Source organism: Schistocerca cancellata, chromosome 9, assembly GCF_023864275.1.
Source record: "Schistocerca cancellata isolate TAMUIC-IGC-003103 chromosome 9, iqSchCanc2.1, whole genome shotgun sequence".
Lineage (NCBI taxonomy): Eukaryota > Metazoa > Arthropoda > Insecta > Orthoptera > Acrididae > Schistocerca > Schistocerca cancellata.
In genome coordinates, this window is record NC_064634.1 from 324,419,616 (window position 1) to 325,321,376 (window position 901,761).

The window sequence follows — 901,761 nt, forward strand, 5'->3', positions numbered from 1 at the left end:
TACCTCAAACGGACTAAAGGTGAGCTCACCGTTCGTAAACGGCAAGGAAACGCCCACGGTACTTACGCAACCAGCGAACTTTCCTTCCCGCTAATACGTAAATGCCTCATTTAGGCCCCAGATACGCCTAGTGGTTATCTCATTGTTTGCTGAACAGAAAAGCTTGTTATCGCCGTCTCCCATTATCTCTGGGACTTTCAGTCTGTTCTGGATACGGTTTTTGTATATATAATGTCGCTGTAGTGCGTCATAACATAGTCGTCAAACTGCCTGCGTTGTAAGTGCTTCAGCGACAGATCTACCGTCAAGATGGTGAAGCAGTTCTCAGGCAAGAAGTACGAACTGGATGTCGCCAGCCAGGAGAACATGGACGCCTTCCTGCAAGCCGCCGGTGAGTTCTCTCCATACTTGCAAGGCGACGGCACCTGCTCATCACCATCAATTTCCTGCAGATTTAAGGCCAGAAATGAAAGAGACAAAAATCGCATCTCCAGATAGCCAAGTGTTTAGAGAAAATAGCATATTTTGGCGAGGGTTAGGCGAGACGTGAGCCATTTATGTCCGAGTAGTTTCCAGACACCGCTTGGCGCAACGGGTAATCTAATGGTCATAGGTTCGAGTCACCATGCGTAGTTTCTTTTATTTTCAATTTTTGCGCTACGTAACACTGCAAATAAACCAAATAATGCTCAGTACAAGGTGACTCAGCTGCTCCTATCGCTGTCTTTTTATGCAGCACGCGAAGACTATTATTTCTGCATAAAAATGATAACTTAGTTAAATTTTGCACCCGTTTTCGCTGGAGGTCACGGTTTTCGAGTTATTCAATAAAAACATATAAAAGTGATCTACAAACGCATCTCCACTGCCACACTTTCCCTCACCAGTCAGGATTTTTAGTATTTGTTCGTGGCACTCCCTCCTACTACTGTGAAAATAAATTTCATACTATATGAACTATTCCCGACATTCAACCTTTTTTGGTCTCCATTGAGTGGGCTACTACACCATCAGCATAGTCGGCTACTTCGTTAAAATTATTTATTTAAACATGCCAGTGAGGATAACGAACGAATAACAATTTTTGTAAACATTACGCAAAAACTAATTAAGTTGATAATTCGATCCAAACTTAGTCCTAACAGGCTCAGTAGTTTCTTACTCAGAACACCTGACGAATACAACGATATAACTGTTCATTTAATGCTGTTAAAGTTCACAAAATTCTTACGTAAAATTTACACAAACGTCAAGTCTGGAATTTGTAACTGTTCGACTATGCCGGCACATAATAAGGCCAGTCAACGAAGACGAAAAAAGGTCGAATGTGGGAAATAATTCTTTCAGCAGCAAATTTTCGTACAACGGCAGGAGGGAGTGCTATGAACTACATACCAGAAATCCTGACCTGCGGGGACTGAGTGGGAGTGCGTTTGGCGGTGACTTTCGTCCGTTTCTCTCTTGAATAGCTCGAAAACTACGGCGTCCAGCGAAAAAAGTATATATTAGGACTAATAGTTAGCGTGTAGCGAGCGAGACAATGTGGAAATTTAGCGCGTGTTTTATGGAGGCCAAATATAACATTGTGAGTTGCATAAACCAACAGCGGTAGTGGCAGCTGAATCACCCTGCATACTGTATTTGTTAATGTTTTCATAAAGTCGTGGAGAAGGAAACCGAAGGAATATTTGGTATTGCAAAAAAAATTTTCGGAAAAGGATTGTACTTACAGCGTCCACAAAGGTTACGCAAGTAACTGTCCAAGAAAGGACTGTAATTTAAGCGTGCAGGCCTTAGACCTTCGAGCAGACTTCATCACACATCACCAGCAATCCTCGCCAATATTTGGCGAAACCATGCGTTACGGATGGTTTGCGGTCAAACTGTGCGTTGAGAGACAAGCTTTTATGAATCTAAACCAACTTTAGAACAACCACATAATTGTAAAAATGTGACGCGTGCTAGATACCGAGAAAATTACTCCTTCTCTGTTTTTGCAGTGAATATCAACCCAGAACGTGTGTTTCATCAAGTGTAAAATAATTAAAGTATCCTATCTAATTTTATGTAGGAAGAGCACATGTACATTTTGAATTCCGTTCCTCGAAATTTATTTGCAATCCCAAATGTTTCTTTCCCTTCCCTTTTGATGAGTTTTGTAAAATTAATAATAAATACAATGTACTGAGCATTATTTCGGTTAATTGTGGTGTAAGTAAGTAAAAACTGAAAACAAAAACTAGCACCCATGACCTTGAGATTGCCATTCTGTATACCTCCCGCTGCGTCAACAACTGCCAGGAACGGCTAAGATCTCGCGCGACCAGCACCAAAAACGCTGTTTTTTTTTTTAACGCTTATTAAGCTGGGGCTCCCACTTCTGTCACTCTGATTTCTGATCAAGCTCTCCACATACTACACTCCTGGAAATGGAAAAAAGAACACATTGACACCGGTGTGTCAGACCCACCATACTTGCTCCGGACACTGCGAGAGGGCTGTACAAGCAATGATCACACGCACGGCACAGCGGACACACCAGGAACCGCGGTGTTGGCCGTCGAATGGCGCTAGCTGCGCAGCATTTGTGCACCGCCGCCGTCAGTGTCAGCCAGTTTGCCGTGGCATACGGAGCTCCATCGCAGTCTTTAACACTGGTAGCATGCCGCGACAGCGTGGACGTGAACCGTATGAGCAGTTGACGGACTTTGAGCGAGGGCGTATAGTGGGCATGCGGGAGGCCGGGTGGACGTACCGCCGAATTGCTCAACACGTGGGGCGTGAGGTCTCCACAGTACATCGATGTTGTCGCCAGTGGTCGGCGGAAGGTGCACGTGCCCGTCGACCTGGGACCGGACCGCAGCGACGCACGGATGCACGCCAAGACCGTAGGATCCTACGCAGTGCCGTAGGGGACCGCACCGCCACTTCCCAGCAAATTAGGGACACTGTTGCTCCTGGGGTATCGGCGAGGACCATTCGCAACCGTCTCCATGAAGCTGGGCTACGGTCCCGCACACCGTTAGGCCGTCTTCCGCTCACGCCCCAACATCGTGCAGCCCGCCTCCAGTGGTGTCGCGACAGGCGTGAATGGAGGGACGAATGGAGACGTGTCGTCTTCAGCGATGAGAGTCGCTTCTGCCTTGGTGCCAATGATGGTCGTATGCGTGTTTGGCGCCGTGCAGGTGAGCGCCACAATCAGGACTGCATACGAGCGAGGCACACAGGGCCAACACCCGGCATCATGGTGTGGGGAGCGATCTCCTACACTGGCCGTACACCACTGGTGATCGTCGAGGGGACACTGAATAGTGCACAGTACATCCACACCGTCATCGAATCCATCGTTCTACCATTCCTAGACCGGCAAGGGAACTTGCTGTTCCAACAGGACAATGCACGTCCGCATGTATCCCGTGCCACCCAACGTGCTCTAGAAGGTGTAAGTCAACTACCCTGGCCAGCAAGATCTCCGGATCTGTCCCCCATTGAGCATGTTTGGGACTAGATGAAGCGTCGTGTCACGCGGTCTGCACGTCCAGCACGAACGCTGGTCCAACGGAGGCGCCAGGTGGAAATGGCATGGCAAGCCGTTCCACAGGACTACATCCAGCATCTCTACGATCGTCTCCATGGGAGAATAGCAGCCTGCATTGCTGCGAAAGGTGGATATACACTGTACTAGTGCCGACATTGTGCATGCTCTGTTGCCTGTGTCTATGTGCCTGTGGTTCTGTCAGTGTGATCATGTGATGTATCTGACCCCAGGAATGTGTCAATAAAGTTTCCCCTTCCTGGGACAATGAATTCACGGTGTTCTTATTTCAATTTCCAGGAGTGTAAATAATAAATGAAAAGCACCAGTTTGCTTTTGTTCTACATATACCATAAATTTGGGCGAAATCTGTGGTTACTAGTATGCGCAGTCCCCTCGTAAAATCTGCTCGTGCACGGTATACACAGACATACTTGTAAGTACCTCCGGGGTTTCAGAAGCCGATTGCTTGAAACTGCAACGCAAGCAGACACATATCAGAGGACAGAGCGTCTGTTCAAGTTTGTGACTCATATAATAGGTTGCATAACATTGCTCTACATTTTCCATCTCTTCACTGTGGAATCACCGATTGCATTGATCATCTTTCCTTACAACTCTTCCAAATTAAGTGGCAGTGGATGCGGAAACACATGATCTTTTACATCTCATAAGAGGAAGTCGCATAGAAATAAATCGGCTGAGACAATCATAAGCATCTGAAGGAAAGTGCAATAATCTTCTTGTTCCAAACTAGAGTCTCCACTGTCTTTCTGTAAATGTAGCATAAGCCTTTGCTGCAGCAAGTTCGCATACGCAAAACGGGACACAGCTATCCTCGCAAACGAAAACGGTCCATACATGCCTAAAGAGTAGAGGGCATAAAAGACGTTAACTCTAGGTGAATCGCGAATTTGTTCCACATTCTCGTGTGGTAGTTCTGCGCCTCAGGCACGCATGTTACGGCCGTTCGCCAGTTCAGACACATGAAACGTGATTTCGTCACTGAAAGCAACTTCTTTGAAAAACCGTCTTTGTTCAGTAGGCGACAAAAGTCATTTCGAAAGTCGGAACGAAGGTCGTTGATCCGCGTAGTCATCGCATGTAGCAGACGTTTGCGTAGACTGCTGCTGAATCCGCGGTCGTCTACACGCATGGCTCGTTAATTACTTCAGGCTCTTCCACCAGACCTCTTTCCTTCTGTTGCCTTCTGCAACCAGTCTCACAGAGTTTAACCAGTTTCACAGAGTTGTTCTACCACACATAAATCGTTTGATCTGTTGGAGCTTTTATCCGATATTTCGTACGACATTGTTGCTGGACCTTCGCAACCATCCGCTTCGGTATCTGCTGAACCAACTCGGCAGCTTGCACAGCGAAGGAGCCTGGGATCGATTCCCGACCGGATCGGAGATTTTCTCCGTTCGGGGGCTGCGTGATGCCAACACATGACAAAGCCTCAGCCTGTGTAGCCTCATATCAGGGTACATCTTGACCCAAATTAATACTGTCAGTTGTCAAAATACACTGTCGTATCGCCTTTCCACTTTTGAGGTGGCTGTATATGCACATAGCAAAAATCACTAAATTAATAAAATAGATTTCAAAGACACAAAAAGCAAGTATCGCTTTATTATACGGCGTGTTCTGACACTCCTCCTCCTAGTGGCGCGTTCGCCAAATACGACACGGCGCGTATTACGAATCGAAACTTGTAGGCCTGCTACATCCACTGATATGTGTCACTTTTCTGTCTGTCTTGCAGTTTTCGCGCAGTTGTGCTCTGTCACCTCAGAGGCACTTATGAATAACCCCTGTAAATGCTAGAACATTTGTAAAAACTTGATATCGCAATGCCAAGATAGGCATCAGATGTGGGGTGAGGCAGTATGTATTTCATTGAGAAAATTACCGATACATTAGCGACCGACCCAGTTTCAAACGGGTAGCATTAATAGCTACAAACAGACAACATGACTGGAACCATAACGTAGATTCATGAATAAATTTCAGAATTTTAGAGAACAACCTGAACTTGCTCAATATCATCACTTTCACTTAAGGAGTGTATGGCAGGGTTGTTTGGAAGCGTGAGTGTTTTATGGTACATATTGAATTGGCGTTTTGAGTGACTTCTCTTGGCAGTGGCGCTAGCACATCATGATGTACGTAATATGTTCACTACAAACGTAAATATTGTATTTGAACCATGGGAATATGTATCTCTGATTGGTTCAATATGTATCAGAAGCTGGCTGAGGTGGCACAAATAAAAAAAAAAACAGATAAGAAAAACCGCATAATATACGTGTTTAACTCGTGTTACAGCTCTCCTCTTGTGACACTATTTACGCACTGTGAGGTACTGTTGAGACTCATTGTCGCATTTCTTTGTCATGGATTCTTCATGGCAGAGCTCTTCGCCGTAGCACACATGGAATCGTGTCCACATATATATTTGATTCAAGGAAGGCAGTAAGCTGAATGGTGGTCATCTAATGTGGAGCTGAAAGAACGTACTGTATGTAGACGAATCAAAATTGCTGAAATTACCGAAGTAGTTATTCGGAAAACGTATTACTGGTAGCATAAAAAATTAAACTGTACATGTTTAGGATTTGCATGATTTTCGCTGTGCAATTGTTCTCATACGATTGCAGGGAAACTATTGGCTAATTAATTTAAATTATAAGTCTCACATCACAGCTGCTGACAAGGTGGTCATCTTTCTGTTATTAGTCATATTTATTGTGGTGTCCTGCCCTCTCGTCCGTTCTAGGGTGCCTAAAGGATGCTCTTTCCTCGGATAGCTAAACAGCAATTCCATCAAATCACGTTAATAGTTTTTATTACAATGAAGTAGATCGACAATGCTTTGGGTCGCAAGCAAGTGCTGACGTGATATAATCATTTCCGTCGCTATATACAGTGTCCATACAAGCAATTATTATAAGGCACAAGTCTCAGTATAACAGTTAGCCCTGCTCTTCTAGTGCCGGGTCTACCAGTACGGGTCTGATAGTGTCGGTATCTAGCCTTGATGATCAGAAAAGTCGTGTCTGGAGGCGACCTGGACAGTGGTGGGATACCAACCTGACGGTCACCCGTCATACAGTTCGACAACCAGGAGCGATGGTCTGTAGTGCCATTTCTTTTCATAGCAGGACGCCTTTGGTTCTCACTTTTTTCGCATGGTCCAACGTTGCTGTTGCAGATGATGCTGAAAGGCCCATATGTCCGGAGCGGATTTAAGTATCATGGTGTGCGTCACAACTTTACAGAAGCTCTCCTGCATACATTGCGAGATTAGCACTCCTGGAGGAAATGACTGATCCAGAGCTTACGGGACACTTTCTAGAATAAATCTTTCACTCAATATAGGCAGGGTTCTGGGTTCTAACCCTTGTCTTACACAAAATTTCAAGCCTCCAGGAAGTTATGAGGTTACATACTCCGTTGAAGAGTGATTGGTCAGTTTTGATGCCTTGACCCTGAAAAGGCATTAAAGATAGTGTTGTGTCTAGACAAGACAGTCTAGACACAAGGCGAGGAAGCCGAAAGGGCACGCGTCAACTCACGCCGGCTTGCGTTAAGTCTGAAACAGGATACGTAATGAATGCTATAAAGAAAAGTACGTAGCTGCTGGAATACTTAACTTTAATCCATCATTTGTATACAGCATTCTTGATGATACAAGTGAGACTCTCTCTAGAAATGGTTAATGGCGCCTTGCTAGGTCGTAGCCATGGACTTAGCTGAAGGCTATTCTAACTATCTCTCGGCAAATGAGAGAAAGACTTCGTCAGTGTAGTCGCTAGCAAAGTCGTCGTACAACAGGGACGAGTCCTAGTAAATCTCTCTAGACCTGCCGTGTGGTGGCGCTCGGTCTGCAATTACTGACAGTGGCGACACGCGGGTCCGACATGTACTAATGGACCGCGGCCGATTTAAAGCTACCACCTAGCAAGTGTGGTGTCTGGCGGTGACACCACAGATAGAAGCAACTCCGAATTGGAATGTGTATCTCAATGAGGTGGGTGCGTTCTTTACTTTCTTTTTCACAGGTATCGCCGAGGCGGACAGACGGAAGGAAATACTGGGCCACAATATGACTATCGGTGTGACGGTGAACGGCGACGAGTACACATTCAGCTTGGAAGCAGCTGGCCGCAAGTTTGACACCAAGTGCAAGCTGGACGAGGAATTCGACGAGACGTTATGGGACACCACGACGCGCAGCAAGTACTCCATCAAGGGAGGCGACACCGTGGTGCACTGGTCGCGCTACCCAGACGGCAAGGTCATCACTTCCGAGACCAAGTACTCTGCCGACAAGGCTCTGCAGGTGAGAGAGACACACAGGTTGTAAGCGCGCGCGCATGTGTGTGTGTCTGTGTTGGTGTAGGTGTGTGGGTGTGTACCGCAGAACTTAGACACGCAAACGACGGCTCGTCTTAAATTAACCTCCTATTCGGTATTAAAAAAGGATTATTTTTTTCATGTGAAGTCTGTGCTTTCTTATTGACGATACTTTTACACATAGTGGCCAAATATCTGTCACACCAGGATACAAGATTCCTCCTTCTCCCCATCGAAGAATGGTTCAGCTCGGTGATTCAGTCAGTTGTTAACACCATCCTGGAGCTCCATGTCCGCCATGAAATGCTGAGAAGCCAACCAGACCTTCATCTCAGATAAGAAATTCGGAGTATACGGGGAATTCTCCCAGTTTTTCTTTGGTTCGGTTCAAAGTCGCATTGCCCTGAAGGAGATCGACTCCTTCGCTACTCATCCCGCGCCGCTTAGAATCTCACAATAAATCTACTTCACCCAAGCATTCTCATACGCCACTCTCAGGAAATCTGTTGTCAAAACTCCTTCGCGATCCGAAAAAATTGTAACCATTATTCTGTGGTTGGACAGCACCTGCTTGAATTTTTGACATTATTGGACGAGTGTGTGGGCGTCCTCTGTTCAGATCATTCCTTAGTTTCAGAGTTCAGGTACTCCAGTCTTCTCTCTTAACCATCTGCGATTCTGTTCAGCTGTTGCTCCCTCTTTTCATGTTATAGCTGAAACAATTGCGAAGCCGAAGCCATTCTTTCGATTTTATGAGAGAGTAAGCGGAGAAGTAATGTCAGCATGGCTGTTCTTGAAATCTAAGACACATCTTCAGAAAGTTTGGAAATAGCCAACCTACATGTTGCACAAGTACCTCAGTCACATCTTCTTACTTCCCTTGACCACTTTCATCATGCTGATCAGTGCGACCAGCCTCTAATTTTCTGGGCCATTCTCTCACAAGACGGTTATCCCATCCCCAAACACATCACACAGTCGACGGTGCATCTTTGTGTCATTGATTCCTTCTGCTTGCAGGTAAGGAATGGCAGGAACGAACTTCAAAACTGGCGACAGACGAAGTAACACCGTACGTTCTAGTCGCTTGCTGCTTACACACTGGCGAGTAAAACAGAGGTGTCTGATGCAGTGCGACCCATTACCTTCTTTTCCTATCACACAGGCACCATGAAGCTACGAGTATTCGTTTATTTTTAATAGATAATCGGATGATACGAGGGGCACTCAATCAGTAAAGCAATTTTTTTTCTCAAAGCTGGTTGTTTTATTCAGGATTCAAATACACCACAATAGTGCCACTCTTTTGCTACAAAACCCTATTTTTCAGCATAATCTCCCTTCAATGCGACTGTCTTACGCTACCTTACCAATGTCTTCCTGTAACAGTAACCTCCATTCCCCGACACGAATCCGCCCGGCGCATTAGTTTCGAGGTCCGATGTGCCGGCCAGCCTGTGGATAGTTTTTAAGGCAGTTTTCCATCTACCTCGCCGAATGCGGGATGGTTCCCCTTATTCCACATCAGTTACACTATGTCGGCGATTACTGCACAAACACTGTCTACATGTACGCGTACACGATAATTACTCTAACCCTCAAGCAATGTGGTTACACTCGTCTGGTATGAGACGTTCCCAGGGAAAGGGGAGGGGGGCAGTGGGGGCCGAACCGCACTAGAACCCTGGATTCGGTGTGGGGCGGAGTTGAGGTGGATGGACTGCTGTGGCCTGTTGTTGAGTTGTGAAACACTAAGGGCTACGGCGGGACGAAGCCTCTCCGTCGTTTCTAGGTCCCCAGTACAATATACGTACACAATACACACAACACAACTGGTGCACAAGTGCATCAGCACTACCAACAGAGATGTCCAGTCGAGCAGCAAGGTGTTTCATTGTGATCTGTCGATCAACTGGAATGAGAGTATCCGCACATCTCAATATTGCAGGAACCACAGCTATGTGCGGCCAGCCGGCACGCGGGAGATGGAACAGGTTTGCGCGACCTCGCTGCGGCAGTGACAGACGCCTCGGCCAACGACTCGCCGCGCACTTGTAAGTGCCAAGTCTCCGTACACATTCTACAAGCGTCTATGAATATCTTAGTGTTCTGGTTTTCCCCAAATGAACCTCAGTGACAGATCTGTGATGGGAACGTACCTCCGTCGCAGTCGGCATTTTGAAGGCTACATATAGCGTATCCACCTATCGGAACTTTATGAAGCTATAGGCGTTGAAGCGGGACTGTTCCACAAAGTCCCACAACAAATCCCACTTCTTTGTCAACCGAAAATGGCTGAGAAAACAAAAATATACAGCGTTCCGTATTGAACGCTCCCCGTAAATTATGAATAGCACGACTTTACATCGAGCTGCACCAGTATTATGAAGAGACGCAATCATCAACACAATGTTGCTCTGAGCACAACGGATTTTTCGTAAGGTGTTTACGAGCCAGGCGGCCCGGAGGTAGGACACTGTAATTGCATTGGAAAGGCTGGCAGTTCGAATTCCCGTCCAGCCGTCCAGATTTGGGTTTTCCATTATTTTCCTAAATCATCTAATGCTGGAACAGTTCCTTTGATTGCGCACGGCCGATTCCCATCCGCATTTTCCCTAATCAGTGCCTGTGTTCTCTCACTAGTGACCGTGTAGTCGACGAGAAGTCAAAACCTAAGCATGTCTGCTCTCGAGGTAGTATGTTTCTGACGTCGCCGTTGTCCGACCCACCACAAATAGCCTACACAACACATCATGAAGCAAAGGGACTATAAAAGGAGTTCTGGGAGGGGGGAGGAGGGGGGGGAGAATGGAGGAGACACAGTACAGAGTGCGAAATCTATACATTGAAGCATTTTGACATTTTTCTGATCTACAGGTCACTATCGATTGTGAAATGTATCATTTAAAATTTAAGTTGAGGGCTCTGTCTGCAGAACCATACATCTCTCAGGTAAGTAACGGTCTACGAAGTAACGCTATCCTACAAGACGGTTTTGTTGTCGGTAAAAAGCAGGATATTTCATTTTTAGAACTCTGTACCTCAGTCAGTAAAAACGGAATCCTTATAGTGATACATCCCCTTAAAAATTTTTTATAAATGACAGTGCTGGAAAACCTCTACGTTATTTGATTTTCAAACAGCTGAGCAAAACTGAACGTACTCAGACATTTCTCTCTTTTGTTATTCTGATCATCACTAAACTGACACACAATATTTTTTTAGCGCAACGCAATCTGACTTTCAATAATCCCTACAAAAGAATTTCCCTGACTAACAATAACCTATACATTTCATGAATCACTCACCTCACAAAAATCTTCGTTACTCAATCTACTGCAACACAGCGTGCGCCAACACTGCCAGCTGAATAAAAAATTTTAACTACTGAAGGCACTAACTACGCTCTGTTCCCATCCAATTGCCCAACATTACAATAGCAAATATTCCAACAATGCAAACCAGCCACAGACTGCACACAGCACAGTCAGTGATTTTCATACAGAACGCTACGTGGCGTTACTAACATAAAAACCTAAACAGCTTACTTACAATAAGATCACACTGTCGTTCGTCTGTCGATCTATCCGTCTATTAAGATCTCTTTTTCGCAGAAACAGGCAGAGGTATCAAGTTGAAATGTTTTTCAAATACTAGGGTCTACGGTCTCTTGAAAGTATAAAAATGTTAAGCTCCTACATCAATGCAATAAAGAGAAACGGCCATCTGTGAAGACCGCTTCTTCCCACGAATGGGCAGAGGCATAAAATTGAAATTTATGCCAAATTCTAAGGACTGCGGTCCATTGGTGGTGTATATACACTGAAGAGCTAAAGAAACACCTACATCAGCGTAATATCGTGTAGGGCCCCCCGAGCACGAAAAAGTGCCGCAACACGACGAGGCATCGACTTATATTTGAAATAGTACTGAAGGGAGCTGATACCATGAATCGTACAGGGCTGTCTATAAATCTGTAAGAGTGCGACAGGGTGGATATGTCTTCTGAATACCACGTTGAAAGACATCCCAGACAGCCTCATTAATGTTCATATCTGGGGAGTTTGGTGGCCAGCGGAAGTGTTTAAACTCAGAAGTGTGTTCCTGGAACCACTCTGTAGCAATTCTGGAAGTGTGGAATGTCGCATAGTCCAGTTGGAATGATCCAAGTCCGTCGAAATGCACAATGGACGCGAATTGATGAAGGTGATCAGACAGGATGCTTACATACGTGTCACCAATCAAAGTCTTATCTAAACGTATCAGGGGTCCCATATCACTCCAATTGCACACGCACCACACCATTACAGAGCCTCCACTGCTTTAACAGTCCTCTGCTGACATTCCGGGTCCATGGATTCATAAGGTTGTCTCCGTACCTGATCTCGTCTATCTGCATGCAATTTGAAACGAGACTCGTCTGACCAGGCAACATGTTTCCATCCATCAGTTGTCCAGTGTTGGGGTTAATGGGCCCCTGCAAGGCAAGTGTTCAAATGTGTGTGAAATCCTATCGGACCAAACTGCTGAGGTCATCGGTCCCTAGGCTTACACACTACTTAAAATAACTTATACTACGAACAACACACACACTCATGCCCGAGGGAGAACTAGAACCTCCAGCGGAAGGGGCCGCGCAATCCCTGATATGGCTCTCCATGCAAGGTGTAAAGCTTTGTGTCGTGCAGTCATCAACGGTACACAAATGGGCCTTCGGCTCCGAAAACGAAAACCCATATCGATAGTATTTCGTTGAATGGTTTGCACGCTGACACTTCCTGATGGCCACATTGATATCTACAGCAATTTGCTTCTGTCAGGTTGAACAATTCTGTTAAGTCGTCATTTGTCCCGTTCTTGCAGGATCTTTTTCCAGCCGCACCGATGTCTCAGATTTGATGTTCTGCAGGATTCCTGATATTCGAGTTACACTCGTGAAATCGTCTTACGGGAAAATCTCCACTTCGTCACTATCTCGGAGATGATGTGTCTCATCGCTCGATCGTCGACTATAACACCACGTTCAAACTCACTTAAGGATACAGAGAACTTATAAATGGAGGACAAATTGAAATTTCTTATGTCTTTACTAAATTCTATAGTGTTTCCTGCTGATTGCATTTATATATACATTATAAGGTTTCAAATGAAGAATGACCTACATAAACCAAATTTTAAAGTTGCGGTCATGTAGGCCTCCAGGCACTCTTTATTTCTGTTACAGAAACCAGTATTATTTCGAAAAGAACTGTGAGCGTTTCTGTTTCCAGCGATTTACGTATGATATATTTTATTTGTTGGTAACAGTGGAGGTTTTTAGTGTCTGTAAATAATTATCTTTGTTGGTATTTACTGTTGTTTCGTTGAAGCAGTTTGTTCACGTGTTAACGAATGTTTGTTGCCCAAGTGCTACATATATTTGTAGAAGTACATATCCTTTAGTGTGCAATAAATACGAATTATGCCACGCATAAAGAAATTCAGTAAAGGAAATTCCGTGGTAACCAGTTCACAAACAAAGCAAGCCACACTGTTGAAAGTAAACTATGTATCAGTCTTCAGGGAAGAACTCCCACATGGCACTTCTCCCATGATTCAATTTTTTTTGGTTAACAATGATGCTGTTTGTAGTGGATTTGTTGTTGGTGATGATGTGGGAATCTTATCTTCTTTGATAAAGGAAGTGGCGAAATGTAAAGAATGTGATTGTGTAGGCTGTCTGGAAATAACTGAACAACAAAGTAGCAGGAAGGGTTTAGCGTCAAAATCATTTGTTTTGTGCAGATCCTGCAATAAATCTACGTCTAAAATGACTTAGAATATTGTGCATAATTCATATGATGTGAATTTGAAGTTAGTGTCTGCAATGCGTGCAATAGGAAAAGGAAAAATAGCTGCTCAAACGTTTTGTGGTCTGGTGGACTTTCCTCCTGCTCCCAGTAGGTTCACCAAGTACATACAAATACTTTTAGGTGCCTTGACTTTTGCGTCTAAGGTATCTATGAAACGTGCAGTAGAAGAAACTGTAAATACTAGTGGAACCAGGGACATTGCTGTTGCACTTCATGGGACATGGCAACGTCGGGGACATCGTTTCCTGAATGGTGTTGTAAGTGCTACTTCTCTGGAGAATGGAAAAGTTGTTGGTGTTGAGTACTTATCTAAGTACTGCCACACTAGCCATGGCACCCGGAAGGTGATACTGAAGAACATATTGAAAATCAGTGTTCTAAGAATTATGATGGTTACAGTGGAGGTATGGAGTGTGTTGGAACACTAAAAATATTTCAGAGGTCGGTGCCCGTTTATAACGTTAGATACACGAAGTACCCAGGCGATGGGGAATCTGAAGCTTTCATAAAATTAATGAGTTCAATGTTGATGGTAATACCTTGGTAACAGAACTGGGGTGTTGTGGACATATGCAAAACAGGATGGGTGCTAGGTTGAGGAAGCTACGAAGAGAAATGAAAGGGAAGTTGCTATCTGATGGAAAATCTGTTTGGCCGAGGCAGATTGACAGAAACTAAATAGACCTTCTTCAGAGTTATTATGGATGGACTGGTCATTAGACTAACTGCACCTCTGAATGATGTTACAGCAATGAGAAAAGCAGTATGGGCCACTTACTTTCATAAGTTGTCCACAGATGACCACCCTGTTCACAGACTTTGCCGTAAAGGAGCAGTTTCTTGGTGTGGTTACCAAAAAGCAAAAGGGTCAAATATAACATCATAAGAATTGCCTTTCTGAACCTGTTATGAATGAAATAAAACCAATTTTTAGAGACCTGAGTGAACCTGTTTTGCTTAGTAAATGTCTTCATGGGGGCACTCAGAATACAAATGAAAGTTTTAACCATTGCATATGGGAAAGATTACCCAAGAATGTTTTTGTAGGACTAAATATATTAAATGTTAGTGTACTAGATGCAGTGATATGTTTCAATGATGGAGTGACAGAAAGGTTGGAAGTCCTGAGAAATTTAGGCATATAATGTGGCTCTAATATGGAAGATAAATGCTGCAGGATAAAGACTATGCTTCAGAAATGTTCTGAGGCACAGTTCAGTTGGACTCATATATTTAATTCATAATTTGCCGCAAGTTGTATTTTTCAGAATTCAGGTACAAATATTTCCTAAGGTTTATAAAATATTGCTCTTATTTTTTTCTCTGACTTGCAATAGTCCATACTTATGTAGTAGACCTAAACTTTACTCCAGAAACAACTAAATCATAGGAAAAATAACATTTTTACTAGGAAAAAATTATAAAAATTAAAATGTAACATGTGATAAATTTTTATCCTTGTAATATACATAATAGGTGGAATTAAATAGGTCTAGTACCTCAGCCATCATGTCATGCATATCTGGTAAAAATTGGGTCTCCTTCAAATGTATAACATTGGATTAAATGGTACCTCTATTTGAGGAAGCATTTTCTTTGTAATTTTTTTAATAACCCTAAGCAGGTTCCAAAATATTCAAATTATTTCTGATTTGCTTAGAAAGTGTGCTGCATTATCAGATATCAACCAAAAATCTGTAAACATTTACTTTATAAACAGTGCCTGAAAGAAACAGGTGTTGAGTTTTACGTAATATTGGGCTGGAAAAGTACCTTGCATCCTTAAAACTTCATAAACTGCGATTTTAGCAGCACTAACCGATCTAACTGTGCCAGACACTTGTAGTATTATATAGGCGTTGCCTATCGCAGTGCCGTGTTCGGCCTGTTCACATGTCTATGTATTTGAATAGGCATGCCTACACCAGTTTCTTTGGCGCTTCAGTATAATTTAAGCTTCTGTGTCAATGCAGAATACCGCCATATATACTACATATTCTCATTCTCACAAACACACTCACAAAAACCTACGTGCATATCAGGCATGGTGGTTTAGCGGGAAAACGCATGCACCGATCGAAACAGAGATACTTTGGGATCGAATGTCAGTCGGACCACAGATCTTTCAGTCTTCGTTTTAACCTAGCCTTCACCTCTGAGTCACCAGAAGCAACACGTGGTTCGGACTCCACTATAAACTGTATGTTTATCGTATGTGTGTGTGTGTGTGTATTCATTTATATTCATTTATTCATTGATATTCCTTTATTTATATAATAAATGAATAAAAATAGTAATAAAAATAAAATAAATAATTTTTATTTTATTGAAAAAAATAAAAAATCTTCATTTCTCCCTCACACACACACACAGATTCACAAAACAGCTGAATGCAGAAAACTCAGAATGTTGGCAACACTTAGAAAAACAAATGAAACTCTGTATCAAAAAGATTGCAGTTACAATGATGTGTAACGTAAACAGTGAACTGAAAGAGAACTGTAAGATGTCCACCTGGCTGCCAGATGTGAAAAAGCAGTTTGCTTGGATGCAGTGAATTAGAAGTTACCTGTAAGTAACTTTCCATTTCATAAAAAAGCGTTCAGGAACTGTTTTTAAACCTATAACCCAGATGTGAAACCATAACCTATGAGTAAAAATGGACAAATCATGTAATATTTCAGGATACCTAGATGCCTTGTAAAAAAAGGCGAAACGCGTCTGGGTGCATAAACAAAAATAAAAATTTCTATGTGCAGCATCCAAAAAAGGCATTTTCTTTGAAATAACTGCAATTTATATACACCTACTGCGAAAATAGTCACTACAAGAAACGTGAACATATGTTGTTTTTATGTTACCTGCTATGGGTGTGTCCTTGAAATGACATTGACCACGTTTCCGTGCAAACTCACTAGATGGCAGGGCTGTGGTCAGTAGCACACTGTTTGGGTTCTTGTCGCATTAGTTACGCTGGCACAAAGGATGCTGATTGTGAGCAAAGAGTGAACAGTACGTTCTGCGTTAAGCACGGGGAAATATGGTCAATGATTAAGCAAGTATATGCAGCCGAGGCACTTTGAGGATGTAGTGTTTTCGAGTGGCAGAAACGGTTTCGTGAAGGAAGAGATTCAGTGCAGGGCGATCAAAGAACTGGTGGCCCGTCTACAGCACATACCGATGGAAACGTGGAGCGTGTAGGCAGTCACTGAAACAAGACCGTCATGAAAATGTGCGTGCGATATCTGAAGAACTCAATTTGAATCGTGATGTGTGTCATAAGATTTTACGCGAAGATTCAGGGTAACGGAAACTTAATGCAAAACTCATCCCTCACTCATTAATAGATGCACAGAATGAGGAAAGACGAAGAATTTCTGCTCACCTATTGAATAGAGCCAAACGTGAGCCCACATTCCTGTCAAAGATTATTGTTGGGGATGAAAGTTGGTACTACTTGTATGACCTCCATACGAAGCGTCAAAGTGCTGAATGGTGGAGTCCAGGATGAACAGCCTCGAAAAAAAGGTCAAACGACAGCCTTTGAGAGCAAAGACAATTTTGATCGACTTTTTTGATAGTAAATGATTAGTTCACCATGCGTATGTTCCTCTAGGGCAAACAGTAAACCAAACTTTAAACACCGAAGTCTTGAAACGTTTGCGACAAGCAATTCTACGTCATCGTCTCGATTTGTGGCATTTTCAGGAATGTTTCCCACTATATGGCAATGCAACACCCCATGCCGCTTTATCTGTTACCGAGTATTCAGACATTGTGTTACTGCCATTCACCATATTCGCACGACCTCTCGCCTTGCGATTTTTTCTTGTTTCCGCGAGTGAAAAGGCGAATGAAAGAAAAGCTTCCTCAAGGTATCATAGGCATCCAACCGGTTGTGACAAATGACCGTACAAGAGTAGTTGTTGAAAATTTCCCTGGTTGCTGCTAAGACCTCCAGAAACATAGGCAACTGTTTGTAGAAAGCCAGTGGGACTAGTTCGATAGGAGCTAGGATCATTACTTGGTAAGCGTCCTGGAACTATTCTGACAAAGGCAGTATTTATTCATTCTGAATATATTTTGAGATAGTCTGTCTTAGTTGCCGCGCCCGTAAATGGTTTCACTCAATCTCTGGGTTTGAGCGATTTCAGTTACATACGTATTCAGCCATTTTTGCTACACACGAACCATGAATACGTTTTTCAAGTTTCTTAGAGACTAATGACTTGTCTTATCTTAAGAAAAGGTGAATAAAAAGTGTTATTAAAAGAATGAAGAATTTTTCCAAATTTGTGTATTTACCTATATAAAACGTTTTTCGTACTTGTGCAATTAAATATGTATTTTTGGATTGTTTCAAAATGCTAATTAACCATGCTACATTATTAATTTTTGTTTAAACACACGAACAATTACTTTTTTTTATAATTTATTGTAGCTCTGTGTATTCATCTCACTGGTTTGCAGCCATCACCTACAATTCTCTTTGAGTAAATACTGAGGTGACGTGAACAGAAAGCGTATAAGAAAATTATTTAACTTATTTGTTGACTTATTCACTTTCTGCATAAGCGTGTACTGCCACTTGCTGGAAGTATTTCTTCACAAGAAATATTTGTCATCTGTTATTAATTTATATAATTAGTAATATAGTTTTAAAATATGAATCATCCCTGCAGATACTGTACATCGCATTAAGTTTTTCTTGTGCATCACTCTTTATCCAGTCATATGATTTCTTCCTTTCCCACGTAACTGAGTGTTTCGGCTTTTTTTATCTAGACACAAAGTTCGGTATTAAGTAAAAGCCTATTCATAAACAAGGATGAAAACCTGAACTAAATGCTACTTATTGGCACTCAATAAAAAGTAAACATCGGGGCGACAGTTACAGTAACGTCAGGCGCTAGCACACTGCAATCAACAATAATGATTTAGCAATGCCGAAACGACTGAATGCTTCCGCTTAAAATTGAATGCGCCAAGGACGAGATCACTCCAATAATTGGAGCTCCCAGGGGTCCACAGGGATGCGAACGTGGGTATAGACTGTTAATAATCATGGGCAGAGAAAGGCTTAACTGTAAAACTGAAGTACCAAATGGTGAATGTGGATAGCAGTAATTCATACCGTGAAATATTATACCCACTACTTTTCACAAGCCGTGAAATGTAAATATGTGTGTCGAACATGGTTGTAATTTGTATCTACTTAGATGGACAAGTAATTTTCTGGACAATACATTACCTTTCACACAAATAAATAGATGAATGAGTAAGAGCTAGATTCAAATTAACGGAGGTCATCACACCTTTTCAGTAAAACAGGATTCAGAATGTCGTTAAAATTTACAAATATTCTTTTCTTCTTCACATAACCCTTAAGGAACTTTCATGCTCAAGTTCGTACACCCAACGATACACGTGCAAGGACACAATCCACAGCAAAATAGGTTTTGATAAGTTTTAAATGATGGAAAGGAGAACTTGTCTATTCAGTACGTAATCAAATGAACGAAATAAGCCCTTGGATGTTATTAAGATGCGTTTATTTGCAACACCGTTTAATAGTAACAGTTCAATATCATAAAACGATTCCTCTCAAAAAGTTAATAAAATGCTAGAGCATGGCAAAGCTGACTATCACATCTTTCACACGTGAACAGGCTACGATTACATCTAATCTATGGATGGCGAGATTGCTACACAGCCAAAATTTCTTGCTTACATCGCAAATTTTTAGCCCTCGCATGTCTTTGGTAAGCTGAATTTACTGGTTTACTGCACAGCGTTATTACTGTACTGAAGCTGTAATGACCCATAGGCTTCTCCTAGTTGTGCCAAAGACTGACTTTAGTCATTAATAATGTAAATCGGCATTTCGCACTAAAACAGTAGCGATTCCTCTTCTTATTTACTGCCGAGTAACAACTGTTCTTGAGACACGCGTTCCTCTCCCCACTCTCGCGATTCACCACCGTGCTACATGGTCCAGTCGCTACCTCTGCCTCCGTGAGAATCATCATCCTACTTGCTGCCGTCTTGTTCTGCAGCATTGCTTAATGCAGCGAACTTTTGCTATCTGCAGGGTTCCAGTAAACGTAAAACCATGAAAAATAAATACCCTTCAAAACGGGAGAATCCTCGCAATATGTAGTTGATTTGTGATGTTGCCTCAGTTGCATATAGCAATCATGCTCAACACGAAAGTGGTAATCGGTCTCTCAGACGTACACTGTCGCATCCAGATTGAAGTTCATAAATGTCTACAGTGTGAAGAGCACGTACAGACTCTTTCGTGGGCTTCCACAGCTTGTACTATGTTCTTCTTGCTATATCTATTTGCACGGAATGTAGTTCAGAGCTCTTTTGATTCATGTTGGAGGCTGTCAGCGTCGCTAATCATTTTGAGCTCGAGATGTCAGTGTTGATAATGTAAACCTGTGGTCACAAGAGACCTGCTATGCCGCATCGACGTCTGTGTGCAGGAAAACGCTGCCTCTTGGTAATACCTGCCATTTTCAATAAGCAATCATTCACTTACAAGAGTAGCACAGACAAAAGCCTACCGCACAGACACCCACTCCCCCCCCCCCGCCCCCCCCCCCACACACACACCCAAATACACTACTGACCACTAAATTGCTACACCAAGAAGAAATGCAGATGATAAACGGGTATTCATTGGACAAATATATCATACTAGACCCGACATGTGATTATTGGGTGCATAGATCCTCAGAAATCGGTACCCAGAACAACCACCTATGGCCATAATAACGGCCTTGATACGCCTGGGCATTGAGTCAGAGCTTCGATGGCGTGTACAGGTACAGCTGCCAATGCAGCTTCAACACGATACCACAGTTCAGTAAGAGTAGCGACGGGCGTATTGTGACGAGCCAGTTGCTCAGCCACAATTGACCACACGTTTTCAATTGGTGAGAAATCTGGGGAATGTGCTGGCCAGGGCAGCAGCTGAATATTTTTCTGTATCCAGAAAGGCCCGTACAGGAACTGCAGCATACGGTCGTGCATTATCCTGCTGAAATGTAGGGTTTCGCAGGGATCGAATGAAGGGTAAAGCCACGGGTTGTAACACATCTGAAATGTAACGTCCACTGCTCAAAGTACCGTCAATGCGAACAAGAGGTGACAGAGACGTGTAAAACCAATGGCACCCCATACCATCACGCCAGCTGATACGCCAGTATGGCGATGACGAATATACGCTTCCAATGTGCGTTCCCCACGATGTCACCAAACATGGATGCGTCCACCATGATGCTGTAAACAGAATCATGATTCATCCGAAAAAATGACGTTTTGCCATTCGTGCTCCCAGGTTCGTCGTTGAGTACACCATCGCAGGCGCTCCTGTCTGTGATGCAGCGTCAAGGGTAACCGCAGCGATAGTCTCCGAGCTGATAGTCCATGCTACTGCAAACGTCGTCGAACTTTTCGTGCAGATGGTTTTTGTCTTGCAAACGTCCCCATCTGTTGACTCAGGGATCGAGACGTGGCTCCACGATCCGTTACAGCCAAGCGGATAAGATGACTGTCACCTCGACTGTTAGTCATACGAGGCCGTTGGGATCCAGCACGGCGTTCCGTATTACCCTCCTGAACCCACCGATTCCATATTCTGCTAACAGTCATTGGATCTCGACCTACGCGAGCAGCAATGTCGCGATACGATAAACCGCAATCGCGATAGGCTACAATCCGACCTTTAAAGTCGGAAACGTGATGGTACGCATTTCTCCTCCTTACACGAGGCATCACAACAACGTTTCACCAGGCAACGCGGGTCAACTGCTGTTTGTGTATGGAAACTTTCCTCATGTCATTACGTTGTAGGTGTCGCCACCGGCGCCAACCTTGTGTGAATGCTCTGAAAAGCTAATCATTTGCATATCACAGCATCTTCTTACTGTTGGTTAAATTTCGCGTCTGTAGCACGTCATCTTCTGGTGTAGCAATTTTAATGACGCGGGTAGTTATCTGATACCGAAATAAAAAGGAGTATAGGAAAGGCCATCGTCAGAATCTAGTATTTATTTGCCCAGGAGACGGTCTCTGAATGATCAAACGTCGGTGATCTAAATGGTTTAGTATATTACAATTAAGAGCCTAATACCAAAAATGATTCTATTCAGATTGACATTGGGCATGGAATACTACCAGTTGATAATCCGTTTGTAGCTGCAGTTGTTTATAACAAATCACAGGGACCAGAAATGGGTATCTGTAAGCATAAAAACTTGCAACGTAGCTGAAATACGTGAAAGCTTCACCCATGGAAAGATTGTCCACTTCTCTCGCGTGTCTTTCCGTTTACTTTTTCCATACATTTGTTGAAAATTGTGACACTAGCTGTTCCGTTTTGCTTACTAAATTCATCAGCTGGTGAGAATTTTTTCTTATTAACATACCGTCGGTGTTGAATTATGTGTCTGAAACCTCTGGGGAATGAATAGACTACTGCTAATTTTAAAAAAAAAAGAGGTTTGTATGTACATATGGTCAATTCTTTACTTTCGTCAGTTAGAGACACTTTTTTATTGTCACATGTTTGCTTCGTTTCTGTCTTTCTGTTTTCACATTTGCAGCTTGATCCTACAGCTAATTTTTCTTTCCAAACTTTCTCTTCTGGTGGCTAAATGAAATGCTCAAAATGTCTGCCATTAAGTCTAGCACAAGTTTCTAAGCGCCGCATCATGGACTGTCTTACTCTTCCCCGTATTCCAGTTGTCTGATGTATCTGTTGAAATGGCACGCTGGCCAAGAATATCAATACTCGGAATATATCTTTAATGCACTATGTCCTTTAAATGCCCCAAAAAATAAAAATCCAATGGATTGAGATCAAGAGATCGAGCAAATCAGATGTTGCTGCCTCACTACATATCCATTTATTTAGTGAAAGCTTATTTGAAGCGGTCATCGCTTGCAGAGCAAAATGAGCTACTGCCCTGTAGTGCATCAAACACATAAGAGTAGTGGAACGTCTTCCAGAAAAATAGTAAATGCTCCATATAAATTTCATTGTATGATGTTCTAATACATATTCCACAGAAAATCAAAGGTCTAATTAATCTGTTTCCAAGTATGCCAGCCTATTCATTAATACTAAACTGTTGCTGATGTCTTGTTTCCAGACCTGCAAAAGGTTTCTCGTGTGATCATACACTCCTGGAAATTGAAATAAGAACACCGTGAATTCATTGTCCCAGGAAGGGGAAACTTTATTGACACATTCCTGGGGTCAGATACATCACATGATCACACTGACAGAACCACAGGCACATAGACACAGGCAACAGAGCATGCACAATGTCGGCACTAGTACAGTGTATATCCACCTTTCGCAGCAATGCAGGCTGCTATTCTCCCATGGAGACGATCGTACAGATGCTGGATGTAGTCCTGTGGAACGGCTTGCCATGCCATTTCCACCTGGCGCCTCAGTTGGACCAGCATTCGTGCTGGACGTGCAGACCGCGTGAGACGACGCTTCATCCAGTCCCAAACATGCTCAATGGGGGACAGATCCGGAGATCTTGCTGGCCAGGGTAGTTGACTTACACCTTCTAGAGCACGTTGGGTGGCACGGGATACATGCGGACGTGCATTGTCCTGTTGGAACAGCAAGTTCCCTTGCCGGTCTAGGAATGGTAGAACGATGGGTTCGATGACGGTTTGGATGTACCGTGCACTATTCAGTGTCCCCTCGACGATCACCAGTGGTGTACGGCCAGTGTAGGAGATCGCTCCCCACACCATGATGCCGGGTGTTGGCCCTGTGTGCCTCGCTCGTATGCAGTCCTGATTGTGGCGCTCACCTGCACGGCGCCAAACACGCATACGACCATCATTGGCACCAAGGCAGAAGCGACTCTCATCGCTGAAGACGACACGTCTCCATTCGTCCCTCCATTCACGCCTGTCGCGACACCACTGGAGGCGGGCTGCACGATGTTGGGGCGTGAGCGGAAGACGGCCTAACGGTGTGCGGGATCGTAGCCCAGCTTCATGGAGACGGTTGCGAATGGTCCTCGCCGATACCCCAGGAGCAACAGTGTCCCTAACTTGCTGGGAAGTGGCGGTGCGGTCCCCTACGGCACTGCGTAGGATCCTACGGTCTTGGCGTGCATCCGTGCGTCGCTGCGGTCCGGTCCCAGGTCGACGGGCACGTGCACCTTCCGCCGACCACTGGCGACAACATCGATGTACTGTGGAGACCTCACGCCCCACGTGTTGAGCAATTCGGCGGTACGTCCACCCGGCCTCCCGCATGCCCACTATACGCCCTCGCTCAAAGTCCGTCAACTGCACATACGGTTCACGTCCACGCTGTCGCGGCATGCTACCAGTGTTAAAGACTGCGATGGAGCTCCGTATGCCACGGCAAACTGGCTGACACTGACGGCGGCGGTGCACAAATGCTGCGCAGCTAGCGCCATTCGACGGCCAACACCGCGGTTCCTGGTGTGTCCGCTGTGCCGTGCGTGTGATCATTGCTTGTACAGGCCTCTCGCAGTGTCCGGAGCAAGTATGGTTGGTCTGACACACCGGTGTCAATGTGTTCTTTTTTCCATTTCCAGGAGTGTATATAAATTTTGTGAAATTATTCTGCTCCCTTCCTGCTAAACATTGCTTCACCTGTGAATAGTGTCATAGATAGAAATTGTTGGTCCTCGACATACATCCCTAATAAAATAGTAGAAGAAGCTTTTATAGACGGAAAATGCGTTTCAGTAAAACGTTGCACTCTCTGGATGTGGTATGGATAGAGGAGTTGCTCTCCTAATATTTTACACACTGCCAAACGACTCACATTTTCAGTTTCTGCTATTTTCCTGCCACTGCTGCCATTATTGTCCTCAATATGTCGAAGAACTCGATCCTCAAAACCAGGTGTTCTAACGTTGTTTGGTCTTCCACAATGAAATGATTCCTTCTCAGGAGAGACTGTCTGCACAAGACGTTCATGTACTCTTTGAAATATCTTATTGTTCGGTTAATGTTTTCATGAAATCTTTCAGAATACAAACGTCAGGCTGCACACGCATTGTACTTTGTAAGTCCATACGTTAGGTGCATGTCTGCACGCTCTGATTGGAAATTGGAAATTCGTGGTAGGTTCCTATGGGACCAAACTGCTGAGGTCATCAGTCCATAGGCTTACACACTACTTAAACTAACTTAAACTAACTTACACTAAGGACAACACACACACCTATACCCGAGGTTCGACTCCGACCTCCGACGGCGGGAGCCACGCGAACCGTGGCAAGGCGCCTAAAAACGCACAGCTACCCTGCGCTGCACGTGCAGTGCACTCTAGTCCCATAAGAATACGGTCGAGCAGAAATCTCGCCCGTGACTGAAACTCCGGCAAACCGTGTCGCTCTCCAGCTGTTTGTTCGGTGGCGGCCCTCTCGGAAACTGGATGCCTATTGGGGGAAGTATATTCAGAACACACTATAGTTCCAGAAGAACTGTAGGGTATGCAGCCACTACTGACAACGTTCTCAATACTGAAAGGATGTGTTTATTTACTAGTACAATGACAACTAAGATAAAGATAAGAGGACTTTGACTTAACTACTGCGAAAACAATCATAATCTAGAAAGATTATGCACCTTTAGAACAAAGACGGTAACTTTAAAACAAAAAGACAGAAACGAAGCAAACATCTAATGACAAAAAAGGGTCTGTACCTAAGAAAGTAAAAAAAATTACCATATGTATATCATGAAATCCTCTAACCATTCTCCAGAGGTCTCCCACGTATTAGTTCACACCGTTTATATGGAAACACAAAATTACAAAATGAAGAAAATGTGAAAGTGATTTTGATGGTAGAACAGTGAAATCTATTGAATATTCTCTGTAAAATTTGACATTTCACTCATTCCTTATGATTACTCTGTATTTAATTTTACACTTAACTTGTGGCACTTTTCTTCTGAACTGCAGTCTGTTGATTCTTACGTAAAGTGTATGGTGGCAATAATCCATTGATCACATTTTTACAGCCTGAGAATGATAACTTTTTTTGATTACAGACGATTACTCTTGGTGATGTCGTGGCAAAGAAGACGTTCAAGGCCAAATGAGTTGGTAATCAGAAGATCCATTGTGGTGATACTTCACCTCCACATTCAGTGCAATCGTTGATGCAGCTATTCAGCACAGTTCAAAATGACAGTTTTAGAAGTTACCTACCGTAACTTATTGTAAAACAATTTTAATAAGATGCCAGCCAACTGAATTATTGTGTTTCATTACTTTGCAGTCTTGTCAGATTCAAGACATAGAGGCACTTGTTCCTAATTAATTGTAATATTTATCTCTTATAATGTACTTTACATATAACTGAAACACATAGTACACATTCCTAAAAATCTGAGAAGTGATGAATCCTGAGAAAAAGTTAAGTACCTTGTATATGTAGTTGATCAATATACCCAGATTAATGAATTACTAAACAAATTATCAGATATACCAAGAAAGATGAAGTTTTTGCCGAACACATATTTCCAGTAGCTTAAATAGTTTTAGTGATAAGAAGGAATATATGTGATATAAACAATATTTAAAACAAAAGCAATCTCTTCCTCATCATCCATGCACAGATGAATATATCTTTTCCATGTTTATCGTTAGATATATTTGAAAGGTATCACTATTTACCTGTATGTCGTATTTCGAAAATCAGATCCATTCTTCAAATCTTATAAACCTTATTCTGCACATTATTTTGCTGTGGTGTCGAAATTATATCCGCAATGTTTTAAGAAATTACTAAATGGCCCCCTAATTTTATATACCATTATATTACTGAGATTTGACCACCGTTTTAAAATGGCACAAGCTTATAAAATTTAGTCAATTATAAATCACAATAGCAGCACTGAATTAAATTATTTAATACACATCAATGTAAATAATTAATATAATTATGTATGTAACCACGTATGTATCATACATACGCTGCTTTCACTGTAGGTTTGTTAAGTTTTTTTTGTGCATGTAAGAAGTCTCATAAATAAATTTGTTTCATAAGGTCACTAGGCACACACACACACGCACACACACAAACACACACAGGATTTACTAACTATGACAGTTTTCCATTTTACAGTTTAACTCTGACAGATAGTTGAAAATAAATTATTGCCACATTATAAAGCACAGAAGTAAGTAAATCAAATGGGATACAGGTAGTTATACCTTGCCAAAATATTTATTGGGAAGTTTGGAAAATTCTCTAAAACTCCGAGTGTTATAATACATGGTCAAATTATTTAGTAGAGAACCCACAGTTTCATAGCTAGGATTGTTCCATAAAGTTGTTGATAGCCATTCCGTTGATCCTCATACGTGACCCACTGCATACACTGTCCGCCCTAGAATTTCTGAGGAGAATCTATTTATAGCGCATAAGCGACATCGGCGAATAAGTACGGTGGGAGCTTGAACTAGCAACTCTAAACAGCAGATGCACATTCTAGCAGTGCATTGCGAACAGGCAGTGTTCATTAGTGTCCACCTTATCGTAGTGTGTCAACGTGGTCGTGTCACAAATCGCAGTGGAGTGACGTCTCTAAGTCAAGTGTACAAGACATTCTCCAGGATGTTTCGAAGAAGAGAAGAGTGTGCGTAACATTTGTGCCGCACAGACTGACTTGCGATCAGAAACAATGGCAACAGGATCCTTCCGCAAAGTTCACAACGTCGGTATATCTTTCCTGGATAAAATCTTAACGGGCGAGGAGTCTTGGTGTTACCAAAACGACGAAGTGCAGAAATCCACATGAAGGGTCAACGCTTTGTCGGCGTAAAAGACATTCAATGTGGCGCGCGAGTGCGCGGGTTTGAACAACATCTCAAAGGGCTTTTTTGATAATTTCACACGGTTGTGTAAACGTTCTGTGCGTTCTACTCAAGTCGGGGGGACGTTATATAAAACAGCTGAACCATTTTTGATCAGCTTAACTTTTATATGTGTTGGCAAGCCTAGGCAACAGTCTAAAGTTCTTACCTGTGAAGGGGGTCGAGTGGATGCTACGATATATAATGATCAAGATAAGTTTCAGTAAAACTCTTAAATGCAGGATACATACCTCTGGAAGAAATTTCCGTCCGTATGAGAAACGATATGCATTTGCTACTCTCTTAGAACAGAATAACTGTTTTTTTTTTTTTTTAAAAAAAAAAAGAAACTTTATTCAACCAATAATATTCATACATGATAACCCACCACCTTATACATTATTGGGTCTTGAATGTCTACAATACATTTATTTTTCTTAGCAGCATTATTACTATTTCAGATTTCCTACTTTCTACTTTCTACAGGGTACGAAGATGTTTGTTATGCTATGGGTAAGTGCTACTGTCTACTTTATTCTGACTATCCTAACAAGCTAACTCCTGCAACGTTTCAGAAGTGCCAGTAGATCTATAAACCTACAATATTTTGGCCGTGCCCACCGAGCTAACCCCAGTGGGCGTGCCCCTGGCGCTGGGCTGGCCTTAACTGGAAATCGGTGCAGGCACTGTTAGTGAATATTCAAAACTACATTCTACTGAAAACTACCAACCTACTATAAGTCATCACTGATGCGCGATATGTCAAATCCGGGATATTTTCGCACCTTCTCCCTGTTCCAAGACGTAGGGGATTCCGACCGTCACGGCGATCGGGCAGTCCACGCCCCAGCGGAATGGGATACGTATGGGGTATGTCACATTGTGATCAACGATTTATAGATTTTCCCTACGATATTCTTGCAGAACTTTTGCCGCACCTCACTGGCAAGACTTTCGATGATCTTAAATGTAGATGGATTCCTAATCAGATGATATGTGTCTCTATTAGATAACTGGCGTCTTAGATCGGTGGCTACATCATCGAAAATTGGATACTCGTAAATCACGTTGAGTGCTAATTTCAGTACCAGAGTCACACGAGGGGGCAGCCCTCTTTCCGAAGCGGCAAAGATATGCCGGACACGGCCCATGACGAGTAAGGAAGCGCAACAATCCCTTACTTGGTTTAAAGTGCGAAAGTTGTAGCCGTTCCTTGATGTTCGGCAGCAGCTGGTAAATCCTTCTTCCCGTCTCCTCTTTATCCCAGAGTTTCTGCCATAGTTCTCCTCTTCTTCTAATTTCCAATTTATCCCCTACCGGCACCCCCAGATTGTGTTCAGTTTTTTCAGTTTCCCCTCTTTTAATCCCGTACCAAGCTGCTTGTTACCAGATTTTTATATCTAAAGGACATAACACTACGAGAATCAATAGTGACCTCCCAGGAGATGTTCAGTAAGCTCCAATCGAACGTAGAAACATGTTCCACTGCATCCTCCTCACAGCCATGGCAGGCACGACCCTCATGAGCCTGTGTGCCCAGACTCTGGACCTGTAACCTACGATGGACGCGAGAATGGTGTTAGGGTATAGTTTAATCAGTTCTGGGGGAAGGTGAAATCTCCTGTGCCCATTCATACTAAGGTTATTCAAAGCCTCTAACGACCTTTGAGTCACCGCTTCGATGCGTTGGGCAACGCTCCATCTTTCATCTATAATAACGCCCAAATACAGTTCCTCCCGATGCCGAATAACTGGTAAACTCTCAACCCTCACCGTCGAATTTCTGGCCAATTCGCTTTTTAGTATTAAGTACGTTGATTTGTTGGGCGTTATTTTCATTTTTGTCATTTGGCACCATTGTGTCAGTATAGTTATTGCCCTTTCGATCTTTGGTTCAAGTTCTTCGCAGCTATGGGCACCCACGTCTGCACTACCCTCCAGGCTCTCCAGAAGAGACTCCATGTTTATGTCCCAAAAGAGTGGCCCCAGGACAGAACCCCGTGGACAGCCCTTCGTAATATTTTTGCCAACTCTCCCGCTAGGGGACAGTAGCCAGACCTCGCTTTCCATACAATAGCTCCTGAGACAGCTATATAGCGACCCTGGACACTCCTTCCCTTGCAAACAGGAGAAGAGCGCAGGCCACCACAGAGTATCAAAGGCGCCACTGATGCCTACCATAATGTCAACTATTGGCTTGTGAGGAGACGACCCACAAACCTCGGCCATTAGGGCAATTGCGTCAGATGCAGATCGCCCTGGCCAAATACCGAATTGCCCGCCGCTCATCCCACACAACACTCGGTGTGCTATCAGTCTGTCAGTTAGCCGCTGCTCTAGCAATTTGCCCAACAGGTCCAGCAGACAATTTGGTCTGTAGGGCTTAACTTACTTTGGGTCTTTGTCCTGGCCTTTCTTGATAATCACCACATTGGCCTGTTTCCAGATGGAAGGAAATGTCCTGAGGCGCAATGCCTCATTGTGTATTCTTGTTAGAGGTGTTACCTAGTTGAGAAGCGAGGTATTGCACTGCTTCCGCTACAATTCCGTCTGGTCCTGGGGCCTTGCCTCTCTTTAATGATCTCATATGTGCCACCACTTCCGCTTTGGAGAATGGATAGACCACCATGTTATTCATATTCTTCCTTAAATGCCTGCCTAATTAGGAGTTGCTCCTCTGTGTCCTCTTCCAGTTTATCATCAGGGAGCAGGGACTGGAGGAGGACATCAGCAGTTTCCTGCTAAGATCCCATCATCCGGTTCCCGTCCCTGACTGTGGACAGCACCATTGGCAACCGGATTTTTCTCTCTTGCATTCTTGTAGGGAATGCCCCAGGGGTCAATAGCCAATTGGCTCTGCACCTATTTTTCCCAACTCTGGAGCCTGACTGTCCTTAGCTCCTTCTGGAATTGCTTCTTAGCGTCTCTATGGATTTGCAACCAGCGTTGTTTCTCTTCCTAGACGACACTTCGCTGGTAATAGCTCCTCGCCCTCCTGACGAACCGACGCATCTGCCCTAGTCCTGCAGACCATGGTGATGGAGAGGCCGCTACGGCTCTCCACCTGGTTCGTACAGCAGCCTTCACCGACCAAGTGAGTGCACTCACGAACTCTTCGGCGTGTCTGTTGACGTCTTCGTCATCTTCTGGCCATATTGGGACGTCAAACTCTCTTGCAAGGCGCTACCAGTCAGTTTTATTATAGTTAAGCTGCACTTCCCACCCTATGTCCCAGTGTGAGAAAGCGTAAAAGTAATTAGGTTATGGTCACTAGTGGTGACCCTGTATCTGACCGTTCAGTTTTGTATGTTGGCAGCAATATTTGCTGACATTAACGTAACATCGATGTTCGTGCCCTCACCCCACCGCCAATATAGGTGGAAGGAGGGTGGGGAGGGTTTCCTGGTCTATTAGCTATAAGAAGAAGTAAAGACATGTTGGTCTCTTCCATTTTTCCCCCTCTTCCATCCCGAGTGCCACTGTACCATAGGGGGGATTTGGCATTCCCGTCTGCGACCACTACAATCTCTGCACCACAGAGTTGGTCAAAATATACTTGTATGTTGGTTTCGTACTGATAGTACATATTCACCAAGTACAGGGCTATTACAAATGATTGAAGCGATTTCATAAATTCACTGAAGCTCCATTCATTGACATATGGTCACGACACACTACAGATATGTAGAAAAACTCATAAAGTTTTGTTCGGCTGAAGCCGCACTTCAAGTTTCTGCCGCCAGGCCAGGAAGTGGGAGAATACAAGGTCTACATCTACATCTACATCTACATCTACATCCATACTCCGCAAGCCACCTGACGGTGTGTGGCGGAGGGTACCTTCAGTACCTCTATCGGTTCTCCCTTCTATTCCAGTCTCGTATTGTTCGTGGAAAGAAGGATTGTCGGTATGCCTCTGTGTGGGCTCTAATCTCTCTGATTTTATCCTCATGGTCTCTTCGCGAGATATACGTAGGAGGGAGCAATATACTGCTTGACTCTTCGGTGAAGGTAGTTCTCGAAACTTCAATAAAAGCCCGTACCGAGCTACTGAGCGTCTCTCCTGCAGAGTCTTCCACTCGAGTTTATCTATCATCTCCGTAACGCTTTCGCGATTACTAAATGATCCTGTAACGAAGCGCGCTGCTCTCCGTTGGATCTTCTCTATCTCTTCTATCAACCCTATCTGGTACGGATCCCACACTGCTGAGCAGTATTCAAGCAGTGGGCGAACAAGCGTACTGTAACCTACTTCCTTTGTTTTCGGATTGCATTTCCTTAGGATTCTTCCAATGAATCTCAGTCTGGCATCTGCTTTACCGACGATCAGCTTTATATGATCATTCCATTTTAAATCACTCCTAATGCGTACTCCCAGATAATTTATGGAATTAACTGCTTCCAGTTGCTGACCTGCTATTTTGTAGCTAAATGATAAAGGATCTATCTTACTGTATATTCGCAGCACATTACACTTGTCTACATTGAGATTCAATTGCCATTCCCTGCACCATGCGTCAATTCGCTGCAGATCCTCCTGCATTTCAGTACAATTTTCCATTGTTACAACCTCTCGGTACACCACAGCATCATCTGCAAAAAGCCTCAGTGAACTTCCGATGTCATCCACCAGGTCATTTATGTATATTGTGAATAGCAACGGTCCTATGACACTCCCCTGCGGCACACCTGAAATCACTCTTACTTCGGAAGACTTCTCTCCATTGAGAATAACATGCTGCGTCCTGTTATCTAGGAACTCCTCAATCCAATCACACAATTGGTCTGATAGTCCATATGCTCTTACTTTGTTCATTAAACGACTGTGGGGAACTGTATCGAACGCTTTGCGGAAGTCAAGAAACACGGCATCTACCTGTGAACCCGTGTCTATGGCCCTCTGAGTCTCGTGGACGAATAGCGCGAGCTGGGTTTCACATGACCGTCTTTTTCGAAACCCATGCTGATTCCTACAGAGTAGATTTCTAGTCTCCAGAAAAGTCATTATACTCGAACACAATACGTGTTCCAAAATTCTGCAACTGATCGACGTTAGAGATATAGGTCTATAGTTCTGCACATCTGTTCGACGTCCCTTCTTGAAAACGGGGATGACCTGTGCCCTTTTCCAATCCTTTGGAACGCTACGCTCTTCTAGAGACCTACGGTACACCGCTGCAAGAAGGGGGGCAAGTTCCTTCGCGTACTCTGTGTAAAATTGAACTGGTATCCCATCAGGTCCAGAGGCCTTTCCTCTTTTGAGCGATTTTAATTGTTTCTCTATCCCTCTGTCGTCTATTTCGATATCTACCATTTTGTCATCTGTGCGACAATCTAGAGAAGGAACTACAGTGCAATCTTCCTCTGTGGAACAACTTTGGAAAAAGACATTTAGTATTTCGGCCTTCATTCTGTCATCCTCTGTTTCAGTACCATTTTGGTCACAGAGTGTCTGGACATTTTGTTTTGATCCACCTACCGCTTTGACATAAGACCAAAATTTCTTAGGATTTTCTGCCAAGTCAGTACATAGAACTTTACTTTCGAATTCATTGAACGCCTCTCGCATAGCCCTCCTCATACTACATTTCGCTTCGCGTAATTTTTGTTTGTCTGCAAGGCTTTGGCTATGTTTATGTTTGCTGTGAAGTTCCCTTTGCTTCCGCAGTAGTTTTCTAATTCGGTTGTTGTACCACTGTGGCTCTTTTCCATCTCTTACGATCTTGCTTGGCACATACTCATCTAACGCATAATGTACGACGGTTTTAAACTTTGTCCACTGATCCTCAACACTATCTGTACTTGAGACAAAACTTTTGTGTTGAGCCAACAGGTACTCTGAAATCTGCTTTTTGTCACTTTTTCTAAACAGAAAAATCTTCCTACCCTTTTTAATATTCCTATTTACGGCTGAAATCATCGATGCCGTAACCGCTTTATGATCGCTGATTCCCTGTTCTGCGTTAACTTTTTCAAATAGTTCGGGTCTGTTTGTCACCAGAAGGTCTAATATGTTATCCCCACGAGTCGGTTCTCTGTTTAACTGCTCAAGGCAGTTTTCAGATAAAGCACTTAAAAAAATTTCACAGGATTCTTTGTCCCTGCCACCCGTTATGAACGTTTGAGTCTCCCAGTCTATATCTGGCAAATTAAAATCTCCACCCAGAACTATAACATGGTGGGGAAATCTACTCGAAATATTTTCCAAATTATCCTTCAGGTGCTCAGCCACAACAGCTGTTGAGCCAGGTGACCTATAGAGACATCCAATTACCATGTCTGAGCCTGCTTTAACCGTGACCTTCACCCAAATCATTTCACATTTCGGATCTCCGTCAATTTCCTTCGATACTATTGCACTTCTTATCGCTATAAACACGCCTCCCCCTTCACTGTTCAGCCTGTCTCTATGGTATACATTCCAATCTGAGTTTAGGATTTCATTACTGTTTACGTCTGGTTTCAGCCAACTTTCTGTCCCTAGTACTATATGGGCATTGTGACCGTTTATTAATGAGAGCAGTTCTGGGACCTTTCTATAGACGCTCCTGCAGTTTACTATTAGCACATTAATATTGTTATTCCCTGTTGCATTTTGCCTACTCCTACCTTGCCGCGTCTCAGGAGGCGTCTTGTCGGTCCTAGGGAGGGGATTCTCTAACCTAAAAAAACCCCCATGTGCACTCCACACGTACTCCGCTACCCTTGTAGGCGCTTCCGGCGTGTAGTGCACGCCTGACCTATTCAGGGGGACCCTACATTTCTCCACCCGATAGCGGAGGTCGAGAAATTTGCACCCCAGATCTCCACAGAATCGTCTGAGCCTCTGGTATAAGCCTTCCACTCGGCTCCAAACCAGAGGACCGCGATCAGTTCTGGGAACGATACTACAAATTGTTAGCTCTGATTCCACCCCGCGAGCGAGGCTTTCCGCCTTCACCAATTCCGCCAACCGCCTGTACGAACTGAGGATGACCTCTGAACCCAGACGGCAGGAGTCATTGGTGCCGACATGAGCAACAATTTGCAGTCGAGTGCACCCAGTGCTCTCTATCGCCGCCGGTAGGGCCTCCTCCACATCTCGGATGAGGCCCCCCGGCAAGCAGACAGAGTGAACACTGGCCTTCTTCCCCGACCTTCCCGCTATTTCCCTAAGGGGCTCCATCACCCGCCTAACGTTGGAGCTCCCAATAACTAATAAACCACTCCCCCCGTGTGCCTGCTCGGACCTTGCTGAAGGAGCAGCCACATGTCCACTCACAGGCAGAGCGGGCGATGCCACACGGCCAGCCTCCACATTGACCCTCCGCCTCGTGCGCCGCGAACGCCGCTGAACCCGCCACACCCTTTGGGGAGAGGGTGGCCCAACCGCGCGCGGTACCCGCGAAGATGTCTCGACAGCAGGGACAGTGTGTGAAGCATGTAACACCTGGGGTGTACCCTGCGACGCACCAGACTCCCCACTGCCGCTACACTCCGAGGCAGCAGCCTGAAGACGGCTGACCGCGGCCATCAACACGCTCAGCTGTTCGCGAACAGTGGCCAGCTCCTCCTGCGTCCGTACACAGCAGTCACACATCCTATCCATCCTAAGGAATCAATTTACTGAAGAGAGTTGTTCAACCTTTAACTAGACTGCTAATCCACTAAAGGCGGCTGTTTATTCACTAAACTGGGGTTGCTAGCCACTTCTTGTAGAAAACAATGAAAATTGCACTACCTGTCTCTGGACTGTATTGAAAACAAACACTAGCACTACTGGCACTATGGTTGACTAAAGGGACTCTCTCTGACTGTATTCAAAACAAACACGAAATCTATGGAACACTATTAATGGCATCAGACAATTAAAGCTTCCTAAAAGCAAATACACACGGAAGAAGAAGTGACAAGTAAGAAAAATACAGTTAATACTTAAATTAAGGTAGCTCGCTGCACAGCAGACGTGAAGCAGACGGCAGTTACGACGACACTGACCTGTCAGGAGTCAAAGCAGGAATAGCACAACGGGGTGTGGGGCTTTACATGGCCTCCACGCTCTCCCGACTTAACCCCATGCGATTTCTTTCTGTGGGGTTATGTGAAAGATTCACTGTTTAAACCTCCTCTACCAAGAAACGTGCCAGAACTGCGAGCTCGCATCAACGATGCTTTCGAACTCATTGATGGGGACATGCTGCGCCGAGTGTGGGAGGAACTTGATTATCGGCTTGATGTCTGCCGAATCACTAAAGGGGCACATATCGAACATTTGTGAATGCCTAAAAAAACTTTTTGAGTTTTTGTATGTGTGTGCAAAGCATTGTGAAAATATCTCAAATAATAAAGTTATTGTAGCGCTGTGAAATCGCTTCAATAATTTGTAATAACCCTGTATATGATGCCCGCTGGTGACTGGAGGTCTATGACATTACAGTGATCACTGGAATGATGTGAGAGCACTGATCCACAATGCTTTGTTGACTACTATAATGGTGGCCTTCAAGTCACCCCCAAAACTTACAGCCTACTAATTCACGGCAGCAAATGTTATGTTCCCTGCAAGAGAGTATGGCTCCTCTAGGCAGAGTACGCAAGGCAACATCCGTGAAGGCCCGAGAAACACCGAGCTTGATGTCTGGCACCACGGGAAGGCGGAAAGAGCTACTTGGGTAGAAGAGGCTGTGTATGACGCATCACTTCCCGTGTGAGGCCCCCCGTCGTCGGCACGCCCGACCAGAAGCGATACGCCCTGGCGCGAGATTCCGTGCCTTACGGCGTACTGGCGGTGGGTTGCAAACGCACTCAACTCATTCGACCTCACACCAGACAATGATAACTGTTTAGTTGTTGTACTGAACGACAGTCGAACACCAGTTTACATTTAACTACGAACTTTAGTACACTGTTCTGACCAATGAGACTAGCTCGCTACTGAATCTGAACCACGATGAGACTGCTATTTGAGTGGTTGTCACAGAGGGTTATCAAAGAGTGGGAAGAGCGGCGGTGCTTTCTACATAAGTGTGTAGACTTTCAGGAGCGGTGGCGTCTATCGGCTGACTGTCTTTAGTTAGTAGTTCAGTCGTGAGACACAAACTTCATCATGGGACCTCACTCTTCGGACGACAACATCTTAACACCCCCCAGTTTTTTTTATGAATCCAGTCTCCAAGCTTTTTGGGCTGATGGCGTTAAGTAACAACAGTAGGATGCAGAGGATTAATACTCAGGCATGAGAGCTCAAACAGTGATTAAGTTCCACTGCAAGTATTTATTTCGAGACGTTTAGCAGTCGTAAAATGCGGCATCAGGAGGATTTGGTCTAAATTCTACTAAATTTTTACGTTGCACAAGTGATCAGTCTCCGCAGAAGGCTGATGACTTCAGCGATCGAAAAACAACAGTTTGCCAAAGACAGCAAACATGAATATTAGGACGAGGGCGAACACTAATTTTCATGTACTTGCAGTTATTATTTGCATGTAGGAACACAGAACCTGACAATGAAAAACAGGGCCCACATTACGAACCAAAACAGTCAACACTCATATGCAAACACGGTGACATTCATTGATCGACTGGACATTTCGTCCATTATTATTTCTTGTATTTTATTTCACAGGCATCGACTGAAGCGAAAATTGCAACGGGAAAGGGATGTTTCGCGAAACACTGTTTTCACAGCTTCAGTTTTAGCTTTTTTAGAAGTCTAGGCACTGCAGTTTTCGATTATAAGAAAAATTATTTCATACGCATTTTCACTTTTGTGTGGGATCGAAGCAAATAAAATAGGAAATACGTTGGTCTCTTCTTCTGTGCTTTCGATTTCGACATGCGTGGTACACAGCTGTCTGGACTGTTTCGAACAATTGTCAAATGTCTCGTCCATGAGAATTGTTGCATTCTCTCATATGATTTTCTCCTCTTTTTCTCAACCGAAAATCATGAGTTTCTGTGAGGAATAGACTCAGCGTCAGTTTTCGAAAAACTGTTATTGTCAATTAACTTCAAAATGTCTTTGCAGAGTTGAATCTCGTAAGTAGTGCATGGTTCTAGGTCGTTCCAAAAACTTTTCTTCTTTCTTTAGAGAATGCAGTGTTGGAGTTCCATAATCTGGCATATTTGCGATGAAATCTAAACCTTCGCACTTCAGATCTTGAAATTCGTCTTTAAGAATTTGGAAAACAGGTATTGTCTTTTCTTCGTGGACTCCTTTCCCGCAGTTACGTTTTCGTTTTTTAATCTGCACATCTTCTTCATCAGGCGGATAAGAATGTTGCTGTTTAGCAGAGATTTTGCCATTTTCAACTTTAAACGACCTCGACATTTACTGCGTTTGGAAGCAATGTACAACCAGTTCACATTTACTGTGTATCATGTAGCGATGACCGTCCTTGAGAAATAAATGTTTACGCTACCCACAGTGTACAGAACTCAAGTAGCTTAGGCCTACTAAACTGTACGGACACGAAGTCGGTGAGCCATTGCCAGACTGACGGCGACAACACACCCGCTGCTGGTGAACGGCCGGCGCAAATCGTTCTGAAAATCGGTTGGTTCGGAAGTCCCACGGTATGTGCTGCACCTTCAAAATGGTCGGAAATACCACGTTTGCAAATTCCATGTAGCCCACGACAGTGATCATCTAATGGGTGAGATGCTGCTACACGTTGCTAGTTTACTGAACAGATGGCCAGCGTCCTCACCAGAGAAAAATCACTCGTCTGGTGTATTCCTCACTGATGCGGTATATTTGTGCCAGTGCATAACCTAGAATCTGAAAGTTGGATCTTTCAACGAGTAATACAGTTTGGCCGGAAAATTTGTTCACGATTTTGCTAAATCCATTTCTTGCATTTAATTAGGTACTGTACTAGAGGACGAATGCTACCAAGAGGTCAAATAAGCACACACGCTCTTTCCCCATATTGCGTGCTTTGAGAAAGTATGCAAATAATCTTGACGATACCAGAATATTAGGTTGTACCTAAATACACATATTCATTTATCTGATATTTGGACCAAACGAAAGACGCACTATCATATCCTCATTAGTTTGACAGGTGTAAAACTTAGCACAGAAAACTGTAACTGAATCTACCACAACAACAAAATAGTTTTCTGGAAATAATTGAAAAAAACTCGCCCTTACTCCGTAGAAAGCTTTATAAAAATTATAAATACAGCTTTAGCTCAGAAACCCCCTTCAAGGACTATAATCAAAATTATTACCTAAGGAACTCCACATTCATCGTCGTCTATCAGTGATAACTTGTGCCAATTAAAATGTTCTCAAGCTGAGTTAAAATATTTATCTTTAGTGGGCAATATCTGATAAGACATTATTATTCAGGAAGCAGAAATGATTCTTTTACACAAACGACTGTTGACAATGAAGTAAATTACCTGTTTTTCACTCTAGTAATATCAGTACTGCATTGTATAAGTTCGTGAGGTAAGAGGTCGATGCACGTTGTACTTGTAAATAGCTGTAACAGTATTGCTAACTTTATCAAGGCTATTGCATGATATTTTGTAACTCTGCAATGTTTCATCATAAACGTATGTGTAAATGGTAATTGCGAACAAAACTGAATTTCATGTCGTTTATCAGAGCGACCATTCCTTCCCAGTCGTAACTATTAAGCTTTTGATTAGTTGTAGAGCACACACGGACGAAACAGAGGCTCAAAAATGTACAGAGAAGTAGAATTTATATGTCAGTGCAGAGAAAATAGTCGTTGAAAGTATCTACTACCAAAGGGTAAATATCAGTACAAAAGCAAGTACAAGACTGTATATCATTTACATCTCTTCTTGATTCGGCACAGACATCCAACCATACCATTTGTCACAATTCGTAATAAGTACTTCATGTATATTTTATAACTGAGTTGTGGAACCAGGACAGAACCCTTTTCACCAAACAAAAATTACAAGGGTGATTCAAATGAATATTATGTTTACTTATAATTATGGAAACGAGGGAACACAGAAAATTACAGATATATGATTTTTGACGTAGTCCCAATGATATGTAATGCACTTTTTCCACCGTTTCCAAAGAACATGGATACCATGGGAAAAGAATAGAGGCGTTGAGAACCATGATTACCTAAAGCACAGACGCAAAGTTTTGAGAAAAGTAGGTGTTTGTGAACAGCAAATCTGTAGGCGAACTATCAGTCTCAGAGATTTGACTATATTTTACCCAAGTCTCAGTATTCTGTATTTGCTACGAAAAAATTATGAAGGCTTTTCGTTAGGAAATTTTAAGTAACAGGGCTGTTGTTATTAATGTCAGTTCACAACTTTTTCTTATATAGGCTAGTGACAATAGTGTCTATATTTTATTATGAAACTATAACCAGAACGTCAAGAACACATACTAAATGTACCAGACATTCAGCTACGAGCCATTCCAAGCCTTCACAGTCCTTATTATCATCATTTTCATGCAACAAATTTTCTGACTTGAAGTAAAACTGTCTGTCCACTTTCAGCATTAAATACAGTAGTTTTCCTAAGTCTTTGTGTTCCAAAGTTGGTATTTCAGTACTAGATTTTTCAAGTCTTCTATAAACTGCAGGGAAATGCCGACTTGGGCTCCCTCGACGTGACTTGCTGAAAATCGTGGCCTCCCAGATTCCAACGAAGAATATATTGGTTTAAAGGACCGTTCCCTGTAATTCGTTGAAATCATCATTTTTGTACATTGTTACCATGTATATCAACTTTTAGTTTGATAGCGAGGTTAATAACACTCTTATAGGCTTTGAAATATTCATCTAGCGTTTTACAGACTATTAAAGGTATAGTTAGCCTCGCTTTCCGTATAACTTGACACCAAATATCTAGTTCGAAACTGAACCAGTTTTTCTCTTTGCTTTATCGGTTTCACCAAAGTCAGCATCACACAGCAGAAGAGTGTGGCCGGGAACTAAAGATTTGTTGTCTCCTCAAATTGTCCAGACTGAACTAATCCAAAGAATAACGAAGCAATACCGATGTTTTTATTTTGTGCAGGACATTAGTCTGAATACATCATCAACTTCTTTTTTCCATCTACAAGGTTTGCAAGAAATCTATTCTGTGAATTATAATTCACGAGTTCGTAAGATTCAAAAGTTGGTTGTATAACGTTCTTCCGATTGTTTCCAATATTAACTGGGTAATTTGACTTAGAATTTACTCCGTTGGCTGCATATCAATCCAGTTCCCAGTTCTTTTCATGGGATTACCCTGTTCACGGTATTCACTTTTTCGTACTCTTCACCACTCTTACTTTTCCGCTTTCTGTGATTTTTCGAATAATTTTCATCCTCTACACATTTTTCCCCTTTATTTTGCACCATTTCACTATTACAACGAGTAACCTGTATATTCAACAGCAGCATCAATCTGATTCCGATTAAGAATTACTACTACAAGCGTCACGTAGATACTAAATTATGTCGGCAATCGTAGACAGCAAATGACCAGAGCACCAAATTATGTTTCGTGCTTTAGGCGCTTTTGGAAGTGAAAATCAGAGGTACCAGTGAGACAGATTTTCGCAGATGTGAAACAAATACAGTGAGGGTGTACAGCAGAGGCAAAGCATGTTCACCATCAAGATCAACGAACTTCAGGAGCGATCGCTAAATGATACAATCTCAAAACGCTTTAGGTCCTTATGGTTATCAGGAGCTCAGTTATGTTGTTTATGAATGTAACTATTCGCGCACTACGGTTTTCACTTCATCGCTTCAAAAGGACTTGCCTTCCACTACTACTGTAAGCAGTGAACACATAAGTGTAGCTTGGAACAAGGTCTGGGGTATAAGATGGGTGTTGGAGGTAATCAAGTTTTACATTTTGCATGGCGTGCAATGCTTGATGATTTACTACATAGCCAACACAGATCCAATATCTTAGAGGTATATATATATATATATATATATATATATATATATATATATATATATATGTCGGTTGTGCAATCACATCCAAAACCGAGATGGAAACTCAGGCAATGGGACTGAATTTGCAAAAGGTACAGACTCGACAATTAGATAGATGAAACCAATTCACAGCAAGCACAGTACATTGCTTTTTTTTTTTTTCAGGTAAGTTTCAGCAGTCGATACATCGCTCAAAAAACACATGGCACTGAACTGCATTAACTCGATTTTATTAGTACTATTGGTTTCGGATTTAAGCCATCATCTGGGAAGTAACAACATAACTTTCCAATTTATAGAACTACAGTAAGACAACATGAATTGCGTCAAGCAATCACATGATAATATCTAACAGAAACCATTTAAAACGTTTCATTTGTCATGAATATTGAAACGAAAAACATTGAATTATTAAATCCACATGAAACACGTAATAAAGAACTCATTCTTAGCATTTACAAGTGCAGCAATCGTCGTATTCACATGAGATGAAAACAACAAATACAAAGTGACTTGGTATCACAGCCCAAAGATGTCATTATGCTGAACATATACTTATGAAGATACATCGATATGTACATTATTCAGTTATAAATTGTGACAAATAACGTAAGGAAAGCTAAATCTTAACTCCACTATCGTCATGTATATTAGCAACTCTTTCTTTTAATACCACAATCATGTCATCCTAACACACAGAAAAAGACATAGTGAAAAACATATATCAGTGTCTCAGTTGACCAGGCAGTTATGTAAAGATTGAGAATGTAACATTGTATGAATTACAGTGTTACAGTACTGTACAAATTCATAGTACATATTAAAACAAAAACGAGACCTAACATAAAAATCAGTCAACAACAAACATATACTTAAAGTTAGTGAGAGGATAAGGTGAGGTCTTGTAATTGTGTGGCTCATCCAAGTTACTGCATATCCTGTCCATAAGCATTTCCAGCTGTGTATAACTTGCTGACAATGTCTATGACATACATTAGGCTCATTATTTTCTTACCATACGGTAAAAGTACGAAGAGTGAAGAAGTGGGGCACTGGAATTGCTGCGTCCATGGCAGTTTGATAAAGTAACCACAGTTATCTCCAAAGTATGTAGAAAAAGTAAAAATCTGTCTTCATACTAGGCATTTGAGTCACATTAGTAGGTTACTTATTAAACAATCTGTATTCAAAAACAGAAATTCCAAGAATAAAATTCCGCCTATATTAAAAATTGACAGCAAATATATTCATATACTGAGCATAATTTACCATATGTCAAACCAACTTTACTCATACTTAGAAATTTAATACAAATGAACTGTTACAACTCCCTATAAAAATCAAAATCTGCCAAGTGGATTACCCTCAAAATGTGTTGACAATGTAAAAATCTGCCTTGCTAACTAACCATTTGAGTTGCACCAATAAGTTCTGTATAGAACAATCTTCACACAAATATAGAAATTTCACAAATGAAATTGTATCTACATTAAAAATTGACAGCGGACACACTCACATAAAAAGTGTAACTTCATCAATGTCATTCCAATTTTATACATACTCTGGATAGTGATACAAGTGGACTATTTCAATGCACTACAAAAATAACAATCTGTCAGGTAGATCATCTGACAGTGTTATAGTGTTAAAATATAACAGAGGAACAACATCTTAACATACATGTAATATGATACATTAGGTAAAGGTAAGGTGGGAGAAAATCCAACAAAATTGAAAGTGCAAAAATCTTACCACAAATCGAAGTGTCACACAGCTATCAATTTACCAATGACTATAAGGTTAATCCTAGAAGGAAATTGACCTCACAGTTGTTACAGTATGTAATTTTACTGAAAATATTGTCCTATCTTTTTCAGGAAATTCGTTCCATGTTTTTACTAATCATATGCACCACTAAAAATTTACTGGATGACTACACATATAATTCCACTCATTGAGTTATGTATCATGTGTCTCATTTCAGACAAGAAAGAAACTTTTTTTGGTGCATTAACTGATAATTAGTTCATTCATGAAACACACCATCTTAATAGGTACCTAAAAATTTACGTTGATGAAGTGTGAGTAGGAATACTTTCATACCACTCGAAATGCCACTTAAACTATCTAACAATGGGTACATTACTGTAAGAACCTCAACCTCCATGGGCATGACTATACTTACACAAATATCTAAACAATAGCAAGAATTAAATTCTGTGACCTAGTAGCATTTTTGTTTACTATACATGCCCTGTGATACATTAGATATAGGTAATATTAGAGAGAAACCAACATAGTTGAAAGTAAAAAAACCTTATCGCAAAACCTAGAACCAAACCTATCCATTACTTAATTATTGTTTATAAGGGTCTTATCAGAAAGAAAATGACCTCATAGTAGTTTTATAAGTTCAGTGAAAATACCTAAGAAATTCTTATTCTTCAAATCAGTTTGTTCATTGAGAATTTTTTCTGATTTTGTTATCATATTGAAAACATATTTCGGGTTCCTCCAAAACATTCATTTCAGTGCCTTTATTGGCCCTACGTAACAAAACCATTGGATCATTTACATTAAATAACAGATGTTTGTGTGTTTAAAGTGTGCCAATAGAGCTGAAGTGTTGCTTAGATAAACATGTTGTCTGAACCTGGTTTTAAGTTTTCCCCCTGTCTGACCAAGGTCAAATGTGTCACATTGCTCACAGTTAAACTTATATACTCCATATTGGTCATATATGAATTATTTATTAATATTATGCTGCATTTTCATACCAATTTTATCTGTAGTGTGAAAAGCAATTATGACAGTGATTTTCTTGAAAATTTGTTGGATTTTCTCCCACACCTTCCCATAATAGTGGAGAACTGCTTATCTTGTTTTCTCTCTACTAATTATTTTGATTAAAGTAATTTCTTATTTAACTGTTTTATCTCTAGTTTTAATTTTCTTTCTGTATAATTAATTAACTATCTCTGGATCAAATCGATTCTATACTGCAATGTACCTCAGGGTATTTAGTTCAGTTTCTACATTGTGATGAGCCAAAGGTAATCTCACAAACCTATTCAGCATTGAATGAACGAATGCATGCTTCTGACTCATTGGGTAAAAGGAATCTTTATTTACAATAATGCCAGTTGTAGTTGGTTTTATAAAAATGTTAAACAGATGTATCCCATTTTTTCTAGAAATTTCAATAACAAAGAAGTTAATACTGCCATTATCCTCCACTTCTGCTACGAATTTTATACATGGATGAAAATTGTTGAACATATTATGTAAATACTGTACATCATTTACGTCTCCTTACAGTATAATTAAAGTGTCACCTACACATCTTTTTTAATGTACTGTTTTTGACAATATCAGGACCATTATTTAAAATTTTATGTTCTATGTTATCCAAGAATTTGTTTGCAAGAGAACCAGCACAACACCATCCCATGGCTAATCCTTGTGTTTGTCTGTAGTAGTTTCTATTAAAAGAAAAGTAATTTTTGGATAATTCTAATGTGAGCATTTCCACTAGTTCCATTATCTCAGGGACAGTCATTTTCTTGTGTAGAATAAAATTTTTCCTAATGAGTCCAATGGACGCTTTTAAAGGGACATTTGTGTAATGATATACTGCATTGAGAGAACACAATATCTGAGATCTGAATGTTATTTTTAAATGTGAAAAACTCAATTGTGATTTTCATCATACAAGAACCATGAAAGGCATAGTTCTTTTTAATTATCTGATGTAATTTCTGGCAAAGCAAGTAAGCTGTGCTGTCTATATAGTTCACAATCGACCTGAACCATATGCTACATTTATGGGTCTTAGTTGACATCTAAGTCTAGGAGCTTCTGTATTCATGATTATACAGTCTTTCTTTTGGAAATCATTAAGCAAGAACTGTGAGTTATAAATGCAGATCTTCACATCATTTTAAACACATTCCGTTGGTTTCATTCCTTAATTTGAAAATATTATTTGCCTAAAAAATTGTGTGGTTTTGTCAATGTATTCCTGATAATAAATGACAATCACAGAGAAGTCTTTTTTAAAAAAACAATGGTTTATTTCTGAACAAGCTTTTCATTAATTCTATTAATGGTGGAATGTTCACATTTACCATATGTATACCTTACTTTATCTGACCTAACATGCTGTTCTATTATTTTAGATACTTAATATAACACAAAATTCTATTGTGCAGTGGACACCTTCATTTGGTCCACAGCCACCTTAGCAATAGAATATAACTGTTTTAATTTTTTACTATCAATGTTTGGGCACAAATTGTATTTCAGACCTTTTTCTAAAACTTTCTTTCCCTTACCACTAAAGCTAACATTCGTTAAATCCACACCTTTTTCACAGAGTTGAAAGTCAGATGACATGTTACAAATGCTAGGACACTGTTGTACAATTGAAACTCCTAGCTTTCTGGCATGTCTCACAGAAATGGTCAGTTTCCCTTTCTGAGTAAACAATTCTACTGCTTCGAAAATTAAGTTAAGGGTTATGTAACCTAGAACTTTCCCTAGTAACATATGGGCAATGTACACTTGTTTCTTCAGAGCTGCTTTCCTACTTTGTTTTGTTTTTGAATCTTCTTGTAACCACTTTTTTCACTGTATTGTTTAATCCTTTTTGAAACTTCACTTTTTACATTGATATTAATTTGTGCAGAAAGCGGAATGACGTTCATAGCAGTGCACTTTTTAATGAAGTTGATTGCTTCCAAACACTTGAGGAATTCCTTTTTGTTGCACTTAGAAAACATTCTTGTCCAAATAACATTTCAGCTCTAGGAGCGCACTTAAAAACACACAAACATGAGTTAGGTAATATAAATGATCAGATGGATTTGTTAAATAAGGCCTGTACATGCACTGAAATGAGTTTGTTGGAGGAGACTGAAACATTTTTTCAGTATGGTAACAAACTCAGCAAAAACTTTCAATGATCAAACTGATTTGAACAATAAGAGTTTCTTAAGTATTTTCATCGAACTTTTAAAACTACTATGAGGTTATTTTCCTTCTGGTAAGACACTTAGAGACAATACTTAAGTAATGGATGGGTTTGTTTCTAGGATTTGTGATAAGGTTTTTCCACTTTCAAATCCTGTGGATTCTCTCCCTCCTTACTTATATCTAATGTGGCACAGGTCATGAATAGTAAAAAAGAAATGCTGCTAGATTACAAAATTTTATTCTTGCTATTGTTTTTGTGTTTGTATAAGTATAGTGATGGCCATGGAGGTTGAGGTTCTTACATTAATGTACCGATTGTCGGATAAGTTAATATGCCATTTCTAATGTTATTCTGAACCTAAGTATTCAACTCTCACTTATATCCAGAATAACAACATAAATTTTAGGTATCTATTAAGATGGTGTTTTTACATGAATAAACTTAATGCACCACGAAAGGTTTATCCTTGTAAATTCTCTGTCCAAAATAAGATCAATGATATGTAACTCAGTGAGAGGAATTAAATGGGTAGCCACCTAGTACGTTTTTATTCGTGCATCTATAGAACGAATTTCTTGAAAAAGGGAGGACAATATTTTCAGTAAGATAACAAACTGTGAACAACTGTGGGGTCATTTTCTTTCTAGGATGACCCTTATAGTTACTGGTAAATTGATAGCTGTGTAATAATTGGATTTTCACCAACCTTACCCTTATCTAATGTATCATATTATATGTATAGTAAGATGTTTTTCCGGTATAATATTTTAATGGTACACCACTGGTCAGATAATCATCATGACAGAATGTTATTCTTACAGTCAAATCACTTGTATTAACATCCAGACAACGCATAATATTAGATTGACGTCGGTAAAGCTATCTTTATTTTACATTAGTGTTTCTGTTGTCAGTATAGGTAAAATTTCAACTGTGAAATTTCTGTATTTGTGTGAATATTGTTCTAAACAGAACTTACTGATGTGACTCAAATGGTTAGTCATCAAGATAGATTTTTACTTTGTCATCGCATTTTGAGTATAATCCATCTGGCAGATTTTGGTTTTTACAGTGAGTTGTAATAATTCACTTGTATTAAATTTCTAAGTATGAATAAAATTAATTTGACATGTGGTAAATTATGCAGTCAGTTTTTAATATAGGTAGCGTCTTATTCTTAGAATTTCTGTATTTGAGTGCAGATTGTTTGGTATGTAAGCTACTCATGCGAGTCAAATACTTAGTATGAAGACAGATTTTTACTATTTCTAAATACTTTTGAGATAACCGTGGTTACTTTATCTAACTGCCAAGGACTCAGTAATTCCAGTACCCTACTTCTTCACTCTTTGTACTATATGGTAACAGATAGCGAATCTTTTATATGTCATTTACATTGATACACCTGGTTACATTCGCAAGACAGAACAGGTAGTTGGAATTGTGGAAACGGGCCAAAAATGAGCGGCTATCAGTTACCATCGAACACATATAACTTTATTTAGTTACCCAAACATTACAGCGCAAATTTCCGAGCTTAACTATCGACTGAATATGTCTCACAGTCTTATGGCTTAAGGGCACAGCCTCTTTAATTTTTAAAACGGCTGAAGGCCCATGATTTAAGACACAACTACAATAAATTTTCAAAAGGCAGAAAGCGCAAAGTTTTATCCCTAAATAATATTTGAAATGAGGCTGAAGGTTCAAACAATGCAAAACTTGACAAGTAAGGAATTTTAAAGCTCTTGAAGGCCCATTAATTAAAACCCAGCTAAAAGCAAACAAATTCAAACCATCGGCTATGAGCCATTACAATACTCAATCAAACACCAATAAGAAAAGACAGTACAGCCAGCGGCGCTTAGAAGTTTCGCTGGGTCAGTCTGCACTTGAAATATTAACGTTCGGTTAGGGGAGACAGGCAGTCGGCCAAGCTATATCCGATCCGCCGGCAACCCAGCCAAGAGACAGCCAACGAACCCACCGACAAGACGACTTGCTTTCCATCCGACCAATACACAAGGAACTCCAAAGCCAAAACGTAAAAGGCGTACCCATCCACAACCTAGTATGCATAAGCTGTCAAAACTACCCACACGTGTTGGACAGCGACAACACTGTGAGGAAAGGAAACTTTCGTCAAGTCCGCAGCCAGGGCAGGTAACCGGAACGCTAACGGCCACAAGGCAGAAAATTCCGCTGGTGCACTTGGACTTCAAATAACCAAAATAAACTCCACCGGATGGTGGCCAAACTTTCTCGAACTCTACCACCGTACTCTGACATACACCAGCACACCTCTGCGCATGCGGGCTGCTGCCAGCGCCACTGTGCGACGACCGCAGGTCAAATGCACCGCATGGTCATACCCCGAGGTGATTTAAACCCGCAAACAGCCCACCAGAGCGTTGTTTCACCATGTTATCAGCATTATCCTTAATTTATGAGCGTGAGTGTACGATGTCTTCCTCTTCTAGGAGGCACACCAAACTCACCCGTGTTTTCGATTTTCATTGTCATCTTCTTTAAACCATTTAATGACATCGGGCTTCTCCTCAGACCTTCTAGTTGGCCGTACTTTCTTACTCTAGTACTGTAATTACTGCCGTTCACATAAAACAGTTCCACTAAAAGGGCGCGGTCTCGTCTCAATAGCTGTACCGTTCACTCAAGTTATGGCTTTCCAAACGACACATGGATGTCATACCATTACACAGATAGCACACAGCTCCATATTTGCACCTCGAGGCCACAGTTAGATTTGATTTCCAGCGTGAATAGGTTCCGCATTAATGCATTAACGTACCTACCGAGTTTCGCTGTCATTATGATGCTTACAGCCCAGACTGGACATCCGTGAGAACCTGCATTTTAACTGTGATCACCCAGTAGTTAAAGTACAATATAACATTCCTCACAATGGAATATAGTGCTTCAAAACTGTGAATAGTCTCACGTTAAGGCGATGGTCTCTACTCTCGCTTTCTCTGTACATGCAGTAACAACATAAAACTGCGTGAAGCTGAAACGAAAGTATAACATATCATAAACAGCCAATACGTCACAGAATAAAACTGTATGACAAAGCAAGATATTTTAAACGTTGTAAGGTCATTTCACACTGCCCGTCATATCACGTGACGTCCCATCCCGTCAAAACATTCAGCAGTGCATTTCATATGGCGGCGTCCACACTTGCTCTCCCATCCCATCACCTCACGTCATAGCACCGCCAAGGTTTCTCTGCAAGGAAGTTGGTTGGTTGGTTGATTTGGGGGAAGCGGCCAAACAGGGAGTTCTTCGGATGAGGAAACGCTGGGGAAGGAAATCGGTCGTGCCCTGGAAAGGACCTTGCCGAATGCGAGTACAGTGTCCTAACGACTGCGCCACTTCACTCGGTGGCAAGAAGGTTTTGACAGCTGACATCATCCTTCCGTTTCGATCACGTGACCCCAAGCTCATTTCCTCCCGATATAGGGCCGTGAGCAGATCATATTTCGTTTAGTTCTGGCTTTAGCGTTTAATATCAGTAGTTTTTTGTTCTTTATTTGTTATAAAATTGTTTCGTCTCGTTATTTCTTCTGTAAAAATTTATTATAAATGACGGAAGATTAACTGAAACAGTTTGCCAACTTTTTAGTGCAGTGTTCCAGTGACTATTCAGTGTTGTTTGTCTTTCTCGTGTTGCGAACAGAAATCATGCTGTCGCTAGGTGCGAATTTTATGTCTTGTCAGAATCCAGACTGTCGCCGTGTTTCTTAATTGTCTGTCTATTGTTTTCCCTGTCTGCTTCATATGTATTTTATTAGCATCATCATCCCTCTGTTGTTTGTTTTAAGTTCCACGATTTCTTTTCGCCGTGTTACTCTTAAAGTCTCCGATTTTATCGCCTGTTTTTTATTATTTATTCTCTTGATCTTTCTCACAAAATCTGTAGGCTGAAGAGCGGCATACTAAGCTGCTGCCAGCCCGCCCCCTTCGGGGGGAATTGAAATTCAATAAAGAAAAAAAAAACTGAAACAGTGAGGCAGCAGTCTGAATTGTATGACATAAGCGTACTAAATTACTTGTCCTCTGCTACATTTATAAAGTGGTTTTATATAGATATCGGTACGGTATTTACTATTTTACAGTGAAATCCATGCAATATGGCTCCAACTTGTTGGCGCTTCTTAATGTATGCTGTGAACCTACGTAAGTGTGTGCAGTCCCGGACAATTTCAGTCTTGTCACTAACAGCAGCAAACCGTCTGGCCATAAGAAATTGCGATCGATATTGCGGATATTTTGTAAAAATTTCCACATTTTCTTTGGATTTTCCTGAGAATGAAGGAATAAATTGAACTACTGTGGAGCTGCTTGAAATAGCAGACAGTGAGACAGCCGCATTAGCTGTATCTCCTCCAACGTCATTGAGAGCAGCACGAACATTAAAGTCTGCTCTCGATGTAGTTGCCTGCCCTGGCAATCGACTATTCTCGTCTTCCAAATCCACATTTTCGCCATACGTTTGTGCCCTTGTTCTTCCAACTCCAAGCTTTTGGTCAGTAATCTACGCAACTGTTCGTGGGATGCTTCAAAGGGTTCTGTATTTTGGATGCGAGCGCGTCTATTGAGCCATTATTACAACAAAGGGAGCTTAGCAGTTAACAGTTAAACAATAATAGATCAAAGAAAGAGAGAAAGATAAATTCTGCAAGTAAAATTTACCTAATTGCCATGTAAGTGTGTACGAGTGTGGGAGAAAAGTAAAAGACTATTTTTTATCAACTAATTCCTTTATTTTTCACACAACTAAACAGTCCCTTCAAAGAAGTTCTGTTCAGCAGCTGTAAACCAGTGGAGTCGCTGTTCCCAGTCCTGGTAGCAGCACTGAATGGCTTCAACTGCTACGGACTTTAAAATGTTGGTCACATCCTTTTGAATATTCTCGAGAGTCCCAAAACGATGTCCTTCAAAGATATTTTTCAATTCCGGGAAAAGAAAAAATTCACAAGAATTCAGATTAGGTGAATAGGAGGGCTATGGAACAATACGATTAAATTTTGAGCTAAAAAATTCCGTAATGGAAGAGGCCGTGTGACATGGGTCATTGCCATGATGCACTGCCAACTTGTCTGCAATGTCCGGTCTTACTGTATTCACCCTTTTCCTGATTGTTTCAAGGATATCTTTGTAAAACATTTGGTTCACAGTTGACCATGAAGGAAGAAATACTGTTGCACCCCTACCGTAAAAAAAGCAAATGAGCATTGTTTTGATCTTTGATTTGCTCTTTCGAGCTTTTTTCAGTCAAGGAGATGTCTCAGTGTGCCACTCCTCACTTTGCCGCTTTGTCTCAGATTCGTCTTCAAAAATGCAGGATTCATCATCTTTGATAACACAACAACCAATACTCTGAAGGAGATCAACGCACGTGTTTCTTCAGTTGTCCTTCTGCTCAGTTGTGAGGTTTTTCAGTACCATTTTGGCACAAACCTTTCGCATGGGCAAGCTTTCGTCCAGATTTTGATGTACAGTGAAAGTGTTTAACACGTCACCTGCAATCCTTATTGTTAAACGTCCGTGTGATGTCACAAGCGCACGCACACTCTCAACGTTTTCGTAGGTTTTTGTAACTGAAGATCTCCCTGAGCAAGGTTCTTCTTTAACGTATTTTCGGCATTCTAAAAAATATTTGTGTCAGCGAAAAACTTGCGCTATTGATAAGGAATTTTCATAATAGTCCTGTTTCAACTTTTCAAAGATCACACTCGTGGATTCCCCAATTTCAACACAAAATTTGATAGCGTAATGTTGCTGTAAATTCCGCTGTTCCATTTTCGCAACACACAACAAAAACACACCTTCAGTTATGGCGCTCTCAAGAATCACGTGATGGCACTACGGAGTTGAAGCTCGGACTGAGATTCTGGAAAGGATGAACACCCCGGTCTACACAAGTAGAAAAACAGCGTCGCCAGATCGTTAGCAGTGTTGTCAATGGCATTATTTTTGTCGCAAACCTCTCACATTCGTCAGCAGTTAGTCGACACGATGTAAAAGTCATTTATATAGAGATGGGGCCCCTCCACGCCCGCACCAACGTGGTGACCAAACCAAAAGTTCTACTGTCACCTCCGTAAACATGTTAGTTATCTAGTGGATGGATCACAGGATGCTGGGCTGTGATGTTGTCCGTGCGTCTGGGTAAGGCTACGCATTAACACGGTCCATCAGGTGATAGATAGTGGACGAAACGCGAGTGAGGGTAGCGATTTGAAGAGCAGAGGGAAAAAAGTGCCATGGCTCGTGCCGTGGGAAAAAAAACCTCTGCGACAGTGGGATGGGTAGTAAGAGCAGTAGTGGCTTACTAGCTGCGATAGTTCATGCAAGGTTGGATTTGTTAGTATAGGTATCATGCATCATTACCGTGACAGGCGATGGCGATGTGTCCCAGTTGCTGCGGCTGCTACTTTCCTGGAACAATCAATATCGTTATACAGTAGTGGGAGATCGGCCATAGATCATCTCACTGTGTGGGGGATGTGTGGAGCTTGTTTGCGTGCAGTGTACGGTACGGCTTCCCTGTATGGTGCCAGTTATTCGGCAGTGTATTTCAGCTGGATATCCAGTAAATGCGTCTGATTAACAGGGGCTCGCCTGTGCCGTTATGTTTGCGTAAGCTTGGCCATAGATGTTATGTCCTTGCAAGTATGTCTTTTGGTCTTTTATGTTTCCATCTATGGTTGTGGTCGTAGTTCCCCAGATTCAGAATAAACGGGTTCTGCGAATGTCTGGAGTTTCTGTATAGTCTTGTGGTGAGTTTGTGGATTACCTCCGTGAGAGTCTCAAGTCGGTATTCCCGGTGAAGGTCCGCGATGCGTGTGTATCGTGGAGCATTGCTTATGATTTTGAGTACCTTGTTTTGTATGAGCTGCAGACGGCGCAGGCGTGTGGCTAGCGGAACACATTGGCAGCATCATGTGGAGGCGGTGGCGGTGAAGGTGCTTCGCGTCAGTGGGCAGCGCCAGTGGCCCTCTGTTAGGCATCAGAGGAACTGCAAAGGCAACGTGGTGACGACCGTTACAACTCCCGAACTCGCACGGTTGCCACAGGAGGCAGCAGCGACGAGGACAATCTGACATACACTACTGGCCATTAAAATTGCTACACCTAGAAAAAATGGAGATGATAAACGGGTATTCATTGGACAAATATATTATACTAGAACTGACATGTGATTACATTTTCACGCAATTTGGGTGCATAGATTCTGATAAATCAATAACCACAACAACCACTTCTGGCCGTAATAACGGCCTTGATACGCCTGGGCATTGAGTCAAACAGAGCTTGGATGGCGTGTACAGGTACAGCTGCCCATGCAGCTTCAACACGATTCCACAGTTCATCAAGAGTAGTAACTGGCGTATTGCGGCAAGCCAGTTGCTCGGCCACCATTCACCAGACGTTTTCAGTTGGTAAGAGATCTGGAGAGTGTGCTGGCCAGGGCAGCAGTCGAACATTTTCTGTATCCAGAAAGGCCTGCAACATGCGGTCGTGCATTATCCTGCTGAAATGTAGGGTTTTGAATGAAGGGTACAGCCACAGGTCGGAACACATCTGAAATGTAACGTCAAAATGCCGTCAATGCGAATAAGAGGTGACCAAGACGTGTGACCAACCAATGGCACCCCATACCATCACGCCGGCTTCAATGTGATGTCGCCAAACACGGATGCGACCATCATGATACTGTAAACAAAACCTGGATTCATCTGAAAAAATGACGTTTTGCCATTCGTCCACCAGGTACGTGGTTGAGTACACCATCGGAGGCGCTCCTATCTGTGATGCAGCGTCAAGGGTAACCGCAGCCACGGTCTCCGAGGTGATAGTCCATGCTGCTGCAAACGTCGTCGAACTGTGCGTGCAGATGGTTGTTGCCTTGCAAACGTCCCCATCTGTTGACTCAGGGATCGAGACGGGGTTCCACGATCCGTTACGGCCATGCGGATAAGATGCCTGTCATCTCGACTACTTGTGATACGAGGCCGTTGGGATCCAGCACGGCATTCCGTATTACCCTCCCGAACCCATATTCTGCTTACAGTCATTGGATCTCGACCAACGCGAGCAGCAATGTCGCGATACGATAAACCGCAATCGCGATAGGCTACAATCCGACTTTTATGAAAGTTGGAAAGGTGATGGTACGCATTTCTCCTCCTTACACGAGGCATCACAAGAACGTTTCACCAGGCAACGCTAGTCAACTGCTGTTTGTGTATGAGAAATCGTTTGGAAACTTTCCTCATGTCATCATGTTGTAGGTGTCGCCACCGGCGCCAACCGCCACCGGCGCCAATTTGCATATCACAGCATCTTCTTCCTGTCGGTTAAATTTCGCTTCTGTAGCACGTCATCTTTGTGCTGTAGCAATTTTAATGGCCAGTAGTGTAGTACGGTGAGATGGTAGCAAAAGGCGACGACCTGGGAAAAGGCTGCTGAGTGGTAGCACAGCAGCCTGCTGCTGTCAGGAACTCGACCAGTATGGGTACACCCACACACAACACGAGTGCTGGTGTCTGGTGAACGACATCAGCAGGTGGTATCGGCCAGTATGTACAATGCATGCGCACGGGTGCATCGCTGAGTAGCCAGGGAGGACTGCAATCCGCATAAAGTGCTGTGGCTTCCATCTCATAGTACTAAAACTGGGTTGTGACGATAACCAGTTGCAAAAGGTCAATTGTTTCTTGGTCACAATGTGGCAATCATCTCACTTTTGACACTAGCTTGTACAGAACGGCAGGAGTGGGTTAAGAAGTGATCATATGGAACAGTTGGATTTATTGAGGTTGCTCTTATTTTACACTGTGTTCTATTTTCTAAATTTTACATTTTATTGGGATTTTGTAACTATCAGAAGAAGTTCACTTTAAGCAGCACTGCAAAATACAACAGCAAAAACTGAGACGCCATATCCCACACAGGTTTCCATAATGGATGGACCATATGCCACAGTAGCGACTCACTGGAGCGAGGAGATGTACTCGAGCCATGTGAACGAATCTTGTACCTTCCTGACAGGTTATAACCGTGTGCCAGACCGAGACTCGAACTCGGGACCCATTCCTTTCGAGGGTTAGTGCTCTATTGACAGAGCTACCCAAGCACGACTAACGATCCGTCCTCACAGCTTTGCTTCCGCCATTGTCTCCTGCTTTCCAAATGAGGCGAGGTAGGTGGACGTAAATCTGTAAGGAGAGGTCGTAAGTCGAGCTTGGGTAGCTCAGTTGTTAGAGCACTACCAGCTAACGACTAGGGTTCCGAGCTCGAGTCTCGGTCCGTCACACAAATATAACCTGCCAGTAAGTTTTATATCAGCGCACACCCCGTTGCAGAGTGAAAATTTCATTCTGAGAGTGAATCTTTCTTGGCAGTCGATACATAGGGGAACCACATGTCTCGAATGCAGAATTTTCTTTAATAATCATTAGTTATCTAGGTCCATTGTTAGCACAGAAAATACTAGGAGGAGAGCTTTAAAACAACAATATTTCTCTGTAGTTAATCAATTGAATCACTATAATAATGAATACTGTTAAGCTACTACCGATGATGTACGAATAGTTACGAAGTTTTACATAGAATGCAAGAGATATCAGCTGTGCACCAGTCTCACTAGTCGGTGATTGGAGGTACTCAGATCTTGTCCTTCTGTGATAGTCGATATCACCTGACTCAAGAATTTTATTAACTTCTTGAAATGAATCGTTGCAGGCTATTTAATTGTAAGTGTCTTTTCTGATAAACGCATCATAAGGTAATCCCAGCAGCTATTTCTAGTAAATTAGGTGCCCACACACTAACGCACAATCACAGGTAGCCTGCAAGCATCTCTTGAAGAATACAGTGCGCTACGAGAACTGTTGCGTAGGACGACATCAACAGAAAACAAGCTGGAGGAAATCCTAAGCGCCAGTTCATTAAGATAGTCCAGGAAATGTTAAGCTTAACTAGTGCAGTCTTGACCAATTATATGTGCATTACCTACACAACTTCTGTGGACTCGTCGCTAACCTGAGAAACTTTTATGAAGGTTGGATACTGTGAGACGATCCTGACATTTTTAGAAATGATACCCAGAATAGTCAGGTGAAAAACCCATAGGGCTTTTATTCATAATAAAAATATGCAACGTAAGCGATTATCTGTGTGGAAGGTGGCCGCTATGGCCAAAGTCCCCAGGGAAACAAGAGAGGTCCTGGAAACAGGACGGAAACCAGTGAGCAAAGTATCTGTGCCTTGTTCCTCAGGTGCCCATGTCTTGCGCATCACATGGCCCCACTCTGCACCCTAATTGACCGGGGATTCTGAACAGAGTCCCTGGCTCAGCAACGCTGAACGTGTGAAGAGCAACAGGTCAGCGTTACGTGCTGGTACTGCGAACGGATTTGACAGCTCCGAAATAAGGACTCAGAAATGAAAATTTTCAATAAAAATTTTTAAAATATTCCGTCCCTGCCCGTCCAAGCAAGTGGCACCTGCACCTTATCACAGCACAGTAAAGCTATGCAAATCGATGAATACGTGGCCATCTTTGCGCAGACACAGGTTCCTTTTCTATGATTCAACAACAAGCTTACAACTGTTGGTAATTTCCCAAAATACAAGGGTAGCTATTTGAAACTGCAAATCTTAAGAATTTTATTGTACTGATAAGGTTTTCATTTGAATCATCCTCGTAGGTAGTAAGCAAATTTTATCTTCAACCCGAAGATTAGATTAAAGGACACAGTCCATTTGGAGGTGACGCTCTTGCCTTCCTACAATCTTTGAGCTGTTTTACAGAGTATGTCATAACGTGGACTGGAATTTTTCACTTTAGTAAATTAGAGTCAAAGGTGAAAGAAACAGTGGGAGAAAAGTCATCAGATCGCCTGTGGATTGAACTGTGGACATTCGAAATTGTTGGCCACTAACACTCACATACAAATGAAACGTAACTGTAATTTTATGTTATTTTGTTTCTGCCATGGTGGCATATTTATGTTGCTTGTACAATCACAGAAGAATTTCATAAGTTCTTCGTACATTGTTTCTTTCCTATTTGTTAGTTGCTGTTTTTGATCCTCTGTTCCTTTGCCTCATATCTGGTTTGACGTGAAAACTGATCTCTCATTCTTTGAATCCGATTCTTAAAACAAATATACACAGTATCTGCACGGTGGACTTTCTTTTCCAAAAACAAATGATTCTTTGACGTTTCCGAATTCGATATTTAATCTCTAAAAGGGCAGTAACGTTATGATGAGTCATGCTGTTTCACGTGATCCGACAGCCTGCCCCTTTTCGTGGAGGCAGCGTGCAGTGCTTATATCTAAAGACGATAGCTTAACGTCTAGCGTTTTTCTGTCAAGCCATGTCACATGCACAATACCTCAGACTCTGTAAAGTGAGCTCATCGTACTAAAAGAGCAAGGGAACGCCTACAGCAGTTACGCAACTAGGTGAACTTCCCTCCCTGCTAATACGTAAATGCCTCACTTAGGCCCGCGACTCTTTCATTTGTTATCTCATTGTTTGCTGGACAGCCTACGCGCCTTGTTACCACTGTCTCCCATTATCTCTGGGACTTTCAGCCTGCTCGGTGTAGGGGTTTTGCATAAATACTGCCTCTGTAGTACACCAGGATACCACTGTATAATTTCCAGCAGTATAGTGCTCCGGTGACACACATCTAGTCAAAATGGTGAAGCAGTTCTCAGGGAAGAAGTACGAACTGGATGTCGCCAGCCAGGAGAACATGGACGCCTTCCTGCAAGCCGTCGGTGAGTTCTCTTCAGGCTTAATGTACGATACGTACGCTAGTGAGCCATAAGATCACTATCCATCTTCGGTCGGAATGTGGAGTTGGCGGGGTTGCGGCGGCGAGGCACGGTTACGAAGGAAGGAAAGTACCGGATGATCAAAAAGTCAGTACAAATACACATGCTTGGAATGACATGGGGTGTTACCAGAACCAAAAAAAATACAGAAGCACGTTGTAGGCGTAGTCATCGGCGCCAACCTTGTGTGAATGCTCTGAAAAACTAATAATTTGCATATCACTGCATCTTCTTTCTGTCGGTTAAATTTCGCTTCTGTAGCACGTCATCTTCGTCGTGTAGCAATTTTAATGGCCAGTAGTGTATAACATATGAAGGCATGCAGATCGAAGAGGCCGACAAAGTTAAATTTCTGGGATTAGAACTCGATAATAAATTTAGTTGGGATGGATATACCACAGAATTGCTTAAGCGCCTAATCAAGTCTGTATTTGCAGTGAGAATGATGTCAGATGTACGAGATATACACATAAAAAAACTTACATACTTTGCTTACTTTCATTCTGTTATATCAGACGGGATTATATTCTGGGGTAACTCATTAAAACGAACAAAATTTCTTAGCGTGCAAAAGCACGCCGTAAGACTCATTGGTGGTGTAAATTCAAGAATATCGTGTAGAAACCTGTCCAAGGAACTTTGAATTCTAACCACTGCTTCTCTGTATATTTGTTCCTTAACGAAAATTGTTGCAAGTAATATATCTCTATTTCCAACCAATAGCTCAATACAAAGTATCAATACTAGAATAAGAACAATCTACATAATGACTTACTTGGTCCTAAAACGGGTCCAATATTCAGGAAAACACATTTTAAATAAACTGACAGAGACCATTAAAAACTTGTTTTCAGATAAACCATAATTTAAATACAGTCTGATGAATATCTTAACAGGTACTGTTAAACCAGATTAAGTAAAAATGTCTGTTACACTTCAGTTTTGACAACACTTGGTCACAACAGGCAAGATTAGGTATTTTGTGTACGATAAATTTATTAAAAGCGCAGAACTACGTTTCATTCTGACAGGTATTAGTTCTGTATATATTAGCAGTTCCAGTTCACTGTGATGTATTCTCCTATTTTTGACAGTCTCCTGTCGAATGACCAGGGTACTGAGCATTATATTCAAACGTTTTATATTTTTTAAGTTATACTTTCTGACTTGTTCCACACGCATCTCATTTTTGGGTCTGTGCAATGAAAACTGAATCTAACCAAATTTAATCCCTTCATGGTTAATGTCTCCCTGACGGCGACGCGGGGTAGCCGTGGCCTTGTCACCGTCCGCGCGGCTCACCCCGCCGGAGGTTCGAGTCCTCTCTCGGGCATGGGTGTGTGTGTTGTCCTTAGCGTAAGTTAGTTTAAATTAAATTAAAAAAGGTACTGGAATGAGATTTTCACTCTGCAGCGGAGTGTGCGCTGATATGAAACTTCCTGGCAGATTAAAACTGTGTGCCCGACCGAGGCTCGAACTCGGGACCTTTGCCTTTCGCGGGAAAGTGCTCTACCAACTGAGATACCGAAGCACGACTCACGTCCGGTACTCACAGCTTCACTTCTGCCAGTACCTCGTCTCCTACCTTCCAAACTTTACAGAAGCTCTCCTGCGAAACTTGCAGAACTAGCACTCCTGAAAGAGAGGATATTGTGGAGACATGGCTTAGCCACAGCCTGGGGGATGTTTCCAGAATGAGATTTTCACTCTGCAGCGGAGTGTGCGCTGATATGAAACTTCCTGGCAGATTAAAACTGTGTGCCCGACCGAGACTCGAACTCGGGACCTTTGCCTTTCGCGGGCAAGTGCTCTTCCAACTGAGCTACCGAAGCACGACTCACGTCCGGTACTCACAGCTTCACTTCTGCCAGTACCTCGTCTCCTACCTTCCAAACTTTACAGAAGCTCTCCTGCGAAACTTGCAGAACTAGCACTCCTGAAAGAAAGGATATTGCGGAGACATGGCTTAGCCACAGCCTGGGGGATGTTTCCAGAATGAGTTTTTCACTCTGCAGCGGAGTGTGCGCTGATATGAAACTTCCTGGCAGATTAAAACTGTGTGCCCGACCGAGACTCGAACTCGGGACGTTTGCCTTTCGCGGGCACACAGTTTTAATCTGCCAGGAAGTTTCATATCAGCGCACACTCCGCTGCAGAGTGAAAATCTCATTCTGGAAACATCCCCCAGGCTGTGGCTAAGCCATGTCTCCGCAATATCCTTTCTTTCAGGAGTGCTAGTTCTGCAAGTTTCGCAGGAGAGCTTCTGTAAAGTTTGGAAGGTAGGAGACGAGGTACTGGCAGAAGTGAAGCTGTGAGTACCGGACGTGAGTCGTGCTTCGGTAGCTCAGTTGGTAGAGCACTTGCCCGCGAAAGGCAAAGGTCCCGAGTTCGAGTCTCGGTCGGGCACACAGTTTTAATCTGCCAGGAAGTTTCAAAAATAGTACTGATGACCTCATCAGTTTGGTCCCATAAGACCTTACCTTACTTGACGGCGATTTCATCTTGCAGTTTCGTAACATCCCGTGTCAGAAGACCAGTGCCATCCTAGTGTGGTCTGCGGAGCGTGAAGTGAACTCACGTTGATGTGTTGGCCACCAAATTTGCCTGATCTGAATTCGATGGACGTATCCGGATCCCTAATGAGCTTCAGCATTGCACCCTCAAGCCATGTTCCTGTTGTTGTGGTCTTCAGTCCTGAGACCGGTTTGATGCAGCTCTGCCGGCCGAAGTAGCCGAGCGGTTCTAGGCGCTACAGTCTGGAACGGCGGGACCGCTACGGTCGCAGGTTCAAATCCTGCCTCGGGCGTGGATGTGTGTGATGTCCTTAGGTTAGTGAGGTTTAAGTAGTTCTAAGTTCTAGGGGACTGATGACCTCAGAAGTTAAGTCCCATAGTGCTCCGAGCCATATGAACCATTTGATGCAGCTCTCCATGCTACCCTATCCTGTGCAAGCTTCTTCATCTCCCAGTACCTACTGCAGAATCTGCTTAGTGTATTCATCTCTTGGTCTCCCTCTACGATTTTTACCCTCCACGATGCCCTCCAACACTAACCTGCTGATCCCTCGATGTCTCAGAACATGTCCTACCAACCGATCCCTTCTTTTTGTCAAGTTGTGCCACATACTCCTCTTCTCCCCAATTCTATCCAATACCTCCTCATTAGTTATGTGATCTACCCATCTAATCTTCAGCATTATTCTGTAGCATCACATTTCGAAAGCTTCTATTCTCTTCTTGCCCAAGCTATTTATCGTCCATGTTTCACTTCCATACATGGCTACACTCCATACAAATACTTTCAGAAACGTCTTCCTGACACTTAAATCTATACTCGATGTTAACAAATTTCTCTTCTTCAGAAACGCTTTCCATGCCATTGCCAGTCTACATTTTATATCTTCTCTACTTCGACCATCATCAGTTATTTTGCTCCCCAAATAGCAGAACTCCTTTACTACTTTAAGTGTCAAATTTCCTAATTTAATTCCCTCAGCATCACCTGACTTAATTCGACCACATTCCATTATCCTCATTTTGCTTTTGTTGATGTTCATCTTATATCCTCTTTCAAGACACTGTCCATTCCGTTCAACTGCTCTTCCAAGTCTTTTGCTGCCTTAGATAGAAATACAATGTCATCGGCGAACCTCAAAGTTTTTATTTCTTCTCCGAATTTTTCTTTTGTTTCCTTTACTGCTTATTCAATATACAGATTGAATAACATCGGGGAGAGGCTACAACCCTGTATCACTCCCTTCCCAACCACTGCTTCCCCTTCATGCCCCTCGACTCTTATAACTGCCATCTGGTTTCTGTACAAATTGTAAATAGCCTTTCGCTCCCTGTATTTTACCCCTGCTACCTTTAGAATTTGAAAGAGTATTCCAGTCAACATTGTTAAAAGCTTTCTCTGAGTCTACAAATGCTAGAAACGTAGGTTTGCCTTTCCTTAATCTTTCTTCTAAGATATGCCGTAAGGTCAGTATTGCCACACGTGTTCCAACATTTCTACGGAATCCAAACTGATCTTCCCCGAGGTCAGCTTCTACCAGTTTTTCCATTCGTCTGTAAATAACTGGCTTTAGTATTTTGCAGCTGTGACTTATTAAACTGATAGTTCGGTAATTTTCACATCTTTCAACACCTGCTTTCTTTGGGATTGGAATTATTATATTCTTCTTGAAGTCTGAGGGTATTTCGCCTGTCTCATACATCTTGCTCACCAAATGGTAGAGTTTTGTCACGACTGGCTCATACAGCAAAGCTGCATGTCCTCGGGAAAAATTACGGCCGTAGATTCCCCTTGCTTTCAGTCGTTCGCAGTACCAGCACAGCAAGGCCGTTTGGTTAACGTTGCAAGGCCAGGTCAGTCAATCATCCAGACTGTTGCCCCTGCAACTACTGAAAAGGCTGCTGCCCCTCTTCAGGAACCACACGTTTGTCTGGCCTCTCAACAGATACCCCTCCATTGTGGTTGCACCTACGGTACGGCCATCTCTATCCCTGAGGCACGCAAGCCTCCCCACCAACGGCAAGGTCCATGGTTCATCGAGATGCCTCAAGCCATAGCCCTGAGAATTACGGGGGTAGACACCTAATGCCACATACCTCCAGAAACGTATCATGCACCTGTGGAATCCATGCTGCTTAGATTAGTTGCTGTACTGCATTGCAAAGTTGGGCCAAAACTATATTAGGAGCGTGAAAGTCTCTTCGGGTTTGCTGCCGGATCCTAAAATCAACTTCACTCGATATTTCGGCAATACAACTGTTCGCCATCTTCAGGAAATGCTGCTTCTGCTGATGAGTCCCGCTGAGAACTGACGCAAGATTGCAATTCGACGTCCTATATAGGCCACCGTTCAGTAGAGATGGGGAATCCGCTCTTGAACTAATTCATAGAGTTCAATCTTTCAAAGGAGTGAACAATCAGTGATTCAGAAAAAAAGAACGGTAGCTCCAAACGTTTCCCATGGCAGAGAGAGAGAGAGAGAGAGAGAGAGAGAGAGAGAGAGAGACGGAGCATATCAGCAGCGCCTCTGCTGGTCACAGCACAGTGCACGCCACACAACACAGCCAGCACCGGCCTCTGCCCTGCTTCTACCTTGGCTGCCTGCATTGTGCAGTGCCCCATTGGATTTTGTGTTTCACATATGCCGTGGCATCTCTGTGCGTCATCTGCCGCGCAGTGTCTGGCGCAGCGTAACTTCGCATCGCACTCTGTCGGCGATCGTTTCAGTCGCACGTCCTGCCCTCTGGGCAGTTGATGCGAGCAACAGGACAGAGAGCCACCTAGCGGATAACATAGGAACTACTTGCAAAAACCCGCTCGCAAGGGAACAAACTATTTGTCTCGGAGCGGGTGAGTTCACCGCTACCCCCTCCCTCGGAACTCGCCCGCTCAACGCTCGCCCCACCGTCTCGACTCTAGCCAGAGCGTCGAGCAAAGCGACTCAGGTGTCACTGTGGTCTCTGCGGTCTCAGCTCACGCAGTAATACAGCTCGCGGCTCGACCTGCTCGACTCAGCGCCTCTGCATTGGAGTTCGTCCCCACTGGATATTGTTCTTCGTAGTAATGCCGCTATGTATATTACATTATTATGTTATGTATACATCAATTGTTTTTATTTTATTTTTATTTGTTTAAACTGATTAGATTAGGTTCCTGATGACTCCTCTTACTATAGGATTTTTATTATAGACACTCGAATTTACGCTTTAATTACGAGCGAACCGATAAACGTATCGCAAAATGTGATACACCAATATTTTCCTTGTTTTATTCTGCGTAAGGCTATATGCAGCACTTTCGTTTTACAGTCAAATTTATATTTTTTTTTCTTATTCTGGTACGGATTTTGCGATTTTAGGCGTCTTCGAAAGGAAACGTTCACTTTATAAATATATGGCTTGCGATGTATTTGTATGAGGTTAATGAAATTTTAATACGTTATAGCCAAATATATTGTTAATGTAAATCTCAAGTTACAACATTTTCCGATCACCCAAAAAACCACGATAGTGCAAAATAAATCAATAATCAAAAACTTTGTCATATCGTGGAAATTTCAATAAACAATACAAAATTCTTACTCATTATCTGTGTTACTTCAAAATAGGATCAAATAAGATCAAAATACAGGTATAGTACTGGAATAAACCAAGTTTAAAGGGCAATGTGCCTTCCATTTATTTTATATTGTAAATGAGTGGTGAGTCATGAAAAAGAGCTAATTCATTTCAGGGAGTGAACAGTTCTGATCCAATCTCTGAAAAGAACAATTTTGCCCATCTCTACCGTTCAGTACACGGCGCATGCACCGCCCATCACGGTTTCTGCCTTCCAAAACAGGGAGGTGGCGCCGCCCTTAGTGAAACACTGCTGGCAACGATATATCGCAACCAAGGACGAACCGAAGAACGTTCAGTTTTGATGCGACATAATACAGGATTCCACGTTTTGCTAAGAGGAAACCCATTGTCTCTGTTGATTAAATTATCAGCCAACCTAATTTCAATCGCCTCTTTATAGACACTATTCCAAAAACCGGAAATGTTGGCAATCACAACAGTTTCCTCAAATTTCATTTTGTGTCCCTCATTTAGGCAGTGTTCTGCTACGGCCGATTTTTCCGGCTGTTGTAGCTTCGTGTGACGGTGATGTTCCACACACCTGCAATTCACTGTGTGAATAGAACGGCCAACGTAAGCTTTCCCACATTGACACGGGATTTTGTACACCCTGGGTTTCATAAGTCCCAAATCATCCTTCACAGAGCCGAGCAGAGCCCTAATCTTAGAAGGTGGACGGAACACACACTTAATGTTAAAATTCCTTAAAATTCGTCCAATCTTAAACGCTAAGCCTCCAGCATAAGGAAGAAAGGCCACAGATCTATGTTCCTCTTCGTACACTCCGGAGATGGTCCAAATTCCATAGCCCGACGAATCTGTTTCTCGGTGTATCCATTTTCCATAAAAACAGTCATCAAATGCTCAAGTTCTTGGGTTAAGCTGTCTGCGTCGGAAATTGCATATGCTCTCCGTACCGTACGGCTGAAAGCAAGGGGAAACTACGGCCGTAATTTTTCCCGAGGGCATGCAGCTTTACTGTATGATTAAATGATGATGGCGTCCTCTTGGGTAAAATATTCCGGAGGTAAAATAGTCCCCCATTCGGATCTCCGGGCGGGGACTACTCAAGAGGATGTCGTTATCAGGAGAAAGAAAACTGGCGTTCTACGGATCGGAGCGTGGAATGTCAGATCCCTTAATCGGGCAGGTAGGTTAGAAAATTTAAAAAGGGAAATGGATAGATTAAAGTTAGATATAGTGGGAATTAGTGAAGTTCGGTGGCAGGAGGAACAAGACATCTGGTCAGGTGACTACAGGGTTATAAACAAAAGTCAAATAGGGGTAATGCAGGAGTAGGTTTAATAATGAATAGGAAAATAGGAATGCGGGTAAGCTACTACAAACAGCATAGTGAACGCATTATTGTGGCCAAGATAGATACGAAGCCCACACCTACTACAGTAGTACAAGTTTATATGCCAACTAGCTCTGCAGATGACGAAGAAATTGAAGAAATGTATGATTAAATAAAAGAAATTATTCAGATTGTGAAGGGAGACGAAAATTTAATACTCATGGGTGACTGGAATGCGAGTGTAGGAAAAGGGAGAGAAGGAAACGTAGTAGGTGAATATGGATTGGGGCTAAGAAATGAAAGAGGAAGCCGCCTGGTAGAATTCTGCACAGAGCACAACTTAATCATAGCTAACACTTGGTTTAAGAATCATGATAGAAGGTTGTATACATGGAAGAACCCTGGAGATACTAAAAGGTATCAGATAGATTATATAATGGTAAGACAGAGATTTAGGAACCAGGTTTTAAATTGTAAGACATTTCCAGGGGCAGATGTGGACTCTGACCACAATCTATTCGTTATGACCTGTAGATTAAAACTGAAGAAACTGCAAAAAGGTGGGAATATAAGGAGATGGGACCTGGATAAACTGAAAGAACCAGAGGTTGTACAGAGTTTCAGGGAGAGCATAAGGGAACAATTGACAGGAATGGGGGAAAGAAATACAGTAGAAGAGGAATGGGTAGTTTTGAGGGATGAAGTAGTGAAGACAGCAGAGGATCAAGTAGGTAAAAAGACGAGGGCTAGTAGAAATCCTTGCGTAACAGAAGAAATATTGAATTTAATTGATGAAAGGAGAAAATATAAAAATGCAGTAAATGAAGCAGGCAAAAAGGAATACAAACGTCTCAAAAATGAGATCGACAGGAAGTGCAAAATGGCTAAGCAGGGATGGCTAGAGGACAAATGTAAGGATGTAGAGGCTTATCTCACTAGGGGTAAGATAGATACTGCCTACAGGAAAATTAAAGAGACCTTTGGAGATAAGAGAACCACTTGTATGAACATCAAGAGCTCAGATGGAAACCCAGTTCTAAGCAAAGAAGGGAGAGCAGAAAGGTGGAAGGAGTATATAGAGGGTCTATACAAGGGCGATGTACTTGAGGACAATATTATGGAAATGGAAGAGGATGTAGATGAAGATGAAATGGGAGATACGATACTGCGTGAAGAGTTTGACAGAGCACTGAAAGACCTGAGACGAAACAAGGCCCCCGGAGTAGACAACATTCCATTGGAACTACTGACGGCCTTGGGAGAGCCAGTCCTGACAAAACTCTACCATCTGGTCAGCAAGATGTATGAGACAGGTGAAATACCCTCAGACTTCAAGAAGAATATAATAATTCCAATCCCAAAGAAAGCAGGTGTTGACAGATGTGAAAATTACCGAACTATCAGTTTAATAAGCCACAGCTGCAAAATACTAACACGAATTCTTTACAGACGAATGGAAAAACTAGTAGAAGCCGACCTCGGGGAAGATCAGTTTGGATTCCGTAGAAATACTGGAACACGTGAGGCAATACTGACCTTACGACTTATCTTAGAAGAAAGATTAAGGAAAGGCAAACCTACGTTTCTAGCATTTGTAGACTTAGAGAAAGCTTTTGACAATGTTGACTGGAATACTCTCTTTCAAATTCTAAAGGTGGCAGGGGTAAAACACAGGGAGCGAAAGGCTATTTACAATTTGTACAGAAACCAGATGGCTGTTATAAGAGTCGTGGGACATGAAAGGGAAGCAGCGGTGGGGAAGGGAGTAAGACAGGATTGTAGCCTCTCCCCGATGTTATTCAATCTGTATATTGAGCAAGCAGCAAAGGAAACAAAAGAAAATTTTGGAGTAGGTATTAAAATCCATGGAGAAGAAATAAAAACTTTGAGGTTTGCCGATGACATTGTAATTCTGTCAGAGACAGCAAAGGACTTGGAAGAGCAGTTGAATGGAATGGATGGTATCTTGAAGGGAGGATATAAGATGAACATCAACAAGAGCAAAACGAGGATAATGGAATGTAGTAGAATTAAGTCGGGTGATGCTGAGGGAATTAGATTAGGAAATGAGACACTTAAAGTAGTAAAGGAGTTTTGCTATTTGGGGAGCAAAATAACTGATGATGGTCGAAGTAGAGAGGATATAAAATGTAGACTGGCAATGGCAAGGAAAGCGTTTCTGAAGAAGAGAAATTTGTTAACATCGAGTATAGATTTAAGTGTCAGGAAGTCATTTCTGAAAGTATTTGTATGGAGTGTAGCCATGTATGGAAGTGAAACATGGACGGTAAATAGTTTGGACAAGAAGAGAATAGAAGCTTTCTAAATGTGGTGCTACAGAAGAATGCCGAAGATTAGATGGGTAGATCACATAACTAATGAGGAAGTATTGAATAGGATTGGGGAGAAGAGATGTTTGTGGCACAACTTGACCAGAAGAAGGGATCGGTTGGTAGGACATATTCTGAGGCATCAAGGGATCACCAATTTAGTATTGGAGGGCAGCGTGGAGGGTAAAAATCGTAGGGGGAGACCAAGAGATGAATACACTAAGCAGATTCTGAAGGATGTAGGTTGCAGTAGGTACTGGGAGATGAAGAAGCTTGCACAGGATAGAGTAGCATGGAGAGCTGCATCAAACCAGTCTCAGGACTGAAGACCACAACAACAACAACTCCGTACTAAAGTCCTAAGGACGCCACTACGTTGGTGTGGTGGCTGACAGCTCTTAGGGTGCAGATACCAATCTGTGTGTGTCGGCTTTCGGTGAACACTGTGTCCCAAAGTTCCATCTGGTTTTTTTATAAATTATTACATCTAAAAATGGAAGCATCCCATCATTTTCAACCTCCATAGTAAATTTGATACGGGGATGAAGACAGTTGAAGTGGTCCAAAAATCTTTTAAGAGCATCACGTCCACGCGGCCAGACGAAGAAGGTATCGTCCACGTATCTCCAGAAGCATGTTGGTTGCAAAGCTGAAGTCCTCAGTGCCATGGCCTCGAAGTCCTACAAAATTAAATTGACGACTATGGGTGACAAAGGACTACCCATAGCCACTCCGTCATTCTGTTCAAAAATTTTACCGTTAATTAAAAAATACGTAGACGTCAGCACATGACGACAAAGCTCCACCAGCTCTTCACTGATCAAACTAAGGGACTCTTCCAGAGGAACTCGTGTTAATAGGGATACCACATCGAAACTCAGTAACAGATCTGAAGGACTCAACTTCAAAGATCCCTATCGTCGAATAAAAATCACCGAATTGGATATATGGTGTTCACACTTGCCAACAAATGGACTGAGAGCAGATGATAAATACTTTGCGAGGTTATAAGTCGCTGCACCCAAATTACTAGCAATAGGGCGTAAAGGAACCCCTTCCTTACGCAACTTAGGCAGACCATACAACCTAGGCGGAACGGCAGCAACAGGATGAAGTTTCTTACGTAAGTCATCTGACAACAAACTCATTTCCAACAATCAAAGTGTCTTACGTTTGATCCTTTCTGTGGTGTCATTAGATAGTCTTCTGTACGCCGGGTCGTTGAGAAGTAAATCCATTTTTAGGACATAATCATCCCGCGTCATTACAAGTGTGAACACCATACATCCAATTCGGTGGATTTTATTCGACGATAGGGATCTTTGAAGTTGAGTCCTTCAGTGAGTTTCGATGTGGTATCCCTATTTACACGAGTTCCTCTGGAAGAGTCCCTTAGTTTGATCAGTGAAACACTGGATGAAGAGCTGGTGAAGCTTTGTCGTCATGGTCTGACCTCCACGTATTTTTTATTTAACGGTAACATTCTTGAACAGAATGACAGAGTGGCTATGGGTAGTCCTTTGTCACCCATAGTCGCCAATTTATTTATGGAGGACTTCGAGGCCATGGCACTGAGGACTTCAGCTCTGCAACCAACGTGCTTCTGGAGATATGTGGACGATACCCTCTTCGTCTGGCCGCGTGGACGTGATGCTCTTAAAAGATTTTTGGACCACTTCAACTGTCTTCATCCCCGTATCAAATTTACTATGGAGGTTGAAAATGATGGGATGCTTCCATTTTTAGATGTAATGAGTTGTAAAAAACCAGATGGAACTTTGGGACACAGTGTTCACCGAAAGCCGACACACATAGATTGGTATCTGCACCCTAAGAGCTGTCAGCCACCACACCAACGTTGTGGCGTCCTTAGGACATTGGTACGGAGAGCATATGCCATTTCCGCTGCAGACAGGTTAACCCAAGAACTTGAGCATTTGATGACTGTTTTTAAGGAAAATGGATACACCGAGAAACAGATTCGTCGGGCTATGGAATTTGGACCATCTCCGGAGTGTACGAAGAGGAACATAGATCTGTGGCCTTTCTTCCTTATGCTGGAGGCTTAGCGTTTAAGATTGGACGAATTTTAAGGAATTTATCATTAAGTGTGTGTCCCGTCCACCTTCTAAGACTAGGGCTCTGCTCGGCTCTGTGAAAGATGATTTGGGACTTATGAAACCCGGGGTGTACAAAATCCCGTGTCAATGTGGGAAAGCTTACGTTGGCCGTTCTATTCGCACAGTGAATGACAGGTGTGTGGAACATCACCGTCACACGAAGCTACAACAGCCGGAAAAATCGGCCGTAGCAGAACACTGCCTAAATGAGGGACACAAAATGAAGTTTGAGGAAACTGTTGTGATTGCCAACATTTCCGGTTTTTGGAATAGTGTCTATAAAGAGACGATTGAAATTAGGTTGGCTGATAATTTAATCAACAGAGACAATGGGTTTCCTCTTAGCAAAACGTGGAATCCTGTATTATGTCGCATCAAAACTGAACGTTCTTCGGTGCGGCCTTGATTGCGATATATCGTTGCCAGCAGTGTTTCACTAAGGGTGGCGCCACCTCCCTGTTTTGGAAGGCAGAAACCTTGATGGGCGGTGCATGCGCCGTGTACTGAACGGTGGCCTATATAGGACGTCGAATTGCAATCTTGCGTCAGTTCTCAGCGGGACTCATCAGCAGAAGCAGCATTTCCTGAAGATGGCGAACAGTTGGATCGCCGAAATATCGTGTGAAGTTGATTTTAGTATCCGGCAGCAAACCCGAAGAGACTTTCAAGACTGATTACGCCGGGAAAGCCTAAGTAATCATATATTAAGAGCGACGTCAAACAGCGTATCTTGCTCTAGTGTACGCAGCGGGTACAGTAAGTTTCAGGGCTAGCTCAAAATGAAGTACATAATGATGTTGAAAACATTTGTGGGAAGAGTTTTTAACATGCACCCTTTCCATCACCACACACTCACACCACTGATCGTAGAGGCTCTCGAACACCATTTCTAAGCCTTCGAGCAGAAAGCTGTTCAGAATCGTCGCATGTTGTGTTGAGTCGATGCCCGTTGAGAAAGGTTTGAGTTTGAGGAAAGGGCACGAATCAGTCGAGCATGGGGTGTTTTCGAGAACTGTTGTCCCTCTAGTGACCAGAATCTGATGCACTAGAACGCTACTGTGGGGCCGAAAAACAATGTTAAAAAATAAACAGACCCCTTCGCAGATGTCTTGGACTCGAACCAGATGCTTGCTTATCTCCACAAACAGACAGAAATATTCTTAGCACAGGAAACGTCAATCTTCGCAGTTCTATGTTTATTCGAGTATCAGCAGTATAGCTTCTCGTGCAAGAAGTCCGATCCCGTAATTATGAAACCGACTGTATACGTAAAACACGTGATCACCATCTGAACTTTGAGCACTCACGCCTGGAGGGCTGTTGTGAACCTACCATCAGATTACTGAAGTCCTCCTGCTCCTGAAAAGGAATCAAGCAAATTCCAAACAGAAATTTGTATCTTAATTAGGTGTGTGCGTCCTTAATGTTCTTTTTATTGACAGGTGTCGACGATGCAGATAGGCGGAAGGAAATACTGGGAACCAAAATGACCATCGGTTTGGCGGTGAATGGCGACGAGTACACTTTCAGTTTGGAAGGGGCCGGCCGCAAGTTTGACACCAAGTGCAAGCTGGACGAGGAATTCGACGAGACGATGTGGGACCGCACAACACGCAGCAAGTACTCCGTCAAGGGTGGCGACACGGTGGTGCACTGGGCGAAGTACCCGGACGGCAAGGTCATCACATCGGAGACAAAGTACTCGGCTGACAAGGCTCTGCAGGTGAGACGTGGAGCAGAGAGAACGTGTGTCACTCAGAAGCTAGCCCACTGCAGAAATATCTGTACTGGGGTAGCGACCTGACCCATCGCTAAGTATCTTTGCCCAGACAACTAGTAAGTTATACACATAAACCTCCCTCGTAAATCAATTTATCTGTTAGAAAAATCCGTATGAGGAAAACCTACAGCAGTTCCTCAGAGTAATATTTACGTAGGAACAGAAAAACACGATATGTTACTTTACAATATGTGTAGTAGAAGAAGAAGATATGCATAGATCTGCACAGATCCTGTTGAAAAGGATGTATAGGATAGTAGTTAATTTGAGATGTGGTGACAGCGAAAACATAGAACTTCCAGAGCAAACGTACACTTTAGTAAAGGTCGCGTACCTTCACACCGATTCTTAGCTGATGACTGAGTCGTTATTTCTAGATAATCTAATCTAAATATCTGCACGTATTACTAAATTAAAACGCCCCAACATCACTACATTACTAAATTAGCTGTTTCTTCATATGTCTGGATGTGTCCTATAAAACCCTCCGTTATTTTATGAGGTGTGTACATAAAGCAAGGAGATTGGATTTTTTTCGTCTGTTTTACTCCAATAGCGTTACAGTTCAGCATTTTTCCCGTCATTGTCATTGCCTTGGGAAGCCACATAGCGCTGGAGATGGTTTTCTACATGTCATAGCATTGCTGGAACTTCGATACTGGAATAACCTTTACCTGGTCGGTTAAAGCCGTTTGAATGTTGTTCGAGACCCAAAAATGATGTCTCAGAGGTTTTTTACCGTTCTTGGAAATGGAAAAAAAGGCATAAGAACTGAAGTCGAGAGATTGAGGAGGCTGGGCTGCGGAGCCAGGAATGTTCTTGCTGGTCAAAAAATGGCTTACTGACATTGCTGTGGGACGAGGTACGTTGTTGTGATCCAACACCCAGATTTTTTTTATGTCTGGTCTCAACTAGATGACCCTTTTGCATTGTCGTGATGCAACACCAACTTGTTTCTCATGTTTGGTCTCACATGTATGGCCCTTTTGCATACAACTGTTAGCAAAAGTCATCTCGAACGATAAACTCCTTATCAAAAACAAAAAAGATTTTCAAATTGTTCACTCTTCCTTTTTCTGACATTGGTGGTCTTTGTGTGTGCCATTCCTTATTCTGGCGCTTGGTTTCTATGTCATAACCCAACACCCAAGCCTCGTCAGTGGTAATAACACATTCTAGAAAAGGGGCCCATTTCCAATCGACTCAAAGAAGACAACATACCTGTCCATCCTCATGTTCTGTTGGTCCCGAGTGAAGCTTCTCGGAGCCAGGTTTAAGTAGATTTTCATCCCCAGTTCATTGGTCGATGTCTGATAGACGGTGATGTGACTCAAATTGCACTGTGCCCCTACCATTCTGACCGCAAATCCCGGACCCTGTCGACATTTCCATCAGTTCTTGAGACCGAAGGCTTTCTACTGGGAGGTTCATCTTCAATTTACTGTCTTCCTTCTGAGAACACTTGGGCCCTTAGAAAATACTGTCTTTGTATGTATGCCGAAATTTTGCAAACTTTTTCTGTAGCACTGTGTCCAAGTCAGAAGCAACATAGGACCGCATACGATTGTTCGAAATTCATGTTACTCATTGTCATAACCTACAGGCAAAACCTTGTTCGCTATAAGAAACCGCTACGAACAGCCCAAGTGGCACTAGCGGGGTCCAATTCGCTCTGATGACGTATCACATATTCCCCTGTCTCCCTGCCAAGACCAGCGTTGCCAGATCGAACACTACTTTTTTTACACATCTCATAGTCAAGTTGTTCTATAAACCTTTGTTTTCTACATCTGATTAAGTGATTCATCGTTGGTTGTCATATGTACCCAGTCAGTCCCTCCACATTTCAAAACCTTACATATTCTTCATGTCTTCACATTTCATCTTCTTCATAACACTCCAAAAAAGATTTTAAGTAAGACTTACTAACACTTACGTTTATATTACGTGATAATTTTCTGTCTGGAAAGCTTTTCATGTATCGCCAGTCTGGATTATTGTCCTCTTTACTACTGCCCTCGTCAGGTATTTTCCTGCCAGAATAGCAAAACTCGTTTACTCCTTTCACTGTCTTATTGTCAAATCTAGTTTCCTCACCATCACCAGTTTTAATATGACTACGCTCTATTAACATTGTTTTATTTTTGTTGTATTCACCTTATAACCCATTCTCAAGATACCTTCTATTCAGTTAAACTGATCTTCCAGGTTCTTTGCCGTCTGATAAAATCACTAAGCCATTAACACAGCTTAAAGCTTTCATTTCTTTTCCTCGAATTTTAATCCCGGTTCCCAATTTTTCCATGGTTTAATTTACTGCTTGCTCAATGGAAAAATGGAAAAATTGAGGGACTACTGTAGCCCTGTCTCAATCCCTTCTGAAATACTGCCAAGCTTTCATATCGTTTAACTCTTACAGTTACAATGTAGTCTCTGTGCAGGTTGTAGATAACCTTTTCCTCGTTGTATTTTATCCCTGATAGCTTCAGAGTTCCACAAAAAGTATTTCGATCAACACTGCCGAAACGTATTGTTTCTAAATCTATGAATGTAACAAATGTGAATCTGTCTTTCTACAATCTTCCTTTTAAGATTATTCGTAGGGCCAGTACTGCTTTGGGTGTTCTTACATTTCTCTGACACTCAGACTGATCTTCTACCAGCCTTTCCATATTTCTGTAGACATCTGGTGTTAGTATTTAACAATTATGGGTTACTGAACTGTTGATCCTGTAATGTTCACGTCTGTAGGCACCTGCTTTCTCTGGTTATGGGATTATTACATTCTTCTTTAAATCTGAGGATATAATTAGAATCTGGATCTTGAGTGAACCAGTTTCGTCATGAATGGTTTTCTCAAACATCTCAATAACTCTGAACAAAAATCATGTACTTCAGAAACCGGATTTCTACTTATATCTCTTAACGCACTGTCAAATTCTTCTCACAGTATCACACACTCCCTTCTCTCTTTCCGTAATAATGTTGTCAAATTTCATCCATTCCCTCATCCAAACATCGAAAGAAACTTGCAGATATTCGAATTCTCTGTTAATCTGAGGGTCTCTCATAATACTACGAATATCGTCCTAACGTTAGTACGAAATTTTCCAGACGTTATCGTTGGCTGATAAGAAATTCAGAGATCTTACATTTGAAGTCCCACTGGTATCGACGGCATTTTGGACATTAGCGTCAACCAGTTGCTCGGATCGGTCAATGTTGGAGGAACGAATCGTCCGCTGCGTTGTTGAGGGGATCATACTGGCGTTCCCCATAATTGATTTAGGAGAATTACGAACAAGCTAAATCAGGATTTCAACCATACTTCACTTGAACCCGTGTCCATTGCGGCATTTCCCACGCATCACAAGTGTCATGATACGGGAAGCAAGTGGAATAACTTTTAAAATTCGGACATTCACCTTTCATTCCTTGAACCTTAGCGGCCCCGGATCTCAGTGCTTCGTTCTGACGTAGTGGAAGTTGGGGGCTCTAAAGAGAGATGAGCCCCATACAAATAAGAGCAACAGTTCTTGTTCTGGTGTATCGATTAGCCTTGGTCTCGTTTTTAGTCAGTTTTCCACAGCTGTGTGTTACACACTAGTCTTCATCTGTGCTTCATAAACCGCAAACTATTTAGAGTATGCTGATAACAGATTCTTTTTTCTTCTTTTATTATACTTAACGACACCCATTGCTTTTATCTTTGAAGCAACCGTATTCAGTTGTGATCTAAAGCTATCTTCAATTCAGTGTTACGAGGCTCCTCATGCAGCAACACCGATCTGTAGATGTCTGTAGGTGACAATCGAAACCCATCATCGCAAAAGTAAGATTAGTGACTGTCATTGGTGACAATAAGATAAGCAAAAAACCGGATCTTTTTCAGTGGCAGCCACTACGGATCGACAGCTATGTCATAGATCAAAAGATACAACGATGAGCCAAAATGTTGTGACCACCGGCATAACCAGCTTTGGAAAGAAATGCAGCAGCGATTCACCTGTGCGCGTACTCGACATATCATTAGCAGGTTTTCGGAGACATGACGGAATAGATGCCTACGTACATGCCAGTCATTTCTATAAATTAACGGTCTTTGCTTTGCGGGTGGCGCGCTGGTGTCCGATAGCGTCCCAAATGAGTTCTATTCTCTTCAGATCAGGCGAATGAGGGGACCAAGACGTTCACGGGAGTTCACCTCCATACTCCTCAAACCAATATAGCATGATTGTGGCCTTCTGACACGGACAATTATCTTGCTGAAAGGTACCATCGCTATCAGGTAAGCAGCATGAAAGGATGGTGGTGGTTCACTACTCGTTCACGTAATTCACAGCTGTCACAGTACTATGATAACCAGTGGCCACATCGATGGCCAGATGAGGGTTCCCTCCAGCGTAATACTGTGCCCATCGGCCCGCGTTCGTGGCGAGCGCTATGTTTCCAGCAGCCATTCGCCTGAATGACGAGCTATCCAGTCGCGACCACAGACGAGAGTAACAAGAAACATTTTTCATTCACCTCAGGCGAGACGTTTCCCTCGCCCCACAATCCAATGTCGATGATCCCACGCCCACTGGAATCGTAATTCTCGACGTCGTCAGGTCAACACGGCAACACACTGGTGGTCGCCGGCCATGGAGCCCCACTTTCTGATCGGTATATTCACAAATAATAGTGCCTGAGCCAGCTTTGTAGTCTGTCATCAGACCTGCCACTGACCACCGCCAATTCTACAGCAGTAATCTCTATGTTCCCTCATGAGATGTGAACCGATTTCCATTTTTGCTCCCTACAATACCATGCGAACTTCCCATCTCGTTCACTGTTTCCGCTACGCTTTTTCCCAGATGCCGGTCTAAAACAATCTGCCATTTATCGAAGTTGTTTAAGGCAGAGGCGCTTCCGCATTTAGGGACTGTATCGTCGCTAGAATGGTTCTCTATCCATCTCCACTCCGCTTATATACAATGACGGAAAACAAAATGGCAACATCAAAAAATAATTAATGTAGAGTAATGAAATTTCGATAACACATTTGTCTAGATAACATATTTAAGTGGTTAACATTGCAAGAACACTGACTAATGCGAGCGCTTAATAAGCCATTCGGTGATACCCACAGGATGCTGAAGTCAAGAATGCAAACGGGCATGCATTGTGTTTTTTAGGTGACGGATGTCGGTTTTGTGGAATGGAGTTACACGCCTGTTGCACTTGGTGGTTCAGCACAAGAATGGTTAACGTTGTTTGTGGATGATGCTGGAGTTGTCATCCGATGATGTCTAATACGTGCTCAACTGGAAACAGTTCTGGTGATAGAGCAGGCCAAGGCAACATGCAGACACTCTGTAGAGCATGCTGGGTTACAACAGCGGTATGTGGGCTAGCGTTGTTGGCAAATATCCCCTGGAACACTGCTTATGAATGGCAGAGCAGCTGGGGAATCACCGGACTGACGTACAGTTTTGCAGTGAAGATGCATAGGATGATTACGATGGAGCTCCTGCCGTCATACGAAATCGCACCTCAGACCATAATTCAAGGTGTAGGTCCAGCGTATGTAGCACGCAGACAGATTGGTTGCAGGCACTCATCTGGTCTCCTTATAACAAACAGGGCTGTCACTGGCACCGAGATAGAACCAGCTTTCACAAGAAACCACAACAGACCCTCACCACGCCCTCAGTGAGCTCTCGCTTGACACCACTGAAGTCGCAAGTGGTGGTGGATTGGGGTCAGTAGAATGCACGGTGCAGGACGTGTGACTCGGAAGTCCACATTTGTAACAATTCGTCGTCTCACTATGGTGCCAACTGCTGCCCAAACTGCTGCTGCAAATGCAGTTACGATGCGACAGAGTCATATGTCGGACACAATGGTTCTTTCCTCTCGGTAGCGCCACGTGGCAGCCCCAGCCCAGTCTCCTTGCGACCGTACATTCCCCAGACCACAGCTGCCGCCAGTCATGTACAGTGGCTACATTCCTGAAAAGTCTTTCTGCCGTGTAGCAGAAGAAACATCCAGTTTCTCGTCACGCTATAACATGACCCCGTTCAAACTCAATAGGGTGTTGACAGTGGCACCCTTGAGCCTTAAAGGCATTCTAGACTAATATGAACTATCCATGTTCAAAGCTAACTGACGCTCGCCACCGTTACAGTGTACATTTAAAACAAACCTGATTTGCATTCGCACAGTGGCGCTACTAGCTCTACTCTTATGCGACTGGGGCGAAATTTCAATACACATAATCATTCAGATGTAGAAACACGCCTACCAACTGTCCCTTGTCACGCACAACTCCTCCATGGCACTGCGATTTCTTTCCCGTCAGTTTATTTTCCTCACCGCGTTACTTCCTTTTGATGCCTCCAGGCAGAATTCAGTGTCGTGGTGAGCAGTGTCTATAATGTTTTGTCTCTTAAGTGCATTTGCAAAAGAGTTGCCTCACTTTGCATACAGGTGATGTGCACGACGTTCTTTCAATTCATGACGTCAGAGTGGACATCAGCCCACGGAAAAAAATGAGAAAGGCATGAGAGTAACGGCTCAATAGGAAGCGACTGTACTGTTCAAGAAAGAAGAGAAAATCAAGGTTTACTGAAGACTCTCGATGACGATAGAAACGATAGGATCACTAGTAAAGACGTGAAGCAGCCGCTGTTAGGACATTAATGCGCCTGATAATACCTGTAATACACAGAAATAATATTTTTATGTTTTGAAACAAGAAGTCATTCTTTTCCCATACCTAAAAGAAGACGTCTCCTAAGTAACAGTAGTTACATGGCTTATTACAAGTAGTTCAAGGATAAACACGAGTACACAAAGCTCATTCCAAGGTTTCTGGCCAAGTTTATTGTCAAGAGATGGAAACAATGAGAAGGGGATTTTTTAAATTTTCTTTCATTATAACTACATGTTTCGTTACCGCGCCATCATCACGAAATAAAAGATCAAATATCAATCACATGTCATATAGCTCAATAAGGCAATCTGCCTAATTACTGTCCAATCTGAACTGATAAATATATATAAAACACAACTGGTATTCGTGCAGAGAAGTCTGATTTGAGTTAACGTATGCTATGACATGTGCTTAATATTTGATCTTATATACTGCGCTAATGACACAAAATTGAAACAGGTAGTTAGAGTAAAAGTCCGTTAAACAACTTCGTGTTATACATTTAAAAAATACGTAAGTGCTGTTGGAAATCGTCTACAAAGAATGAAGTCATTTTCCTTTTCCATATTGTACGTTCTTCACAAGAAAGGAAGGATGGAATATTAGGGTTCAATATTCCTGCAGGCATCCAGGTGACGAGAGACGAAGAACTAACACAGTTGGGCCGAGTTGTTACAAGTCTATTTAAAGGTACCAACGTGTCATTTGCCCTAAGTAATTTACGGAAACCAGGGATGCAGAAGAGGCACACTGATCATCAAGACCGCAAGTCCCAAATACTGTGCTGCACATTTCAAGAACTTGGCACCGTGCTGAAACGCCATCGCCAGAGAAACACCTAATACAATCTTCCACACTGTAGCAGCACAAGAAGTGAGACTCATGGCTAATGACGAAATGCTTCATAATAGGGGACAGTTGGTGTTCTTTCTATTATTCCATTATTAAATATATTATGACTTTATAAAATTATAAACGTCTTTATAATCATGCAGTTATTTAGATGCCTCTGGAGTAGAAATATACCAGTTCTGCTCAAATATTAGCCCAACTTTACCTTATTTGAGGGGCTGGAGGCAGGCAGGCAGGCATAGTGACAGCATAGTGGTTACAGATTTCTATCCGTTATTTAGCCTGTCATCATCAATTCGTCATCTTGCCTTCTTCAATGAGTTTCTCGTACACATTCGATGATCCTTTCCTAAACCAACAACAAATTTTGTTGCAACTCAATGTGTGTTCAGTTTTTCAGCAATAATCTAATGTCTGAATGGTACTTAACATTGCAACCACTATTGTAAATTCTATGACAGACGATGATTGACGGATAAAAACCTCATAATTTTTTGACTATGAGCTCCACGAGACGAGGTTACACGCCTTTTTGGTCGAGGGCTATATGCAATTACTTGTCCACCACTTCTGAATTGGGGAAAGTATTTGCAACACTGTGTTCAGCGTAAACCTAGGTAAGCCTGCTTCAAATCTTCAGACGTTGCCGTAAATGATTCCTTGATTTCCACGGCAAATTTCACAATGAACCGTTATTCCTATAAATCACCACGAATGTTGTCCCTTACATCGGAAACTAAACGAGATACACTACTGGCCATTAAAATTGCTACACTACGAAGATGACGTACTACAGACGCGAAATTTAACCGACAGGAAGAAGATGCTGTGATATGCAAATGATTAGCGTTTCAGAGCATTCACACAACGTTGGCGACGGTGGCGACACCTACAACGTGCTGACGTGAGGAAAGTTTCCAACCGATTTCTCATATACAAACAGCAGTTGACCGGCGTTGCCTGGTGAAACGTTGTGGTGATGCTTCGTGTAAGGAGGAGAAATGCGTACCATCACGTTTCCGACTTTGATATTGGTCGGATTGTAGCCTACCGCGATTGCGGTTTATCGTATAGCGACACTGCTGCTCGCGTTGGTCGAGATCCAATGACTCTTAGCAGAATATGAAATCGGTGGGTTCAGGAGGGTAATACGGAACGCCGTGCTGGATCCCAAAGGCCTCGTATCACTAGCAGTCGAGATGACAGGCATCTTATCCGCATGGCTCTAACGGATCGTGCAGCCACGTCTCGATCCCTGAGTCAACAGATGGGGACGTTTGCAAGACAACAACCATCTGCACGAACAGTTCGATGACGTTTGCAGCAGCATAGACCATCAGCTCGGAGCCCATGGCTGCGGTTACCCTAGACGCTACATCACAGAGAGGAGCGCCTGCGATGGTGTACTCAACGACGAACCTGGGTGCACGAATGGCAAAACGTCATTTTTTCAGATGAATCCAGGTTTTGTTTACTGCATCATGATGGTCGCATCCGTGTTTGGCGACATCGCGGTGAACGCACATTGGAAGCGTGTATTCGTCGTTGCCACACTGGCGTACCACCCGGCGTGAAGGTATGGGGTGCCATTGGTTACACGTCTCGGTCACCTCTTGTTCGCATTGACGGCACTTTGAACAGTGCCCTGACCAGCACATTCTCCAGATCTCTCACTAATTGAAAACGTCTGGTCAGTGGTGGCCGAGCAACTGGCTCGTCACTATACGTCAGTCACTACTCTTGATGAACTGTGGAATCGTGTTGAAGCTGCATGGGCAGCTGTACCTGTACACGCCATCCAAACTCTGTTTGACTCAATGCCCAGGCGTATCAAGGCCGTTATTACGTCGAGAGGTGGTTATTCTGGATACTGATTTCTCAGGATCTACGCACCCAAATTGCGTGAAAATATCATCTCATGTCAGTTCTAGTATAATAAATTTGTCCAATGAATACCCGTTTATCATCTGCATTTCTTCTTGGTGTAGCAATTTTAATGGCCAGTACTGTATTAACAACGTGCAACAACGAATGTTTGCCACCTTAGTCCACAGATGATACTGATTTCAAAAAATTGTGTAAAAAATTTCAACGCAATTGCAGCAAAGACCGACCGCTTGCTGCGTTAAAATCTTACTTACGCTTGTTGTGACGAAGTTTAGCAATAAATACAGAGAACTAAATGCTTAGGACATAGACCTCCAGATCTCTCTCTATCCTTGCATAAGTAATTATCTTGTTTTTTCAGTAATGTCTTACCGATGACAAAACGAAAATTACAACAATTTCTGATGATGCGAGAATATTAATTAAGGATCCAACTAAGTAATGTAAGTTATAACCGAAAAAAACTTGATAAGTATACAAATTGTTCTCGGCAAACAGTTAAATTCCAAATTTCCAAAAACTAAATTGATGTAGTTTGAAATTGCACGTAATAAATTGCAGCCTCAGATATTAGTGCGCAGAAAATCTGCAGTGTTGCAAAAGTACATAAGGGTATCACCAGTCAAAAAATATTCCATTTCATTCCGTTTCCTTTGTGCTTCTTGTTGCCATTCGTTGCTGACACTTGTGGCAAATAAAGTCGTTCAGAACCTTTCTATTTTAGCCAGTGTAACGCACTTATGAATCTACAATTGTAATGTATAATGTGTAATATCTGTAATATCAACCACTCTTTATAGCCACTTGATAACTACTTTTATGCTGTAGCATATACCTCATATAAATATCTTATGAGCTTTATCTTCACAGCTGCTGTAACTGATGACTATAGAAAAGATTTTAGTAACAATAATGTATTTAGCACAATTGTAGATGGCACAATGGTAACTTCCTGTTTTGGTTTTTAATTGCAGACAGTTGCTCTTGGTAATGTTGTTGCAAAGAAGACATTCAAGGCCATCTGAGCTGATACCAGAAGATCTACTTAAAAGACGTCTCCACATTCAGTGAAGTGTTTGTTGATAATACTGTACAGTCCAATACCACACAACTGTTTTCGATGTCACCACCAAATACTGCAAATTAATTTTAATAAAATTATAACTTTTTTGAATATCTTTTATTTCACTTTCCATATGAAAGACATGCGATTAAAAACCTTACATGCTAGTTTACTGTAACGTTTACCTGATTACCACTGATATTTTACGTAACTGTATCCTCATAGTTCAAAATTTAAGAGAAGAAATTAAGCTTCAGCGAATTCACAGCTAGTCTACAGATTTACTTCATCAGCACACTCAGATTCATAAATTACTAAACATATTACCAGACATACCAAACAAGATAATAATTTACGTCAAACACAGAGTCCCAGTAACCAAAATAGATTAAGTGATCACAAACAAGAACACTAGTGACAGAAATAAAAACACTACCTCAATAAAGTCTCCTTACCAAAGAATCAGCATATTCTTTCCTAAGCGGATTTTCCTGCAAACTGGGTCTCCCTTGATCATCTCCTTTGCTGGGCTCTCCCTACTATTAAGGAACAGTCGTTAAGTTGAAGCTGATATTCGATCTTTATGGCTTCATCTTTTAGCCTTTCAGCACAGTATCTGACAGCCCTCTGTAGTTTATCTCTGCCCCTTCTTATGCATTGCACTTGTAAGAAGACTCTGACTAGAAAATGGTCACTTCCAAACTCCACACCGCGCACCATGTTAACGCCTGACACCCATCTTTTGCCTGTTATATGTATGGCGATGTGGTCTATCTGGCTTATTGTTGTTCCTTCTGATGACGAGAAACCAAGAACAAGTGGCTGAGGGAGACAGAGCTATTGCAAGGTAAGGTACGATTTGAGGAGGTTCAAAGAGTTACCCAAGCATCTCAGAAGAGGAAAGAGGAAATATGTTAAGGATAACATCGTTGAGTCGGAAGCAGAGGAAACAAGACCAGGGAAATGTCCAAAAGGGTGAAGTGTTTTAGCGAAGAATATCAAGCGAGATAGAAGTTTGTCAAAATTCGGATGATGAAATCAAAACCAACGATAGTGAAATCGCCGAAGAATGGAAGGAGTACTTCGACCAGATTCTCAACTGTGACGAACGCGAAGAACGGTTCGGTTTCCAGTCTCTAACAGCAGCAGACCCAGATAAGCCCGCACCCACAATGGATGAGATCAACACACAAAGCAGATCGCTTAATAAAAGTGAGAGCCCAGGTGAAGACGGAATACAGACGAAGTGTAGGCAGCAGGCGAGAAACTTGCATAAAGACTACACTAGCTGCTACCAAAAATTTGGGCCAACGAGAAACTACCAGCAGAATGGGAAACGGCTGTGATCTGTCCAATACACAAAAAGGGTGACAAACTGATATATGACAACTATCGAGGAATCGGCCTATTTAATGTTCGCTAAAAGAGCGTGACTGCCCCATACATAAAATTCAACCCTTGGCAGAAGCAGCAAGTGGTGAATACCGGGTAGTTTCAGCCAAGGCAGTCAACTGTAGATCACATCTTCGTTGTCCGCCGGCTCACTGAAAAACTGAGAGAATATGGTAAAGAACTGCACACTTTGTTTGTAGATTTCAAGAAGGTCTAAGACGGCATACACCAAAAGAGGCTATTCGATTGTTGCCGCAGAAACTCGTCAGCCTGGTAAAGATCAGCCCGAGTGGAAGAAACGGTAAGGTGAAGACGGAAAACCCATTTAGACGTGACTTTGAAATTGTGACGTATCTCAAATAAGGAGATGCTTTATCCCCAACCCTGATGAATTTTCCCTTTGAGAAGATCATATTTGATATTCGAAGGGTCCCAAGTGGAAGGGCACATCCAGACAAAGCAAATGATAACTTCCTACTTAGTAGGTCTGAAGAGGAATTGAAATGAATGACCAGGACACTGGAGATAGTCGCCAGCAAATTTGGGCTGCTCATAAACGCTGCCAAGACATTGCCTCTTTGTGACACGTCAACAAGGTCAAGATACTGAACAGCTGTGGTCACAGCAGGTGGTAGACAGGTCCTACAAGTGAGGCCACGAATTTAAATACCTGGGAGCGTTCTTCACGGATAACTCGTCATGCAATGTAGAAATTAGAGCCAGGATCGAGGCAGAAAACCGATGCTTCTACACCCTAACATAGCTGCTTCGATCCAACTGTTTCTTGGGGCGATCTAAGATTCGGCTATTTAAAATTTTTTTCCAGCCCGTGGTACTATATGGCTGTGAAATGGGTAGTATCCCAAAGCAAGACTAGATAAGCCTCTCGTATTTCAGAGAAAAGTGCTGCGGAAGATCTTTATTCCATGTTAGACCCAAACACGGTTAGTGGAGTATCAGACACAACCAAGAACTAGATGAACCGCGCCAAGACGTAAATATAGAGGGAATTATCAGAAACAAGTGATTACAGTGGGTTGCGCACGTGGCTCGAATGGAGGACGACAGATGGCCACAGATACTCCTGGATTTCATCGCCATAAGTAGAAAACTCTCGGGAAGGACAAGTAAGAGGTGGAGGGATATCCTACAACGGTCAGCGGTAGATGTGAATGGATGGAATATGGCAACGATGGATGGAGGACGATGGAGAAAAGAAACTTGTATCAGCGAACAATCCGTAGGGCCTGATCGCGTAAAAGTAAATTAAATAAAAAAAATATATATTTCGTCTGTCTCATTTACACACACTTTTTGACATCTTATTCGTGTTTATTATTATTGTTATCAAGTTCGTATAGTTATTTACATGCAGAGTGAATTTGAAATGTTGTTTTGTTTTTCAAATGTTGTGAATTCAGCACACTCTTTTGACATGAGATGATAGTTATAGCCAACGATGTTTTAAAATTTTATAATTCAGTAACACGATCTCGATCGCAACACATGTTTAGCCAATCAAAATAAACATCTGTTGCGATCGAGACTGTTTTATTGAATCTTAACTTTTTATACCGATCGCCGTTTAGACTTCATTGATACAATTCATTTAAATATTTTAAATGTTTTAAGAAATAGCTAATTGGCCTTCTAATTTTCTATGGCAAAATTTGGTTTCCAAACGAGTGTGAACAGCTTTGTCAAAGGGTAAAAGATTATAAAATCTTGATAATAAGTATTTACAATAATAGGCCTACTCGAATTATTTTCATGAAATTAATTAATACAATTGTAGTTATCATTTATAGGCTAATTTCACTGTTTGGTGTTTATTTGGGGTACATAAAGAGCCTTAGATTGCGAGAATGGTCCCCCATTTTCACCAAAACGAAAGAGGGCCTTGCACAAAGAGCCTATGTAATAGATTGAAGACCACAAATAGTTAAATTAGTGTTATCCTAGTGAACCATTTCGTTTGAAAAACGGTTGCCAAAGTATATTTGTCGTTCTCTCTTTAAAAAGACATAGTGTAAGTACATAATTGAGTGGGATATTTCAAATCGGAAGAATGAGTGGATGGCATATAACGAATACTTCCATAGGAAATAATGAATCAAAACTGTCTCATCCTTGGAGTATCCATCTTTAATCGGGTAATAAAATGTGTAAATTCTAAATTGTAAGGACTTCTACTGACTTGACTGTCCTCACTTCTACTTTCGTCTCATCAAGTGCCACAACGATGGCACATTTATTTAAATTAACAGTCATAGTGCAAACAAGTGCACGAAGGCTTCTACGAAGTCTTGGTGTGAGAGACAAAGGGCGCCAATTTTGGCCGCTAGGTGGAGGGATGCCAGGATTCCCGACAGCCCAGCACACAGAAGGTGCGTCCGCTGATTTCGGCATTGTGTGGCCGAGCCGTGCCAACTTGTGTGAGTTGTTTGCCCTTGGCTTGAGCAAGACAGCTGCCGGGAGTGGTTCCCTCAAACCACCGACGCTTAGTTTTGCACTCGGATGCAGGTGGTGCCAGATCTGCTCAACGGAAGAATTTTGACCAGCGAAATTATAAGCCCGCCAGCGTTTCGTTCTTAACAAATCAGTTATGCAGTCCTCGGTTCGTCTCCATCGACAGTGCCATGGCAGCGTGCGAGCACTACTACGACATGAACCCGTCTTCTCACTAATTTCGCTTGCTCACACTCCGGTTAGGACTTTGAGAAAGTACTCTTTGGGATGACTAGCTTCAGCTGAGAAATGAGATGTTCTGTAAAATGTGTGCATGCGCTCTAGTGTACTGTACCATTTTATTTCACTGCACCCTTTGCCAGTACCTGGGTGCCAATTTCACTGCACCCTTTGCCAATAAATGGGCACAAATTTCACTATAATAAACATGGTTCTGGGAGGCCAATATCAACTATGTTGTCACAGTTAAAGGTATTAATAAACTATTTTTTCTTGTTTTTCTTTGCTAAATGTAGCTTTTTGCTATGTTGAGCAACGACATCAGAAAGATGATACTTCACGAGATGTGGTATGTAGGATATTCGCTGTGAGCAAAATATCAGTACACGAACGTCTCCTGAAAACTCCAGAGCATACTCATTTTGAAAAACAACCTAATTTCTACGGGTCACAAGGGGGGAACGTTAGATCCTTTACTTCTACAGGTACGTTACAGATTTTGAAAAGAATAGTGCATTGATTGAAGCTAGACATCGTGGCAATTAGTGAAGTGCAATGGCTGTGAGAACAACAGTTCTTGTCTGGTGAGAACAAAACATTATTTTTTTAGCGTCCTCAGTCTCCCGACTGGTTTGATACACCACACCACGACTTTTGCTCTTGTGCACGTCTCTTCGTCTCGGAGAAGTACTCGCATTCAGTGCCTCAATTATTTGTTGAACGTATTACAGTCTCCGTCTTCCTTTATAGTTTTTACCCTCTACACCTCCTTCTAGTAACATGTAAGTTATTCATCGATGTCTTATCACGTCTCCTGCCATCCAGTCCCTTTTTCTAACCGTGATTCTCTTATATTTCTTTCATCACCAATCTGCAGAGAATTTCTTCAGCTTCTCAGTGTAAGATCCTGAGTCCTTTATGTGTGTGTCAGTCCTCCCCCCATGCGGTTGGAGTGGAGAGACCAAGTGTTTTGCCAGTTTATACGTCGGCGAGCCAGGAGCGTTAACAATCGGTTTTAGTGGAAGATTACTCTTACGGCCCTTTGGTAATCCATAAGAATAATGTTCCACTAAGACAGATTGTTTGCGCTTCTGGATGCCTGTGCTGCGGCGAACGACTATTGCAGGTAGCAAGAGAGAACCATACCGGAAGTGACCGCTGAGAATCTCTTCTACTTCGGCGCGCCAGGTACATACAGTATGCGGCGGCAAGCTCGGCTCCAGTCCACCACCATCAACGGAGGGTGGAACTTTGACAGTACCAGCCATTAGTACTGGTGAAAAGTCAGAAAAATCATCAGACAAATGTCGATCGAAGAATCCCAGACGGAAGCGGACAGGCAGATCCTCAGCAAAAACCACGAAGTGTGGATCTTTGATAACTCAAGCCATTTAGATTTCTTCTTCAGTTACAGTAGTCAACATAAGTTACCTTTCGATTTGTATCTCCACTTCAAACAGAAAATCATAACCAGAACCATATTTTCTGACGTTTTACGTTATTTCGACTATTGTTCGAAATTACTCTTTAGAGTGTGTGAATGTATTTAGCTTCTGTTCACTCCTGAAGGAAAATCACTGGAGATGCAATCGCTTTTCTTCTTCTTATAATAACGCAGAAATAACACGCTACTATTGCTCACACACTCGACGGTTACAGTGCATACCTTTGTAGAGAAGAATCTCGTATGGCCATGTAAGAAGTGTACCTTAAGGGCGTGTTACAGCCGATTTTATCATACCACTAATTAAGTTTGTCCTCTAGATCCTTTACGTTTTCTGCCTTCCTACCTCCTAGCAAGTTAGTGAAAACTTGAACCAATAATCTCATACTAACTTCCCATCACAAGCACAAATTACTAACATTTTGGTTTGTGTCGTATAATGTATTGCATCATATTATTTAAGGTGTAAGTAGTTTGCGTACTCATGCACCAACGGAACTTTTCTCCTTGGATTTCACTGCGACATGAAAACTTTTACTTGTCCAACACAAAACTTTTCATAAGTACCAGTAGCATTAAATAAAAATAACTAATTATCCTGCTACTAAAGAGGGAAGTGGAACCAGTGCAAACTACCTGCCTAGGTGTGCTTCTTTTCTTTCGTAAGTGATATAACGATAGAGAAGAATATGTTCTGAAAATATTTTGTAGCCCAAATCTCACATCGCTGCAGTTTTTTGTGATGAAGATTATCGTTGAAAACACTTGTGCAAATGAACAATGCGATCTTGTGCTATAATAATAGTGAACTTAATGCAGCAAAGAATAATAAAAATAGTATATAAGCAGTTTTATCCACACCACATTATAAATGGAATTTGTACCAATACTTACTAACAAAGGTGTGAAAACATATTTCACTTGCAGTCCGGCTTTGTATCTATGGCCAAACGAACTGTTTGTGGCTCTGAGCACTATGGGACTTAACTACTGAGGTCATCAGTCCCCTGAACTGTTTGTAGTGTGTAGTGATATACTGAACCTCCTTCGCGAATCGGTTGTTCTATTAATGAAACTAAATCACAATTCCTACAATAGTTCGTGAGATTCCCCTCCACATACAGACAGAAAATGCATTGGGGTCCTTAATTTACAATATCTACAGGTTCCTGTCAAGATACGTTCCTCACTGGAGTGCCATCGACTATTTACTAGGATACATTTTCGCTGGAGGGAATTGTTTTCGAATTATCCAAAAAACGTACGAAAGTGACTTTCAGAAGAGTTTCTCTTGAATAACTCGAAAATGGTGGCCTCCGACGAAAAATTATCTCAGCATGCAATATAAATACTTTAAATTTTCTAAAAAAAAGACTGTTCACGTCTTTTGTAGAGCTACACTACTGGCCATTAAACTTGCTACACCAAGAAGAATTGCAGATGATAAACGCGTATTCATTGGACAAATATACTAGAACTGACATGTGTTTACATTTTCACGCAATTTGGGTGCATAGATCCCGAGAAATCAGTACCTCTGGCAGTAATAACGGCCTTGATACGCCTGGGCATTGAGTCAAACAGAGTTTGGATGGCATGTACATGTACAGCTGCCCACGGAGCTTCAACACGATACCACAGTTCATCAATAGTAGTGACTGGCGTATTGTGACGAGCCAGTTGCTCGATCACCATTGCCCAGACGTTTTCAGTTGGTGAGAGATCTGGAGAATGTGCTGTCCAGGGCAGCAGTCGAACATTTTCTGTATCCAGAAAGGCCCGTAGAGGACCTGCTGAGATTTAGGGTTTCACAGGGATCGAATGAAGGGTAGAGCCACGGGTTGTAACACACCTGAAATGTAATGTCCACTGTTCAACGTGCCGTCATTGCGAACAAGAGGGCACCGAGATGTGTAACCAATGGTACCCCATACCATCACGTCGGGTGATACGCCAGTATGCCGATGACGAATACACGCTTCCAATGTGCGTTCACTGCGATGTCGCCAAACACTGATGCGACCATCATGATGCTGCAAACATAATCTGGATTCATCCGAAAAAATGACGTTTTGCCATTCGTGCACTCAGATGATAGTCCATGGTGCTGTAAACGTCGTCGAACTGTTCGTGCAGCTGGTTGTTGTCTTGCAAACGTCCCCATTTGTTGACTCAGGGATCGAGACGTGGCCGCACGATCCGTTACAGCCATGCTGATGAGATGCTTGTCATCTCGACTGCTAGTGATACGAGGCCGTTGGGATCTAGCACGGCGTTCCGTATTACCCTCCTGAACTCACCGATTCCAGTCATTGGATCTCGACCAACGCGGGCAGCAATGTCGCGATGCGATAAATCGCAATCGCGATAGGCTACAATCCGACCTTTATCAAAGTCGTAATCGTGAGATACGCATTTCTCCTCCTTACAGGAGGCATCACAACAACGTTTCACCAGGCAACGCTGGTCAACTGCTGTTTGTGTATGAGAAATCGGTTGGAAACCTTCTTCATGTCAGCACGTTGTAGGTGTTGCCACCGGCGTCAACCTTGTGTGAATGCTCTGAAAAGCTAATCGTTTGCATATCACAGCACCTTCTTCCTGTCGGTTAAATTTCGCGTCTGTAGCACGTCATCTTCGTGGTGTAGCAATTTTAATGGCCAGTAGTGTAATTGATTGCGTCTGGCGAGCCAGAGAGTTTGAAAATTTCACACGTGACTTTTAAGGTTTTGCGGATTGCATACAATCCATATGTTTGGTCAGCTGAGTTCCCCTTTATACTACGCTAGCCACTTTACAGTGCGTGTCGAAAGGTATATCGTAAAAATATTGTCGAATTTATTTCCTTTTCCGTTCATTCACTGAGAGATTGAAAGTGACAGTATTCTTCTGTACGCTCCTCAATCCCTCTCATCTTTTCCTCATAATACCAATTAGATTCTACACAGAGTACGCGAAACAACTTGCCCCCCTTCTACCAGCCGTGTACCGCAAGTCTCTAGAGGAACGGAAGGTTCCAAATGATTGGAAAAGAGCACAGGTAGTCCCAGTCTTCAAGAAGGGTCGTCGAGCAGATGCGCAAAACTATAGACCTATATCTCTGACGTCGATCTGTTGTAGAATTTTAGAACATGTTTTTTGCTCGAGTATCATGTCGTTTTTGGAAACCCAGAATCTACTACGTAGGAATCAACATGGATTCCGGAAACAGCGATCGTGTGAGACCCAACTCGCTTTATTTGTTCATGAGACCCAGAAAATATTACACTCCTAGAAATGGAAAAAAGAACACATTGACACCGGTGTGTCAGACCCACCATACTTGCTCCGGACACTGCGAGAGGGCTGTACAAGCAATGTTCACACGCTCGGCACAGCGGACACACCAGGAACCGCGGTGTTGGCCGTCGAATGGCGCTAGCTGCGAAGCAATTGTGCACCGCCGCCGTCAGTGTCAGCCAGTTTGCCGTGGCATACGGAGCTCCATCGCAGTCTTTAACACTGGTAGCATGCCGCGACAGCGTGGACGTGAACCGTATGTGCAGTTGACGGACTTTGAGCGAGGGCGTATAGTGGGCATGCGGGAGGCCGGGTGGACGTACCGCCGAATTGCTCAACACGTGGGGCGTGAGGTCTCCACAGTACATCGATGTTGTCGCCAGTGGTCGGCGGAAGGTGCACGTGCCCGTCGACCTGGGACCGGACCGCAGCGACGCACGGATTCACGCCAAGACCGTAGGATCCTACGCAGTGCCGTAGGGGACCGCACCGCCACTTCCCAGCAAATTAGGGACACTGTTGCTCCTGGGGTATCGGCGAGGACCATTCGCAACCGTCTCCATGAAGCTGGGCTACGGTCCCGCACACCGTTAGGCCGTCTTCCGCTCACGCCCCAACGTCGTGCAGCCCGCCTCCAGTGGTGTCGCGACAGGCGTGAATGGAGGGACGAATGGAGACGTGTCGTCTTCAGCGATGAGAGTCGCTTCTGCCTTGGTGCCAATGATGGTCGTATGCGTGTTTGGCGCCGTGCAGGTGAGCGCCACAATCAGGACTGCATACGACTGAGGCACACAGGGCCAACACCCGGCATCATGGTGTGGGGAGCGATCTCCTACACTGGCTGTACACCACTGGTGATCGTCGAGGGGACACTGAATAGTGCACGGTACATCCAAACCGTCATCGAACCCATCGTTCTACCATTCCTAGACCGGCAAGGGAACTTGCTGTTCCAACAGGACAATGCACGTCCGCATGTATCCCGTGCCACCCAACGTGCTCTAGAAGGCGTAAGTCAACTACCCTGGCCAGCAAGATCTCCGGATCTGTCCCCCATTGAGCATGTTTGGGACTGGATGAAGCGTCGTCTCACGCGGTCTGCACGTCCAGCACGAACGCTGGTCCAACTGAGGCGCCAGGTGGAAATGGCATGGCAAGCCGTTCCACAGGACTACATCCAGCATCTCTACGATCGTCTCCATGGGAGAATAGCAGCCTGCATTGCTGCGAAAGGTGGATATACACTGTACTAGTGCCGACATTGTGCATGCTCTGTTGCCTGTGTCTATGTGCCTGTGGTTCTGTCAGTGTGATCATGTGATGTATCTGACCCCAGGAATGTGTCAATAAAGTTTCCCCTTCCTGGGACAATGAATTCACGGTGTTCTTATTTCAATTTCCAGGAGTGTAGATACAGGCTTTCAGGTAGATGTTATTTTTCTTGACTTCCGGAAGGCGTTCGATACAGTTCCGCACTGTCGCCTGATAAACGAAGTAAGAGCCTACGGAATATCAGACCAGCCGTGTGGCTGGATTGAAGAGTTTTTAGCAAACAGAACACAGCATATTGTTATCAATGGAGAGACGTCCACAGACGTTAAAGTAACTTCTGGCGTGCCACAGGGGAGTGTTATGGAACCATTGCTTTTCATAATATATATAAATGACCTAGTAGATAGTGTCGGACGTTCCATGCTCTAGTATACAGAGAAGTTGCAGCATTAGAAAATTGTAGCGAAATGCAGGAAGATCTGCAGCGGATAGGCACTTGGTGCAGGGAGTGGCAACTGACCCTTAAATAGACAAATGTAATGTATTGCGAATACATAGAAAGAAGGATCCTTTATTGTATGATTATATGATAGCGGAACAAACACTGGTAGCAGTTACTTCTGTAAAATATCTGGGAGTATGCGTGCGGAACGATTTGAAGTGGAATGATCATATAAAATTAATTGTTGGTAAGGCGGGTACCAGGTTGAGATTCATTGGGAGAGTCCTTAGAAAATGTAGTCCATCAACAAAGGAGGTGGCTTACAAAACACTCGTTCGACCTATACTTGAGTATTGCTCATCAGTGTGGGATCCATACCAGATCGGGTTGACGGAGGAGATAGAGAAGATCCAAAGAAGAGCGGCGCGTTTCGTCACAGGGTTATTTGGTAACCGTGATAGCGTTACGGAGATGTTTAACAAACTCAAGTGGCAGACTCTGCAAGAGAGGCGCTCTGCACCGCGGTGTAGCTTGCTCGCCAGGTTTCGAGAGGGTGCGTTTCTGGATGAGGTATCGAATATATTTCTTCCCCCTACTTATACCTCCCGAGGAGATCACGAATGTAAAATTAGAGAGATTAGAGCGCGCACAGAGGCTTTCAGACAGTCGTTCTTCCCGCGAACCATACGCGACTGGAACAGGAAAGGGAGGTAATGACAGTGGCACGTAAAGTGTCCTCCGCCACACACCGTTGGGTGGCTTGCGGAGTATAAATGTAGATGTAGATGTAGAAGCCCTACACGAAATCTGCGTTGTTGGCATCACAGTGGGCGAACAGTCTCCTTCGAATATTGTTTCTCTAAATTTACCCAGCAAGATTTCGTGAGAACGACGTCGTCTTCGTTCCAAGGATTAGCATTTAAGTTGTCCGAGCATTTCAATTAAAATGTCGTACGTGCTATACAGACCTATTATGTTCCTAGCTTTCCAGCGATATCTTTTGCCACACGCACTCGATAAGATTTTCAAGCAGTGGAACAGTATTCTAGAATCGTTAGCACTAACGCCTTGTGTACGATTTCCTTTGCAGGTGTGTTGTATTTTTCCAGAAACCTTCCAACAAATGCAAGTTTTCTATTGGGTTTCTCTAATACTGATTTTAAGTTTGATATCGCTTCTTAGTACTACCGTTAAATTCTTATAACGTAAGATATTCAAGATTCTCCGTGCTTATCTTGTAATCACATATTACACGTAGAGTTGTAAAACTATCTTATGCTACTATATATTGTCATAATTAAGCGTAGACTACTGTAGTTTTCCTAGTAGGTCGTACTCACATTACCTGTAAATTAGATGTGCTGTATACCAATCGTGCGTTCCTCATACCTATCGTTTTCTTAAGTATGCGATCAGTGCCTTAATATATTCCTATAGAAACCGGAAGCGGTGAACCGTCTGGAAACTGAGTGAGAATATAAAAACAGCCGCGTAACCTAATGAACATTTCAGTTCTACGTAGTTATCCTCCTGACTGTTGCATAAAAATAAAGAGCATTTATAGCATAACTGCAATGCTCAATATAGAATCATGGTTTTATTTGAAAATTGTTCATTTGTAACGTGAAACAGAGGTCCATTGTAGCAAAAATGAAAAAGTACGGATTTATCATGTAGCGCTAGAAAATGTAATTTTCTCAATAAAACGTCGAATAAAAAACGTGCGAAACAAAAATACATCAAACATCGCTTCAGTACTTGGTCTAACTTATATACGTATAATCTGTTATTCATGAACAACTTTCACATTTATCAATAATAACGGGAAAGTCTTGCCTTTCATCATGATGAAGAACGTACTATTGGGTACAAAATAACAACAATAATTACAAAGAGCTTTTTTTTATATTCATGCATATAAGCTGTGCTTCCTTCAAAAGTAATTGTTTTGCTTGCATAAAAGAGCAGATGTTACGTGATCAACTAATTTTTATTATTCATAAAATGCATTTTATATTCTGCAAGAATATAAAATACACAATGGATTAACAATGAATTACATGCAGTTCTAATTGTTTTCAAATTAAGTAGGTAAACAAACAAAGAGAAATCGTCGAGAAACTGGGAAGTTTCTTTCTTATACATTAATTTATGTTTGTTTCCCTATCAATGCTGCCAATACTACAGATAATCCTACCACTTAGTGCGTCATTTATTTACTGTACGAAAAGTACCGAACAATAGTTTTGGTAGAGCGCTACACTAATTGTACGGTTATTGCTCGTTGGTGTAGCCTTATCTGAGATCCGTCCACACATAAGCAGAGCTGTCATTCAGTACACCAAGTGAAAGTTTTGTCGGAGACTATCTGCAATTTTTTGTGATTTTCCAACTAGGATACTATGCTGTAAAAGACAGCATCAGTAGGAGACATTCCTACAGCGCTGCTGAACCTGTCTGATAAATCGTTTAAGTATGTTTACGCTAAAAGCACTGTTACACATCTTTGGGACGCACCCGATGATACTGCCGTCTCTCTGCAAAATTTTCCTCCTGGCAGTTCTAGGTTCTATTAGTCAAATGTTGTCTTATTCACTCACGTGGCCGGCCAGGGTGGCCGAGCGCTTCTAGGTTCTACAGTCTGGAACCGCGCGACCGCTCCGGTCGCAGGTTCGAATCCTGTCTCTGGCATGGATGTGTGTGATGTCCTTAGGTTTGTTAGGTTTAAGTAGTTCTAAGTTCTAGGGGACTAATGACCTCAGAAGTTAAGTCCCATAGTACTCAGAGCCATTTGAACCATTTTGAACCACTCACATGTTTGCGAATATAGGTCGTATCTTGGTCAGTGATAGAGAGCGCAGTACAGTACACATTACGGAAATCTAGCAAGACGGAATCCATCTGTTCACTGTAATCTTCCGTTTGCAAGATCTCGTGTGTGAATAAAGCATGTTATGTTTACGGAAGTGGTGATTTCCTATAAGAAACTCGGTACCCTCCGGAAACGACATAATATTTGGGCTCAGAATGTGCTCTAGAATACTGCAACAGACTGCAGTTACCAGAGATTCTTTACGCTCACAGGGTACTATTCACTGTGCAAGAGAGTCTAGACAAAATTTAGCAACCTTTTCACTAGTTACCCGACGTACCATCTAATCTTTAGCACTATTCTGTAGCGTCTGCTCCCAGAAGCTTCTATTACCAGCATAGCTTGTCTTCCACTTTTCGCTTCCGAATAAACGTGAAAACTCATCCACTACTTTTATTGTCTCAGTTTCTAAACTATTTCCCGATCCAACAAATGCGTCACTTCGACCATACCCCCTTACCCTTACGTTTTTGTAATTAACGTTCTTCTTATAACATCCTTTCAAGACACAATCCATTTCCGCTGCTCTTCCAAGTCCTTTGCTGTCTCTGACAGAACTGCAGTGTCATCAGTAAAGCTCATAGTTTATTTCATCTCCATGAACTTCAGTCCCCTTCCACAATTTCTGCTTGGTTTCCTTTACTGGTTGTTGATTGTACAGATTGAGTAACATCGAGAACAGGCTACAATGTTGTCTCACTCCCTTGTTAACCACTGTTTCCCTTTCATGCGCCTCGACTCTTATAATTGCAATCTGGTTTCTCTATAAGTTGTGAGTAACCTTTCACTCCCTGTATTTTCTTCCTGGTAACGTCATAATATCAAATAGTGTATTCACTTCGACATTCTCAAGATAATTTTCTCTACATAAAGATGTCACAAATGTGGGTTTATTTTTCTTCGGTTTATCTTCTAATATCAGCCTTAGGCTCAGTATTGCTTCCTGTGTTCCTAAATTTCTCCGGAATACGGACTGATCTCCTCAGAGGACGACTTCTACCAGTTTTTCGATTCTTCCGTAAATAACTCGTGTTTGTATATCGCAACTATGGCTTATTAAATTGATGATTTGTTAATATTGACAGTTGTCTGCACTCACCTTGCACGGAATAGGATTACTTAATTCTTCTTGCCTGGAGTATATTTCGCCGACCTCACATCTTACATACCAGATGACCTTGTCTTTCTGTCAATTTGTGCTTTCAGTATTTCATCTCTCAAATCCACCCGTCACCTTCCGTTATATTTTTTCCACCTATTCCCGTCGTTGCACAACGTCGCCTTTGAAACTCTTACCTTCAGTTTGTCCAGCTTTCATCTCCTTAAGTTCCTACCGCTCTGCGGTTTCTTGATCTTTAGTCTCTATTTCTTGAACTAATAAACTATCATCAGAGTGCACAATCCCTCCTGAAAATGCTTCATAGTTTAAAATCTGATCTCTAAATCTCGGTATTATTATATAATCTACTCGAGGTCTTACAGTTGTTACTGCTCTATTGTAAGTATAAACCTTGTTTCGTGACTCTTCGTCCAAGTGTTAGCAATGATTGTACCTCGTCCAAAATTCTACCATTTGGTTTCCCCTTTCAATATTTTCGCCTAATCTGTATTGTTAATTTCCCATCAAAATTACGTTTTTGTCTCCTTTGACTTACTGAATAATGTCTTTTATCTCAGAAATCATTTTTAAATATCTCATTGCGAATTTCTTTAAGTTACCTTCCGTAATATACTGTAGCAACTCTTTCTATGTATAGTACAAGTTTCATATGTGGGTTTAAACATCCGTAGTTTGTAACTGCCACTTATATCTGTTCGAATTTTTATCTATTGCTATTATTTTCGGGCAAATATCGAATCTGAGAACTAGCACACAGACATGGAGTCAGAAGCTATTCACTACTACAGATGAGCACAAGCTTTGTCCAGACCTCGCAACCGATAGATATCTGCAAAATGATGACGGTAACGTTTCGATATTCTGTCTCTCCTATTGGCACAATTGACATTTGGTTTACTGAACACTGACACTTTAATTTTCCTGACAGATATTTAATTGGACTCGTAGCCTAGTTTCCAAACCTCATATCATTCGTCAGAACTGATCTGAGGTCTTAATTGATTGCACCACCGCTGTATTTTGCAAAAATTTCAAGGTTAAGGTTGGAAACTGCAAAAGCTGTTGTTAATTCGCTAGTATAGCTTTCGCATTCGCACTTAAGTATGCTTGTTTATTAATTCGCAGTTCCATTCTACTTAACTTGAACATCAGATGGAAGTATTAGTTGGTGTTTATAGTACTTAAAGGTCTTTTTCATTTCAAGGAGTAGGACCCTCACCTGTTCCAATCGCAGTCCGTAATCTTCCGAGCTCTCAGTCCATGATATTCGGATCTTATACTGTTTGTGGCATTAGTTCAATATTTGTTTATACTTGCTTTGTGTTTCTTCTTTTTGGCGTTCTATCGATATGTTCTAGCCATTTTACTCCTTTTGTTTTATGTAATAGCTAACTCCATAAACTCAAGTCCCAGCCCTGATATATTCACACTCGAATTGCCACATTCTGTGCGTTTTATAAATTTCATTTCAATGAGCAGTATAAGCATTTGTCTTGCCTTCGTATTGTCCATGTAGCGTATATTGCGTTTTGTGTCAAAACAGGTGCAGGCACTACTACGTAAAATTTTATTTTTGTTTATTTCCTTCCTTTTTTACCTTATGTTCTTGATATTGTCGCACACATTATCCGGAGTTTATTTAATTTATTGTGTATGCGATTTTCGAGCTGATAGCTTACGTCACAACCAAATTTTATAGTCTATGTTCTACATCTAAATGTACATGATAACTCCCCAGTTCACACTTAAGTGTTTGGAAGCGGGTTCATATGACCAGTTTCAGACTATTTATCGATGATATCGCTCTTGAAATCCATGTGGGAAAATGTTAACGTCTCACTCTTTCACGCGAGTTCTGATTTCTCTCATTTTGGTGAAATGGGTCATTTCTCATTACGTAGGCGGGTGTCAACGAAATATTTTGTCATTCAGAGGAGACGGTCGGTGATTAAAATTTCTTGGAAAATCTCGTTTTCGTTTTAATGATTGCCATTCCGATTCTCTCACCATATTTGTGACACTCTCTCTCCTATTTGACGATAATACAAAACGAGCTGCCCTTCTTCTTTTTCTATGACTTCTGTCAATCCTATCTCGTAAGGGTCACATAGCGTACAGCAATACTCTAGTAGAGGTGGCACGAACGTAGTGTAGGCGGTCTCCTAAGTGGATTTGTTGCATCTCACGAATATTCCGCCAATAAAAATCAATCTTTAGTTTACCTTTCTCAGAACATTTTCTATGTGATGGTTCCAATTTAAGTTGTTTGTAATGGCAATTCCCATGTATTTACTTGAACTGACAATTTTTACAGTTGTGTGATGCACCGTGTAACCAAAATTTAATGGGATTCTTTTAGTACTCATGTGGAGGAGGATCTCATACTTTTTGTTGTTCAATTGCCACTTCTTGCACTATGTAGGTGTGTTGTCTAAATCATTTAGTAATTCCTTTTGTTATTCCGGCTAGACGATAAATAAAATCATTATGGGCCAAATCTAACCGAGCTGCTCAGATTCTCTCCTGAAACGTTTGTGTAGATTAAGAACAGTAGAAGACTTATAGCTGCTCCTTGGAGAATCCTAGATGTCACTATCGTTTCACTGGATGATTTTTCGTCAGTTATTCTGAACGTTTCTGTCAGGAAATCACGACTTCAATCACATAACCATAAGCACGTAATTTCATTGGAAATCGCTTGTGAAGAACTGTGTCAAAAGCCTTTTGAAAGTTAGAAATATGGAATTAACTTGATATCACCTATTGATAGCATTCCTTACTTATTGCATATGAAGAGCCACTTGTTTTCATGTGAAACATACTTTCTGAATCCTTGCTGGTTTGGTGTCAACAGGGTCTGTTCTTCGAGGTATTTCGCAATGCTGGAGCACAGTATACATTCCGTAATTCCACTATAAATCGATATATATGTTATGGATCTGTAATTCAGTGGAATACTTTTGTTTCCTGTCTCGTATATGGGTCAGATCTGCGCAGCTTTCTAGTCTTTAAGGACATATCTTTCGTCGAGCGAGACGTTGTATACGATTATTAAAAGCAGAGCTGTTTTATCAGCATAATGACAAAGGAACCTAACTGGTATTTTGCTATTTGGATTTGCCTTTAACAAGTGACTTAAGTTTCATCGCTACACCGAAGGTATCCATTTCAAAATCACTTTCAATACCAGATGATTCGAATTCTGGAATATTTACTGCACATTCTATGGTGAAGAAATTTGGAAACCATGTTTAGTAAATCCGCTTTAGTGGAGCTGTTCACTGTAACATTACCATTGCTATGATGAAGTACAGGTGTTCGATTAAAATTAAATATTAAAGATATTTTATGTAAGTGTAGAACTTCTCTCCATTCATAGCAAGATCACTGTAAATATGAAAGCAGAAGACAATGGCTGAACATTTGGTGTTGATATTGGAGACTTCCTGTCACATACGCGGTATTTGGCGAGGATTACCAAATGAGCTCACTATGTAAAAGCGGCAGCTACCTGCTTACGCAACAGCGGCAGTCTCCAACCGGTACTACAGAAAGCCGTCTCAGACACAATGCACCATTATCTGGTTCTTGGCGAGACATTCTGATTCAAGGTCATAAATGTTTCGTATATACACCGTCTGACCATAAAAGTGAAGAAGCCAGAGAACACTGTTGGACGTCAGTGGATGTCTACACGACGTGAACAGCGTCAGATGCTGAGTGATCACTGAAGGACATGGAGATGGCACGTAATCTCATGAGACAGCGTTATCCGCACCTGGTAATGTTTCTCAAAGGGGTCTCCTTGTAGGTCTCCATTTGGCCGGCCGGGCGAAGCATGCAATATTTGCAAATATTTGTGGGGCATTTGGATGACGTTGGCCCGATATTGGACTGAATTCTGTGTCATCGCGCACCATCCGTCTAACAGCAGCCGGACCAGGTAACTTCCGTCCCATGTTCACGCTGCCGTTAAGACCACAACACAAATGGCTGCATTCATAGTGGTGCCATGACCGACAAGCTTGGGATGCTGAAGAATGGCGTCGCATGGTGTTCTTCGGTAAATCACGGTTCTGCATTACCCCAGATAATCATCGTCGGCGAATATGGCAGTGACATTGGGAGAGTTCCATTGTTTTGGGGAGACTCGTAGGTGCTATTCCTGGGGCCATGGTGTGATGAGGAACATGGTGGGAATTTCTGACGGCTAGATAGTACGTCACGGACATTCTGCGACCTCATACGCTAACTCTCATGCAACAGTGTCGTGGTATCAACAAGATAATGGTAATCCAGACACGAGTCCCTATGAACTGTCTGCGTGGTGTTGAGGTACATTAATGGCCAGCAAGGTCTCCAGATATGAAACTTTCTGGCAGATTAAAACTGAGTGCTGGACAGAGTTGGAGTTCGAGTCTCTGTCCGGCACACAGTTTTAATCTGCCAGGAAGTTTCATATCAGCGCTCACTCCGCTGCAGAGTGAAAACCTCATTCTGGAATCTCCAGATCTGCCCCTATTAGAACATGTGTGTGACCACCTAGGACGTCATCTCCCGCCAGTGCCCAGTATACCACAGATCAATTATAACAGTTAAGCGCCACCTTGCCTCTAAAGAGGATAGAACCCCGGCCTTACGACACCCTTCCTAACCGAAACAGTGCGTGCACCCAGGCCAGAAGTGGAGGAGCTTGGTATTGATAAGTGGGCCCATACTGCCAAGTTCTTCGTAAATTTTACTCTGTTTAACAAATATTGAAGTAACAGTGCATTCCCTCACAATCACTGAAGTTTTATTTCATTTTCCTCCACTTTTTGGCAGGCAGTGTATTTTTGAGTCTACACTCCTGGAAATTGAAATAAGAACACCGTGAATTCATTGTCCCAGGAAGGGGAAACTTTATTGACACATTCCTGGGGTCAGATACATCACATGATCACACTGACAGAACCACAGGCACATAGACACAGGCAACAGAGCATGCACAATGTCGGCACTAGTACAGTGTATATCCACCTTTCGCAGCAATGCAGGCTGCTATTCTCCCATGGAGACGATCGTAGAGATGCTGGATGTAGTCCTGTGGAACGGCTTGCCATGCCATTTCCACCTGGCGCCTCAGTTGGACCAGCGTTCGTGCTGGACGTGCAGACCGCGTGAGACGACGCTTCATCCAGTCCCAAACATGCTCAATGGGGGACAGATCCGTAGATCTTGCTGGCCAGGGTAGTTGACTTACACCTTCTAGAGCACGTTGGGTGGCACGGGATACATGCGGACGTGCATTGTCCTGTTGGAACAGCAAGTTCCCTTGCGGGTCTAGGAATGGATGACGGTTTGGATGTACCGTGCACTATTCAGTGTCCCCTCGACGATCACCAGTGGTGTACGGCCAGTGTAGGAGATCGCTCCCCACACCATGATGCCGGGTGTTGGCCCTGTGTGCCTCGGTCGTATGCAGTCCTGATTGTGGCGCTCACCTTCACGGCGCCAAACACGCATACGACCATCATTGGCACAAGGCAGAAGCGACTCTCATCGCTGAAGACGACACGTCTCCATTCGTCCCTCCATTCACGCCTGTCGCGACACTACTGGAGGCGGGCTGCACGATGTTGGGGCGTGAGCGGAAGACGGCCTAACGGTGTGCGGGACCGTAGCCCAGCTTCATGGAGACGGTTGCGAATGGTCCTCGCCGATACCCCAGGAGCAACAGTGTCCCTAATTTGCTGGGAAGTGGCGGTGCGGTCCCCTACGGCACTGCGTAGGATCCTACGGTCTTGGCGTGCATCCGTGCGTCGCTGCGGTCCGGTCCCAGGTCGACGGGTACGTGCACCTTCCGCCGACCACTGGCGACAACATCGATGTACTGTGGAGACCTCACGCTCCACGTGTTGAGCAATTCGGCGGTACGTCCACCCGGCCTCCCGCATGCCCACTATACGCCCTCGCTCAAAGTCCGTCAACTGCACATACGGTTCACGTCCACGCTGTCGCGGCATGCTACCAGTGTTAAAGACTGCGATGGAGCTCCGTATGCCACGGCAAACTGGCTGACACTGACGGCGGCGGTGCACAAATGCTGCGCAGCTAGCGCCATTCGACGGCCAACACCGCGGTTCCTGGTGTGTCCGCTGTGCCGTGCGTGTGATCATTGCTTCTACAGCCCTCTCGCAGTGTCCGGAGCAAGTATGGTGGGTCTGACACACCGGTGTCAATGTGTTCTTTTTTCCATTTCCAGGAGTGTATGTCCCTACTCAACAGGTGTTGTAACAAGACAGGTTAGAAAGAGGATGAAGGAGTTCCCGGGGAAGAGGTTATATGAGTATACAGCACGTGTCTAAAAAGTTACATACTTTACTAACTACACCTACATTAACACTAAACTTTAAAAATTTTTGTTTGGGACTTACTGTCCCAGAATTAAATTAAGAAGTTTCCATACCAATGTCTGATCAGGGTTTCCGGTTAGTTTCCCTCGGTCGTAAGGCAAATGCTGGCACTGGAAATACTAATACTACCAATCGGGATTCCCTTTTGCCCGCTAACAGCTTGCATTGCGTCACTGTCTAACAAAATAATGTCTCTGTGTTTTTTTTACTGCCTGATCCAAATACAATTACTTTGTGGTTGCGAAAAACGAATATGACCAAAAAAAATTTATTAGTTCTATTTTCTGTGAAGTATTCTATTTTAACGGATTAATAGAAAACAATACATTTTAGTAATATGCCACCAACATTGGAAGTCCATTGAATTTTTTTTTTAATTGTAAGAATTGTAAGCTGTTGGAAGATATCTGGCAGTTTGTTGTTTCTGAAGAGATTCGTGTGGGTATCGTTATCTGTTGGCTTGCTTTTGTGAGTTTGATAACATCTTTACTCACAGACTAGCAGTAATCCGCGACCACTGCTTTGTTCCAATGGCTCTGATATCTTTGTTCCATTACATGAATATGTTCATCACTATCATCTCCAAAACTACGAGCGAAAAATTTTGGTTGTGAGTGGAGGAAATGGATTGTAATTACCATGTTTTATCCGAGTTGATGATATTTTTACAGAAATACTGTCACCAACAAACTATAAGTTTCATCTCTTTCGTTGCCTAAAAGTTAATTAATGATCCCTTTTAAGGCTTCTCAAGTTTCGTTTTCTTCTGCCTTGAAACGCAGGATTCTTTAGAAGTTGTCGCTCTTTGGGCCCGCAAAAATACTTCCTTAACTTTTACATTACGTAATGTAGCATCTTGCAGACATGAAGGACACGTACCGATAACGGGAGTGGACACATTATTGTTTTGGCCGACCAGGACTGGAGGCGGGTGGTCGGTCGTCGTCATCCTGGCGGCTCCAGGCTTCCCTACCGTCTGTCACCACACGGCGGCTTTGGAGGCTCGGTGAGCCACTTTTCGTTCATTGCTTCAGCGTCGGGACCATGCGGCACTCTTAAAATTTATCTTGCTCCCCGCTGTGAGCGTGATAATTGTGATCGGTTAGGCTCCTGCGTCTGTCTGCGCCCTGCTCTTTCCATATTGGATTCGGTTCAGCATACACTTGTTGTTGTCCTCTGCTCATTTGTCTGGCAAGGCGATTTGAGGAGCGTGTCACTTCTATGAAAACATAATAGTTTCGGTTTGGCAATTCTCATAGAGTTGTGGTTTGATTATTTTAAATCACTGAGGTTTTTGATTGCTTGGGGTTAAGTAAATTTTTTTTGTGTTCAATGTGTCATTATTTGTGACGTTAAAAATATATTTTTTGCCTGGTACGTTGTGCACTAAATCGCCATTTGCTTTCTTTCGTTATTTGGAGCCCGTAACCTTATGCGTCTTACCGGGACAAATCTTATTGCATGTACTTTGGCGGGCTATACTTTTAAGGAAAGCTTGTGTTTTAACGTAGGTGACATTCATCAGCCAACTGTTCGCGCTTTCTTCTAACCCGATGGTTAATTATTTACCGTTTCAGCCTCGTGACATGATTTGAAGCTGAGTCTCGGTTGCTAGTAACGTCTTTACAATCAGGTGTAAGTGTGGATAATCGCCATGCTCTGTTACCTTTTTATTGTTTAGAGACTTATCACAACAGTTTAGTCATCTGATGACTTACGTTTTTACTTACTTCACTTAAAATTTAACTTCTCTGCTCAGCAGTCTATCATTGTATGTTTGTGCCTTGAGATATTAGTCTTAGAAAAGGAGGACTTCTGTGAGAAGCGTATCGGGACTGTCCTAAGTAACTTCCGGAAAGTTTGCCCGCACCACATTTTTCGATGCGTGGTGGTTTCATATCAAGAAGCTTTAATTGTTTTTCTTTCCATTTAATGTACTACTTTTACGTAGACACGAATTATTTGTTGTATCTTAGTCAAACATGTTTCATGCCTGCCTGTTTTGAGGCCTATTTTCCTATCGTGTTATACTTGTTTTAAAACACTGTTTTTTGGGGCGTTCTTAGTTTTGTACTTCATCGTTTATCCTTTTAACAAAAGAAAAGAACCTTTGAAGAGATTGTTTTATTGATTATCGATATATGTTCTTAAAATGTTTTATGTAATCGAATACTTTTGTCTTAATACGTCAAGGTCCTGTTGACCTAGTCGGTAAAGTTACTTTACTGAGTGTTAATAAAAATTTTGATACGAATGATGATCAATATCCTTGTTTTTCCCGGTCCGTCCACTCCCAGGCAACCTTCTGGCAGAAGTGCATACCACCACTGAATGTGGTTTGGGGTCAGTGGAATACACGCTACAGGGCGTCAAGCTGGGAGCTGTCCTTGAGGAAACCAATTTTTAACAGTTTGGTATTTCACTGTGATGCCAACTGCTGCTCAAATTCCTGCATCTGACGCAGTACAATGCGCTAGAGCCACACGGCGAACACAATGGCCTTCCCTCTCGGTAGTGCTACGGTGCCGGCCGAAGCCCGCTCCTCTTACCACCGTATATCCACGTGGCAACTGCAGCCAGAAATCGTGTACAGTGGTTTTACATTCCTGCGAGTTCTTTCTGCCGTATCGCAGAAGGAACATCCAGCTTCTCGTGGCCCTATTGCAGACCTCGTTCAGGCTCATTCAGGTGTTGGTAATGGCGTCCTTGTCGCCTTAAAGGAGTTCTTGGCTAGCACAACTCACTACGTCCAATCTGAAAGAGAGCTAACGCTAACGACCCTTACAGCGTGTATTTAAAGCAAACCTGATTCTCATCGTCATAGTGGCACTGCTAGCGCCAATCTAATGCGACTGGCGGGAAATTTCAATAGACGTCATCTTTCAGATGTAGAAACACGCGTACTAACTTTCGTTTATCTCGCCCAATTCCTTCTTGGTGCTGCGACTTCTTTTTCCGTCGATGTATACGCGGAGCGCACGACTTACCTGGTTTTCCTGTTTTGTATCAAAATAATGTTGATAGACATACTTCACAAGAATCGCCAGGTTGCGTTTCTGTTACGAAAATGTTATTTCATCACAAATGTAGCAAACGTTATTCAGAGATTTTATAGATTTTCGTGGCATTTTGATGTAACAAGTCTTACACTTACAAAAGCACTCGAACTAGAAATCCTGATCTGAATAATACACGAGAAATATGAAACATACAGTCATAGTTATAGCAATAATGCTTAAAAATTACAGAAAACTGGAGAACGTTATGCTTTGTCATTTGTGAACAGGTGTGACAACTCCGAAAAAAAAATTAACCCCAAGCCGGAAATGTAGGTAGAGAAAAAATTACATGTCTTTTTGTCCAAAGCAAGGTGAAATCTGAAGTATCTGCGCTAGCAGAATAGAAATGAGGGAAACACAAGTCCGACAATAATTTATTGGACTCGTCAAAATGAAACAATAATACAATCTCCAAAAGAACAATAGACTCGATCCCAACTGCGGATCGTTACCAAATAAAATAACAAATAATAATAGAAAAATCCCGTCTCTTCACGGGAAGAGATCACAATAAAACAATTCTACAAGGTCAAGATATTTATCGACTATATCAAGCCCAGCTTCAAGAGATCGGCGAGCTAGAAGAGCCGTCTGGCCGTGGCTGCCGGAGTGGCAGCTCTGTAGACTTCCAAGCGGTGCGTCGAACCGCCCATCGCCGGTTTTTTTTTCTTTATTGTGATTTTAATACCCGTAGAACAGGTAGGCTGGCAGCAGCACAATACGCCGCTCTTCAGCCAAAGCTAGTATAGTGATAAAACAGAGAAGACACATGAGTTGGAACAAAACGGCGGGGAAAAAACAGTAGACACATGAACATAAAAAACATGAAGTCATTCACACTCGATGACAATGCACACTACAAACTGTTGACACGAAGCACAAACACTGAAGATATTGATGGCACTGGTGAACGATGGAGTGTGACGGTGAACACTGCACACTAAACATGACGGCACACACGAGACACTGATGGCGATGATCTCCGGCGCGCGAATGTTCACTTAGCGTGTGCGAGTCCGGGGACCTGCCAAGAGGGGAAGAAGGGTGAGGTGGGGGAGAGGGGAGAACACCCATCGCCGGCAGAGCGCCGCCCTATAAGGCCCGTTTGGCGGACGTATCTGTCGGATCTATTTACGATCACGTGTCTGGTGTATCAATATAGTTCCTGGGCTAGCTGCGACCTCTGTTCTGCAGGCTCCGCGAACTGGCAGCGGTCCCAGGCGGCCGTTGGTGGAGACCTGGTGTTGTTTTGTGTTGGGGCCACCGGTAAATATTTGTGTTGACAACATAGACGACGTCCTGGTGAATATATGACCTGTTATGCAGGCACCCCGTATTGGTTGGACGTGAGGTGGGATGCCGATACAGTAGGCGCTATGATGTATGAAGTGGGCGGCCACAGCAAAATCCGCTATTTGTATGTTGATATTTGAGTTAAGCATGTGGAAGTACATATGAATAAGCTACTTTTGGGGCAAAATATTTTCATTGTTGGTCAATGTAATCAGCAAGCTCACGACACCTAGTAAAAATTAACAGCACACTAAATTCCTTCTGAAGAAAGCAGGAAGAAACGAAACAACAAAAAGAATAACGCCCTAAAACAAAAAACATTCAAGAGAAGAAAAATGAAGACACTAGACAGAGGATCAAGAACAGGGCATCTACAGAGCAATTTAAGAAAGCTGCTGGAAATTTACGAACTTCCACCATGCAAAAATAGCTGTGGGTCAGCAACTTCTGTTAATCAGGACAATTATTCATTCTATGACTAGTTATGGGCCGAGACCCATTTTCATATCACCGTAACATAGTCAAAAATGGTATTTCCGAAGTGTGAAAACGTCAAAAATGTGCAATGAACATTTACAGCGTATAGAGAGTTATCTGTATGCGCTGTAACTGTTCGTTGCACATTTCTGTCATGGTTTTCACATCTTCGAAAATACCATTTTTATGTTGTGGTGATTTGAAAATGGGTCTCGACCCGCAACTAGTCATCTTATGAATGAGAAAGTAAAAATTGCAACTTTGGTCTTCTTTTTAGTTGTACTATTGTGATGGAAATTTATTCTGGTTGTGACGTTCTCGAAGTATAGGTTCCAATTTTTGTCCAGAAATCTAAAAACACTACTTTTTTAATACTGAAGTGTAGGAGAAGAAGTATCTGTGATTATTATATCTTAGTCGCATTAGCAAATATTTCAGTGTTGCGAAATTATATCCATACTAAGGTAGTTGAACTAAAGTGTTGATTTCATACTGATCGTACCCGTTGCATACGGGGAATATAATTGGCGCTTATTAACTGTTATATGTGGTCATAGATGGAAATGTAGTAATTTTGTAAGTGCAATTTATTACATGTAAGTGCAATTTATTCCCGATTTCTACTCCTGTTTGATTCATATTATAGATAAATTACCTAAAGATGATGAAACTGGTGAACGATTTTGACAATAAGTTTGTCTTTTTTTAACCATTTCTTTAAATACCTGCAGTTCCTTCATTCTCCCTTATATTTTTTTTTTCACGTTCCGGGAGAAGAAATGGTTCAAATGGCTCTGAGCACTACGGGACTTAACTACTGAGGTCATCAGTCCCCTAGAACTTAGAACTACTTAAACCTAACTAACCTAAGGACATCACACACATCCATGCCCGAGGCAGGATTCGAACCTGCGACCGTAGCGGTCACGCGGTTCCAAACTGACGCGCTTAGAACCGCACGGCCACACCGGCCGGCCCGGGAGAAGAGATGGACATCTAACGCATAGCATAATTCTGTTGTCCACTGTCGGACTAAACGTTTTGTTGTTTCGGCTTTTATATGGTGCAATAAAAGAGCTAATATGGGTACTAACATTTGAACGGTTTCGTCTCAAGTGAAGTCTCATGCTATGAGCTGCTGCCATCTGTACGTCAAAGCGTTACTCGATCTTCAGCGGGGGCGTTGCCGATGCTGCCCCACAGCGAACGTAGTGTTAACTAGTTCTGCAACGTATCTATTTACACTCCCGTAACACAAATCGCAAGCTTCGCGCTCCACAAAAAAATTTAAAAAATTGAGAAAGAAATTGAAAGCAAACCTGTTAGAGATGTGGTGAATTGAGCTTCTGACTTTTACATGAACCTAACCTAGATTCCCGTTTCTTTCACGTAACTTGATACTGATATTCGACCACAACGTATACGTTGCAAATCACTTAACAGAAACTTTGAAACACAATGTAGAGAACCAATAACACTCTGAATATTTGCTATTAAAAGCTTCGCGTGTACCGAAGACTTTCGCGACTATAAGCACACACAAGAAAATCGCGAAACGCTTATATCCATCAACAGAATAAACATCCATGAGAAAGCCGGCCGGAGTGGCCGTGCGGTTCTAGGCGCTACAGTGTGGAGCGCAGCGCCCGATACCGCGGTCACAGGTTCGAATCCTGCCTCGGGCATGGATGTGTGTGATGTCCTTAGGTTAGTTAGGTTTAACTAGTTCTAAGTTCTAGGCGACTGATGACCTCAGAAGTTAAGTCGCATGGTGTCCAGAGCCATGTGAACCATCCATGAGAAAATAACCACACAACAGGAAACCTTCTACATATACGAGACCTAGCGGCCAAGTGTAGCTCAGCGGAAATATATACCGGTATTCAAGTCTCAGTGAGAATTCCTTCTGTATTTTGTTTAACACAAGACCGACGAGACGACTCACATTCCAAAAACGAAGCGAGCAGTAGCCGAAAAACCAATTCATCTAAAAGAACATACTATGAAAATTCGTAAGATGGAATCATGAAAGAATCTGAAACAAACGCAAATCTCTGACATGGAACTGCAAAAGAAGTGTCTGTCGGTTTGAAATGAACAACAACAAAAAAATTATTATTGCGCGGAAGTCTTTAAATAGCCTAATATCAGCGCACGAGCTGCTTACAGTATTTTTCTTCTCGGCCTTCAGTCTTTCGGCTGGCTTGATGCAGCTCGCCATGAATTCCTCTCCTGTGCGTAGTTTTTATGTGTGTAGCATTTGAGACCTACATCCTCAATTATATGCTGTATGTATCCCAGTCTGTGTCTTCCTCTACATTTTTTACCCTCTACATCTCCCTCCAGTACCTGTCAGTGTTTTCCACATATTCTTTTCTTCAGCGATTCTGCGGAGATCCTCCTCATTCCTTAACTTATTAGTCCAACTAATTTTCTTCATTGTAGTGTAGAACCACATCTCACATTATTCTATTCTCTTCAGTTACGGTTTTTCCTCAGTTCGCGTCTCACTATCATACAATGCTGTGCTTCAAGTGTATATTCTCATAAATTTCTTCCTAAATTTAATACCTATGTTTGATACGTAGACTTCTCTTGACCAGGAATGCCATTTTTGCCAGTGCTAGTCTGCTTTTTACATCCTCCTTCCTCCGCCCTTCATGGGTTATTTTACAGGCCAGGTATTAGACTTCTTTAACTTCTACTTCTGAATCCTTGCTGGTTTGGTGTCAACAGGGTCTGTTCTTCGATGTATTTCGTAATGCTGGAGCACAGTATACATTCCGAAATTCCACTATAAATCGATGTATATGGTATGGATCTGTAATTCAGTGGAATACTTTTGTTTCCTGTCTTGTATATGGGTCAGCTCTGTGCAGCTTTCTAGTCTTTAAGGACATATCTTTCGTCGAGCGACAGGTTGTATACGATTATTAAAAGCAGAGCTGTTTCATCAGCATAATGGCAAAGGAACCTAACTGGTATGTTTATGATGTTAAATTTCTCGCTCTTCCCATTTCTGTTACTCCTCGTTACCTCTCTTTGTTCGATTTACTCTCAACGCATATTCTATACTCATTAGATATAAGACAATTCATTCGCTTCAACATATCCTGTAATTCCTCTTCACTTTCACTGAAGATAACAATGTCATCAGCGAATCTTAACAATGATATCCTTTTATCCTGAATTTTAAACCCGGTCTTGGACCTTTCTTTTATTTCCATTATTGCTTCTTGGACGTATAGACTGAATAGCAGAGGCGAAAGACTACATCCCAATCTTTTTAGTCCGTGCATGAATTGTTAAGCTGATTGTGCAATAATTCACGCACTTGTCGGCTAGTAATCTAGTAGTTTATAATTTCGAAACTCATGTATAGTTCCTAAAAAAAATTGCAGAATAAAACCAGGAAAGAAAATAATTTGAAATTTTACAAAACCGTAACAGTAACCACCCTCACTTATGGAAGAGAAACGTGGGTGACAACAGAGCACCAAGAAATGATGTTTCAAAGAGTGGAAGAAAATATCGTAAAAGAAATCTATACATATGAATGTGGGCGTATGTATTTATGCTCCACACCTCTTTCCAGGGCACTGGATCGATTTCAACAATCCCGGTATACACATTACTCACTGTTTGGAAAAGATCACTCTAAGGGTAAAAGCAGGAGGGGGGGAGGTGAAAAAGAAGTGTAGCTCATGATGCGCAAATGACCAATCGACATTCATCAAGTATTTGAGACTGAGAGCATTTAATGACTTTCAACAAACTTCACATATAATTTCAAGCCTTTACGAGACTTTCGCTCGCTCACTACTCCCGAAAAATAATGAAAGGAGAAAAGTTTACCTCTTACTACGTTTTCTATATTCATGCTGTGGTATCGTCGATGGATCATGGTGCTACACAAAAGTTGGAAAAACGAGCAACGTCTCACTACAATCCGCAACGAGAAAGAGGAGCTCTTCAAGACACACCATCCCTCTCAGCACCGCCGTGCCATTGCTTGGAGGCTGTTTACAAAGCAGAGCATGGACTCCCTCAGCCCAGTTCGTGACCTCCGAGGAAACAGACAGTATCATCCAGTCAGGCGATCAGTGCTATTCAAGTCTCAGTTGGAACAGTAATTCTGTAAATGTTGAACTTGTGCTTCAGCATAAGATTTTGTAATTGTGTGCATCAAGTTATGCTTTACTTTTCAATTTTCGAGACACTCCTGTTGTAATTCACTGTATAAAATGAAATACATCTTTCTATCACTCTTCTCACAAAGTGAACTAACGTTTTACTTCCGATCAGCCATCTTCCAAATCAATCAAAGAACCACCGGCTAAGACCGGACTCGTAGTTTCGTACTCAGGACATAACACATGCAGTAAAACTGCCATATCAGGCACGACCTTTTAATTTATTACTTCTTTACTAACAACTAAACTGGTAAACACGTTTATCAGTCAGTATTCACACGTAATATTGGATGTATCTGCAGCAATATATCATCGCACGACTACGTAGTTCAAGCGATATGACGTCATAAACAGTGAGATGCGTGAAAAAATGTCGCATCATGAATAACATTTTCATTTATTACTTCTTTATTACTAACTCTTAACACATTTCGCAGACAATATCCACATGTGCCACTGGATGTACCTGAGAAATTATATCATTGTACGACACATAGCTCAAGAAATATGACGTCACAAACATTGCGCTGCATGGAAACGAAACTGCAGGTTGACAGTCGCTATACACGTGAAATATGTGTCTAAACATGCATGAAATATGTTATATATGTGTGAAATATATGTGACATGTGCATATGTGGGCTAAGCCACGGGTAAATAGCTGCTCCTAAACCTCTGGATAAATTTAAACAAAATATGTTACACAAAGTACTTACTGTCTGACTAGAAATACTATGGGGTTAAGAACTAGCAACATTATATTGAGATGATGGCCATAATGTGGAGTGGGAAAGAGAGAGTAGGAGATGGACAGAGAGAGGGGGAATAGGGGGATGGACAGAGAGAAGGGGCAGGAGGCAATGGACAGAGAGAGGGACAGAGGGAGACTGAGAAAGGGGGAAAGAATTGAGAGAGAGAGAGGGGAGGAGGAGGAGATGGACAGAGACTGAATAAAGAGAAGCTGGACAGGGAGTGGGAGAAGATGGAGGTGGACAGAAAGACAGAAAGCGGGAGGTGAGAAGGACATGGACAGAGAGGGGAAAAGAGATAGACAGGGAGACGGGGAAGAAGGAGATAGATTAATTCAATTAGAATAAATACACACCCAGGCATTATCAGGTACTCAAATCGTGATGATATGAGGAAAGATTTAGAAATGTGTAACTTAAAAGAAGAAATAAAAGAACACATGAGATTCACATGTAGACTGTACTGGTAGAGAAACACTCCCGATGTAGGTTTTCGCTTATAAATGCGCTGAAAGAAGACATGTAAGAAGGCCATACAATAGGTTGAGTACTACCACAGGTAATTTTCCTAATACGTGAAGAAGAAGAATTTGTTGTGCCAGTTTTATGGGGTGCAGTACAATTCTCGCACTCGGACCCCACAGCGCTATTCCTTGTGTACCAACAGTACAAAAATGTTTCTAACAAAATTCATTTTGTGCATATTTTCTGTAGAGAATAGACATAGTAGAAAGGCAAATTCGCAGCATTGTAATCACATGTGCGACAAGTCTCTCTGCCAACGACGTGTGTGTGTGCTGACCAGTAAGGGCTCTAGGTACAGATACACAGAATACTCGAGTTCGAGAGTTCGATGACAGGTCTAGTTCTGGCTTAACTAGCGTTGGACGCCGCCATCAGGAAGCCAACGAGGAGCCGCGTGTCATGGGAGCCATCGCTTGGGGTGCTTTGTGGTAACGCACTGTCGCCAGCGTCCTTGGACACTGCCGCCTACATGACCAGGGAAGGAGCTTGAAAAGTCTCTGTGAAGTTTCATAAGACGCTTGTCGAATTCGGTAGAACTTATTCACTTTACTACCTGATTTTAGCTCAATTCATGAACTCTTCCAGAAAGACTGAGAACTCAAATAAGGCCTATTGAATATTATATGTGTGTTTTAATGTGGGGTTCCGGTTCTGTTTTGTGGGAAACGCTGAGTTGGTCATCGTCTGCTGGGAGCAGGCGATGTTGCTTCTCGTTCGAAGGAGAGCACAGGATGACCAACTTAGGTTTCCAGTACCTGAACATAGAGGTTTACCCATCTTAGTCGAAAGCTGTTTTTGTGTGTGAGGTTGGTGACGGAAGGCTACCCCTCTGGCAGCTTCCGCGTTGAGCTAGGTAATCTCGAAAGAGAAAGCGGAATTCTTCGGCGAACGCTTGGTGAGTGCGGATCGCAGCTCTTAAGGCGGGTTTCAGGTGATAGGAAGCAGACTGAGTTAGGACTTCATTATGTTTAACTGTTGAAATACTTAAGAACTTCAGCTTAACTGAAGCGTGTGAAGCAAGTTATTTTTCCGGATGTACCATAAATGTATTGCTTTAAATAGGCGATTTTTGGGTGTTTGAGTTAAAAGTATGCTAGTTACTTTGTTCATTTTGAAGTAGAATTTCAAAAAGTAAATCTGATTAGGAAAAGGTGGTTAGGATCACTTCAACCGTACGTGAGAGTAAAACTGTGCCGAAGCGAGTATGATTTTTAATTATTTTAATCTTACATTTTGTGGAAGTTGCTTTTGTCTTTGTGTGTCGATTTTGTGCCACGTGTTTGGTAATCAATGACCCTTCTGGTCCACCACGGCACCGCAATAGGCTTTGCTTTAACAGTTTGCTTGTTTAATGAGCTATAATTTCTGCCAGAATATCTGTTCTTTCGTCCGCTTTCTACAAAGCAGCACAACAGTTTGATTCGGAATGCACCACGTGCTCTAGTTCGGCCGTTTACAAGCAGCATTGGTTAAACCTCTGTCCAGAATAGTGCATGTGTAGAATCGTAATACGAATCCTACTGAGATATTTTTATGGTATGAATGCAAAGGAGACGATAGGATCATTGTCTCCCATCCCCGTTTTCCGTGTTTCTTCTTGCTGTAGTTAAATTGTGCTCTGTTACATTCTCACGTAATTCTTACTTAAATATTTCTTGTCAGGCACCAGTTATGTGTAGTTAGGATGTGCAACCAAGTACTTAGATACAATAAATAACCTACGTGAAAAATAAATTCTGTGGTGTTATTCTTACCCACTTACTCCGATTTCCAATCCTGAATTACTCAAGTTGCTTCATGCACGACATGGAGTGCTATTTGTCTGGCTACTTAAAGAAATTTGCGTACTTATAAGTAAATTATTAAAGGAATTAAACTAATAATTTTCCAGCTCCGTTTTTTCTAAACTGTTAGGAAGGGCTTGGACTCGTGGCGACCCTGAATTTCTGAACTTTTATCATTATTTGTGTGAGAGAAGCAGCTAGAAATGCGAGATAACGTATATGGCTCGATGAGAAACGTCGTAAAGGTAGTAATACGTTACAAGCTGTGAACCGTGGGCCGCCGCGGGTGATGTCAGGTGACACTGGGCACTGACCTGTCCTGCCGCCAGGCCCCCCAGTTGCCAGCACAACAGTGGCCCGTGGCGCGTGGTTCCAGCTGCCGCATTAAGTCGGTGCAAGGCTGGAGCGCCGCTGTCGAGGCAGCGGATTGGAGTTAACGCCAGCGCAGCTTCAGACGCAGCAGCTAGCGCAAGTATGAACATCCGCCGGTCATTTCCTTCAAGGCCAAGAATATTACAAATGGAAGGAAACGTCGCCCAGAGGGCCTGCGGCGGCGCGGTTCTTTCCGTCCCTTTACGACGAACCTGCACCTACCTGTGAACATTGTCTCAGCAGATCATCAGTAGGAAAGCCGAGTGAAACCTACTGTACTTCGACGTGAACCAGGCTGCAGTTAAAATCACTAATCTACGTTTCGGGAGAAACACGAAATGAAAGGTTGGAAATTTTGTCCTCAGTTAATATATTCTGAAACTTTGGTGAACAAGTATCACTGCCAAGCCCGTGCTAGTCTTAACACTGTCGCTCACAATCCCTTTCACTCACGTTAGCAAGTTTATGGTGTTGCATTTCCCGAAAACGTAATAGCTACAAAAATACTGATTGTTTTAGATCGATAATGCTCGCCAAATATTAAGCCTGTCGGTACCAAATGCAGTCACAGTTTTTAACCACCGACCTGCTCAACACGCCACGCGGAATATATGTTTTATCTCGTCACAAAATTAACTTAAAAATTCCGAAATTACTACATGCCAATCGGAGTAATTATGCCGTCACTTTTGATGTATGAAACACTGCTGGATCCGGCAACTTATCATTTCCATCGGAACTACTCCTGCAGACGTCCGATCTCCTTCATGGCTAGGCTTCGACTCCTCTCTAGAGCACTAAGTCTTCTTTTCCAGCAGAGAGAGGCGCGCGAAGAATATTGCTTTACCATTGGTCAGTTTACTCAACAGCCAATAGCAAAACAACACTTTCCCGCGTCAGTCCGCGCTTTTCATTAATAACCAATCTCAAAATAGTAAACCTAACGACTGCACTTTTTACCGACGTAATTATCTAATATGTTGAAGTTTTGCTTATGCATAAAGTTATTTACTATTGTTATTTATACCTGAATTAACTTTCCCTTTACCATAAACTTACTTTACATATCTATTCTACAAAAATCCCCTTTGTCCATATCCATACTTCTTCGAAATGTTCCCAGACTAAATCCTACTACATAACTCGTTAAACAATTATCTTCATATTAACCTTAAATCACACTAACGCATCATTCATACTGCTAAAACACATCTATAACGTTTTACATACACAAAAGACATAACAACACTTTATGAAAAGACTAGAACAGTTTATGAAAAACATTCTGTTACTTTAGTGCACTCTAGTGGGCACAATCGAAACTAAAATCACAGCCCCCCTATCCAATATTGTCCTCTATCGGCTGATACATAAACTACGTGCGCGTCCAGTCTCGCGTCACCATCTGTCACTATCCAGCTCTGAGACACATCTCCCACTTAACCGCCTCCAAGGCAGGATCGTTATACCGCGCTACGCCTCAGGCCCACCACCAATTTATTGCTGTTCACTAATAAATATTGTTATCAGGGTTCATCCGTGGACACACCCTTATCGTTCTTTCCTCACGCCCAGCAGAGAACCCACGTTCGAACCTGGCGAAGGGCAGTGGAGACCCGTGCCTGTTAACACAGCCCGTTTACACTGGTATCAGATGCAGCCGTTTACAGTACGTCTGCTCGTCTGTTAAGACTGCTTCTTCTCAGGAATAGGTAGAGGTATCAAGTTGAAATTTATGTCAAATACTAAGGTCTAAGGTTCCTTAGCGGTGTTAAACATTTAATCTTCTAAGTCAATGCAGCCAAAAGATACGGCCATTTATGTCGCATATTCTGATACTCCGAAACTCGCTCATCAAAACCTATAGATGAACTTCCTGTATAAGCAATTATATCTGTACAGAACCTCATAGCGCAACTCCTCCTCGCACTTGCCCGTTTTCTCCATATCCGCTTATAAATTATTCATTCGCTCTATTTCTTTGACTTCTGCGGTTAGCTACTTTACTTTAATGTTTCTTTGTCTTTACAATGTAAAACTTGAAAATAAATGTCTTCTTCCGTGAAATAAAAGATTTCCTTATTAAAACAAAGACATAATTCCTGCTCGTGAAAAGGATATTTTTCTTGAAATTAAGCACTCATTTTGTATGAACTAATAAATCCTGCCTTCACTGTCATTGTGAAACTTTTTTAGAACGAAAAACAGAAAAATGAAATTCTATCTCAAGAAACCAAAATTTATAAGAAGAGTTTTCAAAAAGTTGTGGTTTTAAAGTCCCTAAAATAAAATATGCTTTTTGAAAATTATAAAGTTCCTTTGGAAACGGAAAGAAGTTCTGCTCAAGTACTGTAAGATCGTGTTATTATTTTTGCCTGGGTGATTCATCTTGCAATGTATTTCGTGTGTATTACTCGACAGATCGTCTTGTTACACGTTTACTTCATGTTACGTGCTTTATACACTATCATCAGACATGAAGAACATAATTACTATAAGTATTACAAGCACATTTCCGAACATCTTCGTGTGCTTTGCATCCTCTGCTATTTTACAAACTTCTTACAGAATATAAGCGAAGTAGTCAGTGATGTCCGTCTGTGTTTTCCAGTACATACTGTACTTTGCTGTACGACCAATCATTCATATGACAGTGTTGCTTCTCGCTGAGTGATAATGAAGTTTGTGTGGCCGAAGCAGTTCTGGAGTTGCTGTATTTCTGCTTTGTTGTACGATCAAGGAGAGCTAGTTACAGTGAGAGATACGCCAACTTCTCCATCGCTCTACCGCTGGGGTGTCTCGTGCAGGGAAGTTAATTTTTCGAAAAAAAAAAACACTCTCGCTGCAGTAGTACTTAGGCGATTCTTATGAACCAGGACCAATTTTTTTTAAGGTCTGATCGGTTGTGAAATTAAAATCTTAGTGGGAATACGATGAAGCTTTGCGCATGCGAGTTGCGCAGTGTCTCTAATATGCCGAACGCTCGCGTCCCTGAATCTCTTTTAAGTTAAGAGTACACACTGAGCACTTAAAGATAGCAGAACAATAGTCTCCCTCCAATTGTGAAGTCTTCATGTTGAGGAGATCCACCTGATTTCCATGCAGCCCACGTAACTTGTCTGTCATGAGTGACAGCGAAGTGAGTCAGTCGTGCAGGAGCTTGAAAGCGGGAGTATTCTGTTCAGCGAGGGGATCAGGCGATCAGAGAAAATCGTATACGAAGACGATTCAGAAGAAGAGAAGAGGAATGTTATCATCAAGCACTGTCGTTGTTCACGACAATGCTCGGCTGCACACTACAGCTGCAACATAGACGCACCTGCAGCGTTTTTGAAGAGACGTGTTTGGTCCCCCACCGTACAGACCGGACCTGGCTCCCTGAGATTTTCATCTATTTGCTCAAATGAAACGCTGACTATGATGACAGCATTTTCGAACAGACAACGAGTAGAGATCATCATAGAGAATTGGCGGAAAGCACAGGCTGTTGCTTTCTATGGTGAGGGTAATGAAAAGTTGGTACCACATTATGACAAATGGCTAAGTCGGAGTGACGACTATATAGAGAAGTAGCTGGAAGGTGCAATTAAATGCTGCAAAGAAAACATTTTTTTTAATTTTTGGTGCAATTTCCATTTCCCGATTGATCAGACCTTAAAAAGAAATAGCTCTCGTAATTTGTCATTTGGCGAGAACTCATCACTGACGAGATGACCAGAGGGAGCGTATGCAAATTGGTGAAAACGGTCGAGGGATATTGCGTCACAGTGTGTTTCATTCACCTTGCGGGTCCATGCTCTCAGTGGAATTACATACAGATATCGCCATCATGGGTGCATAAATCATTTTTTACCTCACAGTATATTCGGTCGCGTGAGCCCAAGAGGTATTAGCGGATATGTCTGTATGCCAGTGGGGTCCCGAAAAGTTGATCGGAGCAATCCTGCTTCGCAGTTGCAAGGTTTAAAGATGTTCAAATGGTTCAAATGGCTCTGAGCACTATGGGACTTAACATCTGAGGCCATCAGTACCCTAGAACTTAGAACTACTTAAACCTAACTAACCTAAGGACAGCGCACACATCCATGCCCGAGGCAGGATTCGAACCGGCAACCGTAGCGGGCGCGCGGTTCCAGACTGAAGTGCCTAGAACCGCTCTGCCACACTGGCCGGCATTTAAATAAGTCCTGTCTACGGGATTCCTTACGCATAAGTGACGCCGCACATTGGTTTTTCACACTAGGAAGGCCGAGCCCGTGAGGAGGGTGGTAGGGTGAGCGTTTTAATCGGATCGTTGAAGATGTGTCTGAGAAGAAAGAATAAGCTGAGTGTGCTTTGAATGCTAGGGTTTCAGGTATTGGTAGTATTTGAGCCAGGTATTGAATCATACTAGTAATTTAAGTTCACATAACTTTTTGTAGTACGTAGTTTCAGATCTCTAGCTTTGCAATGTGGCTCGAATACAGCACTCTAAGGCTACCAGTTCCTTAGCGATCAGTCGAACTGTCCACTTTGGTACCAATTGATGCATGATGCGACTCTTACGCTTCGTGCAGTGTGTTTCTCCTTGTTGATTTAAGCACTGGTAGCATATTCCCTTAGTTCGTTCCCCAACTTCCTGGGATCCTGCGTGTCCGAAAGAGCAACGCACAGATCATCGGCATACGCTGTGCAACAGAGACCGAGTCTTGCTATCGACACATATCTGTCATCGACTATTCAGTTTTAACCAGGAGTGGTTCATCGACAATTACGTATAAGGCCACTGATAATGGCCAACCCTGTCGCACTGATCCACCAGGGGCAAGTGCTTTTGTAAGATGGCCATTTAACAATATCCTGGATGGTTCTCATGTTATAAGGTTGAGCAGGATGTTGATAAACGCCATCTGCTGCAGGATTTGCAGTAGGTATTCATGATATATCCTACTGAAAATTCAGTGAGTACATGAGCTCTGGCTGCCCACTGGCTGTAGAAGCGGAGGTAATGTCCGTAGGTTGCATGCGGCAGGTGTCACGCTGGGACGAGGAGTGGTGCAGTTTAGATAGGTCCCTAGTAACCTCTACCAGACAGGCTCTATGCTGATATTAAGCGCCCTCCTTACTGCCTTGATATCTGCATTAATGATTGTGATAAGCCTTTCAGCCCTCTAGCGCCTTCCTTTTTGCCACTCTGTATTCGACTGTCACAGCAATTCCGTTCCTTATTTCATTCGTTATCTCCGGCAAAGTGTTTTCCGCAATGGGCCAATTAATTTGATCAAACTCGGCGCTTACTGCACAAGGCTTGGAGATGTCCCTTTTGCTGCCTTCAAAGTAACAATTCTTCTTCAGTGAATGACGTTTCGAAACAGCGCTTTGTTCCTCCTAAAGGCTGTTAAGCAAGCCTGTAAAATTCGGGCTGTAGATGAGTGCGGCATGTGAAGTTCACTGAAGTAATCGTGAATGCGTCTGAGTATCGTTTGCTGTGACTGGACTGGCCTGCCCATTGCATTCGTAAGCATCATCGGCTTACACCGGCGCGCAAGACGCAAAAAATGGAGGATCATCGTACATCTGCATCTACGTCAACATGGATAATCTGCAATCCACCGTACTGCGCGTGGCGGAGGGTACCCCCTATCACCACTAGTCATTTCTTTTCCTGTTCCACTCGCAGACAGAGTGAGGGAAAAACGACAGCCTATATGCCTCCGTATGAGCCCTAATTTCTCTTATCTTGTCTGCGTGGTCCTTACGCGCAGCATATGTTGGCGGTAGCAGACTCGCTCAGCAGTCAACTTCAAATACCGGTTCTCTAAATTTTCTCAACAGTGTTTCTCGACAAGAATGTCGCCTTCATCTACATCTACATCCTTACTCCGCAAGTCACCTGACGGTGTGTGGCGGAGGGAACCTTGAGTACCTCTATCGGTTCTCCCTTCTATTCCAGTCTCGTATTGTTCGAGGAAACAAAGATTGTCGGTATGCCTCTGTGTGGGCTCTAATCTCTCTGATTTTATCCTCATGGTCTCTTCACGCAATGTGCTGCTTGACTCCTCGGTGAAGGTGTGTTCTCGAAACTTCAACGAAAGTCCGTACCGAACTACTGAGCGTCTCTCCTGCAGAGTCTTCCACTGGAGTTTATCTATCATCTCCGTAACGCTTTCGCGATTAGTAAAGGATCCTGTAACGAAGCGCGCTGCTCTCCGTTGGATCTTCTCTATCGCTTCTATCAACCCTATCAACCCTATCTGGTACGGATCCCACACCGGTGAGCAGTATTCAAGCAGTGGGCGAACAAGTGTACTGAAACCTACTTCATTTGTTTTCGGATTGCATTTCCTTAGCATTCTTCCAATGAATCTCAATTTGGCATCAGCTTTCCCGACGATCAACTTTATATGATCATTCCATTTTAAATCACTCCTAATGCGTACTCCCAGATAATTTATAGAATTAACTTCTTCCAGTTGCTGACCTGCTATATTGTAGCTAAATTATGAAGTCCTCCGAAGTAAGAGTGATTTCAGGTGTGCCGCAGGTAAATGTCGTAGGACCGTTTCTTTCTATGTATTCGCAGCACATTACACATGTCTACATTGAGATTCAATTGCCATTCCCTGCGCCATGCGTAATTCGTTGCACATCCTCCTGCATTTCAGTACAATTTTCCATTGTTACAACCTCTCGATATACTACAGCATCATCCGCAGAAAGCCTCAGTGAACTTCTGACGTTATCCGCAAGGTCATTTATATATATTATGAATAGCAACGGTACTACGACACTCCCCTGCGGCACACCTGAAATCACTCTTACTTCGGAGGACTTCTCTCCATTGAGAATGACATGCTACGTTCTGTTATTTAGGAACTCTTCAATCCAATCACACAATTGGTCTGATAGTTCATATGCTCTTACTTTGTTCATTAAACGTTTGTAGGGTACTGTATCGAACGCCTTACGGAAGTTAAGAAACACATCATCTTCCTGGGAACCCGTGTCTATGGCCCTCTGAGTCTCGTGGACGACAGAGTGATAGAGAAACAATTAAAATCGCTCAAAAGAGGAAAGGCCGCTGGACCTTGTGGGATACCAGTTCGATTTTACACAGAGTACGCGAAGGAACTTGCCCCCTTCTTGCAGCAGTGTACCGTAGGTCTCTAGAAGAGCGTAGCGTTCCAAAGGATTGGAAAAGGGCACAAGTCATCTCCGTTTTCATGAAGGGACGTCGAAATGATGTGCAGAACTATAGACCTATATCTCTAACGTCGATCAGTTGTAGAATTTTGGAACACGTATTATGTGCGAGTATAATAACTTTTCTGGAGACTAGAAATCTACTCTGTACAAATCAGCATGGGTTTCGAAAAAGATGATCGTGTGATTCCCAGCTCGTGCTATACGTCCACGAGACTCAGAGGGCTATAGTCACGGGTTCCCAGGTAGATGACGTGTTTCTTGACTTCCGCAAGGCGTTTGACACAGTTCCCTACAGTCGTTTAACGAACAAAGTAAGAGCATATGGACTATCAGTCCAATTGTGTGATTGGATTGAAGAGTTCGTAGATAACAGAACGCAGCATGTCATTCTCAATGGAGAGAAGTCCTCCGAAGTAAGAGTGATTTCAGGTGTGCCGCAGGGAAATGTCGTAGGACCGTTGCTGCTCACAATATACATAAATGACCTTGTGGATAACATCGGAATTTCACTGAGGCTTTTTGCGGATGATGCTGTGGTATATCGAGAGGTTGCAACAATGGAAAATTGTACTGAAATGCAGGAGGATCTGCAACGAATTGACGCATGGTGCAGGGAATGGCAATTGAATCTCAATGTAGACAAGTGTAATGTGATGAGAATACATAGAAAGAAAGATCCTTTATCATTTAGCTACAATATAGCAGGTCAGAAACTGGAAGCAGTTAATTCCATAAATTATCTGGGAGTTGGCATTAGGAGTGATTTAAAATGGAATGATCATATACAGTTGATAGTCAGTAAAGCTGATGCCAGACTGAGATTCATTGGAAGAATGCTATGGAAATGCAATCCGAAAACAAAGAAAGTAGGTTACAGTACACTTGTTCGCCCACTGCTTGAATTTTGCTCACCGGTGTGGGATCCGTACCAGATACGGCTGATAGAAGAGATAGAGAAGATCCAACGGAGAGCTGCGCGCTTCGTTACAGGATCATTTAGTAATCGCGAAAGCGTCACGGAGATGATAGATAAACTCCAGTGAAAGACTTTGCAGGAGAGACGCTCAGTAGCTCGGTACTGGCTTTTTTATTGAAGTTTCGAGAACATACCTTCATCGAGGAGTCAAGCAGTATATTTCTCCCTCCTACGTATATCTCGCGAAGAGACCATGAGGATAAAATCAGAGAGACTAGAGCCCACACAGAGGCATACCGACAATCTTTCTTTCAACGAACAACACACTGGAATAGAAGGGAGAACCGACAGAGGTACTCAAAGTACCTCCGCCACGCACTGTCAGGTGGCTTGCGGAGTATGGATGTAGATGTAGATGTAGATGTAGGGACAATGTCCACGTGACCACTGTTACCAGCATTATTGCACAACTGACACAGCACGTCCAACTGTGGCAGCTCTCCGAAATGACCATCCCGTCACTAGAAGACCACAATCTGACCACTTTCAAACTCGCTCATTTGGTTGCAGGATGCGCGAGTGCGCCTCTGGGACCTGGTTGGCTGATTGCTTCGCACATCTACACTACACTGACCCTTCTGGCTGTCAGCATTCCCTATTAAAGGACAGACGCAGATGGCACTCTGGTAGCTGCGCCACTACACTACTCTGTCGACGGACGACGTTGAAACCATTATTGATACATCTACCATCCCCCAGGTGGCATAGTCCAACAGATAAAAGTCGACGTCGCCTTTCCATGTGTGCTAATGTTTTCCGGCAGCGTAGTAGCGGAAACTACTAGGTCTACAACTTTGCTTACGCCGTTTTTTTTCTCAAAGATCGGGGCTTTATTGTGAACAACTTACAAAAAAATTATAATTCATAGTATTGCCAATCGCTGGCCACTACATTCTCCCATCTTTCGGATAGCATGCGAATCCAGTGGCGGAAGAACTGGGCGTATTTGGGGATGGGGGTTCCATGAATCGATTCAATTTTGCACTTGTTCGTATGATCGTAAGTACAGACAGACTGTATCCCACTGATTGAAAAAGGTAATAGTCAGAGAGAGCAACGTATGGAGAATACAGCTGGAAGGATAGGGCTTTTCATTTCAACGTTTCCATGTATATTTTGACGGGTTTTGCAACATGGGGTCGAGCACTGACCTACCTCAAAATTACCTTCACGAGTCTATCGCTGTATTGTGGCCGTTTGTTTTTCAGTGCTGGGCTCGAACGCATCAGTTGCTTTCGATAATGATGTCCTGTGACTGTCTTCGTCTGTTTCAGTAGCTACGAAAACGTTCTGTCTTCTCCCGCCATGCCGGTCTTCAACGTCAAAATCACCGTTTTTAAGACAATGAAAACATTCTCTGCATCTTTTTCCACTAACAGTTCACTCACCATTGGTCTTACCCAGCATTTTAAGAGCCAAAGCCGCAGATTTCTTCATGTAAAAGCAGAAAACTAAAACTTACCGCAAATGGGGACAAATGGGTACGTAAGTTGATGTACTTAATCGAGAATAACCTTATGACGCAGTCACAAATCGACTAATATTTTTATGGCATTATGTTTACAGATGCCTAAGCTTATTTTATTACACCTATGGCCAACCACCTGTACCCCACTTGCCTCTACTGCCATCTATTTCTAAACGGCGGAAGCAAAGTTGTAGACCTAATATATATTCTATGTATAATCCTTTGCACTATGGATGCAGTTAAAGTCGCCATGAATATTCATAGTGTCAGTTTTGTTTCCAATGATGGTGAGGATTTTGTTCTTAAGTGAGATACACCGTTCTAGCCTCTTGGTGGAACCAGGGGTAGTATATAGTTTTATTATGTGAACATTATTGACTGCTCAAGAGATGGCTTTCCCGCTGATCGTGCACTGGAATTTAGAGAACGGTATACTATCTTGGAACATTATGGCTGTGCCTTTGAAAGTATCTCTGTCAACGTTTCAAAGAGTCGCAGTGGCAGCGAGCTCATGAATGAGGACGTCTTGCAGAAGAGTGATGTAAGCGTGACTACCACACAAATAGCTAAGGTATGAATCTTCAGCACGGTTCTCATACGACTAAGGTACAAAATCCTGATTTTATAACGTTGATGGAGTGACATTCTTTTTCGTACTTATGGTGTGATTCAATCAGTATATAACATGTACAAAACTAACAGATCCGCGTCTCGTTCGTGTCAGCCTGTCTTGTGGGGCTATTCTATATTTAGTTACCTCACCTCCCATTTGCTCTATCTTCTCTATACGTACCTCTTGATCCATGATGTTGACTTACATTTCTTCCACACAGCTTTGTTGAGATCTTAACTCAGCACGTCTCTTTGTTGCTCGTCTGTGTCGTTCAGATCTTGTGTTTTCATTAATTCCAGCGCATTTCTTCGAGTTGGACGCAACTAAATCTGGTGGGCTCGGGTCTGACTTCTGCAGGCTTGCTGGCAGCGTAGTGTCTGTGATTTCCATGATATCTTCTGCATTCTGCTGACACTTTTCTCCTGGCCTTGGTGGGGACTATTTGGTACGCTTATGAGCAGCTACATTGCGTGTCTTCTTTCCCTTTGGGAGGACCTTCCACGGGAACGCTGGCGGCTGCCTGTTGCGGTAACTGGCCACTTGAGTGAGGTGCTGCTCAGTAACCTCTGGAACCTCCAATTCCTCATTATTTGGAACTTCGGAGGTAGCGTCGTCATTCGGGTGTTCGGATGTCATTTCCTCAGTTGTATTGCCAACACTCACTTGTGTAACCTTATCAGTTACGTTGGAAGTTGGGCAAAGTTCCTATTTCGACATCGCGGTTTTATACCCACACACAGTTGCAACATACATCAATGGAAGAGCTGTCATTTCCGACGGTCGTTCAGCTTCGCCCGCACGTAAATACGTCAATAGCAAGCATTGGGTGCGGACATGTCCATTTCAGTTTGCACGGAGCGGAGGTTACGTGACTGCCCATCATAGATAAGCATAACCCGAAACCGCAAATATTTACATAATATGAAATATGTTTTTGGAGACCAGCTTTCAACTGTCATACTCCATTCAACATTTACTGTCTGCAGTCGAACTTCTTTCACCGAAACTATGCTTCAATTTTCCATAAGGTGTAGTCACTACATATGTCAGTTCAGGCTTTACTTTGAAGGTGAGTTCAAATATTCTGATAGGACGAATAACACAACCTGCATATGTTACAACTGTCATTGACTATTCAAGAATCACTTCACGCACTAACAAACTATTGTCTGAAGTACGTTGTTCAACATTTACAAAAGTAAATTTCCATATGAGAATCGAACAACTCTTTAGTCCTATTCGATGACGTTGGCTGCTTCAGCTGAGATCACTAACTGCGGAAAGTGCTTCCATATTTATCTCTATATTGGCCTCTGTGCGAGAGCCCTGCTGTGCTGAGAGAGAGGGAATGTCGTCTTCAGCCTCTCCCATTCGTCATTGCGGGATGTGGTGACACATCGCTAATGTCTGTGGTATCGATTAGCATTACCGATTTTGGTATGGCACTGCAATCTCCGGATGATACCACGCCTGATATCTTCAAATAGCGTTTTCGCAGTATCCCACAGTCACGCTACAGTTTCGAATAATTTCGGTCGAGAAAAATCTGGATCGAAGGAAGATATACAGCTATTCTTTCCATTCAGTTGAGTCAGTATTAGAGCGTCATTCTATAGCAGGTACAGCCAAGAACTGTGACATCGCACTGGTGTGTGGAACTCACTCGCCTGGCTACACACTTCTTCTGTGAATGCAGCCACATTTATGTGGCAATGTAGTTACGCAAAGAATATTTAACGGCTTCCATACAGCTTGGTTTCATATTTCCGAACATCACAGATCACAAAGAAAACAAATTTTCAGTTTATGTAATAATTTTTGGCCCTCGCTCTGAGGACGTAATAAATCTTTTATCTGATACAAACTATCGACAAAGGGAGAGATGTAGACAATTTCGCAGGTTCTCGTCACTGAGGTTGCCACGTAATTGTGATTCGTTTAGTTTCATAATCAAAGAAAGCCTTTCACGGACGTATGTTCATCGAAATATTCTATCACGTTTGCAACTTCGTTATGAAGACGTGAGAACTCTTCTCTATGTAAGCAACGTAGAACTTCTGGATAGTTTTAGCGTAAAATAATTTATCCTTTATAGGCGATCGATCAGTTCTAATTGCACGTACACGGGGGCGTTTTCAAGTGAAAAATCAAATGGTCTCGAAACAGATACAAGATTGACAGTGTCTTGAAAACATTTAGAAAACTATTTACATAAGTCCTTCAACAGGCCACAATGAATTCCCCAAAATTCGTGGTTTCTTTAACGGTAGTGAGCTTAGGGAAACGGATCATGTTTGGCGTCAGAATTTTTCACTTACACAATACGATTTTCTTTCTTAATGCATCCCGGTCAAATCAGAAATAAGTTCTTTCTCACCTTGCAACATCTTAGTGTGGACAGCGTACGGTCAAGTCCACTTAATACGATTTTGATAAACATTTTTGGATACAGTGATCAATAGATGATTATATTTTAACTAAAGTTCAGTCTTGATCACAACACTCATGTCTCGATAACATAGGTGACTGGTTTCGGTTATATTTATATAACCATCTTCAGACCTGTGAATTAATTTTAGAAAATACTAGAAACCAATGTTAAAATAAAATAAAAAGTGTTTAACGACGACAAAATTTTAACAAGATAAATTAAAACTTATTATACCCATGGCTTCCTTGGAGGATGGTAGGCGGAGCTCTCCTCAGCTGCTACGAAGTCAACTGATGGTTATGAGAGCTGAGCACGAGCTTAAATATGCGGAGGTTCCGCCTACTTCCCCTCACACTACTTCACAACTGCCAATCAGCGTTCATAATATGAGCTATCGTCAAAGTATAAAAATACGAAATACACTAATAAAATAAAGTTGATTCATTTAAAATTTCTTATTAACAGATAGTTAGAATGTATAAAACTTATTTATATTTTAGATAAAAACGGTAAACTAAAATGTGTAATAGCTGTGCCCTCTATGGGCAACCTTAATACTATTACAGTGTCAGTTAAATCAAAGATGTAAAAGTCCTTGGAGTTGTGGTATATATCGATTATACCAAGTTACCTACATCACAATTGCATCTTTGATGGATGTTGCAGAATCGTCTTACTTTAACTGTAGTTTTCATAGTAACATTCTTTATAACAGTAGGGTAGCTGCCAAGAGTACGTTCCGCATTACGTATGTCTGAATAACTGATGAGACCTCTGATTAAATATTTAGAACTTATCGATGTAATACTTTTTATAACAATCAATTACAATTTAATAAAAATTTTATATGTTGTATAGCATATTTTTCATACATAGCTTATGCCATGGGTATAACTAATCTTATATTTTAAAACAAAAGAGTAGGTGCATCTTCATTATAAAATTTCGTCAAAAAGGTCGTAAAAATATTTTTCGCGAAAATCTAATTGTTCGTTGAGCAGCATTGATGATTTGCTTTTCAAATGAGCACATATATCTCGAATTCTTCTAAGATATTCATAAGTAAGCCTTTATTTTCATAATGAAGAACTTGTAGATTCTGCTCTACTGTTCCCTCAGCATGATTATTAAATATGTGATAGCCGAATACAGATTTTGTTCGTGAGGTACCCGATGTATGTTCTTTGTACCTTACTGCAAAATTTCGACCTGTTTGGCCGATATATATTTTCTCACAATCTCTACATTGGATCTTATACACTCCTGATCTGGTAAATTTTTCATTATCTTTACTTTTGGTATGTCTTGATTTTTATTGTAAAGTATTGTCCGTTGTGAATGCTATTGTTATTCCAGAATTTTTGAATAAATTGGTAATTCTATCTAATATGTTTCCCATATATGTCATCTTCATATATTTTGGATTACCTATTAGTGGAGCACTTTGTGATTCTTGCACTTTATTAAAAATGATATCTACCTGTCGTGTATCGAAAGAGTTGGTTTTTGCAATTTGTTTTAAGATGGTTATTTCCTTTTTGATCTCATTAGCTTCCAGCGGTAATTTTAGTATTCTTATATTTGTCAGGATGACATGATGTGGCATTAGTAATAACATCAGTGGTTGTAGGTTTTCTGTATATGGTGAAGCAATGTTTCCCGTTGTTATTAGTTATAGTGGGATTTAGATAGTTAATAAATAATAATTTTATTTCGTATTTTTATACTTTGACGATAGCTCATATTATGAACGCTGATTGGCAGTTGTGAGGTAGTGTGAGAGGAAGTAGGCGGAGCCTCCGCATATTTAAGCTCATGTTCAGCACTCATAACCATCAGTTGACTTCGTGGCAGCTTAGGAGAGCTCCGCCTACCATCCTCCAAGGAAGCCATGGGTATAATAAGTTTTAGTTTATCTTGTTAAAATTTTGTCGTCATTAAGCACTTTTCATTTTATTTTAAGATTGGTTTCTAGTATTTTCTAAAATTAATTCACAGGTCTGAAGATGGTTATATAAATATAACCGAAACCAGTCACCTATGTTATTGAGACATAAGTGTTGTGATCAAGACTGAACTTTAGTTAAAATATAAGTCCACTTAAAATGCGAGGTCTGCATTCCGATGTTCAAAATTCCTTTTTTCCTTCAAAAATTCAATAATAATGGGTTTTAAATCGAAAAATCGTTCCAGGCATTACTTCGCAGCAATATACAAAGTCTCTATACTCTTCGTTCAGTGGGATCGAAGGTATTGCAACTGACAGTGAAGCAATGCATATGTCTCCAGAAAATGTCCTGTTCGTATCATCAACTTCGTCATGTGCTCTGTGCTTGTAAATTTAGTACAAACTGCCTCTTGGTCTACAGAGCAATATATCCCTTCTGTCGATCATTGTAATTTTTTGCTCTTTCATCGCCAACTAAGTCTTTAAATTTTACTGCATAATGTTGTATCTTTCCATAGAAAATCTGCGGTACCCATCGATTATGCGTCTTTGTAATAGATATTGAGAATAGTCATGCTTCTCTTCCGTTATTCCCATTCGTTTTTTAAGGCTTGTGACGACAGATCGCTAGACTGGCTCTTTCTCTCCAAAGAGTCGCTGGACCTGTGAACTTCCTTAATAGCACGTATAAATAGAGAAAGTAAAATAGTGCTGTCAACGCGATTCTACTGAAATGAAAAATATCGTGCCGGCCGAAAAATGCTGCACCGCAGTCCTAAATGGAATGACTGTGGTGTACCACGTCCTTGCGAGTGAGACTGACCAAAGCCGAGACAGGCTGAGCCTCGCGTGCTCTCGTGCAGTTTTCCATGCTGTGGCCGGCCCTCTTCTAAACTCTCAAACAAAAAGACAGCCAGCACCGCTAAGCGGCACCAAGAGCGCTATCACTCACCTCGCAGCTGCGATACTGTCCGGCCACAATGTAGACAACAAGTTCGCTCGCGACCGCCGCTGAAGGCAGGCTGTGCCTCTGCAGAATACTGACAGGGTATTAAATGTGGAAAGTTGCACATGTGATTGATGTGTTGACTAATTCACTTTCTTTAACATCTATTTTACACCGAAAATATTTCTGGGCCGAATTTGACTGGAGACTTATCTGTCCGCTGCAGGCGGTACACAAGTAAACACCACAGATATATCAGACGAACATTGAAATACAGAGAAACACAGTTCGAATTATGAAAGACATGTCTTAACGATTAGGAACAAAATAAGCTCGGTTGGTTAAATTAAAACAATCCTTCAACCTTTTGAAGGGGAAAATAATGTTTAAGTTCTGAGCAATCTCAGCTGAAGGAAGTCCAAATAAACGCTTCTGAGTACATCACAAAAACAGCCTGTCTGGTAATTAGGAAATAAAGAACTATGCTAAGTCTTGGCACTAAAGAAAGAAATATCTCTTATCATAAGTTCTTAGCACAGTTCAGACAGAAAACTGTTGACTCACTTAACAAAATAGCTATACCTGTTCGAAGTTAACAACACATACAGGCTAAAGAAAAAGTCGCATATAAAACCAAAGTCCGTTAGGAAACAGGTAGAGTCTAGATTCAAAAGAAGAATTTTCTAAGTCTTTCGAGGCCGAACTACAGCCAATGACAGAAATATAATGCATCCTATAATCAATCTTCCACTCGGAGCCGAGCCTTCTTCAGGGAGGCCACCTTGCAGCAGTTGGCTGGTTCGAACAAAGGTCGCAGCGTAGCAACGATCGCGAAATGATCCTCTGATTGTGCAAATGCACAAGCATTCGGTGACTCGCCCGGGAAGCTTACTCGAAGTGTACTGCCTCGCCAGTGTCCGTGCGCTGATCCAAGTACAGCACCGGGCGCCAGAATACATTGGGTCTTGCTTCCTGTCACGTGGCTGGCGATAGAAAGAGGTCCGTGGCGCCAGCGAACTCTGCTGGCACTTTGGTCGCCGTCTGGTGGTCCAATGTGCCATGGCAGACTTCTAATATCTTCTGTAAGATAGCAGGCTGCCCGCATAACGTCAATGTAGTTTGGATTGCTGATTAGGTAGGTGCGAGGCCTATCGCCAGCAGAGACATTTGTAAGGAACAGCAGCGTGGCGTATGTTGTCGTGCATCAGTGACTGGCTCGTGTTACGTTTCAGACGACAATAGTACGCTGTCTTTCACACTACACGAGCTTTGCTTCTCGTAAGCATTCAAATCAATTGCTATTTCCGCAAGCTTCGGACTCAAATGCTGCATCACGCACCACAACTCTACTGTGATCTGTTTTCAAATAATGCACATGAAACAAAATCTACTCTATAATGTCTTACATATCCCCATAAACAGATTTTCTCCACATAAGCTTGCATACCGCTGTTAACAACGCAACATCGGACAATATGTGACACAGAAGTGACAGACAAGACAGAATGAAATATAAAATAGATGACACAGACAATACATACACGGAAATAAAATGACTACAATATACTACAGACTACTGAGATACAACGCATAGCGCCACAACCGAGTCCAAATGTTTTCAGGACACCATAGTCTCACTCTGAAATGAATAAAAAGTACCTTGAATCGAGATGCTTGCCAAGGGTCGCCAACTGCAAGAGATCGCTTGCTTTATCACAGATATATGTCCAACTGATGCTAAATGTTATCATCTTTACATATAGAAAAGATTTACCTTCTCAACAGTTTTCAAATCGTCAGCTACACGTCAGTTTTTATAAATGAAAGTAGTGAATTTACTTCTGACATTTTCGTTGTCTTTGTCTGCGGTCAGTTTCATAAGACAAATTAATCATCAAATTAACTAATTTAGCGCGATTGCATTCTGAATTGCTGGTGTGTCCACGTATCACCACAATAAAATAAAAACAGAGAATCTCTGGGAGAGTACGAATGAGAACGGTGGCGTATTTAAGTTTACAAAAATCATGACAAGTTTTTATTCATCCTTTTATAACTACAATAGAGCTGACAAATATTACAAAAAAAATAACAAACATAAATCAGGAAAGGAATGGTGCTTGATTGACAAAGCATTCATTGGGGTTGAAACTACATAAGTTCCCCCCTGAATTAATCCCTTGCACAACGCAGTCAGACTTCGTTTACATGAATCCACTGTGAGGACAAATTCTTTTCAAACTGACCTAGCTACGACCTGGTTCACGGATAACAGGGAGCTGTGAATATCATTTAGCAACCCTACGCCGGTACAGCAATACTTTACCCTTTCACCTTGATTCAGGCACCAGCAGAAAGCTGCACGCTGGGGGCGAGGGGCGGAGCGCAGTGGCAGCTGCAGTGTTTTGACGCATCCATGAAAACTTACAAACCACGCGGACTGGCGTTCTGATTATTAGAACGGGAAACTTCCCTATCAGAGCCCTGAAATCCCGGCGTATTTCAGTGTCAGATTCACCCTTTCGCTGGTCTGGCTAATCAATTTGAGTCACAGGCACGACGGCGCGTGCTGGAATTGTCAAACGTCAGACGGCCGACTCAGGACGAATAAGTTCACCCTCATGACACACGGTATGTCCGAGATGATATGCAGTTCCGCTGTCGGTACAGCTGCAAACTGCCACTCACCCTTCGTCCACCACTAGTTGCATACCGCAAGTTTCAACCACCAGGGAAAGACGTGAAGTTCCCCACCAGGGGAGGACCAGAACTCGAAGAAAGCAAAGAATCACAATCACTTCCCACCAAGCCTCGTACAAGAGCCGAGTTAGCAGAAAAAAGCCGCTTCCACGTTGTACAAACCAACTATCCTACACTCTTTGAATCTCCCCTGTTGACTGTTCTGCTGGCCTAGAAACCAATCCAGACACACAGCACCGGAGTTTTCACACTGGGGGAGAAAGCCTCTGCTTTGCATATCCTGGGGGCAGCCAATCAGTGATCCAAAATCTAGTGTGAAGAAAGGACTAGGGAGGCAACGTTCTCACGATAAGCATGGCCATGTTTCGGCGAAAAACGTCTGCCTAGACGAGACAATAGTGCCTCATTAACGAAGATATTTAATCTTTCCAGGCCGACCATTTCCAATTCCTGAAAGAAGGCTTAAGCTTCCCATACAGTCGTGCCTGTCAAATATTTTTCCCGCTCACAAAAAGAATCTGGCGACTTCCTGGGTTCAGTGGAGTTACAGTCTTGCCTCCACTAAACATGTTCACCAGCCGCTCTGATTGTATCATCCCAGCTTCTAACATGAGAATGCTTATAGTTTTATGAACGTTCTGTCATTTGCACAAAAGCTCAGATTAGAGCAGCCTCTCTTAAATGGCTTCCTCCACCGACTTTCCCATCACCTGGCCACATCCACGATGGACTGTCGCCTGGACCAGTAAAATGTTTTGCGAGCCAGTGCTCTGCTGCTCTGACCCTAAGTGCGAAGAGTGGAGAGCCACAGCCAGAGGTCCCTCTGCAGGTCAATTCACAAGTCACTGCTACCCCAAAACACTCGCACTGCCACATCGCTGGACACAACATTTACGGCCCACAATTCATCTTTCTCCCCCTTCTCTGTCGGCTCCACTATGGCCCCTCGGATACAAGTTCTCTACAGGCCACACACGCAGTTATAGGAAATTTCTTCTCACAATTTCCTCATGTGAAAAAGTCTTAAGTCCCTCATACTAAATGTAGTACCATAGAACACGGAAATCATGAGGTAAATTCTGAATATTATTCTGACCGATAGAGTAGTTTAAGTGAGAGAGTGAGAGAGTGGCTTGCCACCTTTCATCCTTGAGCATAACCATTATCTCATTGAATTTCATCGCTAACACGATACTTATATAGCGAGGCAAACAGTTCTTGTATCAAAAGAAATATTCTACTGTCGGCCGGGTTGGCCGAGTGATTTTAGACGGTACAGTCTGGAACCGCGCGACCGCTACGGTCGCAGGTTCGAATCCTGCCTCGGGCATGGATGTGTGTGATGTCCTTAGGTTAGTTAGGTTTAAGTAGTTCTAAGTTCTAGGGGACTGATGACCTCAGCTATTAAGTCCCATAGTGCTCAGAGCCATTTGAACCATTTTTTGAAATATTCTACTAGTAAAAAAAGTAGTAGGACGTAACAGAAACAGATCCACTAACTATACATCATTTCGTTTTTTCAGTGACTTTTAAAGAAGATGTGAATTAAAAGTATATTTACTAACAAAAAATATCCTGAGGTTTCAAATTGAGTATCAGGACACGCCAAGATGCCTTGGAGTATAGATGATTAACTAGTATAATGTCTCGTTGACATCTGAGTCGTTGGAGATGGCCCATATTTAACACTGTGAAAATGTGCATAATCTGACTTGGCAGTAAAAATTAATTGAGTGTAAGCTGGTTCTTACCTTTACAATTGCATATTGCTTTCGACAATGACAATAAGTAACATTCCGCTGGTAACATCAACTTAAAAAAAAAAAGTTTTGTGAGATTGCTAATGGTGCTGTTTTCTACATTGCAGACTATTGCTATTGGTAAAGCAGTGGCGAAGAGGATCTTCACTGTCCTCTGAGGCATTACCAGAACATACTATCATACTGCTGCTCCTCTTGATTCAGCAAAGATATTTGTCGATATCTGTTGGACAAAATAAGCAAAACAGCGTGTTCGTTTCCAAATAGTAGTACGAAATTTTTCAATAAACATTCTAAAACAGATAGAATCAATCAGTTTCATATAGAAGTTATCACATAATCTTCCTTTAGTCTGCTGGATACCTGTTTTATCTGCTACGTAAAATAATAAAATAACATCTACAGATTCGTCAGCTCCACTTAAGTGTTACAATCTCTTTTGTATACAGTATCTACTACGAGTGCTTCTGCTAGAGTGGATTGCGATGTTTGCATAGACGCCTTATTCGCTATCGCTTCCATCACTTGATATGCTAGAGCAGAATTCCAGATGGTTTTCGTCGCAGAAGCAACCGAAACATAAATTCGTAGACCACTACGCACACTTAATGAAACTCCTGCATTGCAGGTACACAGATGTCTCAGAAGCGATACCTGAAGACGCATTTCATTTAAATTCAAAAAGATAGTTATTTCTTATATCAAATTCGAAGTGAACCAGGCGTATTTCATCATTCCTGTGAAAGCAGATTTACTAAATTGATGCAGAATGAAAGAATGTATTTGTATCTTTCCTCGAAATGATTTCTCTATTAGTTTCAGAAATGATTTCTCTATTAGTTTTTAGCAAGTCATGAGCAATTTGTATTTTTTTCGGGAAATTTTTATCCTGTCTGTAAATAAAACACCAAGGGCGAAGTGAAGTTTATTTAGATGGGATAATTTTTACCGTGTAATGGCATACTTGTCTTTCGTCTACAAATATTTGATCGTAAAGTATCTGATGAGTTTGCCCTCCCCATGAGTCGATAACGTCAAGATATTTTTCGTTCCCCACTTACGGAAGAATGACAGATTTCAAAAACTCTTCGTCCAGAACGTTCATGAACTTCCCTTAGTTCGTGCAGGTCAACTCATCAACTCTTTTTTGAACGTTCCGACCTTATTTCCCGAACGGTTCTTGCATACATTAGAAATATCTTTCCAGACACAGTTACAGTATACCGGGGCGCAAGGAATAGCTGATCTTGTTCATATCGTTTTCGCAGCTTGTTACTCAATGGACGTATCGTACGTCTATTGGAACAGGGAACCGGTTTGATCGGCATTAATTGCATAATCGAAGTCAAAATTAGGAATACTTACTTTCGTCTGTACTTCAAATCCATCCGCAGCTGCTAATACTTCATCCGCCAATGAGAACTCTTGGAATCTGCCCAACGATTTGGAGTTTAACTACAAACTACAAATGTAATATACGTTTGAAGAAAGGGCGCTGTAATGACGAGTTTATTAATGAAAGCACTATGGCGAAAAATACTATTTGTGAATAATTTTCCATATCATAACATATTTAATGGTATTCCGTTTGTTCGTTTATGTGTATATATAAATATGATACGGCATGGAACATTATTCAAAAGTAATTATCTCCGCCATGGTACTCCATTAACACATATCTTCCCCCCCCCCCCTCAAAAAAAAGAAAGGGAAAGAGAAATACACCGACATGCTTTAGAGCAGGTTCCTTACGCCGAAACTGGAAAAAATATCTAGTAATCATGGGCTCTATCACCCCTACATTAAGAGCTATGACCACTTATTCATGTTCTATACTATGAAAGAGATCTCTTCTTCTGAAATGAGCTTTCTTTCCATAGTTTAGGACGAGGCAGTATGGACCAAACCAAGAAAAAAAGTCCAGCAAGAACGGGGTCTAACATACATGCCTTAAGAACTATGAGCACTTGTTCATCTTCGCCAGTGTGAAACACATCTCTTCTGCTCCACAACTGCTCATTGCTCCGAAGGTATGCGCTTTAGAGCACACGTTTATTAGACATTCTTTTCGTGTTTTCGTCCATAGTACCTCAGCCCAGAATATGGGAGACAATGAGTTTGTATCCGATCAGTGTTTTAACTCATACCACCAGCATGGTAGCCGTCAACCTCAGTCGTTGCTCTACACTCACGCTTTCACAGCGTAATTAGCGTTATCTAGTATAGGAGGTATGCATAAAATTTGAGCATCGATTTTTTCCGAAACAAGGGACGTCGCATGAAAAGCCCTTATCCGGCTACTCAGGACGAGTCCCACTACAATACGCCAAAAACTCATCAAAGTCTGTGGTTAACAGGTCTGATGTGAAATTTAGTAGACAATGTTGCTGCCTCCGGCAGAAATAATGGCTCTACATCCACTGTGCATCGTGTCGGAATTGAGCTTGGATGACAGAATTGAGTATATCGTTCCATGTCGCTTCAACCGTTCGCCAGCGTTCATCAATGTCAACCGCTCGTGGTGGCGTTCCAGTCTCTCGACGACCCACGACCACATGTTTCCAGGGGTGAGGGATGGGGCCGGGCTAATAGTAAAACACCATCTCTATCAAGGCAGGTCAAGATAACACAGACGACATGCGGTCTTGCGTTATCTTGTTGAAAACTAACATCACTGAAACTTCGAAGACAGGCCATTGCCACGGGCCTTAATGTCTGCTATCCACATTAGGGTCTACGTGAACAAGAGATAATCGGTTTGGGTACACTATATATGATGACGATTGCAATCTGTGGTGTTTTTTCTCCTTGGAGTATCCATACGTGGGTATGTCTATCGCGATGCATCACTCAGAACTGGAATTCGTCTGAAAAAAGTTCAGCCAGACTGATTCTGAAAATCACAAAATCATGGGCGTAATAGTCATAGACCTCTCCGCAACTGGTGCATCTCAGACTCTTTGTGCAAAATATGTATCGCGCAACAAAAGACTTTGGATATCAGATGTCTTCTACAAGGCTGTAAGTTGTTAATAAAGTTTCAGCACGGAAAATCAGGCGGCAGAGACAGAAAAATATGCTTCCACTGGGCAAAGTACAGATCCAAACGCTTTATTTAACAATTGTACCAACGACACCATAAACGTCATATACGCCAACGACCGAGTTTGGGCCGTCCCGGGCAGTGAATTTGATGAGATTGAAGCAAAGATCACTAAAGTCGTTGAAAGGATAGAACAATACAATTCCATAACCAATTCAAATCCAACCCCACAAAGTCCATGTTTTCGCCATTCGCAGTAGTCATGCATCCAGAGGACTCCAGGTTACACGAAGAGCGCTACTCGTGGATTGTACCTGGCCCAAGTGTATGGTTGTCACCCCTGTTGTGTTGGCAGAAGCGCCAACACCGTGTTACGAGAGGAGGCCGAAATGCACGCGTTTTAGCTCACGCAGGCTGGCGTGAGGAGGGAAGGAACATGACAAGGTCTGGAACATGACAAGGAATTAGAATTCAGAAAGCGGACATAGCTAGTTTGATACTTAACTTTAATCCATTAATGATGAACGTCGCTCTTGACGGTACATGATTCACAATATTATCCGTTCAGAAGACATATAGTAACTGAATATGGCGCCTTGCTAGGTCGTAGCAAATGACGTAGCTGAAGGCTATGTTGAAGTGTCGTCTCGGCAAATGAGAGCGTATGTAGTCAGTGAACCACCGCTAGCAACGTCGGCTGAACAACTGGGGTGAGTGCTAGGGAGTCTCTGTAGACTAGACCTTCCCTGTGGCGGCGCTCGGACTGCAATCACTGATAGTGGCGACACGCGGGTCCGACGTATACTAACGGACCGCGGCCGATTTAAAGGCTACCACCTAGCAAGTGTAGTGTCTGGCGGTGACACCACAACCCCAAACAAAGCGCAGACAAATAAGCAGTGGTTCCCCAACACCAGAATCAAGGTGAGTGGCAGGAATAATACCCTCTGCAAAATTCATCATCATCATCATCATCTTTTAAGACTGATTATGCCTTTCAGCGTTCAGTCTGGAGCATAGCCCCCTTATAAAATTCCTCCATGATCCCCTATTCAGTGCTAACATTGGTGCCTCTTCTGATGTTAAACCTATTACTTCAAAATCATTCTTAACCGAATCCAGGTACCTTCTCCTTGGTGTGCCCCGACTCCTCCTACCCTCTACTGCTGAACCCATGAGTCTCTTGGGTAACCTTGCTTCTTCCATGCGTGTAACATGACCCCACCATCTAAGCCTGTGGGAGAATACAAGGTCTACCTGTCAGGAGTCAAAGCAGAAATAGCACAATGGGGTGTACGGCTTTACATCAGGAAAGAAATGGAACCCAGCGTAGTTGCAATAAGGTATGTAAACGAACGACTGATGTGGATAGATTTGACTGTGTCTAGCAAGAAAATTAGGATTGTGTCAGTATATTCGCATTGTGAAGGGACAGATCAAGATAAGATAGATAGTTTTTATGAGGCACTCAGTGATGTAGTTGTTAGAGTAAAGGACAAGGACAGTGTTCTGCTCATGGGTGATTTTAATGCGAGGATTGGAAATCGAACAGAAGGGTATGAAAAGGTTATGGGTAAATTTGGAGAGGATATGGAGGCCAACAGGAACGGGAAACAACTCTGCAAAATTTTAGGCTCAAATTGTTACGCTAATAAAAACGTTTTAAAAACTACAGCGCTGGTATATTTTTTCCAACGGTGAACATGCCCCTTCCGTCTGTATAAATCGGGTTCCGCAAATCCGGCTAATGTCAAATCCAACGAATCATGGACACTCGTCATTGACTGTCTGAAGCCTGCTCCCATAGAGAAGATACAACATCTGGCTTGAATTGCTCTACCGACACTTCAGTGAGAGGTAATTGCCCACAAAAGGAGAATGAACGTCTCCATGTCCACAAAAACACACAATTATTCAACTGCGCCGGACGATGTGGCCGAACGGTTCTAGCCGCTTCAGTCTGGAACCGAGCGATCGCTACGGTCGCAGGTTCGAATCCTGCCTCGGGTATGGATGTGTGTGACGTCCTTAGGTTAGTTAGGTTTAAGTAGTTCTAGGGGACTGATGACCTCAGATATTAAGTTCCATAGTGCTCAGAGCCATTTGAACCATTTTGATTCAACAAGTCTGAAATCAAGAAACTGCATCCTCAGGGAAACTGAGGACTAAAACCACCAATCTCTGCATAAAGTGGAGATGTTGTCAACTTCAAAAGACCATTACTGGATAAAACTATCAGAAGAACTAGCCCTTCACCATCTCGAAATTTGGGAGCTCTGGAAATCCTTTGAGAGACTGAACAAGATCGTAAAATGGGGATACCGAGAATTGTCTGACGTGTGCAGTCGTGGTGAAGTCCAGATAGCCCAATACATGGACTGCCGGCTGATTATTCCACCCAGTGTAGCCTCAAGGACTCCGCTTCAGCAGCTCGTAATGGATTTCGCGTTGTCCACTTCTGGCCTAAACTAGTGTAACTAATCATTTAGGTGTTGTATGTGTTTACTTGCCTTTCTTTATGTAGATTTCTGTAAGTTTCTGAGGTTAGGTGGATGCGACCGAATAGGCAACTTGATCTTCACACGCTCTGATTTCTTCATCACATTCTTAGTCACCTCTACTCACGTATCAGTTACCTGTTATAATTCTGTAACTGCAGATTCTTAGCTATAGTTTCGCATAACATTAAATCTTTCTCCATCTCCTTCTCCATTTCAGCCATTTGCGACTGTGGGAAACACTACCCTGTAACCAGCATTCGTGAGAGCATTACTGCTTTATCTGTTATCATTAGCGTTTCTTCCCACTCGACTTATCACAGCTTTTTTCTTTCAGTCCAAGAGTGAGCCAGTATCTCTGTAAAACTGTAAACTATGTGTGTTTTTATAATTGTTTTGTATTTCTGTTTTCTTCCTTCCATATCATCTGCTAACCTTACTCTATTATGTGTCACTCTTCCTCTGACCAATCCTTCTCCACTTTTGATTCCTTCTATATCGCTGCCATATATTTCAGTTAGATGTCACAGCTCACATTCTACAGGAACATAATGACAAAAATTGCCAATGTTAATAGAACTGACATTTCTTAAATTCCATTAGTTTCTTACTCTATATGTTATCATCATTATTGGTATTTACTCATTTATGTTTACGTTGTATTGATATATTGATACCTTTTTTAAAAAACTAGATATCACTAAAGAACTATTCCACAAGTGTTCAGTGCTAATGACTTCTGAAGTTGTCAATAGAGCAGGGAAGAATTTTAGGTCCTGTAGGGCTGCTCAAATCATATCTTGGGAAATCGGAGGTGTTCTATTTTACACAAGGATGATATGCACGGACTCCTGTTTCTATCTGGATTTCGCATCATTTGCCTAGTTGCTGCACTTGACCATCTTCTCATTGCAGGTGATTTGCAAATAATGAGCGTTGGGTACAGAAATGTCTATAACGAAAATGTCTTGCTCATGTTTACTGATGTTGTCACATCTATTGCGACAGTTTTGGAAATTTGTGGTAAGGTCTTATGGGACCAAAAACTGCTGAGGTCATGGTCCCTAAGCCTACACAGTACTTAAACTAACATACGCTATGGACATCACACCACACGTGCCAGAGGGAGGACTCGAACCTTCGAAGGAGAGGGTGAGGGGGTGGGAGGGGGGAAGCTCATGGACCGTGACAAGGTGTCTTGGACCGAGCGGCTATCACGCGCGGCGACAGACAGTTTTGTCAGTTATAATAAAGTAGAGTTTGAAATTTGCGTTTTCTACAACAATGAGAGTATCGTAGAAGTGAATGGGAGGAAGTTTTTTCATCAAATGATACTGCAGTCGCAACCTCTGGAGCATTACTTGGCGAGCTCTTCATGTCTTTCCAAATATTCCGTGGGTACCGAAGCCTTGTATCCAGATGTAATGTGCGATGTCGTCTCCTTTTGATCCCCACACATCCACCATCCGTTCTTCGCTTTTTCAGGGTATACTGTAGGTAGTTCGTCGTTACGTTGACCTGATCTTGTGCCTCTGTCAAAAATCTCTCAGTTTCTCCACTAAAATTGTGTGCCTCTACCAGCTGCTTGACGCTTGCCAATTGACTTTGTCCTGGCTCAAGATATTCGCATATTTCTCGTGTAGTTCTTTGCCACAAAATCCAATATTATTATGTAATAGTAGAGAAATGTACTCATTGAATAGAATTTGAGTTTCGACTTTCAGATTGCCTACATGCAGGCACAAACTCATGATGTCATTATGGCCCTGCAGTCTCATAACCCACGCCGCTTCCTAATCCAAGCCCCTCCACACTCCTCTCCCCTCCCCTCACCCTACCCCTCCCAGATACGTAAACCATAGCCTTTCCCCGCCTACCCTTCACTCTCTTCCCTAATCCACGCCTCTTTCTTGGAAATACGCCAATCAGAGAGGTTCTGAGCCAGTTGTGTTACACATATTATCTCTCTAATTACATCTCAGTAGCTTACTGGCGTGTCAGCCCTTCCAATGACATTACTCAACTCCTTAAACTGTGACTCTCCATCCGTTTTCTGTATTATCTCCTAGAAACAAGAACAAATGTTATCCATACCAGTGGAACATATCCTAAATTATGCCTAAAATCGAACCAAAAAGCTATATTAACCAACCAATAACGTAAATTACATTTTTCTAGTGTATAACATTATACACAAGCATCTTCTTCCCCAAAATGGTGTTTGGTGAACTCAGCCGTTATTGAAAAGCTTCTACTGAAGTCGGGTGATGTTAGTTCGTTTTATGTACACACTGATCGTTGAACATAATTTGCAGCACCAGATTATGACTCGACATTGCAGGCAATACTACACAGCAAGTAAACAAATAGTTGGACATTTTACATACAAATATCTAATATTCACTTTCAAAAATAGCAAAACAAAAGTAAGTTATTCATTTCGCTGAGGAAGTATTTTATCGTTTTTCTGCCAATACTGTTTGCGATAGCCACAAGGTTAACACAGATATATTTAGCTATAACCTGTTCACTTTACAGTGCCGTTTTAGCTGAGCTCGCTGACAACTGTAGACGTGTTCTGTTTTTGTTTGTTTCGAATGACGCACGAGCTGTATAACTGCGCTCAATCAAAATGTAACACTGTTCCAGAACTGTAATTGGTATACGTGCAGCAGATAAAACATTCACTCTGTTACCACATTTTTGTACAGAAAAACAACCAAAATGAACAATAGGAAAATAAAACTATTCTTTTACCCTCTAGCAATGTAGCTGTGCGTGTAGGAGACAACGGCAAATTCCAGAATGAGATTTTCACTCTGCCAGGAAGTTTCAACGGTAAATTCGTTTTTAATATATTCTTATAAGGGAAAGTGAAGAAAATCGAAGAATAATTATGGACAACTGTTGTGTTATAATTTAATAACTAAAGCGAAGGTGTAATTCATATGCTATTGAAACATTCTTCTGCAGAGAAGCATACGAAATTGAAATAAAATTGTTGTTTTACGATCAAGTAACTTGAGTTGAGCGAGTAGCAGACATACACTCGCTATTAATACGTTGTTCCACAGGAAGGTGTAAGAAATGAAAATAAAATAGGAATTTTTGTGTACGATCTAGTAACCAAGATAGACGAACAAACATAGAACTTCACTTGCTGTTAATACATTATTTCACAATTTTGTGTGGGAAAATAAAATTTCTTTTATAATCAAATAATTAGTACGTAAAGCGTTATGTGGCGATATGCTGCATAACAAGCGTACAAATACGTTTGATCCATGTGATAAGGGCTGAATAGCTAGTTCTTCTGTTCAGCCGCATCCGACCATTCTGATTTAGGTTTTCCGTGATTTCCCTAAATCGCTCCAGGCAAATGTCGGGATGGTTCCTTTGAAAGGGCACGGCCGACTACCTTCCATATCCTTCCGTAATCCGATGAGACCACACTGTCTGGTCTCCTCCCTCAAAACAACCCAACCCACAGTTAAGCCTTATCTGCTGACTCGGTAGAGCAGTTGCTGATGTCCGAAGCAGCTATCTCTGTCGAGTCTGAATCTGTCTCATCAGATACATGCTCAGAGCGACGAAAATTCGTGGTCACTGTCCAGTGCAAGTTGACTAGTTACGATATATTCTCAATAGCTTCGTCCACCAGTGCATCTCCATGCATAGTTTTCTCTTTATCACACACCTACTTCTAATCATCTTTCGTAACGCTCTGTATAGAAGGCGTAGTCATTTGTTTAACTCGAGGAAAGGTAACGCTGCTGACATTGTTGGATGAAATTTTCCGTACCGTTTTCTTCCAGGTACGTTCGATGGAGTTCAGACGACGGTTGTATGGTGGAAGGGGTAAAACTGTCAAGTCATTTCCCGGATTCTTTCAGTACTCTATCTACTGAATTTTCCGGCTTCGATTTGTGTCGCTTCAAACCTTCCAAGAACTCGTTCCGTGATAAATCCGAATCGATTGGAATTTTATACTTAGGGAGCCATGACTGTAAATCTGTTTTTAGAGTAGACTTTGTTTTCGTATACATACTAGAAGGTTGCGTTGTCTAGGACCGCAATACTTCCAGCTGGAGTGTTTGGTATTAGTCGCTCCCGCAACAATTTTATGTAATTTTCTCTGTTCATTTCGCTGTGACAATCTTTCGATGCAGGTCTCCAATCATAGATGCGCTCCGTAGCTTCAGTGAACCCCATTTCTCCTCCTGCGTGAACTTTGCCCAGACATTCATTTTTGCACACACCTGGTACGTACCATGCTGCCAACTTTTACTAACAGTATAACGTTTGTGCACTCACGTTTCATCAGTATAGACGACGAGATTTTTCACACCTTTCCCATTTTCCCCCATTGTTCAAAAAAGCGTGCACGCCATGCTACAATGTCGTGTCTCTGAACTATAAATGTCTTTCTGTTTTTACATTTTTTTTAAACGAAACCCGATATAATTCATAATTTTCCAAAATGTGATCGGTTTCCCTGTGAAATTAATGTCTGTATCTTCCTTCACTCATCTGTAAAGCTTCCGAAGGGTCGGTCACCCCCTTTTATCGTCGCAATATTCTAAGAATTTTCTCTTCACTAAACACTTATCAAAGTTATCATGACATTTTGTTTTCTTCCTCAAACTCTTCTTCCTTGGTGTCACAGTTTTATGACCACTCTATCTGGCTTTCTTAACTTCGTTCGTAACATTACACACTGTCCTTACGCTCTTCCCTACTGTAGCTTCCGTTCTCTCCGAAGCTCTTTCTAACGGTATTTGTAAATCTGTCCGTTTTTCTTCTCAACAGAACTGAACTACGTTATTTACCAACAGTTTTCCATCTGAGCGCATTCTTCGATAACGAACGTATATTTTCGAGAAAACTATACCGTCACTGTACAATGCCGAGCCACTTGCCTCAATCGCGTACTGTCGATTATTGTCGGACACCTTCAGTCCCGCCTGTAGTAAGCGAAGCTTAGTTCCGTGTAATGTCGACGGAAATTATAAAATGAATAGGTTATACATATTGCTTACAATAGCTGTATTGAAAACAGAAATTCTAGCAAAATAAGCCAACAACCGCCTGTAAAATTGCTCATAACACATTTTTTTCCATTTTAGGCCACAGAGTACAGAAAACAGAATAACTTTGGGAATTATGGGAATATTTTCAACGCCATGCAGCCGTTATGCAGGTGTTAAGACTACTTGATGAGAATGCTATTGTGCCTCGTCCATCTGCGCCATAGGAAACTAACTGACTTATTTTCAAGAAATAATAAAGAAATTGGGGGAGGGTCGTGGCCTATAAATGAACTGAGAAATTTATGGTACAAGCTGATGGAGCACGCCTTAGGAACGGGGGAGGGGGTGGGGAGAGGAATGAGAGGGGGACGGGAGTGAAGGAGGCATAGCAGTGGGGAGGAGAGTGGCTTAGGAAAGGGGCGTGGTCTTGTAAATGATTGGGGGGAGTGGGGGCGTGATGACATCACGTGTTTGCTTCCGCTTGTAGGCGACCGAAAGGTCAAAAATCGAATTCTATCGAAAGAGTACTTTGCTATGGAAATGGAAATGCCGTGTGGCTAGGGCCTCCCGTCGGGTAGACCGTTCGCCTGGTGTAAATCTTTCGAGTTGACGCCACTTCGGCGACTTGCGTGTCGAAGGACTTTGCTTTTCTCCTACCATTATCGTGATTTTATATAAACACTATACACTGATCACGTGTTATGTATATTTTAATGTCTAATTATATATAAAAGATGCCTTGAAAGGTTTAATTTTACCAGGTGAAATAAATAAATACCGAGTGTTTATAATATTACTTGAAAATACAGCTCTTCGGTTGCGCAGGTAAAAAATTTTCAACTTTACCTAGGTTTCAACTCCTCTAAGGCAGCCTTCATCAGAAGTAAAAAATCTTTACATTACATAGAGTAAATAGTTATGAAATGGTTTGGAGCAACAGTGCTCACGTTAAAGATAGAAATATATTTCGACATTATAAAATTTTCCTAGGAATGCACAACTTGATTAAGACGCGCCGCTAAGGGTCGCGTCTTAATCAAGGTGTGCATTCCTAGGAACATTTTATAATGTACAAATATATCTTTATCTTTAACGTGAGCACTGTTGCTCTAAACCATTTACATAACTATTTACTCTATGTAATGCAAAAATTTTTTACTTCTGATGAAGGCGGCCTTAGAGCAGTTGAAACCTAGGTAAAGTTAAAAATTTTTTACCTGTGCAACCGAAGAGCTATATTTTCAAGTAATATTATAAATTTCGTCTACGGTTGCTGCATTATCGGCCATGTTCAAAATTGAAATACCGAGTGGTTGATACGGTATTTAACAGCTTCAGATGGCAACAGAAACACGTTGACAGCAAGTATTAATTTAATACAGCTATGAAATAGTTGCCGATTACTCAATATGTAACAATATCGGCAGACTTTAGTACACTTAGAAAATAACTTTCTTCAGATGTCCCCTCGTTTTCATTGATGGACTATTGAAACAGCCACGAAATTTCCATAATAGCCTACGCTTTAACAGATCCTGCTGAATGAAACTTTTCTGACAGCGTAGACAGTCTTTAACTTCATCAATTGCTTGCAAACGATGATCAGAGCTCCTTTTCTCCATAGCGGAGCTGTTAAATATGGTGTGTAAGATAGTCACGTCACTTCGCTACTTAAAATATCTCACGGCCTTGGGAAGTTACTCGGAGAACAGCTATATTATGTCGTGTTCTGTGAGCTGTTATACCATACTGCCGAAATCACATTTAGCAATTCTCTTTCGTGCAAGTCCGGAATGAGGAAATTCTGCGACATTTTACTATAGTGATTGGTATTCATATCCGGTGTTAGCCTCGAAGAAGTAGGGGCCGATGCCCCACACATGCCAGCTGCACACCATACAACAACTTTTGTACTTGCTTGGGGCTTTTCGTGTAAACTTCTTCGTTTTTTATAAGACCAAGACAAAACTTTTCCTTGCTGACATTCCCAGTGATTAAAATATCTGCTTCATTGGAGATCAGCAGTTGTTGGAGAAACGATGGTCCTCAGTTAATCACTACAAAAATGTCAATCGAGAGGCGACTCTACTTTTCCTACCAGTGCCTATCGACTCCGATCCACAAGCAGTTTATGAGGATGAAACTTCAAACCATCCAGAAAGGGGCTCAGTGAACGTCGCGACAGTTGTAATGTCTAAGTATGTCGCCGTCCTGAACATCTGGGACTTCGTTCAAGTGATAGACGCACTCGTTCAAACATTTTATTCCCGTCCTGAACACTTCTTCCCTCTTCTGGTAACTGGTGGTTGCAAACACAACCAGTAGCCCTCGATTGCCTCGCCCACCTGAGAATACTATTCCCCTCCGGTACAGCCAAATGGCGATCATTAGTGTTCCGACGCAATGTCCACCAAGCCTCCGCGACAGAACCAGTCCGAATTCTGTGTTCCACCGCCGCAGTTCGCGTCAGTACAGGCTACGATCTCATGTCTTCCTAACTGCCTCATGTCTTCCTATTCTGCGATGTACACACACGCAGCACGCAATGCATATTTTGCCATAGTTGCCAACTACAATAGGTAGATACAATACGTGCCATTTGTATTACAAATGCTACAATGTGAAACCTCCGTGCCTTTACTCGTATTTGCATGGTTTCTTATTTGTAACTGAATGAAATTTCCCTACTTTTAGCAAATTTATTGACAACTGAATCTACGTCTACTAAGAGCTGAGGCACGTAGAAGTACATAGAAATTTTTCTAATAGTGTGGAAGATTCAAAACCCGCATTTTTATGTATTTGGTTCAGTGAGTTTGAAAAGGTGTCGTGTCGAAAGAAGAAAATTTGGCAAGAAGTAGAAAAAATTTATTGTATCTCTAAAGATTGATAGTTACCTACTTATTGTTTTTTAAAGTAGGTTACTTTAGTGTCTAAATGGTAAGGTAGAAAATATTCATCAAAGTAATTTATTGATACTTCTACAACGCTAAGTAGAAAAAGAAAATTAGAAAGGTGAAATCGGAAGAAGAGTGAGAATGCTTGAAAAAACTCTGCTCAGTATCAGCAAAAACATTGCTTCGAACTGGAGAAACAGGGAATAAGCATAAAACGGCTTTTCCAGCTTTGATGTCCTCCAAAACAATTTGTTCGCTAATAAACTTCGTACCTCTTCACGTTAATGAATTGACTGTATTACTTTTACAATCTCTATTTTTCAATGTAGACTGACATAAAAGAAGTTGAACAAGATGTTTTTCGAAAGCAGTTGTTTTAATTTTTTACTTTAAAACAGTTGGATAGGTATAGTGAAGCCCAGGGTCTACACGCGGATACCCGGAATGTGGGGAACCCTCAAGACCATCCTCAAACCGGTCGGTAGAATCAATTTTGACAGTCTAGGACCGCACCAAGGTAATCATTGTATCTCCAGATTTGCCACGTTATTCTGCACGTGCAGCATTTCTTTGCAGAAATAGTAGCTCTGCGACATCAGGTGGCGCTATGTTGAGCCCATAGACTCTGAGAAAGTACCATTTCTATAGAGTACATGTTTTCGACCTTTAAATTTAATACTTCTTTCCCTACCTTCTAGCAGAGAAAGGTCATTTTCTTGTTTCGGCTGATGTGTCTACACACCTACAATATAGATGTGATTGTGTTCTACCGAGTGAGCGACAATGTCTCTGTCGTGTAGAGATACACACAGAATCAGCGAGGTACTACGAGTTTATTTTTTGACAGGTAAACTATTGTTATGATTCCGTTGTGCATCGTGGATAGGAGCGTCCTCATGGGGCCTGAGGCCCGATGACCGGCACATACCCTACTGCGATGTTTATGTATTGGGAATCTGCGACGGAATCCTTGCGCCAGCGTGCTGGATCGTCTCCTTCGTTCGGATCCGTAAGAGCTGAACGAGAAAGCGCCAGAAAAAGTGAAGACATTATTTAGACGTGGTTCTCTAAAGCCTGGACTCCATTTTTACTGCAGTTCAGGGCTGAAACCACAGCCGCACCAATGAGTCTGCATAATTTTCCTGAACAAACTGACAACTGAGAAAGCCATATTGTGATTACTAACTATTTCCCGCCGCGGTCGCCATTGGTAAAAACTGCACTTTCGTGGAGTCGCAGACAACGTCTGCTACAAATTGAGAACAATTCTGAAGTGAATAAATAGGCTGTATCCCGATTCCAGGAAGGGGCAACTGAACCTCTGCCTTGCGACTTTTGCGGATGCCTACGGTGAGGCCGACAATTTACATCCATTAGGAAACCTTCTTACAGTCCTGAAGCAATAACCTTGAAATGAACCAACAGTTAATAACAATTAGCGCTATGAAATCCTTCTGTGCAGCAGTCCCTCATCTCGTAAACTCGTGCAGTGACAAATATATCGCATAAGAATGAACATTGAGGTACCGGTTGTGTGTTAGGTAGCTCAATCAATTATTACAAGGCAAAATTACGACCGTAGCAAAGATAGGCTGTGTATTACGGAATTATTATTCAGTGGGTGCCTGAAATCAGCGACAACGATTTTGAATGAACCGTTATTGAAACAAAAACATCAATCGCAATTCGGATTTCAGTCACAATGTAAGCTTACAAATCGACGAATACCAATCGGACGCCGGCCGTTGTGGCCGAGTGGTTCTAGGCGCTTCAGTTCGGATCCGCGCTGCTGCTACAGTCGCAGGTTTGAATCCTGCCTCGGGCATGGATATGTGTGATGTCCTTAGGTTAGTTAGGTTTAAGTAGTTCTAAGTCTAGGGGACTGATGACCTCAGATGTTAAGTCCCATAATGCTTAGAGCAATTTGAACCATTTGAACAGTATGTGTTTCCACGTGCTACCGAAAATAAAAGTTACCATGATTCTAATTACAAAAATCCTTCGATAAATACATTGACAACACACGTAAGGAAATATAAAGAGCGAGTAAGGGAAGCAATACCGTCCATGCGAGCAGGAAAACTTGTAGTAACAAGATTCGCGAAACCCAATTAATTGGAATTCTGCACTATAATAGGCCCGAAATATGTCGTCAGTATTAATGGATAACATAAGTAATAGGAATGACCAAATAGCATTCGCATAGCACGTACGAAGGTGATTTCATAAGTCATGGTAAGTACGGAACATTTCGCGATAATGCGATAAAATTATTTCATCCTCTAACTTAAGTCTTCCAGACCTGGCTTTTTTCTAGAGGAAGGAAAGTTTTTCTTTATATGGTAATGATGTTAGGTGATTTTTTTTTATACAAAAATATGTGCCCGTTTCGAAAACATACTTTACACTCTTAGGTTCACTTTTTGGAGTAAAATAACTAATTACGAAAAATTCTCTATTCTAACAAACAGTAAAATGATCGCTCAATAATTATCGTGCAAAATAACAATAGAATATTTAATTATACAGTAGAATATAGCGAACCAACCACACCAGTGTATTCCGGTGGTCACTAACTGCTGCGCACCGCTGCACTGACTTGCTGATATTTTCATAATAATGACCAACAGTTGGCAGCACTTGTGGGTGATGAAAAGGTTGAACATTCAGAAATGTGTACTTCAGATTTCCGTTGGGAAAAAAACGTTTTATTTCAGCGAAAACACAGTAAAAATTAATGTACACATAGTAGCCAGAGGTTTCGAAAGGGTTAAGAAAGACGCACGTGTTGCTTGGGCCTGAGCCGTGCCGGCTCGTATCGATTGATCGATCACGTCGGCACGGTGTGATCTTTGGGCTCGGTCGTTTGACGTGGCTTTGGGCCGCGACGGGCGTGTGGCGCTAGAGAGGGACAGCGGAAGAGCAGCGCGGCGCGTGAGAATCGGAGGCGAGCGTGGTTGAGTAGGCCGGGGCACGACGAAGAGGTTGTGGTGTGTTTGACACGTCTGCAAAACCGAACCTGGCTTGTAGTGTGGGTACTGGACTCGGCCACATTACCCCTTATTTGGATCTGTAAAGGATTTCATAAAAGATTTGTGTGTTATAGTGTACTGTGTGAGGCACCCTGTCCAGCTCGCCCGCTTGCTGTGGGTTCTGGGTGTAGCTGCCTCTGGTCTGGGTCCAGTGGGCCCCCCTTCTGCTACTTGAATTAGCCCGTGCCTATGTGACGCCACCTGTTTTGAAAATTTGTCACGAAGGGGCGTATCTGTTTGTATTTTATTTTGTGTGAAAAAATTGTAATATCCATTATTGATTAAAGTTTACCTCATTATTGTAGTCTCCCTTTGGGAGCTTTACTGTGTACAGAATTTAATTAACTTTCGAGTCACTTAATGCTTGTTTAAAGATTAATGTTGTTTGAATACGGCGGTTGCCCGTGCTTGTAAGGATTTTTTGCTAACTTACCTTATAACAAATATTTTAAAGATAAAATTTTATTTTGCCAAAGAAAAGTTTTAATAAAAGTGTTGTTGTTATAAACTGTGAGTGTGGCTTATGTGGCCCGGCCCTCCCGCTCAGCAGTAATTGCCTGATTAGGGTGGACTGACCACCATAGGGCCCAAAGAATTTCCTGCTTCGGCTTTATCGCTGTTAAAGATGTATCTTTGCTTCAGCCGATATTTCATCTGTTGAAGGTGGTCGATGCACTTGAAGCGTGATGCAAGTTACCGAGGTGAATGGTTATTGTTGTACATACAGGCAACAAAACCATCTTTAATATGTTATCTTATGTTCCATTCCCATAATTTTTATAACATTTTTTCTTTTCATTTGTAATCTGATGCTTCTGACGTAATATCAAGAAAATATAACGACCCTCGTACACTCTCCTGTTTTTATAGTGTCAGCATCAGAACACTGATTATTTCTGTGATGCATCAATAAGATAAGGAAGTAAAGACGAAACTACTGCGCAAAACAGGCGAGCCAGAGCAGTCAAACGACGGGGCAAAGTGCTCGGCTGGCTCAGAAAGAAGAGTCTTGCCGGAAAAGGGGGGGGAGGGTTTGCTGCCGGTTGCCTGGCGGTGTCCGATACGCGGCCCCCCGTCTACCTGCGTGCCTGTGATGGCATCGCGAGGATCAAACGTGCCGCACGTGGGGGCTCTTCTCTTCTTAACTGGGGCACTGTTGTCTGGCTGCCTCGTACGTCTGGTGCGCAGCGAGAAATCAGCGACGACACCGTCTACACTCAATATTTATTCAGTCTATTTGCATTCACACCAGTACTGAGTGCTCTAGGTGCGTACACATATGAGGACTATCCCGAAAGTAATATCCGACTGGATGCAAAATGGAAGGCACAGTGAAAATCCAATGCAGCTTCGCACAGATGTGTTGGGCAGTGTCTCTAGTACGCGCGTCGACTGCGTCACGTCGCCCTTTTCAATTCTGAGCGCACAGTGAGCACGTAAGGATGCCTAGAAAATACACTCCTGGAAACTGAAATAAGAACACCGTGAATTCATTGTCCCAGGAAGGGGAAACTTTATTGACACATTCCTGGGGTCAGATACATCACATGATCACACTGACAGAACCACAGGCACATAGACACAGGCAACAGAGCATGCACAATGTCGGCACTAGTACAGTGTATATCCACCTTTCGCAGCAATGCAGGCTGCTATTCTCCCATGGAGACGATCGTAGAGATGCTGGATGTAGTCCTGTGGAACGGCTTGCCATGCCATTTCCACCTGGCGCCTCAGTTGGACCAGCGTTCGTGCTGGACGTGCAGACCGCGTGAGACGACGCTTCATCCAGTCCCAAACATGCTCAGTGGGGGACAGATCCGGAGATCTTGCTGGCCAGGGTAGTTGACTTACACCTTCTACAGCACGTTGGGTGGCACGGGATACATGCGGACGTGCATTGTCCTGTTGGAACAGCAAGTTCCCTTGCCGGTCTAGGAATGGTAGAACGATGGGTTCGATGACGGTTTGGATGTACCGTGCACTATTCAGTGTCCCCTCGACGATCACCAGTGGTGTACGGCCAGTGTAGGAGATCGCTCCCCACACCATGATGCCGGGTGTTGGCCCTGTGTGCCTCGGTCGTATGCAGTCCTGATTGTGGCGCTCACCTGCACGGCGCCAAACACGCATACGACCATCATTGGCACCAAGGCAGAAGCGACTCTCATCGCTGAAGACGACACGTCTCCATTCGTCCCTCCATTCACGCCTGTCGCGACACCACTGGAGGCGGGCTGCACGATGTTGGGGCGTGAGCGGAAGACGGCCTAACGGTGTGCGGGACCGTAGCCCAGCTTCATGGAGACGGTTGCGAATGGTCCTCGCCGATACCCCAGGAGCAACAGTGTCCCTAATTTGCTGGGAAGTGGCGGTGCGGTCCCCTACGGCACTGCGTAGGATTCTACGGTCTTGGCGTGCATCCGTGCGTCGCTGCGGTCCGGTCCCAGGTCGACGGGCACGTGCACCTTCCGCCGACCACTGGCGACAACATCGATGTACTGTGGAGACCTCACGCCCCACGTGTTGAGCAATTCGGCGGTACGTCCACCCGGCCTCCCGCATGCCCACTATACGCCCTCGCTCAAAGTCCGTCAACTGCACATACGGTTCACGTCCACGCTGTCGCGGCATGCTACCAGTGTTAAAGACTGCGATGGAGCTCCGTATGCCACGGCAAACTGGCTGACACTGACGGCGGCGGTGCACAAATGCTGCGCAGCTAGCGCCATTCGACGGCCAACACCGCGGTTCCTGGTGTGTCCGCTGTGCCGTGCGTGTGATCATTGCTTGTACAGCCCTCTCGCAGTGTCCGGAGCAAGTATGGTGGGTCTGACACACCGGTGTCAATGTGTTCTTTTTTCCATTTCCAGGAGTGTAGTTTCTCCCGCCAAGTGTGAGAGCCTGGTGAGAGATTTCACCTGATATCATGCAGCCCACATAACGCAACTGTCATGAAAATTCTCGGCCGCACTCTGCAGGGGCAATGAAAATGCTCCTGCTGTGTTTTCGATGGGAAGTGTTCGATCACCCACAATACAGTTCATAAATGGCTCCCTTGGAGTTTCATCTCTCCTTACATGAACCGCTGCCACAGACGACGAGCTGTAAACCAGCGTAGAGAATTGGCGTACAGCACAGGCGGCTGTCTTTCATTCCGAGGGTACTGGAAAGTTGGTACAACGCTACGACAAATTTCTAAGTCGGAGCGGCGACTATATAGAGAAGTAGCTGTAAGATCACTGCCGCAAATAAAATAATTTTGATTTTCACAGTGGTTTCCATTTGTTGATCGATCGGAACTTACTTTCCGAGCAGCTCTGTAACCCAACATGTCGTACACACGATACACATGTGATGTAATTGTTCTGATCTTTTACAACGTTAAGACAATAAAATACATTATTGTTTCACAAATGTATAATACTGCAAGTACATGACGAATCTTTTAACGAAGGTTATAACTGAGAGTTAGTAGATAATAAATAAAATCGTAATGAGCGTAATTTTGGTTTGCCAGTTCATGTTCATGGCAAAATAGGTTTGAACCAACCACAGGATGATTCAAAAAAATTAATTATCTATGCTAACTGAAGTATGGAAAATTGCATAATTTCTACTTCGTAAAAGAAAACCTGATTTGTTATATTTATTGTGAAACTTAATGTAGAAATACGTGCGTTGGAAGGAAGATAGGCAGGTTTTTGTGGGCGAAATAAGCCATATAGGCTTGTCTGTAGAAATTAAAAGAGGAAGTTGTTAAACGAGTGACGGATTTGTTACGACACTGATCCTCAAAAATTTATGAAAATTAGGAATACTAGGAGAAAGTGTCGACGACCTTAGTGTTTCTAAATAAACAGAATTCTTTCGCAGAGTTTACAAGATAAAATTGTAAACTGTAGTAATCCGATAATGAACCGAAATGAGCTGATAAGGCAGAAAATAATGACCACCCACTTTACACATGGACAGCAAGCTAGCTGGTATTACATGCACTGTGCGTGTGACTGACTGGCAGTCATTCCTCGCCAGGTGACGTTGCTATCGCCTGGGAGGGTTTATATCGATATTAGGTCGATCGTCATACTATTCTAGGTGATCAGTGTAAATCGTAAAGAAAAAAATTGTCTGTAACAGTAGTACTAGTCGAAAACAATCTTATAAAAGTCATGATATGTAAGTTTTAGATCCAGTGTTAAAATATTAATCAAATACAAAACCAACTGTTATCGTGCGAGAGTGATATTATGTAAACTCAGGTGAATTATTAAAAACTGTAATTTATAGATCGCTGATTTGTAGCAGTCAGCGTTTAGCCGCCATCAATCCCGAAGTGCAGTCATTGGAAGTCAATCAGACAAGTTGATAATTATAGTTTTGTAAGTGCTAATCCTGTCAAGACGTCTTGCGAAACAATTATAAATGCTTTCTCTGACGTAAGACAGTTATTTATAAAGCCAATTCTTGAGGAAAAGATTTTAGAGCTGATGGAAACAAATACAACTGATCTATTTGCGATGTCCACATTGCAACATGTATCAAAGATGTGTTTGTAGCAACAACTATTACCAAAGTACCAAGCATAAACAAGTAGAAATATTTATATTTTCAGTAAACTGGATCAGGAGGTCGTGATATCGTATCACAATGAGGAACTTGAAATTTTTAACATTAATATAGCAGCAAGTAGTAAAATGGGGCAAAAGTCGAGAAGAATAATTTACCGAGCATTCGACTGATTGTGATGGGGAAGAAGCTCTGTGGTAAATAGTCACAGGAAAGGAACTCCAAAAGGAACAACGACTATTACATAACAGGGTGAAATCAAAGTATAAAGTTATAGATCGAGAGATGGTAATAGAAAGGTGTTTGGCCTTTAAAAGAGCCACGTCAACTAATTTAATGACTACTGTAGTAGAATCTTATCTTACTGGAAGCTTCCTCACAGCAGTCAAACAGATTCTGGTCTGTGAAGGCTGAATGTGGAACCAAAGTTAGTGTCCAAACGCTCATGTATGACAGAAGGACTGAATCTAAGGCAGCAAAGGAAAAGTAGAAATGCTGATCTCCGTTCTAATACGTGACGTCGAGTAACAACTAAAATCACTAACATCGCTCAAAGCTCCAGGAGCAAATTGTATCCCTTCTAGATTCTATAAATATGACTGATTTAGGTCTTCTTTTAACCATGAAACATAAAACTTAGCCTAGTAGCTGGAAGAAATCACAGGTCATAGCCGTCTACAAGAAAAGTAAGATGTTGTTGTTGTTATGGTCTTCAGTCCTGAGACTGGTTTGATGCAGCTCTCCATGCTACTCTATCCTGTGCAAGCTTCTTCATCTCCCAGTACCTACTGCAACCTACATCCTTCTGAATCTGCTTAGTGTATTCATCTCTTGGTCTCCCCCTACGATTTTTACCCTCCACGCTGCCCTCCAATACTAAATTGGTGATCCCTTGATGCCTCAGAATATGTCCTACCAACCGATCCCTTCTTCTGGTCAAGTTGTGCCACAAACTTCTCTTCTCCCCAATCCTATTCAATACTTCCTCATTAGTTATGTGATCTAAAAGTAAGATATGATTCACAAAACTAACGTCCAATACCTTTGACATCCAACTGTAGTAGAATTTTACAATATGAACTGAGTTCAAGGATAATCAAGTATCTCTAACACAACGACATCCACAGTGGCAAACAGCACAGATTCTGAAAACATCTGACTTACGAAACACAACTTCTGCATTTATCATATGTCCTGAAAGCCGTGGATCACGGCAGTCAAGTAGATGCAGTTTTCCTGGACTTCTGAAAATGATCTGACCGACTCAGTGCTTACTGTCGAAACTGTGGTCGTACGGGGTATCAAGTCAAACTTGATTCTGGATTGAGGATTTCTTGATAGCATGGATGCAGCATAGTGTGTCATAGTCAGATGTAGAAGTTACGTCAGGAGTGCTCCAGGGTAGTTCGTTGGGACTCTTGTTGCTCATATAACATAATAATTACTTTTTAGATACTATTAATACACTATGTGATCAAAAGTATCCGAACACCCCAAAAAACATATGTTTTTCATATTATGTGCATTAGGATGCCAGCTACTGCCAGGTGCTCCATATCAGCGACGTCAGCAGTAATTGGACATCGTGAGGGAGCGGAATGGGGCGCTCCGCGGTGCTCACGGACATCGAACGCGGTCAAGTGATTGGGTGTCACTTGTGTCATACGTCTGTACGCGAGATTTCCACATTCCTAAACATCCCTAGGTCAACTGTTTCCGATGTGATAGTGAAGTGGAAACGTGAAATGACACGTACAGCACAAAAGCGTCCAGGCCGACCTTGTCTGTTGAGTGACAGAGACCACCGGCAGTTGAAGAGGGTCGTAATATGTAGTAGGCAGACATTTATCCAGACCATCGTACAGGAATTCCAAACTGCATCAGGATCCACTGCAAGTACCATGACAGGTTAGGCGGGAGGTGAGAAAACGTGGTTTTCATGGTCCAGCGGCTACTCATAAGCCACACATCATGCCGTCAAATGCCCAACGACACCTCACTTGGTGTAAGTAGCCTAAACATTGGACGATCGAACAGTGTAAAAACGTTGTGAGGAGTGACAAATCACGGTACACAATGAGGCGATCCGATGGCAGGGAGTGGGTATGGCGAATGCCAGCGAGTGTAGTGCCAACAGTAAAATTCGGATGCTGTGGTGTTATGGTGTGGTCGTGTTTTCCATGGAGGGGTTTGCACCCCTTATTGTTTTGCGTGGTACTATCATAGTACAGGCCTGCATTGAAGTTTTAAGCACCTTCTTGCTTCCCACTGTTGAAGAGCAATTCGGCAATGGTGACAGCGTCTTTCTACACGATCGACACCATAATGCACGGCCTGTGTCGGAGTGGTTACACGACAATAACATCCCTGTAATGGACTGGCCTGCACAGAATCCTGACCTGAATGCTACAGAAAACTTTTGCGATATTTTGGAACGCCGGCTTCGTGCCGGGCCTCATCGACGGACATCGATACCTCTCCTCAGTGCAGCACTCCGTAAAGAATGAGCTGCCATTCCCCAAGAAACCTTCCACCACCTGATTGAACGTATGCGAGAGTGGAAGCTATCATCAAGGCTAAGGGTGGGCCAACACCATATTGAATTCCAGCATTACCGATGGAGGACGGAACGAACTCGTAAGTCATTTTAAGCCAGGTGTCCGAATACTTTTGATCACATAGTGTACACTGACGGAAAAAAATCACACCACCAAGAAGGAGTTCCGCAACGGAAAAGAAAGCTGATACGCGTCTTTCTATATCCGAAAGATGATGTCTATTCAAATTTCGCACCAGTCGCGTAAGAATGGTGCTAGTAGCTCTACCATGAGGATATAAATCAGGTTTGCTCTAAATGCGTGCTGTAACGCTCGTGAGCGTTAATTATATTTGGGATGAATGTGGTGAGTTGATGTTAGTCATGAATGCCTTTAGGACGGCAAAGATGCCATTATGAAGGCGACACTGAGTTTGAACGGGGTTGTGTAACAGGGCTGCAAGAAGCTTGATGCTCCTTCTACGATACTGCAGAAAGACTTGGCAGGAATATAGCCACTGCAAATAATTGCTGGCAGCGGCGGCCACAGGAAAGTACGGTCGCAAGAAGAACGGACTCCGGACGGCCAAGTGACACTACCTGAGACAGCAGACTATCGAATTCGGCGTACGGCTCTGGCGTATCGTACTGCATCTGCAGCAGCAGTCTGAGCAGCAGTTGGCACCACAGTGATACAACGAACTCCGAGCCATGTGCCCTGTAGCATGCATTCCAATGACTGCAAACCACGGCCTTTTGCGACTTCAGTGGTGTCAAGCGAGAGCTCACTGGAGAGCAGGGTAGAGGTCTGTTGTGTTTTACAATGAAAATTTGTTCTGCCTCGGAGGCAGTGAGGGCCGTGTGTTGGTTATAAGGAGGCCAGTTGAGGCCCTGCAACCAACCTGTCTGCGTGCTGGACCTGGAGATGTGGTCTGGAGTGCGATTTCGTATGACAACAGGAGCACTCTCGTCGTTATTTGGTTATTCCTTGCATCCTGACTGCAGATTTGTATGTCTGCCTAGTGACTCGACTTGTTAGGCTGCCATTCATGAACAACATCCCAGACGATATTTTCCACACGATAACACTGCACCACATACCGCTGTTGTAACCCAACATGCCTTACAGAGTGTCGACATATTCTTTGGCCTGCTCGATCACTGTCTCCAAACGAGCATATTTGGGACATCATAGGACCACAACTCCAGCGGCATCCACAGACAGCATTAACGATCTCTGTAGTGACTGATAAAGTGCAAGAGGCATTGAATTCCATCCCATAAACTGTCATCCGACATCTGAACTACGCGGGGCATGCACGCCTGGGTGCCTGCATTCAACATTCAGGCGGTTACGCCGGTTATTAATGCACCAGCATTTCACATCTGAAATGGCTTATCTACATCTACATCTACATCTACATCTACATCCATACTCCTGACGGTGTGTGGCGGAGGGTGCCTTGAGTACCTCTATCGGTTCTCCCTTCTATTCCGGTCTCGTATTGTTCGTGGAAAGAAGGATTGTCGGTATGCCTCTGTGTGGGCTCTAATCTCTCTGATTTTATCCTCATTGTCTCTTCGCGAGATATACGTAGGAGCGAGCAATATACTGCTTGACTCCTCAGTGAAGGTATGTTCTCGAAACTTCAACAAAAACCCGTAACAAGATACTGAGCGCCTCTCCTGCAGAGTCTTCCACTGGAATTTATCTATCATCTCCGTAACGCTTTCGCGATTACTAAATGATCCTGTAACGGAGCGCGCTGCTCATCATTGGATCTTCTCAATCTCTTCTATCAACCCTATCTGGTACCGATCCCACACCGGTGAGCAGCGTTCAAGCAGTGGGCGAACAAGTGTACTGTAACCTACTTTCTTTGTTATCGGACTGCATTTCCTTAGGATTCTTCCAATGAATCTCAGTCTGGCATCTTCTTTACCGACGATTAATTTTATATGGTCATTCCATTTCAAATCACTCCTAATACCTACTCCCAGATAATTTATGGAATTAACTGCTTCCAGTTGCTGACCTGCTATATTGTAGCTAAATGATAAAGGATCTTTCTTCCTATGTATTCGTAGCACATTACACTTGTCTACATTGAGGCTCAATTCCCATTCCCTGCACCATGCGTCAATTCGTTGCAGATCCTCCTGCATTTCAGTACAATTTTGCTTTGTTACAACCTCTCGATATATTACAGCATCATCCGCACGAAGCCTCAGTGAACTTCCGATGTCATCCACAAGGTCATTTATGTATATTGTGAATAGCAACGGTCCTACGACATCCCTGCGGCACACCTGAAATCACTCTTACTTCGGAAGACTTCTCTCCATTGAGAATGAGATGCTGCGTTCTGTTATCTAGGAACTCTTCAATCCAATCACACAATTGGTCTAATAGGTCATATGCTCTTACTTTGTTCATTAAACAACATCTACATCTACATCCATACTCCGCAAGCCACCTGACGGTGTGTGGCGGTGGGTACCTTCAGTACCTCTATCGGTTCTCCCTTCTATCCCAGTCTCGTATTGTTCGTGGAAAGAAGGATTGTCGGTATGCCTCTGTGTGGGCTCTAATCTCTCTGATTTTATCCTCATGGTCTCTTCGCGAGATATACGTAGGAGGGAGCAATATACTGCTTGACACCTCGGTGAAAGTATGTTCTCGAAACTTCAACAAAAGCCCGTAACAAGATACTGAGCGCCTCCCCTGCAGAGTCTTCCACTGGAATTTATCTATCATCTCCGTAACGCTTTCGAGATTACTAAATGATCCGGTAACGAAGCGCGCTGCTCTCCGTTGGATCTTCTCTATATCTTCTATCAACCCTATCCGGTACCGATCCCACACCGGTGAGCAGTATTCAAGCAGTGGTCGAACAAGTGTACTGTAACCTACTTTCTTTGTTATCGGACTGCATTTCCTTAGGATTCTTCCAATGAATCTCAGTCTGGCATCTGCTTTACCGACGATTAATTTTATATGGTCATTCCATTTCAAATCACTCCTAATACCTACTCCCAGATAGTTTAAGGAATTAACTGCTTCCAGTTGCTGACCTGCTATATTGTACCTAAATGATAAAGGATCTTTCTTTCTATGTATTCGTAGCACATTACACTTGTCTACATTGAGGCACAATTGCCATTCCCTGCACCATGCGTCCATTCGTTGCAGATCCTCCTGCATTTCAATACAATTTTGCTTTGTTACAACCTCTCGATATATTACAGCATCATCCGCACAAAGCCTCAGTGAATTTCCGATGTCATCCACAATGTCATTTGTGTATACTGTGAATAGCAACGGTCCTATGACACTCCCCTGCGGCACACCTGAAATCACTCTTACTTTGGAAGACTTCTCTCCATTGAGAATGACATGCTGCGTTCTGTTATCTAGGAACTCTTCAATCCAATCACACAATTGGTCTGATAGTCCATATGCTCTTACTTTGTTCATTAAATGACTGTGGGGAACTGTATCTAACGCCTTGCGGGAGTCAAGAAACACGGAATCTACCTGGTAACCCCTGTCTGTGGCCCTCTGAGTCTCGTGGACGAATAGCGCGGGCTGGGTTTCACACGATCGTCTTTTTCGAAACCCATGCTGATTCCTACAGAGTAGATTTCATGTCTCCAGAAAAGTCATTATATTCGAACATAGTACGTGTTCCAAAATTCTGCAACTGATAGACGTTAGAGATATAGGTCTATAGTTCTGCACATCTGTTCGGCGTCCCGTCTTGAAAACGGGGATGACCTGTGACCTTTTCTAATCCTTTGGAACGCTACGCTCTTCTAGAGAATTACGGTACACCGCTGAAAGAAGGGGGGCAAGTTCCTTCGCGTACTCTATGTAAAATCGAACTGGTATCCCATCAGGTCCAGCTGCCTTTTCTCTTTTGAGCGCTTTTAATTGTTTCTCTATCCCTCTGTCGTCTATTTCGATATCTACCATTTTGTCATCTGTGCGACAATCTAGAGAAGGAACTACAGTGAAGTCTTCCTCTGTGAAACAGCTTTGGAAAAAGACATTTAGTATTTCGGCCTTTCGTCTGTCATCCTCTGTTTCAGTACCATTTTGGTCACAAAGTATCTGGACATTTTGTTTTGATCCACCTACCGCTTTGACATAAGACCAAAATTTCTTAGGATTTTCTGGCAAGTCGGTACATAGAACTTTACTTTCGAATTCATTGAACGCCTCTCACATAGCCCTCCTCACACTACATTTCGCTTCGCGTAATTTTTGTTTTTCTGCAAGGCTTTGGCTATGTTTATGTTTGCTGTGAAGTTCCCTTTGCTTCCGCAGCAGTTTTCTAACTCGGTTGTTGTACCACGGTGGCTCTTTTCCATCTCTTATGATCTTGCTTGGCACATACTCATCTAACACATATTGTACTATGGTTTTGAACTTTGTCCACTGATCCTCAACACCATCTGTACTTGAGATAAAACGTTTGTGTTGAGCCATCAGGTACTCTGAAATCTGCTTTTTGTCACTTTTACTAAACAGAAAAACCTTCCTACCTTTTTTAATATTTCTATTTACGGCTGAAATCATTGATGCAGTAACCGCTTTATGATCGCTGATTCCCTGTTCTGCGACAACTGTTTCATATAGTTCGGGTCTGTTTGTCACCAGAAGGTCTAATATGTTATCCCCACGAGTCGGTTCTCTGTTTAACTGCTCAAGGTAGTTTTCAGATAAAGCACTTAAAAAAATTTCACTGGATTCTTTGTCCCTGCCACCCGTTATGAACGTTTCAGTCTCCCAGTCTATATCCGGCAAATTAAAATCTCCACCCAGAACTATAACATGGTGGGGAAATCTACTCGAAATATTTTCCAAATTATCCTTCAGTTGCTCAGCCACAACAGCTGCTGAGGCAGGGGGCCTGTAGAGACATCCAACTGCCATGTCTGAGCCTGCTTTAACCGTGACCTTCACCCCAATTATTTCACGTTTCGGATCTCCGTCAATTTCCTTCGATACTATTGCACTTCTTATCGCTATAAACACGCCTCCTCCTTCACTGTCCAGCCTGTCTCTGCGGTATACATTACATCTGGTTTCAGACAACTTTCTGTCCCTAGTACTATGTGGGCATTGTGATCGTTTATTAATGAGAACAGTTCTGGGACCTTTCTATAGACGCCCCTGCAGTTCACTACTAGCAAATTAATATTGTTATTCCCTGTTGCATTTTGCTTACTCCTGCCTTGCCGTGTCTCAGGAGGCGTCTTGTCGGGCCTAGGGAGGGAATTCTCTAACCTAAAAAACCCACATGTGCACTCCACACGTACTCCGCTACCCTTGTAGCCGCTTCCTGCGTGTAGTGCACGCCTGACCTATTCAGGGGGACCCTACATTTCTCCACCCGATAGCGTAGGTCGAGAAATTTGCACCCCAGATCTCCGCAGAATCGTCTGAGCCTCTGGTTTAAGCCTTCCACTCGGCTCCAAACCAGAGGACCGTGATCGGTTCTGGGAACGATCTCGCGCTTACATTAACCTGCCGTCTTACAATGTTAATCACTTAAATATGTTAGCTTCACAAACGTGTTCCTGAAATTTCGTTACTCTACAGTGATTATTTTTTGTTGAAGGGATTTTTCCCATCACTGTAGATTCCGGAAATATCGGCCTTGCGAAACACAACCTCTGCTTGTATAACACATCCTGAAAGCTGTGGATGATGGCAGTCAAGTAGATGCAGTTTTTCTCGACTTCTGAAAAGCATTTAACTCAGTATCACAGAATGCGTATTGTCAAAAGAAATTTAGTACTAAATTGCGAATTTATTCATAGTAAGGGCGCAGCATGTTATCTTGCATAGAGATTCATCAACAGATGTAAAAGCAACTACAGCAGTGCCCGAGGATGGTTTGTTGGGCCTCTTGCTACTCATATAGTATAGTAATTGTCTTGCAGTTACTATTAATATTAACCGTAGACTTTTCGCAGATCAGACAGTTGAAGTCGATAATATCAAACCGTCCGCTGACAACAAAGCAGAATAGCAGGTAAGGCACGTTCTTTGGTGGGATACTGGGAAGCGGGGTTCCTGGGGAAACGGAGCCGACCTACAAAGAAGATCGCTTACAATCACTCGTTCGACGCATCCTAGAATCCTGCTCAAATGTGTTTGACCTATACCATATATATCTAACAGGCAATATAGGATGTACATAAAGAAAGGCAGCACGAATTGTCACAGGTTTGTTTCTCCCACGGGAGAGAGTGAGAAGCCAAACGTACTATGAGAGAGTATTCATATAAGTTCAGGAAACAAGAGGTGCAAATCATCATTGACTACTAACCCACCCGTGAGTGAACTTTCACCCAGACTACACTGATGTGAAAAGGTCATGGGATACGTTCTGGCCGGCCGCTGTGGCCGAGCGGTTCTAGGCGCTTCAGTCTTGAACCGCATTGCTGCTACGGTCACAGGTTCGAATCCTGCCACGGGCATGGATGTGTGTGATTTCTTTAGCTTACTTAGGTTTAAGTAGTTCTAAGTGTAGGGAACTGATGACCTCGGATGTTAAGTCCCACAGTGGTTAGAGCCATTTGAACCATTTTTGATACGTTCTAATATCGTTTTACCCGATATAGAGCAGCAACTGGGTGTGTCATGGACTCAATAAGTTGTTGGAAGACCCCTGAAGAAATATTAAGCCATGCTGCCTCTACAGCCGTCCTGACCTCTCTATTATTTCCAAAACACTGTTTGACAGGATTCATATTGCGCGATCTGTGTGGCCAAATCATTCGTTCAAATTGTCTAGAATATTCTTCAAACCAATCGGAGACAATAGTGGCCCGGTACATGAAGCATACGTGCATCTCTGCTTGCCCATCGTTAATTGGCTCGTGAACAACACCGACCATTCCTATACGGTATCGTTACTGGTGACGATAAATGGTGTCTTTATGCTATATAAGGAAACGAAAGAAATGGTTGAGCCCAAGCAAAGCAGCAGGACCCGTACGAAGACCTACACGCATCCTAAAAATATAATGTTATGCTTCTGGTGGAACAGTGACAGTGTGGTACACTGCGAATTCCTTCCCAGAGGTGTACATTTATTGTCAACAACTGAGACTTCTTGCAGACGCAGTCCGACAGTAACATTCAGGAAGACTGCTAAATGTGATTCTACTGGACGATGACGCCCGACCACAGTCTGCTAGACTAACAAAAATCTCTATACAGGGGTTGTGTTGGAAAGTCATTCCACACCCATCTTTTTCACCTGATCTTGCGCCCTCAAATTTTCACCTTTTCCGCTCTCTATCAAACAATCTTCAAAGACCTTCCTTTCCGGACTAAAATACGCTCCGAACATGGCTCAACTTGTTCTTCGCCTCAAAACCATCAAAACCACAGTTTCTACAGTCACGGTATCGAAAAGTTACTCCAGTGTTCGCGGACTGTTGTAACAGTGAAGAAGAATATATTATTGATGACTAAAGTCTCTATTATGTGTATCCGTTATGTTTATTAAATTTATGGAAAAACGGTGCGAACTGGTACACTAACCTAATATATAGAGAAACCAAGAGCGGTCTTCTCACACTTCCCTGGGGCACCCCTGACGATACCTTTGTCTCTGAGTTCTATTTCTTAAGAAGTCTTCGAGCCACTCACATATTTGGGAATCTATTCCGTATGTTCTGACTTTCGTTGACAGTCTGCAGTGGGTCACTGCGTCAAATCCTTTCTGGAAATCAAACAACATGGAAGTCTGCTTGTTGCTCTTCATCCATTGTTTACAGGATAGCGTCTGAGAAAAGGACGAGCTGAGTTTCGCTCTATTGATGGTTTCTAAATCCGTGCTGGTTTTTGGCCATAATCTTCTTTGCCTCAAGGACGTTTATTATATTCCTACTGAATGTATATTCAAGATTTCTGCAGCAACCAATGTTAAAGCTTTCTCTTTCTCTTTCTCTCTCTCTCTCTCTCTCTCTCTCTCTCTCTCTCTGTCTCTCTCTCTCTCTCTCTATTCTGTTAGTCGGCTCCGACAATCCGTGACCCAGTGAACAAAAGCTCGCCAATTTCCTCTGTCCTGCATTTCTCCCCTAGGCTTTCCAGGTTAAAACTCGTTATTTCTGTGATGCCATCGAGTCATCTCATCCTCTGAAGTCCTCTTCTTCTAGTGCCTTCGACCTTCCCCAGCATTAGTGCTTTTTCCAGTAAAACGTATCTTCTCGTGATGTGTCCAAAGGAGGTCAGCTTTTGTTTTAGTATCACACGTTCCAGGGTGCACTCTGGACTCTGGTTTTATTTGCTCTAATATTGACCGATTCGTTTTCTTTACAGTCCATGGGACTCTAAGAAGTTTCCTGCAACACCACAATTCGAGTAAGCCTATTCTTCGCCGCTCTGCCTTTCTAATGGTCCACGTCTCACATCCATCCAACTGGAAAGAACATAGCCTTGTCTTCTACCACGCAGCAAAGCTCTCCTGACCTCGCGGCACCACTCACCATCAGCAGATATCTGGGAACCGAAATATTTGACATTACCTACATTGATTCTCCTCCTATACGTCATGAAATGATAGCAGTAAAAAAGCACTCCGTCTCAGGCCACAATTGGCCCATCGGGACCATCCGACCGCCGTGTCATCCTCAGGTGAGAATGCGGATAGGAGGGGCGTGTGGTCAGCACACCGCTCTGCCGGTCGTTATGATGTTTTTCTTTGACCGGACCCGCTACTATTCGGTCGAGTAGCTCCTCAATTGGCATCACGAGGCTGAGTGCACCCCGAAAAATGGCAACAGCGCATGGTGGCTGGATGGTCACCCATCCAAGCGCCGGCCACGCCCGACAGTGCTTAACTTCGGTGTCTCACGGGAACCGGTGCATCCACTGCGGCAAGGCCGTTGCCACAAATGATAGCTATGGTTGCTATCATTTTTGTTATTTTTGTTTTCTTAACATTCATCCTAAGACCAGCTTTTTCGATTTCTTCTTTCACCTTCAGCAAGAAAGTCTTCTTCACTTTCTGACAACAGCATAGTATCATCTGCATATCAAGGATTATTTATATTTATCGCAGTTGCTTTAATTCCGGTTTCTTCTTCATCTAGCCTGGCATTCCTCATAACATGCTCTGCATGCAGTTGGAATAACTAAGCAGAAAATATGCAGCCTTGCCCTAGTCCTTTCTGAATCTTGATCCACGTAGTTGTTTTATACATCGTTCTCACGTTGGCTTCTTGGTCAGAGTATAAACTCCGTATGAGATGAATGACGTGATCTGGTACTTCCATATTTTTATAATTTATTGAGATCGACACAGTCAAAGGATTTAGCATAATCATTAAAGCAGAGATACACGTCTTACTGGAATTTTCTTGCCTTTCCCATGACCCTCACAAATGTTGGCAATTTCATCTCTGGGTCCTGTTCCTTTACGAAATCCAGATTGTTCTTCCGGTAGTTCTCACTTTTGATAATGGGAAGTCTATTCGTAAGATTTTCAGCATTTTAAGGGCATTGGTCTGTATTTTTGCGGATCCATTCTTTAACCCTTCTAACATAAAGACATCATCCGGGCTTTTCCCCAGTCGCTTGGGATTTTGTGCAGGGCGAGTGATTCGCTACATATACAGGTTAATTAAGTGACCAATGCTGAAGAGTAATGTGTAAAATCGAATCTCGACATGGCAACTTATTTCTTTTTAACTGTTTCAGATGCTTCTCGACGACACGAATGCAAGTATTTACACAGATCAAAAAAAGTTTTGCATCACAACGGTTCCCAGAACTCCTGAAGATAGACGTTGACTGTGGATATTGTATCACAGACACAGTGCCTTTGACTGTTCAGAGATGTCACTAAACCCGCCCAAAGATGTAAACAGCCATGCATGAGCACCGCCTATTAGGCAGAGTGCGTCCGATAGCTGATCAGTTCCAGTCATTCCACCAGGAAGGAGGTATACAGTTAGTGTTGTCTGTAATTCAACCATGCCTAGCCTGTCAATACCGCGATTCGATCTCGTCCGCATTGTTACTTTGTGCCACGAGGGCTCTCAACAAGGGAAGTGTTCAGGCGTCTCGGAGTGAACCAAAGCGATGTTGTTCGGACATGGAGGAGTTACAGAGAGACAGGAACTGTGCATGACACGCCTCGCTCAGGCCGCCCAAGGGCTACTACTGCAGTGGATGACTGCTATCTACGGTTTACGGCTCGGGGGAACCCTGACATCAACGCCACCATGTTGAATAACGCTTTTCATGCAGCCACAGGACGTCGTGTTATGACTCAAACTGTGCGCAGCAGGCTGCATGATGCGCAACTTCAATCCCGACGTCCATGTCAATTAGTCAGGCTGAACGCCTTAGACACGCTGTCCAGCGAGTGCACCAAAGTGGAGGTTCCCTGCTGTTTTGGGGTTTCATTATGTGTGTAGGACGTACGCCGCGGGTGGTCGTGGAAGGTTCCGTAACGGCTGTACGATACGTGCATGCCATCCTCCGACCGATAGTGCAACCATATCGGCAACATATTGGCGAAGCATTCGTCTTCAAGGATGACAATTCGCGACTCCATCGTGCACATCTTGTGAATGGCTTGCTTCAAGGTATCGACGTCGTTCGACTAGAGTGGCCAGCATGTTCTCCAGATATAAACTCTATTGAACATGCCTGGAATAGATTGAAAAGGGCTGTTTATGGACGACGTGACCCACCAACCACTCTGAGGGATCTACGCCGAATCGCCGCTGAGGAGAGAGATAACCTGGACCGACTGTGCCTTGATGGAGTTGTGGATAGTATGCCACGACGAATCGATGATGCGTCAATGCAAGAGGACGTGCTACTGGGTATTAGACATACCGACGTGTATAGGAATCTGGACCACCACCTTTGAAGGTCTCGCTATATTGTGATACAACATGAAATGTGTGGTTTTCATGATCAATAACAAGGGCGGAAATGATATTTATGTTGATGTCTATCCCAATTTTCTGTACAGGTTCAAAATGGCTCTGAGCTCTATGGGACTTAACTTCTGAGGTCACCAGTCCCCTAGAACTTAGAACTACTTCAACCTAGCTAACATAAGGACATCACACACATCCATGTCCAAGGCCGGGTTCGAACCTGCGACCTTAGCGGTCGCTCGGTTCCAGACTGTAGCGCCTAGAACGGCTCGGCCACCCTGGCCGACCTTTCCGTACAGGTTTCAGAACTATTGGATCCGAGGTGATGCATTTTTTTGTTATGTGTGTATGTCTCTCATGCAGTACTCTGTGCAAGGTCTAACGATGGTATGTCTGTTCGATCCTTCTGCGTCAATACATACAGAAATCATGAGTCGGTGTTGTAATGCAGTTTCCAAAAGAAAGCATCAGACGATACAAGTGAAAAATACAGCACAAGCAACATAATACCACAGCGAAAGTTGCTAAATATGATAGCTCGTTAATGCGGACCCGATTTACGCTGAAAAACAAATTAGTTCCAATTGTGCCTACCAGGTGCAAATCCAGCATTACACCGAATGACGGTATCACATCCACGATGTCATTTGACATGCTATAACGTGAGTAAACAGTACCACTATCGAGAAGGGAGATCGTGTGCTGTAAGGCAAACTGTTCTGTGTGCACAGGTGAAATCACAGTGGTGCGTTGAGAGAGTATCGCCGTCTGAAGGGTCTAAGCAGAGACTCAGTGACATTAAATTGTGTAAAAAAGATGTCACTGAAATTCGGAAATGTGGGTGAGCTTGGCGTGGCACGTGGAAGAGCAAGCCGTCCTGTGCCAGTGGAAGTTATTGAGGAGGCTGCTGCTGTTAGAACTGAGCATGAAGCACTCGCCCCGGACAGTGTTAGTGCTCGTAGAGAGCCACGAGAATCGCCATCCCATGGTCAACAGTAAGGAAAGTTTTCTGCTCTATGTTACACTGGTACCCGTACAATATTAAGACGGTGCAGTAACTGAAACCTCATGATCCCCAGCATCGTTCTGAATTTGATCTTCGGTTTCTGGCACGAATGGAAGTTGATGACACGTGGTCGGACAATATCCTATGGAATGACGAGGCACGTTTTGCACTACACGATGCAGTAGATACACAAAACTGCCGAATCTGCGGTACTGTTAAAACGCACGCTGTGCAGAAGAGTCATTGCACTCGCTATATGTGACTGTGTTGTAAAAGAGTAGTGGATTGGGGATGGGGAGAGAAACTTCTGACACCAAAGTTAAAGTATAAAATGGCAGGGAAGCGGGAAGAAAGTTGTTAAATATGCCTCGTGGCAGCAGAGTGCAGGAGGTGGACCGGTCAGGATTTGATAGTTGGCATCCAGGGCTGCCGTTAAATGACAAAACAGAGAAAAATAAAGAGGATGTATACCGATATACGAAGTACAGAAGGCGCGCCTAGGGTCGGATGTTAGCAGGTTTAGAACAGTCTAGGAGGTCGAACAATTGAATGAAATGGGTAACGGAAGGGGAAGCGGTTCATGTTAGCTTACGTTGGTGGCCGGTCGCGAAAGCAGAGCCAGAGTCTCAGCCTTCCTAAAAGACGTCTGTTCTGCTCGAGGCCTGGATTACAAGAGAGAGAGGGGCAACTGTGTTCGGCACCGCAGGACGCTCCGCTGTCCACACAAGTGATCGGTATCCTGCGCACGCTATTGGCTAAAACCAATGGCGTGGTTAGCAGTTTCAGCAGAAGTCTCAAGGGCGTCTCCTGTCAGCAGCTTTAACTGGACAGAACCGCCTCGGTTTTGAAAGAGAAGCGACTTGTGTCACGTAGACACGGCGTGAATTACTCTGGGAGAAAACGTAAATAAATTTCTTAAACCAATTCCCTAAAATATTCCTTGACTGGCTGCCATCCTGTACAGTGTGGTGTGGATTCAAAAGCATCTTTACCCTAGGCGCGATCTCTTCCGTGACGCCTACACGTTATCGATACATCCTTGTACAGCATGTGATTCCCGCCTTGGAAGAGCGTGACCTGTGTTGAAACCACTGTTTTCATGAAAGGTGGGGCAACATCGCACGCCGCTCATCAAGTGCAAGATCTTCTAGATACAGGGTCTTCCACGAACGTGCTATCTCCAGAAGTTTTCTAGGTGCATGGCCTGCACGATCACTTGATCTGAATCTACATGGCTTTTGGCTCTGCGAATATCTAAAAATACGCCTTTACCAGGGATGCGTTCGGTCTCTACCTGATCTGAAGGCCAATATACAGGAATACATTGCTCTGATTCCACCGGAACTGCTGCGGGCAACTGTCGATCACGTAGTTTTACGGCGCAACATCTCGTCTCTTGTGCTCGTATTAGAGAAACTGTATACGAAGCGGTTAATAATAAAGTCAAAGTTATGCCTCTCTCACTTATTTAACCTTTTTGCCCAAGTCCCGTTCCTAATCCGTAGCATATGGAAACATTTATATACGTCTTTGTTGCGTTCACAGCGCCATATTTGCTCCTGGTGACCACAAATGGATCTATCTTTTTTCCATCGTTAATCGACCACAATTGGAACTATCTTTTTTCCATCGTTTATCGATTCCGTATGAATACATTAGCATATCTACTAAGTATTGCTGCCATACGATAATTACAGCCCACACTAGACCTCCGTGAGTAATTTCACCTAAATTATAACCACTCGGTATTACTTTCTGTCTCCCGCGGATAAACACAGCGAGCTGGGTTTCACTCGAGCACTAATTACAATCCCTAATTATTTGCGGTTATTGAATAGGATTATTGATTATTATTGAATATTATTGAATTGAATTTAATCGATTATTATTGAATAGGATTGGGGAGAAGTTTGTGGCACAACTTGACCACAAGAAGGGATCGGTTGGTAGGACATGTTCTGAGGCATCAAGGGATCACCAATTTACACTCCTGGAAATTGAAATAAGAACACCGTAAATTCATTGTCCCAGGAAGGGGAACTTTATTGACACATTCCTGGGGTCAGATACATCACATGATCACACTGACAGAACCACAGGCACATAGACACAGGCAACAGAGCATGCACAATGTCGGCACTAGTACAGTGTATATCCACCTTTCGCAGCAATGCAGGCTGCTATTCTCCCATGGAGACGATCGTAGAGATGCTGGGTGTAGTCCTGTGGAACGGCTTGCCACGCCATTTCCACCTGGCGCCTCAGTTGGACCAGCGTTCGTGCTGGACGTGCAGACCGCGTGAGACGACGCTTCATCCAGTCCCAAACATGCTCAATGGGGGACAGATCCAGAGATCTTGCTGGCCAGGGTAGTTGACTTACACCTTCTAGAGCACGTTGGGTGGCACGGGATACATGCGGACGTGCATTGTCCTGTTGGAACAGCAAGTTCCCTTGCCGGTCTAGGAATGGTAGAACGATGGGTTCGATGACGGTTTGGATGTACCGTGCACTATTCAGTGTCCCCTCGACGATCACCAGTGGTGTACGGCCAGTGTAGGAGATCGCTCCCCACACCATGATGTCGGGTGTTGGCCCTGTGTGCCTCGGTCGTATGCAGTCCTGATTGTGGCGCTCACCTGCACGGCGCCAAACACGCATACGACCATCATTGGCACCAAGGCAGAAGTGACTCTCATCGCTGAAGACGACACGTCTCCATTCGTCCCTCCATTCACGCCTGTCGCGACACCACTGGAGGCGGGCTGCACGATGTTGGGGCGTGAGCGGAAGACGGCCTAACGGTGTGCGGGACCGTAGCCCAGCTTCATGGAGACGGTTGCGAATGGTCCTCGCCGATACCCCAGGAGCAACAGTGTCCCTAATTTGCTGGTAAGTGGCAGTGCGGTCCCCTACGGCACTGCGTAGGATCCTACGGTCTTGGCGTGCATCCGTGCGTCGCTGCGGTCCGGTCCCAGGTCGACGGGCACGTGCACCTTCCGCCGACCACTGGCGACAACATCGATGTACTGTGGAGACCTCACGCCCCACGTGTTGAGCAATTCGGCGGTACGTCCACCCGGCCTCCCGCATGCCCACTATACGCCCTCGCTCAAAGTCCGTCAACTGCACATGCGGTTCACGTCCACGCTGTCGCGGCATGCTACCAGTGTTAAAGACTGCGATGGAGCTCCGTATGCCACGGCAAACTGGCTGACACTGACTGCGGCGGTGCACAAATGCTGCGCAGCTAGCGCCATTCGACGGCCAACACCGCGGTTCCTGGTGTGTCCGCTGTGCCGTGCGTGTGACCATTGCTTGTACAGCCCTCTCGCAGTGTCCGGAGCAAGTATGGTGGGTCTGACACACCGGTGTCAATGTGTCCTTTTTTTTATTTCCAGGAGTGTAGTATTGGAGGGCAGCGTGGAGGGTAAAAATCGTAGGGGGAGACCAAGAGATGAATACACTAAGCTGATTCAGAAGGATGTAGGTTGCAGTAGGTACTGGGAGATGAAGAAGCTTGCACAGAATAGAGCAGCATGGAGAGTTGCATCAAACCAGTCTCAGGACTGAAGACCACAACAACAACAACAATTATTTGCGTAACTGTTGTGCGAGTTGTGAACTTGATGGAATATACTTTATTTTTCGTTACTGTTGAAAGTTTACTTTTTTGTAACAGTATCGAATTCTTATGCAATAGCGCAACACGTGTTTACAAGTTTAATATCTCTCTTCCTTCTGTTACTTACGGTAATACAAGTAAGTACTGTGTAGTTGATCTTTGCTTTCTAAATGCATTCTGTCGTTCATTAGTGTAATTTTATAAAATTACTTTGAGGCAGTTATTTGTCATTCTTGCACATACCTCATACACAGAGATGACAAATGTCGTCGGGTATCTCCTAATATCATGTCTGACTTCCTTTTGCCCGGCGTAGTGCAGCAACCCGACGTGGCATGGACTCAACAAGTCGTTGGAAGTCCCCTGCAGGAGTACTGAGCCATGCCGCCTCTAAAGGCGTCCATAACTGCGAAAGTGTTGCCGGGCGGAGAACGTTGTGCGCTAACTGACCTCTCGGTTATGTGCCATAAATATTCGCTGGGATTCATGTTGTGCGATCTGGGTGGCCAAATCATTCGTTCAAATTATCCAGAATGTTCGTCAAACGGTGACATGGCACATAGTCATCCATGAAAATTCCATCGTCGGAGGGTTGCAAATGGTCTCCAAGTAGCCGAACATAACCTTTTCCAGTCGATAATCGGTACCGTTGGACCAGAGGAACCAGTCCATTTCATCTAAACACAGACCACACCAATATGGAGCGAGCATCAGCTTGCATAGTGCCTTGTTGACAACCTCTGTCCATGCGCCACATTCGAATACCACCATCTGCTCTTACCAAGTGAAATCGGGATTCATCTGACCAGCCCACGGTTTTCCGCTCGTCTAGGGTCCAGCCGGTAAGATCACGAACGCAGGGGAGGCGCTGAAGGTGATCTCGTCCTTTTAGCAAAGGCACTCGCGTTGGTCGTCTGCTCCCATAGCTGAACTGTCCTAATGGATACATTCGTCTTACGCCTCACATTGATTTTTGCGGTTATTTCACTCACTGTTGCTTGTCTGATAGCACTGACAACTCTATGCAAACGCCGCTGCTCTAGGTCGTTAATCGAAGGCCGTCTGTCACTGCTTTGTGCGGGGTGAGAGGTAATGCCTGAAAATTGGTGTTCTCGGCACACTCTTGACACTATGGATCTTGGAATATTGAATTCCCTAACGATTTCCGTAATGGAGTGTCCCTTGCATCTCGCTGCAACTACCATTCCGTGTACAAACTCTGTAATTCCCATCGTGCGGCCATAATCACGGTGGAAACCTTTCCACATGAATCAAAAAAATGGTTCAAATGGCTCCGAGCACTATGGCACTTAACATCTGAGGTTACAAGTCCCCTAGAACTTAGAACTGCTTAAACCTAACTAACCTAAGGACATCACACACATCCATGCCCGAGGCAGGATTCGAACCTGCGACCGTACAGTCGAGCGGCCACATGAATCTCCTGAGTACAGATGACAGCTCTACCAATGCACTGCCCCTTTATGCCTTCGCACACAACATTATCATCTGTACAATGTGGATATATCTGTTTCATGACTTTCGTTACCTCAACTATACTGAGTTACACCTCTGTCATTTTATCAATCTTGCGATTATCTTACATTTATATTCCCTTGCTCGCCAAACACTGGCGATGAAAATTCGACCATCACGAGTAGTCGAAACGACAACGTTCAGGCGAGAGCCTTTTCGCTATTATTACTGAACTCCGTTACGGAGGCAGCTTCATGATAGCCTTATATAACGCATAATGATAACTTATCGTGGTGAATGAGAACAAGTGAGGGCCGTGCAACCGATAAGAAATAATTAGGTGTGGAGACAGTGAAGGTAAGACTTTCAGCGGGAATGAATTAAGACGCGTGAAAGCTAGTGAGGAAGCAGGAAAAGTGATGTACTTGCTCTAAAAATGAAACGACCGGAGTTGCCGGGAAAATACGATGACTTCATTTATGACTCACCGCGGCAACACACAATACAGCTGGCTGCTTGAGGTCGCAAGTGTATTCCTTTGTCGGATACAAGGAACCAGGAAAACGAACGGATACCTTTCTTTCTGGGAAAGCACTACATTGTAGGTATTCTCTAGGACTTGCTCGCTAATTTGCTTGGAAGACTAACATCATTAATAACTGAGCACAGGAAGTTACGTGTAGGCGCTGTGTATGCGGCCGTCGTGTAGTGCTCAATGGTCAGTGTAGAATAGTCCTCGCAGTATTTTCTCATTCGGAAGAGAAAACTGGTGATTAAAAATTCGTAAATAGATCTCGCCCCAAACAAAACAGACTTTGTTTCAGTGACTGCCACCCCAACTCGCGTACCATATCAGTGACGCTCTCATCCGTATTGCGCGATAACACGAAACAAGCTGCCCTTCTTTGCACTCTTTCGATGTCCTCCGTCAATCCTACCTGGTAAGGATGCCACACCGTGCAGCAATATCACAGCAGACGACGGAAAAGTGTAATGTAGGCTCTCTCTTTAGTGGGTTTGTCGCATCTTCTATGTGTTCTACCAACAAAGCGCAGTCTTTGTTTCGCCTTCCCCACAATATTATCTATGTGGTCTTTCCAGTTTAATTTGCTCGTAATTGTAATTCCTAGGTATTTAGTCGATTTGACAGCCCTTAGATTTGCGCGATTTATCGTATACCCAAAAATTTATCGGATTTATTTTAGTACCCATGTGGATGACATCGCACTTTTCTTTGTTTAGTGCCAATTGCCACTTTTCGCACCACATGGAAATTTTCTCTAGATCATTTTGTATGGTTCAAATGGCTCTGAGCACTATGGAACTTAACATCTGAGGTCATCAGTCCCCTAGAACTTAGAACAACTTAAACCTAACTAACCTAAGGACATCACACACATCCATGCCCGAGACAGGATTCGACCCTGCGACCGTAGCAGTCCCGTGGTTCCAGACTGAAGCGCCTAGAACCGCTCAGCCACCGCGGCCGGCGATCATTTTGTAAGTGAAATTGATCGTCTGAAAATTTTACTAGGCGGTAAATTACAGCGTCATCCTAAACAATCTTAGGGGGCTGCTCAGACTATCACCTTGATCATTTATGTAAATCAGGAACAGCAGAGGGCCGAACGCCAGATATTACTTCTGTTCTACTCGATGATTTACCGTCTCTCACTACGAACTGTGACCTCTCTCAGAAGTAGGGAAAAATGATCATCATAATAAAATAAGAGAAATCAGAGCTCGAACGGAAAGATTTAGGTGTTCCTTTTTCCCACGCGCCATTCGAGAGTGGAATGGTAGAAAAGTAGTATGAAAATGGTTCGCTGAACCCTCTAGCAGGCACTTAAGTGTGAATTGCAGAGTAACCATGTAGATGTAGATGTAGATGTAGGGGCGACAATGTGTTCTGGACTTCAGATCAGTGCAGGAGTGCCGTCTCCTTAGATGAGTCCAGAATTACATCGCAAAGTGTCAACATATATCTTTCCATTTAAAGATAAATTGTAACCTGTCAAAAATCTACATAGCTACTCCGCAAGCCACCGTACGGTGCGTGGCGGAGGGTACTCTGTAACACTATTTGTCATTTCCTTTCCTGTTCCTCTCGCAAATAGAGTGAGGGAGAAACGAATGCCTCCGTATGAGCCATAATTTCTCGTATCTTATTTTCGAGGTCCTTGTGCGGAATCTATGTTGGCGGAAGTAGAATCGTTCAACAGTCAGCATCAAATGCCGCTTCTCTAAATTTTCTGAATAGTGTTTCTAGAAAATAACGTCGCCTTCCCTCCAGAGATTCCCTTTTGAGTTCCCGAAGCATCTCCGTAACACTTACGTGTTGTTCGAACCAACCGGTAACAAATCTAGCAGCCCGGCTCTGAATTGCTTCTCCCTTCAATCAGACCTGGTACAGATCCCAAACACTCGAGCAGCACTCAAGAATAGGTCGCGCCAGCGTCCTATTCGCGGTCTCCTTTACAGGTGAAACACTCTTTCCTAAAATTCTCCCAACAAACAAAAGTAGGGCAATACTTCAGTCCTTACATGCTCGTCCCACCTCATATCACTTTGCATCGTTGCGGCCAGATATTTAAATGACTTGGCACTATGAAGCAGGACACGAGTAACACTGTATCCAAACATTGCAGGATTGGTCTTCCTACTCACCCGCATTAATCTACATTTTTCAGCATGTAGAGCTAGCTGCCGCTCATCACACCAACTCGAAATTTTGTCTAAGTCGTCTTGAACTTCGACACCTTACCGCACACCACGGCATCATCATCCAGCAACCGCAGACTGCTGTCCACCTTGTCCTCCCAATCATCTATATATATAGGTAACCACAGCGGCCCTATCTCACTTCCCTGAAGCACTCGTGACAAAACCCTCGTCTCTAATGAACACTCACCGTCAAGGGCAACATACTGCGTTCCATCACTTAAGAAGTCTTCAAGCCACTCACGTATCTGTGAACTTATTCCATATGCTCGTACCTGCAATGGGGCACCGCGTCAAATTCTTTCCTGAAATCTAGAAATATGGAGTCAGCCTGTTGCCACTCATCCATAGTTCTCAGTATATCATGTGAGAAAAGGGCAAATTGAGTTTCGCACGAAAGATACTTTCTAAAACCATGTTGATTCGTAGACATAAGATTCTCAGTCTCAATAAAGTTTATCATATTCGAAGTGAGAATATGTTCAAGAATTCTACAGCAAACCGAAATTAGAGATATTGATCTGTAATTTTGCGGGTCCGTTCATCTACCCTTCTTATATACTGGAGCCACCTGCGCCTTTTTCCAGTCGCTAGGGACTTTGTGCTGGGCGGCAGATTCACGATAAACACAAGCTAGGTAAGGGACCAGTGCCGTAGAGTACTCTTTGTAAAATCGAATTGAGATTTGACCCGGATCCGGTGATTTATTTGTTTTCAAATATTTCAGTTGTTTCTCCATGCCAGATATGCTTATGACTATGTCGACGATACGGTAGTCTGTCCGGTGGTCAAATGACGGTATGTTTGTACGACGCCCCTATGTGAACGATTTCTTAAACGTGAAATTTAAAACTTCTGCTTTCGTTTTGCTGTCTTCATCTGCCACACCAAAGTGGCAACAAGGGACTGAATGGAAGCCTTAGACACACTTAGCAATTTTCTCGGGTTCTCTGCCAGATCTTTTGCTTAGGTGTGACGGTGGTAGGAAACATCACCAACTTGACCTTGCACTTTCGGAGAAGAAAAACACACTTGCGAAATGTCAGCCCAAACAGTCGAGCCTGCGCAAAAATTTCGGTCATAATTCTGATAGACTGCACGACAACCGGGAACAGTCTGCTGGCAGCTGGTCTAAGATCACGCGTTCCTCTGGGCAGGCTGCCACTGGCACCACGACACCGCCAAACGTGGATGATCTGGTGTCTTGAAACAGTCGACTGGAGAGTGCAGAACTCTGTTGTCTTCAGTGATGAGGGTAGGTTCTGCCTGTGTGTAAGTGGAGTATACACACGGGTGGGGCATAGACCTAGTGAGCTGCCTATACCAACGTGCACTCTCCCACGTCACGCAAATCCTAACCATGGGGTGGGAAGTCATCAGTTACAACTGACGACGGCATTTACATTTTTTCTATACAGGGTAAAGTAAACAGTGCCCGCAACAATCCACAGACTATTAGCCCCGTGCTCCTGCCACTTCCATTTAAGGATGCTGTGTATATAACAATTGCCTCTGCCAGAAAGATCACCAGTTCTCTAGGTGATTGAACAGGTATCGGACATCGTGAAACGGGAACGCATTCGATCTCCAGATCCTGCAACAACCATTGCCGAATTGCAACAAAAGGTGCAAGGTGCTGAAGACAATATGTTCCTTACAGAACGTGGCTGTATTCATCATGAACTCGAGGAATAGTCGAGGCGAGAGTTCTGCAACCGTGGTCTAGGGGTAGCGTCTTTGATTCATAATCAAAACTCTTCGGTTCCGAGTTTGAATCCCACCCCTGCTTAAAGTTTGATTAATAATCAGCATTGGCGGCGGAAGACTTCCGGAATAAGAAGTCACCCTAATTCTGCCAACGGCCGTGTCAAAGAGGGCGGAGGAGCGGACGGACTCTTGCCTAGGGGTGGGAAACTACCCCTAAAGGCGGAAGAATCAGCAATGATCAACGGCATGAGAATGGAGAAGGGAACAGAAACCACTGCATTAAAGACGTGTAACGTATATCCACAGGACATGTGGCCTGCAATTGAAGAAGTGCCATGATGATATCTCCATTGGCAAAAGATTCCGGAATAGTCCCCCATTCAATCTCCTGGAGGCGACTGCCAAGGAGGAGGTTGTAACATCACAGCTTAGACATTTCGTACCTTTTGTTGATTCATTTAGCTTTCTATTTTGTTCAACATCCCATCGTTGAACTTCTGTAATTAGTGTGCGATTAATTCTATACTGTAATGAAGTATAATCTCTGTAATGATCTTTTGTCTTCCTCATATAATCTCTTTGGTTATCTTTAAAATTAATTTTATTTAAATAATTTTGTATAGAACTACCAACATATTCAAATGTTCTCTTTTATTTAAAATGTTTGTTTGCTATTATGTAAACTGTTGATCCTCACTTAGGGTTCTTAGTTATGTCATATGTAATAGGTGTTGTGGTTCCCCTCGGGAACGGAACTGTGTAGCGCGCACAAATTGTGGTTGGCCTAGGTAGAAAAGGTGGAACCAAGAGTCAGTCGGGGACGAGCTACCAAACTATCAACTGCTCATGTAAACATTGTCTATTGTGCTGGTTCCGAGAGAGGCTTTTCCTGACGTTTTCCAATGCCTCGGATGGATGGATAAAGAGCTGCAACCATTCTGGAATTGATATTTATCATCACCATCAAGAAATGAAAGAGTCCAGCAATTCTACCTGCAAATCCACCTCCTACCGACATGCAATCGCCACCACATTGCGCATTCACTGTATTGGAACAATATAGTAATGGACAGTGAAGTATCAGCTTATTGCATGTGTTAGTGTGCTCAAATCTAAGGTAATTTATAACTGAATTTATGTACCTACCTTGATTTTTTTTTCTTATCATAACACCTCTCAGCTTCCTCTCCGTTTGAACTAAAGTGATTACCGAGTGTCCTTACTGAAAGAACATTAAACCCCAGTGTTTCCTAATTAATGCCTCTCGAACATAATAAAAAGAAAGTTAAAGTTAATGTGGCAAGAGAGTGAACTAAAGTAAATGATGCTTGCTGAAAATAATTTTTCTATTAAAACTGCTTATTAATATGTTGTTGCCAACTTCAGAATTAAAAGTTCTTAAAATTGCTGCTTATAAAGTTTTGCTTAGTAAATGATCACGTTGCTGCCTGTTGTAAATCGCAAAAGGTGAGTCAGTATCTTACAAATATGTTAATTTTGTGTCTCACTGAAGTAAAATTTGAAAACTGCAATTGTGGAAAGTTATATACTCATGCTTGCTAAGCACTTGTTTCTCTTGTGTATTGAAAGTGCATATTAACAGTGTAATAGGATCCATTGTTTATCTTTTATGCTCATGATAAATAACAATTAATAGAATGACAACTATCTATGAAAACAGTAACTTCTTTATTCAAAAGACAGTGAGAAGTCATTTGTTAGTGAAATACATTTAACTTTCGTTCTAAATAGAAAAGTACTTAGCTAAGGGAGACTTAACCTATGACCAGCTCATAATTTTCCAGTAAACTACATTTACAATTTTTTGTCAGAAAGGAAAATGTTTGAAAGGTAATACTGAACCTATATCCAATTTATGTTTGTACAGTGAATATTAATAGTAATGTCCATTATAATTATCCGGGCTGTTATGCCGTGGTCGGTTGATGAATGCTGTGGTGATTCCCAACGTTTCGTCTCCGACTGCGGGAGACATCTTCAAGGGGGTCCGTAGCTTGATGGAAGGTCCAACACACACACTGGCTCGCTACTGACTGCCGCTAAATTCCGTGTCCGCGCGCCCCCGCGCTGCGGCGTGACGTCACGTGTTTTGAAAACGTCAGTGCAATTGGCCGCTGTCCGTCGCCGTCGATCGCCGTTGCCATCACCCAGTAGTGGACGAGTGGTACATATCTTCTTTAACACCGGCATCCATATACCGTTTAATCTGACGCCCTCCTCCTTTCGGTTGAGATTATTTGGGTGTTTAGCGATTTCGATCGCCTCCCTGTAGAGCCTTTCGTAATATCCGCTCGTGGCCGCTAGTACTTGCGTCTCCTCGAAACGAATATTGTGGTTCCCTGGCTGGAAAGCATGCTCTGCAACAGCTGATCGTTCCGTTTCTCCTCTTCTACAATTTCCCTTGTGCTCTTCCAAACGTTTAGAAACAGTTCTTTTAGTGGTACCCACATAAACATCACCACAGCTGCATGGGATCCTATACACTCCAGATTTTTCCAATGGTTTGCGAGCGTCCTTGGCAGGCCTAAGGTATTCCTGTATCTTCCTAGTGGGCTTGTAAATTACGGTAATATTCCGCTTCGTCAAGATCCTCCCTATTCTTTCCGTCACATTTTTAACAAACGGCAGGAAAACCTTAGATTTTGCAGTAGTCTGTACGTCAGTATGATTTCTGCGTGGCTGCCTCAACGCACGTTTTATTTCGGCGGACGAATATCCGTTCTTCGTTAGTGCATTGTGGAGATGTTCCATCTCAGCGTCGAGCAACTCAGGTTCACAAATATTTCTAGCTCTGTCCGCTAACGTCTTGATAACACCCCGCTTCTGTTGTGGGTGGTGGTTCGAATCCCGGTGCAAATAACGGTCCGTGTGCGTGGGTTTGCGGTACACTGAGTGACCCAAACTACCATTTTCGTTTCTAAACACAAGCACATCGAGGAAATGTAGTTTGCCGTCTGCCTCCTCCTCCATTGTAAACTGAATTCTTGAGTTTATACCGTTCAGATGTTCGTGGAACCGGCTTAGTTCCTCCCTACCATGTCTCCACAACACAAACGTGTCATCCACGTATCGGAACCATGCATTTGGTTTCTTGCTGGCAGTACCTAAGGCCTGTTCTTCGAATTTCTCCATAAAGAAGTTTGCAATTACGGGACTTAGGGGGCTTCCCATAGCCACGCCATCCGTTTGCTCATAAAACTGTTCATTCCACTTGAAGTATGTGGTCGTCAAACAACACTTAAACAGCTCTAAAATATCGGCAGGAAAAATTCGATCCAGCTGTTCCAATACATCATTAAGTGGAACCATGGTAAACAGCGATACCACATCGAAGCTGACCAATATGTCATCCGGCTGGACCACTATGCCATTCAATCTGCTAATGAAATGTGTCGAATTCTTTATATAAGAGTCCGAACGGCCCACATGTGGTTTTAACAGCGTAGTCAAAAACTTGGCTAACGAGTAGGTGGGCGAACCAATGGCACTTAGTATCGGTCTTAACGGAACATTTTCTTTATGAATTTTGGGCAATCCATAAAGCCTCGGTGGTAGCGCAACCGAATTGCAGAGACCTTTCTGTACACTCTCTTCAATGGAGGACTTTTTTATTAACCGCGACACAGTTCTGAGAACGTTGTTAGTGGGGTCCTTATTCAGCTTCCTATATGCTTGCGGATCCAGTAGATCCGTAATTTTTCTCTGATAGTCGGCCACATCCATAACCACCGTTGCGCTTCCTTTGTCAGCTGGGAGAACCAAAATACTCTCGTCGTCATTCAGGAGTTTTAAAGCTCTTCTCTCACCCACAGTTATATTACTTTTCGGCGGTTTTGCATTGGCTAATATTCTCACTGTTTCTATACGGATTTCTTCAGCTGTTACAGAATCTACACTGCGAATTCCTGCTTCTACATTGGCTATAATTTCTTCCGTGGGCACAAAACGCGGACTAACAGCAAAATTTCCTCCCTTGGCAAGCACAGATGTCTCATCGTCAGATAACGAACGTTTGGACAAATTGATAACGGTCCGGGAAACGTCTAAATGCCGAACAGTCTGATTAGGTAGCAAATTATCAAACTTCTTCTTCTGTCTACTAGACGTCGTCAACATACGCTTCCCCATGGTATCATGCAGTAGTCTATCAATTTTATCCCAGTCACCGCTGCACAGTTTATTACTGATCGTAATATGGAGAGACATTAACTTACAGTTTGTGCTTGCCAAGTCCCGTCGGGTCTGCTGAATGCGCTCTCGTAGTAAGGCCTCCTCAGTCCGTTTGAAAATGCGTTGTGCCTTTCCCGAATAGAACAGTCGCTTTACCTTCAGAAACTTCGGTATAACGCCGACAGCTCTGCAACGAGACAGGAATGTGAGGGAACACAAAAGCTGCACTCTCTTCTTCTGGAGTCCTTCCAGGCGTCGCACTTCTCTTGACAACTCCTCCCCGTAGAGGCGTCTGATACTAAAATGTAAACTTTCACGGCCGGAAATATCATGTCCATTATAATTATCCGGGCTGTTATGCCGTGGTCGGTTGATGAATGCTGTGGTGATTCCACGGACAGCGGCCAATTGCACTGACGTTTTCAAAACACGTGACGTCACGCCGCAGCGCGGGGGCGCGCGGACACGGAATTTAGCGGCAGTCAGTAGCGAGCCAGTGTGTGTGTTGGACCTTCCATCAAGCTACGGACCCCCTTGAAGATGTCTCCCGCAGTCGGAGACGAAACGTTGGGAATCACCACAGCATTCATCAACCGACCACGGCATAACAGCCCGGATAATTATAATGGACATGATATTTCCGGCCGTGAAAGTTTACATTTTAGTATCATTAATAGTAATGTTATGAAGACCACCATTTTTAATAAGCTCTGAAAGAAATAGTGTGTATTGTTATCTGTTATATTTATGCAAATTGTTTGTTTTGCTCTGGCAGATCCAACCTTACCGTGAACACACTGTATTCAGGTGCCAGAGTTCACTGCACTCACGTCTGGCAAAGTAAAGGTTGTGTTTGTCCGTTAAAGATACTCATATCTAGTATCTTGAACAAGAATCTTAATCATTCTCTTGCCTAATTAGGCTGGCGACCGTTTTCTTTATTCTTTGAACAGTGTACCTAGGTAAAATATTATTTGTTACTGTTTAAATATTTACGTAATTCTTACTTTCACCGAGCGAGGTGGCGCAGTGGTTAGCACACTGGACTCGTATTCGGGAGGACGACGGTTCAATCCCGTCTCCGGCCATCCTGATTTAGGTTTTCCGTGATTTCCCTAAATCGCTTCAGGCAAATGACGGGATGGTTCCTTTGAAAGGGCACGGCCGATTTCGTTCCCCATCCTTCCCTCACCCGAGCTTGCGCTCCGTCTCTAATGACCCCGTTGTCGACGGGACGTTAAACACTAATCTCCTCCTCCTCTCTTACTTTCATTTCCGATAAGCCACCTCCATTAGGTACAACACGGTCAACATAACAAAATTCCTCTCAGAGGGTAACACTGCTCTGCTTCTTCATACTATAATTACTTGAATAAAAATAATTTCATTATACGAACTGCCTTCTGCTTTGAGGTTATGGTATAGTAGTAGCAGAGATAGTGTTATACGTGGCTTTTCCGTGACAGGACTGGTTGTTCTGTTGGGGCATAGTACGTAATAGACCAAATTTGGTATATGATTGCACAAGCTACGTAAACGGAGTTGTAGTGTTAAAAGGTTACCATGACAAAAAGATTGAATAATCAACTAAAGGATAACGTTCTGCAAGTCGAGGCGTGTAACGTCAAAAACTTGAACGTCGTAGGGAAATTAGAGAATCTGAAAAGTGAAATGCAAAGGCTCAATCCAGATATAGCAGGGGTCGGTGAAGTGAAGTGGAAAGAAGACAAGGATTTCTGGTCAGATGAGTATAGGGTAATATAAACACCAGCAGAAAATGGTATAATTGGAGTAGTATTTGTTATGAATACGAAGGTAGGGTAGAGAATGTGTTACTGTGAACATTTCAGTGGCAGGGTTGTTCTTATCAGAATCGTAGCAAAACCAACACAGACAACAATAGCTCAGGTATACATGCCGACGTCGCAAGCTGAAGATAAAGAGTTTAGTGTATGAAGATGTTGAAAGGATAATACAGTATGTAAAGGGGGACTGGAATGCAGTTGAAGGGGAAGGAGTAGTGGGAAAGGTTACAGGAGAATATGGGCTTGGGACAAGGAATGAGAGAAGAGAAAGACTAATCGAATTCTGTAACATTTTTCAGCTCTGTTCAAGAATCACAAAAGGAGGAGGTATATTTGGAAAAGGTCGGGTGATACGAGAAGATTTAAATTGGATTACATCATGGTCAGACAGAGATTCCGAAAGCAGATTCCGGATTGTAAGGTATATCCAGGAGCAGATATAGACTCAGAGCACAATATAGTAGTGATGAAAAATAGGCTGAAGTTTGAGACATTAGTCAGGAAGAATTAACACGCAAAGAAGTGGGATACGGAAGTACTAAGGAATGACGAGATACTGTTGACGTTGTCTAAGGCTGCAGATACAGCAATAAGGAGTAGCTTAGTAGGCAGTACAGCTGAAGAGAAATAGACACCTCTAAAAAGGGCCATCACAGAAGTTTGGAAGGAAAACATAGGTACAAAGAAGGTAAATCCGAACAAACCATGGGTAACAGAAGAAACACTTAAACTGATCGATGAAAGGAGGAAGTACAAAAATGCTCAGGGAAACTCAGGAACACAGAAATATAAGTCGCTGAGGAATGAAATAAATAGGAAGTGCAGGGAAACTGAGACGAAATGGCTGCAGTAAAAATGTGAAGACATCGAAAAAGAAATGATTGTCGGAAGGACAGACTCAGCATACAGGAAAGTCAAAATACCCTTTGGGGCCATTAAAAGCAAGGGTGATAACATGAAGAGTGCAACGGGAATTCCACTGTTAAACGCAGAGGAGAGGGCGGATGGGTGGAAAGAATACATTGAAAGCCTCTGTGAGGGGGAAGATTTGTGTGATGTTTTAAAAAAAAAAAGCAGGAGTCGATTTATACGAGATAGTGGATCCAGTATTATAATCAGAATTTAAAACAGATAAGATCAAATAAGGCAGAAGGGATAGATAACATTCCATCACAATTTCTAAAATCATTGGAAGTGGCAACAAAACGACTATTCACATTGGTGTGTGGAATGTATGAGTCTGGTGACATGCCATCTGACTTTCGGAAAAGCATCATCCACACAGTTCCGAAGGCGGCAACAGCTGACAAATGCGAAAATTATGGCACAATCAACTTAACAGCTCATGCATGCAAGCTGCTTACAAGAATAATAAAAAGAAGAATGGAAAAGAAAATTCAGGATGCGCTAGATGACGATCAGTTTGGCTTTTGGAAAGGTAAAGGCACGAGAGAGGCAATTCTGTCGCTGCGGTTAATAATGGAAGCAAGACTAACGACAAATCAAGACACGTTCATAAGATTTGTGGACTTGGAAAAAGCATTTGACAATGTAAAATGGTGCAAGATGTTCGACATTCTGATAAAAGTAGGGGTAAGCTATAGGGAGACGGGTCATATACAATATGTACAACAGCCAAGAGGGAATAATAAGAGTGGACGACGAAGAGCGAAGTTCTCGTAAGAAAAAGGTGTAAGACAAGGATATACCCCTTCGCCCCTACTGTTCAATCTGTACATCGAGGAACGCATGATGGAAATAGAAGAAAGGTTCGGGAGTGGAATTAAATTTCGTAGTGAAAGGATATCAGTGATACGATTCACTGATGACATTGGTGTCTTGAGTGAAAGTGAAGAAGAATTACATGATCTGCTGAACGGAATGAACAGTCTAATGAGTACACAGATGGACTGAGGGTAAATCGAAGAAAGATGACGGTAATGAGAAGTAGCAGAAATGAGAACAGCAAGAAACTTAACATCAGGATTGATGGTCACGAAGTAGACCGAAGGAAGCAGTTTTGCTACATAGGCAGTAAAATAACCAATGACGGACGGACTAAGGAGGACATCAAAAACACACTATCAATGGCAAAAAGGGCGTTCCTGGCCAATAGAAGGCTACTAATATCAAATATCGGTCTTAATTTGAGGAAGAAATTGCTGACAATATACATCTCGAGTACAGCATTTTATGGTAGTGAAACATGGACTGTGGGAAAACCGTAACAGAAATGAATCGAAGCATCTGAGTTTTGGTGCTACAGACGAATGTTGAAAATTAGGTGGACTGATAAGGTAAGGAACGAGGAGGTTCTACTCAGGATCGGAGAGGAAAGGAATATGTGGAAAACACTGATAAAGAGGACAAGATGATAGGACATCTGTTAAGACATGAGGGAATGACTTCCATGGTACTAGAGGGAGCTGCAGAGGGCAAAAACTGTAGAGGAAGACAGAGATTGGAATACATCCAGCAAATAACTGAGGACGTAGGTTGAAAGTGCTGCTCTGAGATGAAGAGGTTAGCACACGAAAGGAATTCGTGGCGGGCCGCATCAAACCAGTCAGAAAACTGATGACCACAAAAAAAGACTTCTGAAAATCGTCATCAGAAAAACAATCATTACCTGGAGCAGTACAAACTTGCTTCTTACGTAAAATCATTTTATTTTGCAGAAATGGAGAAAGAGAGTCCATAAATTTCTGTTATTTAAGTTCGATATGTGTGTAAGGTGTCAGGGAAATCCAACACCTTCCATGAAAACCCTGACATGATAAGCAAATTCGGTAGTACGTCACATAGCTCCGAATAAATCGTGACATTAAATTAACCAAAGGAATACGAGTAACGAGTGAGCAAATGGAATACCATAGACTAACACAAGAATGCCTAAATGCATGTCATACCTTCCCACCGTGAGACAGACGCAGTTCCGAGGGGATAAACGAGAACAGAAGCCGACAGCAGAACCGTGTTAAGCTGGAAGGCCCTACGATAAGGGACGGACACCCACGTCTAGTCTCACTGAACTCTTCTGAACTGTACATGTCATGTGTGGTCTGGCGTCTCCTTACCAGCAACAGGTCCCAGGTTCAAACTAGTCAATTCCCTAAAAACCACGCTCAGAGCGTCGTCGCGCGAAAGTGGTAGGGAGACACGATATAGAACAAACAGACACCACGCAGAATGTTAGATGCGTGTGGTCTGTAGCGTGACTTAATTTAAGCAATATTCAATTCATGGTGAGACTTATTGGAGCAAGCAGAGCCCGAGCGTGGCAACGGTACCCGTTATCCATTGACACAATTGGTTCGCAACACGATATTTCCACGTGAATAGACTACTGCGGAAGATGTTATTTAAGCGAAAGTTATTTGATCGAATTTCTTACTTCCCCTCTCGATGCGGCGATGTACCATCTGCATTAGAAACAATATGACCATATTCTTTCCAAACACGTAAGAAAACTGACATCCGCAGCGTGTCTTGGAAGTTACATGTGCAAGGTGTTTTTTGCAGGCAAATATCTGGTCTAACGTAAGAGTAACTTGCAAGGGCACCGACTTTCCAAAATTTCTGAGGATGCAAATCAGTTGCGAAATGAAGTATATGTTTCCTGGGGACTCTCGATATTTTTTTAATTTATAATCTTTTATGAACACTGCCTGTGTCATAAAGATCTGTACTGTGATAAAGTAAAATATACCAGTATTGTAAGCATACGATGAGACTGCCACAGCTCAGTCGGTAACGCAGCTGATTAAAAGCAACAGAAATGAGACAAATCTCGGGTTCGAATGCATTTGGACGAACCGGCAGGGCCAAAGGCGTAATGTACGCCTGAAAAAATGAATATGTTGACCCCTAACACAAAACGTATAACCTATCATTAAGTAACTATTGAGGTAGTCTGTAACAATCGGCTTCCCTCTAACTCACATTATACTTTATTATTACTCAATATTGGCAAGCAGCTATTTTAAAACAATTGTTGACGAATGGAGCGAGGCTACTGCAGCGTGTCACTTGTAGGAAAACACGAAAGCAAGCAGGAAAGACGGGATTCCAGTCACAATACAGTGCGACTGTTATTAGGGGGAGTGTCTTTGACTTACTCAGAGAAAGGCAAGGAACGGAGGAGTGTGTTGCTTGGTTGCCTTTGCACAAAGACATCGGAAACAAATATATGTTTTAACTTACATCTCAATGTTTTAACAGTCTAATACTTTCTCATGAAAGCAAATGAGAAATATTTGATAATTATTTGAAACCCTCAGCTGCCGACAGATGTTGATATACCCCTATGGGGAGAGCTGAAAATTTATACCCCGATCGGGATTCGCACCCGAGATCTCCTGCTTACATGGCAGACGCTATATCCATCTGAGCCACTGACCACACAGATGAATAGCGCGACTGCAGGGACTTATCCCTTGTACGCTTCCCGTGAGACGCACATTCCCAACTGTGCACAATCTACATACGTAATGTACCTAATACATATTTGTCCATCCACTCATTACTCGCGCACACTAAGGTGACGATTCCCGTAAGAGTTCTTTCCAGAACATTTACTATCCTCATATATATATATATATATATATATATATATATATATATATATATATATATATATATATTTAAAGGCTTCCCAGCCATTGACCTTCGTCTGTGCGAATGAGCATAGGTTGCCCGAACTCTTACGGGAATAGTCACCTTAGTGTGCGCGAGTAATGAGTGGATGGGCAAATACACTCCTGGAAATGGAAAAAAGAACACATTGACACCGGTGTGTCAGACCCACCATACTTGCTCCGGACACTGCGAGAGGGCTGTACAAGCAATGATCACACGCACGGCACAGCGGACACACCAGGAACCGCGGTGTTGGCCGTCGAATGGCGCTAGCTGCGCAGCATTTGTGCACCGCCGCCGTCAGTGTCAGCCAGTTTGCCGTAGCATACGGAGCTCCATCGCCGTCTTTAACACTGGTAGCATGCCGCGACAGCGTGGACGTGAACCGTACGTGCAGTTGACGGACTTTGAGCGAGGGCGTATAGTGGGCATGCGGGAGGCCGGGTGGACGTACCGCCGAATTGCTCAACACGTGGGGCGTGAGGTCTCCACAGTACATCGATGTTGTCGCCAGTGGTCGGCGGAAGGTGCACGTGCCCGTCGACCTGGGACCGGACCGCAGCGACGCACGGATGCACGCCAAGACCGTAGGATCCTACGCAGTGCCGTAGGGGACCGCACCGCCACTTCCCAGCAAATTAGGTACACTGTTGCTCCTGGGGTATCGGCGAGGACCATTCGCAACCATCTCCATGAAGCTGGGCTACGGTCCCGCACATCGTTAGGCCGTCTTCCGCTCACGCCCCAACATCGTGCAGCCCGCCTCCAGTGGTATCGTGACAGGCGTGAATGGAGGGACGAATGGAGACGTGTCGTCTTCAGCGATGAGAGTCGCTTCTGGCTTGGTGCCAATGATGGTCGTATGCGTGTTTGGCGCCGTGCAGGTGAGCGCCACAATCAGGACTGCATACGACCGAGGCACACAGGGCCAACACCCGGCATCATGGTGTGGGGAGCGATCTCCTACACTGGCCATACACCACTGGTGATCGTCGAGGAGACACTGAATAGTGCACGGTACATCCAAACCGTCACCGAACCCATCGTTCTACCATTCCTAGACCGGCAAGGGAACTTGCTGTTCCAACAGGACAATGCACGTCCGCATGTATCCCGTGCCACCCAACGTGCTCTAGAAGGTGTAAGTCAACTACCCTGGCCAGCAAGATCTCCGGATCTGTCCCCCATTGAGCATGTTTGGGACTGGATGAAGCGTCGTCTCACGCGGTCTGCACGTCCAGCACGAACGCTGGTCCAACTGAGGCGCCAGGTGGAAATGGCATGGCAAGCCGTTCCACAGGACTACATCCAGCATCTCTACGATCGTCTCTATGGGAGAATAGCAGCCTGCATTGCTGCGAAAGGTGGATATACACTGTACTAGTGCCGACATTGTGCATGCTCTGTTGCCTGTGTCTATGTGCCTGTGGTTCTGTCAGTGTGATCATGTGATGTATCTGACCCCAGGAATGTGTCAATAAAGTTTCCCCTTCCTGGGACAATGAATTCACGGTGTTCTTATTTCAATTTCCAGGAGTGTATGTATTAGGGAATTATATATGTAGATTGTGGACAGTTGGGAATGTGGGTGTCACGGGAAGCGTGCAAGGGAGAAGTCCCTGCAGTCGCCGAATCGTTAGTGTCCTCGGTAGCTCAGTTGGATAAAGCGTCTGCCAAGTAAGCAGGAGATCCTCGGTTCGAGTCCCGGTCGGGGACCCTCTAATAAAAATCAACGAAGAAACCGAACGGGTGTCATCGGACGAATTCAACGAACAATATAGAACAATATGAGATAAAAAGAGATGGATAGGGCGTCTGCCATGTAAGCAGCGGATCCCGGGTTCGAGTCTCTGTCGGAGCACACGTTTTCAGCTCTCCCCATCGAGGTACATCAACAACACATGTCGGCAGCTGAGGGTTTCATCTATTCTAGAGAAGCTTCACGGTCATCAGTGGTATCTGTTCTTTCGAGAACAATTACTATCCTCATATATATGAGAAATATTTATTTAATTTTTTAATTAAACTATTTGTGTGTGTGGCACCCCCCCCCCCCCATTCTCCCAAGATTGTGTATGTGGGTATGTGGGTGCTCTCGAGCCCCAGCTCACCCATATGATCGACGCGCATGGTAACTTATACTATTGTACCATTGCACAAATCACCAACACAGCTACCTTGAGTGCTCCGACCACCAGTAGTACAGATAAATACGAAAAGATGCCTCTCCTGCTAAAATTACTGGCACTGCCGGACAAAAAACTGCCGTTCACCTCCATAGCTGAGTTGTCAGCATGTCCGACTGATAACTGGAGGACCCGGATTCGAATGTCGGTGAACCAGCTATTTTTCCTTGGTAGGACGACTTCAGCGGGTTGCTCGCAGGCTCGTGATACCAGCTCAGGAGCTGTTTGACTGAGAAGCAGCTGCTCCGAGGTCAAGAACGCCGACAACAACCGGTAGAGCAGGTGCTGGATCCACGCCCCTCCACGTGGCAGAGGACGATAAGACGATTGGTCGGTCCCGAGTGGCCCATCTGAGCCAGAATACAGAGGTTTGCTTTGCTTTTCTTGCAATAAATTGGTCAACCCCCCCCCCCTTCCCCCACCAGCGGACATCACGCTATTACCGCCTAACAACCCCTCTAGCCTTGTTAATGGCTTCATTTCCGCTGTATATAGTAGTCCACAGATTCTTTCCGATAAGCAACACTTACAACTGCCGTCTGGTTTATGTACAAGTTGTAAAAAGCGTTTCGGTCCCTGCATTTTACCCTTGCTACCTTCTTTGAAATTCTGAAGGTGGTAGGGGTGAAATACATGGAGCGAAACGCTATTTACAACTTGTACAGAAACCAGACGGCAGCTGTAAGCGTCTAGGGGCATGAAAGAGAAGCAGTGGTTGAGAAGGGAGTGTGGCAGGATTGTATCCTGCTGCAGATGTTATTCGATCTGTACATTGAGCAAGCAGAAAAGGAAACAAAAGAAAGATTTGGAGTGGAGATTAAAATTCACAGAGAAGACATAAAAACTTTGAAGTTTTGTGGCACTGTAATTCTGTCGGATACAGGAAGAGCTGTTGCACGAAATAGACAGAGTCTTGAAAGGAGGATATAAAATGAAAATCAACAAAAGCAAAACAAGAATAATGAAATGTGGTCGAAGTAAATCAAGTGATACTGAGGGAACTAGGTTAGGAAGTGAGACACTTAAAGTAGTGATGAGTTTTATTATTTGGGCACCAAAATAGGTAACGATGGCTGAAATAGAGGGTGTATAAAACGTGGACTGGCAATGGCAAGTAAAGCGTTTCTGAAGAAGAAAAATTTAACATCGAATATAGAGTTAAGTTTTAGGATGCCTTTTCTGAAAGTATTTGTATGAATTGTAGCCATGTACGGAAGCGAAACATGGACGATCTACAGTTTAGACAAGAAGATAACAGAAGCTACAGAAGAAAGCTAAAAATTAGGTGAATAGCTCACTTAACTAACAATGAAGTACTGAACAGAATTGGAGAGAAAAGTAATTTGTGGTACAACCTGACTAGAAGAAGGGACCAGTTGATAGGACACGTTCCGAGACATCAAGGGATCACTAATTTAGTATTCTCCGGGAGGCGGGGGGTGGGGGGGAGGAAAGGAGGGAGTGTGGGGGTTTAAGGTCGTAGAGGGAGACCAAGAGATGAAAAGAGGAAGCAGATTCAGCAGGTTATCAGCTGCAGTAGTTATTCGGAGATGAAGAGGCTTGCGCAGGATGGAGTAGCATGGAACGCTGCATCAATGCACCAAACCGGTCTTCGGACTGTAGACTCCAGGAACATGTGCAATATCGAAATGAAGGTACTGCCAGATGATTGTACCACGCACAACCGCCATACTGAGAGTGGGATGTTGACTGCTTGATTTCGCCTGCTATCCCAAACAGTCCCAGTCATTTACTAGGGAATTAAGGTCGGGAAATTCGGCGAGTCAGTCGAGGCGCCTGAACGTCCTTCAAACCACTAACTTATGCGGGCAGATCCGTTGACAAGGCTATTGTCCATAGCACACGTATCATGGAGACGTAGGGAAAGGACAATATTTGGTCGTCCAGAATGTTGAAATACTCATATTGGTTCATCATAACGGTAACGTTTTTGTTTGTTCGATAGCTGTTGCCATACAGCTACACTGACCCGACTTACGAGATGAAAAACATGTCATCATCTTAGTCCTGAAAGTCTTAGGTTACAATGAGGACCTGATCTAAACGCATGAAGAAAATTCTGTTGTTTGAAGTATCGTCGGGTTCAAATTGGATTTTGTACAGTGACAACATCGATTATTATAAGTTTACTTGGAGTATATCATTGTTAAGTGGATCTCATCTATTTTTCATGGATATATTTAGATTTATACAATTTACCGCAACTTCCCATCTAACGGAATGTATAGTAGAAGTTAGTTACTTAACGATATGATCTGTAAAAATAGTGCTAGAATTTATTTTACTGGCAAGAAATATGTTCAACACCCCATTCCTGTTTCTCTAGGAAGTACGTAACTGTAAATTAAACAACAAATATTAAATATTGTAAACAATAACTGCAATTAAAAACTAATAAATGGTATTAAATTATTCAAGCACGTTAAAATTATTCTATCAAGTTGAGCTAAAACCGTGGTTAATTATATTTAGTACTACAACATTGCTGTCTCACACATTCTTTAAATATATTGGTATGAAAACAAAATTTATTTCGCATTCAGCAGTTGCATATTTAAATTCAAGTATTCTTTCTCTTATTACCAAAACCGACACGTTACTGAAGGCCAGATCAAGGAAAGGCACACAAAAAGCTTTAATATTGACAAGTTCTACATACAATTATCTATTACATCCTAGCGCTTAACCTCCGGCTAATCTTAAAAGACAGATGCCAACAGAGAGTCACAAGGAACATGTGAAAAGCACCAACACCAATGATTGGTTTTGTGTACTACATCAAATTCGATCAATGGTAGACATGATTCAGTGCATGGCATGTAGGAAGTGGCTTCATGAAAACTCCGCTGGAGTTAGAAAGAATACTAAAAGATACTTTTGTTTCAATTGAAAATGGACTTCACCTCTGTGTTATGGGAAAGTGTTCTAACTGCCTCATAGTTTGTCCATAATAAGACGCAAAGGCAGTTATTTTATGAAGTAATTTAAATTTCTTTAATTTAATAACAATGTCAATTTCTATTTATACTGTACTTCAACATTGGTCAAATATAGTTCTTTTTATGTTCAGAATTAACATTCATCGTTCATATTAAAAATAATTTCCACTTAACAATCCTTTTCTTTTCTTAATTATACTGTGTGACCTTATTCAAATCCGTCCATCCGTTGCATAGTGGAATAAGTGGGTTTAATCATGAAACGGGTATCCATAAATAATTCAGTTTTTTTTTTTTTTGACTGTGTTAAAGGTATTTCAGGAATAACCATATTAAACTGCAGTATAGGTTACCTGAAAACTTCTGACATTCAGTTTCACATTTGAAGCATTGGGTTTCCACCAGTTTAACTGGTCCATTGATGGCAACCTTACCCTATCATCTGAAAAGAGGCAAACAACTGCTCGGTCATTCACACTACATGCCTCCAGTAATCTACCGCCAGTTTATGTTTCATTGGAGCCATTGAAGACGTGGATATGTACGTGCAACTGTGAGAAATGGTCTTTTACGATATACTTGATTTCAAATGTCTGTTGCATGTAGTTCCCTTCGCTATGTACACTCGGAAAATGGTTCAGTTGGATCTGTATTCTCGACAGCAGCATTTCCTGTCCAGTTTGAAATCGAGTGTAATTGACGAAGTATGACATTCTTTTAATCAAAAAAAAAAAATTCAAATGTGAAATCTTATGGGACTTAACTGCTAAGGTCATCAGTCCCTAAGCTTACACACTACTTAACCTAAATTACCCTAAGGACAAACACACACACCCATGCCCAAGGGAGGACTCGAACTTCCGCCGGGACCAGCCGCGCAGTCCATGACTTCAGCGCCCTAGACCGCTCGGCTAATCCCGCGTGGCACTCTTTTAATCCATGACAGAATCTTTTTGCGACCGCTTCTCTTACAACGCCTTACGTGTCATTCCTTGTAGACACGGTGGGCCATTGCGTTGATACACCGACAAATAGGGCAACTTCATTAATAATGTGGCCATAGGTATGTCCAAATACGATAGCTCCAGTTTGCCATGCTGTGATGTCTCCACGGTAACCCATGTCACTGCCTAGAATGGCACATATATACTACTTCATAACCATGACTAGTCACATCAGTGGAGGGTCACATGACCATCTGATATCCGTTCTACACCACTTATAGCGCACCAAAGCGATCAGTATGTCCTTTTAAAGGGGACACTAATATCTGTTTTCGGTGAGCTTAATTATTTGCCATCATTCATCTTCTCCGGAAAAATAGCTGTGGGGTTGACATGACTGGGACGAATTGTCTCTGCTGTTTAGCAACGTGAATGAATTGTGTGTGCACTCTGTAATATCATAGACAGTTGATTGCGGAAGGTAAAAATTTTTTGAAGTTTAAATAGCTGCCAATAGCATACACTTAACATTCTTTGTGGTGCACGGTGTGATAGTCTTAGTTTAAACTTATTAATGAAATCGGTTGCCTGAAATTCACGAATACATGCGATTGTCGCTTTGGTCGTTGGAGATTATCTATTAATGCTTCTTTAATCTTGGGCTGATTTCCAGCGCTACACGTTTCTTCTGAAAACCATGGGGCTCTGATAATTGCTCGGTAATCAATATCCACCCACTTTACATTATGTGTAAATGTAGGTCAAGTTACAATATACATTTCACGATGCTCATTGATGAAACAAAAGTACTACTACTTACATCTGTCGGTTAAATGTTATTAATGTTCCACAAATAGTGATTTTTTGGAAAATACTGTGTTTTCTCCCTTTCTCATGTTTTCTAATTTTTCGTTAGCTGCGCAGATGTATGAAGCCTTGATTTGTGCTAATACCACAAAAAATCTTCTTAATTATGAGATTAATATGTAGTGCAACGGGAACATCATTTTACAGAGATACCTCCAGGTGCAGTTAAATAACAGACGGTTTTTGAGATATTGGAACAATGTGCCTCTTTCCTCTTCTGTTATTCGTGTCATATTACGTTTCTTAATACTATTTTTCGCAAAACACAAATAGATGCCTAAAATAAGTTATTTACAGTCCTTTTATTATCTTTTTATTCCTAAGTTTTATAAATAACACGGTGAACAGCCGTGCTGCATTTTTCCAAGCGGAAATCCTTCCACGTTTATTATTAGTGAAATATAATGCTTGGCTTTCCAAGCATCTGGTTCGAAAGAAGAGAAGCTCCAGCATTAATCTGAACTGTCTATATTTAGAATTAACAGAGCGTCGTCGTAATTAAGTGGCTGGCTGACAGTCTTAATTAACGCCTCCGCTCGACTGTTATCTATAGACAACACTTGCATTACGTTGAGTTAACACCTCCTCAGAGAGGTGCGACACGTGACGTAAAATCCTGTATGGTAAATAACTCACACACGATACACACTGATAAATATTGCCTAACTAATATATTTGTGCTGCATTTAATTAATAGATATGCAGACGGTAATATGGATCTGTATTATCTTGTCCAGAAACTTCAGTTTTCTTCCACTTTCTGCGTTCGTGACATGACGGGTTTCATTGCCTGACCTGCCTAGTCACCCCCCAAAACTATCTAGAGCTAGATTTTGTTTTTAGTTTTTGCATTTGCTGCACTTCGAGACTTTCGACGAAAAAGTGAGGCACCAACTGGTTTCTAACTACTGACAAAATCAACTGAGAAATTATTACAGAAAGAACGACGAAAACTGGACATTTTTTACAAAATGCAGTTGCTGGTTTATGGAATGTAAAAGGACACCAAACATTTTTTGCAACACCTGAATAACTACGAATATACCCTATCAGCCTAAGCAGTTTCCAAGTTGGATTACCAAGAAGTATAAATATGATGGTGGTTTTAATTTACATATTGCAATGAAGCAGCGATTTAAACATCTTTAAATAAAGTGTTCAAAATTGTATCCAAAATACAGACTGAAATTTTCACTCTGCAGCGGAGTGTGCTCTGATATGAATCTTTCTGGAGGATTAAAACTATGTACCGGACCGAGACTACAACTCGAGACCTTCGCCTTTCACAGGCAAGTGCTCTACCAACTGAGTTACCCGAGCATGATTCAGAACTTGTCCCACACCCCGTGACTTAAGAGAGAAAACAACGGCGTGTGAACGCCTGCTGTCACTTCATTGAAACGAAACACTCGGACAGTTCTTTTCCGGATGAAGCCTTCACAGCGTTTATGGACTATGGCACACGTCCACTACTTAATAATGCCTGCTCATAACTTACTGGTCGACTGCTGGTCCATTGTTTATAGTTGTTATACTGACATGCACATAAGAAGGCGAGTGGTGGGTGATTCGCATTGGCAAGGAGCAGTGTACCACGCGACGTTGTAGCCAATAGCGTCGTTCTGCCTCTACCATGTGTTTCGAAGTATGCGTTGGACATTTAGTAGTGATGTTCAAGTTGGTTTATCTCTGATGAGGGTACTGAGCCACTACAGTGTTCTTAATGGGTTGGTTAAGGCAAATAAAAAAAGTGTTTTGTTAGGAAGCGACATTGATAGTTCTCTGAAGATATGAATTCTGCTATTGAGAGACAGAAGCAAAAAACGTGGCCGGCTGTGGGACTCACCCCAGTGTTGCCAGTCACAAGGACAGGTAGCGGCTGGCGTGTGAGGCGTGGGTCATGGGCACAGAGCACACTGGCAATGCAGCAAAGTAAGCTCCATGTGCTGAACGCGCCACACAGACGTCTCCTTACGTGCTCACCACTATAGTTCAAACTGTGTGATGCTAGCATTCTTTTTCTTTTAAAGAGTCGTATCCTAATGAGGAATGACCTTTCATTTGACCGTGCGGCGTCAGACTTTGGTACGATAATGTTATTGTGCACTAGCTACTCAGAAGTAGTTTACAAAAGTGAACTTCTTCACACGACTGTGTGCGCAAGCTATCACACCGAAAATTATAATGAATTACAATTTCAGCTTCCTAGAAGAAAAAACGCTATCTAAGCTATTAACTCTTTCATCACTTTGAGATGACTGCACACACAGAACAACAAATTCAATCACTTGGCTCTGTCTACACTTATAAAAACATGTAAATCGCTTCACAATGTACTGTACAGATGCATACATAATTAATGTTCAAAAGTTAATTATCTGGTTAACCTGCATTGGGCTGAAGGCTCACTGTGTACTGTGGTGGCTGGTATCTACATCTACATTTATATGGATACTCTGTAATTCACACTTAAGTGCGTGGTAGAGGGTTCATCGAACCATTTTCATACTACTTCTCTACCATTTCACTCTCGAATGGTGCGTAGGAAAAAGGAACACCTAAGCCTTTCCATTCGAGCTCTGATTTCTCTACTTTTATTATGGTGATCATTTTTCCCTACGTAGATGGGTGTCAACAAAATATTTTCGCATTCGGGTGAGAAAGTAGGTGATTGAAATTTCGTAAATAGATCTCGCCGCAAAGAAAACTACCTTTGTTTCAGTGACTGCCACCTCAACTCGCGTATCATATCAGTGACACTCTCACCCCTATTGCGCGATAACACGAAACGAGATGCCCTTCTTTGCACTTTTTCGATATCCTCCGTCAATCCTACCTGGTAAGGATCCCACACCGCACAGAAGAGGACGGAAAAGTGTAATGTAGGCTGTCTCTTTAGTGGGTTTCTCGCATCTTCTAAGTGTTCTGCCAACAAAGCGCAGTCTTTATTTTGCCTTCCCACAATATTATCTATGTGGTCCTTCCAGTTTCACTTGCTCGTAATTGTAATTCCTAGGTGTTTAGTCGAATTGACAGCATTTAGATTATTGCGATTTATCGTATACCCAAAATTTATCGGATTTCTTTTAGTACCCATGTGGATGACCTCGCACTTTTCTTTGTTTAGTGCCTATTGCCACTTTTCGCACCATACAGAAATTCTCTCTAGATCATTTTGTAATTAGAATTGATCGTCTGATGATTTTACTAGACGGTAAAGTACAGCGTCATCTGCAAACAATCTAAGGGATCTGCTCAGATTATCACCTAGATCATTTATGTAAATCAGAAACAGCAGAGGACTTATGACACTACCTTGCGGAACACCAGATATCACTTCTCTTCTACTCGATGATTTACCGTCTATCACTACGAACTGTGACCTCTCTCTGAGAGGAAATCACGAATCCGGTCACACAACTCAGACGATACTCCTTATGCACGCAATTTGATTAATAGTCGCTTGTGAGGAACACTATCAAAAGCCTTCTGGAAATCTAGGAATATGGATCTGAGATCCCTTGCCGACAGCATTGATTACTTCATGGGAATAAAGAGCTAGCTGTGCTTCATTATAAACTTATAACAGATTTATTTATAAGTTCTTATAGTAGGTCAAAGTAGGTAAAACTTCATTTGGTCGTAATGATATGAAAACAGTTAACTGATTGAACGTAATTCTAATAGCCTGCCTTTGAAAACACTCGAATTTGTCACACTGATTTTAATAACATTAGGCTTTATGCTGTTTTAATAGAGGATTTGGCACATTACCTATTGCCATCACTTTCTTGGCGCAGTTCACAGCTACATGATGTAGAAAGCTAGATATTTATAACTATGTTTCCTTACCATCTTCTGATGTTGGTAATTGTTTTTCCTTGGTATTAATTTGCTCTAGTAAACGTTAAATATAGGAAACGATTTTAGTCAAGGGGAACATAAATTTGATATCACTCACACTTTTTGAATAAAAACATGTAGAACACTATTCCGTTAATAAGGCAATAACTATTCAAAAAATTCAAGTATCACAGTGGTGGGCGATTGACTCCCAACTTGACTTTAAGTAATGGCTTCTTCACAATTGTTCTCAAATTCTAACTGTTCTCGGAAAAAAAATACTGAAATGTTCAGTTGTTGTAGTGAGCATTAAGTTTTTCTCCGTCGAAAATGCTACATGAATTCACAAAGCTGTTTCGGTTAAACATTTGGATCCTGTTGATAGCTGGTAACACTTACAACCTGTTGTGAAATATCAGCCAGCATCCATTAGAAGTCTGCAGATGTTCATATCACCATTGTAAAACTGGCTTCTCAATAAAGGCAAAAACTGAGTCAAAATTAATCCACTCCATCGACGTACAAATTTGTACAGACATCTTCTTCACAAGTAGCATTGTCGAAAGTGTTAGCTGAGGCACAATAAATTATACTCAGACACGTCCACGAGCAAGACAGACTAAACGAGCTTTCTGAACAATGACTAACGAAAAAAAAACGGACTTTCACAGTGTACTTTGTTCTTCGTCCCTAACCAATACTACTAGTGCTCACTTTGTCCAGAACTCAGCCTTTACCTACCTTTAACACTATAACGCCATCCAAAGCCCATATCCAAACATCACTTGTTTCTGCTGCCTCCAAAGTAATAAGCATCATAAAGGGTGACAATTATTGAACTATATGAAATAAAATCGTCATAACTTCTGAACGGTTTGCGTTAGGGCGTTCAAACTTCACGGTGAGCCGCGGCGCGTGATGGCGATTAGTACGCATACGCCACGTGCATAGGAAGCCCACTTCCATTTGCATGGGTTCGTCAATAAGGAAAACTGGCGCATTTGGGGGACTGAGAATCTACATTTCGCGGTCGAGAATGTCCAGTCACGGAATAATCGGTGCGATATTCTTTGATGGCACGGTGGCTACCGAACGGTACGTAAGGTTTTGGAAGATGATTTCATCCCCATTATCCAAAGTGACCCTGATTTCGACAAGATGTGGTTCAAGCAAGACGGAGCTCCACCCCATCAAAGCAGGAGAGTGTTCGACGTCCTGGGGGAGCACTTTGGGTACCGCATTCTGGCTCTGGGTAATCCAGAGGCCGCTGGCATGGGCTTCGATTGACATCCATATTCTCCGGATCTGAACACATGCACCTGCTTTTTGTGAGGCTATATTAAAGACTAGGTGTACAGCTATAACCCCAAAATCATTGCTGAGCTGAAAACAGCCATTCAGGAGGTCATCGACAGCATCGATGTCGGAACACTTCAGTGGGTCATGCAGAATTTCACTATTCGTCTGCGTCACGTCATCACCAATGATGACATGCATATCGAACATGTCATAACCTAAATCCGAATATCTGTAGTGACGTTTACATGTTGGATAAAGTGTGTGCGTGCCGTAGTTTGTAACTAATTTAGGTTTTCTTTCATAGACTTCAATAAGTGTCACCCTGTATCAGTCAATGCAACAAACCAATCATTTCTTCCCGCTCCACATTCAATGACTGTTATGAACCACTCATACTCGGAGAAAATAGTTCCTAACGAAAAACGATGTATTGATAACGAGCACAAGCTCAGCAAGCATTTCATATCATTAAGATTCACCAAGTCGTGTGATTACATTGGATTTAATCGCAAATGGATAGCAACGCTAGACCAAGTCTATAACGAAGAACCATGAAACCTCGTCAATACGGATTTTGCCGCCAACAGAGCGGTTTTCGCGGCATTTACTGCAGTTGTAGCTTCGCTAACCCGGTGCTCTGACCGCATTTTTGCCATCAGGGAGTCATGTGTCCACTCTGTAGTCACCAACGACGCTATAAACCTTTCAACTACGACTAAACTTTTTCTCGCTTTTGGCCTGAAATCTACAAACTTGCTATCCGTTGCGAAATCAGAATCACATGTACCTCTTCAGACAGGTTGCAGTACAGTAGAAGTACCACGACACCAAGAAAATTTTGAACACGGTGTTCCAATTATCGTCCGAAGGTTCACAACTGACGACGCAGTCGATCCCTGCAAAAAGAGCCAGACACTACGCCAGTGTGTGACAGGACGCACGTAACGAGTCATCGACACAGCGTCTTGCCAACTGTCGGCGTACAGCTTCGCTGCCTGCCAGCGAAAAAAACTGTTACCTGGGCGTTATTCGCATGCGCCGATCGAGCCACGACGCATATTCGCGCAGGTGACAATAATAGGACGGCTGCAGTGCTGCTGATACCTCCATCATCCACTGGACAGCCAACGTCACCATCAGCCTCCAACTACACACCGCCGGCTGCGCCAAGCACACCTGTCAAGGCCTTCAGTAATTGTGTATTAACCTCAGCTGTCAGCCGCTGGTGCTACTCAGCGCCTTTTCAGCACGCTGAGTTCCACCAGCATGCATAACTTTCAAGGGTGCCGTCATAACTGAACCTATACAAAGATATTGTGGGTCGACACCAGGCTGCGCCACAATGCAGGGCAGGGACCTGTATTTGCTTTAGTGTATTGGAACAATAAAATTTTTTTTTATGAACGCCACCCGCAGTAAACTCCACCTCCGGCGAATTCCTGTGGTCTACATCTACATCTACATCCATACTCCACAAGCCACCTGACGGTGTGTGGCGGAGGGTACCTTGAGTACCTCTATCGGTTCTCCCTTCTATTCCAGTCTCGTATTGTTCGTGGAAAGAAGGATTGTCGGTATGCCTCTGTGTGGGCTCTAATCTCTCTGATTTTATCCTCATGGTCTCTTCGCGAGATATACGTAGGAGCGAGCAATATACTGCTTGACTCTTCGGTGAAGGTATGTTCTCGAATGTTTGACAAAAGCCCGTACCGAGCTACTGAGCGTCTCTCCTGCAGAGTCTTCCACTGGAGTTTATCTATCATCTCCGTAACGCTTTCGCGATTTCTAAATGATCCTGTAACGAAGCGCGCTGCTCTCCGTTGGATCTTCTCTATATCTTCTATCAACCCTATCTGGTACGGATCCCACACTGCCATCGAACCCACAAGGACCAGGTGGTAGAGCCGAACGCTGCCCTGACAATCCAGTAGAACAGGTCCTTCACCATCCAGCTTAGCGGCCAACACCCCCGGCCTCTACACTGTAGTATACCCTTTTACTGGTTTCCAATTCACTCAAGATTTATTATTGCAGTGTATAGAGAACATGAAATGATTACGATTACAGATCAATAGCACAAGCGGTTCTGAGGTACCAGGTATCGACCCATGCTGAAACACCCATGTTACTACATGGTTTAGCCTCCACAGATGGCAATGCATGGAACCAACTAAGGTATCCATTCGATTGTACATATGGCGAATACTGTTCTGGGCTATGTTATGCTACGTATACTCGACTTGTTCACGTAGTTCTGTGTGAGTTCTTGATTGATGAGTTCCACGAGTCACTTGTCGTCCCATCATATCCCACACGTGGTCGATTGGCATCATGACCTAAGATAGTGACGACCGGGGAAGCTGCCACGCGTCTTGAAGAGCTTGACAGTGTTGTTGCAACAACATGACACTTTCCTGCTGCAAGAATGGCTCTATGGGACTTAACTTCCGGGGTCATCAGTCCCCTAGAACTTAGAACTACTTAAACCTAGCTAACCTAAGGACATCACACACATCCATGCCCGAGGCAGGATTCGAACCCGCTACCGTAGCGGTCGCGCGGCTCCAGACTATAGCGCCTAAAACCGCTCAGCCACCCCGGCCGGCATGCAAGAATGGGAAAAGAATGGGTCCAACAACATTCTTCATGTACCGAGCACTGGCTACCATCCCATCTAGAAAAACACAAAGATGAACGACGTGGCCTACCGCCCCTCAGACCATAAGCCCTTGGTTGGGGTCAGTCTGTCTTGAACGTATGCACTATATGCGACAGCTCTCACCAGCTGTACATCGTACACCCAAACGACCATAACTTGCTAGCAGGCAGAATCTGCTTTCATCGCTGAAGAACACTGCGAGCCATTCATCTTCCAAGCGATCTATGACGGCACCACTCTACCCATGCATGTCGAATCTGTGGTGTGAAGACAGGTTACAGACGTGCGTGCTCATAGCCCACTGCTAGTAAGCAGTTCGCAACAGTTCGTGTTGACACGTCTGGCTTTCCAGAACAGGGATCCGCAGCGAAGCATTATTTCCTGTTTGAGTCACATAACAGGCAAACTTCTATTCCATATTTTCCTGGTCATGCTGGAATACATATCGCGAATGGGCATCGCTCGTGGAAGGTCACAAGTAACTCCCTCACTAAGTTTATAAATCTCAGGAAATTTATTATCATGTTCCATATATCCCTTATAGGAGAAAATTTGTCAGTCTGTTTTCTAGCTGCTCGAGTAAGAGGATTTCCAAAGCGCAGGCAATTTAGTAAGAGTCTCAGTCTACGCTCCTAAAATGAAGCTCGGTACATCGGAAAGTTTTCTTTACTATCACATAAACTATCCTTGTTCTGCCTATGGACTCGACAGCTCAAAAGAAATCCAATTGCTGACACAATTTCTTCCCTTTAAAATGCTTTCTAATTTTTCACGAAACTAACTTCAGGTGATTCCCTAAGATTTCCTAGCTTTTTGTTGGTATACAACAAAGTGTTATCCAGGATGTTATCATCAAGGTATATGAGAAAAGCTTTACCTGGTGTATCAGGTTTTATCCACTGGCTTAGTTCCTTTTGGGGATCTCATTACGTTACCATCAGGCCTCCTACTTTGATTTAAGTAAGGCTCTCTTGTCTTTTTCGAGGTCATCAATTTGAGTCTTCGGGCTGGCTCGCCTTCTTCTTGCTTGAATATCTATAAAAATGTGAAAGCAGAACCGAATACTAGCACACAAAACACCCATCTATCAAGATGGACAACATAATACACTCCAAAATACCTGTAAAAAGTAGTAAAAATCAAAACTTATCTTGTTCATTTTCACCCAACTCGCTGCTGTCAGAAACTACTTGACCTGGAATTTCCATGATCACATCTTCAGTTTCACTGCTTGAACTTCTGAATAGTTCCCCACTAAATTCATTGTCTGAATTCTCAAGCAACTTTCTTATTTCGTCATCTGCCAATTTTATCTTTTTGTACATTCATTTTGTACATATGCCACAGAGATATTAGCCTCTACTCACCACACTGTTTACCGGTTGACCGCAGTTACTACAATAGCTATCACTCAACAATGAATGTAAATCAAAATCTCTTCTTATTATCAACTGTAGTAAAAATCATTACGATAAATCTCATGTGTATATTAGATAAAATACTGAACACAACGTGAACTGTAGCCCAAAAACTACGTTGGCGTCAGATACTGACCGGACCCCAGTCGCCCTCCCCCCCCCCCCCCCCCCCCCCCAGTTGGTTCAAATGGCTCGGAGCACTATGGAAGTTAACTTCTGAGGTCATCAGTCCCCTAGAACTTAGAAATACTTAAACCTAACTAACCTAAGGACATCACACACATCCATGCCCGAGGCAAGATTCGAACCTGCGACTGTAGCGACAGCACGGTTCCAGACTGTAGCACCAGGAACCACTCGGCCAACCCAGCCGGCACCCCTCACTTGGTACGCAACTATTGATGTGTCCTGTATCACTGTACTCCTGTTTACAAGAGCTTTCAAAGGTGTTTTAAAAAAGTGTACACTTTTGTTGCGTTCATAGATGGATTTGTAGTCAAACATAGAAATGTGGCTGGAAGAGAACCCCCCTACCACTGAAAGTAGTTGCTTTTACGAGGTGGCTTACTTGCACATAGCAACTAATGTGATTCACCAGAGGGTCAGATAACGTCAGGCAACAGTTATGACAAAGACCAATATTAACACAGATTATCGACAATTCACAGCCACATATTGATAGTTTTACCACACTTGACGGGAGTATGAAAATTGTGGGTAGCAATACAATTAAATATTCTCTTGTATTGATCTGTCTTCGAACACTGGTATTCTGGTATCGTCCAGGGATCACGGTTCCACACCAAATTTGCCAAAGTGCATCGATACTATAGACGCTAGCGAGGCCTCGCTGCAAACCACAACGATGAATGGGATGCGCTCCTAAAGGCCAAGCCTTTCTCCCATAATTGCAGCACCCATGTACGGAGGTCAATATAGAGCCGAACATCGAAGCATTCTGCCCAGCTCATCACCTCAGCTAAAGCAGCTCAACGACATCGAGTAGGACTAACATGTTGCTCAAGTATCAGATGGAAATGTACTATTGCAGATGTTGAACATTTAACTTCAAGTGAAGAGTTTGTTAATTTTGCATCACATGATGCTTTAATAGTCGATGACTGTTCTACATATCAGGTACTCCTACGACAAAGGCTTGTATCAACTTAAGTAAATCTTTTTGTCATTCATGCAATACAGTGAATTAATATTTTGTATCTTCTAGTGCAGATGAGGCACTTCCCAGAGCAGTCAAGCAACACAAGACGATTGTACCTTCGACTGATCATAACAGGTACAGTTATAAATCCAGTGAACAATGCGTAACGTCACTTGTATAATGTGCAGTTTGTCTCTTCTTGGTGGCAGCTGCAGGTGACTCCTGAAAAAAATGGCTCTGAGCACTATGGGACTTAACATCTGTGGTCATCAGTCCCCTATAACTTAGAACTACTTAAACCTAACTAACCTAAGGACATCACACACATCCATGCCCGCGGTTCCGGACTGAGCGCCTAGAACCAAAACTTCCGTGACTCCTGAGACACCCGCTGAGACACTGCGCTGAAAAATACTGCCTGTTGACTGTCTTGGGGTACTACCTCCTAAGTGGAGCCGCCTGTCTGGTTATATCCACGTTTGGCGGCTGTATGGCCATGTAGGAACTATTTGTATGAGTTGAGGCTGATGTATAACATACACTCCTGGAAATGGAAAAAAGAACACATTGACACCGGTGTGTCAGACCCACCATACTTGCTCCGGACACTGCGAGAGGGCTGTACAAGCAATGATCACACGCACGGCACAGCCGACACACCAGGAACCGCGGTGTTGGCCGTCGAATGGCGCTAGCTGCGCAGCATTTGTGCACCGCCGCCGTCAGTGTCAGCCAGTTTGCCGTGGCATACGGAGCTCCATCGCAGTCTTTAACACTGGTAGCATGCCGCGACAGCGTGGACGTGAACCGTATGTGCAGTTGACGGACTTTGAGCGAGGGCGTATAGTGGGCATGCGGGAGGCCGGGTGGACGTACCGCCGAATTGATCAACACGTGGGGCGTGAGGTCTCCACAGTACATCGATGTTGTCGCCAGTGGTCGGCGGAAGGTGCACGCGCCCGTCGACCTGGGACCGGACCGCAGCGACGCACGGATGCACGCCAAGACCGTAGGATCCTACGCAGTGCCGTAGGGGACCGCACCGCCACTTCCCAGCAAATTAGGGACACTGTTGCTCCTGGGGTATCGGCGAGGACCATTCGCAACCGTCTCCATGAAGCTGGGCTACGGTTCCGCACACCGTTAGGCCGTCTTCCGCTCACGCCCCAACATCGTGCAGCCCGCCTCCAGTGGTGTCGCGACAGGCGTGAATGGAGGGACGAATGGAGACGTGTCGTCTTCAGCGATGAGAGTCGCTTCTGCCTTGGTGCCAATGATGGTCGTATGCGTGTTTGGCGCCGTGCAGGTGAGCGCCACAATCAGGACTGCATACGACCGAGGCACACAGGGCCAACACCCGGCATCATGGTGTGGGGAGCGATCTCCTACACTGGCCGTACACCACTGGTGATCGTCGAGGGGACACTGAATAGTGCACGGTACATCCAAACCGTCATCGAACCCATCGTTCTACCATTCCTAGACCGGCAAGGGAACTTGCTGTTCCAACAGGACAATGCACGTCCGCATGTATCCCGTGCCACCCAACGTGCTCTAGAAGGTGTAAGTCAACTACCCTGGCCAGCAAGATCTCCGGATCTGTCCCCCATTGAGCATGTTTGGGACTGGATGAAGCGTCGTCTCACGCGGTCTGCACGTCCAGCACGAACGCTGGTCCAACTGAGGCGCCAGGTGGAAATGGCATGGCAAGCCGTTCCACAGGACTACATCCAGCATCTCTACGATCGTCTCCATGGGAGAATAGCAGCCTGCGTTGCTGCGAAAGGTGGATATACACTGTACTAGTGCCGACATTGTGCATGCTCTGTTGCCTGTGTCTATGTGCCTGTGGTTCTGTCAGTGTGATCATGTGATGTATCTGACCCCAGGAATGTGTCAATAAAGTTTCCCCTTCCTGGGACAATGAATTCACGGTGTTCTTATTTCAATTTCCAGGAGTGTAGTCCTTGTCATGTGCGCCCTCTCTGGACTTCAGGGTGACATATGTTGCACCTACGTGGTAAGTAGCTCAGCACTGTTCTACGTAGGTTGTGTCCCTTGTCTTCTGGGGACCGTCTTGCTTTCCGCTTTAAAAATAAATAAAAAATGTTATTTCAACTTCTACGTTGATATGAAGCTAAGAGTATTATTGAAAAACAAAATTATGTGCCCCTCTATCATTTGCCGGAAACCTCCTCTCCATAGTTTGACTCATTCCCAAAATAAAAGGAGTGTGCAAATTTTAGGTGAGTCTTCCACTGTTTGTTGGTGTGGAACGTCTGGAACGATTCGGACAAATTTGGTTAAATATATCATTTAGAAGAATGAATCTTTGACTCTGCAGTGGTGTGCGCACTGTGTTAAAAACTTCCTGGCAGACTAAAACTATGAGACAAACTGGTATTAAAACCAGTAACCTTGCCCCTCGCATAAAATGCACTTTCAGACTGATATTTTTCTTTTTTCTCATCTTCTTTCCACCATCTTAGCCTACTTTTCACTCGCTGCGCCGAATTCGTTGACGATAACCTTGACTTAACTACTTTCTCACGAAGTGTTAATCCTCTTGAAAGCCAACGCTTAAGGGATAAAGAAACTCTTCTTAAAAATTTAAATCGCTTTCAGCAATTAAAAATCCTCTTGAGAAAGTACAAGTAGTCTCCGCAAATATAAATCCTCTCGCAAAGTAAAAATTTTTTTGCTATTTAAGGACGTCCCACGAACCTGTCACTGTTTCAAAATACTGCCAGCACGTCTTTGCTGCCTACCTTGTTGTGGACTAATACTGGGAGAAAGCATATCGCGGACATATCGCGGACAAACTACTTAATGAAAACCTAGTTAGTTTTAAACGAAAATTTATTATTCATTTCTAGGAATTTGTGACCCAAATTTCTAAACGTAGCTCCTCACAAACAATACTATGTTGCGTCGCTTTGAAACTATAAAAACAGTTACACTCATTATACTTAAAAACAGTCACGTCATCGGACGAAGCCGGCCGCGGTGGTCATGCGGTTCTAGGCGCTGCAGTCTGGAACCGCGGGACTGCTACGGTCGCAGGTTCGAATCCTGCCTCGGGCATGGATGTGTGTGATGTCCTTAGGTTAGTTAGGTTTAAGTAGTTCTAAGTACTAGGGGACTTATGACCACAGCAGTTGAGTCCCATAGTGCTCAGAGCCATTTGAACCATCGGACGAAATTTCCCGATGTTTTGTAGTTTATGATTCTTCTCAATCCATTCTCTTGCGGTTGTTACTTTTTCTTTTCTTTTTTTGATAGTGTTTGCGTTTCTCTTCATATTTTATATCTATTTGAGCTTCGAAAATTTAATTACGATAACTCCAAGGCCATTAAGCTACAAAGCAGTTCACAAGAGGTATCACGAACTGTCGCAATGTGCTTAGTTTCAACCAGTTCTGGAATTCTAATTGTCTGTGGAATTATCGCGTGTCATTGTTTCTGTACTCTTACATTTCTCAGAATGAAATATAGTTTGCGTTCAAATTGACTAATGCCATAATATCCGAACAAGTAACAACTAATTAAGTTAACACAGGTCCTAACACGACAAAATATGCAATACTTCCTATAACGTACTTTACGTAACCATATCAGTTTTGTAATTAATTTTAGCCCATGAGGCGTAAACTGTCACTGTTACGTGCTATAGTAATTTTAAACATCTATCACATTACAGACATGAGAAAAAGTAAGAATTGTAATATTAAATAGTTTTACTCGTAATAATTTCATGTTACTACTTGTTACTATACAACATAAATAGTACATAAAATGTCGTCAAAACTGTAAATTTCAGGAGCAGCTCATAGAGGGCGCCATATGCAAAACCGATGTGTACTGTGAAACCAACATATAATTTTACGACAGTAATAGTTGAACTGTGTAAGCATTCACTTGAGCTCGAACAACTGCTACAATTCCGCACTGGTATTTAATGTTAACATTAAAAGACAACGATGTGATGGACTTATAACTTTTGTAAATCACATTGTAATATATACTCTTTTATTTGGTTTAGCATTGATAATGACCTGACACAGGTCTAAATCTGATCTGCGTTGTGACTATAAATGTCATATTAAAGCAACTTAATTCTACGACTGATTGCTGCTCTATCTAACCCAAAAAGTTAATAGTGTCACATCCACTGCACACCATGTTTACTCTGCGTCAGTTGCTCGCTCGAAACATGCGTCGCTGAGTCTGTGATAGTGAAAATTCCAGCTCATCTGAAAGCAAATGAATTACAGTATTTCAAACCTGAAGTAAATATGAAAACCGTAGCAGTAACTAAGTCGTTTACTGCGCAAGCAAATGCACTGAGTCAAAAAAGGCGCAAGACGAAGGAAGCCTGCCGCTGTGGCCGAGCGGTTCTAGGCGCCTCAGTCTGGAACCGCGCGACCGCTACTGTCGCAGGTTCGAATACTGCCTCGGGCATGGGTGTGTGTGATGTCCTTAGGTTAGTTAGGTTTAAGTAGTTCTAAGTTTTAGGGGACTGATGACCTCAGATGTTAAGTCCCATAGTGCTCAAAGCCATTAGAACAATTTTGCACCACGAAGGAACTGTGTAGGCTGAAGTGATATTCATATAAGTATCAACGGAAAATGCAAAACTGCGACCTTTGGTCGCCGACAAACGAATATGCGACACTACAGTGCCATTTCACTGCACAGCTGACAAGGGTAGTAAGTGAGGGACATATCGATACCAGAAAATAAAATATTCCTGAATTCTATTCCGTGTACTCAGTTGGACAGTAAATATGACCCTCAGTAAGGCACGTGAACAGTATATGCAACCGTCAGCATTTGAGACAGGACGTGTAGTTGAACTCAGACAAGCCAGATGGAGTAATCAGCGAATCGCTCGATATCTGAACAAGGCACTGTCTCACTGATCGACGACGTCGGTAGGAATAGCTGCACCGTGGCCGAACACAGTACCAAGAGGGAAGGGGTCAACCTAGAGAGACCAGAATGTGAGGATCGAGTAATCGTCGGACAGCACTCAGAGCTCCGGAGTGATCATTATCACCGATCCGGCGTGCAACTGGTGCTTCAGTGACCACAAAGACCATTAATGGGCTGCTGACAGAAAGGGGGCGGAGCTCACAGTGCCCATTGTGCCGACTACCATAGATCTCTGAACACCAACAAGCCCTTTTACAGTGGTGTCGGGATCGTTTGGCTGGGAATCTCATTGACTGGAGTAATTTTGTCTTCAGTGATGAGTTACACTACGAATCGAACCCCGATGACCAGGGAAGACGTCCCGGGCAGCGATGGGATACTAACCTGACTATCGCCCGCCATACCTACGGACAACCAACACTGATGGTCGGGATGCCACTTCTTTTTATGGGAGGACCGCTTCCGATGGCATCCTTACAGCACAGTGGTACGTCGACGATATTCTAAGTCCAGTTTTGTGGCCCTTCATGGCAAGCTGGGCTTACGTTTCAGTAAGATAATGTCCGCCCACTGATGGTAAGATTTTCTACAGCTTGTATTTCTGCTTGCCAAACCCTCCAAACCCTACATTTGCAAGCGAGATCCCATGATCTTCACATGCACATCTACATCTTTACTCTGCAATTCACACGCAAGTGCCTGGCGGAGGGATCGTCGAACCATTTTCATACTACTTCCGTAGCATTCCATTCTCGAATGGTACGTGGGAAAAAGGAACACCTAAATCTTTGCGTTCGTGCTCTGATTTCTCTTATTTTATTATGATGATCATTTCTCCCTATGTAGGTGGGTGTCAACAAAATATTTTCGCATTCGGAAGAGAATTTTGGTGATTGAAATTTCGTAAATAGATCTCGCCGTATGGAAAACCCCCTTTCTTTCAGTGACTGCCACCCGAACTCGCGTATCATACCAGTGACACTCTCATCCGTATTGCGCGATAACACGAAACGAGCTACTCTTTTTTGCACTTTTTCGATGTCCTCCGTCACTCCTACCTGGTAAGGATCCCATACCGCGCAGCAATATTCCATCAGAGGACGGAAAAGTCTAATGTAGGCTGTCTCCTTAGTGGGTTTGTCGCATCGTCTAAGTGTTCTGCTAACAAAGCTCAGTCTTTGTTTCGCCTTCCCCACAATATTATGTATCTGGTCTTTCCAATTTAATTTGCTCGTAATTGTAATTCCTAGGTATTTAGTCCAATTGATAGCCCTTAGATTTGTGCGATTTATCGTATTCCCAAAATTTAAAGGGATCCTTTGACTGGCTCAATTAGTGAAACTCTTTCCCTTGAAGAAGTCTTCCAATTTTTCTGAAACTGTAATCAATTGTTTGTCTATAAATTTACATCACATCTACCGATTTCAGTCTCATTAGAATAATTCCTTCTTGGTACGTCGGATTTTTTTTATTTAGTTTACGTACTGTCCAATACCTGTCTGTGTATGTTGAGAGATGGATAGTTGTGGTAAAGAAGTCGCAAAGAAGTTTCTTTTTCAGGTCTGACAACCACAGAATTGACAAAATGAGTTTCTAATCCTTCATCCCACCAGAGAAGTAGTAGTGTTTTTTTTTTTCCCTGAGGCTGCAGACAAATCTCGGTTGATGGTACCGATTGCTTCCTCCTTCGGTGAAGTTTGTTCCCACCAACCCACGTTTTCGTGTTAGAACGCCGAAGAAAATCGCCCGGTGCTAAATTCGTTCGTCATTGTCGTTGCTAACGTTTCGGCTTTAGCTTTAGGCACCTGAATAAATCACCTCTCTAGTATGGTTTTCAATCAACTTTAGTTTCAAATGACCCGATAATGAAGTAAACATATTCCAGTTGTTATTCTGCCTTTGTCTGACTCGCCTGTAGGTCTTATACCCTGGTAGTCTCACAAAGAAGCCACCTTCTCTGCTGACAGTAACCAGCGTTTGTTTCAGGTCTTGATTGGTGCTTCGAATCAGACTTGCGATGATGTGTCCTAGTAGCACGTCCAGTCAGAAAATTTTATGACACTGCATATTCCTGCTAAAATTATCCGTTTTTCGTCATCATAGTTTCCTACTTCTCCATGGTGTACCGTGAGTTCCAAGCCGTTTAAATCGGAATTACAAGGTCATTTCCCATCTCCTCCTCGGGAGTGATATGATTCTCCAACCACTTGGTTTATAGAGCAAATCTTTTTCGCAGGTCTTCTGCGTATTACTTTCTCCTTATGTCATTCCATTTGTATTTAATACAAGGTGTCCCAAATGGTACGTAACAACTTCAGTGTCATTTAAGTCGACTTGTAATTAATTTAGTGAAAGAAAGTAAAGTTTTTCCGTTTTTTTGTAAGCATATGAATAAATATTTACTGGAGTCCAGAAATGAATTGAAGAATGGAGTCTGCACAGAAAGAAGCACCTTTTTTGCAACAAAAGTCAGACACCCAGGTTCAGAGAAAGAGCTGAAGACGCTTTCGGAGTACCCGGTGCACTGACGTACGTGGGATTCGCAGTTCCTTTACGGCCTTACGAACAGACTTTGTGCTGAACGCTGGAAAACCTGTCAAATTCTTTCCATATTTTTGTCACTTCTGCTTGGCCTGCCTACATATCGCTTCAGATCCACACCACTGTTTCCCTGAAGTTCCTGTGTCATTCTCTTACGCCTCTTTCAATAAACGAAGCTGCACACAGTGCCTTTTCCTGTGCAGACTCCATTCTTCGATTCATTTATGGCGCTCCAGGCACCGTGGAACAAAAAATAAAGCAAATTAAACTTTTTTTCAGTTACGTTGCTCTTGTGACTGAGAAAAGCAAAACATTTGTTCATTATCATATACAAAAAACTTTTTGAGTTGGTCTATCAAACTTTACTTCTTTTCTCTAAGTTAATTACAAGTCGATTTACACGACACCGAAATTGTAGCGCACTTTTTGGGACACTCTGTATATTTTTCCTTTCTAATTTTTTTCGTGTCTTATTTCATCTCTTAAGGGTGTATCCAGCCGCTCTTCTTAGGCGTCTCTGTGCCACTGTTTCAATAGCTCATTTCCATTTCCTGTTCAGAGCCAATTTTTTACAACTTTGCGCAGGATAGACACTGATTCACTTTAAAAAATTTAATTTTTTTATCCTTTTTTCATTGATAGGTAAGTTTTCTGTTGACAGTGCCGCGCATCGATTGGAATTCATTCATTTTATTTCTAATCGCCCTAAATAACTGCATTTGCTTACTAGCTGGATTACGCCCTCTTCGATCTTCGATCGGAATGGGTATTTCCCCATCAATGACATACCGGTACTGTTATATTTGCTGCAGGTTATCTCTAAGCTGTAGTTTAAAACTGAATTGGAGAGGTTTTTTCGAATGAGAGATACCACGAAGCAAATAAAATCGTCTTTCAAATTGCGTGGCCAAAATTTAGAATATTTCGTACAATTGAGCGCCTTGTATAGCAGTATCAATAGAGATTTTATAACGCTTTGGTAATCGGTGGCACCATTATGACGCCATTTGATTTATGATTTTATGCGGGGACATTTCCACTCTATTGTTAATACAAATCAACGTACCCGTTCCCACGCTCCTTAAGACTTGTGCCAAATAATATGGGTAGAGGTTTACACTCGTAATTTTCCTAAGCTTGTGCCCGAAAATTAGTACACTGATTTTTCGTAGCCAGTGAATAACAGAGTTTCTGCGTTAAAGTCATGATATGTAGTCGCTACGTAAGTGTTCTTTTCAGAAATCATGCCGTTCTTCTGCCAAAATGGAGCTAATGGTAGTTTACCGCCTTGGAATAACTTTCAGATAGACTTTAAGCGCTGCTGTTAATATATTATCGCCCTAAAAATTGCTATGTTCTTCCCTGTTGACGTATTTTATGCTGGAATGTTTACTCGCGTGAAGTTGCTGTACACTGACGAGACATAAGTCATGAGACCCCTCCTAATATCCTTTTGCCAAGCACAGTGCAGAAAGTCGACGTGGCATGGACTCAGCAAGTACTTAGGAGTTCCCTGCGGAATTATTGGCTCATGCTGCCTGTATAACTGTCCACAATTGCAAAAGTGTTGCCGGTGCAGGATTTTGTGCACGAAATGGTCGACGGGAAACATTTCGGGCGATCTGGTAGGTCAAAAAAATTGTTCAAATGGCTCTAAGCACTATGGGACTTAACATCTGAGGTCATCAATCCCCTAGACTTAGAACTACTTAAACCTAACTAACCTAAGGATATCACTCACATCCACACCCGAGGCATGATTCTAACCTGCGACCATAGCAGCAGCGCGGTTCCGGACTGAAGCGCCTAGAACCGCTCGGCCACAACGGCCGGCGATCTGGCAGGTCAAATTATTCGTTCGAATTCTCCAGAATTTGGCCCGCCGCGTGGGATTATCCGAGCGGTCTTAGGCGCTGCAGTCATGGACTGTGCGGCTGGTCCCGGCGGAGGTTCGAGTCCTCCCTCGGGCATGGGTGTGTGTGTTTATCCTTAGGATAATTAAGGTTAAGTAGTGTGTAAGCTTATGAACTGACGACCTTAGCAGTTAAATCCCATAAGATTTCACACACATTTGAACATTTTTTTGATTGTGGCCCAGTGATATGACACATTGTCATTCACAAAAATCCCAAAGTTCCTTGGGAACATGAGGTCCGTGAATGGCTTTAAATGGTCTCCAAGTAGGCAAACATAACGATTTCTATTCAATGTGCGGTTCAGTTGGACCAGAGGAGCCAGTCCATTCCACGTAAATAGAGCCCACACCATCATACAGACACCACCTGAATGCACAGTGCCTGTTGAAAACTTGAGTGCATGGCATCGTGGGGTCTGCGCCGCACTCGAACCCTACCGTCTTCTCTTACCAACTGAAATCAGGATTCATCTGACAAAGCCATGGTTTCCCAGTCATATAGAGCCCAACTCATCTGGTCACGAACCCAGGAGAGCTGCTGGTTGTGCTGTTACCAAAGACACTCGCGTAGATCGTCTGTTGCCACAGTCTATTAACCCCACATTTCGCCATACAGTCCTAACGGATACGTTAGTCGTACGCCCATCATAGATTTCTGATGTTGTTTGTCCGTTAGCATTGACTACTCTATGCAAACATCGCTGCTCTCGGTCATTAGTGAAGTCTATCGGCCACTGCGTTGTCCGTGGTGGGAGGCAATATCTGAAATTTGATATTTTCGGAACACTATTGACTCTGTGGATCTCGGAATATCGAATTCCCTAACGATTTCCAAAATGCAACGTCCCATACGTCTAGCTCCACCCACCAATCCCCTTTCAAAGTGTGTTAATTTCCGCTATGTGCCCATAATCACATCGGAAACCTTCTCACATGAGTCACCTAAGTACAAATAACAGCTCCAATGCACTGCCATTTTATATCTTGTGCACGAGATACTACCGCCATCTGTATATGTGCATATCGCTGTCACCTGAGTGTACAGTAAACTCCTGTTTACCCAGGAGCGGATGGTACAAGCATAGTTGCCCATTTAAAATTAAGAAAGGAAAACTGAAAAGAAGTCTGTTACAAATAGAATGAATACTTTCAATAATACAAATTTCTGCTTGTGTAAGCACGGATGGCAGTGTAAACAGACGGCGACCGTGTTAATCAACTTCACCGCTCAGTCATTTTGCAACCATTCTATAAGGAACTTTTTTTAATGGCTCTCTGCTTCTGCGAACAAAATTTAAAAACATTAATCGAGTAGTAATTAGTCCCAAATAAAAGTGCTTAATTTGATGGAACATAATCCAGTTCACTAATGATGTGCGTTGCTGTCGAATTCTAGAATCCATTAAATAAAAATGTTTGAAAACTGCACGTCCTCTAGGCCACACAATGCACTAACCAAATCACATGACTTAAACCAACAACAGTAGATTGCAATCATTCAGAACTTCAACGAAAGGCTTCGCAAGCATTTTATTTAAAACAACGGTTTGACAAAATTTTCCCCTCTTGCGTAAGAATTTATGTAATTGGTACGTAGCACAAAGTGTGGTCAGTTACAAATTTTGCCTCCTTCTTGCAATTTGCCGTCTCTTTCCGTTGCACATTACCATAGAAGTTACAAGACAGAGAAGAGAATGACATACAATTTTATTTTCTGGTAATTGAACATGGATCGCAGTCCACAATACTGAACTGCCACGGTGGAGAAATTATATAAGACTCTAAAATACACATGAGTAACTGGCACGCAGCCAATGGGAGGAAGAGAACGAGAGATAATTTTGTTGTATTTTAAAGCCAGAATTATCTGTATATCCTCTAGAGCACAGTCCCTACACACAGCAAATTAAGAAACGTGGTTTGTGTATAACGTCTACATGACCTGAATGCAATCTGCAATCTGTGACCGCTGAAAACTGTTTATACTATCATACACCTACACAGCGATGTTTGCGTAGAGTAGTCAGTGCTAACGGACAAGCATCCCCATAATGAGACATGTTTGGATCCACATGATAAACAATTTTCGTAATACTTCTTCTTCGCAGGCTGGACTGGCGCTGTTTTCTGCACGATAAAACGATTTCCGTAATATTTGTTGTTCGCAGGCTGGACTGGCGCTGTTTACGGCACCACAGATCGTAAATAACGGCAGATACATTAATTGCTGTGCGATGTCTGGATATTTCCGCCTGTAATACACAAGAAGAATATTCCACAAGAGTAAATGTGGCAAGATATATAAATGACCTAGTAGATAGTGTCGGAAGTTCCATGCGGCTTTTCGCGGATGATGCTGTAGTATACGGAGAAGTTGCAGCATTAGAAAATTGTAGCGAAATGCAGGAAGATCTGCAGCGGATAGGCACTTGGTGCAGGGAGTGGCAACTGACCCTTAATATAGACAAATGTAATGTATTGCGAATACATAGAAAGAAGGATCCTTTATTGTATGATTATATGATAGCAGAACAAACACTGGTAGCAGTTACTTCTGTAAAATATCTGGGAGTATGCGTGCGGAACGATTTGAAGTGGAATGATCATATAAAATTAATTGTTGGTAAGGCGGGTACCAGGTTGAGATTCATTGGGAGAGTCCTTAGAAAATGTAGTCCATCAACAAAGGAGGTGGCTTACAAAACACTCGTTCGACCTATACTTGAGTATTGCTCATCAGTGTGGGATCCGTACCAGATCGGGTTGACGGAGGAGATAGAGAAGATCCAAAGGAGAGCGGCGCGTTTCGTCACAGGGTTATTTGGTAACCGTGATAGCGTTACGGAGATGTTTAACAAACTCAAGTGGCAGACTCTGCAAGAGAGGCGCTCTGCATCGCGGTGTAGCTTGCTCGCCAGGTTTCGAGAGGGTGCGTTTCTGGATGAGGTATCGAATATATTGCTACCCCCTACTTATACCTCCCGAGGAGATCACGAATGTAAAATTAGAGAGATTCGAGCGCGCACAGAGGCTTTCAGACAGTCGTTCTTCCCGCGAACCATACGCGACTGGAACAGGAAAGGGAGATAATGACAGTGGCACGTAAAGTGCCCTCCGCCACACACCGTTGGGTGGCTTGCGGAGTATAAATGTAGATGTAGATGTAGAAGAGCAAGCCATTCATGTTCATTTTCCACCGGGACGGAAGATCGGATGTTGAGGTGTGGATACATGGACGCTAAATGTTTAGCCTATACTGACACGCATCGTTCACTTTGCAGCCCAGGTACGGCCATGCACAACACATCAGGTCGACAAGTTTGTGACATGTTTGTGGGAAGACTGTTCGACACAGACAAAAAATAACCGAAATACGCTGATGTTTGTACATACTAACCTGCTACATATAAAAAATATCTGCCCTTATAACCGTTGTACCCCTTGCGAAGGGCGTAGCAGATGCTGGTAGTAAAAGTCCTGGGAGACAGGGGAAGTGCCACAACAAAGGTAGGAAGGAGGATTCCCGTTGCAGAAAGGTTGGCCGTGCCGTTTGCAAAGAAACCATCACAGTATCCGCCCTAAGCGATTTAGGGAAATCACGGAAAGCATAAATCTGGATTGTCGGACAGCGGTCTGATCCCCACTCCTCTGGAAAGGGGAGTGTCTCGACAGTGTGCAACTTCGTCAGATACCGCACTGCCTTAAGGCTGCGGATCCAGCTCCCCGTGAGAACGCAGACTAGGTAATCAACAGATGAAAAATTGGCCCGGCCGGAACTTGGAACAGGATTGCATGTCACTTAATCCCCACTGATTTGATCCTCAGTGAACCGCTCATTCTATTTCATCTCCTTTCATTTTACGGCAGTTAATTCGTTTCATTTTAGCTAAACTACCTGTCGTTATTATTTATCTCAACTGAAATATACAAATGACTTTATATACTCACTTTTACTTCAACTACGCGGTTCGTAGGATTATGCTTTCACCATGGGTTCGAATCAGTTAAATTAATAGCTAGACGATTTCTGTATTCCACTTTTTGAAGTATTTGTGGCACTATCTTTCAGTGTCACAAGTCACTTTTTGGAAACGTATTTACACTCGAACACAGAAACGATGAACGACGCACTACGAAGGAGTTATGAAAACAGGTCACAAACTTCAAATAGGTATCGACGGAAAATGCAAAACTGTAAACTTTGGCGGCGGATGGCTGAATGTGTGACTTTGCAGCGCAGTTTCACGGCATAGCTGGTAAGAATAGTAAACAGCGAACATGTCGATACCAGGACATAAAGTCTTTGTGCATTTCATTTCGTCTACTCACAAGGGAATGGTCAGACTTGACATGCCGAAACATGTATTGCTTTTTTTAGCACTGTTATTTAACTGTGCAAAAAGGTCCGTATGCAAAATTGTAGCTGCTGACATGAACTGGAAGTCACCTAAAAAAAATCACGAACATGGATGTGTTTCCTGCTTGGCGCTTGCAGTGACGGCTGGCCACCCCTGGAAATGGCGAGTCGCGAGCGTTGTGCGCATGGTCGGGAAGTGCGACCGTCTTATCGCGGCGTTCACTAAAGAGGAATATCGCTGCGCGGTTTTGGTGGGAAGGGGAAACGAATATTCGTTTCTGTGATATGCACGTCCTTTTAATTTCTGGTACGTATTTCGAAACATACCGTCCTGCAACTGGTTAGAGATGTGAAAGATGTTCTGTACATGTTCATCTGTACTCCGCAAGCCACTTTACGGTGACCATTCAATCTCCCCTCACAGGTGATGGCGAACCCTGTAAATGGTTTGCTGCTTGCCATGGAGATATACCACAGACGCCAAATGAAGCAATCAACAGAAAACACGCGTGAAGACTATGTGTTGTGCGACATGGTTGTTAAACTTCTAGACGAGCATGTAAATGGCGCAGACATGTGGCTAGAAACAACTGAAAAACTCGATATTGCAGACTGTGAATCTACAGACGGCGAATACACCGACGAAACTTGCACTCATGAAGACTCTTCTAGTGATGGTGCCACGTACCATCGTCAATTTTCTCCGAAATTAACATCAGCAACTACAATTACCTTATCAGACAAAGAAAAAGCGGTGACGTACTGATTGAACGAAAGTGATAAGAAACGCCTACGTGTCAGTACTGTTCAAAATAAGTATCGCTTTGTCCGTTCTGAACGTGAATTGTATAGATGGAAAAAGGAAGTCGCTGGGCGACTTATGAGTCGACTGGAAATTGCGACGGAGATAAATGCGCGACTTTTTGAGCTATTTTACCGATGCCAGACAACAGTCATTTAGTGTCAGCAATACAACTTTGCGTAATTGGGCGTTAGAGATTTCCATCGCGATAGGCGCTAAAGAATTTACAGCTTCTCAAAGTTGGATTAGTCGCTTCAAAAGATCACATAAAATTGTGGCACGAAAAATAACAAAATTTGTATCGAGAAACAGGTCGGAAAATGAAGTGACACAAATCGAAATGATAGAAGCTTTTCTTACGAATGCATAAAAGTAAAATCTCTAGTTTTAGTGAATCGTACGTGTACAATGCAGATCAGTCAGGTTTTCAAAAAGAAATGCGTACGAAAAGAACACTGTCATTCAAAGGGGAAAACACATTGAGGCGATTGCGCAGTCCACGACTTCACTCACCCATTCATACACTATAATACCCATAATTAGTCTAGATGGTTCATTGCTGCCTAAACTATATGTGTGTCTTCAAGAAGCAACTGGACGTTTTGGACCACGTGTCAAAAGAACAATGTTCTACGCAAACAATCTTGCGGTAGACGCATCGAAGTCTGGAAAAATGGGAAATGAAAACGTTACACTTTTCATGCGTCATGCTTTTATTCCGATCTGCGGGAACAAATCTCTTCTCCTAGATTCGTGGTCAGGTCATAAAAGGTCTGATACATTAAAGCTGTATTTGGAGCGCACCCTGACAAAGAAGTAGAGATACTTCAGATTCCACCCGGCACGACGAACGTAATCCAACCTTTAAACAGAGAATTTTTCCGTCAGTGGAAGGCATTTTACAGAAAACTAACAGAGAAAATTATTGTGTGCAGTTCACTGCAATTTCCTGTCTATCACCGTGACAATATTCTCAAGCTGCAATCAGTAGTACATTATCAATTTTCCTCTCCACGGTTTCAGAATTTGATTAAATATGCGTGGCACTGCCCGAAATATACTGATACTAGGCCTGATTCATTCCTAACACCAGCCCAGTTTTGTCTGCGGACATCTAACAACGTCTGTGATTCGCAGGGTCGTCTTTGGTTGTATGTTCTTGGTGCATAAAAAACCTAAATTTTGAACATTGTATCAATATTTCTCATTTTTGAGGTAATTACAAGAAATAAAATTTGGACGTGTTCTAAACCGTATATTTATTTGTGTCTATTTCATTGCTATTTGGAAAGAATGTTGTAGATAACATATCAGCCATATTTGTCAACGAATGTTTAATTATCATACGATCGTTTTCACTGGGGAATCAGCTCTCTCACTGCTGTGGCGAGAGAGCGGCGCGTAGCTAACGCCACCTTGCCCCTAGATGGCGTTGGTATAACGTAGCGAGAGAGGTCAGGGTTGTACAAGAGGCAGTTATAAGCGCGGAAACCATGCGACAATAATGTCTTACTTCATAAAATTGTTTACAGACTTCCAGGTCATGTCAGCAGCTAAAATTCTGCATACAGACTTCTTGCAATGTTAACTCACAGTGGTAAAAAAAGCAACACAGGTTTCGACATGACAAGTCTGGCCATTCCCTTGTCAGTTAGAGAGTAACTGTGCCTCGCAGACAGGTGCGTAAACAAAACACGTAGGTGCTAGCGTTCGAGACGAGACATTTAGCTGGACCCAAAGAAACCGGTTGGAGTAATTGGCGAATCGGTCTTCATTTGAATAGGACTGATGCCATTACTGGGTGCTGTTGGCACGAAAGAGTGAGCTATGGAAGAACACAGCATCAAGAAGGAAGCGGTCAACCTAGACAGGCGACGGAACCTGAAGGCGAAACATTCGCCGGGGTGGAACTTTGAGCCTTTGATTCGTTTTTATCATCGGCCCGACTCTAAAGAATAGCTAACTGATCAATCGTATCTCGGTTTGCGACAATTCGCCGGAAGAATGACCATGTCGACTACCAGGACAGAAGCATTTTGCGTTCTGCACTCGCTTCTGTTGCGTAGTGTTATAGGGTGCACTCAACGTAAGGACGCTGCCCGTGCTTATAAGATGATCTGTACAATGTCCCATTCCAGTGGCGATTTTCGTTCGGCGGCACATTCGAATCAATCTTCTTTCGTTTCCAAGGTAAAGATTTGTTGTTCAAAGAGAAAGTGTTCGTTCCACGTTAATGGATCAATTTAGGTATTTCACTCACTCATCCCTGAGTACAGGCCTTGGTGGTCATTAACATCCCACTTAATTAATGTTGTTACGGGAATTGCTGATTGTATGGCATTACCTTTACACCGATTTTTTATTATAAATATTGTTTAACTACACAAAATCATTCAAATGTTCTCTTGATTCATTTTCTTTCTACAGCCATATATGAAATTTATAATCCTTTCTTAGGTGCTTCGCATGTGCTCTTATATTCTTACTTAAATCTGCATTTGATGCGAGCACAAACTACTAAAAGCATTTTGTCTTCGCCAGAATCGTTCTGCAAGCGAGCTGCCAACTGCATTAATATTTCTCTATTGTTACATGTATCTTACAGCCAGTGCAAAGTGAGGAAGGTAAGTGTATGTTGCAGAGGACTTAGAGACTTCATGTTGATCTTGAATATGTTTTCAGTGATCACCATAGTCAGATTCACTTGGGAGAAGGTGTTAAGTGAGGTCATACATCCTCATAATACGTGTTCGTCCTATAAGGGAGTAACAAAAACACTTACGTCTGTCAGGAAATAAGGAGTGATTACCATGTTGCATCCGTTTAATATATACGTCAAGCCCCGCTTATGTTCATCGTTACGCTATGAAAGTTCTTCCTACTTCTGAATACATTAATCACACAGAATTCAGATCACAATAATACTCATAATCGATCGTATACCAGCGTTTAGCACTTGCCTAATTGAAGTAACTTTCCGTCTGATAGCCCGCATCTCGTGGTAGTGCGGTAGCGTTCTCGCTTCCCACGCCCGGGTTCCCGGGTTCGATTCCCGGCGGGGTCAGGGATTTTCTCTGCCTCGTGATGGCTGGGTGTTGTGTGCTGTCCTTAGGTTAGTTAGGTTTAAGTAGTTCTAAGTTCTAGGGGACTGATGACCGTGGATGTTAAGTCCCATAGTGCTCAGAGCCATTTGAACCATTTTTCCGTCTGATATGAACACACCACCATTCGACTGTGACATCGCTTTCCATTCCGTTTCGTTCTATTCACGTCTAGGTAGTTAATTTCGAGACGTCCAATGACCCGGTGTACTTCTTTCTATTGGATGCCACTTCGGTGACTTGTGTGTCCCCAACTTATTTCAGTAACATAAGCTCATACATGACAGAGAAAGGTATTTATAGGACTCTCTAGATCAATGAAAATAAAAGTACTATCAAAATAAAAAAAATTAAAATACATTAATTCACTATATTTTTAAATGGGTCACCACTGACTCCACGGTGTAATTCATGTCATGGAAGTCTCACAGTATGGTGCTAGGATTAAGAACCATACCCATCGGCCCCTCCCGTCAGAGGTTCGAGTCCTCTCACTGGCATGGGTGTGTCTGTTGTTCTTAGCAGAAGTTAGTTTACGTTAGTTTAAGTAGTGTGTAGGTCTAGAGACCGATAACCTAGGCAGTTTGGTCCCTTAGGAATTCGCACACATTTCAACATTTGAACCATACCCCATCTTTTGTAATTTCCAGGGGACGACCCTAAATGACGGTCACTTCAGTGCATTTATTTACTGTTCTTTGAACAAAAATCTCATTTCTGTTCGTCCTACTGCGTATTTCTTTCAGTTACCTTCCGTAGTGTAGGACTTCTCGTGTGTATAGTCGAAGTTTCTTGGCGGTGACACATTATGCGCAAGTTCTTTCCGTCCTTAAGTTTTGCGCACTAGTTTAGAAGCTATAGGAGAAATTAAATACCATAGTGTGAAAACAGACATTTTGAGATTTCCTAATGATATCGCAGTGCAGAACAATTAAAACCGATGCTAACCCAGATAGAAATCGACCCCAGCTCTTCCTATTACGTGATAATTAATAAATCTAAAACAAAAATCATAGCGGCGAATAGTTACCGAATTCTTACTCCATGATGAGCGATTGGAGACCGTCGAATTTTTCGTCTACCTAGACAGAAAAATTACATCTGCCGGAAGATGAAGGGCGATTATTGCAAGTCGCATCCATCAGGCAAAAACTGCTTTTGACAAGAGGAGAAACATTTTCATTTCCATTTTCATAAACAAAGATGTCAGGAAAGATTCCATAAAGACATATGTTCAGTGTGTACTATTGTACTGGAGTAAATCATCTACATACACTTGCGGAAGCAGAAAAACTAAAACAAACATAACGTTCGAGATGCGATTCTACGGGAGAATCTCCTATGTAGGCAAGGTGCCAATGAAGAGGTGTTCCACAGATTGGAGGGAGAGAAACCTTGCCCAAATCAGAAGGGACACACAGGTCAGCCATCTGCCGGGACATGATGGTGTCATTGAATGTATCATTGAAGAGTCAGTAGAAGAGAAGAACGCAAGAGGCAGACTGATACAGGAATAAATCACTCGCTTGATGGAGGATACCAGCTGCACCACCAACACCGCTCTCAAGGAGAAGGCCGAAGACAGAAAAGCATGCTGAGCAACGGCAAACCAACCTGATGGTTGAAGACAAGAAATCACCCCGGATGTCCAACCGGTGATAGGGGACCCAGAATTTAGCGCTGGATCCGAATCATGTGTGGTTCCTGGTGAAACCTCATATCGCTGAGAGCTGAACGGTGGATTAAAGGCGCACTGGGTTTCAATTCCACAACCTCTTTTTTTCTTCAATCCTTCCGCCAAAAGTGAAACTCCGGGAATTTTAAAATAATCTTCTGTTCTTAAAAAAAGATATAACTGCTTTCTTGGGAGGTAAAAAGTCGTCTTTGGCGTCAAAGCCACCAGAGTTGCGATAAAACATCTTGAAATAGCCGATCATATTTACGTGACCACCACCTATGTTCGATGTCAACGAGCATATAACCACTCATAGACGGCACGCAGCAGCACTGGATGGTATATAAAGCATGTCGGGAGGGACGCACCAAATAGTGCAATCGCTGTCATAATGCGGAAAAGAAGTTATTTATCTTACGCCCGATCATTGGTTTTCGGGCCAAGATGGCAAAATGGCGCTATCTAAAACAGGTGCCGAGGCAACCGTGGTTCACCACAGGCCATAGATGACAGTCTACAACAAATACCTGCGAGCGAATATACGTGCAAATATTGTTCATCTGACCTCCCAAATGAACCAAAGGGCTACCAACAGTGTCTCCTCCAACGACCGTTCAGCGAACTTTCAAAAAAAATAGTTCAAATGGCTCTGAGCACTATGGGACTTAACATCTGAGGTCATCAGTCCCCTAGAACCTAACTAACCTAAGGACATCACACACATCCATGCCCGAGGCAGGATTCGAACCTGGGACCGTAGCAGCAGCGCGATTCCATACTGATGTGCCTGGAACCGCTCGGCCACAGCAGCCGAAGTTCATTGACGACGAAGGCTGGAATTTGTACCCAGTACCGGAAATGGATGTTCAACGAGTGTCGAAAGGTGGACTTTTCAGACTAATCATGTTTTATGCTCCATCTAACAGATGGCCAAAAGCGTGTACATCATGAAACATCTAAAATCAAAGGAAGGAGGAGAAAGCGTTATGGTCTGGGGAATGTTTTCATGGTATTGCGTGGGTGATCTCGTCATTCTAGAAGGCGCAATGGGTCAAACCAAGTATGGATCTATCCTTGGGGACCATGTCCACCCCTACATGTGGTTTGTGTTTTTCTCTCGGCACTACGGCATCTGCCAGCCAGACAATGCAACGAGTCACTCGATTCGCAGTGTGCGAGCTTAGTTCGAAGTGCTCCAAGATGAGTTCACCGTATTCCCCTGGCCACCAAACTCACCGGTTTAAAATTCAATCGAGAATCCGTGGGACAAGCTCGATCGAGCTGTCTTCCATCGAGAGACCAAGCGCATCCGGCCACGTCATTGGAATTGTCATGGCCCCACAGCCCCGTCGGTACTTCCTAGCCCCTCACTGGCCCTCTTCCTCCACATCTCGCAACATTTTTTTCTGGTTCAGTTCCATATTCATATTTTATCCAGCTGGTAGAACCTATTCAACACGTTCAACCAACTGGAAATTATGACAATGAGAGGTGGCTGGCAACTTAACGTTACAAAGTCTTTCTACGGTAGGAATGGTCTCACTGACGACATAGTACCAAGTGGCGTAGGTAGGATGGCGTTGGAGACTTTTTTCCAAATACTTTTTGCACACTTCACCTAGAGGGATTCTGCGAACGCAGTGCTGTGAGTGATTCGTAGTTATTCTCGGCGGCGATTTACTTTGGGTCAAGATGAATGTATCTTAATGATATGAAATATTTGCTTCCTCGTCTAGCTCCGCATTTATTTTGCCAACATCACGACGATGTCCGCAGGTCTCAAAGTTTCAAAATGGTTCTAATGTCTGTGAGCACTATGAGACTTAACTTATGAGGTCATCAGTCCCCTAGAACTTAGAACTACTTAAACCTAAGTAACCTAAGGACATCACACACATCCATGCCCGAGGCAGGATTCGAACCTGCGACCGTAGCGGTCGCGCGGTCACAGACTGTAGCGCCTAGAACCGCTCGGCCACTTCAGCCGGCTCAAAGTTTCAGATATTGTTGCATTATACCCCGTTTGTTTGCCTACATTATTTTTTAGACCCAGTTTAGGAACATTACTGTCTGCCCCAAATGACTGGAAAAAGCGATAGTGTCTTCTACATATAAGATGAGTAAAAGAACGGATCTGTAAAATTAAAGACCAGTTTCCTTAACATCGTTTTCCTGTAGAATTGCTCAACATATTCTGAGGCATAACATAATAAATTTCCTAGAGACCGAAAAGCTAATGCCCACAGATCAGCAAGGTTTTAGAAAGCATCGCTCGTGCGAATGTCAGCTTGCCTTTTTCTCCCATGGTATACTGTAAATTATGGATGAAAGGCAATACGCAGATTCCATATTTCGAGATTTCCGAAAACATTTTACATGGAGTCTCATTCAGGTTGTTAACGAAGGTACGAGCACATGGAATAGGTTCCCAGATATGTAAGTTGCTCGAAGACCTCTGAAGTAATGGAAACCAGTATGTTGTCGCCAACAGCAAGTGTTCATGGGAGACAAGGGTATCGTCAGAAGAGCCCAGGCAAATGTGCTACGACCGCTGTTATTTTCGGTATAGGTAAATGACGGCCGGCCGCTGTGGCCGTGCGGTTCTAGGCGCTTCAGTCCGGAACCGCGCGACTGCTACGGTCGCAGGTGCGAATCCTGCCTCGGGCATGGATGTGTGTGATGTCCTTAGGTTAGTTAGGTTTAAGTAGTTCTAAGTCTAGGTGACTGTTGACCTCAGATGTTAAGTCCCATAGTGCTCAGAGCCATTTGAACCATTTTGAACCATAAATGACGTGGATGACAGGGTGGACAGCAAAGTGTGGTTGTTTGCTGATGATGCTGTTATGTACAGGAAGGTGTGATCGTTGAGTGACTATGGCGGGATACAACATTTTAAAATTTCTAGTTGTTGTGACGAATGGCAGCTAACTCTAAATGTAGAAAAATGTAAGTTAATGCGGATGAGTAAGAAAAACAAACTCGTCATGTTCGGATATAGCATTAGCAGTATCCTCTTTCACACAGTCACGTCGTTTAAATATCTTAGTGTAAGGTTATGCAGTGACATGAAGTGGAATGAGCATGTAGGAATTGTGGTAATGAAGGCGAATCGTCGATTTCGGTTTATTGAGAGAATCTTAGGAAAATGTGGTTCGTCTGTAAAAGAGACCTCATATAGGACACTACTGCGACACATCGTTGAGTACTGCACGAGTATTTCGGACCCGCAACAGGTCGGACTGTAGGAGGACATCGAAGCAGTTCAGAGGCAGGCTGCTAGATGTGTTACCGGTAGGTTCGAACAACAGACATGATGATGCTCCAGGACCTCAAATGGGAATCCTTGAAGGGAGATGCGACTTTATTTTCTAGGAGAACTATTGAGAAAATATAGCGATCTGGCATTTGCATCTGACTGCTGGATGGTTTTGCTGCCACCAGCCAGAGGACCACGAAGATATACAAGAAATTAGGGCTCATACTGAGGCATATATACAGGCGTGTTTTCGTCGCTCTTTTTGTGAGTGGAACAGAAAACGAAATGACTAGTAGTGGTACGAGGTACCCTCCGCCACGCACCGCTCGGTGGCTTACGACGTTTGTATGATGATGTACGAGAGACGTTCAATAAGTAATTCAACGCATTTTTTTTTTCTCAAATCAGGTTGGTTTTATCCAAGATTCCAATACACCATATAACTCCCTATTCTCTTGGCTATTTTTCAAAATAATCTCCGTTTAGTGCTATTACTTTACACCACCTTACTGGTAGGGCAATGTATTGATGCATTAATAATCTCCCCGACATCCACGAGGGAGAGTATCCTTCAATGGGCCAACGGATGGAAGTCGAGGTTGCGATATCCAAGCTGTAGGTGGATGAGGAATAACAGTCCAATGAAACTTCCTGGCAGATTAAAACTGTATGCCCGACCGAGACTCGAACTCGGGACCTTTGCCTTTCGCGGGCAAGTGCTCTACCATATCAGCGCACACTCCTCTGCAGAGTGAAAATCTCATTCTGGAAACATCCCCCAGGCTGTGGCTAAGCCGTGTCTCCGCAATATCCTTTCTTTCAGGAGTGCTAGTTCTGCAAGGTTCGCAGGAGAGCTTCTGTAAAGTTTGGAAGGTAGGAGACGAGATACTGGCAGAAGTAAAGCTGTGAGACCGAGCGTGAGTCGTGCTTCGGTAGCTCAGATGGTAGAGCACTTGCCCGCGAAAGGCAAAGGTCCCGAGTTCGAGTCTCGGTCGGGCACACAGTTTTAATCTGCCAGAAGTTTCATATCAGCGCACACTCCGCTGCAGAGTGAAAACCTCATTCTACAGTCCAATGAAGTTTTTGTGACCTTCTCTCCTGTGCGCAACTTGTGTGAGGTCCTGCGTTGTCATGGAGGAGAAGTTCGTCTGCATTGCCTCGAATGAAAGTATCCGCCCATCCGCAAGTTTCAACACTGCAAGCGTCACAGCTGTGAGCGGACGGTCGGCACACGGGATATCAGAGAAGCCTGCGCGACCTAGTTGCGATGATGACGAACGACTCGCCCAGCGACTCATCGTGCTTTTGTACGCTGACAAGTTTTCGCAGAAATTCTGCAAGCGCCTACCAATATCTGCGATTCTTTGTTCTCCGCCGAAAGGAACTCAATGATTGCTCTTTTCTTGGAACGCACCTCCATAACAGACGCCATTTTGAGGGCTACGTATAGCGTGACGAACTATCAGAACCACGTGAAGTTATAGTGGCTGAAGCGGCAATATTCTACGACGCCTCGTAACAAATTTCGCATTTTTTCAGTCGAAATTGGCCGCGTAACGTATTGAACGCCCCTCGTTGATGTAGACGCGTCTGCTGCCCAGGTTATCTCTCTTCCCTTCTGGTGTTGCCGTGTTGAACGAAATTTTGAAAATGTCGCCTTTCCAGACGTACCATCGCGCAACCACCAATCTTTTGCACGCTACGTCCGATGGTATCGGAGATAGAGCTGCTATATTATGGGTGATTTTACTAAACACGTAAGAATTAAAAACAGTATTTTTTAGAGACGATCTGTCGTTCCAACGTTGAGCATGCCACGAATGGCGAGTAGCTTCTTTAACCAGTTGATTTTGGCTCTGAGCACTATGGGACTTAACATCAGTCCCCTAGAACTTAGAACTACTTAAACGTAACTAACCTAAGGACACCACACACATGCATGCCCAAGGCAGGATTCGAGCCTGCGACCGTAGTGGTCGCGCGGTTCCAAACTGAAGCGCTCGGCCACACCGGCCAGCCCAGTTGGTTTTACCCATTTCACTTGTATCTGGCAGCCAGTGCACCACCAGCCACCCCTAGTATGACTCGGCCCTAGCGCGACAGCGACTATCAATCAGCACCGCCCCCGGGCGCCCTCCGCCCGCCGCCCACGGGGCCGACTTCGCGCGCCCTCCGCGTGGCGCTGGCGTCGCGCGGGGGCGTCGCGTCGGCCGGCGGCTGCGTCGGCTCTCCACTCTGCGTCGCGACGGCAGCCCCCGCACATGCCCGACAGCGGACCGGCCTCCGCCGCCACCAGCCACAGCTCTCCAGGTGAGTCGGCGCCGGAGCCAGCGCGGCCTCGCAACAAGTGGCGGCCCGCCCACAGGTGGGGACCTGCCTTCTCTCTACCAAACCACTTCACCCTGTTCCCAACACTTCCGAGTCTCCACAAATTTCATTCTCAACTTTCTTACTCCTCAGATTCTAATCAACACACGCCTGTCTTCCCGAATTCTGCTTAGAACTTTCGAAATGGCCAGATCAAAATGCTTGTGTTGTCCCTTTCTCCACTCCAAACATCTGTTGCTCTTTCCATTGTATTTTTCTCCTTGTTCTATTTCTTCTTCTTCTGCTCAATTTCTCTGCAAAACTTTCTACTTTTTTGATGTTGTTCTCTGTCTGCTCCCATCTTCTGCTAATCTTTTCAAGTATCCACATCTTCTTCACCAAAGATTCTCAATCGCCCCTTTTACTTATTCTAATATTTCACTACCCTTGCATTTTTCCCCCCTAGTGCTCCTTCCAGAGAAAAATTTAATTACTTCAAATTCTACTGCAACCCTTCTGCTTATTACAATATACATACTTAGGCTTCTGCAGCACGTGTCAGTCTCTTTAGAATTGTTATGCTTGCAGTACAACTTATATTAAAATACCCTTCAATGACACGAGAAAGCATACCGCAACAGGGCCAAAACCTCCCTATTTTAGAATCTTCAGTATTTTATATGATGACGCGTCAGTACACCCAAAAGGAATTTAATAATACATTGTCTTTGTTCATTCTATTTATCTGATGCCTTTTATCTTCTTCTTGTTCTTCTTCTCATTATTATTGTTATTATATTTTTCTTCTTATGCTTTTTTCTCTCCACATAGTTCGATTTTTTTTTTTTTTTTTTTTTTATTTGACGTTCTCATCCATCTACTCCCAATTTCAGCTAATCTCTACATCTGTACTTGTCTGATACACCCAACATCCTCGATTTCGCGTTTCACTTATTCTAACATTTCACTAGTTGTAATTGTTGTGTCTAGACAAGACTGTCTAGACACAAGGCGAGGAAGCCGATAGGGCACGCGCTTAATTCACGCAGGCTTGCTTAGGTCTGAAACAGGATACGTAATGAATACTATAAAGAAAAGTACGTAGCTGCTGGAATACTTAACTTTAATCCATCATTTGTATACAGCATTCTTGATGATACAAGTGAGACTCTCTCTAGAAATGGTTAATGGCGCCTTGCTAGGTCGTAGCCATGGACTTAGCTGAAGGCTGTTCTAACTGTCTCTCGGCAAATGAGAGAAAGGCTTCGTCAGTGTAGTCGCTACCAAAGTCGTCGTACAACTGGGGCGAGTGCTAGTACGTCTCTCTAGACCTGCCGTGTGATGGCGCTCGGTCTGCAATTACTGACAGTGGCGACACGCGGGTCCGACATGTACTAATGGACCGCGGCCGATTTAAAGCTACCACCTAGCAAGTGTGGTGTCTGGCTGTGACACCACAGTAATATTTACCTTTCTGCTCCTTCCCGTGGCAAGAAGCGTATTTCTCACTGCACTGCTGCAGCTCCGTCCTTCCACTTCTAATCAACACCTACATGTCTTCCCGGATTTTGTTTGTAACTTTCAAAACGTGCGGATTGAAACGTCTGTGTTATCTTCTAACCGCCTGTTGCTTTTTTCATCTTAATTCTCTCCTTGTTCTATTTCTACTTCCTCTGCTTATATTCTCTCCAAACCTTTCGAATTTTTTTAATGTCGTTTCCGTCTCCTCCCATCATCTACTAATCGCTTCATCTCTACATGTCTTGTATGTTAAATATCCTAATTAACTCAGTTTACTTATTCTAATACTTGACAATCCCTACAATTCCTTCCCTCTACTGCTCCTTCTAGCGAAACATTTTACTATTATTAATTGCAGTGTATCCCTTCTCTCCCCTATTGTCTTTAACCAACTACTTTCACTTTCATCCAACACCCATACGTATTCCCAAATTTTCAATTTTTTATACTTTTTTATCATTAGACGTCACAATACTTTTCCATTTGCATCTTATTTTAATTACTTTTTGACATTACTATAATATCAGCTCTGTAACCATTTTCAAGTCATTCACTATTGTCATTTCCCAATTAGTTATTTCCCTTGCCATGGGATACCGCAAGAACATCTAAATGGTTCAAATGGCTCTGAGCACTATGGGACTTAACTTCTAAGGTCATCAGTCCCCTAGAACTTAGAACTACTTAAACCTAACTAACCTATCACACACATCCATGCCCGAGGCAGGATTCGAACCTGCGACCGTAGCGGTCGCGCGGTTCCAGACTGTAGCGCCTTTAACCGCTTGGCCACCACGGCCGGCCAAGAACATCTCATTCACTAGCTGACCATACAGGGATCGTTATAACAATACCTGTTGTTTGGTACGTGAAGCCCCCAAATCCATATGAAAAACTCTTTTCTGAATATTAATAGCGAATCGCCTCAAAATGTTTACAGACCTGAAATTCAGAAGGAAAGAACACAATAATCAAATGGCGAAATCAGTATCATTTAGACATCTACATCTACATCTGTTCTCCGCTAGCCTCCTTTACGTGTGTGACGGTGAATACCTCTAGTACCACTTTTATCTTTTCCTATTCCCTTTTCTAACGCAAATGGCGCGTAGGAATAATGCCTGTCGCTAAACCTCCTTACGAGCTCTAATTTCCGTGGTTTCTGGATCTTGAAACTTTTTTTTTGTCTACTGACTGGTTTGATGCGGCCCGCCACGAATTCCTTTCCTGTACTAACCTCTTCATCTCAGAGTAGCACTTACAACCTACGTCCTCAATTATTTGCTTGACGTATTCCAATCTCTGTCTTCCTCTACAGTTTTTGCCCTTTACAGCTCCCTCTAGTACCATGGAAGTCATTCCCTCATGTCTTAGCAGATGTCCTATCATCCTGTCCCTTCTCCTTATCAGTGTTTTCCATATATTCCTTTCCTCTCCGATTCTGCGTAGAATCTCCTCATTCCTTACCTTATCAGTTCACCTAATTTTCAACATTCGTCTATAGCACCACATCTCAAATGCTTCGATTCTCTTCTGTTCCGGTTTTCTCACAGTCCATGTTTCACTACCATACAATGCTGTACTCCAGACGTACATCCTCAGAAATTTCTTCCCTAAATTAAGGCCGGTATTTGATATTGGTAGACTTCTCTTGGCCAGAAATGCCTTTTTTGCCATAGCGAGTCTGCTTTTGATGTCCTCCTTGCTCCGTCCGTCATTGGTTATTTTACTGTCTATGTAGCAGAATTCCTTAACTTCATTGACTTCGTGATCATCAGTCCTGTTGTTAAGTTTCTCGCTGTTCTCATTTCTACTACTTCTCATTACCTTCGTCTTTCTCCAATTTACTCGCAAACCCTACTGTGTACTCATTAGACTGTTCATTCCGTTCAGCAGATCATTTAATTCTTCTTCACTTTCACAGGATAACAATGTCATCAGCGAATCGTATCATTGATATCCTTTCACCTTGTATTTTAATTCCACTCCTGAACCTTTCTTTTATTTCCATCATTGCTTCCTCGATGTACAGATTGAAGAGTAGGGGCGAAAGGCTACAGCCTTGTCTTACACCCTTCTTAATACGAGCACTTCGTTCTTGATCGTCCACTCTTATTATTCCCTCTTGGTTGTTGTACATATTGTAGATGACCCGTCTCTCCCTATAGCTTACCCCTACTTTTTTCGGAATCTCGAACAGCTTGCAACATTTTATATTGTCGAACGCTTTTTCCAGGTCGACAAATCCTATGAAAGTGTCTTGATTTTTCTTTAGCCTTGCTTCCATTATTAGCCGTAACGTCAGAATTGCCTCTCTCGTCCCTTTACTTTTCCTAAAGCCAAACTGATCGTCACCTAGCGCATTCTCAATTTTCTTTTCCATTCTTCTGTATATTATTCTTGTAAGCAGCTTCGATGCATGACTTGTTAAGCTGATTGTGCGATAATTCTCGCACTTGTCAGCTCTTGCCGTCTTCGGAATTGTGTGGATGATGCTTTTCCGAAAGTCAGATGGTATATCGCCAGACTCATATATTCTACACACCAACGTGAATAGTCGTTTTGTTGCCACTTCCCCCAATGATTTTAGAAATTCTGATGGAATGTTATCTATCCCTTCTGCCGTTGGCAGAATGAGGCTGACTTCTTATACCGGAAGTCTTCGGTCGTCAATGCTGATTATTTGTCAAAATTTAGGCAGTGGCGGGGATCGAACCCGGGACCGAATACGTTTTTGATTATGAATCAAGGACGCTACCCCCTTTTTTTTTTTTTTCTTCAGCATTCAGACAGACGAGGCTATCAAAATATTTTATGCCAGCTGCTCTCGATCCACTGATATTGTGAACAGAAACAACGGATGCTACCACTTTTTTTTTTAGACGCTACCCCCTTTTTGGACCACTTTTTTCCCTTAAAAAGCCCCCTAGGAAAATGGAACTAAATAAATAAATAAATAAATAAATAAAAAACCTAAGTGCCACCGCCACTTGTCATCCTATAACAAAAAAATCTGATCCACTTCAGGCGTTGGCTCCTGAGTAAACCCACCCCAGAGAGCTGCCTATAGACCAGGGGAAGTATGGGAAATCAAGGTTAGGGCTATCCGTTGCCAATTTGTTTTTTTTTTATATGATTACATTTAGGGAGCGTGTACAAATGAGAATTCTAGTAACTAAGTGTTATAAGTAAGTGTTACAATAACAAAGGTGGCATAAAAGAGTAATCAAAAAATAAAAATATAAACCACTGATGTAATTCTAACTAAAAGGTTCTTCAATAATGTAACTGGTTCCACTTGGAGCATCGCCATCGTTATCTGAAATCTCCAATAGCGCCTTTGAAGGGCATCTGCAACGGAGGCATTCTGCTTCGCTAGTGCCTCAAGGAAAACAGTATCCGTGCAGCAGCTTGTCTCTTTCTTTGGTCATGGCTGACAAGGCAGAACGTTGAGCCGTTAGTGTGATGCGGCACAGCACATTAATCACAGCCTGGCACTCCCCAGCTGAGTGGGGGGTTAACGAAAACGCTGCGTAAATAATTTGCGAAGAGCGTACGGTATTTCGGTGTGCGTTCGAGGACATTGTGAGCATTTTGTAATCAAGCTGCTCTTTCTCTCCGTCGCTAAAGATGTAGGCGACGGTAAGTCCTTTGAACCATGTAAGTGCATGATATTTTGCAGCCGGAAAGTAAGTTTCATCGGGACAGAGTAGGGTCTGCGGGTCAATCATATCAGGTGTGACCCGGAGGTAACAAGCCAATATCTTCTGTGTTAGTCGCCAAACTCCGGACGATGATGCGCAAGTAAAACGATGTTCATCGGTATCCAAAAGGTGACAATCTGGGCAATAAGGGGAGTCTGCCAGTCCAATAGTGTGAAGTCGCTGGCGTGTGGCATATTTTTTGTTGGCGATCTGATACCACTTCGAACGCACCGTGGATGACAGAAAGTGGTGGTGTATCGTTTTCCACACTCTTGGCCAGTGAACCGTAGGGTACTTGTTTTCCACCACGTTATGGTGAACAGCCCGGAGAAGGTTGGTATAAAAATCTTTCGCCTTTGGAGGACGTGTGGCGGAGAGGTTCGAGCTGACATAGCTGTAATCAAGAATGAAGGTCGACACATGGGAGAGCTGTGGTGCGACGTGCGCAACCGACACCGACGGGACGTTAGAGGCTGGCATCAGAACCTGTAGTAAACGACCCGTGAGAGAGGTATATTGACTTTTCCATCGTTTCCTCATGTTGCTCATGTAAAGGGCAGCTGCTCTCGCCCTGACGTTGACCAATCCCAGCCCTCCTTTGTGCACTGGGAGGGTAAGAGTGTCGTATCGTACTTTAAAGATATGACCTGCGGAAACGTAGTAACTGAAGGCCGCCTGAAGCCGGTGACCTATCTGCAGCGGTAGTGGGAGGACCTGTGCCACGTGGTTGAGTTTTGATGCTACGTAGAGGTTCAGGTATTCAACACGTTGTAGCTGATTCAAGTCCCGGAGCAGGTTCTGTCGCACCATTGCGCGTATGATCTGTAATAACCATCGGTAGTTTGCTGCAGCTGTTTTACGTGCATCTTCCTTGAACGTGATTCCCAAATATCGCAGATCAGAAACTGGTGGGAGGGGAGCGAGGGCTTCCGGTCCGAGACCACGCCCAATGTCCAACGCCGCCGACTTGTTGATGTTCAGAAGACTACCTGCGGCCTGTCCGTATCGCTCAATCCAGGTTAGTACGCTTTGAACTTCGTCATTGGAACGAACCAGCAGTAGCAGGTCGTCAGCGTATGTCCTATAGCGAAAGGTGACGTCCCGCAGCGTGATGCCAGATAGGCGGTGGTTAAGGCCCCCTAGGAGTGGCTCGAGTGCGATTGCATAAAGGTAGGTAGAAAGGGGACAACCCTGTCGTAGAGACCTCTTAATGGGTACTGGTCCTATCGTCCTTCCATTGACCTGGACGTGTGAGCTGGCTGCGGTCCAAAGACGCCGTAGGGTGTCGATGAGGCCCGGGGGGAATCCCATACAGTCCATCACTCGTAGGAGGAAGTTGTGGTGCACTCTATCAAAGGCGCGGTTGAAATCGACGGAGACGATCGCCGCTCTCAGACGGCACGCAGAAGCGATCGCTATTAAGTCCCTGCAGTCACCGGTGGTCATGTGTATGTTGGCTTCTCCCCCCTGCGACGTCTGTTCTGGAGCGAGGATCATCGGCAAAGTCGTCTTAATACGGCTCGCCATAATCCTGGTGAAAATCTTGTAATCGGCGTTCAGAATTGTAAGCGGCCGATAGTCGTTAATCGATAGCCCTCCACCTGACTTGTGTACTGGTATGAGGAGACCTTCTACAAACGCTGGCGGCACAACACAGTCCGGAGACATAAGTTCGCGGAACATTATAACCCAGCGAGGCATCATGATGTCACGGAAAGTCCGGTGGAATTCGATGGGCAATCCATCAGGTCCAGGAGATTTATTGGCCGCACCTTTGTCCACGGCGTCTTCGACTTCTTCGAGTGAGACTTCCTCTGTTAGTGCATTCACGGTAGCCTCGTCGATAGTACGTGTTACCTGCTGTAACACTTCAGTAGTGGCCTCGTCATTGACGGTTCTTTCCTTGTAAAGATGACGAAAATGATCCTCCACCGCCTTTACTATGGTTGCTTAGGTCGTACAAAAGCGACCGTCGTGTGTCCTGAGTTGTGTGATTAAATGTTGGCGTTGTCGGCGCTTATCCGCCACAACGTGGTGCATAGTGGGTTCCTCTGCAACCGTTCGGTCGTGCCGTCGCGAGCGGACTACTGCACCTTCTAGTCGACGCTTCGTCAATGATAGTATGTGAGCCTTGATTCTGCTTTGGTCATGTTGTCTCTCCGGGGAAGGGGGTAAGGCGTCGAGGTCCCTGAGTGCCGCGTAGTAAAAATCGAGGGTCTGTCGATGCCACGCAGTCACGTCCTTGCCATATCGCATAAGTGTCCTACGGATTGCTGGTTTGGCACAGAGGAGCCATCACTCCAGGATCGAGGTGTATCGTGGGTAGCGGCGTTCACAGTCAGTCCACGTTGCTGCAACTTGCCGACGGCAATCCAGGTCCTGGAGATGAGTTATGTTGAGCTTCCAAAAGCCATTGCTGCGCCAGACTTGTTGGGGGCGTAGGGGTATAGTGTAGATATAGGCACTGTGATCGGAATAGGCTTCAGGCCATAATTCGGCGTCCACCACACCTTGTGTGAGATCTTGTGACACATATATGCGGTCAAGTTGGCTGGCCGAATGACTGGTAAGATGAGTGTGGCCAGAGCGGTTACCGTGGACTTTTTCCCACGTGTCGCACGAGTGAAGTTCTTGGATCATCGCACCCAGTTCCGGACAAGGCATTTAATGTGTAATTTGGTCCTTGGGGTGAAGTACGCTGTGGTCGTATCGTCCAAGGAAAAGGGGAGCGACATCTGTGGAGTAAAATCTGGCGCGGTCGTGACGTCTTGTGGTACCCGACGGCGCGTAAACATTAATGAATCGGGTGTTGAGTGCCGTAAATGCTATTCCTCGCGCGGAGGGAAGAAACGTGACGTCGGTAACTTCAATACCTTCACGCACTAATATTGCCACTCCGGTGTCTGCAGGGCTACCGGGCGTCACATGTGTGGCGTAACCGTAAAAGTGCGGGAGTGCAGTCGTTTTCACTTTTTGTAGGAAAGCAAAGTCAACTCCCATGGCTCGTATGGTTTCTTTCAAAAGTTGGATCTTGACAGGAGAACTGATCATGTTGATATTCATTGTCGCCAGGCGGTAAGCCTGGCAACGCGTTGTTTGGGCGAGGTTATCCATGTTGAAGTTGGAGAGAAGCGAACATCGGAAGTGATGCCACCCCCCGCCAAACGCGGTCCTCCTTGTGCTGCTTATGCTGCATGATCCGGCGGCGCCTCAGCTGGCCGCGGGTCGGGATCTTGTGTCTCGACGTCCTCGGCCCACGAAGCGGGCGCGGATGTCTGTTCATGTTCCATAGCTTCGGAATGTTTGGTAGTAATGGACCGGGCGACTTCGCTGCCTACACTGGTACCTTCCCGCTGCTCACTGTTTCTGTCAACGGGCTGATGTTCGAAAGCTGCATGTTTTTCTGTCTGATCTGCAAGGTTGGAGTCAGTGGAAACAGCCTCAGCTTCGCGGCTGGCTTCTTGAGTGGTCAGTTGTTCTTCCCCGGCCGAATGCGAACCGCTGTGTTCCGACACGGTCCGACGACGTCGCTTTCAGCGTTTCGGTGATCGCTGTTTCCGTACATGGCCTTCATTGTCAGAAGACGGCACTGACTCACGCTCCGCCGGGACAAACGCTTCGGTCGGTACAATAAGGGAATCAATTGCCATCTTGCCGGCGTCAATGTCTGTCGCGTTCAGTAGCTCCAGAGTCGGAGTACTATTTTCCACCACTGGCCAGGTCGGCGGATCATCCAGGTTTTTGTCCGTGGAAAGTGATTCTTGTACCGCTGAAGCGGTCGGCCGCGTCTGTTGTGTGGAGAACGTCGTGAGCGCCGCCGCGTAAGTCACGGGTAGAATAGTCTTCGCCGCTGGTGGTGCAACGTCCTTCGGTGGGAGTTGTGTGATCCGACGCTGGAGGCACTCGGAACGAAGGTGTCCTTCTTTGCCGCATCCGGAACACGTCTTCGGCTGGCCGTCATAAATAACTATGGCCCGGCATCCTCCTATCTGTAGATAGGATGGCACGTGTCGTTGGAGATCTATGCGCACTTGGCGTACTCCATTGAGTACTGGATACGTCTTAAACTGGGTCCATTTTTCAGCCACGTGTTCGTGTACCGTGCCGTAGGGGCGGAGCGCCGCTACAACTTCTGCCGCCGGGAGCTCAAATGGAAGTTCGAATATGCGGATAGTCCGCAGTCCCACAGCGGCATGGCCGACCTCGACGTTGCCAACATTGCCATCTGCGTGGCAGAAGTGGAGTTCTTGTTTCATCTCACGAAGCACCTTATCGCATGTAGTTTCGTTTATGAGCTTTACATAGACCGTGCTACTGACGATCGAAAAGTGAATGCCGACAATGTCGGCAGCCGAGATCTTGGCTTCCTCTTTTAAAAAGCGTTCGACTTCGAGCGCCTTTGGTCGGGTAAAGTCGTTCCGAAATGTGAATTTCAAGGTTGATCTTCTGTATTTACCCCTAGACCACGGGTACGTTCTTGAAACATATGTGTTTGCAAAGATGCAATGTGCTGTCCGACTCTTCTCGAGACGTTCGCTCTCTGAATTTCGATAGTAAACCTCTCAGCGATGCACAGCGCCTCTCCGCCACAGGAGATTGCTGAGCGCCTGCGATATGGCTCCACACTTCCTAGACGATTTCGTGACGAAACTCTCCATTATTAGTTGGATTTTCCCTACCTGTTCTGTTAATCCCATTTGTCAGTGGTCCAAGAATGATAAACAGTAGTCAAGAATCGGTCGAGCAAGCGTTTTGTAGGGCAGTTCTTCGCGAATGAATTACATTTCATTACGAGCCTTCCAATGAATCATCTGCTTTTCATGCACTCAGTCTCGCGTTATCATTTGAGATGAGGCTTGGCGGTTACTTCTACATATTTCAGAGTTGTTATTGTTACCAGTGATTTGTCACCAATTATGTAATCAAATAATTATCTTATTACATACAGATGGGAAGAAATCGCAATACCAGAAAATAATTAATGTAGAGGAATGAAATATTTGGAATACAAATTCCTAGGTAACAGATGTAAGTTATTAACAGTGGAAGATAACAGGTTAATGTAAGTGCGGGATAAGCCAGTGGAAATATGAAATTCTGATGCTATAACAACCCGTGTAACCCGGCAGAATTTGAATGCAAACATGCAAACGCGCATGCCTTGTGTTGTACAGGGCCGGATGTCAGTTTGTAGGATGGAGTTTCGTGCCTGTTGCACTTGGTCGGTCAATACAGGGATGGTTAATGCTGTTTGTGGATGACGCTGAAGCTGTCGGCGGGTGATGTCCCACTTGTATTCGATTGGAGGCAGACGTAGTGATCAAGCATACCAAGGCAACATGTCGACCCACTGAAGAGCATGTTGGGTTTCAACATCGTTATGCTGCTGGGAAATACCCCCTGGAATGCTGCTTATGAACGGCAGCACAAAAAGTCGAATCAGCAGACTGAGGTACAACATTGCAGCCAGAGTACGTGGGATAACCGCGAGAGTGCTCCTGCTTGCATATGATATCGTACTGCAGACCACAACTCCAGGTGCAGGTCCAGAATGTCTGGCACGTAGACAGGTTGGTTGAAGGCCCTCTGCAGGTCTCCATCTGACCAACACACAGGCATCACAGGCGCCGAGGCAGAAACAGCTTTCATCAGAAAACACAACAGACCTCCATCCTGCAATCCAGTGAGCTCTCGCTTAACGCCAATGACGTGGCAAATGTCAGTGGTTTAGGGTCAGTTGAATGCACGCTACAGGATGTCTGGCTCCGAGCTGTCCTTAAACTATTTGTAACAGTTCGTTGTGTCACCATGGTGCCATTGTTGCTCATATTGCTCCTGCAGAATCAGTACGACGTGCCAAAGCCATATACCGAGTTCGATGGTCTTCCTTCTCGGTAGTGCCACGTTGTCGTCCAGAGTCCGATCTTCTTGCGACCGTACATTCTCGTAATCACAGTTGCCAGCGATCATGTATAGTGTCTAGATTCCTGTCAAGTGCTTCTGTAGTATCGCAGATGGAACATCCCGCTGCTCGTAGCCCTATTACAAGACCTCGTTCAAACTCACTGAGGCGTTGATAGTGGCTACTCCGTCACATTAAAAGTATTCTTGTCTAACGATAATTCACCTCGTCCAATCTCGGAGGAAATTAATGTTCACGACAGATACAGTGTGTATTTAAAGTAAACGTCATTTCCATCCTCGTAGAGTCGCTAGTAGCGCCACTCTTATGCGACTAGCGTGAAATTTGAATAGACATCATTTTTCAGATGTAGGAAGACGCCTACTAGCCTCCATTTATGTCGCGCAGCTCCTTCTTAGTCTTGCGATTTCTTTCCCGTCAGTATATACAGGGTGTTTCAAAAATGACCGGTATATTTGCAACGGGAATAAAAACTAAACGACCAGCGATAGAAATACACCGTTTGTTGCAATATGCTTGGGACAACAATACATTTTCAGGCAGACAAACTTTCGAAATTACAGTAGTTACAATTTTTAACAAAAGATGGCGCTGCGGTCTGGGAAACTCTATAGTACGATATTTTCCACATATCCACCATGCGTAGCAATAATATGGCGTAGTCTCTGAATAAAATTACCCGAAACCTTTGACAACGTGTCTGGCGGAATGGCTTCACATGCAGATGAGATGTACTGCTTCAGCTGTTCAATTGTTTCTGGATTCTGGCGGTACACCTGGTCTTTCAAGTGTCCCCACAGAAAGAAGTCACAGGGGTTCATGTCTGGCGAATAGGGAGGCCAATCCACGCCGCCTCCTGTATGTTTCGGATAGCCCAAAGCAATCACACGATCATCGAAATATTCATTCAGGAAATTAAAGACGTCGGCCGTGCGATGTGGCCGGGCACAATCTTGCATAAACCACGAGGTGTTCGCAGTGTCGTCTAAGGCAGTTTGTACCGCCACAAATTCACGAAGAATGTCCAGATAGCGTGATGCAGTAATCGTTTCGGATCTGAAAAATGGGCCAATGATTCCTTTGGAAGAAATGGCGTCCCAGACCAGTACTTTTTGAGGATGCAGGGACGATGGGACTGCAACATGGGGCTTTTCGGTTCCCCATATGCGGCAGTTCTGTTTATTGACGAAGCCGTCCAGGTAAAAATAAGCTTCGTCAGTAAACCAAATGCTGCCCACATGCATATCGCCGTCATCAATCCTGTGCACTATATCGTTAGCGAATGTCTCTCGTGCAGCAATGGTAGCGGCGCTGAGGGGTTGCCGCGTTTGAATTTTGTATGGATAGAGGTGTAAACTCTGGCGCATGAGACGATACGTGGACGTTGGCGTCATTTGGACCGCAGCTGCAACATGGCGAACGGAAACCCGAGGCCGCTGTTGGATCACCTGCTGCACTAGCTGCGCGTTGCCCTCTGTGGTTGCCGTACGCGGTCGCGCCCGCATCTCGTGGTCGTGCGGTAGCGTTCTCGCTTCCCACGCCCGGGTTCCCGGGTTCGATTCCCGGCGGGGTCAGGGATTTTCTCTGCCTCGTGATGGCTGGGTGTTGTGTGCTGTCCTTAGGTTAGTTAGGTTTAAGTAGTTCTAAGTTCTAGGGGACTTATGACCACAGCAGTTGAGTCCCATAGTGCTCAGAGCCATTTTACGCGGTCGCCCTACCTTTCCAGCACGTTCATCCGTCACGTTCCCAGTCCGTTGAAATTTTTGAAACAGATCCTTTATTGTATCGCTTTTCGGTCCTTTGGTTACATTAAACCTCCGTTGAAAACTTCGTCTTGTTGCAACAACACTGTGTTCTAGGGGGTGGAATTCCAACACCAGAAAAATCCTCTGTTCTAAGGAATAAACCATGTTGTCTACAGCACACTTGCACGTTGTCAACTGCACACGCTTACAGCAGAAAGACGACGTACAGAATGGTGCACCCACAGACTGCGTTGTCTTCTATATCTTTCACATCACTTGCAGCGCCATCTGTTGTTGAAAATTGTAACTACTGTAATTTCGAAAGTTTGTCCGCCTGAAAATGTACTGTTGTCCCAAGCATATTGCAACAAACGGTGTATTTCTATCGCTGCTCGTTTAGTTTTTATTGCCATTTCAAATATACCGGTCATTTTTGAAACACCCTGTATATGTGCGCAACAAGTTATCAGTTTGAGATTTTCACTCTGCAGCGGAGTGTACCTTGATATGAAACTTCCTGGCAGATTAAAACTGTGTGCCGGACCGAGACTCAAACTCGGGAACTTTGCCTTTCGCGGGCAAGTTCTCTACCAACCTTTTTTTTTATTTTGTTCGGTAATGTTCGTTGCGTTTGCTCCGGGCGGACGTCATAGGACATCCATTGAAGTTGATCGTTGATTGCTTTACTCAGTTCTTTTTTATTTTTATTTTTATTGCAGAGGGCCAGCGCCTCTCTGACCGAACACGCTGAGCTACCGTGCCGGCATCCAACTGAGCTACCCAAGCACTCGAACTCGGCTAGCTTGGGTAGCTCAGATGGTAGAGCACTTGCCCGCGAAAGGCAAAGTTCCCGAGATCGGGTCACGGTCCGGCACACAGTTTTAATCTGCCAGGAAGTTTAATATCAGCGCACACTCCGCTCCAGAGTGAAAATCTCATTCTGGAAACATCCCCCAGGTTTTTGCTGTCATGTCTCCGCAATATCCTTTCTTCCAGGAGTGCTAGTTCTGCAAGTTTCTCATAAGAGCTTCTGTGAAGTTTGGAAGGTGGGAGACGAGGTACTGGCAGAAGTAAAGCTGTCAGGACGGGTCGTGAGTCGTTGTTGGGCAGGTCAGACAGTAGATCTCTTTCCCGCGAAGGCACAGTTTTAATCTGCCAGGAAGTTTCACGTTATCAGTTATTTGTCGCATATACTCTGTCTTCCACAGCGGGTTTTGTATTATGTATGACCCTCCACTACCATGATAGCTACTACCTGGCCACTTAACACACGTCGGTTTCTCTAGTCATTGTTCTTCGCGCATTCATTCACTTGTGATTCTACAGAGGACCAATTCACTTATTATTTTACACGTGCAATTAATTTTTAGCAATATCTTCTGAGCCCAGGCTCCTTGCCGCTAACGAAGTGATTGCTTTTGGTGACATCATTTGAAATAGCGACTGCGCGAATTGACGGTACCTCGTACGAAAGAAAGAGTAGCCGATGCTACTGAGGACTCGGCCGCGAGCATTTCCGACTACTTATTGGGCTTCGTGATGGCATTCAGACAGGAAAGGGTGCTGTCGATTGTTGCATACGAATGCGAAACACCTGCATTGTGCGTTTCCGCAAAGTGATTTTTACGCCAAAGTTGCGATCGTCCTACAAGTTGTGTCAGATGTGGAGCACAGAGCGTAGCAGTTTCCGTGGTGTAGCGGTATCCTCAGGAATTTATTTATTTAGGTAGTATCTACGTTTGAACAAGAAGACTCCTTTTGCCGAGGAATGCTCTGTCTGCCTGCACTAGAGTGCTTCTTATGTACTCTTTCCTTCAAACGTCGTATGTTATCTTGCTTCATATGTAGTAGGATTGCTTCACATCGTGCAGATCGGCTGCAGATGATTGAAGTCTTCATGTATTACACTAGCCTTCTAAGTTTCTGTCTTCTTTCACTTTTCCTTTTTCTACTCTTATGTCCTAATCTTTTGACTGTTTTGATATTGTCATCCAACCTCCTAATCTGTTCATCACTATATTAAGAGTATAAATCGAAAACGTTCTATTTCCGAAATTTAACATTTTTCGAGAGTATGGGAAACATGTATCTTTGTTTGTACATAACTGATTTGTATCCAGAATACTGAGAAAGTATTCTGACACTACAGAAATTTGCTGCTCATCGCATCGGCAAAAAATGTAATGAGACTAATTAGAAAGTAAATACTTTATATTCAAACGTTCTAAGTGTCATACAGGAAACTGACTGGTTCTCAGTGTTAGTGAGAAAGTGTTTGAAAATTCATTTTTGCAAATAAAAAACAGTAGCTAGCCACTGTTAATAATACCATTTTTTATCCAAATTGCTCCTTTATCGGTTTCGAACCGACGGGTTAATCTCCAGACGGCTGTGCACGATTATACCACATTTGTTGTTCTTTAAATTAGTCGTTTGCTGTTTTTTCAGCAATTGACATAAACAGTGAGTAAGCGAACAGCAGTCTGAAGATGCACATGTCAGTTCGAAACCAGTGGCGGTTCTATTTGTGCAAATACATAGCATTATTAACCGTGATTGTTTGCTGTTTTCCTCTTTACAAGAATAATCTTGTATTTTGTCCACAACCAATGTTAATTAACAAAACAGCAAGAATTAATTTTTAGTTCCAGTTGCCATTAATTCTGAGACACCATGTGTTACCTGTCATAAAACAACTACGGAAATACAGGATTAAGTTTTTATCTAGTACATCTGTAGTCAAGAAAAACACTTCTCATCTTTCAATTTTTCAAACTCAATAGGGACACCCAGCTTGGCACGAAGACCACGCGCCTTCTACTAACGCGTATTTGAAAGATTTTCTCTGTGGCTGTCCTCCTGAATCAAGTCTAGGAACATCCAACAGAGTACTGAGGGCACAATATTACTGAAAACTCATTTTGTCAGAAAAACGGCACTTGCGCCGTTTTAGATTATCACTCTTCATACATCTGCTTTCCTAGCATCCTTACCAGCACAGTTTAATTATTCAAATCTTTGGTTGCCCGTACAATCCTTCTTCTAAGCGTATCTGCTCGTGACTCGTCAGTGGCAGCTTTTAATTACCACAAACAGAAGTCGCTTCTGTCACAATGTCCTTTATTAAACGGTACCGGTTTCGAAAGGATTTTAATAGATGTCGTATCGCATAATTATTTTTACTACCTCTTCATTTCGTTCTTTATTGGTCCACTCATTTCTAACAAACATCTTCAGTAACTCAGATAAAATTCTTCGAGTCTTTTCTTTTCCAGTTGTACTGTTGTGCAAATTTCTTACCCACGCAGTTTTTTGCCCAAGAGAAACTCTATTATACGCTAAGTGTGTCATATTCGACGTTCCTCCTTATTTAAATGGTTTATTTCAGTATTTGGTTGGTGACTGAACCCAATCGTCCTTTTCATACTACCAACTTTCTAGTGTGTTCTTCTCCCAATATTTTCAAAATTAATATTCTCGTATGTTCTACATTTAAGTCTATGTGAGTGTGGTACAATATTCTGCAAAGAAAACACATTGTACACGCTCTATTTTCGCCTTGTTACACAATTCCCGATTAATGTGCGTAAATAACGACTGTGTTTAAGCCTCTCTCACTCTCGCTACATGATTTGGGAAAAAACGATAGGTGTCTTCAATCGCTTAGTAAAGTACTCTCTCAGATTTTTGAAAGTTAGTCTTCACGTGATGGGCTGCGTCTTCCCTGTGTCGTCTCGCACATGTATCTGTTTGAGCATTTATCGTATAAACTAAACCCGTGACTAGTCACCAAGTTCTTCTCTAAATCTAATTCATTAAAAAAAGAGGTAATCGTTCAGTGCGGGCAGATAAATCTCAAGAATCCGTCAGACGTCAATGGAAACTCAAGGGAAATACATATTGACTGAATTGTCTTCAGTTGAAGGTTTGCGTGAATAAAACGTACACCAACGAAGAGAAGTACACGTGCTTCCCATCTACGGTGACTGTAAGTTAGCAGAACAGTACTTGCATTTACGAGATGTGGCTATAAAATAACGGGATTGAAGAGTAAGTACGCTTGAACCAAAGATGAACGACCAACAACAGTGAAGCGTGAAGAATTCGCAGTAGAATGCGGTATCTCTGGTATCTGTAGACGAATCAGTGTGGCTTTGGCCTCTGTTGGTGAAAAAGCGATTATTTTGTTTTGCAGGAAAAATGATAAATGTAATTATAGGGCAAGGAATGCTTCTGAAACCTATCTTTTACCAAAATAATTGCATGTTGAAAACTATTTATGCGCTACACGTGTTTTTGAGATATTAAAGAGTTTCCAAGTTGGCGGAGAAGATGTTGAAAATTACTCACGCCCGGACGCGCTGCAATATCAAAAGCAGATGAAAATGTCGAGAAAGTAGGTAATCTGATTCGATCTGACCGTTGGTAGGGTTCGATCGATTGCCGGAATTGTGAGAATTAACAAAGAATGCTTAAGGCAAATTTTACGTAACCAGATTAACATAAGATACGAAGGTGCTGAAAATTCTCAAGATCGAAAAAAGAAGCTCAAATGGTTCAGAGCACTATGGGACTTAACAGCTATGGTCATCAATCCCCCAGAACTTAGGACTACTTAAACCTAGCTAACCTAGGGACAGCACACAACACCCAGTCATCACGAGGCAGAGAAAATCCCTGACCCCGCCGGGAATCGAACCCGGGAACCCGGGCGCGGGAAGCGAGAACGCTACCGCACGACCACGAGCTGCGGACGAAAAAAAAAGAAGCTCCTGAAATGTTTGTACTGACACACTGAACACCACTGAAGATTATCCTAATGTCTTGGAACAAGTGATAAAATGTGATTAATGTTTTTCACTATAATCCAGAAACAAAGAGCCAATTCATGCATTGGAAGGGCCCGACTTTACCGAGAGCGAAAAAGCTCGAATGAGAAAATCGAGATTCAAAGCGATGATGATTCTGTTTTCGATACTCACGGAATGGTGTATCTTCACTGGGTTTCTGAAGGTCAAACTATCAATCAACATTACTACCGTAAGTTTCTTGCTTAACTCCGTCAGAAAAAGAAACAACCCAAATTGTGGAAGCACAAGTCATGGGTTCTGCATCAAGACAATGCATCGACTCATACGGATTTGCCTGTTCAGAGGTTTCTAGCGAAGAACAACTTCCTAGACCCAGTATTTTATAGCCACACTTCGTATATTCGTTTACTATCAACTCCAGCAAGTGAGTGAATTATTTAACCCCGCGTATCTGCTGAGTATGTTGGTAGGAGAGAGTCAAAGTCATTTTTGTGTTACTTTTTTAATAGCGTCATGTTTACGTGAACGTCACCCCGTAATAGGTTTCTGAACAGGTCTTAATGACTGGAAGTGGACCATCGAATAAAAAATATAAGATGCTATTTGAACGCTCCAGTCATGGACTGTGCGGCTGGTCCTGGCGGAGGTTCGAGTCCTCCCTCGGGCACCGCGTGACCGCTACGGTCGCAGGTTCGAATCCTGCCTCGGGCATGGATGTGTGTGATGTCTTAGGATAGTTAGGTTTAAGTAGTTCTAAGTTCTAGGGGACTTATGACCACAGCAGTTGAGTCCCATAGTGCTCAGAGCCATTTGAGCCTCCTTCGGGCATGGGTGTGTGTGTTTGTCCTTAGGATACTTTAGGTTAAGTAGTGTGTAAGCTTCGGGACTGATGACCTTAGAAGTTAAGTCCCATAATATTTCACACATATTTGAACATTTTTTTTTTTTTTTTGCTATTTGAAAAACACATTCTGCTGTTCGTATCTTCGAGACGAAGGCAGTCATGCTGCTTAATCCCTCCTCACTTAAACAACATTTGCTTGACTGTTTTCTTCAAAAACTTATTTGTAGTGTACATCATAAATGGGATACCCTATCTATTCATAATGATTGGATATTACTGTGAAACATTTTCGAATATTTTTTTAATATTTGCCCATCTCAGTAAATGATCGCTTTCCTTGCTAGTGTTAAAGTCAAATCAGCTGTGAGCGTAGACCTCGCGTAAAATTGTGGGTCCCCTGTGTAGAAACACAGTATCTTCTTGAGTGCTGGGCAAATCCACAGTTCTGAAGGGGTGGCCGTCTCAGTTGACCTGCGCGTTCTTTTTGCTAAAGTTTTAGTATATACCAAATATTCGATCATCGTAGGTGTAGGGAAAGTACTATACAACCGGGCACGTGTGATTAAATGCAGTGCCACTAAATATCAGAGAAGATTGAAGGAATCGCTATTATAGTCGCCCTGTAAAGAGAAGAAGGGGGAAACATAGCGGCAAGTACTTCATAAAGTAATTCATATCAAGAACAACTGCCGTCACGATTATCTTAGAAGTAGCTATCCTCGGTGTAACGAAGCAGCTTAAATTGCTTAATAGTACCAGGCCTCCTATCCAGACTGTGTACCAGTCAGGTTCTTTTCAGAGGATGCTCATGCAATAGCTCCAGACTTAGCAATCATATACAACCTCTCGCTCATAGGAAGATCCGTACCCAAAGACTGGAAATTTGCACAGATCACACCAATACCCATGAAAGGAAACAGGAGTGATCCTCTGAATTAAAGACCAAAATTACTAACGTCGATTTGCAGCAGGATTTTGGAACATATACTGTGTTCGAACATTATGAAAAACCTCTAGGGAAACGATTTATTGGCAAACAGCCAACACGGATTCAGAATTAGCTCTTTAATCTCACAATATGACATCGTTCCTCACAACGATATGTAAAATATCTGGGAGAATGCTTGCGGAACGATTTGAAGTGGAATGATCATATAAAATTAATGGTTGGTAAGGCGGGTGCCAGGTTGAGATTCATTGGGAGAGTCCTTAGAAAATATAGTCCATCAGCAAAGGAGATGGCTTAGAAAACACTCGTTCGACCTGTACTAGAGTATTGCTCATCAGTGTGGGATCCGTACCAGGTCGTGTTGACAGAGGAGATAGAGAAGATCCAAAGGAGAGCGGCACGTTTCGTCACAGGATTATTTGGTAAGCGTGATAGCGTCACGGAGATATTTAGCAAACTCAAGTGGCAGACTCTGCAAGAGAGGCGCTCTGCATCGCGGTGTAGCTTGCTGTCCAGGTTTCGAGAGTGCGTTTATGGGTGAGGTATCGAATATATTGCTTCCCCCTACTTATGCCTCCCGAGTAGATCACGAATGTAAAATTAGAGAGATTCGAGCGCGCACTGAGGCTTTCCGGCAGTCGTTCTTCCCGCGAACCATACGTGACTGGAACAGGAAAGGGAGGTTATGACAGTGGCACGTAAAGTGCCCTCCGCCACACACCGTTGGGTGGCTTTCGGAGGATAAATGTAGATGTAGATGAACCGTGTTCTGATCAAATTCCAGGAGCATCGTCACCATTTTGCGACTGGATTCGTGATTTCCTTTCAGTAATAACTCACAGAAAGTCATCGAGTATAGAGGAAGTAATATCTGGCGTTCACCAGTGAAGTGTTATGGGCCCTCTGCTGCTGTTGATCTACATCAACTATTTAGGAGACCAGCTCAGGAGGCCTCTTAGATTGTTTGCACAAGACGCCGTCAATTACCATCATGTAAAGTCATCAGATGATCAAATCAATTGCAAAATGATTCAAACAAGATATTTCTATGGTGCGAAATGTGGTAGTTAACTCCAAATAATGAAAAGTTCGAAGTCATCCATAAAAGTACTAAAAGAAAACCGCCAAACTTCTGTTACACGACAAATCACACAAATCTAAAGGTTATTAATTCAACTAAATTCTTAAGGTTTACAATTACGAGTAACTTAAATTGGAACGATCACGTAGATAATGTTGTAGGGAAACCAACCTAAAGACTGTGGTATATTGGCAGAATACTTAGAAAATGCGGCAGGCGTATTAAAGAGACTCTTTACCCTACATTTGTTGTGCCTCTTCTCGAGTATTACTGTGTGGTGTGGGATACCCATCAGATAGGACTGAGAGACGACATCTAAAAATTTCAAATTAAATTTGTATGGTCGTGAAATAGGGAACAGAGTGCAACGGATATGATACACGATTTGGAGCGGAAGTTATTAAAGCAAAGGGTTTTTCGTTGCGGCACAATCTTTTCGTGAAATTTCACTCACCAACTTTCCCTTCAGAGTGTGAAAATATTCTGTTGGCGCCCAACTACAAGTGGGAGAAATGGTCATCATAACAAAGTAAGAGAAACCAGAATTCGCACAATAGTATTTAAGTGTTCGTTTTCCTCGCACATTGGTTCAAATGGTTCAAATGGCTTTGAGCACTATGGGACTTAACATCTGTGGTCATCAGTCCCCTAGAACTTAGAACTACTTAAACCTAACTAACCTAAGGACATCACACACATCCATGCCCGAGGCAGGATTCGAACCAGCGACCGTAGCAGTCGCGCGGTTCCGGACTGAGAGCCTAGAACCGCTAGACCACCGCGGCCGGCCCCTCGCACATTGTCCGAGCATCGAAAGGTAAAGAAATACATTAAAGATGGTTCGATGAATCCTCTTCCAGGCACTTAGGGTCCGGTTGCTATCGATCGGTCCGCTCCTTCGATGGGCTGGCCTGTTTCTTTCTGCATACTGACAATAGGCGCATACCAGCGGTCGTTAAGTGTACCCCGTGTCGCCAAAAATTCACCACGTTACTCGTGATTTTTTCCACGTAGACGCAAAGCAACACCGAAAAAATGTAGGATTAGTACCGTGTTCTTTTAATTGACTAGTATTAATGACTGAAACGTCATAATGACAAGGTAATAGTGATTAATTTTCTGCAGCCTCCACTGGAGAGCATGAGCGGTTCACACCATTTTGTGATACCACAGTATAAAGTTGCGTGCTGTGTTGTTAAGCGATGCACTGCGAGTTCGCTTGAATGAACCACTTCGAATTTTGTCTAATCTTAGGCCTAAGTAGCCCATTATGAACAGAACGTAAGTGACGGTTTTCATTGTTTGTTTTCTAATAATTCGTAAGTGTTTTGGTAATCAGTCAAGAGTTTTTTTCTTTTCTTCAAAGATTGAAATTTCTACTCTTATTGTAGCTATCGTGGTTTCGGATATATGCTATTCTATTTCAGAACACAAAAAAAACTCCTAAGATAAAAAATATGAACTATATTGACACTTATTTTGACATGTGTAGAATTCAAAAGCTTTGACCCATTCACAAAACTGCCTGGCCGAATACATTCACGAAAGCCACGTAGCACATTAATGGAAACCAGAGCCTCTATTGAGCCGATACTTGTGATTTTCATTTCTCAAACACACACATCAAAAAAAGTTTTGCATCACCTCGGTTCAGAGAGTTTGGCAACCTGTACACAAAATCGGAATATAGATGAACATAAAAATCATTTCCGCCCTTTTTATTTCTCATGAAAACCACACATTGCATGTTGTACCAATATCGAAACCTTCAGAGGTGGTGGTCCACATTGCTGTACACACCGGTACCTCTAATACTCAGTAGCACGTCCTCTTGCATTGATGCATCCTGTATTCGTCGTGTCATACTATCCAAAGTTCATCACGGCACTGTTGGTCCAGATTGTCCCACTCCTTAACGACGATTCGGCATAGATCCCTCAGAGAGCTTGGTGGATCACGTCGTCCATAAAAAGCCCTTTTCGGTCTAACCCAGGCATGTTCGGTAGGGTTCATTTCTGGAGAACATGCTGGCGACTCTAGTCGAGCGATGTCGTTATCCTGAAGGAAGTCATTCACAAGATGTGCACGATGGGGGCGCGAATTGTCCCCCATGAAGACGAATGCCTCGCCAATATGCTGTCGATGTGCTTGCACTAACGGTCGGAGGATGGCATTCACCTATCGTACAGCCGTTACGGCGCCTTCCACGACCACCAGCGGCATACGTCGGCCCCGTATAATTCCACCCCAAAACAACAGGAAACCTCCACCTTGCTGCACTCGTTGGACAGCGTGTCTAAGGCGTTGAGCCTGACCGGTTGCCTCCAAACACGTCTCCGACGACTGTCTGGTTGAAGGCATATGCGACACTCGTTGGCGAAGAGAACGTGATGCCAATCCTGAGCGGTCCATTCGGCACGTACGGACACATCTGTACCGCGCTGCATAGTGTCATGATTGGAAAGATTGACCTCGTCATGGACGTCGGGACTGAAGTTGCGTAACATGCAGCCTATTGCGCACGGTTTTAGTCGTATCACGACGTCCTGTGGCTGCACGGAAAGCATTATTCAACATGGTGGCGTTGCTGTCAGTGTTCCTCCGAGCCATAATCCGTAGGTAGCGGTCACCCACTGCAGTAGTAGCCATTGGGCAGCCTGAGCGAGGCATGTCATTCTTAACGGTTCAAAATCTGCAGATGTAGAGGTAATTTCGGGAGTACCGCAAGGAAGCGTGATAGGACCTTTATTGTTTACAATATACATAAATGACTTAGTTGACAACATCGGTAGCTCCGTGAGGCTATTTGCAGATGACACGGTTGTCTACAAGAAAGTAGCAACATCAGAAGACTCGTACGTACTCCAGGAAGACCTGCAGAGGATTAATGCATGGTGCGACAGCTGGCAGCTTTCCCTAAACGTAGATAAATGTAATATAATGCGCATACATAGGGGCAGAAATCCATTCCAGTACGATTATGCCATAGGTGGTAAATCATTGGAAGCGGTAACGACCGTAAAATACTTAGGAGTTACTATCCGGAGCGATCTGAAGTGGAATGATCACATAAAACAAATAGTGGGAAAAGCAGGCGCCAGGTTGAGATTCATAGGAAGAATTCTAAGAAAATGTGACTCATCGACGAAAGAAGTAGCTTACAAAACGCTTGTTCGTCCGATTCTTGAGTATTGCTCATCAGTATGGGACCCTTACCAGGTTGGATTAATAGAAGAGATAGACATGATCCAGCGAAAAGCAGCGCGATTCGTCATGGGGACATTTAGTCAGCGCGAGAGCGTTACGGAGATGCTGAACAAGCTCCAGTGGCGGACACTTCAAGAAAGGCGTTACGCAATACGGAGAGGTTTATTATCGAAATTACGAGAGAGCACATTCCGGGAAGAGATGGGCAACATATTACTACCGCCCACATATATCTCGCGTAATGATCACAACGAAAAGATCCGAGAAATTAGAGCAAATACGGAGACTTACAAGCAGTCGTTCTTCCCACGCACAATTCGTGAATGGAACAGGGAAGGGGGGATCAGATAGTGGTACAATTAGTACCCTCCGCCACACACCGTAAGGTGGCTCGCGGAGTATAGATGTAGATGTAGATGTAGATATCATTGACAGTCCCTGTCTCCCTGTATCTCCTCCATGTCCGGATAACATTGCTTTGGTTCATTTCGAGATGTCACTTCCCTTGTTGAGAGCATTTAATGGCACAAAGTAACAATGTGGACGCTATCGAACCCCGGTATTGACAGTCTAGGCATGGTTGAACTACAGACAACACGAGCCGTGTACCTCCCGGCTGGAATGACTGGAGCTGATCGGCCGTCGGACCCCCTCCTTCTAATAGGCGCTGCTCATGCATGGTTGTTTACATCTTTGGGTGGGTTTAGTGAGCTCTCTGAATTGTCAAAGGGACTGTGTCTGTGATACAATATCCACAGTCAACGTCTGTCTTCAGGAGTTCTGGGAACCATCGTGATGCAAAACTTTTTTATGTGTGTATTTCATTAACAGTGAATATTTATGAATTCTGTGTCTACTATAGCGAAATACCAAGGTCAAGGACGAAGTTACTCTGAAAGTATTATATTTATTACAATATCAGAGGATTTTATTTTAAATATTTCTTCAGGTGGTCCGTTGATAGTAACCTTCCCCTTATTGGAAATTGCAGAATAATCATGTACTTCCCGCAACTATATGAAATCATTTTTGAAGTTTACACCCTAGTATGGTGGGACTTTAGCTGAAAAATAAGCTTCAAGGACACAAAACGGAAGTGATATGCTGCAGTGGTGTATAGAGACTAACGGTGGTGCTAATCTAGGAAATTTCTGTAACGCGCAAATTCTGACAAAAACTGACAATAAGCTCACTCTTTTATTCAGAGAGGCCATTCTTACGTATAAAGAAGGGAATAACTTTAGTAATAATGAAGAGAGTGTAAAAATAAACGACACGCAGGCAGTAACCGAGTCGCAAGTTCTTCGTCATCCAATAAAGCCAAACGTAAACAAGGGGAAAACGACCGCTACCGGTAGCGAAGGCAGCTGAATCTGCTTTTCTATAGCGGGATACACGTATCTGTAAACATCTGGTCCGCTTCCACTGATATTATCGACCTCTACGTAATTCCGGAAGACGCGTTCCTTCTGTACTGGCATAGTATGTTTTTGTCAAACGTATTATTTCATGGCAGGACTATAGAAAATCACCGCGTGACTTCACCCTGTTGTCAGTTTCGAACATGCCTCGATCATCTACATAATATAAAATGTTACAGCAGCAGTACAATATACTCCTTGTCAATCTGGTTTCTTACCAGTTAGCCTTTACAGGAAGGAGAATTCGGCTCCGCCTAGCTGGCACGTTTCCCCAACCACCACGGCATGCTCTCTGACCACGAGGAGTGAGGAGAGCGGAGAACTGCGAACGCGCCGCATTTAAATGACAATGCAGACGCACTGCATACGACTTGGTGTTATATATAACATTTCTCAACAACATAAATCAAAAACCAAACCATTTTCGGCATTATTTAATTGTTTTTAGTGTACTGAAAACATAATAAACTTTTTACCTGGTAGAAACTGTCGCCATATGGACATATGCAGACAGTTTCACAGGTTTTCGCACTCAGGTAGCCACATAAACGTAACTTAGTTTCATAAGCGAAATACTGTACCATTTTTGCAATCTCATTATGTAGACATGTAAATTCTACCTGAGTAAAGTAATGAAGACGTGCTCAATAGCTTTAACATCAAAGAGCCTTGTCTTTAAAACGGGAATTACCTAGCAGGTTAGTCAGTTACATCTGCACATAGACAGGAGTGATTTAAACTGAAAGCAAAAAGGGTTTCGAAAGCAGGTGTAAGATTGGCAGTGTCCTCAGAACGTTTAGAAAAATATCCTTGTAATTCTTTCACAGCCACAATGAATTCTTCAGACATTGCGTTTCCTTTGTTTCCTCTAACGCCAGAGAGCTCGGGGAACCGAATAGTGTTTGTTAGAATGTATCCCTTCTACAAGGCGTTTTTCTTTTCAAATGTATCCTCATCAAATAAGTTGTTTCCCAGTATGCAGTCAAGTCCACTTAAAATGCAAGATCTGCTGTCCATTCAAGATGTTATAATCTTCGTTATTGAACTCCATTTTCTTTCACAAATTCAAAGATAGCGAGCTTTAAATCGAAAAATAGTGCCAGGCATGCGCCTTGGCTTAACGTCTGATGTAGTTATACAGAAAGTTTCCATACTCTTCATTCAGTTCCATCAAAACGGTTGCAATTGACAGTGGAATAATGCATACGGCTTCAGAACGTTTACTATTTGTACCAATAACATTATCAAGTATGTCTTGCCTGGAAATTTCGCACAGAGCGCTTCTTGATGTACAGAACTTTGAATCCTGTCTAGCGATCTTAGTAATTTGCTCTTCCATTGTCAACTAAAGCTTTAAATTCTTTCTGCATGATATTGTAATCTTGTTTCATAGCAAACCTGCAGTATCTGTCGCTTTTGCCACTGCATAATATACATTGAGAATTCTCATACTTCTTTCATTCACATTCATTTTCAAATGCTTGTGACGATAGATCGCTAGACTGCCTAGTTCGTGCAAACAGCCACTGGAACTATGAACATCCTTCATACCACAAACAAATAGCGAAGGGGTAACAGCGTTGACATCACAATTCTGCCGAACTGAAGAGGGGTGGGCCAAACAAAAAATGCCACTCCACAATACTGAACGCAACGTCTCACTGTTCTGGGTACTTCCGGCAAGTAGCGAACAAAGCTGAGACAAGCAAGCCTCGGCCCTCGCACAGACCGCTCACCCTGCGTGAGTGAAGTTCGGCACACTGTGAATGGTGACCAGACCTGCTTTAGAGTACATACCGTTTTTGGGGGGAGGGGAGGGTGGAAAGGGTATCTTGCCCTGGTACGATGCAATCCACCATAAAATTCGTCTGGTGTGCCAACCTGTCCATTTCGGAGGAGCACTTGCACCGACGTCCTCAGTTAGCTACTTGTGTGTCCCGATCTCTGCCTTTCCTTACAGTTTTTACCCTCTGCAGCTCCCTCTAGTAGTATGGAAATTATTCCCTGTGCAAGGCGGCAGCTGTCAGAAATAGAAGAGGGGCAGACGTTGGAAGTGACCACCACCTAGTTTTGGCGGAATTAAAAAGGCAAATGCTGCCTTCATACAATTGTATCCAATATGGAAAAATAGAAATATCACATACAAAACAAAACTCCGTATTTTTAATACAAATGTGAAGGCCGTCCTTCAGTACGCCAGTGAAAGCTGGAAAATGGATAAAAAGATAACAACCCAGTTACAAAGCTTCATAAATAGATGTCTTCGACGCATCATGAATATCTGGTGGCCAGAAAAAATATGTAATGAGGAGCTTTGGCGAATAACAAACCAGATACCTATAGAAGACCAGATACGAGAGAGAAAGTGGGGCTGGTTGGGGCACACCTTGAGAAAACCATTTGGAGCCATCGAGAAAAAAGCATTGGAATGGAATCCCCAGGGAACAAGGAAGAGAGGAAGACCAAGGGGCACATGGAAGAGGACAGTGGAAGGGGAAGCAAAAAGAGTTGGCAAGACCTGGGCAGAATTGAGGCAAATGGCCAAAGACAGAGACGGATGGCGAGTTCTCCTGGATGCCCTATGCCCCCATAGGGGCCAAAGGAATTAAGTCAAGTCAAGTCAAGGCGGCAGCTTGAATCAGAGTCAGTTTCGCACCTTACATGATATTTTATACGTCATAGCAAGTAGATGTATATGTCACCTGACGTACTTCAGGGATAATGAGCAGCTTTACCTATCAAAATGTACAGGGATGACACTCAATTGGACAGTATTAACACACCGAACCCAAATCCTGCATGTCAATGAGCAAAAGGTGGAAAAAGCTGAAGGAAGAAACGTTTTAGTTTGGGGGCAGAAGTGAGCTATGCCGTCACACCAGAGTACAACAGCATGCTTCTAAAAGAGCTTGGTAACCCATGGTGAGAGGGACAACAAACGTGCTCGGTGACACATCGAGGGGAGCAGGCAGCAGCGCAGCGCTGCTTGCAACGGAGAAATTCGTTAGAAGACTGTATTGGGGACTTTCCAGAGGGATACAAACATACCAGCGACACGGTTGATCACATGAATTGCCTGTGGTGCACTCATGATGTACACGTGTAACTTTTAGGCGTCAGGAGTGGGCACAAAATGTCCTGTTGGCTGAAATAAATTCAGAAGGAGTAGAAAGGGGTGATATTTCGGCGCAGTTTAAAGGTAGGCCCTTTGCGATTGGCAGTGATAGTTTCCACAAGATGAAAGAAACGCTCCCATTTGTCTGAAATAGCCATGACGTGAAGCACGAAAGGTCAGGCGGGGGACAGTTTGCTGCAAAAGACACAATACCGAAAACTTCGGGAACTCTCTTCTGAACGTGCGTCAAGTATACAACAGGGCACATCGCCCTCTGTACTGCGCCAAAAGAGGAATTTTGTGAGAACAGTGCGTTCACTTTGGCAGCTGTAAATTAGCTGAAGAGTCGTTGAGCTCTGATAGCAGAGCAACGAAACAGCCACATAGTTAATTGTTCATGCGAGAACTGTGAGGGCATTGAAGCATACACGCTGCTCCATCTATGCACGTATATATCGTCATATTTTCCAGATTTTTTGGCCTAACGAGAAACATAGTCAGCTGATATAATCAGTAAAGATTTTGCTCAACTTTTTATAGGATTTTCAGAGGGAAAGAGCAGCCATGCAGCCGACAGCAAATCACAGCTAAAAGGTAAATGCTGCTGGCAGTGACGTAAACTTCTTGGGTCACGATCTTGCGTCCACTGTGAACTCGAGCAATCTTGAGTAATCTTCTGCTCATCTTGTCACAAAGCTAACCATCCTCCATAGACTTGATTGTCATCCTAAATAGTACCGTACTTAGAACAGAAATTGGAATGTTTTGCCGTGATACTGGCCAACTTCACGGTGTATAAGTAAGAAAATTTTTGTAGAGAACCTTCTATTTAAATTTGATATTGTTGTGTTCACTGTTATTTCTGCTAAACAGGACGCAATGCATTATCTTGACAACTGTCCTTAAATTGTCATGTCACAATATATGTAAATTCGTGTCCTTCTTTGACAACAATTCTGAAATCAAACAAATTCTGTACAGCTAAACACCGACGTGCTCTGTCATAAAAAAGAGGTCCACTGCTAACCTCAGTCTTTTATTCTAGTGATGCTAACGCACTCACAGGGTGTTTTTGCTGATATCTGACAAACGTGAAAAGGAGTGGTGTGTCAGACCTGCTGTAGAGTCACACTGCCGCTTCTTGTTGTCAGTGTGTTTCCATATGCTCCTTTCTTCGTCAATACTGCCGAGACCTCGTAGTCCTTATCAGTTCATCTGATTTTCAACGTTCTTCTTAGCATCACATCTCAAACGCTTCGATTCTCCTCTTTTCCTGTTTCCCCAGTCCACGACTGACAGTCTTACAAATGATGTCTCTAAATGTACATTCTTATAATTTTTTTTATATTAAGACGCATGTTTCACACTGATACACTGGTCTTGGCAAGTAATGCTCTTTCTACATGTGCCAATCTGCTTTTTATGTCCGCCTTGTGTCGTCAGTAATGTGTTATTTTTGAACAGTTCTCGGGTATCCGACCGGGTAGCGTCTTAATTTCTCCACAATATTTCGGCAGACGTACACGCTGCCATCTTCAGGTGGTTCCTGACGAATACTGTGCTGTTCCTCTCGGCGCCCTATATATACTAGCCGTTACTACCTCCACCGTTCCTCTCCTGGTGTCTTCGGTGCGGCCGGCGCGGCGGCTTCTGGAGGTGATGGGGGAAGCGGAGCCTGGGTCTGAACTGGGGTCTGCAGTCTCCCTGCTGCCGCCGTCGGGGGCGGTCCCCGATCTCTGGGACCGCATCTTTCTCCCCAGGCTGAGTGCAGGGTTCCAAGCCTGACTAAGTTGAAGGCAGCTGTCTTTATTAATTAGATCGTCCTGTAGCCTGATTTCGATGGCCTCTTTAGTAACGCAGTCCCAGAAGAAGGAGGATTGACAGAGTATTTTTGTTTTTTCATAATCCATAGTATGGCCAGTCTTTATACAATGGTCAGCCACGGCTGATTTAGTGGCCTGGCGTAATTCGATATGGCGCTTGTGTTTGCGGCACCTCTCTTCTACAGTGTGGACTGTCTCCTCAATGTATGATTTCCCGCACTGACAGGGAATTTGATAAACGCCTAGTTTTCGAAGGCCTAGGTCATCTTTCACTGAACCCAGTAGATTCAAGGTTTTTGTAGGGGGTCGGAATGTTCAATAGGGTTCATGTCTGGAGAACATGCTAGCCATTTTAGTCGAGCGATGTCGTTATCCTGAAGGAAGTCATTCACAAGATGTGCACGATGGGGGTGCGAATTGTCGTCCATGAAGACGAATGCCTCGCCAATATGTTGCCGATATGGTTGCACTATCGGTCGGAGGATGGCATTCACGTATCGTACAGCCGTTACGGCGCCTTCCATGACCACCAGTGGCGTACGTCGGCCCCACATAATGCAACCCCAAAGCAACAGGGAACCTCCACCTTGTTGCACTCGCTGGACAGTGTATCTAAGGCGTTCAGCCTGACGAGGTTGCCTCTAAACACGTCTCCGACGTTTGTCTGGTTGAAGGCATATGCGATACTCATCGGTAAATAGAACGTCATGCCAATCCTGAGTGGTCCATTCGGCTTGTTGTTTGGCCCACCTGCACCGCGCTGCAAGGTGTCGCGGTAGCAAAGACGTACCTCGCTATGGACATCGGGAGTGTCCTGTGGCTGCACGAAAAGCATTATTCAACATGGTGGCGTTGCTGTCAGGGTTCCTTCGAGCCATAATCCGAAGGTAGCGGTCATCCACTGCAGTAGTAGCCCTTGGGCGGCCTGAGCGAGGCGCGTCATCAACAGTTCCTGTCTGTCTGTATCTCCTTCATGTCCAAACAACATAGCTTTGGTTCACTCCGAGACGCCTGGACACTTCTCTGGTTGAGAGCCCTTCCTGGCATAAAGTAACAATGCGGATGAGATCGAACCGCGGTATTGACAGTCTAGGCATGGTTGAAGTACAGACTACACGAGCCGTGTACCTCCTTCCTGGTGGAAGACTGGAACTGATCGGCTATCGGCCCCCTCCTTCTAATGGTCGCTTATCATGCATGATTGTTTACATCTTTGGGCGAGTTTAGTGAGATCTCTGAACAGTCAAAGGAACTGTGTCTGTGATACAGTATCCACAGTCAACGTCTATCTTCAGTAGTTCTGGGAACTGGGGTGTTTACGTGTCAGACGCCACAGAGCTACTGTATTCACCTTCGTTTGTCATTCGTTTCTCCTAGGCAATGTTCCATTTAACAAAAGAACACCTCTAGAAACGTATTAACATCTGTGTAGGGCTGCACGTACGCACTCATGTGAAATTCACATTCGTTTTTGCTGCGACATGGAACAAACAATCGCCAATGTATACAGTGTTCTAACGACGATATCTCGTAAACTACTTACACTAGACTCCCGCAACAAACACCATTGACGTTCTAATTTAGTCTATTTGATTATGGTACTGTCAACTGACAGTGTTCCATTTAAATATTTTGTTGATTTGGGGCAGGAGGCCAAACAGCGAGGTCATCGATCCCAACGGATTAGAGAAGGATGAGGAAGTAAGTCGGCCGTGCCCTTTCGAAGGAACCATCCCAGCATTTGCCTGAATGATCTAGGGAAATCATGGAAAACTTAAATCAGGATGGCCGGACATGGGTTTGAACCGTCGTCCTCCTGAATGCGAGACCCGCACCACCTCGCTCGATTTGAAATATTTGTACCTTTGAAAAAATAAAATAAATAAATAAATCCACACATGAAACTGACAACACACTGAATATGTGCTGCAAAGGCGGGTCCCTGTCTAACAATCGTATCTGTGAAATCGGATATCTATGACACCTTCTACCATCAATACTACAATATTTATGGTGCAAGTTTTAGGTGATTCACCCTCTATATAGAACGGTAGTCTGCACTCTGAATAAGGCCCTTGTAATATGACCAAAACGTCGCATAACTTACTACTTATTACCTTATAGGATGGCCGGCCGAAGTGGCCGTGCGGTTAAAGGCGCTGCAGCCTGGAACCGCAAGACCGCTACGGTCGCAGGTTCGAATCCTGCCTCGGGCATGGATGTTTGTGATGTCATTAGGTTAGTTAGGTTTAACTAGTTCTAAGTTCTAGGGGACTAATGACCTCAGCAGTTGAGTCCCATAGTGCTCAGAACCATTTGAACCATTTTTGAACCTTATATGATGACGCAGCAGTTAATAAATTGACAATGGCTGCCCAAACTTACACACTTTAATTATTACTACCTGCTGTCCTTTATCTTCATTTGAGGTATAGTGTTTGTTTTCTGAATCCTTAAAGATTTTTACAGTAGATCATTCCCATCGTTTGACAAGTTAATCAGTTTAATACAACCTGAGTCAAATATTACACATCAGTCTCTTGCCTCGTCTCGCCATTGTTTGCATATTATACATTTTCCAAGATTATGGAAGCTCTTCCAATATATTTTTTTAAAGTTCGCTTGGCTTTTATAATTGGAGTACTTGACATTCAATCTCAGTATTTTGTCAGCTTTGTTGGATGAGTTCGTTGTTGCAGTAAATAGCCATATTGTGACAAGCTATTCCTTTCCAAAATTAAATAGAAATTCACTTGACCCATAGATTGTATTTAGTTCTCAATTCATCTGCCGATTGTATCAGATTACTTCGGCTTAGAGACTTGCCTTTCTGAGCGGCTGTACTACTCATACACTCGTGTTACAACATTTAAATTTTTATCATTTGTATGCACTTCACATAATATTACTTTTAGAAGATAATGAATTATTTTCGTTTTAGTCATATCATGATAAGTTTGAAAATTTACGAATTTCATTTTTTATAATCATATTGTAACTAATGACTTACTCATGATGGATCCTTTCTCTTACAGTTGACGGAATTCTTGAAATACTCGTATTATGGAAGAACGAGTGTTTTCTTTGTGCTAGAGCTGCGTGAGAGATAGAAGTAGAAAACTGTTTTACAAACCTGTTAATTTCGATTCAGTACCTAAAATAATAATTCTTCAGAAGAAATCGTACATAAATTTACTTTTACCGATAACAGCTTAACTGAAATGTGCCTTCCTTAACAAAAGACGAGAGAGCTATCAACGGTTGTTGTTCCACAAGTCTTCCGCAGCGTTGCCCTCGGAGTTCCATGTACTCGTAAGTTGCGAAAATGTGTGGAGGTGCCGTATGCGGCAGTAGTTGCGCGAAGTTGCAGGGTGTGTCCCCAGAGGTCTCTGCTGCAGAGGATTGGTTGCCCTGAGCATTTGCACAACGTGTCTAGACCCCAGGGAATCACAGTATATTACTGGTGTACTTCGCGAGTTAAATTGTAGGAGGGACCTGCTGCTCCCGCCGGTCGTGAAACTATCCGCTAATTACGCAGTCATGAACTGTCACCGAGGAGCGATAAGCAATGCAAAGACCTGACCGGAAGAACTGATGCATCAGTCCCATAGCATTCTACTTGATTACTGCTGTTTCTCACATCGAATACCCTGTTAAATAAAAGTAACGTCAATATTAGCGTGCTAACCCTCTCTTCTCTGCACACTAACCTCTCCCTCCTCCCCCCCCCCCACCCAAATCCCCAGATTCTGCCACTGCCCGCCCGGCTTAAACTGATACGAAAATGTCAGAGTTTCAAATCTGCCGCACTAATACCATATCTCGAAAACGCTGCGTTATGGTTTTTTAAAGGTAAACCGCATTTCAGGACGAAATGGCTGATGAATACGAATCGCGAATTTCAGAAATTTACATCGGATTTTGACCAAAATTTACGTAGACGAATCGAGTTCTCGAAACAGAAATTTTTATTTTTAAAGTATTTTGATCAGTTGCATCTAATTAGTAACATACTTTAAGGAATTTTCCTGTTCCTGACGAGTTTAATAATAAGTAAAGAGGCAGTTTGGAAGATAGTGGATGTCTCTGAAATGCCTGTAAATTGCAAAGTGACGAAAATACTTCCTTAATATTTTTTTTCCAAAATGAGAGTACTGTGGAGTTGTGAGATTATAACGAAGAACGAAACAGTTGACATACGAGGGTAGTCCCAAAAGTAAGGTCTCCTAGACCTGTTTATTTCTACAATGGATCACCTCAAAAATGGTTCAAATGGCTCTAAGCACTATGGGACTTAACATCTGAGGTCATCAGTCCACTAGAACTTAGAACTACTTAAACCGAACTAACCTAAGGACATAACACACATCTATGCCCGAGGCAGGATTCGAACCTGCGACCGTAGCAGCCACGTGGGGTTTACCTCAGTTTACAGCTTGAACATTTAGCTATTTTTCGACATAATCACCATTTCTGTCGATGCATTTTTCTAGACGCTGTGGCAGTTTTTATATGCCCAGGTCATACCAGCTCGCCGCCATGCTGTTCAGAAAGTTATGAACCCCTTCTTTCACCTCGTCGTCGGAGCTGAATCGGTTTCCGGCCAAATGTTCTTATAACTTAGGGAACAGGTGATAGTCACTGGGCGCCAAGTCAAGACTATAGGGTGGGTGGGTGATTACGTTTCACTGAAACTGTTGCAGGAGAGCAATGGTTTGCCGACCGATGTGTGGGCGAGCGTTGTTATGGAGAATGTGTACTCCCTTACTCAACACTCCTCTTCTCCGGTTCTGGATTGCCCGTTTGAGTTTTTTCAGAGTCTCACAATACCTGTCAGCGTTAATAGTGGTCCCAGTGGATCACCAATGCCCCTTTCCGATCCCAAAAAACGGTTGCCATGACTTTACCGGCAGACTGTGTTTGTTTGAATTTCCGCGGCTTTGGCGAAAAAGGATGCCGCCACTGGCATGATTGTTGCTTGGTCTCAGGTGTAAAGTGGTAGGCCCAGGTTTCGTCACCCGTGACAATTGAATCCAGAAAGGGTTGTCCTGTTCGGCTGCAACTCGTTGCCACGTGTGGTCCTCAGTCAGCATGTGTGGCACCCATCTTGCGCATACCTTCCGGTAGATCAATGTTTCCGTTAAAATTCTGTGAGCGGTGCTTCGGGAAACCTCAGGAACCAACGTGCAGAGATCATCCAGGGTGATCCGCCTATCTTCACGCATGCTTTGCTCAACCATCAGCACTGTCTCCTCAGAAATTGACGGTCTGCCGCTCCTTTGTTCGTCGTGAAATTCGGTCCGACCAGCTGCAAACTCTCTACACCACTTACAAACATTTTTGACATCCATGCACGACTCACTATACACTTACATCAATTGGCGATGGATTTCAATCGGCGTAGTGCCCTTTGCGTTCAAAAACCGAATAACTGCGTGCAATTCTCAGTTGGCGCTAACATCCAACGGGAGCTCCATTCTCAACGGCTGCGAAGTTAAGACTGAGCGCCGGCTGGAGTGGCCGAGCGGTTCTAGGCGCTACAGTCTGAAACCGCGCGACCGCTGCGGTCGCAGGTTCGAATCCTACCTCGGGCATGGACGTGTGTGATGTCCCTAGGTTAGTTAGTTTTAAGTAGTTATAAGTTATAGGAGACTGATGACCACAGCAGTTAAGTCCCATAGTGCTCAGAGCCATTTGAACCATTTGAACCGAGACTGAGCGCCTCAGAGCGGCGTGCGCATGTTTACACACAGCGCGTGAAGAACTCTTCATAACGGTGTGACCAACTGCCACACAAACAGAGTTCTGTACTTATAAAAAAAAAATATGAGACCTTACTTTTGGTTGACATGGCTCTGAGCACTATGGGACTTAACTTCTGAGGTCATCAGTCCCCTAGAACTTAGAACTACTTAAATCTAACTAACCTAAGGACATCACGCACATCCATGCCAAAGGCAGGATTCGAACCTGCGACCGTAGCGGTCGCGCAGTTCCAGACTGTAGCGCCTAGAACCGCTCGGCCACCTCGGTCGGCCCTTACTTTTGGGATTACCCTCGCATTACGTTGTTTGTGTAACCACCAGTTTCAAGGCTTCTCAGCTTGGGCTTCACACTGGGAACGGCGTGCTGAGCCTACACTGCAGCTCTTCTACCTCCGGTTGAGCCCACGACGACACTTCTCGTCCACTGTTCACTGAACAGATGTCCTTTGACGAAACATCTCAAAATCTGAAGGTTCAGCTGGAAGTCGAGTAACGCTTTTGTATTGATGCGCCAGTAAAAACACCTCCTTAAGGAAAGCAGCACATTTGTTTATTTTTCCCATTTCATTTATTGAAATTCCAACACATCAAAAGAGGTTTTTGGCACCTGACAGAGGGGTACGTAATTTTGTTGTCTCTCTAATCCTCTAATCCTGTTAACTCTTGTGTCAACCTAGAAATGAAAGGAAGTTCGTGTTTTTTTTTTTTTTTTTTTTTTTTTTTAGGGGTATTTGGAGGCTCTTGAAAAGACATTTGCAGTGACATATCGTTGATTAAAGCTGAGCGCGAAACTTATCGAAGAAGTACACCTCTCGTTATATGAGGTTACATCCAGTAGTGTCCAACATGATCGTTGTTACGGTGTGGGGAGATACAACGCTGCGTGGTCGTGCTGACCTCGAAGCCCGAAACACGGTACACCCAACGGTCAACGTTATTCCGACACCGTACTCCTTCCCCATGTCGTCTTTTCAGAATGCATTCGGGTCTAACTTCGTTCTTATGGATGACAATGGGCGTCCGAATCGAACTGCACAGGTGCAAGGGCTCCGGGAACAAAAGGATTTTCGGCGAATGGACTGGCCTGCCTGTGCTGCCGGCTTAAATCCCATCTAGCACGTGTGGGATTGTGGGGCGGAGGTTTAGCAACACGTCCACGTGCACCAATGACCATCCAGCACTGGTCAGTCCTGCTGTTGGAGGGATGGAACACCCTGCTGCATGAACTCCTTACCAACCTTGTGGCTTGCGTGGGAGCTCACTACAGAACAACATTTCCGTCCGTGGTGGTCACACATTCTACTGAAATCCATGTCCCGCCTTTTGTAATGTCCAAGGGAGCATCATGAATCACACTGCCTGCCGTATATTTATTCTATTCGAATGAAAGTGTCATGCCGCTTAAAACTTCCAGGCTGATAGGCCCTGGTCGAAGTATAAAACTCTCTCCTGACGTTACCTCCGAGGATGTCTCCGACAGTCGGAGACGAAACGTCAGGAGAGAGTTTTATACTTCGACCACGGCTATCAGCCCGGAAGTTTTAAGTGAAGACAATACCGGCCGTGAAAGCTTACATTGTATGATATAGTGTCATGCCGGTTCGTCTCGTTGCGTATATTTCTCATTTCCTCTCTGTACCACACTACAGCAGTTTGTTCTATGTATGGTCCATGTTTCACCAAATGGTTCAAATGGCTCTAAGCACTATGGGACTTAACATCTGAGGTCATCAGTCCCCTAGACTTAGAACTATGTAAACCTAACTAATCTAAGGACATTACACACACCCATGTCCGAGGCAGGATTCGAACCTGCGACCGTAGCAGCCGCGTGGTTCCGGACTGAAGCGCCTAGATCCGCTTGGCCACAACGGCCGGCCACACGCACACATACACACACACACACACACACACACACACACAAACACACACACACACACACACACACACACACAACGTTCAGCGAACAAAAATAGGCATTAAGTCATAATTGACCCACTAGATTTTTGGAAGGAAAAAATAGGTGGCGGCCTTTTAAAAGAACCGTCTCGAGATTCCCCTTCAGTTATTCAAGAAAATCATAGTAAAATTATATATGAATGATCGTACGGGGATTTGAACCGCTTTTCTCCCATTGCGAGTCCAGTATCTTAGCACAGCATTCCTTCTCCTTGTCTATGCCATCAAGAGTCGTAAAACGAGCAAATAACGTGTTACAGACAATTAATTGATATCAGTATACTTGTAGACATATTCACAGATGTGTCTTTGTCTGCTGATTTGTCGAAACTGAATATCTAGTGTGCCCCACTAAATGCTTATTTCAGCAATCCCCCAGTCGAAGAAGCAAAACATTTGATACCTGCCAAGACGCAGATTCTGTTTTGTTGTTTTTTGTTCAACTGATCGGTTAGCCTTCTTGTCTTCTTATACTCCAAGACTGAAGGATAAATCGTGCACGCCATTTTTTGCAAATCGTTTGAATTTTTTTTTTTTTTTGACCCTTTCTGTGTACTGCGTTTCAGTTGCGAAGATACTGACCGAGCCGACATTTTTATAGAAGTGTGCTGAAACGGACAACAGAGTTCTAGAACACGGATTAGTTTTGACTATGAAACACAGCGCTGTCTCATAATCTATCCCTCTGCAAGTGCGGATTACACTACACCAAAGGTGGCTCTTACCTCATTCTATGCCGACTTGGCGATGCTGTGCATACATGGTCGTCACCTTGATGACACTGTTCACAACACTGAAACTTTAAGATATTCGCCGCGCTGGGTAGCCGTGTGGTGTGAGGAACCTTGTGATGCTTCCCGTGGCTCCGCCGACGGAGGTTCGAGTCCTCCCTCGGGCATGGATGTGTGTGTTGTCTTAGCGTTAGTTTAAGTTAGATTAAATAGTGTGTAAGCCTAGAGACCGATGACCTCAGCAGTTTGGTCCCATAGGAACTTACCACAAATTTCCAAAAGATATTTAGATGTATTAGTAGCTACCAACGTTTTTTTAACCATACATTAGATACCTAATTTTTTCTTTCAAAAATCGTCTACAGTCGCAGCCTCTGTAAACGCAAGTTGGACTGTGATCATCGCACTGTTATTACGTCTTGCGAAAATGACCGATGCTCCTTCCTGCTCCGTACCGAAACACCGTTAAAAATGGCGATAATCAAGTTGTTATTAATGTTTTTCACAAGATTAAAGAGAAAAACGACTTTGAAGTTTTTAGAGAAACAGCATTTCCTACAGTTTATGCGCCTCTGTAAATGAGGTGTGTAGCTTAGTTGGTAGGATAATGGTAAGCGTGTATTCTGTGGATTTCTAGTTCGAATCTCGATACGGTCTTTTTTTATTTTATTCGTTCAGTTCGAATACCTGCATCATTTAAATATAAAATTAATTAAATATAAGCTAATTAATATGCCCAATGATTATTTTTATGAAAAATATACGTCCTCTAGTTTCAAATTACATATCGCTCGCATAATTCCTGTTTTGATTGCAAATATAAGAGGTTAACTATCGATATTTTATAAAAGATAGTTAATAAAGACTGTTTAAATTAAGAAAGGATTAGAAATTAAGTTTTTGGGGCAAAAATGGAAAATAACGAACCGTTTACTTGGACTACTTCCTTTGTTTTATACCACAGATCTTGTCTCACACAGGCCAGAGTGAAAAACGTCATAGCAACATGGAAAACAATTTTCACGGTATCGAGCACATCGTACAAACGCTGAATTTTTACATTTGCTACCGAACTACTGCAATCTGAACCCAACAGAACTCATCTGGAGCCAAGTTAAGGAATTTGTAGCAAAATACAACAAGGCATTTGAGCTAACAGCTGCAGCGACTGTAATGGCCGTAGCTTTGTCACACGTCCTGCCGACCGCCGGTGAGATGCACAACAGCACGTCTTAAAAGAAGAAGATAAAATCTGGCGTTTGGATTGTTACTTGGTTTCTGTTGCTTTTTCCCTTGTTATCAACGTACCAGATGACAGTTACACTACTGAAATGTATTCCTCGGAATTGGGGGATGTGGAAGGAGATCAAAGATTAGCACACAACTGAGTGTAAGTTATACCTTCAGTGGCTCCAGTATCTAAATAGACTGCACCATTCCTGGAATACGCTTTTGCATCAAACATAGCTCACATAGAAAAATTACTCTGTGATAAAGTTAGGAATTTTCATCACTCTTGTTTTTAATTTAAGTACTAGGTTATCTAAGAGCGATGTCATTTTATGCTTTCCGTCTGGTCCCGTAAGAATCGTATTGCCGGAGTTTTGCCGTTATTATTTGATTCGGTTTAAAATTTAAATGGCGTTGAAGCTATGTTGTCTTTCTGGCCGCTCGTTTTACGTTATAATGGCAACTGCTCACATCAGTGCACATTAGTTGCACCAGCTGGCTGACCAATGCTGCCCAAGTTAAATACGCCGATAAAGCTGTTATCCCGTATTATCGCTGAATAGATATGCGCGTAACATACAGCATAAAACATATTTGTATTATAATAGTTGGCTGTACACCATACAGCTTGGCTTCCGCTGCAAGTGGAACAAAATCGAATGAGATTCCAGCAAACACGGAAGAATACGTAGAAAATGGTTCAAATGGCTCTGAGCACTATGGGACTTAACATCTATGGCCATCAGTCCCCTAGAACTTAGAACTACTTAAACCTAACTAACCTAAGGACATCACACAACACCCAGTCATCACGAGGCAGAGAAAATCCCTGAACCCGCCGGGAATCGAACCCGGGAATCCGGGCGCGGGAAGCGAGAACGCTACCGCACGACCACGAGCTGCAGACGAATACGTAGAGTAGTGTTTACATGAGGTTTATTTTTATCAATAACGTAGTACAGTAGCCATTGTACAAAAGGTAAGGAAACTACTTAAGAAGAGGAGTGACGGATGATGAATTATTCTGGTTGCTTGGTTGCTTTGGGGGAGGGGAGGTCATCGGTTCCCTCGGATTAGGAAAGGATGGGGAAGGAAGCCGGCCGTGCCCTTTCAGAGGAACCATCCCGGCATTTGCCTGAAGCGATTTAGGGAAATCACGGAAAACCTAAATCAGGATGGCCGGACGCAGATTTGAACCATCGTCCTCCCGAACGCAAGTCCAGTGTGGTGCAACACCTGGGCACGGCGAAGCTCGTTTTCGCGCATTTCTGTCGATAGTATCCATAGAAAGAAATTGAAGGTGATGAAACTACGAATAGGCAGCAAGGTTTCAACGTGCACGCCTCATCACAAAACGTGGAGGTTGGAGGCTTTCCCGCTTTATAAAGTAGGATAGGCGACTATCTATGGTAGATCCGATGCTAGAACAGTATGGTAGCACAGGCAAAAGTGCTTCAGACCACACTGTTCAGCGCACATTGTTGAACGTGGGGCTCTATTCCAGATGACTTCTTCATGTTCTCATGTTAACCGCATGACATTGTCAATTACTATCGCAGTGATTATGGGATCATCTACATTGGAAAGTGAATCAACAGGTATGTGGTGCCTGTAACGGAACATATTAAAGGCTTTACTTTACCGAAGTATGCGATACCCTCGAAATTCAACCAGTTTAACGAGTATTTATGATTATAGAAAAGTTATTGTGTATGTTAACAATGATTGCATAACATGTCTGCATAAACAGTCAACCCATTAAATTATACTGAATAACTGACCCACACAAAAGTTAATATCACTTGATCACTGATACAGCAAATGTCATCATGTAAAAACACTAAGTTCATCTTAAATAATTCATATGAAGTACGAAAAATAGTGGACAACTTAGGTATTTTGGATCTCCTTAAATAAAAATCACTCAGTGAAACCTATTTGTTCACTAGGAGCGTTTTCACTCAGTATTCACGTAAGCAATCCTATTTTAGACGAAAACCAATGTAATTCTTAATAATTCATGTTTTTTACTTATTTATGCAAATTAGAGAAGTCAATTGACAAACTTCTAAAAAACGGCCTTTTTGTAACAAAGAATTATTCTGTCAAGTCAACAAATCTGTCTGTCATTTTAATAACATGTTAAATTATGTCACTCGATGCAAATTAATAACTTTTCTGCACAAATTATGATAACAGATGTACATGTGACTTATAAACTATATCTCTTTTTAGTAGTTCTTTGACAATGTTATAAATACAAGCAGCAAGAAGGGTCGAGAGGCAGTCGGAATGTCACTTTGGTAAAGTGTGTTTGTGTGTTATTGTTTGAGGTGGATAAACAATGCAAAGAACATGTAAAGGAAGTACTACTTTGTGTTGTGTCATGGTCTTTGGTGGACAGTGGAATTAAGATGGCCACCAGAGTAATAAATATTTGAAGTTTACATATTTGTTGGTTTCGCTCGTTCTTTATCATCAAAAGCACATAAAAAACACGGGACCTCATGTTTTTAACCCTAGACAACCAGATTTAGAGCCAGCATCAGCATCAAGACACAGCAGCGATCCAGCAAGTAGCAGCGATTACCACAACACAATGCATTTTAATGGCGCCAACCTAACATCAAGTGCTAACAAGCTCCGTAAATGGGAGTGAAATAGTGCGATTATAGCAATTAGCAATATCTACGACTAGGCGACCATTACATGCCTGATCGGATGAATCACGTTTTTTGCTACACCAAGTAGGTGTCGTGTCCAGATATTCCGTCAACCGGACGACTGGCTGCTCGAAACATGAACCACGGCACGTTCGCAGGCCGGTAGGGGCAGTACTATGCTAACGGGGACATTATCCTTCGCTTTCAGGAGACAAGTGGTAGTAATGTAAGGTACCATGACAGCTGTGGACTTCGTGACCATAATTGTGGAGCACCTGCATTTGCTCTTGCTTGGCGCATTCCCCAACGGCGATGGCACCTTCCACCACGATAACACTCCGTGTAACAATTTTCTGATGTATATTGAGTAGCATGGTAGGCAACTGACACTGTTGCCTTGGCCATAAAATTCACCTGATCTGAAACCGATGGAACACATGTGGGACACCATCGGAGCCGGCCGGAGTGGCCGAGCGGTTCTAAGCACTACGGTCGCAGCTTCGAATCCTGCCTCGGGCATGGATGTGTGTGATGTCCTCAGGTTAGTTAGGTTTAAGTAGTTCTTAGTTCTAGGGGACTGATGACCACAGCAGTTAAGTCCCATAGTGCTCAGAGCCATTTGAACCATTTGAACACCATCGGACTCTATCTCCACACCCACATACCACCGATCTGTAATTTACCACAGAGGAGAACAGAATGTTTAGTAAAAAGTGGGAAGAATAATTCGTTTTTTTGAGAGAAACGCTTAGTAATCGCAAACTCCTTTTTTAAACATAAGAACATTCACCGATATACTTGGGAAGGCAGGGGAACCAGATCTGTCATTGACTATATAATAACAGATCAGGAATTCAGGAAGGCTGTGAGGGACACACGTGTATTCAGGGGATTCTTTGATGACACTGATCATTATTTAATCTGCAGTGAAATTGGGATTGTGAGGCCGAAAGTGCAGGAGGTCAGGTCCATATGTAGGAGGATAAGAGTGGAGAAACTTCAGGATAAGGAAATCAGGCACAAGTACATAACAGCGATCTCAGAAAGGTACTAGTTAGTTGAATGTAGTCAATTACAGTCATTGGAAAAGGAATGGACAAGGTACAGGGACACAGTACTAGAAGTGGCTAAAGAATGTCTTGGAACAGTAGTGTTTAAAAGTAGGATGAAGCAAACAGTTTGGTGGAATGATACAGTCAAGGCAGCTTGTAAAAGGAAAAAGAAGGCGTATCAAAAATGGCTACATACCAGAACCCAGGTAGACAGAGAAAGTTATGTTGAAGAAAGAAACAAAGCCAAACAGATAATTGCAGCATCCAAGAAGAAATCGTGGGAAGACTTTGGAAACAGGTTGGAGACTATGGGTCAAGCTGCTGGAAAACCATTCTGGAGTGTAATTAGCAGTCTTCGAAAGGGAGGTAAGAAGGAAATGATAAGTATTTTGGACAGGTCAGGAAAACTGCTGGTGAATCCTGTGGATGCCTTGGACAGATGGAGGGAATATTTTGAAGAGTTGCTCAATGTAGGTGAAAATGCGATCAGTAATGTTTCAGATTTCGAGGTAGAATGGGATAGGAATGATGATGGAAATAGGATCACATTTGAGGAAGTGGAGAAAATGGTAAATAGATTGCAGTGCAATAAAGCGGCTGGGGTGGATGAAATTAAGTCGGAACTCATCAAATACAGTGGAATGTCAGGTCTTAAATGGCTACACAGGACAATTGAAATGGCCTGGGAGTCGGGACAGGTTCCATCAGACTGGACAAAAGCAGTAATCACACCAATCTTTAAACATGGCAACAGAAAAGATTGTAACAACTACAGAGGTATCTCTTTAATCAGCGTTGTGGGTAAAATTTTCTCAGGTATTGTTGAAAGGAAAGTGCGAGTATTAGTTGAGGACCAATTGGATGAAAATCAGTGTGGGTTTAGGCCTCTTAGAGGTTGTCAGGACCAGATCTTTAGCTTACGGCAAATAATGGAGAAGTGTTATGAGTGGAACAGGGAATTGTATCTATGCTTTATAGATCTAGAAAAGGCATATGACCGGGTTCCTAGGAGGAAGTTATTGTCTGTTCTACAAGATTATGGAATAGGAGGCAAACTTTTGCAAGCAATTAAAGGTCTTTACATGGATAGTCAGGCAGCAGTTAGAGTTGACGGTAAATTGAGTTCATGCTTCAGAGTAATTTCAGGGGTAAGACAAGGCTGCAACCTGTCTCCACTGTTGTTCATATTATTTATGGATCATATGTTGAAAACAATAGACTGGCTGGGTGAGATTAAGATATGTGAACACAAAATAAGCAGTCTTGCATATGCGGATGACTTAGTTGTGATGGCAGATTCGATTGAAAGTTTGCAAAGTAATATTTCAGAGCTAGATCAGAAATGTAAGGACTATGGTATGAAGATTAGCATCTCCAAAACGAAAGTAATGTCAGTGGGAAAGAAATATAAACGGATTGAGTGCCAAATAGGAGGAAGAAAGTTAGAACAGGTGGACCGTTTCAAGTACTTAGGATGCATATTCTCACAGGATGGCAACATAGTGAAAGAACTGGAAGCGAGGTGTAGCAAAGCTAATGCAGTGAGCGCTCAGCTACGATCTACTCTCTTCTGCAAAAAGGAAGTCAGTACCAAGACTAAGTTATCTGTGCACCGTTCAATCTCTCGACCATCTGTGTTGTATGGGAGCGAAAGCTGGGTGGATTCAGGTTACCTTATCAACAAGGTTGAGGTTACAGATATGAAAGTAGCTAGGATGATTGCAGGTACTAGTAGATGGGAACAATGGCAGGAGGGTGTCCACAATGAGGAAATCAAAGAAAAACTGGGAATGAACTCTATAGCTGTAGCAGTCAGGGCGAAAAGGCTTAGATGGTGGGGTCATGTTACACGCATGGGAGAAGCAAGGTTACCCAAGAGACTCATGGATTCAGCAGTAGAGGGTAGGAGGAGTCGGGGCAGACCGAGGAGAAGGTACCTGGATTCGGTTAAGAATGATTTTGAAGTAATAGGTTTAACATCAGAAGAGGCACCAATGTTAGCACTGAATAGGGGATCATGGAGGAACTGTATAAGGGGGGCTATGCTCCAGACTGAACGCTGAAAGGCATAATCACTCTTAAATGATGATGATGATGATGATGATGATGATGAGAGAAACGGTTAACCAATCAATTTTTTCTCTCAGATGACACTGTTCAGATGGCATTTTCCAGTCCAGTTTCAGTAGTAGGAATTACCATCGCGACAATAACGACAGAACTTCATGTAAAGACTATTTGCAGGTGTGGAAATAAGGAAAACTGAATAGACATCACTGAAGGGAAAAAGAGAGAAACAGTGAACAAATTTGCCTTTTCTGTCAGATGGCATCGTTCAGGCGACATTTTTAGAGTTCAAGGCCCGTAATCGTAAACGCCATCACGACACTAACCACCGCGCTTTATGTGAAGATTACTTGTAGGTGTTCAGTTCAGGAGAAACGTATTGGCACCATTGAAGGAAAACCTCAATGTCAGAGTAGATATTATGTCGATATTCACAGAGAGAGCAAACGTAATAACCGAAGCTTTGTCTGTCTTGGCTTTTCATGTTGCAGAATCAGAGAAACGTTACACAGAAAGCATGTTCAACAAGAAGAAATTGTACAAGGTTATTAATGCAAGATATATACTGAAGAGCCAAAGAAACAGGTACACCTGCCTAATATCGTGTAGGAACCCCGCGAGCACGCGGAAGCGCCGCAACAGGACTTGGCATGGACTCGATTACTGTCTGACGTAGAGCTGGAGGGAATCGACATCATAATTCCGTGTGAGTAAGATGGGGGCGGAGGAGATCTCTTCTGAACAGCATGTTGCAAGGCATCCCACATTTGTTCAATAATGTTCATGTCTGGGGAGTTCGGTGGCCAGCGGAAATGTTTAAACTCGTAAGAGCAAATGCAGCAATTCTGGACGTGTAGAGTGTTGCATTGCCCTGCTGGAATTGCCCAAGTTCGTCGGAATACATAATGGACATGGATGGATGCAGGTGATCAAACAGGATGCTTACGTACGTGTCATCTGTCACAGTCGTATCTAGGCGTATCAGGGGTCCCATATCACTCCAACTGCACACGCCCCACAGCATTACAGAGCTTCCAACAGCTCGAACAGTCCCCTGCTGACGTGCAGAGTCCATGGATTCGTGAGGTTCTCTCCATACCAGTACACGTTCATCCACTCGATACAAATTGAAACGAGATTCGAAAAAAAAATGGCTCTGAGCACTATGGGACTCAACATCTTAGGTCATAAGTCCCCTAGAACTTAGAACTACTTAAACCTAACTAACCTAAGGACATCACACACACCCATGCCCGAGGCAGGATTCGAACCTGCGACCGTAGCAGTCCCGCGGTTCCGGACTGCAGCGCCAGAACCGCTAGACCACCGCGGCCGGCAAAACGAGATTCGTCCAACCAGAAAACATGTTTCCAGTCATCAACAGTCCAATGTCGGTGACGAAGGGCCCAGGTGAAGTGTAAAGCTTTGTGTCGTGCAGTCATCAAGGGTACACGAGTGGGCCTGGGGCTCCGAAAGCAATTTGAGGAAGGGTTGCACTTTTGTAAAGTTGAACGATTTGCTTCAGTTGCCTTTCGTCCCTATCATTCAGGATATTTTTCAGGTCGCAGCGATGTCGGACATTTGATGTTTTACCGGATTCCTGACATTCACAATACACTCGTGAAATGGAAAAATTTGGAAATTTGTGGTAAGATCTTATGGGACCAAACTGCTGAGGTCATCATTCCCTAAGCTTACCCACTACTTAATCTAACTTAAACTAACTTACGCTAAGTACGACCCACACACTCCCATGCCGGACGGAGGACTCGAACCTTCGACGGGGGCAGCCGCGCCGACCGTGACAAGGCGCCCTTAGACCGCGCGGTTACCTCGCGTGGCGTAAAATCCCCACTTCATCGCTATCTCGGAGATGCTGTGTCCCATCGTTCGTACGTTCAAACTCACTTAAATCTTGATAACCTTCCACGGTAGCGGCAGTAACCGATCTAACAACTGCGCCAGACACTTTTTTTCTTATATAGCCATTGCCGACCGCAGCACAGTATTCTGCCTGTTTGTATATCTCTGTATTGAATACTCATGACTATACCAGTTTTTCTGGCGCTTCTCTGTATAACCTACGTGAAGGAAAAAATTGCAGATTTAGTGATTAGAATGCATTTAAACTTTTATGTTCATTCCACCAAATTACGTTTTCTGCTGATGTTGTGAGGGGCAGGCGTCCTGTTTCTTCGCAAGTCGTAAAGGATTTACTAGTTTTCGGATAGGTGGTACAGTATTTTAACTGAAAGAGGATAAAGGACTGAAAGGGCGTAGACAAAGTGAGTTTGCATCTAAAACTCGCTCTAAATATAGAGCGATCTTTTTCGAACTGTGCTTATCTGTTATCAGCCAGACTTCAAACGGTTAACAGCAGAAATGAACACTAGCGAATGCACATCACAAAAGTAATTTCTTATTTCTTATTGTCTAATGGACTGTCGTTAAGTAATCTTTGTTTTAAGAAAATATTTCTTCATTAATGAATTAAAATCATTTCTTCTCTAATAGTATGAACTACTAGTCTCTTCAAATCAGTTCGCCGGCCTAGTGGCCGATCGGTTCTAGGCGCTTCAGTCTGGGAACGCGTGACCGCTACGGTCGCTGGTTCGAATCCTGCCTCGAGCATGGATGTGTGTGATGTCCTTAGGTTAGTTAGGTTTAAGTAGTTCTAATTTCTAGGGGACTGATGACCTAAGATGTTAAGTCCCAAAGTGCTCAGAACCATTTGAACCATTTCAAATCAGTTCCGAATGTGTGCGGTTCCCAGAAGTAAGGTCAGCGGCTACACCTGCTCTATGCGAACAGTGATTCGGATTCCACCCTAGCGCGAGTATCGATATAGAGGAAAGGTCAGACGGAGATACTTGGGTTTCATATCGCGGCAGCAGCTTGATCCTGCTGAGGATGCCGTCGCTGCCGCGGTCGTGTCACGTGACATCTGCAACGGGCGGGTATGACCGGCTGCTAGAAGATTTTCTCGGGTTTGAGGCCGACAGAATCGGTTTTGTAGCCGAAAGCACCTACCCGATCGTATCCGTCCGATTTCAGACCTGTTACCCGACTCAGACCAGTGCTGTTCTCTGCTCACGCTCATTTCCCTCTAGCCGCAAGAGGGCGCGTGAATCACTTACAGCGACACTAGAGATGTACGTCATATTTACAAATTATGCGCAAAGAAATAACAAAATCAGAAATCAGATGAGCTCAACTTTCAGCATAGTGTGCAACAGCGTGAAGCTCAACGAATTCATATACGTTTCCACGTGATAAATTTTTATTAATTCAAAAGAACCATGCATTTTCTACAATTTTTATTTTTTGGGAGAATTGCAACGTTTACATAAAGAAATGGCCAGGCGCTAGTAGGACTCTCGTACTGAGGGTTTCGCACAAACTTCGTTATGTATACAGACAGTTCGTCCATTATGGGAATCAAGAATCTCGACCAGTTTTGCCTGTTATCGAGACTGATACTGGCAGGATATCAGTCCGAGGGATTCCTAGATTTTCTAGAATGTTTTAATTTCAGGATATAAATGTGGCATAAAATAATGCAGTAGGCGGGTCACAATTACTATACTAACTAGCAGTCCGGCTTTCAGTTTGACTGGGTCGCAAACGTAAAAGTTAAACATCAGGTAAGGATTGATGTTATTGCTCTTATGACATGTTTCGGATACTGCACGTAGGTATGACGTTTCAAGAAGTATGTGAAAAATCATTTTCAGATTACTCTGCAAATGTTTGTCTCACAAGAAACTTGAAACGTCATATTTGCGGGCAGCAAATGTCTTGGATATCTGATGATGGATAAATTCCGGAACGCGTCATATCAGCAATAAAGTCATTCCTTGCCTGATGTCTAAATTTTACCATTGCGATGCAGTCACCCTGAATGCAGAACTACTGGTTCTCTTAACTTCAATTTTCACAGCGGATAACAAATGACAAAATGATTTATTTTTCGTCTGATACAATTCGAAATTTTCCTTTGCTTGTACTGTAGAACCTTGCTTCTTGCCAAATTTCATGTTTCTAGGCCAACAAATGAAATGAGCGCACGGCATCGTCGGTAGGGAGGCCCAATTCGGGGAATTTCGGCCACCAAGTGAAAGCCTTATTTCAATCGACGCCACATTGGGGGACTTGCACGCCGAGCGGAGAAAATCTCCAACCCGGCCGGGAATCGAACCAGGGCCCTCTGGCACGTTACCACCCAGCTAAGCAGACGGATTCTAGGCCAACAGAAAGACCCGTATAGGTTTTGATGAGTGAGCTTGCGAGTTTTAAGACATGTGACATAAACGGCGGTGTCTCCTGAGTGTATTGACTTCGAATCTTACCTTCGCATGTGACACAAAATTTAAATTTGATGCCTCTACCCGTTCCTGGCGGAAATGGTTTTTAACTGTTGGGCAGACAACGTACAACAAAACGATCCTAGTAAGGTTCGGGTTTTACCGATTGAGGCATGGAATCGCTCAAAACCGTGAGGTAACTGTACTGATTTAATATACTTTTTTCTACCTACGCATTTTTAAACGAAAATTTGCGACGAGTATGAAATCAGTTCTCTGTACGTTTATTATAACTGTCAAGGAGCAAAAGTCCATAAACGAAGTCATGGTTTATTCGTGGCCCCTTTTTTTTCCTGGATAATATTAGCTGCCATACTAAACGTCCTTTAGCATGAAGCACTAGTTGCAGGAGCAGCAGAAGTATATTTTGCTATTCGTGATACCTGTAGGAGTATTGCGTAGTTATATCTGCTGGAAACGTTAGCCATTTCCACCAATCAAGCAGTCGATCGTTGTCGTAATCTGATGTGTCAGTTACTTGATACCGTGATACAACATTGTAGCTTTGCATATCTTCAACGTCATCATACCAAGTGTCGTAATCGGTTCTGGTCCCCTTGCATTCTCTGCTCCTTCACTTTTCGACTGCGCTTGGTGGCAACCTCCTACAGGGATCTGTAGCAGCTGATCGCACATTTTGGTTTTCTGCTTGAGAGGAAAGTCTTCTCGTATTTCAGAAAGGAACAGAGAGTTACGTAGCGATCTTGTGATTCATTCCGAGATTACCTTTCTGACGCATGTACTGTGAATCTATCGTTTCCAATTTTTCCATTACTACAACGCTGAAAATATCAGACAAATGTTACATTATTCTCGCATAACGGAGGGGGAAATACTGTGTTGTAGAACATATCTGTTGTTTCAGTTTGTCTTTCGTAGTGAAACGGTTTCAGAAAACGTACCAAAGTTCGTAGCAGGTCTTTGCCCATTCCGCCCATTTTTAGAACGTTGCTGTTTTGTTGTTATATACCGCATCAAAACTGACTCTTAGTTTTGAATTCCAACGTGTGTCACTTTCCTGGTACAATTACATCTCTAATTTGGACGTTAATCCTGCACGTTTGGTGTATGCTACTAAATTTCCACAAATAACTATTTGTTCAATCAATTTAAAAAAGTTTCTGCCAACCAGTAGTGCGTATCGATTGCGTGGCCTAAGACTGTTGCCAATACACGGGCAGACATCTTTTGCACTCCTTTAGGCTATGTTAGACCTCTGATGTGTCACTAGCTTCTTTGACTGCCCCGAGAAGGGGAAGCCAAAGAAGCAGCTGCTCTAAACTAGATTCTCCTATCTTGGCCCGTCTGGAACTATTTCAGAAAAAGTATGGAATGGACACACTTCTAGAGCTACATATACCTCAGCGGTTTTCTTCAAACTGACACTGTAATATAATGTATTTTGCTAAAATCGTCTGTTGACAAGTCTGTGGTGGCTGAACAACCATCTTGTCTGATTGCTGCAACAGTTTTCCGAAAGAACGATCATTCTTGCAATTTTCTGCAGCTTACCGAAGTGCTTGAACAACTGTCGTAGGGTGAATAGAAGTTTTTGGCGTTCACCATTCCGACAGTTGTTCCACGATGAGAGCCTCCTGAACTAGTTTAACGAAACTTCCCCCCTCCACAGCTTGGAATGGACACGCTACTGCTACACATTCCACAGTGATGTTCTTCAAAAGACAGCGCGAGCCCAGCGGTACATGTACGAAACTGCAAACGAGTATAGGATTCAGAATTACTGCCGGAATTAGTGGAAGTCTCCGATGACAATCAGTGCGATCATGAAAAAAAGACTTTAAATCTAAGATACCGTTTATAAATATTAGTCATGTCTCCTTTACTTGTTTTTAACATGCTCCTCTTTTGTTGGTTCACACTTATCTCCGTATGTCTCCGTATAATTTCGTGTCAACCTGCCTAATCAAATTCCTATTCCCCGATGATTACTTATATAATACGCGATTGCATTTCAAGCACTGAACAAACCCAGGAATAATAGCGCTGTCTTGAAACATAGAAAAGTGTCCCAAATGTTACTTTCTGTGCCACAAAGATGGGGATCTGCTTTCTTACATCCTCCACATACGAACAGTATGACACAGCTATTGCTTCTTAGCAGAGTCAGCACTACATGTATTCAAACTTCAAAAGTACTAGTTATCAGCAGATAAGTAAGGTAACTCGGCGAGCTCTAGCAAGCGACTGGAGAATTGTCAAATGCTGAATCCCGACCGAAACGCATCATTAAGGTACTTTCGCCGCCTCTTGAACACGGTGCAGCCTTAGACCGTCAAAGATCGCTCAAATCCACAAACACCAGAGATATTCCAATGGATAAGCAGCGAGCGTCGCTTCCTCTCGTTTCTTCGTAAGATTCGGACCTTGGAAACTGACGTGTTGAGCAAATCCTATTTTTTTGCCCAAAATTTTCTCCTTCCTGTGATGATATTCCTAAAGCTACAACGTTTATTGGGCAAGTTTATCAGGTGAAACTCTATTTTTCTGGTGCGCCATGATGTTATGGCGAGACCGCGGCTTATGGAAGGCTTCGGCCACCCTCATGTTCGGGTCAAGGCTTCTGCTATATTTCTTCGACGCACTATATTAACTTGTATTCGCGTCCCCCAATGTCTTGTCTGTCTCCGACTTGCAAACGTAACTCCTCCAATAAATATTTGTAGGATAAATAATAAATTAGGACATATTTGTGAATTTTTTTCTTAATGCCAGTTATTTGAGGGTTGATATTCTTTCTCACTTGCATCTCTCTGTCAAAACGCTGGACGTTTCCAAAACGCCCTTCTTCTGTGGAGTCCCTATCGCCAGAGACAGATTGGAAAGTTGTTTGGTCCAATGTCAGCCAACTGTTTTCCCATGGAAGTGATATCCTCATTGTACCAAATACACTCCTGGAAATGGAAAAAAGAACACATTGACACCGGTGTGTCAGATCCACCATACTTGCTCCGGACACTGCGAGAGGGCTGTACAAGCAATGATCACACGCACGGCACAGCGGACACACCAGGAACCGCGGTGTTGGCCGTCGAATGGCGCTAGCTGCGCAGCATTTGTGCACCGCCGCCGTCAGCGTCAGCCAGTTTGCCGTGGCATACGGAGCTCCATCGCAGTCTTTAACACTGGTAGCATGCCGCGACAGTGTGGACGTGAACCGTATGTGCAGTTGACGGACTTTGAGCGAGGGCGTATAGTGGGCATGCGGGAGGCCGGGTGGACGTACCGCCGAATTGCTCAACACGTGGGGCGTGAGGTCTCCACAGTACATCGATGTTGTCGCCAGTGGTCGGCGGAAGGTGCACGTGCCCGTCGACCTGGGACCGGACCGCAGCGACGCACGGATGCACGCCAAGACCGTAGGATCCTACGCAGTGCCGTAGGGGACCGCACCGCCACTTCCCAGCAAATTAGGGACACTGTTGCTCCTGGGGTATCGGCGAGGACCATTCGCAACCGTCTCCATGAAGCTGGGCTACGGTCCCGCACACCGTTAGGCCGTCTTCCGCTCACGCCCCAACATCGTGCAGCCCGCCTCCAGTGGTGTCGCGACAGGCGTGAATGGAGGGACGAATGGAGACGTGTCGTCTTCAGCGATGAGAGTCGCTTCTGCCTTGGTGCCAATGATGGTCGTATGCGTGTTTGGCGCCGTGCAGGTGAGCGCCACAATCAGGACTGCATACGACCGAGGCACACAGGGCCAACACCCGGTATCATGGTGTGGGGAGCGATCTCCTACACTGGCCGTACACCACTGGTGATCGTCGAGGGGACACTGAATAGTGCACGGTACATCCAAACCGTCATCGAACCCATCGTTCTACCATTCCTAGACCGGCAAGGAAACCTGCTGTTCCAACAGGACAATGCACGTCCGCATGTATCCCGTGCCACCCAACGTGTTCTAGAAGGTGTAAGTCAACTACCCTGGCCAGCAAGATCTCCGGATCTGTCCCCCATTGAGCATGTTTGGGACTGGATGAAGCGTCGTCTCACGCGGTCTGCACGTCCAGCACGAACGCTGGTCCAACTGAGGCGCCAGGTGGAAATGGCATGGCAAGCCGTTCCACAGGACTACATCCAGCATCTCTACGATCGTCTCCATGGGAGAATAGCAGCCTGCATTGCTGCGAAAGGTGGATATACACTGTACTAGTGCCGACATTGTGCATGCTCTGTTGCCTGTGTCTATGTGCCTGTGGTTCTGTCAGTGTGATCATGTGATGTATCTGACCCCAGGAATGTGTCAATAAAGTTTCCCCTTCCTGGGACAATGAATTCACGGTGTTCTTATTTCAATTTCCAGGAGTGTAGTTCATAACCTTTTCTCCATAAACTTTCAACTTTTTCGCATTGGACTCGTGAGACATACCGATGCAGTCGTCGTCATGAAACGGATACGTGTCATCGGATGGTCGCCTGCCACACAGTCATTGAAGTTGGCTCCACCGACAATTGACGTTTCTTGCCAGGACGACGGAAGATGCAATCTTCAGTGAGATTCTTCTGCGTCCCGAACCAACCTTCTTTCCTAGGACGCAGAACAATGCGGTCATGTGGCTTTTAGGGCATTATATACTTACGTGGTGGGGAGCGGGTATGATCCGGATACATTTGCCTTTTACCAATATTTGGTTACGAACCATTGGAGATGGAAAAAGACGCCACGCTGTCCTGAGCTTTTCGAATATGATGTACCTGATATTTAATCTCAAGGAGTTGGATGAAGTATAGAAAGCCTTTCTGTTCGAATCTTTCATTCCTGATACCTTGCTTTTGGCAAACTTGACAAAAAATAAGAAAGCACCGTATTGGAATAACTAATCCTCTTGGTATTTTCGTCATAGTTTTTCTTCAAGTGTATTATTAGAGAATTTATTTCATTTTTGTTTTGTGAGTGGCAAAAACTATGTAGGATTAAGACCACACTTGTTATTCAGCATACAGCACGGCACGACGGCCGACGTAACAACCGCCACTGCGAAGACCATTCGTAACCGACTGTGCCCGCTAAGGTCGGAATACACCCGCTAGTCATTCAGACCGTTTAACGTAGACCAAAAAAGGACAAACAGGGGAAAAATGGTGTAGTTGCAGATTTGCGTATAGTGGTAAGAGTGAATTTCTTGAAGAACATACACTAAATACTTCCATCATTGGAATGTGTGCGTGAGGGTTGGGAGCGTAAGTCACTTTTTTTTTCTTGAGCAACTCGTAAATCGCGGGTTCTGCCGAAAATGTTATCCAGTACAAAATAAAACAAAATTACATTTTTCACAAAAAGGTGCTATTCATTTTTTCCCTACAACTACTAGTTTCCGCGTTACAAAGGATGGAAAAATCGCGAATTATTAATTATAATGGCGATGCTCAATTGCGAACTATCGCCACTCGGCGTGGAACTCACTCCACGCGAAAGCTTTAGTTTTTCTCAGTCATTGCAGGCTCCCATTCTTGACTCAGTTGTAGGCAAATACTTGGAGTTAACATTCAAGAACTACTACTGGTGAAATAACCCTTTACTACCTACCAGTTTTCATCAACCGGTGTCTTAAAATTAATTCCATCAGCTTGTATGTAATCGTTCCCTGTGTAGCACCACATAAAAAAAATCATGCGGTATAACTATATAAACATTGAGATAGCTTTGCAATATTAACGTACTAGCGGATAAGCCCGTCGTTGCCCAGGTATTTATTTATAGCTATGCGTCCACGACCATTCCACGTAGCGTCTCGCCTTGTGCTCAATATTTATCACGTTATGTCTGCTGAACTACGAGTCATACAATGATATACTTTTGTAGGTATATGTGAATGAATACTGTCTGCGAAATTAATTGCGAATAGAGTTAGTAGTAATAAATTTAAACGGCTTTCATAATGAGTCAGTTTTTCACACATCTCATTGTTTATACGTAATATCTCTACAACTGTGTGTCCCTCAATATAATATAATTTTGCACTTACATTCAGTGGTATATGGGCAAACTATCCGTAAAATGTGCCAGTAATACAGTTAGTAATAAAGAAGTAATAAACCACAACTCCATCCCTCATGCGGTAAATCTACTGTGTTTACAGCGGAAAAGTCTAAAACGATAAACATTTTTCGTTTCACCATTTTTTGAAGTTTGAAATTACGTGTATGTTGCATGTTGCTAAGTGCTGTCGTTATCAAATACTGGATGAATAAGTTCTGATAATTCAACCTTCTTTTCGACCTCCACTGGCATCCCTCCACTAGCATCCCTATGGTTCTTATCCCATAGCGATTGTAGCCTGACAGTAACGCATATGAGCACCACGTTAGGTTGAAATCGTTGCAGCGGTTTAGGAGGAAACGTGAAACACGCGCGCGCACGCACGCACATACATACATTCTTTTAAATAATACGTATTACTATTTATTACTATTGACGGCGGTTTCAGTGACGCAGAATGTTCTACACTCCTGGAAATTGAAATAAGAACACCGTGAATTCATTGTCCCATGAAGGGGAAACTTTATTGACACATTCCTGGGGTCAGATACATCACATGATCACACTGACAGAACCACAGGCACATAGACACAGGCAACAGAGCATGCACAATGTCGGCACTAGTACAGTGTATATCCATCTTTCGCAGCAATGCAGGCTATTATTCTCCCATGGAGACGATCGTAGAGATGCTGGATGTAGTCCTGTGGAACGGCTTGCCATGCCATTTCCACCTGGCGCCTCAGTTGGACCAGCGTTCGTGCTGGACGTGCAGACCGCGTGAGACGACGCTTCATCCAGTCCCAAACATGCTCAATGGGGGACAGATCCGGAGATCTTGCTGGCCAGGGTAGTTGACTTACACCTTCTAGAACACGTTGGGTGGCACGGGGTACATGCGGACGTGCATTGTCCTGTTGGAACAGCAAGTTCCCTTGCCGGTCTAGGAATGGTAGAACGATGGGTTCGATGACGGTTTGGATGTACCGTGCACTATTCAGTGTCCCCTCGACGATCACCAGTGGTGTACGGCCAGTGTAGGAGATCGCTCCCCACACCATGATGCCGGGTGTTGGCCCTGTGTGCCTCGGTCGTATGCAGTCCTGATTGTGGCGCTCACCTGCACGGCGCCAAACACGCATACGACCATCATTGGCACCAAGGCAGAAGCGACTCTCATCGCTGAAGACGACACGTCTCCATTCGTCCCTCCATTCACGCCTGTCGCGACACCACTGGAGGCGGGCTGCACGATGTTGGGGCGTGAGCGGAAGACGGCCTAACGGTGTGCGGGACCGTAGCCCAGCTTCATGGAGACGGTTGCGAATGGTCCTCGCCGATACCCCAGGAGCAACAGTGTCCCTAATTTGCTGGGAAGTGGCGGTGCGGTCCCCTACGGCACTGCGTAGGATCCTACGGTCTTGGCGTGCATCCGTGCGTCGCTGCGGTCCGGTCCCAGGTCGACGGGCACGTGCACCTTCTGCCGACCACTGGCGACAACATTGATGTACTGTGGAGACCTCACGCCCCACGTGTTGAGCAATTCGGCGGTACGTCCACCCGGCCTCCCGCATGCCCACTATACGCCCTCGCTCAAAGTCCGTCAACTGCACATACGGTTCACGTCCACGCTGTCGCGGCATGCTACCAGTGTTAAAGACTGCGATGGAGCTCCGTATGCCACGGAAAACTGGCTGACACTGACGGCGGCGGTGCACAAATGCTGCGCAGCTAGCGCCATTCGACGGCCAACACCGCGGTTCCTGGTGTGTCCGCTGTGCCGTGCGTGTGATCATTGCTTGTACAGCCCTCTCGCAGTGTCCGGAACAAGTATGGTGGGTCTGACACACCGGTGTCAATGTGTTCTTTTTTCCATTTCCAGGAGTGTATTATTTTGTTTCTTGACTCCACAATGAGAATGAAAATATACATGCTATGAGCTACGTTCTCGTCATTCATTGTTCATGGTTACGGTACATTAACATATTTAATTCAATTACAAAATTCCAGCTCCGATAGGATCTCTGTCGTCAGGTTTGCGAGTTGACCCCTGCGACAATAATGTCGCAGAATAAGCTGGGTAGCACAGTCACCGTGGTGTAGTCGTTATGATACCACACTGTTGTGTGGAGAGTTGTGAGTTCAAAACTCACCTGAGGTGTAGAATTTTAATTTCTATATTCGGTTCGAGTACATTGTAGAAGTATTCACAAATGTCAAGAATCATTGTACTGAAATGTTCGGTAGCCGTATATATACGAGGTGCATTCAAGTTCTAAGGCCTCCGATTTTTTTTCTCCGGACTGGAAAGAGACGCATTGTTTTAAAATGAGGCCGCGTTCATTGTCAATACGTCCCAGAGATGGCAGCACTGTACGGCAGATGCGATTTTACCGCCAGCGGCGAGAATGAGAACTGTTTTAAATACTTAAAATGGCGACGTTTTTCTTACTTGAATAGCTTGCAATCATTCGTTTTCTGAATTTGCGTGGTGTGAAACCAATTGAAATTCATCGACAGTTGAAGGAGACACGTGGTGATGGAGTTATGGATGTGTCGATAGTGTGTTTGTGGGTGCAACAGTTTAATGAAGGCACAACATTGTGCGACAACAAACCGAAACAACCTCGGGCTCGCACAAGCCAGTCTGATGACATGATTGAGAAAGTGGAGAGAATTGTTTTGGGGGATCGCCGAATGACTGTTGAACAGATCGCCTCCAGAGTTGGTATTTCTGTGGGTTCTGTGCACACAATCCTGCATGACGACCTGACAATGCGAAAAGTGTCATCCAGGTAGGTGCCACGAATGCTGACGGACGACCACATGGCTGCCCATGTGGCATGTTGCCGAGCAATGTTGACGCGCAACGACAGCATGAATGGGACTTTCTTTTCGTCGGTTGTGACAATGGATGAGATGTGGATGCCATTTTTCAATCCAGAAACAGAGCGCCAGTCAGCTCAATGGAAGCACACAGATTCACCGCCACCAAAAAAATTTCGGGTAACCGCCAGTGCTGAAAAAATGATGGTGTCCATGTTCTGGGACAGCGATGGCGTAACCCTTACCCATTGCGTTCCAAAGGACACTACGGTAACAGGTGCATCCTACGAAAATGTTTTGAAGAACAAATTCCTTCCTGCACTGCAACAAAAACGTCCGGGAAGGGCTGCGCGTGTGCTGTTTCACCAAGACAACGCACCCGCACATCGAGCTAACGTTACGCAACAGTTTCTTCGTGATAACAACTTTGAAGTGATTCCTCATGCTCCCTACTCACCTGACCTGGCTCCTAGTGACTTTTGGCTTTTTCCAACAATGAAAGACACTCTCCGAGGCCGCACATTCACCAGCCGTGCTGCTATTGCCTCAGCGATTTTCCAGTGGTCAAAACAGACTCCTAAAGAAGCCTTCGCCGCTGCCATGGAATCATGGCGTCAGCGTTGTGAAAAATGTGTACGTCTGCAGGGCGATTACGTCGAGAAGTAACGCCAGTTTCATCGATTTCGGGTGAGTAGTTAATTACAAAAAAATTGAGGCCTTAGAACTTGAATGCACCTCGTACTGTATGTGTTCCGGCTGGAGGTAATTCGCTCCGCACTCTTGTATGTGCAAGTGCTGAATAAACCTTCGTTAAGTGAAGTTAGTGTTCCTCATTCATCTAATTACACCGTCTTCTACGTGACAATAGGACACAGACTGACAACAAAATATACGATGTGCAATTTCCGGCTGTACCTATTAATACAGTGGCCGCAGCCATTTCAGTTTCATAGTTAAAATGCATTACGAACGCACAGGCACGCTTACACCTTACCGCCGCGTGGTAAGAGGCGCCATGTCTCGGATTGAGCGGCCCCTCCCGCCGGTGGATCGAGTCCTCTCTCGGGCATGGCTATGACTGTTGTTCTTAGCATAAGTTAGCTTAAGTAATGTGTATGTCTAGGGACCGATGACTACAGCAGTTTGGTCCCTTGGGAATTCACATATTCATACACACACATCTTACCAACGCAGAGGTGAGTTAGAGTATCTCTGCTTTTCACAGTCACTTGCCGTCGCTACAACGCTGCGGGCTATTACGCAACAAATACAGCTGCACAGCTCAACTTCATGCATTATTCGGCAAGGCGAACCGGTTACCCAGAAGTAGCGGGAACTAACTTTGCCATGTGACTAGGTACGATCCCAATCGACTTCTCAACTAGTGAACGTTGTTATCTCGCAGTGCGAGCACGAAAAGCGATCGTGAAAAGAGAACGTGGAAAATACATTCGAAGGAAGTAGCGACAACTTCTGGTTGACATAATTAATTTGACTTATAAAGAGATAAAACATGTGTGATAATGCAGACAGGTGCAAGCAACTGTTGACAAGAAAATCTTGAAGTATGTCAGTGACGTGCAAATTACGGAAGGAGGCACTAAAAGGTGAGTGGAGCACGATTCGGTATCTGGCCCAAAACGGAATAAATGAAATTCACGCAGTAAATATTTTATTCATGTTACGGGATAGATAAATACGTTAATAGATGGAAATTTCAGCAATATTATGAACAATACAAAGTAATATCAAATTTGCAAAACCTTCACAGCTGTTGTCGCAAGGAAATAGACTTTCAGGCAATTGCACCAATGGGTTTTAATTTTAAAAGGTGCCAGATTAAAGGAGACATTATGTGCCGACGAGAGAACGTACTTGTAAAAATCTGATGTAGTATCCTCTTTTTGCACGATACTGAAACACCAGAACTAATATAGCCAGTGGTGCTTTTAGACTAATCATGGATTCATGAACGCTAGCATCTGAAAAAATGTTGAAAAGTGACGGTGTGCTGATAGTACTGTCAAACAACAGGCTTGGAAAACGTTTCAAGGTTGTGTATGCTGAGTTTCGTTTCGTGTTTACTTCTCCTCTATATCTACGACAGGAATAAGTGGGATTATCACATAGAAATGGACATAAAAAATTAAAATACGTAGAGACAAGAAAAGTCGAACTTTTGACATTAATTAAGGAGCATCAACTTTCTCCATTTTATTCCGTTAAGAAAGTTTTGCCAGAAAATAGCTGCCCTTCTGCTCCTGCGTATCATCTAGAACTAAATCCTGTAGAATTGCTGTGGAATCTTTTGCGAAGAATCATATACTTAGTTTAATAGTGAAGCATTGCGATATTTAGCCTGAAAAAAAGAAGAATGATGATAATTAAACTTCATATACTACCCAGTCTGGTACAATCATTTCGGCGACATGCGTGACAATTTCAGCGTATTTGTACTCAAGTAGCCTTACAGTTGGCCTTTCCACCTTAGAAAAATTTGGAGAGGTCACCGGGAATCAAGTCGACGACCTCGGCGCTACTAACCGAAATCGCTAATCATTAGCCCACGCGATCTGTTTGCTTATGCCGGCGTGACATCAGATTTTAGTGCTGTGACATTAGGGCACTAGGAAGACTGTGTATGATACCAAAAAAGTGTGTGAGACTCAAGCAGGAGCGACACTTGCATGGATGAGGAAACTGAAAACACAATAAAATCAGTCCGCATAGCTCCGAAAAAGGAGTTGGTAATATCATACCCCAAAGAAACAACAGACGACGAATCAACAGGTACAGCTGTGGAAAATAGCAGTATCACTCGGGAAGGTGGTTTCATGAGTTCTGCCACCAACCAGTCGAGAGCAGCCTTGGCGAGAGACACTGCACGCCGTGTCTCCCATCTTGCTGTACAAGGGTACTTCATTAAGTGACGTGTGCAGGCGTGCAGACAGTGACTGCACTCCGCTTGAAGGTGAATAGTGGAGGTAATGGTTTTACTGCCTTTCCTGCTTCCCAGACATAAACATATCAGCGCTGCTATTCTGGCCATGTAATAATAAAACAGAATAAAACGGGTAACTAAGTGAAACAGAAGAATAATGAACTTTAATTGTTTAATTTAAACATGTGAGGAACATACAGTAAACCTCAGAAGATTAATATAAAGAAGTTTATGTTACTTAATTACGACTGACTGAACGAAACTGGAAGTGAACAAAGGGTTACTCCATCAGCAAGTGTTGGTGTTACTGAAACATGATCTCCTTCCAACATTTCGTGATGTTTACAGTCAGCGGCAAATCTTTGCACCATGCGCTGATCATATACTAGTTTCTTTCTACTGTCACGACTTCATCCGCCCCCCCCCCCTTTCCCTGACCACATAGAAAACTGGAATCTGCTGGCCCTAACTCGAGCAACGATGGACGCTAACTTGGCTTCTGGCGAGCCTTCCTCGTTAGAGGTACTCTGAGTTTTGTCTCTTAGGTTTTCGATACTACCGCATATCTGTGTAGCGGTGCGGTGCGCTGTGACAACTGCGAAGCGATGGAATAGCCATTGTAATCGTTATCCGTATGGAGTCTGGCTCTCCCACCTGTGCGTTGTGGGCTCAGTGGGTAGGCGAGGGCTACAGGAGTCCATAGGTGGAGTAAGGCAGCTGCAGAAAGACAGACGGCGTCCACGAAACCTCTTTATTGTTCCAACGAACTTAGAGTAGCTGCAGGTGCATGCCCTCATTGTGTGGCGCAGCGTTACGACAATCCATCATGTCTCTGTACCTGTACAGTAGAGGCGCCCTCGAAGGCTACGTTCGCTGTTGTGCCCCAGTGTGCTGACAAAGCGCTGAGAAGCGTCAGCGGCCGATAGCTGACGCTAGCGCGCTATTCCTGCAGGCCGTAACGACCGTGCTTGGCCCGGCGTGGCGCGGCGAACGCATTCGGGTACGAACCCCGGACTGGCTGCCAGCTCGATTGCAGGAATAGCCTCAGCTCGAGACTCGGTCCATCCGGCCGTGGCTGCAGCCGTTGTCGGATCGTCCCGTCTGGGTGAGGATGGAGCTGAGCAGACTCGATGGCTCATGACTCACCGATTCTGCTACATTCCTGGCCGGATGGCTAGTATTTATACGTGCCGTATCAAGGTTATTGAGATACTGCTGCTGCAGATGTCACGTATACTGCGTGCCGAAGTGTCCCTGCTGGCGGTAACCAGCTGGGCACAGAGCGGCAGGCGGTCGTCGGCGCTGAGCTGGTGACGTGGCGCAGTGCTGTGTCACTGCACTGCTGCAAGAGGCCTTTTTACGGTGACTGGCCCTCTTGCCCAGTCCATACATGCCGTTGGATATTCCGTATTCCGTGTAATAGACGATGGTGCTGAGAGGCACCCACATGCCTTGCTCATACTGTGGCATCAAGCAGTCAGGCCTGCAAGATGAGTGGTCTGCCAAGCGAGTGGATTCATTCTTATTTATCGAGTAACATGAACTCTCGTACTCACAACTAAGTTACAAATTATCCTCCTATATGAATAATACGCAACGGAAACGCACATCTGACTATCAGCAATTTACAGAACTCTGACTGTTCACTACGCACTGGCAGTACCACATTTTCTTTCTTTTTTATTTTTTTATTTAACGGCTTTTATCAACATGTGGCCATCGCACTGAATATGAGTGGCGCACACATTATAAATTCTGGATATCATGACAACATACAATTCGAAGGACAAGGCCACCAATCTTTTTCTTTTCACTATCTTATTTATTCCGATAAATTCTATAACCTAAACACACAAATTCCATATCCTACAACAATAGCACGTGAGAAATTCCGCCCAGTGGGCAGGGCTTTACATTGGTGAATCTCTATCTTATGGTCTCGTAATTATTTAACGCTACAGTGCACTTTCTGGATAGGATGGTGGATCGTTTGCTATATCTCACACTTCGACTCTCACCACCATCATCACGAAACTTTCCTCCAGACCGAGCGGTACAAAAGGAACATGCATACCCACTACCTCTGAAACTACCTTGCTACTCTCCCATGCAAACCACACATACTTACATTACATGACATACACCACACTGCAACACGAAATACAAGACAGGGAATAGTCACAACATTATCACTTTCCGCTTTCCCACTTCAATTAATATTTATCCCAGTTTCACACGACACTGCCCCACTTCGTAATTCTACTTTCCTACTATGAACTCTGGAGATATATGCACGTCTTCCTGTGCAATGCAAGCCAAGTGGCGTTGCTGGATAGACGGCTGACTCACCTTGCTTCTCTCTCAGAGTTTTATAGTTTGAATCAAGCGTCACACGGAATCATATCATGCAAAGTAATATTAAGAACATATTCATCACACACGCGAGTCCTCAACTGGTACCATGGACGAGTACTTCTCTTTATCCTTTGTCTCATACACAGATTGATACACAGTACTCACCACGTGGTAGTATCTAATTTCAAGTTCTGCACACGCCATTTCTTAAATATTTCAACTCATGGTACACACGCTATTTCTTAAATATTTCAACATATTGTACACACGCTAGTAATTCAGCTTAACTTAAGCACACGGAAGTATTTCAACTTATTGCTACACGTGGTTTCATTGTGACCGTTGGTCGCTTCCGAAGATTACTACGATCCCATTAATATTACCTGCCTGACATTTAATTCTCCCCACAAAAGTTCCTGAAATAGAGAAATTATTATTTCAAACTACTCTTAAATATTCCACATGCATACCATGTCTCCACTCTTTTGTCTTTACGGAGCACAACTAAGACAGGTCTTAACAGCACAAGATCCAGCGGCAGAGTGCTGAAACATGGCCGTTCTTCAGGTCCTCTCACACCTCTGCTGAAGTGGGGGAGCACCTTGCTACCGTATTGGTCAGCCACATTTCAGGCACTCAAAGCTCAGGTAAATTTCATCTCTTTGGTCCCACCAAAGGTGGCCAAAGGATCGTCTCAAAGATGATCATATATTCACATTCACTATCTGCGGTTAGCAGACGACCATACATTCATTCATTTCACAGATCTCACCAAACTGGATGTAGGGATTTATTTTGTGGGAGTGCACATATGATAAATTAAATAAATAAATTGTCATTCTTTCCTACACTGGTATCCGGCATCGCTGTATTAATTGAAATTGAGTTATTTTACAAAAAAAGGTGTTGTTCTGACAAAAATAATGAAGTATGTACCTATTTTCAATGTCGGGCGGTACTGTACCCTTTCAGTGCTACGCTATCTGCTGCCTTATTGATCTTACACACACCACCTATTTCACTCTGTGGTATCTACATATACGAGGGTCACTCCAAAAGAAATGCACACTATTTTTTAAAAATACAGTTTTCATTCTGCATGTGTGAAAGTTTTACAGTAAGTAGATACATCCTTCCTGCTTGTTTTCAAACTTAATTCGACCTGTTCCCGTGAGTGGCGCCGTCACAACATGTCTTCAAGATGGCTGCTACACTTGACGTTCATCAGAAGCAACGTGCTGTCATAGAATTCCCGAGACAGTGGGAAACATCCACAAGAGGTTGAAAAAGGTGTATGGAGATGCTGCTGTCGATTGCAGTACAGTTAGTCGGTGGACAAGCAGGGTACGTGATGAAAGCGGGCACGGCAATATTGAGGATTGTCCTCGCAGCGGCAGGCATCGTACTGCACACACTCCAGACAATGTGCAGAGAGTTAACGAATTGGTGACTGCTGACAGACGCATCACAGTGAACGAATTGTCACGCTACGTTGGGATAGGGGATGGACGTGTTTGCAGAATACTGAAAGTGTTGGTGTTAAAATAGGTTTGTGCCAGGTGGGTTCCCAGGATGTTGACAGTGTCTCACAAAGAAACAAGAAAAACGGTATGCCGCGAACTTTTGGAACAGTACGAGAATGGTGGAGATGAATTTTTTGGAAGAATTGTGACAGGTCATGAAACATGGCTCCATCATTTTTCACCAGAGACGAAGAGGCAATCAATGGAGTGGCACCATCCAAATTCACCCAATAAAAAAAGTTCAAAGCCACACCTTGTGCTGGAAAAGTTATGGCTACGGTGTTTTTTGATTCCGAAGGACTCTTGCTTGTGGACATCATGCCAAGTGGAACCACCATAAATTCTGATGCATATGTGACGACACTGAAGAAACGTGTGTTCGACCGCATCGGCAAAAGCAGGATGTTTTGCTGTTGCACGACAATACACGGCCACATGTCAGTCAAAAAGTCATGGAAGCGATCACAAAACTCGGATGGACAACACTGAAACACCCGCCTTACAGCGCTGACCTGGCTCCATGTGACTATCATCTCTTTGGGAAAGTGAAAGACTCTCTTCGTAAAACAAAGTTTGAAGATGATGACTCCCTTGTGCACGCAGCCAAACAGTGGCTCCAACAGTTTCGTCCAGAATTTTACCATGCGGGTATACAGGCGCTGGTTCCAAGATGGCATAAGGCAGTTGAGAGGAATGGAAATTATGTGGAGAAATGTAAATATTGCTCCTAAAGGATGTATGTACATACTGTAAAATTTTCAAACATGTAGAGTAAAAGATGGATTTTTTTTTAAAAAGTACTTTTCATTTCTTTTGGAGTGACCCTCGTACATTCCCGAATTGTGACAGCTAGCTTGCTATTGATACTCTGTTCGAACATTTGTCAGCATTCGACATTGCGAGCAACAAATTACTTTCTTTAAGCCTAAAAGGTTAGGTTTTTTTTTAAAGAAATGGTTCAAATGGCTCTGAGCACTATAGGACTTAACTTCTGAGGTCATCAGTGCCCTAGAACTTAGAACTACTTCAACCTAACTAACCTAAGGACATCACACACATTCATGCCCGAGGCAGGATTCGAACCTACGACCGTAGCGGTCGCGCGGTTCCAAACTGTAGCGCCGAAAACCGCTCGGCCACCCTGGCCGGCGATCCACATTTTACTGTTGATTCTACACCCTCGAAATTTCTCTCAATGTTTGTTGTTGTTTCTGTTCTCTTACACATTCTCCTTCTCATAATTCATATTCTTACTCGACTTGTGCAGGATAAACAATAATAAAGCCAACAAACTACGGGATGGGCTTCTGTCTGGGAATGGAGGAGGAAAGGACCTACGAACGTGTGTCCGGAAATACATCGTTCAAACGGCAGACGGTGCTGGCGAAGCATAGTTCCTCTGACATGTGTTCCTCATGTGTTGCAGGCTAAGCGATTAACGCAGTGGACTGCAAGCAGCAGAATGGTCTGGTATTCATGTCGGAAGCAAGCGGAGATGTCGTTTATGTACGGCTGAGCAAATAGAAACGGTCGAGAGACATCACGGCTATACCAAAACATGTACCCTCACAGACAACAACCACATCACATAACACTGCAAGTCGTTTTTGATCATTTGTGTGATCCCGGGTCCTTTCAGACCGACGAACGTGCAGGATTCAAATGGTTCAAATGGCTCTGAGCACTGTGGGACTCAACTGCTGAGGTCGTAAGTCCCCTAGAACTTAGAACTACTTAAACCTAACTAACCTAAAGACATCACACACATCCATGCCCGAGGCAGGATTCGAACCTGCGACCGTAGCGGTCGCGCGGTTCCAGACTGTAGCGCTCAGAACCGCTCGGCCACTCCGGCCGGCAACGTGCAGGGAAGTGGCGTACTATGAGAGCACCAGATCTGGGGACCAGGTTCTATAGGATACTCACGTGGTCACACAAACAGCCAAAAAGGGCTTGAAATGTTGTGTGATGTGGTTGGTGTCTCTGAGGGTACTTGGTTTGGTAAAGCCGTGCTGCCTCTCGAGCGTTTCCATCTGTTTGGCCGTACAGAAACACCATCTCGGCCTGTTCCCGACATGAACATCGGGCCATTCTGCTGCTCACAGTACGCTGCATCAATCACACATCCTGCAACACACAATAACACACGGCACGTGGTCAGAGAAACTTTTATTCCTCAGCGCCGTCTACCGAGGCAACCATGCATTTCCGGACACTTCTACATAGGACTTTTTTTCGTCCATTTTCAGCCGGGAACCCGTCCCTGCAGTTTGTCGGTTTTTTTAATGTGCATCCTATGTAAACCGTCTCACAACACTGGAAAATGTTGGCTTTTACCTTCCATTGTCTCTAACATCACTATTAAATATAGAAGCCGACCTCGGGGAAGATCAGTTTGGATTCCGTAGAAATACTGGAACACGTGAGGCAATACTGACCTTTCTTAGAAGAAAGATTAAGGAAAGGCAAACCTACGTTTCTAGCATTTGTAGACTTAGAGAAAGCTTTTGACAATGTTGACTGGAATACTCTCTTTCAAATTCTAAAGGTGGCAAGGGTAAAATACAGGGAGCGCAAGGCTATATACAATTTGTACAGAAACCAGATGGCAGTTATAAGAGTCGAGGGACATGAAAGGGAAGCAGTGGTTGGGAAGGGAGTAAGACAGGGTTGTAGCCTCTCCCCGATGTTATTCAATCTGTATATTGAGCAAGCAGTAAAGGAAACAAAAGAAAAATTTGGAGTAGGTATTAAAATCCATGGAGAAGAAATAAAAACTTTGAGGTTCGCCGATGACATTGTAATTCTGTCAGAGACAGCAAAGGACTTGGAAGAGCAGTTGAACGGAATGGATGGTGTCTTGAAGGGAGGATATAAGATGAACATCAACAAAAGCAAAACGAGGATAATGGAATGTAGTCTAATTAAGTCGGGTGATGCTGAGGGAATTAGATTAGGAAATGAGACACTTAAAGTAGTAAAGGAGTTTAGCTATTTGGGGAGCAAAATAACTGATGATGGTCGAAATAGAGAGGATATAAAATGTAGACTGGCAATGGCAAGGAAAGCGTTTCTGAAGAAGAGAAATTTGTTAACATCGAGTATAGATTTAAGTGTCAGGAAGTCATTTCTGAAAGTATTTGTATGGAGTGTAGCCATGTATGGAAGTGAAACGTGGATGATAAATAGCTTAGACAAGAAGAGAATAGAAGCTTTTGAAATGTGGTGCTACAGAAGAATGCTGAAGATTAGATGGGTAGATCACATAACTAATGAGGAAATATTGAATAGGATTGGGGAGAAGAGAAGTTTGTGGCACAACTTGACCAGAAGAAGGGATCGGTTGGTAGGACATGTTCTGAGGCATCAAGGGATCACCAATTTAGTATTGGAGGGCAGTGTGGAGGGTAAAAATCGTAGGGGGAGACCAAGAGATGAATACACTAAGCAGATTCAGAAGGATGTAGGTTGCAGTAGGTACTGGGAGATGAAGAAGCTTGCACAGGATAGAGTAGCATGGAGAGCTGCATCAAACCAGTCTCAGGACTGAAGACCACAACAACAACAACAACAACATCCTTACATAGCGAGCTTTCTGTGCCATCTGCTTGAACATTAGGCCTCACTGTAAAAAATAAAGATATTCGTTCTTTTCCTGGCGTAGCCTTCATCTGCAAGGGAACTATTGTGGTCCCATACGCTTAAACTTGTTCGCAGACGGTAGGAGTCAACGTGACACATGCTTGTGTGTGTTATAATGTTTCCTTATTACATTCAGATCTCTCGACCGTTACCAGCTTCAAATAGGCTCCCGAAATTACGTGCGTGACAGATCTCCGCCTACTTTCACATCACACATTGCCAACCTCCTACGCTCCTTTTTGTTTTGCCAGTTAGCGTAGGCAGCCATAAAATCACCGTTCGCTGGCGGACGCACCAAGCAGCGACAGCCGAGATCGACGTGTTACGTCACAAGGCTATCCGAACCCCATGTTAATAAAGGCGTTCTGCAACAGTGGCACATTGAGCGAAATATCACACTACTCGCAAAACGGCAAAACATATATTTTCATATAAACTAAAATACGCTTATACAGCAGTTTCCTTAACACCTTGTCGAAGGATACAGGATGGAAAAAATTGAAACTGGAACTTTAGAAAAAAGAAGAAAACTATAAGCAAATCGATGAAAGTTATTTCTTAATATAAACTGAACCAATGCCAAATTTCTTGTAGTAGATGGTGATCCAAATTATTAAGATCTGAAAATTACTTTCTGCAGATATCTAATTTCCTATCGAGATTCCCTATTGTTCAATGCAACTTTCTGCTACTGTGACCCTAATTCCATCTCGGTTTCCTCTTTTCAACTGGATTAACTGAATGTACTTGCCTCACTGTGCATTTTTCACGTCAATTTTAATTTCATTTGCTCGCAATAATGTCCATGATCAATTTTACGTTAATGATGTGACTTATAAACTCAATTGACGAACAACATTCAGAACGAGATCACTGCAGGCAGACTAACAAAGATTCTTTCGTTCAAAAAAATCGAAAAATTCCACCACGGTTTTCTTCCAGACAACTGTGTTGTAGTAATCTTCAGTCTGCTGATAAGTTTGATGCTGCTCTCCAGAACTAGCCTGTTCTTTGTAAGCCTCTTCATCTCTGCACAAATTTTACAACCATCAACATGCCTACTGTCCTCCAAAAAAGCCTCCCTCTGCTATTTTTATCCCCCACACTTCCCTACACTACCAAATTGACGATTCCTTTATGCTTCAAAATGTGTCCTACCAACCGATTCCTTTTTTTCGTCAAGTTATACCATAAATTTCTTTCTTCCACAATTCAATTTAGTGTTTTGTCATCAGTTATTGGATCTAACCGTCTATACTTCAGCGTGCCACTGTGGCACCGCATTTCAAAAAGCTTCTAATCTCTTCTTGTTTGAGCTTTTTGTCGTCCACGTTTCATTTCCCTAAAAGGCTACGTTCCATACAAAACCTTCAGAAAAGTCTTCCTAAGATTTACATTTATATCAAACGTTAGCAAATGTCTCTATTTCGGAAGTGCTCTTTTATCTATAGCCAATATTCTCTCTATTTCGGCCATCGTCAGTTATTCTGCTGCACAACTAGCAAAACCTTCCAGTATCTCCAGGTCTGTTCCACGTACACTACCTTCTTTTATATACATGGTAATATATTTTAATAGGACATAATTGATGGCAGAATATGCGATATACCTGTATTGTTAAAATAGCTCTGAAAGAAGCTTGAGGTTGAAAACACATGATTTGAGGGGTGTATTAAAAATTTTTGAATATTTCTATCAGGTGGTCTTAGGGTCCTGTTCAGATATTTTGCGAAAACGTTGCACACATTGAGGTACGATGGATTAATTCCCACGAATCAACGTCACCGTCGTATAGCCACATTCTGTCGTAGTGCACAGTTCGCGAATATTACTCTGCAGCTATTGCCGTACCGAAATCCCAAGAGAAGTTGAGAAGTGGTTGGACGCTGGTCTCGACTTTAGGACGAGTACCACATGAATCCCAGTGAGCACTTATAGAAGTAGCAATCACTTCAGTGCACTGAAATTATTTGAATGCGTTCATGAAGATGAACGCAAATACATAAACGATATCTTCACCAGTCTTAAAGAACACATCTGTGAAACATGCCGTAAATTATTGGAAGGGAGTGTGCAACGGATATGGAAAGTGGAAAGACAATTCATTTGAAAAAAGAACAAAATATATTACAGTACCCTAGAGACAAGCAGTACATCGTGCCGGCATTCTAGAAAAATCCAGCGGTCCTGAAAGATGCTTAGGTTTAAATAAATTCTCCTTCCGCACACATTTATCGTCTGATAGGTTTTTTTTCCTCATTGCTTGTGGAGAATTAACTTTTATGGGAGTTTCTGCTTTTGGTTGATTATTATTTCTAAGATTTTGATACAGTTTCAACTAGTATTTCATCTGTGTCAGAATTTTAATTCGATGCACCAGTGTTCTGTGGCACAAACAGACCATCTTCATCACTTACTTCTAAATGTGATCCATCAAGCAACTTCATACATCTTCCTCAGTAAATCTATTTCTTATCCAAAAATGTTCGAAGGCATTATACCATGTTAAATTTCGAAACAGTGGTTTTACTTCGCTGCATTTGATAACAATTCCGTACAAGATTGTAATATTGCAGTAATCAGCATGTGAGGATGCGAAAAAAATGTAGTTAAGCAAAAATGACCTCAATAAATGAAGAACGCGGTGACGCCTAACACTCACGAATGTGATGGTGGAGACACTTGTAAACACCACAGACACAATAACAAAAAAGCCTAACAACATCGAAAAGAGGTCAAAGCTGCGATCTAGTGGCGTCCTGCCGGTACTAGATGAACTGGAGTGACCATCAGGATCGTATGTTTCCGGCAGCAATTAAATTCAAGCCCTAGGAAAAAAGTATAAAGCCGTACCTAACACTCGCGATCATGAGGATAGTGACGTAAAGATATACACTACAAGGAAAAGGCAAACAAACACGTTTTGTTACGTCTAAGACAGAAAACAGGACCAGGATATCAGATATTTGTACCAAGGTGTTTATATTATTTTCTCCAACTCCTGTAGATGGATTGTTTCTATAATTTGGGAAAACATTTTATATGTTTCCCAAGGAGACACTATTCGCCTTTTTATACGTAATGTCCGAACAAGATTGGAGTATAACGAAAGAAATGACGTAACATGTAATAACACATAGGAAATCGTTCTACGAGTAGTGAACGGCTATGGAAAATGATGCCAAACGTAGGACCTATTGTGGCTTTCCAGATATAAATCTGGACACAGACAAAGGCATTCTGAATGGGTAGCAGCAGAACATAATCGGTCTCCACACGCTGAAGTAGTATAAGGGACAGTCAAACGAAAAACAGAGTGATGGAAAAAAGTAAGTAAATTGTTCATTATTTCTGAATCAATCACCGTAACTGTTACTGCATTTATCTTACTGTGAGACAACACGATGAATGCCTTCATCGAAAAATGTTTGTGGTTGCCTACAGAACCAGTATTGTACCCAGGCCGGCACACATGTTGCCCAAGTTGTTTCGACTACGCTCGAGAGGGTTTCCCTCGGAAGTCCTTAGACATCCTCCACAGCCCCATGCGTGTCCTGAAGAAAGACATTCGCGGCCGTCGATTTGCTTTGGATGAAGAAGTGCAGGCCTGGGTAAAATCATGATTCCGTAGGCAACCGCAGACATTGTTCCATGAACGCATTGACCATCTTGTCTCACAAAGGGATAAATGTATTAACAGTTAAGGTGGTTACATTTGAAATAATAAACAGTTTACTTACATTTTTGACAATATCATGAAAAGGATAAATTGCTGCTCACCATATAGAGGAGATGTTGAGTCGCAGACAGGCACAACAAAAAGATTGCTAACATGTCTACTTTCGACCAAAAGGCTTTCTTCTAAAGTAGACAAAGCACACACATTCACGCAAGCTCTATTTTAGAAGAAGGCCTTTTGGCCGGAAGCTCACATGTTTGCAGTTTTTTGTTGTGCCTGTCTGTGACTCAATATTTCCTCCGTATCGCGAGTAGCAATCAATCCTTTTCATAATACTGTCGTTATTCCGTCATGAATTTTACATTGTTCGAGTATACTTCTTCTTTTACATAAATCTCGTTCTCATTTGATCGCCACTTACAATTTTCGTTAGAAGCACATTGAGATACAAAATTAGATGGGTAGATAAATGTATATCCATTACTCCTCGTGTACCCGACGCATCTGCATTCGTTCTCTACAAATGACCGTTCACTGATTTGTGGGATGTCTCCCTCGCAGTTTTGTCATTATTCTTTCAATAGTTTTTACATCTTCGAAATAAAATGACCGCATGCATATCTCCACACCACCCAAAGTAGTCGACCTTCATAGTCGTGGTTATCACGAGACATAGTTGTAACACTGGACACTGCATTAAAAAGCGATTCCAAACGCCACAGAATAAATAAACATGTGGATTCTGCAACGCAGTGTAGCCAAAGTTACTAATCCGCTTAACCGCTGCGCCATTAATATTCATGTGAACTGCGCAACACGGCGCCCGCCTTAGAACACGTAGAACTTCTAACATGGCATAAATATTTTGCTTTATTTACAAATTCTCTACAAAACTACCCTACAGTTTACTGTTGGTGATACCTATGAAGCTTAAAAGCTGTTTCATTTTCCATTAAATACCTGAACGGAGCGATACTTGCCTGTCTGAATTATTATGTGACAAATTACGTGAACAGTGGTGTGCTCGATTGAACTGGAATGGGGTCCCTCTTTTACTTCAGTTTAATTATAACTTCGTTACTACTCACGGTTTAGCCAAATTGTTTTGCCAAATAAGATACATTAAGTATTCTAGAATTCGAATAAAAAACAGCTGTCAGTATGAAAAACATCGAAGTATGAAGTTCGTTCAAAAAATAAAGGGAATTTTTGTGTTTTGGAAAATATTTCTTTCCTTTCACCACTATTATGCCCTTCAAAAAAATTCACATTAGATATGTTAAAGGCAACCCTTTTTCCAATCCCCAAAATGCTTCCATATTCAATCTTTGGAATAACTTTTAGCTCTCTCTGAGATACGTTTTTAATTTCATGTACGGTTGTCAAACGACGATCCTTTAAGGTTTTCTTCATTTTTGGGAACCGAAAAAAGCCAAATTTGTCCATGTCTGCTGAATATGGAGGCTAGTGTATCATTAAAATATTGTTTTTGGTCACAAATTCACGGAAAAATGAGCAGGAGCATTATCGTGGTGCAAAAGCAAAGAACAGTTTCGCGACAAATCCAGGACTTGTTTTTTCCTTTCTGTTTTATTGTTTCACGCAAGCGTCTCTGATCTTGTAAGCAGTACTCCTTCTTCATTGTTCGACCTTGTGGCAAGAACCCACGGTTCAATATGCCCTTAGAAAAACACAATGATCATAACCTTCATATTTGACCGCATTTTCGGAGTTTTCTTCAGTCTGCTTTGACTGGCACGATTAAGCTTAAGTTTTGACGTCATAACCATAAACTCGTGTTTCATCACCTGTTATGACGCGTTTTAGAATTTATGCATCATTGATGACTTCACCCAAAGACTACAGAGCAACTTACATCCGCCGCTATTTTTGTTCCAATTTTGTTGTCACGCTAATAATGGCCAAAATATCAAAACAAAATTCCATGGCAGGAGCCAATACATATCCCATCATCATCTGATACTTCTCTGAAAGAATGTGAGTCATCTGAGACTTCTCTGAAAGAATGTGAGTCATCTGAGACTTCTCTGAAAGAATGTGAGTCTTGAAAGAATCTTGAAAGAATTGTGACAGAAGCCCGAAGAACAGGGAACTGACGTACTAGAACATGCATTGTTACTATGAAATGGTGCAAGTGATAATGGCTAGGCACTAGCCGAAACCTAGATTTGCCGACTAAAATCTGCAAGAAAAGTACGACTGATTGTTGTGCTCTATCATCTGAAATTTATATGTTCATTTTCCCACGTGCTATTAGAGAGTGGGACGGTAGAGAAATTATTTTTTAAGTAAAGGTTATACGCAGGGTACCACATCGTCTGTTATTGCTTGATTTGCAAGAATTTTACTTACGGCATTTCACGTTACTGCTCCATTTTGGCCTTGCCAACCAAACTTAAGTGTTATAGGTATCAAAATACCAACAACATGTAGCCATACTCATATTAGAGCTCCCAATAACCAGGGGTCTAGGCGAGCATAAAGGTGAGCTCATCAAGTGTTTAGTAATTTACTATTCGACTCTGATTCGGATTCCCCGGTTATCCCGATTATTGATATGGAAGACACGCCAGAGATTCTCGGTATGCATATGCTGGCCGCAGTCGCAGACATACCGACATACCACGCGGTCCCGTGCACTGACGCGAATGTGCCGGTAAATACCGCGGGTCCACACTTTCCAGTCACCGTCGCTAGTTCTTTGAAGCCTGGTAGAATGATTGACCTTGCATGTATTGGGTTTTCATTCGGATTGTTCCCTGGACTGTCTGTGCACGCTTACGCTCACGACGACTTCGCTCCGCTGTGAACTTCGTTTTTGGCTAACCGTTCACCTCATCAACTCTGAAGTGGTCTTTGACTACTGCCAATGCGAATTCTACCTACACCGTGTAGGGTAGAAAAAGTAGCGTAAGTGTATTCCGACATCTGCAGTTTGATTCCGTCATGATGTTACAAACTTTCAGAGAAGATGAAGAAGGGCAAATCTATCAATTTGAGGTAATGGGTCCTGGTGAGGAAACGACTGATTCGAAAGTTATGATCGAAAATCGTCCCGTTACCTCATACAGCGCGCAATGTGTACCGTCACTGTTGTTGATAATATTGTAGAGAAGGCAACTTTTGCATACCTTAAGAGCTACGAGAGCATTTGTTACTCTCTTCTACCGAAATCCATCTCTTCTACTGGAAGCTCTTTGGTTTCCACATTTTTGAAGGAGGCAGTATGGTCGAAAACAAGAAAAAAATGTACAGTAAATATGAGCTCTAAAATTCATACCTTTAAGAGCTATCGGCACTTGTTCATCTTCGCTGCTGCGAAACGCGCCTCTTGTACTAAACAAGTGCCCATATCTCGTAATTTAGAGCCCATGTTTATTGGCTTTTTTTCCACACTATCTCCTCGAAAAATATGGAAACTAAAGAGTTTTCAGTGGAAGAGATGCGTTTCACAATATCGAAGATTATGAAGTCTTCACAGATCTTAAGATATGCATTTTACAGCCTGTGTTTACTAGACTTTTTTTCTTGTTTTGGTCCATAGTACCACCTCTGAAAATGCCTACCCCACAATCTTCACAACAACAGTACCGGTAAGTGTATTCTATTGTCAGGGGTATTAGAACGATTTCCGCTTATAACTTTCCACTCTGTCGTTTCCAAACGTAGGCCTATTACCCCAAATTGATACATTTACCTTTCTCCATGATCCCTGAAAGGTTCTAATGTCATCACGGACTCATCCTGTATAGTTGTATTTTTTTCTTTCCATTGTGTGAGGACTACTGAAATACACCTGACCCTTCAGTTTGCTCCAAAAGTAAAAAACACAGGGAGATAGATGAGGCGATTGAGGAGGCCGGAAGACTGCACTATCTATACTGACTATCTTCTCCTCACCAAAAGTTGTCAAAGCGGTGTGCATCTTCCGTGAGTTGGTTCAAATATAAATGACAATTGTCGATATATCGGACAGCATTAGTCTGATGAATCAGGTTATGATGAGGACACCAAACATTGTGCTCTAAACACCAGTCTTCAGATTGTGTAAGAGCTCTTCAAAGGGGGTATTCTAACGCATAATGGCGCTTGTCCTGTGAGTGCACATACCTTGACTGGCTGAACCAGGCCACGTCCGACGAAATGAGTGACTGGGGCCCCTAAAGTCCAGGTTCAACTTCATTCCGCCGGCAGAACTAAACACGCGAACCTTCGTCTGGACGGTTTAACTCATGCATGGAGGTGTTTTTAATAATGTTTCGACACAACGATCTCATAATAGCAATTTGCACAGAAAAATGACGTTGAGACTTCATGGGACTTTGTTGCAGAATTTCCTTCCCTCGATCACTGTTTGCTTCTGTCCGAATTCTTTTCAGGTAGTCACGGTTTTTATCCGTTACAGAGGCCATTTCGCGCCATTTTTGCCATTATATTTTGCATTGCACATTTTGCTGGAGATTTTTCCAAAACACTTCCAGTGTTAAACTATTGAGCATTCAATTCTTCACACATTTCTTAGAAACTGTTCTTCACATCACACTTTACAAAGAAGACGCCATATTTCACTGAGAGCACTAGTATGTATTACACTGAACTGGTCACTAAACACTTCTGCTCCTGTCAGTCACTAAAACGAAATGACACAGTGAAGTACTTGGCACAGAATATGCACGGGATGTGCATGCGCGGACATGTGGCAGCATCCCACCGGTGCAATGAAATCATGGTTTCTAGAATTTTTTGTGTTGCACAGTTCTTCTGTTCACTAACAACGGCCAGTTCTGCTTCAGTCTCATAAATCTTTTCCGGGACAGCTATATTTTGCCCAACCTGTAGATGTAGATATGGAAACTGAGGGATAATTTCAAGCTGTGTAATGTACAAGAGGGATTCTACGGCAATTTAGACGCTAAGACCATTCAGCAACAAGTGTGGCGCGTTGTCAGAAGGGAGTACGTGTTCTGGCTTTCCTGCAGACACAGTTCTGCCGGAGTACGGATAACAGGTGCATCATCCTACAGTGGTAGTGAAATGTCGTGGCTACCGTCGACGTATTCCAAAGCAGAAGTACACTGGACAGTACGATTCTTGTGTCTAAGAGTCTAAATTGCACACACAGACTCACTGTGCAATTCTGGAGGTATGGGGACCAAATAAAATATGGCGTCCAGCCGTAATGAAATGGTGCCAAAAGTTCGGCCACGGCCACAAAATCTTGGGGATGCTGATTGAGGGGAAGGCCATTGTGATCGACCACAGCCGACAATTACCAGGCAGTCGAGAGACTGATTCACAGCAATCGCGGACTTCCTATCAAGACAGCGTGGCATGGTAGAAGGGAAAGTGTGCACTCGGGCCAGAGATATAGTCTCCGTAAAATGTCAGGGCCCTACATGCGCAGTCATCTGGGGAAGATTCGGGAGGGGGGGGGGGATTAAATTCCTAGCGCTGGAGGGGAAGTGCCGTTCTAAACTGAAGCCTACGCTCACATTTCCTGTAAATATTAAGTGGGGCCCCTCCACCCCCACACTTGCATGCTGGCTATCCACAAAGATCTGCTCTGCTTTCGTCAGTATCTAAAAAGAATTTTGCAAAAATGCAGCGATTTATTTTCGCCTGCCTTGTTAACCATTTGTAACTTTCCTAAAAGCGTCATGAGTCGCGAATTTTGAGTGAAACCAACATATTCCTCTAATTGTAATGTCAAAATTTGCTTCTTTTGCCAAATACAATGGAGTTTACATTGTCTCGCCTCACTAACGGTTTTGTGCAGACGCAATCGCGACAGTATTGTGAAACAGTGGTTTATTAAGTTTATTAAGTGAGTCATCAGACGATCAATACGACTTGCATAATGATTTAGATAAGCTATCTGTATGGTGCGAAAAGTGGCAATTGACCCTGAATAAGGAAAAGTGTGAAGTTATTCACATGAGTATTAAAAGAAAGCAGCTAATTTTCGATTACGCGATAGGTCACACAATTCTTAAGGCTGTAAATTCACCTAAATACTTAGGGATTACAATTACAAATAACCTAAATTGGAACGATCACATGGATAACGTTGTGGGTAGAGCAAACCAAAGACTGCGATTCATTGGCAGAACACTTAGAAGGTGCAACAGGTCTACTAAAGAGACTGCTTACCCCACGCTTGTCCGCCCTATTCTGGAGTATTGCTGTGCGGTGTGGGATCCGCATCACGTGGGACTGACGGATGACATCGAAAAAGTACAAAGAAGGGCAGTTCGTTTCGTATTATAGCGAAATAGGGAAGATAGTGTCACAGACACGATACGTGAATTGGAGTTTCAATCATTAAAAGAAAGGCGTTTTTCGTTGCGACGGGTTCTTCTCATGAAATTTCAATCAACAGTTTTCTCTTCCGATTGCGAAAACATTCTGTTGGCAGCCACCTATATAGGGAGAAATGGTCATCACGATAAAATAAGAGAAATCACAGAGAAATTTAAGTGCTCGTTTTTCCCGAGTGCCGTTCGAGAGTGGAACCGTAGAGAGACAGCTTGAAGGTGGTTCATTGAACCCTCTGTCAGACACTTTATTGTGAATAGCAGAGTAATCACGTAGATGAAGATGTAGATGTAGAATTGTGGAAAAGTAAAGTCAGTAGCTTATGAAAAAGCAGATCCCCAGTACAAAAAAAAGTATAATGTCTTCACATACATTGTTACAAAACCAATAGCATTTCTCGTTCCACTTGCTATCGATGACCCTTAAAAATTACAAGCTTTCACCGAAAAAGTCTGTAGTTATTGGAATAACAAGATAGATAAAGAAGTTTTACATAATAACAATATTGTAAAATACTGTCCTCTTTGCGTGCTATCATTTGCCAAAATCTCATTTCAATTGCAAAATCTCATTTCGACATCTGAAACCGTTTATGAAATATGAGGAATGTTGTGGACATTTCACCAGGCTTCATTGCTCACATGGAGCGATCGCAAATGAGTGTGCTACATCAGATCAATTTCCTCAAGATTGTTGACAGATAGATGCCTCTAACAAAGTCTAAAGGAAAATGGAAATATGTTAGCTAAATTTCATATACAGCAACATATGCACCAAACGCAAAATCATAGCGACCTCTATTTTTCATTGCACACCAATTTCGCGTAGTGTCTTTTTTTCGCGTAAATATCACAATAACTACGACCATTAACGAAATTATGGGCACATCATCATAAATATGACATAAAAAGCTATAAGTAAAGCAAAAATTAAATTTTTTTTGCCGAATAGTTTTTGTAAAATCGTTTGAGAAAGATTGCAGGGTGCGCGCCTCGATTCTGTCATCACTGACTGACTGGGGTGGAAAACACTTTAACAACCTCCTCTTGCGAGCAGACGGATGAACTCGCCCAGCGCTTTGGACGAAAACTGGTCACTGCTCATTGACCGTCGTATCCTGCGTGCGCTATACTGGCACGCGCGCATGACCACTGCACGCGAACAGAGTAATTGCCCAGCCCCGTTCTAAAGCATTCGTTCGGTAACAGTTCGAGTGCTCGTAATCTGATTTACGAAAAGAGTGAAGAATTTGACAGAACTGTATCACAACGGGCGTCACTGTGTAATCACTGAGAGAGCGCGGAGTGGGGACAGCAGGTGCCAGTGATCGTCAGTTCGCCATATTGACCGCCCAAGGCGAGATGTCGCTCGCAGACTAGACGGAGCCGCGCCCGCCGCCTTGCCCGCCCCCGCACTCACCGCTTCCCCCGCCCCCGCCGCCCCCACTCCCACGCCCCTCGCAGCTAATCCAAACTAATCCCCCTCAGGCGCTCTGCAGCTGCACGGGTGTCGGCGCAGCCCGCGCGCGCTGCGCGGCCGCTGCTCGCAGCGAACACTTGCCGCCGCTCGTTTGCCGAACGACGCCACCTGCGCGCTGTTCACACTCCTTGCTGCAAACACTTCTGCACCCAATATACACAGCAAATTCTACCCTTCTCCCATCACCGTACTTCTGTTATACTCAAATCTTGTATTCACCAAATACTCTTGACGCCAAACATACAAATGTGGTAGGAAGAGAACCGCCTACCACCGAAATAGGTTGCTGGATTAAGGTAGCTTACTTGTATGTTGCATCTACACAGCTTCGTCACGGGGTCAAAGATGTTGCGCATCGTGATGGCAACACAGAGTAGCAGCTATTTCCAACAGTTTATTTTTAGGCTCAAATGGCTCTGAGCACTATGGGACTCAACTTCTGAGGTCATAAGTCCCCTAGAACTTAGAACTACTTAAACCTAACTAACCTAAGGACATCACATACATCCATGCCTGAGGCAGGATTCGAACCTGCTACCGTAGCGGTCGTGCGGTTCCAGACTGTAGCGTCTAGAACCGCTCGGCCACTCCGGCCGGCGGCTTATTTTTAGGAACTTTAGAAAGACTTAACTGTAGTATGAAGATGATACGAGGCAATAGTTCAAGATTCAGTCCCATTGATTTGTGTTGAACTCTGGTCTACCACTGAATCCAGTGAACGTAAACGACGTTCGCTTATAGAACGTCCAAATGGCTCTTCCTGGCGGCGGCTATGCATGAGTCCTGATTCTCCCCTGATGTATGGAGATACTCTGTTGATTCTGTCTGAGTGGTGCCTTGCGTTGCCTCACGTCCATGTTTGGCGGCTGGATGTCTACTTGGGAATTACTCGGCGCCCACGGTATACACGGCTCTTGCACGGTAGCAGGCTTGTCCACCACACTTCCGTGCAGCGCCCACGATAAATCAGTATGTTATTGATAAGGCACCCACTAAAATATTAACTTTGCGAGCGTGCTATCGAGAGCTTGCGTGCATTTAAACGAGCAGTCAAGAATTAGTGAATCCGTCTGAAATAGTTACTCGCTCGCCGCCGGATACAGCTCCTGGCACAAATAAGACCTCCAGTTTCACGTGCTGTGATGTACGCACAACGGCCTGTCTTTCTGATGAGCCTTGAGTGACGACAGACAGATGCATAACATAGGCTTTGTCCACCCACAAAAGTGGCTAGGTATAACTATGGTCCGCTTGAGTGGCAGGTAGCTCAATTATCCATTTAGGACTAGCACATTTCCTGCTGTTTTTAATCCTCTCAGAGTTGATGGGTCCTGTACGAGAGTCGTTCAATAACTAATGCAACACTTTTTTCTGTAAGTAGGTTAGTTTTATTCAAGGTTCCGACACGACACATTATTTCCCACTATTTTGGCTAAAAACTCTGTTTTTCAAATGTAACCCCCATTCAGTGTGACGGCCTTACGGTACCTTAAGGGAGGGCCTGTATGCCCGCATGGTACTATTCTACTGGTTGACGTTGGAGGCAACAGCTTTCTACATCAATAACCTTCTTATAATCCTCGTACTGTTTCTCACGGAGAACACAGATAGACCTTCATCACTCTTTATGGTCTTCTGCTAGGCGGCGATAAACCCAGCGAGCACAGAGTACTCCAACAGGTAGTTATGCAGCGAGATGTTTGATTCCGATCCACCGATCACCTCGTATGAGAGTGTTCGCACGTTCCAGCATTCCAGGAGTCACAGCTGTTGTGCGGCCGGCCGGCACGCGGAAGACTGGAAAGGTTTTTATAGTCTTGTTGTAATGATAACACACGCTTCGTCCAACGAATGCTTTTGTTCACTGCCAGATCTCCGTAGACATTGTGCAATCGCCTATTAATATGCTCTCGTTTTCAGCCAAAAGAATCTCAATTACAGCTCTTTCCTTTCAGCATACCTGAGTTACAGACACTAATTTGAAGGCAATGTATAGCATCACCACCTACAAGCACTTCATGAAACTATAGGGACTGAAGGGCGAATATTCCACAACTTTCTACAACAAATACCGCATTTTTTCAATCGAATTGACTGAAAGCAAAAATGTATTCATTACTTGGAGGAGATCAGTGTTAAGTGTGCCCTAGATAACGAGGTCAATAGAGACAGAAGTTGTATTAATTATTGAAGGCCCTGGTATGTTTGCACTAACTTTGAGCGCCGTTTCGAGAGTCAGAACATATGTTACCCATCTCTGGACAGTATCACCTCAAAAAATGGTTCAAATGGCTCTGAGCACTATGGGACTTAACTACTGAGGTCATCAGTCCCCTAGAACTTAGAACTACTTAAACCTAACTAACCTAAGGACATCACACACATCCATGCCCGAGGCAGGATTCGAACCTCGACCGTAGGGGTCACGTGGTTCCAAACTGACGCGCTTAGAACCGCACGGCCACACCGGCCGGCTAAGTATCACCTCACTTGGATCCCTCATCTTCTCTCTATCCAATCCAAACCCCACAACTGCCTCCATCTCCTCAAACTCCTCTCTGGCTGGACCCCTCTACCACCTTCCACACTTACACGTCCCTGATCCGTCCCATCCTCTGTTACACCAATCGCACCTGGATATCTGCCGCCTCCCCCCAAATTCTATAAGTCCCTCCAGATCCTTGAACGCCATGCACTCCGCCTCACCTTCCGTTTATGCCTCACGTCCCCCATGCGGATCCTCTATGACCTAATTCCTTTCCTCCATCTGCTCCTTTTCCTCAAACATGTTCGAGTCCTCTACACCTCCCAACAACTTGACCCCCCTCATCCCCTGGTTGCTCCTCTCCACTCCAGCCCCTGCCCACTGCCACGCCTTCACCGTTGTGTCCCCCCTACCCTCTGCCTCTACACCCTTCATCTCCTTGCCCAAGGTGGCTTCCATCAACTCTCCCTCCTGGAAGATGCCCCCTCCTATCAACTCTGATCCTCACCTCCCCTTCCCACACACTGTCCTTTCCCGGGCTCCCTCTCCTGTTTTTTTCCCTGCCTATCCTCTCTCTGACTCCATTCTCTCCCCCGAGTCCTTTTGCTTTCCCCTCCACTACCTTACCCACTCCTTCTTGTGTTTGCCCTGCCCCCCGCCCCACTTTTTCTGTGTCCTCTCCCTCCATTGGATCCCCCCTTTTTTCTTTTCCTCTCCTCCCTCCTTTTTCCCCCTCATCGGTACGTGACCTCCTCCTCCCCCCCCCTCCATCTGCCGCTGTCTCCTCTATAGTGCTGTTTTAAGTGAGTGTTCAGTGTTGTGCATCCCCTGTCAGTGTTGTGAACAGACACCTACTTTCGCTAGCTGTGTTTGTTATCTCATGCGAACAGAAACCAGATTGTTGCCGTATTTTTTTTAATTGTGTCTGTCTACTTACTGTGTGCCTTCATCGCATCGTCAACCCCTTTTTTTTATATTTTAACTTCCACAACTTTCCGCCATTTTATAGTTTTTTTAAATGTCACCGTTTTGTCACCTGTTTTTATTGTTTGTTTATATTCTCATTATGTTTTTTTTTCACTTTTCTGTTGGCTGTAGAGCGGCCTATTACGCTGCTGCCAGCTCGCCCCACCTCTAGGGGTGGGGGAATCGAAATACAATAAAGGAAAAAAAAGTCTGGGCGATATCGTATTCTGAGGACTGTAGTGAACCTGATTAAAATTCGAGACGGAACTACATAGGCAGTGGAGAACACTATGACTACTCAAGTTGACTTGCGCGTGTATGTGGTCACCGTGGCACCAATGTTTTTTTTTTTTTTTTTTCGCCCGTTGACTTTCATCGTTTCACACTTTCCGAAGATGTACGTAGTAAATCATTCTGTTCATTACCAACTTAATAACGTTTTGTCAGTACAAATATAATATCAAACGTACTTCTCAGCTACTGTGTCCGTAGCTCGCGATCTAGTGGTTTGCGTTGCTTCCTCTGGATCACGGGGTCCCGGGCTCGATGCTCGGCCGAGTCGTGGATTTTCTCCGGCCGGGGAGGGTGTTTGTGCTGTCCTCATCATCATGAAAACACTGGAGCTTCTATGGGCGCTGATGACCATGATATCGAGCGCCCCACAAACCAACGTCATCATCATCACATTGTATGCCAAATGAAGTTAGTGAGACAATGTGCGATGAAAGCTCTTAGATACCATGGGCATTACAGTTGTGGAATTGTAAGATGTAATACGAGACTGTTGACAGAAATAATAGCAAATTAAAAAGAAGTTATCTCAGTCGTGGAAAGTTTCAATTTGCCTGAGGTCTGATATTGCTACTGTTTAATGGCAGAATAACAGAGCTGTCTGTCTGCTTCCTACTTAAAACAACGCAATATACATTATATTTAGTGAAATATGGCGATGTCCTGTCCTGAAGTAGTATGCTATTACAAGGACACAATAGTTACAGTCCACAGGTTCGATTAGGCATGTGACTTCTTAGCGCGCTGCTGAAGCGATCTATGACTGTTATGTTCAGTGGCAACCAAATTCTGCCTGGTTGCTGATGTACGTTATTAACATGAATATTATTTAGTTGTTACAGTTTAAAGTAGGTACCTATTTCTGAACCCAATATATTTTAAAAATGGTACAGTAAGTATTACGAATTCCTGCGATTGCGTGGAGAAAATCCCTTCAATTACTGAGACACTCGCTTCGTTTCATACTATATCTGTCTTCCTATGACCTACATAGTTCTCTGGACAATCAGTTTACAAACTGCCTCTTTTCTCTAACTTGCATTAGATTACGATGAACCACTATCTCTTCCACGGTAAGGAAGGATCTACGTGGGGAAACCTGGCAGTTATCTGCTATATCTTTAAGCCCACACGAAAGCCATATTGGCTGTTATTCGACTGTGCTTGTTTGTAAATGTTAACCCTGGCGTTCCATACTGATGTCATACAGGGTGCTGACGCATCCCTTCATCCTCATTTAGCCTGATTCCTTCTCTTGGACTGCTCTCTTATTTCCATAAAATTCTTCGATCCGTTTGAACACTGGCTTGTTAATCAGTTAATCACCAGGCTCTAATGTAACTGGTACGGTTCATACAAATTATCAGTTTAGTTGGTGAACGTTTTGCTGTAGTGAGAATTAACGCCAGCACTGTTTGTAACCAAGATCACATCAGTGCTTCGAAGATGCGTAACACATGCACTGACCGTCCACCACGAGACGACACAAGCGACGTTAGAGGCCGCAGGCAGCACGGACCTCTTGTCTTGCGAAGGCACGTAATCGAAACTAGGCATTGCGGCATCCTAGCATCAAGCAGTATGTAGGGCAGTGCTCACACCAGACTAGACTGTTATTCACGCCTTGATTCGCGATCCTAGGAGCTGTCAGCTATGGACTTCGAGTGTTTGTGGCCTACTCGCTGAAGAAGATGAGGGCTCTGCCGTCGTTACAGACTTACGGACTTGCAAATTCATTCCAGCGTAACTTTCAAATCCCTACACATTTAACTTAGACAATTTTGCGCCCTACAGGTCTTTGATTCTTTACTAAGTTGTGTTTAATGAACTTAGTCTCAGTGATAATCTGAACCGCCTTCAGCCACTGTAATTATTATTGTTATTTTTCTGTAAGTGACTTATTTTATGTTTTCTTTCAGTCCACGTCACAGTAGATATGCTATTAATCTTTGATAAATAAACTTATTCAGTGTTGCTGTTTGGATATTTTTGTGCCACCACCAGGGGACATATCATGTAGTAACGTACCTCTGACTGAATTACGTTCTGCAGTAAATACTTGACTCACCTTTTAATATTCTCCATTTTCTCGGAGAGAACTTTGTAATGGGACGATAGCTGGTATTATTTTAAAAACAAATAGCTCTTCCATGATCACACGTAACTCCTTTTTCTATTGGTTTAGTTACAATCGGTAATCCCACCCACAATACTTTTACGAATCTAGCATATAGATGGAACAGATCTCACTGTGTATGATGTCGTATCTCCTGAATTATGTGTCGTACAGTGATATGACTTTGCAGGTACATTCAGTGGTGTATGTGGACACCATCAGCAAAATGTTTTGGGGAATATATTTTGTATTAAAAATTTAATAAACTAAAACGTCATACCTGGTGCTTATGTTTTACTATCAAAAACGTAGTGAGCGACAAACTCTTCTCCTTAGAGTATTCTCAGGGTGGGAAGTGTCAGAGAAAAAAGTTTTGAAAAGGTTTTAAATTGGATGTAAAGTTTGTTTGAAGTCGGTAAATGCTGTTATTCTCCAAACTTGAATGAATATAGTCTGGGTAATTTGCGTGCTGAGCGTTACGCTACACAAATACAACTTCTGCGTTTCATACTTGAGTTATTGTGTTAAATCTTTAACTTAAGATTGTAGGTATTGAGCGGATTAGGACAAATTTTATATTTTTAATTTTGTTCAATAATTATAAGAAATACAGAAAATGAAATGTTTGTGAAATAGGAGATACGTACCAAGGTTCAAATTTGCAGCTCACACACTGACTTTAACAATTACTGGAATGTGAATGTATTTTATAAAGTCACGTTTCGAAACGGAATAATGCCCATTAACGTTAACGAAATGGAAGTAGAGAAAATTATAATGTCAACAGTGTTGTATTTTTGGATTATAGTGTAAGTAATCCATGAGCAATCATAGTTTGATGACTGTAAATCCCGGCAGTTATCAACACTATTTTTTTAAAAAAAAGGAAATAAAAACCCAATTTGGATTCTGAGAAAGAAAGTCAATGGATTTGTTACATGTTCACTTTTACTATTGCAGTTGGCTCTCCTTACATATTTTGTCCAGCTACTATACATTCTTTTATATACTTCATTATTGCGCAACATTTTCTTCGGCTACTTTTGTTCTATTTGTTTACAGAACTGAAGACAGTTGTGGAAAGCAACCGAAACAATTATCGTGCTTTAATTGTTTAAGGATAAAAAGAAAAATGCGGTCCAGACAGTAATTTTTTTATTTCATAAATTCCTTTAAGGCCGCCGTCTTAACCTGACAATGTCAGGGTTCAGTAACTAGTGTTAACCGTTGTGTGGGGCGGCGAGTAACTCGTGAAAATGTCTATTGCTGTATAAATGCTTGCATGTTGAATCAGTTTCTGGCTTTTAGAATGTTGTTAATGCTGTCTTTCGCCGTTCTCAACACTGGCTCTCTATTTACTTTTTAGCACCCAGAAAGTGATTTAACAAAACGTGAAGCCTGTAATTAGAGTTCCTAGTGCCCACTTCATCTGAGAATACCATTATAGCTGCAGCTTATAGCTCTGAGGAATTAGGAGATTGTCCGGGATTTCTAATCAAAAACGATTTTCCAAAATAGTTTTTGTATATTCTGAAATTCACTGATAAAAAACACAAGTATCCCTACAACCTAACTAACAGAGCAGTTCAGAGTCTAATGCGCTGATGCAACTATAAATGTCCGAATTAAATGTTAAAAAGAATGCTCGCCAAAATTTGATGAGAATATTTCATCAAACGCCACGCTAAATAATTGGTAGAATGTCTGTCCCGCGACGGCACGTGAAAATACGACAATACGCAAACTGAAGCTAGATAATGAAAATCATTCCAGAATTAACCCTTCACTTGAAATGCTTTCACGGTTCCGCGTATCTCTAGTAACTTAATACGGCACCCGAGGCTGTTTGTAGCCGTGCTACCGAAGCGACACGACTCCCGACACAGCTGACATGCTATTCAGCGTCTGGAGAGAACTGGGGCCTTCCTTCCTCGCGCAGCGTTCTTATATATATAGCCGCGGTGCGGACGGCTAAGGGAACGCCTGCTCAAATCGGCTCTCCCGACTAGCCGCTGGGCTAGTAACGCACCACTTCAAGTTACATAATAATTTATAGCTTCTTTTGCTGATGGCCGATGAAGCTCTTAATTTAAACGTGCATTCAGCACGCAGGTAAGTATTGATAATAAAATTTTGACGTGGCTAAGTTAAATATTTTGGGCGAGAGAATTAATTAAATTACACTGCACGCAGCAGATGAGCTCTGAACTGGCCCTTTTGAGATCCGCTATCGCTATAATTTTATAGGTATTCAAAAGAAACTTTTCACATCTTCACAGTCATAGCGGACCTCCAACCTATTTAAATCTAAACATCCTAGCCTTATTTATTAGCCTACTTAATCTATCTTGCTTCCTTCAGTTTTGAGACGAAAACCAGAAAATCATGAATTTCCACTAAAGTCTTAGTTTGTGAAATCCAAAGTACTGTTTTTATTAAATCATTATGAAAGATGAATCTAAATATAAATTTTGAAGTCTCTAGCTCTTTTCTGTTGCGCCAATGATTTTTTCAGAAAAACGTCCAAATTTCAAAAATGGCTGAAGTTATCGAACTGATATTTAACACACATTAATTTAGTATTATTCCTGACATGCTAGAAAAGTTGGAGGTCATTTGCTTGATTTTAAGGTATTGCGCAACATTTATGACGTCAGAGCTAGTTACAGCAGACTGGCTGGCACACAATGGAAACTGATGTGAATTTACTACAGCGTGAGTAGGCTGCTTCCCTACAGTTGGGCTATCTTACTCACTACCGATAGAGGCGCAGCACAACTCAGTTTGGACACGTATGAGAAAAGAAATCGGACGTACAGTCAGTGCCACAAGAAATTGTACGCCATAATTTTAAATGTAATGTCCGCAGCGATATCTCTGGCAGTGATCTCGAATCTGTAATTAATGCGCTTTTGCACGATGTATAGGCAAACAGTGCGAGAGGTGAATGGTTTCTTTTGTCCGTTGCAGTTTAAAATGAGTGCAAAATACCTGAAGCGCCACGAGGCAGTGTTCCTTTTAAATCATCAAAAGCGACCAAAGCTTCCGTATGGATCTGATGCTAAAATTCTTAGAAAGTCAAAAGCATTCGTTGCCAAGTGGGTCAAACGATAATTTCAGGTTGGAAAAGTGGATGATTTACCGGAAAGAAGGCTAAGGTGCCAAGCTAAATCGATAATGACTACGATTGGATTAACTATTAGGTAATTGTGCAATTACTAATAACATGTATTTTAGTGCAAAAGTATATTTATAATGGTGTCTTTTATCTCATGGAGATAACGTCGCACACTTTCTTGTGGAACTGGCTGTATGTAATTCAAAGGCACCCCTGCCATCATAAATTGGAGGCAAGTCACAAAAGCAGCTATACATCGAGAAACAGCAATTGACAGGAAATTTTAGTAGTTTAAAACTGGTGGATTGACGGAGAAACGATCGCATGCTGACCAGCAGCGATACACTTCACTTGTGCCATCTGCAGGTGGCGGGTAGCCGCCTGTTTGAGTGTAAGGCGGTAGACGGTAGCGCCATGAAGGCGACACACAGCATAAAATACACTCTCGAAAAACGACTAACTGCGAAGGAGTTACGCAAGCTGGTCGCAGATTGATATTCACACAGGTATCCAAGGAAAACACAAAACTGTAAACTTAGGAGGAATGTGTAACGCTGCAGTACAATTTCACTGCACAGCTTGCAAGGATAGTAAACATGGGCATGTCGATAACAGGGCATAAAGTCTTTGCGAATTTTATTTCGTGTACTCAGTTCGACAGTAACTGTGAGTCGCAGACAGGCGCGTGAACAATATACGCAGATGTCAGCATTTGACGGATAGCTTGGCTCAAAGAAGCCAGTTGGAGTAATCGGCGAATCGCTCGCCATTTTAATAGGTGCGATGCCACTATTCGACAGTGTTGTTAGGAACGTGTGAACCACGGCCGAACACAGCGTCAAGAAGGAAGCGGTCCAACTAGAGGGGCTGTAGAACGTTAGGACCGAGCAATCGCCGGAGAGTCACTCAGGGCCCCGGAATCATTGTTATCATCCATCCGATGTGCAGCTGGTGCTCCAGCGCCCACAAGGTCCATTAAAAGCTCACAGGAAGGGAACTGAGGTCAAAATGCCCCTCGCGCCGGCTACCATTCACCTCTGTACACCAAAAGTCAGTTTGCAGTGGTGCTGAGCACATTCGGCCTGAAATCTCATTGACTGGAGTAGAATTGGCTTGAGTGATAAGCCCCGCTTCTAAATTAGCACCGATGAACAGCTGAGACGTTTCTGGAGACGCTCCAGCCGGCCCAAGTGGCCGTGCGGTTAAATGCGCTGCAGCCTGGAACCGCAAGACCGCTACGGTCGCAGGTTCGAATCCTGCCTCGGGCATGGATGTTTGTGATGTCCTTAGGTTAGTTAGGTTTAACTAGTTCTAAGTTCTAGAGGACTAATGACCTCAGCAGTTGAGTCCCATAGTGCTCAGAGCCATTTGAACCATTTTTTGAGACGCTCCAGAGAGCGCTGGGGTACTAACCTGACTGTCGACCGCCATGTCTCCCGGCAACCAACAGTGATGTTCTGCAGTGCCATTTCTTTTCATACCAGGACCGACCTATGGCTGTCATCCGCAGCACCCTTGCAACATAGATGTACGTCGACGATATTCTGTGCACCATTTCGCTGGTCCTGATGACATGCCATCCTGGTCTTATATTTCAGGAAGATAGTGCCCACCCGCACACAACGAGAGTTTCTACTGCAAGTCTTCGTGCTTGCCAAATCTTAACTTGACCAGCAAGCAGATATGATTTGAACCTCATATTATGAAATATCGTTAACACTGTACAGTCTACATATGTTAGGGCTGTTGGGAATTTTGTTAAGGCAGCAGACCGGAGTAATGCCTGATTTTTGTACCGATATTCACTATTTTTAATAAAATGACAAAAAATTACAAAACTGGCTTTCGACCTTTATTGCACATCCTTAAGACCGTATAATGTATTTTGTAAAAGTAAACAACTTCCAGCAAGAGGACATTATACATCATCGACGAAAGGCCTTCGCAGAGTGCGAGGGCAGTTGATGGGAGCTCTGAACGCCACAATTTTCAACCAAAACCAGAAATTCAATAACTGCTTTGAAATAGATTATGTTATCTAACGTAGTACGTAGGGATATTTTTTTTAAGAAAGTCGTTTTTAACAAAATGGCGGCCCTCTGAACTAAAAGGCAATGTCTTCGACAAGAAATTCGTTACAAAAACGCACAACAAAACTCGAAATTAAAATATATCTTAAAAATCCTACGTACTACAGTACAAAAAACGCCGACTCACAAGTGACAAAATAGTATATCGTAACTGAATTTATATTTCATGAGTTATAGCTCCCGCCAACTTGAAAAATGTTGTTTTGGAAAAACACGCGTCTAAACTTTCAAATTCTGTTTTCCAGTGATGAAACTTAACAAACCTTTTTCGGTAATTCCAGCACCGTACAGTTGGCCATTTCTTGGCCGATGCCGAAAGACACTCATTTTCACGAAGTTATATCGATTAACTGGTTCATGCTAACGAATCGAGGCGTTTCTTGCAAGTTGTGGATTACTTTCAGAATCTTTTCTATCCGTATAACCACTTTTGTTGTCATTTTCGAACATTCACGTTTCACTTCGTATAAACACCAAGTTAAATGACGAGTTAAGCAGACGTGGGACTACCGCAGGCCTTCAGATCGTTTACCATAAACGAATCATATTACGAAGGTAAATCTTGTTTAGAGTAGAATTTTATCTGATACTAATGTCAATCGTAATACTACCCGATACTAACTGGTCACTTATTCCGTCGTTGACTATTATAGCATTACATCGGATGCATTCGAGCTCTCAGGTCTCCCACAGCCCCGTGCAATAAATCGCGGTTTTAATACAGACACATCAAAAAAAGTTTTGCATCACCTCGGTTCCGAGAGTTCCGGAAACTGTACAAAAAATTGGAATAGAGATCAACATAAACATCATTTCCGCCATTTTTATTGCTCATGAAAGCCACACATTGCGTGTTTATTGCTGTACACACCGGTACCTTCAATAACCAGCAGCACGTCCACTTGCATTAATGCACGCCTGTATTAGCATACGATCCACAAGTCCATCAAGACAGTGTTGGTCCAGATTGTCCCACTCCTCAAGGGCGATTCGGCCTAGATCTCTCAGAGTGGTTGGTGCGTCACGTCGTCCATAAACAGCCCTTTTCAACCTATCCCAGGCATGTTCGATAGGGTTCATGTCTGGAGAACATGCTGGCCACTCTAGTCGAGCGATGTCGTTATCTTGAAGGAAGGTATTCAGAAGATGTGCACGATGGGGGCGTGGATTGTAGTCCATGAAGACGAATGCCTCACCAATATGCTCCCGATATGGTTGCACTATTGGTCGGAGGATGGAATTCACGTTTCGTACAGCCGTTACGGAGCCTTCCGTGACCATCAGCGGCGTACTTCGGCCCCACATGATGCCACAGCAGGGAACCTCTACCTTGCTGCAGTCCATGCACAGTGTATCTAAGGCGTTCAGCCAGACCGAGTTGCCTCCAAACACGTCTCCAACGATTGTCTGGTTTAAGGCATATGCGACACACATCGGCGAAGAGAACGTGATGCCAATCCTGAGCGGTCCATTCGGCACGTTGTTGGGCCCATCTGTAACGCGCTGCATTGTGTAATGGTTGCAAAGATTGACCTCGCCACGGACGTCGGGAGTAAAGTTGCGCTTCATGCAACCTATTGCACGCAGTTTGAGTCGTAACACGAAGTCCTGTGGCTGCACGAAAAGGATTGTTCAACATGGTGCCGTTGCTGCCAGTGTTCCTTCGAGCTATAATCTGTAGGTAGCGGTCATCCACTGCAGTAGTAGACCTCGGGCGGCCTGAGCGAGGCGTGTCATCGACAGTTCCTGTCTCTCTGTATCTCCTCCATGTCCGAAAACATCGCTTTGATTCACACCGAAACGCCTGGACACTTCCCTTGTTGAGAGCCCTTCCTGGAACAAAGTAACAATGCGGACGCGATCGAACCGCAGTATTGACTGTCTCGGCATGGTTGAACTATAGACGACACGAGCCATGTACCTCCTTTTTGGTGGAATGACTTGAACTGATCGGCTGTGGGACCCCCTCCGTCTAATAGGCGCTGCTCATGCGTGGTTGTTTACATCTTTGGGCGGCTTTAGTGACATCTGTGAACAGTCAAAGGTACTTAATCTGTGATACAGTGTCCACAGTCAATGTCTGTCTTCAGGAGTTCTGTTTAGGGTTGTGTGTTTTTTAACTTTCATGGCACATTTTATATGAATGACTCTTAAAAGCCGGCCGCGGTGGCCGTGCGATTCTGGCGCTGCATTCCGGAACCGCGAGGCTGCTACGGTCGCAGGTTCGAATCCTGCCTCAGGCATGGGTGTGTGTGATGTCCTTAGGTTAGTTAGGTTTAAGTAGTTCTAAGGTCTAGGGGACTTATGACCTAAGATGTTGAGTCCCATAGTGCTCAGAGCCATTTGAACCATTTTTTTACTCTTAAAAATGTGTTCTCTACGGAACAAAGAGAAAATAAAAAAATTAGGCTCAAAAAAATTTCTGCCCAGTTCAATCCCCTTAATGGAGTAGAAACTGTTCGGCACTAAAAAATCTTTTACCTTCCTGTAAAACTATAGTTTATTAGTAGCTAAACTCTTTATGATTGCCGCCATGTTACTGGAAATGTTTCATACTGAATAACGTACACTTTCCTAGTCCAAAATATATGAATTTAAATCTTTCGTTAGGGTCTTCTTATTCCTAATCTTGATTTTGCAAATGGAGGAATTAGTTTGAGAGAACGCTATACTACTTACAAAAAATTGCTGTCCGCCCCCGGTAGCTGGGTCGGAGATTTTCTCCGCTCAGGGACTGGGTGTTATGTTGTCCTAATCAGCATCATTTCATCCCCATCGACGTGCAAGTCGCCGAAGTGGAGTCAAATCGAAAGACTTGCACTAGGCGAGTGGTCTACCCGACGGGAGTCCCTCGTCACACGACGTTATTATAATAAATTGCTCTCGGGGTTCTCAAAATAAAAATATAAATTCGAATACGTCCCAAATATGAAAACCAATTGTTCATCTGAAAGTTTGATCTGCTTTCTATTTACTAAGGGTCATAGGTTTCGATACTTTATCTGAGTTGTCTTGTGTCAGACACATAACAGTATCGTTGTTTTTTTTTTATTTCTATCACCGTAGAAAAGGAACACACAGCAGTCATGTGACACTGGTTCCAGTCGCTCTTTGCTTCCTCCTGGCTGCAGTCAACGAAGCACATCCCGCTGTAGTAGCGTATACCGTACAGCGCCCCTGTATTTCACTCTCTTCTGCGCCCACCCAGGGACGGGGCAGCCGTGGCTTGCGCAGCAGAGCTAATAGCTGTCAGGACCCACCCCAGTCAGCTGCTGAGTCAGGCAGGGTGTGCTCGTGACACATTTAATTACACCCCCACCCATCTAGTCAGCTAGTGACGTCGGATGAACTGGGCTTGCTACATGGTCTTCAATATTCTTGCAGGTTTTATTCATATGTTCAGTTCAACATTTGAGATTTCCCTCTCGATCCATTTTTTAATAGTCACCAGCCTTCTGACTGGTTTGATGCGACCCGTTACGAATTCCTCTTCTGCGCCAGCTCCTCATCTCGGAGAAGCTCTTGCACTCAAAATCCTCAATTACTTGTTGGAATTCCCATCTCTATCTTCCTCTATAGTTTTTACCCACTACAGCTCTCTCTAGGGATGTCTTAACAAATGTCGTCTCATTATCTCCCTTCTTCGTGTCAATGTTTTCCATACATTTCTTTCTTCGGCAATTTCAACTTGAGAATGTGCCATTTTAGCAGCAGAAACCAATCTAACAACTGTGCCAGACACTTGTTGTCTTATATAATCGTTGACGACCGCAGCGCCGTATTCTGCCTGTTTACATATTTCTATATTTCAATACGCATCCTATACCAGTTTGTTTGGCGTTTCAGTGTATCTACAATGAATGGCTGTCTTAATTAAAAGTGAAGTCTTTTGTCGTACTGAAGTAGGTTTACCAGGCTACAACATAAATACGACAACGTGGCAGTGAGAATAGATGTTAAATGAAACACAGTTGGCATTCAGTTATATGATTTCATTAACTTATTTTTGTATTTTCAGTAGCAGTTGCACGGAATTTTATGTTTATTACCTCTAGATCTAGTGGTTGCTGAAGTAGCCAGGCCTCTTATGTTGACAAAATTTCTAAAGATGTTCTGAGTTTGACATAGATGTTTGTAGCTCCGTCACAGAGGAAGTAAAAGGTTACTCTCTCGCCAGTTTGGAACTAAGAGCTACTGCCTTCTACTCTCTACAGTGCGTCGACATTTTCGTAGAGCAAGTGACCAAATGCACCGTTCATCACCTCATCATTGCCCTTGTGATGACTGACTAATACAGATAATTCGCAATGTAGACAACGAAATTACGTAGATGCTGCGTGAATTTCCCCTATCTGTAAACATATATTTGATAACTCGATGACACACCAATGTGAAATTCATGCAGAATCTTTGATTGGTACACCACGAATATATCAAGCCAATCTTGTAAGATAATTCTCTGTCATTCCACGAAGTAATAAAACTATAACAGCGTCACCAGACTTGTTCCACTATGTTGTCATCTTAGTCCTAGCAGGACAATGATGTTCCTACAGGTAATGTCTTTCTTGAGTGCGCTAACAATTCAGGACTGCATCTTGCATATCAGCGATGCAGCGGCTTAATTACTTTTCTTACGATGTCATGAGCAGTATTCTAGTATCTATGGTGAGGTAGAAGATTGGAATGTCGCACAGACCATTGCAGTACATGCGGAAGATAATAAACACCCATTTCATTGACATCGACATGTAGCACGACGTGTGAACAAACACTTTGTTCCAATGTTATGACATATCCCGAAATATATTAGCTATTGACATCTAAACCAGCATGTATTTGGAAAGAACAACACAGCTGGCATTTTATTCGCAAGACGTACTGCGTACAAGCTCTCAAATTGACTCTGTATTTATAGGGTTCCAAAAAGGCTTTCGATATCATTCCTCATAAGCTGCTTCCAACCACATTGTCTTCCTATGGATTGTCGTCTCAGTCATTCGATTGGATTCGTCTGAAAGTTCACAGTTACCAGTAATTGATGGGACGTCACCGTGTGAAACGGAAGTGATGAGTGTGATTCAGAAAGTAAAGAGACGTAGACCTACTATTTCTAATATACACTCCTGGAAATGGAAAAAAGAACACATTGACACCGGTGTGTCAGACCCACCATACTTGCTCCGGACACTGCGAGAGGGCTGTACAAGCAATGATCACACGCACGGCACAGCGGACACACCAGGAACAGCGGTGTTGGCCGTCAAATGGCGCTAGCTGCGCAGCATTTGTGCACCGCCGCCGTCAGTGTCAGCCAGTTTGCCGTGGCATACGGAGCTCCATCGCAGTCTTTAACACTGGTAGCATGCCGCGACAGCGTGGACGTGAACCGTATGTGCAGTTGACGGACTTTGAGCGAGGGCGTATAGTGGGCATGCGGGAGGCCGGGTGGACGTACCGCCGAATTGCTCAACACGTGGGGCGTGAGGTCTCCATAGTACATCGATGTTGTCGCCAGTGGTCGGCGGAAGGTGCACGTGCCCGTCGACCTGGGACCGGACCGCAGCGACGCACGGATGCACGCCAAGACCGTAGGATCCTACGCAGTGCCGTAGGGGACCGTACCGCCACTTCCCAGCAAATTAGGGACACTGTTGCTCCTGGGGTATCGGCGAGGATCATTCGCAACCGTCTCCATGAAGCTGGGCTACGGTCCCGCACACCGTTAGGCCGTCTTCCGCTCACGCCCCAACATCGTGCAGCCCGCCTCCAGTGGTGTCGCGACAGGCGTGAATGGAGGGACGAATGGAGACGTGTCGTCTTCAGCGATGAGAGTCGCTTCTGCCTTGGTGCCAATGATGGTCGTATGCGTGTTTGGCGCCGTGCAGGTGAGCGCCACAATCAGGACTGCATACGACCGAGGCACACGGGGCCAACACCCGGCATCATGGTGTGGGGAGCGATCTCCTACACTGGCCGTGCACCACTGATGATCGTCGAGAGGACACTGAATAGTGCACGGTACATCCAAACCGTCATCGAACCCAATCGAACCCATCGTTCTACCATTCCTAGACCGACAAGGGAACTTGCTGTTCCAACAGGACAATGCACGTCCGCATGTATCCCGTGCCACCCAACGTGCTCTAGAAGGTGTAAGTCAACTACCCTGGCCAGCAAGATCTCCGGATCTGTCCCCCATTGAGCATGTTTGGGACTGGATGAAGCGTCGTCTCACGCGGTCTGCACGTCCAGCACGAACGCTGGTCCAACTGAGGCGCCAGGTGGAAATGGCATGGCAAGCCGTTCCACAGGACTACATCCAGCATCTCTACGATCGTCTCCATGGGAGAATAGCAGCCTGCATTGCTGCGAAAGGTGGATATACACTGTACTAGTGCCGACATTGTGCATGCTCTGTTGCCTGTGTCTATGTGCCTGTGGTTCTGTCAGTGTGATCATGTGATGTATCTGACCCCGGGAATGTGTCAATAAAGTTTCCTCTTCCTGGGACAATGAATTCACGGTGTTCTTATTTCAATTTCCAGGAGTGTATATAAGCTACTTCGCAAAAGATCGGAACTCTTAGATTTGGGGCAGGTATGGCTGCCGTCTAGCAAACTTCTAAGAAGAGCAAAGCGAATTGCAAAATGATGTTTAAAATATATCTTCACAGTGCAAAGTGTGACAATTGACCCTAAACAATAAAATGTGTGAGATTCTCCACATGAATACGAAACCAATTCCATTAAAATTCGATTACAAGAGAGATCTACCACAGTTAAAGGTTGTCGAATCATCTAAATATCTGGTAGCTACGATCAAAAACAACTTAAACTCTAACCGTCATATGGAAAATATTGTGGGGAAGGAAACCCAGAGACTGCGTTTTATTCGTAGGATATGTAGAAGATGCGACAAATCAATAAAAGTGACCGCCTATAACACACTTCTTCGTTCTCTTCGTATGTATTCCTGCTCGTATGGGATGCCAACGAGGTAGGACCGACGGAAGATATCGAAAAAGTTCAAATAAGGGAAGCTCGTTTTGTATTATCACGAAATAGGGGATATTGTGTCACGAGATATGGTAAACGGTTATGGATGGAAATCATTGAAACGTAGAGTTTTATTTTGCGTCAAGATGTTCTCTCTACATTCCAGTCGTCAACCACCTCCGCTGAATGCTACGATATTTTGTTTACCCCGACATACATAGGAGACATGACTATTGTGATAAGAGACATCAGTACTTGCACGGTAAGGTTTAGTTGTTCATTATTGTCATGCACCTTTTGAGAATGGAACTGTAGAGAAATAATGGTTCATATGGCTCTGAGCACTATGGGACCTAACATCTGAGGTCATCAGTCCCCTAGAACATAGAACTACTTAAACCTAACTAACCTAAGAACATCACACACATCCGTGCCCGAGGCAGGAATCGAACCTGCGACCGTAGGCGTCTCGCAGTTCCAGACTGAAGCGCCGAGAGAAATAGTGTAACAGTGGTTCAAAGAACCCCCTGCCAAGCCGTTCAATGTGAGTCGCAGAGAATTCATGTAGATGTGGATGCAGTTGTCAAGGGAGGCTAGCAGGAAAGACGGAGGGATCTAGGACTGTATATGACTGCAGAAGTGCAAAATAAAATAGTGAAAAGCCTGCAAAGTATTCCTTACTTAGACGTGGGCCACAGTTCGTTTTATCTAGGACAGAGGAAGAATGGATTATGGGCAAAGGGATGTAAAAGAACACTTTCATAGGTTTTGATAGGAATGATAGAGGACAGTAAAGAAAGCAGAAAGTAAATGAAAGCCGCTAAATTTGTAACGTTCTGGGAGAACGGAGTAGAAGGGCAATTGAGGTGATGGTGTAAGTGAGGCAAGAGAGAGTGACAGAGAGAATGGAGGAGAAATTAACAATGAATAAATGTAAGACGAAATAGTTTGCATAATTTTTCGAGTACTGAGGATGTATTAATGGATGGAGGGGAAGAGATAGATGTATTTGAAACAACACAAAGCACTTTGAAAGCGTCCATCTGAACTAATTACATTTTTCCCACGATGCATTCTGTTGGAGCTCCGCAAATGCCATCCGGTCTAAAACATTGTATTCGCTGAGTTCCTGTTTCACAGCGGGTCATCGCATGTGCAGTCCAGCGCCCCTCAGCCTTCAGCGAATGGTGTTGTTGGAGTCAGGGAAGTTGGTCCCCAGCTGCAAATGCTACGTGTTCAGAAAGGGATTTCGTGTGCTCTTAGACACTAGCTCCCTGTCCTCGTGCCGTAAACTCCCTCGCCTCCTGCCTGAACCAGGAGCTCTGTTGGTAGTGCCTCTTTCGAGGTTGTTCCGCCACCATCTCGTTCCAATGGTATGTGGCACGTCATACCTCCTGGCAGCTTCTCTGATGGAACATCCACCTCCTTCAAATAGAGCGACGACTCTCTCTCGAGTTGACCTCTCCCAGTGAGTCATTGCAACAAATGCCCTGATGTGTATTTCTCCCTGCCACTCTTACAGCGATGCCAGGAGAGGAAGTACACGTATTTACGTCAAAAGGAGCGGCAGAGGCAGAGCCATGCGCTGCGACCACACTGCCCCGTCTCGGGTAAAAGAAACCGTCGTCTGTTTAAAATCGTTAAAAATCCTCAGAATCCTATGTCTGTTGGTTTATGGACCAAATATCATTATGTTACATTTAATTTTGAGTATAGAGGTGGAAAAAGTGATTCAAATTTTGTTAAGTTCACAGAATTGGCTTCGTTTAATATGTCTGGTTGGTTTAAGAATTTCATGTGTTCGTATGACAGAGTAATATATTCTAAAACAGTAACTGATATGTACGGGTTTACAGTAAAATACTTTTATTATCAGAAACCTCCTTCGAAAGCCGAATCTGAGGAAATCGAGACAGAAATTGACAAAGTTAAAGAATCAGCTTATCAGAGGAGGCTGAATACAGCTTTGGATATGCTGTCAAATTGCAAACTTAAAGACTTTGTCGATTCCACTGAACTGCTTATTGTATCTGAACCTGCTGATACTGTTTATGTTAGTATCAGACATCTTAAGTATGCTGAAGAGCTTGGTTCACGTTTTACATATAATGATGATAATGTTAGGTGGAAGAGGTTGCACAATGAAGCCAGATTTAGATTTTATGATTATTTTAAACCTAAGCAAGCAGTTCGTATTGATGAAGTTCTTACAGCTCTCGCTCGCTTCGGTCTCGCTTCGGCACCAGGCTGTAGCGGGCCGGCCAGCCCGTAGGACCTCCTACCTGTCTGGGCTGTAGCTCGCGAGCTCTGCTCAGTACAGGTCCAGGCCGAAAAGCCACGCTCATCCCTCGAAGGATAAAACGTTTCGTCTACCTCACCCAAGTCTGTAATATGAAGTAACGCAAGTAGAGCTATTTTGCTATAACTTGAGCAGGGACATCTACTTTTAACGGAAAATAAGTTAAGAGATACACTTATGATAAACGTAGCTACCACAAAATATTTCAACTTGCAAGAACCGCATAACACAGGAAACTATTCTTTCCTGCAAGCGCTCTGCATTAGATTTCACCTTAAGAAAATAGATATTCTGCCAAGATAACTAAAGAGATTTTTAAAATAAAACAATTGTAATGGCAACCTTGCTAAATAATCGTCTATTCATAGTATATCATCCACATTTTGAGCGCTTATAAAATATACCCATTGTCTTTGAAACAATAAGTGCTGTACGACGGAAATTACGTTCTGCTGACGCACTGCGTTTACATCGCAATGATAGACGATTGCTCTGCAATTCACAATTAAGCGTTTCGTAAAGGGTTCACAGAATCGTTTCAGTTTCTCGGCGAGAAAAACGAACACCAAAATCTTTGCGTGCGAGTTCTAATTTCTCTTTTGTTATTACAGTTGTAATATCATCCTTTGGACGGCGTTGCCAACAAAAACTGTTTGCATTTAGAGAAGAAAGATGGTCGCTAAAACGCCATGGAAATAACGCGCCTCAATGAAAGAGTATTTGTTTTAATATTGCGTCCTCAACTCGTCCCACTGCCCCCTCAACCTCCAAACTCAACGGTAAAAAAAGAAAGAACGTCATCTACACTCTCACCCCTAATTCGCTATACTACAAAATCAGCTGCGCTGCTTTCCTTCAACGTTTACGATGTCCTCCGTCTGCCCCAACAGATAATGATCGCACAGTGCTCAGAAATATTCCAGAAGAAGTTGAACAACCGTGTGTTGGCGTACGCCTTCGCCAGCACACCGGTCGGCGCGACGAAACGTTGTACATCAGGCGCTGATGACCAAGACACGCCCCCAGCCTACGCGCCGACAATGCCATTTGGGCAGCGTGCATATAGACCGCCGCCACCGACCGAGCTGTCTCAATCTCAGTACCTCAGTGCGTCGCACCAGGACTCAGTTCGCATTGCAAGTCAACACGTCGCACTGTGCTCTAGTCTTGCACAGTGATAGCCGTCGTCTCGCACCTTAGCTGTGATGGACATGGACATCACTGAAGTTAAGTACTCAGTTGGTTCCTGTAATAAAGTATATTTTAATCACGTGTGCATTTAGTAATGTACCCCTTCCCCCACCTCCTCCTTTTCCTCCAACATCTCCGCATCATTTACATTGTACACATGCTTGATCCCCCCACCCGCCGGTTTCCTCCTTTCTGTCCAACCCCCGCCCGTTAACGCGCCTCTATCGCTGTATCCCTCCCTCTCTCCACCTCCACACCCTCCTTTTTTTTTTTTTTTTTTTTTTTTTTTTGGGCCTCCTACCTCTCCTATAGCCCTCCGTTTCCGCACCAAATTGCCGCCATCTTCTAGTGCCGTCGCAGCACGTAAGTAGGGTGCTGTCAGATGGAAGCCGAATTGGCATGAAACTGAACAGAAAGAGAGGCACACTCCGCTATGCCTCAGGGAACGACGACACACTACTCTGTAAGACACCTCAACCTGCAGGTGTGCAGCAAGGAATTAAAGAAAATTTATAAAAGAAATAAAGAAAGAAATGAAGGCAAATAAAAACAGGGATGGCAGCACACACAAATGAAAACGAAATCGGCGAGATAGTTCCATCGCCCAGAGAAGTAACGAAATAAGGATTCTCTAAGATGTATTACGTGGTTTCCAATTTCTTAATACTATTCCAGACAGAGTGCACACGATTGCTCATGTGTCCAATTATCAGTCCAGGAGTAACAGAGAAGAGGCTACTCGAGGGGTGCCTAGAGGGTCAACGACCACTCAAAGGCATAGACAAGTCAAGGGAAATGTGAAAAATTCAAGTGACAGAGCTCCAGGGAAGACACAGGCAAGGCCTGGAAGAGGCGCCTTAGTCGGCCTGGAATACCCTGTGGTAACCATGAACCATTGCGACTCTTAAAAATCTAGCAAAGGTAATGGTGTAAGTTCGGGTAGCTTCCGCCAAGCGATGTTGGCTCCACAGGTACTCCATGAAGGAGATAGCAGTGGTAAGGGAAAGGTCATAGATCGTGAAAATGGTGTGGCCCAAGAGCCACACCATCGCATTACGTCGCGTCCGGGGGTTGGTCTGAAGATCAGGGGTAAGGAACCAGTCAATCGACACATTGTCTGGCGTCGTTCCTCCAATCAGCGCCAAGAGCACACGGGCAAGGTTCCAGACTTCCGCCACGTGAGGGCACAAGAGACGGTGCTCTCTGGTGTCGATGTCACCACACCGGCCGCAAGCAGCCGAGGGCCGTAGATGGATGGCCGCCAGGCGATGGTTAGTCGGTATTAAATTGTTAACGACACGATACCAGAGCGCCGAAACCTCCGTGGGAAGGGCTGAGTTGTTAATATTAGCCCAAACATGGCGCCAGATGACTGACGGTCGTCTGTCCTCCAATTTATGCGGTGTAGGCTGGCCGCGGAGTGCATGGTAAAGGCGGCGTGATGTGCGCGCCTCGTCCGTGGCCACTGTGAGGACATAACTGCGATGGAGGTAATAGTCTTTTACCGTCGTCAGCCGGAACGGAATATGCGTTAAACAGACCGGTGCACGTGCCGAGTGTGGACGATAACGGTCGAAGAGGACCGCTGTAGCCCCACCGGGGTCAGCGTCGCGCAGAGTGGCGACACGGTGAATCAGAAGGGCCGCACATTTCCGGGAAAAGTCAATGAGGCCGAGGCCGCCATCGACCTTCGGCAGCGTACACGTCCGCGCATCAACCTTGAACAGCGTATGCCTCCACAAAAGCCAATATACCGCTTGTGAGATGGCTCGGCCGATCTGTTTCGGTAGCGTAATGAGTTGGGCGACATACCACGCCCGTGAAAGGATATACGTATTTATCAGCTGGATTCGTTGATGGAGGTCGAGTCGTCGATCAGCGTGGCTCACGCAAAGGCCCCTGACGCGTGTGAGAAGCCGCCGCCACGTGAGTGTTAACATACGCTGTGGGCAGGCAGTCACCTCGAGACCCAAGATACGCTGTTCCCCTACAACTCGGTACCATGGGCGTTCGACGGTCAACGATCGTGGCCCAAGCGGAAGCAGTACTGTTTTGTTGGGATTTAACTGAGCACCGGAGGCCCTTTCATAAACGTCGAGAACTCGGCGAACGGAATCGATGTCCCTGGCATTAGCAACAAACACACCAACGTCATCTGCGTAGGCCGCGCAGCGGAAGGTGACGCCTGGGAGAGCGACACCGTCGACCAACCGGCCAATGTCACGCAGCATGGGGTCTAGCGCCAAGGCAAACAAATACATCGACAGGGGACACCCCTGTCGAACTGACCGTCTGATGGGAATGGGGCGCGACCGGCAACCGTTCACCATGATGGTGGAATTCGCCCCATCCAAGAAATGTCGGATGATGCGTATGAAACGCTCCCCAAAACCCATTCGCGACATAACAGCCAGCAGGTAAGGGTGCGAGACCCTGTCAAAGGCCCCGGCAAAGTCCAAGGAAAGAATGGCAGCCGGGGTGCGAGTGTCGGCGGTGAGTGAGACAATATCGCGGTACAGGGAAGCGGCGGTGAAGATGTTCCGACGCGAAACGCCACAGGATTGAGTGGGGCAGAGTACCTTAGCCATGGCCTGTTTGAGACGAGAGGCCACGCATCGTGCCACCAACTTATAGTCAGTATTAAGAACAGTGATAGGACGCAGGTCTTGAGCTCGACAGTGACCAGTCACCTTGGGAATAAGGGCAATACGTCCAGTTAAAAATTCAGCGGGTAAGTCGCATCCATCAAAAATCTCCTCGCACATTGTGCAAAAACGTTCGCCGAGCAGGTCCCAAAAGTGTTGATAGAATTCATAAGGGAGTCCGTCAGGACCAGGTGACTTGTGTCCCGGACAGGCACGGAGGACAGATGTGAGGTCAGCGAGTGTAAGGGACTCGGTTAAAGAGTCGCGGTCATGACGGTCCAAAGAGGTTGGGACCCCACTGACAAGTGTACGTTGGGCGGCGACGTCGACCTCAACATCCTGGAAGAGATGCGTGAAGTGGTCCGTCAGGTGTTGGAGGACTTCGCGGTAGTCTGTGATGTGCGTACCATCGTCAGTCTTAAGGCGCAGAATGGTGGCCTTCTTGGCACGAGTGCGTTCAGAGGCCAGGTGATAAAGGGATGGCCTCTCGCCTTCAATCAGGGACGCAGAACGGCACCTCACCACCAGACCCTCGGCCTTCTCTTGAGAGAAGCGAAGGATTTTCGCTTTAATTTTGTTGAGACGCATGCGTATCTGATCGTATCTGTCAGCAGGAAGAGTCAGGGCGTCAGTGAGACACTGCTGATAGAAGGCTAACGTGCTACGCTTCCAGTGGGCGACTTCCCGACTATATTGCTGGATAACACGTCGTAGCCGAGGCTTCGCACAGCGGAGCCACCAAACCACCGTGGTAGGGTACCGGGAAGTGTCCGCGATACAATCCCGCCATGTTGCCGTGACAAGAGTACGAAGTTCGGGCATTGGCAGATGACGGGTATTCATCTTCCAAGAGGTGCCACGAGGTATCGGGGCTGGACCCGCGATACGCAAGGAACACGAGTACGCACAGTGGTCGCTAAAGGCCACTGGTATAACTTGGACGGCACAAAGGGCGGGGGTCAAATCAGCCGAGACATAGACACGATCAATACGGCTGGCTCCAGTGGGATAGATGTGGGTAAATTGCGTGTAGGCGGGATGAAAGTGGCGCCACGTGTCAGTAAGGTCAGCCGCCTGAAGGAGTGAAGCGAGTGCTTCACACCGCATGGGCGTCGGGACCTGGTCAACATTGGCTACCACACAGTTGAAATCTCCGCCAAAGACGATAGGGTGACGAGCTGCTAAGAAAGAGGAGAGATCAGTCTGAAAAAGTGTTGTTCTGTCATGCCTGTGGTTAGCACCTGAAGGAGCGTAGACATTTAGAAAAAGGACATCTTGAAGGATACATGCAAGAACGCGACCGTTGGGTAGCGTGGTAACATTGGATGGAGTGAATTCAGATCGGTAGAGCAAAGCAGTACCCCGCCGGGCGTCGGGGTCGATGTTATACAGTGCCTCATAACCAACCAGGTCGGAGAGAAAGGGGGCACAAACCTCCTGTAGAAATACTACATCAAACGCACCAAGGCGGAGAAAGTCCTTCAGAGAGCGAAGTTTTACCGGGTTGGAGATGGAGTTAATATTGACCGTTAAAAGGGAGAGGGCTCCCGGCGGATGGTCAAAGGCAGGCATGGGAGAGCAACACAGAGGAAACAACGGCAGATAAGGTCACGGCCGTAGGGAAGCAGGTGTGGAAACATCCACACCGGAACCCTGCTGTAACACCCCAGATGTGAGAAACAAATACTAAGCAGCTCATGTGGGGAAGAGCCCACTCAATCACGCATTTCATCGCCCTCGTCGTCAGCCCAGCTCAGGCCACCCCCATCGGCAGGATAGTCTGAACCAGGCGGCGCAGACGGTTCGGACGCAGTAGGATGAGAAAGGGTACGGGTGCGTTGCAGCGGCTGGTCGCTACCCTGGTCATGTTTTCGTTTAGCAGGGAACGCTCCCCGATCTCGCGATGAGCTAATAAGAGCTTCTAATTGCCGAGCAGTTTGCCGCATACCGCCCGAGCGGTCAGCGGAAACAGAGCGGGAAACTGAGGAGGCCTGAGATTCGGCCTCACTGCTGCTTTCATGGGGACGTAAAACGTCCTCCTCCTCCACTGGCCGGTCGGGGTGCGCCTTCTTGCGCCTATGACGACGTCGTGGTGACTTAGCGTCATCTGCCGGGAGGGGTGGGGTAGGAAGAACCACCTCCATCTGTTCTACAGCAACAACATCACTCGCCACCGCAGGTACGTCAGACGCCGCTGGCGGTACCGCCACAACGGGCGTCGGGTCCGGTACAGGGTCGTCAGCCGATGCACTGGGTGCCGGTTGCACTGCCTCTGTCGGAGGCGACACGTCAGTCCTCTCAGCGGGACGGGGGGCAGCGCCCGCCACTACCTCGCTGAGGAGAGGTACAAGGTTCGTAGCATCAGGCCGTTCCCGCGGCAATTGCACAGGGCGCCGGCGCGGGCAATCCACGCGGAGATGCTCCGTGGATTGACAAAGGGAGCAAGTCTGCGGTTGCCCAATATAGGTGACCTGGGCTCTGGTACTCGCAATATTTAAATACGACGGTATGTGCTGGCGGAGGTCCATGCGGACACTACGAACGCCACTGTTGCCCTGGAAACGGTAGGCACTGCCCCACTTCTCATTCGTGATGCTGAGCACCGTGCCGTACCGCGATAAGACACGGCCGATTACTTCGTTGGGACACTCAGGGGGTACGTTGAACACCCGCACAGTCCGTATGCCAAACCCAGACGGCACGATTGTCACTGTACCGACAGTGCCATCGAAGTAGCGGAACGGATGTTCGCCCGCTAAAGCCAGGCCATACTTTTCGTATTTCTCCTGGTCTACAAATTTCACAAATAACGAAAACAAGACGAAATCCAGTTGGAAGGTGTCAACATCATGTTCCGGTACACGCAGATCTCCAAAAATCCATTCCTGTATTTCAAACGCGGTCGGCCGTCTTGCCGCCCTGTCGAACACACACTGTATACTGTTCGACCGGCTGGTCATGTCACGGCAAAAATTTCAACAACGGAGAAATTTAGAACAAACGAAACGATCCTCGATCGCTAAAAGCGAGAGGAGACCCACGACCCGCGACAGAACCCAACAGAACGCTCCGCTCGCGGGGTGCTTCTTAGCCAAAAGGCCGAGAAGCGATTCATCAGGGCACTTTCTAGCGCCTCCCTCTCGCGGATGATGAACTTCGCCGTGACATATACCCTTCCTTCCATCTGTAACCTGGCCTTGTTCCCCCCCCCCTTTTTTTCTCAACCCTCCTCCTCCTCCCAGAGAGAATTTTCCTCCTTCCCCCCCTGAGCCCGTACACCCCCTCCTCAGCTGTTTTCCTCTCCCGTCCCTTCCCTCCGCACCCTTCCTTCTGCGCGCCCCCTCCCCACTTCCTCCCCCTTTCTCTCCCCTCCTCCTCGCCTCCTTTCCCTTCTTCCCACTTCCCTTGTCTCCCCCCTCCCACGCAGATCCTCCACAGGTTTTTATTCGGTATCAGTGTGCTACGTTAGTGTTGTGTTTTGGTGCCGTTCTCCAGTGTCATCTAGTGATGTGGGTTTTAATTGTGTGCTCGACCTGTTTATTGTCCATGACAGTTCCTTGCTATGTCGTCTGTCATGTGGCTGTTTTACTCGTTCCACGTACTTTTATGCTCCAGCTGTACTTTGCCTGGTGCCTTTTAAAGGAGTGTGTGGTTTTTTTTGTGTAACACACTTTTTTTACATTTTTATCTCCGATTTACAGTCACCGCTTTGTGTGTCTTATTTGTTTCTGTTCCGCGTTTTTTGTTTCCATATTCCGCCATGTTATCTCCTTTATATTGTTTTTAAATGTCTTCCTGTCTATTTATGTCTCTTGGCTGAAGAGGAGCGCTCATGCTGCTGCCAGCCCGCCCCTGATGGGTCATGGAAATGACAATAAAGGGAAAAAAAATAGTAATGTTGTGAGAGGAAACCGGCCACCCACCTATCATACGATCATCTCCTCATCCATCCAGGAACCACAAAACATTACAAGAGGGCACAGCCATAATAAACGGTAGTGCTGGCGGTGTCCTTAGTAGACTTTTTGCGTCTTCCAAGGATTGTGTCAATAACCCAACATTTGTTTTATCTCTGTCACAACATGTGGACGTTGTGTCAAAATGTTCAAATGTGTGTCAAATCTTATGGGACTTAACTAAGCTTACACACTACTTAACCTAAATTATCCTAAGGACAAACACCCACCCATGCCCGAGGGAGGACTCGAACCTCCGCTGGGACCAGCCGCACAGTCCATAACTGTAGCGCCTGAGACCGCTCGGCTAATCCGGCGCGGCGTTGTATCATAATCGTCAACTGAAGGCAAGTGTCGTACGAAGGTTAATTGACACACTTGCCAGTTATCGAATGCTCTGTCACTGACCACAGTAGTAATTCGCAGAAACGTACTTCACAACACCTATTTGTCTTCCTGAATGTGGTGATTAATTTATTTCAAAACGATCTTACTTGAAACGATAGAACTTGAGTTTCTCGATAGCATTCACTCCATACAGGGGACAGATGTTTTGTTGTTTTGTTGTTGTGGTCTTTAGTCCAGAGACTGGTTTGATGCAGCTCCCCATGCTACTCTATACTGTGCAAGCTTCTTCATCTCCCCGTTCCTACTGCAACCTACATCCTTCTGAATATGCTTAGTGTCTTCATCTCTTGGTCTCCCTCCACGATTTTTACCCTCCACGCTGTCCTCCAATACTAAATGGTTGTCCCTTGATACCTCAGAACATGTCCTATCAACCGATCCCTTCTTGTAGTTGTGCCACAAATTTCTCTTCTCCGCAATCCTATTCAGTACCTCCTCATTAGTTGTGTGATCTACTCATCTAATCTTAAGCATTCTTCTGTTGCACCACATTTCCAAAGCTTCTATTCTCTTCTTGTCCAAACTATTTATAGTCCTTGTTCCACTTCCATACATGGCTAAACTCCATACAAATACTTTCAGAAATGACTTCCTGACACTTAAATCTATACTCGATGTTAAGAAATTTCTCTTCTTCACAAACGCTTTCCTTGCCATTGCCAGTCTACATTTTATATATAAAAAAACTAAAAACCCGCCTCGATTGCGAAAAAAGCACCTAGTGTTAAGTGTTAGCCCAGGTTTCGGCGTACATAACTACACCTTCTTCAGAACAACAATAAAACCCACAAGTGCCTAAGAAGACCTTTGTCAATGATTAAACGAACAGCATAGCTATACATTTATAAACGAAAAAGAAAAGCAAAACACAAACAGTACATATGTACGAAGTGTGTAGTTATCTACGCCGAAACCTGGGTTAACACTTAACAGTAGGTGCTTTTTACGCAATAGAGGCGGGTTTTTAGTTTTTTAATACATAAGTTTTCCTTTTCTTTTTCGTTTATAAGTGTATAGATATGCTGTTCTTTCAATCATTGACAAAGGTCTTCTTAAGCACTTGTTAGTTTTATTGTTGTTCTGAAGAAGGTGTAGTTATGTACGCCGAAACCTGGGTTAACACTTAACACTAGGTGCTTTTTTCGCAATCGAGGCGGGTTTTTAGTTTTTTAATATATTAACCAACGATTGCTGACGCGCTGCGATGTTGAAGGTTCTTACATTTTATATCCTCTCCGCTTCGACCATCATCAGTTATTTTGCTCCCCAAATAGCAAAACTGATTTACTACTTTAAGTGTCTCATTACCTAATCTAATTTCCTCCGCATCACCCGACTTAATTCGACTACATTCCATTATCCTCGTTTTGCTTTTGTTGATGTTCATCTTATATCCTCCTTTCAAGACACTGTCCACTCCGTTCAACTGCTCTTCCAGGTCCTTTGCTGAATCTGACAGAATTATAATGTCATCGGCGAACCTCAAAGATTTTATTTCTTCTCCATGGATTTCAATTCCTAGGCTACAACTCTGCCCAACTCCCTTCCCAACCACTGCTTCCCTTTCATGCCCCTCGACTCCTATAACTGCCATCTGGTTTCTGTACAAATTGTAAATAGCCTTTCGCTCCCTGTATTTTACCTCTGCCACCGTCAAGTATTTGAAAGAGTATATCAGAGTCAACATTGTCAAAAGTTTTCTCTAAGCCTACAAATGCTACAAGCATAGGTTTACCTTTCCTTACTCTATCTTCAAATGGCTCTGAGCGCTATGGGACTCAACTGCTGTGGTCATCAGTCCCCTAGAACTTAGAACTACTTAAAGCTAACTAACCTAAGGACATCACAGACACCCATGCCCGAGGCAGGATTCGAACCTGCGACCGTAGCAACAGCGCGGCTCCGGACTGGAGCGCCTAGAACCGCACGGCCACAGCGGCCGGCTACTCTATCTTCGAAGATACATCATAGAGGCAGTATTGCCTCACGTGTTCCGACATTTCTACGGAATCCAAACTGATCTTTCCCGAGGTCGGTTTCTACCGGTTTTTCCATTCGATATGTTTTGTATTGCCCTCTTATTAAACTAAAACAAAACATACTGTCACGAATTTTAGACTTCACTCCGCTTTAGGCTCCGTTTTTGAATGCATAAACGACGCTTCTGATAGCGCCATAAATTAGAAATATTCCAGCTGTCATAGCACGAGTAACGCTACAAACTTGAAAAAAATAAGACCACAGTTAAATATGCTTGTAGCCACATGCCATACAAAATAGCAACAAAACATGCTGAACCATAGTATTATATCATACGCAACGTTACACAATGCTATAGTTGCCAATTCGAGACCATAAGGTTCGCTGGAGATCACAGGCTGAATGCCCGATGTGTCGCGACCATCTGGGCTGACGCCGGTCTGTATCAAACGGCCGCTGACCGGTGGCGCTGAAATTGGTCTTACCGTGACAGGTACCCACCGAGCCCTCTCACAAACATGTTTCTGCAAGAATTTTCCGTTACTGGCTGGTTAGAAAAAGAACGAAACTGTCTCTGACGTTCTGTCAGACAGATGGCATACGGTTTAAAACAGAAAGGAAAAGGATGGGTCTGATATCACGGCTTTGCTTTCGCACTGCAAGACATTTGTTACTAGACTACGAACAGGACATTCACAACAACAGCTCAAGTGGAAGTCAACATTTCTTGTACTTTTTTTTTTTTTTTTTTTTTTTCATCAATCTACTGACTGGTTTGATGCGGCCCGCCACGAATTCCTTTCCTGTGCTAACCTCTTCATCTCAGAGTAGCACTTGCAACCTACGTCCTCAATTATTTGCTTGACGTATTCCAATCTCTGTCTTCCTCTACAGTTTTTGCCCTCTACAGCTCCCTCTAGTACCATGGAAGTCATTCCCTCATGTCTTAGCAGATGTCCTATCATCCTGTCCCTTCTCCTTATCAGTGTTTTCCACATATTCCTTTCCTCTCCGATTCCGCGTAGAACCTCCTCATTCCTTACCTTATCAGTCCACCTAATTTTCAACATTCGTCTATAGCACCACATCTCAAATGCTTCGATTCTCTTCTGTTCCGGTTTTCCCACAGTCCATCTTTCACTACCATACAATGCTGTACTCCAGACGTACATCCTCAGACCCCATTATAACAAAAACATGACGCTAACATATGTTAAATTCGGTGGCTGGTTGGACTGAGGTTAGCTTGTAGTGACTAAGATTTGGGTTCGATTCCCACTGGGGGTACCAGTATTTAACATCCATAAACGTACCGTCTTCACCTTTAATGACGCCAAGTAAGGAACGCAGAACTGTGCCATATTTCCAAATCAACTTTAAACCTGTCCATTCGGTACTGACTGGAACAGAGTGAGGTTAGTTTTGGCTGTCAGAGGCAAAAGTTGCTGTTTCCAGAAACTCTGTCTCTTGTACGATTTCTTACAGTAGTAATGCTATTTTAGTTCACGAACTAATCGTCATGTAAGGTCATCTTCATTTCTTATTTTAAGTGGCCTTGAGGCTTTGAAAATATTGGCAGGGGGCTGGAATTCGATCTCCAATTCCAATTTTTCTTTAGATTTGAACCTTTCGAGATGATACTGTCCCATCATTTTGTTACTTCCTCACTATGTCAAACCCCTCCAGTTCTCTACGAACGGCGCGATCTTAGCTACTGGTGAAAGGGAATTTGGCAGTTGACATATCTTCGTGATGGGTCAATAACAACGCGATGCGCGGGGTTGGAGCCCCATGCAGCACAGAACTATTCGTTGCACTACCTCGAGCCCAACATGTGCACATCTCACTAGTTATGAAGAAACAATAACTATTTCATGTATATTCGTAGCTATAAAACAATAGCGAAAGGTACCGGGTTCGTATCCCTGCGAGGCAAAAATCATTTGTATCGTCATTTGAAGTTCCACATCACGGTATTGGTGGACATCTGATTGCGTTTATTTAGCAGTTCATAGAGATACTGGATTCTACTCCCTGTCCATCACCAAAACTTTACTTCATGGCGTTTCACACTTGTACGTTGCCCTTTATTACATACCTTTTTCAGTAACTTCTCAGGGGCAATATGAGCTTCATGGGGTTCCCAGTGCAGTGCTACACGTATCGTCATTCATCTCCAGGTTTGGACATTTGGTCTTGTCCTGATACAGGTGAAAACTTCGATATACACTCCTGGAAATGGAAAAAAGAACACATTGACACCGGTGTATCAGACCCACCATACTTGCTCCGGACACTGCGAGAGGGCTGTACAAGCAATGATCACACGCACGGCACAGCGGACACACCAGGAACCGCGGTGTTGGCCGTCGAATGGCGCTAGCTGCGCAGCATTTGTGCACCGCCGCCGTCAGTGTCAGCCAGTTTGCCGTGGCATACGGAGCTCCATCGCAGTCTTTAACACTGGTAGCATGCCGCGACAGCGTGGACGTGAACTGTATGTGCAGTTGACGGACTTTGAGCGAGGGCGTATAGTGGGCATGCGGGAGGCCAGGTGGACGTACCGCCGAATTGCTCAACACGTGGGGCGTGAGGTCTCCACAGTACATCGATGTTGTCGCCAGTGGTCGGCGGAAGGTGCACGTGCCCGTCGACCTGGGACCGGACCGCAGCGACGCACGGATGCACGCCAAGACCGTAGGATCCTACGCAGTGCCGTAGGGGACCGCACCGCCACTTCCCAGCAAATTAGGGACACTGTTGCTCCTGGGGTATCGGCGAGGACCATTCGCAACCGTCTCCATGAAGCTGGGCTACGGTCCCGCACACCGTTAGGCCGTCTTCCGCTCACGCCCCAACATCGTGCAACCCGCCTCCAGTGGTGTAGCGACAGGCGTGAATGGAGGGACGAATGGAGACGTGTCGTCTTCAGCGATGAGAGTCGCTTCTGCCTTGGTGCCAATGATGGTCGTATGCGTGTTTGGCGCCGTGCAGGTGAGCGCCACAATCAGGACTGCATTCGACCGAGGCACACAGGGCCAACACCCGGCATCATGGTGTGGGGAGCGATCTCCTACACTGGCCGTACACCACTGGTGATCGTCGAGGGGACACTGAATAGTGCACGGTACATCCAAACCGTCATCGAACCCATCGTTCTACCATTCCTAGACCGGCGAGGGAACTTGCTGTTCCAACAGGACAATGCACGTCCGCATGTATCCCGTGCCACCCAACGTGCTCTAGAAGGTGTAAGTCAACTACCCTGGCCAGCAAGATCTCCGGATCTGTCCCCCATTGAGCATGTTTGGGACTGGATGAAGCGTCGTCTCACGCGGTCTGCACGTCCAGCACGAACGCTGGTCCAACTGAGGCGCCAGGTGGAAATGGCATGGCAAGCCGTTCCACAGGACTACATCCAGCATCTCTACGATCGTCTCCATGGGAGAATAGCAGCCTGCATTGCTGCGAAAGGTGGATATACACTGTACTAGTGCCGACATTGTGCATGCTCTGTTGCCTGTGTCTATGTGCCTGTGGTTCTGTCAGTGTGATCATGTGATGTGTCTGACCCCAGGAATGTGTCAATAAAGTTTCACCTTCCTGGGACAATGAATTCACGGTGTTCTTATTTCAATTTCCAGGAGTGTATTACGTCAATTTATGCCTAGTTGTGTCTCGATCAGACATGCAAACTTTTTTTGTTAACAGTGGGTTCAAATTTGTATCTTGAACAACAACTCGTCATCTCAGTTAATGGGTGTGATATGACTTCCGCAGTGTCAGTTATTGTAATGACGTTTAATTTAAAAGTGTTGGGGGAACTGTCTCATCTCTAATAAAGTGTTTTCTAATATTTGTTGTATGATGGTATTAGTTTGCATCTAGACTGATTCCCATGATGCGCAGTGTTCTCTAGTAATCTCTCGTGTCAACCATTGTGTATAGTGAAACGACTGTACCCCACAGGTTTTTTAGCGTTTAGAGGGCCTGCGAGAAGCTATCTTATGTTGGTTGAATTCAGAAATGGCCCACTAATTTTTGCTCTCAAGTGTACCTCAAATATGCATCTGTGTATCAGCAAATTCTCGAAATAAAAAGTCTTCGTTACTGACGATACCACTATTGTCAGCTATGTTTTTCTGTACGTTAAAGGCTCATAATAACTCAGCCACACACATAAAACGTGGTTCTCATCGACTAGATAATTAGTTAGACACTACCGGGTAATGGATGTATGTGAATACCGGCAAACGCTTAACATTCGTTTTGTTCTGAGCGTCGCTATTACTCACGTAACGAGCTTTCTGATTGGCTTTTTGAAATGACTGCCTGTTGCCCGTGCATTCACGAGTACGGAGCGCTGCCTAGCGGAGATAATTGCAGACAAAGCGTCCAGTCTGGCCTCAAAATTCCCATTTGATTTCTCGCTGTATGCGTGCGGTAAATGTATTCCAGTTTGCTTATCTTTTTCATTGGGGTTCGGCGTCAATTTCAGTTCTTCAGTTACTCGTTACGGTATGAATAAGCTTTACGGAAATAGCCCTGATAAAAAAGACATTAAAAGCAGGAGTAATATTTTCGGCGATGAATGTCTGAATACCGAATAATTCTCTTCTTTGTACTTGCAGTTGGCTAAAAGTATCGAATGACTGCGCTTAATTACAAGAATAAATGTAATTTTCATACGCTGAACGCACTCCCACTTCTGAATCAATACAGCCTCGAGTATCGGTTTTCGATGAGGACCCTCAGTCGTGGAAGCTTCTTTCTACATTCGACTACTCTACCAACTCTAAATTTGTCTTCCTACTTTCCTTGTTCTATTCCCGAGGGCTGCGCGCTGTCTTGACGGTTTCAATTATTTAAGTACTTTATTCAAGATATTTTTATATTTTTTATTTCATCTTATCACCACCTGTAAATTGTTTCACGCACTTAAACTGTACAGCTGTTAAAACATCTTACCTAATCACACACTCTAAGCCAAACAGAAGGACACAGCATGAGGGAATTGTCCGAATGGAACGGAAATCGGTAGATGTGATGGACAACCCTTGGTTGTCACTCGTGGCAGCCTTACATCACGGTGGTATGCCCACGATATCCTACGCCCTTTTTTTCCCTTCATGACAAGTCGTCCTGGACTTATTTTTCAGCAAGATAATGCCTGCCCGTTCACGGTGAGAGTTCCTAATGCTTAGCCTCGAGTTTTCCAAATCCTGTCAGCAAGGTCTATTCCCAATTAACAACGTTTGGAGTGTAATGAACAGCACGCCGATGTAGCACGCCACTTGGGTATAATTTGGTACGATATCGCTCATATCCCCCAGGAGAATATCGAACAACCCTACTTAATCAGTTCCAAGCTGAACAGCTGCTTGTGTAAGTACCAGAGGTTGACCACCGCGCGAGGCTGCTACGGTCGCAGGTTAGAGTCCTGCCTCGGGCATGGATGTGTGTGATGTCCTTAGGTTAGTTAGGTTTAAGTAGTTCTAAGTTCTAGGGGACTGATGACCACAGCAGTTAAGTCCCATAGTGCTCAGAGCCATTTGAACCATTTTTGACCACCGCGCTATTGACTTGTTCAATTTGTAAACCTCTTTCTGTTGAATAAATCATCCAATTTTTCCAAATTTGTAAGCATTTGATTGTGTATACGTGTACATCATATCTACCGATTCCTTCGTGGTGCGTTGGCTTCGAACTGAGAGCCAATGTCCAGCAAAGACGTGCCTCGAGATCTCCCCAGACAGTGGTGGGATACCAACCTGACTATCCATCGCCATATGGCTGATAATCCGGAGTGCTGGTCTGGAGTGCCATTTATTTTAATGGCAGGAGATCTTTGGTTTTTCGCGACACCCTTGTAGCACATCAGTGGGTCGACGATATTCTACAGCCAGTTTTTTTGCACATCATGGCAAGCCATCCTGGGCTTATTTTTCAGCAGGATAACACCCTCCCGCACCTGGCGAGAGTTTCTGTTGGTTGTCTTCAAACTTTCCAAATCCTGCACAGACCAGCAAAGTCACCTGATCTCTCCCCAACAGACAGTGTTTGGAGCCCTCCACCTGTCTCGAGATTTTGACGATCTAACAAGCCCTTTGGACAGAATTTGGCACGATATCCGTCTTATGCATCCCATTGAGGTATAACAACAACACCTGTTGGCAGCTGAGGGTTTCGATTAATTATGGTTCAAATGGCACTAAGCACTATGGGTCTTAACATCGGAGGCCATCAGTCCCCTAGAACTAAGAACTAATTAAACATAACTAACCTAAGGACATCACACACATCCATGCCCGAGGCAGAATTCGAACCTGCGACCGTAGCGGTCGCGCGTTTCCAGATTGAAGCTCCTAGAACCGCTCGGCTATTCAGGCCGGCTGCATGTTAAGCGCACAATGCACAATGCACTCTACTGATCAAGCGAGCGGAGCAGCCCAGTAAGCGTGTTAGCCTGACAAAGGACCGCGACACTGTTCTCGTGTGCTCGGATGTTGCAGCGACGGCAGCGAGGGACGAGAGCAGACGTGCCATCTCCCCACACGAGGCGCCAAGTTGGAAGGGAAAATTTTCTCCGTGGTCGGCAACTTCTTCTCCACCTCGCCCCTGGTGAACCAGCTGCGCGACCTCATGGTGAGTACTCGCTACCGCACCTGCAACATCACCAGTGCTGTCCGCTGCAGCCGACGGCGTCAGCCTATCTGCACCCTTGGCTGCAAGTGCACGCTTAGAAATCAGCTGGTGCATCGCACGGAACACAACGTGCTCCACGTCATAATTTGAGACCACAGCGCTCTACAGCGGTAGTGTTCGGCATTACATGACTCACAGATCACACAGTGTGTAAAACTGTTATGTTAGATCTATTAAAAAGCACATTTCCTCCGCCGTCCATAGCCTAGACATGTTGTTCTGTATGTACTAAACATAAACAAAAATTTTAGTATCCTAAGGCAAAAAGAAAAATTTCATGTCTGGTTAGTAAGATATAAGCTTATTAAGGCTCAATTACAAATTATACTATTATATTTATTACGGTCTTCCACACAAGATAAAAATTATTTCATCATTCGAAGTCTGAGTAAAGTCCTAAGATCATTCTTACTGGATCACTGTTTTTATTCTGTAACAGAACTTTCAGAACATGTGAGTACAAGACTTTAAACAAGAAAATGGAAAACATCTTACTCTAAGTTGTGCAAGGTTTCTTGTAGATAAAGTCAAAAAATCATTTATTTATTGCAATGCTATTGATAAATTTCCTGTACTTAACGTAATGCGCGAGCGTGGGAGCGCGGGTTAGAGCTGTGCCGTTGTCCACCTTTGCGCGCTCGCTCGTGTGTGTGTGTGTGTGTGTGTGTGTGTGTGTGTGTGTGTGTGTGTGTGTGTGTTTCATTATATGCTCACGAAATTGAACAAACTCACTCTTGAGAGAGAACGCTCTTATACATACATAACACCTAATATCATAGGTAATACTACTATTACATTATTAAGAAAGCCCCACAATCTCTTAGAAAACGTGGAGGTGAACAAACAAAATAGAGATTCCAGGATGAGAAGGAACTAACTTTGACAGTGTAACTCCCCACACCCGGGCGGGAGTAAAAGAAAGGGTTACAGGAGAATATTGTCTTAGTACTAGGAATGAGAGAGAAGAAAGATTTAGTTCTCCAATAAATTTCAGTTCGTAATAGCGAGCACTCTGTTCAAAAATCACAAGAGACATCTAGAGACAGAGCAAGAATTCAATTAGATTACATCATGGTCAGGCAGAGGTTCCGAAATGTAAGGTGTGACCAGAAGAGATATAGACTCAGATCAGAATTTAGTATCGATGAACAGTAGACTGACGGAAGTACTAGGAATGAAGACGTACGCTTGAAGGTCTCAAAGGTTATAGGTACTGTGATAAGGAATAGCTCAGTAGGTACATCAGTTGAAGAGCAATGTGCATCTCTAAAAAGGACGAACACAGATTTTTGAAATAAAACTGTCGGTAAAAGGAAGGTAATCGCAAAAAACCATGGGTAGCAGAAGAAATACTTCAGTTGATTGATGAAAGAAGGAAGTACAAAGATTTTCAGGAAATTCAGGAATACAGATACACAAGTCACTTAGGAATGAAATAAACAGGAAGTGAAGGGAAGCTAAGGCGAAAAGGCTGCGTGGAAAACGTGAAAAAATCGAAAACGAAATGATTGTCGGGAGTACTGATTCAGCGTTTAGGCAAGTGAAAACAGCCTCCGCTGAAACTAAAAGCAAGGGTGGTAACATTAAGAGTGCAACGGGAATCCCACAGTTAAATGCAGAGGAGAGGGCGAATAGGTAGGAAGAATACATTGAAGGTCTCTATGAGAAAGAAGACTTGCCAGATGACACGATCGAAGATGAAACATGAGTCGGTGTAGAAGACACAGTGGATCCAGTATTAAAATCAGAAAATGAAAGAGCCTGAAAGACTTAAAATCAAATGAGACAGTGGGGATGGATAACATTCCATCAGAATTTCTAAAACAATTGGGGGAAGTAGCAACAAAACAAATACTTATGTTGGTGGGTAGAAACTATGAGTCTCGCGACATAATATCTGACTTTCGGGAAAACATTATCCGCACATTTCCGAAGACTCCAACAGCCGACAAGTGCGAGAATTATCGCACAATCATTTGAACAGCTCATGCATCCAAGTTGCTGACAATAATAATATACAGAAGAATGTAAAACAGAATTGAGGATGTGTCAGATGACGATCAGATTGGCCTTAGGAAGGGTAAAGGCGCTAGAGAGGCAATTCTGACGTTGCAGCTGATAATGGAAGCAAGACTAAAGAAACATCAAGACTCGTTCATAAGATCTGTCGACCTATAAAAAGCGTTCGACAGTGTAAAGTCGTGCAAGATGTTCGAAGTTCTGAGAAAAATAGGAGTAAGCTATGGGGAAATACGGGTGGAAGGGCAATTACGAAGTGCTAGGATTGAAAAGGGTTTAAGACAGGGATGTAGTCTTTCGCTCCTGCCGCTCAGTCTACACATCGAAGAAGCAATGACAGAAATAAAAGAAAGGTTCGTGTTGGATGCAAATTCAAGGTGAAAGTATATCAATGATAATATTCGTTGATGACATTACTATCCCCAGTGAAAGTGTAGAAGAATAACAGAATCTGCTGAATGGGACCAACAGTCTAATGAATACAAAATATGGATTGAGAGTCAATCGAATAAAGACGAAAGCAATGATAAATAGCAGAAATGAGAACTTTGAAAATTAAACATCAGAATTGGTGAACACGAAGTGGAAGAAGTTAAGGAATTCTGCTACTTAGGCAGCAAAATAACCCATGACGGACGGAGCAAGGACCTTAATTTGAAGCAGAAATATCTGAGAATGCACGTCTGTAACAATGGACTGTATGATACTGAAAATCGGGATACAAGAGACTCGAAGCATTTGAGATATGATACTGCAGAAGAATATTAAAAATTATGTTGACTGATAAGGTAAGGAATGAGGACGTTCTCCTCAGAATCGGTGAGAAAACAAATATATGGAAAACACTGACAACAAAAAGGGACAGCATGGTAAGACATCAATTAAGACACCAGGGAATAACTTCCATGATGCTAGAGGGAGCTGTTGAGGGTAAACAACTGTAGAGGAAGATAGATATTGGAATACATTCAGAAAATAACTGAAGATGTAGATTGCAAGTGTTCCTCCGATATGAATACATTGGCACAGTCAGAGACTGATAACTCAAAAAAAATCTCATTGGCTACGTTCCTCTCCATGAAGTAAAAATCTGACTTGTCTTATCCGGTCTTTTACGCCACAGAAGACTGTGATACGTGGAATTCCACGTTGTGATCGCACAAAACTCGACCAGCGCATCGTCCACGAACACTTCTTCGCCCTGCATGAGGGCGGCTTAAACAGTCGATCGCTGCCGACACTGTGGATTCCGCGAGAAGATTATTTGCAGAAGACAAGTAATTTTTTTTTTTTTCAGGACGTACTACTACATCGCAGATTTCGCACAATATTTGATATCAATACCAATACCTAAAATTCTTTTTATAACTTAGTAATATAGAAACAAAAGTGTCGATACAGAAGACCCAAAAGTTATTGGTGGTTTACGTAGTTTGGTGTTTGTCTTATAGAAAAAAGGACTTATTAAGGAAACGAAACGAATTATGCAAATTGGTCTATGTTTCCATAAAACAAATGGAGTGTAAAATCAAATACAAACATGAGGACTAAAGGAGAAATATTGCAATCGTAAACAAGATATGAATCATGACATAAATTTTCTGCCACCCATACGTGCCATTATTCCAGTCTATCATTACGAGATATTTTTTGAAGAAAAAATTACAAGAGAGTTTTTTGAAAAACAACAAAATTACTCCAGTACAAAGCAAAATATGAGTATTGTACTACGTTTGCAGTAAACAGCTGAGAGCAAGAAGGTGACAAATGTCATTGGTTAGCGATATACACACATACAGATGGCGGTAGTATCGCATATACAAGGTAAAAAAGGGCACTGTAATGGCGGAACTGTCATTTGTAATCAGGTGATTCATGTGAAAAGATTTCCGGCGTGATTGTGGCCACACAAAGGGGAATTAACAGACTTCGAAACCAGAATGGTAGTTGGAGTTATACGCGAGAAACAATCAATTTCGAAAAATCGTTAAGGAATTCAATATTCCAAGATTCACAGTGCCAAGAGTGTATCGACAATACCACATTTCAGACATTGCCTCTCACTACGGACAACGCATTGGCGTTTGCATGGCGTTGTCAATGAAGTAACACTGCATGAAATAACCAAAGGAATCAACGTGAGACGTTCATCGAACGTATCCGTTAGGACTGTTCGGCGAAATTTGGCGTTAGTAAGCTATGGCAGCAGATGACCGAAGCGAATGCCCTTGCTAACGACAAGACATCGCCTGCAGCGACTCTTCTAGGCTCGTGACCATATCGATTGGATCCTAAAGGTCTGGGAAACCGTGTCCTCGTCAGATGAGTCCAGATTTCAATTGGGAAGAACTGACGGTAGTGTTCGAGTGGGCGCAGACCACACGAAGCCATGGACCCAAGTTGTCAACGAGTCACTGTGCGCGCTGGTGGTGGTTCTACAATGGTGTAGGCTGTGTTTACGTGGAATGGACTGGGTCCTTTGGCCCAAGTGAACAGATCATTAAATGCAAATGGTTACGTTCGGCTATTTTAAGTCCATTTGCAGCCACTCATGGACTTCCTGTTATGGATGACAATGCGCCATGTCACCGGCCAACAATTGTTAGCGACTGGTTTGAAGAACGTTCTGGACAATTCAAGCGAATGGTTTGGTTACCCAGATCAACCAACATGAATGCCATCGAACACTTGTCAGACTTAATCGAGAGATCAGTTCGTGCACAAAATCATCCACTAGCAACACTTTCGCAGTTACTGGCGGCTATAGAGGTGAAAGCATGGCACTATTTCTGCAGGGGACTTCCTGCCACTTGCCGGGTCCATGGCAAGTCGAGTTGCTGCTCTGCGGCGGGCAAAAGGACGTTCGCTTCGATATTAGGAGATATACTATGACTTTCATCACCTCAGTGTATGATTATTATAGTCTCCATATGCTGTGTAACTTTTACTACTACATTTTCGTGCATTCTACCTAGATACTGAAAATAGTTTAATTGTTTTTAAACTACTAGTGAAAGGTTATTATTTCCCACAACACCATTTGATACTGCGGATTCCAGCACTTATGATACGACAAAATTATCGAACACTTGGTACCGATGTCGATACTATAGTTACCGAAAAAAATTATTTATATTTACTCATACAATTTATATTGAACCTCACTACGCAATACAAGTTCACTGTACATTTCTGATCGGAAGTATCGGCACACCTGTTAGTGGACATCCGTATGGGATGTATCCACCCCTCACCTTTACGACGACTTCAACTCTGTTGGAGACATTTTCGATTACTTTGTCTCAATGTCTATGGTGAAATGGTTCAAATGGTTCAAATGGCTCTGAGCACTATGGGACTTAACATCTATGGTCATCAGTCCCCTAGAACTTAGAACTACTTAAACCTAACTAACCTAAGGACATCACACAACACCCAGCCATCACGAGGCAGAGAAAATCCCTGACCCCGCCGGGAATCGAACCCGGGAACTCGGGCGTGGGAAGCGAGAACGCTACCGCACGACCACGAGATGCGGGCTGGTGAAATGGCAGCCCATTGTTGCTCAAGAGGCAGTACCAAAGTAGTGACGTCAAACTTTGGGATCTGTAGCAAAGTCGACGTCGTAACTCACCTCAAAGGTATAAATTGGGTTAAGGCCAGGATTCTGGACAGTCCAATCCATTTCAGGAACGTAATTGTCCGTAAACCATTGCCTCGCGAATGCTGCTTCATGACAGGACGCACTGTCACGTTGTTACTGAGGAATTCCATGTTTCGTTCGACCGAAGAATGCGTGTTCCGCAATCCTCTTCCAGCGTGAGCTGAGGTAAGTCAAGGCCGGTGTCACTAACTGTGGTCAGACCCCTTACCCAGAGTAAATCAGTTTTATAGCAATTACAGCAACAAATTTCCCTTAAGAGGATCCATATCCCGCGCATCCAACTCTAAGGAATACGAATTCTCACAACAACAAAAAAACCATTTAAGTGAAAGCAGCCACTGACAATGTTGATCCAGACCTGCAATTACAGAGCAGTGTAATCAACAACTAACTACCTGATCAAGGGAATTTTCACGTCATTCTCTGAAATATGTTAGACGCTGAGAGAGAGAGAAATTGGCACGTTACAAAACCACAAGTAGGCGACAAGATGTTGGCCATCCACGCCCCATCAAAGAACATGGAGATCAGAGACTTAACAGCTCGGTTAAGCAGGTTTGACGGTGATCTGCGGCAGATCTGTAAACAGAATATAATGCTGGTGTATTGTTGTTATGGGGCTCACAGGAGACGAACCCTGCGTCTTCCCATGTTGAAACAACGACACAGTCAAATGTGATTGCAGTCTGCATGGGATCATCTAGATTTGGCCTTGGACGAACGGAAACCTATTGCCTAGTAGGATGAATCGCACTTGTTGTTATACTAGGTCGATGGTCGTGACTGGGTATGCCATCACCCAGATGAACTTCTCTTCGAAACACGCACTGTGCCACAGACTCAGGCACAAGGAGACAGGAATATGTAATAGGCGAGAATCCATGCAACCTGAGATAGTACCAATACATTGCGCTGGATCACCTGAATCCCCTTCATGCTTGATATCAGCCCAGTTGAGGACGGCATCATCCAGTAGGATAACTGTCTGTGTCAAAAGGCCAGGATCGTCCTGCAGTGATTTGAAGAACATGGTAGTAAGCTAATGTTGATGCCTCAGCCAATAAATTAGCCTCATCTGAATCCACTGGAAGACATGCTTGGCGTTATGATGCGCCGAAACGACGCCCACAAACCAGCGGTCGCTCATCTATGGGAGTTTTGTGAGTTGTGCATAGAAAATTGGCGCCACACACTTATGGAAATCTAAAAAGGATTTGTCGATTCCATGCCACGCACAGCTGATGCAAAGGTAGACCAACATACGGTTAACCTGATATCTTACATATTTGTATTTGTGAGGGAGGGCGTTCTGGCAGCACATGTTTCAAATAGACTCTAGTTTTCGACAACGGCCAGGCATGTGTCTAGCTGTACAGTGAGAGAAGGTGGGAGTTTTTGAGAAATTTTAGTCTAAATTTTATCTGTATGGTGGGCGTTAAATTAATAACGCGTCACATTTTTTTTTCTCGGGCAGTTTTGGTTGAAAAAATTCGGAGTTTGTTGTGAGACGTCGTGGAATACTCCTGCTTCAGCCTCTACGGTTTCATGGTGTTCCTATAGATGACGTAGAGCTCAAACTGGCGCCTGTAACGGAGGTGCGTTCCAAGCACAGGCCAGTCATTGAATTTCTTTTGACGGAAAACCAGAGTATCGCAATTGTCGCCGGTGACTTGGCAGTGAACAAAAGCACGGTGAGTCGTTGGGCGAAGCATCTCTCATCGTCGCAAGAAGGTCGCACAAAACTGTCCTTTCTCACGCGTGCCGACCGACCGCACACAGCTGTAACTCCTCCATTGTTGGAACGTGCAGGAACTTTCATTCGAGGCGATCAATGGATCGGGCTCAAACACGTTGTTGCACAAATGGACGTCTCTGTTGGTAGTGTTGACACGCTCGTCCACCAGTTAGGGTACTCTGATGTGTGTGCCCTTATCTCGTACCTTCCGACTTCCATCTGTATGGCCCAATGAAGGAAGCTCTCTGCGGGTAACAGTACGTGAATGATGTGGAGGTTATTGATGCAGTAAGATGTTGGCTCCGATGTAGACCAGCAGAATGGGACTATGCGATGATACATGTCCTACAAGTGAGGTGGCGTAAGGCCGTCACACTAAACGAGGATCATGTTGAGAAACAGTGTTTTGTAGCCAAAGGGGTGGGGAGTAATTTGGTATATCGGTATTCTGAACACTGCCAACCTGCTTTCAGAAAAATGGACTGCATTACTTACTGAACGCTCCTTGTAGGTAACACACTTTGAAAAGTGGTGCGCTTGGCGCAATATTTCCGAGGGCTCCGTACTGTGTGGGCGATGGTAGATCACAGCTCCAACTTGAAATCACGTTCATGAATTACGAAGCTGGCTGAAAATAGAAGTTCGGGATGGAGTCTGGCTTGAGTGTCGCAGACTGAAGCCCTCCGGTACGGAGGTCTCATCTATCGGTCGGTGATTTAGGGCCTGCAGCCGGTGCTCGGCGGAAGCGCGCCGCGGTAACTGGGTCGCCGTGCTCTGCGGTAATATCTGGGCCGTGTCGGGACGCCCCTCCCCTTTGCTCTCTCTCTCCTCTCCTCTCCTCTCCTCTCCTAACCCCAGACCTCTGCTGGCAATTACAGTCCCCGCCACACGAGCGGCCAGTGCAGTGCGAACCCACCGACGCGATGGCGGCAGGCCGATTAAATCGCGGTGCGCTCCGCCGGGCCCAGCCCTTATTTATTGCGTTTCCCGCTTTGTTTATCTGCAGTCATCCTACGTCACCCCGCAGTTTCCACGCAACCGTAACTGGAAGCAATAATATCATTTATTAACAGCGGCTGCAGAACGGAATCCTATCACAGTGGCAGGTGGCTTTGTAACTTTCCCCCGGAAGCAAATTTTTCATTTGAAATAATTTTTATATAACGCCATGACCAGTCATTAACCAACACCTTTTTAGGGTCCCGTATCTCTATTGGTAAAAACGGAACCGTCATAAGATCACTTAGTTGCCCCTCTGTCTGTCTGTTTGTCTGTCTGTCCGACTTTTCCAACCCCTTTTCTCAGGAACGGGTAGACGTATTCACTTGAAATGTATGTCACATATTGATGTCTTCGTTCAAAAAATAAAAGCCTCTAAGCCAATGCAGTCGAAAGATACGTCACATATTTTAATACTCGGAAAGTCACTCATCAAAACCTATAGGGTGCTTGCCGTTGAGATAGAATCACTAAATGTGTCAACAAGCAAGGCTTGACAGTATAACCAAAGGAATACATCCGAAAATTGTTAATTTGTAATTATTTCACAGGAAAAAAAGTCGTTTATTATCAGACTGCCAGTCCGTCTGTCTGTTAAGATCTCTTTTTTCTCAAGAAAGGGTAGACATACCAAGTTGAAATTTATATCACATACTATGTCTTATGGTCTCTTAGCGGTATAATAAACTTTAGCTTTTAAGTCGATGCAATCAACAGATACGGCCATTTATGTCACATACTCTGATACTCCCAAGTTCACTCATCAGAACCTATAGAGTATTTCCCATTGGACTAGAATCATGCGATTTGGTTAGAAGAAAGTTTTCACAGTAGAGGTAAAGAAAAATATCCAAAATTATTAATTTATAATAATATCACATGAAAAAAAATATTTCTTTTGTCATTTGTTATCCGACTTCAAACGTTCTCGAAAGTCCTGAAGGCCTTGGACCTATATCTTGGCAGTATCAATGTCGATAACAGGCAGAAACCGTCAGTATACTCGGTTTACAGAACGGATGAAGTGCCTATGTACATAATTAAGTTCGTACGAAACCCCCAGTGTGTGAGTGCTACTTGGACCTTTCGTTAGCATTTTCAGCCTATCTCCTGCACACCAGGAAACCTGTACAGCCAACAGAAAAAATATATGAGCTACATTTGTCAACCAAACCGAAGCCACACAGGGAGACGAACTTATCCCCTTCTTATTTACCTGCGTCCTTGGTAAGCTGATCAAGGGATTTGTAGGCTTTAAGGGAGGCGAAAAGTCAGGCAGTACAAGTTAACATGATGTGGATGAGGGATTTATAGGTGAGGATAGTGATAAAAGGATGTAGACCCCAAGTACGTTAGTAGTTTTAGTAGGTTTAAGGCTCTGTGTTGGACCGTAAGGAGGTGCACAGTCCGAGTCAGTTTTCCTGCAAGCCCTAGGTACTTCATTGCGTTAGTGAGACGACTGGGTTGTTGTAGATAGGGAAGTGGAAATCTGGACGAATGAGTCGTGCAGCCAGAAATGGTGATTTGAACTTGCTGTGGATTCACTTGAGATATTAGGTCACTCGACCAGTAGGATCAAGATAAGCTGGGAATATGCTTGAGAGAGCAGAAGTGTGTGGTACGTAACTAGGAAGGCGGTATCATCAATATATTGGAGAACGTAGGTAGGTGGGGCTACGAAATGAAAGGTAGGGGAGGGGAGGGGGGAATAGTTTTAGCGACAGCGAATAACATAAAAGTAGTGCTTCAAATTCATAGTCTAAAAACTCTCTTCAACCAGCATTCACTTCTGGTTTTCGAAAAATCTCAGAATATGCTTCAGAAACTGGAATGAAAGGTGTACGTTTATCTGCCGGTCGAAGTGGTCGAGCGGTTCTAGGCGCTTCAGTCTGGAACCGCGCGACCGCTACGGTCGCAGGTTCGAATCCTGCCTCGGGCATGGATGTGTGTGATGTCCTTAGGTTAGTTCGGTTTGAGTAGATTTAAGTTCTAGGGGACTGATGACCTCAGATGTTAAGTCCCATAGTGCTCAGAGTCATTTGAACCATTTTTTGTACATTTATCTAAAGCAATTTTGTTCATGTTTTGTCAAGATATACAACCGTTGCAATACTTTTGAACATGAAACCGTTTTAAATCTACGGAAAGTGTGTGCACCATTGCGAAAAGTAGGTCTACCATCGAGACGCACATTCCGGAGAATGCTCGAAAAAAATTTGAAGTTTCTCATAACTAATTCAAAAATAAAATCGAGAACATGCACAATTAGACACTCACGAGAGATATTTGTAAATATAAAACGCAGTGTAGAAGTTTTCTGGGAATGACCGTTCACTACTTGAATAGCGATGAAACGACAAACGGTTACTCTGGGTTCCAATGAGTTGTCAAGATCACACACAGGCGAAAACACTTATATCGTGTCATTATAGTCTCTTAATAAATGGGGAACAAGTATCAGAAAAATATTTGTACTGGTGACTGATGCAGGAGCAAATATGATTAAATGAGAGGAAATAGCATTTGAAAATAGTCATGTATTGGGTTTTTCCCACATGTTCAGACTTTTAACACAAGCCATATTCAAAAGACTGATAAATTGCCTGAGTTGATTACCCACGTCAGAAAGGAGTGTAATATGGTTTAAATAAAGTGCAGCAGCAAGCGATGAGCTAAGGAAAGAATCAGAGCTAAAACTAATTGAAGATGTATCCACTAAGCGAAATTCATCAACTCATATGATTTTTACTGTTGCGTCAGTGATTAATAATATCTTTAACTGCCACGTTAGCATACCAACCATGTTAACAAGCACTGATATTGTGATCTGGTAGGTGTTTGTGACAGTCTGCGGTCTATAGAAGTCGCTGTTTGAACAATTTGCATAGAAAATCACATTGCAAGCAGTAAATTTGTAAGTTGAATGTCAAAAAATCTGTCGAGCAACCAATACCAATTGAGAGAATATGACGAGTAACATCACAAAAGAAATCAAAAGCGCTTGCTATCAACTGAACATTTTAACATTTGAGCCATGCCAACGGCCCTCGATCCTAGATTGAAGAACATACACCTTGAAAACTCTTTGTCATAGTTGAAAACAGTTAAAATTGTTAAGGATTTGCTTGCAGCTGTTGTAACCATTGTCGATTATACATTGCATCAAATCAAAGAAGCAAAATTTTAATAACAGAGTGAACATTAAATAATAGCACCTGAAAAGAATAATTTGCATACAGGAATGGAAACGGACTTAACATCGCAGTTCAGTTATTATCTGAAAGATCGTCTTCTGGATCTTAAGAAAGCTCCATTCGAATTAAGTAAGCACATCATAAACACTAATTTTATAGAACTACAAAAAATTCCAGTTAAGTATTTGAGCCCTAGAGCCACATCGTGAGCTTCTGAAAGATTGTTTTCAGAAGCAGAGTGTGCTCTCTACCAACAACGGAATAGACTGATAGGAAAAATCTGTAAAAAAACATGCTATTGTTCCAGTCTGTAGACGAAAGTTATGAGTAATGTAGTATAGATTAATAAATATGATATTAAGTTATTTGTATGTTGCTCTTTAAGTCTTTCTATTAATTAACCAGTTAAAGCCGAAGTTTTGGAATTGTTTAGACATTGATAATAATAGCTACTTGTGTCTCAATGGCCAGGTGCAAGCTTTTCAATTGGACGCTACATCGGCGACTTGTGCGTCCGTAATCTACCCCAGTTGTCCAACTGGGGAAAACGGACCTACGGTTTAACGTGGAATCCAAATCAGTTGTCGTTCCTGCCGGCGCCTCAGCTCGTCGAAAGCTGAACGCTAGAATAAAGCCAGACTGAAAATTTTCATAATCCCTTCGCAAATCGATTTCACGACCTCTCGATTTCCAGGCATTCCCTTTACCGTTAGAACACCATGCACGACTATACGTTGACGACGAAATCGATATCCGGATCGATATCCCTATGTGGTGGTCTGTGAATGTCAGCAGTGTCATGATGTAAAGCGATTCGTTGTCGCACACCGGCAGTAGGACGAAACATAAGGGAGCAGGTGACGTTGAGTGTAACATTTTTAGGAAGGTTGGAGAGGAAAGATGCTAGAAGACGGACACAGTTAACTGGGAACGCATAGGTTTGTAGTTGAAGAGAATCCCTGAATTCCATATGTAGTCGAAAGATCTTTGACTGTCAAGAGAGACAAATATAGCGGACTCTTGTTAATTACTTGTTGGGAAATGGCGTTGGTGAGATCGAGAAGTTAGTTATAGATTGAATAGTTGGAACTAAACCCACATTATCTGTTGGAAATGGTTCTGTGTGTTGTAAGATATCGATGAATTCGTCCGTTAGGGACGGTTTCAAGGACTTTACTGAGGACTGAAGTGAGGCTGCCAGTTCTGTATGATGGAATCTGTGAGGGATATTTATCGGGTTTTAGGATGTGGAGGGCTTTCTATGTTTTCAGTGCACTGAGTAGAATCTGGAGCAGAGGATAATACTGTAAAGGATGGCAAGGGTTTCATGACATACAATGGGACACCCATTTAGTCACGTAGTTGTGACCGAAATCATTTCTTAACAATGATTTTTACTACGTGTTCAGCTGTTATTGCTGTGTTTAGTCGTGTTTGTTTAGTATTGTACTGTACATGATGATCAAATCAACTACACAAATTAATCAGACCACACTCAGTACGTGAAAGGAGCTGTGAACATTGATCGCCAAACTCCCCTTTCGCAACCAGTAAGTCAGCCATAGCCGAGCATTGCTTCTCCCCAGGCCAGTCTTTGGATTATCCTGCCACGGAAATCTTGGCCCAGACAAGATGCTTCAGAGATTTAATTATACGTTTGCTGGAAGATCTTATTAACCGTGACGGTGCTTTTCAACTGGGTAAGACGTGAGATCCTCTGAGTTCTTTAATATCTGCAGAAACACAACATTTTACGACTAATGGCACGTCTGACGGCAGTTAATCTTAATAACTAAACATCTGAATTATAACTCCGCGGGTCCGTATTCAGAGAGAAGGCGTGCATGTAATATCAACATTACGCATGCGCAAGCGCACGTAGACGGAGCAATATTCGAAGAGTTCGCTAACCAGGACGGTGGGTGCTCATGTAGCGGAAACCAATGCGCATGCTCCATCGCGCTGATTTGTGGATAAAGTCAGCGATGTGCACCAGCAATCTGCAATGAAAAACACTGAAACACTCACTGAAAATGACTGGATTGTTGTCAGCCGAAATATCGTGGTAAGCGAGGTCATCCGGCTGCAGTCCCGAAACTTAACGGAATAACTGGCATATTTACAGGAAAACAGCAAGTTGACATTTGCAAGGTGGAAATTGAACTACTGTACTTTGCTTACACTCATTGGTGTTACCCGGGACTTTGGAAATCGACATTAAGCGGACTACAGTGCAGTATCTGCTGACTGCATTACGGCTCTTTTGACTGCCCCGTTACGCGGCTCTCATGTTGACAGTTCTCTGCCATTACATTAGGCCTCAACAGGTAGTCCATATCAGGACAGTGTGCTGGCCGGCTAGGTAACGCACCTCTGGGACATTGTCCTCCTGAAAAGCACCTCCCTCTAGCGATGACAGTAGCTAAAGTATCTACAGGTTTCATTTCATTCACTGCGTTCAAGTGTTTCGACACACTGGTGGAGAGACGTAATCAACGACAATGACAATAAAGCAGTCAATGTTGGCCACTGCCAAGCTAGTGTCGAGAAAATGCCTAACGTGCATGATGTGTTAAAATGAAATAATTTGTAATCTGGTCCCCTTCCCCAGTAAAAGTCATGTTTGAACACCCTCCGTCATATTGGGAAAGCTAAATGTCGGATGTGTCTGAATCTACCTCCGTTCCATTGTCGATCTAAACAGCGACAAATTCCGCACCAGTACTCGCCTCAGGATGTGTGGGAGACCGTCTGTGTTGTCCAGGTACGGCCTACATTGCCAATTGTTTGCTGCACTGGCTTACTACAAGTTGGTAATAGGTTCGGAACAGACGTTACTTGCGTCGTTTTCTCCCGAGTATTGTGATCTGTCGGCATTCAAGAGATTTTTCGAGTCTGATTGTACAGTTCACAATACTTAGCGACATTATAAGAAAATCGCATCAGTTTCTCACTTTACCAAATATACGGTCTCGTATATTTTTTATGTTTCAACGTACATTCATTGAGCCTAAGTTGAGTTGTAATACACGCACTATCCATTTTAGAATAATGTTTGGTGTGCTCGCGTTGTAGTTTTAGCCTCTGATACATGATTCAGTTTATGGACACGTCTCGAATCCATAAAATCGAAAATCATGCATAGCTCTTGAATTATGGCCGAACAGTGTGTCATAAACTTTCATACTCCGTCTTCAAGACTAGGAAAAGGCGGCGCGCTGTGTGGAGTGGCTGAAGTTTGAAACTACTTCGGGAGAAGTGTCACCACTTTGCACGCTACTGCTTGCCACACTCGGCAAAAATATAAAAATAGCTGCCCTCCAGCAGACTTATGCACTTGTATGGAATTCATGTTTCTTTTCGCATGTCGATATTTCATTTTACTTCATTTATTTGGCGTCTGTCAACCATTCAAAACCCCACAAACAATTTACACGAAGATTTTCCCGTACCATAAAAGTATCAAACTCTTCCCAATATTATAAAGCGCATATCATTGTCTAATCGCAAATATTGCTATATAGGGCTGCAAGTGCGAGATTACACTAATACCTAAGTTGTATGCGGCATCAGCGTCTAGGGGTTGGCGTCCATTAAAAATCTTCATTAAAAATTAAGACTGAAGCACAATGCTGACTTTTAAGTTTGAAATTTTTTATTCTTATGTTCACTCATCAAAAAATTGATCACAAACATTTTATGACATTTTACATCATAAACAGTTTTTTACACAAGAGAGAAAGTGCGCTCTACCTCATAATAATAAAATAAAGTTTACATGCTCAGTATACAAGCAGACTGACTAAGAGCTTACGAGAAGTATCTACACGGAAGCGGGGAACTGAAGTGTGAGCTTTGGTGCGAATCTCAAGCATATACAAAACGTTGTCTCTTCCAGCAGCATCTACAAGATTGTATTAGTCAAACTCATAAATAGAGTAATTTCCGCTTTTAAAAATAGAGATAAATTTAAAAAAAAAATTATTTTTTGTGACTGAAGAATTCTCAGAAATTTAATCCAAACACAAGCTATTGATATAATTACGAAAATAAATTCAAACATTTTAAAATAAGCCACCTGTAAAGGACAGTGTATGTTTAGCTTTCACAAATTATAGACTCCTTACTTAAAATTTAAATATGTTGTTTTGAATATAATGATAGTTTTATCTTTACAGAATACTGAATTTGTATGAAATATTATGTAAATTACATTTGGAAAAATATTCGACCCGTGTGCAATTGCTATGAATGACATCAATAAAAAGCAAAAACCAGATCACGTTTTACATACACTTTTTTTAAACCAGGTCACTATAAAGTGAAACCATAGGATAGCAAATCACAGAAACATGCAAAAGTATTATTACGTTAAAGGCAAAATTGAACACAAATAAAATTTCGTAAATGCACCAGAATATTGAATAATTATGTTGGAAAACGGATCTCATACTTTGTACCCGAAAGTCGGAATAAACCTTGTTGTTGTTGTGGTCTTCAGTCCTGAGACTGGTTTGATGCAGCTCTCCATGGTACTCTATCCTGTGCAAGCCTCTTCATCTCCCAGTACCTACCGCAACCTACATCCTTCTGAATCTGCTTAGTGTATTGATCTCTTGGTCTCCCTCTACGATTTTTACCCTCCACGCTGCCTTCCAATGCTAAATTTGTGATCCCTTGATGCCTCAAAACATGTCCTACCAACCGATCCCTTCTTCTAGTCAAGTTGTGCCACAAACTTCTCTTCTCCCCAATCCTATTCAATACCTCCTCATTAGTTACGTGATCTACCCACCTTATCTTCAGCATTCTTCTGTAGCACCACATTTCGAAAGCTTCTATTCTCTTCTTGTCCAAACTGGTTATCGTCCATGTTTCACTTCCATACATGGCTACACTCCATACAAATACTTTCAGAAACGACTTCCTGACACTTAAATCTATACTCGATGTTAACAAATTTCTCTTCTTCAGAAACGCTTTCCTTGCCATTGCCAGTCTACATTTTATATCCTCTCTACTTCGACCATCATCAATTATTTTACTCCCTAAATAGCAAAACTCCTTTACTACTTTAAGTGTCTCATTTCCTAATCTAATCCCCTCAGCATCACCCGATTTAATTTGACTACATTCCATTATCCTCGTTTTGCTTTTGTTGATGTTCATCTTATATCCTCCCTTCAAGACACCATCCATTCCGTTCAACTGCTCTTCCAAGTCCTTTACTGTCTCTGACAGAATTACAATGTCATCGGCGAACCTCAAAGTTTTTACTTCTTCTCCATGAATTTTAATACCTACTCCGAATTTTTCTTTTGTTTCCTTTACTGCTTGCTCAATATACAGATTGAATAACATCGGGTAGAGGCTACAACCCTGTCTCACTCCTTTCCCAACCACTGCTTCCCTTTCATGCCCCTCGACTCTTATAACTGCCATCTGGTTTCTGTACAAATTGTAAATAGCCTTTCGCTCCCTGTATTTTACCCCTGCCACCTTCAGAATTTGAAAGAGAGTATTCCAGTTAACGTTGTCAAAAGCTTTCTCTAAGTCTACAAATGCTAGAAACGTAGCTTTGCCTTTTCTTAATCTTTCTTCTAAGATAAGTCTTAAGGTTAGTATTGCCTCACGTGTTCCAATATTTCTACGGAAAGCAAACTGATCTTCCCCGAGGTCCGCTTCTATCAGTTTTTCCATTCGTCTGTAAAGAATTCGCGTTAGTATTTTGCAGCTGTGACTTATTAAACTGATAGTTCGGTAATTTTCACATCTGTCAACACCTGCTTTCTTTGGGATTGGAATTATTATATTCTTCTTGAAGTCTGTGGGTATTTCGCCTGTCTCATACATCTTCCTCACCAGATGGTAGAGTTTTGTCATGACTGGCTCTCCCAAGGCCATCAGTAGTTCTAATGGAATGTTGTCTACTCCCGGGGCCTTGTTTCGACTCAGGTCTTTCAGTGCTCTGTCAAACTCTTCACGCAGTATCTTATCTCCAATTTCATCTTCATCTACATCCTCTTCCATTTCCATAATATTGTCCTCAAGTACATCGCCCTTGTATAAACCCTCTATATACTCCTTCCACCTTTCTGCCTTCCCTTCTTTGCTTAGAACTGGGTTGCCATCTGAGCTCTTGATGTTCATACAAGTGGTTCTCTTCTCTCCAAATGTCTCTTTAATTTTCCTGTAGGCAGTATCTATCTTACCCCTAGTGAGACAAGCCTCTACATCCTTACATTTGTCCTCTAGCCATCCCTCCTTAGCCATTTTGCACTTCCTGTCGATCTCATTTTTGAGACGTTTGTATTCCTTTTTGCCTGCTTCATTTACTGCATTTTTATATTTTCTCCTTCCATCAATTAAATTCAATATTTCTTCTGTTACCCAAGGATTTCTATTAGCCCTCGTCTTTTTACCTACTTGACCTTCTGCTGCCTTCACTACTTCAGCCCTCAGAGCTACCCATTCTTCTTCTACTGTATTTCTTTCCCCCATTTCTGTCAATTGTTCCCTTATGCTCTCCCTGAAACTCTCTACAACCTCTGGTTCTTTCAGTTTATCCAGGTCCCATCTCCTTAAATTCCCACCTTTTTGCAGTTTCTTCAGTTTCAATCTGCAATTCATAACCAATAGATTGTGGTCAGAATCCACATCTGCCCCTGGAAATGTCTTACAATTTAAAACCTGGTTCCTAAATCTCTTTCTTACCATTATATAATCTATCTGATACCTTTTAGTATCTCCAGGATTCTTCCAGGTATACAACCTTCTTTTATGGTTCTTGAACCAAGTGTTAGCTATGATTAAGTTATGCTCTGTGCAAAATTCTACAAGGCGGCTTCCTCTTTCATTTCTTTCCCCCAATCCATATTCACCTACTATGTTTCCTTCTCTCCCTTTTCCTACTGACGAATTCCAGTCACCCATGACTATTAAATTTTCGTCTCCCTTCACTACCTGAATAATTTCTTTTATCTCGTCATACATTTCATCAATTTGTTCATCATTTGCAGAGCTAGTTGGCATATAAACTTGTACTACTGTAGTAGGTGTGGGCTTTGTGTCTATCTTGGCCACAATAATGCGTTCACTATGCTGTTTGTAGTAGCTAACCCGCACTCCTATTTTTTTATTCATTATTAAACCTACTCCTGCATTACCCCTATTTGATTTTGTATTTATAACCCTGTAATCACCTGACCAAAAGTCTTGTTCCTCCTGCCACCGAACTTCACTAATTCCCACTATATCTAACTTTAACCTATCCATTTCCCTTTTTAAATTTTCTAACCTACCTGCCCGATTAAGGGATCTGACATTCCACGCTCCGATCCGTAGAACGCCAGTTTTCTTTCTCCTGATAACGACGTCCTCTTGAGTAGTCCCCGCCCGGAGATCCGAATGGGGGACTATTTTACCTCCGGAATATTTTACCCAAGAGGACGCCATCATCATTTAATCATACAGTAAAGCTGCATGTCCTCGGGAAAAATTACGGCTGTAGTTTCCCCTTGCTTTCAGCCGTTCGCAGTACCAGCACAGCAAGGCCGTTTTGGTTAATGTTACAAGGCCAGATCAGTCAATCATCCAGACTGTTGCCCCTGGAACTACTGAAAAGGCTGCTGCCCCTCTTCAGGAACCACATGTTTGTCTGGCCTCTCAACAGATACCCCTCCGTTATGGTTGCACCTACGGTACGGCCATCTGTATCGCTGAGGCACGCAAGCCTCCCCACCAACGGCAAGGTCCATGGTTCATGGGGGAAGGAATAAACCTTATCGAAAAAGAATGTAGTATCGCAAACTCCGGTTAACCCAGGAAGCTGTCGTAAATCTTGGTTCGTTATCAGATGAAAATACAAATCAGCTGCTACCAGGAGCATTCATCAGCAACACTATTTTTCCATACTCCAGTAGCTTAGGACACATCATTATTACCAGTCGCCTTAATTCTGTTCCTATTGATGCAGCCATCTATGCTGGTGCCAGCAAGGTCCTGATAATAAAATGCACTATTCGAATCATATCTAGAATATATAACTTGTAGATGACTGAAGAGGTGAACGGAAATAGTAGCGTGTAGTACTATGACACTATTTTGAAATGACAGATCACACTCTCTCTTTAAAAATATTGAAACTATAAATAATGATAATTCAATCAATTACCAAGAAATGACAATATCTTGTGGTCAATTACCGATGTTTCAACATACACGTAATCCACATATAATACATCAAAATACGAAATGGATAAAAATTTGCAATCCTAAATTGTTAAAAAAACATTTCTGATGCTTTCCGCTTCTGTATGGACAATATGTTACAAGTCTTAATACTCTGCAGGTCCTCTCATTTTATGATACAATTTTAAAGTGTTGCGATTTCTCTGTATCCATGAGGATCGTGGAGCTTCCGACGTTATTCATTATACTTGGCGTAATGGGTATCATTGCAAATATCCCTGCTGTTGGCTGAGGACAGTGTACTGAGCAACATTACATTAGTATTTACTTCATTTGCAGACTAATAATTGTAGCAATTACAGGTGGTATGTTTGTAAGTTGGTTAGTACCTCCAAGTACATATGGCATGAGCAAGCCATTAATGCTTATTTTCTCCCATACAGTAGGTCAGGTGCTGAAGTATAGACTCGTGACGCAAAACAGGTAGTCTATACTGACAGGCGTAGTACACTTAGTAGTGCATTTACGACCGTGCAGAAAATACCAGGTCGTAAAGTTTGTGGCCTGTTTGTGGGAAAACCGTTCATCACAGAGAAATAAAAACCGATACACTGAAGTGGGTACATATTAAGGTGCCACTTTTTAAAAAATCTGCACTAATACCTATTACGACCTGTATATACGGAGAACAGTAATGGCCCTATAACACTTCCTTTTGGTATGCCCAAAGCTACTTTTGCGTCTGAAAGATTCCCTCCATTGAGAATGACATGCTGTGTTCGTTTTGATTGGAACTCTTCAATCACATCACAAATCTGCCCTTATACTCCGTGTGCTCATGTGTTCTTCAGTAGGTGACAGTGCAGAACTGTATCGAACGCTTCCCACAAGTCAAGAAACACGTCATCACCAAACTGGGAGCGGATATATACCACTTTCTGTGTCCCGTGAACGAAGAGAGTGGGCTGGGATCCACACGATCGTTGTTTGTGGAAACCAGATTCATTCGCATGGAAAAGTTTTCCGGTCCACAGAAATTTCGTAATGTGCGAGTAGTAAACGTCCCTTCCTTCTGGCAGACATATCTGAAAGCCGTATCTGGAGACACGCCACCGCTGTGTGCGCAGAAACGTAATGGCCTACCGCTCCACGCGCCTTAATTGTCAATTTATGGCCAAGCCGAGAGCAATTAACATAGAGGCGTCGCGTAGGAAACGCAGCCGCTAACTCGGATCCGGGCTGCTACGCGGGTAGCAGATGCTTCTGCATGTAGGCGCGACTTGGTCGCGGTTTGCACTCCAGCCGCCTCGCAATCCACCTCGTTGCTTAACGACTAGGCGTGTACTGGTAGGCTGCACAAGATTGCCGTCATCAATCACTTGCTCAGTGTGGGCAGAATTAATTGAAACTACAAGTTAATACAACCAGTCACAATTTACTTTTATCTCCACCACCCGTTTTGGGTGATTAAAACTCCATCTTCAGGTTGCTTTATATCATAAGGCATAAATATATTTTTAGTACAAATTTTGGGTATCTTCTGATATTGTCTCGTACCAGGGCTCAAAAAACTATTTTAGTACAAGATTTAAAGCTTTATGGTGATCGACGACTAGGCAACGGCCTTGCCGCAGTGGATACACCGGTTCCTATGAGATCACCAAAGTTAAGCGCGGTTGGGCGTGGCCGGCACTTGGATGGGTGACCATCCATCCGCCATGAGCTGTTGCAATTTTTCGGGGTGCACTCAGCCTCGTGATGCCAATTGAGGAGCTCCTCGGCCGAATAGTAGCGGCTTCGGTCAAGAATACCATCATAACGACCGGGAGAGCGGTGTGCCGACCCCATGCCCCTCCCATCCGCATCCTTCACTGAGGATGACACGGCGGTCGGATGGTCCCGGTAGACCACTCGTTGCCTGACGACGGAGTGCTTATGGAGGTCGATTAGTACAAAGAGTGCATAAATGCAACAGTAAATACCTCCAATGGTCGCAGGCTATTTTTCTGTCGTGTTCACATCGCATTCGCTTTGTATATAGTAAAGTAAACAAAGCTAACATATTTTAAGCCACTATTAAGTACAAAGAACGTATGAAACAATAATGTTCCCAACGGTGGCAAATGTATAGAACACTGTTAGGGGAGCGTGTTGTACCTGGTGTATGGTGTACCTAGCAACACATGTTGTTTCCTGGTCGGTGTTTAAATTTCCTGACAGAGTTTAGAATCACATGAATGAAAGCACACTAGAGACCACAATAAACAGTTTCCGGCATTGTTCAAAATGGCTCTGAGCACTATGGGACTTAACAGCTGTGGTCATCAGTCCCCCTAGAACTTAGAACGACTTAAACCTAACTAACCTAAGGACAACACACACATCCATACCCGAGGCAGGATTCGAACCTGCGACCGTAGCAGTCGCGCGGTTCTGGACAGCGCGTATAGAACCGCGACACCACCGCGGCCAGCCCGGCATTGTTGTTGTGACACATGATGTTGATTTGTGCAGTGCTTGAAAATACTACGAGTTCTACATACTTAAGTTTATATAATATATTAAAGCAATTTATAGAATATTGTTAATTCTTCAATCACATAGTTTTGTGGCGAGTAAAATTCTGCATATTTCTGAAACTAGTTTCATAACGTGTGAACCATTAAGCCATACTTCGTCGGTCGTTCACTATCTTGTACCTTGAAACGGAAGGTCTTCTGCCATGGAACACATGATATTTATAAATGAGTTTTTTAAGGTCTTAACAATTTTTCCAGTATTGAAACTGGAAATTCGTGTTAGTTACCCGATAGGTTCTATTTAAAATGTTTTTAACTTGTAGTTTTGTTTTGGTAAAACCTGTTAATTTTCTTGCCTCTACTAATTATTGTTGTGTATTAGAGTGATAATGTAACTCATAAACTATTAAGTACAATATTGACAAGATTTTCTCGGTTGCAACAATTTGAAATTTGAATAGTATATGCGTTCCAGGATACATGGCCGTACTGTAGCTTCGAACAGTTTTTCATATTTGGAAAAACGTTACTTTCCAAGAGCAATTTTTGTAATTTCAGAGGAAGACTGAAGCACCCATAAAGTGAATCCTATCATTTCAGAATGGAATAAGAGAATATGCTGAACTCCTGTTACAGTGCCGGCTAAAGTCCGTAAAGGGTTCCGACGTACAACACTCTCCCCTAACTAAGAGTACTATTTTAAGTTGATACTGTGTGTGTGTGTGTGTGTGTGTGTGTGTGTGTGTGTTGGTGGCGGGGTCGGGGAGAGGGGGAGAGGCGGATCTGGGATGGGCCGAGAGATAGAGAGTGTAAGGTGAAAGAGTAGTGTTTAAATTTTTACAGAGCTATGATTCCCTTTCTTTTTACCTATTTTTGCCACAATTTTAATACTCATGTCTCTTTATTCAACAATTAACAGACCATACATCCTTACCCTCAGTTACTCAGGATATGAGTATAGGTAAGCAGGTACAGGAATTCTGCTCCGCCGCTCATTACAAAGTTCTAGTGGAGTTGGTTTGCCGTTGCCTTCTCTCGACCTGTCATGAAATGTCAAGTGTTTATCTGTGCCCGGTGGATGACTGTGATAAGCACTTTTACAGTGTAGTGTTGGGTGTGTGTCGTTATGGATGAAGCAAAGGGACGGGTTGCAATCCAGTGCCGGTACGTAGCCCGCTTCCTCGAATATCCGCCGAGTTTAAAGCCCCTATCCGAGGAACAAATCATCATCAACAGTGTCACATGACTTTACTTCATGAGACGCTGCGGAGAGGTTTGGAAATGAATCCAGGACATTGCTGCAAAGACTCGTGATCAGCAACTTTATGATACCACAACACCTCCTCTTGCCGGCCTGATTCTGGCAGCGAAAATTTTCCACCACCAGGATTCTAATTGGCTTACCTTTCTCCGTTGATCACCACCGCACAGGCTTGCGTTACCGTCCTCAGCTACGGAGGCGGGTGTATGACAAGTGGTATACGTAAATAGTGATCAGCTGATCGCGGTTCTGAGAGTACTGATGTCGGGCTGTATCTTTCCCCTTCCCTTCTACCACCAGACTCTCTTAAGAAACAGCCGCCGGCCGAAGTGGCCGTGTGGTTAAAGGCGCTGCAGTCTGGAACCGCAAGACCGCTACGGTCGCAGGTTCGAATCCTGCCTCGGGCATGGATGTTTGTGATGTCCTTAGGTTAGTTAGGTTTAACTAGTTCCAAGTTCTAGGGGACTAATGACCTCAGCAGTTGAGTCCCATAGTGCTCAGAGCCATTTGAACCATTTAAGAAACAGCCAGAGTCCTGCATACAATACACACATGTCTTATTAGCTGTCATAAATCCACCTGATTATGGAGGTTTAAGCCATTGAAACGCATGTAATTGTGACTTGTTACAGTAACTTGTGTTCGGAACTGATACTCTTTGGTGACGGTAAAGCCTTACCTAAAATTACCGCATTTAAAGTGAACAAAATTAGCGCCTTGGGCGAAAAGTCTGATTCGTGGCACAGTATTAAATGTGTTGAACATAACCCTCTCAGAAATAAAACGGATTGCGGCTCCAGTATGTGTGCGAATATGTGTAGATCTAGTTTCAAGGGTTTAGACAATGAAAGAATAAGCATTATGAAACTTTTCAAGGGTTTAGACAATGAAAGAATAACCATTATGAAACTAAAGGTCCACCTCCGGTAAGCTGAGTGGCCAGCGCGACAGCATGTCAATCCTACGGACCCGGGTTCGATTCCCGGCTTGGTCGGAGATTTTCTCCGCTCAGGGCCTGGATGTTATGTTGTCTTAATCATCATCATTTTATCGCCATCGACGCGCAAGTCGCCGAAGTGGCGTCAAATCGAAAGACTTGCACCCGGCGAACGGTCTACCAGACGGGAGGCCATAGTCACACGACATTTCATTTACATGAAGTTAAAGAAGAAACACTAACCAAGATCAAGGCAGACAGCTCTAATTTGCACATCTTTCTACATCTGTGAAATCAAAATCTGATGCCGGCTAACACTCGATGCGGTGTCGCTCCACCATGTGCACTAACGTGCTGCTCTACTGCTTGGCGTGTCGTCCACATTCTGGTCGAGATGTCCCTCCTGCTGTCCCACTCTTCAAAGGCGGCCCTCCTGAGGCTACCCGGTGTGTGAGGAGCTCTGAACTGGTCCTGGCCATTTTCAACTTGTGATATGTCAGCAGATTCGCAAACATTCTGTTCGGGTCATTTCTGCCTCCTGCAGGAAAGGATCAGGCGGCAGGCGCATTGTGCTCGTGCGTTATCGTGTTAGAAGGCTAACACGTCGGCGAAACAGTTACTATAGGACTGGATAAAAGGATATAATATCCTGTCCCGAAATTCACATTGAAATGTAACTAAGGCGGGCAGCAGTCGATATTAATCTTTTGAAAAGTTCTCGATATTAACTTATACCTGAATTATCCGATACATGTGATGGCATATAAACAATTATTTCATCGAAAATATGCAGTCACTAATAAAAGTATTCTTGTGGGTGATAGTCAAGTACATGACGTGTGTTTAACATATAGTAAAAAAGGTTCGCCGTTATAAGTTTATTTTAAAGTAGATGAGGTAATTAAAAGCAAAAGGGGAATTACTGATCTAAATAACACTTTATTTTATATTGTCTATTAAATACGCAATCTATGTAAATATATTGTAAATGTTCATTTATTCAAATTTTAAACCTCCGACAGTTCTTCATCAACTGTTACCAATTTTCACGCAAAGTTGCATTCGAATAAACGCATGTTTTCATATATGTGTTGGGGCGCCATCTGGAAAGGCGAAACGTTGTTACCAAAATCTCGAAAACTTCTTGACCGATTTATATCAAATTTTTCACGTTACCCTAATAAACGCTCGAATGGACGTAGGCTACATATGTTTTCAATATGTATAATATATAAATTTATGTATAAGAGGGAATGTTGTTGGCAAAACTATCCGTAAGTTCTTGGTCAATTAACTTCACATTTTTACCGGACATTCTGATAATCATTCATATGGACATAGGCTACACATTTTTTTTAAGCAACAACGCACAGATTTTCTGTAAAAAACGACTGCGAGAAAGAAAACACTGTGCTTTGCTCTACTGTGAATATGTGTGGTTTTGCGTGGCATTAGCCCAGCGGTCTCCGGCGCTGCAGTCATGGACTTTGCGGCTGGTCCCAGAGGAGGTTCGAGTCCTCCCTGGGGCATGGATGTATGTGTTTGTCCTTAGGATAATTTAGGTCAAGTAGTGTGTAAGGTTAGGGACTGATGACCTTAGCAGTTAAGTCCCATAAGATTTCACACACATTTGTTTTCTTTTTGTATTTAATTTATTTTATATGTCTAGAACTAAAGAGCGGAGCAAGACTCCAGCACGAGTCAGTACATCAAGATACAACACAAGAGTAATAATAGATCAAATGAAACGTATATGAATCATATCCAGATGATATGCCATGACCTAAATACAGTCAACAACGTAACGCAGGAATTAGCTTAATTTTTTTTTAATTTTTCCTTGAGTTGCTCGACAGAATAGGATTCAGCCATGAGAAAACTCTTCAGTTTATATTTGAAAGTGCGTGGATAACTACTAAGATTTTTTAATTATTGTGACAGCGTACTGAAAATGGATGCAGAAGAATACTGCACACCTCTGTGCACAGGAGTCAAGGAGGTTCGTTCCAAATGAAGATTAGATTTCTACCTAGTATTAACTTAGCGAAAGCTGCTAGCTCCTGGGAGTAAGCTGATATTGTTAACAACAAACAACATTACAGAAATTATGTACTTAGAACTGAATGTCAGAGTCCGCAGACTACTGAACAGCGGTCGACAAGAGATTAGCGAACTTACACCGCATATTGCTCGAACCGCCCATTTCTGAGCCTCTAAAAAGAAATACTATACGGTATAAACGAATAAAAATAAACAAAGCAGACTACTTTTCGTGTTGAACTATCACTTATTTCGGATAATGTTATAATGGTAAATAAAAGAGCATTTAGTTTTTGAAGAAGATCCTGGACATGGGCTTGGTAGTGTCGCGGAATAGTAAAGAGTTGGAAACATGGAATATTTTCAAAGTTTCGTTGTCTATGCCGAGAGCCAGAGGCAGTAGGTTAGCCAAGAGGTAAGAGGATTGCACATGTATCAGAATGTGTCGTCACGCAGGGGCAATGGCCTGGTTACACACAACAGGCGAGAGAGAATTGCTTAGCATGCGGGTTTGTGTTAGACGGAGACTTTCGTAGAGTGTAAGACAGCTGTACTGCATTTCACAACTTCGCATAAGTGTGCCGTAACAACACGTAACTCTGTCACAAGAACACCTAAGGGGCGAGTGCAACAGATGACTCAGCAGTATAAGTGGAACGAATGCGTTCATTACAAACGAACATGACGTCAGGACGTCGCTCGTGATTCCTTTAAATACGCCAGCTGTGATAGCAACAGGGCACTCGCAGTTAGACTCGCAGTTAGATGTGTACTGGGTCGCTGCATAGCGCTCAGCTCGGTGACCGACATGTTTATCGTTATTAAGGAGATGTTGCAGTAAGGGCTGCCCATCCAGCAGCAGACGTGAGGGGATAGTACCAGCTCTGGTCCTCTCTTCTGCTACCACTGTCAATCAACTACCCAGGATTAGCAGACATCGCGGCAAACTCGCTCGCCGCCAATGCTGACCACATCAGTGAGCCGTCGTCGAGATTGTGCGGGGCCTAGGCCCTGTGCATCCGCCGTCACAACTGGGTGAGCCGACGACGCTGGGGGACTGCAGCTCGTTTCGCTCGTCCACGGACGAGCCACCAGGAGGAGCAGGGAAGAAGACAGGGGTGGGATAGAGTACACTCCGCACTACGAGAACGCGTCTCGTGCCGACAGCTCCGGGACTCCAACCCGGAGCCTCCTACGCGCAGCGGCCTGCTGTCCGCCAGCCGGACGCCAGCCACGCGCGGCCGAAGTAAGGACATTGCACCGCTACGTCACAGCACGCGGCGCTGCGCTAGCAAGACTGGTGCGGCCCGGAGCTGGTGTCATCGCTACGAGTCAGCGAGGACTCGGGGAAGGTCGTTGATATCACCAATCTCAGCCAGCCTGTGTTACGCGGGGCCACATTGTACTCGGCAGGAATAAAGGTGTCATGAATTAATAATGTTTCTTTGGCGCCTACAGCTTTCCACGACAGCTCACTATGTATCTCAACGCCTAGGGGTTTCAACTGTTCAGTGTCGTTAATCATATGTCCATTCTGTGGAAACGAATGTCAGTTTTTGTTGAACTGTGTGATGGAGACTGTAAAAACCAACCCTGCATTTAACTGTCCCCCATTGGGACTGCACGTCGTAGCCATTCCCAGTAACGCAGACTATGACCTACTCCTGTCTGTTCTTAAACTAAGACGTAAACCAATTGTGAGCTGCTCCCGTTATTGCATAATGGTCCAACTTCTGCAGTAATATTCTGTGATCAGCACAATCAAACACTTTAGTTAAACCAAAGAAGATGCCCAGCGTTCGCAACCTTTTATTTACTGCGCCCAGAGCCTCACAGAGAAAATAGAATACAGGATTTTCTGTTGTTAAACCACTTCTAAAACCAAACTGTACGTTTGCCAGCAGATTATGTGAGTTGAAATGATCAATTACTCTTGTATATATGGCCTTTTCAGTAACTTTAGTATACAGTAGTGGCATAGAAATAGGTCTAAAATTGTCTACATTATTCCTTTCTCCTTTTTTATAAGTGGGTTCACTAATAAGTACTTTACCCGGTGAGGACTGACCACTCCAAACGGAAAAGTTACGAATAAGGTTAAGCACTGGACCAAAAAACACAGGGCATCACTTAAGATTTCTGCTAGATACCCCTTCATATTCACGGGAGTCCTTAGTCTTTAGTAATGTAATTATTTACTCAGTCTTTTTCTCCCCTTGCCAGTATCATGGAAGAGTACTTCAGATAACAGTCTCGGAACGCTATTTTCTAAGAGAGTTACATGGATTCCCTGTAGGAACTAAGCTTCTACACTCATGTTAAAAAAAAGGAAAAAAACATACCTTGAATGACTAGAGACAGGGCATTCATATTCACAGGACATGTACATTAGTATGTTCTGTAGAAATGATTAGCATTTCAGTCACCTCAGTTCAGCATGTGTCCCGTTGCTTAATAGGTACAGGGTCCGCCATGGGGCCTGATAACTTGTTCGATGCGTGATGGCATCGATGCGTATAAGACGCGAATCACATCCTGTGGTATCGCCATCCGTGCTGCATTCACCTGGCTCCAAACTTCATCTGTGGTGCTTGGCACTGCGTCACCCACTACTTTTCGATTGGCGACAAATCTGGTGATCTGGTGGGCCAGGACGGAAGGCTGACATCCTGTGACACCAAGAAGGCATGTGTTCGTCCAGCAACATGCGGTCACGCATTGTCTTGTTGAAAAATGGCGTCTCCGATGTTGTGCAGAAAGGGTACTGCTATGGATCACAGGAAGTCGTTTACGTAGGTTACACTGGCCTCAGTACGCTGGCCACGCACCAACTGTGATTTGTGGTTGTACCCAATAGCAGCCCACACCATAAGGCCTTGATTTGGCGCTGTATGTCTTGTGCGAATGCACTCACTGTGATGCCCCTCTCCCTGTCTGCGGCGAACCAAACTGCGACCATTATTTTCAAACAAACAGAACCTGCATTCGTCCGGAAACTCTGTCTGGTGCCATTGCTGCCCACAGTGACATTGTTCCGCATACCGCTGCCGTCTAGCATCTTTCTCCACATTTATCAAAGGCAGGTGGAGAAGAAGACGACGAGCACATATCCCATGCCGTCATAAACGGCGACGGACTGTCACCCCTGATATTGTACGATGTGTTTCATTGTTCTACTGTTGCACCAGAGCCGATGAGGACGCAGATCTGTCCTGCAGTGCTTTTCGGATATTCTGGAGGCATTGTTTGGGTGGTGCGACCTGACCTACCTCGTCGTGTTCTACAGCCTTGGCCGGCCGAAGTGGCCGAGCGGTTCTAGGCGCTACAGTCTGGAACCGCGCGACCGCTACGGTCGCAGGTTCGAACCCTGCCTCGGGCATGGATGTGTGTGATGTCCTTAGGTTAGCTAGGTTTAAGTAGTTCTAAGTTCTAGGGGACTGATGTCCTCAGATGTTAAGTCCCATAGTGCTCAGAGCCATTCGAACCATTCTACAGCCTTGCGTGAACCATTCTGCACACATTCGTTGCACTGTCGAAACACTTCGTCCCACGTGGGTAGCAATTTCTCTCCTGCCAATAATGAGCCCTCTTTGAAACTCACTGATTTGATGGTACGGTTCGCGCACAGGTCTGCGAGGCATGCTGCACGTCTGATTAAGTCACACAGATCAGTTACCTTCAGTTTATAGCGACAACGAGAGCCGCAGGCACATTTTACCGGTAGCTGGTGTTGCGCTGCGATATCGATGTTGATACTGAACCGCAAGCCTACATTGTTCAAATGTTTATCATTTCTCCAGAACTTACTGATGTACATGTCCTGTGAATGTGAATGTCCTCTCTCTAGTCGTTCAAGATGTTGTGTTCTTTTTTGAATGTGAGTGTATTTAGTTCACCGTCTATATTCAGAGAGTTATGACTTAATACCACACATATATTCAACTAATTCTACTACGCACTGACTTTATATCCTCAACCTGGTGCTGCTGAACAGACATTTCCTTCACTACTGACCATGTGGTTTTAATTTTATCCTGCGAATTAGCTACTCTGTTAGCGAACTACATACTTTTGGCTTTCCTAATAACATTTTAAGCACCTTACGATACTGTTCGTAAGGGGCTGCTGCAGCTCGATTGTGATTGCTTCTAACATTATGTTATAATTCCCACATTGTTCCACATGATATTCTTATTACCCTAGTCAGCTACCCACGCTACCTGTTAGTGCTAGTACTCTGTTTTGAACGTTCTAATGGAAATCAACTTTGAGAGAGCATGAGAAATGAGTTGAGGAAAATATTACACTTATTGTCTAGATTATCAGCACTATAAACATCCTGCCAGTTTTGTTCTTTAATGAGGTTTAAAAAGGTCCCTTTTGGAATTGGGTTAGGTTTTCTAAATAGTCATGGTTTGAAAGGCCATTGACCTTTTGCTAACAGAATGTCCATCTAGTACTGCAGAATGAACAAAAATCTTGTCTATGGTATGGTTAGGTTACCCTGCAGTCTCGTGGGAAAGATTAGCGTTTGCATCATACGACATGAATTAAGGAGAATGTAACAGCACCCTCTTTCTTGCACATACACAATTATACTAAAGTTACTCCATACAACTAACTTTTTGTACTTCCTATAAAGTGAACCAAGAACCCTCTCTAGCTTGAGCAGTGAAGTTGTGAAATCACATTCAGGAGACATATAAATAACAACAATTAGAAGTTTACTTCCGCTAGATTCAACAACACCTGCACAACATTCGAATGCATGTTCCGTGTACCGCTTTAAAACATCAGTGGACTCAAATGAAATAGCGGTTTTCGTAAAGATGGCGACTTCCCCACACAACAAAGATCTCCTAGGAAAACAGCCAGATAATCTGTATCCTGGTAAAGGAAGCCTCTGAATTATCACATCATTTAATAATTTTCCTGATACACCAATAATGGCAGAGTCAACATGTATAAGCAGTTCACTAACATTATCTCTAATACTTTGTGTATTTTGTATTGTGTATTGTTGATTCCTTCATTACATGGGTATCTAACCTTTCTCGAAAGAATTCCCTTAAGCAGGAATAGCTACCAGCTGATTGCAGTCTTAAAAAGTTGCTGCTGTAACGACAATAGGAACTTTCACTTGAGTGATCCCGCCATCCCCGACTACGGTGCCACCTACAAGAATTGCCAACCTGTCCTTCCTATACCCATTGAGGTGCAGGTCACGTCTAGTGAAACCCGACCTGTTGACAGACTCAGCTGACACCACTGTAACTTGAACCATGACCTCTACCGTCAGTGCCTTCTCAAGCCTCACATTAATACGCCTGTCAGCTGTATTAAGATTCAGCCGATCATTACGCTGAAACGGTTGTACGAAACGTATATTTGTGCCATCAGTATGAGCAGCTATCTTTTCCAGGTCACCACCTGTGTCATATTTCCCTTCCGTATCAATACTATTCCCAGTTCCACGCACAATCACAAATTTATTCTCTTTCGTAAATTTCCTACATAACTCTCGTGTAACAATCATCTGACCCAACGCTACACTAGGCTTCATAATGCTGGTGACCGGCTACTCGCTACCCAGCACTTCCTGCAACTGCTGGATTACACTCAATTAATTTGCAAATTTTGTAACTTGAGAATTAAGTATGTCTATCAAATACTTTCAGTATATTATATGACACTTAAATGTGTAGCACTCAACATACTCTACGCAACAGAATTAAAGAATTCCTTTTTAGAAACACCTGTAAGTGCCTCACATTCCGCAGCATAAGTGTTAAATTTGGCTCAAAGGTGCCCAAAACCCTTTGTCTCTAGCGGTGCAAAAGAGTGGCGCCCTGCGACGTCATCTCGTGCTCGACGATGCTTGAAACAACAAGGTGTCGACACGTGTGAAAATAAGCGCAGAGCTTAGAATTTCATGTGACGTGTAACGTGAGTCAGTGATGTCCTATTGGCATCAAATTTCACCAGAATTCTGTCCAGCACCATCGTGGACGTACCACACGATGGAAAGGTCATCACGAGCACGCGTACCTACATTTCACCTCTCCGTTTAACGGCTCTGCGATGGCCAGCGTTGTAATCACGCAGTTTTCTTATGAACGACCAAGGAAAACATTTCACACACACCGCCGCTCCGAAACGAGACGAAAAGGCCCCAGAAGGTGGGGGAAAGGTGTCGGTGGATCCATATCTTTCCTTGGGATGTTGATTCCCATATATTCCGCAGTCGAAAACGACTGTTTGTAGTGTGATGAGAAACAGGAAGATGTTCTTGACAGTCTCTGATACTGCTGACATCTCTTTGACCCTTCAACCTTTCTTTAAGGACATCATGGACTGGGAGCCCCATTCAGCGTGACCTAACTCCTTTGTAGTTCAGTGAGACCTCAAATTTTGCTCCGGTGTACAGGGTGGAACCACTCGGAACGGTTCAAAACGTCGGTCACTCATAAGAAAACTGAACGAGCCGTCCAACGAAGTGGTGACATTTAGATAAGAGCGGCTGTGACGACGTCCCAATCGTGGCTTTGCCCGAATTGATGTGAAATTTTGTGCCAATACGACATTATTAACCCTCTTTACACGTCGCCTGGACTTCTGAGCTCTGGGATTTTTTGCGCATGTGTCGACACCTTGCTGTTTCAAAAATCGTCGAACCCGACGTTGACGTTGCAGGGGGTCACCTTTTGTACCGGCACAGAGAAAGGTTGTGAGCACTTTTTAGCCAAATTTCAAACTTATGCTTCAGAATGGAAGACAATTAAGACGTCCCGAAAAAGTGATCCTTTTCTTCTGTTCCTTGCGTACTTACAAATACTGCAAAGAAAACACTCATTCCTCACAAGAAAAAAAAAACGTAGAATATTCATAAATTTGCTTATGGAATCTGCAGAGCGCATTCCTTCATCTGATCCTAAAATGGGTCAAAAGAATGAAATACCGACCAGGAAACAGTATACGTTCCTAACACTATTCTCAAGCTACTACACTCTCTCCTACATACTGATTAAAATTTCTGCACAGGGGAAAGTGATTTGCATCAGCCTTGACAAACCTCAGTTGCAAACTCCTTTTCTCCGCATGTGAAATAACAGTTTTCTGTTTCCAAAAATACACTCCTGGAAATTGAAATAAGAACACCGTGAATTCATTGTCCCAGGAAGGGGAAACTTTATTGACACATTCCTGGGGTCAGATACATCACATGATCACACTGACAGAACCACAGGCACATAGACACAGGCAACAGAGCATGCACAATGTCGGCACTAGTACAGTGTATATCCACCTTTCGCAGCAATGCAGGCTGCTATTCTCCCATGGAGACGATCGTAGAGATGCTGGATGTAGTCCTGTGGAACGGCTTGCCATGCCATTCCCACCTGGCGCCTCAGTTGGACCAGCGTTCGTGCTGGACGTGCAGACCGCGTGAGACGACGCTTCATCCAGTCCCAAACATGCTCAATGGGGGACAGATCCGGAGATCTTGCTGGCCAGGGTAGTTGACTTACACCTTCTAGAGCACGTTGGGTGGCACGGGATACATGAAGACGTGCATTGTCCTGTTGGAACAGCAAGTTCCCTTGCCGGTCTAGGAATGGTAGAACGATGGGTTCGATGACGGTTTGGATGTACCGTGCACTATTCAGTGTCCCCTCGACGATCACCAGTGGTGTACGGCCAGAGTAGGAGATCGCTCCCCACACCATGATGCCGGGTGTTGGCCCTGTGTGCCTCGGTCGTATGCAGTCCTGATTGTGGCGCTCACCTGCACGGCGCCAAACACGCATACGACCATCATTGGCACCAAGGCAGAAGCGACTCTCATCGCTGAAGACGACACGTCTCCATTCGTCCCTCCATTCACGCCTGTCGCGACACCACTGGAGGCGGGCTGCACGATGTTGGGGCGTGAGCGGAATACGGCCTAACGGTGTGCGGGACCGTAGCCCAGCTTCATGGAGACGGTTGCGAATGGTCCTCGCCGATACCCCAGGAGCAACAGTGTCCCTAATTTTCTGGGAAGTGGCGGTGCGGTCCCCTACGGCACTGCGTAGGATCCTACGGTCTTGGCGTGCATCCGTGCGTCGCTGCGGTCCGGTCCCAGGTCGACGGGCACGTGCACCTTCCGCCGACCACTGGCGACAACATCGATGTACTGTGGAGACCTCACGCCCCACGTGTTGAGCAATTCGGCGGTACGTCCACCCGGCCTCCCGCATGCCCACTATACGCCCTCGCTCAAAGTCCGTCAACTGCACATACGGTTCACGTCCACGCTGTCGCGGCATGCTACCAGTGTTAAAGACTGCGATGGAGCTCCGTATGCCACGGCAAACTGGCTGACACTGACGGCGGCGGTGCACAAATGCTGCGCAGCTAGCGCCATTCGACGGCCAACACCGCGGTTCCTGGTGTGTCCGCTGTGCCGTGCGTGTGATCATTGCTTGTACAGCCCTCTCGCAGAGTCCGGAGCAAGTATGGTGGGTCTGACACACCGGTGTCAATGTGTTCTTTTTTCCATTTCCAGGAGTGTAGATACTGAAGATAAAAGCTTTCGCGTCCTAGAACATTCTATTGTAAAATCGGATAAGATCTGGCTAACCAAATCTGTATTCTCCTAATTCTAACATTCAGGTTTCTAGACATCTATACCTTTATCGAAAAAGTGCTCTAATTATAAAATTACTGAATTTAAAAACTTTCTGTATCAAGAAAATTCTCGCGGGGAACTATAGATTATAAATTTTTATGTTTCATACCAATTCGGGGCGTCTGTTTTTAGTTTTAGACCTGTAATCATACTATGCCACTCGTCTGATGATGTTTGTCATTTGTGTCACATGTCTATAGAGACTATATCATGAACAGCTGATTTAATGTAAATGAATGATGGAACAGGCGAACAAATGTCTTTCAGTCTGAAATGCGGTACGGAGCTGGTGTTGAGTGCAAAGGTACTGAGCCATAATAAAATTATTAACGCTTCTAAAAACACTAATGAATTAATTTTTTTTAAAACAAAAATCCAAGAATAACATTAACTGAAAAGACTGAATTTCAATAACACAACTGATAGCAAACACCTCAAAAGGGCAACAGTATAAAATCACTTCCTTTCAGTGAAGAATATTAAATGAAATAAAAAAACGCATTTACAAATTTAAGCAACAAAACATATGATCAAATGATTTTGTCACAAATATCAACCATCCGTTTTGTGGTAGGTTTCGTATTGTTAACACCAGATCTTTTCACCCATGATGAATATTTTTCAGAAAATAATTGTCTTCGTTTCCGTCGTGACAGTTGTCCACTACGGAACAAACTTTGCGCACCCTTTTGTGTTTTTTAAAACTTTCTCGAGAATGTCTTTAACACTAGATCTAGAGATGCTCAGTTCATTGTGCCATTGCAATTAGTGACACAACAACGTTGATGCAATTGAGGTCGCACGGCCGCTACTTAACACAGACTGCTCGTAACTAAATGGTGCCGGTCGTTGTGACCGAGCGGTTCTAGGCACTTCAGTCCAGAACCGCGCTGTTGCTTCAATCGCAGGTTCGAATCCTGCTTCGGGCATGGATGTGTATGATGTCCTGAGGTTAGTTGGGTTTAGGTAGTTCCTAGTTTAGGGGACTGATGACCTCAGATGTTAAGTCCCATAGTGCTTAGAACCATTTGAACCATTTGAACTAAACGGTCGAACCCACATCTGTTGTTTACAGTTGTTAATTCAAGCTGCCGCCGTAGTTACTGCGCTAACGTCGCTTGTACGTCAGGAACAAAAGCTATCTTGGAACATTTTAGACAGACTGTGTATATGCAACCGAGCAGGGGAAAGCTGACTGTTGTGACGATGTGCCTGTCACCGATGTGAAGTAACGATTAGCGTCACGGACTGGAGCGCTGTTGGCTGCTAATTCGGAGCAAACCACCTAAGGGTAGTTGTTATTCAGTGTTCATCAGTCCAGGAAGGTTCTCGAAATTTTTTATGTTTGTAATATTTGTAAATTCTGGAATATTCGATGTTTGTACAAACGGCAGCACTCTCTGTCCAGGAGTTCGGTTCTGTTCTGCCTGTACGTTGGTGCCAGTAATAAATGTGCTTTCAGTGGTAAGTTCTGTACTTCGTTGACGAATCGGCTTTCGGACGTGGACTTGATTGTGGTTTCGACCTGACTTCATACTTGCAAAACTATGTGGAGAGGTAAGTGAGGATTTCTCTCAGCAGCCACAAGCTTTTGGACACACAGCCAACAGTTCTGCCCGTCTTCCGCACCGAGACCGTAACGACGACGTCATGGCCTGTTGTGCGCTCATTGTAGAGCCACTAAGGAAAATTTTCGCATTAAATATAATGTCAATCCATAGAAAGTGAGTTCTTCAAAGATTCTTCAATATTAAACATGTACTTTGGAGAAGTTGGTGTTTTCCCGATGAGGTTATGGCCACTAGGGAATGGCGTTAAAGAGCTTTAATTCAATATTAATGTGCATTTTATACACGCAAACATTTCCGAGTCCATGCAAAAGTATCTTTCAAATTGATCGAGTTAATCCAATGACTTCACCGTACTGTAAAATATATTTAAATTAACTATCCTCGTATAGATACACAACTGGCCATTAAAATTGCTACACCACGAAGATGACGTGCTACAGACGCGAAATTTAACCGACACGAAGAAGATGCTGTGATATGCAAATGATTAGCTTTTCAGAGCATTCACACAAGGTTGGCGCCGGTGGCGACACTTACAACGTGCTGAGATGAGAAAAGTTTTCAACCGATTTCTCATACACAAACAGCAGTTGACCGACGTTGCCTGGTGAAACATTGTCTTGTAAGGAGAAGAAATGCGTACCATGACGTTTCCGACTTTGATAAAGGTCGGATTGTAGCCTATCGCAATTGCGATTTATCGTATTGCGACATTGCTGCACGCGTTGGTCGAGATCCAATGACTGCATGGGCAGCTGTACCTGTACACGCCATCCAAGCTCTGTTTGACTCAATGCCCAGGCGTATCAACGCCGTTATTACGGCCAGAGGTGGTTGTTATGGGTACTGATTTCTCAGGATTTATGCACCCAAATTGCGTGAAAATGTAATCACATGTCAGTTCTAGTATAATATATTTGTCCGACGAATACTCGTTTATCATGTACATTTCTTCTTGGTGACGCAATTTTAATTGCCAGCAGTGTTCTTCGATTCGCTCTATGTTATAGAAACTCGTAGGGATGTTTGGTTTTGGAGCAATATAAAGCTATTACTCAAACCGAAATTAAGTCTTTATGAGTTCTTTCAGAGCCTACAGCTGTTCAGGTGACTTTGTTTTGCAGACTTTTCGCTGAGATTCACTCAGCAAGAGATACTCGAATGTTAAAAATATTTAAAAAATGTAAAGGCATAGTAGAAATTGTAACTGGAGCGCTGTTGGTGAGGCCGTATTTTGGTCTGGCTGAAAGGAGTTACTAGTGAGCTGAGGGCAGATGCATCGTCCGCCGTCCGCTACACCTAATGGAAGTTGCGCCCTCAGCGGCCAATGGACACTCGTTGTGGTGCAAGGTGAGTGACGCTATATCCATGAAAATGATGGAGGTGCAATGATGAGTAGGACTATGTTGCCCTCTGGAACCATAGGCAGTGACCAGAAGTTGGCAAGGTGGAAGGATGATGTGAAATGGAACATTGTGACCAGGGTTGGAACAAGGGGTATATCGCGGAGTGAATATCATCGTTGGCGAATACGAGCTGGTTTATATTCCGGAGAGAGAGGATGGAAGTGCATGCATGGAAAGTGGAATACGAATGTAGCGGCGCAAAAGTGTACCTGGACTCATGATTAGGTTATGGGATATTGGGTGCCGGGATTGGCTTTTGCGATTAAGTTAATAGGATCCAAAGGCACTCTAGGAAAAGAACGCGATGAAGGAAGGGGATGAATTGGTATAGTATGCGAGTTGTGGACGGCAAGGTGCAGTGCATATCATTCCAGGCTTTCAAAGGACGTACAGAAATTAGGAAATGTTGAGATGCAGGCAACGTTGGTGTAAATGAGGACGGGGCAGAGCAGGGAGCTATAAGTGAGGATATACGTTGTGGGTGACGGTTTGAGAATGTCTGCAGTGTACAGTATGTAAAGAAGGAGTGAAAGGACATAGTCCTGAGGTACACCTGCAGCGGAGTGAGATATGCGGGAGGAGGTTTGGTTGATTGTGACATATGTAGGACGGAGGTGAAGGAAGCGTGTTATGAGGCGGACATAGTTAACTGAGAGTACATAGGTTCGTAGCTTCAACAGCTGTCCACAATACCATTCCCAGTCAAAGGCTTTGTGGGTGCTCGGGAGACAAATCTGATGGATTTCCATTTACTTAGCTGATACGAGACAAGGTGGGTAAGGTAAAGAGGTGAATCGTCAATGGAGTAGTTGAAACGAAAGCCACATTGAGTTTTGACGATGGGTAGCTAGGTTGCAAGATGTTGGCGGATTCGTTGGGTAAGGATGGTTTCAAAGATTTTGCTGAAAACTGACGTGAGACTGATACGTCCGTAATATGCGGTCTGTGAGGATGGTTTATCAGGTTACAGGTAGAAGAGGACTTCAGATGTTTCCCATTGCTCTGAGTGATAGCTTGTGTAGAGGGTGCTACTGTAAAGGATGACAAGGGTTTTGTACCAGACTTGGCGACATTCCTTCAGGTGCCTATAGGTAATGATACCACGACCAAATGCAGAGGTTGTGCAATGTCTTCAGCTGTTATTCTCGTGTTTAGTCCTGTTCGTAGAGTGTTGTGTAAGTAATGAAAGTTTAGTGTCAGATGCGGGATAACCATGTACGTTCATACACATAAGAATCCATCGAGTAATCATGTGCATTTGTGAATGTTTCTTTCAGGTACTGGAGTACGTATGGAATGTTTTCTAATACTCTGTTTTTCGTTTAGCTTAGTGCATGTCATGTAACGAATCCGACATCGATTTATACATAACAGTGACGGGTTTCTTGGAGCAGATTGAGAGCACGTCGAGCGAGAGTGGAAAGTTCATACCAGATAGTTCGGAGTAACATATGAGTGTAAACTGAATCTGAGATAATATGTTTTAGAAATGAGTCTCATGATGGATGTCGTCAAGATTTTGAAGGTTGGAATCACGTCTTTCCCTTATGGTATGGATTTGGGCACAGTATGTATTCCAGTCTGCACGGGAATGACCCAGGATTTGTCGAGGTAGATGATTAGGAGCATGTCGGTTTGGATTTGATGCACAATGTGAAATCTGGAGAACGACAGGTAGATTATCGCTCCCAGTTGTGTCTAGGAGTTTTGCTGTGGTACGCCTCAACAAGTTACAGGCCGCAATAATGGCATTGGGCACTTCTAGGATCGTGCAGCCTACATATATACCTGGCGGGCGGAATGATAGCGAGAAACTCTCTATTTCCGTCAATGTGACAGGCGATGCAAAGTAAGGTGGCAAAGGTGTCGCCCTCTGTAAGCCAGACCGGTACTACGGCTTAAGCCATAAATCGTCTCGCCGCTCAACGCCTGCTGAGCAGGCAACCCAAATGACACTACAGTGCTGCGTGGAGCCTCTGTGCCCAGTGTACTGCAGTAGATGTACAGTGAGGTTCATTTTTGTGAAACCAGCCTTATAAAGCAAAAATAAGTTTATAAACAGAAGTTTAAAGTTAAAGTGGTATGGAATAGGAGATGCAGGGAAAGTTGTTATACGTCATTTTGAATGTTACTCGCACATTTCAAATGGAAAGGGGTCATGTGAGTAAAGCTATGCTCAAACGAAAGACAACTGTTTCCCTCGTATAGCCCTCTATGCACAGCTACATCTACATCTACATCCATGCTGCGCAAACCGCCTTGCGGTGTGTCGTGGAGGATACTTTCTGTGCCCCCTTTCCTGTTCCAGTCGCAAACTGTTTGTGACAAGAACAGTTCGCGGTGAGCCTCCGTGGGGGCTAGAATTTCCTAATGTTATCTTCTTGATCTTTTCGCGAGATGAACATAGGGGAAGCAATATATTTGTTCACCCTTCTAGGAATATACGCTCTCTGAACATTTAACAATAAACCTCACCGTAAAGCAGAAAGCCACTCTTGCATCGTCTGCCAGTGGAGTTGGTTGATCATCTTCGTGACGCTTTCGCGCTTACTAAATGTTCCGGTAACGAAACGCATTGCCCTGCTTTGGATCGTCTCTATTTCCACTATCAATCCTACATGTTTCAGATCCCAAACTGACGAGTAATATTCAAGTAATGAAGGAACGAAAATTTTGTAAGCTGCCTTATTTGTGGGCAGGTTACACTTCCTGAGAATTCTTCTAATGAATCTCAGTTTGGCATCTTCCTTTCCTGCGATTAGTTTTAAGTGTTCGTTGCACTTCAAACTGCTCCTTATGCATTCTCCTAAATATTTTATGGAAGTATTTCCCGTGATTTTTCTGCAGTCATGCAATGTACACTAGTGGGTCTTTCTATGTACAGGCAATATGTTACATTTGTTTATTTGCACCAAGCGTCGATACTCTGCAGATCTTCCTGCATTTCGCCACAATTTTCTAGCGCTGCGACTTCTCCTTATAAAACAGAATCATCTGCGAAAAGCCTCATGGAATTTCCAGTGTTGTCTACCATCCGATTTATATATCTTGTGAAAAGTAATAGACCTACAACACTACCACTGGGGTACACACGAAGTTATTTTTACGTGTGAAGACTTTTCTTAAATGAGAATGAGATATTGTACTCCGTGACCGAGCGAAGTGGCGCAGTGGTTAGACACTGGACTCGCATTCGGGAGGACGACGGTTCAATCCCGCGTCCGGCCATCCTGATTTAGGTTTTCCGTGATTTCCCTAAATCGCTCGAGGCAAATGCCGGGATGGTTCTTTTCAAAGGGCACGGCCGACTTCCTTCCCCATCCTTCCCTAATCCGATGAGACCGATGACCTCGCTGTCTGGTCTCCTTCCCCAAAACAACCCAACCCAACTGTACTCCGTTTGCTAGAAATTCACAGATCCAGTCACGAAGTTAGTCTGATATTCCATACGCTCGTATTTTGTTCATTAGACAGCTGTGTGGAAATGTAATGAATGCGTTACGTAAGTCGAGAAACATGGCAGCTACCCGGGCGCCGACATCTACTGTTTCGTGTGGCTCATGGACGAAAAGGAGGATTTAGATTTCAAACGATCGCTGCTGTCTGAACTCATGTTGATTCCTACAGGGGAGATATCTGGTCTCCAAAAATATCATAGCACACGAGCATAAAGCACACTGTACTATTCATGACAGTATGAACAGCTTCGTGATCGACCTTTACTAAAGTGCGCGTCATTTATGTTGGCGGCCGAGTTTAGGTTCGTTCTGCTCATCTGACGTCACAAAACACAGTCAGCCAATGAACAGAGACTAACGTTGCCACATCTCGACTGCAGTGCAGAGCATGGACGAGTGTCTTCAGTTTTAGAAACGTTCAGTCATAAATAAAGTAAGAGAACAAAAGCAATGTCTTGATAACAGTCATCCTTTTATAGAAAGTTTGGAAAAAGCATTCTTTATACCAATTGCGTCATATTCTATTAATTAATTAAACCAAACAAGCAATAAGACTCCCAATTCAGGCGACAGCAAGGAAAGGTGTTTGTATCACTCTCACGAACCGCTTTTTCGCAATAAAGAACAGCGGTAATTGTTTATTTCCTATTGTACTTCGACGAAGCGTGAGTAATTCATAGTCATACCAACAGTGTTTGTCAGTATTTTGCGTAACGTGTTATAGTCCTCATGGCGTTATGTAGTTAGACGAGGTGCGTTAGCGTAACGGTTAAGGTGTTGGACTGCTACGCGAAAGGTTATGAGTTATCTGTCACCTTATTTGTGTCATTTCATTGTAGCCATTTTTGTTACTGTTTTTGGTGAATAAAAAAAAAAACAGAAAAAAAACGTTATGCGGTGCTTAATATTTTCATTATTTAAAAACAATATCGAAGTGCATTACTTCACGAATTATATTCGTTTGAATGCAATTTTTTGAAATTTCTAGTGCTTTGTCTCTTCATTAACCCTTTCGCTGCTGCAGACACGTGCTCCCCGCATTCCGCGCTGTGCGCGATTTTGTCATCACTGCACTGCTCGCCTGTGCAGACACATGGTGTTCCCACTGCTTTGACACACTTATCATTCGATTTCACAAAAACTATTTGGCCCAAAAATTTGATTTTTACACGTCTTCTTGACTGATACCTTCCCCCCAAAAATGACTTAATTTTGTTTCGATGTTCAATGCAGTTATTATGCAGCATTAAATGTAGTAAACCATTGCACGAAATTTTGAAGAGTTTGCAGAGGTAGAAGTCCATAGCGTATACTTTCCGTATGGTCGATTTTAGTTGCCACAATGTTGAGAATGAAATGTGGACAAGATACCTAAATTTCATATAAAATTTACTGTATAACAATATCTCATTTAATTTAAGTACGACATAGGTGACGTATGTAATATTGAGAAATATTCCGTCTTTCGCGACTGTAATAAAAGTATTATTTACACCGGACGCGTTTGGCTTTATTTTAAAGCACTTCAATCAAGGAAAGGTATGGCACATACACAATGGTACTCATGTTCTCTTTCTCGTTTTTGTTCCACAGTCGCAGTTTTACCAATGGTACTGAAATATATTCCTCTTCTGCAACTGTAATAAGGGACTTATTTAGACCAGACGCGTTTATCTCTTTTGAAGCATCTTCAGTAGACAGTATTTTGTCTCCTCCATTGCCAAGTCACCTTTCGTAGTTTTGTGCTTCGGTAACACAATATTCAACGTTTGTGTTGGCAGATCAGTGTTTTAGCAAATAGTGATGTTTGTGTGTCCCACACACAAAAATTATATTTGACATAGCTCCGAGCACTTCACTGATAGACGGTATATTCAAGTCCTAATGTTTTTGTAAGTCCTCAGTTTTGTTTAATGTATTTTGTCTACTTCCTTTTGATTGATTGAAGTGCTTTAAAATAAAGCCAAACGCGTCCGGTGTAAATAATACTTTTATTACAGTCGCGAAAGACGGAATATTTCTCAATATTACATACGTCACCTATGTCGTACTTAAATTAAATGAGATATTGTTATACAGTAAATTTTATATGAAATTTAGGTATCTTGTCCACATTTCATTCTCAACATTGTGGCAACTAAAATCGACCATACGGAAAGTATACTCTATGGACTTTTACCTCTGCAAACTCTTCAAAATTTCGTGCAAAGGTTTACTATATTTAATGCTGCATAATAACTGCATTCAATATCGGAACAAAATTAAGTCATTTATGGGGGGAAGGTATCAGTCAAGAAGATGTGTAAAAATCTAATTTTTGGTCCAAATAGTTTTTGTGGAATCGATTGATAAGGGTGTCAAAGCAGTCGGAATACGATGTGTCTGCACAGACGAGCAGTGCAGTGACAAAATCGCGCACAGCGCGGAATGCAGGGAGCACGTCTTTGTAGCAGCGAAAGGGTTAATGCGGCCGTGGTGGCTTTACTTCATGAACTGCGCGCTCCCCCCTACACGTAAGCTTGCGAACTATGCTATACTATGGCGCTGTTTCTATTGGCGCGTGCGTCGTGTGCGACTGGCAACGCAGCAATCTCCCGCGTCTGGGCGGGCATGCGCGACCGCCAAGATAAAAGAATTGAAGTACAGTGCATTGTGGCCAAAGCGTCGCGCATGGCGCACGATAACAAGCGCCTCGACCGTCACGTCCCGCGAGATCCAGACCATAGTGCGGTTTTTACTGCCTCGCGCGTTGACCAAGTACGTCGTGAGTGAGCGCAGCAAGCCGGTGAACAAGCACAGCTCCAGATAAGGTGGCTCTGAACCTCTTCCTCTGCGGAAGTGCCTATTAGTTTGCAAACAAACATGTCCTTCCTTCGGTATGGAGAGGCGAGCGCAAGCGCACATCAGTATGATATGCCGCATGACCAACTTTCCATTCGGAAATTACGAGGTGCTTTCAAGAGGGCGGCTTCCTAAATGGCTGCCGTGTTGGTAACAGCGTCACAGGTCTCCCTCTTCTTCCATCTCATATTAGACTTGTTAATTTTATTTTCCCACCTACTCCATCTTTTATTTTTGAAGTATGGTTCCACACCTGCCTATTTGTACATAAATGACCTACGGTATGAAGCTGTACTCCGACGACGCAGATGTATACTGGGAGATGTCATCATTAGAAACTCGTTACGAGATACTGAGAGACTTACTGAAAATCAGTGCCTGGTGCAAAGATTTGCAGCCGATGATAAACGGAAATAAATTTAGTGTGGCGCGTAAATTGATGTCAAGATTCGATTTTGTAAAGGTGATCGATGAAGTGTCGGCGGTATCAAGAACAGTCTTCAACCAACCATACTACACAGACTTTCACGGTCGGTATTTACATTCTTTTTTTAATTTTTGCATTATGTGCCGTCATCCAAGGCACATTTGTCTACCTAATGTTTCGCTTTCCAATGCTAGAGACATCATCAGGGACAGTAAAAATTCAGATGACAGTTGAAAATTTAAACAATCTCAACAGTTCGCCTTGCTGAGCTTGTTTAAATTTGCTACTGTCACCTGATTCTTTATACACTCCGATGATGCCTCCGACACTGGACGACGAAACTTCAGGCTGACATATATGCCTCGGACAACGTCCTAATGACCAAAAATCAGCAAGTAGACAACCTGCAACTGTTTAGGGGTGGTTTAAGCAGGCATGGAGACAGCAATGTAGCCATACTGGAGAATGATGCCAGACTGCGTTTTACTGATAGGTTCCTAAGTCACTGTAATTTACGCATGAAAGAGGTCGTTCACTAAAATACAGCTCGTAAATACAGTTGGTCGGTCGGAGATCGTTATCATTTTGGATAAGCAGAAGTGATGGGGAAGATTCGAAGAAGAGCAATGCTACTAGTCTCGGTTATGTTTAGTGAGTAGGACAGTGACACAGAGATGCTTGACAAACTGAACGAGGCTGGAGACTTTCTCGTTCCTCTAACATACATCTTCCGTGTTGACTACGACTCAAAACCAGAAAAATTACAGCACACTGACAGGCATACCAACTGTCTTTCATTCCGTATTTGATACGTGAATGGAGTACGATCAGTTGGGGTGGGAGGGGTGGGGGGAGGGGGAGTGGAACGTCGCTGATCGACTACGTTCCCTCCGCCATGCACCACCCGTTAGCTTGCTGACAATAGTTAGACGTACATGTAGACGTATTCGGTGTCCGAAAACTTACTCATAACTGCTGTGTGGACACGATGCCAACCCTGAACATTTTGAGAATTAGGATAACTTGCTAATTGCTTAACCAAAGTGACATCTTACAGTACATCTGTCTTACTAAATGGCTAAAACCGTCACCAGGTCCTAATTGCAGGTTTCCTATCTAATGGCATGTAGAGTAAAAAAAATTATTTTCAGTATTTTAAATGATCATTGACCGAATTTAACACAATAAGTTCAGTGTTCAAGTTAGAATACTCTATCCATTAATAACTGTAATATTAGATTAAAAGCGTAACACAACAAGTTAAGTATTCAAGTTAGAATATACATATATATATATATATATATATATATATATATATATATATATATATATATATATACTCACTAGTATATCTTGAAGCAGCGAAATTCAGAAATTCATGGAATCCAAATTACCCAGACTTCACTCATCCAGTAGTTGAGATTGTGAAGAAGACTTAGCGCAACTTCTAACAAACTTTACACACAATTTAAAACTTTATTCTAAACTTTTTCTCGCTGACATCCCCACAAAATAATGAATGTAAAACAACTTATCGCTTACTAACCATCTGTTACTGATGTGGTAAGACTTCACAATCAAGCATGACGTTTTAATTTATTGTTCGTTAACTACTAACTCGTTTCGTTTAGTCTTTGAGTGAATAATCCGAAAATAATAAAACCAATGTAATTAGAGCTTTGTGTGTTCAAGAATAAAAATTTTAGATGTTTAACGCCAAATGTTCAACACATTAACTCATCTGTAAAGTAATCAGACGTTTGAAACTATTACATGCATGTGAGTTGGATTCTTTAAAGAATCGCGGATCTGGGATTATTGGTTTGTTATTCCTTCGCCTATTACCGTCTAAATGATGCCTTCGTACGTGACCGTAGTTTCTAGTGCACTAAGAAAGCCTCCCTCAAAGCTTTTTTTAATATGTTTGCACTTGCTTTTCACAAATATTGCGTCTCAGACGTTTCCTTGCTCTGTCACACCCTCATTTGTGTCGTCCGGACGTAAAAGATGAAGCCATTAGTTACCTCTGCGTGAGAGATTTGATTAACATAGTGCCTTTTATTCTCCACTCTACTTACTGAATTCACTCCAATAAATAGCGTATCTGCTGATACTGAAGACGGAATTTATTTCATTTCTTCTTGGAGAATGGTGAATAGTTGTTTTGGAGGAATTTATCTCGTATGTTACGTAGGCCTCAGTACATCGCAAATATTTTCCATAAGCCTCCGAAAGATCAGTTTTGTTCCTGAATTATGTATAACGCGAAAGAGGCACTTTACAATCGTGGGCCAAAGGGCTCAATATATCTGTGTATTCTGCTGGCCATTAAAATTACGGTATCATGAAGAAGGTACGCAGCAAAATTGACTTGAAGTATCTTACGTGCTTGGATACACAAATGATGACCACTCTGGGGCAACCGCATTAGGAACCGTAGAGCAGAAAATGTCAGAAATCGACAGTCGCACGACGCGGCCTATCAAGACTGTAGTTTATAGTCCCTCGATACTTTTGCTCGTGGAGGTCGGTGTCCCACGACTGTCCTGCGAATATCGAAACGATGGGTTCAGGAGGGCCATACTCAACACCATGCAGGATCTCTGCGGCCCCACGAGACTAGCGCCCGAGAGGGCAGATACAACGTTTGCTCGCTCATACAGGACTCTACACCTGTCTATCATCCAAGTCCAGTTCGACTAGATGTCCCGTTGGGTTAGTACCATTGTTGCTGCCAGATGTAGCACAGTCGGGCATTCCACATACTATTATCTACAGGATGGACCATTTTAATACATACTGGGCAATAGCCTGGGATAGAGACGAGACAAAGAAAATGTTTTGGGCAGAAGGGGTCGCGCATTGATAGTAATGGCTGTGATCTTCAAAGTGAGGTTAAAGTACTTTTTAAAATGGAAACCCTAGTGTTTGATTTAAGATTTGAAGAGAGAGGCAAATGTTACGGATGAAATGATACATTATTCAAGGTCATGGCAAGGCTCAAAACAAGCAAATATGTTTTTAATTATAGTGGGAGATATGTCGGAATACAGTACGGATACAGCAAAAACAATATTAGATTCAAATTGGAAGGGGCATCCCGAGGAATGAGAAGCGAGAGAATTCAATCATCGACTTGTAAATCAATAAACTACGTGATTTATTTCTTTTTGACAATAAACACATTAATTAAAAATTAAAGTTGAAATTTCTCTACGTTATTTTCAAATCCGGCGTCACAATAGGTGTTTCCATGAAACAAAACCCAATCTTCGAATGACCTTCGATAATTATCTTTAAGTTCATTGTTATTGTTGATGATAAGTGACTCCTTATGCCCATTCCAATTTGTAACTAACATTGTATTTTGCAGCATTCCTCCTCTATTCCGAGTTAATCCCCACTATAAATAAAAACATATTTGCTTATCTGACCTTCATTCAACCTTCAGTAATGTATCAATTTATACGAAAAGCTTGCCACTCTTCCCAAATCGATTATTGGGGTTCCCCTTCTTAAAAAATCGCTTTTCCTCTAAATCACCTTCAAAACTACGCTCAGGATCACGGCCATTAGCATCATTACGTGACCCTCTTTACCACCTATAAATCTTATCTAAAACATTTTGTTGTGTCTCATCTCTATCGCGAGCTATTCCCCATTACGGATTAAAATTGTCCACATTGTATATGCACAAAAAGTACAATTTCCTTATTGGCCATATTTCCTGGTGTTACAGTTTTTGTAGCCAGTAGATATAAATCACCTTGTAACATGATCTATTAGATTACCACGAAGGAAGTTTAGACCCAAACGTTCTATCGACATCGATTTCGTTAGAGGTGGAGAAATAGGATAGTTGCAACTGTATTGAGGAGTGACTTGACCATGGTGTTTGGCTGAGATAAATTTTTTTAACCACAGAAATCCTAAATTAGGACGTCAGGAAAAGACTCCTTCCTAAAACGAGTCCATCGGCCTATGTACGACACCATTTGTCTCGATTTCAGTGATCCTAAGTTCGCTCCTTCCTATAGAAAGTTCCCGTACGCATCCTGATACGTCTGTGTTAGCACTTAATATACTGTTTTAGCGCCGTTTGCTGGTATGCTGTCTAGGCATTAAAATGAATAATTCGAGTGATGAGAAACAAATGTTAAACTACGAAAGAAAAATCAGGTTTATAGAATTTTCAGATTTAGAGAAAGCTTTTTCTGATGTAGACTGGAATACACAATTTGGAATTTGAAAATATTAGATATGAAATACAGGATGCGAAAGGTGTATCGTGCAAACAGGTGCAATAACAAGGGCATTAACAAAAGTAAAATAAGGCTAAAGGACTACAGTCGGATGAAATGAGGCAATGCTTATAGAAGTAGATTAGGAAGTCATATAGTAAAAGTCGTAAATAAGTCGTGCAATTTGGGTAGCAAAATATCTGACGACGGTAGACGTAGAGGCGTTATAAGAATTTTTCTGGTAATAGCATGTAGGCTTTACAGAATAAGAAAACTTTGTAAGCCTCAGAGATTAATGTACGTGTTATGGACTTTTCTGAAATTATTTGTTAGGAGTGTAGCCTCATAAGGTAGTAAAAGGAGGACGATAAACAGCCCAGACGGGGAGTGACTACAAGTTTCATAAATTTGGTGCTTCAGAAGACTGCTGGAGTTTAGATAGGTAGCTCGGGTAATTAATGAAGAAATATTCAGTTGCGTCGGGGAGAAAAGGGTCTTATGGAACAACGTGACTAAGAGAAGCAGTGAGTTGAAAAGATGCTCTCCCAAGAATGAATGAATTGTCTGTAGAGAGGAAAGGCTACCACGGGGAGTTGGAACCAGTCTTCGGACAAAAGACGACAGCAACAACATTCAGTACAAATTTAATGAAGAACCAAACCAAGTGCGACCTGATGGAGCCTGCTAGATTCGATGTGCGTGAAAATATCATAATTTTTATAAACTTAAGATCACAGCAGTGCTAGTAGCTTCCAAATTGACGCTATGCACAGTTTCAGCAGGCTTTTCCACCTGCTGTGACATTTCTAGCTCGCAAAAGCCTTCAGGAAATGGGGATTCAAACCGCAGGTGTTTGCGCAAGAGGCCAGCGTCCACAGCCACTAGCAAGCCGCAGCCGTGAGCAGCCAAGGCCGCACATGGGTCAACAAGGAACGACCCGAAAGACAAAGCCGACTGGAAATTGGTCACGAGGTTGGAGAGTCTTCTTTAGGGGCTTACCCGAGAAATTTACATTTCCTGCAGGAAGTGGTCGACAATACACGCATCGACAGCGACGACCAAATGCTCAAGGAACTGGAAGAACGTCCGGCTGGATTGTTCAGCTGCCGACCAGGAACCATTGCTTCACGTTGATCACCATAAACGGCCGCCGTAGGACGTGATCTTTCCGCAACAGGAGCTACTGACTTGTCGTCAGCACCAGTTTTACAGTCGTTATCGGTTTCGAGTAGTCGACGAGAGCCACATACTTTTTCACGCAGGAGTCTATGTTAATGTCCAAGCAGACGTAATGAAAACAATCTTACGGCGTTCTTTAACTTCTTGTAAAAGGGGGTCACAATCTCTATAAGTTCATTGAATGATGTCATTTCCGATTTTAGTTGTAATTTTTTTATTCTGGTATTGCAATTTGGCCTTTCGTTCCTGACGCTGACTGACTTCTACCTGCATGTAAATAACACAAAAAGCTACAAAGTATATAGTAGTGTCACTCATTAAAGCCATTGTCTTATACCATCAAGACCGACATAGCCCCACAGGTCATTGTTATTTTTAACATACACTACTGGCCATTAAAATTGCTACACCACGATGATGACGCGCTACAGACGCGAAATTTAACCGACAGGAAGAAGATGCTGTGATATGCAAATCATTAGCTTTTCAGAGCATTCACTCAACGTTGGCGCCGGTTGCGACACCTACACAACGTGCTGACATGAGGAAAGTTTCCAACCGATTTCTCATACACAAACAGCAGTTGACCGGCATTGCTGCTCGCGTTTGTTGAGATCCAGTGACTGTCAGCAGAATATGGAATCGGTGGGTTCAGGAGGGTAATACGAAACGCCGTGCTGGATCCCAACGGCCTCGTATCACTAGCAGTCGAGATGACAGGCATCTTATCCGCACGGCTGTAACGGATCGTGCAGTCACGTCTCGATCCCTGAGTCAACAGATGGGGACGTTTGCAAGACAACAACCATCTGCACGACGACGTTTGCAGCAGCACGGACTATCAGCTCGCAGACGATGGCTGCGGTTACCCTGCATCACAGACAGGAGCACCTGCGATGGTGTACTCAGCGACGAACCTGGGTGCACGAATGGCAAAACGTCATTTTTTTCGGATGACTACATGTTCTGTTTACAGTATCATGATGGCGACATCGCAGTGCACGCACACTGGAAGCATGTATTCGTCATCGCCATACTGGCGTATCACCTGGCGTGATGGTATGCGGTGGGATTGGTTACACGTCTCGGTCACCTCTTGTTCGCATTGACGGCACTTTGAACAGTGGACGTTACATTTCAGATGTGTTACGACCCGTGGCTCTACCCTTCATTCGATCCCTGCGAAACCCTACATTTCAGCAGTATAATCCACGACCGCATGTCGCAGGTCCTGTACGGGCCTTTCTGGATACAGAAAATGTTCGACTGCTGCCCTGGCCAGCACATTCACCGGATCTCTCACCAACTGAAAACGTCTGGTCAATGGCGGCCGAGCAACTGGCTCGTCACAATACGCCAGTCACTACTCCTGATCAACTATGGTATCGTATTGGAGCTGCATGGCTGCTGTACCTGTACACGCCGTATCAAGGCCGTTATTACCGCCAGAGGTGGTTGTTCTGGGTACTGATTTCTCAGGATATATGCACTCAAACTGCGTGAAAATGTAATCAAATGTCCAATGAATAACCGTTTATCATCTGCATTTCTTCTTGGTATAGCAATTTTAATGGTCAGTAGCGTATATCTGGGTCATAATTAATCGATTGGTTGAGGGGTAAGGGACTAAACAGCGAGGTCATGAGTCACTCATTCAAGACATCGTGCATCTAGAATTACTGACATCAGCCAGAAATATTATCGATTTATGAAAGTGAGTATGAGCAGTAAAACCGAGCAGGATTAATGTCAGAGCTGAGTAATAATTTAAAGGGTCGTAAAGGTATACGAGTCGGGCCACTACGTAGTGCAGAGCAGAGGAGGGTTCTCCCAGGGCTCATCTGTGCCGAGAGAAACATCACCCGCCAAACCGATTAAGTGCGAAGACAAGGCTGCATTTCAAGGCCACATTTAGACAACTAGGGACTTTCATCTGACAAATTTTGTACGTGCCGTATTGCTCCACTCAGTCCACTTAGGCTGGACTCGCGACGCCACAGCGCAACTAAATTTGGCTACAAAGCCGACACCGCGGGCACCGTTGCCCATGCAGCAGCACGTGAAGGTGGGGCTGCGTGGAAGTCTTTTGTCCTGTTTAGGGTTCCGTGCCTCTATCCGTAAAAACGGAATCCTTACAGGATCACTTTGTTGTCTGTCCGACTGTCTCTCTTTTCGTCTGTTCGACTATTAAGAACCCTTTTTCTCAGGAACGCGTTGATGGATCAAGTTCAAATTTATATGACACATTAAGGCCTATGATCTCTTGGCAGGACATAAATTTTAAGCTACTAAGTCAATTCAGTCAAAAGATACTGCCATTTATGTCACATATTTTGATACTGAAAAACTGACTCATCAACAATTATTCAAAGTGACAGTCACAATCGCATTATTTATTTTGCCGCCAACCGGTTTCAACCAACGATGGGGTCATCTTTAAGGCAATACACCATTTGGTAGCTCGCTGGAGTCGTCACCCTGCCTGTGCACGGTTAGTAACGGCAAAATAAATAATGCGATTGTGACTGTCGCTTTGAATAATTGATTATAAGTAAATTAATCACTGTTATCTCCACACAACTATGTTGTCTAAAAAATCACTCATCAACACCTGTAGGGTATTTTCCGTTGACCTACAATCATGAAGTCTGGCAAGAAGTAAAGTTTCACTGTTGGAGTAAAGGAAAGAAATCCGAAAATTGTTAATACATAACACGAAAAATATTTTTTGTCATTTTTCATCTGTCTCTCCCTCAGTTTAGACTCCTTTTTTTCTTGAACAGTTTGGCTTATCAAACTCAAATTTATATAGAATACTAACGTCTATGATGCCATTGTGGTTTAAAACGTTCAAACTTCTGAGTCAATTCAATCAAAATAACACGAAAAATATTTTTTGTCATTTTTCATCTGTCTCTCCCTCTGTTTAGACTTCTTTTTTTCTTGAACAGTTTGGCTTATCAAATTCAAATTTATACAGAATGCTAACGTCTATGATGCCATTGTAGTTTAAAACGTTCAAACTTCTGAGTCAATTCAATCAAAAGTTTTGGCCATTTATGTCAGATATTTCGAAATTCGCAAACCTACTCATCAAAACCTAAAGTGTACTTGCCCTTTTGCCTGGAATCATTAAATTCAGCAAGAAGCAAGGTTTCACAGTAGAAGTAAAGCAACAGATCCGAAAACTGTTATTTTGTACTTTTATACCCGGAACAAATACTTTTTAGTCATCTTTATCCGTCTGTCTGTTTGTTTGCCCTTCTTTTAAGATTCCTTTATCTCGTGAACAGGTTGGAGTATCAAATTCAAATTTATGTCACTGACTAAGGTCTATGGTCCCTTGTCTGTGTAAAATAATAAGATTCCAAGTCAATGCAATTAATAGATTCGGCCATTTATACCACATATTTAGATAATCGCAAAATCACTCTTCAAAACCTATGGGGTACTTCCCGTTGACGTAATACTGAAATTTGACAAGAAGCTAGGTTTCACAGCACTACTAAAGTAAAATCTGAAAATTATGAAATTATAGTTATATCACATAAAAAATATATTTTTTCCATTAGAACATACACTGTATACATCATCCTTCAAAAGCATAATAGACAAACAGTATCGCATGCAAACATAAAATTAAGTTGTAGTGATGTTTCAGTAAGTAAATAAAAATATTTTATTAAATCTTCTATATCTACGAATACAAACTGAAGTCCAGTGCTAGCTTCTTTTAATACGTCCGAGATAGTCTGATAAGTTACAGTAGGTTTTTCATACGGTCTTGGAATTCCAGGGACCGATGTCGTACCACTGTCTATATAGAAAACAGGAAAAAATCGTTGAGATTCTCGATTCTCGTATTATATATATAACATTCAGTTTTCACGAAAATCTTTGTGCGCGAAACCTCCTCAAACTTGGACAAGTTTTATTTGTTTAAAATACAATTGTGATTACTTCTTGAAATTTTAATACACGAAATTTCGAAAATTATAAAATTTTAATTTTTAAGAAGAGAAGAACAATGAAGATAGGAGAGGTTGTATTGTATTGTACTGTATGGAACTGCGGATCTAGAAACGAAGGAGAGGCTTCGTCCCCGCCGTAGCCGGCAGTGGTACACAACCCCATAACGGGCTACAGCAGACCACTCACCCCACGGCCGCCCCACACCGAACCCAGGGCTATTGTGCGGTTCGGTCCCCAGTGGATACCGCGGGAACGTCTCACGCCAGACGAGTGTAACCACAATGTTTGATATTGTACGTTAGTCCATTGGCTGGATTATTTGTGTTACAGATTTTCTATGTTAATGTAATCTAATTACAGGTTTAACGTGGCGCCAGCGAAGACGGTTACAGATCGAAGAATGCCGTCTAGCCGGGAGATTCATAATAGTGGAAATGAGAAGGTTAAAAACGTAATAGACATCAGTTTGACCGCCAATAGTAATACAGTGGATGGGTGACAAGTGTGCCCTGGGTCACAGCACGTCACTAGGACCGTCATTCTCTCGGCTGCCTCACACACGATCCTTCATGGTCAAAGTGTTAAAGACCGGAATAGCGCCCACTGTTCATCGGAGTGCTACTCCTAGAATGTAAAATAAGGTGCAGCAGAATAATACGGTGGCTGCACCTAAAAGCGACTAAATCTTATTAAAAGCGTGATGACCGAGGTAGCTGGCAAAGGAGGTCCCCGACACACAGCTTGCGGTGGTAGATTTCTCAACCTCACCCACCCTCGCTCCGTATCTGAAGATAGCGTAAGACATTATATTTGAGAATAAAATCCACTTTCAAGGAGAAACCAGAGAACCAGTTCAACTGTGTTTGAATCGTCCGCACATATTAAAGGCAAAGACTCCGGAAGACCATGCTTAGCCTGGAGACACAGAATTATGGCGCATTTTATCTGGATATGAGTTACATTCTACAAGACTCCGCAACCACAACGCAGGGATGGCTCGTTACATGAAAGTTAATCTGGTATGGCCGAATTGGAAGCGACATAGTCCAAGGTGTCTGCTTCCACTATCTCAACTAAAGTCATACTAGGTATTGTTAAGTGCGAGTTACAGGTTGTTCCTCTGTCTTAGACGGGTGAACTTGGAGGTCGCTACCTGAATTCTGTATCCAGAAGACAAGCAAGTTGTCATATATCATGGACTTATAGTACTTCTCCTGACTCAGTAATGGTAGGGAACAAGTAACTTATGTAATCTTGCCCATATGTACCGTGTGCGTAATGCAGGCCGATCATAACTATTCACGAAAAAGCCAGATATTAATTAATGCCACGGAATCACGGAATGCTCCACTCATGCTTAATTTAATAACATTTATCTTTATCTCTGGAGGGGTGCGGGGTAGCGGGGGACAATATTAAAGAAGCAGAAAAAAGGAGATGGACGGAATATTCGTAAAACGGTCCTCACTGTTACTGACCATTTATTATGATAATTAGTACCCCACATTAAGTACATGAGTTAACACTGAAACCAAAATGGAATTACAGTCTCTTCTTTATACAGTGCTCACGCTTCAAACACAAAAAACCAGCGCGGTGAACTTAAGGACGGAGATTAGAGAAATTGGGAGCTACGAAAAGAAAGATAATTTTGCATTATGTATTTAGCAAATCTGCACGTAACACAGTCACAGAAAGAAGCAGTTCATTACGTCACCAAAAAATTACATGGTGAACTAGAGAGATCTGAGAGCCAGAATCCTTCACCTAATAATGATAAATTCCATAATTGTTAAACCAATCGAGAGATGTCGTCCAAATTGGAGTTCATTCTGTACATAATCTGGTATTCTACACAATTAAATAGCCTGCACTTGCAACATCGTCACCTTGCCTACATGTGGTGAGTCATTCGAGAAATCTGCCTATTTTTTAACATAGGAAATGACTTAAAACAAATTTCAAGTTTTGTGAATTATGAGGGAAACACTATTCTTAAGCAAAGCAGGGTAGGTAATTAATCAGTCAGAGCCCACAGTGTAATACTACACGTATGGTAAGTTCTCGAGTCAAATAGGAAGTTAACTGTTCTAAGACAGGACACATCACGAAGGCTACAATGGCAGTACAAATGCTCACGTTTAATTTAAAGTTAATGGTAGACTCAAACGAAATTTCCCACTTACCCGGAATAAGCACTGCGTTACCTTAGATTTTTCTGTCGTTATGAAACCAGGCCCATAAATTCCTGAAGCAGAGTAATGAATTGGGTGATGGCTGACCATGTTAAAATGTTGCACGATGCGATGAAATACACTCCTGGAAATTGAAATAAGAACACCGTGAATTCATTGTCCCAGGAAGGGGAAACTTTATTGACACATTCCTGGGGTCAGATACATCACATGATCACACTGACAGAACCACAGCCACATACACACAGGCAACAGAGCATGCACAATGTCGGCACTAGTACAGTGTATATCCACCTTTCGCAGCAATGCAGGCTGCTATTCTCCCATGGAGACGATCGTAGAGATGCTGGATGTAGTCCTGTGGAACGGCTTGCCATGCCATTTCCACCTGGCTCCTCAGTTGGACCAGCGTTCGTGCTGGACGTGCAGACCGTGTGAGACGACGCTTCATCCAGTCCCAAACATGCTCAATGGGGGACAGATCCGGAGATCTTGCTGGGCAGGGTAGTTGACTTACACCTTCTAGAGCACGTTGGGTGGCACGGGATACATGCGGACGTGCATTGTCCTGTTGGAACAGCAAGTTCCCTTGCCGGTCTAGGAATGGTAGAACGATGGGTTCGATGACGGTTTGGATGTACCGTGCACTATTCAGTGTCCCCTCGACGATCACCAGTGGTGTACGGCCAGTGTAGGAGATCGCTCCCCACACCATGATGCCGGGTGTTGGCCCTGTGTGCCTCGGTCGTATGCAGTCCTGATTGTGGCGCTCACCTGCACGGCGCCAAACACGCATACGACCATCATTGGCACCAAGGCAGAAGCGACTCTCATCGCTGAAGACGACACGTCTCCATTCGTCCCTCCATTCACGCCTGTCGCGACACCACTGGAGGCGGGCTGCACGATGTTGGGGCGTGAGCGGAAGACGGCCTAACGGTGTGCGGGACCGTAGCCCAGCTTCATGGAGACGGTTGCGAATGGTCCTCGCCGATACCCCAGGAGCAACAGTGTCCCTAATTTGCTGGGAAGTGGCGGTGCGGTCCCCTACGGCACTGCGTAGGATCCTACGGTCTTGGCGTGCATCCGTGCGTCGCTGCGGTCCGGTCCCAGGTCGACGGGCACGTGCACCTTCCGCCGACCACTGGCGACAACATCGATGTACTGTGGAGACCTCACGTCCCACGTGTTGAGCAATTCGGCGGTACGTCCACTCGGCCTCCCGCATGCCCACTATACGCCCTCGCTCAAAGTCCGTCAACTGCACATACGGTTCACGTCCACGCTGTCGCGGCATGCTACCAGTGTTAAAGACTGCGACGGAGCTCCGTATGCCACGGCAAACTGGCTGACACTGACGGCGGCGGTGCACAAATGCTGTGCAGCTAGCGCCATTCGACGGCCAACACCGCGGTTCCTGGTGTGTCCGCTGTGCCGTGCGTGTGATCATTGCTTGTACAGCCCTCTCGCAGTGTCCAAGGCAAGTATGGTGGGTCTGACACACCGGTGTCAATGTGTTCTTTTTTCCATTTCCAGGAATGTATGTCGCGGTGCCCAATAGAGTTAATCGGACTTCGCATCAAACACAATGTTTGACTGCAGGTACTAAAAGAGAGGATATAGATATGCAACTCACGACACGCGGATGGCATGTAATCATCGCATCATCAAACTTTCACTTCCCAGAGGATATTCTCAGCTGAAACATAAAATTTGCTAGTACAGATAATAAATTATAATTAAGATCTGTGTTGTATCGAACAATAAGGCATTCACGCCTGAATTGACACTGTTATACACAATTAAATTAAAACTACCAAAGTGTAGTCCTTTCATTTATCTTGACACAAGAAAGAGAAGAAGTTAAATGACTTTCAAGATGGATTTTTATTCAGCCTCCCTTATTTGTTTCTTTTTCTTCCAAAAGAATATCGAAAATACCCCTCGACTTTAATATATTGAGTCCAATGATTTACATACTTTTTTATTTTATTTGAATAAGAGATTCAATTTAATATACTAAACTGCTGATGGCATATAGTCACCCTGGCATGGCCAAAGGCGAAGTACCAGTTTGGACATTACTTTCAGAGATAAACAGAGAAACTCAACAAAACGAAGCAAAAAGCACTCGCGAATTTTCTACGACGTAATTGAAATGATTCTCTGAAATTGTTAAGAAAAAACAATCCGCAGTAACCGGAACAAAATTATGCGTTGTTGTGTTGCAAGAAAAATTACGTCTCACCAGGGCAGCGGCAGGATCTCCAACGCCGTTACAAAAAAGCCACCGGAGGCGGTTGACACCGCAACCCGTCTTCTTAAGACTGTTTTGGGTGGACACCTCCTAATACTCTGTGGAAAAAAGCGGGAAGAACTCTGATTCACAAGAAAACAGGTTTGTTAGACTTCTCTGGAGAAAGCTAACGATACTGGTACTAAATAGCCCAGGACACAGTATAACGTGTCTGCTTCCTTACTGGCACGTTCTCACAGATTCACACTTTGCAGTGAATATCTGTGGAGACGGAGAGGATATGGTGAGGACGCTAGCTGACACCTACCTGACGACCCACATCGCACGACGTAAACCGGCGGCTTCACTGTTTAAGTATTCTTCTGTAAGTCTAATCTTGGTGGCTTTTATACCATCTCTTACGGTGTTTTTAAGGTTCGTTTACCGGGAATCTTAGAGGCGTATTTGACGAATGCTTTTTGGCAGTAATTATTACATTTTTACACGCTTTGCTATTATTTACGTCTTGCAATCTAAGTTTTTGATTTTCACTGTTGAGTATAGTAACTCAGGATAGGAACACGCCTGGTAATTTATTTGACCATTTCTCATTGCACTTCTAGGTAACCTGATGACGCCCTACCTCGCTGAAATACGTCGTTTTTGAGCCAATAAAGAGCATTCTGAACCTAGGACTGTATTTTAATGTTAATCACAGTAGCACGTTACTGTACCACCGCGCCACAATGGAGTGGAATAAATTTAATTATACCAAGGACCATGGCCTACTGTCCATAATACAAAGGTCATCAATATCGCAAATACCAGCCGTGAAAGCCTGTATTCTATGATCAAAATATTTCTGCTCTCCGCAAAATTTTTTCTTGATATTCCCGTTGTACATTTTTATACTTTCTGTTCCTGACATGGACAGATGTTTTCCTGCCCAAATAACAAAACTACTTTTTGTGTTACGCCTCCTAACCTAATTTATTCAGCATTAGCTACTTTAATTGCGCTACATTCTATTACCCTTGTTTTCATTTTTAATTACATTTTATAACCCCTTTTGAAGACACTTACCGTACTGCCGAAGTGGTGGTCGATATCTTTTCATTTCTTTCTCTCTGAGCTTCTATTCATTTTCCATATTTCCTTTACTCAATCCGCATATTGAATAACTTGGGTAACAGGCTACACGATGTCTCACTCCCTCCACAATTTCTACTTCCCTTTTAGGTCCTTCGAATCTTTTAACTGTAGGTCAGTTTTTAGATAACCTTCTGCTCGCTGCATTTTACCCCTGATAACTTCACAATAAAAGGAAAACGAGGATAACGAAAAGTAGACGTATTAAATGAGATAACGCTGAATGAATCAGATTAGGAAATGAAACACTAAAATTTGTTATTCAGGTTGTAAAATGATTGGCATGGCCGAACTAGAGAGGATATGAAATGCAGATCGGCTACAATGAGAAAATCATTTCAGAAAAAGAGGAATTTGATAACAGCAAATAAACTTAAGTATTAGGAAGTTTTTGTCTGGAGTGTTGAGTTATACGGAAGTGGACTGTGATCGATAAAAAGTTCAGACAACAATATGGTAGAAGCTTTTGAAAATGTGATACTACAAATAATGTTGGAGGTTAGTTGGGTAACTCCAATTGCTAATGAGGAGGTATTGAATCGAATTGGGTAAAACTAAACTTGTCGCAGAACTTGACTAAAAGAACGGTCTGTTGAATGGACATGTCCTGAGGCATGTAGCAAGAGTCAGTTTGGTAATGGAGTGTAGTTTAGTGAGTACAAACTGTAGAGCGGGATAGAGGCTTGAATGTTGCAAGCAGGTCTAAATGCGAGTCGGCTGCAGAAATTATGGTATAATTAAGAGGTTTGAACAGGATAGTCCAGCGTGGAGAGCTGTATCAAATCACTCCTCGGACTGAAGTCGTAACAACAATGACGACTTCATAATTTCGAGGAGGGGATTCTCAGGCATCTTTCGGAAAATGTTTCCCTAAGTGTACTAGTGCTATAAATGCAGATTTCCCTTTCTTTAGAGTATTTTCTAAGGGATGTTGCAGGGACAGCATTTTCTTGAATGTTCCTACATTTCTGCGGAAACCAAAATGACCTTGCTGCAGGTGGACCACTACTTACCCTGATACACATTTACAGTAACCTTCCGTGCATCGCTGCAGATACAACTTGTGTCTTATTCATCGCGAATCCCTCCATAGCAACACCGAGTCAACGCTTTAACGTAGGGCAGCGATTCCCAACATTTTTACCTGTGTGGACCACCTATTTTGCGACAAAGCTTAAAAGGCCCGTAACTAAGTACACTAGTAAAAAGTATGAAGACACACAGATACCTACATACGTACACTACCGGCCATTAAAATTGCTACACCACGAAGATGACGTGCTACAGACGCGAAATTTACCCGACAGGAAGAAGATGCTGTGATATGCAAATCATTAGCTTTTCAGAGCATTCACACAAGGTTGACGCCAGTGGCGACACATACAACGTGTTGACATGAGGAAAGTTTCCAACCGATTTCTCATACACAAACAGCAGTTGACCGGCGTTGCCTGGTGAAACGTTGTTGTGATGCCTCGTGTAAGGACGAGAAATGCGTACCATCACGTTTCCGACTTTGATAAAGGTCGGATTGTAGCTTATCGCGATTGCGGTTTATCGTATCACGACATTACTGCTCGTGCTGGTCGAGATCCAATGACTGTTAGCAGAATATGGAATCGGTGGGTTCAGAAGGGTAATACGGAACGCCGTGCTGGATTCCAACGGCCTCGTATCACTAGCAATGGAGATGACAGGTATCTTATCCGCATGGCTGTAACGGATCGTGCAGCTACGTCTCGATCCCTGAGTTAACAGATGGGGACGTTTGGAAGACAACAACCATCTGCATGAACAGTTCGACGACGTTTGCAGCAGCATGGCCTATCAGCTCGGAGACCATGGCTGCGGTTACCCTTGACGCTGCATCACAGCATTTCTTCTTGGTGTAGCAATTTTAATGGCCAGTAGTGTACATCGTGTGTGTACATTGTGTGTGTGTGTGTGTGTGTGTGTGTGTGTGTGTGTGTGTGTGTGTGTGTGTGAGTGTGTGTGTGAATTAGCAAAACATACTACACAAGAAGAATAGAAAAACATTTACATTTTTAATAAAGAAAAGCGTCTTATTACATTCACTTAGCTACCACATCTATTTGAAAACTCAAAATCGAGTAGTCTGTGTTCAAAAGACCTCACTAGAATTTTTGACGTTGTTTGTCACTCACGACAGAATCAATATCTAGATTAAAACTGGTTACGTTATCCTCAAACCACTATCTACATTTAGTTTATTCCTGTACTCATTTTTCAGAAAAAGTAATACTGAAAAGGTTCATTCACGTAGATATTTTATCGAAAAGTCCATCAGGTGTCTCAGTGAACTGTAATCTGTCAATTACGGGGACTGAGCGAAATGGTGTAGTGGCTAACCTCCTCAACTCGCATTAGAGAAACCCGGGCTCAGTTCTCGGGTTGGTCATCCAGATATCAGTTTTCTGCGATCACCCAGATCACTATATGGAAGTGCCAGGATGGTTCCAGGGCTACGTCCTTCCACTGCAGTAGTGAGAAACCCGAATAAAGCTCCTTCTCTCATAATGTTAGCCGTGGACGGGACATGCCTCTCAGCACATGATGTAATATTCCTGGCCTACTCTGTGCAGCCCCCAAGGATCAAATCGCGTTACATAACTTGTGGGAACATGAAACGTATTGACCTTGACGCTCTAACAGCCGATTGCTCAGAAATCTCATAGCATGGCTGACAGCTGAATTACGTCAAATGATGACTAATAGGGATGCTGCCCACAGGCGTTTCAAGGCAGATCCGAAACCCGAGCGTTTCGAAGAATATAGAAAGCTACGGAACAGAGTAAAACAATGCAGTCGCAATGCAAAAATCAGGCACGCTCGCTCCCTTGTATGCAGCGATCTGACGCCCACGACTCTATGGAAGAATCTCCGTAGCTTGGGGGTCGGAAAGGCAAAATCGGAAACTACTTTTCATGTGTCAGCTAAAGAATTAAATGTATTCTTCTCTGCACCTCTGATTACCAGCACGGCTGATAATTACCGTCCACAAGAATCCCCAAACAGGATAACTAACAACGATACTTTCCATCTAATACATGTAACAACAAATTCGGTAAGAAAAGCAATAATGAGAATCTCTTCTGATGCAATAGGCAACGACAGTATCGGTATAACCATGATTAAGAATGTTGCCGATATCTTAGTACCTGTCTTAACTGACATATTTAATTTTTCCCTCGTGAACGGAATATACCCCACTGCATGGAAAAGAAACGTAATTCGACCCATCCCTAAGATCGAAAACCCGCAACTGCCTAGTGACTACCGACCAATTAGTATACTGCCTGCTGTTTCCAAAGCACTTGAATATATTGTTCATGACCAAATCACTGAACACTTGCATGAATTCAGCTTATATGACAAATTTCAATCCGGTTTCCGTAAACATCACAGCACAAATACTGCTCTAATTAAAGTAACTGATGACCTGAAATATGCCATCGACAATCGAAAGGCAACAATATTGACGGTACTGGACTTCAGCAAAGCTTTTGACACTGTTAACTTTGACATATTGCTCAGAAAAATGCACAAGCTTAATTTCTCTGATAGTGCAATGAGATGGTTTGAAAGCTACTTAAAAGACAGACAGCAATGTGTTGTCTGCGTAAATGAAAAATCTTTCTGGAAACATGTTTCCTCGGGAGTGCCACAAGGATCAGTCTTAGGACCACTTTTGTTTTCTTTATATGTCAACGATATTTCGTCGGTTCTGTCCTCCTGTAAATATCATTTCTATGCCGACGACCTCCAGCTCTACCTAAGCGTCAGACCTGAAGATGTAACCACTGCAATCGCTCAGATGAATAATGATCTGTCTTCAGTAGTGACATGGGCGAAAAACCTGGGGCTTAAACTAAATGCAAAATAGACGCAAGTAATCTTAATAGCCCATCAGAAATTAATAAGTTCAGATTTTCGCGAACGGCTACCTCCTATTCTGCTCGACGGTACTCCAATGCCATATCAGAAAACAGTGAAGAACTTGGGTGTAACTTTGGATGAGCATCTCAACTGGGCGGAGAATACAGTCGCAGTGTGCCGAAAGACGTCTGCTTGTCTCTATGCTCTCAAAAAGTTTCGGAACATATTTCCACAGGACTTGAAACGCCAGCTCGTGCAAGCACTCGTTCTACCGAACCTCCACTATTGTGGAATCACACTGAACACCGCTCCTTGCGGTCGTGAATGGCATTCGCAGGCCATACAGGACGAAGAAATATAGCCAAGAGACGTGGCACGCGGCACGTCTGCCGGGAAATGAGATCGTGATGGGTCATAGTATAGCACAGCCACAGCCGCGTCCCACATATCGCGAACGCGGTGGGATGTGAGCCGTATTTCATCTCTCGATGAAAAACGTGGACTTTAGGGGCGCATATGTCCTTCAGCGAGAAGAAGTATTCCCATCAACGTTTTTGCCAAGGCATTTCTTGCTAAACCATCTGAGCAGTTTTCTATTCGTAATTATTGAAGACATTTTCTTCTCACAGTACAAGCAGGTAGGGCCTCTGAGATTTTCATTACATACTGGCAGGGGATTCATCGAACCACATCCCAATAAATATCGCTGTTATTCCATTCTCGAAGACCGCGCAGATAAAACGAACAGCTAAATCTTCCCGTGCAAGCTCTGATTTTCTTATTTCATTATGGTGATCGTTCCTCCCTATGTCGGTCCGCATCAACAAAATATTTTCGCATTCGGAGGAGAAAGTTGGTGACTGAAACGCAGTGAGAAAATTCCGCCGCAACGAGAAACGCCGTTGCTTTAGTGTTGTTCTGTATCCTTTCCGTGACGCTCTCTCACCTATTTCTCGATGATACAAAACGTGCTGTCCCTCTTTGAACTTTCTCGATGTACTCCGTTAATCCTATCTGGTAAGGATCCCACACCACGCAGCAGTACTTCAAAAGAGGACTGACAAGTGCAGTGCAGGTACTCTCTGTTGTGCCTTCTATGTATTCTGCCTTCCCGATAACATTTTCTGTGTACTTTCCAATTTCAGTTGTTCATGATTGTAATTCGTAGGTATTTAGTTGAATTTACGACCTTCACATTTGATTGATTTATAGAGTAACCGGAGTTTAACGGATTCCTTTTAACACTAATGTGGATGACATCACAATTCTCATTATTTAGGGTCAACTGTCAATTTTTGCACCACCTAAATCGTTTTTCAAGTGATTTTGAACTTCTCATGATTTTACTAGAGGATAAATGACAGCACCATCTGCAAACAACCTAAGACAGCTTCTCAGGTTGTCTCCTAAAACGTTTTATACAGATAAGGAACAACAGGGTGCCTATAAGACTACCTTAGAAATCACTTCTTTTTACTCGATGACTATCAGTCAATTACTACGAACAGTGACTTCTCTGACACTCAAATCACCTATCCAGTCCCATAATGAGACCATATTCCATAAGTACGCAATTTGACTAGAAGTCGCTTATGAGGTACAGTGTCAAAAGCATTCTGGAAATCTAGAGGTACGGAATCAATTTGAAAACGCTTTTCTATAGCACCCAACACTTCATGTCAATAAAGAGCTAGTCGTGTTCCGCAAGAACGATGTTCTTTAAATCTGTATTGACTATCTGTCAATAGACTGTGCTCTTCGAGGTAATTCTTAATGTTCGAACACAATATATGTTCCAAAATCCTACTGCATATCGACGTTAACGACAGAGGTCTGTAATTTAATGGATTAGTTCGACTGACTTTCTCGACCTGTACAATTTTCCATTCTTTGGGTACGTATCTTTCGTCGAGCGAGCGTTTGTGTACGATTGTTAAGTATGAAGCTATTGCATTAGCGTACTCTGAAAGGAACCTAATTGGTATACAGTGTGGACCGGAAGGCTTGCTTTCATTAAGTGACTTAAGTTATTTCACCATTACGAGGACCTCTATTTCTAAGTTACTCATGTTGGCAGCTGTTCATGATTCGAATTTTGGAGAATCTACTTCGTCTCATTTTGTGAAGGAATTTCGGAAGGCTGTGTTCAGTAACTCTACTTCAGCAGCATTGTCATCGATAGCCGGCCGTGGTGGCCGAGCGGTTCTAGGCGCTTCAGTCTGGAACTGCGCGATCGCTACGGTCGCAGGTTCGAATCTTGCCTCGGGCATGGATGTGTGTGATGTCCTTAGGTTAATTAGGTTTAAGTAGTTCTAAGTTCTAGGGGACTGATGACCTCATACGTTAAGTCCCACAGTGCTCAGAGCCATTTGAACCATTGTCATCGATAGTTTTTCCATTGCTATCACGCAGAGAAGGCATTGATTGTGTTTCGCTGGCAGAATACTTTACACTCGACCAGAATCTTTTTGGATTTTCTGCCGGGTTTCGAGACAAAGTTTCGTTGTTGAAGTTATTATAAGCATCTCGTATTGAATTCCGAACTAAATACCTAGTTTTTGTAAAAGATCGCCAATCTTGGGTATTTTGCGTTCGTTTGAATTTGGCATGCTCTTTCGTTGTTTCTGCAACAGTGTTCTGAATTGTTTTGGGAGTTTGAGCTCCGTCTTTTGTTTCTTTAATTGGTATAGATCTCTCAATTGCTATCGATATTATTTCTTTGAATTCAAACCACATCTGACCATTTTATCTCGCATCAGAACAACAATGTGATTCACAGCTAGTTCTTGCCATGATATCTACCATAGCAACAGCCAACCAGACAACGAATTGGTCCCGCCATTGTATCGCTCAGCCGACGACAATTAGTGTCACTCTCGTAAGAGCTGTGATCCGTTTCATTCATGTGCTTTGCTTCTTTGTATTGCTTTTTTTTATAATACGCAAAACAATGTCAGCAGCTAATAGTGAACGTAAGGAGAAAAATTTTGGGGCTATTACAGGCTTCCAAGGCGAACTCAGTCCTGCAGTTCAACGACAAATTTACCAAGGAATTCAGTACAGAAGTGAACAGCTGTTTCTGCCGCAGCCTTACTGGTCATGCGGGAAACAACGAATGACTACATCGTCGTCGCAATTTATTTCAGTCTATACTTTGTGTTGTACGTTTAAATCATGTCACTGATGTCCTTTCTTACTTTTTGCTGAAATTGTATTTATCTGGCACAGAAAGCACATCAATAACAACAGACACCACCTAGTACACGAAAATATGCTGCATACACAGCACTAGTCAGTAGAGCCTGTAACATACTAAAGAGTTATATACTGATGAACAAAACTGCGAAGGACCACGAACTCATCATAATGAAACAGATAGCTGCAGCAAATCGACACAAATTTATTAACAATCTTCTAACGAAAACGAAAAACAATATTAAACCAACAGCTACGCAGAAAACAAAAAAGAAAGGCACTGCTTACGTACCATTCACAAAAAAACTCTCCTACAGAACAGTAAATATTTTCATACCACACAACATTAATATTGCTTCCACAACACAACACACAACAAACTGCAACAGACACTGAGACACAACATAAACATAAATGAACACACAGACAGTTAAACACACGTAATCAGGCGTTTACAAAATAGTTTGCAGCACATGAAAAGTAGTACAGGGACCTAACTGGCAGAGACTTCCAGAAAAGATACAATAAACACATAAACGCCTACCACACACATAATTATGCTAAATCAACAGGAGCCACTCACATCAAGGATACTGGCATTGAGCACTATGGGACTCAACATCTGAGGTCATCAGTCCCCTAGAACTTAGAACTACTTAAACCTAACTAACCTAAGGACATCACACACATCCATGCCCGAGGCAGGATTCGAACCTGCGACCGTAGCGGACGCGTGGTTCCAGACTGAAGCGCCTAGAACCGATGGCCACACTGGCCGGCTTCACATCAAGGACACTGGCCACACATACTAGGATATATTGGACAAAGGAAGACAATTCGTAAACAAGTTGTTAAATGATAAACTAGAATGTAACAAAGTAAATTCCTTCAAACATATCTCCAATGTGGAATGCTTGTTCTAATAATATAAAGAGAAATCTAAAAAATTATTATCTTAACATTACTGAATAAACAAGAAATACCAAATAACCATAATATTTAAATCGTACCATGACATAAATATGCTTATATAAAAAGGATTGTATTACTATTGTTTGTAGCAGTTTAGCAACTGAAGTAAGTTTATGTCAGCAGTCAATGGTCTTTGGAATGTATACATCTACTGTGAAAGTATTAAGTGATGCTGTGTTAATTATGTGCTTTGTGTGTCAGAAAACTATATTTCTAGCAAAAATTGTAAGTAAAAGTTGACAAACGAATTATTTAACCAGTTATTTCATAAATTTATAATATAATTTGTAACCTCACCCAGTTCCATACAACATGAATAAATTTAAGAATACTAATAGCAATAACGTTTTCTCATTTACAATAGGAAGAATGTAGTGCAGCACTGAAGTATTTCTACACGATATGTTGCAAGTAATGTTCTACTAACTTATATCCTCCATAGATGAGTATCATTTCTACCTACTTCCACCCACAGCATTTCTACCCAAACCACAATGTATGTTTTTCGTTTTATTTAATGACCGCTTCAAACTGGCTGTCACCAATCCGATTATGAAAGCATTGTCTCTTTAATCTCGTAGTTGCTTTATCTCAAGTAGAGTTACAGTCATTATTTACAAAGAATTATTACTGATACTTACGGATTACACTTGATTTATTTACAGTTCGCTACATGGATGTGGGCACAGCAGTTAAGTCTGTTTGTCCAAACCACAGGACACCTTCATTACACCAGCTCAGCCTGGTACCGTCAAATTATAAAGAAAAATTGGGATTTTCCCACCAGACTGCTTCCATCCAAAATTAGTATACAGTAAAATATTAAACACAGTGCATCAAAGCGCACTTTATAGAGAGTTTCTGACGTCTAACGACATCTGTTTTGCAGTGTTGGTAAAGCTATGAGTTACGATCCATCGCAGAAAACTGTTGATAACTCCCTGTCACAGGAGGCGACTCAGCATCTGTAAACAGGAAACAAGAACATTATGGCCATAGCAAAAGCCAGGCGTGGTTTCGGGAACCCTCTCCAACCAACATCTGACAGAACTCCTACGTAACTGCAGATGCTAGACAAGTGCCCACAATTTAAAAAAAAAAGTTTTCCAATAAAGGCTCTTTACAACAAAAAAATGATTCGACTCATATAAGCAGAAATTCCCTCCAGAATTTCCACAGTAAGACGATATTCTAACGCTGCCTCTCATTTGTTTTATAGCTCACACGCAGTGGAATTGTATAGTCACCACCTTCGCAGTGGGACGGTATAGACACCATTGTGCTACTATGAAACCATCGTAAATATGTCATTTGACCTACATTACTTACTTTTGTGATATAGTGCACAGCAGAATCCGATTAAGAACTAAGAGCGCGAACTTTTATCATAAAGCATGCAGTACAATCGAATCAAGAACTAAGCGAGACTACAAGTGTCAAAGGGTCCACTTTGTTACATTCTTCGAACGTTCCGGTCTTTTCACCTCCTGTTAATTTATATATTCATGCCAAAAGCATTCCATTAAACCCATCATCTATAGCCCATAGGATATCCCATGCAACATAGATGTTCTAGTACATTATTAGCGAATCAGTATTTTGAATTAAAAATTTCGCAACTCTACGCAAAGAGATCAGTATTTTTTTTGTGCAGTTGATAAAAAAATGGTTCAAATGGCTCTGAGCACTATGGGACTCAACTGCTGTGGTCATCAGTCCCCTAGAACTACTTAAACCTAACTAACCTAAGGACATCACACACACCCATGCCCGAGGCAGGATTCGAACGTGCGACCGTAGCAGCAGCGCGGCTCCGGACTGGAGCGCCTAGAACCGCACGGCCACCGCGGCCGGCCCTGCAGTTGATACTACAAACGTTTTATCTACTGCGATCGTGAGCTAGCAATACTTTTTCTAAACTTCATGTAATTTTCTGAACAGTATTCAACAACTAATGAAAATAGTAGTAAGAGGACAGGTAGAAAACGTAGCGGGCAGTTACAGAGATGGCGCTGATATAACTGATTTTTTTTATATTACAATATGATGTACAACAATTAAGTGACAACTTCATCTCCCGAATACTTTTGTCTGTAAGATTTTTCCAATCGACACTGGGACTTCACTCAAAATGGATAAACTGAAAATTACTTTATTCTGGACAGTTTATCGTATACTGAAATTAAGTGAAGGTTTGGAAGAGGTCTGCTGCTTTCGCCACCTTGGACTAACAAACTTTAACTAACATAGAGACCCCAGCTTCTAACCATCTGTCAGAAAACCACAATACACTAAAACTACTGAACAGAAGAACATGTGACTATGCATCACTCCACCATCCCTCGCAGCTATAAAGGTGTGATCCGCACTATTCTCTGCTGTGCCAGTATAGCGTGGAAATCCGCTACGCTGCGTTCTGTCGCTGTCCAAATCCTTAAACACCATGCATAACGCGTTGCTTTCCACTTCCGTTTACCCACCCTTAAATTAATCGGTCGACAGCTCATCACTTTCCGGTCCTTCCTCACACACACTGAATACTTCCACACATCAGTGTGGCAATTACCTACGGTCGCAGGTTCGAATCCTGCCTCGACCATGGATGTGCGTGATGTCCGTAGGTTAGTTAGGTTTAAGTAGTTCTAAGTTCTAAGGGACTGATGACATCAGAAGTTAAGTCCCATAGTGCTCAGAGCCATTTGAACCATTTTGTGGTAGTTGCGTTCCATGCAATTACCTCTGTTTAGTCGTTACACTTTAAATTGCCCCAGCTGCATACTTGTAAATACGGTCACAATCGGAGATAAAGCAGGCGGCAGACTTTGGTTCATTGCTAGGATGCAGTGTACAAATGAGGTTGCTTAGAAAACACTCATCCTAGCTCATTGCCCAATTTTATGGGGCCTGTACCACTTATAACTAACAGTGGATAGTGAACGCATACAGAGAAGCGCAGCATGATCGTGATAGGTTTCTCTGATCACGGAAGAGTGGCATTTAAAGTCCGAAAAACGTGAACTAAGAGAGGCTTCAACATAGACGCCAACAATCCCGAGAAACACTATTTACAACCTTCAAGAAACAGTATTAAGTGCGGAATCTAAGAATACTGCCTGTTTTTAAAAAATGGTGTCACGTACTCCTACAGGAGATAGTATTGGTCAAAACTAGTAGAAAAGTTCCTATAACGATATGTCCGCAGACCAATACCTGGCAACATATGTGCCAATATGCTCTTTCCTTACCTCTTACGTAGATATATACATTATAGGCAATGCTCTATGTGGTTGTCACACATCCTCACACATCCTTCGGCCCTTCTTTGCCGTGAACCATGCTCTCTTTCAAATACACCTGTCTCCATTCGGACTGCGTCAAACACTGCTGTAAAGTGCGTACACACTAGGCTAACGAGGCCACCGAATAGCAATCAACCGTTTCGTTGCCCGAGATATGCTAAGCGTGTACGGGCGGCATATCAGAACCGAGGAAGTGGTTGGCCTTGATTGCATTTGGACTGGCGGCGGTAACAGCAGTGCATTGGTGACGGGTTATCCTCGTAGTTTGGACACCGAATCTTTGGTTCAGTAGCAAACTTCTGTGGCTGTTAAATGGGTGTGTATTTATTGTTTTCAAAAATACTGGAGTATAGAATATAATACTGAAACAGCATTGAAACTGACGGAGTTTTTTCGAGAACGGGAATGTTAATGAGGCCATACGAACTGCGATTCTTAAAAAAAATAAAATATTAAGAAATGGAAAAATAGACGCTCGGAGAGAAATAAGTGAGCTGTTAGAAAGTAATGTGCACGATTTGAAAACGAAAATCCACTCTTTATTGGCATCTTTTCACCGTGAACGACATACAGGAACAAACAAAACTGTGAGTGATGCTAATCCTTTGTAGCTACGTATCTCAGAGTGACCATTAATCTTTCTGCTGCAGATATAGTCTCCTCTTTGGAAATTTTATGGGCAACATAATTCAATAACCATTCGAAATCTGTAACTTTCATTCGGAAAAATTACGAAATAGCTCATATTCCAATTCAGCTTAACGTACAGATATTTTGTCCCGCCACACTGCTCCTTATTTTTAAAGGGAGAGGCCGTATATCAACATCGTTTCTTTTTCTTGTTTTTCTGACGACCTGCTTCTTGCCGTAAAATAAATGCTGCACGACTATTAAATTTTCTTCTGTCCTACAACATCGGCCGGTGAAACTGTAATCTGTAATTAAAACGCTACTTTTTAACAATAACCAAATGGGAGTAATCTCGAGAAGTTATTAGAGCCAACTGCGATTTCACATGGCCAAATCCCTTGGCCCCAGCCCTTTGTTTGGTGAGCGTGAGAGGCCGACCGCCTATGCATTGGCGACCAGCGTTCTGCCGAATCCCCTGACTATCGTTCGATGACCTTCATTAGCCTAGTGTGTAGGCACTGTAACGTTTGCGCGTTATCGATGGTTGGGCATACACCATTGCCTTTAAATGTCCACAAAGTCAAAAATCGAGAGGATTCATGTCCGGTGAACGACGAGACCATTCTAGCGGACCACCTCGACCAACCAATGGTCCCTGAAACGTTGCGTTGAGGTACTTTCAAACGATCTACACAAAGTACTGTGGTGCCCATCGTGCAGGAACACACAGTCGTTGTCTTCAAGAGTAACGCTCTCTAATAGTGCTGCTAATTCATCGTGCAGAAATCAGTGATACGCAACACCAGATAAACTGTTAAGGTAAAGTAGGAGGGGCAGTCCGTGATTGAAGAGATAGATTTCAGTTTTACAAAATGAGACTTTTACTAGTTCCCAACAAAATCCCTACCAATATGAATATACTTGTCCCAACGATGAGCTGATATTCTTCACGTCTGATGCTAACAAGTCTTTGTCTTGTTTTTTGAGCCTCTTTGCTAGAAATAATTTTGACCTTCTCGTTGTTGCTGAAAATTTTGCACATACTTCCCCGTTGAGAGGAATAAAGAAATCAAAATCCGAGAAAGCCAAATCTGGACAGTAAGGAGGATGAGGTATTACCTCCCAAACAACTTTTTCAATGGTTTCTTGGGCGACTGAGCACTGTGAGGGCAAACATTCTCACGTCACAGTATCACACCTTTTCTTTGAGATCCGCGACGTTTCTCTCTCGTTGCTGGCCTTACGTTACTCATCAGCATGTCTGTGTATCAGGCACTGTTTATCGTACGCTGATCTTGTACATCAATCTTCTTGGGTATCCCAAAAACGTCAGTCACTCAGGTTGACCGTTTTTTAACTTTGCTATCCAGGTATAATAATTTTCACGATTCGTACAACTTTCACCGTATTGTAAAATCATTCAAGAATAAATTTTAGCCGCTTTTTCGCTTTTAGTAAGCATAAACGGTTCATTGAACGTTATTCAATTGATGTGCAAACTTTAGGCGAGCTCGCCGTCGTGAAATGTAGTATCGAGGTTACAAACAAAACTACTTTTATCCGTCAGCTGTTTCAGCTCATCCCAGAGATGCCAACCTAAAGTCATGAAAATACAAAACTATATCTTTTTCATTCTGCATATATTTGTCTCTTTAAATTGTTCTATGACTACCGTACATGGCCCTATGAGTCTGTTACGGCAGTTTCTCCCTATACATTGATAATGACGTGATCCTGATGCTTCACCCAGTTCGTTGAATTTCCGGCTATTGGGACGTTTAAAGGCATTGGTGTATGCTCAACTCATCGACAACGTGCAGACGTTACACGAGCGTGTGACCAATGCGTGTGACGCAATCCAGGTAGAAATGGTTCAAACGACTCTAAGCACTATGGGGCTTAACATCGGAGGTCATCGGTTCCCTTGACTTAGAACTACTGAAACCTAACTAACCAAAGGACATCACACACATCTATGCCCAAGGCAGGATTCGAACCTGCGCCGTAGCAGCAGCGCGGTTCCGGACTGAAGTGCCTAGAACCGCTCGGCCAAATCCGGGTGAAGCCAGGTGTATTTGCATGACAATCCCACAGGGACCGTGGACAGAGCCACTTAAGCAGTAATTCTTCGCACGTTCCATATGAGAATAGAGCGAGGAGAAACAGCAGTTTGTGGTCCAGTACGAAATACTACCTGTCATGCGCTCCATAGTGTTTGCAGAGAATGGATGTAGATGTAGATGTAACAGCTCCGAGTCTATTCAGCGATTGGCGCCAATCGTATGTTTAAATAATAATGAAACTTCCCCATACGTTCCGTTAACACAGGATAATTTTGCTAAATGGGGGCAAACTGCAGGAAACGACCCCTGAGAGGATAAGGAGCAAAAAAAAGACACGTGGCCACATGGCCGGAAATTCGTTCCAACGAAGGTACACCCAGCTGAAGGTGAAAATAAAAGATCTTTGCTGTGTAAGTTTCAGTGATTCCAAGCACACATAACAACACACTAGGTAAGCTGGAATGTTCCGTCTGCCATTTGTGTTTTATCTCCACATTCTCACACTAAAGAGGAGGAGGAAATTAGTGTTTAACATCCCGTCGACAACGAGTCATTACAGACGGAGCACAAGCTCGGATTAGGGAAGGATTGGGAAGGAAATCGGCCGTGCCCTTTCAGAGGAACCATCCCGGCATTTTCCTGAAACGATTTAGGGAAATCACAGGAATCTAAATCAGGATGACCGGAGACGGGTTTGAACCGTCGTCCTCCCGAATGCGAGTCCAGTGTGCTAACTACTGCGCAACCTCGCTCGGTTACTCTCAAGCGGGCAGGGAGCTGGAGCACTATCATGCACCAACCACATTGCCCTTAGTAACGCCAAAGGCGGCGTTTTTCAGCAGGGGAGACAGGATCCACCAGCAGGAAGTGCAGACAAACCTCGCCTGTGAGGCGTTGTGGAAGAATGGCTGGTTGTACAGGGCGGTCGCCAATAAACCCCAACCACACAATGGGGCTGAACCGATGCTGACAGTTAGCAACCACCATACCGAGGTGATTCTCCGTAGCCCATAGGTGGGTGTTGTGAAGGTTGACGATAGCGCCCGTCGTAAAATTAGCCTAAACCGCGATGGTCGACAGACATCGCAGCACCCCTGGCCTGTGCGAGAAACGAACCAGCGTAAATCAGTCGCCGTGGAGACAAGTTCGTACGTAGTAAGGTCTATACGCTTTGTAAGTGATAAGGATAATGGCAGACGCCGAGGAGAATGTTCCACGTGGTTATATGTTGCGGGTTTTCATAACGACTACGCACCCTCCGACTCAGAGTTGCAATATTAAAAGTTTTGGCTGGCTTCGTTGTCTAGGGGCTGGGATACGTAGTTGCCGCATTACAGGCCAAATACTGCTGAGTCTACAGTATACGATAACAATACACACATGAATCGAATGGTCGAAGGTTTCTGTCACTCGGCAATTGCGAATTATGAATGTAACATATACACTCCTGGAAATTGAAATAAGAACACCGTGAATTCATTGTCCCAGGAAGGGGAAACTTTATTGACACATTCCTGGGGTCAGATACATCACATGATCACACTGACAGAACCACAGGCACATAGACACAGGCAACAGAGCATGCACAATGTCGGCACTAGTACAGTGTATATCCACCCTTCGCAGCAATGCAGGCTGCTATTCTCCCATGGAGAAGATCGTAGAGATGCTGGATGTAGTCCTGTGGAACGGCTTGCCATGCCATTTCCACCTGGCGCCTCAGTTGGACCAGCGTTCGTGCTGGACGTGCAGACCGCGTGAGACGACGCTTCATCCAGTCCCAAACATGCTCAATGGGGGACAGATCCGGAGATCTTGCTGGCCAGGGTAGTTGACTTACACCTTCTAGAGCACGTTGGGTGGCACGGGATACATGCGGACGTGCATTGTCCTGTTGGAACAGCAAGTTCCCTTGCCGGTCTAGGAATGGTAGAACGATGGGTTCGATGACGGTTTGGATGTACCGTGCACTATTCAGTGTCCCCTCGACGATCACCAGTGGTGTACGGCCAGTGTAGGAGATCGCTCCCCACACCATGATGCCGGGTGTTGGCCCTGTGTGCCTCGGTCGTATGCAGTCCTCATTGTGGCGCTCACCTGCACGGCGCCAAACACGCATACGACCATCATTGGCACCAAGGCAGAAGCGACTCTCATCGCTGAAGACGACACGTCTCCATTCGTCCCTCCATTCACGCCTGTCGCGACACCACTGGAGGCGGGCTGCACGATGTTGGGGCGTGAGCGGAAGACGGCCTAACGGTGTGCGGGACCGTAGCCCAGCTTCATGGAGACGGTTGCGAATGGTCCTCGCCGATACCCCAGGAGCAACAGTGTCCCTAATTTGCTGGGAAGTGGTGGTGCGGTCCCCTACGGCACTGCGTAGGATCCTACGGTCTTGGCGTGCATCCGTGCGTCGCTGCGGTCCGGTCCCAGGTCGACGGGCACGTGCACCTTCCGCCGACCACTGGCGACAACATCGATGTACTGTGGAGACCTCATGCCCCACGTGTTGAGCAATTCGGCGGTACGTCCACCCGGCCTCCCGCATGCCCACTATACGCCCTCGCTCAAAGTCCGTCAACTGCACATACGGTTCACGTCCACGCTGTAGCGGCATGCTACCAGTGTTAAAGACTGCGATGGAGCTCCGTATGCCACGGCAAACTGGCTGACACTGACGGCGGCGGTGCACAAATGCTGCGCAGCTAGCGCCATTCGACGGCCAACACCGCGGTTCCTGGTGTGTCCGCTGTGCCGTGCGTGTGATCATTGCTTGTACAGCCCTCTCGCAGTGTCCGGAGCAAGTATGGTGGGTCTGACACGCCGGTGTCAATGTGTTCTTTTTTCCATTTCCATGAGTGTAAATTTATAAATGAAAGATTGCAATTAAATAAAATGTGCAGGTACTATTTTGACGACTTCAAATGATGAGTACGATAGCAGAAGTATTTGAGAATGCCGTATGTCTCCGCAAACACTTAATTGGTGTCTATGGTCCAGCAGTTAAATAAAATTTAAGTTGAATAACAGGGAAACAATACATTCCTACTTCACGTAATTAGTTATGAACAACAATATAGTTCGCGAGATATTCATTTCCAAACGTGTACTACGTCTTCACTGTAGAAGCCACGGAAACCTCACAAGTACACAAGTCGGCACTACGAAATGTTTCTATCTCCCGCGACCACGCGCAAACTGCTCCATTGTCCAAGTCTTTCTCGCGACTCCGTCGCGCCTTCACGTCCAGCACTTTCCGTGTCCTCTCCCGTACTGTCCAGAACTGCCGCACTTCTAAACTACCCCCGTGTTCTCTCCCGAAACGATGTTCCTCCCCCACTTCCATCAGTCTCACCATTAACGAGCGCTGTGATTGGCTAGAGCGCTCCCTCCACGTCTCCAACCCAATGTACACAGACAAACATAATTAAGCACATACGATATACTGTATTTATATTTAAACACTTGAAATTAAATAAATATTCCTACGGCTGGACCATAAACACGCTCTAACACACATTAACAAATAAACATATATCAAAGGGAAAGCAACAAAAGGTAGGCCAGTAGCCTAAGGTCTCTGTGCTTTCTAAAACTAAATATTTAACCAATTTCTTCATGAATAGTATATATCGGATAGTATATATGCTGCTGCCGTTTTTTCGTGTAACTGTGGAGTACTTATGGACTGGCACGATCGATAGTAATCGGCCACTTTGACTGCCAATAACTCATGTACTATTCAAGTTACATGCATGTAATTTATACCAATTTAGGTTTACACTAATAGCTTTTTAAAGACACGTAGATCGACGAAATCGGATGACGCGTTTAGAATTTGGAAATTTGTTGCTCCCGTGGTTGCTGCCGGGCCGCGGCGTTGACGAGCGTCCTGTGCGGCCGCCTTAACTAAGAACATATAATATTTCCAGGGCGCCACAACTCGCCCGTTATCTCACAATGTTTTTTACCCCATGCTAGCGACCCACGTGTCTGATACTAATATCGATGTCACTGTCAAAGATCTTTTATGTCCACCTTCATATGGATTTACTTCCTTTGGCACGTATTTCCGGTCACGCATTCATATGCCCATCCTCGCTCCATATTCTGTCAGGGACCGTTACCCGCAGTTTCTTCCTAATTAACAAAATCACATTGTATGCGTCGACGATCAAGTACCAGTCTGTGCACATGCCGTCCATGCTCTGTACTTCTTCCTGTATTTTTCTACAATTTTGTGCCGTCACGGCTTCCATTCATACAACACTATCATCCACGAAGAAGCTCATGGAGAATCCGAGATCGTCCACCTGATCACCGTCAAACAGACGCCTCTGTTACACACCCTTTTTGAGATTTCGAAGTAACTTTTAGATCTGACGATTCCACCCTGCTGAGAACGAGGTGCTGATTTCTATCTCATAGGAAGTAGTGAGTCTACTCATAAAGGTGATTCGGTATTCCATACACTCGTATTTTCTACATTAGGCGAAGGCACAGTACAGTACCGACTGCCTTTCAGGAGTCAAGGCATGCGGAATCTACCAGTCGTGTGTCTCACCGAATGAGCTGCGTTCTTCAAGACAGCGTGAGCGTCTACATTTACGTATTCTTGCCCCCTCACGGACAAGATTTAATTCCATCGCTTTGTTTGATGATTTCTACAATCTTTTTATAGCCCGTCGTGCAAGTACACATTTTTGTTACGTGCTCGCAGGCAGGTAGCAAGCCACAGCAGCTTCGCACTGTCGCATCCTTTTCCTCGTTGCCCCAAGGTCTACGGTATTCGCTGTCTCATCTTCCGCTGGCAAGGCATGTTCTCGCTAAAATAAACTGCAGGAGAAAAACATGGCTACAGCGTGGAGAACTTACTTCGAGGGCTTTTTTTAAACTTTTCAATAGATTTGGTGATTACCTTCTTTTCTTCTATCTTGAGCTAACTTTTCGTACTGACATACCAACTATATCGGAATTTATCCTTCGTGATTTCATATTCATCTGCACTTGCATCGACATCCATACTCCGCAAGCCACCGCTGTCTGTTCCCCCCTTACGTATCCCCGATGCGAAGGGTATGCGGAAGTGCGATTGTTGCTAAGTCTCCGTGTTCTACGTGGTAAGCTCCTGACGAGACTTCCAAAGAAATACGTCTGACAACTGCGTTACCAACAACCAATTTAATTGTTTCATGTGGTCGTTCCACGTTAAATCTCTCCATATGCATACTCCTAAATATTTAGGAGATAATATTATACGGGAACTGAAACGTGGACGATACATAGTTTGGAAGAGAAGAGAATAGAAGCTTTCGAAATGTGGTGCTACAGAAGAATGATGAAGATTAGATGGGTAGATCACATAACTAATGAGGAGGTATTGAATAGAATTCGGGAGAAGAGGAATTTGTGGCACAACTTTACTAGAAGAACGGATCGCTTGGTAGGACATATTCTGAGGAACCACGGGATCACCAATTTAGTATTGGAGGGCAGCGTGGAGGGTAAAAATCGTAGAGGTAGACCAAGAGATGAATACACTAAACAGATTCAGAAGGATGTAGGTAATGGGAGATGAAGACGCTTGCACAGGATAGAGCACCATGGAGAGCTGCATCAAACCAGTCTCTGGACTGAAGACCACAACAACATAATTACACAATAGTGGTTCTTTGCACCTATTTATGTGCAATGCGCTACCTGCCAATACCTGAACAAGTGTTGTTTTCCTGCGTGTCTTTTGCATTTCGCTACAATCTTCTCTGTACACAACAGCATCATCCACGAAAAGCCTCGTAGAACTTTCGACATCATCTACTAGCTCTACTTATAGGATGTTTCCAAAATACACCTACAAACATGCAGATACAGCCACCGTGCCTGTAACTTCAACTTTCTGTAGCGCCGTTGGATGACTTTTCGAACGTGGCTTCCTACCCTTAGTTTAATCCTCAAGACACATTTTTAATACCCACGAAGTGTATCGGGGTAATTTTGAAATAACCTGAACATCGTGAAAAGTAATGGTCCTAGTTCACACAACAGGAGAATAGAGGCTTTTGAAATGAATGCTGAAGCCTAGATGTGTAGATTAGGTAACTAAAGACGACGTGCTGAATCGAATTGGGGGAAAAAAAATTTATGGCGCAACCTGACTGAATGAAGGGCTAGTTCATAGAACACATCCTGAGACCTCACGAAATAGTCAGTTTCGTAATGAAGGCAAGTATGCGAAAGAGCTGCGGTGGAAGGGGCTTAAAATTGAAGAGGGAGAAGAGCCACGACTTCACTACAATAATCAGGTTCCAATGTATATAGGCTGCTGTAGAGAGTTGCCCGTGATAGATTAACGTGAAGACCAGCATCAGACCAAACTTCAGACTGAGGAAACAGTGTGTATCGGTAGCCAGCTCAAGTAACAACTGCTCTTCTCGTATTTCATGAATAGCCCAGCGCTAATGTGAGACATTCCTTTGTTTCTCGCGACAATTAAAAAATACATTTGATATTTTATCCGCCCAAGCGATAAAATAGTATAAAATTAGATTAGCGCAGTATTTGGCTTGGGAAACATGATAACAAGAACTGAAAAAGTTAAAGAATGACGGTACTCCAGAAGCTACTGCCAGGTGCTGGTACGTGAAGCTAGCACACATCATAGCGCAACGAATCTCAGTGAAGTAAGACGGCCGGCCGAAGTGGCCGCGCGGTTCTGGCGCTGCAGTCTGGAACCGCGAGACCGCTACGGTCGCAGGTTCGAATACTGCCTCGGGCATGGATGTGTGTGATGTCCTTAGGTTAGTTAGGTTTAACTAGTTCTAAGTTCTAGGGGACTAATGACCTTTAGCAGTTGAGTCCCATAGTGCTCAGAGCCATTTGAACCATTTGAAGTAAGACGTGGCGAACTGTTATTTACCGGTCTTTCCGTGCCTTTTTCTGTTGTTGGCTGTATCAAAGACTGCTCGAAGGTAAACCACTTACCCATACTACCGATACAGCACTCTCTCAAGACTTTTCACCAAACTGCCTGGCGTTGACATTGTCCACACCCTTAACACGTCAGTATTTATTTATTTCAAGTTTCTGCTACCAGTCACTTTTTATTTTATGCTTAATCCAACATAATGCAACGCGTTTAGAACATGTTCTGTTCAGGAGTTTATACATACATACATATAAAGAAATGTTACTTAAGCCGGCCAGTGTGGCCGAGCGGTTCTAGGCGCTTCAATCTGGAACCGCGCAACCGCTACGGTCACAGGTTGGAATCCTGCCTCGGGCATGGATGTGTGTGATGTCCTTAGGTTAGTTAGGTTTAAGTAGTTCTATGTTCTAGGGGACTAATGACCTCAGATGTTAAGTCCCTTAGTGCTCAGAGCCATTTCAACCAATGTTACTTAATAATAAACAGTCTTAAACTAGATTAATCAAGAACTCTTTGTCCATTGTTTCTTACTGTAGCTGCTGGTGTGGCATTTGGGGGGAAGGAGAGGGGCAGTGTACGGCTAGAAATCTAAATCAGTGATGTCTTCTGCTGGTTTTTTTCCTTGTGGTTGAGTGTGTATATCACTGCAATTTTATCATCTTGCTGCTTCACTTGCATCGCTGGTGTAATGGCGGAGCTGTTGCCTGACATTACACTACTGCACATTTTATTTTTTGTCACTGATTGCCAACGTAATTCACTGCATAAATTGCTTCGATGTTATACACACATCACTAGATGGCGGACTGTTTATTTTTAAGTATCATTTCTCTGTATGTGTGTATGTATGTATAAACGCCTGAAGATGAACAGAATATGTTCTAAACGCGTTGCATTATGTTATATTAAGCATAAAATAAAAAGTGACTGGTAGCGGAAACTTGAAATAAATAATTATCCCACACAGTCACGGTGCACAAACATGGCCAGAAAAAAGTCAATATTTATTTTATTTTAAAATGCTTTGGGATTATAAAACGAAAATAGCCACCTCAAATGTTGTCCAGCACACGTCGTATCAGTAAACACTTATTCGCCACGACTGATCTGTCCGACATTTCGTGTACAATAGTGCTAGTCAGTCGCTGCTAGAGTACCGTTTATTGTTAGTGTTTTTTGATTGCCGTTAATGCGTATCAGTAAACCTAATATCGTATTAAACTAACTGCGTGCAGTTACTTGTAAGGGAACATAAAGTAAAAAATGGTTCAAATGGCTCTGAGCACTATGGGGCTTAACATCTGAGGTCATCAGTCCCCTAGGCTTAGAGCTACTTAAACGTAACTAACCTAAGGACAGCACACACATCCATGCCCGAGGCAGGATTCGAACCTGCGACCGTAGCGGTCGCGCGGTTTCAGACTGAAGCGCCTAGAACCGCTCGGCCACACCGGCCGGCGAACATAAAGTATTTTTAAAAAATTGTAACGATAAACAAACTGACGTTTTCCGTCGACAGTGGATGCCTTGTGAAACACGTCATAAACAGTATTTATTTGACGTGTTTCCATCCACACGGTGCACGAAATGAAACTATAAAATATCTACCCTAACACCAGAGAAACTGCGCCTGATGACGCTGTGGTCACGTTAGTCTCGAAATTACTTTTACATCTGTTGACCTCGTACCATTAAGAATTACTTGCTGAGTTCAATTTGCTAGTAAGTACTGCATCAACTCACAAATCTGGTCCCATACTCGGTAAGCCCGTATTTTGATCATCAAACGGCAGTGCGAAGCGGTATCGAATGACTTCCGGAAGCCTTAAACTTACAGCGTTCTTGACTAACATCAACTCACCGCGGCCAATCTCTACTAACGCCACTCTTATGGTACTGTGACAATACTGGAATAGAAATCATCTTTAAAATGTAGAAACATGCCTACCAACTTTCGTTTATGTCGCACAATTGCTTATAGGTACTGCGACATGCAATCGATTCAGTATTGACAGGATAGAAAAGTAACTAAAACTGAGCAGTTTTCACCACCATATAACTTACATGAGATCCGCAAATTCATATTTTCCTAGAAATCGAGGAAATAAATTTTAGGACTGTTGTTTATGTAGCCAAAACGTAAATGCTGTTCAGTGAAAGCGCCGTCCGCCCCTGGTAGCTGAGTGGTCAGTGCGGCGGAATGTCATACCTAACGGCCCGTATTCGATTCCCGGATGGGTCGGAGATTTTTCTCCGCTCAGGGACTGAGTGTTGTGTTGTCCTCATCATCATCATTTCATCCCCATCGACACCCAAATCGCCGGAGTGGCGTCAACTCGAAAGGCTTGCACCAAGCGAACTGTCTACCCGACGGGAAGCTCTAGCCACACGGCATTTCCAATGAAAGCGCCGCTACTGTAGCAACCAAGACCTCTTGTTGCGGAGCAGAGAATATGTGTGTTCGATTCCCAAATGCATTCTGCGGTCTTTTTTCATTTGTATTTTTTTCCGCGTCGAAACTGATAATAGTAGGAGGGCTAATAAGATAGTTAATAAGGGATAATGGCAAAATAGGCATACACAGCTCTCCAAAGACTTGGACTGGTAAAGAATTAAAATTTTAAGCCTCGTGCTTGTTTACAGCGAGGCACGGTACCGTATTCCACACTAAAGATGGAATAAAACTACCAATCGTTATATTTTGGATGTGGTATTAGTATATATTTGCTGTAAACGGAGAGGCAAACAATCATTCTGTTGTGGGTGCACCTGTGTAACATGAACGTCAGATTTCTTACTAATATAAGGAAAAATCTGTAGGAGTCATATTTTCATTTATCTGTACCACTAATTATTACATTTAAAAGTAGTTTGAACGTATAACATAAATATGTCTGGCTTACTTACCATTCTATTTGTTAAACATTTGTTGTGGAAAAATGTGACGGCTTGAGCTTCCAATTCTGTAAATATTCTTTTTTGTATTTTCGCTGTACAATCGTGCATTCTATGTAACCATGCGTTCTCGATAGCTAAATAGAGTACAAACTCTGGAGACCAAATAAAATAAACATACAAAACGTGGCACAGAACTTTATTTGAAGGTCTCAGAATTGCTATGTGCTTCTGGAAATTGCACAACCGCGCGGACGCAACAACGACTCATAACATAATTCATCATCAACTTTCAGCAACGATTATTCAGGTGATGTTATCGTATGCATTTTATGCATTAAAAATTATCCCCGGAAAAGTAAATACTTTCAGATGCAAACCAAGTGTGTTTCCGGGAAAATCTTCCAAATGAACGATGCAGTTGCGCGAGGGCTGCAATCATTAGATGTTCTTGGTGCCGGGAGCAGAGAAGGTGCAGAGTCACCGTAATGTTTATCATGCTTCTCTTTAGTCTCCTGAGGCATTTTGCCTTTCATGGGGTGACCAGACGTCCAGATTAATCCGGACATGTCCGGGGTCCGGGCGGATTTTTACACTGTCCGGCTTTTTCGCAAAGTTGAGCGCAATACAGTTAAATTCATAATTCGTCCCGTTCTATTGCTCTTTTCTTAAATACTTTAACTATTGGCACAGCCTTCGTGATAAACACGCACGAAGGTGGTGTTAGTAGGTGGCACCAGGATCGTCGATGTTATCCTTGATCTACCTATAAGCGAATGCAAATATCGATTACTTAAAATTTTCGTTTCGTATCTTTGCTTTGTATTGGCTTGGCTTCCTGTAGTGTACGTGTGATTTGTAAGTGTAATTTTTAACCGAGTGAATTACGTAAAATATTTGGCTATGCCTAAACGAAAGTGTACATTTTCTGATGTCATTTCCTGCAAATATCCAGCTTTAATAAAGGGAGAAATGAATTTGAAGCGGAATGTAAGATATGTGGAGCTGGAACGTACATCTCAGTGGCCAATGAAGGTAAGAAATAACTCGACAGATTAACTGTCATGGTTTTATTTCATTGTTTCATAGTCATTCAATTTATTTGTATTCGGAAGGTTATAGTGCAGTTTACATGTCGTCAGCTGTTGCTCGTATTGTAGATGTTGGAAGCGGTGCGTCGAATGAAGGGAGGTGAATGGTCTTACGTTTTTTGCTTTGTAAACAATTCCGTGTTGTTGACATAACAAAACAATTGACGCCACACTGTCACCACAATCAATGTTTTTAATTTTTTTATATTGCTCAGTTAACCACCACCTGACCATCAGTAACAATTAACTACTGATTTTACCGGTAATTCCCGGCAGTCACGTGACTTGTCCAAAGCTGACGAGTGGTATCCTCAACTGCCGTTGACCCGTTTGATGTGTCCTCTTTTTTCATCCTTTGTCCTCCTTTTTGATGCTGTTTGTCCTCCTTTTTAAACAGTTGCATCTGGTCACCCTAGCCTTTCATAAAGCAATGTTTAATCACCACACGAAGGAACTTGCCCCCCTTCTTGCAGCAATGTACCGTAGGTCTCTAGAAGAGCGTAGTGTTCCAAAGGATTGGAAAATGGCACAGGTCATCCCCGTTTTCAAGAAGGGACGTCGAACAGATGTGCAGAACTATAGACCTATATCTCTAACGTCGGTCAGTTGTAGAATTTTGGAACACGTATTATGTTAGAGTATAATAACATTTCTGGAGACTAGAAATGGGTTTCGAAAAAGACGGTCGTGTGAAACCCAGCTCGCGCTATTCGTCCACGAGACTCAGAGGGCCATAGACACGGGTTCACAGGTAGATGGCGTGTTTCTTGACTTCCGCAAGGCGTTCGATACAGTTCCCCACAGTCGTTTAATGAACAAAGTAAGAGCATATGGACTATCAGACCAATTGTGTGATTGGATTGAAGAGTTCCTAGATAACAGAAAGCAGCATGTCATTCTCAATGGAGATAAGTCTTCCGAAGTAAGAGTGATTTCAGGTGTGCCGCAGAGGAGTGTCGTAGGACTGTTGCTATTCAAAATATACATAAATGACCTTGTGGGTGACATCGGAAGTTCACAGAGGCTTTTTGCGGATGATGCTGTGGTATACCGAGAGGTTGTAACAACGGAAAATTGCACTGAAATGCAGGAGGATCTGCAGCGAATTGACGCATGGTGCAGGGAATGGCAATTGAATCTCAATGTAGAGAAGTGTAATGTGCTGCGAATACATAGAGAGAAAGATCCCTAATCATTTAGCTACAATATAGCAGGTCAGCAAGTGGAAGCAGTTAATTCCATAAATTATCTGGGAGTACGCATTAGGAGTGATTTAAAATGGAATGATCATATAAAGATGATCGTTGGTAAAGCAGATGCCAGACTGAGATTAATTGGAAGAATCCTAAGGAAATGCAATCCGAAAACAAAGGAAGTAGGTTACAGTACGCTTGTTCGGCCGCTGCTTGAATACTGCTCAGCAGTGTGGGATCCGTACCAGATAGGGTTCATAGAAGAGATAGAGAAAATCCAACGGAGAGCAGCGCGCTTCGTTACAGGATCATTTAGTAATCGCGAAAGCGTTACGGAGATGATAGATAAACTCCAGTGGAAGACTCTGCAGGAGAGACGCTCAGTAGCTCGGTACGGGCTTTTGTTGAAGTTTCGAGAACATACCTTCACCGAAGAGTCAAGCAGTATATTGCTCCCTCCTACGTATATCTCGCGAAGAGACCATGAGGATAAAATCGGAGAGATTAGAGCCCACACAGAAGCATACCGACAATCCTTCTTTCCACGAACAATACGAGACTGGAATAGAGGGGAGAACCGATAGAGGTACTGAAGGTACCCTCCGCCACACACCGTCGGGTGGCTTGCGGAGTATGGGTGTAGATGCAGATGTAGAAATTCGTTTTCGTCCATTTTTTGACAATCAATTGACTTCCTTTTTTCATACGAAAGCCAAACACGAAGAAATAGACCAATATGGCTGAAACTTTGTGTGCGTTCTTGCCAAAGATGCTACTAACTAAACATGGCCTCGATTTGCGCCGGTGGTGCCATCTCTCGGACTTTGCATAGACTTTTCAAACGCCCTCGTAGATGTAGGATGTGTCGCATCGATACTGTTACGCCGCAACCATCGCTGACCTTGGGTTTTCCAGCCGGAGGAGGAGCCTCGCGATTCCACTTTCATCGCTCGTCATTGTTGTGGACTGACAAGACAGCCAGCCCACAGTGACGGGTAACCGAAAGGCACGCGTTAACACACGCCGGCTGGCGTTATGTCTGAAACAGGATACGTAATGAATGCTATAAAGAAAAGTACGTAGCTTCTGGAATACTTAACTTTAATCCATCATTTGTATACAGCATTCTTGATGATACAAGTGAGACTCTCTCTAGAAATGGTTAATGGCGCCTTGCTAGGTCGTAGCCATGGACTTAGCGGAGGGCTATTCTAACCGTCTCTCGGCAAATGAGAGAAAGGCTTCGTCAGTGTAGTCGCTAGCAAAGTCGTCGTACAACTGGAACGAGTCCTAGTACGTCTCTCTAGACCTGCCGTGTGGTGGCGCTCGGTCTGCAATTACTGACAGTGGCGACACGCGGGTCCGACGTGTACTAATGGACCGCGGCCGATTTAAAGCTACCACCTAGCAAGTGTGGTGTCTGGCGGTGACACCACAGTCATCTCGTCACGTCTGTGACCGCACCACCCAGAAACAACGTTTGGTCGAAGTCGCTGCCGTTTCAGGCAACGAAGGTGCGAGTTCCTGGTACTGCACGTGGCTTTTCTCTCGTAGGAGAAACAGTACTTCCGCCAAGGAAAGTGCGTTCACTGCCTCAGCCACAAGGCTGTTTCCCGTGGGCTCGGGTGACGCGCGCGGCTTGCCCAAGCGCATTCGATCACTGCTTCAGGAAGCCCTCTGCCCACGCTGGCCGCCGAAAAGGCGCGCTCCGGCTGTTCTTCCCCGCTCCGGAACGCCTTCACATATCAGCGACAGCCAGTGTACAACAACTGGCCGCTCAGTCTCCTCCTGTTTCCCAGTTCCTTGTCCGCTATTCCTGTCACTGCCGTGGTCTTCAGTTCAAAGACTGGTCAGATGCAGCTCTCCTCGTCAGATTATCCTCGTCATTTCTGCATAACCAGTAGACCCCGAGTCTTTAAAGATACAAATACCCACTTACAAAAAGGTTCCAGACGTCTGATTTCTTTACAAACGAGATTATCTGGTAAATGTTTTACTTTAACCACACAAGCGAGATAATGTTTAGGATAGGTTTGAAATTCGGCTCAAAGTTTGTTGAGAGTCGCTAAGTGAACTCATTACGAGACACTGCAAGCATACGAGATGCGGCTATAAAATAACGTGACTGATGCTGTTACAAAGCACGCATGCGCGAAAAATGAACGACCAGTAGCTGTGAAATGTGATGTCTTCTCACTTTCCTTCGTATGAGAGCTGCTATTTCGTTTTTCTAGGAAAATGATAAGCGTAATAATAAAGAAACGAATTGTCGTGAAGTTACGCATGAAACGAAAAACCTGTTTTTTACTAAAAAGACGTGTACGACGGAGACGCGCGCGAGTTTTGGAGTGGTTCACACGTTTCCAAAATGGCGGAGAGGCGTTGTAAATTGTGAAAGTTTGTCAGTGCGCTGATTCTCAAATACTGGATGAGCAGAGTTTCGGTATTTGCGAGCCGTCGATTACACTGCCTCATGAAAAACACCGAGTTTCTAACTGTAACATTTCTCTTGCTGTTTTTAATTACTAACATAGGATTATACCTCTCAATGAGTAGAGTATGACAGCATTTGAAATTTTTAAATTCGATCAATAACTAGGCGAAATATTTAAAACCAAAATTATGTTGCCCGTGTCGTTACATAGGTAACCTGCAACAGATACAGGCTTCCAGGACACCAGTTTAGTCATATACAGCGTGGGGGAGGAGTCTCCGAGACAATCTAGTATCGAATGCAAATTGATTTGATTTGTTTTAGCACACGTACATACTTACACTACTGGCCATTAACATTGCTACACCAAGAGGAAATGCAGATGATAAACGGATATTGATAGGACAAATATAATACACTAGAACTGATATGTGATTACATTTTCACGCAAATTGGGTGCATAGATCCTGAGAAATCAGTATCCAGAACAACCACCTCTGGCAGTAATAACGGCCTTGGTACGCCTAGGCATTGAGTCAAATAGAACTTGGATGGCGTGTACAGGTACAGCTGCCCATGCAGCTTCAACACGATACCACAGTTCATCAAGAGTAGTGACTGGCGTATTGTGACGAGCCAGTTGCTTGGCCACCATTGACCTGACGTTTTCAGTTGGTGAGAGATCTGGAGAATGTGCGGTCCAAGGCAGCAGTCGAACATTTTCTCTATCCAGAAAGGCCCGTACAAGACCTGCAACATGCGGTCGTGCATTATCCTGCTGAAATGTAGTGTATCGCAGGGATCGGATGAATGGTAGAGCCACGGGTCGTAACACACCTGAAATGTAACGTCCACTGTTCAAAGTGCCGTCAATACGAACAAGAGGTGACCGAGACGTGTAACCAATGCCACCCCATACCTTCACGCCGGGTGATACGCCAGTATGGCGATGACGAATACACGCTTCCAATATGCGTTCACCGCGATGTCGCCAAACACGGATGCGACCATCATGATGCTGTAAAGAGAACCTGGATTCATCCGAAAACTTGACGTTTTGCCATTCGTGAAACCAGGTTCGTCGTTGAGTACACCATCGTAGGCGCTCCTGTCTGTGATGCAGAGTCAAGGGTAACCGCAGCCATGGTCTCCGAGCTGATAGTCCATGCTGCTGCAAAGGTCGTCGAACTGTTCGTGCAGATGGTTGTTGTCTTGCAAACGTCCTCATCTGTTGACTCAGCGATCGAGACGTGGCTGCACGATCCGTTACAACCATGCGGATAAGATGCCTGTCATCTCGACTGCTAATGATCCAGCACGGCGTTCCGTGTGAAACGTCCCCTTAGAACAAATTATACAAGACTGTGCTTAAACTGACACACAATATTTTTAGCGCAACGCAATCTGACTTTCAAAAATCCCTACAAAAGAATGGCCCTGACTAAGATTAACCTATACCTTTCACAAATCACTTACCTCACAAAAATCTTCGTTACTCGAACTACTGCAATACGGCGACCGCCACTACTGCCAGCTAAATAAAAGATTCAAACTACTGAAGGCACTAACTACTGATAGGCATAGTTAGCAAATGAAAGATTTTAGTAGAGAACAAACAATGTATTTACCTTAATAGTCATAATATATATAGCAGTTCATGACAAATTTCAAAACTCCGCCATCTCTCTCCCAACATCCACCACTGCTGGCGGCTCACCTCCAACTGCTCAACGCTACGCGCTGTTCACATCCAGCTGCCCAACATTCCAATGGCTGACAACAATGCAAACTGGCCACAGACTACACACAGCACAGCCAGTGATTTTCATACAGAGCGCTACGTAACGTTGCCAAAAAGAAAACATAAACAGCCTACTTACATAGGAAAACATAAACAGCCTACTTACATAGCCCCCATGCTCCCCACAAAAAATTTTACAAATTGTTTTGGGCAGTGGCCAATAATGATTTGATAAAATTTTTCATAATTACAATAACAAAGATATCAAATGCACGCACTTATTAATACAATGTTGGTCAAAAGCTAAAATTTTCTCACAGTCCATAAAGACAGTTCTGATCTTTCATCACAGTAAAATTTCAGTGTTTTTTGTTCAAAGTCTGAGCAGTAAAAGACAATGCACACGGAAGTAGTGGATTCCCATGCAGTCTTGAAGAAGTAGTGTTGTCCTTCCAACTGAAATACAGTGCTGACTCTTGACATGCTGACAGGTAATGGGCTACAACAGAGCAAACCCAAACCAGAGCCATACGACGTTTTGAAGAAGAATGGTAGGTAGGTCATCACAGAGTAGACCCACTGTAGTCCTTGTAGAGATTGTGGTATTGGTGGGCCACCAGAGGTGCAGACCCACTGCAGTCCTTGTAGAAATAATGGTACTGGTGAGTCAGCAAAGGTGTATACCCACTGTAGTCCATGTAGAGCGGCCAGCAGCCATCTGTTGCGACTGTGCAGGTGCACATTCACCATCGAAGAGTCTTGTGGAGAATATAGCGAGTCCATAACCACAACTTGTGCACTCACGAAGTTTTTGGAATTGTTCTTAGAACGAGCAATGCTGTTATCCAGTCCCTTGCTCAATTATCAACACACGTGCAAACACTAACAGTCCCTACTTCTCACATATTGTCCATATACTATGACCAACAGAAACGTATGCAGTGAAATGTAACTTACAAGTTACTAATATGATGAACTGGTGTCAATTACGATTTTATAACATGAGAATACAATTACAAAGGTACAAAATACATCATTAAAGAACATAACAATACAGATAACATTTGTAGTACAGGCTTTACAAAAGTATCAAAATAACATATACATCGGTGTTACAGGAATTATGACATAAATAAATACATAAAAGATCAGAATAACTTTTGAAACATCAACTTCACACATGAGCATTAAAACAGAATAGAATAAATAATGTCTAAACATCTTTACAAAGAAAATAACATATCATCAGAAAAATTCTACAACATAACTCATATCAGTTAAACACATAAAGACAGGAAAAACACAAATATACAAGAGTACACAAACACATAGCAGAATAACACAAGAGGAAAGGGCAGGGTTTGTTTTCAGTGTAACATCTGGTACTGCAGTCCAACCCAAAACTTCATTTCATAGATTTTTCGTCTTATTTCAACATTTGTTTCCACCAAAAAATCCTATCCAAGCATGCTTTCTGCATTTATATATTCACATTTTTCTTATGTCATTATTTATTTTTCATTATCTTACCTCATCATTTATTTCCAAGAAAATCCTGCCTATACCTGCTTTCTGTACTTTTTTTGTATAATTTCTCAATGCATTTCTTCCAATTAATCGCAACTCATTCTCTTATAGTCTACCCCCTCTTAAGCTAACTTAAATCTACTGAGCTCAGATGCGAAACTAAGGGACGAGGCAATGCAGCAGCACAAAACAATTAACGCAAACAGCAATGACAAAAAAATGCAAATTGGCAGCAGCAGTAAATCTAAATTAACAGAGAAAATGCATCATTACAACTAATATGAGCCAATGTGCAGCAACAAGAAAAATAAATCAGTAGTAAAACTAGAAATACAAGGTGAAATTTAGTAGCACTATGCCTGGCAAACAGCAGCAGCAACTTATATCTAAACATGACATAGCTCAAGCAAAAAAAAATATTACACTTAAGACAACAGTGCAGACAAGGGAAATGTATATTCACATCTTAATGTCTATGTAATTAAAGTGGTGCACCACAACAACATATTGTAAAAAAAATATTACCATGTACTTGAAAAGAATATTATGTATGCAGTTACTGTTACTAGTCCCTTCTTATTGTTCTTTCCTTTCCAAGTGCTCCTTTTTTTAAGAATGTGGATCACAAAATTATTATTTAATAGGTCTGTTGACAGAAAGTGTTCACATTAGCAAATGCATTTTATTTTATTTTATTTATTTTATTTTATTTTATAAAACCAATGCTGCAACACAGCTGTAAACTAGATATCAAATGAAATAAGCAACTACGAAAAGCAAAGCATAAAAATATCATTCAATAGTCATGTGACATTTCATAAGTTAGTAGAAATTCTCTCAACTCTCGTAGAAAAACGCTTGTCATAATCAGGTGTGCAGATGTAAGTAGCTGTCCAAGTAATGAGCGTGTCATATTTGCGATGCTTACTACAAAGGAATGTCAACAGCGAGGATAATGGCCTCACCTTTTTTAACCAATGCTGCTGCAGCTAGAAACTTGATATTAAACAAAACGAGTAAATAAATACATAAAGCAAGCCTTATGGCATTTTTCTCAACTAGCAAGACAACAGCCGTGAAATGTTTCTCATCGTTTCATTAGACATTTTAGTAAATATCATAAATTAAGAGCTCCACAGTATAATCACATGTTTTCAAGTTTGAGCGTGTCGTATTTGCGATGCTTTGTACAAAGGAATGTCAATAGCGAGGATAATGGCCCCCCCCTTTTTTTTCTGCCTGTGCCGCTGAAAAGGCACCACTAATGGCTTTTTCTCCAGGCGTCTGACACAGCTGGGTGCCCACGACGCATTACGTGCAGGTGGTCACTTAACTTTCTTACGGAAATATTTACGACAGCAGTTTCCGCTACAGTGACAGTCTCATATACAAAATTTCACGGGTTGAGAATTTGCGTTGCAAATGTGTAGAAACAAAATCTTATGAATATAACAGTGTCCAAAAAATTTTCGTTGGCATTGTAATACATTCACGCATTTACATACATTTCATAACTCTTAAAGTACGATTCTTGGTTTCCAACATCCTTATTCACAAACCAGAGTCCCTAACCACTACTCATTATTCCTTACCTCATTATACATATACATATTCGTCGACACTTCTTCAATATTTCATCATAAGAGATAGGTAGCATAATCAAATAACTCATATGGCATCAGCCTATTAATCATAAACATACCTCAGCAGCATAATACACATCGTCGTCGTAATAATAACATCATAACACCTCAGTCAAATCTCAAAAACGTCGTAGCTTTCTGCAATAATTTCAAAACCTAAAGAAAATTCTCTGCTCATTTCAGTAGTGTCATCTACCTCAAACGTACTTTCAAAATCATGATCTCATACCAAATATATCATTCAAAGCTCTCATAGTATCACAATGGGTCCAAAAAAATATGAACAGTCCACAAAGTACAGACAAAATACAATTTCGTAAGTGTGAAGTAATCCAACTCTGTAATTGCGTAAACATGTGTCACTGACGTAATAAAAAAGTTTGTCTCTCTCAGTTAAATAATCAGATAGCTGTGTAATTTATGTGACAGAGACACTCATAGAAACAGACAATTTGGCAACCAGAACAATTATTATCACGGGAGACAGAATAACTTCAGACGCAACAGTTCAGCGCGCAGTTACGATTCCGGGAGAAATTCTCCACCACATGACCGACAAACAGGAAACTATGTAACTACCGACAAAACGACAGACCTGAATTTGGTCAGAACTCACGAGATTCAAACAGAGCAGGGCCCTCTCGGCAAGGCGAATTTGTAGAAATTAGGTCTCCAAATCCCAATAACGACATGCGCCAACAAAAGAACAGACAATGACTCGCACCGCAGGCTGCCACCTGCGCCCGCTGGCTCAGGGAAAAATAACATAGACGCTAACCTTGAGAAAAATTCCAGTATTCTTTACCGACGTATACCACATGTTAATTGCGTTAAAGTTGAAACTCTGCATACTAGGAAGAGTAAAGTTTTACACCACATTTCACATGTAAAACCGTTTATTGAAAGATAATCTGCTTTTTAACTTTGTCTTTGCCATAAAACGTTTCACTTCACATTTCTAGTATGCGTTGTCACACTTAGAAACTGTTACCATGCTACAATGTTTGAAGTTAAATATCCAGTCAAGAACCAAGAGAACTAATTTAAATAGAAATTACGAATGCATTGTTATTGTGAACAGACGTCACAGTGTTATTGTGTGTGTGCATTCTTGCTTGTTAGTTGCACGATTATGTAACGACTATAAGGCTCACATACTTAGAACATGTACCAGTACTGCTAATGAGATTCTAATGCAACATTTTGGTTTACTTGAAAATACATTCTGGAGTTAAGGTACTTTCTGTGAGATACCAGATGAGACAATGGTTAGTTTATGTGACAGCTACACGATTTTATCACGACGCTATTAATGAGTGACGATTTACAATGTTGCTTTTGCGGTGTTTCTGTTTTATATCTGCACAGTTTTTCTGTATTATTCTGGAAAGTAAAACGTGTTTTAGTAGTAACTTTTGTGGTATAGCTACAATGAGACAGCCTTTTCCGTAGCACAACAATACGTTACAGCACAGTAATTTCTTCATCACAACAATAAGCTTAATAACTAAGAATCTATACGCAAAGCATTTCACTTTTGTTTATCATGAGGTAAGTATATTGACTTCTGCAGAACTTAGCTTTTGGAGGACAATAACTACGACACTTCCGCAGAGATTATCTTACAGCAAGAAGCACATTTAGCGCTACAGGACACGTATTTGAGTGATTAATTTTGTACTTAAATCATTTATTTTTAAAGATATTTGAAGTACAATGATACAAAGGTTTTCCGTAATACATTTAATTCCATTGCTGTAATCTGTAACACCTGAGGGTATAATTACATTGATCCTCAGGGGGGTACACGCTTACTTTGTGTATCATGTGTTTGGCAAGCACAAGGAGCCCTAGCTAATATGGTATTTGCTTATACAACTTTACACATCGGTACCATATGTACAGCCAGTGATTTTCATACAGAGCGCTACGTAACGTTGCCAATAAGAAAACATAAACCGCCTACTTACATAGGAAAACATAAACAGCCTACTTACACGTGCTACCCTCCCGAACCCACGGATTCCATATTCTGCTAACAGTCATTGGATCTCGACCTACGTGAGCAGTAATGTCGCGAAACGATAAACTGCAATCGTGATAGGCTACAATCCGACCTTTACCAAAGTCGGAAACGTGATGGTACGCATTTCTCCTCTTTACACGAGGCATCACAACAACGTTTCAGTAGGCAACGCCGGCCAACTGCTGTTTGTGTATGAGAAATCTGTTGGTTCAAATGGTTCAAATGGCTCTGACCACTGTGAGGCTTAACATCTATGGTCATCAGCCCCCTAGAACTTAGAACTACTTAAACCTAACTAACCTAAGGACAGCACACAACACCCAGCCATCACGAGGCAGAGAAAATCCCTGACCCCGCCGGGAATCGAACCCGGGAACCCGGGCGCGGGAAGCGAGAAATCGGCTGGAAACTTACCTAACGTCAGCACATTGTAGGTGTCGCCACCGGCGCCAACCTTGTGTGAATACTCTGGCAAGCTAATCATTTGCATATCACAGCATCTTCTTAACGTCGGTTAAATTTCGCGTCTGTAGCACGTCATCTTCGTAGTGTAGCAATTTTAATGGCCAGTAGTGTACATATTAAGTGTCCAATATATGAACATGTTCCTCATCATGCTGTAAGCACATTTCCATACGCCTTCATGTTCTTCTTGACATATTTTTGAGCATGTCCGGTGTTGTTGTTGTTGTTGTGGTCTTCAGTCCTGAGACTGGTTTGATACGGCTCTCCATGCTACTCTATCCTGTGCAAGCTTCTTCATCTCCCAGTACTTAATGCAACCTACGTCCTTCTGAATCTGCTTAGTGTATTCAACTCTTGGTCTCACTCTATGATTTTTACCCTTCAAATTGCCCTCCAATGCTACATTTGTGATCCCTTGATGCCTCAGAACACGTCTTACCATCCGGTCCCTTCTTCTTGTCAAGCTGTGCCACAAACTCCTCTTCTCCCCAATTCTATTCAATACCTCCTCATTAGTTGTGTGATCTACCCATCTAATCTTCAGCATTCTTCTGTAGCACCACATTTCGAAAGCTTCTATTCTCTTCTTGTCCAAACTATTTATCGTCCATGTTTCACTTTCATACATGGCTACACTCCATACAAATACTTTCAGAAAAGACTTCCTGACACTTAAATCTATACTCGATGTTAACAAATCTCTCTTCTTCAGAAAAGTTTTTCTTGCCATTGCCAGTCTACATTTTATATCCTTTCTACTTCGACCATCATCAGTTATTTTGCTCCCCAAATACACTCCTGGAAATGGAAAAAAGAACACATTGACACCGGTGTGTCAGACCCACCATACTTGCTCCGGACACTGCGAGAGGGCTGTACAAGCAATGATCACACGCACGGCACAGCGGACACACCAGGAACCGCGGTGTTGGCCGTCGAATGGCGCTAGCTGCGCAGCATTTGTGCACCGCCGCCGTCAGTGTCAGTCAGTTTGCCGTGGCATACGGAGCTCCATCGCAGTCTTTAACACTGGTAGCACGCCGCGACAGCGTGGACGTGAACCGTATGTGCAGTTGACGGACTTTGAGCGAGGGCGTATAGTGGGCATGCAGGAGGCCGGGTGGACGTACCGCCGAATTGCTCAACACGTGGGGCGTGAGGTCTCCACAGTACATCGATGTTGTCGCCAGTGGTCGGCGGAAGGTGCACGTGCCCGTCGACCTGGGACCGGACCGCAGCGACGCACGGATGCACGCCAAGACCGTAGGATCCTACGCAGTGCCGTAGGGGACCGCACCGCCACTTCCCAGCAAATTAGGGACACTGTTGCTCCTGGGGTATCGGCGAGGACCATTCGCAACCGTCTCCATGAAGCTGGGCTACGGTCCCGCACACCGTTAGGCCGTCTTCCGCTCACGCCCCGACATCGTGCAGCCCGCCTCCAGTGGTGTCGCGACAGGCGTGAATGGAGGGACGAATGGAGACGTGTCGTCTTCAGCGATGAGAGTCGCTTCTGCCTTGGTGCCAATGATGGTCGTATGCGTGTTTGGCGCCGTGCAGGTGAGCGCCACAATGAGGACTGCATACGACCGAGGCACACAGGGCCAACACCCGGCATCATGGTGTGGGGAGCGATCTCCTACACTGGCCGTACACCACTGGTGATCGTCGAGGGGACACTGAATAGTGCACGGTACATCCAAACCGTCATCGAACCCATCGTTCTACCATTCCTAGACCGGCAAGGGAACTTGCTGTTCCAACAGGACAATGCACGTCCGCATGTATCCCGTGCCACCCAACGTGCTCTAGAAGGTGTAAGTCAACTACCCTGGCCAGCAAGATCTCCGGATCTGTCCCCCATTGAGCATGTTTGGGACTGGATGAAGCGTCGTCTCACGCGGTCTGCACGTCCAGCACGAACGCTGGTCCAACTGAGGCGCCAGGTGGAAATGGCATAGCAAGCCGTTCCACAGGACTACATCCAGCATCTCTACGATCGTCTCCATGGGAGAATAGCAGCCTGAATTGCTGCAAAAGGTGGATATACACTGTACTAGTGCCGACATTGTGCATGCTCTGTTGCCTGTGTCTATGTTCCTGTGGTTGTGTCAGTGTGATCATGTGATGTATCTGACCCCGGGAATGTGTCAATAAAGTTTCCCCTTCCTGGGACAATGAATTCACGGTGTTCTTATTTCAATTTCCAGGAGTGTAGAAAAATTCCTTTACTATTTTAAGTGTCTCATTTCATAATCTAATTCCCTCAGCATCACCAGACTTAATTCGACTACATTCCATTATCCTCGTTTTGCTTTTGTTGATGTTCATCTTATATCCTCCTTTCAAGACGCTGTCCATTCCATTCAACTGCTCCTCCAAGTCCTTTGCTGTCTCTGACAGAATTACAATGTCATCGGGGAACCTCAAAGTTTTTATTTCTTCTCCATGGATTTTAATACCTACTCCGAATTTTTCTTTTGTTTCCTTTACTGCTTGCTCAATATCCAGATTGAATACCATCGGGGAGAGGCTACAACCCTGTCCCACTCCCTTCCCAACCACTGCTTCCCTTTCATGTCCCTCGACTCTTATAACTGCCATCTAGTTTCTGTACAAATTGTAAATAGCCTTTAGCTTCCTGTATTTTATCCCTGCCACCTTTATAATTTGAAAGAGAGTATTCCAGTCAACATTGTCAAAAGCTTTCTCTAAGTCTACAAATGCTAGAAACGTGGGTTTGCCTTTCCTTAATCTTTCTTCTAAGATAAGTCGTAGGGTCAATATTGCCTCAGGTGTTCCAACATTTCTACGGAACCCAAACTGATCTTCCCTCATGTCGGCTTCTACCAGTTTTTCCATTCGTCTGAAAAGAATTCGTGTTAGTATTTTGTAACCGTGGTTTATTAAACGGTAATTTTCACATCTGTCAACACCTGCTTTCTTTGGGATTGGAATTATTATATTCTTCTTGAAGTCTGAGGGTATTTCGCCTGTCTCATACATCTTGCTCACCAGATGGTAGAGTTTTGTCAGGACTGTCTCTCCCAAGGCAGTCGGTAGTTCTAATGGAATGTTGTCTACTCCCGGGGCCTTGTTTCGATGCAGGGCTTTCAGTGCTCTGTCAAACTCTTCACGCAGTATGGTATCTCCCATTTCGTCTTCATCTACATTATCTTCCATTTCCAGAATGTTGTCCTCTAGTACGTCGCCCTTTTATAGACCCTCTATATACTCGTTCCACCTTTCTGCTTTCCCTTCTTTGCTTAGAACTGGGTTTCCATCCGAGCTCTTGATATTCATACAAATGGTTCTCTTTTCTCCAAAGGTCTCTTTAATTTTCCTGTAGGCAGTATCTATCTTACCCCTAGTGAGATAAGCCTCTACATCCTTACATTTGTCCTCTAGCCATCCCTGCTTAGCCATTTTGCACATCCTGTCGATCTCATTTTTGAGACGTTTGTATTCCTTTTTGCCTGCTTCATTTACTGCATTTTTATATTTTTTCCTTTTATCAATTAAACACAATATTTCTTCCGTTACCCAAGGATTTCTACTAGCCCTCGTCTTTTTACCTACTTGATCCTCTGCTGCCTTCACTACTTCATCCCTCAGTGCTACCCATTCTTCTCCTACTGTATTTCTTTCCCCCATTTGTGACAATTGTTCCCTTATGCTCTCCCTGAAACTCTGCATAACCTCTGGCTTAATCAATTTGTCCAGATCTCATCTCCTTATGGGTATTAAAATCCATGGAGAAGAAATAAAAACTTTGAGGTTCGCCGATGACATTGTAGTTCTGTCAAATATAGCAAAGGACTTGGAAGAGCAGTTGAAAGGAATGGACAGTGTCTTGAAAGGAGGATATAAGAAGGAGGATATAAGATGAACATCAACAAAAGCAAAACGAGGATAATGGAATGTAGTCGAATTAGGGAGGGAATTAGATTAGGAAATGAGACACTTAACGTAGTAAAGGAGTTTTGCTATTTGGGGAGCAAAATAACTGATGATGGTCGAAGTAGAGAGGATATAAAATGTAGACTGGCAATGGCAAGGAAAGCGTTATTGAAGAAGAGAAATTTGTTAACATCGAGTATAGATTTAAGTGTCAGGAAGTCTTTTCTGAAAGTATTTGTATGCAGTGTAGCCATGACTGGAAGTGAAACATGGACGATAAATAGTTTGGACAAGAAGAAATAGAAGCTTTCGAAATGTGGTGCTACAGAAGAATGCTGAAGATTAGATGGGTAGATAACATAACTAATGAGGAGGTATTGAATAGAATTGGGGAGAAGAGAAGTTTGTGGCACAACTGGACTAGAAGAAGGGACCGGTCGGTAGAATATGTTCTGAGGCATCAAGGGATAACAAATTTAGCATTGGAGGGCAGCGTGGAGGGTAACAATCGTAGAGGGAGACAAAGAGATGAATACACTAAGCAGATTCAGAAGGATGTAGGTTGCAGTAACTACTGGGAGATGAAGAAGCTTGCACAGGATAGAGTAGCATGGAGAGCCGCATCAAACCAGTCTCAGGACTGAAGACCACAACAACAACATGTGTCCACCGTCCGTAGCATGGCATACATTTCAGCGGTAGTCCAGTCCTGACCACACCTGATCCAGCATATCAGGAATGACGTCTAGGACAACTACTGCGATGGGGTGTAGGAAGTCTTCGAGGTTCTGTAACAGAGGTGGAACATTAACATTGTCCATGACATAACCCCACAAGAAAAAATCTCAAGATGTCAAGTCCGGCTACCGTGCTGCTTACAGGTCCGGGCCAGTAGCACGGCCTATCCACCAACGTGGCAACTTCATGTAATCCCGTAAATAATTGTGGAAACCTTGTTGAAACTTCAAATGTCTGCCTATCAGCATCAACTTGTAGCATGATTCACACAGCTGTAACTTGTGGTAAATGATACCACTGACAGTTGTCTCAGTGAAGAAGTGTTGGATATGGCGAAGAACCCCAGACGTGTTCGATATTTCCCCCCGACTCGCTGCCCTCCACATACATGTGTTGTGTCGACTGACTTTTCTAAAAAGGTGAAAAGCGCCTTTGTCACAGAAGAGTAATCTCATTGCGAAGTCCTCGTTTTCAAAATAGTCGTGCATAATCAGTGCTGAACTGCAGACTCGCAATTTATCGTTGTAGCTTGTGGCTCTGCAGATCTACAATTTGTACAGCTTCGTTCTTAGTCGCATACTTAGGACTTTTCTCACCGTTTGTTGAGGGGTTCTCAATTCTGCCCTAGCTCGATACGTCGACTTCGTAACATCACGTCCCTCTCACGGCGGTCCACCGTCTATGCTGACACGGTCGGTCAAACTGAACGGTTTTGCTTCGTGCAGGCAACCGTCCTCCTCGAATATCTTGTACCGCTTCACCAAGCTGTTGTAAACTGGTAGTTTCTTGTGGAAACTACTACGGAAAGCTCTCTGCACAAGCACTAGCGATTGACAAGGGACAAACACCAGCTCATAAAATTCTTCCTCTGCCTCGTTCTCCTCCATTTTGAGCAATTACGGTCTGTGGCGCACCTGTCGGCGTATCTGTAAACTAACTTTCCGGCAGCACGCTTTAAAAAAATTTTAGTGACTGTCTTTCATATGCTGTATTAATTTTTGCGTAATGTTTAGGCATTCGCCTATACTGGTTTTTTAAAACGTTTCGTGCACTTTATAATTAACTTGTATCTTCAAAAATACTTTTCATTTGTTACCAACGGAGACAGAGAAGGTTGTTCCCCATGAACAACTTCAGAGTCAGGGACTTTTCAGTCAAGCACCTGCCATGGAAGTACTAGGGCAGAGGGGACCCTGTTGGAACATTCGGGAGGATATTTCCGGTTGTAACGTTTATCTTACAACCGAGAGAAACCTCGAAAAATATTTGGTCTGAACTGGGCAATGGGAACTATATTAAATTCATTATGGGACGATATGCCTTACACAAAAGTCATGACAGTCTTTCGTTGAGTCGGCGGAATGTTGATCCCTGAAAGCTGCAGTGGTCTGGGTGCGGTAGCTACCCGGACCTACCTCAACCAATAATGTAAAGCGATTTTGTTAACGTCTCTTCGGCAGCGCCTTTGCGTTGTCACAGCTCTGTAGACGGTTACTGTTTTCACCTGAGGCCTTAATGGTTTGCAGCTGAAAATCGGCAACAGCGCTGTAAACTGTCAGGAATCTTCTTACACCGTCTCAGATGTTGTGTATTATTCAGCAAGACGAAGCGATTACCCAACCGTTGCGGTAACTAAATTGGTCACGTGATGAAGTGAAGTCTCATTTCAATTCAAAGTAGGGAACGTGGTTACGTCGCAATCAGGGCGCGAAACAACTTCGCAGGAAACTGCATTAACTTGCCACTAACAGCATTAATTTTACTGACAATGAGAACGGGAAAGATAAGACAGTGGAAACATCTTTCCAAACCCTTTACAGCTTTTCTCACACAGAACTACACTTCCAGACTAGTAAAGCAACTGAGAAAAACTATTCCATCTACGGTATTTGACTTTAAAAGGGGCAAGAATAAACGTGCCATTATGTACAGATGAAAAGACATCTAGCAAAAAGAGCACACTAAGTTAGATTTTTCACGAAAAAATGAAGGGAACAAAATTAAAGCGACGTGTAGTTTATTTACACAAACTTTAGACTTGTACACACTGCACTGTGAATAAATGTTGCTATGTGATAGTATGCAAAGAGTATTGTTAAATGACAGTGGTGGTCAACGTTTAATTGTTATTATAGGAGAGTTTCGTTTTGTCTGCCGTTATAAGCATAAAACATCGGACTATCAGTTAGAAATGGAGAAAAAAAATCCGAATACGGAGAGGTAAAGATAGTCAAACTTTCGGCGTTAGTTAAGGAGAAACAATCCTTTTCCGTTTATTCCACTGACAAAATTTTGCAGGAAAATGGTTCCCTTTCTAGTCATTTAGACTTAAATCCTGTAGAAGCAGTCCGGAATCATGCAAAGAATAGGATCCGTAGTCGTTACGTCAAGCGTCTCGCTCTTTAACCCGAAAAAATGACGACTGATGCTTTTGTTGCTAATCAACAGTTGTCGCTGTCATGTTGCCTGCTGCAAGACTTTCGACTCAAAAGTCTGCTTCGGTCTTGAGCGACAATTTGCTGCTATTACATCCAGAATTATTTCAGATGGCCTGACAAGGCTGGATGGACCTCCTTCCAGGCCTTTCCACCATTTAAAAACGTGAAATGGGCAACTGAAATGGAACCCGGAAACTCAGAGTTACTACTCAAAAAGGTTAATCCAATTTTTTTGTATTTTTTTTACCACGAGGTCAAATTACTTGTACTGCTCTGTCTTGAGATTTTGATGTTGTTACATTAGGAAACTAGAAAGGCCATGTACAAGTACAAAAAAGTGTCTGTTGATTACTGAAAATATAACACAGTAGCAATTATCATCCACAACTGATGAATCGCCGGCCGGAGTGGCCAAGCTGTTGTAGGCGCTACAGTCTGGAACCGAGCAACCGCTACGGTCGCAGGTTCGAATCCTCCCTCGGGCATGGATGTGTGTGATGTCCTTAGCTTAAATAGGTTTAAGTAGTTCTAAGTTCTAGGGGACTGATGACCTCAGTCCCATAGTGCTCAGAACCATTTTGTGGCACTCCGGCCCTCACGCAAGCAGTTATTCGGCTTGGCAATGATTGATAGAGTCGTTGGATCTCCTCCAGCAGGATATCTTGCCTAATTCTGTTCAACTGATGCTTTAGATCATCAAAATCAAATGGTTCAAATGGCTCTAAGCACTATGGGACTTAACATCTGTGGTCATCAGTCCCCTAGTCTTAGAACCACTTAAACCTAACTAACCTAAGGACATGTACAAGGGAGAGAAGTTGATAGTTGTGGTACAAGGTACCGTCCGCCACGCACCTTATGGTGGATTGCGGAGTATGTATGTTGATGTAGATGTAGATGTAGATGTAGATCACACACATCCATGACCGAGACAGGATTCGAACCTGCGACCGTGGCAGCCGCGTGGTTCCGGACTGAAGCACTTAAAATCGCTCGGCCACAGCGGCCAGCCTCGTCAAAATCCCGATATGGTTGGAAGGCCCTGCTCACAATGCTCCAAAAGTTCTAAACTGGGGAGAGATCTGGAGACCTTGTCGGCCAAGGTAGTATTTGGCAAGCACGAAGATAAGCAGTAGAAACTCGCCATATGGCGAGCTACAGTCAGGTTGGCATCACAACGTTGTCTGGGTCCTCCCCAAGACACGTCATCGCTGGCCATCAGGGCTCAGCTCGGAGCGGGACTCATCGCCGAAGACAAACCTACTTCAGTCAATGAGATTCCAGGCTGAAGACGTGTTTGAAGACACCCAGGATAGTGGTGGGATACCAGCCTGACTCCCACCCGCCATATGGCCCGACAGTCAGGGCTGATGGTCTGTGGTGTCATTTCTCTTCATAGCAGGAACCCTTTTGCTGTCATTGGCTGCATCGATACAGCACAGCGGTTCGTCGACGACATTCTACGCCCCGTTTCGTTGTCCTTCGTGGCAAGCCATTGTGGCATATTTCAGTGAGATAATGCCCACATGGCGAGAGTTTCTACTGCTTTTCTTCGTGCTTGATAAAGCCGCCGCGGTTTGAGGCGCCATGTCACGGATTGTGCGGCCCCCCTCGCCGGAGGTTAGAGTCCTCCCTCGGGCATGGGTGTGTGTGTTGTTCTTAGCATAAGTTAGTTCACGTTAGTTTAAGTAGTGTGTAATTCTATGGACCGATAACCTCAGTAGTTTGATCCCTTACAATTCACACACACTTGAAAATTTTTGATAAATCCCGCCTGAGGCAGTAAGGGCGCCGGATCTCCCCCAGTTGAGAAATCTGGGGCATGATGGGCAGGGTCCTCAAGCTAGTTCGCGCTTTTGGTGATGTAACGCATCATTGAACAGAATTTGGCACGATATCTCTCAGAAGGACGTCCAACAACTCTACCGATCAGTGCCAAGCCGAGTAAGTGCTTTCATAAGAACCAGAGGTGGAGCAACGCGTTACTGACTTGCTGAATTTGTGATGTTCTTACTCTTGAATAAGTCGTCCAATTTTTCTAAAATTGTAATCGTCTGTTTGTACATGTACACATGTACCTCACATCTAGCGATTTCCGTCCCATTCGGATAATTTCTTTGTAGTGCATTTTTTTCTTTCTTTTATTTCTTTCTTGGAGTGTTTTTTTTTTCTCCCTTATTTCACTGCATACCTCGTCATTAATTACACGAACTACCCATCTAATATTCACCGTGCTTCTTTTCACTTGCATATGAAGCTATAACAAGTTAATGTGTACAAGGAGTGAGAACCCGAAAGTATCTGATTACAAGATTACTGGCGAACGATTGGATCGCGTCACACCACTTAATTATTTAACAGTAATCTAGGAACTCATATCGAAAGGGACAAACGAGCAAAATTAATAACAGTGAAGTCGAATGGAAGACTTGAGATGTGTCAGAAGCGTTCTAGAAAAAATGCTGTGCCTCTGTAAACGAAATCACATTTAAAATGCTAGTTCAAACTATTTGAAAGTATTAATTCAGCATTTTACGTAAACTGAATGTGTTATTCTTCTTTTTCACATGATGGGTAAGGCTTCTACAGCGGCACTGTCCTCATGAATGTAAAGCGGAATTTGACGCTAGTTGTCACAATAGGCGGACGCGTCACTACGGTATATAAGGAGGGGGAAGCATTGTGCTGTCACTAGATAAACAGTAACAGAAGAATAGTGGGTGACACCGGAGGTGGGCTTTTCATTCCATATCATCTGAGTGACGATCCAGTCGGGGCCGTTTTAACCTTCCAAAGCTACCCACACGGGCATTGCTGATGTGAATGTGAACTAGAAACGCGAAGGAGCAAAACAGCCGATCCAAGACCGGGCAGACCTCAAGTTCAAAAAATGGTTCAAATGGCTCTGAGCACTATGGGACTTAACATCTGTGGTCATCAGTCCCCTAGAACTTAGAACTACTTAAACCTAACTAACCTAAGGACATCACACACATCCATGCCCGAGGCAGGATTCGAACCTGCGACCGTAGCAGTCGCGCGGTTCCGGACTGAGCGCCTAGAACCGCGAGACCACCGCGGCCGGCAGACCTCAAGTACGGGTGGACAATGACCGTCGAGCATTGCGGAGGTTTGTTGTAAAAATTAACATGAAATCAGCGAAAGGATTCATTCGTGGGTCCACAATTTTAGCAGCAGCCCAGCTAGCACAGCGACTGTGCGCAGGGACTTAAAATGAGCGTCCACAGCTGGTGATCTGGAGGCTAGCGTTGCTGCCTCTACATCACCGGATCTCGGGTTCGATTCCAGACCGGGTCGGGGATTTTCTCCGCTCGGGGACTGGCTGTTTGTGTTGACCTCACCATTTCGTCATCATCCCCGAAAGTGGCGAAATGGAACAGTAAAAATATTGGGTATTTCTATAGGCGCACAGTTGAGCGCCCCTCAAACCAAAAATCAGCATCGCTATTAGAAAGAAGGGGTACAACGGTACAGCATCTCCTCATAAAACTCACATTTCTGTAGTCAATGTTCAGCGATACTTGAGGTGGTTTAATGAGTGCGTATTGGATAACTGGAAACGCGCAATTTGGAATGATCAACGATGCCGTACCGTATGGCCGTCTTATGGAAGAGTTTGGGTTTGACACACCTGGAGAACGTTACTCACCATTGGTGCCAAAAGTGAAGTACGTACGAGATAGTGTAACGATACTGCGTTGTTTTTCGTAGTTAATGTGTGTTATTCTCATTGTACTTAAGAAAATTCTGGATGCATAACGATGTATACAACATTTTACAGTATTTCGCACTACGTATAGCAGAGGAGCAGTTCGGAGACGATGATTGTATCAACATGACAATGCGCCCTATCATAAAACAGCACCTACGAGGCAATGGTTTGTGGACAGTAACATTCCTGAACTAGACTGGCCTCCCCCTGAGTCCCGACTTGAACCCAATAGAAAACCTTTCGTGTGATTTGGAATATCGACTTTGCTCCCGAGCCGAGCCTCCTACATTACTATCGTGTTTGGTTTCGGCTCTTGAGGACAAATGGCCTCCGTTTCAGCACAGACACCGCACTGATAACGTAACCCGCAGAGTCAAAGCCGTAATAAAAACGAATGCTGGACCCCATGTTAGTGTAAACTAAAGCGTGGCCGGATACCTTTGATCAGATAGTGTATTCAGTGTGCTACCCGCGCTAAACGGTGACGGGTCACTGCTCTCATGTAAATATGGATCGAATTTAAAAACGTAAAACCTCTCATAACCCACTGATTAAGAGGCACAATGTTACGTAAAACGTTTAACACAACAAATTAAGTATTACAGGTAGAGACTGTTTATTCACCTAGACGCAGCGCAGCTCACAGCGCACAAATTACCCAGACTATGTCCATCTAGTATTTTTAATGAGAGCAGTTACGGACTTACACATAATTTCCAACGTTTTCGAAACAGCCGCCACCCCTCCCCCCAAACACTTACACACAAAACACACGAATTAAGGAAAGTAAAAAAAATGTATACACTCATCAAAAAAAGTTTTGCATGACCGCTGTTCCCAGAACTCCTGAAGATGAACGTTGACTGTGGATATTGTATGACAGACACAGTCCCTCTGACTGTTCAGAGATGTCACTAAACCCGCCCAAAGATGGAAACAACCACGCATGAGCAGCGCCTCTCATACGGAGGGGGTCCGACAGCCTATTAGTTCTAGTCATTCCACCAGGAAGGAAGTACACGGCTTCTATAGGCTGTAGTTCAACAATGCCTAGACGGTCAACACCGCGGTTCGATCTCGTCCGCGTTGTTACTTTGTGCCAGGAAGGGCTCTCAACAAGGGAAGTGTCCAGGCGTCTCGGAGTGAACCAAAGCGGTGTTATCGGACATGGAGGAGATACAGAGAGACAGGAACTATCGATGACATGCCACGCTCAGGCCGGCCAAGGGCTACTACTGCAGTGGATGACGGCTACCTACGGATTGTGGCTCAGAGGAACTCTGACAGCAACGGTACTATGTTGAATAATTCTTTTCGTGAAGCCACATGACGTCGTTTTACGACTAAAACTGTGCGAAATAGGTTGCATGATGCGCAGCTTCACTCCCGATGTCCATGACTATGTCCATCTTTGTAACCACAAGACCACGCAGCGCGGTAAACATGGGCCCAGCAACATGCCGAATGGACCGCTCAGGATTGGCATCACGTTCCCTTCACTGATGAATGCCGCATATACCTTCGACCAGACAATCGTCGGAGACGTGTTTGGAAGCAACCCGGTCAGGCTGAACGCCTTAGACACACAGTGTTCAGCGAGTGCAGCAAGGTGGAGTTTCCCTGCTGTTTTGGGGTGGAATTATGTGGGGCCGACGTACGACCCTGGTGGTCATGGAAGATGCCGTAACGGCTATACGATACGTGAATGCCATCCTCTGACCGATAGTGCAACCACATCGGCGGCGTATTGGTGAGGCATTTGTCTTCATGGACGACAATTCGCACCCCTATATTACACATCTTGTGCATGACTTCCTTCAGGATAACGACATCGCTCGACTAGAGTGGCCGGCATGTTCTCCAGACATGAACCCTATCGAACATGCCTGGGATCGATTGAAAAGACTGTTTATGGACGACGTGACCCACCAGCCAATCTGAGGGATGTACGTCGAATCGGCGAATCGGCGTAGAGGAATGGGACAATCTGGACCAACAGTGCCTTGGTGAACTTGTGGATAGTATGCCACGACGAATCCAGGCATGTATCAGTGCAAGAGGACGTGCTACTGGGTACCGGTGTGTAGAGCAATCTGGACCACCACTTCTGAAAGTCTCGCTGTATGGTGGTAGAACATGCAATGTGTGATTCTCATGAACAATAAAAAGGGAGGAAATGATGTTAATTTTGATGTCTATTCCAATTTTCTGTACAGATTCCGGAACTCTCTGAATCGAGGTGATGCAATTTTTTTTAAATGTGTTTATATCACTTACAAAATTTTTTCTGTTCATGCTGTAAGACTGCAGCACCATGCGTGACTTTTTAACTTACTTGTTTACTACTGACTCTATCCGCAACACATTTTTCAGACTGTATCCACATATACTGTTGAATCCTCGTTAGCCACTTTTATGTCGTCTTGTTGTCTCTGTAGGAGCTGTACCGTGGGAGGGAAGGAGAGGATGTTGGTTGGTGGCCGGTATCCTCGTTCTGTGACACAAACTGCACGCTATTAATACCTGGCTTCTTTTTTCGTAAACAAAGAGCTACTTAACTTAAGCTTCCATTTGCTGCGGTACAAGCTCTATTCTGTATAGTCCACGCAGCCTCAATGCTGTTGAAGTCCGCTATGTTCACTGTAAGGTTTCTATGTGCTGCCTGTCTCTGCTTAGAGACTATCTGCGGCCCCGTCTCTGTAACACGCTGGAACTCACACGGCGTACAGACTCGAACTAACTGAACTAACTGGAACAAACTAACTTCAACTAACTAACTGGCCATCCGGTCCGCAGCTGTACTGGGGGCCGAGAGGGCGCCGGCGACGCAATTCCACCGAGTCTGCCGTTGGCCTCTCTTGACCTTCTCGTAACCTCTGTGCCGCATGGTGTCCTGGCGTCAGCTTACGCCGGCACATGTACCACCGAATGAACCTGAAACATTATAAGAGTATCGTTGTACGACGTACAGTCTAGGAGATATGACGTAATGACGTCACAAACATTTTGGTGCATGATACGAATGTTTTATAGTTAGCAGTTCGATTATTTAAGGAATGGGTGTGGTGAGCTGGAGGAGGGTGGAGAGGAATGGGGAGGGAAGAGATTACTGGCTGCCTCCTATACGGCCGAAAAATCGCCAAAGGTTCGTGCGCCGAGCTGTGATGAAATGCAGGCCGTAAGACGATCCGATTTCAGTAGCATTGTAGAGGACTCAGCCGAGTGGCTGTTCAGTTGACGAGGGTGTAGATGTCTATCATCCTGCGAAAGATACGGCGGTCTGACCGTAGGCAACCGCTATGGCCACGTGGTGCGTCTCTGGGATCTATCTTGCTCTGGAAGCAGTTGTCTAGACGGGGTGCTTGGACATCCAAGGAACTGTGTCTACTGCAGTAATTTGGACAGTAGATACGGAACGACCAGCGGATGCCCGGCCATGTAAACTGCTTTCATTGTGGACGGTGTAACGCAGAGTGCTACACTAAACGGCAATGAGCACTGGGCGGCCTCGCCAGCAGTTGCAGCAGGGGCGAATTGAGGAGAGCCGTGTCTCGTCATCAAGAGAAGGGCCGCTCAGAGAGAAGTCAATTCGACTGTTGTACCCCCAATGTGCGTATCCGCCAGCCGTGCGCTCTGTTCCCCGCCATCGTTGAAATAATTATAGTCTCTAGCTCTTTCGGACTTTCCATATTGCCTGTCGGCAATAGCCATAGCACAATAGTCCTGGATGTGCGTAGACCAAAAATAAAACTGGCCCAGAAAATGTTTACAATAAGACTGATACGGGACTGGCCCTTGGTAATAAACATCGAAAAAGATGCTGGGAATGGCCACCGTTAATTTTTACTCAGCGGTCTGTTCGATTTATCACATTGTGAGACGCTCGTAGCAGCTCTGCCTGATGGATAGCAGGAATTACGATTTCACTTATCTGCACTAGCTCTTCCGATGCGTCTGTATTATTTGACAACACCTGACCGTTCAATCTGCCCCACAGGTAAACATCACAGGCAAAGATATGAGGCGATCGAGGTCGCCAGGAGATTTCACTGCGGCTGATGACTGTCCTTTCTGCACCGAACATCTCACTGGTGACAAGCTTGTCCAGTCCCGGCTGTTGTTCCGTCTTGCTGAAAGTATCCACATAGTCGTTCATCCTCTGTCAGTTGATGCACGTGTTGCGGGACTAGTTGTATTTACTTAATTGCAACATAAAAACACATCGTAACTCATACGATTCCTTTAGTTGAAAATTGAACAATAGAACAGGTTAAAAATAAATGAGGAAACATAAGTCAGAGACTGCGCCAGAGATAATAATTACAAATGGCAATCACTCGCACACAGCATTACACTGCACGTAGCACTGCACTTCACCATTCCCCCCTTTATGTTGAGACGGACACGTCGTCCAGACGGGGTTACAACGGGTCGCGCACAGGCTGGTGCATTAGAGGTAGCCTCAGAAATATGTATTTCACAGTTTCTGGACATACCGGTTAGCGTTAACAGTTTGGTGAAAGAATCGTGTAATGATGTGGACATCAGATACGGAGCACGACACACCAATGTTCCGATTATGCAACGGCTCTTCAGAGCACTGTTGGAGATTTTCTCATGTATAACGCCGCGTGTTCTGTGAGCAAATACCTCGACAGGTTGAACCAGACCACCTGTAAAGAAACGAAAAGCTGATAATCCAACAGTTTTAATTGCATTTCACTCAGAAACCGGTGGCAGCACTCAACACGAGAAAATTAGTCTGGGTGCCGTAACTCATGAAACCATCAGTAAATGTGTATGGATACTGATGCGGGTCGTTTTTGATAACGTTTCAACAAGCTGATCTTTTAATTCCCACTTGCACAGGTAAACGAAGTTAAGATTTCATCGGACCTTGTTCTAGGCTTTTCTTCACTACAGCGATTTCTTTTCGGATAGTTCTAGTTTTTACCGGCTGCAAAGCTCGCTTCACGCAATTTACCACTAATTTTTGCGTTGCAGAATTTGTCGCGGAGTCCGCCAAAACATTTCCTTTCTAAAACTCTGGCCGCGCGGGGTAGCCGTGCGGTCTAGGGCTCCCCCCGTCGTAGGTTCGAGTCCTCCCTCAGGCATGGGTGTGTGTGTTGTCCTTAGCGTAAGTTAGTTTAAGTTAGATTAAGTGGTGCGTAAGCCTAGGGACCGATGACCTCAGCAGTTTGGTGCCATAGTCCTATCCACATATTTCCAAATTTTCTTAAACTCCTGCACAAACAGTTTCGCACAGGTTTCCCGCTAATTGTGCTTCGCATTACACTCGACAATCAACTCGCGATGTTTAATCGTAAGCACCGTTTGGTGTTACATTCAACTGGTTACATTTGTTCCTATGTCTCACTCAGACATAACGACACATTGAAGTACTCGTATTCGGGACGAAGCATGTAGGAGATGCGCATGCGTGGACGTGTGACAGCAACCGATTAGTGAATCAAAGCGACTGTAGCATTTACAGTGCTGAGCAGTTCTCCTCTTCACTGGGCAGTTCGGCCTCAATATTATGAATGTTATCTGGAGCAGTTTCATTTTGTCTGACCTGTACATCTAATTTCCAGGAGTAGTCAGATAGTTTCCATTATTACCTCGAAATACACTGATCTGCCGGAATATTAAGACCACCGACCTACTATCGATATAGACCCGTCTAGGCGACAGCAGCGTCACCTGGAGAGGAATGACTGCTTGTCAGACACTCCAACGGTGCATGTGGAGCGAGCGTGCTATACGTGTGTGGAATAAGGAAGACGCGCTATCTGCCCGAGTTTGACCGAGGGCAGATTGTGATGGCTCGGAGGCTCGGCACAAGCATTTCGGAAACTGCACAACTTGTCGGGCGTTCGAGGAGTGCCGTGATGAGTGTCTTCAAGACGTGAGAAACCGAGGTGATACTACGTCCAGATGTCTTCGGGGTGGGCAGCTACCCCTCGTTACAGATGTCAGACGTCGTCGGCTGGAAAGACTGGTTAAACTGTACTGGCGGAACTAACATCAGACTTTAATGCTGGGCACAGTACAAGTGTGCCTGAACACATAGTGCACTGAACACTCCTAACGGTAGGTCTCCGTAGTCGATGACCCATGCATGTGCCAATGTTAACACCACGACATCGGCAACTACGACTGAAAATGCCACGTGACACTCGGCATTGGACTTTGGCGCAGTGGCAGAGCGTTCCACGGTCTGATGAATCCTGATACATTCTTCATCAGGCCGATGTGAGAGAGCGAATCTGTCGTCTTCCAAGAGAATGGCTCCTTGACACCTGTACTGCGGAACAGAGCCGAGATGGCGGCAGCTCCAATATGCTCTGGGGAACATTCACGTGGCCATTCATGGCTCCAGAGGAGCTAGTGCAAAGGCACCATGACGGTCAAGGAGTATCGTACATTGGTTGCAGACCACATGTGTCCCTTCATGACGATCATGTTTCCCGACGGCCCTGGCGTTTCTCAACAAGATAAAGCGCCATGTCATATGGCCAGAAGTATGAGGGAGTGGTTCGAGGAACACAGTAGCGAGTTGAAATTAATGTGCTGGCCCCCCAAGTCGCCAGATATGAACCCGATCGAACACATGTTTAATGTCGTTGAATGTGATGTCAGAGCGCATGGTCCTCCCCTCCTCCCCAATCCCCGGAATTTACGGCAATTAGTTGACCTGTGTGTGCAGATGTAGTGCCAACTCTCTCCAGGGACTTACTAAGGCCTTACTGCTTCCATGCCACATGGGTCGCCGCTGTTATCCGTACCAAAGGTACGTTAGGTACAGACTGTTAGTTAGGTGTCCCCAATGATTCGGCTGATTAGTATAAATCAAGCCCTGACTTTCCGGCGGTGTAAATCCTTCACTACATGTTCACCCTACAACGCGACAAATTTTTTCAACGATGGATGATTGGGTGGAGATGATACTTGTAGATGTCTGCATCGCCCTGTTATCCTGGAAATGTCTGCAACACAATGTTTTCTTCGTTTGAGGAAATATGAAGAAGTTGATGGGTCTGTGTCAACAAAATTCTGGGGTTTAGGCAAAATTTGTTGGCTCGAAGAAACAGCATGTTTGGCCGTGTCCTGCACAGATTGAGGTGGGGTGTTGTGGAGTAAAAGCAAACTCTTGCTTATCTCCCCATGGTGCTTCTTCTTCACAGGTTTTTGTCATCTCATCAAGAGATTTGTGTGGTATCACGCATTAATATCACCCTACCGGCGTCTTTAACTTGGCAACGGAATTGCAAGTTTCCCTCAGATCCCGATAGAGGTCATGTGGCATCCAGAGAATCCAATGGAGCACGCCCACTGAGCCACGTCTCCAGCAACTTGGTACCCCCAGCGTCCTCTTCCGCCGCAATATAGCATGGCCAGTGGCGGCCAGATAGCCCACTCGCGTTTGAAGCTTCTTGGCTACGTGACCCAACACAGACGATAACTCTTCGTAGCTCTGAACCATCGTTCATGCTTTAGTTGAGAGAGCCTCATCTTTCAGGCATGAGAGCTGCGCTTTGTTTCTTCGTATATTATTTGTGATGAGTCTTAATACACTTGGAGAAACACAAGTAAAGTAAATCATCTGTTTACTGCGTTAAGTTGTTCACTAATCATCTCTGGTCCTGTCCAGCTTTCATTCGACGACAGTTGCCGCAACGCTCTGTAACATAACTCTCCTTACCGGTGTGTGGTACGCTGAAGAGTCAAGGAAAGTGGTACCCCCGCCTAATATCGTGTAAGACCCCCGGAAGCGTTCAGAAGTGGCGCAAATCAACTTGGCATGGACTCGACTAATTTCTCAAGTAGTGCTGGTGGGAACTGACACCATGAATCCTGCAGGGCTGTCCATAAATTCGTAAAAATACGAGGGGTGGAAATCTCTTCTGTACAGCACGCAGGAAGGCATCCCAGATATGCTCAGCAATGTCCATTTCTGTGGAGTCTGGTGGCCAGTGCAAGAGTTTACACGCAGAAGAGTGTTCCTGCAGACACTCTGCAGCAATTCTGAACGTGTGGGGCGTCGCATAGTCCTGCTGGAATTGCCCAAGTCCGTCGGAATGCACAATGGACATGAATGGATGCAGTTGATCAGACAGGATGCTTACGGACGTGTCACCTGTCAGAGTCATATCTAGACGTATTAGGGGTCCCATATCACTCCAGCTGCACTCGCCCTACACCATTAGAGAGCCTCCACAAGCCTTAACAGTCCCCCGATGACACGCAGGGTCCACGGATTCATGAGGTTGTCTCCATACGCACACACGTCCATCCGCGCGATACAATTTGAAACGAGACTCCTCCGACCAGGCAACGTTTTTCCAGTCATCAACAGCCAAATGTCGGAGATGAGGGGCCTAGGCGAGGAGTAAAGCCTTACGTCATGCATTCATCAAGAGTACACGAATGGGCAATCGGCTCCGAAAACCCATATAGATGATTTTTCGTTGAATGGTTCGCACGCTGACACTTGTTGATGGCCCAGGATTGAAATGTGCAGCAATGTGCGGAAGGGTTGCACTTCTGTCACGTTGAACGATTCTCATTGGTCCCATTCTTGCAGGATCTTTTTCCAGCCTCCGTGATATCGGAGATTTGATGTTTTACCGGATTCCTGTTATTCACGGTACACTCGCGAAATGGTCGTACGGAAAAATCCCCACTCCATCGCTACCTCGGAGATGCTGTGTCCCATCGCTCATGCGCCGACTGTAACACCACGTTCAAACTCAATTAAATCTTGATAAGCTGCTATTGTAGCAGCATTAACCGATCTAACAACTGCGCCAGACATTTGTTCTCTTATATAGGAGTTGCCGACCGCAGCGCCGTATTCTGCCTTTTTACATATCTCTATTTGAAAACGCATCCCTGTACCAGTTTCTTTGGCGCTTCAGTGTAGTTCCCGTGACTGCTCCACACGAACATAATCTGTTACTACCATACCGTAGCAGTAGAGAGAAGGAGTCAGTATCACCCAGCGATAGATACATGGGTGTTCGCCTTTTTCGATGGTGCTGAATCCACATGTTCCCACAGCTTGCTTTGCTCTTTTGTTTCAGGTTCATAACGATAAACCCAGCACTGTTGCGCGGCTAATGAAGCAGCGTTGTTCTCCTTGAAATGCAAAAACGAATTCCACTTTAAAAATAGGCTGCATCATTTCGCTTTGGCTCCTCGATCAGCGTGCTAAGCGACAGGACATAGTGACACATACTGATTCTATGGCCTGTAAACGGATAGACTGCAAAGGACTAGAAGCCAGAGATGGAGCGCCAGGTCAATAACGACGCGACGCCAGGGACAGCCAGGGCCGCTCGTCGACCCACGTGCTGAGCGAACAGCCACCACTTCCGTGTCGCAGGCTTCCGCAAGACCACAAAAGGCGAGTCTTCAGAAAGTTACTAGAACCGACCTGCTGCCGGTTGCGTCAAATCCCGGCCATTACCCCTTCCAGATGGTTCGGACTGACAGACAAACGCCGTCACTACTTTGCAGTCAGCAGGAAGCAGCAGCATTTAAACCCGACCGAACCAGCCCGTTATCATGAAGCAGCTGGACTGATATGTACCGTCGAACCCGTACTGCTCAGCGCCATGACACTGAGGTAGCCGCCTCTACCTCCGCAGCGCTGTAAATCCCTGTCTGTCGCCTAAGCATCTGGGCACCTGGGCAGCCCAGCACTTTGCCACTGTCTCGGCAGTACGACGCAAGCGACCAGCGATCCCAGCCCTCGCCGAGGCATCAACAGAGGATTTCTACGCTCTGATCACAGCAGCGTGACGCAACTGTACGTTCCCGCAGCAACCGCCGGCGGCAACTCATATTCCAGCTGAGAAACACGAGATTCCAAAGACGTGGCAGCGGCAACAGCGCGCACGATCGGCTGTCGGCAACCGACGCACTGGGAAGCGTCGCGATATTTGTTATGTCGGCTACCATAGGAGTCAGCACGAAACAAACAAGGAGGAAGAGAAGATGCCATGGCCGGTGGCATAAATCCAAAATGATATCTGCATTAAACTTTAAGATAAATATAGTACTTTATTTCTGCAAAGAAGAGAACCATTACTTAACTCGTGCCTCCTACGTGCAAGAACATTGACAATCTAGTCACAGAACGCAGGCTAAGTGTCATCTTTCTATACATACATACAGTACTCCTTGTTCCATAGATCACGAATACGACATTTCGTAATGATGAGGATCGTGTCACTTTAATATAAGTTTTCTTTATACTAATTAATTAATTAATTAATTAATTGATTAATTTTTACAGTTACTGCTTGATATCGAAGAAGTCATCTATTGGGTAGGAGTTATCATTCATAAAATCTTTTAATTTGCTTTTAAATGTTGGTTGGCTATCTGTCAGACTTTTAATACTATTTGGCAAACGACCAAAGATTTTTGTGGCAGCATAATTCAGCCCTTTCTGTGCCAAAGTGAGATTTAATCCAGAATAGTCAATATCATCCTTTCTTCTAGTGTTGTAGCTATGCACTTCGCTGTTACTTTTGAATTGGGATGGGTTATTAATGACAAATTTCATAAGTGAATATATGTATTGCGAAGGTACTGTGAATATACCGAGTTCCTTAAATAAATGTCTGCAAGGTGATCTTGGGTGGGCTCCAGCTATTATTCTGACTACACGCTTTTGTGCAATGAATACTTTCTCTCTTAACGACGAATTGCCCCAAAATATGATGCCATATGAAAATAGGCGTAGTAGGCTAGTTTACTCATATGTTTATCACCAAAATTTGCAATAACCCTAATAGCATAAGTAGCTGAACCTAACCGTTTCAGCTGACCATAGATGTGTTTCTTCCAATTCAATATCTCATCATTGCACACGCCCAGAAATTTTGAGTATTCTACCTTAGCAACAGACTTCCGTTCATAGTCTATATTTACCAATGGTGTTATGCCATTTACTGTACAGAATTGTATAAACTGTGTTTTCTCAAAATTTAGTGAGAGTCCATTTGCGGAGAACCGCTTAATAATTTTCTGAAAGACATTATTTGGAATATCCTCAGCTGATTCTTGCTTCTTGGGTGTGATTACTATACTATTACTCAGAAATCATGCTCTCGAAGTCTTCATCCGACCTGGGTTCGACCAGCGATGGGAGGCTGGTTAAATCAGCGTTGACAGGGGGCGCTGAACTCTGTTTTTCTGGAGGTGTGGCGCTGCCCGCTCCCCCATCGGCGCGTGGGTCAGCGCCTTCTTCATGCGGTTCCACTGCGCTGCGCTGGTCGGTGTGCTGTCGGTTCCTTAGGCCTGCACAATATGCACTTCGCCCACTATCGTTCCTGAAGCTCCAAACCAATGATTGTAAACGTGCCGAAATAAAGAATCTACTGTAATCCTAATCGATCTTCTTTGGCTGCAGATTTCATCCTTCTTCTGCAGAGAACCCTCGCTCATTGTTAGCCATCTTGCACACGCCGTTATACGGCAATCAGATTTTGCTGTAGCCACCGTATTCTCTTGATACGGTACCCAGTTGATGGGTATCTGAAGATGAACCAGGAGTCCAGACATGAGCCTGCAACCTAACAAAAAAAACGGAATTATAACTTAGCTTTATTTCTTTGAAGTGATAACTAAGAATTTTTGACTGATACCCGTATACCATGCAAACCACTGTGAAGTAATGGCAGACTGTGACTCATATCGTAGCAGATTTCAGGGTTTCCATTCCGGTATACTAGACCCACCAGGTTAGCTGAGAGCTTCCTGGACTCGGGTAGGTGCGCTGACCCCGGATTAACAACGTGGGCCGGGGGCAGCTAGCCTGGATGTGGTTTTTTGGCGGTTTTCCACATCCCACCAAGTGAATACCGGGCTGGTCCCCACATCCCGCCTCAGTTACACGACTCGCAGTCATCTGAAACACGTTCACACTATTTCATGATTTACACTAAACACAGACAGCTGGGGTAGACTGATTCTGTCCTATGGGGTGGCGGCAGAAAGGGCATCTAGCCCCTCCTTTAAATTATCCTTGCCAAATCCGTTGTAACCATGCCAACCCTACGAAAACAGCGGGATAATGGCACAAGCAAAAGAAGAAAGATGAAGATTCGTGTATACAACAAAACAGCTGAAGCGATTACGTAAATCAGTTGCTTGTTTTCAGTACTTCGCGCAATCATTGAATTTGAAAATTTGAAATACTATCATAATATACTCATTAACGTGCATAAGCTCCCCTCCAAAGTTGTAAGGATTCTATCTTACTTTTAGTATTCAATGAAACTGATGTGAGGTCTCTTTTCGTTCGATGTGTCATGCTTCTTATTTGTACTCTGGATACTTTTCAAACGTAACTCTTTAGTAGTTGGTATCTTACGCCAGAGAGGGCCTAAGTGCAAGAAATGTGTTCTTTGGTTTTCAGTAACATTGTCGTTGTTCAAAAATGGTTCAAATGGCTCTGAGCGCTATGGAACTTAACATCTGAGGTCATCAGTCCCCTAGACTTAGAACTACTTAAACCCAGCTAACCTATGGACATCACACACATCCATGCCCGAGGCAGGATTCGAACCTGCGACCGTAGCGGTCGCGCGGTTCCGGACTGAAGCGCCTAGAACCGCTCGGCTACAACGGCCGGCTGATTGTCGTTCTCAGCGCAGCAATTAGTGAGAAACAGCGAGAGAGTTGTGTGTTTGTCACGCTGCTGAGCGGTCTGGAAACAACAAGCACAGAGATACAAAAGCTTTCTGGAGATATGATTTTGTAACGATTGATTTCAGAAGTGTGAAGATATTCAGGTAGCGTTGATGCTACATTGCTTGCTCGTGCGCGATGCGTAATGAGTTTGATAAAGTAACATTTTAGCAAGAGTTTTCTTGATTGGTTCGGGTCAGTTCGACTGTCGAGACGATATTAATCAGAATTATCTGCTCACGTGGCTTGCACTAAGAGTTCTAGATTCACCATTCCTCTACCAGCCTTTTAACTAATTTTATACATATTTTGAACAGTTTTGAATGCTAGTCTCTTATCAGTGACTTAGTACTCAGAGTTTCTTCCACGGTCTCATCATGAAAGCTTTATTTTCTAATTGTGTGTCGTCACATTGGACTTATCGGAACACAGCTGCTCAAAGCACAAAGCACGACGCCCTTGGCATAGCTGCTTTTTCTTCCACTGCACTTAGCAAGATCTGTTTCCTTTAGTTGATTTCCTGCTGCGCTGAATTTTAAATTTCACCTTTTCCGAGCAGTACCGAGTTTCCGTTGCGACAAGGGAATTCATGGAAATTTGTTGGGGGCCAATTTAACGTCATAGTAAGGACACAGTAAGATCATTCCCAGTTAAACTTAGCATTCCAAAATTATCATCAGCTTCTGCTCAGTAAAGTTTAATTCAGATCTCATTTACTTTGTCAGACAAGCTTACTCTTGCAGTGTAGTGTTACATTCGCGTGTGTATCATTTAGTGTTCGGAATTTTATTTAGTCAGTTCGCGTTCATAAATTTACAGGACTTCTTCACGTAATCATTTTGGACGTTTATTCTTCAAACTTTGGATTGCAATTTGACGTAAAATTCTTACCGCGTTAGTTTTTGTATGTTGGAACTGCAAGTCACGTCACGCATTGTAGCCTTGTTCACTGCACTGGACGGTACAGTACTTCAAAGAATATCTTGTTTAACATGCACTTATTTTTGGTGAAATTTAATTGGAATAGTCATACGGTTTCAGATGCATTTGGTCGGTCTTTTATCACATAGCGCGGACGTTAAATAATAAGAAACCAGTTCACATACACGACTAAAAGCTAAACACAGCAGTTACAAAATTTAACACAATTACACAGATATTACAGCTAGAATTTGTATGTTTGTCCTGATGCAGCTTTACTGATAGCCCACAAATTCCCGGACTTTATTCGTACAGTATTTGGGAATGAGACCGCTTAGCGACTTCCAACAAACTTCACACATAATTTCAAACATTTACGAAAATTATTCTTGCTGACACGTTCCACAAAATAACGAAAACGAAATAGTTTTTTGCTCACGACAGTTTCGCTGTTCATGTAGTAAGACTCAATCATCAGACAGGACGTTTAAATTTATTACTTTTGCTTACTCTATTCGCAACTTTTTTGCAGACACTTCAAAATGGTTCAAATGGCTCTAAGCACAATGGGACTTAACATCTGAGGTCATCAGTCCCCTAGAACTTAGAACTACTTAAACCTAACGAACCTAAGGACATCACACACATCAATGCCGAGGCAGGATTCGAACCTGCGACAGTAGCGGTCGCGCGGTTCCAGACTGAAGTGCCTAGAACCGCTCGGCCACTCCGGCCGGCTTTGCAGGCAGTATCCACAGGTTCCACTGAATATACGTGCACACTTACATCATTGCGCGACACATGGTTGAGAGCATATGACATCATCAACTTTGAGGGCGTGAAAAACTAGCTTTTCTTAAAACGCAGCGCATATTACCCACACTATAATCTCTAGTATTTGACAACTAGAACATTTACCGGCTTCCAGCAAATCTCGAACATAATTAAAACCCTTTTATAAAAATTTTCTCCCATACAGCCCGACAAAATTATTAAAAGAACGCAGTCCATATCTTACTAAAACCCATTGTATATGAGGTGAAACTTCAGTATTAAGTATCAAGCATGTATGACGTTCTAATTTAATTATTTCGTTAGTAATGGCCCTGTTCGCTAGCCATTTCGCAAATAGTTTGGTTTTGATTTTTACATTACTCTATAGATGAAAAATTCGAATTTAATAAAACCTATATAATTAGGGTTTTGCGTCTTCAACCACAGAGATTACACATGCTTCAGGTCAAAAATCTAACACATTAACTCATTTGTAATCAGACGTTTGACGCTGTGAAATATATGGGAACTGATTCCTTAATGTATGTTGGGGAGGGGGGAGGGGGGGGTAGGAGAGGGGGAGGGTAGGGCTTGCTAGTAACTGCTAAGATGCATCCGCTGTAATTAGTATAGTCCTGTCTATCGTGGAAGCATTTCGTAGGAGATGGTAGGACATTCTTAGATTACTCACTTAATACTGGCCCTCGGAACTTTGTAAGAATATTTCACGTGTTAGCGTCTATATTCAAGCGTCTGAGAGCTCAGGTTTTTTAGCATTTCCGTGACACTCTTCTGTGAATCGAACGACCGATGACCGTTCGCGCTGCCCTTCCTTGTAAACACATCCTGTTAGACATATCTGGTATGGTTCGCACACACTTGAGAAACATTCTCGGAAGAATCGCGCGAGGGTTTGTAAGCAAACTCTTAGACTGACTGCATTTTTCCTGTACCGTAGGAAAGTCTCGCACCACATTATCTGCCACTGAGCCCATGCGAAATTTCCTTTTCATGTTCTCACCAAGGAATGTTCATGAGTTGACTGATTGCAATTGGAACTCATTGATGTTGTAGTAGTATGATACTCCACTCTTGCTATTTGTGGAGTCCACATTTTTGAACATTTAGAGCTAGTTGTAAATCTTTGTTACACTTTATATCAAAGCTTAGTTCCGACTGGGAATTTGTGCAGCTGTTTTCAATTAGTATTTCAAATGGTTCCAATGGCTCTGAGCACTATGGGACTTAACAGCTATGGTCATCAGTCCCCTAGAACTTAGAACTACTTAAACCTAACTAACCTACGGACATCACCAACACCCAGTCATCACGAGGCAGAGAATCCCCCGACCCCGCCGGGAATCGAACCCGGGAACCCGGGCGCGGGAAGCGAAGTTAGTATTTCATTACAGATAACTGCATCATCTGCGAAAAGTCTGCGATTGCTATTAATAGTGAATAAAAAATTCTCGTGTTTCCAGCGGCATTACGTGATTAAAACTACTCGAGCTTTCGGTCAAGCTCTCATGGGCCTTTGTCAAGTGGTGTGGCTGCCAGAGGGCGGCTGGTACGCCCGTGTGTACTCTAGCTGCCGCCTGCAATGTCGCTGGTGCTCGCGGCATCGCTATGAGTGGGCATACACTGACTAGGCGTTTGATGTGCCCTGCTCAACTTCACGATCACTGGATCCCAGTCGCCGTGTTTGTATACTAGTTGAGTACCTTTCGGAAAGGCTTGAAGTCACTTTCATGACATTGTGAATTGTGTATGGTCGGTGGCCACACAGAATAAATCTCTGGAAAGGCACTGTGCTTGACATTAGCTGAACTTTAATATTCCACGCACTCAGCCATGCAGTAAACTGTAATTCGATAACCTGTATTTAACTTTCAAATATGATAATGCCCATTAACTGGAATAAAGCAGCAAGTAACTCAAATGGTTCTGAACACTATGCGACTTACCTTGTGAGGTCACCAGCCGCCTAGAACTTAGAACTAATTAAACCTAACTAACGTAAGGACATCACACACATCCATGCCCGAGGCAGGATTCGAACCTGCGACTGTAGCGGTCGCTCGGTTCCAGACTGTAGTGCCTAGAACCGCACGGCCACTCTGGCCGGCAGCAAGTAACTGCTATCCATTTATACTCATAGGCCAAGGAACGAATCTACCAGTGGTCTGTCTTGCTATCAGTGATGTTCTCTTACGCATTTGTCTCCTTTTCGGCATTCACGTGGTACAACTAACGGAGATCGATCGTTTGGTCGCACAAATCGACTATAAGAATCCAAATACTTGTGTCGACCAATTGTCCACGGACAGGAACTTCAAAACTGTCATTTACTTTTAAAGTAAACTGCATGACAAAAAAAAAAGATCAGGCACCCAGAACGGGAGGAAGAAACGAAATGAAACTTAACGGATGGAGAGGATATGTGACATTATTTCAGTGATTACAAAATGGAGTCCAATGTACGAAGATCTTGACAGTATGAGCGCACTCATCAGTACGACGTCACACCCACTGTGGCCAGGACGCAGGCACTGATTCGATTAGGATGGCTGTTATAACGCCGTTGTATCCTCTCCTGAAGCAAGGTAGTCCACAGCGGTTGTAGCTGGTACTGGGGTAGAGCTGATGTTCGAGCTGCTCCCAAGCATATGATATTGGGAACAGATCCTGATTTGTTACTGCTAGGTTTGATCATCACGGAAATGCTTCAAGAACTCAGGTGGGAGTCTCTAGAGGAAAGGAGGCGTTCTTTTCGTGAATCGCTACTGAGGAAATTTAGAGAACCAGCATTTGAGGCTGACTGCAGTACAATTTTACTGCCGCCAACTTACATTTCGCGGAAAGACCACAAAGATAAGATAAGAGAGATTAGGGCTCGTACAGAGGCATATAGGCAGTCATTTTTCCATCGTACTGTTTGGGAGTGGAACAGGGAGAGAAGATGCTAGTTGTGGTACGCACCGTATGGTGTATTGTGGAGTACGTATTTAGATTAGAATTCTTGCTGGCGATGGGAATACCTCAACACCACGCATACATTTCATATAGACACGTGCCATGTGTGTACGAGTATTATTCTCTTGATAAACGGCACCACGATACTGACGCATGAGAGATAACTCGTGAAACTGCAGGATGTCCACCATTAACCACTGTGCCATCTCAGTTCCGTGACCTGGAGCTATACACGATGGCTTCCTACAGCATGTTGCAAGGAGTAACACCACTGTCCCCCTCCAAAATACTGGAAGAATGGGACCTCTCCCCAGATCACCGAACTACGGTCATCCGGGGTAGTGCAGAACCGCGATTCAACGGTGAACACAATGCGATCTCATTCACCAGGAGTCAACTCTTCCCTTCCACGGCACCACTCCAAACGCAGCCTTTAGAATTATAGTGTTAACGGCAGCCTACGGATCGGATGATAATTGCATAGTACGGTAGCTGCTACTCTGCTCCCAGAGGTGCATGATGACGCAGAATGTTGAAGAGAGTCCATTACTTCTTCTAGGATGTCCGGCGCATATGTGAACAGGTTACGATGTACTTGATGCACAACACGGCGATCCACCCTTGTGGTGGTCACACGTGGTCGACCGGAAATTTGACGGCGACTATGGCCACCCTCATTTTCCCGTGCAGTCCGACATTGCGCAACTGTCACATCCGAAAGCCCCACTCAGCTGGATGTTGCACGATTCGACCATTTGGCTAAATGGAGACCCGCAATGCGGCTCCTTCCAAACTCTATCAGGTGCTGATAACACTGTCTCACACCAGTATGTGGCATCTCTGTGTCCTTCACAGTGGTCGCTCAACATCTGACGCCGTTCATGCCCCTTATACATCATACCAAACCTCGCAAAGCAAATAAACACGAACTGCATTCAAATGGTTCAAATGGCTCTGAGCACTATGGGACTGAACATCTGAAGTCATCAGTTCCCTAGAACTTAGAACTACTTAAACCTAACTAACCTAAGGACATCACACACATCCATGCCCGAGGCAGGATTCGAACCTGCGACCGTAGCGGTAGCGCGGTTCCAGACTGAAGCGCCTAGAACCACTCGGTCACAGCAGCCGGCACGAACAGCATTAATGCACCCCGGTTACCGCTCACAGCGAAATGCAACTCCAGTTACTTACATAATAGCCGGTGGTGTGTACGTGTGCAATGTTATATTGACATCCAACGTGTCTTCTGGGTGTTTTACTTTTTTGTCAAGAAGAGTAGGTTTTACGTGACTTAGCGCTTTGTGTATTTAATCCTGCACGTTTTACCATCAATTCCGTGCACGGCAGTACACTTATTCTGTACTAAAGACAAGAAAGAGTTGTGTGACAAAGCTGGCTCGGAGACTTCGGGGTCAGGTTCAGCTATCTACGCGGGAAGCATGATGAGAGAGGGGAGAATGTAAAAAAAACCAGTGCTGACTCACAGCCTAGTCCCCTCCAATAGCACCGATGAGGCTGCCACTTCTTGACGGACAACTAAAGAGAACTAAGGTCCGTTCAAATCGGACTCAGAGGGCCCTACGGTAGCGACCGACTGTCGTGTCATCCTTAGTCTTTAGGCGTTACTGGATTCGTATGTCGAGGGTCATGTGGTCAGCACACAGTTTTACCTGCCGTTGTCGGCTACTTCTCAGTCAAGTAGCTCCTCAATTGGCCTCACAAAGAGTGAATGCACCCCACTCGCCAACAGCACTCGGCACACCCGGCTGGTCATCTATCCAAGTGCTAGACAAGCCTGACAGCGACTAACTTCGATGATCCGACGGGTATCGACGTTACTACTGTGGTAAGGCCCTTGTTATTTGATGGACAGATCACCAGTAAATGTGATACATGACCTCACATCGTGAGACACTGCGGACAGCTTTGGAATTTAATCCGACAGACGGAAACTTTATGTTGTGGGTTGGCAGGAGAGCCAAAACCGGGCATGAGAGGAAGCCGAAAGGCACGCGTTTTAGCTCACGCAGGCTGGCGTGAGGTCTGGAACAGGACAAGGAAATTAGACTTTAGAAAAACGGACGTAGCTGGTGGAATACTTAACTTTAATCCATTAATGATGAGCGTCGCTCTTGACTGTACATGTTTTACAGTATCAATAGTAACTGGTAATGGCGCCTTGCTAGGTCGTAGCAAATGACGTAGCTGAAGGCTATGCTAACTATCGTCTCGGCAATTGAGAGCGTATTTTGTCAGTGAACCACCACTAGCAAAGTCGGTTGTACAACTGGGGCGAGTGCTAGGAAGTCTCTCTAGACCTGCCGTGTGGAGGCGCTCGGTCTGCAATCACTGATAGTGGCGACACGCGGGTCCGACGTATACTAACGGACCGCGGCCGATTTAAACGCTACAAGGTCATTTAGGATCTAAGTGAAATCAATAATGTAACCTATAGTTAAATAATATGAATATAATAGAGGGAAACATTCCACGTGGGAAAAATATATTTAAAAAGAAAGATGATGAGACTTACCAAACAAAAGCGCTGGCAGGTCGATAGACACACAAACAAACACAAAACATACACACAAAAATCTAGCTTTCGCAACCAACGGTTGCCTCGTCAGGAAAGAGGGAAGGAGAAGGAAAGAGAAACGGATATGGGTTTTAAGGGAGAGGGTAAGGAGTCATTCCAATCCCGGGAGCGGAAAGACTTACCTTATCGTGTCTCTTCCCCTTACTAGCCAAACAGTGGTGGTGGTGAAAAATTCATCCACCAGCGGGATTCGAACTGGCTACCAATGAGTGGAGAGCTACCATACTGGCGTATGTTAGCTGCCTCGGCAACTAGGTTACGAAGGCGGATTGTTCTGCAAATTGCGGAGCAGATACAATTTTCTATTTTTGGGTCAAAACTCGACGCCAAAACTTTTGTTTGAAGATTACGAAATCACCTTGTAACCCAGCATTCATATTTTTAGAATCGTTCGCATTATCTAAGCGCCTTCTCTCTTCTAACCAATACCCTGATAGCAAGAGGAGGCTCTCGTGACGTTTGAAGCTAGAAAACGGGACGTCTAGCGAGACAGAACATCAAACTGTTGCACCATTCCCGAGTCTCCTGGGTAGCAGTACAAGCCAGCAGCTCATATCAAATTAATTCACATCCACTGCAACTTGCGTGACGATGCTGTGCGTGACGGTGATGAGTATGATGATGATGATGATATTATGGCGTGGGCAGACGGCAGCTATGTCTTTAATTATAGACAATATTATTGGGAAACAACAATCCGTCAGTTAAGTAAAATTAATTGGAAAACAATCTCGATCGCACAATCATTGATATACAGGACATAAAATCCAGTCTGAGGCCTGCGATCATTTTTTGTGTTAATAATTGGCAACCAGTACTATACAATCGCAATAAAGTCCTGAGATGTTCAATTGACTCTTTTATTAGAACATGTTACGCGTTTCGGGATTACACCCATCTTCAGACATTACAAACTTCAAGTCCTTCCTAACCAACGAGGTGTACAGCCTTGACAATTCCAATAACATATAACTGCGACACAAGCAGTCTTGAAGCTTCAAGACTGTTTGTGTGTCAGTTATAGTCATATGTTATTGGACACTCTCTTTGAGTTGCCAAGGCTGTACGCCTGGTTGGTTAGGAAGGAGTTGAAGTTTGTGATGTCTGAAGATGGGAGTAATCCCGAAACTCGTAACATGTTCTAATAAAAGCGCACAATGATTTACTAAAAATATGACCGATTTCGGCTTCTAGACTGCAGCATCTGCCTGACGATGACGGCACTTTGAACAGCCATGTTGAAACGAGTCACAAAATTACAAAAGTCAGATACGTTGTCAGATCCAAAACTTACAATAAAAAAAGGAAAACGCAATAGAAAGGATCAAATCAATACAGTAGATGGCTGTGGCTGGCTGATCACTGCAATAAAAAGGATGAGCCAGCCACTCCGCAACGCATTAAAATCTACACTCTAAAAGCCTAGCCGATACTCCATACATGTCACAAAATTTTTAAGGCTTTGCCACACTTGGTCTCCTCTTCAGTTAAAGTAGAGGGCACATCCCCAATTAAATTTTCTTCTACCCTCTCATCACAATGTAAAACGCATTAAGGGGGGTAAGACGTCAAACGGGCCGACTTGGAGCAGGAGAGGCACGACAGGACATTTTAATTTTCACTGTCTGTTTTAAAAGTAAATTCATGAAACTTTGTCAGCATGACCAGGAAGGATTCAGGATTCACACTCGTAGCAGTGGAAGTTCAAAAACAAAACAAAATAATTTTTTTTACATGTGAAATTTCATCATTTTTCACTTACTATTGGCTGCATTTGTTGCTTTAGGTACACTTTCCTTCATAAATAAGAGAGACTGTTCGATTAATTTTGCACAGCATACAAACCATACTTACAGGTGTTTGGAACTCTAGAATCTATTTACTGTATGAAAAATAAATGAGCTGTTACGTTTTAAACTTTATGTTTAGAAAAAAAATCTAATTTTGTAGTTAATTATCTCAATTTTTACCACAGCTTTTAATAGATTTGGAAAATTCTAGAGTTTCATACACCTGTAAGTATGGTTTGTATGGCGTGCAAAATTCATCAAAGAATCTCTCTTACTTGTGAAGAAAAATGTACCTATAGCAACAAATGCAGCCAACAGTAAGTGAAAAAATTATGAAATTTCATATCTAAAAAAATTATTTTGTTATGTTTTTGCACTTTCACTGCTATGAGTGTGAATTCTGAGTCCTTCCTGGTCATGTTGCCAAAATTTTATGAATATATTTGTAAAAGTATAGACAGTAGAAAATAAAATGTCCTGTGTTGCCTCTCCTGCTCCAAGTCGGCCCGTTTTACGTCCTACCCCCCTTAAGTTATAATGTAACGTGCAGTGATTTCCACACCACATGCATCACAGACGGGGGGGGGGGGGGGGGAGGGGAGCGGGGATGAAGAGGAGTGTCCTGTCCTGGGAGTATGACGCAATGTGTTAGGAAGCAGTACTCAATTTGGAGGCGGGTCAGGGCCATTATTTCATCCCGCAGGAGTGACCATCATGAGAAACACCAAGGCCGGATAGTTGGCTTCACCAATCGTACGCCGGCCGTGGTGGCTGAGCGGTTCTAGGCACTACAGTCTGGAACCACGCGACCGCTACGGTCGCAGGTTCGAATCCTGCCTCGGTCATGGATGTGTGTGATGTCCTTAGGTTAGTTAGGTTTAAGAGGCTCTAAGTTCTAGGGGACTGATGACCTTAGAAGTTAATTCCCATAGCGCTCAGAGCCATTTGAACCATTTTTTAACCAACCGTACCTTATTTTGCCTCACTGCCAGCCACTCTACCTCTCACAGATGCATGTCCTTCCGACTTAACAGTGAAATTATAGCCTGCAGGAGAGCAGCACATTCTGTTAAGTCAAGTTCCCTACAGACCTCCTTGCTAGCTTGGTCCCCTTGTTCACTTCCCTAAAAATCCACAAGCCCTGGCACGCAAAAGTATGATTGATGTCTGATTGCCTTGCTCTTGAAGGTTTACACTGTGGTGACAAAAGTCATGCGATACTTCCTAATATCGTGTCGAACTTCCGTTTTCCCGGCGTATTGCCGCATCTCGACTTGGCATGGACTCAACAAATCGTTGGAAGGCCTCTGCAGAAATACTGAGCCATACTCCCTCTACAGTTGTCCATACTAGCTCGAGTGTTGCCGGTACTGGATTTTGTGCACGACCTGACCTCTGAATTATGTCCCATATATGTTCGATGGAATTCACGTCGGGCCATCTGGGAGGCCAAATCATTTGCTCGAATTGTCTAGAATGTTCTTTAAACCAATCGCGAACAACTGTGGTACGGTGACAAGCCGCAATGTTATCCATAAAAATTTCTGTCTTTGTTTGGGAACATGAAGTCCATGAATGGCTGCAAACAGTCTCCAAGTAGATGAACATAACCATTTCCAGTAAATGATCGCTTCCGTTGGGCCACAAGAGCCTGTCCATTCCATGTAAAGACAGCCCAGCCATTATAAAGCACCACCAGCTTGCAAAGTTCGTTTTTGACAACTTGGGTACATGCCTCCATGTGGTCTGCCCCACGTTCGACCACTACCATCAGCTTTTACCAACTGAAATCGGGACTCAGCTGAGCAGGCCACAGTTTCCAAGTCGTCTAGGGTACAATCGATATGGTCACGTGCCCACTAGGTGCGCTGCAGGCAATGTGCTGTCAGCAAAGGCTATCGCGTCGAACGTCTGACATAGCCCATTAACGTCAGCTTTCGCCGCATTCTCCTAACGAATACGTTCTGCGATTTTTTCACGCAGTGTTGCGTGTCTGTTGGCACTGACAACTCTACGCAAACGCTGTCGCTCTCGCTCGTTAAGTGAAGGCCGTCGGCCACTGAGGTATCCGTGGTGAGAGATAATGCCTGAAATATGGTGTTTTCACCACACTCTTGACACTGTGGATCTAATAATATTGAATTTCCTAACGATTTCCGAAATGAAATGCCTTCGCATCTAGCTCCAACAACCATTCCGCGTTCAGAGTCTGCTAATTCCCGTCGTGCGGCCGTAATCGCGTTGGAAATCGTTCCACATGAGTCATCCGACAACAAACGACAGCTCCACCTATGCACTGCCCTTTTCTACCTTATGTACGCCGTACATATATGTGTATATCGCTATCGAATGACTTTTGTCACCTCAGTATATAAGGAATGTAATATTAAAAACTACGACTATCGTGATGCATGATACATGGACGACCTGTCACAAAGACTACTTTATAAATTCTGATACACTGTTTGCTAAAGGGCAGATGCTATGACTCACGGAAAAACTGTTTTTATTTATTCAGTTAGTACATGAAAAGCATCTAAAATAATAGTGACAAATTTCTGACGCAGTTTCAGGTATCGTTAAATAAGCCACCGGAATGATCGTCTTCCACATTTACGTAGGTCTGCATGTTGTCGTGCCCTTCACTCTGAAGATTCTTTGATGCAGCTCTGCACATTAATTTATCCAGCGCAACGCTCTACATCTCTGGATAACTGCTGCAACCTGCTTCCATTTGAATCTGCATACTGTGTTCGTCCCTTGGTCCTTCCCTACAATTTTTACCTACCACGTCTCCCTCCAGTATCAAAATGCCGATTCCTTAATGTCTCAGAACAGGTCCCTTCTTTTAGTCCAGTTGTGACACTAAGTCCTTTTCCCCAATTCGGCTCATCACTTCCTCATTTTTAAGCAATCTACTCACCTAACGTTCAGCATTCTCCTAAAGCAATACATTTTAAAAGCTTCTCTTCTTGTCTTCTTGCCTATCGCCCATGTTTGACTTCCGTACAAAGCTACACTCCAGACAAATATCATAAATTTATACTCGGTGTTAACAAATTCCTCTAAGTCAGCAAATAGATACATATTGGTATTTGTTAACTTTCAACTGTGATTTTTGGTAAAAAGAGATACAAAAACCTACACCTCTTCACTACGTTCCCACCTGATAGAAGGCGCTAATTAATTCATTTTCTTCTCCACTGTTCGCTGCTTGTCTCTAAAAGTGATAAGTGGATGAACACAGCAAAAAATCGTCTAATACTACAAAAAATCACCAGTATTCTCCTATTGATATTAGTTTAATAAAACTCTGCTCAAAAATCATTTTGCAATCGGGTATCACTCCACTATTTGGGTATAAGGAATATTCAGTGCTGAAGGGTGAAAACTGAAGTTGAAGAACTTTCGTCAGGATTAGTTTGTCCGTTTGCAGGGGCTGCAAGCAGATAAAGGCATATTACGTACAGACAGGTCAGCTATTATCTGTTTTTGTGGTAGGCTACAGTATGAATGAACTGGTGTTAAGTTTTTAATTTACTATTGTTGCCATAATTTTCTTCCTCTTTTATTATTTCATAGAAATGGCAGATAAATCTATAATCTCTTAAAGCAAATGTAGCATTGTACAGTACTTCCTTGCTACGTAACTTCGTAAAAATTATTTAATAAAATTGCAGCCAAATAGCCATATACAGTTACTTTGCTTAACATTTTACATTTACATTTTACATTTTTGCATATCGATTTCACTCTTTGACTGCACAGTTCTATGTGATATCGTTCACAGGCTTCGTTACACAGTTCACATACACATGTTGCGGTTGGGTCGTGATAAGTTTTGTTTTTGCAGATTAGATGATGAAAGCCGTGAGTAGAAAGTCTAGTTACAACATGTCGCTGTTCGAAGTTTGGTGCTGTCCATGAGCGGTTCGTCATTGCTTCGGTGCCATAAAACTCCGGCCATATTTTTTCTCGTTTGTCCTCCATGATCTTCAGTTGCTTTCTGTAACTTCGTAAAAATATATCTAGCCTAGGTTTGGACGTTTTCTACAATTCAACGGATGTCCGGCGGCGATAGCGTATAGGCGTATCTTGGCCCAAGACACACGGCAACAGGGATGTTACTGAAGAAAAGAATTTTAGCAGCGAATCTGTTGTTTATTTATTGAATGGCTAGATTCGAGCTTCGCCCATTTTTCCAAGACTCTGTTACAAAGTACAACATTGTTGATTGGATGTGCAGAACGTGGATAGTAAAGATATCAATGATACATGGATTCAGATGGCAACTACTTCTGAATTCCTATTTAAGGTACGGTTGGTATGGACAGTTCTGTCTATGGTATCATACGTAAATGTATCTCATATCTGCGTTAAAAAAAGCCACAGATGTAGCTCCACCTCACCTTCATTTTCTATAGTAACGCCATTTTACGAGTAAAAGTTTCTAGTTTTTTAAAAAATATTTATTTGAAAACGAAAAATTTTGCCACTACTACTGTAGCTAATTGATACTTCGGTTTTTTATTCATTTATTAGTAGAAAGTAATAACACCTGTTATAACAGAGACCAAGCAAATACAGAAAAATATCGGTTATTCAGATCGGTTTTCCCATTCCTACTGCTAATACGAACCGAACTCGAGCAAACGCTTTCTGTCCGCGGTCACCTACCGTTTACACGAGAGTGTATACTCGTTCACTGACGAGCATTCGCCAGTGTTCGCTCCGGTGCAAACCTGGCTTTTACACGAGCTACTTCCTGGCGAAAATCAACTACTCGTCGTGGATGCGCATCACGTGCTTGCTTGTAAATCACGTCGTGAGTGGATTAGTGACACCAGTGATCAATTGACACTCGAGCTCACCAACCTCTGAGCCTGTTCAACGCAAAATTCTAGCTCATTATCCTAGACCAAAGTTAACATAGCGGCGCGTTTCGATGTACTGTAATAGACTCAAGGCACCATATACAGAAGCCTACACTTACGATGAACCCACCAAGTTAATTTATGTATGAATCAAACTTAGCAGGAGTGAATTAAATTGTGCACCATGCCTCACCCTATTGCCTATTTTTCTGTAAAAATGGGACCACACGACAAATAGATTTTTGTAATTTTTTATGTTTGTGGCACGTTAAGTTCGAAACTTAAATATACATTTCCCAAAGAAGTTCGATGCAATTCTAAAAAAAAATCGAGGAAACCGACTTGTAAGTTTTCCGACCATTTTTAATATGTTACATAAGGTACAGTTTTTTCGACAAGCAGTGTGGATGTATGCTGCACGAGGGACAATGGATTAAATTCCAAAAGGGTTTCAGATTTTTGAATTGCCATTTACATGATGCGTGAAACACAAAAAGATTCACAAAAATTAATTTTTAGCTGTTTTTAAATATACAACATTGATTAACGATCTTCTATAAACGAACACTGATCAACAATTTTGTTTGCAATAAAAACTAGATTTCTGTATGCAGTATAAGAGGACGTGCATTTTTCATAAAAATGCCAAATAGGTATATTTGATGAATTTTATATTTAAATGAATTAGGTGACCCAACTGAATGAAAAAACGAAAAAGTAATGACCGAAATGAGTCAATGAACATTTCTTTTTTTATACTGCAGCCTTGGTCCTTTTATTTTGTAAGACTAATGCATTCCCACCGACTAATTCAGGAAGTATATCAATCTCTTTCTCCGAAAAATTTGGCGTTCTTCTTTTGTTTTCGTTTTAGCCAGATGTAAACGAACGGACTAGTAAGGAGATATGAGCACACATCTATTTATTGACGAAAGTCTGAGCATGTGATAATGACCCCTCTCTCACGAGAAATTTTTTAGAAAACTATGCTGCCGCGTGCACATTAATATTTCTATTAACATCTTTGCACGTCCAGGGCACCTTCCATTGTAATGCATGGAGTTAACCGCAGTCAAATGCTCGGTTGGCTGGTAATGGTTCCTTACTGCCGATCAGCGTTGATGCACCGAAAAGACATTTTAAACATGGTTTACTTTTAACCGTGATCACAGGTCTTTCGTTATCTTGCTTTTGGGTTGAGGTTGATGCACTCGATCATGCGCAGGAACAGGGGACTGTAACTTCGTTTACTAAGCTAGGAAGTTAATCTATTCTCGCCAAAGTCACTCCTGTCATTTGTGTTCTTATTTTGTTGTTTGCTTTATTTTCGTGACACATACTACTGCGTTTTACAATGTGTACTCTACGGGATTGCTCCTTACTTAGCTTGCATTTATAGCGAATCTCTCGTCCAGCGTACAGTCCCAAGCGACGGAAAAAGAGCACATGACTCCTGTACATAAGAAGGGCAAAAGAACGAACCCGCAAAATTAAAGACTATTATCCCTAACATCGGTTTGCTGCAGAATTATTGAACATATTCTAGATCTACATCTACATCAACATCCATACACCGCACGCCACCTGACAGTGTGTGGCGGAGGGTACTTTAAGTACCTCTATCGGCTCTCCCTTCTATTCCAGTCTCGTATTGTTCGTGAAAAGAAAGATTGTCGGTATTACTCTGTGTGGGCTCTAATCTCTCTGATTTTATCCTCATGGTCCCTTCGCGAGATATAGGTTGTTGTTGTTGTGGTCTTCAGTCCTGAGACTGGTTTGATGCAGCTCTCCATGCTACTCTATCCTGTGCAAGCTTCTTCATCTCCCAGTACCTACTGCAACCTACATCCTTCTGAATCTGCTTAGTGTATTCATCTCTTGGTCTCCCCCTACGATTTTTACCCTCCACGCTGCCCTCCAATATTAAATTGGTGATCCCTTGATACCTCAGAACATATCCTACCAACCGATCCCTTCTTCTGGTCAAGTTGTGCCACAAACTTCTCTTCTCCCCAATCCTATTCAATACTTATATAGGTAGGAGGGAGAAATATACTGCTTGACTCCTCGGTAAAGTTATGTTCTCGAAACTTCAACAAAAGCCCGTACCGAGCTACGGAGAGTCTCTCTTGCAGAGTCTTCCACTGGAGTTTACCCATCATCTCCGTAAGGCTTTCGCGATTACTAAATGATCCTGTAACGAAACGCGCTGCTCTCCGTTGGATCTTCTCTAGCTCTTCTATCAACCCGATCTGGAACGGATCCCACACCGGTTAGCAGTATTCAAGCAGTGGGTGAACAAGTGTACTGTAACCAACTTCCTTTGTTTTCGGATTCTTTCCTTAGGATTCTTCCAATGAATCTCAGTCTGCCATCCGCTTTACCGACGATCAACTGTATATGATCATTCCATTTTAAATCACTCCTAATGCCTACTCCCAGATAATTTATGGAATTAACTGCTTCCGGTTGTTGACCTGCTATATTGTAGCTAAATGATAAAGAATATTACTTTCTATGTATTCGCAGCACGTTACACTTGTCTACATTGAGATTCAGTTGCGATTCCCTGCACCATGCGTCAATTCGTTGCAGATCCTCCTGCATTTCAGTACAATTTTCCAATGTTACAACCTCTCGATATACTACAGCATCATCCGCAGAAAACCTCAGTGAACTTCCGATGTTATCCACAAGGTCATTTATATATATTGTGAAAAGCAACGGTCTTACGATACTCCCATGCGGCACACCTGAAATCACTCTTACTTCGGAAGATTTCTCTCCATTGAGAATGACATGTTGCGTTCTCTTATCTAGGAACTTTTCAATCCAATCACACAATTGATCTGATAGTTCATATGCTCTTACTTTGTTCATTAAACGAATGTTAGGAACTGTATCAAACGCCTTGCGGAAGTCAAGAAACACGGCATCTACCTGGGAACCCGTGTCTATGGCCCTCTGACTCTCGTGGACGAATAGCGCGAGTTGCATATGGAATGGGTTACCAGACAAGTGAGTGGCTCGAAGACTTCTTAAATAATAGAATGCATTACGTTGTCCTCGACGGCGAGTGTCCATCAGAGGTAAGAGTATTGTCACAAGTGCCTCAGAGGAGTGTGATAGGACGGTTAATATTTTTGTCTTCATAAATTATCCGTCGGACACGGTAAGTAGCAATCTGCGGCTGTTTACTGACGATGCTGTGCTGCAGGGTAAGATGTCGTCGTTGAGTGTCTATAGGACGATAAATGTAACTGAGACAAACATTCTAGTTGGTGCGATGGCTGCTCGCTCTAAATGTAGAAAAATTAAAGTTGATGGCACAAGGGGAAAAGATAAACCCGGGTACAGCATTAGTAGTGTTCTGCTTGACGCAGTCACGTCGTTTAAATACCTATGGCCGTAACTTTGCAAAGTGATATGAAATGGAAAGAACATCTGAGGAATGTGGTAGAGGAGGCGGATGATCGACTACGGTTTAATGGGAGAATTTTAGAGAAGTGTTGTCGTTCATCTGTAAAGGAGACTGCGTATATGACACTACTGCGACCCATTCTTGAGTACTGCTTGACTGCTTGGAATCCGCACCAGGGCGGATTAAAGGGAGACACCGAAGCAGCTCATAGCCGGGCTCCTAGGCTTATTACCGGTAGGTTCTAACAACAGGCTAGTTTTTCTGAGATGCTTCAAGAATATAAGTTTGAATCCCTGGAAGGAAGGCGACTTTCTTATTGACGAACACTACTGAGAAAATTTAGAGAAGTAGCATTTGAAGCTGACTACAGATGATTCTACTGGCGACAACATACGTTGCGCGTAAGGACCGCGAATAGAAGATACAAGAAATTAAGACACATACGGAGGCGTAGATAGCCGTTTTTCCCTCGCTCCATTTGCGAGTGGAGCAGGAGAACAAATGACTAGAAGACGCACAGTGCAACCTCCGCCAGGCACCATACGGTGGTTTGCCGAGTACGTATGTAAATGTAGATGTTGTTCGCTGGCTTGATATTTTTTCTGCTAGTGTTCTTCCGTAAAAGGCGATATGTCTGAAAGTAGAGAGCTACATGTGTTCTGCAGTAGCTGGACAAGCAAAAAGCTTACACTACGCATGGAAAAGAATGTAAATGGGTAAACATTTTAATGAAAATTGTTTGAACATTAACTCGTTCAGATCTCTTTCACGAGATTATGTGGCCGTGGTGGTACAGCAGGTAGGACAGTGGACTGCGGCCTTGGATTGTCCGTGGTTCAGTTCTGAATAGGACTGGGGATTTTTCCTCACTCCAGACTCTCGAGGACGGCCCAGCTCCTCTCAGCCTGCTACCAAATGAGTACTGGGTACCTTTGCCGAAGGTAAAAGGTAGCCGGGCGAAGGCACGACATACTCACCTTCCTGGCTCCGTGGCGAAGAAAGGCCCTACTCCACTCATAGTCAGGCTAATAGCTTGATCACGAGCTTCTGCCACAGACTTACTTTTCGCAAAGTATATCTGCTTGAAAGAGCAAATGAAAATTCACTTGACGCCTCCCTAAGAGTAGTATCCACTCCTTCCCAACCAAATATGTACGCGTAGACCAGATGTGGTTTAAATTCAAAGAAATAGTATCGACAGCAATTGAGAGATGTATACCAAAGAACATGATAAGCGATGGTACTCATCCCTAGGTTACACAAAAAGGGTCAGAACGCTGTTCTATAAGCGACGAAAAATCCAAGCCAAATTTTAAAGAATATAAAATCCCCATCACTGACGAAGTTTTACAGAAGCTCGAAATTTAGCGCGAACTTCTATCTGAGATGCTTGTAATACTTTCCACTACGAAACTCTGTTTCGAAATCTGCAAGAAACCCAAAGAGATTCTGCTCATATGTAAAGTACACCAGTGGCAAGACACAGTCAATACCTTGGCTGCCTGATACCAATGGTGAGGTCACTCCTGACAGTGCACTAAAGCACTGTTACTAAACACGGTTAACCGAAACTCCTTCATCAAAGAAGGTGAAGTAAATATTCTAGAATTGTATTCTAGAACAACTGGCAAAATGAGTAACTTAGAAGTAGCTACATTCTGTGTAGCGAAGCAGATTCAGACTCAGCAGTCATGTATAACTACTCGAAGATCCGTACCTAAAGACTGGAAAGTTGCTCAGGAAATGGGAGGTAATCCTTTACAATACAGGCCCATATCACTAACGTCGATTTGCAGTATGTTTTTGGAACGTATACTTTGTTCTAACAATATGACTTATCTCGAAGAAAACGATTTATTGACAAACAGTCAGCACGGATTCAGCACATATTGTTCTTGTGAAAGACGATTAGCTCTTTATTCTCACGAAGTAATGAGTGCTATCGACAGGGGACGTGAAACTGATTCCATATTTTTAGATTTCCAGAAGACTTTGGATACCGGTCCTTACTAACTACGTCGAATCAAACTGCGTACTTATGAAGTACCGCCTCACTTGTGCGATTGATTCGTTGTTTCCTATCATAAAGGGCACAGTTCGCAGTAATTGACGTAAAATCAACGAATAAAACAGAAGTAACATCTGGCGTACCCCAATGAAGTGTCATAGGCTTTCTGGTGTTTTTAATCTACATAAATGGCATAGGAGACAATCTGAGCAGCCCTCTTAGATCGTTTGTGGTGAACAAACAGTTCCCATAGAAAGCGCTGCATTAGCGTCTTCGTTGCCCCTGAAGACTGCGGCTGAGAAATGTCACGAAGAAAGAAATGCATGACAGTTATGTCATGTAGGGTTATATGAAATGAAGCGAAATCTCTCAGTAGTGCCTTGATGAACTTTGGATAGTATGCCACGACGAATACAGGCAAGCATCAATGCAAGAGGACGTGCTACTGGGTATCAAAGGTGTCGGTGTGTACAGCAATCTGGACCACCACTATCTAAGTCAGAGAGGTCACTATGTAAAGAAATAGCTGGAAGGTGTAGCTTACAGTTGCAAAATAAATGATATCGATTTCCACTGTCGTTTCCACTTCGCAACAGACAGGATCTTAGTTCCGAATAACCATTGTATATAAACACATCAAAAACAGTTTTGTATCACCTCGGTTCCGGGAATTTCGGAATCTGTACAGTAAATTGGTATAGAGATCAACGTAAACACCATATCCGCCCTTTTTATCACTCGTGAAAACCACACATTGCGTGTTGTACCATCATACAGCGAGACCTGTCATTTAACTTCTTGTAAACGACGGTCAAAACTAATTGCAAAATGGTTTAGACAATATCTATATGGTGCAAAAAGTGGCAATTGATTCTAAATAATGAAAAGTGTGAAGTCATCCACCTGAGTACTAGAGGGAATCCGCTAATTTACGGTTACACGATAAATCACACGAATCTAAAGTCTGTAAACTTAACTAAATAGCCAGGGATTACAATCACGATTAACTTAAACTGGGGGAATCGAATGGATAATGTTCTGGGGAAATCAAACCAAAGACTGCAATTTTTTGACATAACAGTTAGAAAATGTAGCAGGTCTACAATAATGACGGCTTACACTACGCTTGTCCGCCCTGGAGTATTCCGGTGCTGTGTGCGATCCGCATCAGATAGGATTGACAGAAGACATCGAAAAATTTTAAACAAGGGCAGCTCATTTTGTATTATCGCGAAATAGGGCAAACGTGCCACGGATATGGGAGACGAATTGGGCTAGTAGTCATAAAAAGAAACGCATTCTTCGCTGCGTAAAGACCTTCTCTTCACGTTTCGGTCACCAACTGTCTCCTCACTGCGTGAAAATATGTTTTTGGCGCTCATCTAAATAGGAAGAACTGATCACTCTTTTCTATTCTGAGCGCACAGTGAGCACGTGAAGGTGCCTAGATAAACAGTATCTGCCGCCAAGTATGGCTGCTTAGAGATTTCGCTTCATTTCATATAACCCTACATGATATAACTGTCATGCATTTCTTTCTTCGTGACATTTCTGAGCCGCACTCTTCAGGGGCAACGAAGACGCTCCTGCAGCGCTTTCTATGGGAAGTGTTTGTTCACCCACCATACAGGCCGGACTTTTCGTCTCTTCTCATATGAGCCGCTGGCTATCAACACAATATTTTGGCGCACACAACGAGCTGCAGATCAGCGTAGAGAACTGACAGAAAGGACGGATGGCAGTGTTCTATGGCAAGGTTATAGAAAAGTTGGTGCAACACTACGAAAAATATCTACGTCAGAGAGGTCACTATGTGGAGAAATAGCTGGAAGGTTTAGCTAACAATTGCAAACTAAATGTTATTGATTTCCACTGTAGTTTACATTACGCAACAGACAGGAAATAGTTTCCGAATAACCCTTGTATATAAACGCATCAAAAACAGTTTTGCATCACCTCGGTTCCGGGAATTTCGGAATCTGTACAGCAAATTGGTATAGAGATCAACGTAAACACCATATCCGCCATTTTTATTGCTCGTAAAAACCACACATTGCGTGTCGTACCACCATACAGCGAGACCTTCAGAAGTGGTGGTCCAGATTGCTGTACACACCGACACCTTTGATACCCAGTAGCACGTCCTCTTGCATTGATGCATGCCTGTATTCGTCGTGGCATACTATCCAAAGTTGTAGCACTCCTCAACGGCGATTCTGCTTGGATCCCACACAGTGGTTGGTGCGTCACGTCGTCCATAAACAGCCCTTTTCAATCTATCCCAGGCATATTTGATAGGGTTCATGTCTGGAGAACATGCTGACCACTCTCGTCGAGCGACGTCGTTACCCTGAAGGAAGTCATTCCAAGATATGCCCGATGGGGACGCGAATTGACGTCCATGAAGACGAATGTCTCACCAATATACTGCCGATATGGTTACACTATCAGTCGGAGGATGGCATTCACGTATCGTGCTGCAGTTACCGCGTCTTCCATGACCACCAGCGGCGTACGTCGGCCCCATATAATGCCACCCCAAAACAGCAGGGAACCTTGCTGCACTCGCTGGACAGTGAGTGTAACGTGTTCAGCCTGACCATGTTGCTTCCAAATACTTCTCCGACGATTGTCTGGCTGAAGGCATATTCGGCACTCATCGGTGAAGAGAACGCGATGCCAGTGCTGAGCGATCCATTTCGCATGTTTTTAGGCCCAATTGTACCGCACTGCATGGTGTCGTGGTTGCAAACATGGACCTCGCCATGGACGTCGGGAGTAAAGTTGTGCATCATGCAGCCTATTGAGCAGAGTTTGAGTCAGAACACGACGTCCTGTTACTGCACGAAAAGCATTTTTCAACATGGTGGCGTTGCTGTCAGGGTTCCTCCGAGCCATAATCCGTAGGTAGCGGTCATCCACTGCAGTGATAGTCCTTGGGCGGCCCGAGCGAAGCCTGTCATCGACAGATCCTGTCTCTCTGTATCTCCTCCATGACCGAACAACATCGCTTTGGTTCACTCCGAGACGCCTGGACACTTTCCTTGTAGAGAGCCCTTCCTGGTACAAATTAAAAATGTGGACGCGATCGAACCGCGGTGTTGGCCGTCTAGGCATGGTTGAACTACAGACTACACAAGCCGTGTACCTCCTTCCTGGTGGAATGACTGAAACTGATCGGCTGTCGGACTCCCTACGTCTAATAGGCGCTGCTCATGCATGTTTGTTTACATCTTTGGGTGGGTTTAGTGACATCTCCAAACATTCCAAGGGACTGTGTCTGTGATACAATATCCACAGTGGATGTTCATCTTCAGGAGTTCCAGGAACTGGGGTGATGCAAAACTTTTTTGATTTGTGTATTTTCTTGAGCAAATAAACATAGATGTTTTGAAATATCTGGATGACATTTTCCCAATTCTTTCAGTTCAGAGGAGTGTGGCGGATTTACCACGCAATCATTGTCAAAAACATTACCTTTTGTCTTTGGTGAACTCTATAGTCACACCTGTTCCTACATTCTGTTATCACATTTAGATTTTTTAGAGAAAGTATTGTTCCTGACAACCTTTCACCCTCCAGGAGCCAAACTGTGCAGCAGACAGTACTCACAACAACCCGCAGTTTAGTTTCGGCGCCGACGTTTAGACGAAAAAACGACCACTCGCGACTGACGAGACTCAGTACAGGAACAAAACGGCAGGACAGAGGCCGTAGACTCACTTGCCACGAGCAGTTGTCTGCAACAAGAACGTCGCTAGCGTGAGAGGGGCTTTAGATTACACGAAGTGAACAAAAATATGGAAAAACTAAAATCATAACACGTTACCATACCATTGGGTATGCGCGGTATGCGATCCTTACAAATAGGACTGAAGAAGGATATTGAAAAAATTCAAAGAAAGGCAGTTCGTTTTGTACTATCACAAAATAAGGGAGAGAGTGTGAAGGATATGATACGCGGTTTGGGATGGGAATGATTAAAATAAGGACGTTTTCCGTTGCGAAGAGATCTTTTGACGAAATTTTATTCACCAGCTTTCTACTTATAATGGGAAAATATTTCGTTGATCACACTTACATGGAGAGAAATGAACATCGTAATAAAAGAAATCGGAGCTTACTCAGGAAGATTTAGGTTTTCGTTTCCCCGCGCGCTTTTCGAGAGTGGTAAGGTAGAGACATAGCTTGAAACAAGTTCAATGAATCCTCTGCCAGGTACGTAAGTGTCAACTTCAGAGTAAGAGGGGCGTTCAATAAGTAATGCAGCACATTTTTCTTCTCAGCCAGTTTCGGTTGAAAAAATGCGGAATTTATTGTGGGACGTCATGGAATATTTGAAGGGCTTATTTCAATAGTGGTACAAATCCATTACCTCCACTTTTCTGTCTATAATGCTTCTCAAATTAATGATCCGAACAAACAGAAAGAAAGGTTCATGTCTAGCAAGAAGCCATACACTTGAATATTTCTGGTACCTCAACTGCAGATTTTTCAGCCCCATTTAACTTTAGGACTCTGTATCTCAAAATAAACAAAAATGGACATGTACCACTATTGAAATAAGCCCTGCTTCAGACCCTAGACTTTCATGAAGTTCCGACAAATGGTGGCGTTATACGTGCCCTTCAGAATGGCATCTGTAAAAGAAGTGTGGTCCAAGCAAAGAGCTGTCATTCAGTGTCTTTCGACGGAAAACCAGATATTCGCAGATATTCATAGCGGCTTGTAGAATTTCTGCGGATACCTGGCAGTGAACAAAAGCATGTTGAGTCGTTGGGCAAGGTGTCCCTCGTCGTCCTAACAAGATCGCGCAAAACTGTTCGATGTCGCTCATGCTGGCCGGCCGCACACAGCTGTGATTCGTACAGTGTTGGAATGTGCGAACACTCTCATTCGAGGTGATCAACCTGTCACACTCACCTCGCCGCTCAATTGGACGTCTCTGTGGGTAGTGCAGACAGACTGATCCACCAGTTGGGGTACTCAAGGATGTGTGGCCACTGAATCCTGGCCGTCCAACAGCAGAAGACTTCCTTATGTTTGGTCCAATGTAGTACGCACTCCGCGGGAAGCACTGTGGATGATGGCAAGATTATTGATGCAGCTCGACATTGGCTCCGATGTCGACCAGTAGAGTGCTACCATGAGGGCATACAGGTCCTCCCAGTAAGGTCGCATGTAAGGCCGTCACATTGAACGGAGATTATGTTGAAAAATACGGTTTTGCAGCCAAAAGAGTGGCGAATAATGTGATGTATAGGAATCCTGAATAAAACCAACCTGCTATGAGAAAAAAAATATGTTGTGTCGCTTATTGAACGCCCCTCATAGATGTAAATGTATGTTCAAGCACGCATTTTTCACGATGTTTCCATACTTTTGTCCAACTCTTGTACAGCGGAAGCAGGGCTGTGGCTGACAGCACGTACCTAGTACCACATCCTGAACCTACTCGTTCCTCGCCTACGTGGCTGAGGCCTCAGCGAAAGCCGTGTCGTGCCATCTTCATACAGCGCAGAAACTCCTGCCGGCAGGCGAGGCTGACGCCAGCGTGAGTGACGCTCTGTAAACGGACCGTCGTGCGTGCACTTCCGCGCGTCGCCAGCTGCCCGTGACGTCACGGCGACAGTGACGAATCCAGCACCGCCGCCGCCCGCCGCGGGGAAGCCCCGCGGCTCGCGCTGAGTCTGCAACGGGAACAGGGCGACGGCGCAACTCTGCTAATGGCGGGCGGAACCTCTTCCTCTGGCTCCGCTCGCCAGACGCCCTCACTGTGTGTTCTTTTTTTTTTTTTTTTTTTTTTGACCCTTCTGTCTGTCTCTTTGGTTCTGCGGGCCGTCCTAGGCTGCCTTATTTCCCAGGCGGCTGGTGGCCGGACAGTCCCCTTTGACACCCGGGCTCCCAACAGTGGAGCAGCTGCCTTTGTGCGAAATATCTTGCGCGTAGGGTGGCCTCTTCGCTGCTGCAGCTCTCCCACGGCAGAAGCAGAGACAGCGGAGGAGACCGCGGTCACAGATGACGAGAAATGTCCAGTTCTCGTAGACTTTTTTCAGATTTTGTGAAGCATGTCCCTTGGGTTTTCTTAATATACTTTTAGATATTCTTCCGGGCTCATTCATGTCACGTGGCCATAAAAGGCAGTCCCGCCTTCAGAATTTCTAGATTACCAGAAGGCTTTTGGCACTGTACCGTACAAGCGACTTGTAGTGAAATTGCGTGCTTGGAACATCGTCTCAGTTATTTCACTGGATTTGTAATTTCCTGTCAGAGAGGTCACAGTTCGTATTAACTGACGGAAAGTCATCGAGTAGAACAGAATTGGTGTCTGGCGTTCCCCAAGGTAGTGTTATAGGCCCTCTGCTGTTCCTTATCTATATAAATAGTTTAGGAGGCCATCTGAGCAGCTGTCTTTGTTTTCACATAATGTTGTCGTTTATCATGTAATGAAGCCATCAGAAGATCAAAAAAATTGCAAAACGATTTAGAAAAAATATCTGTAGGTCCAAAAATTACCAATTGACGCCACATAATGAAAAGTGTGAGTCATCCCCCTGAGTGCTAAAAAAGAATCCGATGAACTTCTGTTACACAATAAATCAGTCAAATCTGAACGCCGTAAATTCAACTAAATCCCTAGGAATTACAATTAGGAACAACTTAAATTGGAAATAACACACACGAAATGTTGAGGGGAAGGCAGAACTCTTAGAAAATGTAACAGATCTACTAGAGAGACTGCCTACACAACGCACGTCCGTCGTCTTTTGGAATACTACTGCGCGGTCTGGGGTCCTTACCAGGCAGGATTAATGGGTTACATCGAGAATGTTCATAGAAGGACAACACGTTTTGTATTATCGCGAAATAAGGGAGAGAGTGTCACTGATATGAAACAGGATTTGGGAAGGACATCATTAAAACAGGCGTTTTTCGTTGTGGCGGAATCTTCTCACGAAATTTCAATCACCAACTTCCACAGAATGACGAAAAGATATAGGTGTTCATTTTTTCTTTCCGGGGGCTATTCGAGATTCGAATAATAGAGATTTATTGTGAAGGTGATTCGATGAACCCTCTGCCAGGCAATTATCTTCAAAAAAATGTGTGTGAAATCTTATGGGACTTAACTGCTAAGGTCATCAGTCCCTAAGATCACACACTACTTAACCTGAATTATCCTAAGGACAAACACACACACCCATGCCCGAGGGAGGACTCGAACCTTCGCCGGGATCAGCCGCAGCAGTTAGGTGTGATTAAGATGTCGAGTCGTGACATTTATGTTTTTCCACTTACTTGCGTACAGAGTGCTCGGAATTCCCGTTACTAATTCTAGGACTTGTAAAGAGGAGTGAGTTAATAATATTTTGAAACACAACCCCGTGTAGTGGAAAAGTCATCAACGACTCTACAGAGCGTCAAAGTTATAGGTACCGGCGCTTGTAACTGTATTTACATACAGGGTGATAACATGATGGTGTTACACACTTTCAAGGATGATGCTGTCCCATACTCCGAGGAACGTAGGGGACGATGCGGGAGACCCGCACCGCCGTACTAGAAAGGTCCTAGCGGAGGTAGTTTGCCATTGCCTTCCTCCGACCGTAATGAGGATGAATACGACACAACAACAGCTAGTCATCTCGAGGCAGGCAAAAACCCTGACCACGCCGGGAATCAAACCTGGGACTCCGTGAGCGGGAAGCGAGAACGCTACCGCGTGACCACGAGCTGCGGGCTTGAAGGATAATAGAGAAGGATAAATGTACCCGTTTAAGATAAGGATCCCTGGTTCGGAAACGTACGAGTCTAAAGTTGCAAGTGAACGTTATTCCGATACCTCTGACAATGCAATACAAGTAGTGATATTGTTTTTGTTAGAAAAGTAGGGTATACAGCTTTAAGAGGTGGTAGTATGGACCAAACCAAGAAAAAATGTCTGGTAAACATGGGCACTATAACGCTTACCTGAGGAGCTCGAACAGTCGTTCATCTTCGCTATCGTAAAACACATTTCCTCTACTGAACAAGTACTCATAGCTCTTAAGGTATGCATTCTAGAGCCCACGTTTCAAGACATTTTTCTTGTCTTGGTCCGCACTACTACACTTAAAAAGTTGCCAACCCGACAATCTTAGCAACAACAGTGCCGCTTCATGTATTCCACTCTCAGACATGTCAGGACGGTTTTCGCTTATAATTTTCGACTCGTTCGTTTCCGGTATAGGGACCCTTACCTCAAATTGGTACATTTATCCTTATCCACCATCCTTGCAAGTTTGTAACATCGTCATGGAATCATCTATATACACACATTTACAGGCACCTAAGCCTTAACTTTGAATCTTTGGTGCGCCGTTGGATGACGTTTGCGGATACGGGTTCCTATTCACAATATTATGTACTCACTCCCCTCTACAAGTCGTAGAAGTTTGTAACAATAATTTCCGAACACTCTGTATTTCGTACCTCTGACGCCATCTGTATACGATTTCTCTTCGGTCGGGCCCAGGATGTTCCTCAAAATCGTTTTTTTTTTTACGTCCTGAAGTTCCTCAATTACATCTTTCATGCTTACTGTAAAGAGTCTCTCTAGCATACAGATCATTCGGTCGGATAAAAATGCAGTAGTGCCTAATTTTGGTGTTCAAGAATATCGACCTCTTATTGTAGATGCCTTTAGTTGGTTGATACGCCATTTCCGTTACCTGGTAGGTGGAGTCTGTCCTTTCACGTAGCTATTTAAAGTTTTCAAGCTGCTACATTTTTCCTAGTTCGACATCTAGATCGTTTTAGCATTGATTTTATGTCTGTCGTAAACTTTGTCTCCTCAACTAAGATTTAAAGCCCATTCTTCGCTCCTGTATACCCAGTTGGTTAAGCTGTTTCGCTGCCGTATCTATGGAGTTTGAAAAAATTACTAGATCATCTGCAAAGGTTAGACACTCGACTGTGAGATTCATATAATTTTGATCTAGTCTACCCCATTTTCTACCCCTGAATTGTTCATTTCTTGCTACCATTATCGGGAGACCATTTCTGAAACACGGTAGAAGATAAGAGATGGTAGTCCACGCCCTTGTCTCATTCACGCCCTGATTTCAGTGCCATTTTATTATTATTAATGTAAATAATTGAACGAGAGACTGCTACTGTGTTGGCAAGAGAGAATTCTTGTCGACCTGATCTGTGGCTGGGTTGTCGTCCGACCCCGCACCGTACGTCAGTATGGCAGTCGAATGCAGGATATGCGCGATACCAGCGGATATGATGGTGGTAAGACAGTGCGTTGCCGGCGCGTGGGAAACCCTATCTTTGAGGTCATGCAGGAACCAGACTCTTCACATGCGATTGGAGTCGGGGTAGCAACGTGATTACTTGACAGACTCTACAAAAATTAAGCGAAATAATTTGCTTCCCTTCTAACCACATTTTTCCTAGGCCACTGAAGTAACTAATAGTACCAAGTATTTCGAAAAAATGAGCAGGTCATTCCCGCTTTCGAGAAGCATCATCGGGCATATGCACAACATTAATTGCGTATATCTCAGTCGTCGGTCAGTTGTAAATCTACAGTACACATTTTACGCTTACGCTTACGCATTACGACCATTTTGGAGAACGGAACTCTCCCCATATAAATCAACGTAGATTACACACACAAGATCCAGAGAGCCTTTGACAAAGGCGACCAGGTTCATATTGTGTTCCTTGACTTCAATAAGATTCGGTTTCCCACCGTCGTTTAGTAAACAAAATACGAGTTTACAGAGAAACGAATCAGACTTGTGGCTGGATGCAGAACTGTGCAGACAGAACTCAATACATCGTTCTCACCACAACGCAATCGACGAGTGTGAAGGTAATTTTGGAAATACCCCCAAAGAAGCGTGTTGAGACCATTACTCTTTTCAATATTCATAAATTACAGAGTGGATAACGTCGGAAAAAAGGAAGGAGAATCAGGGCTTAACGTCCCGTCGACGTCGAGGTCATTAGAGACGGAACACTGACTAGCGTTCTTTCAAGGATGGGAAAGGTATCATTACGGCATTTTTTAATTCCATCCTTGTGAGTGGAGGTGTGAGGGACTTCAACTGTTCACTTACGAAGTAAAATGGAACACCTACAGCCATCCTTACGGCGTTATTTATTATACGGCTACCAGTTTCGGTGCTTCAGCGCACCATCTTCAGGCACTGACGCTGAGGGAGGTAACACAATCCATATACACGATTCATCAGTGGCCAACACCTATAACTGGTTTTCACAGACTACCTGTAACAACGATGTTGTCCCTCCAACCATCAACTACACTACTAGCCATTAAAATTGCTACACCAAGAAGAAATGCAGATGATAAACGGGTATTCATTGGACATATATATTATATTAGAACTAACATGTGATTACATTTTCACGAAATTTCGGTGCATATATCCTGAGGAATCAGTACCCAGAACAACCACCTCTGGCCGTAATAAAGGCATGACACGCCTGGGCATTCAGTCAAACAGAGCTAGGATGGCGTGTACGGTACAGCTGCCAGTGCAGCTTCAACACGATACCAAAGTTCATCAAGAGTAGTGACTGGCGTATTGTGACGAGCCAGTTGCTCCGCCACCATTGACCAGACGTTTTCAATTGGTGAGAGATCTGGAGAATGTGATGACGAGGGGAGCAGTCGAACATTTTCTGTATCCAGGGAGGCCCGTACAGAACCTGCAACATGCGGTCGTGCGTTATCCTGCTGAAATGTAGGGTTTCGCAGGGGTCGAATGAAGAGTAGATCCATGGGTCGTAACACATCTGAAATGTAGCGTCCACTGTTCAAAGTGCCGTCAATGCGAACAAGAGGTGGTCGAGACGTATAACCAATGGCACCCCATACCATCACACCGGGTGATACGCCAGTATGGCGATGACGAATACATGCTTCCAATGTGCGTTCACCGCGATGTCGCCAAACACGGATGCGACCATCACGATGCTGTAAACAGAACCTGGATTCATCCGAAAAAATGTTTTGCCATTCGTGCACCCAGGTTCGTTGTTGAGTACTCCACCGCAGGCGCTCCTGTCTGTGATACAGCGTCAAGGGTAATCGCAGCAGTAGTCTTCGAGCTGATAGTCCATGCTGCTGCAAACATCGTCGAACTGTTCGTGCAGATGGTTCTTGTCTTGCAAACGTCCCCATCTGTTGACTCATGAATCGAGACGTGGCTGCACGATCCGTTACAGCCACACGGATAAGATGCCTGTCATCTCGACTGCTAATGATACAAGGCCTTTTGGATCCAGCACGGCGTTCCGTATTACCCTCCTGAACCCACCGATTCCATATTCTGCTAACAGTCATTGGATCTCTACCAACGCCAGCAGCAATGTCGCGATACCATAAACCGCAATCGCGATAGGCTACAATCCGACCTTTATGAAAGTCAGAAACTTGATGGTACGCATTTCTCCTCCTTACACGAGGCATCACAACAACGTTTCACCAGGCAACACCGGTCAACTGCTGTTTGTGCATGAGAAATCGGTTGGAAATTTTCCTCATGTCAGCACGTTGTAGGTGTCGCAACCGGTGCCAACCTTGTGTGCATGCTCTAAAAAGCTAATCATTTGCACATTACAGCACCTTCTTCCTGTCGGTTAAATTTCGCGTCTGTAGCACGTCGTCTTAGTGGTGTAGCAATTTTAATGGCCAGTAGTGTATCAATAGAATCAATAGCGTCTGTTTCCATCTCCATAATAAAGTATTCCAGATAATTTCTGTAAGATTCACAAATATCAAATTCCCCACTATAAATACTCTATTGATACTTGATGGTTGGAGAAACAACATCGTTGTTACAGGTACTCTGCGAAAATCAGTTACAGATATTGCCCAATGATGAATCGTGTATACGGATGGTGTTCACCCCCTCAGCGTCGGATAAAGCCTGAAAATCGTGCATTGAAGCGCCGAAACTGATAGGCATATAATAAATAACATCGTAAGGACCACTGTAGGTTTCCATTTTATTCCATTCTGGCAATTGCCTGAGCGATTTAGAGAAATCATGGGAAACCTAAAACAGGATGTACGGACGCGGATTTGAACTCACGCTCTCTCGAATGCGAGTCCGGGGTGTCAACGACTGCTCCGCCTCGCTCAATGATAGCGTCGGGAACTCAGTGAGGCTATTTCACGTACGATGCTGTCGACTATAGGGAGGTGGCGACGGCAGGATATTGTACCGTAAGGCAGAAAAATCCGCAGAGGACCGATGAGTGGATAAAGAACTGACGACAATCTTAAATAAATGTGGAGTATAGACAGGAGAAGACATTGTAAGGTTTTCATATGTTTTCTGCCACTGTAAATAATTCATCCTTTTTGTACTGAGACAAAGATTAAAAATCGCGCTGCACGAGTAGTGAATAAGATTCTCGACTCTGTGTATGGTTGGCTTCCTCGCCAGTCAATTGTGCAGCGCTGAGGCGTCCTTATTTGAGACATATTAGCGAGCAGTTGAGTTTTTAGAGTAGTGGATCTAATATTTGTGAATCTTAGAGAAATTATCTCTAACACTTTGTTATGGAGATTAAAACATATGTTACTCATTCTATCGGTGAAGGAGATTTCTTGGTAGAATTTTTAAAGGTAACAGACGCATGCGCTAGAATCAAATGTTTGTTTGTCAGAATTATTAACTGAAGGAAATCTTTGTCCCTCGGATAACTAAAAACATTCATTAGAGCTAATTGGATCTCTTTGTTTTCATTATGTTACGAATAACGCAATGTCTGAAATCTTTGTATTGAGAGAATTTCGTAATTGTGCAGTAATTGCAATAATCAGAAGCTAATTTTGCAAGAACGACTTTCTTTTAAGTAACACCCTCCATCATTCTTAGCAATGTTTTCAATATTTTGTCCTGTGTGGTTTACACCTTACGCCACACGAAGCTACAGATCGTTTCTGACAAGCAAAAAGCAAATTTTATGGTGAGTAGCTTATTTTTTTCTTCAGCTGATGCATCTACTAATTTCTATTTGCTTTCGAAAACGTCGGTACACCAGACATAAAACGACATGATGGGCGTGAGGTAAGTTGCTTTTACTTCAGGGCAAATTTCATTTTGAATTCTTATGTGGAAAGAGTTCGTTGTCAGAATTATCAAGTTTTGTACCAAGCAAGTAAAGTAATTTACAGTAAACAGTGTAGGTAATCTCAAACAGTTATTGTTCTTCTGAGTAGAGCATTTTATTTTTATTTTTACGGACACTTCAAGTTGAAATTGCACTTCATGTCACGCAATGTTCATAATGTGCCACACTATTGTGTTTCAGTTAAATAGTTTTCACTGAGTATACTATTAGTTACTTTTGGAATTTAATTAGATTAGTTTTATTTCAAATTTAGTATTTCATTAAGTTTAAAGTTTTGTTTCACACGCGCAACACAGGGCCAACCAATAGTCAGTATTGCTCATCATTTGATTACGATTTCTAAAGCACGAGTTACACGAGGAGAAAGCTTTTGAAAAAGGATATGCAGTATGTTGATTTACAGATAAATTTTTGTAGAAGGCTTATAACACCCATTACGCCTCGATTACATGGTTAGCGATAGCCGGCCGAGGTGGCCGAGCGGTTAAAGGCGCTACAGTCTGGAACCTTGTGACTGCTACGGTCGCAGGTTCGAATCCTGCCTCGGGCATGGATGTGTGTGATGTCCTTAGGTTAGTTAGGTTTAAGTAGTTCTAAGTTCTAGGGGACTGATGACCTTAGAAGTTAAGTCCCATAGTGCTCAGAGCCATTTGAACCATTTGGTTAGCGATAAGTTATTGAAAGCTGTAATAAATGTAAAATGCCTACGAATAACAGTCCGGAGTGGCCTAAACTGGAATGACCTTGCGAAACGAGTCGCAGGAAAAGTGAACGCCAGGCTGAGATGCGCTGGAATTATCTTAAGGAAATTTAACCCATCCACGAAAGACGTAGATGGAACACTCGTTCGACCGATTAGGAATATTGCTCTTCAGTCAGGGTCCCTTCCCTTGTTGGATTGATAGAAGGGACACAGATCGTAGAAAGAGGAGCAGCGCGTGTCGTCATGCCTTCGTTTAGTACGCACTATAGCACTAGCAGTATTACATCCTAATTCTAGTGCAGACGCTACGAGACAGGTTTTCTGCATTGTGGAGAAGATTACTGTCAAAGGTCATAGAGCGTACGATTCAAAATGAGTCTGGATCTTGTTTCCTGCCATATACCGACAGCCCTTAGGGTTCTGTACTTCAATCGGTAAAAACGGAATACTTATGCGGTCACTTCGTCGTCAGACTGCTTGTCTGTCTGTCAGTCCGACTTTTCACAAACCTTTTTCTCAGTAGCAGGCTGATGGATCAAGTTTAAATTTATGTTACACATTAAGATCTACGGTCACTTAGAAATGTAAAAAAGTGAAGCTTTTAAGTCAATGCAGTCAAAAGGTAAGGTCATTTATCTCATTTATTTTGATACTCGCAAACTCACTCAGAAAAACCTACAGGCTACTTCCCGTTCATACAGGATAATGAAATTTGCCAAGAAGCAAGGTGTCACACTACAAGCAAACAGAAAAAATACGAAAATCGTTAATTTGTTATCACAAGAAAAAATATTTCTTTGTCAATTTGAAATTAAAACATTCTCGAAAGTCTTGGAATCCCTGGACCGATATCTTGCCAGTATTAACGTAGATAACAGGCAAAAATCCTTCGATTACATTCCCGGAATGGATGAACTGTCTATATGAAAGGGGCAAATGAGTTTCATAGCAGAAGCAAACTCCGTCGCGAAATGTATATTTATCTTCAGATGTGTTGTAGTTCGGGAAAAAAAAACGCCGCCTTCGAAAGTCAATTACCGTGGTCAACAAACATGTTGACAACAAGAGCTGCCTAGAAAATGATGTCGGAAAGGCGAGCAATAGACTTCGTTTTATTGGCAGAATGTTTAGAAAGTGCTATTAATCTACTAACGAGACGGCCTCTAACCACTCGTCTGTCCTCTTCTGGAGTATTGTTGCGCGGTATGGGGTCCTTGCCAAAAAGAGGAGCAGGACATTAGTGTTTAACGTCCCGTCGATAACGTGGTCCGTTAGAGACAAGGCACAAGCTCGGATTAGGAAAGGATTAGGAAGGAAACTGGCCGCGCCCCTTCAATGAAACCATCCCGGTATTTACTTGAAGCGATTTAGGGAAATCAGGTGAAACCTAAATGAGGTTGGTCGGACGCGGGTTGACCCGTCGTTCTCCCAAACATGAGTCCAATGTGCTAACCACTGCGGCAACTGGCTCGGTCCTACCAGATAGGATTGATGGAAAAAACCGACAGAGTTTAAAGTAGGGCAGTTCGTTTTATAACAACGGAAAATAGGGGACAGGTGTGGTAAGTGAGCTGAGGAGGCAATCATTAAAACAAATACGTTTTCCGTTGCGTCTAGACCTTTTCAAACTATTTCAGTCACCAAGTTTCTCCTTCATATGCCTATACACACACATCAAAAAAAAGTTTTGCATCACATCGGTTCCGAGAGTTCCGGAACCTGTACAGAAAATTGGAATAGAGATCAACATAAACATCGTTTCCGCCCTTTTTGTTGCTCATAAAACAACATATTGCATGCTGTACTACCATACAGCGAGACCCTCTGAGGTGGTGGTCCAAATTGCTGAACACACCGGTACCTCTAATACCCAGTAGCACGTCCTCTTGCATTGGTGCATGCCTGGATTCGTCGTGGCATGCTGTTCACAAGCTCATCAAGGCACTGTTGCTCCAGATTGTCCCACTCCTCAACGGCTATTCGGCCTAGATCTCTCAGAATGATTGGTGGGTCATATCGTTCATAAACAGCCCTTTTCAATCTATTCCAGGAATGTTCGATATGGTTCATGTCTGGAGAATATGCTGGCCACTCTAGTCGAGCGATGTCGTTATCCTGAAGGAAGTCATTCACTAGATGTGCACAATAGGGGAGCGAATTGCCATCCACGAAGACGAACGCCTCGCCAATATGCTGCCGATATGGTTGCACTATCGGTCGGAGGATGGCATTCACGTATCGTACAGCCGTTATGGCGCATTCCATGACCACCAGCGGCGCACGTCGGCCCAACGAAATGCAACTCCAAAACAGTAGGGAACCTCCACCTTGCTGCACTCGCTGGACAGTGTGTGTAAGGGGTTGAGCCTGACCGGATTGCCTCCAAACACGTCTCCGACGACTGTCTAGTTGAATGCATATGCGACACTCATCGGTGAAGAGAACGTGATGCCAATTCTCAGCCGTCCATTCGGCATGTTGTTGGGCCATCTGTACTGAGCTTTATGGTGTGATTGCAAAGATAGACCTCGCCATGGATGTCGGGATTGCAGTTGCGCATCTTGCAGCCTATTGCGCACAGTTTGAGTAGTAACCCGACGTCCTGTGGTTTCACGAAATGCATTAGTCAACATCTTGGCGTTGCTGTCAGTGTTCCTCCGGACCATAATCTGTAGCTAGCGGCCGTCCACTGCAGTAGTAGCCCTTGGGCGGCCTGAGCGAGGCATGTCATCGACAGTTCCTGTCTCTCTGTATCTCCTCCATGTCCGAACAACATCGCTTTCGTTCACTCCGAGACGCCTGGACACTTCCCTTGTTCAGAGATCTTAGTGTCACAAAGTAAAAATGCGAACGCGATCGAACCGCGGTGTTGACGGTCTAGGCATGGTTGAACTACAGACTCCAAGAGCCGTTTACATCCTTCCTGGAGGAATGACTGGAACTGATCGGCTGTCGGACCCCTCCATCTAACAGGCGCTGCTCATGCATGGATCGAAAATGGCTCTGAGGACTATGGGTCTTAATATCTGTGGTCATCAGTCCCCTACTTAAACCTAACTAACCTGAGGACATTACACACATCCATGCCCGAGACATGTGACCGTAGCGGTCACGTGGTTCCAGACTGAAGCGCCTAAAACCGCACGGCCACACCGGCCGCCTCATGCATGGTTGTTTACATCTTTGGGCGGGTTTAGTGACATCTCCTAACAGTCAAAGGGACTGTGTCTGTGATACAATATCCACAGTCAACGTCTGTCTTCAGGAGTTCTGGGAACCAGCGTGGTGTAAAACTATTTTGATATGTGTATATGATCGCACCTACATAGGGAGAAATGGCCATTTTATAATCAGAGCCTGCGCAGCAAGAGTTGTGAATGGAGGAAAGTGCGGGTGAGATAAAATTATGGAGAGAGGCAAATCCTCATCTACAGTTACTAGAATCAGATGGTTGTACGCCGCAGGAGTTATACAGAGATGAAAAGATTTGTGCAGGATAGCCCAACGTGAAGTGGTGAATCAAACCAGTCTTTTGACTAAAGTTCACAACGACAACATACACTAAAGTGACAGAAGTAATGCTATAGCGATACGCACAGACATAGACGGCGGTAGAATCGCGTTCACTGTGTATAAGACGGCAGTGCATTGGCGGAGCTGTCCTTTGTGCTCAGATGATTCATGTGAAAAGATTTCTGACGCGATTGTGGCCCCATGACGGGAATTAACAGACTCTGAACGCGGAATGGTAGTTGGAGCTAGAGGCATGGGACATACCATTTCGGAAATCGTTAGGAAATTCAATATTCCGAGGTTCACAGTGTCAAGATTGTGCCGAGAACACCAAATTTCAGGCATTACCTCTCACCACGGTCAACGCAGTGGCCGACGGCCTTCACTTAATGATCGAGAGCAGCGGTGTTCGCGGAGAGTTATCGGTGCTAATAGATAAGCAACACTGAATGGAACAAATGAAAGTGTGACCTACGGCGAACGTATCCGTTAGGGCAGTGCGGCAAAATTTAGCGTTAATGGGTTATGGCAGCAGATGACCGACGCGAATTCCCTTGCTGACAGCACGACATCGCCTGCAGCGTCTCTGCTGGGCCTGAAAAGCCGTGGCTTGGTCAGATTAGTCCCGGTTTCGGGAAGAGCTGATGGTAGGGTTCGTGTGAGACGCAGGTCTCATGAAGCGGGAGCCGCACGTTGTCAACAAGGAACTATGCAAGCTGGTGGTGGCTCCATAATTGCTGTGGACTGTGTTTACATGGAATGGACTGGGTCCTGGTAATGTTCAGCTACTTGGAGTCCATTTGCAGTCATTCATGGACTTCACGTTCCCACACGAGGAGAGAATTTTTATGGATGAGAATGTGCCATATCACGGGGCCACAATTGCTCTGGACAAATCGATCGAATTATTTGGCCATCCATACCGCCCGACATGAATCCCATCGAGCACTTATCGGACGTAACTGAGTGTGGCAGATATGATAAGCGAGTTGGGATGGAAGTCATTAAAGCAAGCCGGCCGAAGTGGCCGTGCGGTTCTAGGCGCTGCAGTCTGGAACCGCGAGACCGCTACGGTCGCAGGTTCGAATTCTGCCTCGGGCATGGATGTGTGTGATGTCTTTAGGTTAGTTAGGTTCAACTAGTTCTAAATTCTACGGGACTAATGACCTCAGAAGTTGAGTCCCATAGTGCTCAGAGCCATTTGAACCATTGAAGCAAAAACGTTTTTCGTCGCGGCGAGATCTATTTACGAAATTTCAGTCACCAACTTTCTCTTCCGAATGCGAAAATATCTTGTTGAGCCCAACCTACATAGGTAGGAATGATCATCAAAATAAAATAAGAGAAATCAGAGCTCGAACAGAAAGGTTTAGATGCTCGTTTTACCCGCGCGCTGTTCGGGAGTGGAATGGTAGGGATATAGTATGATTGTGGTTCGATGAATCCTCTGCCAAGCACTTAAATGTGAATTGCAGAGTAATCATGTAGATGTAGATGTAGATGTAACTGATAGTTCATACACAAAATGCTGCACCGGCAACACGTTCGCAATTAGGGACGGCCCAGAGGCAGCATGGTTCGATATTTCTGCAGGGGACTTCCAACGACTTGTTGAGACCATGTCACCTTGAGTTACTGCGAATCAATGTCCGACACGATATTAGGAGATATCCCACGACTTTCGTCACCTCAGTCTAGCGTGTAAGATATTTATGTCAATAAAAAGTCAAATATTGATTTCCGACCACCCGTCCCTTATCTCTATACATCGGTCAGTCCACTGAACATTTCTGACGCATTATGTATTTGAAAGTTACCTACGTGACAGTTCGACAAGTGAGTGCGCAGACGCCTGTATTTCTGCTTTGAGCGTTGCTGTAATCCGCTCTTTCCAGGCTGATAAACTGCCATACAACGATACCTCGGGTACCGCCTACCGTTCAGTGCTGATCGTGTCTCCCGTTTGAGGTCCTGGTCCCTGTAAATCGGTATTGACTGCCGCATCGCGCTTAGAGTTTCAGTTCTCCGGTATCGTTCTCCGTCGGAGATTGCATAACGGGGCCTGGTCTCCTCTTCCATTCTTGTTTCCTCCCGCTTCTGCACATATTGCGTATCAGATAGAGTAAATTAGATAGCCGATACACACGATATATCTTCCCAAGCCGCTACTGAATTACAACAACAATATACACTCCCAGCAGCTGTTCAGGCGCTCAGACGAATTTGGATATGAATTTCATAAGGAAACATGAAACATTAATAGTTGTTTTTTTTTCAGTCCCAGTACCTCGTGTACTTACGAAATACCATACTGTATTACTAAATATTGATGAATACAATACGAGTAGGGAGGCTTTCGATTTACAGGATGTTTCAAGATGTTTTGACGATTTCAAATTTGAATAACATACAAACTAATCGCGAAACAAAGTTGAACATTTTACACAACAATTTTTAATGTTTACTTATGAAATATCACATCGGACAAATGATGACCATTCACAGCTACACAATACTTGAGGTGTGTTCAAAACCAGATTGAAACACATCTTTCGTAACTTCTGGGATAATGCTCGAAATTTCGTCTTGAACCCGATCTTTTAACCACTGCAATCTTCTCGGCCGGTCAGGGTACACTCTCGCATTCAAATAACCACGGCTAAATCAAACGAGTGAGGTGGCCATCGACGCAAGCGCGTTAGGAAATTATCCGGATGATGATGCATATCACACAGGATTATGCCATGAGTGGACGCCTGCGGAATGTTCAGCGATTTGGCACGTTTTCGTAACGAACGACGAGGGCTTGCCTGTAAACTATTCACGCGTTTGATGTTCTTGGGAGTTCTAATAGTTTTCCGGGGGCTGGTTAACTTACGATTCGATGTACTGTCAGTTGCACGGAAGTTTCTTACCCAGTTCAATACTACAGAATGAGCACGAATTGGGTACCGCGGCTGAATCTCGAAATGCGCACAATATATTCGTCGTAGCGGAAATATCAACCACCGCGAACGCACAGTGTTGCTTCGACCAGTACGACATGATTACTGACCTGTATATAAGATAAAACCTGCCAATCGGGTCTACAAATAGACGGTGCCACAGTCGCTGTATTCTTTTAGAGCGCGTTATTCAAATTTCAGACTTCCAAACATTCTAAAACATACTGTACATCGAATAATTACGTCATGTAAAACTTGTCCATACCCATTTTATTGTAACTTTATCATAAAGATCTTACCATTTAATCGTTTCTTAAAGCTCTCCGTAGAAGGAATTTTCGTTGTTATAATGATCAAGATATCTGCTCAAATACAGAATTGAGGACAATTTATTGCCTGTCAATTTTAATACTACAGTTTGGTACATATTGTATAAACGATAACGAATCGTAAATATGTTTATTTACACATGTAAATGGAGAATATTGTCCAATGAGAATGGCTAGCCAGTAACATATGTGCTTCGTCACATATGCCACAATATGATTTTAACTGCAAGACTAGATACCATTCAATCGACCAAGGAAGAGATCACACTAAGTAAGATGTAGGAAGAATATGATAATGTTAGTGCAGACCGTCAGATGCAACGGACTGTTGTTGTTGTCGTTGTTCTGCACTTTAGTTAAAAGTCTGGTTTGCAACAACTCTCAACGCTAGTCTACCCTGATCAGGCTTTTTCATTTCTATATGCCTACTGCACCCTACATTCATTTACAGCTGCTTATTGTGTTCAAACACTTACACAGTATGTATCCCATCAACCGAACCCTGTTTTTAGTCAAGTTGTGTCATAAATTTCTGTGTCATTCACTACTTCTTCATTTTAGTTGTCCGATCTACCCCTCTAATTCTCCGCGTTATTCTGCGACATCGCATTTCAAAAACTTCTATTCTCTTTTAGTCTGAAATACTTATCGTGAACTTTTCGCCTCAATAAATGGCTACACTTCAGACAAATACCTTCAGGAAACTAACACTAAAACTGATATTCTATGTCAATATACAGCACTTATCTTTTTCTTATAAGCTTTTCTTGCTATAGCCAGTCTGCATCATCTTTGCTTTTGCCATCGTCAGTTATATTGCTACCAAAAATATCTAGTACTATTAGTGTCTCATTTTCTAGTCCAATTCCCTCTGCATCACCCAATTCAATTCGGCAGACCAGCATTACATTTCTTTCACTTTAGTTGTTAAGTTCGTCTTACGATCTCTTTCAAACACACTTTTCATTCCGTTCAACTGATCTTACATGTCGTTAGTCGTCTGTGGCACAGCTGTAAAAGACTGCCAAATCTTAATGTTTTTAATTTTTCTCCCTGCGTTTTGATTGCTTATCCAATTTGCTCCTTGTTTTCCTTAAGTTTTGCTCTACGTACTGATTGGATAATATGGGTGATATGCGAAAATCTGGCCTCACTCTCTTGTAGACTACTGTCTCCCTTTCACCTGCTTCGACTCTCAAAACTGCAGTCTGGTACCTGTACAAACTGCATATAGCCCTTCCTTCCCTGTATTTCGTCCCACCTATCTTCGGAATTCCAAAGAGTGTATTACCATAGCGATTATCTGAAGCTTTTTTTAATTGACAAACGTTATCAACAGAGGTTTTTCGGTCTTCAATCTGTCTTCTAAGAAAAGTCGTGCGGGTGGTATTAACTCACCTGTTTCTAAATTTCTGTGGAACCTAGAATAATCGTCCCCCAGGTCGCGTATCTTCCAAACAGAAAATAATGGAAGGAAGTTCAGCAGTACAGGCCTGTAAAAAGGGGCTCATTGATGATGATGATGTAAGTGACAAATATTATAATGTCGATATTCAGATTTTAACGAAAGAGTCTCGCATGAGCATCGTTACTCGTCATACGAACTGTCTCGAACAACAGAGCTTTTTGCCGCAAGAAATTTTTCTAATCTACTGATTGCGTCCAGTGGCAAAAGACAGATGTAGTCGCTCACTTCGCGGTGCAGTGCATGGTTTTAACTTGTAACTCAGCTTATGCTTCAATAAAGAAGAGTTTCATTGTCGTAAGGAAAGTGCCCTACCTCGAACGCTCTGGAAAGCACGGAAACATGACAATAACTGCACTTACAAAACATGTCAAATCGCTCATTCCAAAAACAGGGATATGAGCCATCTGCATGCAGAACTTTGCGTCTTATGAGGAGACCCACTTGAATGATGGCCTATTCATGGTCTACGAGAATAACTTTAGTCCCTCGAAGAAACCGTGTCATGGTGCTATTTTTCAACAGGACAGTGCTCGTTGACACGTGGCGCTCGACTATACTAATAGTCTACGTGATACTGAGGTAGTCCGTGATCAGCGAGACCCCCAGATCTGTCATCGATAGAATATGTTTGGCAACAGATCCAACATCCACTCCTCTCCAGGGCCAGTATCCAAGACATCTAGGACCAGTTACATCTTTATGGAGCCAGCTTCCCACAGGAGAACACACAATGACTTCAAGACATCCTTGCGGACAGATTCAGTGCATATATCCACGCCAAAGGAGATGCAGCTTCATACAGATAAGCGCAGAGCTCCTTCCAAATCTGAGTCGATTTTGAATTACTAAAGTAATATCACATACGATCTCCAGCTGTAAAGTTTCTTTCGTTTCTTTGTCCATCAGTGTATTTAAAACATGTTTTGGATGATGTCCACGCAACTATTCAGGATATGGTGATTCAAGCAATATGAAGCATTGTAAACTCAATTTTAATAAATATATTGACACTGCTAATAGTTTCGCTGTTCCATGTCCTAATACAGTTCTGTCGGAAGAGTACGCGGCATCTGTCAGTGAAACGGCAAGATTTTAGGCGGGGGTGAGACGGTAATGATGGGTTGCGTACGAAGGATAGCAGCCTCCACCATCTAGACAGTATGCCGTTTAGTTGCTATGGATCGTTGATCAGTTCGGCAACGCCGGCACACAGGGAAATCACATTATCAGAATGGTGAGAATTTGGTGAAAATACCACCTGCCTCTCGACGTCATTGTAACGTACACGTAACGAGTCCGTTCCATAAGATCATTCCAATGTGGATAAGCAACGTCTAGCGAAATGGATCGATATCTACACTCCTGGAAATTGAAATAAGAACACCGTGAATTCATTGTCCCAGGAAGGGGAAACTTTATTGACACATTCCTGGGGTCAGATACATCACATGATCACACTGACAGAACCACAGGCACATAGACACAGGCAACAGAGCATGCACAATGTCGGCACTAGTACAGTGTATATCCACGTTTCGCAGCAATGCAGGCTGCTATTCTCCCATGGAGACGATCGTAGAGATGCTGGATGTAGTCCTGTGGAACGGCTTGCCATGCCATTTCCACCTGGCGCCTCAGTTGGACCGGCGTTCGTGCTGGACGTGCAGACCGCGTGAGACGACGCTTCATCCAGTCCCAAACATGCTCAATGGGGGACAGATCCGGAGCTCTTGCTGGCCACGGTAGTTGACTTACACCTTCTAGAGCACGTTGGGTGGCACGGGATACATGCGGACGTGCATTGTCCTGTTGGGACAGCAAGTTCCCTTGCCGGTCTAGGAATGGTAGAACGATGGGTTCGATGACGGTTTGGATGTACCGTGCACTATTCAGTGTCCCCTCGACGATCACCAGTGGTGTACGGCCAGTGTAGGAGATCGCTCCCCACACCATGATGCCGGGTGTTGGCCCTGTGTGCCTCGGTCGTATGCAGTCCTGATTGTGGCGCTCACCTGCACGGCGCCAAACACGCATACGACCATCATTGGCACCAAGGCAGAAGCGACTCTCATCGCTGAAGACGACACGTCTCCATTCGTCCCTCCATTCACGCCTGTCGCGACACCACTGGAGGCGGGCTGCACGATGTTGGGGCGTGAGCGGAAGACGGCCTAACGGTGTGCGGGACCGTAGCTCAGCTTCATGGAGACGGTTGCGAATGGTCCTCGCCGATACCCCAGGAGCAACAGTGTCCCTAATTTGCTGGGAAGTGGCGGTGCGGTCCCCTACGGCACTGCGTAGGATCCTACGGTCTTGGCGTGCATCCGTGCGTCGCTGCGATCCGGTCCCAGGTCGACGGGCACGTGCACCTTCCGCCGACCACTGGCGACAACATCGATGTACTGTGGAGACCTCACGCCCCACGTGTTGAGCAATTCGGCGGTACGTCCACCCGGCCTCCCGCATGCCCACTATACGCCCTCGCTCAAAGTCCGTCAACTGCACATACGGTTCACGTCCACGCTGTCGCGGCATGCTACCAGTGTTAAAGACTGCGATGGAGCTCCGTATGCCACGGCAAACTGGCTGACACTGACGGCGGCGGTGCACAAATGCTGCGCAGCTAGTGCCATTCGACGGCCAACACCGCGGTTCCTGGTGTGTCCGCTGTGCCGTGCGTGTGATCATTGCTTGTACAGCCCTCTCGCAGTGTCCGGAGCAAGTATGGTGGGTCTGACACACCAGTGTCAATGTGTTCTTTTTTCCATTTCCAGGAGTGTATTAAAAAAAGGGGGTGGGATTTTAAGAACTGTTCCAGCTGCTGAATACATCGTAGGCGATAAACAGGCGATGATCAGAAGTCCGCCGTGGTCATTCAAATTACGTGACCGACATCTCGGAGAAAGCGACCCGTCACGTGAGGACCATAATTTTTATTTTTATTTCACATTGTGCATTCTCTTAATCTGAGCGACTGCCAGTAGCGAACCAAATCCTGCAGGAGTATTCTCAGAATTGTTGAAGGAATTGACGCCCAATTGAACAATGTATGGCGAGGGGCACTTCTGCCTTTATGATTTTGTCAATAAAGAACATTTCAGGTTCTAGCCGAGAAAACGCTCGTTTTTCTGACCAAATTTAATGTATATCCTCTGGGGTGCTACTCGCGTGCGGCCAATGAGATCCTGCATGTTACAGAGTATGGCCCTCCAGAACCTATCGATTCCGTATTCGGATGAGAGCCAGTCCGCCGCTCGTGGTCTCGCGGTAGCGTTCTCGCTTCCCGAGCACGGGGTCCCGGGTTCGATTCCCGGCGGGGTCAGGGATTTTCACCTGCCTCGAGATGACTGGGTGTTTGTGTTGTCCTCATCATTTCATCATCATCCAGGAAAGTGACGCAATTGGACTGAGCAAAGATTGGGTAATTGTACGGGCGCTGATAACCACGCTGTTGAGCGCCCCACAAACCAAAACATCATCATCGTCGGATGAGAGCCGTGGGATCCCGACCAACGCGAGCAGCGACATCGCAGAACGACAAACCGCTGTCCCCATGGGCCTCGATCTTGCCGCTGTCGAATTCCGACAAAGGCTGGTACAAGTTCCTACTGCTTATACGAGACATAACACTATCTTCTCTAAAAACAATCAATATTCTAATTCAGTTTATGAATGGAAGGTCACTGCATAATCTTTTCTTGTATACACTATAAACAATGTAATTATGTGGCGTTACTCCTGCCTGCTCGATACTGTTGGGCTGAAATAGTTATCACTTGCTAACCCAAGCATGTACAGGGTCTGGGTTAAAGGTGTACAAAAAGATCTGTTCACATTTCAGTACCTCTTAAGGTTACAAATTTATTTGTCCAACACTGAACACAAAGAGCTAAAACATTTTTATGCACTCGAGATGGGTGCGCCCTATCACTGTAGACACCATTAGAAAATTGTATCAATCACACCATGTTTATGTATTCCCAAACACCTATTAACTTTTGGTGTACGCAATCGCAGGCCGTAATAACCGAGCGGTTCTAGGCGCTTCAGTCCGGAACCGCGCTGCTGCTACGGTCGCAGGTTCGAATCCTGTCTCGGGCATGGATGTGTGTGTGATGTCCTTAGGTTAGTTAGGTTTAAGTAGTTCTAAGTCTAGGAGACTGATGAACTCAGATGTTAAGTCTCATAGTGCTCAGAGCCACTTGAACCATCTTTTTGTAGACAGTCACTCCCCCTTGAGCCTCACTTCCCCATAGTCGACTGTTATGTCGCTTAATTTTGCCACAAACTTGGAAGGTAGATACATTGCTGAACACGACTGCACTGAGGTAGTTATTCTTTTCGTCTATACGATGTCACATTTCATCAGCAAAATCACATCGTCCGCTCTGATTGTCAGGCATACTGTGTTGCAAAATTTGGAATTTGTTAGGACGTTTGTGCAACAATGTTGAACCGTCGAACGGGGATCCGCACGTTCCCTACTAGCTTGTCTAATGGATTTACGTGGGCTTCTGGCGAATGCTTCGCGCACGCGTTCCGCGGTCTCTCCACTCACATGCGTTTTAGGATTTTTTCCCGCATCTGAAATCAGAATTCCCGCTTCTCGAAGTGTTCTGCCCCAATGATCGAGGGAGTTACGTCTAGGAGGAGCCACGTTCGATTTCCTTCTTGCACGACGCTGAGCACGTGTTACAGATTTGAGCTCCGCTAACCACGGTGCACACTACACCTCTCCACATGTTGACTGTCAGGTGTAGGTCTGCAGGCTAACAGTAAATAAACATAGATGTGCATGCGTGAGGATGCGACGTACGACTCAGAGCTGTTCATGAAATGGTGAGGACGACATCTTGGACAGCGTCTCTATCGATTGCGTATTTGCCCAATAAGATGAAATGTTGAGTTGCTTCGTTATAAATATTTGTTTGTGTACATCTCGAGTCCAGACACTCTGCAGTAAACTTCATGCCAGTTTGTAGTTTGTTCCATGCCGCTGTCATGGTGTTGCAGTTTTAGTGGGCAGAAGTGTAATACAGTTAATCTCTCAAAGCGAACCACTACCTAAATACTATTTGTACATACTATTCTTGGAAAACAATCTTTACGAACCTAATACAGACGATTTTCAACAAATATAAATATACATAATCATTTACTTTTATAAGTATAATAGATACCAATTCCAGATCTCAGAAGGAGAAATAGAGTTTCATATGTCTTGTATGGGGATACCATTTACTTACATGTTTTATAGACTGCTTAACACATTCGGTTGTCATCTGTTTATAAACGGATAACTGTGTTTCGAAATGTGCCTAAGCAGAGAGAGACAAGTAATTTTTTTTACATGGGTATAGCTCATGGTAGTAACTGACATGATCTGTTAATATGAGGCTTGACACAGCGAGATGTTTCGGCGTTCAAGAATTTCGCTTCGCGCTGTCAAGAGTTTCCCGGTCGCCGCAAAAAGTATACACAAAGCGCTGTTTGCCTCGGTTGATTCTCGCGTGTGTATACAAGGGGAAGTAAACAAAAGACGGCCGCGAGGCTACGCTTCAGCAGGATGTCAGCCCGAACTCCTCGGATGGTTTCTCCTCCGCCGTAACGCCGTTAATGGCTCGTCTTTCGCGGCGCAGCAGCGAGCGATTTAGACCAAGTCGGAGAAGCTGCGTATCTTTACACTGCGAGGCGATCGGTATCTGCGGCTGCTGATGAGGGGTCAATGAAATGTCGCTTCAGTGCTCACGTGCACGACGGGCGACTAGATCCGACCTTCACATCCAGACCTTCCCTGGAGGGTTTGAGCTGGTACTCCTATGCGTAACAGATGTGGGTAGAGTAGAAATACTTTACATAGCAGCACATGGAAAAGGAAGCTTACTTATGTGCAGTATAAATACGGAAAAAATACACTACTGGCCAATAAAATTGCTACACCACGAAGATGAAGTGCTACAGACGCGAAATTTAACCGACAGGAAGAAGATGCATTGATATGCAAATGATTAGCTTTTCAGAGCATTCGCACAAGGTTGGCGCAGGTGGCGACACCTACAACGCGCTGACATGAGGAAAGTTTCCAACCGATTTCTCATATACAAACAGCAGTTGACCAGCGTTACCTGGTGAAACGTTGTTGTCATGCCTCGTGTAAGGAGGAGAAATGCGTACCATCACGTTTTCGACTTTGATAAAGGTCGGATTGTAGCCTATCGCGATTGCGGATTATCGTATCGCGACATTGCTGCTCACGTTGGTCGAGATCAAATGGCTGTTAGCAGAATATGGAATCGGAGGGTTCACGAGGGTAAAACGGAACGCCGTGCTGGATCCCAACGGCCTCGTATCACTGGCAATCGAGATGACAGGCATCTTATCCGCATGGCTGTAACGGATCGTGCAACCACGTCTCGATCCGTGAGTCAACATATGGGGACATTTCCAAGACAACAACCATCTGCACGAACAGTTCGACGACGTTTGCAGCAGCATGGACTATCAGTTCGGAGACCAAGGCTGCGGTTACCCTTGACGCTGCATCACAGACAGGCGCGCCTGCGATGGTGTACTCAACAACGAACCTGGGTGCACGAATCGCAAAACGTCATTTTTTCGGATGAATCCAGTTTCTGTTTACAGCATCATGATGGTCGCATCCGTGTTTGGCGACATCGCGGTGAACGCATATTGGAAGCGTGTATTCGTTTTCGCCATACTGGCATATCACCCGGCGTGATGATATGGGGCTCCATTGGTTACACGTCGGGGTCACCCTCTCTTCGCATTGACGGCACTTTGAACAGTGGACATTTCAGATGTGTTACGACCCGTGGCTCTACCCTTCATTCGATCCCTGCGAAACCCTACATTTCAGCAGAATAATGCACGACAGCATGTTGCAGGTCCTGTACGGGCCTTTCTGGATCCAGAAAATGTTCGACCGCTGCCTGGCCATCACATTCTCCAGATCTCTCACCAATTGAAAACGTCTGGTCAATGGTGGCCGAGCAACTGGCTCGTCATAATACGCCAGTCACTACTCTTGATGAAATGTGGTATCGTGTTGAAGCTGCATGGGCAGCTATACCTGTACACGCCATCCAAGCTCTGTTTGACACAATGCTCAGGCGTATCAAGGCCGTTATTACGGCCAGAGGTGGTTGTTCTGGGTACTGATTTCTCAGGATCTATGCACCGAAATTGCGTGAAAATGTAATCACATGTCAGTTCTAGTATAATATAATTGTCCAGTGAATACCTGTTTATGATCTGCATTTCTTCATGGTGTAGCAATTTTAATGGCCAGTAGTGTATATTTAAGTTATATATTAAATCCACGCCCTTGTTTGGAGCACTGAACTGTTTGGTACCAATACACAAAAATGACGTCATAGGGATAGAGGCGCCATCTTGTGATGAACACGCACTACGAAGTAAGAATACATACTCAGGGTGCAAGAGCGCTTATTCAGGAAGTTGACGAAACAAAAAGATAGCCAGCACCTCTGAAAGGAAAAGTTGGACAATGCTACAGCCCCAGCTAGACCCCTTCAGGAGCCGACTAAACATGAAGAGCAGAACAAATTAAGCCATTGACACCCAATAACGACACCAAGCTACTAGGATCTGTTGTGTCCTTTGGGATGAGGGCACTGCTGTACGAGAAGTACCGGTGAACAAATTCCTATAAATAGCCCACCAAATCAGACCCTTATTCTCAGCCGGCCAGGTTGGCCGAGCGGTTCAAGGCGCTACAGTCTGGAACCGCGTGACCGATACGGTCGCAGGTTCGAATCCTGCCTCGGGCATGGATGTGTGTGATGTCCATAGGTTAGTTAGGTTTAAGTAGTTCTAAGTTCTGGGGGACTGATGACCTCAGAAGTTTAGTCCCATAGCGCTCAGAGCCATTTGAACCATTTGAACCTTATTCTCAGAGGTGCTCGGTTGTTCTGAGACTCTCGTGGACGTTCTCTGTACACAACCACGTCAGGAGGTCTACAGGATGCCAGTCACCAACGTTACCATCAGCTGCTGACTTTAAGGTGGAGACTACTGCAGAGCTGGACGAAGAATCCAGTCCCCAACCAATACCTTCGTCTGTGGTAGTAGAAGGCAACCGCCAATATCAAGACGATTAGGGCCTTCACACTGCTGGGTCTCCATCTGGATGGCCACCTGCTGCTAGTGGGACACCTGCTCAAGATCGGTCTCTCTGCCACTGTAGACTAGTTCTTGGAGGGTTACATCGACACTGATCCACACACCATCGATGTCAATATTGTTTGAGTCTACGGTTTGAAAACCGTAGGCCAGCAGCGTAGATGAGGCTCACACACATCGGCCACAGTACTCGTATCTGCCAACTATGGTAACCCTGCTCACTCAGGTGGGTGACGCTGCTCACGCACGCCGCTGTCCAGACATACCAGCTGACGACAGTTCGTTGAGCCCTGCGGTTTACTACGTCATCGCAAGATCGACGACCCCTGCTCCAGCGGCCACCACACCTCTGTAGCTATTATGAATACGTCTAACTCAACCGGGGAAGTCTTACTGGCGCTCCGTAGCTCCCTCCCAGTCAGCACCACTACTCTCAGCCCATATCCCGGTAAACGAGGCGGAGTTACTTCACGAGCTTCGAAAAGCTGTGGAGGTCACATCCCAAGCCTCTACTACATATATAAAATTTACTGCTTTGACATTGGATAAACGGGAAGGAATTTTAAAAAACGGACGAGGAATATACAGAATTAAAAAGAAAAGAGTAGGAAGTAAATCCACCTTCACAGTTCACCTCGTACAAGATAGTCACACAGCGCACAGTATCGGAGACAATCTCGTAATTTTTCATACAATGAAGAAGGAATAGTTTGCCCACATATACGAAGAAATATAAGTTTACACTCACCTGAAAAAAAAATTAAGGGAAAAGGCGCCCAGGGAACAGCGCAGGGTAAGAAGCAGCAGTTTTGCGACATAGTCCCCCCCCCCCCCCTCCCCCCGCTATTGACAACTTCCTTTGAAGATGCTACCCGACTACGATATTATTGCACATGGCCTGCTGCGGCCATCACAGAAAACATGCGAGTATGTTACTTAAATAAGTACAGTGGTGGCTAAGGAAAATGCAACGCACTGTGAATTCTTTCAGGGCAGTTGTGCGTGTTATATCAAATGGTTGAAGTTAGTCTCATGAAATTTCTCGATAAAGCTGAAGACAAGCCGACTGAAGCCCCCTAACTCCCACATGCATCAATATTGTCATCGATTAATACTCCGGAATTTCGTAGCTGCTTGCAGATGTTAGTAGACATGTTCTTCTAAGCAGTCCACGTTGCCTTCTAGGGTTCTCTGTGTTTTAACTTTTCCCCATTCACTCTAGAGGACGTAACTTTACACTCAATCTGGACGTATCGTCCAGTGCAAGAATTTTAGAATTTTATTAAACCTAGAATAAACTTTTAGCTTTTTATCGGTGTAGCAGACTAATTGAAACCTCGAATATCTCAGAATATAACTTCATTTAAAGCTGAAGCAGACCAGTACTTTCAACTTATCGAAACGTACTGTTTTTATAATCATGAGACGCCAATTTCTCTCACCATATCATTTGGGGTATAACTAAATAATTTCTGCACTTACGTTGCACATACACAAAATTAGTTTTTGATGTCTTATTATGTACAGTATTGATACATCCTTTATATTACGCCGGACGGTGTGGCCACGTGATTTGAGGCGCCATGTCACGAACCGCACGGCCCCTCCACCGGAGGTTCGAGTCCTCCCTCGGCATGGGTGTGTGTATTTGTCCTTATTTTAAGTTACTTTAATGTAACGTGTAAGTCTGGAAACCGATGACCTCAGCAGTATGGTCCCTTAGGAATTCACACACGTTTGAACATCTGAACATTGTATTACGCATCCGAATTCGAAGGTGAGAGGGTTATCTATATTCGATTTTTAAAAATTCCTCTTCTTTAGAAACTATTTTCTCTGCCATTGTTAGTCTACATTTCGCACCATCGCTTGTTCGACCATCACCAGTTACTTTACTGCCAAAATAGCACAACATATCCACTAATTTTAGTGTCTCATTCGCCAATATAATTCTTTCAGCATCGCCTGATTTAATTCGACTACATCCTATTGCCCTTGTTTTGAATTTTTTGATGTTCGTCTTATACCCTACCTTCAAAGTACCGTCCATTAAATACAACTGCTGCTCCAAGCAAGTCCCTTCCTGTGTCTGGCAGAATTACAGTGTCATCAACAAACCTCTCCCTGAACGTTAATTTGATTTCCAAATTTTTCCTTAGACTCCTTTACTACCTATTCCGTGGGATAGGCTACAATCCTGTACCGCTCTCTTTCCAACTGTTGCCTCCTTTTCAAGCCCCTCAACTTCTGTAACTGCCGTCTGGTTTCTGTACAAGTTGTATATAACATTTCGTTTCCTGCATTTTACCTCCACTGCTTTCAGAATTACAAAGCGTGTATTGCGGTCAACATTGTCAAAAGTTTTCCCTAAGTCCACAACTGCTATAAACGTACGTTTACCTTTCCTTAAGCTATCTTCTAATGAAGTCGTAGGGTCAGTATTACCTCGTGTTTTCCTACATGTCTCCGGAATCCAAACAGATCTTCCCTCAGGTAGGCTTCTGTAAATAATTCATGTCAGTATTTTGCAATTATGAGTTGTTAAACTTATAGTTCGGTAATATTCACGCATCTGACTACCCACTTTCTTTGTAATTGGAATTATAACATTCTTGACATCTGAGAATTTCCCTTGTTTAATACATCTTGTACACCAGGTGGAATAGTTTTGTCATGGATAGTTCCCCAAGGAAGTCAGTAGTTCTTTGTAAATATTGCTTTCTGTGTTCCGTAGCCATGGTCGTAGATATAGACTACGTATTACATTTATGGAATTCATGATTGTCTCGTTTGTCCATTTGGAAATTGGAAATTTTTGGTAAGTTCTATTGGACCAAACTGCAGAGGTCATCGGCCTCTAAGCTTACACACTACTTAATCTAACTTAAACTAACTTACGCTTAAGACAGCACACACACCCATGCCTGAGGGAGAATTCGAACCGCCGACGGGGGCAGCCGCGCGAACCGTGACAAGACGCCTGGGACCGCGCGGCTACTCCGCGCGGCTTTGTCCATTTCTGTACTGCTCTAGACAAAAAACAAATCCAGCGACTGCGTACGCGAGAAAACGTTCGAACTGAAGCGAATTAACGTTGTTTCGCTTGACGTCGCACTGAAGAGCAGTACATAATACTGCAAAACGTATTCATATCTTTCCGCATGTAGCGTTTTCTTAAGCAGAGTAAGGAGCACACCGTAAAAATGAAAAACACCCCCTTACCATAACACCGCATTCTCTGTTTTCGCTGTTGGCACTACTAATGATGACAGGTTACGTGCTCCAGGCAATCGCCAAACCCAAACCCTTCCAACTCTTTCCACAGGGTATAGCGTGATTGAACACTCCAAAACACTCATTTACAATATCCCTCTGCGCAGCGACGTCGCTCTTTGTATCACCTCAATCGTCGCCTGGTTTTGACTACAGAAATATGTGGCTACAGAGGAGTTGTTCGAAAAGTGTACCTTAGTCGTTTTAGCAATCTGTGCACAGTCGTTATGCTGCTTAGACTGCTTGTAGTAGCGCTTTGGACCTCCAAGGAGATTCCGTTCGCTTACTGCAGGCTATGTTTCACAGCCAAACGTAATACTCGACGATTCCTCTCCGTCAGTACATGAGCTTCACCTGGTCGTGGCATACCTGTGGTCGTTCATTCCAGTTCCCACTACACAACCACATTACCAGCAGTCGACTTGGCCAGCTTTGGAAGAGCTGAAGCGCTCCTGATGGATTCGTGTTCAGGCGCAATCCAATGAAGATCCATGTTCAAAGTCATTGAGGTTTCCTGACAGATCCATTCTAGTGTCACCGCTTTTCCAGTAACAACAATACTCCCCACCTCCTTTCACACTGCAGTGACATCTAGAGGTCAATTCCCCATTAGATAGGGTGTCCGGATACTTTTGATTAGATGATGTGGCGCAAGCGAAGGCCGCGATACTCAATTACGAATGTAATGTATTAGTGATCCTCTCCAGCTTCCCATCGGTAGCATTACTATCTACGGACAGACGGCTTACCTGATGTAGCGGTAATAAATTCAGTGTATAAACCTTCGTCGTGAATCAGTCTACATATTAGTGAAAACCAGAGAAAAATGCCTACGGTAGTGCCTGAGACCAACTTTCACATACAGACAGAAAATGGCTGCGGGAGCCTTTGATTTATATGTATAGATGAATGTGTCTGAAGTAAATCCAAGCATTTATCGTACATAAACACAAATCTTTTTCAAGAATCTTATGGATATCGGAGTAATTATGTTCACCTGAACAGAGAAACACACCCCACGATTGTCATCATCAACACTCCCGGCTTTCTTCCACACACCCATATCACTGACGTCGAATTTCAATAGGAATTTGGAAGATATAGTGTACTCAAACATTATGAATTAGCGTGAAGAAAACGATCTATTGACACATAGTGAGTACAGATTCATCAAATATCGATCATGTGCAATACAGCTAGCTGTTTTTTGTCATGAAGTAGTGACTGCTATCGACAGGGGATCTCAAATTCCATATTTATAAATTTAAAGAAGGATTTCCATACCCTTCTTCACAAGTGGCTTCTAGTCAAATTGCGTGCCCATGAAGAATCGTCTCAGATGAGGTACTACATTCGTGATTTCTTGTCAGTAAGGTCACAGATCGTAGTAACTGACACAAAGTCGTCGACCGAAGCGAAACGCAGTGAAATCTAGCGTTCCGCAAGGAGGTGTTTTAGGCCCTGTGCTTCTCCCAACCCATATAAATGACTGAAGAGACAACCTCAGCAGCAATGGTTCAAATGGCTCTGAGCACTATGGGACTTAACTTCTGGGGTCATCAGTCCCCTAGAACGTAAAACTACTTAAACCTACCTAACCTAAGGACATCACACACATCTATGCCGGAGGCAGATTCGAACATGCGACCGTAGCGGTCGCGTAGTTCCAGACTGTAGCGCCTAGAACCGCTCGGCCACAGCGACCGGTCAGCAGCAATCTTAGGTTACTTGTAAATGATGCTGTCATTTACTAATTGCGAAACGATTTAGGCAAGATATCTGTATCGTGCTAAAAGTGGCAAATGACACTAAATAATGAAAGAGTGAGTTCATTCACATGATTAGTAAAAGGACTTCGTAAATTTCAGTTAAACGCACAAGTTTCAATGTGTCATCTCAACTTAAATAACTAGGGATTACATTTACGAACAACTTAAATTAGAACAATCACGTAGGTGATGTTGTGAAGAAGACGCACGTAAATACTTCGCTTTAATGGCAGAACACTTAGAAGATGCAACAAATTCCTTAAAGAGACTGCGTACACTGGCTTGTCCGTCTTCTGATAAAAGTACCGCTATGCAGAATAGGATCCTTATCAGATAGGATTGACGTAGGACATGGAGAAAATTCAAATAGGAACAGCTCGTTTTATACTATCCCTAAATTTGGGAGAGGTGTCGTTGATACGATATGCGAGTTAGGGTGGAAGTGTTAACTGCAGAATACTTACGTAAATATAGATGTAAACGAAAATAGCGCCTTTCAGCAACGAGAACAGGAAGACGCTGCAGGGCGGTAAGTGCAAGTACGTAGCCTATCTGAAATAAATTAAATACAATGATATTTAGCGAATTGGAGAGCATAAAATCAGTGAAAATGCAGTTACACGAAATGAAAGCGGTGCAAACCATTCACATATGCTCAAGCTGTAATTACTGAATTGGTAGCGACAGCTGAAAATTTGTGCCACACCAGAAACTGAATTCAGATTTCCTGCTTTTCACAAGAACTTGACCCAATCATTGGGCTACCTAAGCGCATCTCTGTGACCGGTTCACAGTTACCATGGCACACATGGCTCCATCTATGATTTCCGAACACTGCTGTGAGAGGTTCTCACATTGTGCACTTGGGAAATGCGAAACTTGCGGTAACGTGGCCAGTGCAGGACGGCGATGGCTGATGCATATAAGCAAGAGCTCCGGGTTCGAGTTCAGATCTGACACAAATTTTCAACTGTCATCGCAGATTCATTCACACTGCCTATTGTTGAACAAAGATAGCTTGCGGCGCTGCGTCAGTATTGTGGTCTACTCACCGCACCAACGCGTGTAGCGTCAAAGAAGGCACTACTGGGTTCGTTGCCAGACAACGGTCTCCTGCGGCTCAACAATCGGCAAAAGCTCATTCTCACACGTCTGTGCTTTCGTCATCTTTTCTCATCTACGGGATTCCTCATGTTTCATTTATCGTGAATACCGCGTCTCAAATGTCATTCTGCGGTTGAAAACTCCACAGGCGGTAGTTTTTCACAGAATATATACGATTACTGATAAACGTCCGCCTGCTTAGGTGAGTGGTCAAAAGCCGGCACGGTAGCTCAGCGTGTTCGGTCAGAGAGCTGGTTGGCCTCTGCAATGAAAAACTGAGTGAAAGGATCAACAACGAACTTGAAGGGATGTCATGTCACGTCCGCAACGACCAAACACAACGATCAACAACGAACAAAATGAAAAAAAAAGAAAAAGAGTGGTAACGTGCTCCTCTCTTATGCTAGCGAGCCCGAGTTCGATTCCCGGCCGGGCTGGAGATTTTCTCAGCTCGGTGACTGGCTGTTGTGTTTTCCTCATCATCATTTCATATTCATCACTGACGCACAGGTCGCCCTATGTGCCGCCAACTGAAATAAGACCTGCACTTGGCGGCCGAACTTCCCTGGATGTGGCCTCCCGGCTAACGACGCCATACGCTCATTTCCATTTTTTCCTGCTAAATAACAATTTCAGAGACAAATCAGTCGATTGCAAAAATATTTTTATTTCGCTTTAACGGTGTCGACAAATTAATTTGTCATCTTCAGAAACCTACAAAGTTAGGGATGATATAAATCCCTAGACACTGGATATGCATATTAGTGAAGTATAAGAAGGGTAATAGAGAAAATTACTTAGTACGAGTTTAGCAGATATCAGTATCTTCTTCATAGAAGCATAATGCCTTGGTATGTTCAAAAATGAACATATTGTATGTAAGTTTTGTAAAAACACAAACTGACAGACTGATAGTTTACCTTAACCGTATCACGTCTACACACCCTTACAGCACAGCTGTACGTCCGTTGACATACGTTATTTTACGCCACACTTTGTTCCTTTGGCTAGCCCTCCTAAGCTTACATTTCAGCAAGTTATTGCTGAAACCGAGAGTTTCTGATACTCGACTTTGTGCTTGGCAAACCCTACCTTGCCCAGCAAGATTGCCAGATCACTCCCCACTTCAGAAACTTTGGCGCAAACAGGGCCCTCCAACAAGCTCGGGATTTTGACGCTTAACGCGCCAATTGGACAGAATTTGGCACGCTATATCCCTCAGGAGGACATCCAACAAGCCTGTCAAGCAATGCCAAGACAGTAATTGCTTGCTTAAGGCGCAGGGGTGGACCAACACGTTTTTGACTTGTTCGATTTGTGAAGCTCTGTCTCTTGAATAAATAATCCATTTTTATCAAACTGTAATCACTTGTTTTCCTGTGCATGCGCATCACATCTAACGATTTCCGCCCCATTTGGGTAATTGCCTTACGGTGAGAGGTTTTTTTTTTTTAGTGTATATGAGTCATACGTCTAAGTCCACTAACACAAAGTACGCTGTTCCGTATCCTAATACAGTTCTGCTGCAAGCGTATACAGTGACCGTCAATGGAACGACAAGATTGTAGGTGGCGGTGCGCCGGTAAGGTACAGGAATGACGTGGTGCAGATGCAGGCTTCTGGCCCCCAACATCTAGGCAGCATGCTGTTTAGCTGCAATGAACGATTGGTCGGGTGAACAACGTGGCTACGCATTGAAAGCAAATTATCAAAATGGTGATAATTTTCTGGAAAAGAGGACGTGCCTTTCGACGTCATTGTAACATATCACGTGATGGTTCAAATGGCTCTGAGCACTATGGGACTTAACTTCTAAGGTCATCAGTCCCCTAGAACTTAGAACTACTTAAACCTAACTAACCTAAGGACATCACACACATCCATGGCCGAGGCAGGATTCGAACCTGCGACCGTAGCAGTCGCGTGGTGCCAGACTGTAGCGCCTTTAACCGCTCGGCCACTCCGGCCGGCCATATCACGTGACCAGTCTGTTTTATCTGATAATTCCATTCGAACGAAGTGGGTCGATGTCTGGAAAGAAAAAGACGGGACGCTTACAAGTTTTCGAACCATTGATAACATCGCCGATGTTAAACGGGCGATGGTTAGAATTCCATACCGATCAGCCAGAGAGCATGTCCTGCGCTTTGAAGTAAGTGACCCGTCGGTGAGAAGTATAAAGGGCCAGAGCTGTTGTAACCTCCCCACACGATAGTATTAATTAAATGAAGAACCAAGTGTAACCTCCCCACGGAAATATTAATTAAATGAATTTTTTAATATTGTAACCTCTGAACAAAATTGGTTCCCATTTATAGTCTCCGTGCAGAAATGCATTCACATTTAATGTAACCACAAAATTCAATTCCTAAACCCGGAAATAATAAAAAAATTCAGTAACCTGGTAAATTTTATGACGACAGCAACGCTGCGCCACGGCCCTGTACTCTGAATAAAAAAGCAAAAATTCTTACCTCAATAAAAACTGCGAATATATGTGCTCTTACCTAAAAAAAATTCGGCTCAGCTCCGTGCAATATTGGCCTATGCTTTGTGATTCATGAAAGGAAAGATAATCCATTGAATAAAATCTTTAAATTGAAATGAATGCCTTTTTTAAAATTACTTTATATTATAAAAATTATTATTGGGGCATTTTTTGAAAGAAATTGGATGACAGTTAACATACATTACTAGATATGCGCAACGCTGCTTCTTTACCTTCTACAATAATACTCATCCTCCAGAGTCCCGACCAGAGCAGACTGCCGACACGCGCAGACACGCGCAGACTACTGCCAACTCACGCAGACTACTGTCGACTACTGCCGACTCACGCAGACTACTAACAACTAACTACATACTGCTCTCTGGTCAGAGACTCTCCTAAGTCTTGCCTGTTGCAGGCAGCGCATACATCGCATACCTCTTACACTGTGTACACTGTAATTGCCAAGAATGGCGTGAGGCAGAATGCGGTGGTGAGGATCTGTCGAACGCCCAGAGGTGCTAGTAAGACGCTAGTAACAGATTATTCATGGATACGCAGTTGTCTTCTTTCGTGGTTGCCAGCAGCAGGGGGAGTAGAAGGGAGACAACCACTCTGGTACAGTCACAGCGGGCAGCCGCGTCACTGTAGGTTGCAGAGCGAACGCAGTGTGGATGTTGCTCTCGGCCCCCTGTGGGTAGCGGCATGGCTAGCAAGTTACCAGGGCGCTCTCATGACGTCGCAGACGAGGCGCCGGAAAGCCACCCAACAGTTTCGCATGAGGTGGCCGTAATCGTGAAGGGATACGCTACGGCCTCTCAGCGAGAGACGGGCAGTAACGTTGATGCTTGCTAGTCGACGCAGCTCGGAGTGGGGGGTGTCGGCTACTGCGGTGCCCCCGGATTATGGTAGTTTGGCAGCTCGCCAACTCTTTCGGCTGGACCTCGAGGGGATCTGGTGGTAGGAGGCAGCTCAGTCTTCTTTTCAGGACAGGCGAAGAGGTGGCGTCAGCAGTTCTCTGCAGCTAAGTCTTTCAGATTGTGCTGGCTACTGCATTGTAGATGGAAACCATCCAGGCAGAACGTTGGTCGTGCGTCATATTGATTTTGCTTGTTACGGCGCTGTAGCTCCGTGGTACTGTCTATAATTTGGTACAAAAAATGGCTCTGAGCAGTATGGGACTTAATATCTGAGGTCATCAGTCCCCAGACTTAGAACTACTTAAACCTAACTAACGTCGGCCGTTGGTGGCCGAGCGGTTCTAGGCGCTTCAGTCTGGAACCGCGCGACCGCTACGGTCGCAGGTTCGAATCTTGCCTCGGGCATGGATGTGTGTGATGTCCATAGGTTAGTTAGGTTTAAGTAGTTCTAAGTTCTAGGGAACTGATGACCTGAGATGTCCCATAGAGCTCAGAGCCATTTTTGAACCTAACTAAGCTAAGGGCATCACACACATCCATAACCGAGGCAGGATTCGAACCTGCGACCGTAGCAGCAGCGCGGTTCCGGACTTAAGCCCCTAGAACCGCTCGGCCACAGCGGACAGCTATAATTTGGTACAGCAAGTAATTGTTGGTATTATTGTGAACATGATCTTGTATGAGCACCAATGCTGGTAAAGAATTGTCAGTGTAATGTATGTGTCAGTATTACGTAAAGTCTAAAACAGTCAACCGGCGACCCAGTCTACTGCGCGTTGCCCGTCTAACAGTTTTTCATGTACAACAAGAATTTGATGGTCATTATTTCTTATAATTATTGACCGAATTCAATACTTTAAAATTCTTCCATAATCTACTCCTTAAGACGTGTAACTTTACGTTAAAGGTTTAACACAATAAGTCAAACTTTTAAGGTTAGAAACTGTGTACATACTCTGTAGCAAATTAACTCACGGCGCGCAAGTTACCCAGACTATATTCATCCCGAATTTGAGAATGAGAGCACTTAGCAACTTACAACAAACTTCACACATAATTTCAAACCTTTGTGGAACTTTCTCTCGCTGAACCCTCCGCCAAATAATGAAAAGAAAAAAAGTTTATCGCTTACCATATTTTCGCGTTTCAAGCAGTAAAATTTTAAATTTTGGCATGACATGTTAATTTATTACACCTTTATCGCTAACTCTATGAGCAACATACAGATACTATCCCGATTTATCACTGAATGTTCCTGCAAAATTATATTATTGTACGATAAACATGGTGATTCTTATTAACGTTTAAGAAACCCCGAAGCGACGTAGATGACGCTGACACAAGTAATTTAATACAAGACACATGAGGGCACAAATGTCAGGAAATATCCCAAAAGTGGATGAGAAATGTTGAATATGTGACGTCGACAGATGACGTACCTCATCGCACGTGCAGCGGTTGAGCCTACCCGTCTGTGGTACCTGATCATCCTAATCCAAATCAAGAATTCGTGTCGCTATGTCTCCAGGCCCACGTGCACACCTTTAGTGTGCGGAGCACACTGGCAGGCAGTATTTTTTCATTGAGTCAGACAAATATGTCAGTAAGAGTTATTATTTTACTTTACGGTCTCATGGTCTCAGCTGGTTTAATGCAAATCACAGCACAAGAAAAACATACCGTACTGGGTCAAAGGTAAATGAGTATAAGCTTACGACTTGCAAAATAACAACAGTTTTTGCTTATTTACAGCGAGGACAATAATTTTGTAACTTCTGCGTCTACAACAGGTATTAGAAAATTGCACAGTTTGCTCCAATGCAAGTATTGCATCACTCAGTCATCCCTTCACTCCCAAGCCCAACCGCTGCACGTGCGGTGAGGTACGTGATCTAATTACGTCACATGTTGAACATTTCTCGTCCACTTTTGGGGTATTTCCCGACATTTGCACCCCCAAGTGTCTTATATTAAATTATTTGCCTCAGTGTCCTATAAGTCACTTCGGATGTTTTAAACGTTAATAACAATCACTCTCTATAGTTCAGGAGATAAGATGTCATAGATGCCTGAAATATACGATTTGACAGTGTGCACTACTTGCCAATAAGTTTTTGCACGCCATATAAAGGGGCTATGATCTTTTCTTTGAACTGCATTTTGTTTTTGACTTTTCCATTAGTCTGTCGGTCTCCGTAGCTGAGAGGTCAGAATGTGTTGTTTTAAATATGTATGTTCCTGTGTTCTGTTCTGTACGTCAAGAGTGTGCTTCAATTGTGTGTAGATGTGTAGTTCATAAAAGTGTACCATTTTTAGGCACATATAAGCATAGTTAACACATCAAGTGACAACACAGCTTATCACTAACGAATTACACAGTCTTCTGTTTATGGAAATATTGCTTGAAGGTTTAATGACCGCCATTTGAGACACGTAAACGGCGGCGTGAAGCAGCGTACAAGCTTGTATGTTTACAAAATATCTCAGGCTCTTTTTGCATTGCAATTTCATTGAAATTAATATTGCTTTAATGTCTTGGGTTCGTGTAGAGAAATGTTATTGTGTGGCATGTTTATCACTGATTATTTCGGAGTAAGTTAATTTCTGTGAATTTACGTAGCTGAGACAAAAGATAGTCGTTATGCGGTAATCACAAGAGTTTAATGAAAACTGCTGTCAATTTTTGCAAATGAATTGAAATGACACTAAAGTTTAGTAATATAATTAAAATTCAATCTTCATAAGTTATTTTCCCGGCTCTGTTCCGTTTAATGTAACGTCGAGGCCGTGCAAAATGCCGACAACAATCAGTCACAAGCTCGAGCTGTCTTGCGCATTCTGATACTCTGACGAAACAGGTCATTAGTTTCCTAACATGTATGGGTGCTACATAAATACAGGTTTTAAGAGCAAATAGACACCTATATAACCAAACTGAAAGATAAGTACACTTAACAATGTCTCTCCCGTCTATCTTCATCCAAAATCGAGACCAGAATAAGCCCGTCTAGGGCCAGAAACGCGCAACTTTTTTCATGTCTTTGCATGAATAATCCTATACTAATAAAAACCATTTAATTAGTGTTCTGCGTCTTCAACCATAAGGACTTTACATATTTAACGTCAAATATTTAACACATTCATAATTTTGCAAATTAATGGGACGTTTGAAGCTGCTTGATACGCGGGAGTGCTATCTTCAAAGAAACGGGGATCGGGGTAAGTGGCCGTTAATTAACCCGTCAGCATATTTACAACGAGGTGACAAAGTTATGTGACAGCGATAAGCACATATAGAGATGGCGGTAGTGTCAGGTGCACAAGGTATAAAACGGCAGTACATTGGCAGAGCTATCATTTTTACTCCGGTGATTCGCGTGAAAAAGCTTCTGGAGTGATTATGGCCGCACGACGGGAATTAACAGACTTTGAAAGCGGAATGTTCATTGGAGTTAGGCGCATGGGACTCCATTTCTAAAATCGTTAGGAAATTCAGTAATACGAGAGCCATAGTGTCAAGGGTGTGTCGAGAATACCAAATTTCAGGCATTACCTCTCACAATGGACAATGCAGTGGCCGATGGCCTTCTACATCTTCATCTACATGGATACTCTGCAAATCAAATTTAAGTGCCAAGCAGACGGTTCATCGAACGTCATTCCCAGTTCCCCATTATTCAAATCTCGTATAGCGCGTGGAAAGGACGAACACCTACATCTTTGGGTGCGAACTCTGATTTCCATATTGTATCATGGTGATCGTTTCGCCCTATGTAGGTCGGGTCAATAAAAGATTTACGCATTCGGAGGAGAAAGTTGATTCAAAAAATGGTTCAAATGGCTCTGAGCACTATGGGACTTAACTTCTAAGGTCGTCAGTCCCCTAGAACTTAGAACTACTTAAACCTAACTAACCTAAGGACATCACACACATCCATGCCCGAGGCAGGATTCGAACCTGCGACCGTAGCGGCCGCGCGGTTCCAGACTGTAGCGCCTTTAACCGCTTGGCCACCGCGGCCGGCGGAGAAAGTTGCTGTTTGAAACTTCGTGAGAAGATTCCGCCGCAATGAAAAACGCCTTTGTTTTAATGATGTGCACCCCAAATCGTGTATCATTTCAGTGACATTCTCTCCCCTATTTCTCGATGATACAAAATGTGCTGCCCTTCTTTGAACTTTTTCGGTGTATTCGGTCAATCCTTTCTGGTAAGGCTTCCATACCGAGCAACGGTATTCTAAAACAGGATGGACAAGTGTAGTTTAAGCAGTCTGTTTCGCATAAAGACCGAGAACAGCGGCGTTTGTGTAGAATTGTCTGTGCTACCAGACAAGCAACACAGCGTGAAATAATATGACGAATTTATCCCTTAGGACGGCGAGGCAAAATTTGGTGTTAATTGGCTATGGCAGCAGACAACCGACGAGAGTGCCTTTTTTAACAGCATCACATTGCACGTAGCATGTTTACTGGGCTCATGACCATATTGATTGAACCCTGGACGATTTGACTGAGCAGATGAGCCCAATTTCTACAGTAAGCTAACAGTAGGGTTCGAGTGCCATGGATCCTGGTTGTCAACAAGGCACTGTGCAAGCTGGTGGTGGCGCCATAATGGTGTGCGCTGTGTTTACGTGGAATAGACTGGATGCTCTGGTCCAACTGAACCAACCATTACTGAAAATGGTTGTGTTCAGCTACTTGGAGACCATTTGCCGTCATTCAGGACTTCATATCCCTAACAACGATGGTTTTTTATGGGTAACAATGCACCATATCACTGGGCCACAATTGTTCGCGACAGGTGTCAAGAACATTCTGGACCTTTGGAGCGATGAAACCCATCGAATGTTTATAGGCAATAATCGATAGTCCAGTATGTGCACAAAACCCTTCACCGCAGTTATGAACGGCTGTAGAGGCAGCATGGCCTAGTATTTCTGAAGGGTTTTTCCAACAACTTGTTGAGTCCATACCATGTCGGAATGTTGCACAACGCCGGGCAAAACGAGGTCTGACACGAATTAGGAGGTGACCCATGAATTTTTTTACGTCAGTGCTAAGTCTCCCTAGTTCTGAAGAGAGCTATAGATACTGAGGCTTCATGAATGAGTTGAGATCGACGGCTATGGCGCGTCTCCTCGTCATTGTGGTATCACAGATCGAGACCATCCCACTGGCTTCCCACAGTTGGCAGCGGCAACGCAATTTTCTGTCAGACGCCGATAGCGGTCGTACGGGATCCGGCTGACCCGATGGAGTACGCCTGTTGAGCCACGCATCCATCGGCTCTGTACCACGAGTGCCCTCTGCTGCCGCGACATAGGATGGTCGGCGGCAGCTACACGTCACCGTGACAGAGCCCATTGCGACGCTCCCACTAGCGGTCTAGCATTATTTATGAGAGCCTCTCCCTACAATTCTCTTGTTGATATTTCATTAGCTGGACATTATTGCTCCCTATTCACTTGTAACGAGTCTTTGTTGGTTCAAATGGTTCAAATGGCTCTGAGCACCATGGGACTTAACATGTGAGGTCATCAGTCCCCTAGAACTTAGAACTAATTAAACCTAACTAACCTAAGGACATCACACACATCCATGCCCGAGACAGGATTCGAACCTGCGACCGTAGCGGTCGCGCGGTTCCAAACTGAATCGCCTAGAACCGCTCGGCCACTGCGGCCGGCAGAGTCTTTGTTAAGTAACGCTTCTGTTTACTGTATCCACTTTTCTCTAATCATTTCTGCTTCTGTCGAGCTTTGCTATGCAAACGCTGCTGCATCGCTCTGTAGTCCACTTCTCCTTACCGTCGTGGACGACGTAATACACAACGACCATAGTATCGACAGACCATTGGAACCAAGTAAAATGCGCAGGAAAGTTGAAGGGCATCGAAATGCCTGTCCCCGATCCCGTGCTGCCAAAGTTTTCGTAACTTGTTACTTGGGAGGGGGGGCGGGGGCTGGACAGATACTGCGGGGCCCGCGATTGATCCCAGTCTGGATCGAAGGCTCAGGGGCAGGTGGATAGGCACGGCCCTCTCCAGGTGGGGCTCTCGAGTGGCGGCAGAGTGTCTGCTAACGAAGCCGCGCCAGCGCTGCGCGCCTCCCGTCACGTCACGTCACGTCATATCACCTCGGGCCGCCGCGTCAGACGGCGACCGAACCCCGCGCTGCCGTCACGAGAGTGACGCCGGCTTTCCCGCTATTTGAGACGCGTCGCGCAGCGGCAATGCTCAGTCCGTGCCCGCCCAGGCTCACCATCACAGCGCCCGACCAGACCGACCAACAAGACATGGTGAGTACCGACTCGACCGGCACCACTGCGCCTATTCTATAAAGGCCGGGGGCAGCAGGGTGCGCACCACACTCACGCGCGCGCTGCAACCTCTCAATTTTCTGACATCTTATTGCTAAACCTATCACGGGGCGAAAGTTCTAGCTTAAGGATTCTACCATATTATTTTCAAAGCTCTGGTTTGGCCTAGTGAAGCAGTCGCGTATTCCGCTCTTTTGTGTAAAACCTGGTCCATTGCCGGTTAACCCATTTCTTCCCAGTGTCTCGTACGCTCAGCACGAAGTTTTCGATTATTTTTTTTTTCACGATGTGTTGGACTGCTTGTGAGATATAAAAATCAGAAAACTTCTGAAAGTCTTTTAGTTCATGCATATGAGTTTTCATAATAAGTTCATTTTGACTGAATTTTTTTTTTTTAATTAAACTTCACTGGGAAGAAATGGGTGTGTTTTGACACATGTATCATACATCGTAACAGAATGGCAAGTGAAGCTTTCGGTGTATTGATTGAATGACTAGAAAAAATTCTGTTAAGTTAATTACAACGAATTATCAATTGTAGAAGGGAGTAATCGAGCAACGTTTCTTTTTAGAGCTCCGTGCTTCAATCTGTAAAAACAGAACCCTTCTAGGATCACTTTGTTCTCAGTCTGTCGGTCTGTCTGTATCCCCAACTGTTAAGAACCCTTCTTCTTAGGAACAACTAAATGTATCGAGTTCAAATTTGTGTCGCATATTAAGGTATAGGTTTCCTTGGCCGTTTAAAATTTGTAAGCTTCTAATTCAATGCAATTAAAATATACGGACATTTATGTCACATATTTTTATACTCGAAAACTCACTCATCAAAACCTGTCTGGTATTTCCCCTTGATCTAGAATCATGCAATTTTGCAAGAAGCAAGGTTTTACAATACAAGTAAAGGGAAAAATCCGAAATTGCTATTTTGTAATTATATAATACTAAAAAATATTGATGAAGGTTTTTCGGGTCTCCAGCCGGGTGGTAGCGTTGATAGCTGGCGACGTTTCGGGAAGTGTCTGGCGAAGCCAGAGAATGGGTAGTATGACACTTCCCGAAATGTCGCCATTAGATATCAACGCTCCTACCCGGCTGGAGACCCGAGAAACCTTCATCAATAGTTTACGCCGGGAAAGCCTACAGTCAGGAAAAAATGTTTTTTTTTTTGTTATTTATTATCAGAATTCAAACTTGAAATTAAAACATCAATATCGATAATAAACAAAAATCGACAAATTCGTCGATTCCCAGAATGGACGAACTGTCCATAAACATAACTAAGATTGTACAGACGTCTCAGTGCGCCAGTCCCATTCGCTTCTTAATCTGTTTTTTCTTGTTTCATTGTAACTGATGAGCCGGCCTCTGTGGCCGAGCGGTTCTTGGCGCTTCAGTCTGGAACCGCGCGGCCGCTACGGTCGCAGATTCGAATCCTGCCTCGGGCATGGATGCGTGTGACGTCCTTAGGTTAGTTAGGTTTAAGTAGTTCTAAGTTCTAGGAGACTGATGACCTCAGAAGTTAAGTCCCATAGTTCTCAGACCATTTGAATCATTTGCATATGACGACAGTCACTGGAGCATCACAACGCATACCCCGCTGTTCTTCGAGGTTTCTTATGCTGCAATACTGATCTGAAGACGTTTGTAAAAGGGCCATTCAGCAACCAAATAAACACACACAGTAAAACTAACGCCTAATTGAAATTCCTGTAGGTCTCAGTTGATAACATTATTGAAAGTGTTAGTCATTTGTGCGATTAATATTCACGTAAACCTAAATACTAAGGTCTTAGTTGCTTTAGCGCTCGAAGAAAGTACTTTTGCAGAACAACTTCGTGCGAGGCGATTTTTATTTTCGGAAAGTGTACAACCCTCATAAATATTCTGTCGGGTTAACGGGCAATACAGCAGTAGTTACATGAACCGTGCGAATTTTTGCGCTTGGATAGAAAAGCGTAAAACTAGTCGCAAAACCTTAATCGACGAGCACCACCCTTGGCTTCCGGTAGCAGATCGACTTCGGCATTGCTGATTGGTACTGACTGATTTATGCCTGAATCCTGGCAACTTACAGTTGAACAAATTCCTGAAAAATGCCGGGTATGTATCGACAAAACTCATCCTATCATTCAAACCAATCTGTATTACTATAAGACTCGTGTAAGGTAGGTTCCCTGTGAGCTTACCGTTCATCACAAAGAACAGCGATTGCACATTTGCACTGAAAACAAAAATCATTTCTGTCGCGAAGGTGATCCAGTTTTGGACAAGACTTTAATCTGTGATGAAGTATGTGTAGGTCATTTTGTATCGGAGTTCTAGTGCCAAAACATGCAGTGGAAACACCGTGACTTCCTTGAACAGAACGCCACCATCTGATGTTAAGGTCATGCTTCTCATCTGTTGGAGTGACAGTGGTCGGAATTCCTGTCATTTTTTGAAGGTGCAACGAGCTATCAACAGCCTGTACTATTTAGACGTGACTGAGAACAAAGTCAGCTCCTCGCTTAAGAGGAACCATAAGGGATGGTAGAGGAAAGTCGTACTTCTTATTTAAGGCAATGCTCGAACTCGTACGGAAGAAGTGACACTGAAAACTATTGGCAAATTGGTATGAGAGCTCCTACCATATCCCCTCTACAGCTCTTAGCTTGCCCCTTTGGATTTTTATCTATTTAGTTCCCTGAAAGAAACTCTGCATGGTATCAAGTTCAACGACGACGATGAGGTCAAGAGAAAAAGTAAAAAAAAAACTGGTTTCGATGTCACAGTAAAGAATTTTTAGCTGAGGGGATACAAAGACTTGTAAGAAGAAGGAATAAACGTATAGAAGTTGATGGGAATTACCTGTAAATATAGACAGGAATGGTATTGATTTAGTAAACCATTCTTACTATACATTTGTGAATAACAGCTAAACCGGTCATTTTAGAAATAAAACCATTGATTGTTCTTAGATATAAGAAAAGAAAAAAAACAGAACGTTTTGGTTCGTGAATGCTTTATACCTCAAATATAACGTTACAAATACTAATTCCTCCATCAGCTAGACATGTCGATACGAGCAGCATTTTCGTTCATTACCATGTGTGTGGACTTGACCATTCTTTATTTGTCAGTCTGCTTCTAAATACGGTTTGTTACTTAGTTACGTAGACTGATATCCACTGCCCGTTTTTGCCAATTTGTTGTAATGGGTGCGTTGTAGTAAAAACCCATTATGGACAAACTGTGAAATTGGATTGAACTGTAACACGGCAGCGCAGATTGTTGGACATTTGCTTTAGTTAAAATGTTCAAAATTTTGGAGCGAATGGTGTACTGAGAACTATATTTTCCTGGCAGATTCACTAAACCAAATCATGCATTTTCTGAGATAGTAATATCTGAGCTCCGCTTAACACAACCGTCTAGCGAAATTGCTTCATGTGTTTGTTCACCGCAACTATCGGGGATAGTCAAAGACAACAAAAAAATGTAGTGCCTACTTCATGAGAAAGCAATCACTGCTAAGCAAATACAAAAATATATAGCCTCAAAATGAAATAACGGTTCAGAATATGATGGTTTAACACAATAACATAGCATTTGGTAGTTAATGTGTAACTCAACTGTTTTAGTCTCAAAGAAACATTACCCTCTGACATACTTACAAGGGAACCTCCCCATCGCATCCCCCTCAGATTTAGTTATAAGGTGTCACAGTGGATAGGCCTTGAAACACTGAACTCAGATCAATCGAGAAAACAGGAAGAAGTTGCGTGGAACTATGAAAAAAATAAGCAAAATATACAAACTGAGTAGTCCATGCGTAACATATGCATCATCATGGCTAATACGAACTCAGGAGCGCCGTGGTCCCGTGGTTAGCGTGAGCAGCTGCGGAACGAGAGGTCCTTGATTCAAATCTGCCCTCGAGTGAAAAGTTTAGTTATTTATTTTCGCAAAGTTATGATCTGTCCGTTCGTTCATTGACGTCTCTGTTCACTGAAAGAGATTTAGTGTCTGTGTTTTGCGACCGCACCACAAAACCGTGCGATTAGTAGACGAAAGGACGTGCCTCTCCAATGGGAACCGAAAACATTTGATCGCAAGGTCATACGTCAACCGATTCCTCCACAGGAAAACACGTCTGATATACTCTATACGACGCTGGTGACGGCATGTGCGTCACATGACGGGAATGTATTGTCGACCCACCTAACTTGTACACTTGGCGAATGGGTAAAAAGATTCTTCTACCTTGCCCGATTTAGGTTTTCTTGTGGATGTGATAATCACTCCCAAAAAATTGATGAAAACATAAGAGTTTGTCACATAAACTGCAACAAATAAATGCAACAGTTTCACAGCCACACAGTTTTCCCTGTGCTCTGTCAAAACATGTTGTTAACGTTTTCAAATTTTTCCGTGTGTAGACCGTCAAATCCTGTATATGTCCTAGCAAATCTGAACATGTCCTGGAATTTTCGAGAGCGAAGTTCATCATGTGTAAGGCCTGAACTTTCATAATTGTCTGAAAATAGAAAATTAAACTTTTCACTCGAGGGCAGACTTGAACCAAGGACCTCTCGTTCCGCAGCTCCTCACGCTAACCACGGGACCACGGCGCGCCGGCGCTCACATTATCCTAGATAATGCATATCCTGCACATGGATTACTCAGTTTGTATATTTTGCTTATTTTTTTCATAGTTCCACGCAACTTCTTTCTGTTTTCTCGATTGATCTGTGTTCAGTGTTTCAAGGCCTATCCACTGTGCCAACTTATAACTAAATCTGAGGGGGATGCGATGGGGAGGTTCCCTTGTTAGCATGTTGTCATTTGCTAATGTTGCCTGGAATACCCGTCTGTGCTGCCACTTTTTAAGAAGGAAAGTTTCTGTTGCGCAGATATGCACTATAAGATTAAGACGTGGCGTTAACCAACGATCATTTAGTAGCCTCATGTTTCAAGAGTTAAGCCTTTTTGAACACAACTTAGTAGCAGCACCTTAGTTCTGAAACGAAAACAGTTACAAATAACGATTGCTGGTCAAATAGAAATAGTACATTCACAAGTAGATTTGACATCCTTCCTCAAAATTATTTTTCAGTAAAAACAAAAATCAAAATTATTTAGCACATGAGTATGTAAAATGTTCAGTAGATGACAAAATTGATTTTCAAAAAACAGACAGAAGAATATTACTGCTTGGAAATACTAGTTTTCCGTACAGTAACGAGCGAGAGAGGAACTTCTGTCGAAGATATGTCACGATCTGCTTACTGTAGTTGGTAAAAACTTCTCTTTGAAAGCTTGTATGACTCAGTGGCGTAAACCAGTGCATGCTAGAGTGGGCTAAACAACCTCGATATCTACTACGCGTGAAATCTCTGGAATGACAAAGAGTGATGTGAGGAACAGTATAAAAACAAGTGCGAATGGACACTGACAACGGGAAGGTTGTAACAGCTGAAGAAATTCACGAAGAGCTTACGCAGGACTGCTGGTGTACACCATATATCTTACACATCATGCAGTCAGTTATGCTAGCCAAGAAGAATTGCGTGGATTTGGCTGACGGAAAACTTAGGCTGCGTACCTCCCATACGCAAACAGTTAAGCGCAGATAAGAAGAAATTGAGACAAATATGTTCCCCAATTCTGAAAATAGTTGGCAAGGTCACAGCCGACACACCAGAGATCGCCTCTCCATAAATTACCAACTAAAAGAGAAAAATGAAACTAGGCACGTCATGAGAATCGTGTAAGCTACTGCCTCTGAAATACCCACCCGCGTTACACCACATTTGTCATAGTGTAGATCTAATGCCACAAATCAGCAAAACGATTGCTGAAAGCAGATGCTCCAAGGTTCTGCACCGGTATCCATCGGTCTCGATATCCATAAACGAATGGCTTCGTGTTTAGACTGATGACGGGACGAGCGGCGCTGAAATACACTGCTAACTACAGATTCGATACTTCACGCTAGGGAGAGGTCATGCACATTTTGATGAAGAATTTAACCATAACAACTACGCTATTTCATTTGAATCTGCAGCTCTGCAAATCGCTGTGAAGTGTTTGGTACCGGTTACGTCCCATTGTACCGAATATTAGGGTCTCTCCCCGCTCCATTTACAGGGTTATTAGTGTAATCTTCTCTTCGCTATCTACATCTACATCCACATCTACATACATACTCCGCAAGCCCCCGTGCGTGGCGGAAGGTACCCTGCACCGCTACTAGTCAGTTTCTTTTCTGTTCCACTCCCAGACAGAACAAAGGGCAGACAATTATGTATATGCCTCCGTATGAGCACTAATTTCTCGTATCTTATATTCGTGGTCCTTATGTGTATTTTGGCGACAGTAGGATCGTTCCGCAATCAGCTACAAATGTCGTTTCTCTAACTTTTCTCACTATTGTCCTCAAAAGAATGTCGCCTTCCCTCCCTCCCCCCCCCCCCCCCCCCCCCCCCGCACGGATTCCCGTTTAAGTTCCCGAAGCATCTTGCTTTCTGTTCGGACCTACCGGTAACAAATCTAGATTTCCCTCCGGCAGCGATACATAAGGGCTGCATTATATTCATAGATTATTCTTGAATACTGGCTATCGAAACTTTATAAGTAGGATTCCTCGGGACTGCCATTTCAGTTTCTTCGTGACTCTCTCCCGTAAGTTATAGAAACCTGTGAACGTTCGTTCTGCCATTCCTTATGTAAGTTGAATATCCCACGTGATTGCTATTTGGTACGGGCCCCACACAATTGAGCAACATTCTGCTATAGATTGGACGAATGTATTGTTAGCCAATAAACGGATTGTAACAATACTTAAAAAGTGTATTTTTTGCCCAAAAATACAATTTTTTAAATGGAACAATCCCTATTGACATTAACAAACTAAAAGTATGGTAAATTTCTTTTAGGGGTTTCAGGGTTCTAGTGCGAGTCGTCTAGGAGATATCGTATTGTGCAACGTTTCCACGGCGACACTAGTTGTGCCTTTCAAGCTGCGCAGTTGCTGCGTAGAATGACGTTACAGTAGACTTGCTTACGGTGTACAGTCTACTTGCTTACGGGTTACATGTGTGTTCCTTGAGCGCATTGCGACTTGCTAGGCAGTTTGTGTGCGACACTCCAAACAATAGATCGTGAGTGGATGGTGGGATTTACCAATGCCGGCCGGGGTGGCCGAGCGGTTCTAGGCGCTACAGTCTGGAACCGCGCGACCGCTACGGCCGCAGGCTCGAATCCTGCCTCGGGCATGGATGTGTGTGATGTCATTAGGTTAGTTAGGTTTAAGTAGTTCTAAGTTCTAGGGGACTGATGACCTCAGAAGTTAAGTCCCGGAGTGCTCAGAGCCATTTGATTTACGAATGCAGATAAAGCCAACATGCTCGTGGTGTATGGAGAGTGTAGGAAGAATGCAGTTCGTTCTTGTATGATGTATGCGGCAAGATATCCCAACAGACCGCAGCCATCTCGGCAATTATTTGTCAACTTCTTCAGTCAGTTACGTAACAGGTGTTGACAGAAGAGTGGGAAAGTAATACTCTTTCTGCTGTTGCAGTTGATCCGCAAGTTAGCTCCTGCGCAATCACACGAGGAAGTGGCATGAATCAAGAAACTGTCCTACACATTTTCTATTGATATAGGAACCATACCTATTTCATCTGATTCCATAAACAGCTGCATGGAAGCGATTATAAAAATCGTGTCACCTTTTGTACATGTGCATCAAGACAGGATATTCCAGAAGCAGCACGTATCTTGTTTAGTGATGAAGCCGCATTTACAAATCATGGCCATGTGAACCGCCGAAACATGCACTATTGATCTGTTGACAATCCCCGTTGGCTTCGTCAGGTGGAATGTCAGCGTTCATGGAGTGTAAACGTATGGTATGGGAAGTGAACCATCAGCACATAGGCCCGTTTTTCGCAGACGGAACACTGAACGTGCACAAGTATCGCAGCTTCCTAATAGACCATCTTCCGCGAATAACAGAAAACTTTTCTCTACAGACCGGGAGGAACCTTTACTACCAGCATGATGGCTCAGCCCATAGTGCACGAAGTACTGCAGCAAATCTCCACAAGTTGTTAAACCGAGTCGTCGGACTGGACGCAGAGGACCTGTTGTACGCTTTTAGACGTTTTTCTGTGGGGAAGCTAAAAGAAGCTGCCTACAAGAACGTTTCACCTGAATCCGATGATATGCAACGACATATTGCTTCAGCCTGCTAGGACATCCCCGCTGAAATGCTAACACGTGTGCAGACTCGTTCAGTAGCAGACTGAGCGGCGGGGGGTATGGTCACAGCCGGTGGTCATTTGAACACAACCTGTGATGGTCAGTTGTCTAGTTACTGTTCAGAATCCACATAACTAGTGTATTTACTTGCGTTGTTCTTTAGTGTGTGCTACCACAGGCATTGTGTAAGTATCTGTGTGTGTTTTCAAAACACTATATCTCGTGAACGACTCGCACTAAAATCCTGCAACAACATCACTGACATCGTAATTTATCCTGCTGTAGTATGTTAATGCCAATAGCTATTGTTCCATTTTAAAAAATTGTATGTTTGACAAAGAAAACACTTCCTACGTATTATTATAGTCTGTTAACTGGCTAATGACAAGAGCCCCTGACTACCAGTCCATTGTGTGAAAAGCACACATGAGTAGCTCTTTCCATTTCTGCAATATTTGCGGTGCAAGTGTTAGATGAATGCCCTTTGTAAGCACCGACATGTAGGTAAGAAGTCATTAGTGGAAACGTATCAAAATCCCTGCAGCAGTTCCTGGTTCAAAATGGCTCTATGGGACTGATGTCATCAGTCCCCTGGACTTAGAACTACTTAGACCTAACTAACCTAAGGACATCACAACATCCATGCCCAAGTCAATATTCGAACCTGCGACCGTAGCAGCTGTGAGGTTCCGGACTGAAGCGCCTGAGACTAGCGTCAGCATACATATAGCAAAGGTGTTGCGGGACTCCAATTTATAATATGTATAGATGCTGTATACCTACCAATTACACATCGTTATGTTGGGAGCGAAAGGCTATTTACAATTTGTACAGAAACCAGATGGCAGTTATAAGAGTCGAGGGACATGAAAGGGAAGCAGTGGTTGGGAAGGGAGTAAGACAGGGTTGTAGCCTCTCCCCAATGTTATTCAATCTGTATATTGAGCAAGCAGTAAAGTAAACAAAATAAAAATTCGGAGTAGGTATTAAAATCCATGGAGAAGAAATAAAAACTTTGAGGTTCGCCGATGACATTGTAATTCTGTCAGAGACAGCAAAGGACTTGGAAGAGCAGTTGAACGGAATGGACAGTGTCTTGAAAGGAGGATATAAGATGAACATCAACAAAAGCAAAACGAGGATAATGGAATGTAGTCGGATTAAGTCGGGTTATGCTGAGGGAATTAGATTAGGAAATGAGACACTTAAATTAGTAAAGGAGTTTTGCTATTTGGGGAGCAAAATAACTGATGATGGTCGAAGTAGAGAGGATATAAAATGTAGACTGGCAATGGCAAGGAAAGCGTTTCTGAAGAAGAGAAATTTGTTAACATCGAGTATAGATTTAAGTGTCAGGAAGTCATTTCTGAAAGTATTTGTATGGAGTGTAGCCATGTATGGAAGTGAAACATGGACGGTAAATAGTTTGGACAAGAAGAGAATAGAAGCTTTCGAAATGTGGTGCTACAGAAGAATGCTGAAGATTAGATGGGTAGATCACATAACTAATGAGGAAGTATTGAATAGGATTGGGGAGAAGAGAAGTTTGTGGCACAACCTGACCAGAAGAAGGGATCGGTTGGTAGGACATGTTCTGAGGCATCAAGGGATCACCAGTTTAGTATTGGAGGGCAGCGTGGAGGGTAAAAATCGTAGAGGGAGACCAAGAGATGAATACACTTAACAGATTCAGAAGGATGTAGTTTGCAGTAGTACTGGGAGATGAAGAAGCTTGCACAGGATAGAGTAGCATGGAGAGCTGCATCAAACCAGTCTCAGGACTGAAGACCACAACAACAAACAACATGTTGTGTCGAATAACTAACGTACGGGTATTATGACATATCGTGATTTCCTCGCGGTGTGCAAGTAAACGGATCATAACTTCCTAAAAAGTTTAATTTTCCTATGTAATGACTGAAACTGCAGATCATTAACTTACCTCTCATTTCGCGAGAAGGAAGTAGGAAATTGCAACAGCTCGAAAATGTCTACAGGAAAAAGTAACTTACTTGTCTACGTGGGCGGGAAACCGCTAAGCACTACATCCGCCGTAAGAAGCAAAGCCATTAGCAGTGAGGAACGAAGCAGATTAAACAGGGAGCTTCAGGTGGTGGTTATGTTTATGGACATGAAGTAATTCTACCTCAGCTGCTGGGCCACTGTTCGTTTATTGCGTCACAACTAATTTCGAGACGAGCGCTCTAACCCTTGACTGCTTGTCGTACGTTCCACATACAATACAATACTGACATGCGCACGTAGTAGCAAGATACTTGCCTCACAAAATCAAATTAACCGATTGTCTTAGGCATGGAAGACATGTCATTATGGTTAAACTGGACCGGTTTCTACAACAAAGGCTCTTTCGTGAATGAGACCGCTCGTCTCGAAAATAGTTATGGCATAGTACTCAGTAGCCCGTAGCTGAGAAGGAATTATGTCATATTCAGATATGGATCTGCAAAACTCTAATTAAAACGAAAAAGGAATCACTTCTATGATAAGTCGAAACTCGTTGCAGCGAAACGTAAGTAATGTGTATGTGATGGTAACAAAACTAATTCTGGAAATCAGTAACAGAAATCCGCAGATTGAAAGTCACGCTTTCTTCACGCTTTCTTCACGCTCCTTTATAACTCATCTCTGTAAAAAGGATTCTCTTTGGCGCAAACGTCAGTATTCCTAGCACATGAGAGCTGCGATAAATGGCACATTCATCTGAAAATATAACCTTGATACGGTTCACTGCACTTGGAAATTGAGTTAACGAAGCACGGTATGCTGACACGCGCTCATTCCGGTCTGTACCCGAAAATTCGACTGCGAACGTCGGTCGAAAATGTCTGACCTTGAGGTCTGTTTCCATGTGATCTGGTATTGTTGTCTTCGGCATGTCGAGTTCCGAAGCACGTTTACATGTAGACTTCATACAGACTGTTTAAAAAAATGGGTCAAATCGCTCTGAGCACTATGGGACTTAACATCTATGGTCATCAGTCCCCTAGAACTTAGAACTACTTGAACCTAACTAACCTAAGGACAGCACACAACACCCAGTCATCACAAGACAGAGAAAATCCCTGACCCCGCCGGGAATCGAACCCTGGAACCCGGGCGTGGGAAGCGAGAACGCTACCGCACGACCACGAGCTGCGGACAGAGACTGTTTAATCGAAGCGGAGATTCCGGCTCATGCTTCTTCTCAGGCCTCCTTCCTTCCTTAACGTCTCCAAAAGCAAAAGCACGTCCTTACCAATCCAGAAGTGTCGACTTTCGCGATGGAGCCTTATTACATCTTTCCTAAAACTCTCCATCATCTTTCTCATTCTCAGCCGTGGGTGTTGGACGTGCACCCACATGCTTGTCACTAAGCGCTCCACTGTAGTGTAACTATGACCGCTTGCATCTACCACGCCTACAGACTAAAACTATGAAAACCTGTAAGCATGAATTCCAACGACTGATTCCAACAAATGATAAGGAATAACAGATCTACCGTCATGCATATTAACATTTGATACTAAACAGGGGTTACAAGGATGCGGGAACTTTTCGCCCACCCTGTAGACAACAGAATCGTCCTCAAACAGTTACTGATTCTGTCTGAGTTGTCAAGATATGGACAAGTAAAGAGGAACTATCAGACGGCTGCGTTCTGCTGCAATGTGTACGCACGAGGCCAGTCATATGCGTCATACGTAGCGCTCCGTTTCCCAGGCTCCGCGTGTTTATTATGCGAACAGCAGCGCACATGGCTGACAGATCGCACCCAAAGGTCACGCCCCGCCCATCTGTTGCCATGGTGACGCCGCTAAGCAGCCGTCGCCTCGCTCGTGAATCGGAAGCGGACGGCTCATGACCGGCGATCGGTATCCGGGAGAAGCAGGGCTACGCGGGTGTCGCAAAACAAGTGTCCGGTGTGCGCGCGATAAGGAGGTAGTGACGTAAACGAAACGCACCAAAAACAACATTGTTGCTGGGTGGAACAGAGCTACCACTCGCTGTTCCGTCCGACGTCAATAAGCAAAAAACCTTTTGTGGTTTACAAGCCGTCGACAAAAGAGCATCAAAGACGGAGCAGTAGCTTGGTTTTAGGAAGTATACAGTAAGGCCACTGTACAGCTGTTACGTATAATATAAGTGCCTGATAAAAAAACTGAAGCACCCTCAGGACAAAGTGGGATGCCAACGTAACCCGATACTCGTACACACCGTCGGAGGACATTTAAATAATTAGACTTGCAATTGCCTGTGACAGGTAAAATCGTACCCAGTGTTGTTCGTGTTTAGTACTTATATCAGACTTTGTAGGGTCGTGAACAGCGTCACGTGTTGAGAGATCCATGTGAAGGACACGTGTGCTCGTTTGAGACAGCGTTAGCAGCACCTGACCGAGTCTGAAAGGAGCCCCATTGTGGGTCTTCATTTGGCGGGCTGGTCGAATAGTGCAATATTCGCATTTGCGCGACTTCGGATGAGGCAGTGGCCCGATGGTGGACTGATTGGGAATGAGGCAGATATTTTCGTCAATTTCCCGATCGACTACGACTGACCATCACAAAGGGGGACTGCCATCGTGCACCAAGCACATCGTAACTCCTTCACATGCTGCCATCCGAGAACAGGTGATTGACTACCTGAAACATTCTGTGTCAACGTGTGGTGATGAGGGTAGCAGCAGCTGGGCTAGGAAATTACGTTCCCATGCATAGACTGCCCTTAACACCACAACACGAATGGCTGTGTTTGGAGTGGCGCCGTTCCAGAGAGCATGGACTGCTAACGAATGGCTTCGCACTGTATTTACTGATGAATCGCGATTCTGCGCTATCCCGGATGAGCATTATCAGCTCGTATGGCGGCGACCTGGGCAGAGGTTCCGTTCTCCCAGTGTTTTGGAGAGACACAGCTGTATCACACTGGTATCACGGCGTTGGGAGCCACCCCGTCCGACGACAGCTGGAGGTGGCTGAGGGAACTTGACTCACGACGATATGTCACAGACATCCTGCGTACTCATGTGACCGTATCATGGTGCCATTTTCCAACAGGACAATGCTCGCTTGCGCGTGCTACATACTTCTATGAACTGCCTCCATAATGTTGAGGTACTACCGTGGCCAGCAAGATCCTCAGATCTGTCCACGTTATAACATGTGTGGTACCATGTCGACGTCAGCTCTGCCCACTACCAGTTTCCAAAACATCAAGGAACAGTTACGCGAGTTGTGCGACACGAAGGTGAACGAAAGAGAGATGCAGAGTCCCCAGTCTATAGAAAGGTATACTAGTGGTAGTCAGGTAATGAGACGTGTCGGTGGTTGCCTCTCAACCCTCCAACCATACACATATTTACCTAGGGAAACATCTATTATATTTAGTTTATTGCCTTTTGTTCCTTATGGTCTGTAGGGCATAAAGTAGAACTTGTTAGTACTGTTTTTGTATTTGGTTAGGGTAAATAGAGAAAGTATAATTCTTGGTAGAAGTTTCGTACTGGACGTGTTAAGTGTCGGATATAAATTGTAAAAAAATGTAATTACTAACTCGGTAAAGATGAACCACCTAAGCCGGCCGGAGTGGCCGTGCGGTTCTAGACGCTACAGTCTGGAACCGAGCGACCGCTACGGTCGCAGGTTCGAATCCTGCCTCGGGCATGGATGTGTGTGATGTCCTTAGGTTAGTTAGGTTTAATTAGTTCTAAGTTCTGGGCGACTGATGAGCTCAGAAGTTCAGTCGCATAGTGCTCAGAGCCATTTGAACCACCTAACATACAACGCTGGCCATGGATATCGCAATATCACAAGGCGGCATGCATCAAACGTCAAACTGACATGTAATGTATTCCGTGCTAGGGTACCAAAATGATTAGCGTTTCAGCACAGCTGCCGACTGTACGAAGGAGCAGCACCAACGAAGCACTGCATTTAAGGAAAGATTATGCAGAGAGTTTCGCATTTCAGAAATCGCACTACAGTGTTTTTTGTTTAAGAGAAATGATACTTTTCCTTGTGTAAGGAGACAGGTTAGCAAGCATGTGTCAGACATCGACAGCGGTAGAACCGTGGCATACTGAAACTACGATTTATGGTTCTGCAGTATTGCTCATTGGCCAACGGCCTTGCCGCAGTGGTAACACCGGTTCCCGTCAGAGCACCGAAGTTAAGCGCTGTCGAGCTGGTCTAGCATTTGGATGGGTGAGCATCCGGTCTGCCGAGCGCTGTTGGCAAGAGGGGTGCACTCAGCCCTCGTGAGGAAAACTGAAGAGCTGCTTGATTGGGAAGTAGCAGCTCCGGTCTCGGAAACTGACATACGGCTGGGAGAGCGGTATGCTGATCACATGCCCCACCATATCGGCATTCAGTGACGCCTGTGGGCTGAGGATGACACGGCGGCCAGTCGGTACCTTTGGTCCTTCATGGCCTGTGCGGGAGGAGTTTAGTTATAGTTTTAGTATTGCTCATCACGTTGGTCGCGATCTTACAAATGTCACGTGAATATGGAATAGATGTGTTCATAACGGCCATGTAGTATCTCAACTCGACGCGATTAGCGCCCGAGAGGATAGAACTATTGTTACAGAACCGTACAGCCACGCCACGTCGGAAAAGTGATTTCCATCCAGCAAGATGACTAACCATATGGACATTGCGACTATCTCTTGAGCACTAAGGACTACGAAAATGGCGACTTTTGTGGCTTCCCTTGATAAAGCAGCAGAGAAAGGCGAGACGACAGTGCTGCATCCAAAGACAATACTGGACGTAGGAGTCGTCAGACGACTGCCGGTACTGTGAACACTCACGACGGAAGTACTCGCGAATGAAGGCCAGACTATAACTGCCCTTGTCATGCAGACCCAGAATGTGGCATATTGGCATATAGCACCACTTAAAACAAAACACGATAACGATTAATTTGGACAGCACACATACTCTCTAGCGTTTTAAGGCTAGTTACTGTGCCCTATCTTCGATTCAACCATGTCAGTCTTTCAACAAGATAACGCAAGATCGACGATGTCTCAGAACTCTCATTCATTGAAAACATCTGGTCGTGTGTCGCTGAGAGACTGGCACGTTTCCCCTCGCCAGCCACTACCATTGGTGTACACTAAGAGTTGAAACTGGATGGAATCACATAGCCTAATCTGTCATCCAAGATTAGTTCGAATCAATGGCCAGCCGACTTAGGGAAGGTGTGCTGTGAGAGGTGGCAGATCCTTGTACGAAGTTTCTCACCTCACAGGGACGTGATGTGCAACCACGGCATGCAACACTTGTATTTGTGCAGCGATTACAGTCCACGCGTTGTAACACGCGTTCCTCCATGCGGGTATTCATAGACAGAGAATGGCGTGGGGTGGGGGTTCGAATTTGGAGCCGTCCAGCGTTAACAGCCACAGACAGTTCATGCATATTCTGTTTCACACACGTGACGACAGACTGCTGCTAACATCCAGTACGACAGTTCCTGTCTACACCTAAAACTCTCTCGACACAGGCGTATATAATTGGTAGCACCAGTGTCTCGTATGTGGTGCACTGCCTTTGCTGACTACGCTTCCAACAAAGCCTTCCACTTACCTTCTCCAACGCTGATTTCGTGTGACCGTCCAATTTCATGTCGCTTCTTAATATACATTACTTAGCGACTACCCTGAAGCAGAGAACCGAGAGAATAGCTAAAGGCATCCAGCAAAAATTTGATCTTTATTATTTCGTGTGAATAGTGGCCGACTTCAAAAATTCTAAACGCTGACATAATTTACTCATTGCGAGGTATCATCTTATTTGAATGGGTCAACAGAGTAAAACAAGTATTAGTGGTTCAAATGGCTCTGAGCACTATGGGACTCAACATCTTAGGTCATAAGTTCCTTAGAACTTAGAACTACTTAAACCTAACTAACCTAAGGACATCACACACATCCATGCCCGAGTCAGGACCGTAGCAGTCCCGCGGTTCCGGACTGCAGCGCCAGAACCGCACGGCCACCGCGGCCGGCAAGTATTAGTGTTATAAACTGTGTATATGTTTTGAGGCAGTGTAACCAACCGCGCGCAAATACCCAGACTATATTCGTTCAGTATTTGAGAATGTCAGTACGTAGTGATTTCCAAAAGCTTTATACATAACTTCAAATCGTTGCGAAACTTTTTCTCGCTGTCATCCCCCATTCCCACAAAATGATAAACGAGAAAACTTTATCGCTTACTACATATTCGCTGTTCATGCAGTAAAACTGCCGCATCAGACATCACGTTTTAATTTATTACTTCTTTACTACTTATGGTACTCACAACACAATTTGCAGAGAGCGTTCATATACGTATCACTGAATGTACCTGCCAAATTATATCACTGAACGATACGTGGTTCGGGTAATGTGATGATAAACACTGAGATGCGTGAAACACTAGTTTTTGCTTAAAAACCCAGACTATACTCATCCACTGTTTGATAATGTAAGCTTCCAACAAACTCTAAACATAATTTCAAATCATTTCTAAACTTCCTTGCTTAAGTCATTTTTAAAGTGATCAAAAGATTGGAACTATTTTATATGTGGGCGTTTGACTGTTTAAAAGATCGGAGGTCTGCTGGCTACCTCTAAATGCAATGGATGCCTGAAACTCCTTTTGAAACAGACGATCATTCAAGACTATGAACGCCATTTCTGCAACGAAATGTAACCGCACACACTGAACATGACCCATTAATAAGGCTATCTGACTGCTTTAATGAAGCTTCGGAGATGGTAAAACTTTCACAAAGCGCAGCGGAAAGAGGAAGGAGTGGGAGGGGGGAGTGAAGCGGAGGCAAGAATTGCTGCTGCTCGGAAGTAGTAACACAGAAATGTAAATTAGTACATTAACTGTAAACACCATACCATACTGGTTCAAGTGTAGTAGGTTCAACTTTTAAAGCACAAATATCTATGTCATTTGTGACCTAAGCTGCTTGAAACCCTGTAAATCTGGTGTGACAGAAGAAATGTTCCTTTGAGGCTGTCTTTATCGCCGTGTGTCTCGAAGTGCTGCATCATTTGCGGAGATGTAAAATTTCCACAGAAGATAATTACATGCCTTACCTCTTAATTCATTGTAAAAAAAAAGTAACTCTGGCACATTTTTATCAATAAAATTTTAAGTATCCGGTTAGATTACAAACTCGTGGTGGAAGTAGTGATCAAAGGAATTCCTGCAAGATAACAAATTCACGAAGACCAAAATGTATGATATATTTATTATCAGTTTTCGAAGGAGATAATACGTACAAAGTTATCCTCCTCTGATAAATACAAAGCATCAAGGCAGGCCGTTTAACATCCCCACCAGACATTACAGAACAAGGATAAATTCCAAATAGTATTACAAGCTTCTGAAACACGGTCTTTTAAGTGAGAGAAACTGTTTGTAAGTCACCTGTATTTACGAACAGTTAAATCACAAACAGATACCGGTCACTACAGGTTCTGATGAGACGGAAAGAGAGCGCGGAGGCGTAATGCTCCACACAGCAAGTTCGAATGCTAAATTTCACATGAAAGGAAAAACAGTTCCGCATAACATTAAAGAATACGTAAATTGCAAATACGAAAATGCTATCTGAATATACGTCACTTGCTACGATCCCACCGTCTTCCTGACAGTTGTCGGTAGAATAGCCCTACTGGAAAACACGAGATAATGTCTTAAGCACGTCCGTTATATGTGCTTGCCAGGAGCTCGAGAGGTTTGTCCTCAGCGGCACGACGCTTTCAGGCCGAATTATACGCGCACAGTGCTCTGACTGCTCGGCAGTGGTCAAAGCATCTGCGAACCTCTTAAGGCCACGTCTACAGTGACACCGACATTGGTAGAATCCTGCGACGACCGACGTCGACCTATGATGGCAGATAATTTCAAGTCAGTACGTTAGTACGTGTGCGGTCGCAATGCAGTCGACCTCATCGCCCTCACGTACAGACTTCGGGTGACAATTCAGTTTGAATCAGTTTGAATCAGTTTGTTTCCCGATGAGCCCGTGACGTTATTTTCTTGCAGACAACAGTGCTGTTGGTTCAATCTATTACCTGATCTACGTATGTTGAGAGAGTAGTAGGTCCTAGGTTCCTTTGGGAAGCAGCCTTATTTATATTTTACATTTACGTACTATATTCTGCTAGTCAAATATTCATCTGGTCAATTGTGTATCTGCAAAGATACACAGCATGACCGTGTCTTACTTAACACTAAACGGTATGTTTCAGTTTTTTGACGAAAAGTGAGGCCGACAACGGAGAATATTCTTCTAACATCTGCGTATCTCTCTGACTGTCATTGTAATGAAGACACTTTACTAATTATTGCATGCACAGACGTATATAAACAATCGTTTTTCCCTACCTCTGTCACAAACCAAACCAATAGAGACCATAGCAGGTCCTATGTAGCGGTTTAAAAAGTACTCACTGCCACGCTTTTTTTTATATATATATTCACAGAATACAGATGTACGAGGGTTGGAACTTTAATAGTGGTAAGTATTTATTTGCAACTTATACAAAATAAATACGTATTTCCAAGTTTTACTGTCCTTCAAACTAGACACCAGCATTGTACATAGACCGCTGCCAGCGATATGGAAGTCGTACGATACCCTCAGCAGTATCAGTTGTGTTGAAAGTTTGAGCGTTGTTGTTGTTTTTGTTGTTGTGGTCTTCGGTCTGAAGACTGGTTTGATGCAGCTCTCCAAGCTACTCTATCCTGTGCAAGCCTCTTCATCTCCGAGTAAGTACTGCAACCTACATCCTTCTGAATCTGCTTAGCGTATTCATCTCTTGGTCTCCCTCTACGAGTTTTACCCCCCACACTTCCGTCCAGTACTAAACTGGTGATCCCTTGAGGTCTCAGAATATGTCCTACCAACCGATCCCTTCTTCAGGTTGTGCCACAAATTTCTTTGCTTCTCAGTTATGTTGAGTATCTCCTCATTATTTATGTGATATATCCATCTAATCTTCAGCATTCTTCTGTAGCACCACATTTCGAAAGCTTCTATCTTATTTTTGTCTAAACTACTTATCGTTCACGTTCTCCATTCATTCATGACTATGCTCCAGACAAATATCTTCACAAAAGACTTCCTGATACTTACATCAACATTAACAAATTTCCCTTCTTCAGAAATGCTTTTCTTGTGGTTGCCACTCTGCATTTCATGTCTTCTCTACTTTGGCCATCATCAATTGCTATGCAAAAACAAAACTCCTTTACTACTTTCAGTGTCTCGTTTCCTAATCTAATTCTCTCACCATCGCCTGATGTAATTCGATTACACTCCATTATCCTTGTTTTGCGTTTGTTGATGTTCAGCTTATATCCTCCTTTCAAGACACTGTCCATTCTGTCAGCTGCTCTTCCAAGTCCTTTGCTGTCGTTGACAGAATTACGATGTGATCGGCACTTTTATTTCTTCTCCATGGACTTCACTTCCCACCCTATATTTTTCTTTTGTTTCATTTACTGATTGCTCAACGTACAGACTGAATAACATTTGATATAGCCCACAACCGTGTCTCTCTCCCTTCTCATCCACTGCTTCACTTCCATGCCCCTCGACTCATAGCTGCAGTCTGGTTTCTGTACGAGTTGTATATAGCCCCTCGAATTTCAAAGAGAGTATTCAACTTAAATTGTCAAAATCTTTCTCTAAGTCTGCAAATGCTATAAACGTAGGTTTGCCTTTCCTTAACACGTCTTCTATGAGCAGTTGTAGGATCAGTATTGCCTCACGTGTTACTGCTTTTCTCCAGAATCCAAACTGCTCTTCCCACAGGTCGGCGTCTTCCAGTTTTCCATTCGTCTGTAAAGAATTCTTGTTAGTGTTTTGCAACCATGATTTATTAAACTAATAGTTTGGTAGTATTCACACCGTCAGCACTGCTTTCTTTGCAACTGGACTTTTATGTTCCTTTTGAAGTCTGAGGGTATTTCGATTGTTTCATATATCTTGCTCGTCAGATGAAAGAGTTTTGTCATGGCTGGCTGTTCCAAGGCTATCAGTAGTTCTAACGAATGTCGTCTACTCCAGGCGCCTTGTTTCGACTTAGATCTTTCAGTGCTCTGTCAAATCCTTCCCACAGTGTAATATCTTTATGTCATATTCGTATATGTCCTCTTCCATTTCTATAATACTGCCATCAAGAACATCTTACTTCTATAGATTCTCTATGTCCTCTTTCCACCTTTCAGGTTTCCCTTCTTCTCTTAGAACTGGTTTTCCATCTGTACTCTTGACATTCATGCAGGCGATTGTCCCTTGTCAAAAGTCCTTCCTTTAGACTGTATCAATTTTTATCCTAGCATCTGCATCCTTACATTTATCCTCTAGCCATTCCTGCTTAGCCATTTTGCACTTCCTGACAATGTCATTTTTTAGACGTTTGTATTCCCTTTCGCCTGCTTCATTTAGCGCACTTTTACATTTTCTCCTTTCATCAATTAATATCTCTTGTATTACTCAAAAATCTCTACGTGGTGTGTCTTTTTACCTATTTCATCCTCTACTGCCTTCAACATGTCATCCCTCAAAGCTAGCCATTCTCCTTCTAGTGTACTTCTTTCCGCCATTATTGTCAATCGTTCCCTAATGCTCTCTCTGAAACTCCCTACAACCTCTGGTTCTTTCATTTTATCCAGGTTCCATCTTCTTAAATTCCCGCCTTTTTGCAGTTTCTTCAGTTTTAATCTACAGTTCATAACCAACAGGTTGTGATCAGAGTCCACGTCTGCCCCTGAAAATGTCTTACAATTTAAAACCGGGTTCTTAAACCTCTGTCTTACCATTATATAATCAATTTGAAACCTTTCAGTGTCTCCAGGCCTCTTACACGTATACAACCTTCTTTCACGATTCGTAAACCAAGTGACAGCTATGATTAAGTTCTGTTCTGTGCAAAATTCTACCAGGCGACTTCCTCTTTCATTCCTTACCCCCATTCCGCACTCACCTAAAAATTTTCCTTCTCTTCCTTTTCCTACTATCAAATTCCAGTCCCCCATGACTATTAAATTTTCGTCTCCCTTCACTGTCTGAATAATTTCTTCTATCTCATCATACGTTTCTTCAATCTCTTCCTCATCTGCGGAACAAGTTGGCATGTATACTTGTACTACCGTGGTAGGCATGGACTTATTGTCTATCTTGGCTACAATAATGCGTTCACTATGCTGTTCGTAGTAGCTTACCCGTGCTCCTATTTTTTTATTCGTTATTAAACCTACTCCTCCATTAACCCTATTTAATTTTGTGCTCATAACCCTGTATTCACCTGACCAGAGGTCCTGTTCCCCCTGCCACCGATCTTCACTCATTTCCGCCATATCTAAGTCTAACACAGTCATTTCCCGTTTTAAATTTTCTAGCCTACCTAGCGAATTAAGGGATCGGACATCCCGTGCGCCGATCCATAGAACGCCAGTTTTCAGAATGAGATTTTCACTCTGCAGCAGAGTGTGCGCTGATATGAAACTTCCTGACAGATTAAAACTGTGTGCCCGACCGAGACTCGAACTCGGGACCTTTGCCTTTCGCGGGCAAGTGCTCTACCATCTGAGCTACCGAAGCACGACTCACACCCGGTACTCACAGCTTTACTTCTGCCAGTATCTCGTCTCCTACCTTCCAAACTTTACAGAAGCTCTCCTGCGAACCTGCAGAACTAGCACTCCTGAAAGAAAGGATATAGCGGAGACATGGCTTAGCCACAGCCTGGGGGATGTTTACAGAATGAGATTTTCACTCTGCAGCGTAGTGTGCGCTGATATGCAAGATGGTAGAGCACTTGCCAGCGAAAGGCAAAGGTCCCGAGTTCGAGTCTCGGTCGGGCACACAGTTTTAATCTGCCAGGAAGTTTCAACGCCAGTTTTGTTTCTCCTGATAACGACTCCCTTCTGAGTAGCCCCTGCCCGGAGATCCGAATGGGCGACTATTTCACCTACAGAATATTTTACCCAAGAGAATGCCATCATCATTTAATCATACAGGAGACTGCATTCTCTCGGGAAAAATTACGGCTGTAGTTTGTTTTAAGGCATTCGTAGTACAAGCGCAGAAAGGCCGTTTTGGTTGGTGTGACAAGGCCAGATCAGACAATCATCCTGACTGTTTAACCTGGCTCTCTTCAGGAACCACACGTTTGTCTAGTCTGTCAACAGATAACCCTTCATTACGGTTGCACCTAAGGTACGTCTATCTATATCACTGAGGTACGCAAGCTTCCCCACCAACGACAAGGTCCATGGTTCATGGGGAGACTAGAGCGGTCTACCACCCGATGAATCTTTGTAATAGTTCTGACGCGAATGCCGAGTCTTTTCTTCCGTTTCTACTGGCTTCCTTCTTCCCTTGTTGATCTGCTTACCGTTCTTCAACTCATCACGGTTCTTCAACTTATCTTGGTCCCTACCGCCCAGTAGGGGACTAGAAGTTATTATCGTTAACTTACCGTATCTCTGGCTTTTCTTCTTTGTTGTTGTTGGCCCAATTTTAATTCTAGCAAAAGTATGATGTGTGTTGGATTTGACTGCTGTGTTACTGTCTCATTTATATAAGTGACCAGTGGGCCTACATTGTTGTCATTGAGGCTCACTTCTCCTTTAAGCACATCTCTATTTTTGTCGACATCTCTCCTGTTCTCATAGCAACCAGTACCTGTTGCATAGGTTGGGGAATACATGATTGTTACAGTGATTTTCTTCTATGATTTGACAGCATCTTAACATGTAACCGTAATAAAAGAACCATACCGTTTCATCAAGTTATTAATACACTGAAGTACTGGTCCCTACCATCCAGAACTGAGCGTTGAAAGCTTACACGGTAGGTGCTAGGAGGAAGGGGTTTCAAAAAATTTTCATCAGCTTTTTATAAAAATTTGACACCAAGCATCTACTGAGTAATTATTACTAAACGCTTGAACTTGCTGCACCTCAGCTTCAGAAGATTTGTAAAGTAAAGTTACTTCCCTACTACACCAATCATCATTACTGTGGAATCAGTGGGCGGTTGGAAAATTTTGTTACTAACAAAGATACAAAAGTGGTTGGTAGGTAGACGAGGCTGACATCCCCTACACTAAAAACTTAGTGTACTTACTTAATGAGATACTGTAAACTTATTATCAAATTTCAATGTTGGGCCATCAGCGTGCGAACCATCTAACGAAACATCATCGACATGAGCTTTCGGTGCCGAAGGCCCACTCGTGTACCCTTGATGACTCCACGACACAAAGCTTTACTCCTGGCCTGCACCAGTCAACACTGACATTGGACCGTTGATGACTGGAAACATGTTGTCTGGTCGGACGAGTCTCGTTTCAGGTTGCATCGTGCGGATGGACGTGTACGGGTATGGAGACAACCTCAGGAATCCATGGACCCTGCATGTCAGCAGGGAACTGTTCAATCTTGTGGATGCTACTTAATGATGTGGTGCGTCTGCATTCGAAGTGATATGGGACCTCTGATACGTCTAGATAAGCCTCTGATAGGTGACACGTGTGTAAGCATCCTGTCTGATCAGCTGCATCCACTCATGGCTATTGTGCATTGCGACGGACTTGGGCAATTCCAGCAGGACAATGCGACACCCCCATACGTCCATAATTGCTAAAGAATGGCTCCAGGAACACTCTTCTGAGTTTAAACACTTCGACTGGCCATCAAACTCCCCAGACATGAACATTATTGACCATATCAGGGATGCTTTGCAGCGTGCTGTTCAGGAGAGATCTCCACCCCCTCGTAGTTTTACGGATTTATGGACAGTCCTGTAGGATTCATGGTGTCAGTTCCCTCCTGCACTACTTCAGACATTAGTCGAGTCCATGCCAAGTTGTGTTGAGACACTTTGCGTGCTCGCGGGGGCCCTACACGACATTAGGCAGGCGTAACAGTTTCTTTGGGTCTTCAGTGTAATATGAGAAAACGAAATGTAAAACAAAAAAATAGCCACTTTGCCCTGTAAGGAGTGTAGGCATTATCCCGACTGTGCGCAATTACGGTAAATGGTGTCTGATGAAGGAAATACGTAACTTAGGCAATTCAAAAACATGTGGTTTCTAAGGCTAAAATATAGCGTTCTACGAGCATCATAGCAATTAAGTGTCACAGTATGTATTTTTAATTCATGTTGATAAATTTGTCATGTACATTAGGTGTATACACAACACAAAATACTTCACTGCAGACGAGCGCGTGCAACCATCTTCACGAAACCCGTTGACAGTACCGAAGAGGTGTCTTCGAATATTTTTAATTGTTCGCCACTAGGCTGCAGTAGTCTCCAAAAGAATAAAAGGAAGTGGCCACTTCACCCGTCATGGTCACTACAGCCGTCCTTCCCCTACGGGTTATGTCGAAAAGCTATTGACGATAAATATCTTCAGAGAACTGTTTAAGATGAAGCTGAATTACTGACGCCAAAAACAAACAAGGTTGTAAAGGAATTAGTAGCGACGGCCGTACTTTCTGTGCTTTTATCGGGACGACTCCTTTGACACACTCTCAATTTAAACTCGCGCAGTCTCTGGCTAAGTGGCTGTTACTCTAAAGAGAGCAGCCGGCCGTCGACGAGAAGAGACGAGAGGAGACGGGCGGAGAAGCGCTCTCGAGCAAACAGCTCTCTGGCGTCCCGAGAGCGGCCGCAGAAGCGCCACTCGTGCTTCCGCTGGCCGTATTTTACTTGGCTGCATTATAAACCACGCCATGGCGACGCACACCACCCACTACCCGCTCTCTCTGCGGTAGACACTTTCTCACCCGTCCGCCTCCCTACCCCCACTCTCTCCTCCATCCTTCTCTATCTCTCCCCCCCTCCCCCCCCCCTGTCTCTCTCTCTCTCTCTCTCTCTCTCTCTCTGTCTCCTGTCAGTCTCCCAGCCACAATTGGGTAATTTTTCACGAGCTCTTCTACCGCTGCGGTCCATCCGTTAACTAACAGTTGGGAATACGGGAACTTTTTCCAGAGTCCCTGCTGATAAATGGTCGGATGAAGTCGTTTTAGAGTGGACTAATGTCTATACATTCCCGGGAGGAAATCTGCTTTGCTCTGCTACGGCTAAAACAGTGTCAGTCTCTACTACTAAAGGTCAAAAATGGCCCCCTATTCTCAGCTACAGGTTGCCTAACTAACAGGTCCCGAAGGCAACAAAAATTTGATTTCCAGTATTTCATATAATTATTGACCGAAATTTAAAAGTTTAAAATGCTCTCATAATCTACTGATAAAGAGGAACACTCTTATAATAAACGTTTAAGACAATAAGTTAAGTTTTAAAGTTAAGAATTGTGTATCAATCTTGACACAACGGAACTCCCAGCGTACAATTTACAGAGACTTCAGTCATCCAGTATTTGAGAATGAGAGCGCTTAGAGACTTTCAACGAACTTCACACATAAATTCTAACCTTTTCGAAACTATTTTTTTAGTGACAGCTCCACAAAATAATGAAAGGAAATAAGTTTATCGCCTCCTACATTTCCGCTTTTCATGTTCATAGACTTCAGCATTAGCGATGACGTTTTTATTTATTACATATTTACTGCTAATTCTATTCGCAACACATTTTGCAGACAACATCCACATATACCACTGAATGCACCTGGAAAATTATATCACTGTACGACAACCGGGTCAGGAGGTATTATGTCATAAACATTGAGATGCGTGAAACACTAGCTTTTCTTAAAACGGAGCGCAAATTACCCATGCTACGCAGAGGTGACAGGTGGCGTAAGCATCGCGTTCACAACATAAAAGCCGGCCGCAGTGACCGAAGCGGTTCTAAGTGCTTCAGTCCGGAACCGCGCGACTGCTACGGTCGCAGGTTCGAATCCTGCCTCGGGCATGGGTGTGTGTGATGTCCTTAGGTTTAAATAGTTCTACGTTCTAGCGGACTGATGACCACCGATGTTAAGTCCCATAGTGCTCAGAGCCATTTGAGCCATTTGAAGGTATAAAACGGCAGTGCATTGACAGAACTATCATTTACACTTAGGTGATTTGTGTGAAAAGGTTTCCGACGTGATTGTAGGCACACAGCGGAAATTGACGGACTTCGAACGCGGATTGATACACTCCTGGAAATTGAAATAAGAACACCGTGAATTCATTGTCCCAGGAAGGGGAAACTTTATTGACACATTCCTGGGGTCAGATACATCACATGATCACACTGACAGAACCACAGGCACATAGACACAGGCAACAGAGCATGCACAATGTCGGCACTAGCACAGTGTATATCCACCTTTCGAAGCAATGCAGGCTGCTATTCTCCCATGGAGACGATCGTAGAGATGCTGGATGTAGTCCTGTGGAACGGCTTGCCATGCCATTTCCACCTGGCGCCTCAGTTGGACCAGCGTACGTGCTGGACGTGCAGACCGCGTGAGACGACGCTTCATCCAGTCACAAACATGCTCAATGGGGGACAGATCCGGAGATCTTGCTGGCCAGGGTAGTTGACTTACACCTTCTAGAGCACGTTGGGTGGCACGGGATACATGCGGACGTGCATTGTCCTGTTGGAACAGCAAGTTCCCTTGCCGGTCTAGGAATGGTAGAACGATGGGTTCGATGACGGTTTGGATGTACCGTGCACTATTCAGTGTCCCCTCGACGATCAACAGTGGTGTACGGCCAGTGTAGGAGATCGCTCCCCACACCATGATGCCGGGTGTTGGCCCTGTGTGCCTCGGTCGTATGCAGTCCTGATTGTGGCGCCCACCTGCACGGCGCCAAACACGCATACGACCATCATTGGCACCAAGGCAGAAGCGACTCTCATCGCTGAAGACGACACGTCTCCATTCGTCCCTCCATTCACGCCTGTCGCGACACCACTGGAGGCGGGCTGCACGATGTTGGGGCGTGAGCGGAAGACGGCCTAACGGTGTGCGGGACCGTAGCCCAGCTTCATGGAGACGGTTGCGAATGGTCCTCGCCGATACCCCAGGAGCAACAGTGTCCCTAATTTGCTGGGAAGTGGCGGTGCGGTCCCCTACGGCACTGCGTAGGATCCTACGGTCTTGGCGTGCATCCGTGCGTCGCTGCGGTCCGGTCCCAGGTCGACGGGCACGTGCACCTTCCGCCGACCACTGGCGACAACATCGATGTACTGTGGAGACCTCACGCCCCACGTGTTGAGCAATTCGGCGGTACGTCCACCCGGCCTCCCGCATGCCCACTATACGCCCTCGCTCAAAGTCCGTCAACTGCACATACGGTTCACGTCCACGCTGTCGCGGCATGCTACCAGTGTTAAAGACTGCGATGGAGCTCCGTATGCCACGGCAAACTGGCTGACACTGACGGCGGCGGTGCACAAATGCTGCGCAGCTAGCGCCATTCGACGGCCAATACCGCGGTTCCTGGTGTGTCCGCTGTGCCGTGCGTGTGATCATTGCTTGTACAGCCCTCTCGCAGTGTCCGGTGCAAGTATGGTGGGTCTGACACACCGGTGTCAATGTGTTCTTTTTTCCATTTCCAGGAGTGTAGTTGGAGCTGGACGCATGGGCCATTCCATTTCGGAAATCGTTAGGGAATTCAGTATTCCGATATCCACAGTGTGAAGAGCGCGCCGAGAAAGCCAAATTTCAGGCATTACGTCTCACCATGGACAACGCAGCGGCCGACGGCCTTCACTTACCAACCGAGAGCGGCGTTTGCGCAGAGTTATCAGTGCTAACAGGCAGGCAACACTGCGCGATATAACCCCAGAAATCAATGTGGGACGTACGACCAACGTATCTGTTAGGCTGTGCGGTGAAATCTGACGTCTATGGGCTATGGCAGTAGATGGGCGAGTGCATTTGCTAACAGCACGTCCGCAGCGCCTCTGCTGAGCTCGAGATAGTACCCGTTGGGCCCTAGACGACTGGAAAACCGTGGCCTGGACAGAAGAGTCCCGATTTCAGTTGATAAGAGCTGATGGTAGGGTTCGAGCGTGGCACAAACCCCACTAGGCCATGGGCCCAATATGTCAACAAGCCACTGTGCAAGTTGGTGGTGGTTCCATAATGGTGTGGGCTGTGTGTGCGTGGAATGAACTCGGTCCTCTGGTCCAACTGAACCGATCACTGACTGGAAACGGTTATGTTCGGTTATTTGGAGACCATTTGCGGCCATTTGCGACGGAATTTTTGTGGATAACATTGCGCAATGTCAGTGGGCCGTAATTTGTCACAATTAGCTTGAAGAACATTCTCAACAATTCGAGTGAATTATTTGGCCATCCAGATCGTGCAACATGAATCCCATCAAACATTTATAGGATATAATCGAGAGGTCAGTTTGTGCACAAAATCCTGCACCGCAACCACTTTTAAATTATGGACGGATATAGAGGCAGTATGGCTAAACATTTCTGCAGGGGCTGCCGACGAGGTGTTGAGTTCATGTCACGTCAGCCTGCTGCACTACGCAGGGCAAACGTAGATCCGACACAATATTTGGGAATAACCCATGACTTTTTTCACGTTAGTTTTTATTCATTCAGTGTGTGGTAATGATAGCACTTCGCGACTACATACAATCCTTAAACATAATTTCAAACTTTTTCTAAACTGTGTCTCGCTTACAGCCCCACAAAATAATGGAAGAATAACAGTTTATTCTTAACAACTGTTCGTTGTTTATGCTTTAAAATGCCAGCATCAAGCTTGACGTTTTCATTTATTATTTCTTTCCTGCTATATATGTTCGCTGTCCGTTTATCAGGCACCACTCACACATGCTACTGAAAATACCTACAAAACTATATCATTGCACGAGACATGTTTATTTTCACAAGTCCGTCTTGATCACACAGATTTCTTTACACTTTATTACCGGTTTCGGCTACCGCCATCTTCAGATCTGTTGTAAATATGAATATTGTGTAAGCGACCAGGTTCAATTAGCTAAGACTAACTCTATACAAGTATTAATGATGCATGAAATATAAAAATATAAAATATTTATAGCCATGTACAGCAGCCATACATACCGTTAAAATATTCTGATAAAAAATAATCGTCAAGTTAAAACCAGTGTCGCCAATATAAAGATTAAAATGCAGCATGCATCGCAGTATGCACCGCAATATGCACTGCATTTCAATCTTTATATTGGCGACACTGGTTTACTATGTACTATAGCTAAAGTGCCCTCTGCTGGCATTAGGTTCTTCTATAAATACCTGACGCAATCTGAATATTACCAGCACGTACCGTGTACTCACAAGTTTAACTTGACGATGATTTTTTATCAGAATATTTTAACGGTATGTATGGCTGCTATACCTGGTTATAAATATTTTATATTTCATACATCATTAATGCTTGCATAGATTTAGTTTTAGCTAACTGAACGTGGTCGCTTACACGATATTTTTATTTACAACAGTACTGAAGATGGCGGTAAGCCGAAACCGGTAATAAAGTGTAAAGAAATCTGTGTGATCAAGACAGACTTGTGAATATAAAAGTGTCAAAAACAAAATGATTGCGGACTCATTTACAGACTTTTCATGTCTTCAGTTGATAAGCACGAGACATGATTTAGGAGAAAAACTATTTTTTTCAGAAAAATGTTAATAGTGCTCTATAGTTATCAAGATACGTAGGAGTCCGTTTGCTTAAAGAACCAGCGTTCATGGTTATAAAGAAAAGAGGAGCCAAATTCGTGTCTCCCTTGGACATTATGGACATACCACAGAAGTAAGAAACAGCACGCAGTACGCTTTTAACGTAGTGATAATCAGCGTAGTGTTAGTTGTCGAGTTCTTTATATGCTAGACGTGTCCGACCATTGGCGAGAAGGTACCTGTTTTGTTTTTGTAAGACTGTAAAAGCCCGCCTTCGCTTCGCCAGACAATACAGGGAACTATCTCTTATTATCAACAGTTATAAACGAATGAGAGGATTTCTACGTCTGCGTGCCTTTATCATAGAAAGTGCATCTAACAAATCGGAACTCTAATTGATTATTGATTGGCTCATTCATTTTCAGTTTTCATTTGATGATAACAGTTTAAATAACAAGCTGTCATTAAATTAACGATGTTCGCCCAGAAAACGAGAAATTATTTCGTAGGTGTTCAATACAACCGTCTTCTGCGCTTTCGTACAGAGCAACCAGTGAAGACTGCGGGCTCTTCAGAGACCGTTAAATGACATCGCCCGTGTCCGACATTGACATAGGAACGATGAGTACCCACTTCTGTTTCCACGTGACTTTCACTTCATCTGCCAAGAGCCTCTATTTGCCCATTTTCTCATTTCAGATGGTTTGCAAGCTGTGTGTTGGATGCAGCGATGCCTACAGGGAAGGTGATTTGTTCAGCTCTCTTAACCACCGTCACATTACAGGGAATGATTTTATCGGCTACTATGCTACGGATCCAGAAAACTTAGAAATTTTCATTTCTACAACGGTGTGACAATAGTTATCTGTAGATGGAGTAAATTCCTCCATTAACTGATACCTTCGATGATTATTTATGTATCCTCATCATGTCTTTTCAAATATTCCGTGGATGCCAAGATGAGCCAAATGTAATGTTTAGTAGGATCTCCTTTTGATCGTTTTGCATTATTATTATTATTTGAGGTTTGGTGAACACGTAGTACTAGATTATGTCAGTAGTACGAAGTGCATTCAAGTTCTAAGGCCTCCGATTCTTTTTCGAATAAACTACTCACCTGAAATCGATGAAACTGGCGTTACTTCTCGACGTAATTGCCCTGCAGACGTACACATTTTTCACAACGCTGACGCCATGATTCCATGGCAGCGGCGAAGGCTGTTTAGGAGTCTGTTTTGACCACTGGAAAATCGCTGAGGCAATAGCAGCACGGCTGGTGAATGTGCGGCCACGGAGAGTGTCTTTCATTGTTGGAAAAAGCCAAAAGTCTCTAGGAGCCAGGTCAGGTGAGTAGGGAGCATGAGGAATTACTTCAAAGTTGTTATCACGAAGAAACTGTTGCGTAACGTTAGCTCGATGTGCGGGTGCGTTGTCTTGGTGAAACAGCACACGCGCAGCCCTTCCCGGACGTTTTTGTTGCAGTGCAGGAAGGAATTTGTTCTTCAAACCATTTTCGTAGGATGCACCTGTTACCGTAGTGCCCTTTGGAACGCAATGGGTAAGGATTACGCCCTCGCTGACCCAGAACATGGACACCATCATTTTTTCAACACTGGCGGTTACCCGAAATTTTTTTGGCGGCGGTGAATCTGTGTGCTTCCATTGAGCTGACTGGCGCTTTGTTTCTGGATTTAAAAATGGCATCCACGTCTCATCCATTGTCACAACCGACGAAAAGAAAGTCCCATTCATGCTGCCGTTGCGCGTCAACATTGCTTGGGAACATGCCACACGGGCAGCCATGTGGTCGTCCGTCAGCATTCGTGGCACCCACCTGGATGACACTTTCCGCATTTTCAGGTCGTCATGCAGGATTGTGTGCAGAGAATCCTCAGAAATGCCAACTCTGGAGGCGATCTGTTCAGCAGTCATTCGGCGATCCCCCAAAACAATTCTCTCCACTTTCTCGTCAGACCGGCTTGTGCGAGCCCGAGGTTGTTTCGGTTTGTTGTCACACGATGTTCTGCCTTCATTAAACTGTCGCACCCACGAACGCACTTTCGACACATCCATAACTCCATCACCTCATGTCTCCTACAACTGTCGATGAATTTCAATTGGTTTCACACCACGCAAATTCAGAAAACGAATGATTGCACGCTCTTCAAATAAGGAAAACGTCGCCAATTTAAGTATTTAAAACAGTTCTCATTCTCGCCGCTGGCGGTAAAATTCCATCTGCCATATGGTGCTGCCATCTCTGGGACGTATTGACAATGAACGCGGCCTCATTTTAAAACAATGCGCATGTTTCTATCTCTTTCCAGTCCGGAGAAAAAAAATCGGAGGCCTTAGAACTTGAATGCACCTCGTACATTTGACGATTTAAAAACCTCTGTAGGTAGTACATCATAGTAACACGTCGTGTAACTGGCAACGAATATGATAGTTTTAAACTGTGATTAAAAAGTAAAGCATTGTAGGAATACAATAATTTGTTACAGCGTGACGTTCTGACATTATCTTCGCGTAATCCGTTGGCTTTACGGCGTAGCAAAGTTCTCCGTGGGAATTCACTCAGTCATACGCCTAATTTTCTGAAATGCTCCATGCTCATTTTGTGATAAATTGTGATATGAGGATAGTGGCGGCACTAGCGGAACATTGGTGTTTCAATTTACTCAGCTTTGAGCACAATTCATTTGCTTATCACACAGGGAAACAATATCTTACTCAGGAAAAAGCTGACGACTCTCTGACGCCTACCATGCGGAGGCGGTACTGAGGCTGCCGCGACATGGGAGCGTGTCCTTTTGCCGGACGTCATGTTGCGTGTGCCATGTGTGAACACATGAACTCAAGCTGTAAATACGTATCACAGTTGCTTACCCTTCTTACCACAACCCAAGAATGTATCACGCGAACTAAAACCCAGAGTATTCGAAACATAAATCTCACCAGTAGAATAATTTATATTATTATTTGCTGATTACTATATAGTGTGCTATTTAGAGAGAACAGACTGAACACTCCACACACATCAAAATATCTTAAATAGAATATTATGTGTACGTAATTTTGAAAATTTGATATATTCCAGTGTAATTATGTTAATGTTTCTTAATAACTAAATTGCTTGCGAGCTCATAGAATAACCGCTTGCTTCGACTGCTTTGTGTGTTATCCTGCTGCCACACACTCCAGCGGCTTACTATTAAAGCCTGCCTCTGCTTCTTGCTAATTATAGCTACCATACTCTAATATATGCTTATATATACACAGTACCATCTACATTGCCCCCTTATTCTCAAAACTTTGTTTACAGTCTACGACTGGGAACTCGACACGTCGTTTGAATCGTATCATTCCCTATATACATCGCGTAACTGTCATCAAAACTTCATACGCTGTCTGTGTTTGGAGCTAAATATATTGATTAATTACGTAAAATGAAACATCTTTCACCACCTCACAAATAAAACTTCATCTAATGGTTGCTACGCGCTTTGAGCTTCTCCAGACTCAGACACATCGAAAATTCAAGAAACGACATTGAACTACACTGGTTGACTACGTGTGATATGTTACTTCTTAATAAACGCCAGAACTATTGATATAGGTTATTTTTCAACTGCAACAACTAACAGTCGCTACGTTTACCTCCATTTTCCTGGCTTTACAATTCTCTGTGCTTAGAGTCACGGCTCAGGAATAACAGTGACTGGATTTTGGTTTGTGTCTTTACTCCTGTTACCTTTGACCAGGATCTGCTTGCTCTCTTCCCAAGCTTTGACGATCAAGAGGAAATTGGCGGTCAGAATCTCAGCAGCCACCTCTCTCAAACATGGCTGGCGTAGCGTCGCTGTTGTTTCTTCTACCTTGTATCACCACCCTATGTACTGTAGTTCCTATGACGATGCTGTGTGTCGCCATACATAGCATTTAGTAAAAAGTGATTTGTTTTGTAAAGCCTGATTTATGCGGTACTGGGTGCTGCTAATATCTCTGAAAAAATCTGTAGATCGTTGACGTTTTCTTTATAACTGTGAGGGTACTGACCGTGAACCTCCATGTTTCCTTGGTGGCTGGAATGGTGTATTTGTTCCTTCAGTAGTTTCTAGTTCCCAATTATCTACTTGCTTTCTCCTCTGGATGTCTTTGCTGTAGTCATCTTAATATTTTTCACCCGCTTATCAGTCCTTTGGGATCTATGTAGCTCTGCAGAGCTTGATTCCCGTGCTCTAAAGTGGGTCTTGTGTTGTTCTGTGCTGAAGAGAATGTCACAGTTGTGCATACTACATGGAACTGGGTGTGGTATGCGACCGTGTTACGAATTTTATGAGCAAACAGTTTTCTAATTCAGTCACGTTTTAATATCTTTAGTAGAGGGTGATACGATTCAGCAGCATACTGCCACAATCAGGTAATAAAAAAAACTGTACGTTATTAGATCTGATTACATGTGCCGTAAGAGCCATGTTTTTCCCGTAGTTTGAGGGCCCGTGAGATAAATAGGCAAAATTTATATGATTCTGCCTACAACATTTACTGCATTTATTGCGATTTTTTTTTCAACTTTCCACGCAAGCGTATCTTGTGTAAGCATCTTCATCTGTATCTAAGTACCACAACTTACACCCGCTTGAGAACCTGTTTGCTGCAGTCAATACTTGGTCTCCCCCTGCAACTGTTATCCTATCTCGCCAAAACTCTCCCATTTCTCTTCATTATTAAATTATTTTTGGGGCTTGAGATCTCAAGACATGTTCTATAAAACTGTCCCGTCTTGTACTCAAGTTGTGTCCTAAAATCTTTATATATTTTTAGCATTTTTTCCCGTCAGACATTGATTGAAATAATTGACATCTTCAATTAAAGAGAGGTAGAAGAAAAAGATTATTTCTCGTAAGATGAGACATATAAAAGTACAGATTGTTGTACAGTACGTCTCAGCAAATTTTCTAGACAGAACTAAAGATAGTTCGTAATACGATACTGTAGTCCCTGTGTCATTAAGAAGAACGAGGCAGTGTTCCTTCAGACTTGCATGTACGTCCCAAGAAGACGTACTGTAGGACTACAACCGTCAATACGAGAAATTTATTAGCAGTTGCGAATGCGGACAACCATCAGCTGTATAATGGAATGACTCCTGCTTTACTCGGGGGGTTGCCTAAACCGCTCTGGCTGTCCCTGCACGACTCACGACCAGACCCAAACCTGCGTATGTCTTCGTCCATGTGTCACAACCTGCACTCGTACACATTAAGTAACTCCCGTTCATGGAGCAACATTATAATTGAAAGTCGTTGCCTGGTACTGGCGGATAAATACGATACTGCAGTCCCTAAGTTGTTAAGAAGGGCGATGCAGTGTTTCTTCGGACATGCATTTGCGCATTGGATCGTTCTTCTTAACAAGACAGGCACTGCAGTATCGTATTTACCCGCCGATACCAGGCAGGGACTTTCAATTAGAATGTTGCTCCGTGTGCAGGAATTACTTAACGAGTACGAGTGCAGGTTGTGATGTGTAGACGAAGACATGTGCAAGTTTGGGTCTGGCCGTGAGTCATGCAGCGCTAGCCAAAGTGGTTAAGACAACCGCTAGCGTAAAGCAAGAGATTCGAGTTAGAATTCCGGTCTGGCACAAATTTTCATTGTTGTCATTGCATTATACAGCTGATGGTTGCCCCTATTCGCAATTGCGAATACCTTTCATGTGAACTTTCTCACCTTACAGCAGTGTTACACTAGGCTCAATAAGGACAGCGCACTTATGACAAATATAATCAGGTAAAACAATCTACAATCAAACAATGGGCACACGATGATGGCAAAATTCTGGTGAAACGTGTCTTTTCAAGATTAACATTGATATGAAAGAGTGACAAGCACAAAGCGTGTTGCTCGGCAAATAATGCTGCTTTGTTAGCCCATCGACTATGGTGACCCCCAAACTACGCCTTTGTACTTTCCGCATTTCTTTGGTTTCGTTTCTTTCTCCCTACATATTCCATTTGCTTTTTCTAAGTGTTCTATGGTGTCTGGTGGTTTTTCTCGTTATGTTGTCCTGCGGGTGAGCGGGTTTCTTAACGCTGATGCCATCTTTTCTGGTATCCACCTCCTCAGAAATCTGCAGCTCATCGCCGATGACTTTTGTTGTTTCTAGAAGCTCCTCGGGAATTGTATGGCAGTTCCCCGTACTTTGGGAGGCTCCATTAGGGAGCGATGCGGTGCCTTCTGGGTGGCCGTGCGCACCGCGCCGGTGTGTTGCGTGCACGAGGTACGTACCAGCTCTACCAGCCTCCTGGGGGTGGCGGGTTGTTCTTTGGTGCGCATGCGCTGCCGTCATTTATTATGTAGTGTCCACGAAGATTGATGCTGAGTCTGTTCTACAGTCAAGGGGATGGCCTCAAGATACGGCTCATATTAGATAAGTCGCTTGCGTGCAACCTAAGACGAAAGACTAAGATATTTTCGCCAATACTCCCAACCTTCCAGTGACGGTTTTGAAAAAACTCCTCCTAAAGTTCATAACGCACAGCCGTCTCAGAACTGACGGGATAGATATATAATTGAAAACCAATCATTTTTATCAACATATATGGTGTGTGCAAACTCGTATTTTCCCGAAAATCTGGGAAACAAACTTTTACGACTGCCACCTATACACCAAAAACGTAAACACTGTTCAACGAAAGCACCGCTGACGTAGCGACCAAGGCATCTGCCTGAGGAGTAGAGTATCTGCGTTCGATTCCCAACTGCATTCTGCAGTTGCTGTTATTTGTATTTTTTCTGCATCGAAATTGGTAGAAATAGGAGGGTTAATAAGGTAAGTAAATCATCAAGGAATAATAACAAAGTAAGGGAATAAACTTCTCAAAGAACTCGGAGTAGTAATGAATTAAAATTTTAAGTCTCGTTGTATGAAAACAGTTCCGCGTAAATAAACGTCAACACGGTCGGTAGCAGGCTGCAAAGTGATCTTCATGTAATCGTGCAATTAGCTAATTAGTCCGCAGCTCGTGGTCGTGCGGTAGCGTTCTCGCTTCCCGCGCCCGGGTTCCCAGGTTCGATTCCCGGCGGGGTCAGGGATTTTCTCTGCCTCGTGATGACTGGGTGTTGTGTGCTGTCCTTAGATTAGTTAGGTTTAAGTAGTTCTAAGTTCTAGGGGACTGATGACCATAGATGTTAAGTCCCATAGTGCTCAGAGCCATTTGAACCATTTTTTGAATTAGCTAATTTCGAACTACTTGTCATTGTCAAGCACTCCACAAATTTCTTACAACTACATGGTAGTAATTTGTTTGCTGTGACAACAAATTACCAGCTGCAGTCAGTTACTATGTGGCTGTAAGAAATTTGTGCAGTGCTTGACAACGACAAGTAGTTCCACATTAGCTAATTGCACGATTAAATAAAAATCACATAACAACCTACTGCGGACCCTGTTTTCGTTTATTAAGCATCTGGAGGCTGTGGATTCCCATAAATACAAAATTTTAATTCCGAGTAAGTTTGCTGTGAAGACGAGCATTCGACGTACGTTATCGATGGAGGAAAAACGCGAATCCTTGTTGCAGTTAGTAGTGTACATAAAGTAACACATTCGTACACATTCCATTACAGCGGCTAGAAAATTCTTGCCTAAAGTTTTCGGGTGCTCGGACAAACCAATGATCATATTGGTCCTCGGGATATAGAAGAGGTAAGTAGCTCAAACTACTCGTTAAAAAATGTTTACTTCAGTTGCTCCAAATCCGGGAAATAGAACAATTCAGTTTACAAAACAAATTTTGATGACATGATTCCTGGGGTGGACAACTAACAACGTCATGCGTAATAGCTTCAGTATGGACGCCGAGGGTCAACCGGCTTGCTCTGTAGAAGTAATAACGCCAAACTGCACACCTGTGCTTCAGGCATGTGACGTTAATTTTCATCGCGAAATTGAAAAACATCATTTCGAAACTTCAAAATTATTCTGCTCCTGAAAACCCAATGGAACTTGTAGACACGAGCGGTAGCAAAAACGATTCATAGCATAATTCACGATCAGCTCCCAGCACCGACTTTTTATGCATTGTTATCGCATATGTCGTATGCGTCAAAATTAATTCCTGAAAAAGAAATATTTTTAAATGTAAACCAAGTTTCTTTTTCTGCAGTACTTCGGTAGGAACGATGTAGCTGCGCGAAGATTGCATTTGGTTGTTGGTGCCGCGAGTATATTTGCTTCAGCTGTCTATATGACAAGTAGCACCCATCTAGTCCTTCGAAGGAAATTTAGGACATGTAACAGAGTGAGTGAAAGAGACATTGTAACCTGAGCAGGAATAAATTTTCTGTTATTTCCCAATCCAAGCCGTTTGAGAGCTTTATTTACCTACCTCGTTATTATTCCCTGATGGTTTCCCTACCTTACTAACCATCCTATGCCTACCAGTTTCCAAACTGACAATAAAAAAGAACTGTAGAATGCAACTGTGAATTTAAAAAGGTTCTCCGCTCCGCAACCAGACGCATTGGTCGATACACCAACGGTGCTTCCTTTGAACACCTCTTACTTTAGGAGTACATGAGAGGCAGTCGAAAAAGTTTATTTCCTCGATTTCTAGCAGAATATGCCTTTGCAGATCCCCTATATATCAATTATATTTCGATTCCATCAATTCTAAAATTACTACGCGTCATGAACTTTAGGAGTACTTTTCTCGAAAATGGGGATTGTTAAGCCAAAATACCTTAAATCCTTTTATTTTAGGTTGAGCTCAACGCAATTACCAAACGTGAGTGTGTTGAGGCCCGTCCTTTGTGAGGAATGCTAGTTTCTTTCCATCCTGTGACGTAGTCCATGGTCAACTCTGACACCAGGGACACGCCAAACTCTTCGGTTGCAACAGCAGTTATTCGAAAAAGTCAGTTTTGTTATGAAGCAGTTTCAACACAGGAATATGAGAACATTTCACAAGCTTCGTCGTTACAGAAATACTCTTCGCACTGATCCGGCAGATACTGGTAAGTTCTTTGTGCAACTTTATAAATCTCTGCCTTCATCCACGACAGCAGTAAGCCAAATGCTTGCAGGCCACCTGTCAGACTCCTTATACGGGGAGGGCAAAACGAAACTGGCCCTAGAAATATTTCATGCACTTCACAAGACGGGTTGCCAACCCGTCTTACACACATTCGCATCCAGAGTGGCTGGATGATGTAGGATTGAGGTGCATGAAACATTTTCCAGGTTACATCTATTTTGCCCAACCTACATATCTGACACAGCAGTACACATTCCACGACGCATATGGTGCAGTACATGCTGTAGGTGGTCATAGTTGAGTTGACAATATGGACACCCGCCAGTAGATTTCGTCGTCAGAAGTACTAAACTGGTGGTTGCCGTCCCTGCAGTTGCTACTGTTGGTGACGCGGCTCCGATTTCCGCAGTAGCTGACGTCACAGGTAGTAGTCGCTGCCGTGTACGTCGTTGCATATTGGCTGTTTGTCTTTGCTGAAGACGTATTTCACTGGAGTGGGCCCTGTACTGACAGTTTGGCTGTTTCCGTTTGTGGAAGAGGTGAACCCAGTTCTGCATTCCGGTAAGTAGCTCTTCTCCAACTGCTGCGCTGCCTTCACGCATTAACAGTCACCAAAAATACCTCTGCCATATTGTATATGATATGCCACCCTCTACAACGACGCACTTTTAACCTCTGAAAACCAGTGTTAAACACAACATTGCACAGTTTGATCACTGAATATTTGGTAATATACATCCTTTGTCTCTAGTCGCCGAAATAGAATGTCACTTTCTGATTCTGATTGCCAAGAGAGCGCTGTAATTAATAAACAGGCAGACTGAGGCAACATAGGCGCCCATAGTACTTATTAATCAGTCAAAGATATCAAATCTGTTTTCAGCAAGTGTTAATACGCAAACACGCATGCTTAATCCTCGTAAGCTTCCTATCAACCGAGATACTGTAACAGCTATGGACCTTTAGCCCTGCTTTGGTTTTTAATGTCATTTTCAAACCACTCAAATGATTAGTACTGCTGTATGACGTTCATTTATGTGTGCATGTGTGGTATGCCCAAAAGTCCGTGGGGACGTATTTCGGTTCACACAGTCACGTACTTAATAGTCCCTGAGTCTTTGTCAAAAACCGCTGGAAACTATTCAATACAGCATCGCGCAAGAGACACGAAACTTAATTTAGATCAATGTGATGTTCACATCTGACTGTATAGATACACAAACTCGAGATACAAGCTATAACTAATAGATACATGAAAAGCGGGAAATGTTAAGATCGAGACTTCATATACATTTGTACTGCCTTTCTTGGTCTTACGCAGAAAAGCAGGTGAAACTGGGCCGTCACGTTATTCTTCATAATTAAGATATTTTTCGTCTGTTCTTACAAAATACTTCCTCATAATATTGAACAGTGTCATATCCACTTATTCCTCATTTGACGGGTCTTAAACTCATTAGAGAGAACCGAGTTTTAATTTACTTTTTTGGCTCATTCGTAACTAGATCGAGACAATACAACTAATTATAGTAAAGAATGCAAAAATAAATTTCATAGAAAGTCTCGGCACTTGACCATGCCTTTTTTTGATAAAGATCCGTTCATGTATTTTTAACCGTGTTTCTTCTCTCTGTGTTTTGATTTAAATCGGACTTCGTTTGAGACAGCACCCGTAGACGACAGTGGATCGAGCTGGACGACTTTTTGCTTAGAAGTACGGAACCTTTTGCTATGCCAAGTCACCCAACTATCTTACAATAACTAAAGATACAAAATAAAACTTACTTACGTTAGTAGTAACAGTAAATTCTGAAACAAAAACACAATTTAATCTAGGACACTTACATTATGCAATTACGAGTGGCGTTTGGTTGCAACTCGTGAATAAAATAATGTAGTATTAATGGCGGTGTGGCAAAATGAGTCCGACCTAGAAAACAAAAGGTGCCTCTCAATCATCTGACGATCAAAAATCTTCAAATATTTCCAGCGGCTGCATACAATATTTATACTGCCGTGGACTATATCTATGGCTCAAATTATTTCTTAATTTTATTGCTTATAATTTCGATTTCTGCTAAGAAAAGCTCAGCATGCAAATGTCCCTCTAAAAGTTCCATCAGAAAAGGGTCGACCACCGACCTACTTGATTACTGTCGTCTGTCGCATAACGTGTCCTGATATCAAGAACCGTTCATGAAATATTAGGTGTGCCCTCCCTTACATTGGACCTACTGTATAGTGTTCATTAGAAGTTAATGTCTCAGCTAAAATAATTGAACTCGCACGTAGAAGGAAAAGTAGCTTTAACAAAACTGCAGCGTCTCAATTACACATACCCGAGTGCGGATATTGCGCGTACTACCGACAAATTTGTTTTCGGGTACTTTGTCTAGACGTGTGAGACAGAAGATTTAGTCCGTTCCACTGAACCTCACTCTGCTTCTTTAAAGGGTGGTTAACACAACTGGTCAAAATTCTCTCATCTTCCCATTGCGACTAGCATAAAAATCTGATTGGTGCTGTATTCAAACCGCAGCAGCAAAACTGAAAAATCTCACTTTGAATTTATATTTTATTCGGAAACTTTTGTGCTACCTACGAAACAGTTTCACCACAGAACCTGTCTCAGTGAGAAATGCCATTCTCGAGATGCTGGAGCAAAAATTACAGTAACTTTTTGTCTACTTGCTTTTTTCATAAATGATGCAGAACAGCAACAGCAAGAAAAGCGGTTCTGAAGAAGAGAAATTTATTAACATCGAAAATAAATTTGAATGTTAGGATGTCTGCTCCGAAGGCATTTGGTTGGAGTGCAGCCTTGTACAGATATGAAACGTGGACGATAAATAGTTCAGACAAGAACAGAACAGAAGCTTTCGAAATATGGTGATACAAAAAAATGCTGAAGATTTTATGGGTATATAACAAAGAGATCGTGAATTGAATTACAGAAAAAAAGAAATCTGTGCGACATCATATCTAAAGAAGAGGATCACTTAATAGAACACATTCTGAAGCATCGAGGTATAGTCAGTTTGGTAATGAACGTGTAGGGGATAAAAATTTTAGAGGGAGATCAAAGTTTGAATTCAATAAGCACGTTCAAATGAGTGAAACTTGCAGTAGTTATGCAGACATAAAGAGGCTAGCATAGGATAGATTAAGGAGGAAAGCTGCATCAAATCAGTCTTAGGACTGAAAACCGCATAGCTACTCCTTAATGCGTTCCGGCTAACGTCATCATCAGAATCACAATTAGAGGAGATAGACACTCAGTATTTAGTCGGGTTCCAGTGTACAAGAGTACCATTGATTCGGTATAAAGCTTGTTTATATTTGCAGCGAAACTTTTCTTAAAGGTAAAGGTGAAATGTTAAGGTCAAGACTTCCAGTACAGTTCTGCTGCGTTTCCGCGTGCGTTCGTGGCGCGGTTCTACGAGGGGGAGTTGGAAAATAAGTTTCCCCTGTCTACTGTGGGCAGAGTTCTGTGATATGGGCGAAAGACGACACGGCAGATGAACGCGCAGGTGCCAGACGCCGGTACACCATTGGGTAGAGGTCGACCGCGGTCAAGCAGATGGCGCTGTCGCAGTGCCAGCACAAGGCGGAGGCCAACCGCTCAGTCTTTTCCCGGAGCTATGGAGAGAAGGTGCGTTTTGGAGTCGTGGTCAAAGGCGGAAGTGAGAGCTGTTATCCGCTATGAAGGGGCACGTGGAGTATCAGGCACAGAAATTCATAACCGCCTTGTTGAGGTGTGTGGGTCAGGGGTGATGTCGAGGCAGATGGTGCGGAGATGGTGCCAGCAATTCAGTGACGGACGTCAGCAAGTGCAGGACATACCGAGACCTGGACGGACGCGCACGGCCACTACAGATGCAGATGTCAGGAAGGTGGATGACTTGATTAAAGCGAACCGGCGTATCACCATCGGTGGAGTAGCGGCAGAACTTGGAATCGGGCATGAGCGAGCTCACAAGATCATCCACGACATTCTTCGATACAGTAAGTTGTAAGCATGATGGATGCCCCGCCAACTGACCTCGACACACATGGAACAACGCATGGCGTTGAGCCTGGAACAGCTCGTGCGTTACCATGAATCTGGCAATGTCCTTCTGTTTCGGATTGTGACGGGGGATGAAACGTGGGTCCGCCATTACACGCCCGAATCGAAGGCCACATACATGGAGTGGAAACGTTCATCATCACCTGTCCGAAAGAAGTTCAAAAGCACTCCGTCTGAAGGTGAAGTGCTACTCACCGTTTTCTGGTTCAAATGGTTCTGAGCACTAAGGGACTTAACAGCTGTGGTCATCAGTCCCCACCGTTTTCTGGGACCCCAAAAGAGTTTTGCTGCTGGACTTCCTGGAGGATGCAACCATCAGGGCTGTGCGTACTGTGCCACTCTGCCGAAATCGAAACATGTGATTCGGAAAAAGCGGCCCGGCCTTCTCAGATCTGCCGTTTTGCTGTTGGATGACAATGCGAGACCACACACGGCGACGGCAGCGCAAATCCATATTGCAATTCTTGGTTGGGAGCGCCTACACCATCCGCCTTACAGTCCGGATCTCGCACCAAGTGACATCCATCTGTTTCCTGCTTTGAAGAATACTCTCGGCGGAAGGCGCTTTGACAGCAATGCTGACGTCAAACAAGCCATTCAACACTTCTTCCGTATGCAACGCCCTGATTTTTTCCTGGAAGGCCTTTTGAAGCGGTATGACAATTGTCTCAATGTACTTGGAACTTATGTGGAAAAATAGATATATGTATTACCTTTAATGTCTCATTCTCTTTTTATTTCCTTTCACAAGCCACAGTCGATAGGGAAAACTTATTTTCTAACTCCCCCTTGTACATTAGAAGCCGACGAAATACGATACATCGATGTCCTTTTAATACGATTCTGATGATGGCTTAGGATCAAATTCGTTGTGGTATGTTGTTTATAAAATAAAAAGTGATGAAGACAAAACTATCTTAATTGTTGCTTCAGTAACGTCCGATCCACGTAATAATTTTACAAGCAACAATTATATTTGAAAAAAAAAGAATGATGTCTTTATCTCAGATAAGTTACAGAAACAAGTTGTGCTTTCCTTCGTGAGCCCCTTGTGCGAAATTTCGGCCAGTGAATTTTAGCCACAACGAATGCTGTTTGTCTCCGTGACTGTATCTTTAAAGTGTAACGCTGAATAAAGTCCGCTACCACACACAGGTGAAGGCCGTTTATTTAAAACTTACCCAATTTCGGGCTTACGCCCATCCTCAGGTGGCTCCATCCAGTTTTGTCTTTACACGTGCATTCTTCAAGTTCAATGTTGAAATAAAAGGTAAATTATGTGATTGTGAACACGGAGACGTAGTGAAAGCTTTAGAAGCAGCAAAGCGATGAAAGTAAATCACAAAAATGCACTTACATATAGAGTACCCAAATGGAAATTGCATATTGGTCTCCAAAATAATCATTTGAGCCACCATACTCCGATTTGTGCAAATTAATGCCACTTAAAATGTTAACTGTAGATGAGGCGTGTACTCACATCATCCAGCCTGTTTACATCGATTGCAGATATTGTGATCGAAGAAATTAGAGCCTAAAGGGACATACATGAAAGAACAGAAGATATTACAATTACAAAAATTATTACAACTGATTTTTAATAATGAAATGTTACATAGTCATTGTCAAATAACAATCTTTTTTTGTTTTACATTCCATATGCTCATTAGTAGTCGTCAACAGACATAGTTACAGCTTCGTTTTGTTTCGAAGGGAGCAATGTTTGATACATTATCTTGAAACATCCCCTTAGAAACATTTTGTGAATTACAGTGCTGATAAACCTCTTACATTATTTGATTTTCAAACAGCTCAGCAAAACTAAACGTACTCAGACATTACTCTCTTTACTTATTCTGATCAACACTAAACTGACACAATATTTTTAGCGCAACGCAATCTGACTTTTAATAATCCCTACAAAAGAATGGCCCTGACTAACAATAACCTATACCTTTCATGAATCACTTACCTCACAAAAATCTTCGTTACTCAAACTAGTGCAATACAGCGAGCGCCAATACTGCCAGCTAAATAAAAGATTCTAACTACTGAAGTCATTAACTACTGATAGGCATAGTTAGCAAATGAAAGATTTTAATGAAGATCAAACAATGTATTTACCTTAATAGTGTTCAAAAGTCATCAGTTCATGACATCCAGTCTTACAAATTTACTGTCTCTGATGGACACACGTCGAGATCATCCGCTCTCAAAAACTCCACCATCTCTCTCCCCACATCCACCACTGCTGGTGGCTCACCTCCAACTGTGCAACGCTACGCGCTGTTAACATCTAACTGCCCACTACAATAGAGAATTTTTCAATAGTGGAAACCAGACACAGACTGCACACAGCACAGCCAGTGATTTTCATACAGAGCGCTACTTGGCGTTACCAATATAAGAACCAAAACAGCCTACTTTCAATCTATTACAAAAAGCAAATTAAAAATGAGTACATAAATGTAAAAAGGCGTGTAAAGTCACCTATGTTCGTAAACTGGACCTTTAAAGCATTTATACCAATCAAATAAGTGAAATGAAATTTTCTTACGTGCTAAAGATTTAATAACACAAGATTTTGCAACAGATTGTTGTGAGAGGATAGTAAGTTCAGTTTGTGTTTCTAAATAATTCATGTGTTTGTGCAGTGATGGTGAGATATTGTGAACTGTAACTGTGAATGTGAAACTCAGTTTCTCAGGAAGTTTCATTGTCTTTCTTTTAAGGAGAATGAGGGGGAGAGGGGGCTGTGTATAACACCTGAAGTACTAAAACCACCTCCTTAACGTTTCTCAATTTTTTGTTAATCCAGTCTCGAAACTTTTTGGAGTGATCACGACTGCGTGATGACCACGATACTGACATAAAATTCCTGCACACTCAAAAAAACGACGCTTTCCCTGTACTTTCCACAATGGAATAGGAAGGAGAAAGTAGTATGACACACTACTAGCTTCCACTACAGGCAGTTAGGTGGCTTGCGGATTGAGGATGTACATGTAGGTGAAATACGGTACAATGAAAGGCATCTGGAGTAGCTAACGCCGTATGTTTCATGATCCAGTTATAATGGTATGAGTTCTTAAAAGCAGGCGCGGAATTAAAAAAATACACTGCCGTACAAAAAAGGTGAAGCACCATAAGACGTGGTCTGATGTCAGTATCACTTCACACACTTACACTTCATCGGCTGGCATGTAAATAATTTACTGCATTTCTCTGTGACAGACAGAAGGACCCACCAGAGGATAACAGTTGTCGGTGTTTAATGTTGTAACGAGGCTGGTACATCAGGGGGGTGAACAGCGTCAGATGTTCAGATGTCACTTAAGGACACTGACACACCACGTAATCGTTTGAGGCAGAGTTATCAGCAACTGGCGGAGTTTGACAGGGGCCTCATTGTAGGTCTCCATTCGATCAGATTGTCGAATCGCGCAATATCCAGATTTGTCGGGCCTTCGAATGTGACAGTGGCCCGATGTTGGACTGTATGGGGACGTGAGGGCAGGCATACTTGTCAAGGCTCCGATCAACCACATCTGACCACCACAGACGAAGATCGCTGCGTTGAGCACCGAGCACGTCGTAACCCTTCATATCCGCACCTGACATCCGAGAACAAGTAATGTACTCCCTCAGACATCTATGTCATCCCACAACATTGCTCCTAGACTAGCAGGAGCAAGACTAGAGAATTATTATCCCATGCGTAGGCTGCCGTTAACACCACAACACAAATGATTCTGTTTCGAGAGATGCCGTGACTGGGAACCAGGAACTGCTGATCAGTGGCATTGCGTTGTGTTCAGCGATGAATTGCGGTTCTGCTCTACTTCGAATGACCACCGCGGATGATAAGGCGGCGATTTGGGGAGAGATCCATTTCTTCCAATCTTTTGGTGGAACACATCGGGGATACTCCTGGTTTCAAGGTGTGTGGAGCCATCAGGTATGACTTCAGGTTACGACTGGTAGTCATTGAGGTAACTCTGACGGTACAACGGTACGTCACGGACATCTAGCGTCCTCGTGTGACAGTACCGTGATACCGTATTTCAACAGGACAATGTCCGTCCACATGTGGCTCGTGTCTCTATGAACTGTCTCCGCGACGTTGGGGTACTCTCGTGGCCACGTGGGCAGAGAGAACCCTAGATCTGCCTCCAGTATCCAGTTACAACGGTTGTGGGCGAGCTTGCCTCAGGTGAAGACACAGCGGCCTTACGATGCCCATTCCCAACTGAATCCGTGAATTCATCCATACCAGAGGCGATGCAACGTCACAGTGATAAGTCGGCCCATAGTGCCAAGTTTTTTGTGGGTGTAACTCGATTTTGTAATCACTTAAATAACATCACATTACTCTCTTGTGAAATTTCGTTCTGTTCCTCCTCTCCTTGTACGAGCGTCTTTTGTTTTGCGGGTCAATGTATATCGAAAGTGGGTGATGCCGTTGTAATTAAATGTGACCAGTTTTTAATCGTAATAGCGCCGGCACACAAAAATAGAAGAAGAAAAACTAGGAACAGTAGGTTTTAACGTTCCGTCGACGTCGAGGTCGTTAAAGACGGGAGTAAATAATATAATACATTGTCTAAAATTCCCAGTTTTTCGCACCTACCCGTTCCATTATAAAAATGAATAAACAAGAGTTATTCACATTCTTCCCGTTTCTTTCTTACAAGAAGCTAAAGCTTCAATAAAAATTCGAGAGACAACCCCTCTATGTTAATTTTATTATACTTTGAGTAATTACAGATCTACATGAAAATAATTCTTCCGTATTTCCGCTGAGGGCCCCGCTATCCACACGTAGCAGTTTCGCACAATATCCGGTCAGAAGGCATCAGGCCACGTGCTATAGATCCTGCCTGCGTCACCGGATCTTTGTATCCTGACTGTCGCTTCCGATGTCGCCATGCTTCTGATTGCCCGATAAACGGAAACAGAACCACATGTTTGGGATGCTACTTTGCCAACGAATCACCTCGGTCAACCAAACGCAAGTGCAAAATTTTACGCTGATAAAGTGGTACACAGATGGCATTGCTAGACAAAGTACAGACCAAACTCAACGTCTACATCTGTACTCCTCAAGTCACCTTATGATGTGCGGTGGAGGGTATTGTGGTTACACTAACGTCTCCCCCATTTCCTCTTCTATCAGCGAAGTATTCGTGGAAGGAACGAATGCCGGTAAGCTTCCGCATAAGCTTCAGTCTCTCTGACTTTCTCGTCGTAGTGCAAGGTTCCTGCTAGATTTTAAACGCGAACTGCCTACAAAGTAAGTCAAGCTATGCCCTGAATGAAATGAAATGCCCTCTCATTATATATATTAAAGCTCCATTGCAGTCTGTTAACGAAGGTACGAGCATATGGAATAAGTTCACAGATATGTGAGTGGCTCGAAGACTTCTTAAATAATAGAACCCAGTATGTTGTCCTCGACGGCGAGTGTTCATCACAGACAAGGGTATCCTCAGGAGAACCCCAGGGAAGGACCGCTTTTGTTCTCTATATACATAAATGATTCGGCGGACAGGGTGGGCAGCAATGAAGGTGAGTGACTGTAGGAAGATACAAGACGACTTAGACAAAATTTCCAACTGTTGTGATGAATAATAGATAGTCCTAAAATTGGAAAAATGTTGTTAATGCGCATGAGTAGGAAGATCAAACCTGTAATGTTCGGATACAGTACTACCAGTGTCCTGCTTAAACAGTCAAGTCGTTTAACCAGGAGTGATGGTCTTCCTTTTCATGGAAGGATCCCTTTGGTAGTTATGCGCGGCACTCTTATAGCCCAGCGCTACGCCGACGATATGCTACGTCCCGTTTTCTTACCCTTCATGGCAAACCATCCTGGGCTTACACTTCAGCAAGATAATGTCTAGCAGCCCACGGCGAGAGCTTCTACTGCTTGTTTTCGTGCCTGCCAAACACTACCTTTGCCAGCAATAATCTCTACCCAACTGAGAGCGTTTGGAGCCTTAAGTGGAGGGCCCTTCAACCAGCACGGGATTTTGACGATCTAACGCGCCAATTGGACAGAATTTGGCCCGATATCTCTCAGGTCATGCAACAACTCCACTGGTCAATACCAACTGCTTTCACAAGTCAGAGATGGGGCAATACGTTATTGACTTGCTCAGTTTGTGAAGCTCTTTCCTTTGGATAAATGGTTTGTTTGTCTGTACTTGAAAGCTGCATCTAATTATTTCCGTCCCATACGGGTAATTCCTTCGACTCCGCATGTGCACTACTTGCCATTAAATGGTTCAAATGGCTCTGAAAACTATGGGACTTAACTTCTAAGATCAGTCCCCTAGAACTTAGAACTACTTAAACCTAACTAACCTTAGGACATCACACACATCCATGCCCGAGGCAGGATTCGAACCTGCGACCGTAGCGGTCACTTGCCATTAAAATTGCTACACCAAGACGAAATGCAGATGATAAACGGGTATTCATTGGACAAATATGTTATACTAGAAATGACATGTGAGTACATTTTCACGCAATTTGGGTTCATAGATCCTGAGAAATCAGTACCCAGAACAACCACCTCTGGCCGTAATAACGGCCTTGATACGCCCGGGCATTGAGTCAAACAGAGCTTGGATGGCGTATACAGGTACAGCTGCCCATGCAGCTTCAACACGATACCACAGTTCATCAAGAGTAGTGACTGGCGTATTGTGACGAGCCAGTTGCTCGGCCACCATTGATCAGACGTTTTCAGTTGGTGAGAGATCTGGAGAATGTGCTGACCAGAGCAGCAGTCAAACATTTTCTGTAACCAGAAAGGCACTTACAAAAACTGCAATATGCGGTCGTGCATTATCCTACTGAAATGGAGGGTTTCGCAGGGATCAAATGAAGGGTAGAGCCACGGGACGTAATACATCTGAAATTCAACGTCCACTGTTCAAAGAGCCGTCAATGCGAACAAGAGGTGAGCGAGACGTGTAACCAATGCCACCCCATACCATCACGCCGGGTGATCCGCCAGTATGGCGATGATGAATACACGCTTCCAATGTGCGTTCGACGCGATGTCGTCAAACGCGGATGCGACCATCATGATGCTGTAAACAGAACCTGGATTCATCCGAAAAAATGACGTTTTGCCATTCGTGCACCCAGGTTCGTCGTTGAGTACACCATCGCAGGCGCTCCTGTCTGTGATTCAGTGTCAAGGGTAACCGCAGCCATGGTCTCTGAGCTGACAGTCCATGCTGCTGCAAACGTCGTCGAACTGTTCGTGCAGATGGTTGTTGTCTTGCAAACGTCCCCACCTGTTGACTCAGAGATCGAGACGTGGCTGCACGATCCGTTACACCTATGCGGATAAGTTGCCTGTGTTCTCGACTGCTAGTTATACGAGGCCGTTGGAATCCAGCACGGTGTTCCGTATTACCCTCCTGAACTCACCTATTCCATATTCTGCTAACAGTCATTGGATCTCGACCAACGCGAGCAGCAATGTCACGATACGATAAACCGCAATCACGATAGGCTACAATCCGACCTTTATCAAAGTCGGAAACGTGATGGTACGCATTTCTCCTCCTTACACGAGGCGTCACAACGTTTCACCAGACAACGCCGGTCAACTGCTGTTTGTGTATGAGAAATCGGTTGGACACTTTCCTCATGTCAGCACGTTGTAGGTGTCGCCACCGGCGCCAAACTTGTGTAAATGCTCTGAAAAGCTAATCATTTGCATATCACAGCATCTTCTTCCTGTCGATTAAATTTCGCGTCTGTAGCACGTCATCTTCGTGGTGTAGCAATTTTAATGGCCAGTAGTGTATAACGATGACATGTCGACAGTATATCAACTACAGGACTGTCCGCATCCACTCTTAGATTCAAGATAATGCTTTGATCAGCACACGACCCTCGTCGACCAGGCCAGCACTCTGTGGTGACTGTTTGCAGTGTGTGGCAGACGAGTGCTTTCAGGCGGGTAGCAGGAATGAGGGAATTCCGCTTCCCTGCCCCACCTGCCACGTCCGTTCTTTTGGGTCCCGCCGAAGGGCAATCGGTTTAATTCGGCGTGGAGGGCCGCTGCTGCCTCCCCCGCTAATAGCATTTGAGGGGTGGCCGAGAACTTGGGCAAACTCCGCTCGCCAGCGGAAACGTTTCTGCCGAACCCGCCCAGAAACTCTGGGAAAAAGGGTCACGAAAAGACACGAAAACTGCAGCGGAGACGCCCTTGAGTCCTCTGTCATTTGTACCACAAACTCTCGGGTTTAGAGGCTAACTACTATTCGTTTGCAATCCTTCTCGAGTTAACGTTTGCTGGCATGATACCAACGGGCTGTTCTCGGCATACTACAGGCTGGGCCATTTGTAACTCTCACTAACAAGCCTTAGACTGTTTCGCCTAGTATAGTAATAGTTAGTTACGAATGTGACTAGTGCTTAGTGCCCGTAAGTCAATTTACACTAACAGTTTGATGTTATGTTGTTTGTTGTTATTTGAGAAACAATGAATACAGAATTAACTATAGAACAGTGCGTATTTGTTTTGCAAGCATGATGGAAACATGACCGTAATTATAGTGATAGTTCCAATCTGATTGTGAAACGCATTGCAATCACCCAAGCTACATAATGACAAGGTATTAGCAAACTAAATTCAGGTAGGTCGAAGTCTCTTACTACACAAGAGAATCTCAATGTTGTTGCTCAATGTCTTTTGCGACCATCAACTAAATCTGAAAGAAAAGTATCTCACGAATATGGAATAACCAGAACATACCTACAGGGGATTCAAAAAAAGTTGAAACTGAAAATATAAGAGCCTACTTCGCTTCGAATGTTACAGATTCACCTGTCAGAAACTCCGTCACACATTCAGGCTGGTAGGTGCCCTTGCGCCTGAAAGTAGGTAAATCCCACCTAAGGGTTGTCGAAGCGGTTACCTAACCCTCAGGTGCAAGAGCTGGCACGAAGCTGAATGTGTGGTGAAGTTTCTGACAGCTATATTTGTAACGTGTTCAAAATAGGTGCGTGGTCACCGAGGGTGTTGCCGAACTGGGGGATCATAGACGGACACTTTGTAGTTTCATTTATACACTTGATAATGAAGCACCTGTACCCCGTTATCACACCACAGGAGGCCGGGAAACGCATGGATGATAAAGTGTTGATCCTTCACATCACGTTCAGACTTCGTCGACGTAGCTATACCACACTCTGTGTGTCAATTCTGAGCAGCGGTCTGTCTGAAATATTTTCCTCGGCCACCCACAAGAAAACCTCGTCATCTCAACGTTGGGTCTCGCGATTCTGATCTCCATTGCAGAGGAATCAAAAGAAAATGAGATATGTGGCTAAGAAGGGAGTGTGACGACTTTTCCAAAGCGTGACACGTCATAAATGAAGGTGATCTGGACAGGTGTATGAAACTGTGATAGTTGCACAAAGTCCGACAGGAAGCCGATCCCAAGTTTTACAAAAACGTTCTTTGTAGCAACTAAGAGACATTTAAGGTGAATGTCAAAGTGAACAGACAGCTGCGTCAACTGTGATTGTACAAATCCTCATGTGGCGATGGATACAGAGTTCAACTCTCCTGGGGTGAGTGTATGGGCAGCGATTTTCAGCCGAAGACCAACCCGGCGTTTATTTTAAGAGTACTTTCAATTCTGTAAATTACCTAGTTATGCTTCAAGAAGTGTTGTTAACACTGGAAAATAGTCCCCCTCTTTTTGAACATCTTCAGTCAGTTACGGAAAACCTAATAAAGCAACAAGATGGAGCAACACGCATTGTGGAGTTATTGTGAGAGACTTTCTAAAGTAAAACTTAAACGAATGCATTCGCAGACAGGGTACTATTGAATGTGATATTTCTACATTTCCAGGAGGCTTTTGACGCCGTTCCTCATAAGAGCCTTCTAATCAAATTGTGTGCCACTGAAGTATCGCTCCAGCTGTGCGACTGGATCCGAGACTTACTCTCAGAAATGTCACAGTATTCTTCGTGCTGTACTAGAGTATTGCTGTGCTGTGCGGGATCCTTACCAGACAGAATTGGCGGAGAACATGGTTAAAGTTTAAACATCGGCAGTTCATTTTTTATCATTATGAAGCGTGTGTCAAGGATATTAATGCGAGTTGGGATGGTAATCATTAAAACAAACATATTTTCAAGAAATTTCAATCACCAACGTTCTCCTCTGGATGTGAAAATATTTTATTGTCACCAACCTCAATAGGGTGAATGATCAGCATAACGAAATAAGAGCAATCAGAGCCCGTGCAGAAAGAGTTACGTGTTCATTTTTCCCACGCTCTGTTCGAGAGTGGTATGGTAAAGTAGTAGTCTGAAGATGGGTCAAATAACGCTCTGCCACACACTTAATTGTGAATTGCAGACTAGTCATGTGGACATTGATAAATATTGCAGAAAACGCATTTTTGACTGCTGACTTAAGGTCCACCCTGTATATGTGACGTTTATTTTTATGTATTTGTTTATTAATTTTTAAATCTTATGGAACTTAACTGCTGAGGTCATCAGTCCCTAAGCTTACACACTACTTAACCTAAATTATTCTAAGGACAAACACCGCGTGACCGCTACGGTCGCAGGTTCGAATCCTGCCTCGGGCATGGATGTGTGTCATGTCCTTAGGTTAGTTAGGTTTAAGTAGTTCTAAGTTCTAGGGGACTGATGACCACAGTAGTTAAGTCCTATAGTGCTCAGAGCCATTTTTTTCTAAGGACAAATACACACACCCATGCCTGAGGGAGGACTCGAACCTCCGCCAGGACCAGGCGCACAGTCCGTGACTGCAGCGCCTAGACGGCTCGGCTAATCCCGCACGGCGGACGTTTATTAATAGGTAAAACAGGCACGGCTAAAGTAGCCTTAACGACAACAGAAGCAAACACTTTCCACTAAATACGGGCCGGTAGTGTTCTGCTAATATGCAGCCGCAAGCTAATGCTGACCTCTGTATGAAGTGTTGTCTTAGTCAGTGCATATGCAAACTTTTCGGCTGAGTTCCGACGTAACTGGGCTCAAGTTCCTCCATGTCCCATGCTTGGTGAAAACAGTGCAGTCACGATGGGTACATATTGCTGAAGACAGCTAAAGCGCCAATACTGTCCAAGATGGATTGGTACAGCACAAGGCGGTCCAGGTTCACCTCACAATTGAACTGTATTTCACTCCGGTGGTTAGGTTCGAAGCATTGGAACAACGAGTTGTACAGTATTGTCAAAATTTACGAGATGAGGTGTCTCTTGAAAGAATTCGTAACTCACTTCAGGGACTGTTTTACCAAGTGCGAGGACAACAGCTGAAACACCACCATTCCCACGTACAAGCTTACAGCAACGTGCTGAAGAAGTTTTAATCTGCCACGAAGTTTCACATCAGCGCACACTCCTCTGCAGAGGGAAAATTTCATTCTGGCAGTATTTTATTTCTTGTTAAAGTGTGCAGCGGGTGAATCTGAGCCCGACTGGATGGAGACTTAATCAAAAATTTATATTTGAAATATAAACTCTAAGACAAAAAAAGGCGAATCACGAAGGAATTATTCGAATGGGACGGAAATCGATAGCTGTGATGTACCTGTACAGACAAACAAATGATTACAATTTCAGAAAAATGGGATGATTCATTCAGGAGAAAGAGGTTCACAAATTGAGAAGTCAATAATGCGTTGATACACCTCTGGCCCTTATGTTTGTTTATTCTAGGCTCAAAACAATTAGTTATTCGGCTTGACGTTGATTGCTAGGGTTATTGTATGCCCGCCTAAGGGATATTGTGGCAGATTCTGTCCAATTGGCTTCTTAGATCGCCAAAATCCCAAGATAGTTGAAGGGCCCTGCCCTTGATGCTCCAAAAGTTCTTAATTGGGGAGAGGTACGGCGACCCTGTTGACTAAGGATGCCATGGATGACAACCAAAGATCTCCTGCTGTAAAAAGAAATAGTTACCCACAGTATCACTACTGTTTGTCGGGCCATACGTCTTCGCTGGTCATTTGGGCTCAGTTCAAAGACGGACTCATTACTGAAGACAAATTCTACTCCATACAATGGCATTCCAGGCTGAATTTGCCTGAGGCCATTGCAAACAAGCTCGTTGGTGTACAGAGGTCAGTTGTAGTCGGCGCAAGAGGCATCTTGACCTCAACCCCTTTTCTGTGAGCGGCTTATTAATAGTTCTTGTGGTCACTGGAGTACCAGTTGCACGTCGAATCGATGATAATGGTGAATCGAGGGCACTGAGTACCCCTCTGACATTTGCTCGGTACTCATATTCCGTCGTCTCTTTAGGTCGACCGTTTCCTTCTTGGCGCTGTGTTCGGTCAAGATTCACCCATTCCTGCAATATCGTCGAATAGTGCCTTCGCTCCTATTCAAATGTTAAACAATTTGCCGATCACTCCAACCGGCTTCCTTCAGCTCAACTACCAGTCCTCTCTCAAATGCTGACATCTGCGCATACGAGTATTGTTCAGTGCCTGTCACGCATATTTATTGTGCAACTCTGTATTCGGAATGAAATTTGCAAAGGCATTATGTCCTGGTATCGACATGTCTCCTGTTTACTATCTGTGCCAGCTGCGCAGTCAAACTACACATGTATTGGCGCATCCATTGGCCTCCAAAGTTTACAATTTTGCATTTTTGCCGATACCTGTAGGAATATCAGTTTGTGACCAATTTGCATAACTCCTTCGTGGTGTGTCGATTTTTTTCTGAGAGTGTATTTGTACTAACTAGGTCAATCTCTCATATTAAATTTAGTGGCGGTTTACAACCAAAAATTCTCAAATGGTTCGTTCACTGGAATGGTTCTACTTCTGTTATCATATGCAGGGAATGCACAAAAATTTGCAAAAACAGCGAGAAATGCATGCTTGAACATAAATGTATACGCTAGCGAAGCCTGCAGTTTGGGCTGTTGGGGTTCGCCACGAACATTGTTCTGAAATGTGTAACATTTGGTTGTAGTGGAGAGAATAGTGTTATGTGCAGTTGTGAGTGCATTACGTCGGAGATTAGTGAATTCGAACGTGAGCAAACTGTTGGTGCTCCTACGACGGTTGTTTCCATAACCAATGTAGTCGAAGTGTTTGGCATTTCAAGAGGCACCGTATTGAAGATGTGTACCGCATACGGATAAAGGAGTAGAACATCATCCGCCACGTCACAAGGCGGATGAAAGTGTGTGTCGAGTGATAGAGCAATGGTCGGATGCGTCTTTTTTCGCACTGTTTGCAAATTCTGGCCGAGTTTTCGAACTGAGAGTGGAGAGCGGCGGGGATTCGATGACGACTTTCGCAGCCATATCGTGGTATCCTTTGAGCCCCAAGGTTATGTGACCATCTTTGCTGGTCAGGTTCATCCCAAGTACAATGTTTGTTCCCCAGTAGTGATGCTGTGTTCGAAGACGACAGGGTCCGTGTTCACAGAACAGACGTCGTCAAGGACTTGTTTTGAGAGCATGAGGATGAACCATCGCAGCTGCCCTGGCCTCCACAGTCATGTAGTTGTTGTTGTTGTTGTTGTGGTCTTCAGTCCAGAGACTGGTTTGATGCAGCTCTCCATGCTACCCTATCTTGTGCAAACTTCTTCACCTCCAAGTATCTACTGCAACATACATCCTTCTAAATCTGCTTACTGTATTCATCTCTTGGTCTCCCACTGCGATTTACACCCTCCACGCTGCCTTCCAATACTAAATTGGTGATCCCTTGATGCCTCAGAACGTATACTACCAACCGATCCCTTCTTCTAGTCAAGTTGTGCCACAGATCCCTCTTCTCCCCAATTCTATTCGGTACCTCCTCATTAGTTACGTGATCTATCCATCTAATTTCCAACATTCTTCTGTAGCACCACATTTCGAAAGTCTCTGTTCTCTTCTTGTCTAACTTATTTACCATCCATGTTTCACTTCCATCTCCACTGTCAACAGATCTCAGTATTTTTGACCCTCCGTGGTCTATTTTGAAGAAGATTGCCTCATCGCTATCCGCCTCCATCTTCGTTATCTGATCTTGCCACTATTTCGCAGGAACAGTGGTGTAAGATTCCCTTGAAAACCGTACAGGACCGGTATTTATCCACTCAGAGACGACTGGAAGCTGTTTTGTATGCCAGCGGTTTTCCTACACCCTATTAACATGGTAATGTATTGTGTTTCTCGTGTTTCCGTATTTCTGTCCACCACCTGTACTTTCATCCATGTTAGTTTTCACTGTGAGTTATGAGACCGTACATCCGTAGGCCACGATGGCATTTTCCTCCTTCATGTTTCTTCGGATATGCAAGCACGTCCGAAATAACATCGCATCGTACTTCCTAATACACTCCTGGAAATGGAAAAAAGAACACATTGACACCGGTGTGTCAGACCCACCATACTTGCTCCGGACACTGCGAGAGGGCTGTACAAGCAATGATCACACGCACGGCACAGCGGACACACCAGGAACCGCGGTGTTGGCCGTCGAATGGCGCTAGCTGCGCAGCATTTGTGCACCGCCGCCGTCAGTGTCAGCCAGTTTGCCGTGGCATACGGAGCTCCGTCGCAGTCTTTAACACTGGTAGCATGCCGCGACAGCGTGGACGTGAACCGTATGTGCAGTTGACGGACTTTGAGCGAGGGCGTATAGTGGACATGTGGGAGGCCGGGTGGACGTACCGCCGAATTGCTCAACACGTGGGGCGTGAGGTCTCCACAGTACATCGATGTTGTCGCCAGTGGTCGGCGGAAGGTGCACGTGCCCGTCGACCTGGGACCGGACCGCAGCGACGCACGGATGCACGCCAAGACCGTAGGATCCTACGCAGTGCCGTAGGGGACCGCACCGCCACTTCCCAGCAAATTAGGGACACTGTTGCTCCTGGGGTATCGGCGAGGACCATTCGCAACCGTCTCCATGAAGCTGGGCTACGGTCCCGCACACCGTTAGGCCGTCTTCCGCTCACGCCCCAACATCGTGCAGCCCGCCTCCAGTGGTGTCGCGACAGGCGTGAATGGAGGGACGAATGGAGACGTGTCGTCTTCAGCGATGAGAGTCGCTTCTGCCTTGGTGCCAATGATGGTCGTATGCGAGTTTGGCGCCGTGAAGGTGAGCGCCACAATCAGGACTGCATACGACCGAGGCACACAGGGCCAACACCCGGCATCATGGTGTGGGGAGCGATCTCCTACACTGGCCGTACACCACTGGTGATCGTCGAGGGGACACTGAATAGTGCACGGTACATCCAAACCGTCATCGAACCCATCGTTCTACCATTCCTAGACCGGCAAGGGAACTTGCTGTTCCAACAGGACAATGCACGCCCGCATGTATCCCGTGCCACCCAACGTGCTCTAGAAGGTGTAAGTCAACTACCCTGGCCAGCAAGATCTCCGGATCTGTCCCCCATTGAGCATGTTTGGGAACTGGATGAAGCGTCGTCTCACGCGGTCTGCACGTCCAGCACGAACGCTGGTCCAACTGAGGCGCCAGGTGGAAATGGCATGGCAAGCCGTTCCACAGGACTACATCCAGCATCTCTACGATCGTCTCCATGGGAGAATAGCGGCCTGCATTGCTGCGAAAGGTGGATATACACTGTACTAGTGCCGACATTGTGCATGCTCTGTTGCCTGTGTCTATGTGCCTGTGGTTCTGTCAGTGTGATCATGTGATGTATCTGACCCCAGGAATGTGTCAATAAAGTTTCCCCTTCCTGGGACAATGAATTCACGGTGTTCTTATTTCAATTTGCAGGAGTGTAGTACTTTGGCCCTCACCATATCGGTGGTCCACTTGCCCTGAGCTTGTACTATAGTCCGTCTCAATATCCTGCAGAACCTGCTTCTCCACATCTGGTAAACGCACAGTCCGCGCCTACCTCCACGTTCGTCTGTCCAAAACGACCCACGATCGCACAAACACCCAAAAAAGGCCTGAAATGTTGTGCGATGTGGTCGATGTTTTCGAGGGTACTTATTTTGGTGTAGCCGTGCTGCCTCTAAATGTTTTGCATCTGCTTGGCCGTACATAAACACCATCTCGGCTTGCTCCCGACATGAATACCGGAATACCGAACCGTTCTGCTGCTTACGGTACGCTGTATCAGACACACAGCCCACAGCACGTAAGGAACACACAGCACGCGGTCAGAGAAACTGTCATTAGTCAGCGCCATCTACCGTGCTAACGAAGCATTTCCGGACACATGTTCATAGGACCTTTTCTCCCCGTGTCAGGAATCCGTCCGTGCAGTTTGTCGGTTTTGTTAATGTTCACCCTGTGTAGCCGATTGTGGCTCATATTTGCAACTGAGAATAAATTTTCTGTGTATCAGAAGTAGACTGGCGCAGGTGAAGAAAGCTTTACTCAATGAATGAGCTCTACCAGTATCAGGTACTGACGTGGAAGTAAGTAAAGTGTTACTGAAATATATGTTTGAAGCTCAGCATCGTATGGAAGTGAGAAAACGGGAGGCGTTTGAAATTTAGTACTGTCGAACAACGTTCAAAATTAGGTGGACAGATAAAGTACGAAGTAAAGCGGTATTAAAAAGAACGAGTGAGATACTCAGTCTGTGGAAGACACTTACCAGGAGAAAGGGTAGGAAGCAGTTCAAATGGTTCAAATGGCTCCGAGCACTATGTGACTTAACATCTGAGGTCATTAGTCCCCTAGAACTTAGAACTACTTAAACCTAACTAACCTAAGGACATCACACACACCCACGCCCAAGGCGGAATTCGAACCTGCGACCGTAGCTGTCGCGCAGTTCTAGACTGAAGCGCCTAGAACCGCTCGGTAGGTAGCAGATAGCCAGGAATAGCTAACACACTGTTGGGAGGATCTGTAAAGCGGAAAATGGTAGAGCCAGGGAAAGGCTATGATATGCTAAATAAATTATAGAAAATGTCTTGTGTTATGGTTTAGTTCAGATGACAAGATTAGCACGAAATAGGAAAACTAAATGAAATAATCGTGTGGCATCGTTGGCCGGGAGACCCCAAATGGGGAACTTCGGCCAAGAGGTTGCAAGTCTTATTTCAGGTGACGCCACATAAAGCGACTTGCGTGTTGGTGATAATGAGATTATGACAAGAACACGACATCGAGCCCACGAGGGGAGAAAACTTCCCACCCTGCCGGCAATCGAACCCGAGCCCGCTGCATGATAGGTAAACACGTTATCACTCACCTAAGCAGGAGGACACGAAAGAGGAAACGCTGCAGGACAACATCAAACCAGACGGATGACGTAAAAGGAATGAAAACCTAAACGAAACGTTTGTGCCATGTAGGCTGCCAATATCACTTACCAGTTCTTCCAGGTCTTCCTCACTTTTCGCGAAAAGGCCTTCCACTTTATGTAAATCGAAAGACAAATCGCGACCGATTTTTTTGTTAAGCCAGCGCTGCAGAGCGTGGCCCCGGGTTCGTCTGGAAGCCTTCACTGAACGGGAGACGATAAAGTGTGGCGCGCCGGAGGACAAGTTTACGAGCCGCGGGTTTTGCAGGCTGGAGGCGCAGCCCGCATTAAACTTCAGCCCCGCGCTTTGGAAATTCGCCGCCGGGACTCACTGTGCCGCCCAGATTAGGCCCGACAGGATCAGCATCCTCGCAGAAAACTACCCGGACGTTTCCTCAGCTGAAGAGAGAGCTCGAAAGTCAACACAGTTTCGCTCGACGACCTCTAGCGGAGTTTTCTGTTTGAGCAGTCACACTCACACCACCTGTTCACTGCCAGTGTAAGAGAAGAATCTCATCACCAAGTTCAGCCAAAGAAAACGAGAAATTTTGTACTGTGTTTCCTTTATGAAGATTGATAATCGAAATTGACTTAAGCGAGTGAGTGTGCTGCAGACTACCTGTGATCCCCAGGCTGAACGTAAAACATTTCCGTTAATAAGAAGCAACACATTTTTAAACACACATCGACGCCGCGCTACTTATTCCACTCTACGAAGCATGATGGCGATGTGGTAAGACATGGGACTTGATTTCAGGACGATTACGATAAAGGCACCGTCCACCCATTTACGTTATCAGATTGAAAGTATCCGGACACCCCTGTGTAATGCGAAATTGGACGCTTGGGGCGCGCGCCATTATAAAACTAGAATGGGAGTATTGCGTTGTCAGCAGAGCTGCAGTAACAGCAGAATTATGCAGTCAGCAGAGCTCTCAGCGTCTTCAAACTTGCTTAGTCACTGGATGACATCAGGGTAACAAATCCACCAGGGAGATCTCAATCTTTTTAAAGCTGCCCAAATCGAGTGTTGGTAATGTGACTGCGAAGTGGAAAGGCAAAGGAACAATCACAGCTGAACTAAGACCAGGCAAGCTTCATGTACTGAAAAACAGGAACCGTCGAGCACTGCAGAGGGTGGTTATAAAAAATCGCATGAATTTAGCAGAAGGAGACGCTAGTGAGAGCGAAAGTGCAATCAGCTATCACAGTGACTGTGCGTAGAGCGTTAAAAAGGATGGGGTACATAGGTCATAAATGTCTGTAATAAGTGTTCAATGATGCTTGAGGGTGAGTTTACAGCTAACCACTGTGCAATTGATGACTGGAAACGAATAATTTGGAGCGATAAATCATGTAGCAATGCGATGGAAGAGTTTGGGTTTGGAGAAAAAATGGTTCAAATGGCTCTGAGCACTATGGGACTTAACTGCTGAAGTCATCAGTCCCCTAAAACTTAGAACTACTTAAACCTAACTAACCTAAGGACGTCACACACATCCATGCCCGAGACAGGATTCGAACCTGCGACCGTAGCGGTCGCGCGGTTCCAGACTGTAGCGCCTAGAACCGCTCGGCCACTCCGGCCGGCGGGTTTGGAGAATGCCGACCACGTGTAGTGCCAACAGTGAAGTACGGAGGAGGTGATGGAATGCTATGGGGATGTTTATCACACCTTTAGGATGGTGTAGAACGTCGACTTCACTCCAGACCCCAGCGCCCCACATTAGTGCCTTCTCCAGTTTCGGTTTTTGAGGAATAATGAGCTTCCATTCCTCCACAGACATCCATACACCTCATTCAAAGTGTCCACAGCAGTGTTCAAGCTATCATAAATATGGAGGATGCACACACCCCATGCTGCTGATGTCCACTAATAGCTGTACACATCTTTTGATCAGATAGTTAAGATTTAGGCTTTCTCTGAGTTTCCTTAATCATCTAAGGAAACTGCCGGTATGGTTCCTTCGAAAAGGACGACACTGATTTCTTCCCTCCCCCCCCCCCCCTCCTTTTATTTTAAATCATCTGTGTTCACATGCTGAAGCCTGAAAATAACCTGTTCTCGCTATCCTAACAAATTATTTTCTCTTACGTTTTGAGTATTTCTGTTGGCTTGATGCTGTACATCCTTCCCTACCTTGTGCTAACTCTAAGTAATTATCACATCCAACATCTTCCATAATCCACTTCCCATATTCTATTCTTCTTCTACCTGTATAGTTTTTCCCTCCTATTGCTCACTCCAACGTCAGGTTAACTATTGCTAGTTCTTGTAACAAAGGTCTCTTTAACCTGTCCCTTCTTCTGGTAAGGGTCTTCTACAGCCTCCTGCATGCTAGGCAACGCAAAAATTGCATGGAAAATACTTCATAAACTTAAGACAGCCCACACGACTTAAATCGTCCACTCGCCTGTTGCCTATCTTAAGGTGCATGGAATATTTTCGGGCCAGTTTTATTTTGCCACTCTTTTTACTACTCCGTCATTTCGTACTTTATCTCTCCACGTAATTTTTAATATTTTCGACATTGCCACATGGGAAACGCTTTCAGTCTTTCTTCTCCGCATTTCAGTCCTCCACCTCTCATTTCCACACAATTCTGAGCTGCAGGCGTACACTTCAGGAACTTCTTCATCTGTTTCAAATCAATACCTGACACAAGCAGAGTCCTTTTTTTGAAGAAAGCTCTCTTCGTGTTTGCCCGTGTATTTATAATATTTTCCTTGCTTCGGCCATCCCTCACAAGCGTCTTCTAATCAAACTGCGTGCCTATGGAATATCGCCTCAGTTGTGCGACTAGATTCGTGATTTCCTGTCAGAAAGATCACAGATAGTAGTAATAGACGGAAAGTCTTCGATTAAAACAGAAGTAATATCCGGCGTTCTCCATGGAAGTGTTATAGGCCCTCTGTTGTTCCTGATCTCTATTAACGACACAGGAGACAATCTGAGTAGCCCTATTAGACTGTTTGCAGATGATGCTGTCATTTACTGTCTTGTAATGTCATAAGATGACCAAAACCAATTGAACAATGATTTGGATAAGATCTCGATATGGTGCGAAAAGGGGCAATTGACCCTGAATAAAGAAAAGAGTGAAGTTATTCACATGAGTACTAAAAGAAATCCGCTAAATTTCGATTTCGTGATAAGTCACACAAATCTTAAGGCTTTAAATTCAACTAAATACTTAGGGATTACAATTACAAATAATTTTGTGGGTATGGAAAACCAAAGACTGCGATTCATTCATTGGCAGCAAACTTAGAAGGTGCAACAGGTCTACTAAAGAGACTGCTTGCAACACGCTTGTCCACCCTATTCGGAAGTATTGCTGTGCGGTGTGGGATCCGCATCAGGTGGGACTGACGGATGGCATCCAAAAAGTACGAATACGGGCAGCTCGTTTTGTATTATCGCGAAATAGGGAAGAGAGTGTCACAGACATGATACGTGAACTGTAGTGGCAAACATAAAACAAATACGTTTTACGTTGCGACGGGATCTTCTCATGAAATTTCCACCTACATTGGGAGAAATGATCATCACGATAAAATAAGAGGAATCAGGGCTCACTCAGAAAAATTTAATAGCTCGTTGTTCCCGCGCGCTTTCGAGTGGAACGGTAGAGAGCTTGAAGATGGTTCACTGAACACTCTTCCAGGCACTTTATTGTGAATAGCAGAGTAATCACGTAGATGTAGATGTAGATCCCGTATAAGCCTGCTACCTACGTGGGACAGTTCTCTCTATTTCCCACTGCTGTGTCCTTTCGTAATTTGATGTTAAACGAGTCGTTATTCACCTTGGCCTCTGTCTTGTTTACCCTTAAGAAATATCATATTTCATTCCTTTAAACAGCTCTCCTTTGCTTTTTATCCGGCGGCCAGAACTGCTTTCTCATCTGCGAACCACAACTACTTCCTCATCTGCGAACCTCAGCGTAGGTACCTGTCCCTCTAACACTATTACAGATCTTCAAAAATATAATCCCATTTCCTTCATTGCTCCTTCAACGCACAAACTGAATTGGAGTGATGATAAGGTGCAACCATGCCTTCATCTTTCCATGCCTTACATCTTTCGTAAACTGGACTTGTATTCTCGTCTTTGTCGACCTACTATTATTATTTCTCCCTCTTAGCTTCTGTAGCTGAAGTATATTGTTTATCTGTACGGGACAATGTTTTCTGGATCCTTTCAGTACAATAAAAAATTACTAGAGCCACAAAGATTCATGAAATATTTTAGTAGGAGGACGTATCATGATATAATTACTATTTTTACAATCAATGTAAGTATTCTATATATATATATATATATATATATATATATATATATATATAGTGGTCGTTTCCACAACTGATTGCTGATTCACAGAATTTCATATTACAACAAGACGGGGCACCCACTTATTGCAGCATCGATGTTCGTCGGTACTTACATGACGAATCTCCGCATCGCTGGACTGGTCTAATGCTGACGATGATGTGGTTCTGTGTACTTGGCGTCCCAGGTCACTTAATTTAACGCCTTCTGATTTTTCCTTTGGTGATACATCAAAGATGTTTACGTATCTCCACTGCCAAGGATACTGGAACGGCTCAGAGAAAACATCAATGCTGTCATGACCATTGATAGAATGTTGCTACATAGCGTATGAAACGAACTTGACTACTGCTCAGATGCGTGCCGTATGACAAGAACATGTGTAGAACGCAAAATGCTACGTTGGTGAGTTTACGATTCTATTCATCCATCAGTCATACTTTTACATGTAATGCTTTGAAAAATACAGTTTTGAAAACGAATGAATCACTTACAGTTGGCATGTATTGCGATTAAAATATGAGTAGCACAACTGATTTTCGATACGCATCACTGCACGTATTGCTATGTTTCGGCTGAATGGAACCGCCAAAGGCACGTCTTAAGATTTATCTGTATAATTTCGAAGTCAATCACGCGAATTAAATTCATCAGTAAAGCGACTGAGTCGGTCACTTAGTAACAATACGGTAACACAGACAATTCTATTCTCTGGAATCATGTTCAACCTAACTGCCATTTTTGAAACTTTTACTGTAATCATTAGACATTGAGGAAGATCGGTAGACAGTAAAACAATGTAAATGTTGTCTGGCACTGATTGGCTAGGATATCCTACGCCGTGGGTTCAGCCGCCTGTCGGAAAAGTAGGCTCCTTTCCTTGCGGATATGTGAGAGCTATGTCGTATGTACATTTACAGACTATAGCTGAGTGTAGTGTTGTGTTACGTTTGCGTTGTATGCTGATGAGAGAAGGGAGAGAGCGGAATCCGGTGCTGGCACAGAGCCAACTCCTGTCGAGTAGCATTGTGGGGGTCGCCGAGCTTAATGCCCCACGCGACTGACGGATCGCAATCAACAGTGTCACATGCACTCACTTCACTGCTGAGAGGAATGGAATTTAATCCAGGACATTGGAGCGAAGACTAATGATCAAGAACTTTACGGCACCAGCTCTCCGCCTCTTGCCGGGTAAATAATGGCAGTGAAAATTTCATTCATCACCGGGATACGATGTGTGGTGTGATTACGGTTTGGGGTCGCTCAACAGCGACCTACAGGATTCGAACCGGCGTACTTCCGAGCCGAGCGCCGCCGCACGGGCGTGAACTAGAACCTCGGGCGCGGAGACGGTTGCTAGACAGTATTCTTCCATATGTAGACTACTGGCCATTAAAATTGCTACACCAAGAAGAAATGCAGATGATAAACGGGTATTCATTGGACAGATATACTGTACTAGAGCTGACATATGATTACATTTTCACGCAGTTTGGGTGCATAGATCATGAGAAATCAGTACCCAGAACAACCACCTTCATACGCCTGGGCATTGAGTCAAACAGAGCTTGGATGGCGTATACAGGTACATGTGCCTTTGCAGCTTCAACACGATACCACAGTTCATCAAGAGTAGTGACTGGTGTATTGTGACGAGCCAGTTGCTCGGCTACCATTGACCAGACGTTTTCAATTGGTGAGAGATCTGGAGAATGTGCTGACGAGGGCAGCCGTCGAACATTTTCTGTATCCAGAAAGGCCCGTACAGGACCTGCAACATGTGGTCGTGCATTATCCTGCTGAAATGGAGGGTTTCGCAGGAATCGAATGAAGGGTAGAGCCACGGGTCGTAATACATCTGAAATTTAACGTCCACTGTTCAAAGTGACGTCAATGCGAACAAGAGGTGACCCAGACGTGTAACGAATGGCACCCCATACCATCACGCCGGGTGATACGCCAGTATGGCGATGACGAATACACGCTTCCAGTGTGCGTTCACCGCGATGCCGCCAAACACGGATACGACCATCATGATGCTGTAAACAGAACCTGGACTCATCCGAAAAAATGACGTTTCGCCATTCGTGCACCCAGGTTCGTCGTTGAGTACACCATCGCAGGCGCTCCTGTCTGTGATGTAGCGTCAAGGGTAACCGCAGACATGATCTCCGAGCTGATAGTCCATGCTGCTGCAAACGTCGTCGAACTGTTCGTGCAGATGGTTGTTGTCTTGCAAACGTCCCCATCTGTTGACTCAGGGATCGAGACGTGGCTGCACGATCCGTTACACCTATGCGGATAAATGCCTGTCATCTCGACTGCTAGTGACATGAGGCCATTGGGATCCAGCACGGCGTTCCGTATTACCCTCCTGATCCCATATTCTGCTAACAGTCATTGGATCTCGACCAAAGCGAACAGCAATGTCGCGATACGATAAACTGCAATCGCGATAGGCTACAATCCGACCTTTATCAAAGTCGGAAACGTGATGGTACGCATTTCTCCTCCTTACACGAGGCATCACAACAACGTTTCACGAGGCAACGCCGGTCAACTGCTGTCCGTGTATGAGAAATCGGTTGCAAACTTTCCTCATGTCAGCACGTTGTAGGTGTCGCCACCGGCGCCAAACTTGTGTGAATGCTCTGAAAAGTTAATCATTTGCATATCACAGCATCTTCTTCCTGTCGGTTAAATTTCGCGTCTGTAGCACGTCATCTTCGTGGTGCAGTAATTTTAATGGCCAGTAGTATAAACACCTACCTACCGTCTTTCAACGTCGCTAAAGCCCTCATGTTGCTACCGTTCTGAAACTAAAGTCAGACTCCCTCAAGCACTGAACACAATGAAATTCTGTTGAAATAAACGAAGCTGTTATACGCTTCTCTTGGAAAAGGCGGCACTACTTCACTAAATCTCATTCTCCCGTAAGACACCCATGACAAATGACGTATTTTATAAGTTCACGTTGTGAACACCGACTTTACAGTTAAAACTTGAGTCAGATCTCCCTCGTATGAATTCTTGAACGAAAAGTTCGGTACCATCTCGGCATTGTGGCCCTGACAGACCTATACACGCCGACCGGTCGCCACGTCATCCTCTGCCACGTGGCGTCATTTGAATGCGATTGGAGGATTGTGGGTCAGCACACCGCTCTCCCGGTCCTTGTCAACTTCCAATCCGGGGAGCAGCTACGTCTCAGACAAGTAGTTCCTCAACTGACATCACGAGGCTAAGTCCACCCCAATCGAGTCCTCTCACCCAGGACAAATCTCAAACCCGAGTTCTGTAATATACTGATTATGCCTTGCTACTGTAGTGTTATCTTGAAGTTGTGAGAAAGCAGGACAGGCGTTCCAAGGCGCGGAAGCAGAGACGGTGCTGAGGGCAGACAAAACTAAGAGAGATAGTGTTAAATGAAGTAAACCGTAAGGGGAGAGCCTTGCGAAAACGCAGACGCCCCCAGACGCGGTCCCAGGTCGTTAGTTACTCTTCAAGGAATTAACATGTAACTTCATATGTCGTCTAGACGCTGTAGTAGGTTGTCACCGTAGAACTTTGTAACCAACAGGCACGTACTAGTGTATAAAGTCAGCTTGATACCAGCCCTGAGAACAGCAAAGTCCGTAGACTCACAAGGGTTAGAAAGAGAGAGAAAACGCCAAAAACTGTTGACCTAGCATTCCCTACACCGGGGAGCCCGAGGGCCGCGGCTAAATGATATAAAAATGTTGCAAGCCTTATTTGGCAGAGCAGTTAGTTTAGCTTTCAGCTGAACAATGTTGATACCAAATACTGACTTAGTTAGTACAACTGCATTAACATTCCCGCCTTAGGAGCAGCAGAGGGGACCTAACTAAACCACCTGCACCTGCAAGAGACCTACGAGATTGGCTGGATGGCTTTAAGTGGGAAAAACAGTGCCCCCACGCGACTCTTTAAAACCCCTATATTCCGCATTTTGGCAGAGTTATCAGTCAGACGATCTGGGCGCCGAATCCGCGTCCGTCGACTCCAGCCTCGGTCCAGCTCCGCGCAAGTCTGCTCTCTCACTTGGAGTGCCTCAGTGAATAGTGTCACATTCATTATGTTTTGTTTTGTAACTAAGTTGTTGCCTTAATATGCTGTTAGTGTTTGCTATAACGCTTAGCATTCACTTCTGGGACTTCTGCACTGGCTTCTGTTGAACTAGCCTCCAGTGTGTTAGTTAGTCCTGTCTGGAATAAACAACTATTTCAAAACCCTGTTTGTCCAAGCGTCTCCACAACGAGTTCCCTACAGACTCTCACCACTATCATTTCTAGTAAATGCCTGTACCAGTGCCGGCCGCTGTGGCCGAGCGATTCTAGGCGCTTCAGTCTGGAACCGCGCGACCGCTACGGTCGCAGGTTCGAATCCTGCCTCGGGCATGCATGTGTGTGATGTCCTTAGGTTAGTCAGGTTTAAGTAATTCTAAGTTCCAGGGGACTGATGACCTCAGATGTTAAGTCCCATAGTGCTCCGAACCAATTGAACCAAAACCTGTACCAGTGTAGGCTCAGATAGAAGAAAACAATCAAATTCCTTCACTGTGAATTGTCCTTCTGCCTTCTGCTGTGTACCGCTCGGGAGCGCAGACTGACCAGCAACCCCTTTTCCCCTCTCCAACCTATGTCAGGACACGACAGCTCTCCGCAAGGCAGACAAGCCCTTCAGTGGTTAAACATACATTGAAAGAAAAAAATCGCCGCACCAAGAAGGAGTTATGCGACATAAACTTAAGTTGGCAGGCGTGTGTCTACATCTGAAAAATGATGTCTATTCCAATTTCACGTCAGCTGCTTAAGAGTGGCGCTAGTAGTGCCATTATGAGGGTGCAGATCACGTTTACTGTAAATACACAATGTAATGGGCGTGAGGCCTTTCAGATTGCACGTCTGCAGTTAATGTTAGTCAACAATGTATTTATGGTGACAAAGATGCCATTATCATCACCTCACTGATTTTGGACGAGGTGGTGTAACAGTGCTACGAGAAGCTGGATGTTCCTTCTGCAATATTGCAGAAAGACTTCGCAGGAATGTAGCCACTGTGTTTGGCTGCTGGCAGCGATGGTCACAAGAATGTTCGGTAGCAAGAAGACCGGGTTCGGAGGACCGCTACCGAGAGGGCGTATGAGTCTGACACGCCGTACTTCATCTGCAGTAGTAATTAGAGCCGCTGTTGGCACCACAGTGATACAACGAACTGTTACAAATCGGTTACTTCAAGGATACTTCCGAGCCAGACGCCCTGTAAGATGTAGTCCACCGACCATAAACCACCGCCATTTGCGACTTCACTGGTCCGAGAGCTCAATGGAGGGAAGGGCACAGGTCTGTTGTCTTTTCTGATGAAAGCTGGTTCTGCGTCGGTACCAGTGATGGTGTGTTGGTTAGAAGGAGGACGTTCTGTCTCCAATCATCGGACAACAACTCCAGCATCATCCACGTCCCTGTACTGCGCGACCAAGTGTAACAGGCATGGAATTTCATCCCACAAACAGAATCCAGCACCTGTACAACACAATGCATGCACGTTTGCATGCTTGCATGCAATATTCTGGTCAGCACCTGTACAACACAATGCATGCACGTTTGCATGCTTCCATGCAATATTCTGGTGGTTACACAGGTTATAAATGTACTAACATTTCATATTTTCAATGTCGTATCTCGCGCTTACGACAATTTGTGTTTTTGCAATGATAATCACTTAAATATTTTACTGACACAAATGTATTGCCGAAATTTCATTACTCTACGTTAATTACATTTTGGTTTTTCGATTTATTTTTCCCGTCAGTGTATGTACGGGAGGACTTCAGAAGCATGTCACACATTATTATCGCAAGCCAAATAATTCTTGTTGAATACCGCACTACACTTCAGAGTGACCCAGAAAGCTGACACTATTTTTCAACCTAGCTACTAGGTCTCTATAAACAACGGTCGGAATGCTCTACCAGTTGTACAGTTCTCGGCAGTAGAAGTCCGCTCCATGATCAAGGAGTCATTCTAGAACCGCTATGTGAACGTCTTCGTCCTTGGAAAATCTCTTTTCCTTCAGATGTCCTTTCGGCTTGTCGAAAAGATGGGAGTCGCAAGGATCTGGATTTCCCGGTCACCATCACCCACTTATGTGCGGTTTTGGTCAAAGTGTTGGCACCATTTCAATACGGCTGGAAGCGACATGATAATTGGTCCGTGTACCACCAGAATTTCACAGTGACACTGCTTGGAATTTGAACTTTATCCCTAGAAGAATTGTATAGTCCTCCGTATTTAAACTATGGGGTCTGTTTCCGGTTACCACACCATTTCACTCGCGTACTTCGACGCATCTGCTATCTGTACCGTAGCAGAACTCTGTGTGCAGGAATCCCGGCACAAGTACTCTCTTCTGACAATGCGCCACTCTTGTTTCAGAGTGTTCTTAGCGTGGGGCTGCTTGTGTACCAGGCCCGACTTCTTCTATAAGGAGTCCTCATACGTGTAGACTAATGGAGTACGTCTTGGAAAAGCATATAAGTCCGAGTCGCTAACGCGACAGTTTCTATATAACACAGTGAAGCTCCTTTTCATCTCCATTCGCCTTACGAATGACGTAACTGTTAGTGGCGTGCTAATGAAGCAGACACGAATGAAGTATCTCATTTGTCAAAAGCCAGAGAGGCTCGACCTTCACCACGGCAAGCCTATGAGAGGTTGTTGTTGTTGTTGTTTTTTGGGGAAGGAGACCAGACAGCGAGGTCATCGGTGTCATCGAATTAGGGAAGGACGGGGAAGGGCGGTGCCCTTTGAAAGGAACCATCCCGGCATTTGCCTGGAGCGATTTAGGGAAATCACGGAAAACCTAAATCAGGATGGCCGGACGTGGGATTGAACCGTCGTCCTCCCGAATGCGAGTCCAGTGTCTAACCACTGCGCCATCTCGCTCGGTCGCCTATGAGAGGGACGGCGAGGCAGCTCAAACTCACCTCAACCTCAATCTCATTGTCATGCAGGAACAAGCGCCGCGGCTGGTTCATCAGACCGCAACTGGCGGCGCCGCAGTAGCTGCGCAGAGCACACACACACACACACACACACACACACACACACGCTCGCTCGAAGGAGCGCGCGCGAGCGCGCCTCAACTGCGGCAGCTTCTCTGGCAGACATTTCGCGCAGTAGGTAAGGCCGCTCCTAAAGCACTCCACACAAATCTCTATCCTCTACAGATAATAGTATGGAAATGAAGTCCCATGCTCCTTGACACAGCTTAGGTGAACGATGCGAGAGACCCGCATCTCTGTACTAGGCAAGGTCCTAATGGAGGTGGTTTGCCGTTGCCTTCCTCCGACCGTAATGAGGATGAATGATGATGATGATGAAGGCGACACAACAACACCGTCTCGGGGCAGATGAAAATCCCTGACCCCGCCGGGAATCGAACCCGGGACCTCGTGCTCGGGAAGCGAGAACGCTACCGCGAGACCACGAGCTGCGGACGATAATAGTATAAGGAGAAAAATTAAAAAATACTCGTCTAAGCTCCTACAACGTAAAAAATTAAGACATTTTGTACACCGCGATCGCAGTGTAGACAATTGTTCTAAGATGACCGCTTTCAACAGTCCTATGCTGCCATCATCTGATCTTACATGTAACATAACATGGGAATTTTACAACAAGTTCTATGAGATGAGATGATGGTAGCATAGGAATGTTTAAACCAATCATCTTGGAACAGTAAAAGTGTCTACACTGCGATCGCGGCGTCCAAAGTGTTTTCATTTCCAACCATATCGATCGTCCCACAGCGCAGCACGTGTACCTTATATAACGTAACGTAAAAGGTGCGTCTGACAGTTTCTGTGAGTGCTATCCTTAAGCAAAGTTAACTCAAGGTACCAACTAAATACATTGGTTCACCTATAAACTATATAACAGCGCCCTTGAGCGCCCGTAAGCACCAAACCAAGCAGTCACCACCTGCAAAGCAGTTTTTGCAACACTTTTTTCGCCGTCTGAATGATAAAGATTCTTTTTTCTTATTATGAGCAGTTTCCGTTCTCTTCTGAACCATCATCAGGTCTTGCAAGCCGTGTATCATGTAACACGCGGGTCACCAGATCTGATGATGGTTTTAGAAGAGAACCGAAACTGATCATAACAAATAATAAGAACCCTTCTGTTTCAGAAGGAGAGAGAAAAACAAGGCTCGCGTATCCCAAGACACTCTGTGACAGCTTAAAGAAAAGGACGGTTTATTGCTTTACAAGATACTGTAGGCAATACAAGGTGTCCAATGAGGGTTGGTCAATATTCAGTGACATGACAGGAACGACCATTCGAAACAGAAAGGCCTAGTAAACAGGTATTCTAAGAGATCTAGGAGCTTTTCTTTATCTTCGATGATGTGAAACAAATCATTTCTATTGCAAGCTCTTTGCTTTTCATATTTTGCGGGGTTCTAGTATGGAGCAAAACAAGGGAAACATGTCCAGCAAATATGGGCTAAAAGGCGCATAGCTCAAGACTTATGACCACTCGCTCATCTTCACTACTGTGACATACATGCTTAGAGTCCATATTTACTAAACAGTTTTTCCTTGTTTTGATCTATACTACTTCGTCTCAAAGTAAAGCAAAGAGCTTGCAGTAGAATCAAAGATGAAGATGTGCTCACAGGTTCTAAGGTATGGGTTTAGAGCAGATATTTACTAGGCTTCTTTGATTGGAATGACCGTTCATGTCATATTCCTCAATACTGAGCATTGGTCGTTGGACATCCTATATGTATGAAGCTAGAGGACATTGTCAGCTGAGGCATCTTCCAGGTGTTGGTGTCACAGGTGTAGACACAAGATCACTTTCGGGGGTAACTTCCCGTACAGCCACCCACATTTAGGCTATACCTACGTTGCTTAACGTTTGCCAGTATAGTCTCGTCTGAAGAGGACACGCAGAATATCCTTCCCCATCATCTATTTCAGTCTTCATTCCATCGGACGTTGTATGTTTCACTCTGTTGAAATCATTCTCACCAAGTGGAAATTGCGTCCAAGTGTTTCTGCATTTCATTACCATGATTCAGCGATGATACATTCATAGATAGTAGCGCGGTCACCAAAGACTTCACGTTAGTGCTACCAGTCCTATTCTATTCCTTCTCACGGCATCAGTAAGTTCAATGTCCCTTCCACTCTTATGTTTACCAAAAGAATTAGCCCATGATGTTTGTACAGTATCATGATAAAATAGATACAGTGGTCTCGATTGCACCTCAGCTTTAGAATCAAAGTTACGTTGTGCAGATCAAAACTTGGAACTCGCAAAACATTGTTCAGTGTCAGTATCGATCAAACCTACGCCGAAGCGTAGTATAGTCATAGATTTTACTGATACTGACAATGAACAGTGCTTCACAAGTTCTACGTTTTGATCTGTTTATGGCAGGAGCCGAATCGCCGGACGGTGTGGCCGAGCGGTTCTAGGCGCTTCAGTCTGGAACCGCGCGACCACTACGGTCGCAGGTTCGAATCCTGCTTCGTGCATGGATGTGTGTGATGTCCTTAGGTTTAAGTAGTTCTAAGTTCTAGGGGACTGATGATCTCAGATGTTACGTCCCATAGTGCTCAGAGACATTTGAACCATTTTTGAGTAGCCGAATCGACGTTATGAATAAACAAATACAAGGTGTGACTTCTGAAATTTTCCCGGCGTATTTCTTCTTCTAATAATTTCCGGGTATGCATACCCGGAAATTATTAGAAGAAAAAATACAAGGTGTTTCAAAAAGGTATCACATATCCTACCGCAGATAGTATTGGTCAAAATTAGAAGAAAAGTTCGTATAATTCTATCTTCGTAAACCGATACCTGTTGAGATAGGGTCTAAACTGTCCTCGCATTCTCATCTGTCTTTTACGCAGAAGTAGACTTCTTCACAATGAATCCACGCCTATTCCTAAAATACTTGGCTCTTTTCGTACTACATCACATAGGTTGGTAGCAAGCGCCTGTAAGCCACTACATGTCGATCTGTTGGACATAGACCAGCGCACGTTGAAATGTCCCCTTAGCTAGAAGCCTCTTGGATTCACGACCGGTGAACAGGTGGTCTTTTCTCCCCACCTTGGAGGACACCAACACCAAATTTCCTCGGAGGAGAAAGTTGGTGACTGAAAATTTCATGAAATTTCATGAAAAGCCCCCGCGGAATCGAGAAAAACATTTATTCTTAATGACTGTCATCCCAAATCGCGTATCATATCCGTGACACTCTCTCCTCTATTTCTCCATAACACATTGTCAGGTAAAAATTAATACACCCATTTAGAAGTTACCAATTCACTAAAGATTTGTTGTTGCAACAGCGCATATGGAGTACATGGAATGACTGCATTTATAGATCACATGCGGTTCTTAGATACCAGGTATCGACCAGTGCTGAAACACCGATATTAGTATTCGGTGAAGCCTCCACAGGCGGCAATACGGGCGCTGTCTCTGGCACTCAGTCGATCGTTTAGATTCTGAATACCGTCCTGGAATACGTTATTCCCTGTCTGATCGACCTGCTTACGTAGTTCTGTAAGGGTTGTTGGTCACACGAGTCACTTTTCATCCTATCATATCTAAAAAAAAAAAATGTGCTCGACTGGAATCGTGCGTAGATCGTGTTGTCCATCAGAAGATAAGAGGCGGTGAGCAGTGGTAATTTCATCAGGTGCACACCATCATCTTGAATACATCTTCGACTAGTTGACACACTGTGCTGGAGCACCTAGGATATAGATTCATCCTCTTCAAGGAACTCAATGCTATTTCTGTGAATGCTAAGGATCCAAATGATCAACTCATGATGAGAGCTGGAACGTTGAAGTACTTAAAGGGTTATGAGGTTATGACATGAGGCTCGGTTCGTGATGATCACATGTGTCCTCCTTAATAAGCTACACCACTGGCCATTAGCCGGCCGGTGTGGCCAAGCGGTTAAAGGCGCTACAGTCTGGAACCGCGTGGCCGCTACGGTCGCAGGTTCGAATCATGCCTCGGGCATGGATGTGTGTGATGTCCTTAGGTTAGTTAGGTTTAAGTTGTTCTAAGTTCTAGGGGACTGATGACCTTAGAAGTTAAGTCCCATAGTGCTCAGAGCCATTTGAACCATTTTAACTGGCCATTAAAATTGCTACACCAAAAGATGACGTACCACAGACGCGAAATTTAACAGACAGGAAGACGATGCTGTGCTATGCAAATGATTAGCTTTTCAGAGCATTCACACAAGGTTGGGACCGGTGGCGACACCTAAAACGTGCTGACATGAGGAAAGTTTCCAACCGATTTCTCATATACACTCCTGGAAATTGAAATAAGAACACCGTGAATTCATTGTCCCAGGAAGGGGAAACTTTATTGACACATTCCTGGGGTCAGATACATCACATGATCACACTGAAAGAACCACAGGCACATAGACACAGGCAACAGAGCATGCACAATGTCGGCACTAGTACAGTGTATATCCACCTTTCGCAGCAATGCAGGCTGCTATTCTCCCATGGAGACGATCGTAGAGATGCTGGATGTAGTCCTGTGGAACGGCTTGCCATGCCATTTCCACCTGGCGCCTCAGTTGGACCAGCGTTCGTGCTGGACGTGCAGACCGCGTGAGACGACGCTTCATCCAGTCCCAAACATGCTCAATGGGGGACAGATTCGGAGATCTTGCTGGCCAGGGTAGTTGACTTACACCTTCTAGAGCACGTTGGGTGGCACGGGATACATGCGTACGTGCATTGTCCTGTTGGAACAGCAAGTTCCCTTGCCGGTCTAGGAATGGTAGAACGATGGGTTCGATGACGGTTTGGATGTACCGTGCACTATTCAGTGTCCCCTCGACGATCACCAGTGGTGTACGGCCAGTGTAGGAGATCGCTCCCCACACCACGATGCCGGGTGTTGGCCCTGTGTGCCTCGGTCGTATGCAGTCCTGATTGTGGCGCTCACCTGCACGGCGCCAAACACGCATACGACCATCATTGGCACCAAGGCAGAAGCGACTCTCATCGCTGAAGACGACACGTCTCCATTCGTCCCTCCATTCACGCCTGTCGCGACACCACTGGAGGCGGGCTGCACGATGTTGGGGCGTGAGCGGAAGACGGCCTAACGGTGTGCGGGACCGTAGCCCAGCTTCATGGAGACGGTTGCGAATGGTCCTCGCCGATACCCCAGGAGCAACAGTGTCCCTAATTTGCTGGGAAGTGGCGGTGCGGTCCCCTACGGCACTGCGTAGGATCCTACGGTCTTGGCGTGCATCCGTGCGTCGCTGCGGTCCGGTCCCAGGTCGACGGACACGTGCACCTTCCGCCGACCACTGGCGACAACATCGATGTACTGTGGAGACCTCACGCCCCACGTGTTGAGCAATTCGGCGGTACGTCCACCCGGCCTCCCGCATGCCCACTATACGCCCTCGCTCAAAGTCCGTCAACTGCACATACGGTTCACGTCCACGCTGTCGCGGCATGCTACCAGTGTTAAAGACTGCGATGGAGCTCCGTATGCCACGGCAAACTGGCTGACACTGACGGCGGCGGTGCACAAATGCTGCGCAGCTTGCGCCATTCGACGGCCAACACCGCGGTTCCTGGTGTGTCCGCTGTGCCGTGCGTGTGATCATTGCTTGTACAGCCCTCTCGCAGTGTCCGGAGCAAGTATGGTGGGTCTGACACACCGGTGTCAATGTGTTCTTTTTTCCATTTCCAGGAGTGTATATCACTAAATGGCTAAAACGGTAATTCGACTACCCGTTTCCACTGGCTTTTTACCTACCTAATGACTTTCAGGGTAACAAAAGTCTGACTTTTAGTATTTCATGTAATTATTGACCGATATTAAAAAATTGAAATGAGCTCATAATTTATTCATTAAGAGGTACAATCATACGTTAAAGTTTTAACAAAATAAGACAATTATTCAAGTTAGGAACTGTGTATAAGCCTCGAGTGAGTTCAACTTGCGTCACGCAAATTACCTAAACTAATTCATCCAGTATTTCACAATGAAAGCACTTAGCGATTTCCAGCAAACTTTTTGCAGAAGCATGGACTATTAGCTCGGTGACCATGGCTGCGGTTACCCTTGACGCTGCATCACAGACAGGAGCGCCTGCGATGGTGTACTCAACGACGAACCTGGGAGCACGAATGGCAAAACATCATTTTTTCGGATGATGGTCGCATCCGTGTTTGGCGACATCGCGGTGAACGCACATTGGAAGCGTGTATTCGTCATCGCCGTACTGGCGTATCACCCGGCGTGATGGTATGGGGTTCCATTTGTTACACGTCTCGGTGACCTCTTGTTCGCATTGACGGCACTGAACAGTCGACGTTACATTTCAGATGTGTTATGACCCGTGGCTCTACCCTTTATTCGATCCCAACGAAACCTTACATTTTAGCAAGCTAATGCATGACCGCATGTTGCAGGTCCTGTACGGGCCTTTCTGGATACAGAAAATGTTCGACTGCTGCCCTGGCCAGCACATTCTCCAGACTTCTCACCAACTGAATACCTCTGGCCAATGGTGGCCGAGCAACCGTCTCGTCCCAATACGCCAGTCACTACTCTTGATGAACTGTGGTATGGCATGGGCTGCTGTACCTGTACAGGCCATCCAAGCTCTGTTTGACTCAATGCCCGGGCGTATCAAGGCCGTTATTACGGCCAGAGGTGGTTGGTCTGGGTACTTCTTTCTCAGGATCTATGCACCCAAATTGCGTGAAAATGTAATCACATGTCAGTTCTAGTATAATATATTTGTCCAATGAATACCCGTTTCTTTTCGGTGTAGCAATTTCAATGGCCAGTAGTGTACATTCACTTAACAGGTTGTTAACTACTGTGTCAGTTCCTTGCTACATGCTCCTGTGAAGGAGATACAGTTTCTTGCATCGTGTAATACGTGCTAACTAAGATGCTTGTCTCGATTTCTTGCCGCAGTCTTCTTTGCGCTCTTTCTCACTCGACGGACGTTGTTGTAACATGTCGAGGGCCTGATCCACTTGCATCAGACTGGCTCGCTTCCTGTTAATCAATTTTAATACAAATTTGTAATTTCCACCCGGGTACTATTCTAAGCCATAACAATTGGTTGCAGTATGAAGGGGCATGTGGTCAGTACATTGTTCACCAAACAGGTGGACACTAAAAACTTTACGTATTTGATTACTCGTAATATCCGACGTGGCGGAAGGGAACACAGCACCACAACAATCACTGGTACCTCAGAACTGAAAGAAGTTACAGTTCGGAGGTAGGGCAGATGTTGCGCGCGCTGCCCATGAGTCAGAAAGACGAGGTGGGGAGTAACGTTTCTATAGTTGAGTGTTCGTAGTGGAAGTACTTTGTAGAGCGGCTGGCAAGTCACAGCGGGACGGGCCGGCGTCCCGACGCGGCTTGGCGCGTGCAGCGGCGGCGTGAGGCGCGATGGGGGCGGTGTGTGGGGGAGGGTGAGGGAGCCCCGCGCGGGGGATGGGGCGGCTCCGGGATCAATACGGCCGCCCGCTGGCGCCCCAGTCCGGCCGTCACCACAGCCTCCACTGCGGACCGGCGCCGCGCCGCGCCTGCCCCGTGCTCCGGGTGCTCACCTGGTCCACAGTCGGCACTCGTCACCTGGCCAGCTCCAAGGATCGAAGGAGATGCCCCCCCCCCTGACATGTGGAAACGTCCACACTCTGCGGCAGTGAAATATTTCAGGGGATTGACCAGCAAGTTAGGACGCATAATACAGTGTAGGGAACCAGTTGGAATCCAAAAAAGCTTCCACTCGTCCCGAAGTGAATAAATACAGGTCCTGTGTGGTTTTCACCAGGATATTATACTATTCTTACTGCAAAATAGTGGCAAGTTCAGTTGATTGTGGAGGGGAGAGTGATCGGGCACCCTTCTCTCCAAAGTAGACCACAAGGGCTCATTGACTGACCAGACTGAATACTTTTTGGCAGGGACGGCGCAGCGTGTTATATCGGAAGGAGAGTCATCGTCAGATGTAAAAGTAACATCAGATGTGGCTCAGAGAAGTGAGTTGGGACACTTACTGTCCATGCTGTATGACCCTATTAAGAGTAACCCCAGAATTTTTGTAGGTGATGCAGTTACCTATAATGAAGCACTGTCTCAAAGAAGCTGTATAAATATTCAGTCAGATCCTGATAAGATTTCAAAGTGTTGCAAAGATGCTATAAAAATGCAAAAATGTAAAATTGTGCACTTCACAAAGTGAAAAAACGTAATATTCTATGACTATAATATCAATCAGTCACTGCTGGAATCGGTCAACTCATCCAAATACCTGGGTGTAACACTTCATAGGGATGTGAAATGGATTGACCGCATAGGTTCATTTGTGGGTAAGGTAGGTGGTAGGCTCGGATTAGTCGCAGGATACTGGGGAAGTGCAATCAGTCTACAAAGCAGATGCCTTACAAATCACTGTTGCCACCGGTTCTAGAATATTGCTCAAGTAGCAGACAGGACTGATGAACGATATTGAACGCATACAGAAAAGTGCAGCACGAATGCTCACAGGTTTCTTTGAACCGTAAGAGAGTGTCACAGAGATGCTGAAGAAACAGCAGACTCTTGAAGATCTCGAGAAAGCCTACTAACAAAGCTTCAAGAACCGGCTTTGAAGGTTGAGTCTAGGACTGCATTAAAAGCCCATGTGTATCACTCACGTATGGATCGTGAGGACAAAATTAGAGGCATTCAAATAATCATTCATCCGCGCTCCATAAGTAAACGTAACACTAAGAAACACTAATAACTGGTATAATGGGACGTGCCCTCTGCCATGCACTTCGCCGTTGTTTGCAGAGTCTATATGTAGATGTCGATAATATTGAAACCCAGTGAAACGGAGATTCAACAATTGATCCTCGTGCCCCCTACACCAGTCACAGGCGATGCGAGCTGTGTGAACAGGGGGCATGTCGCCCCGGGACACAGCGTTACCACTGAACAAACGTTGTACCAACGTATGGATCGTATCCCCTACAATGGTCGGATAATCCTTGGCAGTTTTGCGTCCTTGCATGATAGCCATGGGGCCCATGGAATACCACGATAAGGCTGCCAAAATCATCACCGAACCAGCGCCATGTTTGACTCTTGGGACATAAACTCAGCCAGAAATTGGAAACAGTATTAAATAAGACTCACGTGGCCAAATGACTTTCTCCTATTGCTCCATAGTGCAGGTTTTACGGCTTCGGCATAACGTTTCCCTGTTGCAGGCATTTGCGTTACTGATGCGTGCTTTTTGAATTCCAGCTCTTCCTGCAGTTCCCTGCTTCTGGAGCTCCATGCAGCCTGTTTTGGTGCAAACAGGATTCGCAAGTGTGAAATTCACTTCTGCCGTGACTGTTGCAGCTGTCGTCCTCTTAAAGACCGCCTGTGACGATCTTTCAGCACACACTTTCGCCCGAGCTGGCGTTTGATTTTGGATCAAATAATTTTAGGTATTTGGCCGCGTCATTGTAAACTACTAAAAAACTAAACTGCTGACATTTCGACCGACTTGCTGCGGTCCTCTTCAGGGCGGTCTGCTGCTGATTGTCTTCCTTTTTTCGATTATCTGGTGGCAACCGATGTCACATATCTGAGATGTCATTGGACAATTTGAATAGATTACTATTGAAGGGTCGCTGTACGGTAGACTGTACTTATGCTATCATCGCGGCTGCGTGGAAGGCAACTCTAGTAGGTGTTTATAGAAGGTAATCGGCTGTCTGTTGCCTGTGCCACACTGGTAAGTGACTGGTAGGTACTCTCTCTTTGGTGACTGGAAGGCAATAGTAAGTGGGCAGTTTGTATCCAGTTTGTTCCTGCAACGAGGCGTTGAGGCCGCACCGCAGCTCTCTCGTGGCCGCTGTTCATACTGCCAAACCGGGGTCAAGTGGCGCTGCTGGCTGCGAACGTACGCGGTCCGCCGGGCTGCGATCGCCGGCAGCCAGGTTGCAGGTAACTCGTAGCCACCCTCCCTGTTCATGCTGTTAGGATGTTTAAATATTTCAACAGCCTCTCTTATTTTACGCTGCTGCATTCACCAATCACCTACTAGGGTTACCTTCCAGTCAGCCACCAGGATAGTACAGCCAACAGCGTACAATACAGCCACCCCTCCGTAACAGCCTCTGCATACTGTTCAATGACATCTCAGATATGTGACATCGATAGTCACCAGATAAACGAAAATGACAGTATGTAAAGGAAGATTCACTAGTGAACCGCCCTGAAGAGAACCGCAGCAAGTCGGTCGAAACGTCGAAGTTTAGTTGTACATTATTTATCCACAATGACACTGGCCGTGTTTTTCTGTTTTCCTCGTAAGCGGTATAAATCTTCGATTTGGAGCCTCTTGAAACACCAAACACTTCGGCTCCCTTGCTTGCGGAAGCACTCACCATACGAGTATCAACAATTTGTCCAAGTATGAATTCACTTAGCTGCGAGACAATGCACCCACAACTACACAGAACATCTGAAACGTTCTGCACATTTCCCTGCCGTAGCCAAATACAACAGTGTAACCACCGTTGATATTCAAGCATGCATTTCTCGAGCCGTTCCCATATTTTTCACAACCCCTGTAGCTTCGTTTCATATCGACACATACTATCCACCCTAAGGACCAGATGGCAAGCACAAAATGCAACTATTAGCCATCGAATCAGCTTAAGTACTTAACTGGACTCAAGTTTTTCTGCCGCCGTAAATCCCTTGACAATACATTCAGGTGAAACTGAAGACTTCCAAATCTGGCCAAGAGAAAAAGGGCTTCAAGCATTTGTTCTGCAAATCCCTCAGTTTTCCAAATGCTAAACCACCTTTCTATACAATTCGTTGACATGATGAAAGATGATAATTACCACTACTCGCAGCTGCCTGCCGGTCTGTCGCTATCAACCCTGCAAAAGGAGCGTCCAAGGCTGACACTCCTTCGTTTGTAAAACTGGAGCGGAAGCAGGTAAACTAGCTTAAGAAATGAAGAGCTCTAGATCCAGCAGTGAAATGCTGTGTTCTCTTCGACTAAGCTCTCTTTCAGATCAACATACGTTGTTCAACATTTCCTTTTTGCAGTCAGGATACAGGGGGGGGGGGGGGGGGGGCTGAATTGCGATACTGCAGCGTCTCCGGTCCATCCACCTCCGGCTGTCATAACTTCATCATTCGTCACAAATCATTGTGGTGCCAAAAACTGCGTTATAACTGACAATATTTACTTACTCATTTATTTGTTGTTTTCTTTTAGTTTCTAGGTAATAGACTGAAAGAAAGGAAATGTTACATACGAGAATAACACACAATATCTTACCATAAAGTCCCAAATCAAGTGATATGTTTCAGCATTATGCCTTTTAAAGGAAGTAAAATTAATAAAAAAAAGTAATTGAGAGAGAGAATCAGGGAAAGACAGTGAAAACTGATTGAATGTTATGGAAACAAATGTACATTCTAGCCTTTCGCCCTCTGGCACACAGAAAAAATGCCTGGAAGAAAAATGAACCACCAGGAGACATGGATGGATGTCAGTGCATCCTCACACATGTACACACCATCTACGGATATGTAAATGAGAAGAATTGCAAATTTCTGTGACAGACAGAGCGTCGACCAGAGTCATTGCTGTTGTTCGTGTTTAGTGTTGTTTTCTCCTCTGGTAGATGTATGAGGACAGCGCCAGTTGTTGAATGACCACTGTCACGTACAGGGAGGCATCACTTACTCATTTGAGACTGCGGTATCACCATCTGCCAGAGTTGGAAAGACGTCTCATCGTGGTATTCATTTGGCTGGATGGTCGAATAGTGCAATATCCACATCTGTGGGGCATTCTTATGTGACAGTGGTCCGATGTTGAGCTACATGGGAACGTGAGTGCAAGCAAGGATCGCCGTAATGTGCATCAAGCACATCGTGACCCATTCACATCTGCACCCAGTAGCCAAGAACAATTAATGACTTCCCTGTACCATTCTACCTCATCCCGTACTATCGGTTGGAGACTAGAAGCGGCAGCAGTAAATAACTGCCGTTCCATGTACACGCTGTAATTAACACCACACCAAAAAGGCTGCGTTTGGAATGGTGTTGTGATTGGGAAGCGTAGGCTGCGGATTAACGGGTTATGCACTATACCGGATGCCCATAGTCCGCAAGTATGACCTGTGTAGAGGTCACATTCTTCCACTTGTTTGGAGGAGCCCAGCGGTGTTAATCCTACCGTCATAATGTAAGGAGACTGGTAGTGATTGAAGAACACTTATGCACAATGACACATCAGGAACATCCTGCGTCCTCACACAGCGGTGCCGAGGTGCCATTTTTTAACAGGACAATGTTCGTCCAAACGCAGAACGTGCCTCTAAGAACTGTCTACGTGATTTTGAGGTCAGCGAGAGCCCCAGATCTGTCCCCAATACATCGTGTGTGCCACACGCCTGATAGTCAACTCCGCCCCCTCCGTTCCCCCCCCCCCCCCCCCCCCCGCCCCTCCCTGCCAGTGGCAGAGGTGTCAAGGACCATTTTGAACAGTTGGACCAGCTTGCCTCAGAGCGGGTACAATGACTTTATGACACCCTTCCCAACCGATTGTATTTTAGTCGACATTGTAAAAAGCTTTCTCTAAATCTACAGATACTATAAACATAGACCTGCCTTCTTTCAGTCTATCTTCAGAGATAAGTCGTAGGGTCAGGATTGCGCAGCGCGTTCCTGTTTGTCTGTAGAATCCAAACTGAACTTCTATGAGGTCGCTTCCACAAGTTTTTGACATTTTTATGAAATTTATTTTGGAATCATGACTTATTAACTGGATAGTTTGGTAATATTCGCATCGGTCTTCTTGGGAATTCGAATTATTACATTCTTCTTAAGATCTGAGGCTTTTTCGCCAGTCTCATACAGGGTCAAATTGAAACAGTTGATAGTGGGTTCACATCCGATTATATTTAGATGGCAGTCCATGACGTGTTGTCAAGGACGGAACGTTACTCGTCATGAAAGTTGGCAGACATTTAATGTAAGGTGCGGTGAAATGTAGTGCCCATAAAGCAGCATGAATGTAACGCTTTCCCAACAGGTGTTACCCTACCTGGAAGAAATTTATCTCCGTGGATACCAACTTGCAAGAGACAGGCTCTTTCACGCCGCAGAGAGACATCCAAGGTTCCCGCCAGAGACATGTACGAACACAAGACTTTCAGAAGGTGGTGTTGGGTCGTGTGGTCAACCTCTCTGCAATAGGCACTCTTCAACTAGCCCGTGAAACGCACACTTCGAAGGCTACAGTGTAAAGCGCTGGTGGAACAGGTATTACACCCCTACGTTTCCAAGCCCTCGGACCAACGGATTTTGAGCGCAGCATTCACTTCTGTCAATGAAATATCCACCGCTGTGTTGTAGTGCCCAGCTTCGCACAGTTTGTATTGTTCACGGGTAAGGCCTGATTCACCCATGGTGGTGTTGTCGACAGCCGCAAAAGCCATATCTGGGGTGAGGACAATTCCCACGCTACCCACATCGGTGGCCACCAATAACGATTATCTGTTAACCTATGGGCGTGCATTGTACAAGCTCACCTAATAAGACCTTATTTGCTGCTTCCCCCTTTGACTGATGCAAATTACCTGGTGATCCTGCGATATATGCTGTCACAGTTATTTGAGACTGTACCCCTTGCTGTCCATGAAAGGACACGGTCTCAACACGTCGGTACACCAACCCACTTGGATGTTAATGTCCACGAGCACCTGAACAACACGTACCCTCTTGTTGAATTGGAAGGGAAGATCATGTGGCATGGCCAGAGCGATTACCGGATCTGACACCTCTGAAGTTTCTCCTCTAGGGCTACGTCAAGATGGTGTATGAAAACCTGTAGGAACGGAAGAAGACCTGCTTGCTAGTGTCCAAACTGTCACACTGTCTATCTCCAAGTACAACAGACACCAGGGATTTTTAAGAGAGTGCAACAGAACTTCATGCGCCGTTGCCATGCATACATTGAGACAAGTAGTCGTCAATTTGAACAATTGCTATGAGCTACGCTGTTGTTATTCGATGTAGGCTTGCTATGTTCATAACAATAACTATGCGTCCCCTTCCATTGGTTACCTGTCTCAGTATAATCGGCTGTGGACCTACACTCATCTGTTTCAGTTTGACCCAAAAGATTTGAGACACTTATTTTTTTTTTTTTTTTTTTTTTTTTTTGCGGCCCACCTCTTCATCTCATCATCTCAGAGTAAACTTCCTCACAATTATTTGCTGGATATATTCCAATCTATCTTCCTCTACAGTTTTTTCCTCTACAGCTCCCTCTGGTACCATTTCCTGATATCTTATCAGATTTCCTATCATCTTGTCCCTTCTCCCTGTTAGTGTTTCCCACATATTCCTTTTCTCGCCGATTCTGTGCAGAATCTCCTCATTCCTTATCTCACCAGTCCACATAATTTTTAACCTTCTTTAGAATCACATCTCAAATGCTTCGATTCTCTTCTGCTCCAGTTTTCCCACAGTCCATGATTCGCTACTGTTCAACGCTGTGATCCAAAGGTATAATCCCAGAAATTTCTTCTTCAGTTGAAGTCTTATGTTTGATACTACTAGACTTCTCTTGGCCAGGAATGCTCTTTTCGCCAGGACTAGTCTGCTTTTGATGTCATCCTTGAGCCGACCGTCATGGGGTATTTTGCCGCCTAGGTAGCATAATTCCTTAACTTCATCTACTTGATGATCACCAATCTTTACGTTAAGTTCCTCACTGTTCTCATTTCTTCGACTTACTCTCAGTCCATATTCTGTACTTATTAGACTGTCTATTCGATTCAGCAGATCCTGTACTTCTTCTTCAGTTTCAGTGAGGACAGCAATGTCATCACCGAATATTATCATTGATATCATTGAATTTTAATTCCACTCTTGAACCTCTCTTTTACTTTTGTCGTTTCTTCTTCGATGTATAGATTGAACAGTATCGGCGAAAGCCTGCATCTTTGTGTTACACCCTTTTTAATCCGTGCACTTCGTTCTTGCACGCCCGGGTTCCCGGGTTCGATTCCCGGCAGGGTCAAGGATTTTCTCTGCTTCGTGATGACTGGGTGTTGTGTGCTGTCCTTAGGTTAGTTAGGTTTAAGTAGTTCTACGTTCTAGGGGTCTGATGACCATAGATGTTAACTCCCATAGTGCTCAGAGCCATTTGAACCATTTTGAACCACTTCGTTCTTGTTCTTGTACTCTTATTGTTCCCTCTGGCTCTTGTAGATATTATATGTCTTTCCCAATAGCTCACTTCTGTTTCTCTCAGAATTTCGAACATCTTGCACTATTTTATATTGTCGAACTCATTTTCCAGGTCGACAAATCCTATGAATGTGTCTTGATTCTTATTTAGTTCAAATGGCTCTGAGCACTATGCGACTTAACTTCTGAGGTCATCAGTCGCCTAGAACTTAGAACTAATTAAACCTAACTAACCTAAGGACATCACACACATCCATGCCCGAGGCAGGATTCGAACCTGCGACCGTAGCGGTCACGCGGGATTCTTATTTAGTCTTACTTCCATTATGAACATCAATGTCAGGACTGCCTCACTGGTGTCTCTACCTGTCCTAAAGCCAAACTGATAATCATCTAAAACGTCCTCAATTTTGTTTTCCATTCTTCTGTATATTATTCTTGTCAGTAGCTTGGGTCTATAAGCTGTTGCGTGATAATTCTCGCACTTGTCGGCTCTTGCAGTCTTCGGAAACGTCAGGGGATATTTTTCCGAAAGTCGGATGGTATATTGCCACTCTCATACATTCCACACACCAACGCGAATAATCATTTTGTTGCCACTTTCCCCAGTGATTTTAAAAAAATCTGCCTTATTTGATTTTAAGTTTTCCGAAGCGCTTTTAAATTCGCAGTCTAATACTGGATCCCCTGTCTCCTCTATATCGGCTCTTGTTTCTTCTTCTAAGGATGTCAATAATTGTAAAGGAATGTCGTCTGCTCGAGAGGTCTTGTTTCCAGTTGGGCGGCAAATTCATCTCCAATATGGTATCGCTGATGCAGTAGTATGGGACCGTCGATCCCACGACTGCAGCATTTGAAGTCGCCGGCCCTACCTCGACAGTAGAAGGGTGCTCTTGCTGCTGCGTTAAAGCGTCCGGGGCAGCACGGCAGAAGGTGTGCGTGCCGCGGCTAACCCCGCAGCAGAGGCCGGTTGCCCGGGCGAGCGCTCCTGGCGGGCAGCTCGGCCTACGCGGCGCGGCCAGCACAGCACGAGGTGGCTACTCATAAGTAATTGCCAATCTCGGCGGCCGCGCGGCGTCGCAGCCGGTGCGCTGTTTGCGGAACTCCCGCACCTCTGTCCACACAGCCGCAGCACACAGATAAGGCACGGCCGGCAGTCGGAGGCAACACCCGCGCCGCTTATCAGCAGCACGGGGCTCCTTCGAGAAACAGTCCCGCTTTCACTCGCACTGCCGGCAACAGAGAGCCGACAGCGCACACCAGCAAACCGCCACAATTTCTCTTTGCTTTACCTTATTTTCGAAAAAGAAAAACACCGTTACTCGCTTCGGATTTACAAACTCATCCTCAGAACGAGACGTGTGAGATAAGCAATAAGGCTGACTTTTTTTTAAGCAATAATATTGTCCCTTTCAAAGTATTGGGTTAGTTTATAAGTTCGTAGAGTTTTTCTATATGTTTAATAAACACAACACATACCCATAACAGGGACTTTAGTCATCAATAATACAGTTCCCCACAGTCGTTTAATGAACAAAGTAAGAGCATATGGACTATCAGACCAATTGTGTGATTGGATTGAAGAGTTCCTAGATAACAGAACGCAACATGTCATTCTCAATGGAGAGAAGTCTTCCGAAGTAAGAGTGATTTTAGGTGTGCCGCAGGGGAGTGTCGTAGGACCGTTGCTATTCACAATATACATAAACGACCTTGTGGATGACATCGGAAGTTCACTGACGCTTTTTGCGGATGATGCTGTGGTATATCGCGACGTTGTAACAATGGAAAGTTGTACTGAAATGGAGGGAGATCTGCAGCGAATTGACGCATGGTGCAGGGAATGGCAATTGAATCTCAATGTAGACAAGTGTAATGTGCTGCGAATACATAGAAAGAAAGATCCTTTTTCATTTCGCTACAATATAGCAGGTCAGCAACTGGAAGCAGTTAATTCCATAAATTATCTGGGAGTAGGCATTAGAAGTGATTTAAAATGGAATGATCATATAAAATTAATTGTCGGTAAAGCAAATGCCAGACTGAGATTCATTGGGAGAATCCTAAGGAAATTCAGTCCGAAAACAAAGGAAGTAGGTTACAGTACGCTTGTTCGCCCACTGCCTGAATACTGCTCACCGGTGTGGGATCCGTACCAGATAGGGTTGATAGAAGAGATAGAGAAGATCCAACAGAGAGCAGCACGCTTCGTTACAGAACCATTTAGTAATCGCGAAAGCGTTACAGAGATGATAGATAAACTCCAGTGGAAGACTCTGCAGGAGAGACGCTCAATAGCTCGGTACGGGCTTTTGTTGAAGTTTCGAGAACATACCTTCACCGAAGGGTCAAGCAGTATATTGCTCCCTCCTACGTATATCTCGCGAAGAGACCATGAGGATAAAATCAGAGAGATTAGAGACCACACAGAAGCATACCGACAATCCTTCTTTCCACGAACAATACGAGACTGGAATAGAAGGGAGAACCGATAGAGGTACTCAAGGTACCCTCCGCCACACACCGTCGGGTGGCTTACGGAGTATGGATGTAGATGTAGATTTAGAAGTGTGGTCTTCTGCAGTGCCTCAGACTGGTTGTTGCCGCTTGCAGCGAGCACTCGCTCATGTCTGTGTATCTATTCACGTTGCCGACTTAGGTGTGGCATCGCGATCTCTCGTCGATACTATAGCCCTCACCTACTCATCAAGTATGTGGTTCTTCCACCCACACTATTGACATGTCATCCAGTTACGAGCTACATTTAAAAATTCAAGTCGGTATCTCATTGGGAAATTAGTTTAAAATCAATTACAAAATATGTACGGGACAGACAGACAAGGAAGCAAGCTAATAAAAACAAAGTTTTGAAGGTCAATGAATGCCACAGGGATTTTACGAGCTGGGGGAGAAAAGTAATGAGAGGCACCAGTGCTTGCGAGCAATTTGTCAATAATGTCTTGTTCTACTTGTGTAGACCGGTGCGTTCACCACTTCCAGATGCTCAGTCCGAGCTATACCTGTGTACAGTGAACAGGTGATTTTTTTTAGAGCGTTATCAGGGAAGCTCTGTTTTTGTTAGGGAAAATGGGAGCGGAATTTAAAGCAATGTTATGTCATAAACTTTTGTGTTAAACTTGGGGAATCACCGATTTTGACCTTTGAAATGTTGAAAGAGGCCTGTGGGGAACATTTCTTATAAAGAGCACAAGTTACTCGCTGGCACAAATCATTTTTGGAAGGCCGAAAACATGCTGAAGAGATGAATCCCGCTCAGGGAGACCTTCAACTTCAAAAACCGACGAAAACGTCGAACGTGTTCCTACTCTTATGATATCAGACCGACGTTCAATTACGTGATAGGTGACCTGCCAAACTCTTCCACCGAACATCAAATTCTGAGCGACGTTTTGCACATGCGGAAAGGTTTGTGCCAAAATGGTACCGAAAAAGTTCAGGACTGGGCAGAGGGACAATCGAAGAAAAGTATGCGTTGCTCTTCTTGAGAGGATTGCCAGTGACCACGAATGGTTCAGTCGTCCCATCACAGGCCGTCAATGGGGGATTTTTGAGTACGATCCTGAGACAATGAGACAAAGCGGCAAAGTGAGAAAGGCACACTGAGACATCTCCACAGGAAAAAAGCAGGAATCAGCAAATTATAGATGAAAATAACGGTATTTGCATTTTTGACAGTAGAGGTATGGTAGATAAAGAATTTGTTCCTCCAGGATAAACTGACCCCGAAAGGCTCAGGAAAAGGGTGAACCGAGTGAGATCTGACACTGCAGGTAAGTGGATGGTGCATCATGACAACTCCTCATGCCACAAGGGCATTTCCATCGCGGAATTTTTGACCTCATAAGGAATTGCAGTTTTTTCACAGCGCACCTATTTACCTGATCTGACTCTTGGTGAGTTTTCGTTTCCCGAAAGTGTAAAAGTCTTAAAAGAACGTTATTTTGGGACTGTGTACAACATTCAAAACAATGTGACTGAGATATTAAAGGCCCTACCATTTGAAGTTTTCCAGCGCTGTTACCAAGACTGGCAACAACGACTCCGCCACTGTCTAGGTGCCGCCGGGAGCTATTAATGTGGAGCATAAGGTGATAGAGGTTCGTTTTGCACGTTAGTATTCCTGTTGCTATGCCTCTGTTTATCGACTGCCATTTTTTATTTGTGGTTCAATGTTGCTATTGGAGTTTAAATATTGTCATTTAGCCATTTGAAGATAGTGAGTGTAGCGGTGAATGCTAGAAAAATGGAGTGACAAGTGGAGAATTCGGAACATTTCCGATGTATCCTTCTGTTTGAGTTCAACAGATGGTTGACAGGCGCTAAGGCAGCCAAAAACATTTACGCTGAGTATAGGGATAATGCTACTGGACAGAGCACGGTAGAAAAATGGTTTTCTCTTTTTAAGGAGCAATATTTTGATATTAGTGGCTCTCCACGTTCGGAAAGACCTTCGGGCTTTCATAAAGTTCTTTTAAACGCGTTAATCCAGTATACTCGAGAACTGGCAGATGCGATGAGCTGCAATAATTCAACTATCGAGCGACATTTGCATGCAATGGGGAAGTTTCAAAAATATGGTGTATGGGTACCGAATGCTCTTAGCTAAAATCACAAAAATCAGCGGGAGGCCATAGCACATTTCTGTTTGGTCGTCATCTGTTCGGTCGTAAACACCACCGAACATTCCCATCGTGTATCGTTAATAGTGACGAGAAGTGATGACTTCATGCTGACAAAAGGAAATGAGAAGACCGATTGAGTCCAAACAAAGCAGCAACTCCCTTACAAAGTCATACGCACATCCGCAAAAGTTAGTGTTACGCAACTGGTCGAACAGCGACGGTGTGGCCTACTACGAATTGCTTCCCCAAGGCATAAACGTCACTGCTGACATTTACTGAAAAAAACTGAGATATCTTGCAGATTCAGTCCGAGAACACCGACCAGGAAAGCTGCGTTAATTGATGCTACTCCACGACAACGCCCGACTGCGTTCTGCTAGATTGACAAGAAGCATTGTACAGTAGTTGGATTGGGAAGTCATTCCGCACCCAACTTATACACATGGTCTTGGGACCTCAGACTGTCATCTTTTCCGTTCTCCATCGAGCAACCTTCAAGGAACATCCTTTCCGGATGAAAATGCGCTCTCAACATGGCTCGACGAGTTTTTTGCCTCAAAGCCAAGTGATTTATAGTCGCGGAATCGAAAAGTTACCCCAGCGTTGGCAGACTGTTGTATCTACATCTACATCCATACTCCGCAAAAAGCGTCAGTGAGCTTCCGATGTTATCCACGATGTCATTTATATATATTGTGAATAGCAACGGTCCTAAGACACTACCCTGCGGCACACCTGAAATCACTCTTACTTCGGAAGACTTCTCTCCATTATTGATGATATTCTGCGTTCTGTTATCCAGGAACTCCTAAATCCAATCACACAATTGGTCCGATAGTCCAAATGCTCTTACTTGGTTCATTAAACGACTGTGGGGAACTGTATCAAACGCCTTGCGGAAGCCCAGAAACACGGCATCTACCTGGGAACCCGTCTCTATGGCCCTCTGAGTCTCGTGGGCGAATAGCGCGAGCTGGGTTTCACACGATCGTCTTTTTCGAAACCCATGCTGATTCCTACAGAGTAGATTTCTAGCCACCAGAAAAGTCATTATACTCGAACATAATACGTGTTCCAAAATTCTACAACTGATCGACGTTGGAGATATAGATCTATAGTTCTGCACATCTGCATTATCTGCTGTTTGCATCTCAGAACAACCCTCTCAGCCCTCGCGCTGACTACTGCACAACGTCGAGCATGCAAGGGTTGCGTCCAGTTGGTGAACTCATCTGACTGAGCCAACGTCGCAGTGTAGGAGCAACGAGTTGTTAAAAGTTCAAATGCACTTGTACTGTAGCAAATATCAGAAATTGCACCTCAAGAGAACAGTTCGTTACTTTGAGCATCAAGTGATACTTTCATAGCCAATGTTAGTTTTAAATTATCAAATAATACTGTGGCGAAGGACTGGGTCAAAGTTAAATTTATTCATTTGTGTAATAATTTGAACTAATATTTTATGTGTCCTAATTTGATGAACCTTCTCCCAGCGCAGTCGGGGAACCCACAGTTATGATCGGACAAAGAAACACAACACAGAGCACCGCCTGTCCCAGTTACAGTTCCTGCACGAAAGCTGTGCTTAGCAGGTTGCGTCACAGTCTCTACAGACGTAAATTATCTGCTGCAGAGAGAGTCTGCGACAGCATTCGATTTATGGGTACACCCCTGCAACGTCTCAACCAGTTTCAACCAAACCATGATCGTAAGCCCCCCAAGAACCGCTACCGATAAAGGTAGCCGTGAAAAGCAGTGATATAAAAGCACACCTCAAGGACTCCTGCTGCAATTTCTACCAGTCAGCTTTGGTATATACATAACTAATTTTTTTTACAAATGGTGCAAGTGGTTCTAAGCCCTACGGGACTTAACATCGGAGGTCATCAGTCTTCTAGACTTAGAACTTCTTAAACCTAACTAAACTAAGGACATCACACACATCCATGCCCAAGGCAGGATTCGAACCTGCGACCGTAGCAGCAGCGCGATTCTGGACTGAACATTTTTTTACATTTTCATTAATTTTCTCCTTTGTCTGTTTAGCACAAACTTTGTGATTGTTTTTAAGCTTATTTACCGATGAGCTAGAGACTTGAAACTGGATGACAAAGCACTATTATGTCGTTTCCTTGTCTGGTATGTGGCGGAGAATAATTTTTGTACATCTATCATTTCGTCCTTTTCTGCTGTATATCTGCACTTACGTACATATTCCACAGGCCACCGTACTTTGTGTGACTAACGGTATCCTGCATCTCTGCGACTCATTTTTTCCTGTTCCACTTGCAAACAGAGCGAGGGAAAAACGACTGTCTGTGTGGCTCCGTACGAACTCTAATTTCTCTTGACTTATCTCCACGATCCTTGCGCGAAATGTATGCTGGTGGCAGTTGAATCGTTCCGCAGTCAGCTTCATGTTCCGGTGCTCTAAATATTCTCAATAGTTTTCCCCGAACAGAACGTCGCCTTCCCTCCACGGCTCTTGTTTGATTTCCTGAAGCACCCCCGTAATACTCACATCTTGTTCGATCCTACCGGTAACAAATCCAGCAGCCTGCCTCTAATTGCTTCGATATCCTCCTCTAATCCGACTTGGTACACATCCCAAACACTCGAGCCTTACTCAAGAACTGGCCGCACTAGTTTGCTACATGCGGTTTCCTTCACAGATGAACCACGATTTTCTAAAATTGTCCAAATAAACCGAAGTCGACCATTCGCCTTCTCCACTATTCGTTACATTCATATCGCTTTGCAAAGTAACGACTAGATATTAAATCGACGTGACTGTGTCATTCGTCTACATTTAGAGTTAGCTGTCGTTTCTTCTTCGTCCTCTCCTTTCGTTTCACCCCCTTTGGGGTACATTGGATCAACCATTTCTCTGTGTGTTGTTCTTTTCTCACTGCCCTGTATTTCTTCATTCTTTCTGATCTTCTTTTCCTCTCTTCTTCCGAGATGATGTGTGTGGGTTTTTGTGTAGATATGCCTTCGAACCATATTATCATTGAAACTTCCTGGCAGATTAAAAATATGTGCCGGACCGAGACTCGAACTCGGGACCTTTGCCTTTCGCGGGCAAGTGCGCTACCATCAGAGCTACCCAAGCGCGACTCACAGCTTTACTTCCGCCAGTACCTCGACTCCTACTTTCCAAACTTCACAGAAGCTCTCCTGCGAAATATCCTTTCTTCCAGGAGTGCTAGTTCTGCGAGCTCCTGAACAGCCGCTGACGAGCACACTGATAACCTTAGGGATACCTCAGATGGACGCCATTCCGTGTTCGCCTCTTCTTCTACATTTGCATCTACATTGTTACTCTGCAATTCCCCCCTGAAGCGCCTGGCAGAGGGTTCATCGAACTATTTTCATACTACTTCTCTATCATTCTTCTCTCGAATGGTGCTTGGGAGAAAGGAACACCTAAAACTTTCCGTTCGAGCTCTGATTTCTCTTATTTCATTATGGTAATCATTTCTCCCTACATAGGTGGGTGTAAACAAAATATTTTCGCATTCGGAAGAGAAAGTTGGTGATTTCTGCCGGTCGTTGTGGCCGAGCGGTTCTAGGCGCTTCAGTCGGGAAACTTGCGACTGCTACGGTCGCAGGTTCGACTCCTGCCTAGGGCATGGATGTGTGATGTCCTTAGGTTAGTTGGGTTCAAGAAGTTCTAAGTTCTAGGGGACTGATGACCTCAGATGTTAAGTCCCATAGTGCTCTGAGCCGTTTGAACCACTGAACCATTGAAATTTCGTAAATAGATCTCGCCACGAAGAAAACCGCCTTTTGGACTGTGATGCTGGTCCCGGCGGAGGTTCGAGTCCTCCCTCGGCCATGGGTGTGTGTGTTTGTCCATAGGATAATTTAGGTTAAGTAGTGTGTAAGCTTAGGGACTGATGACCTTAGCAGTTAAGTCCCATTAGATTTCACACACATTTGAACAACAATTATGGCAAGAAAGCAAGGAAGAACTAGGTGTAGCCCAATTTTGGGCTGAGGAATTTTGATCTCCAAACACGAAAAAATGAATAAGACGATTGAGGGGTGAATATGTAATGAAGTACTAGTACCATCGCCAGCTTTCGTGGTCACAGCTTAATTTTTTTCGATGTGATGGTTAAAAATTCTTGACTAGTCGTCGTAGACCGCTTGTTGGTGGAGGAATCGACGAAACGCTTTGTGTGGAAGGAGGGATAAGTGGTCGGTAGCGGCAGACCGCCGTGGGCGTCTTTTGCGGCGCACACAACGGGGCTGGAAACCGGAAGGAGGGCCAAGCAAGCTAGAGAGAGAAAGAGAGACTGAGAGAGCAGGAAGGGAGGCACAATGTTATCGGGGCCAGCATCTCCGATACGGACGCCCCCTGTTCGCCCGCATATGCGTCCTGCGCGACGCCGCGCTCTATAAAGAGCGGCGGATAAGGAGGCCCCGCCTGCTCGCCCTGTCCCGTGCGGTTGGTAGGCTTGTAGTGGTGGAGACGAGCGCGGTGGGCTTCCCAGGGACGTCACGGCGACTACAAAGCAGCCGCCTGGCGGTGCAGGGGGCCGGCTCCGCCAGGCAGCCCTCCGCAGTGTCCGAAGCGGGGACGCGACTCGCCGAGCTACGCAGGGTCGTGAGACCGGATTTTCATGCAGTAATAATCCCTTAGATGTACATGCATTTATGCACCAAAAATCACATAAAATATGCACGTAAACCGTCCGCATAAAATGATATAAAAACTGAATTAGCATCGTTTTAGTACAAAAAAAAAACACTCCGTCTACACGGGAACCCATCGGGTCCATCCGACCGCCGTGTCGTCCTCAGGGGAGGATGCGGATAGGAGGGGCGTGTGGTCAGCACACCACTCTCCCGGCCGTTATGATGGTATTCTTGACCGAAGCCGCTAGTGTTCGGTCGAGTAGCTCCTCAATTGGCATCATGAGGCTGAGTGCACCCCGAAAAATGGCAACAGCGCATGGCGGCCTGGATGATCACCCATCCAAATGCCGACAACGCCCGACAGCGCTTAACTTCGGTGATCTCACGGGAACCGGTGTATCCACTGCGACAAGGCAGTTGCCTTTAGTACAAAAAGAACTTACGTAAATCCTCGTGAATGATTCACAAAGTAATGTTTCAAATTATGCAAGAAAACTAGTATTTCATACTAACATTGAAAACTATTGTACTCGCAATTAGTTTTCCACTTTCTTTCTCTTACAGTTCACAGTCGCTACACGTTTCAGGTGTTCGAAAGTACAAGTGGTGCCAAGAAAGTAAGGCACCGCATTTTTTTCTTCAACAATTCTTCATTGAACATAATGATAATCACACACACGAAAGAATGGTGTTTTTACGCCCTATTTTTCCACGTAATGTCCATCCTATTCCATGGCCTTCCTCCAGCGCGAAACAAGGGCGTGTATGCCCTGTCGATATCTGTCCTGGTGGCGGAGCCAGTGCTTCACTGTGTGACTCACCTCCTCATCGTCGTCAAAATGTATTCCACGAGTACGATTGTATCGTGAATATCAGTAATCCGGTAAAAAATCAAATCATGCAAGAACCGGACCAACGACCACTGAAGAGAATCGTTCAACGTGACAGAAGTGCAACCCTTCCGAAAATTGGTGCAGATTTCAATGCTGTGTCACCAACAAGTGTCAGCGTGCGAACCATTCAGCGAAACATCATCGATATGGGCTTTCGAAGCCGAAGGCCCACTCGTGTACCCTTGATAACTGCACGACACAAAGCTTGACGCCTCCCATAGGCCCGTCAACACCGACATTGGACTGTTGATCACTGGAAACATGTTGCCTGGTCGGACGAGTCTCGTTTCAAATTGTATTGAGCGGATGGACACCTTCATGGCTGACACCTTCATGTACGCACCTTGGAGACGCCTTCATGAATCCATGGACCCTGCGTGTCAGCAGGGGACTGCTCAAGCTGGTTGAGGCACTGTAATGGTGTGGGGCGCGTGCAGTTGGAGTGATATGGGACTTCTGATACGTCTAGATACGACTCTGACAGGTGACTCGTATATAAGCATCCTGTCTGATCACCTGCATGCGTTTATGTCCAGTGTGCATTCCGACGGACTTGGGCAATTCCAGCAGGACAATGTGACACCCCACATGTCCAGAATTGCGACAAAGTGGCGCTAGGAACACTCATCTGAGTTGAAACACTTCCGCTGGCCACCAATCTCCCCAGACATATCTTGGATGCCTTGCAACGTGCTGAACAGAGACCCTCCCCCCCCCCCCCCCCTGGCCCATTCAGCTCTGCAAGATTTATGGTGTCAATTCCCTCCAGGCATTATTCGACCTATTCCAAGTCATGTTGCGGCACTTCTGCGTGCTAGCGGGGGCCCTACACGATATTTGGCAGGTGTACCAGTTTATTTGGCACTTCAGTGCATTAAATAGTTTAATGGAGCCTTGCCTCTCAAGATGTGGTTACATGTAAAAGCAGTTTCACTCACACGGTAGCAATAACTACAAAGTTTACTCGATAAAGTTCATTACAGGTTGAGACACAGTCCATTTTGTAATGCTCAAACTGTACGGTCTTTCTGTTCATAATGACCACTTTAACTTTCTTTATGCACAGCGATGGTAATTCGAATCGGCAGTCGTTAAGTTCCACGACTCACTGTCTCGTGCAAGTTTTTGCATCTCAAAATCTCAAATCAACAATGCGAGTCCACCGTACTGTCGCACAAATACACGCACAAACCACTGTATATCGCTGCTTAGCTGCTACTCCAGATATAGCTCTCTGTGCTTTCATTCGTACGATTTTCATAGCAGTTCTTCATATCGCAATTAATACTACAAATACAGGTAAAGTAAACAAAAGAATTTAAAGTTTTTCTATATTCAAGTAGTATTGCGAATAGGTATTTATCCTTTAGAGTAAAATAAATAAATTGCAGTTACGTTTTAACATTATTACCTAACACACCTAAAGCTATACCATTCAAGACATGAATACTTAGTCTAAGAAAGCGAAAGGAATGACTGAAAGAGGAGAAAAAAGTTTACCTATCTCTAATGGCTGTATCTTCACAAGGTGCATCGTGTTGTTGAAAAGTGAAGTGTCCACTAGCTTGCTGTATTTGCAATACAAGCAATTGTTGTGGCACGTCCTGATACACGAAGTAAGTCACAATTTTCTAGGAAAATAAAAATAGCCTATAAACTTTTGAACAGAACGTGAACTGTGGGTGAATCTCAAATGAATTCCACTATCTCGTGTGGGTGTCGTGTGCCTCAAACACGCACGTAATGCCGATTGACCTTCCAGACACATTATACGTGGCTATGTCAATGAATTGCACTTCTGTGGTAAACCACCTTCCTCATGCAGCTGCTGTCAGTCATTGCAAAAGTCAGAACGAAACCCACAGTCCCGAGTAGTCACCGCATGAAACTGCTTTATCCGGTATCGTTTTACACGTAGACGTTTGCATAGAATGCGTCAGACAGTTGACTACTGTATCTACAGTCCTCTGCACGCACGCGTCGTAGATTTCTTCTGGCTCCTAATAAATGATAACCGAACACGCTGCACCTTCTCTTAGATGGTTCTCGCCGGCTTTTTTCTCCTGCTGCCTCATGCAGCCGGTCTCACGGTATGTGTTGTACCTCGCATGGATTGATTTGTCTGCAGGTGCTTCAATCTGATATTCGGAACGGAATCGTCGCCGAACAGTCGTAACGGACTCACATTTAGCAAATTCAATGACACAAAACGCACGCGTCGCTCCATTATATTACATGTTGTGACACGCCTGCCTCCTAGTGGTGTGCTGTGCAATTAGTCCACAGCTTATCTTACGAATCGAAGCTTGAAGACAGGCACTATCCACTGATGTTTGACGTTTTCGTGTATGTGTTCCAGTTCTCACGCAATCGTCTTGTGAAACACCGGAGATACTTATGAATAATCCCGTATAGTGGAAACGTGTGTCCAGGTATGGTGAGAGCTAGTCGAAGCTCGCTGTGTCCAGTATTTCAGTGTGGAGAAAAACAGCCTGACAATGTGGTCACAACTTTTTAGGAAACGACCGTCGAATAGAACATTTTACAAATAAGCATATATCGAAAATCCAACGTTGCAGTTCCTGTAGGAGGAATGCGGTTTCTGCTACGTCACTACCTCCGACGCGAAAGCGATAAAATTGGCTTGGCTGTCCTTGGAATGATTTTAATCCGAAAGGAAGGGGGAAGGGTTTTTAGATTAATCGTGTCACTCAGTATGAAAGTTGATATAGAAGGAAATATCAGCATGTAACTGCTTTTGGCCCCCAATAACTTAATTGCTACGGCAAAACATACGTTACATATTGATACAATAAACATAATGGAGTGAAATCATACCTCGACAGTCAAATGATGACCTAATCATGTGCTGCTTTGAATAGAATAGTTTTGATAGTGCGTAGTTAGTTGGATCTGATGCTTCCGTTTTACCTGTAAAGCGTGAGTCTAGTAACCGAAAGGTCACGGGATCGACTCCTGGTCGGACGGCGGAGTATTTCAGTCTGCCTTTAACCTTTCACCTCTCTGTCATGTCAAGATTTGACCGAAACAATACGTTGAACTGTACTGGCTCTTCCCCCAGTAAGATGAGTGCGGTAGATTAGGAACACGCAAGACGGCGAAATAGCGTCCGATTGAAAGACTTCACCAGACCATTGTGTCAAAGGCTATACGTTGGACAATACGTTGGAATAACACAGGTCAACTACTCTCTCTCACTTCGACACCATACGTTATTTAGGAATTAACGAACATATTTCACAGTTCTAAATATTGCAATAGACATCAGTACAGAATAATGTTTAAGTCTGATAAATTAAGTACGTAGACTGTGCTGTTGAAACAAATGTCGTAAGAACCATCGGCTCGCCACCCCATGCGCAGGGAATTATGGTTGCCTAAAGACTGCAGAATTACAAGGAATTGCAAGGTGGTAAGCGGCATTCATAGTGCGTCATATAGACTCCATCGAGGTCTTCGAACACGGTGGACAAAGTATGGTGTGCTGTCTCTGGAGCAGTTCCAAGCGGAGCACGTGTGCGGTGAATTGGAAACGATTCCCACTTAATACCGACGTTCGCTTCTACATAATCCTACCATTCCGGAACGGCAAGGGTTGTTGTCCAGTACTGTGCTATCACGAAACCGGTCCGCATAATGTACCTGACACGAAACAGAGCTAATATGACCTGAATGAGCTAAAAATGAGAATCGAATCAAATTCGTTCTTTTATTATTTGGCTCCTGGAGAAGTGACATAAGAAATCATTCCCTTCACAGTTTTTCTATGCCAACCAAAGGCATCAGCTAGCATTATACAGCATCCAATCAGCTTCGAGTGTATATTATCTGACCATAAGTGTCCGAACGCCTGTTAGTGGACATTAATACGTGGTGTATCCTCCCAACTCCTTTATGACAGCTTGAACTCTGCTGGGTACACTTTGAATGAAGTGTCTGAATGTCTGTGGAGGAATGGCAACCCAGAGCTTTAGCCAATCACTGCAAAGGAAATTTCGTGCTAACATATAACACAGAACGTTGCTTAGCCAATAGCAAGCGAGGACGCTATTCCCAGGTGGGTAGTGACGTCGTGACGTGTCAGCAAAATGACACACTGGAAGCGCCACGCTGTCCTCCACAGACTCTAAGTCTTGTGACATATTGCATGATATTACGAATATTCGATACAGACTGGTTGTTACGGAGCTGCATTCACTGACAGCAGAAACTCCTGACGAGTTTGAAACCTATTGTGATCAACGAGACGTGACACTCTTCTGTGGTACCTGTCAGTTAGGGTGTTTTCACGACCGTTGTTCTTACACCTTGTTCCATGGCTAAGGGTGATACATCATTCCTTGTACACTAAAATATTCGTTGAAGGATTCATTTACACTCTCAGAAAGAAGGGGACAATAAGCTCCTGAGTACATATGTGGCAAGAATTCACCGGTCGTCCATTAATTTATAAGGGGGGACAATAAGCTCCTGAGTACATATGTGGCAAGAATTCACCGGTCGTCCATTAATTTATATTACATTAAGTCCTTACTTCTTGCTCACCATCTAAACACACCAAATTACATCAATGGGTGTTTAGAATGAAATACTGACTCTGCGAAATAATTATCACGAAAATCTCTCGATGAGATCAGGCTACAGGTCAAAACAAACTTTCCCGTCTCTAAGGTGAATTGGCTACAGTGAAGTAGCTAGCATGCCAAAATTTGGTATCAAAAGAACGACTTGCGACATTTTTATTCTGCCCTGATCGTACTACAAAATATTAAGAGATTGTGGCACGTGCGAAAGTATCCGTACATTTTATCACATTCAGTACGCACAGGGCAGTCGTTACTTCAAGGGGTCTCCCCGAAACAAGTATGTGCCCCCGCCAAGTTCTACGTGTCCGTTAACATAGCCGGAACACCGCTGACCTCAGTTGTCAACCTCACAAAGGCTGCCAGGCACGTCTTTTCCATAGGTGCGTTCAGTTAAAAAACTCTGTCGTCTACTTACGAGGAGAAAAAGACGAGTACTATAACTTGATTCCAGTGAAACTTCGCTCGACGGAAGCACGGTCAAAATAAGCGAACACCTATCTCTGGTTATACGTAGGTACTCGACCGTTTCTGAATAAGCGACGGTCAATGTTTTCAAGGTACTTTGAGCCTTTTAGCGAGTAAACAGTTCGTACGGAGCGGTGGCACAATCGCGGCTTCGTAATTTTGAGCCCCCGTGATCTAAACAAGATTATTTCTAGTTTTCTTTTGATTTATGTACCCACGTCCGTAGAAGATTACTACACAAATGTTTTCCAATGTACACTGAAACAGCGTTGTCCTTATTGGCCTACTAACTGTATGTTTGGTGAACGACTTAAGAAAACAATAAATGAATCAGAATTTTTTTAAAATTGTTTTCCATGAAACTCCCGTAGTGTACCTTGAATTATAACAAGTTTCAAGCGCCAGTTTTCGGGAAAATGCTGCGTTGTGCGTGGTTTGCCGCGAAGCTATTGCTAAGGTCTGAAATCTTCAGCAATATTAATGACGTTTGTTTGGAGTATTTGAGTGAGATTCATACGAATAAATATCAATGTGGTCAGCCTGCCTCCTCGCGATGCACGTAGTGTTCGGAATTTCTATGGGTTGGGTTGTTTGGGGAAGGAGACCAGACAGCGAGGTCATCGATCTCATCGGATTAGGGAAGGAAGTCGGCCGTGCTCCTTCAAAGGAACCATCCTGGCATTTGCCTGGAGCGATTTAGGGAAATCACGGAAAACCTAGGAATTTCTATCTTCCCGATGTTTCTACGATCGATATCATCCAAGAGAATGCACCAGACCTTCTTGAAGAACAACCATAAGAATAAAATATAGGAATTGGTATAAGAATGAAATACCATATAAGCAGATATTATACAATGAATGTATGACATTGTGAAAACCCGGTTTTAATTTTGCAATTAATACAACGCCCGCCCTTGGAGCTTCAAACTTTACAGGAAACATTAACTTAGTAACCTTCTACAGACATGGGTCGATAAATGAGAAAATAAAATAAAATAAATAAAAACATTCATCGGGTTTCCAACACGGAGGCGCAAAAGTGAGAGGCTGTAACGCTACCCATTGTGTCATCAGGCTAGGCTATCACATTCTAAAAACCCATCTAAGCAACGTCGAGAAGTTCGACCGTTTTCTCAGAAACGTTTGTGTATCTACGGATAAACCGAGATACGTGTTCGCTTATTTTAACTTCTCTTTCACTGAGCGAAATTTCTGTGAAACCCGAATGTGGCACTTGCTGTGTTCTCCTCGTTAGTAGACGTCAACTACTGCGTAGTTGCGAAAATGTAGCCACAAACAAAACTACAACCACGTCTCAATAGTAACATTATGCTAGTTTATGTTTAGATTTTGTGGCGTGTGAAATTAATAAACTTACTATTTCACGGTACAAGAAATTGCAGATGATAGCAATGTTTAAAGATTGAAGTCAGGCAGCGCTAGTAAATCCAAAGAACGAAAGAAATGCCGCGCGCTGTTACAAAGAGGAGCATAGAAATATTATCTTTACTTTTATATTTCTGGTGTGACGCCGCGTATAAAAGAAACATTCCAGTATTATTTCTCTTGCGGTCCGGTGTTGTTTCAGCTCCAGGCTTTTCCTACAGCTACGAACAAATATTTACAAAAGTTCTGCGTCGTAATATTGCCGCCGAGAATGAAGGGCGTAACTGTAGTACGGCACTACGGAAAGATTGCGTAATCTGTACTAACATATAAAGAAGAAAAGTTGTTTGACCGAACTTGTTTAAAGTTTTACACGACACACCAATAACCATGCGGATGGACATAGGCTATTTATTATAGGGTAAATTTCGTTAGCAAAACTCTCGAAAAGTTCTTCGAATTTTTATACGATATTCTAATAAGCAAATAAACAATAGGATGGTATATATATATATATATATATATATATATATATATATATGTACTAGAAATGACTCCACTTAGAGACACCGATTCTTATCGTTTTCTTGTTGATAATCACTATCTGTATACAGGAGCAGGTATTATGCTGAACACCTGCTACTTCAGTGTAATCTCGTCGTCTTACAAGGCACCTAACATAGCTACGAAGGGTCAGCGAGCAGTTTGTCTCTAAGAAAAGGCTCTTTCCCATGAGGTGCTATGTGACCCCTAGGCGTTTTTTTGCATCACCGTCTATAAGACTTAAACGCCTAGAGGTCAAAGAGCACCTCATGGGAAAGAACCTTTTCTTAGAGACAAACTGTTCGCTGACCCTTCATAGCTATGCTAGGCGCCCTGTAGTATTCGCTGCTTGTCAGCCGACGAGATTACACCGAAGTTGCAGGTGTTCAACATAATACCTGCACCAGGAAATCAACAGAGTGATTTTCAATGGCTGTCAATAACTGTAGTCGTTGCTAGCAAAAATATGGAAAAATTCTCCACCGAATTCTTTCAAGTTTTTACGATACCCTAATAAATACTCGGACAGGCATAGCCTATATATTCGTTTAAAGAACACTGTAAAGCTTTTCTGTTAATACCGACTACGAGAAAGAATATGTTTTGCTGTGCTATAAGACATGTGGTTTCTTTTTTATTCTTGCAGTCGGCTTTCACCACGATGAAAGGGCAATTAAACAATTAGGCAAATTTTTCGCATGATCGGTCGTATGTTGTCCTTTCACGAACTGCTAACTCAGAAAATCAGTTCATACTCTTACTACACGGTATACAAAAAACAGAAAATGTCTATTCTGATGTTTTGTGAAAATTTTAATTTTTTAGTTTCAGACAATTATTATCTGTCTGTCCGTCCGTCCGTCCGATGCGAGATAACTGCGCCGTAGTATGGGGACGCTACACCTAAAAGGAAAAATTTGAAAAAGTTAAAACATATGTTCTGACAGAGCACAGGGAAAACTGTGCGACTGTGAAACTGTTGCACTCATTTGTTGCAGTTTATGTGACAAACTCTTATGTTTTCATCACTTTTTTGGGAGTAATTATCACATCCACAAGAAAACCTAAATCGGGCAAGGTAGAAGAATCTTTTTACCCATTCGCCAAGTGTACAAGTTAGGTGTATCGACAAGATATTCCTGTCATGTGACGCACATGCCGTCACAAGTGTCGTGTAGAATATATCAGACGTGTTTTCCTGTGGAGGAATCTGTTGACCTATGACCTTGCGATCAAATGTTTTCGGTTCCCATTGGAGAGGCACGTCCTTTCGTCTACTAACCGAACAGTTTTGCGGTGCGGTCGCAAAACACAGACACTAAACTTATTACAGTGAACTGAGACGTCAATGAACGAACGGACAGATCAAAACTTTGCGAAAATAATTTTTTCACTCGAGGGAAGACTTGAACCAACGACCTCTCGCCTCTCAGTTGCTCACGCTAACCACGGGACCACGGCGCTCCTGAGCTCACATTATCCTTGATGTTGTCTGTCTTGCGCATGGACTACTCAGTTTGTATATTTTGCTTATTTTTTTCATAGTTCCACACAACTTCTTCCTGTTTTCTCGATTGATCTGTGTTCAGTTTTTCAAGGCCTATCCACTGTGCCAACTTATAACTAAATCTGAGGGGGGTGCGATGGGGAGGTTCCCTTGTGAGCATTCCATTGCACACAAGACATGATGTGGCACCTGCACCTTTGCCAACGCCAGGAGCAAAGTTCTTGCTGTAGTCTTACAGAAAGGTGTGGACTGTAGCTGCAAACAGCTCTTTTCTTTCGTCTGTATGATGAACCAAACCACTTGGGCTACTGAAGGTCATAGTGGAGTGACGTTCTGGAGGATAGAAGACTGGGGTTTGACGTCCCGATGAAGAACAAATTCGGATTGGTGGAGGATGGGGAAGGAAATCGACAGTGCCCTATCACGGGAAATAACCCAGCATTCTACTCAAGAGATTTAGGGAAAGCGCGGCAAATCTAAATCTGGACGTCCATCTATTTTCTGTCCTACTCTGCATGGAACACAGTTAATGATCACTGACGTGTTGACGCAGAGACCAGTGGAACAAACATGCGGTGCCTGCGCTTAATGGTGGCTGCTAGCCAGAAGTAAAGTCCAGACCATAGCGAAAGTCGTCGGAGAGTGTACGCTAAACAGTCCAAGGCAAGATATGAGGAGACGTCTGAGTCTCCGAGGAAATGGTCACCTTACACATCTCTGACCTTCGCTACACATAGTCAGGTTGGACAGGGGATCTCTGTCAGTGGCGGATACTAAATTTGAACTGCAGTGCTCCCAAACACAAGTCCATTGTCTTACCATGCCGCCACCTCGCTCAGAGATACAGGACGGGTGGAGCTGGAATACCTGTCTGGTCATTCAGATTTACATTTTCTGTAGTTTACGTCAGTCTCTTAAGGCGAATACAAAGATGTTCCTCTGAAAAGGCCCCCGCTGATATCCTGCCCTTTGCTTCTCCAGTTCGTGTTCGTGCTCCATGTCCTCCTCAGTCGACGGAAAGCTAAACTCTGTTCTCCCTTTCCTTTTCCCCTTCCGGCATACCACGTCGTCCCTCCTCAGTCTGAAACCTGCACCACTAGCCGGCGCTGGTGAGTTCCGACGAAGTCCACCGCGGCAGCAGTAGCAGCATCCGCCGCCCGCGGCGTTTTTGCGCGTCTAAAGCTGCCGCCGGGCAGTAAAACGGCCAGCCACTAAAAATGTTTACCGCCATTCCGGCTAAGTGCTCCGCGCCGTTGCATGAGAAACTCGGCGAACAGCAGTGCGCCCAAGTAGCCTTATGCAGGACTATTTTCACGTTTAATGATGAGAGCGAAACATAAAGAAACGCTTTAAGTGGTACAGTTGTCGAGAGGCGGTGAAAAGATACGACTGTTCTTCATGAAGCGGAGCATTTTGACGATTACTCGTAGCAGCCACATCCAGTTTGATCGGGCTCGTTAGGAATAAGGAGTAGTCATTTCACAAACGTAACGGACACTTTGACAACAAATTACTGTCTATAGCGATTGGTGTTGCAATTTCCCATCTGAAATTGTAGCAAGTGTTGTGAGCCTATAGTGATGATCCAAAACATTATGACCACGGACCACTGCGAGAGCGAACGCCTCCTGGTGATGTGTCATTGCCAAATAAAATGCGAGGGTGAGTCAAATGAAAACCTTCAATATTTTTTTAAATATTATTTATTGTGCAGAAATGGTTCAAAGGTGTATCACTTTTCAACATAATCTCCCCCACGCTCAATGCAAGTCCTCCAGCGCTTAGAAAGTGCATAAATTCCTTTAGAAAAAAATTCTTTTGGTAGTCCGCGCAACCACTCATGCACCGCGTGGCGTACCTCTTCATCAGAACGGAACTTGTTTCGTCCCATTGCGTCTTTGAGTGGTCCAAACATATGGAAATCACTTGGGGCAAGGTCTGGTGAGTATGGTGGATGAGGAAGACACTCAAAATGCAGGTCTTTGATTGTTGCAACTGTTGTACGGACAGTGTGGGATCTTGCCTTGTCATGTTGCAAAAGGACACCTGCTGACAGCAATCCACGTCGCTTTGATTTGATTGCAGGCCTCAGATGGTTTTTTAGGAGATCTGTGTGTGATGCACTGGTGACAGTGGTCCCTCTAGGCATGTAATGCTCCAAAATAACGCCTTTTTCGTCCCAAAAGAGAGTCAGCATAATCTTCCATGCTGATGGTTCTGTTCAAAACTTCTTTGGTTTTGGTGATGAGGAATGGCGCCATTCCTCGCTCACTCTCTTCGTTTCCTATTGGTGGAAGTGAACCCAGATTTTGTCCCAAATAACGATTCTTACAAGGAAGCCACCACCTTCTCGTTCAAAGCGCCGAAGAAGTTCTTCACAAGCATCAACACGTCGTTCTCTCATTTCAGGAGTCAGCTGCCGTGGCACCTATCTTGCAGACACTTTGTGAAACTGGAGCACATCATGCACAATGTGGTGCGCTGACCCATGACTAATCTGTAAACATGCTCCAATGTCATTCAGTGTCTCTCGGTGGTTTTCTTCAATATGGCTTCGACTGCTGAAATGTTCTGTGGAATCACACCTCGTTGTGCCTGACCTGGACGAGGAGCATCTTCCACTGAAGTCACACCATTTGCGAACTTCCTACTCCATTCGTAAACTTGCTGCTGTGACAAACATGCAACACCGTACTGAACCTTCATTCGTCGATGAATTTCAATAGGTTTCACACCTTCACTACGCAAAAACCGAATAACAGAACGCTGTTCTTCCCTGGTGCGAGTCGCAAGTGGGGCGGCCATCTTTATACTGACACTGCGACGGTATGTGTGCATCTGCTCTATGCTGCCACCTACAGGCCATTCTGCACGCTGTTTGCAGCACGCTTACCAACTTACAAGATAACGGCGCGAAATTTCGATTTGTTATTACAAATTTAAGGTTTTCATTTGATCACCCTCGTAACTCGATGAAATTGGAACCATACATAGAAAGAACTGCTATAGTACGGTACCGAAGGTAACTGAAACAAATTCGCAATGAGACGAACAAAAACGCAAATTTTCTTAAAAATACGATAATTACACTGAAGTTACCGCGATTTGCGACAATTGCCTGGTCGTAAGGAAAGGCAGAAAATTGTTCTTAGTAGGGTGCGTTATCAGTACAAACACCAGTGCATGGTCATCAGTCAGCTTCCATGACCTGTAGATGGTTGACAAGAAGTTCATGTGGTAGAGCATTACATTCCTGCACCAGCGCAGTTGAGAAATGTTGGATGGTCCTTGGTGTATGTAGATGCGCTGCAACACACCAATGCACAGGCTGACCCTGCTCTCATCCGAGATGAGCACGCGACACTCACTCCCAGCTGCTCCAGTCCCTATGCTCTTGGCGCCATCCCAAATCTTTGAATACGGTACACTCACCAGTCCTCGATACTGTTCCCCCATATACAGGGTGATTACAATTAAACTTTCGCTACTTGCACTAATGTAAACTATTTACCGTATGCGCACCCAACTTTACAGGCATGAGCTTCTGACTATGTGCTGCAGGATATGGGTTGTTCGTAGCATTCGTGCGGTAACTTGCCGTTAGGTGCCGGTACTGGTACGTCAACATAGAAGTGAAAAAGAAGCATCAGTGTGCATTACAGCTGCGGACAGTCAACATGGGTCAGGACAACGTGAGCAGGGTTTTACTCGTAAAGCCGTTTTATCAAAACAACAGGAATAGCGCTGCTGCTCTTTGCGAGTATCGACTCTTTAAAGGAATAAGGGGAGATCCTCTTTCCGTACCGGGGTTGAAGAATTTGATCCGGAAGTTCGAATTAACTGACGATTTGGGAATAGCTCTTGGGAGAGGCATGCGACCAAATGCACCACAAATTGTTGAAGAAGTTACTGTGTTCATGGTTGAGAATGCTGGATGCGGCGAGCGATCTTCAAGCAGTGCACGAGCTGTGCCACAACAGCTGAAAATTCCATGGCCCACCGTACTAAAAGTGCTGCTAAGACATGGCAAATGGTATCGCTAGTGCGGTTCCAGGCTGTCGTGGATTCGGATGGTCGTCGTACTGAGCAGCGTTTGTAACCTGGAACTTAGACATGGTGCGTAATTAACCCTCTTATGTGGAAATTAAACTGTGTTTCTTTCAATTGTTTTTTCGTTATTTCTTATATTCATGTTTCCACAAAGTTTCGTTGTCCTATGATCACTCGTTTTTCATTGGGGCCTCTCAAGTAATGAAAGTTTGTTGAATGTCACCTTGAACACCTTCTGAGGGGTGCGTTAAGCCCTGAGGCTATTTTCATACAGGAGTATGACAATGCGCGACTGCATCGAACAGCACAGGTGAAGGAGTTCTTGGAATAGGATATTCGGCGAATGGATTGGCCTGCCTGTTTGCCCAACTAAAGGCCTATAAAGAACGTGTTGGATGCATTGGGGAGACTACTGCAGCATGCCCAATGGACAGCAACTACCCAGCAGTTGTTCACACCGTTGATGGAGAATGCCCCACCACAAGAACTCCTTGCCAACCTTGTAGCCAGCATAGGACCATGTTGTACGACATACAGTAGCTGTGGCCAGCATGGGACCAAGTTGTACGACATACAGCAACTGTTCACCCCATTGATGGAGTAGTGGAATGCCCCACCACAGGAACTTCTTGCCACCCATGTGGCCAGCATGGGACCATGTTGTACGACGTACAGTAGCTGTCCACCCCATTGATGGAGTAGTGGAATGCCCCACCATAAGAACTCCTTGCCAACCTTGTGGCCAGTATGGTACCATGTTGTACGACATACAGTGCCACCCGTGGTAATCACACACCTATTAGCCTTTCGTAATACCCAGGGGATCATCATAAATCGTGGTGACTTCATCGTAATCATTGTCTTTGAATAAAAGTGTCATACCTGTTCATCTCATTGGCTATTTCTTTCATTTACCTTCTGCACTATACTGTAGTAGTGCATTTTATGTGTGGCCCAAATTTCATCGAACTATGTTACTTGCCGTGTCATGTCATGCGAAAGTTACTATTGTCCTTTAGTTTTGCACACTAGCAGAGCAGAGACGAATAAGGGTTCATTTTAGCGCACATTGCAGATTCGTTGACATAAGTGAGTTTGACAAGGGGTGGACTGTTATTGCATGGCGCCCGAGAACGAGTATCTCGGTAAACGAGAACCGAATCGGCTGTTGCTTTCTGCTGCCGTGAGCATCTACGAAAAGTGGTTGGAGGAGTGGGCGACAAGGGGCTGGACGTCCACGCTTAATCAAAAAACATGGACGTCGCAGATTTGGCCGCTCTGGAAAGCAGGGTAGGTGGCGACCTGTGGTAGATCTGAGTACAATGCTTATGGTAAACTCAAGCGTAACATTGCACACCATTGCAGACCACCCCATTTATTCCCATGTTGACCAGACAACATCTTCAACTCCCTCTGCAGTGTCATTGTAACGTCGATCAATGAAAATACCTCGCCTGGGCGGATGAGTCACGTTTCTTATCACTCCAGTTGGATGGTCTTGTCCGGACATGTCATCATCCAGGCGAACAGCGCTGTTCGAAAAATTCGGATGTGGCGGACGTAGACCCTTGTATGCAGCATTATGCTATGGAGGACATTCACCAGGTTTCCTAAGGGACCTGTGGTAGCAATCGAAGGCACCATTTCAGTCGTGGACTACGTACATATTGTTGTGGTCCACCTGCTCCCCTTCATCCTTCACGTCTTTTCCGACGGCGATGGTATCTTCCGTGTAACGTGAACTCACGTTGAAGTCTTGGCCACCATCATCGCCCGATCTGAAACCCATGGAACACATCTGCGACGCAATCGGGCACCTACAAACCACCGGCTCGTAATTTATGGAAATCGCGTGACCTGTGCGTAGACTCCTGGTGCCAAGTATCTCCGGAAACCTAACGAGGACTTGACGAATCCATGCCACCCGTAATCGCTGTTGTATTGCGTTCCATAGGACGACCAACAAGCTATTAAGTAGGTGGCCATAATGTTTTGGCTGATCAATGTGTGTTGTGGTCGGACGATAATGTTACACGATGGACTGAGGCGAGTCACAAACGTTGTAGATACGTGCGTTCTGCAGTTCTGCCATTACGTTCGACTTCGCCGTAAACTGACAGCATCTCTGTGAACTCTTCAAACTTACCTTCTGCCATTCCGTACTGTCTCGGTCACCTTTACCGCTCAAAGACGAACTTACAAATAACCAAGAGACGTTAAGCAGTGATTGTAAACAGAGGACACATGGCTTCAGTAGACTGGCGACAGCGCCCTCTTCTTAGTTTGTGCAGCAACCGTGAAACGGGAGAGCTGGATGTGATCCGGTATTCAATCTAATTTTACCTTCACAGGATAGATTTCCAAGCTTATAAATATTGTTGTGGAACATCATGTATAACAGAAGTCTTGGAAAACTTATGGGGATAGATACAGTTATGGGACAGTAAAGGACAGTAAAGTTAGGCTATATTCTAAATTTTGACCTTTTTAAAAAAAAAAAAAAAAAGGCAAGATAATTCCGTACAATTTATGGTATGAAAAAATATGCGTATAAGAAACTAGAAAAATTTGGATAAAAACTAGTTGGACTAGTTGGCAAATGTCTTCATTAAGAGTTAAATTTTAACCTTGCAACAACGATTATCATGGTTTCTTTGATAACTGAACATGTAATAAACATCTTGCATTTATTCTCACACGGTTTTGTAGCTACAACAGAGGTGAAACATCCATTTAGTTCAACAAGACACTCCTTGTCGAAGTTTATTATATTAATCTGAGTTCCTTACCGAATTTTGTATCTTGCTTACTTGCATTAATAATTCGTAAATTAAATGTCTTCCGCCTACAGCACAAATTCTAGTGTATGTTGCAGATCATCATAAGCAGTGGCTCCAATGACAATTACAAGACTATTCATCAATTAGACTAAAATTACCAGAGAAACCATTTTGTAAATATATGAAACGAGAAATAATTACGAAGTTTTAAAAATGCTTTAGTGTTCTCGAGGGCGATTTCCGCGAACTGAAACTGGCCTAGTGAATAGCATACGCCTTACTCATGTTCCTTCCTCCCCTCAGTTTGTAGTTTCAGCTTCCTTCCTGCTTTTGCCTCATTGGAAGACTTTGTCCTCCGCTTGTGTTCATTCTTCAAACGTTTTATCGTACATATTTTTCCCCACAAGAATTTTAAGTCTCTCAGTAATTTTTAATGTACCATGCATTCCATCAGTAAGAGTAACATAGCATCACACGTCTCTATTAGACTTTTCTTCTTTCAAAAAAGCTTCCTTTGGACAAATCTTCCAAATTTTGGAATGGAATGACTCGTAAGTATTCTAATTGCATTCACTCACACACATTTTTATCTTCTTAGAAATTAAATCCGCATTACAAATCACATTTTCACTATTTGCTGTAGATTCCGTAGGACTGATATAAATTTTCACTATTGTCATCGACGAACTTTGTGCATGGTTATGATAATTAGCATTCCTCTGCAAATTACTGTGTAGTGAAAACTTATTTCAGATCTACGGAATCTATAGCAAATAGTGGAAACGTGTTTTGTAATAGAGATTTAATTTTTAAGGAAATAAAATGGTGTGTGGATGAATTCACTTAAAATGTAGATCAGTCATTCCATTCCAAAGATTTGTCCAAAGAGCGCCTTTTTTGGAGGAGGAATAGTGCTAATAGAGATTTGTGATGCTGGGGTTACTTCTAGCGAAGGAACGGATGGTACATCAAGAGTTACCGAGAGATGTAAAATACCATTGGCAAGAAATACAGGGTGAAAAGTATTTAAACCGACAAACTCTGAGAGGTTGTAGGTGTTTTCCATTTTTTTATGACCAAGAGACAACACATTAACAGAACCCAATTTCAATTACAGTAGATTTTCAAAAATGCTTCCATTGATACGTATACAAAGGTTACGCCGTCGGATGACGTTCTGTCTGACACTGGCAAAAACCCCAGGAGTATCCTGAATTGTTCCTGCTGCTGCTACTATCCGGGCAACCAGATCCTCTTCTGATGCAACAGGAGTTGCGTAAATAAGGTTGTGCATCTCTCCCCACACAAAAAAGTCAAAAGTCCAGAGGGGATATATATCTGGGGATCGAGCAGGCCATGGTACAAGACCACCTCTGCCAATTCACGTTTCTGGGAACCGTCGGTCCAGAAATCGACGCACATGACGACTGAAATGTGCCGGCGCCCCGTCATGTTGAAACCACATGCGTTTTCTTTTAGGCAGCGGGACGTCTATCAGCAATTCTGGCAATGCTCTGGCGAGAAAATTGTAATAGTGCCAGCGATTTAATGTCCTAGGTAGCTAATGTTCTAGGTAGCTAATTAAACGGTCCTCAACAACACCGACCCACACATTAACGAAGAACCGCACCTGATGAGCACTAGTAACTGTGGCATGTGGGTTATCCTCACTCCAAACATGCGAATTGTGCATGTTGAAGACTCCGTCACGCCCGAACGTTGCTTCATTGGTAAACAACACAGACGATGGAAATGTAGGACGCCTTTCACACTGTTCCAGGTACCACTGCCAAAACTGTGCTTTGGGTGGATAATCGACTGGTTCCAGGTTGTGGACACGCTGTAAGTGAAATGGACGTAACAATTGCTCTCGAAGGACTGTTCTCACATTCGTCTGATTCGTCCCCATGTTACGTGCAATTGCACGAGTGCTGACTGAAGGATCCCGCGCCACATGCTGCAAGACAGCTTCCTCAAATTGCAGCTTTCTTGCCGTGCGACGGCGTCCCTGTCCACGTAATCTGCTGTGGCCCGGTCTAACGCAGACGTTGGTACATAGCAGCAAAAGTCGTACGATGCGAGATACGGCGATTAAGATATTGTTGTTGAAAAACCTGCTGTGCAGCTCGTCCGTTGTGGTGCCCTACGTAGTACGCACCAACCATATCAGTGTACTCACTCCAGGTGTATCGCACCTTTAGTAAAGAGAGACAATGCACTACTACACTGGTGGACAACAGTTGCCGACAACTGAAGAGCGTAATACGCCCTCTAACAACTGAAGATCGTAGTTCGGCCTCTAACAACTGAAGAGCGTAATACGGCCTCCACCGGTTCAAATAATCCTCACAGGAAAAAATGACATTAGGGAAAAATATATGTTTTGATGTCCCCTACAACCTCCAAGAGTTTGTCGGTTTAAATACTTTTCACCCTGTATAAGTTGAACAGCTGAAGGACTCAAAATGTATAACAAGTATAAGAAATTTACAATGCTTTGCCACAACACAGAAATATGATAAATAAATGTCAACGTTACACTGACAGAAAATTAACCATTAGGAACTAGTGGATGAAGAGAGTTTGGAATGTTCAAATGTCATATACACCCTAACATATGCAGGGCGTTTAAAAATACTTTTACAAACTTTGTAGACAGGTTTCTTGCACCAAAACAAGAAAAGACTGTCTTGTAAACAAGGGCTGTAAAATGCATACCTGAAGAGCTAAGATCACTTGCTCATTTTTGACACTGCAAATTCTTCGCGTTCTATATTTTGTGTGGAGACAGCATAGACGAAGTCAAGCAAAAAAATGTTCGGTAAATATGGGCCCTAAAACGCATACCTTGACAGCTACGAGCACTTGTTCAATAGAAGAGATGTGTTTCACAGTTGCGAAGATGAACAAGTGCTCATACCTCTGAAGGTACGCATTTTAGAGCCAACTTATCAAGAAATTTCTACTTCTTTTGATATAAGGAACCTGCCCCGAAAGTTTTCTAGACGTAGATTTGGTAAATCTTTTAAATTCATGTATAATTCTGCAGCTAATAAAGATTTCTTGTTGAGATCTTAACATACGTAAAGCTAAAGGAACGAAGAATTTTTTGGGGACATGTTTTGAAATTTTCATTTTTCGAGCCCTTCTACTCAACTTCGTTAAAATTTGACGTTTTCCGTTCTGTATTCCACAATGTACATTAGACTCTCTTGAATATTTTGGTGTGTTGTACACTAAAAACAGACACTTTTGAGGCCAATATTTTTAAATTTGGCATGCGGCTGAAATTTTCACCACCTCTCACACACACTGCCACACATCTGGAAGGCTGTGGATTTACTCGTTTTAATGCCACTGTTACGAATAAAGAAATCAGGCGTTTGTTAGTAGTTTGCTAGCCAACGATTTCTGTAGTGTAGTTGCATACCTTGTTATTTTCTACATACATAAAATGGCTAAGCATAAAAGAAACGCAAATTTGTGGGTAACAGATATGAGAGATTAGAATTCGCGTTAAGTTGTAGAAAAAGGTGTGCAAATAGTGAAGGAATTATAAAAACATGAATAATACTTCCGAAGTGTCCACGTCCCTAGCGCTTGGTGTAAGTATAGGCAAGTTGAACTTTGTGACTACGTAGATGCATAGACACATAAACATGCTTTTCCTTTGCAGTAATGGAGGCAATCGAAATTATACGAGTGTTGTCCAGAAAGTAAGTTCCGATCGGTCGCTAAATGGAAACCACTGGGAAAATCCGGTAAAGCTTTGCACAGATGTGTTGGACAATGTCTCTAGTATGCCCGTCGATCGTGTAGCGTCGCTCTTTTCAGTTTTGAGTCAACAGTGAGCACGTAAAGATGAGTAGGGAATAGCGTCTCCCTCAAAGTATGAGGGCCTGGTTAGAGATTTCGCCTGTGTCATGCAGCCCACATAACACAACTGTCGAGTAGTTCCTTCTTCATGCCAATTCTCGGCCGCGCACTGCAGGGGCAATGAAGACGCTCCTGCAGCGTTTCCGATGAGAAGTGTTCGATCACCCACAATAAAGTCCGTAATTGGCTCCCTCTGAGTCTCATCTCTGCTCACAAGAAGCGCTGGCTATGAAGACAAATTTTTTCCACAGACAACGAGCTGCAGACCAGTGCAGATAACTGGCCGAAAGCACAGGCGGCTGCTTTCTATGACGAGGATATTGGAAAGTTGATACAACACTACGACAAAACTCGAAGTTGGAGCGGCGACTATGTAGAGAACTAGATGGAAGGTGTACCTAACCGTTGCAAATAAAACGTTTCTGGTTTTCTCTGTGGTTTCCATTTCGCGACCGATCAGAAGTTACTTTCTAAACAACCCTCGTACTCAAAGCTATGATAAATTCAGAGCTAAGAAAGAAATATTTGCGTCATAAAATACAGAATATGGCTGATTAGTCCAGTAATGTTGTGTGGTGCCGTGTGTCTAAATTATTTTTGTTGGTCTCATGACGCTGAAGTTAACAGTTCCTGAAGCTATAATAATTTTGAGCGCTGGGATCTATAAAGAACTGAAGGTTCTGTATGTCAGGGGTGAGATTAGGGCAGAATACACCTAGAGGACTGTGAGGATTGCGTGTGCTTCTATAAAATGACTTTTATCTTAGTAATATGAATCTTTATATATGTGTTTGGAGAGAGAGAGAAATTGATTTTTGATTGAGATTTTTACTTTAAGTCGTAAGTGGTACCTGAATTTTGGTTGCTGCCTCCTTGAATGATCAGCTTCTGCACGAGTTAGTGACATATTACAATTTGGAGGAAGTTATTGTTCTTTAAGGTTTTACAATACGACTGTGTTAATTACTTGGCAATATTGCGGATAGCTTAGAGCCTAAGTTTTCGTAGCTTTTCATACCTAAGGGACCAGTGTTGTAAGTTCAAAAATGGTTCAAATGGCTCTGAGCACTATGGGACTCAACTGCTGTGGTCATCAGTCCCCTAGAACTTAGAACTACTTAAACCTAACGAACCTAAGGACATCACACACACACACATGCCCGAGGCAGGATTCGAACCTGCGACCGTAGCAGCAGCGCGGCTCCGGACTGGAGCGCGTAGAACCGCACGGCCACCGCGGCCGGCAGTGTTGTAAGTAAATAAGATCAAACAGCAATCAGCTTTCCGTGAGAAAAAGAGATTGCTTAGCACAGAATCTTCCTTTAAACTACACGTCCTGCTACATCGAAATTGGTCAGTGGAGTTCAGCAGTATACTATTGTACAAGAACATAATCCAATTACTGTAATTAATAAATTATGAGAGGTTGTTACTTATTGAATGAAAACTATAGTGAATGCATTTCTTTTCCTGTATTTTAGTGAACTTCCGGTTCTGTCGATTAATAGACGGCGACGACAATGAAGTTCACCTCCTTTTCCAAAAACAAGATATTTCTATTCTTCACTTCCAGAAAATTTGTGTACATAAATGTTTGGCAACTCTTACACATAGTTTTCTCGGTTTTATCACTAAAATATCAATTTTAATTAAATGTAACAATACGTTCTGAGTGACAGCCTGGCAACAATTCCTCTTTCCACAAGATACAGATTAACAGTCTTTTTTTAATAAAATCAGTTGTCTTTTTTTAGAGTCCATACTCAAAGATTCTCTAATACTATCGTTGCGGGGATTGCGTGCTAAATAGTTTCTTGCTGTCCAGCTGCGCTTCACTTCACTTCAAGTACTTTTTGAATCACATTTACATTTACGGTATTTACACACGTTACTGAGCTTCTCAGAATAAAATCAGACACAAATTAATTTAAAAAAATGGGGCAGTGAGGCTCACATAACATTACACTTCGTGTACGTCAAGCAGAGTTTGCTGATCGCCAAAAGGCAAAAAAAGCAACGAAAAAAAGAAGGCAAGCAATAGGCGCTTTTGGCATTGGAAAGGACACAGAATATGGGCCAGGACTATTCTAGTGTTTGATGCAGTAAGAACTATTACTCTGTATAAAAGTTTGTAGTTGAAAAAAGTATAAACCTCAGTATCACAGGAAATTTTTTTTACTGTAAACGACACATTATCTCAAAAAGTACTGAAGGTAAAAACATGAAATTTTCGCAACAAGCCATGAATAAGATTTTACACATATGGAAATGGAACAATAGACATATCCTATGTTGTTTAGTTTATATGTTCATTTATTTACAAAACTCTACCACAAAATTCAAGTGTTTTGGAAACACACCATAACGAGGCAGATAAAACAATTTATTCCATAAATCTAGTTCAGTTTGTTTAGAAAATTACATTTATAAATGATAGAAAATTGGAAGTTGGTATCTTAAAAACTTTGTAAGATAATGGTCATAAAATTTGACAGTTTCACTGGGGGGAATAGGACATACAACGTCCCCTTACCACACGTACGGAGTTGCGCCTGTTGAGTGCTAGGCCCATCGCGGCTGGGTGTACGTATCTCAGTGTTTCAGCGTGCGTTGCTCCACGGTCAGATTACGTGGCTAGAGGAAGGACGACGTAGCTCCGCCGTGATACCGCGCCAGCTGTCAGCGGTGACGAGCAGCCGCGTGCGTGGCGCGGCGCGGCGCGGCGGTACAAATACAAACAGTGCAGGGCTGACGCCGAGGTGATGAATGGCGCCCGGGCCGCAGCCGTCCAATCCCGCAGCATGCACAGCGGGTAGCAGAGCTCCAGTTTTAATCTCCACCAGCGGCCCTTCCTGCCTGCCGCGGGCGGAAGCGGAAAACTGGACAGCGGGCAAGCTGAGTGGCGTCCAGCGCAGGACTCCCCTGGTGCCGGCTGCCCTTGGCCTGGAGCACATCACAAGGGAAACTCCCCATGCGACCCCCCTCAGATTTAACGGTAAGACGGTCCAGTGGATAGCCCGTGAAAAAGTGAACACAGATCAAGCACGAAAACAGGAAGAAGGAGTACTGGACTGCGAAAAAAGAAGCAAAATAGAAACAGTGAACGGTTCGAAGCTCAAGATGTGCAAAGTCGAGTGCATTGGAAGAGGCACGTCATCGTGGTTATTTGGTGACTGTCGTAGACTGCAAAGCAGGAGATCCGGGCTTAAATCTCCCACCTCCCGCATCTTTTTTTTATTCTTTTGTTCACAGAACAATGAGCGGATCTAGGCGCTTCATTCCGAAACCGCGCTGCTGCTACGGTCACAGGTTCGAATCCTGTATCGGACTTGGGTGTGTGTGACGTCCTTAGGTTAGTTAGGTTTAAGGAGTTCTAAGTCTATGGAAGACAGTAACCTTTCCGAAAGAACAGATACCAATGATGACCATGCAGCTTCTCTAGAAAGAAATGATAATTAATCGAAACCCTCATCTGCCAACGGGTGTTGTTGATATACCTCAATAGGGACAGCTGAAAATATGTGCCCCGACCGGGACTCGACCCGCTGTTGGCAGCTGAGGGTTTCGATTAATTATCATTGCACAGTCATCATTGGTATCTGTTCTTTCGGAAAAGTTACTATCTTAATATAGTTAAAAGCTACCCGGCCATTGACCTTCTTCTGTGCGAATCCGCACACTTTGCCCGAACTCTTACGGAAATCGTAATGAGTGAATGGGCAAATATCCTTTAGGAACATTACGAATGTAGGTTGTGGACAGTTGGGAATGTGCGTCTCACGGGAAGCGTGCAAGGGATAAGTTCCTGCAGTCGCGTTATCCTCTGCGCCCTCGGTAGCTCAGATGGATAGAGCGTCTGCCATTTAAGCAGGAGATCCCGGGTTCGAGTCCCGCTCGGGGCACATATTTTCAGCTGTCCCCATTGAGGTATATCAACAACGCCTGTTGGCAGCTGAGAATTTCGATTATTTACAATTTCTAGGTTTAGGGGACTGATGACGTCAGATGTTAAGTCCCATAGTGCTTAGAGTCATTTGAACCATTTGAGCAATGAACTGGCCGCCCAGTCATTGACGTGTTTGTTCTTTTTCTGCTATAGTCTTGGCACTTGTCACAATATACATTGATCAGAGATTATGAGTGATGTGATAAGAATATACTGCCATCGCAACTAAATGTGATCAATAGTCAGAGCAGGTGAGATGCCGTATAAACGTCACACTAAAGCTAAACTAAACTCTGCCCGAACACATCATGAAGACCCAACGGTACCTGACCGAGCGAGGTGGCGCAGTGGTTAACACACTGGACTCGCATTCGGGAGGACGACGGTTCAATCCCGCGTCCAGCCATCCTGAGTTAGGTTTTCCGTGATTTCCCTAAATCGTTGCATTGAAAAAGCACCGCCGACTTCCTTCCCCGTCCTTCCCTAATCCGATGACCTCGCTGTCTGGTCTCCTCCCCCAACGGTACCGACCGGCCGCCGTGTCACCCTCAGCCCACAGGCGTCACTGGATGTGGATATGGAGCATGTGGTTAGCACACTGCTCTCCCGGCCGCATGTCAGTTTCGGAGACCGGAGCCGCTACTTCTCAACCAAGTAGCTCCTCGGATTGCCTCACAAGGGCTGAGTGCACTCTGCTTCCCAACAGCGCTCGGCAGACAGGATGGTCATCCATCCAAATACTAGCCCAGCCCGACAGTGCTTAACTTCGGTGATCTGACAGGAACCGGTGTTACCACTGCGGCAAGGCCGTTGGCATAGACCGCTCACAGAAATGAAAAAACCAAACAAACAAACGGGTGTGAACTACGTCACAACAAAGGAACTGAAGATCACAACCTTCCAAACCGAAGCACGAGAGTTATAACGTGTGATACTTGTGCAGAACAAATAGTAGATACGTACGTCTGGAGGCTCATCGCCTCGTAATCACTGGATCGCAGTGTCGAGCACCGGTGAAAACAAACAAGATCTCGGATGCAGACCTGCTAGTGGTGCGGACGCCGCTGTAAGCAGCAGGTCTGATGCGAGATAACCCCGCTGTGGTATGAGGACGCTACGCCTAAACAAACATCGAAACAAAAGGAAACAAACAGTTAACTACAATGTATGGCCGAGAGAGGATTTCTGTTGTCGAAACTGACTGGCTGGCAATAGATTCTTTGTGCCTTTGCGAAAAAAAAAATTGTTCAAATGGCTCTAAACACTATGGGACTTAACATCTGAGGTCATCAGTCCCTAGACTTAGAACTACTTAAACATAACTAACCTAAGGACATCACACACATCCATGCCCGAGGCAGGATTCGAACCTGCGACCGTAGCAGCAGCGCGGTTCCCTACTGAGGCCCCTAGAACCGCACGGCCACAGCGGCCGGCTTGTGCCTTTGCACATAGGCATGTTAAATACGTGAGTGATACTCCGTGGGCATTATGAATCCGACAAATATAGCTCGCGACTTCCAAAACAAGATCCATGAACATCTTCCGAACTTTAAGGAATCTACTAGTTCCGTAAGGCGTCGGATGATTTCTCTGGAAGAGATCACATTCAAATTCATACGAAAACCTGAACCGGGCGAGTAGGCAATCATCAGGCGTAAAAGTTAGGTGCGTCGAACTAGATTCCTATCACATGACATAAATGCAATCACCAGTGTCTTGTATTACACACTAGACGTGTTTTCCGGTGGAGGATTCGGTTGAGTTATCCCCTTGCCATCAAACGTTTCCGGTTCCCATTCGAGAGCCAATTCCTGTCGGCTTCTAGTAGAGTAGTTGTGTGGAATCAACTTTCATTTACTTCGGTCTCTTCTTTACACCTCGCTGTTGCAAACGGACGTTGCACCACGGCAGAGACACAAATTTGAATACAGCGAGCAGACAAGTCAGTGGCCGGACAGACAGTTCTCACTTTTGTGAGAGGAAAAGAGTGTTCTGAGCACGCATCTCCCGCTTTTCAGTCCAATACTGAGACCTCACAACCACAACCGCAACGCCGTGGCTCTTCATATTCTTGTGATGTTACACGTTTTGAGCTTAGACTGTTCACTGTTTCTATTTTGCTTCTTTTTTCACAGATACCTTCTTCCTATTTTCATGGTTAATCTGTGTTCAGCTTTCGACCTCCTACCCACTGTGAAGTCTTACCACGAAATCTGAGGGGGGTGCGATGGTGAGTTTCCCTTATGAAAAAGGAAGAAAGGTAGAGTTTAACGTCGCGTCAACAGAGCGGTCATTGGATCCGGAGCACAAGCCTCAATTACGAAAGTATGAGGAAGAAAATTGGCTGTGCCCTTATCAATGGAACCATACCGGCATTTGCCTGGAACTATTTAGGCAAATAACGGAAAACCTAAATCTGGATGGGCGAATGCTGGTATGAACCATCGCTCTCCCGAATGCGAGTCCAGTGTGCTAACCGAGCAGTTAGCGTTAGTGGCCGGCCGGTGTGGCCGAGCGGTTCTAGGCGCTTAAGTCTGGAAACGCGCGACCGCTACAGTCGCAGGTTCGAATCCTGCCTCGGGCATGCATGTGTGTGTTGTCCTTAGGTTAGTTAGGTTTAAGTAGTTCTAAGTTCTAGGGGACTGATGACCTCAAATGTTAAGTCCCATAGTGCTCAGAGCCATTTGAACCATTTTGAAGTTAGCGTTAGTGACTTGCTCCGTTCACTGCCACGGTCTACCAGCATGGTGTGAGGCCTGAAGACGGTCTAAAACAAACCGAAACCGGTAACCTCGTAAAACAGAGAATTTCTTGCGGTTGTGACTGGTCATGTTCATTTTTAAGGCTAACATAGTGACCCGCTCATCCATTTCTAGTTGTAGGTCGTCTAACAGCTACCAGGGGCAACAATAAAATTCTATTTCACTATTATTCGTATAATTTTTTACAGAATTCATGATCAGCTCGTTAAGAGGTAAAATGTTAAGAAACCGTGTATATGCAGCTCCACTCACAGTGAGCAAATTATCCAGGCTATATTTGAGAATCAGAACACTTAGCCACTCCCAACAAAATTTATACATAACTTCAAACAACCCACAAAATAATGAAGGGAAAACAGTTTATCGCTTGCTAAATGTTATTTGTTCATGAGGTACAACTTCAACATCAAGCATTACTTTTTAATTTCCTGCTTATTTACTAATAACTCTGTTCGAACCATCTGTTGCAGACAGTATCTACATATTGCACTGAACGTACCTACAGAATTATATCGTTCTATGGAAGATAGTTCATGAGATATGACGTCATAAACATTCATATGCGTGAAAAACTACAAGATTTTCGACCATAAAGATTTTAACCATAAAGATTGACCATAAAGGTTATAAATGCTTAACCCATCGGTTCATTTGTAAAGTAACAGTCGTCTGAAGCTGTTTTAAGTGTGGCAGTTAGATCCTTTATAGAATTGGCAGTGGGGATTGCTACTACTTTACTAACAGCGCTTAAATATTTACACGGTGGGTGTTCGGAAATTCCCTTTACAAACTTCTACGGGAGTGTGTACATAATATTTTGAATACCTTTTGCGTTGTACTACGGTTTCATTTCAGCTGTTTAACTCATCCACTTCCGCTTGAGGAACTGACGCAGTACAATTGTTAAGTAACAATTCGGAAGGAAAAAACGAAACATCCATTTATCACTTAAGCACGTTTACTTATATTAACACTTAAACAGGGGGTGTTTACATTATTCCAAAACAAAAAATAACCCAGCTTACAGTACTCCAGAACAGTACTAATGCATTATATCAGCGGCTCGATGTGGCGACCACCAATATTATTACAGACATTGTACATACGAAACATGTTATGGCACACACACTCCATCCCATCTGGTGTCTCTTGAGTTTCTACTGAAGCAGCCAGAACTCGTGCCAGCATACCTTACTTTGTCTCTACAAGGATTTTGTAAATTAAACTTTGCAAGGCAGACGTTACGTGACATCAGGTGACCGTGTGACGTAGATCGCGTAGTCCTGTCTACCCTATTGCACACCAGGACAAGTTACTCTGAGACTTTTCTCTCTCCCTCAGCAGACATGTACAGGTTACACATCTGAATTGAAACCGTCGTAGAACGGAAACGGTACGTTTCCGCCCAAGGCTTCCTATTCAATACATTATTTACTGAATCCCCTCTCCAGTCCTAGACGTTTATAATGGGAATTTCCGAACACTCTGGATAAAGGTTGATCAAAAAGTTTCAATTTGAAGGCCCTACAGTCCAGAACAGGTATGCCATTCAGGCAAACTCGCCGTGAGCATTGAGGCAATCGTCTGAGATGCACCAGGTAGAGCATACGCTTTTGATAAAACTATGTGTCCTGCTGTTTCCGACTGCTGTGGCCGATCGGTTCTAGGCGCTTCAGTCCAGCACCGTGCTACTGCTACGGTCGCAGGTTCGAATCCTGCCTCGGGCGTGGTTGTGTGTGATGTCCTTAGGTTAGTTAGGTTTAAGAAGTTCTAAGTCTAGGGGGCTGATGACCTCATACGTTAAGTCCCTTAGTGTTTAGAGCCATTTGAACCATTTTTTTGTTCTGCTGTGTGAAGAAGTACGTAACTGCCTGGTGCACATCCTCGTCCGACAGGAATTGCTGACCTTCGAGGCCGCTTTTATGGACCCGAAGGGGTAATGACTGCATGGGAAGAGTTTACGACTATATGACGGGTGCACGAGTATCTCCCACTTGAATTGGTGTAGCTTCTGCGTTAGAACATTTGCGATATGGGAAAGTGCGTTAACATGAACCAGCAGCACCCCTTATCTCAGTTCCACTGCGGTCGCTTTCGACATTCATGCTGCCCCTTTCTCATTCTTCTTTCTCCGATAGATGTCTACGAATGTCTGTCCTTCGGCAGCCAAGGAAAGAATAACAGCACGTTGGTCCTGTTTGGACGCATTTGGTAAGAACGACCACAAAGTTCACGTTTCCGCATTTACCTCACGCACATCGGAAAGACACAATGTCACACAGATCCCTTGCCTACATGTCGGTGCTTACATTCCCGCATTGGGGTTGCGCTACGTTGCACATACGCTGTAGTAGTGCCCTCAAACTGGATGTTTAATCGCTCCTTATGTTTGTATTTTTACGTACGTTAATTTCCAAAGAACTCAGCTAAATTTCGCAAAATGAAGCAGCACGAAAAAATGAAGAATCTCGAAAATGGTAATCATTTTTCTGAAAATTACAAGCTATGTCTAACACAGCAGACGCTTTCAGATTCCTGTATGGGAGCCGGCTCACGTGGATGAGCCTGTGGCCTGGGCCTGCTGCTCTAGGTATCCGTACAGTCTCATAGATTTGTAAATAATAGATTTCAGCTATCAGTCGTCCTTTTGAAATTTTATTGGCAGATCTAGATTTCAGCTAGAAACTAGCAATTCTCAGTGCACGATCATTTTTGATCAATGTATGTAACGCCTGTTGGTAGGGCTTCATCCATAGTTCTGCGTGCAACAGCCCTCTGAATGGAGGGTAACCTGAGTCTCATAGATATTTCCCGGCCAGCTTCATTTTCGCCACCTTTAGTTGCCACGTATGATACTACTTTTGTTTCCGTTGCACATTCGCCATTTCAATGTAACATACTGGGTCTAACTACGCCCAACGGCGTACTTTTGTAGGTATTTGTACTATCGTATTATAGTTGTTACTTGTTGATGTACTACGGCGTGGACTGGCTTTCGGAAACCTAGAGAGTCGGAATCCATCTGTTCACCTGCTTCTACAGCTTGCGAGATATTGCATGTGAATAAATCACTCGTATTTTCACTAGAGGTTTTTCTTTGATATCAAATTCCTTATCTGATAGAGAGGCATCTGTGACGAGACAACTTTGGGACTCTGGAGCACAACTAGTGGGTAATGGGCTCTAGGCCACGACGTTTCGTCCCCTTTCCATCCTACGTTCTTCAACCATTGGGATTAAACCTGCCAGCTCCGGTCTGGCCGCAACCACTTTAGCGGGCATTGCCGCTCTCGCTTACGCAAGCGGAAAAAAGTGCCCATGCTGAAAATCAAAAAAGGAAGGGCTGGCTGCAGTTTCAGGGCGTATCGCTACACATCGTGAGTTGCTAATGGCCCGTGTTTTACCATGGAACAAAAAACTCTTTTTATCGCTCGTCCGGCCTCTCGGACCCAAAATTACCCCAAAGTTTCATCCTCTAACCTCCTTTAGCAAGTAGATCGTGATGAATATTCAGCGTTACGGACGATGTGCTTGTAACAGCATTATTATTATTATTACTGTTTTCTCCTATTCTATGCGTTTTCCCCCATACAGTCAATGCCTTTCCGAGCAGTAAAACGTACTCTACCTTTCTGATCTTTAAGACTATTTTGAAAATCCTGAATAAACTCGAGGAGTCTAACCAAACGAATATGCACTTTTATCAGTTTAACCCACGGAAATTATGGTTTTACGTGATGGCCCCTTTATAGACAAAATAAGTTTCCCTTCTTTGAACTTTTTCGATGCCCTCCGTCAATCGCATCTGGTAAGCATCCCATAGTGCGCAGCAATATCCTAGCAGAGGACAGACAATGGCAACCTCTTAAGTAGATTTGTTGCATGTTTTAAGTGCTCTCCTTCAAACGCTAAAGAGCTGCAACATGAACTCTGACAGAATCCTACTCACCTCCCCCCCCCCCCTTCCGGGGTAAATGAAAATAAGAAGTACATTAAAACAAAAATACATGTGAATCTCGCACATACCGTACTTATTCTGCCACAACGGACAAGAGCCTACAATGTGCGACTGAAATGACTGCGCCACACACGAATATTCACGCACCACAGTGATTGTCAGAATTAACAGAGAAACCTGACACGTGCTGATGTATACGACAGTAGAAGCAGAAACGTTCCAATTAACATGAGCCCGGAAACGAGATAATTGCAAATGTTTGGTTACAAAACGCCATTGATTTCAAAATGAGACGTAGCTCCAGTTCAGTTGTAAACTTTTCGATTAAGTCCATACTGCAGTCATTGGCGGCTCTTAACCGCGCATGAGCAATATTCTCGTTAGTGGAACAATGTTTATTGGAATGTTCTCGCTTCTATTATCGTTAATTTCACCCGTCTCATTTTTCGGTATCAATTACGATACATCCTGCACAAGAATAGTCTTGCGTTTTCCCACAATGGGCTAACAACTGTATTTATTTATTTATTTAGCTGATGGTTAAATATCACACCACACAAAAAACTTTTTTTCTTTAACAGTACATACGCTTGTATTTAACACACAGAAAAAAGTTCATAATTAAAACAAAAAATTAATTACGTAAATCAAAAGTCTCAAAATAAAATTAGAACTTTATGACGACCGTTCCTATCCCGTAAGCTCATTCCTGTGAACATATTTTTCTGTACTCTGCTTGTGTCTAGCGTAAGTTTTCCCTTGCGTACGTCTCGAGTCTGGATTTGAAAAGTAAGTTAGCAGTAAGACAGCGCCCCATTTAATGAATGTACAACAATCTGAAAATCAGATCTTAGCAAGCAGTTGTGCCTCTTTCGGTAGATAATCAAGCGAAGACGTTTTCCTAACTGGATTAGGAAGTTATTTGTTAAATGGCTCTGAGCACTATGGGACTTAACATCTATGGTCATCAGTCCCCTAGAACTTAGAACTACTTAAACCTAACTAACCTAAGGACAACACACACACCCATGCTCGAGGCAGGATTCGAACCTGCGACCGTAGCAGTCCCGCGGTTCCGGACTGCAGCGCCAGAACCGCTAGACCACCGCGGCCGGCGAAGTTATTTGTTAAAACACTGCGTGAACTAGTCAGCTAGATCTCTGTAATTCGCATCAAGCTTTTTCCTACCCCATTCTCTGTTTCGGTGTTCAACATTACGCTGACAAAAGTCATGGAACAGTACATACGCTTATATTTAACACACAGAAAAAAGTTCATAATTCTAAGTTAATTGAGCTTACATTATACAGTATTTATTAGGTTGGCGCGTAAGTCCCTAGCGTTTTTCTTTTGCATGTTAGTATTCTGGTTGCTATGGGTTTATTTATCATTGTCACTGTCATTTTGTCATTTGGAGTTAGCGAGAAGATTTGCGGACGCTGGAAAATGGAGTGCCAAGTGAAGAAATCGGAAAGTTTCCGATACATTCTTCTGTTCGAGTTCACTAGAGTGGTGAAAGCAGCAGAGATATCCAGAAACATTTGCGTCATGTATAGGGATAATGCCACTGGACAGAGCACGGCATGAAAATGGATTCCTCCTTCCAAGGAAATGTGATAACGATTAGAAAGATCCTCGGGATTTGATGAAGATCGTTTAAATGCATGAAACACGTAAGTGTACTCGAGAACTAGCAAACTTGATGAACTGTTATCATTCCACCGTCGTGCGGCATTTGCATACGGTGGGGAAGGTTCAAAAATTGGGCGTATGGGCACCGCGTTTTCTAAACCAAAATCACAAAAATCAGCGAATGGCCATATGTGCATCTCTGCTTGTGATATTTGACTAGTGAACAACACCGACCATTCCTATCATGTATCTTTAATGGTGACGAGAAGTGACGTAAGGAAAAGAAAGGAATGACTGAGTCAAAACAAAGCAAGAACTTCCCGTAGAAAGACCTGCGCACATCTACAAAAGCTAATGTTACGCACTTGGTGGAAGAGCGACGGTATGTCTACTAATAACTGCTTCCCCGAGGTATAAACATCACTCCTGACATTTATTGTTAAAAACTGACTCACCTGCAAATGAAATCCAAGGACAACGACCAGGAAGACTGCGTGAAGTAATGCTACTTCAAGATAACGCCCACTCGCTTTCTGACAAAAAACACCACATAGGAGTTAAGTTATGAAGTCATTCCGTACCCATCTTATTCATCTGATCTTATACTCTTAAATGTTCCCCGTTCCCGCTGCCTATAGAGCAACCTTCAAGGAACTTCCATATCGGATGAAAATGGGCTCCGAACGTGGCTCGACGAGTTCTTCGCCTCAAAACCACGTTTTCTACAGACATGGAGTCGAAAAGTTACCGCAGCGTTGGCAGACTGCTGTAAATGGTGAAGGAGAATATATTATTGATGACTAAAGTCTCTGTTATGTGTACCTGATGTGTTTATTACACTTATGAAAAAGCGCTACGACCAATACAAAGCACGGAGGTCAGAGATATATATCCGGCTGCAAATATAATCAACTGACGTCTTTGTTCCCATCAGGAACTCCTCCGGATCACTGTAAAAATGATAGTTTTGGGCAAGCACGTCTGAAGCGCTAAACATTTCGTCGTTCTGCACCACAATAACGGCTGGGAGATGTTATAATTACCAATTTCTGCATTGAATCAGCACATCTTCCACTATTGGTCCTTACTCTGTTAAGCGCAGATCAGATCTTACGCAACTCTTCGAAACCTGGTAGGCAGAACGGGATGCAGGCCATCTTAAGCTATACTGGGGTGACCTTGTTCAGCTATATTTCTGTCCATCGGTCTGTTATTGTTACTCTGTTGATCTCAAAAAATTTTGGACATTGTACAGATGAGTTACGGGAGCGACGTCTATTTTTATTGAGTGCAGGAATGTTCTCATGTGCAGGGAGATGAGGACTGTCAGCCATTTTTGTAAACCCCAGCTTGAGAGCAGGTACTCGCCGCGAACTTGGGAGACTAATATGAGAATAGACATCCGGAAAGTGGAAATGTTTTTGATTGTTTCTGTAATGATTTTGACAATACTTGTCTGTAACTTCCAGTTAGGAAAGTACACTGGCGGAAAAAAAATCGCAACACCAAAAAAATTAGTTTAGAGCAATGAAATTTCAGGAATACATTTGTCTAGGTAACTTATTTAAGTGATTAACATTGCTATATAACAAGTTTATGTAAGCGCGAGATAAGGCATTGATGGTGTGAAATGCTGGTACACAAACAACCTGTGCAACTGCCAGAATGTTGAATGTAAGCAAGCAACCGTGCTTGCACTGTGTTGCACAGCTGCCGGGTATTAATTTCTCGGATACAGTTCAATGTCCGTTGCACTTGGTCGGTCAATACAGGGACAGTGTGACTCTGAAGTTTTCGTCCGGTGATGTCCCATATGTGGTGTATTGGAGGCAGATCTGGTGACAGAGCAGGCAACATGTTGACAGCTCGTATAGCCTGTTGAGTTACAACAGCGGTGTGTGGGCGAGCATTATCCTGTCGGAAAACACCCAATGGAATGTTGTCGGCGAATAGCAGCACAACAATTCGAATCACCAGATTGACGTACAAATTCGCACCCCAGACCATAACTTCAGGTGTAGGTCCACTGTATCTAGCATGCAGACAGGTTGGTTGCAGGTCCTCAACTGACCTCCTAATCAATACACGACCATCACTGGCACCGAGGCACAACCGGCTTTCATCAGAAAAGCTGCCGAGAATTCTTTCGGGTTGTATGGCCGTGGTCCATGGAACTCTTCTATCCCTGACGTTTCGTCCAAAGCTACGTTGGACATCTTCAGAGATGTTACTGGTTGTGCTGAGTCTTGCCGACTGACGAGTCAGACGTCGAAGAACGGCCTAAATACCGTGGAAAATGGGCGTGGTCCGGATTTCACGTAATAGCAGAGATAAAATATAGCTGTCGACCATAGTACGTCAAAGATAAAAGCTTCTCATCGATTCTGTAGCGCCACTGTCCATATATCGCTGAGTTTCATAGCTTCTTCTTTATATATTTCGATGGCTTCTCTGTATGGCCGTGGATAACAGTTCGTCATAGTACATAAAACTTCTGTTTCCCTAGCTGACAAAGACTTATGTTCCTTCAACCGTGTATTCACACTTCTCTTTGTAGTTCCATTGTAGTCCCTACCATTGTACACGGAATCTTGTATACACCACTTGCAGACAGGGAGGGACGTTTATCCTTAACGGAACGAAGTGCTTGGCCTATTTCTAAGTTGGTCTGAAAATCGATCAAACGTTATGTTTCCTTAAAATCTTGCCGATTTTATCCGTTACTTCCTTGATGAAGGGTAGAGAAACCGTGTTCTTCCATTGTTGTGCCCTATCGTTGTCTTTAGGCCTCCTATTTATTTCCTTACTAGAGTACCCATTCTTCTCTAAAGCCTGCTTTAGATGTTTTAAGTCGGCGTGCAGGTATTCCGGCGCACAAATCCTTTCAGTTCTGTCCACTAGACTTTTAATTACCCCTCTGTTCTGTTGTGTATGATGATTGGAATCCTTATGCAAGTATCTGTAGGTATGTGTAACCTTCCGAAAGGCTCTATGTTTCAAGCTGCCATCAGTCTGTCTCATAACGAAGACATCCAAGAAGGATGTTGCAATGTCTTTCTCCATTTCCGTGGTAAACTGGATTTTCGGATTTATACTACTTAAACAACAAAAGAATTCCTCTAAAGCTTCGTTATGAGACAGCGATATATGGACAGTGGCGCTACAGAATCGATGAGAAGTTTTTATCTTTGACGTACTATTACCGATAGTTATATTTTATCCTTGACAAGGTTTATCTCTGCTATCACTTGAAATCCAGACCACGCCCACTTTCCACGGTTTTTAGGCCGTTCTTCGACGTCCGACTCGTCAGTCGACAAGACTCAGCACAACCAGGAGCACCTCCGAAGATGTCCAACGTAGCTTTGAACGAAATGTCAGGGTCAGAAGAGCTCCATGGACCACGGCCATACAACCCGCAAGAATTCTCGGCAGCTGAAACATCCGGTCGTGAAAGCCTTCATTGTATTTCATCAGAAAACACGACAGTTCTTCAACCTGCCCTCAAGTGAGGTCTCACTTGAAGTCGCAAATGGTGTTTGTTTGGGTTCAGTGGAATGCACGCTACAGGGTGTCTGGTTCGGAGCTGTGCTTGAAGTAACCGATTTCCCACACTTCGTTGTATCACTGTGTGTGTGGTGCCAACTGCAGCTCAAATTCCGGCTGCAGACGCATTGGGGTGCGACAGAGCTAAACGCCAAACATCATGTTCTTCCCTGTAGGTAGTGCCCGTGGCTGTACAGAGCCCTGTCTTCTTGCGGCCGTAGATCCTCCTGATCACGTCTGCCAGCAAACAAGTACAGTGGCTACATTCGTGCCAAGTCTTTCTGCAATATCGCGGAAGGAATATGTAGCTTCTCGTAGCCCTATCACGTGACCTCGTTCAAACTCAGTGAGGTGATGGTAATGGCGTCTTCGTCACTTTAAAGGCATTCCGGATTAACATTAACTCCTCAAGTCCTATCTCAAAGATTACTAACGCTCACGATCGTTACAGCGTGTATTTAAAACAAACCTGATTCACATTCTCACTGTGGTGCTACTAGCGCCACTCTTAGGCGACTGGTGCGAAATTTGAGCAGACATCATCACAGACATCATCACACATCGCATGTAGAAACACGCCTATCACCTTTGGTTTATGTCGCACAACTCTTTCTTTGTGTTTGTTTTTTTTCCGCCAGTGTATTTGCCAACAATCGGTAGGTCTTCGGTCAAGACAGACTCAGTAACGCCCAGGCCGTATGGCTCGCAGCAAGAGCCCAGTCGTCAGCATATCCAAACTTCCTTAACGTTGTCTTTAAAGAGGGGAAGAAGGAGAGGGGATACCATTGATCTTTGTGGAAGGCCAGTATCTAGCTCCATTAGAAGGCACATCTTATTCTCCAGCAGAATTTGGAAGCTGCTCTTACTTAACATAGCATTGATGAGGTTTGCGCCGGCTTCTGTGGCCGATCGGTTCTAGGCGCATCAGTCTGGAACCACACTGCTGCTACGGTCACAGGTTCGAATCCTGCCTCGGGTATGGATGTGTGTGGTGTCCTTAGGTTAGTTAGGTTTAAGTAGTTCTAAGTTTAGCGGACTGATGACCTCAGATGTTAAGTCCCATAGTGCTTAGATCCATTTGAACTATTTGATGAAGTTTCCAGTTTTTAGATATGTTATGACTCGCAAAAGTTTGAATGTTAACCCTTGCCTCCACACATTATTACGGGCTGCTACTAGATATATGAACACAGCTGAGGTCTTTTGATTTTTTGTTTTTTTTTATAAAATGTGCTTTAATAAAAGTTGTTAATAAGAGGACCCTGGGCGCTGCAGCTACGGTTTGGACGGAATCCTGACATATGTCACATCACCAAAGACGATATGACTAAACAAACCAATTACCCTTTATGGGCCACCAGTAAGGACGCACAAAAGTGCAAGAGACGATGCCGAAGTTGCTACATCGTCGATTTTTATCATTATCGAGTGCGAACCAGGAGACCGCCCCGATAGCTGAGTGGTCAGCGTGGCTGTGTGTTACGCCAGGAGGCCCGGGTTCGATTCCGGGTGAGTCGGAGATTTTATCCGCTCAGGGACGGGGTGTTGTGTTGTCCTCATTATCATTTCATCATCACCAGTGGAAGGCAACGGGAAACCACCACTGGAATCTCTTCCCTAGACGCTCATGAGGTGGACCTCTCTGACGAGGCTTCCCCCATGACAAGACCTGCCGTAAGGCAGAACACAGATTGTTTTGGCGTAGCAGGAAACACATTAGTGGAATACACTTGCGCGTTATCCACACATTCTCTCTCTGGATCATCTCAATAGCCTGTGCTGCATTGTCAGTGATCGTATGAGAGGGTAAATGTTCAGTGAGGTTCCAACAATATTTTAAAGACATGTTTTAAAATTTCTAGAACCATGGATCAGATATGTCGACTGATGGGACTTCTTTTTTTTCCCTGGATGAGTTATGACGGCACGTAACGACATTTCTGTAGTGTGCATACAAATATGTGTCTGTTGGAGAAATACTATGGATCACTGCAAATAATACGTCCTTTGTAGAAGTATCTTTGGCGTGGCACTGACAAAGATACAGGAATGCAAGCGAGAAAACAACGAATACCTTAACGTTTTTGTCAAATGTTGTAACTGACAACGACCGCCGGCAGTTAGCAACGCAGAGATATAACTTCGGAAGCTTCGTACAGGTCGCGGGAGCCACTGAAATCGTTCTGACAGGAGAGGCGTTGGGATGAATTTGCACGACCCCGAGTTAGGCACCTGCCAGCCAGGGGCGACGATACTGGTCGTGAGATGGTCGTTAACCACCGCGCTCAGTTCCGGGAAGAGACAGGGGCCTCGTTAGCAAATGAGCATTGTCAAACTCCGCTCGCCATTACGCAGCTCTCGAAAACACGAACTGCACGAACTTAGCTTGTCAGGAAAAACGGCGATAGCTCAGAAGCAGAAATCGCTGTCTAGAGCTGCTTTACTGCGTTCCCCTCGTCGTCGTTACTGCACACTCCTTTCGCTTATCATTATTATTATTATTATTATTATTATTATGTGCCATAAGACCGTATCGTATCATGTAAATCTACTATACTTCGATGTTTGGTGCTTACAAGAAGCGCTCACTTTTTCTCCGTGGATTGTTTTACTTCCTTCAGTGCACTTTTTCCATGGTCTGGTGATGATTTCATTCTCTGGCAGTACTTCCCATTTGCTAATTCTTTGTCGGTATAAATATCTGTTGAAAGTGTATGATGGGCTTATACGAACCTTATCTATACACTTTTTGACCTTCTGGATTCAGGGTATATGTTTTTCAGTCGTTCTATGCACGTCCCAATTTTGAGAGTGAGTCTTATTGTTGGGCAAAGTTCGATGGCTTTTCGAATGTTTTTCGAGACTGCAGTCTGTTCCCGTCTTCTGTTCTTTTGGGGCCGAGTGTCTTCCATAGAATTTTACGCTCTTCGTTTAGGATATGTTCTAGATAATCTTTTACGTGGAGTATAAGCGTTTCACTAGCGCTGAAGTCTTCACGCTTATGAACAGTATCAGGCCTGGTAACAACACTAAACACGAAGAACGCTGATGCACTCTGCTGACCGTTCTACCTGTCACAGAGAATAGCAACTCTGTTTATTTACATAACGCCGATTACGTGTATGTGTAGAAAGTTACATTGACGTTGGACAGAGTCGTCCGGATGCTTCACTTTTTTTTGTCAGACATGTATAAGGTCATGTGCAGTGTGCATTTACAGCATATTTCTCTACCATATTTGTCCGCCGCTCGTGGTCTCGCGGTAGCGTTCTCGCTTCCCGAGCACGGGGTCCCGGGTTCGATTCCCGGCGGGGTCAGGGATTTTTCACCTGCCTCGAGATGACTGGGTGTTTGTGTTGTCCTCATCATTTCATCATCATCCAGGAAAGTGGCGCAATTGGACTGAGCAGAGATTGGGTAATTGTACGGGCGCTGATAACCACGCTGTTGAGCGCCCCACAAACCAAACATCATCATCATCTACCATATTTCAGCGTTTTTCTATGAAGTTGTTACATACTTCAGTGCGTAACACATTCAGATTACCCCACTTTTGTCATTCACCATTTTATCAACAAGCTCCACCATTTTGTTTTACCACCGGCAGCGGCGTGCTGCGGCACTGTGGCTTGGGATTTTCAGTGTGTACCAGACTGCAGACATGTCCCTCGAAACCAACAAAAAATTAATTACATAAATCAAAAGTTTCAAAATAAAATCAAAACTTTATGACGACCGTTCGTATCCCGTAAGCTCGTTACTGTGTCCATATCTTTCTGTACTCTGCTTGTGTCTATCGTAAGTTTGCCCCTGAGTACATCTCGAGTCTGGATTTGAAAAGAAACTTGGGATTAAGACGGCGCCCTATTTAATGAATGCAGAACAGCCTGAAAAGCAGATCTTAGCAAGCAGTTGTGCCTGTTTCGGTAGATAATCAAGCGAAGTCTTTTTCCCAACTGGACTAGGAAGTTATTAGTCCAAACACTACGTGAACTAGTCAGCTAATTCTCTGTAATGCGCATCAAGACTTTTTTTACCCTATTCAACATCATCAACATTATGCTGAGAAAAGTCATGGAATACCTCCCAATATCATATCCGACCCCCTTCTGCCCCAAGTAGTGCAGCATCTCGACGTAACACGAAATTCAACAAATTGATGGAAGTCCCCTGCAGAAATATTAAGACATACTTCCGCTATAGCCGGGCAAAATTGCGAAACCTATGGCGGTGCAGCATGATGTGCACGAACAGATCTCTCAATTATTTGCCATTAATTTTCGATGGGATTCATGTCTGGTGGTTTGCTAGGTCAAATCATTGCGCACGAATTGTCCAGAATATTCTTCAAAACAACCGCGAACAACTATGGACCACTGACATGACATCTATGAATGGCTGCAAATGGTCTCCGAGCATAATAAATTTCAGTCAGTGATCGGTTCAGTTGGACCAGAGGACCCAGTCCATTCCATGTAAACACAGCCTACACCATTATGGAGACAAATGGTTCAAATGGCTCTGAGCACTATGGGACATCTGAGGTCATCAGTCCCCTAGAACTCAGAACTACTTAAACCTTACTAAGGAAATCACGCACATCCATGCCCGAGGCAGGATTCGAACCTGCGACCGTAACGGTCGCGCAGTTCCAGACTGAAGTGCCTAGAACCACTCGGCCAACCAGCCGGCCATTATGGAAACACCAGTAGCTTGTGCAGTGCTTGGGTTCATGGCTTCATGGGGTTTACGTCATACCCGATCCCTACCATCAGTTCTTACCAACTGAAATCGGGACTTATCCAGCGAGGCAACGGTTTTCCAGTCGTCTAGGGTCCAACCGATCTGGGTCACAAGCCCAGGAGAGGCACTAGACGTCGGTCTTCTGCTGCCATAGCCTATTAACACCAATTTTTCCGCACCTACATTCATCATTCGTCTCACATTGATTCCTGCGGATATTTCACGCAGTGTTGCACTGACATCTCTAAGAAAGTGCCGCTGCTTCGCTTGTTACGTGAAGGCCGTCGGCCACTGCGTTGTCTGCAGTGAAAGATAATGCTTGAATGTTGGTATTCTCGGCACACTCTTGACACTGTGGAATATTAATTAGCTAATGATTTCGGTACCGTTGGGCCGTCATGGCCTGTTCGGGCGGAGACTAATTTAGTTTTAGTTTAATGATTTCCGAAATGGAATGTCCTATCGTCTAGGTCCAACCATCATTCCCTGTCTGTCAGAGTCTGTTAATTGCCCTCACTCTGCCAAAATCACGTCGGAAACCTTTTCATGTCAATTACATGAGCTAAAGCACTGTCATTTTGTACATTTTGTACGCGATCATACAGCAATTCGCCTATTTGCATAACGCTATCCCACGACTTTTTGTCGCCACTGCGTACTGTGCACCAAGCATGTCGCAATTCCTCCACATCTGCTACTAGCACCCGAGAACAGGTCGAGCAACATTCTGTGTCATGCCCTACGACTGGTCGCAGACGAGCAGCAGCTGGACTGGGGGATTATGGTCCCATGCGTTACGTCCCGTTAACACAACGGCTGCGTTTGGACTGGTGATGCATGGAATACTGATGAACGACGTCGCACTGCCTTCAGCGACGAATTGCGGTTCCGCATTACGCCGGAAGAGCATCGTCGGCGAGTACGGCGTCGACCTGGGGAGCGGTCCCATTCTTCCAGTGTTTTGTGTTTTGGGGAGGCACAGCAGTGTTGTTCCTTGCGTCGTGGTGTGGGAAGCCATTGGATATTTCTTCAGGTCAATGTTATCAGTCAGTGACTGAGGGAACTCTGACGGCACAGTGAACGAAATACGGCGAACTAATGTGTTACCTCTCATGTGTTACCCATCGTGGTGCCACTTTTCAAGAGCACAATGCTCTTCCACACACAGCACGCATCCCTGCCAAATGTCTGCGTGGTGCTGAGCTACTCCTGTGGCCAGCGGGAGGACAAGAACTGTCCGCAGTTGAAACTTGTGGGACTGCCTCGGACGTCAACCTGCCCCGTGATATATCAAGGATCACTTACAACAGCTGTGGGCCATTTTGCTTTAGGAGAGGATAGAAATGCTTTATGATATCTTTCCCAATCGAATCACTGCGCGTACCTAGGCCAGGCTGGTGCAACGTCATATTGGCAAGTGTACTCAAACTGCTAAGCTCTTTGTAAATTTGGCTTTATTTTGTAATTACCGGAATTACGTCAAATATACTCGAAATACCTGAAGTTTCATTTCGTTTTCTTCTCCTCTCATGGGTGCTTCACTTTTAGAGAAACTAACGTAAAACGGATTGCAAAAATACTGCTATCAATATTATGGAAGATGCTGAGTCGCAGATACGCACAACAAAAAGACTGTCAGAAAAGCTTTCGGCCAACAAGGCCTTCGTCGTCCGCCAGGTTAGCCGTGCGGTCTAACGCACGGCTTTCCGGGCGGGAAGGCGTGCCGGCCCCCGGCATGAATCCGCCCGTCGGATTAGTGTCGAGGTTCGATGTGCCGGCCAGTCTGTGGATGGTTTTTATGCCGGTTTTCCATCTGCCTCGGCGAATGCGGGCTGGTTCCCTTCATTCCGCCTCAGTTACACTATGTCGGAGAATGCTGCGCAAACACTTTCTCCACGTACGCGTGCACCATAATTACTCTACCACGCAGACATTGGGGTTACACTCGTCTGGTATGAGACGTTCCTGGAGGGGTCCACTGGGGGCCGAACCGCACAATAACCCTGGGTTCGGTGTGAGGCGACGGTGGGATGAGTGGACTGCTGTAACCTGTTGGGGGGTTGTGTACCACTGTGGGCTACGGCGGGGACGAATACCCTCCATTGTTTCTAGATCCCCTGTTTCATACAATACAATACAATAAAAAGGTCTTCGTCAAAAATACATCACAGGCTCACACACACACACACACACACACACACACACACACACATACACATACACACACACACACTGAAACGACCCCTTGAAAAATTATGGAATTACTGTGCTGATAAATCTCTTACATTATTTGATTTTCAAACAGCTGAGCAAAACTGAACGTACTCAGACATTTCGCTCTTTACCTATTCTGATCAACACTAAACTGACACACAATATTTTTTAGCGCAACGCAATCTGACTTTCAATAATCCCTACAAAAGAATGGCCCTGACTAACATTAACCTATACCTTTCACAAATCACTTACCTCACAAAAATCTTCGTTACTCGAACTAAAATACAGTGAGCGCCACTACTGCCAGCTAAATAAAAGATTCACTAACTACTGATAGGCATAGTTAGCAAAAGAAAGATTTTGATAGAGAACAATGTATTTACCTTAATAGTGTTCAAAAGTCATAATATATATAGCAGTTCATGACATCCATTCTTACGAATGTACTGTTTCTGATGGACACACGTCCAGATCATCCGCTCTCAAAAATCCGCCATCTCACTTCCCTACATCCACCACTGCTGGCGGCTCACCTCCAACTGCGCAACGCTACGCGCTGTTAACAGCCAACTGCCCAACAGTACAATGGTAGACAACAATGCAAACTAGCCACAGACTGCACACAGCACAGCCAGTGATTTTCATACAGAGCGCTACGTGGCGTTACCAATAAGAAAACCTAAACAGCCTACTTACAATACACACACACACACACACATCGTCTTTCATAATATTGTTACATTCCATCCTGTATTTTCCAATGTTTAAAAAAAGGACTAAAGGAGCTACAGCATCAGCAAAACTAATTTAAACGCTATGGTATTCCGGTTTTCCCACTAGTTTGCCAGTGCTCTACGTCATTTGGTGCGAGTGTATATGTGCAAATCGTTTTTAGACTAGCTTCGATAAGAATGTGAAACAACAAGCCTTTCATGACACTAATGAGGAGCGAGTTCGTAAAAATGCATCACAATAGACCAGAAAGCGTAAATAAAGCTCTTGTGTCTGTAATATGTCAAATGTGGTTTAATAAAGTATAACTAACAGCTACCATGAATGTAGTCTAAAAATTGTTCAAATGGCTCTGAGCACTATGGGACTTAACATCTGAGGTCATAAGGCCCCTAGAACTTAGAACTACTTAAACCTAACTAACCTAAGGACATCACACACATCCATGCCCGAGGCAGGATTCGAACCTGCGGTTCCAGACTGAAGCGCCTAGAACCGCTCGGCCACAACAGCTGGCGAATGTGGTCTCTAAGCATTCTAAAGCATTCTGAAGTCCGCACAGTTTTATATCATTCTTCTACCCCTAGTGCCTTAAAATTCCTGCACGGTCATGCGAACATAATCCTAAACATTATAACTAAAAGCAGTTTAAAATGCTAATGTTTAATGTATGTCCGCACCCACAGCCTCTCCCGAAAAACAGCGTCACTGCGGGACCGCAGATGGCGCGGGACCCTTAGAGATGCGTGTGAGATGCCGTTTACCCCTTCCGATGCTCTTAGTACAAATGCACGGAGGACGAAATAGTTTTACGAAGGTACTCTTCACTAACGATTGCGTTCTTTCGACGCTTCAAAAACATTCAAGTTGAGGGACATGACAAGTTTCGAATACGACACGTCTCCACCGTTGACATACAACTGTCGCGTCACAGACGCTGCCCGCGGCTAGTGAGCAGCTTTCCGCCGCCGGCGAGTATCGATTGTACGCGTTCCGGTCGACCGGTCGCAACCGCACGCTCGCGCCGTTCCTTTGTCGTCGCCGGGCGTCGCGCACAGAACCCGGCGCACAATGGGCGCTCCTTTGGTCTCTGTTTACTTTTGTCCTGTCCTGCGAAATGAACCGTTACGGTTCAGCAGCCTCGCCGTACGTGTGGCTACCAAATCGGTCCGCACACTTCAGCGTGTTTTACTTTATTTTCCTCCGTCTTTTTTCGTTTGGAAAACAAGTACATGTCCAGATAGGTATTTGGATTGCGTCTAGTATTACCAACCCTGTCAAGTCAAAATAGAGGACATTACTATTGCCTCTGCATTACAAAATATATTCATACTACATCATTTATTACTACTACTACTACTACTACTACTACTATCTACCAAAATACAATGTTAAAATTAATAGTCTTGACAATGTATCTAGATTTTTAAATGGCCAAAACAGCCATCTGTTCACTCAGTCCCTATTGCAGGTTACCTGTTGGGTCGCTTTGAGTGACAAAAAAATTTGATATTCAGTATTTCATATAACTATTGATCAAACTTAAAAATATAATGTGCTCCCATAATTACTCATTAATAGGCATAATCTTACATTAAACATTGAATACACTAAGTCAAGTATTGAATTTAAAAACTGTGTATATCTGCACAAATCACCCAGTCTATATTCATCTAGTAGGTTTCTAGCTCATGCTCCCCTAAAATAATGATGAGAAGAAAGTTTATTGCTTACTAGATTTTCGCTGTTTATGCAATAAAACTTCAACATCAGGAATGACATTTCAATTTATTACTTCTTTACTACTAATTCTCTTTGTAACATATTTTGTAGATAGTATTCACAAATAACTCTAAATGTGCATACAACATTATATCATTTTACAACATGTAGTTCAGGAGATATGAAGTCATAAACATTGAGTTCTGTGAAAAACTAGCTTGTCTTAAAACATGTATGGAAGTTTGAGTCTTTAAAGTTCAAGAGTGGGTAGGGGTGGGGGGAGATTACTGGTAATTTACTAAAGCATCAAAACAACCAGAAAAGTTTCTCTTTAATAACTGAGTAATAATACATCAACTCAACAAACAAAATAGCTAAATTATTAATGTGCTTACTAGAGTTTGGGTTTAAAAAAATTAGTTCATGAAGGAAAAAACACTTTTAAAATCGTTCTAAACTTGTAAGAGTAACTATCATTTTGAATTTCGAAGTTACAAGATGCTTTGAGAAAATGATATTTCGAAACAAAATTAAAACGTGTAGCGCCGGGAAACTGATTATTTGCCTAACCATGTAATATCTTTAAAAAGCAATCCATTAGTATCGCACCACTGCCCGGGGATCTCTAGACATGTCTTCGCTAATCATCAGAGCTCAGTTCGAAGCCGGACTCGTCACTGAAGACAATTCTACTCCAGTCAATGACATTCCAAGCAGAAGATGTGCCTGGAGACACCTCGAACGGCAGTGGGATGCCAACCTCTTTGTCTCCTTCCTTACGGCCGACAGTTAGCAGTAATGATGCGATGTGCAAATTTCATTTCATAGCAGGATCCCTTTGCTTGTCACCAGATGCACCCTTACGTCACATGGGCACGTCGACGATATTCTACTCCCTGTTTTGTTGCCCTTCATGGCAAGCCATCCTGGGCTTACATTTCGGTAATATAATGCCCGTCTGCACACTGCGAGAGTTTCTACTGCATGTCTTCGTACTTGTCAAACCTTACATCAGCCAACAAAGTCGCCAGGTGGCTCCCCAAATGAGAACGCTTGAAGCATTATGGGCCGGGCCCTGCAACCAGCCTGGCGTTTTGACCCTGAAATGAGCCAGTTGGACAGAATTTGGCACGCTGTCCCTCAGAGGACGTCCAACAGCCCTATCAACAAATGCCAGGTCGAATAACTGCCTGCGTAAGGGCCAAAGGTGGACCTACGCTTTATTGACCTGCTCAATTCATTCTCTTAAGTAAACCATCCAATTTTTCTGCACTTGTAATAATCTTTTTGTCTGCGCAAGTGTATCACGTCCGCCGTATCCGTCGCAATCGGATAGTTCCTTCGGGATGAGTCCTTTTTTCTCTTAAAGCGTATTTTTTATTAGACTTCATAAAATAAGAAATCAAGTAGAACGTCGTACATACTCAGCATTGCTTCACATTGCATAAAAGAATTTAAAAAGAGTATCGATACGGGTGCGTATCGGAACTAACGAGTTTTATCGTAAGACGACTTGAGTACTACTCATTTGACTGGGTATCGATACTTTGATGGTATCTGAACTTTCCTAGGCAGGACCGGCCTATGAAGCGAGACAGCGGCGATATTCAGCGCCCCCGCCATGTCCTGCTAGCCTGTTTCCCATCCAGCGCTGCGACGAGTGAAGGGCTGGCGGCAGCTGGAGCCACAGCTCGCACCAGGCCCAGAGAACAAATGGCGACGCGTGGGCGGCCTATCCCCCTCAAACCCCCTCCCCCGACCAGCTTACCTGGTAAATCCGGCCCGGCAGGCAGGACTTTCTCATTAAGACTAACGGCATTAAGTTTCACTTGGCGCTAAAGCCACCCCCTACTGCTGGGCCCCGCTCGCGGGGGCGTGGCGCGTCGCTTACGCGCCAAATTGGTCCTGTGACTGAAATGGGACACGACGGAAGCGAAGCAACAGCGCCGCCCAGACGGGACAGTGGGGGGCGCGCAATAACGCCAAATGAACCACTCACGGCGGATCCACTCCCGCTTTCTGAACTGGGTTCCATCCTACAGTCAGCTCTCTGGTCTGGTGCAAACATGTTCCCCCTCCCTCTCCCTTCTTAATAAAGCGAAAGTTTGTACCAGAGTACGTACTTCACGATCGCCAACAGATCAGATGTCTCTCTCACTCCTTTTTTTTTTTTTTTTTTTGTAGAAGAGCGGCGATCAGTCGGGGGGGGGGGGGGGGGAAGGGGAGGGGGCTCATCAGTCATCCCAGTAGTTTGATACGTCCCGCCGCCGCTAATTCCTCTTCCGTGCCAACCACTTCACCTCACAGTAGCTCTTGCAACCGCCTCTAAAGTCCACAATTACGAAGGCGTGCTGAAATGTGATATCTCCGAAAATTTTATGTTAAAATTCTTAAAGCATTTTAAATAAAAGATTATTAACATTCTAAATCTTTACTCTTCATGTCTATATACAATAACAGAAAAACGGAAAAAGTTGTACGACTAAACGGAAGTTGCTAGACGTCTTTCTAAATGGTTCAAATTGCTCTGAGCACTATGGGACTTCACATCTGAGGCCATCTGTCCCCTAGGCTTAGAACTACTTAAACCTAACTAACCTAAGGACATCACACACATCCATGCCCGAGGCAGGATTCGAACCTGCGACCGTAGCAGCAGCGCGGTTCCGGACTGAAGTGCCTAGAACCGCACGGCCACAGCGGCAGGCAGACGTCTTTCTCCATCTGAAAGATAAAATCTACTCAAATTTCGCGCCAGTCACATAAGAGTGGCTCTAGCGCCATTGTGAGGACACAAATAAGGTTTGCTTTAAATATACGGTCACGAGCTTTAGTTACCTTTGAGACTGGACGTGGCGAGTTAATGTTAGTCAAGATTGCCTTTAAATGGACAAAGACGCCTTTATCAGCACGTCATTGAGTTTGAACGAGGCCATGTAATAGGGGTACGAGAAGCTAAATGTTCCCTCTGTGATGTTGCAGAAAGACTTGGCAGGAATGTACTCACTATACATGATTGCTTTTAGCTTAGGTGCGAAGTGCAACGTGTCATTACTGGGAGGGAAGACCATCGTGTTCGGGGTACGGCTCTGGTGCATTATAATGAATCTCCAGCAGCAATTTGAGCAACTGTTGGCATCACAGTGACACAAAAAACTGTTACAAATCGATTCCTTCAAGGACAGCACCGAGATAGAAGTCCTGTAGCGTGCATTCCACTGACGCGATTTGCAACATCAGTGGTGTCAAGCGAGTGTTCATTAGAGAGCTTAATGGAGATCTTTTGCTTTTTCTGCTTCGGTGTCAGTGATGACCGTGAGTTGCGTGGGAGGGGACCAGTTGAGGCCCTGCAACTAACCTGCCTGCGTGACAGACACACTACACTTAGTTCTGGTGTTATGGTCTGGGGTGAAAATTTCATATTCAGGAGCACTCTCATGATTATCCCACAGAGTCTCATTGCAAAGTTGTAAGTCAGTCTGATGATTGGACCTGTTCTGCTGCCGTTCAGGAACAGCATTTCGTCGATTATTTTCCAACAGCATAACACTTGCCCACATAACGCTGTTGCAACCCAACATGCTCTACACAGCGTATAAATGTTATTTTGACCCTTCCGATCACCAGATCTGTCTCCAGTCAAGCACGTATGGGACATCATGGTACAACTTCAGTGTCATCCACAAACAGCATAAGAGGCCCTCTATTGATCAACCAAGTGCAACAAGCACGGAACTGCATCCCACAAACTAACACCCAGCACCTGTACAACATAATCTATGCTCGTTTGGACGCTTGCATTCACATTTAGGTGGCTACACCCGTATCAGTGTACCAGTATTTCATATTTGCCATGGCTTCTCTCCAGCGTACGTTGACCTGTGATCTTGCAATGTCAATAAATATATTACCTGGAGAAATGTTCCCTTATGGTACATTAATCACTTTTTGTTTTTGCGACTTTTTCCTTCATTGTATCTGTAGTTGTCTGCCGCCAGGGCTCCGAATTGTAGCGTGTAACGTGGCGGTGTGTAATGTAATTATGTTGGTGGGTAAGAAACAGAGTGCTGTAATCGAGTTTCGAATTAGAAGAGTTCGTCCACACACTGAGCGCCCTCTCGTTCAGAATGACAATGCCAGACAACACACGAGTGCTGCGACATCTGCAGCGATGCGGCGCGTTGAGTCCACTGTCATCGATCCTCTTCCATACAGTCATGAATTGGCCCCATCCGCTTTTTATCTGTTTCCAAAACTTAAAAAACATCTTTGAGGATAAAACAATGGAAACAGAGGTGTGATTGTGCCTCTATCAACGGAGTCAAACAATCTACACGGACGGTATCAACAAACTGGTCTGTCACTGGGAGAAATGAGTTCGTCACCAGGTTGACTAAGTTGAGAAATAAATATGCAAATGCAAAAACTAAAGATGCAGAATGTTTGATAGCATTTATTTTATTTATGAAGTTTTTTCAGCACGGCCTCGCGTATATATGCGAATAAAATAAATTGTGTGATAGACTCCTATAGATAAACTGACGATATACTAGAACAAGTTAAGAAGCAGCTGAAATGTGCCGAAATTGATGTACTAGCCCCGGTGTTTGTTGGACGTATTCCAACCACTGTCTTACCTTATCCTCAACACTTCACTCTAGTAACATGGGCATTAGTCGCAGATGTCTTGTTTTCATATTTTCCATTCCTCACCAATCCTGTTAACAACCTCCCTATTCCGTATCTTATTTCTCCACCTAATTTTCAACATCCTTCTGTAGCACCACATCACAAACGCTTCAGTTCTGTTCTTTTCTCGTTATCCGACAGTTCATGATAGATTTGTATACAATGCTGTGTTCCAGAAATTTCTCAAATCCCGCATTTGATATGAGTAGACTTCTTTTGGCCCCAAATGCCCTCTTTGCGTGCGCTACGCTGCCTTTTAGGTCCTCCTTGCTTTGTCCATAGTGTTATTTTCCGTCAAAGGTAGCAGAATTCCTTCACTTCGTCTTCTACGTGGTGTCCATTATTGATGAAAACTTTCTCACTAATCTCATTTCTGCTACTCTTTCAACACTTTCGTCTTTCTTCGGTTTACTCTCAATCCATATTCTATATTCAATAGATTGTTTACTCCATTCAGTATGTCCTGTAATTCGCTTTCTCTGAGTACAGTAATGTCATTAGTGAGCATTATCACTGGTATTCTTTCCCCTGAATTTTAACGTCACTGCTGAACTTATTCTTTACTCCCCTCGTTGCTTCTTCGGTGTATGCATGTAAACGCAGGGGGGAAAGATCGCATCTGTCTTATACCCTCTTTAATCCGAGCACTTCGTTGTTGGTCATCCATCCGATTGTTCCATTTGGTTTCTTATACATACTGCACATTACTCGTCTTTCCCTGAAGCTTAAACCTATTTTTCCCTGAATTTCGAACATATTGCACCATTTTACGTTCTAGAACGCTTCCTCTAGGTCGACAAATCCTATGAACGGGTATTATTTTTCGCAAGTCTTGCTTCCATTATCTAGTGCAACATCAGAACTGCCTTCTGGTGACTTTATCTTTCCTATACTACGTAGATAACTCTAATGAACACAGAGTATCGACTGTGAGTAAACCGAAGAAAGACGAAGGTAATGAGCAGTAGCAAAAACGAGGTTAGCTTGAGCTTAACAGCAAAATTGGGGACCACGAAGGAAATGAAGTGAGAGACTTCTTCTATCTGCGAAGCTCAAGCAAAAACAGCATTCCAGGCCAAAAGAAGTCTGTAATACCAAACATTGACGTTAATTTGAGGAGAAAATTTCTGGAAATGTACCCGCGAAGAATAGTGTTACATAGAAGCGAACCGTGGAGTCTGGGAAAACAGAGGAAAAGAGAATCGAGGCGTTGGACTAGTATCGTAAGAAATAAGGAAAATCCCGCGGAATCGTTGAGTGAAGGAATATCTGGAGAACATCAATATGAAGAAAAAAAACGATAATACGACATCAGGGAATGATATGCGTGATAGTAGAGGGAGCTGTGGAAAAAAAAACTGTAGGGAAAGATAGAGGTTTGAATATATCCAACAGCTGTTCTCAGCTGCCAAGTCTTGCTTCCATTATCTAGTGCAACATCAGAACTGCCTTCTGGTGACTTTATATTTCCTATACTACGTAGATAACTCTAATGAACACAGAGTATCGACTGTGAGTAAACCGAAGAAAGACGAAGGTAATGAGCAGTAGCAAAAACGAGGTTAGCTTGAGCTTAACAGCAAAACTGGGGACCACGAAGGAAATGAAGTGAGAGACTTCTTCTATCTGCGAAGCTCACGCAAAAACAGCATTCCAGGCCAAAAGAAGTCTGTAATATCAAACACTGACGTTAATTTGAGGAGAAAATTTCTGGAAATTTACCCGCGAAGCATAGTGTTACATAGAAGCGAACCGTGGAGTCTGGGAAAACAGAGAAAAAGAGAATCGAGGCGTTGGACTAGTATCGTAAGAAATAAGGAAAATCCCGCGGAATCGTTGAGGGAAGGAATATCTGGAGAACACCAATATGAAGAAAGAAAACGATAATACGACATCAGGGAATGATATGCGTGATAGTAGAGGGAGCTGTGGAAAAAAAACTGTAGGGAAAGATAGAGATTTGAATATATCTAACAGCTGTTCTCAGCTGCCAAGTACCGTGAGTGGATGAAAGGATTTTGTTTCCAAACAAGACACACACCACATACATTAGTCATCTGCACTCTGCGTATATTTTCGGTGAAATAAAGATAAACGTGGGTAACAAATAAAAGGAAATAAAAGTACTGTGTGACGAGCCACCGAAGACCACGACGTCCTTATATCGAAATGCTCACAAAATGTCCTTGAAAAGCTTCTAAAATTTTGTCGGTGGAATTCACTCTGTTTACTGGCAATAAACGGTTCTAATCTGCGGAAGTGAAATATGAACGTTAAACGCAATGACAGTTGAGGAGAGCCGACGCACTAACGGAAAAATGTATGTTGCGCAAAGCGAGAAAGGGAAGAGAAACAAACAAATGGTTAAATAAAAAGACAGGAGTTGAGAATGTGGTAGTGGTTATTATCAAATCGAAATGCAGATGGTTACGCAAGCAGAGAGGCGAATAATGAAAAACACGCTAAGGAGAAGCTGTGTTGCGACAGTTATCCCTCCGCACTTCCGATTCTTTAAAGACTCGGACTCCCATTTATAAAACGTTATATATCCTGAGTTATGTGTCTTATAATGATAAAATTCGGCAGGTACATTCAGTATTGTATATGAATACTGTCTGCAAAGTGTGTTGCGTAGTAGAGAAGAAATAAGTGAGAACGTCATGTCGGGTGCTGACGTTTAATTGCATGAACACAGTAAATCTAATAAGCGACAAACTGTTTTCCTTTCATTATGTTGCGGAGGATGTCGGTGAGAAAAGTTTCATAAAGACTTCAAATTACGTTTAAAGTTTGCTGGAAATCGCTAAGTGCTTTCATTGTGAAATACTGGATGAATTAGTTTAGGTAATTTGCGTGACGCAAGTTGAACTCACTCGAGGCTTATACACAGTTCCTAACTTGAATAATTGTCTTATTTTGTTAAAACTTTAACGTATGATTGTACCTCTTAATGAATAAATTATGAGATCATTTCAATTTTTTAATATCGGTCAATAATTACATGAAATACTAAAAGTCAGACTTTTGTTACCCTGAAAGTCGTTAGGTAGGTAAAAAGCCAGTGGAAACGGGTAGTCGAATTACCGTTTTAGCCATTTAGTGATATAGATTCCTTTTTATAAAAAAGAGTCCTAAGGAAGGTGCATCGACGACATAAAGAAACAATCAGGACGAACTTGTATACGAGAAGATGAATATGTAATATACAGAAAAGTCTGCAAGAGACCTATATCAAGTAGTGGATTAGTGGATTATAAATGGTCGATGATAATGTGTGATGATCGTTTCGCTCGTTGTTAAACTATGTTTACTGTAAAGTAATCAACAGATCTGATGTGTATTACATTGATTCTCCACCCATACGCACAGTTAAGACCCGTCGTTGTTCTAGCATTAACTCCGTAATGGAGTTGACAAGGAATAGGCCAGTGTACACAGCGGTGGAATAAGCTCTGATCTGGGGTACTCGTGAGCTACAATAGTTTGTCCTGTTAATTGACAGGATTATCTAGTCCCCTAAACCAGCTACTCGGGTCACGCCAAACTATGCTATACGCTTCAAGTTAATTAAATTGTAGTCACTATTGTTACAAGAACAATAATCGTAGTGAAAATAATGGAACTGTTAAATCTCTTGCCAAATAAGTTACTATATGATCGAAACTGTTTCCGTTCTGTGACTACCTTAACACTGAGGAAACAAGTAATCAGGCAATCTCCAAATGCAATATTTGTATTAACCAAAAACGAAACACACTTTCTACCTTCACTCACTGATAACCAGACTCTTAACTCTCCGTGGCCTTTCCGTGGAATCCACTGAGTCGAAAATCAACTTTTTCTTAAAAAATCAAATATTTGCCGAGATCAAATCGCTGTAGTCGCCTTTGTCAGATTTGGGGAAGCGTAACTCTACTGATTGTACAGTGTGAATCGCTGTCACGTTTGCATTTGTTAGGAGGGTTTCTCACTTTAATACTTGTCTTTCTGTTTTCGACCTTTAACATAAGATTATATCTCTTACTGAGTAGATTACAACATAATTTTAAATTTATAAATTTAATCGATAGTTATATGAAGGACCGAAAACCAAATTTTTGTTGCCCCTTCAAACTTTTCTGTACTCGTGTCCAGTACTTAATTTTATAACAAAAGTCGCAAATTATTTCTTTGCGTCTGTTTGCATGATATGTCCTGCATGTTGAATTATTCATGGAATAGAGATTGTGATAAAAATTAATTTAATTAGATTCATTATTTAGTTTATTGTCTTCAGTGAATGTATTCTCGCCTTTTTTTGGCTCAAGTAGAGGCATATTTCTGCTTTCAGTGGGATATTCCGGTTTAGGTTTAAAATTGCACGTTAAAATAATTTGTTGCAGGCACCTTATCTTTCACAAACATCATTTAATTCTCTTCAGTATGAGATAACACAATTTCAAGATTCAGCTATGTCTGAAACTCTGAATACTACACGACACACACAGTACAATAATTCCTGCAGGATTTTAATGTCTGTGACTCCAAATGGAAATAAAATTGAGTAAATAAATTTAGAAATACACCCAATATACTAAAAATAAAGTTATTTGAAAAATACTAAGACGCGCTAACAATCATAAGGCCCCAAAGCTGAAATACAAACTTTCGAGAAAAATAGATGTTTGTGAAAATCAAATTTGTAGACAACCACCAGTCTCATAGGTCACACTAGTTTTTCACCCAGGTCTCAACACCCTATATTTCCTATGAAAGAATAATGTACCCACTTAATATTACGAAAAATTAATTAATATTTAGGGTCATATTTATTATTAATGTTAATTCGCAAAATTTCCATAGATGGACTAATGACATTGCGTCTTTTGACAGTTGTTAAGTTGGTAATTAATGTGAAACTAGAATCAGAACGTAAATAACAGACAGTAAATGCACGTAACACACAGTTATGACTATTACAACACTTCGTGGTCCTCGTTAACACGATTTTCATTAAGCACATTCTTTGTCAGAGTTCGGATGAAGCTGCCGATACACATCCGATTACAAACTACTACTACTACTACTACTACTACTACCTACATCCAGTAAACACTAAATTACGTTGCAAATACCAGATAACAAGAGAGCAGCGCTGAGCAACAAACAATGTTCCGTGCTTTGTTCACATATGGAAATCAATATCCGACTATCGGTGCACAGATTTTCATGAATATTCATTTATACAGTGTGGACCTACAGATATATACCACACTGGTTCACCACAAGATGAACAGCTTTCAGGAGAATGCACATATGCGAAAACCTCAAAATCGATAACAGTGTGCTTTAGGCCCTTATGGTTCTCAGCGCTTGTTAACATTATACATGTTAGATCCATGTCTGAACGCATTCTCTGTATGCAAGTTACAGAACTGTTTTATAGTAGCTGTCACCAAAACTACAGTATATGCAAAGTTACAATTTCGAACTTCTGCATATCGTATAATAAATTTATGGACAGTAACGAATAATTCATTTCTATTAATGTATCTGAAAGTACTATGCGTATCGAAATACGACCAGTTCAATTACACCCTGAAAGCCATTAGCTAGACAACCTGCAACTGGGACCGGGTGATCGTTTTAGCCATAAAATCGTTTAGGTGGAAACGTTGGAAGAAAACCGACGCAGACCTCGCGAGTTCCTGCCGGGTAAATGGCTGTGCGATCATTTCGTTGCCGCCATCGCATGTCGCGCGTAGGAAACATAAGAGTAAGATAAGAGAAATCAGACCGCACTCAGAGGTAGGTAGACAGTCATATTTACATCGATCAGCACAAGAATGAAACAGAAGGTGAAACTGCAAATACCGACACGAAGAACCACCCCCATGCACTGTACACTGGCTGGAGACACAGGCTGAACCACCTAAAACTTGCATCCCTTTTAATACGTGAATAGTTCGAGATACCGCAACAATTTGTAGCAGTCAAAGCGGGGCGGAAATCTACTGTTTGGGTAGTTCTCTGAACTCTTGCATCAAAAAAGATACGGAAGAAAGTATTTTTTTAATGGGAAGATTTTCTCTTTTATGTTATTCGAACGCTATTGAAAATAACGTGTACACAGACATGATGATGTGCTATGTTAGTGTTGAAACATTTCACAGAAGTATCCGACTAATACGCTAAACTTGAAAGGCGAAGTGGCCGGAATTGGTTGTTGTGGTGTGAAATCCTCCAAGTGGGCATCTCACGCTAGGTTCCGCTGTTGAATGCAGCAAAAATATAAGACCGCGATACTATGATAAAGCGTGTTACCTCTTGGCTCTAGTTTATACGACATGTAGGGTGATTCCGTGATGATATTACAAACTTTCAAGTGTGATTGAGAAGAGTAAATGTATTAAACTGAGGTAACGGACCCTAGTCTGAAAGCTACTGTGTCGAAAATTATAAGTGAAAATCGTTCTGGTACCTCTGCCAGAGGAATACATGCACCGGTACTATTGTTCAAGCATTGTAGGTAGGCAACATTCAGAGGAGATAGTATGGACCATAAAAAGAAAAAAATGCTAAGATGGGCTCTAAAATGCATACTTGAAGCGCAACGAGCACTTGTGGCATCGTGGCTACGGTGAAACACATCCATTTTACTGAACAAGTGTCCATAGCTGTCAAGAGCCCATGTTTACTACACACGGCATCCCTGCCAAGCCGAAACTAGGCAGGTTGTGACGTAGGACGCTAGGGTCTGTAGCGAAGTCTCCGTTCTAACTCTTCCCAGAGCTGTTTCACTGGGTTCAAGCCGGGACTCTGAGCACACCACTCCATTACAGGAGTGTTATTGTCCACAAACTATTGCTTCACAAACGGTGCTTTATGACAGCGTGTCTCCAAAATCTTCCTCTAATGTACGCGGTACACAATAGTGTGAAATGTGTTCATATCTTTCCGCATTTAGCGTTTTCTTAAGCGCAGCAAGGCGACCACACCCTAACCACTGAAAACGCCCCCATACCGTAACACTGCCTCCCCCGTATTTCACTGCTGGCACTGCACATGGCAGGTGACGCTCTCCACGCATTCGCCAAACCCAAATCCTTAAATCGGATTGCCACAGGATACGGCGTGATTCATCACTCCAAATCGTTCGTTTTCGGCCATCCATTGTACAGCTGCGTCGTTCTTCACACCGTCTCAAGCACCGACTACGGAAATGTGTGGATTATGAAGAGCTGCCTGACCGTTAGGCCCCATTCTTTTTAACTACCTACGAACAGTAATAGCACTTTCTGGACTGCAGGTAGCACTTGGAACTCAAGAGTGATTCCTTCCTCTGATTTCGCGCGATTTTTTACAAACACACTCCGCAATGGTCTCCGGTCCTTGTCCGTCTGTATATGAGGTCCACCTGGTCTTGGTCTAGTTGTGCTTGTTCCTGCGCGTTTCCATTTCACAGTCACATCATCAATAGTCGTCTTGGGCAGCTGTAGATGGGATGAAATGTCCCTGATGAACCTGTTACTCAGGTGACATTCAATGACTGGTGCACATTCGAAGCCACTGAACTCTACTGAACGACCCATTCTCCTGTTATTGCTTCTCTACCAACAATACAATACTCCTCGCCTCCTTTTATACTGGCGGGTCTGACGCTCGTGACATCTAGCGGTCGATTCTGCATTAAATAGTGGTGTCCGGATACTTTTGAGCGGATATAGAACAGTGCGACTCTCGTGCGTCCTGTAGACACAACTCACACAAGCGCCACTTAGAATACAGTAGCGACGCAGACAGAAGCAGGACAAATGCTCGCAGTTCCGGCAGCCGGGTTCATCAGCATGCGGCGCGCGGGGGATTGCAGAGGCGGCAGCGGAGCTTCCGCCCGCGATGTAAATGCGGAGCAACGGTTGCCTGGCAACCAGTAAACCGCCCGCCGCTGAGCAAATTGCACGCGCCCAGTGGCGCGTAACAGCGCCATCTCGAGCGGGTTCGCGACTGCTGTTACTACGCACGCATACACTTCTCCAAGTCCCTATGTGAATAAGTTCCTGGCTGTGTCCCTCTCGCATGACCCTTTTCTTTTACGACAGATGTCCCGTGTAGGCACGCCTTGTAATTTCTAGAAATCCCTACGATTTTCAAGACTTAAATTATCATGCTACTTTACTCCGTGAAACTAGTCACAGATATTTGGAAATTATAAACGATTTCTGTGATATGCTTTTGGGGTGACCTGTTCCTGTTCTCCCTCAGCCCCCATCAGAACTACCACTTCGATTTGCGACAAAAGTCACTTGCATTGCGTTCGTACATGTATTGCACACTCCGCAACTTGTTCGTGCTACTCAAAATCACAAGGTGATTAGTGTTACTAGGCGGCTGAAACGGTGACGCTGTCATCAGGGCCCTGTTATAGGCTGTATATCTGTTAGCTTTCAGGAGAAACGAAGTTGGATTTTCCTCATTTCGTATTCATATTCACTGAAATTAAAAATTTTAATGCTGTCATAATCTTTTCTTTAAGAGAGATAGTTTTATGTCAAAGGTTTAATACAATAAGAAGAGTATTAAAGCTAAAAAGTGTTTGTATATCTTGGGGCATCGTGATTCACAGCGTGCAAATTATCCAGACTGTATTCATCCAGTATTTGAAATCATAGTACTTGGCAATGTTCATCGAACGTTACACGTAATTTCAAATCTTTTAAACTTTTTCCCACTGACGACCTTCACAAAAAACTAAAGGAGAAGAGTTTATTGCTGCCTACATTTTCGCCTTTCATGCAGTAAAATTTCAGTATTAGTCTTGACATTTAAATTTATCTCTTCTTTACTACTAATTCAATTCGGAAGACGTTTTGCAGACATCAGCCACTAAAGTAATGAGACGTTTGAATTGTTTTATGCATGGGAGTTCCATTCTTTTACCGAACGAGGTGGCGCAGTGGTTAGCACACTGGCCTCGCATTCGCGAGGACGACGTTTCAATCCCGCGTCCGGCCTGGTATTTACGTTTTCCGTGATTTTCCTAAAGCTCTCCAGACAAATGACGGGATGGTTCCTTTCAAAGGGCACGGCCGACTTCCTTCCCCATCCTTCCCTAATCCGATGAGACCAATGACCTCGCTGTTTGGTCTCTTCCCCCAAACAACCCAACCCTGCATTCTTTAAAGAATTGGGGGGGGGGGGGAGGGGGGAGGAGCGTGTTGGTTCAGGACTAAGCTAGTTCAAATATTAATTTCCTACTTGTATCACCACTATCCTCCCTCCATGCAATTCATCTCACAACATCATCATGGGCTTTTAAGGCTGTTCATATTCTGGAGGTATTCATTAAGCAATGCAACACATTTTTCCTAAAAGCTGGTTGGTTTTATTCAGGATAACAATACGCCATACTATTCCGCACTCTTTTTGCTACTAAACCATTTTTGCAACATAATCTCCGTTCCATGCGATGGTCTTACGCCGCCTTACTGGCAGCGCCTGTATACTCTCAGGATATTACTCTACTGGTCGACGTCGGAGCCAGCGTCTTACTGCATCAATAGCCCCCACATCATCCACGCACTGCTTCCCTGCGGAGTGCGTCCTTTATTGGACCAAGCAGACGGAAGTAAAAAGGTACGAGATAAGGGCCGTAGGGTGGTTGAGTTCCTCTCGGGTGCGAAAACTTATGTGAGGCCTTCTTTTTTCATGGAGAAGAAGAAGACCATTCGCATTTTTGTGGCGACGAACGCGCTGAAGTTGTTTCTTCAGTCTCCTGGCGGTAGTATAATACACTTCAGAACTGATAGTTCCTCCACGAGGGAGGACATCAAACAGAATAACCTTTTGAGAGTGCAAGAAGACAATCGCCATGACTTTACCGGCTGAGATTGCGGCTTCGAAATTCTTATTCGGGGGTGGGGCGGTGTGGCGCGCGCCACTCCATGGATTGAGTTTTTTTCCGGTTCAAAGTGATGAACTTACGTTTCATTGCCTGTGACGATGCTCGACAAAATATTGTCAGGGCCAGCCTCATAATGTGCAAGCAGTTCCGCACAGGTGGTCCTCCGTTTCTCTTCATGGTCTTCTGTCAGGTGGCAAGAAACTTAGCGGGCACACATTAGAGTGCCCCAACTGATGGACGAGTGTATTAGCGCTGACAACAGAGTGGTCCAGTTCAGCAGCGAATTGTCTAATTTCCATACATCGATCACCTAGAATGAGACGTCCGCACGTTCCAAAATTGCAGGAATCACAGCTGTGTGCGGTCGACTGGCACGCGGCAGACCGAACAGGTTTGGGTGACCCAGTTGCCATGATGACGGACGCCTCGACCAACGACTCACCGTGATTTTGTTCACTGCCAGGTCTCAATAGACAATCTGCAATTGCCTATGAGTGTCATGATGTTCTCGTTTTGCGCCAAAAGAAACTCAGTGACAACTGTCTGCTTGGAATGTACCTCCGTTACAGGCGGAAATTCGATGGCTACGTGTAGTACCGCCACCAATCGGAACTTCATTAAACTATAGGGGCTAAAGCGTGAATATTCCGCAATGTCCCACAGCAAATACAACTTTTTTTTTTCTTTCACATAGTGGTCTGGTTTTTGCTTTTGTATTTTTAATCATTTTGTGTAGAAGTTATGGAACATGAGACTGGATACATCTTTTTTTCATCAGTCTCTTGCCCGGTTGTGCACTACGTCTTCAACTATTTTTACAGCTTCCTCTGGCTGCATGGAAGTGATTGCCTGATGTCTTATCATATTTCCTATAATCCCGTATTTCCTACTCGTCACTGTTTTCCATATGTTTGTTTCTTTACCTTACCAGCTCACCTAATTTTCCACATTCTGCTATAGTATCATATCTTCGATTCTCTTCTGTTGCGGCTTTTTCACAGTGCATGATTCACTACCACTGCACATATGTACCCCAAACACCACTATCAAAATTTAAAAAAAAATATTTACAATGTGCGTCTTGATTAATAGCGAAAACTGGCAATGGTGAAAGTACACGAAAACAGAAGCAAAACCGTTCCAGAAAACTTTGATCCGTAAATGATCCCTTCGCGAGGCAAATGCCCCTGGGTGGCCACGGGCAGCCATTGACCTGAGTACGAAACACTGTCCTCTTTATTGCATATGTATCTGAAATGTTAACTTTTCGATTAAGCTTCCATGTGACTGAGCTCAAATTTCACCCAGAGTCCATGATTTTGGAATGTTGTACGTGAACAACGGGGCAGCGGCTCGTTTTTATGCCAATGAGCCAATGTGGTCCAACGTGATCGTCGAGCAGGGTTTATACCTTAGCCTCTAAGGCCACCTCTAAACTTTTCTCTCTGGAATCACCTGGAAGAAAAAGTATTCACTGTGCAGCTACCCCGTTGGTACTATGGAAGAAATGAAGACACGAATAGTTCACTCTTGTCAAGGTTTGCGATATGGTGCGACAGTGCTTGAAAGAATTCGTAACTCACTGTAGAGCCGGGTGCTATATTACATCCAAATGCGAGAAAAATATGGTGTTCAGCAAACTGTAATTTGCAACACGCTAAAGTACAGGGTAGTTATAATTACACTTTCTCTACTTGACTCAGTATAAAGGAAAAACTGTTTCTAGTATGGGGACGCAACTTACAGGAATGATGATCAGACTGTACGGTGAAGGATTTGCGTTGTTAGTAGTGTTAGTGTCATGACTTGCCTTTAGTTCCCTTTATCTCTGAGAATTCGCACTCCAAGGACCAAGAACATGCAACAAAAACGGTACATGTTACTGTGATCTGATTCTATAACATGTGATCCCTGCTGGAACGGAAAGATATGGGTTGGACTCAACTACTTTGATGCACGATGACGTTCCACCTCATATCGCTCGTGCGGTCACTCGGTTTCTCCGAATAAATCCGAAACTTTGGCCGATCGTTCCAAACTGCGTGGCCACCAAGATCACCAGATTGGAACCCGTGCGATTTCTGCGAGGTTACCCGAAGGACAGTGTTTATCAAAGGGATACTGACGAACTGGTGGCTGAAGATGGGCGTAGCGAGGGAGGCAGCCAACATCCCAACTCAGACATTTGGGGCAGCAGTAGAGCAACATCAAGTGTGGTTCCAGGCTGTCGTAGATGTAGATGGTCATCACACTGAGCAACGTTTTTAACCTGGAACGTAAACATGGTACGCAGTTAACAAATGTTAAGCTCTTGTGTGGAAAATAAAGTGGGCTTCTTTCAATGGTTTATTTGTTTGTCCTGATAAATGTTTCCCCAAAGTTTCATTGTCCTACGATCACTGGCTCTTCATGTGGATCCTGTCAAGTAGCGAAAGTTCAGTCGTAATCACCGTGAGGTGCTGTATTTCTTATTATGATACGCCATGGGTGAAATTTGAGGAAAAGTTTACGTTCAAATACATTTCTACCAACTACGGAAGTCAGTACTGGCTCGATTCAAACATTCGTAATTATGTCGAAAACTGCTCTTTTCCTGAAGCATGTTTACGAAAACAGTTTGTTTTCTACGAATGGGTAAATTTTTGAATATATCGATATATATTGTATCAATATTTATAGATGAAGGTGATGTCGAAACATAATGTCGATATATTGAGATATGCTTCGAATTATCAATATTTGTAGAAATTTAAAAAAAGTTGGTCGAAGTCACAGAAATGATTAACAAACATTTCAAAACTGACAAATGCTTTATTATATCCAACATTAACCAAAAAAAGACACGCAGTCTACTATAAAATCACTTATCTACACAAAAACTAATTAATGAAACCAATAATCTTCGCCGATACACATTAACAGCAACCTTTGTTTAATATATACCTTTGCACACATAGTTATTTTGGAAACTCGCCGCGCGGGGTAGCCGAGCGGTCTTAGGCATCTTGTCACGGTCCACGCGGCTTCCCCCGTTGGAGATTCGAGTCCTCCCTCGGACATGGGTGTCTGTGTTGTCCTTAGCGTAAGTTAGTTTAAGTCAGATTAAGTAGTGTGTAAGCTTAGGGACCGATGACCTCAGCAGTTTGGTCCCATAAGACCTTACCACAAATTTCTAAAAATTTGTAAACTCAGATCAATCTGCAAACAAACTGAACACTGTAATTAAAATGATATCACTTTTCGCACACAATCACCAGCACATAAATAAGAGCCTGGGAACCGTGTCCCACTACCTGCTGTGTTCAGGTAAACTGTACATAGTGTGTCACGTCACGATAATCAGCGAACAACAACAAGGCACCTAAAGAACCAAAGACGTAGGTGGTAGGAGGGCGTCAGGTTGCGTCATTCTTCCGTGGATATTATAGGTAATGCTTGGATGGCTTCGGCGTATGGTAAATAGAATGCGACACTGATCTGCGCCGTTCTTGGGAATATTGTTCGTGCCAAACGTGCCAGATAAATGACGAGCCAGCAGAAGCGAAATGGATGACGAAAGAAAAGCCTCGGCTTCCTGGGAGTGAAACACTTGTGATACATGTTCTGAGCATGAAATATTGTGCTTACCATAATCATTTCAGACAACAGAGCTCATTTCCCATTAAACACCACTGCAGTAATGTGTGTGATTTTTGTGCCGAGTGTTCATTACTTCTACAGGGCGTCTATCTTTTCTTGATCCAGGCAATCACAAGGTAAGAGAAACGCACATTCTGCCTCGTAGTTGAGAGGAGAAAGTGGTAATTTCCACCATTCTCATACAGTGTTGGCACCAAATTTTGCATCTTGCACCTAGTATTTGCATTGGTACAAATGACACACAAAAGTAACAAGCTTTCATAAATATGCAGTGCAGAAACATTCATGTTCAAATCTGTTGCTCATTTGTGGGATTGCGTATTGAATTAAATTAAGTGCACTGTAAGACATTTACTGTCAGATTGCAGATTGGTAGCAGTTGGTATGGGCAACAAATCTGCTGATGAGAACTATAGTACCTATAAATCGCTAAAAGACAGAAAATAAAAATATCGCTTTCGATATTCAGTATTAAATGTAGATTAATCGATAATTTAAATATCGACGATGTATATTGATGTTACTATGGTGTATCGATGTTCTGACATCGATATTTACTCGGCATCCCTATTGTCCTCTTTTGTACTATACTTGAACACGTGTCAGTTTATTAATTATGAGGGTTTTTGAGTCATCAGTCTCTTAACTGGTTCGAAATGGGCGCCACGAGTTCCTCTCTTATGCCAACCTTTTCATCTCACAGTACGACTTGCAGATTACGTCCTCTATTATCTGTATAATGTATTTCAATCTCTCTCTTCCCCTACACTTTTTACCCTCTGCGTCTCCAACCAGTACCATAAGACTTATAGCTTAACACAAATCCTATCATCTCCCTTCTTCTTGACAGTGTTTTCAACATTTTTCCTTCTTCCCACATTCTGCGGAAAACCTTCTCATTTCTTACTTTATCAGTCCACCTAATTATCAACATCCGACTATAACACCACATCTCAAACTCTTCCATTTGGTACTTTTGCGGTTTTCCCACAGTCCATTACTCACACAACGGTGTGCTCCAACCGTACATTCTCAGAAGCTTCATCCTCAGATTAAAGCCGTTGAATGGTACTAGCAGACTTTCTTGGCCAGGAATGTCCTCTTGTCTGTGCTCGTCTGCTTTGTATTTCCTTCTTGCATCGTCGGTCGTGGGTTGTTTTACTTCCAGGGTAGCAGAATTGTTTAACATTTGGTTACGTCGCAGTCCCTAATTTTGAGGTTACCTTTATTGCCAATTTCTTTTCTGCTACTCCTTATTACTTCGTCTTTCTTCTGTTTAGTCCCAATCCATACTCTGTACTCATTAGACTATACATTCAAACCAGCACATCCTGTAATTCTTCTTCAACGTCATTGCGGATACCAATGTCATTAGCAAATCTTCTCATTGATATCCTTTCATTCCGAACTTTAATCCAACTCTTGACACTTTCTTTTATTTTCGACACTGGTTCATCGATGTATAGATTGAACGATAGGGGCGAAAGACTACATTGCTGTCTTACAACGTTTTCAATTCTAGCATTTTATTCTTGGTCTTGCCTTTTTGTGGTTCTCTATTCGTTATTCTGCATTTGTTATACTATCCGTCTTTCTATACTCTTATTTTATTTATACTTTAGAACAACTTGCGTGATTTGACATTGTCGACCGCTTTCTACAGGTGTAGACCTTACGTGCCACATCGGCCTCCCGCTTCTTTCGTCTTTCCGGTTCTTGACTGGAAAATCAAACCATTTTAGCTTTGTCAGGCACACTCCGACTGCCCAACTCGTAAATCGATCTGTGACTGACCACTGCGTGTATAATAACCTAGCTGCTACTAACAAAAATAAAGTACTAATGCGAGAGAGTCAGATGAGAGATGTATGATATCTGGCGGGTTGTTTTCAGCTGGCAGCGGCGATGAGCAGTTGCAATGGCCCGGAGCGGCGATTCCGAACAAGTGTCTACATTCCTGTCGACGACGATTGGACGGCGGTAAGTCTACAGTGCCCACCATCCGCGTTCCCCCTGCGTTGGGCATCGGCTGGGTGTTTAGAGTGGAGAATCTACGGTGCCACGTAACCTTCGGCTGAGAACGTTCAGTAAACCGAGACTGAACACCGTTATGGTTCTGGTGGTGTTGCCATAAGTCTCCACGCCACGTCTTTAAAAACTCACAGAAGTACTGTGTTGTTACATCTTCTCTACCACTGGTGAGCAGCCCCCCTATTGACGACAGCGTCAGTGTAGCCTTCTGAAATTACTAAACTAATAACTTAATCCAAGTATAAAAGCTCTCGTTTATTGTAACTCATAAAATACCTTGACATGAACTTTGGTAAACAAGTACTCAACAAAGGCGGAAACATAGTCCGTGACAAGTTAGCACTTCTTAACATTGGATACTTGCGATTGGCTGCCGATGTCAGAGATAACGAGCTCCTGGACCGTTGGCTCTCCTCGTCAGATGATGTCATCCTAGCCTCCAGATAGCGTCCGTAATGGTTGTGGCAAAGTAGTCCATCCGCTGCAGGCGACTTCTGTGAACAGCCGCCGAGGCTTATGGTTCTCACGGCCTCGCCTACAGTCCACGCAACCGAGTACACGAATGCGCTGAAAGGGATGTCTATCCGGCAGGGGCAACCGGAGGATTCGCTATACACTACTGGCCATTAAAATTACTATACCAAGAAGAAATGCAGCTGATAAACGGGCATTCATTGGACAAATATATTAAACTAGAACTGACATGTGATTACATTTTTGCGCAGTTTGGGTGCTTGGACCCTGAGAAATCAGTACCCAGAACAACAACCTATGGCCATAATAACGGCCTTGATACGCCTGGGCATTGAGTCAAACAGAGCTTGGATGGCGTGTACAGGTACAGCTACTCATGCAGCTTCAACACAATACCACAGTTCATCAAGAGTAGTGACTGGCATATTGTGATGAGCCAGTTGTTCGGCCACCATTGACCAGACGTTTTCAGTTGGTGAGAGATGTGGATAATGTGCTAGCCAGGGCAGCAGTCGAACATTTTCTGTATCCAGAAAGGTCCGTACAGGACCTGTAACATGCTGTCGTGCATTATCCTGCTGAAATGTAGGGTTTCGCAGGGATCGAATGAAGGGTAGAGCCACGGGTCGTAACACATCTGAAATGTAACGTCCACTGTTCAAAGTGCCGTCAATGCGAACAAGAGGTGACCGAGACGTGTAACCAATGGCACCCCATACCATCACGCCGGGTGATACGCCAGTATGGCAATGACAAATACTCGCTTCCAATGTGCGTTCACCGCGATGTCGCCAAACACGGATGCGACCATCATGATGCTGTAAACAGAAACTGGATTCATCCAAAAAAATGACGTTTTACCATTCGTGCACCCAGGTTCGTCGTTGAGTACACCATCGCAGGCGCTCCTGTCTATGATGCAACGTCAAGGGTAACCGCAGCCATGATCTCCGAGCTGATAGTCCATGCTGCTGCAAAGGTCGTCGAACTGTTCGTTTAGATGGTTTTTGTCTTGGAAACGTCCGCATCTGTTGACTCAGGGATCAAGACGTGGCTGCACGATCCGTTACAGCCATGCGGAGATAATGCCTGTCATCTCGATTGTTAGTGATACGAGGCCGTTGGGATCCAGCACGGCGTTCCGTATTACCGTCCTGAAATCACCGATTCCATATTAAGCTAACAGTCATTGGATCTCGACCAACGCGAGCAGCAATGTCGCGATACGATAAACCGCAATTGCGGTAGACTACAATCCGACCTTTATCAAAGTCGGAAACGTGATGGTACGCATTTCTCCTCCTTACACGAGGTATCACAACAACGTTTCACCAGGCAACCCCGGTCAGCTGCTGTTTGTGTATGAGAAATCGGTTGGAAACATTCCTCATGTCGGCACGTTGTAGGTGTCGCCACCGGTGCCAACCTTGTGTGAATGCTCTGAAAAGCTAATCATTTGCATAACACAGCATCTTCGTCCTGTCGGTTAAATTTCGCGTCTGTAGCACGTCATCTTTGTGGTGTAGCAATTTTAATGGTCAGTAGTGTATAAGGGGGCGATCAAAAAGTTTCCGTTTGAGGGTATTGCTGCAGCGAATATGCGACTCCGATGTGTACATGTAAGCGCCGACATGTAGGAAAGGGCGTATTGTGGCATTCATGTGTCTCTGACGTGCGTGGGGTAAATGTGGAAACGTGAACTACGGCGGCGTTTTACCAAATGCGTCCAAACAGCACCAACGTGCTATTATTGTTTTCTTGCCTGTCGAAGGCAAACACTGATAGATATCGACAGAAAATGAAGAATGTGTATGGGACCGCGTGTCTGTCGAGAACTACCATTATGGAATGATGCTCGACTAGGGCTGCTGCTGTTTTTTGATAACGCACGTCCCCATATCGCAAATGTAACGTAGAAGTTGCGCCAAATCAAGTGGGTGACAATGGATCACTTCAACCTATAGTTCTGATGTCTCCCGAATGCGCTGGATTATCACGCCTTCAATCTCTTAAGCCTTTGAGTCCCACCAACACGAAAAAAAAATTAAAATTTTTCAAATAGTTAATCTCTATTATCATAGTAAACAACGAATACAAGAAGAAATTGGCAACAAGTAAACATTCAATTGTGTTAAGGAGGTGGTTTCACTATGGAACCAGTATGACATACAGTTACCAACCACGAATCGTTTCATGTGATATGTCTATGCCACAGTCCCACATCTCGAAACTTTCATTAACTCATCATGCCTAAAACATAGTCCTACATAAGAATCAAAAATGGGCCTAAGTTTTAATAAATTTTGTATCAAAACTGTATACCGTCCACGTGGTTTCATTTCGAAATCACTCATGAAAGCAAAAGTACAAACTCAAGTGTGCGTTGCAATAACTTTCGATAAACTTACCTTCACTGACAATGATCTCATCAATATTGCCACTGTAAAAAAAAGCCGCAAGTCACAATCTCCTACAATCACGTAGTACTATATCCGCACCGAATGTTGCTTTGAACGCAGTAATTTTTAGCTACGACGAGTCTCCTTGGTAGAAGTACCTGAGTGTGCCACTAGATGTCTCTGCCTTACAACAGCATCGGTGGTTTCATGCTAAAAGCATTGGTACTTCAAAAATATTAATGAAATGGTTGTTTTAGGCAGAAACCCCTGGTAGCCGAAGGGCTAACAGTGGCAGATCTCTGTCGGACGAGGATGCGCAATAAACAATTACGGACTTCTTCTCGCAGCAGGTCACGTGTTTTGCCAAATGGGTATCTTGAACATGGTACGTCAGTGGGATGATTGACTCAATGCTCAGGCGAATTTACCTGATTGGCATACTAATTCTGAAATGTACGGCCTTCGAACGGAAACTTTATGGTCGCCCCCTTACAATGCTGTATAGACAGCTTGCAGTTTATGGAATTAAACTCAACAGCAACTGAGTGAAATTAGCCTACATTTGTAGCGTGTAACACTTCGTTTCGCCCTAATAACAACATCTACGTGTTCACGCATGGACTCTACGGGAGACGGAAAGGTTGGGGGAGCCATCAGTGAGGGGGTTTGTCATTAAGTTTTGATTAGCTGAGGTCTCGAAATTTGGTGATAGTGTTAGTCATTCTCTACATATTCCCCCTTCAATGTGACTCATTTCCCCCAATAACGGACGACTTGTCGGAGACCTTGGTTGTAGAAGGAAACATTCCAGCTTTAAGATTTTCTCGTTGTCATCTGCAAATGCACGCCACACATGAAAGAGGACAGATCCACTGGGTCTCGTCTCATGTCAGGAGAATACGTCGGAAGCGGGGAGGGTGGATAGGGGGATGGGGGGGGGGGGGGCAGAGGGTGGTAGACGAAATTTGATAGGCCAAAAAAGCAGCATGTCTGACTGTGTCCTGTAAAAATGGAGCTGGGACACTATCTTGGAGATAGTGCTTCTCGCAACGCTTCATCTTGACAGACTTCCGTAACCTTCCCAAGAGCCTTAATTGTTAGCGACACATCTTGGCAGTCCCAAAAATACTTAGCATTGCGTTGAGTGTTGGATTTTCGCCATTTTTGGAGGAGGAGAATCGACATATTTCCAGTGACTGCTGTGTCCTTCATCTCGGTGCTATAATGATACAACCAGAATTACTTCATGGTGACTGATAGGCTAAGGAATTCATTTCATCTGACCTGAGACAGCTGTAACATTTCTGCTGCTGGATTTATGAAAGCGTGTGAGCAATCGCTGAACTCAGTTGGCGGTGATCTTTGTCATGTTCAAATTGTCGCACAAGAGATTGGAAACTGATTCATGAGCGATATTTCACTTTTTTCCAGTATAGCCTCGATTGTGATACATCGATTGTGGAGCACCAGGTCCTCTGCTTCCCTTGCGAGAGAGATGGCCTGTCATTTCGCTCTGCAGTACATCATTCCGACTTTTTGGACAAATTTGAAAGCAACTGTGTCACGTAACCATTGTACCATGTGATGGTGCATTGACGCCGTACACGTCCACCAGTTGAACATGGATTGTTGCAGCGTTCTTTCCCTTCAAACACAGAAAACGAATTACCGGACAATACTCCACTTTATCACGTTAATGGGCTGGACCATTTTGTTTTGAATGAGCTTGCAAACTGAGATTATGGTTCCGCATCAGCTGTAGAATATTGCAGAACAAATGAGAACTTGTGCCAGACTGTGATTCGAACCCGGATTTCTCGCTTGTCGCGAACAGTCACCTTAATCACTTCGGCTATCCGAGCAGCGTTCCAGAAGCAGCCCAAATCTCCACTTACAAGCACAAGAGTAGACACCAGGAAAGGTGGAGATTTGGGGCGCTCCTGGAAGCGTGCTGCGATAATCGAAGTTGTTACGGCGACCGCTCGCGACGAGCAAGAAATCCGGGTTCTAGTCGCAGTCCGGCACAAGTCCTCATTTGTTCTGAAATATTCCGCAGCTGATGCGGGACCATGATCGTAAGTAGCGTGTTCATTCTTAACTCAACGCGGTTGTTGGTCGTCAACCGGTGTCTCAGACATTGCTGCGCAGCATCTTGCTTTAACTCGTACAGCAGCTGGCTGCAGTACTATGGCATGTGGATTTCAGTGTTTACCGGGACTGTACCTTTGAACAACAAAAAATTAAATAATTTCATTTTTTTAAGTGACAAAATTTTATGAGTATCCATCGAAGTCTGCATCTGAACTTCGGAATGGTATGAAAGAGATTGAGTCTGTTAATTTGAACAAGTCTATAATTTATACTGAACGTAAACAGTCTATACCGCAAGAAACATTTATGTTTGTGGCTACCAGTTTCGGTCAGTTTTTGTTCATCTTCAGACCACATACCATGATGGCAGAGTGTGGCGGTGAACGGAGCAGGCGTTACGGCTCCACGAACGTCAATGAGCAGTGTCTCAGACACTACAGAGTCGCATTTTGCTTTGGCTCCTCCAGCAGTTGTTCGTGTAGTCATAATGCCTGCTCCGTTCACCGCCACCGCCTACCAACATGGTGTGAGGTCCAAAGATGGTCAAAAACTGACCGAAACAGGTAGACATAAAAATAAAGGTTTCCTGCGGCCGAGACTGTGTATGTTCACTTTAAAGAAAGAAACGCTATTCTCCATGACAAACGTTCCCAAAACTTACTGAACACTAACTGTTGAGCAAGCTCACTGCTGAAGATGCTTAAATGGAGTGGCGTGAGGTTCTCGATATTTTTTCTCTTTTCTTCCGTCTTGATCGACGCATTTACCAATTCACAGTCCATAACAGCAGAGCAACGGACGTTTTGTTCGGGGCCGCAGCTCGTCTGGAGCAGAGTCGGAACAGGGTCGCAACAGCCGGGCCACAGTTCTCCTCATGAATTATGTATTTTCTTTGGTGTGTCCGGCACAGCGTGCAATTTCTGAACGCTCACCTAGATACTTCTTATCCAGTCCGTTTTACTCTAGAGTATTTTGCAGTTATTTCTCTGGATGGTCACAAATTTTAAAAAAAATCTGCACCAGGGAATAAGAATAAGCCTCTGTTTTTTACGCCAACGATGAGAACAATCGACTCGATTTCAATAGCGTTGGAGTCTAACATGCATTAGGCATGAGCGTCTTTATCAGCAACTTCTAAATACAGGAGGAAGCACCTAGCCTTTCCACCTCATTATCTCGTTTAACGTTTCACACTTCAAAAACATCAGTAAATTGTTTTCATTTCGACCGAGAGAAACGAATGGATCAAAAAATAATAGCTAACATGTTCCATCATCTTTGGACACGCATCCGAGGTAGTATTTTTCCTTTCTCTTATATTTTGTATGATAACCTAACGGCCATCTTCAAGGTGAGTCGCTGGCAGAATTTAAACCTCTTGACACAGTACTGTGGAGTAACCGCGCGTGCGCCACACAACGATGTTGACAAGAGCGCCAGTCATAGGTAAAACTTTATCCGTCTAAGAGTGAAACAAAGTAAGTGCAGAGTCAGGAAATCTACACTGCTTACGAATAATGTGATACTAATTATTATAGGCAGTAGGTGTTGGAATGCTAGCTAGAAAAGACTCAGAACAATAATTCCTCTGACAACGCAGGCGTGAAATGCGCAGGGTGGGGGGAGAGGGGTTTGGGGGGGGGGGAGGAGCGGGGTTCCATGATTTGAATATACTCACTGTTCAAAAAAGGTACATCGAGACACCAGCGATACGGTCGCCTTCTATAGCCCAACAAATCTACTGTGGCTGAACACAGTATTTTCCACTTTCCATTTCATCGATAACGCGAAAGCCAAGATACTGGCCACAGCCTCATCCACTTGGGATTCAGTGGTCAAGAAAACTCTGGAAATGCAATTATCAGACATCCTGCTCAATCCAGACGAGACTTTTCAGCTCGAAAAATCGTTGAAAATCCACATTACTCCGACAGACCACGACCAGTTCTAGGGACTGCTGTAAAACAACTTCGAAGAGGGTCACCAGTCTCGAAATGACTTGTGAGAAGACTTTTAAATTGTCACAGATTCCTTGAACGATTGTAAGAGCCCTCTAGCAATCTGACTGCACTCAGAAAGATTGCTATATCTATAGCACTAGTTTTGAAAACTGTGCCATCTCCAACCTGTCCCTCGCTACGTTCGCGGAAATCCCCACACAGACAAAATAAAAAAAACTTTTCAAAGCTATGTAGGACAAGAATGGCACCAAAATGAAAACACTTCCAGTGCCCACGGGAACTAATGCCGTTTATTTACTTTCTTTAAAGCTCTCCGACCTGCCTCCTGTGATAACACCTTTTCCTGCTAGCTAACAACACCACGTTCTACTATAAGCCATCCGCCGAGGAACCACTAGCACACACATTAAATGCAATACATGCCAACAAAAATCTAAAAAGATATCTGATCAGGGCTAGATTCGTGGATGGAAAGGCATTTGCGAATTATTATAAGAATTCCAAACTATAAGGGGTGATCAAAAAGATTCCTTTCGAAGGCCGTACAGTCCAGAAACGGTATGCGACTAAGGCAAAATCGCCATGAGCATTGAGGCAGTCATCCCACCGACACGCCAAGTTGAAGATACCTGTTTGGTACAACACCATGCCTTGCAACGTACGTAGCCGGCCGGTGTGGCCGTGCGGTTCTAAGCGCGTCAGTTTGGAACCGCGTGACCGCTACGGTCGCAGGTTCGAATCCTGCCTCGGGCATGGATGTGTGTGATGTCCTTAGGTTAGTTAGGTTTAAGTAGTTCTAAGTTCTAGGGGACTGATGACCTCAGTAGTTAAGTCCCATAGTGCTCAGAGCCATTTGAACCCATTTGCAACGTACGTAACTGCCTGCTACAAATCCTAGTCCTGAAGGAGTCGTCTACCCTTCAGGGCCTTTTTTAAGGGATCGAAGGCATGGGGAGAGTGTAGGATTATAGAGCGTGTGCTCGAGTATCTCCCACGTGAGTTGGCATAACTCGTGCATTGCGACATTTGCGGTATGAGGACGTGCGCTATCGTAAAATAGCAGCACCCCTTTTCGCAGTTTCCCCTGACGTTTCGCCTTAATCGAACCCCTATATACCAGCATCGGAGTAGCGCTGGATTGCATATACGCTGCAGCAACGCCCTTACGCCGAAACTTTTTGATCGTCCCTTACTGAAGAACAACTTCATCACTATCGATAACTAGGTTACCACTTCTGAAGCAGGTAACTTCATTTCCGCCGCCAGACTGCCTGCAACTCGCCTGCTATGCTTGGGTGAAACTTTTATTAGACGTAGCTGACTGATAAATAATGAAATAAAGTGTATATTTCAACACAAAAGAAAGTACTACCTGAGAAGACGAATTTATTTAAGAAATACTTGATCCGGCGAATTGGATAATTATTCCCTGACGTATGACCCCGCTTATGGACACGTGGCAAAGTGGTGACTTTCTTTTGTGCTTGCGTAGCTGGCGATGTTCGACCTCACAGAATTTCGTAGCACCTGCTGGAAACTTCCGGGGTTCGTCTTTAGACGGAGACTGATATGACCGTAGTATACTTATTTTTAGCTGATTTATTGAAGTTTCACATTATTCAGATATTAATTTCACTCATGTGGGCACGAAGGCCTACCCACAGCCAGATTTGGTTTTGAAGCCGATTTCACATGGAAAATTGTGTGACGTTGTGTCATAACGCGCTAGAGAAAATCGCAGGAGGCGGCAGCTAAGGTAGGAATAGCCTTCCAGGAGATGTTGCAGAGATGGAGAAATTAATTCACTCGCAACGACAATTAATATATACGACGGTTGGAATTTTAATAGTGGCAACTATTTATATACAGGTCGTACAAAATAGATACGTGTTTCAAAATTTTACTGACCTTCAAAGTAGTCACCAGCATTGTGTATAACCCGTTGTCAGAGATGTGAGAGTCGTAGGATACTCTTAGCAGTGCCAGTTGTGTTGACAGTTCGAGCGACACGGTCTATTGCCCGACGAATTTGTAGCAGTTCTGAAGCGAATGCCGTGAAGTGTTTCCTTCAGTTTAGAAATCGAGTTGAACTCACGAGAGCGTAAGTCAGGGGAGTGCAGTAGGTGGTATAGCACTTAGCAACCCTATCAGTCAAACAAATCAGTAACAGCTTGCACTGTACGTGCTTGAGCACTGTCCTGCAAAATGATAGCCAGGTCCTGCAAGTGCCATCACTTCTGTCTCTAAGCTGGCCGTAGGCTGTGCACCAAAAATGAACAGCATAGAGACAGAAATGATGACTTTATGCTTATGCAGGATCTGACCATCATTTTGCAGGACAGTGCTCAAGCACGTACAGTGCAAGCTGTTACTGATTTGTTTGACTGATGGAGCTGTAGTGACGTTGGACAATGGGGTCTATAGCGAAATCAGAGTTCTGATTCAATCAGAAGGTGTTCGACTGAGTTCAAGTCGAAACTCTGGGCAGGGCTGTCCATTTCAGGAATGCTATTATTCACTAACAATTGCCTCACAGCGCTACTTTATGACAGGGTGCATTGTCAGGTCGATACAAACAATCGTCGTCTCCTAACAGTTCTTCTGCTGTACACAATGCTGTTAAAATGCGTTCATATCCTTCCGTATTTAGCACTGCAATAAGGAGCCACGCCCTAATCACGTAAGACACGCCCATATCGTAAGACCACCTCCTGCGTATTTTACTATTCACACTACGCATGATGGCAGGTAAAGCTCTCCAGCCATTCACCAAACTCAGTCTCTTCCATAGGATTGAAGCAGGGTAAAACGTGATTCATCACTCCAAACTGCTCGTTCCCAATCACATAATGTTCAGTGGCGTCGCTCTTTAGACCAGCTCAAGCATCGCCTAGCTCTGACTACTAAAATACCCTGAAGCGCCAATGCGTATTCAAATACAGAGATAAGTAAACAGGCACAATACAGCGCTGCGGTCGGCAACGCCTATATAAGACAAGTGTCTTGCGTAGTTGTTGGGTCGGTTACTGCTGCTAAAATGGCAAGTTATCAAGATTTAAGTGAGTTTGAACGTGTTGTTATAGTCGGCGCACCAGCGATCGGACACAGCATCTCCGAGGTGGCGATGAAATGGGGATTTTCCCGTACAACCATTTCACGAGTGTACCGTGAATATCAGGAATCCGGTAAAACATCAAGTCCCCGATATCACTGCGGCCGGCGAAGGATCGTGTAAGAACGGGACCATCGACGACTGAAGAGAATCGTTCAACGTGACAGAAATGCAACCCTTCCGCAAATTGCTGCAGATTTCAGTGCTAGGCCATCAACAAGTGTCAGCGTGCGAACTATTCAATGAAACATCATCGATATGGGCTTTCGGAGCAGAAGGCCCACTCATGTACCCTTGATGATTGCACTGCACAAAGCTTTACGCCTCGCCTGGGCTCGTCAACTCGCCTGGGCCAGCCAACACCGACATTGGACTGTTGATGACTGGAGTCCCGTTTCAAATTGTATTGACCCACGGATCCTGCATGTCATTAAGGGGCTCTTTAAGCTGGTGGAGGCTCTGTAATGGTGTAGGGCGTGTGCAGTTGGAGTGATGTGGGACCTCTGATATGTCTAGATACCACTCCGACAGGTGACACGTATGTAAGCATCCTGTCTGATCACCTGCATCCACTCATGTCCATTGTTCATTCCGACGGACTTGGGCAATTCCAGCAGGACAATGTGACACTCCACACCTCAAAATTGCTACAGAGTGGCTTCAGGAACACTCTTCTGAGTTTAAACATTTCCGCTGGCCACCAGACGCCCCATACATGAACGTTATTGAGCATATCTGGGATGCCTGCAACGTGCTAGTGAGAAGATGTCTCCGCACCCTCGTACTCTTACGGATTTATGGACAGCCCTGCAGGAATCATGGAGTCAGTTCCCTCCAGCACTACTTCAAACATTAGTCGAGTCCATACCACGTCGTGTTGCGGCACTTCTGTGTGCTCGCGGGGGTCCTACACAATATTAGGCAAGTGTGCGAGTTTCTTTGGCTCGTCAGTGTATGTGGCTTATGAGGAGTTGCTGAATCACAGTACTCCATTGTTTTTTAACACTTTACGCGTAGTCATCGTGGTAGCTGGACTGCTGGTAGCATTCTGGAACTCACGAGTGATTTCTTCCAGTGATTTCATGCGATTTACAACAAACCCCCGCAACGCTCGGCGGTCCCTGTCCACCTGTACATGAGCTCTACCTGCATTTGGTTCAGCTGACGTTGTTCTTCGCGTTTCCACACTCACGTGACGAACAGTCTGCTTTGGCAGCTTTAGAAGAGTTCTGTTGTCCTCGATGGATTTGTTACCCAACTGACGTCAAACGACTAGTCCATATTCGAAGTCACTGAACTCTCCTAACCGCCGGCCGGCGTGGCCATGCGGTTCTGGGCACTTCAGTCTAGAACCGCGTGACCGCAACGGTCGCAGGTTCGAATCCTGCCTCAGGCATGGATGTGTGTGATGTCCTTAGGTTAGTTAGGTTTAAGTAGTTCTACGTTCTAGGGGACTGATGACCTCATGACCTCAGAAGTTAAGTCCCATAGTGCTCAGAGCCATTTTTGAACTCTCCTAACCGACCCATTTTGCTGTTACTGCGCTTCCACTGACACCATAATGTTCTCCATCCACTTTTATACCGGAGGGTCCACCTCTAGTGACATATAGTGGCAAATGCCGCATTACATAGGGATATTAGGAAACTTTTGATAAGGTAGTGTACTTAGTCGCTTTTACAAACAATCTGATGGAATTGCCTTTCCCTGCACTAAAGACGCGTATCTGTATTCACAGGGCATGTAGCCTGTAATTGAAAAAAGTATCATGATGATCTCCCCATTGGCAAAAGATTCCGGAACAGTCCCCAATCGGATTTCCGGGAGGGGACTGCCAACAAGGGGAGGTGATCATGAGGACAAGACTGCGAGTCAGGAGGGGGGGGGGGGGGGAATGTTAGAAGTCTGAACTTAGTAGGAAAGCTAGAAAATCTGAAAAGCGAAATGCAAATGCTCAGTCTACATATGGTGGTAGTCAGTGAAGTGAAACGAAAAGAAGACAAGAGTCTGGTCAGCTGATTATAGGACATATCAACAGTAGCAGAAAATCGTATAACGGGAGTAGAATCTGTTACGAATAGGAAGGTAGGACAGAGAGTGTGCTACTGTGAACAGTTCAGTGATAGGTTTGTATTCATCAAAATCGACAGCAAACCAACACTGACAACGATAGTTCAGATATACATGCCGACGTCGCAAGCTGAAAATTAAAAGATGGAGAATGTATATGAGGATACTGAACGGGTAATAAATTTGAGCTAGTAATAGATGTACCATATAACTTCCGAAATATATCATCCTGACAATTCCGAAGACTGCAAGACCCGACAAGTGCGGGAATTATCACGCAATCAGCCTAGCACCTCATGCACCCATGTTGCTGACAATAATAATATACAGAAGAATGGAAAACAAAATTGAGTAGGTTTTAGATGACGATCAGTTTGGGTTTAGCAAAGTTAAAGGCACCAGAGAGGCAGTTCTGACGTTGCGGTTGATAATGGAAGCAAGACTGAATAAAAATCAAGACACGTTCATCGGATCTATTGACCTGGAAAAAGCGTTCAACAAAGTCAAATAGTGCAAGATGTTCGAAATTCTGAGGAAAATTAGGATAAGCTTTGGGCAGAGACAATATGTACAAGAGCCAGGAGGGACTAATAAGAGTGGAAGACCAAGAACGAAGTGCTCAGAAAAAGAATGTAAGACAGGGAAGTAGTCTTTTGCCCGTGCTGTTCAATCTATGCGTCGAAAAAAATCCATGGAAATAAAAGGAAGGTTCAAGATTTAATTAAAATTCTCAGTGAAAGGATATCAATGTATCATGATGACATTGCTATCCTCAGCGACAGTGAAGAAGAATTACAGGATCTCCTGATGGAATGAACAGTGTAATGCGTACAGAATATGGATTGAGAGTAAATCAGAGAAAGATGAGAGTTATGAGAAGCAGCAGGAATGTGAACAGCGAGCAGCTTAACATGATGATTGATGGTCACGAAGTAGATGAAGTTAAAGAATTGTGCTACCTAGGCAGCAAAATAACCAATGACAGGCAGAGCAGGAGAACATCAAGAGCAGAGTAGCATTGGCAAAAGGGCATCCCGAGAAGAGAAGTCTACTAGTATCAGACATAGGCCTTAATTTGAGGAAGAAGTTTCTGAGAATGTACAGCACTGTATGGTAAAGAAACGTAGACTGTGAGAAATCCAGAACCCAAGAGAATCTAAGCATTTGAGATGGGGTGCTATAGACGGATGTTAAAAATTAGGTGGACGGATAACGTAAGGAATGAGGTGGTTTTGGGTAGAATCTGAGAGGAAAGGAACGTATGGAAAACACTGGCAAGATGATGGGACATCCGTTAAGATATCATGGAATAACTTCTGTGGTAATGGAGGGAGCGGTAGAGGGTAAAACCTGGAAAGAAAGACAGAGTGGAATAGATCCAGTAGATAATTGAGGACATAGGTTGCAAGTGCTGCCCTGAGATGAAAAATTTGCTACATGAGAAATTCGCGGCGGGCTGCATCAAACCAGACAGAAGATAACACCATACGAACACACCAGCTGCTACCACAACGTCGGCGTCCTCGCTACGCAGACTAGAGGGCGCCTGATATACGCTTTATAATCCATGGCAACGGCGTCCTCACCACAAGGAGTAGAGGGCTCTATAGTCCTTCGATATTAGCCGTTTAGTAAATTGACTCAAATGTACGAATAGATATATTATATTACAAGACGACACCAGTTTTTGTGTGTCGCAAATTGTTTTACTTTATATTATGGCGCATAACGTAATATACTTTTACGAATTTTACGAGTTGACTACGAAACATTTTTTATTATTTTATAATTAACACTATAATCGTAACTATTTTTGAATGGAATGGTTCCGTTTTCTGTTATTTACTGTCACTTAAATTTATGTTAAACCAAGGTGACTAGTAATTACGTATAATAAACTGCCGTTGGGGGTTTTGCCGTCTATTCACGTGATCTCAGCACACTATTTAAGCCCATACGAAGAGTTAGTCCAGCATACTTTCCTGCCGTTATGTAGACAGGAGTGACACCAACAGCAGTCGACCAATGGGTAACATATTTTAAATTTATGTAATTTTAGCTGTTGTATGATGAAGTCTTTCTGACCGATATCTATAATTTCACAGCGTAAACGCCCAGAAAATGACCCCTACGTCGGGTTGAAACCGTTTGGCGGTATAATAATAATAAATGCGATTAAGGTTGTTTTTGAATAATTGAGAAGAGTGATGATTCAAAAATGAAAAAAAAGGAATGCTTCACTCTTCCATTGATCTACAGTACATCGCGGCCAGTAAAGCGGTTCCTTCGTAATCTGTTTGCAAAATCGAACGAACCTCTTCAGGTTCAGTGGCGCTTCCTCCCTTGAGCGATTTCAGCTGATTTTCTATTCCTTGGTCATTATTTCGATATCTGCCATTTTGTCATTCTTTCGATGATTTAAAGGAGTCACTACAGTGCGATCTTCCTCTGTGAAACAGTTTTGGAAAAGGCATTTAGTACTTGGGCCTTTTCTGTGCGATCCTCCATTTTAATCCTATTATGGTCACAGACTGAATGGACAGATGGCTTCGATCCGTTTTCTGATTTAACATTTGACCGAGGTACTATAGTTGCATACTGGAATATTTTAGGTCGGAATAGAAAGCATTATCCTGTCCCTGTTCCGCACCTCTTTTCCATAGTGCCATGTCCCCACGACACCTGTCCTCTACCCTGTGCCCTGGCGTTCTTCTGTGCTCTGTGCTCTGTGCCGCGTGGCTGGTGCGGGCTCTGGAGTCGCTGTGAGCAGTCGTCCTGCTGTTGTGTCCCGCAGACGCGCCAGACCGCCGGCACCGGGGTGGCCAGCCAGGGGCAGCAGCAGCACCAGCTGACCGGCTCCAGCCACAGCAGCAGCAGCGGCAGCGTCACCGGCGGCGTGGCGGCTGGCGCGGGCACGGCCTCCTCTGGGGTGGCGGTGGGGGTGGGGGTGCCTGTGCGCACCTCCCCCGACGCCGCCTTCAGCACGCAGGCCGCTCCCCCCGCCGCACACCGCGGGGTCACCAGGTCGCAGATGAAAGGTATGCACCACTCTGCCCTAATGAACACTTGTCATAGGAATAACGCCGTACACAGGTCAACCAGCTGGGCGACCTCCCTCCTGCCGATCGGGACTGCCCCGACCTGTTCGTCTTTGTGTGGACGATTTTATAGCAGCCTGGTCTGTGGTCTGAGTGCATCGGTTTGCTGGCGGACCTCTACCTGCTAGAATCGAATGCTACATATCATCCCACATTTGTCAGTGACGGCATGTAGGGTCCACCATGCGGCCACAGTGGACTCACATCTACATCTACATCTACATTTATACTCCGCGTCCGCCGCCAGTCGATGTTCACAACATAAATTACAACCTAAAGCGTATTAAGGATTTTTATGTATAATTAAGCTACTTGACATGCACCGAGCGGGGTGGCGCAGTGGTTAGACACTGGACTCGCATTCGGGAGGACGACGGTTCAATCCCGCGTCCGGCCATCCTGATTTGGGTTTTCCGTGATTTCCCTAAATCACTCCAGGCAAATGCCGGGATGGTTCCTCTGAAAGGGCACGGCCGACTTCCTTCCCAATCCTTCCCTAATCCGATGAGACCGATGACCACGCTGTCTGGTCTCCTTCCCCAAACCAACCAACCAACCAACTTGACATGCATTTTAACAGACAAAAATAAGAGGACAAGTAAATATATAGAAGATAAGTTACAATCGCGCGACAACAAAATAAAATGGAGCTGAAGTATCCCAACAACAACTGGGAAAAAAATATGGACTAACATAAATAACAAAACACTGACTACGGAAGTGCAAGCGTCATGGTACAGAGTTGTCAACAACATTATTAGTACCAATGAAAAACTGTATTCAATAAGACTACATGCAACAAATGTGTGCCAGAAATGTCACAATTTGGACTCCTTAAAGCATCGCTTCATCTGTAATGGATACAAGACTATTTTGAATGACATTGTATTGCAAGTTGCTTTTCTCAAACGGACCGATGGAAGAGAAATCACACTACACGATATACTCTTCCCATAAGAAATTTCCTTTCCACCACAAAAAAACAATGTCATCTTGTGGCTATTCAGAAATTTTGTCAATTATGTTGTCAAGAACAAAGGCAATGACAATCTACAAGAATATCGACAATATCTGAAAGACGAATACTTCAAAATATACCGGAACTAAGACCATAAAAAGAAGTTCGGGAATATGATGCGAATTTTGTTTCAGAAACAAGGCAACGATTAATACCTAAATAACATGAAATCGACCGAAAAGCATGCTTTCCCAAAAAGTAACAGGAGCCATGCCACAGTACAAGAATAGTAGGGAAAAACTATGCTCATGCATAAGACGTGCATCACTAAAGAAGTTTAATTTCCTCTCTTAATTTTTACTTTTCCTTCTCTCTCAATTTTGTTTAAATTCTAATGGAAGAATATTTTGCGTTCCGTTTATGCAGTCAATAGTATTATAGAGAGAGTTATTTTCACGGTAATCTATTCGGATTACAAATTTCTAACATTGTCTTCAAGATGCAATTCAGTTTCATAACGCATTAAAAAAAAAATAAAGTGGGACATTGAAGCTCGCCAAAGAAGGCGCATGAAGAAGAGCGAATGGAAGGGCTAGAAGGGGAAATGGGAGGCCCTAAAAAAAAAAGAAAAAAAGTGGTCAGCGTGACGCAATGTCAATCCTAAGGGCCCGGGTTCGATTCCCGGTTGGGTCGGAGATTTTCTCCGCTCAGGGACTGGGAGTTGTCTTGTCCTAATCATCATCATTTCATCCCCATCGACGCGCAGGTCGCCGAAGTGGCGTCAGCTCGAAAGACTTGCACCAGGCGAACGGTCTACCCGACGGGAGGCCCTAGCTACACGTAATTATTATCGTTATTATTTACACTTCGCAAGCCACCCAACGGTGTGTGGCGGAGGGCACTATACGTCCCACTGTCATTGCCTCCCTTTCCTGTTCCAGTCGCGTATGGTTCGCGGGAAGAACGACTGACGGAAAGCCTCCGTGCGCGCACGAATCTCTCTAATTTTACATTCGTGATCTCCTCGGGAGGTATAAGTAGGGGGAAGCAATATATTCGATACCTCATCCAGAAACGCACCCTCTCGAAACCTGGACAGCAAGCTACACCGCGATGCAGAGCGCCTCTCTTGCAGAGTCTGCCACTTGAGTTTGCTAAACATCTCCGTAACGCTATCACGCTTACCAAATAACCCTGTGACGAAACGCGCCGCTCTTCTTTGGATTTTCTCTATCTCCTCCGTCAACCCGATCTGGTACGGATCCCACACTGATGAGCAGTACTCAAATATAGGTTGAACGAGTGTTTTGTAAGCCACGTGCTTTGTTGATGGACTACATTTTCTAATGGCTCTCCCAATGAATCTCAACCTGACACCCGCCTTGCCAACAATTATTTTTATATGATCATTCCACTTCAAATCGTTCCGTACACATACTTCCATATATTTTACAGAAGTAACTGCTACCAGTGTTTGTTCCGCTATCATATAATCATACAATAAAGGATCCTTCTTTCTGCGTATTCGCAATACATTACATTTGTCTATGTTAAGGGTCAGTTGCCACTCCCTGCACCAAGTTCCTATCCGCTGCAGGTCTTCCTGCATTTCGCTGCAATTTTCTAACGCTGCAACTTGTCTGTATACTACAGCATCATCCGCGAAAAGCCGCATGGAACTTCCGACACTATCTACTAGGTCATTTATATATATTGCAGGTGGGTGAGCAACCTGCTTTTCGGGTAAGGGGGGGGGGGGGAGGGGGGATATCGGCTGACCAGTCAGGCTGCCAATAAGCAGTTTTTGCATACGCCCTTAGGACACGCTACCTTAATGAAACACTGTCTGTGATTGTGTGGCAGTAGGAACAGAGCCCTAATGTAGCAGCACAATGTGGCCCAGGACAACGCTGATGCACATAGCCCTTACTGTGGAAGGTGGATACTCAGAGTGAAGACCATCTATCTAAGCGGTAGGATCCTGACGTCAAATCTTGGAAGGTGTCCAGACCATGAGGTGGCAGCCCCACCTGAACACTCTGGGTCTGTGGGCCAATAACCCGTAACTCCAAAACATTAAAATCATAGAAACTAAAGGGAGAAATAACTGGATGGATCCAAAGGATATGATGACCTTTGGTTTAAAAAGGAAAACCCATATTGGATTCTGGAATGTAAGAACATTGAGGCGCACAGGAAGGTTGAGACAATTGGTAAGTTGAAAAGTAGACAAAAATGCATCATCATTGATAGAAAGTTTCATAAATAGGTGTCTCCAGAACATTATAATATTTGGTGGCTAGAATATGAGGAAAACAGTCCAGATATGTATAAAATAACATATGTGTGAGAAAAAAGTGGAAACTGATTGACACACACTGAGCGAGCCAGAAGGAGTAACTGAGAAGAAAGAATCTGAACGGGATCCCCAAAGCGATATATAGCAGATAACAGAGTTCAAATGTGATTTTATCGTCTACGAAAAAATCCCATATGTGCAAGAATTGAAAAGGAAACCCCACTCCATGTTACGTTAAGGAGAAGGATGTCGTCTCGATACCTGTTTGGGCATACACTGAGCGAGCCAGAAGGAGCAACTGAGAAGAAAGAATCTGAACGGAATCCCCAAAGCGATTTATAGCAGATAACAGAGTTCAAATATGATTTTACCGTCTAAGAAAAAATCCCATATGTGCAAGAATTGAAAAGAAGCCCCCACTTCATGTTACGTTAAGCGGCAAGATGTCATCTCAATACCTGTTTGGACAATTTTTAACGGTACATGAACCGGACACGTTACAATTTTTAACGGTACATGAACCGGACACGTTGGAAATGCGGTCAATATCTCAGCTCTTTTATATATATATATATATATATATATATATATATATATATATATATATATATATATATATATATATATATATATATATAAAAGAGCTGAGATATTGACCGCATTTCCAACGTGTCCGGTATATAAAAGAGCTGAGATATTGACCGCATTTCCAACGTGTCCGGTTCATGTACCGTTAAATATATATATATATATATATATATATATATATATATATATATATATATATATATATATATATCACGCCTTACGCAAATACCTAATAAGCTCCATAAGAACAAAATTGTTGGACCAGATTCAGAATACCTTGCTTTAAACCAGACACAAATATTAGACAAAATTAAAATGAAGGAAACGACAGACTGGACACAACTTTCAGGAAGAATCCGAGAGGCCAGGAAACTAGCACAAGCACCACGCACAAGGAAACACCGCTGGTCGAACCACACATGTGACCAAGCTATTGACCAACGAATCAGTGCATGGAAAAAATTTAGTAGCCATAAATCCCAAGAGAATTGGATGAACTTCCTGAAAACACAGAAACAATCAAGGAAAATCATTCGCAGTGAAATACGACAGTATGACAAACGGCGACTGACGGAGATCGAGTCGGACTTCACGAAGAACAATACAAGAAACTTCTAAGGAAAGTTTAGAGAAAATATGACTGGATATCAACCACCCAACTTTTGCTTCAAAAGATGGGATGGAACCTTGGAAACCAATACCAAAAACAGTTGTGACATTCTGGCAACGTACTTTGAAAAACTCCTCAACATGGACCTCCCTATGGAAGAAATGATGATAGAAACAAGCACGTACAATCCAGATAGTGAACCTCAACTCTAGAAGAAGTTAAAGAAATAATCAAGTCACTCAAGAATCGTAGAGCACCAGGAGAAGACGGCATCATCGCGGAAATCCGGAAGTTACAAGACCCAGAACTCACCAAAGACATCCGTAAGATCTTGGAAGATATCTGGAAGACCATGAAAATTCCTGACGGCTGGAAAACTGCCCTTATACTCCCACTACACAAAAAAGGTGACAAGACTGACCTAAACAACTACAGAGGAATATCCCTACTACCGGTCACATACAAGATCCTCTCTGAAGCTTTACTAAACAGACTAGAATACCAGACCGACCACTTAATTGGGGAATACCAAGCAGGCTTCCGTAAAGGGGTGTCTTGTACGGAACAAATTTGGAACCTGAAAATGATTTTGCAACACAAACAGAACATGATCATTACCTTTGTCGACTTTAAAAAGGCATACGACTTTATCGACCGGAAAACTCTCTTCCAAATTCTAGCAGAATACAAAGTAGACAACAAAACACGGACTATCATCGAGCAAACATTGACTAACACGACCTCCAAAGTAAAGTTCTGTGGGGAACTATCAGAGCCCTTTGAAATTCGCACAGGTGTCCGACAAGGCGATGGCCTCTCATCTCTCCTTTTCAATTTAGTGTTAGATAAGGTAATAAAAGAATGAGAGACATCACAACACGGGATAACCTTACGAAACCTACAGATTAAATGCCTGGCTTTTTCAGACGATTTGACGATTGTCACGAAAGGTATAAACAAAACAAAAGATTCTATTGAAAAACTACACGAAATCGCTTCCAAAACTGGACTACAGATCTCTACTGGACTACAGATCTTCTACAGATGTCTTTTCGACACAGTTTAGGAGCACAAAGGAACTCTCAATCTGAACACAAAGTACGGTACGATTTACAAAGCGGCAACTTCAAATACCTCGGTGAAACACTACAAATGAGCGGACATAACAGAGACTCAAACGAAGAAAGAAAAACTAAACTGGACAAGGCATACAAAGTAGTGTGGAACCATTACAACAAGAAGTCTATCTCACAAAAAGCCAAATTAAGCCCCTACGACACGGTGGGGCTCCCCGAGGCACTATATGCAGCAGAGACCACACTAATCCTAGAGCATACACGTATCAGACAACTACAAAAAGTAGAACGGAAAATACTTAGGAATATATTTGGCGCAACTAACAACAATGGAATATGGATCAAGAAACCTACAGAGGAACTATACAAACATACGGAGACAACCACAGAAATAATTAGAAAACTCAGACTACAATTCTACAATTCTATGGACACCTACACAGAATGCCATCACACAGACTGACCAAACAGATCATTGACTGGATAACCACTAGAAACAACAAATGGGTGGCAGAGGTAAAAAACGACCTGAACCAACTCAACATAACAGCAGACACAAAAACGACAGAAAAAAATTCAGAAACATAATTAAGAAAAGTAAACTACATGAGATACACTGTGACAAACGAATAGGCGTAAAAAGGACCGAATAACGCAAGCAAGATCACAGCCGGAAGATGAAACAAATATGGGCAACCAAAAAGGCAATCAAGATGAAGCCGAAGACACGAAGCCGACAAGAAGCATGGACAGAGGACGGGAAACAGAAACACAGCGAGCGAGGGACAGTCAATAATTAAGGAAACAATGAAGAAAAAACTGCATTTTTACAAAATGAGACTTTTACCACTTCTGAACATGATCCCTACCAATATTAAACACTTGTCCCTATAATGAAATAGCGTTTTTATACCTGATGCAAAGAATCTTTGTCTTGTTGTCACTTTTCCACAAATTATTTGACCTCCTCGTTGTTTCTGAACTTTGGATCGAAATGGTGAACCTAAATTCCATCACACGTTAAAATCTTGTTCAGAAAAGGGTCCTCTTCCCTTTCGCAGCGTTCTTTATAGTTTGTGCTCATTCTGACTCTTGCCGTCTTGTACTTGTTTTACTGTAATTGAGCTTGTTACTGATAACGCTATGAACTGTGCCAACACTTACTGCAACTGTTTTTGCTAAATGTTCAACCCTAAGACGTCAATCTTCACAAATAATATCATCAGTGAGGGTTTCAAGTGGCCACCGAGCTTCAACCGTTTTTGAACTCCTCTATCCATTTATCAAAATTTTCGCTGTTTGTACGACTTTCACCATACTATAAAATCATTCCAGAAAAGATTTTAGCCGGTTTTTCACTTTCAGAAAGCAAAAAACGGATCACTGCACGTTGTTGAATCAACGGGGAACCTTCAAGCGCACATGCCATCGTTAAATGCAATTTATTTATTTATTTCTCGTATCGGAAACGTACATATTAACACGATTATGAGTTTTTTACTTTTGCCCAAACCATGGTCATTTCCAATGCATTTTCTACGCCTTGATGAAGTTCATCTTCTGTACAGGAGGCTGAATACAGTCGGCATTGAAGCGTTTTATGATTAACAGTCTAGTCATCTCCACAGTCGCACTAAATATCAACTTGATCACTGTAGCTCTATCTTGCCAAACTAATCTTCTGATATGCCAACTCTAGGTCTCAAGTTTAGTTAAATTCAATGTTGTTGTGGTCTTCAGTCCTGTGACTGGTTTGATGCAGCTCTCCATGCTACTCTATCCTGTGCAAGCTTCTTCATCTCCCAGTACCTACTGCAACCTACATCCTTCTGAATCTGCTTAGTGTATTCATCTCTTGGTCTCCCCCTACGATTTTTACCCTCCACGCTGCCCTCCAATATTAAGTTGGTGATCCCTTGATGCCTCAGAACATGTCCTACCAACCGATCCCTTCTTCTGGTCAACTTGTGCCACAAACTTCTCTTCTCCCCAATCCTATTCAATACTTCCTCATTAGTTATGTGATCTACCCATCTAAATTCAATATGGACGTCATAAAAAAAAAAAATTATCTGTCAGTAGTGTCAGCCTAAAGACGTGAAAGCACGGAACTCCTCCTACAAGATGTTTCATTTCTACATCAGTTTGTCTCTTCAGTTATTGGATGTCCCTTGTAAGTAATATAATACGCAATACTAGAATGAAAACTGTCCCTGTCATAGAACAAAAGAGGCGAATATGCCTGGGCAAAGTTAGGGGTGCAAATGAAGGTAACTAATTTTTCGACTCATTTGACAGCTTCAAAGACATCCAGATCAAAACATATTGACATATTCATATTAGGACTAGTACCTATATCATTTACTATAATGCATCGTCTCAAGTAAATTAACATGATACGTGATGGAACCCCCCCCCCCCCCCCTCCCAGGAACAATTCCATCCCCAGAAATTTTATCCTCCCAGAAAAAATATTTTAGTTCTTACATGTATGCTCTTCAGCCATGCTGTATAATATATTGTTTACTGCAGCTGGCGATTCTTCTGGATTTTGCGCACTCGATCAGGGCTTCAGCCTATAAATTGTAATATGTAGGTGTGCCAACAACTTTCAACTAAAAGAGCTCAGTGGGCTGGGCAAGTAGTATTAACTCGCAAAAAAGAGCAGATAGGGCATGACGTTTTGATTTAAATGTCTTTGAAGCTGTCAGATAAGTAGAAAATCTAGATTCCATCTTGTAAATCCCTAACTCTTAACAGTACATCTTCGCCTTTTTTGTGCCTTGATAGGAGAATTCTTCCTTCTTCTTCACAACTTTACCGTAATTTTGACATTAGACCGCCATAGATTGGCAACCGATGTAGATTTTTGTTGATTCGGGGGACGACTGATCTGGTATAGGACCTTTTTATTGTCTTTCGAACCATGTTGCCTATTTCATGGTTGCCTAAATCGTGGCAGCGGATAAATTTTTCACAAAACACAAGGACGACCATTAATTAAACGTATTTGTCTACATTATTACGAAATTTGAACCAATTCGCACAAGAATGAAACATATAATCGATGCGCGTAAAAAAAACTCACTAAACATATTTTTTGGACGTAAAATTCAAATGAAGCTAGGTTTTTGAAACAGAGTATTCAGTTTTATCGTAAGAATGCTTCTTTTATTTATCTGAATCACTTTAAACCTCTTCCGCACATTCAGTTCACGTAATAATGATTTTACGTGCTACATTCGCTTTAAACCATCGTATATCGACAACGGATAAAGATTATCGGATGAAAAAAATTCCTCTTGAGTTTATCCATTTATGCACCTTAGTGCAAAGTTTGAACCCATTCGTACAAGTTTAAAATACAGAAGTGATTCGTCTCAAAAAGCTCCTAGAAAAAGTGTTTTTTGCACGTATTTGCACGTAAAATCCGAGTGGTGCATACGCAAATGGTGTCATTACCTGAGCATTAATTTCAACCCAGCTAACATCTTTTGCAAAGGAAATTAATCGATTCGCACAATCCGACTAGGCGTCGGCTCCGGTTCGTCATTAGAACGTTGCTTAATACACGATAATATAGCTGCTGCAGTAAGGCAGACGGTCGAAAGGTTATACAAATAACCAAGAGTCCTAGGTAAACCAAAAAAAATTTTACGCTACGCTCTTAACTCAAATAGGAACCGAGCGCCAAGACCCCCCCCCCCCTCTCCCCCCACCAAACCGAGATTCTGTGCGCGACCTTCTCAACTATATTTATATGCTAAGACATGTCCGAAAGAACATATACCATTTTAGTATATATATAGTTAAGGCTCACCGGCCACTTGAACATCTGATGAATAGAGCGTCTCCCATGTAAGCAGGAGATCCCGGGTTCGAGTCCCGGTCGGGGGACACATTTTCATCTGTCCCCGTTGACGTATGTCAACGCCTGTAAGCAACTAAGGGTGTTCATTTCACTGTAATTTCAACTATATTTATTACAGCGCTGAGTTTTGGCTTGAGGTACGGGGACTTCTCGGACACACTGTAGTATTTACCAACGTCAACCGCAATTACACACAATGCTGTGGCTTCAGCATTATCGAGACGGAAACTCCGGGTTTTCAGCTAATTTTAAACCACACATCTCCATTGTGCTCTGGCGGCTAAAGAAGCAGCATTTCGCATTAGCAGACATCCGTGTCCGCGCCTCGCCCTTTCCTGCTAGCGGCTTCCCCTCGCCACCGCAGCTATTGCGCCACCTGGATGTGCAGCCTTTGTGGTCTTCTGCCCGCAGAGTTCCGTGAGGCTTTCCGGCTGTTCGACAAGGACGGAGACGGGAGCATCACACAGGACGAGCTGGGCCGTGTCATGCGCAGCCTGGGACAGTTCGCGCGCGAGGAGGAGCTCCAGCAGATGCTGCACGAGGTCGACATTGACGGTACGTCTCTCTCTGCTGCACGTTGCACAGCGTTCCTTTGTTCGCCCTAAAGGTATGTCCACCCTATGCCTCTTTTCTCTCGCGCTGGCGATGACGCATGCGAGCGAAAACGCATTGCACTGGTACGACCATCTTAATGTGCGATAACCTCGTTATTCAACCAGCACGACGTATCTAGGGTGACCTACCTACTATTCATCAGATTGTTAGACCACCGAAGATCGTATCTCGCATGCATCCTAAGATAATTCAATGATTACTGATTCTTATACTCTTTCGCGTTTTGAATGTAACGATTACTACTATAATGTGCAACGTAAATACTGTTACTTTCACAAACCAATATTGAAATCAGCTGCAATCGGATTCGTTGATTTCTCTGTTGCTATGCCAGCCCAGCGATTAAGCGATTTTTACCAAAGAGACAGAATACCATAAGGAAGCAACAATGCGATGAGAGTGAAGCAAATTGAACCACCCTTCGCCATGTTTTCGGAAGTCAAAAGAGAGGGGCGTGGTACATGATAGTGAGTAAGGAAGTTATGAAACCTAGCCTAAAATAAAAAATTCACCTAAAGTTAAACATATGTAAGTTCTTTCTGTGCTGGTGTATAACACTAATGAACAAAACCACCAAGAGATAATATTTTTGAACAGTGCGCACATTAAATGAGATACATTCGTAGTTTTACTGCTTTTGCGTGTGCAATTATACACTGCGCAAACTTTGGGTATGATTTCCAAAAGAAATTCGGCAGTTACATATCTAGCAAGTTCGCATACGTGCTATCTCGCTTTTAAAATAACCAAAGAATGACGAGTGACTTAAATAAGGACTTCGACTGGCGTTCGTCTGAAATCGGTCACATGACGTCCCACGTTAATTTTGAGAGGATTCGTCTTATTTCTTTGTTTCCGTATTGTAACTTGCGTGTTATGTCAGTACATTGTTTCAAGACAATTAAGATTTATCACGATTTGTTATACTTAAATTTGAGTCACTGCGGTCATCCGTAAGACGCGCAATGGGGGAGTCGAAGGAAGTGCGATTTTTTTCCATCTTCGCGTTTGTAACACATTTTGCGACTTTCTAATTTATGTAACAGAATTATAAGTATCTTCTGCACCGTTCGATGATATCCGCATATAAAAGCGTGCTTCATCAGGAATGAGTTTCTTCGATTTCGTGACTTAATTCGAATTTTAAAAAAACGAAAAACGACGCTGCTGCGAATGAAAAAACCAACAATGATAATCATATTCTTTCTTGTCACAAATATCTGACCTCTTTTCTAGAATACCGTACTTACCAGTTCCAAAGGATGTGGTTATGAATCTCATCTAATTGCTGCGAGTAAAATGAGCAGCAAAGACATTTTGATGAGCGGGTCAGGCTTGCAAGTGAGCGACCGTTTGTAGCTGCAGTTTATGGCGGGTCATGGCCCATCGAACATAGGCCGGTGTGAGATGGAGCGTACACCATTAAGTTAATTAGTGGTTTTGACTTTGTACATATGTACTGTTTGTGTTTTTCTTTTCTTTTTCGTTTATAAATGTATAGCTATGGTGTTCTTTTAATCATTTCCAAAGGTCTTCTTAGGCACTTGTGGGTTTTATTGTTGTTCTGAAGAAGGTGTACTTATCTACGCTGAAACCTATGTTAACGCTTAACACTAGGTGCTTTTTTCACAATCGAGGCGGGTTTTTAGTTTTTTAATATATTAACCAACGATTGCTCACGCGCTGCGATGTTGAAGGTTCTTACATTTATAGTCACAATAACCCTGGGTTCGGTGTGGGGCGGCGGTGGGGTGAGTGGACTGCTGTAGCCTGTTGTGGGGTTGTGTGCTGCTGCGGGCTACGGTGGGGACGAAGCCTCTCACCCGTTTCTAGGTCCCCAGTTCCACACAATACAATAGACAGTAAAATTTAATGTACACAATTGTAGCCAGTGGGTCTGAAATGGTTACGCTGTCCTCTTAGGCTCCTGCCTAACCAAATACTTATTTTATCCTTCGTTTCCTAATCAGATGGAAATGAAAAGAGCATCGAATATTTCAGCACATACTTGCATTACATTCATAAGAAAGTGCCAGAGTGTCACAACAACAGTAACATAAAGAAATGATGACATGCATTAGTGTGAGGCAGCGTTATCAGTACCTGACAGAATTTCAAAGAGGCCTCAATGTGGGTCTCCAGTTGGCTGGCTGATGGAATCGTGCAGTATCCAGATTTGTGGGATATTCGGAAGTGAAATTGGTCTGATAAACAGAGAGAATATTTTATTTTATTTGATTTTTTATTGGTCCAGTTTTATCATACAGCACAAACTACACAATTTATATTGGACAGGTCGAAGATAAGTTACAATAATACATAGTATTAGCAAAATAGTAGGCAAATTAAAAATAGGTACCTATTACAATTAATTTTGTTAGAAACAGTGCTTTATTAGAAATGCCTTTAGTTTAGATTTAAATATTGGATGAGTAGCATTTTTATTTCCTCTGGTATCTTATTGTGTAGTATTACTCCAACGTTAATTATGTTCCTCTGATAGGTGGTTGTTCTGTGATATTTTTTATATATATTTGATTTCCCTCTGGTACTATAGTCGTCTACATTTTTGGTCTGTAGCAGTTGGCCTGTTTTCAGGAGGTAGTCCCTACTGAACAAGATACTTTCGTAAATGAATAAACTTGGAACATTTAGAACAACAAGCTCAGTAAAATAGGATTTACAGGACTCCATCTTTTTAAGGCCACAAATTGTTCTTAGAGCTCTTTTTTTCATTCTAAAAATCTTTACACTGTGAGTTGAGTATCCCCAGAAAACGATCCCATATCGGACTAGTGAGTGGAACTGTGCATAGTATGCCTGCAGTACTGTTGTTCTCCTTGTTGTAGCCTTTAAAATTCTTAGGCCATAGCACGCAGGTGATAGTTTTCTAGACAAGTTATTTATATGTGTGTCCCACTTTAAGTCTTGCTGAACCCATAGACCCAAAAATCTTTTGACACATTTTCTAGGGGATCATTTTTAATTGTGCTTGAATAGACATTTGATTAGCTGGAGGAATTAAATGAAAATCGAGACACACAGTTTTTTCAGTATTTATAATGAGTTTGTTTTTTGTGAACCACTCAGAACGTCTTTTCATAGAACTTTCTGCTGTGGACTGCAATGTTTTTGTGGGACTCATATTCAACATATATTTGACATGTGCCTGTAAATGAAAAGAAAGTGCGTGACCTAAGGGATTTCTACCATTCCTACCAAAAGAAGGAGTCACGCAGAAGTTGTTGCACTGCATGAAAAAGTGAGGACAGGCTTATTCGTCGTTAAGGTTCTGGTCGACCAATACAGAAGAGGATCACTGTATTGTGCACCTGGCACATTGAACCGCTTCACATCTGCGCTTGCCATTCAAGAACAGGTAATGGACTCCCTGCAACATTCTGTGTAACCATTGGTCGGAGACTAGCGGCAGCTGGACTAGGAAATTACCATTCCATATGTAGGCTATTAACAGCGTAGCACAAACAGCTGTGTTTGGAGCGGTACTGGGCCCAGGAAGCAAGGACTGCTAATGAATGGCATGACATTGTATTTACGATAAACTGAGGTTCTGCACTACACTGGATGATTACCGTCAACGAGTGTGGTGCCGACCGAGGGAGAGATACTATTCTTCCAATGTTTCGAAGAAGCACTGCTGTTTCACTCGTGGAGAAATCATGTAGGTAGCTATCGGGCACGATATCACATGCGAAGCGTTTGGGAGAAATAATGTCTGTCTTGTCTTGATCGTACTCTCTCGCAATTTAAACAGTAAGCTTTTTTTCTGAAATATGTATACTTTTTGCAGTGTAACCCTTCAGACTTCGTTAAGTATTTTGAGCTATGATAAAATAGTTCTGAATTGTTTGCTCTTCTCTGAGTCTTGTAATATCCATCCCGTTAATACAACCTGGGATAAATGCTATTCTGAGAAACATAAACAACTCAAAGAGAACACCGATTTCATGTAAAAATGCTCAACTGAGAATAAAAATTTTCCGAGCAATCTCTTTCATGGATACACTGCAGTTCCATGGTACTCTTCCTCTGTATTTCAATTTGGCATTTGCCTTCACCACATCTAGATTTACATGATCGTTCCGCATACATACTCGTAAAAATTTGAGGGCTATGACCATAGAAGTCCGCAGGGAGGAGTACATGCCGCCCCCCCCCCCCCTCTTGGAATCTGGAATAAAGATATTTCATTCCTCATGTACTACAGCAAAGATTGGGTAATAACCATCAATTCTCTGGGATACAATAAGTGTTTTGTATTAACTAGTTCTTGTACTGTGATACGTTTCGAAACTGACGCACTCATTTATATAAAAATGACAGTTAAATTACTGCGGAGACCCATGGTTGAGACCCATGAGTTCAGTGAGCGATCAAAGAATGATGGGTCTTTTAGCCAATTGCTGTGCATTGTCGTCACGCCCGTCTCAGTACTAAGCGTTGGTCGTCAGCAGGTCGTCCTGCATTTCTTGGCGATTTTCTAAAAGAGGCGATCTATTCGTGTACAAACTGCAGTCTCTGCGAGCACCCTCGAAGAGCAACCGGCATCAACAAGTAACAATCTTGTCACACTTGCTTGCGGCGCGCTTCGGACTCATACCTAACACGATATCCCGAAAGTAAGTGTGTTATTTACTGTATATAGCAGTGCAGAAATGTACTAAATGTTTTCTGGAGACTGTAGCATCTGAGACTTGATCCAATAGCGATATCACACAAGTGATGCTTATTGAGTCCGTATTGATTCATACGGAACACTTCTGTTCTCACCAAAAGTCGTAAGTGACCCCAAGTGTTTTATAACTTTAATACGAAATGCCACTCCTATCAGACTTCACTGACGCACATTCAAGATACTTTTACCAGTGACAACGTGCTCTATTGAGAACAATATAACGTGCAGTGTTCTTCAGTAGTTACCTCTGGATAGCGCAAACGGCTATATCAGTCCTACAACTACAGGTATCAGGTAAATGTGACAGCCAGGGCAAGTTGATAGTGAAACTGATTACTGTTCACTTTGATGGTAAAAGTACTCCAATCAGCGTTTCCGACAAGAAAGAATTTATTATAAGCTAATGTCTAACTTAGGAAAGTAATATCATGGAAGGTTAGTATTTCTTTCAGAACTCCATACCCACAAGGTGACAATAACTGAACTTATGAAGTAAAACCATAATAACGTCTGAACGTTTTGATTCGGACGTCCAAACTGCACGGTTGGCTGCGGGGCATAATGGAAATTCGTACGTGCATGAATGGTTTGTTTTAGCGACGAAACCCAGTTTCATTTGTATGGGTTCGTCAATAAGTAAAATTGGCGCATTTGGGGAACTGAAAATCCGCATTTCGCGATCGAGAAGTCTCTTCACCCTTAGATGGTGACTGTGTGGTGCGCAATGGCCAGTCACGTAATAATCGGTGTCCTTGATTGCATGGTGACTACTGAATGATATGTGAAGGTTTTGGAAGATTATTCCATCCCCGCTCAAAACGATCCTGATTTAGACAAGATGTGGTTCGGCCAAGACAGAGCTCGAGCCTTTGAAGCAGGAGAGTGTTTGATGTCCTGGAGGATCACTTTGGGGACAGCATTCTGGCTCTGGGGTACCCAGAGGCCACTGGCATGGGCCTCGATTGCCCGCCATATTCTTCAGATCTGAACACATATAATTCCTTTTTGTGGGGCTATACTAAAGACAAGGTGTACTGCAATAACACCAAAACTGGCGGAATTGGAGCTGTGAGGACGGGTCATGAGTCGTGCTTGGGTAGACCACTTGCTCGCAAAAGGCAAAGGTCCCGAGTTCGAGTCTCGGTCCGGCAAATAGTTTTAATCTGCCAGGAAGTTTCATATCAGCGCACACTCCGCTACAGAGTGAAAATTTCATTCTGGAAACATCTCCCAGGCTATGGCTAAGCCATGTCTTCGCAATATCCTTTCTTCCAGGAGTGCTAGTCCTGTACCGTCCGCAGAACAGCTTCTGTGGAGTGAATCTTCAGGTTTTGGCGGCGCAAAGACTGTTCCATTAAGTTTCGGGTGTGCAGCCGCAAGAAATCTCCTTCTTCTTATATTTCGGCTGTATAACGTTCAGCCATCTTCAGAGTGAGCCGCAAGACTGCCGCTCCAGTGCTCGCTTCGTCTCTTTATACTGTTGTACCGCGTGACTGCGCATGCGGCCACAGATGCAAATGCGCCAGAGACGTTGGTCGGCGGCAGAGACGTGCCTAATGCGCGAGTTGTATCTATGACTCCGCAGTTCATCTGTGTTGGCATATCGATATATCATTGTGAGCTGCAGTGTGACGATGTCTTTGCGAGTTTATTTCAGCAAGTGCCGGATTCCATGATTTATCAAGATTGAAACCACTATCTCTATTTAATTCTTCGTCAAGCGAATTTCGATTGCCTCCTTCACTATTGAGTCCAAAAAGGATGATGTAGTTGCCAAAATTTCGACGTTGTCATACAACATACTGTGACCATTATCAATACAGTGCTCTGCCACTGCTGACTTGTTAGGTTGTAAAAGTCGTGTGTACCTCCGGTGTTCTGTACATCTTTCTTGGACAGTACGAGTTGTTTGTCCGATGTAAGAAAGGCCACATTCACATGGAATTTTGAAAACTCCAGATTTTCGGAGCAGCAGATCATCTTTGACGGAGCCCACGAGTGCAGCTGTCTTGGGTGGAGGACGAAAACTCACTTTTACTTTGTGTCTGCCGAGAATGCGTCCTATTTTTGATGAGAGGCTACCCACATATGGCAGGAAGGCCATCGATTTAAAGGTTTCTTCATCTTCTTCTGCTTTCTTTGTGGCCTCTTTCGGTGTCATTTTCAGTGCCCTCTGTATTTGTTGTGGAGAGTACACATTGTCTTCAAACAGTCTTTGTAAGTGGGAAAGTTCATCTTGCAGACTGTTTTCGTCAGAAATAATATGCGCTCTGTGAGTCAAAATTCGGAGAACACTCATTGTCTGGGCAGCTATTTGCACGTAAATACAGATCGGTTTGCGTCGGCTTCCTATACACTTCATGTCCCAAAGTGCCATCCTCTCTGTGCCGAACCAAAACATCCAAGAATGGAAGGCATCCCTCCTTTTCAATTTCCATTGTGAACTTTATTTGATTGTGGAGGGAGTTCAGATGTCTTAAGAAGTCTTGCAAGTTGTCTTCACCATGGGGCCAAACTACAAAGGTGTCATCAACATATCTCCAGAATATCGTGGGTTTCAACTCAGCAGATTCGAGCACCTTCTCCTCGAAGTCCTCCATAAATAAATTGGCCACCAGAGGGGATAAGGGACTACCCTTGGCGACTCCGTCCGTCTGTTCAAAAAATTCGTTGTTAAATAAGAAATATGTGAAGGTCAGAACATGTTTAAATAAAGCTGAAATCTCTTTGTCAAAATTTCTTTCAATAAGTTGCAGAGATTCTGGAAGGGGAACCTTTGTAAATAAAGCCACCACATCAAAACTAACTAATATATCAGACGGGTTCATTTTCAATGATTTCAATTTACTAATGAAGTCAGCCGAGTTTCTTATGTGGTGAGTACATTTTCCCACAAGAGGCCTCAACAATGATGCCAGATGTTTGGCAACATCATAGGTCGGAGAGCCTATGTTACTCACTATGGGGTGTAGAGGAACATCTTTCTTGTGGACATTTGGTAGTCCATAAAGTCTAGGAGGCACCGGACCACTAGGTTTCAATCTCCGAACAACTTCTGGTGGAAAGGGAGAATCATTCAGAAGCGAAACTGTTTGTTTCGTCACTCGATTAGTGGCATCCCTGCTGATCTTCCGGTACATGCTACCACTCAATAAATTGTACATTTTATCATGGTATTCGTCCCGAGACAATAAAACAGTAGCATTACCTTTATCTGCTGGGAGTACCACCGTCTTCTTCATTGGCGCTGATAAACGAAGGCAATGGCAGAACCTGTGGCGTGGGTGCAAAATTCAGTCCCTTACTCAAAACCATCATCATAGCATCGTCCAAATCTCTACCTGTCATATTAATAACAGGGCGTCGAATAATAGTTTCTCGCAGCGATGTCGTCTTCAGTCGACTAAATTTTGCAGTCTGTCGGTATGTGGCCACCTCACGAATCCAGTCTGATTTGGCCCAAGTTGTACCATCAATCCAATTCCAAGAATCATAGCGTATCTCCACAGACATCTTCAGGTGCAGGCGATAAAGTTCTTCAGAAACCAGGTCTAATTTTCGGCGAGTAAAGTGGATCCTCTCCTTAACAATAGCAGAGCCAGCATTTGTTAAAATCTTATTCATAGACGTCGTTTTTATAAAATGTACTAATCTGACAAACTTCGGAATTATGCCCTGGTCACGGCACCTTAGTAAAAAAATTAAAGAGCTCAGTAATCTCGCTCTCAAGTGTCGAAGCTTATCCAATCGTCGAACACACAAAACCATCTCCTCCCCGCAGAGGTACTTGATGTGAATCTTCAGATTTTGGCGGCGCAAAGACTGTTCCATTAAGTTTCGTGTGCGCAGCCGCAAGAAATCTTCTTCTTCTAATATTTCGGCTGTATAACGTTCAGCCATCTTCATAGTGAGCCGCAAGACTGCCGCTCCAGTGCTCGTTTCGTCCCTTTATACTGTTGTACCGCGCAACTGCGCATGCGGCCATATATATATATATATATATATATATATATATATATATATATATATATAAGCCGACTTCGTAACTTTCCCTTTCGTCAGACCGCGTGTACAAGACCGTGTGGCGATTTAAAGTTCTACATTCGCATATTTTACTGTTCGCGCCGCTTCTGCGTAGTATTTCATCGATTGTATCAACACACCTTTGTATTGTGTTATATTGTGAAATTTGGAACATTCACGAGTGCCGCCATAAACTTGTACTGATATCGTCAATGTTAACTAAATGGTAAGCAGCTGAAAATCGCCCAAACTACTGCGAAACGATTGGCAGCTGCTGTGAACCAGTGTTTTGGAGCAGCTCCAGAGAGCCGTGTACCTGTGATACCTGCACCGCTACCGGAGGTATCTCAAGTACTCTCCTCTCCTATGGATCCTATCTCCTCTGTAGAAAGTACAGGATCTGTCATTAAATGTCCACTTGACTGCTAAGTGGTGTGTCATTGGTAGATCTAGGCACATTCTGCACAGGGTGACACTCACTTCACTTGTTTTGGGGAAACCTGTTTTGTCCAGTGTCAGGAGAAGGCAAACAGAAAAGGATAGGTGTCTATTAGTCGTCGGCAGTTCAAATGTATGGTGAATGTCTGTGCCTCATAGGTAAATGACAGCAAGGGACAGGAAAGGACACCAGGTGCTCTCAGTGCGTGTGCCTGGAGACCTCATTTAACATGCTAAAGAGGCTATTCCTGCAGCCATTGAGGGAACAAGCTGCAACCAACTGCACATTCTGGCACATGTAGTAACAAATGATGCCTGTTATCTGTGTTCTGAGGTCATTCCAGCGACTGGCAGAGAAGGTTGAGAAGACTAGCCTTGCACATGGAGCTTCAACAAAGCTCGCAATTTGCAGCATTGTCCCCAGAACTGATCTTGGCCCTTTGGTTCTGACTTGAGTGGAAGGACTGAATCAAAGACTTCAAAGTCTCTGTGACAAGCTAGGCTGCAACTTCCTATACTTGCGCCATATGGATGAAAACTGTATAGTGTCCCCCTAAATAGGTCAGATGTGCACTACACATCAGAGGCTGCTAGTCAGGTAACTGCTTGGTTGGTTGATTTGAGGGAGGCGACCAAACAACAAGGTCATCAGATTATGGAAGGATGGGGAAGGAAGTTACCCATGCCTTTTCAAAGGAACATCCAGTAGCTGACTGTGTCTGGGGTGCACACAAAGGTTTTTTGAGATTAGGCAACTCTCTATCCAATCCAGACAATGATAGCTGTAGCAAACCCAAAAGTATCAGCATAAGATCAAAAGCAATGCCTCCCACAGGTGAGAAAATTAAAATACTATTGGTAAACTGTCAAAGCAATTGCAACATAGTGCCAGACTTTGTAGTACTTGTGAAAAGCATCAAAGCTCACATAATACTAGTTACAGATAGCTGGTTGAAACCTGGAACTGATAGCAGTGAGCTTTTTGGGGAGAATTTAAGTGTATAGTGAAAGGATAGGCAAATTGTGAATGGAGAGGGGGGGGGGGGGAGGGGGAAAGAGATATTTGTCGCAGTGGGCAAGAAACTCAAATCCAGAGAGATAGAAACTGAAGATGCATGTGAGATTGATTGAGCAAGGCTCACTATCAGGGGTGGGCATAAAATGATAACTGGATCTTTCTATCACCCAAAGACTTATCTCATAATGTAACCAAAAACTTTATAGGAAACCTCAGTTCACTTGTAGATAAGTTCCCCAGTCGTACTGCAATCATTGATGGAGACTTTAATCATCCAACAATCAACAGGAAAAATTACAGTTTTGTTAGCAGTGGGCATGATAAGACATCATGTGAAATAACTAAATGCCTTTTCTGAAAACTGCCTAGAACGCATAGTTATGAACCCACATATGATGGAACTGTATTGGATCTAATGGCAACAGACCTGACCTCCCTGAGGATATGTACATTGGAACTGTCATTAGTGACCATGATGATGTTATGACAACACTGATTACCAAAGTACAAAGAACAACTAAAACAAGCAGAAAGATATATATGTTCAGTAAACTAGGTAAAAAATCAGTAGAGTAATATATCAATGAGAAACATGAAACTTTCAGCACAGGGCAGGAGCATGTAGAGGAACTCTGGCTCAAGTTTAAAAGAACAGTTGACCATGCACTAGGTAGAGATGTACCCAGTAGAACAGTTCATAATGGGAGGGAACCTCCATGATATACAGTCACTGTAAAGAAACTTCTAAAGAAACAAGAGATTACTGCATAAGAGGTGTGAAACAAAGCATAGGGCTATACATAGAGAGATGCTAAATGAAATGCATTTGGCTTCAAGAGAGCAATGTGTGGTGCCTTCAGTGACTACTGTAGCAGAATTTTGTCAAGCGATCTTTCACAGAACCCAAAGAAATTATGGTTGTATGCAAAGGCTGTTAGTGGTGCCAGTCCCTAGTGAATGAGAAGGGAACTGAAATTGAGGGTGGCAAAGCAAAAGCCGAAATGCTAACTCCATTTGCAAACATTCCTTTACAAAGGAAAACCCAGGAGAATTGCGCCAATTTAATCCCTGTACCACTAAAAAGATGAACGAAATAAGTATTAGTTTCAGTAGCACTGAGAAACAGCTAAAATCATTAAAATTGAACAAAACTCCAGGCCCTGATGGAATCCCTATCAGATTCTATACTGAATTTGCAGATGATTTATCCCCTCTTCTAATCTATTGTAGAGCCCTCAAACAAGAAAACATGCCCAGTTCTTGGGAGAAGGTACAGGTCACACCCACCTACAAAAAGGGTAGCAGAAATGATCCATGAAACTACTGTCAATTTGTTGTAGTATCTTAAAACATATTCTGAGCTCAAACATAATGAGGTATCTTGAACAGAATGACCTCCTCAATGCCAACCAGCATGTATTTCTAAAACATCAGCTGTGTGAAACCCAACTCGCAATTCTCGCATGACATACTGAAAGCAACCAGGTAGATGCAGTATTTCTTGATCATCATCTAAAGCTCTATTGACCAAATTTAAATTCATTTGTCCACTTGGCAACAGTTGAATATGAAAGAGCAGAGTTACCCAGTGTAGTCTGGAAATCAGCATAAATGTCCTTTACTTTCATACCTTTCTTTACAAAGTACTTAATCACTGCCTGAATCTTGATTTTTTCCATTTTCACAAATCACTATGCAGGAACAACAACAGAGTGACATCCACAGCTCTCTTCCAAGAGCACTGATATGCACATGTTTAAAGGCAACCATCCAATGTATATCATGTGAACGACTCGTTGCGCTAGTGCTGACCTCTCTTGGTGATTCTGAGAACTTTTCAGACCACCCTCATAGCTGTCATGCAAAATTTCCATGTGAAAGTGAGAGTTCTCAGACCCCCCAATCCTCACGTTGTTTCAGTTTACCTCCCCGGACACTTGAAAAGCAAGCTTTGTCCATGGAGATCACCTTTTTGAGATAGCCTAGGTTATAATTGAAGTGACTCAGAATCTCAATTGCAAATGTTTTGCACTTTGGCCTGTCATCAGGTTGAAGCGCATGCATCAGCTGCACCTTTCAGCAATCAAGCTTCAGTCTCTTGTGTAGCACCGTGTGCACAATGGTTGATGGTAACTGTAACTGCTGAAATGGTTGAAACCTGCATCACTCATGCTCAGATGCCCAGAAGTCATCCTCTTAATGATGCTTCCAAATTCACTGAACCTTGTGTACCACTTCCTGATAGTCAGACCTGATGGGGGTGTGTTTCCGAAATGTGTATGGAAGTTCTGCTGGACCTGTGTGTCAGATTTGGTCTCTATCAACTATTCCACATATTGTGCTGTCTGCTGGAGGGAGGGGGAGGGGGGGGAGAGGGCTTGCCATCAATAATTAATGTGGGGGGGAGTGGGGGAAAGACAGCAAGCTTTAGGTGTGTGTGAATATTATTCTGCAAGCTGCACCTCTCTAGCTATTTCTGTTCTTGAAATATATGTGATCAAAGTTGTAAAGATAATTTTGGAACATCCTGCAGATTGAGTTATTCTTGGGCTATTTGCTTTGTGAAACTGTTAACACAACATTCATGCTTCAATCTACAGTAGGAAAGTTATGAAATGAAACACCGGAAACTCAAGACAGGAATATCAACAATGTAGCAAAAAACCGATTGCTACTTACCATAAGGAAGATACATAAGTTTCAGAAAAGCACAATCAAAAGACACTTAAGTAAAACTTTTGGCTACTGCCAAAGAGAGAGGCGTGCACACACACTCATACAAACACTGGCATCCCGGCCCGAGATACTGGTCATGTGTGCATGAGGTGTGCTTGCTTGTGTGTATGAGTGGTTATTGTGTCTCTCTCTTTTATTGAAGACAGTGGCCAAAAGCTTCAAGTAAATGCCTTTTAATTGTGCCTGTCTGCCACTTAGTATGTTTCTTTATAGTTAGTAATAATTTGTCTTTTCCTACAATGTTAAAGTTATGAAATAGTCTGACTTGTAATATAACATAATAATAATGTTCCAGGTAAAATACAAAATGGTCTTTTCTCCACTGCTGATGTCTCACAGAAATGGATGTCCACATCGAGCACTTGTGTATATACCTGTGATATGATTTGATATATGCAACATATATCTATTAAAATTAAAACATATGTACAGTATTCTATTTACAACAAACATTCATTTTTCATAATGTACTGGAAAACACTGTAACAATCTAAGTTTGGTAGTTTCAGGATGCAGGACTGACAGGTGAAGAGCTTCTGCATCATTTATTGTGTTAAGTGAAATGAAATCTTTTGCTTCAACAGGTGACGGTAACGTCAGCTTTGAAGAGTTCGTTGAAATAGTCTCCAACATGGGTGCTACAGCTGAAAGAACTGCAGACCAAGAAGAGAAGGAACTTCGTGATGCATTTAGGGTAAGATTTCTGTAAGAACAATTTTCTACCATTCTTAAATAGGGTACAGAAGGTTCTGGCAGAAAGTAAATAATTCAGGAGTACAAGTAACAACTCACCAAATAGTGGAGGTGTTAAGTCATCAACAGGTGCACAAATGAGATGGAGAAAGTCCCTAGCTTTGGTTACAACCTTACACACACATACAAAATTAGTTCAGCTGATAGTGAATAAATATTCACTATTAAGCCAGCACATTGTAGTTGTGTGTGTGTGTCTGTGTGTGTGTGTGTGTGTGTGTGTGTGTGTGTGTGTGTGTGTGTGTGTGTGTGTGTGTATTTACTTTCTATCATTTTTGAATGACTAAAAGTGTGTATCATGAGACTCATCTCTTTTTAAATACTGATGCTATTCTTATTCTCTTCACATCTCACATGTGTAAATAATTTACAACAGGGTTTTATAACTTCTAAAATCAAACTATTCCTTGAATAATTTTGAAAAATTTTGCTGCTCGTAGAGGAAATACTGTGGTAAAGTTCTTATTTTGTAACTGCGTAACAATTATTCTCTTGTTTGAACATACAAACAGTTTCAGAATATGGGTGAATTCCTCCTTTTGTTTTTCACTCAATGGTGAGGAAGTCCTAATCTGCTAAACATCAAGCTGGTTACTACTTCACCTTTGTTAATTACAAGTAAAGAATTTATCTTAATTTTATTCTTGACATTCGCCTCCATGTCTTTGGATCCAAATTACCTGCTGTATAGGTTGAGATGTTAAGAACTGCCTCTGCTTGCTTATTTATAGGCTCTTGAGAGTGATGCAACATCACTCTGTTATCTTTGTGAACTCCTTTGATGCTATATTCTCCCAATAATTCTCACAAAAACAAAACAGTTGTTCCAAAATATTATTTTTTACTATGTTTCTCTGTTTTACAACTATCTTATATGTGTATGTCTGATGTTTCATTTACTCTGTTTGCTTTATTGACCTTTTTTATTATGAATGTGAATGACAAAGAACTTTTTTTTTATTTTTCATTCTTATTAACAGTTGCAATTCTCACAACATAGTACATAATGGATGTACTTGGTCTTTTTGTTGTCTCATCAACTTTTGTCATCCAAACCTGTTTTTGCATATTCAGCACTATCAACATAATGGTTTGCAGTCCATTTTTGCACACTTCGTGTCTTATTTAACAAACATTTTTCCTTAACTCTGTCTGTCACATGAGAGACATCAGCCCCAAAAGCTACTGCACATTCCCATCAACTGCCACTCTCCTCCATATTTTAAGATAGCCACAAGAAATAACTCTGTAAAATGTGAGATGCAATTAGGATGCTGGTAGGGTTTGTCATCTCTGTCCCATAGCTTCTTCCCCATCCTACTTTCTCACCACCTTGGCAAATCGAAATATTGGTTGGACTATTTTCAAGCTTTCTCCAATATAGACACCATATCTATGATGAAATTTTTATAGTGACAGTAGGCCAAAACTTGTCTTTTCTATTATATGAGTGACTTAAAAATAGAGGCCGTTACATAGATGCATTAGTTTGCTTCTGTACAAGTTCACATTAAATGCATTGTATAAAATCATGTTATAATAGCTTTTCTGCAAAAATATATTGATTAACATGTTCCACATTCCAGAGATTTTGTTTCATTTTGATGTCTATAAAGCATAATGCATAAATCAATAAATTAAATATGAAACAAAGATGGAAAACATTGTTGATTGTAAGCTGTCCATAGTAAGAGATACTGAAGATGCACCACCACTTAGTGCACACAGAGTGGCTCCTAGTCCCGACTATCTTCTCTCACTTCAATTAAAAAGAACAAAAACATATCAGTTCACTTTACATGCACCCAACACAGCCATGTATTGTTTACACTTGTCATCCTACCACAGGTGCTAATACAATAATCAGAACAAGTTCACACATTAAAACAATTTGAAATATTCTTACTCACATACTGTTAATGACTTACCTCCAATGTCAAGATTGATGGCGTACATTACAATCCCAATGCTCATATGATTTGTTCCAAATTCTGGTGGTTTTTACTGTCAGAACTTAGCAGTGAGGGAAGGAGAATGATGGCTTGGTTCCTGTTCTTTGTAAAATTCCAATCCTCTCCACACTATCCCATAGTGTGATTTCATGTGGTATTATAGATTTGGGAGTGCTGTGTTCACCAACCTCTTGCTGCTATCTGAGAGGCATAGTGCTGGTTTTCACTCCTCACTACAGTGTCAACATGATCAAAAATCGAAAACAGAATTACATCCACTGATCAGTCATCCATGTTGAACAGTTATGGTACCCTTAACAATGGTAGGATGTCCATCTGTGACAAAGAAGAAAAACTTAGCACTTAAGTTTCCTAATTGGCTTATGGATTTCCCAGCCAACTTCAATTTTACTGTCTGGATCTGAGTGTTTTTTTACACTGAGGCAAAAATGTGGAGAGTGGGCACTAGTATCGATCCTCATTCTATCCTTTATAATATATAACTCTCAAATACCCATTGTACCTCAGTTATTAAGAGGAAGTTCCCATGAAAGGCAGTGGGCCAGACTGAGTCATGGTCTAGTAAAAAGTTTTGAACTACTCTACCATGAAACTTCAACACAGCATACATTCTGCCAATTAGTGAAAGATTTGTTCTATAAGTTCCATGTTTGTTCATTGTTTTAGATCAATACAGATTTTCCACACAATATGAAATTATCACTGTGATTCAACTTTAAACAGGTATTTGATAAACACAACAGAGGCTACATAAGTGCATCAGATCTGCGAGCTGTCCTTCAGTGTCTTGGAGAAGACCTCTCTGAAGAAGAAAGTAAGTTGGTATATATTAATATAAACCATGAAATCTAATTATTTTTCTTTAGGTCAAAATTCTGTCAGAAAAATCTTTGTTTCTTGAATTGTGTTTTTTATTATTTTCTGCTGGTTAAGAAATGGGTTGTTTTTGATCCTTTAGGTAGTAGATAACACAAATTTTACATGATAATTTAAGTTCCTTCTCACCCAGGATTAAGCTGAGAAAGAAGTTGATGAAGTTAAGCAAAAGAACTGATATTACTGAAATATAAGCTTTGAAGCAAGCAATATTTTGTTATAAGTTTTCTTTATGAAATATATTCAAGGGGAAAGTTATCCACAAAACAGGAAAAGAACATATGGAAAGAAGTATATTTAAAATTCAGACCATCACAGTACACCATGGATGATTCTCACAACCATAAAGAATGTAATTACAGTGACAGTTCTGTCCACAATAATTAAACACAAAAAAATAATTTCAAGAATCAGTATCCGAGAATGACACATTAAATTGTTTAGTTCTCTTTTCTGTTATGAGAAGCAAAACTTCAGAGAACTGCCAGACATTTCATAGAAAATAAAAAATATATGTTTAAACTAAGAGGTAAGCTAGTAATAGTCTAAGAAAATTAACTGCAAACAGCACACAGTGGGACCCAACAATAATTGTTGCAAATACACATTTGCTGCATGTGGGGATTAAGTGAAATAAACAAAAATGGGATGAGACAGAATTATTACAAACATAAAATACCAATATGTCATTTGACAAAATCATAAGAAGATAAAAGAATAATGTCATATTTTTCTAATGTGAATTTATCAATGATTCATTCAGATGTTTTACATGTTCAGACAGCTTTGCTTGCAGTGTTGAATTATTGATGCCAAATTAGTACACATATTACCAAAACAGATGTAGAACCAAAATATATTGCTTTGACTGGCCAAATAAAAATTGTTTCCATGTCTCCTCCAGTTGAATTATCTGTTGTAATCAAAATACTGTGGAGTTCCTCAAGCTATTTCCAATGTTTTTAAAGTGTTCCACACATAGCTCTTCAGTTGCATTTCTCCACATACAGCCATGGTGCTGTACATACATAAGTATTCCCTGCAACAAATAAGTTAAAAATCTGTTTTATGTTTAATCCTGCAAATGTTACTACTTTTTTATTTCTTTTTATAGTTGAAGACATGATAAAAGAAGTGGATGTTGATGGGGATGGTCGCATTGACTTTTATGGTGAGTATAAGATCTGTTTTCCAATTAACAAACAGAAATAAATGTGCATTTCAATTTCCATATGCTCCAAAATTAATTTTGTTCTGACAGGGCAATGAATTGAGGATGCAATAGTTTCTCACTCTTGGCAATGATGACAGGTTTTGTAAATGACATCACTGTCTATATAGAAAAACTTAAGACACAATACATAAATTACGATTTACCTCCTCACAGTTTAACAGCAATAGCCTACAAACAACACACTTGCTTTACTGCAACCTGTGGCTCTCTTGCTGCATATCATTACTAGGACTTTGTGTTGCACAAGAAGCCTTGTCCTTGCATTGTTGGATTATTGTATTTTTCCAATGGTTCTGTTTATCAATAGGATTCACGATTAATTAAATATATGTATGTGTGATAGAGGGGGAGGGGAGGGTCAGGCATGCATGTGTACATGTAATAAAGTGAAAACTTTGTGACATTTCAAATTTTGTTCGTAATGATTATGCCCTTTTCTACAAACAATGTGTGGTCTTGCCTGGATAAGTGAAAAACAAATTAAATGAAATATATGTTCAAGGACATCTCTCTCTCTCTCTCTCATCTCAACAACATCAGGATTGTTAATACTGTTTCTCCAATATACATCAATGTGCAAGAGTCAGTAACAGCCTAATGACACAACAGTTTTCTCCAAAGCACCTGCACTTCATTTTTTTCCATTTTCTTATTAAATAATACACTCTGCTATCTTCATTCCTGAGAAAAACACCTCATTGCATCTAGAAGATGACAGTTATTACAATTGTTTAGCCACTCCTCCACAGCTGTGTATCTATAACTCATATTTTTATGAACGTTCCATATTTTCTGGCACCAGGTGGAGCACTATCATCTTTCATAGTTGTAGATGGAGGAGGATAGTATACTGCATTATCTGGGCAGATTTCTGTGGCTTACGTGCCTTGAGAGACCTAAATTTCTCATTCCTCCACTTTCATGACCAAGGGAGTTTGCTGTCAAATATAAGCCCCAGTCACCTCAACAAATCATTCACTTTAGAAGCAATATCCTCCTGACTATTGTTAGGATTATAAATGTTCCTAAAGCTGTGGAAATCAAACCTGTAACTGATGTGCACCAAGTAGTGCTGCAACTTCTGGTAGTTAATTACAGCTGTTATTGGGGTGGAGGAGCAACATTTCACAAAGTTGTCTGCAAATAAGCGAGCTTGAACTGGGCTCTTAATAATGAAAGTTATGCTTTTAATGATGATAGTAAAAATGATAGCACTCGGGACACTCCTGAAGGTTATGATTCTCATTTTTACAAGCTCAATGTCTGAAATAGCAACATTACAGGAAGGATCACATAAGCACGGGTGGTGAACGTCAGGAACAACATTGCCAGAGCTATCTAAGATGACTCCAAGAGGTATCTTAGACCTTTACAAGATCAAAAAAGATATCTACAAGGAAATATCTGCATAAAAATGCTGTATACATTCCTCCAGTAGGAGCAGGTGATCCATTGTGGAATGGTATCACCTGACCCATAATCAAAGTTATAACACTCATTTGCTGTGACACAAACCAATGCTACCCTCTGGGAGGATTTTTAATTTTGACCGCTTGTTTGTGTAATGGATAAAAGGGTATTGGACAGAAATTCTGAATATATTGTAATTAGTAGAAACACTAACCAGGCTTTTACTTTGAGGATAATGAAAAGTACTAAAGTTCAAATACGAAAGAAAAATCAAATGGTCGTCAGCCCAATTAGGCACAATAATTTGAAATTTTATGTTCAAGAAAACTGAATATTGGTTGTTGTAGTGACTTTCATTAAGACTTCCTTTGAATAGCACTCTGGATACAAATAAATACAGGGCAATCTAAGCTGTGGGTAGCAGTAGTTACCACTAATGCACAAACCAGTAATCATAGAAAGATAAATTGTACACCACTCATAATAATAACAGTTATAATCACTACCATTATGTGACTCAGTATTGAGATGTTACTTCAGAAAACAACAAACTAAAGTTGGACATGGAAGGGCATTAACTGGTCCATGCTCTAAAACATATCTGTGCGTATGAAGTTGGTGGAGCAGTGGCGAAGTAGTGGTGGCAAGCGACGTGGTGGCTAACTGTACACACGGCTCTTAATGTTTGAATGCTCTTTACAATTTCTTCTTGGTGATGGATTTTTTATATGTTAGAGCCATTCCTTATTACCAAATCCACATCCGAGGCAAAATTCCTTGCAAAACGGCTTCCAAATGCCTCCCTTGGCACCCTCAGTGTGTACCGTGCAACTATTAGCCACTGACTGTGTGCCAGTCCCACCAAGGAGCCGCCCAGTTCGACTACCAAAATCACCTTTTACATTGCTCCAAGCCACTTCTGTTGCGGAGGGACTTCCCTACTTCTTTTATGTTATACAATGTAAGTGTCCTAAGCATAAACAAGCTTCCAACATACAATGTTTTCTTTATAAACATACATATATTATAAAATTTCATTATTATAAACATCATTTAGCTTTTTCCATACATATATTACAAACTTTAAATTTCCTGCCACAAATCAATGACCTTAACTAACAAAGAACAAACACTTCATAATCACAGATACTCAGTTACACAGTATAAACCTACTTCTAATCGATATAGGTGTTACAAAGTGACTAAGGAACTGTATGGATTCAAGAACCCAAACATTATAGCATTTCATCATTCACCTCAAGATATCTTCATCATTCCATCAGGACATGTAGTCTCCACAGATGACATGAAGACTCAAATGGATACATGATAAACTGGGTAAATAATAGCTTTAATTTTTACATGTTGTCATGATGTTCATGTCACAACTGCCTGTGCAACATCCACTTACCTGTAATGAACATCCATGTCAGCTGCTTCCTTTCAGGCATACCTCAATCTGTTAGGTGTATCCAGACCAGGAACTGGTCAACTGAATGTGAATTGCTGACCATTTCCCACTATTAAGTATGACCAAGAAGGATAACAGATCTAGAGACTGACGATGAAGAATAAACCCCCACAGCAGTTCTGTAGAACAAGCTTATCTGAAGGTTATGAGGACAGCTGTCCTTATGTGCTCAATTTCAGTATAATTAAGCAGAATTCATGAGTAATTGCATTTCCTATCTCAACAGAATAATATTCAAAATATGTTACAAACACTATTTCTACACTGTTTTGCAGCAAGTTAATTATCACTTCAGCTGAGGAGTAAGCTACTAATACATTGACTGTGAACTGGCCAGAGTCCCACTATAGATACTGCATATTTCTTAACACCAAACTACAGTTGTCCAACAACTACCCTTTGTCAAGCACCATTAACTATATTTAATGTGGGATCTCACAACATGTCACTAAACATTGTATGAAACAGTGATTAGTTTTCAATGACAGTACATACCTCAGCCTCCCCCCCCCCCCCTCCCCCCTAGGATAAACTGACCTACTAACCAGAGCATGTCCGTCAGTCAGAGGTGGTTTCGGAGACAGATCCTGGTTATGACTGAGCTCCAGTGCCAGGCTGCCACAAAAAGTTGGGCTGGAAAAAAAATGCTATTTTGAGCAAGTTTAAACACACTAATTTAGTCTTGCTACTCGAGACCAAGTGTGTGATCTCTTCTCTTTAATATCTGATATGAGCCATTATATGGTGGCCGAGGCTCTGGTTGGGCAACAACTGTTCATAAGATCAATTTGTACAACTTTACAAGCCTTGATGGATGAAGGTAGCTGTAGAGCAATGTCTGCATGTATGGATTTAAATTTTTTGGGCACTAAACAGCAAGGTACCATTTCTACAGGCCAGTCAAGGGCAAATGTGAGTTATGTGCCCATGCATACATGCAACAGTATCTCATAGGTTGGTGCCTGATGGTTGTGGGGACAGTCAGGTCACCAAATTCACCAGGCAGGTGCAGTGGTTCACCATAAACCAGTTCAGCTGACAGAGTCGAAGTCAACCTTATATGTCGTATGAGTCAAAATCGTCCTTGTAGGTCATACATAGTAGAACAATCAGAAGTGCAGCAGGCCAGTGAGATGCACGGCACCTCAAAGTAGCTTTGAGTGTACTATCACCCAATCATACCATTGCTAAACGGATGGCAACTTGCCGTCTGGTGATATCTGGCACTGCAAAACCTACTTAATGGGCAAAATAATCCAATTCAAACTGCCAACCACAGTCCTTTGTTAAACACATCAAAAAAAGTTTTGCATCACTCCGGTTCCCAGAACACCTGAAGATGGACGTTGACTGTGGATATTGTATCACAGACACAGTCCCTTTGACTGTTAAGCAATGTCACTAAACCCACCCAAAGATGTAAACAACCATGCATGAGCTGCGCCTATTAGATGGAGGGGGTCTGACAGCCAATCAGTTCAAGTCATTCCATCAAGGAAGTGGTATACAGCTGATGCTGAATGTAGTCCAGTCATGCCTAGATGGTCAATACCATAGTTCAATCACATCCACATTGTTACTTTGAGCCAGGAAGGGCTCTCAACAAAGGGAAGTGTCCAGGCATCTCAGAACGAACCAGAGCAATGTTGTTCGGACATGGATTAGATATAGAGAGACAGGAACTGTCAATAACATGTCTCGCTCAGGCCGCCCAAGGGCTACTACTGCAGTGGATGACCACTACCTATGGATTATGGCTAGGAGGAACCCTGACAGCAATGCCACCGTGTTGAATAATGTCTTTTGTGCAGCCACAGGATGTCATGTTACGACTCAAACTGTGCACAGTAGGCTGCATGATGGGCAACTTCACTCCCAACATCCATGGTGATGTCCATCTTTGCAACCACGACACCATGCAGCATGGTACAGATGGGCCCAACAACATGCCGAATGGGATGCTCAGGATTGGCATCATGTGCTCTTCACCAATGAGTGTTGCATATGCCTTCAACCAGACAGCCATTGGAGGCGTGTCCGGAGACAACCCAGTCAGGCTGAGTGCCTTAGAGACATTGTCCAGTGAGCATAGCAAGGTGGAGGTTCCCTGCTGTTTTGGGATGGCATCATGTGGGGCCGACGTACACCATTGCTGGTCATGGAAGGCGCCATAATGGCTGTATGATACCTGAATGCCATCCTCCGACTGATAGTGCAACTATATCGGCAGCATATTGGTGAGGCATTTGTCTTCATGGATGACAATTCACAACCCCATCATGCACATCTTGTGAATGACTTCCTTCAGGATAATGACATTGCTTGACTAGAGTGGATAGCATGTTCTCCAGACACGAACCCTATCGAACTTGCCTTGGATGGATTGAAAAGTACTGTTTATGGATGACATGACCCACCAACCACTCTGAGTGATCTACACCGAATCGCCATTGAGGAGTCGGACAATCTGGACCAACAGTGCCTGATGAACTTGTGGATAGTATGCCATGATGAATACAGGCATGCATCAATGCAAGAGGACGTGCTACTGGGTATTAGAGGTACTTTGATGATGATGATGGATGGTGGAGAGGGTTTTAAGGGCGCACAATGGCAAGGTCTTTAGTGCCCGCTCAGTAACAGATTGAGATGGGTGTCAAAGAAAAGACTCAGAACAATAAGATACAACAGAACGTAAGACACAGGAAACTAGCTTGAAAAAATATGTGCTCCCACACCAAAGCGTGGGACGAAGCATGCCGCCAGCAGTAAAACATGGACAACCCAGGAAGAAAGTGGTAGAGAGAGCTAAAACAATATAGCAGATAGTGGCTGGCTAACCACAAGGAAAAAGGGAGGAGCCAGTCACTTTGCAATACACTAAAATCTCCAGCCTAAAAGTTTAGGCCAGAGTCCAGACACATCACAAAACTTTAAAACCATAGACACACACATCTCATCATTAGCTAAAACACAGGGCAGATCCCCATCAACTTGTGCTTCTGCCCTTGCATCACGGTATAAAATGCAGTCTGTTAAAATGTGCCGGACAGAGATGTGCACACCACAAGTATCACAAATCAGGGGATCCTCCCACTGTAATAGAAAACTACGTGTGAGAGGACAGTGCCCAATCTGAAGACGCATGAGGGTCATTTCTTCCCACCTGAGCACCCGGCAGGAGGTACGCCACGGCCGAGTTGTTGACTTCACTAACCGCAGTTTATTGGCCATCATCGCCAGCCATTCTTCCTCCCACAACTCCATGCACTTCTTGTGGAGTGCAGAAATGACAGACTGCAAAGGAATAGGACACTGGACCACATCCTGCTCTCTGCAGGCCTCCTTGGCAGCCCAATCAGCCTGTTCATTGCCCCATATCCCTACATGACCAGGCAGCCAGCAGAAGGACACCTCCTTACACTGCTGTTGGAGCAAGTACAGCTGGTCATATATCAGCTGGACCATCTCCTCAGTTGGGTACAGATTCTGCAATGATTGTAAGGCACTAAGAGAATCGGGGCAGAGGAGAAATTGATTGCCCCGAACATGTTTCATCTGCTCCAGTGCCTTCACAATCACATGGAGCTCTGCTGTGAAAACAGTATATTCATCAGGGAGGTGAATCCGGGTAACATGATCAGGGAACACTACAGAACAGCCAATGAGATTCTCCTGTTTGGAGCCATCAGTGTAAAAGATGGTAAAACCGTGATGCGCATCTAAAATGTTAAAAAACTGAGACTGGAATGTAAAATCTGGTGTACTATCTTTCTTAAAATTAGTCAAATCTAAAATAAGTCTGGGTCTCCAGAGGAGTCAAGGTGTAAATCTGCTCCAACCGCGACAGAAAACATGAAGACCAACCATATCCATTGCAGAGAGGCAATCCTGTGCACGAATCCCATAGGGCCACATCGCTTGTTGCCGGTTATGAAATAGCCGTGCCAGAGGAAGCTGAGCAACAGTATGGTATGCAGGTGTGTATGGTGTGGACAAAGCCGCCGCATATGAAGTGGCGGTTCACCAGCTCCAGGATGAAATGTCTCCAAGTGGTATCGTAGGCCTTCTCAATGTCAAAAAATATGCCCAGAAGGTGATGATGGTGTAGGAAAGCTTGTTGTATAGCCGCCTCCAGGAGGGCAAGGTTATAGAAGGTGGAGTGAAACATCCTGAACCCACACTGAAAGCAACTAAGGAGTTGCCGGGATTCTAACATCCAGACAAGGTGGCGGTTGACTATCCACTCCAATGTCTTTCCCAAGCAACTAGTGAGGGCAACACTACGGTAGCTGCTCGGTCTCATGTGGTCTTTCCCTGATTTTAAAAAAGGAATTAAAATTGCCTCACACCACAAGTCAGGAAAAAGACCTGACGCCCAAATGGCATTAAAAAGTGTGAGGAGGATTTCTTTGCTGGGCCTTGTGAGGTGCCGTAGCATACTGTAATGGATCCTGTCGTGACCAGGGGATGTGTCACAAGCTGCAGACAATGCAGAATCCAGCTCCCACACAGAAAATGGGCAGTTGTAAACTTCATGAGAGGTGGACTGGAAGTTCAGACTACACCTCTCAACAACCGCTCTTTGGCACTGGAAACCTGGATCCTGACTGGTTGTTGCAGTAACCACGGAAAAATATGCTGCCATAGTCTGGGCAATGTCTCGCGGATCCGTGTGGAGAGTGCCGTTAGCCATTACAGAAGCCATGGGGCACCTCTCCCAGAAATCCTCCTGATGGTCTCCCACACAATGGAACTTTTGGTGGAACGATTAATGGTGTTCAGGAACTGTTGCCATGACCTCTTCTTGCTCTCTCAAATAATGTGGCGACATTTCGCCCTCACCACCCTAAAGGCTGCAGGATTCTCAGCAGTCGGCCAGCACTGGAACCGATGCAGAGCCGCACACCTGGTCCTGATTGCAGAGTGGCATTCAGAACTCCGCCAAGGGACAGGTTGCCTCTTCCGATGGCCTGTGGACTGTGAAATGGATGTGCCACTGGATATTAGAGGTACTGGTGTGTACAGCAATCTGGACCACCACCTCTGAAGGTCTTGCTGTATGGTGGTACAATATGCAATGTGTGGTTTTCATGAGCAATAAAAAGGGCAGAATTGATGTTTATTTCGATATCTATTCCAATTTTCTATACAGGTCCCAGAACTGAGGTGATGCAAAACTTTTTTTGATGTGTGTATATCAAGAGGGCAGCTGAAGGAGGTAACCGAAATTAAAATGAAAGCTACAGCTAGTATCTTTGTTGCACTGTCTGCGACTGGTATCATTTTTGGTCAGCAGTTTTGTGAAGCAGTTTATCATTGTCAGCAAATACCATTGCTCGTCAAAGAGTGGCAGTGACCTGACCAAATATGTATCTACATGAGCAAAACTGCCTATGGCCAAATGTATGTGGTATACTAATTCGCTATATTGACAAGCAAGGCACGCACAAGCTCACTTATGGTGATCCTTTTGGAAACCAGACCAGACAAAATGCTCCAGGACCAACCAGAATGCATTGGCAAGTTATACAAAATCAATGCAGCTCAAGAATCATTTAATTCAGAAATGTGGCAAATGTTGGTAGTAAATTGTGAAATTGATCTCAACCGAATGTATTGGTGCAGTGAATAGCACTGTTCGTAAAATATCGATATAGCGACATTTTTTCCAAAAAAAATTTTCTCTGATACATCAATATTCAAATTGACAATATTTTTATTTTATATTATATTTTTTTGTGATTTTTGGTAAATGTTTGGCACTGTTCTTTTGAAATTATAGTAGAGCATAGTTTTACTATCAAATTATAAAGGAGTCTTACTTGTTTTTGAACTTTCATCGTGTCTATTCTTTTTCTCTGACTGTGAAGGAAGTACTGATAGCACAAAAAGAGGTCTGATTGCACAGGGGGAGGAGGGGGGGGGAGTATCCCCACTCTTCAGAAAATGATGAAGAAAAATCTAAATGACAAGATTGGTCTTTGTTCTGTGTGGAGACAGGTGAAGGGAAATGCTGATATAATCGGTGCTCAGCACTAACTACAGAAACTGCAACATGTAACCTCACTATGCAATTTTGACACTGCAATTGATAGGTCACTGGTGCTTACAGAAATGTAAAAACAGGGAAGTTGACATGAAGTGTTGCAGACAGATCCAATGTGATGAAACCAAATGACAGATCCATCAGACACCTTTTATTGTGCCACTTACATGCATTTACCATTGTCTGCAAAGTGTTTATCACCAGGCATGAATGTGCATCATTTTCCTTTTAGTTCTTTCTCTGAGGAGGGTAATCAGGCTGCTAGCTTGTTGATGTACAGAATATCTATTAATAAACCAGTACTTCAATATACAGCTCTAAAACTAGCAGTATATTTAATTGTGTGGCTAATATTTTTATAGGCTGGTACGTCAATATCTTTTCCATGGATATACAAATACATTTTTTGATATGTAGAAGGCTGATAATAATACTTTTTAAATATACATATATGTATCAGATTCCTGATATTTTTAAAAATATCCATAGTCCTAATAGTGAACACTTATTGTTGTTTTGTAGGAATATATAGGTAAGTGGTTTATGGTCCATAAATATAAGGAAGTCTCTTGCTTGCAAATGAGGATATAAGTACCAGACTGTTTTGTACGCCAGCAACAGTTCATGGTCATAAGAATGAATGCAAGCAGTTGTCACATGTTGTTAACTTAATGTTGCAACAGGGCTCCAGTGGCAAACTGACTGGCAACCACCACCAGAGCAAGTGGTGCTGCATCTTGCACAGGATGAGCAATCAGTGCTGCATCAGTAAGGCTCTGCTTCCCAGTGATAAGAGCCATCCCCAATTCATTTACTGTGTTCACTGAATGGGTGTGGAAGGGTGGAGGAGGAGGGGGCTGCCTTTTGTCTTGGGACCCATGAGAACATATCATTCAGTGACTCTTGCAGCTGTGGCAGATGAGGTAAATGCCAAAAGCAAAAATTAAACATTCCAAGGATGTGGCATAGCTCTTTGAGTGTCCCTGGCTGGTGAGTTTGAGTGATGGCTTCCACCTTTTCAAATAAGGGTGTGGCCTTGCTGAAGAAATAAGATGTCCTAGGAATGTGACTGTGATACATGGAAAATGCACTTACTTTGACTGATTACCACACGTTCAGCACATTGGAAAATTAGTACTTAAGTACTATTGATGTTGCTCTTCAGTAACTGAAAAGATGATGTCTTCCAAGTACATGAAAAACTGGGGAGTCATCAGAGAACAGTCAATAAATCATTGCTGTGATGGTGCAGCATTTCATAATCCAAATGGCGTGATGATGGCTGTTTTGAAATTACTTCCTCCGCTGTGGGTATCTGAGTGAATGCTTTAGCAGAACTCAGAACACTGAACACATGGCTCCACTGAGTATATGATTATCATCTCTCAGAAATAGCACTGAGTATCAGTCTGGTGTAGTCTCCTCATTTAGCTCCTGGCAGCTGATGCATGGGCATCATGCGCTACTGATTTTTTGGTACTAAATGGAGAGGCAATGACCATGGGCATCTAAACATAACACACTTGATTTCAAAGGCTGCTTCACCACCCGAGCCATCCAGATCATTTCCCCTCCACCATCAGGTTTTCTGAATGTGCAGATGGGAGTTATCCTCACAACACATTCTCTGATCGTGTAACTATCCTGGCCTCAAACTATGATAACATATTGTCTCAACACCCTCCAACCAACAGTTTCCACCACCTCTGTCCTATTATCTTCTTCCCATTCACATCTCCGATCCTGTTTATTTGCAGCCCTCTGCCAGCACATCTTCCAGTCTTTCCCTGCTCCTCTCCTTTTTTGCTCCTTTCCCCCCCTTCCCACCCACCCACCCCCCCTTTACCTCCCTGCACACCCCACCAGACAGTGTTCGTCTCTCTCCCCACCCGTACACTACTATCCCTTCCCCTTCCCTGCCCCCTCCAGATTGCTGCCTGCATCCCACATGATAGTTGCATTCCAGCCTGATATGCTGGATGCTGGAGTTTGCAGTCATGTATTCATAAAAATTAATCTTAGTTTAATTAAATAAGCATAAAATAAAATTTCATTGTATCATTCTGTTACCACATACAAGTGTTACCTGACAGTGATGACCCACTTGAATCATTAAGTAAAGCAGTTGCATCAGATCCCAACAAAATGCTTATTTGATTACTAATTTTCTGGTAGACAAGTGACTCATTGTGGGACTGTACTGTTAGCACTGAATCTGGTGTATTTTCTTACGCAGATCATAATTTTTCTTGTCGCTTAACTCATTGTTTATTTTATATTGCTGCTACTCATTTGAGCATAAGACAACACAACTTATCACTGTGTTCAATGAGCAACAGTGCAGTAATAGGTACTGGCTCACAATTGTAAAACAACAAAGGAACGGTACAAGAGAATGTTATTTGTGGCTGGCACATTTTATACATAGGCCCATCCAGTCAAGAGTTAAAGGTTTGCAGTTTCGATTTGGGCTATACGGTGTGCCCGATTATTATCAAGGAAAGACAAATGCCCCAAATCTGATTCCTTTTCTTCCATGCAGCTTTAAGCTACCAGCAGGATTCATATTATTGCACACTCTGCTATAGACTAAAATCATGTAATTTTAGCATTTTCCATTTGTTCCTAAACAGCACTGTAGTTCAAATTCCTATGTTGTAATACAGAAAAAAAACTGAATTCATTGGATGCTTTTTCGTTGCAGAATTTGTTCATGCTCTTGGGGAGCCTGGGGAAGATGATGATGCTGAAGATGAAGATGAAGAAAAGGAAGAGATCTCACCCCTACCCTAAAGAAATGGAAGACATGACAGCTTAATAAATTCTAATGTTACAAAACAGTTCAAATAACAAAATTAAAACAATTTTCACACTTTCATACATTTTGTGCACCTATTCTATGAAACAGGTTAAATAACATAAAAGCATGAACATGACAAAAGTGATTACAATTGAAGATATTATCACTTCAAATAAACTTAGTCCTTCAATGGATTATTAAGTGTACTGCATTTAATTTAATCTATTACTCATGAACATGGAATATGAAAATATATCTCATTACGTTATAAATTTCTTAAAAAATATGTCATGTTTGTCTCACTACATCTTTATAGTATTTTACAAACTAACCCTTCCAAAAGTGTGCATATCAATGAAATTACTTTTGAAAGTATCACCAACAATTTCAAGAGGAAGTATAGTACACTATCTCAGATCACTTTGGCTTTACACGTGATTAGTGATAAATGAACTGCACATCTACATTGTCAAATATATTAACAGTTGCAGTACATCTCCCCTACCCTATGCACACTCTCCCAGTTTCTTCGAAAAAAAATCAATCAGTTAATATTAATGATCTGCAGTATTCATATTAAAGTATTGAAGTGTTTGAAGAAACATTTCTTTTTAAGAAATTAATGTCTGTAGTGTGTAACTGCACTTCATTTCAGTATCCTACATAACTTCTGTGACACTCTGATCTTCTTGGAGCTGTTATGTCAGATGTTAACTCTTCTATCATCAATTTTCACTGTAGCACATAAATTTTGTGTATATAGCTTTACTGCCTGTAGTGCAGTTGATCAGTTATTTATTAATGTTGTTCACATTCAACATGTAATTATGTCTGAAGAGGTATATGACCAAAGTTTAAACAGTAATGATTAAAGCAGTTTCTGCATTTCAATTTACATATCCTGTCTGTAATTAAAGGAAGTTTTTGACTATCACCTGGCTGCATGACACATAAATTATTTGCTCTTTTAAAAGAGAGGGTACTTGTGGCTGCTATTTGCAAAACATATGTATGGTCTGAAATTGTGACTAAAAATAAAAATATATTATCAAACAGAGACTCTTCAGTTTTATTTTACAACAAACTATGGGTTTTTATTACTCCAGTTTTAATAATAGTTGTAACCTTTCATCTGAATGGACTAATGGACTACAGCACAATAAATTAGATGTGCCATTATGTGAGTGTTAGTACACAATATGTATATGAATATATGATTTTAAATCAAGTCTTCAAAATTCAAATGCACACATCTAGTAAAAGATTGAATTTTTCTTTTAATGGATCCCTTACAATAGATAACAGTGTTATATTGTTCAACAAGGTCTATAAAAAGCACTAGGTGTTATTTCAGTTCATTTTGATGTCAGCTCTTACAAGACAATGGCGTTTGGATTTCCAGTTAAGACAAAGAAGTATGTAATAAAATAAAATATTATTGAGAAGGCAAAATTTATAATTTTGTCAGATTATGTATTGAAACAAATAATAAAGGGAAAAAATGAATGCTAAATAATTAACATAATCTCATTCTTTCTAATGTCTAACTTGCAAAACATTAGGACTGTCACTGAAAAAAAATCAAAAAATATATAAAAACAAAAAAATTATTTCGGTGGCCATGAGGCCCAACCATTGTACATTCAAGAATAACTGGACTAGTTTGTGAGCAAACTGTGATGTCTACCTGTTAAATGTATACATGTATGTGGACCAATGCTACATTAATACTGTTCAAAAGTACTGGCATTGCTTAAATTTACATCCTTAGTACCTGACAAAAGGTTATTTGCCTCAACATTCAGGCTTTTATTAATACCTTTCCCTCTATTTACTGACATTTTAATCAAAGCATAAATGCTGAGATTCATAGGTAGAAGAAGTCTCATTCTGTGAAATTAGTTGTTATCTAGTTCATTATGATACTTTTGTCAGAGACAAAGGGTACTAAACATACAAGAGACTGTGGTAATTCAATTGTTGGCATTTGTAAGGGTTAGATTACTTATATCTACATCTATATCTATACTCTGAAAATCGCCATGAGGTGCATGACAAAGTGCACATTCCATTTACCAGTTATTAGGGATCATTCCTGTTCTGTTCACATATCAAGTGCATGAAGAATGATTGTTTGAATGCCTCTATGTGTGCAGTAATTATTCTAATCTTACTCTCATGATCCCTATTGTGAGCATATGTAGGGGGCTGCGGTTTTTAAAATTTTGTTAATCGACCTTCTCAGGATATTTTATGTCAATCTTCAAGAGTCTGACAGTTCAGTTTCTTCAATATCTTTGTGACACTCTCCCATGGATTAAACAAACCTGTGACCATTTGTGCTGCCCTCCCGTTAGTCCTATTTGGTATGGGTCACACACTTTAACAATATTCTAGAACTGGTTGAACTAGTAATCTGTAACAAATCACTTTTGTAGACTACAAACCGTAATCTACAAATTGCTTTACCCACAAATGAACCTATGCGATCATTCCATATCATATCCCTACAAAGTGTTACACCCACGTGTTTGTATGAGTTGGTTGATTCCAATAGTGACACATTGATAGTATAGCCACAGGACGCTAGGTTTCTTTGTTCTGTGAAATGCAAAATTCTACATTTCTGAACATTTAGAGCAAGTTGCCAATCTCTGTACCACATTGAAATCTTATCAAGGCCTGACTGAATATTTATGCAGCTTCTTTCAGAGAGTACTTCATTATAGATAACTGCATCCTCTGCAATAAGCCTGATTTTACTAATAATACTGTCTGCTAGTTTGTTAATACACAATATGAACAGCAAGGTCCCAACACACATCCCTGGGGCTCACCTGAAGTTACTTATACATCTGATGATGACTCTCCATCCATGATGACATGCAGTGTCCCGCCTATTGAAAAATCCTCAACCCAGTCAAAAATTTCACTTGATACCCTGTATGATCATATTTTTGACAATAAACAAAGGTGCGGTACTCAGTCAAATTAGTTCTGCCAGATGTAAAAGAGTTACAAAATCAGCCATGTCTACTACCATATCTAAATGAGGTGATGACACAGTTGCCACCAATGCCTTTATATAACAATATCATATGTCATTAATAGTGCTGTGTTTTAGGTAGTAGATGATGAGGTGTTATATTTATGATAATGAAATAGTACTGAAGTTGAATCATGTTGAGAATAGCACATCACAGTCTTTTCCTAACAAAATTTTCATAAAAATACATAGTTAAACAGTACCCTGGAAACTGGCTAAATGGATGGTATATGACTAATATGGTGATCATACCCAGACAATATTGAGTCAGGCCTTCCCCTAAACATTCTTCAGCAACAGGAACACAGTAAAGATTACCCATAAAATGCTACATGGAATTTGTTAACTTGACTGATGAAGGGAAGTCAAATATCCAATTTGTCATGCCCCAGAAGTTCAGTTTCACACATTTCTCTGTCAGTTATGTCATTCATGATTCTCTTCATGTACAATCCACAGATAAGGGCCAGTTTTACAAAGTCAATAAATCAATCTCTTTATTCACTCATTAACAATATACATTGCATTGATGTAATCAATTCATAGCCAGGACTAGTTACAATAAAACTTCTTGTATTTGAATTATTTACAAACTTACAAACAAATAGATTCATCTTCCTTTGATATACACGAAGAATTTTACTTTTTCATATTTAACTATTCTTCAGTCTTATAGAAGTCATGTGTTTTTGAAATTGTTTATTGTAGCATCAATTCACTAAAAAGTATTTTCAGTGGATAATGTACATTTTTCTTGTAAAGGCACTTTTTGTGGGTGTCTGTGAAAAATCATCTGTTTGATTTGTAGTTATGCACATGACTGCTCAAAGGCGAAAATTCCTGGTGAGTTTTCAGGAAGTACACACATTCATGAACATATAAGCCAAGAAGTGCCATTATTTTAAAGGCATTAAATATTTCTCTGTATGGTTGTCTATGGGGAATTCCTTTCATTATCCTGACAGCCCTTTTTTTTAATTTTGCTAGTTTGTTTTGTCATACCTACATTTCCCCCAGATCACACCATATCTACAAAAGCTGTCCATATAAGCCTAATATGCACACACCATTATTCATTGTTATAACAGTCTGAAAGTGTTGTTAGCAGATAACAGCATTTGCGCAGTTTTTTATTTGAAACTTGTGGTTGTTTTTCCATCTCAAGTGCTCATCCATCCGCATACCCGCAAATTTTAACGTATGGAGCTTGTGCAGTAGCACAGTTCCCTAACTCAGCTCTCATACTGTTTCTAACTTTATTTCTAAAATTCATGCAATCCATTTTTCCCTCAATTATAACTAGAGACAATATTATATGCATTTTCATGTTGCCTATGCATATTTGGCTCCTTTTCACCAGTTATTCTGTATTTTAACTAAAAACTAGTGACGATGGATATTCTCACTCTATGATTACAATATTTTAAAAATTTAGACAGGTGGTCTCTAGCTCAATCTAGTTTTGATGTCTCACAGATTGACTGCAACCTAGAACTGCATGCAACTGCTAACTGAGAGGCCACTGCCTAGCAAAATCATTACAGAAGAGTAACGGAGTCAATGCTCCTGCACTCACACCGCCAGTTAATCCCCTCCACTGTCATACCGTACACGTTGGCAACAGTTAAATTAAACTACACAAGCTTTTAATTGCATGTCCATTGTTTCAGCTTAGCTTTCTATTTACTTGTTCACAGTTGAACATGTTTATGATGTGTAGTGTGTAATGTGCTGTGTGCCATGCCGCCCAATAAAAGAAACATCATTTCGTGGATAGCTCACCATCCTGTAACATTTACATATGACGGAATTGTTTTATATTGTCGAGTTTGCGAGATAAATGTTTCATGCAAAAAGAAGTTTCAAATAGACCAGCATGTCAAGACAAATCTTCATATCATAGGAATACAGAAGAGAGGACCACAACAACAACTTCTGACAACAGCAAGTTGCAGTAGCAGGGATTTGTCCAAAGGTAACCAAAAAGTCAGTTTAACATGGATCTATGTGAAGCATTCATTGCAAGCAATATTACTCTTCACAAACTTACAAACCCTATCCTCAAAGACTTCCTGCACAAATATTGTTTAAATCAAAATATACCAGATGAATCAACATCATGTAAAAATTACATACCAACAATTTACATAAATGTTCTGGAAGAAATGTGCAATGAACTGAAGGACAGCATTATCTGGATTTCAGTTGAAAATATTACAGACACTTTTGGCAATTACACTGCAAATTAGTTGTTGGTGATTTAAAAGAAGAGCCTTTTTCTTCCTATTTAGCAGCCTGCAAAGACCTTGAAAATGCAAATCATTCTATGATCGCCAAATTTATGAATGAGGGTACTTGAATAATATTTCCAGAATCTTCTGCAGATGAACGGGTGTTTGTGTGTATTTCAGATGTTACTCCCTATATGATAAAAGCAGGATCCACTGCCTTGCTGAAGAAGTATGTTCCACATTTGTGAATGTAAAGACCTACAATGAAAAACTACTAAATGTGCCTTTACCTCCCAAACCAGTGGTAACTCGTTGGGGTACATGGGTCAAAGCTATGTTGTTTTACAATGAACATTTCAAGGGCATTATAGGGGTATCAAATGACTTTGATAGTGCAGAGGCTTTGTCAGTTTGCCAGTGCAAGGAAGCATTTAATGCTTGCTGTGATTAGCACTCATTTTTCCCATATACTTGTAAGTATTAAACAGCTTGAAACTCAAGGTTGGTGTTGAATGACTCTATTCAGTTAATGAATAAAATTATTACAGTGAACTCCTCATTGCTGTAGGTATTCCCAAGAAAACTTAACGAAAAGTTTGAAAACATTTTAAACAATGACCCAGGCTTTGGACCCTTGTGCCAAATTGATGGTTTTATTAATGGGACAGGTGAACCTTTATCAGAAACAATTAAGTGCAAACATAGCATCCAAATTCAAATACTGCCTAGTTACCTCAGTTGATATGTAACGATCCTTTTCTACTTATAAAAATGTTTTGAGTGATCGAAAACACAATCTTACTACCAAATATTTGGAACAGTACTGGGTCATTTATGTTTAAAATAGTGGAAAAATGCAAAATAAATTATAAATGATGCTTTGGTCCAATAGTATTAATTAAAAGTTAATGCTGTTCAAAAAATTCATGATTGTATGTTGTTTTTTAAATAATATATTACAGAGTTTTTCACATGCCCCTCTGCGTGCGATATATTTTGAAGTTGGTCATGTACATACTAACTGTTTCACTGCAACTCACTTGCATCACATCCACTTGTTACCAATAACAATAACAAAGAAGGAACAATTCTTGAAGCATGGTATGCATTCCCATTTTGCAAATTTTTAGAAAATAATCCCAGAAAGGCTCTCTTTTTAACCTCTGCCAAAAGTATTCAGAAAATGATGTCAGAGTTCTAAATGTACCAATTTTTTGCGTGGCTGGTGCTCTTCTTCATAACTGATATGCACAGGTTTGACTTTGAGATATAATGTGCACAGTAACTACCGTGTTTTTTTATTATTTTATCTTGCATATTTTGACACTTCTCATGCATTTTTAAGCATTTTTCATGCATATTTGCATGCATATTTTAAGGTTTTTATGATCCATATAATCCTGTCTCTATTTATGACCAATGTGTTATTCCTAAAATATTTTCCTGCCTCATTTATTGTCCTAGAGACAATCTGCTGTAGATCACCATCAGTGCTTCCTTTTGAAAAACTGCTTGTCATTAGCAAACATCACTAGTTGCTGCCATCAAGTGCTGAGGCACTCCATATATAATATTTTAGGAATCTGACAGATATTCCTTGCATTTATGATATATTTGTACTTTCTGTTGTCTATTAGAGAGATCAATTACAACCATCCAAAGGCCAACCCCAAACTCTATAGCAATGTAGCTCCACAAACAATAAGTCGTGGCTGACTAGACTAAATGCTTTGGATAAATTTAAGAACATCACACAGTTTAATTCATTCATATCCAAGGAATTTAGCACTATTTCCTTGAACTGAAAGACTGCTGTTCCTGTTTATCTGTTTCTCCTAAACCCATTTTGAGCATTAGTTAATATTTTATTTTTATTCGGAACACCAGCTAGCCTTTCATACATTACTCTTTCGATTACTTTAGAAAAATCTGTCCTCTTGCTCACACTACTTAATGCAAGACAGACAGTTAAAAACAGCATGAAAATCACTCATTTGTATGTGAATGAAAAATTATTTTTATGCTGCATGTGTCCATCTGTCACATGCATGAGAATCACAGTCAAGCAGTTATGTTCTATGATACCAATGATCAGCAATAACCTGTGGCCATTGCCAAGAAAATTTGCCGCAGTGATTTAGGTCATTCCAGCAGACATTCCCTCAGTTTAATAGTGCTTCCCTGGTGTCTCCACTTAACAATAACATTACCAACCATGAACTTTGGCACATGTAGCTTTATAATATCTTTCTAATGGCATTCTCAAATTTGTAGGCCTCCACAATTGGTCCCTATCTGAACTCACACTATTCTCTCCACTGACTTACGTGGATAGAAAATATATATATATATATATATATATAGTTATAATAGAAGGAAACATTCCACGAAGGAAAAATATATCTAAAAACAAAGATGATGTGACTTACCAAATGAAAGTGCTGGCAGGTCGACAGACACACAAACGAACACAAACATACACACAAAATTCAAGCTTTCGCAACAAACTGTTGCCTCATCAGGAAAGAGGGAAGGAGAGGGAAAGACGAAAGGATGTGGGTTTTAAGGGAGAGGGTAAGGAGTCATTCCAGTCCCGGGAGCGGAAAGACTTACCTTAGGGGGAAAAAAGGACGGGTACTCACTCGCACACACACACATATCCATCCACACATATACAGACACAAGCAGACATATATGTCTGCTTGTGTCTGTATATGTGTGGATGGATATGTGTGTGTGTGTGAGTGTATACCCGTCCTTTTTTCCCCATAAGGTAAGTCTTTCCGCTCCCGGGACTGGAATGACTCCTTACCCTCTCCCTTAAAACCCACATCCTTTCGTCTTTCCCTCTCCTTCCCTCTTTCCTGATGAGGCAACAGTTTGTTGCGAAAGCTTGAATTCTGTGTGTATGTTTGTGTTCGTTTGTGTGTCTGTCGACCTGCCAGCACTTTCATTTGGTAAGTCACATCATCTTTGTTTTTAGGTATATATATATATATATATATATATATATATATATATATATATATATATATATATATATATATATATATATAAAGAAAGATGATGAGACTTACCAAACAAAAGCGCTGGCAGGTCGATAGACACACAAACAAACACAAACATACACACAAAAAATTCTAGCTTTCGCAACCAACGGTTGCCTCGTCAGGAAAGAGGGAAGGAGAGGGAAAGACAAAAGGATATGGGTTTTAAGGGAGAGGGTAAGGAGTCATTCCAATCCCGGGAGCGGAAAGACTTACCTTAGGGGGAAAAAAGGACAGGTATACACTCACCCACACACACATATCCATCCGCATATACACAGACACAAGCAGAAAATGTCTGCTTGTGTCTGTGTATATGCGGATGGATATGTGTGTGTGTGCGCGAGTGTATACCTGTCCTTTTTTCCCCCTAAGGTAAGTCTTTCCGCTCCCGGGATTGGAATGACTCCTTACCCTCTCCCTTAAAACCCATATCCTTTTGTCTTTCCCTCTCCTTCCCTCTTTCCTGACGAGGTAACCGTTGGTTGCGAAAGCTAGAATTTTTTGTGTGTATGTTTGTGTTTGTTTGTGTGTCTATCGACCTGCCAGCGCTTTTGTTTGGTAAGTCTCATCATCTTTCTTTTTAAATATATTTTTCCCACGTGGAATGTTTCCCTCTATTATATTCATATATATATATATATATATATATATATAAAGATGATGAGACTTACCAAACAAAAGCGCTGGCAGGTCGATAGACACACAAACAAACACAAACATACACACAAAATTCTAGCTTTCGCAACCAACGGTTGCCTCGTCAGGAAAGAGGGAAGGAGAAGGAAAGACAAAAGGATATGGGTTTTAAGGGAGAGGGTAAGGAGTCATTCCAATCCCGGGAGCGGAAAGACTTACCTTAGGGGGAAAAAAGGACAGGTATACACTCGCACACACACACACATATCCATCCACACATACACAGACACAAGCAGACATTTGTAAAGGCAAAGAGTTTGGGCAGAGATGTCAGTCCACGAAGGAAAAATATACCTAAAAACAAAGATGATGTGACTTACCAAATGAAAGTGCTGGCAGGTCGACAGACACACAAACGAACACAAATATACACACAAAATTCAAGCTTTCGCAACAAACTGTTGCCTCATCAGGAAAGAGGGAAGGAGAGGGAAAGACGAAAGGATGTGGGTTTTAAGGGAGAGGGTAAGGAGTCATTCCAGTCCCGGGAGCAGAAAGACTTACCTTAGGGGGAAAAAAGGACGGGTATACACTCGCACACACACACATATCCATCCACACATATACAGACACAAGCAGACATATTTAAAGACCAATATGTCTGCTTGTGTCTGTATATGTGTGGATGGATATGTGTGTGTGTGCGAGTGTATACCCGTCCTTTTTTCCCCCTAAGGTAAGTCTTTCCGCTCCAGGGACTGGAATGACTCCTTACCCTCTCCCTTAAAACCCACATCATTTTGTCTTTCCCTCTCCTTCCCTCTTTCCTGATGAGGCAACAGTTTGTTGCGAAAGCTTGAATTTTGTGTGTATGTTTGTGTTCGTATGTGTGTCTGTCGACCTGCCAGCACTTTCATTTGGTAAGTCACATCATCTTTGTTTTTAGGTATATTTTTCCTTCGTGGAATGTTTCCTTCTATTATAACCATATATATATATATATATATATATATATATATATATATATATATATATATATATATATATATATATATATATATATATAAGGAAACATTCCACGTAGGAAAAATTTGTCTTTAAATATGTCTGCTTGTGTCTGTATATGTGTGGATGGATATGTGTGTGTGTGTGTGTGTGTGTGTGTGTGTGCGAGTGTATACCCGTCCCTTTTCCCCCCTAAGGTAAGTCTTTCTGCTCCCGGGACTGGAATGACTCCTTACCCTCTCCCTTAAAACCCACATCCTTTCGTCTTTCCCTCTCCTTCCCTCATTCCTGATGAGGCAACAGTTTGTTGCGAAAGCTTGAATTTTGTGTGTATGTTTGTGTTCGTTTGTGTGTCTGTCGACCTGCCAGCACTTTCATTTGGTAAGTCACATCATCTTTGTTTATATATATATATATATGACAAATTGTGCCTGGTCCTATATTTTTTGGAGCGCATATCCTGATATCCTATAACATATTGTTTTGCGTATCCTAATATCCCACAACATATTGTTTTGGCCACTTATACAAATATTTATCAGTAATCTTATGAGCTGTATAGGCCGATGAGCGAAAATGTTATGACCACTGGTGAGCGCTGCCTGGCGGCAAAGCAGGCTTGTGACAAGGTAAGGAAAGAATCTAAGCAGAGTACAGACAGGTGAGGAATCATTGTGGCGATCATATGTGCCACACTGACATATGCGATTTTGACAAAGGGCAGACTGTATGGCCTGGTGACTGAGAATGAGCATCTTGGAAACAGTAGAGTGGTGACAAAGGGCAGACTGTATGACCTGGCGACTGTGAGTGAACATCTTGGAAACAGCAAAGCAAATCACCTGTCTGTACCATTGTGAGAATCTACGGGAAGTGATTGAAGGATGGTTTAAACCACGAGTGGGTGATAAGGTGGTGGACATTCACACCTCATCACAGAATGTGGAGGTCGGAAGCTTGCTCGCTCCTTGAAGCAGATTAGGTGGCAATTTGTGGTAGATCTGACATATAAGAGAAATAGGATTGGGCCTGGAATGGAACCTTGTGGGACATCCTAAGATGATATTTCGCAATCACAATAATAATTTGCTCATTTAATGAAATGCTAACTCTTTGCTTTCTGTTTGCTAAGTAGAGTTTAAGCCACTGTAGGGTACCGCCCTTAATGCTGTACATTTCAAGTGTGTAAATAAGCAATGCATGGTTCACAGAATCAAACACCTTTGTGAAATCACAGAAGATTCTGCCACCTTATTGCTTGCTCTTGGCTGACTGTAGAAACCTGCACATTACTGCATACCCACAACTGCTACCACAGCATATGTTGATATGTGTGCTCATTTGAGTGGCGTGCAATTTGGCTGCTCCGGGGGCACATCTGAGGCTGCTGACCTCCATCTGGGGCCTCCATCATCAACAACTGATAGCAGGTGGACCCTTTTGGGGGAGGGGGGGGGGTTATAAATGCTTCTTATATAGCCATGTATGAGCCGCAACGAGCAGTCTTTCTTATGTTCTCAAACTGCACTGTACTCATGCTGTCACACTGTGACTCAACAAATAGTTGCTTTCTTATGACCATGTGTTTAATTGTATTCAGAGTTACTACACAAGTTATGATAAGGGTAGGATTGTTGCGTGCTCAACTTCAGCAACAGTTTTTTTTCCATGTCACTTATCCATCGATGCAGTACTTCTATCACAGGAACTTACTACAGCCACCTTCGAAAAATTCATGGCTACATTGAATCTCCAGGCTGCACCATCTCAAGTGCACCCATGTCACTGCTGCCTTACTGGGCTTCGGCAGCAAAGCTGCAGAGTTTGAGCCATAAGTGTCACTTCATTACTGAAGGCTCATATGAATCCTATGCAGACTCCATGGCTAGAGATGCAATATCCACCTAGCACCCCACAAGGTAATTCACCAAAGAGCCCTTTAGTGTAAGGATCTGTCCTTGAAAGAAGTTTTAAACACTGTTCGATCCTTTGAAGTCTCCCACGCTGTGGGCCATCAAATCAAAGTATTGGGTGACACTGCTGTCATTGATAGTTAACCACACCAGTGCACAACAACAGACTCTCCGAGTGAAGAAGAAGTCCATGCTGTTCAAACCAGGAAACCTAGCTGCAATGGACAAATCCAGTAGGACACTATGTGGCACTTGCATATAGCTAAGGTAGAATATTCCAAATTTTTAGGTGTGTCCATTGATGAGAGATTAAATTGGAAGAAACACATTGATGATCTGCTGAAACGTTTGAATTCAGCTACTTATGCAATAAGGGTCATTGCAAATTTTGGTGATAAACATCTTAGTAAATTAGCTTACTATGCCTATTTTCACTCGTTGCTTTCATATGGCATCATATTTTGGGGTAATTCATCACTGAGGAATAAAGTATTTATTGCACAAAAGTGTGTAATCAGAATAATAGCTGGAGTCCACCCAAGATCATCCTGCAGACATTTATTTAAGGATCTAGGGATATTCACAGTAGCTTCTCAGTATATATACTCTCTTATGAAATTTGTTATTAACAACCAAACCCAATTGAAAAGTAATAGCAGTGTGCATAACTACAATACTAGGAGAAAGGATGATCTTCACGATTCAAAATTAAATCTAACTTTGGCACAGAAAGGGGTGAATTATACTGCCACTAAAGTCTTTGGTCACTTACCAAATAGTATCAAAAGTCTGACAGATAACTAACAAGTATTTAAGAAGAAATTAAAAGAATTTCTGAATGACAACTCCTTCCACTCCATAGAGGAATTTTTAGATATAAATTTTAAAAAATAAAAAATAAAAACAAAAAATATTAAAAAAATAAAAAATAAAAAAATAAAAATAAAAAACACAAAAAAAGAAAAAGTTGTTGTATTAACTTAAGTATGTTGTTAAATTAACTTAATTATGTCATGTATTGGAAAATTTGACTCGTTCCACATCATTACGAAATATCGTATTCATGATCCATGGAACTAGTATTAATCTAATCTAATCTTATCTAATCTCTACTTCCATCATGCCCCTCTTGTTTCGTGCAACATGAGAGAGCTGCATGCCCCAAGTGGTGGGTGTCATGCCAGAAGTGTCACAAGCAAGGCCACATTGCATCAATCTGTCATTCTCGGCCTTCCTCAGAACGAATGGACATGGACATTTACTCCTCAACCACTAAATATATGCACAGCTGGGCTTCCCAATGTTAGCTCCTGCCAAACACCATCTGGTAAGCTACAATAAACAGCATATTCCTATTCTTGGTCAATTTAGTATTGCTAAGGCTTAAAAATCAATAGTTTGTCATATCACATTTTTGGCTGTTAATGATCCTCTTTTGAATTTTCTGCTGCTTGCACTGTGTATCTCAACGAGATCAAGTTCCTTATCATAACCTGGACTCATTGTGTTCTGAATTTTTGGATTTGTTTTCTGATGGATTAGGGTGTGCAAACAACTTCACAGTGCATAGATTGCTTCAACCTTAAGCTCAGCCTTACACAAACAAATCAAGTGCAAATTGGATTAGTTGATGTCAGTAGGCTTCATTCGACCAATTTCAGTGAGTTAGAGGACTATGCAATTAGATATTGTAAAACCACCATCCTGTCATCTCTGACATTGTGGAAATGTTCAAAGTTACTGTAAATGCATATTCTGTTATTGACATATGTACTCTGCCTCGAGCTGATGAATTACTTGTAAAATTCGCCAGGCACCAGTTCTTTTGTTGATACAAAAGCAAGACTGACTATTGATAGCTACACCATTAACAGCTCCACGATAGCAAACACAGAACTGCAGATCCAGAGTTTAAACAAGCAGTACACGTACGACACAAGTGGCCTGACCATCTGCTGAGCTGGGCTTCATACCCATTGCAGAACTTCTATGCCTTCCATCAGCATCTTTCCCTGTTAGATTGTGTCATTCTCTTGCAGACAGAAGGGGGTACTCTCCATGTTGTGACTGCAACAGTGTTGTGATGGAGGTTCTCAACCTGTTACATCAAGGTCATGGAGAGCGTCCTACACTAAACAACTGGTACATTGGTACATGTTCTGACATGGCATTGATTGCAAAGTGGAGCGTGCAGTCATGGCCTGCCACAAATATTCAAATCAACAGACGGCACCACACAGTTTTCTTCCCCTGGACCAGCCCCCATGCTACATCAACTTTCCTCGACCATTTTTAGTCACTTTTTGGTAATTGGTTGTTGGTGCCTTTTCCAAGTTTCCTTATGTCCATCACAGCAGACGCAACAGCCAAGTCAATGCCAATTTTTTTTCTGTTGGAAGCCTACATTGTACAGTGGTTTTGGCCAATGGTCCTCAGTTTTTGCTTCAACCCTTTGACAGTTTTTGCTCACACACTGACATCTGCCATATCACAGTGCCTCTGTTTCATCCATAATCCAATGGTGAGGCATAACATTTTGTACAAACATCCAAAATTCAGATGCGATAATCTGTCATGGAATTCCTGGCAGAGGAAGCCTTTATGTTCTTTCTCAGTTCTTACGGAATGACTCCAATCAGGGACAAGAAGCCAGCTGAACTCTTTCATGTCCAGCAGCCATGGACACTGCAGCATCTCCTGCTGACAACTAGGTATCCTGCAGCACCACCAACATAACTGCAGTTTGCACCCAGAAATCCAGTCTGAGCCTGAGGGTTTGGATGACACCTTTTTTGGAGTCCAGGCACTATCCACAGCCAGTGCAGACACTGTGTGTTCATGGCGTGTACTGACGGGCACCTTGTGGCATGCCTCTATAATCTGCTGCACCCTCAGCTGGGCACAAATGCCTCCCTGTGGATCACCACAATGGCATCTCTTGCAGTTCACTGTGGGCAGCAGACCCCTAGGCCCTGCACACCCACCCTCCCTACATCATTTCTGGCTACCCTGCCATGGACCAACCACATGCAGATGACACAGCTCAGCCTCTCGAAACCCCTGCGGTACCTTTTCTCATGCCCACCCGGCCAGCCACCTGGTCTAACACACTGCTCCCCAAGTGGGAAGACATGCTGGTCCCCAGCCCACCAGATTAGTGGCGAGGTCCAGTATGCTGGCCAGCCTGTGGATGGTTTTTAAGGCCATTTTCCATCTGCCTCAGCGAATGGAGGCTGGTTCCCCTTATTCCATCTCAGTTACAATATGTCAGTGATTGCTGTGTGAACACTGTCTCCACGTATGCATACACCATAATTACTCTACCATGTAAACATTGGGGTTAAACTCGTCTGGTATGAGACATTCCTACCCTAGGTTCATTGTGGGGTGGCAGTGAGGTGGGTGGACTGCTGTGACCTGTTGAGAGCTACGGCAGGATGAAACCTCTTCATCATTTCTAAGTCCCCTGTTCAATACACACACCTCTCATGGGAGGGTACACCGGAACTCCATCAGCACACCCACACGTGCAGCCTACACTGATACAGGCTCCAGTACACTGATGAAATTGCCTGCCACTCACCTGCTGGTGCTGCCTATATTACTTTGGTACACCATGGTCCTCTAGCTCACAGCACCTACAGAAGAATCTGACATCAACTTGGCCACTGCCTTTGGGATCCCAGTTCCTCCATCTGCTCACCTGGAGGGGGCAATAGTTATGCGAGTCTATGATCGCACCACTTCCCTCCCTAATCACTGGTTCATGTAGACTGGGAACTGTTCATGTCCAGGACAACCACCTTACACAATATAAATGTATCAACTATCAGTGTGATATGGAGGAGATGGTATCTGGCTGCTGTTCCCCTCAAGGGAGGAGGGGTGTAGAAACCCACAAATTACTGCACCTCTGCCACCACTACCAATGCTTGTTGGCACATGTGCTCATTTCAGTAGTATGCCATTTGACTGCTCTATGCCCCCATCAGAGATCACTAACCTTGATCCATTGCCTGCGGCCATTAGCAGGTGCCCCTGGTGGGCAAATGATGCTTATATAGCCATGTACCAGTTCTGGCCTGCAGTCTTGTGTACGTTCTGTAAACTGTATTGTGCTTATCCTGGTGCACCAAGACTTAATGAATAGTTGGTTTCTTATAACATTGTCTTCTATTGTGTTCAGAGTTATAACACTAATGATGTGATTATTTTCTCAACAAAACTGTTTACTGCACGTATGATGTTTTTCTCTTATTGATAACCAGGTTGATTGTGAAGGATAATAGAATATTTTGCAATGAAGTTTTGGATATTTCAAATATTTTAGACAGGACTGCGAGAATTGAGATAGGATGATAATTTCCTGTGTCCTCTCTTCATCCTGTTTTGAAAAGTGGTTTAACTCTACCATATTTCAGTATGTCTGGGACACAGCTCTCTTCAAAATGTTGATTTATTACCTGACCTGGTGGGTTTGCAATTACCTTGTGTACTGCTTTAATAACTTTAGTGAGTATTGCACCCCAACCTGCAGAGCTTTCATTTTTTAATGCTTCGATTGCATTTTCTACATCCTTCATGAAAACTTAAATTTTGGAAGGTATTCATGGTTTTCATCAAGGCCTATAAGATTAATTTTATTGATTTTGCTACATTTATAAAGAATACATAGAACACTGGTATCTGACTTATACTTCCAGTAATGTTTCCTTCAATGTTAATTTCTGAAATTCCTTGGTTACAAACTTTAACATCTAATTCAGCTTTAATGACTGAACCTATAGTCTTTATCTTATTTTTATGATTTAAAATGATCCAGTTATTTGCCAATAGTTTTCCTGGTTTGACAGTTCTGTAAAATATGATTTTATAAAGTCTAAGATGTTCAATGAAATCACTACTTCTATTATATTTTAATTCTCTGTGCAGCTACCTCTTCCTTAAACCGGAAATTTTTATTTCTTGGGTGATCAACTATGTTACTTTATTGTCTCTGGTTCTAAGTGAAAATGTTTCATTACCGGGGGTTGGACGTCAAACGGGCCGTCTTGGAGCAGGAGAGACACTACAGGACGTTTTAATTTCCACTGTCTATACTTTTATGAATAAATTCATAAAACTTTGTCAGCATGACAAGGAAGGATTCAGGATTATCAATCATACCAGTGGAAGTTCAAAAACATAACAATTATTTTTTTTTTTTACATGTGAAAGTTCATCATTTTTTCACTTCTATTGGCTGCGTTTGTTGCTATAGGTACATGTTTCTTCATAAGTAAGAGAGATTCTTTGATGAATTTTGCACAGCATACAAACCATACTTACAGGTGTGTGAAACTCTAGAAATTATTTAATTTATGAAAAAATGAATGTGCTGTTATATTTTAAACTTCATGTTTTGAAGAAACTCAAATTTTATAGTTAATTATCTCAACTTTTACCACAGTTTTATAGATTTGGAAAATTCTAGAGTTTCATACACCTGTACGTATGGTTTATATGTTGTGCAAAATTTGTCGAAGAATCTCCCTTACTTATGAAGAAAAGTGTACCTATAGCAACAAATGTAGCCAATGGTAAGTGAAAAAAAGGTGAAATACAAAATTATTTTCTTATATTTTTGAACTTCCACCACTACAAGTGTAAATCCTGAATCCTTTCTGGTCATTCTGACAAAGTTTTATGAATTTATTTTTAAAAGTATAGACAGTGTAAATTAAAATGTTCTGTGGTGTCTCTCTTGCTCCAAGTCATCCCGTTTGACGTCCTACCCCCCTTAAAGACATCTAGAATTCTATTCATTAATTCTAGAAAGTTTTCATTACTTAAGGTACAATGATCAAAAGGCTGTTTTCTCTCTTTTAGCTTATTACTAAACATTAACAAGTTTCCTTTGCTGAAGTTCATTCTCATATGCGTTTTCACACTTAAAATGTTTCTGTCTGGCTGTGGCAGCTAAATGAACAATGCACAATGATCTGAGATACCTATGTCAATGCAAGATTTAAACACATCTCCATATCCACAATCAGTTAAAGCATTATCAATACAGATTGCTGACTGGCCATTTTCTCTGGTAGATTGGAAGAAATTCAGTTTGAAACCATGTTTCTTTACTATGTCAGTGAATCTTGAAGCATAACTACTTTCACTTGTGGTATCAATAATAAAATGACCAGTTATTACTTTTTTCCCTTTTACCTTACAAAGGTCTTCCAGCACATGTTGAAACTTAGATACAAAGAGTTCATTGTTGATATCCTTAGGCGTCTATAACTGAGATTATTGTAACATTTACTGGCAGGTCCATTATTTCTACACAACAGCTCTCAAACACACAGATTAAGTTTCTATAATTTCCTCATCTTTTGTTAATATGTGCCTTGATTAGTTACCCATTCCTTTAAGTGTCCTTCTTGATGAGATCTTTGGGACACAGTGACTAAATGAATGAAGTTGTATACTGAAAACAAATAAAATTTTGTGTATGCTTCCACTAGCACTTCCTTAAATTTTTCCTTGTAAAAATCATAGCACTGAGCTGGGAGTTTAGCACTTTCCCCCCAGTACTTGAGACTCCTATTCATTTACAATGAAGTCTGTTTTGGCAGAACTATGTTTTTGTAGTTGAAACAGCACTATATATCTTCGGGTGAAATATGCACATTATTTGTCAGTTTTTCTTCTTTTATTTACAGTATCCAGTGACTGCAGTATCCAGAATGTCATACAGAATAAAAAGCATTATGCCTACATGATGTACATGGAAATTATATATTGCACATCAAAACTACATTGCTGTAATACATTAAATCATGCAAACATACCTGTAACATCAGCAGTTAGCTGTCATCTGTTACTGTCAGCTATGAGATGGTCTGCTGCCTGGCAATATAAATTTGCTTCAGCAGGAAAAACTCTTCTACTTTCCTTTCTTCTTACCTTTTTTCCCAGAACCCACTTTTAGGTCAGATAGCTGGTATTGTGTGTCCTTGTTTTCCGTTGTTATTGGAGGTCTGTAATGACAGAGAATTCAGATGTGTCATCATTTGTGGCTTTTCTGCAGTTGCAGGAGATATTTATTACAAATCACAATCTTTTCCAGTTGCTGAAACAGGAGACAAATCTGAAGAATTCTAACTCATGTGTGATGGCAAATAAAATCATCAGCTGCACCTCATTATATGAGGGTAATCCCAAAATAAGGTCTCCTATTTTTTATAAGTACAGAACTCTGTTTGTGTGGAAGTTTGTCACACCCTTACGAAGAGTGCTTCACACGCTGTGTGTAAACATGCGCACGCTGCACTGAGGCGCTCAGTCTTGGCTTGGCTGCCATTGAGAATGGAGCTCCCGTTGAATGTTACTGCCAAGTGCAAATTGTGCGTAGTTATTCAGTTTCTGAATGCAAAGGGCACTGCGCCAATTGAAATCCATTGCCAATTGGCGGAAGTGTATGGTGAGTTGTGCATGGATGTCAAAAATGTTCATAAGTGGTGTAGAGAGTTTGCAGCTGGTCAGACCGAAATTCACAATGAACAAAGGAGCGGGAGACCATCAATTTCTGAGGAGACAGTGTTGAAGGTTGAGCAAAGCAAACGTGAAGATCAGTGGATCACCCTGGATGATCTCTGCACGATGGGTCCTGAAGTTTTCCAAAGCACCGCTCACAAATTTTTAACAGAAACATTGAACTACCGGAAGGTGTGCGCAAGATGGGTGCCACGCATACTGACTGAGGACCACATGTGGCAACGAGTTGATGCTTCCCGTGCATTTCTTCACTGCCTATACACTACAGAGTTGCTACAGGAACACTCTTCTGATTTTAAACTCTTCCACTGACCACCAGACTCCCCAGACATGAACATTATTGAACATATTTGGGATGCCTTGCAAAATACTGTTCAGAAGAGATCTCCACCCCCTCATACTCTTAGGGATTTATGGACATCCTTCTTTTTTTTTTTTTTTTTTTTTGTGGTTTTAGGGCGCAAAACTTCAATGGTCATTAGCGCCCAGACTACGTTAGGAATGCACCGCCAGGCACAAGTTTAAAACAGCAACTAAAAGGGAAAACACGATAAAAGACAGACTGACAGGCATAGGATTTTTAAAAAAAACCAGCATAATCAAAGGTCCTTAGAGAGGTTGGTCAAGTTGATAAAATGAAGAACGCGAGCAGCTGCTCGTGGGTCATCCACTAAAATGGCATCTAGACTACAGGGCAGGCCAAGATCAAGACGCAGTGTGTTAAAATCCGGGCAGGACGTTAAAATGTGGCGGCCCGTCAGCCATTGCCCACATCGGCAGAACGGTGCCGGCGCAGCTGTCAGCAGATGGCGATGGCTGAACCGGCAGTGTCCAATTCGTAACCGGGCCAAAACGACCTCCTCCCGCCGAGAAGGGCGGGAGGATGACGTCCAAGCCACGGGAAGAGGTTTCAAGGCCCGAAGCTTGTTGTCTGTAAGTGCGGCCCAATCGGCATGCCACAGTGATAAAATCCGCCGACAAATGACCCTGCTATTTATGGTGTCAATTACCTCCAGCACTACATCAGACATCAGTCGAGTCCATGCCATGTTGTGTTGCAGCACTTCTGTGTGCTCGCAGAGGCCCTACATGATATTAGGCAGATGTACCAGTTTCTTGGCTTTTCAGTGTATTTTCTTTTTGTATACACCTATGCAGGGGTATAACTGTATTCATTGGTGAGTCACCAATTTTTCAGTCTAATGGTTGTCTATGACATGCCATATGATAATTAAGATACTGTTCTAACATAAATAACAACATTTGCTTGCCATATTAATGTCAAGTTGCACTATTAAAACACATCAGAAATCTTGAGTGCTGCTAAAAGTTATTTGGTAAGTTTTGTTGCCGAGTTTGTACTGACAACAGATTGTGATTTTCTTCATCTTAGGGGATTGATAACGCAAAAATCATTAAACATGCCACAAAGACCAAATTGTGTTGGAAACTTACTCTGGTTCCTTTTTCTTTGGTGTCTTCAGCTCAAATTCGAGGTGTGACTTGCGATCCTTTGCAATTCGTAGCACAAAAGCCTCCTGGTCGTAGTCTCCGGGGGCCACACATTTATCGCAGGGCACCCCTTGCTGTGAATTTGGAACATGTCATGTTTGAAATCAGTCTAAAGCAATATTAACTTTAAAACAGCTTATGTGGACAGCAGATAGTGCAGGAAATGATTCAAAATTTCTTAATATGGACAGAGTTCATAACAACTGTGTCTGGCTGGTGAAAGAGTGATATGTGGTCTCATGCATTGTAACAGGCTCATGAACTTTGTAGGGATGCAAGTGTGCTGTCATTGATCTTGATTCAAGCAATAAATTGAATCTCAATAGGGCCTTGTGGTGAGTTTTCGTGAGTTTTGTTTCTTCTTTTGAAATATTACCTGACATTTTGACACAATTCACCTGTTATCCTTTGGAGGTAGTATTAGTGGTTCAAGGAAGGTACACATGCTTGTCACCCTAGCTATGATGCCTCAAACACAAATTCATTCCAGGGCATAATAGATCAGGTGAAAAAAGAGAGCATATTTTATAAGAATTGTTACATCTAGAATGTCAGCTATATCTATTAGGAACCAGTAACTCAAAGCACAGCTGTGAGGAAAGAATATCCAAAGATGTATTCAGTGATGAAAATAAATTCTCCTTGATATTAGTGACGAGTATTAGTGGTGATCAATTGGAATAAAATAATGTTCTGCAAAACAGTAGTTGTCAAAAATGTGTGAGAATGTCCTGGTGTCTGGTGTAGGGAAAGTATATGAAGAGCCAAAAAAATCAACAAGATCTCTGATGACGAGCAGAGCACTAGAAAGAGGGGAAAGGAAGGAGGAGAGATCACTTAGAAAGACAAATATATGAATTCATGAAGGATTTTACAGATTTTATTGAGTCTGTGAAGAATAATGTAGAGGGTAGTGATCAGAATGGAATGATGATCACTACTAACTGGGTTACGAACATGTATAGTGATATATGGAACTACATTTGGTGAATCAAAGATAACATCTGGGGTGATGCTGTTCTTGGCTTTGTTGTAGTGGAGAAGATGTGTTAAAGAAGATTTGGGCTGAATTAGGGTTTAATGTTACATCAACAAACTCACATTGTACAGAGATAGGAAAAGGAATGGTCAGTGTTCTTTTATAAGGAACCATAATAGCATTCGCTCCAAGTTGTCTTGGGGAAAATGATGACAAAAAATTAATTCTTGATGGCTGAATAGCAATTTGCACCCTGTCAGTCCAATTTCTTAAACACTGTAGCACTTTTCTCAGCATAGAAGAATTAGGTCACCTTCTAAAGTGCTAGTTAACTGGCATCACAGTGCAACTTTGGCAGGGTAAAGGCTGCTGATGGTGCAATAACATAGGTGGTGGACATGTGGAAAATGTGGGTAAGTAAATCATAAGGCAGACAATGGTTGGTGCAGGCATAAGCTGTGCCACAAATGACAGCTTTTGTAAATAATTTAGGAGTAAAGGAGACCGCTTACCAAACAGCAGGTGCGTTGAGCTGTTGGCAGGTACATAAAAAGGTAATAAAGTCTTTGCTACCTTCCAGAAGAAATTATTTGATGAGATAGAGTACCAAAACACACACACACACACACACACACACACACACATAAATTAACCTGTTGGGTGGTGTGGGTAAAGGGAGAAAGGAGGAGGAAGCATGGGGAGCAGTTGAAGGTGGATACCTAGCAGCTCAGAGGGAGGCTGCAGATGTGCAGGCTAGGAATGTGAAAAGGAGAGGTGGTTATGCGCACGGGCTACACAGGTGAGGTGCGGCACACCAAGATGACAGGGACGTGTAAACAGGGAGTGGGTGCCAGGACAGAGAAAGGAGAAACAGTTGGGTAGAAGGTGTGAGGACAGTGGATTAGGTGGAGGTTGAGGCCAGGAGAGTTACAGAAGTGAAGGATGTGTTGCAAGGATAACTCTCACCAGGGTAGATCAGAAAAGTTCATCAGAGGAAAAGGATCCAGACAGCACAGACTGTGTATCAGCCATCAAATTTCAGCTTCTTGTGATCAGCAGCATGTTGTGCCACTGGATGGTCAACCTTATTCTCGGCCACAATTTAGCAGTGGCCATTCATTATGGTGGATAGCTGGTCGGTGGCCATGCCCACATAAAATGCTGTGCAATGACTGCAGCACAACTGGTAGGTGACATGGCTGCTTCCACAGGTGCCCCTGCCCCTCATGAAATAGAACTGAGCTGTGTTGAATAGGATCAATTTCCGCACTACTGGAGATTCTCTTCAAATTGAGTGTGACACATCTGCTATGAGGGGGCATATGGTGTAAGGATGTGATGGATCCTAACAACACCCAGGACAGAGCTGGGGACAGGTGTAGATAGCGCTAAGCAGTCAGCTGAAGTGATTGGAACTAATAACATCCTCTGAGACCACCGCTGTCACAGTTGTGGGAGCAGTGGACGAGCCTGTGGCACTTCGTGTGGTGTCAGTTTGGTACAGTGGGTGAGGTGTCAGTAACAGAAGACTGGGCCTGTAGTTGTTGCAGCTAGTTAGTTGTTGCAATGATATGAATGAGTGAGATCTGGGCAGAGCCAGGAGCTAGGGCCTCAAGATGATGGTGTGGACAGGATGGTTGCTGGATGAGGCAACCATCAGTATTGGTAGGCTGTCATGAGGATGACAACCTGATGGAGTGTTACCTGTCTTTTCCAGCTGGATGCATAGCAATCCCTCAGAGGTGAAAGAACAGCTTATGCACTGCCTGAGTGCTTTAACAAACGATGGTGGCACCCTGGTAGCCCTGTATTTTGTGTTTTGTGTGAATCATGTATAGACTGTAGCCACTTGTAAACAACTTTCTGCACAGAAATCTGTAGGTGCTGTGTAACTAGTTGTTATTTATGGCATGCGGATCATGCAAAAAGAGGCAGGGTGCACCTACCACCACTCCCTCCTGCATTTCTATCCTGCACTCTGCTACCTCACTCTGAGTTGCTAGCTACCTGTCCCCAACCCCTCCTCCTGCTTCCCACTTCTTAATCCCTCTACCCACCTCACCCGACAAACCTCCACACCGATGCTGTCCACCTGCTGAATTGAAGTCCAGGAACTGTGTGTCCAACGAGCACATATAGGTACAAAGGTGAGTGTGAGTGTGTGTGTGTGTGTGTGTGTGTGTGTGTGTGTGTGTGTGTGTGTGTGTGTGTGTGTGTGTGTGTGTATACTCTATCTCTTCAAATTATTCCTTTGTGTGCACCTATCAGAGACTTAACACTCCTCCTATTTGGTCAGTGGTCTCCTTTACATCAAGATTTTTACATTCTGTCTTAACTTTCCTTTTTACGGCTTATTAGGATTTTGGTAGACGCCCAAGTTAAATTCTGCAGAATGACTATACGGGTTGTGGCCAGATGGGGGACCTCTCAAAGGAGGTGATTGGAAACTCCAGCTGTGGAAAAGAGGCTGTTGCTTCAATGGAGGTTGTAATACAATAGATAGGTGATTATCGTGGTGGAGATGTAAAAATTATGTAAAAATGTTTCATTAGGGGGAGAGGCTTGGAAGATGTTGTGTGTTACTGTATTAGTGAAGATATTTCTGCAGAAGTTCAGGGAGTGGAATATTGTGCTGCTTTCACAGCATAGTAATGTTGATTTAAGGGTAGTGAGGTGAATACATCCAAAGAAACACCAAAGAGTTTCTTCCTGGATAAGTTCAATGTCACATCAGTGTTCAACGCTTAGTAACATTTTTTTCATAATTTAACAATGTCAGATAAATTATTGCTTATATTACTATCTGGGTGAACATGACTTTATACAGAAGCTTTTGACATTCACAAATATGAGATACAACACAGAGTGAAGTTCACAGGCAGTTGGCCATGATAAATGATGTTCAATATTCTCAACATTATTTTGAATCCATTACATGTTTGCTCTTATGAGTTTATATTTATTTTGTTCCCCAAACTAAAGTTTTCAAAATTAGTTCACTGTGGTAACCAGCTGACAAATCCGGTACTACCTGGGGAATTCATTTTTCCAATTTCCTATGTTGTTGTTGTTGTGGTCTTCAGTCTTGAGACTGGTTTGATGCAGCTCTCCATGCTACTCTATCCTGTGCAAGCTTCTTCATCTCCTAGTACCTACTGCAACCGACATCCTTCTGAATCTGCTTGGTGTATTCATCTCTTGGTCTCCCTCTATGATTTTTACCCTCCACGCTGCCCTCCAATACTAAATTGGTGATCCCTTGATGCTTCAGAACATGTCCTACCAATTGATCCATTCTTCTAGTCAAGTTGTGCCACAAACTCCTCTTCTCCCCAATCCTATTCAGTACCTCCTCATTAGTTATGTGATCTACCCATCTAATCTTCAGCATTCTTCTGTAGCACCACATTTCGAAAGATTCTATTCTCTTCTTGTCTAAACTATTTATCGTCTATGTTTCACTTCCATACATGGCTACAATCCATACAAATACTTTCAGAAACGACTTCCTGACACTTAGATCTATACTCGATGTTAACAAATTTCTATTCTTCAGAAACGCTTTCCTTGCCATTGCCAGTCTACATTTTATATCCTCTCTACTTAGACCATCATCAGTTATTTTGCTCCCCAAAAAGCAAAACTCCTTTACTGCTTTAAGTGTCTCATTTCCTAATCTAATACCCTCTGCATCACCTGACTTGATTCGACTACATTCCAGTATCCTCATTTTGCTTTTGTTGATGTTCATCTTATATCCTCCTTTCAAGACACTGTCCATTCAACTGCTCTTCCAACTCCTTTGCTGTCTCTGACAGAATTACAATGTCATTGGCGAATCTCAAAGTTTTTATTTCTTCTCCATGGATCTTAATACCTACTCCAAATTTTTCTTTTGTTTCCTTCATTGCTTGCTCAATATACAGATTGAATAACATTGGGGACAGGCTACAACCCTGTCTCGCTCCCTTCCCAACCACTGCTTCCCTTTCAAGCACCTCAACTCTTATAACTGCCATTTGGTTTCTATACAAATTGTAAATAGCCTTTCGCTCCCTGTATTTTACCCCTGCCACCTTCAGAATTTGAAAGAGAGTATTCCAGTCAACATTGTCAAAAAATGCTAGAAATGTAGGTTTGCCTTTCCTTAATCTAGCTTCTAAGATAAGTCGTAGGGTCAGTATTGTCTCACGTGTTCCAATATTTCTACGGAATCCAAACTGATCTTCCCCGAGGTCGGCTTCTACTAGTTTTTCCATTTGTCTCTAAAGAATTTGCATTACAGCCATGACTTATTAAACTGATAGTTCGATAATTTTCATAACTGTCAACACCTGCTTTCTTTGGAATTGGAATTATTATATTCTTCTTGAAGTCTGAGGGTATTTCGCCTGTCTCATACATCTTGCTCACCAGATGGAAGAGTTTTGTCAGGACTGGCTCTCCCACGGCCGTCAGTAGTTCTAATGGAATGTTATCTACTCCCAGGGCCTTGTTTCGACTCAGGTCTTTCAGTGCTCTGTCAAACTCTTCACGCAGTGTCATATCTCCCCTTTCATCTTCATCTACATCCTCTTCCATTTCCATAATATTGTCCTCAAGTGCATTGCCCTTGTATAGACCCTCTATATACCCCTTCCACCTTTCTGCTTTCCCTTCTTTGCTTAGAACTGGGTTTCCATCTGAGCTTTTGATATTCATACAAGTGGTTCTCTTTTCTCCAAAGGTCTCTTTAATTTTCCTGTAGGCAGTATCTATCTTACCCCTAGTGAGATAAGCCTCTACATCCTTACATTTGTTCCCCTAGCCATCCCAGAATCAGCAACAGCACACCTCACAACACACATTCTAGAAGCATTAGATAAAGGGAACTACACAACAAGTATATTTCTTGATCAAAGTAAAGCGTTTGATACAGTAGACCAAAACATATTGTTAAATAAGTTAGATGAACTGGGAATAAGGGGACTTGTGAAAAAGTGGTTCCAGTCATATCTAAAAAATAGAAGACAGATAACTGAAATCTCACATATTTCAAGTTGCTCAAATTATATTGTAAAGTATACTTCAGACCCAAATTATGTAAATTTAGGTGTCCCACAGGGTAGTGTCCTTGCCCCAGTACTATTTCTCATTTACATAAATGACTTCCCACAGAGCATCAAGCATGGACAAACAATATTGTTTGCAGATGACTCAAATATTCTAATCAGTGACAAATCACCAGATGCACTAAAAGAAAAAGCCAAACAAACACTAAACAGTGTACGTGAGTGGGCATCCAATAATAAACTAACACTAAATCTTAAAAAAACAAATGCTGTTAACTTCTACGTCTGCAAAAAACCACACTACAACAACTTTAAGTTAAACAATGAAACTATAGAATGTGTAGACTACACAAAATTTCTTGGTATGCATGTTGACAGTCAGTTAAAGTGGGAAGAACATATTAAAATACTTAGTAACAGAATCGCTACAGCAGGCTATGCTCTGAGAATTCTGACTGCAGTGTGTGATACTACATGTGTCGGATCTGTATATTTTTCTTATATCCACTCTGTTATTACCTATGGAATAATATTTTGCGGAGTCAACAGTAAAAATATACAAATAGTTTTCAAATTACAGAAAAGAGCAATTCGTATAATAACCAAGAGTGGCAGTAGGGCTCACTGCCTTGAACAATTCCAAAAGCTGGAAATCCTAACTGTCCCCTGTGAATACATTTTTCAAAGTGTTATGTATGTAAAAAAAAAATATTGACTGCTATATGAAAAGTTCTTTAGTACACAGCTATGAAACTAGAAACCAATACAATCTGCATCTAGAGAGGAAAAATAAAGTTAAAACTCAGCAGGGCTTGTTGTACAATGCTGTTAAATGCTGTTAAATTATATAATAAATTACCCCAAAAAATAAAAAGTATTGACACAATCGGACAGTTCAAAACAAAACAAAAATTGTTTTTATTAAATAAAAGTTATTACACAGTAACGGAGTATCTGAATTAAAACATGTAGTGTAATTAAAGTAGCCTGCATTGTAATACATGAGGAAATAATTATAATATGAAATCAAAAATTGTACAGTACTATAAGAAAATTACAAATTACATAAGGATATAAAACTAATTTAAAATACCTCAAAAATGTGTGTAAATACTAATTTTATGTGTATAATTGTAGGTATATTGTATTGTATATGATTTTGCTGATGAAATCCACACAATGTAAATTGTTATATGGATTAATAAAGAAATCATTCAAAGAAAGAAATCAATCAATCAATCAATCTGCTTAGCCATTTTGCACTTTCTGTCGATCTCATTTTTGAGACATTTGTATTCTTTTTTGCCTGCTTCATTTACTGCATTTTTATATTTTCTCCTTTCATCAATTAAATTCAATATTTCTTCTGTTACCCAAGGATTTCTACTAGCCCTTGTCTTTTTACCTACTTTATCCTCTGCTGCCTTCACTACTTCATCCCTCAAAGCTACCCATTCTTCATCTACTGTATTTCTTTCCCCCATTCCTGTCAATTGTTCCCTTATGCTCTCCTTGAAACTCTCTACAACCTCTGGTTCTTTCAGTTTATCCAGGTCCCATCTCGTTAAATTCCCATCTTTTTGCAGTTTCTTCAGTTTTAATCTACAGTTCATAACCAATAGATTGTGGTCAGAGTCCACATCTGCACCTGGAAATGTCTTACAATTTAAAACCTGGCTCCTAAATCTCTGTCTTACCATTATATAATCTATCTGATACCTTTTAGTATCTCCAGGGTTCTTCCATGTGTACAACCTTCTTTTATGAAATTCTTGAACCAAGTGTTAGCTATGATTAAGTTGTGCTCTGTGCAAAATTCTACCAGGCGGCTTTCTCTTTCATTTCTTACCCCCAATTCATATTCACCTACTACGTTTCCTTCTCTCCCTTTTCCTACTACTGAATTCCAGTCACCCATGACTATTAAATTTTCATCTCCCTTCACTATCTGAATAATTTCTTTTATTTCATCGTACATTTCTTCAATTTCTTCATCATCTGCAGAGCTAGTTGGCATATAAACTTGTACTACTGTGGTAGGCGTGGGCTTTGTGTCTATCTTGGCCACAATAATGCGTTCACTATTCTGTTTGTAGTAGCTTACCCGCATTCCTATTTTCCTATTCATTATTAAACCTACTCCTGCATTACCCCTATTTGACTTTGTATTTATAACCCTGTATTCGCCTGACCAAAAGTCTTGATCCTCCTGCCACCGAACTTCACTAATTCCCACTATATCTAACTTTAACCTATCCACTTCCCTTTTTAAATTTTCTAACCTACCTGCCCGATTAAGGGATCTGACATTCCACGCTCTGATCTGTAGAACGCCAGTTTTCTTTCTCCTGATAACGATGTCCTCCTGAGTAGTCCCTGCTCGGAGATCCAAATGGGGGACTATTTTACCTCCAGAATATTTTACCCAAGAGGACACCATCATCATTAACCATACAGTAAAGCTGCATGCCCTCGGGAAAAATTACGGCCGTAGTTTCCTGTTGCTTTTAACCGTTCGCAGTACCAGCACAGCAAGGCCATTTTCGTTAGTGTTACAAGGCCAGATCAGTCAATCATCCAGACTGTTGCCCCTGCAACTACTGAGAGGCTGCTGCCCCTCTTCAGGAACCACACGTTTGTCTGGCCTCTCAACAGATACCCCTCTGTTGAGGTTGCACCTACAGTACGGCTATCTGTATCACTGAGGCACGCAAGCCTCCCCACCAACGGCAAGGTCCATGGTTCATGGGGGTGCAATTTCCTATAAGAAATGAAGATAAAAAATAAACAGTTTGTAGTGTAACATAAAAAAAATTCATTTCTGTGAACCCATGAAAACATCTTTGAAATTATCAAACAGTCATGATGATGATAATGAGTCCCATACTTCTTTACAGAGCGTAGGGGAGCGAAGCGGGAGACCCGCACTGCCTTACTAGGCAAGGTCCTAGTGGAGGTGGTTTGCCATTGCCTTCCTCCGAAACAGTCATACAAATAAATATTCATAATGTACAAATGTATAAGTACAGCTCTTTTGCATGTCTACAATGTAATTTCGTAAATGTCTACATTGTAATGCCTCTTCATACCTCTAAATATGGCTATTATTTTTGCCTACAGCCATTTGCACTTTGCAGTTTAAAACTGTTAAAAGTGCTGCCAGGTGTCAGGGATTTCCTTAAGATGACTCAACTGTAGGAGTATCTTAATAGTAAAGAATAAACTATTAAAGCCTCATGCATGATGCAGCATTTTTTCCCAGGTCTTAATGTTTCTGATGTCATATCTCTTGAACCTCGTGTTGTGCAGTGATATTCATGTAGGAACATTCAGCAGCTTGTGTGAATATTTTCTGCAAAATATGTTGTGGATAAAGTTAATAGCAAAAAAGCAATAAATTTAAATGTTGTACATGATGTGGCAGTTTTTCATGCATATCATTGTTTATGATGTCATATCTCCTGAATTATGGTAGGTAGGTAATTTTTATCCCCACTGTGATTGTTGCCTGACAGTAAGGGTTATGTGTACCATGTTTGGTTGAAATCAGTCCAGTGGTTTAGAAAGAGGTGTGGAGCACAGACATACATATACAGATATACATTTTTATAACATGTAAGGATTACAAAGTATACTGCAACCTGTCTTTTAAATTGGATAGGTCTACGAATAGTAATGAGACTTGGTAACTGACAGAGAGCCACATATTTTCCTTTGTTCATAGTTGTTAATATGTCAATATGGTTAAAATAATGTGAGATACTACACAATATTGTGATTTATTATTATATCTAGTGAAGAGGTATTCATTTTTCTAAACATCTTTACTTTGGCTTTCGACCATATTTTAGGCTACATGCCCTTTCCCTTGTTGTAGTCATTAACTCTTTGGTCTGTTTATGGTTGTCATTTGATAGGCTTGACTGCATTTTTGGTGTTCTCTAGCCCATAATGTTCTGTTTAATGATATTTCTACTCCTATCATCCTGCTATGTCATCCAGTCCAGCTTTAAATAACATTTTTACCATATAGGTTTGTCTTCAGTTCCCAAACTTGTGAGCCAGCTGCTGTCATGTCGGGTACATGACCAAAGGAGGTCACATTTTATCCTTGTCGGGTGATGCCTGTTAACTTTCCCACCTTATTGTGAGCTATACCATTCATCTTGAGTTTCAACATTCCTTTTTAATGAGTGATAACAACCTTATTCAAACAGTGGAAAACCCAGGATGAAATAATAACAATATGAAATGTGGCCTGGTCTCAGCAGCCAGACACAGTGTGCATGTGTGTGAGTGTGACATTTGCATGAATGTGTGTGTGTGTGTGTGTGTGTGTGTGTGTGTGTGTGTGTGTGTTACCTATTTCAGAAGAAGGCTTTTTGGCTGAAAGCTTACTTTGTTTAGCAGTTTCTGTTGTGCTTGTATGTGACTCAGCATTTCTACTATATGATGAGTGGCAGTCTATCCTTTTCATAATATTGTCAACAATATGAAATGAATGAGTTATTGTGCACCACACAGAAGAGGCACTGAGAAGGCTATCAGGTATAATATGTTATCAGACAAAGAAAAGCACACAAACACAATCATACAGGCACAACACACACATATGGCCACTTTATCTTAGCACCTTAGGATTTGTCTGATAGCTTATAATATCCAAAACTCTCTTTTCAATGTACCCGTCTGTCATTCACAACCTCCTCTATGTGGTGAGTGACATTCTATCCATTTCATAACACTTTATTCTAACTACTCAAGTTCTCTCTTCTAAGTATTGAACTGAGCTCGTGGTGTTTCTGCAATATACAAGACATGTGGCCTCATGATAGTTCTTTATTATTATAGATAACAATGTTTTTAATGTTCATTTTAGTTACCCTCTCATTCTGGTTTTCTTTAATTAAATTCATTAGATGTTCTCATATTTTATGTGTGGTTTGATGAGGATGTCAGCATCTGTTACTGTAACTTATGAATCAGCTGGTCAGTGAAATATAAAGCAATTTGATTTCCAGTTTGCATTCAGCACTGAACAGAAACTGGGGACAGTTCAGTATAGCTCAAAAGGCTGTCAATTTTATTTTTCCATATATCCACCTCTGTTATATCATGTACGCTACAAATAGAGCATGTCAAAGATATGACACTTCCATTATTGGATGAATGCTGTATTGTAAATTCACTAACTTGTAGGGCATTGGGGCAGCCTCTGAGTTTGTAGCACAGGTGCTGCGTCCCCTTCTGTGGGAATTTCATCTTGAAACCTGCTGCATCCTTTATACCATAGGGTCGTATCTCCAGGGCAGAGCACTTGGGACAGGGTAGTTGTGGCTCACAGCATACGTCGTCCTGTTGACAGTGGGTAAAGCTGGTCAGCAACATGGCATATCAAATGGTCTTCACTCTTTCCAAACACCGTTCTATGTGGAAAAGCAGTATTGTAATGAGAACACGAATATGAAGCACCAAAAAGAATTAAAAGAAACTACTATGAATAGTGTGTATGTCTGTCGTATAATTTTGACAAAAGCCTTACTGGCCAAAAGCTATATCTGTAACAGTCCTTTTGTTGTGCCTATTTGCAGCTCAGCATCTGTGCCATATGGTGAGTGGCAACTTAATGTTGTTACATTCCATCCTGGATCTTCCATTGTTTGACTACTATGAATAGAGTACACAAAAAATTGTAAGTTCCAAAATCTGCATGAGGTTTAATCGTGGATCATTGCCTAGCCGTATCAACTGAAAAAATTAATGTCACTTGATGCTTTGGAAATTAGATTAAGAAATAAAACATCAAAAACTGTAGAGGAGTTTTTCTATTTGTGAAGGAAGATAACTGATGATGATTGAAGTAGACAGAATATAAAATGCAGACTGGTAACAGCAAGAAAAAGTGTTTCTGAAAAATATCCAATATAAATTTAAGTTAATGAAAAGCCACTCCAGTTGCTAATAAGACCACTATTAAGCCCACAGTTGGTTTTGGCTTTTACATCAGACCATTTTCAAGTGGATCTGAAACTCTCATTGTTTATGCATAATATGTGGGATATAGAAATATTTTACACAAGAGGAGATAAAACAACAAAGCTTAAGTAAATACGGTAAAAATATACGATGACTATTTAACTTTCACTGCACAGCAGTAAAGCATTTTTGGTAAAATAAAAAAAAAAGTAAGGTGGATATAATAAGTTAGGGACCCAATGACATTGTGATAAAAATGAGTGTGTCATGATTATAAGAACTGTAAGTTCAATGTATTAAAACTATTCATATGGTTTATCTTTAAGAATAGTTATATTCTGACATGTTCAAAATTTCAAACTGCGTACTACACCAATAAAAGACAAAGTATTTTATTAGGTCTAATAAAGGTGTAAAATAGATGCAGTGGATATGATGTCCACATTGAGTGTAAAGTTACATCTACTACTAGGCCTACAACTTTGCTTCTGCCGTGTTTTTCTTGAAGTTCGGGGCTTTGTTGTGAAAAACTTACAAAAAAATTATTAATCTGCCAGGAAGTTTCATATCAGCACACACTCCGCTGCAGAGTGAAAATCTCATTCTGGAAACATCCCCCAGGCTGTGGCTAAGCCATGTCTCCGCTATATCCTTTCTTTCAGGAGTGCTAGTTCTGCAAGGTTCGCAGGAGAGCTTCTGTAAAGTTTGGAAGGTAGGAGACGAGATACTGGCAGAAGTAAAGCTGTGAGTACCGGGCGTGAGTCGTGCTTCGGTAGCTCAGATGGTAGAGCACTTGCCCGCGAAAGGCAAAGGTCCCGAGTTCGAGTCTCGGTCGGGCACACAGTTTTAATCTGCCAGGAAGTTCCAAAAAAATTATGATTCATAGTATAATCCATCACTGGCCACACTACATTCTCCCATCTTTCAGATAGCGTATGAATCCTGTGGCAGAAGAACTGGGCGAATTTGTGGGGATCCATGAATCGATTGAATTTTGCACTTTTTCATATGATCGGAAGTGCTGTATGCCACTGATCGAAAAAGTTGGTAGTCAGAGAGAGCAACATATGGAGAATACGGCAGGAGGGATAGGACTTCTCATTTCAACATTTCCATGTACATTTTGATGGGTTTTGCAACATGGGATCGAGCACTGACCTGCTGCAAAATTACCTTTACGTGGTTATTGCTGTATTGTGGCCATTTGTATTTCAGTGCTGGGCTTGAACACATCAATTGCTTTTGATAATGATGTTCTGTGACTGTCTTCATCTGTTTCAGTAGCTACAAAAACGTTCTGTCTTCCACCGTCATGCTGGTCTTCGACATCAAAATCACCTTTCTTAAGGCTTTGAGAACATTCTCTGCTCGTTCTTCCACTAACATTTGCCTCACCATTGGTCTTACCCAGCATTTTAAGAGCCATAGCCGCAGATTTCTTCATGTTAATGCAGAAAATTAAAACTTCTCGCAAATGTCGAGAAATGGGTACATAGGTTGATGTCCTTAATCAAGAAAGCCTTATGATGCAATCACAAATTAACAAACATTTTTAATGGCATTATATTTACAGATACCTAAGCTTATTTGTATTACAACTATGACCAACCACCTGAACTCACTCGCTGCTACTACCGTCTATTGCAAAACGGTCGAAGCAAAGTTGTAGACCTAATAGCATGTAAAAGTTAAACCACAGGGAGCAGAAGAGGATGTGGGTGTAGCTTGGACACTTTGTGGAGCGCTAACAAATCATGTTTAGAAAGATCTGGCTACAGCTACAAACTTCCAGAGTATCTTTAATAGATGTTGTAAATAACAGAAAGGCAGAAGGACAAGAAAAATGTGTTTCTTACAGTATATTGTTCGTTGAGCATCTTTTTCAGGTGGGCACAAATTTCTGTTCCTTCATACATGTCCATAAAGAATTCCTTCTTCATTGCATGAAGGATCACAAGGTTGTTTTTGATATTTTGCCCCATGTGAACATCTTGTATGAAGTGAGCTGTTAAGGTGAATTTATTTCCTATGATTTTCTTTTTTTCTTTTTAATTATATGTGTTCCTTGTACTGCATTTGAAAATTTCTTCCAATTTTTCCAATGTAGCTTTTGTAATTAGCATGCTAGTGAACATAATTTTACACTCAACTTCCACTGCAACTATTTCAAACTTTTATTACATCTAAAAAATTACTTTTAGCTTTTATTGATATGGCACGTATTATGAAATTTTGAACATGTCAGAATACAGCTCTTTTTAAAGCCAAGCATGCCAATACTTTCAATGTATCACACTGTGCAGTTTTTGTAATCACGACACACCCATTTTTCTCACAATGTCATTGAGCACAATGTAAGTTACAGAGTCTTCCTGTACATATCTAAGCTTTGCCTTTTTATATCCCATTATGTAGAATATTTGAATATCTATATCTACATCTCTACACTATGAATCACTGCAAAGTTCATGACAGAGGGTACATCTCATTATACCAGTTATAAGGGTTTCTTCCCATTCCATTCTTTTACGGAGGGTGGCAAGAATGATTGTTTAAATCACTCTGTGTGTGCTGCAATTAATCTGTCTTTTCCTCACAGTCCCTATGGGAGTAATATGCAGAGGATCGCAGTACCTTTCTAGTTAAGGTTGGTTCTTGAAACTTTGTTAATAAGCTCTCTCAGGATAGTTTACATCTGTCTTCAAGAGTCTGCAGTTCAGTTTCTTCAGCGTCTCTGTGACACTCTCCCACAAGTCAGACAAATCTGTACCCATTCATGCTGTTCTTCTCAGTATATGTTCAATATCCCCTGTTAGTTCTATTTAGTACAGGGTCCAGACACTTGAGCAATATTTTAGAAACAGTAGCACAAGTGATTTGTAAGCAATCTCCTTTGTAGACTGATTGGTTTTCCCCAATATCCTATCAATAAACTGAAGTCTTCCACCTGTCTTATCCACAATTATGTGTTCATTTCATTTCATATCCCTAAAAAGTGTTACACCCACGTGTTTGTATGAGATGGACAATTCCATCTGCAACTCATTCACATTATAGGCAAGGATACTATGTCTTTCCTTTTTTTTCATTTTGTGAAGTGCATAGTTTTACATTTCTGAACATTTAAGGCAAGTTGTCAATCTTTGCACCACTTTCAAATCTTATTAAGACATGACTGCATATTTATGCAGCTTCTTTCAGATTTAACAATATTATGAAAAGAAAGTTGCTACTCACCATATAGCGGAGATGCTGAGTCGCAGGTAGGCACAACAAAAACACTATCACAAATAAGCTTTCGGCCCACAATGGCTTTGTCAAAAATAGACAACAGACACACACACACTCATGCAAATGCAACACACACACACACACACACACACACACACACATACACATGACTGCAGTCTCTGGCTGCTAAAGCCACACTGCAAGCAGCAGCAGTAGAGCTTGATTGGAGTGGCAACTGGGTAGCAGTAAGGAGGAGGTTGGGGTGGGGAAGGAGAGGGATAGTATGGTAGGGGTGGGGACACTGAAATGCTGCTGGGGGGTGTGCAGGGACGAGGTGGAGAGAGGGTAGGGCAGCTACGTGCGATCAATTTGAAGGTATAGGATTAATTATATCAGCAGGAATAATGTGGGACATAAGATGCTGCACCAACAATCAACTGGTCTCATAGTAGTCTGTTGTGTGCAGCCAAGTGTGGCTTCAGCTGCCAGAGACTGCAAACATGAGTGTGCGAGCTCTGTTTGCGTGAGTGTGCAAGGGTGTGTCTGTCATCAATTTTCAACAAAGGTCTTGTGGGCCGAAAGCTTTTTTGTGATAGTCTTTTTGTTGTGCCTATCTGCAACTCAGAATTTCTGCTATATGGTGAGTACCAACTTTCATTTTCATAATATTGTTCCATTCCATCCTGAATTTTCCACTGTTTGATTTTTGTCTGATGGCTCTCCTTTGATCCTAACCCAGTGCTGTTCTCCTTTGTTACTATTTTATAATGCATTGCTATACTCAATGCCCATCCTTCTTTCTTTTCTTTCCTATGTTTCTCTTGTAACCTTACAAACCATACAGCACGCTCAACTTACGAGTCACACCATATCAACCATCTCAGCCACGCGCAACAGAGCACTACAAGACCATGTCGATTGTTGGTGCAGCATCTTATGTCCCACATTACTCCCATTGATATCATTAACCCTATAACTTCAAATTGATCACACCTAGCTGCCCTACCCTCTCTCCACCTCGTCCCTGAGTCCTCCCCAGCAGCGTTTCAGTATCCCCCACCACTACCTTACTATCCCTGCCCCTCCCCACCCCAGCCTCCTCCATACCCCTACCCAGCTGCCACTCCCATCATGCACTACTGCTGCTGCTTGCACTGTGGCATCAGCTGCCAGAGACTGCAGTCATGTGTGTGTGTGTGTGTGTGTGTGTGTGTGTGTGTTGCATTTGCATGAGTGTGTGTGTGTCTGTTGTCTATTTTTGACAAAGCCATTGTGGGCCGAAAGCTTTTTTGTGATAGTCGTTTTGTTGGGCCTGTCTGTGACTCAGCATCTCTGCTGTATGGTGAGTAGCAACTTTTCTTTTCATAATATTGTTACAGTTAATCCTGGATTTTCCATTGTTTGATTCTTTCAGATTTACTTTGTTACAGACAACTGCATCATCTGCAAAAAGTCTGAGGTTATTATTAATATTGTCTCCAATATCATTAATATACAACATGAACAGTAAGGGTCCCAATACAGTTCCCTAGGGCACACCCAAAGGTCCTTTTACATCTGACAATGATTTTCCATCCAAGATAATGTGCTTTGTCCTCCCCACCAAAAAATGCTCAATCCAGTCACAATTTCACTTGATACCCCACATGATCATACTTCTGATAATAGGCATAGATGTGATACTCAGTCAAATGTTTCTTGTGAGTCAAGAAATACTGGCTTAATCCAATGTTTTCAGTATTTCATGTGAGAAAAGTGTGAGAAAAGTGTGATAAAAGTGTGATCTATGTTTTTGGAATCCATGCTGGGTGGCATGGAGAACGTGATTCTGTCTGAGATATCTCATTATGTTTGAGCTCAGTATATAAGATTCTATGACAAATCTAATGTCAAGAATATTGGACTTCAGTTTTGTCGATCATTTTTACTACCTTTCTTGTGAACAGGTGTGAACTGTGCTTTCTTCCAACTACTGGGTATATTTTTTTGTTTAAGGGATCTATGATATTTATCGTTAAAAGAGGGCCTAAATCAGCTGCAGATTCAGTACAGAATCTGCTGGGGATGCCATCAAGACCTGGCACTTTTTTGAGTTTTAATGAGTTCACCTGTTTTTCAACATCACTGACACTGCCGTGTATTTGATACTAATACTTATTTGACTCATATATTCAGATGAGAATTAAATTAGGGCAATTCTCCTGGGTTTTCCTTTGTACAGAGACATTTGAAAATGTGAAAATTGGATGTTAATACTTCTTTGCAAAGTTTATTCTGCTGTGGTGTGCATACACAAACTCTGAGTCTGAAATATTATTATCATGAGTAGTAGTGAGCAACAGTTGTAGAGAGGAGTCAAAAGTGATCATAAGCAGCCTGATGGGAGAGAAGCGATGCAACATGAGAGGTTGCAGCCTGTCATAATCATGCTGGTAGCACCAAAGGTAACTTGGGTATAAATTGAGGATTTTTGGAAATCTGCCTTTTTGTTGCACGTAGTTGTTGCTTGCTTGACACTTGTGGGATTTTGTCTGATGTATGTATGCATACATTGAGAGTATCCTTGTTAAGGTCAGAGATGTGTTACTGAATAGAGACACTGTGAAATAATTAAGATCCATGTAAAGTTTGTCAGTGTTTTAATAATCTGTTTTGTTAATATTGTAAATTAAAGTTTTTATTGGTTTCTTTCTTTTTTTTCTTACACGCTTTAAGACTAGTTGACCAAACCAGTCCTAATTATTCAATTGCTGGATAAAAAACAAAAATATGGAAGTAGTTATTGCAATTATTACAACCATGCATTGCACTCTGCATGGATCACAGTATTGCTTTTGAAATATTTTTAGCATGTTGCTGATCATGCAACTGCAGTGAGAAGACCAGGTAAGTTGTCTGTTGCATACAGGAGCATTGAAAAACAGTTGTTAAGAGTTGTTAGAAAATATTTTAAAGCAGATACTTGAGAATTGATTTCTTAATAATTTGTAGGAAGAGTACTTAATTTTTGTTTCTTTTGTTCTCAATCAGGACACTATTATTGTCAGAGATGCAACATCACATATTTCCATATGTCTTTCACCCAAATTAATAATAATTGAAATAATTAAGAACCCATTTCAAATGGAGTTAAGCATTTCAGCTTTTGTTTTGCTACCTTCAATTTGAGTTCCTGTCTCATCCACAAGTGACGGCAATCTAACTTTGGTGCCCTTATCAGCCTTCACATACACTGAGATGGCAAAAGTCATGGAATAGCTCCTAATATCATAATGGAGCCCTTTTTCCCAGTGTAGTGCAGCAACTCGATGTGCCATTGATTCAACACGTCACTGGAAATCCCCTGTAGAAATACTGAGCCATGCAATAATTGCAAATGTGTCGCTAGTGCAGGATTTTGTGCACAAACTGGCCTCTCAGTTATGTCCCTTGAACCTTTGATGGGATTCATGTCAGGTGATCTGAATGGCCAAACCATTTGCTCAAATTGCCCACAATGTTCTTCAAACTAATCGTGGACAATTGTGGTTCAGTGACATGGCACATTGTCATCCATACAAATTCCATCACTCTTTCAAAACATGAAGACCATGAATGATTGCAAATGGTCTCCAAATAGCCAAAAATAACCATTTACACGCAATGATCAGTCCAGTTGGACCAAAGGGACACAGGCCACATCAATATAGAGCCACCACCAGCTTGCACAGTGCCTTGTTTACATCTTGGTTCCATGGCTTCAAGGGGTTTGCACCACACTTGAACACTAGCATAAGCTCTTACCATCTGAAATTGGCACTCATCTGACCAGAACATGGTTCTCCAGTTGTCTAGGATCCACCTGATATGGTTTCAAGCCCAGGAGAGGCACTGCAGCTGATGTCATGCTGTTAGCAAAGTCACTCAACGTCTGTCATATGCTGCCATAGCCCACTGATGCCAAATTTTGTCGCACTGTCCTAATGGATACATTTGTTTTACAACCTACACTGATTTCTGCAGCTTTTTTTCACAGTGTTGCTTGTCTGTTAGCACTGACAACTGCACAAAAATGCCACTGCTCTCAGTCATTAAGAGAAGGGCGTCAGCCATCTCAGCGCACTCTTGACATTGTGGATCTCACAATATTAAATTCCTTTATGATTTTTGAAATGGAATGTCCCACACAACTAGTTCCAACTGCCATTTCATGTCAAAGTCTGCTAATTACCATTGTGCAGCATAATCACACCTTTTGACATGAATCAGCTGAGAACAAATGACAACTCTCGAATACCCTGCCCTTTTAAGCCTTGTGTACGTAATGCTACCACCATCTGTATATGGGCATACCATTATCCCATTACTTTTTTTCAACTCATTGTATTATACATTAACAACAAAAGTTTCAGATCCACTGGAAAATTATGTGATGTAAAGGCTGAAACTGGTCATGGACTTGTTCTTATTAGCAACTGGAGTGGCTTTCCATTAGACTAACATGAAGGTGCAGAATTAGTGCCCTTCAAACATGTAGAAACTAATAAATTTTAATGTTAGGAAGTCTTTTCTGAAAGTATTTGTCTGGAGTGATGTCTTCATGGAAGTGAAATATGGATGATACACAGTATATCCAAACAGGAAACTGAAGCTTTTGCAACATGATGCTACAGACATATATTGAGGATTAGATAGGTAGATTACATAGCTAATGAAGGAATACTGAGCCAGTGTGTTGGGGAAGAACTAGACTAAAAGGAGGGTTCAGTTGATAGGACAAATCCCAGGACCTCAAGAAATTGTTAATTTGGTTATGGAGAGAAGTGTGGGAGGTAAAATTTGTTGAGGGAGACCTATGCTTGGCTACAGTAATTAAGTTCAAGTGGATGAAAAAGTTCACGCAGGATGGACTAACAGGGAGAACTGCATCAGACCAGTCTTCAGACTGAAGACAACAGTTCAACTGAAATTACACATTTTTTGACAATCTTCCACATATTTTTAAAAAGTGAGTTATTTCCAGAAGAAAGCATGTCAGCTTGTAAATCTGTGAATTTTATAGGAAAAAATGGAGAAAATTATAAGGATTGTGTCATACCAGAAGTGCTTGATAATGTGCCTTTGGCCTTGAGACTAATAGGGATCAAAAAAATTAATAATGTAGGTGTAGAGCACTTGTTTCCAGAAAAAAATGTATACTATGTAACTCCAATTATAATGTAAAAGCATCCCAGCTGAGATCATAAATCTTATTTTCTCTGTGTGTATGACACTTTGAAACTATCAAAGGTGATAGAACTGCTGGTCAGATGTAACCAATCACTCTCAACAAATATGGCAGCCATCCTCGTCAACATGGTTTATTAAAATTAAAAATAAATATTAAGTTTTTAAATAACAATAGCATTTTCCTGCACTGTTCTAGGAATGTTAAAATACTGAGGTGGTGGTAAGGCCAAATAGGAAAATGCCAATTTAAAAAATTAAAACAAGCAATATGATAATAATAATAATAGATGCCAATATGCTAAAGCAATGAGACATAAAAAATTCATTGGTTTTCATAAATTAACGAAAAATCATATTAAAACAGTAACTGTAGCATGTATCTAAAATTGACCTAAGAGGGCATGTTTAAAAAACTGACTTGAGGGCTGAGTATGTTGTTATGCAGTATAGTTACATGGAACACTCATAATTAAACCAGTGGCGCTACACTCTGATGACAGCACCACTAAACAGAAGCTAGCTTCAAGTTTGACAGTGGTATGGCAATTGATGGTGTCAGCATCGAAGAAGCTAGCACGGATGTCCAACTTAGTCAAATGGGGTTCATTCATTATTTGTATTCTGTAAACCCCATTAAGAAGGAGAAATTCCAGGGATGTGGGAAAAGACAAGCAAATTATAAAACTTAATCAGCATGCTGACTTAACAATAAACTCACATATTCTCATTTATGGCATCTAAATTTAAACAAGTAAATGAGAAAGGAAGCCATTACTTTGAAATAATCTGCCGCCTTCTGAGTTACACCAGAAGGATGCTGTTTATCTCCAATTGACAGCTTAATCTCTAATTTATTACTTAGGTATTTTGCAGTAAAGATTGTTATCTTCATTTGTAAATACTGATTTCTGTTTTCAGTATCTTATTACTTGCTATGTAGATTCTCAATGAGCAGCTTAAAGTTGATTCTTATTGTCAGGAGCAAAAACCATTATGAGTAACTGTACTTGGTAGTGAGTGTAAGAATTGCAGGATTTTAAAAAGACTTTTGCAAGAAGTACAGTAATCTAGTTAACTCTAACTTGTTACTGCTCACTTACACTGAAAAAAAAATTATTTACTTTAGGTACACTGGCCCAGAAGTTAACTCCATAATACAACAAGGAATGGAAAAATGCAAAGAAAGTGAAAGTTTTTGTCTTTAGCTCCACACAATCAGAAGTGCTTCTAAGGGCAAAATATGGCGAACTAAGCTTCTTGGTAAGTTTACATAAGTGTTGACTCAATTTTAAACTATTACACAACTGGAACCCAATGATTACATGTATCATGTTTGTTCCTTTGACACATCACACATTCATATAATTAATTCGCCTTGGTAAGCAATGAACCCACAACCTGCAGTATGGACGCACATATACATTCAACCTCCAGCAGGAATCTAAAATTAGTGAGCGTGGAGGGCACAGACGAGGACTGCGGATAGGTGCACTACATGGAAGTGTGGGCAGGCTGGGGAGTGCACAATCATTTGCAATTAACACTGTGTCTAGATGGCACAATAATTAATACAACTGTGTAGTAAGCAAGAGATCCCGGGTTTGAGTCCTAGTCAGGCACACATTTTCACTCCTTGCTGCTTATTCCACATAAAGTCCTGATGGAGCTGATATCATTAGTTCCTTCCCTTTTCTTTCCTTTCTGCCCCCTCCACCTTTAATTTACAAAATAGGAAGCCAACCAGTTTTACACTATATGTTTCATATTGTTTATTACCACTAATGTCTGTAACTGGTGCTAGCAGGTCATTTAATTGCTTGTTTGACATCACACTGTATCAGTCTTTGTGAAATAAAAACTTAAACTGTTAGGAATGAATAACTTGTTGGGTTTCTCAAGGAGAAATCAGAAATTGGGAAACTGAAGCTACTGACTTGTAGGTCTATTCAAGTATCATCTGAGATGTACTGGGCAAAACTGAGTATGGGCTCTTGTTTAGTATGCTTGTGCCATGAGAAAACATCTCAGTTTCTAAACTGCCCTTAAAAGTAACTGAAAGCTTATTTATGTAGGTTAAGATCATGACTGGGCAGAGTACCTATCCTCGTGGGACCCATCATGTTATGTTTCCTCCTTCAGAGATTACTTTCATTCCTAGGATACTGTCTGCCTGTAAGACCCTCTGATTGTCACCATTAATGCCAAGCACTTTAGTTTTCCAAGGAATTTTGTGATATACAGATACTGTATATAGCAATGAGATTTTTGTTTCCTCTCTGACTTCATTTTTGAGACTTTGTATTGCTTTCTCTTTGGAGAATCCATTACAAAACTGTGAGTGAAAGGCAGTTTCTTCTACTCCATAAAACAATTTGAGAGAGAGAGAGAGAGAGAGAGAGAGAGAGAGAGAGAGAGACTGAACATAGTTAAATACAAATCACTGTATTCATGTAAAAAAAAGCTTACTAAATCATTTAAATGGACAGTATGTTACCATTTTTCTGCTGTAAAGTTGTACATAATTGTAAAACTGAATCATTCCATGTCATAGCAAAAGGTCCCAATAATTAAATGAGTCAGTATTCTATCATATAACACTTCTTGAAAAACTTTTGAAAAGATTGGAAGGAGTGATACCATCTGTAATTGGAGATGGTTTGTATATCTCCAGTTTTGTAGAGGTGTTTCATGACAGCAGATTTAAGTCTGCCAGGAAATATGCTCTGACTCATTGATTGATTATAAAGCCATTAAAGGTGAACATGTCAATTTGGCAGAGGATTTTAATATTCCTTACAAACACCATTATTATAATTACTTTTTTTTTTAGTTATCAGTCTTGTGACTGGTTTGATGCAACCTGCCATGTACCAACTTTTTTGCTGTGCTTGATAAAAAGTAATAAGACACAGGCAAACAAGAACAAGGGTTTATTATGACCACAGCAGAGAGATTTAGTAATAAAGGAAACTCTTCTCAATAAAAAAATAATACAACTTCTCGGACACTAACAGACATACACGTGGGACACACAGGGAATAAACATAGTGGGACATGAAGGTTATGCCGCTGATAATCCTTAATGATAGAGGTTGAGCATTTGTCATAATTGGCTTCTGACCAGGCTCTGATTGATGGGCTGCTAAGAGATCATACATGAATTGGCCCAGAGATCCAGTGGAGCTACTTAGCAACATGTTGGCTTGCACCACCCTATACAGTCAGGGTGCATAGGAATTCGTACACAATTATTTGCTTGACGTATTCCAATCTCTGTCTTCCTCTACAGTTTTTGCCCTCTACAGCTTCCTCTAGTACCATGGAAGTCATTCCCTCATGTCTTACCAGATGTCCTATCATCCTGTCCCTTCTCCTTATCAGTGTTTTTCACATATTCCTTTCCTCTCCGATTCTGCGTAGAACCTCCTCATTCCTTACCTTATCAGTCCACCTAATTTCCAACATTCGTCTATAGCACCACATCTCAAATGCTTCGATTCTCTTTTGTTCCGGTTTTCCCACAGTCCATGTTTCACTACCATACAAAGCTGTACTCCAGACGTACATCCTCAGAAATTTCTTCCTCAATTTAAGGCCAATATTTGATATTAGTAGACTTCTCTTGGCCAGAAATGCCTTTTTTGCCATAGCGAGTCTGCTTTTGATGTCCTCCTTGCTCCATCCGTCACTGGCTATTTTACTGCCTAGGTAGCAGAATTCCTTAACTTTATTGACTTCGTGACCATCAATCCTGATGTTAAGTTTCTCGCTGTTCTCATTTCTACTACTTCTCATTACCTTCGTCTTTCTCCGATTTACTCTCAAACCATACTGTGTACTCATTAGACTGTTCATTCCATTCAGCAGATCATTTAATTCTTCTTCACTTTCACTCAGGATAGCAATGTCATCAGCAAATCGTATCATTGATATCCTTTCACCTTGTATTTTAATTCCACTCCTGAACTTTTCTTTTATTTCCATCATTGCTTCCTCGATGTACAGATTGAAGAGTAGGGGTGAAAGGCTACAGCCTTGTCTTACACCCTTCTCAATATGAGCACTTTGTTCTTGATCGTCCACTCTTATTATTCCCTCTTGGTTGTTGTACATATTGTATATAACCCATCTCTCCCTATAGCTTACCCCTACTTTTTTCAGAATCTCAAACAGCTGGCACCATTTTATATTGTCGAACGCTTTTTCCAGATCGACAAATCCTATGAAAGTGTCTTGATTTTTCTTTAGCCTTGCTTCCATTATTAGTCGTAACGTCAGAATTGCCTCTCTCGTCCCTTTACTTTTCCTAAAGCCAAACTGATCGTCACCTAGCGCATTCTCAATTTTCTTTTCCATTCTTCTGTATATTATTCTTGTAAGCAGCTTCGATGCATGAGCTGTTAAGCTGATTGTGTGATAATTCTCGCACTTGTCAGCTCTTGCCGCCTTCGGAATTGTGTGGATGATGCTTTTCCGAAAGTCAGATGGTATATCACCAGACTCATATATTCTACACACCAACGTGAATAGTCATTTTGTTGCCACTTCCCCAATGATTTTAGAAATTGTAATGGAATGTTATCTATTCCTTCTGCCTTATTTGACCATAAGTCCTCCAAAGCTCTTTTAAATTCCGATTCTAATACTGGATCCCCTATCTCTTCTAAATCGACTCCTGTTTCTTCTTCTAACACATCAGACAAATCTTCACCCTCATAGAGGCTTTCAATGTATTCTTTCCACCTATCTGCTCTCTCCTCTGCATTTAACAGTGGAATTCCCATTGCTCTCTTAATGTTACCACCGTTGCTTTTAATGTCACCAAAGGTTGTTTTGACTTTCCTGTATGCTGAATCTGTCCTTCCAACAATCATATCTTTTTCGATATCTTCACATTTTTCCTGCAGCCATTTCGTCTTAGTTTCCCTGCACTTCCTATTTATTTCATTCCTCAGCGACTTGTATTTTTGTATTCCTGATTTTCCCGGAACTTGTTTGTACTTCCTCCTTTCATCAATCAACTGAAGTATTTCTTCTGTTGCCCATGGTTTCTTCGCAGCTACCTTCTTTGTACCTATGTTTTCCTTCCCAACTTCTGTGATGGCCCTTTTTAGAGATGTCCATTCCTCTTCAACTGTACTGCCTACTGCGCTATTCCTTATTGCTGTATCTATAGCATTAGAGAACTTCAAATGTATCTCGTCATTCCTTAGTACTTCCGTATCCCACTTCTTTGTGTATTGATTCTTCCTGACTAATGTCTTGAACTTCAGTCTACTCTTCATCAATACTATATTGTGATCTGAGTCTATATCTGCTCCTGGGTATGCCTTACAATCCAGTATCTGATTTTGGAATCTCTGTCTGACCATGATGTAATCTAATTGAAATCTTCCCGTATCTCCCGGCCTTTTCCAAGTATACCTCCTCCTCTTGTGATTCTTGAACAGGGTATTCGCTATTACTAGCTGAAACTTGTTACAGAACTCAATTAGTCTTTCTCCTCTTTCATTCCTTGTGCCAAGCCCATATTCTCCTGTAACCTTTTCTTCTACTCCTTCCCCTACAACTGCATTCCAGTCGCCCATGACTATTAGATTTTCGTCCCCCTTTACATACTGCATTACCCTTTCAATATCCTCATACACTTTCTCTATCTGTTCATCTTCAGCTTGTGACGTCGGCATGTGTACCTGAACTATCGTTGTCGGTGTTGGTCTGCTGTCAATTCTGATTAGAACGACCCGGTCACTGAACTGTTCACAGTAACACACCCTCTGCCCTACCTTCCTATTCATAATGAATCCTACACCTGTTACACCATTTTCTGCTGCTGTTGATATTATCCGATACTCATCTGACCAGAAATCCTTGTCTTCCTTCCACTTCACTTCACTGACCCCTACTATATCTAGATTGAGCCTTTGCATTTCCCTTTTCAGATTTTCTAGTTTCCCTACCACGTTCAAGCTTCTGACATTCCACGCCCCGACTCATAGAACGTTATCCTTTCGTTGATTATTCAATCTTTTTCTCATGGTAACCTACCCCTTGGCAGTCCCCTCCCGGAGATCCGAATGGGGGACTATTCCGGAATCTTTTGCCAATGGAGAGATCATCATGACACTTCTTCAATTACAGGCCACATGTCCTGTGGATACACATTACGTGTCTTTAATGCAGTGGTTTCCATTGCCTTCTGCATCCTCATGTCGTTGATCATTGCTGATTCTTCTGCCTTTAGGGGCAATTTCCCACCCCTAGGACAAGAGAGTGCCCTGAACCTCTATCTGCTCCTCCACCCTCTTTGACAAGGCCGTTGGTAGAATGAGGCTGACTTCTTATGCCGGAAGTCTTCGGCCGCCAATGCTGATTATTTATCAAAATTTAGGCAGTGGCGGGGATCGAACCCGGACCGAAGACATTTTGATTATGAATCAAAGACACTACCCCTAGACCACGACTTGTACATATGCAAATCTGTAATGCTTCAGTGCCTGAGAAGTTGCCAATGCCTTTAGGTGAAAGGCGGGTAGAAGGCACTTTTCATCTCAGAGTAGCACTTGCAACCTGTGTCTTCAATTATTTGCTGTACATATTCCAATCTCTGTCTTCCTCTACAGTTTTTACCCTCTACAGCTCCCTCTAGTACCAAGGAGGTCATTTCCTGGTGTCTTAATGGACGTCCTATTGTCTTGTACCTTCATTTTGTCAGTATTTTCAATATATTTGTGCCCTTGCCAATTCTACAGAAAATCTCCTCATTTCTTACTTTTTATCAGTACACCTAATTTTCAATATTCTTCTGTAGCACCACAGATGCTTTGATTTCCTTTTGTTCTGGTTTTCCCACAGTCCAAGTTGCACTAACATACAATGCAGTGCTCCAAATGTATATTTTCAGAAACTTCTGCCTCATATTAAGGCCTAAGTTTGACAGTAGTAGACTTCTCTTGGTCAAAAATTCCCTCTTTGGCAGCACAAGCCTGCTTTTTATGTCCTCCTTGCCCCATCCATCACAGATTATTTTGCTGCCTAGGTAGCAGAATTCTTTTACTTCATCTACTTCATGATCACCAATTCTGATGTTAAGTTTCTTGCTGTTCTCATTTCCGCTACTTCTCATTACTTTCATCTTTATTTGAGTTACTCCCAATCCACTCTCTGTACTCATTAGACTGTTCATTTCATTCAACACTTCCAGTAATTCTTCACTTTCCCTGAGAATAGCAATATTCTCAGTGTATCTTATCATGGATATCCATTCACACTGAATTTTAATCCTATTTGAACCCTACTTTTATTTCCACCATTGCCCCTTCAATTTGCAGGTGAACAGTAGGAGCAAGGGACTACATCCCTGTCTTACACCCTTTTTAACATGAGCAATTTGTTCCAGCCTATTGTTGCATCTTGTTCCTTATACAACCATCATAGCCGTTAGAATTACTATGTTTTAGTGGCTCGAATTTTGCAATCCCCTTAGGGGTTTTATTTCTTAAACTAATGTCTTTTGGTGGTGCATTTAGTGTCCTCACAAACAAACCTAATTTATGTGTATTTGATTGTATACTACTGCCTCTGTGAGGAAGTAATCATTGAATTTGGTGGTCACATATTTGAAACTGCCACCATTTCTGTGGGGCATATTTCATTTGATCCACTATTTTTGTTTGTTTCTTATTTAATAATCTTCCAAACTGTTTTCGTCTTATTTTTGGAGTATTTTATTTTTTTAGCTTACTGTATGTTTTTCATTTTTTTAATTATAGATTGAACAATAGACTTTGCCAAGCTGGGGGACTAGCAAGCTATAGGTGTAACCATAATGCAAGGGCATCTGTGGAGAGGGCAAACAAACCTGTGGTTCCTGAAGGGGGCCAGCAGACTTTCCAGTGGTTGCAAGGCAACTGACTGATTAACATTTAGCCAATGTGGCCTGTTTAGGAGGATGTGGTCATCAGAAAACACAAAACACGCATTCTATGGATCAGAGTGTGGAGTACTAAACCCTTTAATCAGGTAGGCAGGCCAGAAAATTTAAAATGGCAAATGGATAAGTTGAAGTTACATATGGTTGGAATTAATGAAGAGCGGTAGCAGAAATAACAGGACTTCTGGTTATGTGAGTACATGGTTATAAATACAAAATGAAATAGAAGTAATGCAGTAATAAGTCTAATAACAAAATAGAAAACAGGAATGTGGGTAACCTGGAATGAACAACATAGTGAACATACTGTCATATCCATGGTAGACACAAAACCAACACCCATCACAGTAATACAAGTTTACGTGTCAACAAGTTCCACAGGGGATGGGATTGAAAGAATGAGATAAAAGAAATTATTCTGATGGTTAAGGGAGACAAAAACTGAATTGGGATGGGAGACTGGAATTCAGTAGTAGGAAAAGGAGGAGAAGGAAATGAAATGAACTGTGTGCATGGTATTTGTGGCCAGGGTCCCCCTTGTGGAGAATTCAGCTGCCTGCTGCAAGTCCTTTTAGTTGATGCCACTTTGGCAACTTGCACCTCAATTATGATGAAATAATGGTGGGTACAATACACACATCCAATCCCAAGTGCAGAAAATACCTGACCCAGCTAGGAATTGAACCCAGGGCTCTGAGATTGAGAATTAGCAACACTTATCGCAAGACCACAAGCTGTTGACAGAATGAGAAAGAAAAATAATAGGATAACATGGATTTGGGGATAAGAATGAAAGATGTAGCCACCTGGTGAAATTATGCGTACAGTTTAATTTAATATCATGAACACTTGTTTTAAAAATTGTGAAAGAAGGCTGCATATGTGGAAGAGAGCTGGAGACATGTGAAGGTTTCAAATAGACTACATAATGGTAAGACAAAAATTTTGGAACTGTATTTTAAAGTGGAAAACATTTCCAGGGGTAGATGTGTGCTCTGATAATAAGTTGTTATTTATAGCTGCAGACTAAAATTGATGAAGTAAAAAAGTAGGAAATTAAGGAGTTGGGACCTGGATAAACTGAAATAACCACAGACTGTTGAGAATTTCAAAGGGAGCATTAGGCAATGAGTGATGGATACAGAGCAAAGAAAGACAATTGAAAAAGAATGGTTACCTTTGAGAGGTGAAGCAATAGCAACAGCAGAGGATCAAATAGGCAAAAAGACAAGGCCAAGTAGAGATCAGTGGATAACACATGAAGTAGTGAATATAACAGATGAATGTAGACAATTCAGCAAATCAAGCAGGAAAAAGCAAATACAAACATCTAAAAATGAGAAGGAAGATTTGGCTTTAATGTCCCTTCAAAACTGAGGTTGTTAGAGATGGAGCACAAGCTCAGAATGTTTCAAGGATGTGGAAGGAAATTGGACATGCCCTTTCAAAGGAACCATCATACTTGCCTGGAGCAATTTAGGGAAATCATGGGAAACCTAAATCTGGATCATTGGGTGCAGATTTGAATGACATCTTCCCAGACAAAAGTCTAGTATGCTAACCACTGCACTACCTCACTCAGTGAGACTGACAGAAGGTGCAAAATGCCTAAGCAGGTATGGCTTGAAAACAATGATTCTACATAACTTCAACACAGCTGTTTATAACCATTTTATAAAGTTTAACTTACTCCCTCCTGCTGGTCTTTAAACTGTCAGTACTACAAGTTTTTGTTTTCCTGACTCACTACTATGGCACAGCATTCATAGACGTCTTCAATACAATGTTTCTTGACCTGAAGGGCCTGAGAATTAAATCAGTTTTATGCACATATAGTCGCTCCCCCTATCTTCTATTGTAGCATTAGATTAGCTTGCATATACCAAGATGAAATCTGTTCAGATTTAGTGATTTCCCTACCACCTTCTGAAATGCACAAATGTGCTGAAATTCCCTACATACTTTCATACTCCTGATTGGATATCAGAATTTCATCCTTTTTTATTACTGAGGCTTCTGATGTTTTGATGATGCAGTTCCTTTAGTATCCATGGCTTTGTTCAAGCAGCATTATTTTGTTTTGTTTCAACTGTAACTGTATTTTTCTGTAGTTCTCTCATCCAGATGAAATTATCCTAAAATAGACAAAGGACCTCACTGGAAATTACTGAGATAGGATGGGTACCAATTTGCTCAGATTAGATACTTCTGATAATTAGCCATGCCGGAAGTTTCCAGACGTGAACCCAGCTGTGTATAGTGAACTTAGTGAGGGATAATGCATAAGTTACACTTTTGTATGGATGTTCCTTTCCTCTGAGCATTTTTTTTTTTTTTTTCAATTTCCATACAAACCACTGAAGGTAGGTGAAATTCATAGCTGGTTAAGTACCTGTATTTCCATCATTCATAGACTGTGGCAACAATTTATAAAGACAAATTCTCACTCAGAAGATGCAGCCAATTATGGCCAAGGACCATTCACTGGTATGCACTTAAAGGACCCAGTGTTGCAATCCAGTCCTAGTTACTGTTTGTGATGCAATTCTCTTGAATGCTCCAATCTTTTTCTAAATCTGAGATTGACTGTAGCACTTTTTTCATGCCTAGTTGACTGTTTCAGAAGAAGGACCCTTTCTTAATCATAATCTAAAATTTTGTGTATTAAAAGTCAGTTCTGATGTAACAAACATTTACAACTGCTACATAAAATTGTTTGAAATTGTTCATCTCTTTCCATATCAATCTTTTTAATTGTATTTACTTTATCAGCTTTCTTCATGTGAATCAAAATTTCTGTTCTTAGTTTCTCTTCTAGAAATTATTCACAGAATATTGTGCCACAGTGTGGTCCACATTGATATTGACCACAGTTTGGCTGAAAGCTCAATGTGTAATATTGTTTTCATTATATCTGTCTGCAACTCTAAATGTCATAAAGTAGCAATCTTTCCTTTTCACAGTATTGTCACTTAGAAGATTCTCATTTGAATGGGACAAATTACCTGTATTGAGGTGTTTCAACCTTGTTCATCAACTGTGATACTTCAATTAATTCAGAGCATTTTTTTTTTAAAAGTACTGAAATATAGCTTGAGCAATGTTCTCAAATCAGCCTGATCAGGCTTGAATTTTGAATAAAAAACAACAAAATATAGGTAGATCTCAAGACTGTTCCTTGTTGCGACCACTGAAAGGATAATACCATAAAATTCAGTATGCTAATAGCATCAAGAATGTCAGTAATAAATGCTAGATTCAGCCATGATCAAACAGTTGAATGCTAGCATTATTACTGGAAAATATAACTACCACTATCTTGCACACTTAAAATTACTAATAATAAATTCATAAATATGCTGTGTACATGAAGTGACCAACATAGTGTATACTGCTCAGTGATTGTCACTTATAAGAGAGCATTTGCAATGCAGATTGGAATGCAGATCAGTGGGGAGTCATTACCTTCAAGGACGTGTCCCTCTTTGGCATCTAAAAATCTTTAGATGCCAAAGTGATGGCAGACATATTTTGAGTTATTGAGAAGCTGAAATCCATTATCATCCATCAAACAATTTTGAAGTAGTGTGATCTGCATGTAAGGTTCACTGATGGAAGTGGGATTCCCTTCAAATTGTGATGAATTGATCAGAATCATCCAAAAAATTGATTTGCTTCAGTATGTAGTCACATCTAGGGCTAGCACCTTTTATTAATAATCAAAATGTCCTGGGCCCAAGGTTTGAACCTAGCCACTGCTAAATTTTGAATAAAAATAGTGTCTGAAGACATTGAATTTGGTGGTCACATATTTGAAACTGCACCCTCAGTCTGCCAACAGCCTTGCCAAAGATGTTGGAAAAGCAGACAGAGATTTCTGGCACTCTCCTACCAATTGGGTGGGAAACTGCCCCTAAAAGGCAGATGAATCAGCAATTATCAATGGCATGAGGATGCAAAAGGCAATGGAAACCACTGTGTTAAGGACACATGAGGCATATCCACCAGACACGTGGTCTGTAATTCAAAAAGTGCATGATGATCTCTCCATCGTCAAAAGATTCCGGATTATTTTGCCATTTAGATTGTTGAGAGGGGACTACCAAGGAGGAGGTGACCATGAAAAAAAGAAGCAATAATGAATAAAATGGTAACCTTTCACAGTTAGAGGCAAGAAAAATCAGAAGTTTGAACATAGTAGGGAAGCAGGAAAATCTTAAAAGATAAATGCCAATGCTCAATCCAGATCTAGCAGAGATCAGTGAAGTGAAATGGAAAGAAGACAAGGATTTTGGTCCAATAAATATAGAATAATATCAACAGAAGCAGAAAATGATACAATGGGAGTATGATTTGCCATGAATAGGATGGCAGGGCAGAGAGTGAGTTACTGTGAACAGTTCAGTGACAGGGTTGTTCTTGTCAGAATTAAAAGCATCACAAGTAGAAGAGAAGAGATAAAGTATATGAGGACACTGAATATGTAATTCAGTACATTAAGGGAGATAAAAATCTAATAATCACAGGGGACTGGAATGTGGCTGTAGAAAAAGGAGTAGAAAGAAGGATTATGGGAGAATATGGTCTTGGTAGCAGGACTGAGAAAGGAAAAAGAACTGTTCTGCAATTATTTCAGGTAGTAATAGTGAATACTCTCTCTAAGAATCACAAGAAACACGTGAAAAAGGTCGAGGGACACAGAAAATTCCAAATGGGTTACTTCATGGTCAGACAAAGATTCTGAAATCAAGTATAGGATTGTACAGCATATACAGCAGCAGACATGAAGTTGGATCAAAATTTAGTAATGCTGAAGAGCAGATTGAAGTTCAAAAGAATTGTACTGAAGAATCAGTGTGGAAGGAAGTGGGATACTGAAGAAGGAAGAGACTCATTTGTAGTTCGCAAAAGATGTGGACACTGTGATAAGGAATAACATAATAGGCAGTCCAACTGAAGAAGAGTGGGCATCTCTAAAGAGAGCAGGAACAGATGTTGGAAAGATGAACATGGATATTAAGAAGGTAAGAAAGTGGAATACTGAAGTACTGAGGAAGGAGGAGACACATTTGAAGTTCACTAGTGATGTGGACACTCCAATAAGGAATAACATAATAGGCAGTCCAACTGAAGAAGAGTGGGCATCTCTAAAGAGAGCAGGAACAGTTGTTGGAAAGACAAACATGGATATTAAGAAGGTAAGAAAGTGGAATACTGAAGTACTGAGGAAGGAGGAGACACGTTTCAAGTTCGCTAATGATGTGGACACTCCAATAAGGAATAACATAATAGGCAGCTCATTTGAAGAGGAGTAAACAACTCTAAAAAGAGCAGTCACAGATTTTGGAAAGACAAACATAGGTATTATGAAGGTAACTGCAAATAAACCTTGAGTAACGGAAGGAATACTTCAATCTTTCAACAAAAGGACGAAGTATAATTATTTTAAGGAAAAAAAAGAATACAGCAATATAAATCACTTAGGAATGAAATAAATAGGAAGTGCAAAATTCCGAGGCAAAATGGCTGAAGAAAAAATGTGAAGAAATGACTGATTCAGCATATAGAAAAATCAAAACAATCTTCAGGAAATTAAAAGCAAGGGTGGCAACATTAAGAGAAAAATAGGAATTCCACTCATCACTTTGTGGTCTAAGCAGGAGGAGAAAGAGCAGGAGGAGAAAGAGCAGGTAGGTTGACAGAGTACACTGAAGGCCCCTGTAAGAGGAAGAAATTGTCTAACGACAAGATAGAGGAAGAATTTGGGGCCAGTATGGCAGATATAGGGGATTAGTATTAGCATTACAATCAGAATTTAAAAGAGCTTTGGAAGACTTGAGATCAAGAAAAGGGGGGGGGGGGGGGGGATAAATATACAGGCACCAGAGAGGTACTCCTAAAATTGTGCTTGATAATGGGAGCAAGTCTGAAGAAAAATCAAAGACACATTCGTATGATTTGTCAACTTGTTCAACAATTTAAAACTGTGGAAGATATTCAAAATTCTGAGGGGCATTCCTTGTTAAGTGTCCCAGTTTAGAAGATGCTCCCAGCTCAACTATCTTCAATTTTGATGAAATTTGTACAGTATGTACATGAGGGTCCTACATGAATTTATGCAAAGTTTCAGGCTCACCTGTAACTTGGTTCAGGTGCTAGAGCCACTTTTGTGAAGACTACTGAGACTGAAAAGTCATAAAGAAATCTTCAAGTCTGGCATTCCACAGTGAGTAATGTAAAATATTAGACTCTTGCTTCTGGGTACAGTGGTACAACTTTTTGTGCTCTACACATAAATGAAGGAAGCTGAGCCGAAAAACTAAAACATGGAGATCACCAAATCCACTTCTCGGAGAATTCCAAATTGACCATGTGGCTATCTCACTTCATTGTCAAGAAGAAATTCAAAACACTAAAGTGCTGAAAAGCCTTGATGTTGATTCAGACCACTATTTGACTACGATTAAATTCAGACCACTCCCATTTCGAAAAGAGAAGAAAACCTTTTACAAAATTCCAAAATATAACACAGAAACTTTAAAAAATGAAGAAATTAAACAACGGTTTCAAAGAGCATTGCACAAAGATAGCGATGGCATATCCACAATAAATAAGGAAGCGGGATGGGAGGAGATCAAAAACGAAATAGTTGAAATAGCAAAAGAAAATTGTCTCGTGAAAAGAGTAAGAAGACATCCATGGTGGGACAATGAATGTGATGAGAACCTGGAGAAGAGACAGAAATTGTGGCAGAAATGGAACTCCACAAAAGATCCTCAAGATCTTGACAATTTTAAAATCCAGAGAAGAGAAACAGCTAAGCTGTTCCGTAATAAAAAAAGAAGACAATTTCAGGATAACCTAGAACAGATTGAGGAAGACTTTAAAAGAAATAATTCTAGAGATTTCTACAAAACTTTTAGAAAACAGCTAACCAAATACCAATCCCCAAATTTATGTTTTAAAGATGAAGAGAACAAGCTAGGTTTGACAAACAAGACTAATTGTGAAATATTAGCAAAATATTTCGAGAATCTACTAAATTGTGAACCACCCAAAGATAAAATGAGTTTTGAAAACCACCGAAATACTAATACCGAGTCAAAACCTCCAGACGCTGAAGAAATAAAACACATAATACACAGTCTAAAAAACAATAAAGCCCCAGGTGAAGACTCCATAGTACCAGAAATCCTAAAAATAATGGATACCAACCTCCCACAAGTTTTGGAACATATGTTTAAGAAGATCTGGGACGAAGAAAGAATTCCTGAAGACTGGCAGTGTGCCCTGATACACCCACTACACAAAAAGGGGGATAAGATGAATGTTAATAATTATAGAGGGATCTCGCTACTACCAGTAGGATACAAAATTTTGTCAAGGAAATTACTTCAAATCGTGGAGCCAGTTCTGGATAAAAAAATAGGTGAATATCAAGCAGGTTTTAGACAAGGTAGATCCTGTGTTGAACAAATATTTAACCTGAAAACACTAATTCGTTACAGAATCTCAAGAGGCCAGAGATTTGCAATAGTATTTGTAGATTTCAAAAAAGCATACGACTCGGTAGATAGAGAAACATTACTGAAAGTATTGGAAGAATTTGGGGTCGATAAGAAAACAATTCAAATTATCAAACAGACGCTAACAAACAGTAAGGCCAAAGTTAAATTTATGGGTGAAATTTCAAGGAAGTTCGAAATTAAAACAGGTGTTAGACAAGGTGATGGTTTATCCCCAATCCTCTTCAACTGCGTACTGGAAAAGATATTGAGAATATGGAAAGAAGAACTCAAAGGCACCAAGAATGACATCAGAATTGGAACAAAAAAAGAAAAAATAGAAGTGGACTGTTTAGCTTTTGCAGACGATCTGGCAATAATTACAGAAAACGAAGAAATAGCTCGGAACTACTTGGAGAAACTACAAGAAGTTTCGGCCAGAGCTGGACTGCAGATTTCATTTGAAAAAACCGTGTATATGTCTAATCATAGAAATAACAAGAAAAATCTTATTACTAAATACGGCAATATTAAGAGAGTAGAAAAATTTAAGTATTTAGGTGAAATAATTCAAGTGAATGGTTTAGACAAGAGTGCAAACCAGGCGAGAGCAAGGAAAATGGAATTTGCTTTTCAAAAAACCAAAGACATATATAACAAAAAAAACATTTCGATTCAAGCTAAATTAAGACATTATAAAACTGTCATTAGACCAGAATGCCTGTATGCATCGGAGTGCCTAACTCTTAACAAAAAGGGGGAAATAGAAAACATGGAAAAGAAAGAAAGGAAAATTTTGAGAAAAATATTAGGACCGAGAAAGATTGGAGAAGAGTACAAGCTAAAGAGTAATAAGGAAATATACAAAACTATTGAGAAAGTGAGTGAGGCAATGCGTAAACGCAGACTAACGTTTTATGGTCACCTGTCGAGGATGGATGGAAACAGACTAACAAGAAAAGTGTTTGAACATAGTAACAGGAACGAAAAAACCAACAATAAATGGATACAGATGGTGAAAAAGGATTTGGCCTATTTTAATGTCACCCGTGAGTCAATCAGGGACAGGGAAAAGTTTAGACAAATAGTGAACGAAATTAAGTGTTTTCCAGAAGAAATGAAACTAAAGAATAATAACAGGAAATGGTCGGAAGAGCGGAGGAGGAACCACTCGAAAATGATGAGGAAATATTGGGAAGAGAGAAAAAAAGATCAAAAAGCCGGGCAAGTGAATTGTTGAACGTGGTCCAAAGATGGCCGAAATCGAAAGAAGAAGAAGAAGAAGGAAGTAGAGTTCAGAAAACAATGATTTTGGCATAATCTGAGTTCAAAGTGGGTAACAAATCATGTTGCGAGAAATTTGTCCCATACATTGAAACTTCCTGGCAGATTAAAACTGTGTGCCGGACCGAGACTCGAACAAGGGACCTTTGCCTTTTGCGGGCAAGTGCTCTGCCAACTGAGCTATCCAAGCACGACTCACACCCCATCAGAAGCATAAGTAGTGGAGAAAGTGCGCTATGGAACTGGTCTTTTGCCAAACTACTATCTGTCTGGGTGTTCAGTATATCACAAATTTGGGCCTGGCCTTTGTGTTTAATTACTGCACTACCATCCTGTAAACTTGCTAAAAAACATGAATGTATCAAAATATACCCATATTCAATGTCATGGACACCAACCACATTACATTCGTTAATACCACTCAACAGAGCATATTCCATTGTATTAGAAAAACTTTTTTTCAATTTGGTGTCTCTGGGTAAGGTGTAAAAATTGCTCCTTAAATTTGAAATTTTGTTGATTATGTCTGCAGTGTTTAAATATTCATTTTCCTGTTTGTGACAGGTTCGTTGCTAAGTTTAACCATTTAACTGTCTAGAGACTGCTACATAAATTTTGTGAAACTGAACGCTTATTAACGTTATTTCTTTTCTTTATTTAGGACTCAACAATTTGATTTTAGTGCCTGAAGCATATCAAGTTGTTGCTAAAATGGAAAAACAAGATCAAGTTAATGTATGCAGTTTTGGAAATACTGATTTCTCATGCCATTTAACAACATACTGTGCCTTAAAAGGACTGAAAGCTGCAAAGAAACTTTCCTTAGAAGAACAAGAGTTGCTTACCAGACACAGTGGTTTACACTCTACTGAAAATGCTCAACTATGCTTGCACCATGAAGCTTTGGTCCTACAAATATTTTAATTTTTCAAAGATCATGCTGCAACCCATATGGTAAGGAAAACCATACTGCATGAAAATTTTTGTGCTCAATCAACACTGAAACAGCTGACCTAGTAAAAAGTATAACTGTGTCTGATATTAAATGAGGCCAAAAAATGTGCCCTTCCTGTAGAAAAGAATTTGATACACTGAAATATTCACAAATGGAAGTTACATCTCAGTCAGACGAAGATGATGAGACTACCGTTGCTCACAATTTGAATACAAGCTTAACAGCTGTTGGAATATCACCATTAAAATTTAAAAGAATTGGTGTAAGAGATACAAAAGGATATGCAAAGTGCAAAATACATTAAGTTGAAGGTGCAGTTATTAAGAAAATTGCAGAAGTTGGAGGACTTGAAGCCAGTGAACTGGAGCAAGCAATACTTGATTTGTTCAGATTCCAGTCAGCTGATCCAAGAATTGAAACACAAATTACACGTATCAAATCACAATGAGAAAATTCAAATTTTGACCTTAGTTCCCCAAAGCCTGTCTATCAAAAAGACTATGGATGAATTTTGTGCTTCATAAGGAATGGTAAGGAAGGCTATAAAGTTAAAAGCTGAACAGGGAATATTGGCACAACCCAAAGGTAAATGTGGGAAAAAGCTTTCTGAGGCTGTGAAGGAAAAAGTCATAGAACATTTTTATGACGAAGAGTTTAGTCGGATTTCTCCAGGAAAAAAGGGCTGCATTACTGTTTGTATTGATGGAGAAAAGGTTCAAAAACAAAAATACTTATTACTGAGCAACTTAAAAGAAATGTTTGTTGTGTACCACAGTAAAAATGGACCAGAAATTGGATTTTCCAAATTTTGTGAATTAAGGCCAAAGTGGTGTGTGACTGTGGGCACAAAAATGGACCAGAAATTGGATTTTCCAAATTTTGTGAATTAAGGCCAAAGTGGTGTGTGACTGTAGGCACAGCTGGTTCACATTCTGTTTGTGTCCCGACAATACATCAAAATGTGAAACTAATGTTGGCACACAGCCCAATAAAAGAAGATTACAAAATATTACTGATCAAAAGTGTCTGTAATTTGGAAATGAAGGATTTCATGCTTCATCACGGTGAAGTACGTCCAGGAACAGAAGCTCTAAAAGAATATTTGGAAAGCGCTTTTGTAGATATTGATCTTGAGGATACAATTTAGTTCGAACAATGGACTCACAATGACAAGGATACACTTGACACCAGAGAAATGACAGTTGAAGAATTCATTGAACTATTTAATTACAAAACATTTGGGCCTTTCTACTCACCACTACATTGCAAAGCATCAGAGCAAGCATTTGTAATTCACTAAAGAAGGTCTCAAACCAGGAGAATTGATTAAATTAATAGATTTCACTGAAAATTACTCCTTTATTATCCAAGACACAGTTCAAGAATTCCATTGGGAAAATAGTCAAGCTACAATACATTCATCTGTCATTTACTACAAAGATAACGAAGACCTAAAAAGCGTCAGCTACTGCATAAGCAGTGATTGCCTCCAACATGACACAGTTGCAGTGCATGTTTTTTTAACATACTTGATCAAATCCCTGAAGTGCATTTTTAAAGAAATTAAGCACATTGATTACTTTAGTGATGGTTCTGCTCCACAGTACAAAATTTTTTAAGAGCTTCCTAAATCTTTGCCATCATAAAAAAAGATTTTGGCATTACTGCAGAATGGAATTTTTTTGGAACAAGCCATGGGAAATCACCATGTGACAGAAGTGGGGGCACAGTTAAGCATTTAACAGCAAGAACTAGCCTTCAGCACCCAACTGACAACCAAATCTTAACACCAACTGCTCTGTTTGAATATTGCCACAAGAATGCGCATGGCATTGAATTTATCTATATTAAAAAAGAAATTATTGAAGATGCAAAAATTGATCAAGAAAAACATTTGGAGGATGGATGTACAGTGTCTGGTACAAGAGACCATCACCATTTTGTGCCAATTGATGAAAAGCGACTTCAGATTCATAGAGTATCACAAGATACATTGTCCTTCATAGCAAACGTTAACTGATATGCTAAAGTCGCTACTAAACATGTTGCCATTACTGAACTACAGCTTGGCCAGTATGTCACTTGCATTTATGATGGAAAATGGTGGACAGGAAATATCGGCGAACTTTCATGTGAAGAAAAAAGATGCCTTGATTAACTTCATGCAACCTCATGGAGCTGCTCAATCATTTCACTGGACAGCTAGAAGAGACATATGGATTCCAGAACAACAGTTAATTGCAGTCATACCAGTTCCAGCTGCTTCAATAATGGGATGGCAATACAGTTTGCCGGAAGCAATAGTTATGGACATCAGCAACAAACTTAAAGCATTTAACAACTGAAGAATTCTGCATTATGGCTTGAGAACCACAAAGAGACCCAAACAAGTCTTGGGAACCTGTTGGATACCCACATTCAGGCTTGGGAACCTGCTGGATATCCACACTCAGGTTTCGGAACCTGTTAGATCCATTCTGGCTTGGCAACCTACTTGGGAACCTGCAGTAAAGAAACCCACCATGGCTGACCTTGCATCGCAATCGGGCATGGCCTCTTGGCGATGGGGCTATCAGTCACCATGGACCAATGGAAGGATTTTTCTTGAATCACAAAAAAATTCAATAGTTTAGGCACAATTTTTACACCTTACCCAAAGAGACACCAAAATGAAAATAAGTTTTTCTAATAGAATGAAATGTGCTCTGTCGAATGGTGTTAATGAATATAATGTGGTAGGTGTCCATTTTGAGACACATGACTTTGAACATGGGTATATTTTGATACGTCCGCCCTCGTGGTCTCGCGGTAGCGAACTCGCTTCCTGAGCACGGGGTTCTGGGTTCGATTCCTGGCAGGGTCAGGGATTTTTCCTGCCTCGAGATGACTGGGTGTTGTTGTGTCGTCTTCATCATCATCATTCATCCCCATTATGGTCGGAGGAAGGCAATGGCAAACCACCTCCATTAGGACCTTGCCTAGTAAGGCGGTGCCGGTCTCCCGCATCATTCCCCTACGCTCTGTAAAGAAGCATGGGACTTCATTTCCATTTCATTTTCATATTTTGGTACATTTATGTTGTTTTAGCACATTTACAGGATGGTAGTGCAGTAATTAAACACACAGGCCAGGCCCAAATTTGTGACAAACTAAACACTCAGACAGACAGTAGTTTGGCAAAAGACCAGGTACACAGCACACTTTCTCCACTACTTATGCCTCGTTAAAGTATGGTACAAATTTCTCGCGACATGATTTGTTGCCCACTTTGAACTGAATTTTTGCCAAATTCATTGCTTTCTGAACTCTACTTCCATCATTTGTGTGTAGATCATAAAAAGTTGTACCACTATACCCAGAAGCAAGACTAGCTCTTTTACATTACGAACAGGGGAATGGAAAACTTGAAGATTTCTTCGCGACTTTTCGGTTTTGATAAAAGTGGTCTTCACAAAAGTGGCTACAGGTGAGCCTGAACTTTGCTTCAGTTCATGTAGAGCCCTCAGGTACATACTGTACAAAAGTCATCAAAATTGAAGATGGTTGAACTGGGAGCCCTAGGACACTTCACGTTGAATGACCCCGAGTAAAGAGGAGTAGCTTGTAGGTGATGATGGGTAATATACAATATATACAAGACACAAGAGGGTAAGGAAGACTGGAAGGCCAAGAAGGAATTGTTCAAATTGAAAAGGATGTAAGATAGGGATGCTGTAGAAACAATAATGAAATGAATGAAAGGTTCAAGAATGGGATCAAAATTTAGTGTGAAAAGATATCAATTGATAAGATTCACTGACAAATTGCTATCCTTAGTTAAGGTGAAGAAGAATTAGAGGACCTGTTGAATGGAATGAACAGTCTGATGAGTATAGAAAATTAGGTGGACTGTTAAGATATGGAAGATATGGAATGAGAAGGTTCTCTACAGAATTGACAACAAAAGGAACTTATGGAAAACAGTGACAAGATGAAGCCATAGGGTGATAGGACACATATTAAAGACATTAGGGGATGACTTCCATGGTACACATGGGACACAAAGATTGGAATATACACAACAAATAATTGGTGCAGGATGCAAGCTCTACTCTGAGATGAAGAGGTTAGCACAGGACAGGAATTTGTGGTGGGCCACATCAAATCAGTCAAAAGAGAGATTTTTTTTCAAAGGGGGGGGGGGGGGGAGGGGGGAATCAGAAAAAAGAAATAAAACAAAAAACAAAAAGTTGCAATGTTTTTTAATTTTGTGTACTGGCAACAGGTTTCAATACCATCATTATCAGGACACCCCTGGCATACTGTCATTATGCTCACTTCCCAAGAAGTTATGCATTATACTTAGACACACACATTTGAGAAGCAAATATGTTGACTCCTTGCCAGGGCATGGCCTAATGGTGGTATCATAATGGCTGCCAGTACATGAAGTAAAAAATTCAAGACTATTGACTAAAGCAAGTAAAGCAAAGCAATAAAGCAAATAATTTCACTATTCATATCAACAATATGTCAGGAATATGCAGAACCATGCAAGTGAAAGAATGTGATGTGCACCACATGGTGCAACAGTACAGATTAAATATGAAAGATTAGTCTTTAAGACCAATGTAGGAGTAAATAAAATATTTAATGGAAGTTAGAGAGCCAGGTATAACCTGGCATAAATGTGTTTGTTTTAAGTCTCTGGAATTTTGTAACCTGCTTGCAGTTTAGTAGTCTTATAATTTCAGTGTTGTAATTACCAGCATATGTATCATTACGTGAACTGAAAGAAGAATATGTTCTGTGGGACCCACATAAGAGCAAACTAATCACAAGTAATAAGAATTTTTCTAATTTCTTAGCATCAAGTAGAGGTGTGATAACTCTATTTCATATACTGCAACAGGCAAGATCTCCACACATTAAAGACGTCCAGGTAAACTGGGAAACAACCCAATTGGAACTATATATCATGAGTAAGGCATGAGGTGAACAGCAGAACACACTCCAGACCCTTGTTATAAGTCATCCAGGCATTGGCAAGTTTGTAGGATGGACAGGTTCATGCTAATATTTGGTCAATACCATCTGTTGGTGTCAGCAGAGATGGCAACTGGAATGCAACAAGGCATATTTAATTCATGCTATTGCAATCACTCTCATGATGTGGTACAATGTGTCAGAATGACTGACACCATTCACACACACATTTGCATTCATAGTGAAACTATCATGGCAGTTTTCCATCAGATCTGTCAACCACTAGGTGGGCTCACTTCACTGCTAGCTAACATGAGGAACCTTACCTGCTAATACATGAGATATTATAGCTTACCTTTGATGGGCAACACATGTCCTCGCCATACTCATCATCATCTTCAAACTGATTCTTCTTATCCTTCTTTACCCGGATGGTGAGTGTGTGTCCATTGATCTCAGCGCCAATCTCTTCATACAGGTTTTGTGGAAGCTCGGAATCTGCAGTGCTGGCATCACAGCAGTAGCACTCGCCGCCCGCACCAACAGCAGGTGCTGGACGCTGTGGCAGGATGTCACAGGCAGGAGGGCGGCACGGAGGTGGAGGCGGAGGCGGAGGCGAGGGGCAGCACGGAGACGGAGGGCAGCACGGGGGCGGCGAAGGTGGCGGCGTCGGCTCCTGCAGACAGCCACCCGCGTCACCTCCTGCCTGTCTTGCTGTTGCAGCTGCAGCCTCTCTTCTGCACCCAACAAGATAAGTGCTGCCATCAGTTCGGCCTTTGCATGTCTTCCAGATTTGTACCACTAAAAAGTTATATAGAAAGGCACTAATTGACTACAATGCAGAGCCATTCTGTGAGATGAGTGTGTGGCATATTCACACAGAAGGAATTTGACCAGTTTCTTCTGAGAAATGGTATTAAATCCATAAATGTCACATATAATTTACCAGTAAAAACCCAATTCCATGAAGAATTGAACTCTTGTCTATAAAATAGCTTCAAACTTCTGCTTGCTTTAGATATTTTATTGTAATCATTTAAGGGAGAAAAAGTTTAGTAAAGGTTTGAAATTATGTTTAAAGTTTGTTGGCAGTTGTTATCAAACAGTAGATGAGTATAATCTGGGTAATTCACTCTCCATTTCAAGCAAAAGCTAGTTTCTCATACAACTCAATGTTTATGACATCACTTGTCCTGAATTGTATGCCATGCTATGATGTAATTCTTCAGGTATATTCAATGGTATATGTGGGTAGCCTGCAAAATTTGTTGCAAACAGAGTTAATAGTAACAAAGTGATAAATTAGGAAGGCATGCCTCATGCTGCTGCATAAACATCAAAAATGTAGTAATCAATAAACGTTTTTCTTTCTCACTTTGTGGGGGGTGGACAGGTGTGTGTGTGGGGAGGGGGGGGGAGGGAGGGGGGATGTCTACGAGAGGAAGTTTCAAAAAGGTAGATTTCTACTCACCATATAGTGGAGATGTTGAGTCGCAGACAGGCACAACAAAAAGACTTCTAAACAAGTAAGTTTTTAGCCAAAATGCCTTCTTCTGAGGCAGATAACATCTACATTTATACTCTACAAACCACTATCAGGTGCATGGCAGAGGATATGTCCCATTGTACCACTTATTAGGGTTTCCTCCTGTTCCATTCACTTATGAAGTGCAGGAAGAATGATTGTTTGAATGCCTCTGTGTGTGCTTTACCCACAACTGAACCTATGTTATCATTCCATTTCATATTCCTAGAAAGTGTTTCACCCAGGTATTTGCATGTGTTGGCTGATTCCAACAGTGACTCATTGATATTACAGTCATAGAATACTACTTTTTTTGTTTTTTTGTTTTGTGAAGTGCACAATTTTACATTTCTGAACATTTAGAGGAGGTTATTGAAATCTTATGAAGATCTAACTGAATATTTATGCAGCTTCTCTCAGATACTACATCATTACAGATACTCGCATCATCTGCAAAAAGACTGATTTTACTATTAATATTGTCTTCAAGGTCATTAATATACAACACACTTCCCTGGGGTATACCCAGAATTATTCTACATCTGACAATGACTCTCCATCCAAGATAACATGTTGTGTCCCCCCAACCAAAAAGTTCTTAATCCAGTCGCAAATTTCACTTGATACACCATATGATTGTTACACACACATAAACCATCAGAGTAACTCATTGCCTCAGCAGCCAGAGACAGTAGTCATATGTGTATGAGTTGTGTTTGTGTGAATGTGTGTACATGTGTAGGTGTTATCTGCTTCAGAAGGCCTTTTCGCCAGAAACTTATGTGTTTAGTGTCTTTTTGTAGTGCCTGTCTATTTATTAAAGTTTCATAAAGGCTTAAAAAGTTTTCTGGAAGTTGCTAAGTGCTCACAGTTTCAAACACCAGATAAATTTGCATGCACTGAGTCATGCTGCCTCAAGAAATATATACAGCTTCTAATTGTTATACATGTTTTACTGTGGTAAACCTTTAAGATAAGATTATACTTCTTGATGAGTGGATTATGAAAGCATTTTAAATTTTTAAATTCAGGCAATAATTATAAGAAATGTTGAAAATCAAATTTCTGTTGCCTCTGGAAGCTGTTAGATAGACAACCTGCAACTGGGACTATGTACTATGAACCATGAACTGTGTTAGCTGTTTTTAATATAGATATGCATGAATCACCAGCAGGATCAGTGGGTTAAGAATGCCAAAACATGCCTGTACACCAGTTTAGGTGGGTGTTAATACTGTATTTTCCAAGTTCTGCAAAACACTACAATTGTCTCTTATTATTATTGTGTTTGACATTTAATATTCGTAGTGTACACCACATCCAAAACAGACAACAGCAAGACCATAGGAATTCAGTAAAGTTCTGGTAGATTTCCACATGAAGTGCCTAGTATGCAGGATCAACAGAGGGGTCACTATCACCAAGCACTGAAATGGGTTTCCATGAAAAATAATAGTAGTAGTAGTAGTAGTACTAGCTTTATTCATCCATAGATCTCTTTTTACAAGGATATAGGACATGTTAATGTAATTCAAGTGATGTCAAGGTTCATTTGATATCTCAATTAAACAGTTTTATGATAAAAGTCTAAACAGAGTTTTACAAGATAAACACCTATGGCTGAATGACAAAGTCATCTGGACACCATCAAAAAACATTAGCACAGCACAAATAGTGTCACAGTTTTGCAGCATGGGTCAGTGATGACTGGAATAGAGTGAATACCTACCTCATGACCAGCAACTGGTAGGAATACTGCAGATGATCAAAGCATTTACCATGTCACAGAAGGCCAGTCCAGGTATTGAGTGATATGATGTCTATCAGTGTCATCATTTGATGTTCATATACTTGTTGAGATTCTGGAAGCAGGAATACATGCTGTTGCAACTGACCCCCCTCCCCTTACTTTTACCATTTCTGCACAAATGCATGTGACCACTATTTTGGAAAATTGTCCTCGTAACTTTTTAACTGATATTACCATTTCTGCACAAAAGTATGCAGCTTATCACTTTGGAAAACTGCTCTTATAACCGCATTAACTTCACTAATAATGTTTGACTGCGAAGTCATGAGTTAGAATTCATTAATTCACTCATACATATCTGGGAGGTGGTAAGGAAGACTTAAAAGACTTATCAAAAGGAATCTACAGCATACTTAGAAGCTTAAACAAAGCAATGACATATGTGATGAAGAATAGTAGTAGGAGAACAATAACTTGCTTAACATCAAAATCGAGAACAGCACAACAGTAGAAGAAATGAAAGATTTCAACTGTCTAAGAGCAGGTCTGCCTCCCTAGCTGTATGGTCAGTGAGGCTTACTGATGTGCGAAGTGAGGGATTTTTCCTTGGTGGGAGTACTGGAGTGGGGTGACCTCGGCCTCATGGTGCCAACTGAATCGCTACTTCACTGAGTAGTTGCATCTCCAGATCGTGAAAACTGGCAACAGCCAGGACTGTGGTGTACTGTCCCCACAACCCTCCATACCACACCCAATGATGGCCAAGGATGACAGAGCAATCAGTCAGAGCTGATGGGCCCACCAGAGCCTGTGGATGGAGTTTACACGTCTAGGGGCAAGATTACACAGGATGGTTAAGGCAAGGAAACTCTCAGAAGCAGATTGTTACAGGCAAAGAAATCTTTGTTTGATAAATAAGCTTATTAGTATCATAGATAGATATGTAGCTATGGAACAAGTCTTCCTGAATGTGTGTATTTGGAGCACAGCATTGCCTGGAAGTGAAATATGGACCACTGGAAATCCAGAAAAGAAACTGGAAGCATGAAGTGGTGTCCAAGAGTGTTAAAAATTAAATGGGCAGATGAAACATGAAAGTAATAAGTACTACAAAGAACTCATGAGGAAAGATGACTACTGAAGAGCCTTAAAAGATAGAGGAATCAAATTGTGGGATATGCACTATGGCTGTTAGGAGCAGTGGATAGGGAAAAATAATAGGTTAGAATATGCCAAACAAATTAAAGAGCACGTTGGGTATAGATGTTAAGAAGTGATACAAATCTTATCACAAAATAAGAAAAGATGGAAGACAGCATCAAACCAGCCAAAAGACAGATGACTTTAAAAAAAAGTGTCTCTGGAGAAAAAGAACAATGGTAAGAACTAGCAGTGATGTAAACATTTTCAGCTCGTTTGCAACTTCCAGATAAAATTCGTGTGGCACTGTAGTGGACTAAACTGACATAGTCCTGTTTTCTTTGAACTCTCTCTATTATTCCTTGTCTATCGCTGACAGTACCAGCTGTATGAAGTAACCACAATGTAGGCTGTATAAAGTAATCACAGTACATGCTTACAGTCATTTTCAATTATGCTACTTCTTTCTTGTTGGCACCAAATTAAACACTCTACTGATGTTTCATTCAATGGAAGAGTACTGATGACTCCATTAGAAAAAGAAACATATACATCTTCTCAGTGCATTTTGATTCATCTATGGCATACAAGGAAACACCCTCATATTTGAAAATGAATGAAATAATCCCAATTCCAAAGAAATCAGGTGCTGACGGGTGTGAATATTACTGAACTAACAGTTTAATAAGCCATGGTTGCAAAATACTGACACAAATTATTTACAGAAGAATGGAAAAACTAGTAAAAGCCAAGCTTATGAAGATCAATTTGAATTCTGAACAAATAGTGGAACATGTGAGGCAATAATGACTCTTTGACTTATCTTAGGAGGTAAGTTAAAGAAAGCTAAACCTATCTTTACAGCATCTGCAGATTTAGAAAAAAATCTTTTGACAATGCTGACTGGAGTACACTCTTTGAAATTCTAAAGGTAGCAGGGATAAAATATATAGAGAGCAAAAGGCTATTTACAACGTGTACAGAACCCAGACAGCAGACATAATAGTCAAAGGGTGTGAAAAAGATACAGTTATTGAGAAGGGAGTGAAACAGGGTTGTAATCTATCCCTGATGTTATTCAATCTGTATATTGAGCAGGCAGTAACAGAAACCAAAGAAAAATTTGAAGAAGGAAGTGAAGTTCATGGAGGAGAAATAAAAACTGAGGTTTGCCAATGACATTGTAATCCTGTCAGAAACAGCAAAGAACTTGGAAGAGTAGTCGAACCCAATGCACAATATCTTGATAGCAGCGTGTAAGATGAATATCAACAAAGCAAGTAAATAGTATTGGAATACAGTCTAATTAAATCAGTAAAAATGAGCAAATTAAATCAGGAAATGAGACAGTAAAAGTAGTATATGAGTTTTGCTTTTTGGCCAGTAAAATAACTGATGATGACCAAAGTAGAGAGGATATAAAATGCAGACTGTCAACAACAAGATTAGATTAGATTAGATTTACTTTCATTCCAATTGATCTGTAGTGAGGAGGTCCTCCAGGATGTGGAACATGTCAGAAAAACAACAATACATGACAAATATTTACAACTAAAACAAATAAGCTAATGTACCATTCCACAGGTCCCAAGTGGAATGATCGTCATTTTTTAATGAACGCTAAGAGTCATTTTACAAATACTAATGCACTGAATTTAAAATAAAAAAGTTTTTTATTTATTTATAAGGTAATAAACATGTAATACAACTACTGTAATACTTATTTACAATGAACACATTACTGCACTGAAATTGTGCTGAAGTTATGTTGTACTTATATACAAATCAGTTGGTTTTACTAAGAAATTCATCAATGGAGTAGAAGGAGTTGGCCACCAATAAATCCTTTAGGCTTCTCTTAAACTGAATTTCATTGGTTGTTAAGCTTTTTATGGCTGCTGGTAAGTTATTGAAAATGTGTGTTCCTGAATAATGCACACCTTTTTGTACAAGACTAAGTGACTTTAAATCCTTGTGAAGATTATTCTTATTTCTAGTATTGATTCCATGAATTGAGCTGTTGGTTTGAAAAAGTGATATATTTTTAATGACAAATTTCATTAAGGAATAAATATATTGGGAAGCAGTAGTTAGTATCCCTAGTTCCCTAAACAGGCTTCTGCAGGATGTTCTTGAGTTCACACCACATATAATTCTTACTGCACATTTTTGTGCCCGGAAAACTTTAGCTTGGCTTGATGAATTACCCCAAAAAATAATCCCATATGACATTATGGAATGAAAGTAAGCATAGTATGCAAGCTTTTTCATTTTTATATCCCCTATGTCTCACAAAATTCGCATTGTACAGATATTTGTTAAGACGCTTCAGCAGTTCTGTGGTGTGCTCCTCCCAGTTGAATTTATTATCAAGCTGTAATCCCAAGAATTTAACACTGTCCACTTCTTCTATCTTCTTGTCATCGTACGTTAGACTTATACTCTTGGGACACCCCTTACAAGTTCTGAACTGCATGTAGTGTGTTTTTTCAAAGTTTAGTGACAAAGAATTGGCTAGGAACCAGTGATTAATGTCCACAAATATTTTATTGGCTGATCTATCTAAAACTACACTTGATTTGCTATTTATTGCAATGTTTGTATCATCGGCAAACAAAACAAACTTGGCATCTGGTAATGTTACTGATGAAAGGTCATTGATGAACACAAGAAAAAGTAAGGGCCCCAAAATGGAACCTTGTGGGACCCCACACGTAATTAATTCCCAGTTGGATGATGCCTGATAGCTTGATCTTGGTGCAAAACATGGCGTCCGGTACAGTTGTTTATAGTGAGAAAGTGAACAAAAGTTATAGTTGTGTGGTGAAAAACGGAACATACATAAATTATAACAGTGAAATAGTGAAGCTAAATGAACGTGTATCAAGCCTGCAGTTAATTGTAGATGTACTAAGGCGGGACATTGCGCATTTAGAAAATGAAAATGCCGAACTGAAAAAGGCGCGTAATATCCCGATCGCCAAAGCGAGTAAAACACGGAACTGGGAGCACAGGGCTAGCATGATCACGGAAGAAAGAAGCGAAAAGGTGATAAATACAACGAATGGAACGAACTGCGGCAATAAAAGCAGTTTCAGTGTCCTACCTACAATAAACGAGTGCTCTGAAGTGGATATAGGCCTACAGGCAGAAACAACAAGGCAACGTATGTTTAATAGGCCAAAAAGGGTTGGTCGTGTGAAACCCAGTGACTGTAGAATTCCTGTGGTAACAAAAAACCGTTTTCATGCACTAGATTCAGATATAAATGTGGAATCCACGGAAAACTGTGACGAAAACAACACGCCGAATCTATATAGTGACAAGCACATGAGCAGAAACTTCCGCAATAAACGTGAAGACAAACTCAAAGTACTTATATATGCTATGGAGCGTCTGCGTCTGCGTCACCGCTGGTCAGTACATCAGCGCACCTGATGATGGCAACGTGGTCGATTGCCGAAATATTGTTTCCTATGCACACTCATACCCGGCTGTTCACCCGAGATTTATTTCGTCATAAAATACACCTGGATAAATTGAAGAATCACATCACATGCCTTGGGAGGAGGGGGATTGTCCTATATATACCTGGCGCTGGCCCACCGCTGGTCAGTACACCAGCGCACTTGATGATGACAACGTGGTCGATTGCCGAAATATTGTCCTATGCACACTAATACCAGGCTGTTCGCCCAAGATTTATTTCGTCATAAAATACACCTGGAGAAATTGAAGAATCACATCACATACCTCTATGGGGAGGAGATGTATCGCAGCATGAAAAGGATCGACAAGCTGCGTCATCGGAGTTCTTTTGTTTTTCTTATGAAGTGACGAGAAGAACGTGTGGTAGTGAATTTTGCTAAGGTCAAGTATCACATCGACTCAGCAGCGGCCAGATGGATGAAGAAACGTGCCAGCCGAGCTTTGGTATGAGAGAGAGTTCGCTTCACTCGGTGGCGCTTGGACACTACCAACAAAGAACTCCTACAATTACATTTACAACTGGCCAGCCCGTTCAACCCCTGGACGTGCGATTGGCTTGATGGTGTCACATGGGCCACAGTGGACTCAACCCAGAGGAAGTCAGCCGAACAACAGGCATCCAAGTTTGAACGTATATCGGAGAAACGACCTTCTGATGGCAGCGGAAGAACCATCATCAATCTCACTAACAAGGAACTGGGTGATGACGCCATTTCAGTTCTTAAAAAGGATTGAATTTCGTTCCGACTCCTAAAGATGTACCCATTGCCGACATCATTATCACAGTGGAACAAACAGCTGCTCGACTTCCACCTGAAATTGCTGAAGAAGTTCTTTGCGAAACCTGCAGAACTCTAACCAAAACAAAGCTGATGAAACCGAACATTTCCTACAGGGAGAGAGCCGACATACGGGAGCTAAGAGAAAATCCAGACGTAGTAATATTACCTGCAGACAAGGGCAATGCAACAGTGATCTTATCCTGACAGGGTCATGCTGAGAAGATGCGGGGCCTACTTGGTGACAGAGCATACTCTAAGATTGACACCGATCCTGTCAAGAGTGTCGAGAGGAAGACTCTGGCGCTTCTCAAGGATTCCGGCTTCCCTGACGAGATTACCAAGAACCTACACCCGAGGGCTTCTGTTCCTCCTAGACTTTACGGACTGCCGAAGATGCACAAGGAATCGATTCCGTTATGTTCCATTGTCAGCAATATTGGTGCCCTAACGTACCTTCTCGCCAAGCACCTCAAACAATTGCTTAGCCCTTACGTTGGGAGGTGTACACACCATATCCGTAACTCCGTGGTTTTCCTCGGACACATCAACAAACTTAAGCTTAAGGAATCTGACATACTGGTGAGCTTCGACGTGGTATCTCTATTCACTAAAGTTCCATTACAAGAATCCTTGGAATTCATCAGCCAGAAAGGCGGAAAGCCTCGCTCGCGGGGTGGAATCAGAGCTAACTATTTGTAGTATCGTTCCCAGAACCGATCGCGGTCCTCTGGTTTGGAGCCGAGTGGAAGGCTTAAACCAGAGGCTCAGACGATTCTGCGGAGATTTGGGGTGCAAATTTCTCGACCTCCGCTATCGGGTGGAGAAATGTAGGGTCCCCCTGAATAGGTCAGGCGTGCACTACACGCCGGAAGCGGCTACAAGGGTAGCGGAGTACGTGTGGAGTGCACATGGGGGTTTTTTAGGTTAGAGAATCCCCTCCTTAGGCCCAACAAGACGCCTCCTGAGACGCGGCAAGGTAGGAGTAGGCAAAATGCAACAGGGAATAACAATATTAATGTGCTAATAGTAAACTGCAGGAGCATCTATAGAAAGGTCCCAGAACTGCTCTCATTAATAAACGATCACAACGCCCATATAGAAAGTTGGCTGAAACCAGACGTAAACAGTAATGAAATCCTAAACTCAGATTGGAATGTATACCGCAGAGACAGGCTGAACAGTGAAGGAGGAGGCGTGTTTATAGCGATAAGAAGTGCAATAGTATCGAAGGAAATTGACGGAGATCCGAAATGCGAAATGATTTGGGTGAAGGTCGCGGTTAAAGCAGGCTCAGACATGGTAATTGGATGTCTCTATAGGCCTCCTGGCTCAGCAGCTGTTGTGGCTGAGCACCTGAAGGATAATTTGGAAAATATTTCGAGTAGATTTCCCCACCATGTTATAGTTCTGGGTGGAGATTTTAATTTGCCGTATATAGACTGGCAGACTCAAACGTTCATAACGGGTGGCAGGGACAAAGAATCCAGTGAAATTTTTTTAAGTGCTTTATCTGAAAACTACCTTGAGCAGTTAAACAGAGAACCGACTCGTGGCGATAACATATTAGACCTTCTGGTGACAAACAGACCCGAACTATTTGAAAAAGTTAACGCAGAACAGGGAATCAGCGATCATAAAGCGGTTACGGCATCGATGATTTCAGCCGTAAATAGGAATATTAAAAAGGGTAGGAAGATTTTTCTGTTTAGAAAAAGTGACAAAAAGCAGATTTCAGAGTACCTGTTGGCTCAACACAAAAGTTTTGTCTCAAGTACAGATAGTGTTGAGGATCAGTGGACAAAGTTCAAAACCATCGTACATTATGCGATAGATGAGTATGTGCCAAGCAAGATCGTAAGAGATGGAAAAGAGCCACCGTGGTACAACAACCGAGTTAGAAAACTGCTGCGGAAGCAAAGGGAACTCCACAGCAAACATAAACATAGCCAAAGCCTTGCAGACAAACAAAAATTACGCGAAGCGAAATGTAGTGTGAGGAGGGCTATGCGAGAGGCGTTCAATGAATTCAAAAGTAAAGTTCTATGTATTGACTTGGCAGAAAATCCTAAGAAATTTTGGTCTTATGTCAAAGCGGTAGGTGGAGCAAAACAAAATGTGCAGACACTCTGTGACCAAAATGGTACTGAAACAGAGGATGACAGACTAAAGGCCGAAATACTAAATGTCTTTTTCCAAAGTTGTTTCACAGAGGAAGATTGCACTGTAGTTCCTTCTCTAGATTGTCGCACAAATGACAAAATGGTAGATATCGAAATAGACGACAGAGGTGTAGAGAAACAATTAAAATCGCTCAAAAGAGGAAAGGCCTCTGGACCTGATGGGATACCAGTTCAATTTTACACAGAGTACGCGAAGGAACTTGCCCCCCTTCTAGCAGCGGTGTACCGTAGGTCTCTAGAAGAGCGTAGCGTTCCAAAGGATTGGAAAAGAGCACAAGTCATCCCCGTTTTCAAGAAGGGACGTCGAACAGATGTGCAGAACTATAGACCTATATCTCTAACGTCGATCAGTTGTAGAATTTTGGAACACGTATTGTGTTCGAGTATAATGACTTTTCTGGAGACTAGAAATCTACTCTGTAGGAATCAGCATGGGTTTCGAAAAAGACGGTCATGTGAAACCCAGCTCGCGCTATTCGTCCACGAGACTCACAGGGCCATAGACACGGGTTCACAGGTAGATGCCGTGTTTCTTGACTTCCGCAAGGCGTTCGATACAGTTCCCCACAGTCGTTTAATGAACAAAGTAAGAGCATATGGACTATCAGACCAATTGTGTGATTGGATTGAGGAGTTCCTAGATAACGGGACGCAGCATGTTATTCTCAATGGAGAGAAGTCTTCCGAAGTAAGAGTGATTTCAGGTGTGCCGCAGGGGAGCGTCATAGGACCGTTGCTATTCACAATATACATAAATGACCTGGTGGATGACATCGGAAGTTCACTGAGGCTTTTTGCAGATGATGCTGTGGTGTATCGAGATGTTGTAACAATGGAAAATTGTACTGAAATGCAGGAGGATCTGCAGCGAATTGACGCATGGTGCAGGGAATGGCAATTGAATCTCAATGTAGACAAGTGTAATGTGCTGCGAATACACAGAAAGATAGATCCTTTATCATTTAGCTACAAAATAGCAGGTCAGCAACTGGAAGCAGTTAATACCATAAATTATCTGGGAGTACGCATTAGGAGTGATTTAAAATGGAATGATCATATAAAGTTGATTGTCGGTAAAGCAGATGCCAGACTGAGATTCATTGGAAGAATCCTAAGGAAATGCAATCCGAAAACAAAGGAAGTAGGTTACAGTACACTTGTTCGCCCACTGCTTGAATACTGCTCAGCAGTGTGGGATCCGTACCAGATAGGGTTGATACAAGACATAGAGAAGATCCAACGGAGAGCAGCGCGCTTCGTTACAGGATCATTTAGTAATCGCGAAAGCGTTACGGAGATGATAGATAAACTCCAGTGGAAGACTCTGCAGGAGAGACGCTCAGTAGCTCGGTACGGGCTTTTGTCAAAGTTTCGAGAACATACCTTCACCGAAGAGTCAAGCAGTATATTGCTCCCTCCTACGTATATCTCGCGAAGAGACCATGAATATAAAATCAGAGAGATTAGAGCCCACACAGAGGCATACCGACAATCCTTCTTTCCACGAACAATACGAGACTGGAATAGAAGGGAGAACCGATAGAGGTACTGAAGGTACCCTCCGCCACACACCGTCAGGTGGCTTGCGGAGTATGGATGTAGATGTAGATGTAGATGTAGAAATTTGACGAAGAGACCACCAACCTTTTCAGACATGTTCTGACATCAACTTACTTCTTATTTGACGGTGAATACTACGAGCAGACAGAAGGAGTAGCCATGGGGAGTCCACTCTCTCCTGTTGTCGCAAATATGTACATGGAACATTTCGAGGAGGAAGCTCTTGAATCAGTACATCTACAACCCATATGTTTCTTTAGATATGTGGATGATACCTTCGTTATCTGGCCACATGGAAGAGATAAACTGACAGACTTCTTCACACATGTCAACTCCAGACACAAGAATATTAAGTTCACCATGGAGATCGAAACAGATGGGATGCTCCCTTTCCTAGATGTTTTGATTAGAAGACGAGCTGACGGCTCTTTGGGCCACAGCGTGTATAGGAAAAAGATGCACACCGATTTGTACCTACATTCGGATAGCTGCCACCACCTGGCACAAAAGAATGGCATGCTCAAAACTCTTGTACACAGAGCTCACACCATCTCCGACAGGGCCAGTCTCCAACAAGAATTGGACCATCTAAACACCGTGTTTCGGAGGAACGGTTACAAAGAACGGCAAATTCGGAAGGCTCTACATCCCACACCTGCAGCACCGGAGGAAACTAAGGATGAACTTCAGGAGGAGGCGGCCTTGGCTATTATTCCGTTTTGTGGGGCCTTATCCGGAAAAATTGGACCCATTTTATGCAAATACCAAGTGAAAACCATCTTCCGTTCTCCAAGCAAAACCAAGAACCTTCTCGGTAGTGTCAAGGACAACCTTGGTCTACGTAAATCAGAGGTTTATCATATACCTTGCCAATGCGGGGGTGTATATATAGGTCAGACCATTCGTGCCATTGAGGACCGATGCCGAGAACATCAGAGGCACACTAGACTGCAACAGCCCAGTAAGTCGGCAATCGCTGAGCATTGCCTGTCGGAACTCCACAGCAAGGATTATGACCAAACCAAAGTCCTGAGACAGACTTCCAAATAATGGGACTGTGTCATCAAAGAAGTCATAGAGAGTAGAGTAAGGGAGCCACGACTAAATCGTGACAGCGGTTACATCCTTTGCAAGGCGTGGGAACCCGCGATCACCCAAATTAAGATGAAAAAGTATATTTCCCAGAGTGTACCGACTTCGGGGGAGGAGGGAAGAATAACGATAGCGGTGCCGGCAGACCCTTCTGAATGAGAAGACCTAGGACGCAGCGCCCAGACGGCGGGAGAACGGACGCTGTACCTTAACCGCGCGCGGGGCGCTGACCGCACCGGCTCATAGGAAGCGCCTGATGGAGGAGGGGGATTGTCCTATATATACCTGGCGCCGGCCCACCGCCGCAGTACATCAGCGCACCTGATGATGGCAACGTGGTCGATTGCCGAAATATTGTGTCCTATGCACACTCATACCAGGCTGTTCACCTGAGATTTATTTCGTTATGTTGGCTGAACTTTGAAATATGGAGTAAACTTTGAAATATTGAAAATACAGGAAATAAAAGTTACATTTCCAGGCTCCAAATGCCATGATTTATGTAGAAAACTAGTAAAAGAATGAAAATTACTTAAATTGAAAATATGCATTTATGTACACTCCTGGAAATTGAAATAAGAACACCGTTAATTCATTGTCCCAGGATGGGCAAACTTTATTGACACATTCCTGGGGTCAGATACATCACATGATCACACTGACAGACCCACAGGCACATAGACACAGGCAACAGAGCATGCACAATGTCGGCACTAGTACAGTGTATATCCACCTTTCGCAGCAATGCAGGCTGCTATTCTCCCATGGAGACGATCGTAGAGATGCTGGATGTAGTCCTGTGGAACGGCTTGCCATGCCATTTCCACCTGGCGCCTCAGTTGGACCAGCGTTCGTGCTGGACGTGCAGACCGCGTGAGACGACGCTTCATCCAGTCCCAAACATGCTCAATGGGGGACAGATCCGGAGATCTTGCTGGCCAGGGTAGTTGACTTACACCTTCTAGAGCATGTTGGGTGGCACGGGATACATGCGGACGTGCATTGTCCTGTTGGAACAGCAAGTTCCCTTGCCGGTCTAGGAATGGTAGAACGATGGGTTCGATGACGGTTTGGATGTACCGTGCACTATTCAGTGTCCCCTCGACGATCACCAGTGGTGTACGGCCAGTGTAGGAGATCGCTCCCCACACCATGATGCCGGGTGTTGGCCCTGTGTGCCTCGGTCGTATGCAGTCCTGATTGTGGCGCTCACCTGCACGGCGCCAAACACGCATACGACCATCACTGTCACCAAGGCAGAAGCGACTCTCATCGCTGAAGACGACACGTCTCCATTCGTCCCTCCATTCACGCCTGTCGCGACACCACTGGAGGCGGGCTGCACGATGTTGGGGTGTGAGCGGAAGACGGCCTAACGGTGTGCGGGACCGTAGCCCAGCTTCATGGAGACGGTTGCGAATGGTCCTCGCCGATACCCCAGGAGCAACAGTGTCCCTAATTTGCTGGGAAGTGGCGGTGCGGTCCCCTATGGCACTGCGTAGCATCCTACGGTCTTGGCGTGCATCCGTGCGTCGCTGCGGTCCGGTCCCAGGTCGACGGGCACGTGCACCTTCCGCCGACCACTGGCGACAACATCGATGTACTGTGGAGACCTCACGCCCCACGTGTTGAGCAATTCGGCGGTACGTCCACCCGGCCTCCCGCATGCCCACTATACGCCCTCGCTCAAAGTCCGTCAACTGCACATACGGTTCACGTCCACGCTGTCGCGGCATGCTACCAGTGTTAAAGACTGCGATGGAGCTCCGTATGCCACGGCAAACTGGCTGACACTGACGGCGGCGGTGCACAAATGCTGCGCAGCTAGCGCCATTCGACGGCCAACACCGCGGTTCCTGGTGTGTCCGCTGTGCCGTGCGTGTGATCATTGCTTGTACAGCCCTCTCGCAGTTCCGGAGCAAGTATGGTGGGTCTGACACACCGGTGTCAATGTGTTCTCTTTTCCATTTCCAGGAGTGTATTAATATGGGCCCCAGTGATCGTCATTGCTGGCCTCAATTATTTTTGGGCAGAATATGAACATTTGGCCACAGCATCCACTTTAGACATGGAATTATGAAAAAAGGAAATTTAAACAAGCCTTGTGACATAATAAGGAATTGTTAACGTGACATTTTGTTTTGTAAAAAAGAAGTTTTCAAAGATAAATTTTGAGGTCTAATATCGTCCGCAATGTAAACGATATCTACAGGGTAGTAACTCCATTCATAGATACATACATAATTTCAGTTATCAGATACAGTATAACTGCAAATCACTTCAAATACCTCACTGTTTCAAGAAATCCCACTTTACGGTGCACATACTACATTTTAACAGAAAGTAAAATTATAAAATTGCTTATCGGCAAAGCTTATTACTAATGACGACTCTCTACAACACGTTTCTCATGATAAATGCCTTATAATGTACTAGCTGTTACCCGCTGCTTTGCTTTGCTTTCCATGGAAAACGATTTATGTAATATAAAGTAATTTTGTCATGGTGAGTAAGTAAACAAGTAATTTTACGAGATGCCTGTGTATAAAGTGGTGTGAGTGGCAGTATGTAGATCTATAATACTGCAGTATGTCGAATCTGAAAGCATGCATTATATTTTATAATTATATTTGTGCAGAAGTAGAGTTCTTAGGGGTTTCTCTGACTCACCTAGTTCTGGATGTGAGATTTTGCCACCAGATCAACACGTACCACCTGTTTCTTCCGTCCATTTTAATGTGTTATGGTGGCTACATTTTTGATCCGTCCCTCTATGACGACTAATTTACGATTAACACGATGAGTTAATAGATCATAATCAAATTTAACCGCACCAAAAGCCTCCCACGTTCCATGTGTAAAGGTACAGCCTTTAAGGGGGGTAGGACGTCAAACGGGACGACTCGGAGCAGGAGAGGCACCAGAGGACATCTTAATTTCCACTGTCTATACTTTTACGAATAAATTCATAAAACTTTGTCAAAATGACCAGAAAGAATTCAGGATCTACACTCATAGAAGTGTAAATTCAAAAATATAAGAAAATATTTTTTTCTACATTTGAAATTTGACCTTTTTTCACTTACAATTGGCTGCATTTGTTGCTATAGGTACACTTTTCTTCACAAGCAAGGGAGATTCTTCGATGAATTTTGTACAGCATACAAACCATACTTACAGGTGTATGAAACTCCAGAATTTTCCAAATCTATTGAAAACTGTGGTAAAAATTGAGATAATTAACTATAAAATTTGAGTTTTTTCTAAACATGAAGTTTGAAATGTAACAGCACCTTCATTTTTTCATAAATTAAATAATTTCTAGAGTTTCATACACCTGTAAGTATGGTTTGTATGCTGTGCAAAATTCATCGATGAATCTCTCCTATTTATGAAGAAACGTTTACCTACAGCAACAAATGCAGCCAATAGTAAGTGAAAAAATGATGAACTTTCACATGTAAAACAAAATTAATTTTGTTATGTTTTTGAACTTCCACTGCTTTGAGTGTGAATCCTGAATCCTTCCTGGTCATGCTGACAAAGTTTTATGAATTTATTCGTAAAAGTATAGACAGTGGGAATTAAAAAGTCCTGTGGTGTCTCTCCTGCTCCAAGACGGCCCGTTTAACGTCCTACCCCCCTTAAATGGCGCCGTCGTGAATACTCAAGCGTCTTGTAAGTTGTAAAAGACGCGTGATGCTCAGCGTCTAAAATGTGGTGGGCATGTGACAGTTTTAATGTCGCTGAAGCAGTGAAGCTCTTAAGGCCGCCTGACGTTCTGCGCCCAAGTTCCGGTGCACACGGGATTGCTCTGAGGTTTGTTGGATTCGAGTAACTTTCGCAGTTTGAGCTCTCTTACAACTATGCGATAAATGAGACATGTTTGTGAGGCTTGTAGTAGTAGTTTTAAATATAGTTCTCGGGCTAACCGTCCGATTTCATTGTTGTGCCTCCAACAAAGCTATCCCGCTATGCCAGCTGGTGTAGGAAGTCAACATGTCCACAATAACATTGGGCATGCACTGTGACGAAATAATCTACGTCGTCTGCACGCTACTCACGTATAGCATATTTAAAAATGTTAATAATACTCAAAAAGATATAACTTGCTACAACAGCCTATGGTCTAGCTCAGGTTTCAAGCTATCTCCATAACAAATACCATCGGAATCGGTTCAGCGGTAGAGAGGTGAAAGCATAAAAGAGTGAGTTGCTTTCGCAATTAATAATACTGGTATTGGTATGGAAGTATTGGTTAAATACTCTGAGAACTAAATACGCGTTCTATTGATTACGTTTGATCATATTATGAAGAACATATCATCCAATAGAAGCTTTTTCACAAATATGATTACGTTTGATCATATTATGAGGAACTTACCAACCAATAAAAGCTTTTTCACAAATATGATGAAATTCAAATGTGAAAGAGCAAATAACTTCCTCAAAGAGTAAATATTTTTTCTTAATTGTCGTAATAGTCTTCAAATAAATAAATATTTTGTATCACAAACCTTGTGAAGTAGCCTGTCTTCTTCATCAGGACTCAAAGCCATCTCATTTCACGTTTCATGGATATCGGTTCAGCGGTTTAGTCATGAAAGCGTAACAGACTGCCACTTCCACATTTATAATATTGGTATGGAAGTCTGGATTGGCATGAATTAAACACTTCGAGAGAACACTTATAAGCGTTGTATTCTACCTGTGCTGAAATGAAACATGCGCATCGGTTTATTGTCCGAGAGACCCCAGCTGCGATGTTTGGGAGCTTGGTGCAAGTCGTCTTACACTCCTGGAAATTGAAATAAGAACACCGTGAATTCATTGTCCCAGGAAGGGGAAACTTTATTGACACATTCCTGGGGTCAGATACATCACATGATCACACTGACAGACCCACAGGCACATAGACACAGGCAACAGAGCATGCACAATGTCGGCACTAGTACAGTGTATATCCACCTTTCGCAGCAATGCAGGCTGCTATTCTCCCATGGAGACGATCGTAGAGATGCTGGATGTAGTCCTGTGGAATGACTTGCCATGCCATTTCCACCTGTCGCCTCAGTTGGACCAGCGTTCGTGCTGGACGTGCAGACCGCGTGAGACGACGCTTCATCCAGTCCCAAACATGCTCAATGGGGGACAGATCCGGAGATCTTGCTGGCCAGGGTAGTTGACTTACACCTTCTAGAGCACGATGGGTGGCACGGGATACATGCGGACGTGCATTGTCCTGTTGGAACAGCAAGTTCCCTTGCCGGTCTAGGAATGGTAGAACGATGGGTTCGATGACGGTTTGGATGTACCGTGCACTATTCAGTGTCCCCTCGACGATCACCAGTGGTGTACGGCCAGTGTAGGAGATCGCTCCCCACACCATGATGCCGGGTGTTGGCCCTGTGTGCCTCGGTCGTATGCAGTCCTGATTGTGGCGCTCACCTGCACGGCGCCAAACACGCATACGACCATCATTGGCACCAAGGCAGAAGCGACTCTCATCGCTGAAGACGACACGTCTCCATTCGTCCCTCCATTCACGCCTGTCGCGACACCACTGGAGGCGGGCTGCACGATGTTGGGGCGTGAGCGGAAGACGGCCTAACGGTGTGCGGGACCGTAGCCCAGCTTCATGGAGACGGTTGCGAATGGTCCTCGCCGATACCCTAGGAGCAACAGTGTCCCTAATTTGCTGGGAAGTGGCGGTGCGGTCCCCTACGGCACTGCGTAGGATCCTACGGTCTTGGCGTGCATCCGTGCGTCGCTGCGGTCCGGTCCCAGGTCGACGGGCACGTGCACCTTCCGCCGACCACTGGCGACAACATCGATGTACTGTGGAAACCTCACGCCCCACGTGTTGAGCAATTCGGCGGTACGTCCACCCGGCCTCCCGCATGCCCACTATACGCCCTCGCTCAAAGTCCGTCAACTGCACATACGGTTCACGTCCACGCTGTCGCGGCATGCTACCAGTGTTAAAGACTGCGATGGAGCTCCGTATGCCACGGCAAACTGGCTGACACTGACGGCGGCGGTGCACAAATGCTGCGCAGCTAGCGCCATTCGACGGCCAACACCGCGGTTCCTGGTGTGTCCGCTGTGCCGTGCGTGTGATCATTGCTTGTACAGCCCTCTCGCAGTGTTCGGAGCAAGAAGTGTATTTGACGCTACTTCAGGCACTTGCTGGTCGATAACCATGAAATGACGGTAAACGACCCAGGCGAGAACTGAACCTAGGTGAGTCAGCAATGCTAACGATATGACCACGAGCTGCTCACGCAAGTTTAAACACATAATAAGATATAAGATACAAATGACGCTCAGCGGCTAAAATGTGGCTGGTTTGTGACTGATGTTAGTATGGAGTAAACACGTAGATGATTGTATAAACATTGTATTCATTATCTTGAATCGTATTATGTAGAACATACGAAACATTAAATCATTTACATAAAGTTCAAAAGTCAAAGAGAAAATAGCGTTTTCAAAGAGTTATAATTATTCTTCCATATTTCGCGTTATATTCTTCAGATCAATAAATATACGTTCTAAAGTATCTTATTTTGTTCCTCAGCATTCAAGATAACTCCATACCCAATTTTATCAAAATCTGTTCGGCAGTTTTGTCGTGGTGTACGGAGTCCAAATGGCTCTGAGCACTATGGGACTTAACATCTATGGTCATCAGTCCCCTAGAACTTAGAACTACTTAAACCTAACTAACCTAAGGACATCACACAACACCCAGTTATCACGAGGCAGAGAAAACCCCTGACCCCGCCGGGAATCGAACCCGGGAACCCGGGCGTGGGAAGCGAGAACGCTACCGCACGATCGCGAGCTGCGGACTGTACAGAGTCCATCATCTTTAAATATGTTGGTTGTGCAGAACCGTAGACCTTACAACCATAATCAAGAGATGATCATTCGAAACCCTTGTAGAACCGCAGCAAGCAGGCTCTATCTGCACCCCACTTCTTTCCATTCAAACATTTCGATACACAGCGCTTTTAGTGCTCTTATTTTGAGTTCCTTGAAATGTGGCAGCCAAGTAAGTGTGCTATCAAATAAGAGACTTAAAAACTCACTCTCCTTTACATGTAAAACAGTATCCCACAGCCTGAGTTCCCGAGGTATGAAAAGAGAACGATTACGATTAAAATCAATACATACTGTTTGCTCTGCGAAGAAACTAAAACCTGTCCGAGCAGACCATTCTTCTAGTCTCTTGAAGTGTCAACTGTATCTAACGGGAGGAAAATGTGAGATTAGAAGTGGATCAGAAAATAGAAAAATCATTCACAAACAATGAGCACTGCAGAGGATATACCACTGATCGCAACTGCGAACAAAGTCACGCCATATCACTCCCCTGTGGGATATCATGAACTTGAGGAAATCTATCGGAAAGAGTCTTCTTGATTCAGTGCCGAAAAGAACGCTCAGCAAGAAATGAACGCAGGAAACTGAGGAGGCGTCTACGAGACTCCAATTCATGTAGTTGACAAAGTATATTGTATGTTCACATAGTGTCGTACGCCTTTTCAATGTCAACAAAGATGGATATAAAAGGCCACTTTCATAGGAATGCCTCCTGTATAACCGCCTCGAGTAGGGTGAGGTTATCAAGAGGGGAACGATATCTTCTAAAATCACTCTGGAAACAACTGAGGAAATTTCGGGATTCCACAATCCAGACTAGTTCGGGAGCTGATATCCGCTCCAGCGTCTTTCTGGCAAGAGTGACGCTCAGATAGCTGCCTGGGAGTGTGCGTCCTTCGCTGTTTTAAGAATGGGGGTCATTATAGATTCCCTCCAGCGGACAAGACATTCCCCATCTCTTCATGTCCTATTAAAGAAAGTAGGTAAGATTTCTTTAGATTCAGGGTTAAGTACCATAACATAATGTAGCAAGTCTGGCCCGGGGGCAATCTCACGAGCTGCGGTTAATGCTGTATCCAATTCCCACATGGAGAACGGGAGGGTATAAGGCTCGTCATTGTTGGAGGCGAAAGCAAGACGTCTTCTCACCCGAACTTCGCGAACCTGGAACCGGACTCATGGACGATGTTTCAACGTCAGAGTACCGCGCCATGGTGTGACCGACATCTGCGGGAGTTACTTTCAGGACTCCCTTGTGCTCTGTGGCACTTAATGGACATGGCATCCTTTACCCAGGTATCTTCCTTACAGAATCCCACATTGTAGTAGAGAAAACTGACCGATTAATGGACTTCAGAGACTTGTGCCATGATTGCTTCTTGCTCTCTTTAACTGTCCGTCGGGATTTTGCTCTCGATAATCGGAAGGCTTGGTCGTTCTCTGCGTTTGAATTATGCTTGAACCTGTGCAACGCTGTCCGCTTGTCCTGCGTAGCGCAACGACACTGTTCGTTCCACCAAGGAACAGGTTGTCTTCTGCAATGGCCTGACGATATAGTTATAGACGCTTTCGCGGCAGCGTGGATTACGAGGCGTGTTTTTTAAGTAAGGTCCGTTTGAACATAAGTACACAACGAATGGTTATTTCAAAAAAATAAATTTATTTTCAGAAAGTACATACTTCGCTCTATTTTTCCACATAGTTGCCAAATTTGTTCAAACACGTATCATACCTCTCAACCAATTTTAAAGTGCCCTCTTCATAAAAACTTGCCACCTGCTCCGATAACCAAGAGTTCACTGCCGTTTTCACGTCGTCGTCATCATTGTAACGGTTGCCATTGAGGTGTTGTTTGAGGTGGAGGAACAGATGGTAATCGATTGGCGCAAGATCAGGACTGTAGGGTGGCTGGTCAAAAACCTCCCAGCCAAAACTGTCCAATAAATCGCGGGTCTGAGATGCAGTGTGAGGTCTTGCATTATCATGGAGAAGGACAATTCCCTTTGTCAGCATGCCGTGTCTTTTGCTTTGAATCGCTCTGCGTAGCTTTTATAGGGTTTGGCACTATGCTTCTGCATTGATAGTGGTTCCTCGTTGCACGAAGTCGACCAACAAAACACCATGCCTATCCCAAAACAGCGACGCCATGATTTTGCGCTGTATGGCCCTCACCTTTACAGGCGAGTGTGTGTGTCTCCATTCCATGCTCTGTTGCTTCGATTTGGGTGTGATATGCGAAACCCATTTTTCGTCTCCAGTTACGATCTGACTCACGAAGCTGTCACCTTCTTCGTGATAGCGAATCAAGAACTTCATTGCACACTCAAATCTTTGGTATTTGTGGTTCTCCGTTATGAGATTCGGGACCCAATTGGAGCACAGTTTCCTAAACTTCAGGTGTTCAGAAACTGTTGGAAAGCACTGATCTCGACACGTCAGGAAATTCGTTTGAGAGACCTGTTATTATGAAGTGCCTGTTCTCACGAATCCTCGCTTCAACTGAAGCCATCAAATCGTCTGCAATCAAAGAAGGGTGACCGGAGCGTTCCTCATCATGGACATTGTCACGGCCATCTTTGAATTCTCGTACCCACTTACGCACTTTGCTTTCACTCATAACAGCATCACCGTACACTTCGCAGATCTGTCGATGAATTTCTGCAGCAGACAGGTTCCTTGCTGACAAAAACCGTATCACTGAGCGAACCTCACACGCGGCGGGCGAGTTGATAGTCTTAAACATTTTGAAAGCACAGAACAGAACCGTACAGGTTAGCTACAGAGCTGAAACTGAGCACAGTTGTTCCTGAGGCATGCCGGTACACGACGCACGCGAATTACTGGTATCTACAACAAAACGGACTTTGCTTAAAAAACACTCTTATGCTTGAACCTGCACAGCGCTGCCCGCTCGTCCTGCGTAGCGCAACACTGATCGTACCACCAAGGAAAAGGTTGTTTCTGTAACGGCCTGACGATTTAGTTATAGACGCATTCGCGGCAGCGTGGATTACATCGGTAATGTGACCCACCCAGTCGTGAACGCTGTCCCTGTGCTCAAACGCAACCAACTTGCTATAAAGCATACAGTTCGCTTTGAATATCATCCACTTGGGTAGTTTCCCCTCAGGCGCCGTTCTTTGTAAAAGGCGAACAGTAATAGGAAAATGGTCACTGGAGTTGAGGTCGTCTGCCACCTTCCATTCAACAGAGTCTACGAGACCAGGAGAGTAAACTGTCAAATCAATGGCAGAGAATGTTCCTGTTGCTGTGCAAACAAGTGTCATTGCGCCCTATTCAGGAGACAAAAAAAAAAGGTTCAAATGGCTCTGAGCACTATGGGACTTAACATCTGTGGTCATCAGTCCCCTAGGGGACTTAACATCTGTGGTCATCAGTCCCCTAGAACTTAGAACTACTTAAACCGAACCAACCTAAGGACATCACACACATCCATGCCCGAGGCAGGATTCGAACCTGCGACCGTAGCGGCCACGCGGTTCCAGACTGAAGCGCCTAGAACCGCTCGGCCACATCGGCCGGCTTCAGGAGACACTTACGTCACGTTGAAATACATTTTCAAACACTCGACCACTTCCCCACAGAGTATGAAGCACATTAAACTCCTCTCATTAAACTCCCATAAGAGCGCAAGCGAGGGCGGAAGTTGCCCTATCAGCTAGGAAAGTGCCTCGCCATTCAGTGGTTCCTGTGGCAGAGGGTAAAAATATCATAAGGTTACCTGAAGGAAAACAAAACGCACAGTGACAGCAACTGCCTGTAGTGTGGTGATTAAAGTTACAGGCGAGGAGTAAAGTGTGTCATGGACCAACACTGCCACTCCTCCCTGAGCTCTGAGCCATTATGGTCATCTTTTCTATACAGACGATAACCCCTAAACACAGCGGTAGCGGAATCCTTAAAATGCGTTTCCTGAAAACACACACACGCTGGTCTGGCCTGTGTGAGGAACTTTAGTTTGTCCACACGATCTATTATCTATTGGCAAAGTTTGTCTTCCCTTTCCCTTTTGCACCTTGGAGGGCAGCGCAATGTCGTTGGTGGTAGACTAATAGAACTTGGTGAGTCGCCGATTGGGAGCACATCCATTGCCAAATCGTCAATGTCAGTAGTAGCTGCTGATTTCATTGCAGGTGCTTTAGGTACTGTCCCACAGGACTTTGACTTGGTCTTTGTGGCGGCTTTCCCTTATTGGTCTGAAAACACAGGACAGTCCCTGAATGAGTGTACCAGTCGGTGCTGGTGGAACATTTGCTGCTAGGGACAATGGCTGCACATTGTCAGTCTGAGAAGCCTATGTAACTGAGCCTCTCGCAAAAAAGGGCGAACTGTTAAACGTAAGAAACCTGCCTTAATGTGGCTGGGCAGGTCTTGTGTATTGAAAGTTAGAATGAATGTGGGTGTTGGTTCAAGCTTTCCATTCACTCTATTCGTCACTGGGGCCAGGGATCTTGGCTTAACCACCTGGGTCGCGAAGATGGTAAAAATCTCTCTAAAAAAAAAAAAAAAAAAAAAAAAAACCTCAATCCTAAGTTGTGTTGCGTGCTGATGGGATGCATGGCTGTTGAGGCAGAACAGTCGTAAGCGGGCGACCTCTGGGGAACCTACCGCACTTCAGTTGTGCATGGCAAGCGAGGCTCTGCCTGGCTGGACATCCGTTCCCTAGCTGGTGAGCACTCATACCCATCCCAACAAGACAAGCCGTGAGAGAACGTCTCCTGAGCGTACTCCTCAGAAACGCAGAATCAGTCATTGTAACAGGGCACAGATGTGTCAAAATGTTTTTGTGCTAGTTAAAACTCCGAGGGCACCTTTGCTAATGTGTCGCAATTCTACATTCAGAAAGGTCTGGATGGCATTACGAGTGGTCTGAAGTCAATAAAAAGGCTTCGTAATGGTACATTGTTGATTGAAACGGTCACTTCAAGGCAAGCACAGAAACTTCTGAAAGAAACAGCATTGGACGAATACACGATTACTGTTTAACTGCCTAAAACCTTAAATGCCAGCCGCGGGGTGTAGCATGTGAAGACCTCATGGATGAGGAAATCTGTGTCTTATAACAGGAATTGACAGATGAAGGCGTTACAGAAGTTCAAAACTGCGAAGTGAGATATAGGCGGCGTGCGAACGGTAAATCAATAGAACAATACAAAAGGGTTAAAGGAAGCAAGAGTGCCGCTCTAGAGCAGATTTTTGCTTTCTCTGGTTCCCTCTCATTTCATAACTATCACCAGTGCTGCTATTGATAATATTTCTATAGATACATCGAAACTTGAAAATCATTGTGCAAATACTTGCAGTTAAACTATAGGACTAACAGATGAGACAGTAATTGAGGGTTTTAAGGTGTGTTTGCGAAATACAGCCTGACTGGAGATCTGTATACAACATACCTGATGTCAATAAAAAATATTATGTACCTTGTAAAATAGTCTTAAGCCCTATAGCGTTTCAAAACAGCTTCAATTTTTTGTTTTTGTTTTATTTCATTTCTTAATTTATTTATTTTTGCTACTTTCGTGGGCGTGTGATTAATTGCCACAGCTGATAACATAGTAGTTCGTTTTCCATAGAAGAACTTCACGACACATGGCAGGCGAAGTACTGGTAGAAATTGTTTGGCAAATTGCTCATTTGTAGCGGTGTCGAATTGAGCGACCTATTGCAGGCCATATCGACAGCATCCGTCAAAGTGTATGGGGCTCTTGAGTAGGGTTACCTAGAATATGTTCGTATTTATGAGGACATGATAATATTTTCAAAGTTTAAGATGGCGTCTGCATGCAGTGTTAAGATTTCTGCTAATGCACACTTTTTTAATTTTGAGGAATTAAGATCTTTTGAATTTTGTTTCCTATTCGTGTAGTCAACAATTTGTACTCTTTTTACTTCCGGTATTGAATTACATCATCATGGACTGATGTGGAAGAATTTATTCAATTTTTGTTGTAAAAAAGTTATAGAAATTGATGACGAAAAACGTTTTCATTACTTTTCAAATTTAAAGAAAGAACGTAGCCACATATGATGGAAAATCTGAACCAATCCATAAGCAATGCAGCAAGTACATTGAGATGTGTAGTAGTGAAGAACAATTTAGTGAATTAATTTTGTGCAATTCTTCTCTACAACGCCAGCCCATAACGCCTGTGTTGAGGAGTCGTTCTCCAACACTGGCACAGTGGACAAAGGAGAGAAAAAGAATGGCATCTGAATCTGCAAAAGGGGCGACAATGGTAAAATGCGTTAAATTTTTTTGTGTCAACAAAAGAAATCTTTAAACAATATTCACTCCAGTAAAAAATACGCCCAGGACATGGTTTCGAAAGCAATGTTCGCATGTGTGATGTGTGCCACATTATCTATTTTCTTTGTTTCATATGTGATATAGCCATTTGACAACATAAAAAGGAACTAATAATGTTTCATTTGGCAGTCCAAAAAGGATTAGTCCGGATCTCGATAGCTACGTGGCAGTCACTGTTTGATGACAATCGTGCATTCTTATTTAATACCAAAAAACATCACAAACTACTACCAATCACACGAGTTACGCTACAGGTAAGACGTACGACAATCATACTTTTTTATTTTAAAAATTCTAACTCCGCTACATGTGATATGACGTCAGCAATGTTTTCCCGGGCCAGAACCGCACTAAAAGGGTGTTGATCAACTCAATGAAGGGTGTCTTCATTTTAGGGTTTCAGAATATGATAACCCTACCCCTAAGGCTATAGAGACATAACAATTCAATGTGCGCACCAAGTATCACATTACTGATCGAAGCCGGGGGCTAAACCGGAAACTCAGTATCACTCCACATTTTTTTGCGGAACAGGCATTCTGAAAGATACGTTTACAATTGGCAAGAAAATTGCAAATTGCCGACAATATATCCCAACACTGTCCGTCAACATTTTAGTCACATGTAGGACAACACTACCAGCCACTGTCGGCCGGCAGAAACACATTTCTGGGCCATAAGTTCAAAATGGTTCAAATGGCTCTGAGCACTATGGGACTTAACATCTGTGGTCATCAGTCCCCTAGAACTTAGAACTACTTAAACCTAACTAACCTAAGGACATCACACACATCCATGCCCGAGGCAGGATTCGAACCTGCGACCGTAGCAGTCGCGCAGTTCCGGACTGAGCGCCTAGAACCGCTGGGCCATAAGTGTTAACACGGGGTCACACTATTATCACAAAGTATACAAACGCCAGTTATAGTGGAAGTTAGAAATCTGACTTTACGGATGCGTATTTTTTTAAGTAAATGGGATGCATTAGAAAATTTAATTCGTGAACTGCTGCTGGATATATACTTTTTCGATAATTTTACCAAAATGACGAATACGATTTCGAATACCTCATACAAGCAATTGGTCCGACAAATGCTAAAAGCTATACAAAAATGAGAGTGTGTATACCAGTTACAACCCGACTGGCAATTGTCCTTTGGGTTTTAGTTATTGGTAATTCGTACAGAAATTTAATGTATATGCACTGCTTTAAAGTCTACTATTCATCAACAAGCCTCTCGGTTCCAGAATGCTTTAGTAGAAGGACTCAAATTTGAAATACGAATACTATTTTTTTATATTTTATTTTTGTTCATCACCACACACCACGGTTTACACTATCAATTCCTGCTTCAAGCATGTCTCGAGAAGAAACCCATGGCATAAAACCCAAACAGTGTGGATGAAGAGTCACCCGAGCTTCCATTCTTCCTCTGTAACTTCTTCGCCTCGCATTTGACATAGGTTCTAATGCTTGGAACATTTTGCGCGCTCCATCAGGCTTTACTCCAAGCTTACCGGTAACAACTTACCAACTGTCAGACTGCAATCTTTGTACCTTCGACCTCTCGTATCTCTGGTCGTAGATGGGCAACGTTAATGAAATCCACAATTTTCTCGTTTGCTCACCCACTTCTCCAGTGCCGTACACGACAAACTCACAACAAGCGATAATAACTAACAAAACAGGTGGCTGTAAGTAAGCGCTCAGACTTCCAAAAAACAAAAACCGAAAAGATATTGTTTTCGCTCAGAAACGTGACTTCAGCGCTGTCGTTGAGAGAAGTAGGAAACACAAGCGAAAGCCAAAGAGAAGTATTTACAGACAGGGACAGAGAGGGATATTGCCCTGTAATACGAATCCTTGGCGGACAACTCCGACAATACTTCGGCAGCTATCTGCAACGTCAGCAATATTGTCCAGCCATACCGAGAAATTGCTGTGTATTGCAGCCACAGTACAGCAATATTGGCGGCAGTGTTCTTGTGGCCACATATTGAAACTGTAAAATATAGGCCGTTTAAACGCACCTCTATTATGCTACGTGGAAAATAATACGATTTTAAATAATAGATACACTTCTTAGATCCACGTATACATGTAACATACGTCTATGCTTTGAATTTGATTGTGGACTTATCTGTAAGTGTTTACCGTGCACGAACAGGTGCATGTCTGCTGCTGCTGCATCTGCTGAAGCTGGTAAAGCCAGGGGCAGATCGGGTGGCAGGTGGGGCCACTTGCGCCGTCCACATTGGTGAACTGGTACACTTTGTTGCTCTCGTTGCCCTTGAACAGGGTAGCTTGCTCAGTTTCTCCGCCGACTTGAAACTGCGTCACAATGGACTTGCCACAGCAGGTGAGTCTCACGAAGACGCAGATTGAACCTATTGTCTTCGTACCAGCTGGGTCCATTAGGCTGAAGCAGTCCTTGATTGTTCTTGATACCGGCACGTCCTGTTCGAGACAAATGTAACATTAATTTTCTAATCGGGATACCTCACAAAAGAGAAGTACGAACTGTAAGAAAGTGGATCTCACATTTCCCCTGCACGTACAATCCTTGATGATGCTGCAAAGAGGCTCTATAAGTTCTATTTTGGTTTGAGCAATTAGAAGTTTGTCAGGTAACACTCCTGTTGGCATCTTACGCAACACTCCGACGTTTAAGGCGAATTCCTCTGGTAACGCATCGAGCTGGCTTGTGGGAACCGCGAAAAGGCACGATTTACCACTCTTAAAGCTCGTTTTGGTGTCGGACTTTTCTTCCTTCTTTGAAGCGAAATCCTTCTCGCAGATTTCCAGATGTGGATAGTCGAGAAACTGGAATGTTACGCACAGCTCTCCTGTTCCCCAGTCGTTCTGGCTTTCAAGTCGTTCCATCAGGCTTCCCGTCTTTTGAACAACGACTTTGTCGACTAGAACCTCGAGCAGGAATAACTTCTCCGATTCGTTTGCCATGGTCCCTTCGTTGCTTATGAAGTCTGGCGTGTAAAGCGTAGATTAGTTAGAAAAGAGAAAAATTCAATAGCACTTCACTGAGAAATCATCTTCGTAGATAAACCGGTTCGGAATGTTCATTCGAATTTGATAACAGCGTAATCAACCATAATTTAGAAGTTTGAATGGTTTTACACTAAAATTTTGAAAACTGAAATTTACGTGGTTGTGAGTCCAAAGAACTGTAAGCAATCAGAGAATTTTAACAAAGTTGTTCCAACGATTATAATTCCATGCTAAGATTATGGTATTCATATATCAAGGAACAAGGTTCACATTGTCTGACTATCAGAAAAAAAAATGGGTTTTGAAACCATTCACTTTCAAATCGTAGTCAATTATCAACATTTTGAGAAAACAGAAAATAAAGATCGAAACTATTATAACAATACTTTTCAGGTTCACGTTCCGTTACTAGTAACTGCACTGAACCGAGTCTGGAACAGGATATCTTCTGCTTTCCGGTTAGCATAATCAAGCGTACATCGTGCGAGATTTATTCCTCTTATATCAACGATAGTTTTGCCATGGAACATAGAACATTAATTCATTTTCTGACGTTTTCAAGTGTAATAACCGTTACAGCAAATACCTTTCCACAGATGAAGCATTTTTTCCACCACAGGTCCAACTTCCGCCGCTAAAATGTTCATCACGTTCCCTTTCTACGAAAGGTGTAATTTACTGTTCTTAACAAAAAGACACACTCGGATTGTTCATTTTATAGTATGTAATTTATTCTTTCTGATCGAACGTGATATAAAAGGATCGACTACCTTTAATGAAACGCTATGAATAAAATAAAGCAAAAAATTGCGCATCTGCTCGCAGAAATCCATTTTTGTATTCATTTCCTTTACAATGCCTGTGTGAAAAATTCGTCTATGTAATATAAGCGCTATGTAGTTTTCCGACTTGTCTTCCGAAACGTATAGCAATTACGCTGGTGGGAAATAGTTCAGTTTGACTCAGCAGCAAGCACCAGATTTTCAATGCTCAGCGTTTACACAGATCGGCAGAAAAATGATCCGGTGGTTGTCGTTGTATGCTAGCGTTGTAGTCAAATGATGTTTGAGTTAATTCTATAAGACATAGTCAAATGAAAACGAGACAGATGGAAAAAAGTAAGTAGACTGTATTTTATTTCATAAGTAATCGCCGTAACTGTTAATAAATTTATCCCATTGTAAAGATGGAAAAATATTTGCGGTTGCGTGCGGAACCACAGTCGTTCTCAGGCATACAGCTCTCCATCCGAAGCAAACGACCATAAATATCTTTCTTTAGGGCACCAAAAATGTGGAAGTCGCATGGGGAGGGATGGGGACAACGGAGGATGTGTAAGGGCTTCCCAGGCCCGCCCACGTCTTGTCAAAGTTATTTCGACTAAGCTACAGAAGTTGCGTTGGGAAGCCCTCACAGATCCTCCATGGAATCCCCTTCTTTCCATACGGAATTTCCATTTTTTGGCGCCCTGAAGAAAGACATTCGTGGCTATCGATCTGCTTCGGACGAAAAGGTGTACGCCTGGGTACAACAATGTGTCTGAAGGCAACCACAAACTTTTTTCCATGAAGGCAAAATTAAATGATTAAATAATGTATCAGCAGTTATGGCGATAACTTTTGAAATAATAAATAGTTTGCTTACTTTTCTTCCCTCTGTTTCGTTTTCATTTGGCTGCGCACTATAGATACTTCGGAACATGGAGGATACTGGACCGTAGCCACCCTCATTTCTCCACAGTTCACTTATTGTAATAGAGTGGAGACTGTGGTTGGATTACATAGAGCAGCATTATCTACTGTGTGACCATTCAGGTGACCGAGCGGTTCTAGGCGCTTCAGTCTGGAATCGAGCGACCGCTACGGTCACAGATTCGAATCCTGCTTCGAGCATGGATGTGGTTGATGTCCTTAGGTTAGTTAGGTTTAACCCTTTCACTGTTCCAGACGTAAATATACGCTAATCGTTTCAGTGCTCCAGACGTATATATACTATTTGCTATAAAAAATACAGCGGTTCCCTGCTACAGTCGTATAGTTACGTATAACGCCGACAATGGGGACAGCGAGTCGGAGGCAATTGTTGCGCAAGTATGCAGTTTAATTGTTTGGACTACTAGGAAATACCTGAACACTATTTAATGCTGAATTCTCTTTATGCTGAGTTCATTCGTATCGCTATATTACCTAGTTTGTGTGCGGCTGTTTCTGCGTTGTTGTTGTGGTCTAAGTCCTGAGACTGGATTGATGCAGCTCTCCATGCTACTCTATCCTGTGCAAGCTTCTTCATCTCCCAGTACCTACTGCAACCTACATCCTTCTGAATCTGCTTAGTGAATTCATCTCTTGGTCTCCCTCTACGATTTTTACCCTCCACGCTGCCCTCCAATACTAAATTGGTGATCCCTTGATGCCTCAGAACATGTCCTACCAAACGATCGCTTCTTCTGGTCAAGTTGTGCCACAAACTTCTGTTCTCCCCAATCCTATTCAATACTTCCTCATTAGTTATGTGATCTACCCATCTAATCTTCAGCATTCTTCTGTAGCACCACATTTCGAAAGCTTCTATTCTCTTCTTGTCCAAACTATTTATCGTCCATGTTTTACTTCCATACATGGCTACACTCCATACAAATACTTTCAGAAATGACTTCCTGACACTTAAATCTATACTCGATGTTAACAAATTTCTCTTCTTCAGAAACGCTTTCCTTGCCATTGCCAGTCTACATTCTATATCCTCTCTACTTCGACCATCATCAGTTATTTTGCTCCCCAAATAGCAAAACTCCTTTACTACTTTGTCTCATTTCTTAATCTAATTCCCTCAGCATCACCCGACTTAATTCGACTACATTCCATTATCCTCGCTTTGCTTTTGTTGATGTTCATCTTATATCCTCCTTTCAAGACACTATCAATTCCATTCAACTGCTCTTCCAAGTCCTTTGCTGTCTCTGACAGAATTACGAAGTCATCGGCGAACCTCAAAGTTTTTATTTCTTATCCATGGATTTTAATACCTACTCCGAATTTTTCTTTTGTTTCCTTTACTGCTTGCTCAATATAGAGATTGAATAACATCGGGGAGAGGCTACAATCCTGTCTTACTCCCTTCCCAACCGCTGCTTCCCTTTCATGCCCCTCGACTCTTATAACTGCCATCTGGTTTCTGTACAAATTGTAAATAGCCTTTCGCTCCCTGTATTTTACCCCTGCCACCTTTAGAATTTGAAAGAGAATATTCCAGTCAACATTGTCAAAAGCTTTCTCTAAGTCTACAAATGCTAGAAATGTAGGTTTGCCTTTCCTTAATCTTTCTTCTAAGATAAGTCGTAAGGTCAGTATTGCCTCACGTGTTCCAGTATTTCTACGGGATCCAAACTGATCTTCCCCGAGGTCGGCTTCTACTAGTTTTTCCATTCGTCTGTAAAGAATTCGTGTTAGTATTTTGCAGCTGTGGCTAATTAAACTGATTGTTCGGTAATTTTCACATCTGTCAACACCTGCTTTCTCTGGGATTGGAATTATTATATTCTTCGTGAAGTCTGAGGGTATTTCGCCTGTTTCATACATCTTGCTCACCAGATGGAAGAGTTTTGTCAGGACTGTTTATTTCATATTTCTGCGTTACCGAATAAAATGACGCGACGTTACCGTCCGTTTACAGACGATGAGCTGCTGAGTATTCTAAACCAAAGTGACGACGAGGACATCATCACGCCCAATCCAGCTGATTATGGGTGAACAGATAATGACGACGATGAGCAGGCAGATAAATTTTGTCACCACAAATATAAAAAATATTTGTGAACCAACAAACGCTGAACCAGTAAATGCAGATCCAGATTTTGATATTATCGTCGATTCTTTCTCCGATGCCGAAGAAGACCCTGAGCGTATGCCTGAAAAATCTCTTAAGAGACACAAAACAGTTGATTTTAGAGGGAAAGACTCTGATTTGGACCCTAAAGTGTATAATTTCGATAACAGTGGTTCCGGTTGCAAAATCGTCAATTTAGATGATTTATGTACTGTATACGACTGCTTCCAAGTTTTTTCTAGCCAAGAAATTGTGAGCTACATAGCTGAACAATGTAATTTATATTATGAACACCTTTGCAATGATGCCAGTGAAAAATCTGTACTGCGACGTTGGAAAAACACAAACAGTGACGAAGTTTACTGTTTCCTTGCTGTAAATTTTCTGATGGCTCAAGTGAGGAAATATGAAATAAACAGTTCTTGGACCAATGATCAGTTACTGTCTATTCCAATGTTTGCGTAAATCATGCCGAGAGATAGATATCTTCTGTTACTTAGAATGTTCGCAACGGTCGCAGGTTCGAATCCTGCCTCGGGCGTGGATGTGTGTGATGTCCTTAGGTTAGTTAGGTTTAAGTAGTTCTAAGTTCTAGGGGACTGATGACCTCAGATGTTAAGTCCCGTAGTGCTCAGAGCCATTGGAGCTTAGAATGTTACATTTTTCTGATAACAGTAAGGACCCTGGAGATGGCAAAATCTGGAAATTACGTCGAATTGTGGATCACTTAAGAAAAGTATTTCCAGGTGCTTTCTATCCTTTTAAAAATTTGTGCACTGACGAAAGTTTAGTTCTCTTCAAAGGTCGTGTCTTCTTCAGGTTGTACATTCCTTCCCAACGCCACAGATTTGGTGTAAAATTTTATGTGTTATGTGATTGTGAAACTGGTTATATTCTTGACTTTATTATTTATGTGGGTGCAGCAACAGATGTAAAAAAAGAAACTGAGTTTGGTGTAAATGTTGGAATACCTGGAAGCATTGTTCTCACTTTACTTGAACGTTACCTTGGTAAAGGTCACACATTATATGTTGACAATTGGTACACTAGCCCAACGTTATTTTCTTATTTGCATGACAGAGTGACTAATGTCTGTGGAACTGTGAGAACAAACCGCAAAGGCATGCCTGCTTTATAAAAAAAAAGATCGAGGATGCTTTCAACTCCTCATACAAGCGAAATTACAGCGACTGACAAAATTGACAGAACCACGAATGGACCAAAAACAAAACCAACTTGCATAGTAAGCTACACTGAAAATATGGGGGCCGTCGACAGGAGCGATGCTAAGTTCAGTAGAATGTGTACGAAAAACTGTAAAATGGTATAAAAAATTATTTTTTTCATTTGGTGGATCTGTCTCTGCTCAATGTGCATGCATTATATAAAACTCAAACGGGACGAAATATTTCAGTATCTGATTTTCAACAGAAACTTATCAAGGAGATCCTAAAGATTCACCACCAGCCGCAAACAGAGGGTAGTCGTTGAAGGAGATCGGCTGATGGTGACAATCCCTTACGCCTAACCGAGCGCCATTTTATCTCGCTAATCCCAGGAACTTCAAAGAAGAAGGCCGCCCAGAGAAGGTGTATTGTATGTGCAAAACATGATAAACGAAGTGACACAAGATACATTTGTGTAAAATGTGATGTGCCTTTATGTTTGAATTTTTGTTTCGAGAGATATCACACTTTGAAGTATTACTAATGTAATATGTTTTGTATTTTTTCTCCTAATAAAGTACCTTTTTTGAACAAAATAAGACTTTCTGAACAAAGATTTAAAAAAAGGAAACGATTTACACCGACAATACTGGATTTTGCGTCTCATTTTTATCTCAATAATAACGGTAGATTGCTACAGTCGTATATATACGTACCGGGTGAAAACAACGCGCACAGGGCGGGAGCCGCTGAGAGTAAATGCGCAGTGAAAGGGTTAAGTAGTTCTAGGGGACTGATGACCTCAGATGTTACGTCCCATAGTGCTCAGAGCCACTTGAACCATTTTGGAAAAATTTCTTCGTCAACATAGGCGTGTCTCCACTAGCAAGTAGGCCTAAACTTCCGCAAGTCGCTTGCTGACGCTGCTTCTGTATGTAACGTGGAACCACCCCCAGCGAATCGACTTCCGCAATTTTTCTCAATTTTCAGAAGCATCTTCCGCAAATGATAGTATGGAAAACAGATGGTCCGAAGCAAATGTACTGTTGCAACCGCTAAACTTACATAATTAGGCACCGTCAGTCAAGGAAGTGTGAAATGAATTTACCAATTACTTTGTTTCACCAGAAGTGAAAGAAGAATAGTGGTACAGACGGCTTTAAAATTTATCTGATTCTTTAAATGTTAGCGTAAACATAAATGCCTTCCATTCGTAATATAAATAATTAAGACTGTTTGCAAAAATGGAAAATTAATTAAAAGGCGATCTCTCGGTGATTATGAAGTGTGTGAGAAAAGTAATGAGACTGACAACATTGCAAGCTTTCTGCCACCGCTGTGTTGTTGTATAGACGGGTATGTTCATCCCCTCCAGATGCTCGGTCATCCGTAAAGCAGTCACGTGAATTTTTAGAGCGAAGTTGTGTTTTCGTTGTGTGTTACGAAAATAGAACGGCCGAGAACACGTTGTGGATGAATCTTGCTCAGAGAGACCTTCAAATTCGAAAACCGAAGAATACGTCGAATGTGTCCTTCCTTCTGTGAGACCAGACGGACGTTTAACAATATGGCTGATCTGTTAAACACTTTCACCAAACGTCAAATTTTGACAGAATATTTGCACATGGGAATGGTTTGTGCCAAAATGGTGCCGCGAGGATAGTCGAACAAACGTGCGGGTTGATCGTCTCTGGAGGACTGCCAGTGACCACGAATGGTTCCGTCGCATGATCACAAGTGATGAATCCTGTATTTTTTTTAGTATGATCCTGAGACAAAGCATCAAAGTGGGGAGTGACACACTGAGACATCTCCTCCAATGAGTAGGGCTACCACATCTAGTTGTGACGTCATCGGGACACTCTTCAGATGGGGGTATAGAAATGAAGTAAAAATTTATTTAATGTAATTACGTTTTGTTTAGAACACAATTACATGGAACTTGTTGCGGCAGAAACAGTTACACCATATTTTCCGGAAGATTTCACCTTTTCAGCAAGTCTCTCTTTCCCTTTTACGTATTTATAAAACTCCATGCAAGTCAGCTTGTAGTTAACTAGGCACTTTAAGACTGATTCCACAGCCGATGGCGGCAGTCGATTTCATTCATCAGTCCTCTGGGCCGACATCAGCGAAAATACACTTTTCATAGTGGCGTTGTGTGGGGAATAGAAGACAAATACTCGCATAATTTTAGCAGTTGTCATCTGCGTTCAGGATTTTCGGTTTCCTTAAAAAAAGTAGATCCACCTTTCTTCCAAGGAATGTTTAGACTTCCATTCTTCAGAGTCATGCTTAGTTTTTCAAAAACTCTTCAGATACATATATTCCTGTAAACAGTTATCGGATCAAGTCTTCACCCCAGCTGTAGTCAGCTATATAACAGTGCTTTCAATCAACACCCAGTCTGAGGTTCCACATGGCGTCATCAAATCAAGTACTTGATACTTATTAAAAGAAACAGTCCTTTTCTATAAGAAAACAAGTGCTATGGTTCAAATGGCTCTGAGCACTATGGGACTTAACATCTATGGTCATCAGTCCCCTAGAACTTAGAACTACTTAAACCTAACTAACCTAAGGACATCACACAACACTCAGTCATCACGAGGCAGAGAAAATCCCTGACCCCGCCGGGAATCGAGCCCGGGAACCCGGGCGTAGGAAGCGAGAACGCTACCGCACGACCACGAGCTGCGTGAAACGTCCCCTTAGAACTACTTAAACCTAACTAACCTAAGGACATCACACAACACTCAGTCATCACGAGGCAGAGAAAATCCCTGACCCCGCCGGGAATCGAGCCCGGGAACCCGGGCGTAGGAAGCGAGAACGCTACCGCACGACCACGAGCTGCGTGAAACGTCCCCTTAGAACAATTTATACAAGACTGTGCTTAAACTGACACACAATATTTTTAGCGCAACGCAATCTGACTTTCAAAAATCCCTACAAAAGAATGGCCCTGACTAACATTAACCTATACCTTTCACAAATCACTTACCTCACAAAAATCTTCATTACTCGAACTACTGCAATACAGCGAACGCCACTACTGCCAGCTAAATAAAAGATTCAAACTACGGAAGGCACTAACTACTGATAGGCATAGTTAGCAAATGAAAGATTTTAATAGAGAACAAACAATGTATTTACCTTAATAGTGTTGAAAAAGCATAATATACATAGCAGTTCATAATATCCATCCTGTACTCAAAAATCCGCCATCTCATTTCCCACATCCACCACTGCTGGCGGCTCACCTCCAACTGCGCAACGCTACGCGCTGTTCACATCCAGCTGCCGCTGCCCAACACTACAATGGCAGACAACAATGCAAACTACCCACAGACTGCACACAGCACAGCCAGTGATTTTCATATAGAGCGCTACGTAACGTTGCCAATAAGAAAACATAAACAGCCTACTTACATAAAGAAAACATAAACAGCCTACTTACATGCGGACCAAGTGCTATAGTATAGAAATCCATTGTCTCTTCCTCAAATTTCGAAATCAAATTAATTATTGCGTAGTCAGAGTTCTCCTTCTTTAATTTTTAGAAATTCATCTTGCTTTGCATGCCAATAAAATTGGCAATCTTCCTTTCATTTATTACCTTTATTATCAATTCTTTGTCATTCACCAGCCATGGTTGAACAGAAAGTGTCAATTTTTACGATCACATTAAAATTAATAAGAAATTGCAGTTTAAGGTATGATAAATACTCTCTTTCAAATTCTGAAGGTGGCAGGGGTAAAATACAGGGAGCGAAAGGCTATTTACATTTTGTACAGAAACCAGATGGCAGTTATAAGAGTCGAGGGACATGAAAGGGAAGCAGTGGTTGGGAAGGGAGTGAGACAGGGTTTTAGCCTTTCCCCGATGTTATTCAATCTCTATATTGAGCAAGCAGTAAAGGAAACAAAAGACAAGTTCGGAGTAGGTATTAAAATCCACGGAGAAGAAATAAAACTTTGAGGTTTGCCGATGACATTGTAATTCTGTCAGAGACAGCAAAGGACATGGAAGAGCAGCTGAACGGAATGGAAAGCGTCTTGAAAGGAGGATATAAGATGAACATCAACAAAAGCAAAACGAGGATAATGGAATGTAGTCGAATTAAGTCGGGTGATGCTGAGGGAATTAGATTAGGAAATGAGACACTTAAAGTAGTAAAGGAGTTTTGCTATTTGGGGAGCAAAATAACTGATGATGGTCGAAGTAGAGAGGATATAAAATGTAGACTGGCAATGGCAAGGAAAGCGTTTCTGAAGAAGAGAAATTTGTTAACACCGAGTATAGATTTAAGTGTCAGGAAGTCATTTCTGAAAGTATTTGTATGGAGTGTAGCCATGTATGGAAGTGAAACATGGACGATAAATAGTTTGGACAAGAAGAGAATAGAAGCTTTCGAAATGTGGTGCTACAGAAGAATGCTGAAGATTAGATGGGTAGATCACATGACTAATGAGGAGGTATTGAATAGGATTGGGGAGAAGTTTGTGGCACAACTTGACTAGAAGAAGGGATCGGTTGGTAGTACATGTTCTGAGGCATCAAGGGATCACCAATTTAGTATTGGAGGGCAGTGTGGAGGGTAAAAATCGTAGTGGGAGACCAAGAGGTGAATACACTAAGCAGATTCAGAAGGATGTAGGTTGCAGTAGGTACTGGGAGATGAAGAAGCTTGCACAGGATAGAGTAGCATGGAGAGCTGCATCAAACCAGTCTCAGGACTGAAGACCACAACAACAAACAACTAAAGTGGGTACTACACTTTAAAAACTAGAGTAGTAAAATAGCAGAGTTGCTGCTGTTTTCATTGTCATTGAGTTGCAGCTCAGGTATACACTGTTCTGTGAGCGGAGAAGTATTCTTCTATACTGTACAAAGGTTGCTCTTTTAGTACACACCAATTTTAGTCCTAAATTGTTCGATTGGTAGTGACTGAACACGCTTAGATACAGCATTAAATAATTTTTGTGCCACCATCGGGAAGCTATACTGCATCTCAGTTAATCGACGTGTTAGCCTGTCTTTACTGTCGTTATAGCGAGCGCTATGTTGATGAACTCATTTCTCTTTCTGTAGGTCTTATTATTTGTGCACAATACAGTCGAAAATATATTGACTGAAAACAATCGTAAGTCCTAATCCGGAAAATTGATTTGCAATGGTCAGTTTTTTTTTGGTTGAGGAAGTGATCCTCATTGCTTTCTTTTTTAATAAAAGCACATTTTTGCAGCCTGCAGAACCCCTCCCCCCCCCCCCCACCTCCCACAGTAACAGCCCATAGCTGACGTGACTGTGCCGGCCGCGGTGGCCGTGCGGTTCTAGGCGCTCCAGTCCGGAGCCGCGCTGTTGCTACGGTCGCAGGTTCGAATCCTGCCGCGGGCATGGGTGTATGTGATGTCCTTAGGTTAATTATTTTTAAGTAGTTATAAGTTCTAGGCGACTGATGACCACAGCAGTTGAGTCCCATAGTGCTCAGAGCCATTTGAACCATTTGACGTGACTGTGGAACACTGCATACTGTTAATAGGTACAGATGTGGTATAATACTTTTTACGAGGGTAATCCCAAAAGAAAGGTCTCCTATTTTTTTATAAGTACATAGACCTGTTTAATTCTACAATGGTTTACATCAGTTTACAGCTTCAACATTTAGCTATTTTTCGACATAGTCAACATTTTTGTCGATGCATTTTTGTAGACGCTGTGGCAGTTTTTGTATGCCCATGGCATACCAGCTCGCCGCCATGCTGTTCAGAAAGTTCTGAACCTCTTCTTTCACCTCGTCGGCGGAGCTGAATCGCTTTCCGGCCAAATGTTCTCTTAACGCAGGGAATAGGTGATAGTCACTGGGGGCCAAGTCAGGACTATAGATAGGGTGGATGGCGATTATGTTCCACTGAAACTGTTGCAGGAGAGCAACAGTTTGCTGAGCATATGTGGGCGAGTGTTGTCATGGAGAATATGTACGCCCTTGCTCAGCATCCCTCTTCTCCGGTTCTAAATTGCCCGTTTGAGTTTTTTCAGAGTCTCAAAGTACCAGTCAGCGCTAATTGTGGTCTCAGTGGGCAAAAAGTCGACCAACAATACCCCCTTCCGATCCCAAAAAACGGTTGTCATGACTTTACCGGCAGGCTGTGTTTGTTTAAATTTCCGCGGCTTTGGCGAAGAAGGATGTCGCCGCTGGCGTGATTGCTGCTTGTTCTCAGGTGTAAAGTGGTATGCCCAGGTTTCGTCACCTGTAACAATTGAGTCCAGAAAGTACGACTACAGCAGAGGCGGATCCACCTCATGTCGAATCGTTGATATGGCTCACATGTGGACCAGTCACGCGCTACATACAAACACGTGTTTTATGGTCAAAGTTTGGACCACCAGAGGGGGGCTGGGTCCTGGGAGCCTTCCACGACATATGTATGTACACAGACATACAGAAAATAGATCAAACGCTTTCCAAATGTTTAGGTAACTGGTCGCAATCGAGTACAGTGCCATACTACACCTCCTGATCAATGCACTTGTGCTAGTTGATGGCAGTTGTGCTACATTCACAAGCAATTTAAGAACACAGAATGAGGGGTTATGTCATGATCGCATGGATAGATCTGACATAAAATCGATAGAATTGCGAAAATGATGGGGGAATAGGTATAAAGTGGCCGAATATATATCGAAATGTGGGGAAATTGAGGAAATACTTGCATGGGCGTACCCAGCGACGGGCAGGGGGCAGCTGCCCCCCCCCCCCCCCCCCTAGAAGATATTAGCAGCTTTTTACTAGTTTACTGTTTTATTTAATAAGAAATGCTGCATGTTTTCTCGGATTGTACAAGTGCATTCTTGTATATTAAAAGCAGTTTTTCACTGGTTTACTGTTTTATTTAATAAGAAGTGCTGCATGTTCTCTCGAGTCCTTGTTTCCTGAGACTGCCCCCCCCCCCCCTAGTTCAGATCCTGGGTACGCCCTTGAGTACTTGCATATCTTCTGGTTCGTGCAGAACAATTTGTACATGGGAACAAGTATGCGGCAGCACGAGGAGTCCGAGAAAATGTCGACATGGAAGCGAAGGGAATCAGGGAAGCAGTCTATTTTTTTTCCGTCAAGGCAGCATTATACTGTATGTCAATTGAGGTATTGAGGTACCAGTGATACACACGAGTTCATTACTGTATTTGACGCTTTTCAGGAAGACAGAGAATCATCCGTCTCTAAACTTACATGCATCTGCGTTAAAGGATGACAGAATGGACGGAGTGATCAATTGAGATGGAGCTGTAATGAGGTCCGACTTAATAGTAGACTGATGATGCATTCTAGAGAAGGGGAGGTTGCTGTAGGTCAATTTTTCCACTGTTCTGTCAGGATGCATCAGTCGCGCGACATAGCCTGCGTTCGACTCATATACAGCCATGTGTACTGTATGTGATTTAAAGCACTGTCTACTTGCGACCGTTAACGGTAAACCTGTCGGTCATCAGAGGACTTCCACCTCATGTGTGATGAAACGTGGCACATTCCTCTAAACAAACTATGATTTATGCGATGTACTCCATCCCCCTGTCGTATAATAAGTGTAAACTCGATATTTCAGTTTCATAACTAAGTTAGCATTAGGTGTTTGTGAGACACTGCAATCCCTTGTGTATACAACTGCTTGACAGATGTGCTGTTTACAGAGTTATTGGCGGAATGACTTGTAATTTTCACATGTTGGATGGTGCTACTATGCGTTTATCTGTTTCCCTGTAAGAGGTATTCCCCGTTACTAACCATAATTTTATATAGGGCTGATGCAGGGACAATATAATTTCTCAAGCGTGATCGGATGTGAACAGTGGACACCATACATCTCTGGAAAGCTACACTCCTGGAAATGGAAGAAAGAACACATTGACACCGGTGTGTCAGACCCACCATACTTGCTCCGGACACTGCGAGAGGGCTGTACAAGCAATGATCACACGCACGGCACAGCGGACACACCAGGAACCGCGGTGTTGGCCGTCGAATGGCGCTAGCTGCGCAGCATTTGTGCACCGCCGCCGTCAGTGTCAGCCAGTTTGCCGTGGCATACGGAGCTCCATCGCAGTCTTTAACACTGGTAGCATGCCGCGACAGCGTGGACGTGAACCGTATGTGCAGTTGACGGACTTTGAGCGAGGGCGTATAGTGGGCATGCGGGAGGCCGGGTGGACGTACCGCCGAATTGTTCAACACGTGGGGCGTGAGGTCTCCACAGTACATCGATGTTGTCGCCAGTGGTCGGCGGAAGGTGCACGTGCCCGTCGACCTGGGACCAGACCGCAGCGAAGCACGGATGCACGCCAAGACCGTAGGATCCTACGCAGTGCCGTAGGGGACCGCACCGCCACTTCCCAGCAAATTAGGGACACTGTTGCTCCTGGGGTATCGGCGAGGACCATTCGCAACCGTCTCCATGAAGCTGGGCTACGGTCCCGCACACCGTTAGGCCGTCTTCCGCTCACGCCCCAACATCGTGCAGCCCGCCTCCAGTGGTGTCGCGACAGGCGTGAATGGAGGGACAAATGGAGACGTGTCGTCTTCAGCGATGAGAGTCGCTTCTGCCTTGGTGCCAATGATGGTCGTATGCGTGTTTGGCGCCGTGCAGGTGAGCGCCACAATCAGGACTGCATACGACCGAGGCACACAGGGCCAACACCCGGCATCATGGTGTGGGGAGCGATCTCCTACACTGGCCGTACACCACTGGTGATCGTCGAGGGGACACTGAATAGTGCACGGTACATCCAAACCGTCATCGAACCCATCGTTCTACCATTCCTAGACCGGCAAGGGAACTTGCTGTTCCAACAGGACAATGCACGTCCGCATGTATCCCGTGCCACCCAACGTGCTCTAGAAGGTGTAAGTCAACTACCCTGGCCAGCAAGATCTCCGGATCTGTCCCCCATTGAGCATGTTTGGGACTGGATGAAGCGTCGTCTCACGCGGTCTGCACGTCCAGCACGAACGCTGGTCCAACTGAGGCGCCAGGTGGAAATGGCATGGCAAGCCGTTCCACAGGACTACATCCAGCATCTCTACGATCGTCTCCATGTGAGAATAGCAGCCTGCATTGCTGCGAAAGGTGGATATACACTGTACTAGTGCCGACATTGTGCATGCTCTGTTGCCTGTGTCTATGTGCTTGTGGTTCTGTCAGTGTGATCATGTGATGTATCTGACCCCAGGAATGTGTCAATAAAGTTTCCCCTTCCTGGGACAATGAATTCACGGTGTTCTTATTTCAATTTCCAGGAGTGTATATTGTGCCCCTATCACACAGAGCGAATGTTTTAAGGAAGTAGTTTTTTCGTTTTACAGTTCGATAACATAGTTTATCGTAGAGAAACTGGGAAGAAGGGCGTATGTCATGCGCTTGAAATATATTTCTTACACTGTATTATTAACAGCGCCACATTCCATACGACGATAGGTCGGAAACACAAGTGATCTTACATTATAGCCCGTTTTAAGTCCTGAACATTGTAGCCTTAGGAATATGTGTGTTTATAATCTCTCTTACCAATACCTTCCAGCTACTGATCCTAGACTCTGGAATAATACTTTAAAATTGATAGCTTTGTTGATTTACTTAAGAATGCTTCGAACTCCATCTGCCTGGAGCACCATCATACATAAAAATCACTCCTTTCTTGTTCTTCTTCACCGTCTGCTATTACATCACAACACTTTCAAATCTGTTACTATACATTGATAAGGAGGTCTAACCTCTTCGACATGGACGCGTCTCAAGACATCTTGTGCACTTGGATGGGCGAGGACTTTGCAAGCTCCATTCATTCATGAGATGTGGAATGTAGCGGTCTGCTTCTGGTCGATTGCAGATTAAATTGGTAACGGTGCTGCAAGGCGGGTTGGTCAATGGCAGTGTGAGGGGAGTCTTTCAGTCTCTAATTTTACCCTAAGACTGCGAGAATGCTCTGTGACTCCCATCAGCATAGAGATAAATCGTAAATTGAGCACTATGCTCAAAGTGTTAGAGACATGCAGAGTGCTGTCTGATATACTTTGATGATGGATGTGTTCGAGAATTAACAATGCATGGATGTACAGCACAGTCATCTATCCACATTCGCAATGATACGTTCAAAGTGGGGGAGGGGGTGGTTTAGCTATGATACTGAAATTGGGAAACATGTTGTCACATCATTGGTCGGTGTTGAAATTACTGTAAAATTGGTAAAATTGTTCACACAATCAAATGTAATGCTTATTATTTCAGTACATTGAGGGTGCCTTTTCCATCCCATCCGTCCGCTGGTACGCTGTTGGTTACCACATAATGATTGACTGACATCGCATGTTTGAGTTGGAGAAAGAGTTTTGGTGGAGGAACAACACCTTCTGGGGACAGATAGCACTGAAACAGTGATCGCATACATGACTGCAATATAAGGAACTGAACGCGGAGCCATCAGCTATTCCGTCACTGTGACAGATGAGTTTAAATGTTGAGGTTGTCAATCACTTTTTGCCAGCAGTTTGGAAACTCTCTACAACACCGACAAACTCTTCCAGTTTCCTTATGCTGTAACTGTCTCTTATTTAAAATCATCCAGTGTGTGTGGCGTATTATGGTAGGCGAAGTAACAACATGATTTACACCGTGTGACGTCTAGTTTTTCTCTCTGAGAGGTAGTGGATCAGTACGTGTTAATGTCAGTTTAGAACCTGACACAGACCTAGAAGTCGTGGTGAAAAAACAAAATGTATGGCAGTGTACAAAGCGTGTTACAGCAGAAAAAAACGTTTCAAACAACGACACAGGGTCACAGGGGGCGTCTCTAGCGACTTACAGTATAGTCTGTGGGATATGGTCATCCTCCTACAGGAGGAACAAGACTTCTGGTCAGGAGACTACAGGGTTATAAACACAAAGTCAAACAGGGGTAATGCAGGAGTAGGTTTAATAATGAATAGGCAAATAGGAATGCGGGTAAGCTACTACAAACAGCATAGTGAACGCATTATTGTGGCCAAGATAGATACGAAGCCCACACCTACTACAGTAGTACAAGTTTATATGCCAACTAGCTCTGCAGATGACGAAGAAATTGAAGAAATGTATGATGAAATAAAAGAAATTATTCAGATAGTGAAGGGAGACGAAAATTTAATAGTCATGGGTGACTGGAATTCGAGTGTAGGAAAAGGGAGAGAAGGAAACGTAGTAGGTGAATATGGATCGGGGCTAAGAAATGAAAGAGGAAGCCGCCTGATAGAATTTTGCACAGAGCACAACTTAATCATAACTAACACTTGGTTTAAGAATCATGATAGAAGGTTGTATACATGGAAGAACCCTGGAGATACTAAAAGGTATCAGATAGATTATATAATGGTAAGACAGAGATTTAGGAACCAGGTTTTAAATTGTAAGACATTTCCAGGGGCAGATGTGGACTCTGACCACAATCTATTGGTTATGACCTGTAGATTAAAACTGAAGAAACTGCAAAAAGGTGGGAATTTAAGAAGATGGGACCTGGATAAACTGAAAGAACCAGAGGTTGTACAGAGTTTCAGGGAGAGCATAAGGGAACAATTGACAGGAATGGGGGAAAGAAATACAGTAGAAGAAGAATGGGTAGCTTTGAGGGATGAAGTAGTGAAGGCAGCCGAGGATCAAGTAGGTAAAAAGACGAGGGCTAGTAGAAATCCTTGGGTAACAGAAGAAATATTGAATTTAATTGATGAAAGGAGAAAATATAAAAATGCAGTAAATGAAGCAGGCAAAAAGGAATACAAACGTCTCAAAAATGAGATCGACAGGAAGTGCAAAATGGCTAAGCAGGGATGGCTAGAGGACAAATGTAAAGATGTAGAGGCTTATCTCACTAGGGGTAAGATAGATACTGCCTACAGGAAAATTAAAGAGACCTTTGGAGATAAGAGAACCACTTGTATGAACATTAAGAGCTCAGATGGAAACCCAGTTCTAAGTAAAGAAGGGAAAGCAGGAAGGTGGAAAGAGTATATAGAGGGTCTATACAAGGGCGATGCACTTGAGAACAATATTATGGAAATGGAAGAGGATGTAGATGAAGATGAAATGGGAGATACGATACTGCGTGAAGAGTTTGACAGAGCACTGAAAGACCTGAGTCGAAACAAGGCCCCCGGAGTAGACAACATTCCATTGGAACTACTGACGGCCTTGGGAGAGCCAGTCCTGACAAAACTCTACTATCTGGTGAGCAAGATGTATGAAACAAGCGAAATACCCTCAGACTTCAAGAAGAATATAATAATTCCAATCCCAAAGAAAGCATGTGTTGACAGATGTGAAAATTACCGAACAGTCAGTTTAATAAGCCACAGCTGCAAAATACTAACACGAATTCTTTACAGACGAATGGAAAAACTAGTAGAAGCTGACCTCGGGCAAGATCAGTTTGGATTCCGTAGAAATACTGGAACACGTGAGGCAATACTGGCCTTACGACTTATCCTAGAAGAAAGATTAAGGAAAGGCAAACCTACGTTTCTAGCATTTGTAGACTTAGAGAAAGCTTTTGACAATGTTGACTGGAATACTCTCTTTCAAATTCTAAAGGTGGCAGGGGTAAAATACAGGGAGCGAAAGGCTATTTACAATTTGTACAGAAACCAGATGGCAGTTATAAGAGTCGAGGGACATGAAAGGGAAGCAGTGGTTGGGAAGGGAGTATGACAGGGTTGTAGCCTCTCCCCGATGTTATTCAATCTCTATATTGAGCAAGCAGTAAAGGAAACAAAAGAAAAATTCGGAGTAGGTATTAAAATCCATGGAGAAGAAATAAAAACTTTGAGGTTCGACGATGACATTTTAATTCTGTCAGAGACAGCAAAGGACTTGGAAGAGCAGTTGAACGGAATGGATGGTGTCTTGAAGGGATGATATAAGATGAACATCAACAAAAGCAAAACTAGGATAATGGAATGTAGTCGAATTAAGTCAGGTGATGCTGAGGGTATTACATTAGGAAATGAGACACTTAAAGTAGTAAAGCAGTTTTGCTATTTGGGGAGCAAAATAACTGATGATGGTCGAAGTAGAGAGGATATAAAATGTAGACTGGCAATGGCAAGGAAAGCGTTTCTGAAGAAGAGAAATTTGTTAACATCGAGTATAGATTTAAGTGTCAGGAAGTCATTTCTGAAAGTATTTGTATGGAGTGTAGCCATGTATGGAAGTGAAACATGGACGGTCAATAGTTTGGACAAGAAGAGAATAGAAGCTTTTGAAATGTGGTGCTACAGAAGAATGCTGAAGATTAGATGGGTAGATCACATAACTAATGAGGAGGTGTTGAATAGGATTGGGGAGAAGAGAAGTTTGTGGCACAACTTGACCAGAAGAAGGGATCGGTTGGTAGGACATGTTCTGAGGCATCAAGGGATCACCAATTTAGTATTGGAGGGCAGCGTGGAGGGTAAAAATCGTAGGGGGAGACCAAGAGATGAATACACTAAGCAGATTCAGAAGGATGTAGGTTGCAGTAGGTACTGGGAGATGAAGAAGCTTGCACAGGATAGAGTAGCATGGAGAGCTGCATCAAACCAGTCTCAGGACTGAAGACCACAACAACAACACCTACAGTATAGGTGATGAAACTTTAATCTGGTCTGTGCAGTGGATTAACGCCTGCATATTTAATAGGATCGTCACATGTGTTTGAAGCCGGCACACGTGCGGTATTTGTTTTCGATATATGGGAGGAGAGAGATGCGGTAAAACTCTTACCGAATTCTCTATTGGATGAAGTTAATTTAGCTGTTATAGTTCGTCATTTTTCTCTAGTGGATGGAACAGAACAACGATGATAGAATGTTGGGGTGATAGATGTCAATGGACCTGAGGGGTATGGATCTGTAGTAACTGCTTGCAGCTTGGAGAAGCACCACAATGTGGTACCAAAATCCACATCCTTTTCCCAGTTCCCTTACTACCTTTTATACTACTTCATGTTGCAGGAGCAAGCTTCGTTTCCGTTGAATGATCAAAACACAGTTCTGTCACAGTAACTCAGCTTCGACTGTTTCTACACAGGTTGCAGAAGATGGTAGATACAGTTTTTTCCGTCTTCTACTCAGTTCCAACTTACATTGGAACAATTACATGCGCAGAGGTGCAGGGACGGTTGTGCAGTCGGAGGGGTAGTTGCAAGATGTATAGGGGCTACCGAAAACCATGTTGGAATTTTGCTGTAGCAGAAAGGTCTGAGGAAGGTGGCTCGTTTCGAGATATGAGAGTGCCAGAAATATGATTCACTAGTGATTGTAATCATTAGAGTACTTCTCCATTGGATCCAACGCAGGTATGTAGTTGAATGGAAAGACTTGATTCCAAATCATAGACATCATTTCTAGCAGATAGCGGAACACTAGAGATCTGAAAAGCTAGTGTACATTTCTTACGACCTCAATCAGCATACCATCTACTACTGTTTGTGATCCTTCTCAATCAGTCACCGCCTTTAACTCAGTGGATAAATCACAGAACCTCTGACATGGTATCGAGACAGAATACGTAAAAAATACTGGAGAAATATCTAGTGGTGGCGGAGGGGGGGGGGGGGTTGCAAATAGCGGTTTCATACCACATTCGTTAGCTGAATCACTACAGCGATTTTATGACGATGTTGCATCGTGCTGGTCTGATAATACATACTCCTACGATCACCGACTCAGTATTTGTCTGGACAAAAAACCACCTCATTCGTAGGTAATGCCATATATGGATTTATAAAGCCGGTATAGTTTGAAACATGGATACTTGTGTGCACATGTAGAACCAAGACTGCTTGTGACAGTAACATACAGTAGTTGTTGGATCGGGTTTTTTAACATATGGCGATTTGTAAGACGATTAAACATCTATTTCTAAGACATGGTGGTGGCACTCGCAAGAAAAACTTATGAGACATGTCCACCCATAGTTGATTTACAGTCACTATTATTTCGTATCGCCAGCGATCAGTTATTGATGAAGTATTATACTTAGTAGTAGGGGGTTTCTGATAGGTTCGCCTTGAGCATCAGGCTTATAAAGTATGTGTCTGTGTTCCAATAGGGTTCAAAGGAAATGACTATGTCCATTCCTAACGAAGGTATGGATTTGACGTTGAATAGTGTGATAGCAGAGGGAAGAGTATGTCAAGTCAGAAAGGTACTGATATTTCTATTTCCAGAGCCACAGTATGTATAATCACAAATCCTGTGAGCTATCTCTTATTTCATAACCCTCTCATTATAACATAGCTGTGGTTGCTCTGTCGAAAAGATGACTGCGCCATAATGGCTATATATATTGTTATTATTACCGGTGTTCATTTTCCTATAAAAGCCCATTGCACACTAAACCTGATATGGTCAGTATCATGGCAAGGTAGGTGAAGCAACAGGACTTTCTTGTAAGTGACTGGTCCTGTGATGGTGCAGAAGAAGAAGAAGAAGAAGAAGAATGGGATACTCATTCCTGACTACATAAGAGCTATAATTGTGGGTCGAACCAGCTGTGGTAAAATAAATGTACTCATGTTGCTGCTAATACAACCAGATGGACTCAATTTTGGGCATGTTTGTTTGTTCTCAAAAACACCTTTCCAATCAAAATACCAGCTACTGCAAAAGACACAGCAAGGTGTAGATGTGTAACATGCATGACATTCAGTCAAAGCAATCAAATCCTCCTGCCTGAAAAAGTAAAGCAAAACACAGTGTTCATATTTGATGATGTTACTGTGGAAAACAAAGTTCAAGTTCTACACTATTTCTGTTTTGGCCATCACATGGGTATTGACGTATTTTATTTGAGTCACACATACTTCAGAATCCTAAAACTGTTGGTGAGAGATAGTGCAAATCTCATTACAGCTTTCAAACAAGACAATTTGAATTTAAAACACATTTACCAGGTGCATGTTGGTACTGACATGTTATTCAATGATTTTGTAAAGGTATGCACAGATTGTTGGAATCACCCTTGACCGTGTGTGTGTGTGTGTGTGTGTGTGTGTGTGTGTGTGTGTTTGTGTACAGGGAAGGAAAATTTCAGTCTTTCGAATTCAAAGTTATGGAAATAGAGATATATGCCCAGTCCTTCTGTGTCTATCAACGAATTAGGTGCTAGGGTCAAGGTACTAGAGACACACCTACATCATTCTGAGAAAGAAAGTAGACAACATAGTTGTAAAGATTGATGGAATTGAATAGAAAGTACATGACTTAATTGTAAACATTGAGCAAAATATATTAAGATGCAGTCTTTGAAGGAATCCGCTTAGTATTTTACAATATATCGAATAAGCATAAAGTCATTACTATGTGGAAGGCTGTTCAGAGAAGTTACAGCTGCTAAGGTTAGGACATTTGGATCGAGAGCAGACACTGAAAGAAAGCTTTAGACTAGTTACTGGATCTCTTGATGAACTCTCAGCGAAATTAGACAACAACTACGATGATGTTATTGCCATTTTCATTAACCATCACAACAATGTTAGGAGAGAAAAACATTTGGCATCAGTGTTTGAAAACCGTAAATGTTGGGCTTGCAGCCTATTAGTTTGCAAGAAAAAACAATGTAATAGGCGACAACGAATTTCAAAGAGCACCAAGTGTACTGAACCTCATTTTCCTAAAACCCTCAAAAAGAGTAAAATATTCACACAAAGGTCTGGTGATGTATGGTGATAAAGTACAACTGACCAGTGTACACAGTGATGGGTTGACTAGCCGGTGGTTAGGTGTGGCTATTGCCAGAACAGTGAAAAATGCAAGAACCCACAGGAGCAGCTTAAGGGAGAAATGAAGATATAACCTTATGCTGGAAGCAGCAGCCATCGGAAAAGGACTACACCTGACAGCCTGAAATCATACAAGAAAGGACTAGGTCTCTTCATAAGCAAAAAAAGAAAGAAACATGCAAGCCCATTAGCTATCCTACCAGACAGACCACTCACAAATACAGATCTGCCCAAGTTTGTCAGGAAAAAATTCAGCATTACAAGATTCCATGGTGTGTTTATGCAGGATACATTTCTGAAGACTATGTGGAAATCCGGAAAATGTGAAATTGTTCATTTAGATGTGGTGGGGCACCAGGAACACACTTGGTGGCATATGTTAAGAAAAACAAAGACTTAACTGTAAAACACAAGTAACGTCTGTTTTTTCGCCTCATTTGGAGACTTGCAGCTGCCAGAAGAATTACAATGATACTTCACTGGCAGGAGAAGTGTGTTCTACAATTTTCATTGCTACCCTGACTTTCTTATATGGCCATCTGTGCATCATGTTCCTCCTCATGTTTACGAAAAAGCATCCATCTGTTAGTTGTGGTTGGATACAATGTCGTGTATTTTGACTTTAAATGATTGATCATCAGTATTACACACTAATTACTTCCCATCGATTGATTTAAGTAATGGGGGGGGGGGCATAGTATTGGCCTGATTGGACTTCAGACTTACAACAGTATTACAAATATCACAGAGGTTAACAACAACATTCATCTCAGAATTAATGCTGGAAAAGAAAGTATGGAACTGCAGCCTGGTGCATATGATATTCACGATTTAAACGAAGTTTTAAAACGGTCTGGCAAAAGGATTGCACTATGTGCAAAATCAATACACTTAAATCTGTAATAAAAAAACGAGTGCAACAATTGATTTTAACCAAAACATTCGATAGGACGGCTACTGGGTTTTACCCAAGATCAGGTTTTGAAGGAGGATCCTAATAGGTTCTACAGATCCGACCAGTCAATGGATATACTTTCTGTCAGTACGATCTGTGCCGAGTGTAACTTTGCAACAAACTCATGTCTCAAAAACAGATTAATTCATACAGTTTACGGATTCTCCCCATAATTGGGAGCAGGGAACAAGATCGTTGACACCCCTACCAATACTATTTATCGTGACTTGGCAGAAAATCCTAAGAAATTTTGGTCTTATGTCAAAGCGGTAGGTGGATCAAAACAAAATGTCCAGACACTCTGTGACCAAAATGGTACTGAAACAGAGGATGACAGACTAAAGGCCGAGATACTAAATGTCTTTTTCCAAAGTTGTTTCACAGAGGAAGATTGCACTGTAGTTCCTTCTCTAGATTGTCGCACAGATGACAAAATGGTAGATATCGAAATAGACGACAGAGGGATAGAGAAACAATTAAAATCGCTCAAAAGAGGAAAGGCCTCTGGACCTGATGGGATACCAGTTCAATTTTACACAGAGTACGCGAAGGAACTTGCCCCCCTTCTTGCAGCGGTGTACCGTAGGTCTCTAGAAGAGCGTAGCGTTCCAAAGGATTGGAAAAGGGCACAGGTCATCCCCGTTTTCAAGAAGGGACGTCGAACAGATGTGCAGAACTATAGACCTATATCTCTAACGTCGATCAGTTGTAGAATTTTGGAACACGTATTGTGTTCGAGTATAATGACTTTTCTGGAGACTAGAAATCTACTCTGTAGGAATCAGCATGGGTTTCGAAAAAGACGGTCATGTGAAACCCAGCTCGCGCTATTCGTCCACGAGACTCAGAGGGCCATAGACACGGGTTCACAGGTAGATGCCGTGTTTCTTGACTTCCGCAAGGCGTTCGATACAGTTCCCCACAGTCGTTTATTGAACAAAGTAAGAGCATATGGACTATCAGACCAATTGTGTGATTGGATTGAGGAGTTCCTAGATAACAGGACGCAGCATGTTATTCTCAATGGAGAGAAGTCTTCCGAAGTAAGAGTAATTTCAGGTGTGCCGCAGGGGAGTGTCATAGGACCGTTTCTGTTCGCAATATACATAAATGACCTGGTGGATGACATCGGAAGTTCACTGAGGCTTTTTGCAGATGATGCTGTGGTGTATCGAGAGGTTGTAACAATGGAAAATTGTACTGAAATGCAGGAGGATCTGCAGCGAATTGACGCATGGTGCAGGGAATGGCAACTGAATCTCAATGTAGACAAGTGTAATGTGCTGCGAATACACAGAAAGATAGATCCTTTATCATTTAGCTACAAAATAGCAGGTCAGCAACTGGAAGCAGTTAATACCATAAATTATCTGGGAGTACGCATTAGGAGTGATTTAAAATGGAATGATCATATAATGTTGATTGTCGGTAAAGCAGATGCCAGACTGAGATTCATTGGAAGAATCCTAAGGAAATGCAATCCGAAAACAAAGGAAGTAGGTTACAGTACACTTGTTCGCCCACTGCTTGAATACTGCTCAGCAGTGTGGGATCCGTACCAGATAGGGTTGATACAAGACATAGAGAAGATCCAACGGAGAGCAGCGCGCTTCGTTACAGGATCATTTAGTAATCGCGAAAGCGTTACGGAGATGATAGATAAACTCCAGTGGAAGACTCTGCAGGAGAGACGCTCAGTAGCTCGGTACGGGCTTTTGTCAAAGTTTCGAGAACATACCTTCACCGAAGAGTCAAGCAGTATATTGCTCCCTCCTACGTATATCTCGCGAAGAGACCATGAGGATAAAATCAGAGAGATTAGAGCCCACACAGAGGCATACCGACAATCCTTCTTTCCTCGAACAATACGAGACTGGAATAGAAGGGAGAACCGATAGAGGTACTGAAGGTACCCTCCGCCACACACCGTCAGGTGGCTTGCGGAGTATGGATGTAGATGTAGATGTAGATGTAGATCTCCCAATAGCAGTTCAGGTTTTGGACTATCTGGAGTTGAGTAGTGTAGACCAGGATAAACAATTTGTTGACTTTCGTGACAAAAAAATCATTGTATAGCTACATCTAAGGCAGAACCAGCAGTGATCTTGAACATGCAGAGACCCAGAAGTGGCAGTGGCCTTCAACCAGGCGGAACCTGTTAGATCTTTAACTTTCTGGACCAGAAGCATCAGTGGCGAGCTTCAACCAGTCAAGGATTGCAGCATCCCTGTATTGTCAACAAAGAGAGGTGAAACGTCCCCTTAGAACAATTATACATGACTGTCCTTAAACTGACACACAATATTTTTAGCGCAACGCAATCTGACTTTCAATAGTCCCTACAAAAGAATGGCCCTGACTAACATTAACCTATACCTTTCACAAATCACTTACCTCACAAAAATCTTCGTTACTCGAACTACTGCAAGACAGCGAGCGCCACTACTGCCAGCTAAATAAAAGATTCAAACTACAGAAGGCACTAACTACTGATAGGCATAGTTAACAAATGAAAGATTTTAATAGAGAACAAACAATGTATTTACCTTAATAGTGTTGAAAAATCATAATATACATAGCAGTTCATGACATCCAGTCTTACAAATTTCAAAACTCCGCCATTTCTCTCCCCACATCCACCACTGCTGGCGGCTCACCTCCAACTGCGCAACGCTACGCGCTGTTCACATCCAGCTGCCCAACACTACAATGGCAGACAACAATGCAAACTAGCCACAGACTGCACACAGCACAGCCAGTGATTTTCATACAGAGCGCTACATAACGTTGCCAATAAGAAAACATAAACAGCCTACTTACATAGCCCCCATGCTCCCCACAAAAAATTTTACAAATTGTTTTGGGCAGTGGCTAATAATGATTTGATGAAATTTTTCATAATTACAATAACAAAGATATCAAATGCACATACTTATTGATACAATGTTGGTCAAAAGCTAAAATTTTCTCACAGTCCATAAAGACAGTCCAGATTGTTCATCAGTGTTTTTCTCAATGTCTGAGCAGTAAAAGAAAATGCACACGAAAGTAGTGGATTTCCATGCAGTCTTGAAGAAGTAGTGTTGTCCTTCCAACGGAAAGACAGTGCTGACTCTCGACATGCAGACAGGTAATGGGCCACAACAGAGCAAACCCACAGCAGAGTCATTCGACGTTTTGAAGAATATTGGTAGGTAGGTCATCACAGAGTAGACCCACTGTAGTCCTGGTAGAGATTACGGTACTGGTGGGCCACCAGAGGTGCAGACCCACTGCAGTCCTTGTAGAAATAATGGTACTGGTGAGTCTGCAAAGGTGTAGACCCACTGTAGTCCTTGTAGAAATAATGGTATTGGTGGGTCATCAAAGACGCAGACCCACTGTAGTCCTTGTAGAGATGGTCAGCAGCCATCTGTCGTGACTGTGCTGGTGCACAATCACCATTGAAGAATCTTGCGGATAATATAGTCCATAACCACCACTTGTGCACTCACAAAGTTTTTGGAATTGTCCTTAGAACCAGCAATGCTGTTATCCAGTCCCTTGCTGAATTATTAACACATGTGCAAACACTAACAGTCCCTACTTCTCACATATTGTTTATATACTATGACCAACAGAAATGTGTGCAGTGAAATGGAACTTACAAGTTAATAATTTGATGAACTGGTGTCAATTACAATTTTATAACATAAGAATACAATTACAAAGGTACAAAATACATCATTAAAGAACATAACAATAGAGATAACATTTGTAGTACAAGATTTACAAAAGAATCGAAATAACATATACATCAGTGTTACAGGAATTATAACATGAGTACATACATAAAAGATCAGAATAACTTTTGAAACATCAACTTCACACATGAGCATTAAAACAAAACAGAATAAATAATGTCTAAACATCTTTACAAAGAAAATAACATATTATCAGAAAAATTCTACAACATAACTCTTATTAGCTAAACACATTAAGACAGGAAAAACACTAATTCACATAGTGTAATAACACAAAAATACAGGACAGGGTATGTTTTCAGTGTGACATTTGGTACTGCAGTCCACTCAAAACTTCATTCCATATATCTTTCCTCTTATTTCAACATTTGTTTCCACCAAAAAAATTCTATCCAAGCATGCTTTCTGTATTTATATGTTCACACATTTCTTACCTCATTATTTATTTTCCATTATCTTACCTCATCATTTATTTCCAAGAAAATCCTACCTAAACCTGTTGTCCCTAAACCCTACTTTTTTGGTTCATATCCTCTTTCAAAATTCTTTTTTTGGCCAAACCATTTTCTTATAGCTTCTCAATGCATTTCTTCCAATTCATCATAGTTAGTTTCTGATATAGTCTACCCCCTCTTAAGCTAACTTAAATATACTGAGCTCAGATATATATACCAAGGGACGAGGCAATGCAGCAGCACATAACAAATTAACACAAACAGGAATGACAAAAAAATTCAAATTGTCAAAGCAAGCAGCAATATTACAACTAATATAAGGCAATGAGCAGCAAACAAGAAAAATAAATCAATAGTAAAACTGGCTTAACAGAGTAATGTAAAGTGAAATTTAGTAGCACTATGCCTGGCAAACAGCAGCAAATGCAATAACTTATATCTAAACATGACATAGCTCAAGCAGAAAAAATATTACAGTAAAAATGGCCATGTGTAATACCTATGTCACATGTTAACACTAGAGTGATGCATCACTGTAACTTGCTCTAGCAGACAAGTTACCAAGTCACTGACAAAAATTATGTATGCAATTCCTGTGAAGTGGAAATGTCTTTTTGTGCTCCCTCACTTTTTTGGAGTACATCCATCATAAAGTTATTTTTTACTGGTTCTGTAGGCGTAAAATATTTATATTAGTACATCTATAAAATTTTATTTTAACCAATACTGCAGTGCAGCTAGGAACTAGATATTAAACAAAATAGGCAAAGCAAGGCATGAAACGTCATTCACTAGCCATATGGCATTTCATAATGCAGTAAACAATCTTTGAACTAGCAAGACAATAGACATGAAATGTTTCTCATCATTTCATTTCAGTAAATATCATAAATTAAGAACTCTACAGTGTAATCATATTTTCAAGTTTGAGGGTGTCGTATTTACGATGCTTTCTACAAAGGAATGTCAATAGCGAGGATAATGGCCACCTTTTTTTTTCTTCTCCACCTGTGCCTCTGAAAGGCACACACTAATGGCTTTTTTCCAGGCATCTGTCGCGCAACTGGTAAGAACTCTACAGTGTAATCATGTTTTCAAGTTTGAGGGTGTCGTATTTGCGATGCTTTCTACAAAGGAACGTCAATAGCGAGGATAATGGCCACCTTTTTTTTTCTCCACCTGTGCCTCTGAAAGGTACACATTAATGGCTTTTTCCAGGCATCCGTCGCGCAGCTGGGTGCCCATGACGCATTACGTGAATGTGGTCACTTAACTTTCTTACCGAAATATTTACGACAGCAGTTTCCGCTACAGTGACAGTCTCATATAAAAATATTTCACAGGTCAAGAATTTGCGTTACAAATCTGTAGAAACAAAATCCTATTGATATAACAGTGTCCAAAAAATTTTCGTTGGCATTGTAATACATTCACACATTTACATACATTTCATAACTCTTAAAGTACGATTCTTGGTTTCCAACATCCTTTTTCACAAACCAGAGTCCCTAACCACTACTCATTATTCATTGCTTTATTGCACATATACATATTCATAGACACTTCTTCAATATTTCATCATAATAAATATGTAGCATAATCAAATTTCTCATATAGCATCAGCTTATTGATCATAAACATACCGCAACAGCATAATACACATTGTCATCATAATAATATCATAAAACCTCAGCCAAATCCCAAAATCGTCGTAGCTTCCTTCAATAATTTCAAAACCTAAAAAAATTCTCTGCTCATGTCAAAAGTGTCATCCACCTCAAACGTACTTTAAAAATCGTGATCCCATACCAAATATATCATTCAATGCTCTCATAATATCACAATGGGTCCAAAAAAATATGAACAGTTCACAAAGTACAGACAAAATACAATTTCGTAAGTGTGAAGTTATCCAACGGTGTAATTACGTAAACATCTGTCACTGCCATAGTAAAAAAGTTTGTCTCTCTCAGTTAAATGATCAGATAGCTGTGTAATTTATGTGTTAGAGAAATATGGTACCGATGTGTAAAGTTGTATAAGCAAATACCATATTAGCTAGGGCGCCTTGTGCTTGTCAAACACATGGTACACAAAGTAAGTGTGTACCCCCCCTGAGGATCAATATAATTATACCCTCACGTGTTACAGATTACAGCAATGGAATGAAATGTATCACGGAAAACCTTTGTATCATTGTACTTCCAATATCTTTAAAAATAAATGTTTTAAGTACAAAATTAATCACTCAAATACGTGTACTGTAGCGCTAAACTGTGCGTCTTGTTGTAAGATAATTTCTGTGGATGTGTCGTAGTTATCGTCCTCCGAAAGCTAAGTTCTGCAGAAGTCAATGTACTTACTTCATGATAAACAAAAGTGAAATGCTTTGCGTATAGATATCTTAGTTATTACGCTTATTGCCGTGATGAAGAAAGTACTGTGCTGTAACATATTGTTGTGCTACGAAAAAGGCTGTATCATTGTAGCTATACCACAAACGTTACTACTAAAACATGTTTTACTTTCCAGAATAATTCAGAAAAACTGTGCAGATATAAAACAGAAACACCGCAAAAGCAACATTGTAAATTGTCACTCGTTAGTAGCGTCGTGATAAAATCGTGTAGCTGTCACATAAACTAACTACTGTGTCATCTGGTATCTCACTGAAAGTACTTTAAATCCAGAATGTATTTTCAAGTAAACCAAAATGTTGCATTAAAATCTCATTAACAGCGCCAGTATATGTTCTAAGTATGTAAGCCTGATAGTCGTTACTTAATCGTGCAACTAACAAGCAAGAATGTACACACACAATAACACTGTGTCGTCTGTTCACAATAACAATGCATTCGTAATTTCTGTTTAAATAAGTTCTCTTGGTTATTGACTGGATATTTATCTTGAAACATGGTTGCATGTTAACAGATTCTAAGTCTGACAAAGCATACTAGTAATGTAAAGTGAAAAGTTATATGGCAAAGACAAAGTTAAAAAGCAGATTATCTCTCAATAAATGGTTTTACATGTGAAATGTGGTGTAAACCTTTACTCTTCCTAGTACGCAGAATTTCAACTTCAACGCAATTATCATGTGGTATACGTCAGTGAGGAATGCTAAAATTTTCTCAAGGTTAGCATCTATGTTATTTTTCTCTGAGCAAGCCGGCGCACACGGCTGCCTGCGGTGCAAGTCATTGTCTGTTCCTTTGTTGACGCGCATCGTTATTGGGATTAGGAGACCTAACTTCTACAAATTCACCTTGTCGAGAGTGCCCTGCTCTGTTTGAATCTCGCCAGTTCTGATGCAATTCAAGTCTGTCGTTACGATTATATCGTCTGTCGTCATGTCGGTAGTTCCTGTAGATTCGTTCTTGTCGATTAAGTGGTGGAAAATTTCTCTCTGAATTATCACTGCACGGTGGACCGTTGCGTCTGAAGTTATTCTGTCTCCCGTGATAATAATAGTTCTGGTTGCCATATTGTCTGTTTCTATGGTTTTCTCTGTCATATTCATTACTACAGAACTGCGATCTTTCTCTGTACCTATTACGGTTGTCATAAGGGTGGTGTCTGTTTTGGTCACGATTTGTGTTGTGAGAATAGCCTTGTCGTGTCCAGTTATTATTTCTTTCATCGCGGAATTGCGACGGATGTGACCTGTAATTGTTGTGTCCCTGTTTTCGCGTTCCACGATTGTCAGTGTCAATTTCTAAATCTTGTAAGAGTCCCTGAAAAGCTTCAATGTCGTCTTTGCAACGTCCTGCCAAAATAATATGTCGTAAATGTTCAGGTAATTTGATTAAACAAATGCGGATGAGTTCTGAGGGGCTGTATGGGTTTGAAAGATACTGATTCTTATGTAACATGTCTTCGGAATATTTCACAAGACTGGAAAATTCAGAATGTTCGAAATGTTTCATCATTATGATGCTATGTTTTACTCGGTCTTGTGTAGCTTGAGACCAATATGCTGAGAGGAAGCCATGATAAAATTCTCCTTCACTGTGACAATCGTGAATGACCGATCGCATTCTTACAGCTGGTTCATTCTCTAAGTAGCCACACATAAATTCTAATCTGTGCTCTAATGACCAGTTGGGAGGAAAACCATGAGAAAATTGATGAAGCCATGCTTGTGGATGAATGTCGTTGCCAGAATTCTTAAATGTTTTGAATTTACGTGTAGTAATAACCAGCTTATAGTCAAAATCATCATCTCGGCGAGTCGCATGTCGGTCATTGTTACGTCGTTTCGGCGGTTCCATTTCAAAATTCAATGCACCATGCCAATTCCTTTCATAATTTCCGGAGTGTCCTGTCTTATTATTTTGTGGTTGTTCCGTATTTCTATGTCCCTCTACCCGTACTGGAGTGCGAGTGTCCTCTGAAATATGTAATTTTTGTATTACTTGTGCCAACTGATCTTGTACTTCCTGGATTTCTCTTTTGTGTTGCGTATTAATTTGATTCTGATTTTGTTTGAATTTCTTAATTTGTTCATACTCTTCTGTGTCAGTGATGGCTACAGGTCTTGTGTCATTCAGATCATCATCTACCTTTGCAGATACGTTAGTGAACTGATCCGAAAGTTCGGCTACTTTCTCCGATAGCGTACTTATTTCTTCAGTGTGTTTTTCTGAACCAAGTTTCAGAGTGTCCATTTGTGTTGAAATCGTATCTACTGTGTCCATTAAGTTTTCATGAGTTTTTGCAAGTAGCGTAACCGAATCGGTAGATGCAAGTGAGTCAATTTTAGCTTGCAAGGTGTCGTGATTTTCATGAACAATAGTTTGCAGTTCTCTTATGGCTGCTTCGTGATTCTGTAATGCATTTTCATGCCGCAAAAAATAGGTTGAAAATGGTCACAAATTTGTGTTTTTACGTCATTACAGACTTTTTGACATTTCGATTCAATGTTGTGTAACTCAGTAGTTAAATCTTCACGTGTTTGTTCAAGCGTGGTGTCTAACTTCCGAAGATTTTGTTCCATTGTGTCTAACTTTTGAAGCTTTTGCTGTGTTTGCCTCTGATTTTGTTCCATTGTGTCTAACTTTTGAAGCTTTTGTCCCATTTGTTGCATTAATTGTAATAACAATGCATTGGTGTCTGAAACATGTTCCTGAGTGCTTTTCGGCAGTGAATTTGCACCGGCAACATTCACATTTTGACAAGCGGAAAATGTGTCTTGACTCATTTGAGAAAACGGTGAGAACCCAAAACCTTAGTCTACAGTATTTGCAATATTGTGTTCTGTCATTCCCGATTCCTGAGGCGAGCTGTTGCCGACCGATCGATCGATAATGCTTCCCTGTTCACTACCTGTTTCACTGTCTACACCACTATTTGACGCCCGCTCCATTTCCCTATGCACAGTTACCAAATTACTACTTTGAATGTCTGTTAATTCATTACACAGTGGTGTTGGTAAGCTACGCTCGTTGTCACTATTATTTCTCAGTTTACTTTGGAGCCTAGTGTTACGTTTTTCACACGCCATTATTGTCACAATATTTCACACGATAACACAAAAAAGCACAATTTGAAGAGCAAAAATAAGAGAACACATTAACATAGCACTAAAAATAATATCTAGTTAATTGCAAGCGCAGCTGCGGAAATTACTGTACAACAGTGAAAGACTGCAACTACAAAGGAGATTCTCTCTACAATTACGCACTAGCAATAAACAAAAGCTACACTAAATACACAAACTACAAGAAAAGATCAGAAGATTCCAGTGAGGTACCCTTGGCTAAGGGTCGACATATGAAACGTCCCGTTAGAACAATTATACATGACTGTCCTTAAACTGACACACAATATTTTTAGCGCAACGCAATCTGACTTTCAAAAGTCCCTACAACAGAATGGCCCTGACTAACATTAACCTATACCTTTCACAAATCACTTACCTCACAAAAATCTTCGTTACTCGAACTACTGCAAGACAGCGAGCGCCACTACTGCCAGCTAAATAAAAGATTCAAACTACAGAAGGCACTAACTACTGATAGGCATAGTTAGCAAATGAAAGATTTTAATAGAGAACAAACAATGTATTTACCTTAATAGTGTTGAAAAATCATAATATACATAGCAGTTCATGATAGCCAGTCTTACAAATTTCAAAACTCCGCCATTTCTCTCCCCACATCCACCACTGCTTGCGGCTCACCTCCAACTGCGCAACGCTACGCGCTGTTCACATCCAGCTGCCCAACACTACAATGGCAGACAACAATGCAAACTAGCAACAGACTGCACACAGCACAGCCAGTGATTTTCATACAGAGCGCTACGTAATGTTGCCAATAAGAAAACATAAACAGCCTACTTACAGGGGATGAGTGTAAGGTATAAAACCAAAGTGCACAGTGCACAGTGCTGCACTTCACAACAGAACAGAAAGGTGATAACACATGCAAACTATGAGTTTCTTAAACGAATAGGTCTGAAGCAGTGCAATGACATCATTCGATATAGTGAGCCTGGTGGAATATGATGAGTGTATTATATACCAGGAATACTTATCTCGTATAAACCTTATGCTTCAACCACACTTAACAAGAGCAATGAAATTAGGATTATCATCCTACACCAAGACGATTTAACCCTCCCATGCATGAATTTCATATATCTTGATGTACCATTTATGAAAAGGAATGGTAGTGACAGTGGCATCGAACCTTACACATAATTCTTTAGTGTTCCTGTTTCATGAGGTCAATACGAACTTAACGAGATCGAGTTTAATTGCATACACAGTGTAAACATGATATCAACTCTTAAAAAGTATGTCTCTGCATCTACCTCGGATTTGAACGATTTAGAAAATGCTGGATGGTTTATAGACGAGGCAGTGGCTAGAACAGTGGAAGAGTACAAGAGCTTTAGAACATATATACCATTAAAATTGCTTATGGGATACTTAGAGGACGTGTGGTGGATTGTTCCGAATGATAAACAGGAACTTATTCGGGTATGGTGTGAGATGGATAACAAGTCATACGTTAATGAATATTTATGACAATTCTAGACCAAAAATGAAATATTTTTTCAAGAATCTCAAATTAAAAACAAAATCGTGTCACACATTTAAAAATTTAAAAATATCCATACCATTTAAACATCATTTATTAGAAAAATAAAAACATGTAATAAATTATTTTCTTTATGAATAGGTTCTCCAAGATTGTGTTTATCTATATCCACCCATGAAGTATTCATTTATTTAAAATATAAAAAATCCAATAATTTTTTTCTTTATAAATGATCTCTCAAAGGTTATGTTTAACTATATCCACAAACCAGTTTTCATTTACTTAAAAATAAAAACCTAATAAATTTTTCCCTTTATAAATAAACTGGGTCAAACTTCGTCTATCTATTGCATCAACAGAAGTTTTAATTAAAATGTCAAAGTGCATTTTAATAGTAAAAAATTTGATTTTTTAAAATGCTAAACGTTTCTAATAAATAAAAGTAAAACAAAATTTACTCCAGAGCTGAGTTATTTCAAAACTTTGAAAATTATTATAAAAAGAAATCAAGGATCAAGTTATGCTGATCCAGAAAATATTGTAAATAAAACACTTATTCAAATGGAACTAAACAAGAATTAGAGGAATTTACTGATTATTTTAAAATTAAAGAAATCTAGAAGAGAGACTTAATAAAGAACAATTAATCGCTCTTATAGTAAATCCTGTTGACAATATTAATAATAATAACCAATTGAATAAAAATCTGAAATGAACTTCATGAAACCTGTAAACAAAAATTTCAAAACTTAACAAAACAATTAATGACTCTTACCAGAAAGTCTGAGGAGAATATTTATAATAAGGATAACAATATTAATAAAAAATTCTTAAGTAGACTTTATCAGATTTGTAAAACGAAAATTTTTAAAAATTATTTTGAAATTAATAAAAATTAATTGATCTTTTCAATAGATCTGAGGCTAACATTAATAATATCAATAATGATGATGATTTTCAAAACTTTCTAGTAGATAAATATCAAGAACTTAAAAAAAAACTATCAAAAAACTCACCTACTAACAGTTTTCTAGATGACGAAGCAAAAGAATTAAATTTTAAACCAACTTATGAAGTTTTACTAAGAAATCTAATTTAGATGACTATTATCCAACATCAACCAATAAACTATTAACTGAAATGGAAGACATCCAAAGGGACAAATCTGATTAGTCCTTATTTCATATAAATAGTTTAGAATTAAGTGTTAATAGACTCATTCCAATTTCTAATTGTTATTATATCGATCTACTAAAAGAAATTAAAGATAAAAAAGGTGCAATTAATGTAAAAAATAAAGATCAAAAATGTTTTCTTTATTGAATAAAATCGGCTTTATATCCAGAAAGTGGTCTACTCAAAGAGTTTGTAACCTCCCCTCTCTTTGCTCCGTTTCTTTCGCTAATCTTCCTTCTTCATATCGCCGTTATATCTCAGGGTTTTCACTGAAGAAATTTAATGAGAAGGGGGCACATGTGTGTGGTGGTTCATGATATTGTAGTGCTGTGAGGGAGCATCGTGCCTCTGGTTTGAAAAGACTGACGACAGAAGTAAGAATATTTCTCAAAAGAAAAAGAGGTATGTGCTCTCTTTTCTTTTAAAACTATAAATAGTAGCGTAGCTAGTACTATCTATCGTTCTACTAATCTACATGAGCATGACACCATTGATATTTTAACCTCGAAAGAGGTTTACTAGTATCAATTAGCTAAAATAAAAAAACTCGTCCAATCCAGAAGTCACTCACAGTCAGAGTAACTAGTTTCTGATGTGTGTGTAGTGGTCACTAATACTTAAAAGATCGTTTCAATAATTCTGTCACTGTTTGTTTATGCTAAGCAACGTATCAACAAGTTGACTATGCAATGATTAATATTTCTCGTATCCTGTCTGTAAATCGCTTCTTGTTTGATTTAAGCATCAAGACAATTACTATGCCACTCATATAAGTCTTTAATAGTTATTATCAAGCTAATGTACTTAAATTGCGGTTAATATTACTGAATCACACATGCGATGATTACGTCCTATATCCAGCCGCATGTCGTGAACTCCGCGACGATATTTGAGAATTCGCGAATGATTTTTATGCACCAAAGTCGGGCCATGGTTCCCAGAATAATTTTTAAATCTATTACAGGTTGTAAATTGAAAATTTTATGCCCATTCATGAAAGTTACTGCACATCCACACTCGACGACTACTTGATCGCACACTCGAGAAACACGGAAGTCTTTATTCTTACAAAGAGAAAACATATCATGCATAATGCAACAATGTTATCTGCTATGTCAAAACATATTTGTATCTATCTCATTAAAACTCATTACCTATTAAATGTTGTACATAATTAAATTCTTTACTCTGTAAATAATGATTAAAATTTAGAAATGAATGACATCTAAAAAAATTTCAACTTGATATGACGTTTCGACCCCCATACATTCACGTGATGCAAAGTAGATGCGACCATCTAGGAAATACTGATGTAATATTAAAAGATAAAAATTATAAAAATAATGGATTAGAGTTAGATGAGATTTTTGAAAAAGAGAAAATTAATTGCCCTGTTCAATTAACAGATATTCCAAATTTGAAAATTAGACAAATATTTCATCTTATATTTATGCTAATATTAGAAAATTTATTGTATTTCCTGTTTATCATAAAAAAATTAAGCGTAAAAACATATCAGTCTTCTTTCAATTCAAGAAGAAAATAGTTTTCAATATTGTTGGATAAAAACAAATGTAGCTTAATTAATTGACACCCAGTAAAATTTATGGAAATATTTATCCGTGAGCTGGATACTTAAGATATTTTTATTCAGAAGAAAAATTAAACAATCACGAGAATGAATGTAAGCAAGATAAATAATATACCTCTAGAAGGTGAAAAAAATATAATAATTAATTTCGAGTACCTTTTTGGATTTATGCCGTTTATGAACGTCTTTTGAAAGATGTTAAGACTTATCGGTCAATTCATGAAAAGTTTATATTAATAATATCAAGAAAATAGCTATTATATTAAACATTTTAACATTGATTATAAAAATCCTGTTACATATACTGGTACAAATGCAGGACAAAGATTCGTTGAAACATTAATACAAGAATCTGCAGAAATTGAAGAAAATTAATAATGACAAATGAAGATAAAATAAATTCATAACTTTCACTTATAAACAATAGTTAAACCTTGGTAAAAGAATAAGAGATCATTATCATTTACAGAAAAATTTCCATGAAGCGATCACAAAGAATGTAATATTAATTATCAAAATCCTAGAATTCCTCACATTAATACTCATTATTTAACGACTTACAATGTTTATTTGTTTATTAAAGGTTTTACAATTTATCAAGAAGATGTTAACACTGTTCCGAATTATTAACAAAATATATTTATCTCAGTAAAGAAATTTAAGATGGAGTAACATTAAGACTTTGGATACATTTAAATTTATCGATTAAAGTATTGATAAATTTTCTATTAATCTTACAAATGAACAATTTAGAGAAACAGCAAAATTTTCTAAATATGAAGGGTTAGATTTAACAATCAAGAAACGAGTTGACACCTAGGAATGTATAAGTTACGAAGAAAACAACAAGAAACAAAATTATCTGAATAATAGGGTTTTTATTTGAGACATAATAAAGAAAATCTTTCTGTCTAAGATTAATTCTGTGCAAAATTTGTTTGGAAAACATTTCATATTAAAAAAATTTGTATGAATAATACAATACTGAAGAATAAATCTAACTTTTAAAAATTAGCAAATATTTTCGTAAATTTTACATATACTTGTATCAAATATTCTACACTAGATGATTCTTGGTATTTTAAAGCTCCTGGTTCATCTTGGGATTCTATGTTAAATGTGAAAAGTATTGAATTAGATTTGTTAGATGATTATGATTTTTTTCTTGAAAAAGAAATTAGAGGTGGATTTTCACAAAGAATTACATACTAGGTTAAATCAAATAATAAATATTAGAAAAAATTCAAGGTCTGAAAAATAATCAAATTTTACAGGATAATTAGATGCAAATAATTGATATGGTTGGGTAACCTATCATTTTTTGCAACTTAAAAATTTTGGGTGGTTAGAAGCAAAACGTTTTAATTCCACAAACAACGTACGTGAAGTACCAGATATATAATAAATATTGATATATTTTAGAAGTCGAATTACAGTATCCAAAAAAATTTATTAAATTAGGGGTTAGCATTAGCATTAGAAGGAGGAAATAAATTATTAACAACACTAAATAATGAAAAAAAATGTTTATGTGCTGGGAAATATAAACAAATTTTAAAACTTGGAATACAATTAACTACACATTATATTGAAAAAGTTTCTCTTAATCAATTAATAATTCAGTATTTGGAAAAATGATGGAAAATATTAGAAATAGTTAAAATATTAAATTTCATTGGAGATTCAGAAAAAATAAGGAATATATTTCGAAACCAAAATATACTACTGAATTTTCAGAAAATGTATTGGCAATTCATTACTAAAATTTAATAAACTAACTTATATTGAAATCATTATTCTAGACATTTCAAAAATTAAAATGTACTACTTTCATTATAATCATATGAAACGAAAATAAGGTGAAAATATAGATTTATGCCATGCAGACACTGATTCGTTTATTTATTTATCAACTTAACATTTTCATAAAGATATGAAATCGATTATAAACAAATTTCACACAAGTGATTAATGACAATACTATATTTACGTAATTCGATAAGTAAACAAGAAAGTCTTAGGAGAAATGGCAGTTAAAGATTGTGAGAAAATTATTTAAGAGCAAGTTAAATTCTGATATAAAATGTACACTTGTAGAGCTGCTGATAAGGAAAACTAAAAATCTCTAGATGTGTAAAAGCCATTGAATAAGAGTAATAAGTTTTGATCATTATAAAAAAAGTATAGATAACTAAATAAAACAATAAGGAAAAATTTATTTAAATACATAACTTAAATATGATCTCTATACAAATGAATGTAGCCAAATTGTTTTAAGTTCTGATTATGATAAACGAAGAAGGAATTAATTCTTTACCATATCGTCATTATAACTTAAACTAAATTAGAATAATAGATGATAATATTTGTATAGAAGATAAACTACACGAAATAATGAACTAAAAAATAAATCAGAATTCAATATTTTCTCAAGGTATGGTAATTTTTGATGTGCTTTGTGATGAACTGCATAAAAAATTCAAAATTTTCGTAATTCCTTTCTTTATGTTTTTGGTCATATTTACGGTATGGAATATATTTGTTTTTTATTTCTTTTTTAAACTTTTTAAAGGTAAAAATTGTTTTTTATTCAAGTTGTTAAGAAATAATGTTATATGTTCATATTTATATTATATTTGTTTCTTTTTTAAATAGTCACTACAACAGATTTCTTTAGTCGTATTCTACATATTCTTATTTTTAATTTATATTTCTTTGTGACTTATTCTTGATTGCACAATGGACCAATCATTTTATTTCCCCCTTCCATTTTTAAAGAATAAATTTATCAGAATTTAAAAAATTCTGGATACAGTACATTTTATTATATGTAAATACAGTCTTTTTAGATCTAAAAAATAACAAATACATAAAAAACGATTTTTTTATTTGTTTATGAAAATAATAATCCTTGTTTGAAGCCAAAAATGAGGCTAAACTCTACAGATTTAAAAAAACACAAACTTATCAAACATTTTGATGATGTAGGTACTATTACCATCAATTTAGAGGTATTGAAAGGTCATCAAAGTCAGCTATTTTCATCCATGAAGAAAGACTTTATTCCTTGATTTTAAATACTAAAAAAGAAAAATCGAAGCATTTTAAAAAATGGGTTACTGATGGTGTTTTACCTTCAGTAAGAAAAGATAGAGAATGTTGTTCTTCAGTTAAATGATGAAAATTTAAGACCTACTTTGGCTATTTTAAGAATTCACAGATATAGACATCCAAATTGTGAACTAGTTTTAAGATTTATTTACGCACCAAAATATATCCACAAATGAAAAAATTTAAAAATTACTTGTTTTCAAATTTATGTTAAAACTTTGAATAATTATTCATGACACCAATTGTGTGATGAAACAAATAATCTATCAAACGTTTCTTAGGTTATAAACCTAAATTTCAAAACTATTTTCCCATAATTAAATTTTAAGTAAGATTCAAAACTTATTTATGTACATCTAATAGGGAAAATTTATTAAAATCAGTTAATCCATTAATTCAAAATTAGAATTCTCAAATAATTAAGACAATAAATAATTTTTGTCAATCTATATTTGGATAGCAAAATTTACACCAACTTCTTAATAAAAGAAGTATACAAACGAATATTATTTTCAGTACCAAACATCAGTAAATTAACTCCATTTATATACGACAATTTTATAAGATATTTTCATTTTTATTGTGAGTCATAATTTTATCAATCTAATTTGTCCTTCAATTCCATAATAAATTCTTCTGATAATTTTTGGTGATTGTTAATATTAAACAAATCAAGTTTATTTTGAAATTCACAAATAAAAAATTGAGAATATTCTTAACTTCCAATCTATTTTATTTTTATTCTACTGTAAAATTTTTATTTCATTCTTGATCCACTGAAACGTCACCCAATAAATTTTATCTTGAAACTGTCTAATGAAAGTTTCAAACAGTTTTTGCCAAAATGTTATAACTTCCCATTCTAGTTTATCTTGATGTATCTCTAATAATAACTTCAGATGTTTCATAATAACGTGATATTTCAAACCACAGTAATACATTGAATGGATTTTAACTTTTTGTAAAAATCAGCCACTTTGTTCTTATATGTTTAAGTTGTCGTTGATACTTCTCATATAATTCCTTAAAATGTAAATTTTGAAATATATAGTTATTCAGAGCAGTAAGTACCTTTTTCGGTTAGAAGAACCTTTTATTCCAAGTTGTTTTCCTCTATCTTTTAGACTCCTCATTTATATATCAAAAGTTATCTAAAACAATTTTATTCTTACTCACTGAACTATAATGTCAACTGTGAAATCTTATTCATTTAACATATACTTATATCTTTCTAACTTAAATTTTTTTACAAGATCACCATCTGGAAAATCTGTTTTCCATAGTTTTTGTTCATAAAAATTTCCTTTTGTTTCTCCATCATTTATATATTACAATTTATATATGACTGGATTAGAATTAATAACTTATTCAATTCAAACGTTTTTGAGCAATTTGCTGTATACCCTTTTGCGAAAATTCTTTTTAATTTACTCATTCCTAATTTGCACCTATTTCTTATTTAGCATTAGTATTTAACAAATTTGTTATATAAAATGTATTGTACAACAATTTTCAATTTTCTTTTTTAAATGTTTGATTTCATTTTTAATGTCGAATGTTTACTGCTATTAATTTTGAAACTAGTTCAATCCATTAATAATGTCCTTTTAGTCTAATTTTATTCTCATCTTTTCTGACAATGTTCTATTAAATCGTTCAACAACACATGCTTTTAATTCACTAAAAGTTGAATAATTAGTAATATTACAGTTTTCGTTAATTAATGAAATTATCTACTATAAAATTATTTACATTTGTTTGTTTGCAAACTTTCACATTTTCTCGACCGAAATATTTTTTCTTCAGAATCAGTAATTTTTATACCTGTTTTATCTAAAAAATAGCAAATTTTGAAAAAAAATTATAACAGTTAGTAGAATCTGTTGTGACTAAATCAGCTAACACACTGAGCTACGTATAAAACGACATGTATTCAGAATCTAAAACGAAGAAAAGGGCCTTTTCAGAGCTATGTTTGACAGTCATATCTCTCAACATCGAGGGCATATCATCTGAAAAAGAAGAACTTATATCCAATACATGTAAACTTCATTCCTGCGACGTCCTGAGCCTCCAGGAGACACATAGAGGGCCATCACAACGCCGTCCAAATATTCCTGGGATGACCTTGGTGAAGGAGTGCCCTCACGACCAATATGGAAGTGCTCTGTTTATTCAGCCTGGAATCAAAGTATCCAACATTCAAGTTTACACCATTAACAACACGGATATCATTTCTGTTACTATCGGAAGCATTATGGTGTCATCAATATATAAACCACCAGGGGAAAGGTTTGCTTTCAGCCAACATGTCTGTCCCACAGCTAATAATGGGAGACTTTAACTGTCACAATAGAGTGTGGGGCTATCAAGACACAAATGAGGATGGAGAACTACTGGAAAGCTGGGCAGAAGAACATGAACTGAATCTCATCCATGATCAGAAACAGCCTGCATCATTCAACAGTACAAGATGGAAGAGAGGGTGTAACCCAGACCTAATATTTGTTTCCAAAACCTTGTCCGGGTCATGCAACAAATTCGTTCTCAACCCTATCCCAAAGACCCAACACAGACCAATCATGCTAAAGTTTAGACCAGTAATACTGCCACAAAAAGTACCCTTTAAAAGACGTTTTAACTTCAAAAGGGCCAAGTGGAAAAAAATTTGCGGACACCTTAGACATGGAAATCGTAAATTTACCATCAAACACTGAAAACTATGGAAAGTTCGTCCAAGCTGTTAAAAGATCAGCAAGACTCAGCATACCTAGAAGCTGCAGAACACTCTACATTCCTGGAGTTTCCAACGACATGAAACAAATATATAACGAATACCTGGAGCAGTGCAGCATGGACCCTTTCAGTGAAGAAACCATAAAACTTGGGGATCAGCTAATTGAAACTACAAGCAAAGACAGACAAGACTCCTGGAAACATATGTTGGAGAGTCTTGACATGAAGCACAGTAGCAGAAGAGCTTGGAACCTCATAAAGCGATTGTCCAACGACCCAGCAGCCCCCAAGGATCAGGTTTCCGTAACAGCTAACCAAATCGCACATCAGCTCCTTTTGAATGGTAAACCAACCAGGAACAGTAAGACTGCCACCTCATATAAGAGGTCACAAGTGACTGAAATACCACCTGAGCCATACTTCACTTCAACAGAACTGGAAGCTGCTATCAGTTCCTTGAAACCCAGGAAGGCCGCAGGTCCCGATGACGTCATTAATGAATTTATACAGAACCTTGGGCCCATAGCAAAGGAATGGCTTTTAGAACTCTATAATCTCTGCTGGTCAAACAAGACGATACCTAAGCTATGGTTGAAGGCCAAGGTAGTAGTTATCCCAAAGCCAGGTAAACCAAGAGATGATGCTAAGAACTATCGTCCAATATCGCTGCTGTGCTGCCCTTTCAAGCTATATGAACGTCTTATCTTGAATAAAATAGCACCACAACTAGAAAGGCAAATCATTCCACAACAAGCAGGATTCAGACCAGGTAAATCTTGCACTGGCCAGGTCCTCTGCCTAACACAATACATAGAGGACGGTTTTGAGAAGGGAGAAAAAACTGGCGTGGTGTTTGTCGACTTATCAGCAGCTTACAACACGATAAACCACACAATCATCCTGGGAAAAATTTTCAAAACGACGGGAAACTACCACCTTACTGAAGTTGTGAGATCACTGATCTCCAACAGAAGATACTATGTGTAATTTCAAGAACAAAGAAGTCGCTGGAGGAACCAGAAGAACGGGCTCCCACAAGGTAGTGTTTTGTCCCCCCTACTTTTTAATCTATATACAAATGACTAATCAGTTGGACTGATGACAAGAAGCTTTATCTATGCTGAAGATGTAGCCATTGCATGCCAATCTAGATTAATCAAACAGATTGAGAGAAACCTAACAGATGCCTTAGAAGTACTAACTGAATATTACAACGGGAACCAGCTTCGACCTAATCCAGCAAAGACACAGACTTGTTTATTTCATCTAAACAACGAGGAAGCAAACAGGGAATTACAATTGGAATGGAACTCAGTTAAATTTCAACACTGCCCAAACACAGTTTATCTTGGAGTCAAGTTAGATCGAACATTGTCTTACAAGAAACACGTAGAAAAAGCTAGAGCGAAAGTCAACACACGAAACGGCATAATCCGTAAACTTACCAACTCACACTGGGGAGCAAACCCCGAAATTCTACGTGCATCATCCCTGGCATCATGCTTTGCTCCAGCTGAATATGCATGCCCCGTATGGATAAGATTGACACATGCTCAGAAGCTAGACGCAGCACTGAATGCCCCATGTCGATTAATCATGGGATGCCTGAAGCCTACAAACCGTGATCTCCTTTATATGTGTTCTGGAATAGCCCCCCCACAGATCAGACGGCAAACGTTGGCGATGGCCGAACGAAGCAGGCAGTGCGAAGTTAGAAGACATCCCCTGTACGCACATCAGCCAGCGGAGGCAAGACTTAAATCTAGGAAAGACTTCATGCAAGACTTAAATCTAGTAAAGACTTCATAAAAGTTGAACGTCCACTAACCGAAAGTCAGTCTACAACTAGAGAATCAATGTGGAAACAGAAATTGGATAAAGGCAGTCTGAAAAATTGGAACATTAAAGAAAAACTTCCTGCTGGATCACAATTGGAATGGAGAGTCTGGAAGAGCCTAAATAGACTTAGATGCCAAATGGGAAGATCACAGGATAACCTGATCAAGTGGGGATACGCCGAAGAAGAGCCCTGCCAATGTGGAGGAAAACAAACCATGACACACCTGCTGACCTGTCCATCTTTGCTGGCCCCATGCACTTTCCAAGACCTGTGGTTGGCCAACGGCGCTGCAGTGAAGTGTGCCGAACACTGGAGAGAGATATGAGCCTTGTTTTAGCCAATAATGATGACTTACAATATGTGAAGATCATGAATGTATATATGAATGAATAACTGTCATTTACTTGTATTTGTAATCTAGTATATATAGCGTATTAATTAATTACAGATGTAGCTCAGACACGATTAAATAAATAAAAAGCTAACAATCATTCATTTATTCCAAAAAAACATATTTCTTTTGAAATTTTGTGCATTCTTTTATGTAATATATTAATAATTTGTTCATGAATACTTAGTCCCCTTACCTACAAACATTTTTTCATATTTGCCTTTTGTGGTTTTTCAAATAGACAAAGACCTTCAAATCTTTGTTTTCCATTTTAAGTTCTTAATATATGAGGATTTTAACAGTTGAGACAATAGGTGTGCTTATGATCTTCTATTTGTAAAGAATTCAAAGCTATTTAATTATTTTACCAAATATAATTGAATTTACAACAACTGGAACAGTTTTAAGAGAGTCTGTTAACTTTATAGTTAGAAAATTTGACTTGTGCACTGTCTTATTGACTGGATGTCAGGAGTAACTTTGTAAAGTTACTCAAAAACACTCATCGAAAGGTCAAAATAATTGATTGATTAATCTCTGATTATATTTTTACAAAAAGGATCACATTTCCAAAACATATTGTATTAGGCATTGAAATTGTGCAGTGTTCGCTTCAGTCAAAAACGAAAATTTCACTTTTTAGCTATGACATTGTGAATCTTTAAGATAACTTATATCATTTAAAAGTGGAGTAAAATCTGTTTTTGACAAATAATGTCAAAACCATTTTAGTTTTCCTTTCTTGTATATTAATTAGTAGTATTAGTTTTATTAAGCAGATCAAAATCCTTTTTGTTAAAATAGAGATATATTCAGCTTTAGTAACATGATTCTTTCATTTGTTAACAAAATACGATTTCTCACTCCGTCTTTTACATTATTTGGATCATTTATATTGACAGTTCCGTCTTTAAAACAAATATAACTTGTAGTTACTTCAAAAATAGCATTTAATCCTTTCTGAATATATTTAATTGCATTTTTTAGTTTACTGATGATTAAATATATTTAAAGTTTTTATTCTTCGTGAAGTTTGAATATTATTGTTGGTAGACAGTATTTAATTTTTGACTGAAAAATTTTTGATTTTTGATTGAAAATCTTCAAATTATGAAAATAATTAATTTTTAAGCATTGATTCAAATGACTGAGGATCTTTTCCTTTTTTCTAAATCGTTACTTAGTTTAGCATTTATCTTATTTTCAAAAATTCCAAGTTACTAAATTTAAAAAGTCATTAAACTTTTTATTAAAATATAATAGTCCTAAAAAAATAAACAGAAATAACTACAAATTAATTACAATTTTGTATTGTCCCAATGTTGTAGTATAAATATTTCCTCCTAAATGCTTCACTGGATGTATAATCTCTTTTATCTTGATCATGATTTTTTATTGATATAATATTGTTAAATTCTTCAAAATAACGTTCATTTTAAGGAATAATTTGTTTTTCAACTACTCTAATTTCTTCAGTTGCTTTTAACTCAGTTGGCCTAATTCTTTGATTTCTTCTTTAAGTTGCTTAATTATATCAGGAACTGGTTACCTTCCTTTTTTGAGTTTTCCTTTTCTGCACTTGGTTGATTTTTCGATTTTTAAACTCTTCTTTAAATTCTTCTTTTATCTTTATATTTCATCTAGCTTTATAAGACCCCTGGGTCGTTTATTTAAACATTCATTAAGAATAATAATACAATAATGTTTTTTATGTTGCATTCAATGAACATGTTTAACGTTTTCTGGTCAACTTTTTATGTTCAGCATTTTTGTATTTATCGTTTTATGTTCTTCATTTTCATATTTAACCTGTTTTAGTTTCAAAAATTTTATATTAAATGATAATTTGTAACTTTTAATATTTAAAAAATTGTTAATCTTTTCTCTGTATTTACGATTATTAATTTTTTTGTCATACGTACAGCAATAAAATCAAATTCACCTCTATGTCGACTTTTACTATACATTTCTTTAAAATCGTCAAAATTTAAATCACAAACAGCAAAGTCATGATAATTATAATTTTATTTGTGCCATCTTTCTGAAAATTTTTCAAAATATCTGTTTTTCGCCAATTAATTGTTTAGGTATTTTTAAGGAAGTTCGAGCTAATTAAAAACATACTATTTCTTCCGGTCTTCAACTGTATTTTGATTTTCAACAAGGCAATAGCGAAGAACAAGAACTGAATAATTTTCACATTCATCTAATGGAATAATTTCATCGTTATTTTCAATAATAGTATTAATTTTTTCATTACTTTAATTTAAAAATTTTGTGCATCTTTTTATAAATTCTTGATATACTGATTGATCTCAACTTTGAGAATAACCATACAAATGATTATTTTTCTCAAATTTAACCATTCAGGTGCTAGAATATAATTATCAGTCTTTAAAGTTGCTTTTCAGTAAGTACTTGGTCTTATTATCAAAGATAAAATCGACTTTGGTAAATGTTTACCACACTTATTTTTTATTTATTTTTCAGGAATTTGTATTTTTGGTTCCCAATCTATAACTTACTTGCATAATCATTGTTAAGAGAAATGAATAGATTATTTCAGTTGAGTGATAATTTATCGATTCTTTAAAAAGATGAACTGTTGTAATAAAAGTAACTTACAAGAAGTTTAACAATTTAATTTTTATTCAACTTTTTTAATTCTAAATATTACAACTTAAAATAATTACTCATACACTAATGAATAAATGATTCTAATTTCTGTTACTGAATATAGTTTGAAAAATTTAGAAAAATTTATTCAATCGAAAAAACCTAACATACACATTTAGAATACAGGGTGCTTTTCTGGCTCAATATTTTGTAAAAATCAACACCTATTTCTTTCATGCACAGTTTATGTTTTACAGATTTTTTGTTGATATCAAGTAATGCAGCAAATTTTACAAAGAAATTAGAAGTATTTTGAATATTTTTGAATCTGCTTAGGGTTATTAAAAGTATTACAAGGAAATTCATGCAGTTTTTTTCCGAAATGCTTCCTCAAATTGAGGTACCATTTAATGTTATACATTTGAAGGGGACCAAATGTTTACCAGACATGAATGAGATGATTCCTGAGGTACTAGACCTATTTAATTCCACCTATTATGTATAATACAAGGATACAAAATGTCACATCTTACATTTTAATTTTTATAATTTTTTTGCTAGTAAAAATGTTATTTTTTCTATGATTTAGTTAAGTCTGCAATATAGCTTAGGTCTACTACATAAGTATGGACTATTGCAAGTTACAGTAAATTAATAGAGCAATGCTTTACGAACGTAATGAAATATTTGTACCTGAATTATGAAAAATACAAACTTGTGGGAAATTGCAAATGAAGATGTGAGTCGAATTAAACTATGCCTCAGAACATTACTGCACCATTTCTTCTTCTTCAAGCTTCCTCTTGGCATTCCTTTTAGAGCTTCTAGCTTCTTTGGTAACTTGAATAGCGAATCTTTCAACTTCATGCACCCATTGTCTGTTACATACAAGCAATTGATCTTCCATATTAGAGCCACATTTTATGCCTAAATTTCTGAGGACTTCCAACCTACCTATCATTTCATGATTGAAACATATCACTGCATCTAGTTCACCAACTGTTAATGTATGTAGTCCTACCAAAACGTTTTTGGGTAATATTTCCCATATGCAATGGTTGAAACTTTCATTTGTTTTCTGAGTGCCCCTGTGAAAACATTTACTAAGCTAAACAGTGTCACTCAGCTCTCTACAAATTGGTTTTATTTCATTCATAACAGAAAGTTCACTGTTCTTTTCGAAATAATACATGTTTCTGTAACAAAAATAAAAGGGGCATAGCAGCATACAACAAAATAACTTTAAAATTTGGTATATATAGGTCATTTTTCATTTGAAGCCCTATATGGTAGAAATCAATGTAATCAGGAAGGACTATAGAATTTAGTAAAGTCATAAAAAATTCGTTTTTCCACCATTTATAAGTACCTTGTATTCTTAAAGAACGTAAAATTTTAAATAGAGTTTTTATACAAAGTGGTATTAATATTGTACAGGACAGATTTTGGATTCAATAATTAACTTATTGAAGGTGATGAAAAAACAGTTGCTAATAATGTTACTAAAATGGCCGCCCCTGGTAGCTGAATGGTCAGCATGATGGCATGTCATGCCCAACGGGTTCGATTCCTGGCTGGATCGGAGATTTTCTCCACTCAGGGACTGGGTGTTGTGTTGTCCTTATCATCATCATTTTATCCCCATAGACATGCAAGTCATCAAAGTGGCATCAACCTGAAAGACCTGCACCAGGTGCACAGTCTACCCAAGTGGAGGCCCTAGCCACATGGCATTTCCATTGTTTTCCTAAAATTACAGCATTTGAAATAGTAAATATAAATTTTAATATAGCCATTGGAAACTTTGTTAAACATTATGATCATTTTCGTAGAACAACTACTATTATTTCTTCATTTAAACCAAATGGTGAATATTGCAGACCAATAATCTAGAACCAAATTATTTTATAAATATTCCAATTTTTGATACTATTCAAAATTTAATTATAACTATCACTGATGAAAATGATAATTTCTTTGATTTCAATAATGCTTGTGTAATAGTAATTTTAAAAATGAAATAATAAATTTATCCCTTAATAAATCATGAACTTAGTGGAGAGTTATCAATTATACTCAGTTTCACGAAATTTAGGAGATATTTCATTATATTTTGTGTATATTTAATCTAATTTAGTTGATAATTTACTTGACATTTTATTAAATAGGTTTGACATTTGTTGAAAACTTTTTTTCAGTAGTGCTCCTTATTTCTGATAAACCGCTAAGTTGATCTGTTGTGTAGCTGAAGACTGGATTAGTTTTCTGATCAGGAGGATTAGTTCCCACAGTGGGGAAATTCCCTATTTTTACTACAATGCATAACATGAATGAAATTACATGTTTCCATTTAATATCAGCACTCAAATAACAGTACTGCCAAGTATAAACTTTCGGCAAAGAGTGCATTAATTAGAAGGAACAATAAAGAAGTAGTGCACCAGTGCACTCTCATGATGTGAAGTCAGCCATGTTGTGAAAACTAAATACACTATTGTTAAAAGAAATTATTTCAAATATTTGAAAATAACTCAATACCAAATAAAACTGAGCAATGAGTGGTCATGCCCATATAACAAAATCTACCCTACACACAAGCGAAGGAGAATGAATAATGTTTGCTTATCTTGTGTGTGTCATATCATAGATTGCTGGGCACAGTATTTATTTTAAAATTTTTTTTATTCTTATGATCTGGTTACTCGACTTCTTTTTTACTTTGTGAAGCAATTGTTTATGCCTCCATCCTACTAACATTTCCCTATGGTTAATTGATTCTGTGCTACATGAAACAAACAAAAGAAGTTGCTAACACCATAATGACAATAAAATTTAGATACACATTTTCGTTATGTCACAGTCACTAGCAGTAGTGTAATGCATCCCAGAAAAATAAAATGAAGGTCAAATGATGGGACTGTTTTAAGATTAATGTTTGAATGCTGGAACACATCCCATAGCCAGCAAAGAAAAAGCATTTTGCTGCTAACCTCAATGATATGGCGTACTATTGTCTTTAGGGCCATATACATATTTTCTCGACATGACTTTGTAATCCTCAAAGCTGGATAGAAGTGAGCTTGGTGACACCTGACTGAGTAATTGTTGTAACTGATGCAAAGAAAGGCTTTTCATGAAGATAATGATTGCAATCAGACTTCATTAATTTTATACACTGCAGACTCAAATGATGTTCATAGAAACTTGGGAACAGTATCATACTAATGATGTGTAATAGTAATATCGCCAAACTAACCACTTCCAACTGACATAATATGCAGAAATATAAAATATTTACAATTAGTGGAGTAGCTTATTAGTTATTCTTCTACTAAATAAAATAAGACACATTATGAAATATATTAAAATTAATTACCAGATACAGTTAAGAATGGTATGTGACCTTCTCATCCAGAGGCCAACAAGAGAGAGATAACAAGCAATCCAGATAAGTGTTAATACAAAGCGTTGAAACAAGAGTGAGTCATATATCAATTTTTAAAACAGTTGTGATTCTTGAGTTTCTCCCGGCGTATTTGATAATCAAAATATCCACGGGTGTACTGCTGGTCTACAGTGTCTTCCGATACACCCCATGACCTAGGATGGCTGAATACGGTCGCTGAACATTGTTTGTCGGAAAATCACACTATGGATTATGAACACACGAGGATTCTGGTACAGACGTCGAGATACTGGGACAGTGTTGTTAGAGAGGCCATCGAAATTCGCACCAATGACGACCTCATAAACCGTGACTGTGGCTATAATCTTAGCGAGGCTTGGGAACCAGCGATGGGGTTAATCAAGAGTAAATCAAGTAAACATATAGTTGTGACAACCACGGCGGACAGAGCCATCACTCCGACGTCATCTCAGACGCCGTCGCAATCTGTTCCACCGCGCGACCGTGGCGCGGGGCGCGGACAGCGGAGGGAGCACGCCGCGGGCGGAGGGTATTTAAATCGCCGCCGCCGCGACCGAACCCAGTTCCCTCTGAGCAGCCATAGCGTACTGATCTCCGTGCCGGCACGTTCACAGGAGCTCAGTCTGTCAGTTCACCTGATGATGGCGACATGTATGATCGCCAAAATATTGTGCCCGTTGGACACTGTAGACTGGCAGTACACCCGTGGATATTTTGATTTTTAAAACAGTTGATTCACAAAATTCATACAGATAATATTACATGTCTTTGAGATGGACTCTCTGCAGGATGATTACGTCTTTGACTTAAAATTATATTATAATGATTTCTTACACACTCTTGCGCCATTTTGAAATCTTATCAAGGTCTGACTGAATATTTGTGCAGCTTTGCTCAGACAACATTGAAGATAACTGTATCAACTGCAAAATGTCTGAGGTTACTATTAAAACTCTCTGCAATGTCAGTAATACACATTATGTGCTTCCCTGAAGCACACTGAAGTTATATCCACATCGGTCGACGACTCTAAATTCTATTCACCGAGAGCTGGGACGAAACATAAACAGGGTCACGTGAGCGACTACCCTCGTTTCCAGAGAAAGCATTCGGTGTTCACATGATACATAGGGGTGTGGAAAATCCTTGGCACACACTTTGCAGCTGGCGGCGTTTGGCTGGCTGCCGAGCTGTCACAGCAGTCTGTGAGAAGCCTGGGCAACAATGTACGAAATAAATTTAACAATAATGTTAAAATAATGTTAAAATGAGTTCATTCTGTCGAAGCAGATTTATTTTCATTCAGGTTTCTAACAAAACGCTCCATTCAAACACAATTAATTGTTAATTTTAATAACAATACCAGTAACAATAATGATAAAGGACGAAACAAGATTCACTCTGTCGAACTTGAACTGTTTTCATTGAGGTTTTTAACAAACCGCCTCTCTCTCTCTATAATGCATTCTAATTTCCACATTTAAGTTTCCACTTTTTCTACGACATGGAGAACGCAATTGTTCCAATCCTCTGCAGCCACTGTTCTTACTGCTTCTTCTAGGAGTACTTCCGGCATAGACTTTGATTCTGGCCCACACTAACTTGATGACGTTTAATTCACAGAGGCACAGAGGAATTCTGAGAACAGTTTTCCCTGCATTCTTCGCCATTTCGTCTATTGCGTATTCGTTGTGTGCTGTACTTTGATTTTTAACTAAATCTTAAAGTTCTTTCTTCAATATACAGTCTTCGAAATCGATGTTTTTAGATTTTAGCCACTCTGATATTTCGTGCTTATTGGAATTCGCATTGAGAACTTTTTCTTTTCTCCGAGAATGGTACAGGGCATTATCAAGAACAATAACTGCATTTTCCTGAAGCCAAGGAAGAACATCTTGAAACCACTTCTCGAAGGTTTCAGCGCACATCTCCTCATGATAATCTCCACTTTTCTTGGATTCGAAAGTCCACAAACATCCTTCAATGAACCCTGCTTTGCTGCCAATGTGTGCGATAATCAGACATTTCCAGCAGGCCGGGGTGGCGGAGCGGTTATAGGCGCTACAGTCTGGAACCGCGCGGCAGCTATGGTCACAGGTTCGAATCCTGCCTCGGGCATGGATGTGTGTGATGTCCTTAGGTTAGTTAGGTTTAAGTAGTTCTAAGTTCTAGGGGACTGATGACCTCAGAAGTTAAGTCCCATACTGCTCAGAGCCATCTGAATCAGACGTTTCCCTTTACCTGATGGGCCCTTGCTTCTGGTGGATACTCCGGACAGAAACGCTTGTTTTGAGAAATTTATGGTGTCATCTACCCAGACATAACTTCGGATATGTCCTGCTTCCAAATAGTAAATGGGTCTGCCTTCATCTCTCAACCGTTTAATGGTTCGAAGATAACGCCGCCTCCATAAAATGATGTCATCCCTGTCTATTAGCATGCTATTGCACCCACGCCGGACATATTTGAAATTCATTTCTCTCAATAACTTATAAAATGTAATTCTCAGAAAATTGTCCAGATCTGCATCTTCGTTCACGACTGTAAGCACTTTGCAAATTGTTGGTAATTCGTTACGGAAAAAAAAAATTCGTGTACTTTCCTTTGTAACGCATTTCTATCGAAGTCATCACCACTTTCAGAAAGTTTCTGTCGTAATTTTCCTTTCTTGGGAGACTTCATAGAGTGTGTGGCCTTGTACTCACTTATCATACGATACACTGAAGAACGCCCAACACCTGTAGCTGCAGCTGTTTTCGAAACAATGTCACTCATCGACTGCTCTGGATGTAATAGTTCTGTTTTATACACATTAAGCACAATGTGCTTCTCAGAAGAACTTAATGATTTCTTCTTTGCTCGCTTCTTTGGTGGACTCAGAAATGAGACGTCGACCTCGCTCGCTGAATCCGTGGATGACATAATGAGGACAGCCGTATGTGATGCTAATGAAATAAGTGAATATATAAAATAAGAAACCATGCGATGCTATTGGATGCGCACATAAACAGTGAATGCTCAGTGTGACTACAAACACATATAGTTACTCTAATAATCGACAACTGGTCTTTCAAGCGTCTTTACAGATGAACTTAAGATATCCTGAAATCGCCGCTGTACAACACCCACTAACGAGCTCACACCTGCAACTGAGATGGCCACGCCGTGCCTGCAAACCGCACAATGCATGGCTCATAAAGGACAAACGGTTGCACCCATCGCATTTGGACAGACTACAAAATTAAATTCAAACTTTTCTGAACCTTTTCTCACTTACACGCCCCACAAAAATATTTAAAGGGGAAAAGTTTGTCGCTTACTATATTTCGGATGATCATTTGGTAAAAGTTCTGCATCAGACGTGAGATTTTAATTTATTTCTTCACTATTACTGACTCTATTGAGCAGAAAATTTGCAGACGACATCAACATATAGTACTGAAGGCAATTACAAAATTATTTTACTATGTGACACACAGTTTAGGAGATATGGCGTGATAAATATAGAGTAACGCGAAAAAACAACTTTTCCTGAAAGCTTAAATATTTCTTTTTTTCAGTGACAATAAATTTTAATGTAATGTAAAAAAAGGTGTCGGAAGGTAGTTATCGGATCACTTTATCATGTTAAGGTGCCAAATTATAAAAAAAACACGACTTTCGTTTTTCATTTCTGACACCCCTGCCTTGTACAGCCCTTGACGACAGCGCTGTAGTCACGCGCCTTGCCGTGTTTACAGTACGTCTCTTCTTCCGGGAACAGAGTATACATGTAAGATAACCTGCTGCATGCTCCTACCAAGAAATC

General features: G+C 42.8%; 4 protein-coding genes, 1 non-coding gene and 1 pseudogene across 5 annotated transcripts; 4 read left to right on the top strand and 2 right to left on the bottom strand.

Moving 5' to 3' along the window:
- Positions 1-241: 241 nt before the first annotated feature.
- Positions 242-26,631, top strand: LOC126100484 (fatty acid-binding protein 2-like). Its single transcript, XM_049911088.1, has 3 exons — positions 242-391; positions 7,600-7,880; positions 25,825-26,631. Exons 1-3 carry the CDS (start codon positions 310-312, stop codon positions 25,873-25,875), a joined length of 414 nt encoding a protein of 137 aa, XP_049767045.1. The 5' UTR covers positions 242-309; the 3' UTR covers positions 25,876-26,631.
- A 31,571-nt stretch (positions 26,632-58,202) lies between these two features.
- On the top strand, positions 58,203-82,669 carry LOC126100889 (fatty acid-binding protein, adipocyte-like). The gene is made up of 3 exons (XM_049911557.1): positions 58,203-58,356; positions 71,737-72,017; positions 82,485-82,669. Exons 1-3 carry the CDS (start codon positions 58,275-58,277, stop codon positions 82,533-82,535), a joined length of 414 nt encoding a protein of 137 aa, XP_049767514.1. The 5' UTR covers positions 58,203-58,274; the 3' UTR covers positions 82,536-82,669.
- Positions 82,670-209,670: 127,001 nt separating this feature from the next.
- Positions 209,671-754,385, top strand: LOC126101392 (calcium-binding protein 4-like). Its single transcript, XM_049912057.1, has 9 exons — positions 209,671-209,794; positions 233,685-233,877; positions 351,687-351,819; positions 713,529-713,772; positions 723,646-723,789; positions 737,345-737,454; positions 740,210-740,300; positions 741,477-741,533; positions 753,231-754,385. Exons 1-9 carry the CDS (start codon positions 209,671-209,673, stop codon positions 753,317-753,319), a joined length of 1,185 nt encoding a protein of 394 aa, XP_049768014.1. The 3' UTR covers positions 753,320-754,385.
- Positions 656,955-657,029, top strand: Trnak-uuu (transfer RNA lysine (anticodon UUU)). The gene has a single exon. It is a non-coding gene; the product is annotated as a tRNA-Lys (tRNA).
- On the bottom strand, positions 657,771-657,888 carry LOC126102410 (5S ribosomal RNA; annotated as a pseudogene).
- A 145,289-nt stretch (positions 754,386-899,674) lies between the features above and the next one.
- Positions 899,675-900,393, bottom strand: LOC126101394 (uncharacterized). The gene is made up of 2 exons (XM_049912058.1): positions 900,195-900,393; positions 899,675-899,931 (listed from the first exon to the last, which is right to left on the bottom strand). Exons 1-2 carry the CDS (start codon positions 900,391-900,393, stop codon positions 899,675-899,677), a joined length of 456 nt encoding a protein of 151 aa, XP_049768015.1.
- Between the last annotated feature and the right edge of the window lie 1,368 nt (positions 900,394-901,761).

What these genes read in the sequence shown, in the direction of transcription:
- LOC126100484 (XM_049911088.1), top strand. Translation starts at nt 310, where the DNA reads ATGGTGAAGCAGTTCTCAGGCAAGAAGTACGAACTGGATGTCGCCAGC. An exon ending in CGCCTTCCTGCAAGCCGCCG is followed by an intron (nt 392 to 7,599) that starts GTGAGTTCTCTC and finishes TCTTTTTCACAG; the next exon opens with GTATCGCCGAGGCGGACAGA. An exon ending in CTGCCGACAAGGCTCTGCAG is followed by an intron (nt 7,881 to 25,824) that starts GTGAGAGAGACA and finishes TTTTGATTACAG; the next exon opens with ACGATTACTCTTGGTGATGT.
- LOC126100889 (XM_049911557.1), top strand. Translation starts at nt 58,275, where the DNA reads ATGGTGAAGCAGTTCTCAGGGAAGAAGTACGAACTGGATGTCGCCAGC. An exon ending in CGCCTTCCTGCAAGCCGTCG is followed by an intron (nt 58,357 to 71,736) that starts GTGAGTTCTCTT and finishes TTTTATTGACAG; the next exon opens with GTGTCGACGATGCAGATAGG. An exon ending in CGGCTGACAAGGCTCTGCAG is followed by an intron (nt 72,018 to 82,484) that starts GTGAGACGTGGA and finishes TTTTAATTGCAG; the next exon opens with ACAGTTGCTCTTGGTAATGT.
- LOC126101392 (XM_049912057.1), top strand. Translation starts at nt 209,671, where the DNA reads ATGGCGCTAGCTGCGCAGCATTTGTGCACCGCCGCCGTCAGTGTCAGC. An exon ending in CGACAGCGTGGACGTGAACC is followed by an intron (nt 209,795 to 233,684) that starts GTATGTGCAGTT and finishes ACTATCAATCAG; the next exon opens with CACCGCCCCCGGGCGCCCTC. An exon ending in CACCAGCCACAGCTCTCCAG is followed by an intron (nt 233,878 to 351,686) that starts GTGAGTCGGCGC and finishes CGGATGTTGCAG; the next exon opens with CGACGGCAGCGAGGGACGAG.
- LOC126101394 (XM_049912058.1), bottom strand. Translation starts at nt 900,393, where the DNA reads ATGCTAATAGACAGGGATGACATCATTTTATGGAGGCGGCGTTATCTT. An exon ending in CAGAAGCAAGGGCCCATCAG is followed by an intron (nt 899,932 to 900,194) that starts GTAAAGGGAAAC and finishes GGTTCATTGAAG; the next exon opens with GATGTTTGTGGACTTTCGAA.